We start from the raw sequence: 1097403 nt of genomic DNA on the forward strand, positions 1-1097403 counted from the left end.
CTTTTGAAGCAATTCTTTTTTTTTTTTTTTTTCATTTCTGACACACTGTAGATCTCAGACAGCATGGTCTGAGCCTCTCTCCTGATCTCTTGGCATCCATCAGGAAGCTGTGTCTCTGAGGCACGGGAAAGGATGCAGGTTTGAAAGGAGCTGTGTGGAGGCATGTTGACAGTATCTTCCACAAGAAAGGAACGCCACATGCCAAGGTCAGTGGCAAAGACAGAAGTTATGGGCACAGAGGGTCTGAGCAGAGACCACAGCGTCTGGGGCAGTAATGGGGCAAGGAAGCCTCAAGGTGCCTGGGGAAGCAGGGAGAGCTTGTTGGTGTAGTCCTTGGGGGCTCTGCTGTGAGTTTGAATTTCATGTTATGAGCATGTTATGGGAAGTTGTGACAGGTTCAGGGAGTGAGGGGAGAGGGAGCTTAGGTAATGGACACATTTAACTGTGGCCCTTTTGGCATTACTCCCCAGCTCTAAGATGTGTGTTCCCATTACCTGTCACTTTCCTCTCTGCATCTCAATCCTCTTCTGGAAAATGCTGTTATTTTTTCCCACTGTTTTGACTTTTTATTTTAAGACTCAGACAAACAGAAAAGTAGAGCATGAAATAATGAACATCCACAAACCCATTTTCTATATTTAGTAATGTTAACATTTTGTAATTTTGAGTCATTTTTTTCCCCTGATGTTAAAGTAAATTATAGACATCAAGATGTTTTATCCTAAAATAGCTCCGTATGAATCCCAAAGAAGACCATTATTCTACACAACCACAGTCAGCATTACAACTAACAAGATTAATAATTGCCCAATATCATCCAAACCCAGTCTTTGTTTCCACTTCTCTCATTGTCCCCAAGTATCTTTTAAAATTTTTGGTTCAGGCAAAAATGAAAAACTCATACATCTTATTAGATTATTATTTCTTTTGAGTCTCTTTTCACAGATCTGGCCTTTACCACCATCCTTAATTTATTTTCCTAAGGCAAAGAGGCCAGGTCACTTGTCTTTTGGAATGCCCACTTCTGGATTTAACTGGCTCCGTAGGCTGTTGATGAACTTGCTCCCCTGTCTCCTCTCCCTGTTTCCTGTACCCTTTGTTAGAATCCAGTAGTCGAGGCCAGGTACTTCCCACTGCCTTCCATTAGGGACATGTCATGCCTGGTGCCACGTATGTCACCTCCACATATGTCAAGATCAGTCTCTACTTAAGGTCATGACAGTGAAAGGTTTTACTTTTATGAGCAATACATATCCGCAGGATCATATGTTAGCCTCATTTGCATATCTAGTACTTCATCAGTAGTCTGCCTAAAGATTTTTGAATTTATTCTTAATTTTTACCCAAATAGGGTTATTTCATAGGCATTGCAAACTGGTCATTTACTTTTTGATGCATAGAATGGCTAAACCATAAGGGTGATCAAATTATTTCATTTGGATCAACCAACGTGGAAAAACTCTAGTGTCCCCTATTTCCCTTTCTTACAGTTCTGCCTCTCTGGGTGTCATCTGGAAGAAGGTGTATGTTCAAGGCTGTCAGGCCTCGTCCCTCCCTGCAGCCAATGAACCCACACATATCACACACATACCAAGCCAACAAGTGAGGCTGTCTTTCAATTATTGACAGAATTGCTGTCAGACAGCCAACTTTCAAGAGCAGAAAGTGTCCGAGGTGGCAGGAAGCATGGGGCCCCCAGAGGGCCTCCTTTTGCATGCATGGCCTGTCACGAGGGTAGCCAATTGCCCATCTCTTGTTTGTGTTATGGGAATCACCCAGCCGAGGAAGAACAGCAGTAAGAGATTCATTCAGCCTCAAGGTTACAGCAAGGAAGGAGGTCCTAATTTGAGAGCGGGGAGACTTCTCATGACAACTAAAAATATTTCCATTGAAAGGCAAAGAAAACTGAACTGACAGTTCCTTCTCTTACTGGACTCCTCACCTAGTCAATGTCCTTGCTTCTCCTCCATGACACAGGCTCTTGGCAGAGCTGCTCAGCACTTGTCTTGTGAATGGAAACTGTTAATTAAACACCACTGTGCTTCTGGGAGACAATTTCTAGGCAATTACTGACCCCCCATTCAACCCGGTGGAAATGTCCCCACATTTCTGGAAGACCTCCCTGAGATGCTAGCCTTTCCCCCAATCTTTTTTCGCTTTGATTATTTTTTTAACCTTCCTTGTACATTTGGATTTTATACAATCCTCTAATAAAACTGAAATAAAAATAATTGGGTTCCTCGGTGGTTTCAAGTATTTGTTCATTTCCAAAAGTGGAGACACTTTATAGTATTGGCTGGTTTTATCCTCTCTGTAAATTTAGATGTTGTACCTATTGGCTATTATTTTCTCTAGTCCCCAACCACTAAACAGTTAAAAATACAGGGATGCAGCTCATGGGGCTTTCATGTGGCTCTTTTCTCTGCAAAACCACTGGCTTGGCATCCACTGGCTCAGCATGTTGGTCTAATATTCTGTCTGCTAAGGTAACATTGTGGTTTAGCAAAGGGAAGGGAAAAAAAAATATGGGCGGAAGTGGAATGCCACACTATGGTGTAAAGACTTGTTTTGAGAATCATTAAAGATACATCAAGGTTCAGGAGGTCTTTGATTTCAGAACCATGAATGGGGGTCAGATGTCTCACAAACCCCTAGACATCATATACACTGTTTTGTGGGTCTTTGCATTTGTACAATTTCCTGAGAAGAACAGTCATGACTTTCACTGGATCCTTGGAGGGGTTCAGTATTCAACAAATTAATATGATTTTCAGTGCTCAAAAAGACACAGAGAATGGGAAGGAATTAAAGGACTAAGTGAGCCCCACCACATGACCTTGTCAGACACAGTCTACATTTAGCCAGTTGCCCAGGCATAGTGAGTAACACATCCTTTCACACTCCGCAGAATCCTCCTTGGGATGGTCTCCCTGTATAGAACCCTGGTCCCCATGCTGTCGGCCTAACATTCTCATTCCCCTCTGCAAACCGCTGACACCCCCCTTTTCCCAGTACGTCTGCTTAATGGGAGTTTCAACTAAACACAGGTCATGTCTTTTTGGCTAAAACTGCCTGTGAAATAGTGATAATGCTACAGATTATCAGATTACGAAACCTGCAGGGTGAGTTGGGCTCAGGACCTGGAGCACAGACAGGATTCTGGGAAGAATGTTGTATAATGCTGTCCTGCCCAGAAACCCTCTAGTGTGGGTGCAAGTCAGGCCTGTCTTGGAGCAAGCGAGAAGCAGGGATAGGTCAGAGGGAAATGAGGACTGTGGACAGGCCTGCTATTCACCGAAGGTGGCATATTTAGACCTTTTCCAGTGACAACCCCGGAGGCTAAAAGGGAAATGCAAGAGACTCTATGATTTCCTTTTCTGTGCAAAAGCTTTTAAGTTTAATTAGGTCTCATTTGTCTATTTTTGTTTTCATTACTCTAGGAGGTGGATCAAAAAAGTCTTGCTGGGAATTCCCTGATGGTCCAGTGGTTAGGACTCTCTGCTCTCAACCCTGAGGGCCTGGGTTTGATCCCTGCTCAGGGAACTAAAATTTGACAAGCTGTGTAGTACAGCCAAAAGAAATAATAATAATAATTTATGTCAGAGGGTAGTGTTTTCCTCTAAGAGTTTTATAGTATCCGGTTTTACATTTAGATCTTTAATGAATTTTGAGTTTATTTTTGTGTATGTTGTTTGAAACTGTTATATTTTCATTCTTTAAACGAAAAGACAACCCACAGAATGGGAGAAAATATTTTCAAACAAAGCCACTGATAAGGGATTAATCTCCAAAATATACAAACAGCTCATGCAGCTCAATATCAAAACAACAAACAACCCAATCAAAAAAATGAGCAGGAGATCTAAATAGACATTTCTCCAAAGAATATGTACAGATGGGTAAAAAGCACATGAAAAGACCCTCAACATCTTATGCAACAAAAATGCAAATCAAAGTTACAATGAAGTATCTCCTCACACTGGTCAGAATGGCCATCATCAAAAAATCTACAAGCATAACGGGAAGCTGCTGTATAACACAGGGAGCCCAGTCCAGAGCTCTGTCATGACCTGGAGGGGTGGGAGGGGGGTGGGGTGAGAGGGAGGGTCAAGAGGAAGGGGATGTATATGGAAGAAACACAACATCGTGCAGCAATTATCCTCCAAATAAAAAATAAACAAATAAACTTGTCAAGAAAAGGGGGAAAAAAACTACAAACAATAAACGCTGAAGAGGGTGTGAAGAAAAGAGAACCCTCTTATCGTGCTGATGGGAGTGTAAACTGGTACAGCCACTATGGAGAACAGTATGGAGGTTCCTTTAAAAACTAAAAATAGAGCTACCATATGATCCAGCAATCCTACTTCTGGGCTAAATCTGGGGAAAAATCATAATTCAAAAAGATACATGAACCCCAAGTTTCATCACAGCACTATCTACAATAGCCAGGACGTGGAAACAACCAAAATGTCCATCAACAGAGGAATGGATAAAGAAAATATTGCCTATATACAATGGACTATTACTCAGCCCTAAGAAAGAATGAAATAATGCCATTTGTAGTTACATAGATGGACCTAGAGATTGTTATACTGAGCGAAGTAAGTCAGACAGAGAAAGACAAATATCCCATCACTTACATGTGGAATCTTAAAAAACGGTACAAATGAACTGATTTACAAAACAGAAATAAACTCAGAGATGAAGAAAATGAGCTTATGATTACCAAGAGGGATGGAGGGGGAGGGACAAACCAGGAGACTGGGATTGACACACTACTGTATGTAAAATAGATAGCCAATAATGACTTACTGGATAGCACAGTATCCATTCAATACTCCATAATGACCTATATGGGGAAGAATCTAAAAAAGAGTAGGTACATATATAACTGATTCACTTTGCTATACAATAGAAACTAACACAACATAAATCACCTGTTCTCCAACAAAAATAAAGAAAAAAAAAAAGAGAGACTGAAAAGTTCTCAGGTGCCATGACAATCTTTTTACATTTCCAATATAAAAGGAATCTGAAAAAAATGAAAACATCCCAGGTCACGCTCAACCTCTGGAAAGCCCAAGACCCAAGGTATTTATTCACTTAGCCACTCAACAAATATTATTAAGCATCTATGATGTGCCAGACACTGGGATTATATTGTGAGCAAAACAGATTCTGAGTCCTCAGCCTCCCAGAATTCATGGTTTGTAAGGTGTAAAGAGGGGCTTTAAGAGGTACCTCCTGAAGCCAACGTCCCAGAGCATTGTAGGCATTCACTAGATGGTCATTACGGACAATATGTGTTCATGAAGTTAGCACAGACTGACTCATTACTTTGAATAAACAGGCTAGTATTGTTTCTTTTATTTTTATGATCAATAATAACCGATACTTAATTACTGATGTTGTACCTTTTAAATGAGAATTAGCATAGAATTACAAAGGATTGTTTTTGCAACTGCTATAATGATATATTTAGCAGGCTAATTTCCATCCTTTCACTATTCAGACAAATTAGGCATTAAGAAATTTCCTTTAATATATATAAAAAGTCAACTACAAACACACATGTACACATATAAAACAAGAGAAAATAAGGAAAGTCAGACACCCACAAAACATTTTTGTAAGGAGTATTAGCTGAGGCTTGTTTCTCTTAAAGAATGTTACAGTTACTTAAAAGAATTTGACAGCCACTATCGTCAAATACAATAATTCAAGGATTTCACCCCATTTTGTTAGAAGTAACTGAGGCTGCTTAATTTACCTTCACCTTTTTAAACCAGAAGTGTCATTTTGAAAAATGGATGGACAAGGTTTTTGAGAGCATTATTCTCTGCAATTTATCTTTCTCTTTGGAAAGAGTCACTTCAATAACAAACCCAATCTGAAACGCGTTGTCTGCACTTGGTGAAAGCACTTTGTGGGGGCCACAGATTTCACAACTCTCTAATCTCCTGGAACTGCAAGATCTTTCCCAGCCCAGTGTGATAAATCAAATTAATGTCTCCAATTACAGCCCAGGAAAACAAGAGACAATTGCTTCAGAATGAGCTGGCCCCTTTGCAAATCACGACCTTTTTATTTATTGTGTATATCATGCTTGCTTTTCAGGCGTTTTTATTTGAGGTGACTGTAATTAATGATATGGTTCATTAGTTGGAGAACAGCTCGGGCAGCTTCACAGCACAGTAGTTCACAGCATTGTGGGACTTAACTGATTCCACATGGCCCCAAATAGCTCCCTAATAGGGCCTTAGCGGGAATAGCCTGATGTGTGCATGGCAAATGACGTATTTCCAACCAGGAGTACACAGCAGAGGCATGGCGTGCTGAACAGTGTTATTTTTGGCTGATACATAATTAATATCACAGGCTCCTTCTGGTCCATAGGCTTCTCCCTGCCTTTGACTTGTATCAAACTCAGCTGATACAGCATTTTAGGTTCTTGATTAGAATGGCTTTGTGCTTGAGTTTCTGAGAGTTAATCTAATACCTGCACCAGTATGAGAGGTTTCAGTTAATTGTTTTCCTTTCTATTAAAATGTCCCCCAACCAGCAAGAGGAAAAGAAGCCCACCCAGGTGTCATGCTGTGGAAGATGCATTTTTCTCAATGAATCCCAGCTCTGCTACACGTGAGAATCGCCTACAAAGTGCCCCCAAATACACCTCATCACAGAGATCCTGCTTTAACTAGTCTAGGATAGGGCCCAGGCATCGACATTTTAAAAAATCTCCCCAGGCTTAAGGGCTTCTTTTGTATCTTGACCCCTGAACCATCTTTTTAAAACATTAGTTGGATTAAGCCTTGATGGCTTCTCACCTGCTCCTGAAACTCTGAATAACCCAGTCCCTGACATGTCTTCTAACTTGTCTATATCTTCCTTAAAGAAAACAATTTATTACCCTAGAGCTTTGAAGAAATTCTTGCCCCCATCTCCAGGTACCCCTGCAGTCCTGAGTCTACCTGAACATTACAGTAAAAATAAGAATTATTCTTCCTAAGAATCCATGGTTCTATCAGAAAGGTAGTCCATACGCTTGTCAAGGTTTTCAGATGTGTTTGCTGACTTGCATTACCCTTCCTCAGAGCTGGTACAAGCTTCCTAGAGCCCAGGACAAGGCTGACCTCACACTAGATGTTCACAGTTTCACAGCCTCAACTTAAACAAGTGGCGAGCAGGCTTTGGTCTTCTCCAGCTGGCAAGAAGTGAGCCGCCCTAACTCTGGTCAAGTCTCCTACTCAGCTGGCGCAACCATCAGCACTCATGTAGTATTTATTTTTTTCAGATTTGCAATCTAGACTGCCTCTGACTCTCGTCCTTAGCACAGTAAATAAGGTTGCTTTATCACATCCTCGAGTTTCTGTGATGTCCCCACACCTGGACGTGAATAGTGGTCCCCTGTTTCAAGTTTCCCCCCGGCTTGAGTATTGATAATTGTAGGGCTGCTTCTTTCGGCATTATTAATGGCGATTAACTGTCATGGTCCCCGGTGTCATTTATGACCCACTGGCCCTCGATGAGTCTCTCATTAATTCTGGGGCCTTTCTTTTCAGGGAACAGTGTTGCTTCCATTGTCCCTGTAGGCATGGCTTTACACCCTGTGAGAAAGCTAGTCTTCTCTTTCCCTTTATTTTGGGGTCTTTCTCTTTCGGTGATGGTAATCCTATGATGAATATCTTCCTTTTGCTGAAGAAAACTAGCTTCTGGGCATGTAGCATTTGTCTCTGTTTCAAGGTTCCCCACCCCTTTGCAGTAATCTTTTCCAACTGAATTGGCAATATTCTTATCGTCAATGAAAACAACAAAGATTAATCATTGGTCCCTTCATGGGCTTTGGTCGATCATTAATCATCCAAGCTCTGCATTGTGTAGCATCGTTGGACCCAACCTACGTATTTCCATGGGACAGATCAATCACTACTGCTTGGTGGGAGCATACTCCATCTTCCACAACAATGTAACTCACATGTAGCCATCTGCTCTAGGTCTGACTCTAATCTGAACAATCTCTTTCATGTAAATATTCACTTGCTACCTGATATATCCAATAAAAAGAGCATGCTTTAGGAATGAATGAATGAGACACCTTTAGTAGTGTCTGGCACATGCTGATTTAATTTGGAGTTATGTGTCATCTATGTTAGGCTTTAAGTCTTCTTAACTTTTAGACCAATTCTATTATTTTCAACAACAAGAATAAAAAGAGCTCCTATTAAGGCAGGGCTCGCGACCTGCCCTTCCTCTACATATACATGTTATATTTGTTTCTGTTATTCATAGCAGTCCTATGAAATGTGTACCACTATTGTGCCCAATCTGCCTAGGGGGAAGTGAAAGTTATGAAGAGGCAACGTGCTTTTCTCCAGATCATGGAATTAGTAGTGTTGTATTTAGTTGTTATTGAAACAATAGTGATTCACAAAGCATTACAACTGAAGCTGGACTTTCCATGGATTAACCCACGTGATTAAGGCAATTGTAGTGCTCTCATGTATTCCTGACCACTCCTCCCGCCTTCCTTCCTGAAGCTCACAGAAATAGCTCTTGACACTCTCCTTAGTGTTGTGGATATCACCCTTCTCAGCTAAAGATACTGACCTAGCTGATTCTGGGCCATATACTCATGAAATTTTGTCTACTGCACTGGGCAGGGAACTTATACACAACTGTTTCTCAAGACTTTAAACTTCATAGAATGTAATGAACTTCAAGGCTCATTTAGAGCAGCTTTGATCCAACTGTTCATATACAATTAATGCTGGAAATGGGCACCAGTCCATGAGTGCTGAAAAACTGAGAGGATGCTTATGTGGCTTTCTTTAACCCTTTTCCACTAATAAAATTTTTCATCTGTGATCAGTTTAATACTGCCATTTTCCCTTCCTTTTTTGCAAAGTAAAACTGGTAATAAAAAGCTAAAATGTCATCCGGACAATAAACTCTTTGACCAGTCTTCAAAATCACCCAGTAAGTTAAGGAAACAGTTAATGTATTAAACAGAGTGTAGGAAGTGGACATAAATTAACTAAGCTTCTGTACTTTAACTTTAAATGATATTATGAAGGCTGTAAGCACCCAGGAAAGAAAACAGCCTGGTGAGGTCCATTCCCCTCTATCAGCTCTGAGACTCGGTCCTGGGAGAACTTAATTAAACCCTTTTGTGTGACTCTCACAGATGCTGCTTCCACCCTGACTCTGTTGAAAGAAGTTCTGCCCCAATGGTGGGTCAAGGCATGAGCAGGCATAAATTAAAGGGTAAGCCAGCCCTGGGCTCCGGAGCCTGCATTCTTATCTCCTCCTCTGAGATCTCTACTGCTTCCCATGAAAGCCCACGGCATTCCAGGTAAAGTCAGCACCTGGAGGGGAAGTATAGAGCTGGCGGACACAAAGTATGTTTGGAAACTGGGCCTGCAAATCTAGAAAAGGATGGCAAACACCTAATATTAGGCTGCCACACACCTTCCAGGCCACATGGCACTCTTTCTTCGAAGAATACATCAGTCCTATACACCATGTTAAAACTTTCCTCCAAACAGGGCAAATCAGAAGTTATGTTATCCTAGGACCGACAGAAGTTCTTCACCTGAGTTTCAAGGATTTCCTGGGTCCATGTTTAGAGATGATGATAAGAATATGCACTTGTACAAATGTGTCATTCTGGGGAGACATTTCATGGCTTTCATCAGACTCTCAGTAAGATCCCTGGTCTAAGGAAGATCAAAACCGCTAGTTAGAAATGCTGGAGAAGGAGTGGTGGGGAAAAGGGACACTTCGCTTCCTATACTGTCGGTGGGAACGCAAACAGGTGCAGCCACTATGGAAAACAGTACAGAGGCCCCTCAGAAAACTGAAAATGGAACTACTGTATGACCCAACAATCCTACTCCTGTGCACATATCCAAACAAAGCTATCGCTCAAAAAGATACCTGCACCCTACGTTCATAGCATCACTATCCACAACAGCCAAGGCACGGAAACAACCTAAATGCCCACCAATGAACCAACAGACAAAGAAATGGCTTTGTTGCTAGGGTTGTCATGTATGTCACTGTTAGGTGGTATGGTCTGTATCTGCTTTTGTCCCATAGAATGGCATTAGTAATTGCCCATTCCCAGAAAGATATCACATAAAATTGCAAGGTGTATGTTTTGATTTATAGCTGGGACAGGGCAATGGTTTCTTCAGATGAAATGGTGGTACCATCCAGCTGGTGGGATAAGGAACCATCTCAAGCTGAACCAAAGTCAGAATTATGGACGCAGAAAACTCTGTTCCTTCTGCGCCAGAATGATCGCCTGTCTGCACTGAAGCACGTGAACAGAGGTTCATGCAGGCTTATGAAAGAGACGAGAGGCAATGCTGTCTGAAAATAAGTCAGCTGTCTATAGCACTAATATGAATACATAGATGGTGGTATACTTATAAAACAGAGGAAAACATAGGAAAAACACTCTTTGATATAAATCACAGCAAGATCTTTTTGACCCCCCTCCTAAAATAATGAAAATAAAAACAAAAATAAACAATTGGGACCTAACTAAACTTAAAAGCTTTTGCACATCAAAAGAAACCATAAACAAGATGAAAAGACAACCCTTAGAATGGGAGAAGTATTTTAAAATGAAATAACAGACAAAGGATTAATCTCTAAAATATACAGTTTATGGAGCTCAATATCAAAAAATAAACAATCAAATAAAAAAAAAATCAGCAGAACACTGAAATAAGACATTTCTCCAAAGAAGACATACAGATGGCCAAGAGGCACTTGAAAAGATGCTCAATATAACTAATTATTAGAGGAATGTAAATCAAAACTGTATGTTTTTAATCAAAACTGTATATTTTATCAAAGGCTATATATTGTCACCCTGCTTATTTAACTTAAATGCAGGGTACATCACACAAAAAGGCATGCTGGATGAGGCACAAGCTGGAATCAAGATTGCTAGGAAAAGTATCAATAACCTCAGATATGAAGATGACACCACCCTTATGGCAGAAAGTGAGGAAGAGCTAAAGAGCCTCTTGATGAAAGTGAGAGAGAGTGAAAAGTTGGCTTAAAACTCAACATTCAGAAAACTAAGATAATGGTACCTGGTCCCATCATTTCATGAAAAATAGATGGGGAAACAATAAAAACAGTGATAGACTTTATTTTCTTGGGCTCCAAAATCACTGCAGATGGTGACTACAGCCATGAAATTAAAATACACTTGCTCCTTGGAAGAAAAGCTATGACAGCGTATTAAAAAGCAGAAACATTACTTTACTGGCAAAGATCCATATAGTTAAAGCTATGCTTCTTTCAGTAGTCATGTATGGATGTGAGAGTTGGACCATAAAGAAAGCTGAGTGCCAAAGAATTGATGCTTTTGAACTGTGGTGTTGGAGAAGACTCTTGAGAGTCCCTTGGACTACAAGGAGATCCAACCAGTCCATCCTAAAGGAAACCAGTCCTGAATATTCATTGGAAGGACTGATGCCAAAGCTGAAACTCCAATACTTTGGCCACCTGACATGAAGAACTGACTCATTGGAAAAGACCCTAATGCTGGGAAAGACTGAAGGTGGGAGGAGAAGGGGATGACAGAAGATGAGATGGTTGGATGGCATCACTGATTCAATGGACATGAACTCCCAGCAAGCTCTGGGAGTTGGTGATGGACAGGGAAGCCTGATGTGCTGCAGTCCATGGGGCGGCAAAGAGTTGGACACGACTGTGTGACTGGACTGACTGAAATCAGAACTACAACGAGGTATCACCTTACACCAGCCAGAACGGCCATCATCAAAAAGTGTACAAACAATAAATGCTGGAGAGGTGGAGAAAAGGAACCGTCTCACACTTTTGGTGGGACTGAAAATTGGTACAGTCACGATGGAAAACAGTATGGAGGTTCCTTACAAAACTAAACAGAGAGCTACCGTATGACCTAGCAATCTCACTGCTGGGCATATACTCTGAGAAGACCATAACTCAAAAAGATACTTGTATGCCAGTGTTCATGGCAGCAGCACTATTTACAACAGCCAGGACACGAAAGCAACCCAGATGTCCACTGCCATAGGAATGGATAAAGAAGATGTGCTACATTTACAGAATGAAATATTACTCAGCCAGGAAAAGTTGAAGTCAGTTGAAGTAATGCGGATGAACCGGTCATACAGACTGAAATAAGTTAGAAAGAGAAAACCTTGTACATTAACACAAACACATATATATGCATAGACTCTAGAAGAATAGTACTGATGAACCTACAGGCAAGGCAGGAATAGAGGTGCAGATGTAGAGAACAGACTTATGGACATGCGGGTGGGGGAAAAACGGGGCTGCAAACTGAGAGAGCAGCACTGCCATATATATACCACCACGTGTAAAACAGGTGGCTGGCAGGGAGCTGCTGTGTAGCACAGGGGGCTCAGCTCAGTGTTCTGGACCCACATGAGTGGAACGGGGGAGAGGGAGGGAGATTCAAGAGGGAGGTGATATATGTATACATGTGGCTGATTCACGATGTCATACAGCAGAAATTAACAACACTGTAAAGCAATTACATTCCAATAAAAAAAAAACACTTAGCTTAGAGCAATAGCAACGATTTTTGATCAGGGTTACATCCACTATTTAGATCTTTAATATTAACCTCTGTAAATATTGAGCCTTCTGATCTATAAAACATGTGTATTCCTCAAGTTATTTAGATCTCCTTTAACGTACATAACATTTTATGATTTTCCATGTGGATATCTTGCCCGTTGTTTATTTCCCCTGGCATTGGATGTTTCTCAATGTTACTATAAATGTAAAGTATTAAAAATTCCTGTAAAGGTTGTCTTTGTTTGTTTTGTGGGGCTTTTTTGGCCTCTCCAGGAAGCACGCAAGTTCTTAGTTCCCTGACCAGGAACTGAACCCATGCCCCCAGCAATGGAAGCGCAGTCTTAACCACTGGACTGCCAGAGAAGTTGCTATAGAAGTTTTAAATGTTTTTTTGGTAATTTTTAAAATTACTTTGTAAAGTTTTAAATTACTTTTTCAGTATTTCAATAATTTTAGATAGAAAACAATGCATTTCTTTCCAATTTTCCTTGTATCCTGTAATCCTGATAAATTCGTTCTAACAGTGTGAACAACAGGTTCTACTGAGTTCTATGCAAGTATACATATTTTATCCAGAAATAATAAGACTTGTTTTTCCTTTCACTCATTATACATTTTAGTTTTTTACACTGCCATTTTCCACTGACCAGGACACTGTAAAGAACAAGGATACAGATAAAGTACAGTCCATTTACATTTTGATCGATTAATTCCCAATTACTAAAATGAGTGGGAATTAATCCTGTCTGGCTAATTCCCACTCGTATCAGGACTGGATCATGCTTCTCTACTCTCATCTTGCCACTTACTCCTCCTTTGTAGCACTTACCACTATTATAAATTTTAGATTTATATGGGGGTTTATTGATTAATATGCATTTTCAGTGCCACCTTTATGCATTAACAGCATTTTAAAATAAAATGCTTCTTAATCCACAAGGATTAAGAAGGCAGCAGCTGGACTGTGGAGCCCATACTGTATCCTCTTCTAAATCAGCACATGACTTGCAAAATGTATACTAAATACCAAAGGAGTGAAAAATAAAAATGGACATATGGCCAACCATGTGAGGAAGGTACCATCATGTATTCCCATTTTTCAGATGACAAAACTGAAGCCCAGGGAGTTTATAGAGCTGGTCAGTGATAGCTCTGCAATCTGTTGTATTGTAAAACCATTGCTCTTGGCCACAGACCCCTGCTGCCATGAGGGCATTTCAGGGGTTATGTATTTGGTAAGAAGAAGGTCTCACTGTTCAGGGTGGGCACTTTCATATTAGGTTCATTTGTGGGTTGAAATTGGATCTTTATGAGAGATAAGATATTTCAACCACTGCTGACCTAACAACCACTACACAAGCCCTTTAAATGCTTCATTTTGTGTTGCGTAGGCAATACCAGCTAACAGATAAACTAGATTTATTACCTTTGTGTCACAGGGGGCAGAAAGTGGCCAATTTGTCATCTCTCTCTTCTTTCTGACTCACGAATGATTGCATGTGGCGGGGGCAGTTTACATTCAGAAACTTCCCTTTCACACCTGTCAGGTCAGTTTCTCAGGGTCATTAATCCCTACCAACCCACGGCAGGCACAGCACTGACTGCTCACTGGCTCTGCTCACAGGATAAAGTCAGTGGGGGACACGGTGAGGATGGCCACAATGTGGCCTGGCTGGCCAGTCAAAAGTTGACAGAGCAGCTGCCTGGCCAGGCCTGATCCTAAAGCTGCCCTGACTGAAACATTCTTTCACTGAGGTTTGGCTTTGGAGTCAAAAGACCAAGCATGAGTTGTGGCAGTGCCTTTTACCAGCTGGGAAACCTTGAGGAAAGTTACTTAATCTCTCTGAACCTCCATGCTGTCAACTGTAACACTGGGATGGATGATACCTAATCCATCAACTTCCGAGGGCTAATTTACAGAATCATAAAACATTAAAGTTCTCGGTCTAAAGGGCTGCTCTTTTAGCCTAATAAGCATCGATTCTCTCTTCTTCAGGGAACAGGGCCCCCTCTTTCCTTGGGGAGAAACACTATTCCCTGACACTCAGGCTACAGGTTTCAGGTTGGCCTCCATCCATGGCTCCAAGGTAGAATATATGTTTCGGGCCTAGCCAATCAGAAAATCCCATCAGCCTGACCACATGCTAAGTGATTGCTTCCTAGAGAGACTTGTGACTAAGTATAATCAGAGTGAATCCTGGACTTAAAACTCAAAAGGATGGAAGTGGGGAGCTGCTGTCTGCCATCTTGTGATCATATGGACTCTGGTCATGAAACCAGGGGAGATGACAGAGAACTTGAAAGTGGATGGCATCAGGTCCTGCTGAACCAGTTTAAATCCCTGAATTAACTAACACCTGAAGGCAGTACCTGGACTTTTATTTAAGCCAAAAAATGCTCCTTCTCAACTAAGTAGTGCTAGTTGAAAATTTTCAAGGAAACATATTGTTTGGTTGGGTGTAAAATATCCATTCTAGAAATGACAAAATGAGGTTCAGAGATGAGACATATATCTAAGCGTGTGGGGAAATGTAAAGTTCCCATATAATAGCCGACTGCATAATAAAATTGCCTGCATGGCCAAGTACCTCTGTTCTCTCTGGCCCCCTGTCTTGTTAAATCCACCCAATTGTCTAAGTTCAATTCAAGTTCTATTCTCTCAGGATGTCCTCACTGACTTTACTTCATGATGTGTCTCATGCAGATCAGCCTTTTCCACAAATGCACAGCTTTCTCCCTGACCTGTTCCTCTTTGTGAAGTCTTGGTGTCTCAAGGGGATGGCCAGTCTTGCTCAGACACATGAAGGAGATCTGGACACTATAATTCCTGGCTTTTCACATTCACATCAGGCACCGTTTCTTGCTGATGGATCGAAATAAATCAGTCACTAATGTTAAAGTGATTCTTCGTCCTTCCCTGGTGGTCCAGTGGCTAAGATTTTGCGCTCGTAATGCAGGCGCCCTGGGTTTGATCTCTGGTCAGAGAAATAGATCCACATGCTGCGACTAAGACCCAACACAGCCAAATAAATAAATGCATAGTTTTTAAATACATAGTTTTCTTCTTTCTTCTAGAAAAAGAAATGGCTGGACTCTGTCTTGCCTTTTGGACTTTGAAATGTCACAGAAATTTAAGTGTCTTGCCATTTTTGCACTTAAAAAAATATTAATGGCAAAAAAAAAAAAGAGACTCAGGTTAATTGAACTATAAAAAGAAAGGTTTTTCAAAGATGGAAGAGATAATGATGATCCTCTGGCCTCAGGACAAAGGAAGTTTTCCTCAGAACAGGGACATATTTAGAAACTACAGAGAAATGCTGGATTACAGAGGTGTATATGACCTCAGATTTTAAAAAGAGGCTATAAGCAGAAGTAAATGACAATTGCAAACATATGTGAAAGGTGAAGAGTATAACTTTCCAACCAATAATTTCTCTAACCAATAGGTGAGGGAAAAAAATTGAAAACAAAATTTGCAATAAAGGGAGGCCATCGATAGCCAGCGCGTGTTCATTTTCACGTGGATGCTGGTGAGGCAATCAGAAAGACAATGTGTAGTCTTTTTTTTAACCTTTAAAATTGAGAAAAATATACTAAAAGGACATCTTAAATGAATACAAAGGAATGAACCCACAGATAAGTTCCTGGTACAAACTGTGAAGGGTAAATGTCATGACCAAAAACGCACATTCCCTTTGACCCTATAATCCTACAGCAATTTATCCTGACAATATAATCAGAAAAGATTACTGCGCAGGAATTTTACTTTCCTTACCTCAGCCCTCCATAATACCAAACACTGAAAGTAACTTAGAAGTCCACCAATTGTACATTGCCTAATTAAATCAGGATAAACGGTACATTCAAATGATAGATAAAATTATCAGAAGTGATGAAATAGACCTATATTAATTGACTTAGAAAGATGTTCACAATACATTAGTGAATGGGAAAAAAAAATCCCCCAGTAAAATAGATAATGAATGAGAATCTACTGTATAGCACAGAGAACCCTACTCAGTGCTCTGTGGTGACCTAATGGGAAAGAAACTGAAAAAAAGAGTCTGCATACAGGCTGATTCACTTTGCTATACAGTAGAAAACTAACACAACATTGTAAAGGAACTATATTCCAATAAAAATCAGTTTTAAAAAGAGCCCCCAAATCTGCAGGATCTCAGATTAAATACAAGAACAAAAAACCCTTGTATTAAATATTTGGAGAACAGTGAAAACATAGATAACAAGATGATAATAGCATTGCTCTCTGGACTGTAAGATCAAGTGGTGATTTTTTTTTTTTTTTTGCTTCTGTATTTTCCAAATTTCTGTAATAAATATGTAACTCAAAAAATGAGAAATATTTTAAAATTGCAAGCAGCATGCCTTTATACTTATCTTCACCAATGCATTCGATGCCTGTATCTGATTGACAGCATCCCCAAGAGGATTTACGTGCCATTGGGTTTGCATCATATGCCAATATATGGACCACTTGGACCTCCTCTGTTTTACCAGGACTGGTACGTTTCGGCGCAAAGAGAGATGTGTTTACTACCTAATTCATCCATTCACCAACAGGGCGCAGGCACCATAAACATTGTCATTTCCCAAATGGAAGAAGGTATGGCTTTGAAGAGCGAAGCCTTTAATCAGATAGAACATCTCACTTTGCCCCAGTCATTAAACTGACTTCAGAGACAAAGGCCCAGGGCCTTCCATCTGTTTAGTTTGTATAAAGACAGTCAAGTGATGCTAAGCGCTGGGGATACCGTGTGTTTATATTAGGAGTAATGAACTGAAAGCGGGCATCTAATCCTTTCCCTAGCCAGGAGGTACTTCCAACATTTTAAAAGTCTTTTTTAAAGAGTAATAGAACTTTATAAGCATATTGGTCCTTTCATCTCCAAGAAAGTATACTCAAGGCATAATTCAGACCTTTACATTAGATCGTATTAAGCCTAATTTGGTTCTTCAGCTCAACAAAGAGCCTGGGGGCCTTTAGGAAGTTGTAAGAGTCATAGATGTTAAAGAACCTGCCATTTTAAACAAACATGCATCTTTCCCGTCTGATAATGAATGTGCTGAATGTACTGCCTGGGGGGTCTTGCCAACATACTGAAGGGTGAGTAGTTCCAGCAACAAAGGAGTGTAAGGGGAAGAGCACACCCAACTGACGTCTCCCACTGAATTTCCATTCTTCTAGAAGAGCTCATCTTCCTCCTTTGACGTTTAGTTTCTAGGCAGTGGTCATGCTGAGGCTGCCTTTGGTGAGCCAGTAGAGGGAAACTGATGGCCCCCAAATCCTCAATTGGCTTGCTCCAGGGACCTGACACTTGACTCTTAAACCGGGATGCTTCCTTTCGTAATTTCAGTTTTCAGCCACACCTGGGATCACAGATGACAGTCAGGATTCCGTTCTTTAAAATACAAATTTGATGGCATAGACCTCACCAACCGATATATCATGTGTGGTACAGGGGGCTTGTACTCTGGTCACAGGCCTGTGTAAACCCCAGCACTACCATTACTTAGTCTGGGACAAGTTGCTAAGCCTCTCTAGGTCTCAATTTCCAAATCTCTGAGGGGAAATGGGAATACTCACTCAGTCAGTCTCACAGAGTGGAGACAAACAAGATTATGAATATGGAAACACCTTGTGAACTGTAAAAAGCTATGAATCATGATGAGAGTGCCTGAAAGTGTTAGTTGCTCGTGTCTGGTTTTTTGTGATCCCATGGACTGTAGCTCACCAGGCTCCTCTGTCCATGGAATTCTCCAGGCAAGAATACTGGAGTGGGTTGCCATTTCCTTCTCCAGGGGATCTTCCCGACCCTGGGATCAAACCCAGTTCTCCCACACTGCAGGCAGACTCTTTACTGATTGAGCCACCAGGGAAGCCCAGGTTTGTTGTTTTACCAGCTTCTTATGCAGTCAGGTAGCTTCAAGTCTCAGAGGCTGGAAAGTAGCCATGGATTTGCCAGAAGGATGCTCAGATCTAAGGCTGCGATCCCTCAAGAAGTGTCTCAAAGCATACAGTAAACCTAAGTCCCACCTGCTGTTTCAAGTCATCAGTCAATTTCCAAAGCAGCAAATTCCTAGGAAAACGTGCCCTGTTGCACGACCTAGAGTTTTGCTGCAGTAACTACTGGTCAAGTCCACAAAAGCCAGCCGCTCCTCTAGGACGGAGAAACCTCAGAGAGATTCTGCTGGCTAGTGGGACCTACTGAAGGGGTTTTACCAGCAGTCACCCTCCTCTGCATCCCCTCCCCAGGCTGACTCGGCCTCTACCAGCACGAAGAGTGGAGAACTGACTGGGCTCATATCATCCACAAGGTAGCTTAGCCGCCTTGGGATTGTCTCTCTGGTACACATATTCACGAACCCGAGGGAGGGAGAGGGGGAGGGTTGCCATTCTCTTTTCCAAGGAGGTCATCTGCCCTGTCTGCAGCTTGGATATCTGGCTGACCAGGTCTCACACCACAGGCTGCAGGTAGCAGACAAGATAGCTTTTCATCTAGAAGTGACAGGTCAACTTTGGGCCTTCCTTCCCAAGTCTGTGTTCTGTTCTCTTGGGCTACGATCTCTGCTTAAGCTGAACCCTTAACCCCCAAACGGAGGCGCCTTTCTTGGCTCTGAGATGTTCTTCCCCTGTATGGGCCAACAAATGTGTTTTCCTTTACAGCTCATTTTGAAGCTTTGTTTCACATGTGGTGTGGCTCACAGAAAGCTTTTCTTTCATTGATGGGGCTGCCTGTGACTCTCAAATGAAAACATAGGATCTGAATGAACGGGATAGTCAGCTATGGAACCTCTGACAGCACTATTCAAAATCAATGGGTAGAGCCTCACAGCTCCTACCCTGCATGGCTCACAGACATTGCTGGAATTCTTATTTATTCACTTAACTCACACCAACTGAACACTCAATACCAGCACACTTCCACATCCTGGGATATACAAAGCATTGAACCAAAGACTAGGGTTCAGCAGAAATGAACGTCCAATCACACACACACAAATTTCAGGTGCTATTTGGGGCTTTAAAGCCTCTACAGTGAGGCAATTTGATGGGAAAGAATGGCAGGGTGGCACAACCCCTTCAGCTAGGGGACAAAGCTGCCTCTGAGAGGGAACAGAGATCCTAGCCCAAGGGTGAGAGGCTAACCACGCCACTGTCTACAGAAAAGCCCAGCAAACACAGAGGCTCCAAGGCCTGACAGGAACAGAAGGGAGGTGTGTGGGATGCATGGAAGCAGGGCCCAGTGGGGAGAGTTCTATTTGGAAAGGTGAGCAGAGGCCCCACCATGTTCCTGCCATCTACAATCAGGTGCTTGCATCCACTTCTGAGTGGGAGGGGACAGCATCTCGAGGTTTAGAGTGGAGTTATCTCTTGTTCTAAAGAGATCACTCTGACCTCTGCAGGTATCATAGCTCCAGGCAGGCACAAGGGGAACAGGAACTCCAGGAAGGGATTTGGCAAACACCATGACTGAGGATTTTACACCTAATTTATACTAATTTAATTAACTTCATATTGTGAGATGCTTTTCCTTTTCCAGGACTACATGAGTAGGAGAGATTGATAGTTTAAACCAATCTAGGCTTGCTCCTGGATTTTAGAGTTGAGTCAACTTCCCATAAGCTACGAGGCTGACAATGGGAGAGAAGTGGTTTCTCAAGGAGAAATTGGGATATTGTTTTAACAGTAAAAGGTGAATGAACATTAGACAAAAAAGATAAAGTAGGGGTATGTTACATTAGGATAGATACAGATACTACTTTCAAGGAGTTTACTGTATTTAAAAAAAAAGCATTGACGCCAGAGCATGGACTGTGTCTAGCTTGTTAATGGCTATACCTCCAGTACCTAGAAGGTGTTCAAAAAAACATGATGGAAAAACTAAGACTAGGAAAATACAAAAAATTAATATCAAAAAGTGTTAACAATCCCACTGTCCAAAGATAATCTTATTACTCTTAAAATGTTGGGATCTTACCTTCTTTTTCCTTCCTATGTAAATAAGCCTTCAGTTATTTATACTAGCCAATAGGTTTAATCATACATTTTACCTTGCTTTCACTTTTCCACTGAATATTGTATCCTATGCATATCTCAAGTCCTCAATATCATTTGAAAATGCAATTTTTAACAACCGTTTAATGTTCAATCATAAGAATTTCATATAATTCATTTAAATAATCATTAAGAGGCATTTAGTTTGCTCCTAAAGTTTCACTATGATAAATAATGCTGCAAAGAACACTTACTGACTAAATCTAATGTGTGTGTGTGTGCACGCGCGCGTGTTTAAGAAATGATGAGTGACAGGTGTACTTTTTTGTAAGCATTCATAGCCTTGCCTCCACCTTGCATTCTAAGGTGTTAACGGCTTGATTTATTGTTCTTAGGAGGATAATAGAGAAAATATTTAGAAGGAGAGAAAACAGATAAACTAATTTTTTAAAAAACTTAAAGTAACTAAAAAAGAAAAGTGGCCACTCAAGAGGGAAAGTTGGGAGGAGCTGGCTGAATGGAGACATTGGTTTTTACAGAAGATTTGGGTGTGAGCTGCTAAGGTGATGCATAAGATTTTAGAAGATGGATGCCCAAAGGGGATTCAAAAGTTTTGTTGTGTATTGCATAGCACAATCTTCCCTTTTCAATCTGTCCAAAAGGCTTGGAAATAGCCACACGTTACAATTCAGTGTTTTTAGAGATGAACTTATTTTTCTTTCGGAAGTCCAAATTTGGCTAGGAATGAGTAAAAGATGAGAAATCACCCTCTCTGGCCCTACCTTTTCTAGTCTGATTTCAGTTTGGTACTGTAGGAAGGGTGTAAAGGGTGTCTCACTAGAAGAAAATAAAAGTGTGTTATGTACTCTTTTGATAAAAGCTCTTAACATTTTAGGACAGCAAATACCCATGTGAATTTCTTTCCAGGCATTCTGGGGTAAAGGATGGATTTTACTGATGGATGATAAACGCTAAAGTAGAGCAATCACATGTTTCTTGTAGGTCTCGCTCATCTTGGTTTGGGCCAAGATCAAGAAGGAATGTCGAGAACATATTATGGCTTCCATAGCTGATCTGAACCTGGACTGCACTGCCTTACACACTTGGGTTCAACTACTTTTATTTCCTGGGGACATTCTGGATGCTTTCTCTAAGAAGAACCACATGAAAGCAGCTTTGGGGAGGTTTTTCCAAGAGTGCAATATTAATATATTCTACCAGCTGTTCTCACAGTAAGGATGCAGGAGGAGGGCTATAGGGAAAGTCTCCACCTGCTCTTCCAAGAGCTCAGGGACATTTTATCATGAGTGTGCTGGTGCTGAGGAGCACAGTCCACTCTCTGAAACAAAGGCAACCACAGAAACATCCTGAAAGCTTGCCTTGACTTGTTTTTCTGTCATTTCCATCACCTGCTCTTAAACCCAGCACACCCGAACGGCCTGACGACACCTACATATCCTCCTGTCTTCGGAAAAGGCCAAGCAAGACAATATGTTCCATTTTGCTGCCTAGAACATCTGTGTCATTAAATGTTTTTCTAAAGTAAAACCCAACTAGCAATGTATACCCGCTTCTAATCTGAAACAGCTTTCACTCAAGGCTTCCATCTTGAGACAAAACGCTTTGGTGCTTCTGGAGCTCTTAGCCAGGGCTCTTCTTCCTGAGTCTGCTTCTGAGCCTTGCTTACCACTAAACGCTTCTTGTAAAATATGGTAAATGTTGGGCCTCAGAAATGCGTTCCTTGGGGAGGGAAAAAAAGTGTTGTGCAAGATAGACAGCTGAGCACACATAATGATTGCCATATGTCAAAGGATTTCAAACCTTTAAAATGGACTTGGGCAGTACTTTGCTAAGTGTTCCCATAAAACAACTTCTTTTATAGGTTTCTGAGGTCTTAGCAGTGGAAAACGGATTCCTGGTCTTTCTGTATCTTGTTTAGTTTTACCATTCTTTTGTTTCAAGGGCTTGGGGACTATCTCCCTTTGGCACCAAGCAGAATCTGATCTGGATCTTCCAGTAATGGCCCCTGAGTTACAAGGAAGCATTTTTCTCATGATATTCTCAATTTTAGTTAGCCTTTAAAATGTAGGGAAAATAGCCCTTTAGTGAAACTCAGAGCCCTGGGAGAAAGATTGATTAAAGTCATGAGCAAATGAACCATTTATCTGGCTTCCCGTGTCTCTCTTCTCCTTTTAGTGGGAAAATGAAGGGATTAATTTGATAATAAGGCAAAAATCCTTAGGTAGGGGGAATGTACATAAATTAGTACATTCTAATGTACTAATGTACATTAATGTACACTAATGTACTGTATCGAATTCTTAATCCTAGAAAATTCTTCATGAAGGCCTACCCACAATCTAAAATGTCTCAGGTGGCTTCTGTATCTTAGAAAGGAGCCAAGATTCTTTCAAAGGCCCCAGGGAAGAGGTTTAAGTTCTTCAAATCAGGGAAACTGGGCACTCAGAGTGCCTCCAAGCTCTCTCCATGTACCTCTTTGCCCATTGTAAAGTGCAGCTTTCCGCATAACAAAGACTAAGACAGGTTTTGTGTGTGTGTAACAGAATTGACAAAGTCCTTGTTATCCTAAGACTTATGTCCTGGACTGAGAGATGGAAATTGGAAAGTAGACCAATCAGATCCCTATCTCCTTTACTAAGTGCTATTAAGGAGAAAAACTGGAGGCTGTGTAAAGGGTGATTACAGGATGACATGGAATGGTCATTGGAGGTCCCTTTCAGAAGCTCATATTAAACTGACATCTGAAACATGAGTTAGCCACAGGAAGAACATTCAAGACAGAAGGAACACAAGGACTGAGGTTCATAAAGGGCTTGGTGGGTATTAAAGAATGCCAGCTTGGCCAGAGCAGAGTGAGCAAGGAGGAAAAGCATAAGATGAGGACGAAGATGCAGAACTATGGACTTGCGGGCCATAGAAACAAATCTGCATTTCACCAAACTGTAGCTAACATTAAAGGCTTCAAGGCAAACTGAATCCAGTATGGATCTCTGTGTCTGGGCTTTAGAAAACCAGATGACAATAATGCAAATTTGCATCACAAGAGGTGCCAACATTTTGAGTTTGCATAAAAAAGCAAAGGCATAGCACAAAAATACCATTTAAAATTCTCCCCTCTTACACAGTCCTCTCTGTTTAACATCAGCTCCTGCCCCAACCCAACCAGTCAACATCTTTGTTGGTCTGTCTCATGTTGATTGCGCAATATAAACATTGGACAACAGAAAACATATACAAGGCAAATAGATTAGAAAATGAAATTGCAACTTTGACAAAGGATGCAAAATTTCTTGGAGTCCTGGAAAGTTTAATCAAGTTAGCTATACTCAAAGCCATGGACCAAGGAGGATTGGGCAGAGTTAAACTAAAAGAGAAAAATCATTGAGTATATAATTGGAGCTTTAAGTGAGAATGATCTGAATATCAAAGAGTGAGAAAAACCTTCAGAAAATGTGTAAAATCCTTGAATAATTTTGAGAGAGATAGATACTTTATGACAATATTACAGAAGTTCAAGGAAAGCTGAATTTTGCTATTAAACAATTTTGTCAGAACTGAAAAAATATTCAATTGATATTTATATTTTCTGAGAGAGTAGAGTTTTATTTAAGCCCTCTCTTTTGATCTGTTTTGTCAAATATTAAATAAAATAAGCTTGTTTTCATAATTGCTATCTTTGTTTTTAAAGCCTCAATGTTTTTTTACAGTTTATTTTGAAAATCTAGTCCCTATTTTTGATGGATTTATGTTAAGTAGTAGTTTTCCAGCACAGCAACAATTATCTTTGGATAATGAAGACCTCCTGTGCACACAGTTAGGAATGTGCTGTCTCTGCATATTAAGAGGACAGCCCTGAGTCACTCACCAGTGCTCGAGCACCTTGAGTTACTTCTTGAAGAAGAAGATGACTTTCCTAAGTATTCATATTCTCATCTGATCCTTCACCTTGTGTGAGGAGTTGTCTAGGAAAGGAAGAAAGCTGGGTCTAAGATCCTGTGGCTTCAGCCAAGTGAGTTAATTGACCATAGCCCAACCAGCAAATGAAAGCACTTACCCCCAATGGAGGGATATTTCCGCTAAGCAAGAGCTTTCAGAAGCTATATTAAAAATGTCCTTGTCCTAGGAATTTTCAGATGTCTGGATAACATTGTAAAGACTTCCAGATGGAAGATGTACCCCATTCAGGAATGACAAGTATGATACAAGTACTCAAAATTCTTTCCAACACTGCCTTTGAGAATGTCTGTCTGTGGATACCTCTTCAGAAACTTCCTCAGGCAGAGCCAAGAGCTTGCAACATGATGTCCAAGAGACTTGGAACCATATTCAAGTTTCTCTCCTTCCTATTTGTGTGATCTTGGACAAACAGATTTATCATCTTACTTATCTCAGCTGTGAAGCTGGGCATAGCAATACTAACCCCCTGATAAGGCAGATGTAAGAATTGAGGTGGACAGTGCATAGAAAAGTACTTAGCATTCTGCCTGGTCAGGAGTAAGCCCCACAGCACATGTTCTCTGGTGGTTGCAAAGCAACAATACCTTGAAAGAAGTTAGACCTGACAATTCTAAACTCAGTGTCACATTTTGAAAAGCGGAGGTATAAAACCACATCTAGGATCTTGTGTTCACAGCAGCTTTTTCTCAGCTTATATTGTACATCATGGAGTGCCTTATGTACCACAGAAATGCATTTCAATTTTATCCAATAGGTGAGAAAAGCCTTGGTAAAGTTTTAATTAATGGTTTAAAAAAAGAACTTCAATTGCAATAATAATAGTAGCTGCCACAAATGCTTATTACGTTCCAGCAACTGTTTATACCATTTTATAGATAATAATTCATTTAATTCTCACACAACCCTGTGAGGCAGGGACTATTATTATTTCCTATTTTATACACGAGAAATTGAGGAACAGAGGTCAAATGAAGGAGCCAGGATTTGAATTAGGAAAGCATGATTTCAGAGACAGCAGTTGTAATCATTAGTATCCCACAGAGTTTAATCATTGATTTTGGACTTAGAAGGGCCAACCTAGAAGGCAAGGATATGGATCTAGCTATTAGGGAGTCCAGAAGAGACATAATGAAAACATGATCTAGACTTTGACAGCAGATGACCAGGATTTCAAACACCTGGCTGCAAGCAGAAATGAAACATTACTTAGTTCACAAGAGGACCTGAGGCGGGTAATAGGAAAGAAGATTTAACAACTTAGTGTCTGCCTTAGTTCACCAGTTGGCTGAATAGGAAAGATGTTCAAAGAAGTAGATCTGGGATAAGGGAAGAGAAGATACGAAGTTCAGTTATTGACAGGACACACGAGGTCTGAAATTCTTGGAAACATCCACAGAGAAACAAGGAATCATTTTGTAAGCTGGACAGATGCCAGAAATTTAAGAAAGGGAGCAACATAATTTACCATTAAAAAAAATTTAAGACAACCCACAGATTGTGAGAAAATAGTTGCAAATTATTTATCTGAGAAAGGATTTGTATCCGGGACATATAAAGTATCACTGCAATTCAACAATGAAAAGACGAATAGTCCAATTTCAAAAATGAGCAAAGGATCTGAATAGACATTGTTTTAAAGAAAATATACAAATGGCCCATAAACACATGAAAATATGCTGTCATTAGCCATCAGGGAACTGCAAATCAAAACCACTATGAGATACCATTTCACGTCTACTAGAATGGTTACAATGCTAATTTAAAAAAAGGTTAGCATTGGCAAGGACACGGAAAAACTGGATTACTCATACACTGGTGAGAAAGCAACCTAGTGTAACCAATTTGGAAAACAGAAATGGCAGTTCCTCAAAATGTTAAATATGGTGTTACTATAGGATCTACCTATTTCACTCCTAAGAACCTATCCAAGAAAAATGAAAATATATGTCCACATAAAACTTGCACACAAATGTTCACAACAGCACTGTTCATAATAGATGAAATGAAGGAAAAAACCAAATGGCCATTCAATGGATGAGTGAATAAATATGGCCAAGTCACACTGGAATATTATTCGCCAAAAAAATTAAAGAAAGGAAGTACCGCTACATGCTATGACGTTAATGAAGCTTAGAAACAATATGCTGAGTGAAAGCAGTCAGACACAAAAGATCATATATGACTCCATTTATATGAGATGGTTGGAAGAGACAAATCTATGGAGACAAAAAGGAGATTAGTGGGTGCCTAGGGATGGGAGCAGAAAGAGGAGAAAAGAGAAGTGACTGCTAATGAAAATGGGATTTCCTCTGGGGTGATTAGATGGTAGTGATAATTGTACAATTCTGTGAAGATACGAAAATGTACTGAATTGTACACTTTAAATGTGTGATTTGCAGAGTATGTGAATTAATATTTCAATGAAGTGTTTTAAAAAATTCATCGGGTCCAATAGTAGAACTAAAAACAGCATCTACATGTCTAACTGAATCATGGTGCTTAGATTTGAGTTGAATCAACACACCAAGGGCTCATTTTATTTCATCTTTTTTCCCTTCTCTCTATTATCACCTACAGTCAACTTTTGTTTTCAGCAGTGGGTATGCTGAATTCTACCCTATAGTTTTTCCAAATAAATCCTTTAAAAGATTCATGAATGATATGTATGATTACAGAGAAAGCTCCAACTCTCTTAAGTTGTTGGCAACTAGCAAGCAAATAAGCCAAATTAATTTTTAAACTAGCAACTTCAAATATTTACAAAGTTGGTCTAATTCCCATCGTGTTTGGAAGTCATGTTACGAAGGACTTACTGAGTCATGATTGCATAATGGACCCAAGTTTTAGGTTACTGGTAACTGGAAAGGATTCAGTTTGAATTAATTCTAAACCCATAATCTTATAAGTTTACAAACAAAAGGTTTGTATTTTAATTCTGGCAGGTTTAGGCATTTTCTTCCAAAGGCCTTGTCCTTTCAAGAATAGCAGCACCTTTCACCTTCCCTACGCCAGCTGATTTTCTATCATCAGATCTTACAATAATTTTGTCCTTTCTAAAACCAAATGCAGTTCTGGTTCCGAACTGCAATTCATCAGGGGAGGGTCCATGATGTTGGTCAAAGCCTTGTGGCACTAGCTTTCACCCAAATGGGTTTCATACGCTTCCACAGGGCAATGTCTGCATTCACTTAAGATGCCTACCACATGGCTGGGAATTTTTATTTGAGATTTGTAAAGGGAGCGATGTGAGATTCAGACAATGCCCTCCCTGCTTGTACTTGTGTCTGCATGGATGGATAGCACAAGAGCTGCTTCTAGGATGAATCCTGGCAGGTTAAGGTGAACTTGAACATAATCACATGCTAAGATTTTTGAGTTTTATTTGGTGAATCCAGGGAAGTCCCTTGATGTTTCCAAACTGAAAAAAATGGAATATTCCAAGATAGTTGTTAGTAAAATTCATTTTAATTACATCGAGTCTACACCATGACTTCGAGTGACTGATGATATTAGTGTATGCTTCCTGTGTGCCAGGAACCATCTTTACCCTTGACCTACACAAAGACATTTACTGCCAACAATCACCCTTTTATTGTCCCTGTTTACAGCCAAGAAGATTACATTTCAGACAGGTTAAGAAACTGACCCTTAGCTACTCAGTTGACTCTCCTTCTCTTCACTCATCAAGCCATCTTCTACTTTTACGCATTTTGAAATATGTTAGAGCTATCAGTGCACTTTCAGTGAAAATAATAAGCAAAGTGACAAAACTTGAAATGGATCCATGGTAGGAGGTGGTGGTGAAGACCAGCACAGAGACCTCTGAGCAGGCTACTTCAGTTGTTCTGTAAAGAGAGTCTCAAGGTTTGTACTAAGATTAGTGACAGATAGAACACTGCAGGAAGATTTCAAATACGCTTTGCAGGGCTAGTCTTCCTGGGGGACCATGTGGAGTGAGGAAGAGAGGAGTCAAAGGTGGTCCATATTATTTGGATTACACCACTGGATCATGGTGGTGGGGCTGCTGAAGCTCTTTACCGAGATGAGAAAAGAGGGAGTACAGGTTGGAGGGGAAAATACAGAGATATATTTGGAGTACATCAAGATTGGCATGCATCTAATACATCCAACTGGGATGTAAAATTGAAGTAGAACAGTCTGTAGGTTAAGCTATATAAATACCTTTTTTGGGGTTACATTTACAGCAAGCACAAAATGACTCAATCACAGATTGTCTGTTATAAGTAGTAATGTCTAAGAACTACCATCATTGAAAGTAACTTAGGATAGAATGGTATAAAGTCGTGAGCAAAAGAAAGAGTTAAAATAACCACGTCATTATTGTGTTAGTCACTCAATCGTGTCCGATTCTGTGACCCCATGCACTGCAGCCCACCAGGCTCCTCTGTCCAAGGAATTCTTCAGGCAAGAATATTGGAGTGAGAAGCCATTCCCTTCTCCAGGGGATCTTCCCAATCCAAGGTTTGAACCCTGGTCTCTGGCATTGCAGGCAGATTCTTTAACATCTGAGCCACCAGGGAAGCCCCAAATTACCATAAACAATATTAAAGCAGAAGAAACCAGAAGATATCAATGCAGCATAGGATAAGATGACAACTTGCTTTTACAAAACTGGTTCAAATAGTTGATAGCATATTATATAGTAATATTATTTCTAAGCAGCTTACTAGTAGTATTATTATCCGAATTAGTGTGCAGTATTAATGTAATAGTACAAATAATTAAAATAGTAGTAACTAATAATTATCCAAATCACCGTATCATGTTTAATTTGAAGTATTCCTCATTTAGATACTGTGTCATTTAAGCCTAAGCCAATACTGTGAGTTGGGTTCTGTGATTAGTTCCTTCATACAGGTGAAAAACTTGAGGCTTACAACTACCAGGTATTTTGAGCAAAATCACATAAAGATTAAGTTGTGAAGCTGTAACTCAAATTTATGTGTGATTCTGACTTCAAAGATTGTGCTTTATATAATAGCCACATATTCCTCTTGGTAGTGTCAGAGAAATACATTAAATGTGACCTACTGTAGTTATAGCAACACTAAAACTAATACACTGAAAACTAAAGTGATACTGAATTTTTAGCACTGCAGTGTCATTGCTACAAGTTAAGAAACAGCACACGTTATATTTCACCGGTAGCAAATTGATGCTAAATAATTGCAAGATAGCTCTATCTAATTTAACTGTTCGTTGATATACATTTTGGAGATAATAGATTTATTATGGTATCAATGTTGGTTCTAGATCTATGGGAATAAAAGAAAACTTACTATAGATTACTATTTACCCTGGTATTAGAACATTATAGAACATTATAACATATCTGATAATAATGTAAAACAATGTAGAGCTCTTAGCACAGCACAGCATTTATGCATTATTAGCTGCTTTTGGGCTCCCCTGGTGGCTCAGACGGTAAAGCATCTGCCTACAATGCGGGAGACCTGGGTTCGATTCCTGGGTCGGGAAGATCCCCTGGAGATAGCTGCGTTTACATGCAGTGTATCTTACATGCACTGCATGTACAATAATAAAGAATAATAACATGGATGATGTTAAATATTGGCAGCAAAATATATGATACTTATTTAAAACTACAAATTACAAATATCAGGACTCACACTGTGGTGTTGGAGAAGACTCTTTGAGAGTCCCTTGGACTGCAAGGAGATCCAACCAGTCCATCCTAAAGGACATCAGTCCTGAATATTCACTGGAAGGACTGATGCTGAAGCTGAAGTCCAAAACTTTGGCCATCTGATGTGAAGAACTGACTCAGTGGAAAAGACCCTAATACTGGCAAAGACTGAAGGCAGGAGGAGAAGGGGTGGACAGAGGATGGGATGGTTGGATGGCATCACCGACTCAATGGACACAAGTTCGAGCAAACTCTGGGAGCTGGTGATAGTCAGGGAAGCCTGGCATGCGGCAATCCATGGGGTCTCAAAGAGTCAGACACAACTGAGCAACTGAACTGAACTGAACTGAAAATGTATGGTCTTTCAGGATATTGTTTTATTACTGTGCTAAACCAAAAGACATTATGGTACCTCGATTCGATAAATATTTGTGCAGCGTATCTTTTCAGTGAATACTTACTGTTTAAGTGCTAGACTGATTGTGTACTTTTGCTAAAATTATAGATATTACACACTAGTTATTGTAGTGCCAGAATTACTTCCGAGGTGGAAACAAGTGTGACATGGCTTAGTAATAATATCATAACAATGCTAAAATTATAGTTCTACCACGTAGAGTGATGCAGCAAAGAGACTATTCTCAATATCAGAGCTGGCACAGAACCCAAGTGGTCACCAAGTGCATTGGGCAAATTACAAGCTTTTAGTGATGTGAAATGGAGAAATGTGATTTCCCAAGAAGCGGGATGCTTCCTTAACTACTTCTCTGAAAACTTGGCAGTCGCAATGGTGGTTTTCCAGATGGAGGTTATAGTCCTGTATAGACCACTGGGCTCCCTATTAGCACTTGTGTTGTTTCAACTAAAACCGCAGGCTGCACCAGCGTAGGAGCTGCATTGTTGTCATAACTAGAAGCAAGGCAGGACTATGGACAAGAACAGCCTTCCTGTTAGAAAAGGTAGGTAGAGCATGATTGTGCTATTGAGACTGAAATGATAGTAGTGTCATCGCTGCACCATATTGTGAAATAATTATACTGTCAAATTTCCTGTAAAGACAGTATACGGGATGATGCAGCAGTAATGCTGGAGCCAGCATTACCAACAGCATAATGCAATATGGCTGGTGGAACTGTTCTTTTCTGGGTCTCAAGAATAAGCATCTGGCAGGAAAAGAAAGTGACAAGGGGAACGTCAACAAGGTGGCAAAGCACACAGGGCCTTCCTTCTCCATCACCACCTGTGTCACTTAGCCAAGTCATCCCTGAACCTCACGTCTGTTATATACACTGTGCCCCTTCTCACAGCATATTTTGCTTTACTACATATAATTATGGGAACAGAACTGATTGTATACTGTGATGAACTACATTATGTCAGCCAATACTCTCCCCTTACAATCTGAGAAGCACTGATGCTTGCACACTATCATGAGTTATGTTCTTTTATGGTTTTCGTTAAATACATATAAAGGCATTAGATTATACTCAGGTACTTACAATGTGCTAAACAGTGCTAGCTTGTGTGATGTTAAAGTCAAAATCATGTGGTCATATTTGTACTATAGAAGCTCCCGTATTGATAGTGCTGACACCTTCTAGCATGCATGCCTGTAAGTTGTGAGGAGATTCCTGAGTTATCACATTATGAGAACCTTAAAAATTGGCAGCAGCAATCTTCTAAATCAAGGAGTTGACCAACTATGGCCTATGTGTCAAATCTGGCCCACTGCCTGTTTTGTACAGCTTTCAGGCTAAGAGTGGTCTTTACATTTTTAGATGCTTGAAACTTCTAAAGAATAACAATTTTGCGACATGTAAAAATATAAGAAATTCACATTTCAGTGTCCTTTAAAGAAAGTTTTAATGGGACACAAGGGGCTTTTGTGCTATGATGGCAGAGTTCAATAGTTGCAACAGACACAGACGACATGGTCCACAAAGTCTAAAATATTCACTCTGGTCCTTTACAGAAAAAACTTCCTGACTCCTGGTTTAAAGCATACTGCATCACCTAAAATGTGTGTACCAGTAGGAAGTACTGTATTTTCAATATACTACAGATGTAGCCACAGTGCCATATTACTCTGCTGTTTCTCACCACAGCTAACAAAGAATATCACTATAATCTACTATCATATATTGCCTTTCGTGTGTCCAAATGCTGCTGAATTATAGTATCCTAAACTAGAAAGTACTGCCATCCTGACTTTGTACCTGTCTGAGGGGACCAGGGTCTGCCGCCATACTGATGCATGTGGTACACAGTATTGTAATGGTGACGGCAGAAGGCCCTGCCTCCTAGCGGTTCTAGCAATCTGGGTAACTTGCTTGTCAAGTCCAGTTTCCTCATCAGTGAAATGGGAATAATAACAGGGGTAGGAAATGGTGATGGAAATTCTCTGCACAGTAACTTGTAAATAGAAGGTCTCATAAACAGAATCGTGGAGATGGTTTATTCATTCCGCAAACACTTGCTGGGTGTCACTGGACTTGAGAAGTAATTAAAAGCGTGGGGAATTCAGGCAGTTTAGCTCCCTCCTACAAGGTGTGGGAAGGGGAGACTTGAGAGTGAAAGGGAAAATGCCAGCACCCTGTGTGCACCTTGCTCTGAAGGAAATGGCAGGCGGAGAGCGAGGATTCCCTAGTGTTCAGTGGAAGACTGCTAAGGCCTGAAGGACAACAAGGACCCCATCATCGGAGTATTTTAGGATATGATATACAAGGATTGCTACTGAATTGAATCTGTACTTTAGTAGCTTACACTATGTAAGGGATTCCTAGCATTGGCGGAGCCAAGGTACACAATTTAGATGCCATGTGGGGATGCAGAATGTCTGTGGCATCTATTAATTTGTTTTAAACTTCCTCTTGCCTTAAACTGTGACAACCAAAAAATGTTTCCAGATATTTCTGAACGTTCTCTAGTGGGCAAAGCTGCCCGGGATTTGTTGATGCCTGCAAAGTCCCTAGTAGGAATTGCAGCTGCTAAGAGCTAGATACGTAAAACAAAGTCACATGAGTAGAAATGCCCCTGACAGGCTCCCCAGCATATGCGTGCCAATTAGAGGCATCTTCACAAAGCTCCCAAATCACACACACTGCAAATGGCCCTCAAGGGTCTGCTAAATTATTATGACCTCTAATATTGAGAGTAATAAAACTGTGCTCTTCTGCCTATTATTTTAATATTTTATTAAACTATACAGACTCTTATAACAAGAGAAATATTATCCTCTGCAGTGCTATACTGCTCATAATTTGAATAATAATGCTACAGTTCCTTACTTTATAACTGCTTCATACATTGAATAGTACTTTTTACCACTGCCATTTCTATCTTATCTTAGTGTCCTACATCATCTTAATCTACTGAATGTATAGCATATGGAGTTGCCCTGTTGTTATTTTAGGACAGATAAAGGCATCACACAAATATTCTTGTCTGGACTGTGATTTATTAGTCTAACTTCAATATTATTGCAAATGTTCTACTATATTTTTGTGAATGTTCACAAATATGAAAGCTTTCTAACAGTTCAGGAAGAATACTGCTAGCTCCAGGTGACTTCTGAATCCATTAACCTATTATATTGAATGTCAAAGCTTATAATTTTAGTAACTGCGCCATATGGTTAGATTTAACTGCATCACTTTAAAGTTTATTTTAATTATAAGTAGCAAACCAAACATTTTAATAAAACTTTCTGTGATGGGATCCCTTTGGAGACAATTGGCATCAATCATTAATACTGTCATTGGAAGTTTTCAAAAACTGGCAATGGCAGGATAATAGAGGATATCTATTACTCCATGCTCTGTCCAGTAACGCTGGTCCTCCCACATGGCGCTACAGCACGGGGATAGGTATACACAACCACCCTCTATGTTGGTACCGCAACTCTTGCTTCTACTATCACTTGCTTACTTGCTTAAATGTTTATTGAGGGTCTGCTCTGAGCTGGACACTCTACTCTTCTCTGCTTGGAGACGAGAATACGGCAGTGACAAAATAAAAAACAACAAATAAAATCCTTGCCTTCTTGGTGTTTATATTCACCTGGGGAGAGACAAACAATAAACAAATCCAATGGTGATAACTGCTATGGCAGAATATCACGCAGGGAAGAGAGAAGGGGTGAAGGATTGTGGAAGTTACAACTATAAACAAGGACTGCCACAAAAGAAGGACCTGAAGAAGGGAGGAAAGCATGCAGATATCTGGGAGAAAGAGCATCCTGTGATGAGGGAATAGCAAGTGCAAAGGCCCTGAGGGAGGTGTCCACTTAGGAGGCTTCAGGAGCAAGAAGACTTTGTGGGCTGGAGAAATAGTAATTGAAAGAAGCATAACAATGCAGTACTACTATTCTTATAAATACTGGAATCATTATAGTATAAAGTAGTATGATAACATCAGTTTTTCTAAAATATCAATAGGCTAACGCAGCCTTTTTTTTAAGAGTTTCATTTCTCCACATGACTTTTAGATGTTTGTCCTCTAAAGAAAGGCATTCTCATTTCTACCTAGGCACAGAAATTATTCCACTTGGAATGGTTATTTTGGAATCACAATCCAATGGAATCTATTTTCTTTGGTTCACAATCCAGTGTTTTAATGCTTACAGGTCTGAGTAGTTTCACATTCTGTAACATATAAGACTGAATTTCATCTCTTGTTTATGGGGAAAGCTAGAAGCCAAATTCTCAAGCAATAAAGTTGAGTCATTTGTAGTCACCATTCTTTCCTCCTTCAAGTCTTCTCAGACCAAATTCCTAGGGTTTATGACTTCTTTATTTCTATTCCCAAATACTTCAACACTTAAATATTATGGAAGCTTGTGTTCTCATCCAAATTATGATTTCTATTGAAGTTCAGGGTTCTGTGTAATAAATTCTTCTGGTGTAGATGATATTTTGATTTACTTCTGTAAATATTTTTAAAACAGAGTAGAGCATCTAAACAATTGTTAAATGCTTGTCTAGAATCTGCTTTAGAGTAAAGTCTCTGCCAACAACCATTCTTTCTTGCTGTCTGGAATGGGTGACTTTTTCATGCACTTTTCAGTCTGTATTCTCAGCAATAAAATGATAACAAAACCCAAACCAGGAGATTATGATTTTAACATACTTTATTTAAAAAGTACACAGTTTTAAATTGGTTTCAATGGGTTTCAAGCAGAAGGAATGCTGCCCACTTGCAGTCCCGTTTCTGATGAAGGATGATAATAATGTAGCAAACTCACATTTGCATGACTGGCAAAGTAAAAAGATAACTTTTCTGTCAACATATTTTTAAGAGTTTGTATCACGCACAGTTTAAAATCATGAGATGCTGATGGTTGGACTACATTTCATGTCTCCTATGTCGCACCATAGTTTGGTTCACAGTTTATCCATAATTTAGCATGCCAAGAGAACATCTCCATCAATGTCACCTTGAGAAGAGCATCAAAAGCAGAGGGAACAGGATCAGGACCATCTTGGCCTGGAGATTCAGCGCACCCCCACACTCCCTCGCATTCTCCTACAGAGAAAGGCAGGGTTGGTTAGAGCGGAGACGGACTCCAAGATGCCTTAAAATTCCCAAGGTATGTGGCGTCCCCAGATCTCTCCCTGTTCTCCAGCATATGAACAAAATCATTTGGAATCTAGATAATGTCCAGGAAATGGACTTGTGTACATTTCATCACTTTAGTAAAGACAATCTCTGACTTCACTTGTCAATGCATAAAATACTCAAAATAAGTTTTTGCATACTATAATGCAGAACATTCAAGAGGTGAAGGACTGTTGGTAGAGATGTCTGTTATGACTATTTTATAAAAACAAAACATTGACCTTCTAAGTAAACAATCACATCTCAGATCATTTCAGAGACTTGGCTAAGGTTTTGGTTAAGGTTTCATTAACACGTGTGACTTCTTTTTGATTTCAGGGAAGGGAGGTTCTGTTTTACAAAAATTAAATCATATTATTTACTCCTTTCTCTACTATGATTTTCATCTACTAATTGATAGAAATTTATCCATGTCTACTATTCTAAGTTTCTTTTATTCAGTCTATTTTTATTTTCTTATTGATGGGCATACATCTTCTCATGTGTTCTCTACTGTTACAAAGAGTGTTGAATGCAAGTCCTTTACCAAAAATGATATTTGTTCCTGTTCTGGCCTAAGGTAAAGATGTCCAGGAATAAGAGTGCAGAGCTAAAGGATATTTTTGCCTTCAATGGTTATTGCCAGATATTTCATTCGTACCTGTATTTTCTGATCATCCAATGACTTGTATCTTTCATGTCCTTGGTTATCTTTCATGTCTTTTTTTTTTAAAGGTCCTTTTTTTTATAGTTCATTTTTAAAATCTTTATTGAACTTGGTACAACATTGCTTCTGTTTCTTAAATTTTGGTTTCTTGGCCATGAGGCATGTGGGACCCCAGTTCCCCAACCAGGGACTGAACTCACACCCCCTGCATTGGAAGGCAAAGTCCCAACCACTGGATCTCTAGGGAAGTCTCAGAGCTTGGTCTATTTTTAAATGCAGTTTTTGCTTCATCAATTTAAAGAGCTCTTTATGCTTTGATTTATAAATGTATTCAGGTTCTATAAATTGGATACAGACTCTCAGTCATCTTTTTTCATCATAGGTTATAATTTTTATATAGTTAAATAAATGTTTTTCTTCCACTTTTTTTGGTCTTGGATAGGAAGGTCTCTTCAATACCTAGAATTTCTTTTAGAAATTTCATTGGCATATAATTGATCTACAATATTATATTAATTTCTGTTGTATAGCAAAGTATACTATATATATAATATATATATTCCCATTTTATTTTCCATTATGGTTTATCACAGAATACTGAGTAAAGTTCCTTGTGCTGTGCAGTAGGACCTTGTTGTTTATCCATCCCATTTATAATAACTTTGACTTGTTAATCCCAGATTTCCAATCCTTTCCCCCCCACCTCTATATCTGTGAGTTTGTTTCTGTTTTGTAGATATGCTCATTTGTGACATATTTAGATTCCACATATAAGGGATATCATATGGTATTTGTCTTTCTCTTTCTCATTTAGTTCAGCTAGTATAATAATCTCTAGGTTCCTCCAAGTTGCTTCAAATGGCATTATTTCATTCTTTTGTATGGCTGAGTAATATTCCATTTTATATATATACACACACTACACATCTTAGTAGATTCATCTGTTGGTGGACATTTAGATTCTTTCTATGTCTTGCCTACTGTAAACAGTGTTTTTGTGAAGACAAGGGTGCATATATCTTTTCAAATGATATTTTTGTCTGGATACGTGCCCAGTAGTGAGATTGCTGGATCATATGGCAACCCTACTTTTACCTTTATGAGGAACATCCATATTGTTTCCCACAGCGGCTGCACTAATTTACATTTTTATCAAAAGTGCAGGAGGGTTCCCTTTTCTCCACAATCTCTTCAGCATTTGTTATTTGTACACCTTTTAATGATGGTCATTCTGACTGGCATAAGGTGGTGTCTCATTGTAGTTGTGATTTGCATTTCTCTAATAATTAGTGATGATGAGTATCTTTTCATGTGCCTGTTGGTCATCTGTATGTCTTCTTTGGAGAAATGTCTATTTAGGTCATCTGCTCATTTTTTAACTGGGCTGTCTGGCTTTGTTTTGTTTTTGAGTTGTATGAGCTGTTGTATATTTTGGAAATTAAGCCCTTTCAGTTGCATCATTTGCAAATATTTTCTTCCACCCCTTAGGTTTTCCTTTTGTTTTGTTTATAGTTTTCTTTGCTGTATAAAAACTTATAAGTTTGATTAGGCCTCATCTGTTTATTTTTACTTTATTTCTATTGCCTTAGGAGAATGACCTAAGAAAACATTGGTACAATTTATACCAGAGAATGTCTTGCCTATGTTTTCTTCTAGGAGTTTTATGGTGCTATGTCTTATATTTAAACCTTTAAGGCATTATGAATTTATTTTTGTTTCTGATGTGAGGATGTGTTCTAACTTCACTGGTTTACATGTGACTGTCCAGCCTTCCCAACACCACTTGTTGAAGAGGTTATCTTTTCCCCATTGTATTTATTCTTGCCCCCTTTGTTGAAGATTAATTGCCATAGGCATGTGGGTTTATTTCTTGGCTTTCTATCCTGCTCCATTATCCATATGTCTGTTTTTGTGGCAATGCCATGCTGTTTTGATTACTGTAGCTTCATAGCACTGTCTTAAACCTGGGATGGTGATGCCTCCTGCTTTGTTCTTTTTTCTCAGATCAGCTTTGGTGATTCTGGGTCTTTTATGGTAACATATAAACTTCAAGATTATTTGTTCTAGTTCTGTGAAATGTTGTGGGTGTTTTGATAGGGAATCTGTAGACTGATTTGTGTACTATGTCCATTTTAATAATGTTAATTCTTCCAATCCAGAAGTATGGGTCCAATCCCTAGAATTTCTTATGAGACCATCATTTACCATTCAAGCCCATTCTATGTTCTCCCCTTTGAACTGAACTTCTGTCATACATAAGAGTATCTATTCTTTTCCACTGACTTCATCCTACTGGGTCTAGAACCTTAAAGAAAAAAACAGTGGGTTTTTTTTTGTCATTGTTGTTGCTCTTTTGTTTTTTTAGTGTTTATCATGTATCCAGTTTCCAAAGCAATTTGTCTTATTAACTTTAAAAGATTTTTACTCTTGTGAATTTAGTGCTAAGTTTGCAGTTCTGGGAAGAAGGAAATAGCAACCCACTCCAGTATTCTTGCCTGGGGAATCCTGTGGACAGAGGAGCCTGGTGGGCTGCCGTCTGTGGGGTCGCACAGAGTTGGACATGACTGAAGGGACTTAGCATGCATGCATGCACTGGAGAAGGAAAAAGAAACCCACTCCAGTATTCTTGCCTGGAGAATCCTGGGGATGGAGGAGCCTGGTGGGCTGCCGTTTATGGGGTTGCACAGAGTCAGACACGACCAAAGCAACTTAGCAGCAGCAGCAGCAGCAGCAGCAGCATGCAGTTCTGGTTTCAAATGAAGTGGCTTTATTGTTTTGGGACAATTATTGATATTTCTATTTAACATAGACCTTTTATTAGAGGTGATCATTGGATTTTATCAAAAGCCTTTACAGCATATGTTATCGACCTCTCCCTTGAACATAGAGGCAAACAGTCTCAATAAATTCCAAATTCTTCTTAGCACTACTCTGACTTTACAATATTTCCTAGTATTTGGATAGTTTAAATAACATTAAAATTATTTGGTATTTACAGGTGACATTAACACTCAGTGGGCTACAGTGGCATTTTACAAAAAATAAATATCTTCTCCGTATCCCTATAAAAATTGGTCTAGGCTAGTTTTCTATTTTTCAAGATGGAGGTGGAGTATTTTTAAATTGTAATTTTTTCGCTATACTTAAATTTTTTGCCTACAACTTTGAAGGACACAATTCACCTACATCTATAAGTTTACTTTTCTTACTAGAAGCTTAATTTTTTCTCTGATCATCACTTTTGGTGTAAATGTAGTGCCTTTACAGTTGTGACCTCATGTGTTATAGGGGGTTTAAAGGCTTATTATCCCACATTTAGATATTGTGACTATTGATCTGACATTAGTATTGTGACTTTTTCTTTACATGAATTTTTTATAAGTAAAAGGCTGTCTAAAAGTAAGCAAGGGAAAATAACTTTCACTACAATTTGAAATAAGTAAAACAAGATGGTCAGAGCCACTTTATGTGAAATAGTGGAAAGTGGTAAAACTATAGCACATTTGTAAAAGGGAAGATAGTAAAGAGGCTTTTAAAAAATATATGCGAATATAATAAGACAAGACTATTAAGTACAGACTAAATAAGAAGGCACTGAGAGGCTGAATGTAGAGTACCATTAGCATTCCTATATATTATTTCTTGGTTTGCCTGAAAGGGATGACTTTCTCAAGAGTAAATTTTGAGCTATAGTTCTCTGACGGCTGTGAGATCCTCATGGAGAATCTGATGGTAAAAGAGTAGGAGGGGGTATCAGATTACCTCAGGATGGAAGCCATGACAAGATTCCGGACGCCTTCTGATCTTCTGGGCCTTTAGACGTTCACACTTAAGTGATTCATTATGTTGACTGTAGTTAAGGCATATTTCCAAGATGCTCCTTTTCCTTATTCTGCATTTCAGATGTCAAAACTTGGGACTTAGCTCCCTTAACACCTGCTCTCTAACAGTGGAAAGAATATCATCTCTCCCTCTCTGAGATTTACCCCCTGTGTTTCCTTACTGTTGATCCCCCTTACCAGCTTCATTAGTAGCGGCTGGACTGACACACAAAAGGATATACCTGATTTCAATGGGTGCCATGGTGATGGGGGCCACAGACTCACAGAGGCAGCTGCTGTCCACCACCACCATGAACAAATTGCTGCTCGGGATCTGCTGAATGACAAAGGACCTGTTGGAACAAGAGGCAGAGAGATAGTGAGTGGTCATTTACCATCCCCCAGGTTAACTGCCATGAGGAAAACTTCCTCCAGAGTGGGAGAACTGCTATAGTATTTTGGAAAACAAGTTTCAGAGACTGGTTTACTACTCAAGTTGCCTCTTTCCATGAGGCTCTTCATTTCAAATCTGAAGCTTCACCAAGAAGACAACAGCTATATCCATAGGTAGCTCACACAACTCATCTCGGAAAGACTAGACTTTTACGTCCATGAAACAGGAGAGTCAGAGTTGGCTAAATGACCTCAGTTTCTAAGCTCTAAGAGGTTAGGCTTTTCCAAGACTCATTTTCTTCTCCTAGGGCTTAAACATCATTGCAAGTTGCATTTGATGTTCTTCTGAGTGTATGTTTCTCTCCTCCTAACCTCAAGGATAGACTGAAGCCATGTCATAGTAATCATAAAAGAACATGAACTTCCTAGACCTTTCCCTGAATCACTTTGCACAATGTCTGCCCATAACAGAGGCATATTGTTTAGGATGAAATCAATGCTAGCTGGTTAAGGAGCTCCAATCTTCTCAGAGACCAGGTTATGCTGGCACAAAGGCCATATAGCTACTCATGATTTTGGTGTTCTTACAGGAGAAGATGAGTGCACATACTTCAACCCTGCCATCTTGGGCTTTCCTTCCTCACTTTTTTTTTTTTTTTTAATCTTCTGGGCCCATCTGTACACTTAGTCCAACATAAGTAATTTTAATGATACCTCTTTCTCATCTGACCCACTACACTGAAATGACAAAGTAATGTCATCATAATAATACTCCTTGAACCAGAAATACCAGCTCTTTGGAGGAACAAGTTGGAGAACAAATCCCGTATTCTTCTAGAGCAAATAGATTAACTGAATATTTAGCCTCAAGTCCAGAATCCTGTCACATAAATTTTTCATGATATTTTTACCTAATTCGGTTTACTCAGTTGAACTAGACTATAATCTTAGAAAAATGGCCAATTTCTCTGTGTTATCTTTATTCATCTTTCTCTCAATAAATGTATTCTATTCTTTAGAGTATATATAGTATAATAAGATATGACATGAATTTTTATGATCATGATGTACCAGCTGATAGAAATACCAAAACTATTTGATGGACACATGATTTATTTATTAATAAAATTGACAGCAAAAACTTCATAGACCTAAGTAATCCAGAATATGCTATTTTCAAATGCAGGGAACTGCAACACATTCCAAAGAGCAGAAAGCATCAATTACATATTCTTTTATAGTTGGATAAAATTAGAAATTAATAGCAAAAAGTATAAACAATGGAAATTAATAGTTAAAAATACATCCAGTTAATCCTTGCGAATTTGAGAACAGCCCAATCTGTGCAGTGTGACCTTAAATATGTTTTATTGGGGAAAAAGTTTGCAAATAAATGAACTGTGTTTTTGAAACAAGAAGCTGGAAAAGTAAGAACAGAAACCTGTGCCTGTATCCTACCCCCAGTCTCCCGTGTGGTACATGGGGACTGAGGACTGATGCCCCTCTCCAAAGTCCAGCCCCCAGGCTCCTGCAAGGATGTGACCGACGGAAGAGGAAGGAGGTGATCACCGCATATATAAGTAGCTCCTCCTGTCTTTCTAGCCACTCTCTTCAGTTTGCACAAAACTCCCTTAGCTTACCTTTAGCTACTACCCTGTTTCCCTGTCCTCATTTATGGTACAACTCCTAAGAAGAGGTACTGACAATCGCTCGCTCTCTCCCTCTTTTTTCTCTTTCCCTCTCTTTCAGTTTCTCTACTTCCTCACTTCTTTCCTTTCACAAGTCTACTCCAATAAGGTTGTTGGTACAACTCCTAAGAAGAGATACTGACCATCGCGCTCTCTCTCTCCATTTTTTCTCTTTCCATGTCTTTCAGTTTCTCTACTTCCTCACTTCTTTCCTTTCACACATCTACTCCAATAAAGTTGTTGTCCTTTATCACACTCTTGAATCGGTTCTTGTCAAGGACACCAAGTGAACAACCACACTGCCTTTCTTCTCAAATTTCTTTGCCTCCACTTTCTCCTTATCTGCCCACTGTCTGCCCCTTGACAGCAAACTGTGGTTTCCATGGGAAAAAAGCTGCCTGTGTCTGTCGATGGTGATCTTTTACCCCCAGCACCTAGTTACGCCTGGGACAGAGCAGGTGCTCAGTAAATATTCACTGAGCCAATGACAGAATGAATTTATAAAGATAAAAGAAGAAGAAAATGCAAGTAAAAATGTGAAGATAACTAGAAGAATCAAACTCAGACTTAAAAGAACAAGGACATAAGTCTACTTCTGACACTCCTGATCAAGACAAAGAAGTTACAAAGTTACATTAAAACCCAAAAGAGACAGAGGCATTGTAAACCTCTTAAGTGAGTATTATGTATATCATTACAAATAATTTGAAAACTTAGAGCAAACACACATTGGAGGATAACGTATAAATTATCAACATTTGGCCAGGCTATAAAAATACAAGCAAACCAATTGCATGAAAATATCTGAAATGCTCATTGAGAATCTACCCACAAATGAAAACTACCAAATCACCCAAAGAACAGATATCATGTGTGTGTAGAAAATCCATATGAACCCACTGACCAACTATTAGAACACAGAAAAGAACCAAGCAAGCTAACCAGCTACATAATCAGCATATAAAACCACAGTCTTTCCTTGACACTGGCAATAACCAATGAAAAAATATTTATGAAATAAAGAACCATTGATAGTATCAATAATTACTGTGAAATGCCCAAGAATAAATCTAGTAAAAGATGTTTATGAGGAAAATGATCAAACTTTACTAAACATAAAAAAACCCTAATTCCACAGTGGTGGTGAAAGAGAACGGTTATATATTAAAGGTGTCATTCTCCTTCAAGTAATCTTTTAATTCAAAGCAATCTCAATAAAATCCCAACAGGAATTTTGATGGAATTTGAGGTGATGGTCCTAAGATTTCATATAAATATAGTCTGGACAACTGTATAAAATTGAGTTTATAAGAAAAAAGAGAGAAGAAGGAAATTGTTTGCCCTTAATTAGTATTAAGACCCATGAGATAATTTACAGAAGAGGAAACACAGATGGACAACTGATATGTAAAAGGGGTCTAATCTCACTAAAATTAAGTACGTCTAAATTAAAATGAAATTGAAATAATCAAACTCATTTTTTTTTACCATCAGAAGGGTAAAACTTTATGGTAATATCACATGACTGAGAGTTTGAAGAAATGACTATTATTTTACACTATTGGTGGGAAAGTAAACTTTTATAGGCAATATATGAATAATTTGTTACTGTTTCAGTGAAAATGATTTAGATCCTACTTTTCCAGTAGTTTTACTTATCAGTAAGAGAAATTATTGTTCAAGAACCCAAGATGACATATAAAGATGCTCTTGGTAACCTTGTTCATGGAGAGGAGGAAAAAACAAAATCCATCTGAAAGTCCATCAGTAGAGGAATGATTAAATAAGCAACAGTGTATCTCTTTTATGGCTTACTTGGCAACAGATGAAAGGGTAAAAGACGTCTATTTAGTGTTATGAAAGATATCCAAAACAGAGTAATGGGAAAATAATGTTGCAAAACTATACATAAATATTTTTAGGAATATTTCAAAATACTCATCTAACAGTATTTGATTCTGCTACAGAGAACAGGAAAAATAAATGGGATGGATAAGACTTATCATTTGTGTTAGGAATAACATGAGATAACACAGGGGGAATAAATGTACAAAGCAAGTGGAGCACATGTGGGTAGAACACAAAAAAAGATCAGAACATATGACGTGTCTTTCTGGTGATAAAAGACATTTAAGGACCAAGCGAAATTAAATATTTTTTAAGGCACAAATCATGTCGTCTCCAAACTGACAGCCACCATCTATGTTCTCCTTCCAGTCAACCCACTGGCAACTCCCTTTCTCTACCTGAGACACATAGACAGAAGTCATGGCTATTCAACGATCAGAGGCAGTTTACAACCTTGACCTTTCGTCTCTGCAGAAAGCACGCATGTATTGGCTCCATGCACGTTTTGTCTACTGAACCCCCATCCTTATCTGCAAGTTTGATCCTCCTATCATATCATCAGCGGGAGAGAGAGCAAGGGAGGAGGAGATGGGAGTGAGAGAACAGGATGGCAGCAGTGGAAAAGAGGAGAAGACTGGGAATAATTGTCCATGGAAATGAACATAATCTATATTTAATTATTTTATTTTTTATTTTACTTTACAATACTGTACTGGTTTTGCCGTACATTGACATGAATCTGCCACGGGTGTACATGAGTTCCCAATTTTGAACCCCTGTCCCACCACCCTCCCCATATCATCTCTCTGGGTCATCCCAGTGCACCAGCCCCAAGCATCTTGTATCCTGTATCGAACCTAGACTGGCGATTCGTTTCTTACGTGATAGTATACATGTTTCAATGCCATTCTCCCAAATCATCCCACCCTCTCCCACTCCCACAGAGTCCAAAAGTCTGTTCTATACATCTGTGTCTCTTTTGCTGTCTCACATACAGGGTTATCTTGAACATAACCTATAACACTGGAGTTCTCTATAAGAAGAATGTATATAGGTATTCTTCAAACATTTATAAAATGGAATATTGTGCTGAGAGCAAAGAATATTGATTTTCTTATTTCACAAAAGAGAAAACTGGGACTCAGAGAGCGTAAGTAAACTTCTACAGAAGCTATATGAAAAAAGACGTGATTGTGCCCATTTCAAAGAAGGGGAAACAATAGACTAAGTGACTTCCTAGAGAAACACAGGCAGAGCTGCACACCTCTGGAGCCCAGGCCTGTTGTGGGACTGCAGTCATAGGCAACCGGCTTTCTGTCCTGTACTGGAATTATTAGTGCTCAAGCCCCTTGAGGGCAGACCCAGACTCAAAATGGATGCTTAATGACGACCAGTAAAGGACATTATTCCTTTTAACACATTACCCCACTAGGTGAAGACTTCCCAAGTGTGCTCATGAAGCTCCACAGTAACCCCTCACTTATACCTCCAGTCCTAGGAGATGAAAATCTTTGCAGGCAGCTATTACTGCAGTGGAGGAAAACAACCCCCTATGAAGGATTTGCCAGCGGAAAGATTAACTGCTTTTCCATATTTTCAAGACTTACTGTCTGCTTATTAACAGGGTTCTTTGGAGGGGTCTGGCCAGTGTTAGCTGTACATTTATGTGCACAACGTGTATTTATGGCCCAGGGTGCAGGGTTGAACTTCATAAAACACACCTCCATCCAGCTGGGCCCAGCAGCCAGACTGACATCACTGTGCAGAGGACTGTGGCCTGGGGGGTTGGCCTGCGGGCCAGAAAAGGCGGAAGGGAAAGGCCTCAACAGAGAACCGCAGCGGTCGTTTCAGCAGAGATAGGTCAAAATGCGTGAAATAAATTAGGTCCTCAAGGGAAACAGAGTAGGGAAAAGGGAAGCAGTTTTGATGTGTCCATTGCCGGAACTGAAATAACCCAGTCCTCCCTCTTCCATCCACAGCAGACAGAGAAAGAACTACAGGAAAAATGATGATGCAATTTTAAGACAGCCTTCCTTGACAACAGGGACTAACTATCTGCCAAGGGGGCTTTGCTACCCCGATGAGGAAAGCGGTTGTACTGCTTCCCCTGAATGCTGCCTGGACAAGTGTGTATGGTAGTGGTGGTAGGGGGAACCTATGGCTAAGTTCCCAGAGGACCCCAGGATGCATGCTTGGGGAACTTGGTTGGTTTGCTTTTGATTAACTGGGTACAAAATAATGGCTTAAAAAATAATTGGGCAGGACAGAATCTTAAAAACTTTTAAACTTTTTTTAACCTTTTATCAATTTTTATCATTTACAAATTTTCCATATTTTATCCAAAGATAAAAGACAAAGAGTAAGTCATGGGGAAGCGATTTGAATCTGACAATGACCATATTCTAGGTTGTAGTATTCTTGGAGTAGATCGGGCATATGGATCTCCAAAAGACCCTACTCTCTTTGGAGGTGGGGAGATGCTGGTTTCTCCCAATGTGCCCCTAAATGTTCTACACTGACCCAGGCCCATAAATTGTGGAGAGCAAGCCTTGCATGACAAATGGCTTAAATTTAAACTAGAAATTAAATATTGAGGCCGTCTTCCAAATCATAGCCATGGTTTCCTGTGGCATGGGAGAAGTAAAAGGGCAACACCAGCGCTTACTCATGGTTCAGTCCAAACCAGGTGAAAGAATGAACAGCAGGGCCTCCCCTGCTCACACTCGAAAGTGTCAGGGAAATTTCACAGGTGAATCACATTAGCATGTCAAGGCACATGTAGTTCTAAAATAGTTAAGCTGCTTCAGAGCACAGAGAAAGAAGAAAATACTTTGAATTCCTTTCATCAAGGACCTTGATATAAAATCTGACCAAGATTATACAAAAAAAAAAAAAAAACAAAAGAAAGAAAAGCTATAGAATAATCTCTTTTTATGAATACTGATGCAAAGATCTTAAGTGAAACGCAGCAAACACACTTTGGTAGGATACTAAAATATAGCACAGAGCATGAGGATTAACCCAGGAATGCAAATAAACAAGCTTATTGAGTTGTCTCAGCTTAATAGAGATAGCAACACGGAAACAATTTTTTTTTTTTTTTTTGCCACGTGGCGCATCTTGTGAGAGCCTAGCTCCCTGATCATGGATCGAAGCTGGCCCTCGACGGAGAAAATGCAGAGTTCTAGCCACTGAACCACCAGGGAGTTTCTGAAACAATTTTTTTGTCTCTATTTTCAACCCCACTGTATTGAATTTTTATTTTCTCAGCTAGAAATGATACGGTGTATAGATTCTCTAACTTTCTGACCACTTGAGGTTAATAAAATTAGTCCAATCTAGTTTACTGCTGTAACGTCCTATCTAGTTTGAAGCTCTACACTTGTCATTCCTTCAAGGTTCTATTTTCTAGCTCCTTCAGTCATCTGGGATGGGGAAATGGAGCAGCAGAGAAGCAAGCTTTTGCTAATCACCAGGCCTTGGTGCAATCTCTCGCCACAGCTTTTGTAACAGTTTGGCCTTTGGTGTCCTCCATGTGGCTCAGGACCACAATGCTGGCTTTTTTGTGAGGTTATCGTGGATTCTCCTGAGAACCTAGAGCTCCTCAACACAGCTCCAACATGACCATTCATGCAGTTCTTGCCTTCAGCATTCGCCCCACAGCCTCTTGCCCTTAGTGTGTACCTCACCTGGAGAGCAACCCTTTGTCGAGTTTAAGCAAAATGCCGACAATCTTCCATACTGTCCACCTGTCCCCTGGGAAACAGGTGTCTTTGCTGGCCCAGCCGTAGGCCACTTGCTCTTTCCCCAAGCCTAGGCCTCTCTCTCCAGATCTCTTTCTCCTGCTTAGATAGGACACATCATCACACCTGCCACTCAGCAGACATTTGGCCAGTGCTGGCCTTGCCCACCACCCACCTGGACCCTGGCAAGGAAAAGTATTCCCTGGAGGAAAACACCTCCTTCTATGAACCCCGATCTCCTTGCTAGACCCCTCACTCTTCCTGTGGTAGACCAAAGATGGACCAGTTGTTAACCTTCAAATAAACTTGAGGGTGGGGGTTAGGGGAGGGGTTCCAATTCTGAATTAGAGCCAGCTAAATGGTTTCTCCCTTTAGAAACTGTGGTGCTCACATCACTTTGTCCTCAGTCTGGGGCTACAAGGAGGCCCCACTTTACCTTTTCATATCCTTCCAGGAAATGTACTCATGTAAGACATCCTATGCAGAGTTGGAAAAGAGCCAGCACTGTGGGATCTGTCTAATAGGTGCCTACAAGACATTTGACAAAAATTCCACCCCTGAAAACAGTCCTCAAGAGAACAGAAATAGGCACTTGATTGTGAACCAAATTTAGCATCATACTGCAGAATAGAACACTCAGAGCTGTCTAGAATCAGAAGAAGTCATGGAGGTTCATTTCCCCCCTTTATTGTTTGCCATTGTTCGAAAAACATCAACCTCTGCAATTAAACCAGAGAAATGAGCGATGATTAAATGTTGGAACAAAGGAAGTATTCATAGCTACCTAAAACATGCCCTTATCCCCATTTTCAATAATTATTCCCCCTGGTTCCCTTTATCTCCTACTGGTGCCACCATCTAATGAGTCACACAAATTAGAGGTCTTGAAGTTATTCACAGGGCTTTCCTCTTTAACATCACCATGCCCTGATTTGACCATTTCCTCAATGCCTCCCATCCCCAGGGCCAGCTTTATAGGCAAGTGGTCAGTACAGTCACACAGGGAGACAGTGGCAGAGCAGTTGCATTCAGACGGCCTGGCCACTTCGGGTTTACTGCTCTGAGGGCAGGGCTATCTTGAATTTTTTAATCTTATCTTTGAATTTGTGTTTTATAAGCGAAGTCCAAGGGCGAATGGGGCATGCATGAGGGGTATGAAAGATGAGAGGTTCCTAGTTGCCTGGCTCCTGTTCTGGACCACCAACCTTATCACCCTCCAGCCCTGGCGAAGTGCTGGGTGCAGGAATGGGGAGCATCAAGGCCTGGGGGTGTGGAGGGGAGGGGGCTGTACCATAGCAAACATACATAGTACCACTGCATTTTCAACCAGAGACCTAACAGGAGTAAACCTCTCACTTAGCCCCTTCTCCAGGTACTAAGTGTGTCTTGATGCTAAAATGCAAACCCCCAGGGGAATGACCATCCACTATGAGATGAAGTGGTGGAGCCATGGAGGGGAGACAGAGTCCTCTTCTCTAAGCAGGACATGGCACTTCAGTCCTATGCTAGTGGAAAGGACCCCCAGCACTAGCTGCACATCCCACTGAGCAACAGAGACAGAATCCAGGATGTCTGTGAGGACCTGCACCTATACAGTGAATGTCCCTGTGCCTGAAGGAGCAGGATATTAAATAGGTGATTAAAAGTGTCCTGACAGGTCAAGAAAGACCACAGAAAAAAGGAAATGCTTTTACCTTTCAGAACTTTAACAACACCATTTTTTTGAACAAGCAGCCCCTATTTTCACTTTGTACTGTGCCCCATACATTATGCAGCCGGCCCTGCCACCCTGCTCGATTTGTAGCATACCTTCCAAGCAGTTTCCCTGACATGGCCTCTTCTCTATTCTTGAGGTGGTGGAAGCCTTCCCCCTCTTCCCACCTACCCATGGCCCCCTCGCACTGAGCCAATGGTCTACAGTGGAGTGAAACAAAGCCCTGCTTGATCCAGTGTACTCTCTCTCCATCCCCATGTGTTCGACTGCCCTGACATGTAAGCTAGCATGCTCCTTCCCAACAACCAGGCTTGCTGACCTACCATGGGTCCTTGAATGCACTATGCTTCCTTCCCTTCAGTACTGAGATCGAAGCAAAGCTCTGCTAGTCTGGGTGGCTTGCTGGAATTTCCTGGGGGAGCTTTTCACTTCACTTTAAACACATGCCTAGACTGCACCTAAACCAAATTACATTAGAATCCTTCTAGTACCAAAGCTTCTCTATTTTCTAAGCTACTTAACTGATTCATACTGGCCTGGATAAGCATTCCTCAAACTCACCATGCTACAAATGACTTGAGGACCTGGTTGAAATGCAGATTCTGTTCAGTAGGACTAGTATGACACCCATGATTCTGCCTTTCTTATCTGCTCTCAGATAATGCTGATGCTGCTTGCTCAGGAATCAAAAGGCTGAGTGTTGCAGTCACTTCTTTCCAAACCCCTGGAGAATCCAGATTCATTTCTAAATGACTGACTGTTATTTTTCCCATGAAGTGCTCCTTCACATGAGGAAGTAGGTCCTCCTTCGTTCTCCCATGACCTGTTGCAGGTACCTGGATCACCCATACACACACACTTCTATATCTATGTGGAGTGGAATTGCCTTTTCCCCTTCTTGTACCACCACACCAAAAAGGCTGGAACATAGACATCAACACTCTAGGCTACATTTGAAACCACATGAACACTGTAAGTTATGGAAAATTCTCTTTTGGTAATACTGGAAAACACATGGAATTGTTATCCTATAGAGTAAGTAAAGATGAGGTTCAACAAGAGGCCTCCTTGGGTGTTGGATAGGAGGCATTCTGGTTAAAAAATGCATAACTTGGACCTAATCATGGATAACATCAGACAAACCCGAACCCAGAGACAGTCTATAAAATGCCCAGCCTTGCAGATGTTAAGGAAAAGCGAGGCATCTACTCTCGATGGAAGGAGTCTGGAGAGGTGTGACAACTCAACGCAATACGTGGTCCTGAACTGGACCCTCTACTATGAAAGGCATTCCCGAGACCATTACTGAAACTTGAATGGAGTTTTCACATAAAGGGTATACTGGAGTCCTTTGTACTGCTCTTAACATTTTATGCCTTTTGAAACCATTTCGGAATACAAGTACCTGGTGTTGGGCAAAACTTAACATCTTATGGAAAAATCCAAATGAACATTTTGGCCAACACAAGAGAAAGGAAAAACAATGAAACGTTTAAAAAAGAAAAAAGCCATGAACAAAACAAAGAAGAAAACAAACAATGAATCCCTATTATAAGCTCAAATCAAAAGTCATGACGACAGATGCTTCAAATTTCAGGAGTTAGTTGGCCAGCAAGCTGCTGCTCCCCTGTAGGCCCCCCATGATATAGCTTATTCTATTCTAAGGTTCTCCTGGAGTAGGAAATGGCAACCCATTCCAGTATGGTTGCCTGGGAAATCCCATGGACAGAGGAGCCTTGCGGGCTACAGTTCATGGGGTCTCAAAGCTTCAGACATGATCTGAGTGACACACACACACAAACACACACAAACACACACAAGGCTGGTGGCGGGAGGGGCTGATTTACTTAACCACACAGTAGGTGAGCAAGCCAGCCATAGTCTTCTCTCCTTTCCTTCCTCCCTTTTTCTCTTCCTTTCTTTCTTCCTCCCTCTCTTTCTCCCTCCCTTCCTCATTCCTCTATCTCTGTTCATAACCAGACAAAGGTACCTTTTTTTTTTTTTTTTTTAGATAATTTGGTCCCCTAGACTTCTGAGAGTGAGGCATAGATCTTCATTTTTGTTTTCTATGTGCATCACCTCAGTACTGAAGCTTACTGACTAATGATGGAAAAAGAATGAAAGACAAAAATATAATCCAAAGTAGTACAAGCTCGGAGACAAATGAGTTGTGCAGAATGAAGTACAAGGTTTAGCAGACCAGAACTGTTTATTTGAACAATTGTTCAAGATCCAAAACCCCTTTACTTCTAGCTGATTTCAGGAAAAAAGAGGTCCCCGCCCTACCCACTAGAGCAGTTTTCTTTGATATTCAATCTCCCTTCTTTGGTACCAAAACCCTACTCTTTGTGCAGGAATCCACCCTTCCTCCAGGCAGCCCAGGTGCTTCTGAGGAGCTAACCCTGCCCAGACATGTTACCTGGGCCTGAACTGACTGGGAAAACTTCTTCCCCTGAAAAAAGTAACTGGTTCAGAGGTGGGCACTGGACCTAAGGGACTCCAATCAGACTGACACCCTAAACTCTTTTATTTCTACCCTCAACACATAAGAACAAGGAAGCTTTCAGCCTTTGGAGAAATGGGCAGCCTTCTTATGCTCATGCATGGAAAAAAGGCAAGGAGAAAACCTGGGTCTTGGTCCTAACCTGTGGGAAGCTGCAGTAAGCCTACACCTTACTTTTCTGTTGAAGCTTGCTTGAGATGAATCTTCTGCTATTTGTAAATGAAAGGATAGTAGATAATACACTCTTAAATTCCTTATGATGGTCATTATGTTCCTTGATCAAATTATAATTGGAAAACTTAGGCATTAGGGAACCAAGCCTTAGCACACGTGATGGCTTCTGCCAAGTGTTCCTCAGATGGCCTGCCAGGAGCCAGACTGGCTCAGGCCATCCTGCATCATTTCACTAGAGTGGGAAATGTGCTGTATTTTCATAGTTAAGAGCTGAGATTAAATGGGACAAGCATATTGTCTTTGTGAGACTTATTTATTAAAAAATGTATATACAATGGACATACTACGGCATTCCATTTATGACTCGCTGATGGGAAGTGCACACAAAGAACTCAAATGATGCTTTGTCTGCAAGGCAGTGTCCCACGGTGGTATTTATTATACTGTAGACAGAATGAGTCCAAAAGACCCATAATAATGACTTCCACTCATCCTCAGCCCCATCAAGGATTTGCTGAGATTTATGGTGCCAACTCAGAGCCTGAAAACCACTTGGGCAGGAAGTGATTCTTTGGCATTATCAGCCCAAGGCAGGTGGCAAGGAAAGCTATTTTGTGTTTGAAATATAGGGGAAAGAGCCCCATAGAAAGAAAAGCAAAAAGGACTCAATTTTCTTTTCTCATCTCAGAAGAAAATCTCAAAAGAGCTGACAACAAAAGATATTTTTAAAACTTGGCCATTATTTTAGCTTTTCAGTCTTTTGTTTATTTATTTATTTATTTGGTACTAGCGTCTTCAGTAAATCCTCTTAATTATGACATGAACCATTCTCTTCTAATCCCTTAAGAAGAGTAAGGAATTTGTTAAATATTTTCACTGGAACTATTAGTGTCTTTTCTTATAAATAATGAGAATAAGGGCTAACATTTATGGAGTATTTATCTAGTGCCAAGCACTTTTCTGAGCAGTTCCCCTTTAATCTTCACAGCAACTCAAAGAATTATCATCTTAAAGATGAAAATATATATGCTTTGATAAGTTAAACAATTTCTCCAAATGCTAAAACCCATCAAATATCCAAGTATTAAAACTCTATACAACCGAACCTATTTGACTCTAAGTCTTTATTTTAATGATTACACTTTAACCACCACCATCATCAGCTCTACTGTCGCAGTCATCACCATTTACCATTTATTGAGCCCTTACCAGAGCAGTCATTGTGTGAGCTTTTATTTTTTTTTTAAATTTTACCTAAAACTGGTTTATTTCACAACAGCTCTAGGAGGCAGGTCATATTATTCCCAAGTTATAGAAAAAACACCTGAGATTTAGAGTTTTAGAGAACATGAGTTCTGTGAGTGTGTGTGTGTGTTTTAATTGCTCAGTCTGACTCTTTGCAACTGTAGCCTACCAGGCTCCTCTGTCTATAGAATTTTTCAGGCAAGAATACTGGAGTAGGTAGCCACATGAAGAAATAATAAAACATGAAAAAACATTCAGGAGAAAAATCAGTTAATAAAAAGACCAAGATATGACTCAAATGTTAGAATTTGCATATGTGTAGATGCAAAAATATTTCCATTTTAATGAAACTAAAACCATAGATATATTGGGCAAAAAAATGAAGGAATTCCAATGAAATATGAAAACTGCATAAAATCACCAAATATAAATCCTAAAGCAGAAAAAATACAATACCTGAAATCTAAAATACAGTGAATTTTAGCTGATAAAGAAGATGTGGTTGATATATACACATATATAAAAATAATAATAATAATAAAATAATAATAATTTTATAAAAATAATGAAATTTTGCCATCTGCAACAACATGGATGGATGATGGACCTGGAGAGTATTACACATAGTGAGAAAAGTCAGACAAAGGCAAATACTATAGGTCATCACTTACATATGGGATCTAAAAATAAAACAAATGAATTGAATAAATATAACCAAACAAAAACAGACTCAGATATAAAGAACAAACTAGTGGTTACCTGTGGAGAGACAGAAGGAGGGAGGGGCAAGATAGGGGTAGGAGACTAAAAAAGTACAAATTACTATATATAACATTAATAAATAACAAGGTTATATTGTGCAGCACAGGGAATATAGTTGACATTTTGTAACAACTACTGAATCACTATGTTGCATACTTGAAACTAACATTGTAAATTAATTATAGGTCACCACCTCCCCTTCACTACCATGGTGGTGTTTTAGTCACTAAGTCATGCCTGACTCTTGTGACCCCATGGACTGTAGCCTGTCAAGCTTCTCTGTCCATGGGATTCTCCAGGTAAGAATACCGGAGTGGGCTGTCATTTCCTTCTCCAGGGGATCTTCCTGACATAGGAATCAAACCTGGGTCCCCTGCATTGCAGGCAGACTCTTGACCGACTGAGCTATGAGGGAAGCCAACTATTACAAAAATAATAAAATAAATTAAAAACTGATTAGGCACAATAGAAAGAACGATAAATAAATGTCAAGCCAAGTTAACAGCAACCACCAAACCAGAAAACAAAAAGGGGGGAAAAGGTGCAGGCAAAAATGAATAGCACCTCAATAAGCAATGACACAGTACCAAGCAGTGTAACGAACCAGAATTTGGAATCTTAGCGGAGTAAAGAGAGACTGGGCCAAAAAAATATAGACAAAAATACCAGGTTGCTTAAAACGAGAGAGAAGAATTGGGAGTTCATCTTCATAAGGTATGTACATCACACACGAAACAATATTATTTGAAGATAAACCATGAGAAATTAAAACTGTATTAATATGTTGTAAACCCTACTATATTCATTTAAAAAATCTACTTGAAAACCATGTAATAAACCTGCAGCAGGAAAAAATGGAATCATAAAACATTAAATATAAAACAAGGTAGGAGAAAAAGAGGAGAAAAGAAACAAAGAAGAACAACAAACAGAATACAGCTAGAAGGATGGCAGCTTTTAAGCCAAACATATCAACAGTTAAATTAAAAATTAAAGGCCTAAACATTACCAATTAAAAGAAACTGACATACTGAAGAAAAAAGTGAGATACATCTATACACTGTCCATAAGAAACCTTGTAACTATGAACACATAGATAAGCTCAAAGTAAAAATATTAAAACAGGTATATCATGAAAATACTAATTGAAAAAAGGTACAAAGAGTATATTAATATAAAGAAGGATATCACAGAGAAATCAGAAAGTTAATTCATCGAAATGTGTAAAAACATATATACTAAATGCTGTTAGGTATATACACATTTAGCATCATTATGCATGAAGCAAAAACTAATACATCCTGAAAGGAAAAATGGACAAATTCACAATTATGCTTGGAGACTGAAACAGTCCTCTTTTGGTAATCAATACAGATAGCAGAATAAGTGGGCAGAAAATTGTTCAGAATATAGAAACAATTTTACCTAGCTGACGTGTATAGAACACTGTAATTAACAAGAGCAAAATATACATTTTGAAAGAATGGAAACCCTCACCAAGTTCAATCATGTTATATAGGTTATAAAGCAAATCTTTCCAAATTTAAAAGAAGTGAAATTATACAAAGAATGTTCAAACCATAATGAAATTATACCCAAAATAAATTATAGAAAGATTTCTGGAAGACCCCCAAATATTCTGAAATTGAACAACACATTTCTAAATAACCTGAGGTCAAAGAGAAAGTTCCAGAGAAAATAAAATCATTATGCTATACACCTAAAACTAATGTAATGTCATATGTCAATTATCCCTCCAGTTTTAAAAACTGGCACAACAACTAGACACTTCATTGACTAAAATATATGGAGGGCAAACAGGCATAAGAAAAGAAGTCTAAAATCATTATCTGGTAGAGAAATGCTAAACTATAATGACACGCCAGTGTGCTGTTCTCAGAATGGCTAAAATAAAAATAAATAAATAGAAATGACAATATCAAAAGCTGGCAAGGATGAAGGGCAACTGAAACTGTCATACACTGTTGGCAGAAAAGCAAGATCGTACAGCCATTTTAAAATTTAATTTGGCAATTTCTTATACATTTAAACATACAGTCCTGACATTCAACTCCTAGGTATGCATTCAAGTGAAATGACACCTTAAGTTCATATAAACGACGTGAATGTTTACACTGGTTTTATTCATAATCATTAAAAATCCAAACAACCCAACTGTCTGTCAACTGGAGAACGGATAAACAAACTGTGATACATACGCTGGCCTACTATTCAATAATAAAGAGGAATTAGCTGCTGTTGTAAGATATAACAGGCTTCCCAGATGGCTCAGCGGTAAAGAACCCACCTGCCAACGCAGAAGATACAAGAAATGTGGGATTGACCCCTGGGTTCAGAAAAACGCCCTGGAGGAGGAAAGGGCAACCAACTCCTCCAGTGTTCTTCCTGGGAAAACCCCATGGACAGAGGAGCCTGGACACAGCTGTGACTGAGCACACACATCAGATCTAACACAACAAAACCTCAATTGTATTCCATCAAGTAAAAGAAGTCAGACTTGAAAGGCTACACTCTACGTGATTTCACTTACATGATATTCTGGAAATGACCAAATCATGGGGACAGAACACATCAGTGTTTGCTAGGAACTGTGCTTTGGGGATGGTGTTGATCAGTTGGGTATCTCAGGAAAATTTTCTAGGGTAATGGAACTGCTATTAATATATCTTGACTGTGATGCCACATATACAACTGTAAGTATTAGTCAAAATTGATTTGATTCTATGCCAAAAATAACAAATTTTATCATCAGTTTCAGTCTGTCAACTCAGTCGCTCAGTTGTATTCAACTCTTTGTGACCCCATGGACTGCAGCACACCAGGCTTCCCTGTCCAATTTTATCATATATAAATTAAAAATATGAAAAAATACAATGAATTATATCATAAACTTTTATGCAGAGCACATCATGCAAAATGCCAGGCTGAATGAAGCCCAAGTTGGAATCAAGATTGCTGGGAGAAATATCAATAACCTCAGATATGTAGATGATACCACGCTTACGGCAGAAAGCAAAGAGGAACTAAGAGCCTGTTGATGGAAGTGAAAGAGGAGAGTGAAAAAGCTGGTTTGAAACCCAACATTCAAAAAACTAAGATCATGACATCCAGTCCCATCACTTCAGGGCAAATAGATGGGGAAACAATGGAAACAATGACAGATTTTATTTTCTTATTTTCCAAAATCACTGCAGACGGTGACTGCAGCCATGAAATTAAAAGACACTTGCTCCTTGGAAGAAAAGCTATGACCAACCTAGACAGCACGTTAACAAGCAGAGACAATAACTTTGCCAACAAAAGTCCATATAGTCAAAGTGAAAGTGAAGTCGCTCAGTCGTGTCCAACTCTTTGTGACCCCATGGACTGCAGTCTACCAGGCTCCCTTGTCCCTGGGATTCACCAGGCAAGAACACTGAGTGGGTTGCCACTTCCTTCTCCAATGCATGAAAGTGAAAAGGGAAAGTGAAGTTGCTCAGTCGTGTCTGACTCCTAGTGACCCCATGGACTGCAGCCTACCAGGTTCCTCCGTCCATGGGATTTTCCAGGCAAAAGTACTGGAGTGGGGTGCCATCACCTAAAGCTATGGTTTTTCTAGTAGTCATGTATGGATGTGAGAGTTGGACCATAAAGAAAGCTGAGCACCAAAAAATTGATGCTTTTGAACTGTGGTGTTGGAGGAGACTCTTGAGAGTTCCTTGGACTGCAAGGCAATCAAACTAGTCCATCCCAAAGGAAATCAGTCCTCAATATTCATTGGAAGGACTGATGCTGAAGCTGAAGCTCCAATACTTTGGCCACCTGATGCGAAGAACTGACTCACTGCAAAAGACCCTGATGCTGGGAAAGACTGAAGAAACAAGAAGGGAATGACAGAGGATGCGATGGTTGGATGGCATCATCAACTTGATGGACATGAGTCTGAGCAAGCTCTGGGAGGTGGTGATGGACAGAGAAGCCTGGCGTCCTGCAGTCCATGGGTCATGAAGAGTCAGGCATGACTGAGTGACTGAACTGACTGATCCCATAAACAACATTAAGAACAACAAGAACTAAAAAGACCAAAACGTATGCTGCTTCCACAAGGTGCCCTTAAAAATAAACACACAGATGAGCTGAGAGTAAAAGAATAGTACAAGATACAACACGCAGAAGAAATCTGGTTTGGTACACTCAGTTCAGTTCAGTTCAGTTCAGTCGCTCAGTCGTGTCTGACTCTTTGCGACCCCATGAATCACAGCACGCCATGCTTCCCTGTCCATCACCATCTCCCGGAGTTCACTCAGACTCGCATCCATCGAGTCAGTGATGCCATCCAGCCATCTCATCCTCTGTCATCCCCTTCTCCTCCTGCCCCCAATCCCTCCCAGCATCAAAGTCTTTTCCAATGAGTCAACTCTTCACATGAGGTGGCCAAAGTACTGGAGTTTCAGCTTTAGCATCATTCCTTCCAAAGAAACCCCAGGGCTGATCTCCTTCAGAATGGACTGGTTGGATCTCCTTGCAGTCCAAGGGACTCTCAAGAGTCTTCTCCAACACCACAGTTCAAAAGCATCAATCCTTTGGAACTCAGCCTTATTCACAGTCCAACTCTCACATCCATACATGACTACTGGAAAAACCATAGCCTTGACCAGACGGACCTTAGTTGGCAAAGTAATGTCTCTGCTTTTGAATATACTATCTAGGTTGCTCATAACCTTTCTTCCAAGGAGTAAGCGTCTTTTAATTTCATGGCTGCAATCACCATCTGCAGTGATTCTGGAGCCCCCCAAAATAAAGTCTGACACTGTTTCCACTGTTTCCCCATCTATTTCCCATGAAGTGATGGGACCGGTTGCCATGATCTTCATTTTCTGAATGTTGAGCTTTAAGCCAACTTTTTCACTCTTCTCTTTTACTTTCATCAAGAGGCTTTTTAGTTCCTCTTCACTTTCTGCCATAAGGGTGGTGTCATCTGCATATCTGAGGTTATTGATATTTAGCACTTGTTGGTTGAAGTACTTCATAAATGTCAGCAGGTCAAGATGTTGAAATCTTCTATGTCCTACCTGACTTATGGTCTAATTGTTTTATCAAGTGCTGAGAAAGAGTTGCTAAAATCTCCCAACCGTGATTGTGGATTTATATGTTTATACTCCATAAATATTTTATATTCCATAAAAATCCTTTTTTCCATAAATAATTGTTGCATTATTTTGAGATCTGTTATTAGGTGCACACAGTTAGGATTTTTATGTCCTGTTGATTAGCTATCTTATTTTTACTATTAGGAAATGGCTATCTTAATCCCTGGTGATATTACCAGACTTTAACTGATATTAATGTAATGTTGGTACTGCTGCTTACCACAGTGCCACCACATGTGTGTAGAGAGAACAAATAATCTCATAAATAAATTCATTTAATAAACTATATTTACTTTCATTTAAAAATAGCACTGTTTTTATTTCCAATATTCTGGGAGGTGGGTCATAGAGGATCCTGCTGTGATTTATGTCAGAGTGTTTTCCCTATGTTCTCCTCTAGGAGTTTTACAATTTCTGGTCTTACGCTTAGATCTTTAATCCATTTTGAGTTTATTTTTGTGTATGGTGTTAGAAAGTGTTCTAGTTTCATTCTTTTACAAGTGGTTGACCAGTTTTCCCAGCACCACTTGTTAAAGAGATTGTCTTTTCTCCATCGTATATTCTTGCCTCCTTTGTCAAAGATAAGGTGTCCATAGGTGTGTGGGTTTATCTCTGGGCTTTCTATTTTGTTCCATTGATCTATATTTCTGTCTTTGTGCCAGCAAAAATGAACAAATGGGACCTAATTAAAATCAAAAGCTTCTGCACAACAAAGGAAACTATAAGCAAGGTGAAAAGACAGCCTTCAGAATGGGATAAAATAATAGCAAATGAAGCAACTGACAAAGGATTAATCTCAAAAATATACAAGCAACTCCTGCAGCTCAATTCCAGAAAAATAAATGACCCAATCAAAAAATGGGCCAAAGAACTAAACAGGCATTTCTCCAAAGAAGACATACAGATGGCTAACAAACACATGAAAAGATGCTCAACATCACTCATTATCAGAAAAATGCAAATCAAAACCACAATGAGGTACCATTTCATGCCAGTCAGAATGGCTGCGATCCAAAAGTCTACAAGCAATAAATGCTGGAGAGGGTGTGGAGAAAAGGGAACCGTCTTACACTGTTGGTGGGAATGCAAACTAGTACAGCCACTATGTAAAACAGTGTGGAGATTCCTTAAAAAACTGGAAATAGAACTCCCATACGACCCAGCAATCCCACTGTTGGGCATATACATGGAGGAAACTAGAACTGAAAGACACACATGTACCCCAATGTTCATCACAGCAATGTTTATAATGGCCAGGACATGGAAGCAACCTAGATGACCATCAGCAGATGAATGGATAAGAAAGCTGTGGTACATATACACAATGGAATATCAATCAGACATTAAAAAGAGTACATTTGTATCAGTTCTAATGAGGTGGATGAAACTGGAGCCTATTATACAGAGTGAAGTAAGCCAGAAAGAAAAACACCAATACAGTATACTAGCACATATACATGGAATTTACAAAGATGGTAATGATAGCCCTGTATGCAAGACAGCAAAAGAGACACAGATGTATAGAACAGTCTTTTGGACTCTGTGGGAGAGGGCAAGGGTGGGATGATTTGGGAGTTTAAATTTTTGAAAAAATAAAGAAGAAAAAATAGAACTGTTATACTCCATAGTTTTTGCTTTAAAATGTATTTAATGCTAGAAGAGGGGAAAAAAAGACCACTTCAAAAGAAAAAAGTCACATCACAGAAGACAAATAATGAAAAGAAATAGGATATATAATAAAATGAGAAGAAAAATGTATGTTATGATACATTCAACAATTAATTTGCCTCATTCTTTAAAAATCAGTAAGGTAGTAATCTGGAGAACTCCATTCCTGTTTATTTCCTCCCCTTTCTAAACTGATGGCAGTAACTTACTGCATGCATCTTAGCTTCTGTTCATAGTCTGGCACACGTTCTTACAGGGAGGTACTTATTACCTACTTTCTCCAAAATTCTGTAACACAAGCTCTGAAATCTCTCCTCCCAAGGTGCTAGTGATGCCTGGGTGGATTCTGTTCAGGTTTTCCCGAAGCCTGATTCACAGCTCATTTGTGATTACCCATCCCTTTTTAACTGTCAGTCATTTTCCATAAACTCAACTTGCAATACTGGGATAGCCATTTTTCTCTGCACCTGTTTGAATTATGGCCACATCTCCCTGTTACAGCCCTGAATAGGCAGTAGTGACACACTGCCACGAATAACCTCTGAATCTTCGGGAAGGAGAGATGCTCATGTAACTTCTGGCATTGCCTTAATCTCAGTTTTCTTCTCCTTTTCTTTTCTTCTTAATTATTTCTGATTTCCCCCCTGAGTTTATGCCAGTAAACTTGATGCTGAGTTTATGCTTCTGGCAGTGAAGTCCAGGAAAGTCTCTCTCATCTGGAGAATGTGGCCAAAATAAAGATTCCCAGACCCTGCTCCTGGAGCCTGGGAATCAGTAGGTGCAGTGTGAGGCCCAAGAACATACATTTTCACAGGTACCACCAGCTGATTCTGATGAGCCTTGCCCTGTGTTTAAAAACAATTGCTAAATATTCTGACAGAGAAAACAAAGTAGAAAAATGACATCATTAAAAAAAAATCAAATTCCTTTGCTCTCAGTGATTATCTTAAAAATAAATTACAGGCTCTTCCTGTTGGCCCAGTGGCTAAGACTACATGCTCCCAGTGCAGGGGGCGTGGGTTCAATTCGTGGTCAGGGAACTGGATCCCCACAAGTTGCAACTAAGGCTTCACATGCCACAACTAAGACCTGCACAGCCAAAAGTAAATAAATAAATCACAAGGGATATTCTAATAATCTCAGATGGGAGGTCATCACAATATGGCTAGCTGACTTATTATATGGTTAATAGTCTAAGTCAAATGGTTTAATGAAGCTGCCCACAGCACAGGTGGCAAAAGAATAGCCATTACCTTGACACTAATTTACTTTTTAAACCAACTTGAGATACAGTTCAGGAAACACTTGATGTGACCGATGCTGTATCTACAGAGCAAGGTTAGGTGCAGAATTCAACCTGATATGTATTCGAGATCTTTCTCTTGAGTCAGCTGTATCACTGGCACTAACATATTTTAACCTCTATCTAACCCATCTTTAGTAGACAGTTATCCGAATTCACCACTTTACATAACATGTAGAGACCTAGCTTGAAAGTATTGTGAGAATTATCCAAAGTAACGTAACTGTGCAACAATTCCTTTTCTAGCCTGCACAGTTTGAAAATATAGAAAACAAATCTCTCTGTTTTTTCACCTCTTTCTTAAAAAACAATTCCCTTTTCAGAGCTTCAGAGGCATGCATCTGAAGCCCAAGTCCTGTATAATGGAGAAGTGACATAGAATAGATGAATAGGCCAGTCAGGAAATGTTTGGAATCGATAGTATTAACATAATTAATTTGAGAGATTTACTATGGACTGAGATCAGCATTCTGGAACACACAGACCTGCTAGAGAACTGTGTGACTTTATACATCCTGAGACTTTATCCTGTTTTAATCAGCAGTCATTAATCTCAACAATTTTTCATATTGTTTTAATTTTCCTGAACAGTTATAGCCAAGCTCACACGTTCAAAATTTGTTTCTGAAGCTCATTTTTCTGTGACTCTCAACAAGCTTATGTGATGTCATTTCAAATGTTGCTTATTATTAAGTTGAAATAATTAACTGAACTTGGGACCCTGCTAAAAACTGGCAATATCTTTTGTTAAAACTGAGCTTTCAAAAATAATGTAAGGAGACTTATAAATAACTACTAACAAAAGCACTAAATGTATAAACCTATCACTAATGTATTTTCTGTTTTTCTTATGTCTTAGTTTCAATTACAAACAGGCTTATCCTATCACCTGAATATGAGAAATAAAAGCTCATACCACTTAGATTTCTACTCTCAGTTGGTGTCATATCTTCCTGAAGGAAGATTTTCTTGAAAATAACTTCTACCTACTATCTGTTCTTTGGCGCTCAGCTTTCTTCACAGTCCAACTCTTGCATCTATACATGACCACTGGAAAAACCATAGCCTTGACTAGACGGACCTTTGTTGGCAAAGTAATGTCTCTGCTTTTCAATATGCTATCTAGGTTGGTCATAACTTTCCTTCCAAGGAGTAAGCATCTTTTAATTTCATGGCTGCAGTCACCATCTGCAGTGATTTTGGAGCCCCCCAAAATAAAGTCAGCCACTGTGTCCACTGTTTCCCCATCTATTTCCCACTGTGAAGAAAGCTGAGTGCTGAAGAATTGATGCTGTTGAACTGCGGTGTTGGAGAAGACTCTTGAGAGTCCCTTGGACTGCAAGGAGATCCAACCAGTCCATTGTGAAGGAGATCAGTCCTGGGATTTCTTTGGAAGGAATGATGCTAAGTCAGAAACTCCAGTACTTTGGCCACCTCATGCGAAGAGTTGACTCATTGGAAAAGACCTTGATGTTGGGAGGGATTGGGGCCAGCAGGAGAAGGGGACGACAGAGGATGAGATGGGGGATGGCATCACTGACTCGATGGACGTGAGTCTGGGTTAACTCCGGGAATTGGTGATGGACAGGGAGGCCTGGCATGCTATGATTCATGGGGTCTCAAAGAGTCAGACACGACTGAGTGACTGAACTGAACTGAACTGATTATCTGTTCTTCATAAAAGTTATAGCTTTTGTCCAAAAACAGTCAACAGAAAAAGGAATCAAAAGAAAAATAAACATTTTTTACTTACACTATGAAACTGATTCTTATCAAGTTTTATTTTAACAAAGAATGGTTCTGAACTATTTTACTATACTTGTAGGAATTGATATTAGAATAAATTGTTACATAGATACATAGAGTTTTAGGAGTAAAGATATTCATGTATGGTGGCATTTCTTATAAAGCAAATATTACAGACAGCCTAAGTGAGGTTGGTTAAAAAAATAGTAAATCTATATACTGTGTGGCTATTATAAAAATTGTGCTGCAGAAATATGTAAGGGCAAGGAAATATGTTTATGACATTTCAAGTTAAAAAAAAAGCTATGTTATCAGTGTTTAAAAGATAATTATGATTCTAAAAGTGTTTAAAACATATTTATGACCTTTTAATGCAATACATAGGATAAATAGTTACTCTTCTTACTATATAAGCTCAATACAAAAGAAGAGACCAACAACATAGGACTAAATACTTAAGAGAAAAATAGAAGGGGGAATTGATACATATATATATTGGCTGTGCTGCATGGCTTGTGGGATCTTAGTTCCCCAACTAGGGATTGAACCTGGGTCCTCCACAATGAGAGGATGAAGTCCAAATCTCTGGACTTCCAGGGAATTTTTAACAGAGGTAAGAATATAATTAGAGCGTATACAGAAAAGGAAATATAAATGGCTTTAAGACATATGAAATGTATTCAACATACATCATTAAAAGAAAACCCACAGTGATATTCCATTTTTTAGGTATCAGAATGGCAAGAGGTGAAACATTTTGATGAGACACTGTGTTGCTAAGACTATAATGAACATATATTCTCCTAAACTAGTAGAAATACAAATTGGTTTAACATATCCAGAGAGCATTTTTACAGGATCTATCAAAATTACATAAACTTTGACCCATTGATTCTTCTAATAATGTACCATACATACAAATAAATTACTTATTACCCAAGAATATTCGTTTCTACACTGTCTCAAGTAGCCAACATTTTGGAACAACCTGAAAGTTCAATTAAAGTTAAATGAAAACATCCTCCAAATTGGAATCTTGGGTAATCATTAAAAAAAAAAAAAGCAAACCTATATAATGACACGATGATAGTTTCCAATCTAGCAAGTCAAAAAGGTGAGGTATTGTGTATATACTCAACACTGTCATTCCTGTAAGAAATGAATGGTGAAACATCTAAAGTACCTGTGTTTCTCTATTAGGTTGGTGCAAACGTAATTGCGGTTTTGGACCGTGAATTTTAAATCATTACAAGTAGGCGCAAACCACTTCTTTATTACGCAAAACAGGAACCATTACAATCCACACATTTTTACCAACAAGAAATTAGTCTGTTTATTTCTTTAATGTAAAAATTCATCCCTCAGGATTTGAGGAAATCTTGGAAAGCATTTCCTGCCTCCTGTGATTGTAGAACCATTTTCCCTGCAAAAAGTTGTCAAGATGCTTGAATAAGTGGTAGCTGGTTGGCGAGAGGTCAGGTGAATGTGGAGGATGAGGCAAACTTTGTAGACCAATTCATTCAACTTTTGAAGTGTTGGTTGTATGACATGTGGTCGGGTGTTGTCATGGAGAAGAATCGGGCCCTTCCTGCTGACCAATGCTGGCTATAGGCACTGCAGTTTTTGGTGCATCTCACTGCTTCACTGAGCATACTTCTCAGATACAATGGTTTTACCAGGATTCAGAAAGCTATACTGGATCAGACAAGCAGCAGACCACCAAACAATGACTATGACCATTTTTTGGTGCACGTTTGGCTATGCTAAGTGCTTTGAAACTTCTTAGTCCAACCACTGAGCTGGTTGTCACAGGTTGTCTTATAAAATCCACTTTTCATCGCACGTCACAGTCCAACATCCATGTCACATCCCATGTCACAATTCTATGCTTCATTGCTATTGCACTGTTGCTGTTTTTTGAGGCAGGGGCTTCCCTCCTGGCTCAGTGGTAAAGAATCCACCTGCCATGCAGTAGCTGCAGAAGACGCAGGTTCCATCTCTGGGTGGGGAAGATCCCTTGGAGGAGGGCATGGCAACCCACTCCAGTATTCTTGACTGGAGGCTCTCTTGGACAGAGGAGCCTGGTGGGGCTACAGTCTATGGGATTGCAAAGAGTCAGACACAACTGAAGCAATTTAGCACATGCAGCTCACAAGGCACCCACTTATCAAGCTTTTTCACGTTTCCAATTAGCTTCAAACGTCAAACGATTCTGAGTTCATCAGCAACTTCTTTAGTTGTAAGAGGGTCAGCTTTGATGATGGCTCTCAATGGGTCATTGTCAACTTCCGACAGACAGCCACTATGTTCCTCATCTTCAAGGCTCTAGTCTCCTTTGCAAAACTTTCTTGAACCACCACTGCACCGTATTAGCAGTTCCTGGGCCAAATCGTTGTTGATGCTGTGAGTTCTCTCTGCTGCTTTGCAACTCATTTTGAACTTAAATAAGAAAATCACTCGAATTTGCTTTTCATCTAACATCATTTCCCTAGTTTAAAATAAATATAAACAGCAAGTAGTAAGTCACTAGCAAAAAAATAAATAAATAAAGCAAGAAATGTGCATTAAAATGATGTTCAACACAACCACATTTACTTAAGAATATACCACAGTATCAAACAGCAAATTCAACAATGCAAAACCCGCAATTACTTTTGCACCAACCTAATATTTGCATATGGCAACCTGGAGGAATACATGAATCTCTGGAAATCACTGTCTCCTAGAAAGACTGCAAAGGGTCACTGGTGGGAAAAGACTTAATTTTCATTGCATGTCCATTCGCACTATTTGATTTATTTACCAAGTCTCTGGGGGCTTCCCTAGTGGATCTGTGGTAAACAATCTGCATGCCGATGCAGGAGACATGGGTTCAATCCCTGCGTTGGGAAGACACGCTGGAGAAAGAAACGGCAACCCATTCCAGCATTCTTGCTGGAAAAATCTCATGGACAGAGGAGCCTGGCGGGCTATAGTTCTAGGGGGTTGCAAAAGAGTTAGACACTCAGTTCAGTCGCTCAGTTGTGTCCGACTCTTTGCAACCCCATGAATCGCAGCACGCCAGGCCTCCCTGTCCATCACCAACTCCAGGAGTTCACCCAGACTCACGTCCATTGAATCAGTGATGCCATCCAGCCATTTCATCCTCGGTCGTCCCCTTCTCTTCCTGCCCCCAATCCCTCCCAGCATCAGAGTCTTTTCCAATGAGCCAACTCTTCACATGAGGTGGCCAAAGTACTGTTCACCTTTAGCATCATTCCTTCCAAAGAAATCCCAGGGTTGATCTCCTTCAGAATGGACTGGTTGGATCTCCCTGCAGTCCAAGGGACTCTTAAGAGTCTTCTCCAACACCACAGTTCAAAAGCATCAATTCTTCGGCGCTCAGCCTTCTTCACAGTCCAACTCTCACATCCATACATGACCACAGGAAAAACCATATCCTTGACTAGACAGACCTTAGTCAGCACTGCTGCTGCTGCTGCTGCTACTACGTCGCTTCAGTTGTGTCCGACTCTGTGTGACCCCAGAGACGGCAGCCCACCAGGCTCCTCCGTCCATGGGGTTTTCCAGGCAAGAGTGCTGGAGTGGGGTGCCATCGCCACTTAGCGACTAAACCAAGTTTGTGTATGATACTTTGTATCATTATTTATTTCCTTTATGTATGTACTTAGTTAATAGTTATTTTTAAATTATCAGATATGGAGAAGAAACACTGATGGAGAGAAAGATTCCTAAAAGGATCATAGGGCTTTGAATCTGGCATCAGCACCTCCTTCTTCATGGGACCTTGGGAAAGGACTCTCCTTAGTCTGGACCACCTTCTCTTTCCCTAAGAAGAATCACAGAGTTCACTTTTCACTTGTGGGAATCTGAGTTTCTAGTTGTTTTCAAAACACATACTTGCTTTCAAATATCACATAAAATAACAGGTGTCTTAGCTACCAGAATTACAAACATCCTCTCCCCTGTCGCTCACACTTGACAAGGCTATTCGCTTGGGAAACTGTCTCAAGCAACAATTTTCTGAGCACTGGTTTAAACACAAGGCTAGGTTAAGTGCTAGAAATATAAGAGTATAAGACATCCCAGTTATTGAATGCCAACTAAATGCCAAGTACTGGATGAGGTGTTTTTTATAATTGTATCTTGTGATGTTCACATCAACCCGGTACCCTGTAGTCATTATTAGTATCTTCATTTTTACAAACGAGCAAGTGGCAACTAAAAGGGGTAAGTTACTTGCTGGTAAGGGTCACCCAATTAAGAAGCGATCCCAGTGAGAGCTAAAACCCAGTCTGCATGACACCAGGCCTGAGCTATTTTTCACCATAATTCCAGCCCATGGCACCTAATTTGCTGGGAGAGGAAGACAAACAGATGCTTGATCAGTAATGGGGTAAGTACTGTGAGAGAACCTCCAAGTAGGTCTGATGGAGATTTGCATGAAGCTGGCACTCAGGAAGCATATTGCTCTTTTCCAGCAGGACGTTTGTAGACTTCTTCCCATAGGTCAAGTGAATGGTGAAACTGCCAGTTTTCAAAGCAAACCTTGACCATGAGATGAACTCAGTCTGAAATGCGGCTACACAAGTGACTTGTTACCATGACAGACAGCCATTCAACTGGATGCAACAGGAATTTTCTCTGAGGTTTCAGAGTCAGGGAGACCTTGACTCAACTCACATCTCGTACTCAGTAGCTTTGTAACACCAGTCTGGAGACTTAACTCCTCTGAGCCTCACGTTCTTACTTGGTGAAATGCATATGAAATGAAAAAATAGAAAGAAAAATAATGTGGGAAAATGAACATGAAGCTCCTGTCATAAAGTAGGCATTCAATAAACAGTCATCATATTCTCATATAGGCTTGGATCTATCAAAATAATTCAAGATTGCACAGGCGAGTACTTCAGTAGAAATGGAATTATTGCGAATGCATAATTTGTTTCCTGACAGTCAGTGTATCAATGTTTTGTTTGAGAAACATCTGATATAATGCTTAGCAGTTCAGTCGCTCAGTCGTATCCAACTCTTTGCGACCCCATGAATTGCAGCACGCCAGGCCTCCCTGTCCATCACCAACTCCCGGAGTTCACTCAGATTCATGTCCATCAAGTCAGTGATGCCATCCAGCCATCTCATCCTCTGTCACCCTTCTCCTCCTGCCCCCAATCCCTCCCAGCATCAAAGTCTTTTCCAATGAGTCAACTCTTTGCATGAGGTAGCCAAAGTACTGGAGTTTCAGCTTTAGCATCATTCCTTCCAAAGAAATCCAAGGGTTGATCTCCTTCACAATGGACTGGTTGGATCTCCTTGCAGTCCAAAGGACTCTCAAGAGTCTTCTCCAACACCACAGTTCAAAAACATCAATTCTTCGACGCTCAGCCTTCTTCATAGTCCAACTCTCACATCCATACAGGACCACAGGAAAAACCATAGCCTTGACTAGACAGACCTTAGTTGGCAAAGTAATGTCTCTGCTTTTGAATATGCTACCTAGGTTGGACATAACTTTCCTTCCAAGGAGTAAGCGTCTTTTAATTTCATGGCTGCAATCACCATCTGCAGTGATTTTGGAGCCCCCCAAAATAAATTCTGACACTGTTTCCACTGTTTCCCCATCTACTTCACATGAAGTGATGGGACCGGTTGCCATGATCTTCATTTTTGGAATGTTGAGCTTTAAGCCAACTTTTTCACTCTCCTCTTTCACTTTCATCAAGGTGCTTTTTAGTTCCTCTTCACTTTCTGCCATAAGGGTGGGATCACCTGCATATCTGACGTTATTGATATTTCTCCCAGCAATCTTGATTCCAGCTTGTGTTTCTTCCAGTCCAGCGTTTCTCATGATGTGCTCTGCATATAAGTTAAATAAGCAGGGTGACAATATACAGCCTTGACAGACTCCTTTTCCTATTTGGAACCAGCCTGTTTTTCCATGTCCAGTTGTAACTGTTGCTTCCTGACCTGCATACAGATTTCTCAGGAAGCAGGTCAGGTGGTCTGGTATTCCCATCTCTTTCAGAATTTTCAACAGTTTATTGTGATCCACATAGTCAAAGGCTTTGGCATAGTCAATAAAGCAGAAATAGATGTTTTTCTGGAACTCTCTTGCTTTTTCCTTGATCCAGCAGATGTTGGCAATTTGATCTCTGGTTCCTCTGCCTTTTCTAAAACCAGCTTGAACATCAGGAAGTTCACGGTTCACATATTGCTGAAGCCTGGCTTGGAGAATTTTGAGCATTACTTTACTAGCATGTGAGATGAGTGCAATTGTGCCATAGTTTGAGCATTCTTTGGCATTGCCTTTCTTTGGGATTGGAATGAAAACTGACCTTGTCCAGTCCTGTGGCCACTGCTGAGTTTTCCAAATTTGCTGGCATATTGAGTGCAGCACTTTCACAGCATCATTTCCGGATTTGAAATAGCTCCACTGGAATTCCATCACTTCCACTAGCTTTGTTCGTAGTGATGCTTTCTAAGGCCCATTTGACTTCACATTCCAGGATGTCTGGCTCTTGCTGAGTGATCACACCATCGTGATTATCCGGGTCATGAAGATCTTTTTTGTACAGTTCTTCTGTGTATCTTGCCACCTCTTCTTAATATCTTCTGCTTCTGTTAGGTCCATACCATTTCTGTCCTTTATCGAGCCCATCTTTGCATGAAATGTTCCCTTGGTATCTCTAATTTTCTTGAAGAGATCTTCAAGTCTTTCCCATTCTGTTGTTTTCCTCTATTTCTTTGCATTGATCGCTGAAGAAAGCTTTCTTATCTCTTCTTGCTATTCTTTGGAACTCTGCATTCTGATGCTTATATCTTTCCTTTTCTCCTTTGCTTTTCACCTCTCTTCTTTTCACAGCTATTTGTAAGGCCTCCCCAGACAGCCATTTTGCTTTTTTGCATTTCTTTTCCATGGGGATGGTCTTGATCCCTGTCTCCTGTACAATGTCATGAACCTCTGTCCATAGTTCATCAGGCACTCTATCTATCAAATCTAGGCCCTTAAATCTATTTCTCACTTCCACTGTATAATCATAAGGGATTTGATTTAGGTCATACCTGAATGGTCTATCGGTTTTCCCTACTTTCTTCAATTTAAGTCTGAATTTGGTAATAAGCAGTTCATGATCTGAGCCACAGTCAGCTCCTGGTCTTCTTTTTGTTGATTGTATAGAGCTTCTCCATCTTTGGCTGCAAAGAATATAATCAATCTGATGTTGGTGTTGACCATCTGGTGATGTCCATGTGTAGAGTCTTCTCTTATGTTGTTGGAAGAGGGTATTTGCTATGACCAGTGCAGGCGACGGCGCACTAAGTGCAGCCGAGAGGAGCTACCCCACGTTGAAGGTCAGGGGCAGAAGCTGGGAGGTCCCCATGCCCGAAGGGCAGCAGCCAAGAGGAGTTACCCCACGTCCAAGGTCAGGGGCAGCGGCCTAGAGTGCCAGGCTGCTACAGCGCAGGAACAGCCGAGAGGAGCCACCCCACGCCCAAGGGCAGGCACGAAGGCCAGGGGCGGAGGCTGGGAGGAGCAACCCCATGTCCAAGGAGTGGTGGCTGCACAGGCACAGGAGGGCCTAGAGGAGCTATCCCACCTTGAAGGTCAGGAAGGGCGGTGGTGAGGAGATACCCTTCGTCCAAGGTAAGGAGCAGTGGCTGTGCTTTGCTGGAGCAGCGGTGAAGAAATACCCCACACCCAAGGTAAGAGAAACCCAAGTAAGATGGTAGGTGTTGCAAGAGGGCATCAGAGGGCAGACACACTGAAACCATATTCACAGAAAACTAGTCAATCTTATCACACTAGGACCACAGCCTTGTCTAACTCAGTGAAACTAAGCCATGCCCGTGGGGCAACCCAAGACAGGTGGGTCCTGATGGAGAGGTCTGACAGAATGTGGTCCACTGGAGAAGGGAATGGCAAACCACTTCAGTATTCTTGCCTTAAGAACCCCGTGAACAGTATGAAAAGGCAAAATGATAGGATACAGAAAGAGGAACTCCCCACGTCAGTAGGTGCCCAACATGCTACTGGAAATCAGTGGAGAAATAACTCTAGAAAGAATGAAGGGATGGAGCCAAAGCAAAAACAATACCCAGCTCTGGATGTGACTGGTGATAGAAGCAAGGTGCGATGCTGTAAAGAGCAATATTGCACAGGAACCTGGAATATCAGGTCCATGAATCAAGGCAAATTGGAAGTGGTCAAACAAGAGATGGCAAGAGTGAACGTTGACATTCTAGGAATCAGCGAACTAAAATGGACTGGAATGGGTGAATTTAACTCAGATGACCATTATATCTACTACTGTGGGCAGGAATCCTTCAGAAGAAATGGAGTAGCCATCATGGTCAACAAAAGAGTCTGAAATGCAGTACTTGGATGCAATCTCAAAAACGACAGAATGATCTCTGTTCATCTCCAAGGCAAACCATTCAATATCACAGTAATCCAAGTCTATGCCCCAACCAGAAACACTGAAGAAGCTGAAGTTGAACGGTTCTATGAAGACCTACAAGACCTTTTAGAACTAACACCTAAAAAAGATGTCCTTTTCATTATAGGGGACTGGAATGCAAAAGTAGGAAGTCAAGAAACACCTGGAGTAACAGGCAAATTTGGCCTTGGAATGCGGAATGAAGCAGGGCAAAGGCTAATAGAGTTTTGCCAAGAGAACTCACTGGTCATAGCCAACACCCTCTTCCAACAACACAAGAGAAGACTCTACACATGGACATCACCAGATGGTCAACACTGAAATCAGACTGATTATATTCTTTGCAGCCAAAGATGGAGAAGCTCTATACAGTCAACAAAAACAAGACCAGGAGCTGACTGTGGCTCAGATCATGAACTCCTTATTTCCAAATTCAGACTTAAATAATGCTTATAGCCTGAGAATTTCTCCCACTTCCTTCAGACTTTGTTCATTTATACCTCCAATAATTATGGATCATGAGTGATTCTTAGCCTCATCTTGTACCCTCTCCACCCATTTTTCTTTCAAACGCGCAACGATGCCAGGGGATGCTGTGTTTGCTAAGGTTCTTGGGTGACCTCCTCTTAGGCATGAAAACTGTATTGAGGTGAATGCCTTTCTTCACCTTATGTCGCCAAGGGGTCTTGTCAAAATCATAAGCAATCCTAAAACGAGGGGAGTGGAGGTCACCTGAGGAAAAAGAGATAATCCAAGTCCCAAAGAAAAGCTGATAATTAAAAAATGAATTTCCTTCTTGAGTGTACAATATGTCTCTTGAAAAAGTGATTTGTGTCTAGAAGTTTTATGTCTACATTCAATAAGCTGCATTTCAAGCAGCATTTCTTCTTCGATCCTTTGAGCTCCTTTAATACATCAGATGGGTTTTTAATACCCACAGGAATATATAAACTCTTTCCAAGCTAAACAAATGGAGGGCAAGCTGGAGAGTTAATAAACACACATCTATAGGGTTTTGGCAACTTGCTAAGCCACTTCAGGTGCAGCACTGGGAAGCCCAAGGGAGGAACACAGACAGCCCTTTGAGGTAGGGGAGGTGGGCGTCACAGCACAAACAGCCATCAGGATGGAGACAATGTACCGCAGAAAGGCCGATCGCAAACGTCGACAGTGTGGACACAGCTCTGCACTCCTCCATTCCGCATGCAAATAAACATTCTAAAAATATTCTTTGGCTCTGCTGGTCTCCTACCCTCCGGCATGGAAGAGGAAAGCCTCACTGTGCTCTGAGCCCAGACAAACTTACATGTGCTCCCACCCAGCTTTCCCACACATTAAGAAACGTACAAATGGGAAATTGTTGTGAGACTAATTCATGTCAGGTAGAGACCTGCCTAGTCATTACAGACATGTGCCCCTCTCATTTTGCATCATGGACTCTTGAGGGAAAACAGTAATTTACAACATTTCCTGTACTAAAACCTCTCCAAACATGGCTTATCAAAGGGCAAGTAAAGATAGTAACATGTACACAACAATGGCCGTTCTATCTGGAACCTCTAAAAGTTGTAATCATCATTGCTTTTGGAAATAGGGCACTTTTCACTCTTTAAGTATTTGAGAAAGAGAATCAGAAGTCCTGTCTCCAGTAAAGTGATTTACTGAATTCAGACTCAGAAGAATTGGTACCAAAATCCATCAGAGGTTTTAATCCCAATTATTCTAATGTTTTGGGATCACATTTTCCTCTTCTGGCAATATTTCAACAATTCAAAATAAAGCTATCAAGATAAGCATTTACTTCTCCCTCCTCCCTTTAAAATTTTAAAGCCAAGATGTATTTAGCAACCCAAAACATATAGCACTAACTAGGCTGTTCACTCTAAGAGCTAATATTAAACGATTCAAGCCTAGCTCCATACCATAATATGAAAAGAAGGTAGCTCTTTCTTAAAGGATGAGTCATCAACATTACATGACACACTGGTGAAAAACTTAGACTTGATAGAGCCCTATTTTAAGTATTTGGTGATGGAAAGAATCACATCCTTTTAGAATCCAGGAGTTATTCCAATATACCACCTTCTGAGATGCATGGACTGGACACTGTAAAACTCAGACAGAGGAACTATTTTGATTTCGGTGATATATGCTCTGCACATTGCCAGCCAGCATGGTGAGGTCTAAGTGAGTAAGTGATACCAAGAGAAAACCTGCAGAAAAATAAGGTGCATAATCCTCAGTCTTCAAAGGAAAGAACTTGACCCTTGGTGTTAATTTCACTGTAGAGTAGGAAAGTTGTCTTGTTTGGAACTGAATTAAAGCCTGCTTAAAAGGGTCGATGATTATTTCATGGGAAATTGAATCACATTTATTTACACATTTAAAACAAGATTGAGTACAGTAGTTTGGCAAGAATCTATAAAGCAGGAGATACAAAAATATTTCAACAAATTAGTATATGCTTACAAATTAAGTGGTTAAAACTGTTACATTTTAACGCCTACAAATTATATTATTCATGACACTAATGTACTCCCACTGGCAAAGTCTGTATCTAATTTGTGTAATGAAGTATCTGATCACTACTGAATATGTGTAGTCCCTAATTCAGAATTCCAAATTTTTTATGAACTGAGAGCTCAAGTAGATCCAAGAAGTGGCAAAATTCCAAGATCTACTTTATCTAGGACTGTCTCATTGGAGCAAAAAAAAACCTCATCAACAACTTTTCCGGATTGAAACTATTAGTTTTACCTTCCAGGCTAAGAAATCTGGAAGAGGGGACTGACTGGAGTTCTGTGGCTTTCCTACAATGCTGTCAACACAGATGGGTGTGCTATAAAAATATCTCCCATTTATGAAGCATTTACTCTGGGCTGGGCACTGTGATAAATATGGGGGCTACAATTTTTTCTTTTTTTATCCCACATACAGATCCTGTGAGGCAGGTATTACAGCCCTTTCAGAGATGAGTGGACTGAAACCTACAATACTTACTGGTTAAAATCTTTGCATGCTTAAGTGCCGCAGCCCAGATGATAGCCCAGTCCCAGAATCTGTTCTCTCAGTCTTTACTCCAGGAAGACACCAGGTCCCCCTTGTGCAGTGGGCGCGTTTTACGGGTTGTTTCCAGAAGACCCACTTGGTAACAACACCTGCAGGGCATTCGCTGAGAATAGTCTGAAGAATTTGCGGTAAATCGCCCACCCAGCCTAAGACCTCAACAGGAAATTGGATTCGTTTGTAGGAAAATGGAATCCCTGAACTATGGTTCTCTGAACTGTAGCCCATGAAACATGTCAACACAGCTTCGAGACCAATTACTTTCTTTCAGTTTAGCGGATAAATGAAAGGCGCATGGGGAGAAGTGATGAGAGAAGAAAAGTGTAGCCACAGCTTTGGGGGCTTCCAGGAAGATGAGCAAAACTTGTGTGCAGATCCGAAAGTGAAACTGATGGCAACATAATTCTTATGAAAAGCAGTGAGTAATACTACCCAAAAAAAAGGACAGACACACAAAACAACAATATAAAAATCTAATTTGCCTTAGAAAGTAATATCTTGCCAGCACTGAAATGTGACAAGAGTTTTAAAGCTCCAGCATTAAATATGTGACACATGTTTAATTTCATTCTGATTATTTTTTAAATTGTTAAAATTTTTAACTCAGCAATTGATTCCCATTCCAAGGGAAATTTTGTGGATCCCTTTCTCATCAAAGGATGAGGGGGTATCAAGAAAAACAGCAATGTACTGGAAAATAGTTAAAACATCACATTCTTTTAGATATTCAATTTTGTTAAGCTTGTTGACAGTCACAAATGCCCAGAAAATATGGGTTGAGTTGTTTTAGATTGCTGTTTGAATAACAGATTAATTTAATAATCAGTGGGATATTGAATGACGAAAATTATTGGTTAAAGTAGCCAAACCACCAACCCTAATGACATTCTTATGTAAATTCTTATTTTCTTTCAGGCTCCTGCATTCTTAATAAACCCTATATTTTTGAAAATCCTTTTTTAAACATTGCATACTGTCCCTCTGTTAAAATATATCTGTCTATGCTATAGACAGATAAATGTCCACTTTTGGAGTTGCCAATATGATGGTTTCTATTTAGAGCAACTGAGTCACCTCTTGATGGTTTTTCCATATAAAACCAACAAGGGCTTCTGGAAACAGGACACAGAGACTGAGCTGGGAGCAGCCAGTCTTCAAACACTGTTGGAGACCAAAAAGACTTTTGTCATATGGCTAGAACCACCTGACATGGTTTCCTGAGTTTTACCAAGATGCGTAGACACCAGGGTTATCTGATGCCTGACAATCTGAAGATAGTTAGCGACAGCCGCCAGCAGACCGCCGCATGAAGCGCGTTCCCGTGGGAAGCGCACAGTGCTCTGGTTGCTCTATGGTTTGCCATTGCTTGTGGAGGAAAGTAATCGCTGCCTTGAAAATGGTTTGTAATGGACACAGCTTTGTATGTTCCACTGCGGGAGGCGAGATGTTTTTCTTTGAAAAAGATCTTAGTGCGTAATTTTTGAAATACTGTAATTTTCACCAAACTCAGTTTCCAACTTACTCGTCGCCAAATGCTGTAGAATTGTGTTATTTTTGAATGTCACTGCCGCTGACCTGAAGTTACCTACGAAGCTAGTCAAAAATTAGTAACTATTTTGGAGAACTCATCCTGCTAAAGCTCATTCTTTCCAAGGCAAAAGTTGACAAATTTCTACACGCATAGAATGTAAAGCAGATGGGCAAATTCAGCTGCCTGTTTGCCACCAAACCTATTGGCCACTGTACTGAAAAGTCTATCTGCTGTCACAAAGGGACCGTCAACAAAAGCCAAATAACAGTGTTTCCGTCATTGACATACTACATTTCACGAATACAAAGCTCATACAAAATGCAAAATGCTATCTTCATTCTTTAATAAATACATACATCTTCTAATAAATTTTACTTCATAAAATGGAACAAGGAAAGACAGAGAGAATGAGACATGTGAAAACAAAAATAAAACATTTAATCCTTCAAAAGCTGTCAGTGAGACTATTTTTTATGAATCTATTTTGATGTGATAAGAGCATCATATCAAAAATTTGTAACAAAGCCTCACAAAAATTTTTGGATTAGGAAAAAGAAAAACAGCCAGCCATGAATTGACTTTTCATTCAACCAGTCACCCCAGCCAACTTGTTAATTTCTAATCCCTAAAAAGAGGAGGGGGAGAATGAAGAGGAAGAAACAGCTGAGGCGGCTTGATGAGGACCAGGCTGTGTGTGTGTGTGTGTGCTGGGGGGCTACATTCAGAGGTGCAGCAAATGGCCTGCCTGAATCAGAAGTTTCTGCTTCCAAGGTTAGCCTAGCGTCACCGTTATTGTCATTTCTCCCATCATCTGAAATCTGATCATTTTTCCTCCCTTCCTTAAAACTTCTGTGTTAGTCCACACTGGTGTCAGGGTAGCAGCTTAAGTCCTTAAAGGACTAGTACTCTGTGACAGGGTCAAAGGGGCCACATGACTTGGGCCTTATTTGCCTCCTCTCTCCTCTCTTCTCACCTTTTCCTCTGTGTCCCAGCTTCCCTTGTAAAAATTTGTTGAACAAACCACAAATTTTCTTGTCTCCACGAGTCTCGTCCACCTGTCTGGATACTCCTACTTGCTAACTCCTCCGCACTTGGCATTCTTACATTAGATGCTACTTTTATCCAGGAAGCCTCTCTCTCTCTCTCTCTCTCTCTTTTCAATTCTATGCTTTCTTCAGGTAGCTCTCTTTAAAAAAAAAAAAAAACGTATTTATTTGGCTCCGCTGGGGCCTTAGCTGTGGCACATGGGCTCTTTCTGTTGCAGTGCATGGACCCACTAGTTGTGGCGCATGGGCTTAGTTGTTCTGTGACATATGGGATCTTTCTTCTTTTCCCAGGGATCAAACTCGCATCCAACGCACTGCAAGCCAGATTTCTAACCACTGGACCATGAGGGAAGTCCCGGGGAAGCCTCTATTGACCACTCCAAGCCTCCCTTCCACGCTGCTGTGTGAAATTGACTCTCTAATCCTGGCATGAAGCATGGAGGGCTGACACTGCCTAGTTACTTCTTTGTAAACTCCATGAGGAAGGAATCGTGTGCCTCATTCATTGCTAACTCCCCACAGTGTAGCCCAGTGTCTAGGATATAACACACAATCAAGAAATGTTCACTGAAGTTCTAAGCTAGTTTTAGTTTCTTTTCCTAAAGTTCTATTTTCCGCCCCCCAGGCAAATTTCTGAGAAACCTCCTTTAAGGTAATTTGTATCAGCTCTCATATTTTCAAAACTAAATTGTCATTTCACAAATTAGAGAGTCCCTTGACAGCAAGATCAAACCAGTCAATCCTAAAGGAAATCAACCCTGAATATTCACTGGAAGGACTGATGCTGAAGCTGAAGCTTCAGTCCTTTCACCATGTGATGTAAAGAGCCGACTCACTGGAATAGACCCCGATGGTGGGGAAGATTGAAGGCAGGAGGAGAAGGGGAAGCCAGAGGATGAGATGGTTGGACGGCATCACCAACTCAATGGCCATGAGTTTGATGAAGCTCCAGGAGATGGTGAAGGACAGGGAAGCCTGTGTGCTGCAGTCCATGGGGTTACAAAGAGTCGGACACGACTGAGCGACTGAATAATAACAACCAGCTGGACGTTAGAAACAGGCAAAACCAATCTACGATGTTAGAAATCTAGAAAGGGGTTGTCCTATGGTAAGTGGAGGCTGTGCTCAGAAAGGGAGAGGTGGAGGACCTCCTGTGAGGCTGGTAATGTTCTTTCACTTCTTAGCCTGAGTGCTGGTTACGTACATGTGTCCCCTTTGTGAGAAAACTAATCAACCGGCAAAATTATGGTTTGTACACTTTTCTGAATTTGCTCTATGTTAATAAATTTTTAGTTAAAAAGAAAGAAAAGGGACTTCCTTGGTTAGCCAGTGGGTAAGACACCCAATACAGGGTGCCTAGGTTCCATCCCTGGCTGGGAAACTAGATCCCATATGCCACAACTCAGCCCACATGCCCCAGCTATTAATAAAAGATCCTCATGCCACAGTGAATACTGAAGCTCCCGAGTGCTGCAACCAAGAATCCTGCTGCATGTCAAATACATAAAAAATAATCAATTTTTTTTTTAAAAACAGGAAAAGCACAAGTCCCTGTTTCTCTCCTCACTCAGACCCCAGAACCTTGACTGTTTTTCGCCTCCATAGTTTTTGACAGAGCTGCTGGGCCATGGCCTTGAAATAAAGCTTTGAAAGCAAAATCTTATTTTTTCACTGCTGCCAGCAAGTTGTACATGGCCTTCTCAACTTCCCAACCTCCTGTGAGTTTTCAACCCACACTCCTGCAAGTGTGGAATTTACACTGTGAAACAGACTAGCCATGGGAGGTGTCAATACCTCCGCATCTATTTCATTATCTTATCCATCCTTGACTTCCCTAAAGCACCCTCCACAGATTCCAGGATGTAGCAAGAACACATTTACCTCCCAGTGAATGAAAGGTGGTCTTCTGTTTAGCTTGAAATCTTTGTTTTCATCAAGCAGCATTCATCTCTTTGGTTTCTAACTGCCAGTCAACAAGGAAAAATACTGGTTGCCCTAGCAGTTGTCCATCTTGGTTCTATTTGCTTTCTCACTTAGAATGGAACTGAGAAAGTTAACTTACTCCACTAAGTATGATCATCTATCATCTGCTAAGAGATACTGGCCACCTCATGGAGTTTGTAGTCATGATGACTGGAGAGGTGATGCCACTCTGCTCAACAGGTTTCATGAGTATTATAAAACGGATAAGAGTCACTTGACACAGCCACAGAGCCGTGAATAGGCAACAGTGCTTAAGTTATACATGAACTGGTCACCTGAGAGACCTCTTTCTCCCGGGAATTCTATACAAGTGAATTGATGGCAGACTATGAAAAAGCACATTCACATTTCAACAGAATGCTTTCTGGAGGTTAAAAATTTTTTATACTAAGTTGGTATGTTATTATACTTGTGTTAAGTGTGGCCATGGGCTTCCCTGGTAGCTCAGCTGGTAAAGAATCCGCCTGCAATGCAGGAGACTCTGGTTCAATTCCTGGGTTGGGAAGATCTGCTGGAGAAGGGATAGGCTACCCATTTCAGTGTTCTGACCTGGAGAATTCCATGGACTGTATAGAACATGGGGTCGCAAAGAGTCAAACACGATTGAGTGACTTTTACTTTCAGTTAAGTGTGGCTGTATATTGAGTACTTACTCTCTTCCAAGCATTATGTAAATTCACAGCATAAATTTTCCCACTTATATCTTACAAAAATCCAATGCTATGCTCACTATGATTATCCCCCAAAACACCCAGGAAGAAGCTGAGTTTCAGAGAGTTTTGGTTTTTACTCAAGGTCACACAATTTGCAGTTCATGACATTAGGACTCACACTCTGAACCCTCTGATTCCATAGGCCCTGCACTAAGCCACTGTACTTCAGTGCTTTCCTGTGATGGTTCTAAAGTCCTCAGCTGCTGCAGTGGACTATAAGATGGTGCACTGGGCAAAGATAGAAGCTGTTCTGTTCTAAACACTTAAAGATGCTGGATGAAATAATAAAACAAAATAAGTGTGTTTAAATGCAAAAGAACTTGCACATTTATAGGCTAAATGTAAAATCCTGGTAATCTGCTGCTGTCCAGGACTCTGAATAGGATAAAGAATATTAGTGTGAGAAAACTTTAAGCCTAAACTACATGCTACTTAGGAAAAATATTTATTCTAGTTATACAATGCAGGGACTCCTAAATACAAAAACTTACATAACAATTATTCCCAGGCAGTCAATACCAATAGGACACACAATCAAAGCCCAAGTTTAAGTCTAGTATGAGAAGAAACCTAGGTTCTAATCTCTTCCCACAAAAATAATAAATAGTAAAGATAAGCTCACAGTCAAAAATGACAAAACACATGAGAAATGATCAACCAGGAAAGAAATCAGACACAAGAAACAATAGGATTGGTACCCTCAGAAAGTTAACTATTAAAATAATCTTAAAAGGCCTTTGCTATTGTGGGTAGAAACTTAAGATTAAGGCTCTCTGTAAAAAAACACAGATTTTAGTAACAGCAAATAAAACTTCTAGAAACAAACAAACAAAAACCTTATTAAGATCACAATGGATTCTCTGCACACCTGAAAATAATATAAAATTGTAAATCAACTATACTTGATTTTTTTCAAAAATGTAATACTTAAAAAAAAAAAATCTCAGTGGACTCTTTAAGCAGCAGACCAGACATAATCAAAAGAAAATTAGTGAACTGTAATATGCTTAAGGAAATTATATAGAATAAAGCACACAAACAGAAATACATTTAAATCTAAATACACTTCAGTGATACATCAGAACATTAAAGAGACACACTTTAAAAATCATCAGAGAGGAATGAAAAGCCAGACTACTTATAAAGATGCAAAACTAAAGGTCATAAGACAATGGAACAGGATTTCTAAAATATCAATTTAGATAGTGTGAAGTTAAACTATCACTGTAGAGTATATATAAAATAAGAATTTAAATAAAGAATGAGATAATTTGTCACTCCCAGATCATTCTTGAAAACAATTTCCAATATACCGTAGAACCAAAAACAATGGTTTTAAAAAAGGCAATGGTAAGTAAACAAAGTGGTAAGCATCTCATTTACTATAGGCAGCAATAATAATAATATATTTGGTAGGTTAAGAACACAGTAAAACTAAAATGTTAGAAAATACTACATGAAAGAGATGAGATATAATCCAAGTCAAAGGTCCTAAGGCTTTGTTTGTTCTGGAGGAACAGATCTTCCTGGAAGGAAGAGATCCTTACCAACTGAAACAGAATGTATACTTTACTGGAATACACTAGTATACTAAAAAGGGAAAAAAGGGAATGGAGAAAACTGAATATAATAGGTGGCAAAAAAGAAAGAAAAAAGAAAAGAAAAAAACATGGGGAAGAAAAAAACATAAAATGATAATAGAAATGCATCCAAACTTACTGGTAAGCACGGTAAATTTTAAGATTAAATCTGTCAATAATAGAGATAATAAAATTTTAAATCCAGCTACATTCTATTTATAATTGTAATGGATCATGACAGAAAAGTCGAAAATGTATGTGTGAGGGGTAAATGTGCCTAGGAAATATTATCTAAAGAAGAAGTCCTAATTCTATGCTATTAGCAAACAAAAGAGGCATTAAAGCATAAAGCACTTCCATATAAAGAGGGTTATTACACAAAAGATAAAAGGAATGGTTTATTAGGAAGCTATACCACTCTTGAACAGAAATTTTCATGGTAACATAGCTTCACAATATAGAAAGCAAAACAAAGTGAATGACATGAAAAAATGGAAAAATACATAAGCCTGGTGAGAGCTTGACATCTAAAAGAGACCAAGAAAAGAAGTTTGAAACACAATAAACACACCTGATCCGATGGCTACATATTAATCTCTACATTCAGCTTTTGGAGAATAAAACTTGCTTTTAAAACCAGAGAGACAAATACTAGAATACAAAGCAAATCTCCACACAAATTAAAACACATTTGTTATACAGACAACACTGTCATTTAGTTAGATATCAATAATAAAAAAAAGCCTCAAAACCCATAGACTAGGAAATCTTAAAACACTATTTAAAAATTTGCAGGTCAAAAAAAAAAAAGTGAAAGTTAGAAAACTGTTAGAGCTGAATAACAATGAAACTATATTAAATTTACAAAGATAAGCTGGACTGTAGAGAGAAATCATATATATGTTGTATGTATATACATATATATGTATGTTTACATACAAATGAAGCTGAAAAAGTTAAGCATCAAACACAAAATGGTAAAAAAAAAAAAAGAGTAAGTCCCCAAAACATAGAAGATAACGATACACTGAAGAAGCAAAATAAATGAAACAGAAAGTCAAAGAAACAGAGAGAATAAAGTGAACTCAATGATGATTCTTTGGAAAGAAACAGACATATCTGTGCCAGTGTGGAGAGGGAGGGAGAGAGGAGAGGAGGAAACACAGGAGGGACCGAGGGAAGGAGACAGGGGGAGACTGAGAGTGATTTAAAAGGGGAATATCACAAATAAGGTGACATGTATAATAAAAAGACACTATTTATAAATGCATGCAATAAACTTTAAGAGTAAGATGCAATAGGCGATTTTCTGAGAAATATAATCACCAAAATCATCTAAAAAAGAAATGGAAATTCCAAAGAGATATCATGTAACCATTAGAGAAACTAATAGAGTAACTGAAAATGTACTCACACAAAAACAAACAAATAAGCAAAAACCCATCAATCACTGATAGTTTTATGGGTTTTACTAAATCTACAACAGGCAGATAATTTAACCTTACACAAAATGCTAGAGATATTAGAGGAAGAGGATAGACTCTTCAAGTAAATCTGTGACAATAAAATGACCTTGAGAGCAAAGTCAAATGAAGGAAGGAAAAGTACAGACCACTCTTCTTCATGAACACAGATGCAAATGTCCACAATATAGTATGAGCAAATGAATCTAGTAATATGAATTTTGTCCTCAAACAATTTTGTAATCAAACAATGAAAGTCAATCCTGCAAAAGCAAGTATGTTTCACATTATATAGCCCATCTACTATTAGAGACATTTAGGATATATATGATATAGCTCATGATTTACATTTTCTAAAAATTATACTGGTGAAACACATATTAACAATTAAAATTATTTTAGTGATGATGCAAAAAAATTTTTTGCATACATTTTATTATCCACTCAAGTTCATCCAGTAACAACCAGAGCAACAAGCACACTTGAAGAGGTTTCCTTTAACCTAATAAATGGTTACCAAAAACTCATAGCAATTTAGAGGATGGATAATAATTAAGGTTGCACAACACTGGGAATATGCTTGATGCCCTTGAATTATATACTCAAAATAGCTACAATGGTAAATTTCATATTATTTATATTTTCCTACAATTTAAAAGCCCAATAGCAAACATCATACTTAACATGGAATTATCAGAAGTAATTCTTTTGATGAGAAACAATACACAGTTGTCTACTCTCACGGCTTCTATCCACCAAAGTATCTGAAGTCCAGCACAATAAAACAACAATTAAGCGTGGAGATTAGAAAGGAAAAGTTCTACAAATGATATTAGTATGTATGAGGAAAAGTCCAAAAGAATCCATACACAGACTGTTAGATCTAAAAGGGCAGTTAGCAGCTGGGCGCAGGATATATAATGTATAGAAATCAGTGAGAGTCTCATATGTTAGCAATTACCAATCAGATAATATAGTATTAAATATATGCCATTTCTGAAAGCAAAATCTCATAAGCTGTTTAGGTATAAATCTAATATAACATTACAAAACTGTATTGAGAAACATGTAAATAAACAGGGATATTTAGCTTATAAGTGGGAAGGTCTAATATCATAAAAACAGCAGTTATCTACAAATTAATTTATAACTTATAGTAATCAAAACCCTAGCATAATTCATCAAAATTAATTAGCTGGCTCTAAAATTAATATAGAAGAGTAAAGAGGCAAAAACAGTTAGGCTGACTTAAAAGAAGAATAAGAGAAAGAGATTTTTTTCCTCCCGGCTATCAAGTCACATTACAAAGCTATAATAATTAAAGAGATATGGTGTTGACACATAAGCCATAAAACCTAAAAGGAGAGCTGCACATAGATGGGAACCCAGCCTATAACACAGGTGTCATAATAAATCTATTGGAAAATAAAAAAATACCAAGTAGAAAGTTCTGGTTAACAGGCCAACTATATGGAAAAGGATGAAATTAGACCTCTAAATCATGAAACTCACACAAATAAATTCCAGAGGCATTAAAGTTCTAAGTGTGAAAGGCAATTTTTTAATGTGTTCAGAATAAAAATATATGAGAATATATGTATTGCATTAGGGTAGAGACTAGTTTCTGAAACAAGGCACAAAATGCACAAATCAAAGAAGAAAATAATAAATTTGACCACATGAAAATAAAAGCAAAAGAAAACTTATATGCATCTAAAGATGTCGATAAAAAGTGAAAAGACAGACCAAGGAATAAGAAGACACATACAAAGCACAGAAGTGCAAAGAAATCATATCTGAAACACAAAAAGAATGTCCAAGTCAGTAAGAATAGACCCACCACCCAAGAGAGAACTGCTAACAGGAGAGAAGAAGCCAGAGACTCCAAATGATCAATAAAACCAGTGAAAGAGGTCTAACTTCATTAATAATCAGGGACACTCATATTAAGCCACCAAGAAATAATTCCCAATATGTCAGACTTGGGTGAATCCTGAAGGCTTGGTGCCTTCAATAAAAACATCTGAGAAATTTCCCCCAATTGGTGAAACAAATTGCCAACTGTTAATTGGGATAAAAAACCAATTAGGACTTCTTCCAACCATCTACAAACTGGGCTAAAAATCTCTTATATTCTAGGATGTATTTTCATACATTTGAATGCTTCCCAAACTCTAAACGATCCCTCTAACGAAGCCAAGTGGTGCTCCTTCCAAGCTGATGAAAATAGCTCCTCACACAAGAGGGCAGCCATGTTTCCAGCTCTCATCGTAATCCTGGGCATGGCAGCCGCACCAGCCCATCTGGGAAAGGTCTCTACCAAACAGAAAGAGGCGGGGGGTAGGGGGAGGGGCGCTTACTTGGAGCAGTCTTCACAAGCAATGTTCCCTGAGGTTTCCTTGATGGTGCGCTCAGAGACGAACGCTGGATATTCAGTGTCACAAGGCTCCAGGGTCTGTTTCAATTTCTGGGCTGTAGGGATAAGGGGAAAGAAAAGATAAAGAATACAAGGCACTGGCTTTGTTGTGACTGGCAGCCCACAGTAACTCAGAATGCAGTTCCGCTCCTGCTGCTCTGTGATTTTTCTAGGCACAGCATAATGCATTATTTTCTAATTAGTCAAGTGATTTCATCTGCCAAGCAACTCTATAAGCTATAATTCCTCAAGCAGTTCTGTTGGCGTGATCAACTATCATTTATGTATCTCAAGAATTCTACTTTCTGGTGCAACATCACTCACCGGGTCTCTGGCCTCAGACTTACATGGCCCTAGCAACAAAAAAACACACACACATATACGTCCGAATAAATGTATAAAATATAAGCTATACCGTATTATTTAGGGTGAGATAAAGGTCATAATACAATTGCATGGTTTTATTACAGAAACAAAATTGAAATATGGAATAGTAAAATACGTAATGTCTATGACACACAGCCATGAACCTAATCCTACTATTATGAAGTCCCTTGTGCAGATAGTACTAAAACACCCTGGTACATGCGTAAGTACATAGGAGGTACTTGGTAAGGGCTTGGTGGTCTATCAAATAATTTAAACAAGTTATGTCCAGTAGGCAAATTTCAAAACCTAATATTTTAAATTTATAAATTGGGCATGATATAGTTCTTCTATTAGAGGTTGATGTGAGAACTCAATTAAATAATATATGCTGAGTACTTAGTGCAATACATTTGTTTAAAAAACAAAAATAAAGCCAGTCTTCTCATGAAGCCATTAGTGATGATGACAATGATGATAGATATCATTATCATAGTAGTTAAAGGTAAAGTCAGAGGAGTTTGGAGTACAAATTCCTGCTTCACTACTTTTAGCTAATCCTCAGTATTCTCATCTGTAAAATGGAGATGCTAGCAGTACAGGTATTCTTCACAAGAGGTTTACTCATGAACATTTTTCCAGTAGAACATTTGCTTATAGATTCGAAAAACTCAAACTTCCTATGAAGTTTCTGACTGATGTTAATGCGGATATAAACATATATTTGTAACAATCTCTCCAGGTATATTCCAAATGCAACTGGTTTGGATGTCAGAACCACTGTTGGATGTTTCATAGAATGTCCATCTGGGAGGCTGCCAGCACTAAGAGAGGCATCACAGGGTTACTGAATGCAAAATAACTGTTTGGTAACAACCAGGTAATTGTTGGGTGATCAGAAAGCTGTGTTTTAAGTATTTATATCCTTACGTGATTCTTTTATATACTGGCCTTTTTAGTGAGCTTTAATTATTCTGAGGAAATTGATTGGGGGTTTGGAGTTGAAGCACAATACATTGTAGTTTTTCTTATTTAAAACAAAAGGAAGTAGACTCAATCAGCTTTTTGTGCAAATCGTGATTTTAGGAACTGGTCGCTGACATCAAGCGGCGATTCACATGCTAACTCACAGGGTTGTTCTGAGTGAATAGACTAATGCATGCATAGCTCTGAACACAGCGACACACAGCATCTTTTCACATACATTTTTGCCCCTCTCTCCCCGCCTTCATGTTACCACCTACATACCATCCTCATGTTACTCTACAGCACAAACTCTGGGTGTTGTGAATTCTGCTGCTGCTGTGTGACATTAAGTGGGTTTTTAATTTCTCCACACTGTAATGTTTTCTGCAAAATGGGAAGAACAGAACCAGCTCCAAAGGGTCATTTGAGGATGAAACCACTTCATCTGTTGAAAGTGGCTGGTACGCTGCCAGTGCTACTTAAGTGTACACGCTTACAGCCACCACCACTTCTACTGTGAATGCTATTTCACTGAGTCCTCAGACTGTCAGCCTTGTTGGGCCACCACTGTTTGGTTCGAATGGCAAACAGACAGCTGCCCTCCTGATCCTGACAGCACTAAGGGTACCATGCTGTAGCCATCGCGCCTGCAAAGGGCCGAGTTCCAGACACCGCCTATCCCCTGAGCCTGCGGTGCTAGCTCTCAGGAAGTGTCCTTACATGCTTGCTGAGCAAATGAATAATTCTTTTGAATGGTGTTTTTCAGGCAAATAAAACAGACAAAGGAAATGGGAGATTCTCAGTCCCTAATGGCAAATAGCCTGCCTTGAGTGCAAGGCCAGGGGATTTCAGGTGGTACAGGTTCAACAGTAACAACACAGAGGCACTTGGCTGGAACATCATTCTCTTCCCATTTCTTTATCAATGTCCTTGATTCTTGTCAGGAAGAAGACTTTGTTTGATGCTAGGCAGTTTTTGCCTGTTTTTTTCTTTCATTTGTTCTTTCTCTCTTTTATTCTAGGGAGGCCAAACATGAAGCTCAGAGGAGCTCACTATAATATGGTAATACAGTTTATTTTCAGGGTTATTATTTTTACAATTGATTATACAGCAAACTGGAGAAGGCAATGGCACCCCACTCCAGTACTCTGGCCTGGAAAATCCCATGGATGGAGGAGCCTGGAAGGCTGCAGTCCATGGGGTCGCTGACGGTAGGACACGACTGAGCGACTTCCCTCTCACTTTTCACTTTCATGCACTGGAGAAGGAAATGGCAACCCACTCCAGTGTTCTTGCCAGGAGAATCCCAGGGATGGGGGAGCCTGGTGGGCTGCTGTCTATGGGGTCGCACAGAGTCGGACACGACTGAAATGACTTAGCAGCAGCAGCAGCATACAGCAAACAGGACTAACTTTTAACTTGGGAAGCTGCATTTTAATATTTAATTTTCAAAAAGTCAGCTTGCTGAAATAAAGATTAAGTAAATAAAAGCATAGATTATAAGTTAATACAGTGCAAGCATGCAGATGGCATATAATGATGGTAACAGCTAAATTTATTAAGAAATTACTACATGCCAGAGGTCATTCCACTTTACACATATTTATCTAGTACTACATTACAAAATTTAAACAAATCAAACTATGAGATAGGAGAAAGTGTTCATTCTGTTCTATAAATTAGTGAATGGAAGAGAGGATGAAGTGAACTGCCTAAATTCATCCAGTGAGTATGTGGCAGGGCCAAAACTTGAACTTGGGCCATCTGGTTCCCACACAAATATATTTAACTGCTGTATGAAGTTTGGCCAATGACAGAAAGGAAGAAAGATCTTTGGGGGGCAGGCTGAGATAGGCGGCACACGTGATTTAAATAACCCTGATAACTGCACCATCTCTAATTGTCTGGGCCCAGTTACAATGGAAAGAGTCCAAATCTCTCAGTGGAGAGACTCATTTGGCTCTGATCGTTTCTAGAGATAAATTCTTATTCCTTTCACAACTCTAGGTCACCCATACTGATGTGGTAATAAGCCCTTGAGTTTATTTGAAGTAAGACTATAGACTGGCTGGAAGTCGCTTGGTGCTTTTGGGAAACACATGAATTATCATATAAAACCATGGCCACATTTAATCTAAATAGTATGGTTTATTATGAAGATGTTTCTTAGTCTGGAGTGCTACAGGAAAACATCACATAAATTTGCCAGTTGTTACTGTTTATTTATGGAATTTCAAACCAATAACTAAGGCTGCCAGTCATCTGATGGGTACTGTTGTAACTCTCAGGCATTCAAAACTCATCATCATACAAAGGTGTTGGTACATAAGGATCATGGAACTCAGCTAGACTGATTCTTTTCTTTTTTTTTTTTTTTCTGGAAGAGAAAACTGAAGTTCAGGAAGTAGACACAGCCTGCCTTGAGCCCCACAGAAAGTGACTTATCATGATCATCATTTACCTAAACAGCAAAACCACCTTTGCAGCCGATAGTCACTAAGTGCCTGCATGTGTCATGTGTGGGTGCGTGCTAAGTGGCTTCAGTCATGTCCAACAACTCTTTGGTAGCCCGCCAGGCTCCCCTGTCAGAGGGATTCTCTAGGAAAGAATACTAGAGTGGGTTGCCATTTCCTCCTCCAGGGGATCTTCCCAACCCAGGGATCAAACCCATGTCTCTTACATCTCCTGCATTGGCAGGAGGGTTCTTTACCACTAGCGCCATGTGGGAAGCCCCACTAAGTGCCTACTACAAGCCAAACATCACACTAGATCCTTTGATGGACTGAATTCTCACCCTCTCACAGTGAGCATGGCCCCACTGCTATCCTGTTTTATAGATGAAGAGACTAAAACTCAGAGAAATGAAGTTAACTGCTTGCCTGTCACACCATTGTATGCTCTGAAGCCCAAATGCATATGCACGTCCTCGCCACATCCTGGAGCCTTCACTCTTGGCCATCACCCTGTCTGCTTCTCACCCCAATTACACTGGACGTCTCAGGCTGAAGCCGCCAGGACCTATCACTCACTTACAACAAGGCACCCAGTGGAGCATCCACACAATTGGATTTCTTTAATTTTCCCTTAGCAACAAATGTCCCTGATGAGAATAACTGACTTGGGTTCACAGTAATTATGTGCAGACAATCAGGAATGAATAGAGTTGCCATTTGAAAAGCTTTCCTCTTCTTTTGTCTCTGCGAATGCACCCTCATTCATAACCGGGTGCCAGCAAGCTCCATTCTCTTTGTGCAACTTCGCCAAAATGATACCTTTGTGATAATCAAGCAGAAATGGCCTTCCACAGTCCCCTTCATTAAGGAAATGAAGCAGATAAACAGTGTAATTATGGATTCCATTTTTAGCTAAACAAAGATGTATGTCTCAGCTCAGGGTCTTTATCCAGTGAGAGAAGGGTAAATTTAGAATGCAGAAACCTCGCAAGGCAATATTGTTATGGTGCTTGGAACTTTTCCCGGCTTTTACTGGGTCTGAGATTCACATTCACATCTAACAAAGATTCAGATGATAGCAGCTCTGTGGGTGAGAGCATTCACCATCGGAACCAGTTTCTTTATCTATAAAATGGAAAAAGTCATAGCCATGCCCAGCAGAGGGCTGCAGGTCCGAATGAGACAGTCAGCCCACGTGAGGCAGCCTGCTCAGCACAGGACTCACAGAGGGCCAGCTGCGTCTCCCGCCGCCCTCCAGCGGAGGGGGCCGGTTTTGGTTTACGGTTGAGCTTATTTTCTCCTAGCTGCCCTACTTAGGTGCCTCAGAGAGGCTCAACGACACATTCCAGCAGTCCCCACCTCTCAGGTATGTTGAAGCGATCTGAAGAGAACCCCGTGCTGGCACTCTGGAAGGGAAAAAGTGCTACCTACGGGCACAGCACTTGCAGATGATTTAACCATCTGACAAGGTCTTTCTGCAGTCTGTCAACAGAGTGAGACAATTTGGAAATACCTATTAAGAGTTATTTTAAAAGTTTCTGAGACAGAAAACACAGACCTGAAGCATCACATCATTCCTGTTAGCTAAAATTTTAGCTAAGCTGGAGGAGAAAGAAGGGTGAAGAAAGGTGAGATTTCAGAATGAGAACCTCTACGAGTTTCTGAGTGCAAAGATTGTGCCCCCCTTCATAATTCATCTCTCCTACCCTACACCCCTCAGTCTACATCAGGATTGCTCAATAGGGGCACTATTGACATTCTGAGTCACATGATTCTTTGTTGTGAGGGGCTGTCCCATGTGTTATAGTGTTTTATGGGCATCTCTGACCTCTACCCACTGGATGCCAGTAGCTCTCTCCCATCCCTAGTTGTGACCAAAAATGTCTCAACATTGCAATGACCCCTGGAAGCCAAAATCACCCCTATGCTGAAAGTTACTGGTCTAAGCAGATATCGTAGTTCACAGAGACCGGCACTCAGAAGTAACTCAACAATGAACTGTCCATGTCAAGGACCAGCACAGGAGTGAGGGCAGATGCCTGTAGCAGCAGGGAAGGGAAGAGTGGGGTTAGTGGCAAAGAAGGTTGGCACTCACTATAAAAGCCTGGTGGGCAGGGTGGGCAGGCCATGTGGATATGTACAGGAAAGAGAGGAATGCCAGAAAGCGAAGCACTGAAGACCACCAGCCTGCTGCCCCAGCGCTGAGCATACTCCTCAGAAGGAGCCAGACATTTAAGCCGAAAGAGACACCAGCTCCCCAGACGGGAGCCCCACCTACCACGCATGGTGACTTGCCCTGCGCCACACCTTGCACGCGGGCTTCGCATCATGCATGGTTGAATCCATTGCTCACAGCCGCAGCACATCTTATCTCTGCTGACAAGCAAGGAAACCAAAGCTCATAATGCCCAAGCAACTTGTCCAGAACTGCACAGCCAGCAAGTGGCAGAGGAGGGCTGCCTGACTCAGAAGTCAGGTGCTTCATCTCTAGGTGAAACAGGGCTCCAAGCATGACTGGGAAGGACTGAGATCTGTCCCAGGGCACTGGTGTCGCAGAAACAGCAGCCATCTGACCAACTACCATCCATTCGCTTGGCCTCCACTATCACTTTCCTTCCTTTCCTCTCATTTAATCTCATGTACCTTTTTTTTCCACCCCTAAGAGTAAAAATCTGGACATGCTAGCCAAGTAAGAAAAGTGACCAGAAAAAGATAACAAGCACCCATTAGGTAAGCTCCTTCTCATCTTCCTTTTTCAAACCATCTATAATTTTAAACAAACGCAGGTTCATGTGATACGTAAAATTTTCTTTGGGGTATCTGAGGGTCTTCTCTTCCTAATTCATATTTTGGTCCCTGTTTATTGACTCCCCAGTGGCCTGACTGCAGATCCGAGTTAATTCTACATCCTCCTTCTCCCCAGTCATTGGGGGCTTGGGGGGCATATACAATTTTGCATGTTGTTTTTCTTGCTAAATATTACTAAATTTTATAATTATTTCCTAGGGCTTTCAGTGAATGGGCTGTCATTTTTTGGTAACTGTAAGTTTGTTTCCTATTTTCTGTTTCTGTTTTGTGTGTAGATTCATTTGTATCAATTTTAGACTCCACATACAAGTGATGTCATACAGTATTTGTTTTTGTCTGTCTTACTTTACTAAATATATTCTCTAGTTCCATCCATACTGCTGCAAATGGCAATATTTCATTCTCTTTACAAGTCAACATCATTATCACCATTATCATAAATTAATTACGGCTCCCTTTTTGAGGGCTTACTATATTCCAGTCCTACACTCGGTATACACCATGATTTATCTTACCATTAAATGCACACATACACACAAACAATAAGAGATAAATATTATTTATTATTTTCTTTACTTAGCTTACTGTACGGAAACTGAGCCTTGAAGAGATCAGCTAACTTGACAAAGGCCAACCTCAGAGCCGGAACTTATATCTATATGAATCTAACTCTAAACTCAGGCCTCTAATAGTTTCTACTAATTACTGATCGAATCATTGATGGCTTTTTCAGCAATGAAAATAATATGATCCGATTTATATTTTTATGAAAGGTAATAGTAAAAAGGTAATGATTGTTCATTCATTCAGCCCGAGAAAGGTGATGTGTCTGTGACCTTTAGATTTCAGCACTGCCCACTAGCTTCTGAAGAATTCACCTGTGCAGTGTATGACCTCAAAGCCTTAGTTAAGGAAACAGGTCAAAGTGTACATTCAACATGAGCTGTGGAATTTCTGTCAGACTGAACAGCACTGCCCTCAGCACAAAGGATGTCTTCTGCTAACAGAAAGGAGAAATCATCACTGTGTCCTGGGTAGTTTTATGTGAGCACATCCCTGGTGAAAAGTAGCTGGTGAATCCCGGGTTCATCACTCTGAGCAAGGAAAATGAAGACAGCTGTTCCTTACCTTTAGCTGTCATATCTGAGTGCCACCAACTGCAAAGGTTAAATTCCACCAGAAACCTAAGCAGGGAATGGAAAAGCCCAGTGTTACTTGGTCACCCACACCCTGAATGGAAGAGTGACATTCTGTGTTATTCAACATCACTCACCTCATTTGAAAGAATAACATCATCTGATATCTGGATATATCAACATGGTTGGTTCAGTTACCACTGAATTTTCACTAGGTTTTGTATTACTTGTGAAATACTTTTTTATCATCAATGCCAGCCAAACCCTGAAATCAGGTTCACTTAAGACTCAGGGATTCTTTTGAGAAATATCATGCTTTATAGGGAAAACTTCTTTTCTTGTTATAGTCTGAGTCCACAGTAAAAAGTCCACATTCAAAGGGCTTCTCCTACCTTGGTTCAGAAATACAAACAGAATAGTCTCTACTTAAGATTATGATCTGCAGTATAAAGGATGCTTTCAAAATTTACACTGTAACACAAATGTATTTGAGAGTGTGTGTGTGTGTGTGTGTGTGTGTGTGTGTGTGTGTGTGTAGGGCAAGGTGGTGAGGACAATTGGAATAAACTCCTTTTTAGGGAATTATGTCCCAATGCAACTTCACAAAAATCATAATTTCTTAATTGCTAGTAAAGAATGCCAGTGAAAGTGAAAACTGCTCAGTCGTGTCTGACTCTTTACAATCCCACGCACTACCCAGTCCCTGGAATTCTTCATGGCAGAATACTGGAGTGGGTTGCCATCTCCTCCTCCAGGGGATCTTCCCAACCCAGGGATCAAACCTAGGTCTCCCACATTGTAGACAGATTCTTTACCAGCTGAGCCACCAGGTAAAACCAAATGAAAGGAAATAGGTCAAAATCTAGTCATTTCCTTCTCGGGCTCATGGCTGCTATCACTCGCAGCTCACAATGAAAATCCCACTATTCCCCGTATTTTCTGTCTGTTACATACACAAAGGACTTACTCTCCACATGAAGTTATACTTAATATAGGTTACATTAAAGCAATAAATAAGACATTGTCTGTTCATGAAATAACAAAAAATCTGCCTTAAACACACAGAACTGGAAATTTAATGGGGAAAATCAGAATGAGAGTCTGGTGCAGCTTGAATGATCTGGTTTCCATGCTGGTCCATGGAATTCCTTCCTTCTGTGTGACACAGTGTTTCTGTAACGTGTCCAATATCTCATCTGGAAGTCAAGCCTTTCATCTTTGTGCCATTTCAAGTTTGACCTAAGTCACAGATGCATCCAGCAGGACTGTAATTTGACAAGGTAAACAATTAAATCACACCTGAGAAAGCCCCTGACCCATGACTGCACAGGCCCCCTCGCCTGCACATGCCAAGACATCCAAAGCAGCACGGTGGACAGCCCTGGCAATTTGTTCTTCTGACCACAGCCCACCCAGGCTGCATTAAAAACAGCCAGACATCGATGTTAAATTTAACAGTAACCACAATAAATAAATTTGGTTTGTGTACTGCAAGCTGTTAGTCTGCTAAACAGTGACATAAGGGCATAAGCAGGAACCACGATTCACCTATTAAAAGATGATCTTTTGGACTCTACATTCAATATTTCGAGATGTTCAGTGAGTTTATCGCAGAGTATGAGGAATCAGCTAATGTTTATTGGAAGCATGAAGCACAATCTCTCAATTCACTTTAGAACAGAGAAAAGTAATGGTTTTTTAAAAACACAGCAAATTGTACTTACAAGACAAGTTCTGTCATTATCCATTTTACTGCAGCAAGGAAGGCATTATAAGGCTGCAGAGAAGAATTCAGTTCATTAAAAACAATGTATCACACACAAAATTTGTAGTTTAACCTAAGGCTTTACATAAAGACAATGTTATTCTTCTAGAGAGATTCATATCATGTCAAAAAACAGTGAAGCTCTCCCTTAAAGATGAAAATGGTTGGATATTATATCCCAAAACTAACATTTTAAAACTTTGAACTCCCCTGTGGTAAGATGTGATTTACAAGTCAAATAAACATGATCTAATACAGGGGTTATCTCTGGAAGGAAAAAGGAAGTTCAGCAAACGATGCTTAAACCTTTACCCTCTGGGGGCTAATATTTCGCAGCCTAATGCTGAGCGGCAGGAATCATATAACTAATTTCAAATGGTAATTCTCAGGGCTGCCTTTTGGAAAGGTGATTCCCTGTTCTCCATCACTGTATGTCATTCATTGAAATAAGCAAAAATTGCACATACTTGATTTTAATGCCGCCCATGAATTATGTAGGATTTAAGCTGCCTTTTCTCACACTCACATATTCAGACTTGAAAAAAAATGATAACCATATAAACATGTGATTTTATCCTTGCAGAAAATCCCCTTCACTCTATAAAAGAAGGCATTGACAGGCTAATCTTTATTTCAGAATATTTTAATTAAAAAAAGCAGTGGGATTGTTTACCCTGTGATATTTCCTACGTGGATAATTCAATTTCCTGAATTCTGGAAAATACCAGGTCTCCCCCTCAGTCAGTTCTTTGTACCTAGGTATGCCAGATATGTGAGCGGTGGGTGGACCTGAGAGACAGGCAATGACGTTGGCAAAGCCCGGGCCCCAAGCTGCAGGTCCAGAAAAGCCTCAGAACCTTTTGTGGTTTCCTTTAGGTAGCAGGGAAATGAAATGCCTAATCCTGGTTTCTGATGTGATGGCTGCTTAATCCTACCTTCAAAGCATTTTGCTGATAAGGACTAGAACTAGGAATGGGAGGATTATCCAGTTTCAAATAAAACAAGAACAAATTTATATACCCCTGAACATTTTAAAAACCATCCCTATTCAAGCCAACAAGCAAATGCACAGAACAACAGTGCGCGGGGGTCACTCCCAGCCCACCCAGATGGCAGACTGAATCTCTGGCTCTGAGTGTGTCTCCATCACGCCCTGAAACACAGGGCTTCCAGGACTAGGGTCATCTAAGGATGGGAATTATTAGCTATTTCCTAAAACCAAATGCAGCCACACAGTCCTGTGGTTCTGCCATTACACTTCTTATGGCTTGAAAAATAACCATTTCTCTTTCAGACCATAGGACAGTTCTGGGTCTTTGTACCCACTGGGATGGGTAGTGACATTTCAGTGTGGGAGGAGAGAATGAATAAAGGGATTAAGGAAGTTTTGGAAGTGAGGAAAGGGAGGCACAGGGGCAGGATACTCAAGGATTCTCTGTCAGATGCTGGCTCAATGCAGGGTAAACAAAGGGATTATATAAATACGGGATTAAAATTTTAAATGCACATTAACATTCAGAAGGGCAAAGCCATTGAGCTTTTAAGCCTAATGATAAAAACATATCTTGGGAACATTTTAAGTCTGGAAATACTTATGCTAAGGTTAGGAAAACTGGGTTAGGAAATATGTGTTGATTCTCATTCTAAAAAGTGGTATTTTTCAAATCGTCCCATTTTTAGTTCCAAGTTGCCTCTCAGAAATGTCCCAGCTCAAATCATTTCTTGCTCCTTTAGTCTAGGGAACCGTGTTAAATATTTGGTTTTTAAATAATCCCCTTGCAAGATCTTACATCTGCAAATGAGAAGGTGTGTATTTATATTTTAAAACCAAAATGGTTCTTAAATTTTGTGTTTCAAACCAAATTTTAGGTTGATTTTTGGAATTTACAAAATGATAACATGTAAGGGTTATACTTATACCTATATGCCAGACTATGTAGAAGTATCTATGTCTGCTTTTTCTGTGTTTTCAAGTTATTGGTGGCCAAACTTACATTGCTTGCACATTGTAAATTATATTTTTAAACCAAGGGTAAATTTTAAGTTAATTTCTGGTGATCTGAAAGCCAGTTCCTAATGACACAAAGTTATGTTGATGGCTCCTCAACTGTGACACCATGGATGGATCAGCTCCAGGGAAAATAATGCCAAAAGCAGCAGCACAATTAGAGTGGAGAATCTGATCAAAATGCGGATTTGTTCACAGGCTAGCAGCTCTATTACAACCAAAAAGAAGGTTTCTATTGAACCAAACCAAAGTCTCTTATTTGAGAATGAGAGAACAGACAAAACTTCTCCCCTTTTCTACCCATCAAAAGGGGGGTTGCTGCATTAATCCATCAAAGACTTTAGGTCTGTTTGTCATTCCGGAACTCACTGGATTTAGATTTAACACAAATTACTTTTCTTAACCAATGAAATCAGGAAACACATTTAAATATTCATTATTTTGAAACAGATAAACGTGCTGGGTCCAAGGAAAACTACATGCACACACAGAGAGACAGGAAAAAACACACAGCTGTCTTCTGAGTGACTGCACTGTACTTACATCCAGAAGACCATGGGCGCCGTCGCTGCTCTCCTTGTTGGCCCTGCACATGGCCTGATAGTCATAAAGGGTAATTCTATGGAAGAGAAGGGAAAGGAGCTTCACTAAATGGGAAAACATGAGAACCACATGGTGCTGTGGACCAACCAGCCAGGGCAACAGCGACAAACACAGATCAAGGCAGGTCTAACAAGGGGGTTGCTTCCCAGAGGGCCCAGGGGTAAAGGATACACCTGCCAATACGGGAGACGTGGGTTTGATCCCTGGGTTGGGAAGATCCCCTGGAGAAGGAAATGACAACCCACCCCAGTATTCTTGCCTGGAGAATCTCATGGAAAAGAGGAGCCTGGCGGGGCTACAGTCTATGGGGTCACAAAAGAGTCGGACATGACTTAGTGACTAAACAACAACAAGAGTGACAAGCATGGGACACAGCAAAGTCCAGGACTACAGACACAGTCATGTCACACTTGGGACTTAAAGAACCAAGAGAACAAAGGCTATCAGCGGGATGGAAAAGGGGGAGCAGACCCCCCTCCCAAAAAGCATGATAAAATAGTTATTTTGGCTTGAACAAGGATGACTTGCATGGACAAGGATACTCCAAAGGAATACGCTGTTTCAAACTGAATCCTGGGCCTCTGCTGGAACCCACATTGACTGTCTCCAAGGTTGAGAAGAGCTGGGAAGGGTCACTTTGGGTTAAGAAATGGTAGGATCCACTGTCTCTTTTAGGCACTAAGAAATAGGCTTAGACCAAGAGAAGGCCAGCTCCTTAACTATTTGTTGAAAACCAGCTGACTCCTTGGTTAGAACCACACCCACCTTTCATTACCACCACCATAGTAGTGAGTATACCCTTTTGAAAACAGTGCAGTTTATGAAACAAGAAAATGGATGTTTCTACCTCGGTGGTAAAAATATAGCTTATTTCAGTTATGACCTTTATTCAGCTGCAACGATATTTTACTTTCAATTTTTTTCCAGACATTTTAGTTTCTTATTAACACCTTTACAAAGCAAAAAAGAATGGCAATTTCCAGTAGCCAGTTAAGAGCTTTAAGATGGAGCAAATACTTTATCCCACACATGCATTTCATCCCTCCCCCCAGTACCTCTTCCCACTATTCCTGGCATCCCAAAGGAGAGACACTTAAAGTCCAACCTGAGTTATGTAACCGTTGCCAGATGACATGTTAACACTGTACTACATGAACTTCTAAATGACTGGAAGGAATTCTCCCTCCAGGAGTCCCTTTCTGAAATCAGGCAGTGCTTAATGTGAAGCATACTTAATGTTGGGCTGGGAACGCATGCTAGAATAAAAGTTCCATAATGCAGGACTGGGGTTGGATCTGTTCCACACCTAGCACAGCACCCAGCATGGAGAAGGTATTACTATGCTGACTTAAAAGGTAGAATGTATGAATGATCATCTGATTGCCTGAATCTTGAATATTCGATGATGCAACTGAGATTGAAGAGATCAACTGCAAAATGTGATGTGAAGCCTTCTTCCTTTAGAAATAAATTAGAGAGATTACACACCCAGATTAACCAAAGAGCACCTATGCGCACCCAGAAGAAAATTGGCCACTCTGACCACAGTGAGATGGAAACCAGCTCCTGATGAGCACCACACAGGCATCCGTAGGCGGCAGAGCCAAAGTGGGTACCTGGCAAGTCCTCCAAAGCCCCTTCCTCTTCAGGACACTTTTAGTCTTGCTGACTGTCCTCTAACTTTTTCCCTCTCAGCAGATGCAAGCAGAACCAGTGTATACTGAGAAAGAAATGAAGCCTATGAACCATCCAAGCATCTGGCTTGGGGAACTCCCTGAATAAACTTCTCACAGAAACACTCATCACTAATATAGCCCTGACACTAATTCAGCCACAGAATAAACCATAGGCCACAATGCTGCTGCTGCTGCTGCTGCTGCTTCTGCTGCTAAGTCGCTTCAGTCGTGTCCGACTCTGTGTGACCCCGTAGATGGCAGTCCATCAGGCTCCCCTGTCCCTGGGATTCTCCAGACAAGAACACTGGAGTGGGTTGCCATGTCCTCCTCCAATGCATGAAAGTGAAAAGTGAAAGTGAAGTCGCTCAGTTGTGTCTGACTCCTAGCAACTCCATGGACTGCAGCCTACCAGGCTCCTCCGTCCATGGGATTTGCCAGGCAAGAGTACTGGAGTGGGTTGCCATTGCCTTCTCTGATAGGCCACAATGGACAATGCTAATTGGCCCCTGACTGGCCCACCACACCAGTCTGCATCCTCAACAGGGGATTTCTGCAGGTGCCCCGGAAGGGTTTTCTAGGATTTGACCAGAACTATTGTGTGCTGCGATTCACGGGGTCACAAACAGTCAGACACGACCGAGCGACTGAACTGAACTGATTATTAGCTTTATCCTTTTCCTACTACCCAACTCTGTCTCTGCAGCTGGACTCCGGATCAGAGCTGGTGAAAGGCAGCATGGGTTGAGTGGAACATGGCTGTGCGTGGTGTCTTATAGACATGGATGAAGTATGGCCTTGGCTTAAGAGGTCAGTTCTGCCATTTATCCAGGGTGCAATCACAGCAGGTTGCTCACCTTCTACGGAGGCTTTATTTTTTCACTTATAAATAAACTTCCAGAGATATTCTGAGTTTAAATAATCGGGCATGTGGAAGGATACTGAAATACACTACGCATCATGCTAGTCTCATTATGAGTCTTACAACAGAAGGCCTGATTTTGTTCTTTGCTGGATCTTGGACTCTTAAAGCTACACTATTCCCAGAGTCCAAAGTGACTGGTAGTGTAACTTAATGATTAACAATCTACCTTTGAACCAGTGACCTAAGCTCAAATCATAACTCATCTACATATTACAATGCTATTTTTATTTAACCCTCATTATGCCTCAGTTTTCTCATCTGTAAAATAGTGAGAGCAATGGCTTCCTTATAGGGCGGTCATTTAAATGAGGTTATACACACGTACTGCCTTTAGAACAGTGCCTAGTATAGAGGAGGCATTCAGCAGAAGGCAGGGCTGCAGCTGCTGTTGTAATTTATTAGTCTGGTTTTCATTGCCATTATTAATTAATGAGGGTGGTGTTAAACGCATTGGGAATTGACTCAGGCTTTATCCAGCTGGCTGGATAGGCCTCCTGGTTTTCTTAGCTCATTGGCATGTATGATGCAGTGTAAAATTCACACTTGTTACTGCAGTAACAGACACCTTCAGAAGCCATGCTGGGGTTATCAAGGGATCATGTGGCAGCTTCAGTCCATGAGTTTTATAGCTGAAGACCAGGGTAACAATAGCTGCTGTTTACTGAAGTCTGTTTAGCAACTGTCAGCAAGGTGCTCTTCTAAGGATGCCCCTGCGAGAGTCTAATCATCCCCATTTCACAGAGGGGCAAACCAAGTCTCAGCCAGCCTAAAAATGTGCCCAAGGTCACATACCTAACAGGTCCAGAGCCAGAATTATATGGGGGCCACACTGAATCCACCTCTCTCTGCCTTCCGCTCAGCAGCAGGTTCTGACAGGTCCTAGGAAATGCTTAGAATTCAGCCCTGTGCCCCACCCCAGAGTCTTACTGGAATGTCACAGGAAAAGCTACCCAAGATAAAGTCTCATAATCAATATCCAGAATCAACTTTCAACCCAAGTTGAGTGGCTGTTATGGGGTCACCAGGCCAGGCTGGATCAACTGCCCAGGCTAGTGAGATCCTTTTTCCCTGGTAACTGCCCTGTCAGACAGATGGCTGGAAGCTCAGGACTCTACTGGAATCATTTTCAAAGGCTCCAGTTTACAAGTTGGGGTCAAACTCAACTGCTCTGGGGGCGGCCTCCGGGTCAGGGTCCCTGCCTTTCATTTCATAAGGAAGCTTTCCTGATCTGATTGCCATGAGGAGGTTACAAAACAAACCTGCTCTGTCTTCTCCACACTTGAGACAGCTTTAACTAGATGTTGCAGAGAGCCTTCCAGATTGTTGCCCTTTCTGAAGTGATTTTGTTACTGTTTTAAATAACTCCCATTTTGTGGCTACCTGTATCCTGTTCGGCTGATTATAGTTAAAGAACGTGATAACTGCCTGCTTTCATTTGGCTCTAAAATAAGCCCTGAGCGTCCTGCCCAGCCCAAGACTGGTGCTGCACTGCTGCACTCAGCAGCGGGGGTTTATTCTTATTTCAGATAACATGCCTTAATCTCCCTGACATCACCACCAGGCCACGGCAACCGCGGGCTGCTGGGGAGACCTTAGCATTAGCATCTCTGTGCTCCCCAGATGGGTCTCTTTGAAACTTTGGTGGAAGGCAGATACAGTCTCTGAGGAAGAAACTCAAAGCAATGCAAATCAAGCATGGGCAGCCCTATGTGTCCTGTACTGGGTGCCCGGCTCGTGACGTTAGGATTTACTTAAAGCTGTTTTCCTGATTCTGCTCTTTTCCAACTAGACAAAAATTATGACCAAGAACAAGATTTCTCCTAAAAAAAACAAGGTTGAATTTCAAAGACATGAGTGCAGCTAATTCAAGGTTGTTACTAATGGTGGGCACCAGCATTTATTAAACACCTACTATGTGACTGTGAGGCCAGGTACTTTACCTGCAATGACTCTAGCTCACTTTGGCTAAAAATCTGCCCCCAAACCAGTCTTGAAACAGCTTAATGTTTGCAAATATGGCCCTAAAACCATAAAGACCCACTGAGGGTCATATTTAAGCAATTTTCAATCAAAAAGTAGGAGAAGCAAAGTGACTCACTAGGGCAGCATGCAAAAAATATGTATTCTTTGTTGGGCTATAAAATGTGTTCTCTGGAGCAGTTTTCACCTTCCAAGCGTCAGGGGCATGGAGGAGGAACATAGGAAATTCTAAACAAAGGGACTGGAAGCCTTACTCTTTCTTACACCTTAACAGCCAGGAGAGTGGGAAGCTCCATCTGTTGATCTGAATGCTAACAGAAGATTCAAAAGGAGCTTTTCCTTCTCTCCTTTCTGCCTAGGTGGCCAACTCATCCCATAGCCTCTTCTTACAGAGGCTGTACTATTCTTTAAGATCTACAGAGCATAGCTAACACAGCAGAGGTGGTGAGTTGAAGCTGCCTTTGAACCCTCTGATGGAAAATCACTAAAATCTACCAAGTTAATGAGCACCCATCATTAGAAGAGAATAAGCACCACAAGGCTGCACCAGCCAGAAGCCCAGTACACCAGGTATCGGGGCCCCTCAGGGTCGAGTACAGAGCCCTGAGGGTGAGCCTCACTCTTTTATAGATTAAGCAGAGGGTTGATCAGCCTTCAGTGCTTTTCATCAACTGGTGCTGACACTATACAAAGAAACAAAGTCACAGACACTGGTCACAGCAGCATCTCACCCAGGTAAAAAAAGCAGTAACAATAAGAATTAATCAATTACTTTGCGCCATCCAAGTGCTATCTTGGATGCTGGGGCATGGAGAGGAAACTAACGCTCAAGAGGTGAAGTCCTTGTGGCTCTGGGAAGCAGCCACACCTGCTTCAATCCTGGGGCACAGGATTGCCCTGTGCCTAGTAGGTCCACCTAGCCAGTTGCTTCTTTGCTCATTCAACTGGCCCATGAAAATTAGCCTTCCTTGAAACTGAAGGGGGAAAACGCAATCATGATTAATCCCATGTAGAAAAGGTAAAATTTATTTTGTTTTTATGAGTAAAAAACAGAAGGAAATAGTTGAATTCTGCGTGTGGAATGAGTAAAGCCATTTGAGCCATTTCCTTCCGTTTGAGGCAGGAAACCTGGATGCTAGAGGAGCACCCTTGGGCCCAGCCAGGTTCCTGGGGCTGTGTGCACATCTCCCAGCAAGGGCACCACAGTAATGCCTGCACCACGGTAAGTCCTTTGTATAAGGACTATACAAAAAAGATCTTCATGACCCAGATGACCACAATGGTGTGATCACTTGGCATGCCGTGGGGCACATGACCGAGGCTCAGGATGTCAGAACCTAAGGATACTGATGTTGCCAGTGTCCTTGATATTAGTCAAACCCAACATGTGTTATTGAGTGCTCCTGCTTTCATTGCCTGGGGTCAGACACCGTGGACAGACATGCTACATGGTGGCTATAACCACGTGTGTTTAGGACTGCACTGGGCATGTGGGATATGGAGAAAACTAGGAGTCAGGAATACAGCTTCATCTCTGGAAGGGCTTCAGAGTGAATATCACAGGAAGTAGGATTCAATATTTAGAGGACTTCTGTATCTTCAACCCTTTGATCTTTTGGAACTTCCTATTATTTCTAGTACAACCAAATAACCGATACATTGGACTCCAACTCTGAAAGACTTCTTTTACTTTCTCTTGAAACAAAACAAGCATGAAGGTGAACAAATATCTTTCCAGAAAATACTCTAGTTTTCTCCAACTATGGGAAGAGATGAATGGTGACTAGGAAAACATGGCCTGGAATTTCAGAGACAAGAGTTCAAATTCCATCTCCCAACTCACAACTGTGAGCTGATGATGGCTCAGATCATGAACTCCTTATTGCAAAATTCAGACTTAAATTGAAGACAATATGGAAAATCACTAGAACATTCAGGGATGAATTAAATCAAATCCCTTACAATTATACAGTAGAAGTGACAAATAGATTGAAAGGATTAGCTCTAACAGACAGAGTGCATGAAGAACTATGGACAAAGGTTCATAACACTGTAAAGGAGGCAGTGATCAAAACCATCTCTAAGAAGAAATGCAAAAAGGCAAAATGATTGTCTGATGAGGCCTTACAAATAGCTGAGAAGAGAAGCGAAAGGCAAAGGAGAAAAGGAAAGATATATCCATCTGAATTCAGAATTCCAAAGAATAGCAAGAGGAGATAAGAAAGTCTTCCAGAGTGAATAAAGTGAAGAAATAGAGGAAAACAATAGAATGGGAAATACTAGCGATATCTTCAAGAAAAGTAGAGATACCAAGGGAACATTTCATGCAAAGATGGGCACAATAAAGGACAAAAATGGCATGGACATAAGCAGAAGATATTAAGAAGAGGTGGCAAGAATACACAGAAGAACTATACAAAAAAGATCTTCATGACCCAGATAACCACAATGGTATGATCACTCACCTAGAGTCAGGCATCTTGGAGTGTTGAAGTCAAGTGGACCTTAGGAAGCATCACTATGAACAAAGCTAGTGGAGGTGATGAAATTCCAGCTGAGCTATTTCAAATCCTAAAATATGATGTTGTGAAAGTGCTACACTCAATATGTCAGCAAATTTGGAAAACTCAGCAGTGGCCACTGGACTTGAAAAGGTCAGTTTTCACCCCAATCCCAAAGAAAAGCAATGCCAAAGAATGTTCAAACTACTGCACAATTGCACTCATCTCACATGCTAGCAAAGTAATACTCAAAATTCTCCAAGTGAGGCTTCAATAGTACAACTGAGAACTTTCAGATGTTCAAGCTGGGTTTAGAAAAGGCAGAGGAAACAGTGACCGAATTGCTAACATCCATTGGATCATAGAAAAGCAAGAGAATTCCAGGAAAGCATCTACTTCTGCTTCATTAGCTACGCTGAAGCCTTTGACTGTGTGGATCACAACAAACTGTGGAAAATTCTTCAAGAGATATGGATACCAGACCACCTGACCTGCCTCCTGAGAAATCTGTAGGCAGGTCAAGAAGCAACAGTTAGAACCAGACATGAAAAAACAGACTGGTTCCAAATTGGGAAAGGAGTATGTCAAGGCTGTATATCGTCACCCTGCTTATTTATAATTTATATGTTGACTACATCATGTGAAATGCTGGGCTAGAAAAAGTACAGGTTGAAATCAAGATTGCTGGGAGAAATATCAATAACCTCAGATACGCAGATGACACCACCCTTATGACAGAAGACGAAGAGGAACTAAAGAGTCTCTTGATGAAGGTGAAAGAGAAGAGTAAAAAGCTGGCTTAAATAAAGCTCAACATTCAAAAAAACAAAGATAATGGTATCCAGTCCCATCACTTCATAGCAAACAGATGGGGAAACAAAAGAAACAGTGACAAACTTTATTTTCTTGGGCTCCAAAATTAGTGCAGATGGTGACTGCAGCCATGAAATTAAGACACTTGTTCTTTGGAAGAAAAGCTATGACCAACCTAGACAGTGTATTAAAAAGCAGAGACATTACTTTGACAACAAAGGCCCGTACAGTCAAAGCTATGGTTTTTCCAGTAGTTACGTATGGATGTGAGAGTTGGACCATAAAGAAGGCTGAATACTGAAGAACTGATGCTTTTGAACTGTGGTGTTGGAGAAGACTCTTGAGAGTCTCTTGGACTGCAAGGAAATCAGTCCTGAATATTCATTGGAAGGACTGATACTAAAGCTGAAGCTCCAATCCTTTGGCCACCTGATGTGAAGAGCTGACTCATTAGAAAAGATCCTGATATCAGCTGGGAAAGATTGAAGGCAGGAGGAGAAGGGGACGAAAGAGGACAAGATTGTTGGATGGCATCACTGACTCAATGGACACGAGTTTGAGCAAGCTCCGAGACATGGCAAAGGACAGGAAAGCCTGGCGTGCTACAGTCCATGGGATCGCCAAGAGTGGGACGTGACTGAGTGACTAAACAACAACAACTCACTACTGTGGGTGAACTTGAACAAATTACTAAAACACTTAAAGCCTCCACGTCCAGTTCCTCTTTTGTCAAATGACAATAGCTATTCCATGAATCTATCATGAGGCTTAATTAACGTCATGCATGTAAACTATTTGGAATGCCTTGCCTGTATAGTTGACCCTTGAACCATATAAGGGCTGGGAAGCTGATCCTCTCTGCAGTTGAAAATCTGAGTACAGCTTGCCCTGTGTTACACAGTTTCTCCATAACCGCAGTTCCATATCCATGGATTCAACCAACCACAGACTGTGTAGTACTTAACACTGACTATTAAAAAAAATCCATGTATAAGCAGACCTGCACAGTTCAAACCCGTGTTGTTCAAGGGCCAAATGCAGTTAGTACTCAATAAATGAGACAGGCTGCTGTTAGGGTGAAGATGAGTGGCTACTGTAATTGCTGCAATTGGGGATCCTCAAGCAGCAGCTTTAGGATTTTCAAGAGCAGTTCATTGGAATCTCCATGTCTCCGCATTCCAGAAAATTTGGCCCAGAAACACACTTGTCCAAGCCAATGTGACTTCTTGTTCCCTTCAACGCCACCTCTGACAAACCACTTCTGTGGACATGGTCAGGTCAACAGGAAGCCAAGAAGCCATTGCATTCCTTACATGAGCTGTTGAGTATCAAGACATCGGTGGGGCAGTCGGTGCTAGGGAGCAGGCATCCAAACATAACAGCCTTCTCCTCTAACACTCTCTGGATTCCTGGGCCAGGGCATTTGCTGAAATGTAATGCAGTCACCAAAGACAGGGAAAGTGCCAGTCACCCACCATGGAGCCCAGTGCAATTTCATCATATGGAGACACGGGTAGAAACAGTACAAGTCTTCAATCTACCTGGTGAATCACCTTTTTAGAAAGGCAATTTAGAAAAAGCCACCAGAGTGAATTCTATACAAGTCAACTATGTTAATGAATGTGTGTGTGGTGGCAGGGGCCGGGGCGAGGTGAGGAGGACATTCACCGGGCTTTACAGGGAAAAGTTAAACATGGTCTTGGAAGGGTGAAATCTCAGGTGTGCTGTACCAGACACATAAAATAAACAAACAAAAAACAGAACAAAACAGAAGAGACACAACCAAGAGACTCTCAGTACACTCAGTAGCTCCCAAGGCAAAAACAATTAGTGCTGTGTGCTAAGTCACTTCAGTCATGTCTGACTCTTTGCAACCCTATGGCCTGTAGCCCACCAGGCTCCTCTGTCCATGGGATTCTCCAGGCAGGAACACTGCAGTAGGTTGCCATGCCCTCCTGCAGGGGGTCTTCCCCACCCAGGGCACCTGTGTCTTCTCTCTCCTGCACTGGTAGGCAGGTTCTTTACCACTAGAGCCACCTTCATTTCTCTGCAAGCCAAGGGCCAGGTGTGCCCACTGGTCTTCCCTTTCTCGAGCTTCCTCTAATACACAGAGAACAAAGGAAGACGCTTTGGCAGAAACCACAGGATCTTTGGTGCTGCTGCTGCTAAGTCGCTTCAGTCGTGTCCGACTCTGTGCGACCCCACAGACGGCAGCCCACCGGGCTCCCCCATCCCTGGGATTCTCCAGGCAAGAATACTGGAGTGGGTTGCCATTTCCTTCTCCAATGCACAAAAGTGAAAAGTGAAAGTGAAGTCGCTTAGTCGTGTCCGACTCCTAGCGACCCCATGGAGTGCAGCCCACCAGGCTCCTCCGTCCATTGGATTTTCCAGGCAAGAGCACTGAGGTGGGGGGCCATTGCCTTCCCCGGGATCTTTGGTACAAGCATGTGTTATTCCATTTAACTCTCACTGCAGGTATAAAAATCATTCTTTTGATTTCATTTTGCTGTTAAAAAAAAAAAAGAGGCCAAAATTACGGAGCTAAAGTTGCCAAGCGTCAGGAAGCTTCAAAGTAGGTAGCACCTAGACTCGAACCCTGGTGCACTAAACTTAGTATTTCTTGATCCTGACAGTACCTGCAAATCGCATGGATGCTCCATCCCCAGACTAGTTTAATACGGATCTCGTGGGGGCACAGCTGAAGCAGAGGTGTGTTCTCAAAGCTCTCCAGGGATGGTGGTGGAGTTCACGCCCACAGACCCACCCACAGTGCTGGGCTGTGGAGGCCACTGATGTGTAGGGACTACTTTGGGAGTGGGGGGTTATTAGTGATTTTAAAATGGAGAGGAGAAAATTAGAAGAAAAAAAAAATTTCAGACATCTGGAGATCTCATCTGACAGCTAATCTTTTACCTCCTCTGTGCAGTACCTTTGCAATTTGCAAAGCATTTTTACTTCTCTTATTTTAATTGAGTCTCACAAAATTCCCATCTCACTGAAATTCCTATTTTGCTGACGAATAAACTGCGGCTCAGAAAGTCTGAGGAATCCGTCCAAGTTCACACAGTGGCCACTCTGAGGCTCAACTGAAGTCTTCATGGTTCAAGTCCCCTGTATCAAAGAAACCCTATCAGAAACCTGGACTCTCCTATGATTGGCTATATATATTTTTTTCTCACTTCCCCCTAGATATTTGACATTGAGTTTGCATCACTGGGGGCAAGAAGGGGTAGGGAAATAAATAAATTCTAGTAAGAATATTTTGAAAGCAGATATTCTTTCAGTAGTTTTGAAAAGGGCAATGTCACTGCCATGGAGTATGGCTTCTGAGAAATACAAATACAAGCTCTTACTGGACATGAACTTGAGTTAAAAGAAAGCAGCTAAAATGAAAAGCCCTAAATGAGTCAGGGCTACTTAGGGAGTTCATTTACTTTCCCTGATAAGAATAAAGAAATATTTCAAGTTCTCTGTTTGAAACACAAAAAGCTGACCAGGAATATGGTATCTTATGAGAAAATATGTGAAGCCTGGGAACATGACTTGGTTTAATGATTTATCAACTTCAGTTAAAAGAAATCTGGGTGATCTTATCATTCGGCTGGCCTCCCTTCCTGAAAGTTCTGCTCACCCAGATAAGTTACTGCTGAGCCAACATCCTCCTTGGCTATGCTTCACTTTGTCTCAGACAAAACTGAAGGAAGCTCCACGCACTACACAATGCTACTGTATATCGAACCAGGTAAAAAGCAAAGGCTAGAAAATTCTCCCGGTGCTTGCTTAGACTGCAGGATTTTGCATCCAGTTCTCTTATCACTCTGTTATACGGAGACAAGTTCTTAACCTTTCCAAGCTCCACTTGTATATATATATATATGTACATATATATGAAGGGAATGGCAACCAAATCCAGTATTCTTGTCTGGAGAATTCTACGGACAGAGAAGCCTGGTAGGCCACAGTCCATGGGGTCGAAAAGAGTCAGACATGACCGAGAAACTAGCACACACACACGTACACACACACCGATCCAGCTTCATGGGCATGTGGCCTGTGTAACTGCACAGAGCCCTACCACTTAAAAGGGCTGCATGCCTTGTTTACTGCTCTGCTCTTGCTGTTGTGAAATTCTCAGTAATTTTTGAGCAAAGTCCCCCATTTTCATTTTGCACTGGACACTGCAGATTAGGCACTGGTCCTGTTTATACCTGTCTCTCGAGTTGCTGGAAAGGACTGCAAGAGTTAAGATCTGTTTGCAACCGAGGCCTGGTATGTGGTAGGTGCTCCTGGAAGATAGCTACTGCTACCTGCCTTATTCTCACATTGCTGAGGCCATGCATGTTATCTGGCCCTGAGCACTATGTTTTCTATAAGCTGGGTAGATAGGGTCGAATCGAAGACTCAGCCTAAGCAACCAAGAGAGACCACTATCCCTCTTAGATTGCTTGCACGTGAAACTGAAGAACCTTCTCAACGCTCCCTCAAGTTGGTAATTTGTTTGCACAAATCAGTGACTTCTCTTCCTCCCACATGGCACTGCAGACCACAAGCGGATGCACTTTCCCTCTGATGGCACCACTAAGTAGACTAGCCATCAAGACACCCGGTAAGTGGCCAAGCAACCAAAGAAAGAGTCCATGCCAAGCAGGCAAGCATCGTCTTGCTTTAGAGAGAGAGGCAGTGACTATGGATCAGTGGGGAGAGATAAAAGGAGGCTGATAAAGGGAGATGGCATTCATTTTTCATTTTGAGCTCTGCTGTTCTGAAGAAGATGGTTTGCAGGGCTCTTGGGTATGAAAGGAGTTTCTTTAAGAAACTTGGGTATGAGTAGACCAAATGAAGAAACTTTTTACCAGGGTGCGCTGTCCAAGATGCTGAGATGGCAGGTCAACTAGGTGAATGGACCTTGACCTTTACCAGGGCTCAGCCATGTCACCAAAGCAACTCAGCCTCCATGAACCCTGTGTTCGGGAGTGGGGTGCAGTTAAATATGGTGCCTGACAGCACACCATTATTTTCAGCTACATCTTTTCAGGGCTTCTGAAATACAGACTTTTTCTGATAAAAAGGACTATCAACCTTACTCTCTGAGTAAGCATGCTGGAAAAGGCAAGGGCATGAATGTTTGAGTTCCAAAAGGATGGCAGTACCCCAATACTGGATGGAGACCCCACTGCCAGGTGTCATGGAAAGCCTCTTGTGAAATATGTGAATTAAAAAAAATTCATCTGGTGCAAGGTAAAAAAGGAAAATCAAAGATCCACAGCAACAAAAATCCTAGCAGCAGCTAGCAATTATGGAGCCTTTAATATATGCCAGGCACTGTGTCAGAACTTTATGTTTATTATTATCTCCTTAACTCTGACAGAAACCTTTGCAAGTAATTATTATTAGCATCTTCAATTTTCATGTAAGGAAACCAAAGCTTGGGGTGGTAACATGACTAACTCTGAGCCATGCAGCTAGAAAATGTCAAGAGCCTGGATTTGAACCCAATCCATCTGACTTCAAATCTCAAACTCTAATTTCTGTCCTGGCCTCATGAGGGGGCTTTCAAAGAGGCCTAGGAGGTTTGTCAGGTAATTCCTGGATGACAGCACTTGCTGTTAAAATCGAAGAGAGAGTCCCAGCCTTCCCCTTTTCTCAGATGTTAGCCACTTTTGTAGAAGAAAGCTCTAAATTCAAGTCATTCATACTTCACCCACAGTAATGAGAAATCTAGGAACTTAAAATACTGCTTCAACCTTTCCTCTCTCCCACCAAACTGTTTGAAAGGAATATCCAAGAGGGAAGAGGGGGAAGAAAAGTAATTTTGCTAAAAAAAAAAAAAAAAAAGTTGAAAAATATGCTTTCAAATGAGAAACACGTGTGTGATTATTCTCCCTCTTTTGTCTCTCCCTACCCCCACCACGTTGAAAACAAGCTAACGCAACACAAATGTACACATCCATGTAAAGACACAAGAAGTCAGGGGCACCTCGGACGGCAGACAACCCAGCACAGCAGCCCCTGTCCAGCTCCATGCCCAATTTTCAAGCTTATGCACAATGACTCCTGGCAAAAAATGTACTTGAATTTTAAAGAGGGAATCTAGCAGGGGTGAACACTCAGGCAGGCTGGAAAGCAAGTGTGTCAGAGGTTGCAGAAGTGCTGGAGTTATGCCATTTTAACATATCATTTCTTGTTTCCCTCTTTCTGGCACAAACAAGCTACAGAATCTCAAAAATTGGGTCATCATTTTTGAATTCCCTGCTTTCAGCACAGCACTCAGTTGGTCTTATTGACTAGCTTAAAAGTCTGATTTCCTGAGCTAACACTTCCTGTCCATTCAGCTGCAGGGGAGTAATAAACTTGGGGACTGTCTTTCCCACTGGCAACCTATGTGCGATAGTTCTCACAGGCGAGCTGGGTTCCATCCTTGTATTTCCTGATATTATATATTTAACAGAATCAAATATGTCCACGAAAGTACCACTTCAGAGGCCACCACTCTCCCTGGGAGGCTGAGGCGAGGAAGAATTGACTCCTGGGGGGACATCCCAGGCATCCTGGTCGTGCAGGGCGACGTCCTTTCCCATCAGCTCTGGTGTTCCCACAGGTATGCTGGACTGCCCATGAGGGACACAGGGCTGTGCGCTTCACTCAGAGTCAACAAGAGCCCTTGCAACTCAACTGAGTGGTCCCTACCATGAATTCTGAAACCTCTCGGCTGTGTTCTAGCAGTAGATTTAAACTTACCTCCATCTGGGAGCATGTTTTGTGAATTTTTACTTGATTTTCTAAAATTATATCGAGTCTCTAAACATCACTTTCCATCTTTGAGTTCCACATTTCTAGCAAGTTTCACCAGTTTGTCAGTGTGAGACAAGACACTCTCTTCCTTTTTTGACCAGATGAAAATGTTTCCTACTTCTCTGCAATCACTTGCTTCAGACCAATATAATCTCCTTCCAGTCCAGGCCCTGACTTCAGGACCAGCCTCTAGTAAATGCTATGCTAGGGGAACAGGGAACGCATTGTGAGCTGAGTTTCTGAGACTTAACACTCATGCTAAAGGCATCAAATTTCAGGAGATCTTCTGGAACATGAACACAGCCATGGGGTCAAGTCTGGGCTTGCTTTATTTGACCTTGGTTTGTTTTATTTTATTTAGGCAACCTTTCTCGGGGGGTGGGGTTGGGGGGTAGGGCAAGGAACCGTAAAATCCTTACCTTTTAAAGGAGCCCATTGTTAACAATTTGTTCATCACAGCTCCCTCCACCTCACCAAAAAAGTCTCCAGTCTGTGGGGAAGAAAAGACGATCCAAGAGGAAGTGTAGATAAATAATGCGCCCAAATACCAGAGAAGAGATAAAAATGGACACAGTTTGTGTCCTGGAGCTGACAAGGGCAAAAGGAGGTTTTCAGGACTACTGTTAACATAAACATGGAAAAGGTCTTAATAGTCTTGAGAAGTTATGGGATTACAGAGCGAACAAATAAGCAGATGTGGATGTTTCAAATACATGGCAGGGGTGGGGGGTGGGCTAAGAGTGGCATTGCGTAACACGTGCTAAGTGCCGGAAATAACACACACATGCACACGGGTGCACATATGTGCACATACACACGCATGTAGCAGCACGTGCACACACACTCTTGGAAGGAGGCAGTAGGCATTAATCTGCTCTCAATTCCTTGGGAGTAAAACACTACTTCATACAGACAGAAACACACTGTGAAAGGGCTTCCTAGGCAGTAAGAAAAAGAACTGTTTATAATTCCTAAATGACCTGTTTAGGGATATACAGCAGTCTTCTTCATCGGCTCTATAAATTTCCTACAGTGGAAAAAACATCCTTTCTGTAAGTCACTTTCTGAGGAGCACCTTCATTTTGTCCATAGGCAGCTAATATGTTGACCAAGAATAAAGCTGTCCAGATCTGGGAAGAGAAGGCTCGGCCAATCAGACTTCCAATGGCTGACTCCAGCTCTGGGACTGTCTTCAGGGCACTCCCCCAGGGATAAGCTTATGCTTCTCCAAGTCTAATTCTTGGTGTTGGCCGAGATTTGCAAACTCTGAATGGTGGAATGAAGGATTAACATCCTCGGGCATCCCTCCAGACTCCTGGAGCCAAGGGGGAAGATGTATCCAACATGGCAGAACAGAGCTTGGACCAACAGCCTTCCTCTGCCAACAGACTGGAAGGGGCCAGTGCAGACCAGTAGAGCATCCCCAACTCTACTGTGGGTGCTCTCAGAATTTGTGTCTTATGTGGCGGAGAGTAGAGGGCATTATACTCAGAGCCCAAATCACACAAATTCCGCATGTGCCTATGTGCTCATTCATGCCCAACTCTTTGCAACCCCCCAGACTGTCACCTTCCAGGCTTTCTGTCTATGGGATTTTCCCAGCAAGAATACTGGAGTGGGTTGCCATGTCCTTCTCCAGGGGATCTTCCCGACCTAAAGATTGGGCCTGTGTCTCCTGCATTGGCAGGCAGATTCTTCACTGCGGAGCCCCTGGGGAAGCTCCTACATAAAGTCCAGAGACTTTGTATTAATTAAATCCTAATTTCCTTGTAATGGTGTGACCTCAAGCAGGCTCTTAGGAGTTTTCAGGCAGAAAGGCACATACAGGCTTTGCCAAAAAGTCAGGAAAGAGGAGGAAAGAAGGAAATGACATTTCACTGACTGAAGATGGAGCACTGCCTTTTTCACTCCAGGGAAATTTGAACTTTTGGCAAACTCTGTGGGTATGTGCTGCTGTTGGGAGCAAGAAGGACATGTGCATTTCCTGTGTGTAAATACGCCAGTGTCAATGGAACTGGTTGTTAGATGAAGAAGAATTAACCTCATTGGGGTGCAGGAACCAGACATCAAACAAGCTGAGGCAGGGCAGGCTCCGTGGGCTATTCTACCCAGGAGTAAAGGAGGGAGCAGAGGCCACATGTAGTGGCTGTGGCTTAGGAGAGGCCACTATTCCAGTGGCTCATTGCGTTGGCTTGTCCAAGACTCACCCCTTAAAGACATCTGCCATGTTGTCCCCCCCAGGATCAGGTTCTCATCTCAGCCCTCCATGATTACGGCAGGACGACAGAGCTCGTCTTCACAGGGGATTAATTTGGGTTCTCACTCCTCCCAGACACAGGGGCACATTACCATAGGCCTATGGCCACTCCTGCTCCCAAGAAACTGACCACATCTCACGTGCTTCTCCTTCCTATCTAATGTCCACCAACTGTTCAACATGCAGTGACGTCCAGCATCCGAGGAGACCATGTGTGAGCAGTCTGAGTCTCAACTATGCGATTACCATCGACCAAATGCCTCGAAAATCCCAGGGATGGAGGAGCCTGGTAGACTGCAGTTCATGGGATCGCGAGGAGTCAGACACGACTGAGCGACTTCACTTTGACTTTTCACTTTCATGCACTGGAGAAGGAAATGGCAACCCACTCCAGTGTTCTTGCCTGGAGAACCCCAGGGACGGGGGAGCCTGGTGGCCTGCTGTCTATGGGGTCGCACAGAGTCGGACACGACTGAAGTGACTTAGCAGCAGCAGCAGCAAAGGCACATTTAAAATCCCACAACATTCTCACAGGTAGGAGGGAAAGCCGAAGCACAGTTCCACATGTTACCTGGAGCCAGAGTTCACAGACTAACAAGCCACTGAGCTCAGACCCTAAGGAGCCATACTTAACGGACAATTAACTAATTTATTAGGCATTAATGGGTCTATCACACTGTTGGCTACTGAAACATTTTAAATGATGTAAATGAAACCTCATCAAATGCTAGCATCCTCAAGTATCAGAGTTAGAAGAAGACTTCTGTAGTCAACCATCCTCCGTTCATAGAACCCACCAGGAGTCCTGGCGAGTTAAGGGATGTACCCAATATCCCAAATCGAGTTAAGGAAGAGAGCTCACATCAGAAACCATCTGCCTCCACCTCTGGTGTTTCTTTCCTATACCATATGGCTAAACTGATTTGGATTTGACTTTAACATGCTAATTTCATTAACTGCAGAGAAAGCTTTCAGGCACCAAGTTTTAAAGGAGAAACTCATGTTTCTCTATTACAATGCTATTGATTTTAACTCTTACTTTGATTTCCAAATAAAAGTGGAGCTTTCTTTGCTGAGCACCCTAGCTTGGTTTCTTTCCATCTCTCCCTCCTGCCCCCACACTGCACACGGCTGGATCAAATGAAAAATATTCTTCATCTACATGCGGATTCTTGGCCCTCAGTGTTGAGAACCCAAGTTAATCCTTGGACTCAGATAACTGACTTTTAAAAAGGAAAAACCAGAAAGAAAGCCATAAAGAACAATTATGTTGACATACATACATACATATATTTGTGTGGATGTATAAATTATATATAAAGATAAAATATCAAAATATTAAAAGGAGGAAACCTTAAAATTACCTGAACTCTTTCAGGCACCTCTATACTTGAGGTAAAGAGTTCTATAAATGGAACATTTTATGTGTAAGAGAGCAGACCCTGGGCTCTGCACCCCTCCTCTCCTCCCTGGAGGTAAAATCTCTTTGGGGCCTGCTGAGAAGTAGGCTGTGACATTCTTCAAGGGGTGGAAATAATGCTTTATAATCTCCTGCTATTACCTCTTAAATACAGATCATTGTCTCAAAGTTTCAACACCATATTTCACTTCCCTTGACCCAAGCACAGTCTGGGATCCTTACTGTAAGTAGGTAGAAATTCCTCACTCACCTGAGTGTAGTCTTCAGATACCAGAATAAATCCGTTATTGTCTATGAGGTAACAATTCACAGTCTAGAAAATAAAAACACCACAGTTTCAACTTTGGGTCCTCAGACTGCTTTTATGTGCAATGATGTACTTCCAACCTGAGAGATACCTATTTTAGGCTGTTTTGGGGGAACTGGAAATGCCAGCTGGCTCTTGGAGTTAAGGCCAAAGTTAAGCTTACCCCAGCACTTGTTTTGCAAAACTAACAAATAAACTTAAAACACTAAGCAAGCCTTGAAAATCCCAGATTGGGATAAAAAGAAAATGCATTTAAAAATTATTCATTACAGTTTGTCTTCCTTTTTAAAAATTTCTATGACCTGAATAACATTTCCCAGGAACAAAGTGTCCAGAGGCCTCTGAACCTGTATTAACAGTGGTTGAAGTGCAGGCTGTTTTGAAAGCAAAACGACAGCACAATGCCATTACTCTAATGATGTATTAATGAAAACACCGTGTCAGCTCAGAAGACCATCAGGGGACCAGGTAATATTTTTTAATTTGTTCATAGACTTAGGCAGGGGGGAAGGGGCAGACTTCTGTTAAAGGGGCCCCTCAGGCCTCCTAAAGGTTTTCAAACTGTGTTTTTAATTGGGAGCTGGATTTGGGGGCAGGGCTGTTAGCTTTTGGTAGCTCAGACTTATAAATTGTAGCAAGGTAAGCCCAAACCTCTGCTTCCCCCACACTACTTTAATCTCAAGTGAATGATTTGCTACAGGCTAAGTTTTAATTACAGTGCTGTGGAGTTTAAATTTAAGGTTTAATTCCGTCCTTGATGTAACTCAGTTTCTATTTATTGCAGCTTTACATACCGACTGCAACATTTAATTTGTAACATATCTTTACCCTGAGCTAAAGTCCCCTAACTCCAGGCCACTGCAGGGATGTTTTTTTTTTCTGGGACATTTACTTATCCACGGAGTTGATTCTAGCGAGACACAACAGTACAGCAGTAAGCTAGTTAGAAAGATGCATCCTTTATTAGTAGGCAATGGTGGAGATTTGGCAGGAAATTAAAACCCTTGCTAGCACCTTTCAGAAAAGAACTGGCTCCTTTGGTGAGCAAGTTTCTCTCGGTTATTCAAAGGGGCCAGATGAAGGCCACACTCTTGTTCTTCAAAGAAGCTCTGGGCTGCACGGACACTACATTGGTCCAGCTGGGAGTCCTGACAAATGTCCCCCTTCCGTAGGACACAGCACTCTCAGAGCCCGGCTGTCCAACATGGCAGCCACGAGGTATGTGCAGATTTAAATGTAATTTTAAGTTCATTGGATCATATGAGACAAATTGGAGATATAGACCTTGATGCAAAGGGAGGTTAACCTCCATTCAATCAATAAAACTACCTGCTGAGCACAGGAGTGGCCTCCTTATATTGACTTTCCAAATCCTTACAATTGTGTAGAGAATCCAAAGTCATCATAACTTACCCTCCATCCCTAACTATAAAATAAATTCCTACTCAAATATCCCTAGTCAATTGGTATTACTGCTATCAGACCTATAACTTTGTGGTCAGTCTTTCTCTGCAAATATTAGACAATATAAGACAAACCCAAGGCAACTGAAAATCTTGGGAAAGAAGCAAAATTTCCTGAAGTCCATGAGGGTGATACTGGAGATCAGCCCCAATCACACATGAAGCCACTGGCACATTAGTACCCATAAGAGGTAAAACACTCAGAAAAGACAAAACATCACCACCAATAACATGAAAGATGCTTCCAGAGAAAATGATTTCAAAAGGAAGAGATATAGAGAAGCTCCTGGTGAAACTGTTTAAACTCCACTATATTTGACCTCCCTTGTGATCACTTTGAGGAAATAAAAAATAAAGTGAAAGATTAAATATTTTGATTTTTATAATTTTATCCAAAATATTATACTCCCCACTCCCAAACCAAACACGTTGTTTGTTAATAGAACTAGGATATGACTACAGTTATAAATTTATTAAGTTTAAATTTGTTAAGTAAAGTAAATATATTTCACCATTTCCACTCTACTTAGAGATGAAGCTTCAATAAAATGTTTCATAATTTGACATAAATATTTGGTTCTTTCCCCACCCTCATTTCTTGGAAATGATGACCTCGTGCCCCTTATAATAGATAGCACTGCATGGAATCACGTTGGACTGGCATTAGGAGACTCACTTCTCAGGTATCAACCTCTGTTTCCACTCTCATCCGGTGTGGAAGGAACAGGAGTGACAGTATGCAACAAATATTGTCAACCTTGCAAAGGTGTTACATCACTGAGGTAGAACTGGGTCCCTTAATCTGAAAGGTGTCATTTAATTTTCATTACAGGCAATATTGTTACATTAGGGATATACAGTCACTGTGATGACTTCATAAACATCTCCTTGCCAACAACTACTTGGATTAAATTATTGGGAAGTACAGTGGAATGGAGTAAGGCCCCTGAAGCTAAGTGAGCAGAGTGCTGCGTTATGAAAGAATCAGAGTAGAATTAGCCAGATTCTAGTCTGGATAAATTGTTTTCTCTATGTCTCTTTACAGTAGTTAATTGCCTTCTCCATTCTCCCTCCTCCAATAAAAGGAAACAGAAGAAATATTTTGTCGGCTTTCCCTCACTATGCTACTTCTGCCCGAAATTAAGCCAAACTTCTCAGGAGTCTGCCCATCCCTTTGTGACAAGGGCAGAATGACAGGCTGAAGGGCTTGGGCAAACCAGGAACTCCTAAGTTTGACAGACATGGCAAGCATCCATTCCATAGCCACCTGTGACAAAACATCTGAAGATGAAGTTGTTTGAAAAATGCAGAAATAAAGAGCTGGTGACAAAAAAGGCAACTGTCTTCAACTATTTGTTGCCTCAGTATTGCTCAGAGAAGTCTGACTTCAGGTCACAAAGGCAGGTTAGGTAAGATACCTGAGGTTAGAGCCCCAAACCAGGCCATGGTAATTGGGCCGTCACAGATAGTAAGGAAAACTGGGGAGGAAGAGTACTTGGAAGTGAGAAACATCAGCACTAAGCTTGTGTTACCTGGAAGGTAGTATTAGCTCCGAGGCTAAGATACTAGCTTGAGAATCAGAGACTTGGACACTTGCAACCAGTATGACTTTGAGAAAAGCCTTTTAACACTCCCAGTCTCAGTTTCCTTATCTGAATGATGGAGACAGCAACAACTATTTCAGAGAGAAGATTAAGTAGGCCAGTGAGTGCAAATTGTTGAGCATGGTGCAAGGTGCATTATGAGTCCCCAAAGAACCATGTTTGTGTCTATTTAGCACCTACTATGTGCCCTCTTTATAAGTATCTTAATGCTGCCAATTGACTTTTTTGGAGACAGAAGTTGTCACACAGTTTGTAGCAAGAGGTTGTGGAGGCAAGCCAGCTGATAAGCACATGTGCTCATCTCTCCTTCTAACCAGTTAGCTCCTGGAGGACAGGGTCCATCTCTGACTCTGCATCCCATTGATTCCTCGGGGGCTGGAGGTACCAGGGATGTCAGGAGGGCTCAGTAAATAGGTCCTGAAGGAAGGAGTTAGTGTGAGAGAGGCTGCCTCTCAGGTTCTGAAGTTAACAGTCCCCTTGGGTGGAATGAAGCTCCTTAAAGTCCTCAGTTAGGCCCACGGCCAGGCCCTCCATGAAGAGGTATCTATAAGCCTGGAAGACATCTGGCCAGACTGACTCCACCCAGCAGCCCAGGACACTCAAGTCAAGGGCCCAGGGAGGCCACTGCAGGGCAAGACAGAGGGACTGGATCGGATCCGAGGCAAAGTGTGTCTGATAAGCGTGTGGGAGTTGTGCCAGGTCTTCAGTAGAGAAGAGAAGCCAGAAGCACGTGAACTTAATGAGCCCCCACAGCTGTTTTTAATGGGGACCTGATCACTTGAGGGCAGTTGGAGGAGTGGAAGGACATGGTCTCAAAGACTTAATTAAAAGCTATGAAAGGGAATGACACATGGAAAGAGTCTGCTGAAAGGATGGAAAGGGGCCTGGCTTTTCCTTTTAAAACTACGTCAAGTAGGTGCCTGAAGCCAAAACTTTAGAGTCAAAATGGGAAATGGATGATAGCTTTAAAGGGCAAAATGGGGACATTTGAGCATCTGATCAAGTTCAGCAATCCAGCCTATGCCACACTTAATTTTCAAGGTATGAACCTTCAAAATGGTATCTTAATGAGGCTCCATCCCCAAGGCTATTAAAGCAGATATTAGCAGTGAGGAAGGTATCCTACCTTGTGCTTACTATGCCCAAGGGACTCAAGTGTGCATGTGGCTGCCACCTGAGGTTTTAGGTTCAGTGAACCACTACTCTAAGGGAAACATGTATCTGCAGACATTTTCATGATAGCTAAAGTCTATTGAGGGCTTGCCACAGGACAAGAGCTGTGCTCTAAAGTTTCCATATATTATCTCACTCATCCTCACCATGACTCTGGGGGTGTTTCTGTCCCTATTGTATAGCTGGGGAAACTAAGGCAAGGCTTATTACTTTCAGAGCCACAGTTGGAAGCGACTCTTGCCTCCACAGCCTGTACCTTTAACCGCTATGCTAGACCACCTGTGAAAGCATTCACAGAACAACTACCATATATTGCACTTTTCTAACTCTAAGTGGGAATCCATTTTCCACTTATTTTTATGTATGAGGATGCACAGAGGCAGTGTTAGGCTGTAGGAAGATTACCACCTCTGACTTTATTCATTAAATTGTTCAACCAACTATTTGTCCATCCAATCAATCAACCAGAAACCAGTCAGTCAACCAACCAGCTATCCAGAACACCATCAATCCCACCAACCATCCATTCAGTCACCCATCTAACCAACCAATTGTCCTCCATTCTTTTAACACAAAGTGGAGTTAGTAGCTTAACACAGGGCCTCGTGACACTGATTAATCAATGCTACTGTTGAGCTGTGTTGTCTTGAACTGAGCATTACAATAAGACAAGTAATGCCTCAAAAACAGAGGAGAGGTTTGAAGCCACTTGACTAGCCTATGAATGGCATTCCCAAACTTACTGAAAGGGTACTGGTCATAAAACATCACAGGGTACTCTTTCCTTTGGGAAAATTATTTTTGATCTAATGGTCAGGAAAAGTTGGGCTTTTGCTTTTACTCTGTGAATAGTAGTAACTCATACAGCTATTACGATGTTTTTTTAACTGCCCGATATTTAAGGACTGAGTGTTTTGTACTTTACCTTCACCCTATACTCCCTCTTTTATATTTCTTTACTTGCCTTTTTGTTTGCCTGTTTTTTGAAATATACTTCTAATCCATATTTTCTGTGTTGGAATTATGTTTGGTTAGGATTTATTTAATCCCTGTGGTAACTAGAAGGAATGAAAATGAGTGATCATTTATAAGCTCCACTTTATGCATTGACTAATGGTTTGGCTGACTCAGAGAGAGAAGGCTGCCTGAGCCAAGGTGAAATGCTACTTCACATGTGGTTGATCTAAGATGTGGGGCAGAAGGTACATGGGACTGGATGCTATAAAAACTTAAATCTGATGGTCAAACTTGGGACAGTGGTATATCTTTTTTATTCTACTGCTCATGTGTGGAATTCAGATTTGTCCTCCCAAGACTGAGGGAGTGAGATAAGGAGAAAGAAAGGAGGGAGGGAAAGGGAGCTGCAGAAGGGAAGCAGTATGCTAGAATGCACCATGCTGAGTTTTCAACACTTGGATTTTTAAGCTTCTTTATTACATGAAATTAAGCAAGACATTTAATTTACCTGATGCTCAGTTTCCCCCTTTGCAAAGTGGGACATATATTCCAATCCATTTCACTAGGTGGTTAAGAAGATGAAAAGAGGTACCACATTGGTAGAAAACTCTGAGAATTGTAGTGAGAGTTTCAAATGCCAGTAATTTGTATTGTGTTCTATAAAATGCCAAAATCCCAACCGTGCTGTTCATGGGACATTTAAATCATACTTCCCCAGCTCTCCAAAACTATCTGATTGGGAGAAGAAAGAGAAAGAAACAAAGCAAATGTCCTTGGGTTTTTGGAGACTAGTTCATACGCAATCTCTTAAAACTGGCTCTGTGAGACATTCTCCCTGTGAGAAAGCACCCTCAGTCATTCAGCCACCGCCCCCGACCGGCCCCAACTTGATCAGAGCAGACACAGGCCCAGGAGACCACCATACCTCATCGTCACAGCTGATAGAGCATTTACCATCCAGAGAGGCGCACTGTGAGGTGAGGCGGAAACAAAAGGAAACATGTCATTTGGACACACCAGCATCTGCTAAGGCTGCCACCTGGTTACTGCAGGACAGTCCATCAAAGTCCTAGCCTGTTTCATCCAAAGGGAATGCTCCAGGATGAATCTGCCCATCCTCTCTAGGATGAGTACCAGCCCCAGACACTAATATAAAAGCTAATTTGGGGGACTTCCTTGGCAGTCCAGTGGTTAAGACTTCGCTTTCCAATGCAGGGATTGCGAGTTCGATCCCTGGGTGGGGAGCTAAAACCTCACATGCCTTGCAGCCAAAACACCAAAACATAAAGCAGAGAAATACTGTAACAAATTCAATAAAGAATTAGAAAAAAAAAACAACTTAGGAGTAACCTGGTTCTTTTTCATTTTAATTTATGTTGTCCATGTTAATTTATGCTTTATTCAATAGTGATATCTTTCTAAGACCTCAAATCTTTCAGTAACAAGAAATATAATTATTTATTTCATTTTAAATTATTTCCCACTGACTTTTTAAAAACTTCTGTGTTCTTGATGCATAAATTCCTAAAGTATTTTCATTTGAGAAACTATATACCATCTCAACATATAGACTTGGACAGATGGAAACATCTTATGTGTTGCCATTCCTGCTGCGTTACTGAACAAACACCACTGATATTACTTAGTATAGAATACACAGTGCAAGTAAAGAATGTTCCCAGATTATCCAAGGCAGAGAAGCCCTCGCCAAAGAAAGCAGATGCATGCTTAGTATAACCCAGCTATGCAGAATCCTTCAAAAATGAAATAAAGAGATTCACAAATAATTGGGCATCATAAGATTTTTTAAAAGTCACTATGCAAATTCACAAAAGTCCTTGATATTTAGAAGAAAAATTTCTCTTTAAGGCAGTCACTATTTTGGTCTCACAATTACAGCTGTTTTCAGGAGCGAATTCTCTGCTTTCTCAGCATGTGGTGTCTAACATGCTGTCAGTCCTTTATTTTGCACTGAAATGAAAGGTAACCTGAGCAGCCCAGCAGTTCATTTTACAAACATTCATCGGAAATCTGGCACTTTTAGTCTCTGGGTACTCAAATGTGAACACCTGTATAATAACAGTGTTGCTAATGCTTCAACATGCTGATTATAACTTACCTGTCTGCTGGCAGTCCAGAACTTCCTTTGGAAAAATTCAAGCTTCATCTGAATGCCTACAGCTGGGACAAATTATAAATAAAACAAGGCATTAGAGATCTATTTACACAATTATTTAAGATTATCATAGAAAATTATCTGTCAAGGCAAGATGCTGATGTAAGCATATCAGATAAGAACACTTAAAAACTAAATTTACAGTGAAGCATACAACTAAGACATTTTATTGTTCAGGTAAGGAATTCTCAAGGTTACCTACACTCATATAACTTTGACAGGACAATCTGAGCACAGTGCATATGGCTCTTTGGAGAGATGTTACTTGAGTGTTTCTAAAATTCATACACTTGTGGTCAACACTCTCCCCAGCACAGCTGAAAATAGGAATAGAAATAAAAAGGATATTCAGAAGATCATGGTTTTTTCAGAGTTTCTGTTTCTGTCATTAATGCATAAACTTGTGTGCCTAAACGTATATTCTGCAAGGGTTTTGAGATATGAAATTTGAAAAGTTACTTGTCATGGGTTGATGTTTGGAAGTGAGTCACTTGGTCATGATGTGACTTAGTTTAACTGGCCCCCAGTATCCACGTCTCAATGATCTTCTCTCCCCAGGAACTCTGTGGAATTGTATAGTTCTTTGCTTGTCTGTGAAAAGTTCCCTAAAGCAAGAGTGAAAGCTACTTCCAATGAGAGAAAGGTACAGAAATGGAAGAGGTTAAGAAAGTGCTTTGAAATTTTGGGAAGGAGAATTCGAGGGAACCTCAGAACTATGCCATGAACAAGCTCACAATATTTCTCTCTATGAAGTCAAGGCAAAGGAACTCTTAAAACCATTAGAAAAAGTATTCAAGTCAGGGAAAAAAGCTCATCAGATGGTGAGAAAACTTTAGAGGAGATGGCAAGAAAAAATGAGATTGTGCTAGAAACACTATACTCCCCACAAGGGGCACCATTTAGCCCTGGGCAGTTATGCAAACTTCAATCCCTGCCCATAATCTTCCCAATTTTTGCCATATCTGCATACCACCATGGCTTCCCTGGAGGTTCAGTCAGTAAAGAATCTGCTTGCAACACAGACACCTGGGTTTGATTCCTGGGTCAGGAAAAACCCCTGGAGAAGGAAATGGCAACCCACTCCAGTACTCTTGCCTGAAAAATCCCCTGGACAGAAAAGCCTGAAGGGTTACAATCCATGGGGTCTCAAGAGTTGTACATGACTTAGCCACTAAATCATCACCATCACAGCATTGTTATTTACCTTTCCACACTGTTTTCTTTTGCTGACACACCTACAGTAACTTCAATCCACATAATGACATCTAGTAAAAGAAATACATGATTACCAACCCCCCCCGCCCCGCCAAAGTTCACTCATATACTTTTATCTTGCCACCATGTTAGATGCCCCCTAACACCTCCCACCTTTGGAAAACATGGCTGTGCTGGCTTCAGGAACTTGAAGATTCATGAAGACCTTGGGTTGTTACCCTTATTACTACCAAGTGCATTTCTACTTCCTAAACAAATCGTTGAAGCAAGACCTGAGAGTCATAGTTAACTATGACAGGTACACTTAGAGAGACTCATCTATCTCTGCACTTAGAATTTCAAGTTAAGCACAGCTGCAACACACAGAATGGAATTCTCTGAAAGGTACCATGTCAGTACTCTGGGTTCATCCTGCTTTGCCTTAAGTGACCACCATCTTCTGGACCATAAGCTCTCCAGGGACAGGGACACGTTCTTGTTCCCCACTGGATCCCTGCCTCCAGCAAGGGGCCAAGCACATAGATAGCCCATTAGTAAATGCTTGCTTTTTTAGAAAAACCGTTCAGGTGATAGCATAGTCAGTACCTAGCTAGCTAGCTAGATAGAAGAGTAACATCAGTGTAAATTATAATCACACCCAAATAAAGGTGTTTCCGTGGAAGTTCTCAACACAGTAGAACCATATGGGGAACTTAAAGAAAATGCTCTGATGCCTGGTGCCCTCCCCCTCCACAGTGAAAAAAAAAGTGAAAGTGTTAGTCACTCAGTCATGTCTGACTCTTTGCAACGCTATGGACTGTAGCCCACTAGACTCTTCTGTCCATGGAATCCTCCAGGCAAGGCTACAGGAGTGGGTTGCCATTCTCTTCTTCAGGAGATCGCCCCGACCCAGGAATCAAACTCGGTTCTCTTGCATTGCAGGTGGATTCTCTAACATCTGAGCCACCAGGGAAGTAACCCCCACCCTCTGCCCCGCACTACCCACAGTAAAACCATTTAAATCAGAATTCCTGGGAGTGGAGTCTAGGCACAGCTATTTTTAAAAAGCACCCCAAGTGATTTGAATGTGCAGTCAAACTAAGCACGGTTACTCTACAGGTCTTGCTAAAGGGAGTAAGTTGTCCATGGAGGAACTACCACAATATGGGCCATTTGGTTAGACTACAGTAGAAGCTGCTCTTCCTAACTCTGGAGAAAATCTCAGAGAATACCTGTAGGAAGCTGATATTGAAGCCTGAAGATAGTCACTGCAGTTTCAAATGAATCTTGTCTTCCAAAATGCCTGACAAGCCATATCCCTATTGGACACGAGCCAACTGAGGAAGCTGTAAATCAAGGTGCTGGCTGGGTTTCTGGTCAGATCCACCAGCAGGCGGGGGTGAGAGTGTGCCCTGGATTTAAGAAGGGGCTTGGACCAAGTATCTCTGTTTCTACTAAAGATAGGGAGGGATGGCAGAAGGCTGACTTCCATGCAGAAGGCCTCAGGACTGTTGAAACATTCAATGACTGGTACTTAATATTTTCGCAGGCCCAGGTCAGCAGTCACAGCAGGCTTCGAGACTCCACAGGATAAAAGCAGAGGCTTCCCTGAAAGAGTCACCGCATGGTGACCTTTCCATGATGTTTCTAGTCCGAGCAACCCAGAGCTGCCCCTGGCCCACCCATCGTCTACTGAGTTCCCCTGTCAGTCACCCGTGCCCTTTCTGAGCACCCTTCCCATTCTCTGAGGGAGGCCCCATTTTCACCTCTCTAATGAAGCGAGCTGCTCCCTCCTGGGTGTTTATCCATCTCACATACTTGCAGCCTGCTATCATCTGCCCCTTTCGGTCTGCACCCCAGCTCCTCAGAGTGCTTTAATCTTGCCTCATGAGTCAGTCCCTCCATCCCATTAATCATGCGCGCTGCTTCTCTCTGATCTCCCTCCAGCAGGCTGCATCCTCTCCCTGGTCCTGATGCCCTAAACTAGACACTGCTTCCCTCACTCCTCATTCACTCCCTGTCTGGGCCATGAGGTCGATGCCAAAGGACTTCCAGGCAGTCCTGACTACAATGCATCTGCACTGTTTCGCCCTGGCTGTGTTTTTGTTGCCCCCTCCAGCAACTCTGGCCCATGGTTTCCCACTTCTTAGTTTGTAGTTTGTTCACCTACAAGTTAATATATGTCTCTTGGATTAAGAGATGCACAAGCCCATGGGTGGGCCAACTTCATGACCATTTGTTCAGTGGCCTTTACACCAAGATCTAAGCTGAGTAATAAGGGGAATGAGACCACACACTCCCTCAGAGTCTACCTGGGGAGTAGTCACATGGTAAAAGCAACATCAGAGGCTTACACAGAGAACTGTGGAGCATAGAGAATGGGGCAGACTTGGCCTGGAGGAGATGACAAGAACTTTATATCAGATGAGGCATGGAGATCTGACTCATAGGAAAAAAACAGAGGAAAGATGAGACTTAAGTGCAGAAACAGCACAGGCAAAGGGTGGAGCCTTTTGAAAGACCATACTGTCTTCTGAGGCTTCAAAGAATGGGAGTGGGGAACTTGGTTATGCAGGCTGAGGTCAAATGGAAAATGTCCTTGAATGTCAGGCCAACAAACCTGAAGAGTACCCTGTAGGTCAGGAGTTGGCCCAAGGGCCAAATTCATCTCTTTTTGTCAATAAAGCTTTATTGGAACACAGACAGCCTTATTTGTTTATATACTGTCTAGTCCAATGGCAGCATTGAGTGGTTGCAACAGGGGCTGAATAGCCAACATAGCCTAAAACGCTTACTATTTGGTCATTTACAGAAAAAGTTTGCTGGCACCTGCTTTAGGGCCTGAAGAGCCATTAAAGATATTTCAGTAGATAAGTGAAAGGACCTCAGATATGGATCAGATTTTAGAAAGTCCACAATGAAAGCCTTGAACAAGAAGTCCTAGGGAAATGACCTGGACAGTGGGAGATGACAGTGAGATAAACTGAGTTACGCAGCCACAGCCACTGGGTGCATCTGGCTAGTTATTTAAGTACAAACTGATTTAAAGCAAAAAACGACAAGCAAACAAACACCAAAACACCCTTTAAAAACCAGAATAAAAATTCCCCATCACAAACAGAAATGCTTAAGGGCATCCCACGCCAATTTTATTCAGAAAAGCAAATATAAGCTTTCACAAACATAAATTTAGATTCTTCTATTTTCATTTTTTTGTTCTTTTTTTTTTCCTTTTTTCAACTTTTAACAGAAAAAAAAAGAATCATCATTATTTTAGCAAGTCCACTCCCTCTTCCTCCACTTCCACACATCCTAAATGGAACCTGAGATATTTTTCACGCCCATCTATCCTGTTCTTTCAACATTTCAAGCCATAGTGGTATATTCTGATTCAAGTCAATCTTGCTAATTTAACAAGAAAAACAAGGACTGAAACGATTTTAGCGAAACCCAAGTTCCAAAGAGAATACAGAAAATTAAAACACCATTCCTGGAGTTTGAAATTTTTTAGACAGTCCAGAAAATCATCAACATATTTTTCCTAGAATTCATGGTGCTCCTAACTTCCACCTGATTGCAAAGGCTCCATGGTTCCCTATCAGGAACTTTCAACACAAGGATGAAGACAGAGTTCCCTTTCCATAACAGCATCTGGTGGTTCCTTATTCACCTCACAGGGCAGAACAGACCTAGAAAAAAAGTGTTCCTTAAGATCCTTCCCAGCACCCTAATACTGTGTAAGTTTCCTAGGACAATGACCCTAAGATACTGGGATGGTCTTTGGAAATCAACAAAATAGCAAAGTCATTTTTACGAGAAATGCCACCCCAAAGAGCCTCAGAACCTTTCACGTGAAATATTCATGCATTGAGAGCACTGACATTTCATAATTTGGCTTCAATTAGTCAGTTACTATTCCTTAACGCACCTCAATACTCTAAAGAACACCTGAGTACTCATTTTCAGCTTAGCAATACAGACTACAGAGCTTCCGTGTAACCTTTCCATTGTCTTCTTTTTTCCTCAACTTTCTAACATCCTTTCTATTCTTCCCCTCCCTCTCTTCCTCCCATGTTTTTCAGAAATCAGGTACAAGCTAGGTGGTCAATGGATTGCAATGAAGACATCAGAGATGCATCAGCCAGGGATGGAGGCCTGGGGAGGGCGGTCAAATCACTGAAGAAAGGTTCACACTTCAGGATGTTCAGAGCTGACAGACAAGAGCACAGAGCATCATTCAAATACCCAAACATACAGGCACTTCATTTGCAGAATGTTAGTGACCGTTGTTCAATCATTACATCATGTCTGGCTCTTTGCGACACCATGGACTGTAGCGTGCCAGGCTTCCCGTCCTTCATGGTCTCTCGAAGTTTGATTAAATTCATGTCCACTGAGTCAGTGAAGCCATCCAACCATCTCATCCTCTGTTGCCTCCTTCTCCTCCTGCCTTCTGTTTCCCAGCATCAGAGTCTTTTCCAATGAGTTGGCTCTTCACATCAGGTGGCCAAGTATTGGAGTTTCAGCTTCAGCATCAGTCCTTCCAATACATATTCAGGGTTGATTTCCTTTAGGACTGACTGGTTTGATCTCCTTGCAGTCACAGGGGCTCTCAAGAGTCTCTCGCCAACATCACAATTCAAAAGCATCAATTCTTCAACACTCAGCTTTCTTTATGGTCCAACTCTCACATCTGTACATGACTACTGGAAAAACTACAGCTTTGAATATACGGACCTTTGTTGGCAAAATGATGTCTCTGCTTTTTAATATACTGTCTAGGTTTGTCATAGCTTTCTTTCCAAGGAAAAAGTGTCGTTTAACTTCATGCTGGTGGTCACCATCCAGTGATTTTGGAGCCCAAGAAAATAAAAACTGTTAATGTTTCCACTTATTCTCCATCTATTTGCCATGAAGTGATGGGACTGGATGCCATGATCTTCATTTTTGGAATACTGAGTTTGAAGCCAGCTTTATCACTCTCCTCTTTTACTCTAATCAAGAGGCTTTTTAGTCAGTGGTTAGTACCCTGGAATTGGGACCAATAGCTGACCTCAAAGGCTCTAGTCCTACACTGTCCAAATTGGTGGCCACCAGCTACATGTAGCTATTTAAATAAAAATTAAATAAAATTAATAATTTAGTTCCTAAGATGCATTAGTCACATTTTAAGTGCTAAACAGCCACAGGAGGCTAGTGGCTACTGTATTGGACCCAACAGACCCAGAACATATTCATCACCTCAGAGAGTTTAACTGGATAGTCATCACTGATAACAGGAACACAGTAGAGGAACTGAAGACTGGTGTCCCTTGAGAATTAAACATAAAATTCCCCACAGATCTGTCCAAGCTACCCACTCCCTGGAGGTGGAAGAAAAGAGGATGACTTATGTATGAAGGCTCTAGAGCATATAGACCTGCCCGTGCGAGAAGACCTGGATTTGCAAGGGGAAGCTGGTAATTAGAGAGAAGCCCAAAGAAATCAATGCAATACGCTCACTGTGGCTACCACCCCCAAGATTTATTTATTTTGCTTTATAAAATTTGAGAATACAAATTACATTTCCAGTGCTATTATATTCAAATGCATTCAAGATGAAATCATGCATGCATCTCATATCAGGTTAACAGACATGCATTCAAGTGTAATCCGAGATCCACCAAAGAACAATGTTACATGTAAAATTAGAAATAAAATAACTTTTTCATATTGTATTCATTTAGAAATAATTTTCTGTGGGCTTGGCCTCAACTTGCAACATACTCCTAAGAGCACAAATCCGGTTTGTAAAACAGTACTCACCATGCCTGGCATGCAAGCTCACATAAACACCCCTACCTCCATTTGCCCAGTTCCCCAGCCATGGGATACATTCACATACAAATCCAGGAGACAGAAAAATAATCCTACTGCCATCAACAAATTATAACCAGGAAAATATCTACCAAGAGCTCTGGTTGTGAACCCTGCTTCTAAGACAGCTAAGTACCCTCGGGTACATCACTTCACTTCTCTGTCTCTACAAAGAAAGTCACATGAACCAGACTTTTGTGGGATGGGGATAAATGATACAAAATAAAATTACATGTATCAAAACTCTAAAGGTTTGACAGTGTTGTCAACATTCATATGATGATTGAGTCCTAGTTTTAATCCTTTATGTGTGTATTTCATCATCAAGTACACTTTTCACCCCAATATATTGATACTCAATAGAAAATTCAACCACAATAAATGCAGATTGTCCACGACTACCAAGGTCCCTGAAGATGTAATGTTAGGGGGTAAACAGTCTACAAAATTATAATATTTTGTGGAGGGTGAAGGGGAGGACCATGTAAGCACTGGCAAAAAGAAGCAAAAAACAGAAGCCAAAGATTCTTTTTCAGCTGAGCAACCCTGAAATGGATTTTTTCCCTTCAGGATTAATGAAAGATATACTCCACTCTTCAAATCCTGTCACTCTCCCTTTTTAGAATTACGATTACTCGTGCATTTGCAGGGCAAGGTTAGCTAGATCAGCATACAGAATCCAAAAGAGTGACTGTCCCCGACACTGTCACTGTCCGCTCCACTTGCTCTTCAGCCAGGCTACCTGGCCACAAAGTTTCCCAAGTGAATTGCTGCTGCTGGCAGCATGGGGCCAGTCATTTCATCCTGGTGCTCAGGCAGAACATCAGGTTCCAGAGCTTTCCTGGGCTGGCTTGGCCCACACACAGGAGTGTTTTCTCCTAACCGATTCCAATCCATGGGTAGAGATATGGTAAAAAACTGTATTCTTATTAGGGAAAATAAAACTCGAATAAGTTAATAAATATGTGCTAAGGATTTCCTCTGTATTTCATCACTTGGGAGTGAAACAAGTTTTCTTAAAACCCAAATTCTACGAGTAAATACTGGCCATACATTCTCTCAACCAAAAAAAGAGCTCCTTACTGGTCGTATTCCTCCAGCAGGGCAGTGGCTCTTCTTACACTTTGTCCTCAGCCCCCCTCTGACAGAGTCTCTGATTTCTCCTTCCTTTGTGCCCCACAGCAATGATTGCTAGCAGCAACAGTAACAAGGCATGGCACATTTGGATTAAAACTTGCCTCAATTAACGGTCAACTGTCATAGATGTTAGCCAAGCCACATTTGTTTAAATGTTTTCTTCTGTTTGTTTTCAAAATAGTTAATTGCAAGTAGAACTAACAATGAATCTGAATGTCATTTTTTTGGAATATTTCATGATTAAGTGGGGGTTTGGAAAAAGGCCACTGTCCTGCAATGTTGAGGAAAAGAACCCTAACCTTGCTTACATCAAACACAAGCCCATTCCAGGGGTCTGCTAATATCCAGGATAAATGACTTACCACATGAATAACCATTTAAAACTGTAATGTGAATTATGACATAACTCATCTGTTAAATATTTCATGTGAAGATTTTAATGAATTGCATGATGGAATGTTGGACAAAAAAGACAACTGAAATCCTGGGACTAATTTGGGCGAAACTGAGAACAGAGTATTCTCGTGGAAATGAGGGGGAAGAAAAGGCAGCTGCATTTATGTCCCCCTGGGTGTCAGACTGGCAAGCCTAAAGGCTTTCTTATAAGATTATAGGGAACCAAGAACGATCAGCAACAATCTTTTGAAAAATATTTAGATCAAAGCCATATTTGTTTATTATAATCTTGATAAAGCCCAAACATTAATCTCCAAGGTATGGTATTATTTCAGAAATTAGGGGGGGGAAAAACATTCTCACAGCAGCAGACACACCTCACATTTTAGTCTATGCCAAGTGAAGAAACACAATGATAAAAGGGGAGGAGGTATTTTAAATATAACTCCTAACCGATTGCATATTTCACTTCTGAAGTACACGCTGCGGTGCTGGGGTGGAGGGGGGTAATCTTTCTTATACATGCTTTTAAGTAACAAAGAGCTACATGATGTATGTCTGTGGTGAGAGAGAGGGAGGGGAAACAGGACTCATTATCACTCGATTGACAACGCGATAGCAAAAGACTGTCTTTGAAGACTCATAGCTGCAGAGGCCTATTTTCATCTGGAACCGTCCCCACCCACTGTCCGTGACTGACTTCTGGGAATGTGTGTAGGAAGGCCTGATCCTTTCGCCTACACATTTCTTTCGTAATCACTTTGTTTTCGTCCTGTCAGAGCTTCTTGGGAGCAGTCACCTTCAGTAAAGTATAATAAATGACAATTATGAATGTTTCCTCCATTTAGATTCTAATTACTTGACAGAATCAATGTTGAAAAGAATTAGCAGGGCCGTGGAATGGAATAATAATTTTCTTTTCACCCCTGAGGTAATCTGGAAGCATTTTTCCAGACCTCATCTAAAGAAACCTATATTCCCTTAGCTTTCTAAGGCCACTGGAGCTGGCATCAAATAGTTTTTGTCAGATCATTTTATGCTCACAAAACTCTTTGAATAATATTATTTCAATAAGGTTTTCAAGCCAATACATTTTTAAAGTCAATTCCCATCCTTTCAAACTTTCAGAATAAAACATTTAAGCCTCAGGCTTCATTGTATTTTAATCAGGGTTACACAAATCAATGTCCATTAAGAAAATTATAAGTTTCCAAATTATAGCTCCCTAGTTAATAATTTCTTATTAGGTCACCACCTAATAACAGTTACCAAAGAGATTATAACAAAATCAGGGGTCAGATTTCCAAACATTTCAAAACCCATAATAGAATGGTCACAGATATTTGCCAAACACCTCTGACCTGGATGTTGATGACTGTATTTAATGCAAAGCAGCACTAAAACAGCCATATGGGAATGTAAATTGGTGCAGCCACCATGGAGGCTCCTTAAAAAGCTAAAAATAGAGCTACCATATAATCCAGAAATTCTACTCCTGGGTATACATATGGACAAAAAAGAAAACATTAATTTGAAAAGATACATGCATGCCAATGTTCATAACAGCACTATTTACAATAGTTAAGATATAGAAACAATCCAGTCCCCTCAACAGAGGATTGGTTTAAGAAGATGTGGTGTGTGTGCATATATACACATACACACACACATACGTACGTGCAATGGACTACTAGTCACAAAAAGAACAAAACATTACCATTTGCAGCAACATGGATGGACCAAGAGAATATCATACTAACTGAAGTCAGTCAAACAGCAAAAGACAAACATTATATGATATCACTAATACTAGTTTTCTAGTAGAATCTAAAAAGTAAAACAAATCTATAGACAAAACAGAAACAGACTCACAGATACAGGAAATAAACTTATGATTACCAAAGAGGAAAGGGGAGACAGGGAGAGATAAAATAGGAGCATGGGATTAACAGATACAAACTACTAAATATAGATTAAATAAGCAACAAGGATTTACTGTATAGCACAGGAATTACGTTCAATATCTTGTAGTAAACTACAATGGAAAATAATCTGAAAAGAAATATATATAACTGAATCACTTTGCTGTTCACCTGAAATTAACACAATATTATAAATTAGTTAGATGGCAACAAAAAAAAATCCACATGGATGGTTCACGGAGCTGGGGGAGGGGAAGTGTCCAATTACTCAGATTCTCCAGTTCATGTTTTAGGGCACAGAGAAGGAAAGAGACACGTCCCAGCCCACCAAGCTCATCTTAGGAAGCTCAAGTCCATTCCAGACCCCCTAAAACTCAGATCCCTTCAGGATTGGGTGGGAACTGTGGTGAATGAGAGCCCACCCTGTGCTGGTGTCAAGGGAGCAGCTCAACTCAGTTCAGCTGATGCCCTGTGGGAATATCTTCTGGATACTGCTAGTTATTCTAATGCTGCATGAGAAACTGAGAATCTAAATATAATACATAGACAATTCACTGAAAAATTTACAGCACTCCGATAGGGTTACCAGATAAAATATTTCTGATTTGCTAAATCCGGCAACCCTACACTGAGGCTCACATGGCACATCCCAGGCAATGACCTGGGGTGGCCTCTGTTGCAAGTTTAGACCTGAGAACGCTGAGATAGCTTGCATTCTGCAGAGAAATATCAGGACCGGAAACCAAGGTCACCTCCATCAATGAGACTTTCATGATTTTACTATTTACTTCAGAAAATTCTTGACCAGAAAGATAAGGCTATAAACCAGTAAATCTACTTCATGATTTACTTGAGAACTTCCCCTAAATCAGCTCATCTCAACAACAGACTGATTAAGAACAAGAGAGGGCTCAACTAGGGAAACTGCTCACTTATCAAACAACTTTTTTTGATTTATCAAGACTTGAGAGGTACACCATTCTTAAATTAACCCAGTCCCAATCAGATCCCCACACTGAGAGACCCACCCAGACTCCAGAACCCTATCACCTGCCAGACTTCCCTTCCTGGGATACCAGTAAGACCCTGTTAGAAAGGTGATCTTCCTGAAATAGGGAATAAGGCTGATATAGCTTGGTCCATGGACTCTTCTGATGGTCTTCCTGTCAACAGTCAAACTGACTTTATTTTGGCCAAAGCATTAATGTATATTTGGCATTAAATTATATTATGTATTATTTATTGTGTTTTATTTCTAACTGGCTAGTGTTAAGCTCCTGAAGGGTAGAGATTGTTTGTTTGCATCTTTATTCTTTGTATCTAGAGAAGCACCCAGCCCAGGTAGGTACTTATGATACAAGTCAAAAGCATGAACAAGCAATTGGGTTGATGCTGTGCTGATGGTGACATCAACTATTTTCAGACACTTTTCTCTCCTAGGAGACCTACCTCTGCCATCCAGCTATCTTTGGCTCTGTTCTGAGGGAAATGAAGACCCATGAATAGCTTCTCATAAAAGGATGGGCATGAGATGTGAACAGATCTGTGCTTAGGACATATCTGCAGGTGAGGGAGGTGGGCTCTATGGTTTGTGTAAGGGACTTGTTAGGTGTTGGTAGCATTCATCCAACCAGGTGAGAGATGAGGGACTTCCACCGAGAAAGCAGCACCTGGGATCAGATGATGAGGTGTACTCTTGTTTCTAATCTCTCCTGACTGAGGGAAGCCTGGAACCTTGAGTTTTTGCACTGTCATGTAAACTTCATCTGTGTCTTGCCAGATACCACCCACCTTTTCAATCTCAAGGGTCCATAATTTCAGCTTGGTAAATTTCAGCATGTTTTGATTTTGCTTGTAAATGAATTATGTCATGAAACAGGTTTCTCTGCTCACTAGGCATGTCTTGGAATTACAGAAGACAGTATGAGGGAAGTATTCAATTAAGAGGGAGAACCTACAGGGTGAAAATCGAGTGACCTGGTGAGGGTGGGGAAAGCATTTTAGGCCACATGCAAAGTTCCAAGCTGAGAATAAGCTTGAAGTGTCCGAGATCTGCATTTCCAGTGCAAGTGAAAACAGCACATTTCCTCTGTCTTTATCAGATAACAACCAGGACCAAACAAGGAGGGTCAAACAAAATCTGGTGGTCATTCTGGGGACAACTCCTCAGAAGCAGAATTGCCCTCTTGAAGGTGGGTGGGTCAATAAGACCATTATTCCAATCACTGTCCAGTGGCTCCATTTCATTTGACATGGAAAAGACAGCATCAGAAACAGTCAAGGGAAAGACCATGTGCTTATGAGTGTGCTCATGCAGGAAGGCAGCCTGGAAAGGCAAGTCCAGCACACCCCTGGGCAGGGTTCCCTCCCTCCATCCAGACACCCATTCCGAAGTCAAATATGCGGATGGCGCTGCGCTCAGCCATGGCCGACCTGGACAAGGTCCTCCCACAATAGCTGCACACAAGGTGACTATGAGCAGGGAGGGAGAAGGGAATGGGAAGTATTAATGAGCGGGTTGGACAGCATTTTGGAGTAATTAAGCCTTTTCTCCCTGCTCCAACCTCTTGGAATCTCAAGAGCTTGGAATATTTGGGAATTAGACATGGGGTTAAGGATACCAGTTTTGTCCCATAATTTAATCAGGCAGATGTTGAGGATGGAAAAACCATCTTCTGTCATTAAATGATTGCTCTCAAACACATACTTGGCAATACTCGAGTCTCTTCTTTGGGTTCCTGAACTGGCTTTTCAGAACAGACTGCACTGGTCATGTTGTGGTGCGGAGGCAGGGTGGACCATGAGGCAGGGCGGGTGCTTCCTTCTCTGACTTGGCAGGAAGTTCAAATCTGTCTCAGCAGGGTAGATACCACGGCAGACAGAGGTCTTAAGGGTGAGCCAAGCTGCCTGACCTCAGTGCCCCTCTACTCTATTTATCCCTTCTCCAAAGGTTCCTTGGCACCCAGTAGCTCTCAGTAAAGGCTGACTGACTGAGGAATGACTGGACAAGCGAATGCACTGTATTCCAGGCACTAGGCAGTTAATCGGTTGCCTCTCGTGCTTTCTTTGAAGGATAACACTCTGAAACACAGTTGTTACCAACATTCCTCCCAGAGTTTCCTGGCACCCCCTGGCTCTTCTCCATTCCCTCAGCTAAAGCATTCCATGCTGAGGGCCTCGGGGAAGGGAGGTACAGAGGAACTCAGAGAACAAAGGAGTCAGTTCTGGATTTTTGAGTCCCCAGAGCTGAGGCCTAGAGGAATCTCAGAATTGAAAGGACAATATGGCAACTGCCTGGGCCAGTTCCTTCTCACCACCTGCCTCCAGCCCCTAAACTGACTGCATGGGAAAGATGGTCTGACTAGAAAGTGAAGAGACTTCAAGGGAAGCCAGAGTGCTGGGGACCCAGGGGAAAGACCTGTGCGGGGATGTCCTCACAGGGGTCAGCCTTTCCCACTAGTACCCCAGGACACTGGAACTTAGTCACCGCCACCCCTGCTACTGCCACCAGAGGCCAGAGACAGAAAGCCCAGCCCGAGGCTCCCTGATGGCTTGTCAGTAAGGCCCAGGGCACCGCAGACTGACTCCAGGTCCACCCCGGGTGGCCATGAGGGGGCCATGCAGGGCACTGACCTACAGCTGGATCTTCAAGACTGATCCATTGCGTACCCCTCACCAATCTGTCTGCTAAGGAGCTGCCACCCCCCTCTCAGAGGCCCCAGATTAATTCCATTTCCTGGTCTGGACTCCTAATAGAATCCAAGTTACCTGCAAGGACCCTGGGCTTCAAACCACTAAAGAATGTTTCATCTTTTTTGATAAAAGTTAAAGAAGTTGGACCTGATGTAATCTTAACTACCCAGAACACTCACAATTCCACTGAGAGTTTGTAAAATATGAGGATTTGATAAAATCTATCACTATCACCTCTGTTTTAATTCTGAGGACATGAAGATTTCTGAGTTGTTAACCTAGAGGACATGGAAAAAAAAATTCTGATTTAGAAGATGGGAGGGACCCTAGGGGAATAAGATCTGAACCCAGATCTTCATGACTTCAGAGAAGTTAAAAAAACAAAACCTAAAACAAATGACTAAAGGGAACTCCAAAAATCATTCAAAAAGAATATGTATTTAATGAGTCTACATGTATGCTAAGTTGCTTCAGTCATGTCCGACTCTATGACCCCATGGACGGTAGCCTACCAGGCTCCTCTGTCCATGGGATTCTCCAGTCAAGAATACTGGAATGGGTTGCCATGCCCTCCTCCAGGGGATCTTCCCAACCCAGGGATCGAACCCATATCTCTTATGTCTCCTGCACTGGTAGGTCAGTTCTTTACCACTAGTGCCACCTGGGAAGCCCTTAATGAGTCTATCCCTGTAGAAAAGATTAACACCTGCTTAATATGAGATTGGTAAAACTACATATTTCTCATACATTTTACTCTATGTTTTGATTTTTCTACTTCCTGTGAACTGATAAGTTTCCTGCAGGACCAGGAAAGAGTTTCTCAGGTGCTCCTGGCAACTGTCAGCACCTCCAGGTCTTTGTGCTTGCTGCCTCCTGAAGAAAGAAGACAGCAGAGGTGGCTCCTTGACAACAACGCAGCAGCCAAAGGAAACCTGTACCCACCGCAGCATGGAGACCACAGCCTTGTCTCTTAGGAGGCCGATGATAGGAGCAATGTCCCAGGACATGCAGGGCTGCAGGAGCTGGTCCCAGTAACAGAGGACACACACTATGAGCCAGGCACCCGACAGACATTATCCCACTTAACTTTTCAGCAATCTCAAGGAGAAGATTTTTTTTTTTTTTTTCCATTTCAAAGACAAGCTGCAGGCGGTGCAGTGACTTAACTAGGGCCACACAACTTCTCGGACTTGATGGAACTGGGATTTGAGCCCCCAAGTCTGACTCGGGAGCCTGCTGCCTGGTCTCCTCTGTGGTTCTCCACAGGACTACATCACCCCCTAGGGGACTGTTTTGGAAGTTTGCAGTTTGACTGTCAATAACTGGAAGGCCTGCGATTCTGGAGACAGCCCCCGACAAAAAAGGGTTCCAAGCCCCTCAGACTTCAAGTGCTCTGCCTGATAAGGATGTGCTTGGAAAGCACGATCTGCAGCTGTGCCTTGAACTGAATTCTGTTCCACATCTAAACACAAAGTATGCCTTGCACATGAAAATTTTTACAAATGTAACCTCAGTCCTGCGAAAGAGGACTTGCCTGAAACTTGACTATTTCAGAGGATCCCATCACCAAGGAGGCACAGTTTGTAGTTAAGAGGGCCATAGAGCAGCCACTGCACTCACAGAGATTCCATGAAAGCGTCCAGCCTCTTCCTGCCATCTCTTCTTATAGTTCTGCCCAAATATTAACACACTAAAATGTATCTTATCCTCTTAGGGACTACTTTTATTTCTTGATATTATAGTGGGAACATTATATAGATTATTTATTTGGTGGGCAGCATGTAGGAAAACAGGTTATATTTTCTATGTATCTCATTTGGAGACAGTAAAGGGAATATTCCAAACTATGATAAAGAGGAATCCTTGGGTGAGATAGAACTGATACTGTCCTGGCTTCAGTTTCTCCTCTGCTACTGAGTCTGGTGATTATTTCTCCTTTTCTCTGCATATCTCCCCCGCTCCCAACCAGCCACACAAACTCTTTGCTTTTGTCTGCGGCTCCCCTCTCTTGTCTTGCCTTGAAAGCATAGATTTGGCTAGGCCAAACCTCACATATCACCATGGCTTCCTCTGTGCTTCCCTTTCCGTTTATTTTGGCCTTGATCAAGGTGCAAGATATTGGTATCTGAGGCTCAGCTCAATGGATGGGTTTCCCATCTTGGAGGCGGGCAATAAAGGAACAGTTCCTTCTGTGGGTGAGAGAATCGAGGTCCTAGATAAGGAACTGCTTCTCTTGGGGTTGCTCTGCTTGAGCGTGGAGCTGGGTGAGTGGGCTCTGTTGCTGGTAGGTTTTATTTTATCAAGCAGAACTGTCTCTGAATTCCAGGCAGGCTGTGCAAGAGAATGAAGCTGTGCAAACTGCTCTTTCTTGCACGAAGCATCTTAATTATAATTATTGTCAGCACTTATGCCATTGCCTTGGGAGATGAAGAGGGAAGGAGGGAATACACTGCAATTTCACAGCACACACCAGTTTTCCCTAGAATGAGGAGGAGGGTTTCAGAGAGTAAAAGAGCAAGGCACAGAGTTCCCAGTAGATTAAAAGAGGCCTTTGTAGTGGCTGCATCTGTACATTAAAATAAATCTCTCCTAGCACTAAAATAACATCTACATTCATTTGGGCCAGTGCCACGTTCAGCATTGAAGAAATTTGACAAAACGCTGCTTGAGCATGTTGAAGTTTGCCAGCTCACAACAACACAAGAAAGCTACCTCAGCCGCATGGAAATACTTCTCTCGGTTCCCTACTTTCACTTATGACTCCCATTTTCCGGCTGCACTTAAAAGAGAAAGACTGCCCTTTTTTCAGGTGCCAACCACTTAACATGGCCCTGAAATGGGCAGCAAATTGCCACTGGAGGTGGTAAACTTCAAGAGGAATCTTTTTCTTTTCCCCTAAAGGAAAATACTGGAGAGGCTTCATGCGTGATAAAGCCTTTAATAGCTAGAGAAACATTATTTGGGGTGGCCCTCAGGTAGACGAGACATGAATAAAGCCTCGTAAAAACAATTACTTCTACCAGAGTACAGTACAACGGACGAGCTTGGCGGGGGCCCTGTTCCCAAGAGAAGTGCAGGCAAAAGAAATCTTCTATCTACGATCCATCCAACAGGATGCACTGTCTGGGGCAGAGACCACGGCTGCTTCTGTGGAGGGTGTCCCTTCAAAATCCATTCTGAATTTCTCTGAGACCCCAAACAAAACCACTGGGCCATTTTTTTCAGACTGCTTTTTGATGCTTTACTGCACACGGAGGCCTAAGACACGGGGCCCATCCATTTGTTGAGAATGTTGCTAATAGATCCTGATCCCAGTGCAGTGTCACAGATCGGAAGATTTGCACAAATTTATAGCTGGAATGGTGGAGTGGACCATTGAACCCAACCTACTTATGACCCAAATGAGTAACTGTAAGTCCAAAGAAGCTAGCAACTTGACTGAGATGATTCAGAGATGGCCCACACTGATTCTAACTCCAGCTGGGCTGGAATAACATAAAGCTGCTGCTTTTGCCAGCTGGAGATGTGTGTCCCTTTGGGGGTGAGGGGTTGCAGAGCCCCACTCCACTTACACACACCCACTCCTCTTTCCTTCAGGGACATGTCTTGCCTCCAATTTCAGTCCATATGGTTTACATAGGGATTTCCCCCCACCCTACAGACACAGGAACGCATCCTCCCCCCGACCCCCGCCACAGTGAATAGCATCCACCCAAGCTTTTCCAGTGAGAGCTAGCCCCAAGACTTTAGACTAAAACTTTCAGGAAAGAGGGGCTTTTCTCCACTGAGCTTCCCAAGCTGATCAGATGTGTGCTGGAAGCACAACACGAGAAGGGTCTGCTTGAGAACAATACTGACACAGGACAAGTGAAACAAGAGACTAAGCACCCTGGTGACTCCATCTGAGCCCTGGATCCTCCTGTACCTGAAGCCAAGGATGTTAGCTGCTCAGTCATGTCTGACTTCGTGACTCCATGGACTGATGCCTGCCAGGCTCCTCCTCTCTCCATGAGATTTCCCAGACAAGAATGCTGGAGTGGGTTGCCACTGCCTTTTCCAGGCGATGCAGCCAGATACAGCTTTCAGTTTTCAGTTAAAAAAAACGATGAGTTTCCACCCATCCCAACCAATCAAATAATCAACTTCTTTTAATTTACTAACTTTGCTTAATGTGATACTGAGTTTGATTTTTGCCGCTTGCAACGGATGGCAGTCTGACAAATACAGCTATAGTCTAGGTTGGTGTGTCCTTCTGATGGGAGATGGGCAACTTATCTTCATGTATAGAGATCCAGCACATAAGTTCCTCCATGTAGACAGATAAATACAATCACCAACATAGAGGGCAAATCTGTGACACCTGTGCTGCCATTCCTGACTTCATCTCAAGAATAACTAATGAATCCTGGTACTCCTTCCTATGTACTCACCACGCACCCAGTGAAACTCCCCAGGCAACCATGCCACCATGTCAGTGGTGCCAGGTCAGCATGACCATGCTGGGGCTCATAGTAGAACCCTTACAGGAAAACATGGTCCCTTTTCACAGACCAGTTAAACAGTCAAAGTCCTTTAACTGCTCTCAGTAACCACACTGGATAATGAAGAAGGCAAAAGCATGCATGCCCACTAAAGGCCTGGATGCAAACCTTTCAGGAATATCCTTTCTTCTCATGGACAATTATCAAGAATCTTGCAGTTTTTACTGCAAGTAAAAACTCTGCCTCAGTTGATACAGTGAGAAAACCACTCGATTTGTTGGGCACTGAGGAGATCACCTGGAATGGACCCTAGGCTCACACCATACCTAAACTTTCCCAGGTAAAAAATTTCCTATCTTACCCCATCACCAAGACAATCAAAAGAAAAAGAAAAAAGTGGGCATGTGTGTTTGGAGCTGGGGAGGGTGGTGGTACAGACAGAATGACACTGTAACTTGAGGTCACAGGAAGGTCCAGGGTATTAACAGATGATATTCATACATCAATGGATGATATTTAAGTTGGCATCACCAACTTCTCCTTAGGAGGCTTGTCCTGCGTTGAAGAAGAAAAGCTAAGTCTGCATTTCCCAAAATCTCCCCCATGTGTGACTCTGGATTCGCGTCTGTCAACCAGAAAGTGAATGCTCAGTTTAGAAGGCAGTGGAGAGACAGAGGCCAGGTGGCTTTGGAGGCAGTTGCAGGCAGATGTGCTGGAAGACATGCAGTCTGAAGCAGCTCCCATGTGAATTCTTAGGACCATCTGCATAGATGCTTCTTGACCCTTATCTCTCCACCCTTCAGCAATTATAAAAGCTTCTGATTCCCTGTATTCAAGTCCCTTATACTTGGAATACCTAGGGAAGCTTCTGATCCTAGGACCAAGTCCTAACTGATAGATGGAAGACTTTCTATTTTCACAGGGTACAGTCAGACCTTGCACACTGCTAGGTCTCCACCACCTCTACACCATGAACAGGGTCCTTCCCCAGGGCACCAGACCGTTTAGGGGGATACTGAGCACTCAGAACACTAGGATCCATGCTGCTATCCCACAGACCCAATATTCCTCTGCATATCTTTGGCAAAAATGTCCCAGTCCTACCCTGCATAGGTAGGAAAGTCCTACACTGCATGGGCAGCCCAGGCTAACTTTGCAACTCCTTTCCTTTATCTCCATCCAGCAAGTCCCAGCTACAGCCTTTGGGGCTCCTTGTCTTCTATCTCTTAGGTTTGTCTTAGCACTGCTTGGAAGATTAGTCAACCCCTTTCCTGTTCCTTCAGTCTACTGAAAAAATCAAGAGGCAATACAGAATAATGGTGGACTCAGGGTTAGAATGGAGAAGGCAATGGCACCCCACTCCAGTACTCTTGCCTGGAAAATCCCATGGGCGGAGGAGCCTTGTAGGCTGCAGTCCAAGGGGTCGCTAAGAGTCTGACACGACTGAGCGACTGCACTTTCACTTTTCACTTCCATGGACTGGAGAAGGAAATAGCAACCCACTCCGGTGTTCTTCCTGGAGAATCCCAGGGACGGGGGAGCCTGGTGGGCTGCCGTCTATGGGGTCACACAGAGTCGGACACGACTGAAGCAACTTAGCAGCAGGGTTAGAATTCAGTGTTTAACCTCCCTTGGCTTCATTGCAGAAGCTGGGATGATAAAGTTGGATCAAGCACAGCATCTGGTGCATAGTGAGAACTCAAGACTCGTTAGCTTTGCTGTGATAATAACCCCTAGAATGGAAGATCACTCTCCTTATGGGGCTCCAAAAAGGATTAATGGTGACCTATTTGCCAACCTTTTACTGTCCCCTCCCCAGCAACAGGTTCTCATATCCACAAAGTCTCCTTTGAACTCTCTCTCTGTATCCCTCCCTCTCCCCCTCACTCTTACAGACTGATCCTATAACAAAACACTGAAATCCTGCTTGAATTGTCACTGCTTAGCGCAGGCAACAGCAAAGAGCTGCCTATTCCCTGCCTAAGGCTCTCCAGGTAACTCTAATCATCTTAAATGCTCTACGGTCACAGGCAGATTAATTTTTCACAATGCTTAACTATTTTTATCCATAGAGTATTACAATTACAGCTGAAGATCATTCACCCTAGAGCTCTGTTCCTTAAGAATAATCTCAGCTGGGGACTAAACAGTCCCAGGGAATTTTTTATAAACCGCATCTACTTCCAAAGCTGCATTTCTTACCTTTTATCTGTTCCTTTGTTTCAAGTATTTAAGAAAGGATTGGATTCTTTTCATTCATCCGAGAGGAGAGCAAAGCAAAGTGTTTTTTCAATGTTGGGGAGAACTCTTGAAGGGAGCCAGTTCCTTTGCAGTCACATAGTCATTGCCATCATCATCATCATCATTATTATTATTATTATTACTTTTTGGTATTCTGGAGCAAGGTATCACTGCACGTGAACATGCTTTTCTTCTCTGCTAAATTACAGGTTTAATTTTTCTTATCCACTGTAAGAGTTATGTTCATCTTCTTTCCTGCTGCTAATGGATCCTCACATTGCTTCTATCCCTTACATTGTCTCTACTTTCTTCTCTTCTGTACCCCTCTTCATTTACCGGTGAGCCTTAGAGTTATTAGAATATTCCCATTTCCCAAGTTGGCTGGGTTCCCATGGATTCACCCAACAGTAAAGTCCATGGGTGGGGAAATTCTCAATCCTCATTTTAGTGCTTCACTGCTAAATGAGAACGAAGGCCACACATAATTGTGGGGAGTCTTTAACATGAAAATAGAAAGACAAAAATTAACAGGAAAAAAATGAGTTTGAGTTAATAGCACAAACAGCAGGAAAAAACAACTTTAGACAATATACTCCAAAAGATCAAAGAAGGCACTGTGTCCTTGGGCCAACAAAAAAGGCTGCTGTAAAAGATAACTCTTGGAAGTTCAGAAGTGTCAAAATAAACATTTAAGAACAGGAAATAAAAAGATGGAAAAAGAAAAATATCTCAGAAAAATAAAGGAAACAAACAGACTTGGAAAAATAATATAAGAAGATTTCCTAGAACTGAAGAACATTAATTTCTAAATCAAAAGAGCTTACAAAATGCCCAGCACAATGAATGTGGAGGCAGCATTAAGGTATTTCAGGATACTATAGACCCAGAGGACATTCTGAAAGTTTCTAGGATGAAGGCCAGGCAAACCTGGTCATATTAAAGGAATCAGAAAGGCATCAGGCTTTTTAACAATAACACTGGAAATCAAAAGAAAATGAAGCAATGCTTTCACAATTCTGAAGGAAAATCATCTCCAGTGCAGAATTTTATACCCAGCCACATGATAATTAGGGCTTTCCAGGTGGCTCAGTGGTAAAGAATCTGCCTGCCAACACAGGAGATGAGGGTGCAATTCCAGATGAGGAAGAGCTCCTAGAGTAGGAAATGGCAATCCACTCAGCAGTGGCCACAAGAAAAGGTCAGTTTTCATTCCAATCCCAAAGAAGGGCAATGCCAAAGAATGTTCAAACTACCACACAAATTGCATTCATTTCACATGCTACCAAAGTAAAGCTCAAAATTCTCCAAGCAATGCTTCAGCACTATGTGAACTGAGAACTCCTGGATGTCCAAGCTGGAATTAGAAAAGGCAGAGGAACCAGAGATCAAACTGCCAACATCTGTTGGATGATCAGGAAAGCAAGAGAATTCCAGAAAAGCATCTACTTCTTCTTCATTGACTATGATAAAGCCTTTGACTGTGTGTATCAGAACAAACTGTGGAAAATTCTTTAAAAGACAGAAATACCACACCACCTTATCTGTCTCCTGAGAAACCAGTAGGCAGGTCAAGTAGCAACAGTTACAACTGGACATAGAACAATGGACTGGTTCAAAAATGGGAAAGGAGTGTGTCAAAACTGTATACTGTCACCCTGCTTAAGTAAATTCTATGCAGAGTACATCATGAGAAATTCTGAGCTGGATGAAGCTCAAGCTGGAATCAAGATTCCTGGGGGAAATATCAATAATTTCAGATATGCAGATGACACCAACCTTATGGCAGAAAGAAAAGAGGAACTAAAGAGTCTCTTGATGAAAGTGAAGAGGAGAGTGAAAAAGCTGGCTTAAAACTCAACATTCAAAAACTAAAATCATGGCATCCAGTCCCATCACTTCATGGCAAATAGATCGGGAAATAATTAAAACAGTGAAAGCCTTTATATTCTTAGGCTCCAAAATCGTTGCAAATCATGACTGCAGCCATGAAATTAAAAGACATTTGCTCTTTGGAAGAATAGCTATGACAAACCCAGACAGTGTATTAAAAAGCAGAGACATTACCGACAAAGGTCTGTATATTCAAAGCTATGGTTTTTCCAGTAGTCATGTATGGATGTAAGAGTTGGACCATAAAGAAGGCTGAGCACCAAAGAATTGATGCTTTTGAACTGTGGTGTTGGAGAAGACTCTTGAGAGTCCCTTGGACTGCAAGGAGATCAAATCAGTCCATCCTAAAGGAAATCAACCCTGAATACGCCCTGAAAGGACTGATGCTGAAGCTGAAGCTCCAGTATTTTGGCCACCTGATGCGAAGAGCTGACTCACTGGAAAAACCCTGATGGGAAAGACAGAAGGCAGGAAGAGAAGGGGACAATAGAAGACAAGATGGTTGGATGGCCTCACTGACTCAATGGACATGAGTCTGAGCAAGTTCCAGGAGATGGTGAGAGACAGGGAAGTCTGGCATGCTGCAGTCCGTGGGGCTGCAAGTCAGACAGGACTGAGCAGCTCAACAAGTACAACAACCAAGTCATAACAGGCATTTGAGAGATCCGACGAAGCACATGGGGGAGGAAGGAACAGGAATGGGTTGAAGGAAAGCTAAGCAAATAAAAAGGCACAAGGATTTTTCAGTCCAGAGCAAAGTGTCACACAACAGCAAATGAGAAGTAGTAAAAAAAAAAAAAAAAAAAGGTAAAAAATAGTAAAAAAGAAAACACACAATAGTAAAAAAAAAGTCCAGAGCAAAGTATCACACAATAGCAAATAAGAAATAGTAAAAAAGAAAATAGTAAAAAAGAAAACACACAGTAGCCTATGATTTAACCTTGTAAGCAACAAACATAGATGGGCCTAATAATATAATCACTAATTAATCTGAAACTCTGAGATAGCTTTGCAGCTGTGTTGGTGGAATAGTGAGAAGGCAAGAAGAGCTGGTGTAAGAAATACAAAGTACCCAGTATTAAAGGCGGAGAAGGCAATGGCACCCCACTCCAGCACTCTTGCCTGGAAAATCCCACGGACGGAGGAGCCTGGTGGCCCATAGTCCATGGGGTCGCTAAGAGTCAGACACGACTGAGTGACTTCACTTTCACTTTTCACTTTCATGCATTGGAGAAGGAAATGGCAACCCACTCCAGTGTTCTTGCCTGGAGAATCCCAGGGACGGGGGAGCCTGATGGGCTGCCGTCTCTGGGGTCACACAGAGTCGGACACGACTGAAGCGACTTAGCAGCAGCAGCAGTATTAAAGGAAGTAAATGAATCAGTCCAGTTAAGTCACTCAGTTGTGTCCGACTCTTTGCCACCCCATGGACTGCACCACCCCAGGCTTCCCTGTCCATCATCAACTCCCAGAGCTTACTCAAACTCATGGACATCAAGTCAGTGTTGCCATTCAACTATTCATCTTCTGTTGTCCCCTTCTCCTCCTGCCTTCAGTCTCTCTTGGAATATTATCTGATATTAAACAAAACTCAGTAATCTCAATTTGCTAGTGAGAGTTGCTAAGAGAGGGGGAAGCCATTGTCTCTAGGAAGTGAAACTAAAAGTTGGGACTGGAGTGGTGAGTCAAGGGCCAGCTCTTTCTCTTTATAAGCTTCTTTTCAGTATTAATTTTTAAAACTGTGTTCATACATGACTTGGCTATAAAACCAAACTAATTAGAAATTGAAGTGAAATGTTAAGGGGAGTGAATAATCAGCAGATATAAGCTCCTGGCACAAGTCTCAGGTCTGACCTATTTTTATCATTACTTACTCCTCTCTGTGCCCAAATAAAAAGAGGTGTGGGACTTCCACGGTGGTCCAGTGGTTAAGAACCTCCTTGCCATTACAGAGAACATGGGTTCAATTCCTGGTCTGAGAAGATTCCATATAACTTGGGTCAATTACTGAGCCCACACAAGGCAACTATTGAAACTCAAGTGCTCTAGAACCTGAGCTCCACAACAAGAGAAACCACAGCAAAGAGAATCCCAAGCATGGCAATTAGAGAGTAGTCTCAGATCACTGTAACTAGGGAAAGCCTGGGCACAGGAACAAAGACCCAGTGCAGCCAAGATAAATAAATAAAACGTTTTTATTCTTAAAAAAGAAATAAGAGGTGTGTACATCTGGAAGGCAGAATTGCTCTGGGAGGTGGATGGGAGAACATAGGGAGAAGTCAGTCCCTGCACCTTAGGTCAGTGTTTGAATCTTTGAGCTTTGTCTGACTCTGCTTAGCACATCTCTGTCCAGAAAGTAAGCCTCAGACACATTATAACCTCAGAACCCATGCCCCACACATCAAGGGACTACACTGATATGAGATATATAGACATCACATGTTCAGGGGTACATTTTCATGTTACAGCCTGGCCACATGAAAAGAGCCTTTCCACAGATGCTCTAGAATGCCAAGCTAAGGTACAAATGATTGCTAGGCTCTTGTTAACAATCAGACAGTCAACCCCATTTGAAGTTCATACATGACCGAGGACATAGTTTTTCAAGAAGAAAACAGATCCCACCAATGCCACTTGTGATTGTCTCGAGGTAGAACGACTTCCAAATAAATAGGTTTGCTGAGAGACAGCTGTCTTTGCCATGGCACCAGACTGAAGTTTATCCCATGGTGAGCAGTTTCCATTTTTACTACAGCCCAAACAGGTGCAAACTGAGCTGTGAAAGCCTGTGGTGGGGAGGCCAGGGCATGTCCTTGAAGCTTCTGCCCGGGGTCCCATGGACACTTAACATAACCCTTAGCATGAGGTCCTTCCCTCTAGATATCAAAGCCATTCATTTCAAGCTGAATCGTTAAAATTCAGTTAGAATAGATCTTCTACCAAGATGCCATTAGTGGGAAGAAATTATTACCTTAATAATATCTAGTCTCCTAAAGGCCCACAAGTGGTTAAACAGTATGAATTATCTCCTTTTGTCACAAAAGACCATGAAAACAATACGCAGTGTTGTGTGGGGAGCAAGGATACATATTAAAAACTCCAAATATCCTCAAGACTTTATTTACTGCTCTCCCACATAATCCCAGCATTAAAAGAGTGATGAACAATGAATGAAGAGGGGAAAACCCGACAGACAAAAGCAACTCTGAATGCTCTCTATCCCTGCACCAATAGTAGTTTGAAATAATGTCCGTCAGGATCCGTATGTTTTCTGCATATGTAAGAACACTCCTGCACAGGGGGCTTACTTCATAACTGAGATTCTTTTTCATTTAATTCAGTCATATTAGATTATGGGGCTGATTATGATCATATCCACAAATCAGTATTTTAACAGAGTTTCCATGGAAACACTATATGCCCCTGTTTTTTAACTTTTTGGACAAGGCTTTGCCTGTTTAACAACTTGAACAAGTTTGACGAGGACAACATGTTTTGTTTAAGTTACATTAACTGGGGCCAATATTTCCTAATTGCATTACCAGGAGAAACATTCACGGCATTACTCGTACCATGGAAAACCTCCCCTAGTCTCAGCGTTCGATTTGCTTTAATCACAGGAGAACAGGAAACATACCAGGATCGGCTTGTCTTATCAAGTTTTAAATGTGTTAACTGCTTTTAAATCTACAAAATAATCTCCCTTATTAAATGACAAAGTTAGTCTTGTTAAGAGGATCGGCATTCATGGCTATATCCATCGATTTTGAAAAATGCAAACATATTAGCTCTCTGCTAGAGAGCTGATCTCATTGTGCATAAATGCATACCCTTATTTGCAAACAGTTTCAGAAAAATTTCATCCTCCCAAAAATGCATACCCCCTAAAATGGTGAAAACATAATAATATCAAACAGAATATACCAAAAGTGATGTATAGAAAACAACAACTTTTCACAAAAGCATCTTTTTGGTCTTTTTAGGTATTTACACTCAAACAACCAGAGACGTTTACTGCTAGCAGTCCACAATTTTTGTGTAGCCTGTAGCAAAGTTTTCGAAAATGCTGTGCTATATAAAGATATGGGGGAAGGGAGCTTTACAGACTAAAGTCAGAGTTCACCCTGACAGCATATAAAACATGTGGCCTGAAGCTCTGTGAGATGTCTGCATCTGAAATGCTGGTGGAGCTTAATAAAATATCAGGGAGGAATAGTTTAATTTTATAGCAATAGGCACTGAAGCAGTAATTTGAGTGGGGCAAACTGTATTTTAATACATCAAAGTATACTATACTATAGGGAAGTCAAATATATTTTTAAAAGACAAATGTTCCCTATTAGAATTACTTGACTTGAAAACTTTTCTTTCTGAAGGAGGGTAAGTAGAAAATAGTCCTAGTCTCGCCTAAGAGCTACCTGTCTTACTTTTTCAACTCTGGACACATCTCAGAAGTTAGCTGATCTGTTTCCAAGTGAACACCTTTTATTCAGGGTGTGGAGTTGCAGATGGATGCTGTAAACCACAGTGCCGAGTGTGTGGTTCTTTCTTGACCCTGGAAAGCCAGCTGTCCAGTGGTATGGTGGTCAGGGCCCCTTCACCCTCTCTGTGCTCTTTCTGATCTGAGTCCCAGTATCCTCTCCTCTGCATGACGACTGAGAATCCCTCAGTGTGAGGGCAGGCTGTGTTCCTCTGTGAGTCTGGATGTTTTAAAGCCAGTATGGCCCAGGAGATTTGTTCATGTGGCTGCCCAAACCACTGCCTGGTGGAGGGGCAGGAGTAAGCCCATGAAATGCCATGCTTTTCCTGCTACCGGTCTAGAGATCAAAGGCAGTTCTCCCCTTCCTGCCCAGTGATGAAGAGAGGGCGGGACTGCGGGGTGGCTGCTGAACAGTGGAGCAGCCATGACAAATATGGCCGAGATCTAACTGATAGCACCGTCCTGGGGATGGACCAGATTAGCACTAGCTCCATGCACAAAGTGCCCTGCTTTCTTCACCTCTGGCCCCAGGATGCTTTCCCAGCCCAAAGCCACAGCAGACAGGCTGGCCTCTTCTCTTGGTGGCCCTTGGCCCCAAGAAGCAATAGGCAATAGGGAACCACAAGGGCAGAGGTCTTGCTGGGTTGGGGTGAATGGATTATTTCTACCAAGTCTGCTGTGTCTGAGCTATGACTCTTTTAGGGCCCTTCATTTGCTGATGAATGCTAAGGGGCTGGGAAGAATGCAATTCTTTAAAGACTTTCTTTAAAAAAAAAAAAAAAAAAAGAATAAAAGGCTTTAAAATGAGGCAATGCAAGTTCAAGTTCCCACTCTATTACTTACAAACTTCTCTCTGATGAGTGATTCACCCTTGCTAAGATTCAGGTTTTCATTCAGTAAGATGCAGACAATAATAGTTTCACTCATGGAATGGAGGAGGAATTCATGATGGTTTTCAGGTAAAGTACGCTGTGCCTGAGACGTTCTGAGTCTCCTATGAGTTTTAGATGTTTCCATTCAGCTCTGAGAATTTAGGGACATACTGTGTCAGTCACAGCAATCTCACTTCTAGACAGAGGAAGAACTAAACCCAGAAGAAGCTGCTGATTTAAGCAGCTCACATGTGACAGAAGAGAAAACACTGAGAATTACAGCCACAGTTTCCTCTTGGTCCATTTGTTGTCCGACCTTTGTTACCCTTTCGGATGGACTTCTTTAGGACCGGGTACTTCATTTTCTTGGGCACGGGACCTTCTCTTCTGGGAAAGTGTCAGCAAGATAACCCACATGAGCTCAGTCTGAGCTGCCACTCCCCCAGACACTTGGCAATCACAGGGAGCTCTGCCTTGGGACCACCTACATACTCAAATGGAGAAACAAAAAATGCCTGTGCCATCCCCTGGCTCAGTCGTATTTCTGGTGCACACCAGAAGTTTCTGTGCAAATGCACAGAACACAGCCTAACTTTTGTTTAAGTATGCTCTAATATTTTGTCTTGAGAGACAAAATATTTTGAAGTCTCTTTTAAAAAATAAAGAACTTATTTTTATCACTGTAGAAAAATTGCTGTATTCACAAGGTCAAAAAGAAAACACCAAATTTACAGCAAGATGTAGAAGCTGGGTAGGTGGGCTCAGTCAATAACTTCCTATGAGGCGATTCAAATTCTCCCCTCAGCAAACTGGCCCTTGACTTTGGATTCCGCACTTACTTCTGCACAAGCAAGGATCTGCTTCAGAAACAGTGACTAGGATTATGTTCACAGGATGCCACTGGTTGTCCGCTGTTTGTTCTCTGTTTCGACCACTGGGCTGGAAAGGATTCTCGGGCCATGCTGGGCTCCATGGCTTTGCTGGGTGGGACCCAACCTAGGCCCACAGACGTTAGTTACCTCAAGCACCTTTTGCCACCCCTGGACTGATGGCTCTCATGTCCACACTTGACTCAGGAGGGAAAGTCCTGTTCCACTAACATGGCATCAGCAGCCTGGCAGGGCCAGCTCTTCCTCGACTACCTGTGTGTGCAGCTGACGGCTCCATGCTGTAGCCCCTCAGACACGTGTGGGATGGATTCACCCACAACCACAATGTGTAAGTAAAAGATCAGGATTTGATACGCATGTGCTGAGATTTCATAGCACTTGTGAAACTGAAGTCCTCTCTACCTCTTCCCAGAAGCACATGAAGGATGACAGGAGGTATCTCTCCAGTTACAGTGAGAGGTGGATTAGACAAAACACATAGCCTGTGAAGTGACAGCATCTCCCAAAGTATGTAACAGGGCTCAGGGTTCAGTGCACAGCTCAAATCCCAACCCCAACTTCAGAAAGCACCATTCTTGCAAAGGGGTGTGTGGAGGGGAGGGAGAGAGAGCTTCTCAATATCAGTACTACAGCTGTAATGGGAGACGGGGCCTGGGGGACCACCAGCCTCTTCACCTCTTCTCCAGCACTGGCTTGCCTGAGTTTCCCCTCATCCTCTGTGCTGTAGCCACACTAGGCCCCCAGTAGCTCTTAGATGGCTCCTTTGGGCTATCTGCCTGACCTGTTAGCTTTACATGTCACTTAACCTTGTCCCCCCTTCTCTTTCTTTTTCAGTAAAAGTCTAGCCCACTCTTCAGCTGGTTAAAACATCCATAGGAACGGCTGCTCCAACCTCCCAAGTCAGGTCCCTGATGATATTCCCTTGTAATACCATGTACCATGTAATACATGTACCTCCTCTTCCTAGCACTTTCATATATTTGAAAATATGTGTATCTCCCTATGAGACTGTAGGGTCCATCTGGATTGTAGGACTATTTATTTTTCTGTCTTATTTTCATGTCCATAATATCCTCAAACACAGAGACTGACACGTAAGGAACACTCAATAGATGTCTCCTTAACAAATAAATAATATATAATGAAATTTATAGTGGACTTTCAGAGATGAGATACAGGGCACAGTCAGAGTCCCTCTAACATACTCTATTTTTATAAAAGGGTGATTTTACCTTCAGGAAAATTGAAAGTCCAAGAACTAAAGCAAGTCCAATCTCTAAGAAATAAACACCTACATCGCCCATTCTCAGTAATGTCCCATCTCAGCTCTTCATCACACACAGCAGCAGCATGCAGCTGTATTTCCAAACGCCCTTGTGGTAGGAGCAACTTGGGGCCATGGACAGAAACTTATAAACGTCAGCTACAGCAGTGCAGAGCAGTACACTGAGTTTATTTTCTCCTTGGCCCTAATTAGAATCACAAATGAAATGTTGACAACACATGAAGGAGCCTGCTTGTTGAACACAAATGTTTCCACTCCTATCAACCTCGAAACTCTGATAGTCATGCTTCATGATGAAAGCTAAACAGCCCTGGGGAGATGACTGCATGTTTTCTCTAATTACACAAGGATGGGGAAAAAGGCCTCCTGTTGAGGACAGACTGACTAGAGGAAAGATTGGTAGGTATACCTTAAAAACATAACAACACATAGTAGGTAACCCAATATGGGCTTCCTGGATGAAATGAAAGGATGAGACCACTACTGTGGCACCAGAATAGGAAATTATTATAAAAACTGACTATTATAAACATGGCTGGATGCTGCATCAAAGTCAATGCAGGCCCTTTATTTTGTTAACAAAAGTCCCACATGAAGGTTGTAGTCATATGACATCAACAACCAACTTTCTTTTGTTTGTAGAACTATTTTGATGACAAGCAGAGATATGCAGAGCACAAATTCACTTAGATTGCAAATGATTCCAGGCAAAGACACACACACACATAGATGCATGCTCTATAATCCTAAAAGATGGTGAATGCTGTCACACAAGCAAAATGCACCTTTGCATTTAACTTGCTCATTTTTGTCCCAAACAGATTAGTGCAAGTAGATACAGCCTATGTGCCTAGTTGATCCATGTCATACAGACACACTAATAGAAAACGTATTGCTATGTGCAAGGGCAATTTTTATTAAGATTCTTGCATAAAAATATTATTTAACCCTCCTTGCAAATCTTCCAGTTGGGTTCTTTTGTACAGATGATGAAATTGAAGATCACAGAAATTAAATAACTCACTCATGGTCACAGAGCCAGTAAATGTAGAAGGTAGTATTTGAATCTAGATGGTTTCACTCCAGATTCCATGCTTTTAACAGGGATGCCAGAATGAAATGGTGGGACAGATAAAGGCTGGAATAATGAAAAAGATTCCTAAAGTTTGGAATCTTTAACTGGTGAGTTACAATCCTGCCTGAAACAACTGTGTTTTCCAGAACATTTTCAAGCCAACATAGAGCAAACTGTTTTAAAGAGAAAACAGCAAAAAGCACTGATTCATTATTTCATCATAATATACATACACTAAACACTAACTTGAAAATATGAAGAACAGATTGTCATCTATTTCAGAAACTGGATTATTATGTTATAGTAAAAGTACAAGAGCAAATAAAAATTTACCAAGAAGAGCTGCAGAAAACACTCACTTTATGTGTAACATAAGTAAACAATCAAACAAGAACATGAATTTGATTCCAATTTATATTCTTGGGGCAGGGACAAAAGTAGCCAATCAAAAGATTTAAGTAAAACAATGTGTCAGTGTGAGGCCTTGGCCAGGCTTCCCAAGCTGCCATATTTCTTGATCCTTTTGTTTCTTTCATTAGCTCTGTATCAACCAGCATCTGCCTATGTTTATTTCACCAGCTGCAAGAGCTCGCTAATTACTTTTAATCATACTTATCTGAAATGCATCTTTATCTTCACATACATCCTGTATGCAGGCAAACCAAGTGCTGGGAGGCTGAGGTTGGGAAGACAATTGGATGGAGAGTCTGCACTTCCTCTAACCTTGACAGGGTGGATGGACCCAAAAAAAGCAGCATCTAAGTCTGTCTCTGCTATTAGACGAAGAACTTATAAGAGCTGGTTCTAAGAGAGCTGGGCAGTGTCAATGTCCAAGCAAGTCATATGCAATCTTTACACAGGTATAACAGGTGCAAGGTGATGAGATGATCAGCACTGATTTTGATAAAATAAGTAAAAATTGCAAAACACCCTCCAAACCGGTAAGTTTTTTGAAGGCCAAGAGTCAGCCTGCTCTGTCTTTTCCAGTTCCCATGGCCCTAGCTCAGACCCGGGCTCACTAGACAAGTGGATGCTGAGAGGTAGTCTCATGCATTTTAGCCTCTCTCTGTCTTCCTGAGCTTTAGGGGAGTTGGAGGTACACATTTCATATTCACTACTCCACTGATTTTATCAGTCATCTCAAGGCCAGAAGAAAGGAATTTAAACTCTATACATAGTCATATAAAGTAAACTGAATGCCCCTAGGTGGTCCTTGAACCTGAATTTTTACCTTATCCAAAGGCAAGAAAGAATGAGGAGGTACACACATCTTTTCCACTTTCGTACTAGAGAAACCATATGGTAGCCTTGATTCTCCACTGAATGGCTCAAATGAAAACCGTATTTTTATCTTCTGAGTTAGTTAGAGCTTCCAGATGATAAAATTTGTAGCTTACCATAAAAAAGAATGGATTACATTTTTAAAAAGATCTTAAGACATAAAATACATAAAACGATAGGTTCCCTGAACATTTTACTCAATATAGATGCTCACAATCCATGTGTTCACAATAAATACTCTGGAGACTTTGAGCAAGTTGTTTAACTTTTCTGTGCCTTAGTTTTGTCATTCATTCATTTATCCAGTATTAATTTAATATGCATACTACATGGTACTAGAGAAACTAAGGGAAGAAACAAAAGCCATCTTAAGCTTATAGACTAATGAGTTATTGTCACCTTTAGGTGACAGAATGCAAATACAAAGTGGAGACTACTCATGCTCTTCAACATCTGTGAGTCCTCTTCTTACAAAACACTCAGCTACATTATATTCCTCAATGTCCTTTGCTATTAGATATGATCATGTGATTTTATTCTGCTCATGGAATTCTCTAGGCCAGAATACTGGAGTGGGTAGTCTTTCCCTTCTCCAGGGGATCTTCCCAACCCAGGGATTGAACCCAGGTCTCCCACACTGCAGGCAGGTTCTTTACCAGCTGAGCCATAAGGGAAGCCCAAGAATACTAGAGTGGGTAGCTTATCCTTTCTCAGCAGATCTCCCCAACCCAGGAATCGAACCAGGGTCTCCTGCATTGCTGGTGAATTCTTTACCAACTGAGCTGTCGGGGAAGCCCCTTATTCTGCCCAGTGGAGTACAAATGCACTGATAAGTACCATTTCCAGGCCTGGCCAATGTCTGGTCCTCGTCTTCTTTCATCAGTCAGCTGAGGGACAGAACTCTGAGAACTAAGAGGGAGGCATAGTGGCAAGATGGCAGGAACCTGAGTCCCTGAGTGGCTGAATGGGTATCTGGCCCCTGTCAACCTGACCTAGACTGTGATAAGAACAACAAATGAGTAGTTGTGTTGAGCCACTGAGATCTGGAGGTTTACTTGTTACAGCAATTATGACATTAACAATTCATAAATTACCTAGTATAAATCTTTACCAATATATGGCCCACTGAAAGCACTAAATAAATGATATGATACTCATTTTAAATATATATTCCTAATTCTCTTGTTGTATGTTTCATAAAACCAAAAAAAAAAAAAAAAGAAAAACAAGGAAGGAAGGGTTAGGAAGGGAGGGAGAAAGGAAGGGCAAAATAATACTGAGGTCTTTTAAAAAGCTCTGCAAAAAGTTTATACCTAGGTGCCATTTGGTCATCAACGGCCCTAGGGAAGTATTTTCCAAGTACCAAATCTCTCTTAATTATTAAATGAAATTTCTGCATGGATCTGTGGTGCCAAGGGCCTCGTTCAGGCTATCCTGAGCTGCAGCTGTCCCTTGGCTTGGCTGCCTCTCCCACATCAGAGCCCCACAGCACCTGCTTTGCATGGGGCTCACTGACAGCGAGTCGGGGTTGGGGGGGGGGTACTTTGCCAAGATTTTACCAAAGCAGACATTAAAACTGGGAGAAATGCTCCTGAGTTATAAGGTCTGGTCACATGTGGTGATCATTTGGCAGAGAAAGACAGGTGTCACTTTGGAGCTAATCTTCCTGGAGTGAGAGGAAGTAAACTCTAAGGATGCTCTGTTTATACATTTAATACAGCTAGTTACTGGGGGATAAGCCATCTCAAACATGCCAGTAAACAAAGCGAACCTCTCCTTGCTATTTAACAAAAGTCAGCTTTTTTTTTTTTTTTTTTTTTGACGGTGCTGGTTTCCGCACTTTTCTTGCTGGGAGTGGGGCCTACTGTCCAGTGGAGGTGCGTGGCCTTTCATCATGGTGGCTTCTCTCGTGGAGCATGGGCTCTAGGGCGCTCGGGCTTCAGCAGCTGCAGTGCTTGGCTTAGTTGCTGCGGCTCCCGGGCTCTAGAGCACAGGCTCAGTAGTTGTGGCGCATGGGCTTAGCTGCTCTGCAGCATGTGGGATATTCCCAGACCCGGGATCGAACTTGTGTATCCTACATGGCAGGCAGATTCTTTACCACTGAGCTACCAGGGAAGCCGAAGTCAGCTCTTCTCCTTTGCGTTTTGAAAATTACAGCTGTACTACGTGGTGGTTGTAGCAAGTTGAATATGCAGAGGTAAAAAGAGAAAAAAATGTTTCTTCTCTTTCTTCTTAAATCACCCTGTCCCCTAGAGAATCAGTATTATCAATATAGTGTCTATCCATCCCCTACTTACTTAATCTTCAGACAAATCTGCACATTTTTAGACTTAATCTTCCCACCTCTCACATTTTTTGTTGTTGTTGTCATTTCAACATAAATGGGACTATACAATGTGCATTCTTATTCAAATTGCTTTATTTAACCTAACAATTTATTATGAGTATCCTCCTAGGTGGATATATTTAGCCCTAACTTATTCTTTTAAAATAGCTGAACAATATCACCTTGGAAAAAGAGCCATTACACATTTGCTAGATTTTAAGACATCATCCATTTTGTGCTATGCTAAGTTTCTGCAACCATGCCTGACTCTTTGTTACCTCAGGGACACTGTAGCCTGGCAGGCTCCTCTGTCCATGGGATTCTCCAGGCAAGAACACCGGAGTGGGTTGTCATTTCCTTCTCCAGGCGATATTCCCGACCCAGGTTATCAAACTCACTTCTGTTATATTTCCTCTTTACCACTAGCTCCATGCCACATCTTTTTAAATGTTATTTTTTTTGGAGGAAGGTGAAATGTTAAATAGACCAATTTATATGAGGAAATTTTCTCACTTAAAATGAGCAAAAAGATAGGGAAACATTCTGACTTAAAATGAGCAAAAAAATATAGGGAAGCTCTCAGACTTAAAATGGACAAAAGTGTATAGGAAATAAACTTACACAAAAATATACAGAAACTAGGAAGTTCTTGAAATTGCAGTGTGACAGTAACCACCATATTCCTCTGAGAGTGTGTCTGAAGCAAGTTCTGTGCTGAGAACTGGGCTCTCGACTAGATCCTGGTACTGGGAGCCCCTCAGAGGAGTGGCCTGGCCTCACCTGACCTGTGGGTCTTTTGCACACACAGTTGTCTTACCAGGTTTCTGCTCTGACTTAGGGAGGGAGGGACAGAAGGCGCTGCAGGCATTAGCATGCCTATCACACAACCTCCCTTTGTTCTCTGGGCTGAGGCCAGGTGGCATAAATCACTCAGCCTCTGCATCCAAAGCCCTTCCAGGTCAGGAGCCCCTTCCACTCTAAGTGCGCACTGCCATTTTGAATGGCTGTTAGAGTCAGCAGGAGTAAAACTGAACCAAAGAGCTGCTTTGGGCAATAGGCCACAGCTCCCAGGAACCCATCAGTTGCGGGGGTTTACTGTGTGTTCCCACGGCACTCACATACATTAGCTGGGAGCAGTGAGTCAAAACCCTTTGAGGTCTGTGAAGACATACTACTTTACAGGAGACCCCACTTCTGATCATCTGCTCTACCAGACCCGTGCTGTGAATGCAGCCCTTGATCCTCCCTGCATCCTGTGAGGCTGGCATTCCACAAATGAGGAAGCTGAGGCTCCGAGAAAGTGAACGATCTGCCTAAGACCATACAACCTGAGAGCACAAGCACCATGAAAGTGTGCTTCCTCGTTGAGCCACACAGGCTGACTCTAACTGCAGGTATGCTCAACTGCCCACAGTTTTCCTAGGCAGTGTCCTGGCCTCTTAATACCCAACCAGCCCATCAGTGGATACATTGTTTTCAGACCTCTGAGTCCATGAGACTTGGACCCTAGCGGGCTCTGCAGGACACCAAACAGCTCTGCTGCAGCCCAAAGAGACACCTAAATTCTTTATTTGTCCGAGCTCCCCATAAGTCTGTAAGTACAAAGCCTTTCAATCCCACTCAAGCGTTCTACCAGAATGACAAAGTTCTGACATAAGAGGGCGCTAAAGATCCTCCTCCTCAGCCCTCTCATTGTACAGACAAGGAAATGGTGGAGGATCTGCCCAGCAGGGTGGCGGCAGTGGGAGCAGGTGACAGCTAGCTGTGGTGAGCAGTGACAGTAGTGGCTAGGCAGTGGGACAGAGCAGGGTTTCACAGCTATAGCCTGTGGGTCCATCCAGTCCTCCGCCTGTTTTGTTTTTATTAATAAAGTTTTACTGGGGCTCGGGCACACCATTTGTTTCCAGATTGTGGTTGGTACATGCTATAACATCAGAGTAGTTGCAACAGACACTGCGTGACCATAATGTCTTAAATATTTACCATCAGCGCTTTACAAAAAAAGTTTGCTTGCCCCTGGGAAAGACAGAAGCACACAGCTTGTAAGTTATCAGAAGCTTTCCAGTTCTTAGAGGGACCGTTAGGTTCACAGGTGTTTGTTACATTCTGGCCCACTGATGACTGCTCCACACAGACCGTGATGGTCATGCATCGTACAGGAAGAGTTATTAAATCCTGCACCTGAGAGTAGACAGGAAAAAAGGAGGGAAGGAAGGGAGAAAGAAAGGAACCCTTTAGTCCTTATGAAGATTTAAATGCCTCTTTATTGCCTGTGCTTGGCTTTACGGCACTGCTTTCCGGATGCTCAAAGAATGCTGGGGAGAAGGACTCAAGACGAAGGAAGCGGATTTTCAGGAAGGAGGCAAGATGCGTATCTTAGGCTCCATGAGGCTGGAAGGAGCTTGTCCAAAGGAGCAATGGGATCCCAAACAGCAGGCCATTAAGGACAGTCACAATGCAGTTTTTCCCTTCATTCCCAAGGGGCCTCTTGCCTCGGTACCACCAGAGTGGCATGAGGGGCCAGGCCTCTGGGTGTTTTGTCAGGACCCCCCTCCTGCCTACTGAGTCAAGGGTGAGTCGAATGCTAGCAGCATAGAAGCCTTGGAAAGCGCTCTTGGGTGATTGTGACCGTTTATTAAGGTACAATATGAATGCATTGTTTCACGAAATCCTGAGAGCAATCTCGTAAAAGAAAAACTACTGTCTTTCTTTTAGAGACGAAGACAAGGGGTTTTCAGTGGGCAAGTTACTTGCCCAGAGACATCAAGCTAGTGAGTGGTGAAGCCGAATTCAAACCCAGATCCAGCTGATTTCAAATCCCAACCTCAACCGCTTTATTATACTGCTTTCGGCCAAGGATTCCACTTCATGCTGCCTCAGGAAAAGCATGGCTTTTACCTTCTTTACAGGAGTTGCTGGAGGCATGTGGGACATTTTGGCATGCTGAAGGGCAGCTTTGACGCTGAAATCCCACCTTAGCAAATGGCAGGGCATTTGCACATTCAAAGAAACGTTCCAGTCCCTGGTGGGAAAGTTTCCAGTGGCTTCAATTACAGAACAGTCACAGTTCATTGACGCCTGATGATCATGAGGGCAGCTTTATTGTTTTATATGTGAAAAATGAGGAAAGGGCCAGAACCTCAGCGTTAGGGAAATGATGAAAGATTGAGAAGTATTTCCAAAAGCATGCAAACTGAGAGGTCAATTCAATGGGGGCGGGAGAGGGGGGACGGTGGGAGGAGAACAAGCAAAGAAGCAGCTGAGAAGTATTTGCGGCACCAGGGAGAAGAGGTTGTGATGTCCACGAAAGGAAACCATGGCTATGAATTTCAGGGCATCGAGACCCTGTCAACACAGCTAATCCCTACGGATGTTGGCTGAATAAGCCTTCGGTGACCAAACAGTGCACTGTGGAAACCGTGTCAGCCTCCGGCAGGTCAATTTGTCCTCATATTACACACTCTGCTGGCTCTGTTGCTAGAACCCCAGATCGAGGATCCACGGCGAGCATCTCCCAACTTGACATGGGTTGACACAGCATGGTTAATAAGTCAACAGAATTCAGAAAACAGGACCGGATTAAGAAGGCAGTTTTATTTTGGTGCCCTGGACTTCAAGCAGATTAAATAATCAAAAAGCCGGAGCCATCGGGGTCATGTTTGAATGCTACAGCTGTTCACTGAGGTTTGACAAACATTCTTTCTGTGGCTCCTCGTCTCAATGGGAAAGGCAGCGATGATCCTGGGAAGGGCAACACTCTAAGAAAGAAGGAGGGAGCACAATCAAAAGATCCTCTTATGGAAAACAATCCAGATGGAGACAGGGAAAGGGCTGCTTAAATAAGTGGTCTCCTGAAAGCGACAACTGTTCCCTGTGCTGAAGAAAAGCACCGGCAGGATTCAGGAAAAAAGTGAATGAAACCTGGACTTGGAGTCTGCCGTGCCCTCGATGTGTTGACTGCAGATTAATAAAGGTGGGCTTCAGGTTCCGCGGGCAAGCCGGTGGAGACTCAGTCATGGAAGGTGAGCCAAGATCAATCCCCTCACGCCTTAGAAAGCAGGACCCCCACCCCCCAACTAAGGAAGGTATCTGTGGGAAGTTGTCTTTCTCACAAGACCAAACAGATGCTATAAATGTCTCATGTTTGTGCCATGCTGGGTCAGAGTAAAAGAGAGTGGACAAATGTACCTAATCATGAATGGGTATGCAGTTGGCCTGTTATGGGCCATTTCAGAGAAAATACAGTCCTTCAGGTTGGAGTTCATATATCATCTACAAGTCGGGGGGGTGGGGGAGGTGGGAGTGGCATGATTTTCTGCAGTTAATGAATGCTTGGGTGAGGCAGAGCTCAAGTGAGGGGTGGCAACTCTCCTCTGAACAGAAGCTGCTTTAGCACTGAGACGTATATTATTTGCAAAATTATAGAAAAGAAAACAAGGTTTTCCTCTTTTACATGCTGCAAGAGGGAACTGGACTGTAATGCTTTGCATCCCTTGAGCGAAACTAAACTGAGCAAAATTTCCTTCAGAAGGCTTTCCAAACATCTTTCCTCTTGCCTTAAAGAACGGTTCACAGCATCAGAGAAAGAGAATTGAAAGGACAAAGGGGAAAAGGCTCCATGCACTTGACAGCCACATTGTACATTTCCCTAGTTAAGGCCAAAAACAGACAAACTGAAAATCTCCTCTTAAGAACTTTCTTTACAAGCAGATAATCATCTTAAGATTTAAATATTATTGCCTGGCCCTGTGAATTCCTCTACCAATTTAACAAAATGTCCTTGATGGATGTTTGCCATCTTGAAATTTAAGTCTCAGGAAAAAGAAGGGAGCGATCAAGCTCCACTGGAGATTGACCTAGCAGTGCCTGAGAGAATGTCAACTCAGCATCCTCTTCAAACCTGGCAAGGAGGCACCTATCGAATCTAGAGCCCCCGTACACATTTCTACAGAGCCAAGGAGCCCTGTGTAAGGATGCCTTCTGCTCCATCATTTGTCCCGAAAGAAACTGCAACAACTCAAATGCTCATCAGTACAAGAGTGGCTAAATAATAAATCTGGCAAGGCCTCCCCACCAAATACTCCACAGAAGCTAGAAGGAATGAATGGACTCTCTGTGCATCCCTGTGGATGGATCAGTTTTGAGTGACTAAACTGCAAATGAAACATACCAATGATTATTTAGCTTTTTAAAAAACCACCATGCAAAACATTCTGTAATTTGTTTATGTGTGTGTTGTGTATGTATGTGTATGTAGAAATATTTACAGGCAGTAAAGCACAGCACGTAAGAACCCTGATAGACTCTGGAAGCAGACTGCCTGGGTTCAGATCATGATTCTACTACTTCTGAATGACCTTGGACAAGTGATTTAGCTTCTTGGTGCCTCAGTTTCATCACCTTTAATATGTGCATAATAAAAGATACCGAATTACAAGATTAGGAGGGCTAAATGAATTAATATATATAAAGCACTTTCAATAATGCCTGGCTCAAAATATGAGCTATAAAGCTATTTGTGATTTTGTTGTTTTTAAAAGGCCTGGTGGGATGCAATCGTAACGGTAGGGAAGGCGGTGGTGGGGAGCGGTTCCTGCTGGAAAAGATGATATGGGTGCTAATCAAAGGGAGTTTAACTTATCAGCAATGCGCTGTTTCTTTGAGTTAAGGGAAAAAAGAGATGAAGCAAATATGGCAACCTATGAATAACTGACAGAACTCTGTTACAGGAACATGAGTATTTATCATGCTATTTTAATGCTTTTCTTTGTTTTAAAATCTCTTGAACAAAAAAGGAGCAGAGACAATCATCACTCGTGGAAGTATTACACTTGGAAGACGGACGTCGATTTGTAAGAATGCTTCAGACCTGTCCCATCTAATATGCACCACTAGCACCTATGGCTATCTAAATTTCAACTGATAAAAATTAAATGGAAATAAAAATTCTGTTTCTTGACTGCAGTAGTCACATTCCAAGAGCTCTGAAGTCACATGAAGCTGGTGGCTATCATATTAGACAGTAGATACAGATCATTCCCATCACCATAGAGAGTTCTATTGGACAGCATGGTCTGGAGCATACTTTTGAGAAATGTGAATATCTGAACTCCCTCTCATGGTCCTAAAGTTCTGGTCCTAGATAATTCTGCTGCTTCATACAAAGGGCACATGCCCCCCAAAAATATTTTTTTCACATTTTTACTTGATAACTTATGTCATCTACCTTCTGGTTACCTGTGAACTTAAAGCGGGAACAAAAGCTGATACCACTTACAAACTGGTTCCTATCTCAGTTTCTTTCTGTTTGTTGTAGGTGAACTGTTCCTGCTTTCCAGTATGATTTTCCTGCTCCCGGTGGTGTGTGGCTGCCCAGAGAGATGCCGCTGTCACTCACCTTCGAATTCTGTAGACTGCAGCCGGCAGGGTCTGGCTGAAATCCCTTCGGATCTGCCTCCTCAGACTCTAACGCTGCACTTACAAGATAACCAGATCCACCAGCTTCCGACTTCTGCATTTAAATCAGTGCCACAGCTCACAACCTTGAACTTGTACAACAATTCTCTTTCAAATCTGACCCCCGGAGTTTTCCATGGACTTCAGCACTTGAGGGTCTTAAACCTAACTCAGAACTCCCTGCATTCCCTGGAAAGCAGACTATTCCATTCTCTCCCACAGCTGAGGGAGCTCGATTTGTCATCAAACAATATAAGTCACCTTCCTGCATCCCTAGGTGAGCCTTGGGAGAACCTGACCGTTCTTGCGATCCAGCAAAACCAGCTTCGGCAGCTTGATCGAGCCCTCCTAGAATCCATGCCCAGAATGAAGCATTTATTTCTCAAAGACAACCTCTGGAAATGCAACTGTCACTTGCTCAGTCTTAAACTCTGGCTGGAAACATTTGTCTATAAAGGTCAGTAACTAACGCCTATCCCCTCAACCGTGTATGATCAGCTTAGGAGAAACCTCAATGGTTCTCTGCATTAGAAGGGACGCTGAAAAGTGTTTGAGGGATCTGTGTAAGCTTTTGCACACTGATGTCATTTCACGGTATGGCAAAAGAGGCAAGTGAATCATTAAGGGTGTTTCAAATCAGGTATTTAAATTCATCTACAGATACGATTCATGGAAACAACTTTCCACTTTTTTCCCCTCTCCACCCCAACTTTCCACTTTTTGATTAATACCACCATTAAGTTATTTATCTGGAAACTGTAGGCCCTTAAGAAAGAAGGAAATCAATCCACCTAAATATTGGGTTGGCCAAATTTTCATAAGAAAAGCTCGAACAAACTTTTTGACCAATCCAATAACTACTCAATTCTGAAGTGACAACAAATTCTGATTTTCAAGTGTGATCCAACTGGGGGCATGGTATTTCTCCTTAGGACTGCCCCTCCTTTTTTCTCTGCTTCTGACCATTTGACAGCTACGAAACTTCACTAAGATTACCCATTCTGCTTTAGCAGACACCACTGTTACTAAAACTGAGTACAATACGGCTCCCTTTCCAAAGGGAACAAGTATTTCTTTAACCAGATGTCAAAAACAAAGCAAGAGATCCCAGAATACTAAAGATGAGGGGATCTGGAAATCACTCAGAGGTCAGCAAACTATATAGCCTAAGAGCCAGATCTGGCCCACCTATTTTTGTAAATAAAGCTTTGTTGGAACACATTCACATCCATTTATTATTTACTGTCTGGCTGTTTCTGCATTAAAGATTGAGGTTGAATAGTTGGGACAGAGACTATGGCAAGGCTTAAAAAATCAACCATCTGGCTCTTTATAGGAAAGTTTGCCAACCCCTCCTAACTCAAAGCTAGTCTATTATCAATAGGAAACGGATGCCCGAAGATGTTTAGTGACTTGATGCAGATCACAGAGGAGAAGCACAGACAAGAGCAGAAGGAGCAGCTTTAGGTCTTGGTCCTACACTCCCTCCTCTGCATCACAGTGCTTCTTTCCTCCTAACTTTTAAGTGTCATTCATTCATTCATACTAAACTTGAGTGAATTTTACATGCCATGGACATTTCAAGGTGCTGAGAAAGAGTCAGTGAATAAGAAAATCCCTATCATCATGGGCATTACATCCTGACAGTAGAAAACATGTTCAATAAAACAAATATATATATCTATGTCAGAGAGCAGTTAGTGCTAGAGGCAGCATGAAGGGAGAGAGTGATGGAATAAGGGTTACATTTCAGCTGTGAAGGACAGGGAAGGCCCCTGCAAGGAGGTGATATGGGGGAGCAGAACTGGAATAATGAGGGGAAATAAGCCATGAGATAACTCGTGAAAAGGACAGTAGCTGCAGAGGACCTGAGGGGGAAGTAAGCTTGGCTTCACTGAGGGACAGAAGGAGGGACAAGCGAGTGGCTAGAGCAGGGGAAGGGAGTGGGAGAGGCTAAGGCAGCACAGAGCCAGGTCATGCTGAAATGTGCAGAGCCGGCTGAGACATTTGGATTTTATTTTAGGCAAGATGGAAATGTCTTGAAGAATTTTAGTCAGGCGAACAATATGATCTGATTACATTTTAAAAGGTCACTGTGGTGACTCTAGGGAGATCAAACCAAAGGCTGCAGAAGAAGAATCAGGGGGATGAGGGAGAAAGTGATTTCAGTCTTCCAGGGAAGATGACGGTGGCCCAAACTAGGACGATGAGAAATAATCAGCTTTGGGAGATATTTAGAATAATGAACTGATAGAATTTACTAACGGGTTGGAACTGGATATAAGGAAAACAGAGAATATTATAGGAAATACAATTTTGTTTCGTCCTCCAGGAGTAAGCAGATAAAGGTGATGCCAGTAGCTGACGAGGGTCAGGCTGTGGAATGGGGGAAATGGGCAAGTGTATGTGGAAGGTGGTAAATCAAGAGCTCAATGTGGGGCATGTCAAGTTTGGGACGCCCATTACATTGTCAAGGAGTGATGCTGAGTTGATGGATGTATATCTGAGCCCATAATTTGGGAAGATATCAGAGATCCAGACATGGAATCAAGAGAGGGAATCAAGAGAGTCTGGATAGTTGCAGCAGTTACACAGAAGGAAGTGGAGGAGAACACATGGGTTCAAATAAACACTATTGATTTAAGAATCTCTCTCAACAATAGAATAGTCAGTAGCTTATCATTAACCAGGTAATTTTCCAGTTGACTTACAACAGAGGTCATATGATTTGACAAAAATCTTTCTTAAAGGAGGCTTCAAATAAAACTGTTTACATCTAGAGGTCAAGTGGCTTTACCTACTGTGTTGTGCATGAGATAGTAAGCATAAGGCAAACCATCACAGAAAGATGGTTTTCATGAAAGGAGAGTATTTCTTGACAAAAAAATGGATCTCAGGTCCAGGAAACTAGAAGCAACATAGGGAGGGATATAGCTCCCCCTACTCTGTCACAAACTCACTGGTGATCTTTGGGCAAATTAATGTTCCTCACTAACCCTCTGTGTCACCAGGTGGAACTGACAGTGTTAAGCCAGGGAGTTCCTAAGACCAATTCTGGTCCTCAGGCTCCTCAATGCAATTTAACACTCCCTCATGGCAGAGCTGCCCCACCCAGACAACAGCCTTTCTCTGAAGGAAGGCAAAACTGATCTGGGATAACAAGACCTGGGTGTCAAAATGACTAAATAAAACCAGCAAATAAATGCAAATATAGGAGACAATCTGACTGCCAATGCATGGAATAAAGGCAAAATAAGGTAAGAGATATTGATCAAAACTTTACTTCCCTCCGAGGGGGAACAAAATACATGGAGGATGAAGCAGAGGATTTTGTGGCCTGGAAGTGTCATTCACTGGTTCCACTGGCCAGAATTCAGTCAGGTGGCTTCAATTTGACCACAAAGGGTGAGGAAATTTCATCTTCCTCTGGACCCAACAATCAAAGGAAAGGAAAAAAAAGTGCTTTGATGAGTATTTAATGTCTCCTTCAAGAACATGCACATAGATTTTCTAATTAGCCTTCCTCTCTCCATTCATAAGTTAACAAATCATCTTTATGCCAATAGTTAACTGTACTAAACATTTATTCTGGGCTAGGAACTGTGCTAAACAGTTGACATACTTTATTCAGCTGAGTCCTCAGAGCAATCTTGTGAAGTGAATTTCATTATTACCCTGGTTTCTCACTTTCCAGATGAGCAAGCAGAGGCACAGAATGGTCAGGTAACTTGCTTAGGGTTGCAAAGCTAAGTAGTGGTCAGACTTAGGATATGAATCTCGTTTCACCCCAAGATAGGGGTTAAGAGCTGCTAGCTGCCAGATGATGGATAATAAGAGTGCTTGGAAAGCTGGAGCCTCTTGAATTGTCAACTTCTATGAATCCAGAAGAGATTGAGGCCCTCAAGTTGTCATTGGCAGATCTGCCTCCTGAGGGTGGCTGAGGAGATGGTGGAGGAAGGCTGGGAAGTGAGTCCTGGCTGAGGACACAGGAGAGCATGGAGCTCTTGATGGCCACAACCCCGGCCTTCCAGCCACATCCCAGGCTCTCGTCTATGTATTCTCTTGGCTTTGGGTCCTGAGGCCACGCCTCCCACCCTAATAGTTAAAACAGGAAGCCAGTAACAGGAGAAGCGAACTTAACCCTGGAGTGGCGAGGTGAACCGCCCCAGTCTAGGTCTAAGTCAGCTATTGGAATTGCTGGTTCCCCAGGTTCAGTACTGAAACACTCCCTGAGACAGAGATCTTCAATCACAGCCTGTTGGCACCTTGTGATCATCCAGGGCATGCACCCCGCACCTCTGGCCTGCTGTACCTCAGCTCAAGAAAGGAGAGATTCCTATTGTCATTTTGCTTTCGAGTTGAGGTTCTTGCCTCAGGGGATCACTGAAGAAGCCAGATCAGGCCCAGGAGACTCTGGCAATAGGTGATTCAGTTCAAGCAGCAAAAGCAAAAAGACATGAGTGTTGAATTTCGCCATGGCCACCAACCCCAGAGTGGCTTGGGCCACAGCAACCCTTGAACTGCAAAATGGCCCTCTCTATTAATAGGGCCACAGTAGGATTCAGCTTATAAATTTAGGTAGAATGGATGTGAGGACATTCCCCAAGTTGTGAAGTGCTGTACAAAGGTTCTAAACACTGAAGTGACAACCTCCTGCATGGGAATTTCTGGTATAGTTTCATAATCCACCTATGATGTGTACAAAGAAATCTCCAGTCTAACTAAGATTAGTGTCACAATTCATGGAGGTAAGGATCTATGGAGGGTCACTGTGTTAATTCCATGGACCTCACAACATTCCAGAGGGAGAGAGGACATGAGTATAGTGGGAAAAACTGGGATCATAGGAGTGGGCCAGGTTTCAGTGTTGATCCATCCACTTTTAACCTGAATGACCCTGGACAAAAATTACCCATTTTAGCAGAGTTGTGAGGACTTATCTAACAGTGCTTTGTAATCAAAACAGATACAAGTAGGATGTTTTTGTCAAAATTAGTCAGAGAAGTTGATCTGTCTGAGGTCAAATAGCAAATTGTTGGTCAAATTTGGCCAGGATAGAATCTGTTCATCCACTGCTCTTTCTAGAAAAGGATTTCTAGGTCCTCAAATACCCCCTGTAGCTCACATACCTGAGGAAATCAATCCCCTTTCCACAGAATGGAAATTGAGTCTTAGAAAGTTTGGTACTCAAAATACTAAATATTTCGAGGTCTGAGGAGGCACGTTAATTGTACTTAATCCCATGAATGTACTACGTATTCCTGTCAAACCTTCAGATACACAAAACACTCACAGGACCGCCGACTTCCCCATTTGGCATCACGGAAGAGTGATGGTAGAGACATAGGGTCTTTGAAATTAACACATAACATCACAAGAAAAGACATTTGTTTTCATTATTTATTTCTCAGGTCTCCAGTGGTGGTTTGGCACAATAGATTTCTTGTGTGGCAGGGCTCATTAGGGCGAGCGACAGTGCCCTCGGCTGGCCTCCAGCGCCCCTCCTGTCAGCTTTTGCATTGTTTCCCCTTGGCATTTACAAGGTAAAGGTGACCTGGCTTCTAATGAATTCTTGGTCATACATAATTGCCCATTTAGTGTGTGGCATTTTTAGCATGTAGCCAATTTAGACATCTTAAAATCATAAAATATGGCTGTTAAATTCTTTGACTCCAGGGAGGGGGAAAAAAAAAAGGTGTTTTATAAATTCCATCTGCCTCAGTTTTGCAGGCTGAGGATTTGGGAGTTCGGTTGTATCAGGCTCTGCTATCACTCTTTGTTTTTGTTTCTTAAAGGGGGAATAACCGACAGCGTCATCTGTGTGTCACCAGACACTTGGAAGGGAAAGGACCTCCTTGAAATCCCTCACGAGCTGTACCACCCCTGCCCTTTTCCTTCTCTACACCTGCAGTCCTCACAGGTGCCGCAGCTAGGTGCTGCCCACCGGGCTGTCCCCAGGCTCTCCGACAGCCACAGCAGAGGGGAGCGAGACCACCGGGAGTGTGAGGTCAAACCCAAGCCAAGGCCGGCCAATCTGCGCCACGCCGTGGCCACCATCGTCATAACAGGGGTGGTGTGTGGGATTGTGTGTCTCATGATGCTGGCAGCCGCCATCTACGGCTGCACCTATGCAGCTATCACAGCCCAGTACCATGGGGGACGCTTGGCTCAAACCAATGAGCCCACGAAGACAGAAGGAAAAGAGCTGTTTGACAGCTCACTGGCCTGAGAACTTTCATCTCAAATAGGAATAATCATTTTCAACCAGAAAACAGTTTCTGAGTAGGGTTGATGGGTCACTGTTACTGCCTCATTTTTTTTCCAAAAGGAAAAAAAAAGATGTGTCTGTAAAATATATATATATGTATATACATAGATATTTAGACTTCCCTTAGACTTTCCTTGTGGCTCAGCCAGTGGGCTTCCCTAGTGGCTCAGTTGGTAAAGAATCTGCCTGCAATGCGGGAGACCTGGGTTTTATCCCTGGGTTGGGAAAATTCCCTGGAGAAGGAAAAGGCTACTCACTCCAGTATTCTGGCCTAAAGAATTCCATGGACTATATAGTCCTTGGGGTTGCAAAGAGTCGGACATGACTGAGCAACTTTCACTTTCACTTTGTGTCTCAGCCAGTAAGGAGTCTGCCTGCAATGCAGGAGACCCGGGTTTGATCTCTGGGTTGGGAAGATCCCCTGGAGAAGGAAATGGCAACCCACTCCAGTATTTTTGCCTGGAAAATCCCCATGGTCAGAGGATCCTGGCAGGCTACAGTTCATGGGGTCACATATATATGTATGCATATATATGTTTATGGAAAGAAATTTATGTAGAGATTTTTTTTAATATATTAATACCATAGTTGAAATAGATATTATAACTTGTGCTCTGTGCCTGAGAAGTTATGACAATTATTCTATGTGGGAAAGGCTGTCCATGGAGAAAGGGAAGGTACCTCTCTTTCAAGGTACTTTTCCCTGCAGTAAGCTGCTTTAACAAAGCAGCTGAAATACAAACACGCACGGCAGTCAGCACGCCTGGGAGCTTTATGGTCCACTGGAAAACTGCCCAATTCTGAGTGCCCGGGAAGAAGTTGGTGATCTTACCCAAGGGGCACTGAATGCTTCTATAATCCAAGTTCATGCTAGACCAGTGATACTTTTAGATGTTAGGTATGTTACACATTTAGCGGGAGTGTCTGTTGGTTGGGAATTTTTGTAGCTTGCCACAAGAGTCAGATTCTATTTAATTTTCTAAATCAGAAAACCATTTGGGGCTCTCTAGGCCACAGAAGAAGAAGAGGGCTCCACGAGTGGATAATACGACTCAGGCGCAAGGTCTGGGGAAGTGTTCTGATGCAAGGGGAAATAACATATAAACAAACACAAAAAGGACGGGGTGGCGGAATTCAGGGCACATATCACCGAAAGGCCATATCCACTAGACGACTGGAATCCTCCTTTTATAACTCTCACAGCAGGAATGAATTTAGGGTGGGCTGAGAGCGAGATAATGGCTTATGTGTATCTGTGTCTACGTACAGAGTGCGCAGAGTGCATAGGCTTGTTCAACCACACCCACACATAAACACAGAGCAATCAGTTTACCCACTAATGAAATGCAGCCGCAGCAGGGTGGAAGCCAGCAGCTGCTGACCACCACCCAGATTGTCTACTCAACACTCTGGGAGAGGAAGTCAGAGGAAGTCTGAAGAGAGTGGGAATTATCAAGAGACTTGAGATATGTGGCAGCAGCCATCCTGAACATTATTTAGGCCAGGGTTTAAAAAAAATCAGGTGTGGCTTGCTTAACTCCACAGACACGGTCCTGAAGAGTTGCATGCAAAGGAAATTTTTGTAAATTGAATCATCATTTTAATGCAGTAGGGGAGCTCGCTATTTAAAGGAACCTTTCATGGAATCTTTCTGTAATGGCAATAATTGACTCCAGATTTATGTATTTTGTAAATTTGCATTTTCTCAGGCTAGGATTTCTTCAAGTAGATTCTACCTGTTCTTTCTCTCATGATGTCCCATCTCATATTTAGAGTCACCTGTTAGTATTAAAGTCATTACACAGAGGAGTTAAGGACTCAGCAAAAGAAGAGAACAGGGTGAGCTGTCCCTCCAGAGGCCTTGACAGACATCACTAATCAATCCCAGCATTCCTCCCCCTGAGCCCTGATGCACCACAGATGCCTTCTTAAGACAGCACTGTAGGCAACCAGAACTAATCAACTGGAGTTGGTTCAAAGGATAAAGCATATTTGCCATTCAGGGTACTGGCTCTGCATTCACTTCTTCAGGGCATGTAACAGTGTTTTGGATCTTAAATCAGTAGTCCATTCCCTAACCTGGCACATGAATGGGAGGTCCATACAGGCTGGAATATTGTTTCTCTGTCTGATGCAGCCAAAGCCTTGCCCAGCAGTGTAAGGAGGTCAGGGGAAAGACAGGTGGACCTACCCTAGCTTACCCTGCAGGACTCACACATCCCAGAGAACATCTATACCTTCTCACAGTGATTCACAACCACTGTGCCCCACCCCACAAGTTAAAGATGGGCCAACTTGTTGGAACAGCAATTTTGCTAAATGATTCTTCTGGGGGGAAACATTTACATTTGATGCTATTTTTTTTTCTGAATATTAAAATAAATCTGGATATGTTAAAGAGTAGACTGAAAAATTACCATGGATTTTAAGATCAAAAAGAGATCTCAGGGAAGGCTGGCTTCTGGGATCGGCTCCATCCCAAGCCTGGTGCCCTCTTTTTGCTCTCTTCATGCACTACTTCAGTGGTGAGACCAAGCATCCCATCTAAGGATGGAGGGATTAATTTCCAGGTAGAAAAAATCTTCCTTGCCCTGGATCATGAGTCCTTGGCCAAGAAAGAAATATGAGAAAGGAAATCGAGATCTTTTTACACATTGTTCTCATTTCACCAAATGTTTCGAGAGTTCGTGCTACGTACCATGCATGGTGAGAGGTGTTCTCATGAACATTCATGTAATCTTGGCAACCAACCCGTGAGATACTTGAACAGATATTACATAACCTGGAAACTTCTGAGACCAACATCGCGTGCCTCTTTCACTGCTGTGATTTTTTTTTTAATTTATTGATTTATTTTTCACTGCTATGATTTAAGACATCCAGTGCACTACGTTCTGCCAGAGGTCTGGTGACTGTGCAGGTCGACCCCATCCCCCTGCCCACAGCGATTACATGTCAGAGATTCCAATCCACCGCAGAAAACCCCGAATGTGGCTAGAATCCTCACTCCTTGACACCCATGTCGTATGAGATTTCTAGGCACAGATGATAACTTGGGCAAATATTCCTGCTTTACGAGATGTCTTTAAGGAAAATTATTAAAACGAAACCTTCTTATATTCACATGTCTATCTTTTGCCTACAGTCACCATAAAGAGAAGTTGGCGATGAAAATAATTACTTACCCTAAAATGTCAACAAGTCTCTCAGCACAGACAAATATAAATCAAATTGTTTAGATTAACAAATGCAGAGTTATCATTCGTTAATAGGAGAAATGAAATGTTTTCTCTGTAAAAAACTTGCAGATGAAAGACTCAATCTGCAGGGTATTCTGTGAGAACTGCAAATTATCTTTCACAAGCACTACAGCTCATGAGGGGTAATTTGCAAACGCCTCATAGATTATTTTCAGCTGTTTATTGCTGCTGTCATATTTATAGATTCTCCTATAAAATGCCCTTCCGTCATAGAGCCTTATTGAAGGAATACTGTGAATAAATATCACGTTTATTGTTGATTGCTCCGAGAAAATTTCGTAAAATATAGTTTCTTCATTATATTTAGTGGAACAGTATCACTATTTTTGCTTTGCTAGAGGTCACAGACTCACAATAGCAGGACCCAAAACTGTGAGGCATATAATGAGGGTGTAGAAGGAATCTCTGTCACAGAGATTGTGGAAAAAGAAGCCATAGTGTCAAATCTATACCTGGCAAGCTTTTAAAATTAAGGCAAATGCCCCTGACTTTGCAGGAACAATCTTGTGCTTCAGATGATAAAACGTCCATGAACAACAATGGATGTTTCATTTTTTTTCTTACAAAAATGGAAGACTTAAAAGTAATCACAGGATTTCCTCCAGAAGGCTCTGAAATCTCATTATTTAAGTTAACCAAGTTACTCCAGAAATTAGACACTCTTAGATCCAAAATATAAAAGGAAGCAGATCAATTTCTAAAATAATCTATCTGTAGCATCGATTATCATAATTACACAATTAATTGTTAGAAATCTGTAGCTTTCTATTGCAGATCAGGAAATAGCTATTTTCACTTGGGTCAAACCCACCAGTGGATCCGATGCTAAATGCTGTGAGACAGAAACCTTCCAGCAAATGATACTCCAGCCCCACATGGTGTCAGTGGGTGTGGCTTCTACACAGCTTCACGGAAATACCCTGTGTTCCCTTATGATGAAAATTATTTACTTATTTATGTTCAAATTTAAATAAGGTCTCAAAGAAACCTCCCTCCCATTGGGAGAGGCAGCTTTGCAATCCCTCATTTTCCTTTCAGATTCTTGACTGGAATATCCACATCTACTTTTCACTTGAATGACACTGAATATTCATTTGGATGGATAGGATGTTACCCAGTTTCAAAGGCTTACCAAGAAGAGAAGAAAAAGAACCAGAGGACTGGGAATTGGGAAGGTCCTTTGGAAGCAGTTAGTCTAGGTGTGGCAAATTTCAGAATAGCTGTGACCAGCTTCCCTACCTGCTTCAGACATTACTAACAGATCTCAGCAAACTTATCTACTGACCCCAGTCAAAGCCTCAGAATCCTTTTAAATCTCTTTTCTAAGTACCTACTCCTGATCAACTGAAGTTGACTTATGTTTCATATTCTTATTTTTACAAACAGGAAATAGAATAATGGAAAATGAAAGAAATTTTTCCAAAGTCACACAGAAAATTAATTGCAGATCTGATAAATGCAGTTACAGGAGCAAAGGGTTAGCATGTATAATACAACACAACCTCTGCCATTATTCACCCATTCTGGTGAACCACGTTATAAGAACTACAGCATTGCTATATTAATTATTTGGATAAGAGCAATAACAGCACTGCCATCGACTTTCATTAAGCACCAGGTTGTGTGCCAGTTGTTTTTAGTGTAATATTTTCATTTTTCTCTACGTCTCAAATTAAGCAAAACACGAGAGCATTTTACTGCCATATCACAGATGAAGATAATTTATTGGGTTTGTGTAATTTGTTCAAGGTCATGTCATTAATGATTAGTGGAGAAGGAATCTGAATGAAGGATGCATGGGTTTCCTTGGGTTTCTTCTCATGCTTCTATTTACTTTTGATTATATTCAGTATTATCCATAATAAATACTTTTTTAAAAATGACTCTTAACTTTTTGGACTGAATAACCAGATAACTACAATAAATTAAGCTTGGAGTCAATTGCATTTAATGGGCTTTGGGGAATGAGATGTTTTTGATGGGAGAGGCAGAGACACTAATCAGACAAGGGAGAGTCAAGGAAAAGAGGTCTGGCTTAGGAACCACCACCTCATGAATGGTGTTAAAAGCCTTGCGAGTGGACAGGGGCCTTGGGGCCCTCCAACATGCATAATCAAGAGATGAACAAAATCGGCAAAGGAGACTGGAGGGTAGGCAGTGAGGTGGGCAAAGAACCAAATAAAGAGGTTTTCAAGGAGAATGTGGTCAACATGGTCAAGTGCTGCTGATAGACCAAGAAAAAAGAACATCGGAAGTTCCATTTTGGATTTGGTAATGTGGGAGCTGTATATAACCTTGACGGGAAATGATTCACTATGGATGAAACCTGGTTGGAGTGGGTTCCAGAAAGCATGAAAGAGAGAAAGTGAGAAGAACACAGAAAAATAAGAAATAACACAAAATAACATAATAAAAGAAATGGGTTTGGCTTAAAAGAACCGGACTATATCAGCAAAAACATGGAAATTGGTCGAAGAAGGCTAGTGAAGCCCAAGCATATAAAATGCCCACGCTCTGTGTTTTCATTCTGAGCTTTCTTTTTATGTTTTAAGACAACTGTACACTCTAGGCTGCCTGAGCTCGGTCACATATAATTTGGCCTTGAAGTAGGAATGACATTCAGACACTGAGCTTGACCTCATGCAGATCTTCTCACCCAGAATAGAATGTGGGAGTTCTTGGTGAGTGCAAACTGTGGGAGGCCATGGGAATAAAGAGCCTTTGATCAGCACTGTTCCCTTTCCCACCACAGACTGGCAAAAGCATTTTCCATGCGCAAGAGTCCACAGACTGACTGTCAAAGCGTTTATGCTAGAGCCTCCAATCGTGCCCTCTCTTCCCAGAGAGGGGAAATGCATGTCAGCTCATTTATCCTCTTTAGCCCTTCACTTAGCCTGAGTCGTATATATACTAGTTTTAACCAAGATCAAAATCCCATTAAGGTCACTAGGAGATTTGACTGGATAAAGGCAGCTAAATAAATCCCCAAATCTCTCATGAGTCGTGTTGGGTGGGGGGAAATCCCAGAAAGTGTTTTCCACCAAAGCATGTGAGGGCATTTCCAATGTTCTACCAAGCATTATATTGATTACACTGTTCAGAGGTTTATAAACTAAAGTGAAGATTAAGCAAATCACTGTCTTGACTGACAGTGATAGCATTTATTTTTAGAAAGCCCAGGACCTTTGATTGGGATATCTCTGTAACCACATATACAAAAATACTAGGCACAATGATGGATACCTTCTGATATAGGAAGCTCTGTCTTCAACATCTACTTACACACTTTTGATTTAAATATTTTCTTCATTTTTATAAGATAAAAATATGGCAAAATAAGTGAGTGAACAAATTAGCATTTTTGGTATTTTTTTTTTAAACAGACCGTGACATATTTTTATCTAAAGCAGGAGTTGGCAAACGGTTTCTCTAAAGAGTCAGACAGTAAATATTTTTGGCTTTTTAGCCCATATGGTCTCTACCCAACTACTCAGCTCTGCCATTTGTGCAAGAAGTTGTCCACAGAAAATATAGACAGGGATGTATTTCAATAAAATATTATTTATAAACATAAGTGGTAGGTATCTGACAAGGTACTTGCATCCAGTATATATAAAGAACTTACTTCTCAACAATAAAAAGATAAATAACCTAATTTAAATACAGGCAAAAGATATGAGCAGACACTTCCCCAGTGAAGATATGCAAGGAGCTGGCATGTACATGAGAAGATGCTTGGTATAGTTAGTTATTAGGGAAATGCAAATCACTTCATTCCCACTAGGATAGCTAAATTAAAAAAGACAGAAATAGCAAGCAATCATAAGTATGAGGAAAAACTGGAAGCCACATACAGTACTGGTGGGATTGTAAAAAGCTGCTGCTGCTTTGGAAAACAGCTTGTCAGTCCTTCAAAATATCAAATCTAGAATTACCTTATGACCCAACAATTCTATTCCACTTTCAACCCAGGAGAAACTATAACATGTATCTGAACAAAAATGTGTACATAAATGTTCATATCAACATTAGTAATAATAGTTGAAAAGTAAGAACAACCCAGAAGCATCCATTAACTTAAATGGATAAATGTTATACATACACACAATGGGGCATCATTTGACAGTTTAAAATGCTAAGGTATTGATCCTTGCTACAACATGAACCTTGAAAACATCAAGTTCAGTGAAAGACGTGAATCACAAAAGGCCATATGTTGTATGATTCCATTTATCTGCAATGTCCAGAGTAAGTGAATCCATAGAGACAGAAAGGAGATTAGTGGGTTTCCTCGGGCTGGAGTAGGGAGTGGGATATAAAGAATGAGGAGGGTGTGTGGGTATGGGGTTTTCTTTGGGAGAATATAAAATTGTTCTAAAGTTAGACTGTGGTAACAGTTGTACAACCTAAAAAATATCAAAACCCAATAAACTGTAGACTTGAAATGGTGAACTTTATAGTAAATGAAATATACCTCAATAAAACTCTTAAAAAAAACAAAAGGTAGCATCCTAAATTTCGTTCTATGGATTACAGTTTCTCAGTCTCTGTTCTGAGGAATAGGTACAAGAGAGTATGACTTTCAAAATTTTACTATGAAACATTTAAAGCTACTATAATGATATCCCCTATGCAGGTTTTCACAGGGAACAGCACATGACAAAAAGCACTGGCTAATGAGTGCGGTCGGTGTAACATATATCATTCTTAACAAGAGCAGTGATAATTTACCAGCTAACCATTATTGAGCACTCAGCTATAAGTATTCACCAAGCACTTTCTTTATATAAATTATTTTTCTCAAAAGGAACTAGAGGGGTCCCCCCAAAGCTAGGCTGAATCTGGGTGCAAGAAACAGCCCATTATTGGTTAATTCTTTTCCTTTTCTATGATGATGAAACAAACCTCTATATTTAAAAACTAGGCTGCTATAAATCCAACCAAAGCACCAATCAACCTCGTTTTACAAATGTGAAAATGCAATCCCAGAGCAAGAAGGGGGAAATGGCCCTGTGCTCACTGCTAAATCCTTGGCTTACACTGGCTTTAATGTTCAAATCCCACCATGACCTTGGAAAGCGGAGTCCTGCCAAAACAGAACTCAAAAACTGGGTATAAGGACCCATAACTCCAAAATTCTGTGCTGATTTTGGGGTGGAGGGTGTGTTGGGGCTTTTGGTAAGGTTTATAAAAGGACAGTGGCTCATGGGAGTGAGTGTCCTGAAGACTGAGCACAGATTCAGTTTCTCAAAACTCTGGGCTATTTTTACTCCTGGAGCAATGATCTTCAGTGTGCCTGTCACTGTCTACTGTGGTATGCAGAGCAGCTGTTCTATGTGGCCAACTCTAATTCAGATTCTCTTGCACACTTGAAATAAAGCATAGTTGGTAGCTACATCACTAATCCATTTCTCTGAAGTTTGTTACTGTCATTCCTATCAGCTTAGAGCCCCTTTTGCCCCTGCAGTGCATTTGTAAGTCAAGTTTAAAAAAATTAATGCCAAATATATAAAAAGCCCCATCTCATAGTTGACATTTAGACCACAACTTGCCTTGGGTTCCTCACTTCTCCCTGGAGCATCTGCCATTCAGTCATGCTTTTAGATCCTAGTAAATACCACCCAAACCTGAGAGACTCATTTGTGTCTCAGAGAAACCATCGAGACACAACATGTGTGAGGGATCTCACTCAAGATTCCTGGAGAAGTTTGTTCCCTCTGCTGGAACGTTCTTCCCACAGATCTTTGCATAATGGCTGTATCTCATCATTCCAATCTCTGATCAGGTCACCTCCTCAGGGAGGCCTTCTCTGAGTCCCCATCCTCCCCCAGTCTGGAGAAGCACCGCCTCTGCCACATATAAGTATGGACACGAGCATTCTTCCCTGCCTTTGGTACTCCCAACCACACTTCATTTTTCACAGAGCATCAGCTGTGACCGGAAATTCCCTCTCCCCCTCCTCCCTCCCGCCCTTCTTCCTTTCTTCCTCCCGTTCCTGTAACGCTTGTCTGCTGTCTGTACCTCCCCCACAAGTGCAGGCTCTCCTCCACTGGCAGCAGTTTGGTCGGAATGATTCTTCACTGGCAGCTGCCACCCCAGCCTCAGGGCAGGAGAGCCAACAGTGCCCTCTCACCCCATCAAACATCATCCCCCAACTCGCTCCACAATGCCCTCCGGGGTGCTTGTTCTCAGTTGTATCCCCGGCAACAGGAAAATGGTAGGCGCTAGATATATATATTCATTGAATGATTTAATAAAAAAAAATGAAGATATGAAATAAGAGCTTTCTGTAAGTAAGCCTACCTGGGAAAACACTGAATTTGAAAGCAACAAGAGTTGAAGTTTGCCTCTCAGTGTAACCCAGCGTTCTCCACCTCACCTCTGCTGACATTTTGGACCAGATGATCCTGTGTTGTCGTGGGCTGTCCCGTGTGATGTCGGATAGTCTGGAGTATCCTTGATCTCTGCCCGCTGGATGTCAGCAGGACCCCTCCTAACCAGTCACGGCAATCAAAAATATGTCCAGATGTTGTCAAATGTCTCCTGAGGGTCAAAACTGTCCCTGGTTGAGAACAACTAGCGTGATCAGTAAATATTAACTTCTGCTATAATAAAACATTCCCTTTGCTCACCTACAAACTAGATGTTTATCCATGGAGACTTGATACATAATTTCTAAATACTAGTTAACTCATATATACCACATATATGAAATCCTACCAAAGAAATGTTGATGAGCTGAATATCTGCCTATAACATTTTGGCACCATTATTTACCCAACTGTAAGGAAAGCTGTATATTAAATAGTACACTCAGTTTAAATAACATGTACCTGGCAATAGCTAATGGTCAATGATGTTCAGCAACCTCTTTCTTAATCAACTGGTTAAAATGAGATCTTTTGTCCTAACATCAAGCATCCCCCTTCATTACAAGGCCAGAATTATGCAAATAAGACCACTTAACCTACATTTTCCAATTTTCCCCATGAATGGATCTAACATGCTCTGTGTTTCTTGCAAAGGAATAGACTGTGAATCAGTCCCCCCAAATTTACTAGAAATCCTTAAATTTTACACTTAAGACAGGTAATTTTAGGCATGCAAATCATTCATATCTCAATAAACCTGTTAAAATATTCATTCCTGTAACCAATGCCTTTCTTTCTGTTGCTGAACACATTAGCTACCCTAAGCATCAGGTTAGATGCTTTCAGTTCAGTTCAGTTCAGTTCAGTCGCTCAGTCGTGTCTGACTCTTTGTGACACCATCAATCGCAGCACGCCAGGCCTCCCATCACCAACTCCTGGAGTTCACTCAAACTCACGTCCATCAAGTCAGTGATGCCATCCAGCCATCTCATCCTCGGTCGTCCCCTTCTCCTCCTGCCCCCAATCCCTCCCAGCATCAGAGTCTTTTCCAATGAATCAACTCTTCACATGAGGTGGCCAAAGTACTGGAGTTTCAGCTTTAGCATCATTCCTTCCAAAGAAATCCCAGGGTTGATCTCCTTCAGAATGGACTGGTTGGATCTCCTTGCAGTCTAAGGGAAGGTCAGATGCTTGGACCTCGAAAAAACATCTGCTAATGCAGAGACAACTACTGTGCTAACAACAGTTGCCATCAAAATGGGACACTAAACACTGTTTCTGCTCCTTAAGATATCCATATTGGTCTGTATCACTTCACTATGGATAGGAATTTCAGCTGCTAAGTGCCTCTCTCAGAGTTTTGGTCAAGTTCTGTGTCCCTACTGTTTGGTCAGTAAACTTTGCAAGCATGTGTGCCTATAAGGGTTAGCTGCTCAGCTGTGTTCGACTCTTTGCAATCCCGTGAACTGTAGCCTGCCAGGCTCTTCAGTCCATGGAATTGTCCAGGCAAGAATACTGGAGTGGGTAGTATAGAGAACAGGTAAAAATGAACCTCACCTTTCTCAAGTCATTTAGTCAATATTCTTGACATATTTACCATATCAATTCTTACCTCGGCACTGGGAATAAAAATATAATTGGGATGGCCCTTGCCTCTGGAGAGAAATTATTTAGGAAATGAAATTAGAATACCTTAGAAGAGATTTTAGATTTTGATATGTTAAAGTTTACATTTTTAAGCAAATAATTCAGAATTTATTATCTATTACTTTCAAAATTCAGAAATATGAGCTTATCAAAAATTGAGATTAAGTATTTTATATTTGTCAGAGGGAGAGTCTAGAAGCATAGGGAAGTCAGAAAACACTCCAAGGAGGGGAATAAGTTCCCTGCCTCCTTATACCTTCCAATTTTTCTCAGTTCCTCACGTCTATGTATTTATTTTCTTTTCCTGGTCCTCTCTACCCCAGCATGATGGAAAACAGTGCCTATGACTCTTGGTTTATTGGACCTGGTCTCTTCATTGAGAGCGTAGTGTAGAATTAACACCATGATCTAGGTAACTTACAGAACTCAAGTCATAACAACTAAGGGCAAAATGGCTTTCTGTAAGTTCAATCCAATGTATAGAATCCTTACTGAGTGTCTACTATACTCCAGGGACTACACTGGGTTATGCTGTGAAGGACAGAAGATGAAAAGTAGGAAGTCTTTGATCTCTAGGAGTTTCTAAATGACTGTTCAGCTTTTCAATTCACTTATCCTGTGCAGACTTGGTTTTAAAAATAGCTGCTATTTTAAAGGTCTCCAGTGGTGGGGGGGTGGGGAGGGCAGAGGATACGGAATAAGGGGAGAGACTGTCAATCACAGGGTCTGGTTATTATTCATTTCTATCTAGAGGGCTGGCAAAAGAAAGAGGTCAGGAAATATTTACTGAATAAATGAATGAATGCAGAAGTACACTGCCAACTTGAAGATAAAAATAGGCCACCTCAAATCCTGGTAATTTTTACTTCTTGATATTGATGTTTCTTAAATTTATTTCCTCATTTTATCCCCAAATCAACCCAGAGTGAGGTGAGGGAGATAGTAATCCCAACCCTATTTTAGATAGAACTTCAGGGACCCAAGACCACACATTTAGCAAGTTATAGAGTGAGTGACAAAACTATGTAGACCTTACAATCCCAGGTTTACATTTCCAATAACAACAGAAAAATGGATTAGGGGCCTGACACACACAGCAGGTTCTAGCACTCTAGAGAGACTTGGTGGGCCAAAGAGAAAGTCCTACCACTTCTTCCTGTGCAGTGGGAAAGCAATTAAGAAAATTTAGCATGCTAGTGGCAGCTGGAGAGTTGGCAAGTTCCTCAAGAAAAGGACTGTAAGCAATGTCATAGGCCAAGAAGATGGATGGGGCCCATTTATGCACTGAGGCTGACGTATAAATGGAACCCTGCCCAGTTTGACTGCCCTTTCTTCAAAGATGTCATTGACAGATGAGTATCTAAATGTTTTTGTTTGAAAAGGAAAACAAAAAAAGAGAGAAAGAAGAGAATAACACACACACATAAAACCAAAACAAGAAACTCTTTCTATTGCAAACAGACACATTTAGCCAATGAACATGAGAACACCAGATCAGATCTGGGAGCACTGCAGGCTTTTCAAAGTAGTCCTTGATAATAAACTGCAAAGTTGCACACCTTTCTTTTCAGATAAATTTCAATTCAGCACAAGGATTTCATTGAAATCCCAAATTACGGCCAGTTGGCTGTATCCCATGTGCCGTTGGAGGCACACTGGTTGGGGGACAAGCCTGCTCACATATTCATCTTCATCTGCCAAAACAAGGTTTCTTCCCCAATTAAAATGGGCTTTTTAATTTTAAAGCAATAAACAATGTCTACTTAATTTGTAGAGAATACACAGAAGAAAGTTGCCGAACCTAATCATCCAGTGACATGACGGTTGAGTCAGAGCCAATGAAATGTGGGGAAGCGCTGAGGAGGCCTCTCCACTTTTGGAGACGTAAAGGTTCTTTTGAGGTCATTGCCTTCAGGATGCTGCATCCAAGTCAGCCTTCAAGATCAAATATGAGCAATTCTGTTTTATCTTATGTCTACTCAATATGGTTTAAAAAAGAAGATTCATAATCACCAGATTTAAAAGGTAATGACAGTACAGTTCCCTGGATAACCTTGGTTTTTGTCTTGCTCTGTAACTGCGTCCTGAAAATGGGCACTGGTTGACGCACACTGAACTGCAGTAACCAGGAGGATGTCTCTCCCACCCACTCAGGGTGGGCCAACCATGTCTCATGACTTGCCTCTGGTCTCAAGACGAGCACACAATTAGGAAAAGTCATGGTCTTCTCCAGACTGGATACACAGTGCCCAGGCTGAGTCCATGTTTCATCCACACTCAGCCAAGTAGACATTTATGAAATGTAAGTCATTTGGAAACATTTGAACATGGTTTGTAAACTTGGACAGATGTGGCTGGGATGGGCACAGTGATCTTAGAGCCATAACAGACCATCCTTCATGGTGACTTTCTGAGAAATTCAAGGAAAAGGTTTTAGAAAGAAATTTCAAACAGACAATTTGGTTCAGACCATGCTGTTATCAGCTGGTGCATGTGGCCTCAACTCCAGAGAGATAACATGCCTCCAGAACTAGCTGGCTGGGTCAGGCTGGAGGTGAGTAAGGCTGACCTTCAAACAAAAATAAATCTTACCGAGTTAAATGATCCTGTCTCCTACTTTCCTCAAGGAACATGAGATACTAAGAACAAAATGTGAAGACAGCAGCCCTGAATTTTCACAGTCTTTATCTCCTGGCTGATTAGTTACAGGTCTGCCTAGTTGAAGATGAGCTACTGGTCAGATATATATGACTGTCTTCCTTCCCATATCCAATAACCCAGGAATAGCCAGGGCAATGGTCACCAAATATTTCAGTCCTGCTAATATTTAATACAATTATGATGTATAGGCTATGTCAGAAAATAAAGCCAAAGAACAACCACTTCAAACGTGTCTGATCCATTTCAATTCCATCCCACAGTGTGTGGAGTCACAGAAGTAGATATTCAAAATCATCCTATGGTACAACTTACCAAAAACAAAATGACTCCCTTTGGTAAATCTAGCCAATTATCAGGATGATACTTAGACAGTCTCACCCACTCATTAACCAAAGGCTCCAACAATTTTTTATCAGAAACAAACAATGTGCCAGACACACTCTTAGGCTCCATTTTCTCAGCATCTATTCCCAAAGGAGGGTTTATGGCAGTTTCTGGCCCTATAGGCAAAATATCACCAATGAAAGCCTCCAGTCAGTCAAAAAAATCTACTGACACTCTTAAAAGTGAGCGAGACGGGAAAAAGCCAGATACAGGGTTTCTTTGACAATTTAAAACTCAGTCATGAAATGGCTTTTCCCCTGGTCCCAAACCCAGCACCTGCAGATACATCTAACTCTAATCCCCCAGGGGGATTAGGGTGATGAAAATCTCAGGTTCTCCAGAGAAGGGCACATTTCAGTTTGTATTTGCCAAAAATAAACCCACAATTTCCTTGCACGGCCCCTGTTATCCCAGTGACATAGAAGTGGGAGATCTGAAGCTTACTTTAAATTGGCATGGCACCTACTGTCAAGAAATGATCTTCTGCACATACCAACAATTTCCTACTGGCTCAGAGTCTATGGATAAAAGTCCTGGGAAATACTTCTGCTTTCCCGTCAAATACAACCAGCTGTCAGAACCTTGGGCTGGAGGAGATGATGCCAAGCTGAAGAGGATATAGACTTTGTTTTTGTTTTTTTTTTTTCAAACTTTCAAAGCCAACTTTCTGATACATGGAAGTAGCTGATGAATGATGAATGGACATCATGCTCATTTATATTCATTGATTTAAATACATCATTTACCTGCCACCACGGGAGATTTCCTTTCATCCAGGAGCTGGATGGAGGTACTTGCTGTCACCACATTGCTTTTGTTGACTGTTCCTATAAGAAAAAAAAAAAAAAAGATTAGTCACCAATTCTGAACCAGTTCTCACTTCCCAGAACTCAGAGTGGATCTGCCCTGTTAGGCCTGAAATGTGGGGTAGGCAGTCCTCTCAGCTTAAGAAATTAATGCACTGAGTTATGATATCATCACTGGGTAACATATAGCCACTTCACATCAAAATTATTAATCACCACAGAGGGACCACATTTTTAAAAATTTGTGGTTACTAATATCAGTGTCCCAAAGAAAGGCAATGCCAAAGAATGCTCAAACTACCACACAATTGCACTCATCTCACACGCTAGCAAAGTCATGCTCAAAATTCTCCAAGCCAGGCTTCAGCAATACGTGAACCGTGAATTTCCAGATGTTCAAGCTGGATTTAGAAAAGGCAGAGGAACCAGAGATCAAATTGCCAACATCTGCTGGCTCATTGAAAAAGCAACAGAGTTCCAGAAAAACATCTATTTCTGCTTTATTGACTATGCCAAAGCCTTTGACTATTTGGATCACAATAAGCTGTGGAAAATTCTGTAAGAGATGGGAATACCAGACCACCTGACTGCCTCTTGAAAAACCTATATGCAGGTCAGGAAGCAACAGTTAGAACTGGACATAGAACAACAGACTGATTCCAAATAGGAAAAGGAGTACATCAAGGCTGTATATTGTCACCCTGCTTATTTAACTTATATGCGGAGTACATCATGAGAAACGCTAGGCTGGAAGAAGCACAAGCTGGAATCAAGATTGCCGGGAGAAATATCAGTAACCTCAGATATGCAGATGACACTACCCTTATGGCAGAAAGTGAAGAGGAACTAAAAAGCCTCTTGAAGAAAGTGAAAGAGGAGAGTGAAAAAGTTGGCTTAAAGCTCAACATTCAGAAAATGAAGATCATGGCATCCAGTCCTATCACTTCATTGGAAATAGATGGGGAAACAGTGGAAACAGTGTCAGACTTTCTTTTTGGGGGGCTCCAAAATCACTGCAGATGGTGACTGCAGCCATGAAATTAAAAGACGTTTACTCCTTGGAAGCAAAGTTATGACTAACCTAGATAGCATATTGAAAAGCAGAGATATTACTTTGCCAACAAAGGTCCATCTAGTCAAGGCTATGGTTTTTCAGTGGTCATGTATGGATGTGAGAGTTGGACTGTGAAGAAAGCTGAGTGCCGAAGAATTGATGCTTTTGAACTGTGTTGTTGGAGAAGACTCTTGAGAGTCCCTTGGACTGCAAGGAGATCCAACCAGTCCATCCTAAAGGAGATCAGTCCTGGGTGATCACTGGAAGGACTGATGCTAAAGCTGAAACTCCAATACTTGGCCACCTCATGCAAAGAGTTGACTCATTGGAAAAGACCCTGATGCTGGGAGGGATTGGGGGCAAGAGGAGAAGGGGACAACAGAGGACGAGATGGCTGGATGGCATCATCAACTCGATGGACATGAGTTTGATTAAACTCCGGGAGTTGGTGATGGACAGGGAGGCCTGGTGTGCTGTGATTCATGGGGTCGCAAAGAGTCGGACACGACTGAGCGACTGAACTGAACTGAACTGAATATCGGTGTTTACTGTGTCAGTTATCATATTTACATTGCCTTTCTAAATATAGCCATAGACAGCTGCTTGAGATAAAGTACTGAAACTATTTTACAGTGAGTTGAGAACTTTAGCTGTGATTTATTGGTTAAAACTTTACTGAGATATAAAATTTTAATTTCAAGCCAAGTTCTTCTGAGCAAAACTATTCTAAATAGGGATAGAGCTGGAATGAAATCCTTACCCCATACTCTTATTAATGTGGTAACAATATGGTATTTTAGTATAAAGAGATTTTTAACTACTAGTGATGGTTCTAATACGCATGCATTAAAAGACACTGAACACAAATTCTTAATGCCCATAGTTAATAACTGTTACTCTAGTGGCCGCCTTATAAAAGGTTCAATGAATGTGAGTTGAATGCAATCCAATTGAATTTAGAAGCAGGGAGAAGGCAGATCTGAATTTAAATACACTTATGACCAAAACAATTAAGAATTTTCTGGCCTGCGTTTAAGCCGTAATAAAAACCAGCTTCTTTCCCAGTGTGTATAGGTATTCAACACACAGGAGAAAAACTGAGAGAACTCCACCATAACACTTGTGTGTGGTGATTTTTAACATTTTCTCCAAATCTAAAGGGGCCACAAAATCTCCTAAGATATTATGTCATCCATAACTTTATCATGAATAAGGTAAATTCCTTTTTATTATGTGATTTCATTCAAAGTTCAGTGAAAACCCCACTTGCCAAAAACCAATTAGACAACAGCCTTAATTAATCAGAATTCTTTTCCAGACATAATTCTTTGTAGGAAAAATGGTGAATAACAACAAAGCAAACTGAACAGAGGAGCCATTACACACAAGCACACACACACACACACACACACACACACGCACACACACGCACACACACACACACACGCACACACACGCACACACACACACACGCACACACGCACATGCAACACTTCTGGGAGACGGTCTCCTTACCCACAACTCCTCCTCCCTGTCCAGGTTTGGGAAAACCCCCTTCTGGATAACTTAATGGATCCAGTTCAGATCTAGAAAGCTAAGTTTTATTTTTTACTTTAGAAGATTACAAAAAAGAAAGTATCATGGAACTGCATGAGAGAAGAAGACATTATTATTGATAGGTTTGCAGAATTAGAAAGTCCACTGTTTCTTAGTTGATATTTTCAGCAATAAAATGTGATACAGATAAACATAAAGAAATTCTTAGTACCCGGAAATTTATATTTTAGAACATATACATGTGCGTAGGTGTGAGTTAACACACAGACCTGTCAGCAAAGGAGTAGAGACAGACTCCAAGAATCTTGCTTCTTAAAGGAATCTAACTGATAATCTCCTCTAAAATCCCACCTAGGGAGGGAATTTCTATAATAACACTTGGTCTTTTTTTTAGTATCTTCATTAATGAGGGACCCTCTTCCTAATAAGTTCATTCAACTAGTTATTAGACAACTCTTATCAACATGTCTTCCCAAGTTTTTTAAAACTTTATTTTTAAAGGTGTTTCATTTATGGAAATAAGCAAGTGCCAAAACTCAGGGAGGAGCTCTGACACTAAAGCATTAGAGTCCCCATTAGGGGTGACCTGGGAATGCTTGTAAGAGATTAATACAGAAGCCTCTAATATAAAACATAAGCGTATACTGAACTGTCCAGGGCAATCCAAATTTCTAGTACTATATCTTATTCATCTCTGAAGCTTTTAGAATACACAATACAGAGCCTTACACAGAATGAGCACTAAAAGTATCAGACGCATGAAACAAGAGATGGTAGGATGGCATCACCAACTCAATGGACATGAATTTGAGCAAGCTTCAAGAGATGGCGAAGGACAGGGAAGCCTTGCATGTTGCAGTCCATGGGGTTGCAAAGAGTCGGACATGACTGAGTGATTGAACAACGAGACAAGAAAAAGCCAGGGACAACTGAAAACCCTTTCCAGTTTCTCTTGCTTCTAAAACTGGATGAAATAAGGTAATGTTCAGTTCTCCTTTGGAGGGAGGACACCATAGCATATTTTTTTTATAATATCATAAAACCTAAAGACTGGAAGAATCATTGGCTACATGCCTCTCATGGGTCACTGCAGCTCCCTGTTAGGAGAGCACAAGGCTACACAAAATCTTAGTCATTACTCTTGTGTGTTGATTTAAATCAGCTTTGATGAGGAATTGTGGGCCTCCAAAGTGATGGGACTTGCTGAAAGTTCTGGCAAAAGATGTTATGGCTGTGTGAATTTTCTCTAAGTAGTACCATGATCACATTTTAGATTAAAATAAAAAAAATACTGAGAAGTTTGTATGCAAATTCTATATGGTACAAAATAACAGTCCTGCTTCCTGGCAGAGTATGGTCAAGTAAAAATTTCCTTGCTCTTGAGGTTGCAACACTTAGGGAGCTGGTCACTGGTTCAGGGCTAGACCAATATTCAGTACTGGCTCTCCTGGCTGGCTGTGGCTCCCTTTAGCCTCCAGGATGCTCCCTGATACTCTGCATGCAGTGCTCAGGCCAGCAGGACCAAAGGGACAGAAACAGCCTCCACCAAGGGCACCTACCTGTGCTGAATGGGATCGAGTAGACGAAGCTCCCTGGAATCTGCTCGGCAGCTCTTCGGTACCAGAGAGGGAAATGGTCTGCATTAAAGATGTTCTCCTTATCTCCTGCTTTCAGGAAGTCCCTTGAAATAGAAGAGAATGAGAGCATGGCACCACTGAGCAAGGAAGGCCAGGCACAAGTGCATCCCAACAACTTTTGCTGGGTAAAAAGCGTTGCTTTTAGAACCCTGAGCTGACTTCTCTCAGTACAGAGAGGACCTGTACAACATGCACCCCAGATTACTCAGAAATATTTTGTATAACCCTGCAGTTAGACTCCCAGTGGGTGAAATGACTTTTCCTAGTATACCTAGTGAACTAATAGTCTTAGCATCTGAAGCAAGCAAATAAAGTCTCCAGAAATACTATCAGAAGACCAAAGGGTTAGAAAGCTTTGTCTTGCCTTAAAATCCAGACACATGATACATATTTTGAGGGGATCAACATCTTAAAAAGATCTCACTCTTCTTAGAAAAAGTGTAAAGAAGGTAAACTGGATCTCTGTGAGGATCTTTGCTGCTTCTTTCCTTCCCTCCCTCTGTGTTCTGTGTTAATTGCTTGGTCAAGTCCAGGTCTTTCCAACCCCATGAACTGCAACCTGTGAGGCTCATCTGTCCATGGGATTTCCCAGGCAAGAACACTGGAGTGGGTTGCCATTTCCTTCTCCAGGGGATCTTACCAACCCAGGGATCAAACCCGGGTCTCCTGCATTGCAGGCAGATTCTTTACCACCTGAGCCACCGGGGAAGCCCTTCCCTACCTGTTCTCCAGCAAATAGGACTGCACCTACTTCCGGATATGAGGGGCTGCTGTGGTATTGGGTGAGACTGGTCTAAGTTTTAGGCAGAGCTGAATGATCTTGAGCCAGTTACTTGGGTTAGTTACTGAGTCGCTTAGCCCCATTTATTCATCTACAAAGTGGGAATAATAATATTACACTTACTGCAGTACTATCAGGATTATATAACACCATGTGTGAAAGGACTATGTAAGCTGAAACAATATATGGCTAATATTGGGGATGATAGCAGGTTATAGGGGCCATGAACTATAATAGATACACCTCCAAAATCAGGTGGTGGGGATAGGAGATAGAACCTCAGTGTAGGAGCCTGATGACATTACAGGTTAGCTCTAGCATGGGGACTTTATATTATCCAAACGTATTCCCAATACTTTGAACTCTCTTTAACAAAAACAGAGAAATTTTAAACTTTTTCTAGCCCTGGCTAATAGTGTATTCAAATGGGGGGTATCAACAAATACCATTTGATTGGAGGGGGGTAGGTAGATATAAGATCCTAAGACAATGCAAGCCAAGGTGCCTCTATATGAATCAATCATAGGTGTTTCTTGAAGACAGAAGGATTATCATTTCATCCATCCAGATATCCAATGATCATTAACCCATTTTTCAGATGCAATGAGTGAGGTGACTCAGACTGTGGGTGAGCCAGCAGTCTTGAGTGTGGTCCTGCCGTCTTTTAAATCCATCACAATCACCTGAACATGAGATTAGCAAGGTATTAGGGTATGTCATTGTTAGTGTTTTCTTATTTGTCTATTTGTATCTCAAAACACATAACAGGTTTTCCTTCTGAGGATTAGAAAGTCTACTTCCATGTCTTCCTTCGCCTCTCTGGATCCTAAAATGAGAAGAGGATGTGTATCCTGACAGTTCTAGTCTTCCGAGGAACTTGCCTTCTGGTAAAGTATTTGTCTCAGGATACAGGGGCTTTCCTGGTGGCTCAGTGGTAAAGAATCTGCCTGCAATTCAGGAGATGTGGTTTCAATCCCTGGCTTGGGAAGATCCCCCGGAGTAAGAAATGGCAATCCACTCCAATATTCTTGCATGGGAAATTCCAGGGACAGAGGAGCCTGGTGGGATGCAGTCCATGGGATTGCAGAGTGAGACACAACTTAGCAACTGGGCGTGCAAGCACGCATGCACACATAGGTGTAGAGAGGATTTCAAAAGAATCAAGTCACGACTGTAGTCAACCTCATAAATGACAAACTGAGTGGTTGAGAAAGAAAGAGCCTTCACATGGGAATTAAAAGCCAGTCTACAAAACAAGCAAAAATCTATGGATCTGCCACTTACAGATGCAGTTTTATAAGATGACATGGTTGGGGTCCAGGACTCATCTAAGAGACACAAGAGCACAGCTCAATTGGACTTAACGGTACATGGTGCTCCTGACAGGCCAGCCCCTTTCAAACCACTGGACACCCAGTGCCTCTGTTATTCCCACTTCAGTGACCTCCTATCACTGAAGGTCAGGATTTGTGAGGCTCCATAGTAACCTCTGGAATCACAAACACATACTCGGCAAACTCTGTACCTAAGACTCCACTCATCCCTGGCCTAATAATGACTCTTACTTCAGAGAAAAGAAATGGAAAAAATTGTTAATAGGCTCAGGAAAGACTTCCCAGGCTCATACCAGCTCTGATCAAACACCAATTTAAAGAGTTAAGACCCTGGGGCTCTCTGAAGATACAGGGGTTGAACAGTGTTGGTTTAAATGGCATCTGGGTACTGAAGTTGGTGACACTCAGCCCACTGTCCATCTGGTCTCTTTAGAATATGGAAACAGCATCAAAGAGAGGGCCACCAGAATGCCCAGTCCTAGCCGTGGGGCTCTACAGGCCCTCAGACTCTGAGCTGAGGCACAGGGGTTCATTAAAACGGACATAAGCACACATCAGAATTGAAACACTGCTTCTCGGACAAGGAGAAATTCCTCAGCAGAGGAGCAAGACGGCTGAAAGCCCTCTGGTCATCTGTCAGGAGTTGAGTGAGTCCTCCCTCTGGCTGCTCCCCCAGGAGCGACACTATCTCTAGCATCCTTAAGTGACCCGTCAGGGCGGGAGAGGGCTCCAGGACAGAGGACAGATGCCAACAAGTGTGAAGAACAGAGTTGTGGAAAGGTCAGCAATGGGCAGGTGAACACACACACATTTTATATTTTACATTTAAAGTCACACAGTTGTGTCTGGCTCTTTGCAACCCCATGAACTGTATAGTCCATGGAACCCTCCAGGCCAGAATACTGGAGTGGGTAGCCTTTCACTCCTCCAGGGGACCTTCCCAACCCAGGGATCAAACCTAGGTCTCCTGCATTGCAGGCAGATTCTTTACCAGCTGAGTCATAACGGAAGCCCAAGAATACTGGAGTGGGTAGTCTATCCCTTCTCCAGGAGATCTTCCCAACCCAGGAATCAAACCTGGGTCTCCTGCATTGCAGGGGGATTCTTTACCAACTGAGCTATCAGGGAAGCCAAAAACACACACACTGTGGTCCCCAAAGGAGAAGAGAGAGGAAAAATGTCAACAGGTCTGAGTCCTGTTTCCACTGCTGCTGGAATCAATGAATGAAATAAACGCCCCTTTCATTACCCTGCTTCAGGAGCTCCCTACTTACTGATTGGTGAGCTGCTCTGCCCCAACAAACAGGTTGATTCTCGAGAGGCCTGTGCGAGTGCCAAGGAAGGCTACCTCCACGCCCTTGTCCGAATTCCTAAAACAGAGCAACACAAGTCAGGGGGATTCTGCCAGACAGTCAGTAGATAACAGCTTCTGCATTTTAAAACTCATGGAATGTTGTATGAAATAACAGCTTCGAAGCCTGAAATTTTGGTAGAAATTACAGAAACATACACACACCCACCCACACACAAGTACACACAGGATGCTGACTCTGATCCCTTACAAAGGTTTTCATGGTAATTTTTACCAGAAAAACTATGACATCCATGACCTAGCTTGGTGTGCATAAGAAAAGGTACCCTGAAAGATAAATAAACACACCTTTATCTCAAGGTTCTGGGTGCAAGCTCAGAAAGAGCCGGCCAATTTTGAGGAGAGGAAGGAAAGCCTTAGAGTTAGCTTTCTGAACTGATGCTACCAAGTCCATTCTTGGTCCTGAGATCATTAGTGAAATCTTCCATTAGCAAAACCCAGCAACTTAGCCACTGATTCAAGTCTGGAGTATCCCACAGCCTAAAAATGTTTAGGACTTGAATTCTTCACCATTTAGGGGGCACCAACATGGAAGTTTTACCCTCACCATCAACCCCAGAAGGATCAGTAATGAAATGACTTCTGTAAATAGTTCGACAGGAGGCCATGCATAGGAACTCTAAGGAAGGCCTTAGCAAAGAGAACTCATTTGAAGATTTACTGAAGATTTTTTTCAACAGTGAAGGTAAATTTTATGTTTGAACATGTTCTTCAGGGTGTTCTCAGTGCTTACTTCTTCAAAACAAAACAAATAGTCTTTTGCCACAAATATACAGTTTTCTTCTACCAAAAAAGTATGAAGAGAATACTGATTCTTGAGTTTGCTTCCCTGCCCTAGATGCCAGTAGCAATTTGATTCAAAGCTTTATCCATGTCATCTTCAATATAAGATCTTTTAGTGACTTAATCTCTGATGGTTATCAAAGTGGTCAATACTACTTTTAAGTATTTAAGGGATGAATAAAAACCAACACTATGTATTAGTTTCTGTTCATAGCCTACACCAAGCAGGAAAGCCAGGCTGCCCAATCAGTAACAGATGTGGACTACAAAGCAAGCTACCATTTTGGAAATCTTTAGCATCTGTTAGGGGTGAATCAGCAATCTTTGCACAGGATTTTAAGTTTCCCAAGAACCTAAAAGAAACATTCCCACTACAGAATGCAATCACAGAAAAGGTTCTGACGCTTTCCAAATCTCCCAGGGAATAAGATTCATGCAGGTAAGCAGTCCAAGGATACCCCTCAAATATAATGAGAGTAGTTTGTTATAACTTTCGGACTCCAGAGTCACGTATTAAACTACCTACCTTAGGAGTCATTTTAACTTTAAAATGTCTAGAAAAGAATTCTGTCCATGTCCAGTCCCAAACTTGTTCTTGCTTTCTTGTCTCCTGACCAAGGAAATAGCATGACTATCTACACAGGTATTCATGTCATAAACCTGAGAATGATTCTTGACAGCTCAGCCTCCCTCCCCTCACACCGTGAACTCATCATCAAGTCCTGGGGGTCTCACTTTCAAAGCATCCCTCTAGTGCATCCCTTCTCTCCGTACCCACAGCCACTGCCTTGGTCCAAGTGACAAATCCCTTGAACTGCTACTTATCACACTCTATTATCTACATATCAGCAGAAGGATTTTTTTTAATGCAAATCTGATCATCTACTTCTTAAAATCTTCAAATGTCCTTAAAATTCTTCAGGGATTTCCCAATATTCTGACTATAATGTCCGAAATCCTTAACCTGATTCCCAATGTTCTAAACCATCAGGGCCCAATGAACCCTTGTCTCCTGACATCTTCCAGCCTACCCTTCACAGTTTAGCTCTGCTGGCCTTCTTTAAATTCCTCAACTGTCCAAATACTCTCTCACCTCAGGGTCTTGCACATGCTGTTCCATTTCTCTGGAATTCTCCTACAGAATACGTGAACTAGTTCCTTGTCACAAAAGCCTTTCCTTTCTTCTATCTCCACTCTAGGTCTTACTACAGTCCACATGTCTAATTTTTCCTTCATAATTATCACAATTCTCAATCACACTATATTTCACAGGCACCACGATGATAAGGACTATGTTTGATTGAGTTATTTCCATTTCACCAATATCTGGCCCAGCGCTTGTCACAAAACAGACATGCAATCAATAGTTGATGAATGAATGAATGGAAATGAGAGCAGAGTGAATGACAGACCTAATAGAGGAGAACAGACGAAAGGGAAAATAAAAGAAGGGAAGGAGCGAATCAGAGAATGAAAAAGGAGAGAGAACTGAATAACATAGGACATGGAGGCAAAGGGCAAAAGGAACTTTTTAAAATTTTTAATCGTTAACAGGCTACTTAAAGTAGTAGAATAATAGTAAGAATAATAATAGCTACTGAAGCACTTCTCATCCTAGTCTTTGACAACTTCTGTTGGTTGCCCTCCTCCCCCTACATACTCCACTTCGGAAATGAAACCTCAGGGTTATGTCTGACACCCTAATGAAACAGAGCTCTCACTTTCCTGTCCTCCTCACAACCTAGCCTGGCCCAGATCCCAGGTTCCCTCCAGACTGTGGAGGAGAGGGAGCCACGGCAGGGCAGGAAGCAAAACGCTCCTTCCGCCTCCCTCGCTCTCGGAAGTGTCACCCTACCTCAGCAGACCGAATTTCATGTAATGTTGAAATTCAAACAAATTATATGTCAAACCCAGGAGCTTGCCATCCAAGTCAGAGCCGCTAATCTGCTCTAGCTCTTGTGGTTTGGAGCTTTGGGGAAAATTAAAGAACTTTAACACCAGCCTCCTAAAGCAACTTTAGTTCTTTAAACCATAACCATATTTCGGACGGCTTGTGGGGAAATGGCCATGAAAAGGGGACACGTGCAACCACTTACTCAGATTTGTTGAGGGCAAGGCTGGTCCAATAGGCTTCAATGGGAGCACTCACCACAGCATCAAAAAGGACTTCCTGTATCAATTCTTTATCACCTGTTGGGAAAGACAGACTTGAAAAGATGGCTTTGGCTGGACCCCAAACTACAGCATGAGAGGTGCTCACCAGACTCATTCTGCAGTATCTGCAGGCCACTATCTCCTGCGGCGTGTTGCTGTGTTAACTGCCCACCAGGTGAGAATATGAAACCGCTCTGACACCTGATACACCACGAGACAAGGGCCTCCAAAGCATGTGGATAAGACGACAGTAAATTGAGAGTGCTGGGTGTCTCACACTTCCAGTTGCCACTTTCCCTCCCCATCGAATAGTTGGTGCCATAGACCAGCAAGCCAACTCTGGGATTTGGAGATTTGGAGACTGGAAGGCAGCACTCCTCGGAAAATTTTCTCTTTTCATCCCCATTTCTGCCCTCTATCAAAATTTGCAATTCTTCAGGGCCCTGATTTTGATTGTAAGGGAGAGGGATATGATAGCTAATCATTTCTGGGACTCTTATTTTGTGACTTCTTCCATCTAAGCTTTTATTTATTTATTTCCATCCTAAAGCGAGACATTCATCCTTATCCAGATGAGTTCTTGATAGAGCTCTGTGGAAGAGGATGAGAAATCAGGAGGATATCATGAGTCTAGCAGAGGGATCCTAAAACCCTCCAGCTTTATCACCTACAGCAGGCCAGTGCTCACCGTGGCTGGTGGCCAAGAAGATGGTGCAGCTTTGCTGTAAAAGCAAAACCTGGAAACAACTCATCATGAAATAGACAATGAATAAATTGAGACATAGTTACATAGTAGAATACCACACAGTAATTCAAGTAAATGCATCAGAGCTAAATGATCAACACAAATCTCAAAAATATAATGTATGATAATGAAACATAGGTTGTGGGATAATATATATTATACAATATATATAAATTTTAGTATACAAAGTAATGAACATAATGACATAAAATGGATATGGATGCATAGTTATATATGTATATTTTGGTGTATATATATATATAGTACACAATGCATGGGAATGGTGAATAAATACAGAGTGGTAATTCTCTCTGAGAGGGAAGTGGGACCACTCAGGATCTTCAACATTATCTTTGATATTTCATTCCTTAAAAAGTGCCTGCAGCAAATATGGCAAAAAGTTTAAAATTTGACAGAGCTGGATGGTAAATGTAAGTGCTTCTTTATATTAGGGTTCCACGTTCGTTTCTTAAACATATCACTCAAAAAGGCAAATAAAACCAAAAATTGAGTTCACATGACATCCATCTGATCCTTTCTCTACTAGAGCATATCCCGAAAAGCAAATCCATTTCATGAAGATGTGGTTTGGATGTGGATAATCTTACACCTCTCAGAGGGCTGTTAGGTTTTTCTGTAAGATAACACATGCAAAGAACTTTTCATATCACTAACAAGTGGTATCTGCTAGGGGTAGGGGTGAGTGCTGTGCTCATTTCTGGTGAATCCCTTGTGCCCAGACTTTAGCTACTGGAATTAATACCATAAACCTGTGTTTGTCCAGGGGACTATTCCTTGCACTTGGTGAGCTTGGCCTGCTGCTGCTCTCTCCTTGCCCCGCTCCTTCTCCCCCTGCACCAGCTCCTGGCCATTTCCGATTCACCGAGCTCCCTGAGAGGGCACTTGGTGGGAGGAGGGGCAGCAGGATGTACACTGCGAGAGGCAACATGTCACAGCGGCAGGTCCCACCCTGGACAGAAACCAGGAGACCTAGAGTATGGCCTTGGATGAGACAAGTCTTATTTTCAGCCCTTGTGTCTCATGTGCAAAATAAGAGAGTAGCTGTTGATAGTCTCCTTCCAGCTATAACATTTTCATCCTACTCAGGTGCTTGACTAAATGGTTTGGTAATAGGACACATTCAATGTGAAGGGTTAAATTGGGACCGAGTTCACCCACACCCCCCTCCACTGCCCAACCGCCACATGCACAGACACGTGCGCTGGAAAGCACACTCACACTGCAGCAGAGGTTCTTTGCCTTTGAGGTAGAGTTTAATAGCTTCTAGCTGAGACAGATGACGGTGCTCTGGGTGTAGGTCAGTGTTGCAGTAGGACCTAGGAATGTGACATGGCCCAAAACAAGAATGTGTACATATTTATAGCATCACTTTCCTTTGCCTTTGAATCAGGAGAACTGGGCAAGGGAGTACAGGCAACTTGAAATCAAAGAGAACAATAAATACCAATGCTGAGAAGGACTGTTTCATTCTTACCATTCGTCTGCCAAGGACACATCAGGGTGTTCTAAGTCATGCAGGCCTGGAGGTCAAGAAGAAGGGCGTCATGAGTATGTATCATCTGTGTGGGGCACTGACTCCCTGCATTCTCTTCTGTGCTTCAAATGTTCTAGGGTTAAGGCCATGGGGAGAGGGGGTTAAGAGTAGACATCAATCCCAAAGACATCTGCCTGGGAAAAGGGACTCGGCACATAGGAAACATTTTTGTCTCAGGCAGAACCTTCCCCCAACTTCCACTTCATTCAGCCACTACTGCAACCTCCCCAGACAGAGTCTCCCAGACTCAACTCCTTGAACATAAATGAGGCACCAGCAGGTCCTGGGAAAGAAGCTTAACACAACAGTGGAGATACCAACTTTGGAGGCCCACACACTACAGCCTGAGTCAGGAACTTGAGTGGGCCACTAAACTCCTGTGTGATGTCAGCAGGTTGCTTCACTTTTCTAAATGTCAGTTTCTTTTTGTGCAAAACAGTAATAATAATCATCCCTAAGGAACAGGTGGTTAGGAGGGTGAAACTATAGGGTGAATGGTATGAGACTGCCAAAACTCAACTGTTTTTAACCAGCAAAACCTGCTAGGTGATACAGGATCCTAAGCAGAAATGAGTCGTCAGTCTGGAGAGGTAGCTAGGAGAACTGAGGCTTGCAGGGAATTGGAGAGTGTTTATAGAATGCTCGCGATGCCCTAAGTGTACGAAACCACTCTTTCTCCTTGTGTCTTTATGTGACTTCACTTTCATGGGTGGTCAGCAGACACACACTTCTAAGTGACCACCTCAGAAACTCCACTGATTGAGAATGGCAATTTCCCTCATGATCAATGATATCTTACTGCGCTCACGACTCCAGTATCCTCCTCAAACACAAATGCACAAAATAAATAGCAAAATACTAGAACCAGCATCACATACTCCTGTTTGACTTCATAGTTGGGAATAAATGATATAGAATATCATCCTATATGACACAAGTGGCCATACCCTGGCTCCAGCACCTACTGGCAGGATGAGCTTGGGAATGCCACAATAGTGCCAAAGGTCATAGACTACTCCAGAGGGTTGAATGGGATAGCGATTAGTCCCTAGGGCAATCCGTGCGTCAATCCACGCTTTCCTCCCTTTCTTGCTTCTTCCACTCCTACCTCCCTCCCTTCCATTCTTCCTTCAATTTATTTATGGAGCATCAACTATGAGCCAGGTACTATTCTAGGTCTACAGCCTTGAAAACATAACAGAGACCAAAAGAAAAAGCACTAATTGTCTCATGATATTTACTTTCTAGTGGCAGAAAAGAGATAAGAAAATAAAGTTAAAATACATAGCTTATCACTAGTGAGGAGTATGAAGTTAAGGGAGAGAATGAAGCAAGGAGAGGGGGTCCCAAGAGATGGGGAGGGATGAGGGAGTGTCAGTGTTAACTGCTGGAGTCTGGGATGCTTCGCTGAGACAGTGACTTTAAGCAAAGACCTGCAAGAAGTGAGGGGAGGGCCAGGGAGTAACTAAGGCGCTTGTGGCAGAAGGAACCACAGATGCAGAGGCCCTGAACTGGATCTCGCCTTCCTGGAATATTGCGTTAATGGTATCAATTCTATATATAGTTCTAGTTTCTGTGCTCATCAGTCTTCATCTACAAATCTCTCTACCTAGACCCTAAAGGGAAGATCTTTTTGATTGCTTCCTCTCTGAGCTCCTAGACCACCAAGGAAATACGGCTGTTCTCTAACTCTCTCACCTCCAATTTAGATACTCCTGACAAAATCACATCTACTCTTGATCGATTATGCTGACAATAATAACATTAGCTCCAACTTACTGAACAAGTACTGTGTGCAACATATCTGTATCAAGATATGCGCGTGTGTGTGTGTGTCCACACACATGTGCTCAGTCATATGCTCTTGGCAACTCCGCGACTATAGCCTGCCAGGCTCCTCTGTCCATGGAATTCTCCAGGCAAGAATATTGCAGCGGGTAGTCATTCCCTTCTCCAGGGGATTTCCTGACCAAGGGACTGAACCCACGTCTCCTGCTTTGCAGGCAGATTCTTTACTATCTGAGCCACCAGGGACTGTTCTGACCATAAGCTACTTCCTCACCTTGACCTCAGATGGCTTAGATGTGAATTTTCTGTCTTCATGGGCAGGACATCTACAGAGTCACACGTGGCTCATGGAGCCAGAAAATGAAAGAAGATTTTAAAAAAGATCCCTGAGAATACATCCTGTTGAGTATTTTGCTCAAATCACAAAGTTGCCTTTTTTTTCCTTGCCTGTCTCTAGGAAGAGGGAGCACATACTTGATTGCCTCTGCAGCGGGGACACTCTGAGCTTTGTCCGGGTCAAAATGACCCACATTCACTCTCCTTCCTATTCCTTAGGACCTCACAATCAGTTGGGAGATAAAACCCAAAGTCTATGAAACGTTGTGGGGACACTGGGCAGTAGAGCAGGCCATATATGGAATCTGCCACTTCAGGGACTTCCTATCTCCTTCTTGCTTCTCTGCTACATCACTGGAATGAATCACAAAGCAGTCCAGCTTCTGGAAGTTCACTATCCTCATTTGTAACCAGTTCTAACCCACGAAAAGCTGGATTGTAACTGACCTTCCCACTCTTGGCATACTCCCTGAGGATACCCAGGATACCCACACTCCCTGAGGATACCCAAAAAGAACACTGGTCTGGTCCAACTCCTTCTCTGTCAAGATGCAAAAATTTAACACCTAGGTAGGGCCACTCTGGGAGTGAAGCCTTTCACATGCTACCCCCAGTGCTCCTTTTGAGCTGGTGATACTGGTAAAGATAACTTCTCTGAGCTACTGGGTTGTTGGGAGATGCAAAGGACAGTATGGGGAAGACAGCAGTTTTAAAGATTAATGGGCTGTAACAACTGCTACCATTTACTGGGAGTCCCCAGTGCACTGGCGCTTTATGAAGACAAGAAGAGCTAAGAACCTCAAGATGCTCCTTATTCCTTCTGACTTAGATAAATCATTTGAATTATCGCATTTCCCTTGGACCTAGGCTGCCTCAAAACACAAGTGAAATTTGTAGCTCAATGTGGAGAAGACTAAGGCTTGCCTACCTTTGTTTTCCTTTTCCTGGGCTTGAGTTTTTACCCTAATTCATATTTTTCTTGGTACTGATTTTTATGTATGAGAAGAATACAGCTGGCAGATGGATGGTTCCTATAAGTCGCCTCGACAACTTTGTGGATAAAAGCACAACATAAATAAATGAAACCATAAGGAAAGCCGCCACTATCTGGGAGTCCCAGGCATCTGAAACAGTCTAAGAGAGCAAGGTAAAATCAGGGGGGGTAAATGGTTGAGTCAAACGTCCATTAGAGAAAGGGCTGGATAGCTGAGCAAATTCTTCAGCTAACCCAATGGCTTCAGGGCTTTCTTCCCACATGAAAGGATTAAGATGGATAAAGACAGCGTCTTACCTTCTTCAATAGTTACATTCCCTCGGAAGAAATATTTCCCATGGCCTCTGGAGAGCGCCACACCTAAACTGCAGAGAAACAAAGCAGATCTTGAAATGCATAACAGTGACTGGAACACACTTGTTGGCTAACTTTTTATTTTCCATTTTCACATTTCCATTTCATGTTCTGTAAGCAATTTTTTTTTTCAAAAGTTTACTTTCAAAACCCCACTGATTAGAGTTGGTGTTGGTCTTTCTTAGATTTGATCAGCTGCTTCAGTGTAATTTCTGATTGGAAGTGCAGCAGCAATGGGTGGCTCTCAAGTATGTTTAAAAGAGGTGTGGCGACTGCTACAAGTCCCTGAGCAAGCCCTTCTCTCAGATGCTTTTGTAAGAGCTACATGCCCTAATAATCTTCATTACCGCTTTATGCATCCCCTGCCCTACATTTAGCCACACAAGGGTCTTTCCAGACTATAGAGTTTGAGATGAGGGAAAATTAACCCCTTTCTAATGGCAAAAATGAACACTTCTGCTGTCACTTGAATGTAGCCACATGACTGTATGGTGGGTTTCTTTGCCCAAGCCTCTTCCTTGTCTGATAGACAGTAAAGCGTCTGTCTACAATGAGGGAGACCCGGGTTCGATCCCTGGGGTTGGGAAGGTCCCCTGGAGAAGGAAATGGCAATCCATTCCAGGACTATTGCCTGGAAAATCCCACGGATGGAGGAGCCTGGGGGGCTGCAGTCCATAGGATTGCAAAGAGTTGGACACGACTGAGCGACTTCAATTTAAGCTCCTTCCTTTTTCGTCTAAAGTCAGAGAATATGTTTGATGACACAGTCTCATCGTTTGGCAAACCCACTTAGCAGTCATGTGTTTCCTCAAGCGCTCTGGTTCCAAATGGAATTCACCCAAGATCCCTGGCCATATACGACAACACCACCACAGATTTTATTAAGATGGATCCAGAGTCAGTAAACTCTTTTTTCCCTGAGCTCTGTGAGGCATCAGTTGAAGAACACAAAGAAGTCCTACCAAAGTAACTTTTTACAAAAAGCATTATCACACTAAGTTAATAGCGGGAAACTTCAGAATGCCACATAAGAAAGCAGGCAAGGGGGGCAAGTGCATTTTTCCAGATTTTTACAAAGAGAAATAACAGGATTGAAAGGCAGACAAAGCACAGAGGAACAGTACGGAGAAATTAAAACCGAAGCACAACACGTAGGGATGAATATGCTGCCTCGAAGTGTGAAGGAACACTTTTTGATCATGGAAATAAAGGGCAGCAAGTTAGATGGTTAAGGACCCTGGTAACCCGCTGAATTTATCTCTCCACCCTTAGTTGGAACCCCCAAAGCTTATTTGCTTGATAATGAGATGCAAAGCCATGGCAAATTGAATGAGTTCTCCTAGGTGAGCCTGAACCATTTTTCCCCTTATGGAAAACAAAAACAAAAGCAGCCTGGGAAAAGCCCCTTCCTCACTCTTTCCAGCCTTTAGGCAGGATGTTTGGTTATCTTCAGATGATGAGCTCTGAGAGTGTCAGCAGGTTTTGTACAAACACAACTGATGGGTCTGATGGAATGTCCATGTATTATGGTCAGCTCTACCTGAAAGGAGTACCCTTGATGTCTGTATAATAGTAGTCATTTGTCATCACCAAAACCCGTTTCTAGATTGAAAAAACAAAAAAAGGTCGTAGAGAAAAGAAAACATGGTTAGTCTGCTAGGTGAAGTTTTCAGAAATAAATAAAAATAAATGGACACAGTATGATCAGGTTAACAGTACTACATGAATCTTGTTTGAGATAAGTAAAGACAAGAGAAAAATGAGCTCAGTGAATGATATTTACTCCAGATAGAGCTTTCAAAGCTAATTTTTCACAGTGGTTTGTTTTAAATTAAGCGGCAAGAATGTTTGAGAAAAATGTACCCCTTTGTCCACTGTCTTCTTCACCTCCATGGAAAACTTCCCGGTCTTTCTATTCACCATGGCATTTCTTAACTAAAACGATAAAAAAAAATTGGGGTTAGTGCTTCCCAGGGTCACCATACTGTCTTGGACACCTTTCACCATCTAGCTTGAATGCATCTTTGCTGTCTTGTGTATGCAGGGCTGGCCTGTTTCCCCATCCACTCTTGGTGCACTTTTGCAGTAAGTCTAAATACTATTTTCAGATCTCTGAAATGGGGCTTTGGAAGAATAAACATCCAGCTGTTCTTGTCTAGGGGGAGAGAGGCTAATAAAAATAAATAAAGGACCATCAACTTCAATTTGGGGTGCTCATGTAAACCTCAGGGCAACAGTGGCCAAAAAAACGTTTTCAACGTTAAATCCTGAGAGTCAGGGAACAAACCCCCAGCAAATGCTGAAATACTCAAGAAGCAAGGAAGTCTCAGGGCACAAGTTACATTTTCACAAAGGGTATTGGTTTGTTATGGAGAAAATCATTTTTGAAAACACAATCAAGTTAAAGATATTTTCCTATATAGTAGTTTTTTGTTTGGTTGGTTGTTTTCAAAAGCCAACCATCTGGAAGATAGGGATTAGCTTTTCACAGCATGAACCATCTTCAAATACTCACTGAGAAATCTGGGCCACTGAAAAGCCTGGCTGAGGCTGATGGGCAGTGAACGGGGCAACCCTGCGTCTGATTTTTGAAGGTCTCATCTGGGAACCATGAGCCTCCGTCCCTTCCCCCACCCCTGGCTGATCTCTGCTAATTACTGCTGGCCCTTCTGTGAGTTCAGAGAAGGACAGCAGACACAGTGATGAAAGCTGTGCCATCGTGGGCACCAATAGGAGACGACGGGAAGGCCATTTAATGAAACAGGAGCAAATGCTGACATGCCACAGCCTGTCAGGAAAGGCTTTTTCCCAGCCCCGTGCTTGTTTTTTTTCTTTTAATTCTTTCCCCTCTTTTCTCCTTTGAGGAGCTTGAATAAGATCTGGCCGATAGAGAAGTGCAGTGCTTGCAAGCAACCTAAATTTGATGCGGGGCCTGTCTAGATTTGGGTTCACATTCCCATCTTCTGTGCAAGAGAGTAAAAGCATAATTTTTAGCTGGAGGCATGTATAAAATAAAACATATATTTTACTCTAGATATTTTTTAACAACACATAATGGGCATTTCTGGAAATATTTTCCCATTTTAACTTTTGTGGTTTTGGATGGGGAGAGCTGGTCCTAATTAAGTCTACTTTCTAACTCTTAAGAACAGCTCGATTTATCTTTGACATGGTTTTCATTTTTCCTCTTTCTGGTGCCTGCCTAAAGCCATTTGGGACCTGCCCCTCTCACATTCCCCAGGCGAGTCAGAGATTAGGTAAGCTTCTCCATGCCTCAGCGCCGCCCCACCCCCAACTCCCAGTAGCTGAGGATGATCCGCGCCAGGACCTGGGAGGGTCCAAAGCCGGGTTCACTAATACTTTCTGGAGGCAGACGCTTAGATGATTAGTCTAGTCTTTCCCTTTCCTTTGGGCTTCCTGGTGGCTCAGACGGTAAATAGTCTGCCTGCAGTGCAGGAGAGCTGGGTTCGATCCCTGGGTTCGATCCCTGGGTAGGGAGGATCCCCTGGAGAAGGAAATGGCAACCCGTGCCTGGAAAATTCCAAGGAGGAGGAGTCTGGTGGGCTATCCTCCATGGAGTCACAAAGAGTCAGACCCTGAGCGACTTCACTTTCTTTCTTTCCCTTTCCTTCGGTAATAATGGAAACAGATTCCACTTATTGAACACTGAGGCAGGACAGCACTGTCATTCAGAAACAGACTCTGGAGCCAGAAGTTTGAACAGATCACTTGCCCCCACTGTGCCTCAGTTTCTCTTTCTGCGAAATGCTATTAATGAGAGCACACGTCTCATAAAGCTGCAGTGAGAATCTGAGAGCTACTGTGTAGAAGAGTGCCTTGTACACCCTAAGCATTCATAGGTGTAAGCTGTCCTCCATGGTTATCCTCACCAGCAGCAGCAGCTTATTATTATCCCCTCTCTCTTCTTTCATGTCAGACTCCTCTCAATAGCTTAAAATGTTAGGATTCAAACTCAAGCTTGCTTGACACAGATATGACCTCACATCGTTTTTGTTAGTACATAGGGTCTATGTTTTAAATGTGGTCATGAAATTCAACACAAGCCTAGCTGCCAAAAGAAGTAGGATGCTCCTTCCAAGAATTTCTCCACAGCTGGGCAGACACATGCTGCTTCTTCCTCGACTCTGCCTGTCTGGTGTTTTCAAGATCTTGACTTAAACTGCCCTCTGCTACATATGTGCAAACCCCATTGGCAGACGCGTGGGCACGTGGGATCTTGTGTAGCCTTCACAAAGACGCTTTGCATAGATTCCAGAATTCTCTAATCAAGGATGTGCAAATCCCTAGGAGAGAATGGTAACTTGGGTTTTCACAATCAAGCACATTGATAGTGAAGGAATTCATGTCTCAAATGTACCTTCTTTTCAAGCAGACAAGAGACCCAAATTAAACTCGCACAACCAGAGACCTCCTGGTGAAGCGTAAGAGCACTGACTTGCTAGACCTGCGGGAACTCTGAAGGCAGACACAGAATCCAGTTCTGGCAATCATATCAAGGTGAGGAACATGGCTGGGAAGCCGAAGACAAAGCAAGAAAAGGGCAAGGAAACAGAAAGCATCTGTCAAATCATTGTTAGTTAAAGGCGATATCAGCTCACGGAAAATTAACCTGGGCACAGGTGATGATGACTCGACAACTGGGGTACAGATGAGCCAAGTAATAAATCTCTTCAGGAAACCTGAAAAGGAGAAGTGCAGGTGTCAGCCTAGTGTTTAACGAGCAGAAGGCCAGCTTCCTGCATGTGGGGACTCCCAAGTAAGAACGAGCATCAAGTTTGCTTCCCATGTCAATTAAAATGTAAAAAAATGAAGGAAGGGATGGAGAAGCATGCTGACGACAGGGTCAAAACTTCTTGGAAAGAAACAAAAAGATGCAGTGAAGTCAAAATAAAGCAACTGATAGAGAGGGAAGAGAAAGCAAACTAATGGAATGCACCCTTTAAAATTACATGATACAGTTTAGCAACAGACATACATTAATAAGGTTATCTGAGGGTTGATAATGCCGAGAATAGTCCTAATAACAGCTACCACTCAGAATGCTCATAGTGTCTGAGCAACAATGTTGACACTTTTGTATCTTTCAATATAGTAACACCAGCATTCACAATAGTTCTCTCAGGTACTACTGCTATCATACTCATTTGACTGAGAAAAAAGAACCTATACCAAAATTGAGATGTAGAGCAAATAATGGTTTGCCTGAGACCCACAGCCAGCAAAGAGCAGAGGTGGGGCTTGAAACCAGGCAGGCAAATGCCTGACCTGCATTCCTCGGGACTGCACTAGCCTGCTTCTTGATAGGAGCAGGTTGAAAGGGTAGGACACGTATGTTAGGCGAGGTATGATCAAAAGACCCAGACGTGAATCCTGATGATGATGTCTAAAGAACAAGAAGATATAAAAGTATACCAGGTCACTGAGCTGACATGGCGTCAGGTCACCAGCACTCGGGAAAAGAGAATAGATGAAGAAACAGAGTTTGTTTTTTTTTTTTTCTTTAATCAAACAGCAAAGATTTTGTCTGCATTGGGGTTTAAAAGAGATAGCCCAGATGAAGAAGGAAATAGGGTAAATGTCTAAAACAGATATGATTCTTGCATTTTACAAGCAAGGAAAAATCTCAGAGATTTATGCTAGCTAAGTAATGTCCAGGTTGCAGAGGATATGAAGAGAGGAAAAGCAAGCAGCAAGGGGACCATGATGCTGGCTGCATTTCTGAAAGCACAGGAACCCAGCCTATGCACTTCAAATGGCTTTCCTCAACATCCCTCTGGGAAGCAAGACAGAGGGGGAGGTAGAAACAAGGCTGACTCAGTGATGGAGCTCAGAAAAGGGCCTCAGACAGGTCAGGGGGGCACAAGCAGAGACACCCTGCCTGCGCATGGAGGCTCCATATAGAAAGGGGAGAGCAAGGGTCCAGATTTGGACACCCGGGAAGTTAGGATTCAATTAAGGACAGTCTGCCTGGATTCACAAAAGATGGCGTGTCTAACAAATCTGATTTATGAGGCAGGAACAAGAAGAATGCTGGGGCTAAATCGTGGGCATGAGGAAAACTTTTGATACAGTCCTGAAGGCTGAAGCTGTCTGGGAAACAAGCATGTGTTACTAAAGTGTGGCCTGAAAAGGGGAAAGGCTGGGGTGGCCCTGGAAACAGGGTGGTCAACCAAAGAGGAGGAAAGTGGGTCTGCCAAGCCCTGGCTGACATCCTGACAGGTAAACTCTGGCCCTGGCTATGCAGCGGCCCCGCTAGGCTCTGGCCAGGCTCTCCTGAGGGTCGCAGGTCCCATCAATGGCACTCAGAAAGAGTCCAGATTGATTGGCTGCAGAAGGAACCAGAGCCCAAATGAGGATGGTTTTAGACTACACAAAGCAGGCAGGGCGGCTGGAAACCCATTTGCAAGTGGACCTACCGGCAGGAGAGTTATAAAACCCCAAATGCATACAAGGGCCCGTGGTCTCTGCATCCCTCTGACGGCCAGGTGTTCCTCTGGTGGGCCTCTCTTGACCAGCTCCCAGGCAGAGGAGGGTAAAATGCAGCGTCCTTCTTACCAGGCTTGAAATCAAATCGCTTACCACATCGTCGCGGTCCTCCCACTCCACTTCAGACAGGTCAACACTACTGTAGTTGGGTTTCCTCCGCTTTTTCCCTTCTTCGTACTGGCAGAAGAGGGAGAGAAAGAAAGCATATGACAAATGAAGAAAACATTTCCGTGAGACCACCGGCCAGGGCAACCTTCATCATCTGAATTCCTGGTTCATGCCTGAGGACTGTGAATGAAGGGTACCAGAGAGAAGCAGAGGGGCACTCCTGGGTTTTCAAGATCAGGAAAGCTGAACTGAGTCACTAGCAAACATGTGAGCTTCCCAGGTGGCACAGTGGTAAAGAATCTGCCTGCCAATGCAGGAGACGCAAGAGATGCAGGTTCAATCCCTGAGTCAGGAATATTCCCAGAGAAGGAAATGCCGACCCATTCCAGTGTTCTTGCCTGGAAAATCCCATGGACAGAGGAGCCTAGCAGGCTATAGTCCATGGGCTTGCAGAGTTGGACACCACTGAGCCGATGCCTGGAAAATCCCATGTGTGGAGGAGCCTGATAGGCTGCAGACCACGGGGTCCCTAAGAGTCGGACACGACTGAGCGACTTCACTTTCACTCTTCACTTTCATGCATTGGAGAAGGACATGGCAACCCACTCCAGTGTTCTTGCCTGGAGAATCCCAGGGACGGTGGAGCCTGGTGGGCTGCCATCTATGGGGTCGCACAGAGTCGGACACGACTGAAGCGACTTAGCAGCAGCAGCAGCAGCAGAGCCAATAGAGGGGGACTAAGTATACAAGCCAATTCTTTGTTTCACATGAATTTACCTGGTAGACTCCTTACCTATAAACATGCCAGGTGCAAGCAAAGTTTCCCCTCTCCTTGGACATTCTACGTGTGGAATGGAGCCTTTCTCGTCTAATCTAAAGCTTTTAGAGCGCACACCTTCCTGATACAGGATAGGGAATCTTACATAGTCTGTATTCTGATCTCCATATTTGGCCTCAGCATCCTGGTAACATTTCTCAAACACATGGAGCCTTCCGCTTGCTATCACACTGGCCATAGCAGTGCTGAGATAAGCAGGGCTACTTAACCCGAAGAGCATGGAGACTGGGGATCACTGCCAGGTTTAGTGGCCATTAGCACATCTCTCTGGAAAAGCTGATGAGTGCATTAATATCACAGGAAGTTTTTTGAGTTTTTTTTTTTTTTTCCCTCCTAAAGCGCTGGTGCTACAGTCACCTGGCAAGCCTACTATTTTATCAGACCGTCCTGTTGTCTGGATATTCCTGTGTCTTGGGACTTTAATGCTGTACTTATAATGTAGGAAAGTCTGCCCTCTGCTGCAGGCTCAGGATAAGCAACCCCTTTGCCAGTTCAAAAGATATGGCTGAGGGCATATTGGAAAAAATACATACGTATGTATAGCTTTTATTTTTCTTTTTTCCTTTTGTTTCTAAATTAGCCAGCTTTGGATTTAATGGGCAGGATTCTAATACAGCATCACTCTAGGTGTTTTAAGACTACCATTCTGGACACTGCTCAGTTACTATGGAGACAGGTGCTGAAGGCACTTAGTGTGGAGGAGAAAATCACCGCTGGTGTATGGGACCAACGAGGCCACACTGGCCCCGCGGTGGAATCTAGGAGAGAGAGGCCAGGCAGGGCAGATCTCCCATCACTGCAGGGCCAGATGGGACTCAGCAGTTTTCCTGCTAAGCTGTTTTCCCTCTGGGCTGCATTTCAGGAATGCGGGGCTATCCTGGGGTGTCCAGCCGTACCACCCAGGAAGGCTGCCTCAACTCGAAGGGGGAGTGGGCTCTGACCATATTGGGCCACCGCCCTTCTACCCCCTTCTCGCAGGTTTTCAATTAACAGACAGTCACGGTCAGGTTTATGACATCAGCTCCACTCCAGATGAAGAGGAAGGGAAGCGGTTCCCTCAGAAGCCGCTGTAAATGATAGCAGATTCACAGTTGGATCCTGTTATGGAAAGTTCACTATGTTTGGCCCTCGAGAGAGTCGGGCTGGGGCTGAGCGGGTGGAACAGGAAAGAGGGCAGCAGGGTGGTCGCCTCTTCTCAGGGTAAGGAGGTGGGATGCGGGAGGGGCACACGATGCTAAGAAGCCCTACAGTCAGACATTCTTGGACCTCTGTTACCTGTACTGATGGTCCCCAGGTTCCATATTGGTAAGAATAATTCCTGGGAGCCACCAGGCAGTCCAGAAGTTTCTGCAGCTCAGCGTCTGACCAATAAAGGGAAAATTTTAATGGTTTCTTGCGGAGTCTAATGCTAGGTATATACTGTCTTTTGGAGGAAGTTCTTCCATTGATCACGTCAAAATCCTCTTTTAATCACTTTGTCAACATACAATTATTGGACACCTAGCAAGCACAAGGTCCTAAGACTATAAGTAAAGTCAATTAAATGGTGCTTCATTCTTTCCCAAGGACTTGTTTGTGATTTATCACTCTTCATCTGCCTGCCTATAGTCAATTTACTCCCCACGGTGCCTACAGCAAGTTAAATAAGATCACATAGCGAGTATATCACATACCCCCAGCCCCTGACCAAATTTTCACAGCTAAGCCTCATGTTATTTCAACTGCCACTAAAGAAATTTTAGAAAGTGAAAGTCCCTCAGTCATGTCTGACTCTTTGCAACCCCATGGATTATACATGTCCATGTATACAGTCCATGGAATTCTCCAGGCCAGAATACTGGAGTTGGTAGCCTTTCCCTTCTCCTGTGGATCTTCCCAACGCAGGGATCGAACCCAGGTCTCCTGCAATGCAGGCGGATTCTTTACCAGCTGAGACACAAGGGAAGCAATTTTAAAAGACCACCATGGTCCTTCATCCTCAGAGAAAGTACATCCCTGTCTTTGGTAGAAGAGGTGAGCACAGTGGTTCTGCTGCTCACTGGGCATGTGACATGAAGTAAGGCACTCAGCTGCTCCAAGCTTCCTTCCTTCCTCGCTCAACTGCAAAATTATGAAAAATAGTAATACCTCCATAGCCAAGGTAGGCTGAGACAATTAACTAGGTACTGTATGTAAGGTGGCAAGCATGCTCCAAGTTCAGTATGGAATAAGCCTTTAATATGCATGTGGCTAGTGTAAGTCCTGAAAAAGTAAAAACCTTGGTGAAGACACGAGCTCACGGCATACAAATGCCTAATATGACATTTCCTTGACATGAAGGAGACCCACTGAATAATTTGTTGGGCTGCTGTTGTGCAGACATTAGGCAGGAAGATGTTTGTTGAAGATGATGGTGTCATATAGTCACCTGCTCTTCATGTGTAAGATACTTAATACTAAATACCAGGTTGGGACTCGAGACTCTTGGCAGGAAAGGTCATACCTGTGCTAAAGAACCCAAGCCCTTTTAGATGATACCTGGTGAAAGTGGAATCTACAGAGATGGATCCCAAGACTTTTGACCATTCCTAGATATCTTCTTTCATTGTTTTAATAAAACCACTCAAGAAACTCAGTACAATGCACTATTAGTATTCAGGAAACTAGCAGAGACTAGAGAGTGAGGGGAGGAAAGGTTTCCCAGCGTGCTGGCCTGAAAGTCATCACATTCCAGCAAGTCTCTAATTTAACTGCATTGAAAGAAACAGACGGGACCAGGGATATACCCTTTGGAATGCTCCTCTACAATGTCTGCTAAACCAGTGAAGTAGGTATGAAACAGTCAATACTTTCTTCTTGAGTCTTTATTAATGGGTGAGTCTCTTAACATACAAACAGAAATCCATACAGTAGTGTCGCAGAGTGACTACTTTGAGTAACAAAAGAAAAGTCAACGGGCTGTTGCATAGATAAAACAGGTCAAAGACAATGAGTAAACTTCAGAATGATGACCCTAAATCCACTTTCTCTTTTCTCTTGGTAAAAGAATGCTGGATTCCCTGGTGGTCCAGTGGTTAAGAATCCAGCTTGCAATGCTGGAAGTACCAGTTTGATCCCTGGTCCAGGAAGATCCCATATACTGCGAGGCAACCAAGCCTGGGCACCACAACTACTGAGCTCATGCGCTAGAGCCCAAGAGTGACAGCTACTGAGCCCAACAACTCCTGAAGCCCATGCAACTCGAGCTCACGCTCAGCAACAAGGGAAGCCACCAGAACAAGAAGCCCCTGCACTGCACCCAGAGAGCAGCCCCCAACTGCCACAACCAGAGAGAGTCCGCACAACAAAGGCCCAGTGTAGCCAAAAACACAGATACATGAATACTTTTAAAAGTTAAAAAAAAAAAAAGAAAAACCTTATTACTCAGCTAGAGAATAGACCTCCATTAGGAAGACACCTGAGCCGTGGACCACCACCACTCATCCCCCACATATTTCAGGGAAATCTCTTTGGTTTTCCCTACAGGGAATCCCCATGGACCTCACACTCAGGAAATGCAGTTCCCGTGATGGCAAGACCATCCTGGTTCAGAGGGAAGCCAATGAATGACCTGAGTATGTGAAGGAGACCCACAACTCTCCAGGACATGGTGAGTAGCTCAGGATTGGGGACATAACTCATACCAACCCAAATGAGACTCAATCTGGATGCTTTCTTGGATTTATCTGGAAAAAGTAGCTCTCTGTCTACTACATCACTAAGGCAGGAGGGGAACTTGAGCTCCTGGCAGCCAGCTCTGCCACTGCTTGGAGAGAGCCTTCCCGAGAAGGAAGCCAGTGCAGGGAAGGCAGAGAAAAGACATGAAGAGAGTGCTGAAAGCACGGTGTACGTGCCTGGATCAAGCTTCACCTGCAACCTTTATACTCTTGGGTGTTTCATGTACCAACACATTCTCTCCGCATTACCCTCCTTCTCTTTTTAAAGATTTTTTTTTTAAGCTGTCTTAGGTTTCAAGCGTAAGTAGTCATCAGTTTCAACCTGTATATATTTAGTGTCTTTTTTTTTTTTTAATGAACCATCTTTTTAAAGTACATTTTAAATGAAGTGTTCACAAACTCTGGTACTTTAATGACTATTTAGAAACTTGTGATTTGTAAAACACCTCACTGCTAATCAAGATAGTCCACTGTGTTTGAGCATGGCTGACCCTCTGTACCTGCTTTTCCTGAGAGGACATATGTGTGGCCATGGAATCTGAGGGCAACTGATAAAGCACTAAACCCTCAAACCTCTGACTCCCAGGTCCGATCTCCCCTCTCCCTTGGGATCTGGCCTGGGATGGATCCCAGGTCCCCCAGCCCACTCCTTCTTCCCCTTCGTGAGGATCTCGTTACTGGGGCTGAAGCATCGGATATGGCATTTGTTAGTGTATCTATAAACTGTAACTTCCTTTGAAAATGTGATTAACGAATTGCAAACGGTTTCCAAAGGTTTATAAACAGATACTTTGAGAGCCACGGGTAGGTTTGTAGTTTTTGGTGCCTGTTTTATGAAAAAAATATGTGGGGGAGAATTTAATAAGGAAAGATATTCTGTGCTATGAAATACTTTGAGGTGGAGTTTCAAATAAAGGCCAGATGTGGTGAACACACCAAACCAGCCTGTGGCCTAGAAGGACGGGGAAAGAAGGGCACCCATCTGAGGAGCCAGCCAGAACCATCAGGGGTCTGCCGTAAGTTCCAGAACCTTCCTGGCTGCGTTGAACTGTCTGGATGTGAGTGCCCCTTTGTGTTAGTGCAGATAGGCTGCGGAAGATTGGCTAAGGTGATGGCCATGTTCGTGTGGGTCTGAACGAAACAAGAATGCCTTTGCTTTTCTGTGTTCTTTTGGGAAAGACTAAAGGAAGTCAGTTACACACATCCATGCAGCCTTTGTGAAACAAATATTATGTGTGCTAATAATTGATAAACAGTTCGTGCTGCTCCACGCTGCCAACAGGAAGGAAGGAGATGGGGGTGAGAGGCCCATAACTGGAGAGGAAGAAGCCTTGCCCAAAGCTGTGCCATCTGGAGAAGGAGTGTGGCCAGGGCCTGGGAGCCAGCCTTGTCTGGGAAAATGTTTCTCTCTGGAGGCAGTCATGGTCCTCAGCTGGTGGATACCTTCACCACCTCCTCTGAGGCCCTGGGTTTCCTCTTGCCTTAGAGGCTAAGTGGCCGTTTGAGAAGGAACAGCGACACGCCTTTCTCTCCTCCACGTACGAGAGAGGATGACCCAGCGGCCACTGGGCACTTCACTCCTTCACTCCTCATTCATTCATTTGTCCATTCACATACCCAAAACTACTGTTCAGTTCAGTTCAGTCACTCAGTCATGTCCGACTCTTTGTGACCCCATGAACCGCAGCACGCCAGGCCTCCCTGTCCATCACCAACTGCCAGAGTCCACACAAACCCATGTCCATTGAGTCAGTGATACCATTCAACCATCTCATCCTCTGTCATCCCCTTCTCCTCCCACCCTCAATCTTTCCCAGTATCAGGGTCTTTTCAAAATACTGTTGGACATTGATTATTCATCAGGCCTCGAGCCAGGCCCAGGTGAGCCTTAGGAAAGAACTCAGTCAGAAGCTGTCTGTGAAGGATCACCCTCTGCTCTCCAATTGCAGGTCACAATTCACCAGGCAAGTTAGGAGAACAGGGAAAAGTCAGGGCCCCAGAGGGAGACTGTGGTTTGAACCAGGTCTGCACCTATAGGCTGTGTGCCCAGGGCTGGCCTGCATTTCTCCCAGCACACCGTGCTCCTTTGCAGGATGGAGGTAAGATCATTCAACACATGGGGCTGCCATGACGAACAAATGGGCATAGATACGGTTGAGCACAGCAAACATCCTGACAAGCAGAGTTGGGACAACACGCCACTGGGTCAGCAGTGGGAAGTGCTCATGAGACAGGGGAGCCCACCTCATCACGCCTGTCCCTAGAGACGACCTTCACAGGGTAAAATGGTTCTTCACAGTTTAGTGAAAGTCGCTCAGTTGTGTCCAACTCTTTGCAACCCCATGGACTGTATAGAATTCTCCAGTCCAGAATATTGGAGTGGGTAGCCTTTCTCTTTTACAAGGAATCTTCCCAACCCAGCGATCAAACCCAGGTCTCTCTCACTGCAGGTGGATTCTTTACCATCTGACCCACCAGGGAAGCCCCTTCACAGTATGGCTGTTTACCAATTTTTCTAGTCCTTTAAAGAGGCAGTTCAGCCTGGCTTCGGGGCCCATTCTTCCCGAGGTCAAAAGGAAGGGTCTCACACAAGGACGTGGTCCCAAGGGCAGGTGGCCAGGGGGGCCTGTGACAGAGTGACGGTCTCTCCCCCTAGAATTTGCAAACCAAGGTTTCTTACCGTCATAGCAGATCCTGCCCCAGAGGAGGTGTCCCCAGGGAAAGGGAGTTCCAGGGGTCTATACAGTCCCTGCTGAATGGGCTACAGTCTAAACAGAGCATTTTTTGAGCACCCACCCACCCCCACCCCCTGCTGACTCGCCCTGGTTATACATGTAACAACAGTTCATTGTAGAAATTTGAAAATAATGAAAAGTGTAAGAAATGAAAAAAGATTGTCCTCACTACCACAAGCCAGGAATCACCAGGGGACACTCTATTACCTTTCCCAAAGGACAAGTATTTTGACGCGGTTACTGTTTTCAGTTTCCTAAGTTCATTGTTTCTCCAACAAGAATTTATAAAATGTAGCAACCAATCTGTTATGCTTTCCAAGTGACTGCGTTCAGGAAAAACAAAAACAAAAACAAATTTGTTTCTTTTCTGCTGGCTAGCTTCCCTCTCAACTCCCTATCATTCTTCTTGAAGAGGGCATGTTTCCTGGGCCAGGTATGGTGCTGAGTGCTATACCTATCTCCTGCTAATTCTCACAGCTCCACGGGAGGAGTAACACAGAGACCAGGCATGCTGGTCATACAGTGGCAAGGCTAACCGGCAGGGAGACAGGGACTCCTCCCCAACTCTTCACCACCCTCTGCACTGCCTTCCTTACGTGCTCCCTTCTCACCAACTCCGGGCAGCCACTGACAGGACTTCATGTAGCTGGCACGTGAACGGCTGCAGAACCGCCTTGGGAGTCCAATCCCATGGGCCATGCATGTCTCTGTTAACAGCCGACTCACAGGGGCTGCCTTGAAACTAACAGTGATGGCCATGGGTGTGAGAATCAGCTTTAGGTTAAGAACAAGTACAATATCATGCCACATGTCCAATGTATGATATCATATTCACATGATGCCTAACAAGCAATATCCAACTCAAGGCCTCAGAGAAGGTGGTAGTACCTGATGGTATTGATAAAGGATTTCCATCAGAAGTGTGACCCTTTGGTTGTACAATCACACAACAGCTCAGAGAAGACACATGGTTGGATGTCATAGGCCCTATGGCAGAAGAGAAATTCCAATGAGCGTGTTCAGAGCTGAACTCCTTCATGTTCCTGGGAAGATGAGACAACCAGATATACCGAGGGAAACAGGGCCACGGGGGTGAGTAAAGGCAGTCAGAGAGTGCGAGAGAGGCAACAAGGGCATGTTGAGACAACAAGCTTTTCCCTTTTCCTAAAAGGTACCCTGCTCTTATTAATTAATGTTTTTAAGTGTCTCAAAGATGAAAAGTTCTACTTGCTCTTCTAGTGTGATTACAAAATCCTTTTGATCACTCTAAAACTGTAACAGCACTGGTTTTTTTTTTTTTTTTTAAAAACAACAATTAGCCGGCCGCTTTGAAAACCCAGCTGACCTTTATCTTTAGTGTCCTCTGAATCACTGGGAATGAGTCACATGCTGTGTGTGGGGAGGAAGTAGCCAGCCCCACCATCATCGCTTCTGCAGGTCAAATGTGGCTGACTACCCAGTGGGCTGGATTTAAATTCTCCTTATCAAAAAGCCAGGCTGTCTTGTAATAGTTAAGTTAGTCATAAAAATGAACATCATGCTGAGTGGTTGGAGCAGGAAGAACATTTGTGCCAGCAAAGGAACAGGGACTAGGGGACTCTGATGGAAAACAGAGAGGTATCTTCAGGTCCGCTGACTCAGGTGAGAGGGTGATGCTGAGGAAAGACCACCTCTCCACAGAGAAGAAAGAAGGGTGTACATGAAGGCTACACACAAGATAAAGATGCATGTGGGAACCTAGAAGATGGCTAATCTGATAGGTTAGGACATTTCTGAGACAATGCTCTCAGAAAGCTTCCTGGCCAAAGGTTAGATGTAAGGCAGGCTTAACAATGAATTTCAAAATTCAGAAAGACTTGCACTGAATTCTTGAGCATGGAAACGTGCCATACCCCAAACCTGATTTTATATAAAGACTTCAGAGACCACTGAGTAATTAGGAGATAACATCTAGGGTAAGAAGAGGACCTCTATAATTTGAGAATATGTCTGTGGCTTTTGACAAGCAACTTTTTTTTTTTTTTTTTTGGCATTTACAGAACTTTATTTGGCATTATTCCTTTGAGAAGTTAATTACATATCAAAAGACTCTTGGGTATGTGGAACCTGTCAGACCATTTTGAACATGGGGTACAATTAGGCACTGCGAATTAATTCCAGTTTCAAAACAGCAAAGACAATGAATTTCCTTATTCACTCAAGTAATATCACGAATTGGTATCAAGCAGTGCTGCAATGCAGTGAGGTGTCAGTCTTAAATGATGCTACGGCTCACCACTCACCATGGGGTGAGCTCTCTGTGCCGCTGGCTTGTCTGCTTCCTCTGTAACATTCCTAGTGTCTGCAACCAGCTCAGTCACCGTGGAAAAAACCCTAGTCTCATCCCTTGTTGGAGGGATGTATTCAGAACAGATATCTTTCATTTTCAAGGTCTTTGTGTTTATTGACATGAAGGAAAATATTCTGCAAGTGAAGTAAAAAGGAGACACAAGAGAGGGAAAGGAATCGTTCCTCCCAAGCTAGCTGCCATTACTGTTGCCTCGGGTATATGCCTTATGCAAGCAATGGCATCATCCTATGTCACACTGCTGAGCCTTCATCGTACGTGCATGTGTGAATGTTTGTGTGTAATTTGGGGAGCTGCTTGGCAGGGGAGCTTTATTTTGTTTTTGCTTTTTTTTTTTTTTCTGCTAGATTTTGAAGGATACTTGTGAAGAAGGAAAAGACATGTAGAAATCCATTTCTGTGGCCACATCTTCCATGGAAGTTTCTCTGATCCTTCCAGCTAGAGTCTCTCTTCTCACTCAGGAGGGCTCCTGTTCTGCACTTCCCTGAGGACACAGCACTTTGCAGCATTAAATGCATGTGACCATCTTTTCCACTTACCTCCTCTCTATCTTAGCCATGTCCTAACACCAAATTCTGGAGAAGGCAATGGCACCCCACTCCAGTACTCTTGCCTGGAAAATCCCATGGATGGAGGAGCCTGGTGGGCTGCAGTCCATGGGGTCGCTAAGAGTCAGACACAACTGAGCGACTTCACTTTCACTTTTCACTTTCTTGCACTGGAGAAGGAAATGGCACCCCACTCCAGTGTTCTTGCCTGGAGAATCCCAGGGACGGGGGAGCCCGGTGGGCTGTCGTCTATGGGGTTGCACAGAGTTGGACATGACTGAAGTGACTTAGCAGCAGCAACACCAAATTCAATAGTCTCATCCACCACTGGTCCACCCAGCCCACTGGACTGGTGACTGAGCAAAATGTTTAGTTTTAATTTTTTTGTATGTGATTCTCAATTATACTGACATATATTTTTAAAAGTGTTTCTGGATGTATGGTGGTTTGAATAGGCCCAACAGACCTCTAATGTTGTTCATAACTTATAGGAAAACCAAAGGTCCCCCGTAAGGCTGACTAAGTCCTCTCATATTTGCCTGTGATCATGGAGACAAGGGTAAAGGCTGGAATAGACGATTATAATAGAGGAAGAGGCCAGTGGGCCAGGCAAAGCAGCCAGATTCATCCACTGCTTCTAGCGAGTGTCTCCTAGAACTGCGGGCATCTTCCTATCCCTCTCATGTTCAGCTTGGTGCCGGTCACCACGATACCTCCCCCTTAATGACGGTGCATCTCTCCCAAGCACCCCTGCCTGGATGGACTCCATTGTTCAGTACATTTTCCCAAGTCCAGCCAGGGAGGCTCATCTGTAACCCTACATAGTACCATTCAGCCTTCAATCCTTGTCACGTCTCATGCCCTGCAGGACGATGTTCAACATTCCAGAGTGCCAGACATCCCCATCACACCGCCTCTGCTTGCTCCTCTGGCCTCTCACTCTGTACTCTCCAGCTAGACTGTGCTGACTCCTAAAAGCGTCATTGTCATTCCTGCCATCAGGCCTCTGCACATGCCACTCCACCTGCTCCCAATACACTCCAACCAAACTCAGAGTCCAGTGGTCATTCAGCACCCAGCCAAGACATCAGCTCCTCTGGAAAGTCACACTGGCCTGGCTCCAAGGGATTTTCCAGGCAAAAGTACTGGAGTGGGTTGCCATTGAGTACATCATGTGAAATGCTGGGCTGGATGAAACACAAGCTGGAATCAAGATTGCTGGGAGAAATATCAATCACCTCAGATACGCAGATGACACCACCCTTATGGCAGAAAGGGAAGAGGAACTAAAAAGTCTCTCAATGAAGGTGAAAGAGGAGAGTGAAAAAGTTGGCTTAAAACTCAGCATTCAAAAAAGGAAGATCATGGCATCTGCTCCCATCCCTTCATGCCAAATAGATGGGGAAACAATGGAAATAGTGTCACTGCAGATGGTGACTGCAGCAACAAAATTAAAGGACGCTTGCTCCTTGGAAGAAAAGCTGTGACCAACCTAGACAGCATATGGAAAAGCAGAGACATTACTCTGCCAACAGAGGTCCATCTGGTCAAAGCTATGGTCTTTCCAGTAGTCACGTATGGATGTGAGAGCTGGACTATAAAGAAAGCTGAGCACCGCAGAATTGATGCTTTTGAAGTGTGGTGTTGGAGAAGACTCTTGAGGGTCCCCTGGACTGCAAAGAGATCAAACCAGTCCATTAAAGGAAATCAGTCCTGAATATTCACTGGAAGGACTGATGTTGAAGCTGAAGCTCCAATGCTTTTGCCACCTGTTGCAAAGAGCTGAATCAATAGAAAAGACCCTGATGCTGGGGAAGAGTGAAGGCAAGAAGAGAAGGGGATGGCAGAGGATGAGATCATTGGATGGCTCACTGACTCAATGGAAATGAGTTTCAGCAAGCTCTGGGGGACGGTAAAGGACAGAGAAGCCTAGCATGGTATAGGCCATGGTGTCACAAAGAGTCAGACATGACTGAGCAACTGGACAACTTATTCAGCATCAAACCTGCAATGCCTAAGAGAGTACTCATCAAAGAGTAGATTCTTCATGAATATTTGAGGAATGAGTAAACAGAGTGAATGAGCAAATTATAATGGGTCTTTACTTAATAAGCATGTATAACACCTACCATATGCCTGGCCTATTCTAGGTATTTTGTGAACATGAACTCAGTTAATCCTCATAGTAATTCCATGCAGTAGACACTATTTTTGTCCTCATTTTTCAGTGGAGGAAACTGAATGGAAGGAGGTTGAGTAACTTGTCCACGGTCACACAGCTGACAGCAGCAGAGCTGAAGTTGACCCTGGACACAAAGCCTCAGGCATTATTCTGCTCCATGGAGAAGTGTGTACCAGTGAACCTCCCATATATAAACCTGAGGTTGCTGCTGGGTGCCTGCCTGGGATGTGTCCTTCTAGGGCACAGTAAGTTGATGATGGCAAAGTGACCTGTGGCTGTCCTCAACCAGCTCCCTGGAACTCCACCTTGAGTAGAGCTGAGTTTCAAATTATTACCTCTCAAAGGAAACTTTCCATGAAATATATATGAAAGTACTATTTATACTTGTATTTGAACTTGGAAGAAATAGGTATTAGTTAAAGGCATCCAATCCACAGTATTCTCAAACTTGCTGCAGTACTGGGAGTCAAATAAACAGCTTTACCTGTCCCAGTCACACCCAGACTCTCTTCCTGGAGCGTAGGAAGAAACTTGGAAACTCCAGAGGAGGCTATTTGGGGCAAGGAGCAGGCAGCTGAGAGAAATAGAATATTTCAACTGATTCTAATACCCAGGATATACTTCTGAAATCTCTATGGTTCTATGTTGGGGAGAGGGGACAGTACTCCGTGTATAATGCCTGTCAGCTTCTGAATGTCCCAGATAAAGGATTTTTCTCCTCTTTCCTCTGTTTATCCTTCCCAATCCCAGGAAATTAAGCCTGTCTCACTGGGCACTTCTTTCTTTTGGGGTACATTTCTGCCAAGTGGGGTCCTTGTTTATTTAAATCTGCCTTGAGCATTCCTAGCAGAGGGTTCTTCGGGCTTTTGATTTAATTTGGAGTGAGTGTGTGTGAGTGTCTGTGTGTGTGTGTGTGTGTGTTCCTTTCAGACATGTCCTAAATTTGTCTCCTGCGGAGTCTGGCCTCTGCTGTGCCTGTGGTAAGTTGTGTGCCTCTATCTGTGGGATGTTGGTTTTGTAGTCACTGGGTCCAAAAAGAAGCCATTGTGACAATGATGAATGTCCCCTGACTTGCTCCGCAGGTGGTCTCTGTCCTTCCAGGGACAGACAGACACACAAAGCATCAAATTTCAGACTTGAACCCAGAGCTCCCTGGGGCGTGGCTGGCAGGCCAGCCTGTCATTTGGGATTTCTGGCCCTGGCCAGCTGAGGCACAAAAGCACTCGATCTTACGAAATCCCCAGCCACAAGCCAAAGAAATGCCAGCTATTGGTATGTTTGTGGGAGTGGGGGTGGGGTCACCCAGGTCCTGTCCCAAAGAGAAAGGGGTAAGTGAGAATAACGATCAGCAAAAGCCCTGACAGGCTTAGCCAAACTGAATATCTCAAATGCATTCGTGTTTCCCTTTGCCCTGAAAACATCCACAGAGTACATGGAAATGGCAGCTGGGAGGTGTTCAGAAACACACGTGGCCTGTCACATGATTATAAAAGTTGAGTGAAGCGCGTAATGGTCTGGGCACCTCCTCAAAGAAGGGCAATGGTCAGTTCGGGGGTGTGGTGGGGAGTAAATGGTTGTGCCCCAAAGCCCATGCTCTCAACCTTTTTATTTGCATTCTTTGCGTCTTATCATTTAGGATTATGTAAAAATGACAGCTGCTTATAATTATTTGGAGGTTTGAGTTGCAATAATTAAAAACATCTGCCTTTATCTTACCGCTACCAGACTTAACCCCTCAAGGTTGGGTCTACTGAACTTCAAAGAGGGAAGCAAAAAATAAAAGAAAACTCCACACATTACTAACAAATTTCTAGTGATTCATTTAAATGTATAACCAGCTATTCCAACAGCCTTCAAACCTTTAATTATCTTTTAAATATATATAATTTGGGACTGCTAATTAGATAGCAATTTAATGCTCTCATGGGGATTCAGATGCACTGTCTTTCTAAAATGTAAACTCGCCGAGGCATCATCATTGGCATTCAAATGACTGAATTCTTCAGTTATTCAAATGAGTGTGGGCACTTACACTGTTGAATCATTTGAATATTCTGCAGTCAGCTCAAGCTGCAGGTTTTACAGGGCTCCTCAGTACATTGAGGGTAAGGCTAGGTTTCTCCCAGTCCAACTCTCTGGAGAGAAACCAGTCTGACTCCTCCCCGGGGAAGCCTAACCTCACTCACCAGCCCAGTCTGGCCTTCTCTTGGATGCAGAGGGCTCTGTTTGCCTGTTTTAAGGAGGAACAAACTTTCCTGGAATTTACAGTTATAAAAGCTTTAATGCTCACTTCCCAGCATTCTTTATGCTGGCCCGCCTGCTATTGTCTGGACAGTTAACATTTTAATTAATAACTCGCTCCCTACAACAGGCTGTTGCAGATGGAGGAGGTGAGGGTTTCACTCTGCTTTGAGCTTCCACTTCCTGTGTATTCCTACCCCCATGGAGATGGTCCTTTAAATTATATAAAGATGTGCATCACATGGAGAGAAGCAATTGATCAATTAGATGACACTGGACAATGATGGAAGCCAGCTCTCCCATCTCAGCCTCACAATGTGGCTAGGCTTTGCATTCCTGAGTCCAGGCTAGTAGCTAGCAGCTGACACTCATTTCCCCCATGAGGGGAAGGAGGTGCAGACAAATCTATAGGAATTTTTAAGAGATCATTATTCAACACATTGCCTGTAATTACATTTTGATGAGCCTTTTATTGCTAATTCATCATCCAAGATGGGGCACTCTAGATATGAAATTAATCTAGTAAAACAAAGGTCACAGTGTGTCCAGTGTAAAGAAAAGCTCTGTCCTCATCAAATCCTTTTGCCAAACAATAAAGCAGCAGAGAATCCTATCTCTAAACCAAATTCCCTTAAAGTGCCTTCTCCATTATTAACAGCATAAAGCCAACACTCCCTGGTGCTTCTCAGTGCAAGCAGGCTGATGTGAGGTGAATACATGCGCAGCTCCCTGAAACAGAATGGGAAATGTGCCTGATCCCAACACTTTAAAGCAAAGGTCTATATGCACACAGAACTGTATCTGAAGCAAATCTATTTTTGCAGAGATGTACCAGTCCACTGGGATCGTGGCGAGACTTTCCTCTGAAGTAGATCCTAAGGCCAGGATTTAAGGGCAAAGTTTTTACTTTGCCAGGAAATGCTGTAGGAACACAGCAAAGTGACCGAGAGACAGAGACCACAAGCAGGCAGCCAACACAAGCTGCATCACGGAGCATGTGGGCACGCTGGGCACCGCAAGCTGAATCCCACTGCAGGGGTCCGGGAGCCACTGTGCAGCAGGTGCCTGCAGGGAGCCCACCGGGAGCTGGGAGTGCTCATCAGTTTTTGGTGGAAGGATGCTGATTCCCCGGCACCCCTTGCCCACTGTGCGCTTGAAAGGAGTGAGTTCCAGAAGTCACAGAAAGTCTTCACTAGGGTTTTGGCAGCTGCAAGCCAGGCTGGAACCCACGGAGGTGAGGGCTGAGGGGGCCTGGGTGGGCCATCCACAGAACTACTTCACTAAGCATGTTTCCAAACAGGAATTTACCAACAAAACCTCAAGGCACTTTGCCTTGGTCTTTGGAATTCTGTTCTGAATCTACTCACAGATTCCAGACACATCTTAAGTCTCCCCGTGCCTCAGGGTCTTTGCATACATGGTTCCCTCAGCCTAAACTAGTCTCTATTATCTTGGCACAGCAAGTTCTTTTCCCCCCTCAGGGCTATAGGGTTCAGCTTAAAAAAGAAGGGTTCCCCTTGACCATTCAACTAAAAGCAGGGCATGTCCCTAGCCTATTGTCTCAGATCCTTCCTTCCTTTGGAGAAGTTATCCAAAATGGGCTAATACTCTTTATTTGCTTACTTATGAGCCTAAAACCAACATACCGTATCCATGACCCCATGAAGGGGGAGTTGTGCCGGCTTTGCTTTTATCCCTCGATCTCCAGCATATAAAGGAGTGCCTGGCACAGAAGAGGTGTTCGGTAACACATGCCAGATGAGAGAAGGAAAGGTGAGAGGGAAGGTGGGCTCCAGCAACGCAAGAAGGAGCAAGCTGCACCTCTCGTGTCTGAAGGGTCTTCTGTTGTTTCCACATGTGCTGGATTGGATCACAGCCTGTGGGCTGAGGCTTACAGGCTGCAGACTAGCTCCCTGCAGAGTTCTTGAGCCACCCCTGTCACAGCTAGACACCACGTCCTTTTACAAATTCTTTCTTGCCAGTATTCCCACTCTGGTGCTTAATAATATACTGCGGCATTGTGTAATCAATTACCTATCTGTGGGTCTTCTCTCCTGTTTATTATTCCACTTCCTCTTCTAGGTATTTTACCAGGCCCTGGACATGCAAGGGTGGGATTAGTGTATTCAGGCCCTTGCAGTGCGTGAGGGGACAGGCGTGTCGAGGGAGTTCTGTGATGTAGCATGGAGCCCAAATTCAAAGACCTGTGCAGGAAGTCTGGTGGGACGAGGGCATAGGGTGGTGTGGGGAGGAGGGTTTCAGGGGTGGGAGTGGGAGACAGGGAGGGAGGACAGACTGTGTGCTCCCTGAGAGCAGGGCTCAGAGCCACCCCAGCAACGGCTCCCAGCCTTGGGGATCCACAACTGCATCAGCCAGGCTGCTCTGCTTGTAAGCAACAGATACCAATTCTTAATCACTTGAGCAAAAGAGGAATTTAATAAAAGCGTATATGGAAGCTCTCAGTTCCCACCACAATGTGAGATTAATGAATATGAGTAAATGAATAAATAAATAAAGGACAGGATGGAGGGCCTTTTCCTCTTGCCTTTTGTTTTTCTTCCTTCCTCCCTCTATCTTTTTCCTTTTAATTCTTCCTCTTTTCTTCCATTCTTCCTTCACCCCTTTCTTCTTTTTCCTTTATTTATTTCCCCCCCCGCCCCCCCCCCCTGCCTTTTTTTTTCTAGTAAACACTCAAGAGAAACAAACCTTCCATCTACTCTTACCTTTGTATCAGTCAGGACCCCAGCAGGAAGCATATGGCACGGTCAAGCTGGCTAATTAAGGAAGTTTTCATAAAGAACCTATTGTACCAGCGGGGCAGGTGTAGGGAACTATAAGAAATGGTGTAGTACCCTGGAGTCACAAGCAGGGGGGCCCTTCTCTTCCACTCTGCATGAAGGGAGAGAGGAAGGAACAATCACAGCAGCCCACAGAGAACAAAAGGCTACTGTGGCTTTCGACTGGGTGCAGCCAGTGCCAGGGGACACGGGGCTGAATATACAGTCCCCTGCACTCTCCTCTCATTTCTTCTGGGTGTGAGTCCCCACCAGCTAAACTCCATCCAAGGCCAAGATCAAAGATGCCACCCTGAGTGCCATGCAGGTGGTGTGCAGGAGCAGACAGCAGAAGCCAAGGGAGGCCCAGCAGCCCAACTCTCATTTTATAAAAGAACCTTATAACTCTGCTTTGGAACTAAGGAAGTCTGTTCAATTGAGTAGGTTTAACTTGATGAAAAATGACACTGTTCATAGTTGTCTTTTTTTTTTTTTTCCTCTGAAGACTGATTCAAATTTGCTTTCTGACTGACACAGTACTTGGCCTAGGCATCAGTTAATCTCTCTAAAACAAGAACTAACACACGGGATACTATGAAGACTTAATGAGGCAAAACACACAAAGATGATAAGCACATAGCATGGTTCTTAAAACTTTAAGTAACAGCTGCACTGTCACTGCTAACCCACTCTCTGCTAAATCCTATCTATGCCCTAGGTGCCCTTGTACACACCCGGGCACAGAACTTGGGGACCAAGCGGCTACAGAGTTCTTGAGGTTTGCAGGACAGAAAGGCAGGCACCCCTCTAACCTGCTTCATCCTGAAGCTCACGAGATGTAAGCATTCCTTGCTCAGGGCTTCCACTCAAGTGTCCAGACTGGGGCGGCTCCAACCGTTGCTCTCAACATTTCATCAAGAGAAAAGCATGTGAGGCTCTGTTTTCTCTTTCACCAAACGATGTATTTCAAAAATACCAGGCTCGCTCCATGGGGGTCACACAGTCTTGTTTATTTTTTCTCTAAGAACACACTCCTCTGAGCAGATACATTTACTAAGCATCCGATGATTCTTTCTTTTAAAATAAAACGGGATGGATTCAGACCCGACATGAAAGGATTGTGTTTTGAGGATGTGCGCAGGGAGCGGGCACACGGCGGTGCCCGTGCGCCACCTACTGGCCAGCCTCGTTCAGTTCCCAGCAGTCTGAGCAGAGAATAGAGCTGGAGACTGGAGATGGGATTCCAGTCTTAGAAGCCACAGAGTTGTATAAACGATGACAGGTTCCCACCCGCTACACCCCAGCAGCTTGGGGCCAGCAGAATGCATGGTTCTGAGACCAGAGACAGAAGTCAGATGAGGACAGAGATCTCAGGAAGTGTGTGGGACCCCTGCTGAGTCTGGAAAGAAATGTCCCTCACAGTAGGCTGTGGAGGAAGTCGGTGTGCATGCCACCTCCTCTGGGAAGCCCTCCAGCATCTCATGGTACCCTTCCTCAAGAAAAGCAGATGCCTGCCCCGCAAGCACATATCTCTTCCTGGACTCTAGCAATGAGCTCCTTGTGGGCAGAGATGCTGTTCTACCTGCTTCTCTGTCTCCATCAGCTAGCACAGTGCCTGACTTTAGGAACATCTCATGAATGTTTGCAGTCCAGCAGAGGCAGGGGTGGAAAGAAAGGAGGACTTGATCAATTACATGAGATTCAAATTTTGCATGTGATGAAGCAGAGACTCAGTAAGTGTTTGATGGGTAAACATGTGGCACCTATACTTCTCATTTACTGTAGAAAATTGGTACCCAGATATTTAGTCATCAGCATCCTTCAAACGCCATCAAAATCTACCAAGAAATATCTGTCAACTACTCCCTCGGTGCAGCAGCAAAGTCACAGGAACTCACAAGGGATGGTGCAGGAGAGGCTGAACACACAGACCTTTCCCAAGAGTGATAAGTGATCGGAGGAAACTCAAATACGGGATGTGATGGGGAGTGAGGGAGGTGTGTGGCTCCTTTGGTCAGAGAGCAGGGAAGCTTCTCTGTGGAGGTAGCATTGAGATGAGATATGGAAGGTGGGACAAAAGCAGTCACAGGTGTGTCGGGAACAAGATTACAGGCAGAGGGAAGAGGAGGCACAGGAATTTGGACCAGAGAGGAGCTTGGGGCTTTTGAGGGATGGACAAAAGGGCTGGAGTAGACTGAAGGAGGGGTGAGCACAGCGGGCAGCCACACCACTCTGGCCAGAGAGGTCAAGTCAGATATGGTAGGGAGCTAGGGCCATGGCCCAGAGTTTGGGTTTTACTCTAGATGCCAAGAAAAGCCAGATCAACTGAGTGATGCCTGTGAAAGCCCACCTTGACTGCTAAGAGCAAAATTCTGGGGTGAAGGGGGTACAAAAACAGGTGTCCAGAGCAGGGCTGAAACCCATGTTCAATAGCAAAAAGGTATGGAGAAACGAAGCGGCTGGGCATCCGTAAGAACAAAGAAATGGAATCAACATTTGCAGTGGGATGGGGACAGTCAAGGAGTCCATAGGGACTGACTGGTGACATCAGGCAGAACTCGGGCTCTGGAAACAGCAAGAACACTGACTTCCAGAGGGAGTGGAGAGATTCCATAACAGGACTCGTTGGAGAGTTCAGCTGAGTTTGACAGAACAACAGAAATGGCTGGGGTCTGATGGAGATAGCCTGACGGCTCAGGCTTCCCCTCCCCCCACTGGCCTGGGCTGCACAGCTTGGTCACCTATTTCCTTTCCTTACTAGAAAGTGTTAACTTACACAGGCACCTCATGATTGCGGCTCACATGACATTCTTCCTGGACAGCACTAGTCTAGGCAGAATCTCACTGTAATTGCCTTGTGATGACCCTGTTATTCATCCACATGGCTGCAAGGATCAGGTTCCCACTCTGCTTCCCATTTCCTGAGAATCAACCAATAAGAAGAGTGAATTTAGTGCATCTAAACTGATCTAGCGGCTCCTGGTTCTGACTCTCTCAAGTCATTTAACTACTTGACTGCTTGGTGCCTCAGATTCCTGTCTGTAACATGAGGATGTGCACTGCCTCACGGAGATGTTCCTGGCACCCTTGGTTGTCTACAATCTGACTCCAGATGGCCTTCCAGACCCACCTTCCACACAGGCCTGGCGTCACGCACACCCTTTCTCTGAGCCTTTCCATTGCTTCTGCATCCTAAGCTTGCTATTGAATTAGTTAATGATCGAAAGCTTTAACCATTTAAAACACTCTGAGCAGTGTCTGTCACACAAAAAGTAATCAACAGATGTGAAACAAAGTTTACTAAGACCAACAACAATAACAGATACAAAAAATGCGTTTTCCCTAGTTGTATCTATGGTTACTTCTCCACCCCACATAAAAAATCTTATCCACCCTATTTGATTTTGAGCTCTCTGTGTTGGAGCACTTCTCCGCAGCCACTCTGGGCAGCTTGCTTAGCCCTAGAACATAGTAGCCGTCTAGCCAATATTGAGGGAAGGGACTGAGGGTTTTCCCCATCTCATCTACCATTAGCCCAGTGGCCTATGTGACTGGCTAATTTTTATCCAGAATAGAAACTCTTCAGCATCCTTCCCCATCTTCTGGGCTTGCAGACACAGAGCAAACAGCTTTTGGCAAATGTCAACGTGGTTTCATGGAAACAAGTCCTAGATTTTGCCTGCCCCAGGCTCCTCTGTGGAGCCTTGCCTGTGCTGTGGCTGCTGGAAGGGAGCCTTTTTTGTGTTCTCTTGGTGGTTTGACGAGGTCCACATTCCAGGCCTCCATGGGGAAGGCAATCAACTTAGATGTCCCTTTTTTCTAAAACGGAGGGGCACATGGATTACCAAAATCTCAAAAGAAAATCAGATCATGTGAAAGGGGGTCCTTTCCTAGTTCTACTTCCTTCGATGCTCTGTCGGGCAAAAGAAAAAAGATATATTAGGGGCTCCACATTTTAAGAAAAATTCGTAAAGCTCTCAAAGAACTTTATGAGAAGAATAAAGTGCAAGAAAAATCTATCTAGACAGTAATTCTAAGTAACTATGCTTTGAAATAGTTTTAACCTGAATGTTAAAGAGGGGCAGAGATCAAGGAAAAAACTTCCAGATGTGTAATAACAACTCAAAAATCATTCCTCAAGGTCTGACTTGAATCCTTCTTGCTTCGCTATTGTCCAAGTCCCCACCCATGAGATGGGCGCAGCCCATGTGTTCCTTCAGCCCCCATTCTAACACGTGGATCCCACCATGCTGGGAACCACATAAATGTTTGTTGAATCAGCATCAGTTAGTCTACCAGAAGTCACAAGCTGGTGGCAAGGACAGAGTGATTGAGAAACACTTGGAGAAAGACTACAGAGAGCACACTTATCAACAGAAAAGTCCTGCTTGAGCAGCTTTGCCAATTAAACCAAAGCCAGTCTGCTGAGTAAGGCTCCTACATCTGAGCTGTTTTTGGAGACACTTCATGATTCACACCCAAATCATACAAGATGAAACAAAATACTGGATAAATCAAGCTAAATATTAAGTTTGGGGGGAAAATTTTATTGGACAAATTAGAAAAATATTGGTATTGTGCTTCAGGAAACCCACTTCTTTCCTCTGGCTGCAGGGGCAGAAACAACCTCAGTGGCAGATGGAGAGGGAACAGGAGTTATTTTAAGTGAGTCGGCTCCGTCCCCCATGCTGGCCACAATCTCCCACTCACACCCACTGTGCTAATCTGGCAGCCTCGGCCAGAACCGAGGGGATCATCCGTTTGTAACAAGGATCTGACTGTATGACTGGGCTTGGAGAAGGCCTGTCAGGTTGGAGCGAGGATTCCCTGCTAGAGCTGGCCAAGGAAGCTGCTGGTGGTGGTTGTCCCCAGCTGTGGGTGAGACTCTGACTGGGTCCATTTACGTCTGGTGCAGACACCGGGTTTCCGGGGAAGTGCCCTAATTACATAACATTATCCTGAAGAATCCAAAGTAACTGGAACTGCAACACTGGCTGTGGAGGATTCTTTCATTCATTCCCCTTCAAAGTCCCTCCTCTATGCTGAGTGACTGGTGGTGAAGGAGAAGGAGGGGTTGAGTTTTCTGCTTTTGTTCAGGTGAGCAAGACAGAGACAAACAAACAACTTGTACGTGCCAGAGCTGGGTTATTCCCCCATGTGGACTGATTCTTAACTGTCATACTTTAGTTACTGCAGCTGCTAGTATTTCCTCAGTGCTACTTTAAAAACAAACAGACAACAGTAACAAAACACCTCGGTTCCCTGGGCTCACGCAGAACTTCCCAGTACAGCTACTGTTGGCTTTTCTTCTAGCTCAGAGCTGACCAAGAAAAGTAAGGGTGTGACTGTGTGAGAGACAGACAGAGAGAGAGAGAGACAGAGCGAGAGAGACAGAGCGAGGGGGAGAGACCGACAGGCACAGACAGGCGTAGCTGAGGTTGCACAGACTAAGTTGATGTCAGGTTCAAAGTAGAACTGCACACAGACTGCATGATCCCAAGGACTTTGTTTCCTCGTGTGTGTGTGGATATAATCCCTCACTGATGTTTATCATAATAACCTGAACAAGGTGAATAATTAAAAATGTTCTTTAAATCCACCCCCACCCCCGCAAGCATCCACCATCACTGAGTCCTCCCAATCTTTATACCAGTCAATACAACACAAACAGGATGTCCACAGAACTACCACGGTCCCCACAATGTCCTGGGGCTTGACTGGTCACACAAGGCTCTTTACTTATATTATCCCATTTACACTGACAAGCCCAAAGTCAAATAGCTGGTTTATGATGGGACTAGGAATCAAGGATAACCTATGTACCGCTGAAGCTGAATTCCTTCCACTTCACTGCTGTCTTTTTCCCAGCAGGAAAATACAAAACTCAAGGAAGGGTTAACATCCAGTATTGATTACACAGATGGGTTAGTTCACAGAATCCTCCACAGTGGGCATCACACCAAACCTCTTCTAAATATGTCATGGCCTCAGTGTCACAGACGGAAAAAATGGGATAGATGGTCCATTGACCTGGCCACTCCTGATGTTCTTATTGTGGATCAACTTCAAAAAGCTTCATCTGGTTTGGGTCCTCAAAAGTGAGATGTGCGGCATTTGCTTGGGCCATCACATTTATGGGAATTTGACCCTAGCTGCCATTTCCAGTGAAATCATTCACTGCAATGTTTCAACAGTGAGAAGAACAGAAATGACTTGGATTTGTGAGTATTTGCACTTTCAGGAGATGATGAGTGTTGACTGGTTGGCCTGTTCTTCTAAGAGCCTTTCAGCTGCCCTCTCAGTGGCTACAGTTCTGAAGTCCATGAGATGGATTATTTGCAAACAGGCCAGGAGATGTGAAAGACCAGGAAGTCTCTGAAATGACTGCACAGATGGGAGCTGCTCACTTCCACATTATAGAGAAAGGGAAGGTACCCTGGTGACCCTTCTGACATCTGGTTCCATTTTGTTCCTTCTTTAAAAGCTGATAAATAGGAAAGTTAATTCATTCACTGGCAGAAGATCCAGGTTTGATTGCTTCATTTACTCTGATCCACTCCAACTTGGAATAAATAAGCACTAGGAGCCTATTGTCAGCCACATCAAACATGTATCTCCTACTACCCTCAACAAGCAACCCCAACCGCAGGACTTAGAAATGGGTACTGTGCTAAGCTTTTTAAACTTAAATACATTTTTAGACTTAAATATCCTTAAAAAGTTAGGTAGGTTTTTCAATCAGACTTTTCAGCAATTCTGATTTAAGTTTAGAATCAGCTAACCAGTTAATTCAATCCTTTTTTGATAAAAAACTTGTTGAAGTCAAGTATTACCTTAAGTCACATCCTGAAGCATGCATGTGGGATCCACATGATGTGGCCATGACTCCATTAATACCACGGCGATTAGAGCAAAGTTGGATGGTGATGGAGCTAAAACATGAACTTCTTCTAAACACTGATTCAAGTGAGAAACAAACTGGTCCACACGATGTTTCACAAATAAACGTTTGCATAGCAGGCACTGCTGATATTTTCTAATTTTGATGAAAGGAAAAAAGACATGTGCAGTGGATGGGTATGTGTGAGTGTGAGTGTGTGTGTGTGTGTGTGTGTGTGTGTGCGCGCGTGTGTGTACAGCTATAGGAAATGAACTATACTTTCTTAACATTCAAAAGCAGAGTTTACTATATTACTCTTTATACTTTTATATCTTTAAAATTGGCTAACCACAGACCAAAAGGGATGTCCTTTTGTCAACACACTGCAACTAGATCAGGGGGAGCAAACATGTGGTGCCCTCTCTGCCATGCCCCTCCAGAATCCACAGTGGACCAAACCTAGCTGCCCTTCAGAATCCTCCTAAACACAGTGCTCCAGGCAGCCTCTCCCCAGGGATCAGAATGGACCATGCTATTCTGGGCTGTCTTGGACTAGGCCTAACTCCACTCACTTCAAGAGAGCTAAAACGATGCTGAAAGAAAATGGTTTACATGTCAGCTCACCAAACAATGCTACTGGCTACAGCTTAGGCAGCACAAGGGGGAAAATCTCAACTGTTTCAGTGATTCCAAGGATCTTGACTCTTATTTGTCGTATCAAATGTAATTTTCAATTAGTTGGTCTCAGGACTTCTGTGGTGGTCCAATGGTTAAGAATCTGCCTGCCAATGCAGGGGACATAGGTTCGACCCCTGGTCTGGGAAGACTCCACATGTCATGGGGCAACTAAGCCCATGGGCAGCCACTACGGAAGCCCAGGCACTCTACAGCCCGACCTCCACAACAAGAGAAGCCACTGCAAGGAGAAGCCCGCGGACTGCGACCAGAGAAAGCCTGCACACAGCAAGGAAGACCTGGAAAGTGCCAACGTAAATTAATAAATAAGCAGATAGTTTTTTTTTAAGTTAGTTTCAGGCTGGAGGGTGAGAGATCATTTGTTTCATAAAGCTACCTATTACGATGTATATTTCAAACTGAACAGAGTTTAAAGTTTTTACATATATTGGCAAATGTGAAATAAATAAGTTGTAAGACATATATGGATTTATATGTAAAACATGATAGCAAATATATTTACCCTATGTTATTTGCATACTATATGTCAAAATGCTAGTTATAAACTATTAAAACAGCTTTTCACAGACAGTATTATGAATTGAGCATTTCAAGTGAAAACTGCAAAGTGTCACCACTGTAGAACTAAAGAAAACCTTTTAAAATCATAAAAGGAGAAACACAGAAATAAGTATTTCTCTTACCAGTGGTCTGAGTTCTGGATGCGTCAGGATATATCCATTATTTGTGATTGCAAAGGCATAGCCATGAATCCCTAACTGTAAGAAGAAGTGAGAAAGAAACCTTCATTAGCTTGCTCCCTGGTGAATTCACAAAGCAGAAAGCAGCCCGACATTTAGTAATTTACAGCTTAAACGTGGCATTCATAACCCTTATCAGCACAATATTTCATTAAAATGAATGCAAGGCACTGATCCTTGACATTTGGTGGAAATGAAGACCTGTCACAGGATAAGCTCAGCAAACAGCACAATTTAAAATGTCACAGACCCATGTTGGCATCCAAAGACCCCACTTTGATTTATTTAAAACTAAAACAATTATAATTTTTAAAAAGCAAGTGGCTAATGTTTCTGGAGACCCTATGTCCAAGTGAACAGAATTTTGTCAACCTGGGTGTCTTTTCTCTACCTGAGATAAGCCAAGAGGGGCCTCCCTCTGATGCACCCTAGGCTCCCAACAATTCCACACCCCCAAGGCCATCTCAAGCATGTGTTCTCCTAGGCAGTCATTTTCCGTAATTCTTCAAGGAGAAAAGTGTCCCCACCAGCCTATATAGGAGCCTGCCAACCCCTTTTACATCCTTTCGTCTTTAAATTGTGAGGCCGCCAAGCTTTTCCATGCATTCTTCCATCGACACAAAGCCTGGGTAATTTTCTATGCAGAGCCTCACTTAATTTATGTTTTCTGACTAAATAGGACTATGGGAAATAGTTTGAGAGCAATGAAATGTTTATTAGCTTTAAAAAGTATGTAATCAAATTTAACACTGCACTTATTTAAATAATAATCCCAGCTTTTTGACAATATTTCTATTACACAGTTGACTGCATCCATTGGCTACAATAAATTTACCTACAAATCATTCATGTATTAAAATGGCCTCTGGCATAAAACCCATACTGATCTCTCTCTCTGAAGAAAGAAAATGTAACCCACTTTTGCCAGAGCAGTGAAAGGGGAGAAGAAAAAAAAATCCTTTTTTCCAACGAGTTACTTCATAGTCCTGAGCCCTCACTGTTATTTTCTTTAAAATTCTCTGCTGCTCTCATTCTTGAATATGATACTATTAAATGATCCAGACAACAGAGTTTACAAACCAAGAATGACCCTGTCTGCTTGTTAGCTTAATGTCAAGGTGATATGAAATTAACTTCAGAGAATTTAACACCGGCAATTAAAAGTTTTCCTTGCGTTACAAAAAGCAAATATGCACGTGGTAGTCAAGGGCAACGGACATTTTCTTCTGGAGTTACCTTACACAGCAAGTCTTAATAAGATTCTACTTGATTGTAATGATAAAAGTATATTTCATTATGCTGTGAAAGATAAACCAGAGATTTCCTATCTTTTGAGATGTATATCGTCTCTTTTCATCTTGTCTCTTGGAAAAATGTCAGACACAGTCAACACTGCATTAATTACCTTTATTATGTCCCTGTTTAATACAGACTGAAGGGGTCAAAATGACTCAGAGAGTTTGACTTTCTCCATTAAAGGCAAAAGTGGTCTTTGGTTGGAAATTCAAACTCACGATGAGACCAAACAAATAATATTTTATAGTCAACGAATATATTCAGTGGCTTCTAATGTACATTCCTTTACTTCTTGGTTTGCCTGTAGGAAGCAACACTCAAAAGAAAGTAAAACTCCACGCATATGCCCCCGACAAGCCCCCTACTTTTCTTGTGTAGCACTTCTCAAAGTGCAATCAATTATTTGTGAGGTTGACTATAAGTAATCAAGATATCAGTCAAGGCCTTTGATTATTTAACGCCTATCTCCCTGCCAGAATATAAGTTCTGTGACAGCCAAGGTCATACCATGCAGTTATGGAGGGATGGCTAGGATGAAGGGAAGGGGGGTAAAGAAAGGAGGAAGCAGAGGAGGAGGAAGAAGAGAAGTTAACAGAAACTGAATTGAGTGCAGATCCTACAAAAGCATCCCGGGCCCTCTGCTTCTTCCCTGGGAGGCAGAGGCCGAGGCGACCTTCCCGCCCTATGTCCTCCATTCATTGGTTAGCTGCCATCTTGCTCCCTTGTTGCTCACTCACATTTCAGTCTACCAGAACCTGCCTCTGCCATGCCCCTCGCCCACCAAAACGCCACCAGAACTCCTTTCTTTACAGTTGCCAGTGGCCTCCTAATTGCCAAACCACATAGAATGTACCCTCTTTTCCTGGTTGTGTTAACCTGCTGTCCCCTCCTCCTTGACACTCTAATCCCTCAGTTTCCAGGCCCCACAGTCCTGGATTCCCTCCCTTTCATAGGATCCTCGTCCTCTACTCAGCCCGGAAGCAGTAAGTTTCTGTCCCTACTGCTCCTTGTCTGCTTTAGCTCCTTCTCCTCCAACATGATCCATCAACCACCTGGATGCTGTTGACCTCCAGATCTGTGCTCCAGCCTTGGCCTCGCACCTCAGTGGTAGACCCCAGGGTTCAAGTGTGTGTCTCTGCCTGGACATCACACAGGTGCCCCAGCCTCACCCAGTCCAACGTGGGCTCCTTCCCTTAGTGCTGCCCTCCCTGCACGTCTCTCTCAATTGGTGGCACCACCCTGTTGCTCCCCTTTGTAAAAGCCACTAAAGACCTCTTTGATATGTAGGAAGTTAAAGTGACAGTCACTCAGCTGTCTCTGACTCTTTGTGACCCCATGGACCACATAGTCCACGGAATTCTCCAGGCCAGAATACTGGAGGGGGTAGCCTTTCCCTTCTCCAAGTGATTTTCCCAACTCAGGGAGCGAACCCAGCTCTCCTGCATTGCAGGTGGATTCTTTAACAGCTGAGCCACAAGCGAAGCACAGAGAAAACTGGAGTGGATAGCCTGTCCTTTCTCCAGCGGATCTTACCGATCCAGAAGTCAAACTGGGGTCTCCTGCATTGCAGGCAGATTCTTTACCAACTGAGCTAGGCCATCAGGGAAGCTCTCTTTCACTTTCGTGTGTACGATAGAGTCTATGGGTCTATCCATCAGGTCTCCCTGGGGTCTGGCCCCTATCTACTTACCCAGCACTTCCTTCCTCCACTCATTGCCTCTCAAGAGCTCATGACAGCAACAATAAACCCCCTGCAGCTTTTTCCTCCCAGTGAGACCTTTACTCAACGGATGCAAGCTGTCCAGAGCACTACTCCTTCCCATCTCTCCCAAGCTATGAGCTCAGCCTCACGATCTTCTCCTATAAACATGTCTCTCCTGTTGCACCCTCCTTTCCATATCATGTCTCCATAAAACCCTGAGAATTTTTCCATTATTACCTTCACCTTAATGCATGAAAATGCTACACTTACTTTTCTGCCTGCTTTTCAACTCTAGCTGGATGTCTTTCCTTCATCTGCCTTATTCTAGACACGCCCCCATCAGAATGGGCTCTCTGTGGGAAAGGAGCCCTCTCACTCATCTTTTGACTGTTCCAGCATCTAGCATAATGTCTAGCACATGGCAGGTGCTCCAGTTAAGGTCTGCATGTATTTAAGATAGTCATCACTTTACCCAAATATTACCTCATTCATCTTTAAAATTTGAGCTAGAGTAAATATCAAACGTAAGCTGAAAAGGAGAAGCTGATTTGCTATGGGTGGTACATAGTCAGTCCTCCTCAAGCCTGTACCTGAGAAAGTCTTCCTGACATTCAGAAATTATCTGGTTAAAATCCTTCCCAGGAGAACAGTGAGAAAATAACATCAGAATGTTTTGTTGGTTTGTTGACTGCAAATGGATATAATCTAATGTAGATATAAGAAGAGAAACTTAGCAAATCTCAAAACACATTCCCCATTCTGTGGATGAGTCTCTCAAAAACCCTAAAACTTGTAGATGGCAATGTCCAACATTTGCTTAGGGCCTCAAATCAATATGAAATCTCTAATGAAATCTCTAATTTTTGTTTCATCTGAAATACAACTAGCCATTCTGTCCATTCTAACATACAGTCCCGTGCCGCAGTCAGAGAGCAGGTGGGACACAAGGCCTCCTGGCACTTGGGGCTGCCAGTGGGGCCCCCATCCTGAAGCATGCTCTTCTGGAGGCCAGGAGCCTTGTGGTCCAAAAGCCTGGGGAAGGAGGTGCTTCCCTTCCAAGTGCAGAGAATTGGGACTAATGAAGTGAACCTAATTATAAAATGGCTCTTTACATTAACAGAGGCTGTGGTGTCTGGAAATTATTGCTGGGGTCTCTGGAATTCTTAATAAAAATTACAGGAAGTCTGATTGCTTGTGGGAAAATCTATGAAGCTAATGGAAAAGAAAGAATTCTATCAATATCTTCTGGGAAAACCACATGAGCCAAGAGCTGACTCATCTTTACAAGGTGTTAATCAAGAGAAAAAGGTGTGATCTGCACTGTGATCCCTGGAGCTCTCCTCTCCCAGATGAGAGAGCCCCATTCACCCATGGTTCACTCCAGCTGCCATGGATACCTCTTCCCACAGCTCTGGTGGGGACCAGAGGAAGGGCAACTTAGATTAAGGTATGCCACACCTGGGTCTCTGGTTCTCAGACCCCTTGGGGAAAGCAGCTAATTTTCTGTAGCTGATCTTCTATCCCCTTATTACACTTTGTTTCCTTTATCGTTTTCTTGCTGAGTTATAACGAGAAATAATAAGAAAGTTATTTCATGTATCTTCATCTAAAAATGGGGCCAAGTGGTACTTATTTCATGGGAGTGTAACGAGGATTCAGTGGGAACAGTAAGTATAAAGCACTTTTACCATACTAAATACACAGTGAAAAGTTCAATGAATGTCTTACTGTATTATTTTAGCTACTAATTTTTAATATATATTTTAACTATTACTATTATTGTCCTTTATTGTTTCTTATGGCTCTAGGCTTCAGCTCAGTTCAGTCACTCAGTTGTGTCCAGCTCTTTGCAAGCCCATGGACTGCAGTATGCCAGACTTCCCTGTCCATCACCAACTCCCAGAGCTTGCTCAAACTCATGTCCATCGAGTAGGATGCCATCCAACCATCTCATCCTCTGTCGTCCCATTCTCCCACCTTCAATCTTTCCCAGCATCAGGGTCTTTTCCAATAGGTCAGTTCTTCACATCAGGTGGCCAAAGTATTGGAGTTCCAGCTTTAGCATCAGTCCTTCCAATGAATATTCAGGACTGATTTCCTTTAGGATGGACTGGTTGGATCTCCTTGCAGTCCAAGGGACTCTCAAGGGTCTTCTCCAACACTACAGTTCAAAAGCATCAATTCTGCACCACTCAGCTTTCTTTATGGTCCAACTCTCACATCCATACATGACTACTAGAAAAACCACAGCCTTGACCAGATGGACCTATGTTTGCAAAGTAATGTCTCTACTTTTTAATATGCTGCCTAGGTTGGTAATAGCTAAAAGCATGCACTGCTAGTTTGAGACTGGGCAAGATATTTAAATTTTCTGACTCTCTTATTTCCTTAGCCAAGGATAGCAGTGTCTACCTATTATTAAGTGAGATAATGCTATAAAGATGTTAGTACATTGTCTAGTAGAAGAAACTTTGAGAAACAAATTCACAGGGTAATTGTTACCATTTCCTATATGTTCTGGGCTCCCCAGGTGGTTCAGTGGTAAAGAATCCACCTGCCAATGCAGGAGACGTGCATCCCAGGGTCAGGAAGATCCCCTGGAGGAGGGCATGGCAACCCACTCCAGTATTCTTGCCTGGAGAACCCCATGGACAGAGAAGCCTGGCAGGCTACAGTCCATGGGGTCGCAGAGTTAGACACAACTGAGTGACTAAGCACACACACACCTGTATGTTCATCCTTTCTGGATTTACTGGGCATATATTAAATAGTGGCCCTGTATTTGGGCTTCTACATGTTATATGATGCTAGAGGCTTAAGAGTGGTAATGGTTGGATGCCCTTTCTTAAACAGTGAGCCAGCAATTCTGGGCCTCTAAGTCTAAGGATTTCAATAAGAGTAAAGTCCACTATCTTTAGGGGCCTCAAATAGCTCCCTAACCCCCTGACTTTCCACCTCTAGGGAGCTAAACACAATGGCACCCCACTCCAGTACTCTTGCTTGGAAAATCCCATGGACAGAGGAGCCTGGTAGGCTGCAGTCCATGGGGTCGCTAAAGAGTCAGACACGACTGAGCGACTTCACTTTCACTTTTCACTTTCATGCATTGGAGAAGGAAATGGCAACCTACTCTAGTGTTCTTGCCTGGAGAATCCCAGGGACGGGGGAGCCTGGTGGGCTGCTGTCTACGGGGTCGCACAGAGTCGGACACGACTGAAGCGACACAGCAGCGCAGCAGCAGCAGCAGCTTGTGTGAGTTTGGGTCAAACAGATGTCGTATTATGCTCTGGAAACTGAACTCCAAATGGAAAAGCCCTTTTGGTGAAAGAACCCGGCTGTCAGAGCTTCAGGGTGATAGCAGGAAGAAAGACCTTTGTCATCTTAGTAAACCCAATCAGAAAATTTCTTTCGTTAATGAGGCCACCTTTTGTAGCCTGGACACCTGATTTTAGCTTAGAGTTGATTTCCTTTTATTATGAAGGTAGCTTTCTAATTTGATCACCTAAATGGAATCAGCACATGGGAACAGACACGCTTTGCTTATTCAAAGAAGTTTCCTCTTTTAGGAGTGGATCAGGTCCGAGGGACCAGCTAGGAAGCACTGGGAAGAATCTGACCTTATGGGTTCTCTGAGAAGCCTGGGCCAACAGGTAGAGGTGCGGCATGGGCTTATGGAAAGTGGTGATGTGCTGATGTCCACAGCTAAGGGGAGCCTGAGAAGGCAGGGGTTCACACCTTGAGTCCCAACAATCCCCTATGGACCTCACTCCTCAGCTCTCTATCTAATCTTCGCATGACCTATTTTGCTTGCTTAGGAAAAACACCATACAGTGAAATGATTTCAGGTGGCACGTAGACCCTGTATTTAAGCTTTCCTACTCCACCCTCTCAGCTATCCCCAGAATTCAAAGCAAACTTACACTCCTCTTAGTGCCATAGGGTTGATGCAGCACTAGGAGAGGAGATCAATTTGTACCCCATTACCTTTCAGGATAAGGGGAATATTTATTCAATAGAAGCAGGGACCACTTTTATTTGTGCCTCATTGGGCTTCTGTTAAGAAGCAACAGATTTTAGGGGGTCCTCAGATTGGGGTAAGTCAAACTGGCTTAGAAAATCATCAGAGATGTAAGACCTGTATAGTCCTGCAGACTTGTGTAGACTTCCACAGGCCCACACTAACATGGGTGGGCACATGCAGGCCTCATCAGGTCTTCCTGGACTGTTAATATTCTACCGAAACAAGACAACACAGAACCGTCTAGAAAGAGTGGGTTTCCTTCAAGCTTTTTTTGTCACTACAGCAGGCTGTGAGATCATCTCATGCATCTGACTCTCGACTCTTAATTAAGCAATGCATTACCTTGTATTTGGGGATGGTCTTCAGAAGTTCTTTCACTGGGACATCTGTGCCGACCACACCGAGAAGAATGCCTTTCGATCGCTATTGCAAAGAAACATTAAACAATAACAACAGAATGTTAATTTGGCAGAATAAATATAATCTCCTGAAAAGTCACACACCATAGGCACTGTCTGGCACCTTCTTCAAACTGAGAGAAATTGAAGCTTAATCCAGATTTGCAAGAGGTAACTTCTATTCTCCACCCAAAACATTCCTAGGCAAGAATGGCAGCTTCTCAGGCCAAAGAGTGCCTATTATAACCCTCAACACATACCCTAAGAACCATTTCCTTTTCTCCTGAAAATCAAGAATCTGAAGAGGCTAAAGGAGTTTCAATCGTTAATCAGTTTCTCTTATAGAAACTTTTTACAGGAAACACTTAGCATGTTAACTATGTTCTCAATTTATACTGCCATCTGGTGCCCAGGAAAAAGAGACTAAATAGCCAGAGAAAGATGCGAAAACCCTAACATTTTTCCAGACAGTTGGAACCAAGGACTGAGGTAAAGGAATAGGCCTCTAGGGTTCCAGGTCCCAAGGTCACGTGATGTGCTATACTTGCTAATGTCAGAAAGGGCCTTCTAGAATAAGATACACATTGCTACTATCTTGTCTGCTGTTTCCCCCCAATGCAATTGCCCCCAGAACCCCTGGCCGTGTTCCTATTTGGAAATAGGGTCTTTGTAGATGTACTTAATTAAGGATCTCAAAGTGAAATCATCCTGGATGCAGGATGGGGCCTGTATCCAACAATTTGTGTCTTTATAAGAGGAAAGGACACAGAGATAAGCAGAGAAGAGGGGCACGTGAAGACAGAGGCGGAGACTGGAGTGCGCAAGGAAGGAGTCTCCCCTACAACCAACTTCTTAATTTTGGACTTCTGGCCCCTAGAATTGTTAAAACACACTTCTATTGTAAGCCATCCCATCTGTGACACTTCACTGTCACAGCCCTGGGGATCTAATTCAAGGTTGGGACCTATAAAAGAGAGTGAGATCATCCCATCACAATCAAGGATTCCTTCTGGAGATTTCCTTCCTCTGGTCATTTAAACACTTGAATTTTGGGAAAGTGCTGCATACTGTAAAAAGATGCCTGCTTGAATTCCTCTCATCTACTCTTGATTTCATGATTCTAACAGCAGGATTAAAAGTGAGGAAAAATTATACATCCTCCATCCTTAAATAAGTAAATAAAGGTCACCAGAGCCTGAGTCAGAGAAGGTCTGAGCTAACAACCCCCTTAGCATCAGGAAGGAAATCCAGTCACTGTACTCACAGTCTCATTCTGCTTACTAAACACAGGCATGGCGACCGTGGTCATCAGGACGGGGCCCTGATCATCGGCAAGCTGGATGGAGAGAGAAAAGCCAGTTACCTGAGAATGGTCTGGAAAAAACAGTACCAGGGGCCATACCTTTTCACTAGCTCATCCTTTCCTGACCAGGGGCTGTTGGAAATAGACCAGTGTCCACTCAAGTCTTTATGGCATAGGTGGGAGGACAATATTCCTCTACCTGGACGTGCTGATGAGGATCCTAGCCCCTCCTCATGGGCGGGGGAAACAATGTCAGCTACCATCAGTCACTCCAGCTGATCTGTTTACTGCATTCGGCCATTTGAGTTCAAATAAAGCCCTGTTTGGATCCTAGTGATTCATTTTATTTTATTACTACAGATTGACTTTATCGTTTTACTTTACAGACTTTATGTTCAATATGTGCAATATTAATGCTTCTCCTTAATGTGGAAATTGAGGATCAGCAAGCATGAGCATAAGGGGTTTTACGAGTTGCCCCTGCTGCAAACAATGGAATCTGGAAGCATTTATTCTTCCCAAGGTAGCTGAGTCATGGCCCTTCTGAATCTCTACATGTATCTGCATGCCAGTCCCAGATGGAAAACAAACAAAATGAAAAAATAACTTGATCATTTCATCTTGGAATCACTGGTAAGAAGCTGAACATTCCTCCTGGAAGAACAACCCTTGAATTTAGCCCATAGTATACTTCTGTAACTCACTGAATTGCATACAAGTGCACTGAGACCCACCATCATATCTGACCTTCACAACAGTGTCAGGAGAAAGGTATAAACCCCTACTCTGCTCTGTGAGCAAATGGGGAAACTGAGTCTTGGTTAACAGTAGGCTTTGGTCCAAGATAAACCTGGTTCTAGTTCTCAGCTTTGAATCTTTATCTAACCCTTCATGTTTTCATATAAAATAACACCAACTATTCCTCAGCATTGTTGCCATGAAGATAAAATGTGAAACTGCCCATCAAAGTACTTGGCATCTGCAAGTGCTCAAAGGATGCTAGTTTCCTTTCCCTGCCTTCAAGATCACATGGCTAGCAAGTAGCAGAGTCTCCAGTAAGATTAAGGCATGTGACACCAATGACACAGAGCAAAATCGGCCGAAAGTGGCCAATCAGTAGGAGAGGTTTACTTCCTGGTTTCACAGTCCATTCAGGGTTCAAATAAAGCAACCTGTGAATGAGAATCCACTATCTTCAGGTTAGAGTGTTTTCTGATGTTTGGGCACTTTTGTGTCACTTTTAATTTCACAAAAAAGAAGATGTTGTTCCCTCAGTCTTCTTTGAAAAGACTACTATAAGCAGAAGAACCTGAAATCTAGAGGGTGCTATGGACTGAGGTCCCCATGGACTGGCAGGCCTCCTGAAAACAGGTCATTAAACTTGGTCAATATTTTACCAGTCTTCTTCTTCCAATAGGTTATTTGAGCAATAGGACAGCATTTCTTGTAATGTAGTATGCAGAACGGCAGCACCTTCAGCACCTGAGTGCCCTAAAAATGCATAATCCCAAACCTTCTCCAGATTCTCTGAATCTGAATCTTTATTCTAATAATTAGTATGCATATTAAAATTCAAGAAGCACTGTTAAAAGGCAATCCTTTCCACCATCAATAATGATGACAGTTGAAGAGAAACTTATATGAGTCGGGAAAACCCTTAACAGGGACAGACACGTTTTTATCAGTTTCGCCTCTATGTCAAGATGGGCCTATTCTTCCAAGACAGGCAAAACAATGCAAGAATCTCATGATCCCTCAAGGACTGGGAATTCATGATGTGACAGTAAATTTTATGTGGCAACCTGATTAGGCAATGGTCATTAGCTCAAACAACAGCCTAGATGCTGTAAATGTATTTTTCAAATGTAATTAACATTTAAACTAGTTGACTTTAGAGATGGCCAAAATGATGGCGTAGGAAGACCCTGAAATCACCTCCTCCCAAGGACACACCAAAATTACAACTACTTACAGGGCAACTATCTATGAGAAGACTAGCAGAAAAGATTTTCCACAACTGAAGACACAAGAAGGAACCACAATGTGATGGATAGGGGGGCCAGAGATGTGGTAAAGTCAAGACCCATACCTCCAAGTCAGCATTTACAAACAGGAGGAACGCCATAACTATAGAGGCACTCCCCAGGGAGCAAGTGATCTGAGCTCCAGGCTCCTCAGCCCAGGGGTCCTACACTGGGAAGTCAAGACCCCTGAACATGTGGCTTTGAAAATCAGCAGGACTTATCTTTAGAAGAGGCATAGTGTTATGGGACATGGAGATTCTGCTCTTAAAGAGCACTCGCAAAATCTCACACTTTTCAATTCCCAGCACAGAGGCAGTAGGTTAAAAGAAACCTAAGTCAGACGTCTTACTCATACTCGGAATCTAAAAGACAAAACAAACAAGCTAAAGTAAAAACAAACTCACAGATAAACAAACAGATGGAGGGGGTGGACGGTAGGAATGAAATAGGTGAAGGGGCTTAAGAGATATAAACCTCCAGTGATAAAACAAATAAGCTATGGGGATATAATATACAACACAAGGAATGTGGTCAGTAATATAATAATTTTGTACAGGGACAGATGGTTACTGGATATAGTGATGATCATTTCATAATGTTTGCAAATGTCAAATCACTAACTAGTACATCTGAAACTAAGATAATATTATAGGTCAACTATATGTCAATAAAAACTCAACAGACTTTGATAAAGCAGATTACTCTCCATAATCTGTGTGGGTTTAGCCAATCAGTCAAGTTCTCAAGACAAAAAAATTTTCCCAAGGAAGAAGGAATTCTTCTTCCAGACTGTCTTCAGACCCAAAACTGTAAAACCCCATTCTGTTGGAATTTCCAGCCTGCCAACCTGCCCTACAGTGTTCAGAGGTGTCAGTCCCCAGCACATATATAAGTGGCAATTGCTTAAAATTTCTCTCTCCCCCTTTCTCCTTGTGTGTGTACACTTATCCTAAATTTAAGGAAAAAACATACACACACATCTCATATGGTTTTCTTTCTCTGGAGAATCGGGAGTAATACACATTTAATCATGTAATCTATCATCTGGGGCAGCCTAATTTTGGTACTAGTATAAATAAACAAACTATATATAATATTAATAACCAAATAATATTAACTATAAGATAATGCTGACAATCACTGTTGCCAGGAGCCAAGCCAACCAGTATATAACAGTTTTTGGAACCACGGTTCCAATACCTTGCTAAATATACTTAAAGTATACTATGGCCAACAATGGGGGCATGCAATGCCATTTTCAAAGGCAGAACCAAGCCACGATAAATAATTCCCCCAGAATCAGAAATCTTCCCACATTCTGACTCCTTGATTAAACCTGAATGCTACAAAGAAAACTGATTTGAACTGATCCATAACCCTGGGCAACTTCCACTCTGGAGCTCAAATCAAAATTTCAAGCAATGCCAATATGTATCATGGATGAAATAAACACATAACCACTGACAATAATGAGAAATGAAACTTTTTCCTGCAAACAGTAAAAAATCAGTTATAAGTCACTGGTAATTGTCCTGGCCCAAATACAAGATCATGGGAAACTAACTTCTAAATATTAAGCCAGGATATAGTATCAACTTCATTCAGGGGCTAATTCCAAATATAATTACTGTACCATTACTTAAATTAAAAAAAAATAATATTGCATTTGCACAGAAACCATTCATTTTTAAGCAGCTACAGGTAAACAAAGGAAGTGCGGTGGACTCAGTCTAGCCACTGCTATGAGCTCACATGTTCCTCTTTCAGGGACAGTTCTGGCTCAGATTTGCATTGGTTTGGCCAGAACCCTAACCCGTAGCTCTTCCGATCATATACCAACTCATCAGTATGGCCATGAGGGCTGGCAGCACTCCGGAAATAACACTTGCACAACATGAAGATGCTCTTCTTGACCAGTTCCATCTTTCCCACTCTCCAGTGGGTCTGGGTTCTGTGAACCTTAAACATTTCGTGGAGAAGGAACATCAAATTGAAAGTTAATATGCACAGTAAGCACCTTTGGATTGAAAGGCATTCTGTACTCCTGCCACAGGAAAAAGCAGGTTTTTTTCTTAAGACCACCAATCAAGAGTAACACAGCCAACCACAGCCAGACACCCTCTGTCCCCACACCACACTAGAGGGTCCCTGCTTTTCTGTGGCTCCCTAACCTGTAAAGGCCATTGAGGCAAGAGCACTGCCTATGATTCATAGACACATCTTCCAAGAAAAATGCAGACATAAAGTCAACATTCATTTTCCAAGGTTAGGAATGGGAGAGGGGGGTCACAATGGTCCATCTGGGCAAAATCCCATTAACTTAAGTCCAAGTGTGAATCCCAAAATGAACTGCCATTCAATTACACTTGCCCAGGCTTTGAACAGGCCTCTGAAATGCTTGGTTGTGGTATTCAGCTGTATAAAAAGTGTATATTATTCCATATCCTTCATTTCCTATGCTACATAATGGAGACCATTCTGGTATCAAAGGAAATGATGAATAATAATACTGAACATCTGGTTTATAAAACACAAACTTGCTCAACAGATTGACTGCTTCCTGTCAGCTTCCCAAGTTAATCATGCATGTGGGCTCATATGAATATGCATTTGGATTCATGTGTGAGGTACACGCAGTGATGCCAGGCTTCTCCTCCTAACGCCTGATTAGTTTCCCACTAACGGCTGTAGGGTGCGGCCCAGATAGCATAACAGCAGCGGGTTTGTGGTCTACCAATTTTGCTGCAGGTCTAGTCATTATTATTCATTGATTTCCTTGATAAACATTCCCTGAGCATCAGCTATGTGCCAAGTTTCATGCCACGTGCTGGGAAGACAACCAGGAATAAGACACAGGTCTTAGCCCTGAGGAACCACAAGTCCACCAGCAGGCACAGGAAAGAATGAGGCAGAGAGGGAAGAGCTGGCTGGGCCAGGCACACTGGCTCCCATTACGTTAGCAGAAGGCTATCTTCTTCATGACCAGCCTGAACAAAAATAAAAATACTCTTCCGGGCTTCTTGGACCAATTCAGAAACTTTCTGAAAACCAGGTTAACAACACTAGCAACAAGTTATCTGCTGCACAGCAATTTCATCAATTACTTTACTTAAGAATATTTGCAAATGGAACAATGCAGGGTAGACCTTTTGAAAAAATTGCCTAGCACTTTTTTTCTTCTGTTTGCAAATATCAACCCCGTCCTTTAGGGAAATATTCTTCACCCTTTCCATACACAGTGTTTTATTGACAGTTAACTTCTCCCACACTGCACATGTGGCTGGGCATCCAACTCAGGCTGTGCCAACCACAGCCCTTCACATAGACACACACACACACACACACACACACTCTTACTCTCTCTCTCTGCCCAGGTCACACTGATTGCTTCGTTAATTAGACACATGGGCTCAAAGTAGGCTATCTGGGGACTTTTCCTTTTTTCCATCTGGAGTGAATAAGAAAAAAAACTCTACACTGCTTTGTGTGTGGTTTTAGGAATGTAAGCCTGATAGCCATGTCCCCTCTTCACAGAGAAGCAATTGAGAAAATAAAGTCAACCCAGAAAGATGAGGAGAGATGAGTGTGTGTGTGTGTGTGTGTGTGCATGTGTGTGTAATGAGGGAAAAGCAGGGAGAGAGAGGAAAGAAGGGGAAAGGGATGGGAAGGTACCAGTCCTAAAAGTCTTCAACCCTAAGATCAATTCCATCCATGCATTCTTCTATTGGGATAAATTGAGGCAGTGAGTTTTCTCTCTTTGCCCAAAAGGACATGCACCGGATTTGTGACTTTTCAAGGACATCTGCTATGTTGCCTTCTTTCACATCTCCATTCAGAGGATGCTTGCTAGGGCCAGTGGCAGAATTCTCTGTTTATCCTGTAGCTGGAGGGCCCTGGTGATGAGTGCCAAGCCCCAGAGAAAGGAGGTAAGCAGGACCCCTGGCCCTGAGAAGGCATCTGAGTGAGTCAAGGGCGTCAGGCTCGGCAGCTCATTTGAGGGTTGCCAGGTGGTTTTCAGCAGAGCCTCCTGCCATCTGCTCAACCCTGGAGGTTTGGGCCAAAAGAGAAGGTTGTGCACAAGTGGGGAACTCAGTTTGGGAAGAGAATGGCTCTAAGCCAAGAACAAAGGCCATCTCTCCACAAATATCTTATTTCTTCTATCCTTCCTCCTATGTTTGTGTTTTTACTTTCTTATTAAAGTTGATCAGCATATTGACTACTTTAATAAAATACATCATACAAATGTATAACATGATACAGAAATACTTTATATATGTGTGTACATAATTTGTGAGTACCCACCTGCATCTCTTGTTTTCCTTCCAACACCTAGTATGACATGAACTTGCACTCCAGAAAAAGACACTACCACCATCTAGAGGCACTTAGGGTGAATTGCAGGCACAAGGTCCTGGGAAATAAACAATTTACAGGGAAGATTCCCTGGAGAAGGAAACGGCAACCCACTCCAGTACTCTTGCCTGGAAAATCCCATGGACGGAGGAGCTTGGTGCAGACTACTACTGTCCATGGGTTCGCAAGGCTTTCCTGGTGGCTCAGATGGTAAAGCGTCTGCCTACAATGCGGGAGACCCAGGTTCAATCCCTGGGTTGGGAAGATTCTCTGGAGAAGGAAATGGACAACCCACTCCAGTACTCTTGCCTGGAAAGTCCCACAGACGGAGGAGCCTGGTAGGCTACCATCTATGGGGTTGCAAAGAGTCAGACACGACTGAGCAACTTCACTTTCACCAATAAAAAAGCATTTAAATTGTAACCAATGTCACTTAGTTTCCCATCAAACTGAAACACAGGTGATATCAACTATTACTTCTGCCAATAACCTTTGGGGGAAATATGCAGCTGTGTACATCTTTAAATATCAGATGAAACATTTTGAAAGGAGAACCACTGATTCTTAAAAGAAAAAAAAAGTGTTTATGATCTGAGAACATGATGAGAGGATGGAGGAAAAGAGGGTTCTTTCCCACCCACTTTCTCAAACACAGATTTAGAGATGGCAGATGCCATCCATGTTCTCCAGTTTTCACACCCCATAGTGAACGGAAAGCTGGACAGTAGACAGTTAACAGAATAACACTCTGTACAAATTAGTTGGTGAGACAGCACTAACGAGAAGGTCACGGAAACATAGATCTGGAAAACAGGACATGCACAGAGTATGTAGATATACAGAGTCCCTCCCACCCACCCCCTGCCCCCACCGCACACACAGAGAAGATCCCTGGACCTTTCCACCTTTCCCAGACCAAAAAGGCGCTCTGGATCTACTCCTTTACAATGTCTGCTTATTTCCCCTCCCCAGAATCTCCCTCTCCTTCTACCATCACAACATCCGTTATCCTCAATATGAACAGAAGTAGCAGGGTAAGAATCTGGTAAGAACCATACTCAGTGATCTGTCTTAAATTTCTGTACTGGGTATACACAGAAGGACCTTTTCCTAGGAGAAACATATAGACACTCTTCAGAGGTAGAATGTATGTGAAAAGCCACTGAAACACGGAAACTAAATCCTATTGGTATATTTTTAAGCCTGAAAAGGAATCTCAGTATCAACACTGTCTGCTTGGCTAATATTCACATTATCTGACTCTGGTTGTGAATTTTACCCTCATATTACTTAGACTGCCACAGCTATTAGTGATGATCATGAAATTTGCTGGCTGTTTTAACACTGGCTGATTTTTAACAAGAGGATTTACATCCATAGGCACAGTTAAAAATTAATTTACTCAATAATCTAAGAAGTCATTTTGAAATGAGAAGGAAGAGCAAGAATAGCTTGCTTCAGTGATAAAACCAAAAGATTCTTAAATCACTACTGGCTCTGTCTGTGTATCTTTAAGTGCTTTCTAAAGAATCTCTTTTCTGTATGATGGAAAATTTTAATAAAAAGAACATTCCATAAATTCTCACTTACAGAAAACATTTTATAAATAAAACCATTGAGTAGAATATGCTTGCAATGAATATTAATGTCTTAAACTTAGTAAAACAAATAATAATAATCCTACTTAAATCCCTCTGCATAAAGATCAAAATAGTCCTTTATATAAACCATGGTAATAATCTGATATGGAAATGCTATCAGAATAATTTTTTATAGTCTAGGTTAAACATATTTGATTATCAGTATTTTGGATATTTTTTATAACAAGCTATTTAGAAAAAGCAGGCATTATTGTTTTTAATTGAATTGATCCTTTCCGTGTAAACAATATGAACTGTTTTTTATAATACTACTAAGATGATTTGTTTTCCTTTTAAAATCTAGACAAATTAAGAACACCAACCACTGTCTAGACTCCCATTTTGTACTGGCATTTTTCAATATTCTTATAAAATGCCTGAACCCTAAATAACTTAAGGCATTAAGAAAGTAGCAAAGAAAAATAGTAAAGAAGAAGCAAACCTTCTAAGTAATATTTCTACCTTGCTTTGCATTTGATTGTCTTAATCGTCATAACTCAGTCCTTGAAATGCTACATGACACAATGCTTTAGCCAAGACTTTTCCTCTTTTTACAGAATCATTACCTTCATCTGAGATCTGGAGATTCTGAATTTCTATGGGATTCACTGTGTTTTAAGTTGCCTGAATATAAAAGTAAACAGATTTCCCTCTTTGAACTTTAACTGCATCTCATATGAACTAAAATGCTGAATTTGTTTGTTCTCTTTTTCTCTTTTTAACAACTTGAAGACAATTTTGTGAATGATAATGCTAAATACTGTTAGAACATCTGAATGAGAATCTCAAAATAACTGTTTTCTAATAAAGTTGTTGCTACTCAGGAAAATTTTTTTGCTCTGTCTCCCCCGACCCCTCACCTCACCCCAGTGTTTCAAAGAATAAGTCATTAAGCAGGGACTACATTTTATGGGTAAACATCTAGACAGGAAGGATGCAGTCTTTGACCAGGGACATGTACATAAGCAAATTCATGCATAAGAGAATATTACAGAGTAACATATCTGAAAGCTGTCTTAGGGAACTGCTTTACAGTATACAACAGGCTTATTTCAGGAATCCTCAAAATAAGGAAATAGGAATTATTAGGGGCACTGGATTTTGGCTAATATTCATGATCAGCTATGCCACATAACTGAACACCACCGCCCTCCCCCTCCCCAACTGTGGCCAAAGATTTGTATTTTTACAAACATGGATTAGACATCTCCCTAATGCCTGAAAACACAGCCAACAGTCAGGGCTTCAAGGCCCTGGGACAAAATCTTTCCCGTTTAAAGACCCCCTGAAATGCTGCTTCCTCCATAAAACCTTCCATAACAAAGTGGAAATGGGAAACATATGTTCTCAAACTTCACTTGTTATTCAGTCGCTTAGTAGTGTCCGACTCTTTGCGACCCCATGGACTGCAGCACACAAGACTTCCCTGTCCTTCACTAGCTCCCACAGTTTGCTTGAGCTTATTGCCATTGAGTTGGTAATGCCATACAACCATCTTGTCCTCTGTCACCTCCTTCTTCTCCTGCCCTCAATCTTTCCCACCATCAGGGTCTTTTCCAGTGACTCAGCTCTTCATATCAAGTGACCAAACTACGGAAGATTCAGTTTCAGCATCACTCCTTCCAATGAATATTTCTGATTTAGAATTAACTGGTTAGATCTCCTTAGTTATCCAAAGACTCTCAAGAGTCTTCTCTGGCACAACAATTTGAAAGCATCGATTCTTCGGCACTCAGCCTTCTTTATGGTCCAACTCTCACACCAGTACATGACGACTGGAAAAACCATAGCTTTGACTATATAGACCTTTGTTGGCAAAGTGATGTCTCTGCTTTTTAATATGCTGTCTAGGTTTGTCATAGTGTTCCTTCCAAGGAGCAAGCATCTTTTAATTTCATGGCTGCAGTCACAGTCCACAGTGATTTTAGAGCCCAAGAAAATAAAATCTGACACTGCTTCCACTTTCTCTCCAACTATTTGCCATGAAGTGATGGGAATGGATGCCAGGATCTTAGTTTTTTGAATGTTGAATTTTAAGACAGCTTTTTCACTCTCCTCTTTCACCCTCATCAAAAGGCTCTTTAGTTCCTCTTTGCTTTCTGCCATTCAATTCAGTTCAGTTCAGTCGCTCAGTCATGTCTGATTCTTTGTGACCCCACGAACTGCAGCACGCCAGGCCTCCCTGTCCATCACCAACTCCTGGAGTCCACACAAACCCACGTCCATTGAGTTGGTGATGACATCCATCCAACTATCTCATTCTCTGTCGTCCCCTTCTCCTCCTGCCTTCAATCTTTCCCAGCATCAGGGTCTTTTCAAATGAATCAGCTCTTTGCGTCAGTTGGCCAAAGTATTGGAGTTTCAGCTTCAATATCAGTCTTTCCAATGAACACTCAGGACTGATCTCCTTTAGGATGGACTGGTTGGATCTCTTTGCAGTCCAAGGGACTCTCAAGAGTCTTCTCCAACACCACAGTTCAAAAACATCAATTCTTCGGCACTCAGCTTTCTTTATAGTCCAACTTTCACATCCATACATGACCACTGGAAAAACCAGAGCCTTGACTAGACAGATCTTTGTAGGCAAAGTAATGTCTTTGCTTTTTAATATGCTGTCTAGGTTGGTCATAACTTTCCTTCCAAGGAGTAAGCGTCTTTTAATTTTATGGATGCAGTCACCATCTGCAGTGATTTTGGGGCCCAGAAGAATTAAGTCAGCCACTGTTTCCCCATCTATTTGCCATGAAGTGATGGGACTGGATGCCATGATCTTAGTTTTCTGAATGTTGAGCTTTAAGCCAACTTTTTCACTCTCCTCTTTCACTTTCATCAAGAGGCTCTTTAGTTCTTCTTCACTTTCTGCCATAGGGTGGTGTCATTTGCATATCTGAAGTTATTGATATTTCTCCTGGCAATCTTTATTCCAGCTTGTGCTTCTTCTAGCCCAGCATTTCTCATGATGTACACTGCATAAAAGTTAAATAAGCAGGGTGACAATATACAGCCTTGACGCACTCCTTTTCCTATTTGGAACCAGTCTGTTGTTCCATGTCCAGTTCTAACTGTTGCTTCCTGACCTGCATACAGGTTTCTCAAGAGGCAGGTCAGGTGCTCTGGTATTCCACTCTCTTTCAGAATTTTCCACAGTTTATTGTGATCCACACAGTCAAAGGCTTTGGCATAGTCAATAAAGCAGAAATAGATGTTTTTCTGGAACTCTCTTGCTTTTTCCATGATCCAGCTGATGCTGGATTTCTGCCATTAGGCTGGTATCATCTGCATATTTGAGACTGTTGTTATTTTTCCCAGCAATCTTGATTCCAGCTTGTGATTCACCCAGTCCAGCATTTCACATGATGTATTCTGAATGTAAGTTAAATAAGCTGGTTGACAATAGACAGCCTTGATGTACCCTTTTTCCAATTTTGAACCAGTCCATTGTTCCATGTCTGGTTCTAACTATTGCTTCTTGACCTGCATACAGAGACAGGCATGGTGATTGGGTATTCCCATCTCTAACAAGTTTCCAGTTTGTTGTGATTCATACGGTCGAAACTTTTCACATAGTCAATGAAGCAGAAGTAGATGTTTTTCTGAAATTCCCTTGCTTTCTCTCTGATCCAACAGATGTTGGCAATTTGGCCTCTGGTTCCTCTGCCTTTTTTAAATCCAGCTTGTACATCTGGATGTTCTCAGTTCATGTACTGTTGAAGCTTAGCTTGAAGGATTTTGAGCATTACCTTCCTAGCATGTGAAGTGAGCACAACTGTATGGCAGTTTGTACATATTTTGGTACTGCCCTTCTTTGGGATTGGAATGAAAACTGACCTTTCACAGTATGGCTACTGCTGAGTTTTACAAATTTGCTGACATACTGAGTGCAGCACTTTAACAGCATCATCTTTTAGGATCTGAAAAAGTAGAGCTGGAATTCCATCACTTCCACTAGCTTTGTGTGTAGTAATGGTTCCTAAAGTTTACTTGACTTCACACTTCAGGATGTCTGGCTCTAAGTGAATGGTCACACCATCATGGTTATCTAGGTCATTATGACCTTTTTCATATAGGTCTTCTGTTAGGTCCTTGCCATTTCTGTCCTTTTATGTGACCATCTTTGCATGAAATGTTCCCTTTGTATCTCCAATTTTCTTGAAGAGATCTCCAGTCTCTCCCATTTGTTTTCCTCTATTTCTTTGCACTGTTCACTTAAGTAGGCTTTCTTTTTTTTTAATTTTTATTTTTACTTTATTTTACTTTACAATACTGTATTGGTTTTGCCATACATTGACATGAATCCACCACGGGTGTACATGCATTCCCAAACATGAACCCCCCTCCCACCTCCCTCCCCATAACGTCTCTCTGGGTCATCCCCGTGCACCAGCCCCAAGCATCCTGTATCCTGCATGGGACATAGACTGGTGATTTGTTTCTTACATGATAGTATACATCCTTCAATGCCATTCTCCCAAATCATTCCACCCTCTCCCTTTCCCTCTGAGTCCAAAAGTCTGCTCTACACGTCTGTGTCTCTTTTGCTGTCTTGCATACAGGGTCATCATTGCCATCTTTCTAAATTCCATGTATATGTGTTAGTATAGTGTATTGGTGTTTTTCTTTCTGGCTTACTTCACTCTGTATAATCAGCTCCAGTTTCATCCATCTCATTAGAACTGATTCAAATGTATTCTTTTTAATGGCTGAGTAATACTTCATTGTGTATATGTACCACAGCTTTCTTATCCATTCATCTGCTGATGGACATCTAGGTTGCTTCCATGTCCTGGCTATTATAAACAGTGCTGCGATGAACATTGGGGTACATGTGTCTCTTTCAATTCTGGTTTCCTTGGTGTGTATGCCCAGCAGTGGGATTGCTGGGTCATAAGGCAGTTCTATTTCCAGCTTTTTAAGGAATCTCCACACTGTTCTCCATAGTGGCTGTATTAGTTTGCATTCCCACCAACAGTGTAGGAGGGTTCCCTTTTCTCCACACCCTCTCCAGCATTTATTGCTTGCAGATTTTTGGATCGCAGCCATTCTGACTGGTGTGAAGTGGTACCTCACTGTGGTTTTGATTTGCATTTCTCTAATAATGAGTGATGTTGAGCATCTTTTCATGTATTTGTTAGCCATCCATATGTCTTCTTTGGAGAAATGTCTATTTAGTTCTTTGGCCCATTTTTTGATTGGGTCGTTTATTTTTCTGGAATTGAGCTGCATGAGTTGCTTGTATATTTTTGAGATTAGTTGTTTGTCAGTTGCTTCATTTGCTATTATTTTCTCCCATTCAGAAGGCTGTCTTTTCACCTTGCTTATATTTTCCTTTGTTGTGCAGAAGCTTTTAATTTTAATTAGATCCCATTTGTTTATTTTTGCTTTTATTTCCAGAATTCTGGGGGGTGGATCATAGAGGATCCTGCTGTGATTTATGTCGGAGAGTGTTTTGCCTATGTTCTTCTCTAGGTGTTTTATAGTTTCTGGTCTTATATTTAGATCTTTAATCCATTTTGAGTTTATTTTTGTGTGTGGTATTAGAAAGTGATCTAGTTTCATTCTTTCACAAGTGGTTGACCAGTTTAAGTAGGCTTTTTTACTCAACTGAATGCAGAGTTCCAGAGAACAGCAAGTCTTCAAACTTCACCACAAAAATAATCATAAAAGCAAGCTAAGATATAACCTAAGACCAAATTCGTGCTAACGGTTAATACAGCAAAGTCACCGAACTCCAGGGCTGGAAGCAAAGCTGGGGTTTCTGTAGAGCCTATGAACTCTAAGGGCAGAAGCTGGGAATGGCTCCTCTCTTTATCCACAGCATGACACATGGAGCCTGGTATGTAAGAAGTGTTCAGCAAATGATCCTTGAATGAATTTATTTTAATCCTAACCTTTTATTTATTTTATAAATGAAACTCAGAGAGGAAAATGAGTTACTGAGAATTGGTACCAGAGTCCGAACACGACTCTGGGCTAGCGTTATCCATTTTATATTGTATATCCTCTGCTCACTCTTGCCACCTTTTCTTCGGGTATCTTGCCTGCGAAAATGAGGTCAAACTTAGACTGTAACGAGGGTCTGGGAGGCTGGTACCGGTGTGCTGTTGCTGCTGATAGGGGCAAAAGTTTTATGACATCACAGAGGTAAAGAAAAAGGACTTTTAAAAAATAGTTTAGTTGAACATTATGGTTTCCTTGGAAAGAAACACAGGAGAAATGAGCTACAGAAGCAAACAGGCCTGAATTATCTCTGAACAAATAACTCAAATTTGTTGAGTCATTTTGCATTTATTCATCCTTCCTTCTATCTATCCACCTACCTATCCACCCAGTCATGTTCTATTTCCAAACTTGCCTTGCTATTACTGAACATTGCTTTAAACATTTAACATCTATATAGCACTAAATTTAACCCTGGTGAAGTGTCTACAAGCCATCTTACAGCTGGATCAATTAAAGATAAAGGGGACGGTACCTTGCTCTAGGTCACAAAAGGTAGCAGGGTGCAGGTTTGTGCCTCGGCTGACCTGAAACTAAAGTCCCGAGCAAATCATTCTGCCCTCAGCCTCCTGTTTTCAGGGTACAAAGACAAATGATATTTTGCCTTAAGGATCTTGGAGTGTGTGGTAAAAGAGGCAACCAAGCAACTCATCCCTAAAAGGAGTAACTCCAAGAGTCTGGGGGAAGATTAAATAGAATTATGGATGTAAAGCACCTAATACAGTGCCTGACACATCCAATAAGTACAACTGATCTCGTAACAACTGTGCCAGGTTAGGGAGAGAAGTCCTTAAGCTTCTCTGAAATCCATCCACTGCTCTCCCAAACTTGAACTTCATCTATCTCTGCATTCAAATTATATACACAAAATATTTAAAGATTTTCTCCTTATCCCATGATATAGATAACATGCTTTAGAAAGTAGTTCAAGGTGGTGGTCGTTGGCACTGCAAATATTAAAGAAGGTAAGGAATGATGCACAATGGGAAGGAAATTGTTAGAGAGGAAGGAGGTCAGGAACGAAAGGAGAGATGCGTCAGAAGCACCCAGCCAAATCATCTAATGTGTCCCAGCCCTGGGCAAACACGGATGGGTCCAATCCAAGCACACAGGGCTCATGATTCAGCGAGTGGTTCAATTCCATTAGTCATTTCTGGAAAAAGAAAGTCCATACCATGGCATTAGTCCTTTGCCTGACATTTTTCTACCTCATGAAACTAGGATGGGTTTTCCAAAATCCTTCCAGCTAATTTGAATGGATAAACATCTAACTTTCTGCTTTTGGACTTCTCAGTAGTTTTGCTGTACGTGATTGCACAATTGCTCCAATTTACCCCAGAGGGTCATTTCAGTTGAATCCTTTGGCACGAGATGTGTGGAAGGTTGCACAGAGCCATCCCTCCAGTTCTCACGGAACTGGGCTGTATTGGGGTTTGTAGTGGATATATACCCATTAATTGGGGGTGTGACCTGGGAATAATGTGACAGGAAAAAGGATCAGGGGGCTGAACTATGATCAGATCAACAAATATGTGATTTTAATACAAAAAAAACCTGAAAAGGCAAATCAGTTTTCCAACTTTAATATGCAGAAACAATAAAAGTAGACAAATTTTGTTGGTGCAAATTAGAATTGTTTGTATCAAAAAATTATGTCCAAAAAGTGATGAAAATAAAGGCTATGTCCATGAGTATACAGTGCAAGTATATGTTTTCTCTAGAGTAAGTCACAAGAATGACCTACTACACCTGCCACTCAGGAAATCCCCTAAAGTGAAGAACTATAGAGTCATTCTGAAGAACAGAATGGGAAAGACTAGAGATCTCTTCAAGAAAATTAGAGATACCAAGGGAACATTGCATGCAAAGATGGGCTCAATAAAGGACAGAAATGGTATGGACCTAACAAAAGCAGAAGATATTAAGAAGAGGTGGCAAGAATACACGGAAGAACTGTACAAAAAAGATCTTCACGACCCAGATAATCATGACGATGTGATCACTAACATAGAGCCAGACATCTTGGAATGTGAAGTCAAGTGGGCCTTAGGAAGCATCACTACGAACAAAGCTAATGGAGGTGATAGAATTACAGTGGAGCTATTTCAAATCCTGAAAGATGATGCTGTGAAAGTGCTGCACTCAATATGCCAGCACATTTGGAAAACTCAGCAGTGGCCACAGGACTGGATAAGGTCAGTTTTCATTCCAATCCCAAAGAAAGGCAATGCCAAAGAATGCTCAAACTACTGCACAATTGCACTCATCTCACATGCTAGTAAAGTAATGCTCAAAATTCTCCAAGCCAGGCTTCAGCAACACGTGAACCATGAACTCCCTGATGTTCAAGCTGTATTTAGAAAAGGCAGAGGAACCAGAGATCAAATTGCCAAAATCCGCTGGATCATGGAAAAAGCAAGAGAGTTCCAGAAAAACATCTATTTCTGCTTTATTGACTATGCCAAAGCCTTTGACTGTGTGGATCACAATAAACTGTGGACAATTCTGAGAGAGATGGGAATACCAGACCACCTGACCTGCCTCCTGAGAAACCTGTATGCAGGTCAGGAAGCAACAGTTAGAACTGGACATGGAACAACAGACTGGTTCCAAATAGGAAAAGGAGTATGTCAAGGCTGTATATTGTCGCCCTGCTTATTTAACTTCTATGCAGAGTACATCATGAGAAATGCTGGACTGGAAGAAACACAAGCTGGAATCAAGATTGCCGGGAGAAATATCAATAACCTCAGATATGCAGATGACACCACCCTTATGGCAGAAAGTGAAGTGGAGCTAAAGAGCCTCTTGATGAAAGTAAAAGAGGAGAGCGAAAAAGTTGGCTTAAAGCTCAACATTCAGAAAACGAAGATCATGGCATCCGGTCCCAACACTTCATGGGAAATAGATGGGGAAACAGTAGAAACAGTGTCAGACTTTATTTTTTTGGGCTCCAAGATCACTGCAGATGGTGACTGCAGCCATGAAATTCAAAGACGCTTACTCCTTGGAAGAAAAGTTATGATCAACCTAGATAGTATATTCAAAAGCAGAGACATTACTTTGCCAACTAAGGTCCGTCTAGTCAAGGCTATGGTTTTTCCTGTGGTCATGTATGGATGTGAGAGTTGGACTGTGAAGAAAGCTGAACGCCGAAGAATTGATGCTTTTGAACTGTGGTGTTGGAGAAGACTCTTGAGAGTCCCTTGGACTGCAAGGAGATCCAACCAGTCCATTCTGAAGGAGATCAACCCTGGGATTTCTTTGGAAGGAATGATGCTAAAGCTGAAGCTCCAGTACTTTGGCCACCTCATGCGAAGAGTTGACTCATTGGAAAAGACTCTGATGCTGGGAGGGATTGGGGGCAGGAGGAGAAGGGGACGACCGAGGATGAGATGGCTGGATGGCATCACGGACTCGATGGACATGAGTCTGAGTGAACTCCGGGAGATGGTGATGGACAGGGAGGCCTGGCGTGCTGCGATTCATGGGGTCGCAAGGAGTCGGACACGACTGAGTGACTGAACTGAACTGATACCAGTGTTTTAAAACCATTTAAGCTTTATTTGTATTGAATGTGTCTCTACTGAACAAGGCATGGACTAGCATTATCAGTAGTATTTCTCTGAGTTAAGCATTCATCATGGGTGGGCCCTGGTAAGTGCTGCTCACGTACTTCTCTGTTGTCACTTGGTTCTTTTCCTTATTATAAAACACTACATAAATGCTATAAAAGTTCAAATATATATGAAAATGGGTACAACTTGAACATTTTTTCCCAGATACACAAAAAAAGATATAAGGTTGTTGAAATTTAACAAATCATCTCCTCTAAATAAGAAATGCAAATAACATCCTGCTCCCAAAATAGAGCTCTCTGGTCGCCCAGTAGCCCTTATGGGGCTTCAGCCAGAGCCCCAGTGCACTCTTCTGAGGGTCATCCCGCCATCAGGAAGCCAGGCACTTTTAATCTGAAGGTTTGGCATTCATTTCTTTATGGTCTCAAACACACAGTGTAACAGGACCAATGGGAAAGGGACCGGCCATGATTCACATGAGGGCTTCCCAGGTGGCTCAGTTAAAGAATCCACTTTCAAAGCAGGAGACACAGGAGACTTGTGTTTGATCCCTGGGTGGGTAAGATCTCCTGGAGGAGGAGACAGCAACCCACTCCCGCATTCTTGTCTTGAAAAAGACTCCCATGGCTGTGAACCTTGCAAAGTCTCCCTCCTTTCACAGCAACAGGGCAGCTTCTCTGGAAAGCCATAGATACCCTCGTACGGAACCACCACAAAGAATAAAATGCTTAGTTCTGTGATCATCATCATGGTGGAACAATATGTTGTAACTGAGATTTCCACAGCATCCAGCACACTGACCATGGGGGGAGCTAAAGTGATTGGACTTGCTCCAGTTTCTACTTCCCTTGCCTTATTCACAAAATAAATCTGCTAATTTAAGTTATAGCTCACTGTACTGCTACCACCTTTCCGACTCTTGAGTTTAGTCAATGTTAACAGCCCCAGCTTGAGAATGCATATAAAAGATGCCTGCATGTGTTCTTATAAGAGTAAATGATGAGGAAGAAAACAGAATTATCAAAACAAATATAATAGCTTACACAGAAAGCCAGTCAAGGTAAAAGCAAATGAGTCATAAACCAGACCCAAACGTAAATAGCTATCACCTCTCCATTTTGCACTTCATTTGCATCCATTTAGCCGCTTATATAACTGTAATGAAACACTAAAATCACTAGACCTACAGTTCTCTGAAAACAGCAGCTTTGCAAACTTTCAATTTTCTATTTTCAATGACAAGTCAACATTTCAAAGTGCAGAAGTTAAATGAGACGAGGAATGATAAATGATGCTCCACAATTGCTGAAATCTGATTACACTGAGATAAGAGCTGGCCAAATTCTACTTGCATGAGTTTATACCTAAAGAACAAGACGAAAGAAAGGAAGAAAGGAAAGAAGTCTTTAGATAAATGATTGCTTCCATTTATTCCTCCTAAATACAATATAAACAAGGATATAAAGAAAATGCAAATGAATTCAGGATCCCATTTACACTTAGGGGAAGAGATTAATAAAGCAGTCCCATCCTGAAAGAAAAACCAAAAATCGACCCTCATTTAAGAAACTAATTTATGCACTCCTGAGTCCTCATACAAGTTAAGCAGCACAGAATATCACAGCAGGCATAGAACAACAGATCTCAAACCCTGCTGTGTTTGTTCAAGAAGGCAAGTTAAGCTATTCCTAACAGGAAACAAAACACATGGTCTGGCTATTAAACAGGGATCGTTTTGCCATACTGTATAGCTCTGACTCCATCAATTGCTGTTCCAAACAGGATTAGAGATGTGGTTTTCTTTAACTATGGTTTTGAGAAAAATGCTTATGCCTGCTCTGAATTTTGAAGCCTATGTTAACTAATATGATGCCAGGCAAGACACAGGGTACCTTCAAGACCTTCAAGACACTGTCTTTGAGAAAGTCCAAATTTGTGTAAAGACAACACAAAATGAAGGGGAAAGGTGCACCTGTATTGAAAAGTTAATCACATAAACAGCCAAATTTGAAATGCCCCCAAAGCATTTATTTTAAGTATTCAAGGCTCCATGTTACAGAGATTAAGTTAATCACACAGTGAAAAACTGATGTCTAGTTCCTATAGACAGAACCTACTTAGATGAATATGCAGTTTGAAAACTGGACTGGTTTTGTGACTACTGAATATACATTTGCAAACAACTCTGGGCAATTCTGTTATTATTATAAAATGGAATCTCCCAGACATTTTCGTAGACATCAATAATCATATAAGAGAAAAAATGCAAACTGTTGTACTGTTCTACAAAATATGGACCTTTCTCCATTGCTGAACTCAAGAACAATGTACCCAAAGGAGAAAGTGGTTCAATTTTCACTAAAAAGAACAGATTTGTATCGGCCTGAAGGCTTCAGGTCTGTATTGCTACATGTTTTTAACCAAGACTTCAGGACACTGCCTATGTATTTGGTGAAAATATTTACTGATCAAGTGTATAACCAGTTAGTATAATATCACTCCTACTTTGTATTAAGGGTTAAAATTTATAGAATCTAGAAATTATCTCAGAGGTGTTTAAGAATCACAGGAAAAACAAAACCTTTTTTTTGGTGTTTCTGTGCAAACCATTGCTCTAGAAAATAGCCAAAAGGGCTAGAATATTTGTAAAACTCTCAAATTATTAGAATTACAAAAATGATAATTTATAGACAACAATCATTAATTACTGCTACACATAAGAGGGATATCCAAATGGGACATTTTTAGTTGTAGATCAGCCAAGAGATTAAAATAAGCATGTTTACAGAGACATAACTATTTAAAATATTTATAGAGAAAACAGTTGCAGATGATTCAAAGAGAGATTCCAACAAAAACACAGCACAAATGTAGACACCATATGGTTCAACGTATGCACTCATGACCTCATGTGAAAAGCCGGCCAAAGACACAGCAGCTGGAGATACCTCCCTTTTACCCCCAGAACAACAAACTCTTGGGTTTGGAAGGGACTAATTATAATCATGTACATGGATGAGTGAAACCTATGGGTAATGTCAAAATCTTCAGGAAGAAATGTCTCAAAACAATTGTTTCTGAAAGCCTTTGCTTTGTTGGGTTTCAAATGCAGTCTCTCTTTCTTTCTGACTCCATCTAGGCAATTCAGGCAGGTGATACACAGTTTTAATGAAACAAGAGAAGCATCACATTCTTTCTGGGCTCTTTTGTCATATCTTGACAATTCATTAGCAAGATAATTATTTGAGGGGAACTGATGCTTGTAAGAACTTTCTACCAAAAGCCTTTGGTAGCACTAGGGAGGGGAAGGGAAGGAATGTGAGGGGCAGGGATGCTCATACATAATCTATTGAGACTAGTGGTCCTGAAGGGGAATGCTTTCTGTCTGCAATGTGCCTCTCTTCAACCCACCTCATCTTCCAGCCTAGATCCCCAAGGATTACAGTCAAACTCCTCCAAAGAACTGAACTGCCCAGAAACTATCCAAAGAGTTCTGAAATCATTTCACACAAGATCCCTCTAATTTTTTGTTTAAAATAAATACCTTTCTCTATCTTAATTGAAACAAGACAGTTTGTAGCCACAGTGAGGAAGGGAAGGCAGGGTTATTTTTTGTCATCCAGGGCTGCAGAACAAGTCTATTGGGCAGTATAACATCTTTGGGACAGAGGAAAAGCCACTGGAGCATCTTCCTCACTTTTGAACTTTCTATGACCATAAATAATAATGTGTTTCACTTTGCAGGGCATGTGATGTGAGTCAAGATATGATGATAGAAGAAAAGAGTGATGAGCTAAGTGCTATTGAGAACTCATATGGCCCAGCAACATTTGTTATTACCATATTCTGCGCTGGTTTGTTTTGAACTTTGTTTTAAAATTCCATGGCTGATGACACTTCAAATTCATGAGGAATCTTTTACAACAGAATGCTTTTGTCTATGGATCAGTGAAAATTTGATGAATAAATACCAGTAAGTTGAGGCTAGTCCATTTTTAGATACTTAGTTTAAGTCTCTTTGCAAAGAAATTTCTAATGTGGGCAATTAAGCAAGCATAACCTATCAAAGATGCCAATCCTTCCAGATAATGTGGAATTCTGACCATATATTTACCCTAAAGCTCTTGCTCTACTCAAATACTTTAACTTTTAATGAAGTGTTCAGTCCTTTTGTGATGGCACTGAAGTGTAATCAAACATCACCACAAGCCAAGTCACACACTAGCATGTCTTGCCTTGTTTAAATATCTCAAATGTATTTGAGTAACTGTGTAATGATTTCTAGGCCTCTGGTTGTCCATATGGTCTGAACAGACTGTCTTTTGTAGAGCAGTTGTGCTATCTTAGTGAGACAAAACCGAATCATCTCTGCTCCAAAGTGGAGAGCTTAGGAGGGTCAGATTAAGTTTCATGGTGGTGCCTTACCTCAACTCTTGAAACCACCTCACATCAGAGCCCCAGAAATTGCTCTGTTGCCTGAAAATCTTGCTTGCATTTATGAAATACACAGGAACAACACACCAAGCATCATGTGATATGTACTCTGCCACAACTGTCCTTAGGATGCAGTGACAAGCCATGGATGATACGACAAAGCCAGCACTGCAGCCATAGGGAATCTTTCTGGACAGCAAACACGCTACATGGTGGCACCACATCATCTCAGACAGATAATGAGGACCAGCGAAAGGGTCTATGGGCAAGAACTCTGCTCTAATGCTCTCTGGGTATGGGTATTGAGACAAGCAAGGTAGCTGTTGATTTTTCAATTAATGAAACTTAAGGGGAGTTTTAGGGATTTGGCTTAAGAGCTCAGAAACTAAAATGATTACTGGGCCTTACTAATTATTCATATTATCTCCCTAGGAAAGTATCCCAGGGATGATCTGAAATGTTATGCTGGAAGGAATGTGACAAACTTATTCTTCAGCTATTATTTGAGAATTCTTAGCAAAATGGTTGAGCATAGATTCATCCCCAAACCACTGGCCACCAAAGGGCTTTCTGGTGGGATTCAGTTGGCAAAGGGCTAGTGGACAATCAAGTCTGTGGGTGTTTCTGCTCCTGTCCAACTTCAGGCTCCTGAAGTCCTAAGAGGAAAACCATTTCACTGGTCATGAACGACGCCAAATGCACAAGACCATGGAGGCATGCATGATTCATGAGTTCTGGGGATGACTGGAATGTGATGGAAAAGAGTTTTTACCTTTTGTGCCTGAGGGAGCTGAAAAATAAGGAGAAAAAAGAAAAAAAATCATTATATAAGAAGTGAAGATTAACTGTAAAACTTCATTTGGCTGTCATTGGCAAATGGAAGGACCAAAATGGGGAGAAAAGGAGGAAAATAACAACCAAAGCCAAGTCATTCCCTCATATAAAGTTATGGTGTTGATTATTTCACCTGCTACCTTAATTCACAGTGTCGACAGATAATCTGTGACTTTGACAGTGCATGTATTGGGTAGTTTTTGGTAGCCTTCTGCAAAGCTGGACCTGAGGTTCTTCTGTCCAGTGATCGAAGGCACTAAGAAAGTGCTTCCACAGGAACAGAGAGCAGTTCCTTCTTCCTATATGCCAACAGTTCTCCATTGCTGAGGGGCTGTCCAGAGACATGTGGGGCTGTCAAAACTTGAGACAGGGGAGGGAGTAAGAGCTACTGGCCTCTGGTGGGTAGAAACCAGGCATTCTGCTAAGCTTCCTGGAATGCACAGAACAGCCCCCACTGCCATATGTAGTGGTAGAACTATACTGCCCATATGTCCACTGTGCCAAAGTTGAGAAGCTCTGCTGTACGTAGAGGCAAGACCATTTGAAGAATGTCGTTTAATTTAAAGTCAGTTTTTCTTGCTTTGTAGCACAGTAACTGTTCCCTTTATCGCTGGTTAAGGAAGCATGCACAAGAATTCATGCATATAAAGTAAGGCTGATACTCTAAGAACAATGAAAAAGCAGTCAGTCAATAAATAAAATAAGACATGATAGCTATGCCAATGGCACAGGGAAGGGACTGAGATTACAGGTATGTGGAGAAAGATTGAATATTTATGAGACATATTTATCTATTTTTCTACAGTGAGACTATTAAGCTGTGCTTTAGTGTCATGGTGTTTGTAATTGCCATTACAGCATGCGGTGTTTCGAAAAGCAATTTTCCAATCTGGAATGGAATTAACATTATTCATATATTAAATACCAAATGTAAGAATTACATCACTTTCAAGTCTTTTCATAGAGACTAACATTTATCAAGTGTGAAATTCTCAGCCGGTACAGTGTTAAGGCCTTTATTTGTATCACCCCCCTAAGTCACAATAACCCAATACTAGGTTCTCTTTATTATACTCATTTTACCGATGAGAAATACAATGACATTTAGACATTATATATGATGCTCCGCAGAAAGTAAATTTGAGGGCGAGGTTATCTGACTTTCAGTCTGTTTAGTTGCTCAGTTGTGTCTGACTCTTTGCGACCCCAAGTACTGCAGCACGCCAGGCTTCTCTGACCATTTGACTTTAGAATGTACAAATTCAATTCAACTCACATGTTAAAAATGGCCACAAACACTTGGGAATTATGACAACAAACTCTCTGTGTCTCAAGAGTTTGTAACACTGGAACTGCCAGAATATGAAAGATAACTAAACCAGGCAGCCTATGGTCTGAACCTCCTGCCTTTCCCATTCTTTTGTCCCTGTGAAGAATACTCTCTCTTCACAGACACTAAAACTGGGGCTTTCTTGAACCTATCATAAGGCCCTGCCCCGTGGATGGAGCCCAGTAAAAGATCAAAGGGATACACTCAAACCAGCACGGTGTCTTGTATCTCAGAGACTGCTCCAGAATGGTCCAGAGAATGTCCACAAAAGGCAGACCCCAACCTCCCAACAATCAATTTCCAAGCACTTTAATGCTGAAAGGTCTCTCAATTTAGGAAGACAGAAATATAACCATGATTTCTTGATTCCTTCCTCCTACTTATAGCTGCCACTATTAAAAAGAAAGCTCACATGTTTCTCCAGCACTTCTCAAGAGTGCAGAAATGTATCAAGAGGTGAGAAATTGAGCCTAAAATGAAGAGTCACTTAAATAAGAGTCTTAAATATTAAATATCTTTTTCACAACGTAAAAGAAACTTTGGAAATGCAAACATAAACAGAATGACAGATGTATGCTTCCTTAGGAAAGAATCTGTGTTGAATCACAGATGATATGAGATGCATTGGATAGTGATGAGAATTATAACTGTTTGATGAATTAAATACCAAAGTTAAGGCCTGCACAAATCGTGGGACTTGACAGGCCTCTTTAAAATGAGAGCTGCCCTTTCTCTCTCTCTTTCAGGTTTATCTTGGTGGAGCAGGAAACTCTTCATTTTGAGTCACCCATTTAAGCACAAGAGAAGAAATCCTGGGCAGGAAAATGAGAGACCAAGTTTTTGTGGTGATGTCCTCAGTTTGAGGCTGCCCTCAAGTTCTCCACAAAACATATATTTTCCTTAAGAAATAATTCATGAGAACAAAGAACAACTTTCCTACCAGAGCTTTTAAATAACATAAATTATAGCCTGCAATGCCACACACAGGTTGGACCTTGGAAAAGAAGCCTCAGAATAGAACACAGCAAATTGAGATGGGCTCACTGGCAGCTGCAGATGCTACTGACTGGGAGTCCACGCTCTTGATGACACATGGTTCACGCAACACTCACAGTGTGCAGTGCTCTGACCCAGGAGCCAGACCAGTGGGACACTAGACTCACCCTGGCCTCTAGCTGGAGTCTTGAGACACATGCATTTTAGCCTTTGGTCAGAGTGCTTATCTGTATAAATGGATGATCCAGGGAGGGCTGGGGAATGGGCCAGTTCTTAGATGGCAAAGAAGATTAGCTTCAAGAGTCACGTCTGACAGATTGGTAATGTATTTCCATAGGGCCATGTTGAGAAAGATTTTGAAGTTATATTTTATGGAATAAATGTTATAACCAATCAGCAATGTCTGTTGCGGGCTCAAAAAATAAGGAACAGCAAAGGATACTCCTAGACACAATGGTCTCTAAAGGTCTCGTACTTTTTCTTCGTAGTTCAGAGAATATCTGTAATATCTATGTGAAAATTAGTTTAATGTCTCTCCTCTGCTACTTCACAAGCTCCATGAGGACATGAGGGAACCTGTTCTGTATGGCAGTCTCTATGCATTTCTCTGTGACTGTGACTGGTGCCCACCTGGTTAAAGAAAGTACCTTATTACTAGGGTATGCCCAGGGTGGATGCCAGGGAAAGATAACTGGGTTAACTGACTGCAGTCTACACCTTCACAAACACATACACCATGTCGATAATCCAAGATAATGGCTTACAAGAGAAAAAGGAATATTTCTGCCAGAGGATAATCCCCATACCCTTGATACAGACGTCTGCGGATATGTACATTGTCCCACTGACCCATGGATGTACAAAAAACTAGCCCGGGAATTTCCCATCCTCACTCAGCCTGAGGCAAGGCAACTTCTCTTTCTCAAGATCTCTTCTTCTCCAAAGTCAGTTTGTCAGGCATTGTCAACCAGGCTCCACCTTCCTATGTCTGTTTCTTCACTTACTCTTAATACATCAGGATCTGCACAAGCAGCTTCAGATTCCTTCAGACCAAATGCCCCCTAACTGTATGACTTTATAACCAACTATTCACATCCTCTAGTCACTTTTTTAAAGGAAGCATAAAGAAAGAAGCTGTCGTATATGGTAGGCTCGCACATTCCCAGGGAAAGTTCTTGGGGTGTAGAATGCATTTGTGGGACACTTCACACTCAAATCTGGAAGGACTGAGAATGTGCCATTCAAGAGAGTGACAGAGATAAAGAAAAGGAGAGGAACAGAAACAGCCTCTCTTGAGTGACCACTCTCAGTGCAGCAGTACTTGGCTAAGCACTTTACATCTTGAGCAGCTTTGGTCCTCACAGCAGACCTCTCTGGGTCATTTATTAGGATCAGTCTCATAGATGAGGAAATGGAGAATACTTAGTGTGGCTAAGAACTTTGCCAATGTCACCCACTGAGGAAATGCTGGAGCTGAAAGTCAGCTCAAAGTCGTATCTCTCTGCAGCCCTTACTTCTGCTTTAACTGTCAGGCTCAAAGTTCTGCTTCTCATGCAGACCAAAGGTGTTAGCACCAACCCAAGATCTGGGGGGCCTCTCAGGCCGTTCCATCTGGGAGTCCCCCATATAAGGAAGGGGGAATGAGAAATTCTGGCACCCTCCTTACAGAAGAGTCTGGATGGAGAATGTAGCCTACCATGCTTCGCAGCATGTGGTGTACGATGTATGGTACTGGCTAAGTCACTTCAGTCATGTCTGACCCTTTGTGACCCTATGGACTGTAGCCTGCCAGGCTCCTCTGTCCATGGGATTCTCCAGGCAGGAATACTGGAGTGGGTTGCCATGCCCTCCTGCAGGGGACCTTCCCGATCCAAGGATCGAACCTGCATCTCACGTCTCCCGCAGTGGCAGGCAGGTTCTTTACCAGCAATGTCACCTTAGAAGCCCGTGATGTATGGTGCAGCACAAATATTTACCTTGCCTTCTCCTATCACAGACATACTTGCCCTTCCCTCATTTCAGAATGTTCCCTCCTACCCGCCCTCCTTGTCCAGGGAACACCTGGTTGTCACTGTCTCAAAGAAGACCCTGTCTGACCTCTCATATCAAATGTCATCAGCACACCACATACTGCCTACTCATAGCATAGTTACTGCTAGTTGCCGTAACTGCCACACTGCCCTTTTTGGGTAATGGAAATCCAGCTGTTAGCCAGGCTTAGCTAAGTGATGCTATTAGAACTGGGTGGGACTCAGTTGTGGTCAGTGAGATATCCATGCATATGGCTTTTCCAGATAGTACCCTTAAAAGGTCGCCTTCTATCCTGCTGCCAGGAAGGTAGATGTCATTGCTGGTGCTTTACCAGTCCTTCTGGGCCATCAGGTTGTCCTGGACGGAAACCACATGCTGCAATGTTGACACCAGCAGTAATGGCAGTGATCATAGCCATGACACACTATCCATCATTCGAAGGGCTTTGTGTTTGCTTGTGTGCATGCTCAGTTGTGTCTGACCCTTTACTGAAAACTCGTGGAAACTTCATTAGGTAAGTTCTATTATCACCCCAATTTTCCATGAAACTCCAAGGTCACATAGCCAGACAGCAGCAAAGACAGTGTTTGAGTGGGGAGGCCAGTGAGAAGACTAGTGAATAATCTGAATGAGAAATGAAGGAGTTAGTGCTGGCAGTGGAGGGAGCAGGCAGTGGTCTGATTCTAGGTCTGAGACATGAGACGATGGACTGGCTGATAATATGAGAGAAGGAGAGACGTCAAGGTTACATCTAAGACCTTTGGGCCAGGTTAATTAAAAAAACAGAGCCTTAATGAGAAGATGAAAACTGTTCGAGGAGCATATTTGAGGAAAAAAAAAAGGTTCCATTTTGTCTAAAACTGACAACTTGAGGATGTCTCCTGGACTTGCAAGCAGAGGTGCAGGATAGACAGCTTGAAGACAAGATTACCCAGGCAGGAGGGGGACCGAATTGTGGGGCAGTTTTAGAGAAGTGCATGCTAAGGTGAGCCGGGGAAAACAGCTGTAAGGAGCCCTCCTGGAAGTGGAAGAGATCCTAGTGGGTTTTGAGTCCCTAACGGTAAGTAAGTGTATTTCAAAAGCAAGTTCCTGCACTGAGGGGAAGGGGATGTTTTTGTTTTAACTTTTCTCGTTTACTTCACTTACATCACAGAGTCCCACTTAAGAGCCACAGCGGCAAGGGAGGGGACATTCATCACTCCAGCTGAACGGACTTCTGGAGTTGAGTGGACTCTTTTTTCAAAAATAAAACTCAATTAAAGATCAACTGATCAAAACAACACATTTACTATGAAATATGTAAAGACCAAATGGGACATAAAGTATTCTTCTGCCAACTGTATAAAGAAAATGAAAAAAGCCTGGTCTACATATGTTTATTTCATTTGTGAAACTGGCCCCTTGCCTGGGCCATTATGAATGAGTGACAAATCCTTGTTTGCTGCAAAGATTCCCTGCGTTTGCTCACTTCCCCCTCCCCCACTCTGTGCATGATGTTTACATTTATAATCCTCCTCCATTCTTCTTCATTAAGCAATGTTGATAAAGATTTCTACTCTTCTACATATCTGAGGAAGTTCTGTTCACTGGTTCAAACTCCAAAACCTACATAAGAACCAGGTCTCTGATAAGCTAGGATACAGTGGTGGAGGTTCTGTCCACTTCCATCCACATCTGCCACCCCACGCTAAGCCACCGTTGTTGCTCAGCCATCTCAGTTATACTCCGTCCCCTGATCCTTCCTCTATACTGCACTTAGAACAATCTAAAAGTATTATCCCGGTGCTTTGCTGGCCCTGCTGTCTAAGCCTCACTCACCTCAAAGGCTTCAACTGGCTATTTCTTCTGATTGGCTGAGGCTCTCCCACCATTCACTCTCCTGACACCCACTATTTTTTACCCATCTATTAGATTTCAGCTCTGAAGGCACCTCCTCTGACAGCAGTTCCTATTTCAACCCCAAGTCTTTCTATAAATGAAAAAGTGAAAGTGAAGTCGCTTAGTTGTGGCTGACTCTTTGAGATCCTATGGACTGTAGCCCACCAGGCTCCTCCATCCATGGTATTTTCCAGGCAGGAATACTGGAATAGATTTGCCATTTCTTTTTCCAGTGGATCTTCCTGACCTGGGGGATTGAACCTGGGTCTCCTACTTTGCAGGCAGACTCTTTACTGTCTGAGCCACAGGGAAGTTCTGTAGTCTTTCTATGAAATCATCTTATTTATTCTAGTCTTAAGATTTATTGCATTCTATAATCTTCTTTATTATTATTATTTTACTTCTCTACATAAGAACACAAGATCCATCTAGGGGCCACATAAATAAAAAATTTATTCATCATTGTATCACCAGGAACTAGACCTGTACCATACCTGGCCCTTAGTAAGAATTCAGGAAGAAGTATTTTTTGGAGGAAGATAGGGAAGGAACAAGGAAAGAGAAAGGAAGGAAGGAGGGCCTTCAAGTTTAGTAGATGTGGCTTCCAATCCTATCTCTTATGAGCCATAAGAGTTTAGGCAACAATGCATCATCTCTGAGCTCTGGATTTCTCAACAGAGAAATCAAAGAATTGATGCATTTGAACTGTGGTGTTGGAGAAGACTCTTGAGAGTCCCTTGGACTGCAAGGAGATCCAACCAGTCCATTCTGAAGGAGATCAACCCTGGGATTTCTTTGGAAGGAATGATGCTAAAGCTGAAACTCCAGTACTTTGGCCACCTCATGTGAAGAGTTGACTCATTGGAAAAGACTCTGATGCTGGGAGGGATTGGGGGCAGGAGGAGAAGGGGACGACCGAGGATGAGATGGCTGGATGGCATCACAGACTCGATGGACGTGAGTCTGAGTGAACTCCAGGAGATGGTGATGGACAGGGAGGCCTGGTGTGCTGCGATTCATGGGGTTGCAAAGAGTTGGACACAACTGAGCGACTGAACTGAACTGAACTGACACATGTACTAAGTCACTTATGTCCATGTGTACTAAGACATTTTACTCACGTCTGATTCTTTGTAACTCTAGGGACTATAGCCCACAGTGGCTCCTCTGTCCACGGAATTCTCCAGGCAAGAATACTAGAGTTGGTTGCCATCCCTCCTCCAGGGGATCTTTCCAACCCAGGGATCAAACCCACGTCTGTTACATCTTACATCTCCTGCACTGACAGGGGGGTTCTTTACCACTAGCGTCACCTGGGAAGCCCCCATGACCTTGTAAGCCCTAGAATTTTCAAGAATGCCCCGACCTGATGGTGTGTGAGAGGTGTACTAATAAGCAAGGACCTCATGGCCCACAGATAAATCCACAGACTGGAGATCACAAATCTTGTCAAGTGGCCATCACCTCTTCATAGTGGGTTACATGAAGTGCTAAGGCCTGAATAAAGGTTCCTTAGGCAGCGTGTGACTCTTATGGTGGACGTGTGTCCTTTTGCTCTCACCATTAACTTCCTTCTTTCCTAGGAGTTCCCCTAGTAGGAGGGTAAGGTTCTACTCCAAGTCCCATGATGCGGGCAGTGCCCAGATCTCAGTCAATTAATTCATCACTGGCCCCAAAAACTAGCTCAGGGTGGACATGTGACCTCACCTAGTCTAATTAGGACTTTTCTAGAAGTAACCAAATATATTACACCACCTCCATCTTTCTCTCCTCCTCCCTCTCCTCTCTCCACTCAAGTCTGAGAGGATGTGCTGCTGGGGACAGACCATCAAACGGAGCCTGAGAGTGAAGCCAGCACTGTGGAAGATGGTGCAGTGAGACCGATAGAACTCACCACCAGTGGCATCATGGGAGCCCATGTCCATCCATGAGATTTAGCTTCTAGAGGCTTCCAGCTCAGTATGAGCCCTGGGGACATCCTTAGTGAACTGAGTTGTTCTCATTATTCCCATAGATACTTGCAGTTAGCCATCTCCAAACACAAACCATGGCTACTCACAACTACATTTTATTCATACAAATCAAGAGATTTGTCAAAATATTTCCCTACCATTTGCTCAGCTTAAAAAATACTCAGCAATAATTTCCTCAAAAGATTGCCAAGGGTATGTATATTGCAAACACACAGGGCATCATATTTTCCCAAACACCAGAAGCTATCTTGGCCTTTCTGAGCATACTGCATAAGTCAGAAGACAAAGGGTATCCCTCAGAGTATCCTTCTTAAAATCTCCCCCTCCCCAGGCTTTCTCCTGAGTGTTAAGTTGTTCCTACTGCTCCATATTCTTTCCCTAGCTCCTTAAATGTGTACACCTGGTTGCTCCCTCTATAATCCCTAGTCCCACGGCTTTATTTAGTACCTTGTCATAGCAGTGGTGAAGGAGGAGGAGGAAAGGATAGGAACAGAGGTAGAGATAGGTAACCCTGCAGGGTGGAAGACAAGAAGAAAAACAGGATCAATAAAAGAAGATAAACATAAGTGACTTTTCTACTTCAAAATAATTTAAGTACCCCATCCAATTTTCCTATCATATCCTGTAAGTTTTTCAAACCTTGTTGGAAAGATCATGAAGAGAATGGTATGTATGTATTCCAAATTATCTTACTTTTATTAGTTTAGGTAATATCTTGCCTGACTATATATAATTTAATAGTGATTTATCAACATCTAGTTTGGGATACAGATGGAACATTAAATTTTCTGTCCAACAGCATATTTAAAGTCAAGAAAAATAAAGACAGAAAGACCCTTCTTTGCAATAATGTGTTGTTTAAAATATCTCTTAAAAAAATCACAGAAGAAATGCACGTTTCTTATTGTTTGGTTGCTACGTCACGTCCAACTCTTTGTGACCCCATGGACTGCAGCTCTCCAGGCATCCCTGCCCTTCCCTATCTCCCAGAGGTTGGTCAAATTTAGGCCCACTGAACAGGTGATGCTATCTAACCATCTCATTCTTTGTCAACCCCTCTTGCCTGCATCATGGTCTTTCCCAATGAGTCAGCTTTTCACATTAGGTGGCCAAAGTTTTGGAGCTTCAGCTTCAGCAGCAGTCCTTCCAAGGAATAGTTGGGGTTAATTTCCTTTAGGATTGACTGGTTTGATCTCCATGCAGTTGGAGAGATTCTCAAGAATCTTCTCCAGCACCACAGTTCAAAAGCATCCATTCTCCAAGCATTCAGCCTTCTTTATGGTCCAACTCTCACATTCATACATGACTACTGGAAAAAACACCTCTGTCAGCAAAGTGATGTCTCTGATTTTAATGTGCTGTCTAGGCTTGTCATAGTTTTCCTTCCAAGGAGTGAGGGTCTTTTAATTCCAGGCTGCAGTCACTGTTCTCAGGGATTTTAGAGACCAAGAAATTAGATATCAAAGACAAGCAAAAGAAAACATCTAAAACCAATGATGATACTAATATCCACTGTTGATTTCAGTTAATGTTAATTATTCAATTATTTGAACATAACAATATTACTTATCAAATTCCTTATCATTAGCTATCACCTTGTCACTAAATGGATGACTCTGTAATAAACATCCTACATACACTATCTACTTTTCAAGAAGTTTAATTATTGATCAAAGGGCACTGCATATTCCTAATTTATACTCTGACCAGGATTCTCTCTTCCCAATGTCAGTTTCAACACTCAAACCAACATTCTAAGTATTATCATCTTTAAAAATCTCCCAGCAATTTAAAAATACAGATTATAAGGATGAGTCTTTTCCATGTTCCAAAAGAGTTAAAGGCAGATAAAACATTAAACTTTAGAACGCCTAGAGGGTCAAGAGCTCGCTGTGTTTCAGGTTTCCAGAGAACACTGTCTTGACCACTGTACACCAGCATACTCAGGTTATTTAGTAGAAAAGATGAAGACTGATAACTGAGGGTCAGGTTTTTCAAAACTAATTTTGAATGAAAAAATCCAGTGTCTTTTTTTGCAGCAGTAGAGCCCTGATTAGATGAAAAGCAAGCCTGCATAAATTATTCACTTGATGGCAGACATTTTTGGGGATATGGAAAATGTGGATTATTAATGGGCAGACCAGAACAATTCTCACATTACATATAGCTGAGGACTATCGGCTGGGGGAAAGCCCCAGACATTTTTGCTTGTTACCAAGTTCTGAAAATTCTCACAATAAGAAGTAATTTCTCATCAGGCTTGAACCCGCATTGTACTGGAAAAATACATTCCCAATTAAAATTGTCATTCTTCAGCATTATTATGGGTGGCCATTTTGCTGAAAAATTATCTGGAGTTCTGGCAATGTGGGGAAGTCCAAGGCCCTGCTGGTTCCCTGTGAGAATACGGGGTTGGTAGAATCAAAAGGAAATCTGGCAAAGTCCAGATAAAAAACCACCACCATGATGTGGATATATTTCCTGCTTGGAAACCACATTGTTCCACATGGCAGGCCAGGGATCAGTGTAGATTAAGGAGGATCTGATAGGGAAGGAAGCTCTTTTCTGCAGGATTCATTTTGGAAATATCTGAACAGGATGCAAACCCACTCAGACCTTCTCCTGAACTCCCACCCTACCAGTGTCACTTTTCAACATTGTGACTGCTTCCAGTTGGATATTCTAAGCTGCTGGTTTTAATTAAAACTTAATTTGTGAAAATGTTTCATAATTTATGCATGTCATGTAATTCTTCTGAGACTATGAACTTGGAGCCAACTCAGGGCCATATAAGGAGACACTGCACTGAGAAGGACGGGGGAGGAAAGGGATATAGAAAGAGAAGTACCAACAGGCTCAACAGAGGAAAGTCCCAATAGTTTGCTTCAGCCTCCCACCACCTGGATCTGCAGCCACCTGGGAGAGACATGGGCCGTGATGTCTAAAAGTAGAGAGAGAGCCATTTGGCAGGTCATAGACTCAGAGAACCAGAACGGTCATCAATGACCAGAATGGCCCTCCAAGAGAGGCCTTACCAGTGGAGATGGTGAGCCAAAAAACTTGAAATCCTCCAAAATAGATGTCTCCACAGAAGGAGACAAACAAAACAAAACCCTCAAAGGAAAATTAATGAAACTCATGAGTCTGCAATGAAACCATTACTTCACTCAACAGATGTCTTCAAGAGAACTTGCAAGGATCTGCCAAACTGCTGGACCACAAATCTGTGTAGCAACTTAACTAGAAATATTGGCCCCCCAAGAAAGACAACCTCCCCTCAACACATATCCCTTATTAATTGCAAAATGAATTATCTCAAGTTACTCTCCATGTCTGCAGTGGAAAGAGTATATAGACAGTGTTTGACATAAAAAAAGGCGGGGGGGACAAATGTTCTGCCAGAAATAAAGGTAAACAAGTGTTCTGCATACTCACAAAGGAGAGACCATGTCAATGGTATACTTTTTAGTGGCTAATCTGTTAAGTTATACATTTCGTGGATAGATTTATTTCTATCTTTATTTCTCTCTCTATCCTCATCTCAGGGGCATCCCTCAGCTCAGTCAGTAAAGAATCTACCTGCAGTGTAGGAGACCCGAGTTCGATTCCTGGGCCCAGAAGATCCCTTGGAGAAGGAAGGAAATGGTAAACCACTCCAGTGTTCTTGCCTGGAGAATCCCATGGACGGAGCAGCCTGGTGGGCTATACAGTCCATCGGGTTACAAAAGTCAGACACGACTTAGCAACTAAACCACCACCATCACCATCCCTATCTCAGAGGTTCAACTTGGTCCTTTCCACCTCCTGTCACCTATGAAAAACTTAATAAGCTCTTAAGTAAAAGCAAGAGATAATACAGTTCTTTCATCCATCAAGCCTGTATCTTATAGAAGTGGATACAGTAAAGGGTAATGGTATGAGCTGTGGGTGACAGCTGCACCTGTGATGATACTGTCAGGGGATTCTTCAGGGCTTCCCTGTGGCTCAGCTGGTAAAGCCTCTGCCTGCAATGCAGGAGACCTGGGCTCGATCCCTGGGTTGGGAAGATCCCCTGGAGAAGGGAAAGGCTACCCACTCCAGTATTCTGGCCTGGAGAATTCCATAGCCTGTATACTCCACGGACTGCATACTCCATGGGGTCACAGAGAGTCATACACAACTGAGTGACTTTCACTTTCAGGAAACCCCCAGCTCTGTGATTCTAGTCTATGAGAAGTTTATTTCTATGCAAATTTTCTTTTCTTATATATTGTTTTCACCTTAGCCCATCAGTACATATTTTTATGTTTACCTGCAAATAGAATGGCCAAAGCCACCTGTTGAATAATACTGGCTCTCTTTTTGCATATAAGCACTTCTCAAGTCAAGATTGGATCCTCTTCACTAACAGTGAGAGCAGGTACATGCTGAGCGTTTATGCTAAACCAGGGCTAAATGCTCTGAATGTGTCCTCAGGAAAAATTCTCAAGACCACTGTAGAGACCAAATACAATCACCTACATTGTAAAGCCAGGAAAACAGACTGACTCTAAACTCCATTTTGTTTGTTTGTTTGTTTTTTATCAAAATGAGTTAATAAGTAAAATAATCCAATTAGTCTTTTTCTAAAAACTAAGAATAATCTATTAGTGTATAATTAAGAGAATATAAAGTAAACTTAAAAATGAAATGGTCTGCTTGCCAATAGGGTAGAAAAGAGCTTTGTCCACTAACCAAGCCTGCTGACATACTGATCACGATACTACTTCAGGGTTCTTTTTTGCATGTTTAGAAAAGAAGATCTATTAATACACTGGGACTGCTAATCTCTCCAAATACACTTGCTCCCCACCCCCTAAATCTGGCGTTTGGCAATCTTTAAGGACATTTTTCCAAACACATGTTCCTATAATACTGAAGTCTGTGTGTATTTCCAGTAAAGCTTTTCTTATGGTCTTGATTGATTTACAATTAAATCATAAAACAGAGTAACTTATTGCATATCTTCATTTCCTATCACTTTTATTGTTCCTTTTATTTTACAGAACAATTTTTGTCTTAACTAAGAAAGTGAGGTCCTATCACTGCCGCTTTGGTTCAAATCTCAAAGAGGCTAATATGCTTCTGAAGTTCATCTTTAAGAACCAGAGGAACACAAATGTCAAAAACTGACCTATAAAATTTTGCCATTCACACTGAATACATGTTAGGTAACATAATAAAGAAATCAAGAGAAGCATAAGAAAGAGCTATTTCACAATTACATTGACTTAGTATAGTATCATATTTAAATAAAAATTACCTCAATGTCATATCCAATAAACTGTCATGGTCTTTAAATGTATCCAATAAACTGTCATCATCTTTAAATGTTTAAAAGATAAGTATTATTCTTTGGCAAAATTAATCTAAAAGCAATATGCTTTTAGTTTTGAATATGAATAAATAAATAGAACAATTTAATTAAATAATCTTAAAGGTAAAACAAACTAATATTCATGTCATCTTTTATTTCTATTTTTCTACCATGGTTGAAATGGGATAACTTATACTGCATTAACCCTCCTGTCACAAACAACAAGATAACTGGATATAGTACAAAAAAGAAACAAATGTCCTTTGATATTGGTCAATAATCTGCACTGACTTTGTTTCTTCAAAGAAGGCAAAACTATAAGGTGAGACTCGTGATCACTCTAATACATTACCTGGAGTCATTTGCAAGACCCCAGAACAGAGAAGATAATGATGATTAGAAATTAGAAGTTACACCTAATTGAGGGGGAAAGAATCAAAACTTATAGAGGCTGAGGTGGCTGGCATTTGCAAGGCAGAGCACTGGAGAGAGAAAGAATTGAGTCACTTGCATTTAAGTCTTTACAGTTAGGACACCAGATGTCCTAAAGTAAAGGGTAAGTAAGCCATCTTTGATACTCCCTGTCCAGACTCCCGACACAGCATTCAGAGCATCGCAGCATTTGGAGCATATGAAAATTATTGTTCCACACCACTATATTTGGTGGCTCAGATGGTAAAGCGTCTGCCTACAGTGCTGGAGACCTGGGTTCGATCCCTGGGTCAGGAAGATTCTCTGGAGAAGGAAATGGCAACCCACTCCAGTACTCTTGTCTGGAAAATCCCATGGACAGAGGAGCGTAGTAGGCTACAGTCCATGGGGTCACAAAGAGTTGGACACGACTGAGCCACTTCACTTCACTTCAGTAAGCAACAATAGTAACAGATGGTAAATATCATGATCCTTGTTTTAAAAGGAGAAAACTACCTCATGAGAGTGACTTGAACAGATTAGCATGGTGGCAGTGGCAGAGCAGGGGTCTAAACCTAGTTTCTCTGTGAGTCCCTGCACACCCTGATCTAGATAGGAGTCTCGAGTATGACACCACTTCATTCACCAGGGTTCTAGCTCAGGGCTGTAAGAGGCTTTGGCCCCTTCATCACCAAAATGATGATCTGCCCCCATAACTCTCTTCTCTCAGGAAGACACTTGAGGTCAGGGTTGATATGCATGGGTTACAGAGCCAAAACTATCTCATTATTTAGACCTTTAGCAAAGATATATACCCAAGGTCTACACTTACAAAGCTCAAGCAGCTCAATCAGCCATGAATTCTGGGCATTTACACAAGAGTTGGTTGAAACGTGAGCTTAAAAAAATTCTAGCCAAACAGCTGCAAAGAACACAGGAAGTAAAGGACTAAAACCTATTAAGAGTCTTGGCTCCCCCTTTGGTGCAGACAGGAGAGATCAGGGGGTGAACCAACAAGTATTTATAACAGAACAAAAAAAATAATTCAATCATTTCCTTCCTAGAAAGATGACTAACTCAGGTGATGGGTTGGCATTTTCTACTTTCTGTTACCTTTTTTTCCCTTTATACAATACCAGTTTATTCTCTGCAGAGGTATATGTCTTATCATCAGACCTGAACACTGTCTTTGCAGACGCAGAAGAAATGTAGCTGGATTTGCTTAAATTCATAGGCTGTAAGATCTGGAAGGAAGATGGACAGAACGGCTTTTTGTCTGAACAAAATCTGTCCCTTCTTCTGGTAATAGCACTGCAATTTCCTGTGAGACAAAACCTATCCCCTACACTCAGGTCTTGTGGCAAGACTGGGGCTCACTCCTCTCATCCTCTAGATCCAAGGGAGACATGTCACTCATGCCTGGTGAATCAGAATGCTCCATCCTGTTGACTACTGTGATTGGCTCTCAAAGAGGTAACACATGGCTGAAGTCATGAGAGTCAGCACTAGAATCATAGACTCAGCCAGAATCATAGACTAAAAAGAGATTATGTTTTTCTTCTGAGGGAAAGGGGTTCCACTGGCAAAATATAAACCTGGAGCCTACCGGTGACAGTCATCAAGCCACAAGGAAAGGAGAATCTCACCTGAGAATAAAGCTGCGCAGAGGAAAGCAGAGCCAAGAGATGGCAAGCGGCAGACTCCCGACTGCCCTTGGGCACTTGGATCCAACCATGCCTGAGGAGATCTACACTATGACATTTCACTTTTATGATTCAATAGGTCCTCCTTAATCACACAAGTCTGACCGAGCTGGATTTCTGTCATAGTCAAAGAGACCTGATTCACTAAGGCAATAGTTGATAAACTATCTACATACCAGTGGTTCATGAACTCTGCTTTGTGGAACCTCCAATTAATCAAGGCTGCTCTTATTTTCATATGATGGCTGCTACGATTTTATTTGAATAAAATAGTTGTGCTAATTAAGAGGAAGAAGAATAAAAGAAGCTATTCAATTCAACTACCCAATTTTAGAGGTCTAGAAAAGCCATGTGGCTTTTACAAAGTGAGTCTATGACGGGAGTATGCCTGGTCTCTACCAATCCATCCAGAACACAACCCATTATCCCCAAATGCTGCCAGTACTTCTCACATCAGCTTTGGGTCTTGCTTTGGGAATGGAAGTGGATCTATGGCTTCCAGTCACTACACCCAAACACATAGGAGGATCCAACATGGACTTCCAGCATTTGATACCTGTTACACCTTAAGGACAGAGCTGCATACCTGCCATGCTCTGATCAAAGAGCCCAGGTGTCACTCTTGCAGAGTGTATGAAGGGACCGTAAACATTTAGGGAGCTAACTAGTGAGTAAAAGACAATCACAACCTGAAGTCATGGTAGGCTTCATTGAAAGAGTCTCTTTAACTACAGTGAAAATGGTGTCCCCCAGAAAAGCACCAAGCATGCACGTGTTTTTGTATTTTTAAAGATCGCAGCACTGGAGAGCTTTGTTTAGAACTATCTTCTTTGACTCATTCTGGGCTGGTGAGGAAGTCCCACTTGTTTGCCAGGGAACAAATTTATTTCTGTACCCACTGCCTGTCAGAGTAAAGGGTAGAACTTCTTTTCAGTATTCTGAAATAGTGGTTTGGTTTTTGAAAAGACTTTTGGAATCTATCATCTTTAAAACTTAAAAGAAAGCAAAATCTTGTCACTTTTAAGACAAGTCAATTAAGTCCCATCTGTCTCAATGTGGCTGCCCTCTATTTTGAAGTGGAAAAAAAGAAGAGAGAGAGAGAAAATCCAAACTGGCAGCAATGTCCTTTTTTAATTGAATAAACCAACAGTTTTCTCATTCTAATGAGCATAAACTGTTTACAGAAAAGATTTTATTTAAATTACCCAGAGTGATTACTTTAAATGCACAGTTTGGTTAAAACCTACAGTCATAAATAATTAATTTCTCTTTTTAAAAGAATTATGCAAATTTAAGCCAGAAGGCTAAAAATGGAAAGTGTCTAATTACATGTGAACTGAGCTTGCATTTCTCTTTCTTGTTTCTTCGGCCTCCATGTTTCTGTCTCTGTACTTGCTCTGAACACAAATAATACCTGCCCTTACAGTGCCCTGCCCATGGTCCTGAGTGTTCCTACACCCTCTAATTCTTTATACAGTGAACAAAGAAATGGGTGTGAACAGCTTTGGGTCATTCCCCAAATAATGCCATGTGCATGTGAATAGTAGCAGATTCTTGATAATGGAGAGAAGACAGAATCAACTGATCAGAACATGTTTCCTAAGCATCTATCCTATGCAGCCATTCTACTGAGTGAGCAGAGCTCAGAGGAATTAATTTCATATACGACCTATAATAATAATTTTTTAAAAAGTTAAATAAAACTACAAGGATAAAGATTAGATAGCAAAATCTTCAGGTGTCCAGAGGCAATGGCTGGTTAACAGTGCACAGTGAGAGACACCAAAGAAGCCAGGATTCTGAGCACTGAGTGGGAGCTTTCAAGCCAAACAACCTGAGAATCCTTGGTCCTTTTCACCTTTCCTGCCACTGCCTAGCAACAGAGACACCTCTGAACAAGCCAAGTAAGAGTCCTTTCTAGACAATAGGCTGCTTTCTCAGGACCATGGGACACACACAGCAGTGCCAGCTCAGCACATCAGTGGGAGCACAGTGGCAAGCAAGGCCAGGCTCCAGAGGTGTGAGCCCTGAGGGACATGAAGGGTGGGCTGTAAGTGCACAGGTGGAGCGGTGCTGCGCCCACTCTCGCTGCCAGTCATCTCGTGTACAGGAAGGAGGTGCCCTTAATAATTATCTTCAATAATTTGAGGAGGATAGCAGATTCTGAAAGGCAGGAGGTGAGGGGCAAAGCAAATGTTGTGAATGACATCTGTTGCTCTTCAGTTGCTAGGTCATGTCTGACTCTTTGTGACCCCATGGACTGCAGCACACCAGGCTTCCCAGACCTTCACTGTCTCTCGGAGTTTGTTCAAACTCATGTCCGTTGAGTCAGTGATGCTATCCAACCATCTGATCCTCTGTTGCCCCCTTCTCCTCCTGCCTTCAGCCTTTCCCAGCATTAGGGTCTTTTCCAGTGAATGACATAGGTACCAATTATTTCCAGCCCCTACCAGTTTATGCCCGTAGGGCATCATCTGCCCATCGGCGGTCTCTCAAGTTTTGAAATGAATACCTTCAGGCTGTGCATGCATGTTCTAGGTCACCACACTCCCCCAAACACAACCATAATTTTCTTTTACTCAGAGTTCTCTATGCACTTATTGCACCAACCCAGCTCCTGAGATCATTTATAGTTGGCATGGATGATCATAGCACATGGATGTTAAAAGCATTGGCTTGCAGTAGCAGTGGAGAACCCTTTTTCAGCTGCCACAACACCACCCATGAGAAGGGATTAGGCAGGTGCCTGGAGAGGACACTACAGCAGTGATCCCTACGACATCCCTCTGGGGCAGAGTCTATCACTGTCCTCCTGTTATATATGGTCAAACTAGAGGCACTAAAGGGTTAAGTAAATGGTCCCAGTGACACAGCCGCTAAGCGGCAGAGCTGATCTGAACCAGCCCCTCACTCCATCCCATGTCTTCAACCAGCATGACACACCCCTGCCGCTTTTGTAAGTGACACACACACTTTACCGGGAAAGAAAAAGAAGACATTGTTCATTACAGTCATCCTTCAGTATCTGCAGAGAACTAGTTCCAGCCTCCAACCCCTCCCCCCACCACACTACCAAACTCCTAGGATGCTTAAGACCCACATCTTAAACGGCATTACAATTATGTATAACCTGCACACAACCCTACACTTTGAAACATCTCTAGATTGCTGATAATACTTCATACAAATGCAAATGCCAAGTAAAGAATTTGCTGGCATAGCAAATTCAAGTTCTGCTTTTTGAAACTTTCTAGAAAAAAAATTCCATTATTTTCAATTTGAGGTTGGTTGAATACATAGCTGCAGAACTCATAGATAAGAAGGGCCAATTGTATACAAAAAGTTTAAATCTTTCTTCAAAAGCTCCATTTTTGCAATTCTTTGGGAGAATGCATTGGGTGGGTCTCAAAATGCAGAGCAACAGGCTGGGGGCCTGACACAGCCTCTGTGCCTTCTCCTGTTGGCCTCACTGAATGTGGGCATCATCCACTTTGGGTTTAGAGGAGCTTTATAGAAAGCGCTAATAACTCATCCAGCTAGAGCTAAATGGCAATTTAATGAGTAATGAGTAAGTGAATCAGATGCACAGATGAAATTTCCATCCAAATAACCACAGGTTTCTCAATTAAGAGGAGAGAAAGCATGGTTGGCAAAACAGTTTGGCCATGGCCACGTGGATTTTCCCAGCCTACTTTCTGAATATGGCAGTGCACACAGATCCAGGGGTGATGAAAATAACTTTACGGGAATCCCCACTTGCTTATCATAAAGGAATTCCAACACACCACTAGATGTTTACATAGAAAGCAATCCCAGGGGGTTCAGGCACAAGGTGAGTGTCAGACAATAAATTCACTGGTTTTATTTTAATATACTACATTCTATTGAAGAATGAACAGGTGTTGTTTTTTAAAACAAATATCCCTCTGTGGTGTGATAGGGGTCAGGTGGCAGGACACTCCTGACTCGGGCTGGCAACCTAGAAGCTTTCCAGTAAAGCAGAATTTGGTGCCTTCTCCTCAGACCTCGTGGAGGCCAGCGTTGTTTTGGGAATGGTGCCAGGAGGGTTTTTACCCCCTAGTGCCTACTGTGTGCTGAGCACTCACGCTTCTTACCTCCAGGCCTCCCTGCATCCAGGAAGAGTCCTCATGCTTTTCCCATTGGAAGACACCGGCCAGGAGTCACCCAGGCATGCCAGCCTGAAGGCAAAACAGACAGGAAGGACCAGTGTCTTCCTCTTCCTTGGTTTATTTCCTTGTTTGGATGAAGAACATCCTCCAGGAGCTTCTTGAGAAAGAGTGTCTAATTCTGATTTTGCAGTTGAGCTATTTTGATTCCTAAGACTTTGAACTCACTCCTACTTTAAGGACTTTCTATGTTATCCGTGATATATATATATATTTTAAATCACAATATATCATCATGGGTCATTTTTTATGGCACTTGAGAGGTTTTTTTAAGCTAACAGTGTTTTTCAAAATTGGTCCCCAAACCAGCATTACCAGTATCACCTGTGAGAAATGTTAGATGTGTTAGGAATACAAATTCTAAGCCCCACTTCACATCTACTGAATCACAGACTCGGGTGATAAATCCCAGCAACCTGCACTTTGTTGTTGTTTTTGCTGAGGAATAACTGACATGTAATGATTTGATATTTATATATCAAATACACTGTAAAATGATCACCACAATAAGATTGGTTAACATCAGTCACCATACATGATAAAAAATTATTTTTCTCTTGATAAGAACTTTAAAGATGGACTATCTCAGAAACTTTCAAATATGTATACAGCATTCTTACCTGTAGTCACCATGCTGCAAGTTATATCCCCCGCACTAGTTTGAAACTGGAAGTCTGTACTTTTTGACCCCTTTCACCCACTTCTCCCAACCCTTAACCCACCTCCCAGGCCCTGGCAACCATCAATCACTTCTCCATGTGACCTCAGGTTTTTTCACTTTGTTTTTTAGATTCCATATGTAAGTGCAATCATACGGCAAAACAAAACAAAACCAAAAAACCCTACAAATATCTCTATGGGTATTTGCAAAAGTTATACAACCTTTCAATGCCTCAGTTTCATCATCTACAAATTGACATACCAATAGCACCTATCCTGTAAGACTGCTATGTATTTATAATTAATGATATATTTAATTTTACATTTAAATATGTCAATGAACAGAGATTCCCTGCTGGCTCAGTGGTAGAGAATTTGCCTGTAATGCATGAGACCCTAGTTTGATCCTGGGCTGGGAAGATCTTCTGGAGAAAGGAATGGCAACCCACTCCAGTATTCTTGCCTGGAGAATTCCATGGACAGAGGAGTCTGGTGGGCTATATTCCATGGGGTTGCAAAGAATTGGACACAACTGAAATACTAACTCTTTCACTTTCACAATATCAATGATACATTACTTTCAGATAATTTGACATATGTAAAATTCTCTGTGTCAAGTTCTCTGATGTGTCAAGTTCAAGTTCTCTGGTACACTGAGCCCATGGTAAGTATGTAATAAATGTGAGTGCAATTATTATCATTATTTTGGCTGCTCAAAGAGTACTGCACACACCCAGGGAATGGTATTTTTTTCACTCAACAGTACTTATTAAATGTCCCTTTCATAACTGATACTTAGAAGTGATCAAGGAAACTTTTAAATAACTGGGCACTCTTCCCAGAGGCAAATTCAGGCCACTGAGTCATTACTGCAATGGCTATCATAATGTGACTATTTTTAATATCCACTGTAACACTTTAACTTCATGTTACACATTATAGTTTATGTAGCACATAGTCTAAACAGCAGCCAACCCTTATGAGGTTGGAAAACTGAAAGTCAGGAAAGGGAAGTGATTTACATAAGGGTACATGGCCAATGAGTAGAGCGACGACCTAACCCTCAGTCTTCAAAGTTCAGTGATCTTTCCTCAGTGTCCGTTCAGTTGTTAGGGGCCTCAGAAAGTTTTCAGAGTAGACTCTGAGAGCACAGCGCTGAGAGAGGCAAAGGTCAGTTCTTCAGTAATTCCAGGGTTCCCACCCCTTCTCATTTGGAGAATTTCAAGTGACTTTTTTGAGGCACACCTCAAAATCCAATGGATATTAACAGTAAGGCAGTCACTACAGAGCCATTGGAGTCTTGAGGGCAATAAAGTATCTTGGCACCCCAACAAATGTGCGCCCACACTTAGACACTGAGTACTTGAGTGAAGGTGGGACCTTCCTGAATCATCAGGCAGGAATAAAACTCACATCGTTCTTTCAAATAACAACAGTTTCCACAGCTCCACATTAGAAAATCTGAAAACCTAATATCATAAAAGCAAGCTGAAGTCATATATTTATAAACTAATTTACTCAGTCACACAGTGAACACTGATATGGGTACTGGGTACACAGCCCACATACAAAGATAAAGAATCTACATGTTCTTTGAGACATCACTACCTTGTCCCCAGTTTTAATATTCCATACACAAACTCAATCGGTTGCACTTTTTTTTCAAACCATGAATGGATCAGGTGGATGCAAAATGGGAAACTGTTTATCCACTGGATTATAATTAAGTGATAAACTCATTACATTGATTTTTTTTTTTTTTTGGTACTTTTAAACCTATCAGAATAAACAATGCCATTCTCTGCTTTTTATTTACCTACTAAATATCTATTAAACATCAGCCCCTGGGCCAGGGAACAGTGGTAGACAAAAAAGATTTAATTATTACTCTGTGCTGGGATGCTACAAATGGGAGAGATATAGGAATTAAATAAAGATAACTACACTGTATAACTGGGCTATGAAGTGAGAGCAGGAAGGAATCCCCAGAGGAGGCAGTACTTAAAAAGAGACTTTAAGAATGGAATTAAGTGTTAGGCAAACAGATTCAACCATAATCTGAATCAACTCACGTTCCTTCAAGTGGAGACTATTTTACCTGAATCAGAGTATACCACCCCAGAATATGACACCTTGGCATATGGCTTATTTTGAACTTGAAAGCAATTAACAAATAGCAGATGCAGGAAAAGCTCTATACCCTCCCTCTTTTTGCTTAAAGGCAGGGTATAAATTTCCTTTTGTGAAGGTATCTCTCTTTCCTCTCCCACATCAGGAATAGGAAAACAACTCTTAATCATGGGAAGTGTTCTTATCAGCTCAGAGACTGCATGAGATTGAATCTGCAAGGCAGACCTTACTAAAGTAATCCTTGTCTTCCATTAGTTTTCCTCCATATATCTCCCTCCCACAATTTACCAGCTCTAGGAGCCCAACCTTCTGGGATCAGCCTAGCCTTTTGGCTAGGCTGCTGTGCCCTCTCTTCTCTCAGGAAGCAAGTCTGCTTTTTCATTTGTCCTATTTTCATGCACAGAGCAATTCTGTTCTGCCCCTCTTTCATCTTAGGCTCTGCCCCTGGGCCTCTTTCACTTCCTAATGGTTCCAAATCTTCCCTGAGGAATTCTGATGTGAAGGCGAACATTTGGCAGTGATTGGGCCTAGAGGGAAGAGGTTAAATGTGGTTGCCTTCTCTTAAAAGAGAAAAACAGAAGTTGATTTTGGGAGGTTAGAAAAAACCGAATTCAGTAAAGAAATGCCTGACAATGTCAACTGCTTTCCCTCCTGGCCTTGTGTAAAGTGGTCTGTGAGCAAAGGTTCAAGCAAGGTTTTAGAGAGAAGCAAACTCTTAGCCCCAAGGCTAATTGGAGGCTCTTACAAGACCTCCAGTGCAATGTAGGGTCTCCTAGATTGCTCAGTTTCCTAAATCCCAAGGTTCAAATGCCCTGTCATGGCATGCTTTCAGGACACTTTGTTTAGTTCAATTTTGTATTTGAAGTTTTGATCTACTTAATAGAGCACTTAATACTCACTGATTGGCTTGCATGACTACCCGTCAAGGTGGCCAGACCTTCCATTCAAAGTCATGAATAATGCCTCTGAGGACTTTGATTCAGGTCCCTTAATTTCCTTCAGAAGAGAAGCTGTATAGATCAGGAATAGCGTATCATGATTTTTGACACAGTGACAGCAGTTGGTGTTATATAAATTATAGGATATGATTACAGCATTTGCTGTGATAACACCATCAAAATCCTTTTGTGATGTATAACACATTCAAAATGCAAATTCCAGGATATTTAAAAGCCCATCAAATAGAATTGTTATGACTCCAGATTTAAACCCAGGAATGCTGTGGTTTCTTGTACAAGTGTGATGAGCTGAATTTTCCTTCTGTCATTTAATACAGCACAGAAAACTCTCCATGTGAGAGATACAAGTTACAAAATTTAAAGTTTCCTATCTTGGGTTGCCAAACTACGAGAACCTAATTCAGGATAAGTCAGGCTCCCTGTCTTCATATTCCAAAGTGGTTCTGTGAGATTTTTAAAATTCAGTAGAAGCAATGTAACTCAAGCTTGTGGGAATGGGAAAGACATTTCTAATCTCACATCAGGCATTTTAAAGACTTTGGCACTGGCAATGTAGCCATTTGGGCGAGCTCTTCATCAGAGTACATACATACGTGTGAGATACCCCCCACCATGTCCCATCAGAGAGAAAAGGCCTTACCAACAAGGAGGCAACCCAGGATTGAATCCACTTGTTCCACTAATTACCGCATCTCCTTGGGCACATTCCGCAATCTCTCTAAACCTAGGCTTCCTCATTGGGAGGATCGAGATAATAAGGTCCATCTAACCAGAATGCAAAGCACTCAGTACAGGATCTGGGTTGCATTTTGAGTGCCTCACACCGAGGGCCCTAGCATTCCAGTTATTCTAACTGTGCTGCTCAAATAAGGCCTAGCTAACTGCACTGTTGGGGAGGATGCTCCTGAAGGTCACCACTAGTTTTCACAGCTCAGCTTTTCCTCCTGAGTTTCTTGATCCATACCTGCCAGCCATAGCATGAGATTCTAGCACAGTAATTACATCTTATTCTAGTTGTTTCTAAATGATACCGTCATAAAGATGTCAGACAGAGAGGGGCACTTTTTTCCTCTCATTCCTAAGCATAGAATGGAGCTTCCAGGCAAGACAAGCTGGACACACCACTTAGAGCAGGGATGTCGCTGCAAAGAGTGAATGTGACTCCCTTCTGCTGGGAAGGGAAATAAATGCATGACCAATTCTCTCCCCTTTCGTTCGAAGAATGCCAGAATTTGGCAGGTCTCAAATAAAATGAAGGCAGAGTTCATTCCATAAGACTCTATGTATGGAAAAGTAAATAATGCTATTTGGAATTTCCAGATAATAACGATGACCATTTATGGAATTCCTGCTATGTATCTGACATGGTACTAAGCAGTCTTACAATTTTTAATCTTCACTCTATTAGATCAGCACTATTATTATTCCCATTTCACAAAGAAGAAACCCTGATTGTATATAATATATCACTGCTATGTGGTGTGCAATTTATTTAAATTTTATTTACTTATTTTTGGCTGTGTTGGGTCTTCACTGCTGCATGGGCTTTCCTTCAGCTGCAGTGAGCAGGGGCTGCTCTCGAGTTGCGGTGCACAGGCTTCTCATGACGGTGGAGTCTCTCGTATGCAGAGCACTGGTGCCAGGACACCTGGGCTTCAGTCGTTGCAGTGTGCGCTCGGTAACTGCGGCTCCCGAGCTCTAGTGCACGGGCTCAGTAGTTGTGGTGCATGGGCTTAGCTGGTCTACTGCATGTGAAGTCTTCCCCGACTAGGAATCAAACTTTCTTCTCCTGCACTGGCAGGTGTTTTTTTTTTTTTTTTTTTTTTAATTATCACTGAGCCACCAGGGAAGCTCTGTGGTATATAACTTACTATAGAATACTTCAGCATAGATGGTGTGATATAAATATGTATCTCACTGCAATCTATATCTCAGAGGTAGTCAACTGCCCTAATCAGGAATACACATTCCAGCTAGTATATAAGCAAAAAGCAATGTATCTTATTTATTGATTTCTAATACCAGAGGTTTCGTCAACTACCATAACGGGCATTAGAAATTATTTTATTGCTAAATTAGAGGTATCCATTCTTTGTGGATTGGTTTCATAGACTGCCAAGGCTCAGCCTTTCTCTGCTTGAACCCACATAAAGCCTTTGAGAGCTCGACAGGCTCTATCTTTAGGAATAGTGCCCCATGCCTGATTATTAAACAGTCTTGCCTCCAGTTGCTGACTCCAGCTTTATAGTCACCTGACTCCAAACAGAAGATTAAACTGACTTATGCAAATAATGCATTTGTTCTGATGCAAGATGTCATCAGAACATCTAAAAGGACACAGAGCTGGGACTTGAACTTTCAGAAGTTAGTTGGTTTTTGTGCATGCTTCCAATAAATGTTTCCATGGGCAGCAGAATTTGTCAGATCTGTCTTCACCATAACCTAGAAGACTGTGAGAGGACAAATATCCCTTAGCCTTAAATGTTGAAGGTGGCTTCCCACGTGGTATGGTAAAGAACCTGCCTGCCAATGCAAGAGACACAAGAGACACAGGTTCAATCCCTGGGTCAGAAGATTCCCTGGAGCAGGAAATGACAACCTGCTCCAGTATTCTTGCCTGGAGGAACTCCATGGACAGAGGAGCCTGACAGGCTACAGTCTATGGGATTGTAAAGAGTCAGACATGACTGAGCATACTGATCACTATGAAAAATTATCTAATAAATTTTAAATTACGTAATTGACTGGGATTGTTCACTGAAGGGACTTAAACCATATTCCCTAAAAATGAAAGCTATGACACAGTAGTGCCCAGTATAGGGACTGGCCCTCAACTTAGTGGGTGTTTAGTCAGTGAACTAGGTAACCAAACATCTGGTTCCGTAAGTGTCCCTAGAATATATGGCCAGAGTAGATGCTCCTATTTGCTAACAACTACAGAGAAGGAGCAATGTAACTGATAAGACGGTGTAGGGGAGCAAAACTTGCCATGCTAAAATGTCTCGTTGGCATGAGGATTATTTTGAGCTGAAAATAATAATAATAATAGTAATAATAATAATATGCATGTTAAGTCACTTCAGTCGTGTCGGACTCTGTGTGACCCCATAGACGGCAGCCTACCAGGCTCTGCTGTCCACAGGATTCTCTAGGCAAGAATACTGGAATAGGGTGCCATTTCCTCTCTAATAATCAAGCCCCAAATGACTCAGAAAGAAACTTTGACTTCCCCCTAACTGCCAGAAAGAATTTAGATAGACAGCCTGTTTCCAGAAGAGAGCTCCATGGGAGATACATACAAAGAATATGGACTAGGTGTGGTGAGGAAAACTCTTCGGAGGTCTGAGCCTACTCTATGTCCCTTGTCTCTATGTGGTGCAGCTAACATTTATTTACCAAACGTTTCCTTTTCCATCTCCATGTCACTTGTTTTCCTCCCCTCTGAAATCCCAGACTACTGCTCACCATCATTTTTGTCTTTAGCTTAAGGCGATATTTAAGGCGAGAATTTAAGCCATTTTGGCAAGATACTCAGTTTTCCTGGGTCTCTCCTATACATCCCTATTATTAAACTTTTGTTTGATTTTCTTCTATTAATCTGTCTCATGTCTGTTTAATTCTTACACCAGCCAAAAGAACCTAAAGAAGAGAAACTTCTCCTCCCAACAAGGGCCATAAAGTCCATACATTCTGAGTGCTCCTAATTCAGCCCTAGGTTGGCTTATCATTGCAAGAAAAATGGGAAATTGACACACTTCGTTTAGATTCCATGAAGTCTGGGGAAATCAACAGACCTTCAAAAATGTATGGTTCTGCCAATATAGCAAAGGGCCGCTGTGAACCTATGTATTATGGCCAAAGATACAGCCCCCAACACATTTTTGCATTTCCAGCCACCAATTTTCTTTTCCAAGTTTGTTCTTGTTTGCATTTAGTTGTACTTGGTTGAAAAATCTGTTCTTAATAATATTAATAGTTAAAATTAAGATTATTTTAACCTTTAAATAATTTAAGTTTAACAAAACCACTTTATTTTCAAAGTAAAATGACCCACATATTTTAATAACAAAATAGAGTCAGTAATCTCACTTTAAAAGGAGAGCTTTTTTAACACAATACAGTTTTGTTACATATGTATTGTCATGCAGTGATCAATATTTCTTAACTTAAGAATTCCATGCTTTCACATAACAGAAAACTAAATAAGAAGCAGATTGTCAAGTGCTATGATGGCAAACAGCTGCCAAAAAGCTATGATTTTTTTTTTCCTCTCTCATTCCCTTAGTATTTTGTTGCAAAAGTTAAATTGAAATACTAATTCATTAAGCATTTCTCAATGTCTTCAGAAAACATACTACCATTCTATCATATCAGACTTTCTGGGAATTTTCCTTTCCAGTCTGGCCCAGAGTAATTAACTTGGCCTGAATCAGGACAGTAATTTAAAGCAGACAGCATTTATATTTTGATGGAGAATTGACTGTTAATGCTAAAGGAGTTCCACGGACCTGAATATTTTTGCCGGCCTCTCCCAATATCAAGTTTCTTTGGAGTCCACCTAAATTATGATGATGCCTGACCAAAAAAATCACATTCCACTCTTCATCCATAAACCATATCTTTAGCAAGAAAACCACCGTTAGGAACTTTTCCATCAGACCTAAGTAATGTAGTATAAACAATATGCCTCAAGCAATCAACCCTTTCCCCAACATATTGCTTTTAACAACACACATAGAAAGGGAGCACTGCAGAAATCTGGTTTACTCCCAGAAGCTCTCCGCTGTTCCATCTAAAATCAGTGACTGCCACTGAGTACCTTAAGCTGGCATTCAGAAAAACCAGCTGCTTTAGACCTAAACTTGGTCATTCAGCTAAGTATTCAAAAGGAAAGACAAGCGTGACCACTGTATTTCACGAATAATATTTGAAACCCTGTTATGGTACCACCATCTACTTTGTAGTCAATATTCTTTATTATTTTTCCCTAGTTCTTAGTGTCTCGTTGTACTTTAGTGTAGAGTGGAAGAAACAAACTCTAGCAAGTAGTAAAAAAGAGACTGGTGGTATGACTAAAAATAAATCTCGCACTGGCTTCCCTGAGCTAATACTGCGTGTGTGGTACTGTGTGCCAGGCAGAGAGCAAGGTCGCAGGGACACAAGACAGACTTTGCCCCAGTTCTTACATCATCATTGGGAATACCAACCAAAAACAACTTTTAAAGGGGGAAAAAATGTCTAGGTGCTTACTTAAAATAATTATAATTATAAATGATCAGACTTTCTATGAAGGAAATAGATAGGAATCTGAGATGGAAGGTCAATAGACATATGACAGGGATATTTAGCTGAGATATAGAAAATGGGAATAATTTTCCCCCCAGTAAAGGAGCAGAATGGAAGAGCAGTCTTTCCAGTTCAGAAAAAGATTGCTCAAAAGCCCAGAGAAAGGAGAAAGTTTTGGGGAATTCAAACAAACAAACAAACAAAAAATAGGCGACCAGCATGGCTCATGTTTTGAGAGTGAGGGAGAGAAGTTGGTGACGGTGGGGTTCTGTTGATAATGATTTTCATGATGAAGTGTCTTCACTTGGAGGTAACATACAGGAAAGTAAGCTGAAAACCAGTAAATGCAAAACTAATGTAAGACATTGTTTGTAAGGACTTCCTGAATACTCACTATATACAACAACAACCATATACCCAACAACCAGATATAATTCTGGCAGTGCCAAGACCTTGTTTTAAAATTATTTTGCATTTTAACAGTGGCTAATGTGTAAGGACACCCCTACTCACTAAATTCTTCCATTGGAACATCATGGGAGGTCAACTGATGAATAAGCAGGGCACCTGAATCCTGTCCTTCTCAAAGGAAGGATCCTTCCCATGGAAACATTTGCTCCTTAACAGTGGGAGAGAAACAGACTGTGGGATGAAAGTACTCAGCTTTGCTTCATCTCAGGCCACCTCTAATTTGATCACTCAGAAGAGAAATCAATTATAAGAGTGATTAATAGTTGTTTCCACCCACCAGCAAACATGATGTTCCAGATTTTTTGATTAGACATAATGGAAATTGATCTGAAAACATGTTCCTTTTGCCTGAATAAACTATCATCTTTGCTTTTTTTCCCCCCTTCTTTGTTCAGAACAAGAGAGAATTTCCCCTGAGGAACTAGCACGGAGCCTCATGCTTGGTCTGGACGTCTAATAGGAGGGCATATCATCAGCAGGTTAAGATCCAAGGAGCTCCCAGATGCCACATTGCTCACAAGCAGGTGTGAAAGGCCATGAAGGAATAATTTTTAATGGCAAGAGGAAGCAAAATAGTGGTCCTCTGACACTGCTCAACAGAAGCAGTTTAAGAGCCAAAGTCAGTTGAAATATTCTTATCTACGGTATCTTTGAGGCATGGCCTCATAGAAAATACATTTATATTTGGCACAGCAAGCCTGATGTTTTAAGAGTAAAAGAATTAAATATTTTACATGGGGAAAATCCTGCGTATAGCAAGAGAAGAGAAACTGGCAGTTGATATCAAGCCACAGGCTGACTCTCTGGGATTATTTTAATTGTTCTTCATGCTGGTAATAAGAGGAATGTGTTCATTTTAGTTTAAAGCATGAGAATCAGCTCTGAGAATCTAAGCTGCCCAAATATCTGGGCCGTGAAGAGGAAAAAAGCAGTGCAAATTTGGTTGTGGTAGCCAAAATACCTTCCTCAGCTCTCCTAAGGCACAAAGGAGAGAGGCTCCTGCCACCCACATAGCAGGACAGTGGGTGGAGAGAGGGCAGGGTCAGAGATGTGGGAGGCAAGAGAGAACTGGGGTCATCTGTTGGGGCAACATGGGTGAAAATGAAGCCATGAGTCTAGGAATAACAGAGGAAAGGAGACATGCTCCCAAGAGTCAGTATTAGAGCCCAGCTGGGATGCAACTTATAGAAGACTTAGACAGAAAGACAGAGACCTAGAAATGCCAACTTTTTGACACCCCAGTAAGAAAGAGATTTTTTATAGAATCTGCCATTCACAGCCTTGGCTGACCTGTTTCTATCACACGACCTTTTCTCATCCCTGGTTGACTGGATGGCAGACATCTGACCTCAGTGGAACCATGGGCTAGAGTAAGTTACACCCTTTGCTCAAAAATGAACTCTGTTGGGTTTGAACTAGGGCACCGTGTAAAGCACTACAGCTTGGAGAAGACTATGTTTCACCCATGAATGATGGTTTACCAAAAATCTGAAAATACTATTTGGTTTTATAATAGAACCATATTTACAACCTCCTAATCTTTCCTAACTGGACCCATCCCAGTACCCTGTTGTAAAGGCATAGTACATTATCTACCAACATACTCTGTGTCTATATGCCTGACTTAGCAAGGATCCATGGAAACATTTCATTAACATAGATAAAGGGCTCCAGTGCCTAACAGCATGGAACCATGATGAATACCATACCACCATACCAATGGGAAATGTGAGCTTGGTCATAGATTAGTTTTGGATTCTACAAACAAGCCATATGCAGGACTCTATTGTCCTTCCAGTATCAATTCCCTCTGGGACTGTTTTCTTCCCCACTCTGTGAGATTCAGACCATCAGTGAGTAACTCCATCTCTCCTCTCAGTACGGGGTTGTGACCCAAACAATCTCTTACAGGCTTGGCACAGATGCTGGAAGGAAAGGGACTATAAAGATAATGAAAGTTAGTGGATGGTAGAGACCATCTTTGTTACCCAGAAAAGAGAACAGATGACACCACCCTCATGGCAGAAAGTGAAGAGGAACTAAAAAGCCTCTTGATGAAAGTGAAAGAGGAGAGTGAAAAAGTTGGCTTAAAGCTCAACATTCAGAAAATGAAGATCATGGCATCTGGTCCTATCACTTCATGGCAAATAGATGGGGAAACAGTGGAAACAGTGTCAGACTTTATTTTGGGGGCTCCAAGATCACTGCAGATGGTGACTGCAGCCATGAAATTCAAAGACGCTTACTCCTTGGAAGAAAAGTTATGACCAACCTAGATAGTATATTCAAAAGCAGAGACATTACTTTGTCAAAAAAGGTCCATCTAGTCAAGGCCATGGTTTTTCCATTGGTCACGTATGGATGTGAGAGTTGGACTGTGAAGAAAGCTGAGCGCCAAAGAATTGATACTTTTGAATTGTGGTGTTGGAGAAGACTCTTGAGAGTCCCTTGAACTGCAAGGAGATCTAACCAGTCCATCCTAAAGGCGATCAGCCCTGGGATTTCTTTGGAGGGAATGATGCTGAAGCTGAAACTCCAGTACTTTGGCTACCTCATGCGAAGAGTTGACTCATTGGAAAAGACCCTGATGCTGCGAGGGATTGGGGGTAGGAGGAGAAGGGGACGACAGAGGATGAGATGGCTGGATGGCATCACTGACTCAATGGACCTGAGTCTGAGTGAACTCCGGGAGTTGGTGATGGACAGGGAGGCCTGGCGTCCTGCGATTCATGGGGTCGCAAAGAGTCGGACACAACTGAGCAACTGAACTGAACTGAACTGAACTGAACTGAACTGAACTGAACTGAACTGAACTGAAAGAGAGCCTGCTGGGAATAACTGAATAAGAGTCAAGGAACAAGTCAAAATAAACAGAATTGATCCCTAAATCTAGTCATGCCTCAAGAGAGAACTATATAGATATCTTGACTCTAGATCAACAAATTCCCTTTATGACCTTTACTGCCTTGAGTTGGTACTGTCACTTGTAAACAAAGACTGCTGAATAATCTATCATGCTAAATTGTTATTCAGACTTAGTGATTGTTTATTTTAAGAGTTTATTTCCAGAAGCTATCCTTTCATTACAGATAGTTGAAATTATTATACCATAATAGCAGAAACAACAAATCTAAAAATCTAAAAAAAAAAAGAAAACTTGAAATCTAAAAAATTTTGTTTTCATTTTCAGCCCCAAACTTTTCTACTAGTTGACAGTCATCCATACAGGGTGTCAGAACATCTTTCCTAAATAAATGAAAATAATTTTATACCTTTGGTTCATAGTTTTGTAACACCAATTCAAAGTAGAAAAAAAAAGTTGACCTAAAAAAATTCTATTTAATATAAAAATCTAGAATTATATGGAAGAGGATATTTGGATGAATATAAATAGCACCAGAAATCAAGAATGCACTCATTTTTAACATCACCATTCCTAGCAAAAAAAAATAATTATAATAGTAATCTGTTTCAATGGAAATAAAGTACTGTAATATTTATAGTCTATGCCAGAATTATAATGACTGTAGGGCCAGAAGTGAAGTGTCTCAGCATGCTCCGCATGGTTTTAACACGGTTTCTAAAGGCTCTGGAGGCTATTAAATTTAATGAACCCATCTGCTATGAAATAGAGGTCCCAACGTAATCAGTTTCCTCCATGCCATGTAATGCAGATGGCATTCTCTGTTCCACAACCCAGCAGGACGGTTTATGTTTCTCTTTACGTGTGTCTTTTTGCTTTGACGATTTGAACTTCTTTGATATGCAGTGGTGTCTTGGGAAAAACACCGTCTATTCAGCTTCTAAGCCCCAACAACTTCCTTATGATGGCTTCGACCCTCCGAGTAATTGCTTCTAGGCAGTAAGATATTGTTGCCTAAAGCAATCACCCAAACGACTCCTAAATGGCCTAGGTGCCATTCTGAGATGGGAAAACAAACTAAATGTGCAATTTATCAAATGCAAAGCATTTTCTCCAAGTTGGACTTAGTAGGGGGTGAGGAGGAGGGATACATGTCCAATTTGTAAACGTAACTAAATTGGTTTGAAAGTTCCTACAAATTTCATACAGAATTGTATTACCAGCAGAGGGGAGGGGCAGGGGGACTTGGTAATGAATTCTCATTATTTCAAATGGTCACTTTCCCACTGTTTTCTAAAAGATTTCTTTGCTTCCCTTCTGCGCGTCACTGTGGTCTGTGCAAACTCCCTTGGAGGGGTTCATCAGGAATGCTGATGCTTCCTCAGTCTGATGCACAGCAAGTTGGGCAGCATCCCCAAGGTGATTAGGACCCAACTGGAAAACACAAGTCATCTGCTTACAAATGGAACAAATCCCACTGTTAATGCTTTTTTGCTCTGCACCTAAGAGATAATGACTATGCAGCACAGCGTGTATTCAGATGAGAAGCCCACGAATTTCAGAGTTCTAGTGTTCGCTGTTTTGTCAGTTAATACATGAGATCTTCTTAGATTGAACATAATTAATGTTTCTAACATTAATTCATTTATTTGGGCTTTACCACAAAAGCAAATTGAACAGAACAGCCAGGCAGGAAGCAGAATATTTAATCAGACCGGTGGTAACACTCAGGGAGAATGGATCCTGAAAGGAAAATTTTGTCCATCTTGATTTTAGATCAGGCTGGATTAATTGCAACCCTGGATTCTCATGCATAAAAATCCAAACTCAGCTTCTCTTCACAAACTTTTATCTTGATCTTGTCCAGACCCAGAACTGTATAAATTCATGTATAATTAATAAGGAGGGAAAGCACTATCCTCGCAGGTCATTTCAAACTATTCACTTAAGTATTAAATCAATTATATTCTTATGTTTGTTGCTGCAGGGTTTTCAACCATAACTGATGAGTCAAGCAAAAAAGGAATTATTTTTGCCTTCACCACAAGATAACTAAACAGAAAGAAGATTTTTAAGACCACATTAATTAAGCAAACTTGTGGGACTAAGTGTTCAAATTTACTTGATAATCAACTAGTACCTACTTTCTTAGTATTTGGTAAAATAATAAATAAATCAGGAGGTTCACAAGTCCTAATGGAATCAAAACCACCTTCAGACTACAATGTCACAAGGAGAACAAGGCTCTTGGAGACACTGCTGTTTAGCAGAAATGTTATGATAAAGAACAGATGTAATTTTACCATAATTATATAAATTAATTCAACCTTATTGAAATTCTTATATTATGAATGTAAAAAGAAAATTGTTATTCTGTGACTATGTAAATAAATGTCTTGGAAAGACTCTAAAGAAAGTTGCTAAGGTAGATAATAAATATGTTCAAATATCAAAAAAATTCCAAAGCACATTATTAAAATGGGGTAACCATGCCCAGCACCAAGTGCTCCTGAGTTTCGTCTTTTTTACAACCACAAGCTGGAACATTAAGGTATCCTGGATTGAGACTGTCTTGGATGGGTCAGGTGGTAATGAACTTGGAATTGCTGATTCCCACATCCTCTTCGTCTTCTGGTTGGTTCCAAAGTTGGTGGCCTCATCTTAGGACTGAGACTCTGCAGGTGAGTTTAGCATATGATTCTGATTTTTACTCCATGTAAATAGCAAAGGGAATCTCCTCTTGCCCTGGTTGTTATAGGCCCAGAGGACTAGTTTGGAAGAGCAGCAGCTGCTTTCTCCTCATCCAAACAAGACCAAGAGGAATATGGCATTCCCAATGTCCTTCCAAGCTTAACAGGTTTCTCAAAACCACCAAGATGATAAAGAACCTTCAGAACATTCTACTAGGGGATTAATTTATCAGGGTTATTTGCAAAGAGGGAACACAGAGGCAGTGCTGAGCTATCACTTCAGGGACAAGCGAATTCTGGGGGTTTAGTTTTGTGTACATCAAAAGGTTCTTGAAGAGACAGAAAAAAATGAGCTCAGTCATCTTGACCTAGCATTTTAATTAATAATGAGCCACTTAAAGCATTATTTTATTTTAAAGTAAGTAAAGATGATCATGGCACAGAATGCAAATTTCACATAAATGTTTAAGATGAAGCACAAGACTTCAAAGACGTCTCTGCACTGTTTGCCAGAGCTGCTTCCAGACTTTTCTTTGCCTCTTCTGTCAGCTCTTTAGTGGAAAAGCAGCAGTAGCATGGGTTTTCCCTCTCGTAACTGCCCCCATTATATAAACATGACATTTCAGTTCAGATTAGTCGCTCAGTCGTGTTTGACTCTTGGTGTCCCCATGAATTGCAGCACGCCAGGCCTCCCTGTCCATCACCAACTCCCGGAGGTCACTCAGACTCATGTCCATCGAGTCCGTGATGCCATCCAGCCATCTCATCCTCGGTCGTCCCCTTCTCCTCCTGCCCCAAATCCCTCCCAGCATCAGAGTCTTTTCCAATGAGTCAACTCTTCGCATGAGGTGGCCAAAGTACTGCAGCTTCAGCTTTAGCATCATTCCTTCCAATGAACACCCAGGATTGATCTCCTTTAGGATGGACTGGTTAGATCTCCTTGCCGTCCAAGGGACTCTCAAGAGTCTTCTCCAACACCACAGTTCAGAAGCATCAATTCTTCGGCACTCAGCTTTCTTCACAGTCCAACTCTCACATCCATACATGACCACTGGAAAAACCATAGCCTTGACTAGACAGACCTTTTTTGGCAAAGTAATGTCTCTGCTTTTCAATATGCTATCTAGGTTAGTCATAACTTTCCTTCCAAGGAATAAGCGTCTTTGAATTTCATGGCTGTAATCACCATCTGCAGTGATTTTGGAGCCCCCAAAATAAAGTCTGACACTGTTTCCCCATCTATTTCCCATGAAGTGATAGGACCAGATGCCATGATCTTCATTTTCTGAATGTTGAGCTTTAAGCCAACTTTTTCACTCTCCTCTTTCACTTTCATCAAGAGGCTTTTTAGTTCCTCTTCACTTTCTACCGTAAGGGTGGTGTCATCTGCATATCTGAGGTTATTGATATTTCTCCTGGCAATCTTGATTCCAACTTGTGCTTCTTCTAGTCCAGCGTTTCTCGTGATGTACTCTGCATATAAGTTAAATGAGCAGGGTGACAATATACAGCCTTGATGTGCTCTTTTTCCTATTTGGAACCAGTCTGTTGTTCCATGTCCAGTTCTAACTGTTGCTTCCTGAGCTGCATATAGGTTTCTCAAGAGGCAGGTCAGGTGCTCTGGTATTCCCATCTCTTTAAGAATTTTCCACAGTTTATTGTGATCCATATAGTCAAAGGCTTTGGCATAGTCAATAAAGCTGAAATAGATGTTTTTCTGGGAACTTTGTTGCTTTTTCCATGATCCAGTGGATGTTGGCAATTTGACCTCTGTTTCCTCTGCCTTTTCTAAAACCAGCTTGAACATCAGGAAGTTCATGGTTCACGTGTTGCTGAAGCCTGGCTTGGAGAATTTTGAGCATTACTTTAGTAGCGTGTGACATGAGTGCAATTGTGCGGTAGTTTGAGCATTCTTTGGCATTGCCTTTCTTTGGAATTGGAATGAAAACGGACCTTTTCCAGTCCTGTGGCCACTGCTGAGTTTTCCAAATGTGCTGGCATATTGAGTGCAGCACTTTCACAGCATCATCTTTCAGGATTTTAAACAGCTCAACTGGAATGCCATCACCTCCACTAGCTTTGTTCACAGTGGTGCTTTCTAAGTCCCACTTGACTTCACATTCCAGGATGTCTGGCTCTAGGTGAGTGAATACACCATCGTGATTATCTTGGTCATGAAGATCTTTTTTGTACAGTTCTGTGTATTCTTGCCACCTCTTCTTAATATCTTCTGGTTCTGGTAGGTCCAGACCATTTCTGTCCTTTATCGAGCCCATCTTTGCATGAAATGTTCCCTTGGTATCTCTAATTTTCTTGAAGAGATCTCTAGTCTTTCCCATTCTGTTGTTTTCCTCTATTTCTTTGCATTGATCTATATATGTGTGTAACTATGCATGTATGTATGTGATTAGTAAACCTAGAGCAATTTATTTAAATGATTAACATTATCTAAAGCTAGATGTTACATTAAGACAAAGTTCTGTCCTCTTCCTCTCCAGGATCTTCAGGTTATGTAACCCCAGCCTGGATACTCTATATGTGTGATGCGTCCTTCACCAAAGGCACAATGTCCATCAGCCTCTCATCGGCGACACTAATTTGATGACCCAACTCAAGATTTTGCTGGAATGCCGAAGCACTTTGAGACCATGAAAATATTCCACCCATCATCAAACTTTCCCCTAAGCTTATCATCCTTAGATGACTACTGCCCTAATCATTCTTTACTAAAATGGCTGTCCATTGGTGGTTTTCAATCTAATGACTCCCTCCCTCCACACCCACCAGGCAGCCTTCCATTGCCCACTGGACACTCCACTCCTTCACACACACTTCTATCATCTATGTAGTTCATCTCTCTGAAATTTGTTTATTTATCTAGAACACATGGATTTCTGTTTTATTCAGATTATAGTCCATTACTCTACTTTTTTTTTTATGTTGAGGTTCAAATTGTCCCAGAGCTGACCACTGAGAGCCCATTCATGCTGATTCTTGGGCCTTTTGACATGACTTTAGTGTCTGGCAGGCTTTTTTCTGTTTTATTTTTAATAGTAAGACTCCATTACATCCAAGTACCAGAGTTTATGCAATTCATCTCTTATGGTTGAGGATTTAAGTAACTTTCAATATTCTGAAAGTGAAAGTCAGTCAGTCATGTTCAACTCTTTACAACCCCATGGATTATATAAAGCCCACAGGCTCTTCTGTCCATGGAATTCTCTAGGCAAGAATACTGGAGTGGGCAGCCAATCCCTTCTCCAGGTTCAATATTTTGAAATTACGAGCAATTCTGCAGTGAACAAACTTGTGCATATGTATTTTTGGGTTGTTGGAGGTTTACTTTCAGGGTTAATTCCTCGAAATAGGATTCCTGGGTCAAAGGGTGAATGTATATCTTCCTTTCTAGAAATGCCCCATTCTATCATCCCACAAGCAACATACGAGTGTCTCTTTCCCACAGCGACACCAACAAAGTTAAGCTTTTCATTTTTGGTACTCTGATAGGTGAAAGACATGGTATCTCACCATACTTTTATTTGCCTTTTCCTTACTATATATCAAGTTATACATACTTCATATTTTTAAAAAACATTTTTATTATTTTTGTGGGAATTGTCTGCTCATGTCTTCTGTTCATTTTTTTTTCTATAGGAATTTTGGGGTTTTCCCTTTAATTTTGGAAAGTTCTTTACATATTAGAATTATTCTTTATGTGTACTATATGTTCCATATATTTTCTCCTATTTTACCATTTGCTTTTTGACTTTGCTTCTAGCGATTTTTTTACTTAACAAAAGTTGGGTTTTGTTTATATTAGTAGTCAAACCTAGTTTTCTTTATGTTGCATCTGGATCTTGGAGTCATTGTTGAAAGCCTTTCTCTGGACTCGTATTATAGAATAACTCACTAGATTTTTGTTCTACTGCTTGTATTGTTTCATTTTTGATAGTTTAGGCCTCTGATTCCCTTGGATTTCTTTCTCGGGCATGATGTGAAGAAAATAACTAATTCTATCTTTTTCTCAATAGCTATCTAGTTTCCCCAAAAGCAGTTATTAAGCCCATCCTAGCCCCACTGGTTAGAGATGCTGCCTTTATGACATACAAAATTTCCATAGGTAGGTAGGTCTGTGTTTTTGGAACGTCAACTGATCCTTCTATGTATCCAAGTCATGGTCCCATAGAGACTCTCTTCTATATTTTTTAGACGGATGAAACAAGATGACAGACCCAACTGGCTGTTCAGAGTTTGTACAAAGAACCACTGAGTGTCTGGATCACTCTGATCCTGGCTGGCCACCCTCCTCCTCTCCTCTTCCCTGGCCATACTCAACCACATGTACAAGGAAGAGATGAAACCATCACCATTGTTATTCTGTTATTACTGCTAGTATGATGCTGACACAAATGGTGTGGCTTAGTTATTTCACTTCTATGATTATAAACCAAACTGGGGTCAGATTCTGAACATGATAAAATCCCAGTCTCCCTGGTCTCTCCTACACCAGAACTACCACATTTTTCAGCTTAAGACCCATCTCTGCTCAGGGTGATTTCTCCCAGGAGATGGCTACCCTTTCCTGACCAGTTTATATTTCCAAGGTCCCACTGTATGCTTCAAGGCTTTGATAGGGGGAGGGTGGGTACAGACTGCTGTGCTGTCCCCAAGGATGGGTTCTCACATGCTGCTCCTGCCCTGCATTTGCCTGCAGCTGCCAGAAAAGCAGCAGGAACGAGAGAATTCATGGAGAGAAAACCCAGCCCACAGCAGCCATTGAGGTCACTCTTGAGGATGGCTGTGTCTGGGTTATAGTGATTACTGTGATGTTAATCCTGACACAAATGATGGGAGAGGGGCCCTCTGAGAACATTTACAATCCATAAATGAAAAATGCCACTCCATCAGACTCATTATCACTATGAAAACTCAAGCAGCAACTACACAAGAAACTCAGCCATTGAGCCATTACCTGATGATTGGCAATGCTACTTCCTTTAAACTAATTCAACATTAGAACCTTTTTTGCTTGGAATTTACCTTTAGAATGAGCCCATGGCCACAGTTTCAATAACAATTGCTACCTACAGTCACCAAGGAAGCATCTTCTCACTTGTCCATGGGAAGAAAAGGCAGCTGTGGTCTCTACAGTGGCTCCAATTCACTATCAGAACTGAGCTTTGGTTCCACATTCCCAAGCTGAGACCCAAGATTCATTTCTAGGACTGAGCTTCTCCAATGATGGTGAGGACTGAATCCAACATGTCTGTTATCATTGCCACAATGAGAGAATTTGTACACTTGTGAGACAGGAAACAAAGTAGAGAAGACAGAAGCCAAAAGTGATTTTTCTGTGCTCACCAGACACCTTCCAGAAGAACCTACTGCATTCTCAGATATTAAGATTTGTTACCAACCTCACTTACCAACAGACCAATGCAAACTGTACGAAAAGAAAGACGTCATTGAACCTGTTATTGAGGAGAAACAATACAACCACCAACTTTCAGAATAAACCCAAGGATACTCTCCTATGCCAAGAGGCACCCTCAGGCTGTCCGTCCCCTGGAGCCCCCAAGTACTCACAGTGCTGTCAATGTACGCTTCAGTCCACACCACATCATGTTCCTGGTCGATGACTTTGGGCCGGCTGAGTACGTGGAGGTATTCCATGACATTTTCCTGCACGTCAGCCAAGGTGGAGATCTGGGTGAAAAATCCTGCCAATGGAGAAGCACCTTTAGTAAAGACAGGCAGATCTACAACTGAGGAGCAGGCCCACATCACGTCTCCATAGCAGTATCATGTCTCCTCTCTACCATCGCCCACTTCAAACGCTGTGTTCACATTAGAGAAAGTGAAGTCGCTCAGTCGTGTTCGACTCTTTGTGACCCCATGGACTGTAGCCTATCAGGGTCCTCCATCCATGGGATTTTCCAGGCAAGAGTGCTGGAGTGGATTGCCATTTCCTTCTCCAGGGGGCCTTCCCAACCCAGGAATCGAACCTGGGTCTCCCACATTGCAGGCAGACACTTTACTGTGGGAGAGAACAGTCAAGCAAAAAGAATAAAATAAAGAGGAATCACAGACTCATCTCCCAGAGTGAAAGTCACTCTATGCCCGACTCTTTGCGATCCCATGGACTATACAGTCCATGGAATTCTCCCGGCCAGAATATTGGAGTGGGTAGCCTATCCCTTCTCCAGGGGATCTTCCTGACCCAGGAATCAAACTGCCGTCTCCTGCACTGCAGAGAGATTCTTTACCAGCCCAGCTACCAGGGAAGCCTCTATCCCTCAGAAGAATCCCCCATTAATCCACTGAAGAATTTCTTTCTGATGGTTTTTTGTTGTTGTGGTTTAGTCAAACTGTGCTAAACAGTCCCTCAGGCTGTCAGTCGCTCACTCTATACATATACATATACACCTTCTCTGGTAGAAACCGGAGTGAGTCCTCTTTACATAAAATTTTGTAAACCCCTTCCTAATTTCATTTTAGTGTATTTATTTCCAAATAAACTACTTACAAATTCAGGAAAAACTACAAAGCACAACACTTAAAGGCTGTTATAGTTATAGTTACATATTGTTATAAACAGTTATAAATAATAAAATTACAAATAATTTTTACTTTTTTGAAAGTTTTTATTGGAGTGTAGTTGGTTTAAAATGTTGTGTTAGTTTCGGGTGTACAGCAAAGTGAATCCGTTATACATACACATATTTCCACTCCTGTTTAGATTCTTTTTCCATATAGATCATAACAGAGTACAGAGTAGAGTCCCCTGTGCTCTATAGTAGGTCCTTATTAGTTAGCTATTTCATATATAGACGTGTACATATGTAAACCCCAATCTCCCAATTTATCCCTCTCCCCTATAATTAATTTTCTAAGGTGCACAAAATTTGCTACACACTTGATAAGCATAGCCTCATTTATTCTTGACAACATGATGGAAGTGAAGATGACTGTACCCACTTTAAAGATAAGATGACTGAGGCAGACCAAGCATAGGTATTTCACCCATATTCTCACAGGTATCAAGTGGCAAATACTGAAGGTGAATCAAGCTTAAGTCTCTTAATCTATGCCTTCTGCTTCTACAAAATTGTTCCCTTTATGTGTTTGAGGTTGAAATTCCAGCTGAACCCTCATGTGGTACCAGACCTGCCTTTTGAATATGCTGGGTAGACATGATTTCTCAGTAACATAAAAAGTTTTAAACATGCTATCATCTTGAGGGTGAAGAGGCCATTATGCTCAGCCACTGCTATGTTCCTGTTCAGCTAGGGATCCTGTTGGCTTTGCTATGGGTTAGGAAATGTTAGAAGAAAAGGGCTGAACAGAGCACAGGTCTGGATCCCAGGATGGGTCCCTCCATTCAAACATCTTATGGAAGGCAGTCTTGGTGCCTAGCACTGGTGGAGCAGAGGTCACCTAGATGAGCCTGACCCCTGCTTCCTGGGGCCTGTGAGGTCTGTGGCTGCTGACAACTACAAAACAGCAAAATCAACATTATAGAAAAGCACATGGAAGAGACAGAGTCAATCACTTGGCTATCCTGAGGAAGGGTTAGTGCAGCTGAACCCTGAAGGATGAGGACCAGTTAGCTAGAGAAAGGGGGGTTAAAGACTGTGTCCGGCAAAGCAAGGAATGCTAAGTAAAGGCTCAAAGTCAGAGTTAGATCCATTCCAGGAAGTGAAAATAGTTAAGAATGGCTGGAGTAAAAAGCTGGGGGAGAGTGATGAGCAGTAAGGTGGTATAAGATCAGAAGAATGGGCAGAGGGATGGTCACATAAGATCTTGGTAAGGAGTTGAGACTTTATCCGACAGGCAAGTGGTCACAGAGGTCTTTTAAGCTGGGGGACACTGGATGGACATAGAGTCATGCTTCCTCCCCATGCCTCTAAATAAGGACCCTTATAATTAAGTTTATGCCAGCTTCTACTTGCCAACAAACAAGAGAGAATATGTGTGCCTCTGAAGCCAGATCTGTCACAGCACTGGCTATATTGTTTACAGAACCTCTTAGTGTTTAATACAGGGCTCAGGGTAAGGAAATGCCAGCCCTTTTGTTATCCAAAAAAGACTAGGACCCTCCCAGGGCATTTCCAAACAAAAGCCAGCTGGTTTAAATTTGGTGTACCAACCCCAAACCAGGTTGGGACCATGTGGCTTCTGGCTTCCTGGTGACAGTTCTGCACAGTGCTAATTAACATGCATTGTCACTCCTGTCCACTCCACCCTCCTGGCCAAGGCCAGAGACTCGCCCACCCCAGTGGAAACTGGGCCCCAGTGGCCGATGAGACTGTACTTTAGCTCAGGATTCTGAAGTGGGGCAGATGTGCACCGTGGCACTCTCTCAGAGTTCAGGCACTCCATCCAGATCACTGTTCATGCAAGGCTTCCAAGTGGCTCCTCTTGGAGGCACAGCGGGAAAAACATGCTTTAAAGAAGATTGCTGGATGACAGCAAGCATCCACAGTTATCATCCCTCCATAGACCATGACTGTAAACAGTGTCTGAATAGGAAAGAAAACATTTCATCTCTTCTCTAGTAGATAAACCTTTGGCTCTGCACGAAGGGTCTTACAGAGACAAGCTCCACAGAGGACAAACCAAGAGACGTGTCGCCATGTTGAAAGGAAGAGGAGAGCACGCCATGGTTCTGGATCAAGGGGACACCCGCGTGAGCAGTTCACAGTGCGGTGCTCTTCCTGCTCTGGGCTCCTGTACTAAATGTGCAGGAAAGACAGCCTCTCTTGGGATGAGTTTTTCTCGGTTGTCTGTGTTTTCATTCTGATCCTCAAAGCCAACAGTAAAAATCCCCGATTTGGGCTTTCCAAAATAGGCCCAAGAGAAGAGAGGGAATAAATAGAAAGAGGGGGATGGGAGAGACAGATTCTCAGTATAGAGGGGGAGTGAGAAGGAAAAACAGTCACACATTTGGAAGGAGATGGAGCTGAGGGATCATCCTCACTTGGCCTTGCTTATCATAATCAAAGTTCTGAAAAGTTACAAAAAGCTGGCTTCTCCCCAGAGCTACAGACTCATAGCCAACTGTATACCTGACACCTCCACAGGGATGACTAGCAGGATTCTCAGACTGAACTCGTCCAAAGCCAACTTCTGATTTCCTTGGCCAAACCCATTCCTCCCCCATGGGGTCTTTCCCATCTCAGCCGATGACGCCACTGTTCAACTGGGCCAAAAACTTAAGAATTATCCTTGACAGCCATCATTTCCTCAACCCACCTCATCGCTAATCCACCAGCATGTTCTTCTGGCCCTATCTCTAAAATATGCCTCAAGTCTAATTCCCCATCTCCACTGCTCTGGCCCTACTCCAGACTCCACTGTGTCTCCCCCAGGGTACAGCAACAGGCCCTGGCCCCACAAATCCCCTTCGTTGTTATCTAGACTCCTGACAGCAGTCAGAGGAGTCTCATAAAGTATAAAGCAGATCATCTCAGCGCCTAAAATTTTAAAAGAGCTTCTATTTAGAGTTAGCATAAAATCCAGATTTCTTACCTGACCTCTAAGACTCTCCCTCACCAGGCCTCTGCCTACCTGGTTGACCTCATCCTCATCTACTATCCCACACCAAGCTCATCCACTTAACCCTCCCCAGGCACTTGCACTTGCTGTACCCTCTGCCTGGCACACCATTTATCCAGTTTTCTAAGGATGGCTCCTCTGACTGTTCAGGGGTCAGCTGTCTGAACTCCTTTCCTCTCATTTCACCTGGTCTTTACTTTCTTCTTAAGATTCATCCATATAGAATTCTGATTTATTTGTTTATTTTGTTCTCTATCACTGGAATATTGGCTCCACAAAATGTTACAAAAAGCTGGTGCCCATGTTATCCAGAGTGGTATTCTCAGAACCAGCAGACAGGTCTGTGATAGCCATCACTGAAGCAAAGACATTCACCAAGGTCTTATTGTAATTCACTTGCCTCTACACTTGGGTAACACAACAGCTCAACATGGGTGCATGCTCACTGTATAAGGAGGAAACAGAAACAAAACAATTCAGTTATTTGTCCTGGATCAATCTGAATCCAGATTCATTTGGTTCCGAAATCTTTGCTCTTAACAACTGAACATGCCTTTTCCTGTAAAGGGAAGGGACATCACAGCTGCTCAGAGGGCCTCCGTTGGAAAGATACCCCTAATGGGTTGTTTATATCTCTGTGGCTGGGACAGGTTGAGGATGGGGTAGGGAAGTATATGATTGCCCTATGAGGTTCCTGGCAAACGCACAGAAGTTAGCACCAGCAGTCTACCCAAAACAATGCCAAAGTTCTAACTTACATTTCAGTATACAGACCAGGGATGCAGATGTAGAAAAAATAAGAAAAGCTAAAACTATACAAACAATATGAATAATGTATACTGCAAAGCTTAACGCAAATCTAATCACCTAACCTCAACCCGTTAAACTGCAAAACTTTTGTGAAAGAGTCTCTTTTGTTTTCAAATGTTTTTCATAGAAGTTTTAGTTAACAAATGTACATTGTGATGAATAACAGGAAGTCGCTAAGGACTGGACTCCGGCTGTAACCAGAGATGCTTCCCTCGTTCTCCATCTGCATTCAACTGGCCACTTTTCCTCCCCTTCCTCCACCCCTTTTTATTTCTTTTAAATCCTAGCTCTTGAATGTTTATTCTCTTCTTTAGTGCCTTTTCGGACTTCATATATCATGTAAGGAAACAGAATCAGCAATCATTTGGTAATTACCAAGGAGTAATTAATGCTGAAATTAGCCACCTATTACAAATGGTCTGCTCATTTTTCTCCATAACATCAATTTATTTACCTTATTCTCTTACAGAGCCTCCTGTGAACTCTGGGTTACCACTACTCAGTGTGATAAACCACATGCAGCCTGGTGCTTTATATTTCTGATATTTTACTACTCTTACTTAGAGATTTCTTAAGAGTTCCACGTCTAAGAGGTGCCTCTGCATGAGATGCTACAAAACCACATCATTGAACACTCCACTTTGCAATGACACCAGATCTGAGGGACCCCAGAGTCTGGTCCTTGGTGGGAAGCCATGGCTGTCTACCTCGCCAGGTAAGGTCCTAGTTCTACCTTCGGTGTGAAGGAGCACTGCTCCCTTCGAGTCTTTTCAAAGACTCGTTTCCCCTCTGACATAAGGCAGGATGAAAACAGTGGCCAACTTCCAGTCTTCTCAGGGCAGTAAGGTAGGCAGTGATGGTGTTGGTATTGCCTGGTGTGCATCCCCTTAAGGAGCAACAGTGTTCTGGGAAGATCCTCACAATTGTCTGTCCCACCTTCATCCTCCTCATCACTCAGTTCAGTTCAGTTCAGTCACTCAGTCATGTCCAACTCTTTGCGACCCCATGAATCGCAGCACACCAGGCCTCCCTGTTCATCACCATCTCCCTACACACTACTGAAAATCACTTTTTTTCTATAGAAAAAAATGCAGTTTATAAACAATTTGCTACCTCCACATCACCTTGGAATCTTACAAAGAACAGTCCAAGGGCCCTGAGAGGTGAGAGGCACATGTCTGACGAACTGGAAAGGACAAACCAAGGAAGAATGACCACTACAGCGGGGAGCCAGGGTCCTCAGTGGGCCTGTGGCATATGAAGAAGAGGGCTCCTAAGTGTGAAACTACCAGTATCAGCCAGAACCTCTGATTTAGGAGCAAGCCTTTTTGTGTATGAATAATACGAAAATTGTCCAAGCCAGGCTTCAGCAATACGTGAACCGAGAACTTCCAGATGTTCAAGCTGGTTTTAGAAAAGGCAGAGGAACCAGAGATCAAATTGGCAAATCTGCTGGATCATGGAAAAAGCAAGAGAGTTCCAAAAAAACATCTATTTCTGCTTTATTGACTATACCAAAGCCTTTGACTCTGTGGATCACAATAAACTGTGGACAATTCTGAATGAGATGGGAATACCAGAGCACCTGACCTGCCTCTTGAGAAACCTATATGCAGGTCAGGAAGCAACAGTTAGAACTGGACATGGAACAACAGACTGGTTCCAAGTTGGAAAAGGAGTACATCAAGGCTGTATATTGTTACCCTGCTTATTCAACTTCTATGCAGAGTACATCATGAGAAATGCTGGGCTGGAAGAAGCACAAGCTGGAATCAAGATTGCCGGGAGAAATATCAATAACCTCAGATATGCAGATGACACCACCCTTATGGCAGAAAGTGAAGAGGAACTAAAAAGCCTCTTGATGAAAGTGAAAGGAGAGGGAATAAGTTGGCTTAAAGATCAACATTCAGAAAACGAAGATCATGGCATCTGGTCCCATTACTTCATGGCAAATAGATGGGGAAACAGTGGAAATAGTGTCAGACTTTATTTTGGGGGGCTCCAAAATCACTGCAGATGGTGATTGCAGCCATGAAATTAAAAGACGCTTACTCCTTGGAAGGAAAGTTATGACCAATCTAGATAGCATATTGAAAAGCACAGACATTACTTTGCCAACAAATGTCCGTCTAGTCAAGGCTATAGTTTTTCCTGTGGTCATGTACGGATGTGAGAGTTGGACTGTGAAGAAAGCTGAGTGCTGAAGAATTGATGCTTTTGAACTGTGGTGTTGGAGAAGATTCTTGAGAGTCCCTTGGACTGCAAGGAGATCCAACCAGTCCATCCTGAAGGAAATCAGTCCTGGGCGTTCATTGGAAGGAATGATGCTAAAGCTGAAACTCCAATACTTTGGCCACCTCATGCGAAGAGTTGACTCACCAGAAAAGACCCTGATGCTGGGAGGGATTGGGGGCAGGAGGAGAAGGGGACAACAGAGGATGAGATGGCTAGATGGCATCATCGACTCAACAGACATGAGTTTGAGTGAACTCCGGGAGTTGGTGATGGACAGGGAGGCCTGGCATGCTGCGATTCATGGGGTCGCAAAGAGTCGGACACAACTGAGAGACTGAACTGAACTGAATATGAAAATTAATCTCAAATTTCATGTTTGAAAACAATTTAAAGGATCACACTGTGGAGCTAGGAATGCTGGCTTGCCTGCAGCCCCTCTTGGTCTCCTCAGAGAACCTTAATGTCTCCATTTGTAAAATGTCAGAAAATGGACCACATGCCTACACAAGCTGAAGCAGGACCATTTCTGGAAGGCTGGGTATAAGTCCCAGCTCCAGTCTTTATTAGCTATGGACCATTAAATTCTTTTCTCAACAGCTCCATTTCTTTTCCTAGAGTCTCTCAAATCATGGGAAGCATTCTTCTATGAACCGCAACTTTCTTTTCCCTACAGGGAAGCAACCTCACACCCTGGTGAAGAGTTAGGCTCAGACATCAGATCAACTGGGCCTGAATCTGGCTCTGCCACCTGCTAGCTGGCAACCTGGGGTAAGCTGGTAGTCTCTCTCAGTCTCAGTTTCCTTCCTTTGCACACACCCTATACAGCTTTAATGAGAGTCAAAAGAGATAATATACAAAAAAGTACTCTACCCTTTACCTGGCACTTACTAAGCAGTTGTCATCCTTAGTTGTTATTAACGACAGTAACACCACCTAAATCTTCACAGCTCTTACTCTTTCCACTATAATTCTCAAGTTCTATGGAATGTACACAAAAAATATCTCTGTTAATGGATAAATGAATAAAAAAGGTACTGTGAGTGCATGCACACACACACAAGAATATTATTCAGAATGAGAAAGAGAGAAACCCTGCTATTCGCGACAACGTCTATGGACCTTGAGTACATCTTGCTAAATGAGACAAGTGAGATAGAGAAAGACAAATACTATATCCTATCACTTAAATGTGGAAGTTTTACAAAGCGAAAATCATAGCAACAGAGTCAAAAGAGGGTTAAGCAGGGGCTGGGAATTGGGGAGCTGGAGAGCTATTAGTCAAAGAATACAAAAAAATGAATTACACAAAGGTATCAGAATAAATGTCAATTGTCTTCTTCTATCTTTTCTGAAATAGCAAAACAAATTTAATTGCCATTTTTCCCTACTCTAAACTATCATTCTGGTTTCATCAATTTAACACTTGGAAATGTATAGTGAGGTTAAGAGATTTCTAGTGGAAAAATGCCATGGGTCTGAACTTCCAAGGAGGGCTCAGGCCACCAGTTCTCTTTCAAACAAGGAGCAAATGACCATGAGCTTATTAAAAAGGGACAGGTTAAGCAGACAACCAAGAGAGACTCATGTGGCATTTCCATTTGACCTAAAGATGACGGATATGTTGAGAACCAAACACAGAGACCCCTCTTTATTTGCACAGCTGGAAAACACTCCACTTACCATGAGTTTTGAAGGAGAATCAGGCAGTGCTTATTTAAAATCTTAGCACACTGAACATTACAGAAGGTCATCAAGGCTTTATGGAGTATCTGGGCTAGTTGGCCCCTCTTTTCGGTTTTCTCAGTTCACTTGTTTATCCAATAGTGTGAACGTAGAATTTTAAATTCCAATAAGCCATTCTACAGTGGTAATGATTGTTTTAATGTATTTAAAATGGTTTGCTGCTTTGCCTCATTAGGGCTGGTTCCCTCAACACAGGACCTACTTATGCTTAAAATGAGACAAACCAATGAGCTCCAGGCCTCTCTGGATTTTGCTAGCGCATTGGAGGAGGCAGGGAACTCCTCTAAGGGCGATGAATATGCCCAGACGCTTATTTCCAGAGGTCCACTGACTTGAGAACTGTCTCGTGGCTTCCAGACTTCCAAGCAGGAAGCTTTGCACCATAGCCAGTCCTTGACCTGGCCCGGGGACACTGTGCTGACCGTGACAACTCCCACTCCTCCCTAGGGCCACTCTGGCCAGTCAGCCAATAGGCTTCTCTCTGGGCTGCCCTGGATCTGCTCTGGTCCCCAAATGCTAATGTTTCATTTCACTGAAGAACTTGGCTGAGTCAGGGCAAAAATATGTGGTGGGTGGGGAAGAAGCCTCCCTGGACCTCATGTCACTTGAGATGAAAAATGTTATGCTGCCTCCATACTATAACAATCTGAGAGTATAAACAATGATTTAATTAATGACCATAGAAGAATACTTGCTCACCGACGTTACGTGGTCTAAACCTCATAACTGACGCAACACAAAGCCGATGTTTATATGGGCACAGATGACTGGAACCTGACATTTTGATGGCAACTGCTACTTTGAAAAGTGGCAAACAATGGCATTTTATTCCCAAGGACCTTTAGAAGAGAAGCAGAGTTAGGGAGGTGGGACTATTGTGAAGGACTGACGTTAGCAGGGAAGGAAACAACGGGATTTGACAGGAAGAGAAGGAGAATTGCAGCAGAATCAAGCAGCTGGGCCAGATAAGCAGCTACTATTACCTCCTTGGATTTTCCAAGTGCTGCACTCAGAACTTACAAATCTATATTCTATGGCCAGGCCCTGAAATACTCTGAGCTGACTAAAATGTCTTCAAAAGGATGCTTCAAGGATTCTTATAAACAATGACTAAAACTAAATTATGGTGTAATATTAGCTGATTAAGACAAGACTTCAACTTCAGTAATTTTCATCAGCTGGACACAGACAGTGGTAAAAACAATATCCCATGACTAAATGCATACTCGCTGATGGGAAGAATTGCAGTCTGATGTGGCAGAAGTAACAGGAAAACTTTTTAAAATTTTTTTTAAAAAAAGGAAAGGAGTCTTTTTCTCAAGACCACAAAATCAAGGAAAAAATGGGGAAAGTGTAGCTCGTTCAAATGCCAACAAAGTTCCAAAAATTATTCAATGGTCTCTTTACTCAGAGGCAATCTAGAATCCATGTACCCTTCATCTCCCTGTGCCTACTTTCTTTCTATATTCCCCCCTCAAATGAAGTCAACTCTGAGACCATCAAAATTACTAATATCTTTGAGTGAGGTGGGCCAGCCAATAAGCTAAAATAATTGAATATGTTATTCTAGAGATTCAAGGAAATGTTCGAATCTTTCAAGCAGAGTTCCACTTTTTAGATAAGGAAGCTGAGACTTGCTTCAAATAGAAGCAGATAATTAAAGACAATCTGAAGCAAAGAAAAGTGAGGCAGAGGTTTACTTTCTGGGCTATACACATATATTCTGTCCAGATACATTTACCCTCAATGCTGAGTCCTACAGAGCATGTTGGTTAGTATTTTTCTTTGTGAGCTTATCTCTGCCTATGCAATTCAGGATGGGGAAGACCTTGTTTAATCTGGGTGTCATAATTTTGTGGGGGGGTGTGGGGGAGAAAGATGGAGGCCTGAAATCAGAATTTAGAGTTGCAAATCAGTTAGGATATTAAGAGGAGGTGGCAAGAATACATAGCAGAACTATGCAAAAAATATTTCATGACCCAGATAACCAAGATGGTGCAATCATTCACCTAGAGCCAGACATCCTGGAGTCCAAAGTCAACTGGGCCTTAGTTAGCATCACTATGAACAAAGCTAGTGGAAGTGACAGAATTCCAGCTTTACTTTTTCAAATCCTAAAAGATGATGTTGTTAAAGTGCTGCACTCAATATGCCAGCAAATTTGGAAAACTCAGCAGTGGCCACAGGACTGGAAAAAGTCAGTTTTCATTCCAATTCCAAAGAAAGGCAATGCCAAAGAATACTCAAACTATTGCATGATTGCACTCATCTCACATGCTAGTAAAGTAATGCTTAAAATTCTCCAAGCCAGGCTTCAACAGTACGTGATCCGTGAACTTCCAGATGTTCAAGCTGAATTTAGAAAAGGCAGAGGAACCAGAGATCAAATTGCCAACATCTGTTGCATCATAGAAAAAGCAAGAGAGTTCCAGGAAAAACACCTACTTCTGCTTTATTGACTATGCCAAAGCCTTTGACTGTGTGGATCACAACAAACTGTGGAAAATTCTGAAAGAGATGGGAATACCAAATCACTTGACCTGCCTTCTGAGAAATCTGTAAGCAGGTCCCGAGGCAAGTTAGAACCAGACATGGAACAACAGACTGGTTCCAAATAGGAAAAGGAATACGTCAAGGCTGTATATTGTTGCCCTGCTTATTTAACTTATATGCCGAGTGCATCATGCAAAATGCCGGGCTGGATGAAGCCCAAGCTGGAGTCAAGATTGCCAGGAGAAATACCAATAACATCAGATATGCAGATGATACCATCCTTATGGCAGGAAACGAAGAAGAACTAAAGAGCCACTTGATGAAAGTGAAAGAGGAGAGTCAAAAAGTTGGCCTAACACTCATCATTCAGAAAACTAAGATCATGGCATCCAGTCCCATCACTTCATGGCAAATAGATGGGGAAACAATGGAAAAAGTAAAAGACTTTATATTTTTTGAACTCCAAAATCACTCCAAATGGTGACTGCAACCATGAAATTAAAAGACACTTGCTCCTTGGAAGAAAAGTTATGACCAACCTGGACAGCTTATTAAAAAGCAGAGATATTACTTTGTCAACAAAGGTCCATCTAGTCAAAGCTATGGTTTTTCCAGTAGCCATGTATGGATGTGAGAGTATCAAGAAAGATGAGCCCTGAGGAATTGATGCTTTTGAACTGTGGTGTTGGAGAAGACTCTTGAGAGTCCCTTGGATTGCAAGGAGATCCAACCAGTCCATCCTAAAGGAGATCAGTCCTGAATATTCATTTGAAGGACTGATGCTGAAGCTGAAACTCCAATACGTTGGCCACCTGATGCGAAGAACTGACTCATTGGAAAAGACCCTGATGCTGGGAAAGATTGAATGCAGGAGGAGAAGGGGACGGCAGAGGATGAGATGGTGGGATGGCATGAGCAACTCTATGGACATGAGTTTGAGCAAGCTCTGGGTATTGGTAATGGACAAGGAAGCCTGGCTAGCTGCAGTCCATGAGGCTAGTAGTCAAAGAGTTGGACACTACTGAGCAAATGAAATGAACTGAATCAATCTCAAATGGAGACAATATAAACTCAATTTTTCATACAGGTATTATATTAATAGATGAGTATGATAGGCATGGGATAGCTATTTTTGATAGGCACATGCCTTAGCAGAGAAGGTCTATTAATAGACAAGAAAAATGCCATGGAATATAGAAAGAAACCAAGAAGAAAAAGAAAAAACAAAAGCACAGCCCTCCTGTCAATCATGAGATACACTAGAGTTCCTTCCCGCTCTAGGTTCTGACTCACTCTCCTCTCTCCAGAGCACTCTTTAATTTCAGGGAGCAGCTTTGCTTGCTTGCAACTAAAAGAACTTTGTCTTAAGTTCACCGAAACTAAAGCTGAGACCTGCCAGCCCTTCCTTGAGTCCCCTCTCTTCCACTAACATACACTGGAACTTTTATAAAGGATGCCTTAGCAGGCAATGGACTACCTGTTATCTGCCAAAACCAATTTACTGTACAGCAGGACACGGTTTAGTATGGTTCAGTCTCTCAGCTGGGTCTGACTCTTTGTGACCCCAGGGACACATCTCCCTTTATTAGTATTAATAGTCTATTTACTGATTTTTCAAACCTTAAAGAAGCAGCCACTCTATGTACAGCAGCAGACTGGGGTCTGTCAGAGTGCTCAAGAGGAAATCAGATTGACAGGCTGTTCTCAGGGACTGTGTAGCGTCACAGATCAATATATCACCAGGAAATCATATGCAGCATTTTTGTGCCAGGCACTGAGCTACCAGCTTTAGCTGCATGGCCTCATGTCATGCTCACAGCATGTGGCTGGGGCAGGTATCATCATTACCCCTGTTCTTTAGGTGATATAATTCAGACTCAGGTAGGTCTGGTAACATCCACTACCATAATTAGTGTTTGGTAGAAGCTGGATCTGAACTCAAGGAGTCTGGGTTAATACTCAAGGAAACTAGATTCCCCCACCTATCTACCTCCTATGTTTTGCCTTCTTTGGTTGTATGTAAAATGAAAAGAAGCCCTGCATAGATTGGAGGCCCTATTCCTTCCCTCCCTGTGCCTTTCCCAAAGCTCTGCTTCCAATACACATCAGGGGATCATTCATCAACTAACTTATGAATGTAGAAAAGTCAATCATTATTGAGCACTTCTATGCCCCAGCACTTAACTAGGCACCTTATCTGTACCATTTCATTTTTTAGCCCCTATATTCAATAAGAATCAAAGGAATAGCTATTATTACCTTCTCCACTTTGGAAATCAGACCACTGAAACAGGCTATATTCAATAAGAATCAAAGTGAAAGTGAAGTCACTCAGTCGTGTCCAACTCTTTGCGACCCCAGGGACGGTAGCCTACCAGGCTCCACCACACATGGGATTTTCCAGGCAAGAATACTGGAGTGGGCTGCCATTTCCTTCTCCAGCGGACCTTCCCAACCTAGGGATCAAACCCAGGTCTCCTGCATTGCAGACAGACGCTTTACCGTCTGAGCCACCAGGGTCCTCTCCACTTGGAAAATCAGACCACTGAAGCAGGCTACATAACTAAGTTAGTTATGTAGGCTAAGTTATGCTATGAGAACATATCAATCTGGAAATCTCAGTGGCTTAACACAAAGGTTCATCAAACAGGCTTTATATCCAGCACAGGTTGGCAGATGGCTGAGGACAGGGTGAGTGGAAAGGCATCCACCCTATGTGGCCACTCAGGAACCCAGGCTATCTCATCTAGCCCATCATGTCACTTCAGAGTTCACAAGAGCAGAAGAGAGTGTAGACACCACCACATCAGCCCATATGTGTTTTAGCTCATAAATGACCCAGGCTGGATTTGCTTAAAGCCTACTGGACTACTGAACTAGTGTAAGGTGGCTGGGAACAGTGAGCACATGGATAGTTCAGTTCAGTTCAGTTCAGTTCAGTCGCTCAGTCGTATCTGACTCTTTGCGACCCCATGAATCGCAGCACGCCAGGCCTCCCTGTCCATCGCCAACTCCCGGAGTTCACTCAAACTCATGTCCATCAAGTTGGTGATGCCATCCAGCCATCTCATCCTATGGGCACAGTAAATAGTTCTGCCATAGTAATTCTCCCAAGGTCACTTGGCTACTAAGGAATAGAGTGGAAAGGCTTAACCATTCCACTTTACTACAACCTCAACATTTATACATACATTTTTGGAGAAATCTGTTCCAAATCGATCATAATCATTTAGAAACATCCAGACCTTATCTAAGAATTCACAGCCTTCTGGTAGAATTCTCCACTTCCTCATGGCTATCTCTATTTCTGCACATCCACAGAGAAGTTATTCAGAACTGAACTCATCAGGGGACCTACCTTTGTTGGCACAGGCCATCCACTTGAGATTGTCTGCAAAAGCAGCCTCTCGTCCAATGAGGTACGTGAAAATCCGAACCTAAGAGGAAGAGGGACGCACAGATCAGTGGTTTTCACTTTTCACCCTCCAGCCCAGACCACAAGCATGGCTCACACACATGTGGTTTACCTCTTTATGCTCCATGCTCCCCATCTGTAGAAACATATTTAAGACATTTGAAGTACAGTCAGCTAGAAATATATTCAAAACTGGGGTCTTTGATCTTTTAAACCATATGGCACTGGTGGTGGTTGTTTTTCGGTGTGCAACTTGCTACAGAGGAAAATAACTTGAAACAGAAGAGTGGAAGCGTTGTGAGCCTGGGTTTGCTACACACATATGGACAGAGACCATCCAGGTCTGGACCAAATCGGCAACCATTTTCCTCATCTGTACAGGAAGTATAAAGTGTGCTCTTCTTGGGAATAGAAACATCACTGAAAGACCCTCAGCATGCCCCCCTCCCCCAGTGGTGAGGACAGGCTGCAGACACTCTCTTACCATCTGTTGTGATTAACTGGAATGAGAGGCGCAGCCTGTAGCCAGGAGACCAAAGGAAACCCTCTCTAGCCTTCCTAAAGTTTGGCTCCTAAAGAGCCAAGAACACATGTAAAACCTTGAATCTCTCATTTTCTATTGCCTTCTCAAATCTCTCTTATAAGGCCAGAATTCTTTGAAATAAAGCCCAACCCACTTCCCAAAGTTGCACATGAGGGTTAGATGGAAGAAAAACAAGAAATAAAAAGGGTTAAAATCCTCTAGTTTAAACTTTGGGCTTCCAAGGTGGCTCAGTGGGTAAAGAACCAGCCTGCAATGCAGGAGCATGCCGAAGATATCAGTTCAATTCCTGAGCTGGGAAGACCCACTGGAGGACGGCATGGCAACCCACTCCAGTATTCTTGCCTGGAGAATCCCATGGACAGAGGAGCCAGGTGGGCTACAGTCCATAGGTCTCAGAGTCAGACACAAGTGAAGCGACTGAGCACAGCACACAGTTTAAACTTTAAATGGTACAGGTATGTTCCATATATAGCCCCCAAATCTTTCTGGGTGATGCCCCTTCCACTCAGTCAGTCTGGGTCAGGAATACCTACGGTTCCTTCAGAGCCTTCACTGAGACTATGGTGAATTAATCTCGTGCACTTATATCTGTGAGGTTGAGCTCCACTAGACCGTCCAGCTGACAAGGAAAAGGGTGGTTCTGCTTTGATGGGGCACAGAGCTTGGAACATTACAACTCAGTACATGAGTGGATAAAAATGTAAATACTCATAGCTGACTGTGAAAATGAAGACTCTGTTTTAGTTATGAGTACTCTCTTATCTGAGACATAACTTGAAGACTAGTTCTTATGGGATGATTTATTTCCAGCTTAAAGAGATGCTTATACACACATTATCACTGTGCTGCCTGAGTCTGTTCTCGTCTATGTTCAGTGAGGCGGTCATTTCATCCATCACAGAACCTGCAAGGGGGCTCCCAGGGCATGAGCAGACACACAGGCCTTTGCCTCTCCAGTTTTCTTAGCTCTTTTGGACACTATTTCCAATGAAATCACACAGGGAGGATGGATACTTTTTTTTTTTTTTTTCCATTGGGAGATTCTGACTCTTTGGGGGAAAAAAAAAAAAGAAGATACAACCTCATAGGCCTCACCTAGCCCTACTGACCTTTCTACACAGAGCTGTCCCCTGTTCACTTTTCCTGCCTGGCCACTGTTGTCTTTTAGCTGAAGATGACTGATTTGGGGGAAAATTGAGACTCAATTAAGTAAAGTGACTTTCTCAGTTTCATCAAGTCCTGATATAATAAGAGAGGTCTTCCAAGACCTCAGGATAACACTGAGGTCTCCTCTTAATTTCCTGGAGGTGCTGGTTCTGTCAACCCACCAGCTGCAAGACCTAGAACTAGCACCCACAGGAGCCGAACCAAACCCAGGCTTTTCTTTTTTTAAAATAAATCTTCAGCTTTCATTTCTAATTCAAGTTATTTAAAAGGAAAGCTTCAGACTGATTAAAAATAAAACTGCAAAAGCAAGTTATTAACAAAGCAGAAAGCACAAGAGATAGCTCTAGAGAATGAAGCTATGAGTCTGTCTTTACAAGCAAAAGGCAAAGACCTGACACAAAACAGCCTATTTATTGTGAGCAAAGGCACTTGCAGGTGCCAAACCTCCTCTGCCATCCAGGTGAAGAACCAGAGAATAAACTGAGTTCTCTCCTGGGGGCATAGTTAAAACCCTGAACAATGCTGTGAACCATTAGAAGAACGCCTATAGTTTCTGATTTTAAAAGATCGCAGCACATCTGGAAAACCAGTAGGACTGCATCAAACTTCAGACCAGACGTGACTGTGCAACAATCACTGAGCTAAAACACAACCATGAAAACCAGCGCCATGAGCCCCTCACCAGCGCTGCTGGCCCTACTGCCGGCACCGCCGTGGCTTCTCTAGTCAGCAGCATCCCTTGGCTCAGGTATGTGCAGAGATTTTCAGCATCACACTTGTTTGGCTGGTTTGCATTTGATTGCTTAAGAAAGAAAAACCAGGATCATGCTAAATGTTTCCATTTACGTGCAGTCTTTGGCTTCCAGTGCACTGGCCCCCTTATTTGAGTTAGAAATGGCATGGAAATGACTCGTTGTCTCTCTGCCTATAAAATAAACATAATCAAACAATACTGGGTTCATGCCCTGGATTTCTCACAATAATGCCTTTCAACTGGCAACAACATAAAGGGCCTTTATTCCAAAATAAATATTTTGGAGAGCAATGTAACAATAGCATTTTATATTTGTAGTTTTTTTCAGACTGAGTAATTCTACTTTTAGGAATTGATCTTATAGTCAGGATAACACAGAAAATGCCTGTGGGGGCCACACAGGTAACAGAGATGACACGAAGTCATAGGAGTATGAAGAGTTGTACAGTGCATGTCTTCTTAAAGCCCTGGAATTTGGTTTTAGACATTTTCACAAATACACAAAACTGTACAAGGATAAAGATATTCACCTTTATTATGGGCTGTAGTTTACCACGGTCCTCCATCCATGAGATTTTCCAGGCAAGAGTACTGGAGATTTGTAATGATTAAAACCTGCTAAATCCCTAGTTTCTTTTGACAGCCAATTGGCTAAAACGTCTTGGGACATTCAGGTAGTGGAATATCATGCAGCTATGTACTCCTGAGAAACACATCCATTATAAATTAGCAAGGGGGAAAGCAAGTTGTGGAATACTGTGTAGCACAGAATCCTGTTTTTTTCTAAAAGGGGACTTACATGTTTTACTCTGTAAACTTCAATATCCTCTGAATGTTTTTACAAATGAATAAACATAGCTTTAATAATTGCAGATCATTTTAAATGAAAATAATGACTCTGCTACTTCCTGAACCATTCTTCAAGGACACAGAAAGAGTAAATGTACCAGTGAAAATCAAAAAGGAGAGGAGATGATACGTGGAAATTACGTTCTGTCCTTGGATCTTGCAGAGTGGGCTGCCTTCCTTCCACTGCGCAACGAAACGAATGCAAAACCTCTGTGAGTAACAAATTGCTCATTTCTGTCTCTAGCAGATTCTGTAACCTGATGGATTTTATTTCCAATAATGGAGATTTATTTTTTAAGAAGCTCCATCAGATAAACTTTAAGAAGTCTGCCTTGAGTCCAGCTACTTTTACAATATATGGCAAGGCTCCTTAGCAGAGGCAATAGGGGTAGTTCTGAAAGCCAGGTTCACAGCACTGATGACAATGCGGAGAGTCCATGGAACAGATCAGACCAGGTTACCAGGGCACCGAAACACACCAGAAAGCCAGGGCTTTGCATTCATCATCCACAGGCACGAAGGCACCACTTTCAGTACTGCTGCAAAAAGACAGGAGGCGAGAGGTCTGCATCAACCTATGAGTTCATTTTGATCTCCCACTTGAGTTTGGATGGTCTTTAAATGTTCTACAAATCCAATTAAACTCAATAAACTGTTAGGATGTGGCTATTTCAAAGTTCAAAGTCACTTAATCTACTTAATATAAAGTTTCCCAGATGACATAAAGAACTCAGTCCAGTTTTTCCAAAACAAACTGTGCTTCTTGCTCATATAGATGCAATTCTCTCCAAAAACATAGAGGGGTGCCATTCCTCTCTACCTTTGGTGAACATAGGGTAGCTTGACTTTGTGAAGATGTTGTTGACAGTGAAAGTGTCTCAGTTGTGTTCGACTCTTTGTGACCCCATAGACTATATAGGACATGGAATTCTTCAGGCCAGAACACTGGAGTAGGTAGCCTTTTCCTTCTCCAGGGGATCTTTCCAACCCAGAGATCAAACTCAGGTCTCCCGCATTGTAGGCAGATTCTTTACCAACTGAGCCACTAGGGAAGCCCAAGAACACTGCAGTGGGTAGCCTATCCCTTCTCCACCAGATCGTCCCAACCCAGGAACTGAATGGGGTCTCCTTCATTGCAGGCGGACTTTTACCAGCTGAGCTCTCAGGGAAGCCCCCTTGTGAAGATGATGAATCAAATTAGTTCCTTTCTACAGCCATTAAAAGAGGGGAAGGAAAGTGGCTGCCAGTAGAGCCACAATGGGGCAACTGCCCAGCCAGGAAACAGGCTGCTGCTGCCCTCACAACTCACGTCAGTGCTGAAGCCCAGGCTTTTGAGACAGTCCAAGAATCTGTCATCCATCTGTCACGAGTAACTTCTGAGCACCAACTACGTGCCAGGGCCCATTCTTGGTGTTGGGGATATAATGGATGAAGGGAAAAAATCTCTCTGTCCTCAGGGAGCATACATTCTCATGAGAGTAAACAGATGATAAATGACAGATTCACATGTAACATTTAGGTAATTGTTGAATTAAAAGCTTATGAAGAAATAAAAGAAGAAATAATTAGGCAATGGACAGTGATGATGGCTGCTGTTTTAGAAAGGGAGGAAGGGAAGGCCTCCTTGCTAAGGTGATACTTGAGCAGAGATCTGGACAAAATGTGGGTGGAGGTAGGGGAGCAAGACATATGGCTCCCTTGGGGAAGATTGTTCCAGGTGAAGGCAGCTGAAGGTACAAAGTCTTGAGATACGGAAACTCGAGGAATATTGACAAGACCAGTGTGGATGAAGTAAAGTCCAGTAGGAGAGAGTGTAGGGAATGAACTTGGACAGACAACAGGTACCTAATCATGTGGGCCTTGCAGCCTCTGTTAAGAGGCTGGGCTTTTTCTATAGCAAGAACAGAAGCCGCAGGAGGAACTGAGTCGAAGCCTGATAAGAACTGACACAAAATCCTGTGAAGGGATCATTCTGCAGTGTGGAGAACAGGCCTTGGAGAGTTGTACTCATTCTGGCTGTCCATTCTAGTTTCCCATGATGTTCTTACAATTTTGAGTGCACAGGGCCCATTCAAGACAATCAAATCAGAACCTCTGGAGGCAAGGCCCAACTTTTAATCTCCCTGAGGACATTTTAATGTGCATCCAAGCTTGAGGACCACGGCCACAGGGAGATAAGAGAAGCAGAGCCACTAAGTAGGAGGCCACCAAAACACTGAAAGTGAGAAACGGCAGTGGCTCTGTCCACAGGGGTGAAAGTTTTCATACTTCACTGGGCGATGGAATCACCAATCTCCAGCACCTACTCTTCAAAAACTCAGATTAAGTTGGCCCAGGGAGCCATGTTTTTTAGAAGCACCCATGGTGGGTCTGAAACAAGTGACTGGAGTCCAACCCTTCAGAAAGATACCAAAAAGATAAGGACTGAACAAAAAGAAGTGGCAATGCGAATTAAGAAGTCTTTGAAGTTGTTTCCAATAAAGGTGTTTCTACATACTGCCAAGGATTGAGGCTAAACTTCAAGGAGTTTACAATCCATTGGATGGTTTAAAAACAAAAAACAGAGAAGCTGGATCAAGATGGTATTTTTAAAGAAGTCTGTGTCAATCCTACAAACAGGACTATCAGACACCAATCAGATTGGGCAAGCACGATCAGTCAACTACAATTTCTTCTTTTCTCAAGAAAAAGCAGATCTGTACTAAGATGTCTATAGCTGCTGAGCTCGGTGTTCATACACAAAGCGTTGCTTCTTGAAATTACAATAGCCCCACCACCACATCCAAATACAGAGGAAAGGGCTGGACAGGGCACTGAGGAGCCTTCAAATATACAGTCTTTATTCTTATTTTTAGAAAGGAAGGCAATCTTTTACTTTAAAATAGCATTTAACTACAAATTCAGTATCCTTAACTATAAAGACATGCAACTTACATGGGTTATAAGCATAAATAAAATTTGCTAAAAGAATCATCCAGTACATATGGTTACCCACACCTATGTGTTCCATATTTCCATTCAGCTAAGCAGCAGCCTCTGTAAAACAAGCATGTGGATTCACCTTCACATCTTCTCACCTACTCCTATCCCTTTTGACTCACTGCCCAACTCAACTATCCCCTAAAATATCCCCAGGATTTCTTAAAAGTAGTACACAACTTTGGCTTCAGAAAGAAGTCATCTGACATCTTTGTGTTTTAAAGTCAATTTGATATTACTATATACTTAGGCTGTATCTTCACAAAAAATAATCCCAACCAACTTCTATTGCAATGTGCTCATTTCTAAGATTTCTGATGCAGGGAAGCATTTCTGAATAAAATCTTTAATCTCTAAGCAGAATATGAGAGCTGGAACTTGATTAACCACAAAAATGCTTCATAAATCACTGCCAACATTTGTTTGCACGAAGATTCTGCAAAAGTAGAGGTGGGCTCAGAGATGGTTGATGCCAATGAAAACAGTTTTATTGAGCAGGCTGCTTTAATCTAGAGGCCATCATGCTTATAATAAAATAAGAAACATCCTTATCCAGAAGGACAAGAGAGGCAAATAAGGTAACAGTGCCCTGAGCAGCAATAAAATGGGATAAATTGAATTAAATTACAAAAGTAATAAAATTTCAACAAATGAATATCATAGATCATTTTGAAAAACGGACTGTCATTTTGGGGATGCTCTAAGAGTCTGTAAAATCGCCTTCCTCTCAAGCATAGTGCCTTATATCTCATGTGAGATATTGAAAATATCCTAATTTAGAAAAAACTGCCATCTGTAATCTTCTGGCCAGGGATGGAAATCTAGTTTTATAGCCATGTATTTTGTCAAGTGAAAGAGATGGCTGTCTCAGGGCAACCTAGAGACCGTAACCTAGTTTAGCATACTAGAAAAGAGATTACACACCACTTCGCTGAGCAGTAGGAAGTCAAGCTATAAACATCCTCAAAGGTGGGTGATACAATTCATTAGATTATTTAGCTTCATTAACTTCATTCACAGGGTATTTTTGATGTTCTGATATCTGGGGCCTTATAGTTCTGGAGAAACTGTTCATGCCAGGGTTAGCCAATTTTGGAAACAGTAAACAATTTGCCTTCAAGTATACCTTTGATATGCAAACCAACCAACCCAAACCCCACTGCCATCAGTTTTCTCTTTTTATCAGGTATGCATACGCTGGGCCAGTATTTGCCTGCCCTAATCACTCCAGGGCCAGGCAGGCAACAGACAACTAAGGGTAGCCGCTCCATTTCCAGAGCCAACTGATATTATTCAATTTTAAGTTTGTTTATCTTGTTTTGCCTCTTTCTTCCCAAGAAAACCACAGTAAAGGTTTTAGCCCACCAGTGCCCACCCCCGCTCTGGTCCCTCATTTTGTATTGGTGCTTCCCCATGAAGCTCTGTACAGTATGATATGCCTCTTGCTTCCAGGGGTCAATGAGTCTTTCTTCACGACATTCATTTCCATGTCTCTATGGCTTAGTATATTTGATTAAAACAAATACTGAGTACCCTTAAAATGGGTTGGGAATCAGGAGGACTGGGTTCCAGGTGAGTCCAAAGTCCATACTTATTATCTTGGCAATCTTGACTAAGTTAGTAAAACCCTCTGAACTGTGCTTTTTCCACCTACACATGGATCATCCATTCATTCATTCATTTACTGTGATCAATGGTAAATGAGTTAATAAATGAAAAGACAAGTCAGAAGCAATGAGTTCCAGTCAGCTGGGGTTGCATTCCACTTATGTTTCAGATGATTGTTACATTAAACCAAATAAGGTGAACCCAGGAGAGCCAAATCCCCTATTCATGGATGCCTCCCTAACCATACCCAGGGGTTTGGCTTCATGAGTGAAGAAGAGGATTTTTTCCTACAAAAGGGTTTTGACAAGCTAAAGCGAAAGAGATTGGCAATTCCTGACACAATCAGAATACCACTAGAGGTATAACAATGAAACCTTCTATTAACCTTTGCAAAGTCATAAAATCCACCAAGAACTTGGCAAGGGCTATGCACTTTCTCTCCACAAAAAATGCCCCAAAGATCAACATTCACATTTCAGATAAGATTTATGAGGTTTGGGGCATCTCCTCCATCAAAGTCTAAACTTTGGTTCTCTGGGAACCTCTGGATTCCAGTTTAAAAACTGCTGTTCTTATATACTTCTCATATTCTGCACTATAAATTTCTCAAGAACAGATTATATTCTGTGGACAACCAAGATGGGTACTTTCAACTTAAGTGTTTGCCAAATTGAGAGAGAGGTTCATTCATTTACATGCTTATTCTTTGCTGATTTAGTGAGTACTAGATACTGGATATCCATTATCAGATCCAGAAAAGTCACATGAGGAATAAGTCCTCAACATGGAGAAACAAGCCATCAAGAGCCCTGAGAAAAATGGGCGTCACTGTAAACCCTGAGTCCTGTGGCGACATCTAATCATGGAGCCTTTGAAGGAATAAATTTAAAGATGCAGGGATGGAATAGACAGACGGACATGACTCCTGTCTCTTTTGTTTCTGAATCCATAGAATCCAGCACAATGGTTGGCAAAGAGTCAGCACTCAACCACTTGTTGACTGGCAATGACATAAAAGTCACCTTCAGGCTGATTCCTGAAACAAACTCATCATGGATTTGTGTGGCTGGGAGATCCCTCTCTGCCTGTCTTGCCCTCAGACCCAGAGAGAGAAGGTGGTGACAGTTTTTTGCTCACAAGTGTGCCCATTCTTCCAAGAAGACTTACATATTTAATACCATAAACAAAAAGAAACTCATGTGTATAAGGCTGATAAATTATGCAAAACATCAGAAAATCTGCTTATGGAAAAGAGAAGCTAATTGTTCCACAAACTGGGGTGGCAATATTTATGCTCATGAGACATCATGAGATTGTATGACTCCTGGGTTAGAACCCCCCAATGTCTTTCCACTGCACTTAGGATATATTGCAAACTCCTATCACAGCTGGATATCCTGGAAGATATGGAAACACAACAAACTCCTTCCAGCTTTAGAGTCTTTGCCTTCAGCTTTTCCACTGCCTAGAATATTCTTCTCCTCCACTTTGCATGGCTAACTTCCTCCGACCCCAGTTCCCCACCTTTGGATCTCTCCATTTGTCTCCTCCATGGTGCCTGGTACATTTTGCAGCTATCATTATGATTTGTTTGTTAACTTGATTTACACCTATTTCTCCCTCCATCAGAAATGTAGATGTTGTGACGGCAGAATGAAGCAACTGTGCCCAACTCAGCAGCCAGCATATAGCAGACTTTTAACCGACCCACCCCTCTCCATTTCTTTTCACAAATTTTGGAAGTCGAAAGAAGTCAGTATGGGATATACTAGAATTTGTCAGAGTTAGAGCCCTTTCCTTCATTACTAACTCCATTTCAAATACTTTCCTATTTTTTCAAGCTGGCCTGCTATCAATCAGCTGAAGTTTCACTTTCCTTCTGCCTAGTCTCCTTTGTTTCTTTTACATTGAAGCTCAATGATAAAACCGGAAGAAATGGAGAAATGAAAAATCTTCTGGTCTTTGTTATTATAGTCTCAACTTCTGGGGCCATAAAATGGTGTCATATTTAAGGCCTTCCATGGGTGGATGATCAGGTTTATAATATATTTTTCCTAGGTTCTGCCGCTTGATTCTAGATGAAAACCATGCAAAGATCGAAGCCAACTATATTTTAAATAGCTGCCTGCTTCAGAGATTACCTAGCATGGAAAAGACCACATCTTAAAATAGTGATGTCACACTTGCTATTCCTATTCTGAGTAGAATTCTCTCCTTTTCCCCCATACTTTGTAACAGTTTGGACAGATGGCATCACTTCATGAAAAATAGAGATGACTGGGTGGGCAGGTTAGCAGAATGCAGTGGATACAAGAAAAGGTTAAGAACTGGGAACTTGGCACACCTCATTTTGGAATCTGTCTTCTCTGAAGGAGCTGAAATTCTTCGAAACCTCCTTTTCCTTACTTGTAAAGTATGATGGTGTTAACAGGACCCACTTGGCAGGACTGCTGCTAAGTGAAACAAAGTAAAATAGTAGGGACTGGATGGGGAGGTAATCCTGCAGAAGTGTGTGTGTGACAACAGATTCTTTCTAAGAGAAGACCTCCAGTGGTGCTCCTTGCCCGGACCCTAAAGAGAGTTAGACTGGGGAAAAGCTCAGGAGGGCAAAGCTTGAAGACCTGACCTAGGACTGCCTCTCTGGACCTTAGAGAAAAGCTCCTTTTCCCTTATTGTCCCTCCCCGCAAGTTTGTCTTCCTTTGCTTTCCTCTACCTCTGGACTGGGGAGGTTCCAAGAGTCCAAATCAGGGTATGGGACCAAGGCCCGTTTGGCCTTGGTCACAAGTGTTGCACTCGTGTGTTCTCACTGAGATTTGTGGCTCAAAGCCCACAAAGCAGCAGCATGATGCAGAGAGAGAGCCCCCTCCACAAAGCATCCTGGTCGCTCAGTGCAGTGGCAGGGTACAGGTCAAGGATGTAGGAGTCTGGAATTCTGCCCAAATCATTCTCAAACTCATTAAAACCAACAGCTGTTGTGAATGCTAAGCTAGCACAGTTGTTTTCTCCCAAGATTCTTGTCACTTCTATTTTCCCAACCAATCCTTCCTGTCACTAATAATTAGTCTAAAATAGCAGCTTCCGCTGTCATCTCACCTACTGCCTTCTGGGGCTTAAATGTCAGTAAGAAAAGTCAAGGGCTTCTCAGACATCTGCAAGGATATTGTTGAAGACAGTGTTTATTCCATTCTACCTGTGATTCTCCAAGAGGCAGACAGGTAGGAACCTGGCTCTTGGGGACAGCTAAGGAATGTGTGTATATCAGAATCACCTGTAGGGTTTTGGCAATATATATGTGTTCATTATCTATACATTAACCTCGCTCCTCTCCAGAGGTTCCAGTGCATCCCAAACCTAGAACTTCCACTGAGAAAGCAAGTCCCCAGGTTCTGAAGATCCTACCCTAGAGAGCCACTAAATTGACATAAATATGAGTATAGGCCTCATGTGGATAGGAGAGGAAAGTAAATTAGAGTTCCAGAGGGATTTGGAGGGCCATTTTCTTCTTTCTGAGAAACTCCACGGGAAATTGTCTTCAATCAGTAAGTTCTATTTTATCCTAAGCAACTGTTACATTTTAAGTCTTACAGCTATCCTGGGTTCCCTCAAGAAGAGGGTTCCACTCTCAGAGATTAGGTGTTTTGGGCTCTACTTTTATAACCCTCACTTTGACCTTCCTACTGACCTCTAATTTGTATTACCATTTTTGCTTTATGTTTCCCATCCACCCACCCTCCTACCTACTCTTCCTATCGAGTATTAACGGTGCCTGTGGGTTAAGTCGCTTCAGTCATGTCTGACTCTTTGAGAGTAGCCCATCAGGCTCCTCTGTCCATGGGATTCTCCAGGCAAGAATACTGGAGTGGGTTGTCATGCCCTTCTCCAGGGGATCTTTCTGACCCAAGGATCGAACCCAAGTCTCTTATGTCTTCTGCAGGGAGGAAAAAACCATATGGTCTCCACTCTCACTGAAGTTGTAAGTTTTGAAAATACTTTTTATAGAACAAGGAAGGCAAAGAAATATAAAGGAAAAAAGAGAGGGAGGAGATGGGAATGCTTTTCTGTTACTATTTCCAACTTCACAGAAGTTACTGGTTGAAGATCCTCCTCATTTTTTTACTCTATTTCTGTCCTAACTTTGTGACCAAGACAGGACACAAATTTGTTTTTCTCTCTGGTTAAGGGGACCATGGTAGAGCCCCAAAGAGTATCATCTTGTTTTAAAACTGCACCTTTTCTGCACTTTCTCCCCCAAACATCTTGGTTCCCTGAACAGGATGCAGGCCATCTTGAGCTCTGTAGCCCAAATGCCAGTTGATAAAGAGGAACCTGTATGAGTGTGCGTGTGTGTATTTAATTGGAGTGTAATTACGTTACAATGGTGTGTTAGTTCCTGCCGTACACCAATGTGAACCAGCTATGTGTATACATATATCCCCTCCTTCTGGAGCCTCCCTCCCACCCCTTCTATCCAACCATTCTAGATCATTACAGACCACCAAGCTGAGCTCCCTCTGTTATACAACAGCTTCCCACTAGCTATCTATTTTATACATGGTAGTGTATACATGTCAATGCTTAAAGAAAGGTACATTTATTTATTAATAAATGGATAAAATAAGCATTTTAAAGCATTAAATTATTTCCCCCTAATTTTCTGAGATATAATTAATGCATGGCCCTGTATATGATGATTTGATATGTGGATATATTGCAAAATGATATCCACAATAATGTTAGTTAACACATTCATCCCCTTACACAATTATTACTTTCTTTTCCTAGTAAGATATTTATGATTTACTCTGTGCAACTTTCAAGTATTTGATATCATAGCTATTAACTATAGTCAGTTCAGTTCAGTCACTCAGTCGTGTCTGACTCTTTGTGACCCCATGAATCGCAGCATGCAAGGACTCCCTGTCCATCACCAACTCCCAGAGTTCACTCAAACTCACATCCTTCGAGTCGGTGATGCCATCCAGCCATCTCATCCTCTGTCTCTGTGCAACTTTCAAGTATTTGATATCATAGCTATTAACTATAGTCAGTTCAGTTCAGTTCAGTTCAGTTGCTCAGTCGTGTCCAACTCTTTGTGACCCCATGAATCGCAGCACGCAAGGACTCCCTGTCCATCACCAACTCCCGGAGTTCACTCAAACTCACATCCTTCGAGTCGGTGATGCCATCCAGCCATCTCATCCTCTGTCATCCCCTTCTCCTCCTGCCCTCAATCCCTCCCAGCATCAGAGTCTTTTCTAGTCAGTCAACTCTTCACATGAGGTGGCTAAAGTACTAGAGTTTCAGCTTTAGCATCATTCCTTCCAATGAACACCCAGGACTAATCTCCTTTAGAATGGACTGGTTGGATCTCCTTGCAGTCCAAGGGACTCTCAAGAGTCTTCCCCAACATCACAGTTCAAAAGCATCAATTCTTCGGCGCTCAGCTTTCTTCACAGTCCAACTCACATCCAAACCTGACTACTGGAAAAACCATAGCCTTGACTAGATGGACCTTTGTTGGCAAAGTAACTATAGTCACCATGCTCTAAATGAGATTCCCAGAACTCATTTATATTGTAACTAGAACTCTGCAGTCTTTGACAAGCTCTTCCCCATTCCCCACACTCCTCTCTCCACAGCCCCTGGCAACACCATTCTATCATGTTTATATAAGCTTTGTTTTTGTTTGGTTGTTTTCAGATTCCAGATATAAGTAAGATCATGTAGTACTTGTCTTACTCTCTCCAAATGGTTTTAATTATCATTATACTGTCAAGGTCTATCTGCGTCACAAGCGGCAGGATTTCCTTTCTTATGACTGTGTTACATATATTAATATCTATATCATGTATATATATCATGTAAGTATACATATATATACACACACACATATACTTCCATTCATATATAGATGGACACGGGTTGTTACTATGTCTTGGCTACTGTGAATGATGCTGCATTGAACACGGTGATGCAGTTGTCTCTTCAAGATAATGATTTCATTTCCTTCAGAAAAATTCCTTTCTTCAAAGTGGGTATCTACTACCAGATTACTGAATTACATGGCAGTGTACTTTTGATTTTTTTGAAGAACCTCCATGCTGTTTTCCATTAGTGTAACTGCACTAATTTACATTCCAACCAACAATGCACCAGGATTCCTTTTATCCACACCTCTACCTCTGCCAACACTTGTTATCTCTTATCTTTCTGATAATAACAATTCTAATAGATGTCTTACCATAAAACTTTCTACCCCTGAAAGTCTCTCCCTCTTAACGTTATCTAAAATAAGTCCCCCTTTTATTATATCTCAGCCCCTATTGATTTTCTGCATAGTATTTGGTACAATTACAGTTATTTTATTTTTCTGTTACTTAGCTATGTTCTGTTCCCTACACACATACACAGAAGTATAAGTTTCACGATGAAAATAACAACGTGTTTTGTTCACTATTGCTGAACTTCTAATCTAGCACCTGACCCATAGCAGATACCTCTAAATATTTGTCAGATAAATGAATTAATGTGATTACTGCAGGCAATTAAAAGATACAAACACAGATTAAATAGGGATAATCCATCATGGCATATGGAGTAGGAATATGCCAAGAGAAATAGAGGGATTAAATGAGTACTAAACTAAAACTTGAGGATGCTGAGCAATGGGCCTTTGCCAGATACCATACATAGCCGGATTGCAATGGGAGGGCACCAGCATTATCCTCATTTAACAGATGAGCAAACTGAGGCCTAGAAAGGGTAGGAACCTGTTCCAGGTCACATAGCAGAGATCCAACCAGTCCATTCTAAAGGAGATCAGTCCTGGGTGTTCTTTGGAAGGAACGATGCTAAAGGTGAAACTCCAGTACTTTGGCCACCTCATGCGAAGAGTTGACTCATTGGAAAAGACTCTGATGCTGGGAGGGACTGGAGGCAGGAGTAAAAGGGGACGACAGAGAATGAGATGGCTGGATGGCATCACTGACTCAATGGATGTGAGTTTGAGTGAACTCCGGGAGTTGGTGATGGACAGGGAGGCCTGGCGTGCTGCGATTCATGGAGTTGCAAAGAGTTGGACATGACTGAGCGACTGAACTGAACTGAACTGAAGGTATGTGGGACTCCAAAGCTCATTTTCTTAATTGCAACACTATGATATGGGAACACCAGCAAAAGACATGAACTGCCAGATCACGGAAGAGGAAATACTCACGGCAACAAAACAAAAAACAGATCAAAATGTCCAGCCCTACTTTTATGCATAAATACAAATATAAATTAAAATAAAAATAAAAGTTTTGAGGTGTTATTTTGGGGGGGAGGTTTGCTATTAAATTGGAAATGATTTGTTAATGACAATAAAAATATTAGGAAATAGTCTTTCTACTGGTGGGAATATAAACTGTTTATAGCTTCCTGAAAATAACTTGGCCATATGTTTCAAATATGTGAAATGCACATGACCTTTGACATGCTAATTCCATTTCTTGGAAATCACGTCTAGGAATTATTTTTTTTACCACCAAGTTGATTTTTTTTTTAAATTTTGCTAAAATGGTCACATAGAACCTATGTAACAATCCAAATTCCATGGCATCTAAACATTTAGCCACTGATAATTTCAGTAAGATGATATTGTCCTTTCTATTTTAGAAAAATTTACATGCCTTATATTCTGTGCAAGCATGATTTGCCTTCCTTTCTACCCACCAAATTAGTCTTTTCAGAAGCTTTAATATATTGGATATCATCTTTGTTTGTCTCTCCATGTTGCCCAAGGACACCATCAGAGAGTGAAGGAAAGATTTTCCATAAAGGACATATGTTCATTAGAGAACATATTATTGGAAAACACTGTTCATACTAGAGAAAAATTATAATCTAAACATGCCCACAGAAGGGGATTGTAGTATGTTCATTTAGTGACTTTAATAAACCCATTACAAATAATGGGAAAGTTGATCACTTAATGACTTAAAAAGACATCACTAAACAGACAAAATAGGTTCCAAAATGCCATGGACATAGCTTCTCGGCTTTATGGTTAAGATCCTGTGTAGTATCTGTTCTTATCAAAATGCCATGGACAGTCTTATTCAATTTATAAAAAATTAAAAGTACACATACGTAGAAAAAAATAATGGCTAGATACATGCAAAAAGTATCTAATGCCAGTGATACTTCTTTCCTATTAACTGATTTTTTAACAAATTTTCTAAAGTAAATATTTAATACTTTTGTTAAAAAGAAAATATTTTTCAGTAAAAGATAATCAGAAATTTCCATTCATTTTCATTCAGCAGATATTTACATAGCATATACATCAGGCTTTATATGAGGCACTAGGGGTTCAATGTTGACACAAGACCTGACTTCATACAGATAACACTCAGGTAGGAAAATGCACAGTTGAGGGCTTACATGTTAGAGATGAAACGCTATTTAGTAGGTCTCATAAGTATGTTCCACTGAATATTGGAAGCAGCACCATTCCACAGGTCATCAGAAACAGTCTAGGCCAATGGCTACTTGAAGGATCATCCAGAGCTGTTGAGAACAGGCAAGCCCTGATTCGTGTGAATATTTGCAGCCGAAAGCTTATTTCCATGGATACTCAACCATCATTTCATTTTATGGTTCTCCCTTTTAGAAACTGTAAGTGCCTGAGTCACTACAGCAGAGCCTCCCAGACATCATGCCCACCATCTACATTTCTTGTTCTAAGGGAACTAGAGAACAAAACCTAGTATCCCAGGAGGTGTTGGGAGGGTCCACCAAATTCTATGACTACTGAAGACTGCCCAGTAGGTATACCTGCCATTAAGAAACCAGACAAATGAATAAATAAGTCAATACAGCTCTGAAGCTGACCATGCTTAAAGCCGTATACTTCGATTTTCTTTAGACGTGGAAAACAGAGAAGAAATGCTGGTAGGCTATTTGTCCATCTCATACTAGAGCAGAGAAGGACTGGACCCAGTGGCTTATAATAGTTTCAACCCAAGCCTTGCATGCCCAGGCCTGAGGCCAGACTCCCGCCTCAGCAGATAATGAGTTTGGCAATGTCTGATAGTCTTTTCTGGATGCTAATCCCCATCACAGAACTTCTATAATGCATGATATAATTTAATACACCTGGCAGACTCACCACCAGTTCATTCTTTTGTTATGTAATAACCCAAAGAGAAGTCAAGAGTGGTTAATGCTCTGACAACCAGCTATTATCCCCAATAACAGGCGATTTTCAAAGGATTATTGCCATCAGAAACCATTTTATAATAACTGGCAACTGGAAGCCAATGTAGCAAAGTAAGATGGTCTTTGAGAGCTGCCATTTATTTTACACAAATCTGCAAAGATGTTTCAAGCATCACCCAGATGAAATAACCACAGTTGTGATGGGATTCACCAGCCATGATAAATCACCTCCCTAGAAAAGTTAGAGAAATGCTGCTGTAGAGTCACTCTTAGGAATCTTTCTATTTTTTGAAGACTTCTCATCATTTCCCCTCACGGTCACCCTTTCACAGTATTCTGGCATCCTAACAGCTTGCTTCTGGGTAAATTACAGGAGTCCAGGGAGCTATCCTATGAACGGAGTGCACTCTCAAGATGCTCTGCCCTTGCGTCAGGCCCTGCAGAAAAGATCAATCATGGGATTGGATCTGAGGGATTTCTTTTAGATATGCACGTCCTGACTTAATTGAATCTAACTTTAGGAAGATAATTTGGATCAGGTTATGACAAGAGAAGAATGACTTATTGTCTTCAGCATGTAGGAGTTTCACTATCAGTTTATGACAAAGTCAGACTTTATTCCACATAATGCAGTCCCATTTCCACAGGGGTCCTGCCTCATAGATTTCCTCTCAGGGAGCAATTTTATTAGACAAGCATCCTTTCTTAAAAGAAACGCCTAGGAATGATATATCTCCTTAGGATGGTTACCAAACACATACTCATTCAAACTCAAAATCCAAATTCTGAAACATCCAAAAGGTGGTTTTGTTATGTCACTGATATGATAGAAATCATGGAATTCTTTGTACTTTACGCAGATGGCATAAATCCCAGTTGTTTGAACTTGAGAAACATGTTGAGTGATGAAATTAAATCGACATCATCTTCCTTTATCTTGACAGTTCAGACGGCTAGAGGCAATTGCCACTCTGGCTGTCGGCTTAGGATCATCAGTGTTAAAATTATTATACTGCCTTTAAGTTTATCTTTGATTAAAAATTAAATTTCACTTCTCTTTATCATTTTCCATACCCCAAAAACATGCATGTGTTCTCCAAGTTAAATCAAGATGGACTAAATATTTAATTCCCTGTTCTAATTAGCTACAACTGTTACCTGATTTCTCACTGTAAATGAATGTGAAAGGACCCGGGAGGCCTAACGTTAACCTTCATCCACTCTCGTTATAAGAGAGAAATTACGGGCTCTAATTAGATGCTTCAAATTGCAAAGAAATAGAATTTTCATAACCAGCTTATTAAAATCCTAGGGCCCCTATGGGATAGGGCAAATTGCTTCTACTCTGATCTGCTTATCCTGGTACAACACCATACAGAAGACTCATGTTGTCTGCAGTACACAGCTCATATTTCTCCCAAATTAATGAGTACTCAAATTATTCCAGCTGCCCTCTTGGCACAAGGAAAAATTGAAAATCTATAGCTGCCAAGTGACGTGGATAACTCAGCTGCTAAATAAAATATGCTTAAGGGGACACAGCTGCTGGGGTGCCTATTTACATTAAAATTACTAAATCCATGAACAGAGAACAAATGTCCCAAGACAGCTAAACAGTGTTTAGCACTTGGATTAACTCTTTTATTGGACCAGGACCCTCAAGGTGCAAGTCTGCCACATAGTATGACAGAAACAGTAAGTTTCTACCAGATGATATTTTTCCACCAGGATGAGTCCCTAAGCATTACAGTGGGAGAACCAGTGAGTCCCCACTTTTGGAAGTTCTAAAAAGTTTTATTTCCCTTGATGTTTTCATACAAGTCAGGTCAAGTTTTTATTCTCACTGAAATTAAACAGATCATACATTTGTTCAGCTTTGACATTTCATAAATCTTCAGTAAGATTCTCTCTTCTATGCTCTGACCTCTTTATTATTTAAAGGGTCAAACAAAGCTCGGATGACCAAGACATGGAGGTCATAGGAAATGATGCCCCAACTGCTGCTATGAAAAGTATTTCAAACTGAAGTACTCAGTCATTTGGGCAGTTTTAAATAGGCTCCTGAATAACCAATTTAGAAAAAAATGTGACATCATGGGAGAGCAGTAAAAAATTAGAACGAAGAATGAGGGGAAGTGACCCATGTATATATTCATCTCTTGTTAACATGAAATTAATATGACCATCTATCACTGTCTCAAAATTCCAAACACTAAGAGATTTTATTCAAATGTCTCCAAAACCCCTGATTGTTGATATTATCAATGACCTAGTCCAAATCAAAACTGTTAACACAGTGTTCAAAGACTGAACCTCCATCCAGATCCATGATTGAACCATACACAGCATTCAGTGTAATGAAACACCCCCCCAAAAAAATGTATCAGTTATGACCACGTTCTCTGGTTGGATTTAGACATCACCTGCCTTTGTAAGTGTATTTTTAAAAAAGAACTACAAGCTATAGCCTGGGTTCTCTGGCTAATGACAAAAACACGTTCTGTTTACTGTCCTGAACATTCTACCTATGCACTTTGCATTGTCCAAATCATGTAAAATTACAGAATGATGTCATCAAATAGATCAGGCTCAGAGGAAACAGATGAAGATTTTATAAACACTTTTCACCCTTACACACGTAGCCTAAACATAATACTTCCTCTCTATGTAAGAGAAAATGGCAACAAATGAGATTTGAAAAACAGAATGGGGACATTTGAACTTAAGGAAATATAGACCTAAATGAAGATAAGACAGAAAATGCTGCTTTCAGAAGGATAAAGAAAGAGCCTTGACACTGAAAGAACCCAGTACAAAGTCAGCTGCAATTACACAGCAATGTTTTGATCCATGCCACTGCCACACAGACTTCTGCATATACCAAAATGTTTGCCTATATACAGAAGTGTCTCCACAGAAGACATCACCTGCCTTTATAGTTCTGCCTCATCTATAATCTGAGGACTTGGCCATTTTTACAGTCACAGAGTTCTGGATCTTGCACCAAAAAATTTGGAGATGTGGGTTTTGCAGTTATTTCCCTAGGACACAAGTCACACTCCCCATCAAAAGACAGGATTTTCTAAAATCCTTCACTGTTACTCTCAGCGTGACACTTCTGATTCTTCTAGGGCCACTCTGAGCCCTGGACAAGTTCTAGATGAAATGCAAAGTCAGCACACACAGTGTGACCCTGAAGAAAGAGCAGAGGAAGTCATGATTGTGACATAAAAAAGCATATTTACATTTCTATCTTGCCTTTGACAACTTACAGCATAAACACAAAAGCAGTCCTCAATAACTTTGAGGGTTACATAGAGTCTTAATAAATGGATCTGATTTATGGGGCCAGGCAAACTTGCTAAATTAGAAAGACAAAATCAAGTGTCATTTATCCACACTGGTAACAGGAAGAGAACAATGGATAGTATTAATGTCAGAAATTCTGTGTGTCCATTTCAAAAAGCAATATAACTTGCAAAAAGGTGTATCTTTCCTAATTATCTAAGAGCCAGTTTAGGAATGTGAAAACAAAGTATGTATACACAGGTGTATGTATGTCTATATATGCAGTCATTTAGATGTATAGCTACATAAAACCACAGGACAGATTTACATGCACTCACTAATTTGACTCTTCAGATTCTTTATTTTTTTGCTGATTTGACTCAGGATAATTGCCAAGTTAGTTCTCTATGATAGATCAAATGCACTGATACTGTTTAAAGCATAGTTCCCTATCTTTTGATATAATGACACTGTTATTTGATCTCTTGACAGTTTCAATTTAGAAAATCAAACCAAAAGATGTGTTTAAATAGAACTTATATTAACTATATTTCAGTAATGCAGCAATGCTTGTTAAAAAGTGTGACAGTGCATAGCTAAGAGTCAGACTCACTGTGCTAAGTTTTATATACTGTTTCAATCTGATATATTCCTTGGAGGAAACAAAACACTCCAAAATAACCACAGCTATTATATACTCTTTCATATCTACATGTTCCTGCTAGCCTTTGAAAATAGTCAGTAACCACTGGAAGCAGAAATAAGGTCAACAGATGTCCACAGAAACTAGTCTAACATAGTGTTCTGTAAACGTGTTCGATGATGGTGCTCCTAGTGTGGATTTCACAGGAAATTTCAACTTTCAATCCCCCCAAAGGATGTTGTTCATTACTTACTCTCAACATTGAATAGCAAACCTGAATGCATAAGTGTGACAGATGCTGGTCTACACACTTTTTTAACATTTGTTTTTTGTTAATTTGGTTGTGCCAATCTTTAGTCGCAGCATGCGAACTGAGCTGTGGCATGTAGGATCTAGTTCCCTGATCAGGGATCAGACCCAGGCCCACTACATTGACAGCAGGGAGTCTTAGCCACTAGACCATCAGGGAAGTCCTGGTCTGTGCATTTAATATGCTAAGACTATGAAGCAAATTTGTTTTCAAGTGAAAACTGGGGCTTTTAAAGCTTTCCTAAGCTGCCTACACACAGTTTAAAAAACAATGAAGCTTCTATTAATTTTAGAGACGTAGAGCACCTTTAAGATTAGCATTCACAGAACTTCATATTTTAGGAAGAAGTAATTCAGGACTGTATTGAGATAAAGGCAATATTCCTACCAATAAAATACGAATTGAAGGAGCAGGTATCTCTGTGCTGAGCATTTCATCAAGAAAGCTGCATCTGTATGCTCACCACTACTTTGTAACTCTGTACATAATCAAGTACCAATAGCAGATTGAGTACAGCTTCGTGAAAGAAAGAACTTTTACAACTTTTAAATTAAAAGAAAGTGTTAACTGGGGAAATTCTATTTCTAGCTATGATAAACTAGCTACTGTAAGATGAATCCTAACCCTGAGAACACATCTACTAAGATAGCATAAATTACAAACATTTGGAGACATCAGAGGAAAAAAGCTGGAAACTAGGACTTGAATGTACTAGATCCTAGAGTGAAGAGAACTACATGGAGCAAAGTGCTATATTCACTGCCATTTCTCTCATCAAGGTACTTCCCAATTCATGGAGCAGGGCATGTAAGCCAAACAGAAAAGAGAAACCCAGAGTTAGGGGCAGCCTCACCAAGCAAAACTAGGTTCAGGTCTAGTGGCTAGGATTCAGCACTTTCACCACCATGTCCCAGGTTCATTTCCGGATCAGGGATGTCTCTCTTTTCGAGCTTCCCTGGTGGCCCAGATGGTAAAGAATGTGCCTGTAATGCAGGAGACCCAGGTTTGATCACTGGGTCCAGAAGATACCCTGAAAGAGGTCATGACAATCCACTCTAGTATTTTGTCTGAAGAATTCCATGGACAGAGAAGCATGGCAGACTACAGTCCATGGAGTCACAAAGAGTTGGATACAACTGAGTGACTTAACACTTCGAGCTGCCCTGGCAGCTCAGTGGTAGAGACTCCAGCTGCAATGCAGGAGATCCTGGTTCAATTCCTGAGTCAGGAAGATCCCCTGGAGAAGCGATAAGCTACCCATTTCAATATTCTTGGGCTTCCCTAGTGGCTCAGACAGAGAAGGCAATGGCAAGCCACTCCAGTACTCTTGCCTGGAAAATCCTATGGACAGAGAAACCTGGTAGGCTACAGGGGAGCATGGTAGGCTAGGGTCACTAAGAGTCAGACAGGACTGAGCAACTTCACTTTCACTTTCCACTTTCATGCACTGGAGAAGGAAATGGCAACCCACTCCAGTGTTCTTGCCTGGAGAATCCCAGAGACAGCAGAGCCTGGTGGGCTGCCGTCTGTGGGGTCGCACAGAGTCAGACATGACTGAAGCGACTTAGCAACAGCAGCAGCAGTGGCTCAAATGGTAAAGAATCTGCCTGCAATGCAGAAAACCCAGGTTCAATCCCTAGGTTGGGAAGATTCTCCTCTGGAGAGGAGAATGGCTACCCACTTCAGGATTCTTGCCTGGAGAATTCCATGGACACAGGAGTCTGGAGGGCTACAGTCCATGGGGTCTCAAAGAATAGGACATGACTGAGCATTAACACTACTGAGAAACTCATAACATAAGGGAAAAAACCTCAAAGAAAAGGAGATCCTAGAGAAGTAATTACATATTCAGCAGGAAATTTCTCTTGAATTAAAGCACTTGCTGCGGAAGGAAACGGCAACTCACTATAATATTCTTGGTCTGGAAATCCCATGGACAGAGGAGCTTGGTGGCCCATAGTCCATGGGATTGCAAAGAGTAGGACACTATGGAACGACTGAGCATAACAAAGCATTTGCTAATTCCTAAACTGTGCATGTGTTAGATAAGACTCCACGAAACTAAGCAAAAAGAGCTGAAAAGAGTTTGAAACATTAAGTAGAGAATTTTGAAGTTGCAAAATGCTAGGAAATAAAAAAATTGAAGTTAAGGGTTCAGCAAGAGGTAGAAAACACAGACTTGCAGGTATAACCTCTGAAAAAGCTATTCCTCCACAGTAAAGACAAATCATAAATAAACAAGTTGTAATTGGTTGAAGGTACTCAGCCTGCATTCTATCTGCCTGCCAAAGAATTTATTCTTCTCAAAAGGAAGACTCTTCAAAGCCTCAAAAAATTTTCCATATACACTATGAGGAAAACAATCAAAAATTGCTAGGCAAGTCAAGATACAGAATCAAATAACTAAAAATGGAAGGAAAAACACACTTACAAGTGATCTAGATACTATAGTTATCAGGCATAGACTCTAAAATACCAATGACTAATAATGGACCAAGATAATCACAATGGTGTGATCACTCACCTAGAGCCAGACATCCTGGAATGTGAAGTCAAGTGGGCCTTAGAAAGCATCACTACGAACAAAGCTAGTGGAGGTGATGGAATTCCAGTTGAGCTGTTTCAAATCCTGAAAGATGATGCTGTGAAAGTGCTGCACTCAATATGCCAACAAACTTGGAAAACTCAGCAGTGGCCACAGGACTGGAAAAGGTCAGATTTCATTCCAATCCCAAAGAAAGGCAATGCCAAAGAATGCTCAAACTACCGCACAGTTGCACACATCTCACAAGCTAGTAAAGTCATGCTCAAAATTCTCCAAGCCAAGCTTCAGCAATACGTGAACCGTGAACTTCCAGATGTTCAAGCTGGTTTTAGAAAAGGCAGAGGAACCAGAGATTAAGTTGCCAATATGTGCTGGATCATGGAAAAAGCAAGAAAATTCCAGAAAAACATCTATTTCTGCTTTATTGACTATGCCAAAGCCTTTGACTGTATGGATCACAATAAACTATAAAATATTAATAGTAAACACTATCAAAATATAGCATCATTAGAGAGAAAAAGGAAGACATGGAGTGGGAGAAGATACTTGCAGTATATACACCCAATAAAAGATTAGTATCTAGAATATATACAGAACTATTATAAAAATCAATTAAAAATGACTAATTTTTGAATGGGCAAAAAATCTTCTTCACATAAGGATATCCAAATAGACAATAAATATACGAAGAGCTCATCAATATTAGTCATCATGTAAATACAAGTTAAAATCATACACACACATACATCAGAATGGATAAAAATAAAAACATTGAGAATATCAAGTGTTGACGGAGAGGAACCAGAAATCCCATTGCTGCAAACACTGTGAAAGGCTCATTGGCAGTATCCACTAATGCCTAGTAACGCTCAAAATTTTCCAAGCCAGGCTTCAGCAATACATGAACCGTGAACTTCCAGATGTTCAAGCTGGTTTTAGAAAAGGCAGAGGAACCAGAGATCAAATTGCCAACATCCACTGGATCATCGAAAATGCAAGAAAGTTCCAGAAAAACATCTATTTCTGTTTTATTGACTATGCCAAAGTCTTGACTGTGTGGATCACAATAAACTGTGGAAAATTCTGAACGAGATGGGAATACCAGACCACCTGACCTGCCTCTTGAGAAACCTGTATGCAGGACAGGAAGCAACAGTTAGAACTGGACACGGAACAACAGACTGGTTCCAAATAGGAAAAGGAGTACGTCAAGGCTGGATATTGTCACCCTGCTTATTTAACTTCTATGCAGAGTACATCGTGAGAAATCCTGGAATTAAGATTGCCGGGAGAAATATCAATAACCTTACACCACCCTTATGGCAGAAAGTGAAGAAGAACTAAAGAGACTCTTGATGAAAGTGAAAGAGAAGAGTGAAAAAGTTGGCTTAAAGCTCAACATTCAGAAAACGAAGATCATGGCATCCGGTCCCATCACTTCATGGGAAATAGATGGGGAAACAGTGGAAATAGTGTCAGACTTTATTTTGGGGGGCTCCAAAATCAGTGAGATGGTGATTGCAGCCATGAAATTAAAAGACACTTACTCCTTGGAAGCAAAGTTATGACCAATCTAGATAACATATTGAAAAGTAGAGACATTACTTTGCTGACTAAGGTCCGTCTAGTCAAGGCTATGGTTTTTTCCAGTGGTCATGTATGGATGTGAGAGTTGGACTGTGAAGAAAGCTGAGCGCCGAAGAATTGATGCTTTTGAACTGTGGTGTTGGAGAAGACTCTTGAGAGTCCCTTGGACTGCAAGGAGATCCAACCAGTCTATCCTAAATGAGATCAGTCCTGGGTGTTCATTGGAAGGACTGATGTTGAAGCTGAAACTCCAATACTTTTGGCCACTTCATGTGAAGAGTTGACTCACTGGAAAAGACTCTGATGCTGGCAGGGATTGGGGGCAGGAGGAGAAGAGGACGACCGAGGATGAGATGGCTGGATGGCATCACCGACTCGATGGACATGAGTTTGGGTGAACTTCAGGAGTTGGTGTTGGACAGCTGTAACAGGAGTACTGGCATGCTGTAACTCATGGGGTTGCAAATAGTTGGACACAACTGAGCGACTGAACCGAACTGAACTGAACCTACCTATATCTTATAATGCAGCAATTGTACTCCTAGGTATATCTTCAACAAAAACACATACACAGGTATGTCATAAAAGACAGGAATAATTTCTATAGCTACATAATTTGTAACACCCCAAAGAGAAAATAATCTATGATACAGCCATACACAGAGTACATGTAAAAACAAAGTACTTATTGGCACACACAGCAACCTGGATGAATCTTAGACATAACCTCAATCAAAAGGAGCGAAACATAAAAGAGTGTATACCAGACAATTCCATTAATATAAAGTTCAATAATTAGTAAAACTAATCCATGGTGATGGAAATCAGAAGAGCAATTATATCGAGGTGACCCAGTAACTGGACAAAGGCATGACAAGGGAAGCTTGCAAGGTGCTGGTGGGTTCTACTTGAACTCAACAGCATTCACATAGGAGGGGTCCCTTGCTAAAAAAAAAAAAAAAATCACAGAACTGAACACATTTTTTTTTTTTTACCATATCATAGATACTTTGAAACATTCCATAGACGAGGTCTTAAAAGTTAGCTGACTTTTGTTGTTGCTGTTCAGTCGCTAAGCAGTGTCCAACACTGAGACCCCATGGACTGCAACATGCCCAGCTCCTGTGTCCTTCACTATTGCTTGGAGTTTGCTCATGTCCATTCATTAGTGATATTATCTAACCATATCATTCTCTGCTGCCCCCTTCTCCATTTGCCTTCAGTCTTTCCCAGCATCGAAGTCTTTTCCTATAAGTTGACTCTTTGTATCAGTAGGCCAAAGTTTTGGAGCTTCAGCATCAGTCCCTTCAATGAATATTCAGGGTTGATTCTTTTTAGCATTGACTGGTTGGGTCTCCTTGCAGTCTAAGGGACTTTCAAGAGTCTTCTCCTGCACCACAATTTGAAAGCCATCAATTCTTCAGCACTCAGTCTTCTTTATGGTCCAACTCTCACATCTGTACATGACTAGTAGAAAAAGCACAGCTTTGACCTTTGTCAGCAAAATAATGTCTCTGCTTTTTTAATACACTTGTCTAGGTTTGACATAGCTTTTCTTCCAAAGAACAAGAGCCTTTTAATTTCATGGCTGCAGTCACCATATGCAGTGATTTAGGAGCTAAAGAAAATAAAATCTGACATTGTCTCCACTTTTTCCCCTTCTATTTGCCATGAAATAATGGGACAAGATGCCATGATCTCAGGGTTTTGAATGCTGAGCTTTAAGTCAGCTTTTTCCCTCTCTTCTTTCACCCTTAGCAAGAGGCTCTTTAGTTCCTCTTCAGAGAAAGTGAATTTGCCAGTAGACTAGTATAGTCTCCACATTGGAGGTTGTTGTTATTACTCCTGGCAATCTTGATTCCAGCTTGTGATTCACTCATCCTGGCATTTTGCGTGATGTAGTCTGCACAGGAGTTACATAAACAGGATGACAATTTACAGCCTTGTTGTACTGCTTTCCCCGTTTTGAACCAGTAAGTTGTTCAATGTCTACTTCTAACTGTTGCTTCTTGACTCACATACAGGTTTCTCAGGAGACAGATAAGATGGTCTGGTTATCCCCATAATCTCTGGAAGATCTTTCCACAGTTTGCTGCGATTCACACAGTCAAAGAATTTAGCATAGTCAATGAAACAGAAGTAGATGTTTTTCTGGCATTCCCTTGCTTTCTTATGATCCAATGGATATTGGCAATTTGATCTCTGGTTCCTCTGCCTCTTCTAAACCCAGCTTGTACACCTGGAAGCCCTCATTTCACGTACTGTTGAAGCCTAGCTTGGAGGATTTTGAGCATTACCTCGCTAGTATGCAAAATGAGTGCAACTGTATGATAGTTTAAACATTCTTTGGCATTGCACTTCTTTGGGACTGGAATGAAAACTGATGTCTTCCAGTCCTGTGGCCACTGCTGAGTTTTCCAAACTTGCTGGCATATTGAGTGTAGCACTTTCACAGCATAAGCTTTTAGGATTTGAAATAACTCAGCTGGATTTCCATCACCAGCACTAGCTTTGTTCGTAGTGATGCTTCCTAAGGCCCAGCTGACTTCACAATCCAGGATGCCTGGCTCTAGGTGAGTTATCACACTGTTAAGGTTATCCAGGTTGGTAAGACACTTTTTGCATAGTTCTCCAGTGTATTCTTGCTACCTCTTCTTGTCTCTTCTGCTTCTGTTAGGTCCTTGCTGTTTCTGTCGTTTATCGTGCCAATCCTTGCATGAAATGTTCCCTTGATCTCTCCAGTTTTCTTGAAGAGATCTCTAGTTTTTCCTATAGTATTATTTTCCTTATTTCTTTGCATTGATTATTTAAGAAGGCCTTCTTATCTCTCTTTGCTATTCTCTGGAATTCTGCATTCAGTTGGGTATGTCTTTCCCTTTTCCCCTGCCTTTCACACCTCATCTTTCCTCAGCTGTTTTTAAAACCTTCTCAGTCAACCACTTTGCTTTCTTGCATTTGTTATTCTTAGGGATGGTTTTGGTCCCTGCCTCCTGTACAATGTTATGAACCTCTGTCAGTAATTCTTCAGGTACTCTGTCTACCAGATCTAATCCTGTGAATCTCTTTGTCACCTGAATGGCCTAGTGGTTTTCAGGTGAATTGTGCAATAGGAGCTCATGATCTGAGTCACAGTCATATGCCTATGTAAGATTATATCACTAGAGGAAGTTGGAAAAACATACATGGGAATAGTCAACAGTATGCATTTTTGTGAGTCCAAAATTATTTTAAAGAGCCTTTTTTTTTTTTTTCAAGTTAACAGTCTTTGTGATAACCCAATGCTTACCATCATCCTCATGACAATAAGTACAAATGATTGAGAGGCAAGAAGCTGGCCTAGTGAGGAAAGAAGTTGTGGTTACAGCATTTTTTGCCAAACATTGTGAACGTATCTGGGCACCTGTAAAAGTGGGACTAAATCACAGCAGCTCTAGGTCAAACCTGCCAACCTATTCAACCTCTACTTTTCAAGCATGGCCACTGTTCTCACCATTATAAACCTAAAGCCTGGGATGCCCCAAGCCGATGAAGGAATCTTGAGTGTGGCTAAGAAGCAGAGAAAGGTGGATTCTAAGGACTGTCCTCTAAAAGACAGCTCCTCAGAGAGATGCCTTGACCACTGAGCACATCACCACTTCTCCTTCATCTCGGAGTCAGTGCAACATGCTCATCAGTGAAAGAGCTTCAGCTTTGAAGACTTTCCCTCTGAACTGCAATCTTGAATAAATTAATGCCACTGCTAATCTCACATGGATGAACAAAGGCTGTCTGCAAAGAATAGCACTCTTGCATCTAGGCCTAGAGACATTAAAATATCATCTTGTCTTTCATCATGTTTATCTTTAGTTATTCCCACTGTAGGATAAACACAGCCCAAGACAAGAGATCACTCTGCTGCATTCAGAACCTGCAACATATCTCTTTCCAACTAAGAAATCATGGCTCTCTGCTGCCTGTCTCTCAGCCCAATTGTCATAATATACCTCAACCAATAAATCCAGCCTCCAGCCCACAAGGAAGATTCAAAAACCATCAACGCACATATAAAATTTGAACAATGGCTACATTCATTCTCTAGACAACATTTTCATCTCCTAATTACATATCATGCAATCTGGGGAGGGAGGTTTAATGGAATAAACATTACTCTAACATTTAACTACATGACAATAGGCTTTTTAAGATAACACTCAGAATCCTGCTAGTTTGGTCCCAGATTATCAAGAGAATGGCTGTCCCGACTCCAATTATTTTCAATGAGGTCCTTAGTGCATATAAAACATGCCAGAGCTATTCATATGTAGCGTTTACTGCCAGACCCTCCCTGTGGCAAGCATTACAGCTGTGTTAGCTCACCCTGTGTAAGGTAGGCATTACTTTTCTCCACGTCTGTCACATGGGGAAACAAAGGCTTGAGAACTCCTGACTAGTGCGAATAGAAGAGAAAAAACTCCAACTCTAGTGTCCATTATCTTAACTAAACCCTGGACTCCAGCTCCATCACAAACTAATAAAATGTGATTCCAGGCAGGGTAGTTCACCTTTCTACTGTTCACTTTTCTGTGAGTTTAACACTTGGATCTTGTCCAGTTTATTTCATTCTTGTGACTCATAAAACTGGCCGTGCACACACCATATGCTTTCTGAAGACAGTCACATAATTCCGAGGGGGTTTCAGACCTTGAGCTTTGGCTTTGGAAAGCAAAGTGCAGGACTCAAGGAGCAACTGGCTCTTATTCTTATATATATCCTTTTATCATCCCTCCCAGCAGTGAACAAGGTAGCAGATTCTTCCTCAAGACGGAACCTCCAGCACTCTGTCCCTCTGCAAAACAAATTCAGCAAGCAGTCTGACATAACAGGGTCATGTCTGACATGTATTGAGCATTTGCTTATGTGACTGGCACTGTTCTACGCCATTATAAGAGTCATCTCATTTAATCATCACAACATTCCTATACAGAATAACACTGCCAGCCCATCCCCACATCATGTCTACATTCTAATCTCTGGAATTTTTTATTATGTTGTTACAAGACAAAGGGGACTTAAAGTTGCAGACAGAATTAAGATAGCTAATATGCTGATTTGAAAACATACCATCTTGTATTATCCCCCATCCCCCTGGGCCAATGTAATGACAAGGTTCTTTAAAGCGGAAGAGGGTGGCAAGAGTCAAGAGTACTGTGCTCTGAAAGCAACGCATTTGGCCACTGCTGGCTCTCCAGATGAAAAAGGAAAGTGAGCCAAGAAATGCAGTAGTCTTTAGAAACTGGAAAAGACAAGAAAACAAAGTATCTCTGAGAGGCACCAGAAATGATTACAGCCCTGCTGACTTTTGGCCCAGTGAAGGCCATGTCAGATTTTTGAACTTAAACTGTAAATTAATAAATTTGAGGTATTTTAAGTCAACCTATTTGGCAGTAATGGTACTTTGTTACAACAGAAAATTAAAAAAAAAAACTACTAAAGGCGGGTTTTATTGTGATGATGGTCTTTATTTTACAGATGAAGAAGCAGGCACCGAGAGTTTTAGAATCTTGCCTATGGTCATCCAGCTAGTAAGTACAAGAGTCAGAATTTGAGCGAAACTGTCCAGAGTCCTTGCTCTAATTATACTATGCTTTCTCTCCAAGGCAGCTCCTCCTATCAAAATTTTTCCTATTATTCCTTTCATTAAAACAGAGGCTCTGTTTAACAAGTGTAATATTTCTTGTCTAGCATTTGAAAGGGAACAGAGAAGACAGAAATATTCCAAGTCTTCCATCTCCTTAGTTAAATTCATTTCTAAATATTTTATTCTTTTTTTTTTTTAAAATTACTTTTTTGGCTGAGCCAGCTCTTAGTTTCAGTACACAGGATCTTTGATTTTAACCACAGCATGTGGGATCTTTAGTTGTAACATGCAAATTCTTAGTTGTGGCATGTGGAATCTAATTCCCTGACCTGGGTCTCCTGTATTAGAAGCATGGAGTTTAAGTCACTAGACTACCAGGGAAGTCCCTAAATATTTTACTCTATTTGATGCTATGATAAATGGATTATTTTCCTAATTTCTTTATCAGATTGTTACCGCATTGTTAGTGTATAGAAATGCAATTGATTTTGCATATTGATTTACCAACTAATGTTGATATTGATATATCCTGCAACATTACTGAATTTATTACTTCTAGTAGTTTTTTTTTGTCTTTAGAGTTTTCTACATATAAGATCATGTCATCTGAAAACAGAGATAATTATATTTCTTCCTTTTGGATTTGAATGCCTTTTATTTCTTTTCCTTGGCTAGAACATCTAGTTCCTTGATTAAAGGCAAACCTTTCATTTACTCACTATTGAGTGTGATACCACTTGCACTCATCTCACACGCTAGCAAAGTCATGCTCAAAATTCTCCAAGCCAGGTTTTAAGAGTACATGAACCGTGAACTTCCAGATGTTCAAGATGGATTTAGAAAAGGCAGAGGAACCAGAGATCAAATTGCCAACCTCCGCTGGATCATCGAAAAAGCAAGAGAGTTCCAGGAAAAACACCTACTTCTGCTTTACTGACTACATGAAACTCTTGGACTGTGTGGATCACAACAAATTGTAGAAAACTCTTAAAGAGATGGGAATACCAGACCACCTTACCTGCCTCCTGAGAAATCTGTATGCAGGTCAGGAAGCAACAGTTAGAACCGGACATGGAACAACAGACTGGTTCCAAATTGGGAAAGGAGTATGTCAAGGCTGTATATTGTCACCCTGCTTATTTAACTTACATGCAGAGTACATCATGAGAAATGCTGGGCTGAATGAAGCCAAGTTGGAATCAAGATTGCCGTGAGAAATATCAGTAACCTCAGATATGCAGATGACACCAACGTTATGGCAGAAAGAGAAGAACTAAAGAGCCACTTGATGAAAGTGAAAGAGGAGAGTGAAAAAGTTGGCTTAAAACTCAACATTCAGAAAATGAGATCATGGCATCTGGTCCCATCACTTCATGGGAAATAGACAGGGAAACAATGGAAATAGTGACAGACTTTATTTTTTTCAGCTCCCAAATGACTGCAGCTGGTGACTGTAGCCATGAAATTAAAAGATGCTTACTCTTTGGAAGAAAAGCTATGACCAACCTAGACAGCATATTAAAAAGCAGTGACATTACTTTGCCAACAAAAGTCCATCTAGTCAAGGCTGTGGTTTTTCCAGTAGTCATATATGGATGTGAGAGTTGGACCATAAGGAAAGCTGAGCACCAAAGAATTGATGCTTTTGAACTACGGCATTGGAAAAGACTCTTGGACTGCAAGGAGATTCAGCCAGTCCATCCTAAGGGAAATCAGTCCTGAATATTCATTGGAAGGACTGATGCTGAAGCTGAAACTCCAGTACTTTCCAGCAGTCATGTATGGATGTGAGAGTTGGACCATAAGGAAAGCTGAGCACCAGAGAATTGATGCTTTTGAACTGTGGCATTGGAGAAGACTCCTTGGACTGCAAGGAGATTCAACCAGTCCATCCTAAAGGAAATCAGTCCTGAATATTCATTGGAAGGACTGATGCTGAAGCTGAAACTCCAATACTTTGGCCACCTGATGTAAAGAACCAACTCATTGGAAAAGACCCTGATGTTGGGAAAGATTGAAGGCAGGAGGAGAAGGGGATGACAGAAGATGAGATGGTTGGATGGCCTCACCAACTCGATGGACATGAGTTTGAGCAAGCTCTGGGAGTTGATGATGGACAGGGAGGCCTGGCGTCCTGCAGTGCATGGGGTCACAAAGAGTCAGACACAACTGAGCGACTGAACTGAACTGAACTGAGTATATTAGCTTTGAGGTTTTCATATAATGACTTTATTATCTTGAAGTATGTATGCCCAATTTGTTGACAATTTTTTTTTTAATCACTACAGGGTGTTAAATTTTGACAAATGCCTTTTCTTTATCTACTTAGATGATCATATGATTCTTATTCTTCATTCTGTTAATGTGGCATGTCATATTAATTCAATTTAATAACTTATCCTTGCATTTCAGGGATAAATTTCACTTGATCATGATATACAATTATCTTATTATGCTGCTGAATTTGGTTCACTAGTATCTTGTTCAGGATTTTTCACCAATGTTCCTTAAGAATACTGTTCTATTGTTGTTTTCTTTTTTCCTGCTGGTTTTGGAGTCAGCATAATGCTGGCCACACAAAATCAATGTGGAAGTGTACATTCCTCTTCATTTTGGGGGAACAGTTTGAGAAGGACTGATGTTAATTTCTCTTTAAATACTGGTAGATTCAAAAAAAAAAAAGAAGAAATATCAGCTACCACCAATAGATGTGAATGGAGAAATTCAGGCGCATTGAATTAAAGTTAAAATATTTTTCTTGAGTAAAAAAAAAAATATATATATATATATACTGGTAGAGTTCACTAATGAAACTACTTGATCCTGGTCTTCGTTTGCTGGGAAGTCTTGGTTACTGATTCAGTCACCTTACTCTTTATAGTTATCGGTCTGTTCAGATTTTTTATCCATGATTCATTCTCAGTAGGTTATATGATCCTGGAAAAGGATCTGTTATGATCCTTTTTATTTCTGAGGCATCAGTTGTAATGTGATCTCTTTCATTTCTTTTACTTAAATCCCTCTTCTTTTCCTATGTAGCTAAAAGTCAATTTTGTTTATCTTTTCCAAAAACATAGCTCTTAAAAAGTTTCTAGAAACCAGTTGCACTGATTTTTTTCTTCAGATTCTCTAGTTCTTTATTTCTGCTCTTTCTTTTGCTAACTTTCAGTTTAGTTTCTTTTTTTCCCCTCTAGCTCCTTGAGGTGTAAAGTTATGATTCTTTACTTCAGATCTTTCTCCTTTTTTAATATGGGCATTTAGCATCATCAGCTTCCTTCCTAGAACTGCTTGTATTGTGTCCCATAAGTTTTGGCATGTTGTACTTTCATTTTTGTCTCTAGATATTTTCTAATTTCTAATTTCTCTTTTCGTTTTCTTCCTGGAAACCACTGGTCATTCAAAAGTACGTTGTTCAGTTTTCATATATTTGTAAATATTTTCAGTTTTCCTTCTGCTCTTTATTTCTAGTTCCATTGCACTGTGGTTGGTAAAGATACTCGGTATGATTTCAATCTTCAATCAAACACAACACAAACAGATGGAAAGATCTACTATATTCTTGGATTGGAAGAATCAATATTGTCAAAATGACTATATTATCCAAGGCAATCCACAGATTCAGTGCAGTCTATACCAAATTAACAATGGAATTTTTCACAAAACTAGAACAAAAACTCTTAAAATTTGTATGGAGACATAAAAGTCTCTGAATAGCCAAAGCAATCTTGAGAAAGAAAAACTGAAGGTAAGCAGGCCCCTTTACTTCAGGTATACAAATAAAACTATGGTAATCAACCAGTGTGGTACTGGCATAAAAACAGAAATACAGATTGATGCAATAGGATAGAAAGCACAAAAATAAACCCATGCACCTATGGTCAATTAATTTATGACAAAGGAGGCAAGTCTACATAACAGAGGAGGCACAATCTCTTCAATAAATGGTGCTGGGAAAAGTGAACAGCTACACATTAAAGAATGAAATTAGAACATTCTTTAATACCATACACAAAATAAGGTCATACTGAATTAAAGACCTAAATGTGAAACCACACACTATAAAACTCTTGGAGGGAAACATAGGCAACACACTCTCTGACATGCTGGTGCTGCTGCTAAGTTGCTTCAGTCATGTCTGACTCTGTGCAACCCCATGGACGGCAGCCCACCAGGCTCCCCCGTCCCTGGGATTCTCCAGGCAAGAACACTGGAGTGGGTTGCCATTTCCTTCTCCAATGCACGAAAGTGAAAAATGAAAGTGAAGTCACTCAGTCATGTCTGACTCTTAGCGACCCCATGGACTGCAGCCTACCAGGCTTCTCCATCTATAGGATTTTTCATGCAAGAGTACTGGAGTGGGGTGCCATTGCCTTCTCCTTATCTAGAGATTAGTCCCTTACATTTACAAACAGTCCATGTAGCTTAATAGCATTGAAACAAACAAGAAAATCAAGAAATGACCAGAAGACCTAAAAAGAAATTTCTCCAAAGAAGACATACAGATGGCCAAGAGGCAACAAAAAGATGTTCAACATCATTAATTATTAGAAAAGTGCAATCGAAATGACATTGAGATATCACTTCATATCAGTCTGAATGGCTACTGTCAAAAAAAACCACAAACAATAAATGCAGGGGAGGGATTGAGAGAAGGGACCCCTCCTACACTGCTGGTGGGAATGTAAATTGGTATAACCACTGTGGAGGACAGTATGGTCGTTCCTCAAAAAACTAAAAATAGAGCTACTATATGATGCTACAGTCCCACTCCTGAGCATATATCCAGAAAAAAAAAATGATCTGAAAGGATATATTCACCATAATGTTCATTACAGCACTGTTAACAATAGCCAAGACAGGCAAGCAACCTAAATCTCCACTGACAGAGGACTGGTAAAGAAGATGTAGTAGATATACACAAAGGAGTATTATTCAGCCATTAAAAGGAGTGAAATAATGTGATTTGTAGCAGCATGGATAGAAGAAGTGTCATACTGAAGTAAATCAGATAGAAAAAGTGAAATATCATATGATATCACTTACATGCATAATCTTTAAAATATAATGCAAATGAACTTACTTACAAAACAGATTCACAGACTTAGAGAACAAACTTAAGGTTGCCATGGGGAAGGGATAGTTAGGGAGTTTGGGACTGACATGTACACACTACTATATTTAAAATGCATAACCCACAAGGTCCTACTGTATAGTACAGGGAACTCTTCTTGATATTATGAAACAGCTTAAATGGGAAAAAGAACTTTAAAAAGAATAGATACATGTATATGTAAAAAATATTTTTAATAAAAAATTTAAAAAAGGACTGTTTCCCAGTCTCACTTAGGTGGGGTTCATGTGGTTTGGTTCTGGCAAATGGAATATGAGCAAAAATGATATACCCACTTCCTAGCTGCTCAACCTAGATAGCATATTGAAAAGTAGAGATATTACTTTGCCGACTAAGGTCCATCTAGTCAAGGCTATGGTTTTTCCAGTAGTCATGTATGGATGTGAGAGTTGGACTGTGAAGAAGGCTGAGCGCCGAAGAATTGATGCTTTTGAACAGTGGTGTTGGAGAAGACTCTTGAGAGTCCCTTGGACTGCAAGGAGGTCTAACCAGTCCATCCTAAAGGAGATCAGCCCTGGGATTTCTTTGGAAGGAATGATGCTAAAGCTGAAGCTGCAGTACTTTGGCCACCTCATGCGAAGAGTTGACTCATTGGAAAAGACTCTGATGCTGGGAGGGATTGGGGGCAGGAGGAGAAGGAGACGACAGAGGATGAGATGGCTGGATGGCATCACGGACTCGATGGACGCGAGTCTGAGTGAACTCCGGGAGTTGGTGATGGACAGGGAGGCCTGGCGTGCTGCAATTCATGGGGTCGCAAAGAGTCGGACATGACTGAGCGACTGAACTGAACTGAACTAGCTGCTCAAAAGTATGACTGTGTGATACTCCTCAGTCTCTCTCTCCCTCCTCCCAGGAATATGGAGACAACATTTTAAAACTGCGAGTACCGATGATGGAAAGAAATTGCACAGTCACCTCCCAAAAAATAGTCAATCTGCATCATATAGGAATATGAAAAGAAAGAAACGTTTGTTTTTTTAAGCCATTTATTAATACATTTATTATTATTATAGGAACAAAGTCTAGCCTAACCTTATTAATACAGATTCTATCATCAAAACATTTACTTCTCCTGCATCCACTTGTCACAATTTGTGATGAAATATATTTGGAGTTTCCTTGTTTATTTCCTGTCTCCTCAGTAACCACTGTTCACCTATGTTATCCACTGGCTGGGTGCTATTTCAGTTCCTGGTACACAACAGATGCTCAACAAATACTTTTTTAATGTATGAGTAAAATGGATGTGAGAGCTGGACCATAAAGAAGGCAGAGTGACAAAGAATTGATGCTTCTGACTATAGCGCTAGAGAAGACTCTTGAGAGTCCGTCAGATAGCAAGGAGATCAAACCAGTCAATCTTAAAGAAAATCAATGCTGAATACTCATTTGAAGGACTGATGCTGAAGCTCCAATACCTTGGCCACCTGATTCTAACAGCCGACTCACTGGAAAGGACACTGACATGGGGCAAGGTTGAAAGCAGAAGGAGAAGGGGACAGCAGAGGATGAGGTGGCTGCATGGCATCACCAACTCGATGGACATGAACTTGGGCAGCCTCCGGAGATGGTGAGGGACACAAAGCCTGGTGCACTGCAGATCGTGGGGTCACAAAGACTCAAACACGACTTAGCAACTGAACAACAAAATGGATGTGTAGTAAGTGAATGAATCTACTTGATGAGTTCTGCTCCCATATCTCTGCTTATTTTTTTGTGTGTGAAAACCAATGGCATATTTTCTTTTCAAAAGAAAGCACCTCTCCCACGTGCTAGGCACTGACTTTCATTTTTAAGATAAGATCCAAAAAGCAGTCTGCAATTGGAGTTTAAAAACTGAGGGAAAGTATACAGAGTCATATTTCAGTGCTGACAAATAGATGCAAATAATATTTAAAATCAGTCTTATCTTATTATTGCAAGATTAGTGGAAAATTAAGAGAACACATGTCTTTTCAATTGACGGAGTTACCAAAAAAAGAGGGAACTTAAGACTCAAGATTTAAGTCAAAACCAAACTGGGCTGGTGGAAAGTAAATGAGTAAATAGAAGTCTATGTAAGCTTGTTGGGACGTCACTCATCCTATATGAACTTAGGTGCTGGAGGAAATTCTAGGGTCTCCTGGGATTTGAACATTTAAATTATGGCCTAACTTATAAATGTGAATTTGAAAGCAATTTTCTCTTTAAAAAATTTAAGAAGACCTTAGTTATCTGTCTTTTTTTCCCAATAGGCCCAGGCTTTTACCTCCCACATACTTGGACCAAGACTGGGGGTACTCAACTTTCATGTGTCTCTGCTCAGTCAACAGGCACCTATTATAAACAACCCAAAGTCCACTTCGGCAGTAATCCCAAGGTTTCCAATCAAAAGGATCTTACTCAATTCCATCCTTTCGATAAAGTGTTTACTTGGGTTATTTTCCTGTCACTTTGTCTTTGGGAGCTTTAGAGACTGTTAGTAATCTTAGTAATCCAAATCTTAAAATTTATCCCACTGAATCGAAATTTTGATTTTTTAATAGAACACATGGGGAAAAATAGTGTTGGCCTGCCATCAAATTAGATAGTACCTCTGCATATATAATGCGATATCATACAATTACTTCTCGCTCTCAGAGATTATAGATCAGTGAATATATTATTTACTTGCAAACCCAGAAACGTTTCACTTGATGGTTTTATATGTTCTTTGATTCAATTGAGGCAAGGAATATAAGGCCCCTGAGCTCCTTAAATTATGTCTCCTACATCTCTGACTTTTGGCTTCAAATAAACAATTAGTTTTTCAGGCCATAAGTCTTGTTCATTGTTCAACATGAACAGTACTTCAAAGCTTAAACGATGCATATCTATAGCCTCTCTGTGGATACAAGATGGACTTAAAGTCACACAGCCAAGCTTGGATAATTATAGCTGGGATCTGACTCCAACAGAAAAAAGGAAATGAAAACAGGATTTGGAAGAGCCTTTCCATCAAATAATGGTTCCTCTGATAGACAAATAGAACATGCTACTCACTGTTTCTCACTTCCCTGCTGAAGTTGGACAACCAAATTAAAATTCAACCACCAGCATGCCCCAGAATTCCCCATTCCCTTCAGCTATCCCACACAGTGAAATTCTGAGATGAGCAGACGGTGGAAATTCAACAGGTCAGCAAGAATACTATGGAAGGATGCTTTTACTCAGAAGACTTTTTTTTATAATACAGCTTCCATTTAAACTTTGGAGATATTAGCCACACCCTAATACTATAACTGCAAAGTAAATTTTCCAACTGAGTCAGGATTCTTTTCTGGCCAAATAATCAGTGTCAATCTTAAGCAGGTCTCTTTCCCATTCAAACTCTAGATTGCTCTGTGAACTGTTTCCATATACTGGGAAACTGTGTAGATGTCTTTTGCACCAAGGTATTGGATTGACAGTATAATGAGCCTGAGTTGTCCAGTTGATCTGACCTCTGTCCAGAAATTAAAAGGCAATGGGCACATCCAGTGAATGTAATAAACAAACTTAAATAGAACATATGGGAAACACACATTGACAAGCTTCAAATAAAATCTCTCCTCTGACCTCCAAAATGCCAAGAATGCCCTCCTTAGAACTGGACTGGACCATGGCCAATTAGGTCTGAATTCATTACATATGTCTTGGGAATGGGGTTTTTGCCTGGACTCACCCTAATGAATCACTGGGACTTCATGGAAATGCTCTAATGATAACAATTTTCAGGAAGTTGCTGGCTTTTGCCTCTTTTCACTTGTTACTGCTTAATACACCTTCTATGCATTATTTAGATTAAGAACTTTGTAAAGGAGGCCTTTGTGAGAGAAATAATGTGGGCAATAGTGCAGCAGAGCATGAAATCCCAATCTGGATGGTTGGCTGCTTCATAAAATGTGCCCAAGAATGGAGAAGCCAAAAACAGAGGTAGAGAACAGAGCAATAGAGCTCACAGTAGCTGACGGAGAGCTTCCCAACCATATCATGACAGTTGGCTTGTTCAGGGCTCTGAATGAAATCCATTCTGTTGCACACAGAGCATGGGATCCTGGCATAGTTAGTGAAAAAATGTTTCCCTCTGTGAGCTTTAAAGTTATCAAAGCCTCTCACTGCCCCTCACCCTGAGAGTAAGGGTCTAAAACTGAAGACCGTCAGTTCCCATAGTGCCCCTGAAAATCAGTCACAAGAACATATTCTAAGGGACCAAACACACAACAATTAGGGAAAATGTTCACTCTCCAGACACACTGTCACTCAAGGCCAGCTGGTCTCAATGGCAAACTGCCAAGGGTCATGGGAGATTAGGAACTAACAAAAGTCCAACCACCAAAGTTTAGGAAAAGATAATATTTTAAATATAGACAGATTTTAATCATACTAGTAATAATGTCAGCCCACTCACCTGCATTTGAAAGGATGTTCCTGAATGGAAAGAGAAGAGATGATTGATTTACAAACTTAGGCAAGCATTGGCATGTTTCAAATACGGCAATGTCTTGCACTACTATGGACAGAGGTTTGTAACACTGTACAGGAGGCAGTGACCAAAAGCATCCCCCAAAAAAGAAATGCAAGAAGGCAAAGTGGTTGTCTGAGGAGGCCTTACAAATAGCTTGAGAAAAGTAGAGAAGTGAAAGGCAAAGAAGAAAGGGAAAGATATGCCAACTGAGTGCAGAGTTCCACAGAATAGCAAGGAGAAATAAGAAACCCTTAAGTGAACATTGCAAAAAAATAGAGGGAAACAATATAATGGGAAAGACTAGAGAGCTCTTCAAGAAAACTGGAGATACCAAGGGAACATCTCATGCAAAGATGGGTTCAATAAAGGACAGAAACGGAAAGGATCTAACAGAAGCAGAAAGAAGAGGTGGCAAGAACACACAGAACTGTACAAAAACAGTCTTAATGACTCAGATAACCACGACAGTGTGGTCACTCACCTAGAGCTAGACATCCTGGATTTTGAAGTCAAGCGGTCTTTGGGAAGCATTGCTATGAACAAAGCTAGTGGTGGTGATGGAATTGCAGTTGAGTTATTTCAAATCCTAAAAGATGAAACTGTTAAAGTGCTGCACTCAGTATGCCAGCAAATTTGGAAAACTCAGCAGTGGCTAAAGGACTGGAAAACATCCATTTTCATTCCAATCCCAAAGAAGGGCAATGCCAAATAATGTTCTAAGCATGAAAATGAAAGTGTTAGTTGCTCAGTTGTTTCTCACTCTTTGCAACCTCATGGACTGTAGCCCACCAGGCTCTCCTGTCCATGGGATTCTCCAGACAAGAACACTGGAGTGAGTTGCCATTCCCTTCTCCAGGGGATCTTCCTGACCTAGGGATCAAACCCAGGTCTCCCACATTATAGGCAGATTCTTTACCGTTTGAGCTATCACACAATTGTGCTCATTTTGCATGCTAGCAAGGTAATGCTCAAAACCCTTCCAGCTAGGCTTCAATAGTATGTGAACCAAAAGCTTCCAGAGGTACAAGCTGGATTTAGAAAAGGCAGAGGAACCAGAGATCAAATTACCAACATCCACTGGATCACAGAAAAAGCAAGAGAATTCCAGAAAAACATCTACTTCTGTTTCACTGACTATGCTAAAGCCTTTGACTGTGTGGATCACAACAAACAGTGTAAAATTATTAAAGAGATGGAAATACCAGACTACCTTACCAGTCTCCTGAGAAACCTGTATGCAGGTCAAGAAGCAAGTTAGAACTGGACATGGAACAATGGACTGGTTCAAAATGGGAAAAGAAGTATGTCAAGGCTATATATTGTCACCCTGCTTATTTAATTTATACACAGAGTACCTCATGCAAAATGCCAGGCTGGATGAATCACAAACTGGAATCAAGACTGCCAGAAGTAATATCAGCAACCTCAGATATGCAGATGATACCATTCAATAGCAGAAAGTGGCGAAGAACTAAAGAGCTTCTTGATGAGGATGAAAGAGAAGAGTGAAAAAGTTGGCTTAAAATTTAGCATTCAAAAAACTAAGATCATGGTAACTGGTCCCATCTCTTCTTTGCAAATAGAAGGGGAAAAAGTGGAAACAGTGGTAGATTTTATTTTCTTGGGCTCCAAAATCACTGTGGATGGTGACTGCAACTATAAAATTAAAAGACCATTGCTCCCTGGAAGAAAGGCTATGATAAACCTAGACAGCATATTAAAAAACAGAGACATCACTTTGCTGATAAAAGTATGCATAGTAAAGTTACGGTTTTTTTGGTAGTCACGTACAGATGTGAGAGTTGGACCATAAAGAAGGCTGAGTGCCAAAGAAGTCATGCTTTCAAATTGCGGTGTTGGAGAAGGCTCTTGAGAGTCTTGTGGACAGCAAGGAAATCAAAGCAGTTAATCCTAAAGTAAATCAACCCTGAAGAGTCACTGGAAGGACTGATGCTGAAGCTTCAATACTTTGGCCACCTGATACAAGGAGCAGACTCATTGGGAAAGACCCTGATGCTGGGAAAGATTGAGGGCAGGAGGAGAAGGAGGCGACAGAGGATGAGATGGTTGGATGGCATCACTGATTCAATGGACATGAGTTTAAGCAAACTCCAGGAGCTAGTGAAGGACAGGGAAGGCTGGTGTGCTGCAGTCCATGGGATCACAAAGAGCTAGACGTGACTTAGTGACTGAACAGCAACAGAATGCATTACTTATTCATTGTTGAAGGTGTGTTAAGAACTGCCACTTCTTTAAGAAGAAATATCTTCTTTGGGGGTGAAGCACCCTATGCTAACCTTCTGCTGACATGTCAAATCCAGAAACAAAACAAGTGAGTGGTTTCACTCAACTTCCATGATAGCTGAAGAAAATCTTCAGCTATTAAAAAATCTTCAATGTATTAAATCTCTGTGTATTAAAAGGTTAACTTGGATTGAATGAAATGATGCACTTCTGGGTCTTGAAGAGCATGCTAATAGTCAAAGAACCACTGGATCCCTGGAAGAACTAGACCTAAATGTGCAAATGAGGATATAGTTGATATGGCTTTACAGTGTGTAATTAGCATGGTGCTGAAAACATACAAATGCTTTCATGAAAGAGGCAGAGAAACCAGCACAGGTCAGTCTACTCTCTCCTTAAAACTAGGTGATGAGAAAAGAGGCTGCCGTCATCTCATCATCACTTTATTAAGGGTGAACTTCATTATTACTGAAGTCCTTGTTTAGGACAATGTCCATTTTCAGGTTCGAGCAAGACAACATTTTTCAGACGCAAATCCTCATACCAAAATAACAAATTCATTAAATTAGGATTAGCACATTACTTGAAACAACTTACATACTTGTATCTAGGAAGATGTCTGATTATTTTATAATTATATTAGATAATCCAAACAGGGTTAATTTGAAGGTTTTAGCTATAGAAACATTATTTGGGAGGCTCAGACTGTGGAATTCAATCAATCTATGATTCTATGCTAAAGCTCTCATTAAAAGTACTGGTCATCAGTGAAAAGAGAGACTGCCTATGTGTCCTCTCAAACTCATATGTTTACTGATTTTTCAAAATCCAAGTCATCTACTTGCTCAAAACAAGCAAGAAGCAACAACAAGGAAAACTCACAAGGGCCAACTGCAGAGCTAACTATGTCACTAGTGGGTAGGGACACAAGCTGAAAAAGGCCAAATTTGTTTTCAAGGAGTGTGGAATCTGGAGAGGGCTACAGAGAAGTTATAACACTAGCTCAATAATGTAACTCCTAAGACACTGACTGATACAATAAAATTTGGCAGCACTAAGAGCTAACTTTGCCTGGGAAAGGAAATAACATGACCCCCACCCTACCCCAAAGGAGAAAGGAAGTGAGGACTTAAAATAAGGCCAAAGAGTTGAAACAAATATAGCAAAATGTGAATATTCACTAATTTCAGGTAGTGGGTATTCAGTACCTTTGAAATATTCCACAGGTTAAAAACAATGAATTTATCGTTTGGAGAATCATCCATATTTATTCCTTATAAATAGGAATAAACAGGTAGGAAGACCTGTACACTGTACAGGAGACAGTGAAGCTGTGCCAGAGTCCATGATAGCTTTGTGCCCAGAAGAGCACAAAGAGCCCTTGAAGCCCACAGGAAATGCATGTTGTCTTGACTTCAATTCACTTTCCACTCTCTCAGGGATGTTTCCCCTTGAAAAAATATCTTCCACTTGGCTCAAGAAAATAAATATCCAGAGGTGGGGTTTGGAGGGGGCTACCATCCACATCACCAACAACCAAGCTTGGGTCATTTCTTTCTACAGGTGGTGAAATAAGAGATCTTAAACAAAGCAAAGGTAGTCCTATGTTTGGGTCACTGACTTACACTGGGTGAGTTTTGTTTGTGTCTTCTGGCCTAAATATCTCTTGTAAAAGGGATTCCACCGGAATACAACTGCATGCTATTTCTGTTCACCAATAGTAGGGTGATCAGAAGACTGCTCTCTACCAAGTCAAAAAAATAAATAAATAAAAGACTAGTTTAACCAATTTTTATCAAGACACACAGTTCATGGACATCACTGAGCCTGCAGCAAGCAGTAGAGGGGAATGGCAAAAACCCACTCACCAGGTATTGAAAAGTGAGAAAAAATAAAGAAATGGAAACTATTTATGGACTGGGGATCCAGCATCCCCCCAACAGAAGAGTTTAGCTGTCCTTACAAATCAGTTAGAAATGTTTAAGGAACATACTTAGACTGCAGCATTTCTAATGTGGCTGTCACACTACATTTAATGCAGAAAAGATGTATTTTTAAATGATCCGGTTACTCTGAGGGCCTTGGCTTATAAAAGCCTTTTTTTATTGAGATTCTAAATTCCAGTCTGAATAACCTTTCAATTTGTTCCAGTAATTTTTTCCCCTCCTGCATTTGCATTGGCAATACAGCTGGAGTAGTTTCAAAGCCCAGGCCCTGAGCACTGAGCCTTTTGTACCAAGTCTCCCCCTTCAGCAGAGACGGTGGGTGCCAGATTTGACATTGCTATGAAGCTGTTTGCACAAGAAAACCACTTGCTTTTCAAAGATCAAGATTAAAGTGACCTTAGGGAAAGAAAGGGAACATGTCACATTTTTCATCACTCTTGTGATTACCTGGGGGTTGAGGCAGGGGTTTGAACCAGGAATTCAGTCACTTCAAGGTTCCTTAAGTAGTTAAAAGTGCTGCAAAAAATTTGTGTCTCTTGGCTAATATCTCCATCTACATCCCAATGCTTGTATTTCCTTATCAAACCAGTGCTTTCCTTTGGGGTCTATCCTGAGCTCTCTGAACTGAACGTTTTCTGATTTGCAGTGTGAGTGACACTCGGGACAAAACTTCAGAGATGTGAACAATGTGTGACCTCTACTGCTTTTCATGTGGTGAAAAGTGAAAGTTGCTCAGTCATGTCTGACTCTTTGTGACCCCATGGACTATGCCCATGGAATTCTCTAGGCCAGAATACTAGAGTGGGTAGCCTTTCCCTTCTCCAAGGTAACTTCCCAACCCAGGGACTGAACCCAGGTCTCCCGCATTGCAGGCAGATTCTTTACCAGCTGAGCTACCAGGGAAGCCCTAAGCCCTTTCCTATGGTACCTTCTTCCTAAACACCAGCAAGAAAAATAGACCCTTGCAGTGATGGGAAATTTGCATAGAAATTCTAGGTAATTTCAATCAAAACCAGGTCAGAGGATAACAAATGTTTATTAAATCTCTGCTATATGCCCCGCACTGAGCTTCACACTTTTGGGAATATTTCTGTCTAAAATTAAACACTGGAGTAACAGGTCATGATTACAACTGTGGGGACACTATAGTTAGTTGGAAGAAAATTTAATACCACTATCACCCAAGAATCTAGGAACTATTTTAATATTTAGTTTGTTGGAGCAGGATTAAGCCTATAAAATTCTTAAAGATAAATTGTAGCCCCAAATGGCTGACATGAATCTTGGGCAGATTAGTAAGAATAATGCAAATCCCATGGCACCATGACCAACCAAAAACTCTTAAATGACTATCACAAGGAATAAATGTTTATTTTTTACAACATACAATCCAATCCTTTAAGCCCATCCTCAAGCTAGGTACACTGGGTATGGAGACAGTGGGAAAGGAAATCCAGCAGAGTTCCTACAGTATTTCTGCAAAGTTTTTAGGCTTCTTGCACAAAGTAGGGCTCATTTTATTTTCATTAAAATCTGTGGTTTTAGAAACCTTAACGATACAATCAGATTTCCCTATAATTTGTTTCTGATCCATTTTTGAACATCAGATGATCTTTGTTGGTGGGCTGTCCACATTTCATTGGTACTGATAAAGACCAGTGATGATTTTTAAAGCCTGGAAGAAAATTTCAGCTCAGTTGCCAAGTTGGTTTCTTTCAGGAACCAGAGGCACTTCAGCACTATAAAAAGAACCTGACTTCTTTCATCCACTCTAGCCCAATTCCATTTAAATTTAGAATAGAGAATTCTGCAGCCTTGGCCTTTGGAATAATTACTGCCAATTTATACTGTTTGAAAACTTGCTATGACTTTTGGGGGAGGCAGGGCAAAGGACAAGTGTTGTATAGGTCCATGTCTCTCCATTAAGAGCGGCTGATGTTTCCCCATAAAAAGAGACTGGTGATAACTTCTATTGCAATAGACTACTACGAGAATTACATAAGACAGCTCCTAAAAAACACTTTTAATGAAGCCTAACACATAGTATACAGTCAATTAAATAAAAATGTATAGTGTAACTACTATTCTACCAACTGTTTATTTAATATCTCATAAATGATAAAAACTAAAACAATGTATGTTAGATTAAAATTCAGCATCATAGCTATTATTTATTGAAAGTAGACCATGGAGCAGCATTGTCTGGTAGGATTTTTCTACCATGAAAATATTATACATTTGAGCCAATATGGTTGCCATAACCTAGATGCAACTATAAAACCTTGAAATGAGGCTAGTACAACCCAGAAACTATATTTTGAATTTTATTTAATATTAATTCATTTAAATGTGAATGTAAGTAGTCATATGCGGCCCGTGCCACCATATTAGATAGCACACTCATCCTCCGAGTGAGAGAAAATAGGCTGAAGAATATAATACCAGTGGGAAAAGCAACATTTGAATGACAATGATTACTTAGCACTTATCCAGCACATCATGGGTTTGAGCAGATGAGGGTGAACTGGGAGTTAAAATTCTGGATCTATCACTCACAGGTTGTGTACGCCTCGTCAGATCTGTCAGATTCTCTGACCCTTGGTTGCCCACAGCTATGCTGAGGTGTTGGGATAGAAAATAAAGGCTAGAAATGGGTTCTGCTACAATTGGGAAAGCCATCAGTGACAATCTCATACATGTCTGTGTCACACACAGGTTATAAACACACAAGCACCCATGCAAATACACAATGTAACATCACGGTTAATAGGATGGTTTGCTTGTTTTTTGGTCATTCATTTACCAAGAGTCTAAACTGTCTAATAACCAGCCTGGCTAGGTGGTGGGATCTACTGGGACAGAGTGAAAGTTCAGCTAACATTACTCGGCATATGCTAAATACATGCACAGCTTGAGGTCAATGTTGTAACCTTCATTTTAGGGAGACGATAAACTGAGGGATGAAGCAAAGGCACAGAGGAGAGCAGGAACTTAAATCCAGCTTAATATAGTCTCAGTTCGAAAGAACCACTGCTGAAAACTACAACAGTAAATGGAGTATGCCTATGTAATAAACTGCTGCTTGTCTAACGAGGGTAAGACAAGCGCAATACACAGGAGAGGAAAAGAGGCCACAAGACTAGCTTCCAGGTAACTTGGATAGGGAACAGGCGGTCAAGCGAACAAGCAGGTTGTTGTCCAAGGAATGGAATGCTTGGGGTTCTTAACAGCAAAAATGGGACTTTCTGCCCTGCTACACCCGTGTCAGCCCCCTTCTGCCTCACTCCTCCAGCATCCTGCCCAGTGTTCCCTCCTGGCCCTCTCTCTCCTGCCTGCTGCATCTCTCAAGCATCCTATCACTGTCTTGCTCTAGCAAAGGCTGGCTGTCATGGGGTCAAAAGGGAAAAGTCAAACTGTAAAACTGGTAACTAGATACCATCAACTACCTATGACTTGAGCTACTTTTTTACATCCTTCGATTTTGTCACTTCCAGATGGCTTATTTATTTTAGACAAGAGAGAAGTGACATAAAATGATATAAATATAAAATACCTTATATTTATCTTAAGTCTTTTGAGCAAGTTCAGCATCTTTTATGTTTCTAATGGAACACACTGTCAAATTCATTTAGCAATCATGAAATGATAACAGCAATTGCACCCTAAATACCTTTCAACGGTCTCAATAACCTTTCATATCCCAGTCTTGTGTTTTGGTGATTTGTATAAGCTTTCACTCACTCTCCCACACACTCTTGTATTTGTATAAACAGTTATATTTTTTGGAAAACACAAAGGGTAGGAGAAGAATATATGTGGGCCATTGCCCATGTATCAATTTATAAAATGCATCATAAGAGATGAAAAGTGTTAGGCAAATGTTTTTCTTATTTCTATGCTGTTAACACTTTCCCCAGTCATACAGCATCTCCTTCCCCAAATGTTCTAATCATGTTTTATTCTGACTGTAAGAATTCTGCTTACTTGAACGTTTTCATCTCTTCAAAGATGATGGCAAGCAAGAGGCAGAGGTTTTGTTTTAATCTTTTGCTTGCCCTCCTGAATGTCAAGTATTTGTGTTCAACATTTTAAAAATCAATAGGGACTGAAAACATATCAAAATTAATATCAGATAGTTCAGAGGAGAATAGTAAACATGTCTTATGTTTTTCTAAGACAACTTTTAAAAACAGGACTGACAACAAAGCAAGGAAAAAGTTTATGAAAATGGACAACTCTCACTGTATTATCTTTCCCTTTGTCTGGAAGCCAGTTCTTTTTAAAGAGTTCAAAGGAAAATAGAACTGTGACTCATCTTCTAAACAAACACCACCATTCTGGTATGTCAATGAGTTAAACTTACCCATAGCTCCTGATGTCCAAACTTATCCCCCAATTTGCTATTCACATTCCTGAGACTGCTCCTTGGTTATAAACCTCCTATTGTTGCTATTTAATTCTGTATCCACAAGGCAGTTTCCTGGGAAGCACCGTGAGTAATCAATTGTCACTGTGATCTGACAACAGCTTGAAAATATTGTTATATAGATTGTTTGCAGTTGACTGTTTTAAATGACTGTAAGGAGACAACAGCAACCATGACAGCAGAGGGTCAAAAGGGGCAAACAACATAATTTTCTGTTTGCAGAAAGTGTTGCTAAGATAACATATTGATTGTGCATAATTTAAGAAAATAAGAATGAATGACATGCCAACAATGCAGATCACCGCGCCTACGAGCAAAATGAGACTCTGGAAGGAAAAAAAAAGGCTTGGCAAAGGGAAAAAGGCTAAATGAATGACCTGTTGCAGTGTAAAGGTATTTAGCAAATATCCTACCTTCTTTCCTCCCTTACCCTCTTCTCAGCAGTATCCTTACTGTTCATTAACATGAGTGATTTGAATTCATGGAAGGCAGTTAGAAAAGGCCTAGAAGTATCTTGCCTACAGCACTCTTGCTGCAATGCCCTCTCTCTGGAATGCATGAAAAATCAGTGTGCGAACTGCTCCATTCCCTTCCCAGACAAGGGAGGGTGGGGCATCATGTAGCCAGGGGGAGGGAAGAAAAGGAAAGAGAAGAGTCCCAGAAAGGGGAATGGACATGTATAACTGAGAGCAAGATCTCTGTACAAATGGTTGGAGAGGGACTTTTCCCCACCAACTCAGAATCCTTACTTGTCCCTTGAAACTGGTGGGATTAGGAAGAACTGATGCTACTGCTACCAAGAGTCTACCTTGGAAGAGAAGGTGGTTGTTCCCAATCATACTTGGAGGAAATTCAACTGAGGCTGTCAAGACCCTCCCTGGAAACACAAAGACTCTGAATCTCACAGAGGGATGTACGGAAGATGCAAGGGGTCAGGCTCCCCGAGAAGGTGCTTCCATCACTTGTTAAAATTGGAGCCCTTGCTCCTGTGAGGCCCAAGGCAGTCCCGGTGGACTACGTGAAGAAGAAACTGTACTGACCAATTAAGCTTATCCATGTAGGCACCATGCCCACAAATTGGTCCCTTGACTTCTTTTATGATTCTGTGCATGAGTGCATGCTAAGTTGCTTCAGTCATGTCCAACTCTTTGCCACCCTATGGACTGCAGCCTGCCAGCCTCCTCTAGTCATGGAATTCTCCAGGCAAGACTATTGGAGTGGGTTGCTATGCCCTCCTCTGGGGGATCGTCCCATCCCAGAGACTGAAGTGGTGTCTCTTACTTCCTGAATAAGCAGTTGGGTGCTTTACTACCAGAGCCACATTGCATAAATGCTGAAAAGGAGGCATGAACAGCCACATGACCCCAAAGTGCCCCAACCCCTAATTGCCCATACATCTTTCCCGTATGTAAGGGAAAAGCAGTACGGTCACACACCAGCTTTAGGCTGGGATGAACGTGAGTCTGAAGGAGGGGCCAGTGGAGTTACTCCAGATGCGGGAGTGGTCCTGCTCTTACCCACATCATCTTCATGAAGACATGAAGGTGAGGAAAACCCTGGAGTTGGTATAGCTGACCCTGCAGTGGTAGGCTGGGGAGGGAAGGGCTGGGTGGCTCTCTATGCAAATGAAACGGCTTCTCTAAAGCAGTGGGTCTCCCCCTTACTGTGGATAATTATCGCCTTGGGTGCCTGTTATAATGCAGATACCTGGGACTGACTCCAGATACAGAGTTAGAAACTCTGAGGCTGGGGCTCTGATACTGATTTTTAAGAGAGCCCCAGGAGACTCCCAAACCAGGAGGCTTCAAAACAGGTTCAGAAATACTGCTTCTTACCAGTGGGTTTCACAAGCAGAACTCTGTGGACACCCCTGAATTTGTGGAAACCAGTCCAAGAGATAATGGAAAGTAAGAAAGGATGATTTTCATCACAATCTTACTGGCTAATTTAGAAGACTACACTTATTTTAGCATCCTTCAAAAATGCTGTCTGGAGAGTTTAGTCCTGGGGCAGAGAATCAGAGATTTTCATGAAGTGGAACCACAGAGAGACTGGGTGTGCAAGCAATGTGGTGAGGATAGGTACATGAATTCAACCCGGGAAACAAAAACCACCTCTGAAGGAAACATCCTATGACAAGGAAAAGCAAACGATGTGAATTATAAAATCAGCTGATGAAGGACAGCAAATGCATTTCTATGTATTGCAGATAGAATCAAGCCTCATAGGCATCTAGAAATAATTTCTGGATGTCAGTGTAGCAGGAAGTAACCTCCTCCCCTGCCAGGCAGAATGCCACTGTGTTCAGAATGGGGACCTTCTCATCAACCACCTCAAGATGAAATAAATGCGAAGCCTGCAGCAGTCCCCTGCTGACTCAGGGAGGCACTGGCCCAAAGCACAGGTAACACTAGTAATTATTTGTAAAGTTACAGCTGTCAGCAGCTAAAATTGAAGTCCTCAAGATTTTTATGTTTATAATCATGGAGTCACTACAAGCTAGAAGCACGGAGATTTGAAAAGAAGCAAATCTCAAAGCAGTGGAGGAGTCACACCAGAGAGAAAAATGGCAGGCAGGAAACACACCTGCTCAGGGGCTTGGCCATGCCGTCCACCTCTCCAGCCAAAAGTGAGGAGAGAAAAGAGAATGAGAGGCAGAAAGAAGAGGAAACATGAGAGCAAAGTCCTTTTCAGAAACTGTAGCCAAAGCAGAAGCCATAAAGGAAATAATTGATTTTCTGACATCACAAAATTTTTAAATTTTGACATGGCAAAAGCCACCATAAAAATCAGAAGGCAAACAAGAAAAGTGAGAAAAATACCTGTGGATGATGACAAAGGTTAATATTGTTACATAAAATGGCCTCTTACAAACTGGTAAGGAAAAAGATGATTTTCTGGATTTAATCCCTTGATTTCAAACAAAAGGAGGCAAAGAGTTTGATAAGTCATTCACAGAGGAGGGAAAACATATGACTGTACAAAAACATATTAGTAATAAAAGAACTGCAAATTAAGAGGAGGTTTCACTTATTCTGCAATTGGATTGGCTAAGAGATTTTAGTTTAACAGCTTTATTGAGATATTGATATACAAAAAAACTGTGCATATTTAATATGTAAAATTTGATGAGTTTGGACATATGTAAACACCCATGACACTATCCCCAAATCAAGAATAGACAGTATCAATCTCTAGGAACAGTTGGTGGGCAATGGAAGGTGCCCATAGAAAGAAGGCGAGGAAAACTACATCCGGATTTTGGCTAATTAATAAGGGAGCAAGCATAGAAGGGAGGTGATAGAATGGATCCTCTCAGACAGAAGGTACTGAAACCCAGCAAGAAGAACCTTGGATTCTTTCTTAAAGTAACTCCTTGAGTCTGTGAATTATGGCATTTTGAGTCTAGAGCATCCCCCAGCCACTCTGTCATAGGATCTGAGCAGTGGGCCAACAGAATCCTCAAATTCATCCTGCAGCCACTGAACAGTAACAGGCAGGGCAGCCAGCCTGCGAGAAGACATCTCAGCAGTCCAAGGGATGCAAGGAAAATAGCAAGAGCATACAGAGTTTTCCAAAAGGTTGAAATATATTTCATTCAAAGAACTGTCTTGTATTATGATATAATGTCCTGCCTACATTTTAGTGCTAAAATGTCCATTCTTCTATGAGATGATAGATAGTAGACAATGGTTATTCTGTTTTGTTTTTCTTAACATTCTGACTAAGCAAAATAAAACACTGCCAATTTTTCTTTCCTGATCTACAAAATCCAGATATCTAGTACACAACTGTCCAACCTATAAGCCCTGATTAAGAAGAGTTGGCAATTTCATTTGTGGGAGCAAAATCTTAATGGCTTTTTCCTTCAGGCCCTTGCTAGGTAAATTCTCAGCAGAGGATGATAAAAACCTGCCTTAACGTTGAACAGGTTTGGCCAAGAAGAGACATCTGTGAAACAAGAGCAACTCTTTCCAAAAAGGGCGTCACAACACAAAAATCTACCTGCAGAATGAGATAAACAGGAAACTGGGCTATAGCGCATCCTGCTTGTTGGTGATTTGAAGCAGGTAACCGAGCTGAAGTCCATCTTACTTGTTGATGGGTTGTATCAAGAGCTGAGACCTGGGAGTTTCAAAGACATGCTGATAGGATGCACAGCTGAAATAGAAGCCCAGTTCTAACTACTATCTGGAGAGGCATCTGACCCTGACCAAGGAAGAAAGCAAGCAGGGCGCTTCTGAGCCTGCAGCCCATCGCCCAGGCTTGCCTCTGCTCATGTCTGCTGCTCCCCCTGCAGGCAGTGCTGGTAGTGCAGGCGCAGCAGGCCCAGGGAGGTGGCGCTCTCCTGAAACACTCTCCTCGACAGAAGGGCCTGGTTTAAAAGAAATTCTTAGAGGGGGAGAAGGAAAACACATCTGACCAGAGGATCAACAGAAATTAATCTTACTAATTTAACTAATTATCAGCTGCTGTGATGACTGGTGGCAGCTTATTAAAAGATAGAGAAAGACTGATGGAGATCTCTACTGCAGTCTCACCCAAGAACCAGCTCTTGAGGCTTAAAAAATCTCCTGCTCATATGAACATCTCACTAAGCACACAGTAAATGAATGCAAAAGTGTCCTACACACAAAGGAAGCACCACCACCCACTCACACACACACTAGAACTGCCCCTTCTCCTTGCCACATGGGTCTGAAGGAACTCAGAATTTGCTCATTTTCATGTTAATAAACTAAGGACTTTAAGCGAGAGATTAGTATAATTACTTTTCTTCCTAAGCTGTCTGCTGGGAATGTACTTCTGGCACCCTCCTTTGGAGTTCTGATAACCTCTTCCTGGCCAGGGAGGCTGAAGGCAGCCAGGCCTCCATCACACACCCTTCCTTCTTCCCCTGCTCGCTGAACGGAGCAATTCTGCCATTTGTGACTGGAAGCTGATCAGTGAACCCCCAACTGTGCTCTTTTGCTGACTATGTAGTCGCACTACTTGTGTGGCATCTTGGAGCCCTCACAACATCACCTGACAACAGAGTGCCCAGCTGCTGCTGAAATCTGGACAGAGCACTCCATGGAGGGGAGCAGAAGAGTCCACCCAAGGTGGGACCACACTTCAGCTGAGCAGAGGGCTATTTCCAAGGCCTAACATTTATTCACGAGTATTTCAAAGTCCTGTGATGCAGCTCCATTTCTTTTCTCCAGAGGAAGCTATCACAAGGCTACAGAGGGCTTTGCATGGTTAGAACCCAGTCCCTCTTCCTAAGAACTGGCACAGCCCAAGCCATTAGGATAGAAGGTTACAACATTTGTAAGTTCAGTTCAGTTCAGTCACTCAGTCATGTCTGACTCTTTGTGACTATGGACCCATGGACTGCAGCACACCAGGCCTCCCTATCCATCACCAACTCCTGGAGTTTACCCAAGCTCATGTCCATTGAGTCAGTGATGCCATCTAACCATCTCGTCCTCTGGCATCCTCTTCACCTCCTGCCTTCAATCTTTGCCAACATCAGGGTCTTTTCAAATGAGTCAGCTCTTCAAATCAGGTGGCCAAAGTACTGGAGTTTCAGCTTCAACCTCAGTCCTTCCGATGAACACTCAGGACTGATTTCCTTTAGGATGGACTGGTTGGATCTCTTTGCAGTCCAAGGGACTCTCAAGAGTCTTCTCCAACACCACTGTGGTTCAAAAGCATCAATTCTTTGACACTCAACTTTCTTTATAGTCCAATCTCACATCCATACGTGACTACTGGAAAAACCGTACCCTTGACTAGACGGACCTTTGTTGGCAAAGTAATGTCTCTGCTTTTCAATATGCTATCTAGCTTGGTCATAACTTTCCTTCCAAGGAGTAAGTGTCTTTTAATTTCATGGCTGCAATCACCATTGGCAGTGATTTTGGAGCCCCTCAAAAATAAATTCAGCCACTGTTTCCACATCTAATTGCCATGAACTGACAGGACCGGATGCCATGATCTTAGTTGTAAAGTCATCTTTTACTTTTTAATAAAACACATCAAAAAATAGAGAAAAGCTTAATGGACAAACTTTATACTTTCTTGTCATTTGTAGGCCATGCAATATCATGAAATAGAATCAATCACAGAGTAGGAAGGACAGGTCCTCAAATGAGTTGGGTTTTGCTGTATTACTCCTAAAAGGTAGCCTTCTCCAGAAGATAAGCCAAAATCCTTCCAGAGATTCTATTCTAGACGCTGTGTAAATGAAAAAGCAACACTCAAACAACAGAAAAGTGTTTCACCATGCACTGATCAATAATGCACGAGAAAAAGGAACTGAGGAGAGGCTGCACAGAGCAGAAAACCAAAAGACTTGAGCGCCCTGGCAGCCAAGTAAAGAAAATACCTCAAGGAGGGGAGAGAGCAACTCTGTCAAGTGCTTCTGCTAACAGAAGGAAGAGAAAGTCACTGAACTGCATGGTTTAGCAGCTATCACCACGATTATTAGCATGATGAAGAGCAGCTATGACTTCTGAGTGACTTCTCTGTGTCAGGGGCCCTGTCACAGACCATACCTCTATGACCCCATTCAGCCTTCACAACAATCCTTAGAACCCATTCTACGGTCACCACAATGCAGGCTGAAAACTGAGGTCTGAAGTGCAGTGTGTGTGCAGCCAAGTGGGAGAAAACGGAAATACAAACGTCACTGATTCCAAACATGGTGCTCTTAATAGCTGTGCAAACTGCCTTCCTCTTTCTTTTCTTCCATCCTTCCTCCTCCCTCCTTCTTGTTTTTCCTGGACATCCCCAGGAAAGAAGACAAAAGGAAGAAGGAAAGGAGAAAGTAAAAAAAAAAAAAAAAAAAAACTGTAACCAAAAAATGAGTATGGAAAAGAGGGAGGAAAGAAAGAAATAAGAAAGAGCTCTTTATGGATACAAATGGCTTCTATTTGGGCTAACCACAGCAGGTAATTTGGAAGACGCAGGGTATTTACAATGAATATCTGGCCAATTAATAAAAGGTAAGGAATAAGAACTCTGTGCTCTTAGGGACAAACAGCCCTGTAACGTATTAATTAAGGATTTACCGCTAGCCCTTGTCTTCTGTTTTTAAAGGCCATGGTGATTCTTATAAACAATAAGAAAATATGAAACATCAGAAGTTGTTTACATTACATGAAAGATAATAAAACTAGGAGGGAAATCAAAGAATATCATTAAGTGACAGAAATCAAAGTATATCATTAAGTGAGAGCATTCTAGTTAATGGCAATGCAGAGACAAAAAATTTCACAGAGTTATTCTTATGGGTTAAAAAAAAAAAAGCTGTCAGACAAGGTATAGAGACAAAGCGTGCCTATAGGCAGAAGAATAGTTCTCAGTAGAGGTTTTCTAGTGATTGATTACATGTATCTAACACCAGTATGGGAGAAGGCAATGGCACCCCATTCCAGTACTCTTGCCTGGAAAATCCCATTGGCGGAGGAGCCTGGTAGGCTGCAGTCCATGGGATCGTGAAAGGTCGGACACGACTGAGTAACTTCACTTTCACTTTTCACTTTCATGGATTGGAGAAGGAAACGGCAGTGCACTCCAGTGTTCTTGCCTGGAGAATCCCAGGGACGGCAGAGCCTGGTGGGCTGTCATCTAAGGGGTCGCACAGAGTCAGACACGACTGAAGCGACGCAGCAGCAGCAGCAGCAGCAGCAGCAGCAACACCAGTATGACTTCGAACGCCTTCTAGGTGCTCTGCCAGTGTGGAGGAGCAGCTTGTAAAGCACTGCTCCAAGCAACTCCTTGAAAGTCAAATTCAGCCGAGTATGGGGTGTAGGGGCTTCAATGGTGGCTCAGAAGGTAAAGAATCTGCCTGCAAAGTGTGATACCCGGGATCCCTGGGTCAAGAAGATTCTCTGGAGAAGAGAATGGCAACCCACTCCAGTATTCCTGCCCGGAGAATTCCACGGACAGAGGAGCTTGGTGGGCTACAGTCCACGGGGTCGCAAAGAGTCAGACACGACTGAGCAACTAACACACACACACACACACACACACACACACACACACACACACACACACACACACACACACACACGGGATATAGGGCTTTGCAGGAAGCGGTAGTGGTAAAGAATTCACCTACAATGCAGGAGAGAAGTGGGTTTCATCCCTGCATCAGGAAGACCCCCTGAAGAAGGAAATGGCAACCCACAGAACAGTCTGGTTTCTGGTGGGCTACAGTCTACAGGGTAACAAAGAGTCAGACACAACTAAAGCAACTTAGCACAGCACAACAGATGGGGTACAGGAGACTCACGGCGCCTGGAAAGTCAAGTTGCTTTCTGAAAATGATTCCCACAGTGACTTCTGCAAACACATGCTTTTCTGCTCAGTGACATGTCTCCACATACAACAAGCATTAAGTTATTGATGAATCCAAGTGATTCCTTTCAGTTTAGTTAATTCTTTCAAAAATTTTTGGATATACTAACCAGCTAATTTTAAGTTGATCCATTTCCTATTTTCCCTTCTATCTACCACAGTTCTGATTTCCTTAAGAGAAAAATTTTGGAAGTTGTTTTCTCCCAGAAAAGTCCCACTTGAATATCAGAATCTATTGAATGTTTCTTCCTAGATTTATAAAGACTATAGATCAGAGATGCCAAAATCTTCTCAATTCACAATGAGCTTAGGTCAAAAGAAAAATAAAATTCTACTATTTTCATTTATTAAGTAGTTATATCCCAACAACTTAATAGACATTGGGAAAATAACATTTTATATCACTCTTCAACAGCTGTATATTTACTTCTGAAGAACCAGGCACAAGTTTGCAAGTCTTGAAATCAGACCAGGTAGTAACGCTTTCATTTCCTTGATTTTCACATGTGAAAACGCCATGTGCAAATACCACGTATTTGCTTTTTCAGGCACAATAACTGCCAAAAACCCATCCTCACAAAGGTATGATTTCAATGAAAGGAAAGTAGCATGATCCACTGAAGCTGATTACTCAAGTAGTGTCAGTGTTGACTGTCACTGTGCTTTCTTTGGAAATTTAAAATAACCAGCAGAGCGCCTGAGATTACATGCCATGCCCTGAGATGCCATGGCATTCATTTTGGGAACTGCAGCCAAATACTAAGCTTAACTTTCAGTGTGTCTGAAAACCAACACAATGTAAACTAGGAAGACATTTAAACCTAAACCCAGTAATGGAAACTTTCTTTCATCCCCTGCTGGTCTGTAGATTCAATCTATTACTTTAACACTTGACTATGAATTTTGATATTGGCAGACAACTTTATATCTCTGTGCATATAAGTCTCAAGTACTAGGTCTGAACCACCTGCAGTTTAATGGCAGCAAGTGTTAGGGTACTAAGAAAGTGTTAGCCTGAAGTCAACAAACTTTCTCTGTAAATATCTTGGGCCTAGGGGCCATACAGTCTCTATCCCAACTACTTAACTAAGCCACTTTGTGAAAAAGCAATCATGGACAATGTATAAATGAACGAGCATGGTGGTGTTCCAATAAAATTTTATTTACAAGAACAGATGGCAGTCCACATTTGGCTCATAGGTTATATTTTGGCAAACCCTGGTCTAGCTAGATAGGGAGACAGCTCTATTTCCTGATTTGAAGTAATACAGCCCTGCTATGAGAAACAGAACACTTTACACCTTAGTAAGAAGTACTTCTATAACAGACAGGTAATTAAGCAAGTACCTGCTGATTACTACTTGGGGCAGAGGGACAAGAGGGCTGACCTTGTCCTCTAGCATCCCAAGACTATAAGGATACCCACCAAGTAAGATGATAATTATAGCATAAAAGCAGAGAAGAGAATGTAGTGATTTCACCTGAGGAGGTAGAGGAAATAATCAGGTGACAGCAACTGAAAAAAACCCACAAGACACAAAATGATCCAAAGGGTGGCGCTGACAAACAGGAAGTCATTCTGAAATTGTCTATAGGCACAGCTAACTGCCAACAATTATTAGGTAGTTATAATGAGTCAGCCACCATGCTAAGCATTTTATATGCATTATATTATCTTCCCAGAGGAGAAAACAGAGCTTACAACTACTTTTCTAGTCAACAGCAATGGCAGGATTTGAAGCCTGGTGTTCTTTCTCTCGAATTCATCTCCTAATTACTGTACTGTATAGTTTCTAGAAAAGCAGTCCATGGAATTCTCCACACCAGAATACTGGAGAGGGTAGCCATTTCCTTCTCCAGGAGATCTTCCCAACCAGGGATCAAACCCAGGTCTCCCACATCGCAGGAGGATTCTTTACCAGCTGAGCCACCACGGAAGTCCAGGTGGCCCTAGTGGTGAAGAACATGCCTGACGATGCAGGAGACATGAGAGATGTGGGCTCAATCCCTGGGTCAGGAACATCCCATGGAGGAGGGCATGGCAACCCACTCCAGTATTCTTGCCTCGAGAATCCCATGGACAGAGGCTCTTGGCAGGCTACAGTCCATGGGGTCACAAAGAGTTGGACACGACTGAGCGACTTCACTTTCACTTTTCATTTTCATGCATTGGAGAAGGAAATGGCAACCCACTCCAGTATTCTTGCCTGGAGAATCCCATGGACAGAGGCGCTTGGCAGGCTACAGTCCATGGGGTCGCAAAGAGCTGGACATGACTGAGCGACTTAGCACATGCTCATCCATGTTCACATGGAAGGTTTTGGTTTGTGTGTTTGTTTCTGTGCTTTTTATTTTGGGACCTAGAAAGCTGGATGACACAGAGAAGCTCTTTCCAAGAGCCCTTCCCCAGGAGAACAGAGGGCTTAGAACTCCTCTTTGTAAGGAGTCCACATTTCACGCAAGTTATCATCCAGCAACTTTAGGCAGGAGTACGTGAGTGGCATCTAGGAAATGCATGGAGAAATCTGATGCTGAGTGTTTCACTTCAGAAATGAAATTTTAGTTCTTCTTCTTTTTTATTCATGTCAGAGAAAAATTTTCTAGAGAGAGTGCAAAGGAAGAGGATACAATCTATATTAGTTTGTTTATAAGAACCTTTATCTAGTTGCCTTTGCAAGATAACTAGGATTCAATTTTCGCTTTTTATATTTTCACAGCACTGCCTTGACATAAACTTAATCAGCTCAGATGCTAAACTTAATAGCTCAGCTTCAAAGATGTCACCAGGGCTGACCCAGCTGTGCAGAAGGCAGTGGGCCTTGAGGCAGTAAGTATGCATTTAGTATCAACTTGGTCTCCCCAAGCAGACACTAGTCAGCTGGTCACCTCGGGCTCCTCCCTAATCCTGCTGCTTTGGAGTAACTACTGACAGTCTTGCGAGAAGAAGACACATCTACCTTCTCAGGTTTCCAGGCACAGTTATAAAAAAGGGCATATTTAAAGTCCATTCTGAGTGCATTAACAGCATTTGTTTTTTGAACTTCAAATGGTTTAATCCTATTCCTTATTGACTGCATTCTCAATGTTCTAACAATATAAAGCATAGAAGAGCTTTTGGTCCACACACATAATTATGCTTCTCCATTATCTTATATCTTACATTGTATGAAACAAGCTTCTTTTCCATTATTATATGATTAGGGTTTGGGGTGTGTGTGTGCTGTTCTCATTCTGTTTTGTTGTACAAACAAGACCCAAAAAGGAGGCAGTGCAACACAGCAGAATGTCACACTTTGCAGTCATGCCAATGTGGATCAAATTCAGAGTCCCCATACATTAGTGCTGTAACCTTGGGCAAGTCACTTAATCTCTAGGTCCCTAGAATTTTATGAACTAGAACACAAAGGGTAAATTTCACAAATAAGAACTTCACATAGCTGTAAGGTCTGTAGGGGGCGGGGAGCCATTAGGTAATAATCAAAGAAACAGAACAGATATGTTCTCTCTCTTGACAGCAAAGCTCTCCCACTTGGAGGACCAAGGCACCTACACTTCCTCTGGGCTGTTGCCCTATGTCCCTCATGGCCAGCACAGCTTTTGGACAAGGAGGGAGTGCTCACTACACACTGGGAGAGTAACTGACCCAGAGGAAGGGCTCCCTCATCCTTATATCCTGTAGATTATAATTCCATTTTTTAAAATATAATTCCATTTTAAGATTTAATAAAATGCTTATAACTTCCCTAAAATTCCCAAGCATTCAAAGGTCCTGACTGTAATTTGTAAGTGAATGTTTTTTTTCTGTAGAGGATGGCATAATGAGATACACACTGAGGATCACTTCTGCCGTGTCCATTTTTGCCAACCAACAGGAAAATCATCAAGAATAAATCCAGTGTCTTGTGGTCCTGCCACTAAATTCCTAAATGTCATTTTTCCCTTTTCAAATATTTTAATTATAGTAGCATATAGAGGCACAGATCAGGGAAATGCGAAGGATACTAAGACAGTAGAATAAGTTTCCCCAGATAAGACCCAGATTGGGGGTAGGGGGCAAGATGAAGAAGTTTAAGCACATTTTTACTATCTGAAGGCTACATATCAATTCAATAAAAACTTCATTCATCAGCACAGCCTCAGAAACTTGCAAACATATAAACACACCCAAAAAATTAAAAACATCTGTGCAGGCAACAGAACAAAACCTTAAAATGAAAAAAATCGTTGTTGAGCTACGTAAGATTATCAGCTTCTCCTTTTCCACAATTATGTGAAGGTATATCTTTATGAAAGATATCCATACATTTGATCCAGTGATATAACTGATTTTTTTTTTCTGGTAAACAATTTTGTAGTCTCTAAATGAATTTGGAGGATATTTTACAATTCTAGCCTCCCCCATTCAGGCAACCTACAACCTACTCTTACAAAAGCAATTTGCATAATAAAAGTATCCTTTGTTCCCACATGAAAGACGAAAGACTAAAATATCTCTTTACACTGGTATCAGTGTTCATAAAGTATAGGTTTTAGAATTTAAATTAACATCAATAAAAATTTTCACTCATATCTATCACACTGATTCAGGGTCAGAGAGGCAATAAAAGATTTGATTCTGCAGTTTAAAAATTTCAAAATTTAAATTAAGACTATCCCTATGTAAAGAGGCCAGAATTTAATTGGGTTAGACTGACAAGCAATTATTTCCCCAGGACACTGTAAAAACTAATAATTTTCAAATTTGGCAATTGCCCAAAAGGTCATTTTACTCACTACAGGAAGTATTTAGATTAGAGTTGCCATATTATTTAAAAATGAGAAATGGTTTCTCCTTTGAGTCCAACTGATCTTCTCAATGCTGAGCAAGTCTGTTATCTTGCTGACCTTGAACCCACTATGAAACACACTTTCAAGGAATGGTCTACATGGACTTCTGAATCCAGTTCTTAAATTAGCAATTGCAAGCACCAAGAGTTTCCTAGGTGATAACTTGTAGGATGAATAGGAACTTGAGAGAGAGATTAGGGATCATCCTAGGCAGAGGGTATGACATTGAACAAATATTTGGAGGTACATCACATTTTAAGAAACCAAAGGGATTTGATCATGGCTAAAACTCTTGGCTACTCCAATTCCCTTGGGACTGATTCATGAAAAGCGTCTCCTCATCCCATATTTGGAGTCCTCAGTCTGACTCAACAGTCGCTGAACTTCCTATTTCCTCGGCCTCTCTCCTTGGCTATCTATCTAAGGTAGGATAAAAAGAGTGCACTTTAAGAAGAGAGAGGAAGAGATAAGCCTCCGAGTGTAACAATACCCATAAACATGCTGACAGCTGGCCAGTTCTGGCAGTCTTGCAGGTCTAATTGTTTAGCAGTATTTATACCCACAGGAGTCAAAAGGTCCCAAAGCCCCTCTGCTTTCACGGTGGAGTTTGAGAGAACATTAGGGAGGCTAAATGGAGAAGTAAATGGCAGCCCACTCCAGTACTCTTGCCTGGGAAATCTCATGGACAGAGGAGTGTGGTTGGCTATAGTCTAAAGTGAAGTGAAGTCGCTCAGTCGTGTCCAACTCTTTGCGACCCCAGGGACTGTAGCCCACCAGGCTCCTCCATCCATGGGATTCTCCAGGCAGGAATACTGGAGTGAGTTGCCATTTCCTTCTCCAGGGGATCTTCCCAACCCAGGGATTGAACCCAGGTCTCCCAGATTGCAGGCAGATGCTTTAACCTCTGAGCCACCAGGCTATAGTCTAAGGGCTCACAAATGAGCTGGATGACTAAATGTTTTAGCAACTAAAACAACAACAGGGATGCTAAGAAAAGGACCTAAGGAGCTCAAGTGGAGGGCATCCCAGAGACAAGAGAGACTTGGTTCCTACTGGAGCTTGGGTATACTCTCTACAGCATGACTGGCAAGTAAGTCTTGAGCACTTTAACCCATCTTCTCAGTTGTTAGTATTCAATATAAGCGTCCTTCATCCTGACTCATGCCACTGTCCACTACGAAGAGACTTATACTTGAACTCTGAATACTTATGTTTAAGAGCCAGTTTCCTCAGGATTCCAGCACAGTCCCTTACTTAAGCCATCACTATATGTTTTCCCCATCTGATCGTGATGTCAGTGTCTTTGTCTTCAGTTCCCTGGAACATTATCATTTATATTTTTAAATGTGAAGAAAAAGCAAATTTTCCCAAATGGGGAAATCTCTGTGCAGTTAATTAACTTGTTCATCTACTCTTAATTTTGTTCTTTTCCCTCATGTATTATTGGAGTTCTGGGATTTCCTCTTTGTCCCTCCTCTCTTATTAAAAAGCTCTCCCTCTTGAATTCTTCAATGGTAGTCTCCCTTCTTGCCGCCTTAATTTTTTTTTTCACAGACAGCAGCTTGAAATCACACAGTCACTGAATCTTGGAGGAGAAGGCACTTTAACTTCTGCTATGGTCAGACCACTTTACTCTTAGAAGTGAAGAAACAGTTGCTCAGTTGTGTCCGACTCTTTGAGACCCCATGGACTGTAGCCCACCAGGCTCCTCTGTCCATGGAATTCTCCAGGCAAGAACACTGGAGTAGATAGCCCTTCTCTTCTCCAGCGGATCATCCTGACCCAGGGATCGAACCTAGATCTCCTGCAGAGGCAGGCAGATTCTCTGTGGTCTGAGGCACCAGGGAAGGTTTCACTCTTGGAAATCTCTAGCCAAATCAGAAGGGCCCATCTAAAATAGGAGGCAAACCTACTGTCCTAGGGCCTCCTTGGACCCCTCCCCACAATGATCTAAGCCCTGAGACTTTTTCTCAGATCCCTCAGATTCAGATAATCATATTAAATAAAAGTCTTCAAAAACCAGGCCCATCTAGATCTACCTACACCTACTCCTTCCTTTTTAAAAATCATCTTTTTTTCTGAAAAACCGAAATTTTTACGTCTTGCTTCATTTCCTTCTCTCATCACAAATTTATCATTGAAGATTCTAAAGGTAACTGAACTTTCACTTCTCAATACTGTGGCCCATCATCCTTACTCTATCTCTGATAAACATCTATTTTTATTAATAAGACTGAAATTCCTCTCTCTTCTCCCCCTGTTCCAAGGCTTAATCAATTCAACTCTCTCACTATAGTGTTGGACACTGTAACACAATTCCAATATTCACTTTGTTCAGAGACTTGACTTTTTCCCCTCCCAAATAATGAATTGACTAGGATAAAAGCTACAGTATTTCATAATAATAAAACATGATTTTTAACATATTCCTGGGACAGAAGAGTAAAAAAAAAAACTTTGGCTACAAAAGACAATTCTTCAAATACCATTACTGTAATTGTTTCAACCATTAATTGAATTTTCATCTAATCACACTACACAATCCATAATTAATAACACATCGCTTTCAAAATTATGTTAAACCTTGATGCTTATTTGAAGTGAATTTACATCCATTTGTCTTGAAAGAGAGGCCAATTCTTTTTATTGACGATCATGGTTTGTAAGCTCAGGTGATGAGAGCTAAATTTTTCTTAGTTCAAATGTCAAATTAATCTTGCCATTTATAGCTCTTGGCCTTGAAAAAAAAGGAAAACTTGGAAGATATCATATATGTTCAGGTCTGCCTTTCCTTTTTACTTTCTCCTTTTGTAGAACTACTAAAAGTAAGTTCCCTTGTATAAAATAAGCCAGCTGAGTTTACTTTTTAGCAAGTGGCTATAAAGCTCATGATAACCAAATACTTTTACTACTTTTCATTCAAGAGCATCCAACATTTCAACAGTTTTAAGTTTAGCATGTAAAGTTATATATTTAGGGGGTACAAAAAGAAAAACCAAGATTTATATTTGTCCATATTCACCCAAAGTAGATTAGAAGAGTTTTGTTCTTGGGAAAACAGATATTTATTTAACCAGGGGGCTGTGTTCACGGGCATGCATATGTATGGGTCAACTCCTTTCTACATCAAAGATCACACATCATTTGAATTTAAAAACCAAAAGCAATTCCATAACTCCCTAAAGGTGCTGGACCAGAACTAACACAGTATGGACACTACCCACCTAATGCCAAAAGCCATTTCTCATTTTCAGGGTCATTTTAAGGGTCACAGTTAAATGCAAGGGAGATGGCCTCAAAATTCTTAGCTCTGGCCAATCTATCTTCCCTCCACCTACAAGAGCAATTCCAGTCAAGGTTTATTTTTAGTTTTAATTAATTCACTCTGCCCTCTCTTTGGCAGACAACTGGCAGCGCTCCTCTGACCTCCTTTGGTTAACAGAATGTCAGGAGTACTCCTTGGAGAAAATGAGTGGGGTCTCTGCTCATTGGAATTCCTGCCAGCCCATGGATCCCAGAGACCTAGACATTGAGATGAAGCAAAAGGTCATTTTCCCAGATTCCCACTTCCACCTGGCTCATTTATCTGAACTCCTCTGTTCTGCAAACAGTCCAGCATGTAGGGCCCAGCACACACACTCCTGTTCACCACCCTACAACATACATCTTGTTGCAAGAGGTTCAGAGCAACCCTACAATGCCTAGGTATAGAGTCAGCATCTATCAAGGTCACACCAAGACTTAGGCACAAGTTGGCAATGAAACCAATGCATCCATTCCAACCCCCAATTTACTTTTCCTTCAATCAGCTCTATAATGTGTAAGGAGCACAGTTCCTTTAAAGTGGTTCTATGGAAGAAGGAAAGAATGAGTCAAAGTCTAGGATGTAAGCATGGGAGTAGGTGTTGGAAGTGGAGAGAGGAGACCATCTTTGGGAGGGAATTCGGAAACCAGATGATATAGCTGTGTTGATGTCAATGTCACCAACAATGACAACAAAATGGCAAGAAGGAGGCAGTGAGCCCAATGCTAAAGTATTCATGAGTGATGAGGAGGTCAGGAGATGGCATCAACAAGAGGGCACAGGAATGGTCCAGCCTGATGAAAAATCATTGCCACTGTCCATACTTTATCATTGCCAGTATCAAGTTACCTCCAAAATCTCAATTTTATGTATTCAACTATCAGAGCACCAGCTCATCTCCCTCCACTGGGACCTCAAAATAGCTGATTCTCCATTGTCTATCACCTGTCTCTTACTCTCACTTCCTTCCTTACCCACCTGAGATTCCAAAGCTCATTTCCTTTGAATCCACCCTCAATTACATTAACTCTCTTTCCATCCAACTGGCACCTCAACCCTGATTATATCCAAGTTTCTACCTCCTCTGTGTGGCTAAGCAAGCATCTAAATACACCTGCAGATAAACACACAACTGTGTTGACCATCTCACTTTAATTCAGTCACTAAATATCTCACATGGAATCCTATCCTTTGATGGCCTCCTTCCACTTTACTCTTGGTCAATTATTCATCCAACTTTCCAGAGGCAACAGTTGCCCCCGTTTCTTTCCTCAAACCTCCATCCCTCTAACATTTTCACTCTTCACCTCTAACATTCCCTACTCTTCTTATTCACTCTGGGGAAATAACGCAGCAGAATAAAGGAACACCAGTGGCCATATCTATGTCCCAAGCACATTCTAAGGTTTTGCTTACTAAAAGAGACCAATTATCCACAGTCACTGCATGGGATTATTGCTACCAAAAAATTGTTTTCAACAACATTTAGGGATAACATGAAAGTGCAAGTTTTTTATTAATGAGAAATCAACACAAAACTTCAGATTTCCAGTGTCATCATGGCCACCTCCCTTGCTATTCCTCACCGACCACGGAAGACACAGATACTGGCCTGGCAAGTGTAAGGACAGACTGGGGCTTTTCTTCGCCTCTTGGGCAGCCTAGACAGGCTGAGCAGACAAATGGAGTATACAGTGAAGAGAAAAAAGTGCAATGTCAATCTGTAGACAAGTCCTCAGAGCAGACCACTCCAGCTAGGAATGTCAAATACTGAGAAAGAAGTGACTGACCTGAAGAGTGAGCCAAATCCATCAGAATGATTTCCAACTAAAGTTGAGATTCTGAATGAAGAGTTTATAAACATTAAGGATTAAGGCTTTACCAAATATTACCTTTGGTATTTTTCAAAGTTGTTTCAAGCCATGAAGAGTCATCATTTAAATGTGGTTCTTCAGAAGGAGTTGCATTTCAGTGAAGGTGAAAAGTTCATGGTGGGGAAAAGTAATCATTAAATTATCTGAACACTTTCAAGAAAACTGATCTGGCCTAACCTTCTCATGTTATAGGTTAAAAAAATAGGCCCCAAAGAGGTGAATTTATTCCTATATTACACAGCTATTTAAGGCAGCAGTGAAACATCAGTGATAACACCATCAGCCTTGATTCTCTCTCTCGTTAAGCATATACCCCTGACTTCAGTGTTCTCTCACTGAACCCATACACAGTGCTGGAATCTTGCTCAACACAACAGAAGATGGCATCTGAAGGTAAAATTATCTGTCAACTGTAAGCTAGCTTCCAGGTCTTTGGACTCTGGTTTTCCAAAGTAGCAGTGTTGACACTGTCCTTGTCAACACAGTTATCATCTATTGAGTAGTCACTCTGCGCAAGCCACCATGCCACGGCTTGACATGCATCATCTGCTTTAACCCTCTCCATAACGCTGGGAGAGCTAACACAGCCATCCTTATTCACACACAGGAGACCAATGCACAGACGCCTCATGCATTCGCACAAAATCACCCCGTTTGAAAGTGGCTTAGCTGGCATATTGGCTATGCCAAGCTGTCATCTCCAGAACACATCCACAGTCCTGTCCAAGCCATAAATGTGATGTTGAGTTACAAAACCAACATGCTCAGGTCTGGGATAGCACTGACTATTCCCAACAAACCCTTTGTATCCTTCATTTGTATTCTAAGGTGAGGCCAGAGTCCATAGTAGTGGATTTTAGAGACTAGAAATGTGATATATGAGCAAGTTTTGGTATCTGCCCAGGATCTCAGGGGACGAAAAAGCCCTTTGTGGGGTTAGAACTTGCATGGTAGGGTTAAAAGATGGCAGTGGGCATGGGGCACTGAACCGAGACCCTCTGGGTGTTTTCTCAGCTTGGCCTCATCCCCAGGGACACACAGCATTTGCTCTTCTCTCTGTAGGCTTCCTTACTAAGAACTACCAAGTGGTCAAGAAACCAACCAATAAAAGTGCCACTTGTTCCAAGAGCAAAGGTGCTAATTACCTGCTACAGCTCAGTCGTTTCAAATGGAAACCTTTAAAAAGAAAAAAAGCAGCCACGTGTGTTCAAAATCCTGTGCCAAACAGGATCTCCTGATATGGGCTCAGGAGCCCCAGAGCCAAGTCACAGACAGAGCAGGTGCCTCATTCGCTTCTGGGATCTTTAAAAAGCAGGACAATGAGAGAACTTTCCACTTACCTGGAGACTCCCTCTGAAGGGTAGGCTCTTTTTGCCCTCAGCAGAGCCCAATCACCTCAGTCAACGCATTCATGTCCTTCTGTGACCCCATCAAGTCTCACTAACTTTCCCATTACAGCACAGCAGATGGGCAGACTCATTTGTAGTCACTTAGTGACTCCTCAAGGATTTGACTCTCTCCCCCAGTCTTGGGGTACTGGGCATTGGCAACCTCCTGAATTGCAAGCTGCCCTTGGCACCAAGTCTACATTTTCAGGGCTTCTTTAGCTAGGGAGTGACTTTGCTTCCTTGCCTCTTCCTCCCTCCATGCACCGTTGTGTAATTCTGCTGGGAGATAACCCAAAATATTCCCTGTGCCTGCCCCTTGCAGCTGTATTTCCAGGCAAAGTCGGTGAACCCCACCTGACCATCTGCTGGGGAAAACTCTGGAAGGAAGGTGTTACGTAAATATGAGGGGAGCTCAGGCTGATGGAGGAGCTCTGTTCTCCTTGTCACTTTTGATAAATCGCGCACTCCCTTACTTGCTTCTCCTCTGCCTTCCCAGCAGCAAAGTGATTCCTTAAGAGGCACCAAGCAAGTCTGTGGAATAGAAATAGCCGGATATATTCCCTTCCCCAAGGGCTTCCAGAAACCCCTCAGTAAACACAGACAAAAAGCTCAGGCACACCCAAAGCACCTCCACATCCCTGCAAAGGGCAGCCGCTCAGACCAGCTAGGGTGGAAAAAACAAGGTAAATTTTCCTCCAAATAAAAAGAAATTCCAGTTACTAGGAACAAAGGAAATGATAGATAGATGAATGAATGATAGATGCTTTCTTCCAAAATGGAGGATTGGGTTCTCTTGTGAAAATGCATAAATGATCAAAAACAAATTCCTCACTTATGTCTAGGCACTGTTTTTAATGTATAAAAGGGAGATGCCTGCCATCATACCTCCCTCTCTCTCTGTTTTTTGCGTAATACATCTAGTAGACCTCCACCAGAAACAAGTTGATTTCCTAACCACATAATTAATAATAATTTTCATATTTACTTGGCTTTCATCACACATCTTCTTGCACTGGTGAGGGAAGGCAGAGAGAGATGGTGATCTCTCCTTACTCTACTTGGCAACCATTTCCAGTTACCTGAAAGGCCGCCCTACTATGATAACAGGATGTAAGTCAAAGTGAATGCGCCCACACACCATGCTGGCTGGCGGTGTGTGTCTACTTGTACTGCTTCAAAACATCCAACAGGTCTGGAAATTCAGTGTGAAAAATCAGTGAAGACCCGCAGGCCATCACAAGAAGGGAGAACAGGACCCTGACAGTCCAGTTAATGCCTATAATCACAGTGATAAAGGTTCATAAATGGCTTCATTCCACCTTGTCACTCACAGTCACCCCTTGCTCTTGCTACCTGCAGTGACCTTTGTCATGCTTGAGCAAATAGCTCCCGCTGTGAGTTCTCTCTTACTGAGTGGCCAGATGGGGCGGTTTTGCTCCATTATTTGCTTCTGTAAAGGGAAAATGCCAACAGAAAGATTCATTATGGTCCAGCCCATCTCTGCAAAGCTTCTCTGATTTATTAGGGCATAAACTGCTGTACCGGCTGTAATGAGACATAAATGTTCTGGAAGGCCCGTGAACTCCAGGAGGAAACGCCTTGCCATCACACTTCTGTGCACCTAATTTATTAACAGCTTGTGCCCGCACAGCCTGGAAAATCCTGCCAAATCTGCAGTCTGTGGCAGTCACCTATGGGGTGGGCAAGGGAGAATGGAAAAAACGTGTCCAACTCAGACAAGTGACAGAAAACTTATGGGCACACTGTATGAAACGGGGATGCCAGCCATTTCTCCATGAACTCCTCAGCAGATATTTGGCCAAGCTTGCTATATGGGAGCGCAAGATCTCCCAATTGTGTGATGCAAAGATCAAACTGGACTTTATTATTATTATTATTTCAGGGATATCCTTGACCTTGCATAGGGGAAAGCATTATATTTACCACACAGTAACCCCAGTCACTGTTTGAACAAACTTCCTCTATCATTTGAGGGATGTTTTCTTCAATGCAGTGTTTATCCCAGCTTATTACAGCACTCACTGCAAGACAACTAGCATTTCGGCTCTCTAGACATCACCCTTTAAATTCAAATACAGAACAAAAAATTAACAGCAGACCAGCACGTTTTTATACTTCCTTTTATATAATCAATATTTTCTTAGATCATAATATGCATGTCTTTTAAACTCAATTTTGGTTGCATTTGCCAAACTTTAGGAAAATAATAAGATTAAGTAGTGAGCTGCCAAGGAAATATATAGCATCCTGACTTGATATTAGGTATTAGGCATTTTATACTGCACACACTAATGAGAGGAGACCATCTTTTGTCACTGAAACATTCCTTTACAAAATATGTGTTGAGCATATACCACATGCTGGAAATCTGATAGAAACACATGGCTCCAACCCAGGACCTTCCATATGATTTGCAGGGCCCAGCACAAAATTAAATTGTGAGCAGCCTTGTTCAGAAAAGCATAAAGGATTTCAAGATGGTAATAGCAGAGCACTACAGCCATTCTGAACGAGAAGCCCTGAGCAACTGCCAGTCCAGTAGCATGCCCATGAAGACGGTCCTGCTGTACTATGTGGAACATATAGTTTAACGAAGGAGTCAAATAGTAAGACAGTTCCACTGATAAGAATGTAAGAAACAGACATTGATCTCAGAAAGAAAGAAACACTGCCCTACATAAAAGCAAGACAAAAGAACACAAACTAGGACACATGTTAAAGCCTCTTTTATTGAGTAATGAACAGGAGGATCTCCTGAGATGAAGTAGTATCTGCAAATGCCCTCTTAGGAAGAGAGGTGTCCTGGCACAAAAAAGGCCAGGTTTGCAGTGAAGTTTGGGAAAGAAAGACACCAGACCCCTTCAGGGTCTTGCAGGCCATGGCAGTCTTAAAAGAATGTTAACAGCAAGCACACAATGGAGTGGTTCCTTATCAATTGTATAAGTTCCCTTCCAGGATCCTCCTCACTTGCATCAAGTGGCTCAAATGACTATTGCAGCAATCTGGGCAGGTTTTCAGAAGATACTTATGTTTGTAATATCAGAAGAAACAGAATGATTTTGTTTGTAATCTAAAAGACAAAGAATTTCCTTCTGATGCAAGGCAAATGCCAAGAGTGAGCTCAGAGTACAATTCTACACCTGAGGAATAAATCTTGGTAAACAATGACTGAGATTTTGTCACTGTAATTCAAAACAGCAAAAGGCTAAGGATGCCTCCTTGAAAAATGGTGGAGCCATATCCGCATCCTGACTTTGTGGTTCTCCATCCCCAGAATGTAGGACCAAACACCCTAGAAGCACTCCTGCTTGTAGATCCTGGCCTCCTGAACTCCTCAGGCTATTCGCACTTGTTTAGATATTACTTTTAACATCTGTGTGTGAAGAAAGAATGAAGACTAGGGTATTTTCCCTCTTAGTCACATGCTGATGACTCACCATGAAAAAAAAAAAAAGGAATTCAAGGTATTCTGTGTTTAATTGACCCACTCTATTTTTTAATTATACCTAATTTATTATTATAAATTCCCTCTTTTTCCTCATAACTTTCTCTAACAATCAAATCCACGATAATATATCCAAAAGTAGACTTTTCTGAGTTAGTTCTTTTCTATCTATATCCCTTCCTGATTAAAAATGCATCCATCTGCTCAAATACACATTTGCCATCTCATCCAACCATCCATTCACACACCCATCTATCTATCCATCCATCTCTCCAACTCTTTCACTAAGTATTAATATTACAGATTATGAAATTCAGAGTCAAATAACTTATTCCCTTTGGCCTTTTCCCTCTGTCTCTGGCAGTTTTTGTGGGATTATGAACCATAGTAAGGCACTGGGAAGAGCGTGAATCAATGTTTTGGGATTACTACAGCTACTCTACACATGGCTATTTATGCAGTATATAAAGTGAAGGAAAACTGATTTTCTTACAGGGAATAAAAAAGAAGTACATGATAAAATAAGTTTGTATTTCACTTCCAAGTTCTGTGGCTGTAAATAAAGCTTCGTTGGTCGAGCTAGGAGAACCCCAGAGGACTGATTCAAGAGCTCAGTTCTGAGCGACAGACGGCTTGCCAGAGAGATGAATGCATTTCATTATCTTGTGCTTATTCCATAGGCATAATTAGAACTCCTTTGAGAAGTCAACTAATTATGTAACAGCCAACAAAATATGTGAGGATTTCACTTTGGCATTAAGCTGAATCTATCAAGCTCTGTTTTAATTTATGATTTCCCATTAGAAAGGGACCAAACCGGACAAGCTGTTTCCACAGCAATGGTTTCTGATTAGTATCACTGGATAACATAAAGGTAGAGTATATATCTTCCCCTTGGGGCCTCACTGGAGAAAAGGCAGCTTAGATTATCCCGATATATTATTAGATGTCCCCATTGTCCCACAGAAACACAGCTGCAGGTATATTATTTCTGGCTGGGGCAACAGTAATATGAGGTATCAGCAGAGACATCAAATGAACAACCTGTACTAGCTGGCTTACTTTTTTTCCCTTTCTAGACATTGTCTGTATGAAGCAGGGAAATCTGGTCCCAGCACCAGGGACTCCAGCTGAAGCCTCACACTTCCCAGCCTACAGCCAGCACCTCCTTCTCTAGCCAGCCCTCCATGCTGTGCTTTCACTCTGATAAGGAACATCAGCGACCTTGCTGTCTCCAGGAGAAAGTGTCAGTTTCTGGACTCCTCTTATCTGCCTTTTCCCATCTAAAGGGGATTGCATCTCCCAGTCCAGGCCCAGGAAATGACTTTGGCACTTTTTTCCAGAAAGCAAGGTAAGGAAAATAATGTTGCATAACTCTTCAAATGGCAACCCAGAGTGTTTCTCAAGAAAGGGAAAAATGGAGTAACAAAGACATTTTTCAACAAAAGGAGAATGAAAGGCACAACCTCTCATTTCATTTGCAGGTAACTTATAAAACGAATGTGACATTTTCCCCCAAAGCCCAAGTTACTCCTGGATAAATCAGCTTCAGATGATGCTTTAAAAAAAAAAAAAAGGTGGGGAAGTAAGTCATCCAGCTGCTATGTGACTGCCAAGCAGCCAAAAATGGTTCAATAGACTTTTGAAAATTTCTAATGACAGTCTATTTTGGAACATGTAGATACAACTTTCTAAGTCCAGAAAGGAAAGGTAGGGCCTTTGGGATTCAAAGAAAGCGCAAAGGAAAGGGATGGCAGACACAGGCATGGGGGCCACCACTGGCCTCCTGTGCACAGCAGTCTGCCCACTGGTCATGGCCCTGCCCCTTTTCCAGGCAGATGGGCCCATGCCATCCTTCTCTGCCAGCAGGCCACAGAGCTGCCTCCAAAGGCCTGCAGCTGGCCCTTGACACAGAACCTCCTTGCCATCTGCGATTCAGCACAGGCAGCTGGAGTGAGTGAAAGAGTTAATGTGATTTTCCACTCTCCCCATTTGCTTTGAGGGACTCTAGTGAGAACTGGCCTGATCAAATCACCTTTAGGAAATGGAAAAATCTAACTCACCACAGAAAACGGCAAGCATAGCAAGGAATGCTGGAGATAAACCAAGGACTGGCTGAACAAAGCTGCACCATTAAGGCCACAAGAAAGGGAAACACAGACCCAGAGAGCAAAAAACGTGGCAGCGAAGCAGCATCTTCCTGTGTGTAGACAACCCCTTCTCTCACATGTCCACCTTCCCATCCTCAGGGCACGGAGTTCGAGGCCTGGCATGCACATGGCAAGGAGGGGGCTCAGCCGCCATTACCTTATGCATCTCACAGATGTGTCAGCTGGTACGAGTTAGCCAGGCAGTGACCACATTTTGGGGAGAAATCATCCATTGATTTATCACAGGGGCATAAATCATAAATGCATTTAGTTGTCTTCATCGCCTTTCTTGTCATCCTGCCCCTCTGAAGTGAAATTAAGAGGCAGATGTATTATCTGGGATCAATTCCAGATCCCACTCGTGTTTGTAAAAAAAAGGAAACCAGGACGGGTTTCACACAAAACTTCTGCCACAGGTTGATCAAAGTCCCAGCACCTCGAAGGCCGAGTCACCGCACAGAGAATGTGGAGAAGCTGGGTGATGAGAGGGGTGGTTAAATCAGTTCACGCACTCCTCAGTCTCAGCTAGGCTGAGGAGGGCAGGAGACCCTGCACTGTTCCGACAGCAAGCCAACCCCTGAGCGAGCTCGGGACTCAGGCTCACAGAGCTCTCCTGCCCTCCATGAACCGGCAGGTCTCAGAGGCAATGGGAGGGCAGACAGTGGTTGACTGCAACTACAAGGTTTTCAATTCAGTCAATGAAGACAATGGCCACAACAAAGCAGATACTCTTCGAGAAAGGTCAGAAAGACTCATCTCAAACACTTTTGCATTCTGATGTCTCAGGTCCCATTTAGATCTTTTCAGGGATCCTGTCTCATTCGTACTGCCTTCCTGGAGAAGGTTGTCCCATTCTATTCCATGGAACATAAGGTATTGTCACATGCCTGTTCTAATGGTTCTTGCCAAAAACTCAGAAAGAGCTAAAACAAGCTACAACAGCTACAAAGCTATTTTATAAACTAGAAGCTTAGAGAGTTCCACCTCTTTCTCCTGATGTCAGGGGGCCAAATGTTCATTCCTAGGTCAAGATTACTTTCACTGGATTTTTTTTTGAAGGGCTAGTTCCCCTTTAAAGTCTACTTTTTAGTTGTTGGTTTTAATGAGAAGAGTGCATAACAGGCTATTTCCAAGCCAGAGGAAGGAAAAAGATCAGTACTTTCAGGAAAGTTGAGACAATTATTCTGTGGGAGGAAAAACACATTTCAGTATCTCTTTGGCTCATATACACATCCTTCCGTTTAAAGTATAAACCGGGAAAGTCTCCTTCAAAATTCTAAACCCATCACTTCTTGTCTCTGTCCCATTGAGGCACAGAAACAAATCATGTGAAAGCAAAATTAAAATGATCCAAATCTTAAAAGCCATGACTTCCGAGGATCAGATTCACAGAACCAAGGATTGAGAGTGCCAAAAATTCAGGCTCTGACCCAAAAAGCTCCAAATCCCTGCTCCTAACCAGGTTAACCCTCTTCAAATCAGAAGGCACCTTTCCAGGGCTGGATGCGGTCCCAGGAGGCTGCAAAGCCACGTAGCTATTCTTCCCTGCACATCTCTGGTTCTGCTGACATTCCAGTGCGATTTCCACTTAGGCCTCTTGGCTTCCTAATAGGCACATCAGGCAGCAGACTTCCTGCTAGATAGTTAACATGCAGTTTATATAAGTCTCCCTTATCAGCCACCATCATCAGCTGTTCTGTTTTGTAGATGAGAATCTCCAAGGATTGAAGAAGACAGGACCAAATCTTTTAATGTGAAGACCTTAGGAGGGAGCAGAAAGGTTCCTACAGAGGCTCTGAGCCAAGAGAAGGTTCTAAAGTGCAGGGCTGTAGTGATGGGACATATTCACTAAATCCTATAAATCTCCTCCCATTGTGCTTTTTATAGAAATGATTAAGGTAGTCGGACAGACGGGCTTCCCTGGTGGCTCAGTGGTAAACAATCCGACTGCCAATGCAGGAGACACAGGTTCAATCCCTGGGTTGGGAAGATGCCCTGGAGAAGGAAATGGCAACCCAATGCAGTATTCTTCCCTGGGAAATCCCATGGATAGAGGAATCTGGTGGGCTACCGTCCACATGATTGCAAAGAGTTGGACATGACTTAGTGACTAAAACAATAGTCAGAAGGATAACAGGTCAATGACCAAAATCATTTGGCATTAGGAGTCTCAGGTTTTATCCCCAGATGTTTGAAGGGGTAATGCAAAGATCAGCCAATGGAGAATATTGGATTTCAAAGAATCTACTGGAAGAAGGAGTTTCATTTCTGAGGCATAAAGGTGATTTCTCTGTATCAATAGCTAAAAATGCAAAGGGCTCCTCTGGGATAAAGACCTATCAACATAAAACAAGCAAAAAGTACCAAGAGGTGCAAGGCTCAGGCTCAGGTTTGGGATTGAGAATTCTTCCTGGTGGGTTGTTGGGATCAAGTTCTGCTTCTGATGGATGGAACAATTCCCACAGTTACTTCATTTCCTTGTGATGTTTACCTAATATAATACAAGATGAAAAACCTATCACTGAAAGGAAAGCCGTAACTAAGACTGCTGAGTTTAGGGCCATGGGTAACTTTAAATCAAGTAGTCAGGGTGGCTCTCATTGAAAAGGTATGCCTAGGCAAGGACATCATGAAAGTGAGGAGTGAGACAATGTGGAAATCTGGGGGCAGACTGCCCCAGGCTAAGGGCACAGGATCTGCTGACATCCGAAGGCTGGGAGCAGCGGGCTGTGTGAAGGAACAGAGTGGAGCCGAGGTCACAATGAATGGGCACCCACCAAACCAGGCCTTGAGGAACTCTAATGGCAGTTGGGCTTAAACTTAGCTAAGAGTGGGGAGCAAGCAGACATCTGAAGCTTCACTGGCACAATCGACCTCCAGTTTCCAGTGTCTGGCTGCTGTGTAGACAATAGGCTCTGTAATGCCTACTTTCAGTGAAACCAATCTACCTGAGGATTAAGAAGAAATGTCGTGTGACTGTAATTTATGTGCATGTATGAGAGCAACGGGTGGAGAAGCGTGCTGGCCACCATGCTGCATCGCCCCTAATCCCAGCACACTAGAGCATCTCTTCTTGATGTTGCCAAGCGCCCTCCCTGGCTCAGCCTATAAAGGAAATGAAGGAAAGGGGGTAACAGCTCACAGGTGAGCTGATGAACAGGCAAGATGGGCTCAACCTGGCCCATCAACCTGGCCAAAGCTTCCCCAGGACCCAAGCATCTCCTAGCCAGTGTGTCCTCCTCAGAGGCCTGGTCCCAGCCTTCTGAGTCCTCTCTTCCAAGTTTCTAAGTTTTAATAATGACCTTCTCTTCCGCTTCCCACTCTTCTCCTCTCCCACCAGCCAAAGGGGAGTAGTGACTTCCATGATACCCTAAACTGTTTGCCCTTTCTGCTTACTAATTCTTAATGTTAAATGCTCTTTGCTAAAATAACTGGTGGATTTCTATTCCTGATTGGACCCTGCCTGATCCACTGGGCACACAAACCAGGTAAGTGGCATTTCTCAGCGGGCCCAGCTTCTCAGAGCAGAGGTGGATCTATGAGCCACCTATCAGAATGCCAGTCCTAAAGCTGGGCCTACGAGAATGGAACCAAGCAAACATTCTTAAAGCTCCCCCAACCACTCAACCCTCAGTTTTCAAAATGCCAGTCCTAGAGCTGGGCCTACAGAGAATGGAACCAAGGAAACATTTTTAAAGCTCCCCCAACCACTCAACCCTCAGTTTTCAACTACAGGTGTGAACAATTTGATGTAGATGATGATCAAGATCCCCAGCTTCAGAGTGGTGGGCTCTGGGACCAGTGACTTAACCCCTCTGAGCCTGAGATCCCTCACCTATGACATGAGGATGGTAATAAAGTGTGTCTACGCAAGGACTGATGCTAAAGCTGAAACTTTTGGCCACCTCATGTGAAGAGTTGACTCATTGGAAAAGACTCTGATACTGGGAGGGACTGGGGGCAGGAGGAGAAGGGGACGACAGAGGATGAGATGGCTGGATGGCATCACCGACTCGATGGATGTGAGTTTGAGTGAACTCCGGGAGATGGTGATGGACAGGGAGGCCTGGCGTGCTGCAATTCATGGGGTCGCAGAGAGTCGGACACGACTGAGCGACTGAACTGACTGACTTACTGACCCATAGGGCAGAGCTAAAAATTAAATGACAAAACCAACTGAAGTGTTTGCATTCAGCATGGGGAGCAGAGATGGACTCCCTGAAGAGTAGCTACAGGACAGCCATTTTCAGGAGGGTGTGAGGGTTACTTGGGAATGTGCACTGACCGCCCACCTGCCTTCTGAAGACAGTAGGGTCTGGGCGGAGGCCAAGGGCCCCACCAGAGCCCACAGAGAGAAACAGCACTGGTAGCAGCAGGGGAGGTGCCCACACAGCTGTTCTGAGTCCCTGACAAGAAATGCTTTTGCAATGGCTGGCAGCAGGCATGCATCACTAGACTTCGTTCCTAACTTGTCTCATCATGTTCTTGCAGGAGTCACAGGATGTCTAGTACCAGCAGAAGTAATTAAAAATAAACTGGGAGACAGTGAACCATTACGACTCTCCCTTCAGCAGTGAGGAGGGCCTGCATGAGCTCTCACCATGGTGACTAGAAATGTCTTTCCCTGTCATACCACTGACTGACCATGAGAAATGAATGGTCCTGCTATTTTTCCAAGACAGCCGTAGGATTGATCACCCTTGAGAAAATACAGTAACGACACAAACTCACCTAAAACGTTCAGGCCAGATGTGACTTTAGTCAGGGAGGGAGGGAGGGAATGGAGAAATGTAACCACCCAACTAAGACCTGAAGTGAAAAAGCAGTAAGAAACAGGAGCAGCTGGGAACTTTCATAGGAATTTTAAAAAGCTGACTACCTTCACGGACATCCACTCACATTATTTATGGTGAAGAGAGCCAGTACCCAAGCTGCATGCCCAGCCCATGTCCATGCCTCATAGACTGACTCCCGTACAGTAGCCAGAGGAAGCTTCGGAGGACAACCAGAGCATGTCTCTCCTCTGCCCAGGAGCCTGCAATGACTCCCCACGCGCCTTGCAGCACAATCCCAACTCCTACTGTGCCAATCGCAGGCCAGAGTAGCTGGCCCTGACCTGGCCTACCAGTACCGCACCACCTGTGACACAGCCCCAGCCCACCAGGCTCTAGCCAGCTGCTCTTTACCCAGCTCCTCACGCACACGCACAACTTCTCCTCATCAGGGCCTTTGAAACTACTGTTCCTCTACCCTTTCCCAGCCAGCTCCTTTCCCTACATGCACTCTACTTAAAGAGGGCTCCCTTGGCCACCCCATTACTCTTGTCTCTAGCCCTTGTTTGTCTCTTCAGAATATGTCTAATTACTGGTCTTCTCACTTTTTATCTGTAATCTGTTATTTGCTCTCTGAAATCTCCTTGGAGCTATCATGTCAGCCCCATACTTCTGGGCTCTGGTCCAATGGCCTGGGACACAGAAGGTCTTCAATAAAAATGAATTGCTGCCTTCCTCCGGAGAAGGCAATGGCACCCCACTCCAGTACTCTTGGCTGGAAAATCCCATGGATGGAGGAGCCTGGTGGGCTGTGGTCCATGGGGTCACTAAGAGTTGGACACGACTGAGCGATTTCACTTTCACTTTTCACTTTCATGCATTGGAGAAGGAAATGGCAACCCACTCCAGTGTTCTTGCCTGGAGAATCCCAGGGACAGGGGAGCCTCATGGGCTGCCGTCTATGGGGTTGCACAGAGTCGGACACGACTGAAGCAACTTAGCAGCAGCAGCAGCAGCAGCCCTCCTCAAATATGGCTACTCCCTGTTACTTCCCCTTCGAACAGCCCTTTGCCACCCTAAGCTCCCACCTTAAGCTGGTTCTATGGGATAAGGAATGACAGAGCCAGAGTGCAGGTGGGGTGGGAGGAGACTGTTGAGACCCCTCCTCTAAGAGCAGTGGGATTTAACTCCTTTCCCAGTTGCCTGTGGTTTCAGAAAAACCCCTGATCCTCTAAATGGGCTCAAACGAAGGCAAAAACAGATGGGAGGGGCTTTGTAAAATCATTTGAAAGTCAAAGGGAACAAAGCAGTTTAGGAAAAAAGAAAGAACAAAACCTTCCTTCCAAATCACTTAAGATTATTTCAGGGCTGGCATTCTTAAAGGGATAAGCCCTCACTCTTCACTCAGCTCAGGAATTCTGCTCTCCAGACTGGCATCTGCCCCCCCATCCCCCTCCCCCCAAAGAGGAGAGAGGGATTCCTGAGCTTTCCAAAACCACCCCAGAGGTACTGAGGCAGCTAAATCCTTCAGCTCCTCCAAGGCCACTAGGACCCATCTGGTTGAGGCATTAGCTCCCAAATTATGCCAAGGGAGGGAGGTCTGGGGCAAAACTCCCAAGAGTTCCAAGTGACAGACACGAGCTCAAAGAACATGGATTTCCAACAGTTTTCCAAAGTTTTCCAAAGCCAGGTCCCCAAATCATTTTATGATCAAGGGCCTCCCTTCACCAAAAGCTGCTTGTACCAATACCTCCTTGTAGGCCCATCAGGCATCCTCAAAGGACCTGGAGTCCTGGCTGTCTCTCAAGGGGCCTCACAGCTACCACCCCCACTTTTGTTCCGGTGAAAAATAAAACACATGACACTCATAACTGAAGTAGCATTCACATTTGAGGTCGCCCTGTGCTTTCAGAAGAAGACAATCATTTAGGTAGTACACCCAGAGAGCCTCTTCTGAGGCTGCACAGCTGGCCCTGCACTTACTTTCTGCCTGGGGCCCCAGTGGGCTCTGAGATCCCCAAAGCTCTGACACTGCAGGTTCTCCCACACTTGGGGATGGGAAGGCCAAGGAGACAAACCCATTGCCTTGATGACAGAGTCCTCAGTGCGGACAATTCTTTCTCTGACGAGAGGACATTCAGTTGTACTTTTGCCTTCCAGTTCTGTGCATCCTGATTAAGGACTCAGCCTGAGTATTCAACTGCTGGGTTGTCATTTCAGCTCCATCAGATTGGTTATGGAATCCTGAATCAATTATGGAGCCTCTTGCCGCCTCGGTTTCCCCCAGTTTTGAAAACAGGATAGTAACAGAACCTACCTTATGGGGTTTCTGTGAGAATTAAGTGCACAAGAAGTATTCAGAGAGCATTCAATAAGAATTCATTTTGTTTTATATATTTAAGTACGGGAAACTGGTCTAAAACATTCTTGTATTGATGGAGACCTGGGAAGTAAATTGAGCAACCTTGTTTCTCATCACAGACTCACATGAAAGACAGATGCCATGGTGACACCTGACACGTACAGAAGGGTCTGCACTGCACACCCGGGCAGGGTTTCACAGTTCACCTATAGCAGAAGTGAGTTAAGACATGGTCTGTTAGGTGACAGTGGCAGCCAAATCTTTCTCCCTGAAGAATAACACAGAGCAAAATAAGAGGTGTGAAATCAGAGTGGGTGCATTCTGACCCCACAGTGTCAAGGATTCCATGAATTCCATTTCATTTGGATTCAGGGAGTCTCTACTTCCCTGGGTCTTGGTAAAAGGGTTATCTGATTCTCTCTAGGGTGTCTCCTTTGTTGCTTCAGGGACCCAAAAGATTGACACTCTGCCATGTACAATGTCACAACCAAAATGGGGTTGGAGGGGCAGTTACATGTCACATTTATGAAGATCTGACATTCTGGGCACTGGGTGCAGTCCCAGGCTGTGCACTCACCTTTGGCTCTCCTTCTGAACCACCAGATCACGCTGTACTGTGCCCCAGCCCTGGGCAGCACTGAAGGAGAGGTCAGGAGCAAGGAAGGACAGAAACAGCTCATGACAGAAAAGAAAGGGCCACGTCACATTTGGGGGAGAGAGGCCTACAGCACAGAGAGAAGTTCTTGCCATCAACTCTCCTGTCTCCTTTCCTCCCTCAAAATCTTTGACGGTAGTACTTGCATCTGAAGTTCTGTGTCACTATAGGAGGTTTTCTGAGAGACTGTATTTCTGCCTGCAATGTGGGAGACCTGGGTTCGATCCCTGGGTCGGGAAGATCCCCTGGAGAAGGAAATGGCAACCCACTCCAGTATTCTTGCCTGGAGAATCCCATGGACGGAGGAGCTTGATGGGCTACAGTCCACGGGTCACAAAGAGTTGGACACGACTGAGCGACTTCACTTTCACTTTTGCTTTCTCCTATCACATGGTTCATCTATTTATTTGAGCAGAATAAAAGCAATGGAAAGGCAGGAGAACTCACTATTATCATCTTCTGTTGAATTCAGCCAACGCATAATTTCTAAAGGCATTGCAATGACTCTCAACCATATACTCGCTGGTCTAAATTTCCTCAAAGGTTCCTTCAGATCAAGGGTTGGAAAACATATTCTTAAAAGGCCAGATAATGAATATTTCAGACTTTAGAGGTCAGATGGTCTCTGCCACAGCTATTCAACTTTTCAGCAACAGATGATGTGTAATCAAATGGGTATAACTCTTACAATACTTTGCTTACAGATAATGTTAATGTCATATAATTTTTATAAATCATGAAATAGTCTTCTCCTTTAGTTATTTTTTTCCCATTTAAAAATGTGAAAATCATTCCTAACTCAAAAACCTCCCAAAGCAGGCAGTTGGCCACAGTTTGCCAACCTCTTTTTCAAATCACTAACTTACCATTTTCTTACCTGTCACTCTGTCTTATGCATCATGGGAGGTAATGACTAATAATTCCATGACCTTTTTCTTTTTTTAAAGTTCATTTGGAAGAGCAGCTACATAGATGGCAGGCATAGCCATTTTTCTAATTTAAATGTAGAAATGTAGGCAGCTTTATTTCTTGAGCAGATCCTGGAATGAGTCCCTTTCATACTGAAGAGTTCATATTTTATGCCAAGTGTGTAAAGCTGCAATTCAGCCACTAACCAATGGATATTATCTAAAAGTAAATGGCATCCAATAAATGGATAAATAGTTCCTCATTTCTGCTTCCAGAAATAACCCACTGGCAAGGGACACATAGCATAGGCGATCATGATGTTGCCTTCATAGACTTAAAGCTAAATCACCATTAATGCCTTCCTTCTTCCAATTTATGCTACAATGTTTTACTAAGCAGTTGCCTTGCACAGACCCTGGTTAGGAAACATTCAATTCAGTTCAGTCGCTCAGTCGTGTCCGACTCTTTGTGACTCCACGAATCGCAGCACGCCAGGCCTCCCTGTCCATCACCAACTCTCGAAGTTCACCCAAACTCATGTGCATTGAGTCAGTGATGCCATCCAGCCATCTCATCCTCGGTCGTCCCCTTCTTTTCCTGCCCCCAGTCCCTCCCAGCATCAGAGTCTTTTCCAATGAGTCAACTCTTCACATGAGGTGGCCAAAGTATTGGAGTTTCAGCCTCAGCATCAGTCCTTCCAATGAACACCCAGCACTGGTCTCCTTTAGGATGGACTGGTTGGATCTCCTTGCAGTCCAAGGGACTCTCAAGAGTCTTCTCCAACACCACAGTTCAAAAGCATCAATTCTTCGGTGCTCAGCTTTCTTCACAGTCCAGCTCTCACATCCATACATGACCACTGGAAAAACCATAGCCTTGACTAGACGGACCTTTGTTGGCAAAGTAATGTCTCTGCTTTTGAATATGCTATCTAGGTTGAGCATTAAAACAGGACAAACACAAGTGCATCCCACTTCCTTTTGCTTTTCTTTCTTGGAATCTAACTGCCATACGGTAAGCAAGTCCAGGCTACTGTACTGAAGAAAGAAGACTCACAGGGTCTCCTGGAGGGTCAGACATAGTATGGAGAGAAAGCCCTTGGAGAAGAGAACCAAGGCAGCCCCACCACACTCACAAATGAACACAACTTCCTCAGTGACCCCACCTGACACCATGGGGAGCAGAACCACCACCTAGTTAACCCACAAAATTGAAAGGAATGATATATTGTTATTTTAAACCATTAAGTTTGGGGATGTTTCATAGTATTGCTACCATGAAATGATTTTCTTTCCTTTCTCCCTTCACCTTGCTTCTTCAAATAGCTTTCTATTGCTGCATAATAAGTGAGACACATGTCATGGCTTAAAACAGCAAACATTGGTAATATTACAGTTTCTGTGGGTCTGAAGTCTGCAGATGGCTTAGCTGAATCTTCTGTTCATCATTTCACAAGGCTGCAATCCAGGTATTCATCTGGAGGCTCCAATGGGTGAGCATCTGCCTCCAAACTCAGCCAGACTGTTGACAGGATTTATTTCCTTGTGACTAACACTGAGGGCCCAGGTTTTTCCTGGCTGTTGGCTGGCGGTAGACTGCCCCCAGTTCTTTATCACATAGAATCTCCAAACAGCTGTTTACTTCGTCAAATCAGCAAGGAGAGTCTCCTGCCCTTAGGGAGTATCCAGTCTCTCTCTTAGGGGTTTTCAATAAAGTTAGGCCCACCCCTGATAATATTCCTCTTAATTAGCTAAAAATCAGCTGGCTTGAGACCTTGATTATATCTGCAAGATTCTCTAACCTATACCATATTCTGTTGTTTAGAAACAAGTCACAGTTCCCACCCACACTCTAGGTGAGGCGCTCAGACAGGGCATAAACACCAATGGGCAGGAATCATGAGACTACTCTAGGGACTCAATGCCACACTTCTCAGCAGGGACAGAATAGAGCACAGTGATGGGACTGGTCAGAGATCCAGAACCTCTCCTCAAGGACTTATCAAACCAACGAAGGTGAAAAGCCAGGCCCAGAGGTGATTACAGTGTTGGATTTGAAGCTATACACATCCCTTGTATGGTTCTGAGGGAGTGTGATGTGTAAAACTCAGGTAAAGACAAGACAGCATCTGGCTAGAGAAGAGAAGGGAAAGTTTATGGCAGGCCTAAGAGAAAGAAATAAACACCTAGAGGCTGGGTAATTTAGACCATGCCTGTGTTAATCCAGAGCAGTGGTCCAGAATTCTATACCTATGGGTATGTGAAGCAAAGTGAAGTGGGCTGGGAGGAAATAATGGAACATGATGAAGACCAGGGCCAAAAGAACCAGATGTTTGCCATCTAAGGGGGCAGCCATCCTTCGATCCCAGTCAGTTTCTGCCATATGAGAATGTTGACTCCAAAGTGCCATGTGTATATCTTTGTGAAACTAAAACTTTAATATTATTAATATTACTATTCTGTCTCCAATTTTAAAATGATAATCAGTAACTGACAATTTTTTAAACAAAGTATGAGCCAAGGAACACATACCTGTGCACTGGATTTGACTGAGGGAATAGACGCTTGTGGCTGGATGAATCACAAGCTTTAACAAAGATTGCCAGGAGAAATAGCAAGAAATTCAGATATACAGATGATACCACTATAATGGCAAAAAGTGAAGAGGAACTAAAGAGCCTCTTGATGAGGGTGAAAGAGGAGAGTGAAAAAGCTGGCTTAAAACTTCACATTCAAAAAACTAAGATCATGGCATCCAGTCCCATAACTTCATGGCAAATAAAGGGGGCAAAAGTGAAAGCAGTAAATAGATTTTCTTTTCTTAGACTCTGAAGTTACTGAAGTGGTGACTCTAGCCATGAAATTAAAAGACGCCTGCTCCTTGGAAGGAGAGCTATGACAAATCTAGACTATATTAAAAAGCAGAGACATCACTCTGCCAACAAAGGTCTGGAGAGTCAATTTCCAGTAGTCATGTATAGATGTGAGAGCTGGACCATAAAGAAAGCTGAGCACTGGAGAAATGGTGCTTCTGAATTATGGTGCTGGATGAAGAAGACTCTCTGAGAGCCCCGTGGACTGCAAGGAGACTGAACCAGTCAATCTTCAAGGGAATCAATCCTGAGTATTCACTGGAAGGACTGAGGCTGAAACTCCAATACGTCGGTCACCTTTGCAAAGAGCCGACTCATTGGAAAAGACCATGATGCTGGGAAAGATTGAAGGCAGGAGGAGAAGGTGGCGACAGGGGATGAGATGGCTGGATAACACCACTGACTCAATGGACATGAATTTGAGCAAACTCTGGGAAAAAGCAAGAAAGGACTGAGGACCCCTGGCATGCTGCAGTCCATGGGGTCACAAAGAGTTGGACACAACTTACTAGCTAAAGAACAACAAAAGGTAAACATAGGGAAGCAAAAGTGGCAGAGCCCACTGAGTAACCAAACCCTATTCCTTGGGCTACTTCTACAGCACTAGTTCCCCAGCACGGTTTGCCCACCAGTACCATTCACATCACCTGCAGACTTGTTTGAAATAGACGTTCTTAGGCCCCACCAGCCCAACTGAATCAGAATCTCTGGAGCTGGGGGTGAGCAATCTGTGTTGGAACAAGCCCTCCAGATGATTCTTATTCTCACCAAAGTTTAAGAATCACTGTGTTATAGGAATCAGGTTATAGGAATCAGGCCTTAAGATCATTTTACTCTCTCCTGAACCATTTCCTGTTTGTATAATTTTGAAGATAGCAAACAACAGCACAACACAACCCTCTACTAAATACCTAACGTTCAGAACGACAGAGAAGGATGACCGCTTAGACATGCTGCAGCGTCTCACTTTAACCCAGTGCTAACGCACATTGCCATTTCATACAAACTTATTACCTGCACCTCCACAGAGAAGTCATCAAGAAGATGAATGCATATGCATATGAATGTCATGGAATGCTCCAGAATGGAGCAGGAGAGGGATCCTGCTATTAATTTCTAATCATAGATTAGAAAGGCCCTCTTGCTACAGAAAGAAAGTCTGCCTCTGCTTGATAACACTTCGTAAGTAGATCAAACTGCTCCATGGAAGGCTGAAATTTGCAGGACCCTGGTTCTAATTAATCTGAGAAAGCATCTGGCCTGAAGTCAACACTGTTTCTTTGGAAAGATAGGTTGAAATTCCTTTTTTGTCTGAAGAGTTACAATTTTGCAGCCTTCATCCTATGCCTCTCCCAGCGAGTAAGGATAGATGTTTAAATTTCAATATTCCTGGGCTACAGCTATCCATCACTTATCACCAAGCAAGAGGGATTCACGTGATTCAGCATATAAATCTCACATGTTAATACATTTGCTGTTAATGGAGCTGCTTATTAAAAGGCCCATTTACTTCATTCTTTTATTTAAGATGGTCCCAAATAATGTAAACTACCCTTCAACATGGTGTGAGATGTCATGGCACCTGAGAACACCGTATTTGATGACAACACATCCGCAGCCTTACCTTTTACCAGCACTGCCCCCAGGCTCCTCAGTCACTCAGCCCCTTAGGACTGTGCATTACGAGGTAGTGGCCACGTGCTCAGCAACGTTATGCGCTGTGGGGGTGCAACGGTAAACCGCATGCCCCCTCCTCTGGATCACGTACATTTACCAGGAATTAACTCTGTCCTCTAGCTTTCCCTAGAAATCATCACCTGAAGTATCTCACTTAAAATCACTTTTCCAACAGTGAACTTGCATCTTATTCAACTACTGAACTCTGAAGTCAATGTTTATTGTGAGAGCTGCATTCAGCCATACTTATTCCTGGATATCCCTCAGGCAGGTGCCAGGCCAGAGGCCCACCTACTCTCAGCAAGCCCAGAACAGCTAGTTTTCCCTCCAGCTTCAGAAATAATGGCTGTCTCTAAGGCTGAGCAACAAGGGAAGGAGATGTTATCCATTTGGGGAGCACATTCTACAAAACATATGCATCTTAAAGCACCAGTCGTGCTCGGTGAAGTGAGACGATTATGTTACCAAAGACACGGGAGGACCAAGAGTGACTAAAAGAACAAGGAATGGCAGCTCGCAGCGCCTCAAGCGCGCGTGCTTTCTGGATACAGTTGAGTGCACAGTTGTCATTTGTCTTCTGTTTCTTTCTGCCATGCGTGTGGTTAGCTCAGTTCCCAGAAATTAAACATACGAAGTTGAAGAAGCGAAACAGACTTGGTCTAAACAGTCTCATGCCGCTACAGAGACAGTCAGAATAATGCCACTGACACGGAGGACAGGAAAGGGCCTTTGTGATACCTGCAGGCTAGCGCCCTCTCTGATGAACCTCTATCTCTTGCTCAGACCTCACCATGTAGTTGAGACAGTGATCACCAGCTACCAATCTGCTGACTGGTGTCTACTTGAGGTACTTAATAAAAACATGGAATCCTGGGCCACATCCTCAGGAATTCTGATTCTGTAAGTGTGCAACAGGATCCATAATTTAAAAGCTCTCCATAGGGAATTCAAACTGGCTAACAGCTTGAAGAACCTCTGGGTTAAGGCACTCAAAAGACACCAAAAACACTGATATCTGTCACTGACACCCTAACATATGGGTTTATCAAATAAATAAATGTTAACTTGGAAATAAAAAAGAATTTGAATAGAGAAGAGACAAGCTTCGACAAGAGTAAGGAACGGCACTGGGGGATGAAGAGGAGATTCTGGATGGCAGTGAGGGTACAGGAAGGAACTACAGGGACGTGGAAACAGAGGACTCGGCCACAGGGCCACATGGTTGCCTTCCCCCTTCTAGAGGTGCTGGGTTCACCACGCAGCTCTGGCTCCAAGGCAAACATAAACAAAGAGAAGCACTCTCCATTATGGACAAAGCACACCTCACAGCGAGTCTTTTCACTGAACATACTGAACACTTCTACATGGGTTTCTTCTTGCTACCAAAAAAAGCTTCATTTTGAAAACAAGGAAAGCCATAGTATTCGGTTTTGGTCAACCAGAAAACACAAGGCTGAGAAACCATAGGTCATGAGATGAAGTCCACACGGGGTACTTATCCATGGACAAGCTGGAGGTAATAACGCAATAAAGATCCTCCACAGATGATGGCACCATGATGACATCAACATCAACTTACCTTTCGATCTGGCCAATTGTACTTGGCAAAGATAGTATCATAGGTGTCCACTGCCCCATCAGTGATGAGCATAATGGCCTGGCTGCAGATGCTTCCTTGTCCAGTGTGGTTGAACTGTGGAAAGAAATAAGCACAAACTGAAAAACACCTCAGAGGGCTATGTGTACCCACGAGACTTTGGAATCATGAGATCTTAGGTTCAGGAAGCCTCTTAAAATGAGAGTTCATTCTGCACCACCAGAAAGAACCTACAGGATAAGCCTCCGCCCACTTATGGATCTCCATATTTACTCTGGGAAACTGAAACTAAACACAGACCACAAAAGAGATTTCTTAAAAATACACACAAGGTAGGCGTGAGATTCTAGGATAGTTAACCTCTCTTGCCTTCAAACATGGATAGTGCTTCAGAATATAAGCCCAAAGGAGTTGGCAGAGCAACCTTTTAGAAACACAATTATGGGTAACAGAATATGTGATGAGTAACATCTCTTTCAAAATCTAAATGAATTTAGTTTGAATGAGTCTAATGGATACAGATTGTATGTAATAAAATCAAGGAGGTTTTGTACACATGGAGAATAAAGTCAGGAGCATACCAATTCAGAATATACTGTAAGCACTCTTTTTAGGGTTTGTTTTAAACATGATTTGTTAGCATGTAACATTATATATTCGGAGAAGGCAATGGCACCCCACTCCAGTACTCTTGCCTGGAAAATCCCATGGAAGGAGCAGCCTGGTAGGCTGCAGTCCATGGGGTCGCTAAGAGTCAGACATGACTGAGCAACTTCACTTTGACTTTTCACTTTCATGCATTGGAGAAGGAAATGGCAATCCACTCCAGTGTTCTTGCCTGGAGAATCTCAGGGATGGCGGAGCCTGGTGGGCTGCCGTCTATGGGGTCACACAGAGTCGGACACGACTGAAGTGACTTAGCAACATTATATATTATGTATGTTAGTATGTACAGCTTGCTGAAATCCCAAGATTGTGCCCACTATGATACCAATTCTATACTTCAACTTTCAGTTTTACAGAGAATTTCAAAAGTGCCCAGCCTTTGTGAGTGGTAGCTTGGCTAACCATATGACAGCTGTCAGAGATTCGTGTCCTTCCCTTGAATCATGGGTGAAGGATCTCCTTAATGAATGCTACAAATTCAAAGCAGTGTCCTTTAAAAACCCTACAGTTACATACCAATGAGGAATACACAAAAAGATTTTAACCTTCAGTAGTGAAAACTCCCACCACTACAAACTGTGAAGTTTTTTTTTTTTTTTCATTTATTTTAAAATTATTGCTAAGTGCCCACACAGTGCTGAGGATGAAACACAGAATAATCTTTTCCCTTATGTATTTTATATTCTGTTTGATGAGATACCAAGGTAAAGGAGTAAATTATGTTTTATGTTTGATAATGACGATGCAAAGTTAAAAAAAAGGTAGGGGGATAGGAAATGCAGAGGGCTAACTTTAGAAAGTATAGTCTGGGAAGCCATTAATGAGGTGGTGACATTTGAATAATACCAGAAGGAGGTGAGCATCTGGGGCAAGGGCCTTTCAGAGAGGGCAAAGAGCATGCGCACAGGCATGAGTGACCATGTACAGGCCTGTCCTACCTACTAACCATGACTCGGGGGAAGGATAGTGGCCACCCTTGGACTCTGCTGACTGATGAACCAGAGCTACCAGGGCACTCACACTGAAGCATAATGCCCAGTCTCCATGAACTTGGATTTCTAATGTGGAGTTTGAAGTTGCAGTGACTTTAGAGAAGACTGGATGAATGGATGGATGGATGGAACGAATGGCCTCATGGTTATATTAGGACAAAGTAAAACCAACTCAAAACACAGGTGGAATACCATAGTATAGCGGAAAATGTTCAATCTTATTTCAGCACCACAAACTGGTACCTAACATAAATTCTCTTTTGAGAATATCTTTTCTAGGGACCAACTCAGTGGTCCAGTGGCTAAGACTCCACACACTCAGTGCATGGGGCCTGGGTTTGACCCTTGCTCAGAGAACTAGATCCCACGTGCCATACCTAAAAGATCCCAGATGCTGCAACTAGGACCAGGTGCACTCAAACAAAATTCTAAAATAAATGAGTAATAAATAAATACTTCAAAATAATACCCTTTTCTTCATTTATAAGATGGGAACAACATGCTTATAAGGTTGTTACAGCACAGATTATATGCCCATTATATGCTGGGCTACAAGTATGAACTTACTTAATCTCTACTAGTCTCTGAGGTACGTACTATCATTATCCCCATTTGACCAGTGAGGAACACAGGCACAGAGATTAGCTAACTTGCCCAAAATCACACAGCAACTATCTGCCATAGCTGAGATGTGAACCCAGGCAGTCCACTCCAGAATCTATTCTCAGATTCAGTGCACTCAGCCTATGGCCTCCCAGTAATGAGATGGCACTCCTCAATCTGAGAGCCCCACAGTGCTCATTTCCTCCTCCTGTTCTTCCTTGTTCTAGTCTTTTTAGCATTCCAGGGTCACAGGGCAGACACCAAGGTCCCTAACCTGAGAGTGACTGCTCCTTAAATTCGGTGCCTTTAGAATGTGGCTCACTTTAGTCCTGACCCTGGCACTCACTCCTGCAACTCTGACTGGGCAGTGTCCTTAAATTAATAAACACACAAGGCACATGATACAGTATCAATAGGTAAAAATACCCGAGAACTAAGGCCATTGGACCACAAAACTTCTCACATAACTTCTTTTCTACTGTCTTCACTGACAATAACTTACTATTCTAGAAAACTCTTGCTAAAGAAGGTGAAAATTGCAAATAACTTTAGTGCTTATTCCAGGAACTTCCTAAAAGACCTATCAACTCTTGAACAGAAAGCATCAAAGGACAATTTATACCCTGAGACTCTTTGAACCTCTGACCCCAAAATCTTCCCTTGCTGCATCCACCAATCATAAACTATAATTTAGGATTTATACGCTGTCTTAATGAAGCGTTTTCCCTCTCTTCCACCCTGAGGACCCACTTAATAGTCTCAATAAATGACTTTGCCCTTTCCACTCTGAGATGCTACTAAGATTCTATCATCATAGCGCAACAAGAAAAAACAGTCTTGCAGCCTTGTCTTATCAACAGGTTGCTCTGGAGATTTTCTGGAGAGCCTGCAATTCAACACAGCCTTCATGTCACTGGATAAACCCAGTAATGTGCCACCGAATACAAGTGATCTATTCATTTGACCACAGAGGCTGCAGAAGGGAAAAAAATCAGGACACCTCGAGACTGTTATTCATGTAACTCATTTGAAAACACCCAGGAAAAACTCTCCCAAACAAAAGGCAAGAGAGAGAGGGAAATGAAGATATCTGAATACTGCACACTGGAAGAAGGGGCTGCCCCGAGCTGTTTATTTAAATCCATTACTTTCTTCCATGGCTGAGTCCCTGGTTTTCTTCTGCAGCAATCTGCAGTTGGGAGAATTTTGAAGAATGCAATTAAATTCAAATGCTTTGATGAGTAATATCTCTTCTCTTCATATTTGTCTAGAACTTTTTTTTTATTGAATAGCGGGAGTGATGAAAGTGTTTTCCATAATAATAACAATGACAAGGGCCTGATGATGAACTACAATTAGCTCAGTGATTCATCAGTTAGCAGCAAAAATTTCAATGCATCCTGACATTTAGAGCATTTGGTTGTGATTAACAGTCTTTGAAATGTCACCGAATTTTATTTAATTGGCTAAGAAAAATTTTTAAAAGGTAATCACTGCAAAGATTGTATTCATCGCCAAAAAAGATAATTGCAGTTGTCACATGACAAGGTAGATGCTAACTACTGTAGCAAACCGGCTCTGTTTTCTTAAGAGAATCTAATGAATGCAGCAGAGATCAATAGCTAGAAGGGTCTTAGAAGTTTATTTGAATGCTCCTTTCAAAGCCATTTGTACAACAACTGCAAGCCTTTAAATCATCTGAGCAAACACTGAAACTGAAATGCAGGTAAATGCAAAACAGAATTAACTTCATTTAGTTATAGTAACTTCTGAACCATTCTAAGCCATAACCACAATTGGCATTTCAATTGTGTGTGTCTAAGAGAGAAAGAGTGTGTGTATATGTGTTTGTGCGTTCAAGAAATAGCTTTTAATTTCATACTGGCTTGCAAAAGCAGACATAATACACAGGAAGAGAATTATATCACTAAAGGTCATATTGATGAAGTGGAAAATAGCTAAAGCTTCATTTTCATGGGAGATTAACCATCTCTGTGTTTTTCAAAGTGTTTGGCTATTTAAAAGCCCCATGGCAAGAAATGGGATGGAAATGTTTCTCTCTCTGGGATAAATGTGCACTCAATATGGTGCCAACTGTCAACAAATCTCAGGCAGGGACATTTTGAAACATTTTTGTTCCTTCCATTTCTTACTTTCTGGAATTTACACTCGACCCCTCAGACTTTCTGACTGGCCAGACCTCAAAGGGCTTTTACCGATACAGGTAGATCAAGCAGGTATGTGGACGGTTTCCCTGGTTCAAAAATGCTTCTCTCACTGGGATTCAAGGGAAAAAGTCCACCATGTATTGATGATTTTCTGGTTCTTGGAGGTGTTGGAAATACTACACCCTCTTAAAGGATAAAAAAATATTATGCCTGAAGGTGTGCCTGGGGAGCTGTGAGTTCTACAAATTCTATCCTGAGGTTATAACATGACGCAGAGAGTTCCTGGGTCAATAATTTGAGTGTTGGTATAGACATATTTTAAAAGGTCTGTTCACTGCAGGACTGCTAAGGCCTCTAGTAGCAAATGAATTGTGAGTCTCCAAAAGGAGGATGACATCCCACACCTTGACCACAACACCTATGTTGGAGCCTTGAAGCAGACGGCATCCCACTGGGCATTCCAAGGGATCACTGGCTTAGGAGAGCTTTAAAACAAATCTGGTAAGTGAAAGGCTTGGGGAGAGGAAAAAGTTTCAGGGCAAGGAAAAGAAGAGAGGGGATAAAGGGAAGCAGAGACTCCTGAGGATTTGGGCAGGGAGTAGGACCAAAGCATTAAGGGTAGGAGCTGCTTCTAGAAACCTCAGGCAGCCTGGCAAAAGTTGAGGCTGCCTAATGTCTCTGTGGTCACGGTGATGGCACTTCCCACCCAACCCAGCATGACTGAGAGGGAGCTGGGCGCCACTGCCTCATGCTGAAGCCTCAACCCCTATCCAGCATGGCCGGCTTCATGACATGTGATGTACATAGCTATACAGGGCCCCACACTTGATTGAACACTCTGGTGTTCACTTTCCTAAAATTCTTATTAACTTTTGAACAAGCACCTGCATTGTCATTTTGCACTGGGCTTCACAAATTAAGTGACCAGTGTTGGGTCTATTCCCAGCCTCATTTTAAAGATGAGGAAAATAAAGGTAAAACCAAGCAGAATTTTTGCAAGGTCACACAGCACGCTCTGAGTGGGTCAGGCTTCTCAACCCAACCTGCCTGACTCCAGAAGCCACAAACTTCAACTCAAGAAGCATCTCTTAACTCTTTACTCCTTCACCACCTCTGTCAAATAGCAGGAAAACAGAAATCTGCAAGGTACATTTCCAAGCAAGGGACTCCCTCCCCCCATCTCAGAGTAGCCTCCCCCTGCACTAGACACCAGGTTTTTGAAATAAAGAAAGCCAGTTTCCCAAATGTGGCAAGTCCTTTCAATATCACCCTCTAGAAAAAGCCTGCTAAGCTGTGGAGATCAGCATCTTCAAGCCCTACGAAGGTGCCTATTCAGGGTTCAAAGTGTTAGTCACTCAACTGTGTCTGACTGCAATCCCAGGGACTGTAGCCTGCCAGGCTCCTCTCTCCACGGAATTCTCCAGGAAAGAATATTGAAGTCAATAGCCATTCCTTTCTCTAAGGGATCTTCCCTAGCCAGGGAATGAACTCAGGTCTCCTGCACTGCAGGCAGATTCTTTACTATCTGAGCTATGTCAAAAGCTACCCAAGGTTCAAAGTAGAATTTAAAGATGTAGCTTGGTCCTTGGCTCTGATCAGTCATGCTTATTAATTATTAATACATTGTTAATAGGTATGTGCTGTCCCAAACACTGAGTTGTCCATAAATGCTAATTATCTGGAGCCAGGTGAGTAGGAAGGGCCTCCGTTTTGTATAACGGAAGCTGAAATGACACCTTCCCTCCTTACTTCCTGTCCTCTGCACTGATGTACAATACTGACTCAGGTCTGAGATGTAAACAGCCTTCTATGTGCCAGCAGATATTGTTGGTTAAAAAAAGAGTATCGAATTAGGACCTATCCTTGGCTTGAGAGCCACTGTAGCTTAGTGGTAGAAGCTCAAGTTATGGAATCAGATATAACTGACCACCAAAACAAGCCACACAGTGCCAGCTGAATGCTCACCTGGAAGCGGATGGCTGGTGGCCTGCAGGGCTACCTGGAGGAGAAGCCTCTGAATGACCAGTTGCTCTCCCATAGCTGTCACCCCATTCAGGGCTTGCTTGCTCTCAGCTCCACCCCATATTTTTTCCTGAAAATCACATTTCCCAGACTGGGCAATAGTTTTGACAAGTTTTGTCTTCAGGTGAATACTGAAGGACTCAAGGGAGAGGCCAAGGTATTTCTAAGCCATTTCTCCTTTTCTCTCTGCTTTGGGGGCCTGGGCATTCTCCAGCAATGGCAGCATCGCCTCCAACGCACTAGCTTCCACAGGACAGGCCCCCCTCTAGCACTGCAGCTCCTGCTGGGCAGCCCCCTCAGTGGTTTTGTTCTTCTCTGGTCAGCCATAGTGATGAGGCTCTGATGGCAGCCCTCCCTCCTATGGTCCTTACTGACCCACAAGGGAGCTGCCTCCTGCTGGTGTTAATCCATGGATCGGTTCATTCTCTGTTTGATTTCTCAGCTTTTCCATCCCCTGTGCAACCAACTTCCTGAGTTCAACTCCTCCTGTTTGAAATACCTAGAGCAGCTTCTATTTTTCTGCTTCTTAACATCTAAATCACTACCTCCTTGGTCCAAAGCCACCATTGTGTGTCACTCAGATGATGGCCTTCCTGCTACTATCTTTGTTTATCAATGAGCGGCCAGTGGATGCTGTTGAAATCCAAGTTGGACTCTGTCATTCTCTGCTCAGACTCCGTGACTTTCCATCCCACACAGGAAGAGCCAAAGTCCTCACTGGGTCCACTGGGCTCCACATGATGCCGCTCTCTGCGACCTTACTTCCTAGCACACTCTTTCTCTCCTGCTTGCTCTTGTCATGCTGGTCTCCTTGTTGTACCATTACTATGCCCTCCCTCAGGGCCTCTGCATTTGCTATTCCTCTTGCTGAAAACTTGTTCCTTGAGATACCATTCAGGTCTGCACTCCAACATCACTTAACCAGAGAGCTCTTCCCGTAGCTAGAGAACTCTTGACCTCATTGTATAAAGGAACAAGCCCTTATCATTTTGGAACAGTAGAATTATTGTTTTCCATAAGACTACTCATTTCATAGGTCTCCCATCATTAGAACCTGGGTCAGCAAACTTCTTCTGTAAAGGGCCATATAGTAACTGTTTTAGTTTTTACATACGGTATCTATTGAAAATAACTCTGCCACTGTAGTACAAGAACAGCCCTAGACTATATGTAGTCAGGTGGGCATGGCTGTGCTCCAATAAGACATTATTTACAAAAACAAGATGGAGGCTGATGTTTCTCTTGGGACATAATTTGCAGACTTTTTCACTAGGATGTTACGCTCATTAAGGCAAATACTTAATCTGTTCTGTTCACTGGTGTACTATTCCCAGGGCCTGACATTTAAAAAGCATGCAGCCTATAGCAGTTAAATAAATAATGGAGAATCTGCATTAATAAAGACAGTCATTTATTTTCCTACTGCCCTCCCAGAGTAAAAAGGACACAGAAGTCACATGATGCTTTAGCTTGACACAACTGCATTCAAGGGGCAGAATCACCAGCCCAAAATTCCACAACGTATTTCACAAGATGTTAACAGGTGCTATTAATATTTGAAATTCTCTGTTCAGCAAAGCAGAAGAAATAGTAGGTACAGTGGGGTTTGCTTTTGCAGGACTTCCTGAAGCCTCCAGGGGGCAAGAGGAAGGCTGGGATAGGTAGCGCCTCTAACACTCCCTGAACACAGCACACAGAGAAGCCCTTCTTCCTCTGAACATTACCACAGGCAGGGATTCAGTGTGACTCACAATAAGGAATCCACTCCATGAAGAAATTGAGAGTTTCTCAGAGGAAAAGAAATCTGTGGTCAATGGTGCTCTAGTATTGAGACACTGATGGCCCCAAAGTCAATGATGGTGGCAGGTGAGCCCGCTGACCAGACTGTACCATCGACTCTGCCCAGGAGGAGGCTGGGATGGCCTCCCAAACTAGACCTGGTTCCCCAGCCTTACCCTCTTATCCCCTGCCTGGCTAACAATAATGCTGGCCCACGAAAATCCCGTCTATTCTCTTAGAAGAGAGAAAGGCAAATCAAAGAGGAACTTACATCACTGAGAATGTTGAAGGCTTCATTCAGAGCTATATCCAGCATTCCAATTCCTTTGGCAAAAAGTTTGTCCAGATGCTCCCTGAAGTGCTGAAACAACAAAGCAAAAAAATCCATTAGCATCTGTCCTGTTATATGAAATACCAACCCTGAATGAACAAGCACATGCTGAGGCAAAACCCATGATTCATTCTCAGGCCCCAATGGCCGTAATTCAGTTTTTGCCTTCCAAATTCAAAACATAAGAACTTAGTATAAAATTTACCTTCCATATGTATTTTTTTTTAAGCTTTGATTACATGTTAGGGGAAAGAAAGTTAAGATTTTGGTGAAAAGTTTATAATTTGTTGAAAATGTCTGCCTCCCTCTCCAGTTTCATCTCCTGTGACTCTCCACTCTTCCAGGGAGTGCTATGAGCTCCCTCTACCCCTCCCTTCCCCTATTTTTCCACTCAATCATTTTTTTAGACTCCATACATGCTCCCCCTCCACTGGGAGCACACTCTCCATCCATCTTCTGCCTTCCCCTTATCTACTTCTCTCTTATCTTCTCAGGGCGTGTCTGTTTAGAGGGACTCAGCCCTTCTTGCTCTAGGAAGCCTTCCCAGAACACCCACCCCTGAGAGCCTGGAGTGCTTCCTTGCAAGCCCAGGCTGCCATACCAGGCTCAGATCCACCGTGCACTTAGCACTCCAGGTGTGTAATCACCTGATTAGATTCTGTCCCCACTCAAGGCTGTGATGTTTCTAAGACAGGGCACATCTGATGGTCTTTTGTTTTCCACATTTAGCACATTTATGACACATATAATTGCTTCTCAAAAACCACCTCCAAAGAGCCAAAAGTGAAAATGAAAGTCATTCAGTCGTGTCCGACTCTTTGAGACCCCATGGAATTCTCCAGGCCAGAATACTGGAGTGGGTAACTGTTCCCTTCTCCAGGGGATCTTCCCAACCCAGGGATCAAACCCAGGTCTCCCGCATTGCAGGCAGATTCTTTACTAGCTGAGCCACCAGGGAAGCCCCCAAAGAGCCAAAGAGTGAGGCTAAAGACTGGATCACAACATGAGACCCGTGCCTATGGGAGGTAGATCCAGGCAACAAATACAGAGGGCTCCGAGGAACAGGCAGATGGGAAGGAGGCTCTTCAGGAGCAGCCCCAGGCCTTTCCACTATGTCAATTCCACAGAAGCCCAGCATCAGCTGGAAAATAAAGGGGACAAAGAAACTGACTGTGAAACCCAAACATCTCTGCTTTCCAAAAAGAGACAGGAGTGGGTCCAGGCCTATGCCCAGGTACACGGGAATGTACATGATGGTCACTGGCCCAAAGCCCATGTTCACAGCAGCACAGCGCTTGGCAACACTTTCCAACTGACCCAATCCAAAACCATTTGTTTTCTATTGAAATGAATTCTTCTGTTCCCAAAGGCATCCAACCCTTGTCTGCTGGGGAAATAGCTGGAGAAGTCACTAAAGACACTAGGAGGGAGAGGGACAAGAAGGGGGGGGGGGGCTAGGGGAAAAGGCCTGCTAGTGACTTCCTGGCCTAGGAGTGGTTTCATTTCTCCTACTGTGCCTGCGACCCAACAGCACTCCAAGTATGCCATCAGAAACCAATGGTGACGCCCACTCATAATGTGTCTGCCTTGGGACTCTGAAAGTGATCAAAGCATCACAGACACTGATCCTAGGATAGGACTTATAGTTTTAAGATGCTGTTCTGCCTGGAGCTTCTGGTCATCAGGATGGGCTGCACATTTGTTGGCAAACTGGACTGGAAAGCTTGAGTGGGATCCAGCTTTAACGTCATCCAAGCCGAACATGAATCAAGGCTGGATGTGAAGCTGGCAAATCACCCTGGAGATACACGTACCACCCACAACACCTTTTCCCTGGGCCACCCCTCCCTCACAGCAACCACACTCTGATGCTCACCGGAGCAACCTTGGTTCTGGAAGCCTGCTCAATGTTAGGTTCTGAACAAAAAAACCAGCCAACTGTGTCCACATAACAACCCTGCGAATATCCATCATTCCACTCTGCAGAGAGTAGGACTGAGGTCCAGTTTAGGTAGCTGCCCAGCCCAGGTTCTATCCAGGCCAGTTTCAGCTGCTCTAATTCTCTCCTTTCCACTACACACCCACTGCTGTTTAGCGTGTGTGTGTGTGTGTGTGTGTGTGTGTGTGTGTGTGTGTCTGTGTCTGTGTCTGTGTCGGTGTGTCTGTGTGTGTGTCTGTGTGTGTGTCTGTGTGTGTGTGTGTGGTGGGAGAGGGGGTAACCTGAATGCCAGGCACTGGCTATGAACTTGACTTAGACCTGGCCAGTGTGTCTCCAGTATGCCTGCTCTTAGTTTCTGCGCTCAACTGAGTCTACAAGTGATTATCCAGGGGCATGCTGAGGGTCAGGGAACTAGGCAAACTACACAGCCAGGAACCAAGTTTCCTGCTTCTCTATTCTTGCCGCTCTTGACTTGGCAACAGGATGCCAAACTCATGGCATAGCCTCTATGAGCACTCAGTGGATAAACCCAGAAAGTTGACTGAATCTAAGAAGCTCATGGGTCCCACGGTGGGTAGGCAAGTAGTCAGAGCAAATCAGCCTGCCTTCTCCAAGAAACTCCACCCTTGGAAACCTGACTTGTGAGTGAGTGGTGACCGCCAAGAAGACTTCGGCTTGGTAAGTGTCACCCCAACGTGGACCCAACACATCTTACAGGACACAAAGCAGGATGGCAGGCCGGTCACGCCAACTGTGCAGAGTGCGTTCTTTAACCAGACCCAGGTTCACAGCACAGGGCTGGGCTCTGCCTCGACAAGTTCGTTCTATTCATCTGATGTCATTTCTGTCAACTGCACTTAGCTGCGCTCAGTCACACAAGTTTACACAGGACGTTTTTTTATAACACAGCAATTTTTCTTTTAATCCATGTGTAGCTGCATGTCACGTGCAGAATGATGTTTTAGGCAATGGCTGCTTTTATTGTTGGACACTTAAGTGCAAAATGCAATAACATGTCATGGAATTCCCCTCCATTTGCTATTATAACAAGGTCAATTGTGATTTTGTTTCTTCCTGATAGAAGCTGAGCTCATACACGAAATAGAAAAAATATTTCTTCATGTTAAAGGTTTCTAAATGATGTCATAGATGAAGGACTCTCTCTGTTTTTTCTTCCCGGTCCTCTCTCTCACATTCAAACCCCCTTTCCTCCTACTCCACAACCTAAACAACTCAGCTTCATCATCCTGGTCAACCAGCCTCTGCATTTAACTCTCAGTCCAACCCTCCTCCAAAGTGGGGACAGGGGGTCCTGCCTTCCAGGGAACCATCTCCTGTGATGTGACTTCTACTAAGAGCTGCTCTGCCCTTTACAGTAGTCATGAGCTACATGTAGCTATTAATATTAAATTTAGTTAAAATTACCTAAAATTAAAAACTCAGTTCCTTGATCACACAAGCCACATTTCAAGTTCTCGACAGCCCAATGTGGCTAGTAGTCATTGGACTGGACTGTGAAGGTTAAATAATATCTCCATCATTGCCTAAAGTTGTGTTGGACAACACTAACCTGGAGACACAAGAGCTAGACTAGTCCTTCCTCCTTACCAAGCCATCGCCTGATGGTGAGTCAGAGGAAACTCTAAGGCCAGTGGGTATGTATGATTTCCCCTATCCAGCATCCTTTTCCCTTCTGCTGATTTTCCATCTTCCCCAACACCTCATAATTTATATGAATTGAACAGTGCTAGTATCTCTCTCCTTCCCTAGTCAAGGGTTGGGCCCCCTGATCAGCCCTGTTCAATCTGTGAATTCTATCCCATCAGCCATAGTTGGGCTTCTACTGAAACACGATAAAGAAGATTCTCTCTCCACTGAGATTACTGAAAAGTCAGGGAGGCAGGCTGGTGCTGCCAGCAGCCATGGAGCCACTGCACAGGAAGAGCTCATCTGAATAAATGTAACAGCCAAGGAAAAGAGTCCGCAATGCAAGGGGGCAAGACAGAGTCACGACAGCATGACTTGAGCCCCTAGATCCAGCCGTGCTTACTTTCCTTGGATAAGTGAGCCAACAAATTTGATTCTTTGCCTGACTAGATTTAGCCGTATTTGGGTCACTCAATTCAAAGGACCTTGATGACCATGCCCATCACATAACTGAGGCAATATATCCCCAAAGACCTCCCTGCATTACAATGACCTTTCTCATCTCATCTATGCCCCCCTTCCTCTTCTTAATCACTGTCATTTCATCGCCTGATTTACACATTGTCTGAGTGCCCATGCCAGACAAAGCCAGGCATTTCATACACAGCACACTCCTAGTGCACATGGGTGGAACATCCACTGCTTTCCCTCCCCCATGGCCTGTACTAATTTGTTGAAGATGAACTCTAGTTGTGTGCATTCCAAGGGTAGTGTCCGAAAGGGAATGAAGGGGCCTGGCTGATTGCCCTGCAGCCACCAGAACAGATTTTTTAAAATCTATTCTCAGGTATGGCTGCTTACTGTAAGATAAAAATTTTTATATTTAATGCAATCATATTATATTATACTTGTATGTTAGCAACCAGTATACAGACCCCATGGACTCTGCAAGAATAAAACTGAACTAGGATCCAAGAGACTAAGCCCTAGTTTTAGTTAGACCACTTACCAGCTCTGATATCCCAAGACAAGTAGCTTTGGTTCTCAGGCCTGTTTTGCTACCTATGAAATGGGGGTGAGAAAGCTTCTGTTTATTTGGTGAAAAAGTGAGAGCATCCGTGCCTTAGAACAGTAGGCAGGAGCCAGGTGGCTTGAAGTCCAATTTCCACAGTGCCACTCACCCTCCCTCTATAAGCCTTAGTAAGATACTTCCTTCTTAGATGCCTTCTTTTCTGACTTAATTCAAAAGGCATCAAGCTGACTTCTCACTATTATTACAGGAAAAAAGAAGACATTTGAAAGAATCATGAAGACAGAAATATGTGAGCATATTTTAATTTCATATTTGCTAAAAGAAATACTTGAAAAAAATCCTACAAAACTTTATGCCTCAAACATCTATGCCAACTTCCTGGATTGCAACTTTACAATCTAATCCACCTTGAAAAATGATGCATTTCACCTTAAAGGGCTAGGTTTTATTAAGTGGAGAGACATGTGGTTGATTTTACTGACACTGAGGCCTGAGTGTCTTCTAGGGCAAGCTACTGAAGGACAGTATTTGGCTCAAAATTAGCTGAGCCAGGAAATCGGTCCTCAACAACTGTGTGCCAGGAGGTGGCCAGTTTCCATTATTTTTCTAAATTAAAATAAACAATTTATTGGGAATGGTGACAGTTCCATTTTATTATTAAACTTCCATAAAGGAGGAGGAGGGTGGCTTTTTATCTTTGCTTCAGGCGCTCACGCAGCATATGCTGCTGTCCGGGAGAAGGCCTCCCTTCCAAAGCAATTAGTGCAGCTTAACGCCCGGGGAGATGAACCAGCACCAGCGCCGCGGCTGTCTACGCCCGGATGCCAGCAGGCACAGCGAGGCCGCTTATCTCTGTGAAACAGTCACAACATCCAGGCCAGCGGAAGGTCCTGGCGACACAACCCTCTCTCCCCACCAGCATTTGATTTAGCTGAATCAATTCTGATAACTCTGGGATAATAGCAATCATGTTTCTTCCTATGTAATTATAATGAATGTCTGAGTCCTCCCAATTAAAAGCAAGACATTAATACAAAAAGTAGACATCAGGAGACAAAACAATCCCCCATCCACGGAGTTGATGAGAGTCAGTGGTTCTGACTGGGGTTACTTGGGGGAAAGGCTAACAACTACCTATCAGTGATGCCCATCCGGGTCACTAGAGTTAAGCAGACCCGTATTTTGTGCCCATTACATCTGGACAAAGGATGCTGCAGCCACGGGAAGGCTTTCAGAAACTGCCTCACTCAGTTTCTCCAAAGGCAGCAAATGCTGGCTGGATGATAACTGTATGCTGGGAACTGGGTACTTTTCATCCATAACCTCACTCCATCTTCCTAAACACCCCTAAAAGGTACTATTAGGTTCCTATTTAACACACAGGCAAATGGAGTCTTCGAATGGTGAAATATGTGTCCAGGATGGCAGAGCAAAGTATGAGGAAGGTGGGTTTCAAAGTGCAGAGCCCCATATTTAAATCCATATTCAAACAGCCCTTCCAATGCACAGGGTGCAGCTCTCGACATCCCTGACGCTGCAGCACACACAGCCCTAGGGATCTCACACAGGCCTGGTCTCAGGGGCACAAGATGAGTACAGCCACACAGGGCCCTGTGTTCAAAGGGCCTGTGCTTGGTTCAGTACTATGCTGTCACTGCCTGGAAATTCTTAATAATCTTACTGTGGAATCCATCTTTTTTAATGAGATCCAATGGAACAAGACTGAGCAATGGATTGAGATCCAATGGATCCAATGTGAGCAAAGAAGGTATGGGAAGTGTGCAGGCCCCTGTTCCTTGCTGCCTGGGTCACACTTAGCATCTGGCAGTGCCCATGGAGTGCAAAAGTCTGATGGACAGCTACAGAGCAGGTGTTCATCAAACGTGCCTGGCTATGTTAGGCTGTTCTGTACTGTGGTCATCAGATGACAGACTAAAATTAAGAAGCTAAAGGTAAGAGTGCCCTGTAGAAGCTCTCCAGTCGTCAGCACTATCAGTAATAAGACATGGTACCACTCACCTTCTCCTAAAATAGTGATACTGCTCACATCAACATAAAATCAGCCTGAATCAAGAAGCAGTGTCCCAGTAATCATGACTGCCTCATTCTGATGTCTAACTCCTCATAGGAATTTCCAAACATGCTTTTACACATCTCAATGGTTCCATTACTATTGAGCTCCAAACCCAAACCACAGAAGCCCATTTACCAGAGACCTAGATGGCCTCCATACCTGATAGTAGGCCACAGTATGATTTCATATAAACATGGCCTCTTCATCATGATATAATTTCTCCTGGCAACAGACCCTCCTTCACCCTCATCTCTGGGATAATTCTCTCATGTTCCAGCGAAGTCTGAGAAATTCCTTGGCTGAATTTCACAACATCTTTTGGGCATATATGTCATGGATTTATGGCATGAGTGCTCAAGCCAAGGCTGGTATACAGAAAGCATCTAATAAACACTGCGGCCATCAGTATCACCTTGCCTTGTCTTGGGAATGCTCTCTCTGCTAGGCCTCAAGTGACCCCCGTGGACTACCTATTTCCTAGAAACCTTTTTCTATAATGTTAGGGGCACATTGTGCTTTAGTTCCCCTGGGGAAAGCTCCCCTGTGTCTTCTATCTCTTCACTACACGTGTTTCCCTTCTACATGCTGCAGAGAGAAGCACTTTGTACACTTCTTATGATACCACTATCTCAAAGTGAATCAGACTGTGATTAGATTTGGTGGGGAAGGCAGACTGTGAGATGGTGTTTCTCAAACGTGGAAACACAATGACCCAAGAAAGCTGGTATTAAAGAAGTAGGTCCAGATGTTTGCAATTTGGAGGAAAAAGTACAGACCTGATAGAACTGTGTCTGAGTCAGTCCCCGTTTGTCCTTAATGTTGTATATTACAAACTGAAGTGTCTGAAGGTAGCAGATGTTTAATACTAGTGCCAAATTAGAGATCAGATAGATCTCCTGGATGTGAACAATGAGTACTAATTCATACTAGGAAGTCGGCTGCACTATAACCTCATTTCAATGGCAGAAGCACTTACTGTCCCATGTTAAGATGAGGTGGATGAGCCCAGAACTGATGATTCTCTCTGACATGGAAATATCTGAAGTAAAACCGGTGCCTCCATGGAAGCTTTGCACAGTGGGACATGGCAGGGTTCAGGAGGACTCCCTGCTGATCTAATCAGTTCATCATCCTCCTGTGAGGCTCCTGAGGGAGCCAGGTCTGAGAACCTTCTAGTGACTGAGGAAAGTCACAGTCCAAATGCTACTTATACAGATGTGCCTGCTTTGTGTCTCTCCTGGCAAGATGCCATGTGTGTAAATAGGCAGGTCTCACCCTTCACATTTTTCTGGTATTTCTGAAGGTCCAAGTCCATCCTTCACAAACTTTATAAAAACCTTGATTTGACTCAGGTTAGCTTCTTGGAGGAAGAAGGCTTTCATGAGCTCCACTACATGAGAACAGATACAAGTCACAACTTCAGTTCATTCCAAACACAGTGCCAAGCTCTGGAAACTTCAGGTACAAACAGATGTATATTTATAGTTGGCATCTCCACAAGAAAAAGGAGATGTCTCATTTCATCTGTCTCACTCACGTTATGGCCCCAACACCCTTATGGTACCTAGCCAACCCAAGGCAAACACTCAAATACTTGTTGAATCAATGGACAAACTAAAATATATAAAAGGCCTTACATTCATGCAACACTTAAATACGATTTGACCCAATTTCAATTCTATGAATTTATTATAGGGAATTAATCAAGGAAATACTCAAATATTTATACAGATGCTCATCACTGTACTGTTTATAAAAACAGGGAAAAAAAGGAAACCAAACTGTATTTTCAACAGTAAAGAGGATGAAATGTTTTGTAGTCATCTGAAATATTTTAGAAGAATATTTCAGGGACTAGAAGGGTTATCACAACTTGTAATAATTTTAAAGGACATTTAAAGAAGTAACAATCTACTCTTCTTTTTTTTAAGCACAACTATCTGATATAAGGGCCTTCAGGATATATACAGCAGTACAGTTGGTTCTTTTTGTTAAGATTACATGCAACTTTAAATTTTTTCTTCCTTTTGCTTATCCATTTTCTTTATTATTTGGTATAAAAAGAAACGTTAAAAATGAAAGCATCATTAGACAGACAAAGACTTATTACTGTAAATGAATCCCCTCTTCCTAACATGTCCATATTTATAGAATTTCAAATTTTGGGATCTTAGTCTCAAAATCACCTTTCAACTTGCAGAAATACCAGGTTGCTCCACATGACAGACAAGACATGCTATCAAGTGGCCACTGGACGCCTGACTCTGGGCCTGGAGCGCTGGGGACAAGGGAAGAAGAGATGACCCCCTGCCTTGAAGGGAACCAGAAAGGCCCACACCATGACACCTCAGAGGGGCAGGCCCTTGGAAGAAAAGAAGAGAGTGGAGAGATGAGGCAGAGAAAGCCTGGAGGGCAGGAGGAATTCTTGGAAAATAAAAGAACTAAAAACAGTTGGTTGGATGCACTAAGCCGTCCTGGAGCCTCGTTTATGATAAGGCCAGTGATAGCACCTATTCCTCTTGGTGGAGCCAACAACCCACACTCTCCACCAGGGGGGATGGCAGCGCCAGCGCTGTCTCCTAGCCCAGCTCCCTAATTGATTCTGCCTGCGCTACAAAAGCAACCGACTCGCCAATTAAGGCAGAGCTGATTGAAGCTTGGCTGCATCTGTGGTTATTTCTTCTTCCCACACGTTTGTTGAGAGTGACACCCAACAGAGAGGGACCACCCACAAAAACCTTCAACTTCAGATAACGGAAATGTCTAAACAATAGCCGACACTGCACTGCTTCAACTCAGTTTGCAATCTCAGATTATGGGGCTGGTGTTTTTTTCAAAGATCCCAATGGAAGCTCCTTCTGAGGTGGTAGTAAAGAAGAGATAGCTCCTGTAGAAACAAATTTAACACTGGTTCAGAAAAAAAAAAAAAAAAGACAGAAACACTAAAACTCAACCTCAAAAATCTCTACAATAATTCAGAACTCTTTTCTCCTTATTATTGTGTGAATGTTCTTTGCAAGTCATCTTATAAAGAGATAAAAAAGAGGAAATATTCATTTTCAGAACTAAATAATTTGAGACCAATTCCAGGGACTGGCTTTGCACAAGAATGCATGTTTGGAAGGGCCAGATTTAATGATCTGATGACACCATCCTGAAATTCTTACATTTTGGACAAGTGGCCCCTCATTTTCATTTTGCACTAGGCCCTGCAGATGATTTAGCCAATCCTGATGGCAGCTGTGGCTTGGGGCAGACACAGGGACAGGAACTTGGCACTGTATTGGAAGACTGTCTCCGCTCACAGACTTGTCTCTACATAAATGTCTACTCATGTTCATCAATGCCTGGTTTTACTTCCCAGTGTCCTAAAAGGATAAAACAAGAATATAGCATTTTATCCTTAACTTAGAACTATACATGGAGTCCTTCACAACTATTAGTTTAATACGCTAGGTATTAAAATCATCTGGTGTCAGATATCAGGAAAAAATGAAGAGATTCAGAAGGTATCTTATAACCATGAAAATATTTAATATTTTAACTCTAAAAATAACTCAAATATTGAAGTCAGGCTCCCAAGGTTTAGAATGGAAACAGTAATGGGAGATCAGAAGATCCATGCTTAAGAAGCTTCCTCATTCAAACAAATCCAAGAATACCTAATTTCTGTGGGGTGACTCAAGCAAAAGTTTTGGGGTTGTACTAGACCCCAGTGATGTCTAAATAATATGTTCATGAACAGACTGCAACAGAAGTACCAGCAACTTGTTAAAAACATCCTGTGGCTCCAGGCTGACAAATTCTAATCCAGTAGATCTCCAGTGGGCTCAGGAATCTACACAGTTTAATATTGTTCTTGGTATTCTTATGCCTAGCTGCCAAGTTTTAATCATTCACCACCCCGATGACAAGAATGGGAATTTCCAAATTATGTATGTTGAAATGCTTTTAGCCAAACGTGACCAGTCTCATCCAACATGATGTGTCCATGATAAAAATGTGAGTGATTGGTTTTGGTCAGCTACTCTGGATCACACAAATCCAAGTCCAAGACCTCAGGCACATGATCTGGGCATCATCAAAAAATAATAGATAGATAAACATTTTATTATCAAGGAAACTGAGTCCCAAGTGAAGAAACCTCTGGGCAAGGAGGTCTAGAGCAGCATCCAGGGAGCAGAATGACAGGGAGGGCTCCAGACTTTGTGTCAGAGCTGCACTCAGTGAACTGCCCCTTCTTAAGACCTGCAGCTTCCACACACGGCTCATTAGATGCACACACGGTGAAGCCAGGGTATGGAAGGCTTATGCAGCTGGCAAGGAAGGAAAGCCAAAAACAAGTACAGCAGGAGGCTCCATTTATGAGTTAGCTCCCTTGGTGCCTCACAGCACATCCCATTATGTTGGGTACTCGGCAGTCTGTAGTCCCTAAAACCAAACCAGTCCTTGAGAAAAAGCCAGGCATGCAGCTTTCTGACTTCCCTAGTGGAATTATCATGAGATAGCAGTTTCAACCAAGGCACACTGATTTGCGCTAGATACTCCCCTCCAAGACCCAGCGAGCTGCTAAATGAGGTCAATCCAGCTCAATCCAGTAAGAGTTTACAGCAAATACTCTAGAAATCTGCTAGACTTAAAGCAAATCTTTTTAAGTATTACAGATGGAAGAACATCTTCTCTCTCTAAAGATAAGAGGCAGCTACAGAAGCAAAAACACCTTCCACTTTGTGCACTGAATGCCTTTAATGGAGAGGAGTGCTCTCGAATTAGCAACAGGGCACACACAATGTGTGAAGCCAGCTCAGGAGGCTTAGGCTGGAGGGAGTAAGGCTGCAGAAGCTTCCTGCTGTTAGTTGTTGAGTCCTCTAACCAAGTGTGCCATTGTACCTCCCCCCACACACACCCAGGGAAGGGACAGGCTGCATCAGACAATGATTGACGATGCAGAACTGAAGTCAGATAACAGCTCCTTCCAGAGAAATGCCTTCAGCGCCGATCTGATTCCAAAGTGTTTCGGGCAACTAACTGGCTGCAAACTCAAGGGTTGCACACAGCCTGTGCCAGCTGGCTTTTACCGCCAGGGCCTTGGCAGGCAGAGTGGAGGCTCTGGGCCTGGCATCTGGATGGTCCTCCCCAGGCTCAGTGGCGGCAGCTGAGGCAGAGACCCTGGCAGCTCCCTAGTGTCCGCAGGCTCTACCCATGTGGCCAGAGTGCTAGTTAATACTTGGATGGCCTGACATCCATACACAGACTAAAGCAACATCACAAAGTGAAGTCACACGGCTTTAAGACTTTCAGGGGTTTCTCATAGGCCATTTTAACCAAATCTGGCGAGAGGTTTAATCCCTCAGAAATAATCTAAACTAGAGAGCTGACTGAAGGCCCATGTTTCACATTGCTGGGGTAATCTGCATATGAAAGCCCATTGTTCTGACTGCCAGATTGTTTTTGTTTTTTTCTTATTAATTAGTTACTGTATTTGCATCTAGGTTCTTGTACAGTTAATTTATACAATTAATAGTGATTAAATGAATCAGCCGCATGACCTACTGGGAGCAAACAGGCTAATGGGGTACACCTAATGTTGCGGCCCTACTAACAAGCACTGTCCATAATAAATAAGTGAAATGCTGAACTATCAGACCATTTTTTGCCTACAAAAATAGTAATTTAATAAGGTTGCTCATAATAGCCTTTTATTCTGATCAAGTTGCTCTGGATTCATTTTGTCCAAAGTAAGAGACTGCAGGATGAGACTTCCTGTCCCAGAATCAGTGATGATCCAGGGGAAGGAGAGAGAAGATGAGGCTCTGGAAATTAAGGAGTCATAACTGATGTGTTGATGTGTGAGGGAGGCATGGCTGGGTTCCCATCACCCTGACATTCACAATGTTCTAGTAGGTTACAGCAGAATAGCTAAGGTGGCTGCACTTGCCACTCAAAAAGGCAGGATTTTACCATGTGCTGTAGGACCTTATGCCATTTGTACTTTCTTTCCTATTTTCACATCAGCGACACTTGCCATAAAAATAACTTAGGTTGCTCTATTTACGATGATGGCCCAGCCCATATGTCTGCCTCCAAGTGCTGACCTGTTTCTGTGCCACTTTGCAAGGTACAATTCCCATGACTGTTGACTAAATATTTGTGAAATCATGGACAGCACATTCTAGCTTAACCATTTGAGTGTTCCCATTAAAAATGTCAAAAGGTGGATAAGCTTGGTGGTATGTGTGAACATGAGAATTTCACGCAGAAGGGCTGGTCGCTCTGGGAGAGATGCTCTGGGAAGTGGCTTGTTCTGAGAACCGCAGTTTATTTTTTATATACTCTATCTTTCTATATGTTAAAATGTGGGGTAGAGAAACTTAACAAATCATTAATAATCATTATTAAGTAAATAATCAATTACTCAAATTTGTTAAGATGCTGGCCCTGCAAAACACTCTAATGCTGTTCTCCCATTAAACCTTGCCAGAATCCTCTGTGATTGTACAAGAAGGAAGGGGACAGAGGAAGCTCACCTGTGTGACAGAGGTGAGGTGGCACACACCGCCAGGTCGCTGCTCACTGTGGCCAGACTGAAAGCCACATTAATTTGGTTCTTAACAATTAGGCATTTTTACCTCTAATACTACTTCTCTCTCCAAAATAGAGACTATTGAACTTCAATTCACCCCAACAACTCAACACTGTCATGCTAAACAGTAACTCTGGTAGATATAAGCATACTGCTCTAACTTTTATCAAAATCCTCGACACTCCAAGCTGTTGCTTATATACTCTCAGCTGTTTTCATCGAAACCAGCTTTAGCCTTTTTTCCTTGCAAAATCAGGCTATCAGTTTCCATTTTCCAGCTGTCAGTTTGCCTACCCCTAGCAATCCATTCTGAAGATCAGTCCTGGGATTTCTTTGGAAGGAATGATGCTAAAGCTGAAACTCCAGTACTTTGGCCACCTCATGCGAAGAGTTGACTCATTGGAAAAGACCCTGATGCTGGGAGGGATTGGGGGCTGGAGGAGAAGGGGACGACAGAGGATGAGATGGCTGGATGGCATCACTGACTCGATAGACGTGAGTCTGAGTGAACTCCGGGAGCTGGTGATAGGGAGGCCTGGCGTGCTGCGATTCATGGGGTCACAAAGAGTCGGACACGACTGAGCGACTGAACTGAACTGAATTGATTGAGCTTTTTCTTTTACTCTCAAGACCTAAGACTATAGCAGGATGAGAAAATGAATACTCCTTTCTCCATTCATCCACCTGTTTAGTCAGTAGTATCTGAGCACTTGGCCAAGGGCTCCTTCTAAGAGATTCAGCAGTGGTCAAACACAGAGCATGAGTGCCCACAGAGTGGTCTTTCAGGTAGTGAGTAACAGACAAATGAACAAGCAAATAAAAAGAAAGGAACATCTGTCACAAGGGCTCACATGAGTCAGAGTAAGGTCACGTGGAGGAGGGGTCAGAGAAGGTGACCTCTGGACTAAGATCTAACCAGAAATGAACGCTTCTTCTTCTAGGAGGAGGAGCTGGTGCTGAGGCCCTGCTGAGGTGGTAATGGGCATGCTGTAGAGTGTGATGACAAAGAAACCTACCCCATGCCCTGAGTGGAGGAAGAAAGAGCGCATGGTGGTCAGCAGGCATTGCACTCACTATAAAGGAGGTTAGGTTTCATTTTAGGTGGAACAGGAAGTCTTGGAAGGGCTTTGATCAGGAGGCTGACTTGATCTGAAGAATCAAGTGCTTCCTCCATTCAGTGCTCTTTATGGATGGCCTGGCCCTACGCTGGATGCAATAGAAACAGTGGCGAACACAACATCATCAAGACTCTGGCCACTGGGAAGGGAAGAGAGAAGCCAGATCACCACATGGCCTCACAGGGAAACCCCAAAGGGCACTGTTATTTTATCTGAGGCCAGAGGGTGAAAATGTTAACTGGGCACAAGAGATGCGGGAGAACACGAAGGAAAAAGTATCTGTATGTTCCAGACGGAAAACAGAACATACGTAAGGTTTTAGAGGGTTCACACTGACTTCCAGGCTATAGAGATTTTAATATGACTAGAAAAGGAAAGAAAGAGGGAAGTAAGGGGGAGGGAGAGAAAGAGATGATGGAAATGTAAACATCATAATAGCAAGAGAAGAAAATGGATAGATAAATGAGAGGCATAGGATGGAAGACAATAAGGAGGGGACCAATAGTTCAGCAAGTTCTAGAGATCTATTCAACATCATGCTTGTAGTTCACCTACCTATAGACTAGACCACGGTCAGTCTTTTGTGGTAAAATACGTAAACCTACCTTATTCTTGTTTAGAGCTGCACTGTGTTAAGTTACACTAGATCTAAAAAATCTTTGCTTTCATTTAAACTATTTTGAAATGTTCTCTGGATTTTTAATGTACTATGACATTTTTTAAAGCAATGCAATTCTTACTACCTTTTCTTAACTCTAAATTGAGTAAAACTGGCTTAGTGTGTGTTTACTCTGCCATTTTCTTTCCCTCGGTGTTTGGGCAGCAGGGTTACTTTGTACTTAGAGTTCATAACATACCCCTCACTCCCATAACATTGGCACATTTGTACAATGGACACCCACTTGTTCACTGGATGCCCATCAAGCCATGAGAAGTGGGAAGTTTCAGAATCCAGGATACTTCTTTTGACAAAGTTCAGGCTGGCAGAAACAATACTAGGGAAAATTCAGCAACTCTGATGTTTATTTTTGTTAATTCACATAAGTTCAGTGTCTCCTGATCCCACGGGAAAAGATCAAAACTGGAAAAAGATGAGAGTGACATGGGTTTCTAAGATAGTTGATTTAGAAATAAATAGAAATGCATCTTAAACAGAGCCATGAAATTCAGTGGATTTTAGAACGTCTTCATTATAAAACCAGAGAAAAACCATATCACTAATCTTCCTTCCCATCCCAGAGAGAGACCATAGGAGGCTCATTTTAAGGTCTGATGAATGCTTCAGAAGGCCTGAAGTAAATCAGGACAAGAATTTACTCATTTGAATGTTATATTTAAACTCCAGGCTCACCCAATTTGTCATGGTTTCTCTTTCCTTAAAGAAAAAATATTTCAGTTATTTGGTACATAAAGCAGCAAAAGAAAATTCTCTCTAGACAGTAAACAATGCCTTTAAAAGACAAAAGCTTAATAGAACCTCAAGATCACTTGTTCAGGAATGATGTGTCATGGGCCGTGTCAAGCAAAATCACAGGAAATCTGTGAAACAGGACTATTTAGTCTGTCCAAGGCCAGTGTTTTTGCTCTAACATTTTCTTTTATTTCATGACATCAAGATGCTCTCATTCTTCTTTTAAATTTCGAAAGTGAATTTTATCAAATACTGCTTTAATTAAAATTATCCAGTTTTGAAATCTTTAGGAGGTCATCTAAATATTTGGAAACCAGAGTTAGCTGCTATTGGACTAAAGGCACATAACATAATAATCCCAGGTGTCACCTTGCAGAAGCCCTTTCATTAACCGCAAGTAGCATTTCAGTGGCCATCAGGGAAATAGTTAAAAGATGACAAAGTAAGAAAGAATCTGTTGTTTCACTGTCATGAGAACTTCTCAGGAGGTAAATGGAGTTTTTGAGTGATGAATGAAATACTCCAAAGGATTTGACACGTTTTAGTCAGAATCACTGAACTGACAGGATGGAAGGCTAGCATCAATGTGTATGCACAATGCCAGTTATACACAGTTTTTACAGGCCATAATCCCAATCCCTGTTTTAAAAAGAACAAGAGAAAATGGCATCAGAGTTGCCATTCAGGGGACTGGACTGAACTAGACAGAGTAGTAAGGAATGTCAACCCTGGAATCAGATCATTTCATTCACAATCAAGTTCAGAATGTTCTGATTCTATTTAAATGTGATTCATTTCATGCTTTTGTTTTCAACGTTTTGTGGACCTTCTATCGAAATGAAAGAAAAATTACTCAATGAGAATCCTTTCCCAGGTAGCTTATCTATTCATTCATTCATTCATTAATACTTCTACTGAGCATCAACCTCATTCATAGGTACTGGCCTAGTTGCCCAGTCTTTTCATTCTGGAAAATCAGGTAGATCTGTCCAACACAGGCCTGCTTCCTTCCCACAGCTGTAGCCACCCAGACTAGGCTGCTGGTCGGGCTGTGCCACCCACTGGAGATGCGATTATGGATCCAGAATGGGCACCTGATCTTGCAGAATCAAAGTCTACAGAAGACACACAGGGGGTGCACTGGGGACAGTGGGGATGACCCTTCCTTCCTTTTCAAGACTGTTTATTATTTTAGGGCCCTTCTGTGCAAACTTTAGAATCTCCTTGTCTATATCTACAAAAACCTTGCTGGAACTGCACTAAACCACAGAACATCTGAGCTTCCCTTGTGGCTCAAAGAAGGTAAAGAATCTGCCTGCAATGAGGGAGACCTTGGTTTGATCCCTGGGTTTGGAAGATCCCCTGGAGAAGGGAAAGGATACACACACCAGTATTCTGGCCTGGAGAATTTTGTGGACTGTATAGTCCATGGGGTCGCAAAGAGTCAGACACAATTGAGTGACTTTCACAAAACTTTTACTGACCAAGTTCACCATCGTAAGTGGGTCCAGTTTGTAGCATCACAAAACAGTTAGATTACTAATATCAAAGATCACTTATCGCAGATCACCATAACTGTTGTAAAAACAGTGCCAACACTTTCTTGATGCAGGGTTGCTAAAACCACAATATTATTACAAAATGCAACAAATTGAAGCAAAATAAAATGAGGTATACCTGTAATTGATTTCTGTTGTTGTTGTTGTTTAGACACTCAGTTGTGTCCGACTCTTTTGTGACCCCATGGACTGTAGCCCGCTGGGCTCCTCTGTCCATGAGACTTCCCAGGTAAGAATTTGGAGTGGGTTGCCATTTCCTTCTACAGGGGATTGTCCCATCCCAGAGATCAAACCTGGGTCTCCTGGCAGAATATTTTTGCTCTTTATTATTTCTTTCCTTCTGTTTGCTTTAGGTTTATTTTGCTCTCCTTTTTCTAGTTACTTTTGGTAAAAGTTAAATTATTATTGTGAGGCATTCCTCTTTAATGTAAGAATTCAGTGCTATAAATTTCCCTCTGGATGCTGTTATAGCTTTGTCCCACACATTTTGATACATTGTCTTTTCATTTTCATTCAGCTTTATATTTGTAAAATCACCTCCAAGATGTTCTTGGTGACACATGAATTATTTAGCAGTATATTATTTGATTTAGAAATGTTTATAGAGATTTTTCTAATGTCTTTATGCTAATGATTTCTAATTTGATTCCATTATAATCATAAAAAAATACTCTGCATCATTTTAACTCTTTTACACTTGCTGAGCTTTGTATTATGACCCAAGGTCTATCATTTCTTTTACTTTTTTGGCTGTGTGGCATGTGGGATCCTAGTTCCCCAACCAGGGATTGAACCTGGGCCCCCAGCAGTGGAAGCACAGTCTTTCACCTTTTGAGTTTGGCCATGCCCCATGGCATGTAAGATCTAGTTCCCTGACAGGGGTTGAACCCACACTCCCTGCATTGGAAGCATGGAGTCTTAACCCCTGAATTGCCAGGAAAGTCCCAGAAGTCCAGAGTCTTAACTGCTGGCAGTGCGTTCTAAGTCACTTCAGTCGCGTCTGACTCTGCTACCCTATGGGCTGCAGCCCGCCAAGGTCCTCTGTCCATAGGATTCTCCAGGCAAGAATACTGGAGTAGGTTGCCATTTCCTTCTACAAAGGATAAATGGACCACGAGGGAATTCTCAGGATCTCTTTTATCCTGGCTAATGTTCAATGTATATTTGAAAGAATATATACCGGACTGTTGTTGGGTAAAGGATGCAATGAATGGTAGCTAGATCTTATAGACTGATGGTGTTGCTCAGCTCCTCCATAGCCCTGCTGATTTTCGGTTTAACAGTCTAGCAATTCACAAATGTGAAGTGTACAAGTCCCCAATTATAACTGTAAGTTTTTCTATTTCTACTCTCAACTCTTAATTTTTGCTTCATGTGTTTTGAAACTCCATAGTTTGGTCCAAACATACTTAAAATTATTCTTTCTTCCTGGGGATTGACACTTATTATATACTGCCCCTCTTTGTCTCTAGTATTTTTCTTTGCTCTGAAGATGAGTTTACTTGATATTAATATGCTGCTAAGTCGCTTCAGTCATGTCTGACTCTGTGCAACCCCAGAGACGGCAACCCACCAGGCTCCCCCATCCTTGGGATTCTCCAGGCAAGAACACTGGAGTGGGTTGCCATTTCCTTCTCCAATGCATCAAAGTGAAAAGTGAAAGTGAAGTTGCTCAGTCGTGTCGACTCTTAGCAACCCCATGAACTGCAGCCTACCAGGCTCCTCTGTCCATGGGATTTTCCAGGCAAGAGTACTGGAGTGGGGTGCCATTGCCTTCTCTGGATATTAATATAACCACTTATATTTCTTTTAAAGCTTGCATAGTGTATCTTTTCCCATCATTTTACTTATAACATACGTTTGTCACTGTATTAGAAGCAAATTTCTTGTAGTAAGCATATGGTTGGCTCATATTTTTTCAGATCTACTTGGCCAATCTCTATCTTTTAATTGGTGTGCCTAGACCATTCATGTTTAAAATAACTAGTGATATGTTAGAGATTGTCTTCCTTTTTATCTTTTTTACCTGCTCATTTTCTCTTAATTTCTCATCTCTAATTTTCTTTTCTTACATTTTTCTGAGCTGCTTTTTTTAAGAAAAATAACTAATTAGCATTTTGAGATGTAAATATAAACCTTTTGATTTTCCTAAAAGAAGCAGCTCATTTTTGCAATACAAAATACAACATAACAATATTTGTGCAAGGCATATGTTAAGATTAGAACACCATCTTCTGAATTTCACCGAAGCATGAGAAACTTGACAGGTCAATATTCATATCCGGTTTCTTGCCCCCTGAAAATGCAATTTATTTATTTATTAATTTTTAATTACTTTTTAAGTATTGCTCATTTTATTGTTTTCACAATGGTTGCTCTAGGTACTATAATATAAATATGCAATTTATCATATTCTATTGATATCAGCATTTACTACTTACAGTGAAATATACAACTCTTATTTCTAATTAGGCTCCTTTACCTTCCACACTTTCAAATATAACTGTCTTAAGTATTTCCTCAACAGATATTGGGCACCACATCAGATGAAGCTATAGTTCTTGTTTCAACTATCAAATATGATTTGAGAATCTTGGAAGGCGTGGAGAAAGGGAACCCTCTTACACTGTTCGTGGGAATGTAAACTGGTGCAGCCACTATAAACAACAGTATGGAGGTGTCTCAAAAACTAAAAACTGAGTTGCCATACGATCCTGCAATCCTACCCCTGGACATATACCCAGTTAAAAGTATAATTTGAAGAGATACATGCACCCCTATGTCCGTAGCGAGACTGTTTACAACAGCCAAGACAGGGAAACAACTTAAATGTCCATTGACAGAGGAATGGATGAAGAAGATGTGATACACACACACAAAACTGTTACTCGCCATTAAAAAGAATGAAATAATGGCATTTACAGCAACATGGATGGACCTAGAGATTATCATACTAAGCGAAGTAAGTCAGAGAGAGAAAGACAAGGGACTTTCCTGATGGTCCAGTGGTTAAGAATCTGCCCGCTGAGGCAGGGGACATAGGTTTTGATCCCTGGTCCAGGAAGATCTCACATGCCACAGGGCAACTACTGAGCCTATGTGCCTAGAGCCCGTGCTCTGCAACAAGAGAACCCACCACAGTGAGAAGCTCACACACCACAACGAAGAGTAGCCCCCTTCGCCGCAACTAGAGAAAGCAACAAAGACCCAGTGCAGCTTAAATACATACATAAAATTTAAAAAAGAAAGTCAAAGACAAATGCCATACGAAATCATTTGTGAAATCTATAATACAATACAAGTGAACTTATCTACAAAAGAACAACAGGCTTACAGACATAGAGAACAGATTTGTAGTTATCAAAGGAGAGGGGGATGGGGGAGGGAAGGATTGGGAGTGTGGGATTAGTAGATGCAAACTATTATATATATATAGGATGGATAAATAGCAAAATCCTACTGTATAGCACAGGGAACTATAATTCAAAATCTTGTGAGTAAACTATAGTGAAAAAGTTTATATATGTGTATAACTAAGTCACTTTGCTGTACAGCAGGAATTAAAACAACATTGTAAATCAACTATTGTTATTGTTGTTTAGTTGCTAAATCACATCTAACTCTTTTGTGACTCCACAGACTGTAGCCCACCAGAATCCTCTGTGTATGGGATTTCCCAGGCAAGAATACTGGCCATTTCCTTCAACAGGGGATCTTCCCAACTTAGGGATCCTGAACCCACATCTCCTGCTTGGCAGGTGGATTCTTTACCACAGAGCCACCTGGGAACTCAATAAAAAAAAATTTTTTTTTAATCTCCTGAGAATTAAGATACTATATTATTCTTACTCCTAAATTTAACCAATTCAATATTCTTTCCTTCCTGAAGCTTCAAGCTTTTTTTCTGTTATTTCCTTTCTGCCTGGAGAAATTCTCTAATAATGGCAGGTTTGCTGGCAAGAAAATTCTCAGTTTTCCTTCATCTGAACATGTCTTTATTCCTTCATTCATGAACAATTTTTTCACTGAATATAGGATACTGGTGGACGGTCCGTTTCTTTCATTATTTGAAAAATGCTATGGCAATTCCTTCCGGTCTCCCTGATTTCATATGAAAAATCTGCTGTTATTCAAATTGGTAATTTAAATAATATGTCCTTTCTCTCTGGCAGATTTCACTTTTTTCCCCTTATGTAGGATCCCTGGGTGGGGAAGATCTCCTGGAGAAGGAAATGGCAATACACTTCGGTATTCTTGCCTCAAAAATTCCATGGACAGTGGAGCCTGGTGGGCTACAGTCCACGGGGTCACAAAGAGACATGACTGAGGTGACTTGAGAGAAAAACAACTATTTCTGCTTTATTGACTATGCCAAAGCCTTTGACTGTGTGGACCACAACAAACTGTGGAAAATTCTTCAAGAGATGGGAATACCAGACCACCTAACCTGCCTCCTGAGAAATCTGTATACAGGTCAAGAAGCAACAGTTAGAACTGGACATGGAACAACAGACTGGTTCCAAATAGGGAAAGGAGCACATCAAAGCTGTATATTGTCACCCTGATTATTTAACTTCTATGTAGAGTACATCATGAGAAATGCTGAGCTGGATGAAGCACAAGCTGGAATCAAGATTGCCAGGAGAAATATCAATAACCTCAGAGATGCAGATGACACCACCCTTATGGCAGAAAGTGAAGATTTAAACAGCCTCTTGATGAAAGTGAAAGAGGAAAGTAAAAAGTTGGTTTAAAGCTCAACATTCAGAAAACTAAGATCATGGCATCTGGTCCCATCACTTCATGGCAAATAGACAGGGAAACAGTAGAAACAGTGACAAACTTTATTTTCTTGGGCTCCAAAATCACTGCAAATGGTGACTGCAGCCATGAAGTTAAAAGACACTTGCTCCTTGGAAGAAAAGTTATGACCAATCTAGACAGCTTATTAAAAAAGCAGCGACATTACTTTGCCAACAAAGGTCTGTCTAGTTAAAGCTATGGTTTTTCCAGTAGTCATGTATGGATGTGAGAGTTGGACCATAAAGAAAGCTGAGCACCGAAGAATTGATGCTTTTGAACTGTGGTGTTGGAGAAGACTCTTGAGAGTCCCTTGGACTACAAGGAGATCCAACCAGTCCATCCTAAAGGAAATCAGTCCTAAATATTCATTGGAAGGACTGATGCTGAAGCTGAAGCTCCAATACTTTGGCCACCTGATGCGAAGAACTGGTATTGTAAGTAGGTAGCAGGCAAAATGGCAACAATTGAGGAAGCAGATCTATCTCCTTATTTTTCCCCAGTACCTGTCTGTGAAAATTATACTGTTACATAATCATTTCCAAGTGTCATGAATCTCTTTAGGCTTGAAGAGCTACTTATCAAAATGTAAATAACTCTTGCGAAGGAATGGATCTTAACTATATGTTTGATATACTTTAATTAACAATTAATTAAATACACGGAAATCAGTCCTGAATAATCATTGGAAGGACTGACGCTGAAGCTGAAACTCCAATACTTTGGCCACCTGATGTGAAGAACCGACTTACTGGAAAAGATCCTGATGCTGGGAAAGACTGAAGGTGGGAGGAAAAGGAGACAACAGAGGATGAGATGGTTGGATGGCATCACGGATGCGATGGACATGAGTTTGAATAAGCTCCAGGAGTTGGTGATGGACAGGGAAGCCTGGCGTGCCACAGTCCATGGGGTCGCAAAGAGTCAGACACGACTGAGCGACTGAACTGAACTGAACTGAGGTGACTTCACACACATACATACACACACACACACACACACACACACACACTTATATTTAATTATACTGTCTTCCCATGCATTTACTTGGATTCATCCAATTTGTAATTTGCTCAGCCTCTTGAACATGCACTAATTTGGGGAAGTTTTCAGCCAATATATTTTTAAATATATATCCAGTCCCACTCTCTCATCTCCTGAGATGTTTATGACATGAACACTAGCCCTCTGCTGTCTCACGTGTCCCTTAGACTCTTGTCGTTTCATTCCAATCTATTTTCCCTCTGTTGCACAGGCTGGATAATTTCTATTGATCTGTCCTGAAGTTTACTGATTCTATCTTCTGTCATCTCCAACTGAGCTGATCCAGTGAGCTTTTTATTTTGGTGACTATATTTTTCAGTTCTATAATTTCCATTTGGCTCTTTTTTTTTTATAATTTATAATTCTTTGTTGAGACTTTTATTGTTTACATTTATTTCAAGAGAATTCCTAACTGCTTTTGAAACATTTCAATTTTTAAAGCGTTATTTTTTAAATTTAAATTTCAACATCTGATTCTTATTAATACTGGCTTCTGTTTGTGTGATTTTTGTGTGTACCTGTTTTTGGCACAGGCAGGAAACTTCTGGAGTTCTCTATTTGGGATACATGGGAATCAATAAGAAACCCAGGGAACTTGCCTTCATGTCTTTAAGACTGGGCAGTTCACTTTTTCCTACCTTGCATATCTTCCTATACTCATTGGTGGTGTTATATCCACAGTTTTTCAGTTGTAAGGGGAGCAATCTGATTAAAATATGGCTACTCTATACTGGCAGAATCAAAAGTCTGTTTTTAATTTTAATAAAAACTGCTTCAAATGTCAACATTCAAAAGTTCAAAGGCAATTTTAAATGAAGTTCTTTTCTCACATTCTCTAATAATTTTTTCATTCATAAGACTTCATATCTCCAAATATCACACTGCCTGTGTACATCTAGGAATCCACCTGAAGGAAGCATTTTAAGCATCTTTTCTATTTATTGTTGCAAGCACCATCACTGGACACCTTCTTAAGACTCTGGAAGATATTCCAATGCTACAAAATTGGTAAGCAGGTGAACTCTAGACCCAGGCAATGGCCAACAAAAGAGAAAGTCCCTAGAGAAATTTGGCTGTAAGTTTATTTTTTCCTACCTTACCCTAAAAAATAACCAAAAACAAACAGTCCCTGGATACACTTGTCCTTTGAACTACAAGGTACTTGCTTCTCTTTCCTAAAAGCTTAATATAGTGTGCTTCTCCCTCAGACTGGAGGTTGGATATTAGCTCTGGTATAACTTCTCCTCTCACTCAGTGTTCCAGTTGTAATGAATTTCTCCCAATCCTCTAGGCTCACTCCCTCAGAGATGCCCACACTTCTACTCCCTGCATCTAGCATAGCACCCATGGCACTCCCTCCCCATCTGGGCCAGCGGGTCTCCCCAGCACATGCATAGAACGTCACAGAGTGCTACTCTGCCCACTGCCTAAGCCATACCTACTCTCTAGGGGAGGAGCATTATTTTATTGTACCCACATAGCATGTACAACAAAATAAAGTGAGTGATGGCAGTGTTGAGTCCCAGGAGGTATGATATTTTTGCAGCCACAGCTACATTTTCAACCTAAGTTGTCACCTGGCCCTGCGGAGGTAACTGGCGATGGCTGTGAGGGTGGCACTGACATATCTAAAGGTGGCCAAAGGAAAACAGATTTTCATGGAAATGTATCTTAGAAATTTTCCAGGAATGCTCCAATTGTAAAGGAAACTTTTATTCCATTAACATACCTTTATTTTGTTTCAGACAATATATTTATGGAGCAGGCAATGCTCAGAGCTAATTAAGGATACAGTCAAGAGTAACATAGTCCTTATCCTTGTAAACCTTACCTTCTAATCCAGGAAGTTACCCCAATATTTCCCAACAGTTACTTAATCACTTTTACTAAGTGCAAGAAGAGATATAGTAAGTGGGTTCAATTTTCTTTGAAATCTCATCAAGAGCTGTGTGCTTTCAATGGTGTCAATATGGGTGAAAAGGACAACACAGGCTGTGCTTAGAGCAAAAGAAAAAGAAAATCAATGCGAATGTTTCATAACCAGTGAGCATTGAAACTCAATACATTTCACTGCCATGATTTTATTCAGGTCTCTTCATAAATGTTCTACACACTTGGGTTCCAAGGCCCTCAATGAAAGGGCAGTGCATTTGATGAGTTTCTAAACACTAGGACACAATTAGTGATCACTGTGAGGGAGGTGGGTGTGCCAGGCACCTGCCCAGCAGCAGGCCTTACCTCTTTGTTTGTCCTGTCAGCTTGCACCAATGTTCCATTCAGGCAAGGTTCCACGTAGTGAAGCTCCTCATTATACTGCAAAGGGAAGAAACAGTCAAAAGTAAACAATTAAACATATGAGGGGTACACAATAATTTAAAGATAACACATACAAACAAAAAAGCAGCAAGATCACAGGCTCAATTCATTTCTGTAAGGTGACTTTCTCAATTGGTGGTCCAGAGTTTTTAAAAAACTCTGTTTAAGTGCAAAGACAGACTTCATTCATTTCTTGCTTGAGTGGGAGGCTTATAGAGCACATGTGGGTGGATGACAGTGACCGGAGTGTACACAGTTAACTGATAATCCTTCAGGGGTGACTCCAAACACGGGTTCCCGGGGTATGGCTGACAGCACGTGGTCCAGCTGAGATCTAAATAGTGTTCCAAACTCGGGTGGATATGGCTCTAGCTCCTGCCTTTGGTTTCATGGAGCCAAGGAACCCATATGAAGGTCACATATGAGTGACAACAGAAAGTTGGAAAGCAGAGATCTTGATGCTCCCCTATAGGAGGCTTTGTGGTATTAGAGCAGTACACACGTGTAGTGATGACACCACTGTCCACATAGACCAATGCCAGGAATCATTTTTGATTCCAGAATACCCAGATAATAAAGCTTTGTTTTTGTCCAAAGCTCACAACTAGGAAGAAAACATTTGACTGTTCTTTTTAATTTTTCTCATCAAGCATGGTGAGTCTGCACTGTAGCTAGACTGGGACATTTCAAAACACAAATCTAATCATGCCCTCTCTTGTCAATGCAATTCAGAGCTCCCCTTTGCTCTGCAGAGGAACATTCCTAGGGCTTGGCAGGACTCTGGACACTTGGCCCCACTACCCTTTCTGTATCTTCACCCATTAGCCCTCCCCATAAACTCAGCACTGGTCAGCCCTAATTCCCTTCCTGTCCTCTGAGATGACCCATCTTAACCTTCAGGCCTTCCACCACTGGGCCTCCTGCCTGAAGTACTCCTTTGGCATCTTCCAAATGGTGCCTATTCATCCTCTGGGCCACCTCATTCTTACTTCCTCTGGGAAGTAGCCTCTGTTGACTGATTTCATCTAAGGTGATGATATGTCCATTCCTAAAGCTTATTTCCTTTTATTTTTGAAGCATAATTATTCTTAGTCAATCACAAGTATTTGGTCCCCCTCTGTTGGATACAGAACTTCATAACATGTCTTGCAACTGGGAGTGGTCAAGTAATCCATTCCTAGCCAATAAAACACAAGAGGTAAGCTTTCTGGGCAGTTTCCATAAACTTTTGTTCTTTCCATTAAAGGAAAACTCAGACTTCTATCTCCACTGCCTTCTCTCCCTCTTGGGATGCTACTGTGGAGTGCAGCAGCTATTTTGAAACCATGAGGTTGCAAAGGTTGACAAGGTTAAAAATGGACAGCAAGGCCCAAGGAAGACGGAGCAGGAAGATAGATCCAGTGTGGGTCCTTATTGACACTGTTGAACCACGGTACCAAACTGCAGTTGCTCTCCTTGAGGCCTCTTCCATGAGATTAAGAGATGTCTATATAATGAAGCAACTTTCATTCAGTTGTTCCGTAACTTACAGCCCCAAACTTTTCAACTATATTTTCCAGGTAAATTTTAAAACGTTATCTATATTTTGCCTGAAACACATTCACAATATTGATTCTTAGTGTTATATAATCTGAGGCAGGAGTCAGAACTCTTGGGTCCAAGTCCTGACTCAGTCATACACTAACTGTGTGGCCTTGGGGAAGTCACTAAACATCTCTGATCCCAGATTCGTATGTATAATGTGCTAATTCACCTTCTGTTAACCCTCCACAGCCCCCTGTGAAGATCCAACAAGGCAAAATACCTGAAATTGCTTTGGTATGTAAAGGCCTGTATGTGTAGGGGGCCGCAGTGGGGGCTTACAAGTAAAGAAGACCAAGCAGTTCTTGCCCTCATCAAGGAGGAACATGTGCAGTAATCAAAACCATGCTCATTGTCACTGCACAAGTCGTGGCCACAACGGAGGAATCTGCTCTTCTGAACCCCCGCCAGCTTGTTAGTGGCATCATCCAAGCTTGCAGTTAACTAATTTCCCTTGACTGCATCAGGACAAAACTATGCTGAGCAATCTGGACTGTATCACCAAAGGGAGCTGGGCTCAGCTGTCCATGTGAGGGAACAGCACACACCAGGCGGCTGTGCCAGAGAGGCCCGTGGGCTGTGCATGCTCACCATGCTACCCAGCACTCCTCCGGAGGGGGACACCAAGAGCACCCTGTGTGCAGAGCTGCTCCCAGGCTCCCAGCAGCTCTCCATTTGGAAAACTTTCCATTTCTGCATTTTAATGGATGTCCCCTATATTTCCACTTTGTGAAACAGTGATGTGAGATGGCCGAGTTGATTTACGATAAAGGTCTGGTCACCTCCACTCCTAAGATACAATGGCTTCCTTCAGTTCTCCTTCATCTCTACTTAAACAATTAGATATCAATGGTCTTACAGAAAAAGATGCAATGCACATAATCATTGCCTGCATGCACACTAAGTCGTTTCATTTGTGTCTGACTCTATGTGACCCCATGGACTGTAGCCCTCCAGGCTCCTCTGGTCATGGGATTCTCCAGGTAAGAATACTGGAGTGGTTGCTATGCCCTCCTCCAGGGGATCTTCATAACCCAGAGACTAAACCTGCATTTTCTGTGACTCTGCATTGCAGGCAGATCCTTTAACAGTGAGCCACTGAATAAGCCCACATAATCATTAGCCAGATGCAATAATGTTCAGCCATTGGCTCTGGCTCCCTCCCATGACTAGGAGTGAACTCTAGGGAGGCACTCAACTACCTCCCTCTCTCCTCAAATTTTTAGTCTTTCCTGCAAGTTTCTGGAAAATGGAAGGAGTCTCTTAGCAGGATAGGAGAGAGCCAAGGCAGCCCTAGAGATGGTCCAGCCAGCCCACTAATCAATCACATGATGAGAAGATGGACAAAGAACTTTCACTCTTTAAAGAGCTTAGAATCTGCCACACAGACTCAAGATACCAGTCGCTGTCAGTTTCCTTCTTCCTTTCGCCTACCTGGTTGGCTCTTCTCCTCTGATTGACACAAGGGTAGAGCATAGAGCTAAAGCAACTGGGGCAAACAGGGTGGGTTCAAATCCAGGCTCAGACACACACTAGCTAGGTGATCTTCGCTAAAGCATCTCTGCTCTTTAAAGTCACTGTTCATATTAGGGGAATGGGGATTGTTACCAACATCTCTCATGAACTTACTGTGAGGATGAAATGAGATGGTTCAGTGAAGAGTCAACACAGAACCCTCATGGAAGAAAGAGAAAGAAAGTGTGTGGGTGCATGAGACCAAGAAAGAAAGAAAATATATATGTGACTGTGCTGTGTGCTTCATAGAAGACTAACAGACTATACAGGAGGTGGTGAGTAGGAAACAGGAGGCGGTGAGTAGGAAAGAGGTGGGGCAACAACCATGACCTACTCTTGGAAACAGGGCTCACATGCCCCTGCCCTCCCCAGAGAGCACAGACACCGTATCTGGTGGAAAGAAGCACTGCTCCACTACGCACAGGTGACTCGAAACAGTTGAGACAGAAACCACCACATTGTGCAGCTGCATGCTGCCCACTCCTTGCCAAACTCTGAACCCTCCCAATAACCTGGGTCTTTGGCAGACAGGGAGCCAAGACAGTGCTGGTGGCCTACTGCCAAATCCCTTCATAGGAAGGTATCTGCCATGAAATCCTTTGTTCGTTTCCCTCCTGGATATTAACTAAGCATTTGCCATGTGTCACAGATATCAAACACTGGCTAAATTTGCCCATGATCATCACTGTGGGGTAATCATGGAAACACTTCCTCTTACTTTTATTAGTAAAAGAATGTGCTCAATAATATATGCTTTTCCTTTTCACAGTAAAAAGTACTTATCTGTGATGTCATAACTAAGTAAGTGTTAGTCGCTCAGTTGATGTCCGACTCTTTGTGACCCCATGGACTACAGCCTGCCAGGCTTCTTTGTCCATGGGATTCTCCAGGCAAGAATACTGGAATGGGTTGCCATTCCCTTATCCAGAGGATCTTCCTGACCCAGGAATCGAACCCAGATCTCCTACACCACAGGCAGATTCTTTACCATCTGAACTACCAGGAAAGTGCCCATGGTCCACCAAAAAAAAAAAAAAACGTGGGGGCGGGGAGGGTTGCTCAAAAGAAACCCATGTTATTCTTCACATGTCAGGCTACAACCCACTACTCTCTCTTCAGGCCAACCACCAAACTCTATACTCTGGCAGCAAGGGATACATCACTATCTGCCTTTTTTTTTCCTTTTTACCAATCTCCGGAAGTATTCCCAAATCTCTCATTTTAAGGACACAGCAAAATCCTCAACGAGAATTTTAATGATGATGAAAAAGAGGAAAGCCAAGTTTCATTCAATGAATGGCCAGAACTTTGGAGGGAAGAATCTAAAAACAAAGAATAAATGGGTTGGGTTCACCAGCTAAGATTCATGGAAGCTTTAGCACTGGTGCAGAATCATGTCACATGCTGGCTTGTGTAAATTTCAGCCCAGAGACCGGAGAGAAAAGGGCAGGTTACTGTGGGTTCTGCATGATACTGGGGATTCAAAATCCTGCTTAACGTTGGAAGCTGGAGGTGATCAATGAAAGCAACACATCTCTCAGGCCTAACAGAACAGGATGATCAGCTGCCTATAAGAGAGACTGAGGAAAGGCCTCATGAAGGAGGGAGAGACTTTAGGGAACATGTGGACACGGCACCCTTCAGCTCAGACTTCTTCCCTGTCTTCAGGGGATGTGCTAGTTCCTCTACCTGGCTGAACACACAGATTGACCTGGACCGACCCTCTCAACCCAGTACCATTCTTTTCCGCATCACCCCCACTCACCCGTTCTCTCTGCTTCCCACATTCACCCCCCTAGTCCACTACATCCAGTCACTGAACTCCTTTCAGTCAAGCCAGCCGGGTCTATACTCCCTGAGGGTGGGAGAGGATTTATTACAATTTGAAAACAGCACTTTCCTCCTCAATTGTTGGCTCTTTTTCCTGCCCTACCTCACTGCATACTCCTGGTTAATGCCTATCTGTCTTTAAGTGTTCACTTCATCATTGCTTATTCCAAGAAGCCACCACTGAGTCCTAGCTGGCTGCATGGCCCAGTTCTGTGCTCTCTCAGCCTCCACACTATCCTGCCCTTCTCTGAGACTGCTCTGTCTACACTAGACTGAGAGCACCTTCTTTCTTCCTGGTAGCGTCCATACCCAACACAAGCAAACCCCAAACCTTAAAGCTCATGTGGGAAGAAAACCTGTTTTCCTTACCTACCAAAGCAGCCCCAGTACTTAACTCACAGCACTCAATAGCATTTGCTGAATAAATAAATAACCAGAACAAAGAAATGAAAGGCAAAATTAAAGATTCCTGATGGAAAAGATTAGAAACAAAGCCTAAAGAAGAAAAAAAGTTGACACAAAGACAAAAAAATAAATAAAATAATATGATGAGAATCTCTAGCCTCTTCAAAAAACAGATGATAAAATGCAAAGGAAGTAAATCGGTACATTTTAGAGAATCCTAAGTGGCACAAAACAAAAACCAAAAAAGCACAGAGTTAAAATACTGGCATGATTATACAATGCAAGAAAGTGATGCAGAACTGCTGGAACTCTATTAAATACTTTATGGCTTTATTGGTACACTTTTGATTAAATAACCTTTAGAATGAAAATGTGTAGAGATTATGTAATGAAGCAGATGAACCCACAATATTTTCACCAACACAAGGCATCCCAGGGATCTTTTGCATTACAAAAGATTCTTGTGTAATTTGAAACACAACTGGACATAATTAGTAATACAGGACAAATGAGCACCGACAGAAAATACCATCCTTATACTTTTAATACGGAATCGATTACTTTAAAGAGCAAATCCACAGCAGGCAAAGCACTGGAGAAACAGCTCTGAAGAAAATCTGCAAATTAAAACCAGGGCACCAGAAAGTTCTGAGTTGAACTAACAAATGACGCTCTTCCCTATTCAACTCTGCACAAACACGGCCTACAGGAGGCATTTAAATTGATTTAACAATATCAGCCCAGTTAATACTGTGTTCATTTAATGCATGGCTTAGGCTTCTGTAAAATCATTTTTCAAATTTCAGCATGGAACAGAATTAGCACTCTCATTTTTATGATAATATTGTTAATTTAATGCATGGCTTGGAGTTAGACTTCAAAGTGAATCAGAAAAATATGGCTTTTCTCTTGTCAGAAACATCTCTCTTCATGCACCAGTGGTTTGACCTTAAATTTTAACTTCAACTGCACAAAATCACTCTCATATTTCAACAATTTTTCATAATTTAATCATTTAGTTCATTGATCTTAGATAGATTTTGCAATATCCTGCTCAGGAAAACTAAAACAAGTTTTAGCATTATCTTTTCATTTTTATTCTCTGGAAAGATCTAGAAAGAAATTTTCAGTATAACATGTAAGATGCAGTTAGCAATGAAGGTAATACAAACACGCAAATATGTAAAATGGCTGGAATGGGCAAGGAAAATCTTTTCCACTATTTAAATTCCCTTCTTTCCTTCTCCATTATGGCACTGAAAATCAAATGGCAAGGATGAATTAGAATTGTACAACCAAAAAGTCTATAAAGTACAAAAGCTTCCAACATTATTAAGATTGTACTTTTTACTTTCTCCCCATTCATGACATTGTACAGGAGACAGGGATCAAGACCATCCCCAAGGAAAAGAAATGCAAAAAGGCAAAATGGCTGTCTGAGGAGGCCTTACAAATAGCTATAAATATAAGAGAAGTGAAAAGCAAAGGAGAAAGGCAAGATATACCCATTTGAATGCAGAGTTCAAAAGAATACCAAGCAGAGATAAGAAAGCCTTCCTCAGTGATCAACACAAAGAAATAGAGGAAAACAGTAGAATGGGAAAGTCTAGAGATCTCTTCAAGAAAATTAGAGATACCAAGGAACACTGCATGAAAAATGGGCTCGATAAATGACAGAAATGGTATGGATCTAACAGAGGCAGAAGATATTAAGAAGAGGTGGCAAGAATACACAGAAGATCTATACAAAAATGATCTTCAAGACCCAGATAATCACGATAGTGTAACCACCAACCTAGAGCCAGACATCCTGGAATGTGAAGTCAAGTGGGCCTTAGGAAGCATCACTACGAACAAAGCTAGTGGAGGTGATGGAATTCCAGTTTAGCTATTTCAAATCCTGAAAGATGATGCTGTGAAAGTGTTGCACTCAAGATGACAGCACATTTGGAAAACTTGGCCGTGGCCACAGGACTGGAAAAGGTCAGTTTTCATTCCAATCCCAAAGAAAGGCAATGCCAAAGAATGCTCAAACTACCGCACAATTGCACTCATCTCACATGCTAGTAAAGTAATGCTCAAAATTCTCCAAGCCAGGCTTCAACAGTACGTGAACCATGAACTTCCAGATGTTCAAGCTGGATTTAGAAAAGGCAGAGGAACCAGAGAAAAAAAATTGCCAACGTCCGTTGGATCTTTGCAAAAGCAAGAGAGTTCCAGAAAAATATCTACTTCTTCTTTATTGACTATGCCAAAGCCTTTGACTGTGTGGACCACAACAAACTGTGGAAAATTCTTCAAGAGATGGGAATACCAGACCACCTAACCTGCCTCTTGAGAAATCTGTACGCAGGTCAGGAAGCAACAGTTGGAACAGGACATGGAACAACAGACTGGTTCCAAATAGGAAAAGGAGCACATCAAGGCTGTATATTGTCACCCTGCTTATTTAACTTATATGCAGAGTACATCATGAGAAATGCTGGGCTGGAAGAAGCACAAGCTGGAATCAAGCTTGCTGGGAGAAATATCAATAACCTCAGATATGCAGATGACACCACCCTTATGACAGAAAGTGAAGAGGAACTCAAAAGCCTCCTGATGAAAGTGAAAGAGGAGAGTAAAAAGTTGGCTTAAAGCTCAACATTCAGAAAATGAAGATCATGGCATCTGGTCCCATCACTTCATGGGAAATAGATGGTGAAACAGTGGAAACAGCGGCAGACTTTATTTTTGGGGGCTCCAAAATCACTGCAGATGGTGATTGCAGCCATGAAATTAAAAGACACTTGCTCCTTGGAAGGAAAGTTATGACCAACCTAGACAGCATATTAAAAAACAGAGACATTACCTTGCCAACAAAGGTCCATCTAGTCAAGGCTATGGTTTTTCCAGTAGTCATGTATGGATGTGAAAGATGGACTGTAAAGAAAGCTGAGTGCCACAGAATTGATGCTTTTGAACTGTGGTATTGGAGAAGACTCTTGAGAGTCCCTTGGACTACAAGAAGATCCAACCAGTCCATCCTAAAGGAGATCAGTCCTGGGTGTTCATTGGAAGGACTGATGCTGAAGCTGAAACTCCAATACTTTGGCCACATGATGCAAAGAGCTGACTCATTGAATAAGACCCTGATGCTGGGAAAGATTGAAGGCAGGAAGAGAAGGGCACGACAGAGGATGAGATGGTTGGATGGCGTCACCAACTCACTGAACATGAGTTTGAGTAAACTCTGGGAGTTGGTGATGGACAGGGAGGCCAAGAATAGGACACTACTGATTAACTGAACTGAACTGAAAACACTGAAATGTCTTCTCAAACATCTACCCAGCAAGCAAGAGAAAACTGACAGTGTAATGAAGGGTGAAATGATAATGTCCCCTCCCGTAAATGGAATCCAGTCAACAAGAACAATGCACTCAAGCAGATTTGCAGGGCATCCTGCTGGATTTTCAAATATCACAGCCTCCTATACTCATAACAGCCTGCATTGTGTCTTCCTCTAGACAGCCAAGTGACCACTTTAGACAGACAAAGGAAAAACATACAGCATACTCCTAGAGCAATTCTGCCACTGTAAAAATTGGAAAAGGAGACAGAGGAATAAACCACCACACAATCTGTCAAGGTAAAACTGGTGAAACACATTTAGGGTTGGAAGAGGTGATTTAAGAACATGCAAATGAAGACTTGCCAATTACAAATCTAATGTTAGGACCCTCAAAATACTGTTGTTATGGACTGAATGTTTGTGTCCTCCACTTAATTCATATGTTGAAACCCTTAATCCACAGTGTGATGGTATTTGAAGATGGGACTGGTGGGACATATTATTATGGCCATATATAATATATAATTACAGTTAGATGAGGTCAGGAAGGTAGGACTCTTGTGATGGGACTGTGCCCTGATAAGAGGAGACATGAGAGAGCTTGCCCTCTTTCTCTTTCTTTCTGCACAAGCATAGGCAGAAAAGCCCATATGTGCAGACCAGAAAGAGGCTATATGCAAGCAAGGAAGAGAATTTTCATCAGAAACTAAGTCCTGCCAGACCTTGATTTTAAACTTTCTAGCCTCTGTAACTAGGAGAAAATAAATTAATGTTGTTTAAGCCACTCAATATTTGGTATTTAGTTATGTCAGATGGAGCTGACAACACAGTTTCTAAAGTATGTAAATATTATAACCTACTTAGTGGACATTCTGATAATTCCTAATTCTGTGCAGACTCTCCTTCAGTGTAGCAATTTAACTTTCAGAGTTTATTCAACAGACACATACCCAGTCTTACAAAAATATCTGCACGAGTCCATGGATTGTAGCACTCTTATGTAGAAAAGAGGTTAGTAACTGTATAGTGTCCAACAAAGGGGGACTGGTTAAAAAATTAAGGCAAACTCTAGAGGATGGGATTCTCTGTTCTACAGATACACTTGATACAATATGAGGATAGAAGCAAGTTGCTGAATATTCTATAAAATAGGATTTGATTTTTATGGGAAAAATATGTGTTTATATATATAGAAAAATTTGGAAGAATATGTGCCAAAGGAAAGGGAATGGGAACATTACAGAGTTTTTTAAAATTTTTATCTATGTTGCCTACATTAAAAGCAATCAGTACGTTAAGAGTTACTACTAATTAGTGGTTCTTTTTAGGACCTCAGGCTTTTAAAATAAATTTGAACATATCTGCTCCATCCCCTTATCCATTAAGGGAACAGAGTTCATGATTTTACTATAGAGTCTTCAAATAAAAAAAGTTCAGAGAATCCTTATAGATGTCAAAATAATTATGTAAATAGTCTTGAAGCTGATCATTTATGTTGAAAACTAATAAATAGATGTACAGTGAGGATTAATGGGCCCTCTAATGGGTTTCTTTATATAAGCAACCAATTTGGGGTAAAAAAATAAATATTTTCTTTAACTGTTCTATAATAACTGACATGTCTACTTTTAACTATCTTAATCACCCTCGCTTCATTATTGAGTTGACACTGTTTGTATATCTTAATGATCTTACAGAGATTATTTCAATCGATTGGTTTTGTTAACAGAACAATAAATCCTGACTGATAAAGGATTCACAATGTAATTAGTTAGCTCTTCTTATTATGCAAATTTCTGATACTTCTGTAATGAGTAATTAAAGATTAATAAGAAAGATAGTCTCAAATTAGCTGCTTCTTATCTGTAAATGCTTCAGGATGTGTGAGGATCAGGCCACGTCTGCATATTCACAATGAGACTGGTAACCAAAGTAACTTTTCTTGATTTGGAACCCCAAAGTTCCATCTAAAAAATCTTCAAAGAGCTATGCCTGAGGCCATACAGTTTCACAGTAAGATGGCTGAGTGGTTCAACGACATTGCCTTCATTTCTGCCCAGGAAAGAGGATGTGGGGAACCTGGACAGTTTTTAAGTCCTCACTGTGTCATCTCCTCATACCTCTGTCTCCATGTCAAGCAATACAGAACTGGGGTGAAGATCCAATAACATCATCTACATGGGGACACTTAGCAGTGGTACTCCATGGAAAGAAAATGCTGATATAACTCATTAAACAAGGATTCAAACTACTATTTGCCAGGTACTGTCCTAGGCACTAGGGACAGTTCAATGAATAAATAAGACTAACCTCTGGTCCCACGGAATTTATTATTCTCTTTCTTTTCCTTTTGCTTTTTAGGGTTTTTTAAAATCTGAAGCTATTAAATCATGGTGCCCTGTTGTTGTGCCTTTCTGCTCCAAGCCTCATCAGAAGCAGGCAGGACACTAATCAAGCAATCCCTTCTACAAGCCCAGAGTCACTTCAACACCTGGGCCCTCTGGCCAGCAAATAAAAGTGGATGTCATGCCCATGCAGAAGACTGCCCAGAAATAGGGTTCCACGATGACACACTCTGCTCAGGGGCCCAGAGAAGCCATACAGACATAGCAATAGTACTCTTGGGAGAGTGTCCTCGCCGCTCACTCTTCATATAGCAGCCCTTCTTTAACACCCTACCACTGGCTTCCTGTGCACCAGTTCAGGTTATGTTGGCAGGGACCCTGTGGACAATGAGACTGCACCTGCCCCAGCTACAGGCTGAGGTGCAGACTCAAGTGGTTCATCCCAAGACATGCCACTGTGTGTGGCAAAATTAGGATTCAAAACTAAGTCCCAACTCTGAAGCCAAGCTCTGTCCCCCTCACCACACTGCCTCCACCGCCTGCTGCATCCACTCCGTGTCCCAGAGAGAGGTGATTCAGCAAAGCACAGGTAACCAGCACACAGGAGCACCTAGCTAAGTATTCAAGTAAAAGAACCAGGCTCATGTGGCTATCATCTTTGGAAAAGAGTTGGAGGGAAATAGGGGAAATTTGACCCTTAAAAAGACTCATACCAGAGAACTGAGGAGAAGAGGAAAAAGAACTGGAGATGGACTCCTGAATCAGTGCTCCTGCCCAGCCAGCATGTTCCTAACTGGGCTTGTTTCCCAGATTCCTCACTTTTCAGCTCTGTGACCTCTACCAAGATACAGACACACTCTCAATCCCTGCAATTTCACCTGAGAAAATGTCAGAACTACCCCCTACTTCTACAGCCCCTGTGAGGAATGAGGATAATGCAAATATGAAATGTAAGCAAATGGCACACAGTAGGCACTTAATAAGTACCGTTTTTGTTTCTGAAGCTAAGATGGAGTACTCTCTGAGCCTTACCCTGCTCTCTGCATTTTCAATATCTTATCATCATGATTACTATCATTGTCATCACACAAACCTAGCTTAAAATTAATTTCCACATAAGAAAATCTAGTAGTTTAAAGAAAATCTCACTAAGCCTAATTCCCCAAGGTTCTAAAAGGTTTGGTTCCCAAATCCAGTGCTACTCTTCCAGATGACAAAGCCTGAGTGCCAGGTGAGAAAAAATGTGCCCAGCTGCTTTTCCAGACCCCGAAACCCCTCCAATATCATGATTCCATGAACTCACATGGGACTAACGGGCCCTAGTCCTAGGGCATCTAATGCTGTGTATACAAAAGCAATAAGAATGTTAACTGCTTGCTGCTAAAAGATCAAGTGAATTCAAAGTGCAAAGAAAGCACAAAACAGCTGCACTCACAGCAATTATGTTGAAGAAGTCGTCATCCCCCAGCGTATCCAAAATAGACGAGACTGTTTGCTTTGCGATCGTCATACGGAGCCCTTTCATGCTGCCACTGACATCGACTAAAATGACCACGTCTTTTGGAGAAGTCGCTGCCTGGATGTACCTATGTCCGAGGAAAATTAAGCAAAAATGAATTCTGAATCTCTCTGCAAATTTTCTTTTTTAAAAAATTACTATGAGGTTTGACCATTTCCTACCACTTTCGGTTCCTGCAGTCAAAGGCAATGACTCCATTCTCATCTGGTTCCCATTTAATCCCTAGAAGAAAAATGGAGTTATGAGAAACCCAGAAACTTCAAATATTTATTCATAGCATTTCAAGGCTGTTCTGCTCTGCTGATTGAATGAACAGGGTGAAAAATCACATGCAAAGACCAACCCTGGGGCTCATCACATGCTCCATCACCAACTCTGGGAAGGTGCTTTAGGGTTGGAACACCATAGCAAACATGGCCTCAGCTCAGCTGCTCCAGGATCTGCTAGAGAGTGGTGACATCTTTAGTAACCCACTGTCCATCGAGAAAGGACAATACTGCAGCTCCTTCCTAAGGCTAGTTTAAGTTTTCCAAGGCCATTTCTCACTGTTTTACAAGTTGCTGGACATGGCTGCATCGTTTGTAGATTTCTGGGCAGAGTCATGCCCTGTTCCTGGACCCAGACAGGTAATGTCTAGAGCATGGTGGGGGTGGGGACATTAGAAAGTATTCAGTATGTTTCCATCTCAGAATATACACAGTCTGTTCTCTTGTCAGCCCTGTTTTGGCTTGGCTTTCTACAATGAAATGAAATAAAATGGCCCTAATTATGCTTTTATTATGCTGCATAATAAAAGTTGAATTTCAGTCTTTGAAGCCTGGGGGGTTTTCCCCTTACATAAAATGGGATCCAACATCCTTAGCCTTGTGGCTTGCAGACTGGTCGGGATACATTCAAACTTCACATTCTCTATTTAAAACTTAGTTTTTAAGAATAAACTTTCATTTAAAAAGAAAAGTGTTTGCTGCCTAAAAGTAAGATAGAAAACCCTTGTTTTCAACCATCAGTGTTGCTCAGGGATGGAGGATTTTGCAGTTAAAAAAATAAACACATAAAAATTGTTTTCACAGGAGAAAGGCCTGAGACTGTAGTATTGAGATTGTCCTTTCCAATTAATAAGTGCCAGTTCTCTGGACCACATTGGGCTGATAATAGGTATGTGCTTAAGACAACACTGCCTAATCATTTCAGAAATAACTATGAGATAGAAGTTTGTAAACTGAAGAGTCATTTTATTCTGTTCTCCTTGTATCTACATCTCCCTCCCACAAATGGACCTAATTTAAAGATTCTCTGTAACAAATCAGAAAATACAAGTAAGAGAAGCCACTGCCAAAGGAAGGTTATTAGGTAATGAAGATAAAATAAAAGTGACATGATATTGTACACTAAAGGAGAAGAATATAGTTTATTTTAAAAACATCTGACACACTGCATTTGTATAAAGCCAAGTATAGCTAGGTTGACAGTCTTGACACATAAAATGAAATTATATCCATAGTGAGGCTAAGTATTGCTCCAATGTATAACTCCACCAAGAACTGGCTTGAGTCCAGATAAAGAGAATCATTTTTAATGTGTTGACCCACAGCAGACATTCAGTGGACATTCCTTGACTTGAGCTGTGGCCAGCGTTCTGGGCCGTAACCCCACCTGCGCATCCTCCACCTCACCCTCCTCGGCCACCCTTCCTTCAGCACAGCCTCATCACTGTGTGCTCCGCTGGAGAAGAAACAGGCAATCCTGTTTTACTGTCCCAGCATTCAGGCCAGGGCCTAGGGGAAAGTAATTAGTGATACTCTATATTCTCCTTTGGGACTGAGATCCTGTCCCAGAAAATGGGCTTGTAACTCCACACAGGCAATGCTGAAACTTGGTGCTTTTCAGAAAGGCTCTGGGGAAGACTCTCTCCTCGCCTCTTCTTAGCTTCTGGCAGATCCCAGCAACACTCGGCTTTCTCTGACTTGCCGCTGCGTAATTGCAATTTCCTCTCTGTCTTCACATGGCTGTCTTCTCTCTGTGTCTGTGCGCCCTCCTCTCTCACAGGGACACTTGCCGCATGGGATTTAACACTTATCCAGTAGGATCACTTCCCAACTATATTAGATCTGCAAAGATCCTACTTCCATGAAAGGTAACAAGTGAGGCTCCAGGGGCACATGAATTTAGAGGGACACTATTTAACCCACTACATGTAAAACATGTAGGACTTGTAAAATAAACATGAAGAGTGGCCACAGGGCAAAGAAGATTATCCAAGGCAGAGAGAACCACGTCTGCCAAAGTCTGAGAAGAGCACGTAGAGTTCAAGGAACCAAAGGAAGGCCGGGGTGGCTGTGCAGAGGTGTCTACACTGAGGAAAGAGCTAGGTGACAGTGGGGACCCGGAACTACAGGCCTTTGCCGGTTAGGAAAGGAGATACACACAGAGGGGACGAAGACAGTACCTCAACACAGTTCTACACACAGCTGCCCTGATGTCACAACAAAGATAACCCTTTGACTCAAAATCAGGGCTAGACGGGCTCTGGAGGATGATCTTACTCACATTTGACCTTTGGGCTCAAATCATCATTTCAAGGCAGGGACTCCAAGGCTCTCAAAGTTTAACAGATTTTCCTGAGATTTCCAGTCAGCACTACGACTTGATCTCCCAAATTCCATGCCATCATTCTCTACCTTATACAGGCAGTGTAAGGCAGTTCCATGAGAATTTACTGGATGTTAGCAAGAGTTCAGTGAATAAAAGTAAAACTGGTTTCTACACCATGGGATGAACATCTTGAGGGTCTTTAATCTGCTTAAATTCATTTTCAACCTCTGCTGCTGGAACAGCAAAAGGCAGCAGTTACCAAATTAATTTGAACATTGAGCCCTTCTGTTCCCATGAATCTCACAACAAAATGTTTTAGGAGACAAACTTCAGGAAACCCTGTCCCAGATGGGTACTACCTCTCCTAGGATATTTCAACATTTTAGTATATTTTTTTTACACAGCAATATTTTGAAAATGTTCAAGTAATCAAGTAATCTCTTCAGAGAAATAATAGATGGTTCATCTTACATCTTTGAGATCCAGGGAATTGTCACTTAACCAAGAAGCACCCCTAGGAAGCACATAATTTCTGGAAGTGTCAATATGCTTATGAGATCCCACCCAGGCTGGCTGGGGCATGCACCTCAAGATAGAAAGAATGGTGCTGTTCAGCAGCAGATTTCACTGCCATGCAGCCTTCTCTCTGTGGCACTCTAGACTTCACAGCCAGCATCAGTGATGCCTAGCCTACCTTCCTCAGCTTTTATAGGACTATGTCCCTAGAACATACAGTATATCCATAGGAGAAACTGAAAATAATGCTGAAACCTCTTCGGCAGATTCAGTGCTTAAATCTAAATAAGTGTTAAAATATCGGGCAATATTCCGATATCCTATTGTTTCTCTCCCAAAGGTATTATAAACTAACATTGGAGGGAAATTAATTTCATCTAACACAACATAGTCTTCTTGCCACATGAAAATGAAGAGTAGGGCAAACAGGGCAGAGCCTAAACTGGGCATCCTCCGAAGGTCAAAAGGTTCAATAAATGTGTTCCCTGCTGGAGCAGGTTGGAACTGAGTTTCTCTCACTGGTAACCAAAATCTCTGATGAATGTATTTCCCCACAAGAGGGAGCTTCATGGGGGAGTGACTTTTCCCCCTTAGCTCACCATTTTATCCTAAGGGCCTCACATGGGGCTTAGAACAAAGCAAAAACTCAGGACACACTTTTGTAAGAACGAAGAAACATCCTTTCTGCCTAAGGGCAAGTACATTTACCACTGATTCATTCTATTGTACCACTCTAAACATGAAAAGAAGCATCCTAAAAAGAAAAAAGGATCCTAGAAAAAAAAACAAAACAAAACATGGATCCCTCATCTAACAATCATTTTACGTCCAGGAGACAAGAGGTGTACTCTGTTCAACACTAGGCACAGAGTGAGCTCTGAGATGTATCAGGGTAGTGAAGCCCTTTGGAGGACTATGACACATGTCTTTATTTAGACAGAAAATATGCAGAAATTTTACAAAGTCAGAATTCTGCCACAAATGTCATAAAAGAACTGTGAGCATTTCTGTGTCAACTATTCTGATTATAACTGATAAAAATCTTGTACACAAATTAATCTCTCCTAGGAAAATGAATTTGAGCAAACTCTGGGAGACAGTGGAGAACAGAGGAGCCTGGCATGCTGCAGTCCATGAGGTCACAAAGGATCGGACGCGACTTAGCGACTGAACATTAGATAAACCCTTTATGAGGATTTTCTTCTGTTATGGACTGAACGTTTGTGTCCAGCAACATTCGCAGGTTGAAGAACCCCTATGTTCTGATATTAAGAGGTGATTGTTTTTGCGAATAGGTTTGGATGAAGTCATGAGACTGGAGCCCCCATGATGGGATTAGTGTCCTTCCAGAAAGAGTAAGAAAAACTAGAGCTTCTTCTCTCTCCCATGTTAGGACACAGGGAGAAGTAGCCATCTGTAAGCCAAAAACAGGGGTTTCATTAAGAATCAAATCTTCATCTTGGTCTTCCCAGCCTCAAAAACAATGAGGAATAAATGTCTATTGTTTAAGTCGCACACACCTAGTCTGTGGTGTTTTGTTATAGCAGCCCACAATGACTAATACATCTCTATTATCAAATTTCAAATTTGAAATTTTTGAATTCAGTTTGAAGACTTCCTGCTGGTGGAGACAATAGATAGTCTGTGGTTTCTTTTTATTCACTCCACCTTCGTTCAAATGCCGCGTTAAGTTCTTCCTGTGGCTTCCTGATGGATCAGCCCCCCACCATGCTCTATTTTCACATCTGCATTAAATTCACTCACTGTTGAGTATATCAGAGCAGATTGCAATTTGGTGACACTGGAACTTTAATAGACCACTGTTTATTATAATGTTATCTTTAATAGGATGCTTATTGTTTAAATTTCTGTGAGCTCCAGGAGGAACCATGCATGCCCTGCTGAACACAGCTCTTGGGAAATGTTGACTAATCTGGCAAAGCAGGCACTCGGCAGGCAAGTCTCAGGGGACAGATGCTGTGTGCAAGGCAAACAGCTCCTGCAGGCAGAGGCTGGCAGTCTCAGAGCCTCAAAGTGAGAAGACATCAGGTGCCTAGTCTTACTTAATGAAAACATAAAAGACTCTACTTAATTGCTCCAAGATTATGCAGGGCATTTTTTTTTTCTTTCTTTTAGGTTGAGCTTGTTAATTTCTACAGCTGTGATGCTGGCACAATTGCAGCCTCGAGTCCTGTTTCACAACTTGTAAGCAAAATTAAAACCTCCTTTTTTTTTCTTCCTTTTTTAATTACAATTTAAACCTAGCCAGTATTACATTCCTATTGCAAAGCAGAGGCCTGAGAAGGCCACAGAAGGAACACTTGTTCCAAAGTCATGGCGGATTGTTTGAGGGTGCTCTTGGTGGCACTGACATCAGTAGTGCTTTGGCCATTTCAGCCTCTTCCTCTCAGCCGTGGAGTGGGGAAGCCTAAGCTCAAATTTTTCCATTTCTTACATTTTTCAGTTGGAATTTAACTCAGCTGATCATGGCTTTCTCCTTTCCCTGGTAATAACAACAATGATACCAGTAATAGCAATAAAAACAATCTCTTGTGCAGAAAGATTAAGTGTGGTATGTTTCACACCCCAACTCCTCACTTTTGGTGGTGAATCTATGAACTACTCTATTGAAAAAGACGCTGAAATGACATGTAGGTTCTTACATGGGTGTGCACACATATGCACATGCCACACTGCATTTCTGTCCTGTACTCTGTCAACAGATTTAAAATATTTGAATTTAATCCTTCATTTTCTCCTAAGGGAAGAGAAAAAAACTTTTAACCCTGAACCCTAAAGGAAAATACCACAGAATCAGTAACTTGAATTGTAATTCTCAATGCGGGGATACTCACCTGGATACTGCCTAAAAAAGCCCTTTGCACTTCCGAAGTACTGCCATATGAGACTTGGGTCACGATCAAAGTTATCCACAAAAACTTTGTTTAGGGATTCGGACCAGTAAACTCCATTGACAATTGCTGGATCTGGAGAAACACAGAAGGGGAAGAGAGAAAGAAGAGAAATGTTACAAACCAAAGTGAAACTGAATCCGGATGGCATTTCATACAGCTGACAGATATCACCATGGGGGCTATCAGGCAGGAAGATGTGAAGAACGTTTGGACCTCCCAAAATGGTTAGCTCCTAGGAACTGAATACATTAGGGCTTCCCCATCCTGCTTGAGCCCGCCAAGCCACACAGGAGCCTCTGTTTATAACTCCTTACTTGAAAGGCACATCCCTTTTTGGGTAACTTTGAATCTGGCTGAGCAAATAGTTCCTTAGAAAGAAAGAGAGACCTTCTTAGCACTCTGTTCTGCGTTTTGGCTCCTGAGTCAGAACTCAGTATTAAAAACAGGAAAAATGTGTTTTCTGTCACTACAATCACCTAGGTCAACACAGTGCTGTTTTAGTTCTCTCCACCTCTAACATAAAAGTTTGTTTCAAAAATAAATAAATTGGAATTACACAACTAAATCTCTCTACTTCTTCTGTTCAGCAGATTATGAGCTCCTTGAGGGCAGGAATCATCTTGCGTTGGTAGCCTGCTGCACACCTTTGACCAGCACATGGCAGAAACGCCAGAAATGTTAGATGGATAAAGAAATGAATGGATGGATGAATAAAGCAAAGGTTGTTCTCCAATTCCATACAACTGTCTACTCTTCTGCCCTGTGAATCCTTGAGTCAATCTCTTCCTCATCCTTAGCAGTCCAAAGATAACCCCTTGCCTTTTGTCCACAGATGAGAATTCAGAGTGAAGACAAAGACAGAAAATAAATTATTTCTTGTATGCTGGTCAAAGATCATCCTCTGATCCCACTGAGGATGCTCTTTAAATGGCCATTTTTCTTTAACCTTAGAAGATTGTATTTCAAAATGATGAAACACTCAGCAAAATTTTGTTATAAGAGAATAGATAATTGTCCACTCCCAGTATAATGAGGGTTAGGATGAGCAATTAAGCCAGTGTGCCACAACTACTGAGCCCACGCTCTAGAGCCTGCGAACCTCAACTACTGAGCCAGCTCACCTAGAGCTGTGCTCCACAGCAAGAGAAGCCCCCACACAGCAATGAAGAGCAGCCTCAGCTCATCACAACTAGAGAAAGGTTATGTGCAGCGAAAAAGACCCATAACAGCCAAAAAATAAAATAAGTAAATCTTAAAAAAAACCCACAAACATTGACAAAAATGGATTAATGACCACAAGCATTCATAAAGCCATCAGTGGAGCCAGTCCATTGCCCTGGAGTCCAGCACCCTCACCAGAATCCCTGTGGGACTGTGAATCACAGCAACCCCACTGTGGCATCCTCATTTCAAAATCCTTCTATACTTCGCAGACAGTGGGAAAGGGGACAGACTCCATCAGTCCAGTCAAGTCACACAGCAAGCCAACAAGCAAAGCAACTCTAGAAATGCTTATATAAATTAGGACACCACAAGAAAGCTCACCGTTGGTACTGGTGGTACTGGTGCTCACCACTCCTCCGCCCCGGCTGCCTGTCTTTGCCAGTTGATTCCCTCTAAGAGCATGAGGATGAGACAGAGCTCAAGATATAAGTCTAACTCAGTGGACAGACATGGCACCTTGTCTTACTGTCTCACCTCCAGCCTACCTCATTCTTTCAGACCACTTACCCAGATTAAACAGGCCACTGGGATTCTAACTTTCATCTCAAAGGTAAATGCTCTAACTCTTGTAAACTATAATAAACCACGTCCTAGACCAGGAGAGTGAAAACACTCAACTTTTTCCAGCAAAGTAATTTTGAGTAAGACTTTATCCTCACCATTTTGGAAAATATGGTGCATTATTGTTCCTGTCCATGCTTGACAATAATTACTGTGACTCACTCCTTGCTATGAAAGCCACTTAAATTCATACACAAAGGTGCAAATACAATAATGACATTGAAAAATCCACAGTTCTTTGTCTCGTCCATCAATGACTTCAATTATAAAAACTTTCCACAAATTAGAGGCAAAAATTCCATTTCAGTAGCTCTCTGTGTTTCAACATGTTAAAGAGTTCACCATCTTTCAGTTAGACGATTTTTTCTTGAGCATGGTTTCTCAGTGGTAGTAAAAGGCTTCCCCTGTCTCCAGGTGGCTCTAATAACCTAGTGAGATTGCTCCTCCCTCTGGGAACTGTGAGCACCTTCAGAAATGCAAAAAGAACTGTGGTATCAGAGGATCATTTCACCCACTTCATTTGAACACCACAACTTGCACCAAACTTACGCCTCTTTAAGAAAAGGGGGCTTTGGTTTTCCAAGGATATGGTGAACAATGGGAGTAGAATCAGTAAAAAAAAAAAAAAAAAAAACAAAAAAAACATGGCCTAGTTAAAACAGAGGCTGTGTTACACATGTCTGTATGATCAAATATTTGAAATAAGATTTCCTCGGGCTTCTGAAATGATCAGTGTATTGATTTCGCAAGCCTGTTTAGCAAGTAATTTTAATAGAAGGGAAAATCTTGAACTGCTCTCCATTGCTACAGTCATCTAAGAGATGGGAAAAAAAGGAACACTGTGACATTATTAAATGGAGTCTTTATCTAAATATTTAGTTTTTTAGAAAAGACAAGTTAAAAATAATTTTCTCAATAGCACTGACTGACAGAAAGTGAAAGTGAAGCAGCTCAAGGTCAGTGCTACACACTGTGCCCTGTGTACCCAGGCTCCCAGATCCTCCACTGTCTACAGAGGAGGAGGGGAACACCACACTGGGGTGCGGACCAGCAGCCTATTCAGATGTTCCCTCTCTGGGTGCTGAGCTGATTTGCTTTCTTACGGCCACCTGTAAAAGTGACAGCATCCTCCTAAGCAAGCAGCTTTACCTTGTCCCTTGTTTGTGCTTTATTTCAAAATTTGTTAAAAGTTCCCTTTGTTTCAGTTAGGGTTCTTCAGGAGTCTTAGATTAATCTAAGTTTGGGGCTTTACCTTCACCCCTAACTTATAGGGTTTAATGGACTGTATTAATTTCCTATGGCTGCTGAAAGAAATTACCAGAAATTGGGGTGGGGGTAGCGGCAGGGGCTTAAAATAACAGAAATCTACTCCAGAGGTCAAGACTCCAAAATCAAGGTGTCTGCAGGGCTGTTTCCTTCTGGAGGCTTGGGGGAGAATCTTCCCTGCCTCCCTCCCAGCTCCTAGTGGTAGCCAGCAGCCCTTGACATTTCTTGCCTGATAAACACATCACTCCAATTTCTGCCTCCATCTTCACTTGGCCTCTGCAGGTCTATTTCTGGGTCAAATCTTTTCTATCTTTAAGAAAACCAGTCACTGGATTTGGGGTCCACCCTAAAATTCAAGATGATCTCATCTCAAAAGCTTTAGCTTAATTATATCTGCAAAGACCCTATTTCCAAATACAGTCACATTTGCAGGATATACCAGAGGTTAGGACTTGAACACAGAGGCCACCTTTAGAAGCCACTATTCAATCCACTGCATGTCCTCACACTCTCTTAATTCTCCTATACAACATACCCGTACTCCATGGTTGTTAATGTACAGTCTTTAACATCTGAGTTTGATACATGCAGTCTTTTTTCCAAGTGAAGGATGTTTAAGGGCCTTCTACCTTTTCCTCTTTATGGGAACAGTTCAGATTTTCATGTCTGCATTATCATTTTATGAGCTTACAATTCTTCCTGACCTCTTTCAATGGATCCCACCTGTAGTGGACCAAATTGGATTCAAATCATTTCCCTTAATGTTTAGCGTTGTGTCAATGCCCAGGCTCTTTACTCAATACAGTGAATTCCGCATAACATGTTCCATTTTCTCCAATGTCCCTGTCCATTCCGCACCGATTTATGACTCATACTGGTCAATATCAACTCCAGGAACAGCAGTTCCTCCTCCTGTTTCCTCTGCTTTCTGAGATATTAAAATACTTCTGATGCCAGTCAAAAATTTATCAGCTGCTCAGCTTTTAGTAAAACAGACTACGAGCAGATGTTTAGAGAGTACGAGTCCCACACCACACTGATCAATTTGAAATTTGATCAATCTGAAAAGCATTCACACATCCCTGGTCTGTCTTTATAATGTATCATACAACCTATCAAAAATCATATTAGTAGCTTCCTTTTTTATTTCCCCTAAATAACTGCTCTCATAGGTGCTTTCCTCTCAAGCTTGCACATTGCTACATAGAGGTCACCTCATGTTGCAGATGGCTTTCCTTCTGCACACTCCCCTCACACACACACACACACACACACACACACACACACACACACATTTTCTTTCAGTTCTAGTTCTATAAATGAGTAGCCATCACATTTCAGTCCCAAGTTCCATCTTCTTGTGCCCTGAGACAAGCAGCCTCAAGCAAATTCAGGTATGTACAGCACTTAGCACAGCAACTGGCACATACAGAACACTCCATTAACAGTGACCATCACTTTCTCCATGTCTTAGCAAATAAATAAGACTCTGAGAAGACTCCCAGCTTTCCTCCCTGTTCTCTGCAGGGTGCCTCTGAGCAGTACTGCCACACTGGTGCAGTCACCAGCCTGGAACTCAGGCTCTGGAGCTGGAGTCTCAGCTTTAAGACCTCACTCAACACTTGTTAGCTAATGGCCTGGATCTGGGACTTAACCTCCCTGAGTCTCAGTGTCTTCATCTGTAGAAAGCAAATGAGAGTTGGCCTCCCTCAAGAATTGGTGATAGAAAGTGCTCAGCAGGAGGGCTCCGAAAGTGTCAGTGGGGACATCATCAGTTGCAGCTCTGTGGTGAGCTGCTGACACCCCAACCAGGGGAGTCCAGCTGTCCTAGGACCACCCAGGCAAGGTTCTAGGTATCTTCCCCCCTTCCTCAAATTATCAGGGCCAGGCACTCTTGATGACTCTTCCATTCGTTCAGTCGATGAATATTTACTGAGCATCTACTATCTCAGGTATTCGGCACTGAAGCAGACAGATGATAAAGCTAACATTTCAATCTGAGGAGGGGAGACAAGGAAAAAGATAAAAGAATTCAAAACAGAAATTGGTGTGATGAAGAAAATTAAAAGAGATGGTAGACTTGAGAGTTACCTTATGTGATTAGTCAGGGGAAGAGGAGTTACTCAAATTGGGTGGTCAAAAATGACCTCTTTGAGGAGACACATGAATGCTAAGAAAGAATCAGATCAAAACCTCCTTGGGAGCAAAAGCTCTCCAGGCAAAGGGAATAGCAAGTTCTAATGTTCACAGCAGAGAAGAAGCCTGTGTCTTGGGAGCAAAACAATAAAACTAGGAGTGCTGCTGGAGACTTGTGAGCAAAAACGAGTGTACAGGATGGGATGGGAGAGGTGGGCAGGCTGTGGTGAGGATTTCAGCAGCTCGGTAAAAGTTTTCTGCCAATTGTGCATTTTCTAACAGACATAATCTGTGCGCCACCAGTGCCAAGGCCCATCACGCTTTTATTTGTGGTTCCAAAATCAAATTTCTTTTCTTCTAAAATCTATAGCCAGCATAGCCTTCTTCCTTCTTTCCAGGACACACTCTTCCAGCAATCAGGATCTTTATGCATGCCTTACTATTTGAGTTTCCTCTCCAGACTTCAAAGTTACCTGATACTTTCTCCATCCTTTTTTTCAGTATCATTTATTCTACAGTGAATCAGCAGTACTGTGTGAAACTTGCCATTTTCTACCACAAAATATGAGCCCATTTCTAGAGAATCTGAGTATACATGAACAGTTAGAATTACAAACTACTTTTACCCAAAAACCATTGTTAGAAGGGAAGGGACTGAATTCATGTTCAACTGTGTTTCTAAAGTATGGCCCTTTTAAAGGAGGTATTTATTTCCTTCCTTGAACAAGCTGGAGGAAGGATTTGGGGCTTTCCTAAAGGTCTTTAAAGGTGTGTGACTCCTGGATATGAAATTGCACCAGCAAAGGAACTGCCAGGAGAAGTGAGTCCACACAGCTTTCCTTAGCACTGCATGTTGGACCAGACTCAAGAGGAGAATGGCTGGAGAGGTTTCATGTCTCCCATTTCAGCAAGCAAATGACATCTTTGGTTCATTCTAAATAGATAAGAGATTGAATAATGAATACTTTTGATGCTAATTATCAAGCACTTAATGTGTACTGGAAAATGGCCCTTAATGTGTGTTGAATTATAAAATAGATTTATTAGCCAAATATTTATCCTTCCTCTAAAACTTAGATGTGTTACAATATTAAATGCAGCCTGCTTTTCACAAATCTGGAGGCATTTTCTGGCAGTCCTGGGATGAGATGGATAAGCAAGACTCATGGTCCAGGGCTGAACCAGCTGGATGGAGTTGGGGAGCAAAATGAGTGGGGAACCAGTCTGGCAAAACCTAACCTCTAGACTCACAGTCTGCTGTCCTGCTAGACTTCAGGGCTCATTCCCCAGTGGGATTTCACATTAGTGACTGAAATTGTTTGTTAGGATTTCTTGCCTTAAATACAGCAACTTTAAGCAGTCCTCCTTTGACATATTTCAATTTTTGTGGAGAAATTTGTGTTTCTTCCTCCTTGTCACTCGTTATCCCCCTGGAATAAACCATTCCCAAGTCTTTGTCAGAGATACTAAGAAAAAGCAAATTATGAACTAGAAATATTATGAGATAGAAATCAAAATAACAATGATAATGATAGCAGCAGAGACTGCCAGGTCTGGCACATTTACAACGTGCCACGCACTATGCTGAACAGTTACATACTCTTTCTAGTTCCATTTTAAAGATAAGAAAACTGATTCTGAGAGTCCTGAAGTCCACTGTCCCAGTATATCACCTGCCCAAGGTAGAGATCAGCTAAGTTCTGTGTTGTGTCCAAGCTATTAAATGGAAGAAGAGCAGAAAGAGGCCTTGAACTCTAGTTACTACCCACCAGACAGTATGAGGTGGAGAGGAAAGGTGGCATGAGAGGTGCGTCTAGACGCCAGGCAACACTGAGGCACAGAGCAGGCTGTCTGCCCCCAGCTATCACCAAATAGATGAAGTGGGCGGTTCCTGGAGGAGGGGGCTGGGATCAGGCTTTCTTGGGGGCCCTGACAAAATATCGTCACACCTAGTGCTCCAGGCATGTGAGGGAGTTGAAGAGGACATGGTGGATGAAGATAAGGTAGAGTTCATTTGCAAGGGTCCTCCAACATGTCCCCCCTGGGGCCCCTGCTGCAGAGCCACAGTGAAGCTCTTTCAACACCATTGGCACCTGGATTTGGGGGCTGCTTGCAGAGGGGATGTTTACAAGGCATAAAATCTTAGATAAGACACTCCAGAGTGAAGCTAAGCATGGTGGGACTTTGGATTCTAAAGTGGCATCTGATAAACTGTAGTTAAGCTGGTATCATCACCTCATTTGATATGTGATCTTGTCCCATTAACTAAGTCTCCCTTGAGGCCTCTAACAAAAAGCTGAAGATTTGCTCTGATTGGAAAGGGAATAAAACTCACCTCAGGTTCAGAGACAGGGTGAACACTGTCACCCCTTTCCCACCAACAAGTACTAGCATAACACCAGCCTTGCAAGAGCCTTGCTGCAGCTCCCTGGAACTTGGCATCCTGAGTGCAAGTCTGGGCTGAATTCCAAGGCCAGATCATACAGCCTGACCCAGAAGTTTCAGTAGTTTCTACTAAGCCATCACTCAGAGACTCCATCTCACTGCCCAGTGCTCTAAGATGCTCTGGCCTGGCCCAGGAGCCCTTTCCAAATCCAGTTCCCCTTCAGTTCCCAACATATACCCACACCCCCATCCTGAACAATCTTACTGATGCTTTTTCTCTTGTTACATTTATAGAAGCTGTTCCTACTGCCATAGAACAACCCATTTAAAGGGTATAAATCATGTCATATTTTCTAATATTCTCCAAAGCATTTAGCTCCTGTACTGGATGCAGTATGCACTTATTCATTCATTCATTCAGAAAAAGGTGGCTGAATGACTACTATGTGCCAGGCATTGTGCTAGGATTTAGAGACAAAGCAATGGGAAAAACTAGGCAAAGCCTTAACTCAGCAGCAAGGATAGTCCAGTGGGGAAAACAGAGAATCCAATAGTTATCTAATTAAATATACGATTATAGTCATGCTTAGTATCAGAAGGGGCAAAACATGATGCTAGGGAACATGTTCTTCGGCAAGGTCTCCATAGTATATCATTGATCAAGCTGGAATTTGAGAAATGAATAGGCACTAAAGGGGGGAGGGGGTAGAGTGGCCCTGCCATTGCCAACTGAAATTTCAATACCTGGAATTCAGAGGAGAAAAAGCTGGTAGGGGTGGGGGCAGCTCAGGATGAAAACCTAGCAGGACCTTGAAGACCCTAGGCTGCAGTCTGTTGGTCATCTCAGGAGCAATGAAGGCCTCTAGAAGGTCTGAAGAGAAGGCAGGCACAAACTACTGCCATTTGGAAAGCAACCAAGCAGAGGCAGGAAGGTGGGGGTGGAAAGGCCTGTGTAGAGGCTCCTGCTGCCCTTCCAGGGGCACAAGATGGTGCTTGCACTAGGGTGGCAGAATGGCAGTGAGAGAAGCCACTGATACAGAAAGGACGAGCTCACCAAACGTGTTTTGTGCTCTGAAGCCAGGTACTTATTCCAGAGGTAGAAGCTCTCTTCTGCACTGTCCCAGCATCCAAGCAGGGAGTCCTCAACAGCAGGAAGGCTGGAGGACAGTGCTCCAGAGCACTGCATCCTGGGGGCATTTGCCCCAAAGGGAGCTGGCATGTTCCTTAGCACACGAGTGGGAAAAATCTACTGATGGAAACAGGGAAGAGTTTGTCCTCCAGCAGCTGTATTGTCACAGATTTGCTAACACTGATTTCTTTGCTGCGACAGTCCTCAGAATGCACATCCCTGCTAGCCATTCTTGCAGCATGTCTCTAATTGATGGAACTTATTCATAAGAAGCATGGAAAAGAACAGGAAGAAGCCCTGGACCACACGTTTGGGCCTGGAAACCTTTAGCAAGACCCTTTCTGGGCACTGCTGTAGGCGCACATGGTGCCAGCTGCCCACGTGCCTGTGCCTTATGACCACAGCCCCTGGAAAGGCACATCCTACTGCTGAAGGATGGGAGAACCGAGGTTCCGTGAGGGGAGAGCTACACCGTCTAGATGGGCTCGGCGGTCCTTTTCACTAAAGGGTCCCTCAGCGGAGGCGGTGCAGGGGATGCAGGTAGAGGGTAGGGTGGGGTCATAGACACTCAGTCCTGGGCCTCAGTCCCAAATACACTTCCCCACCCCCACCCTGGCACCCCTGGCAAAGTAAAGCCAAATAAACTTATCCACTCAGTCAACAAGTGTTTAAAAATACCTAGGGTACTTGAATTCTTGTTCTGTGTTCCACGGTGGGGGGTGGGAGTACAGCAACACAAAGAAACAATGCTGGAGAAAACTGATGTTAAAACAAATCACACACGATAAGAAACAACTCCCAACTAGAGAACAGAATATACAGCTTTCATCATCTGGTACGGACCCATTCCTGATATTCACTCAGAAAGTCTCCTCTCATTTCAACCTTTCAGAAGAGAGAAACGAATTTAAAACATACTTCCTTCCATCTTGTGGCTCCCAGTAAAATATGATTTTGTAAGCCTGCCATTTGCACCGATGCTATCAGGTTTTTATTGATATTTAATATAAACACAGCCCCGAGGCTAGCAGGTACCCTGACAGGGTCTGAAATATAATTGCCAGGGAACTGTACAAATGTGTGTAGCAATTAAGGAGCTGTCAGGGATATTGCTGGTGTGAAGACATAGAGCTGCGGGATGGACAAAGGAAGACGCTGAATCAGAGGCTGAGGGAGCAGAGGCTGCAGAGGAAACACGGCAGCATATCACCAGGCAGTGGCTCCAGAAGCCACAGGCAGGCAGGTAAGTGGACTGCGGACACTCAGAAAGGCAGACAGAGCCAAGCGTAACTGTGCTGTTTGTTTGTAACCTCCGAAAGCAGAGCGCTGACTCCCCTGCATTTGCTTAGATTTATATGGAGAGATGACAAGCAGCCTTGAGTCTGGCTTCTGAGAGAGGCCCAGGTTGGGGCATAGTAAGGAATTAATAATCTGCACTGCTTTTAAGACCTGTCACAAAGTACCAGCCTGAAAAACTGGCTTGTGGGTAGGAAAGATGGAGATGAATATGGATGAAAGATGAGTTCTGAGTGAGGAAGAAGGAAATATGAGCCTGCTGGGAGACAAGGTACAGCAGAAGGAAGATTCGAGCTGAGCCCTGAGGAGGACCACAGAACTTCTCTGAGCTGCATTTCAGGGCAAGTCCTGCCCACATCTACGCTGTCATCGATTTAAGATGCCACTTAACATAATGGAGGTGCACACACACTCTCCTCCCTTTACCAGGATCACATCATCCTTTGAGATCCTGGAAACCGGGGATGAGGTAGGGTGAGGAAAGAGGAGGCAGGGGGCAGGGGTTTAGTTAATGGCTGGGGTTTGAAAATCAGAATGACCAGCTCTAGTAATACAGTCTTTTGTGCCTTCATTTACCTTTAAATTCCCAGGAGAGAACACCCTTTCTCAAATTTGGGATGCTACTGCTACATATCAGAGCTACATATACCACTGAAATAGCAAAATAAAGAAATTTTAATATCCTTTTTTTGAACCATGGATGGGAAGGGGCTTATGCCTTGCCCTCAGCTCCTTCTCAAAACAACACACACACACACACACACACACACACACACACACACACACACACACACACACACACACCATATGCATCCCAGATAAGTGCTTTCAGGTAGAAGACAAAGAAATCTTTAAAGACTTTGGCCTTTGTATATTTCGTCACATCAGAGTAATTTTAAGCAAAACATCAAACCCATGGATACACAGATTATTACTCGGAACAAAGCTAAATGTATTTAGATAAAATAAAGAGAGTCAATTTAAAGATAAGCACTAAGTAATCAGACAGGCATTGGGCAGAAACAGATGAAGATGAGAGTACGGCCCATGAACGACTGGGACTGGGGAAACTTAGCTCCAGGGGTTCAAAGCGCCCATGCTCATCACCTCCTCCCAGCTTCCTGCCTAGGCAACTCTCACCCCAACCTTAACAGCACCTACACCAGAACGGTGACAGGTGACCTGTGAACACATTTATTGTATAAAGAAAACTGTGGGTTTAAAAAACAATAATTTTATATTTATATATATATATATATATATATATATATATATATAAATGACATATGCTCTATGTCTTCTAGCTCTGAAACTGACAAAATCCTGAAGGCATTCAGCCCCAAGAATAAGAAAATATAGTTGTGATCACATAACCAAGGGCATTTCTAGCTTAACACTGCTAAAAGTATATAAAAAGAAGTCAGAAGTAGGCCTGAGAAAGGGCAGAAAGATGCTCTAAGACGCAGACAATGTTCTCTGCAGATAGGCTGCAGGGACGATCCATCCCCTCAAGAGTTCCGTGGAAGAAGCCAATTTCATGCCAAGGTGGTTTTGATGGATATGGCACCAGGGAACTGGGTTTATATGGCTAAAACATTATAGGAATTTGCTTTTGATGCTCAATTTCATGTGAAGATATTCAGGTCATAAGCTCCCTTCACTCTCACCCCAACGCCTAACATTGGAAGTTCAAACTTCTCCCAAAGAGCATGATGTCCACTAGGAATAATGCCAGCTTCTAACAATGCTGGCCAAGAATTAATAACAAGGATGTACCAGCCATCTTTCCACCAGACCTCTTTCACCCCACAAATGCTGGTATCAACTTTATTTATTTTATTTTTTTTGGCTTGCTGAACAACAGCAGTGGGCCCAATTAATTGAGACCAAATGACTTTATGGATCTTCAGAGGCTAATACACACTGGATCCTGAGTGGCAGGGATGGGTGCTTGATGCTGCCCTTCTCTTGTCACATAAGATTGTAAAAAATCAAAGGCTGTAGGTTTAACTCTATTTCATGATTTGTAACTAGCATGAGCATATAATTATCCAAACTGGATCATTTTTGAGAGGAACTATTTTTATTAATGTATAGAGACAAATAGTGTAAGTATATTGTCAACAGAACACAATGGACAGACACTCCATTTATAACCCATCCCATTCCACAGGGAATGGAACTCAGTGACTCTGTATGTGTGTGTGTGTGTGTGTGTGTGTGTGTGTGTGTGTGTGTGTGTGTGCACACGCAAGTATGTGTGTATGATCTCTGATGTGATCATGATGTGCACAGTCAAAAAGGACTGGTCAGGAATCATTTTATAACAATACATCAAACACCTTCTTTTAACACTTAGCCAATCACTGTATATAAAACCATGGCCTTTTGAGTATCGGGAGCAGGTGGCTAGCTGTGAATGTTCAGCCAAAGTGATTTATTGATGGGAAGAGAAACAGAGAACATTAATTAATCCACTAAATTGCTTAACTGGATGCTACTTAAGACTGTTTCTACTGTAATTATGTCAATATATCCTCTACTTCTTCAAGCTGAGAATCTCTCCAATTTAAGGACCCAAATAGCCAAATTAAAATACCTTTAAAAATTCTGCCCCATATAACTGCTTAGGGGTAGAAACTGCTTCAAGGGTAGGTTGGTCATCCAGAGATTGTCAATGGTTTCATAAAGGTTCTGGTTTCTCTTTCTATTCTGTATCTCACTGGGCTGGCTCCATCCTCAGACCCTATTTCTTACACATCCTAGCTTTGTGCCCTGCAGCCCTTGCCCCAGCATCTCCAAGCTTTCCTCTGATGGGGCCAGAGAATTGTTGGGGCACTTAAATCATCAACACTTTTCCCACCCTACTCACAGGTGGCATGTGAGATTTTCAAATGTGTTACTTTAATTGACTTTGACCACTGCATGCCCATCCCTGAGCTAATCAAAAACACGAAGGGAAAGGGGGAGTGGGATGAATTGGGAGGGACATACATACAATATTGATACTGTATATAAAATAGGTAAGTAATGAGAACCCACTGTATAGCTTACAGAACCCTACTCAATGCTCTGTGGCGACCTAAATGGGAAGGAAATACAAAAGAGAGGGATATATGTATACATATAGTTGATTCTCTCCACTGTACATTAGAAACTAACACAACATTGTAAAGCAACTATACTTTAAAAAGTTAATTTTAAAAAATAATAAAGTGCACTAGACATTAAAAGGTTAAAAAATGAAAAAAAAAGAAAACTTGGAGAAGAATCAGGCATACTGATCAAATCTGCTTCAACACACTAAGTCTTGGGTCTGATTTAAAGCCCAGCAGCCATGAAAGAGTTGGACATGACTGAGTGACTTCACTTTCACTTTTCACTTTCATGCACTGGAGAGGGAAATGGCAACCCACTCCAGTGTTCTTGCCTGGAGAATCCCAGGGACAGGGGAGCCTGGTGGGCTGCCGTCTATGGGGTCACAGAGAGTCAGACACGACTGAAGAGACTTAGCAGCAGCAGCAGCAGCCATGAAAGATGGTCGGGGTGGCACTGGCAGGAAGAGGAAAGACACGGTGCCAAACCAGACATACCTCCTCCAAGTCTTCAATATGGTCACAAACACCCAAAGAGTCATCACAGAGGCCACAAAATCATATGACTTGGGATTTCACCAAACACTAATTCTGTTAAATAATTTAAATCTGGCAGGATCATTCCCCAAGTGAAGCATTTTCATACCAAACGAGGGTACAAAAAGTTTGTTCAGTGTTCTAAAGGTACATGGCAGACAGAAGAAAGCTAATCAAGGAAAGTTTAATGCAAATGATAGATCTCTTGAGATACAAGGGGAAAAAAAATCAAAGACAGGAGAAAGAAATGCTTTGTGGGAAATAATGCATCAAGTTCAGACGATTACATGCTACAAATAACAATGAAAAAGAAAAAAATGCTATCGCTACTAAAATAAAACCAACCAGACCATACATATTTAACAGAAACTTCACCAAGGAAAAAGCCAGCTGCTACGAAAATGATGTATGACAAGGACAGTCTTCAGAAATGGAAGCTGATCTCCAAAGCTTTCAAGGACAGACCTACTTACAGATTTTAGTTGGAATTGTTTTAATAAGAGCATGCTTTCAAGTCAAAGCATGAAAAATCTTTCCTTAAAAATTTTAGTTGTCCAAACTTTATTATTTTCTTATTTGTGGAAATATTTATTCAGGAAGGTCTTCTAACAATAAAGATGCTAAAACTTTTATATAGTGATGGTGGTTTATTTAACCAGTTTAATTAAACAGTTTCAAAACATTTTAAATTGCTAGAAGTAGAGTAAATCAAAACTCCAGTAACTTTTTGGAGTCCTAATATATTTGATTATAATTTTAGTATAGAAGGTAAAAAGACAAGCCATCTATGCAAATACAATAGAATTCAGCTTTCTTATTTAATCCACCATGATTTCACCCTTTGGTCTGTTTGATCATCGTTAAATAGCTTGGTTCTATTTTGTATGTAAATTAAAGGGAATGCAAATGTAAAGCTGATGCTATTTCAACAGTATTTACATGATTAGAATATAACAAAGTATGTGTTAGAACTGAAAGTCATGTTACTCATGGAATGTCCCAAAGCAAGGACCATCCATGATGCCAGGTCAGAATTTACAAGGTCAAAACAAAAAAGGCTACTTTGAGACTTGTCTGGTGGTACAGTGGATAAGAATCCATCTGCCAATGCAGGGGATATGGATTGATAACTGGTCCGGAAAGCTTCCACAAACCACGGAGCAACTAAGCCTTTGTGCCACAAATACTGAGCCTGCGCCCTAGAACCCTCGAGCTGCCACTACTGAGACCATATTGCTAAAAACCACCGAAGCCCATGCGCCTAGAGCCTGTGGTCTGCAACAAGAGAAGTCACCACAACAAGGAGCCCAAGCACCGCAACGGGACAGTAGCCTCTGTTTCCCGCAACTAGAGAAATCCTGTGTGCAGCAACGAAGATTAAGCCCAATCAAAAAAATAAATAAACTATATTTTTAAAAAAGGCAAGCTGGTCACTGTGAGGTCATGAATGAGTGGACTCCACAACAAGAATAAGAAATGATGTGAAGAGAGAATAATAAAGTTTGTTTCAGAACAATAGTTTATCATTAAATATAGAATTATTTAAGAGAAGACATGTTATTCAAAGCAAATATTTAATTTAATTTCAGGCTGTTCAATAGTTGTTCTCTAAAACATATTATGTATTTACCATGTATATATGGAGATCTTATCTCTCATAATTGAATAAAGAATAAGACACAGTTAATTAGCATATGGGATCAATACAAATTCCTACCAGAGGGTCAATCCAATTCTTCTGAATAATACAGTCTATATAAGAAGAAAAGGAAAGAAAAGAAATACCAGAAAAAATGGGCTCTTGTGTTTTGAAAGTAGTGGACTACAGGGCACTTAGGAGTACAAAAAAATTAATAACTTTCTGAGTCCTTAACTTTCTCCAGACACTGTCTTTAAAACAAAGGAGAAAAAAAAGGTTCAAATGTTTAAAATCTCTCCAAAACTATTAGCAAAAACAATATGGAAATACATAACAGATGCACAAAGGCATCTTGGGATGAATATATTACAGACCCACAGCTACAAATTCTAAAATCTACTTAATTGTGCCAAAGAGAAACATACGAAAGACCTTTGATAAACAAAATACAGACAGCGTTTCAAAAAAAAAAATTCTTGAGGTCTTGAGCCAAGGACTATTCCTCAGTTGGATATTTCAGACTCTGACTAGACCACCAAAACAGGCTCTGCCGTCAAGCTGGCCACCTCTGAGAACAGTGACACAGCCCAAGCCTTGGTTCTAGATGGTGAGAGAGCGTAATAATGAGTGAATACTGTAAGAAGATTCCACTTGGGGCTTTTCATCTTAGATCAAATATAGAGCTGTTTTCTTGGGGGGAGAGAATGGAAATCACCAGTTTTATTCTTTCCCTTAAAAAATAACTTCTTACAATTAACAAAAATATCCTCAATATTTGAAAAAAATCATATGATCAGAGAGAAAACTGAAACCACTCTAATTCTGTTCATAACCACTGCTGACATTCTGATGTTCAAGCCATCTATTCCCTTCTCTGTACATTTTGCTTGCACAAACTCGAATTGTGCTGTATGTACTCATTCACAACTTAAACCCTTCCGTTTTGTTCCATTTATCAGTTTACCAAGACATATACACCACCCTCATCTGTAATAGCAGGACAGCATTCCACTGAAAATGGAGAGAAGTAAAGAAGTCTGTTTTCCTGAGTGGTATTTTCCATACCTCGAGTCTTTGGAGGGATTTGCTTTAAGGTAAATAACTTCCTCACAAGTGTAAGAAGAAAAGTGCCAGTGTACAGAGAAACAAAGCCTACGTTTTCACTACAGAAATGTACACGCAGAAGCCAGTTCAATAGCTCACTGTTCTTGACATGTCCAAAATGATCCCCCCAAACCTTTCTCTCTCATCTTTTCCCTATAAACAAACTATCATTGTTTCAACTTTTCATTATGAAATACTTTCAGACTTCAAAACATTTGCAAAAATTGTGGGAAAAAAAGAATCCCACATACCCTTTATGTACTTCACCCAACTTCCCCAAAGGTTAACCTCTTACTAAACCACAGTCCAATAATCAAAACCACACCTCATATAATACTAGCACCTCATCTACAGATCTTCTTTAAATTCCATCCACAGTCCCAGATCCAATCCAGGACCACACATTACAACAGTTGTCCTGTCTCTTTGTATGCTCAGTTCAGTTCAGTTGCTGAGTCATGTCTGACTCTTTGTGACCCCATGAACCGCAGCACGCCAGGCCTCTCTGTCCATCACCAACTCCTGGAGGCCACCCAAACCCATGTCCATTGAGTCAGTGATGCTATTCAACCATCCCATCCTCTGTCATCCCCTTCTCCTCCTGCCCTCAATCTTTCCCAGCATCAGGGTCTTTTCAAATGAGTCAGCTCTTCACATAAGGTGCTCAGTCACATGCAACTCTTGGCAACCCCATGGACCTTAGCCCACCAGTCTCCTCTTTCCATGGGATTTTCCAAGCAAGAATACTGGAGTGGGTTTCCATGCCCTCCTCCAGGGGATCTTCTCAACCCAGGGATCAAACCCAAGTCTCTTGTGTATCCTGCATTGCAGGCGGATTCTTTGCTGCTTGAGCCAACAGGGAAGTCCAGCCAGTCTCTTTAGTATCCTCTAAATCACACAGCTCCTCAGGCTTTCTCCGTCTTTCATGATGTGGATACTTTCCACCTCCCCCTGCAGTCCTGCAGGAAACTGTCTATCAGGACTCAGAGAAGCCCTGACTAGTCTGTTGCTTAATACAGCTCCCATAACAAAATCCTCCAGCTGAGCAGCTTAACACAACAGAAATTACTTCTCTCACTCTTCTGGGGACCAGAAGTACAAAATCAAGGTGTCAGCAAGGCTGGTTTCTTCCGGAGGCTCCAAGTGAGAAACGGCCCCATGTTCTTCTTCTATTAACATGATCTAGTGATTACTGGCAATCCCTGGCATTCCGTGGCCTGTCTAAGCATAACTCCAATCTCTATTTCGGTATTTATATAAATATCCTCCTCTATGTTTGTCTCTGTGTACCTGTTCTCTTTTTAAAATACTAGTCACTGGATTTAGGACCCACCCTAAAATCCAATACAATCTCATCTCCAGATCCTGCAAAGACCCTCTTTCCAACTGAAGCCACACAGTCTGAAGTGGACATGAATTCTTGAGGGAACATTATTTAATTCACTAAAATGTTCTTCAACTCAGTTGTTTAACATGTATTTTTTGGACAATGACTAGGTTAGGAGTCCTGTTAGATAATTTTTCACATTATCTTTTTATGAGACAGCATGAGTAGGTGAAAAGGATCATTTAATCTCTTTTTCTTTCTCTTTTTTTGGCCACACCATGCAGTTTACAGGATCTCAATTCCCTGACCATGTATTGAATCCCAGTCACAGCAGAGAAAGTCATGAATTCTAACCACTAGACAACCATGGAACTTCCAGGATCATTTAATTTCTTAAAATACTATCAAACAAACTCAAAACACCCTTGGTACCTTGGGAGTGATAACTTCAAATTATATTGTCTTACCTTTGGTATTTGAATTATAGATAAAACTCAGCAGCAGCTTCACAGTTCACTAATGTTTGTTACCCCAGGTGAAAATGTGCTCATAAACAATCTGTTGACTACAGGAGAAATGCAAACACTTCAGCCCATGAAGGCAACAGGAGCTTGAAGCTGCTACTAAATTGGATGTTCTTATATGAGGTCATTATTTCCAAGAACTGCCAAGACTAGCTCTGCCTCACAAGCCAAGTGAAAAGGACAACTGGGACAATCGCCATGCTCAATAGCCCAGCTGCCACTTGATTACAGACAGAGATGAGGTTCACTTGCAGGATGTGTGCTCGGCAGAAATTCCCCAGGGGAGAGACAGCAGCTTGTCCTTTTAAGATGACTGCAAACTGAGTCAGTGGTAATTTCACTGCTGCCCATAGGGTTTCCAGGTGCCACTCTTTTACTCCTTCTGAGTAAAACTGATAGGCGTTCATCTCTTTCAGTCTAGCAGTGAGGCTGGCTTCTCGCAGGTTGTTTTGTGCTGAGATGCCTGGCCACGAACTGGTGAACTTTGAGTATATTCCCTAACAATCCTCATCTCACTGGGCTCACAGTTTAATGTATTTCTTTCTTCACAATCACCTTAGTCAAAACGAGGAGAACCCCTCATGAGCTGCCTTCCCCAGGATCCAGTTTACCAATTTCAAAGAGATAAAGCTTTGGAAATATCCAAAGCATGCACACACACTTAACCCATGGAAAGTGGAAAGCACTGTCCTACCTGTGTGACTACATAGAAGTTATCTTGGATTGAGAAGTTTTTGGTCAGGCAAGGCAAAGAGATGCACAGTCTTCATATGGAAACAGGGTACAAACCACATAAATCCCCAAGTAGCAAAAGAAACCATTTCACACACACACACACACACACACACACACACTCCTCTCTCTCTCTCTCTCCTCTCTCTCTCTCTCTCTCTCTCAAAATACAATAAAAGCAATACTGATGGTCCTGGAAAAGCAACCATAAACTGTTCATCGGAAAGGCTTCTCGGATGGCTCAGGGGTAAAGAATCCACCTGCAAATGCAGGAGACGCAGGACACATGGGTCTTTTTCTAGTCTAGAGTAAGTCAGTGGAAAGCCCACATTTTTAGATGGAATACATAAAGCACAACCATAATACTCCTGTGTAAATAGCTCTTAGCAATGAAATCTCTAAGAGAGTCTCTGTAAGTTGAAACTTCTAATTTTCCAACAAATAGCCTTCGCTTTGGCCATTCTGCCTGCGAGCCACTTCTTCTGCTCTCCAGACAAGAATGAGTACAGAGCTGACAAAGACAAATTGATCGGCAGAAGTCCTGTTCACAGCAGACATTAGTCAACAATCCTGGCAGGAGACCTGTCCACCTGCCTCTCCTGGTAGCTGGGCAGTGAGGCCTGACAGAAACGTTGACTTAGGTCAGTTTACCAGCTCAGAACATAGTCTGCCATCATATAGTCGTTCAACAAACTTACAGCAGCACAAAGTGATACCTCTGTAATTATTCATAATTTGGAGCTATCAATATTTTGTTTCCCTACTAACAACCTTACCAGAAAGGTAAATCAAGGTGGGATATACTTTTTAGTTTCTGCATAAAACAAAGTTGGCAACTATGTCAGAGAGAATAAAACCATGTATTTTAACCCTGAATCCTCACAAAGTCCAAAATTAAAACAATGACATTGCTATAATGAAAATGTTTTATAGAATAAAATTTTAAGGTTCTGAACCAAGAAGGTAACAGAAAGTAGACATTATAACACAGATTGGCACTGATATTTGTTAATTTATTGAAATATTTCTTAGCACTTACCTTATGTGAGGCACAATTTGAAAGCAGTGATTTTCAAACTTCAAAATGCATCAGAGTCAATTGGAGGACTTATAAAATACAGATTTCTGCTCTTTCTCCCTGACCTCCATATAACTGATTTAACAGATCTGGGAAGAACCCAAGAGTCTGCATTTCTAACAAGTTCCCACATGATATTGATGCTCCTATTCTGGGACCACAATATAAGAACCACTATTCAGGTTATGAAAACACAGCAGAGAATAAATAAAATCCCCTCTTTCCTGGAACTTACATTCCTTTGGAGTGATGACAGTTCAGCGTAAAATAATTTCATCATCATTCTCCCATGAAAAATAAAGCCAGAAGAGAACTGAGAATAAAGGAGGAAGTAGGGATCATTTTCTAAAAGAATATGGTCAGAGAAGGCATCTCAGAGGAGGTAACATTCAAACAAATGAAATGGATGAAGAGAGGAGAGTCCATGAACAGAGAGGAGAACAGAATCCAAAGGGAGGAGCTCATGGAAGAATCCCAGGTGGTAATGAGCTTTCACTGCTTCAGAACAGCAACCAGTGAAGAAAGAGCAGAGAAAACATGGAAGAAGATGAATTCCCAGTAGGCAGAAGGGCAGATTAGATTGATAAGATTTTATTTTTTATTGAAAGGTGATAAATGGAGAAGTGTTTTAAAAAGAACCCCTTGGCTATTTTGAGTCATGGATAAAAACTGTCCAATAAAAAGATGGAAGCATGAAGACAAGTTAGATAGGAGGCAATTACAGAAGATGGCAGCTTGGACCAGGCTGGTGGTGCCAGATCTGGCAAGGAAGTGAGAACGGAGGACAGGATGATCTCCTAAGGGAGCAGACAGACTTCCTGTGTGATGGGTTGTGGTGTGACAGGGAAAAAAGACTCAAGAATGACCACAGTGTTTTGTCTTTTTTTTTATGGGGGGTGGGGGGAGTGGTGGCAGGTAGAAATAAAACATTTATTTAGAAACATTTTCAAGCGTACAGAAAAGATGAAGGGATAAAAAGAGCATGAAGAATACCTGTATTCACTTCTAGATTCTCCCATTGCTAACAGTTTATCCCACTGCTTTAACAACTTCACACTTTCCCTACAGAGATACACACAAACACAACACACACACATTTTTCCTTTCCAAACCACTTGTGGACCAGCAACACACAACACAGTCCTTCCTTCCTTAATATCTTAGAACTACAATGTCCTGAGCTTGATATGTCTGTTCATTCTTATGCAGCATCTCTTTTGTGTGGTTGTAACACTGAGCTCTGTAGAACACACAGCAGCAGCCCATGACATGATCTACATAGGAACCAGTACTACCAGAATGACACAAATGTGGTCTATACATACAATACAACATTCAGTCAGTCACTTCAGTTGCTCAGTCATGTCCGACTCTTTATGACCCTGTGGACTGCAGCACACCAGGTCTCCCTGTCCATCACCAACTCCCAGAGTTTACTCAAACTCATGACCATTGAGTCGGTGATGCCACCCAACCGTCTCATCTTCTATCGTCCCCTTCTCCTCCTGCCCTCAATCTTTCCCAGCATCAGGGTCTTTTCCAATGACTCAGTTCTTCATATCAGGTGCCCAAAGTATTGGAGCTTCAGCTTCAGCATCATTCCTTCCAAAGAACACCTAGGACTGATCTCCTTTAGGATGGACTAGTTGGATCTCCTTGCAGTCCAACAGACTCTCAAGAGTCTTCTCCAACACCACAGTTCACAAGCATCAATTCTTCAGCGCTCAGCTTTCTTTACAGTCCAACTTTCACATCCATATATGACTACTGGAAAAACCATAGCTTTGACTAGATGGACCTTTGCTGGCAAAGTAATGTATCTGCTTTTTAATATGCTGTCTAGGTTGGTCATAACTTTTCTTCCAAGGAGCAATGTAACAACAGTCAGCCTTAAAAAAGTTAGGAAATTATGAATTATGCTACAATGTGGATGAACCCTGAGGACATTTTGCTAAATGAAACAGTCCACCACTAAAAGACAAAAACTGTACAGTTTCATCTACATGAGGTAACTGAGTGTATTCAAAAGCTTAGAAAGTTTTTTAAAAGGTGATTGCCAGGTTTGGAGGAGAGGAGATGCGAAGTTACTGTTTCACAGGTAAAGAGTTTCAGTTTTGCAAAATGAAAAGTGTTTCTGAAGGTGCATAGAGGTGACACCAGTGATAGGGTTGAAAAAAATATGAATATATTTAAACATTAAATTGCACTCTGAAAACAGTTCAGATAATGTATTTCTTGTTATGTTTACATTTATCACAATAAAAAAAAATTAGGAGAAAAGTCTTTAAGCCCTGGATTGCATGAATCTACCAACAAGCCATACAAGTTCTCTGAGGAGAGGTCATCAGGATGAGGGAGGCTTTCAGGAACATGGCTGAGCCCAACAGGAGGTGAGGTGGCTTTGCAAGTAGATGGGATATAGACAGACAGGACAAAACACAGAGGAGATGCCAGGCGGGGGAGACGACTCTGCACAGACCATAAGGAGAAAATGGGTATCTTCACAGAAGTGACAGAACAGGCCACCCTGTACTGGGAGGAACACGATGGCTGGAGTACAAAATGAGGTCAGAGAGGCAGGACGGTTACATCTGAGAGAAGGGGCACCAGCAGCCCGAGAACAGACTGACACAGGAGGCAGCTCAGGGTCCACTGTTTCCATGCATTCTGATATCCTGTGGAAGGATTTTAAGTTTTCAACAGGAGAAACTGACAGAGACAACATATCAAACAAGTGAACCAAAATTCCCTTTTGTACATTTGCCAATGTTGCAAATTTCTAATATCATCTCCTCTGCCTCAAAGCCCTCCTTGACAGGGTTCTACCTCGGCAATTTAAGTCTTTTTCTCAGTGACTAGCCAACCCTTCTTCATGCGTTTGAATGATGACATCTGACATTCCCACCTTTGACTTCACAGAAATGCACTCAACTTTGCTTCCCTTGAATTTTGCAGCACAGCAAGTGATGCTGTCTTCCTCTGAATGACATTTCCAGAGCCTGACTCTCACTGCCATGCTCAGAGACAAGCTTATTTCAGTCAAAGTTGACAAAGGCCGGCAGTAATCAAAAGTTTTGCTTGCAGGGGTGGGGGCAGGGGATTCTTTTGAGGCTACAGAAGCAGCTCCAAATGAGATTGAAGAGTGATGAACCACTTCCATTTTTTTTTTTATTAAGTAGGGTTTTTCACTTTGCCACTTAAAGGGAGCTATGAATATCCGTCTCTCATATACCCCTATCACCTTTGTCCGAGAGGCAGTTGGGCCAAGTGTACCCTTAATTCTGAAGCACTGGAAGTCCCAGCCCAAGTTTATCCCAGTGGGTATGCAGAGATGATAATCTACCATAAGCAGGTATGTTAAAATCTTCTGGAAGATACAGAGTACAAAAATCAGAATCAGACCAATAACTAGAGCATGTCATCTGTTTCCACAGCTTCTGATAATCCATCCTTGACAAGAACACAAAGCAGAACAAACAACATCTTGAAACCACTGCAGCTGCCCGTCTCTCTCTTCTGTACACTTTCAAGGGTTTTAATTCTGATATCTTGAACGCTATGTTACATAAACAAAAGGGGCTCTATCCCCTCAGGATTATACACAGGAGGAAAGGATACTCTGACTGGTTAAGCCTACCTGGGGCCATCGAGGCCGTGCTAGCATCTGTGTCTGAGAGATGGACCATAAAAGGACACATCTATCCTGTTCTCAGCTCAGTCAACACAGAACAATTTTCCAGGTGTCCATTTCCCACAAAGAATTGCACATTCAGGCAATAATACATAGAGTGAGTACATCATGGTGTTGTGCAACCCTGGAAATTTGCTCTATTTTTCTGAGCTTCATTCTTTATTTTGTGATTCAGTTTTTATTTTCAGATTACACTCCATTATAGGTTATTACAAGATGCTGAATATAATTTCCTGTGCTTTACAGTAAATCCTTGTTGCTTATCAATTTTATGTATAGTAGTTTGTATCTGTCAACCCCATTTCCTATTTTTTTCCTACCTTTCTACCTCTCCCCTTTGGTAACCATAAGTTGATTTTCTAGGTCTATGAGTCTGTTTCTTTTTGCATATAGATTTATTTGCATTATTTTTAGATTCCACATGTAAGTGATATCATATAACATTTGTCTTTCTCTGACTTACTTCACTAAATATAATATTTGCTGGGACCATCCACATTGTTGCAAATGGCAAAATTTTCATTCTTTTTCATGGCTTAGTAATATCCCCATTGTGTACATACATATATGTCTTAAGCCAATAATCTGTTGATGGGTATTTGGGTTGTTTTCACGTTTTGGATATTGTGAAGTGTTACTAGGAACACTGGGGTGCACATATATTTTCAAATTAGACTGTTCATTTTTTCAGAAGTGGGATTGTTGGATTATATGGTAGCTCTATTTTTAGTTTTTTATGGAACCTCCAAAAGTGTTTTCCATAACAGCTGCACCAATTTATTAATACATTCCCACCAACACTGTACAAAGATTCCCTCTTCTCCATGCCATCTCCAGAATCTTCACCTATAAAATGGGGATTAAAACCAGAGCTGATCTTCATAGGGTTGCTGGGAAAACTAGAGGAGATGTATATTCACCTGGCACATAGTAAGTGCTTCTAAAATGTTAATATCAACTGTTGGACACGTAACCCATCTTAGTCTTCCTAGATGTCTATAGGAGGGTTACGGAACACTAAGAATGTCACCTAGTCTTCTACTCCTCTCTCTCCATTGAAACAACATTTGATAAAGACCCCAAATAATATTTTATCATGACATGCAATGAGTCTTTTTCATCCCTTTTTACTTGGCCCCAAAGTGCCTGCCTTTTAGCATAAAAGTCACTACTATTATTTTTGATTTCTAGGCAGTAAGTTGGAGAATATAGAAAAAGAAGGCAACATCCAGATCTTCTAATGTGCTTTATGAATATATCATACATCTTTATTTAGAGCTCCCTTGCTACAACTAAGTCATGAAGACCTATCTAGCTTCAAGGAATTCTGGGATATAAAATCTTAAAGCTGGTGACAAAATGCTTATGGAAAGAATGGAGTTCTGTTATTTAAAAAAAAGTTGAATGACTATTTTGAGGTTCCTATCAGTTTCTGCCAAGAGATTATGTTTGATGTCTTCAACTGTCTTATAAAACAGTACGTAGATCATAACTACTTAACACAATGGAGTTGAGTATGCGGAGAAAGGATGTGATAACATATCTTAGATTGCTAGCTTTACAAATAAAGTCACTATTCTTTGCGCCCCCTTCCCAGGCTCCACCCCCAAAAAAAATACTAGAAATACATGCACTAAGGAAACATTAAAAAAAAAAAAGAGGAATTTCACCTACATTTTTAAGAACCCAGCCCCAGCCTCCTTACCACTTTGTCATTTCAACTTCCACAATACTGTAGTCCCCCTCTTGGTGTTTTAATTTTCAACTCTGACACGCCAAAACATTATAGATGTGTTCAAAATCTTTGCTTTACTTTTTGGCTGGCACTTCCCTGGCCCCAGGTGTCTCTGCACCTCCATCTGAGGCTGGACAAGCCCACAGTGACCTTGATTTAAGCCATTCAGTGCCAGCACATGGTTGCACTTCTCACCAATGAAGTCAATTATCACCTCCCCCCCCACCCTTTAAAATAAGATCATGGTCTTTATTCTTTGTCGACAGAGCATTTGACTTCGATTTCTGTCCGCTAAGCTAGTATAAACCACATGCCTGCAGAGACAGAGCATCTTTGAAACAATTCCTCCTAGCTTGGCCATCCATTATACAGAAACATGCCACAGGCCTGGAAATGGAAGATAAAGCTCTTTCTGGCACAACCTGAAAGTGTATTGCGTGCCTCCTATGACTAAGCTGTTTATTAAGAAACAGGGACACTTAAAATGGGGAAAGCATATTATCTCTGCTGCTGAGTTGTCTGAAAAGGGGCCAGAGCTCAGAGCAGACTCCCACTGTTCAAAGGTCTGACTTCTTCATCTGCAAGTTGCTCTGGTGTGGTTCTGCTGGTCTTTAGATTTTGATTCCATGAAAATTTTGATTCCGCGCTCATGCCTGCCTTCCAAATGCCGGTATGTATGAACAAGAGCACAGTGAGATCCTGGCAGATGAAGGAAAGTATCCGTCTGATCGTATCCGGGCTGAAGGTAGGCCAGGTCCAGTCCCATCTCTGTGCAGAGTGTTCCTTCCTTGGTAAGAGTCCTGGAGATGGATCTCTAATTTATTACCCGGTCCCTAAAGACCACTCTTCTTTAGTGCTGAACTTGGTGAGTGTGCAACGACTCACCATCACAACAGACACACTGCAGATTGCGCTGGTATCTCTTTCTCACCACTCATCCTGCAATGAAAGCCAGCATGCAGAGGTCCCCATGCAAACACTCGGGGAGCCACTCATCACCCTGTCTTCTGTGAAGGCAGCATTAGGGCCCCCATATCTGTGAAGGTTCATTAGTTTTCCACTCTCATCCCCCAAGTCATTTTCTTTGCTCAAGTGACAACAAATTTGTTAATTCCTAACATCAGCTAATAAATGTCATTTTCAAATATTTTATGTGACTCTGAATGTGAAAGATGAAGATGGCTTTTCCTATGTAAGTAAAAAAAAGAATAAGAAGAAGAACCACCAAATCCCCAGTCCTGCTTCCTTTTTAATTAACTTAAGTGAGACTTGGGAGGGAGGGGGAAAAAAGGTGAAAAGGTATCAAAAGATATTTCCTAATTTGACAGCTGAAACAGCTTCTAGTCAAATCTTTTTCAGTGAACTCCTTAGAATGAGGTACAGGGGGAAAGAAATCCAAAACTCTGCAATGAAATGTGGCAGGATAAGCAGAGAGTGTTTCTGGAGTCAGGTTATCAGTATTACCAGCCACAGAAGGGACTGGCCAGTGGCTGAGGCCCAGAGGAGTCCCTCCGTGCCCTGCTCCCCTCTTCCCTCCTTGCCCTCCCTCCCCTGTCCCCATCCACTCTCTCTCTCACCTTCTCTCTCACCTTCCCTCCGTCAGTCTTTTCCTTGCCCCACCCCACCATTCTTCTCTGTTCCTCCCCATCTTCCCAGGTAGCTTCTCCCATCCTGCCACTGGGATCCCAGATGACAGAAGATGACTAGCTCTCCCAGAGGTGAACGGACTAGATCAGCCTGACAGTCAGCAGGTTGAGTGGTGGGGACTAGACCCCAAGCCTTCACTCAAAATCCCCAGGGATACCCCGCAGCCTTAGTCCTGCCTCTACACTGGGCAGTGAGAGTCTACACCATTCCCAACCTCACCCACCTCGGTTTATAACAAGTCTCCATAGAGCCAGTTACTTCCTGAAAAGATTCTACCCAGGACAAGCATGGAAGCCTATTGTGTTTTGTTAGAAGGATGTCAGGAATTTCTACCCTCCCTCCCCGAAAATGAGAACCCCAAGGATTCTGAGGGATACAAGGCTGGGGTGTACACAGCCATCTTCATTGCTCTCTGCTAAGATGTCTGGGGCAACCCTATGCTCATTCCTGGGCCAAGTGGGGTCCTGGTCCATTGGCCATAAGAAGGCCCATAGGCCATAAGAAAGCCCCGGAAGGTCTCCTCAGCCAGCTCCCAAAGTATGCGGACTTGGAGTGGCAGAGCTGGAGAAATGCAGAGCTGAGGCCATGGAGTGAATCAGGAGTGAGAAGACAGAAAGCCTGTGCCCACTGTGAGGTTCTCAGGATTCAGCTCAGAGAAGAATCCAACCATCAGGGGACAGACACAGTTACCCACTCTGAGGTCACTGCCAGTAGCCTTGTTATGTTATAGCCAACAGGATGCAGCACTAGGCAGTTCTTAGGGTCTGCAGCCGATATGGCACATGCTGAGCAGCTATTATGCACACCAAAGTCAGCCCCCCAGTAGGACCCACCTACAATGCCAAACTTAGTTGTGAGGAGATCCTAGGGTGGACAAGGGGCACTGGGGAGGGGGCCTTGAAGCACTGGCTATTCATCAAGGAAACACATTGTTTCAATATTTCAGCCCCTGATTTAGCCACGCCAATGCTTCCTAGCTGGAGGGTGGTCCGGGCAGCAGGAACTGCCATTAAGAACTAGCCATGCAGACTTTCTAACCAGGTTATAATCAGGCTGACTCTCATAGTAAACGAGGAACAGTCTGGGTGCTTGGCCTCTCCCAGGACCTGTCTCCTGGGAGGCTCTCGTTGCTCCTTAGTAAGGCAACTATCATGGGAATCAGGCAGGCCTGGGTCTGAATTCAGACTTGGATGAGTAACTTAACCTCCCTGAGCCTCAGTTTCCTCATCAACAAAATGGGTGAGCAATGGAAATAATGGTGACTAAGACTTCATGAGCCTTCTCTATGCCAAAGTATCTGTCTCTCTCTAATCAAGCACCCTCCTCCAAACTCCACCTGTTGAGCTGAGCGCTGTTATTCTCCCCTGAGACACGAAGTGGCTAGTTATTTTGCCTGAAATCACACACAGCTGAGTGGTGGCACTCTGATTCTAACTCAGGCTGTCTGGTTTCAGAGCCCATCCACTGACCCACCAGATTTGACTGTCTCCTGCTCACGGGGCTGCTGAGGGCATACAGGGAGCCAGTGCAGATAAAGCACTCACCACTACACCTCCCCAATGTTTTTAAGTGCAAACACAATGGCTGCTGTTCTAATTAACTACTGTTATCCTTTCAGAGACATGAATGTCTCAGTGGATTTTATGTTAATTTCTGCTGGGTTTTTGCCTCAAAAAAAGTGAACACAATGAAGCTTCTCTGTGAGTTTAGTGTTTCTTACTCATAAAACTGACAGTTCTGTTCTTTAGTATCCTTCTTTTCATTCGATATGGTAGCCCCAAACTGTACTAAAAAAACAGTGCCTTTAGGATGAAAGAATATGAATATCACTAGCTGTTTGGTGGACTCAGTGCACAAGAGGGTAGAGCAAGAAGAACAAAGGAAGAAAAGACTATCTGGCCTGGTGTGGGGGCGGGAACAAAGTTGATCTGGCTACCTTCAGTATACCCACTCCAAATCTCCTTTGAAAGGAGAATAAACTGGCAAACAGGAAAAGAATAAAATCCTTATAAACTAATATATAAGGATATTATATCTCAAAAGAGAGATATTCCACTGATGAGTGACTAATGGGGAAGGATCTTGAGAAAGGTTCTAACAACAAAACAGAGAAAACTACAGAGACAAGCTTTTTTAAAAGAGACAACAAAGCAACAAAACTACTGTGACAACCTTTTTTTAAATCCAAGAGAACATTCCAGAGCACTGTAAAGCTTTACTGAGAAAAGTCTCTAGTCAGCCTTTAAAGTCTGGTTTAAGGAAAAGCAAACCACCACCACCCAACTCTGTGCACACTTTAGGAGGGCGGGCTCAGCCAGGCCTGTCTTTCCTCGAGGCTTCAGCACTAGCTGAGAAAACCTTCCCACTATCTTACCACTGCCGGCCCATTACAGACACCTCTTCAACTGGGTTCCTGAGGCACTTGGTCTACTATTTCCCCTCTTTCACTTTGCCTTTGATGTCAGTGAATACATACAAACCCAGCCCAGAAAAGTCTCTGAAGGACAAAAATGGTCCAACTTCCTGGCACCCATCACTGGACAGTGAATAAAGTAGACCCAAGGGAAGACGACCCCACTTGGATTCAACTGTGGAGGCTCTGCTTTAAAGCTCTAGTGGGAAAACCACAGATTTGGAGCCAGAAGACTTTTAACTCCAGTCTGAGTTTCACGATGTAGAGTTCTATGCCTTCAGTCTGTGTGTGTACATGTGCTTAGTCGCTCAGTCATGTCTGACTCTTCGTGACCACACAGACTGTAGCCTGCCAGGCTTCTCTGTCCATGGGAATTCTCCAGACAAGAATATTGGAGGGGGTTGCCATGCCCTTCTCCAGAGGATCTTCCCAACCCAGGGATCGAACCCAGGTCTCCCGCATTGCAGGCAGATTCTTTACAGTCTGAGCCAGCAGGAAAGCCCAAGAATACTGGAGTGGGTAGCCTATCCCTTCTCCAGGGGAACTTCCCAACTCAAAAATCAAACTAGGGTCTCCTGCATTGCAGGGAGATTCTTTACCAGCTGAGCTACCAGGGAAGCCCCAAGTCTCTCTGAAATGTTTATTAATCCACCTGCCAGAAGATAAAGTCACAGTGTGTTGCATTTATCTGCATATGGAGCTAGGAAGATGCCCACCAATGCAGGCATGAGGCAATGCAGGAGTAGCTGTTGAGGCAGAGGCCACTCAGGGGCTGTCCCTCTGCTATGGAGTAAGGGGTGAGGGGCAAGAGAGAAGATCAGCATGTTCAAAAGGGACACTCCTCCTTCAGAACGGAGGGGAAATGATGATGCTGGCCCTTTGGAGATAACAAAATGGAGCTGCCCACATTGTGCAGAGAATGACATTTTGGAAAACAAACTAAACATGTTGTTCCTACTAGAAATCTACCGTAATAACTGAGCCATGAAATTCTGGGTGTCACCGGATTCACAAACAGGCACATGGAGGAAGTGGTAAGCCCTGAGCAGAGATACACTGGCAAGCGAGTGTCCCATCAGCACAGACCCCTGCATTGCCAGCCACTCTTTAGGTGCTGGAGATGAGCCAGGCATAAGGAGGGGGCCTGAAACAGAGGGCAGAGCAGAAGGGACCAGATGCCTTAGCCTTGGGCCTCCGTCAGACAGCCCCTCACCTCCAGAGGGTTCAGTGAGGCTCAGGAACAGCTGCTTCATCGAAACCCCCTGGCAAGGTACCTGAGACTGTCAATGAGAGCACAGCAAAAAATACCTGGCCGCCTGCCTTTGGCTGGAGACTAGAAAACCTAACTAATAGTCATGGTTTTCAGTGTGACTCTAGGAAGCAGTGACATACTCTTTTCCAAGCACAGAATATTCTCCATAGTTGAGGTAGGGCTTCCCCATGTCTTGATACCCAACAGCAGGTGATTGGAGCATCATGGAATCCCTTTACAAGGAAACAGATTCCCTTTTTCCAGGCAAACATCATTTGTATGAAAATAACTGCTGCCACCATAAGGATAGATGACACTAAATACCATCTCCAGTGAAGACAGTGTCCACTTTCTCCATGGTCCTCCACCTTCAACAAAACCACTGTCAGCCACATTCACAACACACCGAAAGGACTAACAGCTGGAAGGCCATCAGCAGTGAACACATAGATGTGCTTCCTTTCATTGAACAGATGTGTGCCTGGAAAGCACTTTAGATAAGTAGCTTTTGTAAATCAAGTTCTTTTGTTCTTTTAATTCCTAAAAAAATGAACACATTTGTTCCACTACATTCAAACTGAACAGAAGGGTAGAAAGTGGAAAGTCAGCACTTCAATTTCCTGTATATCGCTCTAGAAGTGATCAGTATATTCAACCATTTATGTGTACCCTTCAAACACACACACACTCATGCAGTCACTATGGATTTCCTTTTTCATCCTTACCTTTTCCTCTGTCACGTACTGGCATATCTTGGAGCCCTATCACCTGAACACATGGAACTACGGTTCTGAGTTTTTGGGTCCCAGAAACAACAACGCCTTCTGAAATGTTAGTGGCTCTTCTAAGATAAAAGGACACCCTAATCAAATAAGTTTGGGGAAAGCTGTCTCATACTATTAAACAGCTTTCTCTCTGATATAAACTCCAGTTTCTTGAACATCTCATGGACACCATGGACTGTCAAGAGTGACAGATTTTACATAGCACCTCCTTCCTTTATTTCATTCTAAAACATTTTTTCAAGGACTGCTTACCTACATCCTGTGCAATGTGATCTCCTTGTGTGATATTCCCAGCCTTGCCCAAGCTCTAGGCTGAATTATTTCCTACCCTTCCTCAGGCATCAGACAAGCTCATCTTCCTCAGGAAAACATCCTCTGACCGTGGCCGTCCCTCACACCTGGTTCATCCCTGGCCCAGGCTGAGATACTCTGGAATATACTCTCACTGGACCACAGTCCCCTCCGCTTCATTCCTTCTGGTTGCATTAAATGCTCAGTGGTGTGATTGGTCCCCATCTGTCTGCCTGCTGGTCTATAAACATCACGAGAGCATGGGCAGTGTCTGAACATTCATCACCACTCATAATGCCTAATATCTGCAACACCAGAGGTGCTCTATGAACATCTATTAAATAAATACATGATAGTGGTGTCCCTAGAATCCAGCTCTGTGAATGCCAGTCGAGTACCTACAGGGGAAGAATTCACTTCTCCTAAACCTACTGCAGTGACCATCCTGCTGAGGCAAAGAGCCTGTTTTGCATGTTGAACCGCTATCTCCTTACTCACTGCTCTCTTATGTATTTTGGTACTGCAGGTTTGCAGGATTAAATGTGGAACTGCCTCATATCTGACAGAAATATCCTCAACACATGAGCCACCGGGATGCACTGATATTCTGATGCAGAATTGCTTGCTTTATATTTTAAAAAAGACTTCCTGCTGCAACATTGATTCTGATCATGGGAAGAGACTGAGAATTTATGCAAAATAAGATGAGTTTTCCTTTATGATAGATTTTCACACAGTGGGAAGAAAATAGCACCTTTTGGCGAAAACAGGGCTTTCCATTTGTCTCACATAAGAAGTGTGCAAGAGCGCAGGTCTGACACAGCTATCTGCACATTTAGGCACAGCCACAGGGCAGTGGATACCGTAGTGGCACGAAGGACAGTCTAAACAAGCAAGGTATCCAGGCTGGGCTAACGTCAGTGTTGGGGATGCAGTGCTGACTTTCCTGTTTTATGAGATGAGTCACAATAAGCAAGTCTCTAAGCCTCAGTTTTCTCATCTGCAAAATTGGAATAATAATTGTTTCTACCTCACTGAAAGTTGTAGGTAGAATTGTATTATATTAGATCATGCTGTGCTTACAAGTCATGAACACCACATAAGTGTTACCTAGAGAAAGGAAACTGAGAGAAAGGGATATAGGTGGACTAATACACAAGTGAGTGTCTCCAAGGACAATGTCTGGTGTGTTCTGGATAGAAGAGTCTGTAAGCTTGAAGCCAGGAAGAGAGGACAGAAAATGAGAAGTGCAAAGGAAGATTTCCTTTACTCCCCCTCTCCCCTACAAGAGGGGGCTCACCAAACAGCTGAGGCCCCCAGACGCTTCTGAGCCCTAGGTCCCATACAGAAGGAAAGCAAAGTGCTATTTCAAACACTAAGGCATTCACCTGCCAACACCATTAAGGATCTCAGCAGCTGAGCAGCAGGGCACGAGCACAAAGAGCTGGCCCCATCTCAATCCAATCACGAAGAACACGGTGAAGATGTCAGGGATCAGCTGCCTGCAGAAGACGTTCATGGGCTTCCCAAGCCCAAGTAACTCTGGCTCCACACAACCTTCTGTTCATAGAGTTTCTTGGTGTACAACTCCAGGGATAAAAGAGTTTCCAACGTGCAAGAGGAAAAAGAATGTTAACTTGGTTCATGATCATAGATACTCCCAGGCATAGTCTATGCCATTGTGGGCTTTTCACTTATAACAGGACTAACAAAGGTGGCTCTTAGGAAGCTCTTACCACACATTACCCACAGGGCTAAAGATTTAATACATATCATTTCATTTCATTCTCATAAACCCTATAGATAGTTGCTACCCTAGTAACACTGTAATGGATGCTTAACAGACGAGCAACAGCAAAGCCTAAGCCCTTGTGGCTGTAAGGGTCAGCATCAAGGCAACAAGCACATACCACACTCACACTCAGACTCCAGGCCATTGAACAAGCCCCCCCACCAACCCAGCACACCCGGCAAAGAGCTGCTGAGGAGGCCTGGGGTCAAATGCAGGACTGTCTGCAAGTCTCCCCTGTTTGCCCAAAATGGTGAAGCCCCACCTGCATTCCCTCAGCAGAGCAATCCCTTTCTTATTTTGAGGGACCTATGGTATAACAGTTCTTAACTATTTTCCCCACTGGAGCACATCTGACTGTCAGCCCAGGCTGCAACATTCACAACTGTCATTTCCAGAGTGCTAAAGATGGTCCCTCCCTCCCCATCAAAATACAGATCAGAAAGGAAGTGCCTACGTGTGATGTTAGCATGGGAATGACCTTCAATTTCCTCTAAGTTATCAAACAGGAAAAGAATAATAAGTTGCCTACAAACTCTGACTCTCTGCTATTTACTGTGACATTTCACAGATGTCGACAAGACACCAGGTTGGAAAACAAAACAAAACAAAACAAAACAAAACACTGTTACACATCATTTCTACTTCTACGTTATCTTTTATTGCTCTAGTCCCTCATTTTAGAATTCTTCTAGCCTACACTCGGCAAGGACAGCAAACCAGTGAATCCTGAAGTAAATCAACCCTGAATATTCATTAGGATGGATGCAGAAGCTGAAGCTCCAATACTTTGGGCCATATGATGCGAAGAGCTAACATATTGGAAAAGACCTTAATGTTCAGAAAGATTAAGGCAGGAGAAGAAGGGGGCAATAGAGGATGAGACGGTTGGATGACGTCACCAACTCAATGGACACGAGTCTGAGCAAACTCCAGGAGAGAGTGAAAGACAGGGAAGCCTGGCTTGCTGCCGTTCATGGGGTCACAAAGTGTTGGACACAACTGAGAGATCGAACAGCAACAAAGCCTAGAATCATCTTCTACCAATTGCAAGCCTCCTGCCTGATTTATGGGCTTCCCTGGTAGCTCAGTTGGTAAAGAAATCTACTTGCAATGCAGGAGACTCTGGTTCCATTCCTGGGTTGGGAAGATCTCCACGAGAAGGGATACACTACCCACTACAGTATTCTTACGCTTCCTTGGTGGCTCAGCTGGTAAAGAATTTGCCTGCAATGTGGGAAACCTGGGTTCGATCCCTGGGTTGGGAAGATCCCATGGAGAAGGGAACAACTACCCACTCCAGTACTCTGACCTGGAGAATTTAATGGACTGTATAGTCCATGAGGTCACAAAGAGTTGGAGACAAGTGAGTGACTTCACTTTATCCTGATTTCTATTATTCTGAAAGAAAAGACACTAAAAAATAAAAACATACTGAAAGATCCTTAGAGTAATATTATCATATTAGACATACATGTAAGACTATTATCTTCGAAAGGAACCCCATCCCCCAAAATAAAATTCAAACAGAAATAGAATTAAGAAATCAAAACCAGAAAAAAAATCAGCAATCTGTTCATGATAACCTACAGTAGAGCAGGACTAAAGTACTCATGGAGTAAAGCAGGACTCAGTTCAAGAAACATCTGTGGAAAATTTTTTCTATTCCACTCCCTCTGCTAAGTTCCAAAGGACATAAAGAAAGCACAGCCTCTGCCTCCAAGTCGCCTCTCTCCAAGGGAAAGGAAACCACTACACCAGGGGACAGAGAAGGACAGGTGACTCTTCTGGAGAAAAAGGCTGAGGCCAGAGGGCAAGACCAGGCTCCAAGAAGCTAAGATGTCAGGAAAGGGTAAGCCTACCTCTGCATGAGGAGAGCAGAAGTGGGAGAGGGAAGGATCCAGTTCAGTTCAACTCAGTCACTCTGTTGTGTCCTGCTCTTTGTGACCCCATGGACTGCAGCACACCAGGTTTTCTGGTCCATCACCAACTCCCACAGCTTGCTCAAACTCATGTCCACTGAGTCTGTGATGACATCTAACCATCTCATCCTATGTTGTCCCCTTCTCCTGCCTTCAACCTTTCCCAGCATCAGGGTCTTTTCCAATGAGTCAGTTATTTGCATCAGATAGTCAAAGTATTGGAGCTTCAGCTTCATCATCAGTCCTTCCAATGAATATTCAGGACTGATTTCCTTTGGGATGGAGTGGCTTGATCTCCTTGCAGTGCAAGGGACTCTCAAGAATCTTCTTCAACACCACAATTCAAAAGCATCAATTCTCAGCGCTCAGCTTCTTACGGTCCAACTCTCACATCCAAACATGACTACTGGAGAAACCATAGCTTTGACTAGACAGACCTTTACCAGCAAAGAAATGTCTCTGCTTTATAATATGCTATCTAGGTTGGTCATAGCTTTTCTTTCAAAGAGGAAGCATCCTTTAACTTCATGGCTGCAGTCACAATCTGAAGTGATTTTGGAGCCCAAGAAAATAAAATCTGTCACTCTTTCCACTGTTTCCCCATCTGTTTGCCATGAAGTGATGGGACCAGATGCCATGACCTTCAGTTTTTGGATGTGAGTCTTAAACCAGTTTTTTCACTCTCTTCGAGAGGTTCTTTAGTTCTTTGTTGCTTTCTACCATAAGGGTAGTATCATCTGCATATTTGAGGTTAATGATACTTCTGCTGGCAATCTTGATTCCAGCTTGTGCTTCATCCAGCCTGGCATTTCACATGATGTAATTTATATGTATGCTAAATAAGCAGGATAACAATATACAGTCTTGACATACTCCTTCCCCAATTTGGAACCAGTCCGTTGTTCCATGTTTGGTTCTAACTGTTGCTTCTTGACTTGCGTACAGATTTCTCAGGAAGCAAGTAAGGTGGCCTTGTATACCCATCTCTTGAAGCATTTGCCACAGTTTGTTGTGATCCACATAGTCAAAGGCTTTAGCATAGTTAATAAATCAGAAGTAAATGTTCTCCTGGAGTTCTCTTGCTTTTTCTATGATCCAGAGCATGTTGGCAATTTGATCTCTGGTTCCTCTGCCTTTTCTAAATCCAGCTTAAATGTCTGGAAGTTCTTGGTTCATGTACTGCTGAATCCTCGCCTAGAGAATTTTCAGCATTACTTTGCTAGTATGTGAGATGAATGCAATTGTGTGGTAGTTTGAACAAGCTTTGGCATTGTTTTTCTTTGGGATTGGAATGAAAACTGACCTTATCCAGTCCTGTGGCCACTGCTGAGTTTTCCAAATTTGCTGCCATATTGAGTGTAGCACTTTCATAGCATCAACTTATAACATTAGAAGTAGCTCAGCTGGAATTTCATCACCTCCACTAGCTTTGTTCATAGTGATGCTTCCTAATGCTCACTTGATTTCACACTCCAGGATGTCTGGTTCTAGGTAAGTGATCACACCATCATGATGGCAGGGCCCAGAGGTAGGCATTCAAGAAGTCAAGTCCTGGTCTCATGAACCAGAGAAGGAAGAAAAGGGAGGCCAGTGAAAGACGGCAGGAACCAGCATCTGTTTGTGAATGTTTGCATTTCTTCCAACAAACACTGCTGAAGGAAAGAGCATGTATGTGCCTGGCTTGGGCAGAGCCACGTGGAAATTCCACCCCTCTCCCTCTGGGAGCAGGGAGCTAGAAATAGTTTGGAGTTAAGAAGTCAGTGTGTACCAATCAAGTGTCCCAAGGTCCAAGCGCTGTGCTGTGCCTATACCGTTACCTCCTCTAATGCCCAAGAAGACTGTTCACACCTTACAGATGGGGAGACAGGCTCAGAGCATGAAATGCTTTTCCCCAGTCCCCTGAACAGGCACTCACAGAAGTTCAAAGCAAGTCCAAGCCTGCCACACTCCAGCGCCTCCTTGATGGTTCTGGAAAGAGCCTAGAAACAAACCAGGACAGGGATGATGGGGACTATACAGGTCAGCACCAGGGTGAAAGGGAACCAAAGGGACAGGAAAGTGTTGCAGAGAGTCTTAGGTGGGAAGTATAAACACCTTCCCGTTTGCTTTTCAGGAAACCATCCACCAGCACCAAAAGTCATACATTTGAGTTTCACCCCATTTATCATGCTAGACCTGACTCTAGAACGGAGTGTGGGAGATTGGTTTTGGAATTCTCCACAGGAGGTTCTGGAGGATGGCAATCCTTACTTGCTGACTGCAACACACTGGGCAGTGGTGAGATACTACAGCTAAAACGCTCAGTGCAGAACATGCCTCTCAATAAGTAATCAGCTCGTTCACTCCATTCGTTCATTCATTCATTCAACAAGTGCAACATCTGTGTTGAACATAAGCCTAAAGAGAGGGCACAGTGAGCTAAAGGACATCCTTCTTTCACTAACACCACCTCTAAGATACCAGGGATTAGAGAGACTCCACCTACGTATACACATGCACACATCTTCGCAGACCTGTTTGTGCTATGCACACACACACATAGTCAGAACTTTGAAGAAACTGCCAGAAGAACTTGAACTCAGCCACCACCCAAATGGTGAATTTTAAGACAGAGATAGTTATTCTGTGACATAAAAATATAATTTCCAAACCAGAAGAGAAAAACAATGAATACTTTTGAATGACAACTGTGGGGTTAGTTCAGTAGTATTATCTTCTGTTTATCTGGCCAAACACTCTTGTCATGCTTGCACTGATGACACAGGGTTGGCGACATTCATTTGGCCTGCAGGGGACTGCAGACACCAAAAGGCCACGTGATGGTGAATGTCCTTCTCTCGAATGAAGCAGTGTATGTAGTGTATGTCTGATGCTCTCATGATGACTCATGGCCACAGGACCATCGCATACAGTTGGTGCTGGAAACAGATGTAAAAGCAGGAGTCTAGCCTACTCCAAATGTTCAGCTCTGAATTCCAAGGAGAAAACAAACAATTTAGGAGTCCATATTTGTTTCTGACAGCCTGGAGTCACTTTCTCTCTTTCTCTCTCCCTCACTCTCCCTCTTTCTCTCTCTCTCTCTCTCTCTCTCTCTCTCTCTCTCTCTCTCTCTCTCTCACACACACACACACACACACACAAGCAAAGGGAAAAGAAACAAAAAAGAAAGAAATTTTAAACATAGGTTTTTAAAAATGTTCATAAGCCTTCTTGCACATCAAATTTCTCCTAGAAAACATCTTAATGATTTCCGTGTAAACGAATCAGAAACATATGGATTAAATTTCCCTTAAAATATACACATGTAATTAAGGGGGAAAGTGCTTGGCAAAATGCATTTTGCATTTTATCAAACCCAACATCTGAAAAATAAGCTGAGACATCTGACAAATGCAAGCCCAGCAATGCTGCTCATCCCTATGGCAGCCCTGGACTCATGTCCACTGGGCGAGACCTTCCCCTTCCCTGGGCTTTTCAGAAGAACCTGCTGGATTGTAACAGACTAGCTGGTTTCTCAGGCTCTGCAGTGACAGTTATGTGTCTCCCTTTTCCTGGACCTGTGTTCATTTTCAGGGGCCAGGGCCCCCATACAGGAGAGCTTACAGTCCACGATGACCTTACTGGGCAATCGCTTGGGATGTCTAGACAAGAAGAGCCCCGTCCTGCCATTCACACCTCACCCCACCTCTACCAGCCGACTCTCTCCCAGGCTCTCCAACACCAGTGGAGGAAAGGGAATCGAGATTGAGAGCTATTTCCAGCATCTTTTCTTCATCTGTGCAAGAACCACGTGAGAAGTTTTTCTAAATTGCTCCCTTTATTCATTTGCTCACCTGTAAATAAGTATTTATTGAGAACCTACTAGGTGCAAGGTACCATGCTGGGGCTGGAAAGTCACCAGAAAGGAATACAGAGAAGGTCCCTGCCCTGGTGGAGCTGATGCTCTTGCTGGCGGCTCATTCTCTGGGGCCTCAGATCCGAGGGCTTGCATCTTCACCATCCAGCCTGGGCTGCACACCATTCCTCTCCCTTAGGCCTTCTCCGAACCAAGCCCTGAACTCCTCCTCCTATCCTTTATTCCCTCTCCCTCGGTATCTGAGCCTAGTATTCCTCCACAGACCTCTTCCCAGAAAAGCTCTCAACCATAGTTTACCTGACCCACAGTTTCCACAAGCTTCTGATGACTTTCACAGCCTCTCACCACCTAGCCAGCCGTTTCAGACCCCATAGCCTAATGTTTCTGACTATTCCCCACCCCAAACCCAAAGGACACCACACTTTCTCACTGTTAGTGTTCCAGTCCTTCCACTTGCTGCCCCCCTCACCCCCACCCACACCTGCTCACTGTTTGCTCCTTATGCTGGACACGCTTCCCTCCCAACCATGCCCTGCCTGCCTAGTTCCTTCCTCTCTACTTCTTCTCAGGGAGGCCCTTCTTGAAGCTGCAGGCCCCGGCCCAGCCCCTGCTACAAGTCGCTGAGTATCATATCGTGCCTTGCATTTACCTGATCATGACTTGTTCAGCATCCATTTCTCCCCTTTGCTCAAGGAGCAGGGCCCACGTCTGTCTTAGTTGTGGACCTATATCTAGAGCTCAGCACAGTCAACATTTGATGAATGAATGAAATAAGAAAAGAATGAATGAGTAGATGAGCAAATACTTACAGGCAATATTCTGCCTGTCCTCCCTGCTATGTCCCACTTTCTGACCCAAGAAGATGGCCAGAATCTTTGTATTTCTTGCATCAAGGATATGCAGGGCTGATATGCAAGTACTAGGTGAGTCAGCACCTCTCCCCAGCTCACGTGGGGACCTTAGCTCACTGGAGCATGATACTGGGTATCATGGAGAGAAGAGGAGGCCTGGCCAGGGAAGGGTCTGGGTTCTCATTACAGGAGCAGGTCCCAGGAAGAATCCAAGCTTCAGAAGGAAGGCTGGTGATGGGTCCAGGATTGGAGTTTCTCACCCTGGGCAAAAGTTCCCAGATCCCAAGGTGACTCAGAAGCAACTGAGTCCCAAAAACCTGTGAGAATAAGTTCCCATCCTCTTAGAGCTCATGCTCAGAGAGGAAGCCAAGTAAGGTGAACTCCTGATCAGAAAATCCAGGTCCACCTTGGCATGGATCTTCCTATCTATGGGACTTGGCCTCCCTGACCTTTAATTTCTTCCTCTGAAAGAGGGAGATGAGAAAATCATCTAACCTCCCTCACTGGGCTGCAGAGGGAAGAAAATGAGGCCAAGGTGGTAAAATGATACCAAAGTTTAAACCAACTAACTTCTAAATTTGCATTTTCCTATATTAACCCTAAAATTGCTGGGGGAAAAAAAACTGTTACCATCTTTGCCTCTTTTCTGCTTGAGTTTAAACACTGACATGCTAGAGGATTCTTTCCCTCCCTTCTCCCCACCCAGCCAAATTATAGAATCTTCTGTGTATGACGTTATCTATGGGCACATTTTTTCTTCCACTTTTAGCATGTCTTTCCCCTGTCTTGATAGCGTCATGATTACACCACAGTATGGGCAGGAGGGGGCCAGAAAGCAAAATGGAATAAGAAAATGCAAGAATAAAATGAAAGTGTAAGTTGCTCAGTAGTGGCTGACTCTTTGCGATCCCACAGACTATAGTCCTCAGACTCCTCTGTCCATGGACTTCTCCAGGCAAGAATACTGGACTGGGTAGCCATTCCCTTCTCAAGGGGATCTTCTTGACCCAGGGACTGAACTCATGTCTCCTGCATTGCAGGCAGATTCTTTACTATCTGAGTCACCAGGGAAATCCAATAAAAAAGGAGAAAACCCCTCAAACAACACAGAATCATGGAAACTCCCCAATCATGTTATTTAGCAAACACATGAGAAGATACAAGCAGACATTTATGATCAAAATTTGGCCTATTTCCAGGTTTTGGATCACAATCACTTTAAAATAAAAATATTTGGAAGCCAAAGTATTGCCTTTTTCTTGGAGTACAAAATGAAGCTGGGCAAAGGCTAACGAAGTTTTGCCAAGAGTCATAGCTAACACCCCATTCCAGCAACACAAGATATGACTCTATACATGGACATCACCAGATAGTCAATACTGAAATTAGATTGATTATATTCTTTGCAGCAAAGATGGAGAAGCGCTATACAGTCAGCAAAAATAATACTGGGAGCAGACTGTGGCTCAGATCATGAACTCCTTTTAGCTAAATTCAGGCTTAAATTGAAGAAATCAGGGAAAACCACTAGACCGTTCAGGAATGACCTAAATCAAATCCCTTATGATTATACAATGGAAGTGAGAAATAGATTCACTGGATTAGATCTGATAGAGTGCCTGAAGAACTATGGACAGAGGTTTGTGACATTGTACAGGAGGCAGTAATCAAGATCATCCCCAAGAAAAAGCAATGCAAAAAGGCAAAATGGTTGTCTGAGGAGGCCTCACAAATACCTGAGAAAAGAGGAGAAATTAAACGCAAAGGAGAAAAGCAAAGATCTGAATCTGAGTTCCAAAGAATAGCAAGGAGAGATAAGAAAGCCTTCCTCAGTGATCAATGCAAAGACATAGAGAAAAACAACAGAATGGGAAAGACTAGAGATCTCTTCAAGAAAATTAGAGATACCAGGGCATATTTCACACAGAGATGGGCACAAAAAAGGACAGAAATGCTATGGACCTAATAGAAGCAGAAGATGTTAAGAAAAGGTGACAAGACACAGAAGAACTATACAAGAAAGATCTTAATAACCCACAAAACCACAATGGTGTAATCACTGACCTAGAGCCACACATCCTGGAGTCCAAAGTCAAGTGGGCCTTAGGAAGCATCACTATGAACAAATCCTAGTGAAGGTGATGGAATTCCAGTTGAGCTATTTCAAATCCTAAAGATGCTGCTGCTAAAGTGCTACACTCAATACGTCAGCAAATTTGGAAAACTCAGCAGCGGCCACAGGACTGGAAAAAGTCAGTTTTCATTCCAATGCCAAAGAATGTTCAAACTACTGCACAATTGCACTCAACTCTCATGCTAGCAAAGTAATGCTGAAAATTCTCCAAGTGAGGATTCAACAGTACGTGAACCGAGAACTTCCAGATGTTCAAGTTGGATTTAGAAAAGGCAGAGGAACCAGAGATCAAATTGCTATTGTGTATTGGATCATAGAAAAAGCAAGAGAATTCCAGGAGAACATCTACTTCTGATTTACTGACTATGCCAAAGCCTTTGACTATGTGGATCACAAGAAACTGTGGCAAATGCTTCAAGAGATGGGAATACCAGACCACCTTACCTGCCACCTGAGAAATCTGTGCAGGTCAAGAAGCAACAGTTAGAACCAAACATGGAACAACAGACGGCTTCCAAATTGGGAAAGGAGTATGTCAAGGTTGTATACTGTCACCCTGCTTATTTAACTTATATACAGAGTACAATATGAGAAATGCTGGGCTGGATGAACCACAAGCCAGAATCAAGATTGCCTGGAGAAATATCAATAACCTCAGGTATGCAGATGACCCCATCCTTATGGCAGAAAGTAAAGAACTAAAGAGCCTCTTGATGAAAGTGAAAGAGGAGAGTGAAAAAGCTGGCTTAAAGCTCAACATTCAAAAAACAAAGATCACGGCATCCGGTCCCATCACTTCATGGCAAATAGATGGGGAAACAATGGAAAGAGTGACAGACTTTATTTTCTTGGGCTCCAAAATCACTGCAGACAGTGACTGCAGCCATAGAATTAAAAGATGCTTGGCCTTAGAAGAAAAGTTGTGACCAACCTAGATAGCATATTAAAAAGCAGAGACATCACTTTATCGAACAAGATCCATCTAATCAAAGCTATGGTTTTTCCAGTAGTCATGTATGGATGTGAGAGTTGGACCATAAAGAAAGTTGAACACCAAAGAATTGATGCTTTTGAACTGTGGTGTTGGAGAAGACTCTTGAGAGTCCCTTGGATGGCAAGGAGATCAAACCAGTCAGTGCTAAAGAAAATCAATCCTGAATATTCAATGGAAGGACTGATGCTGAAGCTGAAGCTCCAATACTTTGGCCACCTGATGGGAAAAACTGACTCACTGGAAAAGACCCTGAGGCTGGGAAAGGCAGGAGGAGAGGGGGGTGACAGATGATGAATGGTTGATGGCATCACCGATTCAATGGATATGACTTTGAGCAAGCTCCTGGAGTTGGTGATGGACAGGAAAGCCTGGTGTGCTGCAGTCCATGGGGTTGAAAAGAGTTGGACACAACTGAGTGACTGAACTTAACTGAACTTTGACCTATTTCCAGTTTTGGATTTCAGCCACTTTAAAATAAAAATATTAGGGTGGGATGATTTGGGAGAATGGTATTGAAACATGTATAATATCATATATGAAACAAATCACCAGTCCAGGTTTGATGCAGGATACAGGCTACTTGGGGCTGGTGCACTGGGATGACCCAGAGGGATGGTACGGGGAGGGAGGTGGGAGGGGGGTTCAGGATGGGGAACACGTGTACACCCGTGGCAAATTCAGGTTGATGTATGACAAAACCAATACAATATTGTAAAGTAATTAGCCTTAATCCCACTGTTGGGCATACACACCAAGGAAACCAGAAGTGAAAAAGACATGTGTACCCCCATGTTCATCGCAGCACTGTTTATAATAGCCAGGACATGGAAGCAACCTAGATGTCCATCAGCAGGTGAATAGATAAGAAAGCTGTGGTACATATACACAATGGAGTATTACTCAGCCATTAAAAAGAATACATTTGAATCAGTTCTAATGAGGTGGATGAAACTGGAGCCTGTTATATAGAGTGAAGTAAGCCAGAAAGAAAAACACCAATACAGTATACTAACACATATATATGGAATTTAGAAAGACAGTAATGATAACCCTGTATGCGAGACAGCAAAGGAGACACAGATGTAAAGAACAGACTTTTGGACTCTGTGGGAGAGGGAGAGGGTGGGATGATTTGGGAGAATGGCACTGAAACATGTATACTATCATGTAAGAAACGAATCGCTAGTCTCAGTTTGATACAGGATACAGGATGCTTGGGGCTGGTGCACTGGGATGACCCAGAGAGATGATATGGGGAGGGAGGTGGGAGGGGGGTTCAGGGTTGGAAACTCATGTACACCTGTGGTGGATTCATGTCAATGTATGGCAAAACTAATACAGTATTATAAAGTAAAAAATAAATAAATAAAAATATTTGGGAGCTAGAGTATTGCCTTTTCCCTTTAAAGACACCCTTGAGAAAAATGGCTCACAGACCTTCAGCCTAGACACTGGGGTGGCGTGTAGTCCAGAGAGGACACAGTTAATGAAAATGCTGGGTTCTGATCCTGCCTCTACCAGCTGAGGAACATGTGATCTTTTGTTACTCCCTCTTAGTTCCAATTCTTCCTTTCTTAATCATCACTGCTTATAAGAATCAAGCAAGCTAATATAGTGATAATCACAGTAGAAAGCACTGGCCTTCATCAGATACAGACTCTCTTCCTGTGCTATTTGACTGCGACACCGTGACATGGGTCTTATTTCCCCTCCAGGACATGACAAGAGACAAGGTCAGTGGGCTAGCCACTGCATGCCAACCTACACAAGCATTATTCTTACCTCATTCATGATAATTCTATAAGGTCAGTACTGTTATGACACCCATTTAACAGCTAACGATGCTGAGGACTGGAGGAAAAGAGAAACTTGCCTAAGCTCAGGTACTGGGTGGGCTTCTAAATGTTAAATCATCACCACAACCCCGTAAGAAGGTCACTGAGATGATCACCTCTGGTTTCTGAACGTGGAAAGTGAGACACAGCCATCTTATGCAGCCACAGACAAATGGGGTCAGCCATAGTGGCAGGTGGTCCTCACCAGGCTGGCTCTGGGTGTGGCTCTAGCCCCTGGCTGTCCTCTCACACAATCACTGTCTAAAACCTTATTGTCTAGCCTTCTGGGAGAGTCTGTGAGCCACCCAATGTCCTTTCAAAAAGCATCTTTTCCATGTAAGTCAGCCAGGGTATGTCTCTGCTGCTGGCAGATGCCATGAGAACATGGCAGCCTTGGGGGCATCCCGTCCCTCGCCTGTTGAGGAGACTCCACCATGTAGAGAGCACAATGCTCAGGGAGAGGGAGGGCACCAGGCAGGCCGAATTAGCAAGGCCCCTGCCCTCAGAGAAGTCCACGTGCGAAAGGAAAACAACGCATGGAACTTACTTCTGGAGCAAAGGACCAAAGTCACCTACAAAAGAGTGAAGGAATTAAAGAGTTTGTACAGAGCTGATTCTGAAGAACAAGCATTTGGAAAAGCAATAAAGGAGGAGGCAGGGATAATAGAAATGGAGTGAATAATAAGATATAATGGAGGAAAGAGAAAGGCACACTCAATGAATGAATGGGGTTCTCAAGTGGGTAGACAGAGGTGAGAGGTGGGGATGAAGGGGTAGGTTACCAGCAGAGCATATTTCTTTCAAAGACACATATACAAACACACATACGCAGATACACACACACACACACGTATATATTGTGTAATAGGTACATATGTGTACACATACCTACATATGTGCTCGTGTAAATTTTATACCATTTCAGCCCAGAAATTACTTAAAAGAGTTCAGCTTTATCTGAATCCACTGTCAGATTATCCTCAGTTCTCACAGAAGCATCCCGCACCCTTGCTTTACTCATAGAAGATATGGCTTTGAAAGGCAAGGGCAGCTAGTCTCCAAAGATGTCTCGACAGATATAGCAAGACTAGTAGGCTGGAGATGCCAGAGGAGCCATTCAGCAAACATTGGCTGAAGAAGTTTCAGGAAGAAGCTGCTGCACATTTCTAAAGACTTCAGGAATATGGCTCTTTGAATTCTCATGGCTTGTAGGTCAGTTTACTGTCATGTCAGCAGCTTTGAACCTGCACTTTCTATCAGTGCCTTCGAGAAAGGCACCTCCAGCACAGAGGTGAACAGTGGCCTGGCTGAACAGCCTGGTCGCAAAAGGCCCAGCCCCAGAGGCAAAAAGAAGGCAGACCACAGAAAAGAGGTGGATTTCACCAGCAAGCTTCATCTAAGCCTAGAAGTTATGCCCAGGAACACAGCACACAGCAGCACATACACAAGTACTGAACCACTCTGCTCCGTGCACATGGGGGTTCAGGTTGCCAGAAGAGCATGGCCCCCTGTACTGGTTTCCTTCGGTGGGGCAAGATTTCTAACCCAAGAACATCTCAGCTAGTGACCGAGCTTTGAGCATGTGTTTTTTGTACATGTCATCAATAACTAGATCTGAGCTGGAGGGCACTCTAAACATGAAATACATTTCTGCAACATGAAAAGAAAAAAGACTATTTGGGGCTGGTTTGAATTAGGTAGAATGAGACAGGAATTTTCCCTAAGTCTCCTCCTCGCTTTCTTGGGCAGCTCACTCACTGCCTGGTGGAAACAAGACACAGGGGACTTTAGTCTATGACCCATAGCCTAGCTGGGGGACCACTGAATCTGAATGGTGGTGGTAGGCAGACACCATAAGGGCTGCTGAGGATGACTTTAAACAAAATTATATACCTCCATGACTCAAGAATCTGACTGTCTATTAGGATTCTGCCTAGCAAGCCCTACGGTCTGGATGATCAATGGCAGTGCTAGTCCCCGATGTGCTGTCACCATGGAAAGGCACAATTATTCCTTTAGGGCTCAAGGTGCAATTAAATATCTATAATGGTGCTAATAGTTCAAGCAACCTTCAAGCAGCTGCCATATTTTAAAAGATCATTCTGAACCGTTCTACGTCTGGAATTGCTCTGCAAAATCTGAACTTTTCCTCTTCCATTGAGAATGCATTTAATGCTGACAGGATGGTTCCCTTACAGCCTCACTGTACAAAAGGTGGTTTCCTTCTCAGCTGGCAGAATGCCTCTGAAGGATTAAACGCTACCTAACAAAGCTAAGCTCAATTCTCTAAGGCTTGCATTCTTAAGAATTTGCTCCCTGAGGAAGAGTCCAAAGTGAAGATTAGGTCACAGGATACAGTTCAATCCACAGCCCACTGAAGGCTACCTGGACTGACATCATTTTCTCCGAGAGAGAATGAAGACAAATGTGTGGCTGCTCACAGGAGCAAACGGTCAGGCCCCTCTTCAGAGCTCCCACTGTCTTGACCTTTTAGTAACTGTGGCCAGTAGATGACACACAGTATCCTATGATCTCTTTACCTGTCTGGTCCCTAAGTTCACTGTGAACTTCTCAAGGAAGGGGCTGCATCTGGTTCACCACAGGGGCTCCATTAACCATCAGAATAATTAATGGGACTTCCCTGGTGTCACAGTGGATAAGAATTTGCCTGCCAGTGCAAGGGATAGGGTTAGATCCCTGGTCTGGGAGGATTCCACATGCCATGGAGAAACTAAACCTGTGAACCACAACTACTGAGGCCCTGTGCCACAATTGCTGAAGCCCGTGCACCCTAGAGCCTATGTTCCTCAACAAGAGAAGCCACCACAATGAGAAGCCCATGCACTGCAACAAAGACTGGGCCCTGCTCTCTGCAACTACAGAGAGCCCATGCATAGCAACAAAGACTCAGAGCAACCAAAAATAATAATAAATAAACAAATAAATAATTTAAAAAATTAATGGATAGGGTACTGCCTCACAGAACATCAAGGATGGGTAACAGGTCAACTAGGAAAGGGAGATGTTAGATATCCAACCTCAAATGACAGGCACGAGAAGAATGCTTCAGAGATGCTGAGTGGGAAGTTCTTTAATCATTGACCACATTCTTTAAACCGTAACCTAAAACAATTTAGAAATGTATATTCATGTTATTTCCCAATAATAATGATGACAACTAAGATGCAATAGGCACCTTCTATGAGCAACAGCTGAGCCGAGACTGCTTAGGCATCACTTCATATTCTCACAATAACCCCCCAAAGGAGGCAGTAATCCCTATTTTACAAAGAGGGAAACTGAGGCTCAGGGAGGCAAAGTTGCTTGCTGAGGATCACAGAGCCAGCAAGAGAAAGAGCAGGATCCAAGCCGTCTCTTGACCACTGCATTCCTGAGATACTGAAACCAGATCCCAATATTTCTGAAACATCAATGGGACATAACACAGTAGATTTTTACTTAAAAAATGCCATGACTTCTTGATTTATTTTGAGGGGAAGACAGTTCTTTGCTTAGGCTCCTCCTTGGTATGACAAAGCAGAGTAAACTCCTGCTCAGTAATGGTGATGATGAGGAGGGTGATATCCTCAGTTAACCCTTTTGGACACATCATGCGTTTCATCCCTACAATACCCCATGACGTAGACACAATTATCCATATCCTAGATACAAGGAAACTAAGGTCTAAAGAAAGGAAGTAGTCTCAGCCTTTCAAGGTCACAGCCAGTAAGTGTGGAACTCAAGGTCTAACCAGAGGTCATCTGTTGCCAAAGCCCAATCCTTGGCTACTATTATCCCAATTCAAAGAGGCAGATGAGAATTTGGGGAAAAGAACTCTAGAATCTATGGAAAAAACTGGATTTGAGGAACACAAGCCTGAAAACATGGAGCTTCATTAGGATTCATCCTGCTTTGTACTCTAAGTGAAAGTCATTCAGTCATGTCCAATTCTTTGCATACCCGTAGACTATACAGTCCATGAAACTCTCCAGGCCAGAATACCAGAGTGGGTAGCCATTCCCTTCTCCAGGGGATCTTCCTGACACAGGAATTGAACCGGGGTGTCCAGCATTGCAGGCAAACCACAACTAATTCCATGGTAATACCAGGAGCTCCACACCCTCAAAATCACCATATGGAAGGGAGGAAGACAAGAAAAGGCTCTGTACACTAGAGACTGCAGGTCCAATGTAGCTAACTGTTTTTGTAGCTTAAATGTTTTCTGAGAACACAGTCAATTTATATATTATCTACTGAATTACATATTACCTATGGTTGCTTTCGTGCCAAAACAGCAGAGCTGAGTAGTTGCAACAGAGGCTTTATGGCCTGCAAAGTCTAAGTAATTATTAATTATCTGGCCCTTTAAAAAAAAGTTTGCCAACCTATGGACTATAAGTTAAGAGGGCCTAACGCAATACAAATCAGAAAAATAGCAAGCCTAGAGTCTCCAACCAGAAGAGGGACACACTTCACCTATACTGCCAATGCTTGAAACACTGGGCTTCTAATCACATTTTTCAAAAAAGCACACTATCCCAAACCAGCCACCCCTGCCCCTCATACCCTGCCCTCATCACCCTCTTAAAAGACCAGCAGCAGTAAGTCTTACCTTTGTTGTACATGTTCGTTGGCACTTGGACGTCACTCAGACTGATGTTCACAGGCAGATTATTAAAATGGTCATTTGGGGCTAAGATGAATTCCTTCCCCAGCTCCAAAAAATTCCCGTCTTTGTCCCTTTCATTTATTAGCACAGCATTGAAGTATTCATACTGAAGGAGAAAGTAAAAAAAGAAAAAAACACAACATGTGGCTTAGAGGAGAAGGCTGTGAACTCAGACCTGAGTATGGCTGACCATCCCCTACACTTGTGAATCTTAACTCTAGTCACATAATCTCTTTAAGCCTTTCACACCATCTATGGCTGTTTTTGCACTAGTGTGATATGATAGCACTAGATAAATATTTCCCAGTGTCATTAAGTACTTTTGAAAAACAAGTTTAAGAAGCTTCTCAGTACTTCCTTATATAAATACAGAGAAAACGGCACAAAAACATTTCAATTCTTTAAAGTTTGAAGACAGACTATGCCCTTAATCAGACTAACTTTAAGTAGAAGGAGATTGGAAAACAACAAAAATTAAGTAAATATATAATATGTTAGATAGTCATATTTGCTATTCTAAGTGTTTCCCATATGTTAACTTATTCACTTCTCCTAACAACTCTAAGAACTAGGTTTTAAGAGTGTTTTCAATTCACAAGTGAAGAAATTGAGGTAGAGAGAATTTCTGTATGTTGTCAAAAATTACACCACTGAGAAGCAGAAACAAAATTAAAATATAGACAGTCTAATTCCAAAGACTGGGCACTTATCTGCCGCACAGTATTGCAAGATGGTGGATGGCAGGTGTGGTCATAACTATCAGATCAGCAATTTAAAACAAATGTAATTAATATGCTAAGGGAACTACTGGAAAAACTAGAAAACAGGTAAGAAGAGCTAGATAAGTAGAGACACAAATATTCTAACAAACTATCAGAATGAAATGTTAGAAATCAAAAACACATAACAGAAATGAAGAATGCCGATGTCTCACTGCCAACCGAGACACAGTTGAGGAAATAATTCAGTGAGCCTGAAGCTATATCAGTAGAAACTTCTCAAACTGAAAAGCAAATAAAAAAAAAAAAAAAAAGGAAAAAATAACAGAATCTTCGAAAACCATGGAACAATTCCAAAAAGTGTAACAGATGTGTAATGGGAATACCAGAGGAAGAGAAAGAGAAAAAAAGAACAGAAGAAATATTTGAAGTAATATTTCCAAAATTAATGAGGTACCACTTCACACCAGTCAGAATGGCTGTGATCCAAAAATCTGCAAGCAATAAATGCTGGAGAGGGTGTGGAGAAAAGGGAACCCTCCTACACTGTTGGTGGGAATGCAAACTAGTACAGCCACTATGGAGAACAGTGTGGAGATTCCTTAAAAAATTGCAAATAGAACTACCTTATGACCCAGCAATCCCACTGCTGGGCATACACACCGAGGAAACCAGAATTGAAAGAGACACATGTACCCCAATGTTCATCGCAGCACTGTTTATAATAGCTAGGACATGGAAACAACCTAGATGTCCATCAGCAGATGAATGGATAAGAGAGCTGTGGTACATATACACAATGGAGTATTACTCAGCCGTAAAAAAGAATTCATTTGAATCAGTTCTGATGAGATGGATGAAACTGGAGCCGATTATACAGAGTGAAGTAAGCCAGAAAGAAAAACACCAATACAGTATACTAACACATATATATGGAATTTAGGAAGATGGCAATGACGACCCTGTATGCAAGACAGGGAAAGAGACACAGATGTGTATAATGGACTTTTGGACTCAGAGGGAGGGAGAGGGTGGGATGATTTGGGAGAATGGCATTGAAACATGTATACTATCATGTAAGAATTGAATCGCCAGTCTATGTCTGATGCAGGATACAGCATGCTTGGAGCTGGTGCATGGGGATGACCCAGAGAGATGTTATGGGGAGGGAGGTGGGAGGGGGGTTCATGTTTGGGAACGCATGTAAGAATTAAAGATTTTAAAATTTAAAAAATAAAAAAATAAATGAAATTTTAAAAAAAAAGAAAGAAAATGAATGAGAAAAAAAAGAAAAATTAATGACAAACAACAAACCCAATCCAAGAAGTCCAGGAAACATCAAGCACATGAATATTAAAAACAAACAACAATAACAAAAAAATTACTATACCTAGACATGTCATATCCAAACTACAAAAACCAAGAAGAAAAACTACTAAAGAAAGCCAGAAAGGGGGGAAAGCTGTACCTACAGAAGAACAAAGACAAGGATTAGATCAAGACTTCTGTTCAGAAAACAGAACAGCAAGAAGAGAGTGACATGAAATAGTATTTGAAGAAAGGCCTACCAATTTAGAATTTTGTATCCAGCAAAATTATTCTTCAAAACTGAAAAATAAATAAAGACCTCTTCAGACAAATAAAAATTCAAGAAATTTTCTGCAAACAGACCTGCCTTGCAAAAAATGGTAAAAGCCCTTTAAAGGGAAGGAAACTATATACATCAGAAACCCTGATCTACATAAAGAAAAGACTGTTTTACAGAAGAAATAAATAAAAGTAAAATATTTAATTTTCTTATTCTTAACTGACCTCTCAGATAATAGTTTGATCAAAATAATAATGGCAACAAATTACTGGATTATAAAAATTCATGGATAAGTGAAATGAATATCACAATGTTATGAAGAATAGGAGGGAGATATTGGGACTATTCTATCATAATGTCCCATACCATCCATGAAGTGGTACAGACCACATTCTGAGCCATTAAACACATTTTAACAAACAAAAGAATAGAAATCAGACAAAGTATGCTCTCAGACCACACTGAAATTAAACTATAAATCAACAACAGAAAGACAGCTGGACAAATCCCAAAATATTTGGAGATTAAACAACATATTTGTAAATAACACATGGGTCAAAGAATAAATCTCAAGAGAAATTTTAAACTAAATTAAAATCAAAATACAACTTATCAAAATTTACAAGATGCAGCAAAAGCAGTGCTTACAGGAAAATTTACAGCATTCAATTTATTTATTAGAAAACAGATCTAAAATCAATCATCTCAGCTTCTTTAAGAAAGTAGAAAATTAAATCCAAAGCAGAAGAAGAAAATATTTGTTTTAATTTTCCTAAATAGAAATCAATGAAATTGAAAACAGGAAATCAATTAAGAAAATCAATGACTCTGAGAACAAGATCGCGGAGAAGTAGGTGGATGTGTAGTAAATATCTCTCCATGGATACATCAGGAATACACCTTCAGACATAGAAGTGCATACGGAACACCAGCTGAGAGTGGACAGGAGTACCTGACCAGCAGCAAAGAATACATAGACCCACGCAAAACTCTGTAGGACGAAGGAACTAGGGGAAAAAACAAGAGTGTTAGTAGGACTGGACCTGCTCTTGGCCAGTGGGGGAACTGAAGCAAGGTTCCGATCCCCACATTGGGGCAACTGTCGGAGTTAAAGGAGACACATTTAAGGCTGAAAATGAAACAACTGATCTGTGGCAGCATAAATGGAATGAGAATCAGACAGTCCTTGCTGCAGCCATACATACCCCAGACAGGGACACAGATCCCCTGGAAGGTACAGTGGCTGGGAGCTGGAGTTTAGGAATTATGGAGCAATTCCCAGGCAAGGGTTGCTGTTGACTCTGGAGAGATGGATCGAGAGAATGTGAGGGAGGAGACTGGTGGGAAATGCCTGTGGAGGAAAGCTGGGCAGCCACGGAAGCAAGGTGATACTGCAGAATCACACATAGCGGGTGGAGCCGTCACCATAGCCCCTCTCCCACAGCACACCAGCACTGAGCACTGCACAATAGAGAGGCTGGCCCATCAAATGCCCGACACACTGAACTACAGAGTAGGACCCCAACCAAGGTGCTCCTTTAAGTGACTGATGCAACGAACTACAGAGTAGGATCCCATCCAGGTGGGCCCTGCTATGTGCCTGATGCACTCAACAGCAGAGAAGGACCCCAGGCAAGGAAGCCCCCGAAGTGCCTCAACGGGCAGAGATACAGAGAAAGACTGGCCAAAGAGGCCTTCTGATCACCAAATACAAGAGGCTTGAAAAAAGACTCTGATAGGGCCTCCTCCTGTGGTGGAGGCAGTCCATGTCCCTGCACACTTGGCGTCACCACGGTCCCCACAAGCTAAGCAGCTGTGCCACCTTCACGCTCAACTCTCCCTGGGGCAGAGCTGCCACAGGCTAAAAAAGTCTTGCGTGGGGTCGCTTGGGTAGTAGCTGACTCTGCAACCCTGCAGACTGTGTCCTGCCAGGCTTCTCAGTCAGGGATGGGGGGTTCTCCAGGCAAGAATATTGGAGCATACTGGCCAATACTGGTTGCCATACCCTTTTAGAGCACAATATTTCCTGCTGCCCTAGCCTCCAACTCCCCTGAGTACCTGGTGCTGCCAGAACCCCCGCGACCCAAGCAGCTGCACCACCTCCACACCCGGCCCTTACAGGGGCAAACCCAAGTCCTCCAGGGCAGCCTGAGGAGAAAACCCCAGTGGATGACTCACATGCAGAGGTGGGAATAAAACCACAATTGAAACCCAAGGGCAGTGTGACTAAGGAAGAAGACCCAAAACCCTCCCACGAGCTGCACAAGCTGTGGATTAAATCCACAAGAGCAACTAGTCAGACTCTGTGTCTATGGAATATATAAAAGGTCATTGAGAGCTCCCACAAAACAAAACACACTAGTTCTGATAGCTGTGGACATTGGAGGCAAGAATACAGAGGAGTAGAACCAGATTAGAATCTGAGCTGCCCCCGCAGCAGGTCCAGAGATCAGCACGGTGTTAGACGGCACCCCAGGGAGGTGAGGTAGGCTCTGACTCCCAGCGAGGTAAAGGACTCTGAAAGCAGTGACTGAAGAAAAACATTTATCATTCCTATGTTTTGATTTGTCCTGTAGATTCTTTTGGATTTTTTTCCTTGCCCCCCCCCCCCCGCCACCCAACGCCGCAACCCTCACTCTGTTGTAGTTGTCAATTTTATTGGCACTATGAAGTCTACTTAAGCTTTTGAGCTTTTTTTTTCCTTTTTTTCTCAGTCACATTTTTAATTGTTGTTACAAACTTCTGCCTCTATGTTGAGCTTTTGAAGTTCTGGGGAGTTTTCTTCTTTTTTTTTTTTGTTTTCTGTTTAATTTTAATTTTTAATTTTTAAAACTTATCATTATTTTTTCTACATGTATTACTTTGCTTGCTTTTCCTACTGTTCTTTTCCTTATGCAGTTAATCTTTAATATATATAAATCTTCTTTATCTACCTCTACTTAACTTTGCATAGCTATTCTTTTTTTTTTCTTTCCTCTCAACATATTTCTTAGTTTTATTTTCATTGCTTTATTCCACAATTGGCATCTTGCTTTAGTTTTGTTTTCCAGTTTGTGCTTTAGTTAGTTTTGTTAAGGTAGACATAACTTTTGGTTCCCTTAGTTTTGTTCTTAACTGATAAATATAATTTTTTTATTTCCTTTGTTCACTGGGTCAATTCTATTGTACTTTACTTTTGTTGGACTGTATTGACTTTGCCCATGAGTATGAATGCATATGTGTATATTCTATTATTTTAATTATTATTTGCCTGATTTTGTAACTGCCAATAGTCTGGGGTTCATCTTTGGTTTCTCGTTCTTGGATATTTGTTTTAATCTCACTTAATGCCATAACAAACCACTTGTGGAAACTTCATTCCACCAGAGATCAATCCCTGAGCCTTTGGAGTGGGGGCACTGATTCAAAGATCCTAGACTACCAGAGAACTAACCCTAGGGGGTATCAAAAAGTGAGAACTCACAGAAACGAAACCACTGGAATACAAGACCCAGCATCACCCAACCACCAGCAGTACCCTGTGCAGGATGTCTCATCTAAACAACAAACAAAACAAAATACAAAGCCAATTATCAGCAGACTGGATTACCACCTCACTGAGCCTTGCCCATCAGAGGAAAAACAAACAAAGAAACAAAAACTCAGCACAAATCTCTCCCTAAAGAAAGCTTACACAAACCATTGGACCAAGCTTCAGTTCAGCTCAGTTAAGTCACTCAGTCATGTCCAACTCTTTGCTGCCCCTTTGCAGCACGCCAGGCCTCCCTGTCCATCAACAACTCCCAGAGTTCACTCAGACTCATGTCCATCGAGTCAGTGATGCCACCCAGCCATCTGATCCTCTGTCATTGCCTTCTCCTCCTGCCCCCATTCCCTTCTAGCATCAGAGTCTTTTCCAATGAGTCAACTCTTCGCATGAGGTAGCCAAAGTACTAGAGTTTCAGCTTTAGCATGAGTCCTTCCAATGAACACCCAGGACTGATCTCCTTTAGGATGTACTGGATGGATCTCCTTGCAGTCCAAGGGACTCTCAAGAGTCTTCTCCAACATCACAGTTCAAAAGCATCAATTCTTCGGCACTCAGCCTTCTTCACAGTCCAAATCTCACATCCATACATGACCACTGGAAAAACCATAGCCTTGACTAGACGGACCTTTGTTGGCAAAGTAATGCCTCTGCTTTTTAATATGCTGCCCAGGTTTGTCATAACTTTTCTTCTAAGGAGTAAGCGTCTTTTAATTTCATGGCTACAATCACCATCTGCAGTGATTTTGGAGCCCCGAAAATAAAGTCTGACACTGCTTCCACTGTTTCCCCATCTATTTCCCATGAAGTGATGGGACCAGATGTAATGATCTTAGTTTTCTGAATGTTGAGCTGTAAGACAACATTTTCACTCTCCTCTTTCACATTCATCGAGAGGCTCTTTAGCTCCTCTTCACTTTCTGTCATAAGGGTGGTATCATCTGTACATCTGAGGTTATTGATATTTCTCCCAGCAATCTTGATTCCAGCTTCTGCTTCTTCCAGCCCAGCGTTTTTCATGATGTACTCTGCACATAAGTTAAATAACCAGGGTGACAATATACAGCCTTCACGTACTCCTTTTCCTATTTGGAACCAGTCTGTTGTTCCATGTCCGGTTCTAACTGTTGCTTCCTGACCTGCATATAGGTTTCTCAAGAGGCAGGTCAGGTGCTCTGGTATTCCCATCTCTTTCAGAATTTTCCACAGTTTATTATGATCTACACATCAAAGGCTTTGGCATAGTCAATAAAGCAGAAATAGATGTATTTCTGGAACTCTCTTGCTTTTTCCAAGATCCAGCAGATACGGCAATTTGATTTCTGGCTCCTCTGCCTTTTCTAAAACCAGCTTGAACATCTGGAAGTTCACGATTCATGTATTACTGAAGCCTGGCCTGGAGAATTTTGAGCATTACTTTACTAGCATGTGAGATGAGTGCAATTGTGTGGTAGTTTGAGCATTCTTTGGCAATGCCTTTCTTTGGGACCAAGCTTAGGAGGGCAGAAACCAAAAGGAAGAAAGAATTCATCCTTGAAGCCTGGGAAAAGGAGACCTCAAACACAATAAGATAAAAAAAAATAATAACGAAAAGGAAGAGAAATATACAAATAAAGGAACTAACGAAAAAATACAGAAGTCCAAATAAATGAAGAGGAAATAGGCAAACAGCCTGAAAAAGAATTCAGAATAATGATACTAAAGATGATCAAAAACCTTGGGAAAAAAAATGGAGAAAATGCATGAATCAATTAACAAAGACCTAGAAGAATCAAAGAATAAACATGCAGAGACAACACAATTACTGAAATTAAAAATACTTTAGAAGGAATCAGTAACAGAATATCTAAAGTGGAAGAACGAATCAGTGAGCTTGAAGATAAAATGGTGGAAATAACTTCTGAAGAGCAGAATAAAGTAAAAAGAATGAAAAGAACTGAGGATAGTCTCAGAGAGCTTTGGGACAATATCAAACACACCAACATTTGAATTATAGGGGCCCCAGAAGAAGAACAGAAAAAGAAAGGGTATGAGAAAAATTTTGAAGAGATTATAGTTGAAAATAGTCAATCAAGTCCAAGAGGCACAAAGAGTCCCATACAGGATAAATCCAAGGAGAAACATGCCACAGCGCATACTAATCAAACTAAAGACTAAACACAAAGAAAGAATATTAAAAGCAGCAAGAGAGAAGCAACAAGTAACATACAAGCGAAACCCCACATGCTTAACAGCTGATCTTTCAGCAGAAACTGCAGGCCAGCAGGATATATTTAAACTACTGAAAGGGAAAAATTTACAACCAAGATTACTCTACCTGGCAAGGATCTCATTCAGAATTGATGGAGAAATCAAAAGCTTTTCAGATAAGCAAAAGTTAAGAGAATTCAGTACCACCAAACCATCTTTACAACAAATGTTAAAAGGGCTTATATAGTCAAGAAATAGGGAAGAAAAAGATCTACAAAATCAACCACAAACAATTGAGAAAATGGCAATAGGAACATATATATCAATAATTACTTCAAATGTAAATGGATTAAATGCTCCAACCAAAACACACAGACTGGCTGAATGGATAGAAAAACAAGACCCATATATATGCTATCTATAAGAAACAGACTTCACACCTAAAGACACATTAGATGGAAAGTAAGAGGATGGAAAAATATATTTCATGCAAATGGAAAGCAAAACAAAGCTGGAGTAGCAATACTCATATCAGACAAAATAGACCTTAAAATAAAGAAGATTAAAAGCAATAAGGAAGTACACTAGATAATGATCAAGGGACCAACCCAAGAGGAAGACATAATAGTTGTAAATATCTAAGCATCCAACACAGGAGTCCATCAATACATGAGACAAATACCAAGAGACATGAAAGGAGAAATTGACAGTAACACAATAATAGTAGGACTCTTTAACACCCCACTCACACCAATGGACAGATCATCAAAACAGAAAACTAATAAGGAAATATAAGTCTTAAATGAAACTTTAGATGAGATGTATCTCATTGATATCTTCAGGACATTCCATCCAAATGCAGAAGAATACACCTTCTTCTAAAGTGCACATGGAATATTCTCCAGGATAGACCACAAATCTCTTGGGTCACAAATCAAACCTCAGTAAATTTAAGAAAACTAAAATCATATCAAGCATCTTCTCCAACCATAATGCTATGAGACTAGATATCAATTACAAGAAAAAAAAACTGTAAGAAACACAAACACATGGAGATTAAACAATATGTTTGTAAATAACCAACAGGTTATTGAAGAAATCAAAAGAGAAATCAAAAAATTTCTAGAAACAAATGACAATGAAAACAGGACTACTTGAAACCTATGGGATGCAGCAAAGGCAGTTCTAAGAGGGAAGTTTATAGCCATACAATCCTACCTCAAGAAACAAGAAAAACACTGAATAGACAACTTAACTTTATACCTAAAACAACTTGGAAATAAGAACAAAAAAAAATTAGTAGAAGGAAAGAAATTATAAAGATCCAAGTAGAAATAAATGAAAAAGAAATGAAAGAAACAATAGTAAGGATTAATAAAACTAAAAGGTGGTTCTTTGAGAAGATAAACAAAATTGACAACCTTTAGCCAGACACATAAAAAAAAAGGGAGATGAATCAAATCAATAAAATCACATGAAAAAGAAGAGATTACAACAGACAATGTAGAAATGCAAAGGATTTTAAGAGACTATTATGAACAACTATATGGCAATAAAATGGATAACCTGGAAGAAATGGACAGATCCTTAGAAAAGTACAATCTTTCAAGACTGAACCAGGAAGAAAAATAAATTATAAACAACCCAAGTACAAGCACTGAAATTGAAGCTGTGATCAAAAATCTCCCAAAAAGCTAAAGCCCAGGACCAGATGGCTTCAAAGGAGAATTCTATTAAACATTTAGAGAAGAGCTAATGTCTATCTTTATAACTCTTTCAAAAAATTGCAGAGGAAGGAACACTTCCAAACTCATTCCACAAGGCCACCATCACCCTAATACCAAAACCAGACAAAGACAACACAAAAAAAGAAAACTACAGACCAATTTCATTGATCAATATAGATGCAAAAATCCTCAACAAAATTTTAGCAAACAGAATTCAGCAACAAATTATAAAGCTCATACACCATGATCAAGTTGAGTTTATTCCAAGAATAATATACACAAATCAATCAATGTGATAGACCATATTAACACACTGAAAGAGAAAAACCATATGATAATCTCAATAGATGCAGAAAAAGCCTTTGACAAAATTCAGCACCTACTTATGATTAAGACTCTTCAAAAAATGGGCATAGAAGGAATTTACCCCAACATAGTAAAGGCCATATATGGTAAGCCTACATCAAACATTATTCTCAATGGTGAAAAACTGAAAGCATTCCCCCTAAGATAAGGAACAAAACAAGAGTATCCATTTTCACCACTATTATTCAACATAGTTCTGGAAGTCCTAGCTACAGCAATCATAGAAGAAAAAGGAAAAAAAGGAACCCAGATCAGAAAAGAAGTAAAGGTCTCACTGTTTGCAGATGACATGATACTGTACATAGAAAAGCCTAAAGATACTATCAGAAAATTACTAAAGCTAATCAGTGAATTTAGCAAAGTTGCAGGATACAAAGTAAATACACAGAAATCACTTGGATTTCTATATACTAACAATAAAAAGTAAGAAAGAGAAATTAAGGAATTAAGCCAATTCACCATTGCAACAAAAAGAATAAAAAATCTAGGAATAAACTTACCTAAGGAGACAAAATAACTGTACACAGAAAATTATAAGACACTGATGAAAGAAATCAAAGATGACATAAACAGATGGAGAGATACTCCATATTCCTGAGTAGGAAGAATCAATATTGTGAAAATGACTATACTACCGAATGCAATCTACAGATTCAATGTGATCCCTATCAAATTACCAATGGCATTTTTCACAGAACTAGAACAAAAAATTTCACAATTCATATGGAAACACAGAAGACCCCGAATAGCCAAAGCAGTCTTGAGAAAGAAGAATGGAGCTGAAGGAATCAGCCTTCCTGACTTCAAATTATACTACAAAGCTACAGTCATCAAGACAGTATGATACTGGCACAAAAACAGAAATACAGACCAATGGAACAAGATAGAAAGCCAAGAAATAAACCCATGTACCTATAGGTACATTATTTTTTAAAAAAGGAGATAAGTATATACAATGGGGCAAAGACAGCCTCTTCAATAAATGGTGCTGGGAAAACTGGACAGCCACATGTAAAAGAATGAAATTAGAACACTTCCTAACACCATAGAGCTTCCCTGGTAGCTCAGATGGTAAAGCATCTGCCTGCAATGTGGGAGACCCGGGTTTGATCCCTGGGTTGGGAAGATCTCCTGGAGAAGGAAATGGCAACCCACTCCAGTATTCTTGCCTGGAGAATCCCACGGATGGAGGAGCATGGTAGGCTACAGTCCATGGGGTTGCAAAGAGTCGGACACGACTGAGTGACTTCACTAACACCATGTGCAAAGATAAACTCAAAATAGATTAAAGATCTAAATGTAAGACCAGAAACTATAAAACTCCTAGAGAAAAACAGGCAGAAAACTCAAAGACATAAATCAAAGATCCTCTATGACCCACCTCCTAAAGTAATGGAAATAAAAACAAAAGTAACAAGTGGGACCTGATTAAACTTAAAAGCTTTTGAACAGCAAAGGAATTATAAGCAAGGTGAAAAGACAACACTCAGCATGGGAGAAAACAATAGCAAATGAAACAACTGACAAAGGATTAATTTCCAAAATATACAAGCAGCTCATACAACTGAATACCAGAAAAACAAATAAACCAACCAAAAAGTGGGGAAAAGACCTAAACAGACATTTCTCCAAAGAAGACATACAGATGTTAACAAACACATGAAAAGATGCTCAACATCACTCATCATTAGAGAAATGCAAATCAAAACTACAATGAGATATTCTCTCACACCAGTCAGAATGGCCATCATCAAAAAGTCTACAAACAATAAATGCTGGAAAGGGTGTGGAGAAAAAGAAATGCTCTTGCACTGTTGGTGGAAATGTAAATTGATACAGCCTCTGGAACACGGAAGGGAGATACGTTAAAAACCTAGGAATAAAACCACCTTGTGACTGAGCAATCCCACTCCTAGGCATATACCCTGAGGAAATCAAAATTGAAAAAGCCACATGTATCCCATTGTTCACTGCAGGACTATTTACAATAGCTAAAACATGGAAGCAGCCTAGATATTCATCGACAGATGAATGCATAAAGCAATTGTGGTACATATACACAATTGAATATTACTCAGTCACAATGTTTTCCCAAAAGGAACACATTTGAGTCAGTTCTGATGAGGTACATGAATCTAGAATCTATTATACAGAGTGAAGTGAGCCAGAAAGAGAAAGTAAATATCGTATTCTAACGCACATATATGGAATCTAGAAGTATGGTACTGAAGAACTTATTTACATGTCAGCAAAGGAGAAACGAACATAGAGAATAGATTTATGGGAGGCGGTCCTAAGATGGTGGAGGAATAGGATGGGGAGACCACCTTCTCCCCCACAAATTCATCGAAAGATCATTTGAATGTTCAGCGTATACCACAAAACAACTTCTGAACACTGGCAGAGGACACCAGGCACGCAGAAGGGTCTTTGATTGGAGGTTCAGGACAAAATATAAAAGATAAAAACAGAGACAAAAGAGTTAGGCCTGGAGACCTGTCCCAGGGAGGGAGTCGTAAAAGAGGAGAAGTTTCCAAACACCAGGAAACCCTCTCACCGGTGGGTCTGTGGGGAGTTTTGGAATCTCAGAGGGCAACATAACCAGGAGGAAAAAATAAATAAATAAAACCCACAAATTATGCGCCTAACTGCAACTGCCAGCAGAGAAGTAGCCCAGACGCTCAGGTTTGCCACCAGCAAGTGGGGGCTGTTGCTTAGGGTAAGGACGGGGCCTGAATGCCCTGAAGACAATCTGAGGGAGCTAACGTGAGACAGCAACCCAAACTGTGGTATAGCCAGAGAGAGAGAGAACTTTCCTGCAAAAAGCTCTAACCTAAGGCACTGCTGGGCCACTCACAGAACAAATGACTGAGTGAATACAAGAGGAGAGCTAGCCTGCAGAGGACTGGCCAGTCCGCTGCAGGAGGCAGGCAACAGCCAGATCCAGAAGGTGAGGGGCAAACTCGGCCCGAGAGACGGCATCCTCTACCAAACTGTGAGGAGGCTTCCAGATGCTAACCAAGTCTTCCTGGCATCCTGGACGGTTGACATTCGCCAGGAGGGTCACAGCCAGAGATCAGCTCCCCAGAGGAGACACACGGCACACCTGAGATGGTGCTCCCACTGTGCACCCAGGAAACCGAGTGGCTGGGAAGGGGGAGGTGATAAGACGCACCGCCCTCCTTGGGAGTGTGCACTTGTCAAGCACCTGGTCACCTGAGATGCTCAGACCTGGGAAGTACATGCAACCCAGGGCCTGCTTTAGACAGTTCCCCTGCAGAGCAACCTGGAGCCTGAGCAGTGTAGACCAGGAAAGCACACACACCATGAGCAGGGGCAAACCCAGTGTGGCCCAGACACGTTGAGCACTCCTCACACACGCCAGTGATATTTGTTGCAGTGTTCCTCCCTCCACGCAGCACAACTGAACAAGTGAGCCTAAATAAATGACCACCTTTGCCCCCCTTATGTCAGAGCGGAAATTAGACACTGAAGAGACTTGCAAACAGAAGTCAAAATAAACAAAGAAGAGGGAACTGCTTTGGAAGTAACAGGTGCAACAGATTAAAACCCTGTACATAGCATTGACTACATTGGAAGGGGCCTATAGACCTTGAGAAGAAGTATAAGCTGGAATAAGGAGCTATCTGAAACTGAACTGACACAACACTGCCCTCAACAGCTCCAGAGATATTCCTAGTTATATTTTACTACTATCATTTTTAAATTTTTCTATTTTTAAGTTCTTTATTACTCCTTTAATTTTCATTTTTAAAACCTACTATTACCTTGCAAAAAAAGACCCTATTTTTAAAGCAAATTTCATATATATATTTTATAATTTTTGTGATTTTGTTTTTTAAATATTGTATTTTTTAGAGTTTAACCTCTACTCTAGACTTTTAATCTTTGCTTTTTGGTATTTGTTATCAATTCTGTACCTTTAAGAATCCAATCTTCAGTACTCATTTTTACTTAGGAGTGTGATTACTGGCTTGATTGCTCTCACCCCTTTTGATTCTCCTTTTTCTCCCTCAGGTCACCTCTATCTCCTCCCTCCCCCTTCTCTTCTCTACTTGACTCTCTGAATCTCTTTGGGTGTTCCAGGCTGTGGAGAACACTTAGGGAACTGATTACTGGCTAGCTTGGTCTCTCTCCTTTTGACTCCCTCTCCTCTCCTCCTGGTCACCTCTATTTCCTTCCTCCCTCTTCTTTTCTCTATGTAACTCTGTGAACCTCTCTGAGTGTTCCAGACTGTGGAGAACAAACAGGGAATTGATTACTGGCTAGACTGCAGTCTCCCCTTTTGATTCCCCCTCTTCTCCTCCTGGTCACCTCTATCTCCCTCCCCCCTCTTCTCTTCTCCATGTAACTCTGTGAACCTCTCTGGGTGTCCCTCACTGTGGAGAATCTTTTCATCATTAACCTAGATGTTTTATCATCGGTGCTGTATGGATGGAGAAGACTTGAGGCTACTGTAAGAATAAGACTGAAAGCCAGAGGCAGGAGGCTTAAATCCAAAACTTGAGAACACCAGAAAACTCCTGCCTCCAGGAAACATTAATCAACAAGAGCTCATCCAGAAGCCTCCACACCTACACTGAAACCAAGCTCTACCCAAGAGCCAGCAAGTTTCACAGAAAGACATACCAAGCTAATTCTCCAACAATTCAGGAACATAACCCTGAGCATTGAAATACAGGTGGCCAAAAGTCACATCAAACACATAGACACCTCAAAACTCACTACTGGACACTTCGTTGCACTCCAGAGAGAAGAGATCCAGCTCCACCCACAAGAACACAGACACAAGCTTCCTTAACCAGGATACTGTGACAAGCTACTCGTCCAACCCCACCCACAGGGAGGAAACTCCACAATAAAGAGGAAGCACAAACTTCCAGCATACAGAAAGGCCACCCCAGACACAGCAATCTAAACAAGATGAAAAGGCAGAGAAATATTCAGCAGGTAAAGGAAAATGATAAAAGCCCACCAAATCAAACAAAAGAGGAGGTGATAGGGAATCTATCTGAAAAAGAATTCAAAATAATGATAGTAAAAATGATCCAAAATCTTGAAAACAAAATGGAGTTAAAGATAAACAGTCTGGAGACAAGGATTGAGAAGATGTAAGAAAAGTTTAACAAAGACCTAGAAGAAATAAAAAAGAGTAGAATAACTGAGGCAGAAGATAACTAAGGCAGAAAAATAACTGAGGCAGAAGTGAGGTGGAAGACAGAATGGTGGGAATAAATGAAGCAGAGAGGAAAAAAGAGAAAAGAATTAAAAGAAATGAGGACAACCTTAGAGACCTCTGGGACAATGTTAAACGCCCCAAAATTCAAATCATAGGAGTCCCAGAAGAAGAAAACAAAAAGAAAAGCCATGAGAAAATATGTGAGGAGATAATAGCTGAAAACTTCCTTAAAATGGGGAAGGAAATAGCTACCCAATTCCAAGAAACCCAGAGTCCCAAACAGCACAAGGTGAAACACCCCAAGACACATATTAATCAAATTTATGAAGATCAAACACAAAGAACAAATATTACAAACAGCAAGGCAAAAACAACAAATAACACACAAGGGGATCCCCATAAGGATAACAGCTGATCTATTAATAGAAACTCTTCAAGACAGAAGGGAATGACAGGACATACTTAAAGTGACGAAAAACAAAAACCTACAACCCAGATTACTACACTCAGCAAGGATCTCATTCAAATATGAAGGAGAAATCAAAAGCTTCACAGAAAAGCAAAAGCTGAGAGAATTCAGCACTACCAAACCAGCTCTTCAACAAATGCTAAAGGATCTTCTCTAGACAGGAAACACAGACAAGGTTTATAAACTGGAACCCAAAACAATAAAGTAAATGGTAACAGGATCATACTTATCAATAATTACCTTAAATGTAAATGGGCTGAATGCCCCAACCAAAAGACAAAGACTGGCTGAATGGATACAAAAACAAGACCCCTATATATGCTGTCTACAAGACATCCACCTCAAAACAAGGGATACATACAGACTGAAAGTGAAGGGCTGGAAAAAGATATTTCACACAAATGGAGACCAAAAGAAAGCAGGAGTAGCAATATTCATATCAGATAAAATAGACTTTAAAACAAAGGCTGTGAAAAGAGACAAAGAAGGATACTACATAATGATCAAAGGATCAATCCAAGAAGAAGATATAACAATTATAAATATATATGCACCCAACATAGGAGACCACATATGTAAGGCAAATGCTAACAAGTATGAAAGGGGAAATTAACAGTAGCACAATAATAGCGGGAGACTTTAATACCCCACTCCCACTTATGGATAGATCAACTAAACAGAAAATTAGCAAGGAAACGCAAACTTTACATGATACAATGGACCAGTTAGACCTAATTGATATCTATAGGACATTCCATCCCAAAACAATGAATTTCACCTTTTTCTCACGTGCACATGGAACCTTCTCCAGGATAAATCACATCCTGGGCCATAAATCTAGCCTTGGTAAATTCAAAAAAATTGAAATCATCTCAAGCATCTTTTCTGATCACAATGTGTTAAGATTAGATATCAACTACAGGAAAAAAAACTATTAAAAATACAAATATATGAAGGCTAAACAACACACTTCTGAATAACCAACAAAACACAGAAGAAATCAAAAAGAAATCAAAATATACATAGAAATGAATAAAAATGAAAACACAACAACCCAAACCTATGGGATTCAGTAAAAGCAGTGCTACGGGGAAGGTTCATAGCAATATAAGCCTACCTCAAAAAACAGGAGAAAAATCAAATAAATAACCTAACTCTTCACCTAAAGCAACTAGAAAAAGAAGAAATGAAGAACCCCAGGGTTAGGAGAAAAAAAGAAATCATAAAAATTAGGGCAGAAATAAATGCAAAAGAAACAAAAGAGACCATAGCAAAAATCAACAAAGCTAAAAGCTTGTTCTTTGAGAAGATAAATAAAATAGACAAATCATTAAACAGACTCATCAAGAAAAAAGAGGAGAAGAACCAGATCAATAAAATTAGAAATGAAAATGGAGAAATCACAACATACAACACAGAAATACAAAGGATCATAAGAGACTACTATCAGCAACTATATGCCAATAAAATGGACAACTTGGAAGAAATGGACAAATTCTTAGAAAAGTATAACTTTCCAAAACTGAATCAGGAAGAAATATAGAATCTTAACAGACCCATCACAAGCATGGAAATCGAAACTAATCAGAAATATTCCAACAAACAAAAGCCCAGGACCAGATGGCTTCACAGCTGAATTCTACCAAAAATTTAGAGAAGAGCTAACACCTATCCTACTCAAACTCTTCCAGAAAATTGCAGAGGAAGGTAAACTTCTAAACTCATTCTATGAGGCCACCATCACCCTAATACCAAAATCAGATAAAGATGCCACAAAAAAAGAAAACTACAGGCCAATATCACTGATCAACATAGATGCAAAAATCCTTAACAAAATTCTAGCAAACAGAATCCAACAACATATTAAAAAGATCATACATCATGACCAAGTGGGCTTTACCCCAGGGATGCAAGGATTCTTCAATATTCACTAATCAATCAACGTGATACACCACATTAACAAATTGAAAGATAAAACCCATATGATTATCTCAATAGATGCAGAGAAAGCCTTCAACAAAATTCAACATCCATTTATGATAAAAAAACCCTCCAGAAAGTAGGCATAGAAGGAACATACCTCAACATAATAAAAGCCATATATGATAAACCCACAGCAAAGATTATCCTCAATGGAGAAAAATTGAAAGCATTTCCCCTAAAGTTAGGAACAAGACAAGGGTGCCCACTCTCACCACTATTATTTAACATAGTTTTGGAAGTTTTAGCTCCAGCAATCAGAGAAGAAAAAGAAATAAAAGGAATCCAGATTGGAAAAGAAGAAGTAAAACTCTCACTGTTTGCAGAGGACATGATCCTCTACATAGAAAACCCTAAAGACTCCACTAGAAAATTACTAGAGCTAATCAATGAATATAGTAAAGTTGCAGGATATAAAATTAACACAGAGAAATCTCTTGCATTCCTATACACTAACAATAAGAAAACAGAAGAGAAATTAAGGAAACAATTCCATTCACCATTCACCAACAATTACATTCATCAATGAAAAGAATAAAATACTTGGGAATAAAGCTACCTAAAGAAACAAAAGACCTATATACAGAAAACTATAAAACACTGATGAAAGAAATCAAAGATGACACAATCAGTTGGAGAAATATACCATGTTGACGGATCAGAAGAATCAATATAGTGAAAATTAGTATACTACCCAAAGCAATCTATAGATTCAGTGCAATCCCTATCAAGCCACCAACAGTATTTTTCAGAGAACTAAAACAAATAAGTTCACAATTTGTATGCAAATACAAAACACCTCAAATAACCAAAGCAATCTTGAGAAAGAAGAATGGAACTGGAGGAATCAACCTGCCTGACTTCAGGCTACACTACAAAGCTACAGTCACCAAGATAAAATGATATTGGAACACAGACAGAAATATAGATCAATGGAACAAAACAGAAAGCCCAGAGATAAATCCACGCACCTATGGACACAATATCTTTGACAATGGAGGCAAGAATATACAATGGAGAAAAGGCACTCTCTTTAACAAGTAGTTCTAGGAAAACTGGTCAACCACTTGTAAAAGAATGAAACTAGAACACGTTCTAACACCATACACAAAAATAAACTCAAAATGGATTAAAAATCTAAATGTAAGACCAGAGACTATAAAACCCAGAGGAAAACACAGGCAAAACAGTCTCTGACATAAATCACAGTAGGATCCTCTATGACCCCCCTACAGAGTAATGGAAATAAAAGCAAAAATAAACAAATGGGACCTAATTAACCTTAAAAGCTTTTGCACAATGAAGGAAACTATAAGCAAGGTGAAAAGACAGCCTTCAAAAAGGGAGAAAATAATAGTAAATGAAGCAACTGACAAAGAATTAATCTCCAAAATATACAAGCAGCTCCTGCAGCTCAATTCCAGAAAAATAAATGATCCAATCAAAAACTGGGCCAAAGAAATAAACAGACATTTCTCCAAAGAAGACATACAGAGGGCTAACAAACACATGAAAAGATGCTCAACATCACTCATTATCAGAAAAATGCAAATCAAAACCACAATGAGGTACCAGCTCATGCAGCTCAGAATGGCTACGATCAAAAAGTCTACAAACAATAAATGCTGGAGAGGGTGTGGAGAAAAAGGAACCCTCTTACACTGTTGGTGGGAATGCAAACTATTACAGTGACTAGGAAAATAGTGTGGAGATTCCTTAAAAAACTGGAAATAGAACTTTCATATGACTCAGCAATCCCATTGCTGGGCATACACACCAAGGAAGCCAGAATTGAAAGAGACATGTGTACCCCAATGATCATGTAGCACTGTTTACAATAGCCAGGACATAGAAGCAACCTGAATGTCCATTGGCAGACGAATGGATAAGAAAGCTGTGGTACATACACACAATGGAATATTACTCATCTATTAAAAAGAATGCCTTTGAATCAATTCTAATGAGGTGGATGAAACTGGAGCCTATTATACAGAAAGAAGTCAGTCAGAAAGAAAAACAACAATACAGTATATTAACACATATATATGGAATTTAGATGAGTGCAATTGTGCGGTAGTTTGAACATTCTTTGACATTGCCTTTCTTTGGGATTGGAATGAAAACTGACCTTTTCCAGTCCTGTGGCCACTGCTGAGTTTTCCAAAATTGCTGGCATATTGAGTGCAGCACTTTCACAGCATCATCTTTCAGGATTTGAAACAGCTCAATTGGAATTCCATCACTTCCACTAGCTTTGTTCCTAGTGATGCTTTCTAAGGCCCACTTGACTTCACATTCCAAGATGTCTGGTTCTAGATTACTGATCACATCATCATGACTATCTGGGTGGTGAAGATCTTTTTTTGAACAGTTCTTCCGTGTATTCTTGCCACCTCTTCTTAATATCTTCTGCTTCTATTAGGTCCTTACCATTTCTGTCCTTTATCAAGCCCATCTTTGCATGGGCTCTTGGTATCTCTTGGTATCTCTAATTTTCTTCAAGAGATCTCTAGTCTTTCCCATTCTGTTGTTTTCCTCTATTTCTTTGCATTGATTGCTGAAGAAGGCTTTCTTATCTTTTCTTGCTATTCTTTGGAACTCTGCATTTAGATGCCTATATCTTTCCTTTTCTCCTTTGCTTTTCATCTCTCTTCTCTTCACAGCTATTTGTAAGGCCTCCTCAGACAGCCATTTTGCTTTTTTGCATTTCTTTTCCATGGGGATGGTCTTGATCCCTGTCTCCTGCACAATGTCACAAACTTCATTCCATAGTTCATCAGGCACTCTATCTATCAGATCTAGGCCCTTAAATCTATTTCTCACTTCCACTGTAATCATAAGAGATTTGACTTAGGTCATGCCTGAATGGTCTAGTGGTTTTCCCTACTTTCTTCAATTTAAGTCTGAATTTGGTAATAAGGAGTTCATGATCTGAGCCACAGTCAGCTCCTGGTCTTGTTTTTGTAGACTGCATAGAGCTTCTCCATCTTTGGCTGCATAGAATATAATCAATCTGATTTCGGTGTTGACCATCTGGTGATGTCCATGTGTAGAGTCTTCTCTTGTGTTGTTGGAAGAGGGTGTTTGCTATGACCAGTGCATTTTCCTCAGCAATACATGAACCATGAACTCCCTGACATTCAAGCTGGTTTTAGAAAAGGCAGAGGAACCAGAGATCAAATTGCCAACATCTGCTGGATCATGGAAAAAGCAAGAGAGGTCCAGAAAAACATCAATTTCTGCCTTATTGACTATGCCAAAGCCTTTGACTGTGTGGAACACAATAAACTGTGGAAAATTCTGAGACAGATGGGAATACCAGACCACCTAACCTGCCTCTTGAGAAATCTGTATGCAGGTCAGGAAGCAACAGTTAGAACTGGACATGGAACAACAGACTGGTTCCAAATAGGAAAAGGAGTACGTCAAGGCTGTATATTGTCATCCTGCTTATTTAACTTCTATGCAGAGTACATCATGAGAAACGCTGGACTGGAAGAAGCACAAGCTGGAATCAAGATTGCCGGGAGAAATATCAATAACCTCAGATATACAGATGACACCACCCTTATGGCAGAAAGTGAAGAGGAACTAAAAAGCCTCTTGATGAAAGTGAAAGAGGAGAGCGAAAAAGTTGGCTTAAAGCTCAACATTCAGAAAACGAAGATCATGGCATCCGGTCCCATCACTCCATGGGAAATAGATGGGGAAACAGTGGAAACAGTGGCAGACTTTATCTTTTTGGGCTCAGAAATCACTGCAGATGGTGACTGCAGCCATGAAATTAAAAGATGCTTACCCCTTGGAAGAAAAGTTATGACCAACCTAGACAGCATATTTAAAAGCAGAGACATTACTTTGCCGACTAAGGTCTGTCTAGTCAAGGCTATGGTTTTTGCAGTGGTCATGTATGGATGTGAGAGCTGGACTGTGAAGAAGGCTGAGTGCCGAAGAATTGATGCTTTTGAACTGTGGTGTTGGAGAAGACTCTTGAGAGTCTGTTGGACTGCAAGGAGATCCAACCAGTCCATTCTGAAGGAGATCAACCCTGGGATTTCTTTGGAAGGAATGATGCTAAAGCTGAAACTCCAGTACCCTGGCCACCTCATGTGAAGAGTTGACTCATTGGAAAAGACTCTGATGCTGGGAGGGATTGGGGGCAGGAGGAGAAGGGGACGCCCAAGGATGAGATGGCTGGATGGCATCACGGACTTGATGGACGCAAGTCTGAGTGAACTCCAGGAGATGGTGATGGACAGGGAGGCCTGGCGTGCTGTGATTCATGGGGTCGCAAGAGTCGGACACAACTGAGTGACTGAACTGAACTGATGGAATTTAGAAAGATGGTACTGAAGACCCTATATGCGAGACAGCAAAAGAGACAGAGATGTAAAGAACAGACTTTTGGACTCTGCGGGAGAAGGCAAGGGTAGGATGATTTGAGAGAATAGCATTGAAACATGTATATTATCATATGTGAAACAGATCGCCAGTCCAGGTTCAATACATGAGACACGGTACTCAGGGCTGGTGCACTGGGATGACCCTGAGGGATAGGATGGGCAAGGAGGTGGGAGGGGGGTGTTCAGGATGGGGAAAACATGTAAACCCATGGCTGATTCATACTGTAAAGTAAAGCCTCCAATTAAAATAAAGAAGAAGAAAAAAGGGATATCTTCCTCCCAGGGAAAAAAAAGAGAGAGATAATAGGCTTATGGACGTGGGGAAAGGGGAGGAGAGGGTGAGATGTATGGAAGGAGTAACATGGAAACTTACATTACCATATGTAAAATAGATAGCCAACGGAAATTTGATGTATGGCTCAGGAAACTCAAACAGGGGCTCTGTATCAACTTTGAGGGGTGGGATGGGAAGGGAGATGGGAGGGAGATTCAAAAGGGAGGGGATATATGTATACCTATGGCTGATTCATGTTGAGATTTGACAGAAAACAACAAAATTATGTTAAGCAATTATCCTTCAATAAAAAATAAACTAAAAAGAAAAAAGAAAGGAAATCAATGAAACTGAAAGTTGGTTCCTTGAAAAGACACATTACAGTGAAAAGATATGAAGAAGCAAAACCATTAAAAGAAAAGAGGCACATGTGACAAAGTCCAAACAATCCGGATGCAAGCCTGCAAGAGTTCTCTCCCACTACAATTATATAGGATGCAAACATTCTTCCAGCAATGAGCTGTAACAACCCATTTGAAATGTTGCCTACCAGGGAGGCTCAAACAATACTGAGTGTTAAGGATTTTTGCTGGGTGTTGGTCATGTAGCAACACTATTTACCAACCGAATACTAATTGAATTTCAGGAGTTCCACACCAAACAGCTACAGAGCACACCTTCTTTTCCAGATGATAAAAATGGGAGTTTCAGTAGATGATAAAGATACAAAAAAATATTAAGAACATCTAAGAAAAGGTAATGTTTAGGAGAATCCTAAAAGATTTTGAAAGTATCTTAATATATGTGTAATGGAAGAAAATGACAGAAAAAATTGTAAAATATTTTGAAGTAAACAATAATAAAAAATAAATATTTGTAAGATGTAACTAAGAAATAAGAGAAAATTTTATAGATTTTAAAGTTTATAATAGAAAAGGAGAAATTTTTAAGATGCACAAAGATACTACCTTAAGGAAGAAAATAGAAAAAAAAACTTAATGTTAAAAAGAAGAAATAAAACAATAGAGATAAAAGCAGAAACCAATTACACAAAACAAGTAACAGGGAAAAAATCAACAATATAAAAAGTTGGTTCTATAAAAAGATTAATGAAATTATAAAACCCTACCTAGACTGATGAATAAAAAATTAAAAACCACAAGATACTAGAATCAGAAATGAAAGAGAAAACATTATGAAAGAGCTGACAGATAAAGAAAAGAGAATGTTATAAACAACTTTATATTAAAATTTTATGTAAAGTTAGAGTCAAATTGCTTGAAAAACTGAAATTACCGACACTGACACAGAAAGAAACATAAAACATGACTGGCTCTAAAAGAGAAACTGAATTCACAATTTATAGTCACGATAAAACAAACAACTCCTGGTTCAGATGCCTTAAATAGTGAATATTATCAAATACACAAGGAAAAAATACAAACTATCTCACATGAAGTGAAAGTTGTGTCTGACTCTTTGCCACCCCATGGACCACACAGCCCATGAAATTCTCCAGGCCAGAATACTGGAGTGGGTAGCCTTTCCCTTCTCCAGGGGATCCTCCCAACCCAGGGATTGAACCCAATAAACTCTTACAAAAAATTAGGAGTAAGGAATATATCCCAACTTATTTTATGAGGGCAGCTTAACACTGACAGCAGAACCAAAAAAGAACACATTTTGGAAAAATTACATGCTAATGTCAGTCATTAACCTAAATGAAAAATCTTAACAAATTTAAAACTGCATCAAATCCCCATATCATGACCAAGTTGTATTTAACCAGGAATTCAAGGTTGGTTTACCATTTCAAAAATCAATCAACACAGTTCATCATAGCAACAGAATTTTTCTTAAAAAATATTATGACCAGATAAATGCAGAAAAACATTGGAAAGAATACAGTTTTGTTCATCATAAAAACTATCAGAAAATGTAAAATAAGATAAAAAGTCCTCAACCTGACAAAAAGTATCTATATAAAACCCACAGCTAACATAAACTCATAACAAAACACTCAATATTTCTCTTCTAAGATCAGTTAAAGGCAAGGCTGTCTTCTCACTTCAGTTCAACATTGCACAGGTGGTTCTGGCAAATACAGTACAATGAATGAATACACGAATGAGTGGAAGAATGCCACAGGTACTGGACAGAAAAAAAAAACCTATCTTTCTTACAAACAACATGACTTCCTAATTAGAAAACCCTAAGGAATGTACATAATCTACTATAACCACTGAGTTTGGCAAGGTCACAGGATATAAGAGCAATATACCATGATCAATTATATTTCACTATACTAAGAATTTTTCTTGCCTGAAAAGTTCCACGGACGGAGGAGACTGGTAGGCTATAGTCCATGGGATCGCAAAGAATTGGACATGACTGAGCAACTTCACTTTCTTTTCCTTTCTTTTTATACTAAGAACAACTAGAAGAACAAGAGTATTTACAATAGCATAAAAAGTTGGAAATACATACTTTGGTATAAAGTTTAAAAACATGTGCAGTATCTGTATGGTGGTGATGGCTTAGTCACTAAGTCATGTCATACTCGTTGAGACTCCATGGACTATAGCCTGCCTGGCTCCTCTGTCCATGCGATTTCCCAGGCAAGAGTCCTGGAGTGGGTTGCCATTTCCTTTTACAGGGGATCTTGCTGACTCAGAGATCGAATTCACGTCTCCAGCATTTGCAGGTAGATTCTTCACCAACTGAGCTACCAGGGAAACCCTACAGTATCTGTATGCTGGCAACTATAAGATATTGCTGGCAGAAATTAAAGAAGCCTTAAATGATCTGAAAGAAATGCCTTGTGCTTAAGGATTGGAACACTCAGTATTAAAATGTTTTTTCTTCCCAAATTGATTCAAAACTCCAAAGAAATCTCAATCAAAATATCAATAGGCTGGCTGTAGGAATTATTGAGTTAACTTTAAATTTTATAAAGATGAAAAGAATAGAAAATATAAAAAATAATTTTTAACAAGAAGGAAAAAGTCCAATGATTCACATTTCCTAAATATAAGACTTACTCTAAACTTAATTATTCAAAATGGTGTGGTATTGGTATTAGAGCAGAAAAACAGATTAATGGAACTGAAGAGAGTCCAGAAATAAAATTACATATATACAGTCAACGAATTTTCAATAAAAGTGCTTAGATAATTCAATAGGGAAATGATTTTCAACAAACTAAGGTGGACCATGTATTCAACCAGAGCTTCCCTGGTGACTCAAGATGGTAAAGAACCCTCCTGCAATGTAGGAGACCCGAGTTCAATCCATGGGTCAGGAAGAGCCCCTGGAGAAGGGAATGGCTACCTACTCCAGTATTCTTACCTGAAGAATTCCATGGACAGAGGAGCCTGGAGGGCTACAGTCCATGGGTCACAAAGAGTTGGGCACGACTGAGCAACTAACACATATGATCAACCATTTGAAAATAACATCCTCAACATCTTTTACACAATAAACACATATTCATTCAAGATAGATGAAAGACTTGAATGAAAAAGATATGCTTCTAAAAACATTTTTTAAATGATGAGTACCTTTTGCTGCCTTCAAGTAGGCAGTGATTTCTTGGGTTATAGAAAGCACTTACAATTTTTGTACTTTATAAGTGAAAACTTCTGATCATCAAATTCACTATTATTAACAGTAAACACACAGTAAAGACATCATTGAGGAAAAAGTATTCAAAGTACACATATCTAACAAGTGACTTGTACCCAGAATATGTAAAGAACTCCTATAACACAATTTAAAACACAATTAAACTACAAGCAAAAAAGTTAAACAGACACCATAAAAAGGAAAGTATACAAATGTCCAGTATGCAAACCAAAAATTTTTCAATCAAGGAAGTACAAAATAAAACTCCATCATTGCTATCAAATGTGATTTTATACCCACTAGAACAGCAAGTATTAAATTTTCAGACAATATTAAATGTTGGTAAAAATGTGAAGTAAGCAGAAATCCCATATTTTTCAAACACTTTGGAAAACCATTTGCAGCTTTTTGTAAATTTAAACATACTCTATGATTCAGCAAATTCCACTTCTACGTATCTATTTAAAAGAAACGAAAACATATAAATTAACAAAGTCTGAACTGCTTAGCTAAGGCCAGTGTCATCAATGTTCACACACAGGCTCTCCAAAGGCAGCTTCAAAACTGCCATTTAATTGAATAACTTGCACAATCTAAAATACAACCAAAGGAAGGATGGAAACATATGCAGGATTTTGCTCAATGCTGCCCCATTCTTTACCACAAACGACTATGTTCTGTTTCTCCTCCCTATATCCATTTATCCTCTTTGTATTGATTTTGAAAAGGCTGACTCTTTGTAAGTATATCTGGTCACCTACCAAGTGTGATGCGGCACAAATGAAACTAATCCAGGGGACGAAATGTGGCAGAGAAAGCACCAGGGACAAAATGGGAGGTGTGCTATTCCCCCAAATTTGGCTTGACACCAGCTTAGGACGCAGCAGCCCAATGTTGTTTGTTGTTGTTGTTGTTCATTTGCTAAGTTGTGTCCAACTCTTTGCGAACCAATGAACTGCAGCAGGCCTGGCTTCTCTATCCTGCACCATATCCCTGAGTTTGTTCAAACTCATGTCCATTGAGTCTGATGCCATCCAAGCATCTCATCCTCTGTCACCCCCTTCTCCTCTTGCCCTCAGTCTTTCCCAGCATCAGGGACTTTTCCAGTGAGTCAGCTCTTTGCATCACGTGGCCAAAGTACTGGAGCTTCAGTTTCAGCATCAGTCCTTCCAATGAATATTCAGGACTGATTTCCTTGAGGATTGACTGGTTTGATGTTCCTGTTATCCAAGTAACTCTCAAGAGTCTTCTCTAGAAACACAGTTTGAAAGCATCAGTTCTTCAGTGCTCAGCCTTCTTAATGGTCCAACTCTCACAGCCATACACGACCAATGGAAAAATCATAGCTTTGACTATATGGACCTTTGTTGGCAAAGTGAAGTCAATGCTTTTTAATACACTGTCTAGGTTTGCTATAGCTATTCTTCCAAGGAGCAAGTGTCTTTTAATTTTGTGGCTGCAGTCAGCATCCTCAATGATTTTGGATCCTAAGAAAATGAAATCTGACACTGTTTTTTCCACATTTTCCCGATCTATTTGCCATGAAGTGATAGGACTGGATGTCATGATCTTAATTTTTTGAATATTGAGTTTTAAGCCACCTTCTTCATTCTCTTTTTTCATGCTTATCAACAGGCTCTTTAGTTCCTCTTCACTTTCTGCCATTGAAGTGTTATCATCTGCCAATCTGCAGTTGATATTTCTCCCATCAGTCTTGATTCCAACTTGTGATTCATCCAGACTGGCATTTGGCATGATGTACTCTGCATAGAATTTAAGTAAGCAGGGTGACAATATATAGCCTTGATGTACTCCTTTCCTAATTCTGAACCAGTCAGCTGTTTCATGTCCAATTCTAACTATTGCTTCATGTGGCTCAGATCATTAGCTCCTTATTGCAAAATTCAGGCTCAAGTTGAAGAAAGTAGGAAAAACCACTAGGCCATTTAAGAATGACCTAAATCAAATCCCTTATGATTATACAGTGGAGGTGATGAACAGATTCAAGGGACTAGAACTGGTAGACAAGAGTGCCTAAAGAACTATGGATGGAGGTTTGTAACATTGTACAGGAGGTGATGATCAAATGAGTAAGTGTCTAAAACTGATTTGCTGGGGCTGGAGTAGGCACACCTTTTCTGTAAAGGGTTAGACAGTACATATTTTAGGCTTTACATGCTACACAGTCTTTGTTACATCTCTTCTACACTACTGTTGTATATGACAGTGGCCAGACAATACATAAAATAATGGACCTGGCCGTGCTCCAGGCAAACTTTATTTACCAAAGATTTACAAAATTGCAAAAAGGATTTGCTATGTGGGCTGGAATTTGTCACCCCTTGTAGGAGGGTGTTATGAGATTTTCAATAGACAGAAATAAAAAACCTGTGGCTAGAAGGAATCAAGCATTATTTTCACTAAAAAGTATTTGAACATAATATTAAACAAGAAGAAAAAAATTGAAGGAGTGATGCTACCCCACTTCAAGACTTCCTCATATCAACACGGTGCCATGCTGGTTAAAGAATAACAACAGAGAGCCATAAATGGATCCCCCCATAAATACAGTCAACTTATCTTGAAAACAGGAATAGATACTCTCTTACCAAATGGTGCTGGAACAAATAGACATCCATATGCAAAAAGGAATGAATCTAAACACAAATCTTCCATGCATGCCTGCTAAGTCACTTCAGTCATGTCTGACTCTGTGTGACGCTATGGACTGCAGCCTGCCAGGCTCCTCTGTCCAAGAATATTGGAGTGGGTTGCCATGCCCTCCTCCAGAGGATCTTCCTGACCCACAGAGCGAATCTGCATCTCCTACATCTACCTGAACTAATAGGTGGGTTCTTTACCACTAGCACCACCTGGAAAGCCCAAACACAAACCTCACACCCTTCAAATTTAACTCAGAATGGGTCATAGACCAACATATAAAATGTAAAACTATAAAACTTCTAGGAGACACCAGAAGCAGAAGAGATTAAGAATAGGTATCAAGAATACACAGAAGAACAATATTAAAAAGGTCTTAACGACCCAGAAAATCATGATGGTATGGTCACTCACTAAGAGCTGGATATCCTGGAGTGTGAAGTCAGGTGGGCCTTAGGAAAGTATCACTACGAACAAAGCTAATGGAGGTGATGGAATTCCTACTGAGCTATTTAAAATTCTAAAAGATGACACTAAGTGTTGTACTCAATATGTCAGCAAATTTTCAAAACTCAGCAGTGGCCACTGGACTGGAAAAGGTCAGTTTTCACGCCAATCCAAAAGAAAGGCAATGCCAAAGAACATTCAAACTACCATATAGTTGCGCTCATTTCACATGCTAGTGAGGTTATGCTCAAAATCCTTCAAGCTAGGCTTCAGCAGTATATGAACCAAGAACTTCCAGATGTATAAGCTGGATTTATAAAAGGCAGATAAACCAGAGATCAAATTGCCAACATCTGCTGGATCACAGGAAAAACAAGAGAATTCCAGAAAAACTTCTACTTCATTGATTATGCAAAGGTCTTTGACCGTATAGATCACAACAAACCATGGAAAATTCAAGTGATGGGAATACCAACCACCTTACCTGTCTCCTGAGAAATCTATATGAGAGTCAAGAAGCAACAGTTAGAAACAGACATGGAACAACTAACTTGTTCAAAATTGGGAAAGGAGTCTGACAAGGCTGTATACTGTTACCCTGATTATTTAACGTATATGCAGAGTCCATCACGCAAAATGCTGTTCTGGATGAATCACAAGCTGGAATCAAGATTCCTAGGAGAAATATCAACAACCTCAGATAGGAAGATAATACTAATCTAATCACAGAAAGAGAAGAGGAACTAAAGAGCCTGTTGATGAGACTGAAAAAGCTGATTTAAAACTCAACATTCAAGAAACTAAGATCACGGCATCTGGTCCCATCACTTCATGGCATGTAGGAGGGGAAAAAGTGGAAGCACTAACATATCAGTGTTTGATAGGGATAGGTGGGGAGAAGAATAAATTGCCAGAACAGAGAGGTTTTATTTTGGTAGGACCATGAAAATAGTCTGGGAGACATTATAATGATGAATACATGTCACAATACCCTTGTCCAAACTCACAGAATATAAAACACCAAGAGTGAACCAACCCTAGAGCAAGTGGGTAAATCACAGACTTTGGCTGATTATATGTCAATGCAGGTTCATTCCTGGTGTGCGTGCGTGCGTGCGTGTGTGTGTGTATGTCAATGCAGGTTCATTCCTGGTGTGTGTGTGTGTGTGTGTGTGTGTGTGTGTGTGTGTGTGTGTGTCATATAAAAGAAAAAAAAAGCACCATCCTGGTGAGTGATACTGATAAGGTGGGAGGCCATGCATACTCAGAAGCATATGAGAAATCTCTGTATCTTCCTCTGAATTTTGTTGTAAACCTAAAACTGCTCTAAATTAAGTATTTTTTAAAGTTTTTGAGTAGCATCTCATTCACTGATGTCATGTGTACTACCTATCAACTATATACTAACATGCACATACTATAAAGGGCTTCCCAGGTGGCTCAATAGTAAAGAATTTGCCTGGAATGCAGGACACAAGAGTTTGACCCCTGAGTGGGGAAGAACTCCTGGAGAAGGAAATGGTACCACACTACAGTATTCTTGCCTGGAAAATTCGATGGACTGAGGAGCCTGATGGTTTACAGTCCATGGGGTCACAAAAGAGTTGGACATGACTTAGCAACCAAGCAACAGTACAGTATAAAGTTTAAAAATTAGAATAGAAATAAAATAAAATGTATTCTTGAGCATTCCAGCGGCTCATTTTGTGTACCCCTGGGTGCAGCACTTCTCCAGTGTCCCGAGGTAGCATTTCCAAAGTATGATCTGTGCAAGAGAAAGCCATTCCATGAAATACTAACAAGGGATAATTTTTTTTAAATGTGTGCCATTGTAAAGTTTTGGGGAAAAGCTGGGGTTTACGAAAAGGCAAGGAGATTTTTCATTTTAGGAATCCTCAGGGCCTTTAATTCATTTCGAGAGTACCCTATGTGCACTCTGAGTATCTCAGAGGAAGGGTGTTATACACAGCCTTCCTCAAATATAGCTGATCATGTAGCTGTCCTTCTCAGCATCTACTGTGGGAGCTACTTGACAGGTACTCACAATGCAACTTCCCTTGAGATTAGTTCTGCAACTGCAGGAATTGTGTCTCTCTCTACTCACTTTGCATCCCCAGCCCCTGGTACTTGTTGGTTGACTAACTGATCAAAGGACCAATATACAAATCCTTGTGGTTAGCTGTATTCCACAAATCTATATTCAAAGTTAACTCTTCAAAGTCTTGTGGCAGCAGGAAAAGTTCCCAGCAGGTTAGAAAGATCATATTGTTAGCAGTGTCTCCGACGGCTTGGAGAAGGGAAGCTGTAGGAGATCAAGATCTTATTATTACTGCGTGATCTCTGTCACAAATCCAGACAGATGACTGCATCCAGAGAAATGAGTAAATGTGACTCCAGAAGTGGCTGGCATTGCTGGTCTGTGCTAATCACTTAAAGATGAAGAATACACAGCAGGAACTCTGTGATACCTCCTGGGCATCCCCTTGCCATGAACTCCCTCTTCTTCAACACCACTGTCACAGAATGTGTCAGTCTTCAGTTCTGATAGGAATGCTACCAGGGAAAAGAATTCACTGCTCTGCCCCTCCGCCAACTCTAGAATCCAACAGCGCAGGTCTTCTCAATGACTCAGCTACACTACTGTCACCACATAGGTTAAGCTTCAGATTCAAAAGGAAATATCAAGAGATGGCAAAAAGGTTTTAGTCTGTGCCCTCCTTAATTGATTGGTGGTGACTGCCTATATGTGTTAAGACTTCTGAGGTAGTACCTCAACCTAAGGAACAAATGTATGCTCGCCTTTCAATGGTGGCCAAGCCTCTCCCACATCACCCACATCCTTGAAAACTCATCACTTCCTGGTTAGTGGTTGACAACCTGTTTCTGTAAAGAGCTACGTTAGGTTTTGCAGGTGAGACGCTTTCTTTCACAACTTTCAATTCTGTCATTCTAGCCAAAGTAGCTAATACAGAATTGGGTGTGGCTGTGTTCTAATAAAGCTTTATTTACAAAAACAGGCAGCTGGCAGGAAATGCCTGCAGACCTTGTTTCCTGAACCCTACCCTAGTTCCCTCTTTAACTCTTTTCAGGTTAGTGAGTGAGTGAGTGAGTGAAAGTTGCTCAGCCGTGTCCAACTCTTTGCAACCCCATGGACTGTCCATGGAATTCTCTAGGCCAGAATACTGGAGTGGGTAGCCTTTTCCTTCTCCAGAGGATCTTCCCAACCCAGAGATCGCATCCAGGTCTCCCGCACTGCAGGCGGATTCTTAGGTGAGAGGCACCTAATTTCACAAATCACAATGTCTTCAGGCAGTGCTTTTCAACTCAGGCTGCAGAGCTTCCCAACGACCAGACGCCCACATCAAACCTTGGAACAATTAAATCTGAATCCCGCAATGGTATTTTTTCAGCCTCCTCCCAGTGATTCCAATGAGCAGCCCAGGCCAAAGACACTATTTTCATAGGCAACTTCTGCTTCCCCTTCCTGCTGGGTAAGCTGCATAAGAGAATTGTATGGCTCCACCACAGAGGTCCTGCTTCATGGGTGGGAAGGATCTGCTCCACACATTTTGGCTTTAATGAAATCCTGCCTGTGAAGTTATCTAATTGGGGGTGTGTGTGTGTGTGTGTGTGTTTGTGTGTGTGTGACAACCAACCTCTGTGGCTTTAATGAAATCCTTCCTGTGAAGTTATCTAAGTGTGTGTGTGTGTGAGAGAGAGAGAGAGACAACCAACCAACTGTGAACTTCCCAGGAGGTGGGCCTGTGCTCTGCTCGCCTAACTCCCCAAAGACACCTCTGACTTGGAAAATATAGCCCCAAGGGTTAGATCCAGAACATATGGACATTTACTGAGTAAACTGATTATTTACTCGGTAAATAATCAAACTGGTCAGAGTTCTCCAGAAAAACAGATGAAGGAGGAAGGGAAAGAGAGATGTATTCTTGATTACTGATTAGAGGAACTAGCTCATTTGATTTTGGGGACTGTCAAGTCCAAATCTATAGGGTAAGCTGGCAGATTGAAATTTAGGTAAAAGATAACATGGCAGTCTTGAGTCCAATTCAACAAGTCTTGCCAGGCAAGCTAGAAACTAAGGCAGCTTTTTCATGCTGCAATTTCAAGACAGAACTGCTTCTTCCTCGGGGAATGTTTTTGCTCTTAAGGCCTTCAGCTAACTGCTAGATTCCCCCTCATTATGAAGAAAGAGCTACTTTACTGAAAGTGTACTGCTTGCATATGTTAATCACATCTAAAAAAATACCTTCACATGGCAACATCAAAACTGGTGCTTAAACTCAAAAACGGGCAACTGGGCTTAAGGGCTCAATCCCAAATGCAAGGCCCAGAGCTCTCCCATTTCCCAGAAGCTCTTCTCTCCTATTACCCTGCTCTCTCTGCTCAGAGAATCAGTGGGTTCTTTGACCTTTTCCATCACGGTATCCCCTCTTCTGGATCCCTTAGAGGGCTTGTTTTGGATGGTGAGCCACTCTAAAACAAGCAGACACCCACACATTCCTAGATTTCAGGAGCATGGGTCCTTCCCAGAGACACTATGCCTTTCTTGCTTCCACATCCCTGGCACCATGCACAGGGCCTGGAGGTCTTCAGTCAGGTGATAGGATAAATGAATGTATACATCAATCCTTGCCTGTACCACTTAGGGAGAAGTTTTCATGTTTCACCACCAGCTGGGAAAAGTCTTCCCACTTCTTGCCCAGAAGTTAGTTCTAAGCCAGGGGAGGAATCTGGCTGGGCCTCCTGATTTCCAGCATGGTACCTCCCTCTGCCTGGATGTCACCCTGCAGAGAGCTCCATTCATGAAGCAAGAAACCATTTGGTATGGCAATGAAAAGAGGGGCTTTGGAGCCCAATGCCCAGAGGGGATCTGTGCTTCCTTCCTAAGGGCACTCTCATGTGACTCAACTTCTTTCTCTATGCAAAGGGGATGGAGATGCCTATCTTTCTAGGTCTTTTGGAAAACTGAATGGGATAAATGTACAAAACAATGGGCACAGTGCCCATAGCAAGCTCTTAATGTGTTCTGGTTCTTTCCTCTTGTCCTTACTTTTTCTCCTTCCCTGCTCTGGGATGATAGCCAGCTTTTTATAACTTAGATTAAAAAATAAAAATTAATAGGAGTATTAGTTTCAAATGAGCCAAGGAAATACCAAACTCCCCATGCATGTGTATCCTGTGGGGAAGTGACAGAGATTGCTACTCATCCGTGCCCCTCTCCAAAGGTCTAGTGCTGTCTGGCTACTACTTAGTAATCTCATTTTCTCCTAATATGTAAAAATTGATTTTTTAATGATCTGTTCCAGAATATTTCTAGGTATTAATGTTATATTAACTCATTTATAATTCCCCAAGTGTCACAGTTCCTTTAAAAACCCAGATAATGAATATCCCTCTCCCAGCCATCTGGAATCTCTGGCCTCTGAGAATTCTCAAGTCTGAGTATTAAGGGCCTACTTAACAAGCTACTTATGCAGGTCTCAGACTGCAGTTCCCTACAGGGCTAGCTGGCCCACATTCCTTTTTAAGAGCCGTGGAGAAGAGTGCTTAACTTAGCATGCTGGGTTCAAATCCATAAAATGGGATCACAACCACCCCATAATGGTGTAGTCATCGTGAGGAATAAATAGATAAGGACAAAAAGAAAGAAAAAAGCACTCAGTTTATTCCCTGACTCATAGTATTAGGTTGAAGCATATAAGGTTGTAAATTTTGTAGGTCAAAAATGGTTGTATATTGGTAATTTCCTATGGTTCTACCTAACAGGGTTTTGACAAATGGTAATGGCCACTACTGAGGTGGAACTGATGCATACAGATGGCAGAGGGAAAAGTTTCAAAAGACAAGGCAAGAAGATCATCTTCCACTCACCAGTGGGGGTTTCCTCAGCACTCACCTTCCCCACACACCACCAAGCACAACATCACCTCTGTCCCCTCCAGCCAGCCCTTACTGGTCTCTTGTTAGTCCCTCCACTGCTCCTGATGCCCGGTCCACGTGGCCTCCAGCCACACTGTTCTCTCCAACCGAACACTTTTTCCACCTGCCACCTACGGAATCCTCATTCCTCCTTAAATCCAGCCCAATTACCATATCTTCAGGGCAGTGACCTCTGACCTTCCAGACTGGGGACATCCCTAACAGGTGCTCCTGAAGTATCATGGGACTCCGGTGCAGAGCACTTACTGCAGGGGTCGTCACACACTTATCTGATTATTTGGTGGACACTGCCTCCACTCACAGTGTGGCACACATGTCTTCAGGGATTAGAGATGCTTCTTCTGCGCCACTGTAATCCCAGCGCCTAATACAATACCTAGCATACAACAGTATTCAATAAAGATAAATGGAGGCTTATGAACAGATGAATATGCCACTGCAGCAGCGCCTGGCACTGTTTCCCAAGCCATGATAGGAAAGCAGAAAGGCTGAAGGCAGCCAACAGTGAGCCAAGCTGTGGCCTAGAGAGGAGGGTATGGTGAGCGTCTTGGCTCCTCTGTGGCTTATCTGGTTGACTGTTCAGTCAACGACTAGAATAAAGGACCTCTCAAGGCAGCTGGGTACTCCATTGTAGGTTCCCAGACACATAGACACACCAGCCTGGCTGGGCCTTCCATCAGTCTTTTCATGAATCAAATGATTTCTGAAGGCATACTAAGTGCTACTTCTAATCTTGCCACCCAACCTCTTTATCAGCAGTCAAAACTATTCTTTAGAAACAAAATAAAGCTGTCAATATTCTGCTTATTAGGCTATGCCTTCCCATTAGCATAGAATAAACTCCAAGGTCATACTTGATTTGGTTCTTTTCTGCCTCTCCTACTCATACACATGGGCATCTTTGGATCTTCACACAGGTCAAGCTCATTTCCATCTCAGAGTCTTTATATTTACTGTTCACTCTGAGTGGAATGGCATTCCTCAAAAATTCTGCATGGATGGTTTTAGGTCTGAGCATAAACATCAGCTTTGCCCTAAACCCCTCCAGCTATATCTTTCCCAGTCTCTAAAGCACAGTGCAACGGTACTTTGTGTAATAAAAGTCATCTTCTAAATCTGTATTATCTAAATGCAGTAGCCGTCAGTGACTTGTGGTTATTGAGCACATGAAATGTCACTAATGTGACTGAAGAACTGTTTTTTTTAATTTTATTTCATTTCAATAAATTTTAATTTAAATAGCCACACATGGCTAGTAGCTACCATACTGGACACCACACCCAATGCCCTGTTGTACCTTCTTTATTGCACTCAATATATGAATTCCTTTTATTTGTTCATAAATTTATGCCAATATCCCCCATTAGAAATATGAACTTCATATAAGACAGAGGCTTTTTCTGTCTTCATAGCTGGAACCCCAGTGTTTACAACAGTGCCTGGCTATTGGGAGGCACACAAATGAGCTTTGAATAAGTAGGCTTGTATCAAAAGATGTGTTGATACAATTACCTTCATAACATCCATTCAAGACCAAGCATTTGTGCCCCAAGCAATTATGAGATGTGTCATACTTGCTACTGCCAATAGTGGAAGTACTCACATTTGCAAAGGACTATCTTAGCAGCAGAGTGTATTTAAGGTTGTCTGAATAATAAGCTTATATCCAATCATTTGTATCCAGATTGATTTTCTTAAGTGGGAGAGAGAACAGGTGATTAACAGCTGCTGCTGCTGCTGCTGCTAAGTCGCTTCAGTCGTGTCCGACTCTCTGCGGCCCCATAGATGGCAGCCCACCAGGCTCCCCCGTCCCTGAGATCCTCCAGGCAAGAACACTGGAGTGGGTTGCCATTTCCTTCTCCAGTGCATGAAAGTGAAAAGTGAAAGGGAAGTCACTCAGTCGTGTCCGACCCTCAGCGACCCCATGGACTGCAGCCTTCCAGGCTCCTACATCCATGGGATTTTCCAGGCAAGAGTACTGGAGTGGGGTGCCATTGCCTTCTCCGGATTAACAGCTGTAAGAGCAAAATTACAATGAAAACATCAAAACTGGTGCTTAAACTCAAAAAAGAGCAACTGGGGTTAAGGGCTCAATCCCAGACGTAAGACCCAGGGCTCTCCCGTTTCATATGAGTATCACCTGTCATTTCCACTCCAGAAAAAAACAGCAAATATTGGTGAATAAGATCGCTTTGGCCTGGTCAGCATTTCTTCTCCTTTGCTTGGTAATGGAACCCCAACTCTTCCATACAGGGGAAGATGTCAATCAAGGCGCGGAGGAACTGTCAATCAAGACAGTCCTGTTAGTCACATTCCAGCCTGTCACCCAGGTTGGCCAATCAGTCCTTTTTCAGGCAATGCTGTGAGTTCTGGGAGATAACGGTTCTTGTGCTTTTGGTCAAGGATCACAGTTACAATGTTCCTGGTCTGGGCTGCCAATGGCCATCTTGCCCCTAACACAGAGATCCCTCTTCTGAAATCAAAACTTCATAGAAACAAACATAGCTGATAAGTAAGGATGAAGTTTGATCAAATGACTCTGGGCAAATTCTTGACTCTAGTAAAGCTTAAAGGCAGAGTCACACCTTGGAATGCCCAGATTGAGTCAAAAAAATCCCATTTGTTTTTTATTCTAATTTGCCTTGGGTTGCTGAAGTCCTGACCAAGAGATCAGACACTGCCAACAACATGTGCCATAAGACTGGCTTTCCAGAACTTCAGTGTTTATCACATGTGAAAGAGGAACAAAAACTTCTACTTCTGTTAGTTATTAGTCTAGAAATGATGAAAGTTATCCCAAGATATAGAAGTGTTTGACGGAATTCAAAGGACCGAAGGAAGCCAGGCCTCAGGAAAGGCCTGGTACCACAATCAAGAAGCCATCAGGATCCTGGGCCAAGTTTCCTCACTTCTTTCTGCTTCTTTCTCAGTGTTTGTACCAGTGTCCTCTCTATAGGCTGGCTCTCTTGGCTCACTGGTTCACAGAACAAAGAGAAATACCAGAGATTCTCCATGAACTCAACAGTGGCCACAGGACTGGAAAAGGTCAGCTTCCATTTCAATCCCAAAGAATGTTCAAACTACTGAATAACTGCACTCATTTCACATGCTAGCAAAGTAATGCTCAAAATTCTCCAAGCTAGGCTTCAAAAGTAAGTGAACTGAGAACTCCCAGATATTTGAGCTAGATTTAGAAAAGGCAAAAGAACCAAAGATCAAATTGCCAACATCCACTGGATCATAGAAAAAGCAAGAGAATTCTAGAAAAACATCTACTTCTGCTTCATTGACTATGCTAAAGCCTTTGACTGTGTGGATCACAATAAACTGTTGAAAATTCTTAAAGAGATAGGAATACCAGACCACCTTACCTGCCTCCTGCAAAACCTGTATGCAGGTCAAGAAGCAATAGTTAGAACCAGACATGGAACAATGGACTGGTTCCAAATTGGGAAAGGAGTACGTCAAGGCTGTATATTATCACCCTGCTTATTTAATTTGTATACAGAGTACGTCATTAGAAATGCTGAGCTGGATGAAGCACAAGCTGGAATGAAGATTGTCAGGAGAAATATCATTAACCTCAGATAAGCAGATGACACCACCTTTATGGCAGAAAGCAATGAGGAATTAAAGAGCCTCCTGATGGAAGGTGAAAGAGAACAGTGAAAAAGCTGGCTTAAAACTCAATATTCAAAAAACTAAGATCATGGAATCTGGTCCCATCACTTCATGGCAAATAGACGGGGAAATAATGGAAACAGAGAGAGTCTTGGGCTCCAGAATTACTGCAGATGGCAACTGAAGCCATGAAATTAAAAGACCCTTGCTCCTTGGAAGAAAAGCTATGACAAAGCTAAGCAGAATATTAAAAAGCAGAGACATCACTTTGCCAACAAAGGTCCTTATACTCAAAGCTATTTTTTTTTCCAGTAGTCATGTATGGATGTGAGAGTTGAACCATAAAAAAGGCTGAGCACTGAAAAACTGATGCTTTTGAACTGTGGTGTTGCAGAAGACTCTTGAGAGTCCCCTGGGCAGAAAGGAGATCAAACCAGTTTATTCTAAAGGAAATCAACCCTGAATATTCATTGGAAGGACTGATGCTAAAGCTGAAGCTCCAATACTTTGGCCACCGGAGGGGAAGAGCCAACTCATTAGAAAAGACCCTGATGCTAGGAAAGATGGAAGACAGGAGGAGAAGGGGATGACAGAGGATGAATGGTTGGATGACATCACCAACTCAATGAACATGAGTTTGAGCCAACTCTTGGAGATGGTGAAGGACAGAGAAGACTGGCGTGCTGCAGTCCATGGGGTCAAAAAGAGTTGGACACAACTGAGGGACTGAACAACAACAACAATTCAGAGATTAGGCCAAAATACACTGAAATTTTTGATCCAATTCCAGAATGCTAAGAGAGGGAATCTAATTGGTTCACCCTTTGTGAGAAGACCACTGATGATCCAAACAACAGAATGGGGAAGGTGGAAGGGTACTGGGGTTAAGTTGTACAGATAATGTTCTTGGGCCCACTCTCATGAATGAAGGAGCTACAGAGCATTTTTATATGTGCTTTACTGAGCTAACATACTGTATATGAAGTTATCAGTAAGAAATAATGGATGGTTACATGGTTCACACTCAAGAACTATAAGTTGGATCGGAACACATGGCCTCTGGGTACAAACGAGAAAGCCAACTTATAAGACTACCCATTCTATAATGTGCTCCTTTTGCATCTAATAATGAGACTCACTTGGTTCAAGTAAACAAATCCACCTATGAATTTGAATCCATAAAGAAGTGGCAAAATGTGAAAGGACAAGTCTCAATTAGGGCACTAGGGTTTTAGAGCACACTGCTTTATGCATGACAATATCCCTGACCCTAAGGCAAATTCAGATTTTGGATGCTACATATTAGTAGCATTAAATTATATTTAAAATAATCTACCCAAGTTGTTCTTCAAAGGGAACTCACACAGTTCCCAATAGACTGAAGACTAAATAGAATAAATAAGCTTCTTCACAAAGCCCGATTTAAGAAATAAATCACCCCCTAGTTTCTACATCTTAATAACTTTGCCATTCCCACTTAGAAGAGTTAAGAAGCAATTAAAAGATAGAAACAGACTACTTGGACTTATTATCATGATTATTACTGCAATTTAGAATGTTCCAGCACTTAATACTGCAGTGGTCCAGTTGCTCTAGTGATTTACTTCTGCATTTCTCACAGGATGTTAATTAGGGGAAGAGACATAAAGGCCACAGCGTACACCACACAAAAGGAAGTGACATCCATCTCCAGTCACCATGGTAACAAATTACACTAATATCTTTTTCATCATTACCTAGCATCTTAAGACACAGAACTGCTTCTCCGACAAAAAAAAAAAAAGAAGAGCAATAACTAATCAAGTGTTGTTACCAGTATTATGTCTACTGTGCAATGCTGGGTTTCCCAAAGGCTAACTTATTACATGCTTGAAGTGGGGGTTACATGCACAAGGTAGAGAATGGAACAGAGAAGAAGTATAAGCTTTTCTAGATATATCAAGAATATCTAGAATTTTGCAAAATGTAGGAAAATGGTATTTAATTTTCAACATACAGTAAGTTCTCTATCATTTCATAAAATACCAGTGTTATTTGAAGGTACATTGAGGGTGATGTGCTCAGGACCTGTACTATTCTCTTGCTCAGTTCTTACTCCAGCTCTCCTTCCCATCTTCCTCTATGAGGACACTGCGGCTCAGCATGATTAAGGAACTGTCTGAAGGTCCCAGCAAGGAGGTGGTAGAATCTACACTGGAAACCTGATGTGAGCAACTCCAACACCTACTCCACTTTTGGTTGTTCTCGGTTGCTTTCCAGAACTGTAGCTTCACAAGATATCATGGAAAAGCAGTCATCTATTACAGCATACCTATATAATACATTTTCTTGCATTTAGTGACTGTTCTGAATATGTCTGAGTGAACTGACCTATTATCTAAATCATACAAAGGTATAGAAATGAGATGTCATGAATCAGGAAAACAAAAACTAGAGATTAAATGCAATGATATTCTGTAAAGACTGCACCAACTACTCGGGAATAGATGGGAGACTGTGAGACTGTGATCTTTTTCTCATTCAGCTTTCCCTATTTATTTTTGTGTCATTGTTTTGACTTTGTATGACAATAAGTGGGATAAAAACAATTAAACATCAAGAGAAAAAAGTAATACAAGATGGTAAATCCATTTAGTGCCCTGACACCTTATTTGAGATAATGCTTTGGAGAAAATGGATAAACTCTTCTGTGCTGACAATACAGATCGGGACTACTCTGTGGCAAGAGGAAACGACTTCAATTTTGTCTTGTCAACGGAGGTTAACCTCCTCTGTAACCTTAACAAAGTCCATTCCCACTATGCATACCGCGAAGGCTCTGCAACACTTCATTTAATCACCTGCAAGATGCTATTTGCTTTAGAGACCTTAAAGATCAGAAAATGGAATTTTTTAGGTTCCAAGTGTCAGGACTTTGAAAAAAAATCACTGTGAGGCATAGTACAGACATCTAGACTTAAACCAGTAACAAGCTCTTACAGCTATCAATGATGTAAATATACACAAAATCCCTCTAAGTTTACTTTTTTCTTTTAATTTGTCTGTGTGGGACCTTAATTGCAGCATATGGGATCTTTGTAGCAGCATGTAGAGTCTAGTTCCCTGACCAGGGATGAACCTGGGACCCCTGCACTGGGATGGTAGAATCTTAACCACTGGATCACCAGGGAAGTCCTGAAGGTTAATATTTTAAAGTCATTTTCAATCCCTCTTCTATCAATTTAAAACAGTAACAGCATTCTCTGAGTGCTAGGCTGTTTAATGTGATTTATCATTCATTCACTCTTCAATATTTGCTAGGCTCCTGCCATGTGCTGGACAGTCAAAGTAGCAGTGTGAAGTATCCCATGTAATCTCCTATATTTTTAGCATCCCTTATAGTTGGAGAGAGGTGGGTAACTAACTTGTTAATGGGATGTAAGAAGTGGAAAGAAGTCACCTTCTATCCAAAGTCTTTGAGAAGGGGCTTTGAATACCCTACACTGTCTTTCCTCCTTGTAGCAATTCCAGAAGCTTTGCAGCAGTTACAGAAGCAATTCCAATTTCCTCCCTGTCATATTCCACATGACAGAATGGAAGATGCCTGGGTCCCTGAGTCACCCACTGAAAGAAAAATTCCCAGGAAAACTCCTGGCTCCAAAAAGGCATTTATACAAGCAAGAAATAAACTCTGTGCTAATTCCCTGAGGTTTCAGGTTTGTTCCTGATACTGACTAAAGCAACTGGGCACGGGGCTAGGCATGTGAAAAGGAGAGAAATAATACAAATCCCTACTTTAATTTATTGAAATCAAAGAAAACTGAAAATAAACATATAAATTATGGGTAATAGTCTTTTATTAAAATGTTTTCTTAGATTAGTTTAAACCACCTCAATTCACATTCAGATCTCCCTGTTCACTAGTAATGAAGGCATTCTATTTGGTTGAAAGCCTTCCATTAGTTTAAAAGCTTCAATTGTTGAACCATCAACATCTATAAGAATGTAATAAAGGACAGAATAACTAAGTGTTATGTAAGCGGAAGCTATAGCCATATTAACATTCATGAGTTTACTCACCACAGTACCATTCAATCAATTTAGAAATACAAATACAATAATAAAAATTTCAACTTACAAAGAAACCAAATGCTTCCCCTCCTTCCCCTCCCCACTGGCCCCCAAACAACAACTAAGTCTGGAATATCAGTTTCTTTTATGACATCTCAATTTCGCTCTAATTATTACAGGAAGAAATACTATTAGAGGGTTACCAAACACAGCAAATGCAATTTGTTGGGAACTGGAATTGTAACTTACATGCTGTTGATATAAATTTCTCCGAAGTGTTACCCTTAAAAGAGAAAATATATTTATCTGCCAACACAACCCGAAGAAACATAAATATCTGACTGTTCAAAAGGAAAAATTCATTTTAGAAATCCCTTGTTGTTTATTTTAGCATCACTTAAAGAAAATTTTTGGAGAAGGCAATGGCACCCCACTCCAGTATCTTGCCTGGAAAATCCCATGGACAGAGGAGCCTGGTAGGCTGCAGTCCATGGGGTCGTGAAGAGTCGGACACAACTGAACGACTTCCCTTTCACTTTTCACTTTCATGCATTGGAGAAGGAAATGGCAACCCACTCCAGTGTTCTTCCCTGGAGGATCCCAGGGACAGGGGAGCCTGGAGGGCTGCCGTCTATGGGGTCACACAGAGTCAGACACGACTGAAGTGACTTAGCAGCAGCAATGAAAATTTTGTATAAACTAATAGAGGCAATATGGTAACATGCTGCAAGTATGTTTTCATCCATAAAGATCCATTTATATAAGCTAACACTGCTTAACCCCTCAAAGTGTAACTTCTCTCTCCTTAGAAAGCTACACATTAATTCAAATTTATTCACTTCAGAAGGTCTAGGCAAATGGAATTCAGATAAACTCATCTAGTGATAGAGCTGCCTGTAGTTTGGAGTGGAATAAAATGAGAATGTCTATTAGCTTTTCAACTGCTCCAGAGAATGAATGCCATGTACAATTTTCGGAAAAAGATGTAAGGCTGGGCTTGCAAGAACATATCACTGTAGAAGAACCAAGTACAATTACCAATCATTTAACATGCTCAGACTGTTTTGAAGTCTTTGATCTCCCCCAGAGAAGCCGCAGAAGCCAGGTCACCAAGAAGTCACCCTAAATTCCAGGGACATTGTGAAATATTAGCCCACGTTTTCCAGAGGGTGATTGTGGAGATCACACCACTTACCCATCTGCTTCAGGTTTCCAAGAAATCTTGCTGGAAACCTAGGAACACACTGAAAACACAACTCCACTTTGACTATGCATCTGAAACATCAAAAGGGAGTGAAAGTTGGGGGGAAGTTGAGGATTATCCCAGCGTTTTGGAAGAAAAAATGCATATGTGGCTTCTCACCAAACATCCTTCCTTTCTGTTTCATTACCCAAGGGCCGTGTGGCTAGAGGCCACCCTTTCATGTTTGACCTCTACATTCTCTTCCTAGAAGCAATGGCAGAAGTGCTGTCCATCTCCAGGGAACCTGGATTTCAGGAGGCCATCAGGAAATGAGCATCTTAGGACTTTGCTGGTTCTCCACAACAAAGCAACACACAGGGTCAGACAGGGTCCCAGGTGCCAGGGACTCCTGTAGTCATCAGAGCAAGGAATGATCTCAGACCTATGAGTCAGAAGGCCTGGATTCTCTCCTATGGATTGTTTTTCCACCCAGACAATTCTCCAACTTTCAGAGAATGGCCTCTGTCTCACCATCTATCAGCAAGGCATTTCCACCAGATGACCCAAGGGGTTCCCAACCAGCTTCCATAAGCTTCAGATTCTGGAGGTTGTTCCCAGGCTTTTCAGGCATTTAACACCATCCATCACACTAGATATGGAAGTACAAGTCCACAGTTTCCACTTAAGTGTCCCCAGTGGAGAAGAAATTAAAATATCCCTAGAAATCAGGAGTCAGTCCAAGCTGTCCAGCCATAATCATTAAATTACTGAAAGCTCCATGTTTCTGCTTACATTTTTCAGGAACATTTTATATTCTATAACTTATATCTCTGTGACCCTGAATTCATTTTTTCTTACTATAAGACCCCACATTTCCACAATAGGAACAAGGATTTACTACCATCCGGGAACTGGTAAGTAGTAAACACTGGTGGTGGCCAAAGCAGTAAAACAGGAGGAGAAAGCATAATGAAGCAAACCAAGGAGCAGAAAAATGATTTTGACTGTGGGATGCAGGTTCCACGACTGCAAATCCGCATGGCTCTGTATCAAGCAACAATCTCAGAAAAAAACATTTTATCTTCAAAACTCCAAAGAGAGGAAGGATGAGAAAAAAAAATTTAATGCATGTTTACAGTCAGAAATTCTCAGTGCAACTGTTTCAGGAGGAGAACCTGTATATAACTTTAAGATTCAGCAGGAAGTTCTAAGCCCTGTTATAGACTCTACTTGTATGAATCTGTACAGGTACGCAAAGTTTGGGAATGAAGTTTCCTGTGATTCTCAGAATCTGGTGAACAACTGAAAGGAGAAAAAATTCTCCTGGATTTTTATAGCATTAACTCCAAAAGGATAAGACAGCCTGCTAAGCGGTGGTGGGTTTCCCAAACTCTAAAGATAGTATGATGTTCAAATGAATAAATAACTATAAAAAGCTTAACAGCTTGCCCACTGAGCATGTATTACTATAAGATCTTAAAATACATCATCTAATCATTTGCTTTTAAGTGTCTGGCCACATGTTTTATAACACTGCTCAACTTCTTTTAATGAAATTCTTTAGTAAAATAATGCCTCTCAGTGACAGTTCTGTGGCTTCATGACATGTGGAGTAATAGTTCTGCTATTGAATTATGACATTCTCCAAGGTGGCAGGAGAGAGAAGTAGGAGTCATCTCACAGCTCAGGACTCTGTTAATTTCAAGGAAGAAATTCAAAATGTAGGAAATATGGGAGAACCAGAGCTAGCAACATAGGTAGGGAGTGGGTTCCAAAAAAATTATATGATCAAGGTTTCCCAAGTTCAGTCTTTTTTGTGCCATGATAAATTTTTTACTTGCCTATATCATGTTATGTTCACTAATTAATAAATTGTACAATGCTGTTACTTTAAATTTTAAATATACTCCTTTAAAAATGTAACTCTGTATTGCTACTATAACTGGGAAAATCTATCACAAGCCATAGAGTAGAAAGAAACCAAAAAATACAATAAAAACAAGAAGGGGTATTAAATTCTAGTTAACCATAACCACTTGCTCTCTCTTGGTTAAAAATTGAGACAGTCAAGAATTAAAAGATGTTGAACATCTACTAATTCTAAATTCAGACTTTCTTCCTGAGGTTGTCAGGGGAATTAATTGAAAAACAATAACAATATGATTGTTGGGCCAATGTCCTTCCCTATGAAAATCTATTCAAACTTCTCTTGGGTCCCGCCAATTCAGTGATCACACATAAAAGGGGACACTATAGGGAAGACCACTCTGTGTCACAGGATGGAGAATCCACTGAGGAGTTTTAACCTCAGAAAGGGTCAGATCTGAAGTCCGAAACTCTCAAGGGACTATGTGAAGATCAGACTGGAACAAAGACAACTACAAGACCATCTAGAAGACAAACAAAAATCCAGGCAAAAGACAATGAGACTTAAATGAAGATAGTGGCCATAGGGAAGGAGAGAAACAGACAGATGAGGGAGATCCTGGGGGTGTGAACTTTGATAAAATTTGATGACTGGTTGATGTGGGGAGCATGGGATGAGGCAAGTCAAATATGAGCCTCATATTTATGGTTTATGTAAATGAGCTTTCCTTGGAGAGAGGAAGCACAAGAAGAGAGCAGGTTGGGGTGGAGGAAAGGACCTATGCTTGGCATCAAGGTATACTGGGAGACAGTCTGTCATGGTGGATAACTATGCACGTCCAAGAGTCCAGAGGTCTGGCCTCAAAATGCAGTTTTGCCACTTTTAGTTGTTGTTGTTGTTGTTGTTAATGGCATTGGTCAAGCTACTAATCAGTCTATGCCTTTGTTTCCTCATCTCAAAATACTGAGGACAGTTCTTCCCTCATAGGATACAGGTACTGTATTCCAGGTACCTATCTAAACACATTACACAGGAACCAATCAAGACCCTTTGAGTATCAGCTACCTATCTCATTCCTAGAAGACAAATTTACCCTATTAATGCTGGTCAACAACCATCCCTAGAGTGATCAATGTGAGCTAGGCCCTTGGCTAGTACCTGCTGAACGTATTCAACAGGTCCAGCTCACCTGTACTCTCTAACGAACTTATCCAGGCACTAAATCGTCATCCTATCTACTAAAGACTTGAGAGGTGGTCATGTTCCTATTTACTACCCACTTACATCTGAAAGAGTGAAAGGAAGAGTTGTTGAAGTCTTAAAATTTATGAAACTGCTTCAAATCTAGGCAGAGTTATAAACTAGAATGCTCTGTTTTTTCTTTGGTTTGATTTTCAAAGCAGGATTGAACTAGAGACAAGCTCAATTCAGTTCAGTTCAGTCACTCAGTCGTGTCCAACTCTGCGACCCCATGAATTGCAGCACACCAGGGCTCCCTGTCCATCAACAACTCTTGGAGTTCACTCAAACTCATGTCCATCAAGTCGGTGATGCCATCCAGCCATCTCATCCTCTGTCATCCCCTTCTCCTCCTGACCCCAATTCCTCCCAGCATCAGAGTCTTTTCCAATGAGTCAACTCTTCGCATGAGGTGGCAAAAGTACTAGAGTTTCAGCTTCAGCATCATTCCTTCCAAAGAACACCCAGGGCTGATCTCCTTTAGGATGGACTGGTTGGACCTCCTTGTAGTCCAAGGGACTCTCAAGAGTTTTCTCCAACACCACAGTTCAAAAGCATCCATTCTTTGGTGCTCAGCTTTCTTCACAGTCCAACTCTCACATCCATACATGACCACAGGGAAAACCACAGCCTTGACTAGACAGACCTTTGTTGGCAAAGTAATGCCTCTGCTTTTGAATATGCTCTCTAGGTTGGTCATAACTTTCCTTCCAAGGAGTAAGCGTCTTTTAATTTCATGGCTGCAATCACCATCTGCAGTGATTTCTGAGCCCCCCAAAATAGTCTGCCACTGTTTCCACTGTTTCCCCATATATTTCCCATGAAGTGATGGGACCAGATGCCATGATCTTTGTTTTCTGATGCTGAGCTTTAAGCCAACTTTTTCACTCTCCTCTTTCACTTTCATCAAGAGGCTTTTTAGTTCCTCTTCACTTTCTGCCATAAGGGTGGTGTCATCTGTATATCTGAGGTTATTGATATTTCTCCCGGCAATCTTGATTCCAGCTTGTGCTTCTTCCAGCCCAGTGTTTCTCATGATGTACTCTGCATAGAAGTTAAATAAGCAGGATGAAAATACACAGCCTTGACGTACTCCTTTTCCTATTTGGAACCAGTCTGTTGTTCCATGTCCGGTTCTAACTGTTGCTTCCTGACCTGCATATAGGTTTCTCAAGAGGCAGGTCAGGTGCTCTGGTATTCCCATCTCTTTTAGAATTTTCCACAGTTTATTGTGATCCACACAGTCAAAGGCTTTGGCATAGTCAATAAAGCAGAAACAGATGTTTTTCTGGACCTCTCTTGCTTTTTCGATGATCCAGCAGATGTTGGCAATTTGATCTCTGGTTCCTCTGCCTTTTCTAAAACCAGCTTGAACATTAGGAAGTTCACGGTTCACGTATTGCTGAAGCCTGGCTTAGAGAATTTTGAGCATTACTTTACTAGCTTGTGAGATGAGTGCAATTGTGCAGTAGTTTGAGCATTCTTTGGCATTGCCTTTCTTTGGGATTGGAATGAAAACTGACCTTGTCCAGTCCTGTGGCCACTGCTGAGTTTTCCAAATGTGCTGGCATATTGAGTGTAGTACTTTCACAGCATCATCTCTCAGGATTTGAAATAGCTCAACTGGAATTCCATCAGCTCCACTAGCTTTGTTCCTAGTGATGCTTTCTAAGGCCCACTTGATTTCACATTCCAGGACGTCTGACTCTAGGTGAGTGATCACACCATCATGATTATCTTGGTCATGAAGATCTTTTTTGTACAGTTCTTCTGTGTATTCTTGCTAGAGGCAGAGAATAACAGCTGATCTTGGTGGGGCTAGGGCCTCTGCATCTCCCTCATGAACCCAAGAAGAGCCCAAGGAAATCTATGACACTACCCCAGCATGGTAGTCAACTTTGTTGAAATAAGATTTTTGTCTTTGTTCTAAATAATTTCAGTACTAAAATCTCAAAGCAAAACAAAGTAAAAAAGACCTTTTATTCCTGTTTTTCCCCTTGCTGCAACCAAGACTTTCCATGTTATTTGCAATTTTGCAGAGGAAGGTAATTCAAGTATTTTATTCTCCAAAAACCAGAATCACTGGCAAACCTTGAGATATTCTGCCCTAGATTAAATTCAGATTCTGATGATCATGAAAATGTGTTCTTTCCTTTGTAAATGACAAAGAGGACAGTCATTCCTGAGTATCCAGGAGCAAAGTTCAGCACTGAGCAAAGTTGTTGTTCTTTAGTCACTAAGTCATGTCTGATTCGTTTGCAATCTCATGAACTATACAGCCAGGCTCCCCTGTCCATGGGATTTACCAGGCAAGAATCCTGGAGTGAGTTGCCATTTCCTTCACCAAAGGATCTTCCTGACCCATGGATCAAACCTGCTTCCTGCTTGGCAAGCGGATTTTTTACCATTGAGCAGGAGTACACACCGCTCTTGGCTCTCGGGCTCCAGCGAGACACTCTCTATCTCCTGAGTTGATTCATTCATTCTCAACTTGCATGCTACTTAAGGGAATATTTTACTTAGATTTCAGTTCCCCCAAAGCCTGAAGAGCTGGCTTTGCTCAGAGCTGGAGAGAAAAGTTTGATGCCAACATCTTTGCAAACAAAAAGCCTGGTGGTTACAAAATATTTCCTAGGCTCTCTTAGTATTAACACTGATTACAGAGACATCCTATGGGCAACCTTAACCAGTTTCTTAAAGCTTCAAGAAAAGGACAGAGAAACCTAGCATCTCAAATGGATGTAAGCAACAGTGTTCATCACGGAACTCAACTTTACTAGGACAATGAAATATTTCAATTCGAACTTAAATTATTCTTCTAAGTAGATTGAATCCTGGTGATCTAGAACACTCTCCTGCTTCTGTCTGCATCTAGTAGTCTCCTTCCCCCTCTTCCCTTTCATTCTTCTTTTATTTCCTTCTCTGCTCTTTCTTCCTTTTTCCCTCCCTCTCTTTCCTGATTCATTCAATTACAGGCAACTTTTGCTAAGTAGTTGTATGCTGGGTGCTCTGCTAAATGCTTTTTTTGCATCATTTAATATAATCATCCAATGATAAGAAGTAATGTCTTGGTCCATTTGGACAGCTGTAACAAAATACGTTTTATAAGACCAGGTGGCTTATAAACAATAGAAATTTATTTCTGACAGTTCTGAAGGCTGGGAAGTACAAGGTTAAGGTGTCAGTAGATTCAATGCCTGATGAGAACTCACTTCCTAGATGACTCTCTTCCCACTCTCATACGGTGGAAGCGGCAAGGGAGCTCTCTGGGGTCTTGTGTGTGTGTGTGTGTGTGTGTGTGTGTGTGTGTGTGTGTGTATGAAAGTCGCTCCATGATGTCCAACTCTTTGTTCTTAGCTTGAACAAGACATGAGCAAGCTGTTGTGAGACTCTGGGCAAGTTGCCTTAACTCTTAAATTCTCATGTCCTCATCTTCAAAATAGAGACAACAACAATAATAGTAATCTCTGATATGGACTGACATTTGTGATCAGCCAGGATTCATCTGTTGGAATCTAATTCCCACCTATTTGGAGGTGAGGTCTTTGGGAGGTTATTAGGTCATGATGGTAGAGCTCTCATGAATGGGATGAGTGCCCTTTTATAAAAGAGACCCTGGGCTTCCCTGATGGCTCATTTGATAAAGAATCCACCTGCAATGAGGGAGACCTGGGTTCAATCCCTGGGTTGGGAAGATCCCCTGGAGAAAGGAAATGCTACCCATTCCAGTATTCTGGCCTGGAGAATTCCATGGACTGTACAGTCCATGGGGTCTCTGACAGATCAAAAATATTCAATCCACATCAGAGATTACTATTATTGTTGTTGCTGTTATTGTTATCTCTATTTTGCAGATGAGGACACTCGAGTTTAAGAGATACGGCAACTTGGCCAAAGTCTCACAACAACTTGCTCATGTCTTGTTCAAGCTAAGACCTGGAGCCTAGGATGGCTGCCTTTATAACTCTTACTTCTCAACTACTGACTTCTCTCTTTCTTACCTCCTCCTTCTCCCCTGCCACAAGTCTACGTGGGTTCAGGCATCACTGAGGTATTTCCAAGCCTCCTCCCAGATTTACAGTTAATGGCACAGAAGGGAGCCCACACGGGTTGTCAGCCCACAGAGTTGGTGCCTCTTGCCAGTCCCAATTGGTTAGACCCTCTTTCAGATGCCATTTGGTTCTTTGTTTTGAACATATTTTCCTGGAGATGGATCAACTGAGGCAGTGGTCTATGTCATTTTGCCAGTCAGGACTCCTATTGTTATTTATTTGATATGGGGAAAATCCCATCCTGGACCACTCAATCTAAAACAACACACGCAAAAATATTTACATTTCAATTTAAAAGCTAATTAAGGTTGATTTTTTACTACTGAGAACTTTATGGTGCTTCCAGCAAATAGACTACAAGCCACAGTGTGGCAAAATCCACCACAATTCTCTGAACTTTTCTTTTTGGATGATCCTGGTTTTTAACCCAAAGATAACACCACAAAATGATGAAGCAAACCTTCCAACACTGGATTGCCTACAAAATCCCAAGCAACTGTCCCAAACTTTTCAAGAGCACCCACTTCTCTAGTTATAATTATAGTATTGGGCAACTAATGAAACTCAACACAGTTGAGAATCACAACATTATAATGAAGTGGGTCACTTTTTACAACTATTTTATATTGATTGTACTTCCCTTCTTCTTTTAAACTTTTCCACATGTTTAAATCTGTTTTTTTAAAAGTAACTTTGTTGCCCAGGACCCCAAAAGAAATAAACACTATATATGAATAACACTTGCAATGTTACTGAGCAGTGCCAGCAATTGAGGGGAAAGAGTTGGCCAGATCAGCAAATTTCTCTTTCTTCCAAAAATAAAAAGAGCAACAACATCAGCATAATTACTGGTTGTTGTTTTTCTCCTCTGTTAGATTCTGATTTTCTTATTTACAAAGATGGGCAGCCTAACCAGAGTAACACTGACAGAATATTGAAGGAATTTGGAATTAGCAGAGTAAAACTCAATTAATATTTTATTTAAAAACTTACTATTTTTTTCTTGATTCAATACTAAAGTAACAGTAATAATAATGATGATAATAATATGTATATATTACCTACTATGGTAATCAGAATTTTAAAGATAGTCTAGTCTCATCCAAAATGCCTGTCCCTAAATGAAGCAACTGATAAACAACTAATCTCAAAAATATACAAGCAACTCCTGCAGCTCAATTCCAGAAAAAGAAATGGCCCAATCAAAAAATGGGCCAAAGAACTAAACAGACATTTCTCCAAAGAAGACATACAGATGGCTAACAAACACATGAAAAGATGCTCAACATCACTCATTATCAGAGAAATGCAAATCAAAACCACAATGAAGTACCATTTCACCCCAATCAGAATGGATGCAATCCAAAAGTCTACAAGCAATAAATGCTGGAGAGGGTGTGGAGAAAAGGGAACCCTCCTACACTGTTGGTGGGAATGCAAACTAGTACAGCCACTATGGAGAACAGTGTGGAGATTCCTTAAAAAACTGGAAATAGAACTGCCATATGACCCAGCAATCCCACTGCTGGGCATACACACCAAGGAAACCAGAATTGAAAGAGACACGTGTACCCCAATGTTCATCGCAGCACTGTTTATAATAGCCAGGACATGGAAACAACCTAGATGTCCATCAGCAGATGAATAGATAAGAAAGCTGTGGTACATATACACGATGGAGTATTACTCAGTCATTACAAAGAATACATTTGAATCAGTTCTAATGAGGTAGATGAAACTGGAGCTGATTATACAGAGTGAAGTAAGCCAGAAAGAAAAACACCAATACAGTATACTAACACATATATATGGAATTTAGAAAGATGGTAACGATAACCCTGTATGTTAGACAGCAAAAGAGACACAGATGTACAGAAAAGTCTTTTGGACTCTGTGGGAGAGGGAGAGGGTGGGATGATTTGAGAGGATGGCATTGAAACATGTATAATATCATGTAAGAAACGAATCACCAGTCTAGGTTTGATGCAGGATACAGGATGCTTGGGACTGGTGCACTGGGATGACCCAGAGAGATGGTATGGGGAGGGAGGTGGGAGGAGGGTTCAGGATTGAAAGAACGCATACACCCATGGCAGATTCATGTTGATGTATGGCAAAACCAATACAGTATTGTAAAGTAAAATAAAGTAAAATTTAAAAAAATAAAATAAAATTTAAAAAAGAAAATTAAAAAAAAACAAAAACAAAAAAACAAAATGTCTGTCCCTGATTATTCAATTAAACATTAATCTGGGGATATTTTGTAGATGGAACTGAAGTCTTGAGTCAGATGACCTTAAAATATGATATGGGGGCCTAATGCAGACAGGCAAGCTCTTAAAAAAGCAGAGTTCTTACCAGTTTGGCAGAAGGGGAAGTCTGCACAAGAAGGATGCAGACCCCTGATGGCTTTGAAAAAAGAGGGGCTGTGTGTAAGGGCCAGGGAGCAGCCTCTAGAAGCTGAGAGCAGTCCCCAGGGACAGCCAGCTAGGCAAAAGGGACCACAGTCCTACAACCATATGGAAATGAACTCTGCCAACAACTTGAATGAGCTGCAGAGTGGATTCTTTCCAGAGCCTCTAGATAAGAACCCAGCTCAGCTAGCCCCTTGGTTTTAGCCTTGTGAGACCGAGAAAATCAGCCAAGCCTATCGAGGTTTCTGACGTACACATCTGTGAGATAATAAATTGATGTTATTTTAAGCTGCTGCTAAGTTGCTTCAGTCGTGTCCGACTCTGTGCGACCCCACAGATAGCAGCCCACCATCCATGGGATCCTGCCATCCATGGGATTTTCCAGGCAAGAGTACTGGAGTGGGGTGCCACTGCCTTCTCCAATTTAAAGCTGCTAATTTGTGACAATTAATTTTGTAGCAACAGACAAGTAAGCACCTACGATGTGTGTGGCTCTGTGCTAGAGGATTCCAAGAGGAACTGTACACACTTTGACTGGTCAGTCTAAGCAGTGTTCCTCCCAGAACATATACTAAGAGCATCCCTTCCTTCTACAAGTCCAAAGAGCAGTCTGGCATAAAGTTCTTTAGTAAAGTTATGATAAGATAGACACAAGCATTATGTCTTGAAGTTAATGAGAGAGGCCAAAAGCAAATGGACAACATGAAAAGGGCCATTTAGTTGATAACAAGCACACTGAAAACCCTCCAGGACTCTTGCAGATTGGAGGATGATAGAGTATTCTGGAAGAGTAACTGTTAATTGAACAACCAGTATTAGTCAGGCACAAGAATAAGAATTAATTTAATAGACCTATTTTAAGGATTAAATGAAAATAAAGTTGTATCAGTAATTAATAAGAATCAGAACTTATGGGTCTAATTGGCTTAAATGATAGAAAAATGTATTAGGCGACATGACAGGAAGTCCCAACCTAGGGCAGGAAAATCTGGTTCATTAAGCAATGACTCTGAAGACCCAGATTCTGTGGGTCAGATTCTGTCCATCTCTCTGCTCTGCCAATCTGTGTTGATTTTGTTCTGCAGTTGGTAGTAAGATCGATACAACTGCTTTGGTCTTTGGATTCAGAAATGTTGCTTTGCAGGGAAAGAAAATTATAATCAAAGGAATATTTTCCCAGATACCTTCTAGTAGATTTCCTCAAATTCCATTGGCCAGAGTCTGGTCTCATGCCCAAGCCTGGATCACACATGCAAAGGAGGGAAAGAACGGATAAGCTTCTCCCAAAGTGAAGAGACTCTTAGGAATGCATACAGGGCTTCTTGGAGAAGGAATAGATTGCTGGACCAAATCAGAGTTCCATTAGGATGAAAGAGATGGGTAAGAATGATGGGTGGGCAGCCAGGTATCTTCTGTAGAAGCTCTGGGTCTGACACAAAATACACATTCAAATGTTGGCCATAATGTTCATTATTTATGTCATATTCCATTTAATGTTCACAATGATTTTAAAGAATTATTATTATTTACTATAATTGGAAATATTAAAGATAAAAAAACCCAAGGTTCAAAGAGACAAAGCTATTCATCCAAGGAAACACTCCTAATATGTAGCAGAATCAGGATTCAGATCTGGGATGAAGGGATAGTAATTCAGAAAAAGTGCTTGCTCTGCTGAAAAACTAAGAGCCTAGTATAAGTTTTCCCAGCCTCTTTCAAAGAAGTTGAGTGACTGTGATATAAATCTGAAAGAGAATTAGGACTACTAAGTGGGGACAGGATTTTCCTAGAACCCTTCACATAAGCCCAGCTTCAGCAGTAAGAAGAAAGTGCTAAACTGACTGAAAGGGGAAGAAGTCAATCTTTGTGGGCACAAATCACTCCCAAGTGGAACCCCAGGGCTTCCTTAGACCATTTCCTTGACCCTTCTTTGTTGCTGTTGTTCAGTCCCTCAGTCAGGTCTGACTCTTTGCGACAACATGGACTGTACAGCATGCCAGGCTTCCCTGTCCTTTATCATCTCCTGGAGCTTGCTCAAACACATGTCCATCGAGTCGGTGATGCCATCCAACCATCTCATCCTCTGTCGTCCCCTTCTCCTCCTGCCTTCTATCTTTCCCAGAATCAGGGTCTTTTCCAATGAGTTCGCTCTTCTCATCAGGTGGCCAAAGTATTGGAGCTTTAGCATCTGTCCTTCCAATGAATGTTCAGGGTTGATTTCCTTTAGGATAGACTGATTTGATTTCCTTCTTGCCCTTATATTAATAAATAGGAGATACAAAGTTCATAGTATCAGATGTTTTTCTTTTCCCACCAATGTTTCAATGTTTCTTAAAAGCAATTTTATAGCTTAAACTACAGACTGAAGCAAAAGAATTTTTCTTCTTTAAAATGCTTGTGTCTTATCTTAGAAAGTGGTTAATTTTCTCTTCATTAACAGGATGAACAAGATAGATGATTTTCTATTGTTTCGATTAAAAAGAATGCATTCTCACAACATTTTTGGTTTGATGTCTGTTGAGTCATATTTTAAATGACTAATTTCCGGAGGCAGGATCATACACATATCTCCTTGGGATGGCACTCTATAGCAGACAGGAATGCTGCCCTTGTGACAGGAAAAAAAAAAAAGTTCAACTGGTATAAGCAAAGAACAAGAATGTACTGGCTCATGTAACAGGAGTACAGAAACAGGTCTGACTAGAGCTGGATATAACAAAGACTCATACAATGTCATCTGGATTCTGCTTCATTCTGTCTCTCAGCTCTACTTCCTTCCTGTGAGGTTTTGTCAGGCTTTCCCCACAGAGCAAAAGATGGGATATCACAGCCCTGGGCTGACATCTTTGCTATAGAAGACAACGTCCTCCCTGACAGATCCAGCAAAGGCCCAGGGTTGGGTTCTCACTGGCTCTGACAGGGTTGTGTAAATCACATTTTGATTGACCAAACAGATCAAAGCATGCAAACTCAGTGGGCTAAGTTGGAGTCAGTGGGTTCCCAATGAAGATAATGAGTAAATTCATAAAAGAGGAAGAAATGCAAGCTGGCCAGAGAAACCATCCTCAATATGAGACTTCTGTCCTACAGTGATAACCCACTCCTCCAGATCACCACCAGCATGGATGACAACCCAAAGTGCCATCACCAAGCGTGAGGCCACATGAATTAAATAAATAAAAATCACAAGGGACAAAGAGGTTCCACACTAAATTCCCTATGCACTAACCATTGAAATAGTTCCTACTGTTAACAGATTGAACATTGAAAAGATATCATTTTTCATAGGGTAAAAACTATCGAACGTCGGAAATTGCATATGATTCATCCTAAAATGAGGAAAGGCTTCTGCCTAATTTCACCAAGCCCATCCACATTAATAAAAGCTAATGCTTACTTACACTTGTAAGTAAGAAATGTGGACCAACACAGAGAGAAAATGGTCATGTGAAAGCAGAGTCCAAATTTGTGGAGTAATGCAGCTGCAAGCCAAGGAATGCCAAAGACTAACTACCCGAAACAAGAAGAGGCAAGGAAGAACTCTTCCCTAGAGCCTTCAGGGGGAGTAAAGCTGTGCCAGCATCTTGATCTCAGACATCAAGCCCCAAGAATCATGAGAAAATAAGCTCCTATTGTTTCAAGTGATCAGTGTGCGATATTTTGTTATGGCAAACCTAGAGAACTAACAGATTCTGCTTCCAGGAAGAGGAGTACACCTTAATAGATTCCTAAAACAGTGGAAATGGTTTGTTATTGGGTAATGGGTTATGGGTGGAAAAATTCAAGGCACATGATAGAAAAAACCTAAAATTGCCCTGAGGTGACTGCTAGTGGAAACATGAAAAGCAATTCCTATGAGTGGACTCAGAAAGAAGAGAGAATTATAGAAAATATTCCTATCATCTTAGAGAATGCATCTATCATCATCAACAGAATGTTGCTATAAATAGGAATGTCAAAGGGGACTCCCACCAAGGCTTCATATGGAAACCACCAACATATTACAGATACTGGAGGAAAGGTGATCATTGTTATAAAGTGGCAAATACTTGGCTGAACTATGTTCTACTCTTGGGTGGAAAGTAGAATTTGTAAATGATGGACTTGGATATTTACCTGAGGAGACTTAAAAGCAAAGTGTAGAGGATGTGACCTGGTTTCTCCTTGTTGCTAACAGAAAAATTCAAGAGGAAATAGATAAAATGAGAACAGAATTGTTAAACAAAAAGCAACTATCACTTGGTGATTTGGGAAAATTTTAAGCTATTCAGATAACAAAATCTGAGAAAGCAGGCTTTAGAGGGAAAACCAATAGTGCAGGCTGGACAAATAATAGCTAGAGAGATTATGTGTGTAACTCATGGACCTAATCAACCATCTAAACAGAAACAGGAATACAGATGAGATTATTGAGGAATCTGTGTAGAACCATCCTGTCTATTGTTATGCACCCTCTTGACATTCTTATAAGGACAAGGTTTTGAAGATTGCTATACTATAAGACATACCAGCTGTTTTCAAACGAAAAGAGACAGACCTGGGATGAAATGAAGGAAAAATGACTGAGCCACGTCTGCAGAGGCCAAAGTAAGTGGAACCAACACAGTGGGGTCATTACCTGGGGGCCAGATGGTGGAGTCTCTAGCCACAGATTATTCTTCTCAGGCCTTGAAATCTATGGAACTTGCACTGCTGGGCTGAAAACTTGCTTGGGACTCATGACCCCTTTATCCCTTCCTATTTTGCCCATACAAAATGAGAATATCTTATCCTATTCCTGTCCCACCTTATACTGCTGGAAACAAGAATCTGATTCACAGGTCCACAGATGGGGAGGGATTTTGCCCAGGATGGAATATACCTGGAGTCTCACCTATACCTGATTTAGATAGATTAGAATATGAGATGTGGGAACTCTTGAACTGATTTAGATGAGATTTTTTTTATATAGAGTCAATGCTGGATTGAGTTAAGATTTGGCAGATGCTGATATTAAGAAGAGGTGGCAAGAATACACAGAACTTACAAAAAAGATCTTCACGACCCAGATAATCACGATGGTGTGATCACTCACCTAGAGCCAGACATCCTGGAATGTGAAAACAAGCAGGCCTTAGAAAGCATCACTATGAACAAAGCTAGTGGAGCTGATGGAATTCCAGTTGAGCTATTTCAAATCCTGAGAGATGATGCTGTGAAAGTGCTACACTCAATATGCCAGCACATTTGGAAAACTCAGCAGTGGCCACAGGACTGGACAAGGTCAGTTTTCATTCCAATCCCAAAGAAAGGAAGGCAATGCCAAAGAATGCTCAAACTACCGCACAATTGCACTCATCTCACACGCTAGTAAAGTAATGCTCAAAATTCTCCAAGCCAGGCTTCAGCAATACGTGAACCGTGAACTTCCTAATGTTCAAGCTAGTTTTAGAAAAGGCAGAGGAACCAGACCAAATTGCTAACATCCACTGCATCACGGAAAAAGCAAGAGAGTTCCAGAAATACATCTATTTCTGCTTTATTGACTATGCCAAAGTCTTTGACTGTGTGGATCACAATAAACTGTGGAAAATTCTAAAAGAGATGGGAATACCAGACCACCTGACCTGCCTCTTGAGAAACCTATATGCAGGTCAGGAAGCAACAGTTAGAACCGGACATGGAACAACAGACTGGTTCCAGTTTGGGAAAGGAGTACATCAAAGCTGTACATTGTCACCCTGCTTATTTAACTTTTATGCAGAGAACATCATGAGAAACGCTGGGCTGGAAGAAGCACAAGCTGGAATCAAGATTGCTGGGAGAAATATCAATAACCTCAGATATGCAGATGACACCACCCTTATGGCAGAAAGTGAAGAGGAACTAAAAAGCCTCTTGATGAAAGTGAAAGAGGAGAGTGAAAAAGTTGGCTTAAAGCTCAACATTCAGAAAACGAAGATCATGGCATCTGGTCCCATCACTCCATGGGAAATAGATGGGGAAACAGTGGAAACAGTGGCAGACTTTATTTGGAGGGGCTCAGAAATCGCTGCAGATGGAGATTGCAGCCATGAAATTAAAAGACACTCCTTGGAAGGAATGTTGTGACCAACCTAGATAGCATATTGAAAAGTAGAGACATTACTCTGCTAACAAAGGTCCGTCTAGTCAAGGCTATGGTTTTTCTGGTGGTCATGTATGGATGTGAGAGTTGGACTGTGAAGAAAGCTGAGCACCAAAGAATTGATGCTTTTGAACTGTGGTGTTGGAGAAGACTCTTGAGAGTCCCTTGGACTACAAGGAGGTCTAACCAGTCCATCCTAAAGGAGATCAGTCCTGGGTGTTCACTGGAAGGACTGATGCTAGAGCTGAAACTCTAACACTTTGGCCACCTCACGTGAAGAGTGGACTCATTGGAAAAGACCCTGATGCTGGGAGGGATTGGGGGCAGGAGGAGAAGGGGACGACCGAGGATGGGATGGCTGGATGGCATCACCAACTCGATGGACATGAGTTTGGGTAAACCCCGGGGAGTTGGTGATGGACAGGGAGGCCTGGCATGCTGCAGTTCATGGGGTCACAAAGAGTCAGACATGACTGAGTGACTGAACTGAACTGAACTGATATGGAGTTAAAAACCTTTTGTACATGAGGAGGATATGAATTTGGGGAAGAAGTTAGGTCAGACTTTTGTGGGTTGAATTGTGTCCCCTCAAAAGGTGTTGAAGTTGTAATGCCAGGTATCTGTGAATGTGACCTCCATCCTCCAGTACCATGAGATAATAAATTCTGGTTGTTTTAAGTCAGTTTGTGGTACTTTGTTAAAGCAGTTCTCAGAAATTAATACAGGTAAAGGCTCATCCGGTTACCTAGAGTCACAATGGCAAAACTGTGAACAGTGAATCTGATTTATAGATTTGTTTAGCTAACCAAGGGGAACCAACATAAATTAAATAAATAAATAATTTAATAACTATTTTTCCACAAACAAATGGTTGTTCCAATTACTGCATTTATAGAGAGTATGCCCAAGAGAAAGGACAAATATTAGAGCTTGTTGGGTGTATATTTATTTAGAACCAGAGAGATATAAAATTGGCACTGAGGTTATTACTTTCCCTTAATATAAAGAAAAGCAAATTTGAAACAAAACTTAAAATGCAAAATTTGCAAAACTTTTTCACTGAAAACATGAACATACTATATTTATTAAATGAAGTGAATCTGACTTGTCCTATATATTCAACTACACAGAGAGATGAATTCCTATATTTAGCCAATTCTTCAATATTAGCTAAGAAGAGCAATTCTTTCCTTTTATAATGTTTATATCAAACAAAGCAAGAACTCTCTCTCCTGTGTTTTGCACGATCCACTATATAAGAAATATTCACTGAGTATGATTAATAACAGAACATGTACTGATTCTTGGATCTAGCTCTTCTGCTCCACGTTATTCCAGTGTAACAGGCGGAACTTAAGGATTCAAAAACACAATTTAATTATGACATTAAAAAGTAGGTTTTTTTGGTCTTGTTTTTCATTGAAGGATTGATTGAGTGATATTAACCACTTTAAAATAAACAAATACAAGATGGTGTCTCATGTTTCCAAAGAGCCCATTACTAAATTCATTTGGAGTCAAATGAGACATAAAGAGACAAAGACGAGTCAATCTCTGCAGACAAAACGGAAGGACATAGGTCATCTTGCAGTTACCAAACTAAGACACTGTACTGATGATGTACCTAATACAAAGACCTGAGTTCTGGGCAAGAGAAACAGCTGAGTCCATCTGGGTCACAAACAAACTAGAGGTCTAAGGTGGTTTGATACACAGTTCGGTGGTGACCACAGAGGTGAAGAGCATGAGGACTTGTTAGTGCACTGGTGCTTGTCTCCACCGGATGTCATGAGATGCGGGTCTTTCAAGCAGCCCTAGTTCTACTTCTCGTTTCACCCTCCAGGACCCTCCAGGACCCTCCAGGACCCTCCAGGTTTGTGGTGGAACCAGACTTCGCCTACTTTCCATTGGGGACCTGGCAGGGACATAACTTATCTGAGAGTAAAAGACAACATACAGGAAGAAGAAATCAAAATATCAAAAGTTTCCAAGTCTTGATGACACTGTTTGAACTCCTGGATGGAACAAGGTCTAGACTATGGATCTGGAGGAGATGGTTTCTCCTGTTTCCAGTGAGAGGCTCCCAATCCAGGCCTCAGCAACTGGTGCTCAGTGATCAGCTTAGGTTGGGCATGTGACTTAGGCTGAATTTGTTCGGCGGATCTAGAGTCAAAGAATCTCAGTTCTGAGACCCTTGTGTTGAGTTTCCCGGGAAGGAGATACTTCCCTTTCCATTTCGCTTTCACCCTGGTAAGTAGAGCTGGTGCTGTGGTGCCTCAGCCCACTTGAGACTGGCCTAGGAATATGGGACTGAATAATGAATACATGGATGCAGGATTCAGGTGTTCTTGTAACATCATCTGAGTCCATGTATTCATCCTTGCTTGAAGCCACATCTTCCCTTGAACCTTTTTGTAAACGTCCTTGTTGCTATGTTACTTTGAGTCGGGTTTTCTATTATAACTAAAATAGACATAATAAAGTCTCTTCTATATTGTTAAATTTGGTATGAGCTGATTCTTTCTAGAACTCTCTTCCAGAGGTATTATTGAAGGACCAAATCAACTTACTAAGGACCCAAAAAGATTAGAATGATCTATCCTAGCATGACCAGAAATGTCACTTAAAATAGCTCAAAGGTAGGTTCACAGGACTATGTGTCATTGTAAAAAAGACTAATCCTTATAGCTATCTTCCACCATTGCCAAAGCACCATTTGTAAAAGAATAGGGAACTTGGGCTCCCTGGCTCAAAATTGCCCTGATATCTAGCTATGACTTAGTAAGAACCAAGCAGTGTCTTGCCTGAATGTCAGGAGAATAGATGAGTGCCCTCATGTCATTGTTCAAGGCCAAGAAGAATCTAAACAAACAAAAGCTCTATACTACTTGCCAGCGCAAAGGCCCCAGCACACCACATAAGATGGAGAGCCTTCACTTCTGTGGTCTGGCTTACAAGCCCTGTGTATTCTACGTTTGACTGACATGAAAACAAAACACTCAAAATAGCTCATTTTCTGGAAACTTCTTCTTACAGCCATTTGAGGTTCTTAGATTTGAACCAGTCAGGACCCCTCCTGAAATAGCCTTTGAAACTACTGATGTGCTCCTCAGACAAGTTGCTTTTAAAGGATTTCTATTTTCATACTTTCCCGATTTTAATCATCTTGGCAAAGAATCCATTGTTAATACTTTCACCCAGCATAATACACTTTCTCAGATTTTTTTCCCCCCTCAGATAATTTTTAAGAAAAACAAAAACCTACAGCTGCCATTCATGTGGCGGTTTTAATCTATTTAGAATTGGAACAGATTAGCACTCAGAAAAGTTGTGTAATACTGATCAAAGGAAAATGAGCTCAGAATGTCTGGTTCACAACACTGGAAAACAAGGACAGTCTTGTTGGCTGAAAAAAGTGTCTATTGTGTAATTAAGCGAGATGTCAGCACTAGGCTTGAAAAATGTTTCTCCTGGGGTGCCCTCCTCCCAGATCCCACCTTGAAGAATGTGGAAGAAGCCTCATCTGTGGAGCAGACAGTTCAGAGACACCCCATTCCAGGAAAGTTGAAGGCACAGAGAGCCCTCGTTCTCTGCTGAGGGGGCTGAGGATGGAATGCCAGGGCAGACATGTTAGACTACACATACTACAGGTGCCCCAGCGCTGCAGGAAAGAGAGAAAAGTCAACCACAGCCTAAATTCTGAGATGGGTTGGACATTAATGCCATGATGCTTCACTTTTTAAAAAATCTCTATTTTTACTTTATTTATTTAGTTGTGGCACACAGGATCTTTAGTTGCTGCATGTGAACTCTTACTTGTGGTATGTGGCCTCTAGTTCCCTGACCAGGGATCAAACCCGGGCCCCCTGCATTGGTGGTGTGGAGCCTTAGCTGCTGCACCACCAGGGAAGTCCCCATGATACTTTCTTACATACCATCATTTAGGAATTCCATCATTAGGACTACATGCAAATATGATTTGATCAAAAAGATGCAGTACTCTGTAAGGACATGAAACAAAAGAGCACCCCAGAATGTGGAAAATGACAAAAAGTGAGCATTAATTCATTCTGAGTGATATTCTTGGTTTTGTCGTATTACTCATTGTCCTTTTCTGAACGTTTTTAAAGACAAAGCATTAGCACAGTATGGAAGAGGCCTGTCTGGGCCTGATCTCTCACCTCTTCCCTCCCCCTCACCACCTGTGGGGCCTTACCTAAAGCAGCTACCTTTGACACCTCGCCGTTTCATCTGTGCAGAGATAGCTCTTTCTTCTCTATGCTCTCTGGATTTGTCCCTCATGAAACTTTTTAACCAAATTGGCCAAAGTTTAGAAACTGAGAATCTGAATAATTAAGGCACTGATTCTGAATGTGTGCGGATGTCAAAAGCAGACAGACAGATTAATCAAAAGAGATGAAAGGTGTCAAACTTGAAGCATCCTGTAAAACTGTACACTGGCAAAGCAAGACATAAAAATGTCCCTCTCTCATGAACAGAGGTAACAGGTACCATAGGTACCATGAACACATGAGGCACCAGCACATCCCAGCACTGAGGCAATTATACAATTAACACAGGAGGTCCAATCCTGTTCTGAAGTTTGTTACCAGAGCTGCTTCTATCAACCTACTTCACCACTCACGCAGTCCACTCAGTGCAAATATACTGACAGTCACCTACATGCTGGGCAGCTTCTAGGGCAGGCACTGGAGATGAAACAAAAATGAGATGGTTCTTGCCTTCAGGGAGCTCTGAGATAAGGATGAGCAGAACTACCAGGTGTAATGGTACAAACACAGCACTATCAACCCCGAACTCTTCTCCTCCCATCTTAGTTGTATTCCTTTTTTTTCTGACTTCCAAGGCAAGATGTTTGTCACCAAACAGTATTCATACATGAATAGTGTGTATGCATGTACACGCTGTATGTATATATACGCATACATAAGTAGATAGCTACAGCTGTATGTGTGTCTATATCTATATAAAGATAGATGTAGATACATTCTATGCATGATCTTTTGCCAGTTGTTTTTCTCTATGAATTACTATTGCTCAAGTTTGGTTCCTTAAAAGTATATAAGTCAAGAATTCTTGATACCCCAGGCTAATACTAGTCTGCAGGCATATTTTGTTTGGCCCAAGTAGTGAGGTATGCACAATGTTTCGAATTTTAATTCATCACCAACATTTCTTTTTAATGGGACGTTTACTGCAAAACACCAATTTCCAGCTCTGACAACAGTGGGCCTACCTTTCCACATGGCAGTGGCAACTGGATATGAGCAGTGGTGACCTAACGAGGGGCGATGTTGTACTTCTCCCACTCTCTCCCACTTTCTCCCACTCCCGACACAAGACTCGGAATCACTACGGTTTATCATTTGACACCTGGCTTATTAGACTTCTGCTCCCTGCCTGACTCAGATGGGTTCTGGAGTTTGCAGTCTCTGGAACATTTAGTTCTAACTCATTCACAGACTGCAGAGGTTCACTTTGTTCAAAGTGGGGGGAGAGGGATGAGGAAAGAATGATTTCATGGACAAATAAGAAATTGTGAAAGTCCTCTTCCTTCCCAATCTCTTCTATCTTGCTAAAGACAAGAGGTGGTAAAAAACAAACATGAAGGCTGAACACAGTGTTACTGACTCCATAAGGAAAGGATGCTGTATATGGAGAGCAGAGCCCTGTACCAGGCTGCCTGTGCAAGATGTGTCTGCTCCTCGTGGTAAATACCGGGTGGACATGCCGAGTGAGGAGAAGAAAGCATCTCCTATGCTGGTCCTTCCCCTTCTCATTTGCCTACTTCTTCCTAGCCAAGAAGTCTCAAAGAATTAAAAGCAATAGACTGGGATTCCCTATATGACAATCCATGGAAACTGGAGCCTACCAGTCATGAGTTTTGCAACAAATTAACCATAACATAAGACACTGCCTAAAGGGAACTGTGCCTGATTATCATGCCCACTCGCTGGCCTCCTCACCACACAGACACACGTTCACTGAGACAACAAAGGTAAATAACCAAGAGAAAAGGTAGACAGCTGGTGATAGAGAATTCCTTATCTAGTCTGAATTACCCAGATTCAGAGACTGGTTCTGGTGCACAAAGATGCCCTTTATCCCCCTCACTGTATGTTGTCTCTTTCACCAATAAAATAACAGGAATTTATTCAAGGTGCTTTTCTTCAACAGTTCCTCTTTGCTTTCTTCCCCATGCGCCTTCATTCATCACTTCTGTGTACCAGGACAAATATTCCATCTTTAAATTTTTCAAGCAGCCCTTCTCTATAGGCAGGTATTAACAGCCATTTCTACAGACAAGGCAGGGTCAGAGAAAAATGAATCACATTCAAGTTCCCAAGCAGTCAGCAAATATAGGGATGGTTTCCCATCCACTAAAAGCCCAAGCTCTTTCCTTGTTCTGTCTCTGACCTTCAGCTGAGCAACTCATAAAGTGCCTGACCACAGGTTAGATGGGAACTCTGTTTCTCAGAGGACCTGGCCCAGTTTTGCACACAGAGTATGCCCTTGCCCTGTTCATATATATCAGATGGACATTTAAATGTCTGATTAGACTAATGAAGGATGAGTTCATGGGTACATAAATGCTGATTCAGGGAGCAACTGAATTAAGCTGTTTTAACCAAGGGGCATGATTCTTAATACTCTTCAGCTAAAGAATTGGCACTGCTGTGTGAATGTCAGTTCATGACAGTGCATTCAACTCAAGGAAAAAAAGAGTCACTCAATAACAGCTTAAAAAAAGGGGGGGGGGGTTAATGTCCAGAAGTAGGCAGGTACATCTATTCAAGAACATTCTTTGAGGTATCAGCTTCTCCCATCTTGCTACTCTACCATCCTCAGCCAAAAGCTTTCATCTTCATGCTAGCAGTAGGCCTGCTGCAACTCCAGGTATAGCATCGGTGCTCCAAACAGGAAGAAGGTGCAAGGGGAGAAGTTCTTTCTTCACGCATCTGTTTAAGTGATGGAAGAAATCTCTAGGAATGTCTGTCAATATCCGATTGGCCAGAGTTAGGTGACATGGGCATTCATAGATGAAAGGGAGTCTGGGAGATCAAGGAGAGGAAAACAAGGGGAAAAAGGGTTGAAATAGGCTCTGTGAATTATCCTCTAGTGTCTACCATAATGGGTTCATTATATAAACCATCACTGATAATTTAAGCAGATTCAAGCAGAAAGAATAGTTCTTTGTGATTTTCTTTGTTTAAGCGCCAGTATAAAACAGAGAGAGGCAGCTTGAAGACAGGAAGGAGGAGTATGGTTAGGGTGAACTTCCTGAGGAGGATGAGGATTGATCTGGACCTTAAAGCAAAACATCTCCTGTACTCACATCACTTCTACCACCACTATCAGCCCCAGGAGCAGGGTTCAGAGAAGACTGCTCTTCACATCTATCCCTCAAGGCTCAACAAAGGTATTACCCTTAAACCCAGGTCCACTTGAGCTGAGCTGAATCTCTCGAAATGGAGAGAACAGAGGTGGGGGCACCCCAGACAAGAACAGCAGAAGCACACGTCCAGAGTATGGGTAGGAAAAGGGAAGGTCACAAGTCAACCCTGCTGGGTGCAGGAATAGCCCGCAGAGGAGTGAGGACAGGCTGGCCAGGGAAGATCTGAGGACCCTCTGAACACCAGGAGGTCTGGATTTGCCAGTATCAGGGTATCAGAAAGACCCTCATTATTAAGTGTAACAGTGATGTGATGCAAATATTACACTGAAGAAACACATCAGACAGTTGTGTGTGACAGGGGAAAGAGGAAAAGGAGCAGATGGGAGGGGAGGAAAACAATTAGGGAGCTGGTTCCATTTTTCCTGATTTCAGAGGAGTATTTGGTTTCCCTTGGAGAGGAGAGCATATATCCCAGAGGTAAAGGCACACTGACTTAGGGAGTGTGCCAGCCACCAGTCTTCTCTAACTGTCTTGCTTGATACATGTTTTATGACACAAACTTGTCCCGTGATCATGGCTTATTGAACCAGGGATGGGTACATGATGAAAACACAGTTTCTCCCTTCTAGGAATTTAGGATCAGGACTCAAACTCTCTAGTCCATTAAATGCCAGCACTGGCCTCAAAAATGCACATCAATTCTGGTGTGGGGCCCATGTCTCTACAAAGCAGAAAAACCAGATCTGCAAAGAGGGTAAAAAGTAAGCAGGAAATCCCAGTGGGTGGGAGAGAGACTGCCTTGTTTGCTAAGAACTCTCCTCTTCCCCACCCCAGGTATCCTTGAGTCCCGGCTATCTTGATGCCCTTGGGTTCCAAAAGCTAATTCTCTATCCTGATTTACATAAAAATCAATCAAACAAACAAAAACCCCTTCATACAGGCTAACTTGAGTGGGTTTCTTCCACTGCAAGCATAGTAGTCCCAATGGAAACATATTTAAAAATAAGACATGAAATGAGCTGAACAAAGGTGACCCAGGCTACAGGCTGTGATATCCAGAAGGTAGGAGGTGAGCAACTCCAATGGCCAGAAGATCAATATGATGGGAGGCACCAGGGAGAGTGATGAAGCTGCTTCATAACTACTGATCTTGAGACAATGGCACCGTTTCTCTACCATGCCAGGTGGAAATAGGGACCCAGCCAGCCAATGTGACCACCTCATACCTGGTCAAAGATTAGGTACTGGTATCCCCAAGTTTCTAGTGCAAAGGTATACAACAGGCACAAGATGTATGCTAGCTCATTCATTCCAATATCCAGTTCTTAACAGAAGCTACCAGAAAACTGAAACAGGAGAGCATGGCCGCTCCCAGCCTTCCGCCACATCTTGCCCTACACACCTCTCCCATCTGCCTCTCCAGTTATACATCCTTTCCTAATAAACCATTTACAGCTTTGTATTTTACCAGCTTCAAACCTCCTCAGGGAAAATCTTACGATAATGGGCATGGAAGGAAGCAGATTTTAGCAGGAGCAGGTCTCACCTTCCACACACGCTTCAATCAATCAGAAGTAAACTAGGACTGGAGAGGTAACTCGTACCCTGAACAGAGTCCCCGATATCCGGATCAGAGACGGCACTGGCAGGGCCAGAGCCTGCCGCCCCCCACCCCCGCCGGGTGCCTCAGACTCAAGATCTGTCCCTCTGGCGACTCCGCGACCCCTAGGAGCCCGGGACAGGAAGGTCACCCCTCAGGTGACTCTGAGGAGCCTGGGACTCGACGCCGGCCCTCAGGCAACTTCGAGACCCTGAGGAGCTGAGGCACGACGGGCGCCCTCAGGTGACTCCACCACCTCGAAAAGCCAGGAGCAGGATGGCCGATGCTCAGGCGAGCTCGTGACCCCCAGGAGCCCGGGGCCGGGCGGCCACCCTCAGTCGACTCCAAGGATCCCTCTACAGGACAGCAGCCAGAGGAGCGATTGGAGACAAAATGGCGGAGAAGGACCTTACGCTCATCGCAAGATTACCTCGCGAGAACACCAGAAAACGAAATAAAATGTATTTTACCAAAGTAAAAATGGCAGATTAATCTTTTCGATATTATATAAAGCTTAAATCAAGTACATCATTTTTAAAGATGATCACCAATCTACTAGTGCCTCTCTTAATGATTGTTAAATTACCCCTTTAATGGATAATTAATGCATTTAATGTCTCTCACTATCATGATTTCTTTTATGCAAATTTAGAATGATAATAGCTAACAAACACAATACTCCCTTTATCATAATTTAGCCATCTAAATGCCCTTGCTAGGAAGGATAGGTCACCTTAAATGCTTTAGTAATAATTCAATTCAATCTTTCTTTTAAACAAATAAATATGCATTAATTATACATTGATTTTTCAAAGACTTTCCCATCTCCCAGGGAGTTTCACTGAAAATCAACAAGAGGTCATCCTGATTTCCGAAAGCAAAATTTACTTAGGACAGTTTTCATAACTGAAAACTATAAGTCTTCATGTTCCTTATTTGCAGGCTGATAAAGACAAATCACTTATCCTAAGGAGTATCATAAAACACAAATTAGTAACTAAAATCCCCTACATGTCAGCTTCAAAATTATTTTTCCACCATAGTTTGGAAGTAACCCACAAGAAAGTTAAGGAGGTAAATAGATTTACTTAGAAACCAGCAGATTTTCCATACTCAAAGAGCATTAGAAGCCGTAAAGGAGTGATTCTTCCCCTCTTCCTACTACCCTCCCCATGGAGTTAACAGAGAAATTTTAGTTAGCCATTTGCTCATCACTAATTTATCATAATTCCATTTGTCTCTAATATTTTCCTTAATACAACCCCTACAAAACTCATATTTACAGTGTGTGTACATCTATATCTCTTTCCCACACCCCACCAATATGCTGTTAAGCATACACAATGTCTGTCTACTTCTGGCCAATGAGTGACAGTATACCAACCTGCAAACACCCACAGGCAGAGATCATCTGTCTCCCTTGTCACCTGAATACAGTGTTAGCACCTCTGTTATTCACTGGGCTTCCAGACTACCTGTGTTTAATCATCTTAAATGACCAAAGAGATGCAAGGATTCATGTCCATCCACTCTGTAAAAATCAAGGAAGAAAAGAATGGAGCAAGTTTTGTACTGGCACCAGGAATCCTCAAGGAAACCGATCTGTAGGCAATCAGGGATCCTTGAATATAACGAAAAGATTTCTTAAACAGCCGTGTGGGCTGGAAGGAGTCATCAGTACTGTCTGAGTTCCCTGGCTGAAGGCATGTCATGACGCAGGAGCACCTCTTCTGATTCTCTAGAGCTTGCATTTCCAGGAAAGCTATCTCCTGCAAAGTGGGATCTCCAAGAATCTGATTTAGTCTGTGGGCGACTATGAGCCAAGGAAACAATACAGGGGCAAATACTCAAGGGGTTGCATTCCAATTAGAAAAATTCAAAAATGAACACAAATGTACTTAGTTTAGTTCAGTTCAGTTCAGTCGCTCAATCGTGTCCAACTCTTTGAGACCCCATGAATTGCAGCATGCAAGGACTCCCTGTCCATCACCAACTCCCGGAGTTCACTCAGACTCAACGTCCATCGAGTCCGTGATGCCATCCAGCCATCTCATCCTCGGTTGTCCCCTTCTCCTCCTGCCCCCCAATCCCTCCCAGTATCAGAGTCTTTTCCAATGAGTCAACTCTTCACATGAGGTGGCCAAAGTACTGGAGTTTCAGCTTCAGCATCATTCCTTCCAAAGAAATCCCAGGGCTGATCTCCTTCACAATGGACTGGCTGGATCTCCCTGCAGTCCAAGGGACTCTCAAGAGTCTTCTCCAACACCACAGTTCAAAAGCATCAATTCTTTGGTGCTCAGCCTTCTTCACAGTCCAACTCTCACATCCATACATGACCACTGGAAAAACCATAGCCTTGACTAGACGGACCTTTGTTAGCAGAGTAATGTCTCTGCTTTTGAATATGCTATCTAGGTTGGTCATAATTTTTCTTCCAAGGAGTAAGCATCTTTTAATTTCATGGCTGCAATCACCATCTGCAGTGATTTCTGAGCCCCCCAAAATAAAGTCTGACACGGTTTCCACTGTTTCCCCATCTATTTCCCATGGAATGATGGGACCGGATGCCATGATCTTCATTTTCTGAATGTTGAGCTTTAAGCCAACTTTTTCACTCTCCTCTTTCACTTTCATCAAGAGGCTTTTTAGTTCCTCTTCACTTTCTGCCATAAGGCTGGTGTCATCTGCATATCTGAGGTTACTGATATTTCTCCCAGCAATCTTGATTCCAGCTTGTGCTTCTTCCAGTCCATTGTTTCTCATGATGTACTCTGCATAGAAGTTAAATAAGCAGGGTGACGATATACAGCCTTGACGTACACCTTTTCCTATTTGGAACCAGTCTGTTGTTCCATGTCCAGTTCTAACTGTTGCTTCCTGACCTGCATACAGATTTCTCAGGAGGCAGGTCAGGTGGTCTGGTATTCCCATCTCTTTCAGAATTTTCCACAGTTTATTGTGATCCACACAGTCAAAGGCTTTGGCATAGTCAATAAAGCAGAAATAGATGTTTTTCTGGAACTATCTTGCTTTTTCCATGATCCAGCAGATGTTGGAAATTTGATCTCTGTTTCCTCTGCCTTTTCTAAAACCAGCTTGAACATCAGGAAGTTCACGGTTCACGTATTGCTGAAGCCTGGCTTGAAGGAGCATTACTTTACTAGCGTGTGAGATGAGTGCAATTGTGCAGTAGTTTGAGCATTCTTTGGCATTGCCTTTCTCTGGGATTAGAATGAAAACTGACCTTGTCCAGTCCTGTGGCCACTGCTGAATTTTCCAAATTTGCTGGCATATTGAGTGCAGCACTTTCATAGCATCATCTTTTAGGATTTGAAATAGCTCTACTGGAATTCCATCACCTCCACTAGCTTTGTTCGTAGTGATGCTTTCTAAGGCCCACTTGACTTCACATTCCAAGATGTCTGGCTCTAGATAAGTGATCACATCATCGTAATTATCTCGGTCGTGAAGATCCTTTTTGTACAGTTCTTCTGTGTATTCTTGCCATCTCTTCTTAATATCTTCTGCTTCTGTTAGGTCCATACCATTTCTGTCCTCTATCGAGCCCATCTTTGCATGAAATGTTCCCTTGGTATCTCTAATTTTCTTCAAGAGATCTCTAGTCTTTCCCATTTTGTTCTTTTCCTCTATTTCTTTGCATTGATCGCTGAAGAAGGCTTTCTTATCTCTTCTTGCTATTCTTTGGAACTCTGCATTCAGATGCTTATATCTTTCCTTTTCTCCTTTGCTTTTCACTTCTCTTCTTTTCACAGCTATTTGTAAGGCTTCCCCAGACAGCCATTTTGCTTTTTTGCATTTCTTTTCCATGGGGATGGTCTTGATCCCTGTCTCCTGTACAATGTCACGAACTTCATTCCATAGTTCATCGGGCACTCTATCTATCAGATCTAGGCCCTTAAATCTATTTCTCACTTCCACTGTATAATCATAAGGGATTTGATTGAGGTCATACCAAGGAATCTCCAACAAGCATGACCATATGCACTGTTTATAGTGGCTAAAGCCAGGAAAAAGTCTCTCAGTAAAGGAATAGAAAATTAAAGTGATGTGTTCATATCTAACACAGTGAATACAAGCAATTACTGTAAAAAAAATGAATATAAAAAGCAAATTACAGAGAAGGGGGCAACAGAGGATGAGATGGCTGGATGGCATCATCAGCTCAGTGGACATGAGTTTCAGCAAATTCTGAGAGATAGTGAAGGACAGGGAAGCCTGGCATGCTGCAGTCCATAGGGTCACAGAGAGTCAGACATGCCTGAGCGACCAAGCAAAAACAACATGCAAAATCCTAATAACTCTCTGAATTTTGTAAAGTATGTGTATGGGCATGTAATCATGCTTTGAAAAATGCCATAAGGAGAACCACCAATTTAAAGAACTGGTTGTTCTAGGTATTACAATATAGATGCATAATTTATCACAGTCTGCTGATAGAGATGTTTATAGTGACATGTAGAAAGTTTCCATGCATTTAGGCCCCTTTATACTCCCCAATTTATAACTATAATTGTCTTGTTTTTTGCTATATAAATGGAGCACCACATTAGGTTTTACAATTTTTGCTTCAATGATAACACATGATTTAAGAAACTTATAAGAAGAATAGTCTATTATAGTCACCTCTATTGTCATCCATTCCAATGTTCTTCTTTCCTTTTTGAACCTCTAAGTCTTCTGTTATCATTTCCCTACTATTTAGAGAACTTCCTTTAGCCATTCTTTACAGGGAGTAAAAGATTCTCTTATCATTACTTACTTGAGAATGTCTTTATTTCCCTTTTTTTGCTGAGGGATATTCTTGTTACAGTTTGAGTACTGAAAAAATATTATACTACTTCCTCTGGCCTCCATCGATTAATATAAGACATCTGTCATATTTCAAGTAGGTGTTTCCATATAAGTAACAAGTTCATTTTTTTCCTTTAGTTTTCAGAAGTTTCATTCTGATACATCTTCATGTAAATTTCTTTGAGTTTATCCTATTTGGAGTTTACTCAGCTTCAGCTTCTTGGATCTGCAGTTTGTCTTTCATCAAATTTAGGAAGTTTTCAGCCATCATTTCTTTAAATACTTTTTTAATCTCACTTTCTCCTCTCCTTCTCGATCTTTGATGATATGAATGTTAGGTCTTTTTTTATTATCCCACAGACTCTATACTCTGTTTATCTCCACTCTACTACTGAGCCCATCCGGTGAGGTGAGTTTTTCTTTTATTTTGGTGACTGCATCTTTCAATTCCATAATTTCTATTTCTTTATAACTTATTTTTCTTAGTTGAGATTATACAATTTTCATTTGCCTAAAGAAAATAAGTAATTGTTTGTTGAAGTATTTTTATGATGGCTTTTTTTAAATCTTTGTCAGATATTTTAGATAAAAATCCAACATCTGATTCATTCTTGATTCATGTTGGTTGTTCTCTCATTCAACTTAGGATTTTTCTTGATTCTTGGTCTGATGACCTATAAGACCTTTTAGAACTAATACCAAAAAAAAATTTGTTTCTTTTCATCATAGGGGAATGGAATGCAAAAGAAGGAAGTCAAGAGATACCTAGAGTAATAAAGTTTGGCCTTGCAGTACAAAATGAAGCAGGGCAAAGACTGAGTTTTCTCAAGAGAATATACTGATCATAGCAAACACTCTCTTCCAACAACACAAGAGATGACTCTACACAAGGACATCACCAAATAGTCAATACCAAAATCAGACTGACTATATTATTTACAGCCAAAGATGGAGACGCTCTTTACAGTTAGCAAAAACAAGAACTAGAGCTGACTGTAGCTCAGATCATCAACACCTTATTGCAAAACTCAAGCTTCAGTTGAAGAAAGTAGGGAAAATCACTAGGCCATTAGGGTATAATCTAAATCAAAACCCTTATGATTATACAGTACAGGTGACAAATAGATTCAAGGCATTAGATCTGGAAGACAGAGTGTTTGAACTATGGACAGAGGTTCATAAGATTGTACAGTGATCAAAATAATCCCCAAGAAAAAGTAATGTAAGAAGGTAAAGTGGTTGTCTGAGGAGGCTTTACAAATAGCAGAGGAAAGAAGAAAAGCAAGAGGCAAAGGAGAAAGGGAAAGATATTCCACACTGAATGCAGAGTTCCAGAGAATAATAAAGAGAAAGACAGCATTCTTAAACAATGCAAATAAATAGAGGAAAACAAAGACTAGAGATCTCCTCCAGAAAATCAGAGATTAATATGTCTCACTATGATTATTTATATTTTTCTTTTCCCTTATATTTCTTCTGATCTTTGCTTTGTTGTCAGGTCTCTAATGATTTGTAATGTCTATCTTCTTTGTGAATAGTACTTTTAGCATTAAAAATATTCATCTTTGTTTCATTTAAAAATTAACTAATTAATTTTAAAAAGAGAGAATTAGAGATACCAAGGGAATATTTCAGGCAAAGATGGGAACAATAAAGGACAGAAACTGTTAGGACCTTAAAGAAGCTAGAGATTAAGAAGAGTTGGCAAGAATGCACAAAAGAAATATACAAAAAAAGTTTTCATGACCCATATAATCATGATGGTGTGGTTAGCCACATAGAGCCAGATATTCTCCAGTGTGAAATCAAGTGGGTCTTTGAAAGCATTGCTAAGAACAAAACTACTGGAGGCGATGGAATTCCAGTTGAGCTATTTCAAATCTTAAAAGATGATGCTGTTAAAGTGCTGCACTCAACATGTCAGCAAATTTGGAAAACTCAGCAGTGGCCACAATACTGGAAAAGGTCGGTTTTCATTCCAATCCCAAAGAAAGGTGATGCCAAAGAATGTTCAAACTACCACACAATTGCACTCATCTTACACTCTAGCAAAGTAATGCTCAAAATTCTCCAAGAGAGGCTTCAGCAGTACATGAACCAAGAATTTCCACATGTACAAGGTGGGTTTAGAAAAGGCACAGAAACCAGACATTAAATTGCCAACATTCGTTAGATCATAGAGAAAAGCAAGGTAATTCCAGAAAAAAATCTACTTCTGCTTCATTGACTACACTAAAGCCTTTGACTGTGTGGATCACAACAAATTGTGAAAAATTCTTGAGATAGGAATACCACACCACCTTACCTATCTCCTGAGAAACCTGTATATGGGTCAAGAAGCAACAGTTAGAACTGGACATGGAAAAATGGATTTGTTCAAAACTGGGAAAAAAAGTACAACAAAGCTGTATACTGTCACCCTGATTATTTTATTTATATGCAGAGTATATCATGTGAAAAGCCTGGCTGGATGAATCACAAACTGGAATCAAGATTGCCAGAAGAAATACCACCAACCTCAGATAGGCAGATGGCACCACTCTAATGGTAGAAAGTGAAGAGGAACTAAAGAGCCTTTTGATAAAGGTGAAAGAGGAGAGTGAAAAGGCTGGCTTGAAAATCAACATTCAAAAAACTAAGATCATGACATCCAGTCCCATCACTTCATGGCAAACAGAAGGGGAAAAATGGAAACTGACAGATTTTATTTTCCTGGGCTTCAAAATCACTGAGGACAGTGACTGCAGCTATGAAATTAAAAGATGATTCCTCCTTGGAAGGAAAACTATGACAAAGCTAGACAGCATATTAAAAAGCAGAGAAACCACCTTGCCGACAAAAGTCTGCAAATTCAAAGCTATGGTTTTTCCAGTAGTCATGTATAGAGGTGAGAGCTGGACCATAAAAAGAGCTGAGTGCCAAAGAATTGGTGCTTTCAAATTGTGGTGCTAGAGAAGACTCTTGAAAGTTCCCTGGACTGCAAGGAGATCAAACCAGCCAAACCTAAAGGAAATCAACCCTGCTTCAGGACTGATATTGAAGCTCAAGTTTCAATACTTCGGCCACCCTATGGGAAGAGCTAACTCACTGGAAAAGACCTTGATGGTAATAAAGATTGAAGGCAAAAGAAGAAGGAAGCAGAAGAGGATGAAATGGTTAGATAGCATCACTGACTCAATGGACATGAATTTGAGCAAACTCCAGGAGATAGTGAAAGATAGGAGAGCCTGGCATGCTGCAGTCCATAGAGCTGTGAAGAGTCGGACATGATTTAGTGACTGAACAACAATGACAATAATGGATAATTTTCAATTTTATCACTGGACATTTTGGATATTATGAGACTCCAAATCCTTTCATTTCCCTCCTTTAGCAGTCTCTCTCTCTGTTGAGTTGAGCAGGAGAGCTGGACTGAGTGTGTATGTAGCTTTCCACTAGGCCCTGTCAACACTATCACAGCAAAAGTGGCACACTGAGTCACATCATCTTATTGCATTCAGGTGGGATGGCAGTTCAGCTCTGCTCTCAGCCCTGCTGATATCTTCCCAGTGAGAGTGGGGCTCCAATCCAATTCACTTCATCTTTTAAGCTCTGTGTAGATGTGTAAGCTTAGCTTCCTGTTGAGCTCCACTGCTACCAGAGGAGTGGGCAATGAGAGGTGTGACATAGTATTTTATTACTGCAGACTGGACAAGGAAGCCCAGCTCCCTGCTCGGTTCCTACTAACCCCAAGGGAGAGGAGAGGAGAGTGCTAACTGGTCTGACTCCCACACCTTCCTTCCACTTTGTTGATGTCAGTGAAGGTGAAGGCTCAGCTGCCCTCTGAGTACACTCACATGGACTGGGGAGACTGGAGTGCCAACCACCTCACATCAGCTTCATCAGTGTCCCTGATGCCATAGAGGACCCCATCAGCACTAGTGGTGTACAAGGGTGGGCCAAAAGCCAGAGGGCCAACTAGCTCTGCTTTATACCATCTCATTCAGTATCATCGCTGCTTTCTGGGTGGGGAAGAACAAGGTCAGCCTCCCGCTGGGAAGGGAGAAAGGAGAACACTGATGGGCCCCAACTTGCACTGCCTCAGTTAGTTATTTGTTTGTTTCTTTCCCCTCCCCTCCACACCATGAGGCATTAGGGGTTCCCTGACCAGGGGTCCAACCCACACCCCCTGCAGTAGAAGTGCAGAATCTTAACCACTTGACTACCAGGGAAGCTCCGTCATTTAGTCTTGTTGACACAGGGCAGTGGTGGAGGCTCAGCTCACTCTGGAATAGGAGCATGGCTTGTGTCCCCCAAGCAGGGCCTCCCATTCAGTCACACAAATACCACACAATGGGTGCAGCTCTCACTGCCCGCTTCAGTCACGCAGTGAATGAGAGACCAGCTTCTTTCTTAGTTCTGTTTACACCACCAGGTGGGGGAATTGAAATTCTGCTGCTTGATTATACTGGCTGGGAGCATGGGATGGAAGATCAGCTCTCTGCTTGCCCCTGCTAAAACCACGGGGGGGTGGGATAGGGCAGGATGGGGTTGAAGGACTGTTTTTTCCATAGGTATTTGTCTGGTGTAGACTGAATATTGCCTAAGAGGTTTTTTGCTCTTAAGCCATTCTTTTTCCAGTCCTCTGTCTAGGGGAAGAAGATTTTCTTGTAGTCTGTGCTTGTTGGCAGTCCAGGTGGGAGGCTTCTGGTATGCTCTGTTCACGATGTATGAGAAGTCATGAAGAAACCCAGGGGACTCGCAGCCATGTGGTTCCTCAAGTCTGAAGGTCCTCAGGCCATCTGTCTTCTTCCTTCTACCTTTCAGAGTCTTCCTAAGCTCATTCTTTATGTGATGTCTAGATGGTTTTAGTTATAAGTGGGAGGATCTGGATATAATGAGACTACTCCATCTTTTCTAGAACTGGATGGATCAATAATATTCCAACATTTTTTTAAGGAAGAATGATTTCAGCATTGCCTTGTACAATTCAAATATTACTTTTACAGAAGCCTGAAGAATATTGGGCAAAGGAAAACTAACTCCAAAACAAAGTATCTGAAGACAACTCTACCATGTCCAGAACACATTCATTCATTTGATATTTTTACTGAGCATATACTAAGTTACAGGCACTGGCAGTTGCTGGAGTTACAAAAACCAAGAAGATAATAGACACTGTCTCCATTCTCACAGAGTTTACTGTTTGAAAGAGAGATAGACATTGAACAAGTAAATAAATACCTGGCTACTCACAACTGTGGTAACTGTCCCATAGAGCTGTATTCACTCCTTCCCTTTCCAACCTCCAATGCTCAAAACAAAGTCATTTTATTATCCATTTCACAAGAGGATTTGTGTTCATTTTTTGCTTTGAATCAAAACATCAGCTCTATAATATTCTGATCAAAATGTGCAGCCTACCTAAATTAAAACATCTTTATTATTTTTAAAAAGAATTCCACTACTTCATCAATTCTGCCCAAGCACAAGGCATGGTTAAAAAAAAAAAAAAACAGTGTCAGGCAATACCCAGTAATTCCTGGTCATTATTTGCAACTGGAACTCAGAAGATACAATGCAGATAGCATGAATGGGGAATTTCCACACTGTCAACTTCTACTATAACCTCATTTTATATTTTAATTAAAATAAATTAAGTCCAGACAAGCTTCCTTCAAATTAATGCCTGGAGCCATTTAGAAAAAAATAACCCCATAGTAAACAGCAACAGCAATATGCATATGCTGAAAGCCTCACCATCCTAATATATTTGTAATTTTCCAATAAAACCTTTACAGAATCCTAACCAAACCTCATGAGAAGAAAGACATGAAAAAGTGATTTCAACGCTTTTGTTTTCAGGGGCAAACTCAGAGATAAAGAGCATGTTTTTACTTTCTCCTTTAAAATGAAGCTCAGTGTTTTGAAGAATGATATTGTATTCTAGGATCCACTTTGCTACAGAAATGCATCTGCATTTTTTGCTCTAGTCACATTTTCATATTAGCATCTGAAAGCACACAATAAACTAAGGGATCCAAAACAAACACCTTTGTTTGTATCCAATAAGAAAAGGGTTTCCTTATTTATTTTCTGATAATAAAGATAATAAAATTTCATCATAAAAATTAGAGGGCACAGAACGATCAAAATTTTTAAATAGCTATACTTCTACTATTCTAGTGATAAATAGTCTTTTACATGATATCTATGAACACCTACATTTGTAAAAATGAGACTACAATAGTACAAGAGCATTTTGCAGCTTCTCTTTTATTTTATTTGTCTGAGAATGTAGCATGGCCATCTTTTCACAGTAATGAATATAGACCTTCTTCATAGTTTTAAAGACTATAATTTATCTCAATCCCCTACAGGTAGACATTAGAGCTGAACAACCAACTTTACCAATACACTTTATATGTACATATGTTCATGAAGCTACAAGGTTGTTTAGTTGAAGGACATAAATTTATAGTATATGCATGTAATATATTATATATTAATATATTTAATACATATATTATATGTATATTAACATATATAATATATATTATATTGTACTATGTGTAGTACTACACATATAATTACATATAATATTGTACTACCTATTTTACCATTATTGTTGTTGTTCAGTTGCTCATTTGTGTCCAACTCTTTGTAACCCCATGGACTGCAGCAAATCAGGCTTTCCTGTCCTTCATCATCTCCCAGAGCTTGCTCAAACTCATGGCCATCGAGTCACTGATGCCATCCAACCATCTCATCCTCTGTCATCCCCTTCTCCTCCTGCCTTCAATCTTTCCCAGCATTAGGATCTTTTCCAATGAGTCAGTTCTTCGCATCAGGTGGCTAAAGTATTGAAGTTTCAGCTTCAGCATCAATCCTTCCAGTGAACATTCAGGACTGATCTCCTTGAGGATTGACTGGTTGGATCTCCTTGCAGTCCAAGGGACTCTCAGAGTCTTCTCCAACACCACAGTTCAAAAGCATCAATTCTTTGGCACTCAGCTTTCTTTATAGTCCAACTCTCACATCCATATGTGACTACTGGAAAAATCATAACTTTGACTAGATGGACCTTTGTCTGCAAAGTAATGTCTCTGCTTTTTAATATGCTGTCTAGGTTGGACATAGCTTTTCTTCCAAGGAGCAAGCATCTTTTAGTTTCATGGCTGCAGTCACCATCTGCGGTGATTTTGGAGCCGAAAAAAATAAAAGTCTCTCACTGTTTCCATTGTTTCCCCATCTATTTGTTGTTCAATTGCTATCACATCTGACTCTTTGAGACCCCATGGACTACAGCACACCAGGCTTCCCTGTCCTTCACTATCTTCGGCAATTTGCTCAAACGCATGTTCATTACTGCATAAAAGAATTAATTCTCAAGCAAATTTCCACAATAATCAAATAAATGTAAAGAAACCCTCCACTGACAGTATCTTCATAGATTTAAGATTATTCACTCTAGTCTGAAAGTGCTGATTGTTGAAGTTATTACAGTCTGGTCTGGAAGAAATTCAAGAGGCAAGTTGGTTTCAGACTTTACTGCAGGGTAGACCCTGAACAAATGTGAGAGAGCCACAATTTATCAGTAGACCCTGAACATACCCCAAGACCTATCAGGAAATCAAACCATGGTCAGGATTAGGCGTAGTTCTGAGAATGCTGGGTTGGAAAAGGAGCTTTAATCAAAGATATAAAAAATGGTTACTTGGTAGTTTAAATTCTAAATGTTGGCTCTGGGACAAAGAGTTATAAATTACAAAAGTCAAACAATTCACTGGGGATCTTAATAATATACACATAAATAATTCTAAATGAGCCCAACAACTCGATCAAAGTTATATTACTGATCCAACCCCCAATACTTTTAACACTTTGATTGAAGGGGAGGGGAAATATTTGTAATTTTTCCAAAAGTGAAAAATAGCAATACTGCATCTTGGTAAATCTGCAGAAGCTATCTAGCAAATAACAAATCACATATATAAGCTCATTGTAAAACTTGCTTGAGGCTTAGAAATGTTTTCACATTTTCCCACAATTTACACAGGAAGTTGTTGCGTAGCAAGGACACAATTAGTATCAAATATGATTAATTCATACTGTGAGGAAACTCAGGAAGTATTTTATGTTTTGATACAGCATTGCGGCTTTTTTCTCCCCAGTCTCCATCCACAGTACAGTAATGTAGACATTTAAAGGGTTTTCATTCCTTGAAATTCTAAACAGAATGTCAGATTATAATCAGGAAACTTGGGCCTTTTTCTTCCAAAAGCTGGGAAATCTAACTTTCTTATGATTTCATTATTCTTACTTCATGGATGTTGGATGTTACATTTTCTGCAATATAGTGAAATCCAAAGAAGATTATTTTTAAAAATTAACTCAAGCAAGTGCTTCAGTCCAAGAAAAGTCCATGGCAAAAAAACCAACCACTTCATATTTTAAGGAGCTTGTTTGCTGGGTATGAAGGTAGGCATGGTAAATGAGCAGGGAAGCTTGGCAAAGGGCCATTCACTCTGCAGTTGACAATAAAACACCACCACAGTGTAACCCACAGGAAATCTACTAGTCTCTTTCAACTCTTGCTGAAATCCCAACTACAGCTGAGAAGTGTAAGACCACTCTTGCAGAAGATACTATACCACCAGAACTCCTCTGTGTTGAAAACAGGATCTAGAACAAATTCCCACTCTAGTATTGGGTTCTAACAACGCTCCCAATACACACATCCACACCAGGTGGTTTGTTGTTAAAAAAAAAAAAGGAGATTTTCTTTCCTCTTTAATGAAAAAAAGAAAGAAAGAACCTTTGCCATTGTAATACTTACAAATTAACTTTCCATGAGTCTCAAGCTTTTCTGAAAGTCAGTTTGATGATTTTGTTGTTGTTGTTTGATTAAAGCTATCCTAACTCCCTTTCAACATTGCTTTTTAAAATTTGACGATCTCATCCCCTATTAGCCATGCTCTGGGGGAAGAAATGTAGCTCATTAGGAGTGGAAATCTACAGCAGCTGCCAGTCTTTCTGCTTTTGCTGTTATTGTCCAGCTTAGAATTTACTCTGTATACCAGAGGGCCTGGCTTCATTACCTCCACATCTAGCTACCCTGTCTTTCTCTAGGAGCATCCCTCCAGCTTGAATCTTTAAGTCAGAATGACTGACCAAAGACTCAACCTCCTTGGACTACAGCAAGCATCCAATCCCTCCTATTGTCAGGGGCAAACAGCCAGTGGTTAAGAAATATTTTTTTCCATTTTCAAAGTAAACCAAGCATAGATCTGTAAAAGGCACATCAACTTCACTGTCTTGAGGAAATCTACAGCAACTAGGTAAGTTGTGTTAATACACACTAACCAAATTCATCAAGGAGATGAAGTCTGAGGAGTGTCACAAAAATTAAACAAAAGCAACCTATACAAAGAGTGAGATGGTTTAAATGAAAGAGCCTTCCTTAACCTCTTCATTGTCTTTTGCTAAAGGGAGAGAGAGATCACTGAAAGGAGAAAGAAGATCCATTTAGATGAACACAAAGAAAATATTAAAAAGTAAAAAAAAAGAAATACTTGGAAGTTGCAGATTTTTAGCTCCAGCTTGACATTTTTAAGGACATTTTTTAACATCCAGAAATGGGCTCACAGTTGCACTGGTATGAATCATCAGCGACATCTAGTGGATAGCAATATTGAGGTGTCTGACTATAGCTTCAATTCAAATCAGATCAGACCTCAGTAGCTCACCCTATCTTAACATTTTTCGTTAGTGGGGGTTGGGGGTGGGAGGGGACACACACACACACAGGTATGTATATATAGGTGACCTCCACTTACTTTAATTCAATAAGTCTGTCTGAGTTTAGTCTGAAGATAGGAACATGGAAGAAACTGTTAAGTTGCTTAGTCAGCCTGGCAAGGATCATGCTTAGGAAGAACCGGAGAAAATCTGACTGTTGTACAGGCTGAGACCTGGGTTTTATAAGGCTGCATAGCTGCTCAGATTGATTTAATTCGAGTGGAAGAAAAGAGGGCTGCACGGTAAACAAACACCGAGGTAGTAATTACGTGACTATGGCCAATGCTATTTCACCCCTGTCAAGCACATTATGCTTCAGACATTTTTCAAAATGACTTGACATTTTTTCTGCGTGACATGTTTCGGGTTTGATACAGTGAAAACAGCTGGTTGCCTCCTGCTGCCTGTCCGATCCAGCAATGGAGAAGTAGCCTTGAAAACTCTTCACTTTCCTGCAGGATCTTTTAAAACCTGAAAAAGGAGCTCACTGATAGCACATGCTAGTTGGAAGGCAGAAGGGTGTGGGGCAGACAGGGTACAGACTTTGCAAAGTCGAAGGATCTAAGGAGCTGGTCCCGACTCCCTGTTACCTAGTTCACTCTGAAGGTCCTAGCTGTCTGACCTTGGGGATGTTATTAACCTGTTAATCATCCCCTGTAAAGCGGGAAAGCACTACCCACCTCCCAGTGTTGTGCTGTGTGATAGGTAATCAAATGGGTGCCTGAGCTTGATAACATGGTTGTGATTATTGGACGAGAAGCACCGTGCAAGCAGGAAGCACATTCCACGTGTTTATGAATACAAACAGGGTTTTCAGAATAACAAAAACACAGCACTTCTAGTCACATTTAAATTTCAAACTCAATAGGGTGTTCTATATTTTATCTGGCAATCTTAACTACCCCTTTGCCTGGAGTAACCTTGGTTTACAACTCTTGTCCAAGAGTATTTTAACGAGCTTCTCTTTCACTTTTAAAAGTATCCTGATTTGAGCAAAACTACTTTTGGATTCCTAATTCCAAGCCCACACCAAGCACAATGCTATGGGTGTAACAGGTCTTGACGCACATCTTAAACAACCAAAGGAACAGTTATTTTCTGCAAAGGAAATCCAAGAGAAGCACGTGTGCCCAAGATGTTCACTAATTTAAAATCTTCTCTCTGTTACACACTTTGAAAAATATGCTTTATGAAAAATCTTATTAGTCTATAGATATGTATTGATAATCCAAAAGTGTCAGGACTCTCCAACACTCTATAAAGCCAAACGACCAGGAAGAAAGCATGTCCGGTTCATCCTAGGCCGAGTACAGCATACCCATAAGTCAACACTTTTGAGTCCTGACTTCTGGTAACACATTGCAAAACAAAGAAAGGGAAAAGAGAATAAAAAGGAAGAAAGGAGAAAGGAGAGGAGAGAGGGAGGCAGGGTGGGAAGGAAGGAAGGAAAAAAGGAGTTAAGAAAGGGGAGGAGGGGAACAGAAAGCTGGGGGCTTGGAGAGACAGAGAAGAAAAGAAAAAAAGTCAAGAGTAAAGAAAGATACAAAAGTAGTAGGCAGTACAAACAGACATTAATAAGGAGATATACAGCATAACATCTTTGAATCTTAAAAAGGATCCTCTGATTTAACAGAATGGAAAGGAATCAAAGGACAAGATTTTGCAAACAGACATCACCACCAACTGTGGTTACAAATTATTTTGTAAAATGGGGAGGGGGGAGGAATCAAAGAATGCATTTTTATACAAAAAGAACTATTAAACATGCAGATATGCCAGTTGAGAAAATTCAGCTGTTCCACACAGCACCGACTCTTTATCAGCTGCACGTACATTTCACTCCTGAACTGATTTCACTTCTGCACACTAATTGGGGCTGGTATTTATGACGGGCTAATAACAAAGACAGTCAGGAAAGCTGAAACACTATCATTAATATCACTAGGGAAGAGTAGCTCAGCAGAGGTGTGCATCATAATTAATGTCACCTAAGAAATTATTTTCAATATTCAAAATATTTAAGTAAAGAACTGATGCTACATTTAATATGAGAAACAAAAGCACTGTGTAATTGATTCCAAAATATCCTGACCCACTAAAAGGAGTGGAAAAGCAAATATTATGACAGACATGTAAAGTACAGTTGGTAACAAAGATGGAAGGCTTGAAAAGATCACAATTTGGAACTATAAAAACTATTGCTATTTTATGGCATTTTTGAAACATAAATATATTTATATGAGTTTGATGCCTGAATTAAACTTTGTACACATCTTGTATCTTTAAAATATAAATAAAAACATGTCTACCAACTCTCTCCAACTAGAAAATCCATGATACACACATGTTCCTGGTCTCTTCTCTTGCCCACTATAAGCCAGAGACCAACATCTGTCTGAAAAGTTATCCAGGATGTACACTTAATAATCATTAAATTCAATAATCTTTAAACTGAATTGTCTGAGTAGGAGAAGAAACTCGACTTTCACTTAAACCAACCAACTTCCTTGTGCCCTAAGGTGGTTGAAGCCTTCAAGGCAAAGAATACTCTGGTTTGAACTGCTCAGATGAAAGCTGGACTTCCAAAGATCTCATGTATCCATCTCCAATCTACATTCATGGAAGAGCATCAAGATCATTCAATGAACCAGGTCTCCCAAAGGCTTTGAAGTAAAATGTCCAACTTTTTGCAACCCTGCTCTTCTATCCGTGGAACTCTACAGGCAAGAATACTGGAGTGGGTAGCCATTCCCTTCTCCAGGGGATCTTCCCAACCCAGAAATGGATGCTGGGTCTCCCACAATGTAGGCAGATTGTTTATCATCTGAGCCACCAGGGAAGCCCTCCAAAGGCTTTACTCCCTGTTAGTCAACAAGGCTGGGGAAGGCAATGGCAACCACTCCAGTACTCTTGCCTGGAAAATCCCATGGACGGAGAAGCCTGGTAGGCTGCAGTCCATGGGGTTGCAAAGAGTCGGACATGACTGAGCGACTTCACTTTCACTTTTCACTTTCATGCATTGGAGAAGGAAACGGCAACCCACTACAAGTGTTTTTGCCTGGAGAATCCCTGGGACAGAGGAGCCTGGTGGGCTGCCATCTATGGGGTCACACATAGTCGGACACGACTGAGGTAACTTAGCAGCAGCAGTCAACAAGGCAGAGCTATGAGGTGCTCAGGGACTGGAACTGGCCCTTCTTTGCATCCTCAGTGCATGAAACGGGCCTGGTACCAGAGGAACTTGCAGCTCATTCCCTGAAACCACAGAGAATGCTGAGGCTCCCCAAGTGATAACAGAACATGTGTAAGTATATTAACTTTATCTGCATTTCAGAGGAAAATCCATGCCCACTCTTCTCTGGCCATTTCTGGTATCCCCAGAGCTGTTCAGATGGGATAGAACTGATGGTGGGAGAGGAGACAACAGGGAAACCAGTGGAAAATCCCAGAAAAGAAGAACAGCAGCAGAGTCTGAAAGTGCCTAAACAACACTGAGTCTAGTGCCTTAGATCCCGGTTTCATATAATCTTCCACATGTGGCTCAAAAAAGCTAAGTAACTTGCCTAAAAACTTACCCAGCTATTAAATGGCCATGGTGGGCTTTGAAATTAGACCTTACTCCTAAATCTAAATTCCTTTATTAGCTAAACTGCTTTAAGGAGAAGAAACAGCTGTGGGTGCTTCTCATCTTCTGTATCGCCAGGGCTGTCTCTGAACAAGACAAAAGGGATGGAGAAGTACAGGGGTGTGGTGATACAGAGATACAGGGATGTGGGAGATGCAGAGATGCCAGAATGAAGGGATGCAGGGATATAGAGATGTAGAAATTCAAGGATGTGTGAGGTACGGAGGATTATACGAGGGCGTGGAGAGAGAATGGAAATGATGAGAACAGTGTGGAGAAATCCAAGTGCTATGGACCACAGCAGACCAAAAGCTGCTGGACATGTAATAAAGGCTGCCTCCTGGCTACTTGCTCCATTACCCAGAACGCGGAGCCCACCAGAGATCCTGGCTCCATACTCAGGATCTGACTAACTGAAACACAAAACAGTCATCTGCCAATAAGATAAAAACCTCATCACCTTCAGCAGTCAGTGATAACCTCCCTTCACAGAATGCAGCCCCATCAGGAACTGTGGTCTAATGTGCATTCAGGCACAAAAAGAGGAAGTGGTTGTTGCACTCTGGGCAAAAAGATAAACAGAATCCAGTGGCCTCCTTTGAGGAACTTGAAAGTCCACACTGTTATAAAGAGATGCTTTTGTAGCTGGAACATCAGAACCATCTGCTTTTTGTGGAGCCACATGCCAGAATCTTCTCTTCCCATCAGTCTCCAGGGTTCTCACTAGCTCTGCAGCTGGTCCTGGATCTATTGCTCTGAGCAAGTCAGACTAAAGCCTCAGGCAGGAAGGGCTGAGGCCGCTCTCTCACACAGGCTCAGGGCCATTCTGCTCAAGGAGACAAGTGGAAGCTTAAGGAAAACCAGAGCCTGTGCACAAGGTCCAATTAGAAGCTAGGACACCTCTGAATGGAAAGCAGATAATAACAAGGTGTCACCAGCTGCATGCCTGCAGGCAGTTAAGAAAGCACTCCACACCCGATCTCCAAGTTTAATACCAACTCAAAGCACATTTATTCAGTACCAGCTTCATACCAGGCAATATGCTTGGGGCTGCGGATGGAGGAGAGACCAAAACACATGGTCTCACTTAATCTTCACCAGAACCCCTCTGGGCTTGATAAGAAAATGGAAGTGAGTGGCTGCAAGCACCCTGCTATGGGTGGCTCTGACCTCTGCTTCCCTCTATGGAAGGCAAGTAGCAGACCTAATGGGTACTTACCCACTAATTCATCTCTTCTTCTCTTAAAAAAACTTTTATAAATTCAATTTTAATCATCCCAAATAATTTCCATGTAAAACCAGAGGAGCATCCCAGAGAACAGTCACGTCCCCTTTGACCACATTGCTAATGCCAGGACCTGCTCCAGGTGCTACCAACAGACTTTTTCCTCTGTAGTAACAGATAAACATAGATATTCACTCAAAATCTTAAGATCATTTTCTTTCTAACCTAAACAATATCACATTGTACAATTAATTCTAAATTCTGCCTTTGCTTTTTAAAGTTAAAATATGCTTTGGGCATCATCCTCGCCATTACCTGTCAATGGGTGTCATCCCTTTCAGCTACTACCTAGAATCCAAATCCATGGACACACCACTGTTTCATGAGCCTTTGCTACACAGGCGGACATTTAGGCAGTTTGTGGACTTTTGCTAAATGATACAATCAATGCTGCATTCTGGGGCACAGGTGCTAATGTTTCTGTAAGCAGGTACAGCATGTGGAGTTGATAGTTCCCAGGGTCTGTGCATTTTCAGCTTCACAAGCTTCTGCAAAGCTGACTTGCAGTAGGGCTGGACCAGTGGAGACCCATTTCCCCAGGTCTTACCAATATTTGATATTTTTATCATCACCATCATCGTTATGATTTTGCCACTTCATAGGTAAAAATAGTATTTCACTGCTTTAACTTACTTTCCCTTGATTGCTAGTGAGACTGAGTATCTTTTCTTCATCCACATAATTCTACTCCTCCTATCAACTAACTGTTCATATCCACTGCCCATTTTTCCACTGCTTTTCACAGTAGATTGAAATGGAGGACATTTTATTGTGATATTTTCGTGACTGCTATGGAGGAGTTCTGTCTCTAGCCTAGGTACTAGTCCTCTGTCTGTCGCCTGTATTGCAAATGTTTTATCAAACATTTCAAAATTGAAAACATTCTCTTCAAATGTCCCTAGCACCAGAAACCAGACTCAGAAAGGATCGCTAAAAAGGACTGCAGTTGGGGTCTGCAGTACACAAATTTCAATCTACTGTTTCCCTGGGGAAAACCCTAGGTGTACTAGCATGCAAGATGCTGGAAACCCCTATGAAGGACGATGCCTGGGGACCAGGACCGCCCCCAGAGATTTCTGACAGTAATCGTTACCAGGTCCAATTAACTGCTTTACAAAAGCAGCCTCATTCCCTCTCTAACCAATGAACCCTGACATGCTGACACTACAATTAGAAGCAAAGAATAAATTAAAACCATGTCCTTACTGCCACGTGGGATAATGCACACAAGGACAGCCCTAATCGTATTTTTAAACCCGTAAGTGAATATAAAAACAAAGACAATGGACAAACCTAAGAGGTAATTTATAAGGCTCCCGGCAAGGTGGACCCCCTCCTTGCTGTGGGAAAAATCAGTCAAGACACATCTCACCTCAATGCCCCTCGAACATTTTTCCTTCTATGATCGCCTGAAATCTACTCCCATAAATATCTTACCATTCTGAAACGGGAAGTGGCCTAGGGCAATACTCTGCTCCGTGGCTTGAATCTCCTCTTCTCATATGTATCCATTAAATCCTTATTGTCAATATGCCCTGCGTTCCCAACCCCCCAACATGATAATCATGCAGCAGGAAATGGTTACCTCTCTCAGAAAAGCAAATCCACCACCAACAGCTCTCCCTCCTGTGGAGTCCAGGTGAACTTCTCAAACCCAGAGCTAATTTCTGCCACGTTGAAAGAATAGACATCAATAACTTAAATCCCATCTGCAGACACTCCCAAGGGATCCCTAAGGCCCTCCGTGCTCAAGACCAGGTGTCACCTGCTCTGCCTTTCCCCATCTTTCGTCTACTAAACTTAAAGAGAATAGAAAAAGGCGGGGAAGCAAATAAAGAGAGCACAGCATGTCTGACTCACTGTATCAGGCACCTTCAATTGTTGCTGACTTCTTGGCCTCTGTCCCAAGTCTCAGGGGAAATATTATAGAATCTTTTCTTTGCAGGTAGATCCAAGAAAATAGTGAATAATGAATAAATGAATGAATGAGTACTCAGGACCATTAGGACAGAAATGCTGCAGATGACAGATGATCCCACACCACCACCAAGCTCACTGTAGGATCATCTTGCCAGAAGTGCTTCTTTCTTCATCTGGAAACAGAGGCTCTGACCTAGAAGAGCATTATGTGGCTTGTAAAGGGTGACTTCAGAAAATATAGGAATAATAGCATCAAATATTGAAGGAGACAATGCTGTAGCCCAATGAGACAAGAAAATAAAAACAGCAGCTACCTGATAACTGGATTCAACCTGCACCTTTGGTAATCTGCTTTCCAAATTCCTTATAATTTCCAACCACTCATCAACGCCAGGTCAAAGAAAGACCTGTAAAACAAATACTCATAAACAAATTTTTATGTAAGGCATAAGCTGTTCATGGAACCAAAACCAGTTAATTTCTGATCCTAGGGTTCATCTTGCCCTCCTGTGTGGAGGTAATTTATTTAATTTATTAGAGTAATTTATTTAACTTCTCTGAATGCCAGTTTTATCATTCTTGAAGTGAGGGTTTCATAGTACCTATCCTTACCAGACTGGTATGAAGATTAAATCCGATGGCCTAGATTTTAAGGCACTCCTTTTAATTTTGAGTCAACGTCTTATAACTCCTCTCAAATAATAACCTGAGACTGGATGTGGATCCAGCAGAGATGTGACTGAGATTCAGAATCAGAACCCATGTTAGGATTGAGATGTATGAGACCTATAAAGTGAAATGTAAGTGGCTCCAAACCAAAGAGAATTTTGCTGATTTTATACAGAAGAAGAAACTGAGGCTCCAAGGGGCTGGGATGTTTGCCATGAGTCTCACCACCAGTAAGAAAAAAGATAGTTACGCTGTCTTTGAAAGTGAAATGAATAAAAAGCCCAGACTCCAGACACCTGTCTCTGCTAAGACTTTCTAAGAGCATGGTGGTGCTCCTGGAAATTTAAATGGGAGGGCATGCTCCCAGGACCACCTGCTCTACAATTCAATGTTATTATAAATTCAGGAAGTCCCAGAAAAAAATGGCTCACACAGTCAAAAAGAAGTGTAGAATATAGTAAATAGCTGGTATTTAATAGTGAAGACAGAATGCTTAAGGCACTCACAAGACAGATTTCCTTTAAAACCATTAATGAAATTGGGAGAGGAATACAATATGTCCTAACAGCAGTCTTTTATTTACGTTTGTCTTCTGACAGATAAAGGAACCTTAAAAAAAAAAAAAAAAAAGTGAAAGCAAAACCGAACAATTGGCTAGACCAGTGCTCCAAAACTGGCTGATGATTATGAAGGTCTTTCGCTCTCTCTGTCCACTTAGATAGGGGCCTCTCACCATCTGCCACAGACACTCAGAGAATGAAGGCACGGGTGCGACCAAAGAGAGTTTGAGTTCAGCCCCTCCTTGAATACAGAACAGCCAATCCTGTCGCCCCCCAGAGTCCCGGAAAGGCTAGAAGTGGCTCAGGCTCTGGGCGTGCACAGCCCTCCTACTACATTGCCTGCAATTCTGTAGCACCACCACATTTATTTCTCTCTTAGGCAAACGATTCTTTTAACCTCCTTCCTACTGGGGATCTAACACTTGAGATGAGGCTTCATTTTTTTCCCTTTAGTGATTTAGCCCTTCTTCAAATATTTATTGAGTGCCAGCTGTGTGCCTAAGCTCAGATCAAAATGCTGAAAACAGATGTGGCCCCTGCCCTACAGAACTCACAATCCTCAACAGAGGCAGAAACTAAATAAGTAATAACAAATGTAATCAACTTCATTGTATTTCAAGATTATTGGTCAAAATAATGATCTCAGTAATGATAATGTTTCCCCTGAACTGGGATCATGACCTTTGCCAGATAGTGTGCTCAATACTTCATGTAGATCAATAAGCCCATGGAAACTGGACATCCTTACAAGAAAAGTAGCATCACTCTAAATATACAGAAGAAGAAACTGAGGCTCCAAGGGGCTGGGATGTTTGCCATGAGTCTCACCACCAGTAAGAAAAAAGAAGCCAGGATTCAAACCTGTGTCTTTCTGTCTTCGGAAAACATTCTCTCATAGCTGCTTCATCTACCTCATCCAGAATATTAATCAGCAAATATAAGCAGACATAACTGAATCCTTTTGTATTTCCTTGCAATCAAAACAGCATTTTGACCAGACTAAAGCTGTTTGTGGTCCACTGTTCTGACCTGTGCTTTAGAAAATATTACTAAGAAGCTCTAATTCCACCTCCTCCTATCCAATCTCACTCCTTTTAGTCAGAACAGCCTCTGCATTGCAGCCACTCTTATGTAGAATGAAAGGACAAAGGGCTTTAAAACCTAAAGAAAAAAAAATTTCATGGTGTTTGTATGTTCTCAGCCACTTGAAATCTTTCAGGAAGAAGGATCAATTATTATTATTACTACATGCACACACACAACATAATCACTGCCAAATAAAGGAAAAGCAAAGCTTTAACTTAGTCCTGAATTTCTTTAATGGTACAGAAACTAAGATTTGGAGCCATTTTCATTTCAGAGTTAAGTTCTTATAATCACACACACACACACAAAGTTCTTTATATTTTTCAAAAGAGCCCCGTTAAATCTAAAATGATAAAATTATTTATAGGCAACTGTGAATGATCCAATCAAGCAATCTTTTCTTGAAATTACCCTCTTTAAGCTTTAAAGTAGAAAGTTCATATCTATTTGTGAGGAGGAAAGGATAGAGAGAGGATTTTCTTCCCAGAGATATTTCCCTTAGGATAATGCTATGTCTGTAGAAGTTGCTGGATTTCCTAAAATAATACCCTCACACTCTATGGAACAATAACTGCTATACTTTCCCTGTAAAAAATCACAACCTTGGAGATTCCCTGGTGATTCAGTGGTGGAGAGTCCACCTGCCCATGCAAGAGACATGGGTTTGATCCCTGATTTGGGAAGATCCCAATATTGCAACTAGGACCATGCACCCCAACTACTGAGCCCACGTGCCCTACAACCCATGCTCCGCAACAAGGGAAGCCACCACAATGAGAAGCCCGAGCACCCCAAAGAAACGTAGGCACTGCTCACCGCAACTAGAGACAGCCTGTGGCAGCAATGAAAATCCAGAGCAGCCAAAAATAAAAAATAAATAAAAATTTTTTAAAAAACATCACAATCTCACAGACTTAGGCACTTCTAGAGTAGGCAGGAAAAGCAAACCAGTCCCATGCCCTAATTTACCCAAGGTAGCCTTCAGTACGAAAGGAAACTTGACTTTCTCAAGGTCACATAGTTGATTAGTTAAACTTCAAGGCCCCTAGTTATTAACCACATTCCAAGGAGAAAGTTACTTTTTTCCCCTCTATTAATGCCTGATGGCTTGAACGATAAAGAATCCACCTGCAATGAGAGAGACCAGAGTTCAACCCCCTGGTTGGGAAGATTCCCCGGAGGAGGGTATGGCAACCCACTCCAGTATTCTTGCCTGGAGAATCCCCATGGACAGAGGGGCCTGGCAGGCTGCAGTCCACTGGGTCGCAAAGAGTCGGACATGACTGAGTGACCAAGCACAGCACCATGAGAAAAGCTGCCTTATTTTGAAGACTGTCTATTTGTTTTGTTGTTGTTTTATTTTGCAATGAACAAGTGAAATGTAAGATTGAGGATTTTCAATAAGGGACTGACTTTATGGCTTCAAAGGTATTCTAAGGAGATGATAATGTTAGAAGTTCGAGTTTTGGTAAACACAAAGATTCAGATATGACCTCAAGTCACAACCATTTTTGCTGTCAAATACTCATTCTTAGAGGATGATTACATCTCTTCTGAATTCCTACTTGCATTATAAGTGGCTACTCCTGCCACAGACATAAGGTGTCTTTGCTCTGATAATGGGAGCTGGGACGGTGGATGGGTCCTGCCCAAGAGAAACAACTGAGTTGGAAGAGACTGTTTCCCTTCTAAGTTCTCTCTTTCCGATTTTAAATATGTTTTTCTCTATAAGAACATATCTGTTTAATAAAATAACAATAAATACTATAATATTCATTAAATATGACTAATCGATTGTCTTATTTATAATTAGTATACTAATAAGTTTGTAACTGCACATTAAACAGCAGAAACATCTCATTTGGATGAAGAAAGTTAGCCAATTCATGAATTTATTGTCAGTAACAGCAAAAGCCAACTGTTTCAATAAAAACTGCTATTAACATACAAAAATATCTGAACATTATAGCAAAAATTGAATCACTTGTGGTCAAACCATAAATATTTATTTTAAGAAAGAATTAACTTTTCTAATTGAAATAAACAGATGACAACTTCATGAATTACTAACGACTCTGGTCAGCTGTGGATTTTAGTGATTGTACCACCATTATGAATTTCAATTCGTTCTAACAGATATTTGTGGACATATGACTAGATGTCAGAAGCCTGCTCTTATGAGGCTTATGTTTTGCTGGAGAAGACAGAAAGTAAACAAATCTTTTACTTTGGGGAGCTTAAAAAAAAGAAGGATTAAGCCAGGAACCTAGCAGACACGAAGGAAAGGAAAGTAGCTGCTAATTCACCTGTAATCTTGAGAAAATTGTGTGGCACTCTGTAATGTATGTGGGGTCATCCAGACTTTGTTCTTAGTATAAGCAAAGTGTAAGTGTAAGCAATAAGCAACCTGTGTTTTAAAAAGTCACAATGGTTACCATGCAGAGAATAGACCCAACTGCCAAATGAGGGATGTCTACCTTGTGTTCATTTCTAATAATGTCAGTAAAGTGGTGCTTAATCATTTTTACTAAATCATTATATCATATTAAGAGATTTTTTTTATTACTTAGGCTTATGGGTCAAAACTTACCATTCTAGAATTTGTTTTTGTTATATTTGATAGACCTTTCTTTTTCATAGACCTTTTAAATAACCCATGATAACTTGCATCCTAAATTTCTTTTTAAGATTCTGTCCAGTGCAATTGAAAGTCAGTATTAAAATTTGTGATTCCACAAGGCAACATTAACTGATTGGTCTTTGGAGCCAAACAGTCTTGGGTGTGAATTTTGGCTTGTTCTTGTCCACACACTGTCAAATAACCTTGGGCCCCTCATTTGGCCTCTCAGTCTTAGTTTGTCCTTAGGGGAAAATGGAGATAGTAAAGTTATCAATCTCATAGGATTCTGGGGAGAAGAATTAAATGAAATAATGCCAAGGAAGCATTGTAAGTCAGTGCCTATACACCTAATACATTTTTAATAACTGCACCTACTACTCTCATCATTGAACCTATATTCTATTAGTATTAATTAACCAACAAAGAGAACTATCCTAAAAATATTGGTCACAAATTTGTTTTTATTTGAAGAATTAGGTTTACTACACCAAAGGCATGAATTTGCAGTTATTTATGTTATGAAGATCTACATCATAAACTAAACTGAAAGTGGGAAAGGTGAGAATTAATTCATCTCTACTTTAAGCTTTCAGTTCAGTCGCTCAGTCATGTCCGACTCTTTGTGACCCCATGAACCACAGCACGCCAGGCCTCCCTGTCCATCACCAACTCCCGGAGTTCACCCAAACCCATGTCCATCGAGTCAGTGATGCCATCCAACCATCTTATCCTCTGTCGTCCCCTTCTCCTCCTGCCCTCAATCTTTCCCAGCTTAAATGAGATTAAATGAAATTTTCTGCTGAGTTTCTGCATTGTCACCAGATTCAAATTTTACCTTAAAAATTCAATAGCAACTGGCAAATTCCTAGACCATAGACCCCTGGTGAAAAATCAGCAACATAAGAGCATTTCTAAGGGTTCCCAAAGAATTAGCTGGACAAAGATCCCAAGGTAACTTCTGAGATCTGCCAATGACCTCCACAGTCAGCCGTCTTAATGAAACACACTAAATTTTCTGGAAATGTACTGTGGGAACTCTGATATTATGATTAACAGAACCACAAAGTGTTTGCCTAATGTAACTGCAGATATGCCAAGAGGGCCCTGATATCCCATAATGTCCCCTTTCCAAACTGGCACATACCTCAAAGATGACAATCACACTATGTGTGTGGAAACAACAAAACTAAACTTTAAAAGTATTTGTTTAACTGGAATGTTTAACAAGTTTGAATTGGTAGTGCTTTTGCTGTTGCTGAGTCGCTAAGTTGTATCTGACTCTCTTGCAACCCCATGGACTGTGGCCCACCAGGCTTCTCTGTCCACGGGATTATTCCAGGCAAGAATACTGGAGTGGGTTGCCATTTCTTTCTCTAGGGGATCTTCCCCACCCAGAGATGGAAACAGCATCTCTTGCATTGGTAGGCAGATTCTTTACTACTGAGCCACAAGGGAAACCTTAGTGTTTTACTATGTTTAAAATACACTTAAAACAAATGCTTCTTTAAAATATTTATTTTAAATATTTAAACTAAATATTTCTAGTTTTGAGAAAACCAATTATGAAATTTCAAGATTAAAAAGAATCATAAAATAGCCAATGACTTTGAAAGGAAAAAAACGGCTTTCTAAAGCAAAATGTCAGATTTGTCTAACCACTATTACCTAAAAATTAAGCCATACATAATCATGATAGACAAAAGACTGGTGTAGCAAGAAAGATTAGACAAAGAAGAAAACACATAGGAGTTTTATAAGATTATTCATTATTGATAAAAATTAAAGACCCAGGGCTAAGTAAAAAAAATAGGGTCACTAATGTGGAAATGTTGCACAAACAGATAAATGACAACTCTGGGAAGAGAAATAATGTCATTTTTCCCCTCTGAACTATGAAGTACAGTGACTGTTCAAACAAAGCTTAATCAATTGCCACTGCCATAAAATGGCACATTTTGTCTTCATATTTGTTAATATTAAAATCTTTTTCTGGACTGAGAACAGGGAATTAAGCTGTAGAAATTATAATCTTTGGTGAAATAATGTTTGTAGTCTGAGATTCTAAAACAAAAATGCATTTTTCTCTTTCTTTTAGCTAGAAGACGGCCTTGTGGTATTTTTGGAACAAAGAAGTCTATGTTGTACTCACTATTTATGTTGTTAGAATGCAAAAGATCAAACCACTGGAGGATTCTCTATTATGTATAGTTTATCATTCTCTTCTCTTCATCTCTTTAATAATGGTTTCCTAGTTACAACTTAACGGGATTCAATAAACTTGGTATTTTTAGCACATCTACTATACAGATGGAACTATACTAAGCTACACTGAGGAATTTATAAAAATCATTCAAAGACATAATAACAATGCCCAAACTACCATAAAAATTGTGTGTGTGTGCTCAGTCATGTCAGACTCTTTTGGACCCCATGGACTGTACCCACCAGGCTCCTCTGTCCACAGAATTCTCCAGGCAAGGATACTCGAGTGGGTTGATACTCCAGGGTATCTTGCCAATCCAGGGATCAAAACTGTGTCTCTTACATTTCCTGCACTGACAGCCGGATTCTTTACCACTGTGCTACCTGGGAAGCCCCACAACAAAAATCAGACATGTGAAGAAGCAAAAAAAATTAAGAGTTCAAAAGGAAAATAGTACTCAACAGAAACAGAAATGACCTAGATGTTGGAATTAGCAGAGAAAGAATCTGAAACAGCTACTGCAGGCAATATTTGAGAAATCATGAACATAACGGGTGCATAGATAGGGAATTCAGCAGGAAATGAAAACTATTCTAAAAGATTTAATAAACAATAAGGTCCTACTGTATAGCACAGGAAACTTAAAACCTATAATGGAAAAGAATATGAAAAAGAATTTATATGTATATAAATATATATATCATTTTGCTCTACAACAGAAACTAATACAACATTGTAAATTACCTATAATTCAATTTTTTAAAAAATTCAGTGAAACTTTTAGAGCTAAAAGTACAATATATGAAATGAAACATTCCCTGGATGAGTTTAACAGTAGACTAGAAACTACAGAAAAAAAAGGAGCCAGTAAACTTGGAGACCAATTAATAGAAAATACATTGGAAACAAACCAAAACAAGAGCCACAGTAACATGTAGGATCATATTAAGGAATAAAATGTAGATGTAACTTAAAAAATGTAAAAGAAATTTTCCAGAAAAATGTAAAGAGAATGCTGCTGTTCTCATTCAGTGGCTAAGTTGTGTCTGACCCCTTGAGAGCCCATGGACTGCAGCAAGCCAGACTTCCCAGTCTTTCACTATGTCCCAGAGTTTGCTCAGATTCTTGTTCACTATGTTGGTGATGCTATCTAACCATCTCATCCTCTGTCGCCTCTTTTCCTTTTGCCTTCAATCTTTCCCAGCATTAGGGTCTTTTCCAACGAGTTGGCTCTTCACATCAGCTGGCCAAAGTACTGGAGCTTCAGCATTAGGATCAGTTCTTCCAATGAATATTCAGGGTTGATTTCCTTTAGGATTGACTGGTTTGATCTCCTTGCTGTCCAAGAAATTCTCAAGAGTCTTTTGTAGCACCGCAAATTGAAGGCATCAATTCTTCAGTGCTCAGCCTTCTTTATGGTTCATCTTTCACATCCATTGGGCTTCCTTGGTGGCTCAGACAGTAAAGAATCTGCCTGCAATGCAGGAGACCTGGGTTTAATCCCTGGGTTGGGAAGATTCCCTGGACGAGGGCATGGCAACCTACTCCTCTATTTTTGCCTGGAGAATCCCCATGGACAGAGAAGCCTGGCAGGCTACAGTCCATGGGGTCACAAAGAGTCAGACACGACTGAGTGACTAAGCACAGCACAGCTCACATCCATCATGACTACTGGAAAAACCACAGTTTGACTATAGTGATGCCTCTGCTTTTTAACATGCTGTCTAGGTTTATCATAGTTATCCTTCCAAGGAGCAAGTGTCTTTTAATTTCATGGATGCAGTCACTGTCTGCCGTGATTCTGGAGCCCAAGAAAATAGTTTGCCACTGCTTCCTTCTATTTGCCATGAAGTGATGGGACCGGATGCCATGATCTTAGTTTTCTGAATGCTGAGCTTTGAAGACAGTTTTTTTCACTCTCCTCTTTCACTGTCAAGAGGCTCTTTAGTTCCTCTTTACTTTCTGCCATTAGAGTGGTATCATCTGCATATCTGAGTCATTGATATTTCTCTCAGCAATCTGGATTCCACCTTGTGATTCATCCAGCCCGGCATTTTGCATGATGGACTCTGCATGTAAGTTAAATAAGCAGGGTGACAATAAACAGCCTTGATGTATTCCTTTCCCAATTCTGAACCAGTCAGTTGTTGCATGTAAGGTTCTAACTCTTGCCTCTTGACCCGCATACAGGTTTCTCAGGAGACAGGTAAGATGTTCTGGCAGTGCCATCTCTTTAAGAATTTTCCACAGTTTGTTGTGATCCATGTAGTCAATGCTTTAGCATAGTCAATGAAGCAGGAACAGTTTTTTTTAAAAATTCCCTTGCTTTCTCTATGATCCAAAAAATGTTGGCAATTTTGATCTCTGGATCCTCTGCCTTTTCTAAAGAGAACTGAGCAGATAAAATTTTGAAGAACTGATTGTTTAAAAAAATCTCAGCAAGCTCCAAGCAGAATTAATATAGAGAAAATCACATCTAGTTAGATCCTGAACCTATCATACTATATAATATACTGAAAATCAAAGATAAGGAGAAAAAAATCTTCAAAGCAGCAGAGAAAAATGACTCACTGTATCCAGAGGAAGAAAGATAAAAATGATGGCTGACATTTCATCAGACACATTAAAGATCAGAAGAGAATAGGATTATATCTTCAAAGTGGTAAAAGAAAAATAAACTGGCAAGTAAAAGTTCTGTATCCAGCAAAATTATCCTTCAAGAATGAGAATGAAATACAGGTATTTTTAAATAAACAAAAGCTGAGAGAAGTCGCTGCTACCAGACATTCAATGCAAAAAGAAAAGAAAAACAGAATGAATTTCTTTAGGCTAAAGGGAAATGGTAACAAATCTTTATGAAGGAATAAAGAGTGCGAAAAATGGTAAATGTGTGGGCATATAAACCTTATTTCTTATTTAATTTTTTAGAAGACAGCTGTTTAAAGGAAAACCAAAACAAAATTTAAAAAATCTTATGGTGTTTATAACACATGTAACAGTAAAATATATGATTACACAAAGAATAGTTGTAGGTAGACATATGGTATTCTTATTTCAGTAAGAGTGATACTTTGGATAGTAAAGTAACTCAAGATAAACTGTGCACTTAAGTTAGAGATACCTATTGTAATCCTTAAAAGTCACAATTAACAAAACATTTTAAAAGGGAAATTAGAACGTTCTTGGAGGATGAGGGTAACATCTCAGTTTATGGAAGTCCCACAACCTAGAACAGGGCCTAACAGGCGCTGAATTCTGAATAAATTTAAATTAAGCAACAAATATAAGTTCAGTTCTGTTCAGTCGGTCAATCACGCCCGACTCTTTGTGACCGCATGGACTGCAGCACACCAGGCTTCCCTGTCCATCACCATCTCCCAGAGCTTGCTCAAACTCGTGTCCATCGAGTCAGTGATGCCATCCAACCATCTCATCCTCTGTCATTCCCTTCTCTTCCTGCCTTCAATCTTTCCCAGGATCAAGGTCTTTTCCAGTGAGTCAGTTCTTTGAAGCAGGTGGCCAAAGTATTGGAGTTTCAGCTTCAGCATCAGCCCTTCCAATGAATATTCAGGACTGATTTCCTTTAGGATGGATTGGTTGGATCTCCTTGCAATCCAAGGGACTCTCAAGAGTCTTCTCCAACACCACAGTTCAAAAGCATCAGTTCTTCAGTGCTCAGCTTTCTTTACAGTCCAATTCTCACATCCATACATGACTACTAGAAAAACCATAGCTTTGACTAGATGGAATGGACCTTTGGCAGCAAAGCAATGTCTCTGTGTTTTAGTATGCTATCTAGGTTGGTCATAGCTTTTCTTCCGAGGAGTAAATGTCTTTTTAATTTCACGGCTACAGTCACCATCTGGAGTGATTTTGGAGCCCCCCTCTCCCCCGCCAAAAAATAAAGTCTCTCACTGTTTCCATTGTTTCCCCATCTATTTGCCACGAACTGATGGGACCAGATGCCATGATCTTAGTTTTCTGAATGTTGAGTCTGAAGCCAGCTTTTTCACTCTCCTCTTTCACTTTCATCAAGAAGCTCTTTAGTTCTTCACTTTCTGCCATAAGGGTAATGTCATCTGCGTTATCTCAGGTTATTGATATTTCTCCTGGCCATCTTGATTCCAGCTTGGGCTTCATCCGGCCTGGCATTTTGCATGATGTACTCTGCATAGAAGTTAAATGAGCAGGGTGACAATATACAGCCTTGACGTACTCCTTTTCCTATTTGGAACCAGTCTGTTGTTCCACATCCAGTTCTAACTGTTGCTTCCTGACCTGCATACAGATTTCTCAGGTAGCAGGTAAGGTAGTCTGGTTTTCGCATCTCTTTAAGAATTTTCCACAGTTTGTTTTGATCCACGCAATCAAAGGTTTTAGCATAGTCAATAAAGCAGTAGATGTTTTTCTAGAACTCTCTTGCTTTTTCAAGAGTAAGAGTATATATAAACATATGAATAAAAAAGTAACAGGATAGGCAGTGATAAGCACCATAAAGGAGGGAACAATAAAGTATCATCAGAGTTCAGAGGTGACAAAGACTATATTATATAGAAAGCAGACAAAATAATTGTAATTTCACACATATGAAAAAACATAGGTATTATAGGTTCTCTGTTGTTACACACACACACATACATACATACACTGTGCTATCGTTTTTGTTCCCCAGGCTAGAACATTGTTACTCTGTGGAGAGGTTTCTTCTAGCTGTGGAGGAGGGGAATCTAGAATCGCCACTCCATCAACACTTCCTCTATCCCCATTAGCAGTCACTCCCCATTTCTTTATTTTCCTGTCCTGGTAACCACTACTCTTCTTTCTATCTCTACAGCTGTGAATATTCTGAACGTTTCATATAAATGGAATCAAACAGTATGTGGCCTTGTATTTGAAAGGAAGTGGGTATGGCTACAAAGGACCCATGAGGGATCTCGGTTGTGATAAGAATGTATTGTGTCTTGATTGTGTCAGAGTCAGTATACTGGTTGTGACTATGTATTATAGTTTTGCAAAGTACTATCTTTAGAGGTAACTGGGTAAAGGGCACATGGCATATTACTATCATACTATTTCTATGTTACTTCTTAGAACTGAATGTGAATCTACAGTTGTAAAACTTTTGCTAAAAAAAGACTTAATCTTCAGGGATTTGTAGCAAGATCCCTTGAGCTCCCAGACTAGGCAAGGTCTCCTTGTCCTGAGCTGTGATAATATCCTGTACTTCTGTTCCATGTCATTCATCATGATCAAAATTTGAAAATTGTTTCTGTTGTCATGGCTTTAACATCTGTCACTCTTATTAGATTGCAAGTTCCTTGAGAAGAAAGACAACATCTGTCTAGCTTGTGGCCATTACCATAACCTAGTACCTGACCCATAGGACATCGCTAATAACTATTTGTTGAATGAATCCTGGCACATCTTAGAAATCATCTAGATATTATAATTTGTCTTTTTTGGATAAGCAATCAGTTATTTGAACATGTAAACAGTCCAGTTGGACCAGAACTATCAGAACTTACTTTTTCAGACCTCTAGACCAAAGTACTCTCTACAAAAGTTATAACGTTCTAGCCAAATACATAAAAAAAGACAGTATGTGTAACAACAGAGAAATGATTTTGACTTTTAAATGCTCACACTTAACGATTCCTCAGAAACTATTTACACATCAGTCTTGTGAATAAATGACATGTGAATAAATGACAAATCCTAATTAAGAAACATCTAATGTTAAGATCTTAAAAGGCTGAAGACCGTGACCCTTAGCCAAGCTAACAAAAAGAAAAAGAAAAAAGAAAAGCATGCTCTGATAAATCAGAAAAAAAGGTGCTTATAAATTTCCTTCTCTTTTCATCTATTTCTCCTGTAGATGTGAAATGAACCTTTTCTTTCTTATTTACTGCACAAAAGTTGAAGAGTTATCTTTACAAAAACTTCTAATTCCAATCCTATTTCCAACTCTGGGATCTGGGTCTTCTGTGTTCCACCCTGTTCCTCAGAAAGGAGCTCAATACCTCATTCTGTCCAAGGGCACAAAGACAGATTGGGTCTTGACAGAAACACGTGAGAAATCCCATGGACAGTCATCTCCTCCACTCAGGAAGTACTTCTGCTAAACCTGTCCTTTGCTCTCCTTCACAGCATACGGTTTTTCCCCAGGGCAAAGCCGTACTTGCCAGCAGGGCAACGCTGCTCTGGTCTGCTGTTTGCTGGACGCCCTTCCTAACCCTTCTGAGAAAGGCTTCCTTCTCCCAGTGGCTAAAGTTAGAAGTTCTAAAGGGGACTCTGGGCCTCTAGAGCCACCCTCTCTACTCCCTGGGGTCTCTTTCAACACAACCTCCCAATGCAACAGGCAGTGGTAATGAGGTGGAAGAAGATGCTCTAGCAAATATCACAACCCATCCCCACCCCAAGATATCCCATTAGTGGTCTCTACAACATTTCCAGTCCACACCCCTCACCCCTCTCTGAAATCAGGCGACAGCAGCTCGGCAGCGACCAGCAAGGCATCTCCCCAGTTCTTTCCACTCACAGTTTGTTATCCTTCTGACTGACAACAGGCTTTTCCCCCTCCCCCGTACTACTTACAAAACAATAAAGAAAAATTATTATAGAGAACTTTGTAATCCAAAATTTTCCACAGGATACACAATTCAAAACCACAATATTTTTTCCCCACTGTGCAACAGCTCTGTGCAATTGGCACTTACTTAAGACAGCTTTCAAAGAAAATATGTTTGCAGTTCAAAGCTAAGTAAGTTTTTAGTAAACTGTCAAAAGGACTTTTTTCTTCTTTGCTGCTGGTGGAAAAATCCAAAAGAAAGAGTAAGTAAGAGGAGAAGGCCTCTCTCTGAATTATACTACACGTGCAGACCTAGATTGCCAGAAATTCATTAATAAGTAGAATAATCAGGGCAAGCTGCCATTCCTCATCATCCTACCCTTGTCCTGAGTTAGGTTTTGCCATCAAAATAATGAGAATAAAATGCTAGAATTATCATATGTGATTAATTAAAAGTTATTAAACTGCTTTCTTATAATTTTCAATCTCATACAAGCTTTACATTAAAAACCTATGTTAATTCAAAGTATGCAATTAAAAATAGGGAAGACGCCATTTTAACAAGGCCTCCTTTTGCATCAATTCTAACTAAAAAGTGCCCCAATGGCAATATTAGGCAACAAAGAACAAAACCAAGAAGCCAGTCTGGAACCCAAAGGACACCCGATAGCAGAGCAAGCTCAAGGGCTAAAGCAACACTAGTGTCCATGAGAAAGCTTTCCAGCTAGTGCACTCATGCAGCCCCATGCAGCTCTGGTTTGTGTGAAGGACGCTGCACTATGGGTTACTCCCATATGCCATCCTTTCAAGGCTGTATTTTGCCTGTTGCCCAACATAATTTTTGTGAAGAACTAACAATTTAGTGCCACATTTAAGGACCTACAGAAGGGATTATCAATGTCAAAGCTGTAGGTCCATAAGGAAAGGGTCAAACCTCTGCAGAAACTGTAAAAGGAAATTAAATGACAAATAAAATTACAAAATGATAATTCTACAAGTGCAAAACAAATTATTCACCTTTAAAGCGCAAGACGGTGCAAAGACATGAAGACTCCAACCTAAAGAGAAAGAAGAGGCAGACCCAGCATTCGTTTTTCATTTTGGAAATGGGGTGGGGGAATAGGGGCTAACATTACAGAACCTGAAGCTGCACAGTTTAGGAAATTTCACAAAAACACTTTTTTTTTTTTTTTTCTGTAGGAAAACAGACTCCCAGCTCCTTCTGCTCCTCCTTAGTTAGCTAAGGCACGGGAACCTCCTCAGCATTATTTCATGGTGAGCAGATGGTAGTCTGAAATTTCTTTGATAAAAACAATCTACTGGCAGGGGTTGGAGAGAGGTCAGCGGAACCCAGATTAACAATTGATCAGCTCTAATGAACCGTCATAGCAATAAACTCAGAGCCGGTACACAGGCAGACCTGCTATTCCAGGAAAAGCAATGGGGCCGACACCCAAGCTGTTAACAGACTTGCCAGTAACAGCATCAGGGTTTCAGAGCCTCAAAACCTTCATCTAAGCAGACATACATTCTTGGATGTACATCTATTTTCTCAAAGTCTTCTCTCTCCCACTTTTCCACACAAGCGCATGTGATTTACTCTGACCCAGAGAACATTCCGTCATGGTCCAGATACTGAATGACACTCTGTAATATTGACAGATTATTTCAACATCTACTCTGTGCTCAAACCACAGCTGTAGTCTCTGATATTCATCTTGTACTTATACAGAACAGATGACAACGGGAGAGGAAAAGCTGAGCCCATCATCTTTGTTCCCAAGAGACCAAAAGCTGTAAGAACCCAAAGACCTATCTCTCAGTCTCTATACTTTCAGAGCGAGACGCTCATGCTGCATTCATGCTTCCATCACCACATTTGACAAGGGAATCAGTATGCTGCCCCAGAATTTTATTGTAAGGGTTCAATCATAGGAAGGAAGTCAGAGCACTCTTAGAAACTCACAGCTGCTTCAAAAAGACAAAAAAAGAAGAGAGAGAGTTCTTGTTAAACTAAACCACAAAACATTTTCCTCTCCTGAAGGAAAAACAATCCCATAAGTCAATTAAATCATTCCTTCACTCACCCAATCACTTTTTGAAGACAACTGATCTCAAAATAAAATTGACTAAATGAGTCTTAAACACCTGATTTTCCAAGAGTCCTGAGTTCCAATAATCTTTTTCAATCTCTTACAAACTTACTTCTTCCTCTGGGACCAATGAATCCAAATGTTCGACCCAGAAAAACTCAAGAACAAGGACATTCTCTTGCCTAAGCACCATACAGGGGTCAAAACGAAGAAGTTCAAAATTGAGACAATATTAATGTCTAAAGCACACTCCACATTCAAATCTTTGTTTCTTGTTCCAGATCTTATTTAAGATCATGTGTGTTCGCATTCAGTTGTCACGTATCTTTATTGTCCTTTAACGTTCCTCAATCAAAATTCTGATGATATTTTATCATAGTTAGATTCAGGTTATCAATTCAAGACAAGAAGTCTACCCAAGCAATATTTTATTTTTCCTGGCTATCACATCTGAAAGCACTTTGTCTCTTTGTGCCGTTATTGATATTAACTTTAATTACCTGTTTAAGATGGTGTCTGCCAGGATTATCCATAATAAAGCTATTTTCCCTTTGTAATTATTAATAATAAGCAATTTGCAGACAGATACTTTGAGATTATCAATGTCCTGTTCTTCATCAAACTTCTACCTGCCAATTTTATCATCCATTGAAGATTCCTGCCTGAAGCAATTACTAACATAATTTTATAATGCCATCATTTTTTCTGTATTTAGTAGTTGACAGTGTACTTACTATAAGGGGCTTCCCAGGTGGCTCAGTGGTAAAAAAATCCACCTGCCAATGCAGGAGTTGCAGGTTCAATCCCTGGGTTGGGAAGATCCCCTGGAGGAGGAAATGGCAACCAAATCCAATATTTTTGCCAGGTTAATGTCTTGAACAGAAGAGCCTGGCAGGCTATAGTAAATGGGGTCCCAAAGAGTCAGACATGGTTTAAGTGACTGAGCATGAGCACAACTGTATTATAAGACAGGGGTCTCCCACCGCCAGGCCATGGATCAGTACTGGTCCAAGGCCTGTTAGGAACCAGGCTGCTCAGCAAGAGGTGAGCAACAGACAAGTCAGTGAAGCTCCATCTGTATTGATAATGCTCCCCATTGCTCACGCTGTCTCCTGAACTCTGCCTCTTGTCAGATCAGCAGCAGCATTAGCTTCTCACAGAAGCATGAACCCGAAATGCAATGCACTTAAATCATACTGAAACCATCCTTCCACCATCCATCCGTGGAAAAATGATCTTCTATTAAACTGGTCTCTGGTGCCAAAAAGGTTGGGGACCACAGCTAAAAGAGCTTTCCCTTCTCTGTTATTTATGTATTTGTCTATTTACCCATCTGTTTGTTTATCTGAGCCTCCCAGGTGGTGCTAATGGTAAAGAATCCATCTGCCAAAGCAGGAGATACAAGAGATGCAGGTTTGATCCCTGTGTAGGGAAGATCCCCTGGAGAAGGAAATGGCAACCCACTCCGGTATTATTGCCTGGTAAATCCCACGGACAGAGGAGCGTGGTGGGCTACCATCCATGGGGCCGCAGAAAGTCAGACACTACTGAGCAACTGAGCATGTGGATTGTTTTTTATTTATTATCAGCTTGGACTCACAGATTCTCATCAAATTAAGTTGATTTGAGTTGACCTTCTGTGAATTACAACCAGAATATTGCTGAAAAAATTTCTGGAACTCCCAAGGAAAGATAGAGAGTTTCCTTGGCAAGGCACTGAAAAGGTCCATATAATTGTCACACTTGCAAAGGTGCTTCCTAATGCTTCCAGTCCACTCCAGGAAGTTCAAATCCTTGAAGAGAGGCACACTTCAAACAAATGTAGCCAACAAATGCCCCCTGATTCTTCCTGGAGCCACCAAGCAGGTAAGGCTATAGAAGACAAGGTGCTTATTGCTATTTTCAGCTGACTCTGCCCTTTGTAACTCTGCTCAAAGAGCAGGGCTGTCTGCCCCATTCCTCTCCAGGTGTTACCAACAATCCCCAAGGCTTTTCCCACCTCTTCATGGAGCCTCTGATGCTTAACTGCATTCTTCGTTCTATTTGCTTCATACATTCAGTGTTATGACTAAAAATGACTGTTTCCTCTCCAGACCCATTCTTCAACCTTCTCCACCAAAAGTCTCAGAAACTCTGAACCAAATCAACTACACCAACAGTTAGGTTCAGTCAATGGTGAGTTACAGCAAGAAATCAGAAGACTAGAGACAGTTATTGGAGGTTCCCTTTCCCCCAGATTCCACCTTTATCACCTCATCATTTATCTACCAAGCACCCTTTCCGTACAGCTACCATCCCTGGGTTCTAGAAATCACTCCCTCCCCTTGCTCCTTCAGGCTAGGTGTGTGGCTTGCCCCAAGAATATAACACCATTGCTTGTTGGTTTCTTTTACCATGCATTTGTAAATATTCTCATTATTAACTTGCCTCTATTACTCCATTTGAGTGGGCATTCTTTATCCACAAGGCAAAAATTATAGATGGAAGTGATGACAAGAAGGACACCCCAGGGACAGAGACACAGTCAAAGGCTATCTTTGGTATCAACATCTTTTTCTGTGCTTGAAGATTTATCTTTTCCATATGAATGAAAACATGGCAAAATAAACAGTATTTCCTAATTGTGACCACATGGCACTAAAAGAAGTATGTATGTTCTAGCAAAGCACAGCCTTAAGGAGTTAAGATTCACTCTAATTTTGCCAGCAGTGAGGAAAAGTCACAAACTCAAAATGACAATACAGATAAAATTTCCTTCTGGAAGGACGCAAAGGAACCTCAAAGTATTATTCAATTCACTCCTTGCCTTTAACTATGTTTTCTATATACATGGCAGCATTGAAATCCTTCCCAACCAGATACATGTGTGCTATGATTAGATATGAGATTCAGTATAAGAAACTTATTAAGCAGATGTTCAAATCCAGGTCTGTGAATGATGTAATTTTAAAATATAATTAACAGTAAATTCAAGGTTAGATCCATATGTTCTTTCAGTCACTTAAAATGCAGTCATGGAAGAGGGATTTGATATATTCTGCCATCTATCTTATCAATTTATCATTGAAAGCTCTGGCGATTACTGTCAGTTGACTGATTAACTCCCCCAGAATTAGGAGTTCACTGAAACCTGGTTACATGCAGGTAGTATGCATTATCACCTGTAATTTACACAGTGGAAAATGGTTGAGGATCATTGTCCTGTCTTGTTAAGAAACAGGTACATTTATTTCAACTCGGTACCATACTCTAAAAAGCCTCCTCCCCAAACATCTGAACCCTGGTATTCGCAGTATACCTAGTGTTTCTCCTTTAGCAGCAAGCACAAAAAGCAGTTTAACTCAAACTCTCATCAGTTACCTGCAAGTCGGCATCAAATTCATGTTTCAGGTGTGCCTCTTCCGCAGCCTCCACAAGACGCTGGAAAGACAGAAAACAACACAAAGAGTCAGAAGTGTGACCTGGACCCCACCTCAACATCGTGAAAACACTGACATTTCTCCATTGCCCCAAATACCAGGTCATACCATGGCCCGGAAACTGTGACCTGCTGCCCTCACTCCCACAAAGCTGAAAATAACATCAGTGTCAAAATCCAGTTTCTGTTTTCATCACCCAATCATACATGTACATAAACGCATACATGTTCTGTATCCCTTTCATAAAAATTCAAAGACACTGGCTCTTGAGGCTAGATATGGACTCCAAAACCTACCCAGAAAAGTATATTCCTTAAGCATAGAAAGCCCATGGTTAAGATTTATTGAACTGAACTGAGTCCAACTCTAAGTGGGCTTTCTTCCCCAGTGGTTTGGAAATGGTATTTATTTTAATTCCCTCAATCATTTAAGGTCAACTCTTTCTGCACCCAGCTCTGGTGCATAATTATCAGGTAACATTTATTTGAAGTTAATGGTACATCAATGCCATCTTGACAATCTGCATCCCAATAAGAAAATCACTAAAATTAAATCAATAACTAACAACTATAAATGCACAATTGTTGTTACTCTTCTTTGCCAATGAAATTCAGCCAATACATATTGTTATGAAACAATTTTTATAAAATTCCATTTAATGCCAATCATTTATTCTTTAATTTAAAGTTACCAACAATAAGTTATTTCTCACCATGAAAATGTAAGCAACAGGATATTGCAGAAAACTCATTTAGTGAAATAATATTTCACTGAAATTTTATTGACTTTAAAGAAAAACTTCAGATCCAGGTAAAAATTAAACCATTTATATTTTTCCCACAGTTATTCTTGTAGCCTATGCTGTCTTTAGCTTGCTTTTTTGACATATTACAGAACTGAGTTTAACAGGTCATGTTTCAAAAATTATGACATTAGATTAATCTCTAAATGATCACAAATTGACAGATAAATGTTCCACAAATAATTAATAAACTGGACATGGGAATACAGAGGCTGAAATATATTTGGGAAAATTGGGCACCAGTAGAAGCCCTAAAGCCTTCTCTCTCCAGAGGACATTTAAAGAAACTGACAGGTCAGCCAGAGACGATGCTGCACGCAGAATGGAAACTGGGAAGCGTGGCCAATCTGGTTTCCCACTCTCTCTTCAGATAGTTGGGAAGAAGCTTCTCCTTCTCTGCTCAAAGAACAGATTCCAGGAAAATATTACAAGGCCAGAGCCAGAAGATCCAGTGCCAATTCTAGGGAAGGTACAATCCCCTACCATTGGGAAATCTGGGCAAGCCCTTACCCTCTCTAATTCTTGGGACGGTTTCCTCATCCCAAACATATGAAAAGACAATCCCAGATCAGTGGTTCTCAAAGTGGAGCCCCCCACCAGCAGCATCAGTTTCACCTGAGAATCTATTAGAAACTCACATTTTCAAGTCCCATCCCAGTTCTACAGAATCAGAAGCTCTGGGGCTGAGCCCAGCAAACTTTTTTTTTTTTTAATATCTATTATTTTTATTTATTTGGCTGCACCAGTATGTGGGCATGTGGAATTTAGTTCCCCAACCAGGGACAGAACCTGGCCCCCATGTGTTGGGAAGCACAGAGTCTTAGGCACTGGACCAACAGGGAAATTATCCTAGCAATTTGTTTTAACAAGCTCTCTGGATGGTTAAGAAGCTGTTAAAGTTTGAAAGCCACTGACTACTAATAACACTCATCCCAGATCCCCTTGTAATGAGCCTCACCAACCTTCTGAGGTTTCCTCAACCTCATTTATCTTCTTAAAAATCTGTGTGTGCCTATATACATATACATATAGATGTCTTTTCACTATAAGACACAAAATACTTTATAGGAGAGAGGCATAAAATAAAGATGATGAGAAACAGAGAAAAAGAAAGAGACACTATCTATGTAGAGACAGGACATACTGGCCCCAACTTTCAATGGGCCTTGGTCTTTTTGGAAACATCCTGGTCAATGAAGCTTATTAACATCCTGTGATGACTTGATACAATTTAAAAATGTATCAATGTGGACCCTGAAAGATAAATGACTGACAGTGATTGAAGAAATCTGTGTTTGCATGAGCTTATTTTTTTAATCACTGTAACAGATTTAGAATGTATATGCATGTACCATGAAATCATTTACAAACTGTTATAAGATATGCATAATAAATATTATACATCTTTGAACACTTACATATCAAAAAAGCCATTCATTTTGACTGTGTATTTACAGTCATAGAAGTTGTTTTCTCATGGTGTCTAAGCACTTTCAGAACCCAGAAAAGAACTGCAATGAAATGGACAAATGATCAAAAAATAAAAACAAAATAAAATTTCTTAATGAACGAAACAGATATATTGAAAAAAGTGAAGAATTGGAAACCCAAAAAACAATAAAGTGGTATAGGCCAACAAATAAGAAACAGGCAACTTGAAGTTATCATGAAACAACATAGCATAAAATGCATTTCATATAATGTTTTATTTACACTTATATTTATGTATATCTCATACATGCCATAAACAAATTTGTGTATAGAGCTTCCCTGGTGGCTCAGTGCTAAATAATCGGCCTGCCAATGGAAGAGATATGGGTTTGATACCTGATCTGGGAAGATCCCACATGCCACAATGTAGCAACTAAGCCCACGTGTCACAACTATTGAGCCTGAGCTTTAGAGCCCAGGAGCCGCAACGGCTGAGCCCCCATGCTGCAACTACTGAAGCCTGCAAGCCCTGGAGCCCCAGCTCTCCAGAAGACACTGCAATGAGAAGCCTGAGCTATGCAACTAGAGAGTAGCCTCTGCTCGCTGCAACCAGAGAAAAACCCACAAAGGAACAAAGACCCATTACAACCAAAAATAAAGTAATTAATTAAAATATCTTTGTTTGGGAACGCATGTAAGAATTAAAGATTTTAAAATTTAAAAAATAAAAAAAATAAATTAAAAAAAATAAAAAATAAAATATCTTTTAAAAAATCTGTGTATGGCATAACATGAAATGTATTTCAACTACAAATACTGTAATACAAACCACAGGGCACAAGAAAAAACACACTAGAAACAATTCTATAATACTGTACAAACCACGGACACCAGCCAGAACACTGTTCTTTGTGCGGAGTAGTCGAGTCCATGAGAATTTGAATCCTGCTGGCTGGTTTTTACGTTCATTTTCAAGTTAAATCTGCTGCATGCCTTTTTTTAACTTAATTTATCTCACACATTTCTTGTTTCCATAAAGATATTTTCCTATCATGCTCACTACAGAGCTTCAGGAGATATGATTCAGAAAAAAAGTTAGTTAACTGTCAGCCACACATAATACTGTCTCATGTGAAGCATGGAAGTACTTTGGAACAGGGCACTTTGAAAGGACATATCCTTCTTGTGATGGAGTTATCCCAGTCTGCACTCTGATGCCAACAGGAGACAGGCCTAAATTATATGAGAGAACTCAGGGGAACCCCCGGCCTCTCCCGCACCAACAAGAATAGACTCAGTTGCTATGCACAGTGATAATGACAAAAAGCACATCAAGAGCCATGAACACCTTTTGGAAAGAACAAAACATTGTCAATCTTTCTCAAAACACTAGTATAAAATAAATGAATTATAAGAAATGTTATTTAAGAAAGAAATCATGTGCCATAAATTTACCTAAAACAGAGCAGTCCTGGAGACAGTGTTCCCATTGTTAATAAAATAAAAATAAACTGAATCATCATTAACAAAATCAAAACCACTCAACTTCCAACTCATGCTTACCAGCAGAAAATAATAGCCCAGAGTATCCTTTTCTGAGCAAATATCCTTATCATCTAAGTCAAATTAAGTATGTTTTTAAAATAATTTTGATTATTACTTGCAGGCAAGGAAAATCGATTTAAATGTGCTAATATTTTAGTTATTATATAAGGAACTGCCACTTAGCCTGAGGAGAACTGTTACTTTCCATATCTATAAGAAAGGCAGTGTTCTTTTTAATAATAAGTTAATTTTCTCTTGTATGAATTCCTTTTTTGGCTTTGCAGATGAGACTACAGAATTGTGTTTTTTTTAATTAAAACTACACACTGGAAATAAAAATGGTTTTGAAGACTGGTATTCAAAATTGAGATTTGAGAAAGCAGCAGTTTTGTCCATAGGTACACTTTCCCCCTTAATAACCAAGCATTTCCTTACTAAATAAAAATGATAACAATATAGCAGAATATACAACCTGGCCTTGAAACAAAGCATCTACAAGCTAAAAACTTGCAATTCATCAATTGATACATATTACATTGACTTTTAAGATTTCTAAATAACTCTTCCTTTTTAGTGGAATAAACACAAAAGTTATCTTTATATATATAAAATGCTAGAAGCCATGGACCATAGATAGTATTTATAGCTCTGGTGAAGGCAAAACTGCCAAGGGGAACCGCAGGGGTATTAAGGCATTTCATTTAAAATCACATCTTATTTCTTGTTACAATGACTCCACATATATCATTCAACAATACAGAATGCACAGTCTCCCCTCTCCTCCCCTGAAAACACTGAAATCAAGGCTAGCGTTAAAGACATTGGAGATGTCACATTCTCTGTCATGGTCCAGAAGGGGGAAAATAGGACACCAAGTCAAAGTAAAAATTGGATCAGAAGAAGAAAATGATTTTTTGTTCTACTTGTATTTCATTTTTTGGTTCCAGATCTTTTTGGCTTAAAAGGAGAAAAGATGGAAAGAAATATGCAGTGAAAGTGGGGAGAGTAACGGAAAATACAATTCCACAACCAAAGTAACTTATTACTGGAGTCCTACTGATTCTATCAGGTGAACAAATTGCGCACAAATGAAAAAAGTTTTTAATAAAATCCCTAAAATTGGAGCAGGGACAATTATGGCCAAAAAGCCTTTAAACAGAAACATAAAAACCATACGTAGGACTTCCCTGGTGGTACAGTGAATAAGAATCTGCCTGCGAATGCAGAGGACACAGATTTGATTCCTGGTCCAGGAAGATTCCACATCCCGAGGAGCAACTAAGCCCATGAAGCGCAGCTACTGGAGCCTGTCCTCTAGAGCCCCTGAGCTGCAGCTTTGATCCCATATCCTGCGCTCCTGACACCCGGGCACCGAGAGCCTGTGCTCTGCAACAAGAGACGCCACCACAGCTAGAAGCCCAGGTGCCAGCGACAAGAAGTAGCCGCCACTCGCCTAGACTGGAGAAAGTCTGAGGGCAGCAATGAAGATCTAGTGCAACCAAAAATAAATAAGTCAATAGATTTTCTTAAAAAACACATGAAAAGCAAAGAAAAATGATATTTCTATTTCTCATGTTAAAGATAAAAAGCTTTGGCTTGTAAATTCTATGATCATGGGATACAAGAATTTTAACAAAAATTTCAAACTATTTAATATGTCTAGTGATTTCACTTTGTGTTTTACAAAGACATTTAATGCTCATATCGGGTTTTTATTGCCCCTTTTCTCTGAAATGAGTACAAAATTCTTTCTCAAATAATGCTTAAATTCAACTGCAGGGATTCTAGGGAAAATCTGAGGTCATGTTAACATACTGCTAGTTATTAAATTGTCTTTAATATCAGAAAAAAGATCACGTGACTCTTCCTTCAACTCAACAAGAGCTAAACTTGGAGAAAAGCAGCTAAATGGGGCAATCAAAGAGAAGCAACCATCACTGTCACAACCACACCCAGCATGATGTGGTTCATCCTTTCCTTACACAAAGGATTAGCAGCTTTTGTTTTAGGGACCGCCAATGAGTGTGATGGAGTAAAAGCTACATGCTGTGCCAATCAGTATGTACAGCAGGTGATTATTATCCTAGTACCATGTTACGATCATGTCTTAAACTTGACATACTGACCACCTGAAGAGATAAGGACAGAGGAAACCCAGGTTCTCTCTACAGTCACAGATTTCAAACTCAACTGATCCTAGAAATAAAAATGAAAAATCTCTATTCTCATTAAATGCCATCAGTTCATCAAAACATCTGTCCAGAAATCTGAACAAAATGAGACTGATTTGTCCCAGGATTAATTCTAAACACTCCATCCTTGTATAAAGAGTCAGAAACCAACAATTTAAGAACTGTCATGTTGAGGGGGAAAGTAAGATATTTAAATTTACATTTTCACTCCATCTGTTGTTAATCTCTTCTCTTCTCCAATCTGGATATAGTTTTTAATCACTCTGTAACAGTGTAGATTAGGGCTCCCCAAGACACTCAGTGGTTAAAGACTTCACCAGAAGACTCAGGAGATGTGGGTTCAGTCCCTGGGTTGACAAGATACATGGGAGAAAGAAATAGCAACCCAATCCAGTATTCTTGCCTGGAGAATCCCATGGACAGGGGAGCATGGCAGGCTAGAGTCCACAAGGTCACAGTCAGGCACGACTAAGCGCACAGGCAACAGTGTAGATTAACCTTTGATGCTTCTGTAGCTAGAGTGATTGAAGAACTAGCACCACCGGTGAGCCATGGAACGTCATGAGGTGGTTTACAGAGAGTGGAGGACATGCATAAAGAAAATAGCTATTTCCCTATACAGAGCTAAATGAAAAATCATAGTAACAATAAGCCATGAAGCTTCCCAGGAAAAAATTACATTTAAGTTGAGCTCTAAAGGAAAGTGGGACGTTGCTAAAAGAGCGTTCGGCCCAAAGAAACATGGCAAACAAAGTTTTGGAGGCAAGAAAACTTTGGGGACTTTGTTCTAGAAACAGCTGGATCTCAGAGACCTATGCAAAGACCACATTAATGGCTGGATTACCATCAGGTAGTGAATCAGGGCCAAAGGAATAACCTGGAGAGATGGACACCAACTAGACAAGAAATCCGAGACATCTTTCCCTCCTACTCTGAAACACTGAAGCTGAAGTTAAAGTCATATCTGAGTCTAATAATATTCAGTAATCCTTATTGATACGAATGTTTTTGCTTTTCAACTCCAATAGAAAAGGCACATATAAATCACCAGCTATCAAGATGATCGTTCCTTTAGAGAAAAACAAGTTTTAAGGAGCCTTCATTATTTCTTTGTTCCCGTACAAGAAATAAGCTTTGTTGCACACGAATGAACATTTTGTATAAAATGACCTTCTGCTTGAAAGCTGCAAAGATTGCTTCTGCTTTAAAAACAGCAAACATTTCAAAGTAGATTATAAAAGCTAATCTATAAAGTTTCCAGAGAAAGCAGGTAACAGAACAATAGAGTAAACACATCGTGTGTATGTGGGGAGAGTTTTCTTTCCTTCCTCCACCCCATCTCTTCCTGTCTCCTTCAGATTGCAGAAGGCTACACCAACCTTTTACAAGACAAAATAAGCCTAGAGTTTACATCAGAAGACTGGATCACAATCAATAACAAATTATCTTTGTTTCCACAGGAGATACCTGTTATCAATTTGAGGCTGATTCGATTAATAACTGTTATCAACATGAGTGGCCAATTTCCAAACCAAAGCTATCTCATTTTACACCTAAGGCTGCATTTGCCAAAATGTAACATTTGCAAAACTATTGAACAGGGAAACAGCCAAGCTGCTCAAAAGGCTACCCAAGGGCCAGAGCAGCTGGGAGGAGACAGAAAAAATAGACAGTCTTATATTTCAGCCCAAGCAAGTTTTTCCAAATGATCCAGCATTTTAGAATGTGGTCTTCTATGTAGATATCCTCCAGGCAGTGGTTTATAGAGTTGGATTATCAAAATTAAGGCTATTTAACCATGAACCTTATAAAGTTTCCTCTGAATCCCTCAGTTTTAAGACAACTGAGCTCTTCCTTTCATGGGCAATAGAACTGTCATTAACTTCCTGAGATGATATAAGTCCAGTGTGAAAAGAGCTATGATATTAAGTCGGTTTAAGGATAAGCATATCTTTTTCCCACAGTGGAAATCACCTATCAATGAGGGCTCTGACCATGTTGAACAAAATTTTGTTCCAGCCCTTAATTACATATTTCCAGGGCTGACTCAGAGGTTTTGACCAGAATCCACAATGGCAGAGCATTGAGGATACTGTCCAACTAGGTAAGGAGGATGGGAGCATCTGCCTAAGATAAGAAAGATAAGATAAGGTGCAGCCGAGTTAAGAAGATGATAGTCCAGGAGAGAATGTCTATGGTACAGAGAGTTTCCAATCCTGGCTGTAACAACAAGTTCCCATCACTTCTGTTCAATTTAGTTTAACAAGTATTTGTTGAGAACCTATTAAGTAATCAGAATAGCAATAAGAACTGAGTGGGTCACTAAGGAGATGACGTAATCATGGCTCTAAGCTTTTGGCCTTTTAAACATTACATCTCAATAGAATTAGAACAGTCTCAGAGCCCAAGAACAAAGGTTTGAATACAGATCTTCCCACTCAGTAGCTACTTGACTCTGTGAAAACCTTAACTTCTTTGAGTCTTGGTTTTCTTACCCGGTGAACTGAAATAATACCATTTTTAGTCTGTATTTCCATGGGTGAATTTGATGAGCACGTACATGCAAAACATTTCCTGAAGAATTCCACACAAATGTAATTAAGCTATCATGGTAATGGGGCAGGGGAAGAGACAAAATTATCAAGCATAACACTGTTTGACTGAACAAGAAAAGACCAGAGTCTATGATTCCCATAGTTGGCTCCCATGTGGGGAGAACTTGGAACAGCAACACAAGTTCACAGTTACATGGAGGTTATGTGAAAGTTAATTCTGCTGCCAAGAAAAGGGCTCCAAAATCTGTGTTCTCAGCACAAGGCTGTGCACCTGCTCCTTGAGGACTGGCTTTCAGAATCCACTACTCTTTTTTCAGCTTCAACAGCAAAATCTGTGATCAGTGGGGTGAAAATGGAATGAGGCAAGGGCCTTTATAACATTTTGACTGATGTCCTCAAAATGGCGCAAACACAGAAATTAAGCTGTTTGCCAAAGCAAGCTCCTTTGACACATGGTACCGGTGCGACACAGAACAGGATAGCGAATATGGCAGGCAGCTCCCCGCCCCGGGCCCCAACTATGATCGGGGCAGGAAAATTCCCTTTACCCTTGAAAACAGAGAAATATTGAACAATTTCCATGTCTAATAGATTTTACCTACTCAGATGGATTTTTATGTAAATATGATGCAGGGGAAAAGCTATTTCAATTCTGTTTCTATTCTCTCCTTGTATCTACCCATCCAGATGTTTACCAGGCAACTTCAGTTTGAAAGGGGACATATTACGTTGGTCCAAGAGTAGGCTCTGGGGTCAGACAACCTGACTTGAATCCTGGCTTGAGCTACTTCATTAGAGTACTCTGGGCAAAAGTTCTTGGTACCTAATGAATGTTCATTAATGTCAGCTCTTATTATTGTTGATGATGATAACAAGACAATGCTGATGATAATTAAGTATATGAGAAGAATTACACTAAAAGCTCCGCCATGAAGATGATCCACACATTCACAGTTCAGCTCTGAGGAGAAGCAACTATTTATAATTATAGACAGTATAGTGCGGGCTACTACAGGAGGTCCCACAAGAAGATAACAGCAAATTATTTAGTTTCACACTTCCTATCCCAGTGCCAAACTGTTCTAACTACTTTAATCAATTAACCCAGTTAATCCTCACAGCCATCCTATAAAGGAAAGCACATACACTTATCCCAACTTTACACACGGGAGAACCACAGAGCAAAGAGATTTAAGGTGTTATGACAACTCAAAGTAAGATAACTCTGCCAGGGAATGGGGTACCAGTGTGGGGAAGGTTTCATAAATGATGTGACAGTGAGTTTGAGTTAAAGGCTGAGTGCAAGTCAGCCAACTGGCTAAGAGAAGTGATGGGAGACTGAGCGGCAAAGACCCTAAGGAAGAAGCCTCATGAGTCTTCAGAGTCTGTTGGTGGTTTGGAATGGGGAAGGCCAGTGGTGTGGGGAGAAGGGTAGAAACAGTCAGGCGAGTGGGGTTTAAATGAATAAGGGCAGGGAGCAAGGCCAAGGAACACTATGTTCTGTGCACTATAGTCCGGGTGAGCAGCAAAGATGTCTGATTGGGCATAAAAGCAACATGATCAGTTCTGAAACTGAAGTCATCTTTAAAGTAATCCGGTAGCAATGATTTAAAAAATAGATTAGACTCCTATATCTAGACTGGAAGGAAAGAAGGGAGGAGGAAGAAAGGGATAGATTTGAGGCAAACCAGGAAAGGAATGCAGGGTGAAGGAAGGTTTTAAGGTGAAAATATGCTCACACTCTGTGAGCAGTAATAAGCAAAAAACAGTAACAAGAACCGTCATGAAAAGCTCCCTGTAGGCTCAGGTCAGGGCAGTATTCAGATACTTCCCAAGGACCAGAAAGCCATCAGCAGGCCTCCAATTCAAAAAGCCTTAAACTTAGACTTCCTGCAGTAATCTCCTAAAGAGAGTGCAGGTATAGTCACAGAGAAACCACGGCACTGGAAGAAGATGCATCTCTTTCCTGGACCACACAGCCTATAGTGCATATAATTTTTCTTACTGTATCCTTTACTTCTCGGGAAAAACTCAATGACATTGTATAAGCACTCTCTGCTTAAAAAAAAAAAAAAAACAGTAATGTGTTAAATGCAAATATTTAAAATATACCCCTGTTCTCAACTCTGTTTTGTCATTAGGTCCGTCTAGTCAAAGCTATGGTTTTTCCAGTAGTCATGTATGGATGTGAGAGTTGGACCATAAAGAAGCTCAGTGTCAAAGAACTGATGCCTTCAAATTGTGGTGCTGGAGAAAACTCTTGAGAGCCCCTTGAACTGCAAGGAGATCAAACAAGTCAATTTTAGGAAATCAACCCTCAACATTCATTGGAAGGACTGATATTGAAGCTGAAGCTCCATTACTTTGGCCACCTGATGAGAAGAGCTGATTCAGTAGAAAACACTCTGATGCTGGGAAAGATTGAGGGCAGGAGGACAAAGGGGGCGACAGAGGATAAGATGGTTGGATGGCATCACCGACTCGATGGTCCTGAGTTTGAGCAAACTCTGGGAGACAGTGAAAGACAGGGAAGCCTGGAGTGCTGCAGTCCATGGGCTTGCAAAGAGTCGGATATGAGTGATCAACAACAACATTTCTTAACAGACTGGGAACCTTGAAAAATGAAAACGGCCTGGGTCCCTCTTGACTTTTGAAGGACCTTGAGTTATCAGACCAAGTTGGCTTTTACTTTTCTAAAGTAAAGTCAACCACTCATACATATGTGTGAAGCTGACTTAAAATGAAATCAAGAATAAATAGTGAAAAATAAGACCATTGCCATGATCTTGGTCCCCAATCATTTTATGCAAGTCCCTTGCTTCAGTGTGCTCAGAAAAGGCCCTCCTCCAGCAAAAGAAATAAAATCCTGAAGCCAGCATTCTAAACCCTGCCTGATACTTTCCCAAAAAATGACTGCTTCAACTTAAGGTACTGGGCAGCAAGGGGAGCAATCCTGGATGCAGGATCCTGTCTATATATGAGCCATACAAAAGCTATATATGAGCTTTTAAGTCCATTGGAAGCTGAGTAAACCATGGGGCTGGTTCTGAATTAAGTGTGTGTGCCTTCAACTCATCTTCTGTTCTCTTTCCCTTCTAATTCTTATACGCCCCTTTTGTATTCAAGGAATGACATTTTCACTGTTTGGAATCAGGCTTACCATTTTAAAATTCCAAGGATGAGAAGCCAGCTTAAAGGATAAGCTGGCTTTCCCTTTTTTAATGCCCAGGTAATGAACTGAAACTACACAGAAGATTTGAATTTTATAGAAAGGTATTCATATACTTTATTCTCTCTGCTTCAACTCTCTTTCTCCTCTGTCAACTTTTAATTATAACTTTATTTCAAAATGACAATCAAGTAAGCAGATATATGAACACATGCTAGTGGTAAAAGATTGGAGGAATTTTTTTTTTAATGAAGAAAAGACAGAACTAACAAAGGACTGATTCCACAGTACCAAAAAGTAAACTAAGACCAAAAACTTAAATTCTTTCAAATGTTGATGAAATTCATTTGTATACCAGGCTTGCTTTTTTTTTTTTTTTAATATGGAACATTTTTTAGTCTTTATTGAGCTTGTTACAATATTGCTTCTGTTTTACCTTTTGGTTTCTTTGGCCATGAGGCATATGGGATCTTAGATATCTGACCAAGGATTGAATCTGCACTGGCTGCATTGGAAGGTGAAGTCTTAAACACTGGACTGCTAGGAAAGTACCATCGACCCGCTTTTGACATTCATCATGCTTTGCTCACACAAACTCCCTCCTGATTGGTCAGGCCCTTCAGTTTGGAGTCTTGTAACTTTCTGATGCTCTTACAGGACTCAAACAAAATGGACAACACACTGATAGTCTATGTTTACCTTTCTCCAGGCACACAGACCCTAGCCACACAGAGCAGTAGTAAATTCAGCCACATAAAATGTCCACTCTGTGAATCCAAAGCCATTATATCTCAGCAAGTCTATGCAGTTTCAGCAAATACATTTGGACTTTAGTGGGCTTTAAATTCCCTTTAATAGTCTAAAGGAGCAAAATTATTTTGAGCAAATTAAGAGTTTGACGAAGACACAGAAGATGGGAATGAATACAACAGAGGCCCTTCTTTGGGCCGAGCACTTTACACTGTTTGCCCACTTAAGCTTTACAATAAACCCTTGGGGAACTATCCTTATCACACAGATGAGAAACAGTTTTAGAAGGTGAAGGGACTACCCCAAAGTGATCCAGAAAATGAGTTATAGTGTTAAGAATGACACTCATTTTCCAGTGACTGTGAAGATGGGGAGATCCTGGCTGGGAAAAGGATGCTGGATTTCATGATCCTCCCAGTCTTTTGATCCTTCCCCAAGGCCCTTCAGTAAAATGGCTTGATTCCTTCCCCCAACAAAGAAACTCAGGACACTCCCACTTGGCTAAACTGCTATAAACACTTGGATCATCAGTGCCAATGTGGACACCCTCTATCATAACATGGATCCTTGGAACCATGACCACTAGCAGCTGCCTCAACTGGTCCTTAAGCAAAGACTTAAGTCTAACAAACAAATAAACTGATGACATGATGTCTTGATTGGATCTTGACTGTCATGAGTATTAAGCTTCAAAACCAGGTAGAAAGAGGCATAAGAGCTAGACTGGAGGAAATGATACACCCTCATATCTTTTGCATCAGAAACAGTGCCTGCCATCTAATTATCTGACAAAAAAAAACCAGACTGATCACAACTTTTATCATGCCCCAAAACAGGGATGCAAATCTATCATTGAGGGAAAAAAAAAACACAATCTGATGGGTGACCATTACCTATTATCTCTCACAGCTCAATGATCCTCCCTTTCAGGCGTGCAGACCTTTTAGAGAACTCATCTCCATGGTGACAAGGATTTTGCACAAGAGTCAAGACCAAACATCTAGTTTTTGATATGATGGGAGAGGCAGTAATCTTACGTGGTCTGAGAGCAGCTGCTCACACGTGTCCTTTAGGCCAAGTTTCACTTGATCCCCATGGGGAGCCGAGCAGAATCAGCTCAGTAGGAGCAAGACATTGAGCAGGAACAGGATGCTGCACCTGGAAAACACAGTCCTCCCTTTGCACTGTCAGTGCCTCCTGAGCATGAACCAACAGACAGGACCCCAGCCTTCATGGGCTTATGTTGAAAGAGACAAAGAAAACAGATGCAAACAAGGAAACAGATGCCGTAGGTCACATCAGGTAAGAATGAGGGTCATAAGATTATAAAACAAGGTGGCATGGTAGAAAGTGACAGGGGCAGGAACGTTTGCGGTGCTCAGAAAAGAGATTCCCACAAAATCAACATGTACCTCAATAACAAGAAGGAGCCCAGAGGCTATCTGGGCTAAGAGCTACCCAGAAGGAAAAACAGCAAGTGCACAGGCTCTGAGGTGCTGGCTACTTAACTCAAAGATCCACAATCTGAAACCTGTGGTGCCAGGTGTGCCTAGTTCAGGATTATTTGAATTTTAGAAAGGTAAAATGATATACATATCACATATTTGTTACAAATCACCCCCAGTGAGGGCTGAGGAAGTACCCCGTAATCAAATATTAATAGTTCTATAATAAGACATATGATTATTCACATTAAGGAGAACAAATAAATATCATACATAACCACCTGTTAATTCCATTCATTTCCACCAAATGAGTTATGAAAAAAGTTTCAACTTTCAGAGCTATCTGTATTAGAAAATTGGAGTATGAGTTTATGAACCTACTCAAACTTGAAAAAATTTAAGTTTATAGACATTTCTCAACTTTATGTTGCTGCTGCTGCTGCTAAGTCGCTTTAGTCATGTCTGACTCTGTGCAAGCCCATAGACAGCAGCCCACAAGGCTCCCCCGTCCCTGGGATTCTCCAGGCAAGAACACTGCAGTGGGTTGCCATTTCCTTCTCCAATGCAGGAAAGTGAAAAGTGAAAGTGAAGTTGCTCAGTCATGTCCAACTCTTAGCGACCCCATGGACTGCAGCCCACCAGGCTCCTCCATCCACAGAATTTTCCAGGCAAGAGTACTGGAGTGGGGTGCCATTGCCTTCTCTGCAACTTTATGTTAGCCATAAAGTATTCTCAGCCCTTTAGCTTGGCTACCACATGAGCCAACAAATTACATGAGGAGGGATAGATCAAATAAATGCAAATGGAGGAGAGATCTTATTGATGTGAGGAAAATGCATACACAATGTGATATAAGTTATACCTCAATGAGGTTGTTAGTAAACACCCTCTTCAAACAACACAAGAAACAATATAGCAAACATCCTTTTCCAAAACACAAGAGATGACTCTACACGTGGACATCACCAGATGATCAATCTCGAAATCACTGATTATATTCTTTGCAGCCACAGATGGAGAAGCCCTATACAGTCAGCAAAAACAAGACCGGGAGCTGACTGTGGCTCAGATCATGAACTCCTTATTGCCAAATTCAGACTTAAACTGAAGAAAGTAGGGAAAACCACTAGACCATTCAGGTATGACCTAAATCTAATCTCTTACAATTATACACTGGAAGTGACAAATATATTCAAGGGATTAGACCTGATAGAGTGCCTGAAGAACTATGGAGGAAGGTTCATGACATTGTACAGGAGGCGGTGATCAAAACGACCCCCAAGAAAAGGAACTGTAAAAACACAAAATGGTTGTCTGAGGAGGTCTTACAAACAGCCAAAAAAAGAAGAGAAGCAAAAGGCAAAAGAGAAAAGGAAGGATATAGCCATCTGAATGCAGAGTTCCAAAGAATAGCAAGGAGAGTTCAGAAAGCCTTCCTAAGTGACCAATGCAAAAAATAGAGGAAAACAGTGGAATGGGAAAGACTAGAGATCTCTTCAAGAAAATTAGAGATACCAAGGGACCACTTCATGCAAAGATGGGCTCGATAAAGGACAGAAATGGTATGGACCTAACAGAAGGAGAAGATATTAAGAAGAGGTGGCAGCATACACAGAAATACATAAAAAGATCTTAATGACCCAGATAACCATGACAGTGTGATCACTCACTTAGAGCCAGACATCCTGGAATACGAAGTCAAGTGGGCCTTAGGAAGCATCACTACAAACAAAGTTACCGGAGGTGATGAAATTCCAGCTGAGCAACTGGAAATCCTAAAAGATGATGCTGTGTAAGTGTTGCACTCAATACGCTAGCAAATTTGGAAAACTTAGCAGTGGCCACAGGACTGGAAACGATCAGTTTTCATTCCAATCTCAAAGAAAGGCAATGCCAAAGAACGTTCAAACTACTGCACAATTGTACTCATCTCACACACTAACAAAGTAATGCTCAAAATTCTCCAAGCAAGGCTTCAACAGTATGTGAACCAAAAACTTCCAGATGTTCAAGCCAGATTTAGAAAAGGCAGAGGAATCAGAGATCAAATTGCCAACATCTGCTGGATCATGGAAAATGCAAGAGAGTTCCAGAAAAATACCTACTTTTGCTTTACTGACTATGCCAAAGTCTTTTATTGTGTGGATCACAACAAACTTTTTTGGCAAATTCTTCAAGAGATGGGAATACCAGGTCACCTTACCTGCCTCCTGAGAAATCTTTATGCAGGTCAGGAAAGGAAAAAGTGAAGTGGAGTCGTTCAGTAGTGTCCGACTCTTTGCGACCCCATGGACTGTTGCCTACCAGGCTCCTCTGTCCATGAGATTTTCCAGGCAAGGGTATTGGAATGGGTTGCCATTTCCTTCTCCTGGGGATCTTCCCAATCCAGGGATCGAACCTGGGTCTCCCACATTGTAGGCAGACGCTTTACCATCTGAGCCACAGGGAAGTCTTAATGCAGGTCAAGAAGCAACATTAGAACGGGACATGGAACAACGGACTGGTTCCAAGTCAAGAAAGGAGTACGTCAAGGCTATATATTGTCACCCTACTTATTTAACTTATATGCGGAGTACATCATGAGAAATGACTGGCTGGATGAAGCAAAGCTGGAATCAAAATTTCCGGGAGAAATATCATTAACCTCAGATACGCAGGTGACACCAACCTTATGGCAGAAAGTGAAGAAGAACTAAACAACCTCTTGATCAAAGTGAAAAAGGAGAGTGAAAAGGCTGGCTTAAAACTCAACATTCAGAAAACTAAGATCATGGCATCCAATCCCATCACTTCATGGCAAATAGATGGGGAAACAATGGAAACAGTGAGAGACTTTATTTTCTTGGGCTCCAAAATCACTACAGATGGTGACTGCAGCCATGAAATTAAAAGATGCTTGATCCTTGGAAGAAACACTATGACAAACCTAGACACCATATTACAAAGCAGAGACATTACTTTGACAACAAAGGTCCATATAGTCAGTTATGGTTTTTTACAGTAGTCATTTATTGATGTGAGAGTTGGACCATAAACAAAGCTGAGCACTGAAGAACTGATGCTTTTGAACTGTCGTGTTGGAGAAGACTCGAGAGTCCCTTATATTGCAAGGAAATCCAATCAGTAAATCCTAAAGGAAATCAGTCCTGAATATTCACTGGAAGGACTGATGCTGAAGCTGAAGTTCCAATGCTTTGGCCACCTGATGAGAAAAACTGATTCTTTAGGAAAGACCCTGATGCTGGGAAAGATTGAAGACAGGGGGAGAAGGGGACCACAGAGAATGAGATGGTTGGATGGTATCACTGACTCAATGGACATGAGTTTGAGGAATCTCAGGGAGTTGGTGATGGACAGGGAAGCCTGGCGTGCTGCAGTCCATGGTGTTGCAAAGAGTCAGATATGACTAAGCTACCGAACTGAGGTGAAGATTGTTAGAACATCAACGAGAGAAACTCAGAAATGTTAATTAATATACTCACAAGTCTGTAAATGTAGAAACCCTTTTATCTATAATGTGATCCATTTTCTCACAGTAAAAGTGTTCCCAGTAATGTAAAATAATACATCTATTTTGGAAAACAATCTGGCAGTTACTAAAAGGTTAAACACAGACTTACCATACAACCCAGAATTCCACTCTTTCATTTTTCAAGAAAAATGAAAAATCAAGTTTACACAAAAACTTACACACAGATGTTCACAACTGTGCTTTTCATAATGGCCCCAAAGTGGAAATAACCCTAAAGCCCAAGAGCTGATGAATGGATAAACAAATGCAGTATATCCATACAATGGAATATTAGTCTGCAATAAAGAGAAATGAAGCACATCAGTATATAACATGGATGGAGCTTGGAAACAGTAGGCTATGTGAAAGGAGTCAGTCACACAAAATCATATTATATGATCTCATGTATATGAAATGTTCAAAAGCAGGGAAATTCACAGAAACAGAAAGCAAATTACCAGATGCAGCGCTGGGGAGGATGGTAATATTGAAGGACAGGAGCTAAAGTTATTGGGTTTCTTTCCAGGATAATGAAATTGTTCTAAACTTACTTGTGGTGATAGTTTTACAACTGCAAATATTTAAGATTTAATATATTTACTAAATATATAAAAATATATATGAGATTTAATATAAATGTTGAATATCTTTAGTATTATTAAATTAATTTATATAATATTTAATATATACTATATATTAAATATACATATTTAGTATATATATTTGATTTAACATATATACTAATATATAAATACATATATGCTAAAATTCAGAGTGAATTTATACTTCATATGGGTAAACTGCATGGTATATAAATTATATTTCAATAAAACTATCACCAAAACACACTGTCTTTGTACATTAGGATGGAATTAAATATGCATTACTGTCTGATGTTCCTCAAAGCACAAATGACCCCATGACATCTGCCAGACTAGTGAGTATAACCCGTCTTCATAAAACATGACCTGTGACTGCCAATCACCATTAATAGTGGGAAAGTTCTTGTTTTCCAACTATGACATTGGACAAGTCTGTGAAGAGATTTAAATCTCCTTTAAAGACTTACTTATTTACTTGGCTCTCAATTAGGATCTCTTATGCACCTTTAGCACAACAGTGCATTTCAGATCAACTAGTTAAAATATTATCAGCTGCAATAACTGTGACAAGAAACAATAAATATTATTGAGATAAAAATGAGTAAGTATATAAAGTGATCCTTGGAAGTGTGTTCTAGAGTGAACATTCAACCACAGCAATCTAGAAATTAAAATTGATGGTACCTAGGAGAGACTTCCCCAGTGGCTCAGTGATAAAGAATCTGCCTGCAATGAAGGAGCTGCAGGAGACGTGGGTATGATCCTTGAGTCAGGAAGATCCCCTGGAGGAGGGCACGGCAACCCACTCACTCTAGTATTCTTATCTGGAGGATCTCATGGACAGAGAACCCTGGCAGGCTACAGTCACGAGTCAGAAATGACTGAAGTATCTTAGCGTGCACATACACCTAGCAGGATTCCAGGTCAATACAGAGTTATCAAACACATAATGCTAACTAAAATTTTTCTTGCTTCTTGAGAAAGTAAATGCCAATGGAGGAAAAGCTCATAGACTGGCAACAACATTTTGGAAGGCTTATAATAATGTATTACTATTTATTTATATTTCATTGCACTCCAAATAGATTTTCTCCTTTTTTGTATGAAACATAAAGAAGAAAAAGTGAAATAAAACCTCTATTATTAAATTAATTTAGAACATTTGTTCTTAAGGAACATTAAACCAGTTAGTCAACAAATATTTATTAAGCATCGACTATATACAGAAAACAGGGCCAGACACTGAAAGGACCTACAAAATATTTATGGTAGTTTCTGCCCTCTAAGAATTTGTGGTATTCTTGCAATAATAAATAACAATCCCTAACGCTATTTGCCGGAGAAAGCAATGGCAGCCCACTCCAGTACTCTTGCCTGGAAACTCCCATAGAGGGAGGAGCCTGGTAGGCTGCAGTCCATGGGGTCGCTGAGAGTTGGACATGACTCGGTGACTTCACTTTCACTTTTCACTTTCCTGCATTGGAGAAGGAAATGGCAAGCCACTCCAGTGTTCTTGCCTGGAGAATCCCAGGGATGGGGGAGCCTGGTGGGCTGCCATCTATGGGGTCGCACAGAGTCGGACACGGCTGAAGTGACTTAGCAGCAGCAGCAATGCTATTTGCCAGATTTCAAATACTGTCTCCAGTTAATAAGAGGTGTGAGAGATTAATGGAGTGATGACACCCAACTTCTGAGACCACCAAGAAACTGGAGATGGCAGTTCAATTTGCAATTTATTAAGGAATCTCCACACTGTTCTCCATAGTGGCTGTACTAGTTTGCATTCCCACCAACAGTGGAAGAGGGTTCCCTTTTCTCCACACCCTCTCCAGCATTTATTGCTTGCAGACTTTTGGATCGCAGCCATTCTGACTGGTATGAAATGGTACCTCATTGTGGTCTTGATTTGCATTTCTCTGATAATGAGTGATGTTGAGCATCTTTTTATGTGTTTGTTAGCCATCCGTACGTCTTCTTTGGAGAAATGTCTGCTAGGCATACACACTGAGGAAACCAGAATTGAAAGAGACACATGTGCCCCAATGTTCACTGCAGCACTGTTTATAATAGCCAGGACATGGAAACAACCTAGATGTCCATCAGCAGATGAATGGATAAGAAAGCTGTGGTACATATACACGATGGAGTATTACTCAGCCATTAAAAAGAATACATTTGAATCAGTTCTAATGAGGTAGATGAAACTGGAGCTGATTATACAGACTGAAGTAAGCCAGAAAGAAAAACACCAATACAGTATACTAACACATATATATGGAATTTAGAAAGATGGTAATGATAACCCTGTATGCAAGACAACAAAAGAGACACAGATGTACAGAATGGACTTTTGGACTCAGAGGGAGAGGGAGAGGGTGGGATGATTTGGGAGAATGGCACTGAAACACGTATATTATCATGTAAGAAATGAATCACCAGTCTATGTTTGATACAGGATACAGGATGCTTGGGGCTGGTGTACAGAGGTGATCCAGAGAGATGATATGGGGTGGGAGGTGGGAGGGGAGTTCAGGATTGGGAACTCATGTACACCCGTGGCGGATTCATGTCAATGTATGGCAAAACCAATACAGTATTGTAAAGTAAAATAAAGTAAAAATTAAAATTAAAAATAAATAAATAAAATAAAATATCTGGAGAAATTTAAAAAAAAAAGAAACTGGAGATGAATTCTGAACTAACTTTAAGAGGTGTAAAATTTGGGCAGGTTCCAAGTAAAGAAGGCAGATATCTTAAATGGGAAAAGCTGTGAAAGGCCAAGGTGTAGTTTGGGGAATGGAGGGCACATCAGTCTGGGCAGTCAGGCAAGGACACTGCACAGCTGGAACCAGGGTGGGGTAGAAGCCTGGACGAATCTGTGTGAGCACTTCACTTCATCCTGAATCAGTTCAAAGAGATGCTAGAGGAAAAGTGATCCAAGTCAACTAGGGGCCAGGGACCACTGGGGATGGCAGCAGAGCAAAGGGGAAGAGATATGAGAAAGCAAAGGGCTTTGGTTCATCCATTCCAATGAACTGAAGCAGTGTGTAGAGCACTGGACACCACACAGATGGGCCCCAGGATATACAGGCCCCATCACTGTCAAGCTTAATCACACCTAACAATAGAACTTAGTCTTATTCTCTATCAGTATTTTTTAAAAAGATTTGTGTCTATAAATTATTTAATAGGTTTCCTTAAAAAGAAAAATGTTCCTTTGTAAAGTCTTAGGTCAGGAGAAAATAATAAGACAACCTTTTCAGTGACCTTCTATAACTGTGGACTATTGATATATCATATGTACACATATCTAAAAAGATGTATCAAAAATGATTTTTTATTTTATGTTCACTAAGCTTTCACAGGGGATGAGATGAAGTAAGCAGAGTGATTAGCATATCAAGTGAAACAAAAATGGAAATACACCTGAATATTAACTTCAGGACACATATGCTGATTATTAAACTGGATATATCAGATATGCTGGTTATATGCTGAAAACAAAGCTTATATGAACTAGAAGCAATCAGGGACTCATCTTGGTTTTCTCTCCCTCTCTGTCTGTCTCTCTCTCAAAAGAAGTTAAGTTCTAATATTATTTAGTAAGTAAAGATTAATGAGACACAGTCCTCCTCAAAGACTGCACAAAATAGTAAAGGAGATAAATATGTTATCAAATCACTGCTATTTAATATGATGAACATTATATGTAATTCATATTTGATATCTTTCACATAAGCACTAAAATAATACCTGTTAATATAAAATCAAAGAAAGAATACCAACTCGTGTCCAGGTATTCTAATAATATCTTGCACCTTATATAATTTCCTTCATTTACCAATATTTCACTAAGACAAACCACTTACTTAATACTGTCTAATAGAATTTTTAATATGCAGGTACTCAATGAAAATCATCAATAATGCTTTTCACTTCGATGATAACTAACATTATAAGCAGTAGTGAGACAGTGGGTGGGGAGTCATACGACACACCACTAGCAGAGGTAAAGGCCGGAGGCATCTAAACTCTGCAGATGGTAGGCAATGCTTCACAGAGTCAGGGACATGGAAGGAGCAGAAGAGTGTCACAAAGGCCAGAGCGGCCAGTGGACCGGTAATCCAGGATACTCTGGGAAAACATGGCAAAGATCCTGGATCAACTAAGATAAGTTTATTGGGAAGGCAAGTTGCAAGGCTTAAAAAGAGACTACTATAGGTTTCCCTGGTGGCTCTGGGGTAAAAAATCTGCCTGCCAAAGCAGGGTACACAGGTTCGATCCCTGATCCAGGAAGACCCCACATGTCATGGAGCAGCTAAGCCCCTGCGCCACAACCACTGAAGCCCACATGCCCTAGAGCACATGCTCTGTAACGAGAGAAGCCATCGCAACAGGAAGTCAGAGCACTGCAGCTGGAGAGCAGCCCCTGCTCCACGCAACCAGAGAAAAGCCCGCACAGCAGCAAAGACCCAGCACAGCCAAAAATAAACAAACGTTTTAACAGAAACACTGGTTAATCCTATGAGTTTCAAAACTCTAAGCAATATGACCGGACAGCTATTAGAGAGGAAACGTTAGAAAACATAAGTTAAGTACTTTTCATACTGTTCACAGGGTACTCAAAGCAAGAATACTACAGTGGGTTGCCGTTTCCTCCTCCATTGGACCACACTTTGTCAGAACTCTTCACTATGACTCGACCATCTTGGGTGGCCTTGTAAGGCATGAATCATAGCTTCATTGAGTTATGCAATCCCCTTTGCCACAACAAGACCCTGATCCATGAAGGGAGAAAAGGTCAGTTTTCATTCCAATCTGAAATAAGGGCAATGCCAAACAATGTCCATACTACCACACAATTGCACTCATTGAACATGCTAACAAGGTAATGCTCAAAATCCTTCAAGCTAGACTTCAGTAGTACCTGATCAGAGAATGTCCAGATGTACAAGCTGGGTTTCAAAGAGGCAGAGGGACTGGAGATCAAATTGCCAACATCTGCTGTATCATGGAGAAAGCAAGGGGATTTCAGAAAAAGCTCTACTCTGCTTCATTGACTATGCTAAAATCTTTGACTGTGTGGATTACAACAAGCTGTGGAAAATTTTTAAAGAGATGGGAGTATCAGACCATTTTACCTGACTCCTGAGAAACCTGTAGGCAGGTCAAGAAGCAACAGCTGGAACCAGACATGTAACAATGGACTGGTTCAAAACTGGGAAAGGAGTACAAGGATGTATATTGTCACCTTATTTATTTAAGGTGACATCATGCAAAATGCTGGGCTGGATGAATTACAAGCTGGAATCAAGGGTGCTAGTAGAAAACAAAATCTCAGATATGCAGATGATATCACTCTAATGGTAGATATATCACTTCTGATGAGGGTGAAAGAGGAGAGTGAAGAAGCTGATTTGAAGTTCAACATTCAAAAAACGAAGATCATGCCACTTGGTCCCATCACTTCATGGCAAATAGAAGGGAAAAAAGTGGAAGCAGTGACAGATTTTATTTTCTTTAGCTCCAAAATCACTGCAGACAGTGACTGCAGCCATGAAATTAAAAGATGCTTCCTCCTCGGACAGAAAGCTATGAAAAACCTAGACAGCATATTAAAAAACAGAGACATCACTTTGCTGACAAAGGTCCATCTAGTCAAAGCTGTGGTTTTTCTAGTAGTCATGTAAGGATCTGAGTGCTGGACCATAAAGAAGGCTGACTACTGAAGAACTGATACTTTCTAATTGTAGTGCAGGAGAAGACAAGGAATCAAACCAATCAATCCTAAAGGAGATCAGTCCCAGGTGTTCACTGGAAGGACTGATGCTGAAGCTGAAACTCCAATACTTTGGCCACCTGATGAAAAGAGCTGTCTCACTTGAAAAAAAACTTCATGCTAGTAAAGATTGCAGGCAAAAGGAGAAAAGGGCTGTTTTGAAGATGAGATGGTTAGATGGTATCACTGATTCAACAGACATGGAGTTGAGCAAGCTCCAGGATATGGTAAAGTACAGAGAAACCTGACATGCTACAGTCCATAGGGTCCAAAGAGTCAGATATGTCTTCACAACTGAGCAACTACAGCAAGTTGGTACTAAGAGAATTAGACCTCAGAGTTTATAAAATATGAACAGGAGAGAATGGATGAATTCTCAGTCAAAAACCATTTTATCACTCCTAACAACTTCCACCTGGCAGGTGCCTGGATTCCTGCCACAATATTTACTTACAAAATATGTTTGTTTTATTAGCCCTGTTTTGTTTGCTCTCTGCTTTAAATCTGTAGCACGATTCTGTTTTGAGACTGCTTTTCTCTTTTTAGTTCTTAGCCCCTTCTAAGAATATTAAACATAATTATAAGATCATGTCAGTCAGTCAGTCAGTTCAGTCGCTCAGTCGTGTCCAACTCTTTGTGACCCCATGAATCGCAGCACACCAGGCCTCCCTGTCCATCACCATCTCCCAGAGTTCATTCAAACTCACATCCATCGAGTCGGTAATGCCATCCAGCCATCTCATCCTCTGTCATCCCCTTTTCCTCCTGCCCCCAATCCCTCCCAGCATCAGATTGCTTTCCAATGAGTCAAAGTAATGCAAATACGTATGGAGTTAAACAGCTGCCTTTTCCATATCAAGTAATCTGGGAAAAGAAGGAAAAGGAAGGAAAGTTAAGAAAATCTCAGTCTAAAATGCAGACAAATAACACAATTACTGAAATTAAAAATACTCTAGAAGAAGCCAATAGCAGAATATCTGAAGCAGACGAACAAATCCGTGAGCTGGAAGATAAAATGGTGGAAATAACCTCTGAAGAGCAGAATAAAGTAAAAAGAATGAAAAGAACTGAGGATAGTCTCAGAGATGTCTGGGATAATATTGAACACATTAACATTTGAATTATAGGTGTCCCAGAAGAAGAAGAGAAAAAGAAAGGGTATGAGAAAATTTTTGAAGAGATTATAGTTGAAAATTTCCCCAACATTGAAAAGGAAATAGTCAATCCAGGCCAAGAGGCACAAAGAGTCCCATACAGGGCAAACCTAAGGAGAAACACACTAAGACACATACTAATCAAACTAACAAAGATTAAACACAAAGAAAGAATATTAAAAGCAGCAAGGGAAAAGCAACAAGTAACATAAAAGGGAAACACCACATGTTTAACAGCAGATCTTTCAGCAGAACCTCTGCAGGCCAGAAGGGAAAAGCAGGATTGCTGGGAGCCAGCACGGGAGATCCCACCCATGACAAGGTCATGCGGAAGTCCTGATAAGCAAGGCCTCAGGACTCGACGGACCCTCTGGACCTGCTCGAGCACCTACCCCCAAACCAGAATCTGTCTGTCTTACTATTTTATGTCTTTCACCAGCTCTTCTGACATTAGCAGGGGGCTGTCCCCCAACCACCTTTCTCCGTTTAGAGTTAACTTAGGGCTTTAGTTAATGAATCTCCTGGGCATGAAAGGAGTGTTTCAAACCCTCTTTTAGCATTCTAGCTTACTTGGCAGGTTTATCCAGACTCTTGCAACATTGTTGAGCCTATGCTCGCTGCCAAGTTCTCACATCCCTTATCCATTGTATTCTTGGGAGTGCATATAGTTAAGATATAGAAATAACAAGCAGTAGCTTTAGCATTAGCAACATTAGACGTTGAGTTAATAAGTTCTTTCTTTGCTGTAACCCACTGAATCTTTGCTCCATAAAAATGTAACTCTGTACTTTAAGGGTGACGCAGGCTAAGAATTTAAGAAGAAACACTTTAAGGGAAGATTATTGTTCTGGCTGGCCAACATTTATCAAAAAGAGGTCATGAAATATCAACAGGCCTCTGGGACAGAAGATGATGTACAAAGAATAAGACTCTTGCAGGAAGGAAGCTGATATTGATAAAAGTTATTACTGATGGAATGTTGAGTTGACTCTGCATTTTTCACCTTGCTGTATGTACAACTCAGGGTATAAAAGCCCCAAGGAAAATAAAGTAAAATGGGCCTCGCTCACTGAAGCTTGGTCACCCCGTGTCATTCTTTGCTTATCTCTTTCTCTATCTTCATTCGCTGACGTCGTCCATCCTGAGGATATCCCTGGACTCTGCTGAGGCTGGACCTCAGCACAGGATATATTTAAACTACTGAAAGGGAAAAGTCTACAACCAAGGTTACTCTACCTGGCAAGGATCTCATTCAAGACTGATGAAGAAATTAAGGCTTTTCAGACAAGCAAAAGTTAAGAGAATTCAGCACCACCAAACCAGCTTTACAACAAATGTTAAAGGGACTTATACAGTCAAGATACAACAGAAGAAAAAGATCTACAAAATCAAACCCCAACCAATTAAGAAATGGCAATAGGAACATATATATCAATAATTACTTTAAATGTAAATGGATTAAATGCTCAAAAAAAAAAAAAAAAGACACAGACTGGCTGAATGGATACAAAAACAAGACCAATACAATGCTGTCTACAAGAAACCCACTTTAGACCTAAAGACACATATAGACTGAAAGTGAGAGGATGGAAAAATATATTCCATGCAAATGGAAAGCAAAATAAATCTAGAGTAGCAATCCTCATATCAGACAAAATAGACCTTAAAATAAAGAATATCACAAGCGATAAGGAAGGACACTACATAATGATCAAGGGATCAATCCAAAAGGAAGACATAACAATTCTAAATATCTGAGCAAACATAGAAGCACCTCAATACATAAGACAAATACTAACAGACATAAAAGGAGAAATCGACAGTAACACAATACTAGTAGGAGACTTTAACACCCCACTCACACCAATGGCCAGATCATCAAAACAGAAAACTAATAAGGAAATACAATAAATGATACATTAGATGAGATGGATCTCATTGATAATCTTCAGGACATTCCATCCAATTGCAGAAGGATACACCTTCTTCTCAAGTGCACATGGAGAACATTCTCCAGGATAGACCATATCTTTGATCACAAATCAAATTTCAGAAAATTTAAGAAAATTGGTATCACATCAAGCATCTTTTTCCAACCACAATGCTATGAAACCAGATACAAATTACAAGAAAAAAACTGTAAGAAACAAAAATACATGGAGATTAAACAATACGTTTCTAAATAACCAACAGGTTACTGAAGAAACCAAAAGGGAAATAAAAAAAATGTCTAGAAAGATATAATAATGAAAACGTGACAACTCAAAACCTATGGGATGCAGCAAAAACAGTTCTAAGAGGAAAGTTAATAGCAATACAATCCTACCTCAAGGAACAAGAAAAACATTGAATAAACAACCTAACTTTACACATAAAACAACTGGAAAAAGAAGAACAAAAACACCCCAAAGTTAACAAAAGGAAAGAAATCATAAAATTAGAGCAGAAATAAATGAAAAAGAAATGAAATAGTAAAGATTAATAAAACTAAAAGCTGGTTCTTTGAGAAGATAAACAAAATTGACAAACCTTTAGCTAGACTCATCAAGGAAGAAGGACAGAAGAATAAAATCAAAAAAATTAGAAATGAAAAAGGAGAGGTTACAACAGACAATGCAGAAACTCAAAGGATTATAAGAGACTATTATGAACAACTATATGGCAATAAAATGGATAACCTGGAAGAAATGTACAGATTATTAGAAAAGTTCAATCTTCCAAGACTAAACCAGGAAGAAATAGAAACTATGAACAACTCAATTACAAGCACTGAAATTGAAGCTGTGATCAAAAATCTCCCAGAAAACTAAAGCCCAGGACCAGATGGCTTCACAGGAGAGCTAATGCCTATCCTGCTGCTGCTGCTGCTGCTGCTGCTGCTGCTGCTAAGTCGCTTCAGTCATGTCTGACTCTGTGCGACCCCATAGACAGCAGCCCACCAGGCTCCCCCATCCCTGGGATTCTCCAGGCAAGAACACTGCAGTGGGTTGCCATTTCCTTCTCCAATGCATGAAAGTGAAAAGTGAAAGTGAAGTCGCTCAGTCGTGTCCAACTCAGCGACCCCATGGACTACAGCCTACCAGACTTCTCCATCCATGGGATTTTCCAGGCAAGAGTACTGGAGTGGGGTGCCATTGCCTTCTCTGGCCTATCCTTCTAAACTATTTCAAAAAATTGCAGAGGAAGGAACACTTCCAAATTCATTCTGTGAGGCCACCATCACCCTGATACCAAAATCAGACAAAGACAACACACAAAAAAGAAACTACAGGCATCACTGATGAACATAGATGCAAAAATCCTCAACAAAATTTTAGCAAACAGAATTCAGCAACACTTAAAAAGCTCGTACACCATGGTCAAGTTGGGTTTATTCCAGGGATGCAAGGATTCTTCAATATACACAAATCAATCAATGTGATATACCATATTAACAAATTGAAAGATAAAAACCATATGATAATCTAAACAGATGCAGAAAAAGCCTTTGACAAAATTCAGCACCAATTTATGATTAAAACTCTTCACAAAATGGGCATAGAACGAATCTACCTCAACATGTTGTTTAGTCATTGAGACATGTCCAATTCTTTTGTGACCCCATGGACTATAGCTGGACAGGCTCCTCTGTCCATGGAATTTTCCCACTGAGAATACTGAAATGGGTTGCCATTTCCTTCTCCAACCTCAACATAGTAAAGGCCATATATGATAAGCCTACAGCAAACATCATTCTCAATGGTGAAAAATTGAAAGCATTCCCCCTAAGATGAGGAACAAGACAAGGGTATCCACTTTCACCACTATTATTCAACATAGTTTTGGAAGTCCTAGCTATAGCAATCAGAGAACAAAAAGAAATAAAAGGAATCCAGATCAGAAAAGATGAAGTAAAGCTCTCACTGTTTGTAGATGACATGATGCTATACACAGAAGACCCTAACAATACTATCAGAAAATTACTAGAGCTAATCAGTGAATTTAGCAAAGTCGCAGGATATAAAATCAATACACAGAAATCACTTGCATTTTCAGCAATAACTGCAACAAAAAGAATAAAATATCTAGGAATAAACTTACCTAAGGGGACAAAAGAACCGTACACAGAAAATTATAAGATAGCAATGAAAGAAATCAAAGACACATAAACAGATGTCTATGTCCTACCATAAACCATAAACCATGTTCCTGGGTAAGAAGAATCAATATTGTGAAGATGACTATACTACTAAATGCAATCTACAGATTCAGTCTGATCCCTATCAAATTACCAATGGCATTTCTCACAGAACTAGAACAAAAAATTTCACAATTCATATGGAAACACAAAAGACCCCAAACAGCAAAAACAGTATTGAAAAAGAAGAACGAAGCTGGAGGAATCTACCTTCCTGACTTCAGATTATAGTACAAAGCTACAGTCATCAAGACAGTATGATACTGGCACAAAAACAGAAATATAGACCAATGAAATAAGATAGAAAGCCCAGAAATAAACCCATGCACCTATGGGTACCTTATTTCTTTACAAAAGAGGCAAGCAGATACAATAGGGCAAAGACAGACTCTTCAATAAATGGTACTGGGAAAACTGGATAGCTATGTGTAAAAGAATGAAATTAGAACACTTTCTAACACCATACATAAAGATAAACTCAAAATGGATTAAAGACCTAAATTTAAAACCAGAAACTATAAAACTCTTAGAGGAAAACATACACAGAACACTCAACAACATAAATCAAAGCAAGATCCTCTATGACCCACCTCCTAGAGTAATGGAAATAAAAACAAAAGTAAACAAGTAAAACGTGATTAAACTTAAAAATTTATGCACAGCAAAGGGAACTGTAAGCAAGGTGAAAAGACAATCCTCAGAATGGGAGAAAATAATAGCAAATGAAACAACTGACAAAGGATTAATTTCCAAAATATACAAGCAGCTCATACAACTCAATACCAGAAAAACAAACAACCCAATCAAAACGTGGGAAAAAGACCTAAACAGACATTTCTCCAAAGAAGACATACAAATGACTAACAAACACATGAAAAGATGCTTAACATCGCTCATTATTAGAGAAATGCAAATCAACAGTACATGAGATATCACCTCACACTGGTCAGAATGGCCCTCAACAAAAAGTCTACAAACAATAAATGCTGGAGAGGATGTGGAGAAAAGGGAATGCTCTTGCACTATTGGTGGGAATGTAAATTGATACAGCCACTACAGAAGACAATATGGAGATTCCTTAAAAAACTAGGAATAAAACCACCTTATGACCCAGCAACCCCACTCCTAGGCATATGCCCTGAGGAAACCAAAATTGAAAAAGACACATATATCCCATTGTTCATTGCAGCACTATTTACAATAGCTAGAACATGGAAGCAACCTAGATGTCCATTGACAGATGAATGGATAAAGTTGTGGTACATATATACAATGCAATATTGCTCAGCCATAAAAAGGAACACATTTGAGTCAGTTCTAATGAGGTGGATGAACCTAGAGCCTATTATACAGAGTGAAGTAAGTCAGAAAGAGAAAGATAAATGTCGTACACTAATGCATATATACGGAATGTAGAAAAATGGTACTGAAGAATTTATTTGCAGGGCAGCAATGGAGAAACAGAAATAGAGAATAGACGTATAGACATATAGACGTATAGACATGGGGAGAGGGGAGGAGAGGGTGAGATGTGTGGAGAGAGTAACATGAAACTTACATCACCATGTGTAAAAGAGATAGCCAATGGAAATTTGCTGTATGGCTCAGGAAACTCAAAAAGGGGCTCTGTACCAACCTAGAGGGGTGGGATGGGGAGGGAGATGGGAAGGAGCTTCAAAAGAGAGGGTATGTATGTATACCTATGGCTGATTCATGTTGAGGTTTGACAGAACACAACAAAATTCTGTAAGGCAATTATTCTTCAATTAATAAACAAATAAAATAAAATTCAGGAACTGCGTCTATTGAATAGTTAAGCTAGTGGTTTCCGAGGTGAAATGCATAGACACTTCTATAAGAATTCTTAGATTTTCAGTTGTATTGAGAAACCTTACTCTACTTTATGGGCAAAATGCCTATATCATTTCCAAAAAAATAATCTAGTACATATGGGGAGTTGGCATATCTTCTGTGAGTCCAATTTAAACCCCTAATCTTTGCATCCTAATGGATTTAAACATTTTCTGACCTGGGGGTGCGGGGGAAATGTATTCAACATTTTCCTTCTAAGAATCAGAGTAAACTATTTTCTAGCCCAAGGGTTATTGTCAAAAGTAAAGCCTAACTCCTCTTTCATTTCCAGAAGCTTTCTAGATAAAGTGCAGCATAGTAGGGAAAGTAATTCCCATGCCAAAATCATTGAATATTACACATTATCTAAACCAATAGCAGGCAGGTACATCTTTTCCATATATGGTGTCTCTAGCTAAACTTATTTCAACCCTGCCCAGCAAGCTCCTATTCTTCTGTCAGCACCATAATCAAATATCCCCTGTACTGTGAAACCTCTGTTAAACACTCCAAAACAAGGATTCCTTACTCTGTGGGGGTGGGGAGGGGGGGGCAGACCCTTTTCACTGCAATATTTGACAAACTTGAATTAAGTAGAGAGCTATGCTTCATCGACAGTGTATTGTAAACATCACCCACAGGGCAAATACTTCCCTGGATACTCTGGGCTTGTCTACAACTGTATGCATAGGGCTTAGCTGAGTACCCCTTCCATGATGGTGCTCCCCCAGCATCTGTTAAACAAGTAGGGATACTTCTCATATTTCCTGGCTCATCCCTCTCCCATTAGGCTGAACTTGAGGATGGTGGACTGTCTTATCTACCTATCTTTTTACAACCTCCAGCACAGCCATTGCCCAGTAAATATGGGCTAAATTTATCAGTGAATGAATGAATGAACAAAAGAAAAGCAAACAGTCCCCAGTCACCTTCAAGCATTCAACACAGTTGTTCAATTAACGGTTCCTTTCTTAGAAATTCCTTATCTGTGTATCCTTCCTGTCATGCCATGTTTTCTACCTTGTATTTTATAGGTTCATAGACACGCTTCTTATAGGCTCACACACACTTCTCCTGGAATGAAAGCCCCCTGAGGTCCAGAACTTGCTCAATTTCTCAGTGAACACAGTGGAGCCTATTGAGCCCAGAAGGTATTCAAATGTCTGTTGCACAGTCAGTCAGCAGAGACTACTCAAGGATTATACAACATCTGAGGTGACTCTAGTTCACTCAATGAAGGTCCTTTTTCTGAGGCACATCGGTCTCATCAACACAAGTTGGTGAGTTGAGTTCAGTTTTCAGAAACACAAGCTTTACTAATTCCAGACCACAAACCTCTGTGATTCCTGTCAGCCATTTCACTGACCCATTCCTCCCATATCAGACTGAAATGACACAAAATGTCTTCAACTTCCTATAGAAAATAAAGGGGAAAACACAAGAGATGGTGCATATGAAGAAATTTGAGTTTCTCTCACAAGAGAAGTTCAATAGGTATTAGTCAAATACAATGCTTAGAAAAGCTAAATATAATTATTTACTCAATGCCTATTCACTGATGTCAAAAATGCTACTTTTCATTCACCCTCATCCTCACTCTGTTCCCTTGCACTTACTTTTAGTTTAGAACAAATGCAGTCTGTGAATTATGATCTATATTGTAATAAACTGCTGAAGAGACTAACTGTAATCAAGTGAAAAATAATCAATATTGGGAAGTGCAATGGTCTTACTTCAAAAGTTTGAAAATTGTTGTATAATTGACTTTCCTCCATTTGCTATCCATTTTATTCACTTTTTTTTTTCAACTGAAGGACTAACTTGACCTACATGTGTTAAGAGGAAAAGAAATGACTTAAGTAGCAGCAAATGAGATACTATTATCACAGTTCAATATAAAATTGCCATCCATCATTTAAACAATTTGATCGGTGGCAGGGACAGGAAATTTCCAAAGACATTCTTAAACACTACAAACATTTTTCAAGCTATCAAATTAAGAGACAGGAATAATTAGACATTGCCCAAGGTCTTTCTATTCTGAAGGGAGAGATTTTTCAGGAAGATAAAATTGTTTGTCTCTATTGTTTTGCTATTTGGTCTCTCAATGAAAATACAGGGTCATGTTTTAGACAATGATTGAGCTACAAAGTGTCAAGAAGGCCTTCACAAATTATTTTTTTAGAAAGCTAATCAACATAGGGTACATGTAAAGAATGTTAATGTTTCCCCAAGGTCTACACATGGGTACATTTAAAAGGCACCCAGCAGCGTCTGCCCAGCCCACAACCCCTTTCTCTGAGAACTGCCGAAAACATAGCTGAGGGGCCCAGATGCTACTCTGTACTCGTCTCAAGAGTGGACATCCAAAGAAACTGGGATCCTCAGACACTCTTCCCTGAGAATTTGGAACTGGAGGTTGAAGATGTTCGTCAGCATCTAAAGGACCTTAGAAGTAAAGCATGTGAGCCTGGGAAAGATGTGGTAGCCGCCATCAACAACAGTGCATAGAGGCCCCGAGAAAGCCCGGTGCTGACGGAGAATGCAGCAGGAGGGAGGCACCAGGGCAGCTGAGAGACCAGGGCAGCTGCCTCCGCTCCTACTCCCTGCCAGGCCCCAACCTCTCTGTCACGCTCCGTCACACACTTCTGCAGCTTCTCCAGCAAATCCTCACTTTCGCTATCAAATCGTCATTCTTCTGTGGGTTTTGGTGACTTGTCACCAAAAGAACCTTGGGACAACCTTGTTAACTAACCTTGACTGCTTGGCAGGTCAGCAAGACAACTTCTCTACAAACTCTAAAAATGATGACACGTTAATGACCATCAGGGGCTTCAGAACATTCTGATTCAAAAGTCACTGCAAAAATCCTTGGAAATTCAGCGGGAGTATTTTTAGGCTTGGCTTCATAAGAAACAATGTGCTAGAGCAAGTGACCAGAAAAAGTTGTCAGAGATCTCAGCTACTATTTTAGCCCAAGAGGCCAATGTAGTCATATTTCCCAGGTGGATTCTACTCTTCGCTCTAGAACAAGAGGCACTGGGCCCTATTCAATGGCAGTAAGATTGATAAACTATGTTCTACACCAGGGCTCCTCACACTATAAATGGTGAAGGGCTAGCTTTTGGTGTGTTGGTTTTGTTTTTATTCTGTTCTGTATGTGTTTTCCAATTTATTGGAGTGCAATATTTTCATAAAACACAGAAGTAGTGTGTTCGATGTCACACCAATGTCATATTGTTATATATAATTCTCAACACTTGCTCTCAATTTCTGTTTGTATCTCACTGCAACAATAAACAGTTTCTAAACCACACCAGCCATGGCCCACACTCTTAGAAGCTCTGGTCTACACTACAGCTGTCTCAGCGCTCAATATACGTGGCTACTCAGTTGTCCCCACCCAGGACTTTTCTTGAAGACACTGTGATAGCCTAGTTGGTACAAAATAGAGGTATATCCTACCTGGAAGCCTGGTAATAATCAAGTCCCTGCTTTGTAATTACTGGCACTGTGATTCTGAGCTAGGAATGTGATTCTGAGCTCTGAACCTCTCTGAGAATTCCTCTGCAGCTGCAAAATGTGAGTGGATGGTAGGCAAAATTCTAAGACTGCTCCCCAAGTGTCTCCATTCTCAGGCAGTACACCTCACAAAATTCCTTTCCTTTGAGTGTGGGCAGGGTTTGTGAATATGATAGGATAGCCACTCCCTTGATGAAATTACATTGTATAAGATGTTTTATAAGTAGAAATGGGAGAGACTGATTCACTGTTGGGTTGGGGATTTTTTGTTTGTTTGTAATACTTGTTTATTTATTTTGCTGTGCCAGGTCTTAGTTTCAGGAGTTGAGATCTTCAGCTGCAGCATACAGGATCTGGTTCCCTGATCAGGGATGGAACTCAGGCCCCCTGCATTGGGAGCACAGACTCCCAGCCACTGGATTCCTGGGGAAGTCTCCACTGTTGGTTTTGAAGAAGTAAGCTGTCACACTGTGAGAAGGCCACATGCCTAAGACCTGCAGGTGGTGAACAGAAGTGGAAAACAACCCCTGGCCAATGGCCAGCAAGAAACAGGGTCTTCAGTTCACTTCCCCACAAGGGACTGAGTTCTATCAACAATCTGAATGAGCCTGGAATAGAGCCCTGAGCCTCAGATGAGCACACAGCCCCTGAAAACACTTTTGTTTCAGCCTACTGAGTCCTGAGCACAGAATTCAGCTCTGCTCTGTCCAGACCTCTGGCCTATAGATAATCATACTAAATGGTTGTTGCTTTGTTATGTAAGAACAGAAACTATCACAGACTGCCATACCTACTAACACTGGAGTTGCTGCAAGGGTAAGAAATAATTTATGGGAAGTGCTGAATATGCCAAAATCATTCAGTACACAGTAGCTGTTAAGCCCATGTTGGTGATTAGTTTCATAACCCATTTAGGCCTATTTATATAGCGACTGTGGAGAAGGAAATGGCAACCCACTCCAGTGTTCTTGCCTGGAGGATCCCAGGGACGGGGGAGCCCAGTGAGCTGCCGTCGATGGGGTCGCACAGGGTCAGACACGACTGAAGTGACTTAGCAGCAGCATATAGGGACTGACTTCCCTGGTGGCTCAGATGGTAAAGCGTCTGCCTGCAATGCGGCAGACCCGGGTTCGATCCCTAGGTCAGGAAGATCCCCTGGAGAAGGAAATAGCAACCTACTCTAGTGCTCTTGCCTGGGAAATCCCATGGACAGAGGAGTCTGGTAGGCTACAGTCCATGGGGTCTCCAGGAGTCGGACATGACTGAGCGACTTCACTTTCACTTTTATATAGGGACTAAAGTATATGCATGTACAAACACACACATTGACACACATAAAATTCTAACAGACTTCTTGAGTCTCCCTACAGAGAACAATCTGACTATCATTTTTAAGAATTGGCTTGTATCTGTTGGGTCCCTCTCATATCTCTCTTTTGATAATTGTCATAAGCCTGGGAAGTCAATAAGCTAACACCACCATTTTCATTACACCAGAGAAAAATCTGATGGTCAGATTCCATCCAAAGTCACATAGCCAGTTGGCTCACAGCAGAATCAGATCATAAGCCTATCTTTTCAAAATAATCCACAGAAGTCTCATTTTTAAATGTAAAGATTTCTTTCACTGCAAAAGTTGCCTCCTGTGGTTTCAAAAAGAGATTTTGCAAACATCACAGATGTTATTGATTACAACAAGGTTTCTGTCCATCTTAAATCACACTGCAAACTGTATTTTCTGGTTCTCAAGTTAAAAAAAAAAAAAGAGTAGATATTCCCATAAGCAAAATCTGGAAATTGAATTGGACCTAAAATTCCTAATTTTTAGATATAGGTTTTTGCCATGAGAATTAAAAAGCAGACCAACTGTGTTGGGGATACGAAGACACAGTGCACTGGCCAGATCTGTTCTCTTTGCCCTGCTCATGACTTCAGAGCTGCTAGCTACGTACACAATGTTTTCAGCCCACTTTACAGGGTCCATATCAACTTTTGCACTTCATTTACGACCCCCTATTTTATAAGCTGTGGAATTCTTTTCTGGTACTTAACTTTCCATAAAAGTAAATATTCAAATCATGATTGGGGTGAACATTTGCACTGGCAGGTTTCACAGCTAAGCAAGATTATATTTTTTTTATGTTTTGTGTTGCAGCTCTCTGAAAATATAGGATTCTATTAAACACTCACTACCACAAATAAAGTGGCATATATTAGCAATGCTTATATATCTTCCCGTTTCCCTGCTTAACTTCAGTAGATTCTCAAAGGCATCCACACCACTGAAAAATACATTTTCAGATTCCTGGACAGCTGTATGGATGATACAAAAATAAAATAAAACATATACTGGGTGTTGGATAGCCCAGGCCTAGCCTGGACCACATAAGTCTGTCCTGTGGGAGGAATGGAGTTAAATGGCTCCACTCAACCTTTTGGGGCAACCACATACTTTATCATCACAAGACTTTACATTATAAATGGCATACAAATATATGTGCCCCAAGAAATATGTGTAGAAAGTTGCTCTCCATGGGAGAGAGGAGACAATGTCTGCCAGTATCAACAGTGTGTGGAGGAAACTGGGCTCAGAGGAATCAAAAACTGCAGCTGGATTCCGAGGGAGGTGTGACATAGACTGAGGCCGTGCCAAAGCTAATGATTGAGAGCTTACAGTGCTCAAACTCCAAGGACGCAAGTAGCCTCTTGATGAAGGCCCCTGCAGTCTGGGTCCCACCGTGGAAGGGGTAACAGCCCACCAGACATGAAGGCAGGTCTTCGGTTCCTTCAGAGATGAAAAGGCAGGTGACAATCACAGTCTCTGCCACTTGTATTCAACATTTGAGTTAGGACTAATTCCTAGAATTCAGTATTTGAGATTTTGAGTTTATATACCTTTTTTCATTCATCTGTTTGAAGAAACTAGAACTAAAAAAAACAGATAGTCCTCTTACGCTGGGAAGACTGAAACCAATCCAACCAACCACCCAGATCAGCAGTCAACAAACATTTCTAGAAAGGGCCAGATGGTAAATAATTTTGGCTTTGCAGGTCACATGATCTCTACTCAACTCCTCAACTCTGTTGTTATAGTGCAAAGACAACAACATGTTAGGGAGCGGGTACAGCTATTTTTCAACATCAGCTCAGTGCAGTCATTCAGTTGTGTCTGACTCTTTACGACTCCAGGGACTGCAGCACACCAGGCTTCCCTGTCCATCACCAAGTCCCGGAGCTTACTCAAACTCATGTCCATCGAGTCAGTGATGCCATCCAACTATCTCATCCTGTGTTATCCCCTTCTCCTCCTGCCTTCAATCTTTCCCAGCATCAGGGTCTTTTCCAATGAGTCAGTTCTTCACATCAGGTGGCCAAGGTATTGGAGTTTCAGCTTCAGCATCAGTCTTTCCAATGAATATTCAGGACTGATCACCTTTAGAATGGACTGGCTGGATCTCCTTGCAGTCCAAGGGACTCTCAAGAGTCTTCTCCAACATCACAGTTCAAAAGTATCAATCCTTTGGTGCTCAGCTTTCTTTATAGAACAATATATGTTCCAACATAACCTTACTTATAAAAAACCGTTGGTGAACCAATCAGACTGGGCCCATGGACTGTCATTTGAAGACTCCTGACTTAGGTCTCAGAAAACATAGCCACCAGGTCCCTCATAATTTCTGCAGTGGCACAGCCTTCGGTTTCCTAGACAGTGTTCCAACACATGTCCCTCCTCCCACTCCATCCTCCAGCTGCCTCCAGATCCCTATCCCAGAAGTCTGAGCATGCCCTTCTCCTGTCAAACATTATGTGCCTCCCACTGGTTAGAGAAGCACCCCAAATCTACACCCAAAATATTCTGGTGTTAGTCCAGATACTCATGAGCGAGTTATGCACAAAAGGGTACTACTATCTTCAATACCATTTGTAGGAGAAGTGCGCACTTCAGCTTTGACAAAGTTAAGGGGTCCTTTATTGAAGGACTTCTGAGGACTGTACACTAACTGTATCAGGCAGTCATCAGGGAACAAGAATCATTTCCCAAACACTTCTGACCACAGAACCTTTCATTCCCACAGAGTATCACTTGGAACTTGCATCCCAGGGGACGTACCATGGGAAATACTCCCACGTGATACGTTCCTTAGCATGACATAAGTAATCCTTTATAATCTAGCCCACAACTATACGGAGTTCCCATTTGGCACTTGCCAGGACCCTTTTAGTGTGTCCTCCCCCCCGTTTCCCTGAGCTGCACATTAGGGTTTTTTCTCTCTCTTTAGCACAACACACGCTGAAACACATCCATGCCTGACAAATTCTATACTGCCGGGACCAGCTCAGTTTTTAAACATTCTCCCCCATAAAGTTTATTCCCCAGGCCTTTGCGCCCATAGAATATTTGAAATAATAACTCAATCATTCCATGCAGCTTGGTTTATTCTAAACCTGGTGCTAAGCAACAGAATCCTGGAGGAAGCTAGACTTCCCATTTGAATTTGTGACCTTGGATGACTAACATGAGGATAGACCCTGAATCCTTTCCTATTAGCTTCTCAAATCTGGTGCAATACATTTAGTTTAATAGAAGGTTATTTCTCCCATAAAGCATATATCATGAATATAATAAATATATTCCCCTATCTCTCTCTACCCCATATTATTTAATGGGGACTCTTCAGAGAGCATAAAGGGATGATTGAGTGGAAGGATACAGGGAATGTTTATGGGAGGACAGGAAAACAGGGCAGGAGGCAAGGAAATTTTCCTAAAACATATCCCACAAAGACCAAGTATAAACCATTAAAATTAATCATCTTATTAGCTTCCCAGAGTTTTCCTTCTATCTTTTGACTTTTAATAACTGAACACTGGTCCTTTTACTTGCTTCTGGTTGATACCCAATTTGCCGTGTTGTTGACTCGACTCATATGCAATTTCACACACTAAATATCAGCACAGGAATTACTGAACACCAGGGCTGGAGGGAACACACGATCATTTTTCAGATAAGGAAACCAAGGGCCAGCAGGGAGGTGCCTCGCCCCAGCAGCCTCACATTTCAGGAGATTGTTCAAGGGCCACGAGGCACCCCTCTCATGCTTCCAAAGGCCTCTGATTTTACGTATCCTCAGGCATTATTGTCCTAATTTTACACATGATGAACCCAGGGCAAGGAGAAATTGAGTGGCCTGCCCAAGCGACTCACTTGAACACTGAATGTTAATGCCAAAATGTCACAATCCGTCCTTCTTGCAGCTGTGGCCTCAGAGGAAGAACATTTTCCTTAGTTAAACGAAACCACATATTCTTCTTCACAAAGAAATAATTTAATGCATTCTGGCTTAGACATAAATAATACTTTTTTAAAAAAACCAAAGAAAAAAGGCATGATCAATTCTCTCCTTGCAACTTTTTATTTTTCTACAGCATTTTACATTTTTAAAAGTAGATTTTATTTTTTAGAGAAGTTTTAGATTCACAGAAAAAAGGAGAGGCAAGTACAGGGAACCATATATCACCTCAACCCCACTCCCAATTTCCTATATTATTAACAGCTTGCATTAGTGTGGTACACATGTTATGACTAATAGGCCAATACATTATAATTAACTGAAGTTCATAGTTTACACTAGGGTTCATTCTTTGTGTTGTACGTTTTATGGGTTCAGACAAATGTGTGATGACATGCATGTACCATACTGTATCATACAGAATGGTTTCACAGATCCAAAAACTCCCTGTACTCCATCTATTCATCCCTCCTTCTCTGCAAAGTCCTAGTAATACAGGTCATTTTGCTGTTTCTATAGTTTGGATTTTTCCAGAATGTCATACAGCTGGAATCATGTGATATGCAGCCTTTCCACATTGAATTCCTTCGCTCAGCATATTATACATTTAGAGTTCCTCCATGCCTTTACATAGCTTGACAGCTCATTTTTAATCACTAAATAGTATTCCACTATATGTATGTACCACAGTTTATCCATTCTCTTACTGAAGAATCATCATTGCTTTCAAGTTTTGGCAGTTACAAATAAAGATGTTGTAAATAATTATGTGCAAGTTTTACTGCAGATATAAGTTTTAAGCCATCTGACTAAATACCAAGCAGCATAACTTCTGGATTGTCCAGTGAGAGTATGATTAGGTAAGGGAGGAAGCAACTGTGATCATCTTTCATGGTGAGCCCTCAATCACGCAGCCCTGAGGAGAGGGCCCTACATACCTCGCTAGGATGACAGAACAAAGGGCTTACACTCCTCGCAACTGTGTTTTTGAAAAGTTGCCAGGAAGAATTTGCTCTGCCAGAAAATCAAGGGAGAAAAGTGACAGAAAAACTTTAAGCAAGGAAGTGCTGGTGGAGGTTTCTGAATCAAGAGTGTATATCATCCCTGAAAGTGTTCTGACTAACACAAATGCTGCAGGAATGCAATGTTTTAAAATTAATACCACTGTTTTAGACTTTTTAGATTCATACAGTCCACTTTAAATAAACTGCGCCAACAATCATTTCTCAATATTTGAAGGATGATATTCATTGACATTTGGTACTGAATCCTCCTTGTATTTTAAGGCTACCATCCCATCCACCCCCTACTCTTTAACAATACTCACAGACTGTTGTGGTGGTACCATCTCTGAACCAGCTCACATTATTACTTACAAAGGGTTTCACAGAGACAGGAGAACAGTGCCTGAGAGTGGCTGCCAAGGCATAACTCAATACATTGTGTCAAGGTCAGATCTCAGTGCCAATAAAGATTTATTAGGTTCAAAAAACTGAATCAGCAGTGTCTTTGCATGACCTGAGCACCCATGTTGGCACAGGGTTCTGGAAGTTCTCAGTAAAGAGAAAAAGTGAGACTAAAAGACAGCTTTTCATTCTTATACAAATGCAACAAAGGTAGAGAATGGCAGCCTCAACACAGATGACCAAAAAAGAAAATGAAAATTATTTTAGGAAACACCATTAGCTCAGCTCAGTTCTCTTCTATAAGCTCTCTCTCTGGGGACAACTAACCTACATTGTATTTATCTTAACCTTGGAACAAGCTGACCAGATTTCATTCTGGGGCCTGGCCTCCAGATCTGAACACTGAGGGATTGTCATCACACAGCACATCAGAAGGGACCACTGCAGTCTGTCAGGAAATCATACTGGGATAACCCAGCCAGCCCTTGTGGACCTCCAAATATTCTACTGACCAACCACAAAGCAATTCCACAGGCACTGGCCTCAGCCTTCAGAGCAGTCAATGGAAGGAGAGCACTGAAGAGTCTGGGTCCATGTATACTTGTAAAATGGAGTTTCCAGTCTAAGCAGGGTTAATGAGGTAAAAAGGATATGTAGACTAACTGGGTTCTTTTCCTCTTTCCTCCAACCATACACTCTTCCCAGTCACAAGACTTAATATACACCTATATGCCAATCAGCCCAAGCCTCTATCATCAGCCCAGACTCCGGCCCTGGGCTTAAGCCTCATAGAGCCAATGGCACCTTTTACATCTCCACTTGCATGCCTGACAGATATCTCAAACTTGGGAGGCCAGAACACAACAGGGGATGTAAAACAAAGACTAGGGGTTCTCATTTGTTTCTCTCCTTCCCTCAGAGTTCCCACACAAACTCCCCCAGGGCCAATCTATGAGCAATTTCCAAAGACACCAACTTCAAATGTACTCTGACCGTGTCTCTCTCCACCTCTACTGATATAATCCCATTCCCACACTGCTCTGCTGATGAATGTAGACATAAGTTCTCAACCCACTGAAATGACCATAGGAGCCCTCTAGCTAACCTAGTTTCCACTCTCACTCCCTCCAGACTAGTCTCCAAACAGCAGCTGGCATAATCAAAATATAAATCAGATCACATATCTTACTCCTTGAAATCTTTCAATGGTCTCCATTTGTACTCAGTAAAATCTACCCCCGTCTGCAGAGCTATAGCTCAACCCTTGTTTAGCTCCTCAACCTTATTCTTCATAAAGATCCTGGTGTCACACTATCACATCTGCAGAGGGACGATCCCTGGTCCCCAATTGAGAGACTAGCACCCCATCACTTTCTCATAGCCTGTTATTTTCATTCTCCTTATTATAAATTTCCGTACACATGTACACGCACATACACATCATGAATCATGAAGTCGCTCGGTCGTATCCGACTCTTTGTGTCCCCATGGACTGCAGCCCACCAGGCTCCTCCATCCGTTTGTTTACAACAATATCTCCACTGCCCAGATGTATATCCAGGACAGAGAATGTCTTCAATAAATACTCTGTTGAAGAAATGGAAACTGATAGGCCATATCCCAGTAAGCACAAGAGAGTCATTCTCCTCTCTGCTTTGGCAAATGATTTTTGTTTGAGTTTTTGTTGTACAGTAAAAGATTAAGTAACTGATTTACATTTGTGGACCATGCTGTACAAAAGATATGTATCATTAAACACCAGAATCCCACTCAAACTCAGGGAGAGGCATGTGAGAACCATGTAGCCCAAGGACACAGGTCTTAGATCTCACATTCTAGCCACTGAGGAGAATGACAAGTGGAATTAAATGTAATATTTAAATATGTTTGCCCTTTTTTCTCCTTTCAGCTGATTCTTCATGAGTTAAATTTGCTCTGTTGAAAAGCAAAAGCCTTGACAGAAACCCTGAATGCACAATAATGAGACTCGAAGATACTTAGGAGGGGCTCATGGATAGAAAACACTGGAACCCCACTAAACTTGCAGCTCACCACAGCACTGTTTGTCATGTTTTATTATACTTGGTTTTAGGCCTTAAAAAATATCCTTCATAGTTTATAAGCTTTAAAGAAATGGAAACACTAGTCATTGTTGACTTTTGCCCATGCCTCAAATTCAATTTAAAGAGATATCATCATGGGGGCTAAAAGGCCCTGTGCTGTACTTAAAACAATAGTAAACTGGATCATGTCTCCTTAATTCCCTGTGTGAATAATGTTTGTGACAGACTTATAAAGTGCACACAATGCCAATAATTCTAAAGAGAAAAATTCCTCTATTTCCATGATCCAATCCAAAGCAAACACTGCACAGCACGTTTGGATAGGTGTTGAAGGGCTGGAAGGCTGAGATTTATGTGCAGAGATGAAAAGACCTTGAACATGTATAGCTTGGCTAAAGAGACATGATAACTGTCCTTAAATAACTGACAGAGTAAACACCGAAGAGCAAAGAAAATAATGGCCCAAGCTAGACAAAGGAGGCAATCAGGGGTAATGGGAATCTTGGGCCAGGGTGATAAAAAGCATCCTGGCAGGAAGATTTCTAGATTGAAGAACAGTTCTTCTTATTCCAAGATACAGCACTACCTGGAGAGGCCTTTTCTGGGGTCCCCACCACCTCACCTGGAGCAAGACGAGTTGGCCTAACTTTTCTACCAGGACAAGATGGCAAAAAGCAGAAGTGTGGGGGAAAGTGTCTTGGCCAATGGCTCCAGCATCTCATCACCCCACTCCACAGCCCTCCCTGAAGCTTACCGGGGAGAGGGGAATGTTTCCAAAGGGTCATTTCAGGTTTTGGAGCTGAGGCTGGCATCTTCAGACACCACTCGGGGTCTAATGCATTGCTGGGGGAGAGACAGTGCTAGGTTACTCACCAAAACGCCCTGCCACTGAGATCGCCTCTGTTTAGAGCTATCCCCAAACTCAGCTGATAATCAAAACCACCTGGGAAGTAGGGGCAGGATGGCGACTTTATAGAAACACCATTCCTGGACCTTCCCACACCCATAACTGCTCTACCAGGACCACACCACTGGGAGGGGCAGAAGTGAAGTGAAGTAAAAGTCGCTTAGTCATGTCCAACTCTTTGAGACCCCATAGACTATACAGTCCATGGAATTCTCCAGACCAGAATACTGAAGTGGGTAGCCTTTCCCTTCTCCAGGGGATCTTCCCAAAACAGAGATCGAACCCAGGTCTCCCGCATTGCAGGCAGATTCTTTACTAGGTGAGCCACAAGGGTATGGGCAGAGGTGCGAGTCAAACCTACATCAGGCCTGGCTCCAAGACTGCACTCAGCTGCTGGTCCCCATCCAGGGGGGATGGTGGGACCCTAACCACCAGCTTCACATATCTACCTCTGCGCTTCTTTCAAAGCTACAAAGAAATGCTGCTGCTCTCACTGTCCAGCTGTTTCTGACTTTGAGGAAGCAGCTGTATCAGAAGTTAGCCATATGACTTAAATGAGGTGACTAGAAAACCACCAGATTTATTGGCCAGAACTTATTATGATTTACTACCACAGCTGTATTCCAAAGCTTCTGGAACTTGCTGTTTCCAACATTTATGGATACCTTTGAGCAGAGTACCATTGCCTTCATACCTGCTCACATTTGAAAGCGACATATTCGGGAGATATTCAGTAATTTCTGGAATAACATCACATTGCTGGAGCTGTGTGCTAGTCTATCTAGGGTGGGCTCCACTGTTGCCCCAGGGACAAGGATATGCCTCTTTTGGTTGGGAGGAACCTTTAAAATCCTTAGTAGTCACTAATTTTGTTTGTGGTCTTTCCTCATGTTGGTTTATGTGTTAGTGACCCCATAAGTTACAGTAAACGTTTCCCAGATTTTTTTCTGTGATTGGCACAGACCAATTTGTTCAGATTCAAACCATCTTAATAAGCATTGATTGAATATCTTGTAGAAGTACAGTCATACTAACGCTAGGAGTAGTAATAATCCTACGATCACCAGTACCACATCCTGTCTTTAATTGTACTGACCTTGAACTCTATCCTTACAACTATCCTGAAGGGAGGTGATACTATCTGGCAAATGGCTCATAGTGGCTCATGGAAATGAAATAACTTACACAGGGAGGGGCAAAGAGGCAGAGGCAGAACTAGAAACCAGGTGCCCCTGCTGTGCTCTGACCCCTGTGTTGTATCACCTTCCATTACACCAAGTACAAGGGCATTACAAGAACAAAGGAGAATGCCCTGGGCTCATAAAGGGCCTGTCCTCAACTGGAGAAAGAAGAACAGCGTATGTATCCATGTATCGATGTAGTACAGGCCATCAAAAGCAAAGCGCCAAGAGCCATGAGGACCAGGGGAAACGAGACTAAGCTCCAGACCCGGAGAGAAGTGCAGCAAATAGGAAATTAGACTTTGAAGAGGAGAGAACCCCCATGCGTTAGGCTGTATAGGATGAGTAGCTGAAGATCACACTGTGGGAAGCTGAGAGGGGGCTGAGCAAGGAGGATGTGATCGAGATGTTCTGTAGAAAGTCGCCTGGCAGCAGCTATGGCTTTGAATGCAGGGAGCTGGACAGGGAACCAGTGCTCAGTTTCCAAGAACTGTCTTCACAAAAAGGAAGGTGCTCTTGGTGATGAGAATGAGTCCAAAGAGGAGGCTACAAACTGGCTTATTGAAAGAGTTTCTTACCTTGTAACACAAGGTAGAACCACACAAACTGTTGAGATTAATTACATTTTAATGTCATTATATCCCAGCTATCATTGGTTACCTAGAATGTTCAAACATGGAGACAAAGCTGAGAGCTAAAGGGTTATACACAGCAGGGAACCTAAACGTGTGAAGATCTTTTAACTTTTTGTTTCAACATCATTCTAAAAAAAATAGAAAATGGCAGCAAGAGCAGCAAGAAGCCACCAATGACTCTGACAAGAAAAGAGAGCAGAAAAATGTTTAAAAATCAAACTCATGAACTCAAAATTCATACCAGTCCAGAAACTTTTGACCCAGAAGCAAAAAACCTTGGTCTGCCTTACAAAATGATTAATTATGTCACAACCAAGGGGTGTTAAAAGTTATTGATGAGACCACAAAGGAAATATTAAATTATAATACCCTGCAGGTAGGCAAACAGGAATGAAGCAGGGCAAAGGCTAACAGAGTTTTGCCAAGAGAACACACTGGTCATAACAAACACTCTCTTCCAACAACACAAGAGAAGACTCTACACATGGACATCACCAGATGGTCAATATAGAAATCAGATTGATTATATTCCTTGCAGCCAATTATGGAGAAGCTCTATACAGTCAGCAAAAACAAGTCCAGGAGCTGACTATGGCTCAGATCACGAACTCCTTATTGCCAAATTCAGACTTAAATTGAAGAAAGTAGGGAAAACCACTAGACCATTCAGGCATGACCTAAATCAAATTCCTTATGATTATACAGTGGAAGTGAGAAATAGATTTAAGGGATAGATAGAAATAGATCTGATAGATAGAGTGCCTGATGAACTATGGACGGAGGTTCATGACATTGTATAGGAGATAGGGAGCAAGACCATCCCCATGGAAAAGAAATTCAAAAAAGCAAAGTGGCTGTCTGAGGAGGCCTTACAAATAGCTGTGAAAAGAAGAGAAGCGAAAAGCAAAGGAAAAAAGGAAAGATATAAGTATCTGAATGTAGAGTTCCAAAGAATAGCAAGGAGAGATAAGAAAGCCTTCCTCAGAGATCAATGCAAAGAAATAAAGGAAAACAACAGAATGGGAAAGACTAGAGATCTCTTCAAGAAAATTAGAGATACCAAGGGAACATTTCATGCAAAGATGGGCTCGATAAAGGATAGAAATTGTATGAACCTAACAGAAGCAGACCATGTTAAGAAGAGGTGGCAAGAATATACAGAAGAACTGTAACAAAAAGGTCTTTACGAACCAGATAACCACGATGGTGTGATCACTCACCTAGAGCCAGACATCCTGGAATGAGAAGTCAAGTGGGCCTTAGAAAGCATCACTACGAACAAAGCTAGTGGAGGTGATGGAATTCCAGTAGAGCTATTTCAAATCCTGAAAGATGATGCTGTGAAAGTGATGCACTCAGTATGCCAGCACATTTGGAAAACTCAGCAGTGGCCACAGGACTAGACAAGGTCAGTTTTCATTCCAATTCCAAAGAAAGGCAATGCCAAAGAATGCTCAAACTACTGCACAATTGCACTCATCTCACATGCTAGTAAAGTAATTCTCAAAATTCTCCAAGCCAGACTTCAGCAATACGTGAACCGTGAACTCCCTGATGTTCAAGCTGGTTTTAGAAAAGGCAGAAGAACCAGAGATCAAATTGCCAACATCCACTGGATCATCGAAAAAGCAAGAGAATTCTGGAAAAACATCTATTTCTGCTTTATTGACTATGCCAAAGCCTTTGACTGTGTAGATCACAATAAACTGTGGAAAATCTGAAAGAGATGGGAATACCAGACCACTTGACCTGCCTCTTGAGAAACCTATATGCAGGTCAGGAAGCAACAGTTAGAACTGGACATGGAACAACAGACTGGTTCCAAATAGGAAAAGGAGTAAGTCAAGGCTATATATTGTCATCCTGCTTATTTAGCTTCTATGCAGAGTACATCATGAGAAATGCTGGGCTGGAAGAAGCACAAGCTGGAATAAAGATTGCTGGGAGAAATATCAGTAACCTCAGATATGTAGATGCCACCACCCTTATGGCAGAAAGTGAAGAGGAACTGAAAAGCCTCTTGATGAAAGTGAAGGAGGAGAGTGAAAAAGTTGGCTTAAAGCTCAACATTCAGAAAACGAAGATCATGGCATCTGGTCTCATCACTTCATGGGAAATAGATGGGGAAACAGTGAAAACAGTGTCAGACTTTATTTTCGGGGCTCTAAAATCACTGTAGATGGTGACTGCAGCCGTGAAATTAAAAGACGCTTACTCATTGGAAGGAAAGTTATGACCGACCTAGATAGCATATTGAAAAGCAGAGACATTACTTTGCCGACTAAGGTCCATCTAGTCAAGGCTATGGTTTTTCCAGTGGTCATGTATGGATGTGAGAGTTGGACTGTGAAGAAGGCTGAGCGCCGAAGAATTGATGCTTTTGAACTGTGGTGTTGGAGAAGACTCTTGAGTCCCTTGGACTGCAAGGAGATCCAACCAGTCCATTCTAAAGGAGATCAGCCCTTGGTATTCTTTGGAAGGAATGATGCTAAAGTAGAAACTCCAATACTTTGACCACCTCATGCGAAGAGTTGACTCATTGGAAAAGACTCTGATGCTGGGAGGGATTGGGGGCAGGAGAAGGGGACGACAGAGGATGAGATGGCTGGATGGCATCACCGAATCGATGGACATGAGTTTGGGTGAACTCCAGGAGTTGGTGATGGACAAGGAGGCCTGGCGTGCTGCGATTCATGGGGTCACAAAGAGTCAGACATGACTGAGCGACTGAACTGAACTGAGGCAGACAGGTAGAGAATACATTCAAGACAGTGGTCCCACCAAATTCACAACATTTTACAAGGGTTGATGCTTCAAGGAAGTGGAAAGCTCTTTCCTGCAGATCATTTACCTGGGATATGAACAAGAAGATACAAAAGGCTAGGCTGAAAACAGTAAGTTCAGGCTTCCTTAGTAGCTCAGCTGGTAAAGAACCTGCCTGCAATGCAGGAGATCCTGGTTCAATTCCTGGGTCAGGAAGATCCACTGGAGAAGGGATAGGCTACCCACTCCGGTATTCTGGCCTAAAGAATTCCATGGACTATCCATGGAGTCGCAAAGAGTCAGACATGACTGAACGGCTTTCACTTTCAGGCTGGAAAGAAGTGTTGAGTCAGTTATTCTGAAGCTTTTAGATGTTTCTGACTGTACTCCAAGAAAGCATACACAAAATGTGAATTATTTTTCAGCTTTGCTTGAAAGTGAAAGTGGCTAAGTCGTGTTCAACTCTGTGACCCCATGGACTGTAGCCCACCAGCCTCTTCTGTCCATGGAATTCTCCAGGCAAGAACACTGGAGTGGGTTGCCATTCCCTTCTCCAGAGGATCTTTCCAACCCAGGGATCTAACCTAGGTCTCCTATATTGCAGGCAGACTCTACTATCTGAGCCACCAGGGAAGCTCAGCTTAGTTTAGAAGAACCTAAAATGCTCTACCTCTCTGTGGCACAGCCTCTGTAGACTTATCCTAATGTCACAAATAACACTGAGTCCCCAAATACCCAGACATTATGCTCAGTGAGGGAAAGATCATGGCTATCTTGTTTATTTCTCTATCTCAGGGCCTAGCATGGCACCTGAAGTATAAACCATGCTTAATAAAGGTTGGATTAATTTTTTAAAATGGACAGAAAAGTGATAAGCTTCAATCAGGAAAATACGACACTTATTGGAACTACCTACTGAAACAAATAAAATAAGAACTAAAGTTAAATGGTGCAACCAGAAGCCCACTTGGAGTTTCTAGCAAGAGTGCAGTTATTCGAACACCATTTTTAAAAGACTGGAGGGGGTTGGGGGAAGAGGGCAGTCCACGCTCCTTTCAAAGGCCTTTCTCTTCACTCTCTCACTGAAGAGTTGTAAAGACTGCACAGGTGTTGGGAAGGGAACCTGGCCTGGGCAGATCAGTTAACTCCACCAGGATGAGTAGTCAGAGCTGAAAGTACAACTGAATTCAACTACTTTGGTCATAAGATATTAAAAGCTGCATTAAGAGCCAAAACATAAGACAAGTGCACAGGCAATTTCCTAACCCAAGGGCTCTCTGTCTGGGGACCGTGTTAAAGGGAATGTACATCACGGTGGCCGGCATTCACAGACACTGCTCAGAAGGCAAGCACCTGAACAACAGGGTAAAGAACAGAGGTTCCTGATGCTGAGATGCAGGAAGAAGTACTGAGGTTGGAAGTGGAGGTTAGGATTTAAGGAAGACATGATTAAACAGAACACATGTACCCCAATGTTCATCGCAGCACTGTTTATAATAGCCAGGACATGGAAACAACCTAGATGTCCATCAGCAGATGAATGGATAAGAAAGCTGTGGTACATATACACAATGGAGTATTACTCAGCCGTTAAAAAGAATTCATTTGAATCAGTTCTGATGAGATGGATGAAACTGGAGCCAATTATACAGAGTGAAGTAAGCCAGAAAGAAAAACACCAATACAGTATACTAACACATATATATGGAATTTAGGAAGATGGCAATGACGACCCTGTATGCAAGACAGGAAAAAAGACACAGATGTGTATAACGGACTTTTGGACTCAGAGGGAGAGGGAGAGGGTGGGATGATTTGGGAGAATGGGAATTCTAACATGTATACTGTCATGTAAGAATTGAATCGCCAGTCCATGTCTGACGTAGGGTGCAGCATGCTTGGGGCTGGTGCATGGGGATGACCCAGAGAGATGTTGTGGGGAGGGAGGTGGGAGGGGGGTTCATGTTTGGGAACGCATGTAAGAATTAAAGATTTTAAAATTTAAAAAATAAAATAAATAAAATTAAATTAAATAAAATTAAAAAATAAAAAATAAAAAAAAAGAAAGGGACATCCGCCCTAACAAAGAAGAGACTCTGGGACCGGGCAGAACGTCCCTTAATAAAGCCAGGCTACCAGCTGCCACGATGGACGCCTGGATGGTGTGATTTTCCAGGAAGCTTTGTGGACAAAAGAGGCTTAAACCTAATTAAAAAGAAAAAAAGAAGCTCATTGATGATTTGAGAGATAAGGAAGCAAATAATGAGAAGTTAGACAGACAAAAATTAAGGGAGCATGGTGAAATAAAGATAAACACAGCAATGCTCTGGGAAGATAAGAAGCAAACAGCTTGGTGCAGAGTCAGGGGAGCCATTAAGGGTAGTGGGGAGGAGGAGTGACAGATGGGCTGGTACTGCTGATGGGCTCCAGGAAGTCTTTGCTTCAGAATTCCTAAAAGGAGTTGCCTCTGAGGAACGTCTCTTGATGAGAGATTCCTAATGAGAAAGCGCAATGTTCAGAACGAATGGTTGTGGGAGGCCAGTCCTGGACAGATTCAATCCACAGGCTCAGTGGGCTCAGGGTGTGGGCGCTTCTTGCTCTGCTTCCTACCATCCTCCTAAGTCCCTCTTCTTTAGTCCTGCAGTGTGACTGTGGAAATGAGAGTGCCAACTGTGAAACAGCTCAGAAACTCAGTCCCCTGCTCCCTGAACTGCCTTTCTTTCTGCCCCGCCCCATCACCCCATCCTCATCACCACCCCAGATCCATTCTTTCTCCCCCTCCCTGGGACAGAGCCACAAGCCTCTTACTTCCTACTGCGGGATGCTAATCGAAAAAGCCACAGTGGCAATTAGGTGTGTTTCTAACACAAAAATCTCTCTTTTTTAATAGAAAGAGGATGAGCAAATAACTTTCATGCCATCTGCAATATCCACAGAATGAGAAAAACTTGAGTTATGGGTAAAGAAGTAGAAGCGTTTCTTCTGTGAACAAGAGAATCCTGATAATGTGCCTTGAATTTCCACTTAAAAGGAAATAAATGTCTATGAGTTCAGAGGATCAAGCATTTTTGAACTTAAGCATAATATTGCAGATATCAGAGCACTGGCAATAAAATCACCAGGAAATTATCCATTTTGACTTGTATATGGAGATTCTGTCAATTAAAAAATATTTTATCTTGCAGTTAAAATGTTTCAATGAATCACGATCACAGTTCTTTCGGCCACAATGCCAGCCAGTAAAATAAAAAAGAACTCCACCAAAACGTGTCACTACTTACTATGGGAAGGCCAAATTCCAAAACAAACAACAACTGTCTATGTTGAACCCATTCACAGGCAGCAAAGGGATCTATAGTTATAGGACTGAGCTACAGTCAAGATGCAGATCCTGGTTGACACCTTGGGTGTTTCTGATCAATCAAATTTTGTGCTGCAATCAGCTCATCACTCCAATGAACCCAAGAGGAAAACAACCCCAGAATTTTCTTTCAAGAAGCATTAATTTCTTTGCATTGACATATGAGAACTGAATAAATGTGACTTTGTACACACAGGCCTGCTTTGACAAGCATATAGCCCTTTATTTAATTACATTTATTGACTATACCTTTCCTAAGTGCCCACAGTATACCATGCCCGGAGAGAGGTTCCTGCTTTCTAAGAGCTGAAAGTCTGGGAGAGAAAGGTGGGCCCACAGACTGGTCAGTGCATGGAATGGCCCTGAGGCCATCTGTGTGTGCACAGTGGTCCCCAGGCAAGGAAGTAGTAGCTCCACCTTGGATAGGGCAGAGGGAAGCCTTGGGGGATCTTACCAGATCCATGGGGGCACCTGGTAAACAGACCGCTAAAGAGCCTTCTACAAAGAAGTTGGTGATTTAAAAAACTCAACCAAAAAATTTTTAAAAATGAAAACCCAATCAAAACAAGATATTTCTGATTTTTTTATCTGTGCCCGCCAAACTTCTGATGTTTAACATAGAAATGGGCAGGTTCTGTGTTAAGGGTGTTTATTACAAGGCATATATCAAATCTGATAAAAACATAAGCAGCAGAAAAACTGAAGCATCTTAAGTTATCCTCTAAAAAACTTATTAATAAGGCAGAATAAAGATCTCTATTTCAGCTGATCTCCAAAATGAAAGAGAGTGAGTATTACAGCTCTCAGAAGAGCATTTAAATCACTTCTTCATCTAGAGCCCATACCAGCAGGAAAGCACACTGATGAACAAAGGGATCTTTGGGCTTGAGGAGATGGGGATTTAATCCGATCTTTGCCATATGCAGGCTCAGCTACTAGCCTCCCTTCCTCTCCTTCCCTATGTGTGTTTTGGTGAGGAGAGGGATTAAAGATGACCCCACGTGGAAAATATACAGCAAGGCTCTCCGTTGGTGGTCAAGGCTCCACCAACACTCCACACAAGACAAGAAGGCACAGGACTTCAGAGACACAAAATCAAGGAGATATAACCACAGTTCAGAAAAAAATTATAGGAAAAGACAAAACATAGAGATAGTAAAAAGATCGATGGTTGCCAGGAACCCAGCAGATTTTTAGAGGAGTGAAACTATTCTGTACGACATTAAAATGGTAGATACATGACACTATACATTGGTTAAAGCCTGCAGAACTGTATGTTAGGAACAGAATGCTTGTATCTACAAAATTTAGATGCTGACATCTAATCCCCAATGTGATGGTGTTTAGACGTGGGGCTTGATGAATGATTAGATCAAGAGGGTGGAGCCCTCATGAATGGGATGTGTGCCTTTATAAGAAGAGGACGGAGAGCCAGCTTTCTCTTTCCACCATGTGAGGATACAACAAGACATCCGCCTTCTGGAGCCAGGAAGAGGACGCTCATCAGAACCTGACCATGCCAGCACTCTGATCTTGGATATCTGACCTCCAGAACTTGGAGAAATAAACTCCTGCTGTTTACACACCTGGTAGTTGATAGCACCTTGTTATAGCATCCCAAACTGAGACCCTATACACACGAAGAATGGACCCCAGTGTAACTATCAGTTCAGTTCAGTCGCTCAGTCGTGTCCGACTCTTTGCGACCACATGAATCGCAGCACGCCAGGCCTCCCTGTCCATCTCCATCTCCTGGAGTTCACTCAGACTCACGTCCATCGAGTCCGTGATGCCATCCAGCCATCTCATCCTCTGTTGTCCCCTTCTCCTCCTGCCCCCAATCCCTCCCAGCATCAGAGTCTTTTCCAATGAGTCACCTCTTCGCATGAGGTGGCCAAAGTACTGGAGCTTCAGCTTTAGCATCATTCCTTCCAAAGAAATCCCAGGGTTGATCTTCAGAATGGACTGGTTGGATACTATAGACTTCTGTTAAAAATAATGTATCAATATTCATTAACTGGTTTTAACAAATATACCACACTAATGCAAAATGTTAATAAAAGGAAATACTGAATGGAGTTAGGGGGAAGGAAGAGGCATATGGGAATACTCTATTTTATGCTCAATATTCCTATAAATATAAAACTATTCTAAAAAATATAGTTTCCTTTCTTAAAATGTTATTTATTTGTTTTTGGCTGCACTGGGTGGTCATTGTTGCTGCCCGACGGCTCTCTCTAGTTGTGGTGTGGGGACTTCTCATTGTGATGGCTCCTCTTGTTGCAGAGCACAGGCTCTCGGGTACACAGGATTCCACAGCTGTGGCAGCTGGAATCTAGTGGGGCTCAGCAGTTGTGGCACACGGGCTTAGCTGCCCTGAGGCATGCTGAATCCTCCCAGACCAGGGATCAAACCCATGTCCGTGCACTGGTAGGCAGATTCTTAATCACTGGACCACCAGGAAGGGCCAAAAATAAAGTTTCTTAATTTAAAAAGATACTTGAGGAGAATCCTTGAGAAAGTGTTCAGGAAGATAAGTCCTTAGGAGGGGGAAGAGAGTATGTTCAAGGAAGAGTGTGTGTGTTAGTTGCTCAGTCATGTCCAACTCTTAATGACAGCAGGGACTGTAGCCCACCAGGCTCCTCTACCCATGGAATTCTCCAGGTAAGAATACTGGAGTGGGTTGCCATTTCCTTCTCCAAGGGACATTCCCAACCCAGGGATGGAAACTTGGTCTCTCACATTGCAGAGGAAAATAATAGGTACCAACTATTCAATGGCAAACCAGTTCACAGAGATCCCAAGGACAATTAATATCTAAATATTACGAGCAGGGAACAAAACTATGGCAAAGGTCATTTAGTATTCTAAAGGAGAAATCAGTTCCATGCTGTGCTCTTTTATGCAGGCTATTCTGACAGCCCCAAAGGATCTTCAGACTGCTGTCCTCCCTGGTGTCAGGCGGAACCAGATGCTAGATGAGACATGTGATACCTGTTGCTCAGTCCTCTGTGTCCTGTCATCTCTCCCCACTGCCATGCATTTTACATCATCTGAAAAGGTGACACTTACAAAGGGATCACTATAAATCTGGCCTAAACTAACAACAGCCCAACTTCAAGGCAGGGTCCTCAAACCTCTTGAGCCAAGATACAGCTTCCCCCTCCTCCAAGATGGGAGCATTTATTTTAACCCTCCTTAGCCCCCAGCAAGGGTCTAAGGAAGGAAGTCTGCTCAGTCCACAGATACAGGGAAGCATCCTATAAATCCTGGCATAGGAGGACAGATGTCATGATACGAGCGGGATCTTTGCAAACCCCTATACTTATTTTAAACTGAAAACAGCTGTAAGAAACACCTGGCTTCCTGGGAAGCTGTGATTCAAACACTAAACATGCAATTTTGGGGGGGAAAAAAAAGGCAACATGAGAGACTCAGTAACCAATCAGTTCCTAACTAAGGCAAGAAAGGCCTGGAATCCTGGAACCCTCCAGGGTCAGAGGCAGAGGCCAGTGGGGGTCGCGTAGGGATTCAGGTACTTTGGGAAGTGACAGTAGGTAGTCACTAGACACGGTATTAAATAACACTGAACCTCAGACAGAGAAAAGTATTTCTTTTCCAACTTTCCTTCCAGTCTCATGATTGAGACAAGGAAAAGGGAAGAATCAGCCGAGCATTCTGAATCTCTAACGCCTTTCCAATGTGGACTCATCTCCCTCTCCCCACAGGCCCCTGGCTGCAAGCCCTCTAGGTCAAAGCAGTGAGCTAGAACTGAGCAAGGCTGTTCCGGGGTCACTCTACTGCCTTATGGAGAAGGAAACGGCAGTCCACTCCAGTGTTCTTGGCTGGAGAATCCCAGGGACGGGGGAGCCTGGTGGGCTGCTGTCTGGGGGGTCGCACAGAGCCGGACACAACTGAAGCGACTTAGCAGCAGCAGCAGCTACTGCCTTACACGTCTTCTTTTATTGCCAGTTGGTTTTACTCCAATGCTAGTAATCTGAAGGCAGCTTTTTAAATAAATTTAAGGAATTCAATGTAAAGAAAAAACATAGTTCAACATTTTTATAGGTGATACTCAAATGAGGCAAAAATGATGAAGGCAAAAAAAAAGAATCCCTGGAATTTGGGTCACTCCAACTCCCTTATTTCATTGATGGCAACACAGAGACAATCCTCACTCGCCAGAGGAAAAATAATTTATATGAAGGTTACAGCCCAGTCAGAACCCAAACCAGGTCCTGTGAATCTATGTCTCCATCCAAAGAGAAGCTCCCTAGGGAATAGAGACCTTCTGGTCATATGGCATACTAGACTGAAAAGAACTGTATGGGGGAAATCATTTATCTCTGCCAAAACACAATTCGCTCTTGTTAATGGTTCCCACTGGGCTTCCCAGGTGGCACAATGGTAAAGAATCTGCCTGCCAACGCAGGAGATGCAATAGACTCAGGTTCAATCCCTGGGTTGGGAAAATCCCCTGGAGGAGGAAATGGCAACGGACAGAGGAGCCTGGCGGGCTACAGTCTATGGGGTTGCAAAGAGTCAGACATGACTGAGCACACACACAGGGTTCCCATTATGTCAAGGACAGTGACAGAAAACAGAGAAGAGTCCTTCCCTTCCTCTCATCTTGATATAGTTACCAAACACTGGAGGACCCAGACACTGTGGTAGACCCAGAGAAACAAAGGTGAATAAGGACGCACTGGCTCTGCCTTGGAGGAACTCACAGTCTAATCAGAGAGCCAGCCACCAGGTAATAAGGCACTCCCTGGTAAAACCACAGGGAGATGGGCTCCTGGAAACAGAGATGAGTGAGTGAGAGAGAGAGAGAGGGGCAGGGCACCTTAATAATAATGCTTATTATTCACTAATTATAAGTGAAGTGGAATACTCTGTTACTACTTCCTCTAATTACCTGTGACACACTAGGCCTGGTCTATTTCAGCAATATAAATCCCCCAGATTTCCTTTAAACTTTCTGAATTTTTTCACATGCATATTCTTAGCAGCAAAAAAGTTATCACAAATAGGTACATTTGTACCTACAAATAGGTACATTTATAAACAAATTAATAAATATTACTACTGTGTACATTATCTTAATGTACTATTTCTCTACTATGTACATTATAAGACATACACAAAAATAGATAAAAGACACACTCTAATATTTCCTTCCTGAACAGTAGAGGTGTATCTGATATGCTCTCCTTCAGAAATTTCTGCTCTGGCTAAAGGCTTTTCAAAATAAGATTCCACAACCTCTCTGGCTGAAATCCTTCTGGCAGGTGGAGGTGGGAAGGAAAGGTAAGGATGTTTTTAAAATTTCTGCTCCCCAGTCCTCCTCCAAGTTTACCAAATCAGCCCTCCAAGGAGGGCCTACAAATCTGCATTTTAAAAGCTTCTCAAGTGAGCCTTAAATTCACCGAAGATATGGAAGTACTTCTCTAGATTAAACACATTTTCCCAAGAGGAAGAAACAATTTAAGAATGCCTTTAATGCAATAAATCTGTTTCCAGTGCTCACTATCCAAGAACATTCACTCCAAACAGCCTGGACAGTAAACTGCTCTGAGGTGTGCAGGCGCCTGTGAACACACAGCGGCACGGGGCGGAGGGCTCCCCAGACCCACTCCCATCCAGGCCCAAGGCTTCCTGCTTCAAGCCCCAGACAGAGAGCCAAGGCCTGGTGCCTCCTTGTCCAAGCAGCTTCAGCCCAGATTAGGCTTCAGAGGTATCAGGTCTGCCCAGAGCCAGGCACCCCGCTTGTCAACCTAAAACCAGTGCTGGTCAGGCATCTTAGACACTCTCTTTACTGATGTCAGTTTCACCTCCTGGGATCCAGGCGGGGTTTTAGAAGTTTAAACTGCTCAGTAATTTCTTCAGCTCTGTTCTTACCAGTGTTTTGTCATCTAACCTACAAATTAGGAAGGAACACAAGGCTAGGGAGATGCCCCCTCCTAAGTCATTGATCACATGGTTCTTCCTTTAATTCATCTGCCTTTTCCACCTGTTCTCAGAGCCCTCTCCTGGCAGAGACCAACATCAATCACCATCTCCTATACATTTCTGCAGAATTGTATGTCTCTATTATAACACTCAGTCCCATCACCTCATAGAACATCTTTGTGCATAGATTTCTATTGCAACTGTCTCAGAGTCTGAACCTATCCGCCCATCTTTCATTCTCTCTAATACCTATCATTTACACTTAAGCATGGTTCACTAAATATGCAGTGCATAAGTAGCCTATGACACTCTTGTTATAAACATTCTAACATATCTCTACGGGACACAGAAAAAATGTACAACTACTGTATTATTTTTGCATATTATTAAAGTAAATATTACACAAATATGGATAAGCCCAAGTCCAAGCTCTTCCACTTACTAACTGTGTGATTTCTGGCAAGTCACTTCACAGCTCTGTGACCTAGTTTCTTCATCTACAAGTCAAAGAAATATTACTCACTAGTAACAAGCAGATTTGGCCTTGGAGTACAGAATGAAGCAGGGCAAAGGCTCATAGAGTTTTGCCAAGAGAATGCACTGGTCATAGCAAACACCCTCTTCCAACAACACAAGAGATGACTCTACACGTGAACATCACCAGATGGCCAACACCAAAATCAAACTGATTACATTCTTTGCAGCCAAAGATGGAAAAGCTCTACACAGTCAGCAAAAACAAGAGCGGGAGCTGACTGTGGCTCAGATCACGAACTCCTTATTGCCAAATTCAGACTTAAATTGAAGTGGGGGAAACCACTAGACCATTCAGGTATGACCTAAATCAAATCCCTGACAATTATACAGTGGAAGTGAGAAATAGATTTAAAGGACTAGATCTGACAGACAGAGTGCCTGATGAGCTATGGACGGAGGTTCGTGGCACTGTACAGGAGACAGGGATCAAGACCATCCCCAAGAAAAGGAAAGATATAAACATCTGAATGCAGAGTTCCAGAGAATAGCAAGGAAAGATAAGAAAGCCTTCCTCAGCGATCAATGCAAAGAAATAGAGGAGAACAACAGAATGGGAAAGACTAGAGGTCTCTTCAAGAAAATTAGAAATACCAAAGGAACATTTCATGCAAAGATGGGCTCAATAAAGGACAGATGTGGTATGGACCTAACAGAAGCAGAAGATATTAAGAAGAGGTGGCAAGAATATACAGGAACTGTACAAAAAAGATCTTCATGACCCAGATAATCATGATGGTGTGATCACTCATCTAGAGCCAGACATCCTAGAGTGTGAAGTCAAGTGGGCCTTAGGAAGCATCATCGCAAACAAACCTAGTGGAGGCGGTGGAATTCCAGTTGAGTTATTTCAAATCCTGAAAGATGATGCTGTGAAAGTGATGCACTCAATATGCCAGCAAATTTGGAAAACTCAGCAGTGGCCACAGGACTGGAAAAGGTCAGTTTTCATTCCAATCCCAAAGAAAGGCAATGCCAAAGAATGCTCAAACTACTGCACAATTACACTCATCTCACATGCTAGTAAAGTAATTCTCAAAATTCTCCAAGCCAGGCTTCAGCAATACATGAACCGTGAACTATGTTCAAGCTGGTTTTAGAAAAGGCAGAAGAACCAGAGATCAAATTGCCAACATCCACTGGATCATTGAAAAAAGCAAGAGAGTTATAGAAAAACATCTATTTCTGCTTTATTGACTATGCCAAAGCCTTTGACTGTGTGGATCACAATAAACTGTGGAAAATCTGAAAGAGATGGGAATACCAGACCACTTGACCTGCCTCTTGAGAAACCTATATGCAGGTCAGGAAGCAACAGTTAGAACTGGACATGGAACAACAGACTGGTTCTAAATAGGAAAAGGAGTATGTCAAGGCTAAATACTGTCACCCTGCTTATTTAACTTACATGCGGGATACATCATGAGAAACGCTGGGCTGGACGAAGCACAAGCTGGAATCAAGCTTGCTGGGAGAAATATCAGTAACCTCAGATATGCAGATGACACCACCATTGGGGCAGGAAATGAAGAAGAATTTAAGAGCCTCTTGATGAAAGTGAAAGAAGAGAATGAAAAAGTTGGCTTAAAGCTCAACATTCAGAAAACGAAGATCATGGCATCTGGTCCCATCACTTCATGGCAAATAGATGGGGACACAGTGGACACAGTGACAGACTGTATTTGGGGGGGCTCCAAAATCACTGCAGATGGTGACTTTAGGCAGGAAATTAAAAGATGCTTGATCCTTGGAAGAAAAGGTAGGACCAACCTAGACAGCATATTAAAAAACAGAGACATTACTTTGCCAACAAAGGTCTGTCTAATCAAAGCTATGGTTTTTCCCGTAGTCATGTATGGATGTGAGAGTTGCACCATAAAGAAAGCTGTGCCCCGAAGAATAGATGCTTTTGAACTGTGGTGTTGGAGTAGACTCTTGAGAGTCACTTGGACTACAAGGAGATGCAACCAGTCAATCTTAAAGGAAATTCTGAATATTCATTGAAAGTGAATGTTCATTCACTGATGCTGAAGCTTAAACTCCAGTACTTTAGCCACCTGATGTGAAGAACTGACTCACTGGCAAAGACTCCAATGTAGGAAAAGATTGAAGGCAGAAGAAGGGGATGACAGAGGGTGAGATGGTTGGATGGCATCACTGACTCAATGGACATGAGTTTGAGCAAGCTCCAGGAGTTGGTGATGGACAGGGAAGCCTGACATGCTGCAGTCCATGGGGTCCCGGGAGTTGGACATGACTGAGCGACTGAACTGATTATTGACAAAGGCCCTATGCTACATAGTTAGACTATAGAAACAGAAAAACAAAACAAAAAGGCCTCACTGTCGCTTGAAAAGCAGAGATAGTACAGATAAATACCCTATACAAGTGTCATTTCAAGAGCTAAAACAATGCAAAGATCTGCATCTATCTGAAGGATCAGCAGATGGATGAATGGAGAAAGTGCTCCAGACCTATTGGCTATCAACTGCTGAAGAGGCTCTTAACATTTGCAGATTCTCAGCACTTTGAGCTCTTATAGAAGGGGATGCTAGTGGCAATAACACCAGGTCCCCTTCCCCAGACTTTATATTCCTGCCATGCCGTCCCATGTGTGTGTGTGTGTGTGTACACCAAATGACAGGGTGAGCCAACCTTAGGGTTCCCTTCAGGTCAGAAGGACGGTTGTGTATTCTGACTCTGAATTTGTCTCTACATTATACTTCTAGACACATCATCTCTCTGCACAGCCTCCCACTAAATCTCCATTGAGTTACCTGGCTGGGAGCAGACAGGCACGGTAGCTCCAACTTAGGCCTATGTCAGGGATCTACCCCAGGGCTCTACTGTGGGGACCAGCCCCTGGTGAGTCTGGAATGCTAGGACCTAGAAGCAGAGTGAGGAGAAACACTGAAGGAGCTTGAACAGAAGCAGCATTCCCACCTGGACTTCTTTACCAGTGAAGAACAGAAACCTAACTCAAAGGTGCTTACGCAAGGCAGGATGTTATTAGCTCATGTGAAAGAGCCAGAGATGCTATCTTAGTGAGGATGACAGGGAATGCTTCTTTCAGAACTGACATCTGAACTGGGACCAGAATGAAGTTCAGGGCAAACCAGGTGGCTGTCTGAGGAAAGAACAGGTCAGGTAAAGGAGACAACAGATACAAAGGCTCAGAGGTGAGAAGTGGAATTCAGTGAGTGAAGGAGAAAATGGCAAGACGTGAGGTCAGGGAGATCCTGAAGCCAGAGCACCCTGGACTTTATACCCTGTGGTAAGGACTGTGCTACCTCCTGAATAGACAAACCAAGGCCTCATACTTAGGCCTAGAATCTCCTCCATCCAAACCTTATGGACTGAGAGTAAGGAAGGGGCGGATTTCATGGAAAATCAGAGAGTACCAGGAAGTAGATTAAAGGATGTTGCATAGAAAAGAAAGGTGGGGGAGAGAGGGAAGCACAACATCTATTATCAGAAAACCACAGACTGCTGATAATAAACCAACTTCATCTGGAACAAGTCCCACTTTCCCAATCACATCACATTTTACAATTGAACAGCCTGGTGATGATTCGAGGGTCTTGGAATCATAACGCTAACACAGCTTTCCCTCTAAGGAATGCAAATCTGAATTAACCAACTCCAATGCCCCAAATGGAAAACACATACACACACAATCTGACAAAAATGACTTGATGAAAGAGACATTAATAAGACCACACAGTGATTCTCTCACAGCTTTGTTCTTGCATGCTTGTAATTACTTTGCAACCCCCTTACGAAGGACTAGGAAGCAACACATATTTATGTCTATTTCAATTTAGGCACTGTTATGAAATGATCTGGTCATGGCCAGGCTTCACATTAGAGACTGGAAATTAACAAGTGATTTTGTTTGTGATCTGAGCCTGAGGCATCAAAGAGGAATACATTGGTTGGTCAATAGTCATATTAGCTCAGTGTTTACAATGTAGCCAGGATGTATAGGAACCTTAAGCAAGTTCTGAGGCCAAGGTGGCCTGTGCCAAGGACATCATGCAGGTGAGGGTCAGGAGACCCCTAACTTTTATGGATCTTCAATCAGCCACAGCCCAGAAGTAAATTCTGAAAGCAGAGGGAGGAGCTATTTATTCATTCAAAGTAGACTTAATTCCCGCTATGGAGAGCTGACAGTTCTACAAGGTACTGAAGCAAAGGGTGCCAAGTCCGCTTTCAGGGGGTTACAGCCCAGACGGATACCAAAAGGGAAGGTGGGTGGCAGTGCCTCAATGCAGAAACAGCTAAGTCCAAAAGAGGTGCCCTGCGGTAAAACTATAGAATGGCCTCAGGTTCTTGGTTTTTTAAATGAGTGGTGTGTAAGACACACTTGGGACAGATATAGCAAACTGGCTCAACTTAAAAAAAAAAAGTGGGAGGAGAGAAAACTAATTGGCACATTAAAGTAAAATGCACAGCCTAATGCCAGCTGTAGCCACAGCAGCATTCAGAGTCTCAACCTTATCACCATATACCTTCATGTCCGTATGTGTGAGCCTGAACACATGGCCTGCATCACTGATGGGCTTTGTTCTCAGCAAGCACTCCCCTTATGGAGCTAAGGGAACATAGCTGTGGTATCTCCACAGTATATCCCAGCAGCTGAGCTACACTTATTTTTCTGAAAAAAAGTCCCTAGTGGGGTTTCTTTGGGCTGACCCAAGTCAAGCACTCATCCTGAGATAAACGACTGTCAAGGAGAGAAACACACAGACTGTCCAGACCTGGGCCATGTGTCACCCATCACCCCACCCCACTATGGCCTAGAATGAAGAAAGAAAGGCAAAATGCAGCTGCCTGAGCTGGAGAGTTGGATACTTGGAAGGCAGAACACAGCAGACATCCATGCCAGAAGGGGCAGGTGTCCTTTGAGCTCAAATCTGTCCAAAACATGCATTAACCTGATTATGCAGGTCTAACATGGAATCCTGGAGAGCCCTGGGGGCGGGAGCAGGGCCATAAATGATTCCACAGGGCTCTGGGCCAGGCAGTCCTTCCCAGTAAACACAACTCCACGCTGCGTCAGTCCATCATTTCCATCTTATTCTTCTGCACTTTGGAAAGATTCCCATCCTTGGCCCCTTAAGAGACCACTTGAAACATACACTTTGCTGACACATCATTAGATAAGCTCATTTTCCACCAGTCATTCATCCATCCACCCAAACATACTTGTTTGGTCAGTGTGAATCTATTCAAGTTCAATATGACAGGATACAAGTCATGGATTTTTAATTCTAAATGTTTCCAATAGCAAAAGACTATCATTTGTATCACCAATGACACTAGAATACTGCACATATGCCATGTAAAACTACTGAAGTGGCTAACTACTTCTCTCAACAGGCCAGGTATAGAATTATATGCATACATTTTCCTACTAGTAAATACACTTGTGCTTATTATTGGTATCCCTGTATAGCAGAGGCTTGTAGCCCAGGTACTTCATTTCCCAGTATCCTCCAGGCAGGGTACAGGTTGGATTCAGAAAGTGAGACGCCTCCTGGGAGACATGCAAGAACAGGAGAAGCAGAGCTGTCATACTGATCATAAAGCAATGAACCACAGGTATTTGAGCTTCAGCTGGAGGCTTTTTCAGCTGGACGGCAGAAGGAGACTTTGCCAGAAGCTTCTAGCATGTTCTAGCAAATCATCTACCTCAGTACTGAAGGCAGCTGAAATTATAGGTGGTATATCACCTGGTATCCCCAAATTTCTTGGTTTCCTAAAAATAAGAATTGGCTTTCTCTGATATTGCTTCCCTCAGCCTTGAATTCTCTATGTTCAAGCGCTTCCTGTTTGAAACACCTGGAGAGATTTCTGTGTCTTTCCTCACACTTTCAGAAGTTTGAAATCGGTCAGCACTGTATCTGCCTAACATAGTGCACATGATAACAGCATATCATTTCAAACCTAAGGAAAGAGCCCAAAAAGTCTTTGGCTTCTGCTTAATTAGGCTGAAAACTTCACTAAACTTCACTTCGAACCTTTGCATGCAAAACGTTAGACTTAAATATCAACCCAACCTCCATAAAACACCTTTCTTTTCCAATGAAAAAATGGGTTGTTAGCAATATTACCAAAAGCCTACAATTTGTTTTGAAATGCACCAAAAATAAGACGTATTAACAGATGGGATGGGTTGATGGACAGATATGGGTGATAAGCATACAGATAAGTATAGTTTTGGGGGGTAAAACTTTCAATTTTTCTGTATGTTTGAACTTTTTCAAAACAAAATATTGTTGGGGGAACACTATGAGCTCAAATTAAAGAATAACGATGGTGGAAGTGATATTTCCAAGTATTTTTTAAAAGTCAATAGGATTTTGGTTGCCTATAACCTAAATGTTCTAACATCATGTCTCTTGCAATATTGTCACTTTTCTTTGTCCTTTGTCACAATCAAAAATGAGTTAAGCACTGTTACTCATCACCCTTGGGGAAATCTTTCCTCCAAAAAATAACCCTACAGTATCATTAAATACTTGCACATAAAATTCATAATTAATTATTCAATAAATATTTACAGGTCATCACAAATTATACTCTTTAAAGCCATGAGAAAATTAAGGTTTGATGATTATATTGCATATTATTTCCCACCCTGTAATTACCAGGAACCAGTGGTGTCAATAGTAGTTTTAATTCTACCAACTAGAGTACATCTTACAACTTACTCTCCAAAAAACAAAAAAAGTTGTTTCTACTAGTTTAAAAGGCTATTAATCAGGATTTATTTAAATTGAGTTTCCAATATTTTCCTAGGTAAAATATTCCAATCTGGTCTCCTGCAAACATTCGTTCCTCATTCAAGGGATACCTTTGATTTATCTGTACTATAGACAGCACTGTCCTAGGTGAACAGGTTACACGTTCCTCCTCTTGGGGCTTAAAATCTGGTGAGGAAGAAAACAAATGCCAGATACATTAAAAGATAATTTCAGATATTGATGAATTCCATAAGAAGAGGCATAAACCAGCAATGAGAGGACAATGGTTAGGCTGGAGAGTGAGGGTGGTGTTTTGCATAGGATAGGAGCAGATTCTATTGTAGGCAAGCTCACCAAGGAAGGCTGCCTTAAGAAGGAGAATCTGAGCTAAATCTTGAATAAAAAAGAGGAACCAGATCTGCCAAGGAAGATTCCACTCAGAGAGAACCCCACAAGAAGGGGCCCTGCAGAGAGAACTGGCCTTGGTGAGCTCATAAAACAAGCAGAAGGTCTGTGTGATAACTTGGCAGGAGTGAGGCTGGGAAAGGCGGGCAGGACCAGGATCTTGCAGTAGCCTTGCCAATGAATGGGTTTTGGTTTCATTGTAAGTAAAATGAGAAATAATGGAGGGTGATAAGCTCTCTGCAATAACAAAATGAACTTCCAGAGTTAACACAGTTGCTTTTATATATAAATTCTAAAGACGGCAACATAAGGCCAGTACAGTCACTACAAAGGGATGCCTGAAGATCTGTGGTGATGCTGCTAATCCTTGCGGCTGCTGCTGCTAGACAATAATAATGAGAAGAAACAATTACTAAGCACTTCCTGTGTGTGCAGAATTGGAACACATGCTTTACAGGTCCCCAAGAATGACATTAAGTCCCTTCTCTCATTTTGCAGTTGAGGATCCTGAGGCTCAGAGAGAGAAATGAACTTCCCTAAATCACCCGGCTTCCGGATTCAGGGAGTTCCAAAGTCCCTCTTCTTCACCACTGAATCAAGTGATGCACCATATACAAGCCCTTTTGATGGCATGCTTGGGAAACTTGAGAAAGATAGCATCTGTAAGCTGCTCATCACTGAGATGATGTTGCTCTCTGGCTTGTTTGGTCCTAGCTCATCCTAGCCTAAATAGATATAAACACACACACACACACACACACACACACACACACAGGTTGGGCGGAAGAAGGGAGAAGGAGAGAAGATACAGAAAGAAGAAAAACATAGCTGGAACTTGTCTTCCAGTCAAGTTTATCATCTCTCCCTGTGGCAAGAGCAACACACTCATAGCCTGTTAAGTACATAAAAGAAAAAGAGAGTGTTCCCTTGCAGTGGGCAATAGTTCATATTTTCCTTTCTGGCCCATGGTAAACAGGTTATGGTGTTTTATTCCTGCACACCCATCACTCAAGCCTTAGAAGAAAAACATTGTTCCCAAATGTTTTCTTACTGCAGCGCCTTTGTGCGCTGGTGATTGCTGTAATTTAACCTCCATAATAAAAAAGTCATCACGGATGACAATTTATAGCACAGTTTCAGAACGGTTTACTCCTTTGCTTGTCCTGCATTGTGATTACGATTTACCAATGTTGCCTGCCCTAGGGGTGCACTCCCAGAGCCCTGCCAAAAGCCACTAGGTCTGTCAAGGCTCTCACTTAAGGCACCCAAACCCTTTGGAGGCAAAAGCCAGACTACACCTTAATGACCAGGATGGGCTTCATGTGAGCAGTGAAACAAATTATAAAGCATTCCAGGTGATACGGCTGCCCACGGTATAGTGCATCTTCCTGGTAAATTACTTTGAAGATACACATACAGATGTCCAGTGTTATATAATTATTTACCTGGCTGATTCATGGGATGGTGGGAGGGGGTGGTGGTGCAGGGAATGACATTGGGACAATATTGCAAATGACAAAAAGACAGGAAAAGATAAAACAATAAGACTTGGGACTTCAGAGGCACAAAATCAAGCTATCAGAAACAGCAAAAGGGCTGTGGCAACAAATCTTCCTCCACCCAAAAGATCTAACCTAGTCCTCCCCGCAGGGCCTTCAACTTCAAACAGTGGGGAATTAGCTCTGTTTTCTGCTAATGCAGAGACCGCACAAGTCAAGCAAGCAGGCACTAATTAGTCAGGCTGTTAAAGGTATACCCACTTAAAAGGAATTCTTAAACTAAAGAGAGTTGTGCAGCTACAGAAATGAGAGACAGGGGCTTTGTCAGTCGTTCAACTCTTTGTGATCCCATGGACTATAGCCCTCCAGGCCTCTGTCCATGGGATTTCCCAGGCAGGAATACTGGAGTGGGTTGCCATTTCCTCCTCCAGGGCATCTTCCCGACCCAGTGACTGAACTGGTGTCTCCTATGTCTCCTGCATTGGCAGGTGGATTCTTAACCACTAAGCCACCTGGGAAATCCTATATGTTAGCATACTACCATACTATGCAATTTCTCAGTCTATCATCCTGTGGACAGATAGCTCAGTGTGTGTGTACCTACAACTCAGACTGAAGGTTGAGTTACTCATACTCCTATCATATGACCATCATGCAAGGCCCCCTCTTGATTTATACTTCCCCCTTCAGCTCTGACCCATACTCTTATCCCCTGCCCCCACAAACACCCACTCTAATGAATATGATAGACACCCTTAACTGTGTGTGTGTTTATGTAAAATGCATGTTGTTTTACATGCATTCAATTTATACAAATACTATTGTATTATGCTATAAGTCTTACTCTATTTCTTACGCATTGTTTCACACCAGGTCAGCATGGGTTGCTCTATTTACATCCAGTACATCTGACCTGTTCCCTTCCCTAATGACACGGTCCTAGAAAATCTACATCTACCATCCCCAAATTATACCACAACCCATCTCCTCATCTCACCTTTCCTGACTATATTTCTTTAAATCAACACACATAGCTTAGATAAATTAAAGGGCAGTTACATCTGTTCTATGAAGGATTAAAATAAACATGCAACTATTAAAATTGTCAGGCATCTATGTGTGTGTGATTCCTGGGCTCCCAGCACTTCATGAGAGGCTAGCCTAGGATTGCCCACACTGGACACCAGCCTACACTCTGCTAAAAGTCTGGGGCTGACAAGCTCAGGTTACCAATAGTTTTCTTCCCCAAATGTTCTCTCTACTCTGCATCCTTGCCTTCCCTCAGACAAACCAGGGCTGCAGGAGGACCAAGGGAAACCTTGGAGCATTGCCCGCTGTCCCCTGGGAGAACACTGCAATGCCAGGCATGATCCACAACACCTTTCTTCTGCAAGGAGATGCCAAAGGGGCAGGTCGGACACCCCAAAGTCAGACAATCCAGAACCGATTCGTCTGCTAAATGTAGCTGAAAATAAAGCAGTGCTCTTGGCTTCGTTCTCTCCAGCCAGCACAGCACAGTCAGCTGGAGGAGAGGGACAGAGGACAGAGGAGCCAAGCCTCCCACTGAGATCTGGAGGAGCCCTCTCACAGAAACGCTTCCGATTACTGGAAGGGCTGTGTACCCTTCTGAGGTAAGGGAGGGTGAACATTGAAAAACAGAGAGAAAAGGGGCGAGACGGCAGAGCTGCCCTCTTCACAAAGGGAAAGGTAGACAGCAAGTGAAAGTGATGCAGAGACAAAAGTGCAAACCCTCCCGCAGCTTCCCGCAGTCTCAGAAGGGCACTCCAACCTTTCAGCGAACACCTCCTGGATCCTCAAGCCAGGTAGTGAGCTGCTGGGGGAAGGCAGGGAGCAAGATGGACCCAGCCGTGGCCTCAGTAGGGGGGAATCAAGAGAAGCATTTCAAATGACCACACAAATAGATCACATTTATCCCACTTCAACAGGCCCTGTGCTGCCCTATCACCCCCCAGATCTCCCAATGTTCCCTTGTCTTGTTCCCTCCAACCCTATCCCCTATTTCATCTTTCTTTCAACTTCTTCAACTTGCCATGTGCTCTGCTCACTCTCCACCCTCACACATGCTGTTGCTCCTGCCCGGAGCCCCTTCCCTTTGCCACTTCATGGGGCACAGCTCACAACGGGAGTACGATGTTAAAGGATCTGGGGCTGAGGACAGACACGGCAGGCGAGATGAGTATGCACACTCACACACAGGCCACACAGGTGGCTTAGGCAGAAGAGAAGACGAGTAAATTGAGCCCCTATTTATTCCCAAACCTTTATTTTCTTCTCCTTGAAATCATAGGAATTCTCTAAAGAAATGAGTATTTCATTCTACTCTCAACAGACATTAGCTGAAAGCATAGCTCACCCTGCCCTGCCCAATTCCCTCATAAAGTAACCTGATAAATGAGAGAACATGAACAAACTTGATTTAGAGGGACTGGGACCCCACATCCCAATTCTGTCAAAGCAGCAAGAAGTGAATCCCTGTGCCCAGGTCCCATAAGCACGCCACGAGAGAACAGAGCCCTTGCATGAGGAGGGTTTGGGAGGGGTTCAGCAGACCAGTAGGCATTGAATGACCCTCTCCAAGGGCTCCTTCAGGAGAGGGGACGTCACCCACTTCACTGAGGGTCCCTTACAAATTGCCTTCAGAAGGGAAGCCACTGCAAGGTGTGGATGCAAGAGTTAGAAGCTGGACTTAGACAGACCTGAACTAAAATTCCAGCTCTTCTACTTAGCAGCCGTATGACCTTAAGCAAGTCAGTCAGACTCTGGAAGTCACCTCTAAAAGACTCAAGTGACTACTCCTGGAGCTCACTGCAGGATGAGATGACACTACTCAGGCTGCACATGAGAATCTCCTGGAGAGTTTATGAAAACTCTCCCTGCCAAGGCTACACCCTAAACCAAGTCAATGAGAACCCTGACAGAGCAGTCAGACATAAGTATTTTGTAAGCCTTCAAGTGATTTCAATGTACAGTCAGGTTTGAGAAGCAATGGGTGACTCCCTTTCTGCCTGAAATGTGGCCCTTTAACCACCAGCAGCAGCATCACCTGTGAACTCTTAAGAACTGCAAACTCAGATGACTGAAACGCCATCTTCTCCTGGGTTATTCTGATGAACTTTATACTATGAAAGGTGCTGAGATCATTCACTTTAAGTACTTAGCATAGTTACTTGCCCCTGGCAGCCACTGTTTATGGGATCTTATTAAGAACCTGAGGACGGGCAGTATAGGACAGAGGTTGAAAAAAGCCTGTCTAGGTTGAAATCTCAACTACCTACAGCCAACAGTATAATAGGTTTCTTATAATAATAAACTGGGCCTCAGTTGCTTTACCTAACACATGGGTTAATAACTGGTAATAACACTGCCCAACTCAGAGAAGATTTTGAGTATCAAATGAGATGACATGGAAACATAGCTTGTCAGATAACATCACTTATCAGAGTCAGCAGCCCTATTGTGATTACAGCTGTAAGGATACAACTCTTTAGGTGACAGCAGTGGGCCGATTTGGAGAAGGCAATGGCACCCCACTCCAGCACTCTTGACTGGAAAATCCCATGGACGGAGGAGCCTGGTAGGCTGCAGTCCATGAGTTCGCTAAGAGTCAGACATGACTGAGAGACTTCACTTTCACTTTTCACTTTCATGCATTGGAGAAGGAAATGGCAACCCACTCTAGTGTTCTTGCCTGGAGAATCCCAGGGACGGGGGAGCCTAATGGGCTGCCATCTATGAGGTCGCACAGAGTCGGACACGACTGAGGCAACTTAGCAGCAGCAGCAGCAGCAGTGGGCCGATTAAATGTCACAGCTGAAAGGAACTCACCTTAAATTACAAGGATACTTTTACACAAATGATGGTGGGATAACTGATATTCACATGAAGAAATGAAGTTGGATCATCACTTCACACTAAATCCAAAAGTTAACTTAGAATGGATCAAAGGCCTAAATGTAAGAACTGAAACTATAAAACTCTAAGAAGAGAACACTCATGGATTAGGCAATGGTTTCTTAGATATGATACCAAAAGTACAAGCAACAAAAAAAGGAAAAATAAATAAATTATACTTTCTCAAAGTTAAAAAGGATTATCAAAGGAAAGTGAAGTGAAAAGACAACCCACGGGATGGGAAAAAATATGTTCAAACCATAAATACTGTAGGTACTAGTATCTAGAATACATAAATAACTCATTAAAAGACAAATAACACAATTTTTTAAATGGCAAAAGATTTGAATATAAATTTCTCCAAGGAAGAAACACAAATAAGATATATAATAAGCACATGAAAAGATCCTCACATTATTATTTTCTTGCAACCCTATGGACTATAGCCTACCAGGCTTCTCCATCCATGGTATTCTCTAGGCAACAATACTGGAATGGGTTACCATTTCCTTCTCCAGGGGATCTTCCTGACCCAGGGATCCAACCTGGGTCTCCTGCATTGGAGGCAGACACTATAACCTCTGAGCCACCAGGGAAGCCCAATTATTAGTCATTGGGAAAGTGCAAGTCAAAACCACAATGAGATACTACTTTACACTCACTAAGATGGCTATAATCAAAATGTCAAATAACAAACAAGTGTTGTCAAGGATATGGGGAAGTCAAACTCTCATACACTAGTGGTTCAGTTCAGTTCAGTTCAGTTCAGTCGCTCAGTCATGTCTGACTCTTTGAGACCCCATGAATCGCAGCATGCCAGGCCTCCCTGTCCATCACCATCTCCCGGAGTTCACCCAGACTCACGTCCATTGAGTCCGTGATGCCATCCAGCCATCTCATCCTTGGTCATCCCCTTCTCCTCCTGCCCCCAATCCCTCCCAGCATCAGAGTCTTTTCCAATGAGTCAACTCTTTGCATGAGGTGGCCAAAGTACTGGAGCTTCAGCTTTAGCATCATTCCTTCCAAAGAAATCCCAGGGTTGATCTCCTTCAGAATGGACTGGTTGGATCTCCTTGCAGTCCAAGGGACTCTCAAGAGTCTTCTCCAACACCACAGTTCAAAAGCATCAATTCTTCAGCGCTCAGCCTTCTTCACAGTCCAACTCTCACATCCACACATGACCACAGGAAAAACCATAGCCTAGTGGTAGCAATGTAAAATTACACAGCCACTTCAGAAAAGTCTGACAGTTCCTCGAAAGGTTAAACATAGAGTTATCATGTGAGCCAGCAATCCCTTATATATACACAAAAGAAATCAAAACATATGTCTATATAAAAATGTATACACAAATGTTCACAGCAGTATTACTCATTATAGCTAAAAAGTGGAAGCAACTCAACTGATTATCAACTGATGAATGAATAAACAATGAACGGATGTGATATATCCATATGGTGGGATAATACTTCACCACAACAAAGAATGAAGTATTGATACTTGTTACACATACTCTGCATAAACCTTGAAAACATCGTGCTCAGTGACAGAAACCAGCCACAAAAGACCACACATTATTTTATTCCATTTACATGAACTGTCCAGAATAGGTAAATCTATAGAAATAGAAAAGAGAATAGTGTTTTGAGGAAGAAAGAATATTGATAATGGGTACAGGGTTTTCTCTTCAGATTGATGAAAATCTTGGGGTGATGGGTATGCAAATTATATGAATATATTAAAAAAATACTGAACTGTATACTTGAGGTGTGTGAATTATATCGTATGTGAATTATATCTCAGTAAATCTGTTAAAAAACTGCAAAAGCAACTGGACGCTGTGTTTTGGGGGGTTGAACCAATGGTTAGATAACTGTTTTTTAAATGCTAACAACTCATTTATTAAGACAAGTTATACACATGACAAACATCAGAGAGGAAATGTGAGAATCGAATTTAAAATCATTGACTATGCAAATGTGAAATTTCAAAATATGCAAATGAACCACACCGTAATAAAAAGGAAGGATACATAGGGCTAATTTCTTCCTGTTAATTCTGCCAAAATAACTTCTTTATTGTTCCATTCCTGCCATGGTGAGCTCTTGATGTTGTTGTTGATGATGGCTTAATACTCTTTTTTCTTGAACAAAGTCTGATGAATTATTTTTTCTATAAGATGCCTGCACAGAGAGATAAGTGCTCCATATTCAAATGTAACCACTTTGAATATTTTTCACCCCCTTCTTCATGTGAGATATTATCCCAGCCATCATTCTAGTAGCAGAGTGTGTGCTGGGGGGAGGGGATTTGGGGAGAGAGGGTATCACTTTGATTTCTGTCTCCTGATTCTGTGAATGATACCAGATCAGGAATTATTTACATGGCTTTGAGAAAGAGAAAAGGCACGACGAAACAAACCGGATTCATGGGTAAGAGCCGAAAACAAAAGCTAAAATTAATGTTAAAGGTGAAGAAAATCTCAGAAGCAGTCCCATTCAGTCGATCACAAACTTGAAAAAGAAAATCTTTGTCTCCTTATAGGGCTTTCTTATCCTCTTTCCTCTGAACAATCTTTCTTTTGCCTCCAGCCAAGAAGTTTTTTTTTTAATCCAAACAAAACTGTAACATTTAAATGAGATAATAGGTGTAGAGCATAACAGACATAGAGAATAGTGGCTTAGCAGAAGAGAACCCCTTCAAACTGTGTCAAATGACAGTGACTCCTGCTTACTTCTTGCAGATTAAATTGTAAATGTTGCAAATATACCACTTATAAGTTTTCAGACCTCATACATTCAAACACTCTGCCATGTTCCCTAAAAGAGGCTGTGGCCCTGATCTGACTGATCCAGGGGTTGCAAACTCAACTCTTTGTGGGGGCCAGGGAGGGCAGTGAAGGAGAGTGGCCCTCCCTCATAACATGAATGACAGGGAAGCAGCATGGAAATCAGCCAACTGGACAGTTCATTGGGACTGTAACTAGGTGGGAATGGGGGCCTCGGGTGGCTACACCTCTCAATTTTTCAAGCTTTAAATCTGGACATTTTTTTAATCACTTCATATCTCTAGATGTGATTTCATTTTTTTCTCAAAGCCCACAAAGATCAAGTAAAACCTGTCTATGACCTTCCCTGTTACCACAGAAGCAATTCCTATGACTGTGAACAGCTACCCACTCCACTCTATGTTCGTTTTGCCAAAAGAAGAAGGCTAAGCACGCTTTTCGGAGAAGGCAATGGCACCCCACTCCAGTACTCTTGCCTGGAAAATCCCATGGATGGAGAAGCCTGGTGGGCTACAGTCCGTGGGGTTGCTAAGAGTCAGACACGACTGAGAGACTTCACTTTCACTTTTCACTTTCATGCATTGAAGAAGGAAATGGCAACCCATTCCGGTGTTCTTGCCTGGAGAATCCCAGGGACGGGGGAGCCTGCTGGGCTGCTATCTATGGGGTTACATAGAATAGGACACGACTGAGGTGATTTAGCAGCAGCAGCAAGCACACTTTTCTACAGTCAGTTCATCTCTATCATGTCTGATTTCCCCATGCGGATGTAGTCTACAGCCACGAAGACTGTAGTGACAGACTCTCAGCACAGCAAGAGAAAAGGTTCACTGAGCCCTTTGTTGGAGGGTGTGGGGAAGTTCTCAAGAAGACAGGCTGTTTGGCTCCAGAAGCCCCATACCAGAGGCCACCGTGTAGCCAGCCAAACAGCTGCCTACCGGCATCGCCCCCTGCAAGTCTGCCTTTGCTGCTGCCTGGGTGCGTCCATCACCCCTCTGAAGCTGCGCCTATCTGCTCAACTCGATCTGCTTGCTGACGCCACCATGGCTTCTGGGGTCCCTGGAGAAGTCCCTCTCTACAAAACCATCAAACACCCAGATGAGGTGATGCTTGGGAATCACCAGGCATACAGCAAGGGAGTCCTCGTAAGTATATTCCCAAGGATATGATTTTACTCCCCAACTGACATGCAAAAACATCAGTTAAAAACCACACACACAAAAATCCCCATTCGTCCTTGATTGTACTAAACACTATTTGTCTGTTCAAGCAGGCTGTACAGCTTGGGATGGGCAATCAAGGATATCCCAGCTGATTTTTAACAAAGACTCTGATTATTTGAAAGGGCTGTCAACTCTCCCCTGAATGCATTGTAAATGAAACGCCATTGAATTCCTAACTACCTTTTCATCTTCCTTTCCTAACCTAATTTAGAAAACGTAAATAACTTCACTGTGTTTACGGGACCAGCTGCTCCTTACCTCCATATGGGAAACTGAGCAAAAAACTAAAAAAGACAATGGATGCTGGCAACATATCCCCAGTTAAACATCCTAAATACACATTCAAAACATTCCTGAAACCTTTCATTCACTGCCAGTAATTTATACAATTATAGCTAGTGGTCTCTTATTATTGTTATTACTATTATTGCTTTGTTCTGTCATTCGGATATATTGATGGTGACACTTGAGTGATTCAACGTAATTTCATCCCACCCACAAACCTTTTGAGATTTCTTTCACCTTGCCTGGGTATAAATTAAGTGGCATTATTTTCTGCCTGGTCTGTTTTGTTAGAACAACCATGTAATATTCTGGAAAAAGACAGAAGACTTTTGACGCAGTACTACTGTGTTCAGCTCTCCCTGACCCATCCACCTAGTTTCCAAGTGTCAAGCATGTCATCTACCTGCATACGACACCGTCTTCCTCCAGCTGCAGTGAGCAAGGCAGTCAGAGCACTGCAGGCTGAGCCCAGCATCTCCACATGGGCTCCCCGATGGGGTGTGATTGCTGCTTGGTTAACAGAAGCGGCCAGCACTGTGATTTCACACAGGGTCTTTGTAGCCATGAGCCCCTCTTCTTGAGGCTGCTTGACCCACTGGGTCTTGACCAAAGTGACAGGAAATCTTTCAAAACCGATTTTGTAAGCAGAGAATAAAAATAGGCAATGAAAACAGGAAACATGATTTTAAATGACATTTTACTTTGGATGTGAAAGCAAAAAAATTTTTTTCTTTGTCATAAAGAAACATAATTTAAATCATGCACAACATAAACCAAATTCAAATTTCATCTGTGAGGCAGAGGAGACATGGGTCACTTGGTGGGGAAGAGAGGGCAGGGAGGGCACAAACACACAGGAAATGCTTGAGACCTTAACCCGCCCTGTGTCCTGGAGACCAGATACTCATGCCAAGTAGGAGGTGCTGACCCCAGTGACAGCATTATTATCAGTGTGACCAAGTCATTCATTCGTAGACACCCAGGTACACTGCTTGGGTCCTGAAGATATAAAAGGAAGCATGAGCACGAGGTCCTTGTCTGCATGATCATGGGGTTCTGCGGTGCAGGCTGACAATACGCAAGCCAAAATTGAGATACACAAAGCACAACTTTCAAAACATCGTAAAAGAATAAGCAGGATGCTATGACAGCTAGCTGACAGGGGTGGGGCAGGGCTCTAGATGGGTGCCCTGACCCAGACAGGCTACATACAGGTGGACAACAAGTCCAGATACAGGAAAAGAATTTGGTAATTACTTTTAGCATCCCTCCAAATTTTCCTTCATGACATCATTCTCTGATTTATGAAAACCCTCTTGAACTTGCTCACAACATCAGTTTGTTCTGTTTCTTGGGGGTAGTGAGCTGCTCATGTTTACCATCTGCTACATGAAGAGAAACATGTGCCGGGCCTGGAGGCACACACCCTAGTTCTAGCATTGAGCCTGTGCATTACAACCAAAAGCTCCTTCAGCCAGGCACAGAGAACACCAGGGAAGGCCACGGTTTTCATGTTAAGTCATGGCCTCACAAGACTCACTTTCTCCTTATCTTATCCAGAAACCAAGTCTTTCTTCATCAGATCCAACCAAAAAGGAAGGAAAGAAAGAAAGAAGAAAGGGAGAAAGGGAGGGTAGTGCGGCCAAGATGGCTGAGCTCACCTCCTCCTATGGGCACACTAAAATTACCACAACTTACAGAGAAACTATCTCCAATGACCTGAAGACTAGCAGAAAAGCTTTCTCACAACTAAAGACATAAGAAGGCACCACGATGAGATGGGGAGGAGAGGCAGAAAAGAGCACAACTCAGTATCACACCCCCAGATAGGTTACCCATAAACAGGAAGATAATCACAGCTACAGAGGTTCTTCCAAAGGACTGAGAAGGCTTGAACCCCAGATGGGCTCCCAGGCTGAAAGTCCTGCACCAGGAAGGTGGTCGCTCAGAACAACTGGCTTTGAAGCCCAGTGGGACTCGTGTACAGGAGAGTCAGAAGGCTACAGGAAACAGAAACTCTGCTCTTAAGGGGCCTGTGCAGGATCTCATGTGCTCTCAGTCTTAGCATGGAGGCAGTAGTTTGAAAGAAGCCTGAGTCAAAACCACATGACTTGGTTCAAGAAATCAATCCTGAATACTCATTTGAAGGACTGATCATGAACGGGAAGCTCCAACACTTGGCCACCTGATACAAAGAGCTAACTCATTAGAATAGACTGTGATGCTGGGAAAGATTGAAGGCAGAAGAAAGACGGGGACGACAGAGGGTGAGGTGGTTGGATAGCATCAGTGACTCAATTTGGACATGAGTTTGAGCAGGCTCTGGGAGATGGTGAAGGACTTGGAGGCCTAGCGTGCTGCAGTCCATGGGGTTGCAAAGAGTTGGACATGACTGAGCAACTCAACAATAACAACAAACCAGTCCATGTGATATATACCACATCAGCAATTAAAGAATAAAAACCATATGATCATTGCCACAGATGCAGAAAGCACGTATGACAAAACTCTACATCCATTTATGATAAAAAACAAAGTGGGTATAGAGGAACATACTTCAGCATAATAAAAGCCATATATAACAAACATAAAGGCAACATCATATGCAATGGTGAAAGTTGAAAGTATTTCCTCTATAGTCTGAAAAACCTAAGACATTGATGGAAGATACCAGTCGAGGGCCTTGGCACACTTCTCTGTGAGATGATGAAGGACTGGCATGCAGGCCTTCTCTACGTTGTGGCGCTGCCCCCATTCTCTGTGACTTTGTCTCAAACCTTGACGTAGTGCAGGAAGGGAGCCAGAAAGGACCCACCATGCCAAATGTTAGTTGTTAAAGAAAATAAAGTAAAATGAGATACTGCTTTTTGGTTGAGATTGACCAAGACCAAAAGACTAACTTCCGATAAAAACCCATATATGATTGATCTTTCCAGCAGTCATGTATGGATGTGAGAGATGGCCCATAGGAAGGCAGAGCACTAAAGAACTGATGCTTTCAAACTGTGTTGCTGGAGAAGACTCTTGAGAGTCCCTTGGACTGCAAGGAGATCAAATCAGTCAATCCTAAAGGAAATAAACCCTGAATACTCACTGGAAAGACTGAGGCTGAAGCTGAAGTTCCAATACTTTGGGTACCTGATACAAAGAACCAACTTATTGGAAAAGATCCTGATTCTGGGAAAGACAGAAGGCAGGAGGAGAAGGGGATGACAGAGGATGAGACGGTTGGATGGCATCACAGATTCAATAGACATGAACTTGGGCAGACTCTGGAACATGGTAAGGAACAAGGAAGCCTGGTGTGCTGCAGTCTACTGGGTCGAAAAGAGTTGGACACGACCTGGTGACTGAACAACAACAAAAACAGAGAGGAAAGCGGATAAAAAGCACCTTTCCGATCACAAAGGTGGGAGCACAAGCATGAGGATAGTATCTAGAGGACAAGCTGGCAAGACATACCAAAAGCCTTGAGTACACATCCTAATAAATGCATCACATAAATGGAAGAAAAGTTTCTCTGCATGAGAGTTTATCATATTATTGCTTGCAATCCTGAAACGTTACATGACATCAATGTTTGCTGAGAAAACTCTTTGATTGGTATCCACAAAGCAGATGATGATACAATCATCTGCTATAGAAATATATATATGTTCATTAATGTGGAAAAATGTCTAAAACGTAAAATTTTTTAAAAATCTGGTTTTAAGAAAGAATAAGCCAGTGTTTGGGAAATCTACACACACACACATATTCATATACACATACAGGAAGAAAACATCTAGAACCACAGAAATTAAGATATTTAAAAACAAAAGATATTGAAAGATGTCAAATGCCTTTCGACACCTCCTGAGGCTGTGACATCTAATTTCTCCTTTACATTTTCTGCACATTTTTTTTTCTTTTCCAGTAAACACATATAGTATAATCAGTAGAATACAAAGCAAAAAAAAAAAAACAAAAAACCTAAGAAAACCAACATGGTGACATGAACTACATAGAAAACCTAAATCTAAGTCTTTCATAAAGCTTTGAAAAAAGAGGTCTTAAGTTAAATATTTGGGAATGGAACAAATAACCATAAGTTGGGGAGGGTTTGGCACAGTTGTTCTACCCACAAAGAAATCTTTCTGCAGGCCAACAGCCCCAGAATACACAGGAAAGCTAGGATGCAGTTCACCAAGCCACCCAACGCCCCATACAGGCCTGAGAAAAAATGAAGGGCTTGAGGAGTCTGGAGGGGAAACATACAAAATGCCCGGCCATTTTCCTTCCATCTCTTTACAGGAAGCATATCTCCCTCAGGAGACTGCCTGGTGGCTTCCTCTCGATGTGGGTAGGAAAGCAGCCTCCTGGGCCTCTCTGTGAGGCTCACGTTGATACAATCTGAAGTATATTAGAGGAAATCCCAACCCAATTTGGGGTGAAACCCACGAAGACCACGCAGATCCATGTGGTTTTGCCCTCAATCATTAAACAAGGATGGTTCGCTGACCTCATCAAAACTGGTGAATCTAGACTGTTGCTATTTTTCAAGTTTCTTCTGGTTTGAGGTTTCTGCTCTGAATTTCCTTACAGATGTGTATGGAATTTTGCAATCCAGTTTGCCAAAAACAAAAGAAAGAATGAAGGAAGGAAGGGAAGGAATGCTGGAGAGAAGGAAGGAAGGAGGGCAAATAGGTCACAAAATCAAGGTGAAAGTGTTAGTCACTCAGTCGTGTCCAACTCTCTGCATCCTCACGGACTGTACCCTGCCAGGTTCCTTTGTCCATGGAATTCTCTAAGGAAGAATACTGGAGTGGGTAACTATTCCCTTCTCCAGGGAATCCCCTGACTCAGGGATCGACCCCAGGTCTCTCTCATTGCAGGTAGATTCTTTACCATCTAAGGCACCAGGGAAGCCCAGATCACAAGATTCAACAACAGCAACAATAAAATAATAGTCTTTTCCATTTCCATTGGTGACTTAAAACATTTTTTTTTCCTGAAACAAATTCACTCCTTTTTCAAGGAACAAGTTTTAAAATTTTGAGATGAAAAAAAAAATTTTTTGAGATGAGATCAGAAATGAACACAAGACAGAAAAATATTTTTAGATAGGTACAGCTACCTCCATCGGTTGATAACTAATGTCCATCTTGGCAATGCTTGGTATATTCAACTCCTAAGACCTCAGCTAATTTTTGACTTAGCATCTAAAGAGTCTTTATGACCTAAGAGTCATTTTATACAGGAAGAATCAGTTCTGTCTTAATAATCTTTCCTTAATTTAGAAATCTGTAAACAAAATGGTTGATTTCATTTCCAATTTAATGGGCATGCTTTTGAAAGCACTCCTTACCAACAATTTTCATAATGCCTAGCAATATAGGTGAGTTTTTACACCAAAAGTGTTCGCATAGCCCCTGTAGATATGAAATGCTTCTGCAGCATATATTTTTGATACATAGCATGTCTCCCTTGGGTGCATCCTGCTTTTCATGCCTCAGTGTATATATTTGCATAAAAACATAGATGTGTTTTATGGTCATACATATGTAGACATGCACCAGTCAAAAAAATAGCTACAGGAAGTCACTTTAATAGTACCCTCTGGCTTTTTAGAAAACTGGCATAAATCTCTTCTGCAGGAGAGAAAAAAATCCATTTTTTCTGAGAAGGTAAATGTTTATTAAATGCAAATACTGATATTCGTTACCTAAGAAAAATGTCTTGGTGCATGTGGAATTTCCCGATAAAAAGCTTTCAAGTCCCAGGTTTCTCCAGATAAGCCCCTATCGGTGAACTGATGCGTGAATGCACTGAAATTGAATTACTGTACAACAGCAATTACTTTCCACAGCACAGCTATAATGGGAATCAGTTCCGCAATGAACAGCAGGTAGCTATAGGAAGGGGAAAAACCTTAATATATAGTCTAGTCTCTTTTAGCTTTTCCCAAGAAGCACAGATGCTTATTTTTAAGCAAAACACTCTTTTTCAAGGGCCCCAGTTTATCATTTTATCAATATAAAACAGAAAATAAGAGTGAAACAGGATTAAATTTATTTGCAGGTATGAGCATCAGAGTATAAATATAATATTTATACTTCACAGTATAACATAAATTTTAAAATCTATGAAATAGTTACCCAAAGTTTGGAAACAACAGACTTTTCACTTAGTAAATTTAGCTGCAATTCGCTTGCTCTGTCTTTTCACAGTTCCCAATGAAGTTTCTTCATTTAATCCTAATTAATTGTGTGGGGGAGAAAATAAGTTTGAACCACAAATAAAATACTTAATGCCTTGCCTAATGTGCTACCAAAATAGATACCATCCTAGAATTCTTTCTGTCTCTTTGAAGTGTTTAAGTTTGTAGAGTCCTGAACTCAGTACATCCTGGCAGAGAAAGCCATGTGGATCAGAACCCAGAAACACCAGGGAAGCCAGAAGAATGTTATAATTTTGATGCAAATCAGTGTGATAACCCCAAAGTTGGGCCACACAATGAAAGGCAAAAAAAACAAACAACAACAACAACAAAAAAAACATGCTGGGGAATTCACCCTTAGAAAATCGTTCTGGAGAACAATAGTATAAATTCATAAATTCTCTGAGAAGTCATTCTTTTTGTCATTTCTTTGTTTTACCTACATTTTTCAGGGTGTGCTGCTCATCCAGTTTATATGGACCGTATGGAAATCAGAGGATCATTACCTCTCCCTAGCTGTGTTGGAATCTGTCCTAAAAGTCTGTGTCTATAAGCAGAGATGCCCACAGTTACTCAGATCTACTTCCTACAGATTCTCCTCCAATCGCGCGTTTCGCTGTGCCTGCCTCAGATGATTCTTCCAGCTGTGTGATGGTTTGTGCTACTCCTACTGGAGGCTCAGATTTAAAGACAAAGGAAAGGGGGGGCAGCTGTCTGCATCACCAATGCCACGGAATGCATATCCTTTGCCTTCTCCCTTCCCTCAGAGAACAGAGTTTGCCACCATCAGCAGGAGAAAGGGAACCTGTGTCCAATTTGCCTCCCATCAGATGAGCTCTGACTTGTGACACAGCCAAGCATTTTCAGGTGTCACTCAGGGAGTACACAGCTGGCAGAGGACATATCACTTCTTCCATGTCCAGCATATGAAATATCTCCCTTGAAATGCTAATGAACTGAAAATAAATTGATTCCATTTCTGGTCCATTCATAGGGACTTAAAACTTGATAAAGTGCTCAGCAACATTAATCAAGGGCTTGGTAGCACAAATATGTTTGAACAAAGAAGCTGGGAAATGATTCTTTGGGTGTCATCTTTATACACAAAAGCAAAGAGCAGCATTGCTGCATCAAACCTATGTGGCTTTATGTTAAAACAACCTACATCAAGTCTCCGAGTGGAAACGAAAAAAATTATTTAAACTACCAATGGCATTAAACAGTGCTAGAAAATATTAGTTACGAAATGCTACCATAATGGTGGCCCCATTATGTTAATGGCAATTATTAAAGCTAAGGTTATTTGTAATTTGCTAGCCTGGAAAAAAAAAATCACATATAGTCCATTACCCACCAGATGACAGAGGTTATATAATGGGCAGGCCACTTTGGGTTTCACATTTACTTCAGACATCTGATGGGGAGAAAAATAGGATTTTCTGTGATAGGATAATTGCATAGTGGAGAGTAATTCAAATAGGGGATGAGTATGATAAAATCACTCTGATTCAGCTAATCATTGGGAAAAGTGATGGGGGGAAATGATGAAATCAAGTCTGGAGAGAAAGAGAAAAAGATCAACACTGTTTAACAGCTAAGAGGTGACAGACATGTTAAAGGACTGGGTTACTGTAGGACTTTTTTCCCTCCCAGCACTAACTGAACCTCTCTCCATCAGACTAGAGGTATTACTGCAGTCTTCTAAATTGCTACTGCCAGTCTCATAAATATTTTATACACATCAATGGAAATTTTAATAATCAACATTGCTTGTGAGCCAGTATTATTCCTCTGTGTTCTTGAGTCCTCCTAGCCATCCACCATCGATGAGCACTTGGTGGTCAGTTTTGGGCGGGAAGGCACTAGAGGAGGCTCTAGAATCTCTGACCTGACTTGGCTTGATGGGGATCAGGGCTCAAATGGGAGGCTGCTGGGCATGATGCATCACAGGGATGGAGAACATTCTAAGATCCGGTGTTTTCCTGGGACATTTGAGAAGGGAATAGCTTGCTCATTGGGTGGCATGGACTGGAAAGGCAGGGCCCTGGTGCACAGCGGTGCATTCTGCTGCAATGTGGCAGAAGATGATTCCACAGCAAATGCCTGGCAGATTGGAATCTGAAGTCTTTGCACTTCAAATGATCACAAGTCTCGTGGGCAATAACAACCTTTCCTTTTCGAGAAGAAAGGTGTCACTGTAGTGTAAAAAACAGTCATACCCAGTGCTTCCCTGACCTTAACATAAACCAACATCCAAGAGGCCTGTCAGTGGCCACCTCTTCTCATTTCAAATGTCACATGGTCCATGACTTGTCAGTAGAGAGGCAGAGTTCACAACAGGGACCAGGCTGATCTCAACAAAGAAACTCTCCAAATCAAACCCAATTTGACACACAAGCCCTCTTTCCTATTTAACAATTGGGAGCAAGGGAGAACCACATATTGCTGGACCAGTTACCCTAAATTTTATGGCATCAAGTATGCTTACAAAGGCCCTTGTCCTCTATTTTAAATTACATAAAACACACAGTTCTGGATAGCTTTACTCTGGGAACATTTCAATTCAAATAGAGCAAAAATAGTTTTTTCCTTCTCCAAGGAACCATATCAATCATATCAGTGTTTTGTTTTTTTTTCACCTCACTAATTTAAAGCAAAAAAAAATTCAAATTTAGATTCCCCTCCTGTCATCATCCAGTGACTTCCTGAAGCTACAAGACTCATTATTAAATATTCACAAACTGGGAAGTCCTGTAATCAGCAGTAACAGCAAACATCTACTGAACCTTTACTGTGTACCAGGCCTGTGCTAAACACTTTACACAGATACAAGCAATCCTACGGCTTGGGTGCCAGCGAAACTCTACTGAGCTTGCCCAAGTAACCAGGGCCAAGCCTGCTGGCTCATCTCTGAACCTACGATGGTAACGTGTCTCATTCTCAGAAGTGATTGAAGAATGAAATGCGATGCCATGTGCAAAGCACTTAGCACAGGAGCAGGTGCATTGCCTTTGTTGTTTAGTCCCTAAGCTGAGTCCCACTCTTTTGTGACCCCATGGACTGCAGCCGTCAGGCTCCTCTGTCTATGGGATTTCACCAGCAAGAATACTGAAATGGGTTTCTGTTTCCTTCTCCAGGGGATCTTCCCAATTCAGGGATCTCGCATCCCTGCATGGGCAGGCAGATTCTTTGCCACTGAGCCACCAGGGAAGTCCCAGACCTGGCGCATAGTGAACTCAACAAACCTAAGCAAGCTATTAGTAAGTCACTGGATCCTAAACTCTCCAGAGCAGTGAACAAGAAGACCTCTAGTGCACTTACTCTGCTTTTCTCACCAGCTGCACACCTTGGGACAGAACTGAGATTCAGAACAGTTCTCTCTACTCCAGGCCCATGTCTCACCCACCACGTGGGCTCCTGCTTCTGAGGGCCCAGGTCCAGAGTCTGGTGCTGGCTGGAACTCTGTATCTTGGTAGCATCACCCACAAGTCTCCCCGCCTCCCCCCATCTCCCTGAATTGCAGACACCAGGCCTTCCTTGTCTGTCAATTGCAGAGACAGAACCTAAGGATACTTATCTTCCCCTTTCACTCCAAATTTCTATGATTCACGAAGAAATCCAATTTGGGACAATAAGAGCATTTCCCTCTCTCAATAGACAATGTTGTTACTAGTATTTAAAACAAAATAAAACATTAATATTTGTTTGTTCAGGATTAGGAAAATGTGCATTTACACTATTCCTGCTGGAAGGACTATGGATTGGCATGACCTTATTTGGACAGAAATATTTCCATAGGCATACAGAGCCTTGAAGACCAGTTCAGAGCCTCAGAACTGTCTCTCCGTTGGGAATATATCTTAAGGAAATCAGCATACTCTGAAGGCTCCTGAGAGCATGGAAGTGATGAAGGAAGTGGACTCTGGGACCCCTGTTCCCCAGGGCGCTCCCTCATTCCCCATGTGACTGTAGGGAAGTGACAACTTCTGTTCTGAGTCTCTTTCTTTGTAAAATGAGGATATTAACAGTAACTTCTATTGTCGTTATTGTTATTGCTAAGTTGTGTCCAACTCTTTGTGACCCAATGGACTGCAGCATGCCAGGTTCCTCTGTTCTCCACTATCTCCCAGAGTTTGCTCAAATGCATGTCCACCGAGTCAGTGATATTGTCTAACCATCTTATCCTCTGCCACCCTCTTCTCCTTTTGCCTTCCATCTTTCCACATCAGGCTCTTTTCAAATGAGTTAGCTCTTCTCATCAGGTGGCCAAAATATTGGAGCTTCAGCATCAGTCCTTCCAATGAAAATTCAGGACAGATTTCCTTTAGGATTGACTGGTTTGATCTCCTTGCAGTCCAAGGGGCTCTGAAGAATCTTCCCTAGCACACAATTTGAAGGCATCAATTCTCTGGCGCTCAGCCTTCTTTAGGCTCCAACTCTAACCTCCATACATGACTACTGGAAAAACCATAGCTTTGACTATACAGGGCCATTACCAGTATAAGAGAGTATATGTAAAGTCCTTACAAAAGCACCCAACACACAGTGAGTGCTATGTCCACTAATCTATTGTTAACATATAAGAAGATTTACTGCAGCATAATTATTTATATCAAAGCTTCCAAACAACTTAAAACACCCAGATAGAGAGGAACAGTCAAATAAGTTCTGACACACACACCCACAGATTGGAATGTTATGTAGCCATTAAAGAAAATCACGAGAGGCAGTCTGAAGATGGTGGAGGAACAGGACAGGGAGACATCTTTCTCCCCCGTAAATTCATCAAAAGATCATTTGAATGTTGAGCAACTTCCACAAAACAACTTCTGAATGCTGGTGGAGGATACCAGGCACCCAGAAAGGCAGCCCAATCTCTTCAAAAGGAGGTAATCCAAAACATAAAAGACAGAAACAAAGACAAAAGATTTAGGGATGGAGACCTGTCCTGGGGAAGGAGTCGTGAAGGAGGAGAAGTTCCCACACAGTAGGAAACCCTCTCACAGACATGTTTGTGGGGAGTTTTGGAATTTCAGTGAAAGTGAAAGTCGTCCAGTCATGTCTCCCTTCTCCAGGAGATCTTCCCAACCCTGGAATCTAATCCAGGTCTCTCACACTGCAGGCAGATTCTTTACCAACTGAGCCACAAGGGGAAGCCCAAGAATACAGGAGTGGGCATCTCAGAGGGCAACATAACAGGGAGGGAAAAAAAAAAAACCCCACAGTGAGAGAGTCAATTCCTAGGCAGGCTGATAAGAAGTCCAGGGTCTCTTGAGGAGGAGAAACGGGTATGGGGCTCTCAAGGAGAAGATAGGGGCTGGGAATTTTCAAGTAGGAGGAAAGGACAAACTTTTTTTTCTACATTCCTTAATCTTAATCACATAAAATGTTTTTTTTCTTTAAGCTGATGATTACACAACAACACAACTCAGCTTAAACTCTGTACTAAGGAACATATTCTCCAAGCCTGGCTTCAGCAATACATGAACCATGAACTTCCAGATGTTCAAGCTGGTTTTAGACAAGGCAGAGGAACCAGAGATCAAATCGCCAACATCTGCTGAAAAAGCAAGAGAGTTCCATAAAAACATCTATTTCTGCTTTATTGACTATGCCAAAGCCTTTGACTATGTGGATCACAATACACTGGAAAATTCTTCAAGAGATGGGAATACCAGACCACCTGACCTACCTCTTGAGAAATCTGTATGCAGGTCAGGAAGCAACAGTTAGAACTGGACATGGAACAACAGACTGGTTCCAAACAGGAAAAGGAGTGCGTCAAGGCTGTATATTGTCACCCTGCTTATTTAACTTATATGCAAAGTACATCATGAGAAATGCTGGGCTGGAAGAAGCATAAGCTGGAATCAAGATTGCCGGGAGAAATACCAATAAGCTCAGATATGCAGATGACACCACCCTTATGGCAGAAAGTGAAGAAGAGCTAAAGAGCCTCTTGAAGAAAGTGAAAGTGGAGAGTGAAAAAGTTGGCTTAAAGCTCAACATTCAGAAAACGAAGATCATGGCATCTGGTCCCATCACTCCATGGGAAATAGATGGGGAAACAGTGGAAACAGTGTCAGACTTTATTTTGGGGGCTCCAAAATCACTGCAGATGGTGACTGCAGCCATGAAATTAAAAGACGCTTACTCCTTGGTAGAAAAGTTATGACCAACCTAGATAGCATATTAAAAAGCAGAGACATTACCTTGCCACAAAGGTCCGTCTAGTCAAGGCTATGGTTTTTCCAGCGGTCATGTATGGATGTGAGAGTTGGACTGTGAAGAAAGCTGAGCACCAAAGAATTGATGCTTTTGAACTGTGGTGTTGGAGAAGACTCTTGAGATCCCTTGAACTGCAAGGAGATCCAACCTGTCCATTCTAAAGGAGATCAGTCCTCAGTGTTCATTGGAAGGACTGATGTTGAAGCTGAAACTCCAACACTTTGGCCACCTCATGCAAAGAGTTGACTCATTGGAAAAAACTCTGATGCTGGGAGGGATTGGGGGCAGGAGGAGAAGGGGACAACAGAGGATGAGATGGCTGGATGGCATCACCGACTCGATGGACATGAGTTTGTGTGAACTCTGGGAGTTGGTGATGGACAGGGAGGCCTGGTATGCTGCGATTCATGGGGTCGCAAAGAGTCAGACACGAATGAGCAACTGAACTGAACTGAAGGATTATATAACAACAATGTATCCTGCTTGAGGACAGTTTCTCCTTCTTGAAAACATTCTGACTAATCCTATTATCCTAAAATGTATATTATGGGAGTGGGTCTGGTAAGATCTTTCTATTGTTAGTTCTAATCCTGTTATCTTAAAATGTAAACTGTGGGAGTGGGTCTCGTAAAATCTTTACAACACTGAGACATTCTTTTGATTTATTGTTATAACTAATTTAAAAAGTACATAGCTCCCTTGCCAGGACTCAAGGAGGGCATGCTCCGTCCCCCTCCCGATGTCTATGTCAAAAGCTTGCTTTGTCCCTTTTTACACTTTCATAAAACTCTGTTACACAAAAGCTCTTGAGTAATCAAGCCTGGTCCCTGGTACTGAAGCTAAATCTTCAGAGATCACGAATCCGACATCCTTCACCTATCTTTGTAAGCTATCAACAGAAAGTAGTCACTCAGTCGTGTCTGACTCTTTGCAACCCGTGGACTGTAGCCCACCAGGCTCCTACGTCCATGGGATTCTCCAGGCAAGACTACTGAAATGGGTTGCCATTTCCTTCTCCAGGGGATCTTCCCGACCCAGGGATCGAACCCAGGTCTCCCACATTGCAGGCAGACGCTTTAACCTCTGGACCACCAGGGAAGCCCCAGCTATCAACAGAACGCCTGCCTAAAACACAACTGCACATGAGGCAGACACTCAGGTCTGTCACCAGCAAGTGGGGGTTGGGCAGGGAGGTGTTTATGCTGCATTTAAAGTACATTTAAAGTTATAATGCTCTGGTTGTTCATAATAATTTAAGAGTTAATATATTTACATTTATTTTTATACATCCCACATCTTTACAAAATAGGTATGAAGCAGTTTACAATAAAATAATTAAAGAAAATAACATATTTTGTGTTGTGTTGACTTGTCAATTTCTTGATTTTTAGCACAGTAAGAACTGTTTACTAATAAATGTTATATTAATAACAGTTTTGAAAAACATTATGCCCTCTATCATTTATAATTCTGTACAATGTATTTCTAAAACAAAAAATATAATGCTTATTTAATAATAAATGATAAATGAAGTAGTTGCTTCTTTAATGCTAATTTTCTTCTTAATGCTAATTTTCATTTTATTATCTTTATACGTGGGATTTTATTTTAGGTTCAGTTCAGTTCAGTTCAGTCACTCAGTCGTGTCTAACTCTTTGCGACCCCATGAATCGCAGCACGCCAGGCCTCCCTGTCCATCACCATCTCCCGGAGTTCACTCAGACTCATGTCCATCGAGTCCGTGATGCCATCCAGCCATCTCATCCTCAGTCATCCCCTTCTCCTCCTGCCCCCAATCCCTCCCAGCATCAGAGTCTTTTCCAATGAGTCAACTCTTCGCATGAGGTGGCCAAAGTACTGGAGTTTCAGCTTTAGCATCAGTCCTTCCAAAGAAATCCCAGGGCTGATCTCCTTCACAATGGACTGGTTGGATCTCCTTGCAGTCCAAGGGACTCTCAAGAGTCTTCTCCAACACCACAGTTCAAAAGCATCAATTCTTCGGCGCTCAGCCTTCTTCACAGTCCAACTCTCACATCCATACATGACCACTGGAAAACCATAGCCTTGACTAGACAGACCTTAGTCGGCAAAGTAACGTCTCTGCTTTTGAATATACTATCTAGATTGGTCATGACTTTTCTTCCAAGGAGTAAGCGTCTTTTAATTTCATGGCTGCAGTCACCATCTGCAGTGATTTTGGAGCCCCCAAAAATATTTTAGGTATTGTCTCTTAATATTCACTGCATCATCGGTCCTTAGGGTAAGGACCAGACCTGAATGCCCTGAGGACTATCTGAGGGAGCTAATGTGAGATAGCAACCCAACCCATGGAACTGCCAGAGAGACCAAAAAAAAAAAAAGACCTGTGCCTCAAAAGGCTCTAATGCAGCACGGTGACCCCTGGCATGCTCACAGAACAAAGGATTGAGCAAATACCAAAGGAAAGCAAGAAAGCTGCCATATAGGGCCCTCCCTCCCTGGAGGCAGAGAGGCAGCCTTGTGACAGCCAGAGCCAGAAGGCAAGGGGCTGCTGCAGTCTAGGCCCCAGACACCGCATCTTCCACCAAACTTTGAATAGGCTCCCATTTGCTAACCATGTCTTCCTGGAATCCTGGACAGTTGACATCTGCCAGGAGTGGCACAGCCTGAGATCAGCTCCCCAGAGGAAACCCACGGCACACCCAGGTCTGTACTCTTGAGGCACACCCAGGAAACTGAGCAGCCGAGAGCAGGGAGGTGAATAAGATGCAAGAACCACCTGGAACAGTGTGCTCACCAGGCACCTGGTCACCTGAGTTGCTAGGATCTAGGAAGGGCACAAAACACACAGCCCATCTGGGATTGTGCCCCTGTGGAGCACCCAAGAACCTGAGCAGCTTAGACCTGAGAAGGGCATGAAATGCAGGGTCCACTTGGGACAGTGCCCTCACAGAGCACCCTGGAGCTTGAGCAGTGTGGACCCAGGAAGTACACACTGCCTTGGGCTGTGGCAAACCCAGTGTGGTCCATCCACTGTGAGCACTCCCCACATGTGCCAGCAGTATTTATTTGCAAGGTCCCTCCTTCCCCACAACACAACTGAACAAGTGAGCCTAAATAAGTGGCTACCTTGGCCCCCTTGTGTCAGGGTGCAAATTAGATGCTGAAAAGACTTGGAAACAAAGGAAGCCAAAATAAACAAAGAGAGGGGAACCACTCTGGAAGTGACAGGTGCAACAGATTAAAACCCTGCAGTGAATGCTAAGAATGTGCATTTGAGTGGCACCTATAGACCTTGAGAACAAGTACAAGCCTGAACAAGGGACCATCTGACACTGAGGTGACCCCACACTGCCCATAACAGCACTAGAGAAATTCCTACAGCTTCAGTATTTTTAGTATTATCACTTTTCAATTAAAAAACATTTTTGTTCTTTATTACTCCTTTAACTTTCATTTTTATAGCCTACTATTACCTTTCCCAAGAAAACCCTGTTTTTTAAAAACAAATTCCATATATATTTTTTTAATTTTTCTGATTAATTTTGTTCTGTATTTTTATACAGTATTTTTTGGAGTCTAACCTCTATTCTACGTTTTTAATCTTTGGTTTTTGATATTTATTATCAATTTGTACCTTTAAGATTCTAATCGTCAGTATCCATTTTCACTTAGAGATTTGATTACTGGCTTGATTGCTCTCTTGCCTTTTGACTCTCCCTTTTCTCCTCCAGATCACCTCTATCTCCTTCCTCCCTCTTCTCTTCTCTACACATCTCTGTGAACCTCTCTGGGTGTTCTGGGCTGTGGAGAGCACTTAGGGATTTGATTACTGGCTAGACTGCTCTCTTCCCTTTTGACTCCCCGTCTTCTCCTCCTGGTCACCTCTATCTCCCTCCTCCTTCTTCTCTTCTCTATGTAATTCTGTGAATCTTTCTGGGTGTTCCTTCCTGCTGAGAATTGTCTTACCATTAACCTAGGGGTTTTATCTTCTGTGCTGTATGGATAGAGAAGTCCTGAGGCTACTGTCAGAGGACAGGAAATCCAGGAGGCTTAGCTCCAAAACTTTAGAACATAACAGAACTCCTGACTCCAGGGAACATTAATAGACAAGAGCTGACCCAAAAGTCTCCACACCTAAAATGAAACCAAGCTTCACCAAAGAGCCTACAAGTTCCAGTGCAAGACACACCATGCTAATTCTTCAGCAAAACAGAAACACAACCCTGAACATTAAAAGACAGGCTGTCCAAGGCCATGTCAAACCCACAGACACCCCAAAACTCACTATTGGACAGTCACTGTACTTCTGAGAGAAGAGATTCGGCACCACCCACCAGAACAGACACAACCTCCCCCAACCAGGAAACCTTGACAAGCCACTAGTCCAACCCCACCCACAGGGAGCAGACTCCACAATTAAGAGGAACCACAAACTTCCAGCCAGCAGAAAGGGCACCCCAAACATAGCAATCTAAACAAAATAAAAAGGTAGAGAAATATTCAGCAGGTGAAAGAATATGATAAAAACCCACCAAACCAAACAAAAGAGGAGGAGACAGAGAAGTCTACCTGAAAAAGAATACAGAATAATGATAGGAAAGATGATCCAAAATCTTGAAAACAAATGGAGTTACAGATAAATAGACTAGAGACAAGGATTGAGAAGATACAAGAAATGTTTAACAAGGACCTAGAAGAAATAAAGAAGAGTCAATCAATAATAACCAACGTAATAACTAAGATTAAAAGCACTCTGGAGGAAATCAACAGTAGAATAACTGAGTCAGAAGAGAGGATAAGTGAGATGGAAGATAGAATGGCGGAAATAAATGAAGCACAGGGGAGTAAAGAAAAAAGAATTAAAAGAAATGAAGATAAGCTCAGAGACCACTGGGACAATGTTAAATGCCCCAACATTTGAATCATAGGTGTCCCAGAAGAAGAAGACAAAAAGAAAGGGCATGAGAAAATACTTGAGAAGATAATAGTCGAAAACTTCCCTAAAATAGGGAAGGAAATAACCACCCAATTCCAAGAAACCCAGACCGTCCCAAACAGGATAAACCCCAGGTGAAACACCCCAAGACACATATTAATCAAACTAACAAAAATCAGACCCAAAAAGTAAATGTTAAAAGCAGCAAGGGAAAAGCTACAAATAAACACAAAGGGATCCCCATAAGGGCAACAGTTGATCTTTCAATAGAAACTCTTCAAGTCAAAAGGGAATGGCAGGACATACTTAAAGTGATGAAAGAGAAAAACCTACAACCAAGATTACTTTACCCAGGAAAGATCTCATTCAGATATGAAGGAGAAATCAAAAACTTTACAGACGAGCAAAAGCTCAGAGAATTCAGCACCGCCAAGCCAAACAAATGCTGAAGGATCTTCTCTAGACAGGAAACACAGAAAAGGTTTATAAAAACGAACCCAAAACAACAAAGTAAATGGTAACAGGATCATACTTATCAATAATTACCTTAAATGTAAATGGGTTAAATGCTCCAACCAAAAGACAAAGACTGGATGAATAGACACAAAAAGAAGATCCCTATATATGCTGTCTCTAAGAGACCCACCTCAAACCCAGGGACACATACAGACTGAAAGTGAAGGGCTGGAAAAAGATATTTCACGCAAATGGAGAGCAAGAGAAAGCAGAAGTAGCAATACTCATAATAGATAAATTAGACTTTGAAATAAAGACTGTGATACGAGACAAAGAAGGACACTACATAATGAGCAAAGGACCAATCCAAGAAGGAGATATAACAATTATAAACATATATGCACCCAACATAGGAGCACCTCAATATGTAAGGCAAATGCTAACAAGTATGAAAGGGGAAATTAACAGTAAGACAATTATAGTGGGGGACTTTAATAGCCCACTCACACCTATGGATAGATCAACTAAACAGAAAATTAGCAAGGAAACAGAAACTTTAAAGGATACAATAGACTAATTAGATGTAATTGATACCTATAGGGCATTTCACCCCAAAAGAATGGATTTTACCTTCTACTCAAGTGCACACGGAACATTCTCCAGGACAGATCACATCCTGCACCATAAACCTAGCCTTGGTAAATTTAAAAAAACTGAAATCATTTCAAGCATCTTTTCTGATCACAATGCGGTAAGATTAGATTTCAACTACAGGAAAAAAAAAACTATTAAAAATACAAACATGGAGGCTAAAACAACACACTTCTTAATAACCAACAGATCATGGAAGAAATCAAGAAGGAAATCAAACTATGCATAGAAACAAATGAAAATGAAAACACAACAATCCAAAACTTATCGGATTCAGTAAAAGCATAGCAATTCAAGGCTACCTCAAGAAACAAGAGAAACACCAAATGAACAACCTAACTTTACACCGAAAGCAACTAGGAAAAGAAGAAAAGAAGAACCCCAAAGTTAGCAGAAGGAAAGAACTTATAAAAATCAAACAGAAATAAATGAAAAAGAAATGAAGGAGACTATAACAAAAATCAGCAAACTAAAAGCTGGTTCTTTGAGAAGATAAATAAAATAGACAAACCATTAACCAGACTCATCAAGAAAAAAACAGAGAAGAATCAAATCAATAAAGTTAGAAATTAAAATGAAGAAATCACAACAGACAACACAGAAATATAAAAGATCATGAGACTACTATGAGCAATTATATGCCAATAAAATGGACAACTTGGAAGAAATGGACAAATTCTTAGAAAAGTATAACCTTCCAAAACTGAACCAGGAAGATATAGAAAATCTTAACAGACCCATCAAAAGTACAGAAATCAAAACTGTAATCAAAAATCTGCCAACAAACAAAAGCCCAGGACCAGATGGCTTCACAATTGAATTCTACCGAAAATTTAGAGAAGAGCTAACACCTATCCTACTCAAACTCCTCCAGAAAGTTGCAGAGTTAGGTAAACTCCCAAGCTCATTCTATGAGGCCACCATCACCCTAATACCAAAACCAGACAAAGATGCCACAAAAAAAGGAAAACTACAGGCCCATATCACTGATCAACATAGATGCAAAAATCCTCAACAAAATTCTAGCACACAGAATTCAACAACATATTTAAAAGATCATACATCATGACCAAGAGGGCTTTATTCCAGGGATGCAAAGATTCTTCAATATTCACAAATCAATCAATATGATACACTATATTAACAAATTGAAGATTAAAAACCATATGATTATCTCAATAGATGCAGAGAAACCCTTTGACAAAATCCAACACCCATTTATGATAAAAACTCTCCAGAACACAGGCATAGAAGAAATATGCCTCAACCTAAGAAAAGCCATATACACAAACCCACAGAAAACATTATCCTCAACGGAGAAAAATTGAAAGCATTTCCTCTAAAATCAGGAACCAGACAAAGGTGACCACTGTCACCACTACTATTCAACATAGTTTTGGAAGTCCTAGCTACAGCAATAAGAGACAAAAAAGAAATAAAAGGAATGCAGATTGGAAAAGAAGAAATAAAACTCTCACTGTTTGCAGATGACATGATCCTCTACATAGAAAAGCCTAAAGACACCACCAGAAAATTACTAGAGCTCATCAATGAATATAGTAAAGTTGCAGGATACAAAATTATTACACTGAAATCCCTTGCATTCCTATACATTAACAATGAGAAAACAGAAAAAGAAATTAGGGAAACAACCCTATTCACCATTGCAATGAAAACAATAAAATATTCAGGAATAAATTCACCTAAAGAAACAAAAGATCTATATATGGAAAATGATAAAACACTGATGAAAGAAATGAAAGATGACACAAATAGATGGAGAAATATACCATGTTTGTGGATTGGAAGAATCAATATAGTGAAAATGAGTATGCTACCCAAAGCAATCTATACATTCAATGCAATCCCTATCAAGCTACTGGGACGATCGGCGTGTCACTACCAATGGTATTTTTCACAGAACTACAATAAATAATTTTACAACTTGTATGGAAACAAAAGAAAACCTCGAATAGCCAAAGCAATCTTGAGAAAGAAGAATCAAACTGGAGGAATCAACCTGCCTGACTTCAGACTACTACAAAACTATACTCATCAAGACAGTATAGTACTGGCACAAAGACAGAAATATAGATCAATAGAACAAAACAGAAAGCCCAGAGATAAATCCATGCATCTATGGACACCTTATCTTTGACAAAGGAGGCAAACATATACAATGGAGAAAAGGCAATCTCTTTAACAAGTTGTTCTAGGAAAACTGGTCAATCACCTGTAAAACAATGAAACTAGAACACTTTCTAACACCATACACAAAAATAAACTCAAAATGGATTAAAGATCTAAATGTAAGACCAGAAACTATAAACTCTTAGAGGAAAACATAGGTATAACACTCTCTGATATAAATCACACCAAGATCCTCTATGATCCACCTCCAGAGTAATGGAAATCAAAACAAAAATAAACAAATGGGACCTAATTAAACCTAAAAGCTTTGCACAAAGAAGGAAACTATAAGCAAGGTGAAAAGACAGCCTTCAGAATGGGAGAAAATAGTAGCAAATGAAACAACTGACAAAGAATTAATCTCCAAAATATACAAGCAGCTCATGCAGCTCAATACCAGAAAAATAAACGACCCAATCAAAAACTGGGCCAAAGCTAAACAAACATTTCTTCAAAGAAGACATATAGACAGCTAACAAAAACAAGAAAAGATGCTCTACATCACTCATTATCAGAGAAATGCAAATCAAAACCACAGTGAGGTACCATCTCATGCCAGTCAGAATGGCTGCCATTTTAGTCTACAAACAATAAATGCTGGAGAGGATGTGGAGAAACCCCCTTACACTGTTGATGGGAATGCAATCTAGTACAGCCACTTTGGAGAACAGTGTGGAGATTTCTTAAAATACTGGAAATAGAACTGCCAGACGACCCAGCAATTGCACTGCTGGGCATATACACTGAGGAAACCAGAATTGAAAGAGACACATGTACCACAATGTTCATTGCAACACTGTCTGAAACAGCTAGGACATGGAAGCAACCTAGATGTCCACAGGCAGACGAATGGATAAGGAAGATGCGGTACGTATACACAATGAAATATTACTCAGCTATTAAAAAAAAAAGAACACATTTGAGTCAGTTCTAATGAGGTATATGAAACTGGAGCCTCTTATACAGAGTGAAGTCAGAAACACCAATACAGTACATTAACACATATATTTGGAATTTAGAAAGATGGGGGAACACATGTACACCTGTGGCTGATACATGTTGATGTATGACAAAAAACATCACATACTGTAAAGTAACAAGCCTCCAATTTAAAAAATCAATTAGTTTTTTTAAAAATAGAAAATCATAAAACACAGGGACACAAGATAATGCTCACACTATTTTGGTATAAAGAAGGAAAAAAAGCGGGATACAAAAGCAAACAGGCAACACAATTACTAATTTGATAAAAGAAAAACACACACAGGGATATGCATATAAACATAAAGAAAAAAGACTAGAAGGAAGAAAACCCAAGAAAACAAGTGTTGTTTTCCTGCTAGGTAAGTAGGAGTTTTAGGTGAGTTTTTTTCTCTTTTTGATACTTCTCAATACATTCTAAAAGTTCCAACAAAAAGGGTGTTCATTTTACAAACATCAAATAGTAATCGTGTTTTTTAAATGTTTACCTCAGGGTTCTCTGACTGTGAAGTGCCAATGCCTGTCATGCTGCCACATCTGTGAAAAATAGAATACAACTTGCTCTAAGGTACTGACACAGACACACCAGAGGCCACCATGCGGCTCCCAGCAACGGCAGTCAGTGCAGTATGTCTATGGCACATAAAAGCCCTTTTTTTTCCTTCTAAGGCACTTGAGTTTCCACCAAGAAGGCTCACCTTATTTAAACTAATAATCATAGTAGCAACAGAAGTTAAATATTCACTAAGCACTCCTCATGTGCCAGGGTCTGTGCTTAATGGCTCAAAACCACAACTTTGTTTGATCTTTACACTCCCTGTGTGAGTTTTTCCCATTTCACAGATGAGGAAATGGAAGCTCAAGGTTGTTCTGTTTGACACTGAACCCAGGTCAAGCTCATGCTTCTACCTAAACTACAGTCCCTTCTTCCCTGAATCAAAATAATACAAAATATTTTAGAAACAAGGAAATGTATGGGATTAGAAGGTCTAAGGTAGAAATATCTTGTGGCAATTTGGTGTGGTCAATTAAGGATGAGAAAAACTAATCTAGAAAATGAACTTTTATAACAAAGTCATTCTGAAGATAATAAAACTAAAAGGTAAGTAAACTACACTGCAAGGAGATCTAACCAGTCCATCCTAAAGGAGATCAGTCCTGAGTGTTCATTGGTAGGACTGATGTTGAAGCTGAAACTCCAATACTTTGGCCACCTGATGCGAAGAACTGACTCATTTGAAAAGACCCTGATGCTGGGAAAGACTGAAGGCAGGAGGAGAAGGGGATGAGAGAGGATGAGATGGTTGGATGGCATTACCAACTCAATGGACATGAGTTTGGGTAAACTCCGGCAGTTGGTGATAGACAGGAAGCCTGGTATGCAGCGATCCATGGTGTCGCAAAGAGTTGGACATGACGGAGCGACTGAACTGAACTGAACTGAAAGTAAACTACAAGTTATAAATAAAGAACTCTTTAGATCAAAATTCTTTCCCATAATCCTGTGCCAATGTAGTATTAAAAAAGGATACTGTAACATTCACATGTCCTAAATCAAGAATTCAGATACCCCATTTTGTTGGCAACAAAGAATAAAGTCAGAGGCCATCTTGGAAATCCAAAATAACACCACATGTGCACTGCAGTTCCATTCTTCCTGCTAATACAACATTTCCGGGATAATGGCCTATATGGTAAAAAAAAAAAATCTTAAAATGAGTGGATATATGTATGTGTTTAACTGCTTCACTTTGCAGTACACCTAAAACTAAAACATTGTAAATCAACTATACTCCAAAAAACTTTTATAAAAAGATTTCAGGGAGCTCTTGCCAGTCAAGATAAACATTATAATTATAATTATAGTAATATTTCAAAAGTAGCAAAAAGAACTTCAGACTTTATCTAGACTCATTTACTCCATGGAGATTTTCAATTCCATATTTTGGTAAACACTGATTAACTTTTTTTTTACAACTGCTTCGTTCAACCACAACGTACCCTTGAATGTACTTCGGCAATTAATTAGGCAAACAATTAGGCAATTTGTTTGTTTGGCAAACAATTAGGGACACCTCCACTGAAAGTACACTATCGCAAGACAAAAACTAGCACCTAAACCCTAGTTTACCCTAGAAAAGGGGTGACTGTGGTGCCTCTAGTACCTGCTTATTTTCATGAACCAGACTTAAGAAATTATGTATACATAGGTGAGTCAACTTTTGATTTCTGAGAGTTGGGTTCATCAACGACAGTTGCCTTTGTGTCTTTGGGCAATACAGAGCAGAAACCAGAGATACTTACCCGCACTGCTTCAGACTTCTTGTGAAACATCTCTTCCATGTTCTTTGCCAGCTTTTTCACCAGCTGGAGACCATCAATTTCTTCTATGGCAACATCTTTCTCATACTCTTTGTATTTCTGTAAGGAAGATGGACAACATTAAAGACACAAGATATCATAAAAACACAATGCCCATGATGCCAGAGCACATTTACTTAAAAGGAATAAGTAAAAATAAAAATTTCTGTTGGATTTGGGGAGATTGGACTGTATTTCAAAATTATTAAACTAACTAAAGAGAAATGTGAAAATTGGCTCTGGCTTTCTTGAAGCTTAACTAGTATCCAGAAAAGAAAAAAAAAAAAAAATCAACCCTAAAGTAATCAAAGTAGAGCACCTTATACACATTTTATCGTGTGAGAGTCCCTGCTGTCAATTTTTAGTATTTTGATTCAATTCAGTTACTGAGGACTTCCTAAACATCCTTAAGGAACTCACAAAAAGAAGCATGTACACAAACAACAGTGAAACAGCAACATATATTAGGATAACCTTAACACAGTTTGTGAGTGTTCATAAGCAACTAATTTGTCCCACAGTATACTCACATTCTCAAGGACAACTTGTCATTTCAAGTGAAAGGAAAGTGTTAGTTGCTCAGTTATGTCTGACTCTTTGCAACCCCATGAACTATATGTAGCCCACCAGGCTCCTAAGTCAATGGAATTCTCCAGGCAAGAATATTGCAGTGGGTTGCCATTTTCTCCTCTAGGGAATCTTCCTGACCCAGGAATAGAACTCAGGTCTCCTGCATTGTAGGCAGATTCTTTACCGTCTGAGCCAAAACCCACCGAATAACTCAGAAATTTATCTGTCTAAACCAGCAGTTCTCAAAAGTGACCCAAGAACACCTGTACAGTCCCTGAGACCCTTTCAAGGGTCCACGAAGCCCTTCATTTTCCCAACAGATTATTTATATGAAGTATCTTCTTACTTGATTTTAACAAATCACAGTAGATTGAACACAAAAGCAGGTAAGAAAATCTACCCGTCTTCTCTAAAACCAAATCTTGAAAAGATTTGCAAAAATGAAAAAAATGCCACCCTTCTAATATGTTTTTAAGTTATTTTAAATAAAATATGTATGTTAACATGCAATGAGTCTTTTTATTTTGAACTTGTTAATTTTTAAATTAATGAATTATTGGTTTTAATTTCTAATTTGGCAAATATTTATATATACAACTTGCATAAACAGAAGCTCTTAAGGGTCCTCAGTATTTTTTGGGTGTGTAAAGGGGTCCTGAGGCCAAAAAGTTTGATATAACTAAACATTTAATTTTGTTCCCATGGAAAAGAAATATTGCTTATTAATTTAAAAAACCTTCCAAATGGAGCTCAAAATACTGTTAATGTCAAGAAGAATCCTTCACATTTATGTAGCTATCAAAAGTCTAGAGAACTAAAAATACTGGGGGCTTTACATTTCCCCTCATTTGGATGAAAACCCTGAATCAGTTACTCACCCTGCCAAGTCTCTACTTAAGGAAAACACAAAGATTCACATGTAATCTGGACTATAGAGACTTTAAGAGTAATTTCTGAAATGGAAAATAAACCAACTTTTTAATGCAGGATAATTTCAAGACACAAATTTCTATTTTCTCTCTATGTCCTCTCCATCTCCTTCAAAAATGTAAACCAGGAGGAGGTTCAGTCTTTCCCTGCCCCAAGGAAAGGAGTGTGTGTATGATCTACTACTACAAATGACCCACTACATCATTTAAAACATGCTCTGAGAGCTCTGCATGGTCCTATAATACAGGGGTCCCCAACAGCCAGGATCTAATGCCTGATGATGTGAGATGGAGCTGATGTAATAAACAGAAATAAAGTGCACAATAAATGTAAGGCACTTGAATCACCCTGAAACCATCCCCCCACACTGGTCCCCGGAAAAATGGTCTCCTACAAACCAGTCCCTGGTGCCCAAAATGGTTGGGGACCACTGCTATAATGAATCATGAGTTGTAAGTGACTTTCTTCTCCCTGCTCCCTGAAAATGTCCATAAAAATCTTAGATATTTGGGTTGAGTCCTTCACTTCCTTGGAAAACCATCATTTCTTTTTCTAGCCTTCCCTCACTCTTCAACAAGGCTCTCCTCGTTTCCCAAACAAAGGAGGCTACACCTTCCCTCCAGGTTCCCAGAGCATTCTGTGCTCACCTCTCCCTCACCTCTCCTGGCATCAGAGCTTGTGTGGTCCAGGAGTTAAGGACAACGCCCCGGCCCACAGCAGACACTCACATAACTTCGCTGGATGAAGCCTGCTGCAGCACAGCTGCAATGCTACAATACAAGAAAGATGCAAGTAAGGATGCAGCTGACTGATGCTCCTGTAAGGGTGACCTCCCCACTCCTTGGGAGGTTGGCTGGCTTAGCCCCGGCTGTGGGACTCTAGCCAGCCCATGCCTGGCTCAGGCTAACAGTGTCCTCTGGTGCATGAATAAAACTTCAGTGACAATCACTGGAAACTTTCCCTAAGTTCAAATGCAAGCCAGTGATATCTTTGGAGCCAAAAATTCTGGGGGTTCTCTGCTGCCTGCCAGATGTGCTCCAAAAGCCAAGAGCCAAGGCCAGCTTAGACACAAGGTTGATTCACTACCCAAAATACAAAGTTCAAGAAGCGAGTAAAACAAAACAAACTAATGTCAGTCTAATATTTATAGTCAGGGAAATAAATCTCTATCGTAATTCTGAGCCTAAAGGTGATCTAGAGGCTTAAGATAAAGAAAATGAATTTCACAATTAGCCTTTACCTAAATCTTTTGTTTTTTACGTTGAGTCCCATTATTTTGATCATATCTGTCACTTTCCTGTGTTTTTCTCCAAACAGACTTCTAGAAGGGAACCAGTTTATACAACTCTGACTATCCACCAAGTTCTCAATGAGACCTTCCTGCATCCTCTCTTCTTCCGACTCTGCTCCGTAAAAAGGAACCACTGATTTTATGAAGGGCTGCTGGTGTCCCAGGATTCCTTGTGCCTTGTGACCTGGCTACCTAAGCTCAACACGAAGCTCTGTGCCAGCCAAGGATTCCAGATCTGGGACAAACGTAGCAGGCCACTGGTTCTACTCCTCTTCCAGCATAAGCTCTCTCCCCTTAGGACATGTGACAATGGGTCCTCTTTGCCAATGAGCCAAGTCTCATACTACTTTCTCACCACCCCAGGGAAGTAATCCCATAAGCCAAAAGCATTCTGCTTTTCAAGATGTGTCAATGCCTGTTGGAATCAGGTCAGAACAATGTAATGTCTTCCTCTCACTAGGAAACATTACTCTTTGCTGGAATCAAAAGATTTTGAATAACAGAGGGAATAACCAAGTGATAGTCATTAACCAACTTCAAACCCTTAGCAGCTCAGAATGGTGATATACACCAAATGCATCAAAAACGTACCTATGGCACAAAACCAAGCAATATGACCTCCGGCAACTGAACCGAGTGAGCTACACAGTACAGCAAGTGCCACACAGCCATCCCGAATTGTGCAAAAGAATGTAGGAAACTAGTATACAGAATGTTACAATTGGTTACAGATAGTAATTGGTGACTTTTTGCTTTAAATTACTAAACTGCCTATACACACACACACACACACACACACACACACACACACACACACACACACACTGTGAGGACAGATGCCAAATGCTCACAGCTGGCTGCACTATTACAAATAATTATTTTTCTTTCTTCTTTCTGCTCACCTGTATTTTCTAATTTCTGTAATGAGCATACTATTTCGGAAACTAGAGAATGTATACAAGCCATAGTTATATGCAGAACAGAAGATGGGCACTTATTAACAAATTTCTGTAGGGGAATGCAGCCCCAATTAGAATCTGTGTAGTTAAGCAGCATGTCTTCATTAGCTGAGCCTAAGGAAGTTAGCAAAATTAGTCTTCCGTGTGTCACAAGCCCAGCACGGCTCCAGGAGCTTTTCATGTATCAATTTGTCTAATCCTCACACCTACCGTCTGGGGCAGGTGTCATCCCCACGTTGCAGATGGGGAACTGAGGCAAAGAAAGACTTACTCACTGTTGAAAGTCAAATGGTTAGAGAATGAGTTTTAAACTTAGCAAGGTCTGACTTCAAACTGCTTGGTCCTTTGAAATTAGCAGGTAGAGGGTGAAGGGCTGATAATCTAAATACTTGTGATCTTGTTTCAGAGGGCCCATTTTACTGCCATCGCAGTGCCTGTTTCATTGATTGGTAGCTTTCAGTGGCTTAAACTAACCAAGAGACTCAAATACCTAAAACCAGAGACATCATCAGTTAACAAGGGTGGCAGCTGTTTACAAGTCTCCTCCAGGTGAGCAAAAGCCACATGGCCAGGGCTGGCTGGATGTCATAGGAGGAGACGCTATCCCTCTACTCGGGGGATGAGCTTACAGCCTGTCCCCAGAGAAGCAGACACAGCTCTTGCCTCTTAAAGAGGCCCAGAAGCCTCGATTGTATTGTATGTGTGGTCAGTCACGTCAGTCGACTTTGCACGACTTCATGGACCATAGCCCACCAGGCTCCTCTGTTTATGGGATTTTCTGGAATGAGTTGCCATGCCCTCCTCCGGGGAATCTTCTCAACTCAGGGACTGAACTCGCGTTTCCTGTGTCTTCACCGCTGAGCACCAGGGAAGCCGTCTGAATTATATTGGGTTGGCAAAAAAACTCATTGGTAAGATGCTATGGAAAAGCCCCAACGAACTTATTAGCCCATCCAATGTATTACTCCTTGGCTGTGTTCTGGCTACACGTGGTCCTATTCTCCAAAGTATCAGGAGTAACCTGAAGCCACACAGCTGTGATGGCAGTAACACTTTATTTTCTATAGCCTCAAGGGTTGCTCTGGCAATTACTTTGTTTTGTGTAAAAAACAGCCATTTGTCAACTGGGTAAAGTAATCTGGAAAGTACCAGCACGTCTCTGTCAACACGCACAATGAAGGCAAAGGGGAAGACCAAAGTGGAAGAGACACTATGCCACCTGATCAAAGATTCAGGCCAGTTTGGATTGGACCTCTGACTCCAAAGCTCCATTTATTTTTCCACAAACATCTATTTTGTGTCTCTGGTATGCCAGGCAGGGGTGGGGTACCAGGCACAATATAATGAGTAAAGCAAAGCTGAAGAAAGCTCATGGTCTAAATGGTCAGGAATGTTCTGATGATTAACCAGAAAAGAAGACACAACATCATCATCACCACCCTGATGGGGTGGTCAAGGCAGTCACTCCAACTTTCTGGACCCCTAAAGGATGACTAGGCTAAGAAGAGGGGAGATGAAACAGGGGATGAGCAGAACGGTAGGTATGGATATCTAAGACAAGAGGCTGCCTGGAACACAGGGAACTACCCCTGTTCCACTTCCCTGGTGCATGGATGGCTAGGACAGGGGAATCTGGTGAGAGACGAGGTCAAAGAAGCGAGCAGGGCCAGGTCATCAAAGGTAGTATGCTAGGATGAAGAGTTTGGACATTATCTTGACATGGGTAGGAGGCTGAGGGTATGGATTCAAACAACAATCAGAACCACTGAAGGATTTAAGGGTAGGAGGGACCCAAGACCAGATTCACGGTTTTGAAAAATCTCAGTGTGTGGAATAGGAAGGAGGAACATAAAACTGGCAAGGAACCGGGAAACTGAGATAACCAGGACTTGGGAAACAGCACTGGAGAAGAGTCAGGGAATGAGAGGTGGGCTCCTTGGGAGACATCAAGAGGTCTGATGGCCAGACACAGCGGCACAGTGCCTACACAGAACAGGCCACTCTAAATCTTCGTGTTCTCCTGTTTTGTCCCCTTTGAATTTCTGCTATAGAAGATTCTGGTATATGTAATATTTTCATACGAACGCCTTTCTGAACTTCTAATGCAGGAGACAAATTCCAATGAGGTGATTGATGACACTGATGTTCTTCACTCTGCCACCTCTGACCATCCTGTGGGGCTCCCTCTGGCTTGAGGAAGAAGCTGCAGACACCTGAGCAACACAGCCTGTGTGCCTTTACCCAAGGCCAGGGTCGAGGCAGAACACAGCCCTCCACAAGAGCAACTTTGAGCACTCATGACACAGAAGGAAGGCAGTCCAAGAAACTTTTTATTCCCTCTGTCACAGGAGGCCATCTGAAGCTTCCATTCCTTCTGTTAGCAGAATCAGCATTTGGCAAGAAATCTTGTGATGAGCCAAGAACATTTATCATTTGAGAAGGGAGACACAGAAATGCATTATTTCTGTAGCATCTATTTTGCCAGATCATTTCACACAAACACCAGGAAGAGAAAAGCACTACTTCACTGTCAGAACACTTAATGTTGTTCATACCTTAGGGTCATTTTTTTTTTCCTACGTGATAACTGCATATCTAGGAGTAAGTCACCTGGAACAGCCTCCGGAGAGAGGGCTTCAGTCAGGAGGCTTCTGACCAATCACAGTCAATTAGTATAGCAGCCAAACACTGAAGAGGAGCTCTGAGTGTGCTCCGCATCAGCAAAAAAGACCCTCCTGCAGAGGATGGATGCAGGAGAACCATTAGCCAAGAGCTGGAACATCTGAACATGGTCTCTTGGCCAAATTTTCTCATCACAAAATGAAATTACATTTCTAGAGTCAGTATAATGAAATCACTAGATGAGGGTTGACAGACAGTCCAGAGGAGAAGACGGTAGAGCAAAGACCTGCTTGTCCCCAAGTGAGAATCTGGAGAGGTTGCCTAAAAGACTATAACTTGAGAGAAACTGGCCTCTTCTTCATCCCACCCCTAAGCCTCCAGCACTTCCCCTAAAAACTCCTGTCGCAGTTTCCCAGTAAACTCTGTTACTGGGAAAGCAACCCACACAGGTTAAGCCCAGAACCCTTCAAAGGGACTTGTTATGTAAAAGCGGAAGATGCCTCATGTTCCTACCTTAAGATTCCATTTTTGGTCTAATTCTCACTTCTTCAAGCTCTGAAGTAGATACAGAACAGCAGATAACAATCATTAAACTATTTAGGTAAAGATCACACCAATATTAGAAAGGAACTTAGACTGAAATTACTGCTATTTTCATTCATTCAACAAATATTTACAAACTGCCTGCAACCCAGGGATTGAATCCAGGTCTCCCGCATTGTAAAGAATTTGCCTGCAATATGGGAGACCTGGGTTCGATCCCTGGGTTGGGAAGATCCCCTGGAGAAGGGATAAGGCTATCCACTCCAGTACTCTGGCCTGGAGAATTCCATGGACTACAAATTCCATGGGGTCTCAAAGAGTCAGACACAACTGAGTGACTTTCAAAAAACCACCTTCAGGCAGGCGGCGGGGGAGGGGGGAATGGGGAGCCACTGACAAATATACATATTCCCTTGGATATGAGAAGGCTAATTTTTTGTTCTTTTTATTAACAATAAGTAATAAATAAGCTGGAGCAGAGTCACATGAGTTACTTCAGTCAAAGTCTAAGCTGTGATGCCCCACACAGATGTTATACGTGTGTCTCCTCCCAGGGTCACACCTGTCTGCCGTGCAGGTATGTCACTTCCACCAGATGCGGGGAGAGCATTGCGTATCCTCTAGTAAGTGCAGAACAGTCTGTAAAGCACAGACATGTATTCCTCCCTGAGTAGGGAAGGGTGAGTAGCAGGAAATGTGGGCAACCCAAACTGATTTGTAAACACCGAAAAACTGGCCAGGAACAAGACTGACATGACAGTCAACAGGTAGGAAAAGGGTCTCGGGAAAGAATGTAAAATAATGAATTGTTCAAGGGTTGAAGAAAAGATGACCGTGCCACATATGTAATCCCCTGGCTCCGGGGAGATGACGTTTACAAAGTATCCTACTAGTGTAATGAGATGGCCACGAGCCATCACAAGGATCACAAGGTAGTTGGCCAATAGAGGCAAGATATCTGTGACCAGGGCTTGATGAATGCTGGGAACGGGGGTGGGGGCAGGGGGAGGGTGGGAAGGGAGAGTCTCTTTAGGCTGCACGTAAGCTTTTCATACGTCCCTCTGTGCTCATGCTCTGTTACGCAATCATATCCGACTCTTCGTGACCCCATGGACTGTAGCCTGCCAGGCTCCTCTGTCTATGGGATTTCCCAGGCAAGAATACTGGAGTGCGCTGTCATTTCCTTCTCCAGTGGATTTCCCAACTCAGGGACTAAACCTCTGTTTCCTGCACTAGCAGGCAGATTCTTTACCACCACTGCACCACCTGGGAAACCAAGGTCATCACCACCTATCTATAATTTCTTTTAATAAAATGCATGTAAGTGGGAAGATATAATATTAAATATTACTCTATCATTCTGTAATTTTGAAATGACACATGCACACATTTTAAAAAGGCACACATGTTAAGTAGATACTGTTTAAATATACATATTAAATAGATACACATGTTAAATATTTTTTAGAAACTGTAATTTTAAAAAGCATTTTGAAAATCAACATCATTAAAATTTTTGGTTTATAAATATAACCTTAAATGCAGGGCATCAAGAAGCTTAAAGAACTATGTATTATGATGGTCAGCCACATATAAGGTACATATTCTTTCAAGTTTAAAGTACCTCTCCTAAGAATTGGGCTAAGGTTGATTCTTTATTTTAGTTCAACTGGAATAAAATGATAACAGGAGTATTTTCCTGTATAGTACAAAAAATTATAGCCTAAAGGCCAAGCAACCCAGAATTTAATAAATATTGAGAAGAATCCAACAGTTAATAATACCAAATCCTGCCCAGCATCTAGTTTTGTGCAAGTATAAGATTGTCATATATAAACTTGTTCTACTAAAAGAATCTTACTAGAAAGAGAAGAAACTATAAAGAAACAGACTGTTAGAGATCCAGGTAAGTGCCCACCTCTTACAAATTAGAGACTGAGACTCAATAAGCAACTTGTCAAAGACGCATCTCAATGGCAGCACCAGGTAGAATCACTTCCAGTGAGGAGAAAGTAATGGAGTTCCAGTTCTGTCTCCTCTGTCTTCGGGGATGGGTGGGAAAGAATCTGCATGGATTTTGCTGGCATGGTATTGATCTGGAGCCTGATAAGCAATATTTACTTGGCTTAGAATCACTGGCCAGGGTTCAAGTCAGAGGAAAGCCAACAATGTGCATCCCACTTGTGAGGCCGTTTGGTGTGGGGCTGAGACCAAGGCTTCTCCATTCTGACATACTAAGTGCAAGTCTTAGCAATGCGACAAGTTGCTTAGCCCCTATCAGCCTCCTTTCCTTCAACAGTAGAGTGAGGGATACCAGACCTCCTGCTGTTCTTGGGCTGGTCAAATGAGGTCGAGTGTGAAGACCCCAACAGGATGCTAGGGACGCAGAGTAAAGCACTCAAATAGTGTCAGTGGTTACTGCAGAAGTGGTAATGAATGCCAATATTTTTTCTTTAAGGCTTCCCTGGTGGTTCAGACAGTAAAGAATCTGCCTGCAATGCAGGAGATGCAGGTTTGATCCCTTGGTCGGTAAGATCCCCTGAAGGAGGGTGTGGTTCCCCGCTCCAGTATTCTTGTCTGGAGAATACCAATGACAGAGGAGCCTGGTGGGTTACAGTCCATGGGGTCACTGAGTCATACATGAATGAGTGACTTTCACTCACTTCACTTTGTCCTTTAAGTTCTGAAAAATGAATTCTCTTAGCTCAAGACAAAAACTTCCAACCAAGGTGCAAAACCTAACAGATGAATTACCTTTGACTGCTGCTGTGGGCAAAGGTATTTTTCAAATACATTCCCAAGGTCTAGGGGTTCTTCAACAGTAACTCTTTGGAGATGGTTCCTTCTGGCGGAAACTGGATGCTAGAAGTCTTTATTTGTGTAAAGGGTGAATGACAGTTTTCAGATATGTTACTAAAGATGTTGCAATAAAAACTAATCATCTACAATTTCTCAATTCTCTCCTTATAGGCAGTGTCATCTCCTTATTATGACATAAATGTACTTAGTCCTCCTCTCGACTCAATTATTGCATGTGGAAGTGTCACTTCAAAATACAACACTCCAGAGCAATTATGTTTCCAAGTAAATATATTTCTAAATCCTTTAAGCTGATGTTAGAAACACTTCTTAACTATAACAACAACAAATCTAGTTGAATTCATGAAACTCAAGGTCACAGGAGAGTATTTTTCTACTGGAAAATGAAAAAAGGCATTTTGCACAAATCATTCTGTTTCACAGAGGTATTCCAATCAAGTGTCTCCAAGGTCAAAAAAAAGTTATTAATGCAGTGCTCTTCCAAATCTAGTTAAGTCTGAGGAACATTCTTGAAGAATGAAGTTTTTCTCTGTAAAAGTCATCAGAGTAAGAGATAATTTGCACAGGAATTAGAGACCCTCTTCAGGAATGACAGAAAAGAAAGGAGGACAGAGCACCAAATTACAACCAAAAAGTAAGCAGAGAAGAGGCAGGGAGTGGCTGGACTCTCACTTCTTCAGGGTGGCAGGAAATGGGGACCACTTGAGGGATGTGGAGTATCACCTGCAGGCAGTGGTTGTTTCATGGGGTGAGAAGCATGGAAATGGACCACCGCTAAAGGCAGTGGTTTTCCTCAACATGTTTTTAAGAACTTCCAGCTAGAGGGGCAGAGGAGCGGGGCAGATCAGGGGAAAGAGTGGTATGATCTAAATTACTTCTCAAGGTACTTTCTGATATTCACCTCAAGAAAGCACTGTCACAAGAATTATCAGGGTCCCCAGCCCCAGTGGCCCTGGAGCACTTGTTCCCAGTTAGCTGTCTGGAATGCCCTTCTAAATCAGAGTTCCAGAGAGACTGCTCTTCAGAGCAGCTGGCTCTGCTGTGGGTGGTCTCTGACAGATTTCTACTACTTTCAGATTATCAGGTCCTGAATTAAAGATGGATATGTCTTCTCTCCCTGTTTTACTGTCTATACTCTTCTTTAAAAAAATCCTGGTAAGTCTCATAAGCTTTTACTGTTCCACACAGTCAACTGGACAAATGCCACTGATAAATTTTAGCTCTGTAGTGATAAAACTGAGTGTGAATGCTGCATTAGATTTTTTATATAAGGGATGCTGTTTTATACGAGGGAAATTAAGTCAGAGGCAAGCTATTAAACTTCCTATTGATACAACTATCTCTGTCCTAGCATAGGAGTGTAACATACTGCTTTAAAATTGGGAAATTCATCTGTCTACTGAACAAACAAAAATATGGTTCCACTGCGTATCTAAAAAAAATTAAAACTCCAATTTCTGGGTGTTTTCTGTATTACTGCATGGGGATCTGAGGCCACAAAATATGAATATTTATGCTGTACGTAAATCTACACAACATGAAAAGCCAAAATAATGATTACAGATCCATGTGTGTTAGAGAAGAAAAATCCCAATGTATGTATTTATGAGTGTGTTTTATGTATGCCAACAAATTTAACTACAGCCAAACTGCAAATAATAAGCTATTACTTTACAAAGCCTGGACCACTTGTATAGATTATTTCCTGCAGCTTACATTTTCAAACACACTTTTCTGATGTTCCAATTTAAAATAATTCATCCTTCTTACTCCCTAAAGATCAGTGGGAACAATAACAACAATAATAATAATTTATTATTAATAATAGCAACAGCATTTATTGAGTAATTACTTTGGGTCAGGTAGATATTATCTCCTCCACCCCCCATTTTACAGGTTAGGGAATTGAGGCACAGATAAATAAGATAACTTAGCCATGATCGGACCATGAGCAAGTGGTTTTATTAATTCAGGAAATACTAGCTACTATAATAAAAATATCCGAAACCTCAGAGGCTTAACACAATAGAAGTTTACTTCCTGTTCATGTAACCCTCCCAAGAGGGGGTTCTTTGTCACCAGTCTTTTCCACATAGTGATTCAGGAACCCAGGATCCTCCCATCAGCTCCTCAGGCTTTGGAGTCTTTCGCATTCAGCCATGAAACACAGGGGAAGGGATGGAGAAGATGCACCTGCTTCTTGAACTCCTTAGCCTGGAAGTGACATGCATTAGCTCTGCTCATGTTCCACTGGTGGTAACCAGCTCCCAGCCCAACCCAAAGTAAGAGGGCTCTGGAAATCGAACTGGTGGCTGGGGAACCATCTCTAGGCTCGAAGTCAACATGGTAGAAATGGGAGCTTAAATCATCAGGGGAGTGTTAGCTGTCTGGATTTGAACCCAGGCAGCATCGTCCCAGATTCCATGTGTATAACCACCACACTTTAAACGCTTGATATAAACTGCTGCTAGATGAAACTTCACATTAAAACTTGGCTGGAAACCATCTGTAAGATGGACACTTTAGAGTTGGTGCAATCAAGTCATAATCTCCAGGAAGGATAATATGACCTGACCACTTGTATGTGTAATTATGGTCAGGCGCCGATGGTAAAGGCCAAGATCGTACACACAGAAAGGAACACATTATAAACAATTCTTGAACCTTTTGTCCAATTTCTTTAATCACAGCTCAAATAAAACTGCTATTTGAATAACATCAATGACCTTCTCCAGTAGAGGATATTTGTTGCCCAGGTGCCAAGGAAGTTAATTGGCTTACCTAAAGTCTTTTTAATTCTACATCCGAGATGTCCTGGAAATCGAAGGCAATCAATGGGTAAGTCTGCAAGACCTGTAACCAGCTTAGAGCTAATTCTATTTGCAGCTGCTCAAGTGGTGTCTGTACTTACAAAGTCAAAAGCCAGAAAGGAGTGTTAGGACCCTGCATCTGAATGAGCCTTTAACTCCGTCAACTCCAGACTAACTACAAACTGAATATGGAGATGATGACTTAAGCCACAGGTGATTCCTAGCCCTTCTCTGGTGAGCATAGAGAACCATGGTGAGGTGGCACTTAATAGTTAGAAACCCACCCTCCCTCCTGTTGAAAGGAAGAGATGAAGATTTGGTCTCCCTTCTCATGTTTAAACCTTCTTTTGTAAAAAGATTCTGGTGTAGAATTCCCTGCCACTAATATCAGAGACTAAGAAAAATGACCCACCGCATGAGCATCCTTCATTGAAACATCACCTTCCTCCACCTGCCCAAAGGTGCTTCAGGAGTTTGCAGTGGGTGACTCCCTTCAATTTCACCCATCATCAACAAAAGTGAAGACATTATACAGGGCCTTCCCTATGCTGAGTTGCAAAAACATAATCTGAGCCCTCTAAAAATTTAGATGTCACCAACTTCAGAATCAAATGATTTTCTGACATCTTTCATTAAGTCCGACACAAAGGACTTTCCTCAATAGCCTTAAAGTCACAGTATCAGAATCCAAAAGGACCTTAGAAATAATCCATTTCAGAAGCTATAATCCGAATGCCTCCAGAGGCAGATGGGTCATATCAAGTGAAAGACGCGGGCCAGTCTAGAGCCTGCAGTGAACAGCAGAGCCTCTGTCTCATCCTAAATGGTGGCCACTTTTCGGCTCCTGCTCATCTCTGTGAGGTAAGGGGCACACTGTGGTTACCCAATCTTCCATTTGTTAAAAGAAGCCAGAAATCTATATTTTTCTATGAAATCTCCCACTGAGTTCATTTCCTTGAACACTGTGGGGCCCAGATACAAAATGTCTCTAAACATCTTCCTCCTCATTCATCTTCACATGAGGAGACCGAGACAGACTAACACGGTCTCATATTTCCCACAGGGCAGTGATGGGCTGGACAGTGTGTGGAAGGTTTCCAGGCATCTCCTGCTAATCCCTGAAGCAGGCACTGCTGCAAGCATCACCCCCATGTGAGTCTAAGGCATGGAGAGAGGGCAGTAGCCAGCCCAGGTCAATAAAGAGACAGATGCTCAACAGGGTCTCAGGCAGTGGGAAAAGAGCCTGGGCCCTCTTTACCATTTGGGGTCCCCTGGCTATGCAGGGGCTGAGGACTTGAGGATGCCCTCCCCTAGAAACCCCAATGTATGACCAAAAGCACTTTGACTGCTCATGCATTCAGAGTTGCTAGGCATGGGATGAGACTCTCAAGTTGAAGAATCTAGAGGCATGTTGAAAGAAGCCCACACATTACTGTTGAAATGGGGATGGATCTACATCAGTTTGAAGAATTCTAGAGTCCTAAGAAATGTTGGACGCGAGTCTGAGTGAACTCCGGGAGTCGGTGATGGACAGGGAGGCCTGGCGTGCTGCGATTCATGGGGTCGCAAAGAGTCGGGCATGACTGAGCGACTGAACAGAACTGAACTGAAGAAATGTTAAGTAATGTCCCTCTCTCTCTCTCTCCACACACACACACACACACACACACACACACACACACACACACACACACGGTCACATGCTACGAATATTTTCCTCCTAAAGTGTATTTAGGAAAATAGAAGGAAATTAATCAAAACATTCACCTCACTCTTACTATTCTTACAGACATGCTATGTTATGACTTTAAGATGAGAATTTGTGGGTAGGGGGTTTGTGTAATGGTGAAGTCCATGGACTCCCACTTCTCAAAATATTTCCAAATACCAAAAAGAAAACACATAGGAAAGAAACCAATAATATTGAAATTCAGTCTTCAAAATGTTAGAATATCAGTTTGTGATAGGGTAATGCAGATGTTTCTTCATTAGCACATTAAATAACAAGAACCAGTGGTGACACTACAGCTCTCACAGCCATCCGTGTCGAGGATAAGCATCAACAGCACAGATAGCTGCGGCGGCTACGATATGACATGAGAATATCTGTGATTTTCGTTGGTGACACAGTCATAGGAACGGTTGTGGTTTGTTAACTACATTTATAAGCTAAAATGATAAATTTCAGTTAGAGGTTAGTGAAGATAAAAGGCGCTATTTTTTTCCCCCACCTAAGTTCACAGCCCCCTGAATTCTCTCCATGGTGTGGACACAGGTGGTGATGGACAGGGAGGCCTGGCTTGCTGCAGTCCATAGGGTCGCAAAGAGCCGGACATGACTGAGCGACTCTCAGTCTCACCCTATCTACTCACCCCATCTACCCCCCAAGAGTTCTCAGAAAAGATCACGCAACGTTTGAACAGTGATAGGGCCTCTGTCACTGATGCATCTGCACTGAAGGGATGGACAATGCTCATTTTTGACTGTTGGTGAACGTCACAAGAACTGTCTGATCATTAGCTTATATTTACAATCCAATGTAAGATGTATGTACATTAAACATGCATCAAATGCATGCACCAAATGATAGAAATTTCCTGTAATAATTCTGGAAGATGGTTCTGCTGTCTATGTAAGCATGGATTACAGTTTATGAATTCTCCTGGGTGCTCTATCAATAAATGATGATTTCTCAAATGGGTAAGAGAAGGGTAAACACCAAACTGGAAACAGTATTTATCTCAGTCCATGGTATTCGAGCAGAGCTGAAGAGAACTATAATGTTTTCCTTATGTAACCACTGGGTTATTAGAATTCTTCACAAACAGTGTATATTCATGTATTATCTGTATGATTAAAAATACATAAAGTGTCAAGTTCAAAGAAATTTAGTAATCATTGGTATAAAAAAATAATAAATGCCCCATAATGTGAAAAGAGGAATTGACTGGCTCAGAAGCCTTATACTTGACAAATGAATTAAACAACCCATTGAGCAAGCCTGATCTTTGTCCACAACCACTAGACGACTGTGTCAAAAAATATTTCGCTGCATACTATTAGAGAACTCTGCTCATGAAATATTGCTGAGAGAAGTACATTATGTCTATAATTAAAGCCATGTAAAAACACACAGCAAAGGACACTGTGAGGGACCACAACAAAATTCAAACATGGCTGGGTAAGTTAGGCTGGCAGAATTTTGGATGAAATTTTCACATTTTCTAAGTGTATTTTGCAAAGTTGCTTTTCAAATGGCAAACAAAGTCTAAGATGGAGAAAAATAGAAGAGTAAGGCTGGAATTCAAGTCCAGGCAGGCTGGCTCCAGAGCCTATGCTTTGACTTCCCCTAAAGCTCTCCTAAAATTCAGTTCAGTTCAGTTCAGTCGCTCAGTCATGTCCGATTATTTGCGACCCTATGGACTGCAGCAAGCCAGGCCTCCCTGTCCATCGTCAATCACAAAACTCATGTCCATTAAGTTGGTGATGCCATCCAACCATCTCATCCTCTGTCGTCCCCTTCTCCCGCCTTCAATCTTTTCCAGCATCAGAGTCTTTTCAAATGAGGCAGCTCTTCGCATCAGGTGGCCAAAGTATTGGAGTTTCAGCTTCAACATCAGTCCTTCCAATGAACACCCAGGACTGATCCCCTTTAGGGTAGACTGGCTCGATCTCCTTGCAGTCCAAGGGACTCTCAAGAGTCTTCTCCAACACCACACTTCAAAAGCATTATTTCTTCAGCGCTCAGTTTTCTTCATAGTCCAACTCTCACATCCATACATGACTACTGGAAAAACCATACCCTGGACTAGATGGAACTTTGTTGGCAAACTAATGTCTCTGCTTTTTAATATGCTATCTAGCTTGGTCATAACTTTCCTGCCAAGGAGTAAGTGTCTTTTAATTTCATGGCTGCAGTCACCATCTGCAGACTTTATTTTGGAAAAAATAAAGTCTGCCATTGTTTCCACTGTGTCCCCATCTATTTGCCATGAAGTGATGGGACCAGATGCCATGATCTTCGTTTTCTGAATGTTGAGCTTTAAGCCAACTTTTTCACTCTCCCCTTTCACTCTCATCAAAAGACTCTTTAGTTCTTCACTTTCTGCAACAAGGGTGGTCATCTGCATATCTGAGGTTATTGATATTTCTCCCAGCAATCTTGATTCCAGCTTGTGCCTCATCCAGCCCAGTGTTTCTCATGGTGTACTCTGCATAGAAGTTAAATAAGCAGGGTGACAATATACAGCCTTGACGTACTCCTTTTCCTATTTGGAAACAGTCTGTTGTTCCATGTCCAGTTCTAACTGTTGCTTCCTGACCTGCATACAGATTTCCCAAGAGGCAGGTCAGGTGGTCTAGTATTCCCATCTCTTGAAGAATTTTCCACATTTAATTCTAATCCACACAGTCAAAGGCTTTGGCACAGTCAATAAAGCAGAGATAGATGTTTTTCTGGAACTCTCCTGCTTTTTCCATGATCCAGCAGATGTTGGCAATTTGATCTCTTGCTCTTCTGCCTTTTCTAAAACCAGCTTGAACATCTGGAAGTTCACAGTTCACATATTGTTGAAGTTGAGCTTGGAGATTTTTGAGAATTACTTTACTAGCGTGTGAGATGAGTGCAACTGTGTGGTACTTTGAGCATTCTTTGGCATTACCTTTCTTTGGGACAGGAATGAAAACTGACCTTTCCCAGTCCTGTGGCCACTGTTGAGTTTTCCCTATTTGCTGGCATACTGAGTAAAGCACTTTCACAGCATCATCTTAGGATTAGAAATAGCTCAACTGGAATTCCATCACCTCCACTAGCTTTGTTCGCAGTAATGCTTCGTAAGACCCACTTTACTACACATTCCAGGGTGTCTGGATCTAGGTGAGTGATCACACTATCGTGGTTATCTGGGTCATGAAGATCTTTTTTGTACAGTTCTTCTGTGTATTCTTGCCACCTCTTCTTAATATCTTCTGCTTCTGTTAGGTCCATATCATTTCTGCCCTTTATTGAGCCCACCTTTGCAAGAAATGTTCCCTTGGAATCTCTACTTTTCTTGAAGGGATCTCTAGTCTTTCCCATTCTGTTGTTTTCCTCTATTTCTTTGCTTTGATCACTGAGGAAGGCTTTCTTACCTCTCCTTGCTATTCTTTGGAACTCTGCATTTAGATGCTTATATCTTTCCTTTCCTCCTTCACTTTTCGCTTCTGTTCTTTTCACAGCTATTTGTAAGGCCTCCTCAGACAACCATTTTGCTTTTTTGCATTTCTTTTTCTTGGGGATGGTCTTGCTCCCTGTCCCCTATACAATGTCACGAACCTCCATCCATAGTTCACCAGGCACTCTATCTATCAGATCTAGTCCCTTAAATCTATTTCTCACTTCCACTGTACAGTTATACGGGATTTGATTTAGGTCATACCTGAATGGTCTAGTAGTTTTCCGCACTTTCTTCAATTTAAGTCTGAATTTGGCAATAAGGAATTCATGATCTTAGCCATAGTCAGCTCCCGGTCTTGTTTTTGCTGACTGTATAGAGCTTCTCCATCTTTGGCTGCAAAGAATATAATCAGTCTGATTTTGGTGTTGGCCATTTGGTGATGTCCATGTGTAGAGTCTTCTCTTGTGTTGTTGGGAGAGGGTGTTTGGTATGACCAGTGAGTTCTCTTGGCAAAACTCTATTAGCCTTTGCCCTGCTTCATTCTGTACTCCAAGGCCTAATTTGCCTGTTACTTCAGGTATCTCTTGACTTCCTACTTTTGCATTCCAGTCCCCTATAATGAAAAGGACATCTTTTTTGGGTCTAAGTTCTAGAAGGTCTTGTACGTCTTCAGAGAACCATTCAACTCCAGCTTCTTCAGTGTTATTGGCTGGGGCATAGACTTGGATTACCGTGATATTGCATAGTTTGCCTCGGAAATGAACATAGATCATTCTGTCATTTTTGAGATTGCATCCAAGTACTGTATTTCAGACTCTTTTGTTGACTATGAGGGCTACTCCATTTCTTCGAAGGGATTTTTGCCCACAGTAGTAGATATAATGGTCATCTGAGTTAAATTCACCCATTCCAGTCCATTTTAGTTTGCTGATTCCTAAAATGTTGATGTTCACTCTTGCCATCTCCTATTTGACCACTTCCAATTTGCCTTGATTCACGGACCTAACATTCCAGGTTCCTATGGAATACTGCTCTTACAGCATCGGACCTTGCTTCCATCACCAGTCACGTCCACAATGAGGTATTGCTTTTTCTTTGACTCTGTCTCTTTATTCTTTCTGGAGTTATTTCTCCACTGATCTCTGGTAGCATACTGGGCACCTACCGACCTGGGGAGTTCCTCTTTCAGCATCCTATCTTTTTGCCATTTCATACTGTTCATGGGGTTCTCAAGACAAGAATACTGAAGTAGTTTGTCATTCTCTTCTCCTAAAATAGTTGAAGGTAAAATGAGACTATTTTGTTATTCTGTTCTAAAAGCTAAATGTTCTCACTGTAGGAAGTGCAAACAAAAGGTGGATATAAGCATTAGAAGAAAACAAAAAACCCCAGTCCCACTATCAAAATACCAGAGGCTATCCTGTGATTAAGATCTTTACAGATGTGGCATAATCTAAGAAAGCATTCTAACAGAATAAACGTTCTCAAGTTCTAAAACTGAAAAAAAAAAAAATCCTTACAGCTATTTTCCATTTTTGAAATGTAAGATCATAAGTGGAATTGTTTCTTCACACACACAGTGAGACCATCCTATACATGCCAATGGACCATATTTTCAATTGTGTCCCCAGGAAGTCTAGGTACAAAACGGTTCATCCCTTAGGCCACCAAAATAAATACTGAGAGAAGAAAGAGGTCTGGCAGCCTTTTTATAGGATATACACCATTCCACGTTCATCAGCGTTTCACTGCAGGCATAGCTTCATGGGGTAAAAACCAGCAACAAAACACTTTCAGGTTTCAATTACCAAATATTTATCTTCCAAATAAATCTCATGTCTTCTAACCCTTACAGAAAATCAATTTGTTAATTCACTTCTATTTCATTCTATAATGTCTCCTTTTGTTAATCCTCTTTCCCTAGGGGACTCTTTTCAAATCTTGTCACTTATTCTTTACTGAAAAAGTTCCCTTTTTTGAATTCAAGGTGAATTGTACTTAATAAACAAGCCTTGCATTCACGTGCCTTTCCTTGCCTTCATTGTGTGTTCTGTGGGCTCTCCCATTAATTGAAATGCTTTTTCAGCTGTTCCATTTCCTCATTATCAACACATTTCCTTTAATTCATTCATCATTCATTAAATACTGTCATGGGCTACAAAAGGTTAACAAGAAAAAGGAAAGGAAAAGGAAATAATTACAACAGCAACCAAAAATGGAAAGAGAGAATTATTTAATAACTTTAAAAACATGAGGTACATATTAGCTGAAGAAGCACCCAATGAAGGCACTTAGGCCAACACTGTGGTGCGGGCGGCGACGGGGCAGTGATTCCACACCCCTGTACTAAGGGTGCGGTGCATGTCTCTTTAGCCTCATCCTCACTGCTACGATATTTCAGTTAGGCTATAAAGCATTGACTTTAAAAAAATATATGAAACCATATATCTTAAGATAAAGAAGCATGAACTTCACAGTGAAACATCCAAAGGTACATGTCACAAATGAAGACTCTGAGAATCACAGAGGATACCAACTGGCCCAAGCTCAAAATCCTGCAGCCATGAAATTAAAAGACGCTTGCTCTTTGGATGAAAAGCTATGATAAACCTGGACAGTGTGTTAAAAAGCAGAGACATTACTTTGCCAAGAAAGGTCCATATAGTCAAAGCTATGGACCAGTAGTCATGTATGGAGATGTGAGAGTTGGGCCACAAAGAAGACTGAGCACCGAAGAATTGATGCTTTTGAACTGTGGTATTGGAGAAGATTCTTGAGAGTTCCTAGTATTACAGAGATCAAATCAGTCAATCCTAAAGGAAATCAACCCTGAGTATTTACTGGAAGGACAGATGCTGAAGCTGAAGCTCAAATACTTTGGCCACCTGATGCACAGAGCCGACTCACTGATAGAGCCCCTGATGGTGGGAAAGACTGACACCAGGAGGAGAAGGGGATAACAGAAGATGAAATGTTTGGATGGCATCACCAACTCAATGGACATGAGTTTGAGCAAGTTCTGGAGAATGATAAAGGACAGGGAAGCCTGGCTTGCTGCAGTCCATGGGGTCACAAAGAGCTGGACATGACTGAGCGATTGAACAATACCACCACCACCAACTGGCCCAAGTCTCTTCCCACAAGTGGCATAGTCTGGATCCAGTCCCAGATGGAGGACTTCAAAGCCCACTCATACACTTTCCTTCTTAGCCCCAAGGAATCAATCTGAGAGTCTAGTTATCTCTTTGCAAAGTGGTAATACCTCTGCATCTGATTTATGAATCCCCATTTTATATATCAGAGTTTGGGAAGCAAAGTGCTCCTATGCTATTCAAAAATTATTTCACATGACCCAAGCACATGTCTTGCATGAGTGCTAAAAATGACCCAGCAAATGAAAAGTAATAGCAGCAGGTCACATGATCTTGCCATCATGGGCTTTGTACATCCAAGTTTTTCTTTTAGAAGCTCGTCCCTCCCTCTATTTGCTCCCACCCATCCTTCTCCCCAGCCAACTCCTGATCCGAAGTCAACACCTGATCAAGAGTCACCACCTATAGGAAGTCCCCTCATTCCCCCAGGTAAGACTGGTCCAACTGGCTTATTGATCCCTCTTTCAAATGAGAGTGAGATACCACAGCACTAGACATAGTTTAGTACGCACATGAATCTCCCAAGGGGAGTTATTACAATGCAGATTCAGATTCAGATCTAGAGTTTTAACAAGATTCCTCATGATAATGATGCTATTGGTCCCTGAACCACAAAGTGAGGTCTAAAGGAAAGAGACTCTGGGTTTCACCTCCACATTTTCCATGTATAGAGGTGCAGGAGAGGAGGGGAGGAGGGAGGCTCACTGAGGGAATAAAGAATTCTACATGGGTAGGTCAGGAAAGCTGCGCTGCTGCCATTTGTCCAGCTTTTTTTTTTTTTTTTTTTGAACATTCAGCATAAATACACAAAGTACCCTGATTTGAGAAGATAAAACTCATGAACGAAGGCCCCAATTTATCTTCAAAGTTGTTTCCTATCATATTCAGTAGACTCAAAATATGACACCATCTTCAGCATCTCAGGGAGTTCAGAAGTTAAAAACAATAGGTGAGAAAACACAACATTCTGAGAGAAAATAAATGAGGTTGTCAATGTTCTTTATAATTTATGGCTCCAACATGCTGGCTCCCTTCCCCTCACTACAGACTGGGTTATAAAATAACAATACTACGTCTGTCCTAAACCCTCTGCTAGGACTCTCCCTCAGAGGCTAATAATAATAACCATAGAGGCTGCAGCAACCCCACACTTAACTGAGCCATGCACTAAGTACCTCAGATAAAAAGTAAGTATTTTAGCCCCACAAAAGGAAGGTACAATTATCACCTTCATTTTACCGAAGAACAACCTTGGTTTATGAGGAATAACTTGGTTTGCCCAAGGTCACACAGCCAGTTCACAGTGGTTAGATGGAAACTTGGGCTGTCTGCCTCATAAGCATGGTGTCTGAGAGACATGCTGCCAAGGTCATTTCGAGGTACAGTGAAGGAAAGTGTGACCCTAAGACAAATTCTGAGATCTGGATCACAAACTCTGGATGGGAAGCAGGAGAGGGATTCCCCTTGGGATGTGCAGAAAGAGTCTCCCTGACCTCAGAAAAGATGCTGAATTCAGCCCAGACACAAGCTTGGCTCTGTCAAGTTGGCCTGATCACTGGGCATCCACTGATCTCCCATTCTACTCATTTGCTCTTTATTCTGCATGGAACACATTCCTCTCCCTTTTCCTCACAATACAATTTGTCTCTCTCTCTCGCTTGGCTTTTTAGTTAAAAACAAGAGAGATGAAGCCTGAAACCTAATTAAGGAAATGGCCCGTGTACAAAGAAAACAGCCAGGGATCATTATTCAAACGGCAGCCTCTTTGTTTCTGAGGGAAACCTAATGACTCTCTGCAGCCCAGTGGCCTCTGTATCATATCATGTACACATCCCGTTATTAGAGGGTAATGCCAGTGATTGGAAAACACGCCAAGTAAAAGCATGCACAGATCCTTCTTCTCGCTTAAATGCTGTTTTGATGATTTAAAATAAAGACAAATGTTATCCTGGGAAATGTGCAACTCCCTGTGGCCAAATCCATTCATCTTATGTTAGTAAGATTCCCTGTCCAGCAGACCTGGGTCCCTGCAATGGGGGCCAAGGGCAAGAAATGAGAACAGCAGTAGAAAGCAGCCCTTCCTGTGAAACTGCTGTAGCAGGAAACGCAAAAGGAATAGGAAGGGGCAGGGAAAAGTCAAAGAAATTCTGAGAAAAATCTGGTTGGATTGTTCCCTTGGATTTTTTAAAACTGGGGTACAGTTACTTTACTACATTGTGTTCGTGTCTGCTGAACAACAAAGTGAATCAGCTATAAGTATACATATATCCCCTCCTTCTTGGACCTTCCTCCTGCCTCCCTCTCCCCCATCCCATCCACCCAGGTCACCACAGAGCACCAAGCTGAGCCCCCTGAGTTATACGGTGTTTCCCACTAGCCATCTGTTTTTACACATGAATTTTGCTGAAATCTGTTTACTTCCAACCATCCCAACCACCAAGTCCAATTCACACCCACTCTGCTACCATGATACTCCGGATACCTTCCTAATAACATCATGCACTCAATGGATATGAATCTGAGCAAACTCCAGGGGATAGTGAAGGTCAGGGAAGCGCGGCATGCTGCAATCCACGGGGTCACAAAGAGTCAGACATGACTTAGCAACTGAATAACAACAACCTTCCCAATATGCTAACTAGAAACAATAATTTGTATTTGGTACACAGCCTGCCAGAATGTTTTCTATCCTCCTGTGTATATGGGTACATCTTTCATTTACATACTCCATTATGATTTCTTTTTCCACATAGCAAGAACACTATTTAAGTCAAATACAATCAACACTATCATTGTTACTGCCGCAAAGCATTCCAGGATATTGAAGGGCCTTTATTTATTCAATCAATCCCTTAATTTGGAACATCTTTTACTTGTATAAATAATGCTGCAATGAACATGCTCCTCTGATTCTGACTTTAGCAAAACTGCTGAGCCAGGCAATCTGATGACTGTTTTTATTAATAACCTCAGATATTGAAGGAGCTTTCTTTCAACCAAATTGACATTTTATACTCTATATTCTCACACTGAAGTTGGTTATCAGCACTGAGATGTTTACTGTTGAGTACATTAGATAACATCCTTACAGTTAAAATATTTTAATAAAAAATTTTCCTAATTAGGTTTATTTTGAAATAGTTCTAGATTTACAGTAAGTTACAAAGGAAGTTGCATTCCTATAGACCGTTCACCCAACTTCCCCAAAGGGAACATTATACCTGACCTGGCACATTTATTATAACTAAAAATTAACATTCATACAATGGAATTTAAGGGTCTATCTCTTTCTTTCTTTAATATAAATTTATTTATTTTAATTGGAGGTTAATTACTTTATAATATTGTATTGGTTTTGCCATACATCAACATGAATCCTCCACAGGTGTACATGTGTTCCCCATTCTGAACTCCCCTCCCACCTCCCTCCCTGTACAATCTCTCTGGGTCATCCCAGTGCACCAGCCCCAAGCATCCTGTATCCTGCATCAAACCTGGACTGGCAATTCATTTCTTATATGATATTATACATGTTTCAATGGCATTCTCCCAAATCATCCCACCCTCTCCCTCTCCCACAGAGTCCAAAAGACTGTTCTATACATCTGTGTCTCTCTTGCTGTCTCACATACAGGGTTATTGTTACCATCTTTCTAAATTCCATATATATGCGTTGCTGCTGCTGCTGCTAAGTCGCTTCAGTCATGTCCGACTCTGTGCAACCCCATAGACAGAAGCCCACCAGGCTCCCCCGTCCCTGGGATTCTCCAGGCAAGAACACTGCAGTGGGTTGCCATTTCCTTCTCCAATGCATGAAAGTGAAAAGTGAAAGTGAAGTCGCTCAGTCGTGTCCAACTCTTAGCGACCCCATGGACTGCAGCCTACCAGGCTCCTCCGCCCATGGGATTTTCCAGGCAAGAGTACTGGAGTGGGGTGCCATTGCCTTCTCCAATATATGCGTTAGTATACTGTATTGGTGTCTTTCTTTCTGGCTTACTTCACTCTGTATAACAGGCTCCAGTTTCATCCACCTCATTAGAACTGATTCAAATGTATTATTTTTAATGGCTGAGTAATACTCCATTGTGTATATGTACCACAGCTTTCTTATCCATTCATCTGCTGATGGACATCTAGGTTGCTTCCATGTCCTGGCTATTATAAACAGTGCTGTGATGAACACTGGGGTACATGTGTCTCTTTCAATTCTGGTTTCCTCGGTGTGTATGCCCAGTAGTGGGATTGCTGGGTCATAAGGCAGTTCTATTTCCAGTTTTTTGAGGAATCTCCACATTGTTCTCCATAGTGGCTGTACTAGTTTGCATTCCCACCAACAGTGTAAGAGGGTTCCCTATTCTCCACACTCTCTCCAGCATGTATTGCTTGCAGACTTTTGGATAGCAGTCATCCTGACTGGCGTGAGATGGTACCTCATTGTGGTTTTGATTTGCATTTCTCTTTCTATTCCGAAGAAGAATTCAGTTCAGTTCAGTCGCTCAGTGGTGTCCGACTCTTTGCGACCCCATGAATCACAGCACGCCAGGCCTCCGTTCATCACCATCTCCCGGAGTTCACCCAGACTCATGTCCATCGAGTCCGTGATGCCATCCAGCCATCTCATCCTCAGTTGTCCCCTTCTCCTCCTGCCCCCAATCCCTCCCAGCATCAGAGTCTTTTCCAATGAGTCAACTCTTCGCATGAGGTGGCCAAAGTACTGGAGTTTCAGCTTCAGCATCATTCCTTCCAAAGAAATCCCAGGGTTGATCTCCTACAGAATGGACTGGTTGGATCTCCTTGCAGTCCAAGGGACTCTCAAGAGTCTTCTCCAACACCACAGTTCAAAAGCATCAGTTCTTCGGTGCTCAGCCTTCTTCACAGTCCAACTCTCACATCCATACATGATCACAGGAAAAACCATAGCCTTGACTAGACCGACCTTAGTCAGCAAAGTAATGGTTCTGCTTTTGAATATACTATCTAGGTTGGTCATAACTTTTCTTCCAAGGAGTAAGCGTCTTTTAATTTCGTGGCTGCAATCACCATCTGCAGTGATTTTGGAGCCCCCAAAAATAAAGTCTGACACTGTTTCCACTGTTGCCCCATCTATTTCCCATGAAGTGATGGGACCGGATTCCATGATCTTCGTTTTCTGAATGTTGAGCTTTAAGCCAACTTTTTCACTCTCCTCTTTCACTTTCATCAAGAGGCTTTTTAGCTCCTCTTCACTTTCTGCCATTAGGGTGGTATCATCTGCATATCTGAGGTTATTGATATTTCTCCCAGCAATCTTGATTCCAGCTTGTGTTTCTTCCAGTCCAGCGTTTCTCATGATGTGCTCTGCATATAAGTTAAATAAGTAGGGTGACAATATACAGCCTTGATGTACTCCTTTTCCTATTTGGAACCAGTCTGTTGTTCCATGTCCAGTTCTAACTGTTGCTTCCTGACCTGCATACAGATTTCTCAAGAGGCAGGTTAGGTGGTCTGGTAGTCCCAACTCTCTCAGAATTTTCCACAGTTTGTTGTGATCCACACAGTCAAAGGCTTTGGCATAGTCAATAAAGCAGAAATAGGTGTTTTTATGGAACTCTTTTGCTTTTTCCATGATCCAGCGGATGTTGGCAATTTGATCTCTGGTTCCTCTGCCTTTTCTAAAACCAGCTTGAACATCAGGCAGTTCACAGTTCACGTATTGCTGAAGAAGAATTATAACTCCAGAAAGGGAGAGATTTGTTCCAGGGAGGTCAAAATAGAATTAGACCTGCCAGAATCAGAACTTGGGACAACTGGACTATTTTTTCAGCTACATGGCTACGCCTTCCCTATTAATTCTCTTTGGACAAAATTTCTTCTCACGAAAACCATGCAATTTGTATCCTATAATTATAATCACATTTCTAAGTCCTGCTAGCTCAAAGTCCAAACCACTCTCTCCTTTTTTTAAGGTAAAAAATAACCTTAGTGTCACATAAAGCTACATCTTCCTGCACAAAACTACTTCATCACAAGGTAAATTTGCCTTCAGAAATAAAGACCTATTTCTCATGTACGTTGTTCTCTGTTTGAAAATAGACTTTAATTTACAAGCATAAACAATGATAGCATGACAGGATCTGTGATCCTTCTAATAATAACTGTATTTGATTGAAAAAGTCAAAAGTGATAATTTACACTCATCTTAGAGGCTGATTCCTAGAGAAAGTGATGTTTCTTATTCTATCACCTTGCAATCTGTTTTTCATAACACATCACAATTATTAATGCTTCCATATTTATTCATTTAATGTCTTTTAAATCATAACACTATACTTATGAAGGTATAAATGACCACTGCATCCTCAGAGCCCAGGGCATAGATTAATGACTTCAGATCCCTGAGAGCAGTACATCCTCCACACAGTCATTCATTTCCTAGGTCACTTTAGACATCTAGAAATGTATGTGATGTTAACACAAAGATGGTGAAGCTTCTATTTCTCATCTCCACAAGCAGGTATGTCCACTTATTATGAGGGATCTGGAGCCCCAGAATGCCCCACACAGTCCCTCTGTGTCCCTATACTGATATTTCTATCCTTCACATCTAAAGGTTTGTTACTTAAACCAATGGCTACTATCCAGGAAGGCGATACTATGGAAACCTAGTCTTAGAGGTGATCTAAAGAGCTCATTGCTGTTGCTAAGTTGCTAGGTCACGTCCAACTCTTTGCGATTCATGGACTGCAGCGTGCCAGGATTTCCTGTCCTTCACTATCTCTAGGAGTTTGCTCTAATTCATGTCTGTTGAGTCAGTGGTTCTATCCAACCCCATCTCATCCTCTGCCACCCTCTTCTTTTGCCTTCAATCTTTCCCAGCATCAGGGTCTCTACCAATGGGTCAGTTCTTAGTATCAGGTAGCAAAGTATTGGAGCTTCAGCTTCAGTATCAGTCCTTTCAATGAATATTCAAAGTTGATTTTCTTTAGGATTGACTGGTTTGATCTCCTTGCAGTCCAAGGGATTCTCAAGAGTCTTCTCCAGCACCATAATTTGAAACCATCGATTCTTCAGCGTCCAGCCTTCTTTATGATCCAACTCTCATATCCGTACATGACTACTAGGAAAAAACCACAGCTTTGACTATACAGAACTTTATTAGCAAAGTGATGTCTCTGCTTTTTAATATGCTGTCTAGGTTTGTCATAGCATGAAGTGATGGGACCAGATGCCATGAGCTTAGTTTTTTGAATGGTAAATTTTAAGCCAGCTTTTTCAGCCTTCTCTTTCAGCCTTATCTTTCACCCTCATCAAAAGGCTCTTAAATTCCCCTCACATTCTACCATTAGAATAGTATCATCTGCGTATCTGAAGTTATTGATATTTCTCCAGTAATCTTGATTACAGCTTGTGATTTATCCACTCCAGCATTTCTAAGTAGGGTGACAATACACAGCCTTGTTGTAGTCCTTTCCCAATTTTTAAACAGCCTGTTGTTCAATGTTGCTTCTTGACCTGCATACAGATTTCTCATGGGATAGGTTAGGTGGTCTGGTATTCCCATCTCTTTAAGAATTTTCCACAATTTGTGTGATTCACACAGCGAAGATCCTCTGGAGCAGGGAAAGGCTACCCACTCCAGTATTCTGGCCTGGAGAATTGTATAGTCCATGGGGTCGCGAAAAGTAGGACACAACTGAGTGACTTTGACTTCACACAGTGAAAAGCTTTAGTGTAGTCAATGAAGCAGAAGTAGATGTTTTTCTGGCTTTCTCTTTCTTTCTGTATGATCCAGTGAATGCTGGCAATTTGATCCCTGGTTTCTCTGCCTTTTCTAAACCCAGATTGTACATGTGGAAATTCTTGGTTCACATACTGCTGAAGCCTACCTTGAAGGATTTTGAGCATAACCTTAATAGTATGTGAGATGAGCATAACTGTATGGTAGTGAACATTCTTTGGCATTGTCCTTCTTTGGGATTGGAATACAAACTGATCTTTATCAGTCCTGTGGTCACTGATGAGTTTTCCAATTCTGCTGATATATTAGTGCAGCACTTCAACAGCATCATCCTTTAGGATTTGAAATAGTCTCAGCTGGAATTTCATCACCTCCACTACCTTTGTTTGTAGTAATGCTTCCTAAAACACACTTGACTAAACATTCAAGATGTCTGGCTCTAGGTGAGTGACCACACCATTGTAGTTATCTGGGTCATAAAGGCCTTTTTTGTATATTTCTTCTGTGTATTCTTGCCATCTATTCTTAATTTCTTCTGCTTATGTTAGGTCCTTGCCATTTTTGTTCTTTATTGCGCCCATCTTTATGTGAAATGTCCCCTTGGTATCTCCAATTTTCATGAGGAGATCTCTAGCATTTCCCATTGTATTTTTTCCTCTATTTCTTTGCATTGTTCACTTTAAAAAGGCTGTTTTCTCTCCTTGTTATTCTCTGGAAGTCTGCATTCAATTGGACATATCTTTCCTGTTCTCCTTTGCCTTTTGCTTCTCTGCTATTTGTAAGGCCTCCTCAGACAATTATTTTTCATTCTTGCATTTCTTTTTCTGGGGATAGTCTTGGTCACCACCTCTTACAGTGTTATGAACATCCATCCATAGTTTTTCATTCAGGAACTCTATCAGATGTAATCCTTTGAATTTATTCATCATCTCTACTGTATAATCATAAGGGACTTTATTTAGGTCATACCTGAATGTCCTAAGGGTTTGCCTACTTTCTTCAATTTGAGCCTGAATTTTGCAGTAAGGAGCTCATGATCTGAGCCACAGTCAGTTCCAGGTCTTGTTTTTGCTGACTGTATAGAGCTTCTCCATCTTCAGCTGCAAATAATATAATCAATTTGATTTCAGTATTAACCTGGTGATGGCAATGTCCATGTGTAGAGTCATCTCCTGTGTTGTTGGAAAAGGGTATTTGCTATGACCAGTGTGTTCTCTTGGAAAAACTATTAGCCTTTGCTCTGCTTCATTTTGTACTTCAAGGCCAAACTTGCCTGTTACTCGAAGTACATCTTGACTTTCTACTTTTGCATTCCAATCCCCTATGATGAAAAGAACATCTTTTTTGGTGTTAGTTCTAGAAGGTCTTGTAGGTCTTCACAGAACCGATCACTTTTGGCTTCTTCAGCATCAGTGGTTGGGGCATAGACTTGGATTACTATGATGTTGAATGGTTTGCCCTGGAAACAAACTGAGATCATTCTGTTGCTTTTGAGATTGCACCCAAGTAGTGCATCTCAAACTCTTTTATTGACTATAAGGGTTACTCCATTTCTTCTATGGAATTCTTGCCAACAGTAGTAGATATAATGGTAATCTGAATTAAATTCACCCATTTCTGTCCATTTTAGTTGACTGCTTCCTAAGATGTTGACAGTCACTCTTGCCATCACCTGCTTGACCATGTCCAACTTACCTTGATTCATTGACCTAATATTCCAGGTTCCTATGTGATATTGTTCTTTACAGCACTGGATTTCACTTTCACCACCAGAATCATCCACAACTGAGCTTCATTTCCACTTTGGCCCAGTTGCTTCATTCTTTCTATAGCTATTCATAATTGCCCACCACTCTTCCCCAGTAGCATACTGGACACCTTCTGATCCTGGGGGCTCATCTTCTGGTGTCATATCTTTTTGCCTTTGCATACTGCTCACACTTAATTCCAAAGTCTCCTTCTCTGTATCTTTGTCAGTTTGTTACTAAACTAATAAATCTCTATTTTTAAAATTACAAGTAATAAAAACAGAAAATTCAGTGATTATTCCCTCAACCCACTGCTGCTGCTGCTGCTAAGTCACTTCAGTCATGTCTGACTCTGTGCAACCCCATAGATGGAAGCCCACCAGGCTCCCCCATCCCTGGGATTCTCCAGGCAAGAATACTGGAGTGGGTTGCCATTTCCCTCTCCAATGCATGAAAGTGAAAAATGAAAATGAAGTCGTTCAGTCGTGTCCAACTCCTAGCGACCCCATGGACTGCAGCCTACCAGGCTCCTCCATCCATGGGATTTTCCAGGCAAGAGTACCGGAGTGGGTTTCCATTGTCTTCTCTGATCAACCCACTAACCCCACCAAAATATTTTTAAAAACTTAAATATTTTGATGCGTGACCTTAATTTTTCTCTATGCTGAAACATATGTTAACAAATTCAAATTGTACCATATATGCCATTTTATGGAAGTGTTTTTATGCATTACATGATGAAAAGCTTTCTATATCAATAAGCACTTTTGTGGTAAATATTATTATTGTTAATCATACTCTGATTTGCTGAGACCACCTAAGGAATCAACTCTTTTTGTTGATTATAAATGTTGAGAGAGTGATTAGTTAACATTAACACATGTAAACAAGCCGTCCAGTGATGTTTGGTGAGCAATGTTAACTCAGGTCAGGATGACATGGTAAAAACCTCCTGTCAAACAGTCACATCAGACACACTGGGACTGTATGCCCTCCAGAGGCAAATACCCATTCCTAAGTGACAGGAGTAGTGCCATCCATTGATTGAGACCCACTTCACCTCCTAAAATCTGCTGTAACACAGAGCTGAAGCACTTCACTTGGAGCTTTATTTTACACAACAAAATAGAATTCATTTATTCTGAGAAAGAATCTGCAGAGGAGGGGAGACATCAATAAAACACAGCCTCACCAACTGGATGTTTCATGGGTTCTCTGAGTGTGTGAGGTGCCACGTGACCCCCATGGGCACACGCCTGTGCTCTTCATGCTCAGCAGTCTAAGGAATGAAGAATCACCTCATTACACAGCTGCCATGTGTGAGGGAGCTCTGGGGTCTGGGGCCTGCATTCCTGCCTCAGTGCTTGGCCATGCCCTCCCCTCAGAGTCCGCCATAACATGGGGTGGCGAGAGGCGCAGGTTGGCCAGGTCTGTCCGCGTGTCCCCTGCCTGGTCACACCCAGGCAGGTCACCGCTCGCCTTTCGGCTACCCACATGCACAGTGGGAAAGAAGAGCAGGTACAAAATGTGTGAAAATCTACACAACAAAGACGATGCCTTCCTTTTCCAGAAATCGTGCAACATTCCTACCAGTGCCGAGCCACTGGGAAGGACACTGTTCCTGATGCTGTCTTATTCTGCAGGGCCTTCCCATCCTAACTGAGATGCGGAGCTATGAGCATGCAGTCATACTTCCTGCTGCCCCCTGGGAAGCTACCTTTCTCCTCTCAGCTCCACGTGTTTCAAGAGCCACATAGCCTAAGCATGCCAGACACTCAGGATGGCCACCGGAAATAGAGGAATGAACGAGATACCCACGATCCTGACCCTCCTTGAGCTCACAGTCTCATCAAGGGGGAAAACAAGAAAGCAGTGTGCTCAGCTTTCTTGATAAGGGATGTAGAGGATGTACAATCTCTGAGAGCGGCACCCACTGCAGACTAGAAGATCACAAAGGGCTGTCTAGGAAGGGGACCTAAGGTGAGACCCAGAGGATGAGCAGCAGTTGGCAAGAAAGGTGAGTGTGAGAGGGAATTTGATAAAAATGCACAGGGATCGGCAGTGCAAAGTCTAAAAGACTAGAGATTGGAGGCCACAAGAGAGAAAGTCATCTGGGAGGACAGTTATCTGGGAGATCAAGGGGGAAGTGGGCAGCGTGAAATTGTAACGCAGGCATAGCCCAGAAGGGAACTCATAAACTTCTATGTCACCTCCTCTCTGAGGTCCACCCTGACTACCCCCCTTCTCTTACTGCAGGGTTCATGGACTTCACAGCACCCACAGCTGGTATTTACCCATTCACTGGTGCGCCCACCACTAGATTAGAACTTTCATGAACACTAAAATTTTTGTGTATGTCCCCACTGCACACCAGCACCAAGCCTGGGTCCCAAGAGGCCCAGGTGTTCAACAAACATGTCAAATGAACATGCAAGTCATATCTGTTGGTTTCATTTATGCCTCACTGTTCTACTACTGAAATTGCTGAAATACTCTGTGGGTGGAGGCAACATTGCATTGCATCTACTACTGAAAACTCAGAATATAAACTGGAATGTCAGTTTGCTTCTTGTAAAAATGACAGTGCAGGCCACACCAAATCCAAAAATTAAACAAATAACTAAGTCATATGCTGATCACAGCCTCCTGATCTCTGTGAGCAGTCAAGGAAGCTACTCAAAGCACCAGCTCCCCCAGCCAGGGTCCTCAGGCCTTGATTTGAAGGCACAGATAGTTCTGTATACAAGACACGAGGGCTCAAAAGAGTCTCAATTATTAGCACTAACCCAGAATTTTGCACCTGTAGGTGCAGTGTTGCTTGCAAATGCATAGTGCTCTCCAGTAGCTAAGACAGCAAGATGAAGAAGGAAAGTTCTAGAAAACCAAACATCTTCATGCCACATGTAGACAAGGCCTCTTGCCAGGTGTGAATTGAGCACAATACTGGCACAGCCCAAGTCATCTCTGGGTAGGCACACTATCAGAGACAGGCGGGGACAGAGCTTGTCAGGATTCCAGTATTTCATAAATCCACTGCCCCTCAGCTCAGTTCAGTCACTCAGTCATGTCCGACTCTGTGACCCCATGCACTGCAGCACACCAGGCTTCCCTGTTCATTACCAACTCCAGGAGCTTACTCAAATTCATATTCATCAAGTCAGCAATACCATCCAACCATCTCATCCTCTGTCATCCCCTTCTCCTCCCACCTTCAATCTTTCCCAGCATCAGGGACTTTGCAAATGAGTCAGTTCTTTGCATCAGGTGGCCAAAGTATTGGAGTTTCAGCTTTAGCATCAGTCCTTCCAATGAATATTCAGGACTGATTTCCTTGAGGATTGACTGGTTTGATCTCCTTGCAGTCCAAAGGACTCTCAAGTCTTCTCCAACATCTCAGTTCAAAAGCATCAGTTCTTCAGTGCTCAGCTTCCTTTATGGTCCAATTCTCACATCCACACATGACTAATGGAAAAACCATAGCTTTGACTAGATGGACCACTGCCCCCGGCATTCCCATAATAGATGGCCATCCCGTTTGTTCCACCCTCATGCATACACAGGAAAGCTCATCACTACCTGCCTACAGTCTTGGTTGGGAGAAGCTGAGAAAATGGCCTGTTACGTTTCAATTCCTTAGTCAGAATTCATGCCTCACCCTTGCCTTGGACTTGTACATTCCACTCATGTCTCTGGAAATTAAGTGAGTCATCAAGGTGACACAGCCAATCTCTTCATCACTGGAGCCTCTCTGGGGAGTGAACGAAGCTTTGGGGAATGAGGAAACAGGTTCATTTATGGTGGTGAATTAGACATCTTTCCAGTATCCGTGTACATTAAAGAATGCTAATTTGATTCTGTCAGCTCTGTAGCTGGGCTGTCAATACCAGCATGTTTGAAAGAGGTAAGGAAAGTGCCGACGTCTGTTAAAATGGCAGTGGCACAGCCCTGCAGGGTGGGCTTGTGCCAGGGCATGAGGACCTGAAGAGAGCAGGTACAGGAAGACACCCACTTGGTGTTTGTCTCTAAGCACCACCTCCAAGTCGTGAAGCTGGCCACGACACACCAGCATTGGTCCACAGAAATAACCACAGTACAGACCCTGTTTTATTGCACGGCAGAGCTGGTCTCTGTGTGCCTACCTCGAGTGCAAGCTACTTTATCTGACTAAATGTGGAGATCAGATGTGAAGGTGATTGAGTGAGACTCTGCATAGGATGCCACTCAGCCCAGTGTGCAAGAGACGGTAGTCTACTAAATAAGCCTCTGTGGTAAGGGGCTTCCCCCAACAGTCCCATCCTGCCTCCTGGTATGTGTGCCTTTGTGTAACATCCTTCCCAGGAATGTGACTGAACCAGGTGACATCTTTCTGTGAATAGAATATGGCAAAAGTAAAATGATGCCACTTCCACAAGATCATAAAAAGACTGGCTTCTCTTTTGCTTGCCGTGTGGTGAGCTACTCTACAGAGAGGCTCACGTGGCAAAGACCCAAAGGAAGCCAACAGTCAGCAAGGAGCTGAAGCCCTCAGTCCAACACCATGAGAGTGAACTTAGAAGCGGACCCTCCCCTAGTCAAGCCTTCAGTTGAGGCTACGCCACCCTGATATTTGACTGAAGCCTGTACAAGGATCCAGAGGCAGAGGACTCCCTTAAGTTGGGCTCCAGTTCCTGATCCATGGCGAGATAACCAATGTTTGCTGTTTTAAGCCACCATGCCTTGAGGCAATCTGTTATAGGATGACCCAGACCACACCCAGTAATGAGCAGGAACACTTCACATTCTATGGATGCTGAGGAAGACTTTGTATCATTTAGCTGGGATTGTACCAAAAGGTATCTGAAGATACTTAAACTTGAAGTGGCCTCAGGAATGAGGATATCACACAGACACTCAAATTCATCAAAATTTAAAAAAAAAAAAGTCAAAAGAAAATGACTCAAAATAATTATAGCCAGGTGATAAAACCTAAAGGGTTTTTCCTTTCTACCTTATGCTTTTCTGTATTTCCTAGATGCTCCTATTAGATGGAAATAATTCGACAAATACAGAAATATATCTTTCTATATTTTCCAGACTGTCTAGAATTTATACATACTGCTTTATATGAGATTTTTTTAAAGAATGGGGAAGGTTTTAGATTTGGATGCTTCAAGAGAAGGCCTTTTCCAGGAGCCTAAATGCCACAAAGAGAGGAAGAAAGAAGGAACAGAAAGAGACGTAATTTATGTGGACAACAGGAAGCTTGAAAAAAGCAATGGGAAATAAATCAAGGAGGCCAGAGTAGGATCGGAGGATAGAGGGGTGGTGTGTGTGTGGGGTGTGTGTGTGTGTGTGTGTGTGTGTGTGAGAGAGAGAGAGAGAGAGAGAGAGAGAAATCTATTTTTTAACTTATGAATAGTTGAGGAAAAAAAGGTGGCCCAGCAGCCAAGAGTAATGAGATGAATCCAAACCCTTCTCTCCAGCCAATAAGCACAGCTGGATGAGAGGAAATAACAAACCTGAGACCTTCACAAATTCCACAAGTTTCCTCATCAAAAGATATTCTCATGTTGGGCATGTGCAACCACAAAAATTTGCTCTCCTTTCTCCATAGTGACATGCTTACAATGAACAAGACAGAATGAGAACTGAACTCATGATGAAGAGTCATATGCTAATGTATTAACCAGGAAGAGAGGCTGGCTCTGCTCACAGCCACAGAAGGACTCAGAGCAAGGGAGTCCAGGGCCTGGCTTTAACTTCTCAAGTGCAGAGCTCAGAATAAACAAGCCTGGGAACACCGAGGTCAGAGGCACCGGAGCCACTTCTTCCCCATCATCCTGCTCGTCCGTGCTCACCAGCGCCCATTGGTGAGGGTTGGTCCACTGGCATTTGGCTGATTTTCCAGGATGGTGGTGATTCCTGAGAATGTCATGCGCCTCAAAACCAGTGTGGTGTAAAGTACTGAACACCTCTGTTGTCAAAAAAAGTGTGCAAAAGGCAGAGGTGTGTGGAATAGGTAGGGAGAAGAATAGACACAGCCCCAAGCCCTGGGAGGGACAAGGAGAACAGAAAGTTTCCCCATTGGCTGAAAGCAGCTTGAGCAGAGCATGGTGAGCTGGCAACCTGCTCAGGACCTGCAGATACGATGATAAAATGCAGAAACTACTCAAAAGGAATCAACAACTGCAGTGGCTACTGGTAATGCTCGCCTGACATCCATGTGATTATCCATACACATTCACATTATTCAACTCCTGTGGTTGGGTGGGTTCATGTGTCCATCCCTGGCCAACGGAAATGGAAAAGTATGGGTCATATCCTGACCAATGACCCTAAGACCCACCCAGTGACCTTCCAGCTCTCTCTTCCCTGCCTGGGTGACCAAGATTCATACTGAAACAAGACAGAAGCCACCAGTCCCTTGACCACTGTACAGGTGAAAGATGCCCTGGGAAACTGCCCAAGTCACGGAGGACTTTGCAGACCAAGAAAATAACTCATGCATTGCTCAACTCTGGAGGTTTATTTGTTAACCCAATCTTTCTTGAACAAAATCAGACAAACATTAACAAGGATGCCTCCACAGATGCCATCACAGGCAGGTGAGAGTGAAGTACCAGCAGCCCTCCACGTCCATGCCTGGGCTCTACATGGGTCCATGGAACTCAGATACAATGCCTAGGAGGGTCAGAGGGTGTACCAGGACTTGACTGAGATTTCATTTCAACAACTTGACAGAATAGGGGCTCAACCTAGAAATGAAGTTCAATTAGAGGAAAAGAAAGTGTCTTTTCCTGCACACCTCAATTTGTGGTTTGAAAACTAAAGCCACTCCCCAGATGTCTGTATAACAAGTAAAGCCGAGGCCAACTGGCTCTTCTCAGGCTGTCTGCAATTTGGCCAAGGGAGTTGATAATTTCTCATTTCAGAGAATCGCAGCATTTAGGGATGAAACAAGACCTCCAAGTGCTGAGATGACACACACGTTTCACCTCCAGTGCCAGCTCCACTGGACTGCTGGTGACTTCCTGGAGGGCCATGTCAAAAGGATTCTAGGACTGTTTCCAGGCTCAGTGGGGAAGAGTAAGGATGGATGATTAATGAGAGCTGCCAGGGGAAGGCAGAATGAGAGCATGTGAGCAGGGGAAAAAAAATAGGAAAAAAGAAAACTGAGCTGACCCTAAGAGCCCAGCTATCTCATTTTACAGATGAGAAGTCAAGGCCCGGAAAAATGAGCCCAAAGCTCTCCGGATACATGATCTCAAAACCAAGACTTGAATCTTCATCTCTGAATTCCTATTTATTGTAGTTCTATTATCACCAGCTGTGGCTTAGAAAGAATTGCTTCTAAAAATGCAAATGAGATGCAGCCCTCCTGCGCCTTTCTCCAGTGTCTCTTGGTAGCTCATTGTTTCTGATCTTACATAAAAACAATACATAAAACTAAGTAACTTCTTAAAGGCAGGAAACTTTTTCCAACTGATGACAAAAGGGAAAGTCAGAGACTGGAAGCTTGCGAGGGCCCCAAGGGGCCACCGTTGTCTTTGAAGATGAGCAGCCTTAACATGCTGGAAAATGTCTACGACTCAGAGACAGCCAGCAGATAGAGACTTCAGGCCTACCACTGTGAGGAACGGAGTCCAGTGGGCAATCCGACTGAAGACTGAATATTCTTCCAGGAGCCTCCAGATCGCAGCCCAACCAAGATGGCATCCTGATTTTGGTCAGTGACACACTTGAGCGTAGAACTCACAGACACACTGGACCGCTGACCGATGAACTGTCAGATCATCAATGGGAGTGGTTTCAGTTGCCAGATTGTAGGTAAACTGTCATGCAGGAATGGAAAGCCAGCCGAGATGGCAGCTGAAACACGTCTCCTGTGGGTGACTGGCAAAGCCACATTTGAAGAATGAGGACAAGCAACATGTTGTGGAGTGGTGGCAGTGGTAGAAAGAGACTGACATGGTAACTCAAGAAAAGCATCAAGGTAATGGCTGGACCAGGTCAATGAATTCCTGCAACATTCCCTATACAATATCTCTATATTTTATATTTAAATAAAACAAGATTTGTATCATAACAACAACAAAAATAACATCATCTCCAAGTAGAGGCTAAACAAGCCAGAGAAAAGAAATTCTTTTTTTCATTCATATTTGCAAATTCAGCACAGGAAAGTTTGCTGAACGTTGCTTTAAAAATTAAATCTGCAGTATACTTGAGGAGAATGCTAAATACAGGGAGAATAAGGTGCTTCCAAGCTCAGGATCATAAAGTCTGAATTAAATTGTGTCCATCTATGACTCTGCCCACCTTCGAACTCAGACCAGTGGCTTCCAGTTCTGGTACAATACTTCAGAGAAAGTTTTTACTTGTCTGTTTGCTGGGGCTAAAATCTAATCAATACTAATATTTTTTAATTTTTTTATCAAGGTATAATTGATTTATAATGTTGTGTTAGTTTCAGGTGTACAGCAAAGTGAATCAGTTATATATATGCATACATCCACTCTTTTTCAGATTCTTTTCCTGTAAGGCCATTACAGAGTATTGAGTAGAGTTCCCCGTGCTATATAGTAGGTCCTTATTAGTTATTAGTTATCTATTTTATATATAGCAGAGTATATGTGTCATCTATTGCTCCCTCCCCTTACCTTCTAGATGTAAAAGATACTAATATTACTATTACTAAACAAAGACAACATAATAGATGCCATGTACTGAGGTCTTTCCTCACGTGCCAGGCACTTTCCTAAATATTTGACATAGTTTTTACTGTGTTTCATCAATCAAATTCAAGAAATCTAAAATGATTTCAGAACCAGTGCCTCCAAGGTTACCACTCCCAAGCGCTTTGCTTCTTTTATCTTTTTATTAACAGTTAGAATACAAAGAGAAGCCTAGGTTCAAGTCCCAGCTCCGACATTCAGCTGAGTGACCTTACATGAGTTCTTTTCCCCTTCTCCAAACCTTGCTTTCCTCATCTCTAAACTGCTGACAGTAAACTGTCCCTCCTGCACAGGGCCATTGTGAGGGCAGAGTGAGATCAGACGCACGTCTCAGGGCAGCGACCAGCAGGCTCTCAGTACTGGCAGCCATCAGCCATGACATCAGCCAAAGTGACACGACGCCTTGAGTGGTCACTATGTGAAGGCTCCACCACTCAGGATAGACTAGCAGTACTTCTTACACATGGGCAGCAGCTTCTTTTGCTGCTAAAATTTTGTCCTATGAGCTCTTTCTATAAACTTTACCAAATTCTCATGCCACAACTCAGAATATCAGAATATTAATACTTCCTGATTGCCAAAGCCAGCATCCTGTTCTGATTCTGAATATAAATAAATACCAACCACAGGTTTCAGACCATCAACTTCCTTCCTTTTCCTTCTTTTTATGTTATCGTTTCTAACTTGGAGCAACCAAGGAGATTTGTGTTTTAAACATTGTAAAAAACATCCCCAAAACATCCTTGCTTCCAGGCTGAAACCTTTTTGTGCCATCAGCTTAAGCCCAAAAATCACTATATGAATGACATGCAAACCTCTGAAAATCATACCTGTTTGGAATGGAAAAAAATAACTCAGAGCCCTGGGCTCTGGAATAATCACTTAGAATACCTTGCCCCACTGACACCAAAACATTACATGTTACCTCATCTTCTGTATTTCAGTAGGATATACTTTCTCAGGTTTAAGAAAAGCTTGAAATAGCTAGGGATTGGGTGTTCTTTGCCCTGAACATCAGTCTTCAGTGTAAAAAGTATCATATGATTTTACACTCACATCCGCCTCTGAGCTTCTGAAAACAGTGACTAAATTCTGTCTGATTCAGAAAGGATTCTTTCAATTCTCTTTTTAAAAAAGTACTGACTATCTGCTATATGCTAACCATGTTGCTGAAACTTGACAAGCTCTCATCCCAATGACTATGGGAGAGAGTCCACCCTGCACCTCCCATGGAGACTTATAAATGTCTTAAAACCACATTTTTTGGGGGCGGGGAGGGAGGTTCTTTTTTCAGTTGTGTGGCATGTGGGATCTTAGTTCCCTGACCAGGGACTGAACTCACGCCTCCTGCAGTAGAAGGTCGAAGTCTTAACTACTGGGCCACCACGGAAGTCCTAAGACCATATATTTAAACTGGCATGAATAACCCAACACTGGAGGTCCCGGCTTGTCATTGCCTCCACTGCAACTCCTATAAGTTGCTATCTTTAAAGAGTATTCACGGAGGGTTATTTAAGGAGGCTGAGTACACATTCCACACCAAAAATATCACTTTGCAAGACCTAAGCTGTGAGAAGTAAAGATACACAATTGACTATCAGTGAGTATGCAAAGACAGTGCTTCCTAACTTCCACTATTTGAGTTGCACTGCCAACAACTGAAAAGTCTGAACACCATCTGCAACATCTGTTTTTTAATAAACTCATATTTTCTTCTTACTGTCTACTTTAGCCTTACCCTTAAGCCCAAATGACAGTGACATCATGGTTGTGCTAGTTATTGTTTTCACATTAAGATAAACACCAACCCATCTTTGGTCCATGCTCAGAGCAAGGCTGAGATGAAGTGTATAAAGCACCAGGCAGAGCCACTGAAAATAAAGCTGTGGACTCTGTCCACACTCTTCTTCTAAGGGCTGTTCTGTCTGTTCTCGTGAACCACTGAAACCAAGCATCTGCTGACTGGGTGACTTGGTGCCAACAGCCACTGACATGACAGTGGAAGAAGCCAGGCACAGATTCATGGTAAGGAGAGCTAGCAGGCAATATGGTCAGGCTGCAGGTCACTCATGTAACCACCTTGCCCTTTGCCAGTGGTGGTTCTTCCCATACTGGAATCTAAAATAAGGGCTTGCACTGACTCAGCCAACATTTCTCACTCCAGCCTTCAATTCTGTTCCTTATCGGTGCAATCACTTAATCAGTCACCTACTCAGTCATTCAGCCAGTACCATTATTACATGAAAGATCTTTGTGTGAGAATGGAGACCCTGATGGCAACGAACTGGCCATAATGCCCTGTGAGGTGCATGTGTGAGGTTTCACTGGGCCCTTGTGTTTGGGTTCCTAAAGAGACTGCCAACTGTGAGCTGGCAATGCAACAACAGGGTCCTCTATTCCCCATGACTATAATCCAACACCTTTAGCCAGGAGGCAGAGTAACTTCAGGTACCATTAAACCCCCAAATCCAAAGCCTGTGAATTCAGGAAACTGGCATTCTTAGGAAAGGTAAAAGCCTCCTTGATATCTCTCAACCTTAACTCCATCTTCAGTTATCTGGAATAACAGCCAGAAAAATATCATTAAATGCATTATTGACAGCAGTTAAGAGGGCTATCCAATTCCAATTATAAGAAGTATTACTGAGATCTCATGTTCCAACATCTCTCAGATTCATTTCATGTATCATAGTGATGGCTAAATAACTTTCCATTTCTATAAGGCTCAGACCAAACCAAATCATTTTCTGGATTTGGCAACAATTGAAATTTTCCAAGAGTCACTGATTTAAGCCCCAGTTCTCTTAGACCTAAAAACTTTTTCCACTGTTTTCAAACATGATTATATATAAGAAAAAATGGCTCATATTTTTCTAATTCCAATGTCCTTCATTCATCAAATGCTTTCACTGAGGGCTTTTTGATATCCAAGAAGGTTCCTCCCCCCCCCCCTTCTTTGAACTAGGAAGCTGCCTTTTTGCTAAGAACAAACCAAACTTGAACCTTAAAAGGTTTTAGAAAAAAAAAAAGGTTTTAGGTCAGTCTGAAATTTAAACCTCCTCAAAGTACAAGAGGGTTCTAACCCAAGAGAAAAATTATGCTTTCTTCTCTTGAGTATACGTTTTTTCCATTTGTCCCTCTTCTGCATATCAAAATGAGAAAGATGCTGTTGAGACAGATGATGCAGCTCTTAAAAATGTGCTCTTTAAGCAATGAAATCTTCAAGAGACTAAGAAGTAGAAGGTCGTAATTTAATTTGCCCAAGTGTTCCCAAATAAAGATTTAAATAAGAGTCATGTATCTCTCACAGCAGCCAGTATAAATCCACCAGCACATTGAGCCCATTACAAACTAAAACACTGGATAGAAACTCTGCTCAATATCACCTACAGGCTTCTCTTCCATTTCACTGTTAATAGGAAAAAACCTGAAAAAAAAACAAAAAAAAAAAAGACAAGGACGAGACATTAAACCTTTTCCACTCCTAAACTGAAAGATTATTCTAGCTCCAAATAAAGAGAAAAAGATGAGTATGCCCCCTTCATATCTCAGACAATGAATGCAATTGGGACAATTAATGCATCTTAGAGTTCAAAGCCAAGTGACTTATACTTCATTCTGTGCTAAATGGTTCTGATTCTCAAAGAAAAAAAAAAATCACAGGCATCACGATTATTCTTCATCATTACACATGACACACTAAATATAAGAGAATCTTTCCCTGGCTTCCTTTTTCAACACAAGGGAAAAAAAAAAAAAAAAAAGCTCAAAAGTGATAGGAGGACAGGAAGTAAGAGCAGTTTCCCAAAAAGCTGGAACTACAATCTTTGTAATCAGCTGAGGACAGCACCCACCACATCTGGGCAGGCACCAGAGCCGATGATGCTAATTATGATTGAGCTGGATGAATAGCAAATCTGTTATATTGTGGCTGGGCAGCAAGTGGGTAAGAAACAGCATCATCAAGGACACACTGCTGGGTGCTTTCCTTCTGTCTGTATAGACGTAACATAGAAGGAAGGCAGTGATGTCACTACAGAAAGGCTAGTCTCCTCCAACTACGCCAATGGATTCACGTTAATAGCACGATTTAACAAATGTCATGTAACATGCAAGAAAATTAAACAAAACGAAAACAGGGCAAACACCATGTAGTCCCACAGGGGATAAGACTCCTGCCCTACCAGGTACATATATCATACACGCCTTGCACACATGGTCACTCAGGGTCATCCTGGATCTCTGCACGCTTCATATGGCAGGCCTGTGTCCTCTCTGTGCTGCTTCTGGGGACTCGCATAGAAGGGATCAGCAGGTGTTTGCTCAATCTATGAACTGGTGAGCGTGAAAACCACCCTCTCAGGCCCTGAGTGAGTCATGTACCATCCTTTCACATCCTGCTTCATTGACTGAATTCAGCACCTAAAGTCCTAGAAACCACAGGTGCTCAAGAGAGCCAAGAAATCTCACTTGCACTACCTGGCTTCTAATCTTGGCATCACTTCCTAGTTGTGCGACCTGAGACAAATTACATTCTCTCTCCATGCCTCAACTTCCCTCTCCTGTGAAATGATGGTAAAAACAGCACTTAGCCCACTTAGATGCTCTTATAAATAACTGAGATAATCTATGTGAGACTTAGAACAGTCTGGCAAACATTAAGCACTCAATACATGCAATCTACTTCTATTTCTTTTACTACTCTGGGTCAGCAGACAGTCACCAACATACAAGATTCCAAGAAGAGGCACAACTCTCAGTAACTAAAATTAACCAACCACATTCCCAGGGATCAATATGAACTAATGTAAAAATAGCCTATGGAATAAAAGAAGCAAGCAGCATGAAGATATATGCATAGCACGTGCTGCATTCATGTCAGAACAATAGTAGTAGCTCACACACAGGGTGTGCACACATGCGGAAGTACAAGAAAAAGTCTGTGCGAATTCAAATTTAACACAGTGGGACTGGAGCCGGGGAGGTCTAAAGGAACTTTAGTGTTATCTGTAATATTCTAAGTATAAAGCAAGTGAATTCCTGAATTGTTTTCCTAAATTATCATTAAAAAGTTAAACCTTTAACATATATACCAAAAATAAAAATGAAACAAAAAAGAAAAATTGCTTCCTCTGGCAATACGACTGCAAGGGAGCTCTCCATGTGGTTGCTGGAGCAGGGAGTTGTAATTACATGGATAATGACTTCTTCTTGGCTGTATCACAGGCTCAGCCTGGCAAGGAATCTTTCTGCCTTGTCATTAGTCTTGTGTCCCCAGCACTGATCAGAACTATGCACAGAGTAGGTGCTCAGCATGTGTCTGTAGACTGAAAGAATGCGTTTAAGAAAGATTCCAAAATCCTTTCAGCAATCTGATAAGGTCTTTCAGTTTTCAGTATCTTTTTTGAAAGCCTAAGCGCATTTAGTTATTTAACTTTCAAAGTATGAGTTCTGATTAGTCAAGAGTTTAACCACTGCATTTAAATCATAAATATGTGGGAACTCTCCCTGCCAAAACAGTGTTCCTTTTATTATGCACCTTTCCCCATCTCACATCGTGACCTTGAAGGCACAATAAATAGCCTTCCTTCCCTATCCCATCGAGGCCTGAGATTGTGATATGATATGCAGACATGGTCGACCGAGCCTTGCAGGCTGAAGCAAACACGTCAGCAAAATCTACCCATCGTTGCTATAGATTTATGTCAGTCCAGCAATTATACAGGCTGTCACAGGTTCTGGGAACACGCTAAAGTGAAATATAGAAGAATTCCTTAGAGAGCAGCAGCAAAAAATCGAAACTTCGGCTTCCTTACACCAACTCTCTCTCCTGCACTAAGGTCACAAGTCCCAAGTAGACCCCTATGGGCTACAAAGAGCCACCTATCTTAACTGCTTATTAGGGTGAGTCATATTCAAGCACCATGAGGGATCTGTGCAATTTCTATGGGGGAAGAACAGGACATGTCATACATTACAGCATGTTGTCCCTTAAAGCATTTTGCACCATAGTCCCGACTTTCCCCCTCCTTAAACCGAGGGTAGAGTGGTGCTAACTCTAAGAACCAGTCTCACTAAACACACAAGACAAGGGAGCCTTCTGAACTCACACTGCCTATGCTGGTGAGAAAGACTCTACATTTTCCTCAACTCCTGCAAAACAGGTGAGCAAGGTGTTTTAAAATGCTCTTCTAGCCATAAGGAAACAAAATTTACTCAGAAGGATTTTTGTGGTTGAAAAATCCTGTGTCCAGACCAGGCAGAGTAAGGGTTTCTGTCAGGAACTTTTCTCCACTCTTATCATTAGGCCCCACGACATGCCTCAAGTGCCCACTGTGTGCCAAGACATTTGCAAGACTCAGAGGGTTCAGCAGCGAATATAGTAGTCCTAGGACAGGCTAAAGGGTCCAACAGAGGAGGAAGATAGTATACATGAAATTAAAAATTCAGCTAATTCCCATGGTAGCAAGTGCCTAGAAGAAATCTAGGTGCCAAAAAATGAAACCAGACTTGAGCAATAAGTAAGGAGATAAGCTTGAGTTGTGTTGGTTCCTAAGCCTTTTATAAAAATTAAATGAACTCATTAAAGCATCTAGCTTAATGTGAAGTCTCAAACTTGAATATCTCATCCCAATTCCCCCTCTAGACCAGACAGCTAGAGAGAGATGCTGAAATAAACTGCTTAACTTACTTGAATGAGCTCACTGCTCAGGGGAATGGGTAAATTATTAAGCCATTTATTCTTCCTAGAAATAAAACTGAACATCTACTATGTGCCAGGACACAGGTGCCAAATTATGCCCTCCCTCATGCCGCTTATATTCTAGTGGAGAGACAGACAGAACACATGTGAAATGAGTTTGGGTTTCAGACAAAGTTACTATGAAGAAAAAGATGGAGAGTTGCATGATATGGCCTTAGTCACTAGGCAAAAGACACAAGATTGCCTGGTCAGCGCAAGCTCCTTTACAGCGATGACATGTGAGCTGAGAACTGGGTATGAGCCAGATCGGGGAGAAGAGTGGTCAAGACAGAGGGAATATGAGAGTGAAGGTCCTGAGCAGAAAAAAGGTTGATGCGTTTAAGGAAGGAAAAAGCGTGTAGCCGAAACCTTGCTGAGCAAGAGGGAGAATGAGCAAGAGACATATTCTAGGAGCTTTATAAGCCAATGGAGGAATGTAAGGCACTCAATTCTAGGTAACTGGTCCCCAGAGGAAAAAAGAGATCAATGTGAAAGGTTCCAAAGAGTGACATCTCGACACAGATATGGTAAATACAGTTTCTGTTAGATGACAGACAAGTTTGTCACGTGCTGGTTCCATATAAGAAATGGCTCAAGCAACTCAGTAAATGCTATTGGATTCAATTCTTTTAAGAAGTTAGGGCTAAGACCCAGGATACTCAAAGAGGAGAAGGAGAAAACATATTCATTCAAGACCCCTTTGCCCATATATTACTGAATCTAAGCAGAGCAGCTGGTCCTGAAAATTTCTGAGCACTGCAAAAGCTGAGTGGCTAGAAAGCAGCTCTTTGCTTAAGCAGCTGCAAATTTTGTCTTTTCTCAGAAGACCCGGTTTTATAGCTACATCAACGTATCGGCAGGCTTCTGTTTTACTAAATGGACTTATAATTTTGTATGTTTCCTCCACAGAAAGTCTTTATGATATATATTCATGATGCTGATATTATAAAAGTAACTTGAGAGGACTCGCGCAGTCACTGCTAGTGCTTCCAGAGGTGACGGCTCAGGCCTCATAAGACCTGAAAACAAGCGGCTGAGTTTCAGCTTAGCTATTCCCTCTGGGAGGACATTCTGTAATCACACTGCATAGTAAAAGGACTTCTGGAGCCAGCTCTCCGCACAGCAGAGATGAAATCTCACTGATGTGGCTTAAGTGAAAGTATATTTCAATTTTTTTGTTTTGGATGATTTTTTCCCTAATAAACCCATATACTGGTCTAAACAAGATAACCGAAAGAACCAAGGACTCACAATTATGGATTGTGTCCACATCTGCTGTGTTTGTTTCTCTTTCCATTACTGCTTTCAGCTCTGCCTGATCTCCCTCCATATAAGTGGGCCATTCTGGTGGCCTATTAGGTCCACATTACCATGCCACACTCTATCCCATCAGCTTATCCACAGGGCAGAAAGGATATCTTTCTCACCATTTTCTGGACAGAAGTCCAGGGTAGGCTCTGATTGGCCTAGTCTGAGTCACAAGCCCTTTTCCGAGGCAATTCCTGTGTCTAGAGAGATCTAGAACCTTGGTAGACCAAGCCTGGGCATTCTTCCCATCTTTGGCTGGAGCTTAAAGGGCTCCAGCATCAAAAGGAAAGAGATAATCCTCCAAGAAATGCAAAACTAAGAGGCAGGAAAGCACAATAATGAGGTTAATGCTTTTGTCACTTCAGTTCACTACGGTGGACTGGTTAACAAGGTTATGTGCTGCAAACATATGCAATTGAGTACTGTGGAATCCTCCTCCCTAGCCAGCTTCGCCTGGAGCTTTGCAATTCTCTGAGTTTTGCTTTCGTAGGTTATTTATTATTAATCACTCCTGGTCGCTTCAGGTGTTAGGAAAGTGTTCAATCAATACTTTCAAACCCTTACACGACTGAGCAGAAATAGAATCACTTACCTCTAAAGCCATCCCAAACATTCTCAATCAGGTATTTTATATTGGCTCTTTCTCCTGCACTGAATGCTGATAGCATAACATCTCCTCCTTCCAAGTGTAAAAGGAAAGCCCTGCTACCAGACTGTCTCAAAGGCAAACCAAGTTTAATGGTGAAGGTGAATTCAAGCCATGAGCTGGGTTAGAGTCTAACCTACCTTACTTACTCTTTCTTGACCTGGCAATTTAACATCATTTGTTCCTTCTGTCACCTGCCATCCCAAACACTGTCTGACATATTTGAGTGTATACTCCTGCCTGTCTTCCCAAGCTTTCCATGAAAGTATAAGCTTCAGAGGTCCAGGAGCTCATGTCCTTGGGCAATCCCAGTCCCAAATAATGCTTATACAACACAAGCACTCCGTACAAGATTAGTTGTCTATAGAATCCCTGTTTCTGTAATCAATTCCTGTATGATCCATATTGGAATGCTATAATAAACAACTATTAAATTTAAAAGCACTACCATGCCTAGAAGTTCTAGCTTCTGATTTACCCCTAGAATCTAAGAGATTTCCACCTCTAATTAGGATATCTAACTAACCTGGGTTTCAGAATGTCCTTGGGGCCATGAAGGCTGCTATGCTTGCATGCTCCTGTTTCTAAGCACTTTCAAAGTCCTGCACCAATTATAAACTTATGCATTTGATTTTCTCATAAAAATATTTTATAACACTTCCCTCATGTTCTACTAAGACCACTCTTTCATCCAACTACTGGTCAGCGGTTTGATGAAGACTGAACTACAAGCCACTGTTGGGACAGTCCTCATCTTCTAATTTCCTCAAGTTGTCCTTGACTTTCTTTCTGAAATGCTCTAGTCCCTTCTCCCATTATACCCTTTTGAAGTCAAGCTTTTGTATTCAGAAGAATCTCAAGAAAATCTTCTCTCTTCTTAAATTAGCCTATTGCAACCAGAGAGGAACAGGAGACCCACTGTCATTGACCTAATTCTTTTTACACAGTCATTGAGACGCTTTGAGGTCTTTTTGTTTTCATGTTGGCCAACAAACCTCTCTTTCTGTAAGCAATCTTTTCATGTAAGAAATTTACTCTAGAAGCAGTCAACCTCTCTTGAAGGAAACTATTCTCTCTGACTTGACAAGACCCACTAAAAAAACAACAGCAGCAGGAACAGCAGCTATACAACATTGCTGACATCTAAAAGAGTAGGGGAAAAAAATAGCTGGTGGGGGAAAAAACTAAGTCCATAAACATTGCAGAGAGGCAAGGCTCCCCTAGCTCTCACGCTACATGCGGCAACCAATTACTCTCTCAAAAGAAGAATGCAGGTCTTACATGAAGTGGAACAATTAATTTCACGCTTGTCATCCTGGCCTCAATAGTAAGTTGATTTGAATCAGATATTTGCGGTACATTACAGCTTGCAGGGGACAGTTCTGGTGCCTCCTGAGCTGATGGACTGCCTTGATGGCTACCATTGTAAAACAATCCATCAATAAGAGTAATTATGGTATTGATCAAAGTGGTTGGCTGCTTCAGATGGGAATCAATTCTCAGGAGTTGCTGGGAACTGAAATGTCTAATGGACTATTCCATCACTAGTCACTGCAGCAACTGAAACAGCTAATATTCTAGAAAGTTCTTAATAATTACTCATTGAATCTGCATTTCTGCTTCGGTGGTCATAACTAGACCCTGTTTAGTGTAGCCTGAAAGTCACTCCAAGTGGAAGAAGGAAGGGCCAAACACAGATTTATAAAGTGCCAGCATGGGCCAAAGGGGTTAGAATAAATAATGTAGAAAGCCACCTTTCTTTTTTTTTTTCCTTTTCTGGCCATGCCGTGCAGAATGGCATGTGGGATATTAGTTCTCTGACCAGGGACTGAATTCACATGTTTCCTGCTTTGAGATCACAGTGTCTTAACCACTGGACTGCCAGAGAAGTCTCCAAATACTTTTAATAATTTTACTGTGTCCTGTTAATCAGAGAAGCTCGTTATTGTTGCTATTTTTTTACAGAATTTCTGGGTGAGAAGGTGCACTGAGAAGAAAACAGCTTATTTAACAGATGCTGCTCTTACAGGAATGCCTGACAAGAGAAGAAAATTCTGCGTTTCGATGTTGATGCCATCAGTAACAAAGAGTACAATGTCACTGATTTGAAATTCTCATGTATGTGTCATTCACTATATTCTAGTTTGTGTGGAGAAATTTTGACTCTCTGGGAAGCAGAAACTTGGGAAAACCAAAAATAGCACATAAGCCTAATAAATCTACTCTCTTTTCCCTCATTCAAATGCCCACTGATTCATAATCAGGCTCTATATATAGGGCAGCCTCTTCATGGAAACCCTTATCTTCTTGCTTGGACTGCAAGGAGATCAAACCAGTCAATAGTAAAAGAAATCAGTCCTGAATATTCATTGGAAGAACTGGTGCTGAAGCTGAAGCTCCAATACTTTGGCAAAGAATTGATTCATTAGAAAAGACCCTGACACTGGGAAAGACTGAAGGCAGGAGGAGAAGGGGACAACAGAGGGTGAGATGGTTGGATGGCATCATCAACTCAACAGACGAGTTTGAGCAAGCTCCGGGAGATGGTGATGGACAGGGAAGCATGGTGTGCTGCAGTCCATGGGGTCGCAAAGAGTCAGACACGACTGAGAAACTGAACTGAACTGAACTGAACTTCATGGACTCGGGACTCAGAAGCTGCCACATGTCACATCTACCCTTGATTAGAGAAAGTGTAGCTATTCAATCCTAGGACTCAGCAGAAGGCTTCCTAGCACACACAGTAGGGGATGCACACTCCCAGTGACACCAAACCTCAAGCTCAGGGATTTCCCTTTCCAGGACACAGGAAAGAGTATACTGTCACTGAGGAGGCCTCACAGATCCTATTTTCTGTCCCTGTATTTGACAATGACCTTCTCTTCCCAACTCTGCTTCTGCATTTTCATTTCTTTTTCAGGAAGTAGTTTGTTTCCCACTCCAGCTCGGACACTAAAGACATGTGTATAACCTGGGGTAAATTACTTAACTTCTCTGTGCCTCTATACGTCCCTCTCCACTTCAGTAAAGGAGGAGGAAATGATCAATTCTGATGGTAGAGCATCTGGAAAAGGCTCCTAAAAGACATTTGAGGGGACTTGAGGGGTTCCCCAGTGCCAGAGTGCTTGGCAATGGAGGTGGGGAAGTGGTCCTCAGGCAGAATAAACAACTTTAGCCAAGGCTTTGAGGATGAACAGAGAGTATACAATGTTAACCACAGCACAGGAGTGTTGGGGGAGAGACGGCCAAGTACTCTGGAGAGCAGATAGGGAAGGACATGGAACACAGAGCTCCAAGGTCTATACTTCATCTGTCGACAGTCGGAGCTACCCTGGGTTTCTCAGCAAGGGAGTGAGCTGATGGAAACACTTTTAGAAAAGGTATCCCAAGAATCATTTTATAAGATGAACTGAAGGGAAAAGGAACATGGAGCCCCGTTAGGAGGTTGCCACAATCATTCAGAGGAGAGATGATGCTAAAACACCAAATTCTTGCTAAATAAGTCTTCTGTAATTCAGACATTATTCCAAACAGCAGGTTGATAAATACTTGCGTGGACATTTGCTGACATACATCTTTATGCCGAGTTTCATTTTGTTATATGCAAGCTGCAAGAGTGGCCTCAATGTTATTAGGAATTTACGGGGCCATTAGCTGTCCTACTCTTATGTATCAAAGCTCTATAATGCCTGAGCGAATTCCAAGTTCAGTTTGGAGAGTTTCAAGATAACAAAAACTTATTGAAAGGCTTAGAAGGTTTTAACATCAGAATGACTCAACTCTCCTTAGTGCTCAAAACACTACCATCAAGTCAAACATGATTCCATTTTTAAAAGGAAAAACTGAGTTTAGATAGTTTTTCATCTGAGAAAAATGTGGGCAATAGAAACCAAAGAGATATTCCAGAAGGCAAAAACGTATGGATGTTTGTCTTCCTTCAACAACCAAATATTAATTTCACTGATGATGAGATTAAGGAGGCAGACAATAGTCAACTGACATTACTCCGGTGCTTTTATCTGCAATTGACAGCACCTTTGAGCTGAGCCTGGAGCACAGGAAAATTTTCTGGCAATGCTCTACACAGCGGATGCATTGATAAAGCCTCCACATTACAGATAAAGACCACGATTATTCCAGATATTGCACCGACTCCCTTAGAGCACACCAGCCTGCATGCAAAGGGTTCTCCCAAATCTTTCTTGTTGACACCTATGAATTAATGACAAAGAAGATTTTTCACTTTAATTTGTTGTTTGCTATTAATAAAATAGCAACAAAAACAATAATACTAACACCAACTAACTCTTATATAACATTTATTACATATGCTAGGCTCCACTGCTAGCATTTAATCTCCCTAACAACCTATGCGCTGGGTATCATTATCATCTCCATTTTCAAACAGGGAAACTGAGGGTCAAAGGGGTCAAGTAATTTGCCTGAGTCTTATCTTCTCCCCTTAACACACAGATACATTCAACTATCACAACCAAGAAGCTACCAGAAAACTATATTTGGAGGATACATCATTCAGTTCAGTTCAGTCGCTCAGTCATGTCCAACTCTTTGCAACCCCATGAATCGCAGCACGCCAGGCCTCCCTGTCCATCACCATCTCCCAGAGTTCACTCAGACGCACGTCCATCGAGTCAGTGATGCCATCCAGCCATCTCATCCTCTGTCGTCCCCTTCTCCTCCTGCCCCCAATCCCTCCCAGCATCAGAGTCTTTTCCAATGAGTCAACTCTTCCCACGAGGTGGCCAAAGTACTGGAGTTTCAGCTTCAGCATCATTCCCTCCAAAGAAATCCCAGGGCTGATTTCCTTCAGAATGGACTGGGTGGATCTCCCTGCAGTCCAAGGGACTCTCAAGAGTCTTCTCCAACACCACAGTTCAAAAGCATCAATTCTTTGGCGCTCAGCTTTCTTCACAGTCCAACTCTCACATCCATACGTGACCACTGGAAAAACCATAGCCTTGACTAGACGGACCTTTGTTGGCAAAGTAATGTCTCTGCTTTTGAATATGCTATCTAGGTTGGTCATAACCTTTCTTCCAAAGAGCAAGCGTCTTCTAATTTCATGGCTGCAGTCACCATCTGCAGTGATCTTGGAGTCCAAAAAAATTAAGTCTGACACTGTTTCCACTGTTTCCCCATCTATTTCCCATGAAGTGATGGGACCAGATGCCATGATCACACTCTTCTAAATACACTGTATTGTTCCAAAAAGCAACAGTAGTTTATTAGTAGCTAACTGACAATTCTCACTGGTCCCTAAGTAAGCCCCTAGAAGGGGAAATGTGTAGGTTGGAAGAAGCAGTGAAGTGTGAGATAAAGATGCCATTAACACCAGTTTCCTCTCTCAAAGTGGAAAATGACTTTTGAGAGACTGGAAACATCCCTGCAAACCCAAAACTATCATTTTATGGGTGAGCATCCCTCCTCAGGGAAGTACCTCTCAAGTGACTCTACTAGCATCATCTAGGAATACGGAAAAATTCATATTCTTGAGCCCAGCCCAGACATAGCCCTGTGCCTCACTGTGAAGACACAGGAGAAAACACATTTAAACAAGATTCCTGTGATTTTAAGGGCTTCCCTGGTGGAAGAATCTGTGGTAAAGAATCTGCCTGCCAATGCAGGAGATACAGGTTCAATCCCTGGGTTAGGAAGATCCTCTAGAGGAGGAAATGGAAACCCACTCCAGTATTCTTGCATGGGAAATCCCATGGAGAAAGGAGCCTGGTGGGCCACAGTCCAGGGGGTTGCAAGAGTCACTCACGACTTAGTGACTAAACAACAACCACCGTGTGATTTTATAAAGAATCCCTGGATTAGAGACTCCCCATCCTGCCATCCACGGAATCCTCCCAAAGGCCACATACAGATATACAAACTCAAAAATGTTTCTTACAAATCAAAACATGGGATAACAGGAATAAAGAAACCCAGCCATAACCTTTCACTTTCAAAAAATGAACACACAAGGCTTGCTGAGCTGAGCAAAGAAACGTCATAAGAGCACAGTGTTGTTATCGTATTTGAAAATGTCACACCAACACGAAGATGCTCTGAGCAAGAGTGCCTGAGAGAGCTGGTCAAATCAAGGGCAGTTTGAATCTTTCATATTAAAAGTCCAATACCAGCACTGTGTGTAAATCAGAGAGGCACAAAATTATTCAGGGAGAGTATTAAATCAAATCCTGACCTTAAAAGACCAGCCGAAACCACAGGGTCATAGAAAAGGGGAAATTTGTGTGCCAGCCAAGTCTCTGGAAATGTGGACCCAATGCTGAGGCCAGGAAAGGGTTTAACATAAGAACCAGGACTGATGCCTGGAAGTTAATCCACTTTGTTTTCTTAGGTCCAAGTCCCCTTATTGGCTCTGCTCTTCCCGATACCCCCAGATTTCTCCAATTCAACAACCCTCTCATGGCACCTTGGGATGACAGCAGACTCTAGGATGGAAGATACAGGAAGCGTCATTCTCACATCCTGGCACAAAGGAGCTGGGGGGTCACGGACATCTGGTAGGGGTCAGCTGGCAAATGCCTGGTCCCATGAGAACAGAGTAGAGAGCAAAGAAAGGCAGTTCTGGGTCCCAGGCTAGGCAGCCTGCACAGAAAACACCAGAAGGAGCAGAGGGACAATTAAACTCCTGGCGCAGAGTGTGCAGGACTCCCAGACGGAAGAATGTGTGAGGAACTGCAGCCAAGTCCTAATGACAGTCTCTCTCCAGTTACGTCTTTACAGAAGCCCCTAAAACACCTCTGAGATAAAGGAAAGAAAGTCAAAATTAAACCTAGTGAACATGACACAACCAAGATACAAGCCTACCGCCCTTGACCACACAACTGGTCCATAAATGCCATCGCATTTCTGTAACAGGCAGGGTTGACATTATCTACTAGTAAGTCTATGTATAACAATACCATGATTAAGTTTTTCTCAAATAAGTTTTAATGTGATATCCAATACAGAGGCTCAGCCTAAATCCAGAGCTAGTTTTCCAACAATCTCATCACCAGACCATCCTGTAAAAAGGCAGAGAATTCTCCTGCAAGGATGCGCTTGTCCTTTAGCAAAAGGGAATTTTGTTTAAGAAATGAAATAATCATGCCCAAAAGGCAGCTTTGCAAAAAGAGAAACTGAAATCCTGGGATCCAGACATTTTACATAGATGTATCTTAGGACCTCAATTAAGGAGAATATCTGGAGAGATTACTGCATGAATAAAAAATTTCAAAAGCTGCTAACAGTACGCAAATACTGGAACCAAGCAGAGTTTAACAGGAGAGCTCAAACAGTAAAACACCAGGGTTTCGCTATAACTCTGTGGGTCCTCAAACTTCACAGTATTGTTCTGCCTTATAAATTAAATTCTTTTATGAAATATCATTTTGATATTTATCTAACTAGCCCCTTGGAGCCAGGACATTTAATACTAATTCTGCTCCGTATCAGGGTCATACCTATGTTCCAAAGAAACAGTACTCATTTGGACTTAAGAGGTCCCAAGTGTTGGAACAGATGAAAGGCAAATGTCATTCAGGGAGGCAATACTGCTACTCTATTCCCAAAATTGCCTGAAGAGATGGACAAGATGGGATCAGGGTAAAGGAGACCAAAACAGGCTAACATTTGAAATATATACTTACTATCACTCACTACAATGTGAGTCTACAGATTCTAAATAAACAGTGGCAGGTGGCAGCAATAATCTCCCACAAAAAATCCTGAGATGGTCACCTTATTCCATTCTAAATAATCTATGGTTTGAAATTAAGTTGGTTATACAGATATACTCAGTCTCTGTTAACTCCATAATATAAGGATATTGACTTGCATTGAAGAGTTGTACCATGAGGTACAGCTAACAATACTAAAATATTATCACATAAATGTTAATACATATTATGCAACATGACAAGGGGATAACAGAGGGTAGAAAACAAAGATATTTGCTATACACATATATTCATAACAGAATAAGCAGGACATTCTCAGGACAACTATGGTCCTCATTTCTGTAACCAGTCTCAGGGTCATACCCGGTATTTGTAACTAGCTTCCTCTACCTAGTCTGTATTCCTTTTGCCTTCAGCAAACACCTTAGCTGGTGGTGGTTCTTTATTTGATGGGGTGACACAAACTTTAAAATCTGCATTAGTCACCTAGGGTTGTCCTCAAAAAAATACCACAGGCTGGGTGGCTTAAACAACAGGAGTTTATCTTCCAATAGTTTGGAGGCTGGAAGTACAAGGTCAAAGTGCCAGCACAGTGGGCTTCCAGCAAGGCTCTCTCTTTGGCTTCCTTATGGCCACTTCCTTCTGTGAACTCACACGGCCTTTTCTCTGTGCCTGAGCATCCCTGGTGTCTTTTCCTCTCCTTAGAAGGCTATCCGTCCTATGAGATTAGGACTGATGCCCTCATTTAATCTGAATTACTTCTTTAAAGGTCCTTCTCCAAATACAGCCATATTCAGGGTTCAGTTCAGTTCAGTTGCTCAGTCATGTCCGACTCTGCAACCCCATGAATCGCAGCACGCCAGGCCTCCCTGTCCATCACCAACTCCCGGAGTTCACTCAGACTCACATCCATCAAGTCAGTGATGCCATCCAGACATTTCATCCTCTTTTGTCCCCTTCTCCTCCTGCCCTTAATCCCTCCCAGCATCAGGGTCTTTTCCAATGAGTCAACTCTTCGCATGAGGTGGCCAGAGTACTGGAGTTTCAGCTTCAGCATCAGTCCTTCCAATGAACACCCAGGGTTGATCTCCGTTAGAATGGACTGGTTGGATCTCCTTGCAGTCCAAGGGACTCTCAAGAGTCTTCTCCAACGCCACAGTTCAAAAGCATCAATTCTTTGGCGCTCAGCTTTTTTCACGTCCAACTCTCACACCCATACATGACCACTGGAAAAACCATAGCCTTGACTAGACGGACCTTTGCTGGCAAAGTAATGTCTCTGCTTTTGAATATGCTGTCTAGGTTGGTCATAACTTTCCCTCAGGGTTAGACGTTCAACTTATGAACTGGGGTGTGGAGGGGGGACACAATTCAGTGTATAACAGCTTGTGACAATATTCTCAATCTCAGCCAGGATAATATACAGCAAGTAATAATTAAGGAAAATAAGATTATCACATTTTCTAGGCATTTTAGAGCATCTTTATTTTATTCACCAAACATGAATGCATTTGGCCAACCATCTTAGCACCATCTATGCACGAGCACTGTTCTGAGCATGATGTCAGATCTAAGCAATGATCATGTAAGACACCAAAGTATATCTTGGGTGTTGGTCACTGTAGGCCACTCTGCATATAAGAAGTCCCAACGTGGAATTTCAAATCTTTTTCATTTCAGGTGATTTTTCTTGAAATATAGTTTTAGTGTTAGTTCTGTCCTTTGATCTAGTTTTCTTTTTCAGGGGCTCTGATTAGTTATATGTTAGATCTCCTTTGCTTCTTTTTAATCTTTGTCCCTTTCTATTGAATTCTTTTTTCTATTTTTCCTGTTTTAAATGTTCCTAATTTTCACCTTTTATTTATTTTAAGGCATTATCTGTGTGTTCCTTCTAATTTAACCTTTATCTCTAACTTTTTTTTTTAAATTTCCAATGCTTTCCTCACTTCTGTCACCTCATTTGGTAGATTCTTCTATTTTGGTTTATGCTGTTCTCTCATATCTTTCATCTCTTTCTTAATGAATTTGGTTCATTTTAACAATAATAAGATAGTTCTGTTTGGTGAGCATGTCTACTTGGTGAGTTGTGTGTAGAGATATTACTCTGCTCCTTACTCTTGTCATACTTTTTTTTTTCTGTACAGGAATTTATCTTCATTCTTTTCTATGGCTTATATTTATATGAAATTAATTTTCCTAAACATTCAGGGAAGAGTACAATTCACAATAGTTTTTCCAACTTTCAGAGCTCCCTCTTCTGTTGTTTTCATGTAGTGTTTAAAAATATATTGGTTGCTTTCTAAGATTGTTGTTTTTGTCTAGTCACTATGTCATGTTCGACTCTTTGTGAACCCATGAACTGCAGCCCCCCAGGCTCCTCGGTCTGAGATTTCCCAGGTGAGAATACTGGAGTGGGCTGCCATTTGCTGCTCTAAGGGATCTTCCCCACTCAAGGACTGAACCCACATCTCCTGCATTGGAAGGCAGATCCTTTACTGCTAAGCCACCAGGGAAGCTTGCTTTCTGAGATTTTCTGGCCCCACTCTACCTCAGCAACCACTTTCATTACTAAACCTTAAGGAGAAAAAAAAAATTTCAGAGCATATGAGGAAAAAAACAGAGACTTGTAAGGGAAAAGAGTATTATAACTAGACTTTGAAAGCCACAATTTTTGCAAAAGAAAAGAGAGTAACATATTTAAACTACTCAAATGAAATATGAGCCAAGGATTTTATACTCAGCAAAATCATTTTGAAATAAAAAGGACACATGTAATATGTAGGAATTTAGGGAATATTGTTCCTTTAAGGCATTTCTGAGAAAAATATAAGAGAATAAATATCAGGCGATCAAAATGGCTATTGAGCAGAGATTAGGACTGGTGGTAAAGATTAAATACAAAGATTTTGGGGAAATTAAGACTAAATGAAGGTTAAAAGTGAGAGCATAGTGTGTAATGGCTATATGCTTCAAAATGTAAATATGATAAAACTATTTTTAATAGGGACAATTGGAAAAATATGCAAAAGAAGTATTTTAAGTATTTCTAATAATCATATTCATAGTGTTAATATTAGTCTGAAATGTTTTATACATAATGTGAGACCAAGCAAATGATTTATTATGAGTTCTGAGATATTCAAATTCTATCATCCCTGAGTCCTTAGAATTAAGTTTCTTGATATGAAAGACAGATATACAGATACAATACATAAAAGAGTAAAAACTATATGGTCTCATATTTGAACTGAAAATATCAATATGAAATCATAAAGTGCCATATATGTGTGTTATATATGTATGTATACATATATGCCTCCAGATTCATGCCTGTTTCAGGCTTGAACTGAATTTATAAATCCAGTCAGGAAGGCTGGGCAGGCATCATGATCCATACTGAGAGCTAAGGAAAACTGGCTCAGACGGATCAGTGACTTGTTCATAGTCACATTGCTTAAAAAAGTGGGAAAGCTGGAGAACTTTCTGGTAGGCTGTTTATAGCCTAGAGTGTAGACTCAGGTAATGTACAACTTCTGAGGCCGCACCTCCCCAAGGGGTGCTTTATGTGTATAGGAGGGGATGTTTTGCTTTGATTTTGCTTCTCCCCTTTTGATTTTAATTTACCAATTACTTTTAGGGAAAACTATCAACTGCTTCTCTGACCTGAACCACGAGGTTATTTGCACAACATAAAAGACACACACAGCTCTCTGTGCAGTAGGAATAATTCCCAAGCCTTCTATTTTTGTCCTAACCCAAACACAGCTTTCAGACAGTGGAGATGGGTCAACACCTTGACTTTAGGAACAAGAAAGCAGTGAAAAAAATCAAGGACTTCCCTCAAAAAAAAAGAGTGCTGAAAATAAAGTGGAACTAGGTAAACTTACAATAGAAGACTAAACACTGAATATAATTAAAAGAACCCATGTAATTTTTTAACAGATTCTTCTGGCATCATCTGGCATTTGCCAAGCATCTGATGGCCCCCTAGGTCTCAAGTCTTCCCACACCCCTGCCCCTTGTCTTCCCAGGTAATAAACCCTCCCTCTCAGCAGCCTTGGGTTTCCAGGTGTCCACAAGGTCACAGGATGAAGGGAAAAGCATTGCTGAGCCATAGAGCAGAGAACTGGAGGCAGAGGGCACAATCTTAGAGAAGACGTGGAACCAGAGGATACTTACTTTATGATCTAAAATTGGGGTTCGGGCTAACTTTGACTGCAATTCACCTAGAGCCCAACCTCCTCCAGTATCTCTGATATCAGGAAAAATGTTTTCCAAAGAGCATTTCCATATTTTGACAGTGGGTGGAAGGTGCTTTATTACTGTCAGTTATCTTCAGAACCCCTCTCCCTTGCCCTAGGACCAACAACCAAACAAACGCAATCACATCCACCACCGACTGCAAACCTACTCTGTTCCATGCCCTATAATTATATATAGCTCTTACTCATTTCTCTCTCACTAACCTCAAGGTAGCCTTAGTTCATAGGTTTTTTTGTTTTTGTTGTTTTCTTGCCTCATTGAACAGCTTGTGTGACTTCAGTTCCCCAAGCAGGGAATGAACCTGGGTCCTCTGCAGTGCGAGTGTGGAGTGCTAACCACTGGTCTTCCAGAGAATGCCCATTCATAGGTATTCTTATCATCATAGTTTAGATGGAGAAACTGAGACTTAAGAAGTTGATATAACTTCCCCAAGGTTACACTGGAAGCAAGTGTTAGAATTATTGACCAACTACCACCACCAACACTCAGCATTAGAAGCTGGCTGTGTGGTCCCCACAGGCCAACCTCTTACTTACTAACCCACACAGAACGTTCAGAGATATTGGCACCTGCCATCCATTCCATCCACCTCCCACCTCCAAAACAGCCACCAGAGCAGCACACAGGTCCTATACCAGCTTAATCCAGCCTATATCGGCCTAATTGCTTGTAATCTCATAAGCAATTAAGAGTTAGGCATGCCCAACTGTGTCTCCATAATGACAAGTTGGCTCAGACCTTATCCTGCAGGCCATTTCTTCTTCTAAAAGCTGCCTCTAAAGCCTCTTTGTGATTAATATGCTTTCTTTCTTAGACTTTAAACTCTGGAGCCTGGTGACCGGGGGCTGAAACCTAGCTCCATCACTTAGGAATTGCGTGACCTCGGACCACATGTACAGCCTCACTGTTCTACTTTTTCTAACTTCTTATGTAGCTACTCACGAGAGTAATGAGACCGACCTCTCAGTATGCTATGAGAAATATATGAAGTTCTGCTTGTGAAGAGTTTATAGTAGTGCTTTAGACAGGCAGGAAGCCCTCTGTCATGTTCCCCTAGACAACAACCATGTGAGATTTTCTGATTTCTCTTATCTTATTAAGATAATAAGAATAAGAGAAAGAGATTGTCTTTCAAACTGAATGTCTGGAAGGAAATAAAAGCAAAAATACCAGAGTTACTCCAAGGGGGCTAGATCGTAGTTGCTGGGTTCATTTGTCACTGGAGTCAAGTTCCATCTGAGGTCACCCAAAAGACAGCAGAAGTGGGCAAAAATAAATAAATAAAAACTCCAAACTTTATTTTTAGATAGCTTTCTTTCCAGGGGGTTGGATGATAGCAACTGGCACTGGGTTTTAAGGTCATTTTTTTCTCTGCACAAAGTTATTTCCAAATGAAAGGACCTCCAACGTTTCAGACAGAAAAATCCAGCTTTCTCTCTGCTGTGGTTTTCCCAGCACCTCTTTAAAAAATCAGCAGATGAGAATTAAAAGCCTGAAATCAACATAGAGAATCACATCATGAACCGTAACACAGGTAAGTCACATTCTTCCTCCTCCTATTTCCTTTCTTGTGTTCACTCACTAGAGAGAAACGCATCTCTCAGCTGCTGATCCATTTTCCTTTTACTTCATCTAATTAGCATTCTGCTTGGACGCCTCTCACAAGGAAAACCATCCTGCAACTTCTGTCGTTCTGATTATGCTGAAGCAGTAGAGGGTTTTCAGTAACCGCTGTTGACAAGCATGATTATATCTAGTAATGACTGTTCTCTTGGGTAGGTTGGAACAAAACGGACTTGCTTATCATCACTGATCTTTCAACACAAGCTGCTGGGCTTCTGACCTGCAACAACCAACCAACAGGATCTGCCAGTACCTTTGGTGGCTCCTGTCTAGAGCCACTTAATAAAACCATCACTAGTTAATTCCTCTCGCACATCTTGATGTGTTGAAAATTCCAAATTCACTCTTACCTGGAGAGTTCCTCCAGCATCTTGGAACACTCAAGGTAGTTGCGGACAATTTAGCATAAATGCCAACAGAATATTTCATATTAAAAATTAGAAATTAAGTCATTTAACAATATGTTTCTATTTCCTATTCTATATTTCTATTTTCTATTCCTGGCGCTAAATAAGATTCCACAGGTGTTGTTACAGCAATTCTCATAGCAGGTGATGTTTAGTGAGACTTTACCAAGTGCCTGACAAGGTATAAAGTGGTTTTATTTTTGAAGTATTGTCTGACTTTATTCTTAGAGAAACTCTGTTGGTAGTTATTATAGTTGTATTATATTTTCACTATACCTATTTTACCCACTCCAGTGTCTTGCCTGGAGAATCCCAGAGACAGAGGAGCCTAGTGAGCTGCCGTCTATGGGGTCGCACAGAGTCGGACACGACTGAAGCGACTTGGCAGCAGCAGCAGCATACCTATTTTAATGATGAATAAAGTGAGGATCAAAGACTGTGACCCCATGGACTTCTCCTGGCCAGAATACTGGAGTGAGTAGCCTTTCCCTTCTCCAGGGGATTTTCCCAACCCAGGGATGGAACCCAGATCTCCCACATTGCAGGCGGATTCTTTACCAGCTGAGCCACAAGGGAAGCCCAAGAATACTGGAGTGGGTAGCCTATCCCTTCTCCAGGAAATCTTCCCAACCCAGGCGTTGAACCCAGGTCTCCCACACTGCAGGGAGATTCTTTACCAACTGAGCTAACAGGGAAGCCCAAAGACTCAAATAACCTGCCCCAAATGCCACCTAAGTTAGACCTGAAGCCCTGACATTTACCCACTATACTTTATCACCTCCTATGCTGATATTTTCAGCAGGACTCAAATTTTCTGCTCTTTTGGAAGTAACATTCTAATTCTAAATCATGGCAGCTAATAGAATCACATTTGTCCTCCCCAAACCTCTTCCATACGTGATGATCTTTCTTCTGACCCAACTCTTTAGTCTGGACTACTCATTTGGCAACTGAGATCACAACAGACACAGCAATGCTTTTCAAACACAGTTATGGAAAGAAAATCTCTGGGTGCCTCAGCATTCTCTGACCCTAGCATTGGCAATGAACTCTGCCACTGAGTTTATGTCTTACCTCTCTAAATGAATTGCAAAATCACTGAAGACTAAAAGAGTTGGGTTTACTGCTCTGCATCCTTCCCTTGGCGTAGTGGTTACCCTGTAAATACCTTCAAGAGCCTTTCAAAGGTCTTGATCCCACTCCAATCAAGTCCTTCCCCCAGAGCCAAAGTGTATGGTGATTTTACACTTTATTTACCTAACTGACTTAATAATTATTGTCCAATACTCCTTGAGTCCTTTACTTTAGCCACAGGGCCAGATGCCCACTCCTTTTTGCATAACAAATAATAACATTGTAACAAACGTTCGAAAGAATGACTGATAATGGATGTATAAGCCTCACATCCTCAATATGTTTACACTTTACAACAATAAACACATATGTTGGTTTATATGTTGCTAATAAATAAAATACTCATAACAATCTAAAGACCTCAAATGGGTTTATTAGTGCTGTGATTTACATTCTGGTAAGCATTTAGAAGGCCTAAGAAAATTAGTATCCTTGAACCACAGGAAGAAAGAGTTGATTTTTGCCGTGTCCCAGCTGACCCTACCAGGGCAGCTCAGACCACAGCAGAAAGGCAACTGCCAGTTGTTTTTGGGTCTTCGTCTCAACAGCTCTTGTAAAACCCTTTTTACATTATTTAGACTTAAATCAGAAATGATCTTTAGTGTTTTTCCTCCTTAGGAAAAGCAAGATATATTTGCTCAGTTGTATCTACTTCCCTATCAGGTACTGTCACATATAAAAATTGACATCATAAAAACTGCATGTTTGAAATTTACTTTTTTGTCCCTAACAGAAGATGCTTGATGAAGATGGAAAGAAAATATCTACGCAAGTGGGACTGCCACAAGAAAACAAAAGACTCAAATTGGATTTTTTCATGATCATTTGAGGTGATTTGCTCTTCCTCTGGGTTCAGCAGCAATTTGCTTATCCCTCCTTAATATGCATAGGTGAGTGACAATTCACTAATGCCAGTATAGGAGCTTATGTGACTAAAATAAAACCTTAAGTTCTATAGAGGTTCAACTATCCTATTTTAAAAATTACATACATATATATTAGAGTGATGATATGGAAGAAAAATTTCATAGTGTATAAATTATGCTACAGGTGACTTATGGACATAAACGAAGACTGACGAAGGCAAAGAAATTGAAAAAAAACAGCATAAAACAGTGTTTTTCAAATATGCACCTCCAAGCACTGTTCCCTCAGCATCAGGCTCCAGAGACACTACGAGGAGGCAGGTTTCACAGGGATTTGGAGGTGAGACCATACACAGTCTTAGAGACTCTCAGCACATATCACGGAAAAGTCCTGCAGTAAAGAAGCTTGCCTAACTTGGATTAACTCTGTACAGCTGTCCCTCAGCACCCCAGAGTTTCAGAACCCACAGGTTTCAGGACATGTGCAGATTCCAAAATCCACAGTCCAAGGGACTTTTGCTCAAGTCCCTCACACAAAACAGCGTTAATATTTGCATACAACCTACAGCACACTCTCCCATACACTACAAATCACCTCTAGGTTACTTATAATATATAATATTTAATGCAATGTAACTATTATGTAAATAGTTGCCAGTGTGCAGCAAATTCAAGTTCTGCTTTTCGAAACTTTCCTGATTTTTTTTCAAATATTTTTCAATCCATGGTTGATTAAATCCGAAGCTATGGAGCTCACACATACTGAGGGCTTGTTTCCTAAATCCATCTATGCATGAAGCCATTTTTTTCCCCACTTAACATCTATTAAACTAGCTAAACTCATGTAGCTTTGGGGAAATTCAGCACTGGGAAGGGAAAAAACTGGGACATGCAGCAGAAGGGGACTGAGCCAAAGCCCTCATGCTTTGCACATGCTGTGGCACGTGTCAACTGCAGAAATACTGGCGCATTCAACGGGCATAGAAGATGTTGACATAATAATTCCTGAGAGGCAGGAAAAAAGGGAATTACAAAGTTGAATCCATTAAATGAAGTCTTGGTAGGTCAGCTAGCGTTCCTCTTCATAAAAGTCAAGTTCCAGAGATCAAGTTGCTTGGGTAAAGATTAATCTGTACCATGGAAATGTGTAAAAATGCTTTTGACCTACATTTCATTTGTACAACTTAGATAAATCCAAACTGCATGGATACTTAGATTAGCTAGGGATATAAAATACTAACTTCCTCGATAAACAGCAACAGGGCCATCGCTGGCAGATGTAGGTGGATTTGGGAAATGAGCAATGGGGCTTCAGCCTCACTCATTTCCCCCTCCAAGCCCCTGCCCCGAAGGTTCTAAGGCTCTGGTGTGTCTGTCTCCCCTGCAAAGCAAATCTTGTAAGCCCTTTCACACCAGATGTGTTATTCCTCCTAGGGCCATGAGCAGCTTGAAAGAGATATGGTAATGTTTAACACAAATTATTTAACACAATTAATTCTCCCAAGGGGAAATAGAGGTGTTGACGACAGACACTTTCTCATGATTAAAGTGGAGTTTATGGGTTTAGGGGAAGAAGTGCCACTCTCGTCACATCACATGACTTAATCACTGTTGATGTTAACTCTGATCATATGACTGAGGTGGTAACTGTCAAGGTTCCCACTGTAAAGTGTCTCTTTCTTCTTCTCCCTTTCCATATTGTATTCTTTGGAAGGAAGTCACACAGCCCACAGCTAAGGAGTGGGAGTTTTGCTCCACCTCCTTCAGGCCACAGTAGCCATACACATGATCTGGAATTCTTCTGCATGGGAGATTTTTTTTTACTTTATACTTTGGGTTGTAATACAATACCACTTTATTTTGTTATTCAAATTATTCCAGTTTGGCCACTGGGAGCCAACAGCCAGTTGATTCCTATGTCTCTTTGGCATATACTCACCATTCTATTTTTATTGCTTTTTTTTTTTTCTTTGAGAAATTGCTTATTACTTTCTGACACTACAAATGTTCTAGGCTCATCTTATAAATTCCCTGCCCCAGTCCTAAAATCCACCATTTCTCCGAGGAGCCTTGGTTCTTTCCACCGGAAAATGGTATTAGAAACCAAGATTCAGGAGAGTAGGTTTTTTCTTTCTTTAATGTTCATAAAAACCTGCTTGGTTCTATTTTTACCAACAGTCAACCCATCCTTAGTCTTTTAAACAGAATCCACTCCTGTCTAACGTGACCATACAAGACAACTGAAAACAAACTGTATGATGATCAAACAGAGAATTTAAGCCCTCCATGCCTAATGATTCTCGGCTTCCCTTTGAGTTGAGAAAGGATCCAGACCTCTTGCTGGCAGACAAATCTTCCCTGGGTTACGCTGTCAAGTAGTTCACTGTGTCCAAGTCGCTCCTTCCCCCAGTGCTGTAAGAGCTCTGTCTGCAAAATGAATATTCCTGCACTCTTTCTGAAGATGGAGCACAAAGAGCCACTGTCCTGCTTTACCAGTGCTGTGCCACCGGATGTGTTTCCAAAGGTGCAGAAGGCCACGGAAGGCAAGGAGGCAGGGTAGTCTCTTTAAAAATACACACTCAGGTGCATTCATCTGTGGTATTCTGAGACACTGTGCATAAGCTGCTCCTGTGGCCTGACAATCGCTCTCCCCATCTCTGTGTGAGACTCACACTTGTCTAACCACCAACTTCTTATGTACTGTCCACAGCCTATGGAGGACTGCTCTGTGGCTCCATCTATCATTCATTCGTTCCACACTGTACCAGTGTAGCCCAGGCCCTAGACCTGGGATACGAGAGTAAGCGCTATAAGACTAAGGCTCTGTTCTCACAGAATGGATATCCCAGGGGAGTGCAAGGGGGACAGGAAAATATCAGATGGTGGTTACGTGCTGAGAAGAAAAGTGGAGTGAACAGGAAGGGGACAACTAGTTTTTGTATAAGTGCCTCCTCATCAGAGGGATCTTCCTGAGCATGCCACCACCACTCGCCCCCTCCTCAGCCACTGTACACATCTTTCTAGCACTATCGGGTCATTCACTGTGTGAATATAACTATTTGTCTGTGTGTCTGTCTCCCCTAGTAGACAACTCCTTGGGAGCACAGATCAATTCGGTTTATCTCATCCATACAGCATTATAGAGAGCCAGCATCCACAGAGGATCCATCAAATCCCAAAGCAACTGACTGGCATGAGATCCTGCAAACAATAGGGGCAGAGATTGTAACACAGCTTTGTACCCTAATTCCATAATTTGAAGTCTGCATCTTGCGCTATCATCAATCAAAGTGCCCATGTGTTCTACATCTGCATTTCGAGGAATAAGCTATTCAGTTAGGAAGAGCCACGCAGGAAAAAATTCAAACAATGGGTGTAGAAGAAACAGATCTTGAAAGCATGGTGGGGAGGGGGGATATACACAGTTTGGGAGTGGTGGTCAGAGATTGTCTGAAGATGAGATTTCTTTTTTTTTAATTAATTATTTTAATTGGAGGCTAATTACTTTACAATATTGTAATGGTTTTTGCCATACATTGACATGAATCAACCATGTTTCTTAAAAGGAAGCTCTTGGGGTCAAAACAAAGAAACACAAATCCTCACGTAAATCACTGCCTGTGACACATTTCCTTTTGGTCTTCAAAACCCACCTCATAGTATTGTTATGAAAATTAAGAAAGATTATATGCATAAGAGTAATAGGCCAGGACCCAGCTCCCAGTAATCCCAGTCAGTACCACTGATATGAAAGCAGCAACAAACAACACTCACTCACACATTCAAGCGTCCAACTTGCTAAAAGCTTGGGGACACTAACTCATTTACTGCTCCCAGTAACCCTACGAACCTGGTGCTCTCACTCCCCTCCCTGCAGCTGAGAACCCAATGGATGACCCAGGATTGCACCCACAGAACTGTTTGACTCTGTAGCTAAGGTCTTCATGTCAGACAGACACACACTCGTATGTGAGTCCACACAGTGGAGGCCACGCCACCACAGCACAGAGGAGATCATTCCAAAGAATATGCCTGTGCTTGGATAACCAAGTCATGGACCCAAAAGTAAGGGGCAAGGGGCCACATCCAGTGCCCAGCCTTGGCACTACTACCTGAGTTCTTGTGAAGCCCCCCCAACCCTGGCCTAGGACCACCCCTGCCATTCTTTATGCAGCAGCTTCACTTTAGGCAGGTGCCTGTGTCTCTGGAATACAATACAGCAAATAAGCCTCTACAGTCATGAAACCTATAACCCTGACCTTGACAAGACCACATACTAATAACTATAATGCCTGTGCAAACTATCCATTCATTCAGTTAATCATTCAACCAATTTTATGGAACCATGAGCACATGCCAGCACTTCTTTATACACTGGAAATATATACACGGTGACCAAAATGGACCAAAATCCCTTTCAGCTCCAAGATGGCATTCTAGTGGTTTCTAAAACCATTCTTACAACACAACTACATGTTAGTTACATGAATGTGTGGGCCTCCTGCTCACAAGGCTGGTCCAGACAGGACAGGGTGTACATCTCCAGAGATGCACACAGAGCATTTGAAGAATCAACTAACACAGTAAATCAACTAACATATTAACTAGCATACTGCTTTTGATTTTTCAAGAAACCTTGACGATCATCACTTCCAAAGGCTCTGTACATTTATCCTTTAAAAAAGTAATACTGCCCCTATCTTACAGATGATGGACAGTTCCATGTGGCTAGCTCTCAGAGTAAGGACCAGAAAATGGGCTTTCTAATTCCTGCTTAAGAACTTCATCTACTGAACCAAGGTACAACATCGGATTTCAACAGAAACCCAGATATTTGACAGCTATGACATTTGTGTCACCCATTTCCAAAAAAGCCAAAACCCCAACCATTAAGCATTCTCCTTTGTCATCTCAACGTGGTGGCACCCTAAAGATATCAGGCAAAAACCACTGACCACTTAGCCCTGGGTGACATGTTGGCAGAATAGATATTTTTTGTAAGCCACAGCCTGTGGCCAACATAGTCAGGCAGAAGCCAGGGATGGAATCTATCCAAGTCACCATGTGTCCCTATCACCATCTATCGTGTTTACCAGAGCTGGATATCTTTTGGCAACGAATTCAACACACACAATTAAAAAGAAGCTTGGAAATTTGGGATCATTTAATTAATCTTTATGTATTTTGTTCTATTAAGCAGAAAAGAAAATGTTTACAGCTCAACTGAACAAATTAGCATTTAAGATTCTTCTTTTTTGCAGAGAGATTTATTTATCTGTATCTGTCTGTATAAAATATTGTAGAAATTAAAATGTCAAATCTAGATTCTTTGGCAAGGATTTTATACGACTGTGGAGGTGACATGTAGCCTGAATAATCTCTCATACAAATGTACTGAATTTCTTAAGCAGTAAGTATAACATGTTTAATGAAGCTCAGAGTTTGCAACCTGTCTCCCACAGAGTCCAGCAGAGTTTGCCTTTAGAACCTCCTGTGTCTAACTGTGGCTCAGAGACTATTTGCTAAGATGAGTTCATTCATAGATGACAGGACATACTCCAGAATTATCTATAAAAATCATTATGCCTTTTCAGATATTAATGACCCTCACAATATACTAATTTAAACACGTACTGGCTTAGGTAATTCTCATGAGATTTGAGAAACATTTTCTTGAATGTGAGTATGGTTAAGTATCAGTCGGTTTGGGCTGCTGTAACAAAATCCACCATAACTTGGGCAGCTTAAGCAACACATATTTATTTCTGACAGTTCCAGAGATTGGGGAGTCCAAGATCCAAGAGCCAGCACAGCCAGTGAGGGGCAAGGGCTCTCTTCCTAGTTTTCAGACAGCCCCTTCTCACTGTATCCTCACACAGCAGACAGACAGACCAGCTGTCTTGCTCCCTTTTACAAGGGCACAAATCCTATCATGAAGACTCCACCCCCATGATCCCATTTAAACCTAATTACCTCCCAAAGATCTATCATACTGGGGGCTAGGGTTCTGACATACAAATTTCCAGGGAATGCACAATTCAGGTCATAGCAGTCAGAAAAAAAAAGAATTTCATAAACTCTTGGATCTTCATTTTTTGTGGTGTCCAAATAGGCTAGAAAATACTCCACTGAGACGAACGGAGGAAAAAAATGAAATTTGGTATATTTTCCCTACAATAAAACTACTGTGGTTGTTGTTAAGTTGCCAAGTTGTATCTGACTGTGACCTCATGGACTGCAGCACACCAGATTCCTCTGTCCTCGAATCTCTCTCAGAGTTTGCTCAAGTTCATGTCCGTTGAGTCAGTGATGGTCCTAACCATCTCATCCTCTGCTCCCCTCTTCTCCTTCTGCCTTCAATCTTTCCCAGCATCAGGCAGTTTTCCAATGAACTGGCTCTTTGTATCAGGTAGCCAAAGTATTGGAGCTTCAGCTTCAACATCAGTCCTTCCAATGAAGATTCAGGGATGATTTCCTTTAGGATTGACTGATTTGATCTCCCCACAGTCCAAGGGACTCTCAAGACACTTCTGAAGCACCACAATTTGAAAGCATCAATTCTTTGGCACTCAGCCTTATTTATGGTCCAACTCTCACATCCCTACATGACTACTGGAAAAACCAAAGCGCTAACTATATAAGCATTTGTTGGCAAAGTGAAGTCTCTGCTTTTTAATACATTGCCTAGGTTTGTCATAGCTTTCCTTCCAAGGAGCAAGCATCTTTTAATTTCATGGCTGCAGTCACCATCAGCAGTGATTTTTCAGCCCAAGAAAATAAAATCTGTCACTGATTTCACTTTTTCTCCTTCTATTTGCCATGAAATGATGGGAACCGGATGTCATGATCATTGTTGTTTTTTTTTTAATGTTGAGTTTAAAAACAGCATTTTTATTTTCCTCTTTCATCCTCATCAAGAAGCTCTTTAGTTCCTCTTCACTTTCTGCCATTAGAGTGGTATCATCTGCATATTGTAGGTGGTTGATATTTCTCCTAGCAATCTTGATTCCAAATTGTGATTCTTTCAGCCAGGCATTTCACATGATGGACATTGCATATAAGTTAATTAAGCAAGGTGACAATATACAGCCTTGTCGTACTCCTTTCCTAGTTTTGAACCAGTCCATTATTCTATGTTCAGTTCTAACTGCTGCTTCTTGACCAACATACGTGTTTTTCTGCAGACAGGTAAGGTGGTCTAGTACACCCATCTCTTTAAAAAGATTTTCCATAGTTCGTTGTGATTCACACAGTCAAAGGTTTTAGTGTAGTCAATGAAATAGATGTTTTTCTGGAATTCCCTTGCTTTCTCCATGATCTAACAAATGTTGGCAATTTGCTCTTTTGTTCCTACACTAGACTATGCTACCTCTTAAATTCATGTCTGTTTTTAAGACCAGAAAATACAAACAGTGATAAATTGAAAATACTTTAAACTGCAAAGCAAAACAGACAAAAATTTTTACAGTCAACACTGTGACTGGGTCTGATTTTACTTACTTATTTTTAACTATTTTGCTTAAAATTAAACCCACCTTTGGCAAAATTTCCAACTTGCATAATACTTTGTCAAGATTGATGCTTCTTCTATCCAGGTTATTTAGAAGCATCTTAAGTTGAAGTGGCAAAGAATATATGACAGTCTTATCAAGATGACAATGGAAGCAAGATCTCTGTAATCTACAGCCATCCAAAAGATTAAAATTCCCTCTCTCTTGAAATGAGTGCTCTGAATAAGATATAACAAAATGGATCCAAAAACAGTAAATTTGGTGCATTATATGAAAAGCCTGCCAAGGCAATTGATACTCAGGGGGAAAATAGGAGTTTTTATAACTGGGTAAATGCCATGTGAGCAAAACAGAGCATAAGAAGGAAAACGGCAGAAATGAATCCAGCAAACTTAGGGAAGGATTCAAACTTCATTAATTTAAAACAAACTTTCAAATCCTGATTAGAAATCACTAGCCCTTCAGGCCTTACAAACATCAGATAAACTAGAATCATCTGTTCCTTTCAGTTCAGTCACTCAGTAATGTGCAATTCTTCCACGCCATGGACTGCATGGGGTCAGGCCATGGATGCCAGGCTTCCCTGTCCATCACCAACTCCCAGAGCTTACTCAACATGTCTATCAAGTCAGTGATGCCATCTAACCATCTCATCTTCTCTCGTCCCCTTCTCCTCCTGCCTTCAATCTTTCCCAGCATCAGGGTCTTTTCAAATGAGTCAACTCTTCGCACCAGGTGGACAAAGTATTGGAGGTTCAGCTTCAGCATCAATCCTTCCAATGAATATTCAGGACTGATTTCCTTTACGATGGACTGGCTGAATATCCATGCAGCGCAAAGGGACTCTCAAGAGTATTCTCCAACACGACAGTTCAAAAGCATCAATTCTTTGGCCCTCAGCTTTCTTTATAATCCAAATCTCACATCCCTACATAACTACTGGAAAAACCATTCCTTTGACTAGACGGACCTCTGTCAGCAAAGTAATGTCTCTGCTTTTTAATACGCTGTCTAGGTTGGTCATAGATTTTCTTCCAAGGAGTAAGCGTCTTTTAATTTTATGTCTGCAGTCACCATCTTCAGTGATTTTGGAGCCCAAGAAAATAACGTCACTGTTTCCATTGTTTTCCCACCTATTTGCCATGAATTGATGGGACCGGATGCCATGATCTTCGTTTTTTGAATGTTGAGTTTTAAGCCAGCCTTTTCACTCTCATCAAGAGGCTCTTTAGTTCCTCCTCGCTTTCTGTCATAAGTGTGGTGTCACCTGCATATCTGAGGTTATTGATATTTTTCACAGCAATCTTGATTCCAGCTTGTGCTTCATCCACTCCAGCATTTCTCATTATGTACACTGCATATAAGTTAAATCAGCCAGGTGACAATATATAGCCTTGACATATTCCTTTCCCAATTTGGAACCAATGTGTTGTTCCATCTCCAGTTCAACTGCTGCTTCCTGACCTGCATACAGATTTCTCAGGAGGCAGGTCAGGTGGTCTGCTACTCCCATCTCTTGAAGAATTTTCCACAGTTTGTTGTGACCCACACAGTCAAAGGCTTTGGCACAGTCAATAAAGCAGAAATAAATGTTTTTAAGGAACTCTCTTTTCTGTGATCCAGCAGATGATGGCAATTTGATTACTGGTTCCTCTGCCTTTTCTAAATCCAGCTTGAACATCTGGAAGTTCAAGGTTCATGTATTGTTGAAGACTGGCTTGGAAAATCTTGAGCATCACCTTGCTAGGGTGTGAGATGAGTGCAATTGTGCAGTAGTTTGAACATTCTTCGGCATTGCCTTTCTTTGGGATTAGAATGAAAACTGACCTTTTCCAGTCCTGTGGCCACTGCTGAGCTTTCCAAATTTGCTGGTATATTTAGTGCAGCACTTACACAGCATCATCTTTTAGGATTTGAAATAGCTCTACTGGAATTCCATCACCTCCACTAGCTTTGTTTGCAGTGATGCTTCCTAAGGTCCACTTGACTTCACATTCCAGGATGTCTGGCTTTAGGTGAATGACCACACCATCGTGATTATCTGGGTTGTGAAGATCTTTTTTGTACAGTTCTTCTGTGTATCCTTGCCACCTCTTCTTAATATCTTCAGCTTCTGTTAGGTCCATACCATTTCTGTCCTTTACTGTGCTCATCTTTGCATGAAATGTTCCCTTGGTATCCCTAATTTTCCTGAAGAGATCTCTAGTCTTTCTCATTCTATTCTTTTCCTCAATTTCTTTGAACTTATCACTAAGGAAGGCTTTCTTATATCTCCTTGCTATTCTTTGGAACTCTGCATTCAAATGGGTATACCTTTCCTTTTCTCCTTTGCCTTTCACTTCTCTTCTTTTCTCAGCTGTTTGTAAGGCCTCATCAGACAACCATATTGCCTTTTTGCATTTCTTTTTCATGGGGATGGTCTTGATCACTGTCTCCTGTACAATGTCACAAATCTCCAACCATAGTTCTTCAGGCACTCTGTCTATCAGATCTAATCCCTTGGATCTATTTCTCACTTCTACTGGATAATTGTAAGGGATTTTATTTTGGTCATACCTGAATGGTCTAGTGGTTTTCCCTACTTTCTCCAATTTAAGTCTGAATTTGGCAACAAGGAGTTCAGATCTGAGCCACGGTCAGCTCCCGGTCTTGTTTTTGCTAACTGTATAGAGCTTCCCCATCTTTGGCTGCAAAGAATATAATCAATCTGACTTCAATATGGATCATCTGGTGATGTCCATGAATAGAGTCTTCTCTCGTGTTGTTTCAAGAGGGTGTTTGCTATGATCAGTGTGTTCTCTTGGCAAAACTTTATTAGCCTTTGCCCTTCTTCATTCTGTCTTCCATGGCCAAATTTGCCTGTTACTCCAGGTATTTCTTGGCTTCTTACTTTTGCATTCCAGGTCCCTATAATTAGAAGGACATATTTTTGGAGTGTTAATTCTAGAAGGTCTTGTAGGTCTTCATAGAACTGTTCAACTTCAGCTTCTTCAGCATTGCTGGTAGGGGTATAGACTTAGATTATTGTGATACTGAATGGTTTGTCTCGGAAATGAACAGAGATCATTCTGTCAATTTTGAGATTGCATCCAAGTACTGCATTTCGGACTCTTTCGTTGACTATGATGGCTACTCCATTTCTTCTAAGGGATTCTTGCCCACAGTAGTAGATATAATGGTCATCTGAGTTAAATTCACCCATTCCAGTCTATTTTAGTTCGCTGATTCCTAAACTGGTGATAGAAGCAAGGTCCGATGCTATAAAGAGCAATATTGCATAGGAACCTGGAATGTGAGGTCCATGCTGCTGCTGCTGCTGCTGCTGCTGCTGCTGCTGCTAAGTCGCTTTAGTCATGTCCGACTCTGTGCGACCCCACAGACGGCAGCCTACCAGGCTCTGCCATCCCTGAGATTATCCAGGCAAGAACACTGGAGTGGGTGAATCAAGGCAAATTGGAAGTGGTCAAACAGGAGATAGCAAGAGTGAACATCAACATTCTAGAAATCCGTGAAGTAAAAAGGACTGGAATGGGTGACTTTAACTCAGATGGTCATTATATCTACTACTGTGGATAGGAATCCCTTAGAAGAAATGGAGTAGCCATCACTGTCAACAAAGGAGTCCAAAATGCAGTACTTGGAAGCAATCTCAAAAATGACAGAATGATCTCTGTTCGTTTCCAAGGCAAACCATTCAATATCACAGTAATCCAATCTATGGCCCAACCAGTATTGCTGAAGAAGCTGAAGCTGAATGGTTCTATGAAGACCTACAAGACCTATTAGACCTAACACCCAAAAGAGATGTCCTTTTCATTATAGGGGACTGGAATGCAAAAGTAGGAAGTCAAGAGATACCTGAATTAACAGGCAAATTTGGCCTTGGAGAACGGAATGAGGCAGGGCAAAGGCTAATACAGTTTTGCCAAGAGAACACACTGATCACAGCAAACACCCTCTTCCAACAACACAAGAGAGAAGACTCTACACATGGACATCACCAGATGCTCAATATCGAAATCAGAATCATCTGTAGTGGAACAAAAGTCCCAAACAAGATAGAATCATGTCTCCCCAGACTGGATGCCAGCAGTGTTGCTAGCTTAAGAAATGTCTGATTCATTCCTGATGCTGCAATACTACACAAAGGAAGCTCTGACACAGTGGGAGCAACAGCTTGGAGGATTCCCAGACTTATAAATCTGCAGGAGCACCTCATCTGCAGAAAGATCTCCAGGTCCTTCATGAAAATGAATATGATCTCTCAGGGGAGAGAAAAGAATCACGAGCACATGTACCTAAATCAACACACTCCTGGTACATCTGAAACCCATACATGAAAACCCAAACTCCACTTATGAAAATATAGGCAATAATGTGGCACCTCTACCCTTATCTGTGAAACAGCAATTCTGTTATCTCTCAGTTCAGATTATGAGGATATTATCTGGTCACCACAGTGAGCATCTTAATAAAGACTGGTAAGGACCTACTGAGAGCAATAATGGGGACAGAATAAAGCTGCAGGCAAAATAGGTCACAGGTCCTTGTTCTCAGGGTTCTGACTTCAAGGTCTGAACTCAATGTGTGAAATAAAAGGACTTCTAACAAAAGACTAGAATCTCTATGAACCTGCTAGAAAGATCAATGCTGGACTGTGGCCACCTCCTCAAAGACAGGGCCCATGCTCCCACCAAGGTGTCTGGGCAGTGTCAACAAATATTAGATCAGTCATTTTAACAACACTCAGTAGTATTGAGGGATGGGTGATTTATATACACTGAGTCTAAATCTCACTAAGAGGCAAGTGGTATTCCCAAGGAACAGATGATGAAATCAAAACTCAAAGAGATCAGATCTCTGCATAAGACCCCACCCAGTAAAGGGCCAGAGCTAGGTTGTGAATCCACGTTTCTGCCACCCCAATCTGCTAAGGAAACCAAACTGAAGACCAGTTAAGACTTGAGATATAGACTTCCGAACAGGTCTCAGTTTTCTAATCGGTAATGTTAAGAGAATGAATCAAGTCTCTTCTGAAAGTCCACTATTTGACTGTCCCCGGTGTCTGAGCTACATACAAGAAACTAGATCATGATCACATCCCTCCTCTGATCACAGAAATCTTAAATTGAAATAAAGGAGCCCCCACAAAAAGTTCCTGAAACAAAGTGGACCTAAGAGCATGGAAGTCACTTCCATTGCATCCAAGATTCACTGGTTCCAAAAAACAACTTCTCTCAAGACTGGTAAAAGGAACCAGGGGAGATGACCAAAACAGGCCTGGGCAACAGGTGATTTGTTTGACTTGGCTTTGCCCCCATGCAAAACTTCAGCCTGAATAGTGTGTGTACAGCACTGACTCAAGCCAATGAAAAGCCCTTTTGGAACCAGATGTCGCATCTGAAAATGGCTTGATTTTCTAAGCTAATTATTAACCATTCTTTTTTGGCTACAAGAGTATCACAGCTTTTGTAAATTTAGCAACATTTTGGTAAATCTCCATTATTTTAAAAAATCTATTTAAAAAGTCCTCTTTAAAGGGAATGTTAGACAAGAATTGCGTGCCTAAATAATGAGGCTTTACCGAAAACCTAACTGATAAGAGCAATTGTGTACCAAATATGCTTGCAATCTGTGTGATGAAAATACTATTCCTATCAGAGGACACTGACTGAAAACTAAGTTGGAAGAAACATTCACAGCAGTCACCAGGAAACAATTAACTAAATGTGGACATCAGAGGGGAACACTGTAATTTTTTAATATTTTAGATAGCTCATTGCATGAAAGGTCTTGATCAAAAAGCTGCTTGAAATTCCATTAGAAAAGAGAATAGCAAACAATTTCAGAGATTCAAAAGACAGCATGATAAAATAACAAGTGCAAAAACAGGCTTCAGGATTTGTTAGAATATTTACTGAATGGAGAATCTTTCAATTATTAAGGAATGACATTTCATTAAGCAAATTCTTTAATTAACTGCCACCACCTTGCCAGCATGCATCAAGATGTGCCATATTCTAAGGATCTGGGGATCACCAAGGAGCATGATCACCAAGCTTTCAGTGGGACTGCACACATCCATCAAAAGTAAAAATACTACGAGGGATACATATGGTCCCCTAACAATGGAATTCAGAGGAAATAAGGCCAAAGTGCTTATGGAGGGAGAAGGTCATCTGTTTAAACCTGGCAATTATTTATTATTTCCCTTGCTCAAGAAAAGGAGAATTGTAATGCCGGCTAGAAATGAAAAAAAAAAAAAATCCTCTGAAAGAAGAAAAGTACAAAAGGCACATGTTTATCATCCAAACCTATAAAGTTCAAACAAGTGTTATTGATGGCCTCCATACCAAGATCTCCATAATTCTTGCTATTCATCTATATCCATCTTCCCAAATGTACAATGACAATCCATAGAACAATAAAGAGGGTGTCCCCCAAAACAGGAATCTCAGCCCAAATGGACAGGTGAGGGGAGGAAGATAGGAATCCATGAACTGCAGCAGTTGATTTCCATGGTGTAATCATGTAAACTCTACCCTGGCTGATCCCAAGCTACCTACGTAAAGTCACTAAACATGAAACCAAGAAAAGATACTGCCTCTTGAGATCTGGTATCAGCCAGCTCCAGCACAAGCTAGAATGGATGAGAAAGACAAGGTAGCTGGGGATTTCTTATATGCAGGGCGTGGAAATGCAAGGCACTGCAATGGCCTCTCAAGAATGTCCATATCCTAAAACCCAGGACTTGTGAATGCCTTTGCCATCGTTATTCCGTCACTAAGTCAAGCCCAGCTCTTTGCGACCCTGTGGACTACAGCACACCAGGCTTCCCTGTCCTTCAATTATTTCCTGGAGTTTGCTCAGTTTCTTGTCCATTGAGTTGGTGATGCTATTTAACCATCACTTTCTCGGACACCCTCTTCTTTTGCCTTCAATCTTTCCCAGCCTCAGGGTCTTTCCCAGTGAATTGACTCTTCTCATCAGGTGGCCAAAGTATTGGAGCTTCAGCTTCAGCATCAGTCCTTCCAATGAATATTCACGGTTGATTTCCTTTAGGATTGACTGATTTGATCTCCGTGCTGCCCAAGAAATTCTCAAGAGTCTTCTCCAGCACCATGATTTGAAAGTATCAATTCTGTGCTGCTCAGCCTTCTTTGTGGTCCAACTCTCACATGCCTACATGACCACTAGAGAAACCTTAGCTTTGACTAAGCTGGAGAGGGCAGGGAACAGATTTTCCCCTATAGCCTAGAGTAGGAACACAGCTTTGAAAATACCTTGATTTTAGCCCTATAAAGTCTATTTTGGACCTTTGATGTCTAGAAATATAAAATAATCAATATGCATTGTTTTAAGCAGGTAGGTTTGTAGTCATCTGTCATAACAGCAATAAGAAATTAACACACTGACTAAAACCCAGTCAGACCCTTAAAAATGAGGGTGGAAGTTAAAATGCTAACTTCTGGGACAAATAAACGCTGTAGGACAGAAGTTATATAACAGACCCCTTCACCTCACCCTATAGTCAAATCAGACCTGCAAACTAAAATGCTTGAGCCAGATTTCAATGCCAGGAAATTCTATGTTCAAAAAAAAAAATTAGATGTTTTTCAGCTTTGTCCAGGAAACCAGGATGTCTGACCCCACTGGCCCACATCCCATGAGGCAACATCAGCTGAGGAGAAGTACAGCAGTCCCAGCCTGCACCAGTCCAGGTTGCCAAACTCCCATCCCAACCACCCCCATCCACAAAGTAAGGCCAGTCTGGCTGCTGGACATATGAGAGTGGACAATCCCTGCTCCAAACTGAGCTCGGCTATAGTGTGGAAGAGTGGGGATGTGAGCAGGCAGTCTCACAAAGTGGGAGGGTGGGTTTTTCCCACCTTTCTTCCCCCTCCATCACCATCCCACCGTGCTGGAGTTTTGGGGGGGTCCAAAGAAGAGAGGTGCTAACACCCCTCCATCCTCTCTCCTGTACTAGGACCTGCACTAGCTTTCTGTGGCTGCCACAGCAAATTACCACAAATGAGTGGCTTTAAACAACAGAATTCACTCTGCCACAGTTTAAGAGGCCGTAAGTCTGAAGTCAAGATGGCCCTCAGGAGAATCCACTCCTTTTCTCTTCCAGTTTCTGGTGGCCACTGGCATTTCTTTGTGTTCCTCAGCTCTGTTTTCACCTTCTCTTCTCCTCCAGGTGTCTGTACCTGCTTTGGCCTCTCTGATAAGGAGACTTGAGAAGGCACTTAGGGTCCACTCCAGTAATTCAGAGTAAACACTTTATCTCAAAATCCTTCCTTATGCTTGCAAAGACCGTTTTTCTCAACAAAGTGATGTTTACAAATTCAAGGGATTAGCACTTGGTCTCTTGGGGTGGCCAACATTCAATCCACTTCCATTTCCATCATCAATTTCCCCAGCCCAGGGTACTGTCTGGGGCAGAAAAGATACAACAAGAAGGGACCCCAACACTGACCGGGGCTGTAGCGGGTGCGGGACACTCAGAAGCCATACTTTCTGAGCCCTGCAACCCCACCTGCCCTCTGCATCACTGCCCTACTGAGCAACCCTCTGGTCTCTTCCCACTGCATCAGAAAAGAAACCCGTCTCTCAGACTCCAGGGTGGAGTCTCACACATCCCCCTGTGCCCCATCCCCTCCTCCCGGTCAGCCCCCTCTGACTCCCCAGCAGGGGGGGCTCCTCCCACTCCCAGCCCAGATGAGACCTCTTTCAAAAGGCCTTCTCCATCACCTGACCCAACAGCATCACTGGTTCACCTTCCCTTTTTCCAGGATTTGTCACTTCCTGAATTACTCATTTCATGCCATTTCATTCTCCTTCATCTCCCTCCACCAAAGAGAAGCTCCAGGAAACCAGGGAGTTTTGCTGGATGTATTTGCACAGCATCTTCAAAGCCCACAGGGCAGGTACTCAGAAAAACCATAGCTAACTGAAAGCTTGCCCCATTTCACACTGAGGATGATTTTAAGTCCTGGCTGGACACTGCTTTCTTCTACCTGGGCTTATTTTTGACAAACATGAAACAGGCAATGCACTTCTTTCCTGGGTTACCTTCAAATGTACTCTGTTAAATCACTAATGTTAAAAAAGTTTTCTAACCAGACAACTATATTGTGCTGCCTTCCAGCTGGAACTCAAGAAGCCATTATATTTTCTTTAAAATGCTTTTTCCTCACCTAATTAGTTTAAAATGTTGATAGCAATCCAGAAGTTTAATTGCAGACTGAGCATTCTGGTACTCCAAGCCGACCCCCACACACTGGGGAGAAAACCTGGATAACAACCTGTGCATGCAAACTTAGGCTACCCCAATAATTACATGGATACCTTTTGTTTTTTATTATATAAAGTACATATATATGGAATATTTAAACACTTTCAAAACATAAATTTTTCAAAATCACTGAATGGCAAAGAACTGTATCATTGAGAGAAGATTGCTATTAAAAAGCCTATTAGTTCGGAATACAGAGATTTAATCTTTCAAAGCCTCTGCTTCATCAGTTGTAAAATATCTTCTGCAATGGTGCATGCTGGCTTCTTAAACTGTGCCACCTCCCTGAAACTCAAAGTGGGAGCCTAGGAACAGAGGACACAGCTCCCAAAAGACTCCATAACCCCAAGAAAGGAGAGGATCACCTAATCTGAGGGATCAGCACAAGACTGTTGGGTTTTTAACAAAGTAAGAAAATTAGAGAGGGAACAGCCACATATGCGTGTGTGCACGCACACACTACACACACACACTCCACCATCTATTACCACAGTCATTCTGTAAAGGATATTTTAAATCAAAAAAGAAAAGCAAGCTCAGAACAAAAAAGCATAGCGCTTGAATGGATTATATTTATGTATATGAACACCTCCCTGCACTATTCCTCTTTCTCTTTGGTCAACTGAGATCAGAGTAAATAAACTGAACACCCACAGACACTGGAGTGTGGACCCAAGTTTGGAAATCATATGGGAAAGATGAAGTGACATAGGAAAAGCAAAAGAATATGTTGGCCCACCTCTAACCCTCACCAGATTTACTCACTTGGAAAAGAGGAAGTTCCCCCAGGCAAGGCATGGCAAATCTAGCACAAAAAGACAAGATGAATCTTAACTTCTAAAATCAAACGGTCAAGTTCACATGCACAGAAAATCTGAAGGGAGATGAAGTGGGCCAGAACCTTTCACTACCCCATCAGTCCAAGGCCTCTGCACTCCATGGCTGCTCTGAGGAGCTAGCCTCAGCTGAGAGAGAGGAGGGGCATGCTTGGGTGGGGACCTGCTTGAGGGGATGGGATGAGGTCACAGCCGTGTCTCAGCTGACAGACACTTGGCAAAAGGTCACATATGAAGACACCTTCTCCAGGGCACTGTGTTTAATGCAGGACAATATGCTCCCATTAGACTTGTAGGAAAGACTTCAGCCAAAAGACAGAGGATCTGGGTCCTGCACCCCAGCCATTGACGGTGTCAATATCTGAGTATCGCAAGATGAGAACCAGGGTAACTACTCATACGGTCTCTGATATGATGTTCAAGTATCATGAGACACTGAAGTACCAGTGCCACTATCTTCATCTGGTCTTGTCTCCTCCAGAATGGGACATGAATCCATCAGAGCTGCCTCTTCCTGACTAAGCTGGGTCAGCCTCTCCACACCCTAGGTTGCTTCATGGCCACAGAACCGTGAACTGTTTAGAACAAGAACGCTAACCACACCTTTCAACTCTCATGCAGGCATCTGGAGTAGCTCCGCATAAGCCCTGCAGTGGAAGCACTACACCATCCTTGACAAAAGCCACAGTGCATAAATCATTCGCATATCCAATTCACCTGTAGTGGCGGCACACAGGACACTGACCAGTACTGCCCCTCAGCTCCAGATCAGGTCCCTTAGAGACCAGGGAAAAAGAGCTCCCCACCTGTCTCTCTCAGTAGCTGTGCTGTAAAGGTGAATTTTAGATCTCCTCTGTGTTTAGTCATCAAAATAAAGGCCTGCGAGATATTAACAAATACTTGGAAATACTTGCTAGACAAGATGTTAATAGTGGATGCTTGAGGCATGGTAAGTGAAGGATCTAACAAATTAACTTAGTCAGAGTCTTCTGGAATATGAGAATTTCCCCAGGAGACTTTTTGAATGCCAGTTTTGTTTCTGCCAGAGGCATCCTGAGTCTTTAGGAGTCGTCAGGAGGGCCCCATTCCCACAAGGCTTGAGCTTCAGGGTCCGAGATCTCAGTAAATGCCTTCATCCCAGTATTTACATGCAAAATGCCAAGGCTCTGAGCATCCCCGGCATGGCAGGGCTGCCCCTCTGGTAGACCAGTTACTTATCTGACTTTTGTACTGAAAGAGCTCTATCAATAGCAGGTGCTGGAGAGGAACTCAAGGCCAGAGGCATCAAACCTTTAAGCTTTCTTTGGTCCCCTGGCTGTGTGTGTGCTCAATTGCTCAGTCACGTCTAACTCTTTCTGACGCTATGGACTGTAACCCAGTAGGCTCCTCTGTCCATGAGATTTCTCAGGCCAGAATTGTGGAGTGGTTGGCCAATCCTACTCCAGGGGATCTTTCCGACCCAGGGAGTGAACCCAGGTCTCCCGTGTTTCCTGTATCGGCAGGCGGATTCTTTACTACTGACTCACCTGGGAAGCCCTCTTTTGTCCCCTATTCCTATCCAAATCCCTCAACCCAAGTAGACAGCAAGATAAATAAGTCTCCCTTCTATCCTAATGTCATCTGCCATTATCACATGTCCTTAATTATTAGAGGAAAACACGCTATTTTACTCTAGCTACTATTGACTCTGTGGTGTAAAACAAGTCTGGGGGTTCTATATCCAATCCCTGCATTTGGCAGCCTGAAGGCAGCAGGCCACCCCTTAAAGTGAGCAGCAGGTCACAAGGAATTCCTGAATTCAGTCTCCATCCTCTGAGCTGTGAAAGGAAACAAACTATCCTCGGGAGAGAATAGAGAGAGAGAGAGTGCTGTTATCTTGCACAAGCAGACACTGATAGAGGCATCCCGTAAAGAAGAGTGAACTACAACCTAGGACAAAGACCGAGGTAGCAATTGTTCCCGTATTATCTTGGGGCAGAGGCAAGGGTCTTGGGGCAGGAGGGGGCCATCAGTGACTCAAACCCTCGCTGGTAAATAGCTGCTTTAACATAATAGCAATGTACTAATTAATACAGCCAGAGAGGACCAGAAGAAAAGAGGTTTTATTATTTCTATTAATATTTAAAACTATCCCTTGAACAACCTTTCAAAAGGGTGAAAAATAAGGTTTTCAGGAAGCAAACACCTGAACCATCTTCCTAAAGGAAGGAAATGTGACCCAGTTTCAGGGACCAGGAGCAGTTTATGGAAGCATTGTCAGCTCTGCACCTTCGTCCTGGCCACCGAAGCAGGTTATCTGGAGGCTCCACAAGCAACAACTGACAGTGGATATTCAGACCTTCGATCCTCACAGGTTAAAGGCTGTTTGGAGGAAACATGAAAGTATTTACAAGAGTCAACGTGTAAGGAGAGGTAAAAAGGAGCCGTGCAGGGCCTCCAGAACCCCGGCGCTACACGCACTACGTCACATAGCATCTCATTATTCCGAGTAGAATACCCTAGGAGGAGGGTATCATGCCCATTTCACAGGTGAAGAAACTGAAGCCTCGATCCAGAGGCAGCATTCCATTCCCTCCACACCTAAGTACAGAAAGACACTCAACTTTAAGCTCACCTATCTCATGAGTACTGGTGAGGCTTTCCTTCCTTCCCTGAGCCTTAAAAAGTAAGGCCTCAAAGTGTCTGAGGGATGCCTTAGCAAGACAGAGGTGCATGGAATCAAGATTTTCATTACATCCCTTGCAGTCTTCCTAGCTAAATAAATTCAATTCAGTTTCAATGGTGCCTTTGCTTCATGGCACACCTTAGCCTCTCTTTTTAAAAAACAAATCTAATATCTGAAAACCTAAAATGTAAAAGAAGAGAAAAAATGAAATCATTTACATCTTCTGAATATAGTTTTCAGAAAACAATGTGTAAGTATCTTTAAATAACAGAATCTCTTTCATTAATTAGCCATTAATTCATAGATGACTATCTACCGTGGTAAGGAAGCTAATGACAGAGAAAATTAAAAGTAAATAATTGAGTTGCTGCCAACCAAGACAGCAATAAGTACACCTGCACAGGGGGAGGGAAGTATTTGGTTTGTAAACAATAAAACAGGTCTGAATTTTACATACAAAGACAAGGAAGACACGCAGTACACAGCAGATTACGGTTTCACCCAGGGATGTGGTTCCCAGGTGCTAGTAACCTGCTCTCCTGGGAGATGCGGAACACAGAGAAGCTGGCAATCCAGGAGGCACAAGGCAACTCAGGAAAACTCTCCTTCTCAAAACTGCATCTTCCCTGGTGGTCCAATGGCTAAGATTCTCTCTGGGCTCCCAATGCAGAGGGCCAGGATTTGACCCCTGGTCAGGGAACTAGTAACAGATCCCACATGTCACAGCTAACAGTTGGCAGGCCTCAACCAAAAAGATCCTGCATGTCAACAAAGATCAAAGATCCTGCATGCTGTGATTAAAACCAGGCACAGCCAAATAAATGAATTAAAATAACTATATCCTTTTTTATCTATCAGGTGAGCAGAATTTCACTAGCACATCATCCTGGCAAGACTGTGGGGGAAACATGGTGTTACAGGGAAGAAGTGACTCCATGTTGGATCTGTTGCTTTTAATTTAACTTTTGCTTCCCACTGTTTTTGTTCACTAAAAGGATATTGTCCATACATAATGGCCTACCTCGGGGAACCTTGCCCCTCTGCCTAAATGTTAAACCAAAGTGCCTTTGGTCCACCTGTGGATGGCTACAGGAAGAAAGAAATTAGTACATCTTGCCCTCAGGCTTGCCATTCCAGGAGATATCTGTAAGATAAATGGCCTTTTTAACTTTACTTCTTCATCCTCCCCAATCTCTGTCCTATAAAAGAACCTAGCATCCAGATCCCATCAGTTCAGTTCAGTGGCTCAGACTATCCGACTCTTTGCAACCCCATGGGCTGCAGCACGCCAGGCTTCCCTGTCCATCACCAACTCCCAGAGCTTGCTCAAACTCATGTCCATCAAGTCGGTGATACCATCCAACCATCTCATCCTCTGTCGTCCCCTTCTTCTGCTGTCTTCAATCTTTCCTAGCATCAGGGTCTTTTCAAATGAGTCAGTTCTTCACATCAGGCGGCCAAATTATTGAAGTTTCAGCTTCATCATCAGTCCTTCCAATGAATATTCAGGACTGATTTCCTTGAGGATTCACTGGTTGGATCTCCTTACAGTCAAAAGGACTCTCAAGAGTATTCTGCAACACCACAGTTCAAAAGCATCAATTCTTTGGCGCTCAGCTTTCTTTATGGTCCAACTCTCACATCCATACATGACTACTGGAAAAGCCATTCCTCTGACTAGACGAACCTTTGTCAGCAAAGTAACATCTCTGCTTTCTAACACGTCTTGGTTGGTCATAGCTTTTCTTCCAAGGACCAAGCGTCTTTTAATTTCATGGCTGCACTCACCATCTGCATTGATTTTGGAGCCCCCAAAAATAAAGACTCTCACTGTTTCCATTGTTTCTCCATCTATTTGCCATGAAGTGATGGGACCAGATGCCATTATCTTAGTTTTTTGAATGTTGAGTTTTAAGCCAAAAAAGTTTTTTATGTTTTTAATTTAAAAACAGTGAGTTTTTCACTCTCCTCTTTCACTTTCATCAAGAACCCATAAGATGGTTATTTTGACACATTAGTCTGCTATCTTGTTGGTCAGCCAGCTTTCTGAATAAAGTCGTATTTCTTGCCTCAACACCTTGTCTCTCAGTTAACTGGCCTGTCATGAGGCAAATAGAGCGAGCATAAACTGGGTAACAAAAGGATTATCATTCATGGCTGATGGGGGGTGTACAGTCATGTACACCACTGGTACAACCACTCTAAAATTAATTTAGTAACATCTATCAGTATTATCTGGAGAAGGAAATGGCAACCCACTCCAGCATTCTTGCCTGGAAAATCCCATGGACAGAGGAGCCTGGCAGGCTATAGTCAATGGGGTTGCAAAGAGTCGGTCAGCCATGACTGAGTGACTGAGTACGCACGAACATTACCAGTGCGCACAGATGCTATCCCTGCATTTCTCGCTCTAGAGATTTACCCTCAAAAAAGGTGCCCGCATGTAAAATGATGTCCATGCAAGCTTTTATGATAGAAGGTAGGAAGAACAGCAAAAAGAATGGTCTCTGAAAAGGACCTGGCTAAAATTATAATGATCCAGTCATAAAATTCCCTACTGTGCAGCTGTAAAGGGAAGTGTCTGTGGTCTAATATGGGAAGATTTCTGAAATATATTTATAAATTAAAAAAAAAAAAGTAGGGCTTGTAGCAGCATATATAACATGCTGGTACAAATGAACCTATTTACAAAACAGAAGTTGAGTCACAGATGTAGAAAACAAACTTATGGTTACCAAGGGGGAACAGGTCGGGGAGGGATAAACTGGGAGGTTGGGACTGACATATACACGCTACTCTATATAAACAGACCACTAATAAGAACCTACTGTATAGCAGAGGGACCTCTATTCAATACTCTGTAATGACCTATGGAAAGAGAATCTAAAAAAGAGTGGAAATGTGTATATGTATAACTGATTCTCTCTGCTGTACAGCAGAAATGAACACAACATTGTAAATCAACTATACTCCAATTTAAATACATATGTGTATATATATATATATATAAAACATGCTATCACTTGTATAAAAAAGAAGGAAATAAGAATATATATTTGGAGTGACCTGTATCACATAAACATCTTTCTAGTTCTATTAACACGTTATTGACCAGACGATTTTTGCAGAAACTAATGCCTGTGACTGGCAATTTGCTATGTAAGTGAAAACTGAAATGTCTCTAGTCAATAATGTTCGAGTATCAAAAGACATATTAATTAACACATCTTTGGTCAATAAGTTGTTAACATATCCCTTCATTAAATCATTAGTATGCAGCCCCCTTTCTCAGGATTCATTCGATCATCATTTACATGCTATCAAGAATTAGTGGGATTCACTGCCTCCCTTCTCTGCCTGACTCATAGCCTTGGCACAGGGTAGAGATAAGACGGCAAACCTGAGGGAGCTGTGTCGGGGGCGGGGGGAGGCAGGCCTGGGAAGAGGGCACATGAAGGGAACAACGGACAGTAGATAGCCCTGGAGACAGGAGCCTGACGGGTTTACTAACTCTTCCCCCAGCAGCTGATGTGAATTACTGTGAATCCCTCGTGGATTCACTCCAGACGGAATGAACAACAATTCACATAGCCTTTTCATGTCCATTTATTCCTCCAACAACCAATCCATGTCTGACAGAGGAGGAAACTGAGTCTATAGAAGTCTAATGCCCTTATCAAGCTGACATATAACATCATATAAAAAACCACAGATCTTTTTTAAGCCAATATGAGCTTTCTTACATTGTGAGATATGCATTTTTGCATAACATGCAAATTTTTAAACCTTATTTGTTAATTTTCCTACAAAGAAATACTCTAAACAGTCTTATTACCTAAGAAACAACAGCTGTTTAGGTAAGCTTACAAGACAATTTTTTAAAAGTCTACCTCTTGCTCAAAAACCATTTCTCAACATTCCAATTTACATAATAGAAAACGAAGGGATGATGAACTGAGCTATAGGTGACACCTCTGGATAGTACACTTCCATCTCCACCACCCCTACATCCCAGATACTCCTAATCTTCCTAACCTCTCTACTTTTTTCCATATCATATGCTAACAAACTTTATGCTTTTCTTATTTATTATGTTTATCTTTAATGTCTGTCTTTTGCTTTGTAGACTATAATCCCCACCAGAGGATGGATCCTCTTCTGTTGGTTGATGAATCCTAAGGGCCTAGAAAGTGCATCGTGCATAGTAGATGCTTAGTAAGTTCTTGCTGAATACATCTCCGACTCAGTAACTAAAAATCCCCATAGAGTAAAAGAGATATACATCCAACATTCATTTCCAAGGGACTTTTGATTTTTTTAAATAAACTGCTTAGATATCCAGTGAAGTGATGGAGTCAAGAGTACAGAAAACACAGCAAAATAAAAAGCTTAAGATCAAAGATACTTAGAGAGAACTAACATACACTTTAGATTATCCTCTGGAGAGGTCTATTAAGGTTACGTTCCATTAATATAATCCAAGAGACTGTTGGAGTCCCAGTTTTAAAAAAATCTTTGTTCTTGGAACAGACGATGAGATGAGAGATTCTACTATTACTGACTAAGGCTCCTGTCTTTCTTCCATCAGAGTTAAAAGCCTTTCACATTATGCTTTCTTTAAATAAAGTTGTAAAGTAGCATACATTGGAACAGAGCACTGAAAATGTAATTTAATGGGTGAACTCCTTTCAGCCTCTCTCGGTATATAATGGATACAGGAATAATTATTTTTGACCTCTATTTTCATTAGCTAAAAGTTCTGCAGAAAGTTCTTTCATATCCCTTGAGCCACAACCCCAGTCAGAGTTTTAGTATGCAGGAGGATCACCAGGTGCAAACAAAGGGACCGGAGGGCGAAGCATAATGGGCAACTGGCCTTATTAAAGGGCTTTTCCAAGGGCCAAAATTATGTCCTAATATTATTTTGCTACATCCTCAGGGGTCTCCAATTATTTCAATGCATATCTTGAATTCTCTAAAATTTCTGTGAACCCTTGGTTCAAATATCTTGAATTAGAAAAACACACTTTTTCAGTACCACCCACACAGTGATGCTCTAAATCCAGGAAAGGAAGCCTAGAGAGGGCAGAACTGATACCCCTCTCCGAAAATGAGGCAGCCGCACTGGAGGGACCCAAGCTGCCAAGAACAGAGACACTGGGGACTAAGGGGGGCCTGGCACACTGAGACTAGGCCCGGATACTCCCAACCTGAAGGTGAGGGGAGGTGGAGGTGGCACCCAGGTCCCCGGACAGGACTGTAGGCTACCCAGGACCTGAGGAGACGCCACTCAGAGCCCAAAACCCCACACACAACAAGAGCCTTACCAAGCCACTACTTGGGCCTACTGGGTACCCAGCTCCCCTCTAGAGGCCCCTGGAGCAGACCAACATGTTGAAGGGCAGTTGGCAAACAAAATGAACCAATTAAAAAGTTCCAGAATACACTAACTTCTCTAATTTTTAGAAAAAAAAAGTAGAGAAAATGCATCGCCAAATCGAGTCAGTAACACAAAGTAACCCCGACTTAGTGGGTCTGTGACTCACTGGACTGGACTGACAGGATATGTGCTAGACAGGCGCTCGGCCAGCTGGGCTGTAGATCACTTTCCTGAATAATGGATAAGTGTCGTGAGGACAGATGTACCCAGGGAAGCTAACCCGAGGTAGTCTTGTGGAAATGCTTTCTGTCAAGCAGCTCCATCCCAAGGCTCCCATGATGAAGTTACAGACAGAAGGTCTGTCACTTTCCCTCACGCCACCAGCACCGTCCTCATCGGCTAGTGACCGCGGTCCGTCACCGATTCCCCACATGGCACGATGTGCGGACGGTGGGCCCTCACATTCCAGAGGCAAGGCAGACAAATACGAGGTCCCCCTCTCTGCTGGCCTGAAAGACTGCCACCAGGAATCTTATACCAATTTCCATTCATTCTGAAAGGTTAGCAGCAGGTTTGTGCAAGGGAGAGAAGTACCTAGCTCTAAGCCTTAGACACAATATGGAAAGAACATTAGGATGGATCCAAGAGAGATTTTAAACATGACCTTAAATTTGCTCATGATGTCCCTTCTTTTTAAATGAATGATTAAAATGCAAACAGAGGACCACTCAGGATACAGTGGTACCAGATAATGGGCAAGTCCAACTCTCCCACTTGCCAGCTGTGTGACCTTAGTAAACACAGTGTCTCTGAACTTCACTTTCTTGACGAAGAAGATGGGAATCTTAGAACACATTTCCCAGGATTTGTGAGACAGTGTATGTATATGAATGGCTTAAAATGTTGACACAATTACAGTCAGTTCAGCACAGAATAGCTCTTGTGGCAGACATTGCCTTCAGGCTCACCTAAAGCCCATTCTTTTCCCTGGGAACTCAAGAAGGTTACATCTTCCAGCCTCCCTTGCGATGGCAGTGGAGCCACAAGACAGAATTCTGGCCAGTGAATGGGAGCAGAAGGGATATACATCACATCTGACATGGCCCCTAAAACATGCTCTCCCACTCTGTGTCACTGTTTGCTCGTGGCTGGCAGGCAGAGTGAGTCCTGTCAAGTGCTCTCCAAGTTCTGAGGGACAGAGGAGCCTCCATATGAGAGGAGCCCAGGTCCCCCAGTCACTCCAGGAAGAGAACTGCACTAGACTATTAAGAAAAAGAAATACGTTTGGTATATATTAAGGCCCTGGGATTTCCGGGTTGCTTCTTTCAGCAGCCCTGACTAATTCAGCTATTACATGGATCTTCCCTTTAGAATCAACTGAAAACCCATACCTAACCAGGATAGCTCCACCCAACGTGGTTGCTGCAAAGCTCAGCGTAAGTTTTATACTCTCTCTGTGCTGGGTAATGGCCGAGTTTCACTGTTTTATTTTCAAGGCCAATCAATATACCTCAGAAGAATAAGAATTAGGGAGAGGAGAGTCATCACAATTTGGAAACATTAACAGGAATGAGACCTTCCTCACAGGACAAAAAGTCTCTGATGTTCTTCTAATGCTAACATAGTCTCAACACAGGTAGTTTTCGTCTTCCTCGACCTTGTAAGAACCTTGAGCTGAGCTGAAACTTTCCCCACAGTTAAGCCTCCTTGACCTCACTTCCCAGTACACAGACAGCCGCCCGTTCCCGTGCCCTGTAGCTCTCAGAACACGCCTCAAGGCACGTACATGCCCCAGTCAGCACTGGCACTGTGTTGAGTTTCTTTGATTCCTTCTTTACTCCTCAAATGAATATATTGTTGTTGCTTAGTTACTCAGTCCTGTCCGAGTCTCTGTGACCTCATGGACTGGAGCCTGCAAGGCTCCTCTGTCCTTGGGATTTCCCAGGCGAGAATATTGAAGTGGGTTGCCATTTCCTCCTCCGGGAGATCTTCCTGACCGAGGAATCGAACTCGGATTTCCTGCACTGCAGGTAGATTCTGTACCGCTGAGCCACATATATGCTTGCAGTTAAACTCAAATATGAAAATGAAAAAGAAGAAATCGAGGTCATTCCTCTTTCCCAATGACACACCCTAGAATCAGCTACAACTAAGTTAGATGCATCATCTTCGAACCTTTTGTTATATGTATATAATTATATATTCTAGGTATTGGGTTGGTCAAAAAGTTAAATTTGGGATTTTTCAACCCAATATTTTTATCAAGCTAATACATATACATAACCTAGGGTTGTCTGATTAAACAACAAAGAATACAGGTTGTCTAGATACACTTGAATTTTTAAATTTTATTTTATTATTTATTTGTTTGGCTGCACTAGGTCTTAGTTGCAGCACGCAGGATCTTTAGCTGCAGCATGATAACTTTTATTTGCAACCTAAGAACTCTAAGTTGTGGCATGTGGGATCTAGTTCCCCAACCACGAATTGAACCTGGGCCCCTGCATTGGGAGCATGGAGTCTTAGCCACTGGACTACCAGGGAAGTCCCTACATTGGAATTTTCGATAAACAATGAATTAATTTTTAGAATAAGCCCATAGCAAATATTACATGGGCATACTTATACTTTAAAAACATTCAGTGTTTATTCAAATTCAATTGAACATTCTGTATTTTATGTGATAACCCTAACATAGCAATGTTGCCTATTTAATAAAAAAGACATCCTCCATCACAAACCTCCATACCTCCCCTTCTGTCTCCTGCCCCATTCCAGCCCCAAAAGCAACTACTGTCAACTCTTTTAGCTTTTTCATTCTGGCATTTTCTTCCATGTTGCTAAATATCAAGAAGTAGCAATATCGGCACATTATCAATTACAGACATTACCAGTTGATGACCTGTTGTGACAAAGATTTAGCTCTCATCACAATCCTCTGCTTTTTTTTCCTTCCTCCATCCTCCCAAAAGAGTCATCATAATTTTGAAAACAGTCAACGATGTAAACACTGACCCTAAGCATACGAAACTAAGGATACGCTATCATCACACGTCCTCTCTTGTGGAACATTGTTTTTCCTAATGTTAACAGCTGCCTTGTATTTTCATTTGCTGACTGTTTATACTCCCATCACCTCAGATGATCTACTGGCCTTGTTTCCTTTTTTCTTGGAGTCCTCACTCTGGTTTCCCCCTTTTGCTGCTCCAGCAAAAACAGAGCTTCCTGACCAGTTGTCATGCTGGGACTTTCCTGGGGTGCACACTGGATTATCTGTGTCCTACACTGGATATCTCCCACTTGGTGAAGAAGAAAAAGGAGGAGCCCATGGTCTAGTTAGTTCTGAGCATTATTTCTCTACTCTTACTCATGACTGAGAGTTTGTCAGGGCACCAAACTCTAGACCGGAAGTTATAGTTCCATCTAGACTGTCTGCTAGCTGCCACCATTACTGTTGAGAACTTTGATGCCAATTGGATTCCTCATTCTTCTTCTGGATGCTTTAGGAATGTCTTGGGCCTGGTGCCCAATCTCACTTCTATGTGCCTAAGTATGGGCTTCCCATCTATGCCATCCGCTACTCTGCTAGGTGAGACTTTTTCATCTTAAGACTCCAGTCTGCAGTTCAGGAAAGTTTTTATATTTATGACAATTTCCTCGCTTCTATTCATTTCACTGTGGAGCTGTGGTTAGTCAGATGTCAGACCACCAAGGTCTGTTGGCTTTCCCTTCTTCTTTTACCTGATCCTGTATCATTGCTATTTTAGCCTACTTATGGGGATTGTCTTTATCTTTCAAACCATCTATTGAACTTATTTTGGCTATGACTTTTCATTTCCAGGTACTTTTCCCTTCTCTTCCATATTCTTTTACAGCTTCCTGCTCTTACTTTTATCTTCAATGTATTCTTTTATCTTTGAAGGTACTGTAGGTTTCTTAAACGTCTTCTGGTCTCCCACTTTTGCATTTCCCTGGGACTCCTCCTTTCTGATTGGTTGGCCTCTCTCCTGCATACTCGCGCCTGGTTATCCTTGGAGGCCTGTTCCTATAGGACTGGGTGTGTTACTGCCAGGTTTCCCTAGAGCCAGTCATTCTCTCCAAAGAACAATTCTTCCACCTCATATCTATTAATACATGTTTCCTCCCTGCACTTAATATCCACACTCCCCTAGGCCTAGCTTGACCATGTAATTTCCTATCAGAACAAGGACTCTTTGGAGAATAACGTTTGGGAGGAGAAGATGGACATTATTAATAACTTCAATTAATAACTATTAATAACTACTGAGAAATCAGGCACAAATTGGGATTGTCCTAGGACATACAGTCTTCTGTCCTCTCCATTTCCCTCATCTTCCTGATTGCTCGCCAGGAACTGAAGAATCAGAACTCTCACTGTGTACATATTATTCTCGCAACAAAAATGAACCTGTGAACTAATTGGATAATTAAAATATGTGTTCTGATTAAGGCTGCTTTTCTATTAATGACAGAAACAAGATTCATGAATTTTAAAAGATGGTACAAGGAAGGTGTCATAACTGGGACCTGGGGCTGGACTCCTCCCCTCTAATAACTGCCTGCACCATGAGGGAGCCTTGGGACACACAGGTGCCCCACAGTCCAGGAGGCAGAGATGAGATGCAGGGCTCATACGGGGCAACGAGTTGAAATCCTTTTTGCAGGGCAGTCGGACCCCAGGTTCCTCTCCACCAAGACCAGCCATGTAACTACTTAACTCCTAGCCTTCCTTCTCCTTCTGCATAATGGGGGTTGGGATTCCCGAGGCTGGGTTTGCCAAGTAAAACACAGGATGCCCAATTAAACTAGAATTTCAGATAAACAACAAATTTGTTTTAGCAAAAGTATGTTCCAAATATTGTTTGGGATGCAATTATACTAAAAATTATCTGTTGTTTATCTGAAATTCAAATTTAACTGGATGTTCCATATTTGTATTTGTTAAATCTGACAATCCTATTAATGAACAGAAAACTGGCAGGGATAAGGCCAGCTAAATTTACAGAACTCTTGTGTCTATAAATGTGGTCTTCTGAACATTGTATCTTCAGCAAATCAGAAGTTTAGAAGAGTTTCCTGTTTTACAACTGGCTTGCTCCAACTCTTTAATTCTATCAGATTCCTTTTAAGGAATAAAACTAGATTTCTCTGTGATCAATCTCTTCCTTTACAGTTTCTTCTACTGCTTTTATTCTGAGATCAAATACACATTTGACTAGATGTTGCTTTAGTTCTTTTTGATAGTTTCATTTCCTACATTTATTTTCTCAATCTACCTGGAATTTATTTGGGGGTATAACTTACGACCCCAAGGACTGTAGCCCATCAGGCTCCTCAGTCCATGGAATTTTCCAGGCAAGAGTACTGGAGTGGGTTGCCATTTCCTTCTCCAGGGGATCTTCCCAACCCAGGGATCGAACCCGGGTCTCCCGCACTGCAGGCAGATGCTTTACCGTCTGAGCCACCAGGGAAGCCCATAGTACAACATCAGGTTCAAACTCAAATTTCTTTAACAAATAGTGAACGAACTGCAGACTGTTTATGAAATAATCTTACATGGCTCTAAGCGATCAGAGACCACCTTCACATTTACTCAATATAAACCCCAGAGTTCGTTTCTAAGCTAGATGGTTTGTTCCATCAATTGACGACTGCTGAGCCAATGCCCATTCCTTCCAGTACTGCAGCTTTAAACATTATAGCAAGTCTCCAGCATCAAAGAAATCAAGCTTCCTTGTTATTGCTCTAATTGTTCAAATTTTTCCTTAATTATTTTCACCCTAACATATAGCACTTTCCAAAATAAATATATAATTACACATATAAGTTTAAATTTTCTAGTAGCAACATTAAAACATAAAAAGCAAGTGAATTAACTTTAATACTAAAGGTGGCTTAATCCAAAACACTATATATCCAAAATACTATTAACATATTATCAATATTTTTAAATGATGAGATGTATTACATACTCTTTCTTGCACTGTATTTTCAAAATCCCATGTTTATTTCACCGTAACATAGCATCTCCATTGATACTAGCCATATTTCAAGCACTCAACGGCCAGATGTGACAATGACTATCAAATTGGACAGTGAAGTCTAAGTAAACCACAGAATCATTTTAGCAAGTTGCCTATACCACAAGAAAATAATACTAATAATTTGAATTACAAGTAAAGAACAATATTTTCACCTCAAAATCTTAAAATCTCAACCAAAAAAAACCTTCCTATTTTCTTAAGCACTTGTCTAAAATGCAGGAAAATGGGAAACATCAGAAAAGTCTACAGGTTGATACAACCTCATGGCTATTTGACCCTAAGTAATGAACGGTACAAAACATAATAACGTTTGTGCCTGTAACACTGCCCCTACTCTGATCATTACGACAGAAACGGATACTGAAATGAGAAAAGCGTAAGTATCTGCTAGAGAACTCTTTCACATTTTATTTTACCTTGATGCTTTCCTCTCAGCTAGATATTTGCCACTGAAGCTAAAGATGAAATTGCTATCTCTGAGTAAAGTCAGCCTTGTAGTCTATGTTAAGAGACCTTCAGTCTATTTTATTTGGTAGTAAATTACTCAACTTTGAAAATATTCTTTTCGTGTCTTTGAAATTGTCTCCTAGTCATTAATAATTTGAGGGGCTACACAACAGCAACTTTATACAAAGCATTTTGTGCTACATTCCTAAAATTAGAAATTATTTCGCTCTGGAAAGAACAACGGTCCAGTGTGAGACCTGGAACCACCGTGAAATGCTTAGAGATGTCAGGGCAAGGTCTGGAGCAGCATGTTTGAGGGGGAAAGCCCAAGGATGGAAGGTGGGCAGAAGCAGCTACAGGGTGGACTCACCACTTCCCAGAGTGTGGCCCAAGGCAAACCTCTCCTCCCTGAGTATCTGTAGCTCCACCAGCTACAAAGCAAGAGATTGGGTCTGACTGACATTTCTCAAACTTTAGCCGTTCATGTGCCAACATACGCTCCATCCACAAACTTCCTATTCCGTGGATCAGCAAACATTTTCCCTTGAAGAGCCATATAGTAAATGTCTTCTACTTTGTAGGCCAGACAGTCTCTGTCACAACTACTCTAGTCAGCCTTGTCACACGAAAGCTGCCATAAATTATATGCAAGCAAATGGGAAAGGATGCGGTCCAACATGACTTCATTCACAAAAAAATAGGCAGTGGGCCAAATCTCGCCCTCAAGTCTTAGTTTTCTGACCACTGCCCTATACTAATACTTTCATTTTAAAATTGATTCACTTTACTAGTGTTTTCTATCATAGTCTATACTGTGTTTTGAGAAATACTGTTTTCAGTGACCAGTAACAGCCTCTGAATAATCAAATTTCTATGATGCTCTCCTTTAAGAGTCTTTTGTCTAAAGGAAAAGTCCTTCTCTTAAAGACACACACTGAAATACTGAGAGAAAAGAGGATATCATGCATGAGAACTGCTTCAGAATAACCCAGGGGGCAGTGGAACAGATTAGTAGATACAGATAAAACCAGATTTAGCCAAGATTTGGTAACTGTAGAATTTGGATAATCTTATTATTTTGAATACGTTTAAGGATGTCCATTTTTTAAAGTTTTCAAAAAAGAGAGAAAAAGACAATATAAAAATAGATAATATAGGGGCTTTCCCAGTGTTCCAGTGGTTAAGAATCTGCCTTGCAATGCAAGGGATACTGGTTCAATCCCTGGTTCCAGAAGTTCTCACATGACACGAAGCAAGTAAGCCCATGCCCCACAACTGCTGAGCCAGTGCGCTAGAGCCCGCGAGCCACAACTACTGAGCCTACGCACTGCGACTAGTGAAGCCCAGTTCTTGCAGCCTGGCTCTGCAACAAGAAACTCCACCACAAGAAGTCCACACACAGCAACCAAGAATAGCCCCCCTTGCTGCAACTAGAGAAAGCCCATGTGCAGCAACAAAGACCCTCCACAGCCAAAACATAGTACTAAATAAATAAATAAATCTTAAAAAAAAAAAAAACCATAAAAAATAGATAATACAATCCTTAGCCCTAGAAGAAAGGAGTCAAGGACTGGGTGAGGAAGGAAAATAAGAAGAGCAGAAATAAGGGCTTGAAAGGGAAGAAGAGAGGGGGGAAAAGGAAACACAGGAAGCCAGGATTAAAAGAAATTAAGAAATCTGATGAAGCCCATAGCTTCCTATTCCATAGCAAAAGTAAGGAACCAAGCACAAAGAAGCAAATGGCAGTAGCCATCATTCAGCACAGGAAAGTCAACGGAAGAACAAAAGCCTTGGTGACTGACCCGTGCCAACCAGATCTGTGCACTCAGGATCCAGATGCAGGGAGGCCTCACCGCACCTGGGGCTGCAGATGATGCCACCAGGTAAACACACAAAGCCTATCACCACTCGGGGCCTGATGAGCAAATCTACGACCTTGAACTGACAGCTGGCTATGAAACCCTGAATTCCACTGGGCTCCCAAGCTAAGAGTCTTCCCTTTCCACAATTCCACATGAGGCTCAGTGCCAAAGCAGGAGAACAAAGCCATTTAATGTGCTACAAACGGGCCGGTTCAATTTTATTATCCAGACGTACTGGAACTAAAGCATAAAAAGTGGGCAAATAGTATAAATTAGCAAATAGAGCCCCACAGAGCATCTGGCCCATCAATGCTCTATGGAGGAAGCCTGGCCAGCAACTTCCAGCTGGTTTACAGAAATATGCTGTGCCATGGGAAGCCAGGGGCTCTGGCCTAACATCAGGCTGCTAGCCCTAGATCATCCACGTGAAGAGGGCTCAAGACACATTAAAATCCCCTTGGAAAGGCTGAGTTGACACACAAAAGTCAGGCCTTTCTGGCAACGGCGGGTTCGCTGTGTCAGACCTCTGGGGGTCAGACTGAGCCACAAGGAGCCTATTAGGCTGGGGGTTCTTTTAGATATTACAAAGACAAAGTCACAAAAAAAAATACAAAGACAGTAGCTTGCCCACGTCTTTGTTATGCACAGGTAAAGAACAGAGCTAGTCTTTTAGCTCTTTTAGGTCAAAAAAAGAAAAGTCTGATAAGAAAGAGGCATCAGTTCAGCTTCTGACATCTTCCTTTCCTTGGAACTTCACACATGCTGTTCTGACTTTCATCGCGAGTGTGTCCAAAGATACAGCATCACTTCACTAATCAAAGCCCAAGCCCAAGATTTCTCTCTCCACACAGAGAAAGCGGTTCCCAAGGGTATCTCCAACACCCAAAGGCTAGAAACTTATAACGTCAGGTTGGAGATAATGAGGAAATGGAGAAGGAGGAAATGCAGACAGGGTTCATCAAAGAATAAGCCAAGAAATGGAAGAATGAATATGGAAAGGATGGCTAGTGACCCTCTCCCGTTCAGCCCTGTTCCCTCCAGGGCCTGTACCCACACACAGGTCAGCTCCTCCCAGCAGCCAGAGGATCAGAAACGCTTACATGTAGAAGCAGTCCTGACACTAAGATCTCAAACAAGCCTAAGATGTTATTGCGATGACCTGCCACGAAAAAGCAACACATACAACTCAAGAAAGGAATTTTATCTGTGGGCTTTCTCCTTGCTTCCCTCAAGAGATCAGTGTAAGACAAAAGGGAGGGAAAAAATGGCACCAAAAAAAAAAAAAAAAACCCCACTTCTGAAAAGTTCTGATCAGGAGAAAACGCTGAAGGTGGATTCACACTGGAGTTAGGCATTACATACTGTCCTGAGACTCGAGAAGGGATAAGGACATGCTGTAGATGGCAACTCCTTCCCACAGATGCTCAAATAACCATGTCTAGGATGAGAAGATGTGAGGCCATAGAAGAGACATTTCCTGCCAGCCGCAAGTTCAGCTTCTCCTTGACTTTGCTCAGGCCCATATAACATAGCCACATAACATTTTGAACAGAACAGCTCATAGATAAAGAGGAGGAAACCTGGGCTAGAAATGCCTTTCAAACTTGGCCGATTATATAATAAATTTTAAAACTGTTTACTAACAAGTCCTACAGTGGCTTTCATGTAAACATGAGTGGGGTAAAAGTGAAACACAGTTTACACCGGGTCTTATAAATAATGCAAAAGGTCTAATTTACCATAATCACGTCTGGCATTTCATCTTTAGTCAATAACGTATCGGGCACATGCACGATTTCATATAGAAGCGATTGCAGGGCAGCGTGCCTGCATGTGTGTTTGGAACTGGGTAAAATCCAATGCCCCCTGAGTCCAAGTGTGAAAACTGCTGTCTCTGAAGACATTCACCTAGGCAAAGGCTGGAAATGTCATTATTTTCTGTGGGAAATTAAGTGAGAAATTACTGAAAATGCAATTTAAATGAGGAATTTTTTTTTCCTGAGACATAAATATTCATAACTTGCAAACCGACAAAGCCCTGCAGATACCATAGGAACCACTTTATAAGAAGAGCTGATTCTTCCAGATTTCGTTTGTCAGTGACAAGATAATTTTCCTAGCAACAAATTAACATCTCAAAGAAAAGCGGGAGGGCTGTGATATGCGGGCAGGGGGCAAGTAGAGGTCTAGCAAAGGCATTCCAGACTCAAGCTTCCTTTCGACAACTTTCCTGTGAGGATCCGTTCCAGTAGGTTTCCCTCCTGAGAACTCGTCGCCCTCCCACCCCTTAACAGGTTTGATTTTGTGGAGCAGCGGTTCCTCACCTGATGAGACCAAAGACTCTTTTTAAAGCAATCATTTTGCAAAGTCGCCTTTATTATCTTAAACTGAAACTTAGATAATATCAACTTATAACATTAAAAAATAATCAGCATACCTGACCTATAATATATAGAAAATCAAAGGCAAGTGGTTTGGAATAAAGTAATAGGTATTTCAGTAGATGAAAACTTAGGCACAACTACACTAAAACATAAACAGTCAGAGGTCTATACCTTGATATAGAATCACTGAAAATTCCACAGCTACAAGTGCAAGCACACACAGGTGTGTTTTAACGTCTATTAACACTGCCTTTGGTGATGTGGCTTTTTCAAAATACTGAATAACTCTGACGACTTACAAAGGACATGCTCCAGGAAAATTCAGTGTTTATCAAAACCATGAAAATCTTAAAACCATGTGTTTAGATTAGATTCTAGGCTCAAATCACAACGGTCAGGTTTGTCACCTGTAGGAAAGGCCAGCAAACTAAAGCACACGAGACTCCCCCGAGCCTGCACACTGCAGCCAGCAGCCTCCGCCAGTCACTGTAATCTGGGGCAACCCAGTGAGTGCCGCGAAAGTCCAAGGGAAGGGCCCCCAAACACGTCCTGCCAAGACCTGGCCTTCTCCCCTGCTCACTGGCCACCAGCCCCGCAGCAAAGTACCCAGCTTTCCCACACCCCACTTTCCACATCAACCAAAGTGGGGACAACATCTGTACTGACCTCACAGGGCTATGAGGAGTAAATGGCTCAATATATGTAAAAGCTTCCCCATGATGAATCTTTAGTGAGTGAATACTAGATATCATGATGATTATCTCTGCCACTATTTCTTCATGTTAGTCCCTCTCAAAGCTAAATCTTAAAACACAGAAGCCAGGTCAAAAGGGAAGCAGAGGCAGGGGACAGAGTGGGTGGCCTAGTAAAGACTGAGAAGCAGCAATCAGCCGGGCTGAGGAGGCAGGTAGAAGAACCTGGACTGGTTCTCGCAGATCAGTGTTTCAGTCCAGATCTCTTGGGCCAGAACCACCTGCGACAACAGCCCGACAGCAGATTACTGGGCCTAACTGAGACCCACTAAGGTGTGGGACCCCGGAATATGCATACTAATTGCTTCCTCATGTGAGTCTAACGCCTGTGAGACTCAGAGCAGCTGACTGTAACTGACTGGGAAACACTCAGGGCTTTCTAGCACAGAAGTGACCAGGTCAGGGGTGCTCTAAGCAACCTGGGGACTATGTGGGAAATGGGACAGGCAGACACAGGAGGCAGCCCTCTCAAAGGAGAGCGTGGGGTAATCACCTGGAGAGGAAGGGAGCCAGGAGAGACACTGCTTAGCAAGGTGGGGAAGCGGAAGAGAGGCAGGAGCAAGAACCGGTGTCAGGGCCTGGGCTCAGCAACTGCGGGATGGCCCCACCTGGCATCCTTGCTTCTCAATTGTGAATTTAACGCTAGCTCCCAAATTCTGTAAGTTGGCTATGGGCCAGACTCTGGGCTCTCAACGTCCTGGGGAGGAAGATACGCTTCTCCTGTCTTACTTTTATAAAAGGAACAGGCACAGGGAAACAACGACTTGCCCATAGCCACATGGTCTGTAAGTGAGGGAACCCAAATCTGAACCCAGGTCTCTCAGGACATGGAGCTGACGCTCCCAGCAACACCCTAAATCAGCCCTGATGAACATTCTTCTTGCAACAAAATCTTCCAGGTTGGGGGTCCCTCTCAAGAGCACACAGCCCAGTGGTTATGGGTTGGAGCTCTAGGCCCAGGCAATGAAGATTAGATGGTCACCTGTGGGTCCCAAGATGACAGGTAAGTGACTCAGTTTCCCCATCAGGAAAATGGGTCTAATCACAGTATCTATTTAATAAATCAAATGAGATAATGTTTGAAAAATTCTTACAACAGTGCCTGGAAACTAGGGTTCATATATTTATGTCTAGAAACTAGGGTTCATATATTTACTATCATTATGTCATCTGATGCCATCACTGGAGACAGAGGAGAAGCCTTAGCTAATATCAGGGAAAAACTGGACCTTGGAAAAGGCATGGGCTACAACACACCATTTGCAAGGTGTCCAAAAGCCCCGCTGGCTGCTTTGTCACATGTGTGACTGTGGACAGTGCAACACTCATTCAGAGGAGCGTTACATCCCACAGCCTCAGTGCCAGCATCGAGGCCAAAGACAAGGAGCGCAAAATCCTACCACTTGGGCTAGAACCAGTCTCCCCAGCTGACCTCGTGACAGGGAGTGTCACGTCACCCCTCCGAGTCTCATGCCCCCACCTGAAAAATGGGTTCCATGAGAAGAGGCCCTCCCTCAGAGGGGTGTAGTGAGAATTAAACATGCATCATTTAACACAGTGCCTGCCAAAGTCATGTGCAGAATAAAGGTTAACTGGAATCACAAGCAGTCTCACAAGCAGTCTCCTCAACACGGTAACAAGAACGTTTGAAGGACAACCTACCCAGCCCAAACAGGGCTACAACTAACGCTATTTCATTGCCCCTAATTCTGGATTGCAAGGAGATCCAACCAGTCCATTCTGAAGGAGATCAACCCTGGGATTTCTTTGGAAGGAATGATGCTAAAGCTGAAGCTCCAGTACTTTGGCCACCTCATGTGAAGAGTTGACTCACTGGAAAAGACTCTGATGCTGGGAGGGATTGGGGGCAGGAGGAGAAGGGGATGACAGAGGATGAGATGGCTGGATGGCATCACTGACTCGATGGCCGTGAGTCTGAGTGAACTCCGGGAGTTGGCAATGGACAGGGAGGCCTGGCATGCTGCGATTCATCGGGTCGCAAAGAGTCAGACACAACTGAGCGACTGAACTGAATTGAACTGAACTGAATTCTGAGATTGCTCCTGCCTATCATGGTTCTTCTACAATGACAGGCTCTCTGAGTCTCTCTGAGGCTCCATAATACTCGCTCAATTAAAAGTCACTCTCCTTTGCTCCAGCTGGAGAGCCGTCAGGATGCATCTGCTGTCACACCTTCACTCCCACTGAGTTACCTGGAGATCCGCATCAATGGTCCCCAGAGGACAGCCCATAACCAACACAGTGTGTGCACACATGAACATGCGCGCACACACATGCACACAGAGCCCTTGAATGCCGTGGGAACAAGCAGGTGGGGAGCTGAGGCTGCCTCATGTCTCTTGTGTGACTTTAGTGAGAAAGAAACACACTCAGAGGAGAACAATTTGCCCCAGACGCCAGAGCAGCGGCAGCACTGGGACCTGATGTTCGGACAAACAAAAGCATGCGCTCCCTGTGGGCTGCTGGACCCCTCCTTTAGGTCTCTGGTTTTTTAAATGATCCAAGAGTCTGCTGGAGCACTGCTGTAGTTTTGATGTTTTTAGCAAGGATGAATGGGCCTGTCACACCAGTCCTGCCTCAGTAAGGAGTTATCTTCACAGGCTGCATGGGGGACTTGGTGTCAATGCCCTCTTTGCAGAAGGAAAAATAAGCACAGTTTGTAAGAGCAAGCATTTCCCCTTTAGCATAAACTTACCACGATGATATATTTTTGTCAAAACACATCATTTGTGTTAAAAAGGAAAGTCTTCCCCTCCACCTCCAAGCAATCTTTAAAAGAACTTTCTGGAAGTGGGAGGATGAAGGGCCACCCACTCTTGAGTCACTTGGCACTGCTGACTGACAGGGAATTAAAAAAAAAAAAAACACTGCATCCCAGGTTCTGTCATTTTAGATGGCAAAAGACATTCTGAAGAAAACTCACAGGGAGAGCATGAACACACGAGAAGGCAGCTGGCAGATCCCAAACATCCAAACCTCCTCCAGACAAATCCAATGTCAATATATCTTAGGATCCTCCACTTCCAAGTTCAGGACAGAAACAGAGAACTAGCTATTACGGTACAACAGCATCAGCAACAGCAGCAGCTAAAACCTGCAGAGCCCTTCCTCACCTGCCGGCCCTGTGTTCTTCATACATTTTCAGTCTTCAGCCCTGTGGAACTGGGTACCACGATCCGTCATTTTCCTCAAGTATCAGAAAATGGAAGCCCAGAGAAGTTACACAGCTTACCCTAACTAAACGGCCCTGACACCCAAACTCCACTCTGCCGGACACCAAAGCTGAGCTTTTCCGAGGCAACTGTCCACAGAGGGGCTGAACACGCCACCCACTCAGCTGCCGCAGGGAGAGCGACGCAGAGAAGCTGCACATGCTTAGTTAGCTCAGTGTGGACACAAGACAGAAAACTGCCTGTCTCCTTCTGAGGAGCTCCCAGGGTACCAGATTATCAAGTCCATTCAGCAGTTTAGACTGCTCGGCAAGGCTATAAAACCCAAAATACTAAGCTGAGTAGTCTGATAATGATGATGATGATGCTGTTGATGATTAAAAAAAAAAGGGGGGGGCATTAGAATGTTAAGTACAGCCAGAAGGCAGAAAAATGCTCATTTTAAAATCATTAATCTGATGAGATCTCCCATTACAAAAAAGACATTGAAGATTACATTTGTCCCCAAACACTGCCCCTGCTCCTTCAAGCTGCCCAAGTTCTGCTTCCTTTTTAGAGGATGAAAAGGCTGTTCCATCTAAGTCTCCAGGTGGTCCTCCCTTTCCTCAGAGCAGGATGTGCTTTGGCTCCATGTGAGTCCTTCACAACTGTCTTAGAGTGAGTTCACCATGACTAATTAAGATAAATCCAACTCAACAAAGGGAAGGGTTTCTTCAGCTTCCACCAACACTGGTCAAAGCAGCAACCACACCAAACACCATGTCAGGCTCTGATATTTACCCCCTTGGGGGTCCCAGTGACAGTCCTTGGTGAGTTTTTCCCTTCTTCTTGTTTCAGACAGAGATTCCCAATTTATGGATGGGAAAACTGAGGCACAAGGAGGTTGTGTTTTGCCCAAGATCATATGAACACGGAGTGGCAGGGTCAGGATTCAGCCAGCTCTACAGATCCCAAACCTGTGTTCTACCCACAACACCTTAACAGCTCTGCAACAGGATGGCTGGAAAATCTCTCTAGAATGTTGTATTTATAATCCTATATAATCTTACAAGGAGCATGAGAAGAAAGAGATTCACTTTCCCTGGAAGAAAAATGGCTTACTGCCAGTGCCGTCATTGTGAAAGAGAAGATGAGAAAGCACACCAGAGGGATCGCTTTGAGCTTCACATTCAAAGGTTTCTATAGACAGAAACTCTGATAGTGACATGCTTAGAGATTTAAGCTGGAGCTAAAAATCAAAGGTTACAGGGATGTGAGGTTTTAAATCTCTAGATTTCAGGAAGGGGGAAAGTGGCAGTGTGCCCTGATGGCAGGGCAGGGGGAGGTGTCACTTGTCTGGAACATAATCCTTTAACTGTCAGCAGTTGGTCCTGAATTTCTATATTCCCCCATTATCTCTTTGTCTTCTACTTAGGGAAGAGGTTTTAAGAAACATTTAAGAAACATACCTCCCTTTCCCTGCTGCTAACACTTGGTCATAACCCTGCCTTCAATGAGGAATAATGGGGAAAGCATTTATGAGAATGGACTGTTACACGTGAAGACTAAAGAGGAGAAAATTGTGTGTTTTCATTAACCTTAATGACATAAGAATTAAAACTTTCCTTTAAAATAATCTAAGTTGAAGGCACAAAGGGCCTAGAATCAGCTGACAGGGCAGAGAGGCCTGGGTGGTGCCTCTGGCTAACCCTGCCTCTCCTTCAGGCCCATGGGACTGAGAAAGGCCTTCCAAGAGATCTCTTCAAACTCTCACTGCTCCAGACAACTTCCTCCTGAAGCTGGGCAAGAAGCATCCTGCATCCCAGTAACTCATCAATCCTGCACCCAGAGATGTCCAGCCTACCAGCTACTCCAGCTCACTAAGGACTTCAATCCAGTCCCACCCAGCAGGGCTCTGACCCCTCTTCACTGCCTCCTGGCTCTCCATCTCAGAGGACAGGTTGGGGGCTGGGACAAAAAGAGATCAGTCTGCTTGGACAGACACAAGGCCACTGACTGCCTTTGTCTTTGACTTTGGTTCTGTCCCTCACTGGCCTTATGCTAAAACTACCTACCACAGAGGATGGTTATGCAACCTTTATTAAGGAACAGAACATTTATTAAAATCCCTGCCACCTTCTGTAGACTCAGAACTCCTCACGTCTCTTAAAGGTCCTCATACTCTTAATTGCTACACTCTTTGCATACTAGAGTATGCCCAGGACCAGCTATGTAATTTATGGAACTGAGTCCAGAATAACAATGTGGGCCCTCTGTTAAAAAATTATAAAGAATTTCAAGAAAGTGGCAACAGGTCACTAAACCAAATGCAGAGCCTTCTAAGCTATGTGACTGAACAGAACTCATACACACACAAGGCTGGTTCTGGTTATGCCAGGACCAAAGTTCCATGAGCACAGCTAACTCTAGTAAGTATGGTTTGAAATAGTCATATGAACATTTTTAAAAAGAAACCACCTTTTTCAGACCAGAGACACCACACACATGATCAGTGGGCCAGTTCCATGCAAAGACCCTTCTTAATCCTTCTAGCTATGACTATACGTCTTCAGGGAGCCAAGCCCACACACCAATGTTTCCCAGTCAATAACTTGGCTAAGAGGGAGTGAAAAAATCAGGACTCAACCCCACAAAACCCAAGAATTCCTTCAACAAAACTGAGCCATCATTTCCAAAGTAAATGTAAAGGGGTTATTTTAATGCTTCCAATACAATATGCAGAGTCATGCTGGGGGCTCAGACACCTCAGCTTCACTTCTAGTTGAGGCTGGAGTATTGGGGGTAGGTGGAGAAAATTCTATTGACTTGTTAAAAGTCAGTCAAAGGCCAAATTCATTATCCTGAGTTGCTGAGGGACAAATACCACAAATGATACTGGAGTGGCCTGCCAAGTTCTAAATGAGTGACTCTATGCTACATAATTTGGCAGCTTATATCACCACTAATGCCACTCTACTGATAAACAGAAAAGCAAGCTATTCTGGAAATGTGAGATCTTGGGGTCTAATAGAGAAGGGGCCCTGTGTTCATAGCCTATGACCTGGAAGACATGGAAATTTTTCATGCATGAAGGAATTGAGAACAAAGTTATAACCTTGGGCCAACTGTCTGGCAGAAAACATAGCAAGTGTGTCCTTCCACTTGTTTCAGGAGCAGAACCCTTGAGATCTGATCCCAACTCCAAGGGGTCTGTCTATACAAGGGAAAGTGGATTTAGATAGCAACAGAGGGGTATCATAAGCTAACCTATGACAGGCAATCAAGCCTGACTTGGGTGAAGCCCTGAGGGCACAGGAATACAAACTCTGCAACGAGTGTTATTCCCTATTACATCCCACACCAGTGAATCAACAACAGAGGAGTTAACGGTCCCGGAGCTGGACAGGCTGCATGTCACTGTCCTTCACGCTGAACCATGACTGCTTGTCTCAGCAGCAGCATCTGTTCAGGGTGATTCCGGCACAGTTTCTCCTAGATACTCAGTTTTTCTTGGTTCATCTTTTATACTTGATAAATGCAAGTGTAACAACAGAAAAGATTAAGCACAACCATGACCTATGTTTAGCAATCTATACCATGACTTCCATGTACATATATTCTACAGCTATATATTCTACAGTTCAGAGCATCTGGCTGGAAAAAAACACAAGTTCCTGTTTTTCTGCTAATGCTGTGTCTATGGACTTGATAATTATTGGAGAGTTCTTCTTTCTTTATGAGGAATGCTCAGCACCCTGGCCCTCTGTATTGTGAATACCAGGTCATCCTTAAACAGCTAAATCCACCATGACCCCACTTGGGAACCCTTTCTGACTGCACGGTACCCACTCCAGACAACCAGTGATGCCTTTCTCCACACTCCCACAGTGCCTTACAAATGCTATTATCCCCTAATCCTGAAGTTCAGGGTATATGTGTTCACTTCTTTCATTTAGATATGAGCTCCTAGGAGAAAGGACCTGTGTTTTAATGAAATCAGGAACAATCAGGAACACTTTAGTGTATCCAATAATTTCAGTTGTCAAGACTTTGAAATCTGTGGTGTTTCCTTCTTATAGCAAGGAATCTCCTATAAGATTAAAATAACAAGTATGGTGGTATTTAATATTCAACTGAGTACATGGAGGTTTATTTATTAACACTGAAGACAAGCCAGGAGGCCAATCGATCACTCTAGACACAAATGGAGTCATCTGGAGAAGACCAAGATGTCAAGTGACTGTCCCAAGGTCACCCTGTTCATCATCAGTGGCACCAAGTTAGGAGTACTCTGCCTGCCAACACTCTGAAAGTCACCACACCCTGCAGCGACCTCCGAGACAGACTGCCGAGAGTCTCAGATGCCCAACAGCAGACTCCAGGACAGCCACAGTGCCTTTTCTAGACGAAAGGTGCCTCTTCAAGGGTCTTCTCCAGTCCCCAGGAAACATCAGGCCAGCCTTTCTTTTCATCCTCTTCAGCCCATCTCAGGACCGTGGCCACCCATGGAGCTTAGTGGGGCTTCCCATCAGTAAAGGCAGGTGAGAGCAGGGCTTGCCTGGTTTCAGAGATAAGGAGCCCAGCCATTCAATGAGCGCTTGGGTTGGATCTGAGATTTTAAAGGCTCATTTCCTTTTAATTCACCTATTTTATTTTAGTATTAACTCAGTTACATTTTTTTCAGGAGTAAGGAAGGAGAGATATCATAAATCCAGACAGAGCAGAGAGCACATTAAAAATGCAGTTCTATTATCTTAAAACTAGAGATGTAATTAGAGCAGTCATGTAATATGAAGAGAAATTACCAGAAAAAAAAATATTTTAAAGGCCTGGGTGAAAAGAGAAAAAGGTCTATATCATTTAATCTCTAATACATGGAGAAAGAAGGAGAAAAATATGCCTTCAGATCTTTCAAATACTTCCCCATTGCCCCCTAAATTATCATTTTCACTTGGCTTTTCTGTTCCACATGCATAATTTACCACAGTTCACAGCAGCCTCATTTCTTCCTTTACCCGAGAAGCATATATCCTGGGACGATGCAGAATTCATCTTCAGATTCATCCAAATGAGCCGTATCTTTGGGAACATCTGAAATTTTTATTTGGAAAGAGCATTTCCTCTTGCTGTATTTACTATTAACTCTAAGAATTCATCCAAACAAAGCAAGATGAAACACTGTATCAAGCCATCTTATTCATCCAACAAGCTCCCAGTGAGTGCCTGCTGAGTGTCTGGTACATCCTTCACCCTCATGATCAGAGCTGGAGACACACTAGAAATAAGGTCTCGGTTACAGAGCTTGCTGTGGGGGCAGGGTAGGGAAGGAAATGAGTGATGGCAGCACACTGCTTAGAGGCAGGAGGAGGGGAGCTATGGGAGGCCAGAGGAGCAGGTGCTCGAGCTGTCCCAGGAGTCCAGGACTAGGAGCTGCTGAATCAAAACACGCATTACAGCCAGAGGCGATAGCACAGAACCTGCAGCAGACTGATCTGGGGACCAGGGATCTAACACAGGATGGGCAAACTATGACCCACAGACCGGCAGCCTACCATCCATTTCAGTAAAGTTTGATTGCAACACTACTGTGTCCATTCACTTCTGTATTGTCTCTGCTTTCACACTACAATAGCAGAGTACAGTGATCGCAACAGAAACCCCACAGTCTGCAAAACCCAAAATATTTACTATCTGACCCTTTAAGGAAAAAGTTAATGATTCCTGGTATAAAGGATTTGGCCTTGAATCTGTAGACTATCTGTCCATAAACAGATATAATGTAACCTTTAGATGTTACACTGTAATCTATAGATGTGAGATTGGCCTCTAAGAACCTAGAACTCCATTTCTAGAAGTGTGCTATGGGCAAATTAAAATTCAGGGTGCTTAAGGTAGAACTCGACGTGGAACAACAGACTGGTTCCAAATTGGAAAAGGAGTACATCAAGGCTGTATATTGTCACCCTGCTTATTTAACTTATATGCAGAGTACATCATGAGAAACGCTGGACTGGAAGAAAACACAAGCTGGAATCAAGATTACCAGGAGAAATATCAATAACCTCAGATATGCAGATGACACCACCCTTATGCCAGAAAGGGAAGAGGAACTAAAAAGCCTCTTGATGAAAGTGAAAGAGGAGAGGAAAAAAGCTGGCTTAAAGCTCAACATTCAGAAAATGAAGATCATGGCATCCGGTCCCATCACTTCATGGCAAATAGATGGGGAAACAGTGGAAACAGTGTCAGACTTTATTTTGGGGGGCTCCAAAATCACTGCAGATGGTGATTGCAGCCATGAAATTAAAAGACGCTTACTTCTTGGGAGGAAAGTTATGACCAACCTAGATAGCATATTCAAAAGCAGAGACATTACTTTGCCAACAAAGGTCCATCTAGTCAAGGCTATGGTTTTTCTAGTGGTCATGTATGGATGTGAGAGTTGGACTGTGAAGAAAGCTGAGCGCCAAAGAATTGATGCTTTTGAACTGTGGTGTTGGAGAAGACTCTTGAGAGTCCCTTGGACTGCAAGGAGATTCAACAGGTCCATTCTAAAGGAAATTAGTCCTGGGTGTTCATTGGAAGGACTGATGCTGAAGATGAAACTCCAGTACTCTGGCCACCTCACGTGAAGAGTTGACTCATTGGAAAACACTCGATGCTGAGAGGGATTAGGGGCAGGAGGAGAAGGGGACGACAGAGGATGAGATGGCTGGATAGTATCACCGACTCGATGGACATGAGTTTGAGTGAACTCCGGGAGCTGGTGATGGACAGGGAGGCCTAGCATGCTGCGATTCATGGGGTTGCAAAGAGTTGGACACGACTGAGCGACTGAACTGAACTGAACTGAAGGCTGCAAAATGCCATTCAGTTTGGTAAAATCAAACAGGATTCTTTCTCAGGCCTTCTCAGAACCTTCAGTATGCAAATACACAAGTGCCAAAAGGAGAAAATGTTGAATTTTTTAAGACATCCATTTTTAAGACAACCATTCTGCATCCAAAAATGCAGAATTTCACAAAGTTATTTGTTCAAATGACTTTGTGAGGAGACTCTCTTCTGTGAGAAAATCATTTAATTCTAAGGTAAGTATTTCCTTTTGTATCCTAAAAAGGTCAGGATAAAGCAGAGCCTGAAAGCCTCCAGACTCTGTGAGCCCTTTAGAAGAGCTATAATCTGAAAAGTACAAGAATCCTAACTTTGTGGTGTTGAAATAGGTTTTTCCATGATTTCACCTTCTAAACCAACGGGCTCATCACCACTCTGTCATCAGAACAACTGCAACATTTATGAATACAATCTGCAGGAAGTGCAGACAAACCCCTGCTGCTGCCACTCAGGCCCTCCGGGTAATACCACAGTGTGACTGAGTTCTCTCCACTTAGGGCCACTGCCTCAGTCACCGGTAACTTAGAAGTCACTCTCCTCCCAGGAACCCGGCTGCAGTTGGGATTCTCGCCTCAGAATGTTGCTGACAGAGACAAACTCTGCAGCCTTCTGCTATTAGCTCTGGAAAACTCCGGAACCCCAGTTCCAGAGAAAACCTTCATTTCGCCCACATTCACTACTCTGAATCAACGGAAAAACAGAAATGTGAGCCAAAAAGAGATGAGAACATGCAGCATGGTTGGGAAAGGAGGCCACCTCCCAAAATGAGTTCAAATTGCTCAGGTTTAATAATAATCTGTATAAGCCATAAAAGGCTTCGACATGTGATGGCTTGTCAGCCAAGAGGGCAAACAGAAGATGAGGTGGGGAGGGGGGAACAGGGATGGGTATGCCATACTGGAGGGCTCTAAAGTCCTGTGCTCTTATTGCCAGTGCTGAGTGCACCCTGGGATGGGAGCCAGACCTAGGGACTCTGGGCTGGTGACCTTGGGCAAATGACATATGCTCTTAGACCTCATTTTTATGCCTCTAAAATTGGAGAAGGGAGGTCATAAGGCCTTAGCACAGTCAACAATCACAGAAGTGGATGGTATTCACTCAAATAGGTCACGAATACCAACCATATCCTGGGGAATACAGCAAAGACCAAGGCAGTGACAAGGATTTGACGAGTCAAGGATTTGCCAAGTGTGCAGCAAATGTTCAGACAGAAACTTTTAAGGCCGCGGCTTTTCCCTACTGGCCTGAACCTCTAATCGTTCTATTTCCCCAGCTCCATAAAAGCACTTCTTTTCTGCACTCAAACAGACTGACAACTACATCCTCTTGTTCTCATGACAACTATACTGCCTTTGGACTTGACCTCTGACAGTTGAGTCTCATCTAAAAAGTTGGTCACAAACACATGGGGACAGATGCCCTGGAAAAAGCAGGTGACAGTCGAGGCAATTCCACGTTCCTTAAATTGAAAGGAAGTGAGTCCAAGAGGACAGAAGGGCGCCCCACTGGTCACTCACTGCTCAAATCTCTGTTGAAGAGACATGTATTTTATGGCTCCTCTTAAACGCAAGCAAATATAAATTGACAAACCAAGAAGGCTTCCCAAAAGAAAAGTTCCAGAGAGGCAAAGGGTTAGGGTTAGGGTTGGCAAACAGCTGCCTGAGTACAGGGTCCAGGATGCAGATTCCACCTGAACCAACCCTGTGACTTTCAATAGGCCTCTCTTCCTAGGCTCCAGGCTCCTCTCAGCCAAACCAGGGGCAGGCCCGCCACAAACTCCACTCTCAAATACAACCCGTGCTATGAAACAGAAATGTGTGCAAACTACTATGAAATTATGGGGTACCCCAGCATCCCCTTCAGTATATTCATTTTTTGAATAGCAAAAAAAAAAAAAAAAAAAACCACCTCATTTTTATCCCTGATTCTCCCAAACCAAAATTCACTTTCTTGCTCACTGCTAACTGTAGTGAGTTTTATTCCAATTTTGTTGGGGTCAAGTGAATCACATTTCACAGTGTGAAAAATGTTTTTTGAGGCAACAAGGTCAACTTCAAGCGGGGAAAAAAATAGTCAAGCTTTATCTCTGATTATTTCCCAGGAGAACATGTAGATTATATCTTTTAAGTGGAGATGAATTGTAATTTAAAGAAATGTTGTCATAATATGCTGTGAAATAAACTCAGAAACAGGCTTTCCATCCAGTGCCTGACAGAGGAGTTCTTCTGTTTGCTAACTGAATTTGTCCCTGAGCTGTTAGTCCCTGCTTTGATTGCTATTTTCAGATTGTCATCTGAGCTGTATGGTGCTTCCAGGATTTATTCTCTGTCCTGGGCCACGGTAAGCAGATTCTGCCATCCCAAAGGAAACCCACAGTGCGGAAGTGATTGCCTAGGGCCCTTTCCCAGTGATCAGCCACTGCATGACTAAAGCACTCAGCCACAGCACAGTGAAACCCAACCAAAATCAACTGTCCAAGTTATCTAATCACAGCCACTCTAAATCAAATAAGACAGTAATAGTCATTTCAGTTTCTGGATTTTCAAAGGCAGCATCAAATTTCTCCAAAGTTACCATCAATGCCCTCTGCCTCTCTGTCCAGTAAGAAGGGATGTATTTATTTATGCCAAATGACAAGCCGACTCCGAGCATCTGATTTTATTTATTACACCATCTCATTGCAGAAAGCTGTTTGTTACCTCTCCTTTACACTTTTAATAAAGGGTGACAATATTTATCAGAAAACTCATTATTATGTGAGACAAAAAGCCAAAATTGGATTTTCAAAACAAAAATAGCAATCCAGCAAAAATCTCATTTAAACAAAACAGACTTTTCCACCCGGATGAGGCTGCTGAATGCTGATCAGTCCTCCTCCCTGAGTGCTGAGAAAGGTAGCGCTGCTAAGTGGCTTACCCAAAACACCCTCATTTGTCATCAGTCCTGGCACAGAAAACACAAGAAATTTCATTAAAATTACTGTATAATTTCAGCTTTGGGGCAAGATAAAACTTAACTCTGATAAATATTACTGACACATTTCCAGAGGGTGTATTTATCAATCTTTAAGCCCACCAGATTATTTAAGGTATTAAAACCAGCTTCCAAAGTTAGATATTTGCTTCAAACCACTGAAGAGATCATTTTAAAAACAGCCCATGTATTAGCACAGTATGTGCCAGACTCTGCACCCAGGACATCCACAGTTTCATTTCCCCCCAGAACCATGCCAGGAGGGACACCTACCACAAGAACACTGGGGCAGAAGACAGAATCTACTCCACAACTTGTGTCCACAGACAACCCCCTTCCTCTTCAGTAAAAGTCATGTGGGACTTGGTCCAGCTCACAAGAACTGTCTAAAAAGCAAGTGACATTGTTCATGGCAAAGCACCTGAAAAGCATTTTGAAGTATAGGTGATAGGTTCAAATTTTAATCCTGCTGAAACTGCTGTGACCCTGGAGCAAGTGACATGAAAGAAGCATTCTTTACTTAGTAGAGGTCTAGATTATGACAGATTTTAATAAGAGCATACATTTAAACCCAATAATTTATTAGAATTAATTGAAAGTAATTAGCAGTGTCTCCTTCTGTTGGTATGCCTAACCATAACTATTGTTTAAATGCAGTGTTATTACTAAGTTTTTAAAAAGTCTAATTGTAAACAGCCAGTATTCTTACTAAGGAGTTAATCATCAAATGGTATAATTCATCCCTGGGTAAGTTTATATACTTTTACAATCCCTCATGGTAGCTGTTACGGCTAAAAATGAATATCTTGATTAATAGTAGCAATGTAACTAGTGTCCAATATCTATTCATCACCACAGCTCAATTTCTTCATAAAGTACCTCCTTATATAATAAATAAGACCTTCATGTTTTACCTGACAGCTTGATTAACAACCCTACAATCAAACCCTTTCACATAGTAAGTAAAGAGTGAATATTCTAAGTGTCAGCTGTTCTGCTGTTTCCACTCAGGTTTGAACCATCATCCACTGTTCTCAGAGAAGAGAGCAATTCCAGGTCTACACCCTCTAGGATCCTAGGGATGCTAGGAAGCCTTCGTTATTCATCACTACGGGGTCGACCAGATGGTCTGCTAGCTCACAGAATCCATTCAGCTAACATCTAGAGGGCACTCTCCTTCCACAAACACCTGCTGAGCACCCGCTGGATGCTAGGGCAGAGGATGCAGCCCTGGCCCTCGAGGATCTGCTAGGCTGGGAGGTCAGGCTTAGTGCATGCCACACACCCAGCACGGACCGAGCCCACCCCAGGACACCAGCAGGGGAGCAGTCAGGCCTGCTGAGAGCGAAAGTGTTAGTCGCTCAGCCGTGTCTGACTCTTTGCCAGCCCCTGGACTGTAGCCCGCCAGGCTCCTCTGTCCATGGCATTCTCCAGGCAAGAGTACTGGAGTGGGTATCCATTCCCTTCTCCAGGGAATCTTCCTGACTCAGGGATTGAATTTGGGATTCCTGCATTGCAGGCGGATTCTTTACTGCCTGAGCCACCAGGAAGGCCCTGCTGAAGCACGAGGCAGACGTGGTTCTTGGAAGACTCTACAGAGGAAGCAACATACACACTAGGCCTTCAAGGATAAGACAGTTACTACACTGAGAGCTACTAACAAAAAGAGCAGCAGCTGGTGGTCGGGAGGCCTGGCTACCAGTCTCCCTGAACTGAGGTAAGAGTGGGGTGAGACTCCAGCCCAGCAGTGCATTCAAGTGCCCCACTGGCTGTGGGGCTCTGAGGTTTATAGCGCTGGGCTGACACCAGTCGTGAGCCTCAGATTCCCTGTCCGTGAAATGCAGACAGTAACTGCACTACTCACTCACTGGACAGAGCTTTGCCGCAAGCCCACTCAGCCTCACGGCAACTATGCAAGGTCACTTGGTGTCCCACCAGGCACAAAGCCAGTGTGCAGCACATGGGCTGTGCATGACTCCACCTGGTAAACGAAGGGCCTCATGTACTCCCATCCACCTCTTCACATGGCTGGACTAGCGTCTCTGCAATGCAATCGCTCTGTCAAGCTAAGGCTGTTCTTCACGTTACACTCATTTCTGGAAGATTTTCCTTTTTTTCCCAATTATGGCTTAACAAAAAAAAAAAAAATTAGTGAGAACACAGAATTGGGAAAAAGGGGAGTGAGGAACATTTTTCAGAAACTAAAGCTAGGAACATCCAAGGCACAGAATGAGATAGTCCCAGCCAAAGAGAAGTCAATTCTGGAGGATCTCAGCAAAATCCCACCAAGTGAGGTACCTCCACCATCAGGCAGGAGGGTTGGAGATGCAGGTAGCTCAGAAAGATACCCTGAAGTGTCAAGATCAAGCCAGGTGACAGTTGAAGGTAACAGAGGACAGATACCCCAAGGGCAGCATCAGGACATCCCTAAAAGGGGCCTCCGCAGGGAGTGAGGCTGCCTAAAGGCCTGGCTTTCACATCTTTCTCCTCATCGGTAATCTACATCCAACTATTGAGATGCCAGCAGAAGATGCAAGTGGTCACATTCCCACTTTGGGCCAATGAGTAGAATCTTCAGTAAGTCCTGGGTTATTTCTCATTCTCTTTTTATTCTTTTGATATAAAAACAATGTGAATCTCTGAGGAGGGTCCTGACCTTCCCAGGATGAGCTATAGCCTCTCAGGGAGAGTGTCAAACCTCTAGAGGTACCATCGGCCACCAATTCAAAGCAATCTGGTGCTGAAGTTTAAGAGACATGCTGGCTGTGCCAGTGAAGCTTCAAGACCAGCACCTGAAGTACCTCCCAAACAGAAACCTGGAGATTCTGGAAACCAACTCCTCCCCAGGCAGCCTCAACCCTTCCAGTCCCACACTCAACCCAGCACCAAAAGCTCCAGGTCCAGAGGGGAGAAATCCACTCAAACACCCCATTTTATTTTCATTTATTTTTAAACTATTTTTTTTCAAGAGACATCTTTTTTTATAAACAGATTATTTCTGTCAATGGTATCAGTCATCTTCTGACCAACTTTTCTGGTAAAAGTGCAGTCTGACTAGATTTAGGTAAAAGCAGGCCAAGAGGAGATACCCCACGTCCAACGTGAGGAGTGGTGGCCGTAAAGAGATACCCTATGTTCAAGGTCAGGAGTGGCGGCCAAGAGGAGACAGCCCACGTCCAAAGTAAGGAGCAGCAGCTGCACTTTACTGGAGCAGCCGTGAAGAGATATCCCACGTCCAAGGTAAGAGAAACCCCACTAACACAGTAGGTGCTGAGAGAGGGCATCAGAGGACAGATAGAATGAAAACTACAGTCACAGAAAACTAGCCAATCTGATCACATGGACCACAGCCTTGTCTAACTCAATGAAACTAGGAGCCATACCATGTAGGGCCACCCAAGACAGACGGGTCATGGTGGAGAGTGCTGACAAAACGTGGTCCACTGGAGAAGGGAATGGCAAACCACTTCAGTATTCTTACGTTGAGAACTCCATGAACAGTATGAAATGGCAAAAAGATAGGACACTGAAAGATGAACTCCCCAGGTTGGTAGGTGCCCAATATGCTATTGGAGATCAGTGGAGAAATAACTCCAGAAAGAATGAAGAGTCAGAGCCAAAGCAAAAACAACACCTGCTTGTGGATGTGACTGGTGATAGAAGCAAGGTCCAATGCTATAAAGAGCAATATTGCATAGGAACCTGGAATGTTAAGTCCATGAATCAAGGCAAACTGGAAGTGCTCAAATAGGAGACAGCAAGAATGAACACTGACACTCTAGGAATCAGGAAACTAGAATGGACTAGAATGGGTGAATTTAACTCAGATGACCATTATATCTACTACTGTGGGCAGGAATCCCTTAGAAGAAATGGAGTAGCTATCATAGCAAACAAGAGTCCAAAATGCAGTACTTGGATGCAATCTCAAAAACGACAGAATGATCTCTGTTCGTTTCCAAGGCAAACCATTCAATATCATGGTAATAAGTCTATGCCCCAACCAGTAACACTGACAAAGCTGAAGTGGAACGGTTCTATGAAGATCTACAAGACCTGTTAGAACTAACCCCCAAAAAAGATGTCCTTTTCATTATAGGGGACTGGAATGCAAAAGTAGGAAGTCAAGAAACACCTGGAGGAACAGGCAAATTTGGCCTTGGAGAACAGAATGAGGCAGGGCAAAGGCTAATACAGTTTTGCCAAGAGAATGCACTGGTCATAGCAAACACACCCTCTTCCAACAACACAAGAGAAGACTCTAGACATGGACACCATCAGATGGTCGACACCGAAATCACATTAATTATATTCTTTGCAGCCAAAGATGGAGAAGCTCCATACAGTCAGCAGAAACAAGACTGGGAGCTGACTGTGACTCAGATCATGAACTTCTTATTGCCAAATTCAGACTTAAATTGAAGAAAGTAGGGAAAACCACTAGACCATTCTGCTGCTGCTGCTGCTGCTGCTGCTGCTGCTGCTGCTAAGTCCCTTCAGTCATGTCTGACTCTGTGCAACCCCATAGATGGAAGCCCACCAGGCTCCCCCATCCCTGGGATTCTCCAGGCAAGAATACTAGAGTGGCTTGCCATTTCCTTCTCCAAGGCATGATGGTGAAAAGTGAAAATGAAGTCACTCAGTCGTGTCCAGCTCTTAGCGACCCCATGGACTGCAGACTACCAGGCTCCTCTGTCCATGGGATTTTTCAGGCAAGAGTACTGGAGTGGGGTGCCATTGCCTTCTCCGAGACCATTCAGGTATGACCTAAATCAAATCCCTTATGATTATACACTGGAAGTAAGAAATAGATTTAAGGGACTAGATCTGATAGACAGAGTGCCTGAGGAACTATGGACGGAGATTTGTGACACTGTACAGGAGACAGTTTGAGCATTCTTTGGCATTGCCTTTCTTTGGGACTGGAATGAAAACTGACCTTTTCCAGTCCTGCGGCCACTGCTGAGTTTTCCAAATTTGCTGGCATATTGAGTGCCGCACTTTCACAGCATCATCTTTCAGGATTTGAAATAGCTCAACTGGAATTCCATCACCTCCACTAACTTTGTTCGTAGTGATGCTTTCTAAGGCCCACTTGACTTCACATCTCAGGATGTCTGTCTCATCTCACACGCTAGTAAAGTAATGCTCAAAATTCTCCAAGCCAGGCTTCAGCAATACGTGAACCGTGAACTTCCAGATGTTCAAGCTGGTTTTCCAAAAGGCAGAGGAACCAAAGATCAAATTGTCAACATCCACTGGATCATGGAAAAAGCAAGAGAGTTCCAGAAAAACATCTATTTCTGCTTTATTGACTATGCCAAAGCCTTTGACTGTGTGGATCACAATAAACTGTGGAAAATGCTTCAAGAGATGGGAATACCAGACCACCTGACCTGCCTCTTGAGAAACCTACATGCAGGTCAGGAAGCAACAGTTAGAACTGGACATGGACCAACAGACTGCTTCCAAATAGGAAAAGGAGTACATCAAGGCTGTATATTGTCACTCTGCTTATTTAACCTTATATGCAGAGTACATCATGAGAAACGCTGGGCTGGAAGAAGCACAAGCTGGAATCAAGATTGCCAGGAAAAATATCAATAACCTCAGATATGCAGATGACACCACCCTTATGGCAGAAAGGGAAGAGGAACTAAAAAGTCTCTCAATGAAGGTGAAAGAGGAGAGTGAAAAAGTTGGCTTAAAGCTTAACATTCAGAAAACTAAGATCATGGTATCTGACCCTAGCACTTCATGGCAAACAGCTGGGGAAACAGTGGCTGACTTTATTTTGGGGGTCCAAAATCATTGCAGATGGTGACTGCAGCCATGGAATTAAAAAACGCTTACTCCTTGGATGGAAAGTTATGAACAACCTAGACAGCATATTAAAAAGCAGAGACATTACTTTGCCAAAAAAGGTCTGCTAGTTAAGGTTATAGTTTTTCCAGTGGTCACGTATGGATGTGAGAGTTGGACTATAAAGAAAGATGAGCACCGAAGAATGGATGCTTTTGAACTGTGGTGTTGAGAAGACTCTTGAGAGTCCCTTGGACTGCAAGGAGATTCAACCAGTCCATCCTAAAGCAGATCAGTCCTGGGTGTTCATTGGAAGGACTGATGTTGAAGCTGAAACTCCATTACTCTGGCCACCTGATGCGAAGAGCTGACTCATTTGTAAAGACCCTGATGCTGGGAAAGATTGAAGGCAGGAGGAGAAGGGGATGACAGAGGATGAGATGGTTGGATGGCATCACTGACTCAATGGATATAAATTTGGGTAAACTCCAGGAGTTGGTGATGGACAGGGAGGCCTGGCGTGCCGTGGCCCATGGTGTTGCAAAGAGTCGGACGTGACTAAGCTACTGAACTGAACTGAACTGGGAAAACCAATTTCATAATTTCCAGGCATATAACCAAGACCGCCCTCAGAAATAGGCTTTTGTGACAAAGCCACTCAACCTTGCTTTTTTGTTCCTGTGTCTGCTTACTAAAAGCTGACAGAAAATCTGAAAGCTTCTGCCAGTGTATGGACTCAGGGAGACTGAACTGGCAGACAAAAACCAGCTTCTGCCCACTTGGGAGATCGGAGCTACTGAAATCACCAGACAATCAATACCTGATTGTCTCAACTGCTTTAGAGTCCATGCTGAGGAGGAGGCAGGGTAAGTGTCCAAGAAGGCTGAATCTGTCTCTGAAGATGATTCTAGAAGGCAAAGTGTGGAAAACAAAAGAGCTTCCCATCTTAGGGCCAAGGTCCTTTTCTGAGTATTAACCTCTGTGCTTCCAGAAAGCACTAGCATCACAGAGGGTTCCTAAGCAATCTGACCACACTGTAATCTCCAGGGCGGAGTCCGGATCACAGTCTACACAGCATCTCACTACTTTCTGGAATCCTTTTTACCCTGTCTTCACTGGCGTGCTTCCATCTCTATGGAAACCAGAGTGGGAATCAGGAGGCAGCCCTGAAAATGCTTGTCAGAAACTAACTCCTAATTCTATTTCCATGGAAACAGATGACAGATCAGTGGAAATAAGGTAATGTTTTTAAATAAGGTAATCCTTTCTTTAAAAAATTTTTCCGTACCTAAATTTTCTACCAATTTCACAGAGCTAAAATTTGAGTATACATTGCTCATGAGCTACAACAGCAACAATATTCTCTTGAGGTTACAGATAAACACTGGGGACAAAGAAGCAAGAATACAACCACGGGAAACCAGGGAAATTAAGATGAGTTCCTCTCCGCAGCAATCACAAGAGCCTGAAGTAGAAGGTTCCATGCTCAGCGTACAAGCTTTAGCTTAAGCCCTTCATCAACTCCTATAATAGCACTACCACCATGTCATGATGGTTTTCACTGAGGAAAGACGCTTCCTGAAAACTAAACTCTCACGGAAGCTTTCAAACAAGAAAGACTAAGTGTAGGGACAGGATTAGAGTTTGAAACCAAGAATTCGCCAAAGCTAATTGTCCCATTAAAAGAAAAATGCACAAGGAGCCTCCACTGTCCAGAAAGATTGAAAAAACACCTCCAAGGTGACCAGGGCAGCAAGCTGGTTTTGAAATAGACCTACCATTCCACCTACCATTCTGTTACAAGGCATGAAACTGAGGAAACTTACGACATGCTGCCAAATCCTTCTTGTGAAATAATTGTGGGTCCAGTACCCAAAATAGCCAGCCACAGATAAAGCACCTGAATTTGCAGGATTAAACTATAAAGAATCACAGCATTTCAGGTTGGAAACAGGGCTTGTGGAAACTGGCATATTCAGATAGATGGTATTTCTTCTTAAGCGGATGTGCAGAGATTCACGCTGTGGAGTAAAGAGAACAGATTCGTCCATCTTCTCCTTGTTATCATGGTAACAGCTCCTGAGTTTGGGGACTGGCTCTCCCACAGGCATATGAAAGACATTTTACATTCACAGGATACAACCCCGTCTCAGTGAGGTACTATCATTCCCACGTAGCAGAAAAGGAGCCTGAGGTTCGAGAGTCTGGCCTGTACTGGATATCCAGGCCCCCTGACTCCTGCCTCCAAGCCTCCTAAGCCTTCACGAGGCTGCCTGAAATGAAATGGTCCCTGCAAACACCCCCAACCAAAGGAGAAAGCACAATCTCCATGGAGCAAAGTCCATGTAAACGAGTGGAGGGGGCCTTCTCTCGTGGCCCAGTGGGTAAGAATCTTCCTGCCAACGGACTCAAGTTCAGTCCCCAGTCTGGGAAGATCCCACAGTCCTCAGGTTTATGTGCACAACTACTGAGCCCACACTAGAGAGCCCAGTAGCCACAACTAACAAAGCCTGAGCGCCACAGAACCTGAGCTCTGCAGCAAGGGGAGCCACCTCAGTGAGAAGGCCCTGCGCTGCAGCGAGAGACCAGCCCCCGCCCTCCGAAAGCAGGGAAAGCCCGTGTGCAGCAACAAAGACCCAGCACAGCCAAAAATAAGTTTATTTTTAAAAATGAGTGGAGGAGTATTTGTTGCCCATAGAAAGCACTGGTTAAATGTTTTCCGGATGAAAGATAAAAATACATTGGAAAGAAGAAATTAAAAAACAAAAATCAAGATTGAAAATGACAAAAAAGACAAGCAAAACAGAAATTTCCATACTTAAAAAATATGTAAAAGCCAAGGTTTAGAAAAAATAAATAATGAACAAGAGAAGGCTTTAAACCACCTTTTGATAAATGACTGCAAAGTAGTTTTCAAAGTGGATATAAATGTATCCAAAAAAACGTTCCTCTATTTGATAACAGCGAGATTACAAAGACACTGCAAAGCTACATAAGCTAATGATACCACAATATACAGACACAAACTATGTGGGAAACAGATTATAAGGCTGAATCAAAGAGAACAGCTCAGGTGTGTGTGCCATTATGTTTGCAACATAAGCTAGAGTATGAGCATAACTGAATTAAAACAGTATAAAATGCACAAATTGGCCACCATCATTATCCCCTCAAAAGAAATCAGAAAATAAGATAATAACAAGGAATTGCTGTGACACAAAGAAGAAAGGCTTCAAGGATGCGAACAGAAATAAGCTCTGAAGGCAGCATTAGTTGGTGCATTCATGGCTATGGTCCAGAGGAACTATTTCTTCCTTAAACACATAAAAAGAAAATTTCAAACTGAGCAAACCATTTGGAAAAACAGAATACTGGAACGAGAGAAGCAGAAAAACTCATAATCTGGCTGGATGTACGCAGTTAGGGCGATCAAACCCCGCACCAAGTGTAACACAACAAAGCATGGGAGCATACATTCTCTAATGCTTAGTATTCCAACCCTTGGAGAACTGGGCTCCTTTTCACTTCAAAACCCTTTTAAAAGCAATGAAAAATTAGCTACAAAGAATGTAATACAGAATGTGGTATCTGAAGACTGCAAGAAAAACTCAAGTCACTGAACTTATCTGGATTCCCAAAGACGAGTTCAATGTTCTCCGAAGTCAGGGCATAGAGGCAAAGCCAGCTCTGAGGATGGGAGCCTTGGGGCGACTCCAAAGGCCAGGCCAGAGAGACAGAGTAGGAATTCAGCAAAAAGGGCCTAAACAACAAGTAGAGCAGAAAAAAGAGGAAAACAGCACCTCTCAAGCCAGCCCCCCATCACCACCAAACTTCCATCCCTTCCTTCAAGAAAAACCTGAGGCTTTCCCTCAAAACAGGTCCAAGTCCATCAATTCACTTCTGTTCTAGCTACCAGATCAGGAAATTGCCTTTAGCCACCATCAGAGATGGAGATTCCAACCCATTTTAAAACTCATCTCAGCAACTATGGTTGTCAGGAGAACCACTTACCACTAAATCATTCAAAACTCACTCTCTCCCCACCCCCAGCAAAACTGTAACCTCCTTTTGCCTTTATTCAAGCTGGACTGAAGGAGATACCTGGAAACTTGGGTGGTTTTTAGCATAAATGCATTTGAAAGCTGGAATCTCATTAAATAGGCAGGACTGTGCAGATCCTACAGCAAGGGTCAGCAAAGGATAACCCAAGGGGCAAATTCGACCACTGCCTGTCTGTAAAGAGAGTCTGGAGCACAGCCACGGCCATTATTTTACGTATTGCTTATGGCTGCTGTCACACTATGTGTGACACTATGTGTGTGCTTAGTCGCTCAGTGTTGTCAGACTCTTTGCGATCCCATAGACTGTAGCCAGCCAGGAACCTCTGTCCATAGGACTTCCCCAGGCAAGAATACTGGATAAAGCTCAAAAGCCTAAACTATTAATGACCCAGCTCTTTAAAAAAGTTTATCCTGTCCCAGAGTAAAGTTAACACCAGTAAGCAAACATCAGACTCAGCCAGATCAGCCGGAGTGCTTGTTACAGAATCAAATTCCAAGACCAGCCCAAAACATTCTGTTTCAGTGGATCCATAGAGAGGCTGAAATCTGCATCTTAACAAGCTCAAAGAGGGTCACCAACCACACTCAGAAACTCTATAGGCTTAAGAGATGTCTTTAAACATTTAAATTTAAAAAGCCAATTACCATAAAATTAAAGGATGACTTTTCTTTTTGAAGTAAAAACTCCAAGCCTCAGCCAGCTCAGCTCTATCCAAAACAAAATTTTCTAGGGCTGTGAAGTGCAAAGGCCAAGAAACATCTGTTCAATCTTTTAGGCTTACCTGTGCTTTGCAAAGATTAATCGTTACCACTGAAGTTTACTCAGCCATGCTCTCTAATTATTAGCAAAGCGCTGTTCCCAGGCAGGGGAGACAGTTTCCGTTTCCATAACAACTTGGTTAAGCCTTCAGTGCAAAAAAAAAAAAAAAAAAAAAAAAAGGCACTTGCAGAAAGAGGTGTGCAAGAAGCCAGCCTAGCTCTATGTGCATCAGCCAGAAAATATAGCCCTTTGATACTTGCAACCCTCCAGAGCACATTAGCAACCCTTCTGAAAACCTTTTCATCTCAAGGTTGCATTATTATTAAATTTTCTTGTGGTGGGCTATTTTGATACTAACTGTCACCCAAATCATGGATAAGACTAATAATATACAGTAATAATATGCATTTTAGCATAGAGAACAGTGCAATTTTCCCCAAAGGACAAAGAGGGGAGAACCCTAAGATGCTCACAGGATGTTAAGTGCACAGAGTTCCGAGATCAAGTAAGTTAGCAAAATCCTGGTTGCACAAATTAAACAGCTTTCTCTGCTGAGACTTCCCAGTGCCTTTATTTTTCTAATGTATTTCTTGCCTCTCCCAGGATAAATGGGTGGGCTTTCTTTCCGGTCCTAAACTTCTTTAGCTCTTTCTTTCTTCTTTTTTTTTCCCCACAGAGCCATAACTACCACTCCCCATTCCCTCCACCTCTGTGCCTTACCATAATCTAGTCCTAGTTTGCTCAGGACTTCCAGTGTTAAAGTGAAAGTGAAAGTGTCACTCAGTCCTGTCCGACTTGTTGTGAGCCCATGGACTGTTGCCCAACCAGGCTCCTCTGTCCATGGAATTCTCCAGGCAAGAATACTGGAATGGGTTGTCATTTCCTTCTCTAGGTAATCTTTCCGACCCGGAGATCGAACCTGGGTCTCCCACATTGTAGGGCAGACTCTTTACCAAGTGAGTCACCAGGGAGTGACTCACCTTATTCCAGTGTTAAAACTGGGACAAACCAAAGCATGCCCTCAGCACACTGGCTTTCCTTAGATCACCAGACATTTGTATTAGAGTTGGTTGAGTTTATCTTCCTGGATAGAGGACAGAGAACAGACTCAATGTCTCTTTGGAACCCCAGCACCTACCAAAATCCTCCATAGGTATGTCTTGAATAAATGAATTAAATAGAATGTAGAGAGTCCATCTAAACAGACCCACTCCGTTTCTTCACTCAAAACTACTATGAAATTGCCATTTTTATAGGTCAAAAATGGTCAGATATGGGGAATTTCATGTTTTAACCTAACATATACTTTTATTCTAGAAGCAGGGTTTGCCATAGGCAAAAATAGAGAGTTGGTAGCCACCTTCTCCATTTGATCAGGATTAGATAACCCAAACCTTGCTTAACTATGTGTGAAGTCTAAGAAAGTGAAAGTGTTAGCTGCTCAGTCCTACCCACTCTTTGCCACTCCATGGACTGCAGTCTGCCAGGTGGTTCTGTCCCTGGCATTCTCCAGTAAAGAATATTGGAGTGGGTTGCCATTCCCTTCTCCAGGGGATCTTCCCAACCCAGGAATGAAACCCAGGTCTCCTGCATTGCAGGCAGATTCTGTATCGTCTGAGCCACCAGGAAAGCCCCACCCAACCGTGTGTACATCGTACATCACCTTAACCTATATTTAAAGGGCCATTCAGAGAGCGAGACCCACCTTCCTACACAGGAGAGAAGGGGAAAGGGCACAACCTTGAAAAAAATGACACAGTCCCTGAGGATACCACATAAACTGCTTAGAACCAACTAGGCCCCAGATATGGCGGGAGAGTCACTTCAAGTAGACTTCAAGCCTCATTATACCCTCACAGCAAAACATGAGCTCCATGTCACACCCACAGGTACCAGGCCAGGTTTCCGGCAAACCCTAAAACACCAAAAAGTGGACAGTGACCCAATTTCAGGAAATCCCAGACCCTTCCCCAAAACAGCTGGAAAAACCCTCCCACTCCTTAGCCCACGAAATTACCCAGCCCATAAAAAATAACCACCACCCACACCTTGGGGGCCTTCCTCACCTTCAGAGATGGTGCGCCGTCTGTCTGCAAAGCGAACTTCTCTCAGGGCCGCTCTTGCCCTCCGAGGCTTTCACACCCTACAGATCAGGTTTCTCTCAGGGCCCCTGCTGCCGCTGAGACGCGCACACTCTGTCGAGGGAGTTTCTCTCAGGGCTCCTGGCGCCCCGTGAAACGTCCATTCTATGGTGCAAATGCGCCTCTCAGCGCTGCTGGGGACATCTGAGACATCCACACTCTATGGAACGCGATTCTCTCAGGGCCGCTCTGGGCGTCTGCCACTCTATGGAATGCTTTTACTTCAGGGCTGCTCTGGAAACGTCCACTCAGAGGAACACGTCTCTCTCAGGGCCTGTCTGGTTGTCTGAGACGTCCACTCTATGGAACGTGTCTCGAACGTGTCTCTCTCAGGGCTGTGCTCACCTTCTGAGATGGACTGGGTAGCTCTCTAAATAAGCTGGCTTCCACTTTACTGTGGGCTTCCCTGGTGACTCAGCTGGTGAAGAATCTGCCTGCATTGTGGGAGACCTGGGTTCGATGCCTGGGTTGGGAAGATCCCCTGGGGGAGGGAACAGCTAGCTACCTACACTAATATTCTGGAGAATTCCATGGGCAGAGGAGCCTGGTAGGCTATAGTCCATGGGGTCGCAAAGAGTTGGACAGGACTGAGCAACTTTTACTTTCACTTTACCGTGGCTCACTCCCGAATTCTTTGCTGAGTGAAGCAAAGGACCCTCGCTTGGAGGCTCATCAGAGACCTGGGACATGACCATCCTCCCTGGCTCCATTTTCTTGCAACACTTTCATGTACAAGGTATGGAGAGGAGCTCTAGGTTTAGAATCCAAAAGGGGAAGTCCCACAATTCTCCCATATCCAAGCTTTGCAGAGCACCGCTGTGTGTAGGACCAGGGCTTGTCAAAGACTCAGCAGAAAACACACACGTCCGCTCAATATGAGCAACATGTTTTCTGCCAGCTCAAATGAACACCTTTCCATGTGGGCTTATGCTGGCAGCCCAGGGAGAAGAGACAGCATTTCTGTGTTTGGAAGGGAACAGTGGAGGTGGCAGATGCCTGGAAAGAGACACAGGGAGGGCCGCATTTCAGGATCACTCAGCTGTGCAAAGGCACGTGGGCAGCAGAGATGTTAGATGGGCCCCTTCTCGAAAAAGAGGCCATTCATGAAAGAGAGCTTTCTGATTGACCATTGAGAGGATACAGCAGAGCAGGAATGACAGAGTATGATTTGCTTTGGACTCCTGGTGAAGGAGGAAGGACACTAAAGACAGAAATGAATGTCACAGGAAAAAGCAGGCAAGAAAAGCAGAAAAGAGGGAGATGGAGAGAAATTTTTGAGAAGGAGGAACAGACAATAGATGGAGAAGAAGAGAGAGAACCAAGGGTTTCAGCCTAGAATACTTCAAAGTTCAATGGAAAGGCTCCGCGTGGGAATAACGTGCCATTTCTCCAACAGCCAACCATGCATGGTCGTCCCAGCCAAACACTGAACTGGAGACAAAGGGCCCTCCTCCACTGGCTGGTGGCTTGAATAGGTTAAGCTTTCAAGCAACTGGAGTCCCACCTTTCCTAATCATTTGTTCTTCTAATTAGCAAGAGACCTGAATTTCTTTGATCAACCTTTATTTTAGATGATCATATCTCAGCAGTTTAGGACATAAAACATTTCATGCCTGGAATGTGAAAATTTGTGAACAGTCTGTGCGTTGTCTCAGATAGCAATGCGTGCATATGTCAGGGTGGCTCCTGAGGGCTTGGAAGGCATCTCAGTGTGAACCATCCCACCGCCAGGGGGCAGCCCTGTCCCCAAGAAGTTGCAGCCATGCAGATTTCAGGACTGGCCAGATTGTAAACCAAGAGCCTACAGGTTAAGAATCACCAGATATCTTCCTTGGCACCTCTCACCGTAACTCATATAGAGTTACTTCAGCACAGCAGACAAGTTGGTATCTCAGGACAAATATCAAAGTGATTGTTATAATACAGTTACAGAATTCAGAAAAGCCCTCAGCAAGTAACTTCATCACTTAGCTATTCCTAAGAAATGGCTATAATCTCTAAACTAGAATTTGTTTTTCTTTTTTTTTTTTTAAAAAAAGGCTCATTAAACAGTTCTATGAAGATGCCTAAAATAGAGAAGCCTCAAAGTTCCAGACTGTACCGTTCCTTAGTAACATTCTCTCAGCCCAGCCACACTGTCAGATCACCTTTGCAAGAGTCTTTCCAGTAACACACAAAGTCTCTGATTATTCAGTCTAGGGACTTTTTTACTGTATAAAAATTATTCCATCTATATTTTTCGTTTAAAATCTCTGACAAAGCCTATAGAAAGGCTGAAGTCTCTTGACACGGCAAACATAATAAAATTTACTCATCTTTCCAGCTGAGTTCAAGTTTCACAAAAATTAGGTTTCTTAAATAGAAGCTTTAAAATGTAGATGTGCCAGATTTCATATAGAAAGCTTTTACTGAAGAAAATTGATTCTGGTAGAAGACAGATTTACTCACTGATCTGCCTTTGGTTAATACTGCTGAACTGCAAGGACAGAGGGAGGGTGGGAGGGAGGTTTCTTGACTCTCTGGGGACACAAGTATCAATACAGAAGTAAAGTGTTATTTGCTTATCCTCGTCCGACTCTTTGTGACCCCATGGACTGTAGCCCACCAGCCACCTCTGTCCATGAAATTCTCCAAGCAAGAATACTGGAGTGGGTAGACACTTCCTTCTCCAGGGGCTCTTCCTGACCCAGGATCAAACCTGGGTCTCCCACACTGCAGGCAGATTCTTTACTGTCTGAGCCACCAGGGAAGCCCCATCAATACAAAAAGATCCACAACTGTGATATTCAGAAATTTCAAACTGTGCCCCAGAGTGTCCTAAAATCTGACCATTAACAATGATCTGAATAAGGAATGTTTTTTCACATACATTGTTTAACTGCTAATTGTGCTGTGAATTTTACTGGCTAATCTTTTCTGTACTAGAAAGCAGCAAGCTTCTGCTTCTAATGGACCTGATGTGGAATCCTCTACCTGAAGGGTGAATTGTCCTGGTTCCCTCGTCACAGGGTCTCTTGGCAAAGCCTGTTGCTGAGCCATTTTTCCCAGGCCATTTTTCCCTGGACTTTTTATCTGAAGAGCTCATTCTCCTCACTCACTTCTTGGCTGAAATGTCACCTCCTCAGACAGAAGTCTTCTTTCATTGCCTTGTATAAGAAATATTTCCATGCTCAACACCACTAATTATTAATATTAGAAAAATACAAATCAAAATCACAATGAGGTACCCCTTCACACTGGTTACAATGGCCATCATTAGAAAGTATACAAATAATAAATGCTGGAGAGGGTATAGAGAAAAGGGAATCCCTCCTCAGTGTTGGTGGGAATGTAAATTAGTGTAATTAATATAGAAAACATAGAGTTTCCTTAAAAAACTAAAAATAGAGTTCCCATATGATCCAGTAATCCCACTCCTAGGCATATATCTGGAGAAAAGTCTAATTTAAAAAGGTACATCCACCCAGTGTTCATAGCAGCACTATTTACAATAGCCAAGACATGGAACAACTTAAATGTTCATTAACAGATGAATGGATAAAACGATATGGTATATATGCTAATATATGCACAATGGAATACTACTCAGCCATAAAAAGAAAGAGATAATGCCATTTGTAGCAACACAGATGGATCTAGATTATCATACTAAGTGAAGTAAGTCAGACAAAGAAAGACAAATATATGAGATTGCTTATATACGGAATTTTTTAAAATGTTACAAAAGAACTTATTAACAAAACAAAAATAGACTCACAGACATAGAGTTTGGTCCAAACCAAACTTATGGTTACCAAAGGGAAAAGGTGCGGAGGGATAAATTAGGAGCTTGGATTTAATAGATACACACTACTGGCAACCCACTCTAGTACTCTTGCCTGGAAAATCCCATGGACGGAAGATCCTGGGAGGCTACGGTCCATGGGGTCGCAAAGAGTTGGACATGACTGAGCAACTTCACTTTCACACTACTATCTATAAAATAGATAAAAAGGATCTACTGTATAGCACAGGGAACTATATTCAACATCTTGTAACAACCTATAATGGGAAAGAATCTGAAAAATATATATAAATATACATATACAACTGAATCACTTTGCTGTACACGTAAAACTAACACAACCTTGTAAATGAACTATATACTTCAGTAACAATTTTTTAATTAAAAAAGAAAAAAAATAAGAAATATTTCCCCCATCTACCACACACACACACACACACACACACACACACCCTCACACACACACACCAGTCCACATGCACACTATTTTTTATCACTGTTTCCTGTTTGCATTATTTCATTTCTCACCATTTCATTCTTTAATTTATTTGTTTAATTATTCTTTCTTTTTTGTTTCTCCCAGTAGACTGGAAGCTCTTTGAGGGCAAGTGTCTGGCACAACAAAGTAAAGGTGCAATAATAAACTGAAAAATAAATGGAAGAAAGGGCATCAGAGATGAGACGCTATGGCCTACTCACAAAATATAACCTGGGTCCCCATCCCATTCCAGGGACCATGAGGCATTACTTTCAGTCTTGCAAATGGACCTGACTTGGTAACATTTGGAGTCTAGGAAAAAGTACTTCCTGCTAAAAACAAACACCCTTTCCTTGAGCTGGGTGTGTCTGGCCTCACCACCCAGAAAGCACCGCTATTTTCTTTATAAGTTCAGGGTCAGAGCTTGATGATTTTTCCACCTGGATATATTGAAAGAAATTTGAAGAAATGTGTTTCCGTTTGCTTGGCAGCTTTTCAGCTTTTCAGCTTTATGTTCTTGAGACCACCCCCCATCCCTACTCAGGGCGTCTCTTTCAACCACACCCTAACAGCTCACAGCTGGTCTCCTACAATAAGCAACGCCCCGTCTGCCATTTTTGAAGTTTATTCCTGATCATCCTGAAACGTCCATTTCAATCTCACAGTCTTGGGCACGACTCAGTGCAGACCCAAACTGGCAGGGAACTTTAAGCCAGCAGACAGAAAAACGTCCTGGCAGGATGGTGAGCGTTCAGAATGGAAGCTCTGGGCTGCAATACTTACAACAGCAGATTTCCTGGCACTCAGTAAAGTTAGGGAAAGCCCCAGAGGGTGCTCTCCTGAGCATTTGGGCTTCATGGAGCTCGGGCCCAGGCCATCCGAAGGGGACTTCCTTTTACCTCTCATATGCATCGATTTATGCATTTATTTGCATAAGCAAACTCTAGAAAGTCAACAATAACACTCTGGAGTAAGGCTTGAGCAAGGTAACCCGGGGGCAACCACAGTAATAGAGGCAGGAGTGCAGAAAAGGCCGCAAATCCTCAGCAAAGATGCCTGGAATCGCATCCAGATGGTAAACAGAACTCAGCCAGGCTTCCCAGAGGAGCAGCTTGGCAGCTCCCACCACGACCTGGGAGGAGAGCATCTTCAAATTCCAAACCACTCTCTCCATGTACACCTGCACACTACTCCCACCCCAGCTGCTCCTGACTCCTTCAACCTCACCCCATAGGTTGTTCACTCATCCTCATATTTTAAAAGACGAGTACCTCAATCTGGGAGAAATCTCAATGGATATTTTTGCACGATTTAACAAAACAAAACCTACTCACCATTATGCAAATGTACAATGAGGCTAGCAGAAGTGGATGAAAGTTACTCCCTCATTCATTCCACCAGCCTTTCTGGGGAAGCCCCGGTGTCCCAGATTGTGTGCGGGAGGCTCCCACTGACCTCATTTTCCCCACTCGTTCTAGCTCTTCCTCTTCTCAAAATCTAGTCCTTCAATCAGAAGAACTCAAAGATAGCCATTCTGCATTTGTTCTGTTAGAGGGCTCACTAAGAAGCAAATATAGGAAAGGAGAGAAAGTAAGAGTAGTAGACGTAAAAAATAATGTAGAAAGGAGTGAAAGAGAGGGCTTAGGACAAAAATGAGGATAGAGAGAGAGGAGTGAAGAAGAGGGTCCTCGGGAAAAAGGAAGACAACAGGGAGACTGCTATTTAGGGAGGGGAGGAGGTGAAAGCAATGAAGAATTACAAATGCACACTTGCCATCTCCCTCTACAAGGGGTTATCATGAGCTGCTGCAGCTGCTGACCTTCAATACCCCCTGAAAGGACTTCAGGGTGGAGAGCAGAAATGAGGCACTCTGTGTTCAGGGAAAAACTGGCAGGACAGGTCTTCAGAGAGTTAGATATTCTCAGGAGCTGATTTTATGAGCTTAATTCTTGAATATCCATATCTACAAAAACACTAAAATCCTTCATGGTGATGACTGTTCCCTGTGACTAGCAGAAACCTTCTGGAAAAAAAAAATGTGCTGGATTGCATGTATTCCCCCTTCACCAAAATCACATATATGGTGACCCGCCCCCTGCCTCTTAGGAGCAGTCTCTCAGAGTCATCTGAGGTGCTGTCTACCAGGCTGCAGGCCTCATTTTGCCCCAAATAAAACTTAACTCACAACTCTCATGTTGTGCCTTTTTTTTTTAAGTCAACAAATGTATAAACCCAGCACTCATCCCTTAATCAGGCAAGACTCGAGAAAATTGCTCAGAATCTAAAGAGCCATTGAAGTTCCTCTCCTCTAAACTCCCCACACACAGAGGGCCCCCCCACTCCCAGGACACAAAGGCTCGCAGAACAGTCCTTACCAAAGGGGCTTCTCTCCCTGCGCCTGTCCAGTGAAGGCAGTTCCACCTCCCACAAGGCGGCACATTCACTCCCCTCACAAAAGGTCCAGCCCTGCCCCCCATACCCTTTAGTTCTGAAAGTTGGGTCTGCACTTAATCAACACCCCCCTCCCCGCCGGTGCGGATTTGGAGAGAATGGATCCATGTATCTGTATGGCTGAGTCCCTTTGCTCTCCACCTGAAACTATCACAACATTGTTAATCGGCTCTACCCCAATACAAAAAAGTTTTTATAACTTAAAAAAATTAAAAATTACACTTCAGTCCCCCCTCAAAAAAAAAAAAAAAAAACAAACCAGATTTGAACATGGTCCTCCTCAACCTCACCAAGGCTACTAGAGCCTTGAACTTACTTTCTCCCAAGGCTGAGCTGTCACTGATCATCTTCACAGACACTGCTGTGTATGCCAACAATACATGGTCCAGGGGTGTATGGAACCCACTGGAAGATGCTGTGTCTTAGAGAAAAGCAGAAAGCTTGGGGGTGAACAATCAGAGTACGAGGGTATCAGGTCCATTCTGATGGCTGGTGCACAGCAGTGTCTCTGCAGGACTAAAGAAATCAAACATTTTTTCCCTTTGACAAACCTTTACTAAAAACATTCTACTGCCAGTCATCTATACACCCGATTAGGAGACTTCTAAACACCCAATACTTTGGCTACCTGATGCGAAGAGCTGTCTCATTTGAAAAGATCCTGATGCTGGGAAAGATTGAGGGCAGGAGGAGAAGGAGACGACAGAGGATGAGATGGTTAGATGGCATCACCGACTCAACGGACATGAGTTTGGGTAAACTCCGGGAGTTGGTGATGGACAGGGAGGCGTGGCATGTTGTTCATGGGGTCGCAAGGAGTCGGACACGACTGAGTGAGGAACTGACTGACTGAAACACCCAATGGACAGCTTCTGCCCTAGTGGGGAACACTGTGCTCAGCCGCTAAGTCATGTCCAACTCTCCAGCAACCCATGGACTGTAGTCCACCAGACTCCTCTGTCCATGGGATTTCCCAGGCAAGAATACTGGAACGGGTTACCACTTCCTCCTCCAAGGGATCTTCCCCACCCAGGGATCAAACCCAGGTCTCCTGCATTGCAGGCGGATGCATTACTATTGAGTCACTGAGGAACACAGTTGTCTCAGTAACGCAGACAATGGAATAACTCAATAAGAACACAAGGCAGAAGGAACTGACACACACAAACTGGCACATGCTGTGTCAGCAGAAACTCGTATATAAGAATATGTATAAAAAAATACATTATATAAGAGTTTCTTATCTATATAGGAATTTCTATATATATATATTATATATACAGGTAATGAGAGAAATATCCCCTAACATCCAAAGACTGGATCACAGTCCTTTTCCCCAAAACAATCTCAGCAGCCTTTTTTTTAAATTTATGGAAACTGTTATCCAGGTAATATCAGTACTCTTAAAATCTTCCACAGAGTGTTAACTTTCATCAGGATACCTTTGATAAGAGAAATGATGTAAAATCTCTCATCAGTCAAATGTAAACAAAGACATCAGAATTTTTCAGACCATTAAATCAGCAATCTTCATCTCTCTATGCTAAAGAGATACACAAAATATTGTCACAGAAAGTCTCATAAAAACTCATTACAAATGTTCCCAAAGGTTCATAAAATTATCTGATGAAGGCAACAAACTCTTCAAAATTCTTTTTCTATAAACTGAGCACCACAGAGTCAGAAGCATCACTAACATCTTTCTAACTAACACACTTACAATGAAAGGTACAGGCGAAGAAAGACAAGCCTTCCCCCAAGTTAGCAGGTTTAAATAATTTAATTAGATGAACATCCAGGGATAAAATAAAAATAAAAGGGGGACAACAAACTCCCATATCTGTAAATTAATGGCTCTCTCTGTGTTCTTCTGCCACATATTCAATTAATAAGGGGCTCTAGGACAGTAGGGCAATCTTCTTCTCTATTCACAGGATTTCAAGGTGAGCAGCTAATAACTTGCAGTAAGTTGCTTGCTTAAGATTAATGGTATTCAGCAAGAAGCATTATAATTTAGGACTGTCAACCTCCGGAGAATAAATGGGCAAAGGGACATGATGGACTCGGGCTGCCAATGGCCCTGGGGACCACAAAGCACCAGCTGGAAAACAGAGGTCCACCAGGGTCAAATTTCCAGCCTTGGACTTTCTCTCTGAAATGTGGAGACAGTCTGAAAGGAAATGCAGCCAGCTCCACAGGGATCCATGCTGCAAATTTTCAGGATTTAAACAAAGCCCCTGTCCATCTGGATGGTTCTTGGCAACCAGGGAGACAAGAATTGCAGGAGCTCAGCAGTAGTCACCATGCACTGGGATCCTCTCTTAGGGCACTCAAGGCACAGTTCTTTTTCTGGGTAGCAGTCTTCAACCCTCCATACCACTGGAGGTCAAAGGTATTCCTGGTGGCCACTGTCCCAGGAAGGCACATAGATCAACTGCCAAGAATGTGAGTAGGAGCCACAGAAGAATCCTTAGAACCAAATCAGGTTTGGTTTTCACTTGTTAGAAACCCTTGCCTTCCTCCATGCCTGTGGGAGCCGAGAAGCTTCTACATTGGAGGAAATTAAGTGATCTCAGAATCACAAGGGCAGAGGGACCCAGTGAACAGGTCCTCGTCCAATCACCCCTCCGGATTCTCAGTCCACCACCCACCCCAGGTCAGACAGGATCAAAGTTCAGGAGGAGCTGCTGGTTTAGTGGTTTTCAAGTGGTGGCAGTACCATCACCAGCTCCCAAGGACATTTAGAAACATCTGAGTCGTCACCATGCAGGGGAACATTGAGTGTGGACATACACCAGAATCTGTGTTAACAGATACAGAACGATCCTTCCCCAAATGCCATTCAAGTTTCTATTTAAAAAAACTGATTTCCTTCATTCATCTTGGACAGAAAAGAAACATAATATTCAGAGAAGCGCTGCATCCTGCGCTTGTTCACCCCTCTAGTGAAGAGGCAGAAATCCGAGCTCCCTGGCTTCCTCTCTCTACTCCTCCATCAGGAAGGTGGAAGCAGCAGGAACAGAGGTGATGGGTACTATTTACTGAGCCTTCGCCATGGCCCGGGCCTGGGTTAAGGGCTTTGCACACTTTCACTGAATCTGCACAAGGACCCTGATAGGGATCTAGGTCTCAGAGAGGGTAACTAACTTGCCGGAAGCCACACAGCCTGAAAGTGGCAGGCTATTGCTCTCGCGGACAGGCCTGCTCTGCCCAGAGCTGGGCACCACTGTGTTCACCACACAAAGGAATGATGGACAGAGGCTAAGGATAACACCAGACCACGCCTCCCCTCATCACAAAGTGCCCACCTCCTAAGGCCCTTCAGGAGACGCGTCAAGGAGCAGAAGGTCGCCATGCCTTCCCTTCCAGAACTTTCAGGCGACCGGAAAACTGACCCAGAGGAGCATCACTGTCTATGACTGGAACCCCTCCAGGATTTCTGGGGGTCAGTCTGCCTCAGAGATGGCCGTGACCATGAAGGTGAACCCAGATTATGAGCCCGCGAACCTCCGTGTCCCTGGCTGGGAAGCTATGACAACACAGTGGCTCCCCCCTGAGAAGCAATCATCGCAGTCTTAATGTTGAGGGGTGACGAGCCCGGGAACCCCTCCCGTCTGGCCGTGGTTCAGCCTTTGCTGTGTTTCCTAAAGGAGCCTCTGGTAGAGGCGCACAATGGAAACAGGACTGGAGTGGAAGAACGGAGTTTCTCACATCATAATATCCTTCAGGCTGTGAGCCTGCTGCCTCAGACAGTCATTTCTCATGTCATGAAAACAGAAGGAAAGGCACAGGCGTTTGAACCATTTCTTAAGGTCCCGGGGCTGAAACTTTGTCATCAGTAGCTCTTTTATTCCCGCTTAAGCTGCAACTTGACCAGCACACGTGACATTCAGTTACTAATTCCTGCACTGAAGCAGAGGTTGATTAACTGTGAAGCAGGAGACCCAAGGGACACCCCTGTGGTCCAGTGGTTAAACACGCTGTGCTCCCACTGGAGGGAGCACAGGTTCAGTCCCTAGTCTGGGAACTAAGATCCTGCATGCTGTGTGGGGCAGACAAAAACAAAATTGATTTAATTTAAGAAAAAGAGAGAGACAGAAAGAGACCCAAGCTTCAGGACCCATCCCAGGGGTCCCTCCCAGGGACCCAGCATTGTGTTCACATGCATATTTTTTTGTCAAAATACCAAAAGTGAAATATTTTAACTTCAGTTGGTTAAGACCACTGTCTCCTTCACTTCAACTTGCCCTCTGTCACACTGATCTCTCTGTCGGGGGATGCTGGTGGGTCGGGGGCTTGTAGGGATGGAGTGAAGGGGAAGCTCAGTTGGGGGGTCCATTCAGATGGGGTATAAAGGGGTGTGCTGTGCCGTGTTCAGTCGCTCAGTCGTGTCTGACTCTTTACGATCCCTTGGACTGTAGCTCACCAGCCTCCTCTGTCTGTGGGGATTCTCCAGGCAAGAATACTGGAGTGGATTGCCATGCCTTCTTCCAGGGGATCTTCCCAACTCAGGGATCCAACCCACGTCTCTTGCATTGCAGGCAGATTCTTTACCATTTGAGCCACCAGGGAGGCCCGTAGAGGGGTGTATACATCTTGTTTCCTATCGTGTCAATGTTAGTTCATAATTAGCAATGTTTGGGATTCACACAAAGCTTCATGTGCCTCTGAAGGGAGTAACCCCAACGCTCCTGATCCCTTACTGTAATGCAGGTATGCACGCTCCAGCACTACGGTAAGAGGCACTCTCTCCCCTGAACCCAGGACCCCTTTCCAGTCACCTAGCCCATCGCTACCTCACCTGCCACTGCCCTCCTCCCACACTGGCCTTGCTGGCTCCACCTCGCCCCTGTTCACTTGCTTCCTTCGGCTAAAATGGTCTCAATCACATTTCCTGAGGTCATTTAACTTCTTACTCCTTTGACACAAAATACTGATCTCAATGAAAACCAGCATAAATCTCATTAAAACGCCTGAAAAAATGAGGACACCAATGACAAACTGGTTAACGAGTGTCTTCAATTCAAAGGACGTTTAAGATTAGTCACTGCACAGAAAATGTGAAATGCCCCGAAGTCTCACAGCTCCTGTATGAAAGCAGTCTGATGGGAGTTTTCCCAAATTTGACACACCTAAAAATATACATGACAATACCAGTCACAAGGAGTGAAAGTTTTCTACACTACCAATAATAGAAGTCAAGTTTCCATTCTATTCCACAGTGGTGGTTCTCCCCCAGTGCTTTTATAAAAGGCAAATGCCTGGGTCCCACTGATTCTGATTTAATTAGCCTGGGGAGCATCCTCAGCTTTAGGACTGTAATAGTTCCCAGATTATTCTGCTGGGCACCCCATGGGCAGGACCACTGCCAAAAAAGAATGAGTCAGCTTTCTATTTTTTCCATAGAAAATGATATTACAAAACCATCACCATGTGAAAAACCGATCAATGAGCTTTCAGCCAAAAACTGTAGGGGAAAAAAAAAGAGAGAGAGAGATTTGGGAACATGGACCATGTTAGGCTATGAATTAAAATAATAGTAATAATAACTTGATGTTATTTTCTGGATTTTGTAATGTTTATGGTATGTTACGTATATGATACAACTTTTACATCATGCGCTGTGATTTCTTTTCTATTAATCATTTTATGTTCGTAAAGTGAACACCAAGTTCATAAAAAAAAAAACACAATTTTGTGTTCATAAATTTTGTATGCATAAAGCGGACTCCCCAAATGTAGAAGCTTGAGTTCTCCCCTGGGAAAAGAGCAAATTTTGTGTGTGTTTTTCAAAATAGGTAGATTCCATTAGCCAAGGAAGACAAAGAACTTGGTGGGTAACAAATCCAAGGAGATTAAAGATAGCATCAGCGTTCATCAGCACCAGCCCCACAGAACTTGATAATTCTGTCATATTCGCCTCCATGTTCAGCACAAGCCTGGTACCTGGGAGGTACTAGTGAGAAATTTGTTAAATTTTTTTTACTTATTCCCTCCTTGACTACAGCTATGAAAAATATAGGGTTTTTTTATGATTTTGAAGTTTAAAAGTTTTTCATTTAAACTTTTGTTTAATCCTATTACATAATCATTAAAAGGAACTATTAGGAAGAGTGTGTATTAATAGCAAGAAGGATAAAGGACATAAAACTGTACATCCCAAACCACTGAACTCAAGTTAAAAAAAATCTGCACTGAGCAAGCAAAAAGTCTAGAAGAAAAAAAATGACATGTTAATAGCAGCAATACTACAAATAAAATTATGGATTTTTTTTCACCTCTTACTATCAGTTCAGTCGCTCAGTCAAGTCCAACTCTTTGTGACCCCCTGGACTGGAGCACGCCAGGCCTCCCTGTCCATCACCAACTCCCGGAGCTTACTCAAACTCATGTCCATTGAGTTGGTGATACCATCCAACCATCTCATCCTCTGTCATCCCCTTTTTCTCCTGCCTTCAATCCTTCCCAGCATCGGAGTCTTTTACAATGAGTCAGTTCTTCCCATTAAGTGCTCAAAGTATTGGAGTTTCAGCTTCAGCATCAGTCCTTCCAATGAATATTCAGGACTGATTTCCTTGAGGATTCACTGGTTGGATCTCCTTGCAGTCCAAGGGGTTCTCAAGAGTCTTCTCCAACACCATAGTTCAAAAGCATCAATTCTTTGGCACTCAGCTTTCTTTATAATCCAACTCTCACATTCATACATGACTACTGGAAAAACCATAGCTTTGACTATTTGGACCTTTGTCAGCAAAGTAACATCTCTGCTTTTTAATATGTCGTCTAGATTGGTCATAGCTTTTCTTCCAAGGAGCCAGCATCTTTTAATTTCATGGCTGCAGTCACCACCTGCAGTTATTTTGGAGCCCAAAAATATAAAGTCAGCCACTGTTTCCGTTGTTTCCCCATCTATTTGCCATGAAATGATGGGACCGGATGCCATGATCTTAGCTTTCTGAATGTTGAATTTTAAGCTAACTTTTTCACTCTCCTCTTTCACTTTCATCAAGAGGCTCTTTAGATCTTCTTTTCTTTCTGCCATAAGGGTGGTGTTATCTGCATATCTGAGGTTATTGATATTTCTCCTGGCAATTTTGATTCCAGCTTGTGCTTCTTCCAGCCTGGCATTTCACATGATGTACTCTGCATAGAAGTTAAATAAGCAGGGTGACAATATACAGCGTTTACATACTCCATTTCCTAATTGGAACCAGTCTGTTGTTCCATGCCCAGTTTTAACTGTTGCTTCCTGACCTGCATACAGATTTCTCAGGAGGCAGGTCAGGTGGTTTGGTATTCCCATCTCTTTCAGAATTTTCCACAGTTTATTGTGATAGTCAAGAAAGCATAAATAGATGTCTTTCTGGAATTCTTTTGCTTTTTTGATGATCCAGCAGATGTTGGCAATTTGATCTCTGGTTCTTCTGCCTTTTCTAAAACCAGCTTGAACATCTGGAATTTCACAGTTCACATACTGTTGAAGCCTGGCTTGGATAATTTTCAGAATTACTTTGCTAGCGTGTGAGATGAGTGCAATTGTGCGGTAGTTTGAACATTCTTTGGCATTGCCTTTCTTTGGGATTAGAATGAAAAATGACCTTTTCCGGTCCTGTGGCCACTGCTGAGCTTTCCAAATTTGCTGGTATATTTAGTGCAGCACTTACACATCATCTTTTAGGATTTTAAATAGCTCAAGTGGAATCCCATCATCTCCACTAGCTTTCTTCATGGTGATGCTTCCTAAGGCCCACTTGACTTCACATTCCAGAATGTCTGGCTCTAGGCGAGTGATCACACCATCGTGAAGATCTTTTTTATATAATTCTTCTATATATTGTTACCACCTCTTAACATCTGCTTCTGTTAGGCCCGTACCATTTCTGTCCTTTATTGTACCCATCTTTGCATGAAATGTTCCCGTGGTATCTCTAATTTTCTTGAAGAGATCTCTAGTCTTTCCCATTCTATTGTTTTCCTCTATTTCTTTGCACTGATCACTGAAGAAGGCTTTCTTATCTCTTCTTGCTATTCTTTGGAACTCTGCATTCAAATAGGTATATCTTTCCTTTTCTCCTTTGCCTTTTGCTTCTCTTCTTTTCTCAGCGATTTGTAAGGCCTCCTCAGACAACCATTCTGCCTTTCTGCAATTCTTTTCTTGAGCATGGTCTTGATCCCTGCTTCCTGTACAATGTCACAAACCTCCATCCATAGTTCTTCAGGCACTCTGTCTATCAGATCTAATCCCTTGTATCTATTTGTCATTTCCACTGTATAATCATAAGGGATTTGATTTAGGTTATACCTGAATGGTCTAGTGGTTTTCCCTACTTTCTTCAATTTAAATCTGCATTTGGCAATAAGGAGTTCATGATCTGAGCCACAGTCAGGTCCTAGTCTTGTTTTTGCTGACCGTATAGGGCTTCTCCATCTTTGACTGCAAAGAATATAATCAATCTGATTTCAGTATTGACCATCTGGTGATGTCCATGTTAGAGTCTTCTCTTGTGTTGTGGAAGAGGGTGTTTGCTATGACCGGTGCATTCTCTTAGCAAAACTCTATTAGCCTTTGCCCTGCTTCATTCCATATTCCAAGGCCAAATTTGCCTGTTACCCCAGGTGTTTCTTGACTTCCTACTTTTGCATTCCAGTCCCCTATAATGAAAAGGACATCTTTTTTGGGTGTTAGTTCTAAAAGGTCTTGTAGGTCTTCATAGAACTGTTCAACTTCAGCTTCCTCAGCATTACTGGTTGAGGCATAGACTTGGATTACCATGATACTGAATGGTTTGCCTTGGAAACGAACAGAGATCATTCTGTTGTTTTTGAGATTGCATCCAAGTACTGCATTTTGGACTCTTTTGTTGACTATGAGGGCTACTCCATTTCTTCTAAATGATTTTTGCCCTCAGTAGTAGATATAATGGTCATCTGAGTTAAATTCAACCATTCCAGTCCATTTTAGTTCACTGATACCTAAAACGTCAATATTCACTCTTGCCATCTTCTGTTTCACCACTTCCAATTTAGTCCCCACTTTCCAAAATGTCACGAATGATCATGTACTAGTTTAATGATGACTGAATCAACCAGGACCCCAATATAAAATAAACGACAAAAGCAAACTGCAATAATTTGAAGAGTGCTTGGTTGGATGATTTAAAATGGAAGGGTTGACAGTTTTACCCTCTGAAACACTGCAGTTGCAGGGTGAGTAGACACACGACTCTCACAGGATTCTTGTGCCAGAAATGATACATCTCACCTCCATTCATATTCCATCAGCCAAAAGCAAGCTACATGACCACACTGCAACAGGATGGGCAGTGTGATTTAACATGCACCCAGAGGGAAGAGAAAGGAAATACTCATGAACACCACTAGCGACTATCACAGGGGAAAGATCCAGACAGCCCATTTTCTTTGCATTTCTGCAAAGGAGTGAGTCTGACCCAAAGCTCCAAGCCGCATGAGGTCCAAAAGGGCATGCTGGCTGAACAAATGAAATCATTGCCCCAAGAGGAAGTACCCTGTTTCCAACACTTTAACACAGAAACAGTTCAGTGGGTGAAACCATGTGGGATCTTAACCAAATCCTCAAAAGGAAAAGCAGAGGAAAACACCACCAACCCTTGAAAACTGAGCATGCCCATCCAATTTCAAGAAGCCACTTCTTCATTGACACTCTTGTTATTCAAGATTTGATGTAAGATAAACGGATAAAAATGATGTGATTGATATCTATCTATCTATATACACACACACAGAATGGAATCCTTGTTGTTTAGTCCTTAAGTTATGTCTGACTCCTCTGCGACCCCATGGACTGTAGCCTGCCAGGCTCCTCTGTCCACTGGATTTCCCAGGTGAGAATATTTCCTTCTCTAGGGGATATTTCCAACCCAGGAATCCAATCCTCGTCTCCTGCATTGGCAGGCAGATTCTTTACTGCTGAGCTACCATCGAAGCCCAGTGGAATACTACTCAGTCATAAAAAGAATGAATTCTTGCCATTTGCAGCAACATGGGTAAACTTGGAAAGCATCATGCTAAAAGTGAAATGAGTCAAACAGAGAAAGTCAAAAACCATACGACATCACTTACATGTGGAATCTACAAAATACAACAAATTAGTAAATATAACAAGAAAGAAGCAGACCCACAGACATAGACAATGACCTAGTGGTTTCCAGTAGGGAGAGGGAAGGCGTAAGGGGCAAGACAGGTGTGGGGAAGTGGGAGGTACAAAGTATTGGGTGTAAAGTGACAGTCAAAGTGTCACCCACTCAGTCATATACGACTTTTTGTGACCCCATGGGCTGTAGCCCACCAGGCTCCTCTGTCCAGGGATTCTCCAGGTAAGAATGCTGGAGTGGGTTGCCACTTCCTTCTCCAGGGGATCTTCCTGACCCAGGGATCGAACCCTGGAGTCTCCCACACTGCAGGCAAAGTCTTTACCATTTGAGCCACCAGGGAAGCCCCAACTGGGTATAAAATAGGCTCAACGATGTGTTGTACAGCATGAGGCATATAGCCCATATGTTGTAATAACTGTAAATGGAAAGTAACCATTTAAAATTAAGTTTTTTTTTTTCAAATATTTGATGTCCAAAGGGAAAGTCTGTTTGTTCTAGAGAGAAGATGCCACACAGGATTCTGCCTGGGAGGGGTCAGATGCAAGAAGCCCACCCCACAGGGCTCTGGAGGCTCAAGCTGGGCTCCTTCCCTGGCAAGCAGTGAACTCCAGGATATTGCTCAAAGACAGAATTGATACTGAAAACATTTCCAAGTTGGTCTGGAACAGAATTTCCACAGAAGGCATCTGAAATAGCATAGCTCACCAAAGGATTTATATTAACAGGTAGGGGGATTTCTGTAACTGTACCCAGGATAACCTCAAAGCTGCAACTGGAAGAGACACCCCCTAGAGAGCCAAATAGAAGGCTACAGAAATAGCGAGCCAGGGGGCTCCTAAAAACATCCCAGCCCCTGCAAAGAATCACAGAGCTTTAAGTAGGCAGACTACAGGAAGCAGAGACTACAGACAACACAGAGACAGGACAGTCTCGGCACGGCACTGTGGAGCTTCGATGCCTCCAGCCCTGGCTGGCAATTTCCTTCTGAAATAGCACAGCACCTTTCAAAATTACATGTTGCTTCTCCCCAGCCTCAAAGAACTTCTGAATGTAATGATTACAAGGAAGTTGCTACATGAAAAGAGCCTCTGCACGGAGAATTTATCCTCTTTCTTCTCACTGTTCCCACTCAAGTCATCATCTTTGTTCAACACATTCGTCATCCCTCACTGGAAGAGGAAATAACTCCAGCAAAGGCAAAGCAATCGAAGGCTTCATTGACTGTGTTAGTTACATACTGCTGTGTAACAAGTCACCCCCAAAACCTAGTGACCTAAATGTTAATGGTCATTTCTTATTTCTCTTGGTTTCTGTGGGGCAGGAACTGGGGAAAGGCTTAGCTGAGCAGTTCCCGTATGGGGTCTCACAAGTGATTACCATCAAGTCTTGGCTGGGCATGGTACCCCTGAGACCAGGTTGCTGCTGCTTGAGAGTCAGTGCTTATTCATCTTTGTTTTAAGTATTTTCTTAGAGAGTAATAGAGACGGTACTTTATGGTTGACACCTATAGGAGGTGTTTAGAATGTGGAGGCCAGGGCCGGGAGAGGATGTACCAACTGCTGGCAATACCAGGTAGTTAAATGAAAACTTCCCACATTATTGTGGCAGATCTCATGGGAGAGAGGAGAAAAGTTGTTTAGGAGGAAAGTTCGTTGCATATCCCCTTTTCCCTTGGTTAATGTCACCTGCTGCTGCTGTTGCTGCTAAGTCCCTTCAGTCGTATCCAACTCTGTGCAACCCCATAGACGGCAGCCCACCAGGCTCCCCCGTCCCTGGGATTCTCCAGGCAAGAACACTGGAGTGGGTTGCCATTTCCTTCTCCAATGTATGAAAGTGAAAGATCAAGGTGAAGTCACTCAGTCGTGTCCAACTCTTAGCGACCCCATGGACTGCAGCCTACCAGGCTCCTCCATCCATGGGATTTTCCAGGCAAGAGTACTGGAGTAGGGTGCCATTGCCTTCTCCATGAGACCAGGTTAGAGGATCCATTTTCTATTCCAATGGTGGCAGTGTGCTTTATTTATTTTTAATTTTGGCTGCATCTCGAAGCATGCAAGATCTTAGTTCCCTGACCAAGGATCAAACCCACGTCCTCTACAGGGGAAATGCAGTCCTAACCACTGGACCACCAGGGAAGTCCCAGAGGATCCATTTTTAAAGTGGCTCACTCACCTAGCTAGCAAGTTGGTGTGGGCTGTTGGCCAGGGACCTCAGCTCCTGTCCACGTGGGTCCCTCAAGACATGGCAGCTAGCTCCTGCAGAGCAAGGGATCCTAGAGACCAGGACAGAGACCAAGCCTCAGAAGTCACAAATCGTCAGATCTTCCAGGAAGGACCAGCCCTGATCCAGGGAAGGAGAGGACTATACAGGAACATGAAGACCAGGAGCCATCCTGGAATCTGGTTCCCAGGGAGTCTAAGACACTAACGATGAGGTGCCACGGGGTGGAGCAGATGACCTGATGCCCCACCCACCTTCCAATCTGGCCAGAATTCCTGAGGATTGCGTGCCTCCCAGGAGCAGCCCTCCTCAGTGACTGATGGGCCTCGGTGTACACAGGACCAGATCCCTCAAGCTTACAGTGGGAACCCCTGTGAATTACACTTCAGTTGCACCATGGCAACTGGCTTAACAAAAACACCCTTTCTCACTTCCCCACTCCCCAGATGGTGTTTCCTGGGTTCATCTCATACATAAACCATATGCACTGAGATTACTAACTCAGGTTCTGCTTCTGGGAGCCAACCGAAGGCCAGGAGGGCACTGACAAGCTTCCTGTATTCATGGAGCTTTCATTGAGTTGGGAGGCAAAACAAGTGCCTATAAATCAGACTTCATGGCCTCAAAAACAAGCTATAAACTAATAATTAGGTTCTTAAAGAAAATACGATGTTTGGCAAAACCTCAGTTGGCAAGATTACATGAAAAGCAGAGGAGTGGTGGGATAACAATAAAAGTGACATTCTATGTATTTTTAAACTACGGTAAACAGGGACTTCCCTGGTGGTCCAGTGGCTAAGACTCTGCACTCCCAATGTAGGTTCAATCCCTGGTCAGGGAACGAGATTTCACATGCCACAATTAAGACCCACAGCAGCCAAATAAATAAATTTTACAGTAAATAAACTACAGTAAATAAAGCTTCTGGAAGGCATCTACAAAAACAGACAAAATGTGTTCAGGTTGACTATTTGCTCCAAGAAGTAGCCCTGCTCCTAAATGATCTTCCTCACTTGCCCCATGGCAAGTCATGGCTCTGGTGCTGGGACCTACTGATAAGTTTTTTAATAGACTGGACTCAAGAGATGATCTCACATGAAACAGCATTCATCCACACCATGAAGGAGTTGTCTCTACAACTTGCTTTTCATGGATCACGCTTGCTTTTCCTTGGAACATGTTAAGAAAAAAAGGAAAGAAACCTCAATGCTGTGTTCAAGGTTATCTTTAACAAAACACCCATTGATCCTCTTCCTCTCCCAATGGCCCTTGTCCCTGGACTGAGCCAGGTAACTGCTTGGAGGTTGATGGCTGTCTTTGGGAGAAGATTCTAGAAGAGAAAAATTGCAGAGGTATGTTGGCTGCAGTTGGGGGAATAATAATAAGCTGGGGGAAGAAACAGTAGGAGGCATTCAATATACTACTTGAGATGTGTTAGCAAAACAGGACGAGGTGAAAGACACAGGTTCCTAAACCCAGGAGTTCTGGATAAGAACTGACCCAGTCCCTGATCTCGGGCAAGTTACTTTACCTTCCTAGGCTTGGCTCCCATTTGTGAAATTGGGATAGTAAGAATAATCAGGTTATCGGGAATATTAAAAGATTTTATACCCTAAGTGCTTGGATTAGTACCTCATATTGGGTTAGCCAAAAAGTTCATTCGAATTCTTCTGTTACATCATATGAAAAAATCTGAACAAACTTTTTGGCCAACCCAATGCATAACAAATGGTACAGAAATACTAGCTATGTCTTTTTTCTAAACCTGGTACAGAGTAGAACCTTAGTAAAATTGTTGGAGTTAGAATGAAAGAATATAATTGTATGGGGAATAGCATTCAAATTAGCTGGTTAGATCAAAAGAGCCATTTTGCTCAACTACCCTAGAGATTTTGCCATTCCAATCATACTGGAATATCCATATCCTAGTCAAGGCTATGGTTTTTCCTGTGCTCATGTATGGATGTAAGAGTTGGATTGTGAGGAAGGCTGAGGGCTGAAGAATTGATGCTTTTGAACTGTGGTGTTGGAGAAGACTCTTGAGAGTCCCTTGGACTGCAAGGAGATCCAACCAGTCCATTCTGAAGGAGATCAACCCTGGGATTTCTTTGGAAGGAATCATGCTAAAGGTGAAACTCCAGTACTTTGGCCACCTCATGCGAAGAGTTGACTCATTGGAAAAGACTTTGATGCTGGGAGGGATTGGGCGCAGGAGGAGAAGGGGACGACCGAGGATGAGATGGCTGGATGGCATCACTGACTCGATGGACGTGAGTCTGAGTGAACTCCAGAAGTTGGTGATGGACAGGGAGGCCTGGCGAGCTGCGATTCATGGGGTCGCAAAGAGTCAGACACGACTGAGCAACTGAACTGAACTGAACTGATACAAATCCACATTGTTGTTGTTATTTGGTCACTAAGTCGTGTCCAACTCTTTGCAAATCCATGCACTATAGCCTGCCAGGCTCCTCTGTCCATGGAATGCTCCAGGCAAAAATACTGGAGTGGCTTGCCATTCCCTTCATCAGGGGATCTTCCTTACACAGGGATCGAACCCATGTCTCCTGCATTGGCAGGCAGATTCTTTACCAATTAGGCACCAGTGAAAAAGTGAAAGTGAAAGTCACTCAGTAGTGTCCAGCTCTTTGCAACCCCATGGACTATATGTCCTTGGGATTCTAAAGGCAGAATACTGGAATGGATAGCCTTTCCCTTCTCCAGGGGATCTTCCCAACCAAGGGATCAAACCCAAGTCTCCCGCATTGCAGGCAGATTTTTTACCAGCTGAGCCACCAGGGAAGCCCCCAAATCCATACAGTTTTCAGCTAAAAAGCTGTGACTCCTCTAGAATTCAGTGTTTGATTGTCTTCCACCACATTACTTAGCCTCTCATTCTTCACTGGCTGAGTGCCCATGCTGCCCCAAATGGAGGTTCTGAAAGGGTGTTAGATCACATTTCGCTTTATCGTGAGGACACACCAGCCAAGTCTCAAATCCCAGCAGAAAAAAATCTCATTCTACAACCTTTTTCAGGCTGCAAGTAATAACAAGGCAATTGTAAGAAGTAATATAATTAATTTAGTGGGTTGGAACTGCCATTTTTAAATAAGTAGAATAAAAAATTCAGTGCAATGCACATGTAAGAAAAAAACAATTGAAACACACACACAGACACACCACTTTGCCATGTAAATATATTTCTTACTGTTGAGTCATGTTAAAAAGTTCAAAAGATGGGCTATAGCTCCTTTATGGTTTCTTCCGTTATATCTATTCCTTTATTTAGCATCTATCCAGCCAGAACCCCTCAACCACACTCTCTGAGACCACGTTTGTCTTGTTCATTGTTCATAAACAATAACACAAGCCCAGTGCCTGACATACAGCATATACTCAATATGTTGATGAGATTTATGTTAGTCCACAAGCCCCACAAACCCCGAGTCCACTCATTTTTCAGTAAGTGTATTTATTTTGACTCCAAAGTATCATGTGTGCATTTCTCCTTTCCTATTTCCTTCCACTATCTTGAACTAAGGGACTGAGGTAGGCTGCTGGCATTGACTGGTTGCCCAGCCAGCTGTGGTCAGTGGCCAGTGCTTACATATGTGGCCCAACCTTTCCCAGGAGAACATGTTCCTCTTCTTACAAATGTGGACCCTGAGGCCCAGAGTAGTGACTTAACCTGCTCAAGGTCACAGAGCTACCACATGTCACTATAACCTGACACCCCTGCCCTGCAAAGGCTGTGGATACTCGGTACAGACGAACTTGTCTACATTCTCCTCCAGATGGAGACTGGGGTCCCAGTGGACCTCTGATGCATTTACCCGATACAGTGAGCTCACAGGGAACTGAGTGTGGTGGCCCTCTCCCACGATTCTCAATTCCTGGCAACAACACCAGTGTCACCTATACGGGTCCAAATGAGATAAAACTCCTTCCCAGGAGAACTCTTTGCTTCTCCAGCAAGTCTGTAAAACAAGAGGGGCTGTCTCAGCAATCTGGTCACAATAAATAAGACTGAAGTCACACAACCGCACACTTTTTCTCACACTGAGATAAAAATTCTTCTGGTATTAAAAAGATCAATCATAGCTTGCACTTCAAAATATCTATAAATGTCTCTTTAAAATATTTCACCCATGTGTTTTTGTTCTATAAACACTATTAAAAATTAAGAAGGAAAGATGGAACAATTACATTCTGAGGTTTCATTTTGCCTTTGCCTCTCCCCTTTCTGCGGCCCTAAGTGACTCACTTCTTTCTCAGTTTGTCCATTTCTTGGGCCACAGTATGGACAAATAACCAACATCTAAGAAAGATGCATTTATTCCTTAAAAAAATATTTGACGCACCTACTAAGTGATAGACTGTGTGAGACTTAAGTTCACAAGCATTTAATCAGAGAAGGTTTTGAAAAGAAGCCAAACTCTCTCAAGGACTGTTTTTTAATTAAATGAATGATTGGATGAATAAGTGGATGGAAGAATAAGCACCATTTTAAAGTCCTACCAAATAAAAGGATCTGCCAATAGAAACGCAGCTTTTAAAGAAAGAGGCACAAGCTCAATGTCCAAAACATTCCAGGCATGGCACTGGGTATGAAGTTCACTTCAGAATAATGTCCACTCTCCTGAGATGAGAAACTTCCATTTAATATCATTTGCTTCGAGTATGGAATATTAACCACAGCCATCCTCTCATGTACTCACTCATCCATCCATTCACCATCGATTCCACAATCCATCCATTCATCCACCCAGTTACCCACCCATTCACCCATTTCTCCATCCATCAGCCTACCTACCAATCATCCATCTACCCATCCTTCTATCTAGTCCTTCAGCCAATCAACCGTCCATCCCTTTATCCAGCCCTCCCTTCCGTCTTCCCTCCCTCCATTCCCAACCACTGATCCAGTCCGTTCACGCATCCCTCCATCCATCCATCCACTCATCCAATCCATCCATTCATCCCTCCAGGCACGCATCCCTCTTCCTCCTCCTCTCTCCATCCATGTATCCGTTTACCCAGCATGTATTAAGCACCAATTTCCCAATTACTTCAGGAGCTGTCTCCACTCAGAATACTCCCTAATCCTGGCTGAATTGTAATTACCACTTTGTTTATTCCTCTATGATGGTTTTAACACATGACTCATGTCTCTTCCTGGGAAATGTGACCACAGCTCTACCATTTAAGAGAATTAAATTTGAGTAATTATAATAGAAATAACAATGATGTTATCATTTATCTAGAATTTACTATGTCCAGGTTATTTGACAAAAACTCACAATGGCTCCCAGAGATACCAGAATCATCCCCAGCTTAAACCCCACGGACATAGAAACAGGGCCAGAATGGGAGGTGCAGGCCTGCCCAGACCCTGCCCCTGTTCACAGGAGAGGGGAGTGGTCTGGGGAGGGATGCCTGAGTCTCATTCAGTCCCATACTCCTCCTGCCCCTGGAATAAGACTACCCCATCTGTCTTTCATTTTCATTTTCCCTTGAAAATCCTCTGAGCATCTCCCAAAGTTTAAATCTCTAACCCCTAAAGTAAAAACTAAATGGAGGAAACTGGAAAATGACAAAATCAGTTTCAAGTAGGTGAGCTGCATCTAAACTCACTGGAGTTTTAGGGGCTTTTTCTCCTCAGGAATAACCAAAAACTTTATTTGCCTCCACTCTGAACTCAGTGATGCCCGGCTGCCCCCCAGCCTGGGATACAGCCTCTACTTGATAAATCTGTTCCTGCTGCCAAGTCCTGGCTGGTTCCACAGGCCCCTCCTGTTTTGAGGTCTCCTGCACCCCAGGATGTCATTTAGTCATAAGTCATCTCCAACTCTTTGTGAACCCATGGACTTTAGCCCACCAGGCTCCTCTGCCCATGGGGTTCTCTAGGCAAGAAGACTAGAATGGGATGCCATTTCCTTCTCCAGGAGATCTTCCCCACCCAGGGATCCCACCTGTGTCTCCTGCATTGCAGAGATTCTTTACCACCGAGTCACTAGATGCGAAGTGCTGGCTCATTGGAAAAGACCCTGACGCTGGAAAAGACTGAAGGCAAAAGGAGAAGAGGGTGGCAGAGGATGAGGTGGTTAGAGGGCATCATCAACTCAGTGGACATGAACTTGAGCAAACTCTGGGAGATAGTGAAGGACAGAGGAGCCTGGCAGGCTATAATCAATAGGGTCACAAAGCATCGGGTACAACTTAGCAACTGAACGCAAGCACCCCTGGGAGATTGGGCCAGACGGCCACGCTCTCTCCGGGGCTGTGGTCTGTGCCAGGAGGGGTTGCTGACCATCCTGAAGCTTCGCTCTGTGTCCAGCTGTCCTGCTGCACTATGAGCTCCTCGCTTTGGCTCTGCCTCCCAGCCCGGAGTGCAGCACACGGCAGGGCCATGAGAATGGAGGGCACATCTGAGGCTGAGAGTCCCTGGGCAGCTCCATGAGCATATCTGAGCATCGAGCCCTGGGCAGCTCCATGAGCATATCTGAGCATCGAGCCCTGGGCAGCTCCATGAGCATATCTGAGCATCGAGCCCTGGGCAGCTCCATGAGCATATCTGAGCATCGGCCTGGCAGCTCCATGAGCATATCTGAGCATCGAGCCCTGGGCAGCTCCATGAGCATATCTGAGCATCGAGGAAGCCAGCTGTAGAAGAACCACCAGTCACAACTCTTCCTGTGAAACCCTTGGAAAAGCTCGCCTTGGCCCTCAGTCAAGCAGATGGTCAAGCCGGACAATGAAAGCAAACATTACCCAGTGCTCCCCATGTGTCTCGACACTGTAATCCCCACCAAAATCAGTTATCTCCACTTCACAGATGAAGAAACAGAGGCCCAGAGAGTTATGTAACTTGCCCAAGATCACACAGAGTACGGGAGAGTCAGGACCTGACCCAGTCTGGCTCCAAAGCCTGCCGTCTCTTCTTCCGTACAGCACCACAGACTGCAGCAGAGAAGGATAAAGAAGGAAGGGTCTGTTTTGTGCTCTCTTACCAGAAACTAGTGGGAAATTCTCCAAGCAAAGGCTTCCCTGATTCCATTCACCCTCTAACGCTCTGTACACCAAGGTTAGTTCAATCGTTCAGTTGTGTTCGACTCTTTGTGACCCCATGAACTGCAGCATGCCCGGCCCCCCTGTCCACCATCAGCTCCTGGAGTTTACTCAAACTCATGTTCATTAGTCGGTGATGCCAACCAACCATCTCATCCTCTGTCATCCCCTTCTCCTCCTGCCTTCAATCTTTCCCAGCATCAGGGTCTTTTCAAATGAGTCAGTTCTTCACATCAGGTGGCTAAAGTATTGGAGTTTCAGCTTCAGCACCAGTCCTTCCAATGAATATTCAGGACTGATCTCCTTTAGGATGGACTGGTTGGATCTCCTTGCAGTCCAAGGGACTCTCAAGAGTCTTCTCCAACAAGAATCAGAGGAGCTAACAGTTCCTCTGTCCCAGGCACTGTGGTGATTGCCTCAAATGCATGAGTTCCTTGCTCCTCACAATGGCCTCATGAAGCCAAAGCCATCATTTCCCCATTTTACAGAGGGGAACACTGAGGCCCCCAAAGAGTGACGCCACGTGCCCAAGTGACGGAGCAGAGTAGATTCTTAGCTACGCCTCATCCCCAGCTCTTCCCCTCACACTTATTTGTCATCTTTTTGGGTAGCTGTGCACGGGTTCTCCTGGCAAAGTGTGGGTTTTTAATGCAGAAAGAACCAATTAGAAATCAAAGTATATTATTAGCATTATGCACTAAAGAGGCGAAATTTTAATTTCTCGCTGAACTGCCGCGCAGGCAAGAAAAGTCCATGAGTGACGCTGAGCTTCATCCGTGGCCAGGCCAGGGACCTAGTAGAGATGGGTCACTCCTAAACCAAAGAGGCACCCAGCCGCAGCCTCGCATCTGACTACTTGCTGCCACCTTGTGACGAACTGATGCAATCGCAGGAGGGGAACACGGCGCCCATCCGCGGCGGCGAGGACAGCTGGGGTCCCCAACAGTGGTTCTCAGGGAGAATCCCTTAGGCTTGCCCTCTGAGAGATTCAGAAGCCCAGGGGGATGGGACGTGGTGCCAGCCCCCAGGGACGTAGATCCCAGTCCTGAGTGAACAAGTTGGTGGCTGGTAGGGTGTGGGGACCCAGGAAGACGAGAGGGTGACAGCTCCAAGGCAGCCTTCTCCTCTTCTGCTGGGGCACACAGGCTAAAGTGCCCCCTGAGGGGTGACATCCCAAGGCTCCCGGGTAGGATCCTGGGTGCACAGCCAGACACTCTGCCCGAGATTGGAGACCCCGGGACTCCATCCCCTTCATCCCATGGGGGAGCAAGGAGCCCCCATTGCCCTCGCAGGGGAGGTGGTGAGCACAGAGCTCCTGTCTCAGTCGTGGTCCATCTCTTTTTGGAAGCTGTTCTCTTACCATGCTCCTTCTTAAATATACTCTGGGCTGTGGGTTTATTTTTCTGGGAGATGAATCAGACTGTGTTTCCTTTGGAGTCAGAGTAGTGAGTCCAGAGCCCCCAAGGTCAGAGAAACATCTCGGGTGTAGACCCCGAAGAGAAGAGCAGAGGGGCTGAAGTTCCAGGCTTGGAGTTGGACGGATCCGAGTACAAATGGCTCTCATGGATCGTGCCCTGTGTGATCTGGGCAGGCCCTTCCCAAACACAGCTCCTGTCTGTACCATGGAGATGATCACACCTGCTCCCTGGGTCCTCAAGAGAATTCCATGAGAGGAACGTGGGTCCTTCTACAGAGTGCTGAGCAGTCAGGGGCTCCAAATCGTTTGCGGTTACTGTATTTACTGTGTCTCCCTCAAATCCTCAAGCTCTCATTACCCTCTCCCCTCCAGAATCACTCAGTGATGATAGGACCTCGAATAAATTACTTGGCTGCTTGCACTTACAACTCACCATCCAGAAGACAGGCAAAACAGGAGCACAGCTATCTCAGAAGGATGTGCTGAGGATTAAACCAAACAATGTAAGCTCAGGGTTGAGCACACTGCCCTGCCTGGAGAAAACTCTCCATAAATGCTACCTCTGACAGAGAACGCTTGCCCTTGCTGAAATTCAGGATGCTGGAGAGGGGTCCAGGGAGGGGGTCGCTCAAGCTGCAACCCCTGCCAATAGCAGAGGAAGAGTTTCGGGCCAGAATGTCTCTGCAAAGGAAATGGGGCTTCAGTTTCATGTTGGCTCCAAAGGGGCTCCCACCAAGCTGACAATGGGGTCCTCGATTTGTCCTCGGCTGGAGAAAGGATAGCAGTCTCCCTGCCAGGCTGTAAACTGCTGCAGCCCTATTCCCTTCCAGTGGAGAGAAGCGATTTACATAACCGAGCAGCAGAACATCGGTGGGCAGAGAGACGAGTCAAAAGCGGATGCAGGCAGCAAAGAGCATCAGTCAGCTGGAGGGACCACAGGGCAGGAATCCAAAGAGAGAGGAGGGCCCGGCGTGGCTCTGCCCCATGCGTCGCCCGCTCCCCTGGTTTCTGGTGCTTAGTCCATGGCAGCAGTGCACGCACACGCCACCTGCCCCCATGGGGGTGCTGCTGGTTCCAGTTCGCAGAAAAGGCCAGGACGCGGCGCATGATCTGGGGAGCCCGGGGCCACCTCCAAGCGTCTCCCCAGGGCAAAGTGGCCACTCAGGTCCCTAGGAGACAGCATGGTTACAGATCTGCACAACCACCATGAAGTCTGAGCCCCCCAGGACAGCTTATAAAACACCACTGTGAGCTGTTTCATCCTATAGTGACCCCCTTCCAGGCAGGTGCAATATCTTACTCCCTGAGATCAGGGTAAATAGGCTGAGAGATTCAGCAACTTGTCTAAAGACAGACCCCACCCTCCAGGATCACTGATCGCTCCCTGAGGTCACGCTGGATGCACGGAGGGCACCGTGGTGCACGGAGCTCAGCATGAAGAGGGACCATTTGAAGGGACAGCATCATCACCTGAACACTCTCCCCACAGCCTCACCCCTGCTGCCTCCTAGGGAAGTCTAATCTCTCTCTCGATGTTCCCTTGCTCTGTTATGTCCATCTCTTCCCTGGAGAGTCCCCTGAGACACACAAGCATTCAGTGTCAGGATGAGGGTTTGCTGTTTCAGACCCCGACACACACACTCAGAAAGCCCCAGGAATTGTTCCTCTTCCTCCTTACATGTTCTAACAATATTAAATGGATAAGGGGACAACTCCTCAAAAGAAAACCACAATTCTTAACTGTCTAGAGCCCCAGTTTTTCAAGTGAGCAGTAAACAGAGTCTAGTTTGGCGACCAGGATGCGGAAGTCCATGTACACACATCCCAGGTGTTGTCTTTTGCAAAATGCAACCCCCGGCCTCCTGGTATTATGTGCAGCACAAGTTGCATCTGCAAATATCTCCACTTACTCTGGGGTTGAGATGCCGCTGCATAATTGGCAACAGACCCCATTTTATAATCAGCTGCTGGTGATTCCTATTATTACTGTTACCCTTAATTTATTCGACTGCAAAAACAATTGCACTGGGGAGACTACAGAGGCAGCTTGTGTTCCCCCAGCCAACACTTAACTCCTCATCTGTCTTTTTCCAGCCAGGCTTCCTAAGAGCCAATCCAAAACTTCAAACTCTTTTAAAGTAACATCTGCCACCCTAAGACCTCCCGCTAAACTACACAGAGAGCAGCTAAAACACACTCAACTGCTCCATAGAATATTCGACCTATTTGTACAGACAGTAGCAGTTGAAAAATGAATCAAATTTCTATAGCCCTGAGGGATGAAAGTTGGAATAAATAGTAAAAATAATAACATTTGCTGTTACTGAGCCCTTATGATGCATTCAATTCTGTGCTGAGCACTTGACATGTACTATTTGATCTCACACTCCTAACAACCCCCACAAGCAGGTATCAGCTTCCCTTAGCCCACCGAAACTCAAGGAGGTCGGAGAATTCATCTCAGTCTGCACATCTAGTAAGCAGCAGAGCCTCGACTGGAACCCAGGGACACCTGATCCCTGAGTCTTGCTTTGAACTCCATGTCAACTGTCTTGCACATGTAAAGAAAAGTCAAGGCCATGTAGTCCAATCAATGCTGTCTGCTCTCCCAGGCAAGACTGAGCCACGGAACAGAGCTGGACACTACGGAAGAAACAAGGAGGGCAGATGAGCGCACAAGTATGCACGCGCGGGTGTGTGCGCACGCACACACACACACACACACACAGCAGCAGTAGAAAAGAGGTGTGCTTACAGATTTCTCATCACACACACACACACACACACACACACACACACAGCAGCAGCAGTAGAAAAGAGGTGTGCTTACAGATTTCTCATCCCCTGGCCCAGAGACTCTCGTGGTGAGACTGGCTCTGCGGGACGTGATCAGAAATGGAACAGAGGCAGACAGGGGGTGTGCATCAAAGCCTTGTCCACACCAAGTGGCAACTTGGGCTTCAATCTCCGTGTCCGACAGTGGGAGGAAGGTGACAGACGTGACCCTACACCCGCATAGTGAAATGTTTGTAGAAACAAATCGTTTTGAAGAATACTTAATAAAAAGGGGACACGTTCATGAGATAAATTTAGGGGGAAAAACAAAATAACTTCATGTTGACAGCTTGATTCCAATTTCAAGCAAGCAGCCCAAAGGAAATGCCACAACATTCTGAGGTGGTGATTCCTGCATCACGGGTTTCCCTGGTGACTGACTCAGTGATAAAGAACCTGCCTGCAGTGTAGGAGACACAGGTTCTATCCTTGGGCTGGGAAGATCCTCTGGAGAAGGAAATGGCAATCCACTCTAGTATTCTTACCTGGGAAATCCCATGGGCAGAGAAGCCTGGCGGGCTTCAGTCCAAAGGGTCACAAAAGAGTTGGACACGACTTAGTGACTAAATAACAACTCCTGCATCACAGGATTAGGATTTTTTTTTCTTACTGTGTCATTCAGTACTTATCAGTTTTTCAGCTAATTTTATTTTTCACAGGAAAAATAATTATTTTAAGTGGTCCCTACCCTGCCAGAATCCACTCTGAGATGTCTTATAAACTAGTTTGTACCATATGATCTCATTGACGAAAAATAAATATACATATGTGCATATATATATACACACACACATATTCAAAGGAAGAAACATACCAAAATATTAACAGTAATCAGGCCAAGATAATGCGATAGCAGTTTGTCTTCACTTTCTTTTTACTTTTCCATATTTCCAAAATTTTCTACAGTGTTATAAATAGACAACACTTTGCAATTTTAAAACCTATAGTTTGTCACAGCCACCATCTCTTCCCAGGTGGTCATCGAAGCGGCTACGTTCGAACCTTGCAATGCAAGGCCATTCTTGTCTCGGTGCCTTCTGAAGCCCCTGTGTTCACATGGGCTTGCTCCCTGCTTCCTGTGATGGAAACAAGCTCTAAAGCACAGAAGGCGGCTCATGACCCTGCCTCTCCTGCTATCTGAAGGATGGGCGTCAGCCAGTTACTCCTTCATCACTCAAGGCTGTGTACATGTGTGCAGTCTTGGAGAGGGCCGGGTTGTACCTGGCAGCACTGCACACATACAGCTCGGCAAACGCGGGCCAAGCCAGGAAGGAAGTGGGCTGCAGTGGGGCAATCCAGACCCGGGAGTCAAAAGGCCTGAGCTAGAGTCCCCTGACTTCCTAGCTTAGTGACTCTTGGAAAGTCACTAACAGTCTGCAGGCCTCAGTTTCTTCATTGGCTAACTATGGATAATAACAGAGTATCTTGCTCTTGTGGGTTGTTGTCAGGATTAAATGAGTTAATACACGTTAGGTGTTTTGAATCTGTCCGTCTCTTGGTAAACATTCAACAAGTACTCTGTGTTGTCATCGTCATCATCCCAGGGCTTTGCCCACCCAAGGGAGCCACTAGGAACTCGAAGATGATAAAAACAGAGGGCTTCAAACAGCTTGTGGAGTTGAGGGGAAAGGCTTAATGAGGGTACGACAAGAATAAGAATCCAAGGTCAATTACGGTGACCATAATTATGGTGACCATAGTGAAGTGAGTGAAGTCGCTCAGTCGTGTCCAACTCTTTGCGACCCTGTGGACTGTGTCCATGGGATTTTCCAGGCAAGAGTACTGCAGTGGGTTGCCATTTCCTTCTCCAGGGGATCTTCCCAACCCAGTGAAAGTGAAGTCGCTCAGTCGTGTCTGACTGTGACCCCATGGACTATAGCCCACCAAGCTCCTCCGTCCATGGGATTCTCCAGGCAAGAGTACTGGAGTGGGGTGCCATTGCCTTCTCCATAGGGAGGTATAAAAGGGAAAAGAGGTCAGGATGGGAGAAGGCTTCCCAAAGGCAGCAGCAATGGAGGACTGGGCCCCTGGCGTAGCAGAAGCTCAACAGCTACTGGCTGAACTCAAGAAGAAGGCTGTGAAGACTAAAAACGCAACAGGCAGCTCTAGAGACAAGGCGGGAGTTTAGAGGAGTGGGAGCAAGAAGCAGCAAAGGCTGAAAAGAAAGCAGGGAATGACTTTGGGGCCAAGAACCTGTGCCAGGAGCACGGGCCCAGGCCAGCAGGTGAGACTGGACAGCACCCATGGTCCCCCCTTCTCTCTCTCTGTCATGTTAATTCCTGCCATCCCTCAGTTTTCCGCTGAAGCTCATCCCCTCAGCAAAGCCTGCTCTGCCCCTGGACCAGAGCGGTACCCCCCAGCCACATGCTGTCAGCCACTTCAGAGCACTGCAGGGACGCGTGTCCACGTTAGTCTAGCTCTTTGTGGAATGCCTGATTCCCGCACTGAACTGCATCTCCACGAGGGTACAGGCTGTGTCTCGATTCCCTTGCCCTCTACCCCCCGCCCAATGCAATACCCGGGACAAAGTAGCAAGAGGCAAAAATGTTTGTTGGATAAATGAATGAATGATGAACAAATAAACAAAAGAAACCATCAAATTAAGATTTTTCTCGTGCTCCTGCTAAGGACCAGCCACGGTCCGAGCAGCAGTGAGCTCTCTGGAGATGCTCTCTACCTCCCTCCTACACATGAAATGGAGAAATGGAGAAAGAAAGTGTTATTGATATATTTTGACATCCTAGACTAAAAGCTGTTATACAAGAAGCAAAGAATTAATAGCCATCATCTCTCAAATTTATACTGCACTACTCAAGGGCTGAATTCAAGGACTTTTTAAAAACAGCATCAAGTACTCCTCTTCACACTTCAGCTCCTCTGTCTCTCCTTCTTTTCTTCTCTTAACCTAGCAATCTTGCCCACGAAACGGATCTGAGAAAGAAGAGAAACAGCGGAGCTTCACAGCCCATTGCAATGAGAATCTTAGGGGCTTGGGGTGAGCTGGGAGATGTAAAATCACCATTGCAACCTACAAGAGAAAGATGACACCTACACCTGGAGCTCAAGGGGACAAGCTCTCCCTTCCCAAGACCCAGCAAAAGTGCCTCTAGTGTGGCCTTGATGGGTAATAAACTATGTCAACATTCCAGTGGGACTTTGCAATATGTCAGAACACAAGAACATTTAAGGAGTTTTTCCCCAAAGAGCAAAGGGTTACCAGTCTGCTATTTTGCCTCAGAATGAAAATGACCAATTAGTTTCTCAACAACCTGGAGGCTACATCTAATATGACCTATCTTCTTGGATGCCGTCCTGGAAAGTGCGCACACACAAATGCACACACACACACTTCACTTTTAGATCACTGGGAACGAATGGGATAGTTCCCAGGAATTTAGGTAAGCACCAGAGTGGAGCCATCAAGTCACCAGTGGCTTATGGTCATGACTGAGGACACAGTAGAGCTGGCGGAAATCTCTATGCTGTCCCTTATGATCCAGCCAACCTCCCTGAGCCCCAGTTCTTTCCACCTGCAAAGTTCATTTATTCCCTGCAATCATTCATTTATTTCACAAATAGTCACTGATGGAGACTATTGTGGGAACCAAAAATAGAGCCATGAATAAGCCAACGGTCTTTGTCTGGAGAGCTGATGGCCTCCAGATCAGGCAACGACAATGACCTCAGAGGGTGGGTGCGTGACTCCAAGACAGTAAGAATAATGATGGCTACCATTCACTGGATTCCTACGACTGCCAGACCCCGAGCTCAATTTAAGATTCATGATCTAATGGAATCTTCACAACAGTTCAGTAAGACAGAGATCACTTAAAGAGGGAGAAAATGTAAAATAAGAAGCTAAGCAGCTCTCGAGGCCATATGCTAGTCACGGGTGGAGCTAGGATTCAAAGCCAGAGCCAGCTTCTGGTGCCATGAACCCTCAGCCCCACTCTACGTCTGGCCCAAGCAGCCGGTGTTCCCAGGATGTACAAGTCCCTTTTCCTGAGCTGCTCAGGTTACATCCCAGCCTTCTCTCCCCTAAGACACTTCAGCTCTTCTTTCCTGGCTTCAGCCAGAAAAGATCACAGCACACTTGTTGAATGAATGCTGGCTTACTTTTTTTTTTTCCAGTTTGGCAATTTAAAGTAATTAACGTCATTTAGTCAGGCATGTTATTAAGTCAACATTCAAGGGAGGGTGGATCAGGGGAAATGAATATACCAGGTTATATAAATATCAATTTACTCACTGACTAAAATATCACAGAACTTCATCATATGTCAAATATTTCAGTCCCTTTTATTTTTGCTTTTTTACATTCAAAGATGACTCCATTCCTGACACAAGTAAAAGAACAAGTCTATGGTACAAAGACTCCTGGGAAATAGCGTTAGCAAAGACGTAGGGGAGAATGAGCAAGATGGGATGTACTTTCTGCCTCCCCAGCACAGATGCTGCTCTGTCTTCTCCTGGCCATGTGGCCAAGTCTGCCTCGTCTTCTCAAGAGTTTGTCCTCGCTGCTCCTAAGAGACTCTAAGGACCTGCAGGTGGAGGCAGCAGAATCTCCCTACCTCCCTCTACTCCAGCAGGGGCTTGGTTCAGACAGAGGAAGGGTAACAGATGCTGGGAGGATGGACGGTCAATGGCAAAATGGTAGGAGTACCGCCCATCTCATGGTGGAGCTGACAGGCAACATGTAGGATGGGCCATCCTTTGGAACCATGCTGAGTCTCAGCTCCGAGGATCCTTGGAGCTCTGTGGAGCACAGCAGGCTCAGAGAGAAGCAGATCCTAGAGCTCAGCAGCATCAGAGCCAGAGCTGGAACCTGGACCTCAGACTGGAGCCAGCGTCCTGCCCTCTCTAGACCTGCGGCCCTTGGGCCCAGCCCCATCATACTCAAACAACCAGAAAAACCCAGGAAACCAAGTCAGCAAACCCACATCCAGATGATAGGTAGACAAATTCTTGGAAGGAGGTGGGGTCACCTAATTGACCTTCCAAAAAGAAATAAATATGAATGGAATAGTCACTTTTGCATCTGGGAGTTGGCTGGTCCTCCACCTGACTGTCCCAGCACTAGCTTTGTGATCTTGGGCCCAGGTTCCTCAAATGCAACACAGGACAGAAAAGTACTCAAGACCAGTTGTGAGGATTAAGCGAAAGGGTCTCTTCATGCACTTGCTCATTCAACAGATGCTCAGGCGGCATCTCCTCGGGCCAGCCACTGGGCATGCCGAGAAGGACCAAGGCCTCATTCCTCCCCTCTGAATGATGACCCCTGGTCAGAGAGGAGATGAGAAAACAAATAACTGCCCGCTAGGTATAATAACAAATACCAGATGCAGCGGCTGCTCTAAGAGGAGGAGACCCAGTGTAACACGGGTACAAATATTCTTTGCAAAGTCTCTAAGTGCTAAGCAAGAGATCAGGTATTTTGAAGACTGCTGCTCATCTGTGCTTCCCAAACTTCCCTCTCCTGCTTGCCTCCCCTCCCCTCCCCTCACATCTCCTCCCCATTGCCCCCATCATGCCATCCTTATATTGCCGCTAACTGGGTTTCCCATGGCAACGGCAACACTTGGGACCAATTAAGGTGGCCACTGGGAATAGGAAGAGGCAAATGCATGGGTAATTAAGAGTACAACGGTCACAGTCAGATGGCCCTGAGATCAAGAACCAATGCCACCACTTATACTAGCTTTGTGACCTTGGATAAGTCACTATACCTCCTGGAATCTAAAGGTCCTCATCGAGAAAATGGGGCTCTCAGAGCACCCATCACATGGGGTTCTTGAGAAGGTGAAATGAAATTTACACGGAGACCTTAGCATCAAACGAGGCTGATGGACATTAGCTATCACGTCTATCATTGCTATTGTGGAAAACACAACTTTAGTCTCAAAGATTAATGCTACACATTCCAGAACAAAATTAATTCAGCCAATCATTTACCCTGGTAACCACGTTTTTCCCTTAACCCATTTATTAGGTTATGAAATCAATTTATTGCTCACACCCAGCCCTCTAAAATGAATAGGATATAATAGGTTAGGGTAGTCTAGATTAGGGGAGAAGAGAAGAGAAGAGAATACAGTAGGGCAGAGCGCAGTCAAATCAAACAGACCACACTGCACTGCAGGAAATGAAGCTTAGCGGGTTCATAAAACTGGCGTTTCCCGTGTGAAGTTGTGCGGAATGGGTTCACTGAACCATGTTTTTCTCACTGTGGACCACAGCCAAAAAAGTTTGAAAGCCACTGACTTAGAAAAAATGCAGTTGTGTGCCCAAGGAGCCCCCGGGGGAGCAATTCTTGTACCAGGGCGATTAGGAGTAGCCTTTATGGGAAGCAGATGGCGTCTTTCATAGTGATGTTCACCAAACAATTTTCTGTTAAAGGGTTGGTAACCACAGGTCCCAGGAACCTATTTGGTAAGAAGAAAAACCATCGTTGACAGGTCAACAAATTTCTCCCCATCTTACAAATTGGAGAATAGCCGCCTCAACTCTACTCAGTGATTTATAAATAAGCTGCTTCAACAATCAGACATGCTCCTGGATACCTTCTGATTTAAAAGATAAAATGCCTGACAAAGCCCCCATATCTATTGCAGAGAAAATCTCCAGTCACACCATGCACGCCAAGGAGGGCTGCGCCCCGTGCCAGCTTTAGGCTGGGTTCAGAGGCTGAGGACCACCAGCTCAGGCCCAGGATGGAACAGACTCCATGTGGACACACAGACACGGAAGCAAAACATGGCGGAAAGATGTGCGCATTTCCTCCCAGCAGGAAAGAGAGGGAATAACTGGATCTCTAGGGAATGCCAGAGCCTTCCCGCAGTGGCATACAATAGCATTTCTCAAAGCACGGTAGCCGGACCCCATCAGAATTAACTAAGACACTTGTTAATGCAGATTCCTGGGCCCTGGACCAAGCTTACTGAGTCCAAATCTTTTGTGATGGGTCCCTCGGAATCATACATTTTAAGCAGCTCCCCACGTAATATTTCTGCATACCGAAGTCTGACATCCTCCAGAGTCAGGGCTCAGCAGCCAGACAAGGACAACAGGGTCAGCCGTGTAGACGGCTGGGATGGCCTGGCCGAGGCGCAGAGGCGCGGCCCAGCCTGATGTGTGTGGGACTGTGCCCTGTGCGCTGCCACGGAAGCGTCTGGGGCAAGGGTGCCAAAGGTGGCCACAGCAGCAGAAGCGACGCTGGCACCCCGCACAGCCCTGCACGCCTCGCTGAGTATTCCACAAATGCTTGTCGACGCAGGAAGGAAGGGATGAGGGAAGGAAGAAGCAAGAAAACATTCCCAACGTTTGGTCAAAAGCCAACGAGTTCTTATAAGTCTGTTAACACAGCTAACGATTTTCCCAAACCATGAGACTCTCCCCCAAAAGAAACATTTGGTCCTGTGAACCTCTCTTGTGGAAAAGGGGAAGGTTGAGACCTCAGGCTTTCAGATGGATTTATTAATAATATATAAACACTCGACGGTCGGGCTTGTCAGGGGGCTCAGTGGTAAAGAATCTGCCTGCCAGTGGAGAAGACGAAGGATTGATCCCTGGGTCGAAAGATGCCTTGCAGAAGGAAATGGCAATCTACTCCAGTATCCTTGCCAGAAAAATGCCATGGACAGAAGGTCTGGCGGGCGACGGTCCATGGCGGGCTAAGTCCGTGGGGTCGCAAAGAGTCAGACACAACTGAGCAACTGAGTGGACAAACACAAACACCTGATTAACCATTCAGCTTCCTCCTCACTTCACCAATGAGGTCCCGTTACTAAGGGGGCCAAGTCCCCGCTGATGCGCTGGGACAAAATATTTTGGCTGTTAAAAAACAGAGACCTTGGGGGAACAGTTTCTCCAGGTGAAAGTCAGACTTAAATGTGATGTAAGCCAAAGAACTGTTACAAAGGCCCCTCTGCCTGGAGAGTAGAGACTTCCTGTGGAGGGTGGCAGGGGAGCTTTGAAAAGCTGGGGCAGGGAGGGGAGGGCGTGGGGCTAGAGGCTGCCTCCCCCAGTCCTGGGAGAAGCCAGCACAGGGTCATGACGCCTTCCTCCCCTCTACAGCCTCAATGCCCTGATCAACACACAAGCGAGAGGGCTGAGAGGAGAAATGTCAGAGGTCACACATGGCCCACTCCTGAGGCGCTGTGACCCCTGGGGCATGCCACCAGGTCCCAAGCACGTACCCCGAAGTTGGAAGGGCTGGGCTGATCCCCACAATCTGCCCCAACTAGGAGATCTCACCCCCTTCTGGGTGAGTCTTCAGGCTCAGCAGGAAGGCAGAAAATGGGCACCAAATTCTGATGACTGTGGGGTGTTGATGTCATTGTTATTCAGTTGCTCAGTCATGTCCAGCTCTTTCTGATCCCATGGACTGTAGCCCACCAGGCTCCCCCCATCCATGGGATTTCCCAGACAAAACTACTGAAGTGGGTTGCCATTTCCTTCTCCAGCGGATCTTCCCAGCCCAAGAATCAAATCTGTGTCTCCTGCTTTGCAGGCAGATTCTTTACCACTGAGCCACCACGGACCACACAGCGAATTCCTGGTATGATATGACACGGACGGCTCCACAGAGCAAAAAATCACCCAGCAAGCTTCAACAGACTCCATAGACTAACATGCCAGGGAGGAGCCAGACTCAAGACTCTTCAGGAACCTCAAAATGCCAGACTGCTGGGCCTGATACTGGGAGGAGGCAGGGCTGGAGCTAAACGTCCCCCCATTAAATCCATATCATTTAATTCTCTCCTCCCAGCCAGATGCTCCAGCTCAGCTCAGAGAGGCTGTGCTGGGTGCAGATTCTCAGCATGTCCAGGGGCCAGGCTGGAGGAAGAGAAGGAACAACTGAGCTCGCACGATACCAACGCAAATCGCCTAAACGTGCTTTCTGGCTTCTCACAAGGTCTCATCCTGGTGGAGGTGCTGGAAGGAGCCTATGCAGAGAGGCCGCCCAGGAGCGGGGAGCGCTGCAACGCGGATGCTGCAGCATACGAAGACACAGCTCCCGCACGCCTGCAATGCACAGACTCAGAAACACTGTCCCCAGGATGTACAAAATAACCAAACAAAACACCCAAACACTCATAAAACAAAAGGAAGCCGCACAGGGAAGGTGACACGCTCAGCAAACACCGTGCTGCATCTTGAGGCCAGCAGGCCCCCGGAGAAGGCCAGGTAATGACCCCACGCGAAGGTGAAAGGGAGGGAAATTAAAATTCACATTTCTCTCTAATATCACCAGGAACGTGGCATTGGAGCACTTCGTGGAATTAGCTGCAGCAGCTTCCTAATTGCCTTTGCTGAGTTGCCGCCCCCAGGTTGATGGCGGCGCTGCGGCGGCCCCATCAGTCTCGCTTGGTGCTCCTTCGGCACTGAGATGCTCCTGCCGCAGCTGCTCAGCTTGGCGCTGCGGAGGCGCCGCCGGGACCCCTCTGCTGGGCTGGGAGGCTTCAGAGTGGGGAGACTCGGCCATGTTTTCAGGGGACTAATGGAGATGGGCTGGGATGCTCCCCAAGGAGGAGAGAGAGGGTCGTGGGCTGGAAGTGAGGACCAGCTGGCTGGAAGGTCTGGCAGTCCCTGCTGGCACCAAGCAGGCTGTGGGCAAGGGACCCATCCCCAGGGTTTCAGGGTTGGAGAGTTGGAGCTGGGAGGCAGCCCTGACTTTTTGCAGCATCTGTGCCTGATGATAGGGGCTCAGAAAACCCAGTGTTGGAGGGTAATGCAGAAAGGAATGTGAAGGACCTTGTTTTGGTCTGTGCTGAAGAGCGCTATTCCCATCACCAGCGCAGGAGCACCAGGAAAAGGCTCCTTTGTTTATCTGCACATTCATGCATTCCACAAACAGCCCCTGAAGCCCACCCCAAAGGCAGCTCTGCATTGAGTGCCAAAGGAAGACCCTCTCCCATCAGAAAGAACGAGCGTGCCCTGGGAGATTTCAGGTCCAGCTTACCTACCTCCTTCTCTACATCCGCACCCCCACTGAAAGAGATAAGGGTCCTCAGGATATCACACTTCCCCAAAACTGCCTGGGCTCGGACAGATCCGCCAGACTCTTTCCATGCAAAATACAACTGACCCTGTGGGCCCAAGGGCTGGAGCCTTCAAGTTAGCTGTCAATCATGAAGAAAAACATGCATGATTCTCCTTTCCCAGAGAGAAAAAGAAAAAGAAGATCCAACAAATATCCAAGAAAGACAGACAAAGAGTGGGGATGACAAAAAATGGGAAGCTAAAATTTACTGGGCACTTTCCAGATGTCCAGTTCTGTGCTAAGACTGTTACCACATATTGACAATGCTCACCACGACCCCATTTTACAAATAAGGAACCGGAGGCCCGTAAATGAAACTCACTAGAGCCAGGCTGGATCTCAAAGTCAGATCCATCATGTATTAATACCCAGGTCCCAGAGCCCAACCTGGCTCTTCCACATCATGGGATATACACAAAGGGAAATTTAGCCAAATTCAATGAGATTCTCAAAAAGGCTTCTTAAGAGTGAGTCCTCAAGAGGGGAGGGCTGGCTGACCCTCAAAAGAAATCAAAAGACAAGCAATATTGTTTTAGTACAAAAAAAAAAAAGGAAAAGTATAGAAACCTAGAGGGCAGACTGGGCTCACCCCTCTTTCCAGATCCTTTTTCATTCTGTATTATGAAAGCAGATGACAGTTCACCAAAAAGACTAAGAATTCTGTTGGGGAAAAGATTAAGAGCATAGAAGAAATTGCCACCAACCACCCTGATGAGTCACTAGCAGGCCAAGACCAAAGCATGGGGAACATTTCGTCCTGGGAGTGCCCAGATGTCCCTCCTCAGACCCCACCCCAAGCCAATAAGCTGAATAGGACTCACAAGACACAGTTCCATGCCTGCCTTGGTCACCTGGAGCTGGGCATTCTTGGACCAAGGAATATTCTCTGTCTTGGTTTCTGCTTCTCTAACACAGAGATGACGACAGAACCAAACACAGGAGTGGTTGTGAGAAATTAAACGAAACCATACAAATAAACCGCATGGCACCACATGCAAAGCACCTGCATCATTATTAGGATTACTGCCTAAGAAGACCTTGTGGGGCTCAGTGGTGGGCAGCTCTGGTGGAGGGACTGCCGAGTGGCCAGATATAAAGTTTCCCCCCTCAGTGCACAAACTACTGTTTTCAGCAGCCAACCTGCCCTGATATGTGGAAGCAGCTCCTGAATAAAAATAACAACAGCAGCAGCAGTCCCCCACCTTTTGTAAACATTTCCTCTGAGCCACTTATTGTCAACCAACCTGTGTGCATCTTCTCCCTTGCATCTCTCATCACCACCCTAGAAGTTAGTACCATTGTGCCCATTTAACAGATAAGAACACTGAGGTTCAGCAAATGACTTGTCAGGGGTCTGAGACTAGTCAGCAGTAGCACTGGACTCTACCCTGAGGAGGCATGTCTCAGATCCAGACTTCTACCTCTACACAGTTCTGCCTTCCCTAAACCAACTGCCTCTCTTTAAAATAAAATGTAAAAAATCCATAATCCTCTAATTTCTTTCTCAGTTTATGTATTTTTCATATCACTCATAAGGCATTTGTTTCATGCAAAAGTAACTGAAAATCTTGTTGTTTAAATAAGAATTCCAGCTATGTTTCCGTAATTCTGAAACTCCTGTTCCAGGAAATGTGTCTTGCTGGTTTTTTTTCAATAGATTAGTGTGAGCTGTGAGCCCTTTACTGAGAGGATTACATCTTATTTTGGGGTGGCCAGATGATTTCTGATGTTCTGAAATACTGGAACCTGGCTACAGACCCTGGAATTTTAAAGTAGTTATTAGTCTTTAACAAAGGGAAGACAGCCTGTGTATATTTAAAAATGCCAACACACACACACACACACACACACACACACACACACACACACACACATGTCTTTTGCTGGTTGCCTGACAATGATTCCTTCAACGTGTGCCCTCAAAAGCACAGCTTTCTGAGAGAGGCCCAGGTCAACATCAAAAAGAAATAACATTTGAACTTGAGCTTGAGGGTCCCAGAAATCAAACAATCATCACTGACATGACTGCACGCATGTGTGTTCAGTCGTGTCCGACGCTTTGTGACCCCAAGCACTGCAGTCAGGCTCCTCTGTCCATGGAATTTTAGGGACAATGCCTGTCTATACTTTAGGCAAGAATATGGGAGTGGGTTGTCATTTCCTACTCCAGGGGATCTTTCTGACCCAGAGATTAGACCTGAGTCTCTTGCGTCTCCTCATTGGCAGGCAGTTTCTTTACCACTCAGCCACCTGGGAAGCCCCTTCATTGATGTCAAGTGGGGCAAAAACTTATGTTCACTGAGCTGTTTGGACATGATGCAGTATATTGAGTTAATAGAAATTTCACTGATGATGGAAACTGGTAGGAGTAAAGCCATATGTTATGACTCGTGGCCAAAGATTACCTCCAACGGATTTACTGCCCCCACACCTATTGTTCTTTTAACACTGTTTTTCCGCCTCTGCCTTGACAAAGCACAATGGAAACGGTATTTCGGATGGCGCAGGTACAAAGAGCCAAACGCCTGCCCCATGTCTCTCTCACCTTGCTTTGCAAATTACAGTACACAGGGATTATTAGAACAAAAGTGACTTCCACAACTGCCCACCTGTACTGTACAAGGGATGGGATGGGAAGAATTAGGAAAAGAAAGCAAAAAAAAAAAAAAAAAAAATCCACCTCCATGGAAACATAATGAATACATCTGTTTGCCTTTGTGCCCCTGTCAGATTAAATGTGCAAGACATATATGGCCTTAATCCTATGAACTCATTGTGGGATGAAAGTCGCTAAAATTCCAGGAGTTTCTCTTGCTCTTCATTAATAATGAAGTAGAAACTATAAGTGAGAGAGTGGCCCAAAGAACTAAGGCTTCCCAGGTGCCACATATTGTTCGAAGCTACGTTATCTGTGTTCTACCATCTAGCTCTCCCCAAAATCCTATGATACAGGAGCTTTTATTGTTAATTCTATTCTGTCAATGCATAAACCAAGGCCCAGAGAGATAAAGTTAGTGACTGACAGAGTAGAATTCAATCCAAAGCACATGCTTTGAAAAAAAAAAATCTCTTCAGGGTCTTCCCTGGTGGTGCAGTGGTTAGAGTCTGCTTGCCAATGCAGGGGACACAGGATCAACCCCTGGTCCAGGAGGATCCCACATGCCGTGTTGCAACTGAGCCCGGGTGCCACAACTACTGAGCCTGTGTGCCCTAGAGCTTGTGCTCCGAAACGAAATGCCACCACAATGAGAAGCTCACGCACCACAAGCAGAGAAAGCCAGGTGCAGCAACAAAGATCCAGTGCAGCCAAAAGTTAAAATTAACAAAACTTTAAAAATAAATAAAGGTTTTTAAAAACTCTCCTTTCAGCTGTGCATGGCTCACCGCAATAGAAATCTAGACCCTGCTTATTTAACTTATAGGCAGAGTACATCATATGAAATGCCAGACTGGATGAAGCACAAACTGGAATCAAGATTGCCGGGAAAAATATCAATAACCTCAGATATACAGATGACACCACCCTTATGGCAAAAAGCAAAGAGGCACTAAAAAACCTCCTGATGAAGGTGAAAGAGGAGAGTGAAAAAGCTGGTTTAAAACGTTAAAAAAGACTAAGAGCATGGTATCCAGTCCCATCACTTCATGGTAAATAGATGGGAAAACAATGGAAACAGTGACAGACTTTATTTTCTTGGGCTCCAAAATCACTGTGGATAGTGACTGCAGCCATGAAATTAAAAGATGCTTGCTCCTTGCAAGAAAAGCTATGACAAACCTAGACACCATATTAAAAAGCAGAGACATTACTTTGCCAACAAAAGTCCAGCTAGGCAAAGCTATGGTTTTTCCAGTAGTCGTGTATAGATGTGAGAGCTGGACCATAAAGAAAGCTGAGTGCTGAAGAATCGTTGCTTTTGAACTGTGGTGTTGGAGAAGACTCTTGAGAGTCCCTTGGACAGCAAAGAGATCAAACCAGTTAATCGTAAAGGAAATCAACCCTGAATATTCACTGGAAGGACTGATGGCTGAAGCTCCAATACTTTTGCCACCTGATGTGAAGAGCCAACTCATTGGAAAAGACCCTGATGCTGGGAAAGATTGAAGGGAGGAATAGAAGGGGACGGCAGAGGATGAGCTGGTTGGATGGCATGAGCCTGAACAAACTCTGGGAGATGGTGAAGGACAGGGAGGCCTGGCATCCTATAGTCCACAGGGTCACAAAGAGTCAGACACAACTGAGCAACTAAACAACAACAACAGATTCTTTCCTGGGAGCCCAGAGTTTCGAAGAAGGAAATGCAAGGTCAAGTTTATAGCATTGGTGTGGGGTGGGGGTGGTGTTCTAAAACGTGGTGGCATTTCCAAGGGCAAATTTTACCACTGACTCCATTTTAATGCACAACACTAAAGTCTCAGGAAAAGGAATCAAACCATCAGGTGTGAGAAACACACCCTCAGGAGCGAAACTCAGGGACCTGAGCAAACAGATATAGAGCAGGTTTGACTTTTGGAGGAAAACGTGATGGGAAACACTCCCTGCTTTTTGCAGAATGGCTGAGGCCTTGTGCCTTAGCCGAGACTGAATCCTGCTCAGGAGCTTCACAAGGTTATTCTTTTCCTTGGCAGCTCTGGTTGAGCAGAGGTGTAAGGTGCTCAACAACCCCACTTCTGCCCTGCCAGCCAGGGCCCCTCCAGTCAACCTGCCCTGTCTCCCTTAGGAACCATTCCTGGCCCATCATGGCACAAGCTCCCATGGAATGAGGGAAGTTCTTCCCCAACTCGTGGGGGCCCATCACCCACAAAGTCAGTCTTTGCTGCCAACAGAACATCTGAAATCCCACCCAAGGAAGCACATCTAGGGGAAAGAAACTAGAGAGGCCTCCAGCATTCCACCCACCTGGCCCTTCTCATCCTGCTGAGGCCCTGATGGCCCCACTGAAGAGGGTGCTCAGGCAGGAGCAGCCCACACAGGTGACGCACACTGCAGAGAAAAGTCAAAGGCTTGGGGGTCAGAACACTCCCATCTGAGTCCAGCCCCACCATGTGGCAAGTGCTCCATCTCCCTGAGCCGCAAGCCACTGGTGACAGGTTGAAAGCAGGCCACCTCCCAGTGCAACTAAAGACCCCAGCAGATGCCTAGCATTATCTACTTTAATACAAAGAATGCTTGTCTCATTAAACCCTCCCCCCAAAAGTCCATTTCCTTCCTGTCCAGTCCCACTGAACAGTCTGTTCTCCTGAGCCAGTTAGAATCTGGGTAGATTTTAAGAAGCCTCCAGTGCAGTCAGACTCTGTGGTTCCATCAGTCCCGGTACCAATGGTTTTGGGGTGATTTTCTAAACTATGTGGCCCTTCCTCAGTTGATCCACGAGCTGCACAGCAGGGTAAGCCTGGAAGGGGGTACCAGGAAGCCCCTGAGGTAGTTCCTCAACCCCGATGTCTCATGTGAGCATCGCCCCGACTCTAGGAGAAAGTGAGCCGACCTTGAGGAGGAGAATGAAAGGTCTGGGCAGAGGCTGGGTCCACTATGGTCTCCTCCCGCTCTGCAGTGCCTGGCTCCTCAGGCTCCTCCTGTCAGGCGCCAGGTGGGACCACCTTCCTCCCTGTCGGCACCTGGCACCCACTGCCCCCTTCAGGCACTCGTTCGTTTGTGTTTATGGAGCTGGCCGCACAGATGCTCAGTGAAGGTTATCTGAAGAGCTCGTCTCTGTCTCACACCACCAATAATGACCTCCACAGCTCAGTCGCGGAAAGCTTCTATGTGCCAGGCACCATGCTAAGGGCTTCACGCCTTTTATTTTATTTAATCTTCATCACAGCCTGTAAAGTAGAAGATACTGGCCTCCTATCACATTGGAGGGAGCAGGTTCAGAAGCATCACGTTGCAAGGTGACCCAGCTAGAAAACAGCAGATCTGGGACTCAACGCCAAGTCCATCTGACGCCAAACCTCTCAGCTGTTTTCTTGGGTTCTAATTGTTTTCGAAGTAATTTCCCAGATGTTATCTCATTTAATCCTCCAAAACACCCACAAAGTAGGGTAATGCAGGTATTACTCACATTGTTTTCAAACAGGAAGGGGGGATGAAAAAAGGTCACACAAAGACAAGAGAAGACAGCAGCACTGCGGCCAGGCAAGCAGACTCCAGAAGCCCAGCACGGTCACCTGGGGGCAGCTGCCTCATTTCCATAAGCCTCAACTTCCAAATCTGAAAAATGGGGCGAATGGTAGTGCCTGAGTCATCAGGTAGCGGAGAGAATTCAGTGGGATGACCCATGTCGGGTATTTATCTGGTACCTGGAATGTAGGAACTCCTGAGGGAATGCTACCTGTTCTTACTATTAGATTAGACTGTTTGCTCAAGGCCACTCAGGAAATACCTACAGAAAAGACAAGAAGACAAACATCACAGCTCTTGGACTCCTAGGCCAGTGACCTTTTTCTATGCTTTAACAACACTGCAGCTTCCAAGATGTATGTCTCTGAAAACGCTCCAAGCTCTGCACCTATTACAATGATGAAAAAAGATGGGCAAAGGACACCTACCCAGCTGACTGTGGCCAGAACATCAAAATAGAATGAGAGGATGAGCTACCCAGCAAGGAAAAGAAAAAGCCAAAATGAGCACGACCTGTCCTGCAGGGAGCTTCACCAGAGTCCCGATGGGGCCCCTCCTTGCTGTGATGCTCGCCTATCATCATCTTGAAATTCTTCATAACTTTTTAACAAATGGAACCAGGTTTTACTTTCCCACTGGGTCCCACAAATTATGTCAGTTGTCCCCAACCTTTCTGGCACCAGGGACCCTTTTCATGAAAGACCATTCTTCTATGGGATCAGGGATGGGGTGGATGGTTTGGGGATGATTCAAGTGCATTACATTTATTGTGCATTTTATTTCTATTATTATTACATCAGCTCCACCTCAGATCATCAGGCATGAGATCCTGGAGATTAGGAACCCCTGATGTAGCTGTTCCTGGTCTCAGCAGGTCCTCCACTGCAGCTGCCTATAATGTCTCAGATGCTGGACAAACCTGAGCCTGGCGGACTGGATCATTTGGCTCTGTCCTAGCATCTTGGTTCACCCCCTCAAGCCGCACTTGCTAGCAGCCCAAGAGGACAAGGACAACTTTCCCCATCAGCAGGCAGCCTCTGGCACATTCTGTGATAAGCAGCCTCCGTTTCTACTGGCATGTGTGCACATGCATGCACAAACTTAATAAGTGGTAAGGACATGTACCAGCCCCAAATATCATCTGGCAGTTGCTTCACCCAAAATGAATAACCAGAAGTCTGGTCTGCGAACCCTCAGCCATACATTAACCATGTCCAACTTGCCTGTCCAGATTGTTTACGTGGTAATAGCTCTCTTAACCTTGGGAGGGTACTGTTTTCCAATACTGGATGCCAAGATAAATACACGGCAGGGCACAAAGTGAAGAAAGAGGCATCTATTTCTTGTCAAGAGATAATGCTCTCCTTTCCAATATGGCCTTGAACTGCCCATTAATAGGTGGCTCCTGAGTTGTTTATTTCCATAATCTTGACGTGGGATAACCGAGAAGCTCGGCAACATCTAATCATGATACACTTTATATGTAATGCCTTATTTAAACAGCCTTGGAATGAGCACCCAATGAGTGTTGTACAATTTGTTAAAGACACCCTGCACCCTTTGCAAAGTTATGCCTGTAAAATGACTTTCTCCTGAAAAGTAGACATGCTGGCGACACAAAGAGAAACCCCTTAAAACACATCAGCTGAGCAGATGCCTCACCTGCAGAGGGTGAGCTGTGGTCCAGGTCGGACTGTCAGGAACGAGTCTCTGAGGCTGGCTTTGCATTTCAGGGACCACCAGCTAAATGTGCTGGTCACTAAGTACTCAGGGAAATCAGGCATCCTCCCCTTCTTCTCCGTGTTCTTCTCTTGAAGGAGAAGCTCATTTTTGCTTAATGGACCAGAGAGGGCTGATGAAGATTCTATCGATATTGCCAGGAGCCTGACATGAGGAACTTCTCCTCTCGCTCCCTGATACACAAAAGCCTCACTGCAGCCACTGGAGATGAAGCAAAGACCATTATGTCTCTTGTATAAAAATTACACTAAAAGAGTAGTGGGGGAGGGGGACTCTCATATGCTAATTCATAGGCTGGAATTTATGACATCTATTTCATTTTTTCTCAGTCTCAGCCATAGCAAATCTCTAAGTCCAACCAGAGTGTCCCAGGGAACATGCAAGCTGTGAAAAGTCTATGTCTGGAAGATGCTGTGGATCTCAGTTTGGGAGGCTGTTTTGACAAGCACTGTGACTGCAAAAGATGGGGTCCCCTGAAATAAATACCACTCACTTCTGACAGAGGCTGTATACTTGGATAAAGAAAAAGCCATGAGTTGGTATCTGTAATGAGAGATCTGGACTAATGACAGGCTGGAAACAAAGGATTCTTGAGAGAATGTACACCTCTTTCGGGAAGCCCAACACAGCAAGTCATTTACTGCTCCAGGTGTGCAGGAGCACCAAACACCTAGCAAGGGTGGATCGATGACTGAAAAACCTAAACCCCCACACTCAACCTCCACAAATGTGCAGGACAATGAGATGTCCGGCAAGGTCACAGGTGCCAGGGTACTGCTTCACATTTCTTTTACTTTTGTTCATCCTGATACACGGCTAGTATGAGTGCGTGATAGTTGCTCAGTCATGCCTGACTCTCTGCAACCCCATGGACTGTAGCCTGCCAGGCTCCTCTGTTCATAGAATTCTCCAGGCAAGATTACTGGAGTGGGTTGCCATTTCCTTCTCCAGATACATGCCTATGTCTTCTTCAAAACTGGAAACGTTATCTGTGCTTGCCCCTGCCAGACAGACTTTATGAGGTAGCTTGGTACTCATGTGTTTGCCTAAAAGCACATTGGTATTAGAATAAATAAGACAAGATAAAGCTAGCCTGAGGGCACCAGAGAAATTGATCAAATTTAATAACTACATTGGATTAAAAATCTGAAGTTTATCTCCGATGAGAAAACCATGCCTATGTTTTCACCTCCCTTAACTTTGCCTAGCAGTTGTAAATCTGAGCAATGCAGGCTGCAGCAGTTCCTAATAAGGGAAAAAGCAAAGCAGAAATATTTCTGGCAGAAAAGAAACTTTGAGAAAAAGAAGGAAAGAAAAAGAAAAGAACAGAACAAAAGAGGCGCAGACTTAGCAAAGTCATACAAAAAGAACTTTATCTGGTCAGCAAGTGACCAAGTATGAGTGTATAAATGCAATAAGACATATATGTGGGTAAGATGTGAGAAATGAATTCTAACTGGTTTAGCCTGCTCTGCTGATGTCCTCGGAGAAGGTAATGACAACCCACTTCAGTACTCTTGCCTAGAAAGTCCCATGGACAGAGGACCTGGTGGGCTGCAGTCCACGGGGTCGCTAAGAGTCAGGCATGACTGAGCGACTTCACTTTCACTTTTCACTTTCATGCATTGGAGAAGGAAATGGCAACCCACTCCAGTGTTCTTGCCTGGAGAATCCCAGGGACAGGGAGCCTGATGGGCTGCCATCGATGAGGTCGCGCAGAGTCGGACACAATGGAAACAACTTAGCAGCAGCAGCACCAGCAGCTGATGTCTTGGTGATTGGGCTAATGAGACCAATAAACTGCCCTGAAAGACTGAAAATTGTCATTTCCAAGATTTTAAGACTTTGAAAAATAATCTGCCAGGGAGAAGTCCAGTAATTGAAGTGGTGCCATGAATTAAAACGTGGGCAGCATAGGTTGAATGCATTAATCTCGCAGGATGACAAATAACTGTGTTTATTCAACAAAAATGTTCAGCCAAGTAGCGCCTCCCCAGTAAAAGCAAGCCATAGAGTGTCAGGCTTCCTATAGGCAGCACAGCGCTGCTACCTAACTCCTGATAAGTGAATACTCCTATTTAATTATTTAAAAGACCATTGATTTCCACATTGATGAAAAGTCATAATTATCAAAATGGCATGAAGACCCAACCTTTCATTCTGCTGACTCTGTCCTGTGGAAAGAGACATCACATTCATGTATTAAAGCCGCCCTCTCAATAAATAGTTGATAACACAAAAAACTGGTTATGCATTCCAAGGAGAGCACATTTGATAAGTGCGGCACGAAGCGTCCAAGGTAAATGTCAATTTTTTTCTAGCATTAACAGCAGAGACACACAGTACCTATATTTCCGCTGTGTATTTATCACCATGATTCTGGAAAATGTAATTAGAACCCTTCATTCCCGTGAACATACATTCCCTGAATGCAGAACTAAATAGAACGACAAATCCAGCTCCGACCAAATTCTCCCAGAGAGGGATGAAATGAGAATCACACCAGTTTAATACATTTTATTGTGAATGTCAGGGGTGTGGAGCCCATGTGTTTAACAGCCTAGGTTACTGGACCTACTAGAATGCTTCTCACTGAATCCCAAAATAGAAAGGTAATGAAACTGTGCCTCTCCAAGAGAACCCACACAAAGCGCATTCTCTGGGGAAAATGAAGCAAGATAGAGGCAGCTGAATATTGGCATGAATATGTCAAATAGGAAAGTTAATTTAAAAAGTTGAAGTGAATGGAAACCCCTGCAGAATCTGCCAGCTAAGGAGGGCAGGGCACAGGCACACAGCCGCACAAGAGCACTTCGCTTTCAGGGGCCCGAGGTCGTCTGAAAACCAGAAAAACCTCTCAAAACTGACTCCAACTCCAACATACAAGTCCCATGTTCTTCCATTCTGTGTTGGAAACAGTCTACTTTGCTAAAAAGCAAATTCTTTTTTTACTACAATCAAAAATATCCTCTTTGTAAAGAACTAATAGATTGCTATTCCTGCACTAGGCAAAGAAAACAAACAGAGAAAAAATAGGAAGTCTGGCAGTGGATAGCAGATATATTATTGTAAGCTAAAGCCATGGTAATGAACAAAGAAACAACTAATTAAATATTCTCCTTTCTAAATCCATGACAATGAGGCACATTATTAAATACCTATATTTACATTGATAAAATCAGTGATAATACTGCTATCTTGAATTATATTATCTTAAAAAAAACCTGTTACCCTATTACGAAAATGGCAGTTTTCCCAGCCTCCAAACCCCTTAAAATAGGTGGCCAATTATTATTTAACTTACATTCACAGTAACTATTTTGCAAAGTTTTTGCCTTAGTTCAAAAATTACTAAGCTCCCACTCTAAAAATGAACACCTTACATCAATCCATAACATAACATGTCAATTAGAAAAATTTCATAGAGTACATAATATTGTTCAGTGGTATACAATATACCTTACTTAACTGAAATCAAGTTTAAATGTCCATGCCTTAAAAGTATAATTACAATCTATCATGCAACACCCTTGAGTCCTCTTACTGCAGTGTTAATGCGTCGTTCAACCAAGTTTCCAAACTTGTTTCGAGAGTATCTTAATTGTCAAAGATGCAATGATGTGACAGAAGGGTACAGAAAGTTTTGACTCAGAGGAGTAATGTCTCATGCAAATGGCCAGAAACTTAAAAAAAAGAGAAAGACAACTGTCTCCTTGCTTTTCCAAATGATGCTACACCTCCCCACACTCTGAGCACCTCACATTTTTTCTCATTCATACTCTGAGCTCTCTAAATCAATCTTCTTTGTTGATTATAAAGATACAATCATATTGAAGGGCAACGGGCAAGAGACAGCCAAAAGATATCTCCCCAAGTTGTCTACCACGCCCTGCCCCATGGAAGTCCTTGCCTAACCAGTGAAAGCCATGGGTATCGGAGAACTTCATGGTCGGTGATTGCAATCCAGAGCAGAAGAAATGCCCACCCCAGCACCTAACGCCCAGCAACACCTCACCTTCCCCTTGGTATCAGATTACAGAATGCCAGGCAACAGCAAGAAATGACAACAAAGACATAAACAGCTGGAAATAATTACCCAATTGTCCAGCTGTAAACATGACAAAAAGGAAAGTAAGGCTTGTGAATTCAGTATAAGAAAGGATGCTGATGAGAAGGTAAGAGAAGGATTTTAGCTTTTTCCAATTTGCTATCAGAGAGTAGCCAATAATATGCTTGGTTGAAGGGATTTTGTATGGTATGTGTGTGTGTGAACTTCAGAGAGAAGGAAAAAATATATTTCATGGGCTCCTACAAAATGTGAGTATAAGATATGTAAGCACAATAAAAAAAAATGCTTACAGGCTCTGAGGAGATACTTTCAGAGTTGCTATAAGTAAACTACAACAGGCAGATGAAAAATATTTCTTTAAAGTTATACAAAATATTCTCTTCTTTAAAAGCATAAGCTAAATACACAGGCAATGCAATAGGCCAGAACTCTTCACATAAAACATCTGACACACAGGCAAAATGCCAAAGCAGGGTACAGCCTGGTCCAGATTAAAAGAACACGAGCAGAAGAAGCAACTCCTATAAACTGGGAGGCAGGTCACAGGTATGGGAATTATCATTGTCCATAAAGGCACATCATAACCTCAAGGCTTTATCAACTGCCTATAATTCAATGAACTCTGTCCCCAAATAACAGTTGAGAAAACAGTCTTTCCAAGGTTTCAGAGAATATGGCTACTGGCAATTTTTAAGCCAGGCTAACCCCTGTCATTCCATTGTGGGATGATGTTTCATTATGATATTTAGATTCCATGTGACAAACTGTTTCATACAATGTCCCCGAAAATGCTACTCTCTAAAGCAGAATGCCATAAATAAAATACGTACTTGGTTACCAGGCAGCATGCATGACACATATGTTGCATTGGCCCAAAAAGCACAGCTTTAAACACTTAAAAGTTAACTTAACAATTTAAGCTGTTTGTACCCATTTTCAGAGAATTACCCCAAAGGCCAATTTTATTTTCTATCTTTGAGAGAATTCTTGGATTAATTCTATTGATTTGTTAACTCGAAATTCTTTTTTATCCCCTCTAATCTCTCCTCCCCAGCCTATTTCCCCTTGCCCCCTTTTCTTTTCCCTTGGAGGGGAATGCAAAGGACTATATATCTCACAGTGTAATTTTAAGCATAATGTTGCCTGTTTGAATTAAAATTGATGCCGTTTCTGATAAAAGCCTAATAATCAATTCTCCATTCTCATTACTCTCCAGAATATATGGACGCGGACCAATGTCTTAAGTTTGTGGACTCCTCTCATAGGTTATTACCCAGCAGTGCAGCTGAGTGGAAAGATAACCACATTCATTCTCCTTATCTGTAATGATGTAATGCATGCTAGCCCTGGGTCTAGATGATTGGGGAATAATGGGATTGTACAACTGCAGGGATGACAAACAATAGTGCAGCGTCTTTCCCTGATACACTGAACCCCAGCCTGCAGCGCAGGCAAGGTGAAAGCCATCATAACATAGGCACTGATGCTGCCCCTTGCATGAAGTTAGCATTTTTTGGCCAGAGGAGCATCTGCTCTCACACTGAAACAGCAATACCGACACTGAGAGGAGAGCCATGCAAGAAACACTCAGTTTCCGAGCCTCGGCCAGGACAGTGCCACTGAGTATCCTGCTTTTCTTTGTGTTTAGAATCGAGTGTCATCTAAAAATAACCGGTTGGTGGGGAGAAGTCACCGGCACAGTACATTGCCAAGAAACCGGAGGATCAGAGACATCTCTGATAACTGATGCTGCTCTGGGTTCACGTTTGTTTGGAAAACTAAATCTGCCTCCATTTTCTGTGCTGGAAAAAATCATCGCTTCCTGCCACCACAGAAACCTTACCTTTTGCAGAAGCTGGGAGCCGGAGTACTTCGCGGCAATAGATTTTATCTCTCCACCAAAAGCAGAGGCCCAGAGCTTCACCCTATAGGGAGAAAGGGCACAGGAACAAATGTAACACCGTGTCACAGTCAACACGCACGCACACGCACACACGGGGGCTGTGGCTGAAGGAGCCGGGAGGTATAACATTGGAGGGAAAAAAAAAAAAGAAAAAGCGCCTTGGTAGAAACTGCCAGCACCAAACTGCAGACCGCACCGCGGGAGGGGGCTCGAGGAGGGGGTCACATCGTTCAAAATGCGCAAAGTGCCCCCAGGCTCTCTGGAAAGATCACTAAATTTTATTTGAATCATTGCCTGAGAACTTGACCACCCAAACTGGGCATCACCTGGCAAAGATTAGTGAGAAGAAATTCACCCACCCTCCCCCGCCCCCCAAAGAAGTGAGACGGCAAGATAGCAAAGAGCCCGGTAAATAAACGGCCCATGGAAGTTGGATGCGGTAAACAGGCTTCAAAGTTCGTGCTGTCACTGGCGGCGAGCCTCTCCTGGTCTCACTCGCCAGCCCGAGGAGGGGGCGAGGGACTCCCACCCTAGCCTGGCCGCCCCACGCGGGTGCGGGCCAGCAGGTGCGAGAGACAAGGCCGACGACCGCGGCAGGTCCCGTCCGGCCGCACCTGCAGGAGCCCAAACTTGGGTACAGCGGGTCGCGGGCGGCCGGAATCCCCTCCCGGGGCGGCGCAGGACCCCGCACTTACACGGAGAGAGGGATCTGCTGCTCCGAGCGCACCACGTCCCCCAGCGCGGCGTAGAGAAGCGCGGCGGTCAGGAGCGCCCAGGGCCCCCGGGACGCGCGGCGCTGCCAGCCCAGTCCGGCCATGCTGGGCTCCCTCCGACGCGCCGGCAGCAGCGACAGAAGCGGCCGTGGGGAGCTGCGCCGAGCGGGCGGTGGGCGAGCGCGCTGGGCTGCCTGCTCCGCGCCGCCCCGCCTGCCTCTCGCGCGCCGGGCGCACTTGGGGAGCAGAAAAAGGAGCGGGGCGGGGGGGGGGGGCGGAGGGCGGAGAGGAGGAGGGAGTGGGGAGAGGTGGAGAGGGAGGCAGGCGGGGGAGGAGGCAGGGAGACGCGCCTCTCGCAGCGGCGGCCGCCCGGCCCCGCCTCGGCGGCCCCGGGAGTCCGGCGGGCCGCGGCGGGAGGGCGGGAGGCGCCGCGCGGGCGGGGACTTGCAAACTCGCGTGTCCTTGGCCGCGGCGGAGCGCGCCCTGCCCCGCCCGGCCCACTGCGGCCGCCGAGTTCTTCACAACTCCGCAGTCCGCCGCCGCGGGCGCCGCTCTCGGGCTGACCCCCGGCCGGACCCAGTGACCCCGCGCCCCGAGCTGGTTGGAGATGGGGCGCGGGGCGCCGGCAGGCTGCAGGCCAGGGCCCCCTGGCTGGGTCCCAGGGTGCTGAGGAGCGCAGAGGCGGCGCGACCCCCGGCCCCGCCGCGCGGTTTTCCGGCGGGCAAGGGGTGCGAGGAAGAGGCCAAAGTCTGAGGAAGGGGCCGCGCTCGCGGCGGAGTACTGGGTCGCGCGGGGTGGAGTGCGGGGGGATGGCAGCGGGGCTCGGCGGTCAGGCGCGGGCACTGCTGCGTGGCCGCCCGCAGCCGCTCCTCCGGTCGCGGCGCCGACCAGGGAAGGCGCGGAGGGCGGCGCTGCCGGCGCGGCGCGGGCTCACGAGCGCGGGGCTCCGGGTTTCGGGCCGCGGCGGGGCCGGCTCGGCGCGCCAGAACCCGGGCCGGGCTGCAGAGCAGCTCGCGCTCTGACCCGCGGAGGCCCGGGGTCCGCGCGACTGCAGCGGCTGGCGGGGCGGGGAGGGGCGGCACTGCGGCTCCGGGTCCATCCTGGCTGGCGGACTCCCTGGATTTCGGGAATGAGGGAGTCCTCCGAGGCTCGGGGATTCACCGTCTCCCGACGCGGACCCCCACCCGCTGGGTGGAAGGCGCGGTCGCGCGGGCGGAGGCAGGAAGTCGGGGAAGCCCGGGGCGCCTGAGGAACCAGGCTTCCCCGCGGCCTCTCCCGCCGCCGCCCCCAGCCCGGGACCCGCCTCTCGGAGCCCCGGCTCCGGGTAGAGGTCTGGGTGTGTGACTGGGAACTTTGTGGAGCCCTCGCGCCGACCGGCAGTCGAGACCGACCCGACCCGGCTGAGTCATCCTTGACTCGCCGAGCGCAACTCGACTGACCCCAGGCAAGCGGCGCGCTCCTGAAACCGCGGGGTCTCCCGGGGCGTCCGCCGCCTGGGTTCGCCTGGTTTGCGGGACTCCCCCTACAGGGCTTTGGGCTCTCTTCCCCGCCACCCGCCTTCAGCCTCCCCGCCCTCAGCTCTCTGGGGAGAGAGCGAGGGTGGGCTCCAGCTTCCGCCTGGTGGTGTCGGGCGAGAAGCCAGGCGGGCTCTCCTGCCCAGCACCCTCGCCAAAAGTTGCCCCGGCAGACGTGGGTCTGCATCTCACAGTTGGCTGCGCGGGGAGAAGGACCGCGCAGGGGCCTTTGGTGTCTCTGCCGAGTGCGGAGGAGCCCCGGCTCTCGTGGGCGGGTCGTGCCCCCTCCTCGGGGAGCAGCTCAGGGAACAGGCCCCACCCGGGAAGCGCCAGGTGCTTCCCGCCCACGGGCAGCGTCTACAATCTCCTCGGATGACTAACCGGTTATAATGAATTCTCCGCTTCTGTGCACACCTCCGATCTATGGAAGTGTGCTAGCAGTTCCAAACCGAGATGAGCGCGGCCTGACCCCAGGGAAAGGGTCCGGATGGCTTTGCCGCTCACACTGGGGGCGGGAGAAAAATAATTTTCCTGTCATATCCCCGGCGCCTTCTTTCTAAATGAGTAAGTGTGTAAGTGAGTGAAAGCATACTAGCCCTTATTTGTAAGCCTACAATCTACTGCCACTGTGATATCTATATGATAATCGCCTTCAGGCATTCCTTCATTCATCCAGTGAATAACTGCCAAGCGTCTGTGATAGGACCGTCGGGTGTACCAGGGACCTCCCCTCGAGGATTTTATCCGCTATCAAAGGAAAAAGGCTTTACTCCAAAAACCATAATGATAAATGCATAATTATATAGTTTGACAAGAGGTCAACTATAGTATGCATGAAGAAAAAGTACCTGAAATGTCCATATTATTGCTATCCCTATTAACTTGGGAGAAAACGGAGGCACCCTAAAATAATACAGCTTAGTCAAACAACCGCTAGACTGCTGGACTATATTGAGGACCACTGGGGCACCAGAGTCATGACAACAATTTATGATGAAAGCCAGCCGTATGCAGGTGAACATTGCAGCCATTTCAGGGCAGCTAGAGATGAACCAGGAGAGGAACCCTGGCACAGGAGTTCACAGCCCCACAGAATCATAGCATCTTAAGCATTTATAACTTACACACGGATCATCTTAAACAGAGCATTGCATCCAATGCATTTAAAATAGATCCCACTAAACGCTTCCTGCTGCTGCTGCTGCTGCTAAGTCCCTTCAGTCGTGTCCGACTCTGTGCGACCCCATAGACGGCAGCCCACCAGGCTCCCCTGTCCTTGGGATTCTCCAGTCAAGAACACTGGAGTGGGTTGCCATTTCCTTCTCCAATGCATGAAAGTGAAAAGTGAAAGTGAAGTCGCTCAGTCGTGTCCGACTCTTAGCAACCCCATGGACTGCAGCCTACCAGGCTCCTCTGTCCATGGGATTTTCCAGGCAAGAGGACTGGAGTTGGGTGCCATTGTCTTCTCCAAAACACTCTCTCTCAAAAAAGAATATTTAAACTATCTAATATTGATAAGAATTGGAGCTCAAAGTGTCATAAATTTGAAGTCCTATCGGTTTCAAACTCTTATCATCCTTTCCAGAAACATAAAAATTAATGCCAGCTGTCTAGTCCCATACTCTGATTTAACAGAAGAGGCCCAGAAAGGTTTAGCCAAGTGTTCGAAGACACACAGCCACTTAAAGGAGGGTCTCCAAACCAAAGCAGAGGGCTTGTGCAGCCACATCAGGACAAGGGACCAAGAAAGGCTTCAGATATGCCAAGTGCATCCCCAGGCATCAGGTCCTACTTGTCATTTTCACCCAAAAGCCTATATTTCCACACCCAACTCTCCATGAAGCTTTGAATCCAGCCAATAAACATTTCATTGACAGACCTGCAGACTCTGTTTAAAGAGGGTTTAAGCAGAAGTGGAACATGATGAAATGCAAGAGGTGCAAGTTTTAGAAATGCTCACCCAGTCCTGGTCTAAGGAATGGATTCCAGAGGAGACCCCAAAGCAGCTGTTCTCAGAGCCAGAGAGGACCTACTGAATGGTTGGAACTCTCTCCATTTGTCACAGTGACTTGGAATCCTACTGGCATTTCTTGGATGGGAACAGGACAGTCCCACAAAAGGAGGAATTATTCCGTGTCCCACGGACTCTCAAAGGACCCACTGGACATTCAGGTAGGACAAAAATTTGCTTATAATCACCTAATTCTAGAACTTATTTATTTAATAAGTAAATAAAGGAGTTTTTACATGGTTTTAAAAAACAGTGAATTTTCCAGGAATGCAACTGTAGTATAAATAAAAAGAACATTGTCTTCTATTTTGTTCAGAATCTTAGCAAGAGGGCTTTGGTTAATTGTTTGTGTTTTAGCATTTTGGAAAAGCACTTTTCTAACTGTAGCTGTGCTCAGGGTACCAGGTCACCAGTAGAGCCCCTCTGTGTCAGTCTACACATGGGGTGTGGACTTCCTAATCAGCCTGTGCATATAGGGGCAAGTCCATGAGCACTCATAGTGAAATGCTTCTTATTTTATTATAAATACTTTTATTTATTTTTGATACTACAAGATGAAGCATCATATAGGTGTTTTTTGTTTTTTAAAAAATAATTTTATGTATTTCTGATTCTGCTGGGTCTTCATTGCTGTGAGCTGGCTTTCTGTAGTTGCAGCAAGTGGGGGCTCCTCTTTAGTTGCAGTGCACAGGCTTCTCATTGCGGTGGCTTCTCTTGTTGCAGAGCATGAGCGCTGGGGCACGCAGGCTTCAGCTGTTGCAGCTCATGGGCTCCAGAGCACATGCTCAGTAGCTGTGGCAGACGGGCTTCGTTGCCCCGCAGCACATGGGATCTTCCCCAATCGGGGATCGAACCTGTGTCCCCTGCATTTGCAGGTGTGCTCAACTACTGGACCACCAGGGAAGACCAATTTTTTGTGTTTTAATTCTGACCTTGAGTAGGTTATATTGTCTCAGAATTTCATATCAGAATGGTAAAAGGGGATAAAGATCTACTACTCTATATTAGAAACACCAGTGAAAGGCTATGATGTTGCTGGTGGGGATACAAAATGGTTCACCCTGAAGAAGCAAAATGACAAATGCTTTAACCTTTGACCCAGCAGTCCCTCTTCTGGAAATTAATCTTACAATTGCTAAATGATGTTCATATGAAGTTATTCATCACCACATTATCTCTAAGAGCAGAAGTCTGGAACCAACCCAACTGGCTATCAGTACATATTTGGTTAAAGAAACTGGTGCACCCACACAGTGGAATATTATGCAGTTTCAAAAATGAGAATGCTTTCTACATGTAAATGTGAAAAGATCTTGAGTATATTAAATTTTTTATAAAAAGCAAGGAAAGAAAGAAAAAGCAAGGTACGTAACATGTATGACATTGCCTTTCTGTAAGAAAGAGGGAAAATAAGAATACATATTTTTATTTGCTTAAGAAAACAATGGAATATACACAAGAAACTACTATTAGTTACTCCCTGTTGGAAATTAGGGACAGAGTAGATGGGCACAGGATTCAGAGTGACATTTCACAATGCTTATCACTTTAAACTATTTTGATTTTTGAGCCTTGTGGATGTATTACTTGTTCAAAGCAGTAAGAAGACAAATGTTAATAGCTCTTAGAACAGTTTAGACACTGGGGCCAGGGCTGGAGTGGAGGAAGTCATTGTTGGGATGGAATGTGAGAGACACTTAGAGTCCGTGATGCCCTACAGAGGTGGTTCTCAAACCCTCAGAGGTTGTGATTCAGTAGGTTCAAGTTGGGTCAGTAGGGAGAGGAGGATCTTTGTTTCTAATAAGCCCTTCAGAGGATTCTGATGCTGATGCTGGTGGCCACCACTGGCAAGCATGCAGTTTCTTTTACATGAAATGTAGTGTAGAGCCTGGTGGCGTTATGGACTTTGGGTTCAAACAAACCTATGTTCAAGTCGTGGCTCACCCTCACATAAGCAGTGAGAATTGGGCAAGTTACCCAGCCTCTCTGAGCCATGATTTTTCAGCCACAAAAGATGGATAACGATAGCATCAGAGAGCAGACCTCACACAGACAAAAAGATGCAGCGGGACAATGCAGCTAAGAATTCAACAAATGTTCATTACTGCTTCCACTCTGCACATACAGCAAGATCTCCACACCTGGGCTATTTTCCTGGCTTACCAAAAAAGTGTGCCTTACTTTTACTCAGAGTGCCAAAGCTTCCTGCTTCACCACCGCCATGCACACATATACACTCACACAGAACCCACCTCTCCATCGCCGCCACACAGCCCAGCCCACCCCTGCTCTCCCCATCCTCCATAAAGACATCAGTTCCCTGCACCCCTCTCAAATAGACTCCTTTTTCCCATGGTAGCCAGAGCCATCTTTTCAAAAACAAAAATCAAACCATAGTCACTCCCCTGCTCAAAATCCTCCAGTAGTTTCTGTTTTTAATTAAAACGCAGGTTGCTTGCCAAGGCACCGAAGGCCCTAACTGCTGCCCTCCTCTCTCAGTCTCACTTTCATCTCTCTCCCCATTGCTCACTGTGCTCTAGCCCGTCTCCTTGGGGTGACTTTCCATCTTGGGCCTTTGCCTATGCTGTGACCTCTGCCTGGATGAGCTTCCCTTCTGGCTCAGCTGGTAAAGAATCCGCCTGCACTGTGGGAAACCTGGGTTCGATCCCTGGGTTGGGAAGATCCCTTGGAGAAGGGAAAGACTACCCACTCCAACATGCTGGTCTGGAGAATTTCATGGATGGACTGTATAGTTCATGGGGTCACAAAGAGTTGGACACGACTGAGCAACTTTCACTGCCTGGATGACGGTTTCTCACTATATTCAGGTCTCTGCTTAAATGTCACTTTTCTGGGGAAAATTTCCCTGATTCCCCCACTCCTATAAAGGAGAAACGCACACACACAGACACACCCATCCACACACATGTCCCCATCCACACACACTCATACACCTCTCTGCTCTTACCTTGCTTCAGTTTTCTTCCTAGCATTTATCACTAATGATGGAGTGATTTATTTGTTTACACAGTGTCTGCCCCATCTTTACACAGGACATGCCCATCTTTATCATTAATATTATAGTGATTTCAGCAAGGACTTTGATGTCAGGGGGGCTCAATATACATCAACTAAATGACGAGAACATGTTTCACCTTGAAATTCCTTTCTCCCTGTTTCCTTCTTCCTCAAGCTCTTGCATCCACCTCACCCAAGACAGAGCCTTTGAAAAAGCGCAAGATTTGCCAAGGAGAGCATCAGGGAAACTGTTTCTCTGGGGAGAAGAGTGCTCGGTCACATCTCTGTGGGAGGGTACTGGTTGGAGGAAGAAAAGAGAGACAGGAAGACAACTCGAAAGTTTAAAAACACTACGAGAATGCCTTCCTGAATGCTGTTTTTTAAGCTATTAGAGGAAAGAATGTACTTGTCATCTTCAAAATTCTCTTTACTGTACACTAGTGACATTATTTCCAGCTTCACAATGGTGTTCAGGGTGTAGACATGTCCCAAGGAAACCACTGTGAGCCGGAAGTATTCCACTCTTAGAAGATATATTCTGAAGATGTCTGAAACACAGCCCTTGAAAAAGATAGCCCCGAAGACAGTGTCGGGTTCACTGTGCCAAACCTCCTTGCGTAGAGCAAGCATTAAGGCAGCTTCTGGTGAATCCCACCAAACTAGATGACCCTTTAAAACATTTCTAACCCTTCCCCTGAATTGAAAAGAGCTCTTGGATTCCCAACATAGGAGAAGGCAATGGGTGTGTATGTGGGTACTTTGTGATAAACGTCTCCTCTCTAAGATCTGTCCCCAACTCTGAGTGTGTTGTTGTTGGCCAATGGCAAGGACTATCCCAGAGGAAGGACCTGGAAGGACCAGCTGGCCATGGAGCAGCTTACCCAAACCTGGCGAAGTTCTGGCCCACACACATTAGAGGCGGCTGTTCCCCTCCTACTCGGGTGGGGACCGAGTTTCCCGCTTCAGTAAGTCTAAGTTTCTTTTCTAAGTTTGCGAGCCTGTTTTTGTTTTGTACAGTAGCTCATCTGTATCAGTTTTTCAATCCCATCTATAAGTGATATCAAGGACATTTGTTCTTCTCTGTCTGACTTACTGGAGTTAGTGTGATCATCTCCTAGTCCATTCATTTTTGTTACAAATGGCATGATTTTATTCTGTTTTCTGGCTAATAGTGCATTGAGTATATGTAGCACATTTCTTTCTCCATTTATCTGTCGATGGAAATTTTGGTTGTTTCCATGCCTTGGCCATTGTAAAGAGTACTGCAACAACGCTTGGAGTGTGTATGTCTCTTTGAAGGATCATTTTCTCTGGGTATATGACCGGGAATAGGATTCTCAGCTCCTGCGGTAGCTGTATTTTTCATTTTTAAAGAAACTTCCATACTGTTCTCCATGGTGGCTATTGCCAATTTACATTCCCCTCAACAGCATAGTAGGATTCCCCCAGCCCTCCTGTGCCCATCCTCAACCCCAAGCCCTGGCATGCTGAGAACCTCAACTTGTTGTTCATGGAAAGCAGGGCAAATGTTTATTTAAATGATTCAGTGGTTTGTTTTTTTTTTTTAATTGAAGTATAGTTGATTTGCAATGCTCTGTTATCCCACAACATTTTATTGAATAAGTGATTCTCTATGTGTATGTGTGTGTTCATTGTATATATTATAAACATATATAATTATGTACTTGTATTGAGACATTCTGCACATATATACGTATATATACATTATGACCATATGTATACACATAAACACATGTATATTTTACAAATATACACAGTGGCACATGTATGTATATATGTGCAGAATATCTCGATATGAATGTATGTCTGTGTGACTGGATGTGTGTGCAAGCCTGTGTATGTAAGTCTGTGAGTGCCTGCATGTGGAAGTGATTGTGTATGCGAGTGTATAGACGTGATGCTGTGTGTGTGTGTGTGACTGTGCATATGTGTGCATGTGAGTGCAGCACTCATCACATCGCAGTTATCTGGTCTGCAAGAGAATCTGTCCTAAGGCAAAGCAGGTCTGGCGCTCAGTTGAGGGGATTCCTTAAACCAGCTCTGACTTGGTCCTTGGCAAACAGTGGCCTCACACCCACACTCACACACTCAGTGACACAGCTTCTCGGCAACCATTCTCAAGGCAAAGGAATGCTTGTGTGCAATGAAGAGCCCTTAAATGAACAGCTGCAACATATGCCAAGCCTACTATTCTGGTTTTGTTTTACATTTAAAAAACATCAAGCCAAGTGGAGAAAGAGCAGAAAGTGTTCATACATAGCACACCTTCTAATTATCTGAATCTAAAGTTGCCTATTTTTGGAGAGGGCTGTGCCGCCTTCTGGGGGTTGGAGAGGTAGGACAAGGTCCTTCCAGGATTGAATCCATTTCTTTGTGAATATCTTAAAAACAAGGTTTCTAAGTGTCCATCAAAGAGAACTGGTTAAATTAATCACAGTGCATCACATAATGGAATTTCATAAAGCCATTAAAAAGGGTAAAATCTGACTTCCATGTACTGCCATGCCCACATGGCAAGTGGTCCGTAACAAGTGAAAGTGTTAAGTGGAAACAACCAACAGGTTGTAGAACAACATGTGCAGTATAAACCAATTTCTGGTTTTTGAAAATATGTGGCTGTGAGGTGTAGGTGTAAGTATACATGCATGCAAAGTCACTTCAGTCGCATCCAACTCTGCAGCCCCATGGACTTCAGCGGGCCAGGCTCCTCGGTCTATGGGTATGCTCCAGACAAGAATACTGGAGTGGGTTGCCATGCCCTCCCCCAGGGGATCTGCCCAACCCAGGAATGGAACCCGCGTCTCTTGGGGCTCTTGTATTGCAGGTGGAGTCTTTACTGCTAAGCCATCGGGGAAGCCCCCTAGGTGTGAGTGTAGGTAAGGCCATATCATCCTGGATACCTTCTGAGTGTGTACGCATGGAACAGCCTGGAGAGTCATATGCTACACTAGCAACGCTGGTTCCCTCTAGAAGACAGGATTGGGAAGTTGAACGGAAACATTCCACTTTCTACTTTGAGCACTTTGGTACAGTTTGAATCCTTACAGAAAGCCTGAGAGTAGAGTATGAGTAAGGAGAGTGTAGAAAGTGAGTGGAGTATGTCTGGAAGTATTAGCATAGGCAGCACCTGAGCAACACAGATGTTCCAAAAGGATGATATGTGTGTCATCACCTTTCTTTTTTTCAGCTGGGTCTTCATGGCAGCACACAGGATCTTTTTTTAGTTGCAGCTTGAGAACTCTTAGTTGCTGCATGTGGGATCTAGTTCCCTGACTAGGGGTCAAACGCCAGCCTCCTGCATTGGGAGCATGAAGTCTTAGCCCACTGGACCACTAGGGAAGTCTCACCCCCTTGTTCAAAATCATGATGTGGTAGGAAAGGAAGATCCATCAGTGCTAATGAATGAGCATCTGGTGGGGGCAGGTGGGGAGGGAGGTCACTCCTCAGAGCTGGAACGGATATCAAATCAGGAGGAACTGATACATGTTTTCTGAGTTGAGAAAATGACCACATCAGCAGGACCAGATGGCAGTATGGCCAGAGAGTAGCCCCCAGTGCTCTTACAGTGAGTTCATTTGTGGCTTTCCCCTCATTCAGTTGTTTTCACTGATGACAACGGTTTTTTAAAATGTTGAATTACAGTTGTGTAAATATCTCTCACATGTTAAAACATTTATTTTCATGACTGTGTTTGGGAGATAAAAGGTATATAAACTCTGAGTATCAGTAATTAAGAAGTAAACGGTTTTCTGCTATGTTATATATTAAATATATTATTTAAAATTTTGCATGAAATAATCAGGTTTCAAATACAGTAAACTCTCTGCTTGAAGCCAATTTTTAGATGATCCACCCTCAGTTTCTCATCCCAGGTCAGCTTCCCCCAATGCCAGTCAGTAACCTCTCACAGTGTTCAATAAGGTACACTTTGGAAAATAAACTAAGTTTTAAATAGGATAAAAATCACTTAGGTTCATATTGTGTGTGGGCTCAGTCATGTCCTATTCTTTGCAACCCCGTGGACTGAAGCCCACCAAGCTTCTCTATCCACGGAATTCTCCTGGCAAGAATAATGGAGTGGGTTGCCATTTCCTTCTCCAAGGTTCATATTGGGTTGGCCAAAAGAGTCCATGGGGTCACAAACAGACACAATAGAGTGACTTTCACTTTGGGGCTTCCCTTGTGGCTCAGCTGGTAAAAAATCTGCCTGCAATGCAGGAGACCTGGGTTCAATCCCTGGGTTGGGAAGGTCCCACGGAGAAGGGAAAGGCTACCCACTCCGGTATTCTGGCCTGGAATGAGAGTCGCAGAGAGTCGGACATGACTGAGCGACTTTCACTCACTGGGTTGGCCAAAATGTTGTGTGGTTTTTTTTTTCGTAACCCAAATGAACTTTTTGGCCAAGTCAATACTCAATCTGTTTAAACACACATACATTCCAAAGGCAAATGTAAGTGTGGATGAGAGTAGCCACTGTCTTAAGTACTCTTTGTCAATGGTTCTCTGCCCTCTCACTCTCACCACAGACTAGAATTGGTGGGAAGCACTGAGCATAACTTCCTGTTGAGAATAGAGGACTCTGCATCCTCGGCTCATTGAGGGAGTGTAGGTGGAGGTGGTTTAGTCGCTAAGTCATCTCTGACGCTTTGCAATCCCATGGACTGTAGCCCGCCAGGCTCCTCTGTCTGTGACATTTCCCTGGCAAGAATACTTGAGTTGGTTGGTATTTCCTTCTCCAGGGGAATCTTCTCGACCCAGGGATCAAACCAGTGTCTCCTGCGTCTCCTGCTTGGCAGGCAGATTCTTTACCACTGGGCCCGCTGGAAAGCCCCTAGAGCGTATAGAGGTCCCTTCACTGGATGACTGCATCTACATATTTCCAGTTGCATGGACTGGTGAGGAGTGGGTCCCTCTCAGGTAATAGCCTAATTCGTCAAATATTCTAAGTGGTCAAATAAACATGGTCATTTTTTCTATAGTAGATTTTTACAAATCATATATTTAATGTTTGAAGTTAAGGAGCATGAGACCTAATCTCCAACAAACTTGAATAATTAACATTAATTTGACAACATTGAACATTTTCCCCCTCAACTGAAATGAAATATATATATATGTAAAATGGGTTCACTTTGCTGTACTGCTGAAACTAACATAATATTGTAAATCAACTATACTCCAATAAAAATTTAAAAAGCAGCACATTCATATACTAGAATGCTACTCAGCACTAAAAACGAATTACTAGTATATGCAACCGACAACATGAATGAACCTCAAAAGCATTATGCTTGAATAATATACAAACCAGTGTACACTATAATGATTCCAAAATAAGGAAAAAACAAAAACTAATCTATCAGAAAATGCTTGCCCAGCCAGGAGGCATTGGGTAATTGTCTAGAAAGGACACAAAGACATTTTCTGGGATGATGCAAATGATCTATACTTTTGTTTTGAGTGGTGTTTGCATAGGTGAATACTGTTGCTAAAACTCATAAAACTGAGTGCTTAAAATCTATGCACTTTATTGTGTGTAAAGTATGCCTCTATTTTTTTAAAAAATATATAGTTATTAGATTTTTCTGTGCAATATTGTTGCCCAGCAATGATACTGTTATTATCAAGAGATGCTGATGGACTATGTTGCATTGTTCATAACTGCCTTTTTGTATTGTAACTATTTGTAACTTTATGAAATCTTCATAAATATGATCAATTGCAATAATAAAGTTATGAAACGCTTAAAAATGACAACTGGTGGAGGGAAGTATTTCCAGCTCATCTCTCAGATAAAGGGCTGCTGCTGCTGCTGCTGCTAAGTCACTTCAGTCGTGTCCGACTCTGTGTGACACCAAGGGCTAATCACCTATATACCTATGGGCTTCCCCGATGGCTCAGCATTAAAGAGTCTACCTGCAGTGCAGGAGACCCAGGAGACGAGGTTTTGATCCCTGGGTCGGAAAGATCCCTTGGAGAAGGAAATGGCAATCCACTCCAGTATTCTTGCCTGGAAAATACCATGAACAGAGGAGCCTGAAAGGCTAAACAGTCCATGGGGTCACAAAGAGTTGGACATGACTGAGTGACTGAGCGCCCATGTATATGAGATTCCTTAAAAACTTATTTTAAAAATACCGTAAGCTACTAAAGTGAAGATGACCTTTTTTTCACAGAGTGAAGCGCTTTAGAGTAGAATACACACTTGGATGAAGCCACTTTTCTTGTTTCTGGTTTTATTATTTCCCTGTCTAATGGTGGTTTGGGAGAAAGGGAGGAAAAGAGTGAGAAAGAGATCACCAAGAGAGCAGGAAGGATGGGAGGGAAGAAGCAGATAGGTACATACCCATGCTCAGAAAATGAACTAGATAGAAGTATATCAACATATTAATAACAGGCAGTGAAGCTGTGGGAGATTTTTCTCTTCTTATGGATTATCTGTGTTTTTTACAATGACTATACATTACTTTCTGTACGTTTATAGGAAATGTTATCATGCAAATGAGAACTATTTCTGCTGAACCTATTATACTTACAAGTACTTTAAATAATTTTCATGGAACTCAATTTATGAGTTGAAATTTTTTTTCCTTCAACAGGCAAAGCTTTTATTATTCATTTATCCCCACCCACCCACAGAATATGAGTGAATTAAGAGAGCTTCATGAACTTTTACTTATAAATGCTGCATAATTTTATATTCCAACAGCAGAGAATATATTTTAAAGCTCATTTAAATCTACCTAACTTATATTTGGAGTTTTCCTCTATAGTTTCCATCAGAGATGGTGCCCATATTGGTTTCTTAAAATAGATGTAGGAAAGGAATCTGCTGACAAGTTATTTGTCCTTCAAAAAAGCCTTTGAATTATATTTCAAACATGCATTAAAAAATAGAGAATTATTTAGTGAGCCTTGTGTAACCATAACCTATATTGAACAAATATCTTTGCTTCATCATTTTAAAAATAAATTAGTAATTGTGACATTTCATCCCTAAATTCTTTAGCAAGCACTTCTAAAAAATAGACATCTTAACTCAGATGGTAAAGAATCTGCCTGCAATGCAGGAGACCTGAGTTTGATCCCTGGATCAGGAAGATCCCCTGGAGAAGGGAATGGCTACCCACTCTAGTATTCTTGCCTGGAGAATTCCATAGACATAGGAGCCTGGTGGGCTCAAAGAGTTGAACACTACTGAGCAACTAATACTTTCACCTTCACAAAACCACAAAACCGTTTTCACATGTAACAAAATTATCTATAATTTCTTAATATCATCTGATATTTAGACCATATTCAAATTTCCCCTATTGATTCCCAAAATGTACTTTTGCAGTTATTTGTTGAACTTAGGGATCTACCTAAGGTCCAACTAACCATTTCTTTTCTAAAATCTGGTCTTTAAATCCAGAACAGTTTCCACCATCACTATTTTTCTTTTTAATTTTTTTAAAGATATGTTTTGATGTGGATCATTTCTTAAGTTTTTACTGAATTTGTCATAGTATCTTTTGTTTTATGTCCTGGTCCTTTGGCTGTGAGGCATGTGGGATCCCAGCTCCCTGACCAGGGACTGAACTCTCACCCCCTGCATTGGCAGGCTCAGTCTTAACCACTGGACCACCAGGGAAGTCCCTCTTTTTAATTTTTAAAATAATGTTATTGCTTAAAGAAACTTGAGCTATTCCATAAAGTGACAGTTTAAAGAATGATTTGAGAAAACCACCAAAGAACTCACTGCAAGAAGTGTCATCTCTATACACAACGCCAGATTCATAGTTTAACATGTCAATTTTGCAAATCTTGATCTTGAACATCAAGAATATAATGCATTTGGTGAGGAGGGAAGTGGGGAGAGGAAAGATTGTCTTTAAACCAGCATAGAGGCTGACTGATATAGATCTTATTCTTTGTTATTTAAACCTTGATTTTAGGAAAAAGCTGCATTGCCTTTGGAACCTCTAAAGTTGGGAGAGACATTCCAATTTCCCTTCTGGCCTGGAGGAGCACAAGCTTAATGTAGCTTGCAGGAAGCCTGATTTCAGCTAGCTTTAACACCCCCAGAAGGAGTTCAAATGTGAAAGAACAGCACTTTCCCTTTTAGGAGGCTCATCTTATCACAGACAACAGGGGTAAGAGAAAACATTTTAAGCTAATGATGTTTCCAGCTAACCAGATTTGGCTGAAGCAGTCCAGTGGACACCAGTCTGCAAGTCTCATTTCTTACAAGGTTCATTTATCTTAGAATGCCCAACCACCAAAAGTCCACTGCTTTCACATATCTCTGAATATTAAGCTAGACAATGAATTCTTCTCCCAGCTGGTTTAACTATCTTTAACCCCCAAGGCTGCTCCAGTACTGTGTGTGTTTATTCAACCACATTACAAATTCTCAGAGACAGGTATTACGCGTAATAAAATAAATATTGTTGCTAGGGAGCTTTTTACATGATGCAACCAAGAAAGTCCTCCACATATGGAAGGCTGAACTCTTAACCCATCCAAAATATAGTAATTGAATGTCTACTGACTGGGTCATGCACCCATCTCTGTGCTAGCCTGGAAGAGTGTACTGCTTTCCTTACCATGTCTGGGTCACATGCCCAGCCCTGAGGTCAGAAGTGAAGTCAACTTTGCACGTATGTGCTAAATTGCTTCAGTCTTATCTGATTCTTTGTAAGTCTATGGACTGTAGCCCACCAGGCTCCTCTTCTGTCCATGGGGTTTCCCAGGCAAGAACACTGGAGTGGTTTGCCATGCCCTCCTCCAGGGGATCTTTCCAACACAGGGATTGAGCCTGTGTTTCTTACGTCTCCTGCATTGGCAGACAGGTTCTTTACTGCAAGTGCCACCTGAGAAGGCCAAAGTCACCTTCATCCAAACCTTAATCTGACACCAGTGAACACAGCTTCCCACAGGGAAGATCAGAGAGCAGCGACCAGCGGAAGATGGAATGGATGCTGGGCAGACAAAGCCAACAGACGGGCGTCGATAGATCCAGGACTAAATGAAAACAGGGCTCCACAAACATAGAGAAGGGGTCCTCATTGGTGTGTGTTCTCTCTTTCCATTCAAAGGCCCAGGTCACTGATACTTCTGAACTAACCAGCCTTGGCTCTTCTCCTGATGGCAACCCAGTCTCTTAGGACTCTGGGCCCTGCAAGCTTGCTGGCCCACTGGGCAAGCTTCCTAATGTCCTCTCCCAGGCAGACAAACCTTATCTCCAGCTAAGTGCATGTTATAAAATCCTTGATGGAATGGCCTTAAGGGAAAGAGTGTTTTGGTCGCAGTCCCTGGAAACACATCATAGTCCAGCTATTTGGGCTGTTGAGTCCAGCCTTAGTGGGTGAAATCATTCATTTCTTGATTTGGTTCTTCTAGCTGTTGGGAGGCAACAAAAGAAACAGTCATTCAGTTTTTCAGTGAAAGATGAAGACAGAAGGCTTGTTTTTTGTTGTTGTGGTTAAGACTTTGTTTTTAAGAGCAGTTTTAGTTTTACAACAAAATTGAGAGGAAGGTTCGGATATTGCCCCTATAACTCTTGTTCCCACACATTCTACCCTTGTACCTCCTCCATTATCAATATCACGTGCCAGAATGATACCTGAATGATGTTTACATTGAAACATCATAATCATCTAAAGACCAAATGTGCCTTAGGGTCCCTCTTGGTGTTCATGTTCTATATGTTTGATCTAAAGTGTAGTTCTGTGTGTGAGTGTTCAGTCGCTCAGTCATGTCCAACTCTTCGCAACCCCATGGACTACAGACTGCTAGGCTCCTCTGTCCATGGGATTCTCCAGGCAAGAATACTGGAGTGGGCTGGCATTACTTCCTCTAGGGGATCTTCCTGTCCCAGGAATAGAACCCACATCTCCTGGGTCTCCTGCATTGGCAGGTGGATTCTTTACCACTGAGCCACCTGGGAGGCCCATAGTAATACATATCCATCATCATAATATCATACAGAGTATTTTCACTGCTCTAAAAAATCTGTGTTCTGCCTGTTCATCTCTCTTACTTCCCTTACCCCAATTCCCCAGCGGCAGGAAGTTTTCACATCACAACACAGACACATTTTTCTAATAAAAAGAAACCCCCTCGGAGCTTTCCTAGCCCAATGAGGTTACTTGATCCTGCCTTGTAGGTTTTTTTCTTTTCTCTTTTCCCCCACTATAAGCAACCAAGAGTAGAAAAAAAACTCTAAACATGGTCATAAGACAATCCCGAGAATCCTCTGGCTCTTTCCCAGAGTCGCTTATCAGAGCCTGCCAGTGAGGGCCACATGTGTGCTGAAAGATGAATGGCAAATATCAAAGGATAATAAATAAAAAATAAAAGGAAAATGAGTAACGTTTACAAGTGAATTTATGTTTACACAAAATCTTTGTGGAAACACGCCTTTCCATTTTGGAGATTCTGCTAATACATCACGGTGACACTAATGTTGCAAGAAGCAGATCCGTCAGGCGGTGGCGACCATTACTTTTTAATAGACCACTCCATTTTCAGCAATCACACTAACAAAATCAGGACAGAGGCCAGTCTGCTTGCAGGAGATGCAAATTCAAGAATGCTTGACAGATGTTCCCCTCCGCACACAGAGAGCTTCCTCACGTGTAGTCTAGATGCTGGACAGAAGGGGAAGGTCAAGGGAACATCCGATTTAGGTGGATTCTTCCAGAGCCCAGCTCGCGTCTGTGTGCTGCCTGAATAACCAGCGCTGGGTTTTTCATAAAACTGTTCTCATTTTGCCCAGAAGGTTTCTGCTCAAGGCCTGTATATATGGCCTTTGCTCATCAGATTACCTGAGATGCTGAAATATGATATGGATCATGTAGGCCAGAGTATATGACTTTACAGCTGCTTACCAAAGGACACTAAGGGTGCTTTTTTTGTCTGTTTGTTTCTGATGTATCTCTGACTTCAGTTCATTCATTCACTCACTTGATGAGTACCTCCTCAATGATGGGGACTGTCTTAGACTTATGGAATGTGGATATTCATAAGTCATGGTCCCGGCTCTCACATGAGAGGAAACGGCACAAATGGCTATGCTAAATATCAGAGCTAATTAAGTGGGACACCAGAGGTATAAGAAAGCACCGATGGGAGCATAAAGACATTAGTGATTTATGAAGCCTCATATGAATCCAGAAAAACTTCAGGGAGGGGATATTTGGACCTTGACTTTGAGGATTAGCTACCAGTTATTATTTATTGGTTTTATTTTATTTTATTTGCCTTATTATATCAGTGAGCGCCAAGGATTAGAGCAGTGGAATCTTGGGAGCCATTTTCAGAATTCTTCTGACCACAGTCATTAAAGTGGGGACAGAAGGAAAGAGCATTCCAGGCTACATGAAGAGCATAAGCAGAGACACGAGAACTACATGGCAACAAGTAACTGAGCATCAGCAACACGGAAACCTGCTTCAGTCTCAGCTGTGACCACCTCAACTTCTAACATCGCAGCTAAAGCCAGACAAAAAAAGTGTCTGTGTGTGCGTGCCAAGTCGCTTCAGTCATGTCCAGCTCTTTGCAGCCCTGTGGACTACAGCCTGCTGGGCTCCTCTGTCCATGAAATTTCCCAGGCAAGAATACTGGAGTGGGTTGCCATGCCTTCCTCCAGGGGATCTTCCTGACCTAGGGATCGAACCCACATCTCCTGTGGTTCCTGCATTGCAGGCAGAATCTTTACCACTGAGCCATGGGGGAGGCCCAAAGGAACGTGAGGGAACATGAAAAACTACACTATGCTGAGCTGCCTAAATATTTTTCCTTATGTTGCTTCTTTCCCCAGAGAGCAAAGACTTCCATTTATCTATGGAGAGAGAATGATATAATGATGCAAGAAGGAAAAGGTTTGAATGAGAAGTCCCAGTGCTAACTGATAAAACTGACATATGGTCAAAAATTGCAGTGTAAATGATACAACTCATTAAGGATACAGATTTGGGCTATGCTAAAGACTTTGATGCTGAAAAAAATTGAGGGCAAGAGGAGAAGGGGGCAACAGAGGATGAGATGGTTGGATGGCATCACTGATTCAAAGGATATGAGTGTGAGCAAACTAAGGGAGAAAGTGATGGATAGAGAAGCCTGGTGTGCTGCAGTTCATTGGGTCACAAAGAGTTGGACATGACTTAGCAACTGAACAATAACAACAAAAAGGGTAACAATACTCATACTCTTTTACCTTACTTCAGGGACTTTATACCAAGAAAATAATTCAAAGGAATTTTTAAAATTATGCCATAAAAATATTCTTTATAGAAATATATATACTAATATCTATATGCTTTATTTTATCTAAATGTTCAGAATTGAAAAGTGATTAAGTGAATTGGGGTCTCACTATATTCAAAGGAATATTATGCAGGCATTAACATTTGAATTGTGAAGAGTAAAATAAAATGTGTATGACCCCCTTAAGTTTAAAAGTAAAATGCAAAGCCTTGTCTAGCCTACTACTATAATTCTGTGAAAAATTACTTCTGGAAATAACCGGGATTTGGGAGGGAACTTGGAAAATGAAAAAAGTTCCAATAGGTCTGCTTTTTCTTTCATTTTAATTTATATAAACAGTGCTATAAGATTGTTTGTGCAATAAAGAATGATAGTAAGCTTTAAAAAAAAATCATTTATGAACTCCTAACAACTCTGACTACCGTGAATGTCACTGCACTCTCACTGGCTTTAAAAGGACCAGAGACAGTTAATCAAACAAACAAAATATACAAGTCAGGGCCATTGCAAAATGAGCCCTCACCCCTGAGCTCAATGCCTCGAAGCAGCCTGACAACATGGAAACACAAGTACGTTTCCCTTTTATCCCTTTTTCATTTTATTTCAAGGGGAAAAAAAGAACATGTGGTATTGAAAATTGTGTCCTCTGCCTTGAGAAGCCATGGAGGATGTGAGGAGGTAAAGAGAATCAGTACAATTGTGAATTGGAGAGAGAGAGAGAAAAAATTTGCTTCTTTGCAAAACTCGGTTACAAAAGGCCCCTCGTCTACAGAGTTATTAATTAAGAGATGCTTTGTTTTTCATTAATCATTTGAGTTTGGGAATTCTAGTTAAAAGCATCTCTGAAATGAATTTGCATTCCTAACCAGAACTGGGCAGACCTTCTATTCAACTGCTGCCCAGTGATTTAAAAAGCTAACAAACCCTCAATCAAGTCCTTTAGCCAAAAGTTAAACTAACTTGCCACATCAGTTGTACAGACTCCTTTATTTGCAAATACCCAGTCTCACCTGCCTCCTGCCTTCCAAGATGAAATGGGTTTTCACGCTGTTTTGCTGGGGCTTCGCTCTTTTTCATAATGGGGCTTGCACTGTGGAGCCCTGAATCTTGCTTGTGGAGGTCCACTGCAGGGGATGACCCGCCAGAGCGGAGAGAAAAAGGCAGTTCCCATTAAGGTCAGAGACTGATCCCTCACCTCTGTTAACTTCCAATTCCCTCCAGTTTAACTTCCATCAAACAAGCAAACATTGTGTGGAAATAGTCCTATTACTGTATTTAAAATTCCTCTGCTAGTCAGTAGCACTCAGGAAGAATTCCTGTCTCAGCTCCAAGGGATCTATTGCAAATCCTTTAAATTGTCATATTATCCTCTCATTTGCTGCTATTTTAGCAAAGCAAATGATTAAAAATTAAACTTTCATTTAGAAGCATAATTATTTTAAAAGATGTCAAGGCTTCATGTTAAACAAATTTACCTCAGCAAATAGAATGAGGATTTGGAATTCAATTGAAGAGTTAATGAAATAACCATAATTTGGTTAGGTGAATCAACCTACATCATCTTATTTATTTAAAAATTTCTCCCCTTCTTAGCCTGTCATGTATATAGTTGTGTTTTTCCTTTAGTAAATGCCTTAGCTTCACAGAGTGAATCTGAAACATTTTTGGTTTTCATCAAAAAGAGAATTTTCTGAAATTCTCTGAAGATGAGAATTGATTAATGTGATTCCCCTCTGAGAGAATGGGAATTTATAAGTCACAAAAGTGACTAATACTAATACTAATACTAATCTGAATTTCTAATCCTTAAAAATTCCTAAGTAACTGAAATGAACTAGTTTAGTGTTTATGAGTCGAAGAAGGCCAATGCCCAGTGCCTAGAAAACTAGACTGAATGAATGAATGGTCAGAACTAATTAACTGAGAAAGGCAGGCCCCTCTTATTGTTTCCAGTAAGCTCTGCTTTCCGGAGTTCATACTCTATGTAATCTCCTCCCTTGGATATAGACTGGACCTAGTGACTTCTTTCTAAGGCATAGAATGTGGTTAAAGTGATGGCATGTCACTGCTAAGACCAATTTACAAGAGACTGCATCTCTTTGGCTCACAGGCCTCTTCTCTCTGCCTCTAGTGGACTAAGACTGTTGCCTGCCTTATCAGTAAACAAAGGGTGCTGCGGCCATCAAACCAGCAGTCCCTGCAGCTGCCCCTGGTGGTGCTCCCTGAGGGGATTCAGGGTGAAAAAAAAAAAAAAGCAGGATACTGGCCCTACACAGTTAAGGTGCTTATCAAAGGAATTCAATGAACCCAGACTCTTACATCTTCTCATAGGTAGAAAACTGCTAAATTCATTAACTTGAGATTCTTTAATTAACAGTAATCTTTTGATGTTCTGACTACCTGGTTTCTGTTGCAAAACTCCTCTATATCCTGGCTCCTCCCTTACCTCTTCCGAGCGGTTCCTCAGAACTATATGAGAGGTTGTCTTCAGGGCTTGCGTTCTCAGTTTTGTCTACCAAACAAAGCATAATTCTCAACTTTTAGGTCATGTTTTCCTTTTTCTCAGTCAACACTAATCAAACAAGCTGCCCTGGAGACAGACCCACACAGCAAGGAACTAAGGATGTCCTCTAGCCAATGGTCAGCGAGGAACTGAGACTCCGCTCAGTATCCCACAGGAAGTTGAATCCTCCCAACCACCATGTGAGAGAGCATGGGAGGCAGGACCCTCTGAATTCCAGCCTTAAGATGACTGCAGCCCCAGCCAGCATCTCGGTTGCAACCTGTAAGAGACAATGAGATGAGACAGTAAATGCTTTTTTGTTTGTTTTTATGACTTATTTATTTTTGACTGTGCTGGGTCTTCGTTGCTGGGTGCAGGCTTTCTCTAGTTGCAGTGAGCAGGGTTTGTTCTTCCTTGCCCTGCACAGGCTTCTCTGGTTGCGGAGCGTGAGCTCTGCGGGCATGGGCTTTGGTAGTTGCAGCATCCAGGCTCAGTCGTGGTGGTGCATGGGCCCAGTTGCTCTATGGCCTGTGGAACCTTCCCAGACTAGAGGTCAAACCCATGTCCCTTGTATTGGCAGGGGTACTCTTAACCACTGGACCACCGAAGGAATCCCAGTCAATGTTGTTCTTTTAAGTCACTGCCTTGTGTTAGTCGCTCAGTCGTGTCCGACTCTTTACAACCCCAGGGACTGTAGCCCACCAGACTCCCCTGTCCATGGACTTCTGCAGGCAAGAATACTAGAGTGGGTTGCTGTTTCCTTTGGGGACATTTTTTTATACAGCAATAGATAACTAATACGCTAATAAATTCATGCATGGCAGAGCATCACTCCCATGGACATGTTCATATTGAAATGTGAGGCTCAGCTTAGCAGGTGACTCAGAATTGTTTCAGATGATATGATCCCCATGCTAAAATATATGTGCTAATCCAGTCAGCTGTCCAGGCAGTTGGTACCAGGAGCTGGAGGGGAAGAGATCACATTAAATTCACAATGGAAATGCTGCTTCTTTGTCTCTTCCACTTTAAGGTTATACCTCCTGGAAGTTTAAAAGGCCTATTATATTTTATTGGGGGCAGGGGATAAGGGGGTGGTGGTAGGCAGCCAGGTTCCAAATGTATGGGTGTAAACCAAGAGTACAAATGGAAGCCCATATACTAAATGTTTATGTGTTTGAAAGTTACAATCAAGCTACAGGTACAGCAAGGCCCATGTTCTGAGAGAGAGCTCCTCTGCCCAGCCACATAGCCTCTTCCCAGGAGCCAAGAGAGTCTGCTCTCTATTTACTTTGTGAGCCTGAGTGGGAACACAGTCTGGGGCTGTGCAGGGTGGAAGCCAGGCTGGACTCTTGACTCTGGCCCCTCTAGGGAAGGGGAACAACCCAGTCCAATTCCCCAGGGAGCTGGGTCTGGTAGAGCATCCAATCACAGTTCTTATGCTGAAAGGCAAAGCAACCAACTGTGGGCTGAAGCTCTGTCAGCTCCTGGAGAGATTTATGCAAATCTTCAGCAGTTCTTAGCCTTCCCAGGTGGCCCTAGTAGTAAAGAACCTGCCTGCAATGCAGGAGACAGAGGAGATGCGGGTTACATCCCTGAGCTGGGAGGATCCCCTGGAGGAGGGCACGGCTTACCCACTCCAGTATTCTCCTCTGAAGAATCCCATGGACGGAGGAGCCTGGAGGGCTACAGTCCATAGCATTGCACAGAATCAGCAGTTCTTAGCCAGAGGAAAGCAGATTCAATGAGCTTGGTTCATCCTCATAATCACCATGCAACCATCATCCCCAATTAAAAGGCCAAAACTAAGGAAAGCCTGAGAGTTTCAGCACACAGCAACCAGTTGCTTAACAATGCAGAGGACAGAGCAGCAGTGTGCAGTCTGTTGTGTCCTGCCCCTGTCTGGCAGCTGGCAGGCAGGTGTTCTGAAGGACCGATGCTTCCAACCTCCAAAGTACCACGTGCCTACTTTTATTCAAAACAAAATAAGTTTTAGAAAAACAGTAGCAATAGCTAATGTCCACTGAGCGCTTACCACTGTGCTGTCTGCTTCCTCAATGACCTCACCAAGCCCTGGAGACAACTCTGCTGCATAGAGACAAGTACTGTCAGAGGAAGCAGAAGTCCCCAGAGGTTAATTCCTTGTCAGGCGAGCGGCCAAGCAGGGAAGGCAGCATCATTCGAGAGTCCCGTGCTCTTGGCCTGCAGACCCCTTTGGCCAACTGCACTTCAGAAGAATGAACTGTCCTTCAGTGTCCTGTCCTTGAATGAAAGAATCTAAACCCAAAGAGAAGTGACTTGTCCTAGGCCACACATCGCCCTTACCTTTATTCTCTCTACCTATCCTTGCCCTAGCCAGGGGACAGAGCAGAGCCTTTGACAGTGAGACCACCCAAGCCTCGTGCACAGCCAACCAGCTGAGAAATCCTAGGAAGGTTATTCATCCCCCTTTTTCTCGCTTTCTTATTTACTCATCTGTTTATTTATTTTGCGTTTGGCTACTCTGGGTCTTGTTCCTGCACACAGGCTTTCTCTAGTTGCAGCGAGTGGGGGCTATTCTCTAGTTGCGGTGCATGAGCTTCTCATTGTGGTGGCTTCTCATTGCAGGTGTGGGTTCAGTAGTTGTGGCAGAAGGGCTTAGTTGCCCCACAGCTGTGGAATCTTCCTGGACCAGGGATTGAACCCGTGCCCCCTGCATTGACAGGTAGATTCTTAACCACTGGACCACCAGGGAGGTCCTGTCTTGCTTTCTATATCTACCATTTGAGTATGGTAGGATTGTGAACTGATTCATCTAAAATGCAAGTACAATTGGTCTTTGTGCAAATGTACATTCTCATTTTACAGAATCTCTTGTTTTACTTTTGAGCACCAAAAATGTGTAAGATACAGGTGTGAATAAAGTTTTGCCGCATCACCCAATGTTTAGCATAGTGGAGGGGATGGCATTCCAGTTGAGCTATTTCAAATTCTGAAAGATGATGCTGTGAAAGTGCTGCACTCACTATGCCAGCAAATTTGGAAAATGCAGCAGTGGCCACAGGACTGGAAAAGGTCAGTTTTCATTCCAATCCCAAAGAAAGGCAATGCCAAAGAATGCTCAAACCACCGCACAATTGCACTCATTTCACATGCTAGTAAAGTAATGCTCAAAATTCTCCAAGCCAGGCTTCAGCAATATGTGAACTATGAACTTCCAAATGTTCAAGCTGGTTTTAGAAAAGGCAGAGGAACCAGAGATCAAATTGCCAACATGCACTGGATCATCGAAAAAGCAAGAGAGTTCCAGAAAAGCATCTATTTCTGCTTTATTGACTATGCCAAAGCCTTTGACTGTGTGGATCACAATAAACTGTGGAGAATTCTGAAAGAGATGGGAATACCAGACCACCTGACCTGCCTCTTGAGAAACCTATATGCAGGTCAGGAAGCAACAGTTAGAACTGGACATGGAACAACAGACTGGTTCCAAATCGGAAAAGGAGTATGTCAAGGCTGTATATTGTCATCCTGCTTATTTAACTTATATGCAGAGTACATCATGAAAAATGGTGGGCTGGAAAAAACACCAGCTGGAATCAAGATTGCTGGGAGAAATATCAATAACCTCAGATATGCAGATGACACCACCCTTATGGCAGAAAGGGAAGAGGAACGCAAAAGCCTCTTGATGAAAGTGAAAGTGGAGAGTGAAAAAGTTGGCTTAAAGCTCAACATTCAGAAAACGAAGATCATGGCATCCAGTCCCATCACTTCATGGCAAATATATGGGGAAACAGTGGAAACAGTGTCAGACTTTATTTTTTTGGGCTCCAGAATCACTGCAGATGGTGACTGCAGCCATGAAATTAAAAGATGCTTACTCCTTGGAAGGAAAGTTATGACCAACCTAGATAGCATATTGTAAAGCAGACATTACTTTGCCAACAAAGGTCCGTCTAGTCAAGGTTATGGTTTTTCCAGTGGTCATATATGGATGTGAGAGTTGGACTGTGAAGAAAGCTGAGCGCCGAAGAATTGATGCTTTTGAACTGTGGTGTTGGAGAAGACTCTTGAGAGTCCCTTGGACTGCAAGGAGATCCAACCAGTCCATTCTAAAGGAGATCAGTCCTGGGTGTTCATTGGAAGGAATGATGCTAAAGCTGAAACTCCAGTACTCTGGCCACCTCATGCGAAGAGTTGATTCATTGGAAAAGACTCTGATGCTGGGAGGGATTGGGGGCAGGAGGAGAGGGGGACGACAGAGGATGAGATGGCTGGATGGCATCACTGACTCGATGGATGTGAGTCTGAGTGAACTCCGGGAGTTGGTGATGGACAGGGAGGCCTGGCGTGCTGCAATTCATGGGGTCACAAAGAGTCGGACACGACTGAGTGACTGAACTGAACTGAACTAGTCCATAATTCATAATATACATAAGAGGTATCTATGTCAGAGGAGCTAAATCATTTTCCTAAAAAAAAAATTAACAATATATATCTTTGTGGGTTTCCCTGGTGGCTCAGTGGTAAAGAAGCCTCCTGCCAATGCAGCACACATGGGTTTGATCCCTGGGTCAGGAAGATCCCCTGGAGAAGGAAATGACAACCCACTCTAGTATTCTTGGCAGGGAAATCCCATGGAGAGAGGAGCCTGGTGGGCTACAGTCTATGGGATCGCAAAACAGTTGGACACAACCTAGAAACTAAACAACAAATATATTTCTGGCTAGTATCTGGCAGACATTATGTAAAGACTCAATGAATGAAAAAAAAAAACTTCAATTATATACAAGGATCTATCTAATTAGATTATCTACTATATAGTAAAATATGTATATTTTATTACTTTTACTATTTATATAATATTTGATTAATATCGCTTCCCAATAAACTCTAAGCTCCGGCAAGACCTATTTGCTTTATGCACCAGGACTTAGAACAGTGCCAGACGCATTAAAAAAAAACTCAGTAACTATATATTCAAATATTTATTGAATGCCCCTAAATATCAGGCCCAGTGCCAGGCACTCAATTGTTATTCCAATGAGTCTCTCCTTTTCCCAGGAGGAGAGAGTTTAATGAAAAGAGCATTAAGGGTCATGATTCTGTTCCTGCTTCTGCACTAGCTCTGTGGCCTTGAGCAAGTTACTTAACCTCTCTGAGCCTTAGGGAGGAAAATTCTTATCTCCAGTAGATCCTTCATAAAGCAGTCTTTCTAGAACCTCCCAGGTTGAATGTGTTTCTTTCACCTCTACCGAGTACAGATAACATCACTTCACTCGTGGGAAACATACCAAGGGCAGCTGTGAGGTGATTTTAGTGAAAGGTAGGCATGTTATTAAGTTGATTATCTTTCAATTCTTCATATTACTTCAGGAGAAAGCCTCATTTGACATCTAATAACTCACTAGAATCTGATTGAAGAGAGAAGGAGCCCCAGGCTCAACAGCTGTAGCAAAGCAACACAATCAAACGAGAATTTAATAATATGGCTTTACCTTCAATATACTCATTTAAGACAAACAGTACTGTTTTGTCATTTATGATAAGGATGTTGAATTTCCCTCCATTTAAAAAAGTGGGTGGCTTTAAATAAAATTATTAAGCCTTGACTGTCACTGAGGGCTGGCCTTCTCCCCGCTAACCTCAGCCTCTAGTCTCAATATTTCCTAACTGCCTCTCCCAGTTAGGTCAAAGGAACCTTTTCTCCTCCAACACTGGGGCCATTACCCTGGGCCTGATCCTGATTGGCCTATGCTGGTCACACTCCTTTCTTGACCCAATCCCTTTGGCCAGGGGTGGGATGTATTGATGGATTTAGATCAACTGAGCGCCCCTCCCCCTGGTCAGGATGCAGTAATGTCCATGCCAACCTGCTGGGAGTAAGGGAAGAGAATTCTCCAAGAGAAAATGTAAGGAATGGTCCCCAGGGAAGCCGGGAGCTATTGCTGACTTCCCTGAGCCATTTCACTCTGACCCTGGGCTGTAATGCACTCCCCTGCAGGAGTGTGGGGAAAACACTAACCAGTCACACTCCCATGGCTAAGGCAGAGTGATAGCTCAGCAGTTTAGAGCCGGTCAGAGCCTGTCTCCCATTAGGTGCTCAGGAGGGACGCGTTCCCTCCATCAGAGAATAGTCCAAGGCTGGCGGAAGTCGCCCTGCTGCCCGTCTCCGCATTTTATGGGGTGTTAACAGCTCTGCCTCTCTTGTAATAAAACCAGGGATGCTGCTTTCAAATCTTCTGGAACTGCTGGGGGACTTCACACACACCTGCTGCCGGAGCCCCAGACCCGGGGGCGAGGGGCGAGGGGCGGGGCCCGGGGCGCTCCCAGAAAAGCTCACTGCTGCCATCAAGGGGCGCCGTGTGCACCCCGTCTCCAGGGTCCTGCGCCCAGCCTTCACGGCAGCCGCAGCTCCACGTGTCGGGACCCTAGGGACCGGGTCCCGGAAGCCAGGTCTTCGACCGAATGCGAAAGAGGTGGAGAGAGTCAGGATGTGCCCTGCAGGGAGGAGATGGGACATTCCTCCTGGGGTCCCAGATGGCGTGGGGAAGAAAAGCTATTAACGAGGAAATAAAGAAAACAGCAGGTCAATTAGCGCCACTCGAGCAGCCTCAAGGGACCACCTGAGGCTGGGCCCCTCTACCCCTCAGCGCGTAGCCCCGCCATCCCTTAACCCCAATCGCTCGGGCTCCGGAGAACTCGGAGCGCTTCCTCTCTGAGCCCCTGAGGCGTTGAGGATCCGGCTTTTTCTTTTCTTTTTTTGTGAGTGCTAGTCAGCCCGGTATACTGCTCATCCCACCCCGCCCCTTTCTTTTCATTGTTTTTCTCATTGCAGTCTCCTTTATCCCTGCCCCAATGCCCTCTTAAGTGCATTTGGTTGAAGGAAAAATTGACCCCCTAGAAGTCTCTTTGCATTATACCCAAGACAGTATTGGAACAGCCTAATGGCCCTAGGAATACCGTTGGGGCCCTTCTCATAAACCAAACCTCTGAAGTGGAAGAAAACAGTTTTCCGATCCTGTCAATCGCCTTTAAAACCGAGACTCAACTAGAGGGACAGGCTTGGACCTTCTAGATCATAACTGTGCCTGCAGGGCTGAAACCTGTGACCACCCCCTCTCCAAACCCGGAGCTGAGTGAGGTAAGAGGCAAACCAGCTTCCTTCTGTTGAGTACCTACCAGGCCCAGGTCTGACCAGGCATCCAAATGCTGTTACTGAACCCATTTTACAAAAAGGAAGTTGAGGTTTGGGCATGAGGGACTTGCCCAAGGTGGCCTCCTTTGTAAGCTGTAGATTTAGGTCAGGAATCCTGGTCTGTGGTTCTTCAGATGCTCTCGAACCTCTTCTCATGCCGCATCTGATTCTCACTGATTATTAGTGATTTTAGCCACCACTCAAGTTAATACAATCAGCTACAAACGGAGTGACTGCTGTTTTCCATTGTGGCTGTGTTAACCCTTTGTAGACCACTTGCAGCTTCTAAAACTCCACCTTAAAGAAGACTGTATTTCATTTACTTGACTAGGCAGTGGAGGTGTGGCACTTGTCAGCTGTCCTGCAGGCTGGTGAATCTAGGTGCAATCTGCCATTCACGTGTGTGCACTTTACATAGAAACGCATCTGCCCACACTGATATCAGAATCAAGAAAGCATATTTCCTTGCTTACATTTTCTGATGCAGATTTTTCTCTTTTTCAGTGTCCTTGGGCTTAAAGCCTTCATAAAACACTGTAATCTTAAGTCACAATGACAATGTATATTTCCTTTTCAGATGTGAGAAATGAGAAAAGCCATAGTCCTAGATTAATACCATCGAGTTTAAAATGGAGTGTCTGTCCAGGTCTGAAATTTAGAGCAACATCTTTACCAATTCTCCAGTTTTCCCCTTGAAGAAAAATTTCCATTATCTTAAGACCTGCTTATCATGTCAGAAGAAAATTCTCCGATTTCTTTAGCTGCATTTCTCCTTTTGTTTTGTCTTAATGATGTAGAAAAACTAAATGTACTAATAAAAAATAACTGGATGTCATAGAAGCAGCACAAAAAAAGGACCAACAATCCAAGTTTTAAAAATGAAATTAAGACCTATGTTTTCTAGTTGTTGTTTAGGTTGCCAAGTTATGTCCTGCTCTTTTGTTACCTCATGGTTCCTCTCTCCTTGGGGTTTCGCAGGTAAGAATACTGGAGTGGGCTGCCATCTCCTTTTCCAAGGGATCTTCCTGACCCAGAGGACAAACCCCATCTCCTGCATTGGCAGGCAGACTCTTTACCACTGAGCCACCAGGAAAACCCCCCAAATATGGACCACTTCACAAATTTGTGTGTCATCTTGGCACAGGGGCCATGCTAATCTTCCCATATACCTTCCAGGCTGTGAGAAATAGAGGTGTCACCTCTCCCTGTTTATGGAGTGTCTATCCTGTGCCAGGCCCGGGGCTAGGCACTGAAAACAAAATAGACTCGGTCCTAGCCTCCATGGACTCACAGAGTCATGGGGCAGACAGGCTTGAGGTCACTAGCTACTAATTAAACCGTTCCGGGGAATATGGAAACATAGCAGGAGAATCAAATCTGACCTGGGGCCTAGAAAGTTTCCCCAAGGAAGGAAGAATCCCAGCTGAGTTGAAAACGAGAGAGCCAGGCAAGGAGCACTTGAAGCTTTGGAGAGCATGCGTGAGGACAAGAAGACAGGAGAGCCTGGTGGGATGGAAAAACTGAGAAGATTCCAGAATGACTGAAGGGGAAAGATAAGGAAGAGAATGGTGACAGGTGACGTTGGAGAGATCCTAGCATATTACTGAACACGACTTGGCCAGGCTATTCTCAGTGCTATGGACCACATAGAGAATAAGAATCATGAGAACAGGGACCAAGCTATATGTTTTTAAAAATATATATTAATTATTTGGCTGCACCAAATAAATCTGTGGCACATGGGATCCTCTATCTTCATTTAGTTATGCAGATCTCTAGTTGTGGCATGTGGGAGCTAGTTCCTTAACCAGGAATAGAACTCAGCCCCTTGCATTGGCAGCATTAGCCACTGCATCACCAGGAAAGTCCTTTGTTTGCTGAACTTGCTGGCCCAGGGCTAGCACATAGGAAGTTCTCATAAAACAGCATCTATTTCTACATTATTGTCTCAAATCCTCATGCATAGTCATCTCCCTTTCTATTTCCTTCCCTCTCTTCAAACTAAATGTTGCTCTCATTTCTCCCATTTTCCTCTTCCCAATTTGAAGGTCATGGATTCTACCTTCTGTATTCTTCCCTCTTCTTTCTTCTCATTTTGTTGTATAACATATTTAACAATTCCTTGCAGTGCCAAACGAAAAGAGGGAAGTCATCCAGCTAGATTACAAAGGGGAAAAACTCCAGGATGCTTTTGCCTCTTAAACAAATATCCGTTTACTCCTACTGCTACTGCTGCTGCTAAGTCGCTTCAGTCGTGTCCAACTCTGTGCGACCCCATAGACGGCAGCTCACCAGGCTCCCCCGTCCCTGGGATTCTCTAGGCAAGAATACTGGAGTGGGTTGCCATTTCCTTTTCCAATGCATGAATGTGAAAGTCAAAGTGAAGTCGCTCAGTTGTGTCCGACTCTTAGCGACCCCATGGACTGCAGCCGTTTACTCCTAGGATAGCTCAAATCTGGGTAGGGCTAGTGGACATTTACACAATCAACTGGCAAGATAAGGAGGACTTTCTAGTCGGGACTTTAAGAGACAGATCATTTATACCCGAAGGGAATGTTTTGATTCGTCATTAAGCTCCTCCTCCTTGATTTCCGTGCCACGGCTTTATCTGGTGCATGAACACTGCTATGTGCCCCGAGTGCCAAATTGGTCCCTCTGGGACTGGAAAAGCATTTTGGAAACCATGTTCACCGCTGCCATACACACAGTTTTGAGCTCACCTCTCTACTGTGGCAGAAATCACCAATGACCCTGGCTTCTCAAAAAAACTGGCACAATGTACTCTCCAGCCACTCGTGCATATGATGCATTTTGTTTTGTTTTGTTTTCAAGTACTTTGGATTCCAGGAGATCTTCCTGGAAACTTATTCAACAAGCAACTTATCCTGAAGTTGCATTTGAATTTGGTTATTTGAGTTCTTCAGCCTTCTGGGACAGTTACTCTTGGTTTTAATGTCTGACTGAGATGACTTGCATTGCCTTCCCACTGTTGGTGATGGGTCGAAAGGTTTCCTCAATAGCTCAAGGACACATGTTCCTGAACCCTCTTGCTCTTTTTATTTTTTTTAAGATTTTTTTTTTGATGTGGACCATTGTTAAAGTTTTTATTGAATTTGTTATAATATTGCTTCTGTTGTATGTTTTGGATTTTTGGCCAGGAGGCACATGGGATCTTAGCTCCTCGACCAAGGATCAAACCCACACCCTCTGCATTGGAAGGCGAAGTATTAACCACTGGTCCACCATGGAAGTGCCCCCTTTGGCTCCTGAATTCCTGTCTAGAGCTCATGCCTCCAGCCCCTTCTGCTCAAATGCAAGCAAAGCCACCTCCCTTTCATTTCCCCAGTGCCACCAATCAAGGCTCTGTGTGTGACTGGCTGTATATTAATAAAATCTGGAGTCAACAGAAAGTAATTGCAGCATAGGGCTGGGGCTGAACACTGGACATGGCTATTTCCCCAAACCCACAGACTATCCCCTGGCCAAGGCTGTCTCTTCCTGGTTGTAGTCTCTCTGGGCCCTTGGGTCACTAGCCCCTTTTCTCCAAGAGTTTTTTTCTCTCTTTTTCTCCAGATGAATTCCACTATTACCCTGTCATTCAAAAAGCAACTAGAGATATTTTATCTTCTCAAATAGCAATTATTTCCTCCCCATTGTACTTTTACTGGAGACCCTTCAAGAAGAGGAGTCTGCCTTTAAGAGTCAAAACCTACAAGTTCTGTTTCAAACTTCAACAGCTCCCTTAGACTTGAGTCTTCCTGCACCTCCATTTCTCTTGGATGCATGCTAAGTCTCTTCAGCCATGTCTGACTTTTTGCGACCTATGGACTGTAGCCCTCCAGGCTCCTCTGTCCATGGGATTCTCCAGGCAACAATACTTGAGTGGATTGCCATTTCCCTCTCCAGGGGATCTTCCTGACCCAGGGATCAAACCTGTGTCTCCTGCATTGCAGGTGGGCTCTTTACCACTAGCGACACCTGGGAAGCCCCTCCATCCCTTACCCTTTGAGAATGCTATTTCTAATATAGAGAAATGGCCCTAAAACTGCTATTTTATGAGAACTTTCTAGGTACCATTTGCTTAACAAGCCTTAGTTGATTTCATCTTTACGATGGCCCTATATGATTGGCTCAGTCTCTCTATTTTACAGATGATAATCGTAATAAAGCTAATATTTTAAAACTTATATACAGAGCACAGAGAAGGAAATGGCACCCCACTCCAGTACTCTTGCCTGGAAAATCCCTTGGACGGAGGAGCCTGGTGGGCTGCAGTCCATGAGGTTGCTAAGAGTTGGACACGACTGAGCGACTTCACTTTCACTTTTCACTTTCATGCATTGGAGAAGGAAATGGCAACCCACTCCAGAGTTCTTGCCTGGAGAATCCCAGGGACAGTGGAGCCTGGTGGGCTGCCGTCTATGGGGTCGCACAGAGTCGGACAGGACTGAAGCGACTTAGCAGCAGCAGCAGCATATACAGTGCAAGTTTCTCTCTCACAGTTCTGGAGACTAGAAAGTCCAAGATCAGGGCACCAGCAGATTTGGTGTTTAGTGAGGGCCCCCTCCTGGTTCATAGATGTCTTTTCACTGTATTCATGGAGCTAAGATGTATCGAGCGCCTGCTATGGCACCGCACTCCAGTACTCTTGCCTGGAAACTCCCATGGACGGAGGAGCCTGGTGGGCTGCAGTCCGTGGGGTCGCTGAGAGTCAGACACGACTGAGCGACTTCACTTTCACTTTCCACTTTCATGCATTGGAGAATGGAACGGCAACCCACTCCAGTATTCTTGCCTGGAGAATCCCAGGGACGGTGGAGCCTAGTGGGCTGCCATCTATGGGGTCGCACAGAGTCGGACACGACTGAAGCAACTTAGCAGCAGCAGCAGCAGCATGCCTCCAGTTCTGTACTAAGCACTTTGCACAGATCACCTGGCTGAGTCCTCACAGCTCTACGAAGTTGATATCATTACCGTCCCCATTTCACAGATGAGGAAACTGAGGCTCAGAGAGGAGAAGTAATGGGTGTCAGCAGCATCCAAACAAGAATGGAGCCCAGGTCCCCATTCCTCCAAAGCTGTGATTTTTTTACTACACCATAGGTCTTCAGTTTGACTGAGCCCTAAGAGTTGGAGAAAAATTCCTTCAAAGACCACGAGCAGTGAGCTTCCTGAACCAGTGCTGAGCCAGCCCAGGGCGTACCTCAGAGCAGGTCTTCAATGATTAGTTGTCAGATAAATGAGGGAGACTGGTTCTGGATTCTCTCTGTGGAGACTCCTCGGAGAACATTGCTTGGGGAAGGGGGCTGGATCTTCTCTAGATTATCATTTGGCTTCCCCTGAGGTGGTTCAGTAGAGGGAGTGCCCATCGATTAAGAAGAAATCTCCATGCTGAGAGTGCAGCATTAAATTTTCATGGGAGAAAGGGGGAAAAAGAGGAATTGTGGCTAGAAGAAACTAGGCTTTTTTCCAACAAAGTTTATGCTCTAATCATCCTTGATTTCCTTGGAACTTTGAAAGGCAGATTGGACTGTGGTGTGATGAGAGTCCAAGCTGCCACTGAGAGACATGGGAACACCCAATTCTTTCCAGGCTGCGAACAGGACCTGCCTTTTCCCTCCTCCGTCTCCACGTGTGCCAGGAAGCTAACATCCAAAGAGGTCAGAGGAGCACTGGCCTGGGACTGAAGGGAGAAGGAGGCAATTCTCCCGGAACCTGAGACTGAATAAATGAGGTCTCTGGCATCTCTAATTCTAGGAGTGAGACTCCTAGAGGGGGCACTTGATGTTCTGGTCAGACCCATGTCCTGGAGAAAGGTGTCCTTTTCGGGGAGGTATATGCAAAGGGACAGGAGAGACCAACATGACCTTTGCCCCACGCTGTTGCCAAGGCTACAGCCCTTCACATCCTTGCCCTTCAGATGGGCAAAAGAGAAGGAACAATGATAACACACAGTATTGGAGATAGGGTAGAAGGCTGGGCTTTGGGGAGGATAAATACCAGAAGTCAGGCTAGTAATGTGTGTCACAGATCTTCAGAGGCATACATTTCTTTGGACCCAGCAGTTCCACTTCTAGGAATTTATCCAAAGGAAATAATTTTAAATGTGTAATATTTCCTCTGTAAGGATGTTCATTTCACTCAGTTTTTATAACAGCCTAAAACTCTATTTGACCTAAATGTCCATCAACAGGAAATTAGTTCAATTAATTTTGGTTCATCTCTCTAACAGAATACTCAGCAGTCATTAAAACAATAATGTACGACTCTGTTTGTTGACAAGGAAAGATATGACATGACGTTAAAGTGGATTAAATCAGTATGGCTCTGTGTGTGTTGTGCGTGGGTGTTTCCAGTTGTATCTGTCTCTTGGTGACCCCCCATGGACTGTCCGCCAGGCTCCTCTGTCTGTGGGATTTCACAGGCAAGATTACTGGAGTGGCTTCCCCTTCCCTTCTCCAGGGGATCTTCCACACCCAGGGAGTGAACCCACATCTCCTGCATTGCAGGTGGATCTTACCACTGCACCACCTGGGAAGCTCCGTGTGTGTTAGCAGTGATTATTTCTTAGTGGTAGGATTACGAGAGTTTGCTTCTTCTTTATATGTGTGTTTATCCCATATAAGTTTTGTGAGAACAGAAAATTTATGATCAGGAAAAGAATCAATAATGATTTTTCTATTTCTTTAAAAAGACTATTTATCAAGAAACCTAAAGACAAGAACCAATCTAGGAAGTTCCCGTACAACCAAAAGGATAGAAATCAGTTGGCTGCTGAACATGCAATTTGAATTGAGTTCACACATCTGCTCTGAAACAGGAAAGGCTCCTCTCTTCCACCAGACAAGCCAGCCAGCATGAATTATGGGCAGGGGTCCATGATTTCCCACCTTACTGCCTGGAGGCCTGGCTCAAGGGTACAGTTCACCTATTTCTCAGTGTTACACCCTCCACAAAGCCATCCATCCTTTAAAGATTTACTGAGCACTCACCCTGTGCCAGGCGCTGAGCTGAGCATCTGGGACTCAGAGGACAGGAAGATACAGTCCCATGATTAGAAGAGAAGCCTTTCTTCAGCGTGAACGTTCCCGCCTGGCTCCTGCTACCATATGATCTATATCTCTTGGGGCAGCTTCCTTTCCCACCTTGTTTTACCCTTGTCTTCTGCTTTAGATCCTCTTTCAATCAGGCCATCTGTCCCTTGAGGGCTGCTTCTGAATCTCCTGCAGCACGTAGGAGAGTGAATGGCACATAGCAGAAGCTCAATAAATATTTATGGAATGAAGGACTGGACCAGAAAAGCATATTTCCTCTATTTAGATTTATGTGAGTCTGATGTCTGATACCCTGGGTCAGTTAGACTTCTTCTCAGTTTTAAGTGACAAAAAACAAAAAACAAAAAACAATCCAAATCATCTTAAGCAAAACGGGGGATTCATTGTCTATCACAGCATGAGGTTTCTAAGCATAGCTTTGGCTGGGCCCAAAACTCAAAAGGGTTGGTCTTCCACTGCTTCTCAGCCCCATCTTATCCTTGTTGGCTCCACGCTCAGACGAACTCTTCTCTTGTGAACCCACGATGGCTCCTAGCAGCTCCAGCCTCTCACAGATTCTAGTCTAAGGGGAAAAATGAAAAAGCACATCTCTTTTGAAACCCAAGCAGAAATCTCCAGATTGGATGATGGGACTTGACTGGTTGACTTGGGTCTTGTCTTCATCCTGCACCAGTCCTTGAGCTGGGGGACACTGTGTCCTCATTGACAGGTCTGGGTCACACGTCTGTGCCTGCAGCCGCTCGTGCACCTTAGAAATGGGGTGGGGTGGCTCTCTCCCCTGAACACAATGTGCTGTTACCAGAAGAAGGGAGGGTGAATTGGGGGAATAAAAAAATCATGTCTATTAAGCTTCCCCTCCTAGCACAAAGCACATCTTGCCTGTTTCTTGAGCCCAAGTCAAGTCATTCCCTTTTAAGCACAAACATCTTTGTTTTCGCTCCCTGCTTAAGCAGTAGCAATACATCAAGTCCACATAAGGGAGGCAGAACTATTTCAAACTGAACCTGCTCACTTCAGCCAGGGGCTGCCCATGGATCTGGGTTGGCATCTCCCAGGGTCATTCTTCATCAACCCCAGCAGCATGTGGGGTCACCTTGGTTGAGGAGTGCTTTCTTTATTATTATTATTATTATTTTTTAAATCAAACTTGCTTTTTAATTATACAAAATTTTAAAGCTTTTTACTTTGAAATTATTTAGGTTTCCATAAACATCACAAGAACAGCCCAGAGAGTTCCTGAATACTCTCACCCTGGTTGCCCTGTTAAAGGGAAAACATTACTTGCTCAGTTGTATCCAACTTTTTGTGACCCCATGGACCGTAACCACCAGGCTCCTCTGCCCATGGGATTCTCCAGGCAAGAATACTGGACTGGGTTGCCATGTCCTCCTCCTGAAGATCTTGACCCAGGAATCAAACCTGGGTCTCCCACATTGCAAGCACATTCTTTACCATCCGAGCCACCCAGGATATATATACATGAAATGATATAACTGCTCCTCAGCTTTTCCTTATCATTCATGACCTTCAGAGGATGCTTTTAAAAGCAGATGCCTGCGTGTGCCCCTGCCCCAGTTCTAATTCTTTAAAAAGACTATTTATCAATAGACTTTTATCAAAGCCTATTTATCAAAAGACTGGGATGGGGGGTCTCAATGTCATCCAAGCACCACCTCCACTGTGAACTGTGGTGCAACTGAGGAGAGACGTCCTCGGTTTTACGTTCAGACGGTACTGAGAGTCCCCTGCAGCCTATGACCCAAGTCATAAGTGGACAAGTTAACTCATCTCTGAGCCTCACCTTCCTTTTCTATGAAATGGAAACTGTCAAAAAAAAAAAAAAAAGTTTTCAACCAAGTAAATTTTAAAGGTCTCATTGTCTATATTGAATGATTCATGTCTCAGCCACCAGTTCATGTAGCAAGTAGAGAGCCTCAGAGGTGTACAAAATGAAGTCTTTATAGGCAGAAGGAGGGAAACAGTGGATTGTTTCCAGGCTTAGGAGGACAGTAGGGGGCTCTGTGGCAGATTACCTTATTGGTGCTGACCCGAGAATTCTAGGCCGAAGCGGGGAGAATGTTAGGTTAGGTTAGGTTAGAATGCAGTCAGGTATTAAGTCTTAGTTTGCTGTTGCGGCGCTTAGCATAAGTGACTCCATTTTAGGCCTGTCGTTTCTTTTTTAAAGCATAATGATAACCCCTAGTTTGCAGGGATGCAGTAAGGATTGAATAAGATAAGGCAGACAAAATTCTGGCACTAATAAGTGCCTATAAATTCTTAGAATGTAGGCTCCAAACAAGATTGCCAAGGGGCATTTATTACTCATCAGTGCAGAAGCAAACCTTAGTCTGTTCCCAAATAATGTGTCTTTCAGATGCTAGCCACTCATTCTTTGACTCAGCAAGGAAGATCAGTTTGTCAGGATGCTTAACTTAAGAAATCCCTCTTAATAGTATCATAATGTGAAAGGATTGTTTTTTTTAAGTGAGTGTGTGTCATGCTCAGATAGCATGAAGTACAAAAGAGACATGCGCATGCAAATTACCCTTACAAAAGAGGTACTCCAAAGACACTTCCTGAATAATGGTGAGAAAGTTGGCTACCCAAGCACCAAAATCTCTCTCGGAAATGTCCAACGTTTATTTTATATACTGTAGACATTACATGAAAGCAAAGGTCACAGGTGCAGTGTAAATTTTTTTCTTTTTTTTTGCTATTTGAGACTGTGTTGGATGATCAGCCTCCCTCCAGGAGAGGACTATCTAGGAGTGTTTAAATGTCACTAACAGTCTCAAAATTATTGCAGTGGATTTGCAGCAAAAGGGATGTAAAGGGCCTTTTTCATTAAAAATGTTCTTTGATTTTCAGTTGTAGCTTTGGCAGCGTTATTGGCAAGAGAGCCATGGTGGGGGAAGGTGTCTCAGATGATAGTGGGGGGACAATGTTGGGGAGGCATTTGCGGCAGATTATACATGAAAGAACTTTCTACTCAAAGAGAAAGTGCCAACCAGCCAGTCAAGTGCACATGTAGTCATTTCATTAATTTCTATACAGACAGGAGATTGAGAAGAATGCTTTACAGCATTCTCCCCTACAAGAAAACCAGCTTGAAAACACTGTTGGACACCACCTCAGCCTTACAGACTGCACCTGTTTACTCATCCCAGGCTGCAGGGCCTGGTCTGAGGCAGGTCTAAGGCCCTGAGCATAAGCCATCCTCACAGTTCCTCAACTATAAGGCGTGTAAAAGATGGAAGACCCCTCACATAGGATCCTTTATGTAAAAGCATCCAGTCCAGTGCTGGGCATAACTGAGGTCCCAGATCAATACTGCAGAGAGAGGTCTGAATCTGAAGTAAATATCATGTTACTTTATTTTCCTAGTCAAATCAAATCGTACTCCACGTTCCCACTCACCAGGATAGACCTTTCTCTCAGCACTCTCCTCCCACCAGTGCTATTAGACGGTGCAGATCATGTTGGTTCTGGAACATTCAAGGTGGGCCTCTGGCCTTCGGTCACTGTGGTCACTGCTGCTACTCAGGGCCAGACCAGTATGGTCCGTGGAGGCAGAGGCTCTTTTGCTCCTCCGTCCAGGCTGAGGATCCTATCACAGTGCCTGGAGCAGGCTGGGGGATGGCGAGGAGAGCACCAGTCTTCCAGGACCATCATGAGGCCATTCCTCTCTGCAGCTCTCTCATTGCCACTACATCCTCCAGGGCGCCAGGGGCCAGCTTCCCACTGACACATCTAATCTGCTGTAACTTGCAATGGAAAGCTCTTCGCCTGGTCAGCCTTTCGTTTCACATTCAATGCATGTCTCCTAACTTTCCCGCCAAACCTCTCATCCCTGCCAAAGACAAAGGTGCCAGAGTGCCCTTTGTCTTCCTATGTCCTGCACCCTTGCCTGCGGGTAACCAGAGTCAGGACAAGCAAGAGCACCGCTGGAACCTGTCTGCCGACCATCTTCCAAGAACTGATGACCCTGGAATTTAGCCAGCCTGCAGAAGAGGTTCAGACTCAGCCCTCTGAGGTTCCTACTGGGGCTAGTTAGTTACAGGGGTTCTCCTGCCTAGAGACCACCTCAAGTATTGGCTGAGAGGATGCCAGACGTGGGACCGGGACTGGAAGAGCAGGCTCCATGCAGGATCTCAGGCCATAGGCTTTACACTAATGGGGGGGCGGGGGTGGAATTCACATTTACAGAGCACAACCACATGCCAAGCATGGGGTTGAGCCCTCATTCTCACAAACACCTCGTGATGTTAGTGCTATTTTTACCCCATTTTACAGATGAGGTGAAATGATTCTGACTTCCCTGGTGGCTCAGACGGTAAAGCATCTGTCTACAATGCGGGAGACCTGGGTTCGATCCCTGGGTCGGGAAGATCCCCTGGAGAAGGAAATGGCAATCCACTCCAGTACTATTGCCTGGAAAATCCCATGGACAGAGGAGCCTGGTAGGCTACAGCCCATGGGGTCGCAAAGAGTCAGACATGACTGAGCGACTTCACTTCTTCACCTAGAGAAGAAGGAGTTTTATGAATATTTCTCATCCTCTTCCCAATCCAGTAAAACTCTGCTCATGTAGCACTACTTTTTTCACCTTAAAAAAGAAATAGGTATTATAAACACATAACCTTAAAAAAATGGAACCAATAACAAAGATCTTTGTGTAAACTGTCCCTCTCCCATCCCTGGCCCCAGCCCCAATATTAACTGAGTACTTTCAAGATGTCTGGCCTGCTGCTAAAATTTTTCTTTCTTTAATATTTATTTATTTGGGCTGCACTGGGTCTCAGTTTCAACACATGATATCTTTAGTTGCAGCATGCAAACTTTTAGTTGTGGTGTGTGGGATTTGGTTCCCTGACCAGGGATCAAATCCAGGCCACCTGCACTGGGAGCTCTGACCACCAGGAAAGTCCCTAAGCTTTTTACAGTCTCCATTTAATCTTTAAAACAACTCTAAGTGGCAAGCGGTATCATTCATGTCTCCGTTTAAGGTGATGACATGGAGGCTAGGATGGTAAGGACAGACCAGGACACCAAACCTAACTGTTGGTCTCCAAAGCCCACCCCCTCGACCTCATCTGAACGCCTGGCCCCTCCCACTTGAGTCAGGACTTTTCCACTGCAGATTCTGTTTGCAAAAGTTACCCCTAAGCCTCAAAGTCACTTGGCTTCCATGGGTTTATTTCAGGTACGAAAGCAGGTTGTTTCCCAGTGCACCAAAAGGGTACCACCACTCCAGGCTCTTTACTACAAGCTATGTCTGTGCCCTTCCTCACTCAGCAGCATTCACAGGCTTTCCTGTCCACTGGTCCAGGGAAGACATTGGTCTGCAGTGATAACTGGGGTCTTGTTTTAAAGCTCCCTCCCACTTTGCTATCTGTACCCACTCCGGCAGCCCAGGTGTGGATTTGGGAGATCAGAAGAGGCCAGTTGATTAATATTCTGTGGGATATCACAACTAATTCCATCCCATCCCTTTGGGTAGAGGGGCCAGCAGGTGGAACGCCTTACATCCCTCCAGTTCACGGTTAGTGCAGTAGAGATGGGGTTTCAGCATTGTCTTCTTGGTAGGGGTGAGAGGAAGTGTGGAATCATTTCCCCACAAAGCCCAGATCATCCATGCGCCATCTGCCCTTAACAGCAAGTGGCCCAAGCACCAAGAACTTCTCTAGTGTGCTTAGACAGTGCCTCAGGCGAGCGAGGAGAGGGAGAGAGAGAGAGAGAAAAGGAGCATCTTGGCTGCTCCATATTAATTAAATTGTAAAGAGTCAAATAGGAATGCAGTAATGATAATAGGCCTGTGGGTGAATCAAGTGTATCTACCACTTAGGAACAGGCTGGGAAACCTTTGCTGGGAGGAAATTGTATTAATAAATGGGTGACAAATACAGACTATCTTCCAGCCTGCGGGCCATGCTGACTTGCTGGTGGAACTGAGTGTGACTCATATGTTTGCCAATAATGCTCCTTGGGGAAGGCCGCCTTCTCCCAGTGCCTAAGGGCAGTAGGGTGCTGGCAAATGTTTCACAGCCAACTCTTGGAGGGGAAAGCCTTTATCGGTAACATCTGCTGATTTCTGAGTTATGAATATTCCCGCCACGCCTGATTTCAAGCTACCAAAATGAAGTCACTGAACATAGAATTGGAAAGAGCTGTGCACACCAGTGTATAGTTAAAATAGATGCAGATAACTTCAAGAGCATGGCTATGGGTAAAATGTATAAGATAACTAGAAAGTGATGAGATTCAAGTATTTATTATCTTTGTTTTTAATATAACATATAATTGCAAGTAGTTATAATCTGATGTTTAATAATGGCTTAATAACAAAATGCTTTATAAGTAAAAATAAATAAATAAATTCTTAATAACTGCCTCATGTTGTTTAGTCACTAAATCGTGTCCAACTCTTTTGTGACCCCATTGACTGTAGCCTGCCAGGCTCCTCTGTCCATGGGACTTCCCAGGCAAGAATATCAGAATGGGTTGCCATTTCCTCAGGGATCCGAACCCACGTCTCCTGCATTGGCAGGCAGTTTTTTTACCACTGCACCACCAGGGAAGCCCAATTGCCTTATAGAATTCCCCAAAATCTAACAAATCAGCTCTGACAAGACAATATGAACCAGCCCAGCACCCCACTAACAGGTCAGGGAAAGCAACTGTATTTGAGCTGCAGCGATTTCAGAGAAGAGTAGACATGAATTATCCTAGAGATGGGGGTTTGGCATAAAGAAGTCCTCAATGGGGACTTCCCTTGCTGTCCAGTAGTTAAGACTCCACGTTTCCAGTACAGGGCCCATGGGTTCAATCCTGGTTGGGGAACTGAGATCCAGCATACCATGGCCAAAAAAAAAAAAAGTCCTTAACAAATGGTTTTTGGAACAGCACTGGGTCAATGCAGAGCCTGAGATAAAGACTACTTCAACTTGCAAAGACCAGCAGGGTTAGTTCTGACTTTCCAGGAGTATCTCTGCCAGAGTAGAAACGATATGATCATGTCAAACACAGATCTCATTCATTTGAACTTTTTCTCACATGCCACCATTTCAGAGAGGGAAACAGTCATGCCCAGGCGGTCTAGAGATTTCCCCACAAATCACATAGTAAATGGTAGAGCCAAGTAGAAGTCCAGATTCTTTAAGTCTTACTATTTTCTATCTCACCAGCTGTACGGTCAGGCCACCCAAAGTGGGTATTCTCTTGCTTACTGTACATCCCCTGCCTGCTTCACCTACACCCTCCTTACCTGATTGACCTTGCCTCATACTTGCCCTGCCCCCCACTAACAGGTGGGCTGGTGATTGTTGGTTTTTTTTTTTTTAATTTGTACTTATTTATTTATTTGTGGATGCACTGGGTTGTTTTTATTGCTGTACGCTGGCTTGCTCTAGTTGCCTGAGCTAGGCAACTCTTCGTTGCAGTGTGTGGGCTTCTCATTGAGGTGGCTTCTCTTGTGGCACACAGGCTCTACAGTGTGGAGTTCAGTAGCTGTGGTTCACCAGCTTGGTTGCCCTTCAGCATGTGGGACCTTAGACCAGGGATCGAACCCATGTCCCCTGCACAGGCAGGGGGATTCCTTACCACTGGACCACCAGGGAAGTCCTGGTGATTGTTCTAACCTTTAAATCAAAACACCAGCACCAGGATAGCTTATCACAAGGGCCCTTGCCGGGCGTGTTTCCTCTGCTGGTTTCCTAGCAACCAATGAACCAATCAGACATCAGGTCACTTCCACCTATAACCAGTAACCTTGGCTTGCAGGGTGTGAAGATGGCCAAGGTGTCCATGCTGCCGTGTCCAGAGGCCACGGTTCACCGCACACAGTGGGTTGTCACTCCAGGACCTTGCTTCACACGAGTAAGCTCCCTCTAGCCATGAAACCTTTGATGTCTCTGTCACCGACACCAGGCTGTTTCTTCGGTCTGCAAGCTGACAACTACAGGGCTTGTCGGCCTGCAGGGTGCAGCCAAACGATTGGTGAAGCAGCTGGGGAATTGAGGAGACTCCCGAGAGTGCCGAGACGTTGGGAAGTAAGGACGGGGAAGCTTTGGGGGCCTGAAAGTTAGGGATGTAATCCTGAGGTGGCTGTCGGTCAGCATTTGGGGCGCAGAAGTTGCGGGGGTGATCCTGCGGTGGTTGTCCGCTAGTATGTGAGACTCCGGGTGGCTGCCCTTGGTGAATGACAGCCGCCACGAGAGTACAGGGAACTAAGGCTTTTGTGGTGCTATTGGCCACAATTACAGTGAGGAAAAAAAGTTGAACAATAAGGCAGCAGCCACATCTGTGGACTGGCCACTGCTTTTTGTTTGGTTGGTTTCTTTTAAAAGTGAAAAATAAAAATGTAACATAATTTTATTAATTATGTCATATTAACATATTTATTAATCTTGTCTTTTTCCCTTTTTATTAAATTTGTGAGTATTTTCAGAATTTCACTAACATTTTTAAAAATTATTATATAATTGATTTTTAAGTGTTTTCAGGTATATAGCAGTAATTCAGTGTTATATATATATGTATATGAAATGTATTTTTAATATTCTTTTCCATTAGGTTATTATAAGATATTGAATATAGTTCTCTGTGTTATACATAGTAGAACCTTTTTGTTTGTTTATTTTATATATAGTAGTTTGTGTCTCTAATCCCATGACCCAGATAATCACGATGGTGTGATCACTTACCTAGAGCCAGACATCATGGAATGTGAAGTCAAGTGGGCCTTAGGAAGCATCATTATGAACAAAGCTAGTGGAGGTGATGGGATTCCAGTTCAGCTATTTCAAATCCTAAAAGAGAATACTGTGAAAGTGCTGCACTCAATATGCCAGCAAATTTGGAAAACTCAGCAGTGGCCACAGGACTGGAAAAGGTCAGTTTTCATTCCAATCGCAAAGAAAGGCAATGCCAAAGAATGCTCAAACTACCTCACAATTACACTCATCTCACACGCTAGCAAAGTAATGCTGAAAATTCTCCAAGCCAGACTTCAACAGTACATGAATCATGAGCTTCCAGATGTTCAAGCTGGATTTATAAAAGGCAGAGGAACCAGAGATCAAATTGCCAACATCCACTGGATCATCGAAAAACCCAGAGAGTTTCAGAAAAACATCTACCTCTGCTTTATTGACTATGCCAAAGCGTTTGTGCGGATCACCATAAACTGAAAAATTCTTCAAGAGATGGGGATGGCAGACCACCTAACCTGCCTCCTGAGAAATCTCTAACCAGGTCAAGAAGCAACAGTTAGAACTGGACATGGAACAACAGAGTGGTTCCAAATCTGGAAAGAAGAACATCAGGGCTGTGTATTGTCACCCTGCTTATTAAATGTATATGCAGAGTACATCATGAGAAATGCTGGGCTGAATGAAGCACAAGCTGGAATCAAGATTGCTGGAAGAAATATCAATAACCTCAGATATGCAGATGACACCACCCTTATGGCAGAAAGTGAAGATGATCTAAAGAGCCTCCTGATGAAAGTGAAAGAGAAGAGTGAAAAAGTTGGCTTAAAACTTAACATTCAGAAAACTAAGATCATGGCATCCGGTCCCATCACTTCATGGTAAATAGGTGGGGAAACAGTGGAAACAGTGTCAGACTTTATCTTTTTGGGCTCCAAAATCACTGCAGATGGTGACTTCAGCCATGAAATTAAAAGACACTTGCTCCTTGGAAGAAAAGCTATGACCAACCTAGACAGCTTATTAAAAAGCAGAGACATTACTTTTTGGACAAAAGTCTGTCTAGTCAAAGCAATGGTTTTTCCAGTGGTCATGTATGAATGTGAGAGTTGGACTATAAAGAAAGCTGAGCACCAAAGAATTGATGCTTTTTTTTTTCAGTAAAAAAATAGATTTAATTATTTATTTTTAAAATTTTAATTGGAGGCTAATTACTTAACAGTATTGTGGTGGTTTTTGCCATACATTCACATGAATCAGCCATGGGTGTACATGTGCTCCTACATTCTTTTTTTTTTAATATAAATTTATTTATTTTAATTGGAGGTTAATTACTTTACAATATTGTATTGGTTTTGCCATATATCAACATGAATCCACCACAGGTATACACGTGTTCCCCATCCTGAACCCCCCTCCCTCCTCCTTCCCCGTACCATCCCTCTGGGTCATCTGAGTGCACCAGCCCCAAGCATCCAGTATCATGCATCGAACCTGGTCTGGTGATTCATTTCATATATGATATTATACATGTTTCAATGCCATTCTCCCAAATCATCCCACCCTCTCCCTCTCCCACAGAGTCCAAAAGACTGTTCTATACATCTGTATCTCTTTTGCTGTCTCGCATACAGGGTTATCATTACCATCTTTCTAAATTCCATATATATCTGTTAGTATACTGTATTGGTGTTTTTCTTTCTGGCTTACTTCACTGTATAATCAGCTCTAGTTTCATTCATCTCATTAGAACTGATTCAAATGTATTCTTTTTAATGGCTGAGTAATACTCCATTGTGTATATGTACCACAGCTTTCTTATCCATTCATCTGCTGATGGACATCTAGGTTGCTTCCATGTCCTGGCTATTATAAACAGTGCTGCAATGAACATTGGGGTACACGTGTCCCTTTCAATTCTGGTTTCCTCCGTGTGTATGCCCAGCAGTGGGATTGCTGGGTCATAAGGCAGTTCTGTTTCCAGTTTTTTAAGGAATCTCCACACTGTTTTCCATAGTGGCTGTACTAGTTTGCATTCCCACCAACAGTGTAAGAGGGTTCCCTTTTCTCCAAACCCTCTCCAGCATTTATTGCTTGTAGACTTTTGGATCACAGCCATTCTGACTGGCATGAAATGGTACCTCATTGTGGTTTTGATTTGCATTTCTCTGATAATGAGTGATGTTGAGCATCTTTTCATGTGTTTGTTTGCCATCTGTATGTCTTCTTTGGAGAAATGTCTGTTTAGTTCTTTGGCTTATTTTTTGATTGGGTCATTTATTTTTCTGGAATTGAGCTGCAGGAGTTGCTTGTATATTTTTGAGATTAGTTCTTTGTCAGTTGCTTCATTTGCTATTATTTTCTCCCATTCTGAAGGCTGTCTTTTCACCTTGCTTATAGTTTCTTTTGTTCTGGAGAAGCTTTTAATTTTAATTAGGTCCCATTTGTTTTATTTTTGCTTTTATTTCCAATATTCTGGGAGATGGGTCATAGAGGATCCTGCTGTGATATATGTCGGAGAGTGTTTTGCCTATGTTCTCCTCTAGGAGTTTTATAGTTTCTGGTCTTATGTTTAGATCTTTAACCCATTTTGAGTTTATTTTTTGTGTATGGTGTTAGGAAGTGTTCTAGTTTCATTCTTTTACAAGTGGTTGACCAGTTTTCCCAGCACCACTTGTTAAAGGCAAGCACCACTTGTCTTTTCTCCATTGTGTATTCTTGCCTCCTTTGTCAAAAATAAGGTGTCCATAGGTGCGTGGGTTTATCTCTGGGCTTTCTATCTTGTTCCATTGATCTATATTTCTGTCTTTGTGCCAGTACCATACTGTCTTGATGACTGTAGCTTTGTAGTAGAGCCTGAAGTCAGGCAGGTTGATTCCTCCAGTTGCATTCTTCTTTCTCAAGATTGCTTTGGCTGTTCAAGGTATTTTTGTATTTGCATACAAATTGTGAAATTATTTGTTCTATCTCTGTGAAAAATACCATTGGCAGCTTGATAGGGATTGCATTGAATCTATAGATTGCTTTGGGTAGTATACTCATTTTCACTATATTGATTCTTCCTATCCGTGAACATGGTATATTTCTCCATCTATTAGTGTCCTCTTTGATTTCTTTCACCGATGTTTTATAGTTTTCTATAAATAGGTCTCTAGTTTCTTTAGGTAGATATATTCCTAAGTATTTTATTCTTTTCGTTGCAATGGTGAATGGAATTGTTTCCTTAATTTCTTGTTCTATTTTCTCATTATTAGTGTATAGGAATGCAAGAAATTTCTGTGTGTTGATTTTATATCCTGCAACTTTACTATATTCATTGATTAGCTCTAGTAATTTTCTGGTGGAGTCTTTAGGGTTTTCTATGTAGAGGATCATGTCATCTGCAAACAGTGAGAGTTTTACTTCTTCTTTTCCAGTTTTGATTCCTTTTATTTCTTTTTCTGCTCTGATTGCTGTGGCCAAAACTTCCGGAATTATGTTGAATAGTAGTGGTGAAAGTGGGCACCCTTGTTTTGTTCCTGACTTTAGGGGAAATGCTTTCAATTTTTCACCGTTGAGGATAATGTTTGCTGTAGGTTTGTCATATATAGCTTTTATTATGTTGAGGTTTGTTCCTTCTATTCCTGCTTTCTGGAGAGTTTTTATCATAAATGGATGTTGAATTTTGTCAAAGGCTTTCTCTGCATCTATTGAGATAATCATATGGCTTTTATTTTTCAATTTGTTAATGTGGTGTATTACATTGATTGATATGCGGATTTGAAGAATCCTTGCATCCCTGGGATAAAGCCCACTTGGTCATGATGTATGATCTTTTTAATGTGTTGTTAGATTCTGATTGCTAGAATTTTGAGGATTTTTGCATCCATGTTCCTCAGTGATATTAGCCTGTAGTTTTCTTCTTTTGCGGCATCTTTGTCAGGTTTTGGTATTAGGGTGATGGTGGCCTCATAGAATGAGTTTGGAAGTTTACCTTCCTCTGCAATTTTCTGGAAGAGCTTCAGTAGCATAGGTGTTAGCTCTTCTCTGAATTTTTGGTAGAATTCAGCTGTGAAGCTGTCTGGACCTGGGCTTTTGTTTGCTGCAAGATTTCTGATTACAGTTTCAATTTCTGTGCTTGTGATGGGTCTGTTAAGATTTTCTATTTCTTCCTGGTTCAGTTTTGGAAAGTTGTACTTTTCTAAGAATTTGTCCATCTCTTCCACATTGTCTGTTTTATTGGCATATAATTGCTGATAGTAGTCTCTTATGATCCTTTGTATTTCTGTGTTGTCTGTTGTGAGCTCTCCATTTTCATTTCTAATTTTATTGATTTGATTTTTCTCCCTTTGTTTCTTGATGAGTCTGGCTAATGGTTTGCCAGCTTTTGGCTTTGTTGATTTTTCTAAGGTCTCTTTTGTTTCTCTTTTGCATTTATTTCTGCCCTAATTTTTAAGATTTCTTTCCTTCTACTAACCCTGGGGTTCATTTCTTCCTTTTCTAGTTGCTTTAGGTGTAGAGTTAGATAATTTATTTGACTTTTTCTTGTTTCTTGAGGTATGCCTGTATTGCTATGAACTTTCCCCTTAGCACTGCTTTTACAGTGTCCCACAGGTTTTGGGTTGTTGTGTTTTCATTTTCATTCATTTCTATGCATATTTTGATTTCTCTTTTGATTTCTTCTGTGATTTGTTTGTTATTCAGAAGCATGTTATTCAGCCTCCATATGTTGGAATTTTTAATAGTTTTTTCTCCTATAATTGAGATCTAATCTTACTGCATTATTGTCAGAAAAGATGCTTGGAATGATTTCAATTTTTTTGAATTTACCAAGGCTATATTTATGGCCCAGGATGTGATCTATCCTGGAGAAGGTTCCATGTGCCCTTGAGAAAAAGGTGAAATTCATTGTTTAGGGGTGAAATGTCCTATAGATATCAATTAGGTCTAACTAGTCTATTGTATCATTTAAAGTTTGTGTTTCTTTGTTAATTTTCTGTTTAGTTGATCTATCCATAGGTGTGAGTGGGGTATTAAAGTCTCCCACTATTATTGTGTTATTGTTAATTTCCCCTTTCATGCTTGTTAGCATTTGTCTTACATATTGGGGTGCTCCTATGTTGGGTGCATATATATTTATAATTGTTATGTCTTCTTGGATTGATCCTTTGATCATTATGTAGTGTCCTTCTTTGTCTCTTTTCACAGCCTTTGTTTTAAAGTCTATTTTATCTGATATGAGTATTGTTACTCCTGCTTTCTTTTGGTCTCTATTTGCATGGAATATCTTTTTCCAGCCCTTCACTTTCAGTCTGTATGTGTCCCTTGTTTTGAGGTGGGTCTCTTGTAGACAACATATATAGGGGTCTTGTTTTTGTATCCATTCAGCCAGTCTTTGTCTTTTGGTTGGGGCATTCAACCCATTTATGTTTAAGGTAATTATTGATAAGTATGATCCCGTTGCCATTTACTTTATTGTTTTGGGTTCGAGTTTATACCTCCTTTTTGTGTTTCCTGTCTAGAAAATATCCTATAGCATTTGTTGGAGAGCTGGTTTGGTGGTGCTGAATTCTCTCAGCTTTTGCTTGTCTGTGAAGCTTTTGATTTCTCCTTCATATTTGAATGAGATCCTTGCTGGGTACAGTAATCTGGGCTGTAGGTTATTTTCTTTCATCACTTTAAGTATGTCTTGCCTTTCCCTCCTGGCCTGAAGAGTTTCTATTGCAAGATCAGCTGTTATCCTTATGGGAATCCCCTTGTGTGTTATTTGTTGTTTTTCCCTTGCTGCTTGTAATATTTGTTCTTTGTGTTTGATCTTCGTTAATTTGATTAATATGTGTCTTGGGGTGTTTCACCTTGGGTTTATCCTGTTTGGGACTCTCTGGGTTTCTTGGACTTGGGTGATTATTTCCTTCCCCATTTTAGGGAAGTTTTCAACTATTATCTCCTCAAGTATTTTCTCATGGTTTTTCTTTTTGTCTTCTTCTTCTGGGACTCCTATGATTCGAATGTTGGAGCGTTTAATATTGTCCTGGAGGTCTCTGAGATTGTCCTCATTTCTTTTAATTCGTTTTTCTTGTTTCCTCTCTGATTCATTTATTTGTGCCATTCTATCTTCTACTTCACTAATCCTATCTTCTGCTTCTGTTATTCTACTATTTGTTGTTTTGTCCAGGGTGTTTTTCATCTCATTTATTGCATTATTCATTATATATTGACTCTTTTTTATTTCTTCTAGGTCCTTGTTAAACCTTTCTTGCATCTTCTCAATCCTTGTCTCCAGGGTATTTATCTGTGATTCCATTTTTATTTCAAGATTTTGGATCATTTTCACTATCATTATTTGGAATTCTTTATCAGGTAGATTCCCTATCTCTTTCCTCTTTGGTTTGGTTTGGTGGGCATTTCTCCTGTTCCTTTACCTGTTGGGTATTCCTCTGTCTCTTCATCTTGTTTATATTGCTGCGTTTGGGGTGGCCTTTCTGTATTCTGGCAGTTTGTGGAGTTCTCTTTATTGTGGAGTTTCCTCACTGTGGGTGGGGTTGTATTGGTGGCTTGTTAAGGTTTCTTGGTTAGGGAAGCTTGTGTCAGTGTTCTGGTGGGTGGAGCTGGATTTCTTCTCTCTGGAGTGCAATGAAGTATCCAGTAATGAGTTAAGAGATGTCAGTGGTTTGGGAGTAACTTTGGGCAGCCTGTATATTGAAGCTCAGGGCTGTGTTCCTGTGTTGCTGGAGAATTTGCGTGGTATGTCTTGCTGTGGAACTTTCATTTTTATAACCTACTATTACTTTTCAAAAAAAAAAAAAGGCCCTATTTTTTAAAGCAAACTTCATATATATATATATTTTTTTTAAATAATTTTGTGACTTTTTTTTCTTCTTTTCTTTAATATTGTATTTTTGTAAATCCAACCTCTACTCTAGATTTTTAATCTTTGCTTTTTGGTATTTGTTATCAATTTTGTACCTTTAAGAACCCAATCTTCACAACCCATTTTTACTTGGGAGTGAGATTACTGGCTTGACTGCTGTCTCCTCCTTTGGACTCTCCTTTTTCTCCACCAGGTCGCCTTTGTCTCCTCCCTCCCCCTTCTCTTCTCTACCCAACTCTGTGAATTTCTGTGTGTTCCAGACGGTGGAGAACAATTAGGGAACTGATTACTGGCTGGATCTGTCTCTCTCCTTTTCATTACCCTCTTTTAACCTCCTGGCCACCTCTGTCTCATTCCTCCCTCTTCTCTTCTCTGTGAGCATCTCTGAGCGGTCCAGACTGTGGAGCACACATAAGGAAGTGATTACTGGCTAGCTTGCTCTGTCCTCTTTTGATTCCACCTCATCTCACTCGGGTCACCTCTAACTCCCTCCTCCCTCTTCTCTTCTCCATGTAACTCTGTGAACCTCTCTGGGTGTCCCTCACTGTGGAGAAACTTTTCATCTTTAACCTAGATGTTTTATCAACGGTGCTGTATAGTAGGAGAAGTCTTGAGACTACTGTAAAAATAAGACTGAAAACCAGAAGCAGGAGGCTTAAGTCTAAATCCTGAGAACATCAGAGAACTCCTGACTCCAGGGAACATTAATCGATAGGAGCTCATCAAATGCCTCCATACCTACACTGAAACCAAGCACCACCCAGGTACTTTATGTTTTTAGGGCAACTTTACTTCTACTATGTAACTTGGGCCCATAAACCCATCAGGGTCTGGTTATAGAGTATGAAATACATTCTAGCAACTACAGGCAGAAGGCATTTAGTTCAAAGTATTATGTGTCCTACAGAATCATGAGAGACTTGAAGAAAATGACTCTAGCTTAAGTTTCCTAAACTGGCAGAATTGGACCTTCCAAAAGTCTCCTGCCTTTTCTATGACAAGAAAGCACTGACTGATCCAGAAACTTCTGTTATAACTGTTGGCCCCATACGCATGCAGTGACTACCATGGTCAGAGAGGCACCTAAGTCAGGAAGTCTCCATTGGTGCCTCCAACTCCACACCCTCACTGCCTGCTATAATCTGCAGCACCAAAAATGGGTGCCCCGTCCACTACTTACCACCCTCCAGCCCTCCACCCCCCACAGCCCTGTCACTGTCTGTGTCAGCAGAAGCTGTAGAAACATGGCCTCTACCTCATTTTCTATCTTCTGATTCCCACCTGAACATATTTGCTTAGCTGAAGTTGGAGCACATCTGGAAATCTGATGCAAAGGAGTCTGGGAAATTCCATCTTCCCCTTTTCAGCCTTTGCAGAACAGGAGGCACTTACAAAGGAGGCCAGAATTGATGCCAAGCATTTGCCTTCCATTTTTCACAAGAGCCTGACAAATGATTTCCTGGTAGAAGTCCTGTGGTATGACTCCCTGGTCACTTTCTCTTTGCCTGGCGACTGCACTGCCTGGTCTGGTATCTTAAGGAATCTCTGGGCACCACTTGCTTCTGAAAGCTGGCTGTTCCTGGGAGCACAGATTTCCTACAGGTCTCTTGGGGGAAAATTGATTTATGTCCCAAAGGTGGGGTTGGTGTCGTTTTTGCTTCTCCTTGCCACATCCAGACCACTTCTCTCTCAAAAATCCCAACTTGCCTCCCTAGGGGATGCTACCCTTCTTGCCAACCTTAGGAGTACTGTTTCCTCCCAGAGACATTCCAGATTTAACTGGATACTCAGGGTCACCCACGGAAGTACCTAGTGGGCTCCAGTCTCTTCCAGAGTTCTCTGTGGTAAAGATGGAGATGGCAGGGGAAAAAAAGTCCAGTCTCTGGGAGCCTTCCTATTCAGTACAAGCTGCCAAACCAACGTCCCTCTTTGGGCACAGTCATAAAGCTATCTACAAACAAATGGATTTTTAGAAAGTGGAAATGTCAGTGGCTCAGGACTAGAAGAGGCTCTGGGGACTATCCAATCTATTCTTCTTTTCTTTCAGAGAAGGGACATGAGACCCTGAGAGGTAAGAGACTTACCCAAGGTCATACAGACAAGGTAATAGTGCTTCCACGGCAAGGATGCCTTCAGCAAGTCAGCAGACTTACCAGGGGCCCACACTTTGTATAGTGACTGTCTTTGGTCAGGCTTCCGAGAAGCAGAGCCTGAGAAGGGATTTGTACAAAACGCATTTATTTAAAAGGGTGATCTGAACCTGCATGGGGAGGAAGAAAGGAAGTAGGATAGGGAAGGAGAAGAAGTTTTAAACAAGACTGTAGTTTCCGGTGACATCTAACCATAGCTTGATCCTGCAGAGAGATCTAGACCACACACTGCATTACGGAACTTGGACCACCTTAAGACGAGGGTGTTATTCTTTTATATTTCTGCAGCAGCTAGTTATTAATTATGGGCTCATCCAGTGTGGGGACCATTATTCTCAGGTACTCCAGGCAAATCGGCCCTACTCTCTGAAGAGCAGTGTTCCCAGATAGGCATCAGGAGTGAACTGTTAACAAAAGCACCTCCAGCAGTTGGGTGGATGGCTGCACTGAATGGTAAAAAGGGCCCCCGGAGATTCAGGTGGGGCACCAAGGTGGCTGCTACTGTCCTTCAGACAAAATTCTCTGGATCCCAGCATAACAACCGGGATTCAGTGTCTGCTGTGTGATCTCAAACAAGTTGCTAAACCTCTCTGAGCTTCAGGTGCCAAATCTGAAACTTAGAAAAAGAGTCTTTCCTCTTTGGGTTGTTTTGAGCATTCAAAGAGCTCATGCATGTGCCAAAGTACTTAGTCTAGTGACTACATTTAGTATTATTGTAATTATCAGTACTTTTTATTAATTAACAGCAATATAATTATATTAAATATATAATAATTAGAGTAACATAATTATTATAAGCAATTACAATGATGATAAAAATTGACAATTCAAACAGCAGAGCTGTCTGAGGTCACCGTCTACCACTTACCATCCAGGGGACATGGGAATGCATTGTCCACATCTCAACAACAGAATCAGGATCATCCAAGGAGTGGCATTATTTTTATCCACAGTATGAATGTAAATGTGTGCTTTTGGTGCTCCCATCTCACCACTGAGATAATTAACCAGAAGCAATTACAGTGCACTTGGCAAATTGCAGCTTTGCCCTCTTTGCAAGGGACATGTTTTATTTATACTTCCTCCCTTGTGGCTTGCTGATTGATCACATTCCAAGTCTAATATTTAAAGGTGAGATGCTGACACGGACTTCACCTGAGTTTCCCTCAAGGTTCCCACACACCGGGCCCAGGCAGGAAATTTCCTTGTGTCTTTTTGGATGCAGCCATCTCTCTGACAATCAGCGCATCTGCTCAGATCCTAGGGCCCCCACCCCAGGGACAATTGCTGAGTCCTCCTTTATTGAATGTCACAAAAGCGAATCAGTGCAACACCCTGAGCTAGACACCTCATCTCCCCAGCTTAGTCTTCTCCAATTTCAAACTGCGGTGAGCCAACTCCGTTTTAGAACATTGAACTCAATGAAGCCTTTCAAAGCTGGACGTGGAAAGTGGAGATCCCACTAATGCTATTTCTGATAATCAGTCTGGAGGACAAAATCTGGCACGTGGATTTATTCTGAGATGGTCACCTGAGCTTTACTTATAAAGCAAGAGGGGGAGGGGATGAAATGTCTTAATCTAAGATTAGAAATGATATTTTCAGACATGAGAGAGTAGGCAGACACTAAGACAATATAAACAAAGAGTGTTTAAAATACATGGGAAAAATACTAACCAAATGGTTTTTCTGTACAAACTGGATATCTTCTATATATTACCTCCATAACCATTTGTGTTAGTGTTTTTATTGATGTTTGATATTAATTCTCTGAAACTTAGTGAGTTACTAGCATTCTAGTAAATAATATTCTTCATGTATATTGAACATTTGAAAAAAACTCTTTAATTTTTTAACATCTATATTTTTTCATTAGATGAAACAGAAAAATACTGTCCACAGGAAACTACATATCATGACTGTATTATTTCTCATCATGATTAATATCTATGGTGATCTCTTTCCTCATAGAAAAAAGGAGATTCCTCAGGTGACATTAACCAAGGGAAAAGGGAATATGGGATGAACTTTCCTCCTAAACAATCCCATGAGATCTGCCACAATAATGTGGGAAGTTTTCATTTAACTACCTGGTATTGCCAGCAGTTGGTACATCCTCTCCAGGCCCTGGCCTCCACACTCTAAACACCTTCTGTAGGCGTCAACTTTAAAGTACCATCTCCATTACTCTATAAGAAAATACTTAAAGGTGAATAAGCACTGACTATGTTTTGAACATTAAATTTCATCTTGATATACAGGCATCTAATCTCTTTAAAATTAGCTTCAGCTGCTCAGTTTTTATTTAGAAATTATTTATTGAGCACTTTACACATTTCAGACTCCGTGTTAGGCCCAAGAAATAAAATGGTGAGTTAATCTCTTCCCTGAAGGAGCAGAGATTAGTGAGAAAATTAGTAATTTTCTTTCTAGAGTTAGTGAGAAATTAGTGATTTCTTACTAGAGTTAGTGAGAAAAAAAAATGCTACCCAAGAAAGGGAAATAAGACACTATTCACTAAAGGCTAAACACTAACAAGTGCTAGCAAGAAGAATAAAGGATTTGACCGAGTCAGGGTGAGTGCTGAGATGATGCAAGAAGGATGAGCAGGAGTTAGCTAAGAAAAAAAGAGGAGAGAAGAGCAGCCCAGGAATAGGAAATAGTATGTGCAAAGGCCCTGAGGTAGAGAATATAACCACCTCGTTTGAAACTGCAATCAAGAAAGAGGTGAGAGAGCATGGTGGAAAGTCAGACTAGAATATGACTAGGATAGCAGACATTGTAAGGGGCTTATTATTATTATTATTTGGCAGTTCCAGGTCTTAGTTATGGCATGGGGGAAAATCTAGCTCCCTGACCAGGAATCAAACCCAGGTCCCCAGCATTGGAAGCATGGAGTCTTAACCACTGGACCACCAGGCATTATCCACCATTTTCGCTGGATAATGTCAGATGCCTATCCAGCATCTATCCACCCCCCTTTCCCAGTAGAATTTAAATTTCTTTAGGTATTCTACCTTTTCCATATTAGCTTAAATGGTGCACTCTCACCTCTAAGAATGGGTTTCAAGTGATCTAAGTCAATCCTTCCCAACCCTAGGTTTAATCCTTGCAAGAGACAACTGCTAATCATGCCAGGTAACGTAAACTGGACCAACTGGACTCTGAAATGATGAGAGGGGTTTAATTCCATGACAGGGAAGAGGCCTTTCGCTCTCCTTCTAGGAAAGCCTGTTGACCTGTTGCTGTTGTCACTTCAGTTCAGTCACTCAGTCATGTCCAACTCTTTGCAACCCCATGAACCGCAGCATGCCAGGCCTCCCTGTCCATCACCAACTCCCAGAGCCCACCCAAACCCATGTCCATTGAGTCGGTGATACCATCCAACCATCTCATCCTGTCAATCCCTCCTCCTCCTGCCTTCAATCATTCCCAGCATCAGGGTCTTTTCAAATGAGTCAGCTCTTCGCATCAGGTGGCCAAAGTAGTGGAGTTTCAGCTTCAGCATCAGTCCTTCCAATGGACACCCAGGACTGATCTCCTTTAGAATGGACTGGTTGGATCTCTTTGCAATCCAAGGGACTCTCAAGAGTCTTCTCCAACACCACTGTTCAAAAGCATCAATTTTTCGGTGCTCAGCTTTCTTTATAGTCCAACTCTCACATCCATACATGACCACTGGAAAAACCATAGCCTTGACTAGACGGACCTTTGTTGGCAAAGTAATGTCTCTGCTTTTTAATATGCTGTCTAGGTTGGTCATAACTTTCCTTCCAAGGAGTAAGCATCTTTTAATTTCATGGCTGCAATCACCATCTGCAGTGATTTTGGAGCCCAAAAAAATAAAGTCAGCCACTGTTTCTACTGTTTCCCCATCTATTTGCCATGAAGTGATGGGACTGGATGCCATGATCTTAGTTTTCTGAATGTTGAGCTTTAAGCCAATGTTTTCACTCTCCTCTTTCACTTTCATCAAGAGGCTCTTTAGTTCTTCTTCACTTTCTGCCATAAGGGTGCTGTCATCTGCATATCTGCATATTTAAACTTTGATGATTGTGTTTAATTGCTATTGTCAACCATGGGATAAAGCCAGGTGGGTGGATAGTGAAGAGGAGAGATGGGAAGAACCTTGGTTCTTGACCATATTGTTGTATCACTCAACCAAGCACCTGAAGCCCTAATTGCCTCTAGACTTCTTACAATGCAAGATAACAAAGATTCTTTTTTTACAAGCCAGTCTGAGCCAGGTTTTTAACACTGGATCCCAAAAGCATTTTGCTGGATACATATCATGCAGAAGGATTGTTGCCTTTATTCCAAGAAGAACGGTGGTCTGAAATTTGGGTGCAGAGTCCATAATTCTAAGAAAAACGTTTATGGAACAGGCTCGTTACATTCCTCGCTACCGCCACCACCCAAAATAGTCTAGTGTTAAATGAAAAATGTTGGAAATAGAATTCCTCATACATGATCACAATGGAGTTAATCGCCTCGGATTGCACAAACACAGAAACACACACACACACATTAAAGGAAAAACTGGTAAGAAAAATACTCTGTTAAATGCTGGCTCCAAGGTAGGGAGATTATTACTAAGCTTTTAATTTTTTTTTGGCTTGGCTGTTTATGTGCTTCAGTTTTTCCTGATTTTCCTACAATGAATATACTTTATAATTAAATATCAGTTCAGTTCAGTTCCTCAGTCGTGTCCAACTCTTTGACTTTAAAATCAAAGTCAACATAAAAATGTTTTCCACCTAAATTGACATCATCTACCACAAAAGAGGCTACTTTCATTTTTTGAAAAATATAATGGCCAAAATAAAACTAAAAAGTAGCACATCTAACATAGTCTATTGGAAAAGAGAAAGCTTCCTAGTCTTTATATACTGTATCCAGACAGTTAAGGATTTATCGTTGGTCTTATAACAGAATAAAATATCTTGAGAGCATGAGTATGTCCAATTTTAATTTTAAATCCTCAATTTATAAAATAGTTACTCTTATTCATTTCAAAGTTCCATTAAATAAAATAGAGACACTTGCAAATTTTGAGACCCTCAGGAGATATCATTTAGCATCTTTGGAAAACATAATATTTAATTATCATAGCATGAGGTACTCTTAATGGCGCATTTCAACACTGCTATTGAAACTGATTTCTGAGAGGAAAATTAAATGATATTTCCACTCACATACCTTATTTAAATACAAACTACATGCATAATTATCTTTGATCCCCACTGCCACTTAAAAATAAAATACAAAAGTGAAAATAAAAAATATTCATGGAAGTTTTTTCATCCATAACTCAGTTACCAAAAAATTCATAATTACCCAATACCCCTAAATGGTCCATGTACCTCAAATGATTTGGGAGCCCTGTTTGCTGACCAATACCTATTACAGGATTCAAATTCTATAGCTTACCTTCCTACTATCAGAGTCATTTGAGATAACCTCTATTCTAGGAAGGAAGATAGGGTCATTTTTATTAACTCCCTTTAATTATAAAATTTGCATTTTTTTAATTCAGTCTTTCCTCCTCTATGTAATTCTTCCTTTTCTCCCCCAAAGTAATAAATAGACCTTGTTATTTTCACACTAACCATTTTCTTTCTAAGATGGCAGGAGTATTTTTGGATAACAAAGCCAGACAACCTAACAGATACATCAGAGGCAACACCTCCTGCCTCAGTTTCTGCCTCTAATGAGTGGGAGATGATAAAGGAAGAGGTAGGGGGCCCCAGGGCTGGCCACAAACATTTCCGTTCTCCCCTCAGAGAGCTTGTGATAGGGCTACCCTTCTTTGAAATTAGGAAGCCTGTGTTACTTTCTGTGGCCAGTGGTTTATGGACAAGTAATTGCGTCACTTCTAAGTTGACATTTAGAGAGCTGAGTGTGAGTCATTACACCTCATTCCCTAGCCAGGGAGATGCTGGAAGCACATATGAAGGTCATACTTCCATCAGCCTGAGCCCTTAAAGGACCATCAAGAGCAGAGGCCCACTTCCAGCCAGGACAGAAGTGCGTTTTGTTAAGTCACTGCACTTTAGGGGTTGGTTGGTAGTGCAGCACGTGTGTGCTTAGTCACTCAGTCGTGTCTGACTCTTTGCAACCCCATGGAGTGTAGACACCAGGCTTCTCTGTCCCTGGAATTCTCCAGACAAGAATACTGGAGTGGGTAGCCATTCCCTTCTCCAAGGGATCTTCCTGATCCAGGGACTGAACCCAGGTCTCTTGCATTGCAGGTGGATTCTTTACCATCTGAGCCACCAGGGAAGCCCTAGCACAGCATAAGCAAGCCTATACTGATTGGATAGAAGGAAAAAAAGTGAGGGTTGGGGGGGCAAGTGCTTGAATTCCTTCAAAGGCCTTTTGTGTTCCTGTTGAAAAACTTATTCCCTAGTTGGTAAATGATAATAAGCTCAACGATGTTCTTATGAAAGTACAAAAACCATCCAAAAAAATGTTGTGTTACAATCAAAACCATTTCATTCTAAGCTTGAGTTAAATAGTTTAAACCCACATATTTACTGGGTTACTGAAAAGAATTTATGAGTACCTATGAACTGTCTAAAGGGGAGTTTCCAAATTTGGGCCTTTCAGGTTGAATATGAGCATATTCCATATCACCTAGATGGCCAACCTATATGTAGAGACTGACCTGTACGCCTATGTCAGTGATGCTAATGGTAAAGAATCCGCCTGTTGATGCAGGAGAGACCAGAGATGCAGGTTCCATCCCTGGGTCGGGAAGATCCCCTGGAATAGGAAATGGCAGTATTCTTGCCTGGAAAATTCCATGGACAGAGGAGCCTGGCAGGCTATCGTCCATGGGGTCATAAAGAGTCAGGCATGGCTATGCACACAGCCACACAGCCATACACCTATATATAAGGCAATGCCAGTGACCAGATTGCTTCGTGGTTACATTTATCTTGGCACCCAGTAGTGTTATCAATACTTTGTCAAAGGCTAGGCAGTAAAAAACCAAGTTGGACATACCACTGAAGGGCTGCCTTTGTGCCCAGAAAATTTCCCCAAAAGCGAACGTGGTCAGCATCTTGCTTTGAGCAGTGATTTAGTTCCAGAAAAACTATATCATCTTTCACATTAATGCTGTGAATTTGAGTTTTATTGGCTTGACTGGTTTTAACCTGTAAGTTGGTTTTTCCTTTTATAGTTTATAAGAATTACAGACATAAATTTATATCTATTTTTCTGCAGTATACATTTAAGTAATATTGTAATACAAATAGTGAAACTCCACACTTTGGGGGTGGTAAGAGTGTGGTTCTCAGGTCATTTTTCCTTTAAAAGGCCCAATAAATAAAAACAATAAAAACTTAAAAATTAACTGTAAAAATAATTTTTCAATATTTAAAAGAAAAAGGCAGCGAACATTGTTTATTTTAGAACAGGCTCAAAGCAGCTCTCTCCCTTGGAATAAACTGTTGAGTTATATGAATTTACTCACCCAAGTTTATCCAAAAGAGTTATCTGAAAACACAAGAGCTAGCTTTAGGACCCCATAAATCTCTTCTTTATGCTTTTGATGGAAGAAGACAGAGAGTTGTTTTCATTGTTGTTCAATCTCTCAGTCATGTCTAAGTCTGCAACCCCGTGGACTGCAGCATACCAGGCTTCCCGGTCCTTCATTATCTCCCGGAGTTTGCTCAAACTCATGTCCTTTGAGTCGGTAATGCCATCCAACCATCTTGTTGTCTGTCTCCCTGAAAGAGCTCTGAAAACTAGAGAAGCATCAGAAATGATGAAATAAAGGCATCTGTGGCTCTTTTCGAAGACAAGACCCGTTGCAGCAATATGTATCTTTCTTCGCGCTATGGGACGTTTGCTCTCACCATCAGTTTTTTGAGACCATGTCTTGCCCTCCTCACTACTCTCTTATTTGTTCATGAAGCAAAAATCTTACAGTCCCCACTTACTCAATCTTTCTTTGGTGCTGATTCCCTGTTAAATTGTACCTTTTACCTCTTTGCAGTGAGCAGTAGCTGTGCACTCAGCTTCCTGTTCCATCTCTTCAATGTCATGGGTTGGGAATTTCCTCATTGCAGGACACATTTTTTAAAGTCAATTTTTATTGGCGTATAGTTGCTTGACAGCATTGTGTTAGTTCCTAAATCATATAGCAAAGTGAATCAGCTATACATATACATATATGCAGGACAAATTAATGGCACACATTCATCAAAACTTGACAGTTTACCCAGAAGGAACTGAGGCCATGCACACCAGTTGAGAAATACTGTCCTACAAGAGGGGCAGATTTGGTCCATATTGTTTGCCACTCAGTACTCTGGATTTGAAGAGCACTTTGTTTACAGAACACTTCCCCCACCACCTTAAATCTGTTCAACTCTGAATTTTAAAGGGAAAATGTAATGCATCTGATCCTGATTTGTTTGCACTTAACTCATCACAATGTTGTTTTGAAGAAGCTGATGTGCAAAAAGGCTCTTCATCAGCTCTTTGAAGAGCTTTTCTCTTCAAGGAGAACAAAGAATCAGACAGTGTTTACCAAAGGTAAACAAAGCAAAGTCATGAAAAAAATTTTAAAAACCCAAGTTTGTTTCTAAAGCTTGAACTCAGTTGAGGTCAAGGAGGTTGGAGACCTGCTGCCTCGCTTGGAAAAAAGTGTGACCCAGAGTCAACGGCCTGGCCATCCAGGCAGAAGCTGGCGAGGCCTCACTGAACTCCCCAGAGCCGCGCTATGTGTTTGTTGCAGCCAATAAACACTCCTAATGATGCTCTCAACAAAAGCCCATATTTTGAGCCTTGTTTTCTCTTTTCTTTTCATGTTGTTTCTCTCAGTGAAGGGATCAAAGCACCGAGGCTACTTTTTCTTCCCTCAATCAGACAGGAGTTGTTTGAAGTAAATGTGTGTTGTTTCTCTTTTGCTTTTCTTTTTTCTTTTCTCCTTAAGGAAGAATCTTTATAATCAGAGGCTGACTTTGTAAACTTCCCTAACACTAGTCCCTTAGGTGCCTGTGCGTCTCTTTCTTGGGTTTCCCCTTCTTGTGCTCCATTTGATGAAAGCCATAGAGTGGATTTTAATGTGCCCAGGATGGTTGAGAACATCTGAAGACAACATCATCCATTCATCAAAAACAGATGAAGACAAAGATGCAAGAGTGCAGCCGAGCAGGAAAATAAATCAGGGAATTTTGAAAAAAGCATTTTTAGTTACAGCTTAAGGCTGTCTTATTAAAAAAAAAGTATCAAAATACCTCCATTAATGATCATCTCAGAAGCAAAATGAAGCTGAAAGCTTGTTACTATGGTTCTTGCTTCCACAGGGAATTCAAAATATCGTATAGAAAATAATGGGATTTTTTTGTGTGTGTGAATAAAAAAGGGCTGCAGAAGTCAAGCTGAGCATGATTTCCTCAGGAGCCTTTCAGGGGCATACAGTATAAAAATCAGTGATTCTCCAAGAATGGGTATTTTTCTAATGAAAGATAAATAACTAACGATAGCAGCTAGTAGGAATTAAGCACTTAGCAGGTGTTAGTCATTGTACTACGTGCTTTCATGCATCATCTCTTTTAATCTTCATTATAACCCTATCCAGTAGGTCTGTTAATCATCCCATTTTGCAGAAGAGAAAATGGAGGTTCAGAATACTCAAGGTCAACATAGGTTGAAATTGGCAGAGCCACAACTCAGCCCCAGACCTGTTTGATGCCAAAGCCCACGCTCTTAGCCACAGTGTATGCAGTTTATCTAGAATGTAGTACTTATGTTCATCCTGGAGCCTAGAAGTACTTTTGCTGTGCAAAGGCTTAAATCACATCTGTTCTGGCCCAGCAAACTGAAATGTTAATCCAGCTGTTTTGGCCAAATTCGTTCTTCACTATTAATTGACTCAAAGAAAGACAAATGGCTTTACAGAAGTTTCTAGACATTCCCTCAACACTCTTCTTTGTATAGTGGTAATACAGACCTACTTCCCTGGACATTTTCCTCATCAAAAAATGTGATAAAGTTGTTAAAACCCATCAAGCTATACACCTTAAATGCCAACATTTTATTGTAAGTAAATTATACCTCAGAAAAGTTGTTTCAAAAGTAAAGATCCGCGAATACTCAAAGGGAGTTATTCCAGTATATTTTTGATTTCATCATTTCCTAGATTTCATGTTGAATTGTTATTAAGTTGAACTGTGTGAAACTGCAATTTATGCATGTCAGCTCCATACAAATCAGCTTTTAAAAGATTTTAAATAATGTTAGCATGCTTGTCCCATGTAACCCGTAACTATTCTCACCTATTGTCTTACTGATATATTTTAACTTAGATAAAGGTTTTCTTTATCAGCATATGTACTAGGTGAATGAAATTTCTTTCATTGTCCTTCCTTTCCTTTTTTATGACTTTTTTTTCCTGATACTTGGCTGGACTACATTTCCCAGCCTCCTTTGCAGTGAAGGCATAGCCTTGAGACTGAGTTCTCCCCAATGGAATGTGAGCAGAAGTGATGTGCATAAAAACTTCCTACAGGCAATTCTCCACTCTTTTTCCCATCTATCATCTGGAAGTGAAGAATTCTGAGCTCTTTGACTGAGGCAAAAGACAGAAGAAACCAGGATTTCTGAATCACAGTGTGATAAACCACCTGCCAATCCATCTCTTTCAGAGGAGCAAGAACTCACTTCTGTTGTGTTCAGCCACTGAAATATGGGAACATTACAACAAGTATTACTTTTCCTGATGGTCTTTCTTTCATTACTGTCTATTGTGTAATTTCTGTGTGCCTTGGAGACCAGTTCAGTGGACCAAAATTAAATGGCTCTTCAGAGAAGTGCTGTAGAATTTTGAGAAATGGGGGTATTCAGGTTCAGGGAGGAAAATAAACTTCCCATTTATTGAGAACATCTTTATCTCCTACTCATCACTCATTCACCCTCTTCCTGGGAAACCATCCTCCTTCCCACCCAGCCATGTGATTTAGGTGAAGCTGAAACTTCAGGTTGGCTTAGGTCAGCCAGTGTCCCTTACTCTCTGGCTAAAGTGAAACACGAGGGCATGAGATGACATCACTGAATCTGTCCAGCAATAAAGTATTTCTCTTCCTCTGCAAAACTAGTTCAAAAGATCTTCTCTCTCACCCTTGAGAGTACATTGCAATGATGTCAAAGTATGGAACTCTGTAGCTGTCTTGTTTTTGAAGAGTATTTTTGTACAACAGTTTTCAGTTCATGGCAACAGAAGAAACCAAGATTTCTCACATACACTTCGCCCCATACATGTACAGCTGCCCCTCACTATCAGTCTCTCACTCACACCAGAGAGAAACCCAGATTTCTCATATACACTTTGCCCCCCACTGTCAACATCTCACACCAGAGTAGTACATTTATCACAATCAGTAAACCCACACTGATTCATCTTTATCATACAACGTCCATAGTTTACATGAGGGTTCACTCTTGGTGTTGTACATATTGTGGGTTCAGACAAACGTACAATGGCATGGATCAGTGACATGACAATTATAGGGTCATACAAGTAGTTTTACTGCATCTGAGCCAGCATTTGGTGTTGTCAATATTACAGATTTTGACCATTCTAATAGATGTGCAGTGGTTTATCATTGTTATTTTAATTTGCATTTCTCTGATGACATATGAGAGGGAACATGTTTTAAATTATTTATTCACTTATTTATTTTTGGCTGTGCTGGGTCTTCACTGCCGCACGGACTTTTCTCTAGTTGCAGAGAGTGGGGGCCACTCTTCGTTGTGGTACGAAGTCTTCTCATTGTGGTTGCTTCTGCTGTTGCGAAGCAGAGGCTCTAGGGTGCAGGGCCTTCAGCAGCTGTGGCATGCAGGTTATTAGTTGTGGTGCACAGGTTCTGGTGCTCCATGGCGTGTGGGGTCTTCCCAGACCAGGGATCGAACCCATGTCTCCTGCATTGGCAGGTGGATTCTTTACCATGGAGCCGTGAGGGAAGCCCTGGAGTATCTTTCTTTTTGTTTATTGTCCATCTATGTATCTTTTTTAGTGAAGTGTTCTCTAGCCATCTTTCTGCTGCCCAGGAGAAAGCTGGCCCGTGAGGATTCTGCTGTGTGAAGTCTGCCGATGCAAAACTGCTCCATGAGGAAAATTGGAGGCATTATTTGGGAGAAATAGGTCTTAGAGGATTGCGGTCACTTATTATCTGGATCAACACTGACCTCACATCTGGTCTTCAGGACTTCTCAGTTTCGTGGGGCTGTCTTCTGTTAAGCAATCTGATTTGAGTTTTCAGTCCTAAATTATGCAACTTTGCTACCCACTCATTCATGCATTCTGAATTTGGCCGAGTAAGGAAGTATCGCCATCCATATGAATTTGAAAATGGACCAAGGAAAACTCAATACAGAAAATACTTACTGAAATGTGTATATTGTTGTCTGCCTCATAAAGACCATTTTTTCTCTCCTCACAATTACTAAAGCCTCCAAACCAAGCCTAACTATAATTGTACAATCACTCCTGCAATGATAATTGAGCCTCAGCATTCAGAGAGAGTTTAAGGCAGACCACTGTGAATTCTCAAAGACATCCATCAAATAATTTACAGGTTTTGCATTTACTTGTACATCCTGTATTATAATGCATACTCATTAGGTAACTTAAAGTTATAATCATTTGTTCTAATACATCACGTTTTCAAACATTATATAGAAAACAAGTGATGTAACTTTAAGACCTCTCACCAGATGCCCTAGTGTTTCGGCTGAATCGTAGCTCCCTCTCCCCATGACTCCAGCCTCTGTGGCCATTCATTCACTCACTCATTCTGAAATAGCGTGGGTTAAGATGGTTATTTACAAAATGTAGAAAATTGACATTCCTCATCTTTACTGCCTGTATAAGTCAATATTCTTTTGGTCACAAGTGACCAAAAAAAAACCCACCCAATCCAAGATAACAAAACGAGACTTTATTGGCTTAGGCAACTGAAATAACCTTGGGCCGATCAAGTGTGACTAAACCCAGGGACTTAGGCAGTCCGTGCAGGTCATCCCAACCTCACTCTCCTTGTCTTTCGGCTCTGTTCTCTTCTAAGGCCATTCTCTTCTCATGTGGAAGCCCTCAGCAGCTTGTACTCTAATCATAGCTTCAAATCTAGCAGAAAGGCTCTGCTTGGCTTAAGTGCTCATTTTGAAACCTGTCACTATGGCTGGGAGGATGACCAATCATGCAATGCTATGATTGGTCAGGCCTGTATTACTTATATATCTTTTGGAACATATGGATAGGGAATGATGCTCTGTCCCTCAGAAAGAGAAATGGATACTGGATGGCCGTGTTAGTCAAGTGTGGAGAAAGTGTCAGTTGCTCAGTCATGTTCTACTCTCTGCAAGCCCGTGGGCAATAGCCCACCAGATTCCTCTGTCCATGGGATTTCCCAGGCGAGAATGCTGGAGTGTGTTGCCATTACCTTCTCTAGGGGCGCTTCCTGACCCACAGATTAAACCTGGGTCTCCTGCATTACAGGCAGATTCTTTACCGTCTGAGCTACCACAGGATGATTGGAAGAGGTGCCCCGGGATTATCATTTGACAATCATGTTGGTCAAAGTGATTACCAATAGCTACTATGATAAGCAGCCCCAAATATCTTAACATTAAGATAGTTAAAGTTGCATTTGGTTTAACATTAAGTTGTATTTTTCACTCATACGAAATCTAATGCAGAGTGTTCTGCTTGGGCAACTCCCTTGGCAGCTCTCAGCCAAGCCCTGACTCAGGAATCCAAATTTCTTCCATTTGGGGAATGCTGCTATCCACGTCACCTGCAAGGTTGTGTGGAAGGGGAAGGGCGAGCTGGACGAGGCATGACTGCTCTCAGCTGCCTTGGCCTCAGGATGACACATCAACCTGTCCTTGCATTCGCTGATGAGAACTTAGTCACGTGACCCCATACAGATGCAAAGGGGGCTGGGAAATACAGTTCAGTTGTGTGCCTAAGAAGAGAAAACAGGCTTTCTGGCCACCTGGCCAATCTGTGATACTAAGGCAAACCCAACCCATACCTGACACCCAGCCAGAATGACCCACTGGTTCTCCTCTGATCAGGCAGACATTAAGTCAGTGCCAGCAGGGGCCTGAGAGGCGATCTGGCTCTACTGTCTACTTGGACAGATGGGAGTAGTGAGAAAGAAAGGGCATTTCCCAGGCCACTGAAAACTGAAGCAGTGAAGCAGAGATTTTTGAGCCCCAACCCCCTCCCAGAGAAATAATGAAAAGGAGTTCCTCCCTCCAGATGTCAGAGACATCTTCCTGTCCTGCCCCCCCCCACTCGCCCCATAGCTACCAATTTGCCGAAGTTTGCTTTTATCAAACACGGGACAGTAGAAGTGTGGCTGGTTTTACAGCAAGATGGACCTGAGTTCAAACTCAAACTTTATTTGTTTCTAGTTTGGGCAAGCAATTAAGCTCTCTGAGTAGTAGGTTACTCGTCTGTTCAGCCTAAACTAGTACTCAACAAGCATTACCTGGGGGTTTCAAGAGTATGGAACATTTTCCTGACGTTTCTGTGGCTAGGGCTGCTACTGCTGCTGCTGCTGCTAAGTCGCTTCAGTCATGTCCGACTCTGTGTGACCCCATAGACGGCAGCCCACCAGGCTCCCCCGTCCCTGGGATTCTCCAGGCAAGAACACTGGAGTGGGTTGCCATGTCCTTCTCCAATGCATGAAAGTGAAAAGTGAAAGTGAAGTCTCTCAGTTGTGTCCAACTCTTCGTGACCCCATGGACTGCAGCCTACCAGGCTCCTCCACCCATGAGATTTTCCAGGCAAGAGTACTGGAGTGGGTTGCTATTGCCTTCTCTGAACTAAATATACATCCAGGAAAACTACAAGCTCTGAGAGTGAGGGAAACTAACCCTTTTTAGAGGTGAATTCACTTTCACATAGGAAACATGTTACTCCCAGAATGTGCTTTGCTGATTTAGTCATCATAATTCTACAACTTGGCTAGCTAAGCAAGAAATGGAGACAGACTAGCGCCTCTCCAAGACTCAGATGAGGACAGCATCACTTCCCCTTCCCAGGAGGGAGTAGCTCCTTTTTCAGAGGTGACTGAATTCCAGGTGCTTTGCAAGCCCTTGTCAGATAGAATGCCACCTAGCTGGAGACCCAGATTTTGTCATTTGAACAGTAAGAGCCTAACTCACACTCTCTGGGTCATAAACATCTTGCATGAAGCTTAAAGCAAACTGCCTAATGTCAAGTTTCTATGTACTTTCAAGGAAAACTAAGCTGTTTGCAAAGAAAGCTTTGACAAGTCCCAGTAGGGCCAGACCAGGAGATTAGCTTGGTTTTCAATACTCCAAATAGCCACTCCAGTGTTGCTCAGTGCAGAGCTTCCCCTCGCCAGGCAACCCCCGCAGCCACAGGATTTTTGTTCCTTTCCTTAACATGTCAAAACTTATTTGTGGTATATCTCATTCCCCCAGATCTTTGCCAGAAACCACTCAGCAACCAATCAACTTGATCATGTAATTCATGGTTAACCATGATAGCATTTTCCAAATAACATATATTCCTTTAAGCAGATTCAGCAGCTTTAAGCCTCTTTGAGACAAACTACTTTGAGACAAAACACGAAAAGTAAATCTACAGATTCTAGTGGAATAAGACTAGTGGTTGAGAAGACATTTCTTTGTCCTGGAAATTCTTATCAGTTCCAAGGTGGTTAAAAGTGGACCATACTGTAAAACCTGGCTGCCAGTCTTGAGGCAGTTACAATGCCACAAGGAATGTGGCTGCAAACTCTTAAGTTCTCACCACACTGCATAAAGCTTCTGGGTAAGGAGCATTATAATTGTAATACTTTCATTATTTCATGCATTGGCTCTCCAGGCTACAAAAAAGATCATTATAAAGATTTTAAAAGTTTCATTTGAAAATTTCCTGGAGGAAATCTCCATTTTATCAATCCACCCTTTAAAAATATTATGGTTTTGTCTTCCTACTACAAGCCTTTCTTTTTTTTTTTAAAGAACTCTTTTTCTCCTGTTTCATTTAGCTGACCTTCAGAGATTGACCCATAAAGTGTGCCTGAATTTCAGAAAGCTGAAACTGAAAAGAAGCATGCATTCATGTCACCTTGGATTACTCTAATACTCTAACTCCTGCTTTTAAAAAGTATATAGTGGCATTATTACGACTTGAGACTTCTGTTCAAGATCCTGTCTGCTAGACTATAATTCAGGGCTTACTGGAGAAATATTTAGGAAACACTTCCTGCCGGAGCTTGCCACCCTCCCACAGGCCCCAAACCTTAGTGATTTGCACCCAAAATAGATCAACACACATACCTCACTGCTACCTAATTTATGTTCCAGTGACACCTGGATCTTGTATTTCATACACACTTGAATATGGGGGATGTTTCTTAGCAACAGACCTCTTTAAGTTTCTGTTAGGCTGGCCAGAGGAAAGGTGCTGGCGTGGCTAGAGCTGAGGCAGCCAATTCTGAGCACTGACCTCTAAGCAGCAAGGACCTTTTGTCAGTTCAGGATAGGAGGGCTGGAATCACTGCTAGTTCAAACCTCTGCCCCCCTGTGCCTTGAGTCAGCTCATACAGTGGAGAAAACCCTGGCTGAGGCATCAGGAGACCTCAGACTCTGCCGAGGACCAGATGGGGTGTGACTTTGTGCAAACAGCTCTGAGCTTCAGATTCCCTGCTTGTGAAATGATGTGAGGTGGGGAGAATTTGGCCTGGGTCAGACCCAGCCTTTTCGCTGCTGGCAGTTGAGGAGGGTGGGATTTTCCCTTTCAAGAAACAGATGTGAGACATGGATCTTCTCCCTAGAAAATATACAGAGATCCACATTGGCACCTGGAATTGATGGCTTGGAAGTACCAGCTGAAAACTCCCAAGCAGGATACCCTCAAAATGTCCTTCTCCAAGTGAAATTACAACAAAAGAAATAGCTGGTTTCTTTTCCCCAAAATCTGATGGTCATGCCTGAGTCTTCTCTCCCTCTTAGCTCTGCCCTCTCCCTACCTCTCATCCACCATGATCTCGTATCAGTAAAAACACCGCAAGATGGATCCAAAAGATCCCCTTCTCTCCACATTCTAGTCCAAGCTGCCACAGCATCGTTCACTTTGACCTCCTAAAATCCATTCTCTCTCTGTCAGGAGGAGCTCCTTCACACTTGACTCCTTTGCTCACCTGCTTCCTAGAACCCTGAGTATTGAGGCTCCAACATGACCTCGCAGTGGATGGCCCACTAGTCTCCACCACCAGCCTTATCCCCCTCCATTCTGTTCCCTGAGCTTCAGGTGGCTTTGGGGTCTCAGCTCAAAAGTCCTCTCCTCAGAGAAGCCCATTTGCAGACACTGGCTTCCCCACCCGCTGTCCCAGGGTCTTCGTGGTGTTTATCATTGACCAAAATGATTCTATGCCTGTGTGGTTTCCTTGTTCACAGCTGGTTTCCTCCTCCCTCCATCCTCATCGCCACCACCAAAATGTGAGTCCTGCTAGACGAATAGGGCCTTGCTGGTCCTATTTAATCTGTATCTGGGCCTTTGCAGCTGCTTACTATGTATTTGTTGAGTTCATTACATAAAATAATATTTAAATCCTTCCTTTGACATTGTATAATAAAACTAGCAGACTGGTTCCTGCTTTTAAAATATTTTAATTGATTCTCATGAAGACATCAGTGGTATGCCATTAATTTCGCCCCTAGAATTTATTTCTCTAGATTAAATTACTCTTATTCCTCTGAGCCCTCTCACTATTCTTGCTCTCCTCCTCTTAATCACTTTCCAGGACCCTGGAGGCCCTCCAGGTTCTCCTTGTCCTCTTGAGAGCCTGAACAACCTTGTTCTTAGCGGGCCCCATTGTGAACCTTCAGAGGACTTAGGGCGATAGTTCTGCATAAGTTTGGGGTTTCTAAGCAAGGGTGGCTTCAAATCCAGGCCCTTTCTAGGTGATCTTGAGTGAGGCCCTCTCTCAGCCTCGATTTCCTCCTCTGTAAAACAGGGATGGCAAAAAACATCTTCTAGAGCTTATATATGCTGAAGCTTCCAGGCACTTTATCCTACAAAGCTTTGAGCACAGGGCCTGGTGCACACTACGCATGCATGTAAGCATGCTAAGTCGCTTCAGTCGTGTCCCGCTCTTTGCAACCCTATGGACTGTAGGCCACCAGGCTCCTCTGAACATGGGATTCTCCAAGTCAGAATACTGGAGTGGGTTGCCATGCTCTCCTCCAGGGGATCTTCCCACGCAGGGGTCAAATCCTCCTTTCTTCTGTATCCTGCATTGGCAGGCAGGTTCTTTACCGCTGGAACCACCTGGGAAGCCCACTGCATGCTAAAATCTCAGTAAATAAAGACTATTATTTTAAATCATGACGCTAAAACCCTAACCTCTGGAAACACAAGCAGGAGAGCCATGAAAGGAAACAGCTATACTCAGAAGCCACATCATATGATCTTGGATTTTGTAGAGGGGGGAAAAGATGGGAGAAAGGGTTATTTGTTAAAACTCTAAATAAAGCAAAGGGGAAACAAAAGCATATCTGCAGCCTGTTATTGGGTTGGCACACATGAAACAGACACCAGTAATCGTAGTGTGCTCAGTGAAAGAGCCAGCTGAACATGAAACAGAAGCATGTGGGAGGGGCAAAAGTGTGGGGGCAAAAGGTGAGGCTGCTTGAAAGGAAATAGCACCTCCTTTCATCTGGTAGGAGATGAGCTAATACCAGGAGGTCAGCCAGGGTTTCACACACCTGCCTCTCCTAATGCAGAGTCCTTCCTCCCTCCCAGGAGTGGCAGGGGCTTGGCTGTGTTGCCTTCAGTGGCCCCAAGACCTCCTCAAAGACAGCTGGGAGTCATCCTCGTTAATGGAAGTTCTCAGAGGCCCATTTTGGGCTGCTGGGGGATACACATACACCAAACTTGGAAAGAAGTTTTTTGAGGCTCACGGACTTCCACAGTGACATAGCCCAAGGGGCCCACCTCAAGGGCACTCCACAACCGTGCACTTCAGACAAAAGCAGGATGGCCTCCAAAGACCTACAGCTCCAGTTCTATTAGGCCATCCATGCTGTAGAGTATTAAGCGGCCAGAAAAAACCTGATAGATCTCTGTGTGCTAACAGAAAAAGATGTCCCAATGCATGTCTAGTGACAAAAGCAAGGTGCAGAACTTTGAGTGATTAAGACCTTTTTTATATATTTCTGTGTATTCTTACACCTCTTCTTAATCTCTTCTGCCTCTGTAGGTCCTTACTATTTCTGTCGTTTATACATCTTTGGTAACAACCAGTTAAGGTTAATACTTGCTGGCTTGAACCTGCTCATGGCCTTGCCTCTAAACTATAGAGAGCAGTTATCTCTAAACAGCAGTATTAGAATTTTCACATTTGGAGCTATATATATATATATATATATATATACAGTGTATATATATATATATATATATATATACAGTGAACATTTATAATTTTGTATTTCAAAAAAATTCTTTTAAAAATTCATTCTCGCTTTTTGTTAGGCCTTTCTAAAAATCAGATTTCCCTCAGATTCCTATAAATGACAAAAATCCATGCAAACCAGCTTAAATGGAGAAGTGCTCTTCTCCAGGGGATCTTCCCAACCCAGGGATCGAACTCGGGTCTCCCACATTGCAGGAGGATCTTTTCCCAGCTGAGCCACAAGGAAAGCCCAAGAATACTGGAGTGGGTAGCCTATCGTTTCTCTAGCGAATCTTCCTCACCCAGGAATTGAACTGGGGTCTACCTGCATTGCAGGCGGATTCTTTACCATCTGAGCTACCAGGGAATCCATATATATATAGATATTACAATGAACATTTATAATTTTGTATTTCAAAAAAGTTGTTTTTAAAATTCATACTCGCTTTCTGTTGCTGCTGCTGCTGCTAAGTCACTTCAGTCGTGTCCGACTCTGTGTAACCCCATAGACGGCAGCCCACCAGGCTCCCCCGTCCCTGGGATTCTCCAGGCAAGAACACTGGAGTGGGTTGCCATTTCTTTCTGTTAGGCTTTTCTAAAGATCAGATTTCCCTTGGATTCCTATAAATAACAAAAATCCATGCAAACCAGCTTAAATGGAGAAGGAGTTACAGGATGGTCTCTGAATTGTGACGCAAAAGAGGAGGTTAATAAGCACCCAGCAGCCTCGGAGGAAGCGGGGCCGGGGCTGGAGCGTGTGGCCAGTCGCAGCAGACAATGCCTCAGCATTCTTTCTTTGGCCCATGTGGTCTCACTTCATGGCTGGAAGTGGTGACCCACACTGTTTACATGACCAGTTATGTCTTTGTACAAAAGATAGTGTTTGCCTCAAATACTGGAAACCACTAGAAATCTCTCATTTGAAGAGAAACTTAGCAAGTTCTTTTAGTTGGACTTCACCCTTTTCTCCTTGATACCTTGATCCATATGAGGTTGCTGCTTCTCTCTCAGGCATAAAATATCTGAGGTGTAAGAAGGTGGCTCTACCTGGTTGATCCTCCACCTCAGTGTGGGAACTCCAACAGTATTTGTGGGACCACAGGAGTTGGTACTTACGATGCCAGTTAGTGCACAGCAAGGTGTAAGTTGAGGGCTTCCATGGTGGCTCAGATGGTGAAGAATCTGCCTGCAATGCGGGAGAACAGTTTCGATCCCTGAATCAGGAAGACACCCTGGAGAAGGGACTGACTGCCCACTCCGGTTTTCTTGCCTGGAGAATCCCACAAACAGAGGAGCCTGGCCAGCATAGCCCATGCAGTCACAAAGAGTTGGGCACGACTGAGCGACACACACACACACACACACACACACACACACACATACACACACACACACAGAGGGTGCAAGTTATCTATTAGTATAATCTAACTCAAAGGGACTGTGTCCTTCCTTGCTCTGTCCTTGTATAAGTAGCAGTTACAAAGTACAAATGTAAGTCCAAGGCAAACTCTTGTGTCTCACTGCTGCTGCTGCTGCTGTCACTTCAGTCATGTCCAACTCTGTGAGACCCCATAGACATCACTAAGTGATGCTAAAGATTAAAAAAATACCATTCAACTTCAAATTATACCTCACTTAGTAGAAGTAATATCTCCAATTAGCACAATTATCTAATGAACATTCAAAAGGGAAAATCTAATTACTAGAATCACAGACTCCTTGGGTTGGATGGAAACTCACAGGCCAGTGTGAATACTCACCCTCTCTCTCCACCTTCCACAGCCCTCAACTGATATAAGAATCCCCTTTATTATGTCCCTAGCAGGTAGAAGATAATCCTGCTTCATGTCTCCATAGAAGCAGCACCTTCTATTTCTAAATAACTACAGTTTTTGGAATATCTTGACCCTGGTAGAAATAAAAACTGGCTTTCTTATAACTTCTACCCATTGACACACATTTGCCCAGATTTTGTGTCTGGAGCCTCAGAAACCCTTTTCTGCATCCCAAGAGGAGATAGCTTCTCTGATTTGAAAAAGAAACTCTGCCCAGTGGCAGATACCCTTGGTTGCCCACCCAGCAGCCATCCTTCATACCTCCTTCTTCCTAGCTAAAAGAACGCCAATACTGTTTGGGTATTCAGTTCAGTTCAGTTCAGTCTCTCAGTTGTGTCCGACTATTTGTGACCCCATGAATTGCAGCACGCCAGGCCTCCCTGTCCATCACCAACTCCTGGAGTTCACTCAGACTCACGTGATGCCATCCAGCCATCTCATCCTCTGTCGTCCCCTTCTCCTCCTGCCCCCATCCCTCCCAGCATCAGAATCTTTTCCAATGAGTCAACTCTTCGCATGAGGTGGCCAAAGTACTGGAGCTTCAGCTTTAGCATCAGTCCTTCCAAAGAAATCCCAGGGCTGATCTCCTTCAGAATGGACTGGTTGGATCTCCTTGCAGTCCAAGGGACTCTCAAGAGTCTTCTCCAACACCACAGTTCAAAAGCATCAATTCTTTAGCGCTCAGCCTTCTTCGCAGTCCAACTCTCACATCCATACATGACCACTGGAAAAACCATAGCCTTGACTAGACGGACCTTAGTCGGCAAAGTAATGTCTCTGCTTTTGAATATGCTATCTAGGTTGGTCATAACTTTTCTTCCAAGGAGTAAGCGTCTTTTAATTTCATGGCTGCAGTCACCATCTGCAGTGATTTGGAGCCCCAAAAAATAAAGTCTGACACTGTTTCCCCATCTATTTGCCATGAAGTGATGGGACCGGATGCCATGATCTTCGTTTTCTGAATGTTGAGCTTTAAGCCAACTCTTTCACTCTCCTCTTTCACTTTCATCAAGAGGCTTTTTAGTTCCTCTTCACTTTCTGCCATGAGGGTGGTGTCATCTGCATATCTGAGGTTATTGATATTTCTCCCAGCAATCTTGATTCCAGCTTGTGTTTCTTCCAGGCCAGCATTTCTCATGATGTACTCTGCATATAAGTTAAATAAGCAGGGCGACAATATACAGCCTTGACGTACTCCTTTTCCTATTTGGAACCAGTCTGTTGTTCCATGTCCAGTTCTAACTGTTGCTTCCTGACCTGCATACAGATTTCTCAAGAGGCAGGTCAGGTGGTCTGGTATTCCCATCTCTCAGAATTCTCCACAGTTTATTGTGATCCACACAGTCAAAGGCTTTGGCATAGTCAATAAAGCAGAAATAGATGTTTTTCTGGAATTCTCTTGCTTTTTCGATGATCCAGCGGATGTTGGCAGTTTGGTTATTAGATGGACAGAAATATGTTCAAAGAAAGATATCTCTTCCCCAGCCCCAGGTCTAGTTAGTCTTTGAAACTGAAGAGCTGAAGCGACAGTAACATGACACAGTCTGGCCAATGAGGCATAAGGGAAGCATGCTAAGCAACTTCTGGAAAAGTGTTTGCTTCCAGATAGAAGCTTAAGATGTTTGAGACAAGCTCCTTGGCTCTGCCTTTCCCCACTTCTCCTTGCCTCGAATGTGGTGTGAAGCCTGATACTTGGAACCATGAAAATCATCTTTGTACTATAAGGCAACACACCTAAGAAGCCAACATGCCAGGGATGCGAAACATAAATGCAAAAGGAGCCTGGGCCGTGGGGGTATCATTAAGCCCCTGCTGCTCACCCTGGAGTGGCCTCCCTCCAGACATCTTGTTCTCCAAGATAATCACATTTCATCATCTAACACTGCTAGCTGAGCTTTCCCTAAATTGTAAAGGAATATGTTTCCACCTGTGATGGCTCACAAGCGCCCCAGGTGTCCAGGCTTCTCTACTAAGATTCATCTGACATTTCAAGTCCTGACCCCAGCCCTACCATCCTAACCTGTCTCCTCAGTACCATCCCTGTGGTGTGGTGAGGAAAACTCAATGCAAGCCCCTGGTGACGGCCACTCCGGACAGAGCCGCTCCCTCTCTGTCTTAATATCCTCCAATTTCACTGTCTTGGCAACCACCTCACACCTTCAGGTTGCCTTTAACTGCATCACATGCCTGTTTCACAGATGCTATGGAGGATTCCATCACCTGAAGTGCTCCTGCAAGTTGTCATTTGTACCCAAGTGCTGGGCTTTGCATTGGTCTGGTCTCTGGGATGGTCCAGGATGTTTCCCAGGCTGTTACCATCGCTTTGGCTCATCATTCTTTCACCCGGTTTATTAGCTCTCCTCACAGAGCCATGGCAGCCTGGAAAGCTGATCAGCATGACATCAACGTGCTCACCCACAAAGCTCTAAAAAAAAAAAAAAAAATCCACTGAATAAGACAGCAACCGGAGACAAATGTAACACAATACTAGCAGTTGGTCTGACAATAACAGACATACCAGCGTCTCCAAAAATACACCAACTCGATACCCATTTGGAGTGAACCTTTTCTGGTGTACTAATATAGCAGAAGGAGGAGAAGGCTTGATTCATCACACAGGAACTAAAAGCGCTGAGGAAGGAACGGTGATGAGAGGTCAACATATTCCATGGTCGTTATTATGGCAATTATCAGTCTCCCCTACAGAGGCAGCTTGTTAGGTCATGTGCAACAAAACACAAGTTGAAAAAAGTCTGAGAAATTGAAGAGCTTTGCTCTACAAAGCCTGCATTTTATAGAACACGGGCATTTGTTCCATAACAATAGAACACAGCCGTGATTTATAAAGCAAAGCAAAGATATATGGTCTGCCATCCAGTTTTTTTTTTGTTCTAGGCATAATCAGCAGATCTGAAATAAGACAAGCTCCTTGATGAAAGCAGTTATCTGTAATACTAAGAATGTGAGAGGTAAGAGAAGAAGAAAAAAACAAGGAAAAGAAAAATACATTCTGGGGAGGTAACCGAAATAACTGCTTTTGTACTTCCTAAACTATGACTTTTGCTTTTTGGAATTTTCTGAAATTTAAAAAAATATATTTTCCATCTGGATTTGGTTGAATCTGCAAACGTAGAATCCGTGGACATGAGGGCCGACTGTCTACAATAATGACTGGATGAATGCAAATCCTCTTCTCTGCATATCTGCTTCAGATACAATCTAAGGGACGAGATTTCTGGTTCCAATTCTCCCCACAATTGCCCTCCAAAACAAAAAGTTATCCAAAACAAACATCCCGGTTACTAACTGTTTGGATTATCTCCACAAAGATTGTATCTTTGCAAGTTTCTGCCAGCACCACTGCCAACTCCAGCGTATTAATCGTTACTATACATCTTTGACCATTTGGTGGGAGGAAAATGGCATCTTATTGCTTTCCTTTGCATTTCTGTCTTCATTAATAGACTCCCCCCCGCCCCCCGCTTAATCCTCATTTTAAGTAATGTTTCTCTGACTTCCAACGAGAAATTATAAACTCGGCGAGTTGAGCATTCATAAAAGGGATAAGCGCCACGTATTTCTAACTTAATTACTGCACCATTAAAATGAGCTCAGCACAACATATCTGGAAGTGGCTTTTGTTTGAGAGACAAGGAAGACGTGTGTGGTTTCTTTTCTAAATCAGACAGCTGAGAGCTTTGCCTGCAGAGCTGTGTCCTAGAAGCACAGACGACCTCTACGCCTCGACCCATCCAGGGTAAAGATCTTGCTAAGTGGCTCTTCCCCAGCTTGTGGCAGTTTCCATCCTAATGCTTTAAAGTACTATCATCATTAAAGAAACAAGAAACAGTTCTCCAGTTTTTTTCCTATGGCTAATGGCAACCCACTCCAGTGTTCTTGCCTGGAGAATCCCAGGGACGGGGGAGCCTGGTGGGCTGCCGTCTTTGGGGTCGCACAGAGTCGAACACGACTGAAGCGACTTAGGAGCAGCAGCAGCAGCAATCCAAGTTATAGTAACACGATAATAGTTTTCACTTGAATAGCCTTCAAGATTCATTTTGAAAACAGCAGTAGCTACCTTGAAACATATTTATTATGAGTGTTCACACCAGTGCACCAGTGGGGGTGCAAAGAAAAATTCTAAAATAGCCACTTATAAAGTTTAAAAGAATTTAATTAGCCTGTTCAAAATGGAAAAAAATGCTAAACTATAAACCATCGTAGACATGATTAATTATATTTGCATTATGCACGAAGTACAGGAATGAGACCCCCCCCACCCCACACCCGGCTCCTCCCAGATTCAGAGGTATATGTATTGTTGCCCACAAGACGCCTCCTGGTGGAGGAGTCACACCTAGAGCGTGTCTGCAACCAGAGTGGGGAGAGTCTGATCAAAAGGGGCCCTGCGGCCGCTGCAGACTCAGACCAACCTTACTGAAGAGCCAGCCACCCTTCCTTCCTGGGATCGGTTCCTGAATCCTTCCTGTGGCATTCCCCAGTTAGGCCCCAGCTGTCCCCCACGCTAGGCCTGGCCTTTCATCATCCGCCCCAGCGTCTCTGCACCCAGACACACTATTGTCTTTGTTCTGTGCTGCCTGACTCTTGCTACAGTGAAAGTGAAAGTCACTTGGTTGTGTCCGACTCTTGCGACCTCATGGACTATACAGTCCATGGAATTCTCCAGGCCAGGATATTGGAGTGGGTAGCCATTCCCTTCACCAGGGGATCTTCTGAACCCAGGGATGGAACCCAGGTCTCCTGCATTGCAGGCAGATTCTTCACCATCTGAGCCACCAGGGAATGTGAGCACTTACCATCATAAAGTAAGTGCCGAATGAGTGAGTGAATAAACAGAGGCAGAGTGAGCTCCCCTCTGGGGGGCAGAATTACAGACAAGTCAGGACGGCCATGACTTAGTCAGTGGGAAAAAGCAGATTTTCAAGTGTGTCTAGAGAGGATAATCCAATGTTAAACTGTATAAAAAGTATGGAAACGAAAAGGAAAAAATTCTGAAAAGATGCCCTACACGTCAGTATTTAAAGGTGAGAAGCTAAGGGTAGATACAGACAAGACACTTATTTCTTCTCCTAAGAAGCCTCTTTGTTTTTTACTGAGGAATTAACATTTTACTTAGAAACTGCCTGGCAGCCTGGGCCTATGGGTACCCACGACTGAAGGGAAACTGGGGAAGTAAGAACCTGGGTCCTCAGCTCCCTCGTAGGAGGTGGACATGGAAGAAGGGAATTGGGAATGATCAGCAGTGTTTGCCCCATACAGTCCCAGTCATTCATTGGACAAATATTTATATCTTTTTCAATTTTTTATTTTATATTGGAGTATAGCTGATGAACAGTGTTGTGATAGTTTCAGGTGGACAGCAAAAGGACTCAGCCATACACACACATGTATCCTTTCTCCCCTAAACTCTCCTCCCATCCAGGCTGCCACCTAACATCGATCCGAGTTCCCTGTGCTATATAGTAGGTCCTTGTGGGTTATCCATTTTAAATATAGCAATGTGTACATGACATTGGACAGTTATTTATTGAGTACCTACTATGTGCCAGACATTATTCTTGGTAATGGGCCACAGCAGTGATAAGACAGACAAAATCCTGGATCTCCTAGGGCTTACATTCTAGTGGAGAAAGCCAGACAGTATGATAAAATAATAAATTATGTAGTTTAGTATGTTGGGTAAAGAAATAAGGCAGAAATGTAAGGAGTGCCAGGTGGGGTGGGATTGTAATTCCAAACAGAGTGGCTAAGGAACACCTCCAGGACAGGAGATTTGGCAGATGAATAGGAGCTTATTGGGAGGCCACATGGGGCTGGGACTCCTCCAGGTGAGGGAACAGCCTGGGCAAAGTCCCTGCAGCAGGTGTGGTCCTGGCATTTCTTGGACAGAGTGAGTATACAGTCAGGAAACTGAAGGCCAAGGTGCCAGGGGCCCTGCAGGGTGACATGGGTATGTGAGTCTTAAGGAAATCAGGGACCCTCCTGGAGGGCCCGAGCAAAGAAATGACAGAATTTCATTTACATTTTTAGACGGCTTTATTAAGATAGAATTTACATATAGCTTAATTCATCCATTTAAATTATGTAACTCAGTGATTTTTAGTATATTAACAGGATCGTTCAACCATCACCATTATCCAGTTTCTAAAGATTTTCATGCCTTTCTTTCCCCGCAAAAGTGCATACCTATCCGCAGTTTCTCTCTAGTCCCCCTTCCTCCAACCACAGGCAACCACAGTCTCTTCTGTCTCTATGGATTAGCCTATTCTGGACATTTTATACAACTGGAATCTCGTAATATGTAGCTAGCCTCTTTCATTAGCCTCTTTCGTTTAGCATAGTGTCTTCAAGGTTCATACATGTTGCAGCCAGTATGTGTACTTCATTCCTTTTTATTGCCAAATAATGTTCCATCGTAAGGATATACCACATTTTGTTTATCTGTTCACCCAGCTGGTGGATATTTGGGTTGTTTCCTCTTTTGGCTATTATGAATAATGCTACTATGAACATTTATAAGACTTTATATAGACATGTTTTCAGTTCATTCTGAGGAACTGCCAAACTCTTCTTCAAGGTGGCTGGCTGCACCATTTGGCATTCCCATCAGCAGTGTATGAGGGTTCCAATTAATTTATATTCTCACCAGTGCTTGTTATTTCCTGTTTCTTTATTATGGCCATCCTAGTAGGTGTAAAGTGAAGGTGAAAGTCACTTAGTCGTGTCCAACTCTTTGCAACCCCATGGACTCTACAGTCCATGGCATTCTCCAGGCCAGAATACTGGAGTGGGTACCTTCTCCAGGGGATCTTCCCAACCCAGGAATTGAACTGGGGTCTCCTGTATTGCAGGCGGATTCTTTACCAACTGAGCTATTGGAGAAGCCCAACAGGTATAAAGTGGGTTTTATCTGCATTTCTCTAATTACTAATGTTGTTGTTGTTCAGTTACTATGCTGTGTCTGTCTCTTTGCGACCTCATGGACTGCAGCACACCAGGCTTCCCTGCCCTTCACTATCTCCCTGAGTTTGCTCAGACTCATGTCCATTGAGTTGATGATACTATCCAACCGTCTCATCCTCTGTCACCCTCTTCTCCTCCAATGCCTCTTTTCTAGTGCTTACTAGCCATTTTTATATCTTTGAAGAAATGTTTACTCAAATCCCTGCCCATTTAAAAAATAGGCTTATTTGTCATTTTATGACTTACGATATAAAAGGCTTATTCTGACTGCTGTTGAAATAGTGCGTACAAGGAACACAAATTACTTTTGAAAATACAAGAAAAAATTTTTATATATTTTTTAAAAGTTTCCAGTTTTGAAATCAAAAGAGCTGAGTACATCCTCTGGCCCTCAAAGTCCATCCTTGACCAGGGCTGGAGCCCAGAAAACCAGATCCTCTGTGAACCACAGTGTCTTAATGTATAAAATAGACCTGCTGGGTCCTAATTAAAACATAGTGCTCACCAAAGTCTCAAGATGAGGAAACTAGGGTGCTGGGGCTTTGCCTGTCATAGCACAAGATGCAACGATAAGGTTTCATGCTTACACAAAGTAGAGAGGCGACTGTATTACCCTACAGTCTGAAAAACTGTGGACATATTGACAATACTGTGGGAACTGGATTTTGCCCCACTGAGTGCCTGAGACAAGGTTTTCTCAAATCAGAAGAGGTAGGGAATGGATGGCTTATATTTGGACCATCCTTTTTAATAAATGGGCTTCCCAGGTGGCTCAGCTGGTAAAGAATCTGCCTGCAATGAGGGAGACCTGGGTTCAATACCTGGTTTGGGAAGATCCCCTGGAGAAGGGAAAGGCTACCCACTCCAGCATTCTGGCTTGGAGAATTTCATGGACTGTATAGTCCATGGGGTCGCGAAGAATCAGACACAACTGAGCAACTTTCACTTCACTTTTAATAAATACTGTTGTGGAATTAGATAGTGAACCTGGACTCCCTGATCTGAGAGAGGACCATGGAATGTGAGGAAAAGAACACCTCAGAGCAGGACAAATAGAAGGAAGCATACCATAATAGTCAGAGAAAACTGCTGTAACAAAGCGACGCAGCAACACGTGGCCAGAAAAACAAAGGGTTGTAGTTCTCTCTTACACCACATTGTCAACGTGGGTGGAGCAAGAGGTGGGCGCCTCTCCTTGCCCTGTGTGCCCGTGCCTGGGCAGTACCATCACAGTCACTGGTTGATACTGGGTGGCTGTGAGTGCAGATTCCAGCCATCAGGAGGAAAAAGAGTACAGAGGACTCGCCCCCACGTCCCCCCAGGCCTGTGGATGCTCCACGTCAGCTCTGCTCACGTTCCATGATGACAGCCACATCACTTGCTCACATCTAACTTCCGGGGAGGCGGGGAAAGGCTGTCCAGATGGGCAGCAGAGGCCTGGCTATAATTCCATCCCTGTGGAAAACAGAAGAATGGCTTTGGTGAACAGCCCACAGTGCGTGCCACAGACACCAAAACTGTCACGTCACTATGACTATGAAGTTGGCTTAGGCATATTTTTATTTCCTTTTTTGTGTGTAGGTATCTGGATTTTTCTGAAAGTTTCATATTGCTCTCACAACCAACCAAAGTGATGGTTATAATCTCGGGTTCTGGAGTCAAACTGGATGCAAATTAGCCTTACTAACTGGGTGAACTTTGACCCATGACTTCTCCTCTGTGATCCTCTGCTTTCCTCAATAGTAGAACCTACTTCCCTGGTGGCTAAGATGGTAAAGAATCCACCTGTAATGCAGGAGACCCAGGTTCGATCACTGGGTCGGGAAGATACTCCTGGAGAAGGGCATGGCAACCCACTCCAGTATTCTTGCCTGGAGAATCCCATGGACAGAGGAGCCCAGCAGCCTACAGTTCATGGGGTCGCACAGAGTCGGACACGACTGAAGGAACTTAGCATGCATGCACTTCCCTAGTAGTTGTGAGAATTGAGAGTGAAGACCTACAGCATGCTTTGCCTTAAGCCTGGAACATAGATACCACGTGTGAATAGTATTGGGCATCACTAGCATTACCATAATTATAACGGCAATTAGCATCAGACCATCTAATACACAGGGCCCGATTATGTTTGGACCATCACTACCCATGAGCCTTCTCTTTCATCTGTCTCTCCTTTCTCCTCCTTAGCCCCTTCATATGTTCATTAAACACTTGAGGCTTGTCTCTCTCATCTCTCCCTCTGCCTTTATGATCACTCTCTAACTCTGCTTCGTCCTCCACCTCCCTGTAGGCCCCAAAGGTTGGAGGGCACTCATGGGTCTTGCTTGGAGATAGAAGTGGCTGCCTTTCAGGTCCCTTCATTATTTAGATCTGATCCCAAGGATGTAACAGCAGCCCCATTTGCATCCCTTGAGCTGGTCCCCTTCCTGTCCCCAGTGAGCAGGACTAACCACCCCCCCTTTCCCGTCTACTGCTCATTCCCCTTCCTCCTGCCTTTCCTCTCTACTCCAAATATGTGCAAGCTTGGATGAGCACAAGTTGAGGAGCCTTTTAAACAGCTCATTAAAACTATTAAAAGCTGAAAATTAACCTTGGGAAATGACTGTGCAATAGCTTTATTAGATTTCTTGGGCGAAGAAAAAAAAAAAAAAAAGAAAGCCTGGCTATCTTACTACTGATTTCTTGGGGCTCTCCATACAAATTTCTAAATTTGGATCTTGAGAATTATTGAGCTTCTATTGGGGGAAAAAAAGAATCTGAAGTCCTGCCAGATCCCAGAGTAATTGTCCAGTTCTTCTTCCCAGAGCCCTTGAAGAGGGAAGGGACCAGCTCTTTAGATTTGGGGGAAGGAGGGAGTTACTACTGAGTTGTTGAATTTTTGCTGGGGAAGAGGTGCATGGAGTCCTACTACACTGACTCCCCTCTTTATCACCTTGAAATGAATCTTTGCAAACACTCATGATTAATAGGAAGTGGGGGAGGGTGGATAAAATACCAAAAACCCACTTAGTAAAGAAAGCAAATCATTCAAAGCATATTTTAAAGACAAAGGTGCTGATGTAGCCTTTTGTTCTATTTTCTGAAAGATGTGTGTGGTGTGTGGAGGGGCTGGGCTTAAGCACTAGTGGAAAGGAAATGGGAGTGAACTGTGAACACTTGCATGTGTTTGAATGGTCCTGAGCTGGCCTGTGTGGCACTGAGGGCCTAAACCACATGTCGGAACACTGGTACCAGGGCAAGCCTTGCCCCTATTCAGAGCAAGGCACAGCACAGTGCTCCTTACCCACAACTGCCAAGGATGAGAATGGATGCTAGCCCTCCCTGGTCCTCTCACTTCTAGCAGTTCTGAGGCTTACAGGATCAGATTCCATCAGGGTTTCCCATCTAATCTGCCCCAGGCACTGCCCAAGCCATGTCATCTGGCCCTGCTGTATTCATTTCATTTTGTCTTCACAGCATCTCCATGACAAAAGCATTATCAACCCCATTTTTCAGAGGGGGAGACTGAGGCTTAAGGAGGGAAAGTGACTTGCCCCAAACCTCCCAGCCTTGAAGTGGCAGCACCAGAGCTCAAACCCACCTCTTCCAAGGCTCAGTCAAGCTTTTGAACCATAGTGGGTGAGTATGCATGTGTCCACACATGTGGATTAAGGGGACAGAGACTGGTTTGTGATTTTCTTTTTCAGTCACCTAATTGTATGCCTCCCTCTCCTCTTCTCTCAGCTCCTTGAGGGCCCTGCACATTGATCCCCAGTGTAGCCCCCAAACCCAGCCTGGTGCTGAGGAGTGAAGAAGACAGAAGATGGAAAAGTTGGGTTCTCAGCCCTCAGGGTGCTAAGGGAAGCAGATGAGGACCTTTCTTCCTGAAGTCCAAACTTTGACCAAAATCCATTTTGTAGAGGATCCTGGCTAACATTCCCTAAAGGACCTGCAGTGTTTTTTTTTTTTTCAAGCTTATGGCCACACCACGCAGCATGTGGGATCTTAGTTCCCCAGCCAGGGATTGAACCTGTGCCCGCTGCAATGGAATGGTGGAGTCTTAACCACTGGACCACTAGGGAAGTCCCAGGAACTGCAGTCTTGGTCCGTGCTTCTTCCGCAGCCTTGTAGAGTCCCGGAGGTAACCTGTCACTCAGTCTCCTCCTCTGGAGAGGGGCTAGAATGCAAGTAGCCATCCTCACTTGTTGGAGTAATGTTGAAAGGCTAAAAACAGATTTTCCGTGCTTGTAGTGAACTGGGAAAAGCAGTATTTCAGTAATCAAAAGGTGGTTTGACGGAAGGATGCTCACTTAGAAGCCTGAATCTGGTAGGTTCCTGTTTCTGGACTCCACCTTCCTTATAGAGTTGGGAGGATTAAGTACAATAAAATAACAGATGTGCTGAATGGCAGTTGGCAATAGTATTATTTCTATGCACATTGCTCCTTTCCTTTACAAACTCAGAATTCTCCCTGAGCTCATTTTCTTTTGAAACCTAATTTAAAGAAATGAAGAGTACAGTGAGATACCACTTCTCATCTATCAGATTGGCAAAAATCCAAAAGTCTGATAGAATAGTCTGTTGGTAAGTCTCCAGGGGAAATGGCCACCCTTGCCCATTGCCAGTGGGAATGTAAATGTCTACAACTCTAACAAAATTACACATGCCCTTGATCTTTGACCCAACATAGTCACTTCTATCCTGGAGACATGCTGTCAAAAACACATTAGAAAGATGTAAGAGACATACAAACCAGATGCAATGCATTGGGCTCATTTGCATCCAGATTTGAACAACCAATTGTAATAACAAGAAAAGGAACTGTGAACACTGGTTGAATATTTAATAAATTCTAAGAAATTATCATTATTACTTTTAGGTGTGACCATGGTATTATGGTTATGTTTTGTTTAAATGGTTCTTATCTGTTAGAAAAATTCTGAATGGAATACAATGAATGGAATATGCTTTAAAGTAATTCTGGAGGAAGGAATATGTGGGTTGACAGGTACTTGGGAGCTTACAATAAAATTAAGACGTTACAGATAAAGCTGAAATTCCCCTTGACCTCACTAGTAGGATTAGGGTTAATGCTAGGACTCTCCTTATGTAACCACTGTTTCCAGTTTGCTTTGAATCCTTTCATACATTTTTCTGAGCATTTAGAACTGTATATAGGGTGACTCAGTGGTAAAGCAATGCAAGAGACTCAGGTTCAGTGCCTGGGCTGGGAAGATTTCCCTGGAGAAAGAAATGCAACCCATTCCAGTATTCTTGCCTGGGAAATCCCATGGACAGAGGAGCCTGGCGGGCCACAGTCCATGGTGTTGCAAGAGTTGGACCTGACTTATCAACTAAACCGTCCCCACCATATACTCATAAGGGGTGAAGGGACAGTATTTTTTTTCACTTACCCAAATGACCAACTGTCCTGCCTTGTGCTTTCTCACGGTCATGTGTCTTGGAGAGTCTCCATGTAGCCCAATGAGATTTGTTCTGTTCTTCCTTGGTGCACAGCATAGCATGACAAGGGTGTACCGTAGACCATTCACTCACTCCTGCCATGATGGGCACTTAGGTTTTGTGATTACAATCCCTGCTGCAGTGAACATTCTTGGATGCATCTCCTCATGTATGAGAGAGTGTTTCCATAGAATGGATAGTGAGAAATGTAGCTGTTTGGTCCTAGAATATTTTCTGTTCTGTGTTAATAGATACAGACCCTGCCTTCCCTGTATGACGTTTTCTACCTCCAAAATCTCAGAGCCTTGTTTCCTCCTTAGTCAGATGGGGATGCTATTTTTTGGTTATCACCAGTTTGCCAATTATTTTATAATACTGTCCCCAGCTCACCTCCTGCGTCCTTCATCTCTCTGAATTATGGCTCTAGGCTCACACTTCTACTTCTTGCTTTGTCATCCAACCAGGCTGGCTCTTTCCCAGCCCCATCCTCTCTTCCCTTCCTCTGGAAAACCCCTTGCCACGGACCTGCACCTTTTCCCCATCATGTGTTCCCCACATTCCCCCTACTCTCTGACAGAAGAAAGACAAATATGAAAGGAATGATGGAATTAGAAAAATCACCATTTGCCAAACACCATATTAAGAGACTTTGAGGAGGAATCATCAATAATAATGCTACTGGGCAGGAGTTTGGGGCGTAATAGGAGATTTCCACAGTCTCCAATAGCGTCAAGTAATGAGATGTGCTTTCTGATATGATGAAAAATGAAACATTTCTTCTGTGATGTTTCTGCTAAAGAAACAAGAGTCTAAATCTAATCATGGGGACATATCAGACCGATCCAAAGTACCATTCCATAAGATAACTGGCCTGCTCACCAGGAGTGGGTGGATTTTACTGTATGGAGATTATTCCTTGGCACACCTGATTTTTTAAAATATAACTGACCCACACTCTTTAAAACTATCAATATCAGGGGGAAAAGACTAGGAACTATTCCAGGTTATAGGAGACTGAATAGACAAATGAATGTACCCTGTGAAAAAGAAATTTCCTTTTGTTATCAAGAACATTATTGGGATGAAGGGCAAAATCTGAATAAGATTTGTGTATAGACAATGGTGTGTAAATGTTAATTCCTGGATTTTGATAACTATATTATGGTGATGTAAGAGAACAATCTTGTTTTTAGTAGACTCTTCATTATTTGGCAGCAAAAGGACATTCTATCATGTCTATAACTCAAGATCAAACAACTGATAGATTGGATGGATGGATGGATAGATGCGTGGATGGATGGTGTTAAAAGAAAACAAAATGGAGACCAGGCTTGAGGATCCCCCAAGCAGACAAAGCCAGTTAAGCAAAACTTATTCTAGCTAATTTCATGAACATAAAGAAAAACTTTACCATATTTCCTGTAAATGCCTCTGATAATCATAAACAAAACTTGTCATCTTTCTAAAATGATATAAGATAATCACTTTTAACCTTTTAATTAATCTTAGTTAATCATTCAACTTTTAATTAATTTTAACTGTGGAAAACTCTTAAAGAGATGGAAATACCAGACCACCTGACCTGCCTCCTGAGAAATCTGTATGCAGGTCAAGAAGCAACAGTGAGAACCAGACATGGAACAACAGACTGGTTCCAGATTCTGAAAGGAGTATGTCAAGGCTGTGTATTGTCACCCTGCTTATTTAACTTATATGCAGAGTACATCATGGGACATGCCAGGCTGGATGAAGCACAAGCTGGAATATATCAGTAACCTCACATATGCAGATGACACCACCCTTAGGCAGAAAGAGAAGAGGAACTAAAGAGGTTCTTGATGAAAGTGAAAGAGGAGAGCGAAAAAAACTGGCTTAAAACTCAATATTAAAAAAACTAAGATCATGGCATCCAGTTGCATCACTTCATGGCAAACAGATGAGGAAACAAAGGAAACCGTGAGATACTTTATTTTCTTGGGGTCCAAAATCACTGCAGATGGTAACTACAGCCATGAAATTAAAAGATGCTTGTTACTTGGAAGAAAAGCTATGACCAACCTAGATAGTATATTAAAAAGCAGAGATGTTACTTTGCCGACAGAGGTCCGCGTAGTCAAAGCTATGGTTTTTGCATTAGTCAGGTATGGAAGTGAGAGTTGGGCTATAAAGAAAGCTGAGCGCCAAAGAATTTTTTGAACTGTGGTGTTGGAGGAGACTCTTGAGAGTCCCTTGGACTGCGAGGAGATCAAACCAGTCAATCCTAAGGGAAATCAGTCCTGAATATTCATTGGAAGGACTGATGCTGAAGCTGAAACTCCAATACTTTGAGCACCTGATGTAAAGAGCTGACTCATTTGAAAAGACCCTGGTGCTGGGAAAGACTGAAGGCAGGAGGAGAAGGGGACAACAGAGGATGAGATGGATGGATGGCATCACCGACTCAATGGACATGAGTTTGAGCAAGCTTCAAGGAGTTGGTGATGGACAGGGAGGCCTGGTGTATTGCCGTCCATGGGGTCACAAAGAGTCAGACACAACTGAGCGACTGAACTGAATCACATTTAACTAGTCCTCTGTATCTGGAAAACCCCATTGAAACAACCAATCATTGTATGATCAAGCAATGTCCTCATTTTCACTTTGTGAACCATCCTGTAATGAGCTTCTGGGTTTCTGATAGTTTATGAACACTTTGTTTCTCACTCAATAGAATATCCATATCTAGTAAAGTTCTTTGAATTTCCTTTTGACAAATGATGGGTGGATGGATGAATAGATAGATGGAATACAGATGGATAAATGGATGGTGGTAGAATGGATAGAAAATATCTCTCTGAATACATTTCCAAGTTGTATAGGAAGCTGAGGTCTTTCAGCAAACTTTTCCTATAGATAATTGATGTGGGCCGTCGAGAACCCCTGTGGCTCAGATGGTAAAGGATCTGCCTCCAATGCAGGAGACTCAGGTTCGATCCCTGGAGGCGGAAATGGCAACCCACTCCAGTATTCTTGCCTGGAGAATCCCCATGGACAGAGGAGCCTGGTGAACTACAGTCCATGGGGTCACAAAGAGTTGGACACGACTGAGTGACTATACCGATTTCGTGAAGCAACCTGGAAGGGTTCTGAACTGCAGGGGGTGCCAGTACCCACACCCGGTAGCAGAGACAACAAGCTGCCAAGGATCCACTCCCTCCTCCTGCCGGTCACCCTGAGCTCTGGCACGTTCTGAATCTCCATGCCGGTGCTCCTGCCAGCCTTCCCTCACAGTTTCCATACCGCCCAGTTCCCTCGCCTCCTCCTCCGCAGTCAGTCCTAGTAGAGAACACTCTGAACCCCCAGCTATGCCAAACTGGGCACCGAAGCGATGCCACCAAACCTCTATTCACTCATGACCTACATTGCCATTGGTTCCGTGGACTGTGCATTCTGCAAGTAGAAGGGGGAAATGTTACTATGACAACAGCTCCTAGAGCTACAGGGAGGCAGAACACCTACTTAAAACAAGTTCCCTTACCCATATGGCAAGTGGACTTCATCAGTTGTTTCAGAATCAAATATCCAAACCAGGTGAACTGAAAAGAGAATATTCTTATAAGGGCTCATTCAGAGCACAGCCCAGAGCTACCCGCTGAGATACCAAGAGTGAAGAGAACAGCAGCTTTTTAAAATACTGTGTTTTTAAAGACAAATATGAGTACAGATGAGCAGCGTGCTCTCTGGCTGCTGTGATCTTGCTGGACTGAAAAGGCAACAGACATCTACAAACAATGGCTGCTGCTGCTGCTGCTAAGTCACTTGTCGCGTCCGACTCTGTGCGAGCACAGAGACGGCAGCCCACCAGGCTCCCCCGTCCCTGGGATTCTCCAGGCAAGAACACTGGAGTGGGTTGCCATTTCCTTCTCCAATGCATGAAAGTGAAAAGTGAAAGTGAAGTCACAGTCGTGTCCGACTCCTAGCGACCGCATGGACTGCAGCCTACCAGGCTCCTCCGTCCATGGGATTTTCCAGGCAAGAGTGCTGAAGTGGGGTGCCATTGACAACTCTTCTGGGTTAAAAATCAATGTTTGCTAGTTGCCTTTGCTTCTTTTCCCAGCCCCATTCATCAGCCAAAGTGAGTGATAGCCTCTTCTGACTTGCACAGCCCTGGGCCAGGGCCCCCATCACAGCCCAAGTTGATGGGGTTACATTATTGACTGCATGTCTCTGTCACCCACTTGGACAGAGAGGGCTCCTCAAGGGCACAGATCAGCTTCCAACCCAGCCCTGTCTCCCCAGGGCCTGGCACCCAGTCTTTGTAAGTCAGATCCTATATAATTAATGATGTTAAAGCCTGTGCAAGTAAGTGGATTTTCTTTTTCTCATGCTCCTTGCAGAATCAATGAATTCAAGTCACAGTCACCTTTCAGTGGTGGTTCCAGGAGCATGCTCTGTGAGATGCTTAGGAGGGGCACCTAGTCGGAGGCTCAAGCAACATGTGATGAGCCACCCTCTTGTTCTTTTTATTTTTTATTGAATCATCTGGACTTGGAGGCAGATAAACTCCATGCTGGGGCTCTGGAAGGGCCTGCCAGAATGGGAGAGGTAACAGATTACTTCCTTAGGGGCCTTGTAAGAATGTGCATGCATGCTCAGTCACTCAGTCGTGTCCAAAATTTTGTGATCCCATGAACTGTAGCCTGCCACGCTCCTCTGTCTGTGGGATTTCCCAGGCAAGAATACTGTAGTGGGTTGTCATTTCATTCTTCAGGGAATCTTCCTAACTCGGGAATGGAACCCATCTCTCCTGCATTGACCAAAGGGTTCTCTACCTCTGAGCCACCAGGGAAGTCCCACCCTCTTGTTGTAAGTGGATTGCACTGGGGAGCTTGGAGCTGCATTAGCATGGTTAGCACTCAGATTTTTGTCTGAATTTTTTGTATAAAGGGTGACTAGGGCAGAGTGTGCATGAAGACTGTAATTGACCCTGCCATCACCTTGAGAGTCCCCAGTCCTTAACACTTTCCAGTTCCTTGTCTCTTTTCTGAGTCTTGTGGCACTAGTGGTAAAGAACTTGCCTGCCAGTGCAAGAGAGGCAGGTTCAATCTCTGGGTTGGGAAGATCCTCTGGAGAAGGGCATGGCAGCCCACTCCAGTATTCTTGCCTGGAGAATCCCATGGACAGAGGAGACTGGTGGGCTACAGTCCTTATGGTAACAAAGATTTGGACATAACTGAAACCACTTAGCAGACATGCACACACACCCTAGAAAGTAACATATGACGCTCCTCACTACCTCCCTCTAGAACAACATCTTCCTATTATATCATCGAGCAGCCGAGAGGAGATACCCCACAGCCGAGAGGAAATATCAGACTACATCTGATAGAGTGCCTGATGAACTATGGATGGAGGTTTATGACATTGTACAGGAGACAGGGAGCAAGACCATCCCCAAGAAAAAGAAATGCAAAAAGACAAATGGCTGTCTGAGGAGGCCTTACAAATAGCTGAGAAAAGAAGAGAAGTGAAAAGCAAAGGAAAAAAGGAAAGATATACCCATTTGAATGCAGAGTTCCAAAGAAGAGCAAAGAGAGATAAGAAAGCCTTCTTCAGTGATCAGTGCAAAGAAACAGGAAAATAATAGAATGGGAAAGACTAGAGATCTCTTTAGGAAAATTAGAAATATGAAGGGAACACTTCATGCAAAGATGGGCTCAATAAAGGACAGAAATGCTATGGACCTAACAGAAGCAGAAGATATTAAGAAGAGGTGGCAAGAATACACGGAAGAACTGTACAAAAAAGATCTTCACGACCAAGATAATCACGATGGTGTGATCACTCACCTAGAGCCAGACATCTTGGAATGAGAAGTCAAGTGGCCTTAGGAAGCATCACTACAAACCAAGCTAGTGGAGGTGACGGAATTCCAGTTGAGCTATTTCAAATCCTGAAAGATGATGCTGTGAAGGTGCTGCACTCAATATGCCAGCAAATTTGGAAAACTCAGCAGTGGCCACAGGACTGGAAAAGGTCTGTTTTCATTCCAATCCCAAAGAAAGGCAATGCCAAAGAATGCTCAAACTACCACACAATTGCACTCATCTCATAGGCTAGTAAAGGAATGCTCAAAATTCTCCAAGCCAGGCTTCAGCAATATGTGAACTGTGAACTTCCAGATGTTCAAGCTGGTTTTAGAAAAGGCAGAGGAACCAGAGATCAAATTACCAACATCTGCTGGATCATCAAAAAAGCAAGAGAATTCCAGAAAAACGTCTACTTCTTTATTGACTATGCCAAAGCCTTGACTGTGTGGATCACAATAAACTGTGGAAAATTCTGAAAGAGAAGGAATACCAGACCACCTGACCTGCCTCCTGAGAAATCTGTATGCAGATCAGGAAGCAACAGTTGGAACTGGACGTGGAATAACAGACTGGTTCCAAATAGGAAACTGAGTATGTCAAGGCTGTATATTGTCACCCTGCTTATTTAACTTCTATGCAGACTACATCATGAGAAACGCTGGTCTGGATGAAGCACAAGCTGGAGTCAAGATTGCTGGGAGAAATATCAATAACCTCAGATATGCAGATGACATCACCCTTATGGTGGAAAGCAAAGAAGAACCAAAGAGCCTCTTGATGAAAGTGAAAGAGGAGAGTGAAAAAGTTGGCTTAAAGCTCAACATTCAGAAAACTAAGATCATGGCATCCAGTCCTATCACTTCATGGCAAATAGATGGGGAAACAGTGGAAATAGTGGTTGACTTTATTTTTTGGGCTCCAAAATCACTGCAGATGGTGACTGCAGCCATGAAATTAAAAGACGCTTTCTCCTCAGAAGAAAAGCTATGACCAACCTAGACAACATATTAAAAAGCAGAGACATTAGTTTGCCAACAAAGGTCCATATAGTCAAGGCTATGGTTTTTCCAGTAGTCATGTGTGGATGTGAGAGTTGGACTATAAAGAAAGCTGAGTGCTGAAGAATTGATGCTTTTGAACTGTGGTGTTGGAGAAGATTCTTGAGAGTCCCTTGGACTGCAAGGAGATCCAACCAGTCCATCCTAAAGGAGATCAGTCCTGGGTGTTCATTGGAAGGACTGATGTTGAAGCTGAAACTCCAATATTTTGGCCACCTGATGTGAAGAGCTGACTCACTTGAAAAGACCCTGATGCTGGGAAAGATTGAGGGCAGGAGGAGAAGGGGATGACAGAGGATGAGATGGTTGGATGGCATCACCGACTCAATGGACATGAGTTTGAATAAACTCCGGGAGTTGGTGATGGACAGGGAGGCCTGGAGTGCTGCTGTCCATGTGGTTGCAAAGAGTTGGACATCACTGAGCAACTAAGCTGAAACTGAATTATATCATTTCCTTTCTGAGCTTAAAACAGTCTCATGGGAGCTCCTATAGAAAAGAAAAAAATGAACATAAAACAGAGCATCAAAATTCTGGGGATGGGCTTCCCAGGTGCCTCAGTGGTAAAGAGTTCACCTGCCAATGCAGGAGACATAGGTTCCACCCCTGGTCTGGGAGGATCCCATGTGCCTCGGAGCAACTAAGCTCGTCTGCCGCAACTATAGAGCCTGTGCTCTAAAGCCTGGGAGCCACAACTCCTGAGCCCACGTGCCTCGACTGCTGAAGCCTGCTCAGAGAAGGCACGGCAGTGAGAAGCCCGTACACTGCGACTAGAGTGTAGTCCCTGATCGCTACAAGTAGAGACAAAAGCCCACATAGCAGCAAAGACTCAACACGGCCAAAAATATTAAAAAACGCTCCAGGGACATGAACCTGAAACCGTGTCACCCTTTCTCAATTTCAGCGTCTCTGTCCCCGAGGGGCTTAGAGAGAAATGTGGAACATCACTTTGGTAATCCCTTGTGGGCACAATTATGTTCTAGTTGCTGCCTACAGGGACCTACTTGGGATTTCTCATCTTACTCTGATTGCATTCAAAACTAGATTAGATTCTATTGATTCTGTCATAAAAAATAAAGGCGGCCTGCTTCTCCCCCCTCCTGTAATCTTCTGTTTGCTTAGTATGAGAAATCTGCCCTGTGCCTCGCAGGCTTCTACCTGCCTTTTTTTTGCTCCACTTCTAGTCCTCGCCCTCCTCAACACCCACATCTCCCCTCAGTCTTGTGCATGGACTTAAATTTTTATTGCTCTTATTTGCTGGTCTCTGTTATGGCTATTCACTCTCCCAGCTGCCAAAGGGGAAAGGAAAAATATTTCTCCAATTCCCGGGTAGTGTTGTTATTGGCCAAACTGTTTTTCAATGAATTCTTCTCTATTTATTGGCCCCAAGAGTTATTTATTCCCATTAGAAGCAATTTCCCTTATGATAAAGGAAAAGCTGACTGTGACCCACGAGGAGGGTCAGGCCCCTTGAGAGATCTCTAAGCGTGCATAAGCGGGTGTGTGCTCAGTTGTATTTGACTCTTTGTGACCCCATGGACTGTAGCCAGCCAGGCTCCTCTGTCCATGGGATTCTCCACACAAGAATACTGGAGTGGGTTGCATGCCCTCCTCCAGGGGATCTTCCCAACCCAGGAATCAAACCCTCACCCCCTGTCCCCTGCATCACAGGTGGATTCTTTACCAATTAGCCACCAGGGAGGCCTGAGGTGTCTCTGTATTCACTATTATATGGCAAATGCTCACACCTTTTAAGGCCCAGCTAGATGTCCCTACCATGTGAAGTCTTTCTTGGGTCCTCCAGGAAAGCAGATGAGAAGGAAGAGAGAAAGCCAGACTGAGGACCCAGAATAAATCCATTAATGAAAATCATAGAGATACAGTTGTAATGATCTCACACTGACCAGGGGTCAGGAGGCCTAGGTTGACTCACTTTTTCCCCTCAAATTCCAGTCACTTGTCATTCTTTCTTTTTTTTTTTTTTTTTTCGCAATATCTGAGCACCACTATTAGCTTATAATTTTCCTTGATATCCACTTGCTTATTCTGGTTTCTTTACTGACATTTATTTTTAAAGAAATATTATCAAGACCTCTTGCCATAACTAGGAGATAGTTTTTTAAATGAATACAGTGAAACAAAACAATGGCACTGCCAAGGCTCTGACCTTGTCATCAGGGGAAGTTAGGGGGTATCCTGGCACCAGACTGAGACTGGCTCCTTAGCAAACATCAGGAAAACCGAACAAGGCTTGAAAAGGGAATATCTTTCTCATGATATGATCTGTGCCAATAGAACGCCACCTAAAAATCATCATCTGCGCCTTTCAAATCCCTCCATACACCAGTGGGGCTTATCCCACAGTTTAAGGGTGAGGTTAAATGCTCAAAGAAAGGTTGATCACATTACTACAAAATGCTCCCACATTCCATGAGTTTCCTAACGTTTGCCTGAGGATCTATACCCACAAACCCCAGAAAATCTAAGCTCAGCAATCTCAGTACATCCAGACTTCTCTTGGAGTGGCCAGAAGCTAGACCAGAATTCTGGCCACCAGATACACAGGTGTAAATTTTTTTTTTAATTTAAAAAATCCAATTTAACAGTAGAATCATCCCTTCTTTCCACCCTTCTACTCTTACTATTTATCCTTTCTTTCTTTCTTTCTTTCTTTGTTTCTTTCTTTCGTGTTCCTGGTCTTTTACTAGAGGTCAAAAAAATAATAAACACTCATGGAGAATCTGTGAAGATACAACTCTTTAGGAAAACTGACCTTCATGTAAGGGAGTGAACCTTAGCAGTAATGTTTGTTCATTATGAGAGACAAAGATGGGAAAAATCCAAACCCCTAACAATAAGATATTGATTCCAAAAGCCACGGAACCCTTAAACAATAGAATTCTTTGCAGCCATTTAAAATTATATTTAGAAGTATGTAATTGACATAGAGAGACATTTATACCATAGAATCAGTTCAGGCAGTCTGTCATACAATTATATAGATTAAATATGATCTGTAATAGAATTTAAATCCAATATTCCTCAGTTTCCTTCTCTTCCATGATAATTTGCCTTATTAGGTCCTTTAGCTATAGAAATTAAGGATTCCATGCCCAAGTAAGTTGGAAAAATCTGGATTAATCACAGTGAAATGAACTTTGCCATTAAATTTCTCAAGTCTTTTTGAATATGTAGATGAGCATCATGAATTCCCAAGAGGAGGTGCTATCATGGGTCATTTTCTAAAACTTATTTAATCATGAAGCTGGTGTCCTGAGGGCCATACTTTGGAAAGATGGATAAATGATTGAATGTATGCCTTAATGAATCAATACAGAAGTCTAAAAGTACATACAAAATGTTAACAGTGATTCTGTCTGGCTATTAGAAGTATGGGTAGCTTTTATTTGGTGATTTTTCCCACAATAAACATTTCTGTTTTGTAATATTTAAATATCAAGCTGTTCTGTATTAGTTTAACTTTTAAAAGATGGCTAGAGAAGGGATAGAGATGTGGGGAGAGAGCTCTTGTTCTCAAAGTCAGTGTGTACACAGGCCAGTGTTAATCACTGCTCTTCTAAAGCAATGAAGCAGGTTCACTGGATGATTTTACACAGTTCCCATTGGCCATCATGGAAAGCACTCTCTCTTCAGTTATAGCCTAGTCACCCCCATCACCATTATCATCATCAAAGTCATTTAGTCATTGATATACTTTTCTTTTAATCTTTTTATTGAAGTAAAATTCACCTAACAAAATTAATCATTTTAAAGTGACATTTAGTTCTTTCACAAGGTTAGGCAACCTCTATCTAGTTCCCACTGATGCATCTGATGAGGATATCTACAAGAACTGAGGTGGGCTGTCAAAGGAATAGATACATAGTTACGTTAATAAAGCATAAAATCAGGGCCATAAAAAGGAGAAAGGGATAAATATACCAAGCAGGATGTTAATATGATGCTGTGACTAAATATCAAGAGTATCTCTAAATTTCCTGGAAGTCTGGGCAAAATAGGAAGCACAACGATAAATAGCTATCATCAGAAAAGAGAAAGTTTGGTATAACTCAAATAAACTAGAGTTTTTCTGGAACTTAATTCTAAAATTTTCATGTGGATTTCATACATAGAACATTAATGCATATTAATATGCATAATAAGCAGGGTACTTGACTATAATTTTGTAGCAAATGTAAAAGGAATGATTTTCATATAGTTTTCCAATAAATATTTACTAGGTTAAGTAATAAGCAAATAAATTATGAATAAAAGATAAGTTCATTGCATTCTTATCTCACACATCCTTCATAAATTTGTCAGTATGATAAAACTAAATGCCAAACAAAGAATGCAATCATCCCAATAAAGAAATTATTTTTTTAAAAAGTATTAACTGTTTTAATCAAATGAAAATATTGGGAAACTCTGGTCTATCTTCTGATAGCACTAACAGTGGGCTTCCCCAGTGTCTCAGATGGTAAAAAAAAAATCTGCCTGCAGTGGGTTTGATCCCTGGGTGGGGAAGATCCCCTGGAGGAGGGCATAGCAGCCCATTCCAGTGTTCTTTCTGGGAAAATCCTACCGACAGAGGAGCCTGGCCAGCTACAGTCCGTGGGGTCACAAAGAGTCAGACATGACTGAAGTGACTGAGCACAAACATGTAGGAAAATCATAAAGCTTTTGGCACTAATTCCTTTATAATTTTATGGTGATATTAGGATAAAGTGGTCTCCATTCTTCATTCAAGATATGCGTAAGTTGTTTAAAGGTCAAAACTTAAAGATTTTTCGGGAGTTCCTAAAATCTATCTGCTAAAATGGCAATATGAGAGTTCAAACAGCCGTTCTGCACAGCGTTGCCTTCTGTCAATGGGATAGACTCAACGCATCCAAACCGCAGTTCTACAGTCATTCCTGTCTTAGATTTCAAGAGGAAATTCTGCCACCCAGCAGTAGTTTTGTGAGTTTTCTAGCTGCTAGCATTTCCCCTGGGGAAGGAGATGGCAACCCACTCCAGTATTCTTGCCTGGATAATCCCACGGACAGAGGAGCCTGGCAAGTTACAGTCCATGGTTCGCAAAGAATCATATAAGGCTGAGCACGCAACACTCACTTAATCATTCAGCCTAAAGACTAAGGCTTGAGGCACGCACCCCAATGTTCATAGCAGCATTATTTGCGATTGTCGATATATGGAAGCAGCCTAAATGTCCATCAACGAATGAATGGATAAAGAAGATGTGGTGCATATATATATGTGGTGGAATACTAGTCAGCCATAAAAAATGAACTTTTGCCATTTGCAACAACATGGATGGACGTGGGAGGCATTATGCTAAGTGAAATAAGACAGAAAGAGAAAGACAAATACTGTATGATATATCACTTCTATGTGGAACCCCCCCAAAATACAACAGAATAGTGAATAAAACAAAAGAGAAGCAGACTCACAGATATAAAGAATAAACCAGCAGTTACCAGTGGGGAGAGCAAAGGCGGAAGGGACAACTTAGGGGTAAGGGATTAAGAGATACAAATCCCTTAAAATAAGCCACAAGGATATATTGCAAAATGTGAGGAATATGACCAATATTTTATAATAACTATTTAAAAATTGTGAATCACTATACTGTACACCTGTAATTTATATAATATTGTATATCAACTACACTTCAATTTAAAAACAGCCATCAGAAAAAAAAAAAAAGACTTGAGGTTCCCTGGCCATCCAACGGATAGGACTCTGTGTTTTCACTGCAGGGGACATAGGTGCGATCCCTGGTGGGGAACTAAGATCCTGCCTGCCGTGTAGCATGGCCAAATAGAGTGTACAACTCGAGGGCTTTTAATATATTCCTAGACTTGTGCATGCATCACCATAATAATTTTTTTTTTAAGGCTATGTTTAAGAACAAATATTCTCCTTCTTCTCTACCTCTCAGATGGGGAAAACATACCAAACGCCCTCGTGAACCATTGTCAGGAGGATCACAGTGGCTGCCATGAAAGGAAATGAACCTGAAGGCACGTCCACCGATCGACAACAGATTTCCCAGGTTTTGACACTCAGGCTAAGTTTTATCTTAAAAGTTTTTTTCTTTCCGGTATTCTCTAATTATTCTATAATGAGCTTGTATGATCGACTCATGAAACGTTGCTGGGTTTTGTTTTGATAAGAAAGAAGCAGTGGGTAAGAAAACAGGTTGAGAGTGACGGGCGCCACGGTGCAGAAGGCCACTCAGTGTCCCCTCAGTGGCTGTGCCACTTGGGGAGAATCCTTCCCTCTCTCGCTGTGCGCTGGGGGTGAGCACCCCCACCTCACAGACATGCAGGGAAGATTCAGTGAGCCAAAGCAGAGCTCAGTGGTTCAGACTGAGCATACACTTATCTGTACATTGTGAATATAATATTAGAAATGGTAGCTATTAACATTACTAATTGAGATTTTTACTTTGCATAATGCAAAACATTTACACAATAGTTAAAAAAAAAAGAAGAAGAAGAAAAAGTTGTCTCTAATCCTATCACCCCAACAGGTCAAGCTATTGTCATTTGCCCCAGGCCTTGTCTAGTCCTGACCCACATGATTCATATGTAGTTATAATCATATTGTAAGTGCAATTTCATATTCTGATTTTTCAGCTAACATTATATGATAAGCACTTTCTGCCACATGTGAATGATTAAATGGTGATTTTAAAAGCCATACGTATTCAGGGACAACAAGATGCAGTGACCCTCTATAGCACAAGCAGTGTCCTTCATATTCTGTAAAATAAAATCCCTCAAAATAACCGATGCTGGCCCTTGAAGTAACCAAATTCAGTGCAATAAAACCAATGTCAAAGAAGGCAAGCCCATCAGGGCACTTTGGGTGAGGAGGGAGCCTTAACCTTTTATGAAAGGTCATAAAAGCTTGAAAGTCGGTGGGCTGCAGTAGGCTACAATGTGCAAAGGTACCCCAGAATATGATCTGAGGATGTACTGCCTTTCTGAATGTGAGGGTAGAATCTGACCTCCAGAACCAAACCAGGGGTCTTTGAAGCCTGAAGATCAAGAAAGGCCAACCTTGGTATAAAGACTGTGGCTCTTCCTCCCCTACAGGCTGACGTCTAGGCAGGCAGAGACTGGGAAGGAAAGGGCCAGCCGGGGCAAGGAGGTGAGAGGGCAGGGAACTTGCTTAGAGACAAAGGTAGAGCACCGTTAGGCAGACAGATCAAGTGTGGATCAGGAAATAGTGTTGTCAAAATTACTGGCCTGGAAAGTGGAAGGCTTTGAGTTCTGCTAAAGAGCTTTGAATGTAATTGGGGGGGTATTGGCCAGCCCTGGAGAGTTGTTGAATAAGGAAGCAGGCCAGAGAGAAAGAGAAGAGAATAAAGTCGTGTGCATGGACAGAAAAGAAAACAGCTCCGACAGGGGTGCAGAAGAGGAGGACACCCCCAGCGAGACGGTGGCTGATGGGTGCTATTGCTGCGTTCCGGTCTCTGTTCTGGCTATTTTGTGTGTACTCACCAGTTCAGTCCTTAGAGCAACCTTCTGATTTGGGTACTGTTATTGTGTCACGCGAGTGTATGTTCTTGATTCTTTGTCTCGTCACAACAAAGATTTGGAGTGACGGACATTAAAGCCCCCCTCGGCGTGTCACAGCTCTCAGGTCTTGGATAGACCGTGTTATAGCTCTGAGGTCTCAAATGGACCATGTTATAGCTCTTAGACAAATCAGTGTTACAGCTCTATTTTATTTAGAAGATAGCAGGAAAATCCATCTTCGAGGCGTGAAGGCAGGTCGATCCAAAGACACGAGGAGACGAGCGCCCCAGCATGCGGGAAGGAGAGAGCGCTAGCTTTGGCTCCTCTTTTTATATGTTTCTCTCTCCCTGGGCCTGTCCTGTGTAAATTGGGCCAGCCAGGAGTGCTGTTTTTTCACCTGAGGTCCTCACTCCAGTCCTCAGACCTTCTTTTGTTCTATTTTCGCAGGCTTTTCCCTTCCTTGTCCTTTAGCCACTGCCATTTTGGACTCCTTTTCCCTCTTCTACCTACCTAGCTCCTGTTCACCAGAGGAAAAGTATTAGGTGATCTGGGCAAGTTGCCAAGGTCACAAATAGTAGTGACAGCCCCAGCACAGAAATCCAAGGGGGCTGTTTCTGGAGAGAGGCCCCCAGGCGAGTAGGGGAACCACTCCTGGAAGAGCTGACTGAGCCACAGAGCTGAGAAACAGCGTGCTCCTCACGGAGGAAGGCAAAAGCTCCAAGATGCAGATGGCGACAGACCAGAGGAGAAATCCTTGGAATTCCTGTGACGGGCAATGTGGAAGGGCCCATGAGAGAGTCTGAGAAGCTCTGTGCCCCTTCTTGTCCCCTGCCACAGTTGTCCCCTGCACCCTGCACAAGAACTTGGCCTTACACACTGTTTACAAATCGGTTAGGATTATTTGGGTTGAGGCTGCCTCCATTCTGGCTGGTCTCAGTACTTATTCATCTAACAAACACGTATTGTATTCCTCTCAGTGAAGGGTGCTAGCTTGACAGAGATTAGCAAAATTGGCACAGTGCCTACACAAACCCACACCTGAGATGAATTTCCTTCCACCCAGCATGTAACTAGTTAGGACAAAGGATCTCCCGATGTAATACCTCAAACCTCTTTGTCCTTTCTTGTGAAAATCTCATCCTACAGAGCTTTGAGCTCGCAAAAGCTGCTTCCTGCTGGAGAGATCAGGTTTTACGCTTCACTGATAAACAGCTGGCGTAAGTGATTTCATCTTGATTATAACAGCCTGGGAGCCGGATGATCCAAGCTGATGTCTTTGTTGTTAGAATTCTTCTGCCCAAAGCATACCCACGGAGCCAGCCTCTCCTTCCTCCAGGCCCTCAAGGGAAAGGCCAATAAAGATGGTACCCAGCATGAGCTCCAAAGATGGAGATGCTGGAACTCTGATTCCTCCAACTCTCCAGGGTGTTTCGTCTGGGAGAACTTGGAGGTTTTTTTAAGGGTGAACTCAAATGGGGCAAAGATATGGAGGTGAACAGGTTTTCCCTGGAGCTGGACCATCCTTCGGGGCACAGCTTGAACTTGCTTTGTCCCATGACACTGCCCCACGTTGTGAATATCCACTTGTCCATTTTCAAAACCCACTGGAAAGGGTACAACCTGTCTCAGGGTGCTACAAGTCGGCTACAATCAACTTACACTGAGTGGGGGATATACTGAGAATTGCTGAGCATCTGTATAAGTGGCTAATGGCCCAGGTGCAACTGGACACCCCCAAGAGCCATTACCATGGAAACAGAGGGGCATTTAGGAAAGCAGCAGCAGCAGCAGCAAATTTTGTCTAACACAGGTTTGCGAAAGGACCTACATCTCTACTCAAGAAAGACTGCTTCTTACGCAGTTAAAATAAATCCTCCATCTGTCTAAAAACCACTTACATAAAGCGCCCCCTTCTCCCTCGCCTCCGCTGGTTCTTCATCTGTGGGCCAGGTCAGGCTTTTGGCCAGCTACACCAGGCCCATGGCAAACGTGTGCACAGCCCTGCACAGCCCAGAGCTAGCTGCTAGGGAGCGAAGCCCTTAGTGGATAGCTTGCTCTAAACATACCCAGGAGCAACCGTCACATGGGGAGCTTGCTTCTCCCACATCCGTTAGCCTAGAGCTCTATTTGCGCCTCTGCTGCAAGCAGTTTGGAAGTAGATAAAGTCTCAAAATATTACATGTGTATTACACTCACCCAGAGCATGACCCTCAGCAGAATAGAGGAGCAGTGGCTTCCCTGAAAAGGGCTCAATCTTCCATCCTGCTACCTACACAGACACAAGCTCGTTTGTTCCTTTAAAGCTTGAAGAGCCTGAGAGGATGGATTTGCAGGCTCCAGGATAACCCTGGGGGCTCTTGGCCGCCTACACCCCAGAGGCTCTGGAAATGACAGAGGGAAGCTGCCGACAGGAGTGAGGGGGCACGTGTGTCCCGGAGCACAGCAGAGCTCCCCCGGACACACAGCCTTCCAGGCTGACCTCAGGCTCACACTGTCCCACTCTTCCTCTGCACTCTGTGTCTGTGAGAAGTTGCAGGACAAGGACCTAAGTGCGACAGTGAAGGCATCAACGGCCTGGGCTTGGGCACCAAGCAGAGGTGAACTCCATTTGAGCTCTGCACTTACTTTGGGACCTCCACACAGCTTGTTTAATCTCTCCAAACCTCGTTTTCCTCATTTGAACAATAGGGACAGCAATGCCTGCCTCCCGGGTTTGTTGCAGGAACTGAATGAGATGATGCATATGCAAAAACCTCCATTCAGTCTGTGAGCTCACTGCACAGATGCTGACTCACAGCACTGGCCGGGCTTGGTTTTCTTATCTGCTTAATTACCCATACTAGACTGTCAGTTCTTTGAAGGCAGGCTTAATAATTTAACGACTGCTGTATTCTAACGGATAAACATAGTTCCAGGCTTGCAGTAGACCTGTGTTTACTATTCATTAAGTACTTGTTGAATTTGTTGAATTCATAATTAGTTATAGACCTGTAGTACATGTGATGGTTAATTTTATGTGTCAATGTGGCTGGGCCATGGTACCCAGATATACGCTCAAATATTATTTTGGATGTTTCTTTGAGGGTGTTTTTGGATGAGATTAACATAAACTGGGAACATTCTCATTCTTGGTCTGCCATTGCCAAGAGAACATGTGCAGCCTAGCATGCTGGAGGATGGGAGGCACAGGGCACAGAGTCAAGCCACCCCATTCCCCCAGGCTAGGCCATCCTAGGTCGGTGGTCCTCTAACCCCCATACATGTAAATAAGCTCATTAAGATCAACAAAACTGCCTAGCTGATCACCCCAAAGCATGAGCAATTAATGCTTGGTAAGCCATGGAGATTTTGGAGGGGTTTGTTCCACTGAATCATTTTCACAATAATTATTTTCACATAGAGTCACCTGCCCGTTTCTGTTACTTCCACAGTCTGAGCTCTGCCCCGTCCATCCCACAGTAGTCGATGTCGCCTGAAGGCAGCTCTCCTGGCCGGGGCAGAACTTTTAAAAAGTAAAGAAGAGATTTTTCCTTTGCAACTTAGCCATGTGAGGATGGCATGCCCACCGGGCACCAGGCTGCCCAACAGGCAGTCTAAGCACCGGTGCCAGGCAGAGCCTAGAGAATGAGGGCAGCAACACAAAAAGGAGAAACTGTTTTTGAAGAACTTGATGTTTCAAAAAATAAGCATTGAAGTGGTCATCATAACTTTTTCAGCATTTCTTATGCTAGTTTACGGTTTAGGTTTTTTGTTTTTTTTTTAATGAGGATTACATCTTGGGAGGTGGATTTGCCTGCAGAGTCTGTGATAGGCTTAGAGCCTCTAAACTGTCCAAGGACCCCCTGCTCCACAGGGATGGGGGGACCTAGGGCCGCCTGGAGCTGGAGCAGCCCTTCGGGCGTGGAGGAAGCAGCTTGGGGGGGGCGGGGCATGGGAGACACCCAACTAACGGAGCTGGGCTTCTGCAATCTGTTCCCAACTGCTTGTGCCTATGAATCATCTACATCCACACTCCCTCACAACCCGCCTGTTACATAAATAATACACAAAGTGAGCAAAAATCAGCCACCACCATGGACACGCTTGACCTTGGGTGGTCACAGAAGAGTTAGGAGAAAGGGCTGTTTAAGAGAGTTGCGGGTGGCTCCCTCCAGAAGGGCGAGTTTTGCTTGGCTTCTTGACGTCACTAATAGCTTTGAAAAAGTCAGTCACCTTTATGGCCCAAGCCCTTGGGAAACTGTCTTCAACGCCAGTTTCTCACCCAGTAAAATCTCTGAAAAGGAAAATAAAAGTTAGCTTGCATTCCAAGAAGGAAAAGGAGTTCAGAGGGAATTCCCTGTGGTCCGGTGGTTGAGACTCCATGCTCCCACCACTGCCCAAGACAGGGAAAGGGGCAACCAAAAATAAAAAAATGCCAGGGGTGGAGGGTGGGGTGCGGGTAGCTCAGAGCAATCCCAGAGGATTCGGAATGCTTGTGAAATCCAACTTGGGGAGAGCGTAGGAGTAGGTGGGAAATACTCACTAAATAAATGAGCAAACATGTGAGTGCTGGACCCTTCCATAAAGTCTAGGTAGAGACTTCCCCTGGCGGTCCAGTGCTTCAGACTCAGTATTTCCAGTGCAGGGGTTTGACCCCTGGTTGGGGAACTACGATCCCACATGCCTTGTGGCCCCCCCAAAAAAGAATTATTTAAAAAAAAATCTAGGGATAGAATACTTTTTCCTCTCCAAACATTCCAAGATGATACAAAATTGTTACTCCCAGATAGGACTGAATAGTGGCCTTCAGAAACTGTTCCTAGCTACTAACTTGCTTCCAGGGAAGATGAGCAGAGGCCATGCACAGGAGACAATGGCAGTGCCCAGGTTAGTTAGCAGGGGACAGATGAGGGTGAAGAGGAAGAGGAGAATTTTTTACTGAACACTTAGCTTTGTACCAGGCATTACCTCATTCAGTCTTTCCCACAATCCTATGAAATCCATTATTGATACCCCCGTTATACAGATGAGAAAATTCAGAGAGCTTAGGTAACTTAGCCAAAACCAGTATGTTTTGAGCACAGTTGAATTTAGACCCCGGGCTCTTTGATTTGAACCCTGTTGGCTAACTCAAGGACCTGGACTTCCCTGTGGCTCAGATAACCTACCTTACTCTTAACAAAGAGCTCAGTTACCTTGACACTATTTAAATGTTTCTCATTTGGAGAAATGCCTCTACAGCTGCAAAGCACTTTATTCTGTATCAACACAGGAAGTGGTTTATTCCCAAACGCAACCTTTATTTTTGAAATAAACTTTATTTAACAGTCTTCTTCGCATGCCTCAAATGAATACGTTATGAACCTGTTTTGGTAGAGGAGGCCTCCTTTTCCATTTTGGAAATGCTGTTTACTTATCTGATCCTTCATTCATTGTTCATTCATTCATTCACTCAAGAAGCATTTATTGAGCAGCTACTAAGTACCAGGTACCTTGCTGATTCCTAGTCGGCTGATGAGTTTATTGCCATTAAGGAGCTTATAGTGTATACCTGGGGTTATTCAAAATGAGGTGTCCAGAACTCACAGACTACTAGTGGGATTTTAGGTGTCAAAAACAGATTCACAGTGCAAGAAAAAAAAAATCAGTAGATTCTCTAGATCTGGGGTCTTAATAACTGAATATAGCTGCCACTAAGTGACTAAATGGGCTTCCCTGGTGGCTCAGAGGTTAAAGCGTCTGCCTCCAATGCGGGAGACCCGGGTTCGATCCCTGGGTCGGGAAGATCCCCTGGAGAAGGAAATGGCAACCCACTCCAGTATTCTTGCGTGGAGAATCCCATGGATGGAGAAGTCCATGGGGCCACAAAGAGTCGGACTTGCCTGAGCGACTTCACCTTACCTTAAGTGACTAAATATTATCAGACCTCTAACAAAATCATTCATCTTAAAGAAAAATAAAAGTATTGTGCTCAAAAATCACTGCTTCCTCATTTGACTCCACCAGTATAGCACACTCCTTAAATAAAGCAAAAAGAGTCAAACATTTCAGCTTTCCAAAACTGGACCAAAGCCAGTACCCTGGGCTTCTGCTGTAGAAGAACCAAGACCCTTTCTGTAAACCTATAAATAAATTTCAGCAGATGCTTGGACTCAAAGAGTCCAAGTGGAAAGCCAACCCTCTGGTCCTCAGAAACATGCATGCTGCCTCCTTTCCTGACCCCTCGCCAGCTTTAGAAAGCTGTGTTTGGGGAAGCTATTAGTGCAGAAAACAGTATTTCCAGAATGCTGTTACCCCAGAAAACTCTTCAAAAATAGGTAGCTCCCAAAAGAAGTGAGTGAGCTCTGCGTCCTAGTTCCGAGATGTCTCTCTATGCTAAAGTTCCAAGGGAAGTTAGGAGTGAAAGTCTCTAGACAGGCCTCTTTCAGGATATTGTGATGAAGTCCTGGTTAAGCTGTCTGGTCTCCATCACTGACCACCCAGAATGCCAAGTCACAGTTCAAGCTAACCTCATCCCACCGTAAGATTAGAATGGATATCAAGTCATCAAATTCCAACTCTGATTTTTCTCCATCCCTTAGGGGACCACATATCTGAAGGATCATTTTCAAAACAAATGAATTTTAATTCCTTTCATTTGAAAAGGTAAGGAGCCAGCAACTCTTTTAGGAGGAAGAGGAATATAAAGAGACCCAACAATGAGAGTAGTAAATAATAGTAACAGTTAGAACAAACTAGAATATAAGCTTCTTAAGAACAGAGGCTTTTGGGGACTTCCCTGGCGGTCCTCAATTTTTCCCATCATCAGGGTCTTTTCCAATAAGTGTGCTCTTTGAGGGCATGAGGAGAAGGGGGCAACCAGGTGAAATGGTTGGATGGCATCACCAACTCAATGTACATGAATCTGAGCAAACTCCAGGAGATAGTGAAGGACCCAGAAGCCTGCCGTGCTGCAGTCCATGGGGTCGCAGAGTCAGACGCAGCTGAGCGACTGAACAACCACCCTGGTGGTCCAGGGGTTAAGATTTCAATGAAAGGGGTCCAGGTTTGATCCCTGGTTGAGGAACTAAGATCCCACATGCCTTGGGACCAAAAACACAAACCAGGAAAGAGAAGAAATACTGTAACAAAATCAGTACTACTACTACCACTACTACTAAGTCACTTCAGTCGTGTCCGACTCTGTGCGACCCCACAGACGGCAGGCCACCAGGCTCCCCCATCCCTGGGGTTCTCTAGGCGAGAACACTGGAGTGGGTTGCCACTTCCTTCTCCAATGCATGAAAGTGAAAAGTGAAAGTGAAGTCGTTCAGTCGTATCTGACTCTTAGCGACCCCATGGACTGCAGCCTACCAGGCTCCTCCATCCATAGGATTTTCCAGGCAAGACCAAAATCAGTAAAGACTTAAAAAATGGCCCATATTAAAAAAGCTTATAAGAAAAAGGAACAGAGGCTTTTTCCCCATCCTGTTCCCTGCTGAATTTCCAGTGTGTAATCACTCAGGAGCTTCATACACATCTGCTGAATGAATAGATGGGTGATACTCATAGGAGTGTTTACCACGTGCCAGATTCTGTGCTAACTACTTCATCATCATGATCCCATTTAAACCTCTTGATCTCATCACCAGGAATCTGTACATCCCTGATCTGCCTTGAGGAAACTGAGATTCAGAGCATGCACTTCACCTCTTCAGGGTCATCTGTCTATAGGGCAGATCTGCTTTTGTGGAACCTGAAACCTGTGCAACTTGAAGATTCTTGCTTTAAGGAACTGAATACTGTATAAATTTAGGGACGTAAGTAATAAATTTAGGGATGTAAGTAAATATCTATTGAGAATGAGGAAACAAAATGCAACAAATTACAAATGTAAAAGTAATACAGATGTCATAAAATCTGGAAAAAGAGCAGTCACTTTCATCATCTGCCTGACATACCTCTTTTATTTGTGGGCTGCATATTGTTTTTACAAAGAGAACAAAAAAATAGTTTGTCTTTCCTTATTGTGCTTGCTTAAAATTGTTAGTTAAGGAAATATCTTTCAGCTTCATGACTCAATATAGATGATAGCCGGTAAGTCCTTAGGATTGTCATCAAATGTAGGTAAAAGCTCTATAAAGTTTCTTTCATATCTGAGCCTTAAGACTTCAGGGCGCTTGAAGTTTTCTTGTCAATGATTAATCCTGAATCAACATCACATTAGACAACACTCATTAACCTGTTTGCTGTCAACAGACATCTTCACTATATACTGACTTATGACGTTCATGGTATCTTTGCTCTGTGTCAAATTAGCACTTAATTTAAATCTTTTCTCAGTGTGCTCGTATGACTCACTCCTCATCGTTATTGTATTATCAAAGCTCCAAGTGCTTCTTCATCATTTCTAGTCAATATTTCCTTCCTGCTAATGAATGAATATTTTTTTTCTATTAATTGAGTGAGTTTGATACGATCCGAAAAATTTTTGTTATAATATGCTTCTCAGTGTTTCCTGATTTTATTGCTCATCTTTCTCAGTTCTAGTTCATGTTTTCATCTTTAAATGAATTTTCTTTCAGTTCTTTAATGAACTGAAAGATGGACACAAAAAAAGTACCATTTACCATATTCAAATCAGGAGTATGTAATCTCTCCCTTATTTTATTGACACACTCCAAAATGACCCTCCAAATTGTAACTGAAATGGCATATCCTCCACTCAATTTCCCCTTTCTCAGATTCCCAAGATGCCCTTGGCCATTCCAGTACCACCCTATACAGAGACCAAGTGGAAATCAGAGTGGAAAGAGACAGTAGTAGTAACTGATTGACAGTATTAACTAATCGAGGATGTTAGTCGTGTGGCTATGGTCTCTCTAGGAAGGAAGCAAATCTGATGAAATTTTATCGTCACCAGCTCCACAGTAAACTGGCCTCTGCACAGTTAGTACGTGATGGATCCCAAATTCAAAGATGTTCTGGCTCAAAACAAATATCATATACTAATGCAAATACAGGAAGCAACAGTTAGAACTGGACATGAAACAACAGACTGGTTCCAAATAGGAAAAGGAGTGTGTCAAGGCTGTATATTGTCACCCTGCTTATTTAACTTCTATGCAGAGTACATCATGAGAAACGCTGGGCTGGAAGAAGCACAAGCTGGAATCAAGATTGCCAGGAGAAATATCAATATCCTCAGATACGCAGATGACACCACCCTTATGGCAGAAAGTGAAGAGGAGCTAAAAAGCCTCTTGATGAAAGTAAGAGGAGAGTGAAAAAGTTGGCTTAAAGCTCAACATTCAGCAAACGAAGATCATGGCATCCAGTCCCATCACTTCATGGGAAATCGATGGGGAAACAGTGGAAACAGTGTCAGACTTTATTTTGGGGGGCTCAAAAATCACTGCAGATGGTGACTGCAGCCATGAAATTAAAAGATGCTTACTCCCTGGAAGAAAAGTTATGACCAACCTAGATAGCATATTCAAAAGCAGAGACATTACTTTGCTGACTAAAGTCCATCTAGTCAAGGCTATGATTTTTCCAGTGGTCATGTGTGGATGTGAGAGTTGGACTGTGAAGAAGGCTGAGCACCAAACAATTGATGCTTTTGAACTGTGGTATTGGGGAAGACTCCTGAGAGTCCCTTGGACTGCAAGGAGATCCAACCAGTCCATTCTGAAGGAGATCAGCCCTGGGATTTCTTTGGAAGGAATGAGGCTAAAGCTGAAACTCCAGTACTTTGGCCACCTCATGCGAAGAGTTGGCTCATTGGAAAAGACTCTGATGCTGGGAGGGATTGGGGGCAGGAGGAGAAGGGGACGACCGAGGATGAGATGGCTGGATGGCATCACGGACTCGATGGACGTGAGTCTGAGTGAACTCCGGGAGTTGCTGATGGACAGGGAGGCCTGACGTGCTGCGATTCATGGGGTCGCAACGAGTCAGACATGACTGAGCGACCAAACTGAACTGAACTGAATGCAAATACATGGAACCTAGAAAAATGGTCCCGATGAACCTATTTGCAGGGCAGAAATAAAAGCATAGAGAGCAGACTTGTAAACACAGCGGGATGGGTGGAGGCAGAAAGGAGAGTGAGGGGCGAACTGAGAGGGCAGCACTGACATGTGTACACTGTGGTGGTTTAGTCATTCAGTCATGTCCGACTCTTTGCAACTTCATGGACTGTAGCCCACCAGGCTTCTCTGTCCGTGGGATTCTCCAAGCAAGAGCACTGGAGTGGGGTCTCCGGACATATATACTACCATGTGTGAAATAGCTAGCAGGAAGTTGCTATATAGCGCAGAGAGCTCAAATGCTCTCTGATGACCTAGGTGAGTGAAACGGGAAGGTGGGAGGAAGGACATGTATACATATGGCTGATTCACGGTATTGTACAGCAGAAACTAACACAACGCTGTAAAGCAATTGTACTGCAATTAAAAAAAAAAAAAAACTGTTCTGGCTCTGGGCCCTGAGCACCTGACCTATACTCTCCAGGCTGTCTAAGGAGTTCACAGAAGAGAGTATACAAGTCCAATTCAGTCTTTCCCTAGCAGGTCTTCCATGAAGTCCCAAAAGACTGTTCAAGATTCTTTCTGTATAGTTACATACACAATAAAATTTCCAAAGAATCCTTGAGTTCCAAGGGGTTAAGCTAAAAACCACATGAAGTGTCCTTAGACAAATTCCAAATTATCAAACACCAAAAAATAAACCCAGAAAGGAAACAGGAACCATCTCTGCGTTCTCTAGTTCTCTCCTTTGGAGCAGTGAGGTTGGGAGGGTTTGCTGGTCAGTAGGGCCACAACCAGACCTCCCTTCTCCCAGGTGGTTCCTGCCTCTAAGTGTCAGCAGGCCTCCGTCACCAACTTCATCCCTTGAGAGCTGTGATCCCCAGCCCTCTGGGAATAGCAAACCTTCTACTCAGTGCTGGTATCAGGGACACATCTGTTCCCCTCTCACAAGGGCACCGTGGCATCTCCACTTCTTTCCAGGGTTTCTGTGTGTGTGTGTGTGTGTGTGTGTCTTTCAATTTCACATGTGCCCTAGGAACCATAAACAAATACAAGCAACTAAAAAAACAGAAAGAAACTAGTTTACAGTTGAAATGCCTTTCTCTCCCTACAAATTATTAGAGATATAATTGTATTCTCCGTCCCAGGGTTACCAAAACATACATCCCCTGTGAAAAGTTTTCATTAATTATGATATATTTTGTAAACTCAAATTTTTAAAACCTACTCTTAAAATAACTCCACCTACTCATGCCACCAGGGAATTCACTGTTGATAAAGCACATATAAGTATAGGTCTACTCTCAAATAAATTTACACCAAACAAAGGGGTGAAGCGTGGACACAAATATTAATAATATTATTAATATTGCTATATGAATACTATGTGATAACACAAACACTATTAACACTGATAACAGCATGTAGAAAATGAGGAATGTCAGAGTGGACGTGACCCAGGGCTACGGGGGTTCCAAAGAATGATTTCCAAAGAGGAAGTACCAGAGGCACTTAAAGCAGTATCAGTCATCTAAGTCAGAATTATATTTTTTTAAAAAAAGATTAATATGGTTCATAGAGCTTGAAAATATCTTGAAAAGTAGAAATGAAAAGGAAAGATGCCCAAGGACCCTCCTTTTCCCCCTTCTGTGGGTGATTTTTACGCAAAAGTCGATATTGCATTTATTCCATGTAATTGTGCCTCACTAATCAGAGATCCTGTTCTATCATCCTCTGCATTATCTTGTTTTCCTGCCTCATTTGCTTCCTGCTTCCAAACTCTGGCAAATATTATCCTACAACATTATCACAAAGTAAATTTTAACTGAATTTGCAATTTGAAATCATCGATTTTTCTAAGTTTAAACAAACAGAAGCGACTGCCAGATATTTCATACAGAAAATCTTCTGAAAGAGAGTATTAGTTTGTTTCAATGCATTCCATTCTGGAAGGAAAAATGCTAAAGAATAAGCAATGTGCAATTTTTAAATGTGTGGAAAATGATCAATGAGCAGATGGGTGTGGAGAAGAGAATTCTCCTATAGCAGAAGAAATTTGAGGTGATCCTCTTTGGTGGTGGTGTTTTTTAAATTAAAGTATAGATTGGCAATGTTGTATTAGTTCCTGGTATACAGCAAAGTGATTCAGTTATCTGTGTATCTGTATCTCTCTATGTATTAGTATATTCTTTTTCATAGTCTCTATTATGGTTTATGGAGAAGGCAATGGCAACCCACTCCAGTACTCTTGCCTGGAAAATCCCATGGACAAAGGAGCCTGGTAGGTTGCAGTCCATGGGGTCGCTAAGAGTCGGGCACGACTGAGCGACTTTACTTTCACTTTTCACTTTCATGCATTGGAGAAGGAAATGGCAACCCACTCCAGTGTTCTTCCCTGGAGGATCCCAGGGATGGGGGAGCCCGGTGGGCTGCCGTCTATGGGGTCGCACAGAGTCGGACACGACTGAAGCAACTTAGCAGCAGCAGCAGCAGCAGCATTATGGTTTATTATAAGATAATGAATATAGTTAGTATAGGTCCCTGTGCTACACAGTAGGACCTTGTTTATCTATTTTTACATATAATAGTATCAGCTAATCCCAAATTCCTAATTTATCCTTCCCCACCCCCTTTCCCCTTACATAACCGTGTTTGTTCTCTATGTCTGTGATGTCTGTTTCTGTTTTGTAAATAAGTTCATTCATTTCATTTTTCAGATTGCACACATAAGTGATACCATGTGATATTTGTCTTTCTCTTTCTAACTTACTTCACTTAGTATGATAATCTAAGTTCCATCCATGGTGCTGCAAGTGATATTATGTCATTCTTTTTTATGTCTGAGTAATATTCCATTGGGTGTATGTGTTGTTGTTGTTGTTTAGTTGCTGAGTCCCATCTGACTCTTGCGACCCCATGGACTGCCAGGCTTCTCTGTCCATGGGATTTCCCAGGTAAGAATACTGGAGTGGGTTGCCATTTCTTTCTCCAGGGTATCTTTCTGACCCAGGGATCAAACCCACGTCTCCTGCATTAGCAGGTGAATTCTTTACCACTCAGCCATCAGGGAAGCCTGTATATTTGAGTGTGTGTGTGTGTGTGTGTGTGTGTGCATGTATTCACACATCTTCTTTCTCCATTCATCCGTCGATGGTCATTTAGGTTGCTTCTGTGTCCTGGCTATTGTAAAGAGTGCTGCTATGAACATTAGGTGCATGTATTTTTCCAAACTGGGCTTCCCAGGTGGTGCTAGTGGTAAAGAACCTGCCTACCAATGCAGGAGGCTAAGAGATGAGGGTTTGATCGCTGGGTCAGGAAGATCCCCTGGAGCAGGAAATGGCAACCCACTCCAGTATGTTTTCTTGGAGAATCCCATGGACAGAGGAGCCTGGCAGGCTACAGTCCATAGGGTTGCAAAGAGTCTTAGCACATGGCATGCATTTTTTTAAATTAGAGTTTTGTTTGGATATGTGCCCAGGAGTGAGATTGCAGCATCATCCAGCAACTCTTTTTTTTTTTTTTAATTTTTTAAGGAAACTCCATACTGCCTGCCATAGTTATTGTTGTTCAGTTGCTCAGTCATGTCTGACTCTTTGCGACCCCATGGACTGCAGCACGCCAGGCTTCCCTGTCCTTCACCATCTCCCAGAGTTAGTTCAAACTCATGTCCGTTGAGTCGGTGATGCTATCTAACCATCTTGTCCTCTGTCATCCCCTTCTTCTCCTACCTTCAGTCTTTCCCAATCTTTTCCAATCAGTCAGCTCTTCTCATCAGGTGGCCGAAGTATTGGAGCTTCAGCTTTAGCAACAGTACTTCCAGTGAATATTCAGGGTTGATTTCCTTTAGCATTGACTGGTTGATCTCCTTATAGTCTAAGGGACTCTTAAGAGTCTCCTCCAACACCACAGTTCAAAAGCAGCAGTTCTTCGGTGCTCAGCCTTCTTTATGGTACAAATCTCACATCCATACATGACTACTGGGAAAACCATAGCTTTGACTATACAGACCTTTGTCGGCAGAGTAATGTCTCTACTTTTTAATGTGCTGTTTAGGTTTGTCATCGGAGAAGGCAATGGCACCCCACTCCAGTACTCTTGCCTGAGAAATCCCATGGACAGAGGAGCCTGGTGGGCTGCAGTCCATGGGGTTGCTAAGAGTCGGACATGACTGAGCAACTTCACTTTCACTTTTCACTTCACTTTTGGAGAAGAAAATGGCAACCCACTCCAGTGTTCTTGCCTGGAGAATCCGAGGGACAGGCAGCCTGGTGGGCTGCCATCTACGGGGTTGCACAGAGTCGGACACGACTAAAGCTACTCAGCAGCAGCAGCAAGTTTGTCTTAGCTTTTCTTCCAAGGAGCAAGCGTCTTTTAATTTCATGGCTGCAGTCACTATCCGCAGTGATTTTGGAGCCCAAAAAATAAAGGCTGTCACTGTGTCCATTGTTTCCCCATCTATTTGCCATGAAGTGATAGGAACAGATGCCATGATCTTAGTTTTTTGAATGTTGAGTTTTAAGCCAGCTTTCCACAGTGGCTACACCAATTTACATTCCCACCAACAGTGTAGGAAGGTTCCCTTTTCCCCAGTCTCTCCAGCATTTATTATTAGACTTTTTGATGATGGCTGTTCTGACTGGTGTAAGGTGGTACCTCACTGTAATTTTGATTTTCATTCCTCTAATAATTAGTGATGTTGAGCATCTTTTCATGTGCCTATCGGCCATCTGTATGTCTTCTCTGGAGAAGTGTCTACTAATATCTTCTGCCCATTTTTTTATTAGGTTGTTGGTATTCTTGTTGAGTTGTATGAGCTGTTTGTATATTTTGGAAATTAAGCCCTTGTCAGCTGCATTATTTGAAGATATTTTCTCCCAGTTTGTAGGCTGTCTCTTCATTTTGTTTATGGTTTCCTTTGCTGTGCAATAGTTTATAAGTTTGATTAGGTCTCATTTGTTTATTTTTGCTTTTATTTCTATTGCCTTGAGAGACTGACCAAAGGAAACATCGCTACAGTTTATGTCAGAGAATGTTTCGCCTGTGCTCTCTTCTAGGAGTTTTATGGTGTCATGTGAGATGACTGTCTTGGACTATGAGTGAACAGAGAGCTTTCTCATGAGACACTTTGCAAAACTGTTCACATGTCTTGCAACCATGCTTGGCATTAACTTCTTCTTAAGTTCATTGAATGGAGAGGCAATAAGTACATTAGAGAGCAAAAGATACTATTTCAAAGAGCAAAAGAGCCAAATAAAAGTTTAACTCTGATAGAGAGAAGGCACCCTACCTTGGAAGGGATGGGTTTGGTATCAGGGTCTGTGATGGTAGAAGCACCAGCATGGATGGGAGAAACTGGAGTCAGTACAAGGGGAAAGAACAATTAGGCAAACAGCCAGTATATAAGGAAAAAGGAAGAACAGTGAGAAAGAGGTAGCAGCCCTGAAGGGAAATGTGGGACAACTGAATAACTGGAAAAGAATCCGAGTGGGTGTTGGATTCCAAAAAGAACAGTGGATGGGGACTCAAAACCAAAGACTGTTATCATTGCTGTCTACTCCATACTCCTTAGTTCCTCTTCTTTTTGATGAAGGAAGAGAATTCAAAGCAACCTGAACTTCCCAAGGCTCTGTGACCATCGTTAATAGCCCAAATTCACTAGATCTTGTCCCACGCAAAGTCTCCTCTAGCTACTTCTGAGAGAACCTGAGATTCACAGACATCCCTTTGGTGCTCTTCTTGAGCCCTGTGTGTGTGCACACTGTGTGCGTGCACGCATGCACATACTCAGTTGTGTCCGACTCTTTGCAACCCCATGGACTGTCATTCGCCAGGCTCCTCTGTCCACGGAATTTCCCAGGCAAGAATATTGAAGTGAGTTGCCATTTCCTCCTCCAGGCGATCTTCCCAACCTAGGGATGGAACCCACATCTCTTGCACCTCCTACATTAGCAGGGATTCTTTACAGCTGTGCCCTGGGAAGCCCCCATTTGAGTCCTTAGTTGATGTCAGCTCCTTACAAAGCCAAGAGAGGGCTGGATTCACCAATGCCATTGATGCTGGCCACCCTCCATGAGAACACTCATGTCCAAAGGCAGTACCAAAGGGATACCTCTCTCAGTGCCAAGGTCAAGCCGGTTTGCTGGAGTTCCCCTATATCAAAGCAACTCTCTGAGGCACTCCTCTGTCCCACTCTGGGCTGTCTTGAGTCTCCTGGACCCTGAAATGCCTCTGCTGGGCTGCCACAAGCCACTGTCCCAAAGAAGACCCCTGCTCAGCTTGTGCTTGCAAAGGTCTCCAAAGATCTCAGGTGAAGTTCAGGGTACCAGTAGGAGAACTCATGCCTGAAACATACAGCATGCTCTTCTACTGTCTGCCACATTCCCATCTCTTCCTGGGTACACAGCTTTTTCTCTGAACAAGTCTCCCTTATCCATATAAGTTCATTCCTGCATAGGCTGGCCACCTGCTCCTCTAAGTTCAGCAAATACATTCTGAACCATCAGAATTCCAACCACAGACCCAGTCTGGGTCTCCTGCTCTTCAGTTAGCACCATCACTGTGAGGCCAGACACTTTGATAAAATGTAGGAGACACGGATGCAAGGAGAGAATGGTTCCAAAAGTCCCTTTCTACAGCACAGAGAGGGAAACATGAACCTCAGACTGTTACCAAGAGCTTTTGACCCTATGCGTCCCCAAGGAGGGTGTAGAGATAGTGGAGGGGAGCGGGCACTATTAGAGTCAGGATGAATTGAACCAATTAAGCTGCTTTAGCATTCCAAAAGTATAAAGGAGCCAGAGCATATTTTGCTAGTGCCAGAGTAATTTTTTTCAATTCTAAATTTATTAATAAATGTGTGAGTCAAACTATTTTCCCAGCATGCACCACAGCCCACCCACTTATCACACAAACGTGTGTTATGTGAACTTCCCGGAGAGTAAACAAAAGCTCCGGAGCAGTGAATTTCAGAGATGAAATTATTAAGGGTATTTTTGCTTGTAAGTTCGTGGGACCTGCCAGACCCAGATGGATAATTGGTAATTGATGTTTATGAACAATATCCCCCACAGCTGGGGGAATCTGGCTGGCACGTGGTGGGTTACCCACTCCCAACAAACCTCATTTTCACACTCCCTCCACACCCATCTCAGCAGTAAGAGCCCCATGAATGGTTTTCCTAAATCCTCAGGCTGGCAATCAGTTCATTTACCAGAAGCCCATGGGGACTTTGGGGCCTGAGCAGCTCACCATGCATCCCCATTTCATCCAGAGCACCCAGATTCTGTTGATGCTTCAAAATCTGAATTCACAGGAACACCCCGCACCGGATTCTTTGGAGTTCTCGGAGATCTGGGATGGAGCGTCAGCTGTGCTGCCAAGACCTCAGAAATAGCACAAACTGAAATCTGCCAGCAGTGGCTTTAAAAAGTCTGCTCACCTTTCTCAAGAGAAATTAGTGCATAGCAAATGAAAATCACTAATGTTCCTATTAATCTGGCATATGATTCCCTTGGATACAAAATGGCTCTTCTCCAGGCTGCAACTAATGATGTCTTGACCTCAGCCACTCAAACTTGTGAGCAGCTCATCGTGTCCAGTCATCAGCATCGAAGGACTGGGAGAAAGAACAGGGGCCCTGGCGCTGAAGTCCTGGCTGACTACGAATTTTACATAAGTCTGTTCTTCCTCTGGACTTCAGTTTCTCCAGGTCTGGCCAGAGCATAAACAAAAAACCCCGGGCCCTCCACTCCTCGAGGATATTAATGTCCCACTCAGTCTAGGAGATCTGAACAACTTGATATTCTGACTACCTGCCCTTTGTTGCAAAATTCCTGAATATCCTAGCTCCTCCCCTCACCTCCTCGGAGCAGTTCTCTCAGGGTTCCTTGAGATGCTGCCTCCTGAGCTTGAAGTCCTAAACATTCCTGCCACATAAAACATAACTCTTTAGGAAAAGAAATCTGAACAATTTGAAATCTTAGAAGTCAAAAGAAGGAACCACACGTGGGGCTGATACCCGGCTCAGTGCCTGCTAGCTCTTTGTTGTTAGAGTTAGCTGTTGGGGGCCTTTGTTGTTGATCAGTTGCTCAGTCATGTCTGACTCTTCGTGACCCCATGGACTGCAGCACGCCAGGCTTTCCTGTCCTTCATTATCTCCTGGAGTTTGCTCACACTCATGTCCATTTAGTCGGTAATGCCATCCAACCATCTCATCCACTGTTGCCCCGTTTTCTTGCCCTCAATCTTTCCCACAGCCTTGGGTATCACCTATTCACCAACTTCTCCCACTCTTCCCTCACTTCCTGTTAACTGGACTTGATCTGGGGGAAAAGAGAGAAGGGAAGGTATTCTGACTCTGGCTTCATCGTAGAAGGGTAGGAGCAGGGAAGGTAAGAGAGGTCCTGTTATATTTCGGCTACCCTAATATTTGAAAATAGGAGCCATCAAACCAAAAAAAAGAAGTTATTATTTGCTTTGTAAAGGAATTCTTAATACCAAGGAGTTTATCAAACACTTGTTCATCGACTCCACAGACTACAGTATGCCAGGCTCCTCTGTCCTCCACTATCTCCTGAAGTTTGCTCAAATTTGTGTCAATGACACTATCTAACCATCACATCCCTTCTCTTTTTGCCTTCAGTCTTTTCTAGCATCATCATCTTTTCCAGTGAGTCATCTCTTCTAATCAAATGGCCAAAGTATTAGACCTTCAGCTTCAGCATCAATCCTTCCAGTGAATAATCAGGGTTGATTTCCTTTAGGATTGACTGGTTTGATCCATTTGTAGTCCAAGGGACTCTCAGGGGTCTTCTCCAGCACCATAATTCAAAGGCATCAGTTCTTCGACACACAGCCTTCTTTATGGTCCAACTCTCACATCCATACATGACTACTGGAAAAACCATAGCTTTGACTATATGGACCTTTGTCTGCAAAGTGATGTCTCTGCTTTTTAATATGCTATCTAGGTTGGTTATAGCTTTCTCCCCAAGGAGCAAGCATCTTTTAATTTCATGGCTGATACACTTAAAGTCTTCAGTTTCTTGGCAGGTTGGGGAAACATCTATTGATGGTCTCCAGCACCATGAGCTAGTTATGCTGCTAGATGTCTTCACATTAATTATCTCCTCTGATCTTTTTAGTGTCCCAACACAATGAGACCCATCCAGGTCATGTAACATGCCTAAAATTCTGTAAGTAATAAATGTTGGTAGGATTTCAACTCGGATTGTTTCACTTTGAGGCTTATGTTCTTCCTACAATTTCATACTGTTTCTCAAACACAAGAAGGCTCCATTTGAATTAAGAGTTAAGTATTTGGTTTGGAACATCGAGAAGCTCTATACAGCCAACAAAAACAAGACCAGGAGCTGACTGTGGCTCAGATCATGAACTCCTTATTACCAAATTCAGACTCAAATAGAAGAAAGCAGGGGAAAGCGCTAGACCATTCAAGTATGACCTAAATCAAATCCCTTATGATTATACCGTGGAAGTGAGAAATAGATTTAAGGGCCTAGATCTGATAGATAGAGTGCCTGATGAACGAATGAGGTTCGTGACATTGTACAGGAGACAGGGATCAAGACCATCCCCATGGAAAAGAAATGCAAAAAAGCAAAATGGCTGTCTGGGGAAGCCTTACAAATAGCTGTGAAAAGAAGAGAAGCAAAAAGCCAAGGAGAAAAGGAAAGATATAAGCATCTGAATGCAGAGTTCCAAAGGATAGCAAGAAGAGATAAGAAAGCCTTCTTCAGCGATCAATGCAAAGAAATAGAGGAAAACAACAGAATGGGAAAGACTAGAGATCTCTTCAAGAAAATTAGATATGCCAAGGGAACATTTCATGCAAAGATAGGCTCGATAAAGGACAGAAATGGTATGGACCTAACAGAAGCAGAAGATATTAAAAAGAGATGGCAAGAATACACAGAAGAACTGTACAAAAAAAATCTTCACAACCTGGATAATCACGATGGTGTGATCACTCATCTAGAGCCAGACATCCTGGAATGTGAAGTCAAGTGGGCCTTAGAAAGCATCACTATGAACAAAGCTAGTGGAGGTGATGGAATTCCGGTTGAGCTGTTTCAAATCCTGAAAGATGATGCTGTGAAAGTGCTGCACTCAATATGCCAGCAAATTTGGAAAACTCAGCAGTGGCCACAGGACTGGACAAGGTCAGTTTTCATTCCAATCCCAAAGAAAGTCAATGCCAAAGAATGCTCAAACTACGGCACAATTGCACTCATCTCACACGCTAGTAAAGTCATGCTGAAAATTCTCCAAGCCAGGCTTCAGCAATACGTGAACCATGAACTTCCAGATGTTCAAGCTGGTTTTAGAAAAGGCAGAGGAAGAAGAGATCAAATTGCCAACATCCGCTGGATCATGGAAAAAGCAAGAGACTTCCAGAAAAACATCTATTTCTGCTTTATTGACTATGCCAAAGCCTTTGACTGTGTGGATCACAATAAACTGGAAATTCTGGAAGAGATGGGAATACCAGACCACCTGACCTGCCTCTTGAGAAATCTGTATGCAGGCCAGGAAGCAACACTTAGAACTGGACATGGAACAACAGACTGGTTCCAAATAGGAAAAGGAGTCTGTCAAGGCTGTATATTGTCACCCTGCTTATTTAACTTATATGCAGAGTACATCATGAGAAACGCTGGGCTGGAAGAAGCACAAGCTAGAATCAAGATTGCCGGGAGAAATATCAATAACCTCAGATACGCAGATGACACCACCCTTATGGCAGAAAGTGAAGAGGAACTAAAAAGCCTCTTGATGAAAGTGAAAGAGGAGAGTGAAAAAGTTGGCTTAAAGCTCAACATTCAGAAAATGAAGACCATGGTATCTGGTCCCATCACTTCATGGGAAATCGATGGGGAAACAGTGGAAACAGTGTCAGAGTTTATTTTGGGGGGCTCCAAAATCACTGCAGATGGTGATTGCAGCCAGGAAATTAAAAGATGCTTACTCCTTGGAAGGAAAATTATGACCAACCTAGATAGCATATTCAAAAGCAGAGACATTACTTTGCCCACTAAGGTCCATCTAGTCAAGGCTATGGTTTTTCCAGTAGTCTTCTATGGATGTGAGAGCTGGACTGTGAAGAAGGCTGAGCGCCAAAGAATTTATGCTTTTGAACTGTGGTGTTGGAGAAGACTCTTGAGAGTCCCTTGGACTGCAAGGGGATCCAACCAATCCATTCTGAAGGAGATCAGCCCTGGGATTTCTTTGGAAGGACTGATGCTAAAGCTGAAACTCCAATACTTTGGCCACCTCATGTGAAGAGTTGACTCATTGGAAAAGACTCTGATGCTGGGAGGGATTGGGGGCAGGAGGAGAAGGGGACAACAGAGGATGAGATGGCTGGATGGCATCACGGACGCGATGGACGCGAGTCTGAGTGAACTCCGTGAGATGGTGATGGACAGTGAGGCCTGACGTGCTGCGATTCACGGGGTCGCAAAGAGTCGGACACGACTGAGCGACTGAACTGAACTGAACTGATAGTTCCCTAAGATTGTTGTTGTTTAGTCATTAAGTCATGCTAACTCTTTTGGGACTTCATGGACTCTAGCCTCCCAGGCTCCTCTGACCATACAAATTTTCCAGGCAAGAATACTAGAGTGGGCTGCCATTTCCTTCTCCAGGGGATCTGTTCGACCCAGGAATCGAACCTGCATCTCCCACCTTGGCAGGCGGGTTCTTTACCACTGAGCCACTAGGGAAGCCATCCCTAAGATTCAGTTCAGTTCAGTTCAGTCGATCTTTGTTTTCTGAATGTTGATCTTTAAGCCAACTTTTTCACTCTTCTCTTTCACTTTCATCAAGAGGCTTTTTAGTTCCCCTTCACTTTCTGGCATAAGGGTGGTGTCATCTGTATATCTGAGGTTATTGATATTTCTCCCGGCAATCTTGATTCCAGCTTGTGTTTCTTCCAATCCAGCGTTTCTCATGATGTACTCCACATATAAGATAAATAAGCAGGGTGACAATATACAACCTTAGGCATAATCTAAGGAGAAGGAAAATAGGATGCTAGTGGAGCAAATATATCATTTACATTTCAGTCTTGAAATGTAACCACTGAAATGAAACCTAACCACTGCAGGTGAGAGTCACTTTCATTGCTTTATTGTTGGAACATACTCAAATTTTCCCCCTCAGTTATCAGCACAAAGCTCTGTGCCAGGAGAAAAGAAAGATTACTTCTTCACCGACTGCCTATTTTAATGGCTGGCACTTGGCACTATAATTCCAAATACAGTTTGAGAAAATAAAAAATAGGTTATTTCTTAAAGTGTTATCACCTACACCAAAGGGACAGCCTTAAAAAAAAGATTAATAGATTGGAGTGTATAAAGTTAAAAATTTTTACATTACAAAAACACTGTAAAATAAATGTAAAAGAAAGTGACAATTTGAAAAAGTATTAGAACACATAGTAATTATCAAGTAACTATTAAATATATGAGCCCTTTAAAGTTATTTTTAATGAGTATCCTTTTAGAAAAGTAAGCAAAGGATCTCAAAAGGTGAATAATCAAAGTACAAATTAATACACTTCTTATTAGATTAGTTGATGCGACAACAGGGCAAGAGGGAACCAGTAAAAATACAGGGAAATTGACCCCTCTGTTCACTCTCATTAACATTTCAGAGTAGTACCATGTATGAAAACAGCTTATATTTCTACTATTTTGGATATTTTTCAGCAAACATACATTGCTTTGCAATAAGAAAAAAATAGTATTTTAAAAGGTGTTCACCTGACACAGTTATTTCCTCAGCACAAATTCTAAATGGAAACAACCATGGGTGTGTAAAAGTATTTAGGTAGAAGCCATACATGACAGCATGGATTACAAGGGCAAAAATTGGTATGGCAGAAACCACTAGTTGCTACACAATACTCATTCTTCCCCTTTTTGTTAACAATAGAACACTTTTGAATTCCCTTCAAAACCTTCCTTACAGCTGAATATCAGTTTAGTTCAGTCGCTCAGTCATGTCCGACTCTTTGCGACCCCATGAATTGCAGCACGCCAGGCCTCCCTGTCCATCAGCAACTCCCAGAGTTCACTCAGACTCATGTCCATCAAATCAGTGATGTCATCCAGACATCTCATCCTCTGTCATCCCCTTCTCCTCCTGCCCCCAATCCCTCCCAGCATCAGAGTCTTTTCCAATGAGTCAACTCTTCACATGAGGTGGCCAAAGTATTGGAGTTTCAGCTTCAGCATCAGTCCTTCCAATGAACACTCAGGACTGATCTCCTTCAGAATGGACCTGTTAGATCTCCTTGCAGTCCAAGGGACTCTCAAGAGTCTTCTCCAACACTGCAGTTCAAAAGCATCGATTCTTCAGCACTCAGCTTTTTTCACAGTCCAACTCTCACATTCATACATGACCACTGAAAAAACCATAGCCTTGACTAGACGGACCTTTGTTGACAAAGTAATACCTCTGCTTTTGAATATACTATCTAGGTTAGTCATAACTTTCCTTCCAAGGAGTAAGTGTCTTTTAATTTCATGGCTGCAGTCACCATCTGCAGTGATTTGGAGCCCCCCAAAATAAAGTCTTGCACTGTTTCTACTGTTTCCCCATCTATTTCCCATGAAGTGATGGGACCAGATGCCATGATCTCAGTTTTCTGAACGTTGAGCTTTAAGCCAACTTTTTCACTCTCCTCTTTTACTTTCATCAAGAGGCTTTTTAGTTCCTCTTCACTTTCTGCCATAAGGGTGGTGTCATCTGCATATCTGAGGTTATTGATATTTCTCCCGGCAATCTTGATTCCGGCTTGTGCTTCATCCAGCCCACCATTTTTCATGATGTACTCTGCATAAAAGTTAAATAAGCAGGGTGACAATATACAGCCTTGACATACTCCTTTTCCTATTTGGAACCCGCCTGTTGTTCCATGTCCAGTTCTAACGGTTGCTTCCTAACCTGCATATAGGTTTCTCAAGAGGCAGGTCAGGTGGTCTGGTATTCCCATCTCTTGAAGAATTTTCCACAGTTTATTGTGATCCACACATAATATGACCAACTACAAAAAAGCAGAAGTGTTCCATAGGATTTCCAGGGAGGCTACTTAAAGGCAGCTAATTTGGCTGGGGAGGAGCCTTTTGAACCCTTCCTTGCTTTCTTCTCTGTACTACCTAGAACTTTGTGGAGGGGGCTTTTGATTCTTAATTTTATTGAAATATAGTTTATTTACAGTGTTGTGTTAATTTCTTCTCTACGGCAAAGCGATTTAGTTATATATATATGCATATACATTCATATTAATATATACATGTATTAGTTTCCATTGTGAACATCATTCCCTGTGGTATACAGTAAGACCTTATTGTTTATCCATTCTGTATACAATAATTTGCTAACCCCAAATTCCCATTCTTCCCTCCCTAGCCTCCTCCTTGGCAATAGCAAGTCTATTCTATCCATGAGTCTGTTTTTGTTTCAGGGATATGTTGATTTGTATCACATTTTAGATTTCACATGTAAGTGATATGGTATTTGTCTTTTTCTTACTTATTTTAATTAGTATGGTAATGCTGTAAATGGAATTATTTCATTTTTTCTGATGGCTGATATATATATATATACACTCACATCTTTATTCATTCTTCTGTTGATGGACATTTACGTTGTTTCCTTGTCTTGGTTATTGTCAATAGTGCTGCTTTGAGCATCGGGGTGAATGAGTATTTTCAAGCTAGAGTTTTGTCTGGGTACATGCCCAGGAGTGGGATTGTGGGATCACATGGCAACTCTATTTTTAGTTTTTTAAGCAACCTCCATACTAATTTTCATAGTGTCTATACCAACTTACATTTCCACCAACAATGTAGGAAAGTTCGCTTTTCTCCAGACCCTTTTGAGCATTTGTTATTTGTAGACTTTTTCATGATGGCCATTTTGATGGGTCTGAGGTTTATCTCATTGTAGCTTTGATTTGCATTTCTCTAATAATTAGTGATGTTGAGCATCTTTTCATGTGTCTGTTGGCCATCTGTATGTCTTCTTTGGAGAAATGTCTATTTAGATCTTCTGGCCATTCAGGGCGGGGGGTGTTTTTGTTGTTGTTGTTGTTGAGCTGTATGAGTTGTTTGTATATTAAGCCCTTGTCCTGCACTACCTAGAACTTTGATGTGATATTCAGAGCTCCTGTAGTTATTTTGGGCCAACAAGTGATCCTGAGAATGAAATATCTCCATAAAAATGGTGGAGCAAAAATGTAGAAGAAGCCTTAGTCTTTGATGACTGATATACCAATCCTAGACTGCCCACCTCTGGGTTAAAAATAACATTAAGGAGAAATAAATACCCATCTTATTTAAGCCACTGCACTTTGGAGTTTTGTATAAATAAAGCTGAACCTAATTTTAGCTACTACATAGATTAGGTAACCTAAAAATCCAACAGTTGAAGGCTAGATAAGTAAAATACATGAAATCCATATGATGAAAACTAAGCAGTCATTTACAATAATATTGCGTGAAAAGATGTTCACAATATATTGGTATTTGACAAAGGAAGAGTTTTTGAGAGTATATACAGTATAATCTCATTTTTGTAAAAGACAAAAATTCTTGTTCAAATATTGAAAAGTTTGGTGAGTTATACACCTAAATGAAACTAGTTATTTATGAGTAGCTGGACTGTGGTGGTTAGTCTGAGTTTCTATACAAAGTATCTAGTTAATTTCATAAAAGCAACAGGTATTAGGCATCCAACCCTGAATAAGACACTAAGTAACACAAGAAAATCTATTTACTTTCAGACAAACAGAGAGCATTCATCGGGGGACATGGAAGGAGTGAAGCTTGACTTTTAGGAGGTGTGTTCACTCTTGGAGATGACTAGGGAGCCACCAGGCTCCTCCGTCCATGGGATTTTCCAGGCAAGAGTACTGGAATGGGTTGCCACTGCCTTCTCCAACCAAATACATTCTGCTCCACAAAAGAATTCCTTGAAAGACTCTAAGGGTTAAATACGACGGCACATTATTTTTCAGTAGCCCTATGTGTCTCAAGCAAAGAAAGGAGCCTACAGAGATGCTTCCAAATGTTCAAAGGACACATTTCCAGGTACCATGGCTGTGTTTTATTAATAAGGGAGCTACAGTCAATATTCATAAGAATTTGGTGTAAACTTATTCTAGAAAATGTTCACGTGCATTGAAAGCAGATTTCATGTATATGGGGAACGGAAATTGGTCATCAACTTTATGGAAGACAGAAATCAGTCTAGCAGATGTGTTTAAATGCTTTCTGTGGGTCTTTTTCACCTTGGTAGGTCTCTTCCACTGCTTTCACCATGGAACTCAATTTCCCCATTCATGACACAACAAACAAGGACATTCAGCAGAGAGGGGTTGTCCGAGAGACCTGTAACAAGCATGTCACCTCAGCAGTGCCGTTATTAAAGCCTTCCTCAGAGGCTTCCAACACAACCGTCCTATTTCTAGGGGTTATGCATTTTTGCTCTAAAATATCTCCTCTTTTCCTTAAACTGCAGCTGAAGAGCTGGCAGCAAGAACACTTGGGCAGCTCCTCTGTCCTGTGGTCAAATCTTTTTCCAGTCATGTGAAAATCAACCAGAAAAGACCATTGGGGTTTCAAACAGCTTTATGTTCCCATCTGGCATCCAAAAAAGGCTCATTTAACTTAACACAGACACATTTTTCAAACACCTGGTTCTTCATTGGCATTCTGTTGAAAAAAAGTTCTTCCAGAACAAGAACAAAATCTCAGTTATGATTTAACCATCCTTCAGCGTGTGTGGTGAGAAATACTCTTCCTGTGTTTAAGTTTCTGGTGTGGAACTTGAGAGCTAACGAGAGGAATAACTTCCTGCCGTGGCTGCCACCTCCACATCCTACTGAGTGTTCATACTTGGTGCTAAGTACAGGCTCGGTGATTTACATCCTACCTACCTAGTGCGTTAGGCATTCTCACCTTCACTTTTAAAGTGAGAAAACGGAGGCTCAGAGACTTGAAGCCATTTTGCCCAGTTCACACAGGTGGGAAGCAGGTCAGGGATTCACACTAAAACTGCTTGACTCTTTTCATCATGCCAAACTTTTTTTTAAATTATGTACAGAACATAAAGCTTACCATTTTGACTGCTTCTGTGTCATTAAGTATATTCACAGTGTTGTGCAAGATTGTTGTATAATGTTGTTCACCACATCTAGTTCCAAAATGTTTTCACTACTCAGAACAGAAACTCTAGACCCCAGTAATTCCACATTCCCTTTCCCCAGGACTTGGTAAGCTCTGCTCTACTTTGTGTCTCTATAAATTTGCTTATCCAGGTAACATAAGTAGAATAATACAGTATTTGTCATCTTGTGGCTGGCTTCTTTCACTTAGCATGATGTCTTCAAGGTTCATCCACGTTGTAGCATGTGTCAGAATCTTATTCCTTTTTATGGCTGAATGATATCTGTGATCATGAGATATATAGATATGTATATGTATATATACCTCACATTTTGTTTACCCATTCATCTGTCAAGGTACACTTGGGTTGTTTTGACCTTTTGGCCACTGTGAGTAGTGCCACCATGAACATTAGTATACCAGTATCTGAGCTCTTATTTTCAGTTATTTGAGTATATACATAGGACTGGAATTTCTGGGGTAATTTCATGCTTAATTTTTTTTTTTTAGAAATTCAGGCTTTCTCCACGTATAGATTATAGTAGCAACATTATGTAGCAATTATAGTAGCAATTTTATGTAGATATAGGTATAGATATTCCACTCTTATATAATCTCTTGTTGATTCAGAGTGGAAAGAAGATGCCATTTGAGTCAGAGAGACCTGGGGATAATCTGTGGCTGTACAACTTCTAAATCTTGGGCAAGTCGCTTCACCTCTCAGAGCTTCAGTTTCCTCTTCTGTAAAAATGGGAATAATAAAATGTATCTTGAAGTGAAGATTTGATTTCAAATGGGGAGAAAGACTAGCAGAATGGGCAGTGGATAAATAGTTTTCCTTAGTTTTATGAAACAGAAGAAGAAGCTCATATTTTTTATGTATAAAATTAATGCCTCTGTATATCCAATTTATGGGTGATGGGTAAAATCAGAGCCATATTATATAAGTCTCAGGACTTTAGATGCCTCGAGGAGATCCAAAGTCCACCAGTTCCTGCCTGGAGAGACCATGAGTTGGATGGATACACTTGGCTGGCCCTTAATAGCTCTCCCTTGTGACTTTTTTATAGCCAAGAGATTGTGAATCAATCAATGCAATTATTCAATGAAGTTCCCTGACTACATGTGGCTCAAAGCACTAAACAACAAATTCAATTTACCTAGAATACAAGACATGTTACATCTCCCCAGATGAGATGAAAGTCCTTTAAATACAAAGGTTATTTTATAATGTATCTGTGAATCCAAATTGGTTGGAGTCAGTGGAATCACTGATCTCTTGAATAACATAAATGGGATCCATGTGATCAAGGATTCTCCTCTCTCCTCTCTCTTAGCCCCAAGCTAAAACAGGGCTGCTCCCAGTACTGAGTCTATTGCCTTTGAAGAGATGAACAGCTAGCGTCCAAGATTAGTGATAACTTGTACCCAGAGGTATAGAAACGTGACTTAATGAGGGTGATTAACTCTTTCCATCAATTTTGCTTTGAGTTCATAGGCATTTAATGACTTTTTATTCCATTTAATAATAATAAGGCTATTAATGCCATTACTGTGCCTCAGTGTCAGTTTTGCAACTTTGGTCTTACTTTGTCCCGACTTTCCTAGAAGATTGCTATGAATGAGTCTTCCCTGTCTTTTGGTAAAACATGAAGGCATATTGAGAGATGGAAAATATACTTAGAATGTAAAGCTAACCACAAATCAGAATTGTCCAGTTCACTCATTACAGCCACAGAGAGAAACCATCTTCGAAAAATCCAGTTCTCACCTGAAATCTCAAGGGCTATTTATTTACATTTGAAATGATAGTGCTAATCAGACAGATTGGTGAATTGCTTCAGTAACTTCCTCTGTATACAGAACCCCCACCTGGCCTACTCCTCCATCAATGAGGCCAAGAGAGGAATCAAAGTATCCTTTAGAAGCTGGGTGCCCAAATTTGGTATAACAAGATTTTGTCTTTTCTTCCCTTCTCTAAGTCTACAGATGCAGGCTGACATTTAAAGCATGTGAGTACAACTTCAACCTCCATCTGTAAGCAGAAAATAGTTCATTAAATAAATTGCCTGTTGGTAGTGCAGCCTGAACATAAAGTCTGGTGTTTTGTTGGACCCTGAAGTTTTGTAAAATGATACGAACTGGTTCTCAAGCACCCTCCTTATGTTAATCCAGGTTCTTTCAGGAGTGACCAGGAGAAAAGCTGGGGCAGACAGAACCTATTGGTGGATGAACAGGAGTCCTTGCCCTCACATGTCTGCAGTGCATGTTGGTGTGACCAAAATCCTTTTTTCCTAAGCTTTTGAGCTGTTCCTTCATTAGACATGTAAAGCTTGCCCTGTCTTTGTTTGGCTAGAAACAGCATGAAGATAGTTTGTATTTTAAGAAGAGCAATGAGCACCCAGAAATGTGACTGAAATATATTGCTAGACTGATTAGAGGAGTTACAAAGCTGCCTGTGCATGCCTTGGACAATTGTAATATAGTAATTACTCTTGTGTCGGTGCATTGAGTGGCTGGCAAGCATGAAGAAAAGGATCAGAGCATTTCCAACCCCTCCATCGTAGTTTCCCTCCCCAAACTGGTAGGAAAATGCCAAGTAAATATTGTTATTTGGGGGAAGATTTTGATCTCTGAATATTTGCAAAGAGAATTACAGTTATCATTTCCTTGACTCAAGGATTTCATTCTTTTAGTATACAAAACCAAACTATTATTCAAGATCTTTTTCTTCATTCATTAACTCAAAAGTATCATTTTATTTCAAAAATTGCACACACTAGAGATACGCCAGGCACCATGTTGGATGCTAAGAATAAGAAGGCCACATATGCTATTTCCAGAGCCATTTCAATTTGCAGTTGAGAAAGATAAGTAACCAGGTACAGAAGAATCAGAAGTGCTTTGACAGAGGTGTACGTGCATGTATGCTGTCACTTCAGTTGCGTCTGACTCTTTGGGACACTATGGACTGTAGCCTGCCAGGGATTCTCTAGGCAAGAATACTGGAGTGTGTTCCCATGTCCTCCAGGGGGTCTTCCCAAGCCAGGGATCGAACCTACATCTCCTGTGTCTTCTGTATCACAGGCAGATTCTTTACCACTGAGCCACCAGGGAAGCCCATGACAGAGGTATACACCTACAGAACGTGATGAGGCGTGTGAGACACACTAACCCAGAATGGCGTCTGAGAAGCAGGGGTCAGGGTAGGGGAGGTCAGGAAAAGCTTTCCCAAAAGAGTGAAAGCTGACCTAATTCTGCAGGAAAAGCAGGTTTGACTCTGGGATCTGCAGAGCTGGGAAATCAGAACTATAAGGGCAGAGATGAAAGCAACAGCACGGGGTCTGGGAGCCACAAGAGAGGGTGGTCTGTGGCTGGACATGCAGGAGGACTTGTGGACATAGTGCAAAATTGCCTGTATCATGAAGGCTCGAGAGACTTAGTAAGAAGGTTGCATGTGGGAGAGAGGATCCTGGCTGATGCTAGAAGAGCTAAAACCAATAGATGAGTCTCGGGGCAGCCAAACTAGATGCTGCCAAGTCCCTGAAATGATGTTTCCCCTTACACCTTAGGAGAGCCCTCTAGGGAGTCTTACTTCAGTCTAAGCATGCAAAGCAATTCAACTTTCTAGCTCACAGACTGTAAGAGGAAGGAGGAAGTGGGCAGGGCCAAGCCTGAGCAATAGCCGCAACGCCAAGGGCCATTGCTGGAAACAGCGGCCTTGGGTCCTGAGTGCTACCTCCTCTCCACAATCACTGGGGTATTATGATTCTTTCCATCAGACAGATGAAGAAACTAAATTTCTGAGACGTGAAGTGATTTGTCCCAGGTCATATGGTTGGAAAATGATGTCAATGGGGCTGGCACTAAGGAAACCAACAGTTGCATCTTCACTTTATATGTTACTCAATGGAAGGAAAGAGAGAGCTGGAAGCTAGAACACAATGGAAAACAGACAGCAGTATTTAGAAGGCAGACACCAGATACTGGATAAAGATGGCAGACTGAACACACCTAATTTTGCTCTCTCCTAAGACCCTACTAATATTACTATTAAAAAATTACTACCAGGATCTGGAGAAGGAGAGAGGAAGCAGGTAACTTAGCCTAGAGAATGCTGATTCCTAAGTCAGCAGAGAGGAAAGGAGAGAGCCAAGTCCATTTACATGGAGAATTCTCACTGGAGAGACCTGTCTAGCACAACTTATGTCCAAATAATGTTTCCAGAAAGAAAATACAGAGGGGGAAAAAAAAGAAGGGAGAATGAAAGAAATCACTCAGGAACATTTTCAAGGAATGAAAAAGCTCACAAGTGCCCAGTCCAATGAATGTAAGTCAATCTATAAAGTGTAAAACATTTTACAAGCTTCCAGGAATAAAAACAGAGGATGAGATGGTTAGATGGCATCACTGACTCAATGGACATGAGTTTGAGTAAGCTCTGGGAGTTGGTGATGGACAGGAGGCCTGACGTGCTGCAGTCCATGGGGTTGCAAAGAGTTGGACACGACTGAGCAACGAAACTGAGCTGAGGAATAAAAACAGGCCCCATGAAAAGGGTCTGGAGTCCAAATGGTCTTCAACTTCTTAACAACAACTATGGAAGCTGGAAGACAAGAAAGTTTTCTGAAGAAAAATCAGTTCCAATCAAAAATTCTATACTCAGCCAAACAAGCAGTCAACATTTTCATTTTTTGACATTTGGGGTCTCAAAAAATTTCTTTTCCACACACCCTTTTCCAGGAAGCTGTTGCAGGATGTGTGCATGCATGCTAAGTCATTTCAGTCATATCCAGTTCTTTGCAACCCTGTGGACTGTAGCCTACCAGTCTCCTCTGTCCATGGGATTCTCCAGGCAAGACTACTGGAGTGGGTTGCCATACTCTCCTCGAGGGGACCTTCCTGACCCAGGGATTAAACCTGCATCTCTTAAGTCTCCTGTGTTGCAAGATATGCTCTGTAAAAACAAAGGAGTAAATCAAGAATGAAGCAGGCATGGGAACTAGAAAAAAAGGAAAACAAAGAGAAGCCTGATACTTAAGGAGGAAAAACCAGACCCATTAAAAACTGTATACCTTGTATATAGGTTTCCCAGGTGGTGCTAGTGGTAAAGAACCCGCCTGCCAATGCAGGAGACATAAGAGACATGGGTTCGATACCTGAGTCAGGAAGATCCCCTGGAGGAAAGCATGGAAACCCACTGCAGTATTCTTGCCTGAAGAATCCCATGGACAGAAGAGCCTGGTGACCAACAGTCCATAGGGTCTCAAAGAGTCAGACACAACTGAAGGGACTTAGCACACATGCACACACACCTCATACACAGAAGGTAATCAATTTATAGGGGCAAGTAAGAAAGCACCCAGAAGACTTCTTTTAGCAGATGAAACTGACAGAATACTCAATGTGTTTCAATATATTAACAGGTGATCTGACAATGCCACATGAAGTATGATTGGTTGCCTGGGGCTATCCATGAACTGTTCTAGGAATATATTTTTATTATATTGTGTAAAAGCATCTGTAACCAATTAGAATTTTTTTTAAAAAAAGCTGGTCCTTCATCCTAGCTTCCTTTAGAAGCACTAAATAAGCTGAAGCAGAAATAAAGACACAGAAAATGGAAGCAATTTTTTTTAAAGGATAAGTATTAACTTGAGAGAATACAAAATTATTCAGGAAAAGAAAACTAATTCTTGTTTTCTACATGGTGAGCTCTGAATAGTGTATTGGATCACAATATGTAAACACTGAATACTGGTGTAATTAAAGTTATGATAAATCATCTTCAGAGTATGGAAAGTGAGAATGTGTGATAGGAGAGGGAAAATGCAAGAGTTAAATCCTCATCTTCCATAGTGGGAAGTCAACAGATAAAGCCACAAAGACAAAAATAAACAAGGAGAAACATGACCATGTTTTTCATAGGTATGGAAAGAAATTTTTAAAAATCAGTTTAAAAATGTAAAGGGGAAGGAGAAAAAGATGCAAGGCAGACTGTGAACTACTCTTTTTCTTAATCAGAGCTAAAGAACTTATCTCTTTGAACTACTTGTGAGAGTCAATTCCTAGGCAGGTTGATAAGAAGTCTGGGGATCCCCAAGGAGAGAGAGATCAGGAATTCTCAAGGAGGAGGAAAGGACAAATGCTTTTTTCCCTCTACATTCCTTAGGATTATATAATAATAATGTATTCTGCTTGAGGACAGTTTCTGGAAAAAACCTTCTAGCCAATCCTGTTATCTTAATATGTAAATTATGGGAGTAGGTCTAGTAAGGTCTTTAAAACCTCCAGATATTCTTTTGATTCACTGAAATAACTAATTAGAAGTATATAACTCCATTGCTAACATTAGTGAGCGGGCACTCTTTCTGCCCCCTTCTAATGTCTATGTCAGAAGCTTTCTCTATCTCTTTTATGCTTTAATAAAACTTTATTACACAAAAGCTCTGAGCAATTAAGCCTCATCTCTGGCCCCGGATTGAATTATTCTCCTCCGGAGGCCAAGAATCCCCGCGTCTTTCATGGTTCAGCAACAACCTTTCACTTGTGCCTCTATAACTCTAATGAAACTAAAAATCTGTAGTCCAGGGACAAACAATTCTGCATATACTTCATCTGGCCATATGATTACCTGGGCCTAAAGATTATTATTGGAGCTTTCCTGATGACTCAGTGGTAAAGAATCCACCTGCCAATGCAGGAGACGGAGGTTTGATCCCTGGGTCAGGAAGATCCCCTGGAGGAGCTAATGGCAACCCACTCCACTATTCTTGCCTGGAAAATCCCGTGGACAGAGGAACCTGGGGGGCTACAGTCCATAGGGTCACAAAGGAGTCAGAAATGACTTAGTGACTAAAAAGCAACAACAAAGATTTTGTTACTGTTCAGTTGTTCAGTCGTGTCCCATACATTGCAACCCCATGGACTGCAGCACACGAGGCTTCCCTGTCCTTCACTATCTCCCGGAGTTCACTCAGACTCATGTCCACAGAGTCAATGATGCCGTCTAACCAGCTCATCCTCTGTCGTCCCTTTCTCCTTATGTCCTAAATCTTTCCCAGCATCAGGGTCTTTTCCAGCGAGTTGGCTCAACGTATCAGGTGGTCAAATTACGGGAGCTTCAGCTTCAGCATCAGTCCTTCCAATGAATATTTGGGGTTAATTTCCTTTAGGATTGACTGATTTGATCTCCTTGCAGTCAAAGGACTCTCAACAGTCTTCTCCAGCACCACAGTTTGAAAGCAGCTCTTTATGATCCAGCTCTCACATCCGAACATGACTATGGGAAAAACCATAGCTTTGACTATGCAGACCTTTGTTGGCAAAGTGATGTCTCTGCTTTTTAATACGCTATCTATGTACATTATAGCTTTTCTTTGGAGGAGCAAGCATCTTTTAATTTCATGGCTGCAGTCACCATCCACAGTGATTTTGGAGCCCAAGAAAATGAAGTCTGTGCTGGGACAGGACCACATGCCATAATCTTCATTTTTTGAATGTTGAGTTTTAAACAAAGATTATTACTATCATTATGGGTTCAAATAATTCTTGAATATACATATATATTAAATATATATTACATATAACTTATAGTTACCTGTATTCAAGACTGTTATAGTCTACATAATATATATGTATTGAATATACATATTTTATATGTATATATTCTGATATTGTGTGAGACATGGATTCTTGGAAACAAATTCCCTAGTAATCAAGTGGTTAAGACTCTGAGCTTCCACTGCAGGAGGTGCAGGTTTGATCCCTGTTTGGGGAATTAAGATCCCACATGTTCAGAAGTTAAAGCGTCTGCCTGCAATGTGGGAGACCTGGGTTCGATCCCTGGGTCGGGAAGATCCCCTGGAGAAGGAAATGGCAACCCACTCCAGTATTCTTGCTGGAGAATCCCATGGACGGAGGAGGCTACAGTCCACGGGGTTGCCAAGAGTCAGACACAACTGAGAGACTTCACTTTCACTCTCATACTACATAGCACTGCTTTAAAAAAAAGTGGCCTTGATAATCCAGAGGGGAAAGAAAGAACACAGCAGCTAAGGAAAGCAGCATCATTTTTATCCTTGTTTCTTTATAAGAGATAAGGTGATTTAAAATGCCAATGAGGGCATGTCTTTGATCAGAGAATTATAAAATCAGAGGTGTTTCTAGGTCAGGAAGATCCCCTGGAGAAGGGCATGGCAACCCACTCCAGTATTCTTGCCTGGAGAATTCCACGGATAGAGGAGCCTGGAGGGCTACAGTCCATGGGGTCCCAAAGAGTTGGACACAACTGAGCGAGTAACACTGTCACAGTCACTTTAGGCTTTATGAAGAGCATGAAGAACTTCAGAGGGTCCCCTCCACCTCTGACCAGGACAGCCTCTTAACCCAGGTCCCTGGAGAGGTTGTCAAGCAAAGTATATAAGGAATCCGATGGGATGGCAAAGCGGTTAATCCAATCAAGTGGTGACAAGAGTTGAAGTTAAGGGAAAACATCAGTAATACTGAAAGACTCCCAAGAGAAATGGAATGTACTGAGTTGCAGTAAATCCCAGTGCAAGGAATGGCCGGGAGGCATCAGCCAACAATAAAGGACAGAAAATGACGCTAACCAAGGGCCCGGCACTTTTCCTGGTGACAGGGGTAGAATTGCCTAGGAAGATGTAATATCAGGCCCCAGGTCACAGTCTCAGGTATGACTGATGAGTAAGAATGTTGCGATCATAATCTTTTTTTTTTTTTCTTTTTTTTACCCTTAGCCTGCCTGAGGTGGTAAAACTGCTCTTCTTATTTGGGGATGTGACTTCACAGACTGAGATGGTGTACAGGTCAGTACGTGCTAAGTCCCTCAGTCGTGTCTGACTGTGTGAGCCCATGGACTATACCCACCAGGCTCCTCTGTACCTGGGATTCTCCAGGCAAGAATCCTGGAGTGGGTTGCCATGCCCTCCTCCAGGGGATCTTCCCGATCCAGGGATAGAACCCATGTCTCTTATGTCTCCTGCGTTGGTAGGCAGGTTCTTTACCACTAGAAGCCCTTAGCTTCAATGTAGCACTGTTCATTACAGAACTAAGTTTTGTAATCTTTAGGACAATCTGCATACATTTGTTATTTAAAAATGGAGCAGTTAGTGGCATGTTGGTGAATCTATATGATGTTTTTCAGATTTGGGATTTTTAAAAAGTTTTTAAAGGTGTAAGTCCTCCCAGTCAGGGATGTGGAGTACTTTGAAGAAGTAGGATATATTAAATAGATCTATAAATGTAGTAAAATGTGGCTTAGATCCTTATCATTAATTGACTAATAATATACTTACGAATAAATATTTAGGGGAATTTAATGCATGTTAATGAAAGTGCTCTTATTTGCCACTCTTATTTAAATACCTGCAGCCATGTTGTTGAGTTGAAGTCGCTCAGTTGTGTCCGACTCTTTGCGACCCGTGGACTGTAGCCCACCAAGCTCCTCTGTCCGTGGGATTCTCCAGGCAAGAGTACTGGAGTGGGTTGCCATTTCCTTCTCCTGCAACCATAAATACTGTAATTCTCCCTGCTAACAATAAGACTCAAGCTTTCTCCTTTATCTGTTTTTAAAATATTTATTTATTTAGCCGCACCAGGTCTTAGTTGTGGCACTCGGGACCTTCCGTTTTCATTGTGGCCTGCTAGATCTCTTAATGGTGACATGTGAACTCTTAGTTTCAGCATGTGAATTCCTGCGAGCACGGAATCTTAGCCACTGGACCAGTAGGGAAGTCCCAAGCTTTCCTTTTTTTCAAGCCTTAGAGCCTTCCCCCTCCTCTACCTGCCTTCGGGTCTCCGACAAAACGTAAGTGATGGTGGCTAACTCCCCGGTATAGCGAGCTCAGAGCCTTTGCTCATTCTCGTTCTGTTGGTCTTCATTTATTTCCACAATAAATGCTCCCTTGAACATTAAGGTTCCAAACCAACCTAGGGATCAGTGTCTCCAATTCAGCGCCTGTGCTGCGGCCAGTCACCTTTCCTATTTGCCTTCCCCCTCCTCACTCCTCCATGCAGATAACACAGCCTCTGCCAACCTGCCCTGGCCAACCTCCCCACCATCTCTTCCCCCTCTGTGACTTCCTCTCTAGTCTCTGGCCCTCCTGAATTAGATCCTTGTACCTAGAACCCCTTTCCCATACCTCCTAAGGTGCCTAATTACCTCCTCCTGGTCCTTCAGGTTTAAGCTCAAAGATCACTTCTGCTCCTGCCCTGTGCCCTTGCCAGAACTTACAACGCTGTTGTTATTTCTTATTCCTCTGCCCTGTCCCTTTGACTGTAAGCTCCACAGGGGCAGAAACCCCACCTGCCTCGCTCACTATACCCCCACCTACTCACTCAGTGCCGGGTATGTGATAAACTTTCCATAAATGAATTCATCAGCAGGAAACCAGACTTCCTATGGATAGCCTATGGCCAGGAACATTAAATAATTGTTTTAATGGGCTACATTAATGAGAGGAATTTTACAAGTACAAAAGTCCATACTACTGTCAAAGAGGAAAACTTGTAGTTAGCTTTTTCAACTCAATAAACATCTTCCGAGTGCCCCTGAATGCCAGTTTCAAAATTAGGTGCTAAGGACAGAAGGAATTAATAAGACATGAACCCAATGGTCAACAACTGTGCCAGATATTGGAGACGCTCATGTGACTAAGGTGTGCTGCCTGCCGGCAGAGGACTCCCACACGAATGGCAGTAACAGGCAGGAAGACAGGTAATCACCACATTCAGAATAAGATAGAGCAGATCACAGGATGCGTTCAGGGTTTGGAACCAGCGCACGCCTTGTGCCCTGCAAACCACACGTGTCTACCTTCCTCTCTGCATACTATAGTTTCCTTGAAAAGTTGTGTGCAGATTAAGTGTTTATAAATCAAATAATTTGAAATGCCTCCAAGGTACCTCTCTGTTTAAAGAAAACTTTTGGTGACGTCTTTTAAAAATCAATTCCTAATTTCTTTTGTACATTTGACACTTAAATAGAATAATCTTTTCCCATAAAGCAGATCATAGTTATATTACAGTCTAAGGAAAGATTGAAGGCAGGAGGAGAAGGGGACAACAGAGGATGAGATGGTTGGATGGCATCACCCACTCGACGAACATGAGTTTGAGCAAGCTCTGGGAGTTGGTGATGAACAGGGAAGCCTGGCGTGCTGCAGTCCACTGGGTCACAAAGAGTTGGACAGTTGAAGCCTTCCAGGCTACAGTCCATGGGATTCTCCAGGCAAGATTACTAGGTGGATTACCAAGCCCTCCTCCAGGGGATCTTCCCAATCCATGGATCAAATACACGTCTCCTGCATTGCAGACGGATGGATTCTTTACCACTGAGCTGCTAGGGAAGCCCACGATCTATACTTTAAGAGGAGGACTTTTCCCTTTGGGGGCTTCCTTATCTGTTTTTAAAAGTACCATCTTGAAGAGGCTGTTGAATGTATGTGAGGAAGGAGTTGGCAGTCCAGGGTCTGAAGGCTCTTAGCACCAGCTCTGGCCCCGACTCATTCAGTCACCTTCAGCAAAGCGGGTGCCCTCCCTCTCTTCGGGGGCTGTTTTGAATACCTGGATGCCTGCCAAAGAACTCTGTCAACCACTTTGTGCTCCGAAAGCACAGGAGAGCTCTTACAGTACACCTCCCAGGGAAAACTGAAATCCCCAAAGCTGTTTACTAAGGCTGCAGTAACCCTTGCTAGGGTCTTAAAGTCCAGTGACCAGGAAGCAGATGGTCTTAGTCTGCAGACTTAAGCATTTTAGGTCTGGCTGGAGCATCTCACAGGAGAAAGAGCACGACTGGCCATATGCAAGTGAGGAGGTGCTGCCCGACTTCAAATGAAATGACTGAACAAAGTGAGGAGCATGGCTCGGGTATCCTGGTCTGATGCAGTGCCTTACAGAGCACGTTGACAACTGGGTTCATGTCTTAATTCCTTCTATCCTTTCATTCCACTGGCACGCCGAGCACAAGACATAAAGCAAAGCACATCCCTTCTGTGTTATGCAGTAAACTCAGGGGCTCGTGGGGGATCTAGTTCTGTATATGTGCAGTGCCTGGTTCTGTATTGTTGAGGCTGCTATCACAGAAGTCTAGAGACTGGGTGCCTTATACAACAAACAGTTATTCCTCGCAGTTCTGGAGGTTGGGAAGTCTAAGACCAATGTACTAGCAGATTCATTTTCTGATCAGAACCTGTTTCCTGGTTCATATCTCCTCGCTGGAACCTCCAATGGTGGAGGGGCCACACTAAGGTCTCTTTTAAGGGCACTAATCCCATTCATGATGCTCCACCCTAATACTTGGTGACCTAATTGCCTCCCAAGAGCTTCACCTCCTAATACTATCACCCTGGGGATTAGGTTTCTACATGTGAATTTGGGAAGGACACAAGCATTCAGTCTGTATGCTACTTTTGTAAAAGTGGAAGATCTCTCTGACTTATGAGCAGAGCAAAGTGTCCAGAGACAGAACTTTTTTGCAAAATGCTTTTCTGCAGAAGATACCACCAGCTATTCCACTCTGTTTTGTAGAAACCCCTGGGCATGTTCTCAAAGGCTGGGAGAAGGCTTGGAAGAACGTACACCCAGCTGCTCTCAGTGTCCATTTTTTATCAAGGATAATTAAGTAGGGGATGAGGAATTTACTCTGTATTTTTTAAACTTCTTCATGGTGTACATTTTTAATAATGACAGTGTTAACTTTCATTCGAGTTGGAGTCCTGAGAAGGATCTTTCTGCCTGGTACTGCTTGCATCAATGGAGTGAGACCAAGTTCAATTTAGAAGCAAAGGCAAGTTTTATCCTTTGATTCAAGAATGGAGAAGTTGAGCTCCCACTAGAGAGCACAGGGCTCTGCCAAACAAGCAGAGCTGCTCTGTAGGGTGTGGTCGCTGGGGAAGGGGGCGGGGTCTCCCACACAGGGCACAGCTCCCGATCTCGGTGCCAGGAACAGCGTCCCTGCTGGAGCTCTGCCATCTTGAATGGAGGTACCCTGTGCGGCACTTCTGCACACAGTAAGCCAACCGGGGGGTGTGGGGAGCAGGGGTTCTATGCTGCAAACTCTAATCCAACAGGTTAGGTGCAAGATCTCTGCACACAATCCCCTGTAGTCATGTGAAACTACACTAAGCTCAAAAGATTAGACATTACCACCTCGATTCCATCTCATTTTTCCTGGAGACTCCAGTGGGTTTTGCTGATGACAGTAGCAAGGAAGTGCAGTGGCCTTGGGCCCAGCTCTGTTCTGAGAATTGGCTCTTGTTGTGTAAATGAGGGAGCAGGGAGTAGATGAAGAACCCCGCTTGAGGAGTGTGGGTTCAAACCAGACACTGCCTAGTTTGGGGCAGTTGTTTTCTTTGTGCCTTAATTTCATCCTCATATTATGTAGGAGGAATATATAATATATATAATTTCATCCTACATAATATGAGGATGAAATTAAGGCCTACTTAATTGGGGTGTGTGTGTGTCTGTGAAGATTAAAATGAGCAAATCAATGTAAGAGAATTAAAACAATGCTTGCACATAGTAAGTACTCGTAAATATTAGGGATTTTTATTTGTCGTAGGGGATGTAGAAATCCACTCTTTGGAAAATGATGGTCCCTGGGAGGGGTCAGATATCCTGAGCTTTCCTGGGGAAAAAGAACCAAGAACATCTCTGAGGTTCAAAGTCACTGGCACCTGTTTAGGCCCTAAATGGCTATAGCCAAAACTGAGCACCAGGGAGGGACAGTGAGATTAATGTCAGATTGACCCTAAGGGTCCATAGAACCGGGTCTAAGAGGCTGGCTCTTAGGCCATGAGCGGAGAGGCATCACATGAGGCCGTCACATGAGGCCTCGGCTCCTCTGGAGATGGAAACATCACTGTCCGGAACAGGACCGTCTCACTGGAGAGCTGTGACCTGGCTCCGTACTGCCCCCTCGGCCTGCAGTGCACACAGCTGAGAGGACCCCTGGCAGGGGAGAACGCAGGCTTCCTCCTTCCCCCAAACCCTGAGAAAACTGGCAAGACCAGAGACAGCCAGGCACTGCTGGGCCTCCACGATGCCCCCTGCACTGGATGGCGGCTGCCCGGTGTGGGAGGAAGAGAAAGTTTCCTTCTACCCTCTTAGGATCCCTGTCTGGGCCTGAGAAGTCAACTGACAAAGACAGAGTAACAGGAGCAAAGCATACAGATTTATCTAGTGTAAGTTTTACAAGACATAGGCGCTTTACTTCATAGTGAAATGAAAACCCAAAAACAACACCACCAACACCAAAAAGCCAGCTTGACCTGTGTCTTTTTGTGCTAGGTTTGATGATAAATGGACAGTCATGGAGGAACAGGATAGCGTAAGGCATGTAAGTGCGGTCAACTGGGGGGAGCTTAGCAAGGCTTGTTTGTTCAGATTCTTCTTGTCATCTGTTTGTCTTCTGAGATAATGATGCTCCTTTCCTACAAGTCTTGGGAGGGCACCTCTCACAGGAAGCTTTTAGGATCTGTTTCAGAGAAGAAGGGAAAGGGGGCAAGAGGTCAGAATGACCCTCCTGCTTGAAATATTCAATATGCCAAGGTGTCAGATTTGGGATAGCATGTCCTGAACTATGGGCTTCCCTGGTGGCTCAGTTGGTAAAGAATCCGCCTGCAAGGTGGGAGACCTAGGTTCAATCCCTGGATTGGGAGGATCCCCTGGAGGAGGACATGGCAACCCACTCCAGCATTCTTGCCTGGAGAATCCCCATAGACCGAGGAGCCTGGCAGGCTGCAGTCCTGAACTATATCATCAAGCCTGCTGGACTTTGTGCAGTGACACCAAGGAAGTGAGTACTGAGCTTTTTGGACTGAGTCAGTCCTGGGATTCTTGACTTAGAAGAAGGGAGCTTTGCAGAGTGGAGTACCAGACCTCCTCCCCACTGTGGGGATCGGGCCCTCCAGTGTTTTCATTTGTGGCACAACCTCAAGTCAGTATTTGAACCTCAAATTGTAAAGCGCATGGTCCCAATTTCACAAGTCAAGCCACTACAATCCCATCTGAGGGTTTTCAGAAATAGAAAAATATCTCACCACTTGAGATAGTGAATTCTATCTTTCCCATTTCATAAGTCAATTAGACATCACGTCTATTGATTCCTTCTTTTCAACCTGGACAATATGATAGGTGATTGCCTTCTTACTACTATATGCTCATAGCAACATACACACACACACACACACACAAACGGCTTGCGAAGAGATACTTTAAAGATGTAGCTGGCGTATAAAGAGGAGAGAAAAAAGCATTCACCATCCATCTCCTTGGACTCAGAGGCAGGTGCCAGATGTGCTGTGTTGTGGAGCTTCGATGCCAGCACCAACAGCAGCACGTTTTATCTCTGCCCCATAAAGTACCAACAACAAGTCTTTAATCAGAAGGCCCCATCATCCAAGAGGAGGCTCACCGCTTTGACAGGCACCTGTGATTACAGAGCCTCTCCATTCACAATGAATGCTTTTCTGTGAAGGAAACTGGCACTTTTTTCAAGGGGCTGGGCTGGCAACAGCAGCAGAGAACACCTGTCTGCTTGCTGGCTCTCCCCACCTCCCTCTCCCAGCACTCACAGCATGGGGGAGGGTGTTCAAGAGGAGGACTTGTCCATGTGACCCTCTCCCTCCTTCAGCCGAGCACTCCTCAGCCACTGTTTGCCCCAAAGTGCCAGTGATGGTGCTGGCAGAGGGCTCTGTTTTCCCCTCACTGAGTTCATAGTCTAGTCGACCCACGGGCAATTAAAATAAGGCTCTGGAGGAGCCTGTGTGCCCACCAAGCTTTGTGCTCTTCATTCCATGTTGTAACGCTGTCACTGGGACTGCAGCCACCCCAGGGAGCAACATGACATAATGTTTGTGCCAATGGAATTGGTTGGAGGGACAAGAGAGGCCCTCACATTAAAGCAGTAAGGGGCACGTGGGCCTTCCAGCCCCTGTCTCTCCTGCCCCAGATGCACGTTAAGGTTCTGGCAGCCCTGGAAGAGTTTATTTTCTTGGTCTCTAAAATCACTGAGGACGGTGACTGCAGCCATGAAATTAAAAGATGCTTGCTCCTTGGTAGAAAAATTATGATAAACCTAGACAGCTTTTAAAAAACGGAGACATCACTTTATCCATCTAGTCAAAGCTATGGTTTTTCCAGTAGTCATATATGGATGTGAGAGTTGGACTATAAAGAAGGCTGAATGCCAAAGAATTGATGCTTTCAAACTGTGGTGCTGGAGAAGACTCTTGAGCAGCAAGAAGATCAAATCAGTCAATCCTAAAGGAAATCAATCCCGGATATTCATTAGAAGAATTGATGCTGAAGCTGAAGCTCCAATACTTTGGCCACCCAATGTGAAGATCCAACTCATTGGAAAAGACCCTGATGCTGGGAAAGATTGAAGGCAAGAGGAGAAGGGGACAACAGAGGATGAGATGGTTGGATGGCATGAACGACTCAATGGACATGCGTTTGAGCAACCTCAGGGAGATAGTGACGGGTAGGGAAGGCTGGTGTGCTGCAGTCCGTGGGATCACAAAGAGTCAGACACAACTTAGTGATTGAACAACAGAAGGTGGCAAGGCAGCAATATGGAAAGAGCTTGGAGCCTTGAGTCAGTCTGGAGAGAATCACCTAACAGCCAGGATCACCTTGCTTGGATGGTTAGATGAAGGAGAAATATAATTCTGTTGCAAACAAGCCACTGAAATGTTGGGGTTTATCTCTGCAGTTGGCATTTTCCTAACACAGTGTTATGTTGGAGAAAGCAAAGATTTCCCGGGAGCACCCAGCAGAGGTACCTCCAGGACCACTTCCCACAGGGATTAATTTCTGGGCTGTCACCTGAAATAGAAGTAGGCCTGGGTCAGCTAAAAAAGAAAAAATGTGGACAACTGTAGAGAAAGGTGGTAACAAACACAGAGGAAGAGAAATGGAGATAGTTGAGCATAAGGATCTGCTTAACTGAACTCAAACGTGCAGCTTTATCCTGAGGGGCATGGAAAGAATGGACAGGTTTTCATCAGGGAAGTGACATGATGAGATTTATGTTTCAGAAAGATCACGGTGACTGTAGTGTTGAGAATGAATTGGAGTATTTTTGGAAGAACACATGTTCATTATTTCCTCTTCCTGCCAAAAATGTACAAGGACAATGCTACTAGAAAAAATGTGAGTGGCCCACTGCTGGAGCCTGGAGGGCTCCCAAATCCCGCTGAGGCCTCAGGAGTTTTTGAGAGGCAGGTGCTGGGCTGCCGGGGGACAGCATCAGCAGTCTTTGTTTACAACATGTCAGGGAGCCAGATGAACACCCAGAGTCCCGGAGGAGGTCTGCCTGTGGGAGGGAGCCCCAGATGGAGACAGATCCCCCCTGATGGCTGAGGGGTCCTAGCCAGCGAGCTTGAGCTCACAGGGCGCACCATCAGGGTCCCCAACACACGGATGGTGCTTGCTCTGTCCAGTGACTCCTGGACCCAGGTGCTCTTGGAGGCAACAGCGTAAAGAGCTGAACTGCTGCTTGTGCAGCACGTGGAATCTTAGTTCCCCAACCATGGATTGAAACTGTGATGTCCCCTGTAGTGGAAGTGAGGAGTCTTACCTGCTGGACAACCAGTGAAGTCCCAGTGAAGTCCCAGAGCTGAACTGCTGGGAGAGGACCCTCCCCACCCTGAAGAAGCCTGAGACCAGCACCACCATCACTCCACCTCCCATCCTTTGTAACACATCTCATATATCCCCAAACCCTTCCTTCCTTCCTCCTGACATCTCTGCTGGCCCTTTGGAGTTCCACTCTAGACCTTCCAAGCACAAAAAAGGGAGACAGGAACTCTTTCCCAGGCCTTGAAGTTCTCTCCAAGCGCCTTAACTGTCCACCCTTTCACTGAAGCAGAGAGAACAGCATACACTTTTAACTCCTGCAGGGCCCAGTTGAGAAGAAACAGTGTTTCTGGAGGATGCTCATCCTGTTCCTCTAAACATTCTTAACCTCTCCTTTGGTTAAACCAGCATCGCATAGAGTACCTGGAAAAGTCCCTGTGATCCCTGGGGAAGGTTTTCACTGAATTCTGCTGGGGGATGACATCACAGTCCAACGCTAAAGGATGTAACAAGACATAATCCTGAGGAATTTGTCATTTCTTCCCAGTGGAGAATTCTACAAAGGTCCTCTTTTCAGGGCCCTATGAGAGAAATTGCTCTCTCATCTGAATTCCAGGGATTATTGTACTGCTTCTGATCAACTGACTCATGTTAGTGATCACTTTCCTCCACTTAACCTGGCTGCTTTAGAAAGCCAGGGCCAAAATTGGAGTCTACCCCTGGCAAAGGCTCAGAGCCTCAAGGAGCAAATTTTGTACTCCTAGTTTCTTATTTTTCCCGCCTTTATCCTCCCTTCGCCTGACTTTCCTCACTATACTAATCTTTGTTTCATCTTGCTGTGTTGCGTGCATTTTTGCAACCCACCTTAAATTCTTTTGGGAAGAGGGTGGGAGTGAAATAAACAAATAATAGAACTATTAGCTATCTTTTGCCATAGTTATTGTAAAGCAGCTACTAATGACTGAAATCTCACACTCTAGAGTAGAACAGGGTTCCTGGTAATTAGGAGAGGAAGCGGGGAGGGGAATAATGGCAAGTGGCATGGGTTAGTATAGACAGGAAGGAGCTTAGGAGCACTTCTTACTCTGATCAATGTAGAATTTTAGCAAACAGGATAGAAAAGGGAGCTTTTCTATTGGGATTTGGTAAAAGAGTATGATTGTTAACTACCTGTCTAGTTGGGTGTCTACCATTGCTGATTTTGGGGGCCATTCATTGAACAGTCTTCAACAGCTTTTTATGCTGAGCCAAGTTCTTGTCTGTTTGTATGTACTCCAGCTGCTGGTTATTCTAAATAGCAACCTTGCTGCATTTTACATTCTTTGGGAATCTTTTCAAGGGAATGAAATATGTGCTGTGTATATATTCGTATATGTAGAGCCTGAAGAGTCTTTTTTTGTTGTTTAGTCACAGTGTCCTCTCCAACTCTTTTGTGACCCCATGGACTGTAACCTTACCAGGCATCTCCGCCCTTGGGTTTTCCCAGAAAAATATTGGAGTGGGTTCCCATTCCCTTCTCCAGGGGATCTTCCTGGCCCAGGGATTGAACCCAAGTCTCCTTTATTGGCAGGTGGATTCTTTACTGCTGAGCCGCCAGGGAAGCCCCGTAGAGTCATGCATTAAACAGTTTTTGTAATGGTGCAGACAGTAGTTCTTGGAAACAGGGAACTTTGCTATTCACCTTGACTATACCCTAGATTCAAGGTAAACTAGTTGTGCACATTATCCATAATCTTAATCTTTCATCTAACCAAAATAAAGCATCGTTCCGAGTCATCTCCTAGTGTATCAACCCCATCTGTCACCTGTTCCATCCATCAGTCACTCCTCTGAATACTTGCTCTGCCCTGGCCTTTCTTCTAGAGAAGGCATGGAACATGTTTTCGTTTCCTACTGCTGCTATAATACATTACCATGAACTTAGTGGCTTACAACAGCACCAGTTTATTGTCTTATCCTCTAGAGGGGAGAAGTCTGACTCATTAGGACAAATCAAGGTGTCAGCAGGGCTGGGCTCCTTCAGGAGGCTCTATGGGAGAATCCATTCCCTTGCCTTCCCTAACTTCTAGAGCCTACCCCACCTGGGCTTATGGTCCCCTTCCTCCATCTTCAGAGCTAGCAATATCGGCCCAAGTCTTCTAGGACTACCATCTCTCAGTTCTGACCTCCTCTTCCTCTTCAGAGGACCCTCATGATTATTTTGGGCCCAGCCAAGTAACCCTGGATGATCTCTTTATGTTAAAGTCAACCTGATTAGATTCTATCTTCAACCCTGACTCCTCCTTGCCCTGTAACACAGCTTATTCACAGGATTCATGGACTAGGACATGGATATTGTTAGGGCACTATCCTTCTGAGTCCTCTAAGAAGTCCAAATATGCTCTCCCTTAAGGGATTTAACAAGTCATATTTCTGAAGATATCAACATATATAGATTACTAATACTAGTTACTTGTAATTTTTTGATACAGTCAATAATCTGCAAGCATTTCCCACATTTATTTCATCACACTCACAGTAAAGAAAATCTCATTCAGGGACCTTTATTTGTTTTTCGAGTTCACTAATCAAACAAAAGTTAAAAGTTCTTCTGGGTTTTCTAATGGTCTGAGGTGAGCCAACAGGCAAGCATCCTGTTCGCCGTTGCTCCAACACCTCTACTTCCAGGCTTAGGGAAGGATGAGCTTACTCCCTTAAAGATGAACATGGCCAATCGACTTGCAGTCCTCCCACGAGCCTAGAAGTAGCATGCATCTCCTCTGCCACATTTTATTGGTGGAAGCTTTTAATGGTCATTGTTCCACCCTTCAGTCTTCTGTTTCCCTGATGCAATAATCACAGAAGAGCATGTTAGCATGGATGTGGCTTAAGACCGACACATCCTGAAACATTTCTCTGATATCTCTTTATCTGCCCAAGCACATATCCTCCAAAAGAAACTAAACTCTTATCACAGGAGAGAAGACTAAAAGTCAACAGTACACCCAAACTTTGTGACAAAGTATCATAGCTCCCATCTAGTTTTCTAATGTACCATTCATCTTTCCCCCAAATTATTTACTCTTTCCTAATGGGCCTATATTTATCCTCACATTTCCCTAGTAAGATGGCATTTTATCCTGAATTCTAAGCCACCCGAGCTCCTCGTTTTCCCTGGGTATCTCCTGTATATACATGCGGTGTACATATTTATAAACTGCTGTTAGTTTTTCTCTTGTTTGCCTTTTATTACAGGCATCTCAGCCAAGAACTTAGAAGAATGGAAAGAAAATTATTTCTTTTCCCCTACAGAACATAATATCGCCTACTTTGACTGGTACATGGCCCATCTATGAAATAGAAGTATCCTCCTCTATACTACCTCCAAAAGAAGGAAAAAGCATATAAGGACATCACTGGCAGAGCCCCCAACTGGAGTTTATCCAACACACTTCCTAAACCATCAGATTCTACTCTTCATATACTTATGAAAGTCCATTACAATATGGCAAGGAACAAATAGTAATCTTTATGCTCTTGCATTGATAAAAATGAGCTTTGAAACTCCTGTTATATAAGAAAATATTCAAGGGCTTCCCTGGTGGCTCAGCGGTAAAGAATCTGCCTGCCAATGCAGGAGATGCGGGTTTGATCCTTGGGTCAGGAAGAAGAGATGGCAGAAGGAAATGGCAACCCATGCCAGTATTCTTGCCTGGAGAATTCCATGGACAGAGGAGCCTGGGAGACTACAGTCCATGGGGTCACAAAGGGCTAGACACAACTTGAAAAAAAATATTCTTTGCTTATTAATAGAATATTGATGATGAACTTAAACTTAATTGATAACCATTGCTGATGATGAACCAAAGGTTCAAAGACCCCTTGGTTAGATGACTCATTATCGAACACTGACAAATATCAAGCAACCACAGGGTTTCAAAACACTGACAATAGTCTGTGCTTAGAGTCTGGAAACCAATTTCATATTAAAGTGGAGGTAAATTTTTAGTTTTCTTGCCTGTGTTCCTAAAAACCATTAGAAGTATCCAACACAGGTGCTCTGGGCACGGCGGTAGGTGCACTGTAGGAATCGAACAAATATTTGTGGCATGACAGAATGATCTTCATGGCACTTGGGATTCAGAACAAGTCTGTTATTGCAAAGGCGTCACCAAAATATGAGAAATATGCCCTTGTAGCCAGCCTCCAGCCCTGGCCATGAGAGCATCCAAGTATTGATAACAACCCAGTTTTTTATTCCATGGCAACCCAAATTTCTGCTCACGTCAGCATTCCACCTCCTGTCAGCTTAGGCTTACCTTACATGATCTGAACAACCATATGGAATATTAATTTCACATGCAAATGAGGCATTAGTAATTATTGACTTGTATGAGCAATGAGCCATTAGTTATTTATCAAACACAGTATTAGCAGGCAGTTTAGATCAAAAGTCCTGTTGTAAGGAATTTACTTTAATAAAAACCTCTCTAATTGTCAAAATGGAAGACAGTGAATTAGCCAGTCATTACCTACCTTAATTGCCTCAGGAACTGAGCTGTCCTGAAAAGTGCAGGTTGGGCTGCCAGGTCGCCTTAGAGGGCAGCAAGAGAGAAGGAGCTGGCAGCTCTTGCAGAAGAATGCCCACAGCATTCTGAGGGCATGAGTGCCCACCTCTGGGCCACACCTGCAGCTCATCCGAAGTTCACGAGTGGGCAAGGCAGGAACATGCACACAGAGAGGCCAGTCGGAGGCCTGGGGCTTGGGGCCTCAGACTGGCAGGGGCTGAGACTAATGTGACTAAGCCCAGGGTGGGGTCCTACAGGGACGGGGACAGGGCCCTGGTGGTTGGTAAGGCAGGAAGCATCTAAAACTGAAATGACTTTTTGATCTTTTTCTCTCCATTTCATGTGTTAATTTCACACTGGCTTTCTCATGCCTTTTCCCCACAGTCTAACATCTGAAGAGGCTATCATTGGGGGACAGAGTCTCACCCCTGCTTCTCCTCAGCTCAGTTCCTGTGGGTGTCAAAGGACACTGAGGACATCTCCCTGGCAATCCAGTGGTTAAGACTTCGTGCTTGCAATGCAGGGGGCACAGGTTCGATTCCTGGTCAGGGAACTAAGATCCCACATGAACGCAGTATGGCAAAAAAGAGAGAGGGAGAGAGACTGAGAAGGACACAGCTAAGGAGAGACAGAGGGGGTCCTATATCCCTAGGTGTTCAGTCTAGGGGTTGCCAGCTGTTGCAAATCCCATCTAATGTTAACAGGGTATGGGGAAAAAGGAGAAAACGTACCCCACAGCTCCCAAGTGTGGGAGTCTGCCTTGACTGTGCTATTTGAGAGGAATCTAAGGTCTTTCTACGCCTCTGATTGGTATATATGGCATGAGGGTCAGATTTATTTCCCCTTCCATACTAAATGAACCCAAGTCATCAAGCTACTCAGCAGCAGTGAATAGGCAGGGAAGATCTCCAGAAAAGATGCCAGGCTGCTCATCTTTCCATCTGCCACAGTGCGGGGATATGGTGATGAATTTTCATGGGGCAGAAAACAACATCTACACTATATGCTAGGAGGACAGCAAAGAAGGGTCAGTGAGAAATCTGTTTCATAGCAGCAATCTGGGGCACATTCACACTGAGCTGACAAGATCCTGTCTAAGTGTCAGCTGTTTCACAATCAACTTTTCTTCACGTAATGTTCCTTATATGTTGCAGTTAATTATATAGTTGGTTGTTCAAAATTTACCAGTGTTGTATTGAAACAGCAGTTTGAAAAGTAAAAATCTCTGCCATGAATTGACTATTTTTATTTACATTATTTCCAAAAGTAATGTGGCTGTCTTTTAAAAAAATTGAGCTAACTGCTTTGAGAGCTGAATTGCCTACACTGGCTGGATATGCTGTCAATGTTTGGTAAACCTTGGAATTTTGATAGGTGTCCTTCTTTGTAGCAGTTGATGGTGTAAACGGTTGCCTGGGGCTCTGGATTTCAAGGGGTTCTGAGGTCACAGGCAGGCTCAGTGACCTCAGGAAATCCATTTGCTAAATGATTGGTGATGGCCATCACAGTTGTGTGGCACAGGGATGGGGGTGATGGAGAAAGACTCGGGGGACAAGGATAGACAGTGGGTGGGATTGGAGTGGAGGGGGTGAGGAGCAGCCCTTGTGCCATATATGGTGTCATATTGCCCTGTTATGGGCACCGAACCATGATAATGCATATTGGATTACTGTTACATATTATTACACAAGGGACTCTTTGGCCCTTTGATTAAAAAAAAAAAAATCTGTTTCAAAAATACAAACGTTTGGGAACTTCCCTGGCAATCTATGGTTAAGACTCCTCACTTTCAATGTAGAAGGCACAGGTTCAACCCCTAGTCAGGGAACTAAGATCCCACATGCCCATACAGCATGGCCAAAATATAAAATTAAATAAAAAATAAAACAAAAAATAAATAAAATTTAAAAAATTCAAATGTCCCATTTACATGTCTCCACTGAAGGGCAGATTTTTTTTGAAGTAGATAATTTTCTCAATTATTAAATTAAATTATTAAATAAATATGACCAGGAACACAACCACCTCATTCCTGCCACGCATGATAATCATGAGTAGTGCTGCCAGGACTCATAATCATGAGTGGTCCTGACATCTACAGCTGAACCGGCTCTTTGTGCAACTTGACCTTTTTCTTCCTACGAGCGGGTAAAGTTGAAACATTAAGGAAATAGCAAAATTCATAAAAACTACAAGTCAGAGTCACTCTTTTTTGAGATGACAACACATTTAAAAAGCATCACTTATAATTATGAAGCTATTATAAAAACATTTTAGGGATGTGGAAGTACATTAAATCTACTCAAGAAAGCAGACAAGATACACAGCCTAATGTCATCTCTCAGAAAAAAATTTAATATGTTGAAAGTCACTTCATTTAAAAATAATAAAAATGTCCAAAATTATATAAGTTATTATGTAAATTATTAAAGTTTGAAAGTCTATGCTCAGGAAATAAACAGTCTCTCTTTTTGGAGACTGCCTTAATGAGTATACAAATTATCAGATAATTGGGTCATGATGAGTTAGGAGTCAAAATGAACAAAAGATTCTTCTTCATACAGACATAGAACAGAAGCTGTGATGACCTAAAATAAAATGTTAGGTGCTTTTGTCCACCTCCAATTCCATATTTTAAATTGCTTTCGATTCTACAAGGAATCATAAATAAAGAAAAGGAAGGCCCAGAAAAATGGGAATTTAATCCTGAATCCCTTCAAAATATTAATAACAAAAGTGGAGTGGCATTTGTAAGTCCTGACCATGTGCCAAGCACTGAGCTAAGCATTTTATATATATTACTACATTTAACTCTCTAATCCTTTAAGGCAAGGATTATTATTATCCTCAAATTACAGATGAGACAAATCCCCTTTCCTTCAATGGCTTTCCCACTATTCCCACAAGTGCAATGAATATTGTCAGCTAATATCCAAGTGCAGAATTACATAGGTCTGGGCTCCATGGTGTACACTAGACACGGACAGACCCTCAGGCGGGGTTCAGCCCTCATCTGAATTTGTCTGGGCTCCGGCTGGAACTCAGAGAACACCTCAGTGCCAGTTGAGAAATTTCTTCTCGATGCACTTGGACACAGGAGTTATTCTCTTCTGTTTATCCTCTCAAAGACTAATAAAATACCATTGTAACAATTTATACTTTCCCAACCAAAACCATCAATCTTTAAGTTTATCCACTTAGACTACTTTTCAAGGTATTCACATATAATACTTACATATTTTTTTGCTTTTACAAAATTGGAATCATACCATGTGTAATATACGGCAGAGTTGTCTTTTTAACTTGATCACAGGCGTGTCTATCTTTCCATCCTTATACATACTTCTACCTTGTTCTTTTCAATGACTGCTTAGAATTGCACTGAATGAATGTTTGTTGTTGTTCAGTCACTAAGTTGTAACCAACTCTTTGCGACCCCATGGACGGCATCATGCCAGGCTTCCCAGTCCTGAAGTTTGCTCAAACTCATGTCCATCGAGTCAGTGATGCTATCTAACCATTTCATCCTCTGCTGCACCCTTATCCTCTTGCCCTCAATTTTTCCCAGCATCAGGGTCTTTTCCAATGAGTCAACTCTTCTCATCGGGTGGCCAAAGTATTGGAGCTTCAGCTATAGCAACAGTACCTCCAATGTATATTCAAGGTTGTTTTCCTTTAGAATTGACTGGTTTGATCTCCTTGCGGTCCAAGTGACTCGCAAGAGTCTTCTCTAGCACCACAATTCAAAAACATCAGTTGTTCAGCACTCAGCCTTCTTTATGGTCCAACTCTCACATCCATACATAACTACTGGAAAAACCATAGCTTTGATTATATGGACCTTTGTCAGCAAATGATGTCTCTGCTTTTTAAAACACTGTCTAGGTTTGTCATAGCTTTCCCTCCAAGGAGCAGGCATCTTTTAATTTCATGGCTACAGTCACCATCACCATCTGCAGTGCTTTTGGAGCCCCAGAAAATAAAATCTGTCACTGCTTCCACTTTTTCCCCATCTATTTGCCATAAAGTGATGGGACCGGATGCCATGATCTTAGTTTTTTGAATGTTGAGTTTCCAGCCAGCTTTTTCACTCTCCTCTTTCACCTTCATCAAAAGGCTCTTTAGTGCCTCTTCACTTTCCACCATTAGAATGGTATCATCTGCATAGCTGAGGTTGTCGATATTTCCCCCTGCGGTCTTGATCCAGCTTGTGCATCATCCAGCCTGGCATTTCACATGATGTACTCTGCATATAAGTTAAATAAACAGCCTTGTACTCCTTTCCCAATTTTGAACCAATGTAGTCTTACCTACTTAACCATTTTCTCACTGTTCAACATTTAATTTGAACGTAGTCTTTTGCTGTTATAAACATGCTTCACTAAGTGGCTCTGCATACCTACATGAGTATCTCTGTAGTATAGATACTCAGAAATATTAATGATACTGCTGGGTTAAAGATTTAGGCACATAAATACTAGACAGATACTGTAAAATTTCTCTCTAAATGACTTTCTTACCAACTTCATTTTCCGCATGTGTTCCTCTCCTGCTTTGAGGGATGGTATTTAGACTACATCTCCCTACCCTTCTCCCCTTATATCTGTCTTCCTCACCTTTGCTGCTCTACTTTCTGCTTCTGTTTACTTAAACCTCACCATTGTTTTTACCACCCTGTTTAACTGGCTATAAAATGACATTAAAAACATATTTTCAGTTCCCACTTCTTAAATAAAGAGTTTTATCTTTCATATAGATCTCTTTGTTAAGAAAAGGTAATAAAACACAAGAATTAAAATAGTTTCACATGGCCCCTGATTTTAGTGACCCATGGCAGAAGAAAATGCCCCACTTCTGCCCTAGGTACACAACTCTACTGTGCAAAATGTCAAAATTTTGACATGTCATCCATGTCAAAAAATTTAAACTTTAGTTCATTATCAGGGATTATTTTTGGGGAATAAACCTTCTCAGGTTTTAATTGAATATTCAATTTTAGTGGTTAGAACAAGATATAGGCAATCATGACTACAGAAAGCACTTGCAAGAATTATTCTTTCCCAATGAATCTTGAATAGCAGAATAAAGATCATATCCAATCTGCTTGACTTGACTTTCTGCATAACCAGTCTCTTTAAGAACAGGTCTCTGCTGGGTCTGTTATACTTATTTCCTTTTAGGAATCAGTAAATGGCCCTAGTACAAACACAGAGGGCAGTTTAAGGACTTAAATACCATGAGAAAGAAATATTGAGGGCTTTCAACTTATTTATCCTGGATAAAGAAAACTTGATTTTCTATTTCTAAGGTAAACATTGTGCGGAGAGAAATACAAAGAGCTAACCATGAAGGGGAAACAGAAAAGAAAAGAAAACTATAGTGTGCAAAGCAAACAGAAAAGTTAAAGGTAAAAAAACCTAATGAATAGAAAAGATGAAATTTCCCTTAAACTACGTATAGGACAAGACATGAAAAATTACATAAGCATGCATGCTGTGGTAGAGAAGCTGTTTATGTTCACTGAAAAAGTCTTAGAAAGACAAAGGCTAATATTGGTTTATCTCTGAGAGTTGGGTTTATAGGTAGGTTTTTTTGGTTTGTTCTTGTCTGAACTTCCTAGTATTTGTCCAACGAATACAGATGAGTTGTGTTAAAAAATCAATTAAAAATAGAAATGTTTATAAAGACTCAGGACATTTAAAAGTCTTTGCAAAGTTTATCTAGGGCTGTATCAGACTCCAGATGCCTAACATTTGACTTGATGAATTTTTTTAGACCCCAACTTTCACTACTTTAACAGAAAAATGATACAAAGAAATAAAAAGTCCTGTAAATACTGAAGATAGTTAAACAATTCGGTTGTAGGCATTAAGCAATCCAGTATTTACATAAGATGATCAATAAGAAATGGCATCTGTATCAAGGATTTGTTTTGAAAACACTTTAGCTTAGAAAGATAATTTCAAAGTGATTCAAAGCAACAGGTAGTCCAAAGGAAATTTCATCACAAACAGTATTAGATCAGTTATATAAGCCATGGTTAGTTTGGTTTGCCAAAGGACAAACTCATTCAGGTGCCAAGGAATGTTCATAGTTTGCACCTTTAATTTACTACAACTTCAAGGCTATGTGTTGCAGCATTATGTTTAATAGTGAAAAACTGAAAACAACCTAAATATTCATCACCAAGAAACTGGCTGGAACCCACGGTGCATTACATAGTGGAGGACTGTGCCACTGAAACACAGGGCTCTCTGTCTGTCACCTGGCATAACTACAAGGACATATTGTGGAGTGAAAATAAGAAGCAGGGAGACAAGCTTTATCTTTGGTATCTTTTGGTAAGAAAGGGGATTTCCTTATACTTTAAAAAAAGAAAACAAACAGTTAATTACAATCCCCTCCGCCCCCCGCTAAAAAATGATTACCTATAGAGTGAAGAAGGAGCTAGCTAGAGGGAATGAATATAGAAGCTAGACTTCTCGATGTACTTTATTGTGTAATTTTGAATTTGGAACTATAAAAACGTTTCATGTACTTAAACATCTTGAATAAAAAAAGAAACATTTACTGGGTCTTGATTGACGTTTACATTGGCTAACAAAATCTTTCACTTCTACCACGCTGGAATTTCATAAAAAGAAATGACAAAATATTTCCAATTTTATTATCCTTTAAAATGAATTATTTTTGCCTGTTTGACCTGTTAAGCCGAATTTTCAGTTTCCCACAAGTGTTTTTTTTTTTTTTTCTTTCTTTCCAGTTTCAGTGCTGCTGCTGCTGCTGCTGCTGCGTCGCTACAGTTGTGTCCGACTCTGTGCGACCCCATAGATGGCTACAGATGGAGAATTTAGGCTTGGAAAAGAGGTAAGTGGGTTTTAAAAGTTATTATTAAGACTTTGCTGTTTTAGAATAATTGAAGTTCACAGAGAAATTGAGAGGAAGGTATAGAGAGTTCCCATATACACACCTTGCCCTCACACATGCATGGCCTCCTCCATTGTCAACATCCCCATCAAAGTGGTACCTTTATTCTGAATAAAGACCCTACACTGTTGCATCATTAACCAAAATCTGTAGTTTACATTACAGTTCACACTGGTTTTTTTTTAGATTTTTATGAGTTTGGATAAATGTATAATGATATGTCCATCATTATGGTATACAGAGTATTTTTACTACCCTAAAAATCCTGTGTGCCCCACCTATTCACCCCACACCTCACACCCAGCCCCTGACAACCACTGATATTTTTATTGTCTCCACAGTCTTGACTTTTCCAGAATGTCATATACTTGGACTCATATCATATGTAGCCTTTTCAGATTGGCTTTTTGCACATAGTAATATACATTTGGAGAAGGCAATGGCACCCCACTCCAGTACTCTTGCCTGGAAAATCCCATGGACGGAGGAGCCTGGTAGGCTGCAGTCCATGGGGTCGCTAAGAGTTGGACACGACTGAGCAACTTCACTTTCACTTTTCATTTTCATGCATTGGAGAAGGAAATGGCAACCCACTCCAGTGTTCTTGCCTGGAGAATCCCAGGGATAGCGGAGCCTGGTGGGCTGCCATCATTGGGGTCTCACAGAGTCGGACATGACTGAAGCAACTTAGCAATAGCAATATACATTTAGTAAACATTCATGTCTTTTCAAGTGGCCTTTAATGTATCAGTATATTTTATAAATGAAACAAGCATCTCTTATTTCTTCAGACCTTTTTTCTGATATTTCAAAATAATTATAGAAACCCAATATTTCATTGAGTGATTTGTATCTTTCCAGGAATTTTTTCATTTCATCTTGAATTATCAAATTCGTTTGCATAAAATTGGTCACCAGAGTCACATGGTTTTAAGGAGTGGATGGGATTGAAACAAAAGGATGTCTTATTCAAGTCCCCAAAAATTGTACTCAGAAGCAGTAGCAATGACCCGAGCCATCAATGAAGGTCATGATTTTAAAATAAACTGGAACATATACTTTGCAAATGAATCCTTCTAGTTTTAAAACTCTTCCTAGATGTTCCCAGATGTGACTTCTTGACTGCTTGTGCTCTGACATCAAAAGCCTAAAGATAAAAATCATTAGGGTCCTTGCCACCACAAGGGTGACCCTGGGTAGGAGCAGACTGCAAACATGTGCAGTTGTGGGCAGTCTCTGATGGTAGCTTTCCATGAGCAGCACATGCTCTGATTTAGTAATTTTGTCCATTCTTATTCGCCTATATAGAAAACCATACTTGCGAATAAACATAAAAATTTGAATTCCAGGGACTTCCCTGTTCAGTGGTTAAGACTCCGAGCTCCCAATGCAGGGAGCCCAGGTTGGATCCCTGGGCAGGGAATGAAATCTTATACGCTGCAACTAAGACCCAGTGCAGCCACATAAATAAATATGTTTTTAAGAAGATATGAATTCCAGAACTGTATGGTTAAGGCCTTAGAGATCATCTAACCTAACCCCATCTATTTTTACGGGTAGAGAAACAGAAACCCCATGAAGGCAATCGATTGGATCTCCAGGGCGATGAAGGCCTCTGACACGCAGCCAGGTTGGTTGGGGAACAAATGTATAGAAGAGAAGAATAAAAGAAAAGGAAGGTTATTTAGGATGACATAGTTATTTTCTTGGTGCCTCAGTACCTTCCAGGATGATTTAAATGTACATTTAGAAGTATTTAAGGATCTCAAATGTGTAGTATTAATATTTTCAGGTTAAGGAGTCTGTGCATTTTTGGCATTTATATACTTTAAATTCTCTTATGTTTAAGAGAATTGGTCTCATGAAGCAAGAAATCATCTTTGTGATTCTAATTTTAAATATATACTTGATTTAGATTGTTATTTTCAAGTTCAAATCTTAATAAGTATATTAGAAACTGAGTAATTTAATAGAGCTAAAGGTTTATCATATTTATAAGTTTAATGTATTCGGTTTACAAGAGTTAATGAAATATGCAGGAAGCTTTTGTTAAATCAAGACTATTATAATACTTATACAGAAACTGAATATATTAAATTTATAAAAGTTTAAAAAGAGTTCAATCAAGTTTGTAAATGGGATCCAATATTAATCAGAGTCTCCTTAAAAGTGACTGTTAGGACTTGCTGGGCTTATAAACAAAATAAATAGCTTAATAAATGCAAGGCTTTGTAATGTTTTTAACTTTAGTAAGTCAAGGACTAATTTAAAAATCATAAAAATCACACTTATGAATAATCTGTTTTGTGCAAAAGCTACCACTGAGGACCTTAAAAATCACATTTCACAAGTTGGAGCTGGATAAGCTATCCAGGCTATCTCTTGGATAGGGTAGGACATCATTAAAGAAGCATGTATGAAACTCCTGCTGTGTCGCAGATGGACCGCGTGCTGGGTGCCAAAGACTGAAGCGCTCATGGGCTCCTTGTTCTGGTGCTCACACGAGGACCCTGAAACAGCCACCCGTGCAGGTGGCAGCCAGGCAGCCCAAGGGGCTGAGCTGCTTAGCTTTCTCCATCAGATAAAGCCATGTCACTATGGCGGATACTGTTTTGAAATAGGGAAACATAACACACTCAGGAAACAAAGTTCATGGCATCCGGTCCCATCACTTCATGGGAAATAGATGGGGAAACAGTGGAAACAGCGTCAGACTTTATTTTTGGGGGCTCCAAAATCACTGCAGATGGTGATTGCAGCCATGAAATTAAAAGATGCTTACTCCTTGGAAGAAAAGTTATGACCAACCTAGATAGCATATTCAAAAGCAGAGACATTACTTTGCTGACTAAGGTCCGTCTAGTCAAGGCTATGGTTTTTTCTGTGATCATGTATGAATGCGAGAGTTGGACTGTGAACAAGGCTGAGGGCCGAAGAACTGATGCTTTTGAACTGTGGTGTTGGAGAAGACTCTTGAGAGTCCCTTGGACTGCAAGGAGATCCAACCAGTCCATTCTGAAGGAGATCAGCCCTGGGATTTCTTTGGAAGGAATGATGCTAAAGCTGAAACTCCAGTACTTTGGCCACCTCATGCGAAGAGTTGACTCACTGGAAAAGACTCTGATGCTGGGAGGGATTGGGGGCAGGAGGAGAAGGGGACGACAGAGGATGAGATGGCTGGATGGCATCACTGACTCAATGGACGTGAGTCTGAGTGAACTCCAGGAGATGGTGATAAACAGGGAGGCCTGGCATGCTGCGATTCATGGGGTCGCAAAGAGTTGGACACGACTGAGCGACTGAACTGAACTGAATACATATAGGGATCAATGCTTGGCTTGTGAGTTTTAAAAGCCTCTCCTTAAATTAGTTAAAATATTTGCCAAAAAAAAACAAAAACAGTATGATTGTTTTGTTGTTTAGTTGCTAAGTCGTGTCCAACTCTTTGCAACTCCATGGACTCTAGCCCGCCAGGCTGCTGTGTGTCCAGGGGATTTTCCAGGCAAGAATACTGGAGTGGGTTGCCAATTCCTTCTTCAGGGGAACTTCCCAACCAACCCAGGGATGAAGAAAAAGTATGGCAGCCCACCAGGCTCCCCCGTCCCTGGGATTCTCCAGGGAAGAACACTGGAGTGGGTTGCCATTTCCTTCTCCAATGCATGAAAGTGAAAAGTGAAAGTGAAGTCACTCAGTTGTGTCTGACCCTCAGTGACATCATGAACTGCAGCCCACCAGGCTCCTCCGTCCATGGGATTTTCCAGGCAAGAGCACTGGAGTAGGGTGCCATTGTCTTCTCCAAAAAGTATGGTAGGAGACAGCTTTCCTGTCCAATCACTCCCTCCCCCGCCCCAGGGTAGATCAAAATCCCTTGGCTTGGTAGGAAGGAGCTAGTGGGAAAGAGGGGAAGTCAAAAGAAAAGGAGAAAAAAGAAAACCATAAATCTAATGCATCCCTGAGAAGGTTCCTGCGTCCTTTCTCTTGGCCAGATTCCTGGTGAAGAGGAGGACAGACCTGGACATTTGAGAAAAGAAGAGCTATGCCCTTGTCCCCTGCAAACCTGGCAGGTAGCAAGACCCAGAGTTCCCAGACCCAGGGTGGGGATTTCTGTCTAGTTAGGGAAGTCCCAGGTAGCCTCACCAAGTGTCTCGGGAATAGAAATGTGGTCCCAGTGGCCGTGAGGAGCACAGAGAGGCATTGCCCCAGTAGCATCGGCTCTGTGCCGAGTTCTCTCATGCCTGTCGGAGTCCAGCTGACAGCAGTCCTAGGAGGGAGGCAGTCTCAGCATCTGTGCTTTCCAGATGAAGAAACCAAGGCTCTGAGTTAAATCGCTTGCTCAAGGACACACGGCTCCACAGACTTGGAGCCAGGACTTAAAGGCTTCCTCCTAATGCACACTGTATTGCTCCCTATTAAAATATGTATACTATCTACCACCTCTCTTGCAAGATGGATGAGGTAGAGACCTGTCTTCATGCCTTGTAGCATGCAGAGAATGGCAGCAAGCCAAGACAAGAACCCAAGCAGAGAAGATCATTCAGGTCCTGACTCAGCATTGTTCTTGATGACAGTTAAGCTAATGGAAGCTACAAAACACAGCCAAGAAAATTCTTTTTTTCTGCCTTTGCTGAATAGGATCTGACTGTTTGGGGGTCATTTAAAGGCCCTGGCTTGTTCCTTTAACAGTGAGTTCCTTCCACATTGCTCCTGTGCTCTTCTTAGCATCAATCCTCCCAGCTCTGCAGGGATTATCTTAAAAATGAAGATAAACTTTCAAGGATATTGCTAAGAGAAAAATAAATTACCAAACAGTTACACAGTAGGATCCAGTTTTGACCTGGATGCACATGGATACATTTGCACAGAGAATGAGTTCTTTCTGGGCAGCAGTGTGTGCGTGCTAAGTCGCTTCAGTCGTGGCCTACTCTTTGCAACCTCATGGACTGTAGCCAACCGGGCTCCTCCGTCCATGGGATTCTCCAGGCAAGAATACTGGAGTGGGTTGCCATTTCCTCCTCCAGGGGATCTTCTCGACCCAGGGATCGAACCCGCCTCTCTTGCATCTAACCTGCATTGGCAGGTGGGTTCTTTATCACTAGTGCCACCTGGGAAACCCTCTTGAGCCACAGAATGAGGGGGTAATTCTATTAACTTCAGGGTTGTAGAGCTAAGTGGCTAAGGAGTAAGTTCCTGAGCCTGGTGGCCTGGGTTTGAATCCCTACTCTGCCACTTGCTGCCTGTGGGACCTTGGGTAAAATGAATGACACTCTCAGAGTCTCAAATTGCTCATCTGTGAAACAAGGGGACAAGCAGAACCTCCCACAGGGCTGTTGTGAGGGATGATCAAATCATCCCTCAAGTATGCTCAGCATCTTGTTTGACACATGGTGAGTACTCAGGTCTCATATGTGGAAAATGCCTCCACCTTCTGCCAGAGGTCAATAACCCAGCTTCAGGCTTCACACCTGCTCAAGAGACCACCTGATCTGACCTCCTTGTACAGATACGGAATCCCAGAGCCTGCAGTGGCAAAGCACCCACCCACCTTCCTAGCCTCTCTCCCTGCCATCAGGAACTTCTCTCAGGAGCATTCTCTGCATGAGGGTCTCCCCATCCTTCCTTGTCAGTCCCTCAGATTCTGGGCTCTCAGATCGGGAAACTCTGGCTATAAACAGTTGCTTCAAGGGAATCGAAACAAACCCTGTCAGAGACTCATAGTCTGAAAGGAATTCTGTTCCACCTAATTTAAGGCACTGACAACTCAGACTATAAAGAATTGCAGAAACTGTTCCATTGTTACAAAACTCATGTCAGCAATGTATGCTCTAATGAGAAATATATTGGATAGAGAGTGGATGGAATCTAAATACAGAGACAGAGGCTTATCTTAATGTGAAAGTATGTTTGTTTTTTACTTTGGGTCGCATAGGTATCTAACCAGGAGAAACAGCTCCTTGAGACAAATTTTGAGGGCCTTTTGTGGAACTGCCTTTGAACCTGTGTGCCAGCAGAAGATTTCAGGATAAACAAGACAAGACTGAAGATGACTAGAAATTCTTCAAAACTGTATGTCTTAGTACTCCCGAAGTAGACAGACCTTGGTTCAAATGTTTTCCCCTCCACTTGCTGTTCAATCTTGGACTAGTTACCTAACATCCCTGAGTATTGGTTTCCTTGCCTGAAAGACAGAGGCAATCCATAATCCATAATAAATGTGAAAACATAAAAGACCCAGCATGCAAGAACCCAAGAATCCCTTGAAATCAAACAGACAAGAGTCCCTTCATTACTTAGAACACTACCTCTTAAAATCAATTAGCAGTTTCTATTTAAGGCTTATAAATTAAGTTTTGTGATGCTTTGCCTCGGAAGAAAAGATATTTACACAAAATTTGGAAATTGAAATCATCCAGAGTTGAGTTTAAATCCTATCTCTACCATTTACTGGGTTTTTCTGGTGGCTCCGAGGTAAAGAATCCACCTGTCAATGGAAGATCCCATGGTGAAGGAAATGGCAACCCACTCCAGTATTCTTGCCTGGGAAATCCCATGGACAGAGGAGCCTGGTGGGTTACAGTCCATTGGGTCACAAAGAGTCGGACATGACTTAGTGACTAGATAACAAAAAGAGCAAACCAGTTACTACCTTGTAACCTTGAGTAAGTTGCCTCAGTTTAATCTCAAGTATAAATTGGAACTGATCATAACTAACTCAAAAGGGTTAATGATAAACCTTGTAAAGTGCTGGGCACAGCCCCTAATGTTCTAAAAATATTGGCTATTTATTTTTGTTTTCATTTTGGCTTCTCTAATTATTCCTATAATTGCCTCGTACCTTTCTTCAATTTATGCTTGAAGTCAGAACCTCAGATTTTGCATTTTACAGCAAGGCACGTTTCCACTGAAACAATTTAATCCATATAAAACTTACACACAAAAAAATATGGAGATATTTGCTTAGATAAACCAAAGAAACTGACATGGAAACAATACAGCCAAATAGTTGTTTTCATTTTCAAAAAGCACTGTGACCCGGTCTAAGACAGCTCAAAGGGTCCATCTGCAGACTAAAATGGAGACATCACAAATATGTCCGGTAGGAAATGACTGCCCAGCCTGCTCAGAGTCTGTAAATCCCCTGGCAGCCCAATTCCCACGGGGAGGGAATGAATGTTTTATTAAGTATCTACTGTGCGTCAAGGGTTGCACTTATGTGCTGTCTGTTATCAGTTACACCACTGCAGCCTCCACACACCCGGATAATGAAACCAGGCACAGTGGGGTTCTTTGTTCTGTTGTGTTCTTTTTAAACGTTTCATTGAACGTTTGCTGCTGCTCCTGCTGCTAAGTCGCTTCAGTCGTGTCCAACTCTGCGCGACCCCATAGACGGCAGCCCACCGGGCTCCCGCATCCCTGGGATTCTCCAGGCAAGAATACTGAAGTGGATTGCCATTTCCTTCTCCAGTGCATGAATGTGAAAAGTCAAAGTGAAGTCGCTCAGTCGTGTCTGACTCTTAGCGACCCCATGGACTGCAGCCTACCCGGCTCCTCCATCCATGGGATTTTCCAGGCAAGAGTACTGGAGTGGGGTGCCATTGCCTTCTCATTGAACATTTAGCAGATACCAAATGGTCCAGTCCTTTCAATAACCCTTCAAGGTAGGATTTACCATCACTTATTTAAAAAAGGAACTGAGGCACTTGGAAGCTAAGCAGATCTGCCACAGGTCACACAACTTAAAAGTAATGGAAGCAGGATTAAACTTCAGTGCTAACTTAACAGGATCTTGTCAATAGTGGAGCTGATCTTGGTGCAAAGCTGCACCAAAGTGAATCAACAGTGGGATTAGCTGTGCTGTGAGAACATTGTATTTTAGAGAGCTACTGTGATTCTCATGTGTTTTGGGTGGGGGGACTTTTTAGGGGGAGAGCAAGTGGGAATCTGACTATTATTAATAAGACTATTTTTATTGCTATTAGATTAGGTAATACATTCATATACTTCCCTGATAGCTCAGTTGGTAAAGAATTCGCCTGGAATGCAAGATACCCTGGTTTGATTCCTGGGTCGGGAAGATCCTCTGGAGAAGGGAAAGGCTACCCACTCCACTATTCTGGCCTGGAGAATTCCATGGACTGTACCTTCCAAGAGTTCCCAAAGAGTTGGACACGACTGAGTGACTTTCACTTTCATGTAGTTTACAACTGAGAAGATACAAAAAGTATCCAGTAGGTGCCCTCTACCCCTGCCCATGTAGTTAGTACCTTGGCCTGGAGGCAAACAGTGTGATTGGCTTCTTAGGTAGCTTTCCAGGAATTTCTTATGCACATACAAGCAGATGAATAAACACACACACATGCACTCACTCAAGATACCCTTTTATTCACACTTTTCTGCACCTGGCTCCTTGCCTAGGGCCCTGTGTCTGCCTGCCATTCGGTCTATGCACAGAGCACCTTCTCATTCCTGGTGAGAGCTCCTAAGTTCCACTGTGATTTGTCCTCTGTCAGACATTTAGGTTGTTTCCAGTTTTCTGCTGTTACCAACAATGCAGCAATGAGTAACTCTCGTCTACAGATCATTTTTCATATTTGCAAGTACATCAGATAACATCCTAGAAGCGGAATTGCTGGGTTAAACAGTACCTCCATTTGATAGATATTCCCTTCTCCTCTTGCACAGAAATTATCCAAATTCCAAAGTCTGTGATTCCTGCCACTCTTGTCTGTGAGTGTCTGGATCTGTCTGATTTCAAATGTTTCTAAGATTTCAGTTGCCTATCTGCATGATCTGAGATGAAACCGAGGGCAACCTTCCACAACTCACAATTTCAAAGTTTAATTTTAATCAAAGGGGTATTTCCCACTGATTGGCTTTTAAATAAAGGTTCAAAATTAGAATATACAATTTTATATCAATAAAATACTGATTTTACTTGCTTTATGTTTGAAGGTGCTGCCCAGGTTCCACCTGTGGCTACACAGAAAACATCGCAAACGGCACCCCCTAGGGTTGTGCACGCCTATATGTGGCAGCTCTGGTTTTGCCTGTTTCATATAGGAGAAGCGGGGAGGGGAAGCTGTTCTTTTTGAAGTAAACACACTTGAGATCCCCCCACAGCCATGCTGAGTTTAATAGTTTATACATGTTGTTGTTTAGTTGCTCAGTCGTGTCCAACTCTTTTGCAACCCCACAGACTAAAGCCCACCAGGCTCCTCTGTCCATGGGGATTCTCCAGGCAAGAATACTGGAATGGGTTGCCATTTGGAGCTTTGCCATTCACCAGGGAATCTTCCTGACCCAGGGATCGAACCCACATCTCCTTAATTGGCAGGTGGATTCTTTACTGCTGAGGCTCCTGGGGAACCTGCTTGATGGTAATGATGGCAGCTGAATCTCATTCTTCTTTCCGAGAGCCTGCTAACTCCCAGGACGTTTTAACAGCAATCTCAGATGACCTAGCTGGAATGAAACTAAACCTTGTATCAAAAGGAAAGCCAGATGTCAGTGGCATCTTGTCTTCCTCAAAGAACAGAACAGAGAGCAATCACTGACCCGCCAGCTTCTTGAACCCTGGATGTCGAATTATTATCCATAGGAAGTTAGATGGTGGTAGCCAGGGAGACCTGTCTGGGAGATGGAAGGGGTCAACCTCTTAAAACTAAGCTTCATTAGATTTAGATACGGTCACAAGTGTTTATCACCCATCCTGTGAGATACATAGAATTTGCTGGGCTTTACTTTCCACCAAGCATCCTGACATCCTAAATTAGGTCTGAGATCAAGCTGATAATCATAGACCTGGCTTTCAAAGGCTGTTTGATGTTGGGGACCAGGAGGAATGTTTATAGTACCAGTGGGACTGCTCAGCAGCTAGGATATTGGAAGTGAAATGCTGCAGAGGCGGCCACGTTCACTTGCCCCTTATCTCTGGCATCTTATCTTTGCCGTCACAAAAGAGTGACCACAAAGGAGGCACTAGGAAGAGGAAGGATCATGTCTAATCCCCAGCAGCCGCAGGAGCTCAGCTCCAGTGATAAAGGGATCTAGCAGTAATCCAAGCTCTCAACAAAGAGGTTTAATATCCTGCGGGGTGAGATCCACTCAGCCTTTGCAGGGTCATCGGCTGATTTAATCCAGCCAGGTTTTTACAGACAGAGTGGCGGTGAGCTCCTCTCTGCTTGGGTTTCCAGGACTGATAGCATTTTAAGAGAGTGAATGAGGTAACTTACTTTCTGGCCTGATTATGTACGATTTTCATTCCTTAAAGATACAGCTTATTAAATAAACTAATTAGGCTCGATTTGCCGATAGCCGTTTCTCTACAGTCCAGAAGCCCATCACTTACGTCTTTCCCCTTTATTACTGTGTAGTGTGGTGACATCTAGTGGGAGCAAGAAAGGGAGCAGCCAGGCAGGGACCTGAAAGAAAATTGCATTTTTGGTGATCCAGTTTTTGTGAAGTTCATTGAACTTGGGGTGGGCAGAGGCATCTGTTCCTATTTAAAACTCTTGTGTGTTTCCTTGATTGCCAATAACAAATGTAGCCTTATATCCTCTTAAAACGTTTGTGACCAGATCAGACAGAGAGGTGAGACATTAATAAACACTGTGCTGTCCAAAAACACTTCTCCCACAGAAATGTCTCTTGTTTTAGGCCTGAAGGTAGCCATTCAAAGACAGAAATAACTATGTCACTTAAAGCAAGCAGCCCCACAGCTGATCAGGGAACTTTAAGGATGGACAGACTAGGAAACAGCCTAGTCAATCTGATACTAGGGAAGCTGGAAAGACTTCTCTGCCTTCCACATGCTTTCTTCTTCACCAGTATCAGTGTCTGGGTTTCCATCACTTTGCGGCCCATTACTTTGACCCCGGAGAACTTTCTGCAGGCCTTAGTAACACGTTGTTGTTGCTGTTTTGTGGTTATGTCGTATCTGACTCTTTTGCAACCCCATGGACTATATAGCCCCCCAGGCTCATCTGTCCATGGGATTTCCCAGGCAAGAATACTGGAATGGGTTGCCATTTCCTTCACCATGGGATCTTCCCACCCAGGGATCAAACCTATGTCTCTCATTGGCCAGTGGATCCTTCACCACTGAGTCACGAGGGAAGGCCCCCTAAAAACACATTCTGAGACGGTAAAGTGTCTGCCTACAATGCGGGAGACCCAGTTTCAATCCCTGGGTCGGGAAGATCCCCTGGAGAAGGAAATGGCAACCCACTCCAGTATTCTTGCCTGGAAAATCCCATGGACGGAGGAACCTGGTAGGCTACAGTCCATGGGGTCGCAAATAATCGGACACAACTGAGCGACTTCACTTTCGCTTTCTTTTTCAAGAGTTAATAACTCTGACATGGATCGTAGTTTAAACTTTGCTAACATTACATTCTGAGGAACTTAAAGATGGGACCACCTAATTATTAAAAGAGTGAAACTGAGTAGTCACCAATTAGAGCTATTATACCTGAAACCTTCCTTCACTGATCAAACTGACTTTCATTGTTGCTACAAAAAAAAAAATCTTGCATGTCCTCTAAGCAGCCTGGAGCCTAAACTGTCAGATGTTTGTCCAAGTTGTTTTCCAAGAATTTGGAGTCAGCCCTCCATTGTGGCTCAGGCAGTAAAGAATGCCTACAGTGCAGGAGACCCAGGTTTGATCCTTGGGTTGGGGAAGATCCCCTGGAGAAAGGAATGGCTACCCATTCCAGTATTCTTGCCTGGAGAATCCCATGGTCACAGGAGCCTGGCGGGCTACAATCCATGGGGTCGCAAAGAGCTGGACACAACTGAGTAACTAACACTTTTCACTTTCAAGCTTGAGCTGGATAAGGCTGGTTAAGACTGCCGACCTTACAGTTGGGCATGTGCAAATATCCACTCTGTGACCTTTAAACATTAGAGGGCCCAAAACGCCACCCTCAAAACATGTGAGCCCACCATTTTCTGAACATGTGTCCCATGTAGAAGCTTACAGCTTACTACAATGATTACCTCACCTTTCTCTTATCTCCAGTCACCCTTCCCTACACCTCTTTGTCTCAGACTGCCATGCTTCTTTTTCAAAAAATATTTTTATTTATTTTATTATGTATTTGTCTGTCTTGGGTCTTAGTTGCAGCATGTGGGATCTAGTTTCCTGACCAGGGATTGAACCCGGGCCCCCTGAATTGGGCACACTGAGTCTTAGCCCCTGTGCCACCAGGGAAGCCCCGTGTGCTGTGCTTAGTTGCTCAGTCGTGCCTGACTCCTTGTGACTCCACGGACTGTAGCCCGCCAGGCTCCTGTGTCCATGGGGATTCTCCAGGCAAGAGTACTGGAATGGGTTGCCATGCCCTCCTCCAGGGCATCTTCCCCATCCAGACATCGAATCTGCATCTCTTACATCTCTTGCATTGGCAGGCAGGTTCTTTACCATCTGAACCATCAGGGAAGCTCAAGAATACTGGAGTGGGTAGCCTATCCCTTCTCCAGGGGAACTTCCCAACTCAGGAATCGAACCAGGGTCTCCCGCATTGCTGACAGATTGTTTACCAGCTGAGCTACTCGGGAAGCCCAGGGAAGCCCCTACCTCACCTCTTTATCCATAAGTATGCAAGCCCTGTTGTCTTCATGGTGGTGGATCTAAGGCTTTCTCTCCCATCTCCTTATTTGGCTGCAAATCTCAGTGTTTCTGCATTTTGAATGGCTGCTCACTGGGCAAAGGGACCTGGTTCATTAAGATGATTGAGAAGGGGAATGTATATATTGGATCAAATTAAATGATGTTGAGAGTTCCTTGTGGGGTTATGACAACCAGCTGGGATCTTGTGTGTGAAAGTCACTCAGTCGTGTCCGACTCTGTGCGACCCCATGGACGGCAGCCAACCAGGCTCCCCTGTCCCCGGGATTCTCCAGGCATGAACACTGGAGTGGGTCTCCATTTCCTTCTCCAATGTGTGAAAGTGAAGTCGCTCAGTCGTGTCTGACTCTTAGCGACCCCATGGACTGCAGCCTACCAGGCTCCGCCGTCCATAGGATTTTCCAGGCAAGAGTACTGGAGTGGGGTGCCATTGCCTTCTCCGACCAACTGAGCTACCAGGGAAGAACTAGGATCTAGACCTTAATGAAAATGGAGTAGGTGCAGCTGCAGGGAGAGAATGGATCCTGGAAAGGGAGAGACGGGAAGGAGAGGAAAGGAAGGAGGAACCCGTGATGGTTTTGTCACCTCCAAACCATTTGAACTCCTGATGCTGCTGACCCCTAATAAAGAGTAAAACCACAGGCCTAAACTGGGGTCACTTCTGCTAAAGGGCTCAGTTCCACACTTAGGTTTCATGGCTAATTGCAGTTTTAACCTTTCTTGGGAATGTAATCTTAGCTGGGATTTTCTGGTCAGCACCAGTGAGGTCATCTGCACAATCGCCCCTAAGCCTTCCCCTCAAGTAAGGTGACCAGGCCTGAAACAATCCTTCCTTTCCTTTGCTAATAGCTTCCTTGCCACACCCTCCTGCTGCCTCTGCAAACTGTCCATTTTGGACAGCCTGCTCAGACCACTCTTGTGTTTACTGGACCGGATGCTGCTTGATAAAGGGATTTCTGAATCAAACCAATGAGATCTTCAAATTTACTTGGTTAAATCTTTTTTTTAACCCACCAAATGTATGATTACTTTTCTAGTGTTTCTCCAACTCTTCAGAACCAGCTGAGCATCCTACTGTTCACTTTATTTACTTTTTCCATAATTCACTTTAATTCTAACCTTCTACCTGGGGTTAGTCTCGGATCCCACCAGTTTAGCGCTCAGTCCTCAAGACTGCCCCCTTCTTCACAGGTCAGAGTTCCAAGACCTAGGTTGTCACTTCTGACCAACCAGCTGTGCGTTTAGGAGGTTCTCACACTCCCACCTGAATGATTCACCAGACTGACTCAGAACTCGGGAAAGCACTGTACTTACTATCACCGGTTTATCAGAAAGGATGTTATAAAGGAAACAAATCAACAGCCAGACAAAGAGGCACGTAGCATGAAGTCCGAACATAGGAGCTTCTGTCTCACGGGGCTGGGGTGGGGCACCCTCCGGCTGCATAGATGTGTGCCCCTATCCAGAGGCTCGCTGAACTGTGCCAGTTCAGGAGTCTTATGAAGGTTGTGTTACAGAGGTGTGATCAATGGAATCACTGGCCATTGTTGACTGACCTCCACCTCTAGCCCATCTCACCTGCCTAGAGGTCAAGGAGGAAGGGTCGTGGGTTTTTCTCCTTTACTATCTTAATATTGTGAATTACACTGATTAGTTTTTGTGTGGTAAGACAACCTTGCACCTTAAAAGAAGCCCCCCTTGATCATAATATATTATTCTTTTCTATATTTTCTCACTCAAATGTGACATGCAATTCACAAGTCTATCCTTCAGATAGTGAGGGCAGGTTTTTCTCTTCTTATAAAAAATTAAATGACTCAGTTGAGACGTTTGGGAGAGTGGACAATTCTTGCCTGGCCCCTCTGCTGTGGTTCTGCCCCCATCCTAGGAGCCCCCAGCCACCAACCATCTCATTAGCATACAAAAGGCGCGCTTCACTCCTAGGATTCCCAGAGCTATAACGCTAGTGGTAAAGAACCTGCCTGCCAACGCAGGAGATGTGAGATGTGGATTCATTCCCCGGATTGGGAAGATTCCCTGGAGAAGGAAATAGCAACCCACTCCAGTATTTTTGCCTGGAGTACCCCATAGACAGAGCAGCCTGGCAGGCTACAGTCCACGGGGTCACAAAGACTCAGACACGACTGAAGCGGCTTAGCACATGCCCATGTCAGGAATTGGGAGATAAAATCAAATAGTTTTATTATAGCACCCACCTTCTCATCTTGCTAAGTTCTGACTTTAGCCTCTCCAAGATAATTTTTTGTTTTGTTTTGTTTTTTTAAAGAAAACCTTCCTCAGTAAACTTTGCCGGGCCCAAATGACTCAACTGAGTCATTTAATTTTTTATAAAAAGAGAAAAACCTGCTCTCACTATCTGAAGGATGGACTTGTGAATTGTATGTCACATTTGAGTAAGAAAATACAGAAAATAATAATATAGTATGATCAAGGGTGGTTTCTTTTAAGGTGCAGTGTTGTCTTACCATACAAAAACTAATTAGTATAATTCACAATATTAAGATACTAAGGGAGAAAAATCCATACAACCATTTGAATATATATAGAAAAAAGCCCTTGGCAAAATCCAATTCAAGGAATTAGGAGATAAAGGAAACCTTCTCAATCTAATGAGAGCATGAAAAACCTACAGCTCACATTTTTCTTAATGGTGAAATGTTTTTTCATCTTTTTATTGAAATATAGTTGACTTACAATGTTGCGTAAGTTGCAGTTCTGCAGGCTAAGCTCCCTTGTCCTTGGATTCTCCAGGCAGGAATCTTGGAGTGGGTTGCCATGCCCTCCTCCAGGCGATCTTCCTGACCCAGGGATTAAACCCACATCTCATGTCTCTAGCATTGGCAGGTGGGTTCTTTACCACTAGCACCACCTGGCAAAGTGATTCAGTTATATATATATTTTTCAGATTATTTTCCATTATAGGATATTTTAAGATATTGAATATGCTTTCCCTTGTTATATAGCAAATCCTTGGTGCTTATCTGTTTTATATATAGTCGTGTGTATCTGTTCATCCTATATTCCTCATTTATCCTTTCTCTGCCTCCCTTTCCCCTTTGCTAACATAAGTTTGTTTTCCATGTCTGTGGGTCCCTTTCTGTTTTGTAAATAGGTTCATTTGTTTCGGATTCCATGTAGAGGAGCCATCATATGATGCTTGTCTTTCTCTGTCTGACTTTCACTGTAATATGGTATTCTTTGGGTCCATCTACGTTGCTGCAAATGGCAATGTTTCATTTTTTATGACTAATATTCCACTGTGTGTGTGTATGTACCCACATGCACTCACACACACACACACACACACACACACACACACATATATAGCAACTATATAGCAAATCTTCCTTATCTTAATAGTGATATATTCAGTGCTAAAATTGGGAACAAAGTACAGATGTCCCATTTCACCACAAGTATTCACCAGTGCCTCGGAGGTCCTAGCCAGTGTAATGAGGAAAGGAAAAAGAAATTAAAAGGCATAAATTAAGAAAGAAAAAGTAAAATTATCTCTATTTACAGATGACTTGCTTGTTTATGAAGGAGTTCAGAACACCTCACCCCAAAATATGCTGCTTGATTATTTTGAGCTGAAGGCACTCAAGACTGCAGATACAGAAAGGGCTCTCTGACCTCCGCTTTTTCCAACTCAAAGCAGGTCATAAAACTTCCCCGGTGAAGAGTGCCCTGTCTGCACCAGGAAGAGAACATTCTTATCAACAGAACTGGGATCTGACGCCAGAGAGGACATGTACAGAAAAACTACTAACAAAGGCCTTATCTTCCATCAGTTTTCAGCAAATATTCCCTAGACACTGTTCCACCATGTCCTGTGTCTTGATCAAGCCTCTCTATCTTGTTACATCCCCACAGTTTATTGATTTTGTTTAAAAATATATATAAGCTTTGAGGTCTAGCGACCTCTTCGGGTCTTTATTTTCCTCCTGAAGACTACTATGTACATGTAAGAACAGTGGGTAAAATATATGTATTTTTCTCCTGTTAATTTGTCTTATGACAGTTTAATTCTTAGGTCTAACACAGAACCTAAAAGCGTAGAAGAAAGTTTCTTCCTTCTACATTTACATAGGAAATCCAAAGAAATCTACAAAGCAACTACTAGAATGAATAAGTGAATTTAGCAAGATGGCAGGATACAAGGTTAATATATAAAACTTAATTATATTTTGTATGTAAGAGCAAACCATTGGAAGATAGCTGTTTAATTCCATTAGCAGTACTATGAAGAAGAAAAAGATATTTAGGGATAAATTTAACAAAAGAAATGTAAGACCTCTGTACTGAAAACCATGAAACATTCTGAGAGAATTTAAGATAACCTAATTAAATGGAGACCATGTTCATGGAGTGGGTGACTCAATATTATTAGCATGTGAATTCTCTCCACATTGATCTGTAGATTCAACACAATTTCTGTCATAATTCCAGCAGCATTTTTATAGAAAATGATAAGGTGGTAATGAAATATTTATAGAAATGGAAAGGATCTAGAATATCCAAAAAGTATATATATATATGTATAGTTTATAAATTTATTTTAATTGGAGGCTAATTACTTTGCAATATTGTATTGGTTTGGCCACACATCAACATGAATCAGCCATGGGTGTGCATGTGTTCCCCATCCTGAACCCCCCTCCCTCCTCCCTCCCCATCCCATCCCTCAGAGTCATCCCAGTGCACCAGCCCTGAGCACTCTGTCTCATGCATCGAACCTGGACTGGCGATTCGTTTCACATATGATAATATACATGTTTCAATGCCATTGTCCCAAATCACCCCACTCTTGCCCTCTCCCACAGAGTCCAAAAGACTGTTCTATACATCTGTGTCTCTTCTGCTGTCTCGCATATAGGGTTATCGTTACCATCTTTCTAAATTCCATATATATGTGTTAGTATACTGTATTGGTGTTTTTCTTTTTGGCTTACTTCACTCTGTATAATAGGCTCCAGTTTCATCCACCTCATTAGATTTGATAAGTATATTTTTTAAAAACTTAGAAGTTTGAAATTAATCCAAAAAATGAATATTGATAGATAAGAAGGTAAAGCAAGTACAATAAACTGTCAACAGGCAAAACTAGGAGGTAGACACGTGGCTGTTCACTGTAAAAGTCTCCAACTTTTCTGTACATTTAAAAAATTTATCAGAAAATGTTGGGGAACACTTGTATAAGTCTGTCCTGAAGACCTTTTGAAACGGACACCTTATGTCACACAGCACATAGCAAAACCTAAAAATTACCTACTCATTTCCTCAAAGTCTCGTATCTAGCTGATCATTATAAATATACATTATTCCTCTGTTCTAGAATGTAAGGAAATATGTCTTCCCTTTTCAATAAAAAGGAGATCTCAAATGCAGAGAGCAAGGTAGAGGTAAGTGGAAGCACCCAAGGCAAATGACAAATTGCATTCTTATGTGAAAATGGCAGCTTGTTTCTGACCCCAGATGGTAATTTAGGTTTGGTTCCAAGTGACTACAAGGTATTTCCAAAAATCAAATTTACCTTCAAAAGTTGGGATCTTTCCCCACTGAAGAAATCTCAGCTAATATTGCCAAGGCTAAGTACAACATTCATTCATAAGGAAGCGTTTCAGACATGTTGTACCAGTAACAGCATTGTTAGAATAGTATAATAATCCCATGAGCTAACTGTTTGGAAAAGGACTATATCCTAGTGGAGGTATACATTAAAAGAGCCTTCTAAATAAACTGCATTTTTTTCATACTCTAGCACAGAACAATAATGGATGCTCATAATGATAAGCTTATGTTATCAAGATTAAATGACAAGTAATATACTGTTTACTACAGGCATGAATCAGTTCTATTTGAAAGACTTCCAATAGAAAGAATAAGTGGTATATAGCTTATATGTGGAATCTTAAAAAAAAATGGTACAAATGAACTTATTTACAAAACAGAATCACAGAGTAAAAAACAAACTTATGGGTGGGGGTGAGGGGAAGCTGGGGAATGGAATGGGGTGGGGAGAGAAGAGATAAATTGAAAGATTGATATGTACACATTACTACATATAAAACAGAGAAGGATTAAGGACCCACTATATACAGACATGACTGAGTGACTGAACTGAACTGAACTGATATAGCACAGGGCACTCTGCTCAATACTCTGTGGTGACCTATGTGGGAAAAGAAGCTGCTGCTGCTGCTGCTGCTAAGTCACTTCAGTCATGTCTGACTCTGTGTGATCCTATGGACAGAAGCCCACCAGGCTCCTCTGTCCACAGGATTCTCTAGGCAAGAATACTGGGATGGGTTGCCATTTCCTTCTCAGGGAAAAGAAGCTAGAAAGGAGTAAATAAATGTATATATGTAACTGATTCTCTTTGCTGTGCAACAGAAGCTAACCCAACACTATAAATCAACTATATTCCAATAAAAATTTTAAAAAATAATACACCAGCTATGAAACAAACAAACAAAGAGCGAAAAAGAAGTCATTAAAATCTCTGATGCTTGAGTATCAGTTATCTGAAAAATTTACTTCTGTGGGATGGCTCTGTCTCTTTCAGAATATCGTATATTTCTAAATTCACTTATGGATATATCTTGACACTTTGTTTCTTCTCGTCTGGGATGTGACCTTCAAGCCAAAACTCTGAACCGTCAGTTATCTGTACAGATGTTCTGAAAGACATTGCATTGTGACCATCAGAGATCTATTCTCTAGCAGCAACAGGATGACTTAAAGAGAAAAAGACAGTTATGTTTATTCCTGCTTGAACAACTCATCAAACTGATAGTAAATCCAATGGAAAGACAGTATCTCTGAGTGTTCTGGGGAGTTTCGTACTTGCAACATATTCCTGAGAATACAACAGTTGATGCAGTGGCTGTAGGTAATGTCAATTCTCTAGAGGTCACCCTTTTTCATCCCAAGGATTCCAAAAGGACCGAAGGGGAAGTGCCCGCTTCGGCAGCACATATACTAAAATTGGTAAGGACTGAAGGGGAAGACATTTGTGATACACTTAACACAGTGCCCAACACATTAGGTCAATGCTTAGGAAGTGCAGGCTACTGTTACTTTTTATGGATTGTGAAGACAGCATTTTAAAAAGTGTAACATAAGAGTCAGGAAGGAGAAAAGAAAATTATGTTTCTGTTAATCAGTCCACAACCACTTACCATTTTCCCCAAAACAGCATCAAAACATTTGTGTTAATTACCCAAGTATTTTGGGTTTTGTTTTCAGTTTAGTTCAAAATTTATATGTTTACTTTCATTGATAAAACGAATACATAAAGGACTCCCCTGGCAGTCCAATGGTTAGGACCCTGTGATTCCACTGTAGGGAGCAAGTTGATCCCTGGTTGGGGAACTAAGATCTCACAAGCTACGTGGAGTGGCCAAAAAGAAATAATAATAATGTGCAATATAATTATTCTCATTTTCAAAGAAAAACTAAATTGAAACATGTAAGATAAACTGTGACTGTTCCCCTACTGCCTCCTCCTCTTGCTCCATGTCCTCTGGAAAAATGTCAATCTGTATCGGTTTGACTACCTGTGAAACTCTGTTCACATTTGTGACGTCATCATGGGCATCTCAACATTAGCTTTAGTTGTCTTAGTCGTTGCATAACCACTTCAAGTCCTCCCACAAGGAAAGTTCCCTCTGTAGCTTTGATAATCATCTCAAAATATTTGAAGGGATTTGACAAGCCCACGCACCTCCATCCTCACAAATACACGTATCTCTGGGTTAATCTGGGGGTTCAGGAGATACAGATAAACCAAAAGGTTTTGGAGACTCAATTCTATCGAAGAGCCTGAGGAGGAGACTTGAAAGCCCCCTGCCATAGTCAACCTGGTGAGTCACACAGTCAGTGGGAGCCGGTTAATTTCTTCAAGGCCTGCTGTCTGTCTGCCTGTCTGTTCTGCTCTGAGGACTCCAGTAAAAGGTGGGCTACAATTTAATAAAAATATCCCAGAAAGATTCTGCAAGACTGGGAGGCCTCCCTTTCTTTGTCAATGCAAGTTACCACACAGGCCATTGAAATGTAGAGTGAGTCTTTCAAAATTCAGTGATAGCATAGTTAATATGCCAAGTAGATGATTAAAATGCAGCAGGTTACATTTGCTACCATTCTCCAGGTGGTTTTCTAGGCAGTCATTATATTTTGTGGGCTGTCTGTCCTGTAGCTTTTGATATTCCAGGAGGATTGACGACATCCATTTCTTTCAAATAGGGCAGTTTTCAATTTAGCTACGTTCAGCAACCTACAAATCAGTCTGCAAGGCACTGTGAGGAAGACAGCTTTCAGACCTCGGCTATATTGCAGGTGATCCTGCCAAGAACCGTGAAGTACAGATGCTCTGAAACCTTTGATGAGAACAACATCAAAAGTGAGTTTCTCTTTGAGCAAGATACTTGAAAGCGAAAACTTAGCTGATGGCATCATGTCACAGAGTTCTTTTTAAATAATAAAAAGAAATTAGGCCAGGGCAATATTCATTTCCTCATTGCATGAAATTAGATCTCAACTAAGAATAGATGCATGACAGAGAAATAATCTGTACATTCTTGTAAACTTGAAAAATCGCAAAATAAAACAGCCACAAAACACTCCCATTTCTATAGATTTTTGTTGTTTTTGTTATTGTTGTTTAGTTGCTAAGTCACGTCCTACTCTTTTTGACCCCATGAACTGCAGCACAACAGGCTTCCCTGTCCTTCACTATCTCCTGGAGTTTGCTCAAACTCATGTCCATTGAGTCAATGATGCCACCCAACCATTTCATCCTCTGTAGCTCCTTTCTCCTCTAGCCCTCAATCTTTCCCAGCATCAGGGCCTTTTAAAATTTATTTTAAAATATTTCTTTATTTGTTTGGCTGCACTGAGTCTTGGTTGCTGCAAATGAGATCTTTAGTTACAGCACATGGTATCTAGTTCCCTGACCAGGGATGGAACCTGGGTCCCCTGCATTGGGAGTGCAGAGTCTTCGCCACTGGATCACCAGGGAAGCCCCTGTAGCTTTCTTAAAGAGTTGGCTTTCTTAAAAAAAAAAAAAAGTATGCAAGTAATGTATTCATTTTCTAGGGTTGCTATAACAACGAATCACAAATTGAGTGGTTTAAACTGTAGAAATATATTATCTTACAGTCCTGAAAGCTAAAAGTCCAAAATCAAGGTGTCCTTAGAGTTCATTCCTTCTGAGAGCTATGAGAGAAGGATCTGTTCCATGCCTTCCTTCTAGCTTGTAGATGGCTGTCTGTTTATGTTATCTTCCTTTTCTGTGTATCCCTCTGCCCAGCTCTTTTTATAAAGACACCAGTCATAAATGATTAAGACATGGTAATGACTCACTTCAACTTGAGAACCTCTGTAAAGACCTTATCTCCAAATAACTTTTTGCTTGTGGCCTCCAAGAGTCTCTATTTCCCCAGACCTGTGGAAGTTCTGTAATCAAATCCTGCTGACCGTCAAAGTCAGATTCCCTGGGGATTCTCAGCCCCTTTGCCAGATCCCTAGGTTGGGAAGTCCACTGTGGAGCCTAGAATTTTTGCAACAGTGTGAGAACTTCTTGGGTATAATTGTTCTCCAGTGTGTGTACCGCCCATTTTGAGGCTCTGTGGCGGGGCTAATGGCGACCTCCTCCAAGAGGCCTTATGCCACATGCCGCGCCTCCCAGGACTGCTGCTGTCAGAGCCCCCGGCCCTGTGGCAGGCCACTCCTGACTCATGCCTCACGGGAGACCCTCAAACAGTCACAGGCAAGTCTGCTTCAGTCTACTGTGGAGGTCACTTCTTTCCCAGGGTCCTGATGAGTACAAAGTGTTGTTTGTGCCCTCCAAGTGTCTCTGGAGGGTATGAGGTTTGACTTTAAAAGCGATTGCACCCCTCCTACCATCTTGCTACGGCTTCTTCTTTGCCCTTGAACATGAGGTATCTCTTTTTGGTGGGTTCCAACATTCTCCTGTTAAAACGAAAAGATGCTTGCTCCTTGGAAGAAGAGCTGTGACAAACCTAGATAGTGTATTAAAAAGCAAAGACATCACTTTGCTGACAAAGGTCCATACAGTCAAAGCCATGCTTTTTCCAGTAGTCATGTATGGATGTCAGAGTTGGACCATAAAGAAGACTGATTGCCGAAGAATTGATGCTTTGGAACTGTGGTGCTGGAGAAGACTCTTGAGAGTCCCTTGGACAGCAAGGAGATTAAACCAGTCAATCCTAAAGGAAATCAACCCTGAATATTCATTGGAAGGATTGATGCTGAAGCTGAAGCTCCAATACTTTGGCCAGCTGATGCAAAGAGCCAACTCATTGAAGTAAGCCCTGATGCTGGGAAGGATTAAGGGAAGGAGGAGTAGGGGATGGCAGAGAATGAGATGGTTGAATGGCATCACAGATTCAATAGACATGAGTTTAAGCAAACTCCAGGACATAGTGAAAGACAGGGAAGCCTGGTGTGCTGCAGTACATGGGGTCACAAAGAGTCAGACATGGCTGAACAACTGAACAACAGTATATCAGAACCTTAATAACGAATCTGTAAAATAGTGATTGGATCCGTGGAATCAAGCAGGTTTCAACTGACTACAAACACTTCATATCTCCCAGCTGTTTGGACTAACATAAATTATTTGGATGCATTGGCCTGTGAACATTTTTTTTTTTCTGTAGAGTTTGAGGGTTAAATATGGCCATAAATCACCATTTTTCTTCTGCCAAGAAAACTGCATGAGACCAGATGAGAGGTAAATTTTGTTCTGTTAATTGTAGTTGAAAATGCCTGGTGCCACTTAAATCATAAAACTTGAGTATGCAAAAGGAAAAAAGAAGAAGAACTCTGTTAACGAGTCCATACTTGGTCTGCTCGCCACACAACAGACCAATTAACTGAGAGACAAGGTTTGGAGGCAAGGACTACAACTTTATTTGGAAAGCCAACTGACCAAGAAGATGGCAGACTAAAAAATAGTGATACATTTTTTAAAAGGAAAAAAATTTTTAAAGAAGGAAAAAATAGCAACAAACAAATAAAAATCCGCAATAAAACTGATCACAAAGGAGTTTCTGATCATCAGGAAGGAAGAGGGTGAAGGGAGAAGAAGAAGAGGGTACTAATTAACTGAGCCATGAACGTTTTTATAGTGGCCAAAAGCCTCCCAAACTTTATAAAAGACACAAATATAAGCATCTAAGAAACTCAAAGAATTCCTAGTTGCTAAAGAATACAGCGTCAGGAAGGCTTCCCAGGCGGCAGGTGTAGAGAATCAGGCTGCCAGTACAGGAGAGGCAGGAGATAAAGTTCGATCTCTGGATTGGAAAGATGCCCTGAAGTACAAGATGGCAACCCACTCCAGTATTCTTGCCTGGAAAATTCCATGGACAGAGGAGCCTGGCAGGCTATAGTCCATGGGGCTGCAAAGAGTCAGACAAGACTGAACGTGCATCCACACATATACCACACCAGGAAACATTATAATCCAACTGATGAAAGGCAAAGACAAAGAGAATTTTAGAAGTAGGAAAACAGAAGTTACTTGTCATACACAATGAATCCTCAAAAAAGATAATCAGATTTCTCCTAAGAAATTTGGAAGCCAGAGGTAGTGGGCTAATCTATTAAGCGTGCTAAAAGAAAAAAAGAAAAAGAAAAAAACTGTTAAGATTCTTCCGATGAGGATTATCTGGCAAAACTGCCCTTCAAGAGTGAGAGAGGAAACTAAGGTATTTTCAGGTAAACAAAATCAGAGGGTGTACATATACCATATTTTGTTTATCCATTCATTAGTTGAGGCACATTTGAGTTGTTTTGCCTTTTGGTTTTTATAAATAATGCTACCATACACATTTTTGTGTGGACATATGTTTTCAAGTCTTTGGGGTATTTTCTTAGGAGTGAAATTGCTGGGTCATTCTGGGAAATCTGTGTTTAACTGTCCGTGAAACAAAGTGTTTTACAGAGTGGCTATATTGCTGTACATTCTCATCAGCAATGGTGTCTTCCAGTTTCTCCACATCCTCATCAACACTTGTTATTGTCCATTTTTTATCATAGCCATCCTCGTATGTGGTATCACTCACCTAGTATGAGATATTTCACGTGCTTTTGGTTTGCATTTCCCTGGTTATTAAATGATGTTGAGCATCTTCTCGTGTGCTTATTAGCCATTTTTGTATCTTCTTTGAAGAAAGTCCTGTTCAGATCATTTGCTCATTTAAAAATTAGGTTATTTGTCTTTTTATTGATGAGTCTTTATATATTCTGAACACTCTCATCAGATATATGAGCTATAAAAAATTTTCTCCATCCTGTGTCTTTTCATTTTCTTGTAGTAGTCTTTGATGCACAAAAGGTTGCCATTTTAATGACATGCAGTTTACCTGTTTTATTCTTTTGTTGCCTGTGCCTGAAATATCATGTGTAAAGACATCACTGCTGAGACCAGCATCACAATGGTTTACACCTACGTTTTCTTTGAAGAGGCTTATAGTTTTAACTCTTAGATATTTAGAGCTTTGATTCATTTTGGGTTAATTTCTGTCTGGTGTAAGTTATAGGTCCAACATCACTCTTTTACATGTGAATATCTAGCACTGTTATTGGAAAGGCTGTTCTTGGTCTGCATTCAATTTTTGCTCTCTCGTCAAAATCAATTAACAATAGGTGTATGGGTTTATTTTTATTTAACCCGTTTAGTTGGGTTTATGTTTGGACTATGAATTCTATCCCATTGATCTCTGCGTTTGTCTTCATGCCAGTACTGAATTATCTTGATTACTGTTGCTTTATAATACATTCTGAAGTCAAGAAGTGTGAGTCCTCCAACTTTTGTTATTTTTCTAGACTAAAGGCTATTTTGAGTCCCTTGAATTTCCATATGAATTTTGAGATTACATTGCCAATGTCTATAAAGAAAAACTGTCTGGGATTTTGATAGAAGTTTTGTTGAAAGTATAGATCAATTTGGGAAGTATCATCACCTTAATATTTAGTCTTACTGTCCATGAACATGATATCTTTAGACTTATTTAGGTTTCCCTTAATTTCTCCCAACAATGTTTTAGAGGCTTCAGTTTACAAGTTATGCCCTTTTCTGTGAAATTCATTCCTATTTTATTATTTTTAATGCTATGATAAATACAATAGTTTTCATGACTTCACTTTTGGATCATTCATTGCTAGCATATAGAAATACAGGGGATTTTTGTGCATTAATCTTGAATCTTGCAGTCTAGCTGAATTCGTTTGTTGTTACCTCTAAGTCCGTATGTGTATGTGTGTGTATGTATACATGCATGTGCATGAGTGTGTGTTCCTTAGGATTTCCTACATATGAGAACAGGTCATTTGCAAATTAAGATAGTTTTATTTCTTATTTTTCAATCAGAACTCCTTTTATTTCTTTTTCTTGACTAATTGTCTTGGCTAGATACTCCAGCATAATGTTAATAGAAATGGTGAGAGTGAACATCTTCGTCTTGTTCCTGATCTTATGAGGAAAACACTTACTCTTTCATCCATTAAATATGATCTTTGCTGTGCTGTTTGGTTTTGTTTTGTAGAGCCCTTTATTGGGTTGAGGGAGTTCACATCTATTTCTCATTTGTTGACTTTTTTATCTTTAAAGGTTTTGGATTTTGTCAAATGCATATTCTGCAACTATTAAGATGATGTCATTTATGCCTCTATTCTGTTAATATGGTATATTACATTGATTAATTTCAGATGCTAACCAAATTTGAATTCCTAGGATATATTCATTAGTCGTAGTGTATAATCCTTTAATATGTAGCTGTTCATTTTGTTAATATATTTTCTAAGTATATTTTAATCCCTATCTGTTAGGGATTAGAGAAGGAAATGGCAACCCACTCTAGTATTCTTGCCTGGAGAATTCCATGGACATAGGAGCCTTCTGGGCTACAGTCCATGGGGTTGCAAAGAGTCGGACATGACTGAGTAACTAAAGCATTTGTCAGAGATATTGGTCTTTACTTTTCTTTTGATGTCTTTATCTTGTTTTGGTATCAAGATGGTACTGATTTCAAAGAATGAACTGAGAAGTGTTTTTCCCTCTTCTATGATATTCAAGTTTGTGAAGAACTGGTATTAATTCTTTAAATGTTTGGCAGAATTCACCAGAAAAGCCACCTGCTTCTGGGCTTTTATTCGTAGAAATATTTTTTTATTACTAATTCAAGAAGACTGTCCAATTTTTCTTGCCAGTATTGCAAGTGGGATATTAAAGTCTTCTCCTATTATTATTGGATTGTCTGTTTCTTCCTTTGATTTTATGAGTTTTTGCTTAACATATTTTGGGACTCTATTAGGTGCATATGTAATTGTTCTATAGTCTTGCTATAGTGACACTGTTATCATTATAAAATGTCCATCTTTTTCTCTAGTGACAAATTTTCTCTTGAAGTCTATCATGTCTGATAGTAGGATAACCATGACAGCTATCTTTTGGTTAGGGTTTGCACGGTTTAGCTCTTTCCATTCTATTTTCAACTTATTTGTATATTTAAATCTCAATATGTCTTTTATAGATAGCATATATCATGAGTTTTTAAAAAAAACCCATTCTGCTAAACCATTCTGGTTTTGAGTGTTTAATCCACTTACACTTAATATGATTACTGATAAGGCAGCATCTATGTCTATCATTCTATTTGTTTTCTGTGTCTTATGCCTTTTTTCCTATTCCTCCATGAATAACTTCTCTTGTGTTAAATAGCTATTTAAATTCTATTGGTTTTTTAACACTATATTTTGAGTCATTTTCTAAGTGGTTGACATGGGGGTTATAATCGACGTTGGGTAGGCTTCAGTAGTTGCTGGGCTTCCCTGGTTGGACCCGAATGAATGACTAACTCCTTCACTTGCTTTCAGTGGTTGTGGCACGTGGGCTCAATCTGTGGCTCCTGGGTTCCAGAGCACAGGCTCCATAGTTGTGGTGCATGGGCTTAGTTGCTTTGCATGGTATCTTCCTGGATCAGAGATCAAACCCGCGCCTCCTGTGTTCTTCACAAGGAGGTGGATTCTTCGCCACAGGGCCACCAGTGCACAAACCTTGTGCCTACCAGGACCCAGAGAGCCCACAGAGACTGAGTCAGAACTGTGTTTGAGTGTCTCCTCCGGAGGAAGAGGAGAGCAGTGGACTGCTGCAGGGGCAGGGGCTCTGGGTGCAGTAGACCTGGATATGGCAAGCCCTCCTGGAGGAGGTCGCCACTAACCCCAGCATAGAGCCACCAGAGCTTACACAGGACTGCGGAAACAGACTTGGAGCACACAAACAAAAACTTCTGTGCACCAGGACCCGAGAGGAAGGAGCAGGGACCCCACAAGAGACTGACCCAGACTCGCCCATGAGTGTGCAGGAGTCTTTGTTGGAGGCGGGGGTTGGCAGGGGCCTGCTGCAAGCTGGGGGCACTGAGTGCTCCTCCTTTTGAAGGAGGTTGCCAAAATCTCATGGACAGAGGAGCCTGGTGGGCTGCAGTCCATGGAGTCGCAGAGTCAGACAGGGCTGAGTGACTAACACTAACACTTAACACCATTATCTTCATTACCTCCACCATAGTTTGGCCTCAGGTCAAACAACAGACAGGGAACACAGCCCCGCCCATCAACAGAAAATTGGATTAAAGATTTACTGAGCATGGCCCACCCCATGAGAAGAAGACCCAGTTTCCCCCTCAGTCTCTCTCATCAGGAAGCTTCCATAAGCCTCTTATCCTTCTCCATCAGAGGACAGACAGAATGAAAACCACAACCACAGAAAACTAACCAATCTATTCACACGGACCACAGCCTTGTCTAACTCAGTGAAACCATGAGCCATGCCACGTAGGGCCACCCAAGATGGACAGGTCATAGTGGAGAGTTCTGACAAAACATGGTCCACCGGAGAGGGGAATGGCAAATCATTCAGTATTTTTGCCTCGAGAACCCCATGAACAGTGTGAAAAGGCAAAAAGATAGGACACTGAAAGATGAACTCCCCAGGTGGGTAGATGCCCAATATGCTACTGGAGATCAGTGGAGAAATAACTCCAGAAAGGATGGAGACGGAGCCAAAGCAAAAACAACACCCGGCTGTGGATGTGACTGGTGGTGGAAGTAAAGCCCTATGCTGTAAAGAGCAATATTGCATAGGAACCTGGAATGTTAGGTCCATGAATCAAGGCAAACTGGAAGTGGTCAAACAGGAGATGGCAAGAGTGAACATTGACATTTTAGGAATCAGTGAACTAAAATGGACTGGAATGTGTGAATTTAACTCAGATGACCATTATATCTACTACCGAGGGCAAAAGTCCCTTAGAAGAAATGGAGTAGCCCTCACAGTCAACAAAAGAGTCCGAAATGCAGTACTTGGATGCAATCTCAAAAAAGCCAGAATGATCTCTGTTCGTTTCCAAGGCAAACCATTCAATATCACAGTAATCCAAGTCTATGCCCCAACCAGTAACACTGAAGAAGCTGAAGCTGAACGGTTCTATGAAGACCTACAAGACCTTTTAGAACTAACACCCCAAAAAGATGTCCTTTTCATTATAGGGGACTGGAATGCAAAAGTAGGAAGTCAAGAAACACCTGGGGTAACAGGCAAATTTGGCCTTGGAATATGGAATGAAGCAGGGCAAAGGCTAAAAGAGTTTTGCCAAGAGAACTCACTTGTCATAGCAAACACCCTCTTCCAACAACACAAGAGAAGACTCTACACATGGACATCATTAGATGGTCAATACCAAAATCAGACTGATTATATTCTTTGCAGCCAAAGATGGAGAAGCTTATACAGTCAGCAAAAACAAGACAGAGCTGACTGTGGCTAAGATCATGAACTCCTTATTGCCAAATGCAGATTTAAATTGAAGAAAGTAGGGAAAACAACTAGACCATTAGGGTATGACCTAAATCAAATCTCTTATGATTATACAGTGGAAGTGAGACATAGATTCAAGGGATTAGATCTGATGGACAGAGTGTCTGATGAATTACGGATGGAGGCTCATGACATTGTACAGGAGGTAGAGATCAAGACCACCCCCAAGAAAAAGAAATGCAAAAAGGCAAATGGTTGTCTGAGGAGGCCTTACAAATAGCTGAGAAAAGAAGAGAAGCTAAAGGCAAAGGAGAAAAGGAAAGATATACCTATTTGAATGCAGAGTTCCAAAGAATAGCAAGGAGAGATAAGAAAGCCGTCTTCAGTGATCAGTGCAAAGAAACAGAGGAAAACAATAGAATGGGAAGGACTAGAGATCTCTTTAAGAAAATTAGAGATACCAAGGGAACATTTCATGCAAAGATGGGCACAAGAAAGGACAGAAATGGTATGTATGTACCTAACAAAACAAGCAGAAGATATTAAGAAGAGGTGGCAAGAATACACAGAAGGACTATACAAAAAAGATCTTCATGGCCCAGATAACCACAATGGTGTGATTACTCACCTAGAGCCAGACATCCTGAAACGTGAAGTCAAGTGGGCCTTAGGAAGCATCACTATGAACAAAGCTAGTAGAGGTGATGGAAATTCCAGTTGAGCTATTTCAAATCCTAAAAGATGATGCTGTGAAAGTGCTGCACTCAATATGCCAACAAATTTGGAAAACTCAGCAGTGGCCATGGGACTGGAAAAGTTCAATTTTCTCCCAAAGAAAGGCAATGCCAAAGAATGCTCAAACTACCACACAATTGCACTCATCTCAAAGACTAGCAAAGTAATGCTCAAAATTCTCCAAGCCAGGCTTCGATAGTACTTGAACTGTGAACTTCCAGATGTTCAAGTTGGATTTAGAAAAGGCAGAGGAACCAGATGTCATTGCCAACATCCGCTGGATCATCGAAAAAGCAAGAGAACACCAGAAAACATCTACTTCTGCTTTATTGACTATGTCAAAGCCTTTGACTGTGTGGATCACAATAAACTGTGGAAAATTCTGAGAGAGATGGGAATACCAGACCACCTGACCAGCCTCTTGAGAAATCTGTATGCAGGTCAGGAAGCAACAGTTGGAACTGGACATGGAACAACAGACTGGTTCAAATAGGAAAAGGAGTACGTCAAGGCTGTATATTGTCACCCCGCTTATTTAACTTGTATGCAGAGTACATAATGAGAAACACTGGGCTGGAAGAAGCACAAGCTGGAATCAAGATTGCCGGGTAAAATATCAGTAACCTCAGATATGCAGATGACACCACCTTATGGCAGAAAGTGAAGAACTAAAGAGCCTCTTGATGAAAGTGAAAGAGGAGAGTGAAAAAGTTGGCTTAAAGCTCAACATTCAGAAACCGAAGATCATGGCATCCAGTCCCATCACTTCATGGCAAATAGATGGGGAAACAGTGGAAACAGTGATAGACTTTATTTTTTGGGGCTCCAAAATCACTGCAGATGGTGACTGCAGCCATGAAGTAAAAGATGTTTGTTCCTTGGAAGAAAAGTTATGACCAACCTAGACAGCATATTAAAAAGCAGAGACATTACTTTGCCAACAAAGGTCCATCTAGTCAAGGCTATGATTTTTCCAGTGGTCATGTATGGATGTGAGAGTTGGACTATAAAGAAAGCAGAGCACTGAAGAATTGGCGCTTTTGAACTACGGTGTTGGAGAAGACTCTTGAGAGTCCCTTGGACTGCGAAGGGATCCAACCAGTCAATCCTGAAGGAAATCAGTCGTGAATATTCATTGGGAGGACTTATGTTGAAGCTGCAACCCCAATACTTTGGCCACTTGATGCGAAGAACTGACCCATTGGAAAAGACCCTGATGCTGGGAAAGATTGAAGGCGGGAGGAGAAGGGGACGACAGAGGATGAGATGGTTGGATGGCATCAATGACTCAATGGACATGAGTTTGAGTAAACTCCAGGAGTTCTTGATGGACAGGGAAGCCTGGCATGCTGCGGTTCATGGGGTTGCAGAGTCAGACACGACTGAGCAACTGAACTCAATTGAACTGAACATTAAAATAGTGGGAAATTCAGTTCAGTTCAGTTCAATTCAGTCACAAAGGAGTAAGCATCTTTAAATTTAAGCATCTTTTAAATTTCATGGCTGCAATATTTTAATGGACCCTACACTATATATTCAAAATTTAGCCAATCCTTCATTGTTGCAATTATATGACTTTCATTTTTTCATTTCAAATAACACTGAGGTAAATATTCTTGTACATCTCTTGTACATTCTTGTCTAAATCTCTCATTGTTGCTTTAGACTGAAATCTCGAATGGAAATGTTGGATTAAGGATCTGAACATTTTCAAGGCTTATGATAGACAATGTTCTTTAGTGGGATTTTTTAAAAATTTATCTTTCTAAAAACAGCGACTCAGTTGAAATGGCTAGAGTCCCATTCTGCGTGGCACCCCAGCCCCTGGTTACCTTATAAAATGCTGGTGTGAGCTGTCCCTGCTGTCAGCACCATTGCAGCAGTCAGCCTGAGCCAGGCTTATGCGGCTGCCCTTTTGGCGGCCTCTGAACCTGCTCCCCTCCCTTGCCAGCCGGCTGATGATGGCACAGGAACCAGAGAGACCAAACAGGTCAGCAACCCAAGGTGACTCTAGCCATTTCTGCTCGCTTCTCCGCTTTTCTGCACATATGGTCTTCAACACACTTGTGAAATGTCTCAGTCTCAATGTGAAAGACTGGGTACCACTAAGGAGTAGCTAAATCCATTCCAAATGAAAAGAAAATAACAGCAAGCAACACTTTGGCTGCTGCCAGATTCCATTTTCAGAGTCTCCACTTCATCCTTCTCATCAAAACCAAGTTAGAGTGTGACAGCACAAGGGACGGATTACTGATAATTGTGAAAGCTGATTCTTTAAAAATTAAGAACCGTATTTGATCTTGGGCGATATTCACCAAGGTCACGAACTGTATGCTTGTGTCATACAGTTGGTAAGAAGAAATACGGTGATGTTGAGGCCGCAGCAGCGGCACATCTCACTACCTAGCTGAGGCCATGGCAGCCCTGTTTAGAGCCTTGGAACAATCTTTCCAAGGACCAGTCATCACTGGACCATGACGAACTTTCCCGAGGAGACCACAAATGAATATGTTTTCATTGAGCCTTTAATTAAAAGGACCAAGAATATCAAACCAAAGTCAGGTTTGATTGATCTACTTGGTTGTAGAAAGATTAAAAGCAGAATGTTTATTTGTAAACTATATTTTACATTCACTCACAGTTTTTAATTTACCATTTTTTGCATCAATATCATACTATTTTTAGTAAATTGCTTACAGTTTACTATTTGCAATATTTATCTACAATACTATTATTACATATTACAATACTATAATTTATAGTACTAATACTGACAATAATCTTTCTGTTCATAAGTAATAATGTGTTTTGACTACATTTGAAACACTAGGAGTTGTTCTGGAAATTTTGTACACAAATAACATAATTGTTCAAGTGAAAGGCAAAATAGTACTTAATCTAAGACATAATCTAAATGGCCATGTTGATTTGGTTAAATAGATACATCAACTTCCACTTCACTACAAAGGAGGAAGTAATTTGCACTAACTCTTCCTCTGAGCACAACTTTAAAAACCTGGATAAAGTAAGGGAGAAAACATTTTAAGTGCATTAAAGATGACAGTAAGTGAGGAACTGCTTGGCCATGATCCCAGGGAAGATGGGACTGCAGGGAGGCGAGTCTGTCATTGAGGTTACTGTTGCCCAAGAGGAACTTGCCAAGCAGGGCTGGTAACGGCCTCACTAAGTGAGGGATGGACATGTAGAATCCTGGCTTAAGGGGAAACAATGAGAAGGCAGGAGACTTGTTCTTCATGGGATATTATTTGTATCTTTTGACTTTTATATTCTATACAGGCACCACATTAAAACAAAAAGACCTAAAGGACTATGAAATTCTCTGCTCCAAACCATTTAGAGAGTAAAACTAATCGTATATTTCTTAAAGTTAACAGGCACATATCTATATTCTAGTTTTTCAAAATGTAAAAATCAATGTTACTTGAGACTTCACACAGCCATAGAATGTACACTTCTGTTATATTTCTTTACTGCATTTTTTAGGTATCTAGACATAAGGCTTTAAAGCAATACTTTTTTGGTACTATAGAATATAATTCTAAAAATAATAAGGGTGTTTTTAATAAAAAGTTAATGCCCCCCAGATTCAACACAACCAACACCTAAGTCTAATGGTTTTACTTTACAAATCTGTACAAGTATTTTCTCCCATTTACCATTGTACCATTATAGTACCACATTACTAAAATCTGATCATGAGTTTAAAAGGTTAGAAATTATAATTGAAATAGTATTTCTCTTCCTGTAACAGAATCACAGGTAGACTCTAGATATTCCTTATTTGTTTAAAGAGATGTGTTCAAATTTAACCGCACAGGCTCACTAATGAAACTGATAATATAATTAACTTTGTGATAAGGCAAAAGGAGAAGTGGGCAACAGAGGATGAAGTGGTTGGATAGCATCACCAACTCAATAAACATGAATTTGAGCAAACTCCAGGAGATAGAGAAGGACTGGGAAGCCTGGTGTGCTGCAGTGGATGGGGTCACAAAGAGTCGGACA

At 42.2% G+C, this 1097403-nt stretch overlaps 2 protein-coding genes across 3 annotated transcripts; one reads left to right on the plus strand and one right to left on the minus strand.

The window, feature by feature from the left end:
• CACNA2D3 (calcium voltage-gated channel auxiliary subunit alpha2delta 3) lies at nucleotides 35386–905678 on the minus strand. Of its 2 annotated transcripts, XM_018038437.1 has the most exons (38): nucleotides 905467–905678; nucleotides 904712–904793; nucleotides 723747–723863; nucleotides 624322–624381; nucleotides 515003–515165; nucleotides 465103–465234; nucleotides 459301–459361; nucleotides 459056–459206; nucleotides 446536–446610; nucleotides 421030–421119; nucleotides 412511–412624; nucleotides 322965–323043; nucleotides 308351–308484; nucleotides 267800–267817; nucleotides 244963–245034; nucleotides 243643–243723; nucleotides 236225–236299; nucleotides 210591–210674; nucleotides 205854–205925; nucleotides 205531–205592; nucleotides 203934–204001; nucleotides 200459–200504; nucleotides 200203–200300; nucleotides 198161–198254; nucleotides 195184–195279; nucleotides 191717–191838; nucleotides 187487–187567; nucleotides 124618–124679; nucleotides 123424–123468; nucleotides 117245–117307; nucleotides 113737–113807; nucleotides 98574–98649; nucleotides 95982–96034; nucleotides 94250–94305; nucleotides 86473–86584; nucleotides 40599–40711; nucleotides 40300–40382; nucleotides 35386–35798 (listed from the first exon to the last, which is right to left on the minus strand). In XM_018038437.1, exons 1-38 carry the CDS (start codon nucleotides 905586–905588, stop codon nucleotides 35706–35708), a joined length of 3276 nt encoding a protein of 1091 aa, XP_017893926.1. In that variant the 5' UTR covers nucleotides 905589–905678; the 3' UTR covers nucleotides 35386–35705. The 2 variants fall into 2 exon arrangements, with proteins under 2 accessions (XP_017893926.1, XP_017893927.1); XM_018038438.1 differs by lacking the exons at nucleotides 35386–35798; nucleotides 40300–40382; nucleotides 40599–40711; nucleotides 86473–86584; nucleotides 94250–94305 and adding an exon at nucleotides 95346–95522.
• Nucleotides 162999–172451, plus strand: LRTM1 (leucine rich repeats and transmembrane domains 1). The gene is made up of 3 exons (XM_013973470.2): nucleotides 162999–163715; nucleotides 166010–166606; nucleotides 171945–172451. Exons 1-3 carry the CDS (start codon nucleotides 163709–163711, stop codon nucleotides 172376–172378), a joined length of 1038 nt encoding a protein of 345 aa, XP_013828924.1. The 5' UTR covers nucleotides 162999–163708; the 3' UTR covers nucleotides 172379–172451.

This window comes from Capra hircus, chromosome 22 (genome assembly GCF_001704415.2).
Source record: "Capra hircus breed San Clemente chromosome 22, ASM170441v1, whole genome shotgun sequence".
NCBI lineage: Eukaryota > Metazoa > Chordata > Mammalia > Artiodactyla > Bovidae > Capra > Capra hircus.

Bases quoted from the DNA above. Each gene is read 5' to 3' on its own strand.
- LRTM1 (XM_013973470.2), top strand. The intron at 166,607-171,944 runs GTCAGTAACTAA...TGTTTCTTAAAG, and splicing joins GGAAACATTTGTCTATAAAG to GGGGAATAACCGACAGCGTC.
- CACNA2D3 (XM_018038437.1), bottom strand. From the start codon at position 905,588: ATGGCCGGACTGGGCTGGCAGCGCCGCGCGTCCCGGGGGCCCTGGGCG. The intron at 323,044-412,510 runs GTAAGTTGATGT...TCTTCCTCTTAG, and splicing joins ACAATTGGCCAGATCGAAAG to GTTCGGATTTTCACGTACCT. The intron at 200,505-203,933 runs GTAAGACGCTGT...CTTGACCTCCAG, and splicing joins GAATGTAACTATTGAAGAAG to GCCTGCATGACTTAGAACAC.